Source organism: Schistocerca piceifrons, chromosome 2 (genome assembly GCF_021461385.2).
Source record: "Schistocerca piceifrons isolate TAMUIC-IGC-003096 chromosome 2, iqSchPice1.1, whole genome shotgun sequence".
NCBI lineage: Eukaryota > Metazoa > Arthropoda > Insecta > Orthoptera > Acrididae > Schistocerca > Schistocerca piceifrons.
The window spans coordinates 22039226-23192658 of NC_060139.1; the positions used below are offsets into that span (position 1 = coordinate 22039226).

The window sequence follows — 1153433 nt, forward strand, 5'->3', positions numbered from 1 at the left end:
GAAACAGTTATGTCAACTGACTCTATACGCGGAAGCCTACGCAATTATAGCCTGTACTGGCAGGAATCATTACAACAGAGTTGACCCTCAAGAATGCCACTGAAACTGTGGCTAAAACGTTGGTTTCACCGTTATAGATTTTTACATATACATCTACGCGATTACTCTGCTGTTCAGAATAAAGTGCCTGGCAGAGGGTTCAATGAATCGCCTTCAAGCTGTCTCTCTACAGTTCCACTCTCTAAGGGCGCGAGGGAAAGTCGAGCACTTAAATTTTTCTGTGCGATTCCTGATTTCTCTTATTTTATCGTGATGACCAATTCCCCCTACGTAGGTGGGTGCCAACAGAATGTTTTCGAAATCGGGGAAGAAAAGTGGTGATTGTAATTTCATGAGAACATCCCGCAGGAACGAAAAACGCCTTTGTTTTAATTATTGCCACTCCAATTTACGTATCATAACTGTGGCACTATCTCCCCTAATTCTCGATAATACAAAACGAGCCCCCCTTCTTTGTACTTTTTCGATGTCATCCGTCAGTGCCATCTGATGCAGATCCCACACCGCACAGCAATACTCCAGAATAGGGCGGACAAGCGTGGTGTAACCAGTCTCTTTAGTAAACCTGTTGCACCTTCTAAGTGTTCCGCCAATGACTCGCACTCTTTGGTTTGCTCTACCCACAACATTATCTATGTGATCATTCCAGTTTACGTTATTTGTCATTATAATCCCTAAGTATTTATTTGAATTTACAGCCTTCAGATTTGTGTGACTTACAGCGTAATCGAAATTTAGCTGATTTCTTTTAGTACTCATGTGAATCACTTCACACTTTCTTTTATTCACGTTCAAAAATGGTTCAAATGGCTCTGAGCACTATGGGAATTAACATCTCAGGTCATCAGTTTCCTAGAACTTAGAACTACTTAAACCTAACTAACCTAAGGACATCACACATATCCATGCTCGAGGCAGGATTCGAACCTGCGACCGTAGCGGTCGCGCGGTTCCAGACTGAAGCGCCTAGAACCGCTCGGCCATCAACGGCCGGCTATTCAGGTTCAGGTTCAATTGCCACTTTTCACACCATACAGATATCTTATCTAAATCATTTTGTATTTTCTTTTGGTCATCAGATGACTTTACAAGGCGGTAAACAGCATCATCTGCAAACAATTTAAGACAACTACTCAGATTGTCTCCTATGTCGTTAATATACACTCCTGGAAATGGAAAAAAGAACACATTGACACCGGTGTGTCAGACGCACCATACATGCTCCGGACACTGCGAGAGGGCTGTACAAGCAATGATCACACGCACGGCACAGCGGACACACCAGGAACCGCGGTGTTGGCCGTCGAATGGCGCTAGCTGCGCAGCATTTGTGCACCGCCGCCGTCAGTGTCAGCCAGTTTGCCGTGGCATACGGAGCTCCATCGCAGTCTTTAACACTGGTAGCATGCCGCGACAGCGTGGACGTGAACCGTATGTGCAGTTGACGGACTTTGAGCGAGGGCGTATAGTGGGCATGCGGGAGGCCGGGTGGACGTACCGCCGAATTGCTCAACACGTGGGGCGTGAGGTCTCCACAGTACATCGATGTTGTCGCCAGTGGTCGGCGGAAGGTGCACGTGCCCGTCGACCTGGGACCGGACCGCAGCGACGCACGGATGCACGCCAAGACCGTAGGATCCTACGCAGTGCCGTAGGGGACCGCACCGCCACTTCCCAGCAAATTAGGGACACTGTTGCTCCTGGGGTATCGGCGAGGACCATTCGCAACCGTCTCCATGAAGCTGGGCTACGGTCCCGCACACCGTTAGGCCGTCTTCCGCTCACGCCCCAACATCGTGCAGCCCGCCTCCAGTGGTGTCGCGACAGGCGTGAATGGAGGGACGAATGGAGACGTGTCGTCTTCATCGATGAGAGTCGCTTCTGCCTTGGTGCCAATGATGGTCGTATGCGTGTTTGGCGCCGTGCAGGTGAGCGCCACAATCAGGACTGCATACGACCAAGGCACACAGGGCCAACACCCGGCATCATGGTGTGGGGAGCGATCTCCTACACTGGCCGTACACCACTGGTGATCGTAGAGGGGACACTGAATAGTGCACGGTACATCCAAACCGTCATCGAACCCATCGTTCTACCATTCCTAGACCGGCAAGGGAACTTGCTGTTCCAACAGGACAATGCACGTCCGCATGTATCCCGTGCCACCCAACGTGCTCTAGAAGGTGTAAGTCAACTACCCTGGCCAGCAAGATCTCCGGATCTGTCCCCCATTGAGCATGTTTGGGACGGGATGAAGCGTCGTCTCACGCGGTCTGCACGTCCAGCACGAACGCTGGTCCAACTGAGGCGCCAGGTGGAAATGGCATGGCAAGCCGTTCCACAGGACTACATCCAGCATCTCTACGATCGTCTCCATGGGAGAATAGCAGCCTGCATTGCTGCGAAAGGTGGATATACACTGTACTAGTGCCGACATTGTGCATGCTCTGTTGCCTGTGTCTATGTGCCTGTGGGTCTGTCAGTATGATCATGTGATGTATCTGACCCCAGGAATGTGTCAATAAAGTTTCCCCTTCCTGGGACAATGAATTCACGGTGTTCTTATTTCAATTTCCAGGAGTGTATCTGTTGACTCTTCTAGGATGGTGCGCCCTGGAAACTTGAACAGCAAATAAGGCTGAGATGCAGAACGCATCTCGTGCAGCAACTGCCACTGGAGTTCGTTGGGCATCTCCGTGACGCCTTCACGTTTACTAGAGGAATCTGTACCGAAAAGCGCTTTCCTTCTTTTGATCTTGTGTAATTCTTCTATCTGTATCATTTCGTGAGGATCGCAGACTGATAGAGCAATATTCAATAACTGGTGAACCGTAAATTTACTTTCAAAATCTTTTCTTAAACAATTTACTTCATGTACTAGCGATTCATCAAGAACATTAACACATTTAATCACACTAGGTGAGCGTGGAAGTAGTTGCCAGGAAGTAGCTGATGGAGAATGAAATTACTTTTAACAAATGCGACTGTTATTCCTAAAAGGTTTTTGAAAAAAAAAAAAAGATTTAAAATTATAAGCAGGAAAGCAGCCTCGAAATATCATGTTACAATTTTATTTAGAGGCAAAAAGAACAATATTAACAGTAGGAGCCTTCGGGCTGAGAAGCTTGCCTGCTCCCTTTCAACACGGCCGTAGTCATGAACGCTCACAACAACCTCCGAAACAGTAAGCTGGCGGAAATCTGCAACACACCAGATTACTTTAAACTAAAAAATTTTTAACAACTCACACAAACACGTAAACTATGCACCCCGTAAAAGGGATGGTAATGGTACAACACACAAATTATTTGCCACGGAAAGTGCAATTTTTTTTAAAGGACTTTTACGGTGGAAGGATGGCAACCTTATAGCCTAAAATGACTATTTAAATCAAACCCATAAATGCAGACTTACATAAAATGTACAACATGCTCTACATTACACATGTACCACCTCGCAAGATGATAGGCAAGATAAAAACATATTTCAAGAATTCGACCTTCAACAAGGCTCTCATTTTCTGGCTTAAAGTTTGATCCAAACGACAGACATACTCGCACTCCGATGACAGACAGACACTAACAGCCGCACAAATGCGAACGAGAGACAGACCAGCAACTGTTGACGCGAGACTGAGCTAGCCTCACTCCAACTGACCAACTGCCGCTGGCGAGCTTATAGCGCCCCTTAAAAGCACGTGAACAGGCAACCTTTCCCCTTTCCCACCAGAGGGAGACACCAAAGCTACGATTGCCACAGCGGCGCCACCGCCAGAAACGGAAGGCGACTTCCTTACATGACGCGCTGCGGCGCGCTCTTCAAAACAGCAAATTTTACCACGGCTCAACTGGTCTAACGAGGGCTTTTGTAAGATACCTCATTTGTGGGTGGAGTGCACTTCCAGAGGATTCTTGCACTGAATCTCAGTCTGCATCTGCCTTACCAGTTCTTGTCTTATACAGCGCCGTACTCTGCCTGTTTACATATCTCTGTATTCCGGTATGCATGCCTGAACTAGTTTCTTTGGGGATTCAGTGAATATGTCGTGGGAGATCGTCACCTTTCTCTTCTTCACCATCAGTCTTTCAATTGAAACTTCCTGGCAGATTAAAACTGTGTGCCCGACCGGGACACGAACTCAGGACCTTTGCCTTTCGCGGGCAAGTGCTGTACCATCTGAGCTACCTAAGCACGACTCACGCCCGGTACTCACAGCTTTACTTCTGCCAGTATCTCGTCTCCTACCTTCCAAACTTTACAGAAGCTCTCCTGCGAACCTTGCAGAACTAGCACTCCTGAAAGATAGGATACAGCGGAGACATGGCTTAGCCACAGCCTGGGGGATGTTTCCAGAATGAGATTTTCACCCTGCAGCGAAGTGTGCGCTACACCTGGATCTGTTAGAAGCGGAGAGCGGCTGCGCGGCGTCTCACCTGCAGCTGCGCCGACCTGCCTGCGACACTGTAGGCTAGGCGGCGCGGCGCGGCCTGCGGCGGGCAGACAGAGAGGGCCGGCGCTCGCTAGCCGCAGCTGCCTGCCTCATTACGGCGAGTTATCGGCCCATCACGGAGGCCGCGACCCGCCAGCCCTGGGCTACGGCCGACCCTAGCATGGCACGGCACAGAACAGCACAGCCCAGCTCCGGCACTGTGCTCGGCGACGAAGCTGCCAGGCAGCCGGGCAGCAGGCGTGGGGGGCTCGTCTGTTTATAAGTGTGTCGAGTATGATGCACTGATGTGAAACACTTCAGGACGAGTCTAAAGTACGCAACGTGTCTCACACCCAATTAACATGAACTACTGGTCATTAAAGATTCTACACCAGGAAGATGACGTGCTACAGATGAGAAATTTAACCGACAGGAAGAAGACGCTGTGATATGCAAATGATTAGCTTTTCAGAGCATTCGCACAAGGTTGGCGCCGGTGGCGACACCTACAACGTGCTGACATGAGGAAAGTTTCCAACCGATTTCTCGTACTCAAACAGCAGTTGAGCGGCGTTGCCTTGTGAAACGTTGTTGTGATACCTCGTGTAAGGGGGAGAAATGCTACCATCACGTTTCTGACTTTGATAAAGGTCGGATTGTAGCCTATCGTGATTGCAGTTTATCGTATCGCGACATTGCTGCTCACGTTGGTCGAGATCCAATGAGTGCTAGCAGAATATGGAATCGGCGGGTTCTGGAGGGTAATAAGGAACGCCGTGCTGGATCCCAACGGCCTCGTATCCCTAGCAGTCGGTATGACAGGCATCTTATCCGCATGGCTGTAACCGATCGTGCAGCCCCGTCTCGATCTCTGAGTCAACAGATGGGGACGTATGCAAGACAACAACCATCTGCACGAACAGTTCGACGACGTTTGCAGCAGCATGGACCATCAGCTCGGAGACCATGGCTGCGGTTATCCTAGACGCTGCATCACAGACAGGAGCGCCTGCGATGTTGTTCTCAACGACGAACCCGGGTGCACGAATGCCAAACGTCATTTTTTCGGATGAATCCAGGTTCTGTTTACAGCATGATGATGGTCGCATCGGTGTTTGGCGACATCGCGGTGAACGCACATTGGAAGCGTGTATTCGTCATCGTCATACTGGCGTATCACCTGGCGTGATGGTATGGGATGCTATTACTTACACGTCTCGGTCACTTCTTGTTCGCATTGACGGCACTTTGAACAGTGGCCGTTACATTTCAGCTGGGTTACGACCCGTGGCTCTACTCTTCATTCGATCCCTGTGAAACCCTACATTTCAGCAGGATAATGCACGACCGCATGTTGCAGGTCCTGGATGCAGAAAATGTTCCACTGCTGCCCTGGCCAGCACGTTCTCCAAATCTCTCACCAACTGAAAACGTATGGTCAATGGTGGGCGAGCAACTGGCTCGTCACAATACGCCAGTCACTACTCTTGATGAACTGTGGTATCGTGTTGAAGCTGCATGGGCAGCTGTACCTGTACGCGCCATCTAAGCTCTGTTTGATTCAATGCCCAGGCGTATCTAGGCCGTTATTACGGTCAGAGGTGGTTGTTCTGGGTACTGATTTCTCAGGATCTATGCATACAAATTACGTGAAAATGTAATCACATGTCAGTTCTAGTATATTATATTTGTCCAATCTGCATTTCTTCTTGGTGTAGCAATTTTAATGGCCAGTAGTGTAAATGAAACTTGCGTCGTACATAGAATGAACTGCTACAGAAGAGTGCGAAAGATAACCGAAAGAAATACGCAGCGAAGATAGACAGATATTCAGCCATCACAGGCTCTGCAGACCACTGTTTCCACAAACTGCCTCCATTCCTTCCTCTTTTGTGCCCGGTTCCTCCAGGTGTCTTCAATTCCCAGGGCTGCTAGGTCCTTGGCCAGGTCGTCCATCCAGCGCTGCCTTGGTCGTCCAGTTTGGTGTTTGGTTTCTCCGCTAGTGCCATCTTCGCCTGTCTTCCATCTGGTTCAAATTGTTCAAATGGCTCTGAGCGCTATGAAACTTAACTTCTAAGGTCATCAGTCCCCTAACTAACCTAAGGACATCACGCAATTCCATGCCCGAAGTAGGATTCGAACCTGCGGTCGTAGCGGTCGTGCGGTTTCAGAATGAAGCGCCTAGAATCGCTCGGCCACACTGGCCGGCCTTCCATCTGGAATACGGGCTACATGACCCACCCATTGTATTCTTTTGCTCTTTATCTTCTGTACGATAGTTGGTTGTCACATCAGAAGGTAGATTTCTTCGTTTTTCCTCCACCTCCATTCTCAATTATCTAATACTGGTCCCCACATCTTCCTCACTACTCTTCTTTCAAATATTAATAGTTTTTCCTTTTCAAGCTTAGTGGTGCTCCATGTTTCTGAACCGTACATTACTGCTGGGCATTTTCATCTTAGTGTTCACTGAGATAGATTTAGAACCAAGCGTCTCTCTGAGGGAATGCATGCATTTGGTTCCCACTGCTATTCTTTCCTTGATGTCCATTTTTATTCTGTGTTCCGTGGTAAACCGAGATCCCAAGTATTTGAACTGGTCTACTCTCTTGAACCTCTTGCCATCTATGTCGCGAAATTCTGCCTACTCTTGTCTTCTTCCTAGTTGCATGAACTCTGTTTTGTCTCGATTCACTTTGAGCCCTACCTTCGGTGCATTATTGTCCATTTTCTGGCACATTTCTTTCAACTCGTGCTTTGATTCACTTAACGCAACGAAACTAACAGAAATTACTCTTTTATTCAAAGACAACAGTTACACTGAAGTGACTGCGATTTATGTTGGTCCCAAAGACATTGAAAAAGACACGACACGGTTCGCAGTAGGTTGCCTGATCACCAAGGCTGACAACGCATGCTCTGCAAAGTGCTCCCATGCAGGCCACAAGCTTCTTGAGGAACGGCGCTCCATTCCTCCACGAAAGTGGTTGACAACTGCCGGATCATCGTGGTACACGGGGACGCGCTGCATTAGGTCTCCCCAACGCATGGGGCTTAAGTCGGGGAACGAACAGGCCAGTCTGTTCGCCATACGTTTTCTCGATCCAATACCTCCTCCATCTGCGCAGTTCGATTGGCCGCGCACTGCCGTCCACCAAAATCACGTCAAGACTTAATCCATTCGTGAAAATGCGCACGTGGGGACGGATTGCAGTGTTACGATAAAGTTGACTTTTGAGTGTACTGTATTCAAAGATTCGGCGTTCAGTACGCCCAGGTAATATTATACCTCCCCATACCATCACTTCACCCCCGTGAACCTTGGACCTTGCCGTTGGTGGGGAGGCTTGCGTGCCTCAGTGATACAGATAGCCGTACCATAGGTGCAACCACAACGGAGGGGTGTCTGTTGAGAGGCCAGACAAACGCGTGGTTCCTGAAGAGGGGCAGCAGCCTTTTCAGTAGTTGTAGGGGTAACAGTCTGGATGATTGACTGATCTGGCCGTGTAACATTAACCAAAACGGCCTTGCTGTGCTGGTACTGCGAACGGCTGAAAGCAAGGGGAAACTACAGCCGTAATTTTTCCCGAGGTCATGCAGCTTTACTGTATCGTTAAATGATGATGGCATCCTCTTGGGTAAAATATTCCGGAGGTAAAATAGTCCCCCATTCGGATCTCTGGGCGTGGACTACCCAAGAGGACGTCGTTATCAGGAGAAAGAAAACCGCCGTTCTACGGATCGGAGCGTGGAATGTCAGATCCCTTAACCGGGCAGGTAGGTTAGAAAGTTTAAAAAGGGAAATGGATAAGTTAAAGTTAGATATAGTGGGAATTAGTGAAGTTCGGTGGCAGGAGGAACAAGACTTCTGGTCAGGTGAATACATCTACATCTACATCTACATTTATACTCCGCAAGCCACCCAACGGTGTGTGGCAGAGGGCACTTTACGTGCCACGGTCATTACCTCCCTTTTCTGTTCCAGTCGCGTATGGTTCGCGGGAAGAACGACTGTCTGAAAGCTTCCGTAGCGCTCGAATCTCTCTAATTTTACATTCGTGATCTCCTCGGGAGGTATAAGTAGGGGGAAGCAATACATTCGATACCTCATCCAGAAACGCACCCTCTCGAAATCTGGCGAGCAAGTTACACCGCGATGCAGAGCGCCTCTCTTGCAGAGTCTGCCACTTGAGTTTGCTAAACATCTCCGTAACGCTATCACGGTTACCAAATAACCCTGTGACGAAACGCGCCGCTCTTCTTTGGATCTTCTCTATCTCCTCCGTCAACCCAATCTGGTTATAAATACAAAATCAAATAGGGGTAATGCAGGAGTAGGATTAATAATGAATAAAAAAAATAGGACTGCGGGTAAGCTACTACAAACAGCATAGTGAACGCATTATTGTGGCCAAGATAGACACGATGCCCACGTACTACAGTAGTACAAGTTTATATGCCAACTAGCTCTGCAGATGAGGAAGAAATTGAAGAAATGTATGATGAGATTAAAGAAATTATTCAGGTAGTGAAGGGAGATGAAAATGTAATAATCATGGGTGAGTGGAATTCAGTAGTAGGAAAGTGGAGAGAAGAAAACGTAGTAGGTGAATATGGATTGGGGCTAAGAAATAAAAGAGGAAGCCGCCTGGTAGAATTTTGCACAGAGCACAACTTAATCATAGCTAACACTTGGTTCAAGAAACATGCAAGAAGGCTGTATACATGGAAGAAGCATGGAGATACTGGGAGGTGTCAGATAGATTATATAATGGTAAGACAGAGATTTAGGAACCAGGTTTTAAATTGTAAGCCATTTCCAGGGGCAGATGTGGACTCTGACCACAATCTATTGGTTATGAACTGTAGATTAATACTGAAGAAACTGCAAAAAGGTGGGTATTTAAGGGGATGGTACCTGGATAAACTTACTAAACCAGAGGTTGTACAGAGTTTCAGGGAGAGCATAAGGGAACTATTGACACGAATGGGGGAAAGAACTACAGTAGAAGAAGAATGGGTAGCTTTGAGGGATCAAGAAGTGAAGGCAGCAGAGGATCAAGTAGGTAAAAGGACGAGGGCTAGTAGAACTCCTTGGGTAACAGAAGAAATATGGAATTTAATTGATGAAAGGAAAAAATATGAAAATGCAGTAAATGAAGCAGGCGAAAACGAGATCGACAGGAAGTGAAAAATGGCTAAGCAGGGATGGCTAGAGGACAAATGTAAGGACGTAGAGGCTTATCTCACTAGGGGTAAGATGGATGCAGCCTACATGAAAATTAAAGAGACCTTCGGAGAAAAGAGAACGACTTGTATGAATATCAAGAGCTCAGATGGAAACCCAGTTCTAAGCAAAGAAGGGAAAGCATAAAGGTGGAAGGAGTATATAGAGGGTCTATACAAGGGCGATGTACTTGAGGACAATATTATGGAAATGGAAGAGGATGTAGATGGAAATGAATTGGGAGATATGATACTGCGTGAAGAGTTTGACAAAGCACTGAAAGACCTAAGTCGAAACAAGGCCCCGGGAGTAGACAACATTCCATTAGAACTACTGACAGCCTTAGGAGGGACTGGCCTGACGAAACTCTACCATCTGGTGAGCAAGATGCATGAGACAGGCGAAATACCCTCAGACTTTGTAAGTAGGCTGTTTATGTTTTCTTATTGGCAACGTTACGTAGCGCTCTGTATGAAAATCACTGGCTGTGCTGTGTGCAGTCTGTAGCTAGTTTGCATTGTTGTCTGCCATTGTAGTGTTGGGCAGCTGGATGTGAACAGCGCGTAGCGTTGCGCAGTTGGAGGTGAGCCGCCAGCAGTGGTGGATGTGGGGAGAGAAATGGCGGAGTTTTGATATTTGTAAGAATGGGTGTTATGAAGTCCTATATGTATTATGACTTTTGATGACTATTAAGGCAAATACATTGTTTGTTCTCTATCAAAATCGTTCAAATGGCTCTGAGCAATATGGGACTCAACTGCGGAGGTCATTAGTCCCCTAGAACTTAGAACTAGTTAAACCTAACTAACCTAAGGACATCACACACATCCATGCCCGAGGCAGGATTCGAACCTGCGACCGTAGCGGTCTCGTGGTTCCAGACTGCAGCGCCAGAACCGCGCGGCCACTTTGGCCGGCTGTTCTCTATCAAAATCTTTCATTTGCTAACTATGCCTATCAGTAGTTAGTGCCTTCCGTAGTTTGAATCTTTTATTTAGCTGGCAGTAGTGGCGCTCGCTGTATTGCAGTAGTTCGAGTAACGAAGATTTTTGTGAGGTAAGGGATTTTTGAAAGTCAGATTGCGTTGCGCTAAAAATATTGTGTGTCAGTTTATGCACAGTCATGTATAATTGTTCAAAGGGGACGTTTCATATTTCGACCCTTAGCCGAGAATACCTCACTGGAATCTTCTGATTTTTTCTTGTAGTTTGTGTAATTAGTGTAGCCTATGTTTATTGCTAGCGCGTAATTATAGAGAGAATTTCCTTTGTAGTTGTAGTTTTTCATTGTTGTACAGTAAAACAGTTGTGGCATGCGTGTATATTTGCAGCAAGTATTTCGCAGTTGCGCTTGCAGTTAATTAGATATTATTTACAGTGCTATGTTAATGTGTTCTCTTATTTTTGCTCTTCAAATTGTGTTTTTCTGTGTTGTCGTGTGAAATATTGTGACAATAATGGCGTGTGAAAAACGTAATACTAGGCTCCAAAGTGAACTGAGAAATGACAGTGAAGACGAAAACAGTGTGTTAGCGCCACCGTGTAATGAATTAACTAATGTTCAACATAGTAATTTGGTAATTGTGCATAGGGAAATGGAGCGGGCGGCAAACAGTGGCGTAGGCAGTGAAACAATTAGTGAACAGGGAAGCATTATCGATCGATCGGTCGGCAATAGCTCGCCTCAGGAATCCGAAATGACAGGACACAATTTTGCAAATACTGTAGATTCAGGTTTTGCGTCCTCACCGTTTTCTCAAATAAGTCAAGACACATTTTCTGCTTGTCAAAATGTGAATGTTGCCAGTGCAAATGCACTGCCGAAAAGCGTAGAGGAACAGATTCCAGACACTAATGCATTGTTATTACAGCTAATGCAACAAATGGAACAAAATCAGAGACAAACACAGCAAAAGCTTCAGAAGTTAGACACAATGGAACAACACCAGAGACAAACACAGCAAAAGCTTCAAAAGTTAGACACAATGGAACAACACCAGAGACAAACACAGCAACAGTTAGACGCAATGGAACAAAATCATCACACCACGCTTGAACAAACACGTGAAGATTTAACTACTGAGTTACATAAAATCGAATGGAAATGTCAAAAAGGCTGTAACGACGTAAAAACACAAATTTGTGAGCAATTTCAACCTATTTTTTCGCGGCATGAAAATGCATTACAGAATCACGAAGCAGCCATAAAAGAACTGCAAACCATTGTTCATGAAAATCATGAGACCTTGTGGGCTAAAATTGACTCAGTTGCATCTACCGATTCGGTTACGCAACTTGCAAAAACTCAAGAAAACTTAAAGGACACAGTAGATTCGATTTCAACACAAATGGACACTCTGAAACTTGGTTCAGAAAAACACACTGATGAAATGTGTTCACTATCGGAGAAAGTAGCCGAACTTTCGGATCAGTTCACTAACTTATCTACGAAGGTAGATGATAATCTGAATGACACAAAACCAGTAGTCTTTAATGACACAGAAGAGTGCGAACAAAGTAGGAAATTCAAACAAAATCAGAATCAAATTAATACGCAACACCAAAGAGAAATCCGGGAAGTACAAGATCAGCTGACTCAGGTAATACAAGAATTACGTATTTCAGAGGCCACTCGCGCTCCAATACGGGAAGAGGGACACAGAAATACGGAACAACCACAAAATAATAACACAGGACACTTCGGAAATTATGAAAGAAATTGGCAAGGCACAACGAATTTTGAGATGGAACCGCCGAAACGACGTAACAATGACCGATATGCTACTCGTCGACACGATGATTTTGACTATAAGCTGATCATTACTACACGTAAATTCAAAACATTTAAGAATTCTGACAACGACATTCATCCACAAGCATGGCTCCATCAATTCTCTCATTGTTTTCCTCCCAACTGGTCATTAGAGCACAGATTAGAATTTATGTGTGGCTATTTAGAGAATGAACCAGCTATAAGAATGCGATCGGTCATTCAAGATTGCCACAGTGAAGGAGAATTTTATCATGCCTTCCTCTCAGCATACTGGTCTCAAGCTACACAAGACCGAGTAAAACATAGCATCATGATGATGAAACACTTTGAACAATCTGAATTTTCCAGTCTTGTCAAATATTTTGAAGACATGTTGCATAAGAATCAATATCTATCAAACCCATACAGCCCTTCAGAACTCATCCGCATTTGCTTAATGAAATTGCCTGAACATTTAAGAAATATTATTTTGGCAGGACGTTGCAAAGACGACATTGAAGCTTTTCAGGGACTCTTACAAGAATTAGAAATTGACACAGACAGTCGCGGGTTGCGAAAACAGGAAAACAATCACTACAGGTCACATCCGTCACAATTCCGTGACGACAGAAACAATAAATGGACGCGACAAGTCTATTCTTACAAAGCAAATCGTGACCAAAACAGACACCACCCATATGACAACCACTGGCAGAGTAATAATAGTTACAGAGAAAGATCGCATTTCTGTAGTAATGAATATGACAGAGATTACCATAGAAACAGACAATATGGGAACAAAAACAATTATTATCAAGGGAGACAGAATAACTTCAGACGCAACAGTTCAGCGCGCAGTTACGATTTAGCGAGAAATTCTCCACCACATGACCGACAAACAAGAAACTATGTAAACTACCGACAAAACGACAGACCTGAATTCCATCAGAACTGGCAGGATTCAAACAGAGCAGGGCACTTTCGACAAGGTGAATTTGAAAATACATTCTGGATTTAAAGTACTTTCTGTGAGATACCAGATGACGCAGTGGTTAGTTTATGTGACAGCTACACGATTTTATCATGACACTACTAATGAGTGACAATTTACAATGTTGCTTTTGCGGTGTTTCTGTTTTATGTCTGCACAGTTTTATGTATTATTCTGGAAAGTAAAACATGTTTTAGTAGTAACTTTTGTGGTATAGCTACAATGAGACAGCCTTTTCTGTAGCACAACAATACGTTCCAGCACAGTACTTTCTTCATCACAGCAATAAGAGTAATAACTAAGATATTTATATGCAAAGCATTTCACTTTCGTTTATGATGAGGTAACTACATTGACTTCAGCATAACTTTGCTTACAGAGGACGATAACTACGACAGTTACACAGAATTATCTTACAGAAAGACGCACAATTAGCGCTAAAGGACGCATTTGAGTGATTAATTTTATACTTATAACATTTATTTTTAAAGATTTTTGAATTACAAAGAAAGTTTTCCGTGATACATTTCATTCCATTGCTGTAATCTGTAACACCTGAGGGTATAATTACATTAATCCTCACGGGGGTACACGCTTACTTTGTGTACTATGTGTCTGGCAAGCACAAGGAGCCCTAGCTAATATGGTATTTGCTTTACAACTTTACACATCGGTACCATATATCTCTAACACATAATTACACAGCTATCTGATCATTTAACTGAGAGAGACAAACATTTTTTTTACTACATCAGTGACAGATGTTTATGCAATTACACAGCTGGATAACTTCACACTTATGAAATTGTATTTTGTCTGTACTTTGTGAACTGTTCATATTTTTTTCGGAAGCATTGTGATACTATGAGAGCTTTGAATGATGTATTTGGTAAGGGAGCATGATTTTAAAGTACGTTTGAGGTAGATGACACTATTGAAATGAGCAGAGAATTTTGTTTTAGGTTTTGACATTATTGCAGAAAGCTACGACGTTTTTGAGATTTGACTGAGGTGTTATGATTTTATTTTTATGACGACGATGTGTATTATGCTGTTGCGGTATGTTTATGATCAATAAGCTGATGCTGTATGAGTTATTTGATTATGCCACATATCTGTTATGATGAAATGTTGAAGAAGTGTCGACGAATAAGGTAAGGAATAATGAGCAGTGGTTAGGGACTCTGGTTTGTGAAAAAGGTTGTTGGAAACCAAGAATCGTACTTTAAGAGTTATGAAATGTATGTAAATGCGTGAATGTATTACAATGCCGACGAAATTTTTTTGGACACTGTTATATTAATACGATTTTGTTTCTACAGATTTGAAACGCAAATTCTCGACATGTGAAATTTTTATATGAGACTGTCACTGTAGCGGAAACTGCTGTCGTAAATATTTCCATAAGAAAGTTAAGTGACCACCTGCACGTAATGCTTCATGGGCAGCTGCGCGTCAGACGCCTGGAGAAAAAGCCATTAGTGTGTGCCTTTTCAGAGGCACAGGTAGAAAAAAAAAGGGAGGCCATTATCCTCACTATTGACATTCCTTTGTAGAAAGCATCGCAAATACGACACGCTCAAACTTGAAAACATTTGATTATACTGTGGAGCTCTTAATTTATGATATTTACTAAAATGCCTAATGAAATGATGAGAAACATTTTACAACTATTGTCTTTCTATTTGAGAGTTTGCTCATTTTGTTTAATATCAACTTTCTAGTTGCAGCAGCATTGGTTAAAATAAAATTTAATAGATGTACTAATATAAATATTTTATGCCTACAGATCCAGAAAGTAATTTTACGATTTATTGAAAAAAAAAACGAAGGAGCATAAAAAGACATTTCCCTTCACAGGAATTGCATATGGAATTTTCTTTTCAACTACTTGGTAATTTTTTTGGTACAATAACTTCTTGTGGTGCACCACTTTAATTACATAGACATTAAGATGTGAATATACATTTCCCTGGTCTGCATTGTTGTCTTTAATGTAATATTTTTTTTGCTTGAGCTATGTCATGTTTAGATTTAAGTTATTTCATTTGCTTCTGCTGTTTGCCAGGCATAGTGCTACTAAATTTCACTTTGTATTACTCAGTTAAGCTAGTTTTACTACTGATGTATTTTTCTTGTTTGCTGCCCAGTGCCTTATATTAGTCGTAATAGTGCAATTGATTTGCCAATGTCCATTTTTTTGTCATTGCTGTTTGTGTTAATTGTTTTGTGTTGCTGCATTGCCTTGTCCCTTAGTTTAGCATATGAGCTCAGTAGATTTAAGTTAGCTTAAGAGGGGGTAGCCTATAAGAGAATGAGTTGGGATGAATTTGAAGGAATGCACTGAGAGGCTATACAAGAAAAGTACAGAAAGCAGGTATAGATACGACTTTTTGGAAATAATGAAGAGCGATGGGAGATCTCCAAGAAGTAAAGAAAGTTTTGTTTGCAAGATACTGCAGTAATACAAACCCTGTCCTTTCCCTTTCTGTTATTCCGCTATGTGTTTGTGTACTCTTGTATATTTGTGTTCTTCCTGTCTTTATGTGTTTATCTGATGAGAGTTACATTGTAGAATTTTCTGATAATATGTTATTTACTTTGTAAATATGTTTAGACATTATTTATTCTGTTCTGTTTTAATGCTCATGTGTGAAGTTGATGCTTCAATAATTATTCTGAACTTTTATGTATTTACTTATGTCATAATTCCTGTAACACTGATGTATATGTTTATTTCTATTCTTTTGTAAAGCCCCTATTACTACAAATGTTACCTGTATTATTATGTTTTTAATGATGTATTTTGTACCTTTGTAATTGTATTCGTATGTTATAAAATTGTAATTGACACCAGTTCATCATATTATTAACTTGTAACTGCATCCATTTCTGTTGGTCATAGTATATGGACAATATGTGAGAAGTAGGGACTGTTAGTGTTTGCACGTGTGTTAATAATTCAGCAAGGGACTGGATAACAGCATTGCTGGTTCTAAGGACAATTCCAAAAACTTTGTGAGTGCACAAGTGGTAGTTATGGACTTGCTATATTATCCGCAAGACTCTTCAATGGTGATTGTGCACCTGCACAGTCACAACAGATGGCTGCTGGCCATTTCTACAAGGACTACAGTGGGTCTACACCTTTGCTGACTCACCAGTACCATTATTTGTACAAGGACTGCAGTGGGTCTGCACCTGTGGTGGCCCACCAATACCATAATCTCTACCAGGACCACAGTGGGTCTGCTCTGTGATGACCTACCTACCAATACTCTTCAAAATTTCGACTGACTCTGCTGTGGGTTTGCTGTGTTGTGGACCAATACCTGTCTACATGTCAAGAGTCAGCACTGTCTTTCCGTTGGAAGGACAACACTACTTCTTCAAGATTGCATGGAAATCCACTACTTCCGTGTGCATTTTCTTTTACTGCTCAGACTTTGAGAAAAACACTGCAATGTTACTGTGATGAATGATCAGGACTGTCTTTATGGACTGTGAGAAAATTTTAGATTTTGACCAACATTGTATCAATAAGTGGGTGCATTTGATATCTTTGTTATTGTAATTATGAAAAATTTTATCAAATCATTATTGGCCACTGCCCAAAACAATTTGTAAAGTTTTTTTGTGGGGAGCATGGGGGCTATGTAAGTAGGCTGTTTATGTTTTCTTATTGGCAACGTTACGTAGCGTTCTGTATGAAAATCACTGGCTGTGCTGTGTGCAGTCTGTGGCTAGTTTGCATTGTTGTCTGCCATTGTAGTGTTGGGTAGCTGGATGTGAACAGCGCGTAGCGTTGCGCAGTTGGAGGTGAACCGCCAGCAGTGGTGGATGTGGGGAGAGAAATGGCGGAGTTTTGATATTTGTAAGAATGGATGTTATGAACTCCTATATATATTAAGACTTTTGATGACTATTAAGGTAAATACATTGTTTGTTCTCTATCAAAATCTTTCATTTGCTAACTATGCCTATCAGTAGTTAGTGCCTTCCGTAGTTTGAATCTTTTATTTAGCTGGCAGTAGTGGCGCTCGCTGTATTGCAGTAGTTCGAGTAACGAAGATTTTTGTGAGGTAAATGATTTGTGAAAGGTATAGGTTAATGTTAGTCAGGGCCATTCTTTTGTAGGGATTTTTGAAAGTCAGATTGCGATGCGCTAAAAATATTGTGTGTCAGTTTAAGCCCAGTCACGTGTATAATTTTTCAAAAGGGACGTTTCATAACTTCAAGAAGAATGTAATAATTCCAATCCCAAAGAAAGCAGGTGTTGACAGATGTGAAAATTACCGAACAATCATTCTAATAAGCCACAGCTGCAAAATACTAACGCTAATTCTTTACAGACGATAGGAAAAACTAGTAGAAGCCGACCTCGGGGAAGATCAGTTTGGATTCCGTAGAAATATTGGAACACATGTGACAATACTGACCCTACGACTTATCTTAGAAGCTAGATTAGGGAAAGGCAAACCTACGTTTCTAGCATTTGTAGACTTAGAGAAAGCTTTTGACAATGTTGACTGGAATACTCTCTTTCAAATTCTGAAGGTGGTAGGGGTAAAATACAGGGAGCGAAAGGCTATTTACAATTTGTACAGGAACCAGATGGTAGTTATAAGAGTCGAGGGGTATGAAAGGGAAGCAGTGGTTGGGAAGGGAGTGAGACAGGGTTGTAGCCTCTCCCTGATGTTATTCAATCTGTATATTGAGCAAGCAGTGAAGGAAACAAAAGAAAAATTCGGAGTAGGTATTAAAATCCATGGGGAATAAATAAAAAATTTGAGGTTCGCCGATGACATTGTAATTATGTCAGAGACAGCAAAGGACTTGGAAGAGGAGCTGAACTGAATGGACAGTGACTTGAAAGGAGGATATAAGATGAACATCAACAACACCAAAACGAGGATAATGGAACGTAGTCGAATTAAGTTGGGTGATGCTGAGGGAATTAGATTAGGAAATGAGGCACTTAAAGTAGTAAAGGAGTTTTGCTATTTGGGGAGTAAAATAACTGATGATAGTCGAAGTAGAGAGGATATAAAATGGCAAGGAAAGCGTTTCTGAAGAAGAGAAATTCGTTAACATCGAGTATAGATTTAAGTGTCAGGAAGTCATTTCTGAAAGTATTTGTATGGAGTGTAGCCATGTATGGAAGTGAAACATGGACGATAAATAGTTTGGACAAGAAGAGAATAGAAGCTTTCGAAATGTGGTGCTACAGAAGAATGCTGAAGATTAGATGGGTAGATCACATAACTAATGAGGAGGTATTGAATAGGATTGGTGAGAAGAGAAGTTTGTGGCACAACTTGACTAGAAGAAGGGATTGGTTGGTAGGACATGTTCTAAGGCATCAAGGTATCACCAATTTAGTATTGGAGGGCAGCGTGGAGGGTAAAAATCGTAGGGGGAGAAGAAGAGATGAATACACTAAGCAGATTCAAAAGGATGTAGGTTGCAGTAGGTACTGGGAGATGAAGAAGCTTTCACAGGATAGAGTAGCATGGAGTGCTGCATCAAACCAGTCTCGGGACTGAAGACCACAGCAACAACCATCACTTGGACCATCAGAACGTCCGACAATGTTCTTGCGTGTTTTACGTGTTCCCACCTCCCGTCACATGAGGCTACATCCAGAATCGTTACGCAGACTGAATGTGCTCTCATTCGAGTAGACCACGTGACACCATTTCTCGTTGCTGGAGTCACTATGTTCTTTGAACCATCGCGAATTTCTGAAAACGTTGCATTTACCGATCAACGCTACTGTGGCACTGTACCCCTTCGGCATGTGCGGCTTTTCGGGGGTGCATTCAGCGCTGACTTCATTTTTATGGATGACAATGCACGACCGAAACAAACAGCACTCGTGGAGGAGGCCTTGGAAAGAGACATTATTCGGCGAAAGGACTGGCCTCCCTGTTCCCAGACTTAAATCCGATTGAGCATATGTGGGATGCGATGGGTCAGAGGTACTGCAGCAGGCGCTGATGGAGGTATGGAAGCATCTACCAAAAGAACTGCATAACATCCCTGTGGCCAAAATGGCGCTGCAGTCATGGACTGTGCGGCTGGTCCCGGCGGAGGTTCGAGTCCTCCCTCGGGCATGGATGTGTGTGTTGGTCCATAGGATAATTGAGGTTAAGTAGTGTGTAAGCTTAGGGACTGATGACCTTAGCAGCTAAGTCCCATACGATTTCACACACATTGTTGGCTAAAATGGGAGCGCGTTGCAGGACATACGTTTCCGTCGGTAGTAATCACACACACCATTAAAAACAATGTCCCGCCCTTTGTAACGCCCAGACGAACACCATAATTTGTGGTGACTTCACTGCAATTAAAAGTGTCATTTCAGTTCATCTCATTGCGTATTTCTTTCAGTTGACTTTTGTATTGTACTTTGGTACTCGTAGTTCCGCGTTTGGTTCATGTAACATCGGCTTATGTTACTTGGCAGCAACACATAATGCGAAAGTTATTTCCGTGCTGAAGTTTTGGACACCAATGTGCTTTATTTTACTTCCTTACTAATGCTAGCTGCAGATAAAATAATTTATTATGTTCAGGCTACAGATTTGAGCGACGAGTACAAAATGGGAACAAACACAAAAATACAGACGTACTAGTTTTTTATAGTGGTCAGCATAAATAAACATAAAAATTGGGGAAACAAAATGGAACAAAATAATACAGATAGAGCCGGTCGTTGTGGCCGAGCGGTTCTAGGCGCTACAGTCTGGAACCGCGCGACCGCTACGGTCGCAGGTTAAAATTCCGCCTCGGGCATGGGTGTGTGTGATGTTCCTAGGTTAGTTAGGTTTAAGTAGTTCTAAGTTCTAGGCGACTGATGACCTCAGAAGTTAAGTCCCTTAGTGCTCAGAGCCATACTGATACACAGGCAGTACGACAACTGTAGGCGGAAGAAGAAAAGAGGACGTACAATAAAAAATTAGAGAAGGAAAGCAAAGTTTATGAATAATAGAAAAATGTGTTGTTCAAAAGAATACGGGAGTGAGGAAAGTGCTGGGTAACGGATGGATTTGGTGCGTACACCGCGTAGCTTTCAAACATAAACAAACAGCAAAAATGAAGTTAAATCACTTAAATATTAGAGGTGTGGTGCAGCAAACGACTGATAAAGATAAAGAGGAGATAAAAAACTACCAACCAGGAAATCCTACAAAGAATGGCAAAGGAAGTCTTTTAGGAGGACAACAGATCCAAGAAGATTGGTCACGTAATACGACACAACCTGTTCATTATAAATGTCCTAGAAGAAACATTACAAGGGAAGAGAGACCTAGGAAGACCACGACCAGCTTCAAACGAGCTGCACGCAATGCGTGACCGTGGTGGTCTAGCGCCAGAGCAGCAGCTTCTAGTCGTGGAAGTTCCGAATTAAATCCTGGAGATGGATCTTGATTTTTCCCGGTTAGAGTCCGTCCAGGGCGGGTCCAGGTCCACTCCTTCTGCTATGATACAAGTGTTGGTTTCCTTCTCGGTTCGGAAAGTCGGCCCACCGCCAGGTGGAACAACCATTTGAAAGGTTGATGATGCAGAGGAAAACAAAGCTTATGTTCCCCAACGGCATATATTTATTTCGTCGCTACAAACCTATATATGTAACCTTACTTCAGGAGGAACATCTCTTCAGAAGATAAACGGAATTTGTTTTTGTATAACTAGACAAAAGTTGTAGTAGTAGTAATAGTAATACACTGTAGCGCCAAAGAAACTGTATAGGCATGCGTATTCAAATACAGAGACATGTACCAGGTAGAATACGGTGCTGCGGTTGGCAAAGCCCGTATAAGACAAGTGTCTGGTGTAGTGTTAGATCGGTTACTGGTGCTGCAATGGCAGGTTATCGAGATTTAAGTGAGTTTGAACATGGTGTTATAGTCGGCGATCGAGCAATGGGGCACAGCATCTCTGAGGTAGCGATGAAGTGGGGATTTTCCCCTAGACCATTTCACGAATGTACCGTGAATATCAGGAATCCGGAAAAACATCAAATTTCCGACATCGCGGCGGCCGGAAAAAGAAAGGAACCAACGACTACTGAAGAGAATCGTTCAACGTGACAGAAGTGAAACCCCCCTGCAAATTGCTACAGATTTCAGTGCTGGGGCATCAACAAGTGTCAGTGGGCGAACCATTCAACGAAACATTGATATTGACTTTCGGAGCTGAAGGCCCACTCGTGTACCCTTGATGACTGCACGACACAAAGCTTTACGCCTCGCCTGGGCCTGCCAACACCGACATTGGACTGTTAATCACTGGAAACATGTTGCCCAGTCGGACGAGTCTCGTTTCAAATTCTGTCGAGCTGTTGGACGTGTGGGGATACGGAGGCAGCCTCATGTATCCTTGGACCGTGGGTGTCAGCAGGGGACTGTTCAAGTTGGTGGAGGCTCTGTAATGGTGTGGGGCGTTTGCAGTTGCAGTGATATGGGACCCCTGACATGACAAGATACGACTCTGACAGGTGATGTAAGCATCCTGTCTGATCACCTGGATCCATTGATGTCCACTGCGCATTCCGACGAACTTGGGAAATTCCAGGAGGCGTCCAGAATTGCTACAGAGTGGCTCCATAAACACACTTCTGAGTTTAAACACTTTCGCTGGCCACTAAATTCTCCAGATATCAACACTGTTAGGACTGTGGGATGCCTTGAAACGTGCTGTTCAGAAGAAATATCCACCGCCTCTTACTCTTACGGATTTATGGGCAGCCCTGCAGGGTTCATGGTCTGAATTCCCTCCAGTACTACTTCAGACATTAGTCGAGTTCATGCCACGTTGTGTGGCGGCAGTTCTGCGTGCTCGCGTGGGCCCTACACTATATTAGGCAGGTGTACCAGTTTACATTGCTCTTCAGTGTTGTAGCAATAGTAGTACACTGCACAGCGGATTTAAAGCATCACTTTCTTGAAACCCGGCAATGGCCTACCATTGCGACGCATAAGTTCGACATTTAGTTCAAAAGTGTTTATAACCTCCATCTGTAATGGTGGAATAGCGTAGCATGGCTGAGGTTTCACACACCAAGCTAAAGATCTTAGATGAGAAGTTCATGTGATGTTTAAAGGGGCTTAATGATCTCCTAAGGCATCAAATTTCACCACAATCCGGCCCAACGCCACTATGGACATATCGCACCCTATCTTATCCGCATTTCATTCCTTCTTTTGACGCCTCTGCGCTGAAGATTAGAACCGAGATGCCTAGAGTCGGAATTACGTGGTTTTCGTATGTGGGTGAGTGGCCGAGGAATCATTTCAGACATTCCGCCACTCAGAATCAACACGAAAAGCCCCCAGGAGTCAGCAGAAAGAACGTTGATTCCTAAAAATTTCGCGGTCGAAAACGTCAGTTTGCGGTGCGATCAGCAACAGCAAAGCGTTCTTGACAATCATGGATACTGCTGGCATCTTCGTGACGCTTCGCCCTTTCCCTAAGAACATGGTGGACGAGGATCTCCACTGAATGTGACCTCATTCTTTTGGAGCGCAGTGTGTGCTTTGGTGTACAGCCCTTGTGAAGCCAACTGAGGAGCTACTTGAGTGACTGCATCCGGTGACGCCTAAGTCTGAGGTGACCCATTGGTACCGTTGGGCCTTCAAGGCCTGTTAGGAATTTTTTTGTACAGGGTGTAATCACTAGGGTCTGTCCAAAACAATTCGACTAAATTTGAATGCTAACTGAAACAGTAAATGGTCCTTATATTTTTTCAATTCTCCTGTTTCAGGTCCTTTTGTGGTATGATATAGGATGGATGTAACATTGACACATGCATGAATCAAACCGCAGAGGGTTCTTCTAAGGCCCCGCAGTTCGGCAGTAACCTCGGTGACATCCCCGACATTTATTGAGAGTTTTAAAAATGTACTTGCACAGGTATGGATTAGGTTGTTGTGTAGGTTGTTCGATGGGCGGTGGAGTACGAGTGAGAGAGGGAGGGGGGGGGGGGGGAACAGAATAGTTGGTAGCAAATTCCTCATTTAAGGACACAATAAGAGGTGGTCAACACTCAGGAGGAGAAAATGGCCGAGTAGGTTCAAACAACATGTAAGTGTTATGAAGATTCTTCAGAAACTCAAATGGGAATCCCTGGAGGGAAGGCGAGGTCCTTTTCGATGAACACTATTGAAAAAATTTAGGAAACCGGAACCGAATGCGGAACAATTCTGTTGCCTCCAACATTGCATGTAAGGACAACAAAAACGAGATACGAGAAATTAGAGCTCACATAGAGGCAAATAGACAGCCGTTTTTCCCTCGTTCTATTTGCAAATGGAACAGGAAAGGAGGTGACTAGTAATGGTAGGGGGGGTACCCTCCGCTATGCACCGTAAGATGGACTGTGGAATACAGACGAAGATTCTGGATTCCTGTAGATAGTCCATGAACAGGGTGGCGTAGGATGGTGCCATGAGAGTGCCCATTGCTGTACCACAGATTTGTTTGTACCTGATGCTTTTAAAGGAGAAGTAATTGTGGTTCAAATGGTTCAAATGGCTCTGAGCACTATGGGACTCAACATCTTAGCTCATAAGTCCCCTATAACTTAGAACTACTTAAACCTAACTAACCTAAGGACGTCACACACACCCATGCCCGAAGCAGGATTCGAACCTGCGACCGTAGCAGTCCCGCGGTTCCGGACTGCAGCGCCAGAACCGCACGGCCACTGCGGCAAGTAATTGTGGATGAGGACATACTTAGTCATGGTCAGGAAGGAGGCTGTATGTTTCTGCTACCCACCAAACCTACACAGTTTCCTTGCCCATCCCTACACAATCCCATCTCCCAACCCATTGCCGCATGGCTGTAATAGATCTAGATGCAAGACTTGGCCCAAAACTCTCCCACGACGACCACCTACTCCAGTACAGTCACTAGCACCACTTATCCCGTCAAAGGCAGATCTATGTGTAAAACCAGTCAGGTGATCTACAAGCGAAGCTGCACCACTTTGCTGTATGGACACAACAACTGACAAGATGCCTGTCTACATGAATGGCCACCAACAAAATGTGGCCAAAAAACAGCTGCCAAGCATGATACCTAACATGACGTTTTTCGTTTCAATGGCTGCTTCACAGCATGTGCCATCTGGATTCTTCCTAGCAACACCAGCTTTTTTGAATCACACTGGTGGGAAAACTCCCTGCAAAATATCGTATGTTCCCATAACCCTCTGGCATCAATCTTCATCAATCATTGTCCTTTACCCTCCAATTACCTTCTCTGTTCCTACTCCAGCGGTACAAAGCTCTCTATTCGACCAACGCACCCAGTCGTTTTACTTCTCTCCTTTTCTGCCCACCGCCCCACCCCTCCATTAAACCTCCTGACTGTACCTAACTGTCCTATCCTCTCTCCGTCTTGTCTCTGTATACTCGCACAAGCAGCACTTTAACATTCCCCACCCCTACCGTGCGATCCCTCCCCCTCCCAACACCAGCCTCCTCCTTACCCCCGCCATCCAGATTGCTTCTACCATCATGTGCAGGTGCTCGCATTGTGACCATGGCAGCCACAGGCAGTGTAAGTTATGTTTGCGTGAATGTGTGTGTATATGTTGTCTAACTCGGAAGAAGGTCTTTTGGCCGAAAGCTTACTTCGGTAACAATGTTTTTGTCATGCCTGTCCGCAGCTCAACGCCTCTGCTATATGGCGAGTAGCAATCAATCCTTTTCTCGGGCAGTAACTTGTGTGAAGTTTAAACCAGTGGGTCAAAGATGGTAAACAGATCCATCTTTGACCCACTGGTTTAAACTTCACACTAGTTACTGCCCGCCATCCATGTGGAATACGTATTGGTCTCACCGCGAACTTCTAGTACTCAGCCACACACAATTGATATCATCAAAGTGTACAGGCTTCAAGATGACGTTGACGCAGCGTCGAAACTAGTAGCCAATAAATATGAAATCTTGCGTAGAGCTGGAGGAGTTTCATTTTTAATAAAAAATACATGTTATGTAGACCATTTTATTCAAATAATTTAAAAAAAATTATTCAGATCATGCAGATCTTACACTTGCATATGAAACAACTAATGGTTGCAGACATTATAATTTCAAAGACATCTCATTCCCCAAACATCTCAATCCACAAATTACAAAAATTCGAGAGGCGGTAATCCTGATTATGCAGTTGATGTTTACAGTCTGTGTGTAGATGGAGATTATTCTGATCATGCACATCTTACAGATACATAGGAAACTACTGTTAACATTAACTACAAAAATTCGAGAGGCGGTAATCCTGATTATGCAGTTGATGTTTACAGTCTGTGTGTAGATGGAGATTATTCTATTCATCCACATCTTACACATACATAGGAAACTACTATTAACATTAACATTTTTTAAATTATTTTTATTTATGAATTTGGACAACTATGGACCACATACAACTTAAGACTTATGGTGTTTCTTTTTCTTCCGTTCTTCCCAGTACTTCATTTTCTCGCCAACTGCTCGTCTCTGCTCCTCTGCCCACACTCTCTTGGGTCGAGGTTTTGGCTCATGTTCTTCATAGTTTGCGTTTCCTATAAGTAGCCTAAAGTTATTCCTGTCACGTATTATTTCTTCTGTAACACCTATTTTGTCGGCATCTTTCTTTACTGCTTCTATCCATCCTACAGTTTTTTTTCAGCTTACTAACGTAACTAAAAATTTTATTTGTAATGCGTGTTTCTTCCATTCTTTTTAAATGTCCATAAAATTTTAGCCGTCTTGTAGGGAAGCAGCCTACTCACGCCATAGTAAATTCATATCAGTCTTTCCATTGTGTGCCAGCCAGTCCGCTGTAACTAGCTCTGACGTCATAAATGTTGCACAATACTTTTAGAATCAAATAAATAACCTAAAATGTTTCTAGCATGTCAGGAATAATACTAAATTAATGTGTGTTAAATATCAGTTCGATAACTTTAGCCATTTTCGAAATTTGGACATTTTTCTGTAAAAATCATTGGCGCAACAGAAAAGAGCTAGAGACTTCAAAATTTATAATTAGATTCCTTTTTCATAAATACTTAATAGAAACAGTCTTCTGGATCTCACAAATTAAGATTTTAATTGAAATTCATGATTTTCTTGCTTTTGTCTTAAAAATTAAGGAAGCAAGGTAGATTAAGTAGGCTAATAAATAAGGCTAGGATGTTTATATTTAAGTAGAATGGAGATCCGCTATAATCATAAGGATGTGAGAAGTTTCATTTGAGTACCTATAAAACTATAGCGATAGCGTATCTCCAAATGGCCAGTTCAGAGCTCGTCTACTGCGTGCATTGTAATTGAATTAATTCTCTCGCCCAAAATATTTAACTTAGCCACGTCAAACTTTTATTATGATTACTTACCTGTGTGCTGAAGGCACATTTAAATTGAGAGCTTCATCGGGCATCAGCAAAAGAAGCTATGATTTATTCAATAACTTAAAGTGGTGCTTTACTAGCCCAGAGGCTAGTCGGGAGAGGCGATTTGATCAGGCGTTCCCTTAGCCGTCCGCACCGCGGCTTTATATATAAGAACGCTGCGCGAGGAAGGAAGGCCCCAGTTCTCTCCAGACGCTGAATAGCACGCCATCTGTGTCGGGAGTCGCGTCGTGTCGGTATCATTGCTACAAACAGCCTCGGATGCCATATTAAGTTACTCGGGATACGCGTAACCATGAAATCATTTTCGAGAGAAGTGTTAATTCTGGGATGACTTTAATGATATATCTTCAGTTTGCGTGTGTCATATTTTCACGTGCCGCCGCGGGACAGATATTCTACCATTATTTAGCGTGGCGTTTGATGAACATTATCATCAAATTATGACGAGCATTCATTTAAATATTTAATTTGGACAGTTATAGTGGTATCAGCGCATTAGACTCTGAACTGCTCTGTTAGCTAGATTGTGTGGATTCGTTTGTTTTCATCTGTGACTTTCAGAATACAGAACGTTTCTTTCACGACCGTTTTTGATTATAAATCCCAGACAATCTCCTAATTCCTCAGAACTATAAGCTGTAACTATAAGTGCATTCTCAGATGAAGTGGGCACTAGGAATTCTAATTACAGGCTTCACGTTTTGCTAATCACTTTCTGGTTGCCAATATTGTAGTTAGAGAGCCAGTGTTGAGAATGGCAAACAACAGCATAAATAATAGGAACATTTAACAACAATAATTCCACCTGCCGCCGCACATATGATTAATCGGCCGGGAAATGAAGTGTTTCTACATTCAAATATATATACTACAGTAAATTTTCTAACCGCCGCCCCACAAATGGTGCATCGGACGGGAAATGTTTCAACATTCAAACATATATTTATACAACAGTAATTTTCTAACCGCCGCCCCACAAATGGTGCATCGGCCGGGAAATACGACTGAGTTAAAGTGAAAGTGATTTTTAAATATTTGGATTCGTGAGCGAAATGCGACACGCAGCTGAGTAATAGAACAGTGAAAGTGTTATGTGTGCATGTGGACGACGCAATTGGATTAACGACGCATCTGGATTGACGGAGCTGGCACTGAGTCAAGCGGCGCTGCCGGCATCGCGAGAAGCCAGTTTCGCCGCACCACAGTCATCCGCCGGAGCAGCCGGAGCCGCGCCTGCAGTTGCGGGCCACGCAAACACACAACAGCCGTCAGAGTGCCGTCTGCATTTCAGCGAGCTGCATCGCATCAGTAATCCTGGTATACCACACTGGCAACGCCATACGTCGTGCAGAAGGAGCTAAGTTAAGTGAAAAGCTGTTAAAAATTTTACTAACCTGCACTAAAAGACCGTCGGCGATGGAACCGCCAAAAGACACTGAGGTTAAACTTAAATCAGAACCTATGTCTGTTGAGGGGACTGTAAGTCCAGACAACGGTTCAAGTGTAAATATGCATGAAAGTAGTAATGTTAAAGTAAAATATGAAGTATTGTCACCTGATAGTAGTGTGGGAAAGGGCAATGATTCAATAATAGAGACCCCTGTAGTAAAGCAGAAATTAGAAATTGTTAATTTATTGGATGATAGTTTATCTGATGAGTTAAAAACGAAACAGTCATCAGAGGTGGTAGAGTTTAAACAGGAGAAGTTAGATATGACTAATCAATCAGAAGTTTCGTTTAGTTTTGATGATTCTGGTGTTGGAGCTAGTTTTTCGTCACCTGAGTGTGATAAAAAGCCAGCTAGTGAGCAACCCAAAGATGCTGGGGCTATTGATTTGAATGTTATATTACAAGCAATAGCTGCCAGTAATGCAAAAATGTCAGCCAGTAATGCTAAAATGACAGCTGAATTAAAATCGGATATAATTGAGGTAAATAACAGGATTGTGGCCAGCCAGACTAATTTTAATAAACGGTTTGAGGTAATGGACAATAAATTAGAATCCAATAAAGCTGAATTAGAAACTTTCTTCAAGGCTAGTTGCAATAAGTTGAAAGAGGATCTGGATAGTTTGAATTATAAAATTGATTACAATCATGAGGATATTAAGAAAAAGGTTGCTCAACAGTTTTCCGAGATGTATAAAACAGTAAAATCCGAAGTTTCTGAGGTTCGCAAAGACTTCCAAATGGAAGATGCGAAGCTGGAGCACAAGTTAACAGAAAAGATCGAGGCGGAGTCTGAACTGTGCTCAGATAGGTTTAAAGATGTTAATATAAAAGTAAACATATGTTGAAACGTCCCCTTTGAACAATTTATATATGAGACTGTGCTTATACTGACACACAATATTTTGTTAGCGCAACGCAATCTGACTTTCAAAATTCCCTACAAAAGAATGGCCCTGACTAACATTAAACTATACCTTTCACAAATCACTTACCTCACAAAAATCTTCGCTGCTCAAGCTACTGCAATACAGCGAGCGCCACTACTGCCAGCTAAATAAAAGATTCAAACTACTGAAGGCACTAACTACTGATAGGGATAGTTAGCAAATGAAAGATATTAATAGAGAACGAACAATGTATTTACCTTGATATCATCATATATAAATATAGCAGTTCATGACAAATTACAAATCTCCGCCATCTCTCTCCCCACATCCACCACTGCTGGCGGCTCACCTCCAACTGCTCAACGCTACGCGCTGTTCACAGCCAGCTGCCTAACACTACAATGGCGAGTATTACAACAATGCAAAGCAGCCACAGACTGCACACAGCACAGCCAGTGATTTTCATATTGAGCGCTACGTAACGTTGCCAATAAGAAAACATAAACAGCCTACTTACATAGAGAAAACATAAACAGCTTACTTACATAGCCCCCATGCTCCCCACAAAAAATTTTACAAATTTTTTTTTGGGCAGTGGCCAATAATGATTTGATAAAATTTTTCATAATTAAAATAACAAAGAAATCAAATGCACACACTTATTGATACAATGTTGGTCAAAAGCTAAAATTGTCTCACAGTCCATAAAGACAGTCCTAATCGTACATAACAGGAGAATAGCAGTGTTTTTCTCAAAGTCTGAGCAGTAAAAGAAAATGCACACGGAAGTAGTGGATTTCCATGGAGTCTTGAAGAAGCAGTGTTGTCCTCCCAACGGAAAGACAGTGCTGACTCTCGACGTGCATACAGGTAATGGGCCACAACAGAGCAAACCCACAGCAGAGTCAGTCATAGTTTGGAAGAATATTGGTAGGTAGGTCATCACAGAACAGACCCAATGTAGTCCTGGTAGAGATTACGGTATTGGTGGGCCACCAGAGGTGCAGACCCACTGCAGTCCTTGTAGAAATAATGGTATTGGTAGGTCATCATAGATGCAGACCCACTGTAGTCCTTGTAGAGATAATGGTATTGGTGGGCCACCAGAGGTGCAGACCCACTGTAGTCCTGGTATAGACGGCCAGCAGCCATCCGTTGCGACTGTGCAGGTGCACAATCACCATCGAAGATTCTTGCAGAGAATATAGCAAGTCCATAAACCACCACTTGTGCACTCAGAAAGTTTTTCTTTTAATTGTCCTTAGAACCAGCAATGCTGTTATCCAGTCCCTTGCTGAATTACCAACACACGTGCAAACACTATCAGTCCCTACTTCTCACATATTGTCCATATACTATGACCAACAGAAACGTGTGCAGTGAAATGTAACTAACAAGTTAATAATATCATGAACTGGTGACAATTACAATTTTATAACATAAGAATACAATAACAAAGGTACAAAATACATCATTAAAAACATAACAATATAGATAACATTTGTAGTACAGGCTTTACAAAAGAATAGAAATAGACATATACATCAGTGTTACAGGAATTATGACATGAGTACATACATAGAAGATCAGAATAACTTGCGAAACATCAACTTCACACATGAGCATTTAAACAGAATGAATAATGTCTAATATCTTTACAAAGTAAATAACATATTATTAATGCCAATTATATTTGAGGATACCAGTATTCCTCATCATAGTGAATGTAGCTTAATATTAAAAGAAGAAAAAATTCTATGAAACTACACAGAGACAGGAAGAAAACAAATACACAAGGGTACACAAACACGTACTGGGATAACACAAAAGGAAAGGACAGGGTTCGTTTTCAGTGTAACATTTGGTACTGCAGTCCAACCTAAAACTTCATATATCTTTCCTTTTATTTCATCTGTTGTTTCCACCAAAAAAATTCTATCTAAGCATGCTTTCTGTATTTAAATGTTCACACATGTCGTACCTCAACATTTATTTCCAAGAAAATCCTACCTAAACCTGTTTTCTCAATGCATTTCTTCCAATTCATCGCAACTCATTCTCTTAGAGGCTACCCCCTCTTAAGCTAACTTAAATCTACTGAGCTCAGATGCTAAACTAAGGGACGAGGCAATGCAGCATCACATAACAAATCAACACAAACAGCAATGCAAAAAAATGCAAATTGGCAAAGCTAGCAGCATAAATGAGCAAAAGTCAAATTCAATAACACTATGCCTGGCAAACAGCAGCAACTTATACCTAAACATGACATAGCGCAAGCAGAAAAAATATTACACTAAAATGGCCATGTCTAATACCTATGTCACATCTTAACATTAGAGTGATGCATCACAAAAACTTACGCTAGTAGATAAGTTACCAAATCGTAAAAAAATTATTTATGCAATTCCTGTGAAGGGAAATTTCTTTTTGTGCTCCCTCATTTGTTTTGGATGGATCATAAAATTATTTACTGGATCTGTAGGCATAAAATATTTATATTAGTACATATATTAAATTTTATTTTAACCATTGCTGCAGTGCAGCTAGAAACTTGATATTAAACAAAATGTGTAAATAAATACATAAAGCAAGCCATATGGCATTTTTCTTAACTAGCAAGACAATAGCTGTGAAATGTTTCTCATCGTTTCATTAGGCATTTCAGTAAATATCATAAATTACGAGCTCCACAGTATGCTTTCAACAAGGAGATGTCAGTAGCGCGTACAATGGCCTTCCCTTTCCTTTTTTTTTCTACCTGTGCCGCTGAAAAGGGCTCGCAATAATGGCTTTTTCTCCAGGCGTCTGACACAGCTGGGTGCCCGCGACGCATTACGTGCAGGTGGTCACTTAACTTTCTTACGGAAATATTTACCGCTAAAGTGACAGTCTGATATAAAAATATTTCACAGGTCAAGAATTTGCGTTACAAATCTGTAGAAACAAAATGCTATTGATATAACAGTGTCCAAAAAAATTTTTCGTCTGCATTGTAATACATTCACGCATATACACACACATTTCATAACTCTTAAAGTACGTTTCTTGGTTTCCAACATCCTTTTCATAAATCAGAGTCCCAAACCACTATTCATTATTCCTTACCTTATTATACATATACATATCCGTCGACACTTCTTCAATATTTCATCCTGAGAAACATGTAGCATAATCAAATTCCTCATATACGGTATCATCATCTTATTGATCATAAACATACCTCAACAGCATAATACACATCGTCGTCGTAATAATAACATCATAACACCTCAGTCAAATCTCAAAAACGTCGTAACTTCCTCCAATAATTTCTAAGCCTAAAAAAATTCTCTGCTCATGTCAAAAGTGTCAGCTGCCTCAAACGTACTTTAAAAATCATGATCTCATACCAAATACATCATTCAAAGCTCTCATAGTATCACAATGATTCCGAAAAAATATGAAGAGTTCACACAGTACAGACAAAATACAATTTCGTAAGTGTGAAGTTATCCAACGGTGTAATTACGTAAACATCTGTCACTGATATAGTAAAATAAACGTTTGTCTCTCTCAGTTACATGACCAGATAGCTGTGTAATTTGTGTGTTAGAGAAATATGGTACCGATGTGTAAAGTTGTATAAGCAAATACCATATTAGCTAGGGTTCCTTGTGGTTGCCACACACGTGGTACACAAAGTAAGCATGTACCCCCCTGAGGATTAATGTAATTATACCCTCAGGTGTTACAGATTACAGGAATAGAATGAAATATATCACGGAAAACTTTCTTTGTAATTCAAAAATCTTGAAAAATAAATGGCTTAAGTACAAAATCTCTCAAATGCGTGTCCTGTAGCGCTAAATGTGCGTCTTGCTGTAAGATAATTCTGTGGAAGTGTCGTACTTATCGTCCTCCGAAAGCCAAGTTCTGCAGAAGTCAATGTACTTACCTCATGATAAACAAAAGTGAAATGCTTTATGTATAGATATCTTAGTTATTACGCTTATTGCCGTGATGAAGAAAGCACTGTGCTGTAACGTATTGTTGTGCTACGGAAAAGGCAGTCTCATTGTAGCTATACCACAAAGGTTACTACTAAAACCTGTTTTACTTTCCAGAAGAATTCAGAAAAACTGTGCAGATATAAAACAGATACACCGCAAAAGCAACATTGTAAATTGTTACTCATTAGTAGCGTCGTGATAAAACCGTGTAGTTGTCACATAAACTAACCACTGTGTCGTCTGGTATCTCACAGAAAGTACTTTAAATCCAGAATATATTTTCAAGTAAACCAAAATGTTGCATTAAAATCTCATTAGCAGTACTGGTAAATGTTCTAAGTATGTAAGCCTTATAGTCGTTCCATAATCGTGCAACTAACAAGCAAGAATGTACAAATACAACACTGTGTCGTCTGTTCACTATAACAATCCATTCGTAATTTCTGTTTAAAAATGTTCCCTAGGTTCTAGACTGGATATTTAACTTCAAACGTTGTTGTATGTTAACAGTTTCTTAAGTCTGACACAGCATCCTAGTAATGTAAAGTGAAAAGTTATATGGCAAAGACAAAGTTAAAAAGCAGATTATCTTTCAATAACCGGTTTTGCATGTGAAATGTGGTGTAAACCTTTACTCTTCCTAGTGCACAGAGTTTCAACTTCAACGCAATTATCATGTTGTATACATCGGTAAAGAATGCTAAAATTTTTTCAAGGCTAGCGTCATATGTTATTTTTCTCTGAGCCAGCGGGCGCACGCGGCTGCCTGCTGTGCGAGTCATTGTCTGTCTCTTTGTTGGCGCGCGCCGTTATTGGGATTTGGAGACCTAACTTCTACAAATTCACCGTGACGAGAGGGCCCTGCCCTGTTTAAATCCCGCCAGTTCTGATGCAATTCAGGTCTGTCGTTACGATCATATCGTCTGTCGTCATGTCGGTAGATGCCATAGTTTCTTTCTTGTCGGTCACGTGGTGGAGAATTTCTCCCTGAATCGTAACTCCGCGCTGAAGTGTTGCGTCTGAAGTTATTCTGTCTCCCCTGGTAATAATTGTTTTGGTTTCCATATTGTCTGTTTCTATGGTTATCTCTGTCATATTCATTACCACGGAGAGGTGATCTTTCCCTGTAGTTATTACTACTCTGCCAACGGTTGTCATACGGGTGGTGTCTATTTTGGTCACGATTTGTGTTGTGAGAATAGCCTTGTCGTGTCCAGTTATTACTTCTTTCATCGCGGATTTGCGACGGATGTGACCTGTAATTGTTGTGTTCCTGGTTTCGCGTTCCGCGATTGTCAGTGTCAATTTCTAATTCTTGTAACAGTCCCTGAAAAGCTTCAAAGTCGTCTTTGCAACGTCCTGCTAAAATAATATGTCGTAAATGTTCAGGCAGTTTGATTAAGCAAATGCGGATGAGTTCTGAGGGGCTGTATGGGTTTGACAGGTATTGATTCTTGTGCAACATGTCTTCAAAATATTTCACAAGACTGGAAAATTCAGATTGTTCGAAGTGTTTCATCATTATGATGTTATGTTTTACACGGTCTTGTGCAGCTTGAGACCAATATGCTGAGAGGAAGGCATGGTAAAATTCTCCTTCACTGTGGCAATCGTGAATGACCGATCGCATTCTTACAGCTGGTTCATTCTCTAAGTAGCCACACATAAATTCTAATCTGTGTTCTAACGACCAGTTGGGAGGAAAACAATGAGAGAATTGATGGAGCCATGCTTGTGGATGAATGTCGTTGCCAGAATTCTTAAATGTTTTGAATTTATGTGTAGTAATGAACAGCTTATAGTCAAAATCATCATGTCGGCAAGTCGCATGTCGGTCATTGTTACGTCGTTTCGGCGGTTCCATCTCAAAATTCGGCGTACCTTGCCAACTTATTTCACAATTTCCGAAGTGCCCTGTGTTGTTATTTTGTGTCTGTTCCGTATTTCTATGTCCCTCTTCCCGTATTGGGGCGCGAGTGTCCTCTGAAACACGTAATTCTTGTACTACTTGTGCCAACTGATCTTGCACTTCCCGGATTTCTCTTTTGTACTGTGTATTGATTTGATTTTGATTTTGTTTGAATTTTCTAATTTGTTCATACTCTTCAGTGTCCATGAAGGCTACAGGTGTTGTGTCATTCAGATCATCATCTACCTTTGTAGATAAGTTAGTGAATTGATCCGAAAGTTCGGCTACTTTATCCGATAGTGAAATCATTTCCTCTCTATGTTTTTCTGAACCAAGTTTCAGAGTGTCCATTTGTGTTGCAATCGTGTCTACTGTGACCTTTAAGTTTTCCTGAGTTTTTGCAAGTTGCATAACCGTATCGGTAGATGCAACTGAGTCAAATTTTGCTTGCAAGGTCTCATGATTTTCATGAACAATAGTTTGCAGTTCTTTTATGGCTGCTTCGTGATTCTGTAGTGCATTTTCATGACGCGAAAAAATAGGTTGGAAATGCTCACAAATTTGTGTTTTTACGTCATTACAGACTTTTTGACATTTCGATTCAATGTGATGTAACTCAGCAGTTAAATCCTCACGTGTTCGTTCAAGAGTTTGCTCCAATGAGTCTAACTTTTTAAGATTTTGTTCCATTGTGTCTAACTTTTCAAGCTTTTGTCCCATTTGTTGCATTAATTGTAATAACAATGCACTGGTGTCTGAAACATGTTCCTCAGTGCTTTTCGGCAGTGAATTTACACCGGAAACATTCACATTTTGACAAGCAGAAAATGTGTCTTGACTTATTTGAGAAAACGGTGAGGATCCAAAACCTGAATCTACAGTATTTGCGAGATCGTGTCGTGTCATTTCGGCTTCCTGAGGCGAGCTATTGCCGACCGATCGATCGATAATGCTTCCCTCTTCACTAATTGTTTCACTGTCCACGCCATTGTTTGACGCCCGCTCCATTTCCCTGTGCACAGTTACCAAATTACTACTTTGAACATTACTAAATTCATTACTCGGTGGCGCTAACACACTACTTTCATTTTCACTGTCATTTCTCAGTTTACTTTGGAGCCTAGTATTACGTTTTTCACACGCCATTATTGTCACAGTATTTCACACGACAACACAGAAAAACACAATTTGAAGAGCAAAAATAAGAGAACACATTAACATAACACTGAAAATAATATCTAGTTAATTACAGCTGCGAAATACTTGGTGCAAATCTATATGCATGCCACAACTGTTTTACTGTACAACAATGAAACGCTACAACTACAAAGGAGATTCTCTCTACAATTACGCGCTAGCAATAAACAAAAGCTACACTAACTACACAAACTACAAGAAAAAATCAGAAGATTCCAGTGAGGTATCCTGGTAGGGTCGCCATATGAAACGTCCCCTTTGAACAATTTATATATGAGACTGTGCTTATACTGACACACAATATTTTGTTAGCGCAACGCAATCTGACTTTCAAAATTCCCTACAAAAGAATGGCCCTGACTAACATTAAACTATACCTTTCACAAATCACTTACCTCACAAAAATCTTCGCTGCTCAAGCTACTGCAATACAGCGAGCGCCACTACTGCCAGCTAAATAAAAGATTCAAACTACTGAAGGCACTAACTACTGATAGGGATAGTTAGCAAATGAAAGATATTAATAGAGAACGAACAATGTATTTACCTTGATATCATCATATATAAATATAGCAGTTCATGACAAATTACAAATCTCCGCCATCTCTCTCCCCACATCCACCACTGCTGGCGGCTCACCTCCAACTGCTCAACGCTACGCGCTGTTCACAGCCAGCTGCCTAACACTACAATGGCGAGTATTACAACAATGCAAAGCAGCCACAGACTGCACACAGCACAGCCAGTGATTTTCATATTGAGCGCTACGTAACGTTGCCAATAAGAAAACATAAACAGCCTACTTACATAGAGAAAACATAAACAGCTTACTTACAATGTCAAGCAGAAGTAGATGCAATCAAAACTGATACTACTCATATTGTGCAAAGAGTACATAATGTTGAAATGAGAGTAGAAAATATCAGTACTAACATTGCTAACATTGAGAGTAAAGTAGCTTCAGTAACTTCTGGTAATGGTAGTATACAACAAGTTGTAGCTGCAAACGCCGCTTTTATCGGGTGTCGGCAGTTCCTGCGGTTCGATCCAGATAGAAATATCCACCCACTAGATTTCTGGAACGATTTTGAAGATGTGATTCCACCAACTTGGTCTGAACGAGAGAAAATCTCATTTATTAGAAGCCATTTAGCAGGTGATGCCATGCGTTGGTCAGCTGATGTTATGTTGAAGTGTAAAACATTAGCGGAGTTTAAAACAGCTTTCATTAATGAGCATTGGTCTAGCAATAAGCAAAATGAAGTGTTGAGAGAATTTTGGAGTGGAAAACGCTTCAATGCAGGCAAGGAATCTATTAAAGAGTTTGCTAGGTCATGGATCTCACGTTTGTCACATTTGGGCGAAAAGCTAAAACCTGAAATGATAATACTAGGTCTTGCAGCCAAACTGCCATGGTATTGGCGAACTAGAATTATATCTGCCCCTAGAGACAATCTGGATCATTTCATTGAGTATCTGGAACGTGTAGAACGTGTTGCTGCCAATGAGGAGCAAGCACGTAATAACAGAAATGCTAATAACAATAGTAGTAATTTTAGGAACGAGCAAAATGGCAATGTAAACATCGGAACAGTAGGTGTTCGCCATCCTAAGAGAGGTAGAAATTGGAGAAATATTTATCAGAACCAACAATGGCATCCAAATGATAATAAATTTGTTCCAAACAAAATTATGCAGGTAAACAACAGTACGGAAAACAATGCTGTGCCAGTTAACCATAATAAAAATAAAGGAAACAGTAGTAAGCCGAGGCAGGAAAACTAGTTCCCGTCTATGAGGACACTGGCGCTCACCAGGCGGTTACTTTTCCTAAGCCAGTAGTTATGGGAATTGGTAAGACAGATCAGAATACTCAGACTGAACATGTGGATGAAGAGTCAGTAGCACCTAAGAATACAGCAGAAATATTAGATCACTCACAGTATTTGACAGATACCGTGTTAGAGACGCTTTCTAAGTGGGAAGAGAAAGAGAAGGCGCAGCAGTGTAATGGTAGGGAAGAGCTACAAAATACTGAATTGTCAGGTGAAGAAGCAGAAGAAATTCATGCTTATATTTACGATGAGGATGATGTGCTCTTATCTAAAGTGCCTGTGCAAGATGTTGATAATGTACTAATAGATTTAGGACAGGAGATAAGTGAGAATGTAGAGAGTAGCCTGTTGGGGGTCGATGAACCCAGTAGCTGTGACCAGTTGTCACTTGAGAAGGAACCCGACGATAATGGTGAAAGTGGTTTAGCTGTAACTAGTGTTATGCCCGGTCTGGAGGCGCAGAATCGCTCAGACTACAGTAATTTGGGTCATGTTCAGCAAACTAAATGTAATGAAATCGTGCAGTGTTTCGATTTAAAATTAATAGACCGACTGAGAAAGGCAGCTGAAAATGTAATTCAGGAAACCCCTATACACTTGGACCTAAATGTAATGAAGACAGATGTCGGTCACTTTAGTTGGAGACAAATCCAAAAGGAACTATTGGATGAGTTTGAGGAACCACGTGTACAACCTAGAATAAGCCACCCTATAATAATAGTGAATATGTTGGGTGTAAATGTACGTTGTCTCTTAGACAGTGGGAGTGAAGTGAGTGCAATATCTCAGTCCTTCTTTGATGCATTACCTGGTAAAGACAAGCTTACAGTAATGAGGGTATCAGGACTAAGAATAATTGGTGTTACTGGCAAGGTGTCAAAAACGGTAAAGCAAGAAGCTGTGCTGCCCGTTAACATTAATGGTAATTTAATTGATCATCCATTTTTAATTGTAAACAATACCAGTATTGAGGTTTTAATTGGCATAGATTTCTTGTCAAAATATCAGAGTGTTGTTGACTTTGAAAGAAGCCAGTTAAAGATGGTCTTGCCAATAACCAGAGTAATTACAGTACCTTTTAGTGATAAACATGTAGTAACTAATGATGAAACTTGGGAGCTGCCTATACGAGTTCTGAAAAATAGGAGGTATTGGGACGAAGGTGTTAATCTTAGTAAAAATAAGCTGAACACAGAAGAAGAAGAAGCAATTATTTTAGACAAAATAGAAGCTAAATTACAGGAAATCTACAAAATTTCAGCTAATCAGAAGGAAGAACTGAGACAGGTTTTAAAAAGGCATCATAAGGTATTTTCAGATCGACCTGGCGTGGTCAAAGGTTATGAATGTCAATTAAAGGTGAAACCTGGCCAAGTGTTTTTCAGGAAGCCATACCAAATACATGTAGCTAGGAAGGAGGCGGTTCGAAAGGAGATACAGAGAATGCTAGAGCGGAGTGTGATTGAAAAAGCGATCAGTGAGTACAATAATCCTCTTGTTGTTGTACCAAAAAGAGACGGGAGTGTCAGATTCGTCTTGGACGCTCGTTGGTTGAGTGAAATAGTGGTTAGGGAAAGTGGTAGACCGCAGAACATGGACGAGTTATTGCAAAAGTTCCGGGGAGTAAAATTCTTAACTTCTATGGACATCACGTGTGGATATTGGAATTTGCCACTGGCGGAAAGTTCAAGGAAGTACACAGCTTTCTTGTACGAAGGAGTTTGTTACCAATACCGTGTGGTACCTTTCGGACTTAATATCTCCGTTTGTGCCTTTGTACGTGTGATGTGCCATGTTTTAGGACCAGCCTTAAGTAATAAAATAGCAGTCTATGTAGATGATCTGTTAATAGCAACTCCTACCTGGGAAGAACACATAGCTTTATTAGAGGAAGTGTTAGAGGCTATTGAGAGAGGTGGCATGAAACTAAAGATTGAAAAGACAGAGTGCGTTAAGGAGGAAATAGGTTTCTTGGGATATATGATAAGTGGAAAAGGTATTCTGTCTGACCCAGGCAAGCTAGCAGTCATTGAAAAATTTGAGGCTCCCAGGAACAAGAAGCAGTTGAGATCGATGTTCGGTCTTTTCGGCTTCTATAGGCGTTTTGTTAGTGATCAGGCTTTTAATGCGCCCTGTCTTCACCTCCTGCTGAAAAAGAATACCCCTTGGGTTTGGACAGCAGAATGTCAACAGGCGTTTGAGGTGCTTAAAAAATCTTTAATTAATAGTCCTATTGTACATCATCCTGATTTTGAAAAACCATTCTGTATGTCTGTTGATGCTAGTGGCTATGGTATAGCCGTGGAGATATTCCAAATAGAAATAGAGAACGAACAAAAAGTGCACAAGACTATAGCTTTCGCAAGTCGATCCTTACAGGCAGCAGAGAGAAATTATGGCATCTCAGAACTGGAAGCATTGGCAATTGTATTTGGGGTACAAAAGTTTGAGCAGTATCTATTACGTCGCAAGATAATTGTTTACAGTGACCATAAGGCGTTGACCTTTTTAAAGACCTGTAAGTTGAGGAATGCTCGTTTGGTAAGATGGTCTTCGTATCTCCAGCAGTTTGACCTTGAGGTTAGATATATTCAAGGGAAAGACAATCTGGTAGCTGATTGGTTATCTAGAAGTGCGGAGCTCTGTGATGACGCGGGAATGACAGCAACAGACCTAAATGAAGTTCGAATGTTTGCATTGCACGAAGTAAAGGAAGAAGGTGCATTAAAGAGAGTGATTAAGAACTTGAGACGTGAGCAGAATGCAGATGACCAACTGAAATTAGTGAAGAGCTATTTAGGAAATGCGAACTATCCTAAGGTTTCGCAATACTATTGTCTGCATAAAGGTACTCTGTTTAGGAGGAACAAGGTAGGTGTTTCTGCGTGGAAGCTGTGCTTTCCCTCACAACATGTAGACTTACTAATCGACTATGCACACCTGAGGTATGGGCACTACGGTGCAAAGAAGTGCATTGCAAAATTAAAAGAGAAGGTTGTATTTGACAACATGTACCGCCGTGTGGCCAAGCGTCTAGCATCTTGTGTAGTGTGCCAGAAAGTCCGTGCTGCTAACACCAGAATACAAGGGGATATGCATTCAGTAGAGCCAACTGAAACCCTAGAATTACTGGCTTGTGATTTGTTTGGCCCTCTTCCTGTTTCGAGAGGTGGTTGCACCCATGTTTTTGTTGTTGTGGATGGATTCAGTAAATATGTTAAGCTATACCCAACTAAAAGAGAAAATGCAAAAACATTGGTTGAAAAGTTAGAAAAAGATTTCTTCGTGAACGTTGGCGTTCCGAAAAATTTGCTGTCAGACAATAAGCATCAATTTACTTCTCATAGATTTAAGGAATGTCTAGATAAGGCCGGCGTGAAACATCTGAAAATATCTGCGTATTTCCCCCAAGGAAATATGAGTGAACGTATTATGAGAGAATTGAATAGGCTTTGCAGAACTTATTGTGCTCGGAAACACTCAAGTTGGGCAGAGCACATTAAGTATTTTGAGAATGTAATTAACAACTTAAGGCATGATGCAACTGGTTTTGCGCCTTGCGAATTAATGTTTGGCCAAGAACGGCACAATGTGATTGCAGATATGTTAGAATTCCCTATTGTAACGCAAATATCCACAGACGAGAAGAAGTTAAAGGCTAGGGCAAATATAAGAAAAAGAGCATTGGAAAGGAAGAAGCATCATGACGCAAAAGCTGTACCCACCAGTTTCGAAATAGGTCCGTTAGTCCTTGTCAAAACCAAGGAAAAATCAAAGAAAATAAATGCAGAAACAAAGAAATTCGTGTTCGTATGCCAAGGACCTTTCAGGATCATAGGAAAACCACATGCCAATGCATATAGGCTAGAGTACCCTAAGAGTAAAAAGCTATTAGGTCTCAGGAACGTGATCGACCTAAAGAAGTTCATAGCTAGTGAATGAATGCTGTAGGGAGGAGGTTGTTCTGTAACCTCTACACAGTGTGGCAGCTGTGCAGTCCCAGCTGTGTGAGATCTTCTTTCAGATTTCAGATCTCACTCATTCTTCATATTTCCTGTCCACAAATATTTCGACCCTTTCTTTCCAATGTGAAAATTTCTGAAACCAATGAATGCTGTAGGGAGGAGGTTGTTCTGTAACCTCTACACAGGGTGGCAGCTGTGCAGTCCCAGCTGTGTGAGATCTTCTTTCCCGTTTCAGGTCTCACGCAATCTTCATCTTTCCTGTCCCCAAAAATTTCGACCTCTTATTTCCAACACAAAATTTTCCGGTATGATTATCAAGTCAATAATAAACTAATGAATGCTGTAGGGAGGAGGTTGTTCTGTAACCTCTACACAGTGTGGCAGCTGTGCAGTCCCAGCTGTGGGAGATCTTCTTTCCATTTCAGGTCTCACTCATTCGTCATCTTTCCTATCTACAAAAATTTCGACCCCTTCTTTCCATTTCAGGTCTCACTCATTCTTCATCTTTTCTCTCCACCTAAAATTTCGACCTCTTCTTTCCAATACTAAAATTTTCCGTCATGACTATCAAGCCATGAGTTCTGGAACCATTCTATCCACCGATTAGTGAAGAAGAATACCTAATGTGACAAACCTAACAGTGACGTAAACAATAGAGAAGTATGATGTAATTAAGATATAAATGTATTTGAGTAACAATTATGTATAGAACCCTGGTAATATAGTAAGTACAAAGTGTTGTTTTACTGGAAATGGTCCCACAATAATATTTTAAAAAGATATACAAATTCGTGTACAAGCAGGATCTGAAGTGGTAGTGAAACCTAGTGTATGCATTAGAGCTAACTAATAAATAGTAAAAGAGGTTCCTTTATGAAAAATATGCAGGTAAGTTGTAAGAATAAACTCACCTCGTGTAGCAAGGAATGGCAGTGTAATGGAATTGAGCAGTGTTTGTGGTTGAGACGTGAAGGACACGTCCCTGAAGTATTTATAAGGTTGGAGCTGGCCGTTATTTGGTGTAGTGTGTGACAGGACACACCTACACGTATTGAGGTTATGAGTTGGAGGCGTGAATGCGACCATAGGTACCCTTATGTTAGATGAGACAGAGCAGCTCATGGTGTCCTATAGGTTTAAGGAAGCATTACGCTCGTCCATAATTACTTAATGCATTGTAGTGGTAGGTCGAGAGAGACTACCTGTGGTTTCAGCGTCCAATCGCGTGGAAATGGATTGCCACGTGAGCAAACTGATCAGCTGCAATACACTATAGGTATACTATAAATGTGCTATCCTATGCTTTAAATGTTAATAGAGTGAGTATTACTTAAGTTCATACCCTAGGAAAGTAGATAAGTAACATAATGACGGACGTGAAACATTATTGATAGCTCAGCATAAATACACTTCAAAGTAAGTAAGTACATAATTGCAGATGTGGAACTGACACAGCAGCAGAGGACCAATAAGTGGATTTTGTACTCAACTAAACGTAGTGTGTTTCGAACACTCAGAACTGTACTATTACCAAAAGTTACTCACATGTACAAAGAAGCTGAGAAAACTACTAATCAAATATACTCATACTATCTCCAAGAATAAGGTAATCAAATATGAGTCAGCTAAGTAAAATGAAATACGAATGTATCAAGAATGTACCGAGCATTGGTTCAGTGTTCCGGCCCAGAAATAATATATTGAAATTAAATAGGATTCATGATTGTATGCCTTGAGCATAAATTTTCTCTAGTACGTGACTAACGGCGTTTTGAGCCATTTGTTTACCGATTTTATGACAGTTAAGTAACCGTGAGAGTAAAATTGAAAAAGTTCTGTTAACCTTGTTCCAGCAACATATTAAAGGATAAAATGTATATATCCCCATTTCATTGTGACCCACCCATAGATATTAAGTGAACAGAGCCTGAGGCACTCTTTTTGTTTGTTCTGCAGGACAAACCAGATAATGGCAGCCTGGTAGCTGCGTGAAAGCGTGGAGTGACTTGGACACAACTCGCAGTGACCCCTCCCCTTTCCCCATGTAATTTAGAGTGAACGTGAAGGACGCACACCATAGCAACTTCCCCTCCTCTACCCTTATGAATGGAAGTGTAGGACGCCAGCCAAAGCGGCTACAACCACGTGTGTAAAAATTATTTGTGAAATTCTCTTTCAGGTTTAGAAAAGACTGCTAAGATATAATCATCTGTTTATGTATCATGAATAACTTATTTTCTTGAATTTGTGTATGTAAAAATGTATTTAATGGATTTAAGATTTTCATAATTTTACATATTTTTATGTGTTTGTTTGTCTAAGGCAATATGTATGCCAAAGTGTTTCACTGATGTTGCTTAAATTTTGAGTAATAATGTTGCTTAAGAGGCAGTGAACATGCCTGCAATTTAAATAATTAATGTAGATAATCAGTTTTCTTTTAATGTTTCTACATGTTTACATTTCAATTTTAATTTTTCATAGGAAGTTAAGCTGTACTCTTGCTTCCCTTTTTGTAATTACATTTTTTTTCATTCATTAACATTCAAAAACAAAAAATTTAAGTAGAGGGTGATGTAGGGAAGCAGCCTACTCACGCCATAGTAAATTCACATCAGTCTTTCCATTGTGTGCCAGCCAGTCCGCTGTAACTAGCTCTGACATCATAAATGTTGCGCAATACTTTTAAAATCAAATAAATAACCTAAAATGTTCCTAGCACGTCAGGAATAATACTAAATTAATGTGTGTTAAATATCAGTTCGATAACTTTAGCCATTTTCGAAATTTGGACGTTTTTCTGTAAAAATCATTGGCGCAACAGAAAAGAGCTAGAGACTTCAAAATTTATAATTAGATTCTTTTTTCATAAATATTTAATAGAAACAATCTTCTGGATCTCACAAATTAAGATTTTAATTGAAATTCATGATTTTCTGGCTTTTGTCTTAAAAATTAAGGAAGCAAGGTAGATTAAGTAGGCTAATAAATAAGGCTAGGATGTTTATATTTAAGTAGAATGGAGATCCGCTATAATCATAAGGATGTGAGAAGTTTCATTTGAGTACCTATAAAACTATAGCGATAGCGTATCTCCAAAGGGCCAGTTCAGAGCTCGTCTACTGCGTGCATTGTAATTAAATTAATTCTCTCGCCCAAAATATTTAACTTAGCCACGTCAAACTTTTATTATGATTACTTACCTGTGTGCTGAAGGCACATTTAAATTGAGAGCTTCATCGGCCATCATCAAAAGAAGCTATGATTTATTCAACAACTTAAAGTGGTGCTTTACTAGCCCAGCGGCTAGTCGGGAGAGGCGATTTGATCAGGCGTTCCCTTAGCCGTCCGCACCGCGGCTTTATATATAAGAATGCTGCGCGAGGAAGGAAGGCCCCAGTTCTCTCCAGACGCTGAATAGCACGCCATCTGTGTCGGGAGTCGCGTCGTGTCGGTATCATTGCTACAAACAGCCTCGGATGCCATATTAAGTTACTCGGGATACGCGTAACCATGAAATCATTTTCGAGAGAAGTGTTAATTCTGGGATGACTTTAATGATATATCTTCAGTTTTCGTATGTCATATTTTCACGTGCCGCCGCGGGACAGACATTCTACCATTATTTAGCGTGGCGTTTGATGAACATTATCATCAAATTATGGCGAGCATTCATTTAAATATTTAATTTGGACAGTTATAGTGGTATCAGCGCATTAGACTCTGAACTGCTTTGTTAGTTAGATTGTGTGGATTCGTTTGTTTTCATCTGTGACTTTCAGAATACAGAACGTTTTTTTTCACGACCATTTCTGATTATAAATCCCAGACAATCTCCTAATTCCTCAGAGCTATAAGCTCTAACTATAAGTGTATTCTCAGATGAAGTGGGCACTAGGAATTCTAATTACAGGCTTCACGTTTTGCTAATCACTTGCCAATATTGTAGTTAGAGAGCCAGTGTTGAGAACGGCAAACAACAGCATAAATAATAGGAACATTTAACAACAATAATTCCACCCGCCGCCGCACATATGGTTAATCGGCCGGGAAATGAAGTGTTTCTACATTCAAATATATATACTACAGTAAATTTTCTAACAGCCGCCCCACAGTCTCTTCCTCATTGTATCTCTGATCTTTTCTTTATTTTTGTATAGGTCTTCATTTCCCCTTTTAATCCACCTATTTTCTTTGTTTTTCTCAGGACCTAGAATTTTTCTTAATATTTTTCTCTCTCTTTTTTCTAGTTCTGTTAATTCGCCTTTCTTATTCAGTGTTAGGCACTCTGGTCCATACGTTGCTTGTATCCTAATAACTGAATTATAATGTTTAATCTTTGCTTGTATGGATATTGATTTCTTATTGTAGTAGTTTTGTGTTACATCTACACCTACATCTACATCTACATCTACATCTACATCTACATGACTACTCTGCATTTCACATTTAAGTGCTTGGCAGAGGGTTCGTCGAACCACAATCATACTATCTCTCTACCATTCCACTCCCGAACAGCGCGCGGGAAAATCGAAGACCTAAACCTTTCTGTTCGAGCTCTGATTTCTCTTATTTTATTTATATGATCATTCCTACCTATGTAGGTTGGGCTCAACAAAATATTTTCGCATTCGGAAGAGAAAGTTGGTGACTGAAATTTCGTAAATAGATCTCGCCGCGACGAAAAACGTCTTTGCTGTAATGACTTCCATCCCAATTCGCGTATCATATCTGCCACACTCTCTCCCCTACTACGTGATAATACAAAACGAGCTGCCCTTTTTTGCACCCTTTCGATGTCCTCCGTCAGTCCCACCTGGTAAGGATCCCACACTGCGCAGCAATATTCTAACAGAGGACGAACGAGTGTAGTGTAAGCTGTCTCTTTAGTGGACTTGTTGCATCTTCTAAGTGTCCTGCCAATGAAACGCAACCTTTTGCTCCCCTTCCGCAAAATAATATCTATGTGATCTTTCCAACTGAAGTTGTTCGTAATTTTAACAAATGGTTCGAATGGCTCTGAGCACTATGGAACTTAACTTCAGAGGTCATCAGTCCCCTAGAACTTAGAACTACTTAAACCTAACTAACCTAAGGACATCACACACATCCATGCCCGAGGCAGGATTCGAACCTGCGACCGTAGCGGTCGCGTGGATCCAGACTGTAGCGCCTAGAACCGATCGGCCACTCTGGCCGGCGTAATTGTAACACCCAGGTACTTAGTTGACTTGACAGCCTTGAGAATTGTACTATTTATCGAGTAATCGAATTCCAACGGATTTCTTTTGGAACTCATGTGGATCACCTCAGACTTTTCGTTATTTAGCGTCAACTGCCACCTGCCACACCATACAGAAATCTTTTCTAAATCGCTGTGCAACTGATACTGGTCTTCTTGTGACCTTACTAGACGGTAAATTACAGCATATCTGCGAACAACCTAAGAGAACTGCTCAGATTGTCACCCAGGTCATTTATATAGATCAGGAACAGCAGAGGTCCCATGACGCTCCATGGGGAACACTTGATATCAGTTCAGTTTTACTCGATGATTTGCCGACTTTTACTACGAACTGCGACCTTCCTGACAGGAAATCACAAATCCAGTCGCACAACTGAGACGATACCCCATAGGCCCGCAGCTTGATTAGAAGTCGCTTGTGAGGAACGGTGTCAAAAGCTTTCCGGAAATCTAGAAATACGGAATCAACTTGAGATCCCCTGTCGATAGCGGCCATTACTTCGTGCACAAGAACGATGTTTTCGGAAACCATGCTGATTACGTATCAATAGATCGTTCCCTTCGAGGTGATTCATAATGTTTGATTACAGTATATGCTCCAATATCCGACTGCAAACCGACGTCAATGATATAGGTCTGTAGTTAGATGGATTACTCCTACTACCCTTCTTAAACACTGGTGCGACCTGTGCAATTTTCCAGTCTGTAGGTACAGATCTATCGGTGAGCGAGCGGTTGTACGCTCCTGGAAATTGAAATAAGAACACCGTGAATTCATTGTCCCAGGAAGGGGAAACTTTATTGACACATTCCTGGGTCAGATACATCACATGATCACACTGACAGAACCACAGGCACATAGACACAGGCAACAGAGCATGCACAATGTCGGCACTAGTACAGTGTATACCCACCTTTCGCAGCAATGCAGGCTGCTATTCTCCCATGGAGACGATCGTAGAGATGCTGGATGTAGTCCTGTGGAACGTCTTGCCATGCCATTTCCACCTGGCGCCTCAGTTGGACCAGCGTTCGTGCTGGACATGCAGACAGCGTGAGACGACGCTTCATCCAGTCCCAAACATGCTCAATGGGGGACAGATCCGGAGATCTTGCTGGCCAGGGTAGTTGACTTACACCTTCTAGAGCACGTTGGGTGACACGGGATACATGTGGACGTGCATTGTCCTGTTGGAACAGTAAGTTCCCTTGCCGGTCTAGGAATGGTAGAACGATGGGTTAGATGATGGTTTGGATGTACCGTGCACTATTCAGTGTCCCCTCGACGATCACCAGTGGTGTACGGCCAGTGTAGGAGATCGCTCCCCACACCATGATGCCGGGTGTTGGCCCTGTGTGTCTCGGTCGTATGCAGTCCTGATTGTGGCGCTCACCTGCACGGCGCCAAACACGCATACGACCATCATTGGCACCAAGGCAGAAGCGACTCTCATCGCTGAAGACGACACGTCTCCATTCGTCCCTCCATTCACGCCTGTCGCGACACCACTGGAGGCGGGCTGCACGATGTTGGGGCGTGAGCGGAAGACGGCCTAACGGTGTGCGGGACCGTAGCGCAGCTTCATGGAGACGGTTGCGAATGGTCCTCGCCGATACCCCAGGAGCAACAGTGTCCCTGATTTGCTGGGAAGTGGCGGTGCGGTCCCCTACGGCACTGCGTAGGATCCTACGGTCTTGGCGTGCATCCGTGCGTCGCTGCGGTCCGGTCCCAGGTCGACGGGCACGTGCACCTTCCGCCGACCACTGGCGACAACATCGATGTACTGTGGAGACCTCACGCCCCACGTGTTGAGCAATTCGGCGGTACGTCCACCCGGCCTCCCGCATGCCCACTATACGCCCTCGCTCAAAGTCCGTCAACTGCACATACGGTTCACGTCCACGCTGTCGCGGCATGCTACCAGTGTTAAAGACTGCGATGGAGCTCCGTATGCCGCGGCAAACTGGCTGACACTGACGGCGGCGGTGCACAAATGCTGCGCAGCTAGCGCCATTCGACGGCCAACACCGCGGTTCCTGGTGTGTCCGCTGTGCCGTGCGTGTGATCATTGCTTGTACAGCCCTCTCGCAGTGTCCGGAGCAAGTATGGTGGGTCTGACACACCGGTGTCAATGTGTTCTTTTTTCCATTTCCAGGAGTGTATATGAGTGCTACGTAGGGAGCTATTGTATCAGCATAATCTGAAAGGAACCTAATCGGTATACAATCTGGACCTGAAGACTTGCCCGTATCAAGCGATTTGAGTTGCTTCGCAACCCCTAAGGTATCTACTTCTAAGAGGCTCATGCTAGCAGCTGTTCGTGTTTCAAATTCTGGAATATTCCATTCATCTTCCATGGTGAAGGAATTTCGGAAAACTGCGTTCAATAACTCCGCTTTAGCAGCACAGTCGTCGATAACAGTACCATCGGCACTGTGCAGCAAAGGTATTGAGCGCATCTTGCCTCTTATGTACTTTACATACGACCAGAATTTCTTTGGATTTTCCACCAAATTTCGAGACAATGTTTCGTTGTGGAACCTATTAAAGGCATCTCGCATTGAAGTCCGTGCCAAATTTCGCGCGTCTGTAAATTTTAGCCAATCTTCGGGATTTCGCGTTCTTCTGAACTTCGCGTGCTTTTTCCGTTGCCTCTGCAACAGAGTTCGAACCTGTTTTGTGTACCACGGGGGATCAGTTCCATCTCTTACCAGTTTATGAGGTATGAATCTCTCAATTGCTGTTGCTACTATATCTTTGAATTTGAGCCACATCTCGTCTACATTTGCATAGTCAGTTCGGAAGGAATGGAGATTGTCTCTTAGGGAGGCTTCTAGTGACACTTTATCCGCTTTTTTAAATAAAATTATTTTGCGTTTGTTTCTGGTGGATTTGGAAGAAACGATATTGAGCCTAGCTACAACGACCTTGTGATCACTAATCCCTGTATCACTCATGATGCTCTGTATCAGCTCTGGATTGTTTGTGGCTAAGAGGTCAAGTGTGTTTTCGCAACCATTTACAATTCGCTTGGGTTCGTGGACTAACTGCTCGAAATAATTTTCGGAGAAAGCATTTAGGACAATCTCGGAAGATGTTTTCTGCCTACCACCGGTTTTGAACAAGTATTTTTGCCAACATATCGAGGGAAGGTTGAAGTCCCCACCAACTATAACCGTATGAGTGGGGTATTTATTTGTTACGAGACTCAAATTTTCTCTGAACTGTTCAACAACTATATCCTAGGAGTCTGGGGGTCGGTAGAAGGAGCCAATTATTAACTTAGTTCGGCTGTTAAGTATAACCTCCACCCATACCAATTCGCACGGAGTATCTACTTCGACTTCACTACAAGATAAGCCACTACTGACAGACACAAACACTCCACCACCAATTTTGCCTAATCTATCTTTCCTGAACACTGTCTGAGACTTCGTAAAAATTTCTGCAGAACTTATTTCAGGCTTTAGCCAGCTTTCTGTACCTATAACGATTTCAGCTTCTGTGCTTTCTATTAGCGCTTGAAGCTCAGGGACTCTCCCAGCACAACTACAACAATTTACAACTACAATTCCGACTGTTCCTTGATCCAAGCACGTCCTGTATTTGCCATGCACCCTTTGAGATTGCAGCCCACACCGTACTTTCCCGAGGCCTTCTAACCTAAAAAACCGCCCAGTCCACGCCACACAGCCTCCGCTACCCGTGTAGCCGCCAGCTGAGTGTAGTGAACTCCTGACCTATTCAGCGGAACCCGAAACCCCACCACCCTATGGCGCAAGTCAAGGAATCTGCAGCCAACACGGTCGCAAAACTGTCTGAGCGTCTGATTCAGACCCTCCACCCGGCTCTGCACCAAAGGTCCGCAGTCGGTTCTGTCACCGATGCTGCAGATGGTGTTAATTTATATGCAAATTCTAACTTTTTTATTCTTTCTTTATTTGTTGTGTTATCCAGTCCATTGGCTTGGATCCACTCCCCCAGGTATTTGACTCTATCAACTCTTTTAATTTTTCCGTACTTTGTTTTCCTAAACTTTTCTGTATTATGTTTGTGTTCTATGTACTCGGTTTTTTCATAGGATATTTTTAGCCCAGTCTTTTCAGCAATCTCGTGTAACAGATCAAGCATAACTGTTGCGTCTGTTCGGTTTTCAGTTATCAGTGCCATATCATCCGCAAAGGCTAAACATTTCACGTAAAATTTGTTCTTTCCTTGGCCCATGCTTATACCCTTTGTGCCTCTGTTTTTTAATGTGTTTTCCCATGTTTTTACTATTTTATCTAAAACCAAGTTAAAGAGAATTGGGGACAGTCCGTCTCCTTGTCGAACTCCTGTTTTGATTTTGAATGGTTCAGAAATTTCGCCTTGAAACTTAATTCTTGATGTTGTATCTGTGAGCGTTTGTTCAACAAGTCTTCTGGTGTTTCCATCTATCCCTGACACATAAAGTATCTGGAACAGTGTTTTTCTGTCAACTGAGTCGTAGGCCTTCTTGAAGTCTACGAAAGTAGCTAGTGTATTTTTATTTTGTATAGCTCTCATTCTCAAAATTGTTTTAAATTAAGAATCTGTTCTGCACATGATCTACCTTTTCTAAGTCCTGCTTGATAATCTCCTATATTAGGTCCTGCTTGTTCCTCTATTCTATTTAAAAGTGCTTCAGAAAGTATTTTGTATGTCACTGGTAACGAGGATATGCCCTTGTAATTGTTGGTGTCTGTTTTATCTCCTTTTCTAACATTAACATTATAACTTCGAAGGCATCTCATTACGTATCACAAACCCATTAGTACCAAATTCGAGAGACAGAACCCTAATCATTATCTTCATATTTAAGGTCTATGTATGGATAAGAAAAAAAGCATGTCAGGAAATGTGAAGTATACAGTAGTTGGGCGCCTCCACCTTTTCAAAGTAGCTAGTTAGCATTTGGAGCATCTAGATTTGCTGCTATTTTTTCAAGGTGGGAAGCATCACTGTGACTGGATCAATAGCATATTCCGCCTACTTTAAGCCCAATTGTCATCACAGATACCACAACTGTTTCGCTAGGGTGTGAGTATTTAGAAAGCCATCTAATGGATTGCTAGATCCAGGAACTGGTACGTGTGGAAATGTCCACTGAGGATAGAAATTTCTTGAAGTTTAAAAATGCCCCTGACTGCACAATCCCTTAGTTGCAAATGCTGACATTGAGTGCTTATTACTTCCTCTGATGCACTGTGAAGCTGGTCTCACAGCCTCTCACTCCGCTTTCACAGAATGGCATGTACTGTATGTGGCAAAACATGGAGTGTTTCCCTCATTTGATTCCCATCTCAACTAACTCATTTAAAATTATTTCAGTAAAACGGACTTGATTGCATTTTTGGATCATACCACAGAGACAATGCTGCAAGACGGTTCCTCTCTGCACTTGAAACAACTTGTGTTGGTTGTTAATTGTCATTATAGTAAAAACATTCATATGGCCAAATCGTGGGATGCCTTATATATATATACAAGCACTTGAATATCATATTTGTGAGCTGGCATGGGGTAGGAAAGCGGAAATTCCACGTAGAAATCATTGTCATATAACGGAGAAGGTTCACAGTGCAGATTACTATGCACGCAACTTGAAGTACCAACTGCCAAGACACATTCCCATTCTCTCCCATAATTTGAATGCGTACGAAGCTAACTTTCTGGTGGACGACTTCGCTGATTTCACGTTGAAGAATGATAAGGTCGGTGTCATACATGACAATTTAGAAAAATAAATTCGATTCTCCATGCGAATCACGTCTAGAATATCGCTCTGCTTCTTGAATTAATTATGATTCAGGCACTCATATCTTCAGCAACTTGCTGAAGCAGTGCATCAGGAACATAAGCATATAGCCAGAGTTACATATTCTGACAACGCAAAATTTCAGCTTATGATGAAGAAAAGGGTCTTCCTATACAGATACCTGGATTCGACGAAGTGACTCCTTGAAACCACTCTGCCCAGTACAACTGCATTCACCAGCAGACAACAGGCCCAACCATAATGGATGCAGAATGCAGACATGCGGTGAATGTTTGGCAGTAGCTCAACATGTCTTATCTGGAGGGATAGGCAAAACTGTACATGGACACAAATGTGCACTTGCTCACAGACGTTTCTGAGAAATTCTAAAGTGCATGCTTTGGCACATACCCTCTGGATACTGTCTTCTATTTCACCGCACCATGTCTTGTGTGGAATGCAGTATTAAAACAGACAGTTTTGAGCATGAAACTGTCGATTGATGTTGATATGTTGCTTTCTTTAATGCTGAATTCGCAGGGGAATTTGCCAACTTGTCCATAGGTATACCAAGGCAAATAACACACGAATAAGTTAGGAGTAGTGCAGGCTATCTGACAATATGAGTTACACCCTTTACTTGGATGAGGACAACCTCTAAGGGCATGCCATGCATCAAACTCTACCGTTTGGAAGGTTCTGATGGCTATCCAAAGACTGACAGATGAGATCCAAGATGAGGCTGCTAATGCTGGTAAGCTGGAAGTAAACCTGGAATAGACAACTAAATTTGCATCAAGTGCACAGTGATTTGCCATTGTGTCTAGAGGACCTTATCTCGCTATATTGTTCCACACCCAATCTGATAATAAAGCTGAGGAACAAGCAAAGATATATTCTACACTATAGGAAGCTCATCAGTTTCTCAAATTAGGAACGCGACTTCTCAGTATCATCTGCAGCATCTCCCTCAAACAGCGTCCTTGGTTGAACGAATATGTCGATGTTCATGTCGGAACAGGGCTCTTGCAACATGTTGTAGGCTGGTGGCTAAAAGTTCTTGGTTGGTTTGTTCTTTTAGTTTTATAAAGTTTTTGTGTTCGTTAGTCTTGTGCGATTTTTGGATGCCACAGCCTTTTACAAGGGCCTGAAAACTATTTGTCTGAACAGTTGGAGAGCGGTAGAGAACATACCATTCAGTAGTCATCAGTCCACGAGTCCATTATTCAGCTCGTCTAAAATGAAATAAAAGGTTCTAACTCTAAGAATAATGCAGAAAATGTAAATTGAAGGTGAAGGGGAAGAAAGGAATGAAGGGAAGGAACTAGTGGGACTTTATGCGCAATCAGTGGCGGCAAGTGAGAATGTGTGCCAGACTGAGACTCGAACCTGGAATGACCTGGTTACTAAGTGGTTGACTTAACCACTGCCCCACTCGCACACAGAGGTCATTGTAAATGCATAGACTGCCTCGGCGCACTCCACAGCCAACCCATATTCTGGCCACCTATATGCAGTTCCCACCCATATCCTCTATGCTCGCTAATTGCAAATTCCCACTGGAAGTCAAACATAAATGTGCATCTCCACTGAAGGCGGTGTCTGTTCTTTTGGACACATCTGAAAGAACAGATACCACGCGAAATCTGCAGCTGTGATACATATTATGTAAATTGAAGGTGGAGGGAGGAGAAAAGAACGAAAGGGAACGGATTACTGATATCAGCGGGATCGGAACTATATGCAGAATCAGTGGCGACGAGCAAGATCTCTTTGTTTATTCTGTTCACAGCATGCGTTAGGTGCTGCAATCTTAACTTTGGCCGACAGAGAAAAATCAGTAGCTTGATCCTCACGCTAGACATACCGATAAGTGCTTGCTTTCCAAGAGTTTGATTTTGAAAAAGTTGCTCATAAATAAATGAATAATTCAGTTTTTGGCAAACCCTGGTGAATGTTAGAAACCATCAGAAAATGGAGGTGTCCTTCGCAGATCAGTGACGTGATGATGTCTGAATTCAGAAAATGCTGATGTCATGTCCTTGATGCCACGTGACCAGATGCAATGAAGTCAGAATTCCAGGAAGGCTGGTGCCAAAGATTTGCTGTGGCGTTTTGCCCAGAATGCCGATTGATACTCTAATCTATACGACTCTATCAACTGCTTATTTCCCAAACCAAAGCGATGATATTACGTTCACATTTATTGTTACAATATCACTAGCGAACCCGACAATGATTCACAATACATATGTATGGGAATTGGATGTAGCTCTTAAACTCCGCCGCCACCCAATATCTGCCCAATTCCTTATCGCCCCTCTCTTTGTCCATTTGATCCTCCCCCTCCCCACCTCTCTCTCTCAGTCCATTTCCTCCTTCCCCCTTTCTAGGTCCATTTACTCCCCTCTCTTTATGACTTTGAGCCTTGTTTATTGCCATTGGAAACGAAAATTTGATTGGGAACTGAAGCTGCTAAAATGGATAAATTTGTTGGAATCATTGACATACAGGGTATGAGTGAGAACCATGCGGCTGCTGGGTCTGTGGGGGTAGCTGCTTTGATGACAGTATTTCGCGTAGTTCTGATTTTTAAGAGGACATATAGGTTTACAAAATTTCGAACGATTCAGACGCCATAGTTAAATAATCATAAGGCAATAAGCCACAAATATTATTACTTGGCCGTTTCCTGTTAAAAACGACTGTGACGAAGAAAACAAAACAGCACAGTGTTTTGCATACTGTTTTGGTTTAAAGTTACATGTAAAGACAAGAAATTTATATGGGAGAAATAATTTATCTAATGCCTTAAACGCCCTAATTCCCTTGTGAAATCTGACTGCGAGAGAGAAAAAAAAGACCTGCACAATTTCACAGAACAGCATATTTTTTTATTGTAGTTGGTTTTAACAGAAAACCTGTACATTGTTGGTCCGCCTGAATGTCTATTAGAGTACTGCATAAAAATTCGAAGTAATCGATCAAGAACTTTGGAGAGTTTTGCTAAAAAGTAGGAGGAGATTAGTATTTGACGTCCTGTCGACAACGAGGTGATTAGAGACCGAGCAGAAGTTAGGATTACGGAAGGATGAAGAAGGAAAGCGGCCGTGTCCTCTCGAAGGAATCATCCTGGCATTTGCCTTAAGCGATTTAGGGAAATCACGGAAAACCTAAATCAGGATGCCGGGATGCGGTTTTGAGCCCTCGTCCTTCCGAATGCAAATCCATTGCACTATATATATATATATATATATATATATATATCGGTCGCGAAATGGAAATCACAGTGAAAATCAAAATTGTTTTCTTTGCACATTTAGCCACACCTTCCAGGTACTTCTCTACATAGTCGCTGCTCCGACGTAGACATCTGTCGGAGCGTTATACCGAATTTCCAACACCATTGTCATAGAAGGCAGCAGCCAGCGCTTTCCGATAATTCTCTACGCTGGTCTATAGCATGTACCCTGCGCCCAAGTGTTGTCTTCGTATACAGCGTTTCGTGTGAACAGAGATGATACTCAGGACGAGCCAATTAGGGCCCTGTTGTGGGTTATCGAACACTTCCCACAGAAAAGGCTGCTGGAGCGTCTTCACTGCCCCTGTAGGTTGCAGGTAAGAATTTCCATGAAGAAGGAAGTGCGTGTCAGTTGTGTCAGGTGGGCTGCATCCACTAAGGGGAAGCCTCTTAGCGGGCCCGCCTACTTGGCGGGAGACGTCGTTGTTCTGGGCACCTTTACTCGCTCACGGTGCTCTCACAACTGAAAAGAGCGCCTTGATGCGATCGACGGGCATATATATATATATATATATATATATATATATATATATATATATATATATATAGTCAAGAATTTATCGAAATTTTTGGAAACAACGTTACAGAAAGTTCCGTCTTCATAAAATAGATTTTATAGACAGAAAGTCTGTCCTATGTGTAGTGAGGCGCATCTTCTCTGGTGTTTCGGCAGACATCTGCAATTTCTTCTTTGCACTGTGTAGATGGAGGCAGCTGAAACAAGTACTGCTCATAAAGTCTTTAATACGACTCTCATTGTCGACAGAAAGTTTCCTGTTAAAACTTGTGGGACTTACACTAAAGCTTGTAGGCCTGTTTCTCATCATCATCATCATCATCATTTAAGACTGATTATGCCTTTCAGCGTTCAGTCTGGAGCATAGTCCCCCTTATAAAATTCCTCCATGATCCCATATTCAGTGCTGACATTGGTGCCTCTTCTGATGTTAAGCCTATTACTTCAAAATCATTCTTAACCGAATCCAGGTACCTTCTCCTTGGTCTACCACGACTCCTCCTACCCTCTACTGCTGTACCCATGAGTCTCTTGGGTAACCTTGCTTCTCCCATGCATGTAACATGACCCCACCATCTAAGCCTGTTTGCCCTGACTGCTACATCTATAGAGTTCATTCCCAGTTTCTCTTTGATTTCCTCATTGTGTACACCCTCCTGCCATTGCTCCCGTCTACTAGTACCTGCAATCATCCTAGCTACTTTCATATCCGTAACCTCAACCTTATTGATAAGGTAGCCTGAATCCACCCAGCTTTCGCTCCCATACAACAAAGTTGGTCGAAAGAGTGAATGGTGCACAGATAACTTAGTCTTGGTACTGACTTCCTTCTTGCAGAAGTGGGTAGATCGTAGCTGAGCGCTCACTGCATTAGCTTTGCTACACCTCGCTTCCAGTTCTTTCACTATGTTGCCATCCTGTGAGAATATGCATCCTAAGTACCTGAAACTGTCCACCTGTTCTACCATTGTTCCTCCTATTTGGCACTCAATCCGTTTATATCTCTTTCCAACTGACATTACTTTTGTTTTGGAGATGCTAACCTTCATACCATAGTCCTTACATTTCTGATCTAGCTCTGAAATATTACTTTGCAAACTTTCAATCGAATCTGCCATCACAACTAAGTCATCCGCATATGCGAGACTGCTTATTTTGTGTTCACCTATCTTAATCTCACCCAGCCAGTCTATTGTTTTCAACATATGATCCATAAATAATATGAACAGCAGTGGAGACAGGTTGCACCCTTGTCTTACCCCTGGAACTACTCTGAACCATGGACTCAATTTACCGTCAACTCTAACTGCTGCCTGACTATCTATGTAAAGACCTTTAATTGCTTGCAAAAGTTTGCCTCCTATTCCATAATCACATAGAACAGATAATAACTTCCTCCTAGGAAGCCGGTCATATGCCTTTTCTAGATCTGTAAAACATAGATACAGTTCCCTATTCCACTTGTAACACTTCTCCATTATTTGCCGTAAGCTAAAGATCTGGTCCTGACAACCTCTAAGAGGCCTAAACCCACACTGATTTTCATCCAATTGGTCCTCAACTAACTCGCACTTTCCTTTCAACAATACCTGAGAAGATTTTACCCACAACGCTGATCAAAGAGATACCTCTGTAGTTGTTGCAATCTTTTCTGTTTCCATGTTTAAAGATTGGTGTGATTACTGCTTTCGTCCAGTCTGATGGAACCTGTCCCGACTCCCACGCCATTTTAATTATCCTGTGTAGCCATTTAAGACCTGACATTCCACTGTATTTGATGAGTTCCGACTTAATTTCATCCACCCCAGCCGCTTTATTGCACTGCAATCTATTGACCATTTTCTCCACTTCCTCAAATGTGATCCTATCATCATTCCTGTCCCATTGTACATCGAAATCTGAAACATTACTGATCGTATTTTCACCTACATTGAACAACTCTTCAAAATATTCCCTCCATCTGCCCAAGGCATCAACAGGATTCACCAGCAGTTTTCCTGAGCTGTCCAAAATACTTGTCATTTCCTTCTTACCTCCCTTTCGAAGACAGCTAATTACACTCCAGAATGGTTTTCCAGCAGCTTGACCCAAGGTCTCCAACTTGTTTCCAAAGTCTTCCCAAGATTTCTTCTTGGATGCTGTAATTATCTGTTTGGCTTTGTTTCTTTCTTCAACATAACTTTCTCTCTGTACCTGAGTTTTAGTATGTAGCCATTTTTGATATGCCTTCTTTTTCCTTTTACAGGCTGCCTTGACTGTGTCATTCCACCAAGCTGTTTGCTTCATCCTACCTTTACACACTACTGTTCCAAGACATTCTTTGGGCACTTCTAGTACTGTGTCCCTGTACCTTGTCCATTCCTTTTCCAGTGACTGCAATTGACTACATTCAACTAACTGGTACCTTTCTGAGATCACTGTTATGTACTTGTTTCTGATTTCCTTATCCTGAAGTTTCTCCACTCTTATCCTCATTCACATGGACCTGACCTCCTGCACTTTCGGCCTCACAATACCAATTTCACTGCAGATTAAATAGTGATCAATGTCGCCAAAGAATCCTCTGAATACTCGTGTGTCCCTCACAGCGTTCCTGGATTCCTGATCTGTTATTATATAGTCAATGACAGATCTGGTTCCCCTGCCTTCCCAAGTACACCGGTGAATGTTCTTATGTCTAAAAAAGGAGTTTGTGATTACTAAGCCCATACTGGCACAGAAATCCAAGAGTTGTTTCCCGTTCCTGTTGGCCTCCATATCTTCTCCAAATTTACCCATAACCTTTTCATACCCTTCTGTTCGATTTCCAATCCTGGCATTAAAATCACTCATCAGCAGAACACTGTCCTTGTCCTTTACTCTAACAACTACATCACTGAGTGCGTCATAAAAACTGTCCATCTTATCTTGATCTGTCCCTTCACAATGCGAATATACTGACACGATCCTAATTTTCGTGCTAGACACTGTCAAATCTATCCACATCAGTCGTTCGTTTACGCTGGGTTCCATTTCTTTCCTGATGAAAAGCCCTACACCCCATTATGGTATTCCTGCTTTGACTCCTGACAGGTAGACCTTGTATTATCCCACTTCCTCTTCTTTCTCACCCCTTACCCGAATGTCACTAACAGCTAAAACGTCCAACCCCATCTTACTTGCAGCCTCTGCCAGCTCTACCTTCTTCCCAGAGTAGCCCCCATTGATATTAATAGCTTCGCATCTCGTTACCATTCATTTGCCGAGTCGTATCTTAGGAGTCCCTGGTTTGTCAATTAGAGGTGGGACTCCGTCACCTCCAAAGGTCCGAGGCATTTTGCTCTGATTGTTGCCAGCATCATATTTATAGTACCAGGGAAGCAGGTTGCTAGCCTTACTTGCCCCGGATCCCATTGAGTTTTACCCCTAACGGTTGAGGGACTAACCGATGGATTTGGTAGTCTTTGCCGTCTGAGCACAAAGGTGGCCACGACTCGGAATATGTCCGAGATGCCCAGCCTTATTCCAAAGTAACTGGTATCCCGACTGTCAGGACCACTTACTTGGCCACTCATACGTTGCCCGTGGTTCATGAACTAGGATATGATACCAGGAACCCACACCAGGCCTGTTTCTGCGTCTGAAATATGATGTCTATTCAAATTTCGCACCTGTCGCCAGGAATGGCGCTAGTAACGCCACTATGAACATGAAAATCAGGTTTTCTTTAAATAGACACTGCTCCCTTCGTGAGCGTTGGTTACACTATGTGATCAAAAGTATCCGGATACCTGGCTGAAAATGACTTACAAGTTCGTGGCGCCCTCCATCGGTAATGCTGGAATTCAGTATGGTGTTGGTCCACCGTTAGCCTTGATGACAGCTTTCACTCTCGCAGGCATACGTTCAGTCAGGTGCTAGAAGGTTTCTTGGGGAATGGTAGCCCATTCTTCACGGAGTGGTGTACTAAGGAGAGGTATCGATGTTCCTCGGTGAGGCCTGGCACGAAGTCGGCGTTCCAAAACATCCCAAAGGTATTCTATAGGATTGAGGTCAGGACTCTGTGCAGGCCAGTCCATTACAGGGATTTTAGGGATTTTATTGTCGCGTAACCACTCCTCCACAGGCCGTGCATTATGAACAGGTGCTCGATCATGTTGAAAGATTCAATCTCCATCCCCGAATTCCTCTTCAACAGTGGGAAACAAGAAGGTGCTTAAAACATCAATGTAGGCCTGTGCTGTGATAGTGCCACGCAAAACAACTAGGTGTGCAAGCCCCCTCCATGAAAAACACGACCACACTATAGCACCAGCGCCTCCGATTTTACTGTTGGCACTACACACACGCTGGCAGATGACGTTCATCGGGTATTTCGCTGTACCCACACCCTGCCATTGGATGGCCACATTGTGTACCGTGATTCTGCACTCCACACAACTTTTGGCATTGACCAATCCTCCTATGTCTAATCTCCTTACGTCAAGCGAAGCGTCGTTTCTCATTTACCAGCGTGGTGTGTAGCTTATGAGCAGCCCTTCGACTATGAAATCCAAGTTTCCTCACCTTCCGGCTAACTGTCATAGTACTTGCAGTGGATCCTGATGCAGTTTGGAATTCCTGTGTGATGATCTGGATAGAAATCTGTCTATTACACGTTACGACCGTCTTCAGCTGTCGGCGGTCCCTCTCAGTCAACAGACGAGGTCGGCCTGTAAGCTTTTGCGCTGGACGTGTCTCTTCACGTTTCCACTTTGCTTTCATATCGGAAACAGCAGACCTACGGACGTTTAGGAGTGTATAAATCTCGCTTACAGACCTGTGGCACAAGTGACACACAAACACCTGACCACGTTCGAAGTCCGTGTGTTCCGCGAAGCGCCCCAGTCTGCTCTCCCACCATGTCTCATGACTACTCAGTTCGGTGTTATGGAGTACCTTGCAGTAGGTGGCAGCACAACGCACCTAATATCAAAAACATATGTTTTTGTGGGTGTCCGGATGCTTTTTATCACACACTGTATCATCGAGATTTGACGTGGTGAGTAGATCTTAGCCCAGAATGCCTTTAAAGCGACAGAGGGGCCGTTACCGCAGCTTCGCTGAGTTTGAAGGAGGTCGTGTAATAGACCAACGAGAAACTAGATGTTCCTTCTGCTATACTGCAGAAAGACTTTGCAGGAATGTAGACGCTATACATGACTGCTGACAGCTTTGGTCACGAGACTATACGCTCGCAAGAAGATGGGTCGCTGGACGACCATGTCGCACTACCGAAAGGGAAGACCATCGTGTTTGGTTTATGTCTCTGGCGTATTGTACTGATCTGCAGCAACAATCTGAAGAACAATTCTCACCTTAGTGTCATAACGATCTGTTGCAAATTGGTTACTTCACGAACAGGTCGGAGCCAGACCACTATACTGTGCGTTCCACTGACCACAAACAATCGCCATTTGTGACTTCAGTGGTGTCAAACGAGAGGTCACTGAAGGGCTGGCTGGACATGTTATCTTTTTTTATGAAAGCTAGTCCTGCCTCGCTGCCAGTGACGTCCGTGTTTTGGTTGGAAGGAGACCTGTTGAAAGCCTGTAACCAACCTGTCTGCGTGCTCTACACACTGGACCTAAACCTGGAGTTATTGGCTGGGGTGCGATTTCGTATGACAGCTGGAGCACTCTCGTTGTTATCGCTCGCACCCTGATTGCGAATCTGTACGTCAAACTACTGATTCGACCTGGGCTGCCACTCACGAACAGCATCCCAGCAAGTGTTTCCCAACAATTTAACTCTCGCCCAGATGCCGTTGTTGTAATCCCACATTCACTACGGCGTGTCGACATGTTGGCTTGGCCTGGCCGATCACCAGATACGTCAGCAATCGAGCAAATATGGGTATCATGGAACGAAAACTCCAGCGTTCGTTAGCAACATTAGCCACCCCTGTACTGACAGGTGAAGTGCAGTAGGCAGGGAACTCCATTCCACAAATTGACGTACAGCACCTGTACGACGTATGGACGTTTGCATGCTTGCATTCAACATTCCGGCTATTACACCGGTTTTTAATGTACCAGCATTTAACATTTGCAGTGACTTATCTCGCGCTTACTTTAACCGATTATCTTCAACGTTAATCACTTAAACGTGTTACCTAGACAAATGTATTCCCGAAATTTCGTTACTCTGCATTTATTATTTTTTTGGTTTTGCGATCTTTTTCTCTCAGAGTATATAGTCTATGTCCGTCCCAGTGTTTACTAGAGCATTGTGTAAAAATCTGAAGTAAAGTGGTCAACTTTCTGAGATTTTTGACAGCAGCCTTTCAAAATACTTAGCCTATGTGCACAGAAATGTTTTTTAGATAAGGTCTAAAAATTTGAAATAAATCAGTCGATAACTATCTGAGATCTTTGATAACAGCATTTCCCCATTATACATGAGCAATCCCAGAATCCTCGCAAGTAGAACTGTCAGTTCCATAGGGGAAGAAGCGAGTCTCACACACCGAGAAATAAACCATGTACAGCCTTTTACAAAATTTTATATTATCAGATAACTGTAATTAACATGGCGAACTTAAAAAATTAACAACTATAAAAGCCACCAGGGAAACAGTTAAAATGTAAACATGAAATTAGATACAATTCCTTTGTGGAATACAACTGCTGATAACAGCTTCGAAATAACAGCCGGATCTAGCCACCCATAATGCAGTAGGTTGTCTCAAAGACGTTAATTACGATACAAAGGGACTCACACAGTTCAGTAATATGAAACGCACGTAAGAAACGCTTACGCAACACGTCGTAAAATGAAACAATCCACTAGGTGCTTTACAACCTAATGAAGGAGAACACTTTCATGGTAAAACCAAGTAACGGAACTAAAAAAAGTCTTAAGTCAGGGGCCCCAATGAATAAACTGCTACACTTAACTATTATTTAAATAACAAGATTTTACCGATGCTTGGACAACTATCAGGCATCGAAAGATTAAAACAACTTTACCACAAAATGATTCCAAAAGTATCTTTCTTGACACGAATCGCAGTTTACCAGAATCTCCCCCCCTCTCCCCCCCCCCCCTCCATCTCTCTCTCTCTCTCTCTCTCTCTGTCTCTCTCTCTGTCTGTCTCTCTCTCTCTCTCTCTCTCTCTCTCTCTCTCTCTCTCTCTAAGGACAACAGATCACTATTATTAACACAGAACAGAGCTAGAAAATATATTTACTTTTTAAACAATTTAAAGAAGAAATATTTAGTAAAGTTAGGGGCCTCCTCATTTATATATATATTACAAAGACTAGTCCAAGAAGCACAAACATTTCTACGCAAAACTTAACAGCACTTGTCCGAAACCATAATGCCAAAAATCGGCGAACCATCTGGGTGTAGTGTGTACCACTTACCATAGAGAGTTGAATGTTGTCAACACCGTGAGACTCTTCTACAAGATTGATCGGTGGTGTATCAAACTATAACACTCGCCGTTTATGCGTTTGCGTTATCCTTCCCTTGACACGATGAAAATATGCAGGTAGTACGGTGACATTCGGCCAAATGACCAGAGTGCTCGAGCCGTACTCGCTGCGCCTGTTATGCTTTAACTAAAACAGGCAGCCTATTCAACCGCACAGACGCTCGTAAAATCGACGGTGAATTAGCCTGGCCGGGAAGTGTATCGCCTTACTATCAAACCTCAGTTTAAGCTTCATTTATCACTTTAACTGCACATGCAAATGACGCTGCTATAAATTCCGAAATTCCGTTCAAGGTATCACTGTGGTGACAACTCTACTGTAGGAACTATACATGCGAAGAGCTCCCACAGTCCCACAAGACTCACTCGCTCTTGCATTCGCTGGAGGTGACATGACCGTTCGACGATGTGCGTACAGATCTTTAATACCTCATCTTACTACCCCGCCGCCGCCTATCAATATATATACAGGGTGGTCCATTGATACTGACCGGGCCAAATATCTCACGAAATAAGCATCAAACGAGAAAACTACAAAGAACGAAACTCGTCTAGCTTGAAGGGGGAAACCAGATGGCGCTATGGTTGGCCCGCTAGAGGGCGCTGCCATTGGCCAAACGGTATCAACTGCTTTTTTTAAAAAAATAGGAACCCCCATTTTTTATTACATATTCGTGCCGTACATAAAGAAATGTGAATGTTTTAGGTGGACCACTTTTATCGCTTTGTGATAGATGGCGCTGTAATAGTCACAAATGTATAAGTACGTGGTATCACGTAACATTCCCCCAGTGCGGACGATATTTGCTTCGTGATACATTACCCGTGTTAAAATGGACCGTTTACCAATTACGGAAACGGTCTATATCGTGTTGATGTATGGCTATTGTGATCAAAATGCCCAACGGGCGTGTGCTATGTATGCTCCTCGCTATTCTGGACGACGTCTTCCAAGTGTCCGGACCGTTCGCCGGATAATTACGTTATTTAAGGAAACAGGAAGTGTTCAGCCACATGTGAAACGTCAACCACGACCTGCAACAAATTATGATGCCCAAGTAGGTGTTTTAGCTTCTGTCGCGGCTAATCCGCACATCAGTAGCAGACAAATCGGGCGAGAATCGGGAATCTCAAAAACGTCGGTGTTGAGAATGCTACATCAACATCGACTGCACCCGTACCATATTGCTATGCACCAGGAATTGCATGGTGACGACTTTGAACGTCGTGTACAGTTCTGCCACTATGCACAGGAGAACCTACGGGACGATAACAGATTTTTTTGCACGCGTTCTATTAAGCGACGGAGCGTGATTCACCAACAGCGGTAACGTAAACCGGCATAATATGCACTATTGGGCAACGGAAAATCCACGATGGCTGCGACAAGTGGAACATCAGCGACCTTGGTGGGTTAATGTATGGTGCGGCATTGTGGGAGGAAGGATAATTGGCCCCCATTTTATCGATGGCAATCTATATGGTGCAATGTATGTTGATTTCCTACGTAATGTTCTACCGATGTTACTACAAGATATTTCACTGCATGGGCAGAATGGTGATGTACTTCCAACATGATGGATGTCCGGCACATAGCTCACGTGCCGTTGAAGTGGTATTGAATAGCATATTTCATGACAGGTGGATTGGTCGTCGAAGCACAATACCATGGCCCGCACGTTCAGCGGATCTGAGGTCTCCGGATTTCGTTCTGTGGGGAAAGTTGAAGGATATTTGCTATTGTGATCCATCGACAATGCCTGACAACATGCGACAGCGCATTATCAATGCATGTGCGAACATTACGGAAGGCGAACTACTCGCCGTTGAGAGGAATGTCGTTACACGTATTGTCAAAGGCATTGAGGTTCACAGACATCATTTTGAGCATGTATTGCATTAATGTGGTATTTACAGGCAATCACGCTGTAACAGCATGCGTTCTCAGAAATGATAAGTTCACAAAGGTACATGTATGACAATGGTACAACCGAAATAAAACCTTCAAACGTACATAAGTTCTGTATTTTAATTTATAAGACCTACCTGTTACCAACTGTCTAAAAATTGTGGGCCATATGTATGTGACTATTACAGGGCCATCTATCACAAAGCGAAAAAAGTAGCCCAAATAAAACATTCCTATTTCTTTAGGTACGACACGAATATGTAATAAAATGGGGATTCCTATTTTAAAAAACGCAGCTGATATCTGTTTGAGCTATGGCAGCGCCATCTAGCGGGCCAACCATAGTGCCATCTGGTTTCCCCCTTCAAGCTAGGCAAGTTTCGTTCTTTGAAGTTTTTTCGTTTGACGCGTATTTCATGGGATATTTGACCCGGTCACCATCAGTGGACTACCCTGTATAGAGCCGATTGAAACGATATGTAGTGCATGTTCGTCCATATTTTTATTAGAGTATTGTGAAAACATTTGAAGTAAATCGTTGAAGAACTATTCGAGACTTTTGCTAAACGTTTCCCCTTGAAGTAAATTGGTCTAGAACTTTTCGGTATTTCTGGCAACAACGTTAAACAGCGACTTTCGTTTATGTAGTACACCGAACAACCAAATTATAGGAGCACTTTTTCCAAACCCCATAACTGTCTCGCATTCTGACGCATAAATTTGAAATTTGGTGCCTGCAACCTGCGTCGGTGCAAAAGCGTAGAAGCCTGCGACTTCACACTCCGGCTTGGCGACGATCCAAACAGCAAGGTGTTGACACACGAGAAAAGAAAACGACAGCTCAGAAGTTCAAGCGAGCTGTAAGGTAGGTTAATGATGCCATACTGGCACGCGAACTGATCACACTTCTCCTCAACACTACTGCGGATGTGTCACGTGACGGTGAGGTCGGCACACCACTTCTTATACACATTTTACCCCTTCTTTTGACGCCTCTGCGGTTGAGGCCAGAACCGAAACACCCAGCATCACTCGGTTTTCGTATGAGCGGTGGGGGAAAACTTTTCTGACACATCGTCTCTCAGAATCGACACTAAAATGTCTCAGGGGGTGGAATAAAGGGCGTAAATTAAACCACCCCTTCACTTGGCACTTTGATTGCCACATATTTTTCTGTCGAAAACGACAGTTCGCAGTTCGATGAGCAAGAGGGCGTTGTTATTGTCAAATCTGGCCACTGCTGCCAGCCCGTGGTCGTTTCAACCCTGCTCTATAGACATTACGGTGCTGTAACCCCATTGAACGTGATCTCACCCCCTTGTGGTGTATCGTGACAGTATATTCTTACTGTGGGAGACAAGATAGAATTACTAGGGACCGTTAAAAACCATTTGACGAAAACTGAATGTGATCCAAAACAGAAAACTGATTTTACGAGCCGGCCGCGGTGGCCGTGCGGTTCTAGGCGCTTCAGTCCGGAACCGCGAGACTGCTACGGTCGCAGGTTCGAATCCTGCCTCGGGCATGGATGTGTGCGATGTCCTTAGGTTAGTTAGGTTTAACTAGTTCTGAGTTCTAGGGGACTGATGACCCCCCATAGTGCTCAGAACCATTTGAACCATTTGATTTTACGATTTCTCATTCCCTCTTTTTCGCGTTCCCTTGCGAGATTATCACGGGAGTGCTCCATATTGACACGTGACACACTGTTCCTTTAAGACCACCCAGTTCGGTAAAGCACTCGATGCCACCCCTGCACATATATTGAGCCAGTTGCAAATGTACCTTCAGAAAGTACAAGTTCAGTCTCGCGCTGCTCTAGCGCCTGAAGGTAGGCAAAGGCAAAATTCACAAAAGGGTGTCGAAGGGGTTGCCTAGTTCTCAGGTGCCACGGCAGCCGCTAAGCTCAATTGGTGTCGAAGTTTCTGACATATACATTTTTAGCTTGCTCAGGAAAGGTGTGTGGGCGGCACCGAGGATGTTGCCGAAATGGTTGATCATAGAGGGACATTTTGCCATTTTATGAACGCAAGTGCCAATGTCGAAGCCTTTGTCGTCACGCTACATGAGGGCTCCAAGAAGGAGGGATGAAAAAGCATAAAAACACTTTACTGCGTCGGATCATGTCCAAATTACGCGGAATGAATTTGAACTTTCCCTAGTGGTTGCACCCTGTATAGTGCATCAAAACTGTTGCCACACTACACTCCAAAGGGATGAGATCATATTCACATGGGCTGCAGCAGCGCGATGTCCTTGGAGTAGGGCTGAAACGCCCAGAGTGCGTTGCTCATCGCTTTGCGAACAGACGTTTTCTAACGCGAAATATATGGGCGTCAACGCACTGAGGGAAGAGGTGGTTTCATTGACGCCCTTTGCCCTGCCCCCCGAGATCGTTTTGTGGTGTCACCGCCAGGCACCACACTTGCTAGGTGGTAGCCTTTAAGTCGCCCGCGGTCCGTTAGTATACGTCGGACCCGCGTGTCGCCACTGTCAGTGATTGCAGACCGAGCGTCGCCACACGGCAGGTCTAGACAGACTTCCTAGCACTCGCCCAGTTGTACAGCCGACTTTACTAGCGATGGTTCACTGACAAATTACGCTCTCATTTGCCGAGACCTACCTTGCTACGACCTAGCAAGGCGCCATTATCATTTGCTATTTATCTTGTGATGCATGTACCGTCAGACAGATGTTCACCAATTATGGATTAAAGTTAAGTATTCCAGCAGCTACGTACTGTATTTGCTAGACTCAAATCCTTTAACTGTTCCAGACCTCACGCCAGCCTGCGTGAGCTTAAACGCGTGCCTTTCAGCTTCCTCTCATAGTGACTTGGCTGTCTTGCCAAGTCACAACACTTTTCATTTCGCTTCCGAGAGGTGATGTATATGGAATGTTTTATTCGGGCACCCATACGAAAACTGCGTGATTTCTACGCTGGATGTCACGGTTCTGACCATTGTAGAGGCGTCAAAAGAAGGGGTTAAATAACAATAGGAGAAGGTGTGACGCCCTTCCCATCGGGTGACACGTCACGGTGGCGTTTGGAAAAATTGTGGTGAAATTTGGCGCCAGTGTGATATCATTAACTCACCTTAGAGCTGATACGATCTTTTAAGTTGTGACGTCTCGCATGTGTCGACACCTTGCGGTTTAAACCGTCGTCGAGCCCGATGGTGACATCGGTGGGGGCGGTCTTTTGCACCAGTACAGAGGTAGTTTGTAGGTATCTTTGTACCAAATTTCAAACTCATGTGCCGCAATGGGAGACAATTGTGGGGTTTGAAATAAATGATACTTTAATTTTGTTGTGCAGTATAGTGTAGTTTGTCGGTTCTACCTATGAATACTGTAGCTTTTGGTTTCTCCAAACATATCTATGCGTTCTTAGGATAATAAACATACACAGGGTGTGAGAAAACTACTTATATAAATCTTTAGAATTATTACAGAAAGTAAGAAGAAACACTTTTATTATGTGGTACAAATGTCACAGGTGCACTCTTTCTCCGTTGCGGATACTTGAGGGATTTGACTGCGGACTTCTCTTTGACCAACGTTCACAGTTGTTTTAATTGCCTCGCACGGAACACGTTGACGCTGGAATTAGATTTGTAACACAACTACACCTTACTGCCAGGAAGGCTAAGTTTTCTTTACTGCATGCAGTGTCCATGTGTCTAGATAGTCAATTACATTATTAATATTTATGTTCCAGTGTGGTTACACGAAATTTTCTTTTTATGTTTAAAGGTTATTTATGGCTGATCACAATTTTACCGAGTTAGCTGACATGCCTCACCTATGGGGAGGCACGGTGGAAGACGCCTGTATGTAGAGTGATTTCCAAGGAGGCTAACAAATCAGGTCACATTTCAAAGTCTTCGCGGGCATCTTCGTAAGTCAGAATCGTTTAGACCAGTGCTACGGGAGACTAGTAGACCACGCAGTGTGTAAACTGTTCACTCAGACAGTCATCTCCGAATATCGCCAGCGGCAAAAATTTTATGGAACCCTAGCGGGAAAAAGTGTATCTGCGTAGTGATTGTCGCATAAAAAGCATTTCTTTTTATCTTTCCTATACATTAAAATTGTGTACAAGTAATTTATTTGCATCCTGTATATTCGTGATTAGGTAACATCTGAATCACTCTCATATTTATGTACTTACAGCGAGGTTCCCCCACAACCGACCGATTTTATAATTTTAATGTGTGCCCTAAAACCAATGATTGCTGAAACAGTGTTTGGTCCTCTAGATATGATCTATTCAGCTGATGTGATGGAAAGTATTTTCCTTTTTCTAGCGTGTCTCCCTGATATAGGCAATCTGTTTGTCCATTTCTTCTGCGATTTTTCAAATTTACTACGTGACGGTCGCGCATTAGGATCTTAATTATATCTTCCTTTGGATTTACTAATTTTATGAATCTTTGCTTCTTCACTTTGACGTCTTTATTGTCTGATGAATGAAGTTATAATTAATAAATCTGTTTTTTCACTGCTGTTGAATAAGTTATGGGCTGTAGTGCTTCATCAATAAAACGAAGTTTTGTAATTTCAGCATTTGATGCAAAAGGCACTACAGCTCATATCTTATTGAACAACAAGGACAAAATCGATTCATTAAGTGACATCGGTGTTTATAAAATCATTTGCAATGACTGCAATTTAATGTATATTGCTCAAACAGGCAGAGTTAGAGCAACTAGGCAGATTTAACACGAACACAGCTGGAGATTACATTTGCCAGACTCCACCTTCGCCGAACATGTGCTGAAGAAAGGATACAGATACCAAGTCTGCACAAAAGTACTCCATATAGCCAAAAAAGGAAGAAAACTAATCATGTTAGAAGCATCTGAGGTTTACATACATTTAGCTCAAAATCCCCAGCTTGTTCTACATGATCCATTACAGCCGAGCACATCCCCAATTTAAGCTTCACGTGATAAAATGAACCTGCCACAGACCCACAGACCTTCTCAATGACACATACTGCTACACAAAATTAAAACACGATAGAATTTCATGTTCCTTACCTCCCTTACCTCAAAAACGTGGACGTTACAACAACATAACTAGTAATACCGTAACAGTGTGAATTTTAATCAAGTACTGTGTTTAACCTTTTCCATTACGTAAACTGTAATTTAGAATTTGTAAAACTTGTTTGCTGCACAACGTAAGTGACTAGGGCGCAGTTAGACAGTTCTTTACCCATGTCACGACCTCACAAACCGGGGCACCATAACCATACAAACTGTAATAGTGTAATATTACACACTACTGGCCATTAAAATTGCTGCACCAAGAAGAAATGCAGATGATAAACGGGTTTTCATTGGACAAATATATTATGCTAGAACTGACATGTGATTACATTTTCACGCAATTTGGGTGCATAGATCCTGAGAAATCAGTACCCAGAACAACCACCTCTGGCCGTAATAACGGCCTTGATACGCCTGGGCATTGACTCAAACAGAGCTTGGATGGCGTGTACAGGTACAGCTGCCCATGCAGTTTCAACACGATACCACAGTTCATCATGACTAGTGACTGACGTATTGTGACGAGCCAGTTGCTCGGCCACCATTGACCAGACGTTTTCAATTGGTGAGAGATCTGGAGAATGTGCTGGCCAGGGCAGCAGTCGAACATTTTCTGTATCCACAAAGCCCCGTACAGGACCTGCAACATGCGGTCGTGCAGTATCCTGTTGAAATGTAGGGTTTCGCAGGGATCGAATGAAGAGTAGAGCCACGGGTCGTAACACATCTGAAATGTAAAGTCCACTGTTCAAAGTGCCGTCAATGCGAACAAGAGGTGTCCGAGACGTGTAATCAGTGGCACCCCAATCCATCACGCCGGGTGATAAGCCCGTGGGGCGATGACGAATACACGCTTGCAATATGCGTTCATCGCGATGTCGCCAAACACGGATGCGACCATCATGATGCTGTAAACAGAACCTGGTTTCATCTGAAAAAATGATGTTTTGCCATTCTTGCTCCCAGCTTCGTCGTTGAGTACACCATCGCAGGTGCTCCTGTCTGTGACGCTGCGTCAAGGGTAACCGCAGCCATGGTCTCCGAGCTGATGGTTCATGCTGCTGCAAACGGTCGAAATGTTCGTGCAGATGGTTGTTGTCTTGCATACGTCCCCATCTGTTGACTCAGAGATCGAGACGTGGCTGTACGATCCGTTACAACCTTGCGGTCGGCCGGTGTGGCCGTGCGGTTCTAGGCGCTTCAGTCTGGAACCGCGTGACCGCTACGGTCGCAGGTTCGAATCCTGCCTCGGGCATGGATGTGTGTGATGTCCTTAGGTTAGTTAGGTTTAAGTAGTTCTAAGTTCTAGGGGACTGATGACCACAGATGTTAAGTCCCATGGTGCTCAGAGCCATTTGAACAACCTTGCGGATAAGATACCTTTTATCTCGTCTGCTAGTGATACGAGGCCGTTGGGATCCAGCACGGCGTTCCGTATTACTATCCTGAACCCACCGATTCCATATTTTGGTAACAGTCATTGGATATCGACCAGCAATGTCTCGATACGATAAACTGCAATCGCGATGGGCTACAATCCGACCTTTATCAAAGTCGGAAACACGATAGTTCGCATTTCTCCTCCTTACACGAGGCATCAGAACAACGTTTCACCAGGCAACGCCGGTCAACTGGTGTTCGTGCACGAGAAATCGTTTGGAATCGTTCCTCATGTCAGCACGTTTTAGGTGTCACCACCGGCGCCAACGTTGTGTTAATGCTCTGAAAAGCTAATCATTTGCATATCACCGCATCTTCTTTCTGTCGGTTAAATTTCGCGTCTGTAGCACGTCATCTTCGTGGTGTTGCAATTTTAATGGACAGTAGTCTATATTTTAATTGTTTATTGCCCTTAATACTGTCCATTGCATCCTGTGCAAATGGATTGTATCTTTCCTTATAATGTTTGGTTACCCGAGACTCCAGTCAGTTGTTGCGTGAAGATGGCCAATAAGACGAGAATTAGTGAGGGTAAAAAAGGTTTATAGTTCTTCTAGCTAGTGAATTTTCTATTTTTCCGGCTATTGGTTCTCCTACATCTCAGGGAGAGAGACTGGTATAGGATTCATGTCCGGACGTCAATTTTCTGTTCACTTCACAAGTTCCGTTATCCACCACTGAAGCGTGCTCTACGACCTACTGTGACTCCTTTTTCTGCAACTCGTTTGTCTAAACAAGTAATTTTCTAGCATTCACTAATTCGTCACCCAATCATCTCCTCATAAAGTGCGCACTGTGAAGCAGGTCTGACGGCTGCTTTATCCATTTCCGCTTCCGGCTGTTCTGAATAGTGTGGCACGTTTGTTTACGTGTTCGGCATACTGCCGCTGCACCCGGATGCGTTGTCAGCGCCGTGCTCACCTTGAGCCTGCTGCGTCATCGTCGGCAGTTGGTGCGACGTCTGTGCTTGCGTAGCCCTGAGGAAGGCCGCTGATGCGACGCGCTGTCCAGCACGTACTGACGCGCGGTTCGCGGAGACGGCGCAGATGATACTGTCCCATTAGTTGTTAGTCACATTATTCGTACGACAATTCCTAAGAGTTTCTAGCAAGTGCCGTATACACTGTTTTCTACCGAATTGGTATAAACAGTGTGGTTATCAAACGAAACTTCTTGGCAGATTAAAACTGTGTGCCGGACCGAGACTCGAACTCGGGACCTTTGCCTTTCGCGGGCAAGTGCTCTACCATCCGAGCCACCCAAGCACGACTCATGCCCCGTCCTCACAGCTTCACTTCTGCCAGTGCCTCGTCTCCTACCTTCCAAACTTTACAGAAGCTCTCCTGCGAACCTTGCAGAACTAGCACTCCTGAAAGAAAGGATATTGCGGAGTGTGTGGTTATCACTTTCGTTCAGATTTACAGACACAACGACCTGGGAGCCGTAGGCTCTTCAAAACTTCACACACATCGCAAAATTCTTTTCGTGAGAAACCAGTTCCAATTTCACTCTTCGCAGACACTAGAGTACTGAGTCACTGTCGCTGTTCCGCCTCACTTCATACAAATTCAGTTTTGTGGAGGAGACACGAAGGGGTTTAGCGGCGCGGTGCGGCTGCACAGTATCTGACCAAAAGTGTCTGGACACGACTATGGCCGGCCGAAGTGGCCGTGCGGTTAAAGGCGCTGCAGTCTGGAACCGCAAGACCGCTACGGTCGCAGGTTCGAATCCTGCCTCGGGCATGGATGTTTGTGATGTCCTTAGGTTAGTTAGGTTTAACTAGTTCTAAGTTCTAGGGGACTAATGACCTCAGCAGTTGAGTCTCATAGTGCTCAGAGCCATTTGAACCATTTTTTTTTGACACGACTATGTAATGTGGAATGGACGCGGTGGGTATTATGCTTTTGCTAGAGATGTGGTAACATCGTAACTGGTCGGCTTGGAGAGCTCAGTCACTTCGAACGTGTACTAGTCATTGGATGTCACCCGTGGCACAAAATCCATCAGGGGTACTTCAACGATTCTAAAGCTGCACAAGTTGACTATTGTTCATGTGATAGTGAAGCATAAAACGAAGGAACAAATACAGTGAATTACTGAAAAGCCGCTCAATTTGCATTTTTAGAACTTCATTAAGTTCACACGAACGGTTTCGGGCTTTGTATTAGACCACAATCAAGTGCATCAGAAACTGACACATGTTTATACATCTACTTGATTTTGTTTTATGTTGTTTACTTTCGGCGTTTTATCCGAAAGACATTGTAATTTTGAAAAACATCAGATAACTCTTTTAAGGCTAAACCACGTTAACAGCTTTTATGTATCGGATTGTACAGCTTTTATGATGACCACTTGCCCATTTTTCCTATTAAGTCACTGGCCGCGAAATTTTTTTGAATTAACTAGGTTTCTACTGTTTGCTTCTCTACAACCTATCGACACTTGTACATTATTCCTGCACTTGTCCTGTACATATATAAGTGTTGTCCCTCATTTCCCACTGTACAGAAACAAAAATATCTGTATGCCCATCATATTACGTATTAACATGTGGCACTTTCAGATGCACTTGACAACGGCCTGGTATAAAGGCTGACACAGGTCCTGTGAACTTAATAAACCTCTAAAAAAAAGACTGAAATACCTTTTCATTAACTAAACATCAGTTGTGGAAAGTACCATCCAGACACAGAGAAACTAAAAACAAAAGCTAAAACAAGACCATGTAAGGTGGCAGATTAAATGAAGGTCGATTTCGCACCTTACATGAGAGTCTTTATACATCGTACCGGGAAGGTGAATATGTCACCTGATGTACTTCGGCGAAAATGAGCAGATTTGCCTATTAAAATGTACAGTATGCAGTGCAAAGGAATGACACTCAATAGATGGTATCAACACACCCGACCTACACTACTGGGCGTTAAAATTGCTACACCAAGAAGAAATGCAGATGATAAACGGGTATTCATTGGACAAATATATTATACCAGAACTGACATGTGATTACATTTTCACGCAGTTTGGGTGCATAGATCCAGACAAATCAGTACCCATAACAACCACTTCTGGCCGTAATAACGGCCTTCATACGCCTGGGCATTGAGTCAAACAGAGCCTGGATGGCGTGTACAGCTACAGCTGCCCATGCAGCTTCAACACGATACCACAGTTCATCAAGAGTAGTGACCGGCGTATTGTGAGAGCCAGTTGCTCGGCCGCCATTGACCAGACGTTTTCAGTTGGTGAGAGATCTGGAGAATGTGCTGGCCAGGGCAGCAGTCGAACATTTTCTGTATCCAGAAAGGTCAGTACAGAACCTGCAACATGCGGTTGTGCATTATCCTGCTCAAATGTACGGTTTCGCGGGGATCGAATGAAGGGTAGAGCCGCAGGTCGTAACACATCTGAAATGTAACGTCCACTGTTCAAAGTGCCCTCAATGCGAAGAAGAGGTGACCGAGACGTGTGACCAATGGCACCCCGTACCATCAAGCTGGGTGATACGCCAGGAAGGCGATGACGAATACACACTTCCAAGGTGCATTCACTGTGATGTCGCCAAAGACGGAGGCGACCATCATGATGCTGTAAACAGAACCTGGATTCATTAAAAAAAAAAAAAAATTACATTTTGCGATTCGTGCACCCAGGTTCGTTGTTGTGTACACTATGGCAGGCACTCCTGTCTGTGATGCAGCATCAAGGGTAATCGCAGCCATGGTCTCCGAGCTGATAGTCCATGCTACTGCAAAACGTCGTCGAACTGTACGCGCAGATGTGTAACCTCCCCCCTCACTTATCGACCTTAATGACAGTGAAAAATTAAACCGCGTGTACCTAATGGAAATTTGGGAAAAGCAATCGTCACCGAAGTTAATCTATCGGTAAAGAGGGAGGAAAGGGTTACATCTAAATGAAAGGAAAAATGCAAATGAAACTGGTGGAAATTAATTTTGAAAAGGGGTAAAGTTAATAAAGAAAGTAAATGTGCGGCCGTTACGTTAACAATTAACTAGCGGTAATTAGATATTTGAGATTTGGGGGAAATCACGGTCGCCAGTCCTAAGGACAATTACTATAGTAACTGAAAAAGAAAGGTTATTACACATATAATTAACACTAGAAGCGTGGCAACTGAAGGTTGACACGTGTAGTGTGAAAACTGAAAGTTTGTCAGAAGTAATAAATTTCGCTACACTCTGACTTAATTTAGCAAAAGAATTAATAAAACCGGAAAATCGAAAGTTAATTTAGTGACTGAAGTTAATAGTGAGCTTTCTTTCTGAAGCACATCGAAATCCAGTAAAATACGGTTAGTCTTGGACTACCTCAACAATCATTTCAAAAGCAACTTGACTCTACGCAATTTAGAAACAAGAGATTTTACTTTGAACTTGAATTAAATGATTCTGAACTATTAACAATAGAAAAATTTAGTACGTACCAAGCTGAGCTGCAGTCACAGGTAAGCTAAAATATGCTAACAAAACTCGCACTCTAAATTTGTGCTCGTGTAACCTAAATATTGTAGCCAGCTACTGAACTTTGAAATTAAAGCAGTGAAATCTAATTATATTATTTTAATGCTGGCGTTTGAATTTCAACGACACTCGGGTTCATTTCGGAAAAGGAAGGGACCCTGCTTGGCAATGCAATTGGGACAATGAGCAACAAAGGTTCATGCTAAGTTGCTGTAATTTTGCGAGGCAAATGGAACAATTTGAAAAGCTGAGGTCTGCCATACAGTTCTGAAACTTTACGTGCTTTTAGTCTTCCTTGTTGGTTGATTGAAGGTTTGAAGCCGTCGATCGAGGAGGTGGCGACAGTCACTCAATGTCGGCCGTCGCTGTTGCAGAAGCTGGACGTTGGCACGCCTTCTTCTCGACACGGTCACCAGGCGAAACGGGCTCTTGAGGTGCGCCAGCTAATGCTTCCCGTCCGCGACACCATGTCAGAAACTATCATCGCGAGTCGAGCGCAATTACATGCTGCCAAACCCCGAAAGCGCGGCAACTCGCGGGAGCGTCACACGACACCTGCTCCACTCGCTACTCCCGCCAGACTCTCCCTGCTCTGCCCGCGCTCCACGCGGCAGAGTTAACACTACCAAAGATCCTACACACTTTGATTCTTCACACGACCTATCGATGTAATCGTTCGATAGCAGTTTTCCCTAGGCAAGACCCAGCGTAAAAATACAAATAATATTTACGAAACAAACCAATTATACATCGACATAAGTGCATAAATATAAATATATCCAAACAGTAAAGCAATTACAATATATAAAGAGACAGAAATGTCCTATCTTGAGGTAACAAAACAAGGAAAAAAATAATAGTACAATAGATGGAAATAGGAGGATATGCATTTCCGGCGTTACACGTGCCCCACATTGTCTGAGGATGTTCGTGTAACGTAAACAGACTCAGAAAATGTCCCAAAAAAAAAGAAACAGCGGAAATGCATATGCTCAAAACATCAACAAAATTTAGCATTCGTCTAATTAACCATAAACCAATTTGTAGACAATAATAATTGAGTGGAGACACTCCTAATCTTATTCCACTCTGTCATCTTGCACAAAATAAAACAGGTTGACAACATATCAAAATTCATAGAAAACATAGAAAATGGTTTAGCTATTCCAAAATCATTAAAATTCGTAACACTATAAGAAATGGAATACTATTTGCAAAATTAATCAGAGTACATGGTCATAAAAACAGGTAGATCAAAATACGCAAATTAATAATTAATTACATAGAATACACATTTTTACATAACCCTTTCATAATTAATATTCTCGTCATGGGAGTCCATTAAACGCTAAACAAGAAAATAACACACATCAGATCGAAAAAACCATAAATATTGACAGTAGAATTCTTTCAGCTGTCCAGGAAGAAAAACAATTCCGCCTTCCGTACTCGCAAGTACAAAGAATGCCGACAGCGGCACAAGAGCCAACAGCGGCACAAGAGCCGACAGCGGCTCGCCTCGCCAGTATTGTTGCGCCCGCGTGTGCGGCACGCTTGATCTCACTCGCCCTTGTGACGGCGTTTCCAGAACGTCTGTTTCACTGAATTCTTTAGGAAAAACTCACTCCCGAGTAATCTCAAGGAGTCCCTTAATACTATCACAGTGGATAACTCAACACTGTCCATCATCACAGGCATGTACTAGCCTGAAACTTAAAACAGCGTCTAAGTACATCGGCAATGACTAGTAAAACACATATTCATGAAATCTTACAGCTAGTTACAAAATCATATTTACGTTGCTTAATGTACTGTGACTCAGCTGAAAACTTAAATTAGCAGCTTGGATTTTTCAATTGATAAATAATCACTCTCTCTTAAATCATTTAGTCAAAATTAATTACTTGTTAATTACAAGTTCTTTAATGATCTCTAGGTCAGGCAAAAGCATCGCAACATGGCACATCCTTAAATCTTCTAACTCGCTCGATTTCTCATGAGCTTTTACAAGTACTAAGTCTCCGATTGCAAACTTAGCAAAACGCGCTTTAGCGTCATGACGACGTATGCGAGCATCAGCTTTTAGCTTCATTACTTCTCGCAAACGATCTTTTTTCACACCAATACTAATGTCAATCCGTGGAGGGAATTTGATTATTTCTTCCACTAAACTTTTACTTCTGTCATCCAACAGGATTTCCTCTGGAGAAAATCCCGTCGATTCATGTCTCAAGGTGTTCATAATTCTCTCAAATACTGCTACATATTTGCCCCATGCCCTATGGTTGTGATGGCAGTAGGTACGGGAAAGTCGGCCTCGTCTTTGTTCGTGTGTTACGTTTGACACACCTTCTACAATACTTTCCAATTCACTTTCTACATTATTGTCAATGCCGAGATTCCTCACATTACAGTAGTTCAAACTCATTCCTACGTCAATGTCATCCGGCCAGTTAACAATGTGTATAGGCTGGTATTGCCTATGCACACCGTCTCCTGCCTCGTCAAAACTAACTACTATTGTTTTATCTTGTGACGTACATGTCAAAGTTTTGCTTTCGCAATTAATCACTGCACGGTACTTTAACAGCCAATCTAACCCGACAATTACTTCCGTAGTTAAGTCTGGCACGACGACAAACTCTTGTTCAAATCGTGCCCCACATATCTCGAAGTTGACAAAAATCTGTTTTGTGACCGGTTTACTGGCCTTCCCAGTAGCACCGATAATTTTCACTCCTGTTACTGGCATAACTACGATGCCAGGTCTGTCTTTCAGTAACTCAAATATTTTCCCAGATACAGCACTCAATTCTGCACCGGTGTCAATCAACACGTTTAGTTGTAGGTCGTGCATATTAACAGACACTACTATCTGTCTACACTTGTCCTCGACTGTTTCTTTATTTTCCCACAGTAAATCCTCGTCTATATCCAAGTCATTCCAGAAAAAACCATCCGGCTTTGATCCCAAATCCGGTTTATCTGGCGGCTTTTTCAGCCTCTGTTCACATACAGTTTTAATTTCAACACGTCTGTCCTGAGGCTTAGTCTGTAGCTTCGCCTCCAATACCGAAACCTTTTCCTGTAACTCGTCAACTAGTGAGTGCTGCTTTGCTATCACTTCACTAATTGTCACCTTCGTTGATTCCACTTTGGTCAGATTGATCTCATCTGCCAATCTACCTGGAGGAATGTGCCCAGTCGCATCTGAAATTACTTCCTCTGGATCTGCGCAACCCACACTGCTACCGTCTGACCGCATAACGTCAGCTCTAACCTCATACACGCTGAAATCTATGTGCTTTTCTACCAATTGTGTCCGGCTATCACTAAAATTTTCGTAATCTTTCCCCTTAATACTCTCGCAATGTTTAAACTGGAGGTTTGCGTCGGATGGGTCGGCTACTTCTACCACTATAACTTTCGGTAAAGTCTGCCGGTTAGGGCCAGAACTTTCCGTTACTCCTTCAACATCTAACTGCTGCGGGACGAAACACGACGAATCTTGCTCGTGCTGCCCATTAACATCAACTATTTCTGGTAAAGTCTGCCGGTTAGGGCCAGAACTTTCAATCACTTCACAAATACTATCTTCCTGTGGGACGAGACGCGGCAAATACTGCACGCGCTCCCCATAAACACTTCTCCCATTCAGACCCCTATAATCTCTTAGTTCGTCGTATAAGCGACCGAACTGCCTTAACCAGACCTCATCCCTCTCTGCATCCCCTCGCTCAATGACGGACGTTTTATCCGACATCTGATCTTCTCTCAACAAATGCGAATCATTCTTAAACTCAATCTCCAGTTCCGCTGTGGGTATTACAGCTGCCACTTTATAATCGATTTCCGGAACACTACTTAATTTGTTCTCACTGACAGTGAATGTATTTTCTGCTGCCATGTATACAGCTGATTTACTACTTGTGGGCGCACTCCTTTCTCCTAACACTGGCACACTCTCCCGCCGTTGATTATTCCACACGGAATTTTCATAATGACGATACCTGGGTTTTCTCCTGTTATTGGGCCGCCAAAATTTCTCCACGCCCGGTCGGCCCCTCACCGGCGCGGCTAATGGTTTCCCTGTCTCGTCCCAGCAGATACGCTCCTCGGATACTGCTGAGGCGGCTGGTCACACCCTCTGGCGTTATTACTATTCTGCGCAGCCCGTATCATGCTAGTATGATACTGGTTTCCGTCATTCCGGTTATTATTTGCATTGTACCGATTGTCATTACGGCCCGAACCATTATTGTTATTGCTGCCAAGATTGCGGTATGCGTTATTCCCATAGTTATCGTTGTTGTGGTTCCTGTTGTTGTTACCACGGCCTCCACCACTGTCGCGATTATTGCGCCAATTGTCCTCATCCTCCACTCTTTCCAGGAAATCATTTATTGTTCTGTAATTGCTTCCTACGTAGCGTTTTGTATCATCTGGAAGCTTTTTGTAGAGTTCCCAGACTATTTCGGATTCCGTGCGGCGATCACGCAAATATTCCAACTTGCGGATCCAGCCCTCACAAAACTCCTTCATCGAGCCGCGCGAATTCGCATCGAAAGGCCTCGATACGACAAATTCGCGCCAGACACTTTGCTGTTTTTGCTCTGACCAGTATTCAGCCAGAAACAAATTTTTAAATTCGTCAAAAGTCAGGTCCGTAATGTTGAGGTTTAAGCCCCAACGCTTGGCATCACCAGCCAACACATCAATAATCGCATTAATTTTTCTCTCATCAGTCCATGATCTGGGTAAAACTCTTTCACAATTTTTAATGAAATCCGTCGGGTGTATACCGCCTTTTTTCAAGGGGTCGAACCGCTCCTCTTTCGTCAACAACTCCGAACTATGTGCACAGATTGGCACATAGCTCTGTTTTTCGTCAAGTTTCTTTTCTAATTCCGACACCCTCGTAATCACTTGGCAAGTGGTTGTCGCAAGCGTTTCCACTTCCCTCTTTTTCTCTTCGCAGGTGTTAGCCTGCTTCGTCACTTTGGTATCTACTTCGGATACTAAAGCCTTTAAAGTTTCCACCTTCTGTTGATCCTCTTTTCTCACTAATTGAATTTGTTCCGTCACCTTATTCTCGATGATCGGAGCAACTGTGTCTCCTACACTTTTCTCGATTCTGCTAATTTCGGAATCAAAACGAGTATTTATGCTCGCAATTTCCGCCTGAACGCCTATCATTTCCTGTTTAAGGTTACCGATTTCGGTATTAATCACGACAATATCGTCTTTGATTTTATCAACTTTTGTGTTAACAACTTCAACATTGTTGTTAACAACATTAATAGCTTTGTTCTGATTGTCTAGCATTCGTTCAATTTTTTCAGACTGAGCTACTTGCTTGGCAGCCTGAGCTGCTTGCTCGGCAGCCTGAGCTTCTTGCTTGGCAGCCTGATCTTTAATTTCTGCCGATTGACTCTTGATTTCGTTAATCAAAACATTCAATAAATCAGTTAAATTCCCGGAAACCACCGGTTTTACTTCCGTAGCGGCTTCCTCTTTCATTGTCCCCCCGTATTCGTCATCAAGGGATTCAGATTTGATTTTCACTTCCGATTCCGAAACATTTTCTAAAGTCTGGAATTCCATTTCTGCTCTTTGTTGCGTTTCGGCGGTCGCACTTTCATGCTAGCCGCCTGCCCCGGAACAATGGGTACCGCTGTGCGCGTTTCCCACTGTTCGACCGATTGTTCCGTATCTAAGTCTACCAAATTTTGGTAATTGTTGCCTTCACTCATTTTAATAATTTTCAATATAAATGCAAAATCTCAACTCTAATTAGGATTCCTCACACGAATATTCTCGCTGACGTATCGACCATTTCGTAACCAGTACTTTGTTACGAGATTTGCACAATGCAAAATTCGTGTCCAGAACAACCTCAAATTTGAAGATTGTCCTGTCACCAGGTCGCCACGTGTAACCTCCCCCCTCACTTATCGACCTTAATGACAGTGAAAAATTAAACCGCGTGTACCTAATGGAAATTTGGGAAAAGCAATCGTCACCGAAGTTAATCTATCGGTAAAGAGGGAGGAAAGGGTTACATCTAAATGAAAGGAAAAATGCAAATGAAACTGGTGGAAATTAATTTTGAAAAGGGGTAAAGTTAATAAAGAAAGTAAATGTGCGGCCGTTACGTTAACAATTAACTAGCGGTAATTAGATATTTGAGATTTGGGGGAAATCACGGTCGCCAGTCCTAAGGACAATTACTATAGTAACTGAAAAAGAAAGGTTATTACACATATAATTAACACTAGAAGCGTGGCAACTGAAGGTTGACACGTGTAGTGTGAAAACTGAAAGTTTGTCAGAAGTAATAAATTTCGCTACACTCTGACTTAATTTAGCAAAAGAATTAATAAAACCGGAAAATCGAAAGTTAATTTAGTGACTGAAGTTAATAGTGAGCTTTCTTTCTGAAGCACATCGAAATCCAGTAAAATACGGTTAGTCTTGGACTACCTCAACAATCATTTCAAAAGCAACTTGACTCTACGCAATTTAGAAACAAGAGATTTTACTTTGAACTTGAATTAAATGATTCTGAACTATTAACAATAGAAAAATTTAGTACGTACCAAGCTGAGCTGCAGTCACAGGTAAGCTAAAATATGCTAACAAAACTCGCACTCTAAATTTGTGCTCGTGTAACCTAAATATTGTAGCCAGCTACTGAACTTTGAAATTAAAGCAGTGAAATCTAATTATATTATTTTAATGCTGGCGTTTGAATTTCAACGACACTCGGGTTCATTTCGGAAAAGGAAGGGACCCTGCTTGGCAATGCAATTGGGACAATGAGCAACAAAGGTTCATGCTAAGTTGCTGTAATTTTGCGAGGCAAATGGAACAATTTGAAAAGCTGAGGTCTGCCATACAGTTCTGAAACTTTACGTGCTTTTAGTCTTCCTTGTTGGTTGATTGAAGGTTTGAAGCCGTCGATCGAGGAGGTGGCGACAGTCACTCAATGTCGGCCGTCGCTGTTGCAGAAGCTGGACGTTGGCACGCCTTCTTCTCGACACGGTCACCAGGCGAAACGGGCTCTTGAGGTGCGCCAGCTAATGCTTCCCGTCCGCGACACCATGTCAGAAACTATCATCGCGAGTCGAGCGCAATTACATGCTGCCAAACCCCGAAAGCGCGGCAACTCGCGGGAGCGTCACACGACACCTGCTCCACTCGCTACTCCCGCCAGACTCTCCCTGCTCTGCCCGCGCTCCACGCGGCAGAGTTAACACTACCAAAGATCCTACACACTTTGATTCTTCACACGACCTATCGATGTAATCGTTCGATAGCAGTTTTCCCTAGGCAAGACCCAGCGTAAAAATACAAATAATATTTACGAAACAAACCAATTATACATCGACATAAGTGCATAAATATAAATATATCCAAACAGTAAAGCAATTACAATATATAAAGAGACAGAAATGTCCTATCTTGAGGTAACAAAACAAGGAAAAAAATAATAGTACAATAGATGGAAATAGGAGGATATGCATTTCCGGCGTTACAGATGGTTGTTGTCTCAGGGATTGAGACGGTTGCACGATCCATTACAGCCATGCGGATAAGATGCCTGCTAGTGATACGAGGCCGTTGGGATCCAGCACGGCGTTCCGTATTACCTTCCTGAACCCACCGATGCCATATTCTGCTAACAGATTAGATTAGATTAATACTAGTTCCATGGATCATGAATACGATATTTCGTAATGATGTGGAACGAGTCAAATTTTCCAATACATGACATAATTAGGTTAATTTAACAACATACTTAAGTTAATATAACAACTTTATTTTTTTTAATTTTTTATTTTTTTAAATATTTTTTTCTTTCTTTTTCCTTAATTTATATCTAAAAATTCCTCTATGGAGTAGAAGGAGTTGTCATTCAGAAATTCTTTTAATTTCTTCTTAAATACTTGTTGGTTATCTGTCAGACTTTTGATACTATTTGGTAAGTGACCAAAGACTTTAGTGCCAGTATAATTCACCCCTTTCTGTGCCAAAGTTAGATTTAATCTTGAATAGTGAAGATCATCCTTTCTCCTAGTATTGTAGTTATGCACACTGCTATTACTTTTGAATTGGGTTTGGTTGTTAATAACAAATTTCATAAGAGAATATATATACTGAGAAGCTACTGTGAATATCCCTAGATCCTTAAATAAATGTCTGCAGGATGATCTTGGGTGGACTCCAGCTATTATTCTGATTACACGCTTTTGTGCAATAAATACTTTATTCCTCAGTGATGAATTACCCCAAAATATGATGCCATATGAAAGCAATGAGTGAAAATAGGCGTAGTAAGCTAATTTACTAAGATGTTTATCACCAAAATTTGCAATGACCCTTATTGCATAAGTAGCTGAACTCAAACGTTTCAGCAGATCATCAATGTGTTTCTTCCAATTTAATCTCTCATCAATGGAAACACCTAAAAATTTGGAATATTCTACCTTAGCTATATGCTTCTGATTAAGGTCTATATTTATTAAGGGCGTCATACCATTCACTGTACGGAACTGTATGTACTGTGTCTTATCAAAATTCAGTGAGAGTCCGTTTACAAGGAACCACTTAGTAATTTTCTGAAAGACAGTATTGACAATTTTATCAGTTAATTCTTGTTTGTCAGGCGTGATTACTATACTTGTATCATCAGCAAAGAGAACTAACTTTGCCTCTTCATGAATATAGAATGGCATGTCATTAATATATAATAAGAACAACAAAGGACCCAAGACTGACCCTTGTGGAACCCCATTCTTGATAGTTCCTCAGTTTGAGGAATGTGCTGATCTTTGCATGTTACGAGAACTACTTATTTCAACTTTCTGAACTCTTCCAGTTAGGTACGAATTAAACCATTTGTGCACTGTCCCACTCATGCCACAATACTTGAGCTTGTCTAGCAGAATTTCATGATTTACACAATCAAAAGCCTTTGAGAGATCACAAAAAATCCCAATGGGTGGTGTTCGGTTATTCAGATCATTCAAAATTTGACTGGTGAAAGCATATATGGCATTTTCTGTTGAAAAACCTTTCTGGAAACCAAACTGACTTTTTGTTAGTACTTCATTTTTACAGATATGTGAAGCTATTCTTGAATACATTACTTTCTCAAAAATTTTGGATAAAGCTGTTAGAAGTGAGATTGGACGGTAATTGTTGACATCAGATCTATCCCCCTTTTTTATGCAAAGGTATAACAATAGCATATTTCAGTCTATCACGGAAAATGCCCTGTTCCAGAGAGCTATTACACAGGTGGCTGAGAATCTTACTTATCTGTTGAGAACAAGCTTTTAGTATTTTGCTGGAAATGCCATCAATTCCATGTGAGTTTTTGCTTTTAAGCAAGTTTATTATTTTCCTAATTTCAGAGGGAGAAGTGGGTGAGATTTCAATTGTATCAAATTGCATAGGTATGGCCTCTTCCATTAACAGCCTAGCATCTTCTAATGAACACCTGGATCCTACTATATCCACAACATTTAGAAAATGATTATTAAAAATATTTTCAACTTCTGACTTTTTGTTCGTAAAGTTTTCATTCAATTTGATGGTAATACTGTCTTCCTCTGCTCTTGGTTGACCAGTTTCTCTTTTAATAATATTCCAAATTGTTTTAATTTTATTATCAGAGTTGCTGATTTCAGACATGATACACATACTCCTGGATTTTTTAATAACTTTTCTTAATATAACACAGTAGTTTTTATAATTTTTGATAGTTTCCGGGTCACTACTCTTTCTTGCTGTCAGATACATTTCCCTTTTCCGGTTACAAGATATTTTTATACCCTTAGTAAGCCATGGTTTGTTACAAGGTTTCTTACGAGTATATTTAACTATTTTCTTGGGGAAGCAGTTTTCAAATGCATTTACAAAAATGTCATGAAATAAATTATATTTTAAATTGGCATCAGGTTCACAGGTTCACAGTCATTGGATATCGACCAACGCGAGCAGCATTGTCGCGATACGATAAACCGCAATCGCGATAGGCTACAATCCGACCTTTATCAATGTCAGAAACATGATTTCTCCTCCTTACACAAGGCATCACAACAACGTTTCACTAGGCAACGCCGGTCAACTGCTGTTTGTGTATGAGAAATCGGTTGGAAACGTTCCTCATGTCAGCACGTTGTAGGTGTCGCCACTGGCGCCAACCTTGTGTGAATGCTCTGAAAAGTTAATCATTTGCATATCACAGCATCCTGTACCTGTCGGTTAAATTCTGCGTCTGTTGCACATCATCTTCGTGGTGTAGCAATTTTAATGGCCAGTAGTGTACATCCTGCATGTCAATGAGCAAGAGGTGAAACAAGCTGCTGGAGGAAATGTTTCATTTGGAAACAGATGCGATTTGCGGTGTCCCAGGCGGAGTACACTCCACTCCTTATCCCAGTCATTTATTCTATATACGCTTATGCTCTCACAGGCGTTTCTGCAGATGTCTGACGAAAGAGAAAAGGAGTGGAGCGTCAGATAATGGCGACCTTGCCAGGATGGCAATTGGTCTGCCAGCATGGAAATTAGTCAAATTAGAAAGAGAAATTAAAGTTTAGTATTGAAAAGAAGGAGAAACAAAATTTTTGTTTTTGTGACAAGGTTACTCAAAGTATGTGTCGACATAGTGGTCAGAATACTGTAAACGTCTGACCCACAGGTGACAGGTGACGATGGCGATGAATCTGATAGTGTGTTCGCAATATTGAAACAACTCACTATAGTCGTAACGCAATCAAATGCAGGGTTAGCAGACTTCAAAACTGAAACGACGAATTTAAAAACTGAAACGGTGAATAATTTAAAAACCGAAATGGCGAATTTAAAAACAGCAACAAATGCAGGATTAGGAGACTTAAAAATCGAAACAAATGCAGGGTTAGCGGACTTAAAAACGGAAACAAATGCAGAGTTATCGGCCACAAATGCTGCCTTAAATGTTCTCAACTTTGAATCAGATGCTGGCTTCGAAACAGTCCGCAAAGATCAGTAAAAGTTGCGAACGGAAGTGTATGAACAGTATACTGAAATCCGGAAAGAGGCGAGAGAGTCGCGCGAAATAATTCAATCGGTTATGGCTGACCATAAATAGATGCGTTCTGACATTGACCAGGTGCAGGATGCAGTGTCTAATGTTAACCAAAGAGTCGATAAGTTAGCACGTAAGATGTCTGGTAAGGCGCAACAGATCGTGGAAGAACTCAATGTCAGAAAACTATTCGCGCGACGCATTAAAAGACTCGATACACGCATTGAAAACATCGTTTCGAAAAACCAGCAACAGTATGAACAGATTCGTACAGAGCTGAAGCAGTGTATCGTGAACCGTACAGAAATCAGTAGCGGAGCAACGGAATCGGTAGTATCATCCAACATAATGGTCGAGAAAAATCCAGAGGTAACCAAGTCAGTTATGCGATCATCCGTGGAAGTGGCGGAAGCACAAAAAAGTAATGAGATTCTACTTGTATGTCCACGAGAGGTTGCTTCGGTATTTTCCGAACCGAAACAGAAGCAGGTGGGAGGAGAACAGTTGAGACAGGTGACCGAAGCAGGTAATGTGCGTTCACAGCAGACAATGCTGCGAGAAGCGGTAACTGCGCGCATTCCAACAGAGCGGCAGCCGACCCTCCGAACGTAAGCGAATGATGCGATAACAGAGCAATTTATGGCGGTTTACCAAATTCTCAGTTTCCGAGTTATAGTACAACAGGTTATATACCGCAGGTCAATATGAACCAAATACAAAGACAAAACACTGGTCCAGTAACGGGAAATGTAAACCTATGTTTCAGTCCGATACGCGAGGAACGGTACGGCTTAGAAAATTGCACACCACTGCGTACATGCGATGATAGATCGGACTCAAATATGTCATCTCAGGATCCAAGTGTGGTAGGACGAACAAAAGAAAACATGACGCAGTTGAATGGAACTGAAAAAGTTGCGAAAACACAAACGCCGTACGGTGCAATAGAAACATTTGACAATGATCACTTTTTGACAGTCAGAAAATTCCAGCATTACAAAGAAAGCGGGAATGGCTTACACCCCGCACGTTTATTCATCAATACCAGATCGGTTTACCAGAGCATTGGCCACTTAGACATAAACCTGACTTCATTTGTGGTCACATGGAAGGCGCAATAGCGGAAACCACACAAAGAGTCGATGCAAACTGTCAGTCGTATGAACAATTTAAATCTGCATTCTTGGAGCGATACTGGTCCACGGAAACCCAAAATAGGATAAAATATGAATTGTTACAAAAAGAGTCATTCGAAAATTCGGGAGAAAAGAAGCCAGTTAGATTTTTTAAAGACATGAAAAAAAAAAAGAATAAGTGTCTAGGTAATCCATACAGTGACGGGGAACTGATACGTATGTGCACAATAAAGTTACCGTTGCGTTATCAGCTGTCGTTGGTTTGCAGAGCAGGAGATAATATACAGGCATTTAAAGGGACGTTAAGGGAACTTGAATTCATCCTCGGTGAAGATGACGCGAAGAAACAACGTACATTGCGAGAAAACAATGGCAGAGGGGACAATAGCAACTGATAAGGCTTTAATAATGCTTACAATGGAAATAATAACGTAAAATATCTATGGTTTTGGTCACTCACAGAGGTCAAATAATAACTACGGTTTTGGTGATCCGCGGAGTTACAATAATGGCTTTGGTCCCACAAACTGTGGTAGTAATTATAATCCACGATACGATCACCACGCAAACGAAGCAGGAAGGTTTAGGAGTTTTCCACCACAAAACCCAAGTTATTCAGGTGGAACTGGGATGCCTAGAAAGCAGAAATGTTGGGAAAATCAGACTTAAGCAGGACAAAACACGCGAAATGAACCGGTACAGGAAGTCGAGTTGAGGCCACCAAACCCTGGTAAGAAACAGAATTGACGAGATGAACGGTACGAAGACCAGTCATAAGTTATTCAATCGCCTAATGAAATTGATTTTATAATTAAACATGTAAGTAGACTTAGCTTTGATCAGCAATATTCGGAGGTAGGTTTAGGGGGTGATCAATTACAAACACCAGCATGCTGGAAAACAATTGACTGGAAATCGACCGATGATGAGGAACAAGAGTTGTTAACAGTTAATATAAACAGCGATACAAAAACTGATGATGAACAAATTATGAAGGACATATTTCACTTATCCGAAACTGAGAGGCAAACGGTATGCCAAGAGGATAATGCACCTTCGACAACATCAGTATTGATACCCAAGTCAGAATTAAATTCACACTAATAAACAGCGTACAACATCAACATCTAGTAAAATATTCACTGAGCAATCTGAAGACTGCGGCGTTAAATAGAAAGAGTCGAGAAGACAAAACGGAAAACTCACGAGTATTTTCACTAGGACAAAAGGGACTTGTAAAAACCCACTATCTCTCTAGCAGGCAAAAACATCAAAGCCACAAGTTCTTTTTAATATAAAAAGGCCCTATGGAAATAAGTGTATTAGTCCATGATAATGCAGTCGAATTTATTAATCCAAAACAGGAAAATCATTGGGTTTGCACCAAGTGAGCAGTTTGAAATTGTATAAAGGCTAATAAAAGATATTAACTCCACAAAAAAGTTTAGTTGTTTTAAATATCCAAAAGTCAAAGAGTAGGAATGTATTCTGGGGAAAGAGCAGAAAGCAAGGAGGAAGATAGAGATCAGCATGTGGATAGTTTGACGAAATAGTAGTAGATTCTGTCTTAAAAAGATAGTGTAAGGTGAAACTAGAAATTGATTTTTTGTGGACGAAAGGGAGGCAAGAAGTAGGAAGGCAGTAAAGAATTAGGTAAGAAGGAGATAGTCATTTCTAATTTGTTCCATCAAGGAGAGTGAACATATAGTTGAGGAGATATTTTGGAGGGAAATGAGAAGCATATATGAATTGTGGAAGGTACCACAAGTTGATATTAAAATAGAGATATGAGGGAAATAAATATGAAAGGTCATTAGGCGGTAGTAATTTAGAGAGAGAATTGAATTATTAAGCTAAGCGAGAAACATGTTATTCCATGGAAGGAGGTAGACAGAGGGATGTAAGATTAACCCAGAGACGATTTCAATAAGAAAGAGTATGTTGGGGGAAGAATGGAATACAAAAGTTAACTGTTTAGGAAAAATGGAAAGGGATAAGTACACCTAAGAAAAATAATAAGTACAGCTTAGAAAAATAAGCTCTAGAGCAAGGCAGTAGAATGATAGAAAAAGTTTTTGAAAAAAAAAGAGGGAGAGATTAATTGTATTTTGAAGTTCTGTTACATCTAATGCTGAAAAGAAGACATGGCAGAGAAAGAAAAGCTGGAGGCAGAGTCAAGGTGCGAAGTTTTCATGATGATATGCTGTACCTGCAGTCAGAAAGAAGGGGGAAGGAACTTACTAACACACTAACCTTCGTCACTTTCAATTTTACTCTTACTATCCATCGTGATGAAGATGAGGAAACCATGTTAATGCCATGTAGAATGAAGATAAGAGATGTAAACTAATAAAAACAGTAATAAGAAAAAATGTAAAGTTTAAATAAAGGCTTTTGTAAAGTTTATTGAGAATTTAATGTATTTTAACGTATTTCAAGGGAGTGAAATATTATGGTACGATAGGTAATAATATGTAAATTAGAGAATGTGTGATGATATAAGAAAAGTAAGACAGACAGAAGTTGGACGATATTGTATGATACACAATGTCGCCAAGCATGACGCAGCTTTATTGTGGCCAGATCGACAACAGAACTGAGGAGAGCGGTCTGGCATGAGAAGAAAGGACACTGAGTGTGAGTGCCTCATACATCAGCCTACTAGATGACAAAAGAAGAGGCCTTGTTGAAAGCAACAGTCCAAGAGGATAACACCTCTGTGGAAAAGTTTGGAGATCTAGAACACATCCTGGATACGATCAACATGTACCATAACTCATGCTATATTCATGTCAAAACCACATGCAATCGTTATAACAATGGTTTAGGGAAAGTGTTAGGTACTTATCACTTTTATTTCAAACTGTTTAGAGCAGCAGGATTATGCTCGTAAAGTTATGAGACTAATACAGTTAAGTTTAACATAAATCAAGAAATTACTGAAAGAAATGAAACTTTCTTAAATTATAATTAACATGAAGGGTTGAGAATAGACAATACGTATTGAAAAAGGGGAGGATAATGTTAAATGAAGGTTTCCTCAACTTCAATACATCTCCACCATCATATAACATAAGTCTTAAAGTCAAAATTAAATCACTCTCAAATTTAAAAATTTAGGAATGGAACAAATTTATAGAGAAGCTCAGGTTTGTTTGAATTTAAATTAAAATTAAAATGCAGACAACCCTGTAGAAAGAAAAGACTTTAGATTAGTTAAATAATTGTATTAAATCAGAAAATTAGAAATCGGGCAGGTAGGTTAGAAAATTTAAAAAGGGAAATGGATAGGATAAAGTTAGATATAGTGGGAATTAGTGAAGTTCAGTGGCAGTAGGAACAAGACTTCTGGTCAGGTGACTACAGGATTATAAACACAAAGTCAAATAGGGGTAATGCAGGAGTAGGTTTAATAATGAATAGGAAAATAGGAATGCGGGTAAGCTACTACAAACAGCATACTGAACGCATTATTGTGGCCAAGATAGATACGAAGCCCACACCTACAACAGTAGTACAAGTTAATATGCCAACTAGCTCTGCAGATGACATAGAAATTGAAGAAATGTATGATGAAATAAAAGAAATTATTCTGATAGTGAAGGGAGACGAAAATTTAATAGTCATGGGTGACTGGAATTCGAGTGTAGGAAAAGGGAGAGAAGGAAACGTAGTAGGTGAATATGGATCGGGGCTAAGAAATGTAAAAGGAAGCCGCCTGGTAGAATTTTGCACAGGACACAACTTAATCATAGCTAACACTTGGTTTAAGAACCATGAAAGAAGGTTGTATACATGGAAGAATCCTGGAGATACTAAAAGGTATCAGATAGATTATATAATGGTAAGACAGAGATTTAGGAACCAGGTTTTAAATTGTAAGACATTTCCAGGGGCAGATGTGGACTCTGACCACAATCTATTGGTTATGAACTGTAGATTAAAACTGAAGAAAGTACAAAAAGGTGGGAATTTAAGGAGATGGGACCTGGATAAACTGAAAGAACCAGAGGTTGTCCAGAGTTTCAGGGAGAGCATAAGGGAACAATTGACAGGAATGGGGGAAAGAAATACAGTAGAAGAAGAATGGGTAGCTTTGAGGGATGAAGTAGTGAAGGCAGCAAAGGATCAAGTAGGGAAAAAGACGAGGGCTAGTAGAAATCCTTGGGTAACAGAAGAAATATTGAATTTAATTGATGAAAGGAGAAAATATAAAAATGCAGTAAATGAAGCAGGCAAAAAGGAATACAAACGTCTCAAAAATGAGATCGACAGGAAGTGAAAAATGGCTAAGCAGGGATCGCTAGAGGACAAATGTAAGGATGTAGAGGCTTATCTTAAGAGGGGTAAGATAGATACTGCCTACAGGAAAATAAAAGAGACCTTTGGAGATAAGAGAACCACTTGTATGAACATCAAGAGCTCAGATGGAAACACAGTTCTAAGCGAAGAAAGGAAAGCAGAAAGGTGGAAGGAGTATATAGAGGGTCTATACAAGGGCGATGTACTTGAGGACAATATTATGGAAATGGAAGAGGATGTAGATGAAGATGAAATGGGAGATACGATACCGCGTGAAGAGTGTGACAGAGCACTGAAAGACCTAAGTCGAAAAAAGGCGCCGAGAGTAGACAACATTCCATTAGAACTACTGACGGCCTTGGGACAGCCAGTCCTGATAAAACTCTACCATCTGGTGAGCAAGACTTCAAGAAGAATATAATAATTTCAATCCCAAAGAAAGCAGGTGTTGACAGATGTGAAAATTACCGAACAATCAGTTTAATAAGCCACAGCTGCAAAATACTAACACGAATTCTTTACAGACGAATGGAAAAACTGGTAGAAGCCGACCTCGGGGAAGATCAGTTTGGATTCCGTAGAAATATGGAACAGGTGAGGCAATACTGAACTTACGACTTATATTAGAAGAAAAATTAAGGAAAGGCAAACCTACATTTCTAGCATTTGTAGACTTAGAGAAAACTTTTGACAATGTTGACTGGAATACTCTCTTTCAAATTCTAAAGGTGGCAGGGGTAAAATACAGGGAGCGAAAGGCTATTTACAATTTGTACAGAAACCAGATGGCAGTTATAAGAGTCGATGGACATGAAAGGGAAGCACTGGTTGGGAAGGGAGTAAGACAGGGTTGTAGCCTCTCCCCGATGTTGTTCAATCTGTATATTGAGCAAGCAGTAAAGGAAACAAAAGAAAAATTCGGAGTAGGTATTAAAATCCATGGAGAAGAAATAAAAACTTTGAGGTTCGCCGATGACATTGTAATTCTGTCAGATACAGCAAAGGACCTGGAAGAGCAGTTGAATGGAATGGACAGTGTCTTGAAAGGAGGATATAAGATGAACATCAACAAAAGCAAAATGTAGTAGAATTAAGTCGGGTGATGCTGAGTGGATTAGATAAGGAAATGAGACACTTAAAGTAGTAAAGGAGTTTTGCTATTTGGGGAGCAAAATAACTGATGATGGTCGAAGTAGAGAGGATATAAAATGTAGACTGGCAACGGCAAGGAAAGCGTTTCTGAAGAAGAGAAATTTGTTAACATCGAGTATAGATTTAAGTATCAGGAAGTCATTTCTGAAAGTATTTGTATGGAGTGTAGCCATGTATGGAAGTGAAACATGGACGATAAATAGTTTGGACAAAAAGAGAATAGAAGCTTTCGAAATGTGGTGCCACAGAAGAATGCTGAAGATTAGATGGGTAGATCACATAACTAATGAGGAAGTATTGAATAGGATTGGGGAGAAGAGAAGTTTGTGGCACAACTCGACCAGAAGAAGGGATCGGTTGGTAGGACATGTTCTGAGGCACCAAGGGATCACCAATTTAGTATTGGAGGGCAGCGTGGAGGGTAAAAATCGCAGAGGGAGACCAAGAGCTGAATACACTAAGCAAATTCAGAAGGATGTAGGTTGCAGTAGGTACTGGGAGATGAAGAAGCTTGCACAGTATAGAGTAGCATGGAGAGCTGCATCAAACCAGTCTCAGGACTGAAGACCACAACAACAACAACATCAAATCAAATGCACTCTAAAATAATGATAAGGAGGCTAGTAGGAACCACTGTTTAATTATGCCATATATTAAAATTGGAAGTTGGTCAATAAATATGTTAATTGCTACAGTTGGAAACAATTTTGCACTGACTTCAATCAATTTCTCGAGCACTCATTGACCCAGCACAAAATTGAACATGGAAGGGGGAGGATATGTAAGGTGTCAGATTAGATGAAGCTCAATTTCACACTTTACATAAGAGTTTTCATACATTATAATGGGAAGGTGAATACGTCACCTGATTTACTTCAGCGAAAACAAGCAGATTAGCATACTAAAGTGTACAGTATGCAATGCAAAGGGGAGGCACTCAATCGATGGTATTAACACACAGAACCTATATCCTGCATGTCAATGAGCAAGAGGCGAAACAAGCTGCTGGAGGAAACGTTTCGTTTGGAAGCAGACGAGAGTGGTGGCGTACAATGGAAAGCTTTTAAAAGCGACCCACGGCGAGAGACAACGAAATGGCCAGGTGACTCATCTATGAGGGCAAGTAGCAGGCCACTGGACTTGTATGGAAAGAATCTTTAGGAAACTACATAGGGGAATTTCCAGATGGATACTAGCAAGCCAATGATGCAGTCGATCACGTGAACTGCGCATGGTATGCTCGTGATGTACGCATGTAACTTTTTGCATCTGGAGCGGGTTCAAAATGTCTGATTGGCTGACACGAACTAGGAAGGAGTTAAGTGCCAAAATTTCATTGCAGTTTAATGGTAGGACCTTTGCATTGGCAGAGAGAGTTTCCACAAAATAAGAGGAATGCTCCTATTGGTCAGAAAAAGCCATGAAATGGAGCAAGAAAGGACCCAGGTGGGGGACAGTTTTGCTACGAGAGAGACAAGACCGAAAATTTCGACAACTCTCCTCTGTACGAACCAGCTACATAGTTAATTGGTCTTGTGAGAACTGAGAGGGCGTTTTAATATGCACGTTGCTCTACCCATGTGCGTGCATATTGCCATATTTTTAGACTAGGGATGAGTGCATGTTTTCTCGCCTAATGAGAAACACAGGAAAGTTTCTGCCAATAAAATCAGCAAAGGTTTTGATTAGCTTTTACAGGAATTTCAGAGGACGAGTGCAGACGTCCAGATGACAGGTCATTGCAGCTAAAGTAAATACCGCGAGCAGAGGCGTAAACTTGTTGGATCACCAGCTTGCGTCCACTGTGAGCTCGAGCAACCTTGAGTAATCTTTTCCTCAGCTTGTGACAAAAAACTAACCATCCTCTATAGACTTGATTGCCATCCTAAATAGTACCGAACTTAGAACAGTAATTGGATGATTTGTCGTAATATTGGCCAACTTCAAGATGTTGGTAAGAATAATTTTGTAAAGAAACTTGTAGTAAGAAATTTGATATTGTTGTGTTTAGAGCTATTTCGATTACCGAGGACTAAATACGTTATCTTAACAACTGTACTAACATTGTCACATTACAACGTATGTAAATTCATGTATATCCTTGACAATAATTTGTGTACAGCTTAAACACCATTGTGCTCTGTCATAGAGTAAGGGTCCTCTCCTTACTCCAGTCAGTTATTCCATTGACGTTTACGCATTCATAGGCGTTTCTGCTGATGCTTGATGAAAGACAAAAGGAGTGGAGTGTCAGAACCATGCAGACCTCATGTACAATGATTGTCGAGCATTGCCGAGGAAGGCTCTCAAAATTCACGCATCAGCGTCAGAAATCACTCATGAGGTTCAAAATATTTCCAGCAGTCCAACTGGCACAAAGACTATGCGTTGGGACTTAAAAAGATGGGTTACTACAGTCGAGCAGCTTTTCGAAGTCCCTCATTTCTGCAGTCAATGCTAAACAACGCTTGAGGCGGTATAAAGAGAGGCGCACTGGACACTGGATGACTGGAAACGAGTGACTGGAGTGATGAATCACGCTGTAACCTGTGGAAATCCGATGGAAATGTTTGGATTTGGCGAATGTCCGGGTAACGTTACCTGCCACCATGTGCATTGCCAAGTGTGAAGTACGGAGGAGGTGGAGTTACGGTATGGTAGACCTTTTCGTGGCGAGTAGTTGGTCCCAATATAATACTCGTATATTTAGGATCAGTTGGAAGGTCGACTTCGCTCCAGACCCAGATTCCAACATCGCTGTTCAAATGGTCCAAATGGCTCTGAGCACTGTGGGACTTAACTGCTGAGGTCATCAGTCCCTTAGAACTTAGAACTACTTAAAACTAACTAACGTAAGGACATCACACACATCCATGCCCGAGGCAAGATTCGAACCTGTGACCGTATAGGTCGAGCGGTTCCAGACTGAAGCGCCGAGAACCGCTCGGCCACCCCGGCCGGCCAACATCGCTGTCTCCTGTAGTTTCAGCTCTTTTGGAAGAATTGGCTGACATTGTTCCAGAGACATTCAGTATCCGTATGTGCGGAAATTACTAGCTTCTGTTCTATTTCCAGTTCATATATCATATTGTCATGTAAATTTCGTTAAAACAGTGTTGATACTCATACACTGGAGAACTAAGCTATCTTGGTGGTGGCTTAACGAGAGAGAGTTGGGGGGGGGGGGGGGAGGGATGGTAGTGGTACATTATATGTTTATATGTTTGGAGCTCTTCATATTAGAGTACAACTTGCAAGCTACGTCCTCTGTTAGTTGTTGGATGTATTCCCATCTCTGTCGTCCTCTACAATTTTTATCCTCTACAGCTACCTCTAGTACCATGGAACTTATTCTTTAATGTCTTAACAGGTGTCCTACCATCCTGTCCCTCCTCTTTTTCATTCTTTTCCACGTATTCCTTTCCTCTGCGATTCTGCGCAACACCTCCTCATTCCTTACCTTATCAGTCTACCTAATTTTCAACATTCTTCTTTAGCACCTCATATCAAATGCTTCGATTCTCTTTTGTTCCGGTTTTCCCATTGCCATTGATTCACTACCATGCAATGCTGTCCTCCAAACGTACATTCTCAGAAATTCTTTCCTCAAATTAGGACCTGTGTTTGACACTAGTAGACTTCCCTTCCATTCAGCAGATCCTGTATTTCTTCTTCACTTTCACTGAGGACAGCAGTGTCATCAGCTAACCTTACCATTGATACCCTTTCACCTTGAGTTTTAATTCCACTTTTGAAACTTTCTTTTATTTTCGTCATTGGTCCTTAGATGTACAGGCTGAACAGTAGGGGCGAAAGATTACATCCCTGTCTTACGACCTTTTTAATCCGTGCACTTCGGTGAGTCATCCATTCTTATTGTCCCCTGTTGATTTTTATACATTGTACATTACGCGTCTTTCCCTATGCCTTCCCCTATTTTCCTCAGAGTTTCGAACATCTTGCACCATTGAACTGTGTCCAACACCTTTTCTAGGTCGACAAATCCTATAAACTTGTCTTCATTTTTCTCTTGGCTTGCTTCGATTAGAAATGCTTCTTTAGTGCTTTTATGCTTCCTACAGCCAAACTGATCTTCATTTAACACACCCTAAATTTTGTTTTACATTCTTCTTTTTACTATTCTTGTCAGCAACTTTGATAGATGAGCTGTTAAGCAGATTGCGCGATAATTTTTGCACATGTTGGCTCTTGCAATCTGCGGAATTGTGTTGATGATGTTTTCCGAAAGTCGGATATTATGTCGCCAGACTCATACGCTCTACACACCAACATGAATAAACGTTTTTTTTTTCCCTCCCGATGATTTTAGAGATTCCGATGGAATATTATCTATACGTTCTGTCTTACTTAGTCTTACCCCCTCAAATGCGCTTTTATATTCTGATTCTAGTACTGAATCCCCTATCTCTTCTATATCAACTCCTGTTTCTTCTTCTACCACGTTGTCAGATAAGTCTTCCTCCTCACAGAGGCCTAAATGTAATCTTTCCACTTACCTGCTCTCTCTACTGCCGTTACCACTGAATTCCCTCTGCACTCTTAATATTACCAACCATGCTTTTAATTTAATTCTGTATTTGTCTGATAATTAGGCTAGCATTTTTATGTCTTTTGGTGCGACTTGGTTGAAATCTGTCTGGTTGATAGAGCAGGCGCAGCGTCCGAAAGCGAAGCTAAGCCCGCGCTCGACTGAACGGTTAGGCGTTTGCAGCTGGTCCTGCATTACTTAATCTTTCCGAGGCCGCTATGTCTTTCCAAAACAGGGTTGCATAGCACGTGGATTTATTTATTTGTGTTTCAATCATTGCGCGCCTACTGCAGCTCTCCTTTTAAAACTTTTTATTTTTAACTCATGTGAATTATTGACGTGTTAACCGTCTGATTGGCCAGTTTAGTGGGTACAAGAATTGTTTAGTTACATATGTTTATGTAAGTGTGGCTCGACCAACTGAATGGTTATCAATCTTACTCCTTCTACGCATTATAGACCGAATACCGCCGCACAACAGTTAAAATTACAGCAACAATTTACGTGAGCAAATAATTTAAAAAAATGAGAGGCGCAGTAGGTGCGCAATGACTAAGAGACAAATAAGTACATTGATGTGCTATACAACCGTGTCTTGGCAAGTAAATAATCTTTCAGAATCAAATCGATGAGACTCGTAAGGCGGCCAAAATCTAAACACAGTTCCTAATACAGTGACCGAGCAGCAAGTTAGACTGCGAACCACAAATTGTAGCAAACTCCCGCAACATGGGCGAGCGGTTGTAAGTAGGCTGTTTAGGTTTCTGTGTTGGTAACGCCACGTAGCGCTCTGTATGAAAATCACTGGCTGTGCTGTGTGCAGTCTGTGGCTGGTTTGCATTGTTGGAATACTTGCTATTGTAGTGTTGGGCAGCTGGATGTGAACAGCGCGTAGCGTTGAGCAGCTGGTGGTGAGCCGCCAGCAGTGGTGGATGTGGGGAGAGAGATGGCGGAGTTTTGAGAGCGGACGATCTGGACTTGTGCCCGTCAGAAAAAGGAAATTTGTAAGACTGGCTGTCATGAACTGGTATATATATATATATATATATTTATCGCGAATGGACCCAGAAGGATCACGCAAAGCTTTCTGACGTCGTTTCTTCCATACTTCTTTCATTCGTTCTCCATGTTTTCTTTTTCTTTCTTCTGTCCATTTTGTTCCTGGTCTCTTTAGTGCTTCCTTCTCCGACAATACAATCCACTTTTCCACCTTATTTCTAAAAGTTTTTCTATCTCTGACATCTTTAAGTTCAATATTTGCTTTTTGTAAATCTAATTTTACTTGGCTAATCCATGGTGTTGTTGATTTGACTTTTTCTATGTAAGTGAGAATTCTGTTGGTGAGTCGTGTGGGGGGAAGTCTAGTGACATGTCCATAAAATTTTAATCTTCGCCTTCTTATGTCTGCTGCCAGGTTTGATATAGTTTCTGTGGGTCTTCTTGATTGTATCCGGTATCCTTCTTCTGTTAATTTTGGACCTAAAATCTTTCTCATAATTTTGCGTTCTTCTTTTAGTATTTTTTCTAAATCACATTTTGTGTGGAGTGTGAGCGTTTCACTAGCATATAGTGCTGCTGGCTTAATTACTGCGCAGTAGGTCTGATTTTTGTGTTCGAGGAGATGCATTTTTTATTGTATATTTCATGTGTCATACCATATGCTCTCTTCATTTTCTGTTGTCTGATCTTCTGTGCAACTTTCTCTCCTCCGGTTGGCTCCAAAATTTCACCTAGGTATTTAAAATGTTTTACTCTATTTATTTTTCCATATTTTGTGTTCAAACTGTGTATATGGAATTTCGTACAGAAAAATTCCGTCTTTTGAAACGAAATTTGTAAACCTACTTTATCCGCGCATTCCTTAAGGATCTCTATTTGTTTGGTGGCGATTTCTTCATCATCTGCAAGTATGGCCAAGTCGTCCGCGAATGCTAAACAAGATATCTCCACGTTGTCTTTGGTTCTACCAAGATGGATTGGTTTCCAGTAGGATTGATTTTTTAATTCTTTTTCCCATTCCTTAATGGCTTTATCCAGGACTATATTAAACAGAAGTGGAGATAGCCCGTCACCTTGACGTACTCCAGTTTTTATGAGAAAAGGTTCAGAGATTTCTCCCCTGAATTTAACTTTAGATACAGTGTCTGTCAGTGATTGTTTGATAAGCCTTAGTGTTTTGGAGTCAAGTCCAAGTTCCTCTAAAATGTTAAACAAAGATTGCCGGTCAATTGAGTCATAGGCTTTCTTAAAATCTACAAATGTACAAATTATGGGGGCATTTCTAATTGCTTTGTGTTTTAATATTGTCTTTAAATTAAATATTTGTTCTATGCATGAGCGACCGGGGCGGAAGCCTGCTTGATAATCACCAATTTGGCGTTCCAGCTGTTCTTGTGTTCTTTTCAGCAGGCATGTTGAGAGAATTTTTTAGGTGACTTGTAAAAGTGAGATTCCCCTGTAGTTATTGACATTTGTTCTGTCTCCTTTTTTATGTAACGGGTGAATAGGGGCACATTTCCAATCCTCTGGTAATTTTTCTGTTTCCCATATTTTTGTTATTATTTTTGTGAGCTCTTGCAACGTCTTTGGTCCTAGGTTTTTTAATAGCTCTGCAACAATGCCATCTTCGCCAGATGTTCTATTATTTTTTAAGTTTTTAATGTGACATTTGATTTCTTCCTGTGTTGGTGGTAATGAATCCGGTTGAGCTTTGGCACTGATTTCTTTGGGAAACCTTAAACTAGGTTCTGGGCAATTTAGTAGGTTAGAAAAATATTGAGCCAATACTAGACAGTTTTCCTGGTTTGTTAGGGCTAATTTACCATATGGTTTTCTGAAACATAAATTTTGAGGGATATATCCTCGTATTTTATCTGCGAAAGTTCTGTAGAAGTCTCTTGTATTATAGTTTTGGAAATTTTCTTCTATGGCATCCAGTTGTGCCTTTGTGTACTCCCATTTTGCTTGCCTAATAGATTTTGAAACCTGTTTTCTAACCTCGTTAAATAAATGTAGACTTTCTTGTGATTTTTTACTGTTATATTCTTGAAATGCCTTTTTTCTCCTTTCCAATGCATTTTCACAGTCTGAATCCCACCAAGGGTGTTTGAATATCTTTTTCAAGGGAATAGTTTCCTTAGCTATTCGCGTGATTTTAGAATGAAATTCTTCCCATGTGTTTGCCTTTTCCTTCTCCCATTCTTCTTTTACTTTAGATTCTTTAATCTTCTTGGTGTCATATTTCTGTATTTCTGTTTTCTTCTGATGACTTCTTCGTGCTGTAAACTTGATTTTAATTCTAGTTAGGTAATGGTCTGAATCAATGTTTGCTCCTCTGCGTACTTGGACGTCGTAAATTTCTTTTTGTACTGGGTATGAAATCGCCACATGATCTATTTGAAACTCGCCAATTTGTTGTATAGGAGATATATATATATATATATATATATATATATATATATATATATATATATATATATATCTTACGACTTTTGAACACTATTAAGGTAAATAAATTGTTTGTTCTCCATCAAAATCTTTCATTTGCTAACTGTGCCTATCAGTAGGTAGTGCCTTCAGTAGTTAGAATCTTTTATTTAGGTGGCAGTATTGGTGCTCGCTGTATTGCAGTAGTTCGAGTAACGAAGATTTTTGTGAGGTAAGTGATTCATGAAAGGTATAGGTTATTGTGATTCTTGTGAAGATGGCTGAGAGGTTTCTAGCCGAAATATCGCAAGAAGAATTGTCACTGTCCCGAGTGCACGCCCGAAAGATGATGGAACGTATAGGTTAATGATAGTCAGAGCCATTGTTTTGTAGGTATTATTGAAAGTCAGATTGCGTTGCGTTAAAAATATTGTGTGTCAGTTTAGTGTTGATCAAAATAAGTCAAGAGAAAAATGTCTGAGTACGTTCAGTATTGCTCAGCTGTTTGAAAATCAAATAATGTAAGAGGTTTACTAGCACAGTCATTCTTAATTTTTCGGAGGGGACGTTACAGGGTAAAAAAACCAACCGGCTCGCGGAGCGGAGCGCTAAACCCCGAGCTAATGGATTCGGTTCGCTAACGATCCCCTGACTAACAGGAGACAGAATGTAACCAGAATATAACCTTGACTTAATAATCAAGATTAAGATACCCTGCACTTACAAAAAAATAAGAAAAAAAAACCACAGGCGAACATGATAGTATAAACACCCAATAAGACAATAGATTTAATTGGACGCTCCAGTAATAGTACATGCAGGACGTAGCACGTGAAATTATTCCACTTAATTTAATATATATATATATATATATATATATATATATATATACTTAATATATATATATAAATATATATTATAAATACAGAATACGTAATATATAAATCCGCAGCCTTACAGAAGCCAACTAGGAAGTTGAGACCGAACTTGGCAAGTAACATTAAACAGAGAAATCAAATTCAGCAGTTTTATAGAAATATACGCACAACTTTCGTGCCTAGCGACTGAAGCGGGATCAATAAGCAGAAGTCTGAGAGGGAACGAACGTGTACCTCGAACAAACAACCAGGAAACTGCCGAACTAAACAGTCACAGTGCTGGTACAGGAAATGGTGACTATAGCTATGGTTACTGCCGATGCTGGACTCACTCGTATCGGATAAACCGAGTCGGAAGCTCACCAGACACATCCATACAACGATCCAGAGAGGACAGCGTGGAGCCTAGACACAACTTCCACACAGTGGCGGTCGGCCGACCGCTTCCAGCTTCGGTCGGTCGCTGAAGCACACAACACGCTCCTCACCTCGGTACGTGCCCCCCCACGTCCAAAAGTTTGCAGCCTGCCTCAACCGAGGTAATAATGGTCTGCAATCCAGGAATCCGCCTGAGTGTCTCTTCCTGGTATCACCGCTACGCTCAGAGCTGGTGACTGTTAATTGCCGAACTTGTACTAGCCATCGACCGCCGGCACACTATTTGCCTCGTCGCCAGGTTCCAACTCGGGAGATTCAGCAGACGGAACGCTTTTACCTTCCTTGTCTCACTGTCAACCCTCTCGCCAACGATCTCCGCGTGAATTACGCCATCCTAATGCAAATAAGTTCTACTAGGGACCTTGGCGTTATCTACCGATCGCGCAGCAATTCAGTTCAGAGATCTACAGTGTCGAGAGTGTGGTGAGAATACCAAATTTCAGGCGTTACCTTTCACCATGGACAACGCAGTGGCCCGCGGCCTATTTTTAACGACCGAGGACGGCGACGTTCGGGTAGAGTTGTCAGTGCTAACAGACAAGCAGCACTGCATGAAGTATCCCCAGAAATTAATGTGGGACATACATCGAATGTATCCGTTAGGACAGTGCGGCGAAATGTTGCGTTAATGGGCTGTGTCAGCAGACGACCGACGCGAGTGCCTTTGCTAAGAGCACAGAATCGCCTGCAGCGCCTCTCTTGGGCTCGTGACCACATCGATTGGATCCTAGACCACTGGAAAACAGTGGCTTGGTCAGATGAGTCCCTATTTCAGTTGGTAAGAGCTGATGGTAGGGTTCGAGTGTGGCGCAGACGCTACGAACCTATGGACCTAAGTTGTCAACAAGGCACTGTGCCAATTGGTGGTGGCTCCATAATAACGTGAGATGTGTTTACATGGAATGGACAGCGTCCCCCGGTCCAACTGAACCTATCATTGACTGGCAATGGTAATGTTCGGTTGCTTTCAGACCATTTGCAGTCATTCATGGGCATCATGTTCTCAAACAGTGCACCATGTCACCTCACCGCAATTGTTCGCGACTGACTTGAAGAACCTTCTGAATACGTTGAGAGAATGATTTGGCCACCCAGATCGCCCGACATGAACCCAATCGAACAATTATGGAACGTGAGAGTCAGTTCATGCGCAAATCCTGTACCGGCTTCAATTTCGCAATTGTGGACGGCTGTAGAGGCAGTATCGCTCAGTATCTCTGCAGGGGACTTCCAACAGCTTGCTGAGTCCATGCCACATTGAGCTGGTGTACTCCGATGGGCAAAAGGAGGTTCGACACGAAGTTAGGAGGTATCCCGTGACTTTTGTCACCGCAGTGTATTGAGTCCTTTGGACATCATGGACCGGTAGTTCATCCGTGGAGCCAGCGGCCTTGCCGCAGTGGTAACACCATTTCCCGTCACATCACCGAAGTTACGCGCTGTCGGACTGGGCTAGCACTTGGATGGGGGAACATCCGGTCTGTCGAGCGCTGTTGGCAAGCGGGGTGCACTCAGCCCTTGTGAGGCAAACTGAGGAGCTACTTGATTGAGAAGTAGCGGCTCCGGTCTCGTAAACTGACATGCGGCCGGGAGAGCGGTGTGCTGACCACATGCATCCGCATCCAATAACGCCTATGGTCTGAGGATTACACGGCGGCCGGTCGGTACCGTTGGGCCCTCCAGAGCCTGTTCGGAGTTTGGCTTAGTTTTTAGTACATCCGTGGACTGTTGGAACTCACAAAATAGTCTGTAAGAGAGACTTCGTCTCTGAGAAAGAGGAGATTAACGGATATAATAGAAGCGGCTCTCGGGAGTGAATACATTGCTATAGCGAATGAGTTGGCCAACGTCTTGTTAGATATCAATACCTAATCGACTTCCACTCACGGTATCTGAAAGGGGCAAATGGTTCAAATGGCTCTAAGCACCATGGGGCTTAACATCTGAGGTCATCAGTCCCCTAGAACTTAGAACTACTTAAACCTAACTAACCTAAGGACATCAAACACATCCATGCCCGAGGCAGGATTCGAACCTGCGACCGTAGTAGCATCGCGGTTCTGGACTGAAGCGTCTAGAACTTCTCGGCCACAGTGGCCGGCTGAAAGGGACACTTGAGTACGATGGTCACGTAACATATGATTCATTGTGTTTCGATAACGTTGCAAGCGTTTCTAAAATAGACAAAATGCGAACTGCACAATAACAATACAAGTTCCCAGAGTGAAATTTTCACTGTGCAGCGGGGTGTTCGCTAATATGAGACTTACTGCCAGAGTTTGAGTCTCGAGCCGGCACACAGTTCTAATCTGCTAGGAAGCTTAACAATCATGTTACTACTGTAAAATTAGCCGTTCAACTAATGATGATTACTTTAACCACTTACACGAAGTTATTGTGTTCTGCAGTTGCATTATAAACAAATTTGGGGCCAGTACAATATAAGATGGGTAGATATTCAACCTTACAGAATGAGAGGCGATTAGCAAACGCTACATTTCCTTTGTAAGAGGGCGGCAGGCGCTCATGCATTCCAGCGGGTTTCCAGTTTGTCCGATATATATTCATCGGTGTGACGGTCATGTCCGCAGCTGCTGTATAAATTATTCTTGCTTGTGGCTTCGTTATACAAATGCTAATTATGCAGCTTTTTGTCCCCACATGTTTCTCTTTATTCGACACGGCATCGCCAGCGGTTTGCATACACGTTCTTTAATTTGAAATCGGCATAACACTATTATACATTACATAGCTTTATTTACTGTGCGTTGTTGTTACATTTTACGGTGGAGCTCTTTTAGTCATAAATCCTGTGGCAGAATCCCACTTCTTTTAACGAAACCATCAGTCATTTCATGCTGTAATTTTTCATTTCTGTTGTACAGAAATTCAGTGCGAGATCCATATTCATCCAGCAGTAGTGATGAGTGCAAGATGCTGAAGGTTTCTACAAGGCGATCTGAAATTCTAGTGACAAAATTTCTGCTGTTGCTCACGGATCATTAATGAGCATTTGTTATGAAAGACCCATGCTACCTTGTGGCGCGTTACAGAGTAACTACATTTTATTTAATTAGCTGCATTTATCCTTGTATTTGTGCTGCACTGCACATATGTACGCAACAGTCCATATGTCGACGGTATGTTCTGCGTGTCTTATTTGGAAACAAACTTGTTCCATGCAGTCCCGACGGTAATTGCTGTTGACAACCCCCCCCCCCCCCCTTTCCTCACCACCAAACTTGCTCGGGTCGACTTCGGATTCGGATTTATTTTTTCAGGCAGTACTAGGTGTGCGTTACACAGCAGTATTGATATGTTTTCCAATTCCGAGTTTTCCAATACGCAGTTTGGGTTCACCGAATGCAGTGGAAGACCGGCACAACGACAGTTGCTTGAGCTGTTCCCGCAATTCTATTACACTGCCTTTCCTTGCTATACCAGGTGAGTTTAATCTCACAACTTATCTGCATATTTTTCATAACACTAAGCAATCTCTTTCTTACTATTTATTAGTTAGCTCTAATGCATACACTAGGTTTCACTACCACTTCAGATCTTGCTTGTACATGAATTCATATATCGTTTTAAATTACTGTTGGTGGACCATTTCCAATAACACAACACTTTGTACTTACTATATTACCAGGGTACTATACATAATTGTTACTCAATTACATTTTATATCTTAATTACGTCAACTTCTCTATTGTTTGTCACTATTAGGTTTGTCACATTACGTATTTTGTTTCACTAATCGGTGGATAGAATGGTTACATAACTCATGGCTTGTTAGCCATGACGGAAAATTTAGTGTGTTGGGAAGAAGAGGTCGAAATTCTTGAGGACAGGAAAGATGAAGAATGAGTGAGACCTGAAATGGAAAGAAGATCTCACACAGCTGGGACTGCACAGCTGCCACACTGTGTAGAGGTTACAGAACAACCTCCTCCCTACAGCATTCATTGGTTTAATGCTGGCTTGATAGTCATAACGGAAAATTTTAGTATTTGGAAAGAAAAAGTCGAAATTTTTGAGGACAGGAAAGAGGAAGAATGAGTGAGATCTGAAAGGGAAAGAAGATCTCACACAGCTGGGACTGCACAGCTGCCACACTGTGTAGAGGTTACAGAACAACCTCCTCCCTACACCATTCATTGGCTACCTATGAATCTGCCAGGTCGATCTGAAAATACCTTATGATGCCTTTTTAGAACCTTTCTCAGTTCTTCCTTCTGATTGGCTGAAATCTTATCGATTTCCTGCAATTTAGCTTCTATTTTGTCTAAAATAATTGCTTCTCCTTCTTCTGCTGTGTTCAGCTTACTGTTACTAAGATTAACACCTTCGTCCCAATACCTCCTATTTTTCAGAACTCGTATAGGCAGCTCCCAAGTTTCCTGATCAGTTACTACATGTTTATCACTAAAAGGTACTATAATTACTCCGGTTATTGGCAAGACCATTTTTAACTGGCTTCTTTCAAAGTCAACAACACTCTGATATTTTGACAAGAAATCTATGCCAATTAAAACCTCAATACTGAGATTGTTTACAATTAAACATGGATGATCAATTAAATTACCATTAATGTTAAAGGGCAGTAAAGCTTCTTGCTTTACCGTTTTTGACACCTTGCCAGTAGCACCAATTATTCTTAGTCCTGATACCCTCATTACTGTAAGCTTGTCTTTACCAGGTAATGCATCAAAGAAGGACTGAGATATTGCACTCACCTCACTTCCACTGTCTAAGAGACAACGTACATTGATACCCAACATATTCACTATTATTATAGGGTGGCTTATTCTAGGTTGTACAGGTGGTTCCTCACATTCATCTAGTAGTTCCTTTTGGATTTGTCTCCAACTAAAGTGATCGACATCTGTCTTCATTACATTTAGGTCACAGTGTGTAGGGGTTTCCTGAATTACATTTTCAGCTGCCTTTTCCAGTCGGTCTATTAATTTTAAATCGAAACACCGCACGACTTCATTACATTTAGTTTGCTGAACATGACCCAAATTACTGTAGTCTGAGCGATTCTGCGCCTCCAGACCGGGCATAACACTAGTTACAGCTAAACCACTTTTACTATTTTCGTCGGGTTCCTTCTCCAGTCACAACTGGTCACAGCTACTGGGTTCATCGACCCTCAACAGCCTACCCTCTACATTCTCACTTACCTCCTGTCCTAAATCTATTAGTACATTATCAATATCCTGCACAGGCACTTTAGATAAGAGCACATCATCCTCATCGTAAATATAAGCATGAATTTCTTCTGCTTCTTCACCTGACAATTCAGTATTTTGTAGCTCGTCCCTATCGTTACACTGCTGCGCCTTCTCTTTCTCTTCCCACTTAGAAAGCGTCTCTAATACGGTATCTATCAAATACTGTGAGTGATCTAATATTTCTGTTGTATCCTTAGGTGCTACTGACTCTTCCTCCACATGTTCAGTCTGAGTATTCTGATCTGTCTTACCAATTCCCTTATCTACTGGCTTAGGAAAAGTAACCGCCTGGTGAGCGCCAGTGTCCTCATAGACGGGAACTAGTTTTCCTGCCTCGGCCTACTACTGTTTCCTTTAGTTTCATTATAGTTAGCTGGCATAGCATTACTTTCCGTACTGTTGTTTACATGCATATTTCTGTTTGGAACAAAATTATTATCTCTTGGACGCCATTGTTGGTTCTGATAATTATTTCCCAATTCCTACCTCTCTTAGGATGGTGAACACCTACTGTTCTGATGTTTACATTGCCACTTTGCTCGTTCCTAAAATTACTATTATTGTCATTGGCATTTCGATTATTACGTGCTTGCTCCTCATTGGCAGCAACACGTTCTACACGTTCCAAATACTCAATGAAACGATCCAGATTGTCTCTAGGGGCAGATATAATTCTAGTTTGCCAATACCATGGCAGTTTGGCTTCAAGACCTAGTATAATCATTTCAGGTTTCAGCTTTTCCGCCAAATGTGACAAACGTGAAATCCATGACCTAGCAAACTCTTTAATTGATTCCTTGCCTGCATTGAAGCGTTTCCCACTCCAAAATTCTCTCAACACTTCATTTTGATTATTGCTAGACCAATACTCATTAATAAAAGCTGTTTTAAATTCCGCTAATGTTTTACACTTTAACATAACATCAGCTGACCAACGCATAGCGTCACCTGCTAAATGGCTTCTAATAAACGAGATTTTCTCTCGTTCAGACCAATTTGGTGGAATCACATCTTCAAAATCGTTCCAGAAATCTAGCGGGTGGATATTTTTATCTGGATCAAACCGCAAGAACTGCCGACACCCGATAAAAGCGGCATTTGCAGCAGCTACAACTTGTTGTATACTACCATTACCAGAAGTTACTGAAGCTACTTTACTCTCAATGTTAGCAATGTTAGTACTGATATTTTCTACTTTCATTTCAACATTATCTACTCTTTGTACAATATGAGTAGTGCCAGTTTTGATGGCTTCTACTTCTGCTTGACATATGTTGACTTTAATATTAACATCTTTAAATCTATCTGAGCACAATTCAGATTCCGCCTCGATCTTTTCTGTTAACTTGTGCTCCAGCTTCGCATCTTCCATTTGGAAGTCTTTGCGAACCTCAGCAACTTCGGATTTAACTGTTTTATACATTTCAGAAAACTGTTGAGCAACCTTTTTCTTAATATCTTCATGATTGTAATCAATTTTATAATTCAAACTGTCTAGATCCTCTTTCAACTTATTGCAACCAGCCTTGAAGGTATCGTCCATTACCTCCAATCGTTTATTAAAATTAGTTTGACTGGCCACAATCCTGTTATTTACCTCATTTATATTAGATTTTAATTCAGCATTATTGGATTCTAATTTATTGTCCATTGCCTCAAACCGTTTATTAAAATTTGATTGACTGGCCACCATTTCAGACTTTAATTCAGCTGTCATTTGTGCATTACTGGCAACTGTTGCTTGTAATATAACATTTAGATCAACAGCCCCAGCATCTTTGGGTTGCTCACTGGCTGGCTTTTTATCACACTCAGGTGACAAAAAACTAGCTCCAATACCCGAATCATCAAAATTAAATGAAACTTCTGATTGATTAGTCATCTCTAACTTCTCCTTCTTAAACTCTACCATCTCTGATGACTGTTTCATTTTTAATTTATCAGAGAAACTATCATCCAATAAATTTACCATTTCTACTTTCCGCTTTACTACAGGGGTCTCTATTATTGAATCATTGCCCCTTCGCACGCTACTGTCAGGTGACAATACTTCATATTTCACTTTAACCTTACTACTTTCATGCATATTTACACTTGAACCGTTGTCTGGATTTACAGTTCCCTCAATAGACATAGGTTCTGATATAAGTTTAACTTCAGTTTCTTTTGGCGGTTCCATCGCCGACAGTCTTTTAGTGCAGGGTAGTAAAAATTTTAACAGCTTTTCACTTAACTTAGTTCCTTCTGCACGACGTATGGCGTTGCCGGCGCGGCGTACCAGGATTCCTGATGCGACGTGGCACGTTGAACTGCAGACGGCTCTCCGACGGCTGCTGTGTGTTTGCGTGGCCCGCAATTGCAGGCTCTGCGCCGACTGCTCCAGCGGACGATTGCGGTGAGGCGAAACTGGCTTCTCGCGATGCCGGCAGCACCGCTAGACTCAGTGCCAGCTCCGTCAATCCAGATGCGTTGTTAATCCAATTGCGTCGTCCACATACACACGTAACACTTTCACTGTTTAATACTCAGTTGCGTGTCGCATTTCCTCGCGAATCCGAATAGTTAAAAATCACTTTCACTTAGTTGATGTTTCGCGGCCGATGCACCATATGTGGGGCGGCGGATAAGTTTGTAGAAAATATAAAGTAAATCTGATTGCTGGATAAACACTTGCAAGTTGAATCAGTTTCTGCCTTTTAGAATGTTGTTAATGCTGTCTTTCGCCGTTCTCAACACTGGCTCTCTATTTACTTCTTGGCACCCAGAAAGTGATTTAATAAAACATGGAGCCAGTATTTAGAGATCCTAGTGCCCACTTCAATTGAGATACCATTATAGCTGCAGCTTATAGCTCTGAGGAATTAGGAGATTGTCCGGGATTTCTAATCAAAAACGGTTTTCCAAAATAGTTGAGTATATTCTGAAATTCACTGATAAAAAACACAAGTATCCCTACAACCTAACTAACAGAGCAGTTCAGAGTCTAATGCGCTGATGCAACTATAAATGTTCGAATTAAATATTAAAAAGAATGCTCGCCATAATTTGATGAAAATATTTCATCAAACGCCACGCTAAATATTTGGTAGAATGTCTGTCCCGCGACGGCACGTGAAAATACTACAATACGCAAACTGAAGCTAGTTAATGAAAATCATTCCAGAATTAACACTTCACATAAAATGTCTTCATGGTTCCGCGTATCTCTAGTAACTTAATACGGCACCCGAGGCTGTCTGTAGCAGATACACTGATGCGACGCGACTCCCGACACAGATGGCGTGTCATTCAGCGTCTGGAGAGAACTGGGGCCTTGCTTCCTCGCGCAGTGTTCTTATATATAAAGCCGCGGTGCGGACGGCGAAGGGAACGCCTGATCTTTCCGGCTCTCTCGACTAGCCGCTGGGCTAGTAACGCACCACTTCAAGTTACATAATAATTTATAGCTTCTTTGGCTGATGGCCGAAGAAGCTCTTAATTTAAACGTGCATTCAGCACGCAGGTAAGTATTGATAATAAAATTTTGACGTGGCTAAGCTAAATACTTTAGGCGAGAGAATTAATTTAATTGCCCTGCACGCACTAGATGAGCTCTGAACTGGCCCTGTTGAGATCCGCTATCGCTATAATTTTATAGGTATTAAAAAGAAACTTTACACATCTTCATAATCATAGTGGACCTCCAACCTATTTAAATCTAAACATCCTAGCCTTATTTACTAGCCTACTTAATCTATCTTGCTTCCTTCAGTTTTGAGACGAAAACCAGAAAATCATGAATTTCCACTAAAGTCTCAATTTGTGAAATCCAAAGTACTGTTTTTATTAAATCATTATGAAAGATGAATCTAAATATAAATTTTGAAGTCTCTAGCTCTTTTCTGTTGCGCCAATGATTTTTCCAGAAAAACGTCCAAATCTCGGAAATGGCTGAAGTTATCGAACTGATATTTAACACACATTAATTTAGTATTATTTCTGACATGCTAGAAAAGTTTTAGTTCATTTGCTTGATTTTTAAGGTATTGCGCAACATTTATGACGTCAGAGCTAGTTACAGCAGACTGGCTGACACACAATGGAAACTGATGTGAATTTACTACAGCGTGAGTAGGCTGCTTCCCTACATCACCCTCTACTTAAATTTTTTGTTTATGAATGTTAATGAATGAAAAAAAATATTTAATTACAAAAGGGAAGCAAGAGTACAGTTTAACTCCCTATGAAAAATCAAAATTGAAATATAAACCGTAGAAACATTAAAGAAAACTGATTACCTACATTAATTATTTAAATTGTAGGCATGTTCACTGCCTTTTAAACAATGTCATTACTCAGAATTTTAAGCAAAGTCAATGAAATATTTGGCACACATATTGCCTTAGACAAACAAAAACATAGAAATTGAAAAATTATAAAAATCTTAGATCCATTAAATACATTTTTACATACACAAATTCAAAGAAAATAACATGATACATAAACAGATGAATATCTCTTAGCAGTCTTTTCTAAACCTGAAAGAAAAGTTCACAAATAATTTTTACACACGTGGTTGTAGCCGCTTTGGCTGGCGTCCTACACTTCCATTCACAAGGGTAGAGGAGGGGAAGTTGCTATGGTGTGCGTCCTTCACGTTCTCTCTAAATTACATGGGGGAAAGGGGAGGGGTCACTGTGAGTTGTGTCCAAGTCACTCCACGCTTTCACGCAGCTACCAGGCTGCCATTATCTGGTTTGTCCTGTAGAACAAACAAAAAGAGTGCCTCAGACTCTGTTCACTTAATATCTATGGGTGGGTCACAATGAAATGGGGATATATACATTTTATCCTTTGTTATTTTGCAGGAACAAAGTTAACAGAACTTTTTCAATTTTACTCTCGTGGTTACTTAATTGTCATAAAATCGGTAAACAAATGGCTCGAAACGCCGTTAGTCACGTAGAGAAAATCTATGCTCAAGGCATACAATCATGAATCATATTTAATCTGAATTTATTATTTCTAGGCCGGAACACTGAACCAATGCTCGGTACATTCCTGACAAATCTGTATTTTACTCACTTAGCTGACTCATCTTCGATTACCTTATTCTTAGAGATAGTATGAGTATGTTTGATTAGTGGTTGTTTTCTCAGCTTCTTTGTACATGCGAGTAACTTTTGGTAATAGTACAGTTCTGAGTGTTCAAAACACACTACGTTTAGTTGACTACAAAATCCACTTATTGGTCCTCTGCTGTTGCCAGTTCCACATCTGCAATTAGGTACTTACTTACTTTGAAGTGTATTTATGCTGAGCTAAAATAATGTTTCACGTCTGTCAGTATGTTATTTATTTATTTTGCTAGTGTATGTACTTATTTAACACTCACTCTATTATAATTTATAGCATAGGATAGCACATTTATTTCATATTCATAGTGTATTGCAGCTGATTAGTTTGCTCACGTGGCAATCCATTTCCACTCGATCGGACGCTGAAACCTCAGGTAGTCTCTCTCAGACCTACCACTCAAATGCATCAAGTAAATATGGACGAGCGTAATGCTAAATTCCTTAAACCTATAGGACACCATGAGCTGCTCTGTCTCATCTAACATAAGGGTACCTATGGTCGCATTCACGCCTCCAACTCATAACCTCAATACGTGTAGGTGTATTCTGTCACACACTACACTAAAATAATGGCCAGCTCCAACCTTATAAATACTTCAGGGACGTGTCCTTCACGTCTCAACCACAAACACTGCTCAATTCTATTACACTGCCTTTCCTTGCTATACCAGGTGAGTTTAATCTCACAACTTATCTGCATATTTTTCATAACACTAAGCAATCTCTTTCTTACTATTTATTAGTTAGCTCTAATGCATACACTAGGTTTCACTACCACTTCAGATCTTGCTTGTACATGAATTCATATATCGTTTTAAATTACTGTTGGTGGACCATTTCCAATAACACAACACTTTGTACTTACTATATTACCAGGGTACTATACATAATTGTTACTCAATTACATTTTATATCTTAATTACGTCAACTTCTCTATTGTTTATCACTATTAGGTTTGTCACATTACGTATTTTGTTTCACTAATCGGTGGATAGAATGGTTACATAACTCATGGCTTGTTAGCCATGACGGAAAATTTAGTGTGTTGGGAAGAAGAGGTCGAAATTCTTGAGGACAGGAAAGATGAAGAATGAGTGAGACCTGAAATGGAAAGAAGATCTCACACAGCTGGGACTGCACAGCTGCCACACTGTGTAGAGGTTACAGAACAACCTCCTCCCTACAGCATTCATTGGTTTAATGCTGGCTTGATAGTCATAACGGAAAATTTTAGTATTTGGAAAGAAAAAGTCGAAATTTTTGAGGACAGGAAAGAGGAAGAATGAGTGAGATCTGAAAGGGAAAGAAGATCTCACACAGCTGGGACTGCACAGCTGCCACACTGTGTAGAGGTTACAGAACAACCTCCTCCCTACAGCATTCATTGGCTACCTATGAATCTGCCAGGTCGATCTGAAAATACCTTATGATGCCTTTTTAGAACCTTTCTCAGTTCTTCCTTCTGATTGGCTGAAATCTTATCGATTTCCTGCAATTTAGCTTCTATTTTGTCTAAAATAATTGCTTCTCCTTCTTCTGCTGTGTTCAGCTTACTGTTACTAAGATTAACACCTTCGTCCCAATACCTCCTATTTTTCAGAACTCGTATAGGCAGCTCCCAAGTTTCCTGATCAGTTACTACATGTTTATCACTAAAAGGTACTATAATTACTCCGGTTATTGGCAAGACCATTTTTAACTGGCTTCTTTCAAAGTCAACAACACTCTGATATTTTGACAAGAAATCTATGCCAATTAAAACCTCAATACTGAGATTGTTTACAATTAAACATGGATGATCAATTAAATTACCATTAATGTTAAAGGGCAGTAAAGCTTCTTGCTTTACCGTTTTTGACACCTTGCCAGTAGCACCAATTATTCTTAGTCCTGATACCCTCATTACTGTAAGCTTGTCTTTACCAGGTAATGCATCAAAGAAGGACTGAGATATTGCACTCACCTCACTTCCACTGTCTAAGAGACAACGTACATTGATACCCAACATATTCACTATTATTATAGGGTGGCTTATTCTAGGTTGTACAGGTGGTTCCTCACATTCATCTAGTAGTTCCTTTTGGATTTGTCTCCAACTAAAGTGATCGACATCTGTCTTCATTACATTTAGGTCACAGTGTGTAGGGGTTTCCTGAATTACATTTTCAGCTGCCTTTTCCAGTCGGTCTATTAATTTTAAATCGAAACACCGCACGACTTCATTACATTTAGTTTGCTGAACATGACCCAAATTACTGTAGTCTGAGCGATTCTGCGCCTCCAGACCGGGCATAACACTAGTTACAGCTAAACCACTTTTACTATTTTCGTCGGGTTCCTTCTCCAGTCACAACTGGTCACAGCTACTGGGTTCATCGACCCTCAACAGCCTACCCTCTACATTCTCACTTACCTCCTGTCCTAAATCTATTAGTACATTATCAATATCCTGCACAGGCACTTTAGATAAGAGCACATCATCCTCATCGTAAATATAAGCATGAATTTCTTCTGCTTCTTCACCTGACAATTCAGTATTTTGTAGCTCGTCCCTATCGTTACACTGCTGCGCCTTCTCTTTCTCTTCCCACTTAGAAAGCGTCTCTAATACGGTATCTATCAAATACTGTGAGTGATCTAATATTTCTGTTGTATCCTTAGGTGCTACTGACTCTTCCTCCACATGTTCAGTCTGAGTATTCTGATCTGTCTTACCAATTCCCTTATCTACTGGCTTAGGAAAAGTAACCGCCTGGTGAGCGCCAGTGTCCTCATAGACGGGAACTAGTTTTCCTGCCTCGGCCTACTACTGTTTCCTTTAGTTTCATTATAGTTAGCTGGCATAGCATTACTTTCCGTACTGTTGTTTACATGCATATTTCTGTTTGGAACAAAATTATTATCTCTTGGACGCCATTGTTGGTTCTGATAATTATTTCCCAATTCCTACCTCTCTTAGGATGGTGAACACCTACTGTTCTGATGTTTACATTGCCACTTTGCTCGTTCCTAAAATTACTATTATTGTCATTGGCATTTCGATTATTACGTGCTTGCTCCTCATTGGCAGCAACACGTTCTACACGTTCCAAATACTCAATGAAACGATCCAGATTGTCTCTAGGGGCAGATATAATTCTAGTTTGCCAATACCATGGCAGTTTGGCTTCAAGACCTAGTATAATCATTTCAGGTTTCAGCTTTTCCGCCAAATGTGACAAACGTGAAATCCATGACCTAGCAAACTCTTTAATTGATTCCTTGCCTGCATTGAAGCGTTTCCCACTCCAAAATTCTCTCAACACTTCATTTTGATTATTGCTAGACCAATACTCATTAATAAAAGCTGTTTTAAATTCCGCTAATGTTTTACACTTTAACATAACATCAGCTGACCAACGCATAGCGTCACCTGCTAAATGGCTTCTAATAAACGAGATTTTCTCTCGTTCAGACCAATTTGGTGGAATCACATCTTCAAAATCGTTCCAGAAATCTAGCGGGTGGATATTTTTATCTGGATCAAACCGCAAGAACTGCCGACACCCGATAAAAGCGGCATTTGCAGCAGCTACAACTTGTTGTATACTACCATTACCAGAAGTTACTGAAGCTACTTTACTCTCAATGTTAGCAATGTTAGTACTGATATTTTCTACTTTCATTTCAACATTATCTACTCTTTGTACAATATGAGTAGTGCCAGTTTTGATGGCTTCTACTTCTGCTTGACATATGTTGACTTTAATATTAACATCTTTAAATCTATCTGAGCACAATTCAGATTCCGCCTCGATCTTTTCTGTTAACTTGTGCTCCAGCTTCGCATCTTCCATTTGGAAGTCTTTGCGAACCTCAGCAACTTCGGATTTAACTGTTTTATACATTTCAGAAAACTGTTGAGCAACCTTTTTCTTAATATCTTCATGATTGTAATCAATTTTATAATTCAAACTGTCTAGATCCTCTTTCAACTTATTGCAACCAGCCTTGAAGGTATCGTCCATTACCTCCAATCGTTTATTAAAATTAGTTTGACTGGCCACAATCCTGTTATTTACCTCATTTATATTAGATTTTAATTCAGCATTATTGGATTCTAATTTATTGTCCATTGCCTCAAACCGTTTATTAAAATTTGATTGACTGGCCACCATTTCAGACTTTAATTCAGCTGTCATTTGTGCATTACTGGCAACTGTTGCTTGTAATATAACATTTAGATCAACAGCCCCAGCATCTTTGGGTTGCTCACTGGCTGGCTTTTTATCACACCCAGGTGACAAAAAACTAGCTCCAATACCCGAATCATCAAAATTAAATGAAACTTCTGATTGATTAGTCATCTCTAACTTCTCCTTCTTAAACTCTACCATCTCTGATGACTGTTTCATTTTTAATTTATCAGAGAAACTATCATCCAATAAATTTACCATTTCTACTTTCCGCTTTACTACAGGGGTCTCTATTATTGAATCATTGCCCCTTCGCACGCTACTGTCAGGTGACAATACTTCATATTTCACTTTAACCTTACTACTTTCATGCATATTTACACTTGAACCGTTGTCTGGATTTACAGTTCCCTCAATAGACATAGGTTCTGATATAAGTTTAACTTCAGTTTCTTTTGGCGGTTCCATCGCCGACAGTCTTTTAGTGCAGGGTAGTAAAAATTTTAACAGCTTTTCACTTAACTTAGTTCCTTCTGCACGACGTATGGCGTTGCCGGCGCGGCGTACCAGGATTCCTGATGCGACGTGGCACGTTGAACTGCAGACGGCTCTCCGACGGCTGCTGTGTGTTTGCGTGGCCCGCAATTGCAGGCTCTGCGCCGACTGCTCCAGCGGACGATTGCGGTGAGGCGAAACTGGCTTCTCGCGATGCCGGCAGCACCGCTAGACTCAGTGCCAGCTCCGTCAATCCAGATGCGTTGTTAATCCAATTGCGTCGTCCACATACACACGTAACACTTTCACTGTTTAATACTCAGTTGCGTGTCGCATTTCCTCGCGAATCCGAATAGTTAAAAATCACTTTCACTTAGTTGATGTTTCGCGGCCGATGCACCATATGTGGGGCGGCGGATAAGTTTGTAGAAAATATAAAGTAAATCTGATTGCTGGATAAACACTTGCAAGTTGAATCAGTTTCTGCCTTTTAGAATGTTGTTAATGCTGTCTTTCGCCGTTCTCAACACTGGCTCTCTATTTACTTCTTGGCACCCAGAAAGTGATTTAATAAAACATGGAGCCAGTATTTAGAGATCCTAGTGCCCACTTCAATTGAGATACCATTATAGCTGCAGCTTATAGCTCTGAGGAATTAGGAGATTGTCCGGGATTTCTAATCAAAAACGGTTTTCCAAAATAGTTGAGTATATTCTGAAATTCACTGATAAAAAACACAAGTATCCCTACAACCTAACTAACAGAGCAGTTCAGAGTCTAATGCGCTGATGCAACTATAAATGTTCGAATTAAATATTAAAAAGAATGCTCGCCATAATTTGATGAAAATATTTCATCAAACGCCACGCTAAATATTTGGTAGAATGTCTGTCCCGCGACGGCACGTGAAAATACTACAATACGCAAACTGAAGCTAGTTAATGAAAATCATTCCAGAATTAACACTTCACATAAAATGTCTTCATGGTTCCGCGTATCTCTAGTAACTTAATACGGCACCCGAGGCTGTCTGTAGCAGATACACTGATGCGACGCGACTCCCGACACAGATGGCGTGTCATTCAGCGTCTGGAGAGAACTGGGGCCTTGCTTCCTCGCGCAGTGTTCTTATATATAAAGCCGCGGTGCGGACGGCGAAGGGAACGCCTGATCTTTCCGGCTCTCTCGACTAGCCGCTGGGCTAGTAACGCACCACTTCAAGTTACATAATAATTTATAGCTTCTTTGGCTGATGGCCGAAGAAGCTCTTAATTTAAACGTGCATTCAGCACGCAGGTAAGTATTGATAATAAAATTTTGACGTGGCTAAGCTAAATACTTTAGGCGAGAGAATTAATTTAATTGCCCTGCACGCACTAGATGAGCTCTGAACTGGCCCTGTTGAGATCCGCTATCGCTATAATTTTATAGGTATTAAAAAGAAACTTTACACATCTTCATAATCATAGTGGACCTCCAACCTATTTAAATCTAAACATCCTAGCCTTATTTACTAGCCTACTTAATCTATCTTGCTTCCTTCAGTTTTGAGACGAAAACCAGAAAATCATGAATTTCCACTAAAGTCTCAATTTGTGAAATCCAAAGTACTGTTTTTATTAAATCATTATGAAAGATGAATCTAAATATAAATTTTGAAGTCTCTAGCTCTTTTCTGTTGCGCCAATGATTTTTCCAGAAAAACGTCCAAATCTCGGAAATGGCTGAAGTTATCGAACTGATATTTAACACACATTAATTTAGTATTATTTCTGACATGCTAGAAAAGTTTTAGTTCATTTGCTTGATTTTTAAGGTATTGCGCAACATTTATGACGTCAGAGCTAGTTACAGCAGACTGGCTGACACACAATGGAAACTGATGTGAATTTACTACAGCGTGAGTAGGCTGCTTCCCTACAGTCTCTATTATTTTCCTGTAGGCAGTATCTATGTTACCCCTAGCGAGATAAGCCTTTACATCCTTACATTTGTCCTCTAGCCATCCCTGCTTAGCCATTTTGCACTTCCTGTCGATCTCATTTTTGAGACGTTTGTATTCCTTTTTGCCTGCTTCAATTACTGCATTTTTGTATTTACTCCTTTCATCTATTAAATTCAGTATCTCTTCTGTTCCCATGGATTTCTACTAGCCCTCGTCTTTTTACCTACTTGATCCTCTGCTGTCTTCACTATTTCATTCCTCAAAGCTACCCATTCTTCTTCTACTGTATTTCTTTCCCCCATTCCTGTCAGTTGTTCCCTTATGCTCTCCCCGAAACTCTGTACAACCTCTGGTTCTTTCAGTTTATCCAGGTCCCATCTCCTTAAATTCCCACCTTTTTGCAGTTTCTTCAGTTTTAATATACGTTTCATAAGCAATAGATTGTGGTCGGAGTCCACATCTGCCCCTGGAAATGTCTTACAGTTTAAAATCTGGTTAGTAAATCCCTGACCTACCATTATACAGGGTGATTCAAAAAGAATACCACAACTTTAAGAAATTAAAACCCTGCAACGATAAAAGGCAGAGCTAAGCACTATCTGTCGGCGAATTAAGGGAGCTATAAAGTTTCATTTAGTTGTACATTTGTTCGCTTGAGGCGCTGTTGACTAGGCGTCAGCGTCAGTTGATGTTAAGATGGCGACCGCTCAACAGAAAGCTTTTTGTGTTATTGAGTACGGCAGAAGTGAATCGACGACAGTTGTTCAGCGTGCATTTCGAACGAAGTATGGTGTTAAACCTCCTGATAGATGGTGTATTAAACGTTGGTATAAACAGTTTACAGAGAATGGGTGTTTGTGCAAAGGGAAAAGTTCTGGACGGCCGAGAACGAGTGATGAAAATGTAGCACGCATCCAGCAAGCATTTGTTCGCAGCCGAGGAAAATCGACTCGCAGAGCTAGCAGAGAGCTGCAAATTCCACAATCAACTGTATGGAGAGTCCTACGAAAAAGGTTAGTTATGAAACCTTATCCCGAGGCGATGGATCGGCCGCCAGGCAGCCCATGACAGAGCACTTCATCACTGGCCTCCAAGAAGCCCCGATCTTACCCCTTGCGATTTTTTCTTATTGGGGTATGTTAAGGATATGGTGTTTCGGCCACCTCTCCCAGCCAGCATTGATGATTTGAAACGAAAAATAACAGCTGATATGCTACAGAGAGTGTGGAACGAGTTCGAGTATCGGGTTGATATTGCTCGAGTGTCTGGAGGGGGCCATATTGAACATCTCTGAACTTGTTTTTGAGTGAAAAAAAAAACCTTTTTAAATACTCTTTGTAACGATGTATAACAGAAGGTTATATAATGTTTCTTTCATTAAATACACATTTTTAAAGTTGTGGTATTCTTTTTGAATCACCCTGTATAATCTATCTGAAACCTTCTAGTATCTCCAGGGTTCTTCCATGTATACAACCTTCTTTCATGATTCTTGAACAAGTGTTAGCTATGATTAAGTTATGCTCCGTGCAAAATTCTACCAGGTGGCTTCCTCTCGCATTTCTTAGCCCCAATCCATATTCACCTACTGCGTTTCCTTCTCTTCCTTTTCCTACTGTCGAATTCCAGTCACCCATGACTATTAAATTTTCGTCTCCTTTCACTACCTGAATAATTTCTTTTATCTCATCATATATTTCATCAATTTCTTCATCATCTGCAGGGCTAGTTGGCATATAAACTTGTACTACTGTAGCAAGCGTGGGCTTCGTATCTATCTTGGCCACAATAATGCGTTCACTATGCTGTTTGTAGTAGCTTACCCGCACTCCTATTTTTTTATTCATTATTAAACCTACTCCTGCATTACCCCTATTTGATTATGTATTTATAACCCTGTATTCACTTGACCGAAAGTCTTGTTCCTCCTGCCACCGAACTTCACTAATTCCAACTATATCTAACTTTAACCTATCAATTTCCCTTTTTAAATTTTCTAACCTACCTGCCCGATTAAGGGATCTGAAATTCCACGCTCCGAACTTCACTAATTCCAACTATATCTAACTTTAACCTATCAATTTCCCTTTTTAAGTTTTCTAACCTACCTGCCCGATTAAGGGATCTGACATTCCACGCTCCGATCCGTAGAACGCCAGTATTCTTTCTCCTGATAACGACGTCCTCTTGAGTAGTCCCCACCCGGAGATCCGAATGGGGGACAATTTTACCTCCGGAATATTTTACCCAAAAGGACGCCATCATCATTTCATCATACAGTAAAGCTGCATGCCCTCGGGAAAAATTACGGCTGTAGTTTCCCCTTGCTTTCAGCCGTTCCCAGTACCAGCACAGCAAGGCCGTTTTGGTAATTGTTACAAGGCCAGATCAGTCAATCATCCAGACTGTTGCCCTTGCAACTACTGAAAAGGCTGCTGCCCCTCTTCAGGAACCACACGTTTGTCTGGCCTCTCAACAGATACCCCTCCGTTGTGGTTGCACCTACGGTACGGCTATCTATCGCTGAGGCATGCAAGCCTCCCCACCAAAGGCAAGGTCCACGGTTCATGGTTGGGGGGAGAGCGGGGGTAACTGGGGCAACAAACTGAATAAATCAGAATTACATTGTTTGTGACGAGCCACCGAACTCCACATATTGAAATATTTAGAAAATGTACCTGAAAACATTAGGAAATTTTGTCGTTAGAGTTCAGGTTCGCATGAGATACAGCTGAAAATAGATAATCACAAGATCTAGTAATCCACAATATTCTGAACGGCGCAATCGATCAGTAGGAGTACGGAAAGAGGGAACGTGCATTCCGCATATCCACGTACATCAACTGGACACGACTCACAGCTGGGCTTTACGTAACTAACGGAGTTCCGAAAGTTCCCGCAGATTGATGATAAGCGTTACTTTGAATCGAGTTAAGGTGTTACAATTTGCTATGGGAGTCAGTGTCATATCTACAAATTTTTGAAATAGAAGCCTGTCAGATCAGTGAACGGAAGCAACCATCGCAATAAAGCGTATGTCCAAGCGGCAACCTGTCCGGCATTACTTTACTTGCAGTCATTTATTTGATGAATAAAATCATTTAGATCGATAATTAGTTCTCTTCATTTTTTACGCCTTTTCTGCTACTGCCGTTGTCAGACTTCCGCAGTTAAGATTAAAGGAACATAAAGAGTGATAAAATTTTTTTATAAGCGTCAAGCTGGAAAAAACTGAAAAATTAGCGAAATATTTTGGAAGGATCACTCACCAAAAAATTTTTTAACTTGCGAAACAAGATTCAGTGTGAATATCAAAACCTACGCCTGATCAAGGAGTCAGCCAACGACTTGTTCAAAATGATACAAAGATATAAGTTCTACTTATAGTTGGCAGGTGGCGACAATGTGGGGGACCCCGTTGCCTTCAAAGTTTACTCTTATTTTATTGTTATTCTGTTTTTCGTTCACACTTCATGCTTATAATATCACAGACTTTCTTTAAAGGAGTGGAGAACGTACATAGCAAAATTACAAAACATGACTTGAATGAATATAATTTCGTACTGACGACATAAATCATGCAGATGATGAAATGATGACAATTAGCCTACGAGGAAATCACCTAAACGTAATAAGAACTATTCATTGAACCTTTTAATAATGTCTATACAACAGCCGCTTTAATTCCAGTATAAAATAAAGCTTGTGTAATCGCATCTCTTTGTTAACTCAGAAACGGCTTAATAAATAGAAAAATGTCATTTAGCGATCTAGACAGTTTCGGTCACAACATGGTATAATATCGGACTCATACAGGAAATGTATTTCCATTGTTAACATGAATCAGGTGGAAAGGCAACACCTATTCTCTTGGTGTGATCAGATATAGGAGGCCCTTAATGAAAACAAAACGTCACTAACAGCTGTAAAGTGAAGTTAATTAAATTTGGGAGCTTTGTGACTCGTGACTTCAAATAACGTTCGAAGCAGTCTGATCGAATCACTACATTCTGTTTATTAAAATAGTGTTCATGTTTTCCAAAATCAGTGAAACCAGAATAACTCGAGCAGTTAACCTTTTAGGCTATACACTTGACAGGTCAGTTACAAACTTCACAACTGTACCTAGTTCAATATTTTAGGTCTCAAAAGCGAGCGGACAAACCCAAGTTCTGCGGCAAGATACCATCAAGTATTAATTGACTCTCTCACCAGCTAAACGTCGAGAAGACTGTACGGTACCTGTGCGGTCCAGAATTCACCAACGTTCCGCATCCGGCCACTGACCGCTGCAAGATCACAGAAATTCCTTTAAACCTCTTCCTGGTCGCAAACAATCCCCTCCAATTGTCAGCTCGTAACCGTCTTCTCACCATAACCTAGACTATCATTAAAATACAAAATGTGCGACCATCTTTAGTTGCTCATTTGATTGAAGATACAAATAGTATTAACAATTAGTAGTTCATCAATATTTTAATTAAAATGATTAACTGCAGATGTGCCACAGTTTTCAGTTTTAACTATGTAAAAGAAAACATAACTGTAGTATGAATGGCACATCATACTCAATGATCTTTGCTTCTTCTTTCAAGTTGTGATTGTGAAATTTGTGGAACTCGCGGTGCATCTGAGTGATTAGCAGAATTAACTTCATTAATACTTAAACTCCATACTACCAGTCAATACATGAAAATGTTTGCAAATTATTGTTTCTTAATCTACTACAATATTTATTTCATCACATGCTGTTGTCTGTTTCAATAAGCTCAATATAACTGAAATTTTCGGGGATTAATTAAGTAATTAATTTTTCTTTCGGTTCTACCCTCGACATAATTGTTCAGTTGTGCCAGTAATGAGGTAATATATTAGAATTTCTCAGGACTTATCACATGACATCTCATTTTTAATTTTGGTATTTTGTGTGTCAGGTTAATGAATTTACAGAGAATTACGCTAATCTACTATAAGCCTGTAGCTCCTGAAAGAAAAGTTATACAGTACTGGTGGCTTCGCCAATGAATCTGTCATGGCGTAAATGAAGACGTTCCGTCCAACAGGCAGCATGGTCACTTCAAATGAGAAGAAATATCGTCCAGGACACTTTATTATTTTATTGGATAATCAATTTCGAAACTGATAAGCAGATCGAAGAGAAAGTTCATACATTTAAATATTTTGGATGCAGTATTACTAGTGTGGCTAATAATTAAATATAAAATACACTCCTGGAAATGGAAAAAAGAACACATTGACACCGGTGTGTCAGACCCACCATACTTGCTCCGGACACTGCGAGAGGGCTGTACAAGCAATGATCACACGCACGGCACAGCGGACACGCCAGGAACCGCGGTGTTGGCCGTCGAATGGCGCTAGCTGCGCAGCATTTGTGCACCGCCGCCGTCAGTGTCAGCCAGTTTGCCGTGGCATACGGAGCTCCATCGCAGTCTTTAACACTGGTAGCATGCCGCGACAGCGTGGACGTGAACCGTATGTGCAGTTGACGGACTTTGAGCGAGGGCGTATAGTGGGCATGCGGGAGGCCGGGTGGACGTACCGCCGAATTGCTCAACACGTGGGGCGTGAGGTCTCCACAGTACATCGATGTTGTCGCCAGTGGTCGGCGGAAGGTGCACGTGCCCGTCGACCTGGGACCGGACCGCAGCGACGCACGGATGCACGCCAAGACCGTAGGATCCTACGCAGTGCCGTAGGGGACCGCACCGCCACTTCCCAGCAAATTAGGGACACTGTTGCTCCTGGGGTATCGGCGAGGACCATTCGCAACCGTCTCCATGAAGCTGCGCTACGGTCCCGCACACCGTTAGGCCGTCTTCCGCTCACGCCCCAACATCGTGCAGCCCGCCTCCAGTGGTGTCGCGACAGGCGTGAATGGAGGGACGAATGGAGACGTTTCGTCTTCAGCGATGAGAGTCGCTTCTGCCTTGGTGCCAATGATGGTCGTATGCGTGTTTGGCGCCGTGCAGGTGAGCGCCACAATCAGGACTGCATACGACCAAGGCACACAGGGCCAACACCCGGCATCATGGTGTGGGGAGCGATCTCCTACACTGGCCGTACACCACTGGTGATCGTCGAGGGGACACTGAATAGTGCACGGTACATCCAAACCGTCATCGAACCCATCGTTCTACCATTCCTAGACCGGCAAGGGAACTTGCTGTTCCAACAGGACAATGCACGTCCGCATGTATCCCGTGCCACCCAACGTGCTCTAGAAGGTGTACGTCAACTACCCTGGCCAGCAAGATCTCCGGATCTGTCCCCCATTGAGCATGTTTGGGACTGGATGAAGCGTCGTCTCACGCGGTCTGCACGTCCAGCACGAACGCTGGTCCAACTGAGGCGCCAGGTGGAAATGGCATGGCAAGCCGTTCCACAGGACTACATCCAGCATCTCTACGATCGTCTCCATGGGAGAATAGCAGCCTGCATTGCTGCGAAAGGTGGATATACACTGTACTAGTGCCGACATTGTGCATGCTCTGTTGCCTGTGTCTATGTGCCTGTGGTTGTGTCAGTGTGATCATGTGATGTATCTGACCCCAGGAATGTGTCAATAAAGTTTCCCCTTCCTGGGACAATGAATTCACGGTGTTCTTATTTCAATTTCCAGGAGTGTAGGTTACACATTCAACTATTTCTCTGGATCTGCAAGCAGGAGATCAGGAAAAGAAGTCAACAGAGGTATTTTGCTGAAGTTCTATAAGGTTAAGGCTATACCTGCACTATTGATCTTTAAAAAGAGAGACGAAATGAGAGTAGAAGAACATGAAACGAAAGAAAAATGACGACGTTCGAGCTGAACTGAATATGTAAAACATAATTGAAACAATGAAACAATATCAGCTAACATGGAAAGAACACATACTCACACACCGTATGTCAGTTGCAGGAATCACTAAAGCCATAAAACAATACGAACCATGCGGGCTTTTAAATAGAAAATGTGATGAGTGGCTCTAAACTACGTACCCTCTGACTCAGAGTTGAAATATTAAAAGCATTGGCTGGTTTGGTTGTCTAGGTGCTGGGATACGTAGTTGCCGCATTTCAAGCCAAATACTGCTGAGTCTACAGTATATAATATGAATAGACACACGAATCTAATGGTCAAAGGTTCCTATCACTCGGCAATTGCGAATTTTGAACGTAACATAGGCACTTATAAATAAAAGATTGCAATTAAAGAATTTCTGCGGGTACAATTTTTAACGACTTCAGATGATGAGTACGATAGCAGAAGTACCTTTAAGAATGCCCTTTATTACTCTATAACACTTATTGGTGTCGATGGTCGAGCAATTAAATAAAATATAATAACATAATTAGTTATGAACAACATCACAGCTCGCGACATATTCACTTCTAAGCGCACACTACGTCTTCAATGCAGAAGCCACTGAAATCTCATAAGTCAGCACTACGAAATATTTCTATCTGCTGCGACCACTCGCAAACTGCTCCACTCTACAAGTCTTTGCCGCGGCTGTCCGTCGCTGCTTCCCATCCGGCACTCCCCTGCGTCATGTCCAGCACTCCCCCACTTTTCGCCTCAACTCGCCCGTTACATCACAACCAAGAGACAAAAGGCCACTAAAGCGATCAATGAAGAGATGGCTTAACCAGTTTTGAAGTAGACGGAGCAGACCGAAACGGCAACCCCTAATGTAGATGACGAGGAAGACCAATTTCTGTCTTATTGAGGTAATTCTCAGAGTCATCAGCTCATGCAAATCGTAATTAATTGGTCTCAGGATGACCTAAATACGGTCGAAATTTCTTATCCAATAAAATAATTATCTACACGATGTTTGTCTCTATATCCACTACTGGCCATTAAAATTGCTGCAACACGAAGATGACGTCCTACAGACGCGAAGTTTAACCGACAGGAAGAAGACGCTGTGATATGCAAATGATTAGCTTTTGAGAGTATTCACACATGGTTGGCGCCGGTGGCGACACCTACAACGTGCTGACATGAGGAATGTTTCCAACCGATTTCTCATACACAAACAGTAGTTGACCGGCGTTGCCTGGTGAAACGTTGTTGTGATGCCTCGTGTAAGGAGGAGAAATGCGTACCATCACGTTTCAGACTTTGATAAAGGTTGGACAGTAGCCTATAGCGATTGCGGTTTATCGTATCGCGGCATTGCTGCTCACGTTGGCCGAGATCCAATGACTGTTAGCAGAATATGGAATCGATGGTTTCAGGAGGGTAATACGGAGCGCCGTGCTGGATCCCAACGGCCTCGTATCACTAGCAGTCGAGATGACAGGCATCTTATCCGCATGGCTGTAACGGATCATGCAGCCACGTCTCGATCCATGAGTCAACAGATGGGCACGGCTGCAAGGCAACAACCATCTGCACGAACAGTTCGACGACGTTTGCAGCACCATGGACTATCAGCTCGGACACCATGGCTGCGGTTACCCTTGACGCTGCATCACAGACAGGAGCGCCTGCGTTGGTGTAATCAACGACGAACCTTGGTGCACGAATGGCAAAACGTCATTTTTTCGGATGAACCCAGGTTCTGTTTTGCAGCATCATGATGGTCGCATCCGTGTTTGGCGACACGGCGGTGAACGCACACTGGGAGCGTGTATTCGTCATCGCCATACTGGCGTGTCACTCGGCGTGATGGTATGGGGTGCCATTGGGCACACGTCTCGGTCACCTCTTGTTCGCATTTACGGCACTTTGAACTGTGAACGTTACATTTCAGATGTGTTACGACCCGTGGCTCTACCCTTCATTCGATCCCTGCGAAACCCTACATTCCAGCGAGATAATGCACGACGGCATGTTGCAGGTCCTGTAGAGGCCTTTCTGGATACAGAAAATGTTCGACTGCTGCCATGGCCAGTCACTACTCTTAATGAACTGTGGAATCGTGTTGAAGCTGCATGGGCAGCTATACCTGTAGACGCCATCCAAGCTCTGTTTGACTCAATGCCGAGGCGTATCAAGGCCGTTATTACGGCCAGAGGTGATTGTTCTGGGTACTGATTTCTCAGGATCTATGACCCATATTGCGTGAAAATGTAATCACATGTCAGTTCTAATATAATATATTTGTCCAATGAATACCCGTTTACCATCTGTACTTCTACTTGGTGTAGGAATTTTAATGGCCGGTAGTGTAATTTGTCTCGAAATTTTCATCTAAATACTTAATATTTTCGTAGTATTTGTAGTTGTACAATTAGTATCAGGTATAACGGAAGTATAAGGGACATTCAAATGAAAACGAGACGGATGGAAAAAAGTAGGTAAACAGTTCAATACTTCAAAAATAATCGCCATTACAGTTGATGCGTTTATCCTTCTGTGAGACAAGACGGCCAATCCCTTAATGGAAACATTTTTGCGGTGGCCTCCGGAACCATGACTGTGCCCAGGCGTGCAGGTCTTCGCCCGAGCCGGCCGCTGTGGCCGAGCGGTTCTAGGCGCTTCAGTCTGGAACCGCGCGACTGCTACGGTAGCAGGTTCGAATCCTGCCTCGGGTATGTTTGTGTGTGGTGTCCTTAGGTTAGTTTAGGTTTAAGTAGTTCTACGTTCTAGGGGACTGATGACCTCAGATGTTAAGTCCCATAGTGCTCAGAGCCATCTTCGCCCGAACCAATCCGACGCCCCAAACGTCTTTCTTGTGGGCTCCAGAAATATTAAATCGCGCGGGGACAGATAGGGACTATATCTGGGAAGTGTAACGGCTTCATAGCGAAACGTCTACAGCGTAGTTGAAACAGCCTTGTTAAGATGCGGGCCCGTGCCTTGCTGCATCTCGTCTTCAAAATCTGCTAGTCCCTCGGCGATGTAGGCTTGCAGTTTGTAAATTGATAGTTTGCCTATCAGCGACTAAAGCTTGTGCCACTAATTTCTTATTATATTGCTGTCCAAGGAATTCATGTCTTGATGTGTAACATCCCTAGAATCCATATTCACAGATTTCCGTGGTCCGTTGCCGTATTTTTAATATATGCGCGAGATAGGGAACAGAACATGTTTGCTTTGATTCTTATTGTAGTATTCTGTGTAATACCTTTCTTTCCAATGACGATATAACGTATCAGATTTTGCCATTTTCTGTTCCAGCATTTCTGCCCGGCCATCTAGATTTTTTCGTGCCTTGGCTAACAGCCCAACACCGCCTGCAGCGGCTCTCCTGAGCTCGTGATTATATCGGTTGAACCATAGACGACTGGAAAATAGTGACCCGGTCGGGTCTGTCTCGATATCAGTTGGTACGAGCTGGTAGTAGGGTTCGACTGTGGCGCCGGCCCCACGGAGCCATCAACCAGGTTGTCAATAAGGCACTGTGCAAGCTGGTCGTGGTTCATTAATGGCGTGGGCTGTGTTTATACAGAATGCACTGGGTCGTCCGCTAGAACTGAATCGATAATTAACAGCAAATGGTTATGTTCGGTTACCTGTAGACCATTTGAAGCCATTAATGGACTTCATGTTCCCATGTAACTATGGAATTTATGGATGACAATGCGCCATGTCAAAATTGTTCGAAATTGGTTTGAAAAACATTCTGGACTGTTCGAGCGAATGATTTGGCACCCAGATTGCCCAACATGAATCCCATCGAACATTTGTGGGACCTAATCGAGAGGTTGTAACCTTCCCCTCACTTATCGACCTTGATGACAGTAAAAATTAAACCACGTATACCTAATGGAAATTTGGGAAAAGCAATCGTCACCGAAGTTAATCTGTCGGTAAAGAGGGAGGAAACGGTTACATCTAAATGAAAGGAAAAATACAAATGAAACTGGTGGAAATTAATTTTGAAAAAGGGTAAAGTTAATAAAGAAAGTAAATGTGCGGTCGTTACGTTAACAATTAACTGGCGTTAATTAGATATTTGAGATTTGGGGAAAATTACGGTCGCCAGTCCTATGGACAACTACTATAATAACTGAAAATGAAAGATTAATGCACATATAATTAGCACTAAAAGCGTGGCAACTGAAGGTTGACATGTGTTGTGTGAAAACTGAATGTTTGTCAGAAGTAATAAATATCTCTACACTCTCACTTAATTTAGCGAAAGAATTAATGAAACCGGAAAATTGAAAGTTAATTTAGTGACTGAAATTAATAGTGAACTTTGTTTCTGAAGCACTACGAAATTCAATAAAATAAGGTTAGTCTTGGGCTACCTCAACAATAATTTCAAAAGGTACTTGAATTTACGCAATTAAGAATTAAGAGATTTAACTTTGTACTTGAATTAAGTGATTCTGAACAATTAGCAATAGTAAAATTTAGTATGTACCAAGCTGAGCTGCAGTCACAGGTAAGTGGTAACATAACTCGCACTCTTAATTCCTGCTTGTGTAATCTAAATATTGTAGCCAGCTATGAATACCTTAACTGAACTTTGAAATTAAAGCAGTGAAATCGAATGATATTACTTTAATGCTGGCGTTTGAATTTCAACGAGACTCGAGTTCATTTCGGAAAAGGAAGGGACCCTACTTGCTAATGCAATTGGGACAATGAGCAACGAAGGTTCATGCTAAGTTGCTGTATTTTAGTGATGCTAATGGAATAGTCTGAAAAGCTGAGGTCTGCCATACAGTTCTAAACCTTACGTGCTTCAGTCTTCCTTGTTGGTTGATTGAAGGTTTGTCTGCCGTAGCTGTTGCAGAAGCTGGATGTTGGCGCGCCTTCTTCTCGACATGGTCACCAGGCGAAACGGGCTCTTGATGTGTGCCTGATAATGTTTCCCGTCCGCGACTCCGTGTCAGAAACTATCATAGCAAGTCGAGCGCAATTACATGCTGCCAAACCCCGAAAGCGCGGCAACTCGCGGTAGCGTCACCAACACACCTGCTCCACCGCCCTACTCCAGCCAGACGCCGCTCTGCCCGCGTTCCACGCGGCAGAGTTAACACTACAAAAGATCCTAAACACTTTGGTTCTCCACACGACCTATCGATGTAATCGTTCGATAGCATAGTTTTCCCTAGGCAAGGCCCAGCGTAAAAATATAAACAGTATTTACAAAACAAACCAATTATACAACGACATAAATGCATAAATATATGTATATATACAAATAGTGAAACAGAAATGTCATGTCTTCAGGTATCAAAAAAAGGAAAAAAAATTATAGTACAATAGATGGAAATAGGAGGATATGCATTTCCGGCGCTACAAGGTCTGTTTGTGTACAAAAATTCTATAGCAGAAGCACTTTCGCAATTATGGACGGCTATAGAGGCAGCATTGGCGGCCGAAGACTTCCGGCATAGGAAGTCAGCCTCATTCTGCCAACGGCCTTGTCAGAGAGGGCGGAGGAGCGGATAGAGGTTCAGGGCACCCTCTTGTCCTAGGGGTGGGAAACTGCCCCGTAAGTAGGAAGAATCAGCAAGAGGAGTCAAATGGCAATGGAAACCACTGCATTAAAGACACGTAAAGTGTATCCACAGGACATGTGGCCTGTAATTTAAGAAGCGTCATGATGATCTCTCCATTGGCAAAAGATTCCAGAATAGTCCCACATTCGGATCTCCGGGAGGGGACTGCCAAGGTGGAGGTTATCGTGAGAAAAAGACTGAATAATCAACGAAAGGATAATGTTTTACGAATCGGGGCGTGGAACGTCAGAAGCTTGAACCTGGTAGGGAAAAATGAAAATCTGAAAAGGGAAATGCAAAGGCTCACTCTAGATACAGTAGGCGTCAGTGAAGTGACGTGGAAAGAAGAGAAGGATTTCTGGTCAGATGAGTATCGGGTAATATCAACAGCAGCGGGAAATGGTATAACAGGTGTAGGATTCGTTATGAACAGGAAGGTAGGGCAGAGGGTTTGTTACTGTGAACAGTTCAGTGACCGGGTTGTTCTAATCAGAATCGACAGCAAACCAACACTGACAACGATAGTTCAGATATCATGCCGACGTCACTAGCTGAGGATGAACAGATAGAAAAAATGTATGATAACATTGAAAGAGTAATACAGTATGTAAAGGGAGAGGAAAATCTGATAGTCATGGGAATGCAGTTGTAGGGGAAGGAGTAGAAGAAAAGGTTATAGGAGAATATGGGCTTGGGACAAGGAATGAGAGAGGATAAAGACTATTTGAGTTCTGTAACAAGTTTCAGCTAGTAATATCGAATACTCTGTTCAAGAATCACAAGATCAGGAGAAATACTTGGAAAAGGTCGGATGATACGGCAAGATTTCAGTTAGATTACATCATGATCAGACAGAGATTCCAAAATCAGGTACTGTATTGTAAGGCGTACCCAGGAGCAGATATAAACTCAGATCACAACATTGTAGTGATAAAGAATAAGCTGAAGTTTAAGATATTAGTCAGGAAGAATCAATAAGCAAATAAGTGGGATACGGAAGTACTAAGCAGTGACGAAATACGGTTGAAGTTCTCTATGGCTATAGATACAGTAGTAAGGAATAGCTCAGTAGGCAGTACAGTTGAAGTGGAATGCACATCTCTAAAAACGGCCACCGCAGAAATTGGGACAAAGAAGGTGACCGCGAAGAAACCATAGGTAACAGAAGAAATAAAATTGATTGATGAAAAGAGGAAGTAAAAAGAGTGTTCTGGGAAACTCAGGAATACAGAAATACAAGTCGCTGAGGAATGAAATAAATAGGAAGAGCAGGGAAGATAAGAAGAAATGGCTACAGGAGAAATGCGAAGACATCGAAACAGAAATGATTGTCGAAAGCACAGACTCAGCTTACAGGGAAGTCAAGACAACCTTCGGTGACATTAAAAGCAAGGGTGATAACATTAAGCGTGCAACGGGAATTCCACTGTTAAATGCAGAGGAGAGAGCGGATAGGTGGAGAGAGAACATTGAAGGTCTCAGTGAGGGGGAAGACTTGTCTGATGTGATAGAAGAAGAAACAGGAGTCGATTTTCGAGAGAAAGGGGACCCAGTATTAGAATCAGAACTTAAATGAGCTTTGGAGAACTTAAGATTAAATAAGGCAGAAGGGATAGATAACATTCCACAAGAATTTGTAAAATCATTGGGGGAAGTGGCAACAAAACGATTATTCATGTTGGTGTGTAGAATGTTTGAGTCTGACGATATACCATCTGACTTTCGGAAAAGCATCACCCACACAATTCCGAAGACGGCAAGGGCTGATAAGTGCAAGAATTATCGCACAATCAGATTACAGCTCACGCATCCAAGTTGCTTCCAAGAATAATACACAGAAGAATGCAAAAGAAAATTGAGGATGCGCTAGATGACCATCACTTTGGCTTCAGGAAAGGTGAAGGCACGAGAGAGGCAATTCTGACATTGCTGTTAATAACAGAAGCGAGAATAAAGGAAAATCAAGACACGTTCATAAGATTTGTCGACTTGGAAAAAGCGTTCGACAATGTAAAATGGTGCAAGATGTTCGAAATTCTGAAAAAGGTAGGGGTAAGCTATAGGGAGAGACGGGTCATATAATTAAGAAGGATGTAAGACAATGATGTAAGCAATGATGAAAATAAAAGTAAGATATAGGAGTGGAATTAAAATTCAAGGTGAAAGAATATCAAAGATACGATACGCTGGTGACATTGCTGTCCTGAGTGAAAGCGAAAAAGAATTACATGATCTGCTGAGCGGAATGAATAGTCTAGTGGGTACAGAGTATCGACTGAGAGTAAATCGAAGGAAGACGAAGATAATGAGGAAACGAGAATAGTGAGAAACTTAAAATCACATTCGATGGCCACGAAGTAGATGGAGTTAAGGAATTCTGCTACCTAGGCAGTAAAATAACGAATGACGGACGGAGAAAGGACATCAAAAGCAGACTAGCATTGGCAAAAAGAGCGGTCCTGGCCAAGAGAAGTCTACTAATATCAAACATCGGCCTTAATTTGAAGAAGAAATTTATGAGAGTCTGGAGTACAGCATTGCATGGTAGTGAAACATTGACTGTGGGAAAAACGGAACAGGAGAGAATCGTAGCATTTGAGATATGGTGCCACAGACGAATGTCGAAAATTAGGTGGACTGATGAGGTAAGTAATGAGGAGGTTCTGTGCAGAATAGGACAGGAAAGGAACATGTGGAAACCATTGATAAGGAGAAGGGACAGGATGGTTCAAATGGTTCAAATGGCTCTGAGCACTATGGGACTCAACTTCTGAGGTCATCAGTCCCCTAGAACTTAGAACTACTTAAACCTAACTAACCTAAGGACATCACACATATCCATGCCCGAGGCAAGATTCGAACCTGCGACCGTAGCGGTCGCACAGTTCCAGACTGTAGCGCCTAGAACCGCTCGGCCACTCCGGCCGGCAGGGACAGGATGATAGGACATCTGTTAAGGCATGAGAGGATGACTTCCATGGAATTAGAGGGAGCTGTAGATGGCAAAAACTGTAGAGGCTGACACAGATTGGAATACATCCAGCAAATAATTGAGGACGTAGGTTGGAAGTTCTACTCTAAGATGAAAAGCACAGGAGAGGAATTCGTGGCGGGCCACATAAAACCAGTCAGAAGACGGGGGAAAAAAAACGGCATTGCTCCGATCCGACACGAAGTTAGGAGGTATGCCATGACTTATGTCATCTGATTGCAGAACGTTGAAAGAGCGTGTGGGTTCAATGGCATAATGTAATACAGCAAAGTGAGTGCTTTTTTATCTCCTTCATAGTAAGCACTACTAGTTCTTTTTTCACTTAGCGGCCTCTAATTCGTATGTACGTTTTCGCGAAAACGGCTGCACCTTGGGGTTGGGTTGGGTTGTTTGGGGAAGGAGACCAGACAGCGAATTCATCGGACTCATCGGATTAGGGAAGGATGGGGAAGGAAGTCGGCCGTGCCCTTTCAAAGGACCCATCCCGGCATTTGCCTGGAGCGATTTAGGGAAATCACGGAAAACCTAAATCAGGATGGCCGGACGCGGGATTGAACCGTCGTCCTCCCGAATGCGAGTCCAGTGTCTAACCACTGCGCCACCCCGCTCGTTGGCTGCACCTTGATTCCACAATAAGCGAGGGTTACCAGCTGAAAGCGGTCTCTGCAGTATTTTCGAAGATTTTACCACGAAAATTAGAAACAAGTAACAATGTATAAGCTAAGCGCTGTTGCTCACATAGAAAAATTATACGTGCTTTGAAATAAATACTTTCCACAGGAACGAAGCACGCTGCTGGAGATGCCGAAAAAAAAAATCGCCTGACCCATCTCCACTTTATCAGTGGGCGGCGCCATTGTGTCTTGGCATCACTAGTGGTGTGCAGCGGTGCCGTGGTAGGCGGCGGGGATTCTTCAATATGTATCTCGAATGCAGACGTGGAACTGCAAACAAACAAAAAATTGTCAACAAAATTCTTCTGGGCTGTTGACAGCATTTTCAATATATAGAACTGTTCGACGTTTCAGCATTAGAGATACATCCGTCTGGGACAAACACTGCGACAGTGGTGGCGGATAAGAAATAACATTCTGTGCTCCCGCATACTAGCGAAACAGCCATTTACATTAAATACATTAAGGATGAAGTTCAGAGAGGCCAAGAGGATCCGCCGACGTGGATAGAGAGGACGGCAACAGGCTTCTGGCGTCCTGCTTGCCAGCAGTATTAGGGCTACGGGACGACAGCGAGCGCAAAGCAAGTCACAGAGGCGCGAGGGAGACCCCGATGGTCGTATGTCCACGGAGCGAGCGCAACTATGTCACCGCACGCACCTAGCAACGAGTAAACAGAGCTGCATCGCAGCTAGCGCTCGTTTCTGGTTCGCCCGTTTCCACCAAAGGCAAAAAATTGTGTAAACACTAATCAAGCACGTCTTTATCTACCAGTGACAAAGAAGGATATAAACACCAATAAAGATCACCTAACACCCCTGCTCCTATCCACAAGGACCCTATAAAATTGCGTAAACAGCCCCCCCTGCTACTATATAGAATCGAAAGTCTCTCTCTTTCACATTCAGCTCAGCACAGCCCCCGAAGTTCACATGCAATAGCGGCCGAAACGTCGGTCAATTTTATACAGGATGAAAAGTATTTAAACCGATAAACTCTGGGAGGTTGTAGGGGACATCAAAACAAATATTTTTTCCCTAATGTCATTTTTTCCTATGAGGTGTATGTAGACCGGTAGAGGGAGATTTCTCTGGCGGCAAATTAATTAAACCAACAAATACTTTTCCATTTTTTTATGACCAAGAGACAACAACTAGGTAGCAGATACGGCCCAAGTAAACTGTCTCCAACAACACCGACCCACACATTAACGATGAACCGCACTTGATGAGCGCTAGTAACTGTGGCATGTGGGTTATCCTCACTCCAAACATGCGAATTGTGCATGTTGAAGACTCCATCACGCCCGAACGTTGCTTCATCGGTAAACAACACAGTGGATGGAAATCTAGGATGTATTTCACACTGTTCCAGGTACCACTGCTAAAACTGTGGTTGAAATGGCTCTGAGCACTATGGGACTTAACATCTATGGTCATCAGTCCCCTAGAACTTAGAAGTACTCAAACCTAACTAACCTAAGGACAGCACACAACACCCAGTCATCACGAGGCAGAGAAAATCCCTGACCCCGCCGGGAATCGAGCCCGGGAACCCGGGCGTGGGAAGCGAGAACGCTACCGCACGACCACGACCTGCGGAAAAGCGAAAACTGTGCTCTGGATGGATAATCAACTGGTTCCAGGTTGTGGACACGCTGTAAGTGAAATGGAGGTAACAATTGCTCTCGAAGGACTGTTCTAACAGTCGTCTGATTCGTCCCATGTGACGTGCAATTGGACGAGTGCTGATTGAAGGATATCGCTCCACATGCTGCAAGACAGCTTCCTCAGATTTCAGCGTTCTTACCGTGCGACGGCATCCCTGTCCAGGTAATCTGCTAAACGACCCGGTCACACGCAGACGTTGGTACACGGCAGCAAATGTCGTATGATGCGGGATACGGCGATTAGAATATCGTTGTTGATAAACCCGCTGTGCAGCTCGTCCGTTGTGGTGCGCTATAAAGTACGCACCAACCATATCAGTGTACTCACTCAAAGTGTATCGCTCCATTAGTAAACAGAGACAATGCACTACTACACTGGTGGACAGCAGTTGCCTACAACTGAAGAGCGTAATACGCCCTCTAACTACTGAAGATCATAATACGACCTCTATCAACGGAAGAGCGTGATACGGCCTCCAGCGGTTTAAATAATCCTCATAGGAAAAAATGAGCCGGCCTTAGGTTAGTTAGGTTTAAGTAGTTCTAAGTTCTAGGGGACTGATGACCTCAGAAGTTAAGTCCCATAGTGCTCAGAGCCATTTTTTTGAAAAATGACATTAGGGAAAAATATTTGTTTTGATGTCCCCTACAACCTCGCAGAGTTTGTCGGTTTAAATACTTTTCACCCTGTATATTGACAATGTGGTACACAGACGAAAGGACCTTTATTGACAGTGACAACGGCCACCGATGCCTACGCTTACTTTAAACATAAACATTGATTATCTAAATTCATTTTTCCAATTTTTCTACACAGATCATCACACTCGTCCAGCACAGACTTCAGTAGGTAGCTGCGCCAAATGAGAATGGAGACCATAGAAAGATTTTTTTCGTTGTGATAACTTTAAATTTTTACTCGCGTATTATTTCAGTTGTTGTTGTTGTCGTGGTCTTCAGTCCTGATACTGGTTTGATGCAGCTCTCCATGCTACTCTATCCTGTGCAAGCTTCTTCATCTCCCAGTACCTACTGCAGCCTACATCCTTCTGAATCTGCTTAGTGTATTCATCTCTTGGTCTCCCTCTACGATTTTTACCCTCCACGCTGCCCTCCAATACTAAATTGGTAATACCTCGATGTCTCAGAACATGTCCTACCAACCGATCCCATTCTTCTAGTCAAGTTGTGCCACATGCTCCTCTTCTCCCCAGTTCTATTCAATACCTCCTCATTAGTTATGTGATGTACCCATCTAATCTTCAGCATTCTTCTGTAGCACCACATTTCGAAAGCTTCTATTCTCTTCTTGTCTAAACTATTTATCGTCCACGTTTCACTTACGTACGTGGCTACACTCCATACCAATACTTTCAGAAACGACCTCCTGACACTTAAATCTGTACTCGATGCTAACAAATTTCTCTCCTTCAGATACGCTTTCTTTACCATTGCCAGTCTACATTTTATATCCTCTCTACTTCTACCATCATCAGTTATTTTGCTCCCCAAATAGCAAAACTCCTTTACTACTTTAAGTGTCTCATTTCGTAATCTAATTCCCTCAGCATCACCCGACTTAATTCGACTACATTCCATTATCCTCGTTTTGCTTTTGTTGATGTTCATCCTTTCAAGACACTGTCCATTCCGTTCAACTGCTCTTCCAAGTCCCTTGCTGTCTCTGAGAGAATTACAATGTCATCGGCGAACCTCAAAGTTTTTATTTCTTCTCCGTGGATTTTAATACCTACTCCGAACTTTTCTTTTGTTTCCTTTATTGCTTGCTCAATATACAGATTGAATAGCATCGGGGATAGGCTACAACCCTGTCTCACGCCTTTCCCAACCACTGCTTCTCTTTCATACCCCTCGACTCTTATAACTGCCATCTGCTTTCTGTACAAATTATAAATAGCCTTCCGTTCCCTTTCAGTTATACAACAAAAATTTGGAACAGCATTTGAAGTGTTGCTTTTTGAAAATGTTCTGATGTGGCTGAAGTTCTACTTTGCCGCATGTTTCCTGTCTTGGAATGGGTTTTACCTGTAATATGTGATGATTGACCAGCACGGACGCAGTCTCCAGTGAAACGGCTCACCGGTAACAAGTTCAGGGACGCCGGTGCTGGGTCTATATCCGCGAGCTAGCCCGTCGGAGGTGAGATAACGCAATCTCAAAGTTCGCGGTACCTGCCCCTGCGGCGAACGCAATACCGAGCTGCAGTGACAGGCGCAGCAGCTCCACGTTATGTCCGTACAGCCCAGCAGGCGTAGCGTGTAGTCAGCTGCGGCCAACAGGTCCCCTATTAGTAACGACAAACTACGGAAAATATCTGCTGTAAGGGCTATTTCTGATGCTTCTAAAGCATGGCGTTATCACAAATAGGACACACTCACACGTTCAAAAGAACCACATGAACCTATACAAGTATAGGCTCTAAGACAAAATTTGATGCACAGCAAAGGAGTTATGGTCACAAACTGATGTTCATATATTTATTAACGGAAAATGAAAAACTGTGAACTTCGGCGCCTGGCGGATGAATGTGTGATGCTGCAGCGCAATTTCACCACACATCTGGCAAGGATATTCAACAGGCAACATGTCGATACCAGAGCATAAACCCTTACCGAATTTCATTCCGTGTACTCTGTTGAACAGTAACTATGTGTTGCAAACAGGCTTGTGAACAATACACGCAGATGTCAGTATTCCGCAGAGGGTGCATTTAGTAATAGCGAAAGCGTTACGGAGATAATAGATAAACTCCAGTGGAAGATTCTGTTAGAGACACGCTCAGCAGCTCGGTACGGGATTTTGTTGCAGTTTCGAGAACATACCTTAACCGAGCAGTCAAGCAGTATATTGATCCCTCCTACGTATATCTCGCGAAGAGACCATGAGGATAAAATCAGAGATATTAGAGCCCACACAGAGGCATACCGACAATCTTTCTTCCCACGAACAATACAAGACTGGAAGAGAAGGGAGGAACGATAGAGGTACTTTACAATACGAGACTGGAATAGAAGGGAGGACCGATAGAGGCACTGAAAGTACCCTCCGCCACACACCGTCAGGTGGCTTGCGGAGTATGGATGTAGATGTAGATTCAAAGAAACTGCTTGGAATAATTGGTGAATCGCTCGACCTTTGTACTGGAGTGAAGTCGCTCTTCGACGATGTTGGCAGGTATGGGTGAACCGTGGCCGAACACGGTGCCAAAAAGGGAGTGGTAGACCCAGAGAGACGACAGAGACCGAGAAACTAGTAACCGTCAGAAAGGCACTCAAAGCCCCGGATTCATCACTATCATCGATCCGGCGTGCAACTGGTGCTGCAGCGACCACAACCAACAGTGGTACCGGGCTCACAGAAAGGGGGCTGAGCTCACGGGTCAATGGTGTTGGGAACATGCGGCCTGCAGTATCGTTGACTGGAATAGAACTGTCTTCGAACTGAGTCCTGATGACCAGCGAAAACGTGGGGGCAGATGCCCCAGACTACGGTTTGATATCAACCTGATGTCGCCCGCCATACGGCTCGACAGTCAACAATGATGGAATGGGGTGCCGTTTCATTTCCTAACACGACCGCTTTGGTTGTCATCAGCGGCACCTTACAGCACAGCGGTAGGTCGACGAAATTCTGTGCCACGGTCCGTTGTCTTCCACGACAAGCCTTCCTAGGCTTAGATTTCAGAACGGTAATGACGACCCGCATGCGGCGAGAGCTTCTGTTCCTCGCGTTCGTGCTTACAAAATCTACCTTGGCCATCAAGGTCGCTGAATCTCGCCCCAATTGAGAACGTTTGGAGCATTATCTGGACGGCCCTCTACACAGCTCGGGATTTAGACAATCTAACGAGCCAACTCGACAGAATTTGGCACGATATCCCTCAGGAGAACAACCACCAACTCAATCAGTCAATGAGAAGTCAAGCAATAACTGCTTGCATAAGGTCCAGATGTGGACCAGCGGGTTATTGCCTTGCTCAATATCTGAAGCTCTTTCTCTTGAGTGAATCATCCAGTTTGTTTTACTGAAATTGGAATATTTTGTTCGTCTACACATGTCTTAGAGTATATAAACCTGATTTTCTTACAATTACTTGACCGGGAACCCCTTTTCGACTAGTTAAGCCACCAGGTTTGAGTGAACATCGCAACCACTGATAAAATCACGTGCGACTAACACAGAGAACGAATATCTACAGACGAGCATTCAGATGCGCATAATCGAATCTTATTTGCCCACATATTTTAATTTCGAAATTCAGTTGTCTGTGGTACAGCATGTAGTCTGTTCGTAACCACTTCGTAGAATTTTAATGTCATGACATTCGTAGCATACGCTAAACCCGCTGAAAAGTATCGAGGAATTCGTACAAGCGTTTCATGTTAATCTTTGTAATTTGACATATGGAATGAACTCAGCTTAAATCTTTGAGCAGATAAACGATATTTCACCAGTTTGAAACTAGTACCACAGCTGAAATGTGGCTTTTTACATTTGTTATAAGAAACGAGAGGAATACTCACTGGTATTTTTAGCTTTTGAACTGAATTTGAATGTATTACAGAGTCTTTTTCACAAAATATGCTGTGGTGACATTCCAAAGTCGCTTCCTTGTACGCCACATGAAAGTGTCCGGAAAAATATCGAATTTAAGACGTTGAGAAAATTGGTTATTCATCTGCAGTTTCATGTATTTTCAGGAATGAAATTCTTCTGTTTTTTTTAATTTCTGATACTTTTCGCTTTCGTTGACTTCACGTATTTTAAGGAATGAAATTTTTCCGTTTTTTAATTTCTGACACTTTTCGCTTTCATTGATACATACGCAAAATAAAATATTAATCACACATACTCATTCTTCACGTTACAGATACTGGTACTGCAATTGCCTTTTGTGAACATAAAGGTTTGGCGATCTATGTAATCCTAAAATAATGTCTCAGACTTTCATACACCCTTTCAGAGTGTTGACTAGAAGCATACTCCGACACTGCACAGTTTATATAGTGTTTATCTCGTAGTTATATGGTCATACAGCCACGTAGATGAACCCTACAACTTTATGCCTTCATTATGCTGTGTAGTGATGAGTCAACACATACTAGTACAAAAACTATAATTACATTTTATTTAGTTTGTTTTTATTTTACACGTCTAGTTCCGTACGACCAAATTGAAGAGCAAATCTCCAACGAGATGGAACGTGTCAGAACCTGAAATTACAACATAAAAGTGTTAACAGATAAAATAAAATAATTATGAACCCGAAAAAGACGTGCCATAAGTTTATGTAAACTCAATCAACAATATGACACAGGAATCAGCTTAATTTTTCAAGGAATAGAAACAATGACCACTGAGGAAACTCTTCAGTTTCGATTTGAAAGCTGGTGGATTACTGCTAAGGCCTTTGAATTTTTGTGGTAGCTTGTTGAAAATGGACGCAGCAATATACGCACCTTTATGCACAAGGGTGAAGGAAGCGCGATCAAAATGCAGACTGGACTTCTACCTAGTATTAAGTGAGTGAAAGTTACTAATTCTTGGGGATAAGCTGACATTGTTAACAAGAAGCGATAGTAAAGACTATATATATATGAGAAGACAATGTCAGAATACCCAGACTAATGAACAGGGGTGGACAAGAGGATCGCGAACTTACATCACTTATTGCTCGAACCGCCCGTTTCTGAGCCAAAAATAGCCAAAAATATACTTTTATAATGGGAACAGTTACCCCAAAAAAAAAAAAAACCATCTGTCATAAGCGAATGAAAATAAGCAAAGTAGACTACTATTTGTGCCGAGCTATACTTACTTCAGACACCGTTCGAATAGTAAAAATGCCAGCATTAAGCTTCTGAACAAGATCCTGAACGTGGGCATTCCACGACAGTTTACTACCTATCTGAACACCTAGGAATTTGAACTGTCCAGTTTCACTAATCATATGCCCATTCTGTGAAATTAAAACGTCGGAATTTGTTGAATTGTGTGTTAGAAACTGTAAAAACTGAGTCTTACTATGATTCAGAGTTAGTTTATTTTCTCAAAGCCATCAACTTATGTCATGAACTGCACTATTTGAAACAGTGCCAGCATTGCACACAACATCCTTTACTACCAAGCCAGTGTCATAAGCAAACAGAAATATTTTAGAGTAACCTGTAATACTAGAGGGCATATCATTTATATAAATAAGGAACCAGAGTGGCCCCAGCATTGATCCCTAGGTCACAACGCATTTGACCATGCCCCACCCAGACCTCACGTCGTAACCGTTCTCAAGACTGTGGAAAAATACCTTCTGCTGTCTGTTGAAGCAAGAGGTGAACTAGCTGTGAGCTACACCCCGTATTCCATAATGGTCCAACTTCTGGAGCAATATTTTGTAATCAACACGATCACACGCCTTAGTTAAATAAATAGGAGGTGCCTAGGGTTGGAAACCTTTTGTTTAATCCATACAGTACCTCAATAGGAAAGGAGAATATTGCATTTTCAGTTGTTAAACTACTTCTAAAACCGAACTCTACATCTGGCAGCAAATCATGGTAAATATAATCATCAATTACCCTTACATACACAGCCTTCTCAATATCTTTAGCAAACCTTATGGTGTGGAAATAGGTCTAAAATTGTCTACATTATCTCTTTCTCCCTTTTTGTAGAGCGGCTTTACTGCTGCGTATCGTTCAGGAAACTGACTATTCTTAAAGGAAAAATTACAAATGTGGCCAAGTGCAGGGGTATCAAGTGCAGCACAATTTAATCGTGGGAATTAGCTTCTCTATTTTCGTACCACATACTCTTTACCTTCGTGATAACACTTTTAAGCGTCATAAAATGCTGTTTGTAATGGGCTACTGTAACTTGATTGTGACTACTTCTAACATTTTGATACAATTCCCACTTTGTTCTTCATGATATCCTTGTCCCAGTAGTCAGACACGCAGGATACCTTTAACTGCTAGTACAATGTTTAGAACGTTCTAATGGAAAGCAACTTTCAAAGAGCATGACAAATGTGTTAAGCAAAGCATTATATTTGTCATCCATGTTATTGGCACTATAAACATCCTGCCACTCCTGTTCCTTAACGAGGTTTAAAAAACTCTCTATTCTCACCGGATTAGCTTTTCTACATAGTCTGTAATTACACTACTGGCCATTAAAACTGCTACACCACGAAGATGGCATGCTACAGACGCGAAATTTAACCGACAGGAAGAAAAAATGGTTCAAATGGCTCTGAGCACTATGGAATTCAACTGCTGAGGTCATTATTCCCCTAGAACTTAGAACTAGTTAAACCTAACTAACCTAAGAACATCACACACATCCATGCCCGAGGCAGGATTCGAACCTGCGACCGTAACGGTCTCGCGGTTTCAGACTGCAGCGCCAGAACCGCGCGGCCACTTCGGCCGGCCGACAGGAAGAAGATACTGTGATATACAAATGATTAGCTTTTCAGAGCATTCACACAAGGTTGGCGCCGGTGGCGACACATACAACTTGCTGACATGAGGGAAGTTTCCAACCGATTTCTCATACACAAACAGCAGTTGACCCGCGTTGCCGGGTGAAACGTTGTTGTGATGCCTCGTGTAAGGAGGAGAAATGCGTACCATCTCGTTTCCGACTTTGATAAAGGTCGGATTGTAGCCTATCGCGATTGTGGTTTATCGTATCGCGACGTTGCTGCTCGCGTTGGTCGAGATCCAATGACTGTTAACAGAATATGGAATCGGTGGGTTCAGAAGGATAATACGGAATGCCGTGCTGGATCCCAACGAAGTCGTATCACTAGCAGTCGAGATGACAGGCATCTTACCCGCATGGCTGTAACGGATCGTGCAGCCACGTCTCTATCCCTGAGTCAACAGATGGGGACGTTTGCAAGACAATAACCATCGGCACGAACAGTTCGATGACGTTTGCAGCAGCATGGACTATCAGCTCGGAGACCATGGCTGCGGTTACCCTTGACACTTCATCACAGACAGGAGCGCCTGTGATGGTGTACTCAACGATGAAGCTGGGAGCAAGAATGGCAAAACATCATTTTTTCAGATGAATCCAGGTTCTGTTTACAACATCATGATGGTCGCATCCGTGTTTGGCGACATCGCGATGAACGCACATTTCAAGCGTCTATTCGTCATCGCCGCACTGGCGTATCACCCGGCGTGATGGTATGGGGTGCCACTGGTTACACGCCTCGGACACCTCTTGTTCGGATTGACGGCACTTTGAACAGTGGACGTTACATTTAAGATGTGTTACCACCCGTGACTCTTCTCTTCATTCGATCCCTGCGAAACCCTACATTTCAGCAGGATAATTCACGACCGCATGTTGCAGAACCTGTTCGGGCCTTTCTGGATACAGAAAATGTTCAACTGTTGCTCTGGCCAGCTCATTCTCCAGATCTCTCACCAACTGAAAGCGTCTGGTCAATGGTGGCCCAGCAACTGGCTCGTCACAATTCGTCAGTCACTACTCTTGATGAACTGTGGTATCGTATTGAAGATACATGGGCAGCTGTACCTATACACGCCATCCAAGCCCTGTTTGACTCAATGCCCAGGCGTATCAACGCCGTTGTTACGGCCAGAGTTGGTTGTTCTGGGTACTGATTTCTCAGTATCTATGCACCCAAATTGCGTGAAAATGTAATCACATGTCAGTTCTAGTATAATATATCTGTCCAATGAATACCCGTTTATCATCTGCATTTCTTCTTGGTGTGGCAATTTTAATGGCCAGTAGTGAAGGAGCACTGACACCTATGTGATGCTGTTTAGAAATGTAAACACAGAAAGTCAATGAAGCGACTTAAACAGTGACGCTTCAAATTCAGAAGTGTGCTGTTACAGTTGTTACCGGAAGGTAAGAAGTGCTTTTCACGAAATGTTTAGAAGGCTTAGAGAACTGCATCTGCGACAAGCTGCAGAAAGACTGTACTGTGTCCAACATACGTATCATGCAAGGGTCGTGAAAACAAGATGAGAGACATTAGAGCTCATTTGGAAGCACATTTTTAGTCGTGTTTCCCTCGCTCTATTTGCAAGTGGGACAGGAAAGGGGCTATGACAAGCAGTGTTACAAGGTACCCTCTGTCAAGCAACATAATGTGGTTTGCGAAGTATGTAAAGGAGTTGCACAAAATATGGAAACATCGCGAGATATGCAAGCTTGAACATAAATACAGATGCTAGCCGAGCCTGTATACTGCGCTCTTGTATCTGTCCTCAATACGTTATAAGTGACAGTCATGTCCAGAACAGCGATCTGTATGGTTGTGTGTGCATTTGTCGGAGCTTAGTCAATTAGAACATGAGCAAATTTCTGGTGCTCGGATGGTGGGTGCTTCCATAACCAAGGGACCCGAAGCGTTTGGTGTTTCAAGCGGCATCATATCTAATATTTACACCGCGTTATTGATTAAAGGAGAAAATATAAAAATGCAGTAAATGAAGCAGGCAAAAAGGAATACAAACGTCTTAAAAAGTGCAAAATGGCTAAGCAGGGATGGCTAGAGGACAAATGTAAGGATGTAGAGGCTTATATCACGAGGGTTAAGATAGATACTGCTTACAGAAAAATTAAAGAGACCTTTGGAGAAAAGAGAACCACTTGTATGAATATCAAGAGCTCAGATGGAAACCCAGTTCTAAGCAAAGAGGGGAAAGCAGAATGGTGGAAGGAGTATATAGAGGGTCTACACAAGAGCGATGTTCTTGAGGACAATATTATGGAAATGGAAGAGGATGTAGATGAAGACGAAATGGGAGATACGATACTGCGTGAAGAGTTTGACAGAGCACTGAAAGACCTGAGTCGAAACAAGGCCCGGGAGTAGACAACATTCCATTAGAACTACTGACGGCCTTGGGAGAGCCAGTCCTGACAAAACTCTAAGATTTGCTGGGCAATATGTACGAGACAGGCGAAATACCCTGAGACTTCAAGAAGAATATAATAATTCCAATCCCAAAGAAAGCAGGTGTTGACAGATGTGAAAATTACGGAACTAGTTTAATAAGTCACAGCTGCAAATTAATAAAGCGAATTCTTTACAGACGAATGGCAGAAACCGACCTCGGGAAAGATCAGTTTGGATTCTGTAGAAATATTGGAACACGTGAGGCAATGCTGACTCTACGACTTACCTTAGAAGAAAGATTAAGGAAAGGCAAACCTACGTTTCTAGTATTTGTAGACTTAGTGAAAGCTTTTGACGATGTTGACTGGAATACTCTCTTTCAAATTCTAAAGGTGGCAGGGGTAAAATACAGGGAGCGAAAGGCTATTTACAATTTGTACAGAAACCAGATGGCAGTTATAAGAGTCGAGGGGCATGGTTGGGAAGCAATGGTTGGGAAGGGAGTGAGACAGGGCTGTAGCCTCTCCCTGATATTACTCAATCTATATATTGATCAAGCAGTAAAGGAATCAAAAGAAAAATTCGGAGTAGGTATTAAAATCCATGGAGAAGAAATAAAAACTTTGAGGCTCGCCGACGGCATTTTAATTCTGTCAGAGACAGCAATGGACTTCGAAGAGCAGTTGAACGGAATGGACAGTGTCTTGAAAGGAGGTTATAAGATGAACATCAACAAAAGCAAAACGAGGATAATGGAATGTAGTCGAATTGAGTCGGGTGATGCTGAGTGAATTAGATAAGGAAATGAGACGCTTAAAGTATTAAAGGAGTTTTTCTATTTGGGGAGCAAAATAACTGATGATGGTCGAAGTAGAGAGGATATGAAATGTAGACTGGCAATGGCAAGGAAAGCGTTTCTGAAGAAGAGAAATTTGTTAACATCGAGTATTGATTTAAGTGTCAGGAAATCGTTTCTGAAAGTATTTGTATGGAGTGTAGCCATGTATGGAAGTGAAGCATGGATGATAAACAGTTTGGACAAGAAGAGAATAGAAGCTTTTGAAATGTGGTGCTACAGAAGAATGCTGAAGATTAGATGGGTAGATCACATAACTAATGAGGAGGTAATGAATAGAATTGGGAAGAAGAGGAGTTTGTGGCACAACTTGACAAGAAGAAGGGATCACAAATTTAGCATTGGAGGGCAGTGTGGAGGGTAAAAATCGTAGAGGGAGACCAAGAGGTGAGTAAGCAGATTCAAAAGGATGTAGGTTGCAGTAAGTACTGGGAGATGAAGAAGCTTGCACAGGATAGAGTAGCTTGGAGAGCTGCATCAAACCAGTCTCAGTGTAACATGCGCTAATGCACACGATACTCTTTAAAGCCTGTACTATGGTACTATGGTAAGTTGACGGGCTTCACCTTACGAGAAAGGATTTTTGTATAGATATTGACCGCGTGTACCTGAATGGAGGCAAAATCAGACTTACACCCACTCAGTAATAACAATGATACGTCAAGCAAGTCTGAAGTGCAACTACACGTTAGGATGGACAAGAAACAACACAGCAGATGCTACCAAATTGTTAATAATACGGTCGCCAGCCTAATTAGACATTAACTGAGTTTCTTCCCTGTACAAGTTGATGTACGTTCATACAAAACAACACGTAATAACACTGCATAATATGGTAAATTTTAGAACCAGAAAATCTACTGAACTAATAATTTCACTTTCTGCACTAATATGGACAAGCCATAAATACACAACAATACACTATAATGTTTACTACAAACTCCATACTGTCTATTGATCTGATTAAAATCGGGCATAGGTTACCCTAGAAATAGCACATTCGAAATACACATACAATGTCAATTTTGAAAAAAGTAAAACACTTAGAAATTTTTTGTTTTATATTAACTTTTACTTTGGTGGTCAAATCAGTTCAGTACACTTCAGGATTCAAATGTATAGAAAAGAAAAAGGGGGGGGGGGGGGGACCCTGAAACTGTTATGATCACTGTATTGAAACAACTAACTATTGAAAGCATTAAGCACTCAAGATTTTCAATATATGAGTTACTACTCTTTTTGTCTTATTTCCTGCTCATTTAACTACCATTATTTTTGTCTCAAATTAATTAAACTTCATTACTAAACCAATTTCAACATTATCTTCCAACTTTGTCAGACCTTTGTTATTTACCCATATATTCATTAACAACAATGTTTTTTAAACATCATTCTAACTTAGATAGGTCTGCAGGTAATTATTATTAACATAAACTTTAAATCTTCATTTCGGGACACTTTATTGCACAACATGTGGAACGGACCCTGTCTAGGTTAGTTGTGAGGATAATTAAATGATAGGACAGTTCTGGTAAAATTTAAGTTGTTATTGAACAGTATGGAACAAAAGTAACACTGGTCCACACGAATTCAGTACTAATAGTTTCAACCTGTTCGTGTCGATGCGGCGGTCGGCGGGCGGCAAGATGGCGAGGCACAGAGCACACTTACAATCACAGCTATGGCTCTTGATGTATCGGCATTTTGCTTCTTCTTAGCGTCGCAATACTTTTCCGTTTAGTGCCTATGGAATATTGCCATGCTGTATAGGCGTCGGAAACGGCACATCCGAGGCTCAACGAAATCACGTTTTCCAGGAGAGCCTCCTCGATCCAGAACGTGTTTCTCAGACCGATGCCGAACTCCGACTACTACTGCTGAGCCCGTTATGCCGTACAGCCCCCGTGTGCATTTTCCCGCGCTCGCCTACCATCCACCTTTTACCGCTCCCCTACAGACAGGGTATTCACCAAAGGTTTTGCATTCTACATATCCTAATACATTGCCTACATATGGACCAGATGCACAATTACAACTTTGAAATCTTACAATAGTTTCAACGTTTCTTACATTTCAATTCTATTATAACATTGCTTAAAGTTTAACATAAACATTAATATTCACATCGAAAGTTGTATATAGTTTCCTTAACATAATGGCATGAAACAAAAAAGAAATGAAATCAGAACACCGATTACACTAATTCATCGAAAATCAGAAGAAAGAATTATTATATGTACAATAGTATAGCGTTGGTGTTGTTATATCAGGACTGAAAACCACAACAACAATAACACAGGGAAAATGGAAAAATATATTGGGCTAAGTCACAACGTGGAGGACGGTGTGTGTTGAGTGATCGCCACAGATGGTCTTGGAAAATAAGAGAACGATGGCTGCAAAAACTGCTGCAGAAGTGATTGTTGCAACCACGAAGCATGTGAGTATCAAAACAACAATAAGGAGGCTCCATTAGCCCGGAATTCCAGGACGGGCAGGAAGTCCACAATCACTCATCAGTGATGCTAATGTCACCAGCAGAAAACTCTGAAGCCATAAAACCTGGTCCACGTAACAATGAAAGAAAGTCATTTGTTTCACACTGTTTTCAAGTTCTGGCCGATTTTACGTCCAAAGAGTAAAACATTCCAGAGGGCTTGGTAATGATTTGGACAGCCGTGTTGTGGTTTTCCATGGGCCCCATGGTTACTCTGCTAGATCGGATTACTGCCAATGGATTGTGTGACCATGTTGGCTGATCAAGTCCATCCCATGGAACAATGTTTGTCCCACAGTGGTGATAATGTTTTTCAAGATGACATGGTCCGTGTTCACACAGCTTTCATGCTCCAGGACTGGTTTTGTGAGCATGAGGATGAACTGCCCAATCTCTTCTGGCTCAATTTTATTGAGCTTTTGTGATCCACTTCGGAGAGAAGGTTGGGTGACAGTTATTCATCTCCATCGTCGTAACCTAGTCTTGCCACTATTTAGCTCGAAGAATAGCATGAGGGTCCCTTGTAAACCATATTTATCCATTCCGAAACGCGTGGAAACTGTTTAGAACGCCAAACAGTTTCCTACATCGTATTAGCTATGGTATAGTGTTGCATTTTTCCTTTTTCAATTTTTTTTATCTAGCCCCTGTATGCAGGTGTGGATTTAGATGTAGATGTAGCTGTAGCGACTAGATCATCAAAACACGAGAGAAGGATGATTCAACTTTTGTGGAACATCCTTAAATGATATAGCACTCATATGATGTGTCTGCCTCCATAGTCTTGGTAGCTGATCTTGTAGACGTTGGATTGTTGTTGTTGTTGCCAACTTCGTGACGTAGCCTAGAACCAACTGTACTTTTCGTTTGAAATCCAATTTTTACTTTCGTTTTCTGAGAAGTTTGCAGTCTTGTCGGAAAACGCGCAATCAAACCTCTTACTCTTTGGGCGTATTTTCCACTTCTTGCCACATATTTTGGACTTCAGCCTGCTATAAAGATTCGTTACATCACCATCCTTATACCCATTTTTGTGGCTACTTAATTAATAACAACAATTAATTATTTCCTTGTTGCTATGGTGAGAAGTGACCAGAAGCTGTTACGTTCATTATTCTAATTTTGTGTTTTCCATCTTTTTTAGTTAACATAAGACCTAAAAAACTTCTACTTTCTTCTGGTTCCAGTTCCACTGTGAACTTAATTCTTTCACATATCTCACTCATTCCTTGTGTAACCTTGCGTATTTCATTTTCGTCGCCTATGCACAGTACTATGACCTCTTCCACATAACGTCTGTAATAAATATTTTTCGCATAAGACAGGATTTTGTTCACAAAACTTACTTTCTAGCTCATGTATGAAGATCTCAGCTAATCTACCTATCAAAGTGCTGCTCATTGTGAGTCCATCCTTTTGATAAAAAAATCTTATCATTAAGTTTAACATAATTAAGTCTTGATGCAAATTCGAAAATTTCCATGAGGTCTATTATTCCTCCTTGACTAATCTTCTCATATGTTAACAAGTTCTTTGTTATAATCTCCAACGATGGTCTTACTGAGATGTGAATACAGAGCTTAACAATATCAAAGGAAGCCAATGTAGCTCAAGCTGGGATTGGTAGATCTTTAATATCCCTCTCAAATTTATTACTAATTTGGCCATTGCATGCCTTTTTATGAGTATACGCTGCTGTCAGTCTTTGTTCACATTCTTGGTTATCTGTATAATTGGGAAATGACCTGTTGTTTATAACTGACCTAACTCGTTTCCCTATGTTGTGTAATTTTATATTGGCCAAAGCAGAAGAAATTTCAAGACTCGTTTTAAAGATCATTCATATAGTCAAAATAAGGAGTTATTAGGTACACATTTAGACAAAGAAAAACATGTAAAGACGCTGCGGATGACAACAAAAGAGGTCCTGCTATGAAATGAGATAGCTGCTCAGACCATCACTTACGGCTGTCGGGCCATATGGCGGCGACAGTCGGTTTGCAAACCCTCCGCTTGTAACGTCAGCCTTCCCTTCTATCGACAATGTTAGAAACATATGACCGTGTAAGCACGTGCCTAAACAATTGGAATAAAAATTTTGAAAAGGCTATCGTTCCGAAGATTCAATATAAAGTCGAAAAATGAGGGGGAGGTTAACAACAAGATGTCTTCTAGAACAACTTATTCCGCCTACCTAATTACTGTAAAATTTGGTATGGTTGTTCCAAAGGTTTGTGCTATCATTCACGCACTGTGCCAACGAGAAGGGGTACCACGTGGATCGGAACAGAATAATAAGGGTTACTGAAATAATTATAGCTAAAAGAAATACGGTCGCCAGCCCAATTGGGTAAAATTTCTGTTCGGTAGGTGAATTAATGAGCCGAACAGTGCGTGTCAAGAATTACTCGAACACTCGCGGCAACAGAGGGCTGCACGCACGTTAGCAAAAACAATTGAAACATTTACGTAATAAGGCGAGAAAGAAAATAGTTTGCACTCGAAATATCATTAACTAATGGAGCTGAAATTTTGAAAACATGCAAGATAACACTTAGATTAATTGTTACTTACTGTTGTAAGTGACAATGGCGCTACCTCACAATAATGTCTACTATTTTCATATGAATATTGGAAAATGGCAAAAAATAATTAAAAGAAACTCTATTGACTTCTGAACAGGGAAGCAGAAATTGATAATTTCTGTATCAAAAGGTAATTATTATACTTCAGCACGACTGCAAGTCAAAATGTGAACCAGAACTTTACTAACAACAAATTACAATAATCACAGATTTTTGCACTCATTCATTAATTCTAGTTAGTGCTTTTGTTCATAGTGCCAGGAATCATTTTAATTTGATTAGTTGATGTACTATTTTGCTACAATTAGATCGTCTCAGATTAAAGTTCAAATTTAAAGTTAGTGAGACTGAAATTACTAAATGGTTTAAGTTCAAATCTTCACAAGCAAAATTAACTGGCACTGCAATTTTCATTTTTTATGAACGGTACTCGCATTATTGTAACATTAAGACAGGACATGAACCTACTTGGTGAACGATTTTAGGAGAATCACGGGTAAACAGTTTTGATTAAACTATGGTAATTATTCACTCGCAAAACACCACAAAGCTGAGTAACGTCGTTACAAAACTAGTTAACAAGCTGTGATGCAGCAGTCTTACTTCAGTCCATTCTCGCCGTGACGAAGTTGCTGGCGACGATACTGCTGCTGGCTCCTTTCCATGATAATTAGCGAGCACGGGAGTTATTGGCAATGATGTTGGCGTGGCGGGTTCTTGATGTTGCTGCAGCCAATATTTCCACCGCCCACGCTCATCACTTGCCACGTGCCGCCAAACAATCATTCCTCCGGCACAGTGCACGCCATCCATGCGTCCGCACTTCACCAAGTCTCACACCAGAGTCCTCTCTCTGTGTAGCGCGCGCTCTGACGCAACATCCTCCCGCGTCCAGAGATGCCGCTACTCCAACGATACTTATTCGTTGGCACAAACCTAACGTTCCCCTAACATTCCCTCAGCGATTACTCAGCGATATTTACATAATATACAAAATTGATTATACAGCAAAATAAACAAATTAATTTATACATCGAGTACATATAAATTTACATAAAGATAAAAGCAAGTATATATACAATAATAAACGGTCAAAGAGCACATCGGCACGAAAGTGTTACACGCTGTCCGAGGCGTATCTAGACTGATCATCTCGGCTCTTTTCCAAGCGAGACTCATCGCTGAAGACAGATTTACTCCAGTCAATGACATTGGGTGCCCACTGTGCCCGACACCACTGTAAATGGTGTTCTTGGTGTACAGAGGACAACGATAGCGCAAGGAGCTCCGAAAGCTCAACCCACCTTTCTGTGAGCCGCCTATAAAATTTGTCCTTGTGCTCTCTGAAACACCAGTTGCATGTTGGATCGATGATAATGAAGAATCCACAGCTCAGACGATTGCTAGGTCCTCAATTTCTGTCGTCTCTCTAGGTCGACCACATCCTTCTTGACACTGTGTTCGGCCATGGTTCACTCATTCCTGCCGCCGTTAGCGAACAGTGGCATCGATCCTATTCAAGGGACGAGCGATTGGCCGAATATTCCAACCTCCCTCACTGAGCACAGCTACACATCCTCTCTCAAATGCTGACACCTATTTACAGGGTGGTCCATTGATCGTGACCGGGCCAAATATCTAACGAAATAAGCGTCAAACGAAAAAACTACAAAGAACGAAGCTTGTCAAGCTTGAAGGGGGAAACCAGATGGCTCTATGGTTGGCCCGCTAGATGGCGCTGCCATAGGTCAAACGGACACGAACTGCGTTTTTTAAAATAGGAACCCTCACTTTTATTACATATTCGTGTAGTACGTAAAGAAATAGGAATGTTTTTGTTAGACCACTGTTTTCGCTTTTTGATAGATGGCGCTGTAATAGTCACAAACATATGGCTCACAACTTTAGACGAACAGTTGGTAACAGGTAAGTCTTTTAAATTAAAATACAGAACGTAGGTACGTTTGAACATTTTATTTCGGTTGTTCCAATGTGATACATGTACCTTTGTGAACTTATCATTTCTGAGAACGCATGCTGTTACAGCGTGATTACCTGTAAATACCACATTAATGCAATAAATGCACAGCCGGTCGGAGTGGCCGTGCGGTTCTAGGCGCTGCAGTCTGGAGCCGAGTGACCGCTACGGTCGCAGGTTCGAATCCTGCCTCGGGCATGGATGTGTGTGATGTCCTTAGGATAGTTAGGTTTAATTAGTTCTAAGTGTTAGGCGACTGATGACCTCAGAAGTTAGGTCGCATAGCGCTCAGAGCCATTTTTGAATAAATGCACAAAAAGATGTCCGTCAACCTCAATGCATTTAGCAATACGTGTAACGACATTCCTCTCAACAGCGAGTAGTTCGCCTTTCGTAATGTTCGCACATGCATTGACAATGTGCTGACGCATGTTGTCAGGCGTTGTCGGTGGATCACGGTAGCAAATATACTTCAACTTTCCCCACAGAAAGAAATCCGGGGACGTCAGATCCGGTGAACGTGTGGGTCATGGTATGGTGCTTCGACGACCAATCCACCTGTCATGAAATATGGTATTCAATACCGCTTCAACCGCACGCGATATATGTGCCGGACATCCATCATGTTGGAAGTACATCGCCATTCTGTCATGCAGTGAAACATCTTGTAGGAACATCGATAGAACATTACGTAGGAAATCAGCGTACATTGCACCATTTAGATTGCCATCGATAAAAATGGGGGCCAATTATCCTTCCTCCCATAATGCTGCACCATGCATTAACCCGCCGAAGTCGCTGATGTTCCACTTGTCGCAGCCATCGTGGATTTTCCGTTTCCCAATAGTGCATATTATGCCGGTTTACGTTACCGCTGTCGGTGAATGACGCTTCGTCGCTAAATGGAACGCGTACAAAAAAATCTGTCATTGTCCTGTAATTTTTCTTGTGCCCAGTGGCAGAACTGTACACGACGTTCAACGTCGTCGCCATGCAATTCTAGAGATATGGTACGGGTGCAATCGATGTTGATGTAGCACTCTCAACACCGACGTTTTTGAGATTCCCGATTCTCGCGTAATTTGTCTGCTACTGATGTACGGATTAGCCGCGGCAAAAGCTAAAACACCTACTTGGACATCATCGTTTGTTGCAGGTCGTGGTTGACGTTTCACACGTGGTTGAACACTTCCTATTTCCTTAAATAACGTAACTATCTGTCGAACGGTCCGGACACTTGGATGATGTCATCCAGGATACCGAGCAGCAAACACAGCACACGCCCATTGGGCATTTTGATCACAATAGCCATACATCAACACGATATCGACCTTTTGCGCAGTTGGTAAACGGTCCATTTTAACACGGGTAATGTATCACGAAGCAAATACCGTCCGCACTGGCGGAGTGTTGCGTGATACCACGTACTTATACGTTTGTGACTATTGCAGCGCCATCTATCACAACGCGAAAAAAGTGGTCCAACTAAAACATTCATATTTCTTTACGTACTACACGAATTTATAATACAAAATGGGCGTTCCTACTTTAAAAAAAAAAAAAAAAAAAAACGCACTTGACATCCGTTTGACGTATGGCAGCGACATCTAGCGGGCCAACCATAGCGCCATCTGATTTCCCCCATCAGGCTACACAAGTTTCGTTCTTTGTAGATTTTTCGTTTGATGCTTATTTCGTTAGATATTTGGCCCGGTCACTGTCAATGGGCCACCCTGTATATTGTTCGCAGACCTGTACACATGCCTTCAGAGAGGCGCAGTTACAGTCCACCTAAGCACATGGAATGAAATGCGCAATGTCATGATGTCGATAAGAAGTCTGTTTAATCTCCTCGCCAGCTGCACTAAGAAACTGTGCTACAGCGTCACTTACTCATTCATCGGCCGCCAAATTGTGCACATTTGAATTTTTCATCAATGTCTGCATGAACATAAATTTGTGACCAGTTTGCGTAACTCCTTCGCAGTTCGTATTTTTTGTGCTTTGGAGTGTATTTTTGTATGTGATACATTAATACGTACGCACATCAGTGTGCTTGTTGTCTTTTACTTTGTTTCAAACAGTCTCACCACAAACACCTCACAAACTATATTACCTGATGTTTTCTGCATGGCCTTACCTGGACCACAGAGTGAACGATGCCTGCCAGTATAGATAATTCACATTCGTTATCGAGAGGCATGCCGCACTGCTTCATCCCTCTCAATAGCCCCTCCCCTCCTCTCGAGGAAAGTAGACATTGATGGTATAATTGTGCCACGTATATAAAGTGATACTACCAACCTAAAAGCATACGACTAGCAATAGTAATACTTACTTGTCTGCAAATGATGTAAATAGTGATGTAATGTTGTCCAGTACACAGTCCCCAGCCAACAACAATATCTGCATTTATACCAGTAACAACCATATGCTAAGAGTTGTCACATGTACTGGCCAAATATGAAATTACGGTTCTTCTGGTTAAGTAAAATCATATGTGAAGTTACAGTGACTCATAGCTAAGACGTACTATGAAGAAGATAACATTTTTATCTCTGGATTATTAATGGCACTGAATATTACTGGCAACCAGTTTCCATTTGAATTAGGACCATTTATATGATGGCAGTGTGTACACTACTTTCTATAAGCAACCAACATCTATGACATTAAGAAAGACCCTCAATGAGACAAATGTTTGAATATTACACATCTGGCCATTAAAATTGCTACACCAAGAAGAAATGCAGATGATAAACGGGTATTCATTTGACAAATATATTATACTAGACCTGAGATGTGATTGCATTTTCACGCAATTTGGGTGCATAGATCCTGATAAATCAGTACCCAGAACAACCACCTCTGGCCGTAATAACGGCCTTGATACGCCTGGGCATTGGGTCAAGCAGAGCTTGAATGGCGTGTACAGGTACAGCTGCCCATGGAGTTTCAACACGATACCATGATTCATCATGAGTAGTGACTGGCAAATTGTGGCGAGCTAGCTGCTCTGCCACCATTGGCCAGACGGTTTCAATTGGTGAAAGATCTGGAGAATGTGGTGGCCAGGGCAGCAGTCGAACATTTTCTGTATCCAGATAGGCCCGTACAGGACCTGCAACATGCGGTCGTGCAATATCCTGCTGAATTGTATGGTTTCGCAGGGATCGAATGAGGGTAGAGCCACGGGTGATAACACATCTGCAATGTAATGTCCACTGTTCAGAGCGCCGTCAATGCGAACAAGAGGTGACCGAGACGTGTAACCAATGGCACCCCATACTATCACACCGGGTGACACGCCGGTATGGCGATGACGAATACACGCGTCCAATGTGAGTTCACCGCGATGTCACCAAACACGGATGCGACCATCATGATGCTGTAAACAGAATCTGTATTCATCCGAGAAAATGACGTTTTGTCATTCACCCAGGTTCGTCGTTGAGTACACCATCGCAGGCGCTCCTGTCTGTGATGCAGCGTCAAGGGTAACCGCAGCCATGGTCTCCGAGCTGATAGTCCATGCTGCTGCAAACGTCGTCGAACTGTTCGTGCAGATGGTTGTTGTCTTGCAAATTCTCCATATGTTGACTCAGGGATAGAGACGTGGCTGCACGATCCGTTACAAATAAATGGTTCAAATGTCTCTGTGTACTATGGGACTTAACTTCTGAGGTCATCAGTCCCCTAGAAAATATTCAATTGTGTGTGAAATCTTATGGGACATAACTGCTAAGGTTATCAGTCCCTAAGCTTATACACTACTTAACATTAATTATCCTAAGGACAAACACACTCACCCATGCCCGAGGGAGGACTCGAACCTCCGCCGGGACCAGCCGCACAGTCCATGACTGCAGTGCCCAAGACAGCTCGGCTAACCCCGCGCGTCAGTCCCCTAGAACATAGAACCACTTAAACGTAAGTAACTTAAGGACATCACACACATCCATGCCCGAGGCAGGATTCAAATCTGCGTTCGTAGCGGTCGTGCTGTTCCAGACTGTAGCGCCCAGAACCGCTCTGCCACACCGGCCTGCGATTCGTTACAGCCATGCGGATAAGATGCCTGTCATCTCGACTGCTAGTGGTACGAGGCCGTTGGGATCCAGCACGGCGTTCCGTATTACCCTCTTGAACCCACGGATTCCATATTTTGCTAACAGTCATTGGTTCTCGACCAACGCGAGCAGCAATGTCGCGATACGATAAACCGCAATCGCTATAGGCTACAATCCGACCTTTATCAATGTCGGAAACGTGATGGTACGCATTTCTCATCCTTACACGATGCATCACAACAACGTTTCACCAGGCAACGCCGGTCAACTGCTGTTTGTGTATGAGAAATCGGTTCGAAACTTTCCTGATGTCAGGACGTTGTAGGTGTCGCCACCGGCGCCAACCTTGTGTGAATGCTCTGAAAAGCTAATTTTTCGTATCACAGCATCTTCTTCCTGTCGGTTAAATTTCGCGTCTGTAGCACGTCATCTTCGTGGTGTAGCAATTTTAATGGCCAGTAGTGTACATGTTCTCAAATTATGACGGTTCACCTTTCCATTTAAATGGAATGTTGCCTCGTCACTAAACACTGTAAGAAAACTGTAAATCCCCATCCTGCTAAGAACGAAATTACAGAACTCCATGCCCGCATCTCGTGGTCGTGCGGTAGCGTTCTCGCTTCCCACGCCCGGGTTCCTGGGTTCGATTCCCGGCGGGGTCAGGGATTTTCTCTGCCTCGTGATGGCTGGGTGTTGTGTGCTGTCCTTAGGTTAGTTAGGTTTAAGTAGTTCTCAGTTCTAGGGGACTGATGACCATAGCTGTTAAGTCCCATAGTGCTCAGAGCGATTTGAACCGTTTGAACAGAACTCCACACGTTGTTGTTTGTCACCTTCGTGAAGAGCTTGCAGTAGCTCAGTTTTGTATGGCTTCATGTGTAAACATCGACCCCAGACGCACACCGGCAGCATGTTGGGCTGTCGAGCTGCATGGCGAACGGATTTCTAAGAACTCCTTATGAAACTATTTCGGATGCGTTCGATGTATGTGTCAGACACTTGGGGACGGCCCGACGGCTTGCCTTTACACAAACAACCTGTTTCTCGGAATTGTTAATGCCATCGTCTAATGCTCTGTGCTGTCGGAGGAAGTGACGCTGAACAGTTATTATTCACCCGCACTGCGCAAAACGTAGAGCACAAAATGTTTTCTGTTGTCCCGACACCATTTTTACAAGAACTGAAGTTGGCCCACGCTGCTGCTACCTAGCGGGAACCATGTAAAACTCAAGAGACTTCTCTTTCCAATAGTACAATGTGCACACACATACCTCAAATAATATAATAGTTATGATATTTTCAAATCAGATGATTCTTTTTGTGTTTCTAAACCTGAATACTCCATTTCTTCCCATAGTTCGGTGATGGGTAAAGAATCATACGAATTTTCTAAATGCACAAATTTTAGGTGTGCTTTCTGACTCTTAGAATACACCTGTTTACTCATTTGTCTAAGGCTAAAAATCCTTACAAGATCCTCCAACTGAGAAAACTGAATATTCCCCTCACATCTTTCCTTCAGTCTCACTCTCCAGCCTGTTTTTCAGCACAACGCTAAAAAGTCTGCTGGTACAAGTCATCCCCTATAATAATTTGTGAGCTTCTTATTTCCTTTTTGTAGATAGTAGATATGTATGATACACACCAGAATATAGGCTGTATTGTAGGTGCAGGGTCGCTAGCTATTTTCATATTCCTTATAATCCTCCATGCCTCTACCGATCAGTTGCCAAACGAATGCTCTATTTTCCCACATACGCTTTCCTTTCCTATTCCACAATCTGACTGAACAAGTTACAAAGAATTCTCACCACTTGAGGGGGCCTATATTTCAACAATTCCATTAAAACTCCTCCAGGTCCACTTGCTTTTCCATTTCATGCCTTTTCCAGCATCTCTTTTATTTCCTCCTCTAGTATAGGTTCTACGTTACTTAACTTACTGTTAGACTTCTGTCACGTGGTCTTTTGTTTTTTCTACCACAATTTCTTCAAAGTGCTTTTTGCTCTGCCTAATGCATATAGGCTGTATTGTAGGTGCAGGGTCGCTAGCTATTTTCATCTTCCACATCATCCTCCATGCCTCTGCTGACCTATTGCCAAACGAATGCTCTATTTCCTCACATACTATTTCCTTTCCTATTCCTCTTCATATATATACCTTGTTCCTATTACAGTTCTCTCCATTCCCAGAGCTAAACCATATGTGATATAGTATCTTCTTTTCCTCAACCACTTCCGACAATTCCGTGGTCATCCATTCAGTTCTTGTTCTTCCCTCTCTTTTCCTTCCTAAAGCCTCTTCCACTGCATCCTTAAACGACTGCTTCAGCAAATTGTACAGGTCATTAACACTCCAGTCCTCCCCCATTGCATCCAGTCTTAGCTTATACAAATTTTCACTCTTTCTTCTTGTAACAAATGTATCCTATATTTCCAGCATCCTCCTCTTTTTCCTCCTGTTTTAATTTGGTCTTAATCGGAAAAGCAACATTTGAAGTAATTATAAAATGATTGGAGCTACAATCTATTCCTCTTTTTACATGTACATCTTGCACCTTAATTACCCGATGTCTCTGTAGTGTTAGATAATCTGTAATTGATTTTAGGTTCCGTGTGGATTGGGCCAGGAGAACTCCGTATTTCTTTTTGCTGGAATTGGTCATTCATAACATTATACTTCTGAACCTTACAGAAGTTAATCAACTTCCTTTCGTTGTTGTTTTCTACATACTCTCCCTATGGTTCTACAACGCTATCATTTCATCTTTGTCCAGTTCGTCGATGGACGATGTTAAGTCGGAAAAATTTGAAAAGTGAAGGAAATACAAATCAAACCATTAGCAGCACGATGTACTGCAAAACGCAAGGGAGAGTGCACCACCAGCGGCAACAGCTTCTGTCGCCAAAGTTACTTTAAAAGACTGTTATCCACGAACACTAGAGAGAGAGGCGCTTCTGAGAATTGGAAAAGCTAGCAAGAATACACTGTTTCATGAAATATAAGAAATGAGTAGAATATATTCTTTAATTTTAAGAAATAATTATCAAACTGATACATGACGTAAGTGGTTATTTCCCATCCTAACTGATATCATGTAGCCCCGTAATCATGCCAGTAAGAGAAGCAATGAGGTTATCCACCTTTCCTGTGTTGATTTAGAAACAAAATTAACAGTTGCCTAGGGAGAATTTTTGAGGAGAAAAGAAGCATGGAGAAGGGAACGGCACGACCTTAAAGAAGCCAACAATCAAAATAGGACACTTGGTGCTGGCCTGAAACCGTCTTTGGTTTCACCTTGTCAAAAAGAAGATATCCAAATTTTTTCTTTGTACGACGGCCTCTACAGGGTGAGAAAGTTCCTGGTCCATCATTCTTGGATACAGTAGTTGATCCTGACAGTAGAATCGAGAAGTGAATTTGGAACATTGGAAACATAAAACTGTCCTTCCCTTTTGGATTTATACCTTTACTGTTAGAATCTGTTATTACTAAGTGTAGGGCCAGCTGACTTTTCGTAGTGGTATAGTTCCAAGAGTGAGTCAATGGTCTTTTTTCTGTGTGGTTTGTGAATGGTCTGGGTACCTTTTTTTATAGTTTGGATTGTATCGAACTGTCACAGTACTGATACTTCCACTGTGTGAGCTGAGACGGAAGAGAGGAGAGAAGTACAGTTGCTTATGAGCTATAAAAATAGCTAGGAGTGGCTTGATTGAGTAGAGAGAGAAATAGGCGCGATTACCTACTTGTGGGCTGGGTAACTGGCAAGAGTGGAAACAGAATGAGTTATATTACTCTTGAGAGAGCAGGCACTTAACAGGTGACTGTAATACGTGACTGGGCTTAGCTGACCAACTAAAACCGCCCAACTGCCCCCTTAAATAAACCAAGGGGATTTATCTGTGACACTGAACTGAAGGGAAAAAAGTTGAACAGCCACAATAAGACAGAATATAAGTTAAGGAATAGAACTGGCAAGTATTATAAGTACTTAAGAATTCACCAGAGGCCAGCATATTAAACGTCTGACAAGACCTTGGAGGAAGGTATGATATGAACAATAGTACAGCCTGTGACGTAATTATGCAATGAAGGACGCACGACGACTTGACAGCTAGTTGAACTATGGCTGTGTTTCACTTCCATTTCAGTCAGCGACTCTCGAAAATTCAGAAACGGATAACTTGTGAAGAAAAGAAAGGTAGTACTTAAAACTGAAAGGCATCTTTCTAACAGATTTCGCTTAAGTACAGAAGGCGAGGTGGTGATACTCCCCTATTACTGCACAGAAAAATCAAAGAAAGTTAAGAGGAAATAGAGCGGCATCCGTTGATTAAAACTGAACAATGTAAAGTACCTTATTTGGGTGTTTGATACTGATTTATGATCGAAGGGAACTTTGACACATCGTATTAAGTATTATTGTCATGAAACTTTATTAGTGAAAGACGTTCCCTAATTTAAGCTGTACCCCATGGAAACAAAGGCAGCCGGGAGAAATATAGTTCTAAGGAGACCATTTTTTTATGTTTAAAGTAATATATGGGTTATAAAATGAATGTAACTAAAAACCTGGGGCCTGAGTGACGTCACCTTAGAACTGAGCCATCATAGACTGTTTGTTGCCTGCAATTCAGGACGAGAATGCTTTAAAGATAGTCAAACTACAGCGACTAAATAGGTTGACCACTACAAAATAGTTCAAGTGACAACAGCCGGGTGTTAAACGGGTTGCTCTCAGATACCAGGAAATGTGAACTGAGAGAAAACGGCTGTGTTGCAGTCGAACAGGACGACGTATGCGGCTCCTGAGAGGACAGTTGTGGTCAGCTGGCTGCCTGAACCTGTCGCTGCCACGCCCAAAGCACGTGGACCAGCCTACTGAAGCAAGCCGTCAGTAGTGGCCCACTCCATTCACAAGCTGGTCCCCCATACTGACTACACAACCCCTCCCCCTCCCTCCCTTCTGCTGAGACAACGCTTCTGGCTTTCTAGTACAGCCTAGTCTTTCAACCACTTGTGAGTGAACTAAAAGAGAAAGTAGCTAAGCGGAAAACGGGAAATGGTTTATAAGTCCTTACCAGTTTACCCGAGTGACTACATATACGAAGGCCGTTCTACATCTACATCTACATCTATACTCCGCGAGCCACCTTACGGTGTGTGGCGGAGGGTACTTATTGTACCACTATCTGATCCCCCCTTCCCTGTTCCATTCACGAATTGTGCGTGGGAAGAACGACTGCTTGTAAGTCTCCGTATTTGCTCTAATTTCTCGGATCTTTTCGTTGTGATCATTACGCGAGATATATGTGGGCGGTAGTAATATGTTGCCCATCTCTTCCCGGAATGTGCTCTCTCGTAAATTCGATAATAAACCTCTCCGTATTGCGTAACGCCTTTCTTGAAGTGTCCGCCACTGGAGCTTGTTCAGCATCTCCGTAACGCTCTCGCGCTGACTAAATGTCCCCATGACGAATCGCGCTGCTTTTCGCTGGATCATGTCTATCTCTTCTATTAATCCAACCTGGTAAGGGTCCCACACTGATGAGCAATACTCAAGAATCGGACGAACAAGCGTTTTGTAAGCTACTTCTTTCGTCGATGAGTCACATTTTCTTAGAATTCTTCCTATGAACCTCAACCCTGGCGCCTGCTTTTCCCACTATTTGTTTTATGTGATCATTCCACTTCAGATCGCTCCGGATAGTAACTCCTAAGTATTTTACGGTCGTCACCGCTTCCAATGATTTACACCCTATGGCATAATCGTACTGGAATGGATTTCTGCCCCTATGTATGCGCATTATATTACATTTATCTACGTTTAGGGAAAGCTGCCAGCTGTCGCACCATGCATTAATCCTCTGCAGGTCCTCATGGAGTACGTACGAGTCTTCTGATGTTGCTACTTTCTTGTAGACAACCGTGTCATCTGCAAATAGCCTCACGGAGCTACCGATGTTGTCAACTAAGTCATTTATGTATATTGTAAACAATAAAGGTCCTATCACGCTTCCCTGCGGTACTCCCGAAATTACCTCTACATCTGCAGATTTTGAACCGTTAAGAATGACATGTTGTGTTCTTTCTTCTAGGAAATCCTGAATCCAATCACAAACCTGGTCCGATATTCCGTAAGCTCGTATTTTTTTCACTAAACGTAAGTGCGGAACCGTATCAAATGCCTTCCTGATGTTCAGGAATACGGCATCAATCTGCTCGCCAGTGTCTACGGCACTGTGAATTTCTTGGGCAAATAGGGCGAGCTGAGTTTCACATGATCTCTGTTTGCGGAATCCATGTTGGTTATGATGAAGGAGATTTGTATTATCTAAGAACGTCATAATACGAGAACACAAAACATGTTCCATTATTCTACAACAGATTGACGTAAGCGAAATAGGTCTATAATTATTCGCATCTGATTTATGACCCTTCTTGAAAATGGGAACGACCTGCGCTTTCTTCCAGTCGCTAGGTACTTTACGTTCTTCCAGCGATCTACGATAAATTGCTGATAGAAAGGGGGCAAGTTCTTTAGCATAATCACTGTAGAATCTTAAGGGTATCTCGTCTGGTCCGGATGCTTTTCCGCTACTAAGTGATAGCAGTTGTTTTTCAATTCCGATATCGTTTATTTCAATATTTTCCATTTTGGCGTCCGTGCGACGGCTGAAGTCAGGGACCGTGTTACGATTTTCCGCAGTGAAACAGTTTCGGAACACTGAATTCAGTATTTCTGCCTTTCTTCGGTCGTCCTCTGTTTCGGTGCCATCGTGGTCAACGAGTGACTGAATAGGGGATTTAGATCCGCTTACCGATTTTACATATGACCAAAACTTTTTAGGGTTCTTGTTTAGATTGTTTGCCAATGTTTTATGTTCGAATTCGTTGAATGCTTCTCTCATTGCTCTCTTTACGCTCTTTTTCGCTTCGTTCAGCTTTTCCTTATCAGCTATGATTCGACTACTCTTAAACCTATGATGAAGCTTTCTTTGTTTCCGTAGTACCTTTCGTACATGATTGTTATACCACGGTGGATCTTTCCCCTCGCTTTGGACCTTAGTCGGTACGAACTTATCTAAGGCGTACTGGACGATGTTTCTGAATTTTTTCCATTTTTGTTCCACATCCTCTTCCTCAGAAATGAACGTTTGATGGTGGTCACTCAGATATTCTGCGATTTGTGCCCTATCACTCTTGTTAAGCAAATATATTTTCCTTCCTTTCTTGGCATTTCTTATTACACTTGTAGTCATTGATGCAACCACTGACTTATGATCACTGATACCCTCTTCTACATTCACGGAGTCGAAAAGTTCCGGTCTATTTGTTGCTATGAGGTCTAAAACGTTAGCTTCACGAGTTGGTTCTCTAACTATCTGCTCGAAGTAATTCTCGGACAAGGCAGTCAGGATAATGTCACAAGAGTCTCTGTCCCTGGCTCCAGTTCTGATTGTGTGACTATCCCATTCTATACCTGGTAGATTGAAGTCTCCCCCTATTACAATAGTATGATCACGAAACTTCTTCACGACGTTCTGCAGGTTCTCTCTGAGGCGCTCAACTACTACGGTTGCTGATGCAGGTGGTCTATAGAAGCATCCGACTATCATATCTGACCCACCTTTGATACTTAACTTAACCCAGATTATTTCACATTCGCATTCGCTAATAACTTCACTGGATATAATTGAATTCTTTACTGCTATAAATACTCCTCCACCATTGGCGTTTATCCTATCCTTGCGGTATATATTCCATTCTGTGTCTAGGATTTCGTTACTGTTCACTTCCGGTTTTAACCAACTTTCCGTTCCTAATACTATATGCGCACTATTTCCTTCAATAAGAGATACTAATTCAGGAACCTTGCCCTGGATACTCCTGCAGTTTACCAATATTACGTTAACTTTTCCTGTTTTTGGTCTCTGAGGACGGACGTTCTTTATCAACGATGATAATGTCCTCTCTGGTAAGCCGTCAGGTATTTTATCGTTTCGCCCAAGGGGGGGTCCCTCTAACCTAAAAAACCCCCGTGTGCACGCCACACGTACTCTGCTACCCTAGTAGCTGCTTCCGGTGTGTAGTGCACGCCTGACCTGTCTAGGGGGGCCCTACAGTTCTCCACCCAATAACGGAGGTCGATGAATTTGCAACCATTATAGTCGCAGAGTCGTCTGAGCCTCTGGTTTAGACCCTCCACACGGCTCCAAACCAGAGGACCGCGATCGACTCTGGGCACTATGCTGCAGATATTAAGCTCAGCTTGCACTCCGCGTGCGATGCTGGTTGTCTTCACCAAATCAGCCAGCCGCCGGAAGGAACCAAGGATGGCCTCAGAACCCAAGCGGCAGGCGTCATTCGTTCCGACATGTGCTACTATCTGCAGCCGGTCACACCCAGTGCGTTCAATAGCTGCCGGAAGGGCCTCCTCCACATTACGGACGAGACCCCCCGGCAAGCACACCGAGTGCACACTGGCATTCTTCCCCGACCTACCCGCTATTTTCTTGAGGGGCTCCATAACCCGCCTAACGTTGGAGCTCCCTATAACTAATAGGCCCGCCCTCTGTGACTGTCGGGACCTTGCCGGAGAATCGGCCACTGGCCCAACAGGCGAGGCATCCTGTGGTGGCTCGGAAACGATGTCATCACCACTAGGAAGCACCCCGTACCTGTTGGAAAGGGGTAAGGCAGCTGCCACGCGGCCAGATCCCACCTTCGCCTTTCGGCCAGGCACGCGCGAGCCCACCACTGTCCGCCATTCACCCTGGAGTGATGGCTGACCGGTAAGATGCTCACTGCCGGAAGACGCAGTGACATCAGGGGTTCCATGTGATTCCAAGGCCACCGAAGTAGGCATAGGTCTCACCACAGTTGCCCCAACGCCACTACGAGCCGACGCCTGCGCCTCGAGCTCGATGAGCCTAACAGACAAAGCCTCCACCTGCCCCCGAAGAGTGGCCAATTCTCCTTGCGTCCGCTCACAACAACCACAGTCCTTACACATGACTATGTTTACCCTACTCTATACGGTGACAAATTCCCAAGATAATCTTCTGATGAGCTACTCTGATAATCAAGAAACACTCACTGAAATACGAGACGCGAAAACTACGCTAGGTTTTCCCAGAAAAACTATTTAAAAGCTAAGCGCAGCAAATAAGTACAAAAACGCTTTATACAAACAGTACTCGCTGCTGCTGGTGCTCTCGCTCTGGCTGTCAGAAGACAACTGCTGATTCAAGTGACTAGTGGCTAACGGCCGCGAAACAAACAAAAGACGGTTTTAGGGCGCTTTCTGTTCTAAACGATCAAGAAAACACTAAGAAATCTAACACGAAAACTACGTAAAGTTTTATCAAGAACTGTTAGTTACTATGCAGACCAGATAAACACAAATAGAATCCCTTCCTTAGTGGAAGGTCGTAAACAAAATGCAAAATAAACGCTTTATACAAACAGTACTCGCTGCTGCTGGAGCTCTCGCTCTGGCTGTCACAAGACAACTGATGATTCAAGTGACTAGTGGCTAACGTAATGCAACACGCTTTTTCTCTAAAAGCCGGCTGGTCTTATTCTTGATCTGCGAGGCGCCGGGATGGAGAAGAGTTTGCACCTCTTTAATTCTGACGAATTTTGCATGAGAACGAGACTTGCACTCGACCTTATCTACCACCTAATTAATTATGCACACAACGCTAACGAAAGGAAATGATGGTGGACCCTGCTACTTGGTAAAATAAGGAGTGCACGCTCACAATATGTTAATAAAAATCGTAATCTACTGAGAGAGAGAAAAAAAAACGGAACTTTATTATAATAAGCCGGCTGCGGTGGCCGTGAGGTTCTAGGCTCTGCAGTCCGGAACCGCGGGACTGCTCCGGTCGCAGGTTCGAATCCTGCCTCGGGCATGGCTGTGTGTGATGTCATTAGGTTAGTTAGGTTTAAGTAGTTCTAACTTCTAGGAGACTGATGACCTAAGGTGTTAAGTCCCATAGTGCTCAGAGCCATTTTTTTATCATAATAAACAAGAGGAAATGGGATTCTGCATATATCTACGAAATGATATGCAGATTAAATATTACAATGAGATTTCTTATACATCAGAACATACAGGCACATGATCATCAACACACGACGGCCGTTGTGGCCGAACGGCTCTAGACGCTTCAGTCCGGAACGGCGCTGCTGCTACGGTCCAGGTTCAAATCCTGCCTTGGACATGGATGTGTGTGATGTCCTTAGGTTAGTTAGGTTTAAGTAGTTCTAAGTCTAGGGGACTGATGACCTCAGCAGTTAAGTTCCATAGTGCTCAGAGCTATTCGAACTATTATTATCAACACAAACGGTAGGTTAAAGGATAGGGTGTACTGAACTATTATGAGAATAAGAGTTGGCTCGCAAACAAGGGGCCCCTACTCTCTGTGATAAAATAGATTGACGATAATGACTGGAGCTCCTAATGAATCAAATACTACTCTCGCAACTATATAGCAGTATCGCGATTAGTAGTGAGAGCTCAAATGGGATCACATGGAGGAACAAGCCAGGTGGACTTGTAGCAAAGCGAGCACGCTTGCTGCTGAGGGATTCAGTATAAAAATGATAGGTCCTACAATGCCGAAGCCGCAAAATACTGTACCAAACCTGAAATCTGATGCACGTCATTGGTAGGCAGCGTTCTAATGATTTAGGCGCCGACTTCTGCTGAGTAGCAACTTTGTTTCAACGCCTGGCCTCGAAAGCTGCCCGAGAATTCTAAGTTGTGCCGAAAAAGTGCGACTAAGTCGCAAGACCGTTCGACTCCAACGAAGATCAGATCCCGAATCCCTGCACCTGTGCAATGCAAGAGCGAAGCCATCATTGCTCAACTCCCTACTACTCTCGAAAAAACCACGAATCAGCATTCCCCAGAATTCCGCAGAACATCATTCGCTCCAATAGTGACCGTTCCCTCCAATTTCGAGCAGGGCTTTATGACGTCAACTACTCTCAGTTTAAATTAACCAATCATGCCTCCGCTATTCAGCTGAGGTCACTGAACTTGCCGTTTGACCGGCTACGAAAACAACATGCCTAGACCACCGGCCATCGGGCGCCAGACACTCGCACCAGAAGGACATGGTCCACAAGCGTTCTTAGAATCATGAGGACAGTGCAGTCAGTCGGTGTCAGCAGTCTTCATTCCGGACGCGATGGAACGTGTGAACAAATAAACTGCTGCAACACTCAGACATCTCACAGGTCGTTTCGCCTGCATACAATAGGCGAAACGTGACCAACGTCAGTCTATCCGCCAGGCGCTTAAGCCTATTGTACCGTACGACCCTCTCAGTATTCAGAGAAGTGGAGCCCCCAACCAGAAGCACAGTGTGCTGCGTCCTCCGATGCACGCCTCGCACAGGCCACCCCGGGAACTAACCCAACATGCATAGGAATCAAATGAAAAGTATTTTGAACTCTCAGTACAAATACTCTCATTACAATAACCTTATTCGGCCTGTTACCACCGTGCAATGACGTAAAACAGTAATAAAACTGATGAAAATGAGATCTACATCTACATCTACATTGATACTCCGCAAGCCACCCAACGGTGTGTGGCGGAGGGCACTTTACGTGCCACTGTCATTACCTCCCTTTCCTGTTCCAGTCGCGTGTGGTTCGCTGGAAGAACGACTGTCTGAAAGCCTCCGTGCGCGCTCTAATCTCTCTAATTTTACATTCGTGATCTCCTCGGGAGGTATAAGTAGGGGGAAGCAATATATTCGATACCTCATCCAGAAACGCACCCTCTCGAAACCTGGCGAGCAAGCTACACCGCGATGCAGAGCGCCTCTCTTGCAGAGTCTGCCACTTGAGTTTATTAAACATCTCCGTAACGCTATCACGGTTACCAAATAACCCGGTGACGAAACGCGCCGCTCTTCTTTGGATCTTCTCTATCTCCTCCGTCAACCCGACCTGGTACGGATCCCACACTGATGAGCAATACTCAAGTATAGAGTGTTTTGTAAGCCACCTCCTTTGTTGATGGACTACATTTTCTAAGCACTCGCCCAATAAATCTCAACCTGGTACCCGCCTTACCAACAATTAATTTTATATGATCATTCCACTTCAAATCGTTCCGCACGCATACTCCCAGATATTTTACAGACGTAACTGCTACCAGTGTTTGTTCCGCTATCATATAATCATACAATAAACGATCCTTCTTTCTTTGTATTCGCAATACATTACATTTGTCTATGTTAAGGGTCAGTTGCCACTCACTGCACCAAGTGCCTATCCGCTGCAGATCTTCCTGCATTTCGCTACAATTTTCTAATGCTGCAACTTCTCTGTATACTACAGCATCATCCGCGAAAAGCCGCATGGAACTTCCGACACTATCTACTAAGTCATTTATATATATTGTGAAAAGCAATGGTCCCATAACACTCCCCTGTGGCACGCCAGAGGTTACTTTAACGTCTGTAGACGTCTCTCCATTGATAACAACATGCTGTGTTCTGTTTGCTAAAAACTCTTCAATCCAGCCACACAGCTGGTCTGATATTCCGTAGGCTCTTACTTTGTTTATCAGGCGACAGTGCGGAACTGTATCGAACGCCTTCCGGAAGTAAAGAAAAATAGCATCTACCTGGGAGCCTGTATCTAATATTTTCTGGGTCTCATGAACAAATAAGGCGAGTTGGGTCTCACACGATCGCTGTTTCCGGAATCCATGTTGATTCCTACATAGTAGATTCTGGGTTTCCAGAAATGACATGATACGCGAGCAAAAAACATGTTCTAAAATTCTACAAGAGATCGACGTAAGAGATATAGGTCTATAGTTTTGCGCATCTGCTCGACGACCCTTCTTGAAGACTGGGACTACCTGTGCTCTTTTCCAATCATTTGGAACCCTCCGTTCCTCTAGAGACTTGCGGTACACGGCTGTTAGAATGGGGGCAAGTTCTTTCGCGTACTCTGTGTAGAATCGAATTGGTATCCCGTCAGGTCCAGAGGACTTCCTCTATTGAGTGATTCCAGTTGCTTTTCTATTCCATGGACACTTATTTCGATGTCAGCCATTTTTTCGTTTGTGCGAGGATTTAGAGAAGGAACTGCAGTGCGGTCTTCCTCTGTGAAACAGCTTTGGAAAAAGGTGTTTAGCATTTCAGCTTTACGCGTGTCATCCTCTATTTCAATGCCATCATCATCCCGTAGTGACTGGATATGCTGTTTCGAGCCACTTACTGATTTAACGTAAGACCAGAACTTCCTAGGATTTTCTGTCAAGTCGGTACATAGAATTTTACTTTCGAATTCAATGAACGCTTCACGCATAGCCCTCCTTACGCTAACTTTGACATCGTTTAGCTTCTGTTTGTCTGAGAGGTTTTGGCTGCGTTTAAACTTGGAGTGGAGCTCTCTTTGCTTTCGCAGTAGTTTCCTAACTTTGTTGTTGTACCACGGTGGGTTTTTCCCGTCCCTCACAGTTTTACTCGGCACGTACGTGTCTAAAACGCATTTTACGATTGCCTTGAACTTTTTCCATAAACACTCAACATTGTCAGTGTCGGAACAGAAATTTTCGTTTTGATCTGTTAGGTAGTCTGAAATCTGCCTTGACATGAAAAAGAGGGCATGGAACCTCTCAGATTTAAATGCACATATTTCCCAAATTCTTTGTCTGTTAACCGTACTGTCAACGCTATTTCCGTTCATTTCTGTGGGCTTATACCACCATAAGATGAGAACCTGAATACCGTCATGGTATCGCTCTACAGGTCTACATGCCAGCCAAGTTCTAACTGCGTCAATAACTTTCCCATCATTGCCGTTGTGATGCCTACACAGTCCAGCCTTCAATGTGTCAAAGACATGGAACTCAGGTTTGAGATCCAGGTTGTATGACGGAGGCGTAAGAACGACTTGTGTATGGCTTTAAATTATCATGGAGTAGAAGTTGTAACTAACCTGTTTCTACGGGTTATTACGTTATTATTGGGAATGTAAATACTTATTGCTTGGGAAGTTAACGTGAGAAGATTAGGGTCGCCACCGACTCTAACCATACAACTAATCGAAGGTTTCGTCGAGTCGGAAAATAAATTAATTTGATCACAGACCAAAAACTCACAAAAATGCATACGTTGTGATGTCGCTCATAGCGGATACAATGTAATTAATAGTATTGCCCGCGCACTGTTCACGACAATCAAACATTTAAAATAAAATAGAAAATGCATGAACACTGCATAAGATCAGCTCCCAGAACACACCTGAAAATAAGACTTAATCTAAAGCACTTGTTTTAAAATAAAAAAGGAAGCTAATCACTGGACCTGTGCGTAAGGAAACGAGTTGGATGTGCTAACGGGAAAGCTATGAGGTGAGTGGCTTAGGTGCAAAAACGTAACCTCGGAACACAAGAGAAAATTGTGGATAAAATCATTTATTCCTAAGACATTAAAGAAAAGCATCGATACACTCACCGTTATAATCTACTCCTAAAATCATTGATGTGAATCATTCATACCACTGCTGTTGCCTGATCGCAATAACTCGTAAAGCGGTACACGTTTCGCAGTCCACCCGCGTGCCCACGTGGTTTGTGGAGACGCACTTCGTAGGTATCGTGTCCAAGTTGCAACAATATCACATCACACAATCATGAGCGGTTAAAGTTCTTTAAAACAAGCATGAGACCGGACAGTTAGTGATGACGGTAGCCCAACAAAACTTTAATGTTCAACCACGTGGTCGGCTCCCCACGGACGAAAGATACATTATACGAGAAGGCAAAGCTATTAATATTTAGAAAAATGAAAGCTTATACAGTCACAGCTGAAGGCAAACAGACATTCATACAGAAGCGAGTCCTCACTTCTTATCGTCACCTTTGTGTGGCGCTCTTCCGGTGGATCCAAGTCTGCTGTAGAAATTTACTAAGTGAAACATCTGCCAAAGTTTTGCATTCCTTGCTGCGACAAGGAAAAGCAATGTTTCAGAGTTGAAAAGCGAGACCAAAAGCTAACAGCTCTCCCCTCGCCAAGTAACAACGCGCCACGCGGTCAGTCTAACACACCCTTCTTCGACTGGAGCACAGCTGTGGACGCTTCCCGTACCGGCGGCAGACTGCCCTCCCGCTTCTTCTCCAGCCTCTTCCACGCTCCGCGTGGCCCGGAAAACACAAAGATGCCATTTCCGCCACCAACCTAACGCAGGTGGATTTCTCACAAGTAGCGAAAACCTCTTTGCCTACTTGACCACTACGCGAGTTGGCTATTCTGTACCAGTGCTGCTTAATCTGTACGACTATCGCAGACTTTCTGTAGCAGACTACGCCACCGTCTAGCAACGTGACACACAACCACATTCATTCAATCACGCCACTATGAGAGTAAAGAGAAAACAGAAACAAGGAAAAGAAAGAGAAATGGTAATGAAAACTACCGGACTAATGAAAGGTGGCTACAGGACCCTTTCAACGTGCATTTTTGTGGTCAAAACACTCAGTAATCGATTCTTCAATTTCCTGAGAATCTCTCAATAAACTTCAGAGTTGATCGTTTGAGCATGACAGAGGACCCCCTTTAGAATCTCAGAGGACTAACTATGACTTTACCAATAGAAGGTAATGTTTTAAGCCTCGACTTCGAATGAGGCGTTACGTGGTACCACTTCATGCAGTGCCATATTTCATCGAATGTGAATACGTTTGACAAGAAGTCACCTCCATCAGCCTTGTAACAAGCAGGCAGCTCGGCGCTGATGTTTCTTCTTTCCTCTTCATGATCTGTCAGGCTTTGAGGACGTTGGTGCCTCCATGTATGTGTTGCAAGAGCAAGCCATTACTGCTTACTTTCCCCTGGGCAGCAGGTCAGGTGTTGACGTGTGAAAGCAAAACGTTTAGTCTGTACAGACAGGCCTTTTCCACTTAGTGGTGCAGTTACAACTATGCAGAAAACATCAGGCCACTTCTCTGTGGATGAAGAGCCACGACATACCGCTACCACGGCAACAGACGCCGTGGCCAGGGGAACACCATGTGAACACACCAGCTGCTACCATGACGACGGCGTCCTCGCTACACAGACTAGAGGGCGCCTGATATACGCTGTGTAATCCATGGCAACGACGTCCTCAGCACAAGGAGTAGAGGGCGTTGTAGTCCTTCCACATTACCCGTTTTAGTAAATTGACTCAAATGTTTCCTATGTATATGAGCGACTAGATATATTATAATACAAGACGACACCAGTTTTTGTATGCCACAAATTGTTTTACTTTATACTATGGCACATAATTTAATACACTTTTACGAATTTTACGAGTTGACTACTTAACATTTGTTATTATTTTAAGAATTAACACTATAATTGTAACTCTTTTTAAATGGAATGGCTCCGTTTTGTATTATTTACTGTCACTTAAATTTATGTTAAATCATGGTGACTAGTAATTACATACAATACACTGTATTAAATGCCGCTGATCGCCGCTGGGGGCGTTGCCGTCTATTCACGTGACCTCAGCACGCTGTTTAAGGCCATACGAAGGGTTAGTCTCGCATAGTTTCCTGCCGTTATGTAGTCAGGAGTGACACCACCAGCAGTCGACCAATAGGTAACATATTTCAGATTTACGTAATTTTAGCTGTTGTACAGGGTGTTTCAAAAAGGTACGGCCAAACTTTCAGGAAACATTCCTCACACACAAAGAAAGAAAATATGTTATGTGGACGTGTGTCCGGAAACGCTTGCTTTCCACTTCTCTTCAAGTCACATTAATCATGGAATGTAAACACACAGCAACAGAACGTACCAGCGTGACTTCAAACACTTTGTTACAGGAAATGTTCAAAATGTCCTCCGTTAGCGAGGGTACATGCATCCACCCTCCGTCGCATGGAATCCCTGATGCGCTGATGCAGCCCTGGAGAATGGCGTATTGTATCACAGCCGTCCACAATACGAGCACGAAGAGTCTCTACATTTGGTACCGGGGTTGCGTAGACAAGAGCTTTCAAATGCCCCCATAAATGAAAGTCAAGAGGGTTGAGGTCAGGAGAGCGTGGAGGCCATGGAATTGGTCCGCCTCTACCAATCCATCGGTCGCCGAATCTGTTGTTGAGAGGCTTACGAACGCTTCGACTGAAATGTGCAGGAGCTCCATCGTGCATGAACCACATGTTGTGTCGTACTTATAAAGGCACATGTTCTAGCAGCACAGGTAAAGTATCCCGTATGAAATCATGATAACGTGCTCCATTGAGCGTGGGTGGAAGAACATGGGGCCCAATCAAGACATCACCAACAATGCCTGCCCAAACGTTCACAGAAAATCTGTGTCGATGACGTGATTGCACAATTGCGTGCAGATTCTCGTCAGCCCACACATGTTGATTGTGAAAATTTACAATTTGATCACGTTGGAATGATCCCTCATCCGTAAAGAGAACATTTGCACTGAAATGAGGATTGACACATTGTTGGATGAACCATTCGCAGAAGTGTACCCGTGGAGGCCAATCAGCTGCTGATAGTGCCTGCACACGCTGTACATGGTACGGAAACAACTGGTTCTCCCGTAGCACTCTCCATACAGTGACGTGGTCAACGTTACCTGGTACAGCAGCAACTTCTCTGACGCTGACATTAGGGTTATCGTCAACTGCACGAAGAATTGCCTCGTCCATTGCAGGTGTCATCGTCGTTCTAGGTCTTCCCCAGTCGCGAGTCATAGGCTGGAATGTTCCGTGCTCCCTAAGACGCCGATCAATTGCTTCGATCGTCTTCCTATCGGGACACCTTCGTTCTGGAAATCTGTCTCGATACAAACGTACCGCGCCACGGCTATTGCCTCGTGCTAATCCATACATCAAATGGGCATCTGCCAACTCCGCATTTGTAAACATTGCACTGACTGCAAAACCACGCTCGTGATAAACACTAAGCTGTTGATGCTAAGTACTGATGTGCTTGATGCTAGTACTGTAGAGCAATGAGTCGCATGTCAACACAAGCACCGAAGTCAACATTACCTTGCTTCAATTGGGCCAACTGGCGGTCAATCGAGGAAGTACAGTACATACTGACGAAACTAAAATGAGGTGTAACATGGAAATTGAGTGTTTCCGGACACATGTCCACATAACATCTTTTCTTTATTTGTGTGTGAGGAATCTTTCCTGAAAGTTTGGCCGTACCTTTTTGTAACACCCTGTATAATAGAGTCTTTCTGACGGATATCTATAATTTCACAGTGTAAACGCCCAGAAGATGACACCTACTTTGGGTTGAAACCGGTTGCCGGTATAATAATAATATGAATAATAAATGCGATTAAGACTGTTTTTGAATAATTGATTAATCATACTAATCGCTGCTTCTTCTCCACAACCATGTTGTCCAAAAAGTAAAATTTGTGGCGTGTTCGATGCAGAGAAAAAAAAAACCAAGACACTGATTGTGTACGTACTAGGGAACCACATTTAAAAATATCTGCACTTTTACCCCTTACATCCTGTACATATAGTTACTACAATGTCAGGGTAGCGGGCATACAGTGAGGGTACTCGCACTGATAGGGGCGATTGGGAAAGGAGGCGGTTAAGGTTGGGGTGTAGAATCTTCGTCGACTTAGACGCAGGTGGACGAACAGTATTATTATACAGTATACTAACCAAAAAATAATTAAAAAATGTATACAAATAACGAAACTGTAACGAAAAATGTGTCAGGCCTAAAATACAGGGAGCGAAGGGCTATTTACAATCTGTACAGAAACAAGATGGCAGTTATGAGTCGAGGGGCATGAAAGGGGAGCAGTGGTTGGGGAGGGAGTGAGACAGGGTTGTAGCCTATCCCCGATGTTATTCAATCTGTATATTGAGCAAGCAGTGAAGGAAACAAAAGAAAAATTCGGAGTAGGAATTAAAATCCATGAAGAAGAAATAAAAACTTTGAGGTTCGCCGATGATATTGTGATTCTATCAGAGACCGAAAAGGACCTGGAAGAGCAACTGAAAGGAATGGACAGTGTCTTGAAAGGAGGGTATAAGACGAACATCAACAAAAGCAAAACGAGGATAATGGAATGCAGTGGAATTAAATCAGGTGATGCTGCGGGAATTAGATTAGGAAATGAGACACTTAAAGCAGTAATGGAGTTTTGATATTTGGGGAGCAAAATAACTAATGATGGTCGAAGTAGAGAGGATATAAAATGTAGACTGCCAATGGCATGGAAAGCGTTTCTGAAGAAGAGAAATTTGTTAACATCGTGAAAAGATTTTAGTGTCAGGAAGTCGTTTCTGAAAGTATTTGTATGGAGTGTAGCCATGTATGGGAGTGAAATGTGGACGATAAACAGTTTAGACAAGAAGGGATTAGAAGCTTTCGAAATATGGTGCTACAGAAGAATGCTGAAGATTAGATGGGTAGATCACATAACTAATGAGGAGGTATTCAATAGAATTGGAGAGAAGAGAAATTTCTGGCGCATCTCGACTAGAAGAAGGGATCGGTTGGTAGGGTATATTCTAAGGCATCAAGAGACCACCAATTTAGCATTGGAGGGCAGCGTGGAGGGTAAAAATCGTAGAGGGAGACCAAGAGATGAATACACCAAGCAGATTCAGAAGGATGTAGGTTGCATTAAGTACTGGGAGATGAAGAAGCTTGCACAGGATAGAGTAGCATGGAGAGCTGCATCAAACCAGTCTCAGGACTGAAGACCACAACAACAACGAAAAAGACGATGTTTAACAAACATTATGTTTAAGAGCAGAGAAGTAGAAGGGTATTCATGGAAAACATTCTTAACTCGGATATTCTAAGATATTTTGGGCTAATTCTGAGACAATTCTTTGAAGACTGTGGACAATACTCTCTCGTTTCTTTCCTCGATTTAGAGCTACCATCGCGAGGTAACTTGACACAGCTCTCACCATGCACTGATTAACTGTTTTGCGGAAACATCTGAGATACTCGCGTTCTAGTAGAGGAGTGAGCTCGGCGGAAAGCGACTCTGCGCTATCGGCAGAAAGGCATCGGCTCCCCTGGAATTCCTCGCCGGCCGCGCCGTTTCCGTAAGAATTATGCCGGCTGGGAGCGCGGCGACCTCGCCCGGACAATGGCAGACGGGCAGGCGGTGCGCGGCTGTTTTATTGCGGCGGGTTCCGTGGCGCGTGGGAAGCCTGGCCGAGCCACTGCCGGCCGTCTATCGCCGACTGCCGCCCACCGCCGCCGCGGTAACTCAGGGCCGCACCTGCCACCAGACACCTACTGTGTCGGCTGCTGCGCTCTGCGCTGCCGGCCGGTGAAAGTCGCTGCTACGTCAGACACGAAAACTGTACGAATACGCTGATCAGTCGTAACTTTATGACCACTGAGCTAGCGTTGATATACACTACTGGCCATTAAAATTGGTACACCAAGAAGAAATGCAGACGATAAACGGGTATTCATTTGATAAATATATAATACTAGAACTGACATGTCATTACATTTTCACGCAATTTGGGTGCATAGATCCTGAAAAATCAGTACCCAGAACAACCACCTCTGGCCGTAATAACGGCCTTGATACGCCTGAGCATTGAGTCAAACAGAGCTTGGTTGGCGTGTACAGGTAGAGCTGGACGTGCAGCTTCATCACGATACCACAGTTCATCAAGATTAGTGACTCGCGTATTGTGACGAGCCAGTTGCTCGGCCACCATTGACCAGACGTTTTCAATTGGTGAGAGATCTGGAGAATGTGCTGGCCTGGGCAGCAGTCGAACATTTTTTGTATCCAGAAAGGCCCGTACAGGACCTGCAACACGCGGTCGTGCATTATCCTGCTGAAATGTAGGGTTTAGTAGGGATCGAATGACACACTACACTATTCAAAGTGCCGTCAATGCGAGCAAGAGGCGACCGAGACGTGTAACCAATGACACCCCATACCATCACGCCGGGTGATACGCCAGTATGGTGATGACGAATACACGATTGCAGTGTGCGTTCACCGCGATGTCGGCAAACACGGATGCGACCATCATGATGCTGTAAACAGAACCTGGATTCATCCGAAAAAAGGACGTTTTGCCATTCGTGCACCCAGGTTCGTCGTTGAGTACACCATCGCAGGCGGTCCTGTCTGTGATGCAGCGTCAAGGGTAACCGCAGCCACGGTCTCCGAGCTGATAGTCCATGCTGCTGCAAACGTCGTCGAGCTGTTCGTGCAGATAGTTGTTGTCTTGCAGACGTCCCCATGTGTTGACTCAGGGATCGAGGCGTGGCTGATCGATCCGTTACAGCCATGCGGATAAAATGCCTCTCATCTCGACTGCTAGTGATACGAGGCCGTTGGGATCCAGCACGGCGTTCCGTATTACCCTCCTGAACCCATCGATTCCATATTCTGCATACAGTCATTAGATCTCGACCAACGTGAGCAGCAGTGTCGCGATACCATAAGCCGCAATCACGATGGGCTACAATCCGACTTTTATCAAAGTCGGAAACGTGATGGTACGCATTTCTGCTCCTTAGACGAGGCATCACAACAACGTTTCACCAGGCAACGTCGGTCAACTGCTGTTTGTACATGAGAAATCGGTTGGAAACTTTCCTCATGTCAGCACGTTGTAGGTGTCGCCACCGGTGCCAACCTTGTGTGAATTTTCTGAAAAGCTAATCATTTACATTTCACAGCATCTTCTTCCTGTCGGTTAAATTTCGCATCTGTAGCACGTCATCTTTGTGGTGTAGCAATTTTTATGGCCAGTGGTGTAAATTTTTCCAGGCGATAGCAGCGTCTGCTGGCAGGGAATGACTGCTAGTCAGACACAGGCACGGCCCGTGTAGTATCAGTGACTGTGCTATCCGTGTGTAGAATGGGGAAGGTGTGCGTGCTATCTGCACACAGCATTTAGGAAACTGCACGACTTTTCAGGTGTTCGAGGCGTGCTCTAGTGAGTCTCTTGAACACGTGGCAAAATGAAGGTGAAACTACGTCCAGACGTCTTGGAGGGGTGGGTGGCCACCCCTCGTTAAAAAGGACTCACGTCGTAGGCTTGGCAGACAGGTAAAGCAGGAGAGGCGGCTAACTGTGGCGGAACTAACATGAGACATTAATGGTGGGCAGAGTACGAGCATGTCTGAACACAAAGCGCACTGAACACTCCTAACGAAGGGCTTCCGTAGGTGCCGACCCATACACGTGCCAATGTTAACACAACAACATCGTCAACCACGACTGAAGTGGGCCCGTGAACATCGGCAACGGACGTTGGGAGCAGGCAGCGTGAAGCGGCCACGCGGTTTGAGGCGCCTTGTCACGGATTGAGCGGCTCCTCCCGCAGGAGTTTCGAGTCCTCCCTCGGGCAAGGGCGTGTGTGTTGTTCTTAACATAAGTTAGTTTAAGTTAGTATCAATAGTGTGTAAGTCTAGGGACCAACGACCTCAGCAGTTTGGTCCCTTAGGAATTCACAAACACGCGTTGGCGCAGTTGCTGTTCGTTACATGGTCTGAATGAATCCAGGTACCACCTTCATCACGCAGACAGGAGGGCGCGAATCCCTCGTCTTGTAGGAGAACAGCTCCTTGACACCTATACTCGTGCAAGGCACTATGTCGGACAAGGACCACGCACACCGCTTCATGACGACCATGTTTCACGACGGCAGTGGCATTTTTCAACTAGATAATGCGCCATGTCACAAGGCCAGGAGTGTGATGGAGGGGTTCGAGGAACACAGTGGCGAGTTCCAAATCATGTACTGGCCCCACGACTCAGCAGATCTGAACCCGATCGAACACATCTGGGATCTGATTGAACGCGTCGTCAGAGCTCATTGCCCCCCTCCCCGGAATTTACGGGAATTACGTGACTTGTGTGTGCAGACATGGCACCAACTCCAGTGACCTTCCAATGCCCCCTTGGTCCCATGAAACGACTCACCGCCGCTGTTAACAGTGTCAAAGTTAGACATACCGGCTATTACATAGGTGATCATAATATTCTGGCAGGTCAGTGTACAGTTGTAAGTGAAACATGTTTACTGTGTGGGATCCGCCTATTATATGAACAGTTGTCCTTCTTAATTCCCAAACATGTTTCAGTATGTACGGTCTGTGATGTAAGAGCATGGTCAGTTTTACTTAGTTGTTTCACAGTCCAGTAGAGGGAACCTTTGTCTTTCATGTAATGTCCATAAAGCGTTAGTTTATTTTGAATTCTTGACTAAGGTACGCAAGAAGAGACATGAGTACAGCTTACACTTCGCGTATTGAGGCTGAGTTACTATGTAGCCACCCCAAAGGTACGAAAATCAGCCGTGCGATGGCGTCCAAACATTTGTACAACGGCGGTTAACACTCTATGAATTAATTAAAAAAGTGGATGACTTTGAAAAACGTAGCTCAGTCATCAAGGCGACTCCAAAAGTGGAAAATCATCATTCTTAATGTTTTCTCCGGAAACCCATTCTTAAAAATGCGACAATTGGAAGTAAAATTCACTTTGAAACAGCTGTTAACGCAGTTTCAACGAATTTGGAGGTCTCTTCCAAATGAATTCACGGAAAACTTGATTTCAAGCATGCCCCGGAGATGCTAAGCAATTATCGATGCTGAAAGTGAGTGGACATGTTATTAATTGTAATTGCAGTTTTCTTTTGTTCATATTGATGTACCGGGTGACCAAAAAGTCAGTATAAATTTGAAAACTTAATAAACCACGGAATAATATAGATAGAGAGGTAAATATTTACACACATGCTTAGAATGACCTAGGGGTTTATTAGAAAAAAAAAACAAGTATTGCTAGACGCGTGAAAGATCTCTTGCGCGCGTCGTTTGGTGATGATCGTGTGCTCAGCCGCCACTTTCGTCGTGCTTGGCCTCCCAGGTCCCCAGACCTCAGTCCGTGCGATTATTGGCTTTGGGGTTACCTGAAGTCGCAAGTGTATCGTGGTCGACCGACATCTCTAGGGATGCCGAAAGACAACATCCGACGCCAGTGCCTCACCATAACTCCGGACATGCTTTACAGTGCTGTTCACAACATTATTCCTCGACTACAGCTATTGTTGAGGAATGATGGTGGACATATTGAGCATTTCCTGTAAAGAACATCATCTTTGCTTTGTCTTACTTTGTTATGCTAATTATTGCTATTCTGATCAGATGAAGCGCCAACTGTCGGACATTTTTTGAACGTTTGTATTTTTTGGGTGTAATAAAACCCCATGTCATTCCAAGCAGGTGTGTCAATTTGTACCTCTCTATCTACATTATTCCTTGATTTATTCAGTTTTCAAATTTATACTGACTTTTTGATTATCCAGTATATACACGTTTTAGTTTGTTGCCAAATACGTTTTTGTACTGCGTAACCGGATCACGATTTTACGGACTGTACAAACAACTTACGTGAAAGGAGACAACCACTGATATTTCGACAAGTCAGCACGCTGTCATTTTCAAGCCACAAACACGGGATGAGTCCTTGATGATGTTAAAAAATTTCAGGGATGATGTCTCAGTCTGAGGCAGTCGAACCTAATCCACAAACGATTGAGTCGAAAATTATAAATGAAAACCGTTCTGATACCTCTGACAGTAGAATACATGTAGCGGTACGGTTGTTGCTAAGATTCCAGGCTAGGCAAGTTTCAGAGGTGTTAGTCAGGACCAAAACAAGAGAAAACTTTCTAGTAAACACTGACTCTAATTCATACCTCAACAGCTATGAACAATTGTTTATCTTCGATATTGTGGAACAAATATCTTCTACTGCAAGCTCTTTGGTTTCCAAATTTTTAGAGGAGGTAGCAAGGACCAAACAGGAAAAAAGTGTCAAATATGGGATCTAAAATGCATACCTTAAGAGTTAGAGGCACTTGTTCGGTAGAAGAGATGTGTTTCACAAAAGCGAAGCTGAACAAGGATGTATTTCAGAGACCACGTCTACTGTTTCTTCCTTGTTACGGTCCATGCCAGCACCTATCATGCTAGCAACCCAACTGAAGTGACTGTTGGTGACATTATTGTGAAGTGGCAACCACAACTATGTACAAGGTATACAGCACAGGGATCTTCAACCCCTGACGAGAGTGGTTGTAAAAAATCGCATATAATTAGCGTATAGAATCACTAGTGAGTTAAAATAGTGCTAGTAGCAGTCGAGCTGCGTTTAGGGACTTAAATAGAATGGGTAGCATGGTCGAGCAACTCCTCATAAGACATACATTTCTGTAATGCTAAGTGACTGGTGTAAAGAGCGACGGTGGACGAGTGGAAACAAGTAATTTGGAGTGAGAATCACACTATACCCTGTGGCAATCCAATGGAAGAGTTTTGGTTTGGTGAATTCATGGAGAACATTACCTGTCATGTTGTGTAGTGCCAACACTGCCCTACGCAGCAGGTGGTGTCACGGTATGGAATAGTTTTCCGAGCTTACTGCACGTAGAAAACGCTGAATACGAAAGGATATGATCAAATTTTAAAACATTGTGTACTGAGAGCTGTAAAGGAATAGTTCGGAGACAATGACTGTATTAGCATAACAGTGTACCATGTCATAAACAGTGTCAATGAGGCAATGCGTTACGGAGAATAACTTTGCAGAAAAGGACTGTCCTGCCCAGAGTGCCGACGTGAACCCAATGGAACACCTTTAGGACGAGGATGAATGTCGACTTCGGTCCAGATCCCGGCGTTCGACATCCATTTCTCTTTATGAAGTAGCAATAAACGAATTTACAACCATTCGTCAAGTAATGCTAAAATTCATGCATTCCATGCATCAAACGCCAGCAGCTTTCCCGCAGTGGTGACACCGGTTCCCGTCAGATCACTGGAGTTAAGCGCTGTCGGGCTGGGCTAGCACTTGGATGGGTGACCTTCCAGTCTGCTGAGCGCTGTTGGCAAGCTGGGTGCACCTAGCCCTTGTGAGGCAATCTGAGGAGCTACTTGATTCAGATTAACCGGCTCCGGTTTTGTAAACTGACACGCGGCCGGGAGAGCGGTGGGCTGACCGCATGCCCCTCCATATCCGCATCCAGTGACGCCTGTGGGCTGCGGATGGCACGGTGGTCGGTCGGTACCGTTGGCCCTTCCAAGGCCTTTTCGGACGGAGTTAAGTTATCGCTTAAAGAGAACAGATGTCCATTTCGGTAGATGGAATAATGGTGACGACCGTGGCGTCAAAGGATACTGCCTGAAACGCACACCAGACTTGAATCCTGACCCTGGTACAAATTTTCATTCGTCCTTTCAGTCAGCATATATGTATTACAGATGTTAGAGACTTGAAAAGCTCTCTTCAAACAAACAGTTCAACTTGAAATAAATATTTTAACTTATTTGTATGAATTATTGCCGAAATGTCATAATAATTTTTGGTTCCAAAATATTGTCCATAGTGCGTTTTTTGCATCAAATGCTCAGTCAGTATTTAATCTATATAATATCAGGTGTACATATCTATGGTATTACATAGAATATACAACTTCCAACAATAAGACAAACAAACAAATATTGAATTTCATGTAATGTTCAGACATGTGACACTCCAAGTAATATATCAATACACATAAACATAACAAACATACATAAATACAAACGATTTCAGATGAGAATAGTTCGAGGTTCTGCCGAGGCCTTCTCACTTGGAATAGGTTGAAATAGGCTATCATCAACCAAGAAGCTGCTTAGACTATGTTACACATCCAAATATAGTATATTACTTCGCTCTACATATTATAACTTATTTTCACCACACTTATTACATTAATTTTTTTATTTGACATATGTATTACATACATTATATACTCATCAACTAGGCAGAAACAAATCATGTACAACGACTTTAACAACTGTTAAACATTCAATTCTCCGTAACCTTAGAGAAATTCTTATATATTTTGTTCTCTATATTGTTTTAAAAATAAAACTGTGTACCAATAAGATTTTAATAATAAGAAGTGTTTGCTGTTAGATTTAGAAGCATCCGACCTACTTTGCATTTCAAGGCGGTGGGTTACTCTGCATAACTTTGCCTGGTTTCGATTCTTGAGGAAGAATGGGGAGTCATTGTCCCACAGGTATTCAGACACACCACTGAAAGTCTACCCTGCACAGGCTAGACCGTAACAGAGATGACAGGTAGAAACTTCCCATATTAATGCCCACTAACAGGTTTCCAGATACTTTTGATAGGGTAGTGTATGAAGTCGACACTGTTGTTTTGCCTCGTGACAGGGAAAATTAGCATGGACATTTACAACATCTAAGTTGAAAAAAATTGTTCAAATGGCTCTGAGCACTATGCGACTCAACTGCTGAGGTCATAAGTCCCCTAGAACTTAGAACTACTTAAACCTAACCAACCTAAGGACATCACTCACATCCAAGCCCGAGGCAGGATTCGAACCTGCGACCGCAGCGGTCGCGCGTCTAAGTTGAATCCAATCGAATATTCGCTTCATTGTAGAGATAGAAAAAGGATGGCTTCCTTCCGTTTCTTGTTGTGCAGGTCAGAAGGAAGGAAAACCTTTCTTTGTTGTTTGTGGGCATCTAATTTCTCGGATTTGTATTTTTAGGCTGATAGTTGTCACTATCTGGTTTAATCTCGAGGGGTACATCGTACCACCATTCAATAGGAACTACATCATCTAACACTTTGAAAGCTTGTCAGCTTAGATAGCCCACCCCGACGTCACGCTTCGTCAAAACGGTTCTAGTGAAAGCCAGATCAGTCACATGGTGCGATATCAGCCAACAATGAATCGGGTGAGTGATAAAACTAACAAGACTCTCTTAAGACTACGGCATACTGTGCTTTGAGCGTGTAGAATTTCCAAAGGGAGTAGCAGCGTATTGCGGAAACTCGCTGTGAAGTGTGTTTTTCGACCACTAGCGAAGATTAGGGTTCATTTAGGAAAGGATGACCTTGGTTTGTGTAAAGCGTGTGTCTACCATAGCCCTTACAGTTGTGGCGTGTCTTACATAGGTCACATCATCCGTGGAGGACCCGCTATAGAGCACAAGCTCACACACGATTACAACTGAGTTAATCTGCTATTGCAGAACATTGTCTTGGTTCTCTTGGTTGTCTTGGTTCAGGTCGTCGTATGGAATATAATAGAAAAGTGCACTTAGACTAGTGTTAATAAGGACGTAGCTGAGATTAAATTAGCAAATCGCCTTATAAATGAAGACGGAGGTTTTAGCTTAGTTTCTGCTTGATAACCTGCTCTCTCCTTTGCCAAACAGCAGAGGGACAAAGTTAGCTCTGCTCCTTCAGCCGTTGCTGAGTAATATTCATTATCGATAACTTATAACGTTTGGTTATTTTTGGTTGTCTGTTGGCGCTAGTTGTTTATGTTGTGCGTGTTGTCTTTCTGCGCATGCTGCATTATGGTTCGGCGTAGCCCCGCCTATCGAGGGTTTAAATTTCCTTGCACAGTTTAAATTTCCTTGCACAGCGCACTCCGGTTGTATTTATGATTTAAAAGCGACGGGATGTACACCTGTTAAAATATAACCGCTCGTGAAAGATGTCACCTGTCGGCGTTTCCGTATTTGGTCTGAATATTTTACACGCTGGAAGAAACTGAAGTTTCATATGTTTCAACTTCGTGTTCATTATCCGTTGAACAGAATACTTTCTTCCTGATATCCAGCCTCGACATCGCAAATGTCTGTCAGCTGAACCCCATCTGCGATATGTGCAGATGTCATCTTAAAAAAATTAAAGCAGAATAATTATTCCCACCGTAATTTCTTATTTTCATTCTTGAGAAATGCTTCATCATGTGGAACAGAAATTTCAATTTGAAATATCCATTCGCAGCTGTGTCCGAAACGAGGAACATTTTACCAAATGGATTTTCAAGGACGGAATCTGTCTACCAACAGACGACACTGTAGTGCTTGTGTAGTTCAAAGTACGATAGAATGTTGCTTCGGACATGTACGTTGAATCGTATTTCTGAACACAGGCACTCAAATACCATACTTATCCGCGAACACCCGACAAGCGACTTTCCATTAAAATGTCCCTGTACGGGAATATATAAAATATAAAAATGCAGTAAATGAAGCAGGCAAAAGGGAATACAAAATCTCAAAAATGAGATCGACAGCAAGTGCAAAATGGCTAAGCAGGGATGGCTAGAGGACAAATGTAAGGATGTAGAGGCTAATCTCACTAAGGGTAAGATAGATACTGCCTACAGGAAAATTAAAGAGACCTTTGGAGAAAAGAGAGCCACTTGTACGAACATCAAGAGCTCAGATGGAAACGCAGTTCTAAGCAAAGAAGAGAAAGCAGAAAGGTGGAAGGAGTATAAAGAGGGTCTATACAAGGGCGATGTACTTTGTAATGCCGGAAATGCATATCCTCCTATTTCCATCTATTGTACTATTATTTTTTTTTCCTTGTTTTGTTACCTCAAGGTATGACATTTCTGTCTCTTTATATATTGTAATTGCTTTACTGTTTGGATATATATATATATATTTATGCACTTATGTCGATGTTTAATTGGTTTGTTTCGTAAATATTATTTGTATTTTTACGCTGGGTCTTGCCTAGGGAAAACTGCTATCGAACGATTACATCGATGGGTCGTGTGAAGAATCAAAGTGTGTAGGATCTTTGGTAGTGTTAACTCTGCCGCGTGGAGCGCGGGCAGAGCAGTGAGAGTCTGGCGGGAGTAGCGAGTGGAGCAGGTGTTGTGTGACGCTCCCGCGAGTTGCCGCGCTTTCGGGGTTTGGCAGCATGTAATTGCGCTCGACTCGCGATGATAGTTTCTGACATGGTGTCGCGGACGGGAAGCATTAGCTGGCGCACATCAAGAGCCCGTTTCGCCTGGTGACCGTGTCGAGAAGAAGGCGCGCCAACATCCAGCTTCTGCAACAGCGACGGCCGACAATGAGTGACTGTCGCCACCTCCTCGACCGACGGCTTCAAACCTTCAATCAACCAACAAGGAAGACTAAAAGCACGTAAAGTTTCAGAACTGTATGGCAGACCTCAGCTTCTCAAATTATTCCATTTGCCTCGCAAAATTACAGCAACTTAGCATGAACCTTTGTTGCTCATTGTCCCAATTTCATTGCCAAGCAGGGTCCCTTCCTTTTCCGAAATGAACCCGAGTGTCGTTGAAATTCAAACGCCAGCATTAAAATAATATAATTAGATTTCACTGCTTTAATTTCAAAGTTCAGCTGGCTACAATATTTAGATTGCACAAGCACAAATTAAGAGTGCGAGTTTTGTTACCGTATTTTAGTTACCTGTGACTGCAACTCAGCTTGGTACGTACTAAATTTTACTATTGTTAATTGTTCAGAATCATTTAATTCAAGTTCAAAGTTAAATCTCTTATTTCTAAATTGCGTAGATTCAAGTAGCTTTAGAAATGATTGTTGAGGTAGTCCAAGACTAACTGTATTTCGACGTGCTTCAGAAAGAAAGCTCACTATTAACTTCAGTCACTAAATTAACTTTCGATTTTCCGGTTTCATTAATTCTTTTACTAAATTAAGTGTAGCGAAATTTATTACTTCTGACAAACTTTCAGTTTTCACACTACACGTGTCAACCTTCAGTTGCCACGCTTCTAGTGCTAATTATATGTGTAATAACCTTTCTTTTTCAGTTATTATAGTAATTGTCCATAGGACTGGCGACCGTAATTTCCCCCAAATCTCAAATATCTAATTACCGCTAGTTGATTGTTAACGTAACGGCCGCACATTTACTTTCTTCATTAACTTTACCCCTTTTCAAAATTAATTTCCACCAGTTTCATTTGCATTTTTCCTTTCATTTAGATGTAACCCTTTCCTCCCTCTTTACCGATAGATTAACTTCGGTGACGATTGCTTTTCCCAAATTTCCATTAGGTACACGCGGTTTAATTTTTCACTGTCATTAAGGTCGATAAGTGAGGGGGAGGTTACACGTGGCGACCTGGTGACAGGACAATCTTCAGATTTGAGGTTGTTCTGGACACGAATTTTGCATTGTGCAAATCTCGTAACAAAGTACTGGTTACGAAATGGTCGATACGTCGGCGAGAATATTAGTGTGAGGAATCCTAATTAGATTTGAGATTTGGCATTTATATTGAAAAATATTAAAATGAGTGAAGGCAACAATTGCCAAAATTTGGTAGACTTGGATACGGAACAATCGGTCGAACAGTGGGAAATGCGCACCACGGTACCCATTGTTCAGGGGCAGGCGGCTAGCATGAAAGACGCGACCGCCGAAACGAAACAAAGAGCAGAAATGGAATTCCAAACTTTAGAAATTGTTTCGGAATCGGAAGTGAAAATCGAATCTGAATCCCTTGATGAAGAATACGGGGGGACAATTAAAGAGGAAGCCGCTGCGGAAGTAAAACCGGTAGTTTCCGGGAATTTAACTGATTTATTGAATGTTTTGATTAACGAAATCAAGAGTCAATCGGCCAAGCAAGAAGATCAGGCTGCCAAACAAGAAGCTCAGGCTGCCAAGCAAGAAGCTCAGTCTGAAAAATTTGAACGGATGCTAGACAATCAGAACAAAGCTATTAACGTTGTTATCAACAATGTTGGAGTTGTTAACACAAAAGTTGATAAAATCAAAGAAGATATTGTTGTAATTAATACCGAAATCGGTAATCTTAAACAGGAAATGATAGGCGTTCAGGCGGAAATTGCGAGCATAAATACTCGTTTTTATTCCGAAATTAGCAGAATCGAGAAAAGTGTAGGAGAATCATTTGCTCCGATCATCGAGAAAAAGGTGACGGAACAAATTCAATTAGTGAAAAAAGAGGATCAAAAGAAGGTGGAAACTTTAAAGGCTTTAGTATCCGAAGTAGATACCAAAGTGACGAAGCAGGCTAATACCTGCGAAGAAAAAAAAAGGGAAGTAGAAACGCTTGCGACAACCACTTGCCAAGTAATTACGAGAGTGTCGGAATTAGAAAAGAAACTTGACGAAAAACAGAGCTATGTGCCAATCTATGCACATAGTTCGGAATTGTTGACGAAAGAGGAGCGGTTCAACCCCTTGAAAAAAGGCGGTATACACGCGACGGATTTCATTAAGAATTGTGAAAGAGTTTTACCCAGATCATGGACTAATGAGAGAAAAATTAATGCGGTTATTGATGTGTTGGCTGGTGATGCCAAGCGTTGGGGCCTAAACCTCAACATTACGAACCTGACTTTTGACGAGTTTAAAAATTTGTTTCTGGCTGAATACTGGTCAGAGCAAAAACAGCAAAGTGTCTGGCGCGAATTTGTCGTATCGAGGCCTTTCGATGCGAATTCGCGTGGCTCGATGAAGGAGTTTTGTGAGGGCTGGATCCGCAAGTTGGAATATTTGCGTGATCGCCGCACGGAATCCGAAATAGTCTGGGAACTCTACAAAAAGCTTCCAGATGATACAAAACGCTACGTAGGAAGCAATTACAGGACAATAAATGATTTCCTGGAAAGAGTGGAGGACGAGGACAATTGGCGCAATAATCGCGACAGTGGTAGAGGCCGTGGTAACAACAATGGGTATCACAACTACGATAACCATGGGAATAATGCATACCGCAACCATGGCAGCAATAACAATAATGGTTCGGACCGTAATAACAATCGGTACAATGCAAATAATAACAGGAATAACGGAAACCAGTATCATACTAGCGTGATACGGGCTTCACAGAATAGTAATAACGCCAGAGGGTGTGATCAGCCGCCTCAGCAGCATCCGGGGAGCGTATCTGCTGGGACGAGACAGGGAAACCATTAGCCGCGCCGGTGAGGGGCCGACCGGGCGTGGAGAAATTTTGGCGGCCCAATAACAGAAGAAAACCGAGGTGTCGTCGTTATGGAAATTCCGTATGGAATAATCAACGGCGGGAGAGTGTGCCAGTATTAGGAGAAAGGAGTGCGCCCACAAGTAGTAGATCAGCTGTAGACACGGCAGTAGAAAATACATTCACTGTCAGTGAGAACAATTTAAGTAGTGTTCCGGAAATCGACTACAAAGTGGCAGCTGTAATACCCACAGCGGAACCGGAGATTGAGTTTAAGAATGATTCGCAAGTGTTGAAAGAAGATCAGATGTCGGATAAAACGTCCGTCATCGAGCGAGGGGATGCAGAGAGGGATGAGGTCTGGTTAAGGCAGTTCGGTCGCTTATACGACGAACTAAGAGATTATAGGGGCCTGTACGGGAGAAGCATTTATGGAGAGCGCGGGCAGGATTTGCCGCGTCTCGTCCCGCAGGAAGATAGTGATTGTGAAGTGATGGAAAGTTCTGGCCCTAACCGGCAGACTTTACTAGAAATAGTTGATGTTAATGGGGAGCACGAGCAAGATGCGTCGTGTTTCGTCCCGCAGGAGTTGAATGTTGAAGTAGTAACGGAAAGTTCTGGCCCTAACCGGCAGACTTTACCGAAAGTTGTAGTGGTAGAAGTAGCCGACCCATCCGACGCGAACATCCAGTTTAAACATTGCGAGAGTATTAAGGAGAAAGATTACGAAAATTTTAGTGATAGCCGGACACGATTGGTAGAAAAGCACGTAGATTACAGCGTGTATGAGGTTAGAGCTGACATTATACGGTCAGAAGATAACAGTGTGGGTTGCGCAGATCTAGAGGAAGTAATTGCAGATACTACTGGGCACATGTCTCCAGGTAAATTGGCAGATGAGATCAATCTGATTAAAGAGGAATCAACGAAGGTGACAATTAGTGAATTGATAGCAAAGCAACACTCACTAGTTGACGAGTTACAGGAAAAGGTTTCGGTATTGGAGGCGAAGCTAGAGACTAAGCCTCAGGACAAACGTGTTGAAATTAAAACTGTAAGTGAACAGAGGCTGAAAAAGCCGCCAGATAAACCGGATTTAGGATCTAAGCCGGATGGTTTTTTCTGGAATGACCTGGATATAGACGAGGATTTACTGTGGGAAAATAAAGAAACAATCGAGGACAAGTGTAGACAGATAGTAGTGTCTGTTAATATGCACGATCTACAACTAAACGTGTTGATTGACACCGGTGCAGAATTGAGTGCTGTGTCTGGCAAAATATTTGAGTTACTGAAAGACAGACCTGGCATCGTAGTTATGCCAGTAACAGGAGTGAAAATTATCGGCGCTACTGGGAAGGCCAGTAAACCGGTCACAAAACAGATTTTTGTCAACTTCGAGATATGTGGGGCACGATTTGAACAAGAGTTTGTCGTCGTGCCAGACTTAACTACGAAAGTAATTATCGGGTTAGATTGGCTATTAAAGTACCGTGCAGTGATTAACTGCGAAAGCAAAACTTTGACATGTACGTCACAAGATAAAACAATAGTAGTTAGTTTTGACGAGGCAGGAGACGGTGTGCATAGGCAATACCAGCCTATACACATTGTTAACTGGCCGGATGACATTGACGTAGGAATGAGTTTGAACTGCCGTAACATGAGGAATTTCGGCATTGACAAAAGTGTAGAAAGTGAATTGGAAGAGATAATCAAATTCCCTCCACGGATTGACATTAGTATTGGTGTGAAAAAAGATCGTTTGCGAGAAGTAATGAAGCTTAAAGCCGATGCTCGCATACGTCGTCATGACGCTAAAGCGCGTTTTGCTAAGTTTGAGATCGGAGACTTAGTACTTGTAAAAGCTCATGAGAAATCGAGCGAGATAGACAATGAAATCTCTAAATTTAAGTTTGTTTATAATGGACCATATAAAGTCATTGGTATACCTCACACAAATGCTTATTGCTTAGAGTATCCAAGCTCTGGAAAGCTATTAGGTATACGAAACATAGTAGACCTGAAATTGTACCAACCAAGGATTGATTAGTACCACAGATAGGGTAATTTGTACAGTATGTAGGTATAGAGTGTAAGATTTAAGGATGTGCCATGTGGCGATACTTTTGCCTGACCTAGAGGTCATTAAAGAAGTTGTAATTAATAAGTAATTAATTTTGATTAATCAATTTAATTTTAATCAATTTAATCATGATCTAATCAACTGAAAAATCCAAGCTGCTAGTTTAAGTTTTCAGCTGAGTCACAGTAGATTAAGCAATGTAAATATGATTTTGTAACTAGCTGTGAGATCCCATGAATATGTGTTTTACTAGTCATTGCCGATGTACTTAGACGCTGTTTTAAGTTTCAGGCTTGTACATGTGTGATGATGGACAGTGTTGAGTTATCCACTGTGATAGTGTTTATGGACTCCTTGAGATTACTCGGGAGTGAGTTTTTCCGAAAGAATTCAGTGAAACGGACGTTCTGGAAATGCCGTTACACAGGCGAGTGAGATCAAGCGTGCCGCACAGGCGGGCGCAACAATACTGGCGAGGCGGTGCCGCTGTCGGCTCGTGTGCCGCTGTCGGCATTCTTTGTACTTGCGAGTACGGAAGGCGGAATTGTTTTTCTTCCTGGACAGCTGAAAGAATTCTACTGTCAATATTTATGTTTTTTTCGATCTGATGTGTGTTATTTTCTTGTTTAGCGTTTAATGGACTCCCATGACGAGAATATTAATTATGAAAGGGTTATGTAAAAATGTGTATTCTATGTAATTAATTATTAATTTGCGTATTTTGATCTACCTGTTTTTATGACCATGTACTCTGATTAATTTTGTAAATAGTATTCCATTTCTTGATACTGTTAGGAATTTTGACGATTTTGGAATAGCTAAACCATTTTCTATATCTTCTATGAATTTTAATATGTTGTCAACCTGTTTTATTTTGTGCAAGATGACAGAGTGGAATAAGATTAGGAGTGTCTCCACTCAATTATTATGGTCTAAAAATTGATTTATGGTTAATTAGACGAATGCTAAATTTTGTTGATGTTTGAGCATATGCATTTCCGCTGTTTCTTTTTTGGGACATTTTCTGACTCTGTTTACGTTACACGAACATCCTCAGACAATGTGGGGCACGTGTAATGCCGGAAATGCATATCCTCCTATTTCCATCTATTGTACTATTATTTTTTTTCCTTGTTTTGTTACCTCAAGGTATGACATTTCTGTCTCTTTAAATATTGTAATTGCTTTACTGTTTGGATATATATATATATTTATGCACTTATGTCGATGTTTAATTGGTTTGTTTCGTAAATATTATTTGTATTTTTACGCTGGGTCTTGCCTAGGGAAAACTGCTATCGAACGATTACATCGATGGGTCGTGTGAAGAATCAACGTGTGTAGGATCTCTGGTAGTGTTAACTCTGCCGCGTGGAGCGCGGGCAGAGCAGTGAGAGTCTGGCGGGAGTAGCGAGTGGAGCAGGTGTGTTGTGTGACGCTCCCGCGAGTTGCCGCGCTTTCGGGGTTTGGCAGCATGTAATTGCGCTCGACTCGCGATGATAGTTTCTGACATGGTGTCGCGGACGGGAAGCATTAGCTGGCGCACATCAAGAGCCCGTTTCGCCTGGTGACCGTGTCGAGAAGAAGGCGCGCCAACATCCAGCTTCTGCAACAGCGACGGCCGACAATGAGTGACTGTCGCCACCTCCTCGACCGACGGCTTCAAACCTTCAATCAACCAACAAGGAAGACTAAAAGCACGTAAAGTTTCAGAACTGTATGGCAGACCTCAGCTTCTCAAATTATTCCATTTGCCTCGCAAAATTACAGCAACTTAGCATGAACCTTTGTTGCTCATTGTCCCAATTTCATTGCCAAGCAGGGTCCCTTCCTTTTCCGAAATGAACCCGAGTGTCGTTGAAATTCAAACGCCAGCATTAAAATAATATAATTAGATTTCACTGCTTTAATTTCAAAGTTCAGCTGGCTACAATATTTAGATTGCACAAGCACAAATTAAGAGTGCGAGTTTTGTTACCGTATTTTAGTTACCTGTGACTGCAACTCAGCTTGGTACGTACTAAATTTTACTATTGTTAATTGTTCAGAATCATTTAATTCAAGTTCAAAGTTAAATCTCTTATTTCTAAATTGCGTAGATTCAAGTAGCTTTAGAAATGATTGTTGAGGTAGTCCAAGACTAACTGTATTTCGACGTGCTTCAGAAAGAAAGCTCACTATTAACTTCAGTCACTAAATTAACTTTCGATTTTCCGGTTTCATTAATTCTTTTACTAAATTAAGTGTAGCGAAATTTATTACTTCTGACAAACTTTCAGTTTTCACACTACACGTGTCAACCTTCAGTTGCCACGCTTCTAGTGCTAATTATATGTGTAATAACCTTTCTTTTTCAGTTATTATAGTAATTGTCCATAGGACTGGCGACCGTAATTTCCCCCAAATCTCAAATATCTAATTACCGCTAGTTGATTGTTAACGTAACGGCCGCACATTTACTTTCTTCATTAACTTTACCCCTTTTCAAAATTAATTTCCACCAGTTTCATTTGCATTTTTCCTTTCATTTAGATGTAACCCTTTCCTCCCTCTTTACCGATAGATTAACTTCGGTGACGATTGCTTTTCCCAAATTTCCATTAGGTACACGCGGTTTAATTTTTCACTGTAATTAAGGTCGATAAGTGAGGGGGAGGTTACAACTTGACGACAATATTATGGAATCGGAAGAGGGGAAGAGGATGTAGATGAAGATGAAATGGGAGAAACGATACCGCGTGAAGAGTTTGACAGAGCACTGAAAGACCTGAGTCGAAAGAAGGCGCCGGGAGTAGACAACATTCCATTAGAACTATTGACGGCCTTGGGACAGCCAGTCCTGATAAAACTCTACCATCTGGTGAGCAAGATGTATGAGACAGGCGAAATACCCTCAGACTTCAAGAAGAATATAATAATTCCAATCCCAGAGAAAGCAGGTGTTGACAGATGTGAAAATTTCCGAACTATCAGTTTAATAAGTCACAGCTGCAAAATACTAACGCGAATTCCTTACAGACGAATGGAAAAACTAGTAGAAGCCGACCTCGGGGAAGATCAGTTTGGATTCCGTAGAAATGTTGGAACTCGTGAGGCAATACTGACCTTGCGACTTATCTTAGAAGAAAGATTAAGGAAAGGCAAACCTACGTTCCTAGTATTTGTAGACTTGGAGAAAGCTTTTCACAATGTTGACTGGAATACTCTTTTTCAAATTCTAAAGGCGGCAGGGGTAAAATACTGGGAGCGAAAGGCTATTTACAATTTTTACAGAAACCAGATGGCAGTTGTAAGAATCGAGGGGCATGAAAGGGAAGCAGTGGTTGGGAAGGGAGTGAGACAGGGTTGTAGCCTCTCCCCGATGTTATTCAATCTCTATATTGAGCAAGTAGTAAAGGAAACAAAAGAAACGAAAGAAAATTTCGGATAGGTATTAAAATCCATGGAGAAGAAATAAAAACATTGAGGTTCGCCGATGACGTTGTAATTCTGTCAGAGACAGCAAAGGACTTGGTAGAGCAGTTGAACGGAATGCATAGTGTCTTGAAAGGAGGGCATAAGATGAACATCAACAAAAGCAAAACGAGGATAATGGAATGCAGTGGAATTAAATCAGGTGATGCTGAGGGAATTAGATTAGGAAATAAGACACTTAAAGTAGTAAAGGAGGTTTGCTATTTGGGGAGCAAAATAACTGATGATGGTCGAAGTAGAGAGGATATAAAATGGCAAGGAAAGCGTTTCTGAAGAAGAGAAATTTGTTAACATCGAGTATAGATTTAAGTGTCAGGAAGTCGTTTCTGAAAGTATTTGTATGGAGTGTAGCCATGTATGGAAGTGAAACATGGACGATAAATAGTTTGGACAAGAAGAGAATAGAAGCTTTCGGAATGTGGTACTACAGAGGAATGCTGAAGATTAGATGGGTAGATCACACAAATAATGAGGAGGTATTGAATAGAATTGGGGAGAAGAGGAGTTTGTGGCACAACTTGACTAGAAGAAGGGATCGGTTGGTAGGACATGTCCTGAGGCATCAACGGATCACAAATTTAGCATTGGAGGGCAGTGTGGAGGGTAAAAATCGTAGAGGGAGACCAAGAGATCAATACACTAAGCAGATTTAGAAGGATGTAGGTTGCAGTAGGTACTGGGAGATAAAGCAGCTTGTACAGGATAGAGTAGCATGGAGAGCTGTATCAAACCAGTCTCAGGACTGAAGACCACAACAGCATCGGGAATATACATAATGTATGTATGAGAGCAGTTTGTTGACATGTGGTTGACGCCATATGGAAGGTTTGGTATGGCCGTAGTCGTGCTCAGATAGCCCAATTGTAAGGTAACCGATTGGCGATAAGAAGGAAACCCAGGCTCGGGTCCGGGTCGAAAACAGTTTTTCGTTGTCGTCATTCCGTTATACAACTGGTGGTTGATCATATTCGCAACTGCGGACACATTCCATATAACAGAAAATAACCTCGGATTTGCGATAAAAAAGCGTGTGGTATATAATTATCACAAGTTTACACGATATATGGACAGCATTTCAAACTATGCTAGGCTTCTTTTAGATCAGGGGACTATCCATTCCTATGTTTCTAATGTGAAGATATGTGTACCATATCCAGTCTGATAGACGAAGTTGTGCTGTTGTAGAACGAAAAAACTAAGAGATGCAAACTGGAATCAGTACAACTACAGAAATAACTGAAATTGTGTAGGGAAATACGAAGTAGATCGTTTCCTTATTTGCACTTGTAAAGGAAGCGTAAGGATTTTTTTTTGATAGGATACCTGAATTCTGAAATTAGCGATGTAGGAGCAGGGTTTATATTTTTCCATTATGTGAAATCTAAATGTAACTAAAGCAACAAGGAAATTCGAGCACTGCCACTTGGTTCATCGATTTTTTATGAAACTTGTCACAGCGTGCACTACTGCACCACAACAAATGATTGTCTAAAAACGCAAGCAGTCAGCCATGTATCGAAAGCAAAGGATTATAACGACCGACATATCTTATTGACTCATGTTAAGCTTTACAAAGTATCGTTTAATTTGATCTGGCCTCTAAGAACAATGCTGGATACACGGTAATGCCAAAACCTTCCTGCAAGATTCCGTTAAGTAGTTTCCAATAAGGGATATCGTACATGGCGATTCAGCAGGAATCACGAAGTAAAATTACTCACAGCCTACCCGGAGGTATATAAACGCACATTCCTATAGCAGCGCAGCCAAAAGGAATTTATTAAAGAGAACTTGTGTTTGTTAACAACGAGTAGCTTGCCAACAATGCAGACAAAACTTACAAGAAAAAAATTAAGAGCACAATTACAGATGCTTTTTCCTTGAGCCCCATTTGACACTATATATTTCTTGAAACTTTCCTGGCAGATTAAAACTGTGTGCTGGATCGAGACTCGAAGTCGGTAGAGCACTTGCCCACGAAAGACATAGGTCCCGAGTTCAAGTCTCGGTCCAGCACACAGATTTAATCTGCCAGGAAAGTTTCATATCAGCTCACACTCCGCTGCAGAGTGAAAATCTCATTCTGGAAACATCCCCAAGGCTGTGGCTAAGCCATGTCTCCGCAATATCCTTTCTTTCAGGAGTGCTAGTTCTGCAAGGTTCGCAGGAGAGCTTCTGTAAAGTTTGGAAGGTAGGAGACGAGGTCTGGCAGAAGTAAAGCTGTGAGGACGGGGCGTGAGTCGTGCTTGGGTAGCTCAGCTGGTAAAGCACTTTCCCGCAAAAGGCAAAGGTCCCGAGTTCGAGTCTCGGTCCAGCACACAGTTTTAATCTGTCAGGAAAGTTTTATATCAGCTCAAACTCCGCTGCAGAGTGAAAATCTCATTCTATATATATCTTGTTACATCACTCGCCTGCTGGTACATCGTCCGTCTTTACACTGTCAATAAATTTCGAGCTATAATCAGAAAAAAATGGCATGACAAGCCTCAGGAACACCTTAAACAGTGCCGGTATTCGACGTTGAGCATTATTCCACCGTATCCTCTCTGTAAATAACGCAGTGCAATTCTCCCGCTTCCAGTTCTGTAGGTTTTTGCTTGGATATACCAGACCACTGCTTCTCCTTATAAAATAATGAGGTCGATCGGTCTTTAAATTTTAATGAGAGTCGGAAACAGGGAAGATTTGTCACTTACGGTCTGGAATATTTACTCGTATTAGGTGTTCTACATAATTCATGTCTTGAGACAAGCCAGCGGTAACGCTGGTGGTAATCTTGATAACAGACCGTCTAGCCGTTGTTCGTCAGTCACAGAGAATACTCAAGAGCTTCATGGAGCATGGGGTAAGTACGACAGCTTTCCCACTGCACTTAGAACGGTGCCGTCACCCGTTTTTATGTGAATCTCCGATAATGATCGTAGGAAAACGCGACTTTCATATCTTACTCCCAGGAAGTTTACTGCAGAGAACAACGAGGAAGTAATCATCCTTAGCTCTCAGCACATTTTAAAGCCCATTACAGAGTCTTCGTGAAATTGTGTTTTTAATGGAACATTAAAACGGAAGGAATGTTAGCGTGTAAAGTACTGTCGCCTGTCGATGGCGTACTTATTAGCCATGGATGACTTGTTTAAACTGACAAGTATGAAAAGGGCAACAGGTCGTTGCATACTCGAATGAACCATTTAACAGATTTAGGTTAGTCAAGAAAAACCTAACATGAACGGTCGGATGCTTTCACCAAAGCAACTAAGCAACTGTACCACTCCATTCGACAGAAAATAAATGTAGACTATGAACAGAAGTCTGTTGCTAAGGCAGGATATTCAGAATTTCTGGGCGTGTGAATTGAAGAGAAATTGTATTGGAAGGAACACATCGATGATCCGCTGAAACGGCTAGGTTCTGCGACTTATGCTATCAGGGTTATTGCAAATTTTGGTGATAAACATATCAGTGAATTAGACTACGATGCCTTAATTCGTAAATAAGTGAGAAAGTATTCATTGCACAAAAGCGTGTAATCAGAATAATAGCTGGGGCCATCCAAGATCACCTTGCAGACATCTTGGGATATTCACTTATGAAATTTGTCATTAATAACCCATCCCAATTCAAAAATAACAGCGAAGTGCATAGCTACAACACTAGAAGAAAGGATGATATTCACTATTCTGGATTAAATCTCACTTTAGCACAGAAAGGGGTGAATTATGCTGCCACAAAAATCTTTGGTCATTTGCCAAATAGTGTTAAGAGTCTGACAGATAGCCAACCAACATTTAAAAGCAAATTAAAAGAATTTCTGAATGACAACTCCTTCTAATCAATAGATGAATTTTTAGATATAAAGTAGTAAAAAAATTAATTAATTAATTAATTAATTATTTTGTGTAAAGAAAACTTATGTTATAGTGACACGTTCCACATCATTACGAAATGTCGTATGCATGATCTATGGAACAAGGATTAATGTACGTATGTATGCAGGTATGGCGTTACGTAACGCATATAAGTGCATATATCAGCTCGTACGAAACGTCTTTAGTTTCCTAAAATAACATGGCTGAATTTTGCGTCTGGAACGATTACAGTGTGGCAGAGAAATAATTCGTACTTTCAAAGCTCTTTTTGCACATTTCTTTGAAACTGAGTTATAAGAAGAAAATATTCGAAGCTTTTTTTTTTCTTTTAGACAGTCAATCCAGATTACACCTGACGTAATTCATGATCTCTATAGCTTCCTGGAGATACCAGTTTCCTCCTTCTTAGGTTTGTTAGACATCTGAGTTTTATCATCATTATTCAGCCCCTACAAAAATTCACTAATGCACAAACATTACGACGAAAATAATGAGAATAAGCACGTCGAAATATATTTCTATTACCTGTTAACAATTCATATTGCGTTTCTAAATTCTGACATATCACCAAAGTCTGTGCGTCGCAAGTACACAAGATATGTGCAGTCAACCTCTCGAACTGTGGACGTCCCGAGACAGACAACAGTGTAGCTAGAGTAGAAAATGTGGGCTGCTCATCTGCACAATAATGCTATTTTAATTAATGAAAAGCACTGGTGTGATTTTGTTGTACAGTATTACTTTTATTGTGTTAACCGGTTTTCGGCTTACAAAGCATCATCAGACATTCACTGAGTACTGTCACCAAAGAAGTTACAAAGTTTGTAAGCAACATTGGAAGAGAAGTTATATGCCTACATTGAAGCAGAAACATACAGTGAGTGACATCTTTGACAGTGTGGTGGTAATGTAATGTAAAAAGTAAATTTTTTGAACAGTAGATAAATAAAAATAAAAACGCAGAAGACACGAAAAAACTTTAAAGAAACAGCATGCCTACATAACAGTTTTTATTAATAAACAAAACTAATAAAATAAAATAAAATTAGTACTTGACAAGTCTACTTCAGGAGGTATAAAACATGGAAAGGGATACACAAATCAATTAAAAGCAGAAAGAATTATAAATGTAACTACAGAGTATATGAGGAATGTAAGCAATAACAATAAGATAAAGAGAAATGCATAAATGCAGGAAATGGAGGAATATGAGGGAACATACTGTAAGTGCAATCTTGGAGAGTGTGGTAGTACTGCATTTTAAAAGGTACAAAAGGCTGACCAATACACAAATACAAAAGAAGCAGGAAAACATTAACATTATACTCGAAACTGTGACTATGTAACAGTTTTTATTAACTAAATGAACCAAGCAAAATAAAAAAAAATATTTGATGAGACAACTACATGAGGTATTAAACATGGAAGGTAATACAAGTACCAGTTAGAAGAAAGCCTTAACAATTGAAACTACAGTTTATATGGACGACATACACAATTTCAAGAAAATAAAAGAACTTGATGAATACAGGGAACAGACAGTATGGGAAGTTATGAAAAACAGAGATGGTTATGTGAAGTTTAGGAGAGGGAAGTGTTGAGCTGTGTCTGGTCATTTGGGATTGGATCAGGACTGTGAGCTAAATATTTGTTAATCTCCAGGGTTTCCAGCAGATTGAGTTTATGGCCTTTGTTTTCTAAGTGAAGGACATGGGACTCTGTCTAGTAGTTGTGACCCTCACTCAGTACACGCTCAGCGAATGCAGAGTCAAAATTCTGCAACCTCCAGCTGCGTTCGTGTTCAGCCAGTCTAGTTAGTATGTCTCTGCCTGACTGACCAATGTAAAACTTGTCGCAATCAGAACAGGTAATTCTGCATACCCCGCAGTTGGCTAATAACTGGATCTTATCTCTGCTATTGAAAATACACTGGGCTGTCGTGTTCTTAACATAGTAGGAAAGCCTATACCTGCAGGCTTTCAATGCTTTGGCTGTAATCTATGATTTCTCTCCTAGATATGGGAATGTGCACCATTTGTTGCAGACAGTAAATGGAGAAGCAGATGGGGCTTAGAGGAGGGGTATAATTTTCTGTTTTTGTCTCCTATGAAAGATATGGTCAATAAAGTCTGGACTGTAGCCACTGTGGACATGGGGACAGATATGAGACGGTGTACTATTAAGTGAAGAGCTGCATGTTTCTGAGCTGTGGGGTGTTGTGAGCAAGAAGCTATTACTGTGTCTGTACTTGTGGTTTTCAGATGGTTCAAATGGTCTAAGCACTATCGGACTTAACATGTGAGGTCATCAGTCAACTAGACTTAGAACTACTTAAACCTGACTAACCTAAGGATATCACACACATTCATGCCCAAGGCAGGATTCGAACTGGCGACCATAGCTACCGCGTGGTTGTGGACTGAAGCGCCTAGAACCGCTCGAACTTGTGGATTTATTACAAATTTTGAAATAATGTATCTGTGTGATGATGACAATGGTGAGATCTAAGAAGTCTATGGATTGTTGCCAATGTCCATTGTGAACTGAATATTTTTATGTTGACTGTTAGGTTTTTCAAAAATGTGTTCAGTTGTCTTGTAGTAGCCTACCAGCCCACATACACAGGACATCATCCACATATCTAAACCAGTATTTGATATTTGCATTTAAAGGTTCTTTTTCCAGAAAATATTGTTCAAAATGGTCCATACATATTTCAGCCAATAGTGGACTAAGAGGGGAACCTATAGCTAAGTCGTCTAATTGTTTCTAAAGAGTCCCTTGGCTGTGGAATTAGTTCTGGGTCAAGCATGTCTCAGTGGACAGTTTCAAATCATTCAATTCCACAAGATTGACATTACACTCGTACATCAGCTCTGTCAGGATATGAATGCATCCCACTACTGGCATGTTGGAAAACAAACTGCAGACAGCAAAGGATACTAATTTGTCACTGCATGAGACAGATATACCTTTTATTCTATTTGCAAGGTCCACAGTGTTTGAAATACCATGCTGTGATTTGAATTTAGCCTTGCTCTTCATTATGGCATCCGGTTTACTAGCTAGTTTGTAATATGGATCAGTAAATGATGATACAACTGCACGGATAGCAACATCTTGTTTATGTAGTTTAGGATGCCCACACATTGTAGGAGGCACTGGGTTCATATTAATTAACACCTTTGCTTCAAAATCAGAGAGTATGTTTTTGCATGAATTGAGTGCATATTTAACATCCTGTGTGAATAATGTAGTAGGGCCTTTACGAAGGACTTGTAAGCATGTGGTACTGAGGAAATCATGAACTTTATCCACATATCACGTATTTTCAAACGTACAGTACTGCTGCCTTTATTAGATTTTATGGCAACGATATCTTGTTGTTGTAATTTCTGTTTTAAGGACTTGAGGGTATGAAAGTCAATAGCTCGTGGGATGTTACACTCGAATTGGTTTCTTTCTTTGGTGTAGTGGCAACAGTTTTTTTTTTTTTTTTGCAGTGGTATCTTGCTAATGCCAATGCACTTTTTTGTGTGTTTGTGTACGTGTGTGTGTGTGTGTATCCGTTGGTGAATCAATGTTTATTTAATTATTGCTTTAATTTAATTTTATTTATTTATATTTTTTATTTGGTTTTTGTATATTTAGAAAAGAAAATGAGAAAATGTTAAATTCTCCATATTCACTAAATTCACCACTTCCAGCACAGCCATAAACTAAACTCTAATCATTCAATTGTGCAAAAACTAGCTGGTTTCCAGTATATGCTGCACATACAGAAAAAAACACTGATGACAACTTAGAAAATGATTTACAGACGACTAATATGATACAAACATTGTAGAGAAACTGAATCACAAAACTAAAACAAAAACAAAGAGGACACTCAGCACACAAAAACAACCTGTCACCAGCTTACAAACCCTGACACACAGAATATAAACACACTTAACACTATGATACAGAACACACTCACAAGCACACATGAACAAGGAACACCCATAATAAGAATCAGACGGCACACTCTCGTTTACAGCAAGAAAGCAGTCCATAGAATAGGCAACATATTCAAAGAACAAAGACTAAAAATAGCCTGCAGGACAGACAACTAAATACAGAGAAAACTAAGGGCAACCAACACCAGCACAGACAAACAAAAATTTGGCATTTACCAGCTGATATGCCAAGACTGAAAATCGCTCTATATAGGGTAGACAAGTAGAAACTTTAATACCAGATACCCAAAGCGCAGAAGAGCATTAAAAAGTAACAGCTGTCATTTTACATTTGCTTAAAACCTTATGGACATAAAAAACAGCCCAACAAACATTAACACTGACCAGAAAATTCTCAAAAGAAGCAGCACCTACGCGCAAAAACTGATAACTGAAGAAAACTATCAAATACAAAAATCCACAGTTGAAGGAAAATAAGTAATAAATGAATATAGACTTCCCTCAATGGAACACATACACACACAATTTAAATAAAATAAAAAGTAAAGTAAATACATAAATGAATAAAGTTAAATTAAAAAGCAATAACTAAATAAATAAAACTCACACCCTTCCACTATCGCTCGCACGCACGCACGCAAACACACTCACGCACACACATACAAAATGACAGACACACTCCGCCAAGACTCACTCCGCCAAGATTCACTGCACCAAGATTCAAAACTCCCATCCACAAAGCATTCAATGTTCAGATGCCTGCCTTCTTGTTTCTATTGTTTGTAACCAGTGACAAGAAAAGTTCCTTAATGCAGGCCTTCACAGTGAAGAAAATGGGGAATCCGGCGAAAGTAAGTGAAACATATTGCAAACGCACACACACACACACACACACACACACACACACACGCACACGCACACGCACACACACACGCACAAACAAACACAGACACAGTACTCCACGTAGTATTAGTTAATGGTAGGCATAACCATAACGAGCTGAGTCGTAAATTTTCGAATTTAATAACTGTTCTAGCTTAAATTCTATATGGTAGCCACAAACAAATCAAAATCAATTTGCTTAAAAAAATAAAAGATATTGTACATTACTTTATGAACGCCCGTCTTTGATGTAGTAAATCACCCAGCAAAATATCTGCGACAATATTTAGGCATCGTCACTTTTGAGCGATGCACTGTACTGTACTATAGTATACACTATGTACTATAAATTTTTTTCTCTTTCTGTGCAGGGAGGTACACAGTCTCAAACTAACGAAGATCCTCACAAGAAACTAGAGATAATTCATTCACAATTTTAGTGACACAGGTAATATTAAGGCATATTTTAATCCTCGATGCCTGAAGTTGAGCACCAATGGCTTACAATGCTTCACAAATACGGTAACGTTATAGGCCTATAATTAGTTATCCATAAACATTGTGACTGAATAATCCACCGGAAAAAAACATATACAGCCTTTTAGGGGTATCCATTTCACTCTGTATTTATTACTGCACAGTGTATATGGAGTACACAAAATGATAACATTTACAGGTCAATAGCAGAAATTGCTCTGAAGTACACCCATATTAATGCGTCATGTAGCCTCTACGGGCAGCAATGCAGGCGTTGACTCTGGTATCAAGTCTATCGTACAGATGTCGAATACTGTCCTGAGATACGTAATGCCTCGCCTGCTCCACCTGTTCATGTAATTGCGAAAGAGTAGTTGGCTGACGAGTCGCACGACTTGTTTTCGTCCCATCGTATCTCACACTTGATAGATTGGAGACAAGTCAGGAGATAGTGCTACCCAGGGAAGTTGCTGCATGTCTTACAGAGCACGTCCAGTTACACAGAGAGTGTGAGGGCGAGTCTTATCCTGTTAGAAGAAAACATTCCTGTTGCAAGAACGGCAAAAGATGATCTAACAACGTCTTGTACGAGGCCTGTCCAGAAAGTAAGTTCCGATTGATCGCGAAATGGAAACCACAGTGAATATCAGAAATGTTTTATTTGTAACAGCTAGCTATACCTTCGAGCTACTTCTCTAGGTAGGCGCCGTTCTGACTTAGACATTTGTCGTAGCGTTGAACCAACTTTCCAATACCCTCATCATAGAAAGCAGCCGCCAGTGCTTTCCGCCGATTCTCCACGCTGGCCTACAGCTCGTTGTCTGTGCCAAAATATTGTCTTCACAGACAGTGGTTCATGTGACCAGAGATCAAACTCAGAGGAAACAATTACGGACTGTATTGTGGGTAATCAAACATTTCCGATTGAAAACGATGGTGGAGCCTCTTCATTGCCCCTGCAGAATGCGGGTGAGAATTATCTTGAAGAAGAAACAGTACGACAGTTATGTAATGTTGGCTGCATAGCTTCAGGCGAAATTTCTCACCAGGCCCTCGTACTTAGCGGGAGATACTATTTTCTAGACATATTTACGCGCTCACTGTGAGCTCAGAAACGAGAAGAGCAACGTGATGCCATCTGAGGTCATACTAGAGACACTGCCCAACACATCTGTGCAAAGCTTTATGGGATTTTCATAGTCGTTTCCATTTCGCGACCGATCGGAACTTACTTTCTGGACGCCCCTCGTACATACCGAGCGCTCGTTGGCGCCCCTTCAGAAAGACCAACGAGAGTAGTAGCTCAACGCACCTCGGACAATAAGGCCTGGGGTATGGCCGGTGTGTCTCGAACGAATAAACTCTACGAGAAGCACTCACCAGGCATACGTCGTATGTGGAAACAACCATCACTTGCGTGCAGGCAGAATCGAATTTTTTTTTCGCTGAAGACCACAGCGCGCCATTGCATCTTGCAATTGATCCACTGACGCCATCAGTCGAGCCGTGTACCACAGTGCTGTGGAGTTAGTATAAGACAGGCCAGAGGTGTACGTGCCGGTATACGCCGTTCGCGACAATTCGTGTTGACACGTCTGGGATCACAAGTCCTCTTACCTGTGCTGTGGTAGCTGTACGATCTGTCACTGCTGCCCATACAGTACTATGACCTTGGCGGGTGTCTGTGCTGGGTGGACGTCTAGTACCTCGTCTAAGGGTGTGAGAATGTTCACGTGACCACTGATACCAGCATCGTTACACAACTGACGCAGCACGTCCAAATTGTGTGACGGTTCTCTGCAAGGACCATCCCACAACTTGAAAAGCCACAATCTGACCACTTTCAAACTGGCTCAGGCGGCTGTAGGAAGCACGAGTGTGTCACGGTGGTAGGGTTGCCTGCTTGCTTCACACGTTTGTACCACTCTGAACCTTCTGGCTGTGAGCATTCCCCATTAAAGACTAGACACAGATGACGCTCTGGTAGCTATGACACTGTGCTAACTGTTCGCACACGACGTTGAAACTATTATCAGTACATCTACTATCCCCCAGGTGGCATAATGGCGTCATAGGATCAGAATCAACATCATCTTTTGCCAGGTGTAGTAATTTTTTTCTGGCAGTGTGTAACTTTCAATGCAGGTGTTGTTTTGTTGGGAAAGGACATTGCTGATATCGATACCCTATGCGAGGTTGCACCCCGTATCTATTGATTCATTTCCGTGTCCGATCAGCATTTCCAGAAGGTAGCAACTCCGATGGCCTTGTTGCTTCCCTCGATCAGGTCCTGTGTTGTGCAGGGTTGTTCAGGTTGAGGACAAATTAGCAGGCCGGTCGGGTCTTGTGTTGTTCTGCACTCACAGGATGTACCTCCATCAGCTGTAAGAATGCCCCGTTTTCGCCACCCGAAGAGGATTGAGCGACCTCTAAATAGGGTAGGGCAAGTCATTTTCTGGAGCTAGCTCTTCCTTTACAGGGATATCAGGTTGTAGCTTGCTCTTCCACCTGGTGATGCCGTTAGACTCTGGTGTTCCCTCTAGTGGTTGAGACCTGGCGATGAAGCTCTTTCTCGACTTCAGTCGCCGGACTACAGCCGGATGATCATGCAGTGGATGTAGGTGATCATAAGTTTGCTTAGCCCTCTATACATCAGCAGTAACAGCCCTTCTAATAGTGTGTGGGGGGGGGGGCTATTCCAACAATTGGGTGGATTTTACCAACTGGAGTTGGCTTCATACATCCTGAAAAGATTCGGATGGTCTATATTAGATTAGATTAGATTAGTATTTGTTCCATAGATCATGAATACGACACTTCGGAATGATGTGGAACGTGTCAGGTTAATAAAAGGTGTCTATACAAGATGTTACATTACACAAAATATTACGTCACTTGATATTTTCAATTTTTTTTTTTTTGGTGGGGGTTTGGGGAAATTACCCACTTACTATATCCAAAAATTCATCTAATGAGTAGAAGGAGTTGCCATTAAGAAATTCTTTAAATTTACTTTTAAATGCTGTATGGCTATCTGTCAGACTTTTGATGCTATTAGGTAAGTGACCAAAGACTTTTGTGGCAGCATAATTTACCCCCTTCTGAACCAAAGTTATATTTAATTTTGAGTAGTGAAGATCATCCTTTCTCCTAGTGTTGTAGCCATGTACACTGCTATTACTTTTTAATTCGTTCAGATTGTTAATAACAAATTTCATAAGTGAATACATATATTGTGAGGCTACAGTGAAAATCTCTAGCTCTTTAAATAAGTGTCTGCAGGATGATCTTGGATGAGCTCCAGCAATTATTCTCATTGCACGCTTTTGTACATGGACTGTGCTTAAACTGACACACAATATTCTTTTAGCGCAACGCAATCTGACTTTCAGTAAACATATACATCAGTGTTACAGGAATTATGACATAAGTACATACATAAAAGATCAGAATAACTTTTGAAACATCAACTTCACACATGAGCAACAAAACAGAACAGATAAATATTGTCTAAACATCTTTACAAAATAAATAACATATTATCAGAAAAATTCTACAACGTAAATCTGATTAGCTAAACACATAAAGACAGGAAAAACACAAATTCACATAGCGTAATAACACAAAAGTATAGGACAGGGTTTGTTTTCAGTGTGACATTTGGTACTGCAGTCCAACCCAAAACTTCATTCCATAGATCTTTCGTCTTATTTCAACACTTGTTTCCACCAAAAAATTCCTATCCAAGCATGCTTTCTCTATTCTGTTCACATCCTCTTTCAAAAATAGTTTTTCTCCACTGTGCACTACTTTTTTGGCCAAACCATTTTCTTATAGCTTCTCAATGCATTTCTTCCATTTCATCATAGTTAGTTGCTTATATAGTCTACCCCCTCTTAAGCTAAATTAAATCTACTGAGCTCAGATATATATACCAAGGGACGAGGCAATGCAGCAGCACATAACAATTAACACAAACAGCAATGACAAAAACATGCAAATTGGCAAAGCAAGCAGCAGGAAATCTAAATTAGCAAAGCAATTACAATATTACAACTAATATAAGGCACTGTGCAGCAAACAAGAAAAATAAATCAGTAGTAAAACTAGCTTAATACAATGTAAAATTCAGTAGAAGTATGCCTGGCAAACAGCAGCAGAAAATGCAATAACTTATACCTAAACATGACAAACCCACAAGCAGAAAAAATATTACACTAAAGATTCCCATGTCTAATACCTATGTCATATCTTAACAGTAGAGTGATGCATCACCTTGACTTACTCTAGCAGACAAGTTACCAAATCGCAAAAAAATTATTTTTGCAATTCCTGTGAAGGGAAATGTCTATTTGTGCTCTGTTTTCTACGAACGTACATCATAAAATTATTCTTTACTGGGTCTGTAGACAGAAAATAGTGATATTAGTACATCTATTAAATTTTATTTTAACTAATGCTGCAGTGCAGCTAGAACCTAGATATGAAACAAAATGAGCAATCTCTCAACTAGAAAGACAATAGATACAAAAATGTTTCTCATCATTTCATAAGGCATTTTAGTAAATATCATAAATACCATATTAGCTAAGGCTCCTTTTGCTTGCCAAACACATGGTACACAAAGTAAGCGTGTACCCCCCTGATGATTAATGTAATTATACCCTCAGGTGTTACAGATTACAGCAATCGAATGAAATGTATCACCGAAAACTTTCTTTGTATCTTTGTGATTCAAAAATCTTTAAAAATAAATGTTTTAAGTACAAAATTAATCACTCAAATGCGTGTCCTGTAGCGCTAAATGTGCTTCTTGCTGTAAGATAATTCTGTGGAAGTGTCGTAGTTATCGTCGACTGTAAGCAAAGTTCTGCTTAAGTCACTGTACTTACCTCAGCATAAACACAAGTGAAATGCTTTGCGTATAGATATCTTAGTAATTACGCTTATTGCCGTGATGAAGATAGTACTGTGCTATAAGGTATTGTTGTGCTACGGAAAAGGGTGTCTCATTGTAGCTATACCACAAAAGTTACTACTAAAACATATTTTACTTTCCAGAATAATACAGAAAAACTGTGCAGATATAAAACAGATACAGTGCAAAAGCAACAATGTAAATTGTGTCACATATTAGTAGCGTCGTGATATAATCGTGTAGCTATCAAAGAAACCAAACGCTAAGTCATCTTTAATCTCACCGAATGTACTTCAAATAATGAGTATCTTTTCAAGTAAACCAAAATGTTGCATTAACATCTCATTAGCAGTACCAGTGTATGTTCTAAGTATGTGAGCCTTATAGTCGTTACGTAATCGTGCAATTAACAAGCAAGAATGTACACACACAATACCGCCCTGTCCTCTGTTCACGATAACAATGCATTCGTAATTTCTCTTGGTTCTTGACTGGATATTTAACTTCAAACATTGTTGCATGTTAACAGATTCTAAGTCTGACAAAGCATACTAGTAATGTAAAGTGAAAAATGTTATAGCAAAGACTAAGTTAAAAAAGCAGATTAACTCTCAATAAACGGTTTTACATGTGATATGTGGTGCAGTCCTTTACTCTTCCTAGTACGCAGAGTTTCAACTTCAACGGAATTATCATGTGGTATATGGTACATCGGTAAAGAATATTCAAATTTTTCTCAAGGTTAGCGTCTATGTTATTTTTCTCTGAGCCAGCCGGCACACGTGGCTGCCTGCGGTGCAAGTCATTGTCTGCCATCTTTTTGGTGGCGTGTGTCGTTATTGGGATTAGGAGACCTAACTTCTAGAAATTTACCTTGTCGAGAGGGCCCTGTCCTGTTTGAATCCCGCCAGTTCTGATGCAATTCAGGTCTGTCGTTACGATCATATCGTCTGTCGTCATGTCGGTAGATTCCATAGTTTCTTTCTTGTCGGTCACTTGGTGGAGAATTTCTCCCCGAATTGTAACTGCGCGCTGGACTGTTGCCTCTGAAGTTATTGTCTCCCTTGATAATAATTATTTTGGTTCCTATATTGGACTGTAAGGCGTACCCAGGAGCAGAAATAGACTCAGATCACAATATAGTAGTGAAGAGTAGGCTGAAGTTCAAGACATTAGTCAGGAAGAATCAACGCGCAACGAAGTGGGATACGGAAGTACTAAGGAATGACGAGATACGTTTGAAGTTCTCTAACGCTATAGATACAGCAATAAGGAATAGCGCAGTAGGTAGTACAGTTGAAGAGGAATGGACATCTCTAAAAAGGGCCATCACAGAAGTTGGGAAGTAAAACATAGGTACAAAGAAGGTAGCTGCGAAGAAACCATGGGTAACAGAAGAAATACTTCAGTTGATTGATGAAAGGAGGAAGTACAAACATGTTCCGGGAAAATCAGGAATACAGAAATACAAGTCGCTGAGGAATGAAATAAATAGGAAGTGCAGCGAAGCTAAGACGAAATGGCTGCAGCAAAAATGTGAAGACATCGAAAAAGATATGATTGTCGGAAGGACAGACTCAGCAGACAGGAAAGTCAAAACTACCGTTGGTGACATTAAAAGCAACGGTGGTAACATTAAGAGTGCAACGGGGATTCCACTGCTAAATGCAAGGGAGAGAGCAGACAGGTGGAAAGAATACATTGAAAGCCTCTATGAGGGTGAAGATTTGTCTGATGTGATAGAAGAAGACACAGGAGTCGATTTAGAAGAGATAGGAGATCCCGTATTAGAATCGGAATTTAAAAGCGCTTTGGAGGACTTACGGTCAAATAAGGCAGAAGGGATAGATAACATTCCATCAGAATTTCTAAAATCATTGGGGGAAGTGGCAACAAAACGACTATACACGTTGGTGTGTAGAATATATGAGTCTGGCGACATACCATCTGACTTTCGGAAAAGCATCATCCACACAATTCCGAAGACGGCAAGAGCTGACAAGTGCGAGAATTATCGCACAATCAGCTTAACAGCTCATGCATCGAAGCTGCTTACAAGAATAATATACAGAAGAATGGAAAAGAAAATTGAGAATGCGCTAGGTGACGATCAGTTTGGCTTTAGGAAAAGTAAAGGGACGAGAGAGGCAATTGTGACGTTACGGCTAATAATGGAAGCAAGGCTAAAGAAAAATCAAGACACTTTCACAGGATTTGTCGACCTGGAAAAAGCGTTCGACAATATAAAATGGTGCAAGCTGGTCGAGATTCTGAAAAAAGTAGGGGTAAGCTATAGGGAGAGACGGGTCATATACAATATGTACAACAACCAAGAGGGAATAATAAGAGTGGACGATCAAGAACGAAGTGCTCGTATTAAGAAGGGTGTAAGACAAGGCTGTAGCCTTTCGCCCCTACTCTTCAATCTGTACATCGAGGAAGCAATGATGGAAATAAAAGAAAGGTTCAGGAGCAGAATTAAAATACAAGGTGAAAGGATATCAATGATACGATTCGCTGATGACATTGCTATCCTGAGTGAAAGTGAGGAAGAATTAAATGATCTACTGAACGGAATGAACAGTCTAATGAGTACACAGTATGGTTTGAGAGTAAATCGGAGAAAGACGAAGGTAATGAGAAGTAGTAGAAATGAGAACAGCGAGAAACTTAACATCAGGATTGATGGTCACGAAGTCAATGAAGTTAAGGAATTCTGCTACCTAGGCAGTAAAATAACCAATGACGGACGGATCAAGGAGGACATCAAAAGCAGACTCGCTACGACAAAAAAGGCATTTCTGGCCAAGAGAAGTCTACTAATATCAAATACCGGCCTTAATTTGAGGAAGAAATTTCTGAGGATGTACGTCTGGAGTACAGCATTGTATGGTAGTGAAACATGGACTGTGGGAAAACCGGAACAGAAGAGAATCGAAGCATTTGAGATGTGGTGCTATAGACGAATGATGAAAATTAGGTGGACTGATAAGGTAAGGAATGAGGAGGTTCTACGCAGAATCGGAGAGGAAAGGAATATGTGGAAAACACTGATAAGGAGAAGGGACAGGATGATAGGAGATCTGTTAAGACATGAGGGAATGACTTCCATGGTACTAGAGGGAGCTGTAGAGGGCAAAAACTGTAGAAGAAGACAGAGATTGGAATATGTCAAGCAAATAATTGAGGACGTAGGTTGCAAGTGGTACTCTGAGATGAACAGGTTAGCAAAGGAAAGGAATTCGTGGCGGGCCGCATCAAACCAGTAAGTAGACTGATGACCAAAAAAAAAAAAAAAAAATAAATAAATAAAATTGTCTGTTTCTCTGATTGTTTCTGTGATAGTCATTACTGCGGAGAGGTGATCTTTCCCTGTAATTATTACTACTCTGCCAACGGCTGCCATATGAGTGGTGTCTGTTTTGGTCACGATTTACGTTGTAAGAATAGCCTTGTCGTGGCCATTTATTATTTCTGTCGTCGTGGAGTTGTGACGGATGTGACCTGTAATTGTTTTGTTCCTGTTTTAGCATCCCGCGATTGTCAGTGTCAATTTACAATTCTTGTAACAGTCCCTAAAAAGCTTAAATGTCGTCTTTGCAACGTCCTGCCAAAATAATGCCTTAAATGTTCAGGCAATTTGATTAAGCAAATGCGGATGAGTTCTGAGGGGCTGTAAGGGATTTACAGGTACTGATTCTTGTGCAACATGTCTTCAAAATATTTCACAAGACTGGAAAATTCAGATTGTTCGAAATGTTTCATCATTATGATGCTATGTTTTACTCGGTCTTGTGTGGCTTGAGACCAATATGTTGAGAGGGAGGTATGATAAATTTCTCCTTGACTGTGGCAATCGTGAATGACCGATCACATTCCCACAGTTGGTTCATTTTCTAAGTAGCCACACATAAATTCTAATCTATGCTCTAATGACCAGTTGGGAGGAAAGCAATGAGAGGATTGATGAAGCCACGCTTGTGGATGGATGTCGTTGCCAGAATTGTTAAATGTTTTGAATTTACGCGTAGTAATGAACAGCTTGTAGTCAAAATCATCGTGTCGGCGAGTCGCATATCGGTCATTGTTACGTCGTGTCCACGGTTCCATCTCGAAATTCGGTGCACCTTGCCAATTTCTTTCATAATTTCCGAAATTCCCTGTGTTATTATTTTGTGGCTTTTCAGTATTTCTAAGTCCCTCTTCACGTGTTGGAGCGCGAGTGTCCTCTGAAATATGTAATTCTTGTATTGCTTGGGCCAACCGATCTTGTACTTCCTGGATTTCTCTTTGGTGTTGCGTATTAATTTGATTCTGATTTTGTTTGAATTTCCTAATTTGTTCGTACTCTTCTGTGTCATTAAAGAGTACCGGTCTTGCGTCATTCAGATTATCATCTACCTTCGTAGATAAATTATTTAGCTGATCCGAAAGTTCGACTACTTTCTCTGATAATGAACTAATTTCCTCCGTGTGTCTTTCTGAACCAATTTTCAGAGTATCTACTGTGTCCTTTAAGTTTTCGTGAGTTTTTGTAAGTAGCGTAACCGAATCGGTAGATGCAACTGAGTCAATTTTAGCCCACAAGGTCTCATGATTTTCATGAGCAATGGTTTGCAGTTCTTTTATGGCTGCTTCGTGATTCTGTAATGCATTTTCATGCCGCGAAAAAATAGGTTGAAAATGCTCAAAAATGTGTGTTTTTACGTCATTACAGACTTTTTGACATTTCGATTCAATGTTATGTAACTCAGTTGTTAAATCTTCACGTGTTTGTTCAAGCGTAGTGTCTAACTTCCGAAGATTTTGTTCCATAGTGTCTAACTTTTGAAGCTCTTGCTGTGTTTGTCTCTGATTTTGTTCCATTGTGTCTAACTGTCGCTGTGTTTGTCACTGATTTTGTTTCATTTGTTGCATTAATTGCAATAATAATGTATTAGTGTCTGGAAACTGTTCCTCTATGCTTTTCGGCAGTGCATTTGCACCGGCAACATTCACATTTTGACAAGCAGAAAAATTGTCTTGACTTATTTGAGAAAACGGTGAGGACAGAAAACCTGAATCTACAGTATTTGCAAGATTGTGTCCTGTCATTTCGGATTCCTGAGGCGAGGTGTTGCCGACCGATCGATCGATAATGCTTCCCTGTTCACTAATTGTTTCACTGTCTACACCATTATTTGCAGCCCTTTCCATTTCCCTATGCACAATTACCAAATTACTACTTTGAACATTAGTTAATTCATTACTCGGCGGCGCTAACACACTGCTTTCGTCTTCACTGTCATTTCTCAGTTTACTTTGGAGCCTAGTATTACGTTTTTCACACGCCATTATTGTCACAATATTTCACACGACAACACAGAAAAGCACAATTTGAAGAGCAAAATAAGAAAACACATTAACATAGCATTGAAAATAATATCTACTTAATTGCAAGCGCAGCTGCGAAATACTTGGTGCAAATCTACATGCATACCACAACTGCTTTACTGTACAAGAATGAAAAACTACAACTACAAAGGAAATTCTCTCTACAATTACGCGCTAGCAATAAACAAAGGCTGCACTAATTACACAAACTACAAGAAAAAATCAGAAGATTCCAGTGAGGTATCCTCGGCTAAGGGTCGACATATGAAACGTCCCCTTAGAAAAATTATACATGGACTGTACTTAAACTGACACACAATATTTTTTTAGCGCAACGCAATCTGACTTTCAGTAATCCCTACAAAAGAATGGCCCTGACTAACATTAACCTATACCTTTCACAAATCACTTACCTCACAAAAATCTTCGTTACTCGAACTACTGCAATACAGCGAGCGCCACTACTGCCAGCTAAATAAAAGATTCAAACTACTGAAGGCACTAACTACTGATAGGCATAGTTAGCAAATGAAAGATTTTGATAGAGAACAAACAATGTATTTACCTTAAATGGTTCAAATGGCTCTGAGCACTATGGGACGCAACATCGGAGGTCATCAGTCCCCTAGAACTTAGAACTACTTAAACCTAACTAACCCAAGGACATCACACACATCCATGCCCGAGGCAGGATTCGAACCTGCGACCGTAGCAGTCGCGCGGTTCCGGACTGAAGCGCCTATGTGATCGCTGTAAGCTTGTTGACACCAGTGCCTACCAATTTAAATTACATATTACAGCACTGAAGATGGTCACTAAGTGACCGATAATCGATTTTGCGTTTAATAAAACAAAAAAATACGACCAATGCTGTCTCTCCTTCCAAGTATACCCATTATATGGTCGTGGTGCACAGGACACTCCATGGAGTCGCCAATCATTAATATGTATTAAGAACAGCAGAGGACCCAAGACCGAACCTTGCGGCACCCAATTCTTGATTGTTCCCCAGTTTGAGAAATCACCAGTTTTTAGCATATTATGTGAACTGCTTATTTCAACTTTCTGCAGTCTTCCAGTTAGATACGACTTAAACCATTTGAGCAGATCCCATTCATACCACAGTACTTGAGCTTGTCTAGAAGTATTCCAATTGATTTGCAATATCAACCGGTTTGGTGTGAGTGGATGCACTGCACACAGGTGAAGCATACTCTGCAGCGGCCACACACAGAGCAAGAGCCGAAATTCTCAGGACGGGAGGACTTGCTCCCCAGGCGGTGGATGTGAGCTTCCTCAAGATGTTATTCTGTGGACTAGCTTTCAGCCCGGTGTTATGGCAATGTCTCCAATGAGAGTTGGTCTTTTGTCAAAAGCACAGCCTCACGTTACATACGACACATCAAGTGGAATCTCCGGAGTCTAGTGTAGGGACTGAATGTTACTGCTGTATTCGGAAGGAACAGAAGAGTTACGATGTCTCATACTGCAATGAAAGCAATAAAAATTAGGTATGTGAGGGCAAAATAAGTATGTGAGGACTATATGCGAGTTGTAAACAATGATTCAGAGGGTAGAGTCGATTAAAACGGAGAGCCTTCCAGGAAAGGGACGGGGAGCAAAGAGTGCCCACACTATGCTCGCTTAGGAGAAATCGAAGAAGTGCGTGAGCGCGTCGGGGCCCTGCCTCGCGCCTGCGCACTGCGGCGCCTGTGGACGCGGCGCGCCACGGACGGGCGCTCAGTCGCGCGCGGACCGCCAAACCGCGCACATCGGCAGAGCCACGTCTCGGCTCCCCCTCCCTCTGCGCGGACGCCCGACACTCTGCCGTCGGCAGCCGATAGCTGGGCGGGGTCTGGGAGCGCGCGAACCGCCGCCGTGTTGAGTCAGGTCGAGTGCGCTTCGCCGTAGTCGCCACCTTATCCGCACGATGACTTACTCTGGATTCTGAAGTGACGGACAACAGCCATGGAGACGGAAGAGATAACGAAGCTGGTCGACGGCATCTACAAGGTAAGTGACCACTGTGCGCGGATAAACTTGTACCACTCTCACAGGACTCCGGCGATAGGTTCCATTGTTGCTGTCGACATTTCAGTATGAAATAACAGAAAAAAATGTAGTCTATGATCAATCTGGCAAGCAGCTCCACTGGTACAATGCGCGATGAGCAGATCATTGGACACACCGGTACCGGGTTCGACCCAATACAGGACCACGAGTTGCCTAGCATCTTAATATAACTCTCATCATTGTCATATACTGTTCTCTTAATGCCCTGCTGAAGGAAAAAAAAAATAAAGCAGACGTTCTTGTCGTATTACGCAAGTTCTTCTCACTTTGCAGAAGCCACTGATTACTTAATCTATGAAACACCGGGCTAAATAACAGTGCAATCTGTCTTGAAAGCGGCTTCTGGTGTGTATCTCATGAGCTGTTCATTTCATTCAGTGGCGCTGCGATTCTGTATTGGGGGACCAGTTTAATTACCTGCTTTGCCGTAAATATCACCGTAATGGCTGCCTATTATCTTTAGTTCTCTCAATTCATGATTTAAAATACCACTGTTTTGCACAAAACTTCTCTTTATGTGTACGATTTTAATATTCTTCTCGTTCGTTCCAACTTCTCGGGAACGATAAGGTAATGGGTGCTTAAGGCCTCAGAATAACTAAGATCTGATTCTCATTGGCATTTGATGCACATACCATCCAGCCAACACTACATTATATAATACAGTTTTGCACGAAATGTTAGCCTATCAGCTTCTGTTATTCTGTGTTACCTGTTCTTCTGGATGCGAAACATCATAGGTGCATCAAGGTAAATGACTGACAGAAAAGCGATTAAAGAGCAGCATTGTTAAAAATGTCGCAGAGAGGGCGGTTTACTGTTTTGAGCCGCTCTAATAAAGATCGAAAACGCAATAAAGTTCCCAGATTTTTCAAATTTCTCGCGTTAAAGCGGACGTAGTCACACGTTCTTTTATTATCCTGATCACTGGATAAAATGAAATGCTGTCTTCTAAGCTACGTCTTCAGTTTTAGTACACTTACTTCTATTCTGAATTTTACATTTAGAAACTATCACAAGCAACGGGAATGGACTATTTAAATGCAACAATCTAACGACTGGATATACATCTTCTTCAATTTTAATTTAGGAAAAACGGAAATAGTTCAGTTAGTTAAATGGGAACCGAACTAAATCATGAGAAGAAGAAAAAGGAGTAGCTTATGTGTGTGAAGATGATAATTGCTGTGTGTACTCAACGGCCCTTACACTCTCGAAGGTATGTCACGTCGTATACCTACTGTGGAAAAAAAATAGCCACACAGTTTTCGTCGACATGCTTGTCTAGCTCTTTTCATCGTTTCTGACTTATCATGAATGACGAAATGGAGCAACGCTGCAAACCTGTGGCTGTGACTGAAAGTACTTTTTAAGATATAGGAGTGCCTTCGGGTGTGTGTTTAATACTAGTTTTTAAAATATCAAGTGACGCAAAGCGTGATTTTTGTAGCTGATTTATAACAACGCCCTTCTAGTAGTTCTCATATTGAAACGAAATACGAAGTAGCCAATTCTTAATAAATTTGTGTAATATAGTATGTGGGATTCAGAATACGTTACAGCTCGCTGATGAACTATATTTCTCGCCTATATCTGGTTAATACCACAGAAGACAATGGCAACTGCTATTTTTTCCAAATTATTTTGTGATCACAACTTTTCAAACGTGTTTCTTTTATCTCGTCATAGAGAAAACGAAAGAACTGAGGGAAGTTATCCTCGAATCCTCGGCTGTTACCTAAAATTTCCTATCTGAATGCTTGTAGACCACTGTTAAACGTAGTTTGACGTCAACACCTTGAGCTATCATCACACAGCCAAACAAGAGAATCGAATTTCTATAATATGTACAAGGCCATAAGATTCGATGACCACGTAATGGAAGAGTAAGATATAAAGGTAAGCTTATTATTTTGAGTAAATGCCTTCAGCAATTCAAGGTAGGATTAAAATAAAAGGTCTGATTACTGATTTTTATTGCTTTTTAAATAAATGAAAATTATCAGTCGACAGGAAGTTTTCTTAAGGGGTACTGGAAGATCTTTACACATAATTTAATGCACAGTTTCCGCTCATTATCGACAACGCAAATTCCTGAGAAGGTTTCTCGAGAAGGAATAAAACGATAGACACAAAACCATTTAGGATATGTAAATAAATCAGAGATTTCTTCGCTGTCTCCTCTCAGTCTTTTGCAATGAAGTAGGCCCCTTCCCCCCCCCCCCCCCCCCCCCCCCCCTGCCTTTCGAAAGAGCAGCCCGAAGAATTAGTCTGGCACAATTGAGTCTCATCTTCATTGAAAGTCAGAAGTTCATTCTACATTATTCACGCTTTTCTCGGAGCTAATTTAATACCGCGAAATGTATAACACGTGCGAGGAATTCTTTATGCGACTCTTGGGAAATTTGTGGATAATAATCAGAGGCGAAACTCTGAAGAATGCATGAAGCTGCAAATGGTGCCAACCTACTATTGCAAATATACTGCGCGAAGTTCGCTGCAAGAGCCGTTAAGAAGATGTAGTTGTAACAAGAAATGAGTCCCTTAGGATCCTCGTCCAAGTTCCACGAACGACTGTGTGTCTCATAGCCGGATGTTCCCGCTGCCGCCAGAACGTGGAAGCTAATACTGCGGCGTGCTGAAAAGTAATGTCTCCGAACTTTTTATGTGAATACCCTTAAAGCATCTTAAATAAAACAAAACGCTACTAACATTTTACATCTTTATCTTCGTGTCTACATATTTAGGTTATTTGTCAACATAGTACCTCTGGCGACGAACACTTTGCCCCCAACGAGACAGTTTGTTGACACCGTCACTGTAAAATGTTTGACTCTGTCGACAGAGCCACAACCTCACGTCTCTTGCACCGCTTCATTACTATCAAAGTAAAATTATCGAAGGCGTTCTTTAACTTTTGGAAGAAAATGAAAATCGGATGGGGCCAAGTCGAGGATGATCGATGACGGTGAACCAAGGCATCGGATTGTTGCAGATGTCTCAGGCTCGTGTGTCGTTTGGGACCGCCATGGTGAAAGAGAGGGCGCTCTACGTGTGGACGATCTCTTAGAATTCGATACTCGAATAAAGGATGCTATTTTTTACGCACCGACGTAGTTACGTTAAACAGCGTCATGTCACACGCTACAATTTAGAGTCCCCTAACGGCAGAGGGTTGCGAATATGTCGACATGAAGAATAGAGGTGTACAATACTGATAAAGTTTGTTTTACTTGAAAAGCTTTAAGAGTTTTCACATAAAAAGTTCGAAGGCATTACTCCTCATCACGCATTCGTACTGTTGTTACAGCAGGGATCGTCGTTGTTCTCGTCCGAAGAGGCTCAAAGTGACCTCAGTGCATTGTCAGTCTGAATAATTCCAACATATACAAACTCAACACGAAAATGATGATAAACCCACTTGGGATGGTTGGCATCGATTAGGTTTATTTCTCATAGTGCACGTTTCAGAAAGTAACTCTCATCTTCAGGTGTGTTCAGGTGAAAAGTTTACGTTACTTTCAAGAAAAAATTGCCGAGATAATCACTATTGACAATATTTTGGAACCACAATTTATTATGACATGTTGTCGATAAGCTAAAATATTTATTTCAAGTGAAACTGTGTGGTTCCAGAGACCTTTTCAAGTCTCAGACATCTATGATGGATATATGCTGACCGAAGGGACGAATGAAAATTTGTACCAAGGCCAGAATTCGAACCTGGTCTGCGTTTCAGGCAGTGGTCCTTCCTTGCCACAGTCGTCACCATTACTCCATCTGCGGAGACAGACAAGAACACATCTGCTCTCGTTAAGAGATAACTTAACTCCGCCCGAAGAGGCCATGAAGGCCCAACCGTACCGACCGACCGCCGTGTCATCCTCAACCCACAGGCGTCATTGGATGCGGATATGGAGGGGCATGTGGTCAGAACAGCACTCTCCCGACCGTATTTCAGTTTTCGAGACCGGAGCCGCTACTTCTCAATCAAGTAGCTCCACAGTTTGCCTCATAAGGGTTGAGTGCACCCCGCTTGCCAACAGCGCTCGGCTGAGTGGATGGTCACCCATCCAAGTGCTAGCCCAGCCCGAAAGCGCTTAACTTCAGTGATCTGACGGGAAGCGGTGTTACCACTGCGGCAAGGCCGTTGGCTCTTTAAGAGATACTTTCTGCATACTGACACGAAATACTGTAAAACATCGCGCATATTGTTTACGAGTGTATAGCCATCTTACATAGGCATGATATTTTGTCTGTTAATATAAGTTCAGCCACCATATTACCATAGATGGCCTGATGATGGCGTAATGGAATGCCGAAACCGGTTGCGTCTGGCATAAACCAGAGATGAAAATAAAGCTGTTGAGTTATTTGCTGTTGAGTTATTTACTGGTGATATATATACCGGCCGCCGATATATATATATATATATATATATATATATATATATATATCGGCTGTCGTCCTAGGGTTCCTCCTAGCAAGGATTTATGAACTGAAATTAATTCGAGTATTCCCTGACAAATTGTGTCTCAGCGATTTTACAAGTTGAAACCAACTTTTTTCACATTTGCAGAAGATACAGGCGATCATGACGCGTATCGAGCATAACAGGCCATCTTCAGGTCTGTACGCCATGACTGCCGTAAGATGAATCACTTTAATCGTTGTAAATGGCCAGCTCAACACTGAACACAATATTTTAATGAGGAGCCAGTCATCAGGATTGGGGTTCGGTACATTCTAACACAAGTGGTGACTAGAACTTTAATTTTAGCGGCCGAAACTGGTCAGGCCAACAGTATTATTTCGCAAATATTATTGTAAGAAATAAGAGCAAAAGAATTCTCCAAGACACTCTACCAGGAAATATAGACGTACTTTGGCTATATAGACAGTTCAGTATTTTTAGCATCAGGAGGTTCCCCATCTATATTATGAGGGATGTTCAAAAGTAAAGGCACGGAACGACACCTTAGGTATAACCGAAGTATTTATTCAGAATGTAATTCCAGAGGTCTGATCACAACCACCCCACTATTTCACGAGCCGAAGAATTCCCAGTTTCCAGAATTTCTGTGGCTGTGACAGGAGCCATTCCTCAACTGTGTCCTGCAGTTCGAGGTCCGAGTTGAAGCGCTTACCTTTGAGATGTTGCTTTAGCGGACCAAACACTTGGGAGTCGCAGGGCGACATGTCCGGTCTGTAGGGCGAGTGCTGAAGCTGCTGCCACTTGTGCCTGGCCATTACACAGCGTGTGACCTTGGGAACACGCGGTCGCACTTTATCGTGTAGCGGGAGCGCTCCCTCCATGAACAGCGCTGGCCGTTTGCTCTCGATGGACTCGCATAGGTTACGCAGTGTTTCACAGTACACGTCACCACTAATGAATTTCCCGTGCTCGGGGAATTCAATGAGTATCGGACCTGCGACGTCGAAAGAAACAGTGAGCGTCACCTTGCCTGCTGAGGGCACAGTTCCGAATTTTTTTAGAGGGACGTGACATGCACTAGATTCGCGTCCCTAGATATCTCGCTGCGTTACCCCAGAGTGGTATATGCAAATATCAACCGGTTTGGTTGTTATGACGTTTCGTAACTTTTCATTTGAACACTCCCTTATACAGGACGAGTAACCGGGAACACCGTCTCCGTTGCATGTTGCCTATCTGACGGCTTCCAAGGGTAACAAACATGTGATTTTCAACATTTCAAATAATTATTGGCCGAATTTAAAAATTTACAATAACGTCGTAGTATCAGCATTCAGCGGTATAACCTTATTTTAAAAATTTAACACAATAAGCCAACTATTACAATTAAGCCTGTGTTGATGCTGTGAGGCAGCGTAAAGCATGGCGCACAAATTACCCGGAATATATTCGTCCATTATATGAGAACGAGAGCATATAGCTCTCGTTGACGCCCTCCAAAAAATGATGAACGGTAAAAAGTTTATCGCTTACTACATTTTCGCTGTCCTTGCACACTTCAGCATCAGACATGACGTTTTAATTTATTACTTTTTTACTGACTCTGTTCGCAACTCACGTAGCACTAAATGTACCTGCAGAATTATACAACTGAACAACACACAGGTCAGGAGATATGACGTCATAAACTTTGCTATGTGTGAAGATCTATATTTTGCTTGAAACGGAGAGAAAATTAGCCAGACTGTATCATCTAGTGGCTAATAATGCAACCACTTAGCGATTTGCAACAACCTTAAAGATAATTTCAAAATTTTCGAAATTTATGTGCTTAACACCAAACATTTAACACATTAACTCTTTTCCAGAGCAATCAGACGTTTGTAGCTGTTTTATACATGGAGGGTCGTTTATGTGATGAGCAGCTTATTGTTATGGGTTTGATGGTTCAAATGGCTACGGGACTTAACATCTGAGGTCATAAGTTCCCTAGACTTAGAACTACTTAAACCTAACTAACCTAAGGATATCACAGACATCCATGCCCGAGGCAGGATTCATACCTGCAACCGTAGCAGCAGTGCCTAGAACCGCTCGGCCACAGCGGGCGGCAATCGGTTTGAGTAAAAGTCGTTTACAGAGGGAAGCTCTTATACGAGACGTATTATTAATTCGATGGACGCTGCTGCTACATAGGCGTCTAAAAAGACTTTAAATTCAGCATCTTGAACAAAAAAAAAAAAAAAAAAGGAAACGATGTAACATACTAGAGTATTCTGAAAATTAACTGATATTACTAACAAAAATGCGCCTATGGTAAACACACATTATGTGGAACAACTGAGAATAGAAAAGAGATTGCTGCTAATGTTTACATTCAACCAAATAAACAACAAAGCTGTACAGAATAGACGAGTGAGAAAAGAATTTATACTGAATTCACATAATATTTATTTCTCCTTGGACATAATTTATATTTAGAATCAATATCAGTTACAGCTATGTAAGAGGTGGAAACACGAGTCCCAACACCTACTTGTCCGGGCCAATAATCTTGAAATTGAGTCATCCGAGCACTCGTCATGAATGCGTTCAAAGCTTCGGATTGTTGTTTGTCTGTTCCGTCCAAGGACAAACCAGGACATTCCCGTATATTGACTTTCCACTCTTGAAATTTAAGTTCGCATCTAAAATGAGATCATCTGGGATGAAGTTATAGGGTCGCGTTCGAAGGAGAAAACAACAGGGGGCTTAACATGCCCCCAACGATAAAGTCAGAAGAGACAGAATAGACACGTACGAGGGTAATCCCAAAAGTAAGATATTCTATTTTTTATAAGTTCATAAACTTGTTTATTTCTACAATGATTTGCATCAGTTTACAGCTTGAACATTTAGCTATTTTTCGACATAATCACCATTTCCGTCGATGCATTTTTGTAGACACTGTGGCAGTTTTTGTAAGCGCATGTCATACCAGCTCGCCGCCATGCTGTTCAGAAAGTTATGAACCTCTTCTTTCACCTTGTCGTCGGAGCTGAATCGCTGGGACCACAATTAACGCTGACAGGTACTGCGAGACTCTGAAAAAACTCAAACGGGCAATTCAGAACCGGAGAAGAGGAATGTTGAGCAAGGGCGTACACATTCTCCATGACAACGCTCGCCCACACGTCGCTCTTGATAAACCGTTGCTCTCCTGCGACAGTTTCAGTGGAACATAATCACCCACCCACCCTACAGTCCTGACTTGGCGCCCAGTGACAGTCACCCGTTCCCTAGGTTAAAAGAATATTTGGCCGGAAAGCGATTCAGCTCCGACGATGAGGTGAATGAAGAGGTTCATAACTTTCTGAACAGCATGGAGGCGGTATGACATGGGCATACAAAAACTGCCACAGCGTCTATAAAAACGCATCTACAGAAATTGCGATTGTGTCGAAAAATAGCTAAATGTTCAAGCTGTAAACTGATGTGAACCATTGTAGAAATAAACAGGTCTTTGTACTCATAAAAAAATAGGAGACCTTACTTTTGGGATTACCATCGTAGAAGAATGTTTCTAGAGTTAGCCGCTGGATGCTTTTCAACGCAAACATCACAGAATGACCCTCAATGGGCATACAAAATCGTGGAAATTATAAATCTGACAGTAGAGACTGCTTTTTAACCCCTGATCATCCACAAAAAAAAATTTTGTGCCTTGATTAATCCATCACCTCATTCGGTGTTTGGAAGTAATACTCACTTTAACAGGTGCAACAGCAAGTACATAATCTTAGTGAGATTTGGTCAGTATTTCGTAGACGATGCATCACAAATGGCTGAAATAGCTCTGAGCACTATGGGACTTAAGTTCTGAGGTCATCAGTACCCTAGAATTTAGAACTACTTAAACCTAACTAACCTACGTACATCACACACATCCATGCCCGAGGCAGGATTCGAACCTGCGAGCGTAGCGGTCGCGAGGTTCCAGACTGTAGCGCCCAGAACCACTCGGCCACTCTGGCCGGCAATACATCACATTTCTACTGCATAATGTCGATTTGTAGTATACAATCGTCACTGCTCTCTTTGAGACCGTTAACTCCTTTGGCATACTAACTGTTCTTTGTGCTTTATTAAACAATTAACTACAGAAACGACTTTACATTTGTCCATCTACGAAAAAAACACCTTCTTGTGTACTGACGCTTATCATCGTCTGCAGTTGGTGAATTGGTGCCATGGAAACCACAGTGAAAATCAGATGAAACCTTGCATAGAACCGGAGCAAGGTGGCGCAGTGGTTAGCACACTGGACACGCATTCGGGAGGACGACGGTTCAATCCCGCGTCCGGCCATCCTGATTTAGGTTTTCCGTCATTTCCCTAAATCGCTACAGGCAAATGCCGGGATGGTTCCTCTGAAAGGGCACGGCCGAATTCCTTCCCCATCCTTCCCTAATCCGATGAGACCGATGACCTCGCTGTTTGGTCTCCTCCCCCACAAACACCACCTTGCATAGATGTGTTGGACAGTATCTCTAGTATGTCTGTCGATCGCGTCATGTCGCTCATGAGTGGGCACCTAAAGATGCCTAGAAAATAGTGTTTCCCACCAAGTATGAGTGCCTGTGAGAGATTTCGCCTGATTTAATGCAGCCCACACAACGTAGCTGACATGTATTCGCTTCTTAGTGACAATTCACGGCCGCACACTGTAGAGCTTGAGAGATTTCGCCTGATTTAATGCAGCCCACACAACGTAGCTGACATGCATTCGCTTCTTCGTGACAGTTCTCGGCCGCACACTGTAGAACCAATAAGGACACCCCTGCAGTGTTTTCAATGGGAAGTGTTTGGTCCCCGAACGTACAGCCCGACCTTGGCTCCCTCCGATTTTTATCTATGCTCAGATGAACCGTTGGCACAGACAACAAACCGCAGATCAGCCTAGAGAATTGGCAGAAAGCACAGGCTACTGCCGTGACTAGGATATCGCAAACATGGTACAATACTACTAGAAATGTGTAATCGAGAGTGGCGATTATGTAGAGAAGTAGCTGGAAGGTGTTGCAAATAAAACATTTTTGATTTTCGCTGTGGTTTCCACTTCGCGACCATGCGGACCTTACTTTTCGAATAGCGCTCGTAGGTGGTGCCAAAACGACTGCTCCAACATTCTTGTTCTTTATGTTATGTACTCCAGTGATGTAACACTGCAGAAAGGCGTCCGCCTCTTTAGCGGAATATACAGGGTGTTACAAAAAGGTACGTCCAAACTTTCAGGAAACATTCCTCACACACAAAGAAAGAAAATATGTTATGTGCACATGTGCCCGGAAACGCTTACTTTCCATGTTAGAGCTCATTTTATTACTTCTCTTCAGATCACATTGATCATGGAATTGAAACACACGGCAACAGAACGTACCAGCGTGACTTCACTTTGTTACAGAAAATGTTCAAAATGTCCTCCGTTAGCGAGGATACATGCATCCACCCTCCGTCGCATTGAATCCATGATGCGCTGATGCAGCCCTGGAGAATGGCGTATTGTATCACAGCCGTCCACAATACGAGCACGAAGAGTCTCTACATTTGGTACCGGGGTTGCGTAGACAAGAGCTTTCAAATGCCCCCATAAATGAAATTCAAGAGGGTTGAAGTCGGGAGAGCGTGGAGGCCATGGAATTGGTCCGCCTCTACCAATCCATCGGTCACCGAATCTGTTGTTGAGAAGCGTACGAGCACTTCGACTGAAATGTGTAGGAGCTCCATCGTGCATGATCCACATGTTGTGTCGTACTTGTAAAGGCACATGTTCTAGCAGCACAGGTAAAGTATCTCGTACGAAATCATGATAACGTGCTCCATTGAGCGTGGGTGGAAGAACATGGGGCCCAATCAAGACATCACCAACAATGCCTGCCAAAACGTTCACAGAAAATCTGTGTTGATGACGTGATTGCACAATTGTGTGTGAATTCTCGTCAGCCCACACATGTCGATTGTGAAAATTTACAATTTGATCACGTTGGAATGAAGCCTCTTCCGTAAAGAGAACATTTGCGCTGAAATGAGGATTGACACATTGTTGGATGAACCATTCGCAAAAGTGTACCCGTGGAGGCCAATCAGCTGCTGATAATGCCTGCACACGCTGTACATGGTACGGAAACAACTGGTTCTCCCGTAGCACTCTCCATACAGTGACGTGGTCAACGTTACCTTGTACAGCAGCAACTTCTCTGACGCTGACATTAGGGTTATCGTCAACTGCACGAAGAATTGCCTCGTCCATTGCAGGTGTCCTCGTCGTTCTAGGTCTTCCCCAGTCGCGAGTCATAGGCTGGAATGTTCCGTGCTCCCTAAGGCGCCGATCAATTGCTTCGAACGTCTTCCTGTCGGGACACCTTCGTTCTGGAAATCTGTCTCGATACAAACCGCGCCACGGCTATTGCCCCGTGCTAATGCATACATCAAATGGGGATCTGCCGATTCCGCATTTGTAAACCTTGCACTGACTGCAAAACCACGTTCGTGATGAACACTAACCTGTTGCTGCTACGTACTGATGTGCTTGATGCTAGTACTGTAGAGCAATGAGTCGCATGCCAACACAAGCACCGAGGTCAGCATTACCTTCCTTCAATTGTGCCAACTGGCGGTGAATCGAGGAAGTACAGTACATACTGACGAAACTAAAATGAGCTCTAACATGGAAATTAAGCGTTTCCGGACACATGTCCACATAACATCTTTTCTTTATTTGTGTGTGAGGAATGTTTCCTGAAAGTTCGGCCGCACCTTTTTGTAACACGCTGTATGAGTGTATTAAATGGTACGGCAAGCACATACGAACATGCTCCTCAGAAGTACGTCAGCGCATGTTGGAGTGGTCCATTGTGGGGTACGTGGTGTTTGTAATGCAGCCGCCGCAGCAGGTGGGGCGCCAGAATGTGCTCAAGTGGAAGCCCGAGGGGGTCAGGGCGCAGGGGGGTGGCGTTAGCAGGTTTCCTCCGTCACCCTTGCTCGGGCGCCGAAACTCAATTCTGCTGAACCGCGCGACTGCGAGTGTGCAAGGAGCAACTGACATCACCGTCCCCTCGCCTCCCCCCTTTCACCACCCACATCTCATTGGTGTCAAAAGCACATGATATGCTTTGTGTTCCTGCCCGCTACGAACACCCACACCCACCTACGAAAGCACACACACACACACACACACACACACTTACATAAATTCAACTTTGTACCTTCTCTGCCTCCTCGTGCTCCTACTTCCGCGACCACCTCTCCCCGCCCCCTCAACCCCTTTACCACCATCCTCCCCTCTCATTTCCTCCCTTCCTCACCACCATACACACAAAAAATGCGAGTTCTACTCTCGGTACACCTAGTGTAGTGTCCGAACTATCCTTGACAGTTACGAAAATTTTCCACATTGTTGGTGTGACGTTTGATACCCACTACGAAATTAAAAAAAAAAAATGGCGCTGAGCACTATGGGACTTAACTGCTGAGGTTTTCAGTCCCCTAGAACTTGGAACTACTTAAAGTTAATTAACCTAAGGACATCACACACATCCATGCCCGAGGCAGGATTCGAACCGGCGACCGTAGCGGTGGCGCGGCTCCAGACTGTAGCGCCTAAAACCGCTCGGCCACACCGGTCGGCCACAACGAAATGTCTGGCGAGAAAAATATAGAACCAGAAAGCACCTCTTTGTTGTTTTGCTGTAGCATTCCGTCAATGAGAAATACTATGTCCTGCAAGCACATCAATTTTTGGCCGTAGAACCCTTACATATGTCTAAATAACTCACTTCATGGTGCACAAATACCTGCGGGTATGAGGGCAAGACGAAATTTTACAGTAGCAGAGTGTATTTACTACTATGCTGATGTTCAGCTACGTATCTGTTTCACAAACAGAAATGAAAAAAAAAAAGGAGAAAAGGGATTAGGCTGAATGAACAAATGTTAAACGTAGTTTTTTCACAGGAAAGGAAACATATTCGGGAGAACGGCGACTGAGATCCACATCCGGCATCCAGATAAAAGTCTTGCGTGATTTTTCGAATCCGTTTTAGGCAAATGATAGGATAGTTCGTTTCAAGCTAACGGTCGACTCCCTTTCCCTGTCCGCGCTCGTTTTCAGTCACTAATGACAGCATCGTCGACCGGCCGTTGCACCCCAGCCTTTCTTTCTTCTTTCCTTTTCACTGGACCAATTTCAGTATTGCCTTTATGTGGTTCTGGGAAGCTGTGGAGCCTTAAATTTCACTGGTCGAAAGTAGATCTGAAGCCTACTCCGAGCGATTGAAAAATTTACTGCCATAACCGGTATGCTATCCCTTTCAATTATTTAATTTATGTTTGCTATCTGAAATACGAACAGCTTCGAGAGTTGTTTCTCGTCGAGAAGTCACTACATCTTGGCCTTCTTTCAGCAACACGACGATGTTTTGTAATTTTCCAGTCTGTCACTTTGTAATGAGTAACTTACATAACAACAACGCTGAAATTTTGCTGCAGTTGTTGAGGAACAGACATCGATCCAAAGACTGGCTTGGACACAGCACAGTTTCATTAGCCTTTAACCGTATACATGCCGTCCATCGACCCGTGAACCGGCCTGGTTTCCTCGCTGGAACGTTGTTGATGCCCTTTGCTGGCCTGGCCTCTTGAGTTCCGGAGTTGTGTGAACTTCCGCGTCATCCGAAGTTTAGGGGCTGAGTTTGCTATAAACCCACACGATGCGTAACTGTGCAGCGCGTGTTGTCGTCGGCGCCTGCTGTCTCGGGCACTACGGCTGAGATGATGCAAGGAAGAGCGACGAATTTAATCATGGCATCGTTAAGTAATTGGTAAAGCTTCAGGGTGATGTTCAACTTATAACACTGCAAAAGCATTTACGTAGCTTGTACTATGAAATACCAAATTTGGTTTATTACGTAGTATGCCCCAACAGAACAATTAGTCCTGTCACGGAATAGCCACGTATAACACTACCGTCTGCTACTGTTATACCATAACCTTAAAGTTGGAAGCAGGTCGTGAAATAACACTATCTTGTTAAGGCAACTATGGTATAAAGCGACAGAGCAGTGTTACCCTCTGAGAGGAATTTTGTTATGTTGACCGTGTTGTACCTAACAGAGGTGGCCTACCGGAAATGAAAGTCAGAATTACGTAAATGTTTGAACAGTAACAAACAAAATTTTGCCTATCTACACTGTTTAACTGATAATGGAAAACGGTCGCCAGCCTAACTAGGCAAGAGAATGATTAACATTCTCGTTCAAGGAAATAGTTATTAGTAATTTTTAACGGATAAACACAACCTATACTTGGCCATACGCGAGTGCAATTAACTCTGACACACTCATATGTTTACGGTAAGATTGAAACTAACAGTTGGAGCAGCACAAACTATTTGCAAAATTATAACAGGTACAGAAAAACACTATCACTTTCAGGGCTTACACAAATTGAGTGGTCTTTATAACACTACCATTAACATTCCCTCTAGGATCATAAATTGGACATAGGTTTAGGTTAAGTCTCTCTCAGTTAAATACTTTACTATTTAAAATGAAAGTTAGTTGAAATTCACTGACAGGTTACTTATCACTGTCTTTCTAATAAATATATTATGGTTTTCATAAATAGAGATCTTTCCGTTATTTATTACCTAGCATTAGCACACTAGACAAACTGTGGATCCTGTTATACTGTTAATATGCACTTATAATACACAAGAGAGACAATCATGGACATATAATTTCCTACTACGCAGTTTTCCACTTTTACTACCATGAGACATAAAATTAACATTTATGTAAGATACTGACTCACTTTCTGCGATTAACAACAGGTAGTAATGTGATCATTTACTAAGCAAAACTTTATAAGCCTCAGTCTTGAGAAATTTTAATTTGAAGTTGGCAACAACACATTAATAATCAGTTTTACTAGGAAAATTATTTCAGCAAGCATCATTAACTTTAACTCACTCTCTTGCCACATTAACTTTAACTTTCTCTTTACTATGTTCAGGAGGCATTAATTAGAAAACTGGGTTTTAATGTACTTTCAGTAAGGACACTCGGTAATCACTTTAGTTCAAACGGAGAGGACCCTGAGAGGTGTTATGATGAGGAGAAAAATCAAGGTAGGTACATAAATTCAGATATAAATTACCTTTTATTTGAGCACAATAACACATCCATTAAGCTGATCCTTCACTGTACATCATTATAGCATTCCGATGCAATGATTGCGCAATGTGGTGGCAACTGCAAGTTGGTAGGTGGAATTGCAGGTAGAATTGCTGGACTCAGTCATTTCTTGGTGGCGATGATAGATACAAATTCCAGAATAGTTCCAGCTACTTATCCATCCATCCGAGGCATTGGAAAGCAGCAGAAAAAGCCTCTCTCGAAACCAGCACTATGCAACTTTTACATGGCAGTGCCCCGACTCGTAGCTCGTCTCCGACTGATTATTATCTGTTCCACCTTTTCCACCTAGGCCAACCACAATTTGCGCGCGCTAAACAGTTCCGTTCCCGAGGGGAACCACTACACCTTTTACTTACAAACTAACTGAGAACCCTAAGTGGGGATCAGCAGTTTATATAACAGTAAACAATCATTTTAAATAAAACAGAACATTTGTATATATAGACATTTCTACCAAAAATTATTCACACAAAATTACAATCATATATAGTAAGTTTTGTTCCCTCCAAATGGGACAAAGAGTTTAAATGAAAGATATGCTACACAGTATAGAAACAAAACATGACATCAAAGTTTGTATAAAGAAAGCAGTACACAATTTTATGTTATCGATTCAATCACAGAAGCACAGCAATGTAACATTAAATGAAACAAAAGCAAAATAAATCAGTACAGCATTAGAGCTATGGTGTTACAAACTCAGTGGGAGATGCCTAGAGGGAGGCGTTGTGGTTCATGGAGAGGTTTACTTGCGAAATTCCTAGAACATACGTTGCAAGAAGCGTGAAACAAAATATTCCTTCCTCCCAGATATGCCTCGCGAAATGATCACAATGAGCAGATCAGAGAAATTAGAGCTGATACGGAGCTTTATCGGTAGTCGTTCTTCTCATGTACCATTCGGGAATGGAAGAAGAAAACGTGATTTCAGATGAAAGAGAAGGAAATTTTAAGCAAAATGTCAAAGCCGTAGAAAAACATAAACATAAATAGGAATAGGAAAGGCTTGACATGACTTGAAAACAATGTCCAAAAGATAGTAAGAAAACAATATTAAGAAAACAAGTAGATATTATCGCACATTGTTCGCCCATGTGGAGATGTTACAAAATCTTAATAATGTGTGAAAACTGATTTTTCTCTTAGAAGGAGAAGGTGTTTTAGACGTAGAACTAATTAGTCTGGGCAAGGAACAAGCCGGAAAAAGCCTTTGCCGATTTCAAGCTTTGGGATTCGCCTTAAAATAATCTACGGAAACCGCCAGACATAGGAGACTAGGTAGCAGCCTCGGGATTCAAAAGACGCTCCTACAGTTTGCGAGTCGTTTAGCTTGACCATTGCGCCATCTCTCTGTTACTGCCTCGTATGGGGAGCAACATAATCTCTATTGGAGTCGTATATCGTCATATGACTCACAAGAGATGCGTTACGCATGACGTTTACACAACTCTGTGGGTTGGATGCGAAAGTGTACCTCATTTTATCGTTCACAAGCTATTTCCGTAAGCGCGCCACGTGAAGCGAAAAGGATATAAAACTTTTCCGAGAACTTCGAGAGGCTAACGCCATTTCATCGAACTCTGGTAGGCGGGATATTCCTTTCACCGAACGAGGATCCATTGCAGATCACACCACTAGCGCTGGGAACTGTTGGGGAGTAATGAAAGAGAGTCTAGAAGGCTCTTGCAAGTTGCGACAGCCATCCTCGAACCATTTACCGATCCTAAGGCATTTCTGTCCAAGGTCTAGAAGTACAGGACAACATCAATAAACAATACTATTTTGGGGAACACTGTGTAACTTTTATTCGTAACGGCATCCATTCTTCTAGAGATGAAAATGTCTAAAATTTGACTTACGTTTACGATTTTCATTCTCTGAGCCCTATGCCATGAAACTTATGGTATCTTGCATTTTGGGATAACTCATCACTGAGGAAAAAGTGTTTGTCTCACAGAAACTTGTATTAAAGACAACACTTGTAAGTGGTGCCCACTCTAAAATCTCTTGCAAACTGTTCTTTAAACAGTATTACTACAAGAAACTTCTATTAGGAGTCTTGAAGAGCTACTCCCTCCCAATACGTTCTGACACTGCCATCGGCCAAGAAGCATTTTGGGCTATTGAAAATGACGAAACAGTCGAAATAGATATAGCTACGGTAGTAAACAAAATATACGTCAGCATTGATTGCTAATCTCTATAGTCAAATTAAGTGATCTCATTCACGCTCTCCGCCAACAACATCGCAAATGCGAACTTACTTCGCAGCACTTTCTACATGACCAGGATATAATTGTAGTTTTGTATAGTGGCTCATCTCCACGATCAACATGCTAAAGGGCTTGGTCACAATGTGACCGGTTTGTCGGCCTATTTTACCGATCGACTTTTGGTGATAAAGTGTGGTAAAAAATGTCCTCCATCTTTGCCACATCTTCTGATATTCCAACCCAGATGGAACCGAAAACAAAGACCATATCACCGTATGTTCTTTTCAGGAGTGCTTTATGTATCTGAATTATTCTGTGATCACTTTTGTTATCCCATAGAGTTCTGCAAAAGTCGATGCGTTTGCATCTTAATGGCTTCAGAATATACTTGTGTGTGGTAGGAGCTGCAGCTTGGCACTGGACCTTGCCTGTTAGCACACTCTCAGTGGTTGGTTGTGGTTGGCCGCTTGTCAACCGTACTCATCAAAGTCATTAGACAGAGGGTCCTAACTCATTTGGACAAATATGTTGAGGGAGGGAGGAAGGAGGGAGTGGGCAAATATGCTGAGATATTCATGAAGGAACCCCTTTGGCATTAACCTGCAATTATTAATGACGGCACTGAAAAAAACTAAACGTAGGTAGCCAGATAAGAGTACTAAGGTCACGGCTGCTGAATAAGAGGTCAGATTCTCATTCACTGTGCCACCTAGCACGATGTGAATATTTGGAGCTCGTACAAACGGCTGTTGCAAGTTTCTGTGCCAAGTGAAAGTGTAGACTTCAGTGTAACACGCAGTTAGGCACCTGAAGACACAAAAAGACTAGAATGTCTGTTTCAATGCATAAGGATCATACAAATGAAAAATGAGCCAGGTGACTCAGTGGTTAATTCAGTGGACTACTACTTAAAGAGGACGGCAGCATTAATCTCCGTCCAGTCATGCAAATTTAGTTTTCCTGCGTTTTACTGCACGCAGATGTTGAGATGATTCCTTTGAAAAGAACACGGTTTATTTCCTTCACTATCATTCTCCAATTCAAAGATGAGCTCCATCTCTAATGACCTCGACGTCGAAGGGACGATAAACCCTAACGTTTCTTCCATCAGCCATCTAAAGTAGAATCTCCTCTAGGGAATGGGATGTTGTATTGTTTTTACGTTCGCGTCGTCATAACTGACATGAAAATCGTCTCAAATACACTGTCGTGTTATCTTTCCGTTATTGAGGCGGGTGAATGGACCAATAAATTGAAAAACAAGAGTACAACTGCCATTATAATTCATCGCGCCCTTGAGAAGATAGCGCTCCCACAAGACTGAAAAATTTCCGTACGAGAGCGGCAACAGGCCAGATCCGTCAGCAAACTCAATCTGTTTTAGAATACGCTAATCCAGATGCTGCTCTGCTCTTCAAAGTTCCCAGTCATATGACGTGGAACGGAATTCACCGTCGCGGTCAGTTTATGTAAAGCGTCTGCCTCAGTACTTCACACACATCCACTGAAGGAAGGTTAGGTGAATGTAATGTGACTGAAACTTTATGTAACGGGACTGAAAGTTCCGTGGCAGGCAGAATACAGCGCCGTCGTGTGGAGTGAGAGAGAGTTCCCAACGGCCTCTGAGATAACAGCAAGTGTGCCTCTGGGTTCTGTGAGAGGGCCACTTGTTTGTAATGTGTGTTAATGGCTCAACGCTAAACTTTAGGATGTTTGCAGATGACGCTGCTGCCTCTGATAAGGTAGAACCGAATAAGGCCCCCCGAATTTCCTGTCTGGTCTGTGGCCTTCAAGCTTAATGCAGCTGGTCTGAAGTGTGTGAGTAATTATGAGCGTACTTAAAGCGGATTTTGTCAAAGCCTGAACGTATCAATAGATATGCGAGGGAGAGTGAATTGAATTCGTGTATAGGCTTCTGTGATACTGAAATTCTAGTCGAGGCTTAGTGCTGGCAATACGTTATATATGCTGGATACCAACAAATTTAGTAGGGACCTGACAGTTCTCAGTGGAAAGCATCGATTAAAGTATAGCACTTAGCTTCATCTGGCGGTTTTAAGGTGTTCATAATTAGAAGAGAAGCTTTTAACTTTGTTCGGAGTGTTTCCTTCGCATGTCTTGAACATGAATCCAGCCGAAGTTCTGTTTTCGACAAAAATTACGCCTTAATTTTGATGAATTGTGTGATCAATATTTACACCCTCTCCGCAACAAACTCCTGAAACTGTGCAATGTCATCTAAGATATTCCACGTTGGTAGCCACCAGATAACTGAAATGCTAGTACATAAGGGAAGATATTCACCAGTATACAGCAGTGAACGGTCTGATGTGGGCCGCAGCAAGTCGGTCGAAACGTCGGCATTTTGTTGTTTTAGTAATTTACATTGACACACCCCAATACCCAAAATTATTTCATCCAAAGTATTTACCGCGTTTATTTATACATAGAAAAGTCATGTGGTTCAAGCACATGACGGTTTTAGAAGGAGCGAAGATCATATCCCCTTTCGATTTTCGTGCTTTAAAATTTCCCTGAATTCTTCAACTGAGACGAATTATGTTTTTTTTTTTTTTTTTTTTTCATTTGTCTTGGATCACCAAGATGACCAGGAGACGTTAAATTCGAAGCTAATTCGGATTTAATTTGTGGAGCGATTCCATTGGTGTTTCAAGAATCACGAGATGGTTCCCCATTTCTGCGTCATAAAGAGAATTAATACGTGCTGCAAATTTGACAGTATGAATTTCGTAGAAAAATTAACCGCTTTCAGTTACATGTAATGTTAAGATAAAACGTTGTGGTAGCAGACAGAAGAGAAGTCATAGAAATAAATACCTCTTCCAGGACGAGCTAATACTGACCACAGATACATTCAGAGAAATATTGATTGGACTATAATAGTGTTGGAGGAGATCTCTAATGAACTTCGCATAATATTCTAGATAAGACATCAGTTAACTTTCTTACGATTTTCTTGAACGTGTTTTCCTTGGAACGCTTTCACATTAGAATAATCGTTTACATATCTCCTTCAACTATTCCTGAAGCCCATATTAAATGATACGATAAAGAATTACGATGTCCTTGATTCAGCTCTTGCTCTGCTGAAAGAACTTTTATCTGCAAGAGCATTGTTACGCACACGCCGCTTTTAATCTTCTGGATGAGAATGTGGTACTCTGGGAAGAGACGTATCTCAGACTCTTTAGACTACCAGGAATGTAGCAGAGAACGGTGATGCAGATTTCATGTTTGAATCTTGATGGAGGGTCAAGTTTTCATCTGGTGTATATGGTCACAAACTAGCATGTTACCACCACGTTTCTCTTACGTCCTTGTTTAAAAACCAAACGTCCCCCGTCGTCAACAATGAGTGCGTATGACGCTGTTAATGGTACACAGACCGTTTAAAGGTGAAGTTAACGGCGACTGACATCTTTGTTCCGCTTAGGAATATTATCACGTTTGCCGGCAGCGTGTTTACGCTCTCCATTGCATAATATCATCGATAACTCGACGATTTACTATTTACACCCTCTTTACAGTCACCAGCACAAAGAAACACTTACGCTTCAGACATCTGGAACACATATCGCCAAAATGGTGCCAAACAGAAAAAAGTTTACGTAAGTTACCAACTGCTCTTTATACTGAGGAGATTTGTGTTCAGTCCTCGAGCTGGCACAATGTATTTGTTACAATGCAAAGTATTTTTGAGCGGTTGAGTGATTATCTATTATTTATTTAACCTGATCAGATTAGGGCCATCAGGCCCTCTCTTACATCGGGCCAGTGTTCCACACATGCAGTATTGCACACATCAGAGTTACATCATGACCATAGTTTAAATAAAAAATTTAGGTTACTCTAGTGAGAATATGAATAAAGAGTAATGACTAAGACCTAATAAAGTAAATTCTGGCAGTATTTTTACAACAGGTGCTATCCATACATATTATAATAAAAACAATAATAATGACAGTAAAAAAAACCAAATAATAATGATAAACATGAGAAAAATTGGCAATAGTAATAAAGATTTATGCAGATGTACATTAATATCTTGGTGTGTAAAGTAGATGTTTACTAGCATAGCGAGTTTTGGGGAAGGGAGATTTAAGGAGGGGGAAAGAGGGAAGTAATGAGGTGAAGTGCATTCATGTACAGAGGAAGGCATTACTGTTACTTAAGTAGATACGTCATTGTTTTTTGAAGCCGGACATGTTTTTAATTTCTCTAACATAATGAGGGAGGTTATTTCGGAGTCGGGTTCCCGCTACTGTAAAGGACTTGGAGAAGGTGACTGAGCGATGCAGTGGAACAGAGAGGATTTTATTATGATGGGAACGTGTGTTTCTGTCATGTTGTTCCGACATAAGCGTTAAGTACGAGGAGAGATATGAGGGACAGTGTACATTTATAAGGCAGTAGATGAGACAGAGCCGGCCGATGTGGCCGAGCGGTTCTACGCGCTGCAGTCTGGAACCGCGTGACCGCTACGGTCGCAGGTTCGAATCCTGCCTCGGGCGTGAATGCGTGTGATGTCCTTAGTTAGGTTTAAGTAGTTCTAAGTCTAGGGGACTGATGACGTCAGATGTTAAGTCCCATAGTGCTCAGAGCCATTTGAACCATTTAGATGAGACAGAGTATGTGGAAATCTCTGCATTTGTCTGCGCACAACGAGGACAAATTTGCATATGCTGGTGAAATGTGATCAAAAAGTCGAACGTCACAGATATATCGGACGCAGGCATTCATGACCAATTCCAGACGTCGCGAATTTTCCTGAAAGAGGCCTTGTAGGATAATACCGCTGTAGTGAATGATTGGGAGTATAGGCGTTTGTACTAATTTCTTTTTCAGATCGAAAGGGAAGAGTTTTTTATATTTTTGTAGGACATGAAGGGATGCTGATGCTTTTTTGCACACTACAATTACGTGCTCTGTCCAATTTAGATTTTCATCTATTATTACTCCCAAACTCTTTGCTGAGGGAGAGAAGTTAATATTTGTTCCATTTATGATAAGAGATGGTACGGATTCCCGATGTTATTGGCTAATGAGCTTAGAGTGACCAACAAGTACCGCTTGGGTTTTAGATGGGTTTAGTGTTAGTCCTATGTCCTGTGCCCATTTTGATAGTGCATCGAGGTCAATATTGAAATTTTCAATAGCTTTCTTAAGATTGCTTGGTTTCGCACTTAGACACAACTGAAGGTCATCAGCATACATATGATTTTTGCAATAGGTTAGAACCGATGACACATCATTGACATTCAGAGAGAAGAGTATAGGACCTAATACTGAGCCTTGGGGAACACCTGACACTACCTGCCGCCATTGTGATTTTATATTCTCGGACAGGACGCGTTGCTGACGAGACGTCATGTATGAGCGAAGCCATTGCACTGTACTTGGTGAGAAGTTTAGACCGTTAAGTTTGGCTAGTAAGATGTCGAAGTCGACAGTATCAAATGCTTTGCTGAAATCTAGGAAGCAAATGACAGTCGCTTCTTTTCTGTCCATGGCAAATGTCAGGTCATCTGTCACCTTCATCAGTGTGGATGTTGTGCTTCGATGTTTACGAATACCTGATTGGTATTCGTCTAGTAGGTTGTTAGTTGTTAGGTATTTGGTGAGCTGGACATGGACTATATATTCGAAGGCCTTTGATAGTGCAGGAAAAAGGCAGATGGGGCGGTAGCCAGAGGGTGCTGTGGCGATGTCCCTTTTAGGCAGTGGCTTAATTTGTTCCAGTTTCCAGACCTCAGGGAAAATACGTGTGGTTAATAAATCGTTGAAAATGTCTGTTAGAGAGGGCATTAGTTGATCAATAATAAGTTTTACCATCTGGATAGTGATCTACTGTATTAGTAGTTTTCATTACCACTAATGACTTTCATTCTATTTCACTGAATTTCACATAATGCGAATTCCATATTTACGTTAAGGTAAGGGCATAACATCTGCCTGGTCGCAGCTGCTTCACATACAGTGACCGAAAAATGGCGCAACACCAAAAAGAAGCAGTGGGACATCAACGAATGTTGATGATTCCTATACAATTTTCTCACCAGTGGCATAAGAGTGGCACTATTAGCACCACTGCGAGGATGTAAATCAGATTTGCTTTAGATGCTCGTTGTAAGGGTCGTGAGCGTTGGTTACCTTTGAGATTGGACGGGCTGAGTTGATGTTAGTCAAGAATACCTTTAAGGCCACAAAGACACCATTATGAGACCTCACTGAGTTTGAACGATGTCATGTAATAGGTCTATGAGAAGCTGCAGGTCCCTTCTGCGATACTTAGGTAGGATTGTAAGGAATGTAGCCACTGTACATGATAGCTGGGGTGGTGGTCACGAGAATGTACAGTCGGAAGAAGACCGGGCTTCAGACGGCCACGTGGCACTACCGACAGCGAAGACCATCAATTTCGGCGTATGGCTCTGGCGTATCGTACTGCATCTGCAGCAGCAGTCTGAGCAGCAGTTGGCACCACAGTCACAAGACGAACTGTTACAAATCGGTTACGTCAAAGACAGCTCTGAGCCAGACGCCCTGTAGCACGCATTCCACTGACCCCAGACCACTGCCATTTGCGGCTTCAGTGGTGTCAAGCTCATTGGAGAGCATGGTGGAGATATTTTGTGTTTACAGACGAAAGCTGGTTTTTCCCACGGGGCGATTGATGATCATGTGTCGGTTAGAAGGAGGGCAGTTGTGGGCTTGCAACCATCGTGTCCGCCTGGTGGACATACTGGGCCTCCACCTGGAGTTATGGTCTAGGGTGCGATTTCGTATGACTCACCCTGACTGCAAATTTGTACGTCAATCTGGTGATTCGACCTGAGGAGCTGCTGTTCGTCAACAGCATCCAAGGGAATTTTCTAACAGGATAATACTGCCGCAGATACCGCTTTCGTAACCCAAAATGCTGTACAGAATGTCGAAAAGTTGCCTTGGTCTCCTCGGCCCATCAGATCTATCTCCATTTGAGGACATATGGACATCATCGGAAGACGACTCCAGGGCCATCCACACACAGCAAATGGTTCAAATGGCTCTGAGCACTATGGGACTTAACATCTGAGGTCATCAGTCCCCTAGAACTTAGAACTACTTAAACCTAACCAACCTAAGGACACCACACACATCCATGCCCGAGGCAGGATTCGAAGCTGGGACCGTAGCGGTCGTCCGGTCCCAGACTGAAGCGCCTAGAACCGCTCGGCCACACCGGCCGGCGCTCACAGCATTAACCATCCCTCTATTCACCGACCACGTGCAACAGGCATGGAAATCCATCCCAGAAACTGACAGCCGGAACCTGTACAACACAGTGCATGCAAGTTTGCATGCTTGCCTTCAACGTTCTGGCGGTTACACCGGTTATTACTGTACCAGTATTTCCCATTCTCAGTGGCTTTTCTCGAAATTGCATTAACTTGTGATCTTACAATGTAAATCATTTAAATATGTTATCAAGACAACTGTACTCCTGAAATTTGGAACAGGAAAAATTAACCAAGACAAAAAGCTACCACCAAAAACAGCAACAAACAATAAACCAATTATACCAAAAGAAATATAATAACCCTTATCATCAAAAGAAAATCTAGAATAAAAATTATTGTCACCAGATATTGAATAATAAAAAAGACGAAAAGAATAAGAAGCAGTTAAACCGCTCTACCTTAATTATTGTTTGGTATTGCGATTTTTACCCTCTACATCTGGATATAATGTAACTTCTCTTGTTTGCTATACAGTATCATGCTGGATAAGGCTGATAATATACAGTATTTTAAAGACATCATCAGTCAGTTTTTCGTTGATATCCGCTTCTCGTACATTATACGCTGCTCTGAACTGATATCAGCTGCATGGATATCAGACGTGACGACGTCCTTAGGCAAGATCTTCAGGAGATTCCCTTTCAAACGGCTGGAATACGAACCTTCGAGATGAAATATATTGTGCCATTGTGCACCGCAACATTTACATTAGCGTCCAAAACTCAGCACGTTGCCGGTACGGTATGCCGGAAGTGTTTGACACAAAGGTAACAACAAATTCTTATCTCATGTGTGTAATTAGGAAGTTCCTCGAAACGTCTGTGTACACAGGAAGAACAAAACTGTAATATTTCTTCCGCATCAGTCAGTAGAGGTTACCCTTTACTGCCACACATACCTGGTAGCGATATTTGTTGAGTCTGTTTTAGATGTGCCATTTCATACAGGCCTCCCTATAGGACATTTTTCTAGAGTCGCAAATACTCGGGTCCTCGAGTGGTGATGGGAGGGGGGGGGGGGGGCGCCTCTGGTACTAGGAGGTTACTGCTGAATATGTATCAATAGTCGGCTGCTGACTTAGGCACTGTGACTCCGACTCTGAGGGCCTCTTGAAATGAAGGGCTGCTGCTGATTATCCTGAACGGCAGTGCTATGCCAGAGCCTATGGGCTGGCTGTGAGATCCATTTCAGCTAAGGGATAGCCCATGCATAGGTACCAGGCCTGGCCTGCTGTAGTGGGAGGTTGATGCGAATAAACTGAAGAAGCGACTTGCGTGGGTCCGTCCCAGTGGACGGTCGCTACTGGATATAAGGAACAGGTAGTCGCAGATAGGTCCACAGAACCGGGTAATTGGCCGGGGCCATCGTTGGAGAAGTCGGGTTACGCTTCTTAACTTGGGAATAACTAGCAACCGAGTTCCATCACCAACGAGCATGGCCACTATACAACCATGACAACTGTCCAGCGATTACCCGTGGAAGATGTCCTGATGCTACCAAATCCCTGTTCGCGCCTTCGAGGAAGGGTACAGGACAATCTCAGCTGACCCAACAGTGTAGTAGAAGCTCGCATTGCCGACCTCGGCGGTTACGCTGCGAGAAGAGTCTCGCAAATACAAGCAGTATGGTGGGTAAACACCATACGAACAATCGGTAAACGTTGGGAAAGCTGTTAGAGATGCCGGTTCACGTGATGGCGTGAACTAGAATCCGAAACCTAAGTGATACAAGCGATGTCCGTTTACTTACAAAACTACCAGATTTTACTCACTCCTAGTGCGAAGGATTGATACTCTAGCGAAAGGCCATTTCCGGTAAAAGAGAGATGTGTGATAAGCGCTCGCTATGTAGCCTCGACATTGACTCGTCTGACTCTTGAGATAAAGCTTGTATATCAAATAGGTAGCGGTTCTTTCGTACTGTGATTATCAGAAAGTAGAACGCGTGTTATAGAGAGAGGAATTGTGGCTGGTGTTCCGGAACACCTTCTATGATGACCATGTCATCGACTCGCTATTTGCCAGCAACGTCTCTGGTGTTCCGGAACACCTTCTATGATGACCATGTCATCGACTCGCTATTTGCCAGCAACGTCTCTGGTGTAACCGTTCCATCCTGGGGATTCATGGTCTGATCATTCAGATGTCAGCGTGTTGTGCGACATAGAGAACAGCAGTTGAGAATACGAAGGGGGGAGGACTTCTAGTTCCAGCATTTGCCTCATGACCATGAGAAACCTCCAGAATACGTTAAGGAGGAACAAGGGATGGGAACTACTAAGGGTGTTCAATAAGTAACGCACCACATGTTTTTTTCAGCCAATTTCTGTTGAAAGAATGTAGAATTTCTTGTGGCACATCGTGGAATATACCCACTTCAGCCCCTTTAGTTTCCTGAAGTTCCGATAGAGGCGGGACTATACGTAGCTTTCCAGATGGTGTCGGTAACGGAAGTGAGTTCCAATCAGAGCTGTCGGCGGAAAAGCAGAGCATCGCAGATATTCACAGGCGCTTGCACAGTGTCTGGGGAGACCTCGCAGTGAATAAAAGCACGATGAGTCGTTGGGCGAGGTGTCAGTCGCCTTCAAAACAAGGTCGCGCAAAGCTATCCGCACACGGCTGACTCCTGCAATGATGGAACGTGTGGACACTCTCATTCAAAGTGATCGACAAATGACAGTCAACACCTCCCTGCACAACTGGACGTTTCTGCTGCTAGTGCAGGCATACTCATCCACCAATTTGGATACGCAAAGGTGTGTAAAACTGAAGAAACCACTTCAGCGCGTACGTCTCCACAAAAATGCAAACGAACTTCTCCTTCTCAGTGACAGCGCGAGGCCTCACCCAAGTCTGCGCACCCGAGAGGAGCTCACAAAACCTCATGGGACAGTTCTTCCTCATACAGCCAACAGGACGCATCTCGCACCATCCGACTTCCATCTGTTTGGCCCAATGAAGGAAGCACTCCACGGGAAGCAGTACGTGGATGACAGGCAGGTTACTGATGAAGAAAGACGTTGGCTCAGACGTCGACCGGTAGAGTGGTACCATGCGGGCATGCAGAGCCTGCCAGTAAGGTGGCATAAGGCCGTTGCATTGAACGTAAATTATGTTGAAAAAATAGGTTTTGTAGGAAAAATAGTTTGGATTAAAATGGTGTACTGGAATCCTGAATAAAACCACCTGTTTTCGGAAAAATACTGTGTTGCATTACTTATTGAGCGCCCCTCGTATTAGTTCTGGGCAAATATGTCACAGACAAAAACTTCAAAACTTCGCGTATTTGTATGCAAAGTAAAATCGGTGACACACTCGAAATTTGCAGCTTACTCATACTGCTCTCGGCACACTGCATGCCCGTCGGCGCCACAGAGGCTGGACAGAGGTATACCTTATAGTTGTGCACCCTCAGTGGCAGAAGGACAAAGCGCTCAAATGGCTGAGTTATTGCCCGATACACGGAATTCCCTATGGGGCAACACAGTTTTGAGTTCTCTGCGATTTAATTATAGTGGGGGCCCGATTACAATCTCGTCCAAATCAAGAATACTAATGTGATTTACTGAATGTGTTACCAATCGAATCTCCACGGCCTCCTCAAACACAGAGACCCAAGACGGTGAAGTGGATGCTAGACTCTTCACTCTGTACTCCATAGAATGGCTCATACCTATCCAATGTTCCACCACTTCTGACTTGTTTCGCTATAGCTAGTGAGTGTACGGTTGGTGCCCATCGCGCCTCTCCCGAGTGGTTTGTGTTGTTTTGCTAATATCTGAACTACCACAACTTTCACAAGGAGTCTTTCGAAGCAACAAGTCATCCTTCGCAGTGACGAGTAGGCCTGCAGTCTTCACAGGAGGGCAGATGATCTCTTGGTGTTTTCCGAGGATACTATCTATCTTCAAGCAAAGAGAAGTCACGTAAAGAAGAAAAACAATATCAGTAAGATACTGATACGAATTTGGGTATTTTGTCCAGCACCAAACGCCTTGTGAGTCTGTTGTTGGAAATATAACAAACGAATAAACATAAACTCTATGATGAGTGTATTCTATCTATAATGGATGCAGTTGAACTCCGTGACTGTTACTTTATAGGGTGTAGAATACAGACTGCTGCTAGTCACAACTGAAGGTGGTTTTATTTAACACTTAACCGGTTTAGGACGTGTGCCCATCTTCAGCTGGTTTGCGTTCATGTAGCTTTTCCCATACTACCGTTGGGATCAGTGTGTAACTCAAAAACAAATAATATGATGATGAGTAAATAGAAACAAATGAAACATTTGGAAGTGGATAAGCGAAATGTGTTGTTAAATATTATAGTACTTACCTCTAGCTGGTGTACACATATCGTTTTCACATTACATTCATCACATTTTTCAAAAGTATTCCGTTTTTTACACACTAATGCTTCCACATTGTTGTTGTGGTCTTCATTCCAGAGACCGGTTTGATACAGCTCTCCATGCTAGTCTACCCTGTGCAAGCTTCTTCATCTCCCAGTATGTACTGCAACCTACATCCTTCTGAATCTACTTAGCGTATTCGTCTCTTGGTCTCCCTCTACGATTTTTACCTTGCACGCTGCCCTCCAATACTAAATTGCTGATCCCTTGATGCCTCAGAACATATCCTACCAACCGATCCCTTCTTCTAGTCAAGTTGTGCCACAAATTTCTCTTCTCCCCAATTCTATTCTGTACCTCTTCATTAGTTATGTGATCTACTCATCTAATCTTCAGCATTCTTCTGTAGCCCCACATTTCGAAAGCTTCTATTCTCTTCCTATCCAAACTATTTAGCGTCCATGTTTCACTTCCATACATGGTTACACTCCTTACAAATACTTTCAGAAACGACTTCCTCACACTTATATCCATACTCGATGTTAACAAATTTCTCTTCTTCAGAAACGTTCTCCTTGCCATTGCCAGTCTACATTTTATATCGTCTCTACTTCGACCATCATCAGTTATTGTGGTCACCAAACAGAAAAATACATCTACTACTTGAAGTGTCTCATTTCCTAATCTAATTCCCTCAGCATCACCCGATTTAATTCTACAACATTCGGTTATCCTCGTTTTGCTTTTGTTGATGTTCATCTTATATCTTTCTTTCAAGACACTGTCCGTTCCGTTCAACTGCTCTTCCAAGTCCTTTGCTGTCTCTGACAGAATTACAATGTCATCGGCGAACCTCAAAGTTTTTATTCCTTCTCCATGGATTTTAATTCCTACTCCGGTTTTGTCTTTTGTTTCCTTTACTGCTTGCTCAGTATACAGATTGAATAACATCGGGGATAGGCTACAACCCTGTCTCACTCCCTTCCCAACCACTGCTTCCCTTTCATGTCCCTCGACTCTTATAACAGCCATATGGTTTCTGTCTAAATTGTAAATAGCCTTTCGCTTCCTGTATTTTCCCCTCTACCTTCAGAATATGAAAGAGAGTATTCCAGTCAACAATCATAATGTAAGGTAATTTTATTTAACACATGACCGGTTTCGGACCTGTGCCCATCTTCAGGAGTTTATGTTGTGTACGATTTCAAACACAACGGTAAGGAGAGGTGGACTACAGAGTGGTGTGACAACTGTTGTCGTAAGAAAGCTGAACACCAGGAGAAACGAACGAGTCATCACAGTAAACAGAAGATTTACTTGATTTGTATTTCTGCAACTGTGCGAGTACTCATTACAAATAATGCAGCAAGAGGTAGGGTCCAACTAATACAATGACAACAAGGATGAGACACTAAAGCACGAACGATGGTGTCTCTGCCGCGACTGGGCGGCGTCTGTGTAGGGTCACGTAGCGAAGTGGCTCCGAGTGCGAGTGTGCTCTGTGGCAGCCGCCGGCCATCGTACAGTATATTGCGGCGGCAGAGGCCGCCCACAGTCCTGAGCTGCTGGACGGGTGGCGCAGCAGGCGGGCGCCATTGGGTCTGCCAGATCCCACACGACTGCAGTCGACCCTATCGAAGTCTGACGGAAACTTGCACTTCTGTTGCCCACTATAAGACGCCAGTAGGGTGGTATCACTATGTGATACTACAGTTAGCATTCATGTACATGTTTCCGTACTCAGTGTTGGAGAACGCAGTTAAAATTAAAAACAAACAATGTGATAATGACGCAATAGACACAAATCAAACTTCTGGAAGTGGCTACGTGACATGTAAAATATTATAGCACTTACATGTTGCTTCCGTGTCCATATCGTTTTAACATTACACTTATTACATTTTTTTTACAAAAATAATACGTTTCTTACATGTTAATTGTATATTAGTCACCATGCTAATTGTTGGTGCTTATTTCTACGAGCTCGCGCTCTTCTGCCTTAGATGGGGCCATCAGTCGTGGTCAAAGATCACCTCTGCGTCCTTTCTCATTACACAATACTTCAAAACAACTGAGACGACGGCTGTGGTCCAGTGTTTCGCACTAGCCTTGCTCTCTTTCTCTTTCTATCTCTCTATCTCCCTCTCTCTCTCTCGCGTCGACCATGGCGTCATGGAAAAGAAACTCTTATATAGTTGTGTTAAATTTCATTTTCATAATTTGTAATATCTGTTGTGTATCTGTATGGGAAATATCTCTGTACTCCTCTGACCGAAGCTCTTTGACCATAACTTCTTTTTTCCAATGTAAAAGCGTTTGGATCTCGCGAATGGATGTGCTTCTGCAGTTACTAAAACCTTTATCGCAGACATAATATGGAAGCGACTTCAAGAAGAATATAATAATTCCAATCCACAAACAAAACAGGGGTTGACAGATGTAAAAATTACCGAACTATCAGTTTAATAAGTCACGGCTTCAAAATACGAACACGAGTATTTACAGACGAATAGAAATGCTGGTAGAAGCCGACCTCGGGGAAGATCAGTTTGGATTCCGTAGAAATGTTGGAACACGTCAGGCAATACTGACCCTACGACTTATCTTAGAAGATACATTAAGGAAAGGCAAACCTATGTTTCTAGCATTTATAGACTTAGAGAAAGCTTTTGACAATGTTGACTGGAATACTCTCTTTCAAATTCTGAAGGTGGCAGGGATAAAATACAGTGAGCGAAAGGCTTTTTACAATTTGTACAGAAAGCAGATGGCAGTTATAGGAGTGGAGGGGAATGAAAAGGAAGCAGTAGTTGGGAAGGGAGTGAGACAGAGTTGTAGCCTATCCCCGATGTTATTCAGTCTGTATATTGAGCAAGCAGTAAAGTAAACGAAAGAAAATATCGGAGTAGGAATTAAAATCCATGGAGAAGAAATTAAAACTTTGAGGTTCGCCGATGACATTGTAATTCTGTCAGAGACAGCAAAGGACCTGGAAGAGCAACTGAACGGAATGGACAGTGTCCTGAAAGGAGGATATAAGATGAACATCAAAAGCGAAACGAGGATAATGGAATGTAGTCGAATTAAATCGGGTGATGCTGCGGGAATTAGATTAGGAAATGAGACGCTTAAAGGAGTTTTGCTATTTGGGGAGCAAAATAACTGATGATGGTCGAAGTAGAGAGGATATAGAATGTAGACTGCCAATGGCAAGGAAAGCGTTTCTGAAGAAGAGATATTTGTTAACATCGAGTATAGATTTAAATGTCAGGAAGTCGTTTGTGTGGAGTGTAGCCATGTATGGAAGTGAAACGTGATGATGAATAGTTTGGACAAGAAGAGAATAGAAGCTTTCGAGATGTGGTGCTACAGAAGAATGCTGAAGATTAGGTGGGTAGATCACATAACTAATGAGGAGGTATTGAATAGAATTGGGGAGAAGAGGAGGTTGTGGCACAACTTGACTAGAAGAAGGTACCGGTTGGTAGGACATGTTCTGAAGTACCAAGGGATCACCAATTTAGTACTGGAGGGCAGCGTGGAGAGTAAAAATCGTAGAGGAAGACCAAGTGATAATGACTCCAAGCAGATTCAGAAGGATGTAGATTGCAGTAGGTACTGGGAGATGAAGAAACTTGCACAGGATAGAGTAACACAGCCGGCCGCGGTTATCTAGCGGTTCTAGGCGCTCAGTCCGGAACCGCGCGACTGCTACGGTCACAGGTTCGAATCCTGGCTCGGGCATGGATGTGTGTGATGTCCTTAGGTTAGTTAGGTTTAAGTAATTCTAAGTTCTAGGGGACTTATGACCACAGATGTTGAATCCCATAGTGCTCAGAGCCGTTTTTGATAGAGTAACATGGAGAGCTGCATCAAACCAGTCTCTGGACTGACGACCACAGCAGCAACAACATTATGACTGTTAGCGGTTATTATTCTACACCATGTGAGTGTGGAACTCGCGGAACAACAGTATACAAAATTGAAGTGAAACTGAAGAAACACAAAATGCATAGTGAGGAAACGCGGGTTCAAAAAAGACGAAAAACTGCGATAAGTGTTCTTCAGCAGGGTGGATGCACGCAGTTTACAGAAGGGTCTTTCTTTGCTGACACCTGTTTCCGAAACGACTTTTCCCCTCAACACGTCGACGGAAAATAAACATTCGTACTATTCCTCGGTATAGCACGAGGGGGGCCGAGTAAATTTAAATAGGCGCCGCATCTCAATTTAAGTAGGAGCGACACCCGACGACTCGGACTGATGGACGGCCGCTCGGAAATCGCTTTCGAGGCGGCGCGGCGGCGAGAAATAAATATTTCCAGTCGCGTAGCCGGCGCGCTCCTTGGTGCCGCCCCTGAGGGCCGCGGGACAATTATAAGAGCGGACTAAGTTGGATTGGTGGCGGCCGCCCCTCGCCACAACTCACGGCCGTGACAGCCGCCGCCTGGGGGTTGGGCGGCCCGGAGGAGGCGGGGGCGGCAAGGACAGGCGGGGGCGGACCTGCCGACGGCTGTCGGCCATGGCGCCTGCCTCTCCACGCTGAGCCTCGACAATTAACCGTGCGGCATCTGCCCATGACAACAGGGGCAGGACCGCTTCAGATTAATTATCCCGTGTGATAACACCATCACATATATCGCTTTACGATTTTAAGTAAAATTAGTAACCTAATCTTCTTAACTGTTCTCGATGGAAATACATCGTTAGTTACCTGCTCCCTTGAAAACCGTTACCACTGCTAAAGGACAACGGTTGTGGCTTTTGGGTGATGGGGCAATACTCCAGTTTCTTCAATGATACAGCATCAACGCAAACATTTAATGGCCGAAAATATCCAGTATAGTTGTCTCCCATACGCATCACCTTAAACCCTTAGATTTCTGGTTACGTGTCAGTTTAAAAGCTTTGCTACATTCCACACCTATCGATAATATGCTCACATTACAAAGCGTGTGCCACATGCATGGGGACATAGCCAAGTGTCACAAGAAATGTTGGCGAAAATTCTTGATTCATTGAGGAAAGTTGGTTAGTGTATAAGAATCAGCGAAAAGCAAATTGATCACCTCCTGTAGAATCAAAAGAGTGATTGTTGTCGTAGGTCTGGATGACACGTATCTCAACCAACATTTCTTTCTGGACATATATCTATAGGACGATCAGTTAGTTAATTAGTTACATGTTTCATACAGCATTTGGCCGATTCTTTGATCGAAATGTTGTCGAACAGGTTTGTGTACTTGATTGGTCTTAAAGAACGCATTCTTCTCTTTTAGAGCTATTCATGCAGCTACAGTTTTTGCTGTACTACCTGTCACACATTTTATGTTATCGGATAAATGACCAAATATTCCTGTTGCTGCATATGTAACTCCTTTCTGAGGCACTGATACCTGTAATAATTGGTAATAAAGGTTATTTTCCCTTTAGTGTTTTAGGTATGGGCCTCACTGTTCTTCCCAAAATGTATTGTGGCCGTGCAGTTAAAATGCCTAGTTGCTTGAAGACACACCTAGACAACATCGGCAACTGGCTGCCTCATGAGACCGGCCATCCTCCTACAACGCCTAACAAAGGCAGCGTATCTGTACTTCGTGTAAGTAACGCTGCATTCCCTGCTGGAATACGAGTGTTCGGTGGTGCAAAGGATATTGTGACTAGTACACCATGGAGCTCCAGCTCACTGCTCTTGAGTGTGGAGCTAGCTCCTTCAGGCAAAATATTCGAACTTTTCTGACGTGTTCTCACGCGTGTTCTCAATCACTGAAACCTACAGTATCAAAGGTTCTCTACGTCCACCTTCGAATGGTGTCCATCTCCCGGAACGCATTTCCGTCCACATGTCCATTTCATCATTCTTTCTCTTTATCCTATCCTGCAATTTACCCGCCATTTAGCAAAATCACCCTGCGTAAAGAATGCAGACGATGTTAATCTCAGTCTTTTTTCAGCTGTTGCTATTACACTTCATGCCAATTTGACATTCGTTGTATGCTCTCTCGATGGATTTACAGTATTAATAACAATTAATAGCGCCTTGCCGCAAATATTCATCATTTTGTTTTGCAGCTCCTTGTATTGTTTGAAATAAAGATGGGCATAATTTTATAAGTATTTAACAAAAATGTCAACATTGCAGAATAAATAAAAAGGGAAACCCACTGATGATGGTACAGTGGTGCTGAAAAATGTTTGGGTACTGAGAAACAACGGCGTTTTGCATAACTGGCGGACCTCACATCCAACAATTTTTGCTGCAAATGTTTAAATTTCTCGGACCGAAGCCAAAGGTTCGTTCAAAAGTAATCCCGACGGCACATAATTTCCTTATTATTCGTTGCATCAAGCCACGACTGCAAAATACTAACACGAATTCTTTACAGACGAATGGAAATACTGGTAGAAGCCGACCTCGGGGAAGATCAGTTTGGATTCCGTTGAAATATTGGAACACGTGAGGCAATACTGACCCTACGACTTATCTTAGAAGATAGATTAAGGAAAGGCAAATCCACATTTCTAGCATTTGTAGGCTTAGAGAAAGCTTTTGACAATGTTGACTGGAATACTCTCTTTCAAATTCTGAAGGTGGCAGGGGTAAAATACAGTGAGCGAAAGGCTATTTACAATTTGTACAGAAAGCAGATGGCAGTTATAGGAGTGGAGGGGCATGAAAGGGAAGCAGTGGATGGGGAGGGAGTGAGACAGGGTTGTTGGCTATCCCCGATGTTATTCAAACTGTATATTGAACGAGCAGTAAACAAAAAAAAAAGAAAAATTCGGGGTAGGTATTGAAATCCATGAAGAAGAAATAAAAAGTTTTGGTTCGCCGATGACATTGTAATTCTGTCAGAGACAGGAAAGGACTTAGAAGAGCAGTTGAACGGAATGGACAGTGTCTCGGCAGGAGGATATAAGATGAACATCAACAAAAGGAAAACGAGGATAATGGAATGTAGTCGAATTAAATCCGGTGATGCTGAGGGCATTAGATTAGAAAATGAGACACTGAAAGTAGTAAAGGAGTTTTGCTATTTAGGGAGCAAAATAACTGATGATGGTCGAAGTAGAGAGGATACAAAATGTAGACTGGCAATGGCAAGGAAAACGTTTCTGAAGAAGAGAAATTTGTTAACATCGAGTATAGATGTAAGTGTCAGGAAGTCGTTTCTGAAAGTATTTGTATGGAGTGTAGTCATGTACGGAAGTGAAACGTGGACGATAAATAGTTTAGACAAGAAGAGAATAGAAGCTTTCGAAATGTGGTGCAACAGAAGAATGCTGAAGATTAGATGGGTAGATCACATAACTAATGAGGAGGTATTGGATAGAAGTGGGGAGGAGTTTGTGGCACAACTAGTAGAAGGCATCGGTTGGTAGGACATGTTCTGCGGCATCAAGGCATCACCAATTTAGTATTGGAGGGCAGCGAGGAGGGTAAAAATCGTAGAGGGAGACCAAGAGATGAATACACTAAGCAGGTTCAGAAGGATGTGGGTTGCAGTAGGTACTGGAAGATGAAGACGGTTGCACAGGATAGAGTAGCATGGAGAGCTGCATCAGACCAGTCTCAGGGCTGAAGACCACAACAACTATACATACAGAATAAATGAGCGTTCCCACCAGCTGGCTGCCCGCTACGGTCCGACCTCTACTTACGGCGCAGACACTCAGGGCGTTGACCCACTGTGCAGACCGTCATTTGCAGTTCGCTGCACTGCCTTACGCCGCACAATCGTATTCTTCTCGTTCTGGAACAACGTGCTGCGGGGTACTCGTTACAGCCTGCCGTAGCTGCACCTGCAGAACAGACAGTGGCCTAGCTTGCCACAGGCGGCTGCAACGGACATGCCGCCCGCGGCTCTCCTTCTCCGCTGCTGGTGCGAGACGCCGTCCAAGGTCAGGGCCATGGGCGTGGCCGCACTAATTAACCAGGGGGTGGTGGCGGCTGTTTACGCAGCCCGCCACTGCTACACGACGCTGTTAATTAGAACAAGTTCCCCGAGAACGGGCCGCCTGCTCGGGCGCCGACTGCGCGAGACGGCGCCGCCGCCTCCGCCGCCTCCGCCGCCTCCGCCGCCTCCCGCGCTGGCGACGGCGGGTGGTGGGAGGACGCCGGGCATCAAGATTCTATTACTGCAGTAACGACGTGGCGCCAGCCGGCGACGTCGGAGGGTGGTCGCCCCTTCTCAAAACGACAAGCGCTTCTCCCCTGGACGTAGCTTCCCCTGTCCCGCGCCTTGCTTGCATTGTCGTTACCGAGAATTATTTCATCGCGAAAGGGGGGTGGCCAGCTAATAATGCCTGACGCTTTCTCCTTCCGCGTATTATGATCTCGCATTCCGAAAGCCCTCGCTCGATGACTGTAGTGAATGTTTGAGAGCTGCAAGTGTTGTGTCCCAACAGAAACTGAACGACGCCGTTGTCAGAATGGCCAATAATTCCTTTCAGTTCCTAGAAAACGCGTAAGGCGACCTAAGCACTTCCCAGCGTCATGCACTGAATTAAGAAAATAATTCATTGTCGGAAGAAAGTGTTATATAATAATGTCGTGTGACTACGGCCTGAAATTGGATTGGGCATATATTAAAAAAGAATGATGGACTGATAAAAGCAGTTTTAGAAGGTTATGTAGAAGGAAACGGAAGCGAGGAAAGAAGAGATTCCAGATACTGGATGACATGATGGACGGTACAACATACAGCAGCCTTAAGAAGGAAGCAATGGATCACAGAAAATGGAGAGACAAAGGACCAGCTAATATAGCAGATAACATGATGATGATGATGACTAGGGCCTCCCGTCGGGTAGACCGTTCGCCTGGTGCAGGTCTTTCGATTTGATGCCACTTCGACGACTTACACGTCGATGGGGATGAAATGATGATGATTAGGACAACACAACACCCAGTCCATGGGCGGATAAAATCTCCGACCCAGCCGGGAATCGAACCCGGGCCCTTAGGATTGACATTCTGTCACGCTGACCACCTTTTTTCCACTTTTCGTTCTTTTTTTCTTTTTAAGGGCCTCCCATCTCCCCTTCTAGCCCTTCCATTCGCTCTCCTTCATGCGCCTTCTTCGGCGAGCTTCAATGCCCCATTTTTTTTTTATAGGTTATGAAACTGAATTGCATCTTGAAGACAATGTTAGAAAATTGTAATCCGAATAGATTACCGTGAAAATAACTCTCTCTATAATACTGTTCACTGCATTAACGGAACGCAAAATATTCTTCCACTAGAATTTAAACAAAAAGGAGAGAGAAGCAAAAGTAAAAATTAAGAGAGGAAATTAAACTTCTTCAGTGATGCATGTCTTACGCATTAGAATAGTTTGTCCCTACTATTCTTGTGCTGTGGCATGACTCCTGTTACTTTTTGACCGCGCGACTGCTACGAACGCAGGTTCGAATCCTGCCTCGGGCATGGATGTGTGTGATGTCCTTAGGTTAGTTAGGTTTAAGTAGTTCTACGTTCTAGGGGACTGATGACCACAGATGTTAAGTCCCGTAGTGCTCAGAGCCATTTGAACCATTTGTTACTTTTTGGGAAAACATGCTTTCTCGGGGTTCTGTTGACGCCTTCACGGCTACCGTATCGGCCCCGGGGCACACGGAGTCCCCACTGTACTTCACCCTCAACAGCAACCCCCTACTTTGGCAGTCTATCTTGTTCCGTCGGTTTCATATTATTCGGGTATTAACCGATGCCTCGTTTCTGAAACAAAATTTGCATCATATTCCCGAACTTCTTTTTATGGTCTTTGTTCCGGTATATTTTGAAGTATTCGTCTTTCATATATTCTCGATATTCTTGTAGATTGTCATTTCCTTTGTTGTTGACAACATAATTGACAAAATTTCCGAATAGCCACAAGATGACATTGTTTTTTGTGGTGGCCACTCAGCTACCGGGGGCGCACGGAAGAAAGTGTTGGAACGCCTGGATAAATCCGCAGGACAGGACAGGTAGTTGTAATTGTGGAAAGGGGCCAAAAATGAGCGGCTGTCGGTTACACTCAAACACATATACCTTTATTTAGTAGCCCAAACATTACAGCGCAAATTTCCGAGCTTAACTATCGACCGAATATGTCACACAGTCGTGTGGCTTAAGGGCACAATCTCTTTAATTTTTAAATCAGCTGAAGGCCCATTATTTAAAACACAACTAAAAGCATACAAATTCAAACCATCGGCTATGAGCCATTAAAATACACAATCAAACACCAATGAGAAAAGGCAGTAAAGCCAGTGGAGCTCAGAAGTTTCCAGGGGTCGGTCTGCACTTGAAATATTAACGTTCGCTTAGGGGACACAGGTAGTCGGCCCAACTATATCTTCCCACCTGCAATCCAACAAAGAGACAGTCAACGGACCCACCGTCAAGATGATTTGCTTCCTACCCAACCAGTACACAAGGAACTCCAAAGCCAAAATGTAAAAGGCGTAGCCGCTCACAGGCATGTATACATAAGCTGTCAAAACTACACACACGTGTTGGTCAGCGACAACGCGGTGAGGAAAGGACACTGCCTGAATTTTATGTCAGAGTGCAAGGCAGGTAACCGGAACGGTAACGGCCAGAAGGCAGAAAATTCCGCTGGTGCACTTGGACTTCAAGTAACCAAAATGCAGTTAAACTCCACCGGATGGTGGCCAAACTTTCGCCAACTCGAACACTCGCTGTTGCTCACGGGAATACCCCCAACAGCGAACCACGAAAACCAACGGGGCAATCTGAACAGTCTGACTTCGGTAATTAAATCAACACTCAACCTTGACGTCCTGGGTCGGTGAGCCACGAACCTCGTATCAATCGGAGCAGCTCCGACACACTCCGACACTGCGTAGAGACCGCCAGCGGGCCCGGCCGACTGCGCCGCGCGGAGATTTCCTGGCTGATCCACACCAACCGACCGACTGCCGCACAACGGGTAGCTGGAAACTATAAGCACCAGACCAAAGATAGTACAAGGTGCGAATATCGATACACACCGCTGCTGCCACACGTAGAAAGACGAAGAACCACGGGTAACCGCAATAACCGCGGAAAACCAAATGCAGAATAACAGTCAAGGTTTAAACCAATACATCAGCCGGGGTCAGCACGGCTCAAGTGTGTTATCGTATTTTCTTATGCCGATTTTGATCCGATGACGGCATATGTCACCTGGGGGGCAGTAGATGTACTGATATTGATTTCAGCGTCGTCCGTCCACACATAGCGTGGTGGCGAAGCTACTACAGCGCCATCTGTGTCTAACCTTTGATCGGGAATGCTTACTGCCAGACGGTTCAGTGTGGAACAGATATGTGAAGCACGGAAGCAATAATGCCACGGTGGGGCACCTGTGCTTCCTACAGCCAACGGAACGAGTTTGAAAGGAGTCAAACTGTGGCCTTCCGGTTGGCGGGATGGTGCTTTCGGAGACGTGTTGCGTCAGTTGTGCAACGATGCTGGTATCAGTGGTCACATGAACATTCTCACACCCATAGACGAGCTTATGAACGTCAACGCAGCATAGACGGCCGCCAGGATCGTCATATTGTAGGGGCAGCAATGGCAGATCGTACAGCTGCCACAGCACAGATAATAGGGCTTGTGAGCTCTGACGTGTCAGTACGAAGTGTTGAGAACCGGTTACTAGCACTGGGATTATGGATACGGAGAACTTTGGTCTGTCTTCTATTCAGACCACAGCATCGATGTGCACGATTCGACTGGTTCCGTCAGAGGATCATTTGGAAGATGGAATGGCGCTCCATGGCCTTCAGTGATGAAAGGAGATTCTGCTGCACGCAGTTGGTGGTCGTTTGCGCGTACGAAGTAGGCCTCATGAACGCTGTCTCGTAGAGTGCATTCATCCAAGGCACAATGGTCCCAGTCCAGGCCTTATAGTCTGGGATGTGAGATGCTTCAGCTCTCGTTCACCTTTGATCTTTCTGGAGGCGCTTACCAGCTCTCGGCACGTGGAGAATGTTGTTAGACCCTCTCTTTCCCCATTTTTGCAACAGGAAGGTTATGTATTGTTCCAACAGGATAATGCTCGCCCACACACTGCCTGTGAAGCTCAACGTGCTCTTCAAGACGTGCAGAAACTTCTCTGTACAGCACAATCACCGGACTTGTTCCAATCGAACATGATGGAACGAGAAGTGACTAGTGTGACTCGTCAACCAACAACTCTAACAGAAATACAGGGTGTTTATAAATGAATATCGGGTTTTTAACGATTTATAATATTTATTATATTAAACGTACAGTTATAAATGATATGCCAAATGAAAGAGCAACTCAAACAGTTTTACCAAGAACCTTATAAATGTCCAATATGAGTACCTTTTGTCACGCGGCACACACCAAGTATATAGCCGAGTTCTTCCCAAACGTTGATAAGTGTGTCTTCAGTGATTGTAGCAACAGCTGCTTCAATCCGGTTTCTTAATTCAGGGAGGTCTGCTGGTAGCGGAGGCACGTACACACGATCCTTGATGAAGCCCCAAAGGAAAAAATCGCATGGCGTTACGTCGGGTGAACGTGGAGGCCTTGCAAAGCAAGCCCTGTCATTGGGCCCCTTGCGGCCTATCCAGCACTTGGGTACAGTGAAGTTCAACGAATCGCGTACTTCGATATGCTAGTGAGGTGGCGCACCATCTTGCTGGAAAATGAAGTTCTCCGGCTCACCTTCTTCCAACTGAGGGAAGAGCCATTGCTCTAGTGTGTCAAGGTGAGAAGTGCCAGTTACAGTAGTTTGACCAAAAAGATAGACCCATAAACTTTCTGCCGGGATACGGCACAAAAAACAGTCACTGTAGGGGAATCTCGTTGCGTTTGTACCACCTCGTGAGGATTTTCTGAGCCCCAGATGCGCACATTGTGAGTGTTAACATGTCCACTAAGGTGAAAGGTCGATTCATCACTGAAGACATGATCCAGAAAATCTTCATCGCCATGAAACAACGTTTCGTTTGCGAAGTTGGCACATAATCCATGGTCTGCCGGCTTTAGAGCCTGTAATAACTGTAAACGGTAAGGACGCAGTTGTACGCGTTTTCTTAAAACTTTCCAAACAGTCGACACGAGAACTTGTAATTCGCGACTAGCCTCTCTCACTCACACAACAGTCTCTTCACTAACTCTTGGTCGTCCTGTGCTCTTCCCTTTACAAAGGCAGCCGGTATCTTCAAATTGATGATACCATCTACGAATGTTATTATCACTTGGAGGATCACAACCGAACTTCAGCTGGAACGCACGTTGCACAGTAACTACAGATTCGGTCTTTGCAAATTTGCAAAACACAAAACGCTTTCTGTTCACTAGTCGCCATCTTCGCTAATACCGCTGTGTAGCGGATTGCAGCGGAAACATTGCGCGCTGCGCAGTGGTGCCAAACACAATTGTTAAGAGTTGCTCTTTCATTTGACGTATCATTTATAACTGTAAGTTTAATGTAACAAATGTTGTAAAGCGTTAAAACCCCGATATCCATTTATAAACACGCTGTACATTAATAGGTAGTGCAAGAGCATTCGCCATCTGTGTTACCGGTTCGATACCAGAGTCAGCACCTTCATAGCCGCCTCTGAAGGCTACACCACATAGTAATATGGGTGTTTCAGTGCGGGACGATACCTGGTAGCTCGGAAGTGATCGTGCTATTGAAGTGTAAATGTAATCATTTCATGTACTCGATGTGCACTGTTGCAACAATAAATCTCGAGTGAATTTTAAATCTCTGAAAGGGTGCACTATTTTTTTCTGTAGTGTGTATACCGGGGGGCCAAAACAAGGGAATGTTGTCCAATTTAATGATGTACCGCGTATGAAAGATGAATACGTAGGCCTGATACTGGGCATGGCCTAAATATGGAGCCATTATCTGACCAGTCTGTTACAGACTCATGTGTGATGAATATGGAAGTACATCGTGAGTTTGCGTGGGATGATAATCGCTGCAAGACGCATGGTTCACAGTATATCTGAGGTTATACAAGAATTCGGCATTCCCAGCGAACAGTATCCCTAGTGGATCTTGAATGCACAGAGACAGTGAGTGTTTTCACACGCGTTCACAGGAGGGTCAGAAATGAATTAGGAACGGACGTCACATGACCCCTTAATGGATGATCGACGGTCCCATACGAGTCAAACCGCCTCTGATTTTGTGTGTGTATGTATGTATGTGTGTATATGTGTGTGTGTGTGTGTGAGAGAGAGAGAGAGAGAGAAAGAGAGAGAGAGAAAGAGAGAGAGAGAGAGAGAGAGCGCCCGCTCGTGAGTGAGAAATGGTGGTGGAAGTGGCGTCAGGTTGTCAGGAATTCGTTTCTACAAGGACTGTTCGAAAATCAGTCACAACCTGTTTCTTCCCAGTACTTTTGGCCTCTCGGTATATTTACACCACACATACGTACAAACACACACACACACACACACATAAAATGTTTACGCAATACAGGGCCTACGTCTGCGTGAAAGTGACGAAACTGGAAATGGAAGCTCCGGATGGCTAAGGGTTTAGAAAGAATCTCATCTTTGGCGCGGGTACGGCGCTGCATGATCCTTTAGTGTTATTGCAGAGTAGGGAACCCTAATCCAAGGGTCGTTGGGTAGAGTCCCTGTGCAGCAACTTATTGGTTTTACTTTCCATTTTTACGTTACTTACACTGCAAATAAATCGAAGAAATGCTCAGTATTTTGTATTTATTAACACTTCATAAAAGTTTGAAAAGAAAATGAGAAGGAAAATTTGGGGGAAGAGTACATGGAAAAATAAAGGAATGTCGTCACTGCTTCATCAAACCCTAGGGCTCTTGCAGCAACCCTAAAGAAAAATTTTCTGACTCGTGTGATGAAGCCTTACGTGGAAGAGAATAAATTCCTTCTCTTGAGAGACTCGTGGGGAGAAAAGAGAAAAAAGAAATCTGTAACTATACGAAGAGATTTTTCAATTCAGTATTAAAGCGATTTCACCCCTTCGCCTCCACCACCATACGCAGTCGCTAGCGCAGCCCTTAGATATCTATTTTTATCGTCAGCTAAAGAGTTTGATCCAAAAGCTTCCAAGCTGCTCTTATCTCATCGAGAGAGAAGGAGAAATCACATACCGTGAAGACTGCTTCAGATTATATTCCACTTCCAATACTTGCAGAAATGATGCGTTACGCATTTTTTGCTGCCACACTGTGCGATGGGAGGGAACCTTTTATTAATAAACCGAATCTGTTTTTCTGTAGATACTTTAAAACCACCACGTAGTTCTTAAAACGCGGCGTGTATAACGGGTGCAAGATGGCAAAACAGTTACTTCTTTTCCTGTTTTTAAGATCAATACATACTAGCACCTCTCACCATCCGCTGTATCTAATATTTTACCCAAAGTTCTCAAGCACGCCTTACGATGCCTTTCTGAAAATTTATTTGCAATCCTATATTTCCATTGGCGTTTCCTTCACGCCTTTTATGAAAATATTAATAAATACTATATACTGAGCATTATTTTGGTGTATTAGCAGTGTAGGTGACGTAAAATGTAAAAATATGAGAAGGAAAATGATCTTTCCGCATTACTATTCTCTACTCTTTCTGCTGTGCCAACTGGTCCCTGGAAACTACACTAACGGAAACGGCTTATGATTCCCCCCGATAGCTGCCGAAACGCTATTTTTTCCAAACGCTTGGCCACTTCTGTCGCTTTTATTTAATATACCATAAATTTGGACGAAATCGGTGATGACGTGAAGGCCAGTCTCCATGTTAGTACCAGAAGACAAATACCGTGGGGTGTAAGACGTATGTAGTATCCATATTTGTGGGTGTGCCTATACAAATCTAGGGCACCTGGTATAATTTCTGTCAAATTTGGTGGCTCTAACACACTACTTTGAAGGAATATACTGTTGGTGTCAGCATGCTTTATAATTTGTAGTTGTATTTACGCTCCCAATAGAAGCATGGAAAAATCTGGTAGAAAAGGAACTGATAGTCTCTGGGATCTAATGCAGAAGATCTGGAAAGGAGAAAGAATGCCGCAAGCGTGAAGAAGCAATATACTGGTTCCAATATATAAGGGGAAAAGTGGATATCCAAAGCTGTGGCAACTATAGAGGGATAAAACTTATGTCCCACACAATGAAAATTTGGGAAAGAATAATTGAGAAGAGGTTGCGTCTAGAAACAGAAGTATGTGAAGAACAGTTTGGATTTATGCCGGGAGACGAACAACCGACGCAATATTTGCAATAAGGCGTAGAGAAGTACAAGCCAAACTGCAAATGCCCTTTACCGATCTTGAGAAGGTATATGACAGAGTACCGAGGCAAGAGATCTGGAAGTGTCTGAGAAGTAAATGCCTGCCAGAAAAATATATCAGGGTGGTAGAAGACATGTATGAAGGTGCAATGACACAAGTCAGGAGCTGTGCAGGTGTACATCAGAATCTGCTCTCAGCCCATATATCTTTGACCTTGTCATGGATGTACTAGTCAAAGGTGTGAAAAAAGGGCACCTTGGAGCATGATGCTTGTCGATGATGTGATCTGTGAACCCCCCAGGAGGCACTTCAAGACAAGCTTGAACAATGAAGAAAAGTTCTAGAGGAAAGGGGAATGAGAATTAGCAGAGTGAAAACAATGTGTACAAAGGATGCCAAAGACCTATATATTAACCTGCAAGGAGAACAACTGACGCTGGTCAAGATATTTAAATACCTAGGCTCTTATATGCAAAGCGATGGAGGACTGGAGGGCAAAATACATTACAGGATAAATAGTGGATGGATGAACTGGAGGAAACTGAGCGAAATAATGAGTGATAAGAAGTTTAGCGGCAGAGTGAAAGGAAAGCTTTACAAGTCTGTGGTGAGGCCTGCGATGCTGTATAGTGCAGAAACTTGGCCAATTAGCAAAGCCCAAGAGAAAAAGATGGAAGTGGCAGAAATGAGAATGTTAAGGTGAATGAGTGGGGTGACACGAAAGGATAGACTAAGGAAAGAGTACATCAGGGGAACTGTGAAGGTGGGGCCCATAGGGAAGACGATCCAAGAAAGTAGGCTAATATGGTATGGACAAGTGTAGAGAAGAGGGGAGTACTACGTGGGGAGAAGAATTGAAGACCTAGAAGCAGAAGGATTAAGGAGAAGAGGAAGACCGAAACTGAGGTGGAAAGACAAGGTAGCAGCGGACCTACAGGAGAAAGGATGACTTAAAGAAGAACCACTGGAGAGGCATCTATGGAAGAGAAGGATCCAGCGAAGCAACACCGACCACGCATGACGTGGTAAAAGGCTGAGATGATGATGATTTACACTTTTAAAAACATATAAACTAATTTTACACTCCTAACAGATATCCTATCTAATTTAAGATTTGAATAGGTGAGTAATTTCTAACAACATTTAAGTGCAACTTATTTCAGGTTAGACATACTTTAAACAATATTAAGTCTGCTTCCAAATTAAATCTTCAAGTGTAAAACATTTAATTGTGAATGAATTCAATATTAGAGTAGATCTTTTGTACCTGGTGGCCAGATTAGAATCGCGCACGGTTCCATACGCGACACTTCTGCACAGCTAATGGGCAGTGATAAGTACACGTATTTCTTTTTATTTTAAATTTTAAGTTAGTCGAAACAAGGCCGCAGACTGCAGGTTCTCACTCGCCTGACCTAGAGCAAGCAAAAAGAAAACAGAACCACACAAGTTATATAAAATGTCATAAAAGCATTAGTTTCGCAATTAAGTATTGAGAAGAGCTCAATGATCGTATGAAATCACCAGTTTTTTGTAGCAGTTTCTTGACGATGAGCAGTGGAAAGCACGACACATTCAGGGTGTAAATTACAATCGAATAGCATGGAATCACCATTATCTCTTTTCTTTTTGTTCAGACCATGTGCAATGGAGAAGTGACTGCAGGATCACAGACAACAATACTCGCTGTGCGTTCTTACGATACTCGCTAACGCAGTACACTCTGAGCCATAAAACGTGACAGTATATAACGAGACGTTGTACCAGGTAACCAGTTAACTGAAAATAAGACAGGCAACAATAATCGCTGGAGCCTGATGCCAGATTTAAGGGCCAGAGCTGTAAAATGACCGGCTTTATACTGAGTTGTCTTTGGATGTCTTCTAATATCGTGTCGGAGCTCTTTTTGACCAACGTAGTTCAAACGTCAACGTGTTATGGACTCAACAAGTCGTTGGAATTCCCCTTCAAAATACTGAGCAATGTATTGTGCGGCCGCTGTGACCGAGCAATTCTACGCACTTCAGTCCAGAACTTTGTTGCTGCTACGGTCGCAGGTTCGAATCCTGCCTCGGGCATAGATGAGTGTGATGTCCTAGGATTAGTTAGGTTTAAGCAGTTCTATGTCTAGGGGACTGATGACCTCAGATGTTAAGTCCCATAGTGTTTAGAGCCAGTTGAACCATTTTCGCCTCTGTAGCCGTCCATAGGTGCGGAAGTGTTGCCGATGCAGGATTGTATACGAACTGACCTCTCGATTATATCCCGTAAATGTTCGAAGGGATCAAATTCGGGCGATATGGGTCGCTAAATCATTCGCTCGAATTGCTCAGAAAATTTTTTCAAACCAGTCGCGAACTGTTGTGGTTCGGTCACGTGGTGTATTGTCGTGCGTAAAAGTTCCATTGTTGTTTGGGAACATGAACGCATATATTGCTGAATGGTCTCCATGTAGCAGGTGTGCCAGAGGACCCAATCTGTTCAATGTAAACACAGCGGACACGTTTACAATGCCATCACTAGCTTGCACTGTGCACTGATGACAACTTGTGTCCACGGCTTCGTGGAGTCTGCGTAAAACTCGAACCCTGTCATCAGCTCCTACTAGTCGGAGTCGAACCTCATCTGACCAGGCCACGGTTTTCCAGTCGTCTAGAGTCCAACTGATGGAGTGACGAGTCCCGAAGAGGCGTTGCAGGATGTAAGCAAAGGCACTCGCGCCGGTTGTCTGCTGCCGCAGTCCATGAACACCATATTTTGCTGCACTATACCAACAGATACTTTGGTCGTACGTCCCATATTGATTTCAGCGGCTATTTCAGACAATGTTGCTTGTCTATTAGCACTGACAACTGTGCGCATACGGTGCTGTTCTCGGTCGTTAAGCGAAGGCCGTCGGCAATGCGTTGCCCGTGGACAGAGGTAATGCCTGAAACTTGGTATTCTCGGCACACACTTGACATTGTGGATCTCGGAATATTGAATTTACTAACGATTTCCGAAATGAAATATCACATGTGTCTACGCTCATGCTCATAAATTGAGGATAATTGCAGAATGTGGTGCCAGACAACGCGGGACTACACAAAACTGGCGCTAATAGCATAGGCACATAGGGAACACACACGGCACAGATCTGTAAGTCCACGGTATTGGTGATAAGTTGAGGAAACCGTCCTGAAACACATACGCTACAAAACGCCACTGTTTCCTGCGCGTGTAACCCGACATCAATATTGGATATGATCACCATGCACACGTACACAGGCCGCACAACGGGTTGGCATACTCTGGATCAGGTGGTCGAGCAGCTGCTGGAGTATAGCGTCCCATTCTTGTATCAGTGCCTGTCGGAGCTCCTGAAGTTTCCTAGGGAAGACGTGCAGCGATACGTCGACCGAGAGCATCCCAGACGTGCTCGATGGGGTTTAGTCTGGAGAACAGGCAGGCCACTCCATTCGCCTGATATCTTCTGTTTCAAGGTACTCCTCCACGATGGCAGCTCTGTGGGGCCGAGGAGGACGGTCGGACCCACTGCAGCCCTGAAAAGGCGGACATACTGGTGCAAAATGACGTCCCGATACACCTGACCTATTACAGTTCCTCTGTTAAAGACATGCAGGGGTGTATGTACACCAATCATAATCCTACCCCACACAATCAAACCACGACCTCCATACAGGTCCCTTCAAGGACATTAAAGGGTTGGTATGTGGTTCCTGGTACACGCCAGATGAAAACCCGGCGAGAATCACTGTTCAGACTATACCTGGACTCGTCCGTGAACATAACCTGGGACCACTGTTCCAATACCATGTACTGTGTTCTTGACACCAGGCTTTACGGGCTCTCCTCTGACCAGGGGTCAGTGGAATGCACCTTGCAGGTCTCCGGGCTAATAAACCGTGTCTGTTCAGTCATCTGTAGACTGTGTGTCTGGAGACAACTGTTCCAGTGGCTGCGGTAAGGTCCTGAGCATGGGTACCTGCAGTACTTCGTGGCCGTCTGCGGGCACTGATGGTGAGATATGAGTCTTCTTGTGGTGTTGTACACTGTGGATGTCCCGTACTGTAGCGCCTGGACACGTTTCCTGTCTGCTGGAATCGTTGCCATAATCTTGAGATCACACTTTGTGGCACACGGAGGGCCAGTGCTACAACCTGCTGTGTTTGCCCAGCCTCCACTCGCCCTAATATTCTACCCCTCATAACGTCATCAATATGTGTTCTTTGAGCCATTTTGAACACACACATCTGAAAACGTCTGCACACTTACTCGCTGCGTCGCACTCTCACATGCACCAACATACCCCTCCGTATGTGGAGTGCTGCCAGCGCAACCGTGCGACAACCGCAGGTCAAATGCACCGCACGGTCATACCCCGAGGTGATTTAAACCCGCAAACCGCCCACCAGAGCGTTGTTTCACCATGTATCAGCATTATCCTTAATTTACGAGCATGAGTGTAGCTCTAGGTCCCATTCCGGATTCAACATCTGTTAATTCCCTGTAGCACGGCCATTATCACGATGGAAACAGTTTCACGTGGATCACCTGAATACACATGACAACTCCTCCAATGCATTGCCCTTTTATACCTTGTGTATCGCTCTATTACCGGAATCCGTATATAAGCATATCGCTATCCCATGACTTATGGTTCAAATGGCTCTGAGCACTATGCGACTCAATTTCTGAGGTCATCAGTCGCCTAGAACGTAGAACTAATTAAATCTAACTAACCTAAGGACATCACACACATCCATGCCCGAGGCAGGGATCGAACCTGCGACCGTAACGGTCCCGCGGTTCTAGACTGCAGCGCCTAGAACCGCTCGGCCACCCCGGCCTGCTGACTTTTGGTACCTCAGTGTACAAAATTGAAGTTGGACCGGCAACGAGCTGTTACTGCAAAGTGTTCGTAGCTTCTTCAGACAAATTCCGTGACAGTCTGTTGGTAAAGTGTAGGGCTTGATCAGCTCCATAAGCAAATTTCTATAGACGATGCAGTTTCAGTGGTTGGTTTGTGTGAGCTCGCTATGTGCCGTTTTATTACAGTGCTATCTTCATCGACTGATTCTTTGGTCGAGGCGCTGTATCAGTATATCTTCAGGTGTTCCATATTTTTCTCGGATATACTTGTGGACGCTCCTTGTAATGAACTGTCAAAGGTAATCAGTATACCGTTCGTTGCATTTCAGAGTGTGGATCATATCCTTCGACATAATTAGATGATTTAGTTTCGGTCGTTCGCTAATGTCTGGTAGAATACTATACGTACGTTGTACCAGTAAAATGCATTTAAAAAGTCATAGTTTGTGAGGTATAACAGGGACGAAGTCGAACGTGTTGTAGTGCACAGAATATGAAATGCTAGTAGATTTGCCGGCCGGAGTGGCCGAGTGGTTCTAGGCGCTACAGTCTGGAACCACGTGACCGCTACGGTCGCAGGTTCGAATCCTGCCTCGAGTATGGATGTGTGTGATGTCCTTAGGTTAGTTAGGTTTAAGTAGTTCTATGTTCTAGGGGACTGATGACCGCAGCAGTTAAGCCCCACATTGCTCAGAGCCATTTGAACCATTTGATAGTAGATTTGGTTGAGACTCTGTGGGAATCTCAAAATCTATGGATCCTAGACGAAATGGTAATTCATAATTCTCTAATTTAGTTCATGACATACACAACGTTCATAGAGCGATACCCACGTTTAAATCCTGCTTGTTTCTTTCGTGTTGTTAGGTCAATTTTTTTGTTTGTCGTATCACATCCAAAGGTTTACTTTTGAGAACCGTGTCGTTTAGTGCAAACAATAAACTCATCGATGATAGATTCAGTGCTCATCTCAGCATCATAGAACTTGTGTCGGGTTCTGAATCTATCGCTTAAAGCTGCTTATATAGGTCAAACAACTGATTTTCGGAAGGCAGATCAGAGTTTGCTTACATAAAGCGTTGACAAAGTTTAGCGTTTGTTACCAAACGTTTTGGTGTTCTGAAAGGGCAGTTAGCTTTGTGTTTTAACACTGTGCAAGACTTGCGTTCCAGCTGTGACAGGCGCTCTGTTTTCCAGGAAACTGGCGCAATGAGAGCGTGATTTCGCTTTAATGTAACGTCGTGTGCAGCGGCACCCGCATCACTCATTTCGCCGGCGGGGCCGTTTCATTTCACTTTGGACCGCCAGAAGCTATCAATTCGGGCTGACAGTTACTGCTCAGTGATTGACAGTTGTGCCACGCAATTTACTTCCTGCTGGTTGGACGCAAATTTGTACGCCGCTGTCTGTTTTAGGAGACAGGCCCGGACGCGACGTCACGTGCAGCCTTTGAAATTTGATTTTTTTTTTCATTTCGTTTTTTTTCCGTTGGTTAAGAGGGACATTTCATATTTGGTGCCCAGCACGCGTGCACATTTTTTTTTATTTCCAAAAGCGCAGCAGTACTGTATGTAAAATTGAGTTACTGGATGCGCGTGATGCAGAGCTATTACGAAGAAGCGGATTTTGCCTGTCTGGTATTATTATGCCGGGGGCCGTGAGATGGTGTTCTAACTCCAAAACAGTTCCAGAGCCACAACTGTGTGTTTAGTTGCGAGAAATGCGGGACAGTGTCTGTGCATCAACATCACTTCCATCTCAGCTGCGAAAACATTCTGTTGGCACGATAAAATAAGAGAAACCAGGGTTCGCACAGAAAAATTTAAGTGCTCGTTTTTCCCACGTGCCGTTCGAGAGTGGAACGCTAGAGAGACAGCATGAAGGTGGTTCACTGAACCCTCTGCCAGGCACTTTATTGTGAATAGCGGAGTAATCACGTGATGTAGAGCTCATGATCGACAGCTTGCAAGGTCTCGTTCTTGATCAAGTTATTCTTCTCTGCACAATAGTTCATGAACAGGTGATGAATGTCACCTATCGTACAAAGCAGAGGAATTCTATAGTTCTACTATTCATTGAAAAGTTAACGTTTATGCCGAAACATTGGTCGTGGTGCCATAAACAAGGGAAGTATTGCCATACAGATACAAGTTCGCAGTTATTGTTGAAAATGAGACGATTATAATTTAGCACGACCACCAGAGTGCGATATATAAACTATTTCATGCAACATGAAATTGGGAAAGTAAGATTTACCTCTTCCAGTTGTTAAACCTGCTATGCTTCCTTTCTCAGGAATAAAATAAGTATGATAGCCTCCTGCACTGTGCCAAGTAACGGAAATAACCAAATTTCTCCAGCCATTCAAAAAAAATCATTAGTAAAACTGATGCGTTTATCATTTTCGAAAGTCTGTCTTATGACTCAATTGAACAGAAATTGAAACAAGAAATTTATCGAGTTGTGGAAAACTTATAAGCGGGAGGTCCGAACATGGGAAAATAAAATTTTGTGACATACAGAACTAGAATAGGACGGAACAACTAGCACACGTTTCCCTGAAAATCGCAGACAACAATGTATCGCTCACTAAGCTGTATGGATCCCTAGACGAAGCACAGCTTTTTGTTGAAAGGCCCTGCATTTCTGAAAGCCAGAAAAAATTGTGTAGGTGTTATGGGGTCAAAAATAACAACGATTTGTCTTATCGTCTTCAGTCCAAAGACTGGTTTGATCCAACTCTCTATATTACTGTATCCTGTGCAAGCCTCTTCCTTTCTAAATAACTATTACAACCCACATCATCCTGAATACGCTAACTGTGTCATCTCTTGGTCTCCGTCCAAGATTTTTACCCCAGAACCTTCCCTCCAGCACTAAATTAGTGATCCCGTGATCTCTCACAATGTGTCCTACAAACCGATTCCTTGTTCTAATCAGGTTGCGCCACAAGTATTTTTCTGCCTCTTCATTAGTTACGTGATGTTATGAATCTACCCATTAAATCTTCAGCATTCTTCTGGAGCACCACATTTCGAAAGCTTCTATTCACTTCTGATTTAAACTGTTTATCGTCCATGTTTCACTTCCTTACATTGCTGAGCACCATACAAAAACTTTCAGAAAATAAGAATTTTAAACATTGCAGAGCGTCAGAAGTCGTGAATAATTTAATGATTATAAAGAATCCGCCTCGATTGCAAATTGAAACCGGTTGTCGACCTAGGTTTCGGTGCGGATAACCACGCCTTCTTCGGAACACACTTAAACTACAAACTGCCTAAAGAGGCATGGTCCAACATTAACGTTCTGTATTAATGTTGGACCATGCCTCTTTAGGCAGTTTGTAGTTTTAGTGTGTTCCGTAGAAGGAGTGGTTATCCGCGCCGAAACCTAGTCAACATCCGGTTTCAATTTGCAGTCGAGGCGGATTCTTTATAATCATTTCAGAAAACACTTCCTGACACTTAAATCTATATTCAGTGGTAACAAATTTCTCTTGCACAGAAATTCTTTTCTTGCCATTGACATTTATATCCTCTCTACTTCAAACTTCATCAGTTATTTTTCTGCTTAAATGTCAAAACACGTCTACTACTTTAGATGTCTCGTTTCCTAATCCAATTCATTCACAATCACTTGGTTCAGTTCAATACATTCTATTTTCCTCGTTTTGCTTTTATTGTCTTTTCAAGACACTTTCTATTCTGGTGAACTGCTCTTGCAAGGCCTTAGCTGCCTCTGACAGATAACGTATTATAAAATATGTTGTGCAGTTTTATAGTAATCAGGTTTGTAGAAAATGCTGGTAGGAGATACTGGTTTTAAGAATGTCAGTTGCAAGTATACACGCTGTAGGTGTGGCAATACTAACGCCACTGGCTCTCCTATAGAGAACATCGACTTTTGTTAGTGTAGTTAGATTCGTCACACAAAGCAGTAGAGGGGGACTGGGTTGTCGCAGCATGACAGGAAGGGGGGTGGGGGTGAGGGGAGCACATTGGGATGTGGGACCGCAGCCACCGGCGGGCCGCGGTGGGGGGGCGTGGAGTAGAGTCGTGTAGGGCCACGCGCAGCAGAAATAGATTAGCATACGAAATTGAATTTCAGATTGATCGCCAACCTGACTTGCGCAGATTTATGCGGCAAAACTTCAAACAATCGTTTTCATCACATGTAAATTTTGCTAGTGCCGCTGCAGCGCTGGCACCCACAATTTGTTTTTCTGCGCAACAAACATTACATAGAGATGTTCCTCCGTGGAACCCTTTCGCTCTGAAATGCATTGATTACCACGACACAGGATAGCGGAAAAAAACTGAATTACCTCCACTGATAGAGGTTCGGAATATATACATATACTAAATTAAGCAAGCTTTGCGTACTGGCCGAGCTAAGCGGACATCGATTGAAATATCCAGACTCAAACTACCTACAAAATATATATTTTAGTTTCTTTCCTACTTTTCCTCTTCTCTATTTTGCCATTAAGTGTGTGTAGAAACATGCAACCTCAGTCAAGAACTAACCTCTTAAACTTAAGCCCCATCAATAAATGAGCAACCATACTTGTGCATCGTTATTGGCATTACTGGAAAAAGAAATTGCAACACCCACAAGGACAAGACCATTTTAATTACAAGTGATGTAACTGGCAGTTCTTCAGTGTAGGAGTAGGTGATAAATGTAGACCAAATGAAACAGACAGTAAAGGGTACCCAAACAATGGCATCAGTACACAAGGTACACAGGGAACCCCCCTCTGGCGGCATCACTGGAGTGTATTCTCGCATGCAAACAATCGTAAAGGTGTCGAATGGCTCCAAGAGATAGATTGTCCCGAGCGCCTTACACCTTTTGTTGCAATTCGGCAGTGGTTCTTGCAAGCTCTGGATAGCTAGTAGTCCCCGCTTCACCATGTAGAGTACCTGTTCAGCTGGCGAGAGATCTGATAATTTTACTGGCGGTTGTTCTGCACCACGAACAGCACATCGCATTGCACCAGCCGTACGTGGACGTACAGTGTCCTGCTAAAACACACATCACCTTCCTTTCGAAGAAATGGAAGAAGCATGGGGATAACAACCTGTGCAATGTAGCTGTCACTTGTTACTGTACCCTTCATAAACAGGAAATGTGACCGCGAATTGTAAATGATGCCCCCCCGCCCCAACACCATGAAGCCTGGGATGGTGTAATCCCTGACACAGTACTCGTTAAAGCCTGTGCTATGGTAAGTGAGCGGGATTCACCTTATGAGAAAGGATTTTCGTACAGTTATCGACCGCGTATGCCTGAATGGTGGCAAATCAGACTTACATCCATTCTTTAATAACAATTATCCGTCAAGTAAGTTCGAAATGCAATGACACGTCAGGATGGACCAAAAGCAACCCAGAAGATGCTACCAATTAGATAATAATATGGTCGCCAGCCTAATTAGGCATTAACTGAATTTCTTCCCTATACAAGTTGGTATATACTCATGCAAAACAACAAGTTGTAACACTGCATAATATAGTAGAATTTTAGAACCAGAAAATCTATTGAACTGATAGTTTCACGTTCTGTACTGATGTGGATGAATACATAACACTACACTATAATGTATACTACAAAACTTTATACTGTCTATTAACCTGATTAAAATCGGGCATAGGTTACCCTAGAAAATGCACTTTCGTGCCACACACAAAATGTCAGTTTTGATAAAGATAAAACACTGATAAATTTTGACTTTTGTATTGACTTTAACTTTTGCTGGTCAAACCAATTTAGAACACTTCAGAATTCAAATGTATGAGGGGGGACCCTGAAACTATTATGATTGCTGTGTTTAAAAAATTGCTAACTGAGTTTATTATGCGTTCAAGATTTCCAGAGTATAAGTTACTACTCTTTTCATCTTATTTACTGCTCATTTAAATGCCTTTAAATCTGTCTCGAAATAATAAACTTCATTACTATATCAATACACAAAGTTATCTTTCAACTTCGTTAGACCTTCGTTATTCATTTACTGGTTCATTAACAAAACATTTCTTTAAACACCATTCTAACATAGCTAGTTCTGAAAATAATTAATATTATCACAAATTTTAATTTTCATTTCGGGACACTCGGATTGCGCAACATTTGGAAAAGACCCTGTATAGGTTAGTTGTGAGGATAATTAAATGATGGGAAAGTTCTGGTAAAATTTGAGTTATTATTGCACCAAACAAACACAGTGCACTCTGTGATCCACACGAATACAGTACTAAAAGTTTTAACCTGCTAGTATCGATGCGGCGGTTGGCGGGCGGCAAGATGGCGAGGCACAGAGCGCACATACAACCACAGCTATGGCTCTTGATGAATCGGCACTTTAATTCTTCTTAGCGTCGCAATACTATTCCATTTAGTGCCTATGAAATTTTGCCATGCTGTGTGGGCGTTGGAACAGCATACTCGAGGCTCAGTGAAGCTATGTCTTCCAGGAAAGCCTCTTCGCTTCAGAAGGTGTTGCTCAAAGCAGTGCCAAACTCCAAAAACTACTGTGCCCGTTGTGCCGTGCAGTGCCCGTGCGCATTTTCCCGCGCTCGCCTGCCATCCACCTTTTACCGCTCCCTGACTGACCGGGTATTTACCCGATGTTTTGCATTCTACATATCCTAACACATTGCCTACGTATGGACCAGACGCACAGTTACAAATTTAAACATCTTTCAACAGTTTCAACATTTGTTACATTTCAATTGTATTACAATATTACTTGACATTTAACATAAACATTAATATTCACATTGAAACTTGTTTTCAGTTTTCTAAACACAATGGCATGAAAAAAAATTGAAATCAGAACATCAATTACACAAGCTTATCGAAAAATCAGATGGAAAAAATTACTTATATGTACAATAGTACAGCGTCGTTGTTGTTACCTTGGGACTTGTGTGCCGCTGGCGAATGCACTCCGGAATACGCCACTCAGCAGGTGAACGACCATCGCCCGCATGTATACAGAAACCTACTCCCATCACTGAAGATAACACAGTGCCATTTCATTCCCTAGTCGGCTCTCTCTCGACACCAAGGTAGCCGTACCTGTCACGGTGCCAGTAGTAGCCTGGCTAGATCTTAGTAATGCTGAACCAGACTTTCAAAAAATGGTTCAAATGGCTCTGAGCACAATGGGACTTAACATCTGAGGTCATGAGTCCCCTAGAGTTAGAACCACTTAAACCTAACTAACCTAAGGACATCTCACACAGCCATGCCCGAGACAGGATTCGAACCTGCGACCGTAGTAGCAGCGCGGTTCCGGACTCTAGCGCCTAGAACCGCTCGGCCACAGACGCCGGCGCAACCAGACTTTGCCCAGTGGTCCTCGGTGACACATGAGAAGCAACATGTGCCCACATTTGTTTCCCTGGTCACTGCTGCTCTCGTAACGCTTCGATATTGATATGCATCTGTTCTATTCGGACGCCCAGAATCTGTCTGTATGTGCTGAAAGCGGCGGCACACCAACGATAGAATGTGCTCAATATGTGCCGCAACCCCTTGATACGCCCATCCAGATGTGGCAAATACGTAATTTCTAACAAGTTTGTTTGTATGGCCATCCTCCGCAGCAAGCATATAAATACTTGTTTTGCAAATCAAACTGCCTTTTCCTGCTGCTAGTTATTTTATTTATTCCATACGCGTTTCGCCTTCTCCTGTTCTAAGGCATCATTAGTGGGATGATTTGCTGATCTGCGTTTCCTCACATCTGATCTGGAGGTCGCACTACCACTTTTATCACTGTCCTACATTCATATCTTTGCGTTTTCGCCATCCACACACTGTTCACCATGTTTCACACTCTTTTTTGAGGTGGACTTTTGTTCTTCTTTCACTCGATACAACTGTTTCCGAAATAGTTGTATCGAGTGACAGAAGTGTATGGTGAACAGTGTGCGGATGCCGAAAACACAAAGATACGAATATAGAACAGTGATAAAAGTGGTAGTGCGACCTCCAGACCAGATGTGAGGAAACGCAGATCAGCAAATCATCCAACTGATGATGCCTTAGAACAGGAGAAGGCGAAACGCGTATGGGATAAATAAAATAACTAGCAGCAGGAAAAGGCAGTTTGATTTGCAAAACAAGTAGGTAATTTCTATTTTTATATACGTACCGAGGTGATAAAAGTCGTCAGATAGCGACTCACACACACACGGACGGCGGTAGTGTTGCGTACACAAAGTGTAGAAGGGCAGTGCATTGGCGTAGCTGTCATTTGCACTCAGGGGATTCACGTGATAAGGTTTCTGACGTGATTATGGCCGCACAATGGGAAATAACAGTCTTTGGATGCAGAGTGGTAGTTGTAGCAAGAAGTATGAGACATTCCACTTCGGAAATCGTTAGAGAACTGAGTGTTCCGAGATCCACAGTATCAAGAGTGTGACGGGAATACTCCATTTCAGCCATTACCTTTCACCACGGGCAACTCAGAGGCCGACGGCCTTCTCAAAACAACCGAGAACCGCGGCGTTTGCATAAATTTATTAGTGGTGGTGGTGGTGATTAGTGTTTAACGTCCCGTCGACAACGAGGTCATTAGAGACGGAGCGCAAGCTCGGGTTACGGAAGGATGTGGAAGGAAATCGGTCGTGCCCTTTCAAAGGAACCATCCCGGCATTTGCCTGAAACGATTTAGGGAAATCACGGAAAACCTAAATCAGGATGGCCGGAGACGGGATTGAACCGTCGTCCTCCCGAATGCGAGTCCAGTGTGCTAACCACTGCGCCACCTCGCTCGGTATTTATTAGTGGCAAGCAACTGTACAGTAGGGGGGCAGTTACTGAATGGGTTTATTAATATAAAAATTTGATTTTCATTTTTTCACCTTATGTTCGTCAGAGCCTTCTGCCTGGCGGTAAGCTGCAGCGTCTCAGTCACGTTGCCCGGAACCGGATAGAACCATCCTGAAACTCACGTGCTGAGCCATCAGCAGCTAAACTCACGTGTTGCTGACGAGGTAACGCTACCGAACTGCGCGTCTTACGATCTGACCGACCAATAGGGAACCTTGGAGGTGGTCAAGTGGGGGTGGAACCGCGACCAGATGCCGGGAGAGGGCACGGAGTTCGGTCTCTTCTGCTGGCAGCTTCCAAACCGACCAGACGTCCTCTTCTCCTGCTCTCTTGGACGGCTGCCCATTCAGTCTCGGCGGCTTCTCCAGGCCTGCCTTCCTTTACGGCATCAAAACTTCATACACTTTAAACTATGTTTTATTCTTCACCTCAACAGGTGTCTACTGCTTTCCCCTCCTGGCCATTCCTGACGCATTAACACAACACTGCGTCAAATCAACATGGCACGTACGACGAACGTATCGGTTACGATAATGCTGCGAAATCTAGCGTTAATGGGCAGCAGACGACCGATGCGAGTGCCTTTGCTAGGAGCACGACATCCCCTGCTGCACCTCTCCTAGGCTCTTGACCATACCTGTTGGATCCTAGACGACTGGAACCCCGTGGCCTGGTAAGATGAGTTCCGATTTCAGTTGGTAAGAGCTGATGGTAGGGTTCGAGTGTGGCGCAGACCCCACGAAACCATGGACTCAGGACGTCAACAAGGCACTGTGCAAGCTGGTGGAGACTGTGTTTACGTGGAATGGACTGGGTCCTGATTATGTTGGCTGCTTGGAGAACGTTTGCAGCCATTCATGGACTTAACCTCGCCTAACAATGATGGACTTTTTATAGATGACACCAAGCCACAGTTATTCGCGATTGGTTTGAGGAACACTCTGGGCAATTCGAGAGAATCATTTGACTACCCATATCGCTCGACATGAATCCCATCGAACGTTCAGTCAGTTTCCAAAATGCTGCAGCGAAAACGCTTTCGTAATTATTGACGGCAATATAGGTAGCACGGCTCAATATGTTTGCAGGGGACTTTCTATGATTAGTTGAGTTCATTGTACTTCGAGTCGCTGCACTATGCCGGGCAAAACGAAGTTCTTCGCGATGTTAGGAGGTATCTTACTACTTTTGTCGCGTCACTGTAAACCGATCTAGGTCAAACAGGAGTACGTGCTCATCGGCTGGTCATGGTTGTACCCTAGGATGAATGGTGCGAACACTGTTCACCTCGAAATCCAGCGCTGTTACCGCCTGCAAGGTTAAAACAGAGGGAGCACAGACATGCCTCCAGAGCGCCATGTGATCATCGATGACTCTCAAAATGAATCATTAACACTATAGTCCATCAGAATGCCACTGAACACAGTTATTGAGACTGTTGCAGTTTCTTCCGGTGGTGTAGAAGGAAATGCAGTCACAGTAACGAAATTATAATCCAAAGGAATAGCCATTAAAGTACACGTACCTCGCCATCAAAGTTAGGACGACTAGAATATGAAAAATAGATTACTGAAAATGTTGTATGCAATAATTTGTTTGACATGAAAATTTTGTAAGGTAGTAAACTATAGGCAGCATCAAATCACATGGAAAATAGCCTTCGTTTTCTATCGACCGTCTGGTTCTTATCGGAGTCTCTGCAAGGAACATGCTGGCTGGTACCGGGCGAGATCTCGTAGCGTTAAGACGCCGAACTCACATTTCGGAGGACAGTGGTTCAGATCCCACTCCGGTCATCTAGGCGTGGTTTTTCCGCGATTTCCCAAGTTCATCTAGTCATATACTGGTGTAGGTTACACTTCATCCAACTTTGCATCAATATATTTTGTTCACCTTCACTTATACCAATCAATATTGAAAGGTAGAAAGCATGAAAGTGATGTAATAAATGCAGTGAAAGGGTCAAATATGAATTTTGGTACACAAACAAAGCGTTACAGATGTCACGAAGCAGTGTAAGTGTTTTTAAAGTTTATGTGGTGTTTCCCCACTTCGAGGAACAACAATATGGCATTTTCAGTGTATCATTTCTCTTAATATCGAACAGAACGTTGTCAATAGTTTTGCCTTTTTTTATATTTTCACTTTTAGTATTCCGTGTACAACCAATATTTATTTCGAATAAGAATAAATGTTTTTAAGATATTTTCCAACTATAATTCATAACTTGTTCGATTGGTAGATTTAATCGTGAGGATACAATTTCGGATAGTTGAACAAAGAAAGGTTGTATCCGTACTCATTTTAATAATATAAAGAGCTGTACTTTATGCAATGTGTCCCGAAAAACACCAATGTTCAGCGCTTAGTTGAAAGTTTACCGTCTAACCTCCTTGCCTAGGGACGCCAGATGAAAGTTGATGTCGTCAAGCCCTGAGTGAAAATTGCGCAACGGATAACTGGGGAGGGGAGCTTGAGAGCGCTACCTAGAGAGCGTGCCCTTTCTATACGATACTAGGCAAGGGGCTGGAGGGCTCACGCGCTGATGTGTGGGTCCCTGCATTCTATAGCTTTTATTTTAAATAAATTCCTTTGACTTGACTTCTTTGTGATTTTTTAAGGTATGTTAAAGATTGATGACAGTTGGTTTCCTATTTATTTTAAACATTATCACTCGACTTTACAGCGATTCCAGCAATTGTTTCAGTTTACAGATATTACAATTTTACAACTTATATCTCGGGTCTATTATATACTAATCTGCACGCACATTTCTACGGGTAAGACGGAATTGCGTTGGCCAAATGTATACCACCAAAGCCTCCCAATATTTTACATAGGACATCCACTACGTGAGGAAGATAACAGGCAAACTGGGGACCAGATACATTAACACAGGGGGTCAAATTTCCGAAATTAAACGAGAACATTCATTTCCTTACACAATCCGAAGCTGGAAATAAAAGAATTAGTACAAATATTCAAATACCTCTCTTCCATGCTTGAACATTGAGACAGACGCACTGAGGGCACGTCTGCTCACTTACCCGTCTTCTGTAACACTCCTTGAATATGGCGGGCACCCAGAGGTCTTCCTGGGCCCCGGTGGACGGCGTGGTCGAACCACTTGGCCGTGACCAACCTCTGCACCCCAAATCTTGTGACACAGGAAAGTCTTTGACTTTTACCTGCCTGTGCTGTCTCTCTGATCCACTACCCAGGAGTAAGGTTGGCACTACTATACTACAGAACTACTTCCCAACAAAGGTTTGGCCACGCTTTACGGAAAGGTGTGAGGAGGATTAGGAAAGTTTATGTGCAGATTCACATTCACGTACAAGAAATGCATAATACACGACACATATAAATACGAATTATGAAGCCTGACACATTTCTTTCCACCCGTCCACATGGGTTCTGTTGCACCCGCGGCCGGCCGCGTCGTGTAATAAAATTGGCTGCGGAGCCGCCTCTGTTTCTATTTCCCGGTGCGAGCGAGCAACGAAACCTGCTGCTTATAGACGTGGAAACTACTGTACCGTTTCATAGTACGTCGTGCAGGAAGGCACATTGAATGGTTTTCGAGAAGGAATCCGTATCCCGTAAACGCACTCCTTGGGAGCTGGATAACGTCGAAGTCTGAGAGCTGTGACGTTGTGACGATTTGTCCAATTCGTTTTGGTATCTGTATACGGAAGGTATGCAACCCTTTAGGCAACTGTGTATTGGGAATGGTCTACCTGAGCATAATAACAGTCCTGCGGCGCATGCGCTACATTCCTCCTTACAGCCCTTGTGCACATCCTAAGGCGGATCTTCTGTGGTGTGCCAGTGCACTAACGTTGCTGTAAATGTAAATGAGCGTACGGCTTTGTGGGCCGGGAGTCCCCACTCGGGGAAGTTCGTCCGCCGAGGGCCAGTACTTATTGCATTCGACGCCATACTGGGCGACTTGAGCGTCGGAGATGGGGATGAAATGATGATGACGACAGCACAATACCCAGTCACTTAGCGGAGAAAACCTCCTGCCCCAGCCGGGAATCGAACCCGGGCCCCTTGGCGTGGCATTCCGCCGCGCTGAACACTCAGCTAACGGGGGAAGACTGTGACGTTGCTGACAGAAGTATATAGCTGCGAAAATGACCAACATAGTGCTTGCATACGGCGAAGTGGATTGCAGTGGGAGATTGGCTGCAAGATTTATGCGGAAAGTTTTCCAAACAGACGTAGCAAACATTATAGCACGTGCGCGGCCATCGAGATACGTCTCAGAGAGACCAGAATGTTGCACGTAGATATTTTCTGCCTGGGGTGTGTCTGTTGTACATTAAAGTAGTAGCAATTTGTGTTCATACTTCCGAATACTACCCACAGTCTACTGTTTGTTGTCCGGTAGCTGCTGATACGAGATGCGAGTCGCCCACGTTAGGCTCGAACACTAAAGGAGGAATCGCTGAGGACTCAGCCACCAGTACCCGACGGGTGCCACAGGGGCTGCAGACGAGTAAAAGTGTCGTGTGCCGTATTGTCCATGAACATCGGCTTCACCCATACCAGAAAGCAGAAAGTCCTCGAAGGATACAGTTCGCGCAATGGTATTTACAAAAACGCATACTCCAGCCACAATTCCCGAACTCGGTGCTATTCACGGACCATCACAGGGCCGGTGCTAAAAAGCGAGGTGCAGTGTCAGTACTAAAAGCGTATACCTACAAGGTGCATAAACTAACGTCTTAGCTAACAAATTTTACAAGCAGAAAGTTTTAGCCGCCACGCTGATTTATTGTGGCGAGCGTAACCTTCTAATTCTTTCATTCTTTCTTCTTCGCGGATGGATCACTTAGGACCACGCGTAATCAACATTTGTTGGCCTTCCTTTTCGCCCAGTATTCCTTCATAAACAACGAATGGGCTAGCTTTCGTTGCGTAGACCATATATGTCGGTTAGTTTTTCTCTCTCCTTCCTCAAAACCCCGTGTGTTCGTGATTTTTCTGATTTAATTTCTATCATGTAGATTTGGAGACCCTAATTCTCTCAGGTCTTTTTCCGTCTGTTTGTACCAGTTCGGTCTTGTAATTTTGTTCTTTAAAAATGTATGGATTTTGTGCGTTAACCTGTTTGAGTCCATTCTTTCTAAGTGCCCCATGAATTGAATTCTTCTCATGCGCATTGTGTCTGTTATTTTGGAGATATTTTTATATATTTCTGCATTGGGTTTTGGATAATGTACCCCATCTTTAGTTCTTGGTCCTAGGATTTTCCTCATTATCTTACGTTCTTTCACTTCTAATTCCTCTTTTAGTGTTCTGTGCTGAAGGTTTAGTGTCTCAGATGCTTAGAAAGCTTCGGGTCTAATTACTGTTGTGCAGTGTCGTATTTTGCAGTTCCACGAGAGACTCTTTTTGTTGTAAATGTTTTTTGTTAACTGAAACGCCGTCTCCAATTCTATTTATTTTTTATCTTCTTTTTTCCCCCTCGTACGCGTACTTACAGAACGACAGATCGTTAAGTCTTCCCACACTCACAGGGAATATGGTATATGCCGGCCTTCCGCAAACCGAGATGGTCTTTGACACTTCCCAATAATGTTCGTGTTTTATTGGGCGGGCAAAAGACAGTTCCTACTCGGTGTTTCCTCAATATTCGTCCTATTTTCCCCGATAGTGTGCCAGTATACGGTATATAGGCGGTGGCTATCTCTTCCTCCGTGACTTCGTCCATCTCCACACGCTGTACTGTAGAGGTGGGGCGCAGAGCGCGTCTGATCTGCCATTCCGAGTACCCGTTTTTCCGGAATACAGTTTTGAGGTGTTCCAACTCATGGGGAGACTCTCTGCGTCCGAGATAGTGCGCGTCCTGTGCACCAGTGTTTTTAGTACCCCATTCCTCAGCGAAGGGTGGTGGCAGCTGTTTGCATGCAAATACAGGTCGGTGTGCGTTTTCGTCCTGTATACCCCATGGCCCAAGGTGACATCCGCTCTTCTTTTGACATGACGTCCAGGAATGGTAAACTTCCTTCTGCTTCGGTCTCCATAAGTTGGGTTGGGTTGTTTGGGAAGGAGACCAGACAGCGAGGTCATCGGTCTGATCGGATTAGGGAAGGACTGGGAAGGAAGTCGGCCGTGCCCTTTCAAAGGAACCATCTCGGCATTTGCCTGGAGCGATTTAGGGAAATCACGGAAAACCGAAATCAGGATGGCCGGACGCGGGATTGAACCGTCGTCCTCCCGAATGCGGGTCGAGTGTTTAACAGTCTCCATAAATTCTCCATTAAACAGAAAATACGTGGAGGTCAGGATGTGCCTGCAAAAAAGGTCGGTCGTCTTCTCGTCAAATTTCTGTGCAACGGGCTCAACTGACTCTCGAAGAGGCACCCTGGTGAATAACGAGACGTCAAAAATCACCAGGATATCTTCTTCTTTAACTGACAAGCTAAAAATGGGATTATTGTCGGACTAACAATCACGAGCCTAGCCCTGCAGTTGCTTTTGCGCTATGCTAGCGAATTTTACCTTTAATTCCAGTTTCAAGCATAGTTAAGCCATCTAAATCTCTCCTGGCTATGTAAATGAAATCAGGCACTGAGTGTGGTAAGATCTCCCATCACCGAGGTGAGGGCAGCGTAACACGTCTTCTGTCTCAGAGCTCTCGACCGAGACTGCAACTTCCACTCTCGCGAACAGACCCCGTCTCACAACAAAGCTTAGAATCACACTCCCATGTTTCGCCCTCAGATTGTTACTATCGATATCTGAGTGCTTACACCATCCAAAGAATAACGTTAAGTTGGGTATATTGTTTTCAATGTAATGGAGAGTTCTGACACACTCCTTACATTCGCCATATATAACATATATGCAATATTTACAGCCAATGTTGTCTATGTTCGTCTGTGAAAATAGATTCGATAAGCAACCTGAGCTGTCAGCAAACGGAAACTAACTTGCCCAACACTGTGTGCGTGTTGTTTGAGCGTCAGTTTTGTTTACGACTTGTAGAATCACTATGGGACGGGGGCGCGAGGAGGAAGTGACACACACACACACACACACACACATATATATATATATACAGGGTGAGTCACCTAACATTACCGCTGGATATATTTCGTAAACCACATCAAATACTGACGAACCGATTCCACAGACCAAATGTGAGGAGAGGGGCTAGTGTAATTGGTTAATACAAACCATAAAAATGCACGGAAGTATGTTTTTTAACACAAACCTACGCTTTTTTAAAATGGAACCCCGTTAGTTTTGTTAACATATCTGAACATATAAACAAATACGTAATCAGTGCCGTTTGTTGCATTGTAAAATGTTAAAATGTTAATTACATCCGGAGATATTGTAACCTAAAGTTGATGTTTGAGTACCACTCCTCCGCTGTTCGATCGTGTGTATCGGAGAGCACCGAATTACGTAGGGATCCAAAGGGAACGGTGGTGGACCTTAGGTACAGAAGAGACTGGAACAGCACATTACGTCCACATGCTAACACCTTTTTATTGGCCTTTTTCACTGACGCACATGTACATTACCATGAGGGGTGAGGTACACGTACACACGTGGTTTCCGTTACCACTCATGGTAATGTAATTGTGCGTAAGTGAAAAAGGCCAATAAAAAGGTGTTAGCATGTGGACGTAATGTGCTGTTGCAGTCTCTTCTGTACCTAAGGTCCATCACCGTTCCCTTTGGATTCCTACGTAATTCGGTGCTCTCCGATACACACGATCGAACAGCGGAGGAGTGGTACTCAAACATCAACTTTAGGTTACAATATCTCCAGATGTAATTAACATTTTACAATGCAACAAACGGCACTGATTACGTATTTGTTTATATGTTCAGATGTGTTAACAAAACTAACGGGGTTCCATTTTAAAAAAGCGTAGGTTTGTGTTAAAAAACATACTTCCGTGCATTTTTTATGGTTTGTATTAACCAATTATATATATATATATACTACTGGCCATTAAAATTGCTACACCAAGAAGAAATGTAGATGACAATGACAAACGGGTATTCATTGGACAAATATATTATAATAGAACTGACATGTGATTACATATTCACGCAATTTGGATGCATAGATCCTGAGAAATCAGTACCCAGAACAACCACCTCTGGCCGTAATAACGGCCTTGATACGCCTGAGCATTGAGTCAAACAGAGCTTGGATGGCGTGTACAGGTACAGCTGCCCATACAGCTTCAACACGATACCAGAGTTCATCAAGAGTAGTGACTGGCGTATTGTGACGAGCCAGTTGCTCGGCCACCATTGACCAGACGTTTCCAACTGGTGAGGGATCTGGAGAATATGCTGGCCAGGGCAGCAGTCAAACATTTTCTGTATCCAGAAAGGCCCGTACAGGACCTGCAACATACGGTCGTGCATTATGTAACACGCCCGGAAGTACAAATGGGTGGGGTACTTTATACTGACTTCTCGTTTCGTGACCATTGCTTTTCTTGACCGTGCGCCCTGTCCACACCACGTACCTGATAATCCCGCGGCGGTCGTACTGTTCTGCTCCACACTGCTACTGGCTTGCCTGGAATTATCTATCGAAATATGCAAGCGGGTTTAGGGGAGCCACTCAACCTGAAAACTCAACACTGTCCTATGTCTGGTATGAACATCTATATTCTGAGACGATATGGAAATCACAGGTTGCACTGTTTACACTGAAAATCGTAAATGTTTATACCAATTAACAATCTTGATGATTAACAGTCCAAAAAGATCATTCGGACGAGCGTAAGCGTAACCGACACGACGCGGGTGATTGTTGATGATGTGGAAGCCGAATGATCGAACGAAAGTTCTTACGCTCGTCACACATACACAGATATCTGGTAATAGTCTTCCTTGTGACTAGTAATGATATAACATTGTTCGTAAAGCTAATTTTTCAGTTCTCAGTTCTCACTTGTACGAGCGTGTGCGTAACCGTCGCGGCGCGGATGATTGTTGATAATGCGGAGACGCGATGAACGAACGCACGTCCTCACGCTCGCTACAAGACGCTGGCACTTGACTGTACTCTTTTATGGTAACTAATTTCTACTGATTCACATCAGTTCATTCTGAGAGGCCGAACACGGCGCGGATGATTGATACTGCACGGCACGACACGCAACGAGAGGATACACAAGTACGTTATCGGTGGCACTGCTCATTTTTAATTACATCTTGACGCACTTTCCTCTGAATCACTTCCATATTTCATCACTTTACTGTAGTAGCACTTGTTGCAACACTTCATCCTGAATACTAACAATGCTTCTTGCATGCAGAGCTACACGCTACACAACATAACAGTTTCGTGTCCCGTCCTAGACTCTCTACAGACGCGGCTTACCGCAAAGATACTCCACAACTAAGCCAGCGATATGACAATACGCTTACAATTGTTGTTTTTGTTGTGGTCTTCAGTCCTGAGACTGGTTTGATGCAGCTCTCCATGCTACTCTATCCTGTGCAAGCTTCTTCATCTCCCAGTACCTACTGCAACCTACATCCTTCTGAATCTGCTTAGTGTATTCATCTCTTGGTCTCCCTCTACTATTTTTACCCCCCACGCTGCCCTCCAATGCTAAATTTGTGGTCCCTTGATGCCTCAAAACATGTCCTACCAACCGATCCCTTCTTCCCTTCTTCTAGTCAAGTTGTGCCACAAACTTCTCTTCTCCCCAATCCTATTCAATACCTCCTCACTAGTTACGTGATCTACCCACCTTACCTTCAGCATTCTTCTGTAGCACCACATTTCGAAAGCTTCTATTCTCTTCTTGTCCATACTAGTTATCGTCCATGTTTCACTTCCATTCATGGCTACACTCCATACAAATACTTTCAGAAACGACTTCCCGGCACTTAAATCTATACTCGATGTTAACAAATTTCTCTTCTTCAGAAACGATTTCCTTGCCATTGCCAGTCTACATTTTATATCCTCTCTACTTCGACCATCATCAGTTATTTTACTCCCTAAATAGCAAAACTCCTTTACTACTTTAAGTGTCTCATTTCCTAATCTAATTCCCTCAGCATCACCCGATTTAATTTGACTACATTCCATTATCCTCGTTTTGCTTTTGTTGATGTTCATCTTATATCCTCCTTTCAAGACACTGTCCATTCCGTTCAACAGCTCTCCCAAGTCCTTTGCTGTCTCTGACAGAATTACAATGTCCACGCTTACAATTATCCTGCTGAAAAGTACGTTTCGCAGGGATCAAATGAAGGATAGAGCCACGGGTCGTAACACATCTGAAATGTAACGCCCACTGTTCAGAGTGCCGTCAAGGCGAACAAGAGGTAACCAATGGCACCCCATACCATCACGCCAGGTGATACGCCAGTATGGCGATGACGAATACACGCTTCCAATGTGCGTTCACCGCGATGTCGCCAAACACGGATGCGACCATCATGATGCTGTAAACAGAACCTGGTTTCATCCGAAAAAATGACGTTTTGCCATTCGTGCACCCAGCTTCGTCGTTGAGTACACCATCGCAGGCGCTCCTGTCTGTGATGCAGCGTCAAGGGTAACCGCAGCCATGGTCTCCGAGCTGACAGTCCGTGATCCTGCAAACGTCATCGAACTGTTCGTGCAGATGGTTGTTGTCTTGCAAACGTCCCCATCTGTTGACTCAAGGATCGAGACGTGGCTGCACGATCCGTTACAGCCATGCGGATAAGATGCCTCTCATCTCGACTGCTAGTGATACGAGGCCGTTGGGATCGAGAACGGCGTTCCGTATTACCCTCCTGAACCCACCGATTCCATATTCTGCTAACAGTCATTGGATGTCGACCGACGCGAGCAGCAATGTCGCGATACAATAAACCGCAATCGGTATATGCTACAATCTGACCTTTATCAAAGTGGGAAACGTGATGGTACGCATTTCTCTTCCTTTACGAGGCATCGCAATAACGTTTCACCAGGCAACGCCGGTCAACTGCTGTTTGTGTATGAGAAATCGGTTGTAAACTTTCCTCATGTCAGCACGTTGTAGGTGTCGCTACCGGCGCCAACCTTGTGTGAATGCTCTGAAAAGCTGTTCTTTTGCATATCACGGCATGTTCTTCTTGTGGGTTAAATTTCGCGTCTGTAGCACGTCATCTTCGTGGTGTAGCAATTTTAATGGGCAGTAGTGTGTATACCCTTTCTTGTTTTCTGTGTCTGTGCAAAGCCCTGTGAGAATACAGCAAAACTGTAAAAACGCTTCAGCCATTTAAAATAACCTTGAACTTTGAGGAAAGTATGGGGAGTGGGATCAGAATTTGGTTGGGGTTGATCCGGCAGAGAGTTGTGTGCAGAACGATAGAGACAGGATGGAGTGGGAAACAGAGACGAGAATACTGCAGTGGGCGTGGCGCGCTCAGGTAAACGGATCGGCCGGTGGGGAGCGCGGAGACTGCGGCCTGCGGCGGCCGCTCCGTGTGGTGTGTGTACTGCACGGCGCTGGACGGGACGGGGCATATTGATGGCGAGGCGGCCAGCCCCTTTCTTAGCAGAGGACAGCGGCCGGCCGGCGGCCATTGTTCCTGCGGGCATTATGCCGTGTCTGCCCACAGCCCGTCCCGCAGGCAATATCTGGCGTCACGGTTGTTTGCCTTTCGCATTACTGGCACGGTCCCGCCACGCATGCGTGCGCCAGGGCCCACACTGTGCAAGTACAGAAGGGGGCGCGGGTGGGATTGGAGGTTACTGCCTCTGTCTCAAGGGGGAGCGCGCGCTACGGCCGTGTCGCTGAACGCTGAAGGATCTGTGGTTCCAAACGAGGCAGTACAGAAGAAGCCAGTAGCCTCCTCCGTGGAAAACAGTGTAGGCTCCTGGATCATTTTTATCACGCAAAACTTGGCGTCCGATTTTCTAACTTGCTTGGTTTTTTTGAGTCTTTCAAGAGTTTCGAAAAGCTTTCGATGCAGTACCTAAAACAATAAATCCCTATGGAATATCTAATTACGTTTGTGACTTGATCGAAAACTTTGGTTTTCGACGTAGATAGTACAGAGAAAGCTAATAACCCTCTCCAACGGAATCATCCCGAAAACACCAATCATGCGACACTCATCAAACGGTATCCAGAGTCCCATAGTTAGAGAAAACCCGATTTCTTCGGTCGCAATGGGACCATTCGAACTGCCCGTCACCGACTGAATTCACATTGACATGATATGTAGGGCACGGCTAGGACTTCAACATATGTATGCAAATTTCACCCCTTTTCGAGGGGAGGAAGTTCAAAAATTTTAGAGGTGCTTATATACTTTGTGTGGCCTCTAGCATTCCATAAGTCAAAAACAGCGCGAGTAAGCTCTTGGATTCATAAGTGGGAGTTTGTGGTTCAAATCTCACTGCCGGTACATTTTCCTTTTCATTCCTACAAGTGATATGTTTACTTGCGTTTAAGTCCTAATCGTGCCCCAGTCATCTTGTCAACGTGAATCAAATTTCTGAGTGGAAGTTCGTACGGCCTCCTTTCAGTTATCACGGCAGTAGCATCTAAATAAAATACGTTCCTTCGGGATAGCTAAACGGATTTGCTACTGAATCGAACGTTTCCTGGTACGCTGGGCGCAGCACCTCATTTTGGATGGATGGTCGTCTACGGTCAGTGAATTGTTGTGTCCTCAATGGGACTGTAATAGAACCATTGTTGTTCATGAATACGCTATTAGTGGAGAGATCTTTTCGTCATCAGGCTTCTGACTGATTCCGTCCGATCTGCCACGAATTCCTCTGCTTTGCCAACCTCTTCACCAGAGTGTAGTTCTTACACTACACCCAATGTCCTCGATTATTTGTTGATTACTTTCCGATCTACGTCTTCCCCACAGATTTTTGCTTTTATGGCCGCCTCTAGTACTGTGGAAATTACCCCCAATATCTTATCACATGTCCTATCATCATATCCCCTGCATTTATTTCCTCCCTCGATGACACTGTGGAAGATATCCTCATTACTTAACTAATTTTCGGCATCATTCTGTAACACCGTAACTCTTTTTTCCACAGTCGTTAGTACACATATGCTGTGCTACAGACTTATTTTCCGAGGAATTTCGTCAAAATTAAGCACAATGATAACTAGTGGATTTCTCTCTTTGAGGAGCGCCCTCTTTGTTTTTGCTAGTTTGTTTCTTACATCTTCTTTCCTTCGTGCTTCATGCACGTGTTTGCTTCCAAGGTAGCAGGATTTCTTCGTCTGTTTCGAGGTCCCCAATTCTGATTTGAAGTTTATCACTAATCTATTACTTTTATCTTTCTTTGGTTTACTCTCAGTCCATATTCTTTGCCAATTAGATTATTCAATCCAATCATCAGATTGCTTCTTCGACGTGTAAGGTGAGCAGTAGAGGAGAATGATTGCATGCCATCCTTAATACCTCTTTAATCCGAGTACTTCGCCTTTTGTATTCCAGTCTTATTGTTTCGTCTGTTTGTCACACGTTGTATGTGCTAACCGCATTTGCTCATAGTTTGCCCTTGTGTTATTGCACGCTGACCGACCCTTTTTCAGGACGACAACGCGACAGCAGAAGCCTCTATGTGAAGACGACACAAGCGCCGCGACCTACTGGTCGCGGCTCAGTCGATGAGTAGCTTCAAGGCTAGCGATCTGAACAGAAGAGTGAAAGCTCATTACTTCACCTGTATTAGAATTGTTATAGTGAAGAAGCTTGTTTATTTCGGATGTCGCCCTTTGCTTGCGACACATCTATGTAATTCTCAAAGTTAAGTAATATCTTTTACTTTTCGTAATGAAACTCATTAATTCGATTTGCTTGAAATGTTGTCTAGCGATCTGAGAAAGCAGGTTTCCTAGACACCCCATATTCGACTACTAGGCAGGATTTAACTGTTCCTACTTTTATGAGAATTTAAAACATATTGTACCATTCGAGTCGCGGAAACCTGTTGTCTGAAAGCTTCGACAAGTTTCATACTCGTCACCTTCGTCTCAAGAGCAGGAAATCCGTCTAAACGTTGTGACAACACGACGCTACGATTCGGCTGATAGACAGAGGAAATAGATGAAATGTTACCACTGATCGACGAAAGAAGGTAGCACACAGAAGTTGAGGGAAAGGTAAGCAATATAAGTCACTTAAGGATGAAATAAAGTCAAGGCAATATGGCTGAGAGGAAAAAGAAATCCAAAATAAAAATGGTTATCACAAGAACTGATTCAGCATGCGGGAAAGTTATAGCACCCTACTGCGAAATTAAAAACTAGGGCATCAACATTGAGAATACAATGTGCACTCCGCAGTTAGGTGCAGAGGAGAGAGCCGGTTGTTGGAAAGAGTATACTGAAGGCCTCTTCGAGGGGGAGGACTTGTCTTACGACGCAACTGAGGAAGAAATTGGAGTAGATGAGGGAGACATAGCGGATCCAGTATTAAAGTTTAATACGGAAGGAATGGAAGATTATCGACCAAACAAGACGGAAAGGAAAGACAAAATTCCTCCGAAATTTCTAAAATCATTGGAGGAAGTGGGAACCAAGCTACTATTGAAAGTGGGTTTGAGGAACCTATGGGGCTAGAGACACCAGATGCTCGGAAAATACCGGTATCTTCCACAGAATCGCAAAAAGTAACAAGAGAAGATAAGAGCGAGAACTAACGCACAAGCAGATTAACAGCTCATGAATCCAAGTTGCTGACAACAATAATACACAGGAGAGTGCAAAAGAAAATTTAGGATATGATGAATGACGACTAGTTTGGCTTTCGGGGAGGTAGCGGCACTAGAGAGGCAGTTCTGACTTTGCTATTGTTAATGGAAGAGAGACTTCAGAAACATCAAGATACGTCGATCTGTGAAAAGCACACGACAGTTTGAAATGGTGCAAGATGTTCGAAATTCTGAGAGAAATAATAGTAAGCTGTACGGAAAGACGGATAAGATAGAATCTTAACATCTAAACCTGAGACCACGAAGCTGACGAAGATCAGAAATTCTGCTACCTTAGAAGCAAAATGACACACGACGGACGAAGCAAGGAGAACCTAAAAAGTAGACTAGCAAAGGGAAGGAGCGAATTCCTGACCAAGAAAAAACTGCTAGCATCAAAAATATTCTTTAATATGAGGAAGAATTTCTTAGAGTGTACCTATGGGACACAGCATTTTTAGATAGTATATCATGGATTGTGAAAAAAAAAAAAAAAAAAAACAGGAAAGTAAGAGAATAGAGTTTGAGATGTGGTGCTACAGACGAACGTTGAAAATTAGGTGAATAGATAACGTAAGGCGTGAAGGAGTTCTTCGCAGAATCGGCGAGGAAAGGAGTATATGCATAACACTGACAAGAAGAAGGAACAGGACGATAGGTCACATATTAAGATACCAGGAAATAACTTTCACTACAGCTGTAGAGGGTAATACAGGACGCTAATACGAGATTGGAATATATTCAACAAATAATTGAGGACTTGGATTGCTAGTAATAGTGAAGTGTAAAAATTTTTGTGATCAAGACGGACCTGTAAAATAAAGTGACAGTCTCCTGGCGTCGCTACCTTCTTACTGACACGTACATCATCTTTGAACAGCCTCACGGAACTTCCGACGTTATCGACGACATCTTTTACATACATTGTAAATAGTAGATGTCCTATGGCACATCCCTGTACTCCTAAAAATACCTTTAGATCTGTCGATTTTGTTCCGTTAAGATCGACTTGTTGAGTTCTATTTGCAAGGAAGTTTTGCACTGAGTTCACAAATTCGCTCTGATACTCAGTGATCTCGCATTTGTTTTACTAAGTGACGTCAGGAAACACGGCATCAACTTGCGATGTGTACTGCCCTCAGTCTTCATTGGCGAACAGAGAGAACAGAGTATTGCAGGATCTCTGTTTGTAGAACCCGTGTTACCTTTAGTTGAACATATTTTCGTTCTTCAAAATCTTCACACAATACGTGAGTGTAGAACGTGTTACCTAAAATGTGTCGGATGGCTGTGAAGGAAGGTTGTGGGTTGTACCTGCGTAGCACCGTCGATAGACCTATGTCCATGAAAGTTTTAAGCTTCTACGAAATTTCAACAAAAGTCTCTTCAGACAGCAACTGGCATTATAACACCAGTATTGGCGAACTTCTAGTAGCAGTACGCATTGCTTTCGGAAGAGATTCACTTCAAAGAACTTTAAAATGATAGCATTAGCTGCCCCAGTTTTTTTGAGTCATCAGTCTTGTGACTGGTTTGATACAGCCCGCCAACCTCTCCATTTGATCTGTCAGGCTGTAAGATTTTATTTTATAGATGTTTTTAATCTTATACTTTTTTATACTAGCATTTATACAATTGTATGTTTTACCTTGCCAGCTAGGAGTTTCACATTACTAGTATTTGCACTTTTTACGTGAATTTTAAGTACGGATCCAATTCCACGTGTAGTATGTCAGTACATGTTTTATTGTCAGATGCTCGTTTTGCTTTGAGAAGTAATTTTAATTAATGAGTACGCATACCGCTGTTTAACCATTACATTTGCGACACTGCCCTCTGCTGGCCTCGGTTTCCTTGTATAAATACCGGAAATACCAGACGCATTCTGATCATCACCAGCACTTACTGTATACGTACATGCTTAGTTTGACGTTGATACTACAGCAGAATATTTTATGAGATGTATGGCTGGTACACATGGCTGTTAATCATGTAAATACTTTTTATCTTTATTATGTAGCACCGGGACTTTTATAGATTTAGCGTCAGCAAACTGAACTTCGTTGGTTACACACTGTTTTCGTTTGTAACAAATCTGAAGATGGCAGTAGCCGAAACCGGCAATAGTGAAGTGTAAAAATTTGTGTGATCAAGACGGACCTGTAAAATAAAGCGCCAAAAATACGATCACAGACTCATTTTCAGAATTTATGTCTTCAATTGACAAAGGGACTGTAGCGAGTTGCTGGCCGAAGTGGCCGAGCGGTTCTAGGCGCTACAGTCTGGAACAGCGCGACCGCTATGGTCTCAGGTTCGAATCTTGCCTCGGGCATGGGTGTGTGTGATGCCCTTAGGTTTGTTAGATTCAAGTTGTTTTACGTTCTAGGGGACTGATGTCCTCAGAAGTTAAGTCCCATAGTGCTCAGAGCCATTTGAACCATTTTTGAACCATTCGTAGCGAATTGCAGAAATATCTCCAGAGGAGCGACGACTTGTGCAGGGTCTGGCAGTTGACCCTGAACATATGTAAAGGTAAACGTACTGCGCGTTAATAGCCGAATAAATCCACTGCTTTGCGATTGCACAATTGGCGACGAATCACTGGAAAGAGCAACCACCGTAAAATATCTAGGAGTAACCATCAGGTGGGAATTAAAATAGAATGACCATATATTACGCCGGCCGTAGTGGCCGAGAGGTTCTAGGCGCTTCAGTCTTGAACCGCGCAACCACTACGGTCGCAGGTTCGAATCCTGTCTCGGCCATGAATGTGTGTGATGTCCTTAGGTTAGTTAGCTTTAACTAGTTTTACGTTCTAGGGGAGTGATGACCTCAGCTGTTAAGTCCCATAGTGCTCAGAGCCATTTGAACCATATATTACGTTGCTGCGTAAGTTCGTAGCGTTATTTTTGCTTGTTGGTGTTCGGGTCGCTAGAGGTTTGCTTATAGATTGTCAATTTGTATTTGTAGTTCACAGTTGCTATTTGTGTTTACATATTGTCGGTTTGTGATCAGGAGTTAGTGAGCAGAGCTGTCTACACTAGAAAATTGAGTGCCAAGTGGAGAAATCGGCACATTTCCTTCCGTGTACTTCTATTTGAGTTTAGTATAGGGGTGACAGCAGCGGATGCGAACACAAAAGTTTGCACCGTGTGGGGTAATACGGCAAGAAAATGATTTTACCGTTTTAAGGAGGATCTTTTTGACATTAGTAAGTCTCAAAGTTCAGGAAGTGTTTCGGGGTTTGATGAAGGATATTTAAATGCATTAATCCTCAATTATCCACGTCAATATGATGGATTGTGATCATTCGACCATCATGCGACGTTAGCACGCAATGGGGAATGTTCAAAAATCGGGTGTATGGGTAACGCATGTTCTAAGCCAAAGTCACAAAAATCAACAGATGACCATATGTGCATCTCTACTAGCTCGTCATCAATTGGCTCGTGAACAGTACCGACCGTTCTTACACTGCTCCGTTACAGATGGCGAGAAATTTTGACTTTATGCTAACTTAAGGAAAAGAAAGGAATGGCTGACCCAAAACGAAGCAGCAACTCCCTTTACAAAGATCTGCGCGCATCCAGAAAAAATAATTCAAAAATGGTTCAAATGGCTCTGAGCACTATGGGACTTAACTTCTGAGGTCATCAGTCCTCTAGAATTAGAACTACTTAAACCTAACTAACCTAAGGACAGCACACACATCCATGCCCGAGACAGGATTGGAACCTGCGACCGTAGCGGTCACGCGGTTCCAGACTGTAGCGCCTAGAACCGCTCGGCCACTCCGGCCGGCAGAAAACGTAATATTATGCATCTGGTGGGACAGCGACAGTGTGGAGTAGTATGAAATGCTTCCAAGAGGTTTAACCATCACGGCTGACATTTACTGTCGACAACTGAAAATTCTTGGAGACGCAGTTCAAGAAATGTTCAAATGTGTATGAAATCTCATGGGACTTAACTGCTGAGGTCATCAGTCCCTAAGCTTACACACTCCTTAAACTAAATTATCCTAACGACAAACACACACACCCATGCCCGAGGGAGGAATCGAACCTCCGCCGGGACCAGCCGCACAGTCCATGACTGCAGCACCTCAGACCGGGAGACGCAGTTCAAGGACAACGACGAGGAAGACTGCGTGAGGTGATACTAGTCCACGATAGCGCCAGCCAGTATTCTGCTACCCTTACTAAGAACATTATACAGGAGTTGTGTTGGGAAGTCATTCCTTATCCACCTTATTCACCTGATCTTGCGCCTTCAGATTTTCAACTATTGCGCTCTCTATCTAACAACTTTGAGGGAACTTCCTGTACGAATGAAAATGCGCGCCGAGCATGACTCGACGAGTTCTTCGCCTCAGAACCAAGTGATTTCTACGGTCGAGAAATCGAAAAACTACCCCAGAGTTGGCAGACTATTGTAAATACTGAAGCAGAATACGTTATTGATGACTGAAGTCTCTGTTATGAGAATCTGTTGTGTTTACTGAACTTACGGAAAACGCTCAGAACTTGCGCACCAACCCCATTAAACAAATTGTTGGAAAAGTATATGTCGGGCTAAGATACATTGGAAGACTCTTAAGGGAATGTAATTCACCCAAGAAAAAAGTGTCATACGAGGTGCTTTTTCGACCGATTCTTGAGTTTTGATCATAAATCTGGAACCCTTTCAGGTAGGAGTGATAGAAGAGATAGATATCCAACGAAGAGCGGTGCGTTTCGTCACGGGTCGTTTTGTCGGTGCTAGAGCGTTATAGAAATTCTTAACAAACTCAGATTCTACAAAAGAGGCGCTGTGCGTCACGCTGTGGTTTACTATAAATTCCGGGAAGAGTCGGGCAACATGTCACTTCTCTCCACACACGTCTCGCGAAAAGATCGCAAAGAGAAAATGCAAGATATTAGAACTAATATGGATGTTTACCAACCAGTACTCTTCCCACGCGGCAGAAATCTACCAAAGGGAAAACGAAAGTGGTACTTTCCCTCCGGCACCCACAGTAAGGTGATTTCTGAAGTATTGATGGAGCTGAAGGTGTCGACTGAGTAGATCTAGTCACCCGCAACACCTGTAAATCCGTATGTGCCACAGACTGTTCGTACTCTTGATACGACGAGTTTGCCACGATAGCATTCCACTGTACGTAATCGATACAGAACATACTTCACCAAGAACAATTTTTTCGAAACTTTTTCCTCTGTGTAAATTTTGTTTTTGTTTCTCAAATTTCGGAAGTTTCAAATCTTAAAGAGGGGCTTCTACAGTGGATATGGAAATGAGCGTTTGGCGTCATTGGCCGGGAGGCCCCTTGCGGGGCAGGTCCGGCCGCCTTGGTGCAGGTCTTGTTACATTCGACGCCACATTGGGCGACCTGTGCGCCGGATGGGGATGAAATGATGTTGAAGACAACCCAACACCCAGTCCCTGAACGGAGAAAATTTCCGACCCAGCCGGCAATCGAACCTGGGCTCGTAGGACGGCAATCCGTCACGATGACCACTCAGCTATCGGGGCGGACTACAATGGATATGATTAATTCCCACCTCTGTAAAGGATAATAGACTTTTTGTGCGCTGAAAACGGTGTGATGTATACAAGCGCAAAACAGGACCGGGCAGAGCAAGCTGTCGTATTAAACAGCTGCCTGAGAGAGGTTTATCGACCACAGCAAACTGATTCTCGCCATATTTTAATTTAAAAACACAGTGTCTCTGTGCGTAAATATTTAATGTCAAAAGCCATTACTGTACGCGAACATAACAAGTTCTGTGTTTTAACGCGTGAAATGTCACGCTGGTCGCACTAGCATCACATGAAGTGGATACAACGCATTTCTCCGCAGAGAGTTTTTAAAATGTATGGAGAACTGTACTGCGTCCACAAAATAATTAACTTTTTTAAACTTTTTAGCGGAAAATTCTGTCTGGGCTCCGCATTATATCAAAGCAAAGAATTTATTTGTTCAGTGACGGTAAAAAGTGATTGAAGTACTAAAATAACGCCCAGTGTGAAAGGCATCAGGTTTAAAACGCAGTTATTCTAGATGCGTGACGGCATAGTTTAAACGAAGAAGACATTTCTAACGAAAGTGCTTAACTGATTCACACTCGATTGATATAGCTTATATACATGGAGATGGTATCTATTCTAATGGAAAACTGACATGTCTGAAAGAACATGTACCATCTTTATATATATCGTTAAGGCTCACCGGCCTTTTGACCATCTTCTTCTGTGCGGATGCATAAACAGTGCCTGAGCTCTTACGGGAATCGGCAGTAAAGCCGCGAGTAATGAGTATAGTGGGCAGCGGCACTATGAATACAGTGCGGGACAATAAGTTGCGAATGTGGGTCTCACGGTAGGTGTGCCAGAGATAAATCCTATGTGTCCTCGGTGGCTCAGATGGACATTTGATCAAGAGCAGACGGCCGGGACACTTCGCTTGCTATTGACACTATGTACTACTTACGACGGGTCTAAGACGTCGCACCTCATTGCAAAGTTATGTATGCCCTGTATTTATTCATTCACCAGTACAGCCGGCACGGTAGCTCAGCGTGTTCGGTCCGAGGGCTGCGTGCTCTCTGTAATAAAAAAACGGAGTCAAGGATACAACGATCAACTTGAACGGATGTCTTGTGACGTCCGCCCAGACCAAACACAACGAACTATGTCGAAAAGAAAATAAAAAGATGGATAGAGCGCCTGCCCTGTAAGCAGTAGATCCCGTGTTCGAGTCCCGGTCGGGGCACACATTTTCAACTGTCGATGTCAAGATCAGGAGATAACAAAGACGAAGGAGGGAAAGGAAAGTGATTGTAATGAGGGAACCATCGCGGCACTCTCCTGAAGTATTTCAAAGACTCAAATGTAATTCTGCTGCAATAAATAGTAACTCATTTGTGGAAAGAGACGACCTCGTGAATAACTAGTAACTCACTTGTGGAAAAGGGCGATCTGGTGATGTGGCATGAGCGTCTAATGCACAGAGAATGGATGGAAAGACAAAGGTCTGAAAGAAAAGAATTAGACAGCATTTCGTACTCTGTTAAAGAAAGGATTGGTAGATTTCTGGCCGCATCTCATTGTCAGGAAGGAGTAGGTGGTTCAACTTTCGTTGGAGCAGTATGTGCAATCCGTAAGAGTGTGAGGTTGGAGAGATGTGTTGGTTAGCCGTAGCACAGTACAAGTCTTAATAAATTAGGATTAAAAGATAGGGTGGTTGAAGTCTGTCGTAAGTGTAGGAAATCCTAAGGTGTTCATTGTAGGAGAGGCAAGAGGAGGACGTTTATACAAGAGCCTTGTGAGAGAAGGGAGAGTGTGGCCGTGCGGTTCTAGGCGCTTCAGTCTGGAGCCGCGCGACTGCTACGGTCGCAGGTTCGAATCCCGCCTCGGGCATGGATGTGTGTGATCTCCTTAGGTTAGTTAGGTTTAATTAGTTCTAAGTTCTAGGGGACTGATGACCACAGCTGTTAAGTCCCATAGTGCTCAGAGCCATTTGAGCCATTAGAAGGGAGAGTTGTACGGAAGGCGAAATGGAGTGCGCGTTCGAAGGATTGGAGGCAAAGGTAACTTTACGGGGGAGTGGAAACACTGGAGACGTGGATAGAGAGGGAACTGATCGGATTAAGGTCTAGGGGTCGCCGGCACGGTAGCTCAGCGTGTTCGGTCAGAGGGTTAGCTGCCCTCTGTAATAAACAAAAGCTGAGTAAATGGATCAACAACGAACTTCAACGGGCGTCAGGTGACGTCCGTCACGAACAATTGAAACGAACAATAATGAACAAAATGAGATTATAAAAAAAGGGGGGTATCGTCTTTGATTCATAATCAGCATTGGCTGCCGAAGACTTCCGGCATAAGAAGTCAGCCTCATTCTGCCAACGGCCTTGTCAAAGAGGGTGGAGGAGCGGATAGAGGTTCAGGGCACTCTCTTGTCCTAGGGGTGGGAAATTGCCCCTAAAGGCGGAAGAATCAGCAATGATCAACGACATGAGGATGCAGAAGGCAATGGGAACCACTGCATTAAAGACACCTAACGTGTATCTACAGGACATGTGGCCAGTAATTGAAGAAGTGTCATGATGATCTCTCCATTGGCAAAAGATTCCGGAATAGTCCCCCATTCGGATCTCCGTGAGGGGACCGTGAAGGGGGAGGTGACCATCAGAAAAAGATTCAACAATCAACGAAAGTATCACGTCCTACGAGCCGGGGCGTGGAATTTCAGAAGCTTGAACGTGGTAGGGAAACAAGAAAATCTGAAAAGGGAAATGCAAATGCTCAATCTAGATATAGTAGGGGTCAGTGAAGTGAAGTTGAAGGAAGACAGGGATTTCTGGTCAGATGAGTATCTGGTAATATCAATAGCAGCAGAAAATGGTATAACAGGTGTAGGATTCGTTATGAATAGGAAGGTAGGGCAGAGGGTGTGTTACTGTGAATAGTTCAGTGACCGGGTTGTTCTAATCAGAATCGACAGCAGACCAACACCGACAACGATAGTTCAGGTATACATGCCGACGTCGCAAGCTGAAGATGAACAGACGGAGAAAGTGTATGAGGATATTGAAAGGGTAATGCAGTATGTAAAGGGGTACGAAAACCTAATAGTCATGGGCGACTGGAATGCAGTTGTAGGGGAAGGAGTAGAAGAAAAGGTTACAGGAGAATATGGGCTTGGGACAAGGAATGAAAGAGGAGAAAGACTAATTGAGTTCTGTAACAAGTTTCAGCTAGTAATAGCGAATACCCTGTTCAAGAATCACAAGAGCAGGAAGTATACTTGGAAAAGGCTGGGAGATACGGGAAAATTTCAATTAGATTACATCATGGTCAGACAGAGATTCCGAAATCAGATACTGGATTGTAAGGCGTACCCAGGAGCAGATATAGACTCAGATCACAATAAAGTAGTGATGAAGAGTAGGCTGAACTTCAAGACATTAGTCAGGAAGAATCAATACGCAAAGAAGTGGGATACGGAAGTACTAAGGAATGACGAGATACGTTTGAAGTTCTCTAACGCTATAGATACAGCAATAAGGAATAGCGCAATAGGCAGTACAGCTGAAGAGGAATGGACATCTCTAAAAAGGGCCATCACAGAAGTTGGGAAGGAAAACATAGGTACAAAGAAGGTAGCTGCGAAGAAGCCATGGGTAACAAAAGAAATACTTCAGTTGATTGATGAAAGAAGGAAGTACAAACATGTTCCGGGAAAACCAGGAATACAGAAATACAAGTCGTTGAGGAATGAAATAAATAGGAAGTGCAGGGAAGCTAAGACGAAGTGGCTGCAGGAAAAATGTGAAGACATCGAAAAAGATATGATTGTCGGAAGGACAGTCTCAGCATTCAGGAAAGTCAAAACAACCTTTGGTGACATTAAAAGCAACGGCGGTAACATTGAGAGTGCAACGGGAATTCCACTGTTAAATGCAGAGGAGAGGGCAGATAGGTGGAAAGAATACATTGAAAGCCTCTATGAGGGTGAAGATTTGTCTGTTGTGATAGAAGAAGAAACAGGAGTCGATTTAGAAGAGATAGGGGATCCAGCATTAGAATCGGAATTTAAAAGAGCTTTGGAGGACTTACGGTCAAATAAGGCAGAAAGGATAGATAACATTCCATCAGAATTTCTAAAATCATTGGGGGAAGTGGCAACAAAACGACTATTCGCGTTGGTGTGTAGAATATATGAGTCTGGCGACATACCATCTGACTTTCGGAAAAGCATCATCCACACAATTCCGAAGACGGCAAGAGCTGACAAGTGCGAGAATTATCGCACAATCAGCTTAACAGCTCATGCATCGAAGCTGCTTACAAGAATAATATACAGAAGAATGGAAAAGAAAATTGAGAGTGAGCTAGGTGACGATCAGTTTGGCTTTAGGAAAAGTAAAGGGACGAGAGAGGCAATTCTGACGTTACGGCTAGTTATGGAAGCAAGGCTAAAGAAAAATCAAGACACTTTCGTAAGATTTGTCGACCTGGAAAAAGCGTTCGACAATATAAAATGGTGCAAGCTGTTCGAGATTCTGAAAAAAGTAGGGGTAAGCTGTAGGGAGAGACGGGTCATATACAATAAGTACAACTACCAAGAGGGAATAACAAGAGTGGACGATCAAGAACGAAGTGCACGTATTAAGAAGGGTGTAAGACAAGGCTGTAGCCTTTCGCCCCTACTCTTCAATCTGTACATCGAGGAAGCAATGATGGAAATAAAAGAAAGGTTCAGGAGTGGAATTAAAATACAAGGTGAAAGGATATCAATGATACGATTCGCTGATGACATTGCTATCCTGAGTGAAAGTGAAGAAGAATTAAATCATCTGCTGAACGGAATGAACAGTCTAATGAGTACACAGTATGGTTTGAGAGTAAATCGGAGAAAGACGAAGGTAATGAGAAGTAGTAGAAATGAGAACAGCGAGAAACTTAACATCAGGATTGATGGTAACGAAGTCAATGTAGTTAAGGAATTCTGCTACCTAGGCAGTAAAATAACCAATGACGGACGGAGCAAGCAGGACATCAAAAGCAGACTCGCTATGGCAAAAAAGGCATTTCTGGCCAAGAGAAATCTACTAATATCAAATACCGGCCTTAATTTGAGGAAGAAATTTATGAGGATGTACGTCTGGAGTACAGCATTGTATGGTAGTGAAACATGGACTGTGGGAAAACCGGAACAGAAGAGAATCGAAGCATCTGAGATGTGGTGCTATAGACGAATGTTGAAAATTAGGTGGACTGATAAAGTAAGAAATGAGGAGGTTCTACGCAGAATCGGAGAGGAAAGGAATATGTGGAAAACACTGATAAGGAGAAGGGACAGGATGATACGACATCTGCTAAGACATGAGGGAATGACTTCCATGGTACTAGAGGGAGCTGTAGAGGGCAAAAACTGTAGAGGAAGACAGAGATTGGAATACTTCAAGCAAATAATTGAGGACGTAGGTTACAAGTGCTACTCTGAGATGAAGAGGTTACCACAGGAAAGGAATTCGTGGCGGGCCGCATCAAACCAGTCAGTAGACTGATGACAAAAAAAAAAAAAAAAAAAAAGGTATGGAGTTTGGTAGTGTGGTAGATGGATAGTCAGCAGTTTAATTTTTGTGAGATTATTTTGTTGGAGTAAGTGCGGTTGGTTGACTCTCAAGTGTTAGTGCGAGCCACTGTAGAGCGTTATTTACTTGGATAGGTCTTCTGTAAATAGCTAAGTGTGGTCATGGGGAGGGGGACCGAAGCTGCTGGTAATTCGAGGTATACACTGCTGAAAAAAAATATTAATACACCCGGAAAGAAGACTTCGATTTTAATATGATGACGTCATATGCTGTGTGGGAGATAGTAGATGTAATGATAATAATTTCAACATCTGCCAGCAGGTAGTGTAGTGGCATAGCTAGCAGAGCGCCATTTGCATCTACCCTGTAATAGTTAATCAAATGGCTCTAAGCAGTATCGAACTTAACATCTGAGGTCATCACTCAACTAGACTTAGGACTGCTTAAACCTAATTAACTTAAGGACATCATATACATCCATGCCCGACGCAGGATTCGAACCTGCAACCGTAGCAGCAGCACGGTTCCGGACTGAAGCTCCTAGAACCGCTCGGCCACAGCTGCTGGCAATAGTTAATCCTCACAGCCAGAAGCCCCAGTGTGGTGCGAAAGTGTGAAGCGAGCAGACACTCGTGCTTCCTACAGCCAACCGAACGAGTTTGAAAGGCGTTAAATTGTGGCTTTCCGAGTGGTGGGATGGTCCTCTCGGATTACTGGCAGACAAGATGGACGCGCTGCGTCAGTTGTGCAACGATGCTGGTATCTGTGTCACGTGAACGTTCTCACACCTTTAGACGAGGTTCTGGACGTCCACCCAGCACAGACAACCCCCAAGACCGTCGCACTGTAAGAGCAGCAGTGGCAGATCGTACAGCTACCTACATCTACATCTACATCCATACTCCGCAAGCCACCAGACGGTGTGTGGCGGAGGGTACCCTGAGTACCTCTATCGGTTCTCCCTTCTATTCCAGTCTCGTATTGTTCGTGGAAAGAAGGATTGTCGGTATGCTTCTGTGTGGGCTCTAATCTCTCTCACTTTATCCTCATGGTCTCTTCGCGAGATATACGTAGGAGGGAGCAATATACAGCTTGACTCTTCGGTGAAGGTATGTTCTCGAAACTTTAACAAAAGCCCGTACCGAGCTACTGAGCGTCTCTCCTGCAGACTCTTCCACTGGAGTGTATCTATCATCTCCGTAATGCTTTCGCGATTACTAAATGATCCTGTAACGAAGCGCGCTGCTCTTCGTTGGATCTTCTCTATCTCTTCTATCAACCCTATCTGGTACGGATCCCACACTGTTGAGCAGTATTCAAGCAGTGGGCGAACAAGCGTACTGTAACCTACTTGCTTTGTTTTCGGATTGCATTTCCTTAGGATTTTTCCAATGAATCTCAGTCTGGCATCCGCTTTACCGACGATCAACTTTATATGATCATTCCATTTTAAATCACTCCTAATGCCTACTCCCACATAATTTAAGGAATTAACTGCTTCCAGTTGCTGACCTGCTATTTTGTAGTTAAATGATAAGGAATCTATCTTTCTATGTATTCGCAGCACATTACACTTGTCTACATTGAGACTCAATTGCCACTCCCTGCACCATGCGTCTATTCGTTGCAGATCCTCCTGCATTTCAGTACAATTTTCCATCGTTACAACCTCTCGATACACCACAGCATCATCTGCAAAAAGCCTCAGTGAACTTCCGATGTCATCCACAAGGTCATTTACGTATATTGTGAATAGCAACGGTCCTATGACACTCCCCTGCGGCACACCTGAAATCACTCTTACTTCGGAAGACTTCTCTCCATTGAGAATGACATGCTGCTTTCTGTTATCTAGGAACTCTTCAATCAAATCACACAATTGGTCTGATAGTCCATATGCTCTTACTTTGTTCATTAAACGACTTTGGGGAACTGTATCGAACGCCTTCCGGAAGTCAAGAAACACGGCATCTACCGGTGAACCCGTGTCTATGTCTCTCTGAGTCTCGTGGACGAATAGCGCAAGCTTGGTTTCACACGACCGTCTTTTTCGAAACCCGTGCTGATTCCTACAGAGTAGATTTCTAGTCTCCAGAAAATTCATTATACTCGAACATAATACGTGTTCCGAAATTCTACAACTGATCGACGTTAGAGATATAGGTCTATAGTTCTGCACATCTGTTCGACGTCCCTTCTTGAAAACGGGGATGACCTGTGCCCTTTTCCAATCCTTTGGAACGCTACGCTCTTCTAGAGACCTACGGTACACCGCTGCAAGAAGAGGGGCAAGTTCCTTCGCGTACTCTGTGTAAAATCGAACTGGTATCCCATCAGGTCCAGCGGCCTTTCCTCTTTTGAGTGATTTTAATTGTTTCTCTATCCCTCTGTCGTCTATTTCGATATCCACCATTTTGTCATCTGTGCGAGAATATAGAGAAGGAACTACAGTGCAGTCTTCCTCTGTGAAACCGCTTTGGAAAAAGACATTTAGTATTTCGGCCTTTAGTCTGTTATACTTTGCTTCAGTACCATTTTGGTCACAGAGTGTCTGGACATTTTGTTTTGATCCATAATTTCTTAGGATTTTCTGCCAAGTCAGTAGATAGAACTTTACTTTCGAATTCATTGAACGCCTGTCACATAGCCCTCCTGACACTACATTTCGCTTCGCGTAATTTTTGTTTGTCTGTAAGGCCTTGGCTATGTTTATGTTTGCTGTGAAGTTCCCTTTGCTTCCGCAGCAGTTTCCTAACTCGGTTGTTGTACCACGGTGGCTCTTTTCCATCTCTTACGATCTTGCTTGGCACATACTCATCTAACGCATAATGCACGATGGTTTTGAACTTTGTGCACTGATCCTCGACACTATCTGTACTTGAGACAAAACTTTTGTGTTGAGCCGTCAGGTACTCTGTAATCTGCCTTTTGTCACTTTTGCTAAACAGAAAAATCTTCCTACCTTTTTTAATATTTATATTTACGGCTGAAATCATCGATGCAGTAACCGCTTTATGATCGCTGATTCCCTGTTCTGCGTTAACTGTTTCAAATAGTTCGGGTCTGTTTGTCACCAGAAGGTCTAATATGTTATCGCCACGAGTCGGTTCTCTGTTTAACTACTCAAGGTAGTTTTCAGATAAAGCACTTAAAAAAATTTCCCTGGATTCTTTGTCCCTGCCACCCGTTATGAACGTTTGAGTCTCCCAGTCTATATCTGGCAAATTAAAATCTCCACGCAGAACTATAACATGATGGGGAAATCTACTCGAAATATTATCCAAATTACCCTTCAGGTGCTCAGCCACAACAGCTGCTGAGCCAGGTGGCTTATAGAGACCTCCAATTACCATGTCTGGGCCTGCTTTAACCGTTACCTTCACCCAAATTATTTCACATTTCGGATCTCCGTCAATTAGCACAGATAGGAAGGCCTGTGAGACCAGGTGTGTCAACATGAACTGTTGCGAAGCGGCTATTAGCAGTAGGACTACGGGAACGCACACCTGTAGCCCGTCTTCCACTCGTACCACAGCATCTACGTGCACGGCTCGACTAGTGCCATTAGAGGATCACTTGGAAGCTGTAATGACGCGCCGTCATCTTCATCGATGAGACTAGATTCTGCGTATACGCAAGCGATGGTCATTTGCGAGTAGATTTAGACCTGGTGAGCGCCAACTCGTTGAGTGCTTTCGTCTATGACACACTGTTCCCTCCCAGGACTTATGGTGTGGGGTGCGACAAGCTACAACTCTCGTTCACCCGTGGTGTTTCTGGAGGGGACGCTATCCAGCGCTCGGAAAACGCAGAATGTTGTTCGACCTGTTCTTTTGCCATTCTAGCAACAGTAAGGTGATGTGTTGTTCCAACAAGGTAATACTGGCCCACATACTACACTCCTGGAAATGGAAAAAAGAACACATTGACACCGGTGTGTCAGACCCACCATACTTGCTCCGGACACTGCGAGAGGGCTGTACAAGCAATGATCACACGCACGGCACAGCGGACACACCAGGAACCGCGGTGTTGGCCGTCGAATGGCGCTAGCTGCGCAGCATTTGTGCACCGCCGCCGTCAGTGTCAGCCAGTTTGGCGTGGCATACGGAGCTCCATCGCAGTCTTTAACACTGGTAGCATGCCGCGACAGCGTGGACGTGAACCGTATGTGCAGTTGACGGACTTTGAGCGAGGGCGTATAGTGGGCATGCGGGAGGCCGGGTGGACGTACCGCCGAATTGCTCAACACGTGGGGCGTGAGGTCTCCACAGTACATCGATGTTGTCGCCAGTGGTCGGCGGAAGGTGCACGTGCCCGTCGACCTGGGACCGGACCGCAGCGACGCACGGATGCACGCCAAGACCGTAGGATCCTACGCAGTGCCGTAGGGGACCGCACCGCCACTTCCCAGCAAATTAGGGACACTGTTGCTCCTGGGGTATCGGCGAGGACCATTCGCAACCGTCTCCATGAAGCTGGGCTACGGTCCCGCACACCGTTAGGCCGTCTTCCACTCACGCCCCAACATCGTGCAGCCCGCCTCCAGTGGTGTCGCGACAGGCGTGAATGGAGGGACGAATGGAGACGTGTCGTCTTCAGCGATGAGAGTCGCTTCTGCCTTGGTGCCAATGATGGTCGTATGCGTGTTTGGTGCCGTGCAGGTGAGCGCCACAATCAGGACTGCATACGACCGAGGCACACAGGGCCAACACCCGGCATCATGGTGTGGGAAGCGATCTCCTACACTGGCTGTACACCACTGGTGATCGTCGAGGGGACACTGAATAGTGCTCGGTACATCCAAACCGTCATCGAACCCATCGTTCTACCATTCCTAGACCGGCAAGGGAACAGGACAATGCACGTCCGCATGTATCCCGTGCCACCCAACGTGCTCTAGAAGGTGTAAGTCAACTACCCTGGCCAGCAAGATCTCCGGATCTGTCCCCCATTGAGCATGTTTGGGACTGGATGAAGCGTCGTCTCACGCGGTCTGCACGTCCAGCACGAACGCTGGTCCAACTGAGGCGCCAGGTGGAAATGGCATGGCAAGCCGTTCCACAGGACTACATCCAGCATCTCTACGATCGTCTCCATGGGAGAATAGCAGCCTGCATTGCTGCGAAAGGTGGATATACACTGTACTAGTGCCGACATTGAGCATGCTCTGTTGCCTGTGTCTATGTGCCTGTGGTTCTGTCAGTGTGATCATGTGATGGATGTGACCCCAGGAATGTGTCAATAAAGTTTCCCCTTCCTGGGACAATGAATTCACGGTGTTCTTATTTCAATTTCCAGGAGTGTATAAGTGAAACTCAAAGTGTTCTGCAAGACGGGCAGCAACTTCTTCGGCCAGTACCATCTCTGTTGTTACTGTATCTCCAATCGAGCACTTGCGGGATATGGTGCGACTCATGTCACGGACTGCGCGGCTACTCCCGCCGGAGGTTCGAGTCCTCCCTCGGGCATGGGTGTGTGTGTGTGTTGTTCTTAGCATAAGTTAGTTAAAGTCAGTTTAAGTACTGTGTAAGTCTACGGACCGACGACCTCAGCAGTTTGGTCCCTTAGAAAGTCACACACATTTGAACATATGATGCGACGAGAAGTGACCCGTGCAACTCGTCTGCAGACACCTTTTACAGAACCACATGAACAGGTTGAGCAAGAGTGGACTATCGTACCCCAAGACATTATTTACCATTTGTACGAACGACTGCATGCGAGAGTCGGCGCATGCGTTGCAGTCCCATGGACAGTGCACTACTTAATAATACGGGTGCTTCAGCATGGGCTGATACCCGGTGCCTCAGAACCTCTTTTGCTAGTGATATGTAAAATTAATAATTTCATGAACTCCATATGGACTGTTACATCAATAAATTTTGAATGAACTGGAAACCCTTAAGTGGTATGTACTAATTATTTACAGGACTGTAGATATTGCCTGGGTCTTGATAGCATCGACCTTGAAGAGCCGTTGGTTGCACCAGAGAGTAAACTGGTTGATATCGAGTTGAAAGGGTCATTGGGATTTCAGGGGGGTTGGTATAGTAGTGTCGTCGAGGTAGTGGATGAGGCACATAGGGGGACGGGATTATATCGGCAGTGTAGAGGGTGGTTGTAAAAATACTGGAGTGTACCCCTCCCAGTTTATCGGGCGTAAAAACGAAAGTGCTGCCACAGTGAGCAGGCCCTAGTCTAGTTTGCCTCGTAATATGCTTCTGTAAGCAGTACACGCCATGCAACTCCCAAACATGAGTCGATGTCTCCTTTATTAGCGCTAACAACAAAATGAGTTACAGCCAGCACCACGTAAACAAGGTTGGGGCGAAATGTATCACGCAGATCCTCAAATTCTCTCCTTGAAACATAAACGCTGTCTATATCTACATCTACATGGATACTCCGCGAATTACATTTAAGTGCCTGGCAGAGGGCGGTTCATCGAACCACCTTCACAATTCTCTATTATTCCAATCTCGTATAGCGGGCGGAAGGAATGATCACCTATATTTTTCCTTACGAGCTCTGATTTCCCTTATTTTATCGTGGTGATCGTTCCTTCCTATGTAGGTGTGGTGTGCGTACTGTAAGACCTACCGTACACACACCATCAGATTATTTGACTTGTCGCTCTAACGAAGTAGGCGAGTGTCGGCAATATGTCTCGTGGTCTTATCGTGGCGTGTTTATCTTCTGCCGTTAGGTCAGACGATAGAAATGCCACTTGCACGCTTAGAGTAGCAGATTGACGGTGACCAACTTTAAACAGAACTTGATTAATTTTCACACACATTTATTAAAATAATAACAAGCATAGAAATTACTTAACTTGGTTCTGGATGCTATTTACAATTGACAATCTGAAGTTCCTTTGGTATTGGTACGTTAATCTTTATTTTCACACATATCTCTGATACTTGAGAAAAGTGTCTATACATTTAATTTCATGGCTATGTACAGGAATAGGGTGATCTTATTAGGTGCAGACTGAAACTTGACTATAGACTGGTATAGAATAATGCAGACTGGTACAGACTGATGCAGACCGATTAATCGGAGGTCTGTACACTCGTTATAATACCTCACGCATTCATGAATCACATCGTGAGTGTGATCCGTGAGGAGAAAAGGTTCTACGTTAGCAGCAATCTCATTGGCTGCGTTACATATTAATACGCGGATCGGCGGAAGCAGAATTTGGTCCGTCTTTATGGCAGTGCCATCTCGTAGTGCGGAGACGGACGAGCGATGCGCCTGCGCTGTTGTGCTAGCGGGGCGTGCTCTAGTGGGAAAGTTGTGTACGCGCTGACTACGCGGAATTATGTACACAACAGTTGGTCGGTGTCATAAAAATATTTTCGCATTCGGAGGAGAAAGTTGGTGATTGGAATTTCGTGAGAAGGTTTCGTCGCAACGAAAAACGCCTTTCTTTTAATGATGTCCATCCCAAATCCTGTATCATTTCTGTGACACTCTTTCCCATATTTCGGGTTAATACAAAACATGCTGCCTTTCTTTGAACTTTTTCAATGCACTCCTCAGTCCTATCTCTTAAGGATCACACACGGCGCAGCAGTATTCTAAAAGACAAGCGTAGTGTAGGCAGTCTCCTTAGTAGGTATATTCTAAGGAAACGCGTATCTGATTGCAGACCACTTATTTTATTACGTGCCAAAACAGTAAATGTTAGGACTAACCCGGCATGGAATGCCGAACCTTTTGTTTTGCAACTGACGCGTACGTATACCACCACATCGCCGAAATGCGAGACGGTTACCTGGAAATTATTCCACGCAGCGGCGCTCTGGGGAATCTCGAATGAGAATCTTCATCCAAGGTAGGAAGTAGCACACCAGAGATCGGGAGCAGCCCCGCCGTCATATCTGGGCGAGGATCATCATAGGCCGTCATTATCTGGCGTGGGCACGCATTCTGATGCACGGTGCATCACAAGGAGTGCAGTAATTAGCGGGTGTGCGGGAACGCTGGCTGGGAACGCCGCGGCATTGTCTCACACACAATGCGCGGCGGCGCGCTGGGAAAGGAAGTGTGTTTTACTCCAAACGTGCAGCAGTCTAACCTCAGTAGCGTCCTTAAAGTCACCCAGATTTACGGTCAGCGCTACCGGTTCCCACGCACGCTGAACTTTAAGTTATCATTATATACATAACACTTCACACCCTGCGACCAACATGTTTTCAACAGTTGCTTTAGTAATAAACGACAAACGTATCTGTAAATTAATACTATTCTCTACATGAATGGAGGGCTTATAACGTCATTAGTACGGGAAACGTTGTTAACAAACAGTTCGACTTGAGCTGTCCGTGACTAGCTTCTATACGAGTATTACATGTATTTTCTACTGATATTATGCTGTCTTTAGCCACAAAAGTTTATATTTCTATTGAAGTCCGCCGCATATCGGAGTTGTAGCTCCGTTCTCCAGGGCTTTATTGACCTTTCGTGATTTTAAATGTCCTTCAGTTTATCGTCCGCACCAAAACATTCGACTTCGGCATTGGCGCAAAACGAACACAGTTGTGTTGTCGACTACAATCATAAACATATTCAATCAAGAGAATACGTGCGGATTTTTCTCCAGTACAAAACACATGCCATTTACGACCAGGGTAACAAACTGAAGGAAATATAACGCCCCAAATCGTCAATGTACTTCTCGGAGTGCCGGCCGTGGTGGCCTTCAGTTCGGAACCGCGCCACTGCTACGGTCGCAGGTTCGAATCCTGCCTCGGGCATGGATGTGTGTGATGTCCTTACGTTAGTTACGTTTAAGTGGTTCCGAGTTCTAGGGGACTGATGACCTCCGGTGTTAAGTCCCATAGTGCTCAGAGCCATTTGAACCATTTTACTTCTTGGAAATGTAGTTGAACATCTGAAACGTGTTGAACACCAACAAGAACAATATACTGTGGCTGGGGACGTATTATGAGTAAAAAACAAAATCTGAACCTGGTATTAGTAAAAAATCAACAATAACGCATTAAAATTCATTCACATGCATGCAGAGTGGACGAATTTTGTATATTTTCGACTAACGTTGGTGAGCATCAATTTCCGATCGAAACAGTTGAATAAAAGGAGTTTCAGATTGTGGTGTGCGTACTGTAAGACCTTCGGTACACACACCATCAGATTATTTGACTTGTCGCTCTAACGAAGTAGGCGAGTGTCAGCAATATGTCTCGTGGTCTTATCGTGGCGTGTTTATCTTGTGACGTTAGGTCAGACGATAGAAATGCCACTTGTACGCTTAGAGTAGCAGATTGACGGTGACCAACTTTAAACAGAACTTGATCAATTTTCACGCACATTTATTAAAATAATAACAACCATAAAAATTACTTAACTTGATTATGGATGCTATTTACAATTGACAATCTAAAGTTCCTTTGGTCTTGGTACGTACAGGAGTGCTGCTACGACAAAGTACTGCAGGATACCTTGTATGAAGTTTGGAAGCAGTAAGTGCGGTTCTCGTGGAAGTAAAGCAGTGAGGATGGAGGGTGAACCATGCTTGGATAGTTCAGTCAACAAAGTGCTTCTTGCAAAAGAGTAAGGATCTAGGATTGAGTCCCATGTCCGGCACACAGTGAATTTTAGTAAAATGACAAATGTGAACGACCGCGGGAAAAGAAGTCGACTAAACTGGTTCATAAGAGGAAAGGCCCCTGAACTTGATGACATACCAGTACGACTCGAAATAGTGTATACGATTCATATTTCTCCCTTTCCAACAGAGTATACTGTAGGTATCTGGAGAAAAAAGCGTAACAATGGATTGGAAACATGCGCAGCTCATTCCTGACATCAGGGAAGGTGATCAAACAGACGCACACATCTATATCTCCGCCGTCAATCTATTGTGTAATTTTGTGCGCACTTAATACGCCCTCTTTGGAGGCAGAGAATCTCCGTCTTAGGAAACAACATTGATTCCGCAAACAATGGTCGCTCTTTTCGCCAACGATACACGAAAGCTACAGGCGCGTAGGTTGATGGCTTGATCATTGACTTTCAGAAGGCATACAATGCGGCTCCATACATTCGAATAATGAACAATATATGAGCATACTGAAAATAAGACCATCTTTGTGGTTGAAGTGAGGAATTGCCAACAAATAGAATACAGCATTTCGCTCTGCTAGAAATCATCAGACAAAAAGGAACATTACCCAGACGATAACATCAGAAGCTCCATAGGTTTTTCAAACATCAGAAGCTCTATGAAGTTTTTCAAATGTTCAAAATGTTCAGATGTTTTGGAATTTCTGCGATGATATAACCAAATACTTAATGATTTCAGCGTCAGCTCCACTGCACTCCCTGTAAAAGAATCTTAATACTAACTAAATTTAGTGGAAGGGGTTCAAGACTTTCCTATTTTTAGTTAGCTGGTAAAATAGCGTCGATAAAGCAGTTAAGTTTACCATTGGAAATTTTATTCTACTCACAAAACATTGTTTATAAATTGCACTATTGATAAAAGGAAATGTTTTAATACAGGATGGTAAAAACCAACTGTGTTCAACAAAAAATGTGAACGAATATTCCCTGAATGGGTTTCCAAGTTCTACAATGGATCGAAGGATGACCTATGCGATATCACATCTATAATCTAGGTTTAAATTAAGTTTCACAAAAGAGAAAACAAAGTAAGAGCCTACGGAATATCAGACCAGCTGTGTGGTTGGATTGAAGAGTTTTTAGCAAACAGAACACAGCATGTTGTTATCAATGGAGAGACGTCTACAGACGTTAAAGTAACCTCTGGCGTGCCACAGGGGAGTGTTATGGGACCATTGCTTTTCACAATATATATAAATTACTTAGTAGATAGTGTCGGAAGTTCCATGCGGCTTTTCGCGGATGATGCTGTAGTATACAGAGAAGTTGCAGCATTAGAAAATTGTAGCGAAATGTAGGAAGATCTGCAGCGGATAGGCACTTGGTGCAGGGAGTGGCAACTGGCCCTTAACATAGACAAATGTAATGTGTTGCGAATACATAGAAAGAAGGATCCTTTATTGTATGATTATATGATTGCGGAACAAACACTGGTAGCAGTTACATCTGTAAAATATCTGGGAGTATGCGTGCGGAACGATTTGAGGTGGAATGATCATATAAAATTAATTGTTGGTAAGGCGGGTACCAGGTTGAGATTCATTGGGAGAGTGCTTAGAAAATGTAGTCCATCAACAAAGGAGGTGGCTTACAAAACACTCGTTCGACCTATACTTGAGTATTGCTCATCAGTGTGGGATCCGTACCAGGTCGAGTTGACGGAGGAGATAGAGAAGATCCAAAGAAGAGCGGCGCGTTTCGTCACCGGGTTATTTGGTAACCGTGATAGCGTTACGGAGATGTTTAATAAACTCAAGTGGCAGACTCTGCAAGAGAGGCGCTCTGCATCACGGTGTAGCTTGCTCGCCAGGTTTCGAGAGGGTGCGTTTCTGGATGAGGTATCGAATATATTGCTTCCCCCTACTTATACCTCCCGAGGAGACCACGAATGTAAAATTAGAGAGATTAGAGCGCGCACGGAGGCTTTCAGACAGTCGTTCTTCCCGCGAACCATACGTGACTGGAAAAGGAAAGGGAGGTAATGACAGTGGCACGTAAAGTGCCCTCCGCCACACACCGTTGGGTGGCTTGCGGAGTATCAATGTAGATGTAGATGTAGAAAATGGTCTACAGTGACCCTCAGTTATCTTTAATTACTTATCTAACTGCCGGCCGCGGTGGTCTCGCGGTTAAGGCACTCAGTCCGGAACCGCGCGACTGCTACGGTTGCAGGTTCGAATCCTGCCTCGGGCATGGATGTGTGTGATGTCCTTAGGTTAGTTAGGTTTAAGTAGGTCTAAGTTCTAGGGTACTGATGACCACAGAAGTTAAGTCCCATAGTGCTCAGAGCCATTTGAACCATTTGAACTTATCTAACTTGTAGTAAATTACAGTGGCTGATGTGGCTTCTCAATTACTATATAACAGAAAAATCATCGCGTTTCAGATTTTTACTTCAAGTGGCAAATGTGAACACCATGAGCTTTAATTGACGATCGACACTAGTATTACGCAAAAAGGGGGTGTAACAGAAGAGACTTCTGCAGTTCTGAGTGAAGCTTTATGCGCTGTTATGTGGCATCGCGTGCGCTCATTACCTTGTCGGTGTTCGTCAGGGGGAGGCGGGCAGCACAGCTCCGCTCACCTCGCCGTCTCTGAAGCAACTCTCTCCTAACTTCTCCTTACTACAATTTACCGAAGTTGGTTTAGAAAAAAACTATCTGGCTGTGTTTTCATCTGACCAATCAGGGTCTCAATGTTAACCTTAAGCTCCGCCTACAAAAATTCCGTCCATCCAATGAGAAACGTTATACTTTTCGTGGTGGGGCAATGTTTATTTAAAGTTTGCAACGCAAAAGAGAGGCGAAAAAGTCTCACGCTAAAACTTGCAGCTGGTGTGGTCCTTTCAGCGTTATCGTAAGATCTATACTGTTCTTCTGGAGGGCTCTATCTTTTAACATGGGCTGGGGGGTAGTCTGATGTAACAGAGACGCGAAAAAGTCTCACGCTAAAACTTGCGGCTGGGGTGTGGTCCTAGCGGTTAGCTGGCGACGTGGGTGTCCGTCCCTTATCGTAGGGCCTTCCAACTTAACAGTGCTCAGAGCCATTTGAACCATTTGAACCATGGAAGGTGTTGGATTTGCCTGACACCTTACACGGTCGCTAGACTTACACACTACTTAATTTAACGCCAAAGACAACACACACACACACACACACACACACCCATGCCCGAGGGAGGACTCGAACCTCCGGCGTGAGGGGCCGCACACTCCGTGACATGACGCCTCGAACCGCGCGGCCACTACGCACGGCTGAGGTTTTTCGTGGACGATGAGAAGTTACGTTGCTAGACGACTTTAGCGAAATCCAGGAAGACCTGAAGGGGATCGATGATTGGCACAGGAATATACAGTTGATCCTCAACGTAAACAAATGTAAAATTTTACCTGTTACTGTATGCCAAGATATAAGGAACGCTGAAAACGTTTCCTTTCGAAGGCCGTCCAATCCAAAATCGGTATGCAAATCAGAAAAAAATCATAATGAGCAATCATGTCACCGACACACCAGGTTGAAAATACCTTTCTGGTAAATCACCGTATCCTGCTGCGTGATGAAGTCCGTAACTCCCTGTTGCACATATTCGTCCGATACAAATCGTTGACCATCAATGCCTTTTCTTTAAGAGAGCAATGGCGTAATGATCGCATGGGGAGAGATCAGGACTCTGGTGTTTCCCACCTGAGTTGGCGTAACTTCTGCGTTACGACATTTGATATATGGGAACTTGCGTTATCATGAAGTGCCCCTTGTCGCAGTTTCCCCGGATGTTTCGCCTTAATTTCGCGCCGCAAATTTCTCCAGCGTAGAACATTCCTGTTCCCTAGTAACGGAGACACCAGGTCCCTTGAAATAAACTAGCACTGGGCCCCGGCAGTCAAGGAACAGGGTGCCATCACCTTTCCAGCAGATGGTTGGCTCTTGAGCTTCTTGGGACGAGGGGACGATGGTTGACATCACTGCACTGCCGACTATCATTTGTACTCAGGCGATTTATGTGAAAAGGGGTCCGAAGTGGTTATGGCCGGACGAAAGCAGAATGGTGCAATAGTTGGAGCTAGACGCATGGGACATCCCATTCTGGGAATATTCGGAGATCCAAAGTGTCAAGAGTGTGCCGAGAATACCAAATTTCGGGCATTACCTCCTACCAAGGATACCGCAGTGACCGACCGAGAGCAGCGGTGTTTGCGTAGAGTTGTCAGTACTAACAGACAAACAACGCTGCGTGAAATAACCGCAGAAATCAATGTGGGACGTACGACGAACCTATCCGTTAAGATAGCGTGCCGAATTTTGACGTTAATGGACTCTGGCAGCAGACGATCGACGCGAGCGATTTGCTAAATGCAGGAAATCGGGTATAGTGCGGTTCCTGGGCGAACTATAGACGACTGTAATATCGTGGTCTGCTCAGATGAGTTGCGATTTCAGTTGGTATGGGCTTTTTAATTTAATCGTATGGCTAAGGCCCCCCGTTGGGAAGACCGTTCGCTGGGTGCCGGTCCTTCAATTTGACGCCACTTGGGCGACCTACAGTCGATGAGGATGATAGGATGATGATGAGGACAGCACAACACCCAGTCCCTGGGTGGAGAAAATTCCCCGACCCAGCCGGGAGTCGAACCCGGGCCCAGACAGTCCGTCACGCTGACCACTCAGCTACCGGAGGCGGACTTGGTATGAGCTAATGGTAAGAGTCAGGCTGTGGCGCAGACCGTAGGAATACATGGACTCAAGTTGTCAACAATGCACTGCAAGCTGGTAATGGCTCTGTAGTGGTGTGGACTGTATTTACATATAACGGACTGAGTCCTCGGTTGCGTTCGGCTACTTGGAGACCATTTCCAGCCATTCATGGATGTCGTGTACCCAAGCAATGATGGAAATTCTATGGACGACAATATGCTCTGTCACCAGGCCATAACTGTTCGCGATTGGTTTGAGGAACATCTGAACAATTGGAACGAATGGTTTGGCCCGACATGAATTGGACTCAATCGAGAGATCAGTTCGTGCACAAACCCCGCACCAGCAACACTTCCGCAATACTGGACGGCTGTAGAGGCAACGTGGTTCAGTATTACCTCCATGGGATTCCACCGGCTTGTTGAGCCCATGCCACACCATGTTGGTGCACTATGCATGGCAAAGGGCGCTCCGACACGATATTAGGAGGTATCTCATAACTTTTGCAATCTCGGTGTGTAACATCTGGAATAGGTTAGAACCCTGTCTCACACGCTTCTTAACAACTACTTATCTAACGACTACAGTCTGGTTTCTGTACAAATTGTAGATAGCTGTCAGCTCATTGTATTTCATCCCCATTACTTTCTAATCTCCGAACATTGTATTCCGGCCAACACTATCAAAAACTTACTCTAAATCTACAAACGCTACAAAAGTACCTCTACCCTTCCTTAACCTACCTTCCAAGAAGAGTCGGAGGATCTGTCTTACCTCGTGTGTTCTTACATTTCCCCGTAATCCAGATTGATTTTCGCCGTAATTTGTTTCTACCACTTTTTCCATTATTCTATACATAAAATGATTTTTCGGTATTCGTGGGAAAGACTATTGGTTACTCGCTTGCAGCTATTCTTCGATGTTTCAGATTTTAATCGCCCCTGAACGATATGAACATTGGTAGGGGTAATGTGTTACTAGACCCATACATCCAAATAAGTTTCCCGTTTGTTGCGATTAGAGTATTGCAGAAAGTACCACGTTTCTCGTAGAATTCTCTTATGGTTTCTTTACTTTAGTTATACACGACTTGCGTTCCATCAGTAATGCGATCAAATTCATAAAAAACCATTTATTGAATATATTCGTACAAACAATCAAAAATTTTCAAAATAGCACCCTCTTCCGTCGATACACTTCTGGAGGCGGTGTTTCCATGCCTGGAAGGCATCCCGGAATGCCTTTTCCGGAATGTCCTTTAGAGCTGATGTAACATGCGCCTGGATGCTTTCAGTCGTGTCCCAATGTTTCTCTTTCATGACTCGGTTTAAGGGGGGCTAGGACGTCAAACGGGCCGACTTGGATCAGGAGAGGCATCACAGGACATTTTAATTTCCACTCTCTATACTTTTACAAATAAACTCATAAAACTTTTTCAGCATCACCAGGAAGGATTCAGGATTCACTCTCATTGAAGTTCGAGAACATAACAAAATAATTTTTTTATGTGTGAAATTTTATAATTTTTTTCACTTAATAATGGCTGCATTTGTTGCTAAAGGTACACTTTTCTTCATAAGTTACAGAGATTCTTCGATGAATTTTGCACAGCATATATACCATACTTACAGGTGAATGGAACTCTAGAATTTATTTAATTTATGAAAAAACGAATTATTTGTTGTATTTTAAATTTCATATTTAGAAAAAACACAAATTTTGTAGTTAATTTCCTAAATTTTTACCACAGTTTTTAATAGATTTGGAAAATTCTAGAGTTTCATACACCTTTAAGTATGGTTTGTGTGCTGTGCAAAATTCATCGAACCATCTCTCTTACTTATGAAGAAAAGTGTACCTATAGCAACAAAAGCTGCCATCAGTAAGTGAAAAAAATTATGAAATTTTACATGAAAAAAAATTACTTCGTTATGTTTTCGAACTTCCACTGCTATGAGTGTGAATTATTACTTCTTCCTGGTCATGCTGACAAACTTTTATGAATTTATTTGTAAAAGTATAGACACTGGAAATTAAAATGTCCTTTGATGCCTCTCCTGATCCAAGTCGGCCCGCTTGACGTCCCACCCCCCCCTTAACCGAGGAAACAAAAAAAAGTCAGTGGGAGCCAGGTCAGGGCTGTAGGCAGGCTGGGTAACCAATGGGGTCTTGGTCCTGGCCGAGAAGTCGTTGACAATGAAGGCGCTGTGACTCGGCGCGTTGTCGTGGTGAACTTTCTACGTGTCCTTGATGTCCATTCGACAGAGCGAGACCCTCCTTTTCAGTCTTTTGAGCACTTCCAAATAGAACGCTGAGTTCACTGTAGTCCCGGTAGGTACGAATTCGTGGTGGACAATGTCTCTGACGTCAAAGAAGACAATGAGCGTGGTTTTGATCCTGGACTTGCTCATGCGTCCCTTCTTGGGACGGGGCGGCGATGAGGTGTGCCACTCTGAACTCTGCCTTTTTGTCTCAGGGTCGTACTCTAATATCCACCTCTCATCACCAGTGATAACTGAGTTTTAAAAAATGAGGATCATTTTCACACATTTCCAACATTTCTCGGTACCGTAGCACTCGCATGTGCTTTGTTCGCCGGTCAACACTTTTGGGACGAGTTTGGCACACACTTTTCTCATGTTCAAATCTTGGGTCACAATGCGAAAAACGGTTGTTTTTGACATGTTTAGAGTTTGTGCTATCAATTGAAGGCTCAGCCGTCTGTCAGAGTTCAAACAATCGCGCACACGCGTCACATTTTCGTCGACTCGTGCGGTTGATGGCCGTCCACTGCGAGGTTCGTCGGTGCTCTCCTCTCGGCCCCCCATGAACGACTTTTGCCATCGGATAACTTGTGATTTGGACAAGCAATCAGTCCCAAAGGCATGCTGAAGTTATGGAAACGTTTCGGTGGCGGACTTCCCAAGTTTAATGCAAAATTTGGTAGCGTACCGTTGCTCTACAGAATGATCCATTGTGCCGTGTTACATAAACTCAAAACGAGGTTGACGGAAACGCAGCAGGCGAAGTGGCCGAGCGGTTCTAGGCGCTACATTCTCGAACCGCGAGACCGCTACGGTCCCAGGTTCGAATACTGCCTCGGGCATGGATGTGTGTGATGTCCTTAGGTTAGTTAGGTTTAAATAGTTCTAAGTTCTAGGGGACTGATGACCTCAGCAGTTAAGTCCCATAGTGCTCAGAGCCATTTGAACCATTTGAACGGAAACGCACGCCCTGACTCTCCTGCAGCTCGTAGCCGAATGAGACAAAGAACGTTTAGAAGATAACATGCCCGTCCACTTAGCCCAGCCGGTTACAACACGCTGCGGTGTACCGTTGCGTCAGAAAACAAAAAATGGTCGCATTACTTAAGGAACGCACTCTGTATGTACTATTCTGAAGCTTCGAATGAAGTTTTAAATTTATCATTATGCTAAGTTAAAGCTTCCCTCTTTCATTGGATTCAGTAGACGGCAGGCAGTGCTACGGTAAAGACTGCAGCGCCTTTTTCGCGGACTGTTCCACCGAATGATAAAGCTTTGCAACTGCACGCACCTTCGAGCATTGGGAACTGTCCGTTTCCGTTTAAATGGAGCTCAGTGTAAGCCCCCTCTCTCGCTGAACGGCTTCGGAGATCCAATTAAAGCGTCTCGATAAGTATCCGCACGAGAAAGAACTTTCCAAGTTCCCAATCCTATCGAGGAGTAAATTTAAAGTTGCTGCCCCGCTGAGGGTTTGGTGCTGGCTCGTTCTACTCAGCGCTTTAGAGACAGTAAAAAAAAAGTGGAGTAGACATTGACGTGCAGATTCAGATTTCTCAGGTTTCCACCTTCGGGTGACGAAAATCTGAAAAACGGAATTCAGGTGAAGAGAGAATTTCTCGCAGTTGTAAATACCTAATAAAAATTACTGTTAATTATGTTTCTGCACCGCATGGTACAATGTGTATGGGACTGAACTCATATTCGGGAAGAGTGGAGTTCAAATTGCGTATTTGATTTTCCATAGCTTCCCTTAATCGCTTCTGCTGAGTGAATGACACAGGCAAGTATAAATCCTTTCTTATTCGATAGTTGTGCTTCTTTCTGTCTCAAATACATTACATTCTAAGCTTCCTTCCTCTGAAATTCCAGTTTCTTTTTTATGAGCAAAATACAGTCAAGATCACGTGATGAAAAAAAATTTAATCGTTTGTTTCAGCCGAATTTGGCCATCTTCAGATCTAAAATACAGGAGGATTGTAGGTACCATCGGCGCCATCAGTACCATTGAATTTTATTTGTAGTAGAATTTTTAACATACAATGAAGAGCCAAAGTAACTGGTACACCTGCCTAATATCGTGTGGGGCCCCCGCGAGCACGCAGAAGTGCCGCAACACGAAGTGGCGTGAACTCGTCTAATGTCTGAAGTAGTGCTGGAGGGAACTGATACCATGAATCCTGCAGGGCTGTCCATAAATCCGTAAGACTACGAGGGGCTGGAGATCTCTTCGGCACAGCACGTTGCAAGGCATCCCACATATACTCAATAATGTTCGAGTCTAGGGGTTTGGTGACCAGCGTAAGTGTCTATACTCGGAAAAGTGTCCCTAGAGTCACTCTGTAGCAATTCTGAACGTGTGTTGTGTCGCATTGTCCTGCTGGAATTGCCCAAGTCCATCGGAATGCACAATGGACATGAATGGATGCTGGTGATCACACAGGATTCTTACGTGCGTATCACCTGTCGGAGTCGTATCTAGACGTATCAGGGGTCCCATATCACTCCAGTTGCAAACGCCCCACGCCATTACAGAGGCGCCACCAGCTTGAACAGTCCCCTGCTAACATGCAGGGTCCATGGATTCAGGAAGTTGTCAAATGTTTTTTAAATTCCAGTCTTTGATCACAATATAAAGTCTTTCGATGATGACCGGTTTCAGTCAGTAACGACCATCTTCAGATCTACAACATAAAAAATATACACCTACTGGGCAGTCTATCTTTCAAAACAATACAGCATTTCATGTCACGATATACTCTCATACACACTGGGAAATGTACAGGTAAAAAAAGGTAAAGCGTACTTATTCTAGACCATGTCCTAACGTGATAAAACCGTAATGGCATCGTCAAAACATATAATACACATAGCAAAGCATCGTCACGTAGAGCTAAAATATGGTGTAAAATAGGCCACACCGTCCGCACAGTCCTTTTGCAAACTGCCGTTACTGTACAAAACATACTGAAGTGCAATAGCTACCAGAAATATGTTTGCCTACATGCTTCACAGATGTTGGTACTGTGGGCTTAGATGTATTCTTCATTAACGTAAAAACCATAATATGATGTAGTTAAAATACATGTAGCAGATTTTTAAATTTTGATACCTATTATAGAAATCAATTGTAATAAAATGAAAGAATAATACAGTTACCGAGCGAGGTGGCGCAGTGGTTAGCACACTGGACTCGCATTCGGGAGGACGACGGTACAATCCCGCGTCCGGCCATCCTAATTTAAGTTTTCTGTGATTTCCCTAAATCGCTCCAGGCAAATGCCGGGATGGTTCCTTTGAAAGGGCACGGCCGACTTCATTCCCCATCCTTCTCTAATCCGATGAGACCGATGACCTCGCTGTTTGGTCTCTTCCCCCAAAAACAACAACAACTAATACAGTTAACATTTTAAAATTATTTAAAGGATATATACACTCCTGGAAATTGAAATAAGAACACCGTGAATTCATAGTCCCAGGAAGGGGAAACTTTATTGACACATTCCTGGGGTCGGATACATCACATGATCACACTGACAGAACCACAGGCACATAGACACAGGCAACAGAGCATGCACAATGTCGGCACTAGTACAGTGTATATGCACCTTTCGCAGCAATGCAGGCTGCTATTCTCCCATGGAGACGATCGTAGAGATGCTGGATGTAGTCCTGTGGAACGGCTTGCCATGCCATTTCCACCTGGCGCCTCAGTTGGACCAGCGTTCGTGCTGGACGTGCAGACCGCGTGAGACGACGCTTCATCCAGTCCCAAACATGCTCAATGGGGGACAGATCCGGAGATCTTGTTGGCCAGGGTAGTTGACTTACACCTTCTAGAGCACGTTGGGTGGCACGGGATACATGCGGACGTGCATTGTCCTGTTGGAACAGCAAGTTCCCTTGCCGGTCTAGGAATGGTAGAACGTTGGGTTCGATGACGGTTTGGATGTACCGTGCACTATTCAGTGTCCCCTCAACGATCACCAGTGGTGTACGGCCAGTGTAGGAGATCGCTCCCCACACCATGATGCCGGGTGTTGGCCCTGTGTGCCACGGTCGTATGCAGTCCTGATTGTGGCGCTCACCTGCACGGCGCCACACACGCATACGACCATCATTGGCACCAAGGCAGAAGCGACTCTCATCGCTGAAGACGACACGTCTCCATTCGTCCCTCCATTCACGCCTGTCACGACACCACTGGAGGCGGGCTGCACGATGTTGGGGCGTGAGCGGAAGACGGCCTAATGGTGTGCGGGACCGTAGCCCAGCTTCATTGAGACGGTTGCGAATGGTCCTCGCCGATACCCCAGGAGCAACAGTGTCCCTAATTTGCTGGGAAGTGGCGGTGCGGTCCCTACGGCACTGCGTAGGATCCTACGGTCTTGGCGTGCATCCGTGCGTCGCTGCGGTCCGGTCCCAGGTCGACGGGCACGTGCACCTTCCGCCGACCACTGGCGACAACATCGATGTACTGTGGAGACCTCACGCCCCACGTGTTGAGCAATTCGGCGGTACGTCCACCCGGCCTCCCGCATGCCCACTATACGCCCTCGCTCAAAGTCCGTCAACTGCACATACGGTTCACGTCCACGCTGTCGCGGCATGCTACCAGTGTTAAAGACTGCGATGGAGCTCCGTATGCCACGGCAAACTGGCTGACACTGACGGCGGCGGTGCACAAATGCTGCGCAGCTAGCGCCATTCGACGGCCAACACCGCGGTTCCTGGTGTGTCCGTTGTGCCGTGCGTGTGATCATTGCTTGTACAACCCTCTCGCAGTGTCCGGAGCAAGTATGGTGGGTCTGACACACCGGTGTCAATGTGTTCTTTTTTCCATTTCCAGGAGTGTATATAAGGCTATTAGGTCTGTCACTTTTATGTCATGAGGTCGTCTCCATATACGTGCACGTGCATCCGCTCGACACAGTCTGAAACGGGACATGTCCGACCAAGCAACGTGTCTCCAGTCTTCAACAGTTCATTGTCAGTGTTGGCGGGCCCAGGCGAGGCATAAACCTTTGTCTCGTGCAGTCATCAAGGATACACGAGTGGACCTTCGCCTTCGAAAGCGCATATCGATGATGTTTCGTTGAATGGTTCGCACGCTGACACTTGTTGATGGCCCAACACTGAAATCTGCAGCAACGTGCGGAAGGGTTGCATTTCTGTAACGTTGAACGATTCTCGAAGTGGTCATTGATCCCCTTCTTGCAGGATCTAGATCCGGGCACAGTGATGTCGGAGATTTGATGTTTTACCGGATTCCTGATATTCAGGGTACATTCGTGAAATGTTCATACTGGAAAATCCCCACTTCATCGCTAAATCGGAGACGCTGTGTCCCATCACTCGTACTCCGACTATAACACCACGTTCAAACTCACGGAAATCTTGGTAACCTGTCATATTAGCAGCAGTAACCGATGTAACAACTGCACCAGGTACTTGTTTTCTTATACAGGCGTTGCCGACCGCAACCCCGTATCCTGCCTGTTTACATATCTCTGTACTTGAATGCGCATGCATAGTCCAGTTTTTTTGGCACTTCAGTGTATAATGGTACAAAAGACTGTCAGATGGAAGCGAAAGACGGAAAAGAAGTAAATAAACTGCCTATAATTTCAAAAGTAGTCGCCGCGATTGTTAACACATTTGTCTCACTGAGAGGCAAGACGGTCAATGCCTTCATGAAAAATGTTTGCGGCTCCTATGGGAATATGTTTATATCTAGGCCTGCAGCTTTTCATCCGGAGCAAGCTGACGGCCACGAATGCAGTTCTCCTGGGCTCCACATAAATGGAAATCGCGTGGGGACCGATCGAGACTGTGTAAAGGATGTGTAAGCGTCACCCAGAGAAACTCCTGCAGCCTACTCGAAACAGCCCTGTCAACATTTAGGCTGCAGCAAGGCAATAGCAGCCACTGCGGACCATGGTCGTGCTGTCACCGCTGGAATACTGAATATTATTCGTGGTGTACTGTCCCTATTAATGCATATCTGTAAACGGGATATTGCATTAGAGTAATTTGGGATTGGTGGTTAGCATTACGTACTCGCATTCGGGAAAACAATTTAGGTTTCCTGTGATTTCCTTAAATCGCTCCCACAGAATGCCGGTATGGTTTCTATGAAAAGGACGCGGCTGATTCCCTTCCACATTCTTTGGTAATCTGAGCCTCTGCTGCGTCTCTAATGACCATGTTGCCAATCAGATGTTAAACTCCAATTATCCTTCCCATTGCATCGGATTGTGATAAAGAGACGACGTACTGCCCCAACTTTTTCCCTTTCTTCCTCCGTCCCATTTGCACTTACAATAGAACCCAACTAGCTCCCCGCCAAATATGATGTTTCACACCTTTGTTGTGTTTTGTATCATGAGAGAAATCTGTCACATCCCACTCACATCTTTTTCTTTTCCACACTGGTCTTTGACTTTTTCCACTTTCTGAATGTTTGTGAATACAATCAACCTCTCGGAGAGAAGTGTGCCATTGTTTTCTTTGGGTTCGCGTGCTTGATAAATGACTGTCTGGGTCAGCAATCCTGACTCCATTCCAAATCGAACTACTGCCAAAATAAATCTGACAACAGGCGACAAAGAGGTAGATTAATAAAAGGAATATGCGAATATGCTGGCGCGTGTGTCACCACTTGCGTTATGATAGAGACATCCGACTGCTGTGATTAAAAGTCGGTTAATACTGGTTTCACCATTAATTTCACTGTGTGCCTAAGCAGAGCAGAAACGATTGCTGCCACCTTCGTAATTAGCTCCTTTTAATATAATCCAGATAGACAGTTTGATACTCCTTGTAAAAGGACAAGCAACAAAAACTCTCATTCGTACAAGGAGGCCCACACAAATGTTTAAGATATTCCTCTACTGTATTCCACTGTACCTTTTCTTTCCTCTTCTTATCGGAATAATTTAATGTGTGAATAAGAGAGTGTAAGTAACATTTCAATGTGTATATTCGCAGGAGTGAGGTAGTCTGCTACTGTGACAGTATAGACAACTTCAGGAAACACGTAATGGGTAGCTAAGAGCGTTCTGTTTGCCTTGGTCAGACTTTTCGTGTAGGCTGACACCCTACAAAGGGCTGGTTCTCTGGTCACTTCCTTTGGAGGACAAACACTGTTTGTCGGAGAACGATATCGCCGCTCTTCCGAGGGATACGAGATGGGTCCGGTCGGCTGCGCAGAGCAGTCCCTCTTCAATACTAAGTTAATGTTGTTTCATCTAAGTTTTCGAGTCTAGTCAAAGTTAGCGATTCCTTTCATCGTTCATACGTTATTGCCGCTGTGTAAGAAAATTTACTTTCCACACTGAAGCGCCAAAGAAACTCGTATAGGCATGCATATTCAAATACAGGCAGAATACGGAGCTGCGGTCGGTAACGCCTGTATAAGACTACAAGTGTCTGGCGCAATTGTTCATCGGTTACTGCTATTAAAATGGTAGGTTGTCAAGATTTGAGTTTGAGCGTGGTGTTACAGTCGGCGCACGAGCAATCGGACACAGCATGTTCGAGGTAGCGATGAACTGGGTATTTTCCCCTACGACCAATTTACTAGTGTACCGTCAATATCAGGTATCCGGTAAAACATCAAATCTCCGATATCGCTGCTAGAGCGCTACCAACAACGACTGAAGAGAATCGTCCAACGTGACAGAAGCGCAACCCTTCCGCAAATTACTGCAGATTTCAGTGCTGGGCCATGAACAAGTGTCAGCGTGTGAACCATTCAACGCAACATCATCGATATGGGCGTTCGGAGCCGAAGGCCCCTTCTTGTACCCTTGATGACTGCACGACACAAATCTTCACGCCGCACCTGTGCCCGTCACCACCGACATTGGACTGTTGATGATTTGTTAACATGTTGCCTGGTCGGACGAGTCTCGTTTCAAATTGTATCGAGCGGATAGACGTGTACGGGTATGGAGACAACCTCAAGAATCCTTGGACCCTGCATATCAGCAGGATACTTGTCAAACTGGTAAAGGCTGTGTAACGGTGTTGGTCGTGTGCAGTTGGAATGATATGAGACCGCCCATACGTCTAGATACGACTCTAACAGCTGACACCTACGTAAACATCCTGTCTGATCACCTGCATCCATTCACGTCCATTGTCCATTCAGACGGACTTGGGCAATTTCAGCGGGACAATGCGATACCCCAAACGTAGAGAATTGCTACAGAGTGGCTCCAGGAACACTCTTCTGAGTTTAAAAATTTCCGATGGCCATCAAACTCCCCAGACATGAACATTATTCAGCATATCTGGGATGTCTTGCATCGCGCTGTTCAGAAGAGAACTCCAACCCCTTGTACTGCTACGGATTTATGGACAGCCCTGAAGGATTCATGGTGTCAGTTCCCTCCAGCACTACTTAAGGCAGTCGAGTCCATGCCACGTCATGTTGCGGCACTTCTGCGTGCTCGAGGGGGCCCTACACATTATTAGGCAGGTGTACCAGTTTCGTTGGTTCTTCATTGTAGTTCGCGAGTGTTAAATGCATTAGAATCCACTGTGTGTGTAGGCTGTTGTTCAGTTCAGCCGTTTGCTCTAACACGTGGAGCCGTGTTAAGTGAATTTGTGAAAAAGTTCATTTAGTTTATTGTTACTTTTACGAGCGTATCTATATTGCGGATGATTTCAGTGGTCTTATGACTGAATTTTCTGCATTTCGTCCCACATGTTAATTTTCAAATGGTTCAAATGGCTCTCAGCACTATGGGACTTAACATCTGAGGTCATCAGTCCCCTAGAACTTACAAGGGAACCTCCCCATCGCACCCGCCTCAGATTTAGTTATAAGTTGGCACAGTGGATAGGCCTTGAAAGACTGAACACAGATCAATCGAGAAAACAGGAAGAAGTTGTGTGGAACTATGAAAAAATAAGTAAAATATACAATTTGAGTAGTCCATACGCAAGATAGGCAACATCAAGGACAGTGTGAGCTCAGGAGCGCAGTGGTCCCGTGGTTAGCGTGAGCAGTTGCGGAACGAGAGGTCCTTGGTTCAAGTCCTGCCTCTAGTGAAAAGTTTAATATTTTATTTTCAGTTTATGTGACAAACTCTTATGTTTTCATCACTTTTTTGAGAGTGATTATCACATCCACAAGAAAACCTAAATCGGGCAAGGTAGAAGAATCTTTTTACCCATTTGCCAAGTGTACAAGTTAGGTGGGTCGACAACATATTCCTGTCATGTGACGCACATGCCTTCACCAGTGTCGTATAGCATATATCAGACGTTTTTTCCTGTGGAGGAATCGGTTGACCTATGACCTTGCGATCAAATGTTTTCGGTTCCCATTGGAGACGCACGTCCTTTCGTCTACTAATCGCATGGTTTTGCGGTGCGGTCGCAAAACACAGACACTAAACTTATTAAAGTGAACAGAGATTTCAATGAACGAACGGACAGATCATAACTTTGCGAAAAGAAGAAATTAAAATTTTAACTCCAAGGCGGACTTCACCGTTGACCTTTCGTTCCACGGCTGCTCACGCTAACCACGGGACCACTGCGCTCTAGAAGTCACACTATCCTAGATGTTGCCTATCTTGCGCATAGACAACTCAGTTTGTATATTTTGCTTATTTTTTCATAGTTCCATACAACTTCTTCCTGTTTTCTCGATTGATTTGTGTTCAGTTTTTCAAGGCCTATCCACTGTGCCAACTTATAACTAAATCTGAGGGGAGTGCGATGGGGAGGTTCCCTTGTTAGAACTTCTTAAACCTTAGTAACCTAAGGACATCACAGACATCCATGCCCGAGGCAGGATTCGAACCTGCGACCGTAGCGGTCGCGTGGTTCCAGACTGAAGCGCCTAGAACTGCTCGGTCACACTGGCCGGCCATGTTAATTTTCACATTCAAGATTAAGTATAAGCCAAGATTCACACGCAAGTCGCATGCGTCTTCCGGCAAGGTGACCCCTTGTGCCTTGCGGACAATAGAGAGCTCAAGTAATGTATATATAACAGAGTCGCTGCCCAGGGCGGTCACTTCATTAGCCCGGCAGGGGTTCGTCATGATCTGTTCTCTGCGGTATGCGCCGTGGAGGAGACATCACTGATTAGCGGTGAAGACACGCCTCCTGCAGTACCAAAGAGATAGCTCAGTAACTGACGACTGCTTACGCCTCCCAACAACAATATGGCGCCCTTCGAAAGTTGATAGTCTGCTGATTAAGTGGGAAGTTACGCTCCCGGCAGACGTACCGATGCCAAAGGTGTTTACCAAAACCGTGGGAAGAGTTAAGACGGTTTTTAAAACTATTCAGATTGGCAGGAGGAGAACGAGCATTTACTCGGGCTTGATAGGCGACTGATATATGATGTTCACCTTTCTGACCATCATAAGAAGAGAGGACGGGACTCATTTCGAAAAATTTCTCCCTTCTTATTGTTGAAACAAATAAGCACGACCTCTGGTTGACTGTGTTTTTGGCAGAATTGTTTTTTGGTGAGACGCCAGAGTTTGAGAAACGAGAAAGTGGAGAGAACACTCAGTTTCGGAGAGCACTATAGAGAAGATTCGGTTTTGGAGAGCGGCGGAGAGATTTGGTGAACAGAACTTTTGGTTTGGGAGATTGACAGAGAACATAAACTTTCTGGTTCTGAGGTCAATGGAGAACTGATGGCGTTCATTATAGATACGTTGCAGCAGCCAGAATGGTGAGTATTCGAGCTGCAGTACTATGATTAATTGAAGTCGGCACCTTGTGAAGTTTAGGAACTTATCTGCCAATTTAGAGTCGTTTCAAAGCCATAGCCATGTTTCTTCACTATTCATTTCAATTTTTTTTCGATGTGGGACTTGACAATTGTTACGGTGAGGTTGAGTTGCCAAGACTTGCTCCTTAAATCACCCTGTCCACATATTAACTATGGTGTATGTCTAAACTCTCCTTTATAACATTGTTGTTGTTGTTGTGGTCTTCAGTCCTGAGACTGGTTTGATGCAGCTCTCCATGCTACTCTATCCTGTGCAAGCTTTTTCATCTCCCAGTACCTACTGCAACCTACATCCTTCTGAATCTGCTTAGTGTATTCTTCTCTTGGTCTCCCTCTACGATTTTTACCCTCCACGCTGCCCTCCAATACTAAATTGGTGATCCCTTGATGCCTCAGAACATGTCCTACCAACCGATCCCTTCTTCTGGTCAAGTTGTGCCACAAACTTCTCTTCTCCCCAATCCTATTCAATACTTCCTCATTAGTTATGTGATCTACCCATCTAATCTTCAGCATTCTTCTGTAGCACCACATTTCAAAAGCTTCTATTCTCTTCTTGTCCAAACTATTTATCGTCCATGTTTCACTTCCATACATGGCTACACTCCATACGAATACTTTCAGAAATGACTTCCTGACACTTAAATCAATACTGGATGTTAACAAATTTCTCTTCTTCATAAACACTTTCCTTGCCATTGCCAGCCTACATTTTATATCCTCTCTACTTCGACCGTCATCAGTTATTTTGCTCCCCAAATAGCAAAACTCCTTTACTACTTTAAGTGCCTCATTTCCTAATCTAATTCCCTCAGCATCAGCCGACTTAATTAGACTACATTCCATTATCCTTGTTTTGCTTTTGTTGATGTTCATCTTATATCCTCCTTTCAAGACACTGTCCATTCCATTCAACTGCTCTTCCAAGTCCTTTGCTGTTAGCCAATGCAATTACGAGTATTTCTGGCGCCTCATTTAAAGATGATTCAGTCGCGATCTCTGGAAGAAACGCCTCTTGCACAATGTGTTTTCCAGGTCGTTGCAGACCGACTGAGACAGTTTAATACTTGATTTACATCTTGTTATTCTTGAACGAAGACGTTCACCGTGTTTAGTTTGTACCATGTGTTAAGATCTTTGTAAAATAAATGTGATATAAAACACGTAAGGCCATCATCCATACATGTATGTGAGGGGCTTTGTTTCTTATGACAGTTCCGTGGTGCAAATCTTCTTTTAAATAACAGTTTACGATTAGCCTACAGGCCATGGGATATAGTCCTTTATTTTGTATTGCCCGTTGATGCTCAAGCATCTGGCGACGCTTATAATTGGTTCCTGAATAGAAACAAACACCAGCAGCTTACTTAGTTCCTCCTCTCACAGTAACAGGGAGGTTTCGATATAATTGCGATTTTTGTGTTTCGGATATTTGTCCTCATTCCTTTCTTCCTCCGTTGCCAAGACTCAACGGAGGAGCACCTCTGAGGATGTCTGGCGCACTCCTGGACGAAACGTCAGGAACAGAAGAGCTTGTTGGACCACGACCTGACATCCCGACGGTTTACCAGCAGCTGTGTCATCCGGTCGTGAAAGCCTTCATTCTTTATTGTCTCAAAAGCCAAGTCGGTGAAACGAACGGGTTTCTTCTAGTAAGTTCTGTTTTTTCAAGTTGTCTTTTATATGACTTCGTCATCCAGAAAAAGGAACGGGGATTGAGACTACTGCTTGCTTGATTCTACAGAGGGCCAAACGGAGGCACCTCTGCATGAAGTCAGGCTAGCTGTTTTGAACCTATGAAGCGTCAGCGATGCTAGCAAAACATTGTTGTAGTGCAGATATTTACTCACAACGTCTACAAGTCGTCCTTATTCCGCACCAGCCTCGGCTGTTGCTCAGTCAGCCGTGTGTTGGATTCCAGCTGACGTCCATCGAGTCAGATCAGCATTTGCACCACTAGCAGAAGACGTCAGCTACCCTGGCGCAACGGCGTAATGCCGGCGAGCTGCCGCTACCATCTCGGGCTGGCTACTGGAATGTCCTCGGTCCCACGCCAAAAATCTACGATGACCCCTGATGACCCACCTGCGATGTACGTGGAGCCAGCAGTCGTGTGGTCGGTTGATCTCATCCTTACCCTTAGTAGGTGTCAGCACCGGAAGGCGCCTCAGTGTTGAACAAGAATGTGAACCCCATGTGGCCCTGTTGCTGGCTTCCGAGTTGAAGTAAGGTATTGGCAGCTCTGTGCGGTTCCATGTTATCGAAAGGTAATCAGTTTGTCAGTATGGTAGGCAGCGAGCAGCATGAACTTCTTCAGGTGGAGGCCATCGTCTTGAGTATATCTTCGGCTCGTTCATAGATTGTTCTGGAGCATCTGGCACATAGATTCACTGCAGTATCGCAATCATGGAATCAAATGCTATTAATGTGAATGCCATCGATCTCAGTGATCAACACATCGTTAGAGCTGTAGAGCTGGAGTATTTAAAGTAAGCTGGAATGAGAGAAAGTAAAATTTCTCGCTCCGTTATGACGGAACGTGTCCTACTCATTGTCTAGTCATTTAACAGGCTGTTAGCTGCTGTGTCGGTTTCTCTTACGAAAGAGACAGAGTCTCTTGAAACATGTCTCAGGAGCTAACGAGTATGCTTGTCTCGCTTCTTTTGCATTTCTGTCGCAGTCTACTTCTGCTGGATGCGTATCCTTATTCGGCAGACGGCATCGCCGATCTGACCCACTTGCAACATACTGGCTCCCTGCCTTCTTCCGCCTGTGTCTCTGGCAGGACTTGAATTTTCCTGAGCCAATGCGAGCTTTAATGCACTACTGGCCATTAAAATCGCTGCACCAAGAAAAAAATGCAGATGATAAACGGGTATTCATTGGACAAATATATTATACTAGAACTGACATGTGATTACATTTTCGCGCAATTTGGGTGCATGGATCCTGAGAAATCAGTACCCAGAACAACCACCTCTGTCCGTAATAACGGCCTTGATACGCCTGGGCATTGAGTCAAACAGAGCTTGGATGCAGCTTCAACGCGATACCACAGTTCATCACGAGTAGTGACTGGAGTATTGTGACGAGCCAGTTGCTCGGCCACCATTGACCAGACGTTTTCAATTGGTGAAAGATCTGGAGAATTTGCTGGCCAGGGCAGCAGTCGAACATTTTCTGTATCCAGAAAGACCCGTACCGGACCTCCAACATGCGGTCGTGCATTATCCTGCTGAAATGTAGGGTTTCGCAGGGATAGAATGAAGGGTAGATGGTTCAAATGGCTCTGAGCACTGTGCGACTTAACTTCTGAGGTCATCAGTCGCTTAGAACTTAGAACTAATTAAATCTAACGAACGTAAGGACAGCACAAACATACATGCCCGAGACAGGATTCGAACCTGCGACTGTAGCGGTCTCCCGGTTCCAGATTGTAGCGCCTAGAACCTAACGGCCACTCCGGCCGGCTATGAAGGGTAGAGCCACTGGTCGTAACACATCTGAAATGTAACGTCCACTGTTCCAAGTGCCTCAATGTGAACAAGAGGAGACCGAGACGTGTAAACAATGGGACCCCATAGCGTCACGACGGGTGATACGCCAGTGTGGCGATGACGAATACACGCTTCCAATGTGCGTTCACCGCGGTATCGCTAAACACTGATGCGACCATCATGATGCTGTGAACAGAACTTGTATTCATCCGAAAAAATGACGTTTTGCCATTCGTGCACCCAGGTTCGTCGTTGAGTACACCATCGCATGCGCTCCTGTCTTTGATGCAGCGTCAAGGGTAACCGCAGCCATGGTCTCCGAACTGATAGTCCATGCTGTTCCAAACGTCGTCGATCTGTTCGTGCAGATGGTTGTTGTCTTGAAAACGTCCCCATCTGTTGACTGAGGCATCGAGACGTGGCTGCACGATCCGTTGCAGCCATGCGGATAAGATGCCTGTCATCTCGACTGCTAGTCATACGAGGCCGTTGGGATCGAGAACGGCGTTCCGTATTACCCTCCTGAACCCACCGATTCCATATTCTGCTAACAGTCATTGGATCTCGACCAACGCGAGCAGCAATGTCGTGATACGATAAACCGCAATCGCGATAGGCTACAATCCGACCTTTATCAAAGTCGGAAACGTGATGGTACGCATTGCTCCTCCTTACATGACGCATCACAACAACGTTTCACTAGGCTCAACTGCTGTTTGTGTATGAGAAATCGGTTGGAGACTTTCCTCATGTCAGCACGTTGTAGGTGTCGCCACCGGCGCCAGCCTTGTGTCAATGCTCTGAAAAGCTAATCATTTGCATATGACAACATCTTCTTCCTGTCGGTTAAATTTCGCGTCTGTAGCACGTGATCTTCGTGGTGTAGCAATTTTAATGGCCAGTAGTGTATATGTTGTACAGAACTGAATGTATGTGTTATTTCAAAGTTTAGGAAGAGTTCATTTCGAGAGAACGACTTAATAATTCTCTCTAATGGGAGTTATTATAACACTAGTATCGTTTGAAGAAGGCACCAGTTTTGCTTATTGAAGTTTATGTGGAAGCTCCTTCACGCATATAAAGATTAGGAGTGGACCTTAAATTGTGGGATACTCTTTGTCATTTTTTTTCCCCCAGTCACTAAAGTTTCTACCTTTCCGATACTGTCTGAATTCTTTATAATTGTCTATAACGGATAAGAGGTCGTGGTTGTTACAGTAGTGTGTAAAATTTTTCTAATATCTCTCCCTTAGTATTCTGTCCCGTAACAATTCAGCAAATCTCTGATTTCTTGCTGTAACTGAGTTCCTGTAGTCTACTTACACATTAGTGACGGATGTACACGAAGGTTGATGGTAGCTTTAAGTTGCACCGTTCGGTCTGTCGAATCCACAGTGGCTGTGTCACTATGTTTGGTGCGGGTGGGTGGGAGACGGGCCAAAATGCCACCTCGCCGCCAGCTGCCTCCTCCCGGCGCAGATACCGTTTGAAGCGCCACAGCAGCTGGCGGGGGGCCGTCCCTTTGCGACGGACAATACGGCCGGTGCTTATTGTTGCCGCGCGCGCTAACGCGCCCTTTTAGCGGCGTGTGGACGCGGGCGCACGCACGCACGTCGATGAACCCCAGAGGCGAAGGCACGTGGCGAGGGCCGTCCCTCGGCAGCTGCTGCGCGGGGCTGCGCTGCACCCTGGAAAGAGAGGAGACGGGGCGTCCGGACGGGGCACAAAGTGTAGGCGCCCTTGGGGACGCGGCGCGGTGCAGCTGTGGGGATGGCTGCGCCCACAAAGGTAGCCCAGCCAGCCAGCCCGCTGCCTGGCCGTCGGCAAGCGTTTCTTGCTGAAAGGCAATCTGTCCGACATCTGTACCGCGCTCGATTAGCTCCCTACGAGGTGTGGCTAGAAAAAAACCGGACTAGTACTGGTGAAACAATAAAACGAATGCAATAAGGCTGAAAGTCGCGTGGCCTGTCACGTGACTCTCGCTCCGCCTACTGCTCGAGTTTCACTGCCTCCTGCACTCAGTCTGCCCGTGGCGTCTGTTTTAAGTAGTTGACGTTTTGTCTGTGCGTCGGAAAATGTTGAGTGTACAGAAAGAAAAGCGTGTTAACATCAAATTTTGTTTCAAACTAGGAAAATTTGCAAGTGAAACGTTTGTAATGTTACAACAAGTGTACGGCGATGATTGTTTATCGCGAACACAAGTGTTTGAGTGGTTTAAACGATTTAAAGATGGCCGCGAAGACACCAGTGATGGCACTCGCACTGGCAGACCATTGTCAGCAAAAACTGATGCAAACATTGAAAAAATCGGTAAACTTGTTCGACAAGATCGCCGTTTAACAATCAGAGCAGTGTCTGAGTTAACAGGAGTTGACAAGGAAAGTGTTAGGCAGAGTCTTCATGACTGTTTCAACATGAACAAAGTGTGTTCAAAAATGGTTCCAAAGTGTCTCACAATTGAACAGAAGGAACGCCGAAGAATGATTTGTTCTGACATCCCGAAAAACACTGAAAGTGATCCCACCTTCTTACAAAATCGATGCATTGGAAAACTCCTGGTTCTCCACAACAACAAAAAGCACGAATGTCAAAATCGAAATTCAAGGCAATGATGATTGTTTTTTTTTTGACATCAAAGGGATTCTGCACATTGATTGGGTACCAGAGGGACAAACAGTGAATCAGCATTACTACATTAGCGTCCTGGCTACCCTACGTGAGCGAGTACGGAGAAAATGGAACGATTTGTGGAGAAAAAAGTCATGGATTCTTCACCAAGACAATGCCCCAGCTCACAGTGCGTTGTCAGTGAAGACGTTTTTGGCAAAACACAACATTCCCATCTTAGATCATCCACCCTACTCACCTGATTTAGCCCCCTGTGACTTTTTTCTTTTCCCTAAAGTCAAGTCAGCTTTGAAAGGAACTAGATTTGATACTGTTGAAGCAGTAAAAGAAAAAGCGACGGAAGTAATGTATGGACTTACCGAAAATGATCTGCAGCATTGCTATGAACAGTGGAAAATTTGTATGGAGCGGTGTAGAGACCGAGGAGGAGAGTACATTGAAGGAGATAACATGAAATTGTAAATAATTGTAAATAAATGTTTTTCCAGCATCACTCCGGTTTTTTTCTAGCCGCACCTCGTATACTGCAGCTAATGCTGTCACCGTTATTACGTCGCATCTCTACTGCAGTGATTTATACAGGGTGTTACAAAAAGGTACGGCCAAACTTTCAGGAAACAATCCTCACACACAAAGAAAGAAAATATGTTATGTGGACATGTGTCCGGAAACGCTTACTTTCCATGTTAGAGCTCATTTTATTACTTCTCTTCAAATCACATTAATCATGGAATGGAAACACCCAGCAACAGAACGTATCAGCGTGACTTCAAACACTTTGTTACAGGAAATGTTCAAAATGTCCTCCGTTAGCGAGGATACATGCATCCACCCTCCGTCGCATGGAATCCCCGATGCGCTGATGCAGCCCTGGAGAATGGCGTATTGTATCACAGCCGTCCACAATACGAGCACGAAGAGTCTCTACATTTGGTACCGGGGTTGCGTAGACAAGAGCTTTCAAATGCCCCCATAAATGAAAGTCAAGAGGGTTGAGGTCAGGAGAACGTGGAGGCCATGGAGAATTGGCCCGCCTCTACCAATCCATCAGTCACCGAACCTGTTGGTGAGAAGCGTACGAACACTTCGACTGAAATGTGCAGGAGTTCCATCGTGCATGAACCACATGTTGTGTTGTACTTGTAAGGGCACATGTTCTAGCAGCACAGGTAGAGTATCTCGTATGAAATCACGATAACGTGCTCCATTGAGCGTAGGTGGAAGAACATGGGGCCCAATCAAGACATCACCAACAATGCCTGCCCAAACGTTCAAAGAAAATCTGTGTTGTGACGTGATTGCGCAATTGCGTGCGGATTCACGTCAGCCCACACATGTTGATCGTGAAAATTTACAATTTGATCACGTTAGAATGAAGCCTCATCCGTAAAGAGAACATTTGCACTGAAATGAGGATTGACACATTGTCGGATGAACCATTCGCAGAAGTGTAACCGTGGAGGCCAATCAGCTGCTGATAGTGCCTGCACACGGTGTACATGGTACGGAAACAACTGGTTTTCCCGTAGCACTCTCCATACAGTGACGTGGTCAACGTTACCTTGTACAGCAGCAACTTCTCCGACGCTGACATTAGGGTTATCGTCAACTGCACGAAGAATTGCCTCGTCCATTGCAGGTGTCCTCGTCGTTCTAGGTCTTCCCCAGTCGCGAGTCGTAGGCTGGAACGTTTCGTGCTCCCTAAGACGCCGATCAATTGCTTCGAACGTCTTCCTGTCGGGACACCTTCGTTCTCGAAATCTGTCTCGATACAAACGTGCCGCGCCACGGCTATTGCCCCGTGCTAATCCATACATCAAATGGACATCTGCCATCTCCGCATTTGCAAACATTGCACTGACTGCAAAACTACGTTCGTGATGAACACTAACCTGTTGATGCTACGTACTGATGTGCTTGATGCTAGTACTGTAGAGCAATGAGTCGCATGTCAACACAAGCACCGAAGCCAACATTACCTTCCTTCAATTGCGCCAACTGGCGGTGAATCGAGGAAGTACAGTACATACTGACGAAACTAAAATGAGCTCTAACATGGAAATTAGCCGTTTCCGGACACATGTCCACATAACATCTTTTCTTTATTTGTGTGTGAGGAATGTTTCCTGAAAGTTTGGCCGTACCTTTTTGTAACACCATGTATAGGGTGACCATTAATAAAACCGACAAACTGCAGGGACGGATTCCCGGCTGGAAATAGAGGAAAATAGGTCTTAAGAACATACCGGGTGATCAGAAAGTCAGTATAGATTTGAAAACTTAATAAACCACGGAATAATGTAGATAGAGAGGTAAAAATTGACACACATGCTTGGAATGGCATGGGGTTTTATTAGAACAAAAAAAAAAAGGAACACTCCATATTGCTAGACGCGTGAAAGATCTCTTGCACGCGTCGTTTGGTGATGATCGTGTGCTCAGCAGCCACTTTCGTCATGCTTGGGCACCCAGGTCCCCAGACCTCAGTCCGTGCGATTATTGGCTTTGGGGTTACCTGAAGTCACAAGTGTATCGTGATCGACCGACATCTCTAGGGATGCTGAAAGACAACATCCGACGGCAGTGCCTCACCATAACTCCGGACATGCTTTACGGTGCTGTTCACAACATTATTCCTCGACTACAGCTATTGTTGAGAAATGGTGGTGGACATATTGAGCATTTCCTGTAAAGAACATCATCTTTGCTTTGCCTTACTTTGTTATGCTAATTATTGCTATTCTGATCAGTTGAAGCGCCATCTGTCGGACATGTTTTGAACTTCTGTACTTTTTCGAAGTGTCTAAGACAAGTAGATGGCCAAGGAAGAAGGTTTATATAAAGGCATAGTTGCAGGTCATCGCCGCTGTTATTCAACTTCTACAGCGAAGAAGCAGAATAGAATGTGAAGGAAAATTGTGGAAGTGCGGTAAACACCCTAAGCTTCACAGACAACATAACCCTCTTCGCTGAATGTGAGGAAGACTTAGGAAACAATGACGTACGTAGTACACAATATAGCTCAAGAATAAACAGAGCAAAGATGAAAATGATGAAGAGTAGAAAAATGGAGAATTACGAGATGCTTAACATCAAAACTGGGAACGACGCACTTGTGTAAGAGATGAATGAATTGTATCCAGGAAGTAATACTACACAGGACGGTCGAAGTCACGAAATTATCGGAAATGGACTGGCATAAACGACGAAAGTATGCTTCAATAAAAGAGATCTCCCTCAGTTTCGTATGAGTAACTGACATCGGAAGAAGTTCCTGACTGTGGTCGTCAGGAGTGCAGAATTTTACGAGTATGAAAAGTGGTCCTTTGAAATGCTGGAAACGAAATTGGAATCATTTGATATGCAGTTCTTTCCAGGAATGTTGAATATTAAATGGATAGATAAAGTACAAAATGCAGACGTACTAAGAAGACTTGTTGAGAATAGAAGCCTATGGGAGACAGTTACCACAAATGGGACAATGCTACGGAATGGTTAAAGTGGTGATAAAAGGTGTATTAGAAAAGAAAATTCGAGAGGACTTGAAAAAGTATGTACTATATTATTATCGTGGGCCAAGTAATTTACGTTCAATGCTACGCTATACGACAAAGTGACATAGACATGCGATGCTATTTTTTACCACAGTCTTCAAGCCTTTGTAAACAACAGATGCTGTACATAATGAATGACATCGATTATAAGGACGAGGTAGTTTAATAAATAAGTTATCTTTTTCTATCACAACTGATTGCACATAAAGGAAAATATGTATGTGCTGCAACTTTTAAAGTTATTTTGCACGAGTGCGAAGTTTCAAAAAAGGGCCGTAGTAAACAATCAAACTGGTGCCTACGTAAAACATTCTTTACAGCAAAGTGCTGTAACCAAATTCTAGATTGTGGGAAAAGAAACAGTGGTGAACATCCATACACGTTTGCGTACTGAAATGACGCAGATGATAGGAGTGCTGTGGACGATGAATAAAGAGAGCTAAAATGTCAGGAAGAGCGGAAACTGAGGACTATGATCGCCCACGTCCTTTGACAGACGCTGTTGCCGACATGGTGATTCGTGAGGATTCCATTATTCGTACAGATTGTTTCATCAAAACTCGATAGTTGGCCTACAACTATCGGTGAGCATTGAAAGTGAGTGTGCAATGACCAAGCAGTGTTCAAATGGGTTCCACAAATGCACACATCAGATCACAAGATCCAAAGAAACGCCATTTAATTTGAACTGTTGAAGGAGTTTGAGGCCAATCGAAAGTCCTTTCTCTCATGAAGCACAAACAGAACGGTAGTCAATGTGGTGACACCGCCAAAGATCACCAAATAAGAAGAAAATCGAGGCAGCTCCCTTTGTTGTCGCGGTCATGATGACAGTCTTATGCGATAGTGATTCTCGTGCGTATGTCACCAAAAGGGTTAATTAACCATTAATTCAGAGGCATATGGGATGACTCTGAATCAACTCGAGAACCATTTCCGATGTGTTCCTTCTGGCAAGAATCAAAAAGAAATTTTGCTTCGCTAAGACAATGCATACCAACGGCCTTGCCACAGTGGTAACACCGGTTCCCGTCGGATTACCGAAGCTGTCGGGCTGAGCTAGCACTTGGTTGGGTGACCATCCAATCTGCCAAGCGCTGTTGGCAAGAGTCCTTGTGAGGCAAACTGAGGAGCTACTTGATTGAGAAGCAGCGGCTCCGGGCTCTAAAACTGACATATGGCCGGTAGAATTGTTTGCTGACCACGTGCCCCTTCATATTCACATCAAGTGACACCTATAGGCTGAGGATGACACGACGGCAGGTCGGTACCGTTGTGCCTTCACGGCCTGTTCGGGAGGAAGACAATGCATATTCCCACGCTCACCTGGGAATGCACCACCGAGTTGTATTGGACATCACTGCCTCGTCAACCCTACAGCCTTGACCTTGCACCCTTGGATTTCCTTCTGTTTGGACCCATTGAGAGTTTGCTACATGGGTCACACTTTGAGATCACAAGAGCGTAATTCATGGAATGAAAAAATGGCTACGGAGCATAGGGCAAGATCTGGTATTAACAGGGAATACATGCTCTTGCTCAACGCTGGCGCAAGGGCAGCAGACGTGACATCTACATCTACATTTATACTCCGCAAGCCACCCAACGGTGTGTGGTGGAGGGCACTTTGCGTGCCACTGTCATTACCTCCCTTTCCTGTTCCAGTTGCGTATGGTTCGCGGGAAGTACGATTGTCCGAAAGCCTCCGTGCGCGCTCTAATCTCTCTAATTTTACATTCGTGATCTCCTCGGGGGGTATAAGAAGGGGGAAGCAATATATTCGATACCTCATCCAGAAACGCACCCTCTCGAAACCTGGTGAGCAAGCTACACCGCGATGCAGAGCGCCTCTCTTGCAGAGTCTGCCACTTGAGTTTGTTAAACATCTCCGTAAAGCTATCACGGTTACCAAATAACCCTGTGACGAAACGCGCCGCTCTTCTTTGGATCTTCTCTATCTCCTCCATCAACCCGATCTGGTACTGATCCCACACTGATGAGCAATACTCAAGTATAAGGCGAACGAGTGTTTTGTCAGCCACCTCCTTTGTTGATGGACTACATTTTCTAAGGACTCTCCCAATGAATCTCAACCTGGTACCCGCCTTACCAACAATTAATTTTATATGATCATTCCACTTCAAATCGTTCCGCACGCATACTCCCAGATATTTTACAGAAGTAACTGCTACCAGTGTTTGTTCTGCTATCATATAATCATACAATAAAGGATCCTTCTTTCTATATATTAGCAATACATTACATTTGTCTATGTTAAGGGTCAGTTGCCACTCCCTGCACCAAGTGCCTATCCGCTGCAGATCTTCCTGCATTTCACTACAATTTTCTAATGCTGCAACGGAGATTATGTAAGGAAAAAATATAAAAATAAAAAATAAAAAGAAGATAGTACATTGTTATGTGACCGCCGGGAACTGCCACATCATAACGCACGAAAATTCGTAATGAAAGACTCACTTGCTCGGAATATTTAACTGACGCTGAGGAATATGATAAAAGACAGTACTAGTGATTGCCAGTTACTGACTAATGTAACGTCACTCTTCTTTTACTCTTGATATGTGTTTGCATGCCTCGTAGAAATGAAATAACAGTGCAAAAAGTCAGGGGCAGTAAGAGTCGGCCGCCACCCTTAGAATCATTTCGCAGAAGTCCCTCTGAGAAAGAGGCGAAGACCAGTTGTGCATGTCCAGGCAATTCTTTTTGGTGCTGCCCTGGAGCACGCAAGGCTTCGTGGACCCACAGGTAGGACCTGCTGCAGCGCGAGCTCCCGCCGCCAGCATTTTACAACCCGGAAAGAGAGAAACGTTTTAACAGAAAGCACTATTGTGGACTAAAGCAGAAATCAGAGTTGGATCGTGGTCCCACAGTTTTGGGCCTTTGTATATGTGAGACACCGCTGGACGTATTGACTCCACAAAAAAATCAAATTTTCATGTCACAAAAGTCTCGCAGGGACTGACTCGAAAAAATTACAGGTTCAATTTAGGGGTGTCCGTCAGATTACATGGACGAGGGACTTCAGCTGTTAATATGTAAGAAAAATTACCAGCACAGCTGTATCTTTATTGTGGAAATGCGCCAGAGAAATCTAATACTCTCTTGGCAGTGGTGGGGCCTGAAGATGGCGGTAATGTGCCACCGAAACTAATCGTTTGAGACAATGATGACATTCTCAGGATACAGCTGTGGTGATACTTTTTCTCGTACAAACTACAGGTTATACAGAGAAGTTCGGCTGTGCCTACGAAGACCGCTTCATTGGTCACAGAGAGAGAGTGAAGTGCCATTTTTCTACAAAACATGATAGGAAGAACGTTACTGGTTAACGAAAGGGAGGAGAGGAGAGAGGAGTGACTAGCACATTCTAAGGGTTGGGTTTGGTTGTTTGGGGAAGGAGACCAGATAGCGAGGTCATCGGTCTCATCGGATTGTGGAAGGATGGGGAAGGAAGTCGGCCGTGCCCTTTTAGAGGAACCATCCCGGCATTTGCCTGGAGTGATTTAGGGAAATCACGGAAAACCTAAATCAGGATGGCCAGACGCGGGATTGAACCGTCGTCCTCCCGAATGCGAGTCCCGTGTCACATTCTAAGGAGCATTCATCTATTGGATCTTTAGGAAGTACCAATGGTCTTTCGCCCACAGAGCTGGTGTATTGAGTGCAGATTTGCACTTTGCTGTTGGAAAGAGTTGTTGGTTCTGCCAATGACTGATTTAGGAGTCACTTTAGCTTGCACCTAGAACACTCGGGTGAGATTGAGCTGTAACTGTGATCCGAGGTGTAGGAAAACTGAAGTCACTTAATGAAATTTGGATCGTTTGAAGCTTCACGTTGAAGATTTGTCTTTCGTATCAAAGAACAGTCTGATTTCAATTCCAACCACAGGTGTGACGTACTCCCTTCTGCAGTACTAAGTGTTTTCAGTTAACGCCGCGACAATCACTTGGCACTTCGCGACTGTAATTAATTCACTTTGACGGTTATTAGCACGTTTCCCCCTGACGTTTATGTAAGTTATGCCACGGTCTCATTATATTAATGCTGCCACTGTTTTTCATTAGTTTTGTGAATAATTTTATTGGCATAAATCAAAGGAATTTTGATTAGTGTCTCGTTTAGTGGTCGTAAGTTTCCTCATTCTTTAGTTTGGAGGGCATGCTAATATTTTGAGACGCTTACCAGGATTATAGTTCATTTAAAACCTAATCACCTTGCGAAACGTAAAAGAAATTGTGGTTGATATTGTCCACAAATTCTCTTACGAATGAATGTCATGGAAAGAAATAAGGAAAAAAATGTGAGGGCATTCTTTATTGAACGAGTCTCGTATGTATTTACTTTTCTCGTACTTTCCTCTTAGCCAGCTCCTGTAACAAGTGATTTTGTTCATTGAAAAAGTCAGAGAAAATGTCTTTCATGTGCCTGAAATTGGTAAAGTTCGCGTAAAAGGTTGCTATTTGTATCGGATTTTACTAAAATACTTTGTGATGTTGCCCCATCACTGAAACTGCTTGATTCAAGTTCAAAACGCAACAGCCCGCCTGCTCCGGGACTATTGATTACATAGGCGAAGCGAGTGTCCGTACTAGAAAAGTGTGCCACGCTGGTCGGAAGTAGGTCACTCTCGGGTGGGGCACTTATCCGCCGCGGCACGGCACGTATTGGCCGCTACGCCCGCTTCAGCGAGTAAGACGAAGCCCCTGGGTCGGCGAGGAAACCCCTGAAAAACCGCGGCTCGCAGTGACGTCATCCGAAGCCGCGCGATGCGACTTACGGGCGCCGCTAAGAGGCTAAAGAGCGGCGGCAGCAGTAGCGCCGCCACGCGCTCGAAAAAGAAAACGCTCACGCGGCACCCGCGGCCCGAGAGCCAACTCAGCACGCTGCACGGCCAGCCTCAGGGGGCGGCCGTGCTCGAGCGGCGACTTCACTGAGCTGGCCGTGCGCGAGAGCGACGGCCGCGCGGCGAGGACAGCCTCAATTAAAAGGGCCTCTCAGCACGCCGGCAGCAGCAGCGGCCCATTTGCTTCCGCAGCTAGTGTTTTAGTTTCGCAAAAGTGTCGTATACAGCAGTGCTCGTCAAACTGCAAGCGGCTTGAGGCTCAAATCAAGTATTCATGATTTTAGAAAGCTTTTGACAATGTTGACTGGAAACTCTCTTTCAAATTCTGAAGGTGACAGGGGTAAAATAGAGGGAACGAAAGGCTATTTACAATTTGTACAGAAAGCAGATGGCAGTTATAAGAGTCGAGGGACATGAAAGTGAAGCAGTGGCTGGGAAGGGAGTGAGACAGGGTTGTAGCCTCTCCCCGATGCTATTCAATCTGTATATCGAGCAAGCAGTAAAGGAAACAAAAGATAAGTTCAGAGTAGGTATTAAAATCCATGGAGAAGAAATAAAAACTTTGAGGTAGTTCTGTCAGAGGCAGCAAAGGACTTGCGAGAGCAGTTGAACGGAATGGACACTGTCTTGAAAGGAGGATATAAGGTGAAGACCATCAAAAGCAAAACAAGGATAATGGAATGTAGTCAAATTAAGTCGGCTGATGCTGAGCGAATTAGATTAGGAAATGAGACATTTAAAGTAGTAAAAGAGTGTTGCTATTTGGGGAGCAAAATAACTGATGATGGTCGAAGTAGAGAGGATGTAAAATGTAGACTGGCAATGGCAAGGAAAGCGTTTCTGAAGAAGAGAAATTTGTTAACATCGAGTATTGATTTAAGTGTCAGGAAGTTGTTTCTGAAAGTATTTGTATGGAGTGTAGCCACGTATGGAACTGAAATATGGACGATAGATAGTTTAGACAAGAAGAGAATAGAAGCTTTCGAAATGTGGTGCTACAGAAGAATGCTGAATATTAGATGGGTAGATCACGTAACTAATGAGGAGGTACTGAATAGAATTGGGGAGAAGAGGAGTTCGTGGCACAACTTGACTAGAAGAAGGGATCGGTTGGTAGGACATGTGCTGAGGCATCAAGGGATCACCAATTTAGTACTGGAGGGCAGCGTGGAGGGTAAAAATCGCAGAGGGAGACCAAGAGAGGAATACACTAAGCAGATTCAGAAGGATGTAGGCTGCATTAGGTACTGGGAGATGTAGAAGGTTGCACACGATAGAGTAGCATGGACAGCTGCATCAAACCAGTCTCAGGACTGAAGACCACAACAACAACAAAATGGTTCAAATCGCTCTGAGCACTATGGGACTTAACATCTATGGTCATCAGTCCCCTGGAACTTAGAACTACTTAAACCTAACTAACCTAAGGACATCACACAACACCCAGTCATAACGAGGCAGAGAAAATCCCTGACCCCGCCGGGAATCGAACCCGGGAACCCGGGCGCGGGAAGCGATAACGCTACCGCACGACCACGAGCTGCGGACAACAACAACAATGATAGTATGCTTCTAGTAACTAACAGCGGACTCCAGAATAGTCGACCAACCTTAGACATTCTTAAGAGTGCAGTTCTCTTACTCACTAATAAACAAAAATTTTTACTATTAAAAACAGTCTTGACCACGATTTATTGATCAAGGTGACCGGTTTCGACCACTACTGTGGTCATCTTCAGAACATTGAGTAGGAACCTCTTTCTGCTGGAGAATCACTACTGATTAGTGATTCTCTCAATGTTCTGAATATGACCACAGTACTGGTCGAAACCGATCACGTTAATAAATAAATCGTGATCAAGACTGTTTTTAACAGTAAATACTTGTAACACATTGATCACTGTCATTCCCATAATGTATTCAAAAGTAATTAATAAACAAAAACACTTAAGACAGAGAGTATTATTTTAAGCGGTGCTCAATTTTAACTGACGCTGGTGAGCTCGGCCATGAGCTAATAAAAGTTGGTCGGTTGCCTCAGGGCGAGGCTCATGAGAAGGGCAGGCTGTGGCGCGTACGTCAGAGCACGTGACACTGCAGGTCTTACGAGTACCAGCAGCCGTCTCCAACTGAGAGCGAGTAACTATTTCAAGCCAGTTTAACAATTATTAAATGCGCGTTTAAATGTAGTTGAGTTCTCGATAGCACACGACAGAATTAAGGTCTACAGTGGATACCTTTTCGATCAAATATTGATTTCACGTTTACCCTGCATGGAGCTGATCATTCGTAAAGTGTGGTGGACAAGGCGACTGGAGGCCTAAGAGAAAGACAGGCCATGGCACTTACGTCACGAAGGTAGGCCTGAACCTGCTTGCTCAGTCAGCTCAGCAGACAAAATGCGTTTCTAAACCTGTTAACTCACAGCTGTGCGTGTAAGTACTGACGGGAATTGCATCTTCTAATGGAATCTGCTACTATAAAGTCTCGATGATTAACAGTACAACAAAAAAATTTAATGTAAGACCAACACTCGATCAAAATGAATGTCGGCTTGTTTATAGCATTTAGTCTCTTCTGTTTAACAGTCCTTCTTTTAGACATGAAGTGGTGCCTTATACAACTGGTAGTCATTTTGGCATGATTTTAACTATATTGTACCCCAGTACAGCCATAACAAGTTATCAGTACGCGTATGGATTGTCGATCCTTGTAGGACTAATAACAGTAAATCTCCACAGTAACGGATTCCAGTAGGTGATGCAATTGTCGTTTGTACGTACCCACCTAGTTACGCATTAAGATGCGTAGAAACGCAGTTTTTCTGCTGAGCTGAGTGAGTTAGCGAGCGCGGGCCTACCTTCGTGACGTACGCGCCGCGGCCTGTGTCTTTCTCGTGGGCCTCGTAGACGACTAGTGTGACGTCACAAGTTCGTTGCGGGGCCCGTAAATCTCGTTGGTCCCGCTTCAGGGCCAGAGGGGTAAGTAGCACAGCCACTGCAGAGTTAAAGGATGTGACAGCAGGAATGTTTTACTATTTGTCAACTCAAGGGCGGACGCGACTCGCACAGATCAGCACCTAAGGTATAAATTTTGACACGTAAGTGACATAGATTTGTGAATGTGCGTTACAGAGACAGTCATCTTCAAGTGCGGTACTAATTTTTAGCAAGTAATATCATATTATGTTAAGGATGTTGAAATAAGACACAATGAATAGAAGAAAAATGACAATCAAAAAATTTAATAAATTGTTTGAATCGAGTTTCCGATTGCATAACGCATTTAGACATAAGTACAATTACTGTTCTTAACCAGTTAACAATTACCTCATACAGACAACACAGAACCACTTCGTTAGGCAGGTACAGCGTCACAACTGTTAGATTCCTGAAGGTGGCGCGATATGAAACAGAACAGTAGGCATAAAGAGTTCAGAATGGAGCCGTCTTTTAACGATGTGTACCTGAGGGCCGTGGTCTACTTACCAAGCCCTTACTATCGCTAGACTATTCGGAGCTCCTAACATATTGTTTAACGTATAAGACCAATTAATAATAAGATCAGTGCATATGGGGCCGGAGGTGCCGCTCCACAATATCAGTATTGGCTCTTGAGCAAAAAAAGTATTGATGAACACTGGTGTAGAGCGCGTTTTCTTACGTTTCCCATACTGGTCCGTCATTGTCGTCCTCTGCCATGGCATCATTCGGATAGGGCAGAGAGAGTGCACCACTCTACGGGCTGCCGCCAGTTTCTGAGACCCTCGAGGCGCTGTTTTCCGCACCACAGGGACAAAATATTTCACTAGTACTGGGAACTGAACCCTGGTCCTAAGCATAGGAACACGCGCGCTGATCACTTAGCTCCGGAGCAGAAAATCGATTTTTACGACCTGATGTGAATTAGTTGGCGGCTGATGTTTAAGGTTCAAAGTTTCGACGTTGTTGCCAGAAGTATTGTCTGCAGGTAGCTCCCACAATAGTCTGCATTCGGCGGCGCTTTGAAGACTATCAGGGTTGGTTTAACATGCCGCGCAGCCCATATCATTGAGGAACTGTGAGACCCCTGCGCAGCATTATGTGCTTGCATTTTTCTTTCATATATATTGTTCTGCTTCCTCGTAAAATATGGAGAAAACATCTGACATAATTTTATTTCATAATTTGAACGACATCTTGTCTAATAGATATAACAAAAATGTTGGTTTGAACACAGCATTGCTTTATTAGGCATTGTCTTATTAGAGATGATATGCCATTGCATTCCTCTGACTTTCGAGATTGAGGGATGGGTAGACTGGGGGTGGGGGAGGGGGGGGGGAGGGGAGGAGGAGGGAGACCTTCATTTTAAGGTCGATACGTCGATTGTAACAATGTAAATATTCGGAATTTATCACATTATTGAACACTGACGTTAGTGTGACAAATGATATGTGGCAGAAAAAAATCCCAGGAGTGACTGATTAGGATGATGAAATAAAGAACCCTAAATTTCTGGATCCACTTTATCACAAAGCTACTAATCCACGGAGACTATCATAACACTGAATGCAATTTTAGAACCACTACCTACTTAGATCGTGTATACAATGATATTATCCGAGCGATTTCAGTGTTCTAGCTCTCGTTTTCACTGGATGGGACGAGTAAGATAACCGCTCTTCCAGGTTGTTATTGTTCGAACTACCCGTAAATGGAAATCACAATCACCCACCGTTGCAGGTGTTGACTTGTACAGCCAGTCTCTGAACTATAAATTATTGCAGCTCATGCTGAAATTAAAGTATGTTGTACTACAAACTTGGAGTCAATGGTCTTGCCACGGTGGTAGTACCATTCCTGTCGGATCACGTAAGTTGAGAGATTGGATGGGTAACTGTCAGGATCTACCGAGCGCTGTTGGCAAATGGGGTGCACTCAGCCCTTGTGAGCCCAAATGAGGAGCTACTTGACGGAGAAGTAGCGGCTCTAATCACGAAAACTATCAACTGCCGAGAGAGCGGTGTGCTGACCAAAGGCCACTCCCTATCACCCAGTGATGCCTATCGGCTGAGAACGACACGACTGTCGGTCGGTACCGTTGGGCCTCCCGACAACTGTTCGGATGGAGTTTAATTTTATTATAAACTTACAAAGCTTGCACCTCTGTACATCACAAAATTTTGTGACTGATTCAATGGGAGTATACCATTCAGTAAAACAATGCGATGCATCCTTTGGGAAAGCGTGATGTACACACCTGGAAATTGAAATAAGAACACCGTGAATTCATTGTCCCAGGAAGGGGAAACTTTATTGACACATTCCTGGGGTCAGATACATCACATGATCACACTGACAGAACCACAGGCACATAGACACAGGCAACAGAGCATGCACAATGTCGGCACTAGTACAGTGTATATCCACTTTTCGCAGCAATGCAGGCTGCTATTCTCCCATGGAGACGATCGTAGAGATGCTGGATGTAGTCCTGTGGAACGGCTTGCCATGCCATTTCCACCTGGCGCCTCAGTTGGACCAGCGTTCGTGCTGGACGTGCAGACCGCGTGAGACGACGCTTCATCCAGTCCCAAACATGCTCAATGGGGGACAGATCCGGAGATATTGCTGGCCAGGGTAGTTGACTTACACCTTCTAGAGCACGTTGGGTGGCACGGGATACATGCGGACGTGCATTGTCCTGTTGGAACAGCAAGTTCCCTTGCCGGTCTAGGAATGGTAGAACGATGGGTTCGATGACGGTTTGGATGTACCGTGCACTATTCAGTGTCCCCTCGACGATCACCAGTGGTGTACGGCCAGTGTAGGAGATTGCTCCCCACACCATGATGCCGGGTGTTGGCCCTGTGTGCCTCGGTCGTATGCAGTCCTGATTGTGGCGCTCACCTGCACGGCGCCAAGCACGCATACGACCATCATTGGCACCAAGGCAGAAGCGACTCTCATCGCTGAAGACGACACGTCTCCATTCGTCCCTCCATTCACGCCTGTCGCGACACCACTGGAGGCGGGCTGCACGATGTTGGGGCGTGAGCGGAAGACGGCCTAACGGTGTACGGGACCGTAGCCCAGCTTCATGGAGACGGTTGCGAATGGTCCTCGCCGATACCCCAGGAGCAACAGTGTCCCTAATTTGCTGGGAAGTGGCGGTGCGGTCCCCTACGGCACTGCGTAGGATCCTACGGTCTTGGCGTGCATCCGTGCGTCGCTGCGGTCCGGTCCCAGGTCGACGGGCAAGTGCACCTTCCGCCGACCACTGGCGACAACATCGATGTACTGTGGAGACCTCACGCCCCACGTGTTGAGCAATTCGGCGCTACGTCCACCCGGCCTCCCGCATGCCCACTGTACGCCCTCGCTCAAAGTCCGTCAACTGCACATACGGTTCACGTCCACACTGTCGCGGCATGTTACCAGTGTTAAAGACTGCGATGGAGCTCCGTATGCCACGGCAAACTGGCTGACACTGACGGCGGCGGTGCACAAATGCTGCGCAGCTAGCGCCATTCGACGGCCAACACCGCGGTTCCTGGTGTGTCCGCTGTGCCGTGCGTGTGATCATTGCTTGTACAGCCCTCTCGCAGTGTCCGGAGCAAGTATGGTGGGTCTGACACACCGGTGTCAATGTGTTCTTTTTTCCATTTCCAGGAGTGTATATATTACAGAGCTTAGCGCTGGAAACTTGACACTGTAGCAGTCAAAGGGAGAAAATCAGCACAATGGCGGATCATATGAAAACAATGGTTAAATGCCTTGGAACGTAGGAGACGAACCTACAGTGAAAGTACACTCACTGGATTTAAAACTAATGAAAAATTCCGAACTAATTTAGCTAAATGAACACTAACCTTAATTCAGATGGTTATGGGACGGTCAAAAAAAGAGATCTTTGATGCTGTAGTATTACGCTGACCATCTCGTCACTGCAAAAAATAATGATGCAAATTAGAAAATACCGAATTTATTAAGAACGTCATTGGGAAACTGACTTGTTGTGCCAGTACGAAAGTTTTTGTTCCAAGTGTCATTAACACAGAGGCAGTACGTTTTGTTTCTGATAATAAAAGTACGGAAATACAATAATAATATTTTAACTGGAAGTATTGCAATTAACAAGAACCATTTCAGATTTATTTTAAATTTTTGTAGGAGTATAACAGAAATTAAAAAAAAAACTCTCGGTACTGACGTCTGTTCCTTACACAACTCCATTCTTGCTATTGTTTGTTGCAAAATTGACAGTCTACAGAATGTCTACAGGTCTTTCTGTTTTGTAGCTGACAAACATGGCTGGTCTTTCAGTTGGAGTAGTGCATGGCATACATTAACCGAGGTCTTCCCTCTTTTGAATACGTTGACGTATTTCATTCTTCTGCTTCAGAGTAAGTATTTTATGTAGCTGTTTGAGATGGAGGAGCATGAGACACTTTGATCACACTGGTTTAGGAGACCTTACAAGCCTGCATTGGCAACAGTGTTTCAGCAGCATCTTTAAGTCAAAGAAGTCAGTTGTATACACTGGAATTATACGGAATGAGTTCATAGCTTTAGCAAACTGAACAATCTTGTGTAAATCCATCGACACAAAGACTTTACTTACCTTTCTCCGTTTGTTTATAATTGTGAAATCTCTCTCGCAGCTCAAAAAGATGTGCCCACTCACCAAAAACTTCTGTGTTCTGTTTTCACACCAACCCCATGAGACCTTAACTTATGGAAATTGGAACTCTACTGGGACCACTATTTGGCAAAAAGACCATGCGCCTTCTAGTAGTGAATGTGTGAAACATTTTATCAACGACTGTCTCTTGGAACAAGTCTAGCGATATGTAGCAGAATACAGAGGACATAGTAGCACTGTAAACATGTTTTGTGACCAAATAGCACGTAAAATGGTTTCCATTTCCACTAACCATATGATTTTAGGCTACAAAGTAAACCGAACAACATCTGATGACAATATTGTGACACAAGTTCGTATCAATACACAACAGACGACAAAGGAACCTGTAACTAAACCACTCGTGAAATTTTGTAGTACGTAAAATGTGGGTCAATAAAGTAAAATTACAGTCACTGTATTCTTCAGACGTTTAGAAATACACAAAAATTTTTGTCGATGGTCCATTATTTCTAGTGTTGCACAACCCTACGCACATAATTATTATTTTCAGTTCTGAGCTTCTAACTTTAATTTACCCCCAATCAACGGGCAGTTCGGTTGCGGAGTCTCTGGCAACGTGGTGCCTGTACTACAAGTACCGTGTGGATAAAGCGCATATAGACTATACTCTTGCAAAAAGCACGAAAAGATCTGAAAGTACGTCAAAAATGTGTTCCTAATCTTAATTTGTACCAGAATTATGGTATTGTTTTTGAAGTGCGTGAAATTTTCAATCCTGTTAAACAGATTCAGACTAATCACCTCGTATCTGGACAGCTATTAAACTCATTGCAACAAAGCCTTCAAAAGTTTTTTTTATCGCAGTGCGTTTGATTTGTATAAATTTCGGAAAGTGGCGGCTTTAGCAATTTTATCAATATTTAAATCGTAAGAAATACGAAATTTTCTTTTCGTGTATCCCACAAAAATTGTGTAAAAACTTGAAATTCTCATTTACTCTCATCTCTGTCTCAACACCTCTAAAACCTGTTCTCATTTTTAATCAGGATCGGAGTTGCGTTTCGTTCTTGAAATATCGACATTTCACGTCCGGAAAAGTGTCCTCCTTTACAAATGGCAGACAGTGCCTTTCGCAGCGGGAACGCCACCGCAGTGGGAGATAATAACACCAGGTGCCATTGTTGGACTGGAGGTTGAGAGCAGTTCAGCCCCCTAGCCGCCAGATACCTACTAATTTAAACTGGCTACACATTAGGCGCACTCTCATAGACTGCAAGTAATGACCAACACTCGTGGTCACTCTGCAGGATGTCTCACAAGATTTGTTCGAGAAGTTCGCTAGGGATGTGGTACCATATCTATGAAGAGTGGCTGTTCACTAGCCCCTTCTTAAATGCTTTGCCATTCTAGCACTCATTATCTATAATGAATATAGACTGTAGAGGCCTGTAGAATTCGATGAACGTCTGACACTTACCAGTAGAGAGAAAGCGGAGCCTACTGTTCTCTTCATCATTATCAATGATAGCTTGTAAGCCTGTATTCCTCAAAGAACTTAAAATACTAATCAGACAGATGTCATGAAATAGCAGCGTAACTTCCTGTGCGAGGCTTTTGTTCCGTTTCGTCAATTTTTAGATCTTATATCCCTTATTGTGCACTTTAATTTTATCGCTTACAGTTCTTCGTAATGTGGAATGAGTCGATAAAAATTGAAAGGCTGTTTTCTTTAAACCCAGTTTTCTTTAAACAACTCTGTTCATTGTTTCATTTGCTGTTTGATTCGAAGCAACATTAACACTTTGGTCGATGTGATATACCACCGAAATTATAACCTGTTAATGTTGACCTTGCATTATTTAGAGTGGTAACTACTGCATTAGGCCTTTACAGCTGCCACAACTAGAGGGGTTTAGAAGATACTAACAGGATACTCTTTCTGCGGTATATCAGTTCGATCAGAGTGCTAAAGAGCTTCAAGGTGAAGGCGTAGTTGCTTCAAGATCAACTGCAAATAAATTAAAACTATTCAGCGAGCGAAAGAAATAATGATAAAAGCCTTTATTCTCAGTAACGAAATATTACGCAGCTGACATCGCCAGTTGCGATATGGTAGCAACAAGATTGAAATACTGATCGCGGTTACCATGTAGTGGTAATTTTTATTCTTCTGGAGAATTCAGGAAAAATTGTGACAATAAATAAAAGGTGTACATTCAGAATGGTGAATGATTTCTGTAGCAATACCACAGGGATCAATATTGGGTCCGTTTTTGTTCTTGTTACACGGCAGTAATTGTACGCTGGTCCGTTCCCATCCATGTCTCGCAAGCAGTTTCACACAGAGTTAACGCACTGCAATGGAATTGCTGACCATCAGATCAGAGATTCGTGAGTAGTCTGCAAACGCAGCTCAGATTAACATTTCGCATAACCAGTGTTTCGATCTCCTGCACTCACATTGGAGCACAAACAGGTACTTTGAGCAAATTTCAGTCACATGGTTGTAAATGCGTATCGAGTTTCTCTCATGTTGATTACTGGTACTCGAATGTTTAGCACAGCGAATGAAGCTGGTTCATTGAGGGCGCATTTAAATCATGTAAATGTTCTTACACTCGCGCTGCCAGTTTGCTGAGTGATACATTTCGATAGTGTATTTGCATGTCATACATCCATTAACTCATTTCTGTAAGTAATTGTGTTTCTTCCACACGCTACTTTCAATGCCCCCCCCCCCCCATTTGTCAGTAAGATACGGTAAATGTTTTTAAAGGGTTGACTTTGTTGTGCTACTTGTGATTAAATTGCCTTTTCGTTTTGATGTCATAACGAATACGTTTTGTTAATGAAGGAACGTCCCAGCATATTTGAGTTTACTCTGATCAGTCAAAACGTGACGACCGCCTATGTGTAACCGAGCTGATCCAATGTTGACTTGCAACAATCGTATGTGTGCTCGTGAAATGGATTCTACTACTCTTTGGTGTTCCCCTAGTATAGTTAATTTTAAACGTTCAGCCAAAGTAGAGCTCTATCTGCAAACTATAACAAGAATCGGTCGCTATGATAGCATTCTATAGGATTCCAAAAGCGTCCAATAGTTTTCGAAGTAAGCAAGGTTTGAGCAAGGAGCACAACTTAAATTAATTAGCGTACTCCTCATATCACTGTTATACAACTTTGCCATTGTAACGCGGACTTTTGTCCCGCTGTTGCTGTTGCAAATTCGCGAAACTGCAACAAGCACAGTTACATAACGTACTAACAGCCAAAGACTTTGACCCCGTTTTTTTTTCTTCTCAACGCCCGCCACGATTTCCTTTCCCATGCCAACCTCTTCGTATGAGTGTAGCCCTCACAGACAACGTCCTTATTTATTTGTTGAACGCATTCAAATCTCTGTCTTTCCCTACGGTCCGCAGCTCGTGGTCGTGCGGTAGCGTTCTCGCTTCCCACGCCCGGGTTCCCGGGTTCGATTCCCGGCGGGGTCAGGGATTTTCTCTGCCTCGTGATGACTGGGTGTTGTGTGATGTCCTTAGGTTAGTTAGGTTTAAGTAGTTCTAACAAGGGAATCTCCCCATCGCACCCCCCTCAGATTTAGTTATAAGTTGACACAGTGGATAGGCCTTGAAAAACTGAACATAGATCAATCGATCAATCGAGAAAACAGGAAGAAGTTGTGTGGAACTATGAAAAAAATAGTAAAATATACAAACTGAGTAGTCCATGCGCAAGATAGGCGACATCAAGGAAAATGTAAGATTAGGAGCGCCGTGGTCCCGTGGTTAGCGTGAGTAGCTGCAGAATGAGAGGTCCTTGGTTCAAGTCTTCCCTCGAGTGAAAAGTTTAATTTTTCAGTTTATGTGAAAAACTCTTATGTTTTCATCACTTTTTTTGGAGTGATTATCACATCCACAAGAAAACCTGAATCGGGCAACGTAGAAGAATCTTTTTACCCATCCGCTAAGTGTACAAATTAGGTGGGTCGACAACATATTCCTGTCATGTGACGCACATGCCGTCACCAGTGTCGTATAGAATATATCAGATGTGTTTTCCTGTGGAGGAATCGGTTGACCTATGACCTTGCGATCAAATGTTTTCGGTTCCCATTGGAGAGGCAAGTCCTTTCGTCTACTAATCGCACGGTTTTGCGGTGCGGTCGCAAAACACAGACACTAAACTTATTACAGTGAACAGAGACGTAAATGAACGAACGGACAGATCATAACTTTGCGATAGTAAAGAAAGTAAAATTTTCAGTCGAGTGAAGACTTGAACCAAAGTCCTCTCGTTCCGCAGCTACTCACGCTAACCACGGGACCACGGCGATCCTAACCTCATATTCTCCTTGATGTAGCTTATCTTGCGCATGGACTACTACGTTTGTATATTTTACTAATTTTTTTTCATAGTTCCACACAACTTCTTCCTGTTTTCTCGATTGATCTGTGTTCCGTTCTTCAAGGCCTATCCACTGTGCTAACTTATAACTAAATCTGAGGGGGGTGCGATGGGGAGGTTCCCTTGTAAGTTCTAGGGGACTGATGACCGTAGATGTTAAGTCCCATAGTGCTCAGAGCCATTTTTTTCTTTCCCTACAGTTTAGGATAGTTGTGAACTGACGCTGGCAAGAGTACGAGGTGACGGCTTGTGAATTCACAACCAGGGCTGAAATGGAGTGATACACTGCATGGGAAGTCAAAATTCTTTATTTGAACCTATTTTGTAGTATTACAATCGTTGTAACTGAATACACGGAAGTAGGGGCAACAAACTTGCAACTTGTTCTTACTGTCAAATTATACACTCCTGGAAATTGAAATAAGAACACCGTGAATTCATTGTCCCAGGAAGGGGAAACTTTATTGACACATTCCTGGGGTCAGATACATCACATGATCACACTGACAGAACCACAGGCACATAGACACAGGCAACAGAGCATGCACAATGTCGGCACTAGTACAGTGTATATCCACTTTTCGCAGCAATGCAGGCTGCTATTCTCCCATGGAGACGATCGTAGAGATGCTGGATGTAGTCCTGTGGAACGGCTTGCCATGCCATTTCCACCTGGCGCCTCAGTTGGACCAGCGTTCGTGCTGGACGTGCAGACCGCGTGAGACGACGCTTCATCCAGTCCCAAACATGCTCAATGGGGGACAGATCCGGAGATATTGCTGGCCAGGGTAGTTGACTTACACCTTCTAGAGCACGTTGGGTGGCACGGGATACATGCGGACGTGCATTGTCCTGTTGGAACAGCAAGTTCCCTTGCCGGTCTAGGAATGGTAGAACGATGGGTTCGATGACGGTTTGGATGTACCGTGCACTATTCAGTGTCCCCTCGACGATCACCAGTGGTGTACGGCCAGTGTAGGAGATTGCTCCCCACACCATGATGCCGGGTGTTGGCCCTGTGTGCCTCGGTCGTATGCAGTCCTGATTGTGGCGCTCACCTGCACGGCGCCAAGCACGCATACGACCATCATTGGCACCAAGGCAGAAGCGACTCTCATCGCTGAAGACGACACGTCTCCATTCGTCCCCTCCATTCACGCCTGTCGCGACACCACTGGAGGCGGGCTGCACGATGTTGGGGCGTGAGCGGAAGACGGCCTAACGGTGTGCGGGACCGTAGCCCAGCTTCATGGAGACGGTTGCGAATGGTCCTCGCCGATACCCCAGGAGCAACAGTGTCCCTAATTTGCTGGGAAGTGGCGGTGCGGTCCCCTACGGCACTGCGTAGGATCCTACGGTCTTGGCGTGCATCCGTGCGTCGCTGCGGTCCGGTCCCAGGTCGACGGGCAAGTGCACCTTCCGCCGACCACTGGCGACAACATCGATGTACTGTGGAGACCTCACGCCCCACGTGTTGAGCAATTCGGCGCTACGTCCACCCGGCCTCCCGCATGCCCACTGTACGCCCTCGCTCAAAGTCCGTCAACTGCACATACGGTTCACGTCCACACTGTCGCGGCATGTTACCAGTGTTAAAGACTGCGATGGAGCTCCGTATGCCACGGCAAACTGGCTGACACTGACGGCGGCGGTGCACAAATGCTGCGCAGCTAGCGCCATTCGACGGCCAACACCGCGGTTCCTGGTGTGTCCGCTGTGCCGTGCGTGTGATCATTGCTTGTACAGCCCTCTCGCAGTGTCCGGAGCAAGTATGGTGGGTCTGACACACCGGTGTCAATGTGTTCTTTTTTCCATTTCCAGGAGTGTATATATTACAGAGCTTAGCGCTGGAAACTTGACACTGTAGCAGTCAAAGGGAGAAAATCAGCACAATGGCGGATCATATGAAAACAATGGTTAAATGCCTTGGAACGTAGGAGACGAACCTACAGTGAAAGTACACTCACTGGATTTAAAACTAATGAAAAATTCCGAACTAATTTAGCTAAATGAACACTAACCTTAATTCAGATGGTTATGGGACGGTCAAAAAAAGAGATCTTTGATGCTGTAGTATTACGCTGACCATCTCGTCACTGCAAAAAATAATGATGCAAATTAGAAAATACCGAATTTATTAAGAACGTCATTGGGAAACTGACTTGTTGTGCCAGTACGAAAGTTTTTGTTCCAAGTGTCATTAACACAGAGGCAGTACGTTTTGTTTCTGATAATAAAAGTACGGAAATACAATAATAATATTTTAACTGGAAGTATTGCAATTAACAAGAACCATTTCAGATTTATTTTAAATTTTTGTAGGAGTATAACAGAAATTAAAAAAAAAACTCTCGGTACTGACGTCTGTTCCTTACACAACTCCATTCTTGCTATTGTTTGTTGCAAAATTGACAGTCTACAGAATGTCTACAGGTCTTTCTGTTTTGTAGCTGACAAACATGGCTGGTCTTTCAGTTGGAGTAGTGCATGGCATACATTAACCGAGGTCTTCCCTCTTTTGAATACGTTGACGTATTTCATTCTTCTGCTTCAGAGTAAGTATTTTATGTAGCTGTTTGAGATGGAGGAGCATGAGACACTTTGATCACACTGGTTTAGGAGACCTTACAAGCCTGCATTGGCAACAGTGTTTCAGCAGCATCTTTAAGTCAAAGAAGTCAGTTGTATACACTGGAATTATACGGAATGAGTTCATAGCTTTAGCAAACTGAACAATCTTGTGTAAATCCATCGACACAAAGACTTTACTTACCTTTCTCCGTTTCTTTATAATTGTGAAATCTCTCTCGCAGCTCAAAAAGATGTGCCCACTCACCAAAAACTTCTGTGTTCTGTTTTCACACCAACCCCATGAGACCTTAACTTATGGAAATTGGAACTCTACTGGGACCACTATTTGGCAAAAAGACCATGCGCCTTCTAGTAGTGAATGTGTGAAACATTTTATCAACGACTGTCTCTTGGAACAAGTCTAGCGATATGTAGCAGAATACAGAGAACATAGTAGCACTGTAAACATGTTTTGTGACCAAATAGCACGTAAAATGGTTTCCATTTCCACTAACCATATGATTTTAGGCTACAAAGTAAACCGAACAACATCTGATGACAATATTGTGACACAAGTTCGTATCAATACACAACAGACGACAAAGGAACCTGTAACTAAACCACTCGTGAAATTTTGTAGTACGTAAAATGTGGGTCAATAAAGTAAAATTACAGTCACTGTATTCTTCAGACGTTTAGAAATACACAAAAATTTTTGTCGATGGTCCATTATTTCTAGTGTTGCACAACCCTACGCACATAATTATTATTTTCAGTTCTGAGCTTCTAACTTTAATTTACCCCCAATCAACGGGCAGTTCGGTTGCGGAGTCTCTGGCAACGTGGTGCCTGTACTACAAGTACCGTGTGGATAAAGCGCATATAGACTATACTCTTGCAAAAAGCACGAAAAGATCTGAAAGTACGTCAAAAATGTGTTCCTAATCTTAATTTGTACCAGAATTATGGTATTGTTTTTGAAGTGCGTGAAATTTTCAATCCTGTTAAACAGATTCAGACTAATCACCTCGTATCTGGACAGCTATTAAACTCATTGCAACAAAGCCTTCAAAAGTTTTTTTTATCGCAGTGCGTTTGATTTGTATAAATTTCGGAAAGTGGCGGCTTTAGCAATTTTATCAATATTTAAATCGTAAGAAATACGAAATTTTCTTTTCGTGTATCCCACAAAAATTGTGTAAAAACTTGAAATTCTCATTTACTCTCATCTCTGTCTCAACACCTCTAAAACCTGTTCTCATTTTTAATCAGGATCGGAGTTGCGTTTCGTTCTTGAAATATCGACATTTCACGTCCGGAAAAGTGTCCTCCTTTACAAATGGCAGACAGTGCCTTTCGCAGCGGGAACGCCACCGCAGTGGGAGATAATAACACCAGGTGCCATTGTTGGACTGGAGGTTGAGAGCAGTTCAGCCCCCTAGCCGCCAGATACCTACTAATTTAAACTGGCTACACATTAGGCGCACTCTCATAGACTGCAAGTAATGACCAACACTCGTGGTCACTCTGCAGGATGTCTCACAAGATTTGTTCGAGAAGTTCGCTAGGGATGTGGTACCATATCTATGAAGAGTGGCTGTTCACTAGCCCCTTCTTAAATGCTTTGCCATTCTAGCACTCATTATCTATAATGAATATAGACTGTAGAGGCCTGTAGAATTCGATGAACGTCTGACACTTACCAGTAGAGAGAAAGCGGAGCCTACTGTTCTCTTCATCATTATCAATGATAGCTTGTAAGCCTGTATTCCTCAAAGAACTTAAAATACTAATCAGACAGATGTCATGAAATAGCAGCGTAACTTCCTGTGCGAGGCTTTTGTTCCGTTTCGTCAATTTTTAGATCTTATATCCCTTATTGTGCACTTTAATTTTATCGCTTACAGTTCTTCGTAATGTGGAATGAGTCGATAAAAATTGAAAGGCTGTTTTCTTTAAACCCAGTTTTCTTTAAACAACTCTGTTCATTGTTTCATTTGCTGTTTGATTCGAAGCAACATTAACACTTTGGTCGATGTGATATACCACCGAAATTATAACCTGTTAATGTTGACCTTGCATTATTTAGAGTGGTAACTACTGCATTAGGCCTTTACAGCTGCCACAACTAGAGGGGTTTAGAAGATACTAACAGGATACTCTTTCTGCGGTATATCAGTTCGATCAGAGTGCTAAAGAGCTTCAAGGTGAAGGCGTAGTTGCTTCAAGATCAACTGCAAATAAATTAAAACTATTCAGCGAGCGAAAGAAATAATGATAAAAGCCTTTATTCTCAGTAACGAAATATTACGCAGCTGACATCGCCAGTTGCGATATGGTAGCAACAAGATTGAAATACTGATCGCGGTTACCATGTAGTGGTAATTTTTATTCTTCTGGAGAATTCAGGAAAAATTGTGACAATAAATAAAAGGTGTACATTCAGAATGGTGAATGATTTCTGTAGCAATACCACAGGGATCAATATTGGGTCCGTTTTTGTTCTTGTTACACGGCAGTAATTGTACGCTGGTCCGTTCCCATCCATGTCTCGCAAGCAGTTTCACACAGAGTTAACGCACTGCAATGGAATTGCTGACCATCAGATCAGAGATTCGTGAGTAGTCTGCAAACGCAGCTCAGATTAACATTTCGCATAACCAGTGTTTCGATCTCCTGCACTCACATTGGAGCACAAACAGGTACTTTGAGCAAATTTCAGTCACATGGTTGTAAATGCGTATCGAGTTTCTCTCATGTTGATTACTGGTACTCGAATGTTTAGCACAGCGAATGAAGCTGGTTCATTGAGGGCGCATTTAAATCATGTAAATGTTCTTACACTCGCGCTGCCAGTTTGCTGAGTGATACATTTCGATAGTGTATTTGCATGTCATACATCCATTAACTCATTTCTGTAAGTAATTGTGTTTCTTCCACACGCTACTTTCAATGCCCCCCCCCCCCCATTTGTCAGTAAGATACGGTAAATGTTTTTAAAGGGTTGACTTTGTTGTGCTACTTGTGATTAAATTGCCTTTTCGTTTTGATGTCATAACGAATACGTTTTGTTAATGAAGGAACGTCCCAGCATATTTGAGTTTACTCTGATCAGTCAAAACGTGACGACCGCCTATGTGTAACCGAGCTGATCCAATGTTGACTTGCAACAATCGTATGTGTGCTCGTGAAATGGATTCTACTACTCTTTGGTGTTCCCCTAGTATAGTTAATTTTAAACGTTCAGCCAAAGTAGAGCTCTATCTGCAAACTATAACAAGAATCGGTCGCTATGATAGCATTCTATAGGATTCCAAAAGCGTCCAATAGTTTTCGAAGTAAGCAAGGTTTGAGCAAGGAGCACAACTTAAATTAATTAGCGTACTCCTCATATCACTGTTATACAACTTTGCCATTGTAACGCGGACTTTTGTCCCGCTGTTGCTGTTGCAAATTCGCGAAACTGCAACAAGCACAGTTACATAACGTACTAACAGCCAAAGACTTTGACCCCGTTTTTTTTTCTTCTCAACGCCCGCCACGATTTCCTTTCCCATGCCAACCTCTTCGTATGAGTGTAGCCCTCACAGACAACGTCCTTATTTATTTGTTGAACGCATTCAAATCTCTGTCTTTCCCTACGGTCCGCAGCTCGTGGTCGTGCGGTAGCGTTCTCGCTTCCCACGCCCGGGTTCCCGGGTTCGATTCCCGGCGGGGTCAGGGATTTTCTCTGCCTCTTGATGACTGGGTGTTGTGTGATGTCCTTAGGTTAGTTAGGTTTAAGTAGTTCTAACAAGGGAATCTCCCCATCGCACCCCCCTCAGATTTAGTTATAAGTTGACACAGTGGATAGGCCTTGAAAAACTGAACATAGATCAATCGATCAATCGAGAAAACAGGAAGAAGTTGTGTGGAACTATGAAAAAAATAGTAAAATATACAAACTGAGTAGTCCATGCGCAAGATAGGCGACATCAAGGAAAATGTAAGATTAGGAGCGCCGTGGTCCCGTGGTTAGCGTGAGTAGCTGCAGAATGAGAGGTCCTTGGTTCAAGTCTTCCCTCGAGTGAAAAGTTTAATTTTTCAGTTTATGTGAAAAACTCTTATGTTTTCATCACTTTTTTTGGAGTGATTATCACATCCACAAGAAAACCTGAATCGGGCAACGTAGAAGAATCTTTTTACCCATCCGCTAAGTGTACAAATTAGGTGGGTCGACAACATATTCCTGTCATGTGACGCACATGCCGTCACCAGTGTCGTATAGAATATATCAGATGTGTTTTCCTGTGGAGGAATCGGTTGACCTATGACCTTGCGATCAAATGTTTTCGGTTCCCATTGGAGAGGCAAGTCCTTTCGTCTACTAATCGCACGGTTTTGCGGTGCGGTCGCAAAACACAGACACTAAACTTATTACAGTGAACAGAGACGTAAATGAACGAACGGACAGATCATAACTTTGCGATAGTAAAGAAAGTAAAATTTTCAGTCGAGTGAAGACTTGAACCAAAGTCCTCTCGTTCCGCAGCTACTCACGCTAACCACGGGACCACGGCGATCCTAACCTCATATTCTCCTTGATGTAGCTTATCTTGCGCATGGACTACTACGTTTGTATATTTTACTAATTTTTTTTCATAGTTCCACACAACTTCTTCCTGTTTTCTCGATTGATCTGTGTTCCGTTCTTCAAGGCCTATCCACTGTGCTAACTTATAACTAAATCTGAGGGGGGTGCGATGGGGAGGTTCCCTTGTAAGTTCTAGGGGACTGATGACCGTAGATGTTAAGTCCCATAGTGCTCAGAGCCATTTTTTTCTTTCCCTACAGTTTAGGATAGTTGTGAACTGACGCTGGCAAGAGTACGAGGTGACGGCTTGTGAATTCACAACCAGGGCTGAAATGGAGTGATACACTGCATGGGAAGTCAAAATTCTTTATTTGAACCTATTTTGTAGTATTACAATCGTTGTAACTGAATACACGGAAGTAGGGGCAACAAACTTGCAACTTGTTCTTACTGTCAAATTATACACTCCTGGAAATTGAAATAAGAACACCGTGAATTCATTGTCCCAGGAAGGGGAAACTTTATTGACATATTCCTGGGGTCAGATACATCACATGATCACACTGACAGAACCACAGGCACATAGACACAGGCAACAGAGCATGCACAATGTCGGCACTAGTACAGTGTATATCCACCTTTCGCAGCAATGCAGGCTGCTATTCTCCCATGGAGACGATCGTAGAGATGCTGGATGTAGTCCTGTGGAACGGCTTGGCATGCCATTTCCACCTGGCGCCTCAGTTGGACCAGCGTTCGTGCTGGACGTGCAGACCGCGTGAGACGACGCTTCATCCAGTCCCAAGCATGCTCAATGGGGGACAGATCCGGAGATATTGCTGGCCAGGGTAGTTGACTTACACCTTCTAGAGCACGTTGGGTGGCACGGGATACATGCGGACGTGCATTGTCCTGTTGGAACAGCAAGTTCCCTTGCCGGTCTAGGATGGTAGAACGATGGGTTCGATGACGGTTTGGATGTACCGTGCACTATTCAGTGTCCCCTCGACGATCACCAGTGGTGTACGGCCAGTGTAGGAGGTCGCTCCCCACACCATGATGCCGGGTGTTGGCCCTGTGTGCCTCGGTCGTATGCAGTCCTGATTGTGGCGCTCACCTGCGCGGCGCCAAACACGCATACGACCATCATTGGCACCAAGGCAGAAGCGACTCTCATCGCTGAAGACGACACGTCTCCATTCGTCCCTCCATTCACGCCTGTCGCGACACCACTGGAGGCGGGCTGCACGATGTTGGGGCGTGAGCGGAAGACGGCCTAACGGTGTGCGGGACCGTAGCCCAGCTTCATGGAGACGGTTGCGAATGGTCCTCGCCGATACCCCAGGAGCAACAGTGTCCCTAATTTGCTGGGAAGTGGCGGTGCGGTCCCCTACGGCACTGCGTAGTATCCTATGGTCTTGGCGTGCATCCGTGCGTCGCTGCGGTCCGGTCCCAGGTCGACGGGCACGTGCACCTTCCGCCGACCACTGGCGACAACATCGATGTACTGTGGAGACCTCACGCCCCACGTGTTGAGCAATTCGGCGGTACGTCCACCCGGCCTCCCGCATGCCCACTATACGCCCTCGCTCAAAGTCCGTCAACTGCACATACGGTTCACGTCCACGCTGTCGCGGCATGCTACCAGTGTTAAAGACTGCGATGGAGCTCCTTATGCCACGGCAAACTGGCTGACACTGACGGCGGCGGTGCACAAATGCTGCGCAGCTAGCGCCATTCGACGGCCAACACCGCGGTTCCTGGTGTGTCCGCTGTGCCGTGCGTGTGATCATTGCTTGTACAGCCCTCTCGCAGTGTCCGGAGCAAGTATGGTGGGTCTGACACACCGGTGTCAATGTGTTCTTTTTTCCATTTCCAGGAGTGTACATGCCGAAGATAATCTTTACCGACCGGATGCATTTCGCCGATAACGTGCAACATTGCCTCTAGCCTTACTAGTAGCCTCAGTTTGGCGAGGACGCTTGTTGTACCAGGGACAGATGGACAGAGAAAGAACAAGCTCCCTACTAGACAAGTAACGGTATATATTTAATTAGGAACAGCATAAATAACGACCCCGTCGTAGTCACGTAGGCTACCATTGAATTATTCATTGAAGAACACAAGAAGGAACTTCTGAATGTAGTGTGCACTGTTACAGTCTCATAGTTTTGTTAATCGATGACACTTCTTAATTAGGTGTGCGTGATGAAGCACAAACTCTGTGAGTCGTAGTCCAGCGTCTGTGTGCCGACAGGAAACAAACTGGACTGCAGCCTGGTGTTCACAAGAATAAAGTCTATGATAGTACTATACAAATTCCGATGACCTGAGTCCCCAGGCGCCATGCTCGGAGATGACAGGCTGCTCAAGAGGGTGAAGCTGGTGAAGACAAAGTTAGAGTCCCCAAAGATCACAGTCAGTGGGACTAAGACTTTGGACTGACGAACTTGCAACGCAGGAGTACAGTGCTTGTTAAGACGGAGAACAAATCTGTGGCCAGAGTCTCGCAGTAAACCGTCTGGCTGCTCTGTGTCAGTGGCCGGACTGTGTCCTGCTTTGGCTGCTGAGTCTGACAGGTTCCGTGGGAAACAGACTGACAAGGGGGCGTTACAGCCTCGGAAATTCAGTTCGGGAGACACTCCACAGGATAGTAGCGGTCTCGCACTGCCTCGTGGGCGATCCAGGTTCCATTCTACCTTCTTATAACCTTTTATTTTGTGTTTTAAATTGTTTCAAAAATTATAACAACTTTTAAATAAAGTTAATGACCTAAAATATTAGCCTTTAAATCATAAAGAATTTTATCTTTAGTGATATGATTATTACAGAAAATTAACATAAAATATCCATTACAATTAATACTTCTTTTTAAAAAGTTTTATAATTTCAAATGCATTTTAGTGGAGATAAATTAAAGCTGTGATTACAACTGTAACAAAATTTCGGATATGGTTTTATTTATGTAGAACGGTTCACAATATCATCTTTATGTGCTAATTTTGTATTTTACACAGAAGCGCTACAATAATAACTATGAAAACAATGAGAACAAAAAAAATATTTTGACATTTTGTAGAGTTTATGAAGGACGATTGCTTACACGAACAATAATCTTTTTTTAAATATCTGTTGGAAAACATATTCTATTAACAATCATAAAACATCTCTTTCAACATAACACCTGATTGCATGTCAATAAATTAAAAATTGGAAATCATAGTCGATGATCCGTTACTGATTTTGTTTTTGTACAGTCTTCACAGAAATTTATTTCTCTATTATTTTTAGTCAGATAAGCGCTATTTTGTATATGTCGTTAGATTTTTTGCGTACCTATGAAAACAGACGTCATGAGGTTGAACAGAAGTAGTACATTTTGGAGGGATCAGTTTAATTGTACATGTCGGTGATTTCTCGTCTTGTCCACCCCAAGAGTCAGCAATTAATAAAAACTGACCTTTTCCCACATAAGTTTGTAAACAACGGTTGAGATAGTCAATATATGGTCCTGTCGTTAGCTTCCCGGCTTAGGTGTAACATTTATTTCACAAATAATTTTTTTATGATTTAATTCATAATACCTTAGGTCACGAACTGTATTTAAAATTTGTTACAATTTTTAAACCAATTAACAACACTAAATAAAAAATGAACAGAAGGAAGATTCGAACATTAATCGCTCGCGTGGCAAGGCGGGTCCGTTACAGGCGCAGCCAATTCGCTTTGCTGCCGTTATGGCCGTGCGGTTCTAGGCGCTTCAGTCTGGAACTGCGGGACCGCTACGGTCGCAGGTTCGAATCCTGCCTCGGTCATGGATGTGTGTGATGTCTTTAGGTTAGTTAGGTTTAAGTAGTTCTACGTTCTAGGGGACTGATGACCACAGATGTTAAGTCCCATAGTGCACAGAGCCATTTGCCGTTATGTGTAAACAGACTGATGTATGAGCTGCTCGTAAACATTTAGACCCTTTTTCTCGGATTTTTTGGTTAGCGCGATTTACAATTTTTATGTGTGGACCCTTGAGGTATACTGCGAAGTCTCAATGAAGCGGGGTCAGTAGGCCCGCGTTGTTACTATTGTCATTCAGGACTGTTGTGTTCGTTGGTCGATGACGTGCCGCCAGCTGGCCCGTTATCCGGTAATCCGCCTAAACAATCTGTATTTGCTGGTGGACTACTTGTCCCGATTCAGCTATCCTTCCAAAAAAGATGGGAGACCATCTCGCCTCCTTGGAATCTGGCTGTGTCGGCGTTGCACCACTGAAGCCACCCACTGATTATTAGATAGAGTACAGCTACCAACTTGCTGGGAAGTTGATTACTAAGTTTCACCCGCTGTTCCAAATTCTTGCAGACATTTTCTATGTGATTAGGATCAGCTACTTTAGCGGGCCAGGCCAGACGCAGTAGAGAGTCTGAGTGTTCGTAAGACTTAATTTTGCAGCCCCGTGAACACGTTTGTTGTCGTCTTGGGAGTGTCCACAGTATGCTCATCGTGAAGGAAAGGGACCCACGTGGTCATTCTTCAAGTTGATATGTATGAGTCAGTCTGTGTCACGGTATGAAAAATACCCCATAAACGCCACAGAACCATATCTGTCCGCAATTAACCCTACAGACATTGCTGGTTAAACGCCGCATTGGGTCGCTGGTGCTCTCAACAATTTATGTGTTGTTTGACCTACTGAAAACGTGCACCTTTACAGTATGTGCCACTGTGAGTTGTGCTGTTATGACAAATTGTATGTCTATTGAGCATCGTCTCACTTGTGCATCAAGATTCTTGCTTTGGTGTCAGCCGCGCGGGGTAGTCGTGCGGTCTGAGGCGTCTTGTCACGGTTCGCGCAGCTTCCCCTTCGGAGGTTCGAGTCCTCCCCAGGCCATGAGAGTGTGTTGTTCTTAGCGTAAGTTAGCTTAAGTTAGATTAAGTAGTGCGTAAGCCTAGGGACCGATGAACTCAGCAGTTTGGTCCCATAGTACTTAACACAAATTTCCAATTTCCTTTGCTGTCATGAATGACGGGAATTCGTCAAGTGAAGCAGAACTGATATAGGCACTTTTCTGCTCCTGATCTGTAAAAATGATTTAGGCGACAATCTGAGCAGTTCTCTGAGATAGTTTGCAGGTGCTGTTGTCGTTTAATGTCTAGTAACGTTCCTCAAAAGATCAAAAGAAACTGAAAAATGATTCGGACATGATCCCTGCTTGGTGCAAAAAGTGGCAGTTGACTACGACCAATAAAAAGTGCGAGGTCATCCACATGAATGCAAAAAAAAGTGCGTCAAATTTAGGTTTCACGATAAATAACGGAAATTTCATAGTGTAGACTCTACTAAGTATCTATGGATTGCAGTAATATAGAACTTATATTGGAACCAACCCAGCAGAATTTCTGCATGGAAGGCGAATCAAAGACTGCGTTTTGTCAGAACACTTGGGAGATGCAACAAATCTACTACAGAGACTGCCTACGCCACGCTGCTCAGTCCTCTAATGAAGTGTTACTAAGCGGTATGCGATTCTTACCATATAAGACTGTCGGAGGACACCGAAAAACTTAAAGGAAGGACGCCTCATTTTAGGTTATCGCGAAGTTGGTGGGAGAGCTTTACGTATGAGCTTAAACAGCAGTTATTAAAACAAAGACTTGTTCATTGCGGCGTGAGATTTCCACGAAATTTCAACCGCCAACTTTTTCTCTCTAATCTCAAAATATTTTATTAATTCCCATCTACAAGGGGGGGGGGGGGGGGATAAATATCCATTAGGAGAAAGTCAGAGAAATCAGAGCTCACACGGAAAGATCTGAGTTTCCATTTATTGCAAGTGCTCTTAGAGAGGGGAACGGTCAAAAGATAGTCTAAAAGTGGTCCTATGAATCGTTTGACAAGCTCTTAAGTGTGAATTGCGGAGTAACCATGTAATACACTAACCAGCGGGCCGTATCGTGACTCAAACTTATAACACAAGGATTTAGTTCATGCGGATAACAAGTTCGAGGAATCTGGTGTTCGTGGAGTTATTTCCTTCGGATGGGTTGGAGAGAGAGTCGGAATAGCGATAGTAATGCGTATAGCCAATACTGGAAATCCATGCAGTATTTACCGCAGCGCGGCTCGAACACAATGATGTTGGAGTCAGTGATAAGTTGCTGTTAACTGCATCGCATGTGATACCTGTATGACAGACGCTAATCTGCGAAGCCCTCAGTAATTACCTCGTCACAGAGTCAAGTCGCTACTCTTCCCAAATAAAATGAAAACATGTGATCCTCTTCCGGGTAATTACTGAACATTAAAATTATCTCTCAGTCGTTCGTTGACAATATGCGCTTTGAAACCGACAACGTTAAAGTTACGGTTAAAAATGCAAATTAAAACCGAAACATTACTCCCTCAACTTTTTATGGTCAGAGTTTAACGCTCAATCGCCATAGAAGTAATTACTGGTGGGTATTTTAATTGGTGTATCACACCGCAGAATAGCCAACAATCAGAAGCTACCCACGAATGATAAATATTCTGGAGTGGTGTGTTTAAACACGTTGCCTCGGTGACGCAAGCCACTGAAATTTCGACGTATCAAATACTTATTGTCTTGTACAGCTTCTATCTTTATACATTTTCAAGGCGGATTCCTCACACCAAAGCAAGAACAGAAGTCCATACAACAGTAAGTCCGAAAACCGTTACTAGTGAAAGATCATTTTACGGAGTCATCAAGTTATAAATTCGTAACAAATGTCAAAAACTCCTCCATTTGCTTCTACATATAAGTGGGCTCTCACTTAAAATCATAGTTGGATGATAATCTTAATGTTACAGTTCAGACTACACGACAGCAGTAGGTTAAAGTATGGGCATGAATTGTAGTTGTGTGTGTGACGTTGCAGCATGTTCAGCCCGACAACTGGATTATTTCAGACGGCTTGTTACTCGAAAATATGGTTTTCCGATACAGTAGTACATTTCGTGGTACGGTATTTAAAAACTTAACTAAGTAATTATGTGATTACACTTTTATTTTAGTCTGTGAACTTGAGAATTGTTTCGCATTTGAGAGAGCAATTTCTGTCGAAAATTCTTTGCAACGGGCAGGGACAGATCGTCATACTAAACAGTCATAGACTTAGAAATGAAAATGGTGCCATCTGTTTAGCTAAAGAATAGCCAACACTCAAGGGTCACTTTGTAACTGTCTGGTAAGTCCTTATGTTTTATCTACACGACTTGTAGGCACTGTCGACAACTGCTTTATTTAGAATAGTCTTCCAGATTTATCAAAGGATGAGGATCAGAGGATACGAGTGGAATAAGTGTAGCTGTTGTGCTACTTGGCTTCAGCACATTTCACACATTTTGTTCAAGATGCTCTGGATGCAATATACTGTGGCACATGGGTATGTAGGGGAGGCCCTTGTGACAAGGCCTGCTGATCCTCCAAACATTAGTTCTCTGCATATTATATTTGCGGACATCTGAAACAATTCATTTATTCAGCAGACAATCCTACAGCATATACACTCTGTGATCAAAAGTATCCGGACAACTGACTGAAAATGACTTGCAGGTTCATGGCACCCTCCGTCGGTAATGCTGGAATTCATTATTGTGTTGGCCACCCTTGGCCTTGATGACAGCAGACATACGCTAAATCAGGTGCTGGGAGGTTTCTTTGGGAATGGCAGCCCATTCTTCACGGAGTGCTGTCTTAAGTAGAGGTAGAGGAGTCGGTCGGTGAGCTCCTGCACGAAGTCGGCGTTCCAAAACATCCCAAAGTTGTTCTATAGGATTCAGGTCAGGACTCCGTGCAGGCCAGTTCATTACAGGGATGTTACTGTCGTGTAACCACTCCACCACAGGCCGTGCATTATGAACAGGGGCTCGATTGTGTTGAAAGATGCAAGTGCCATCCCTGAATCGCTCTTCAACAGTGGGAAGCAAGAAGGCGCTTAAAACATCAATGTAGGCCTGTGCTGTGGTAGTGCCACTCAAAACAACAAGGAGTGCAAGCACCCTCCATGAAAAACGCGACCACACCATAACGCTACCGCCTCCGAATTTTACTGTTCATCACTCCACAAAACGTTTATCCATTGTTCGATCGTGCAATGTTTACGCTCCTTACACCAAGCGAGGCGTCGTTTGGCATTTACCGGCGTGATGTGTGGCTTATGAGCAGCCGCTCGACCATGAAATCCAAGTTTTCTCACATCCTGCCTGACTGTCATGGTGCACGCAGTAGATCCTGACGCAGTTTGGAATTCCTGTGTGATGGTCTGGATAGATGTCTGCTTATTACATATTACGAATCTCTTCACCTGTCGGCAGTCGATCTGTACGCTTTTATGCTGTACGTGTCCCTTCACGTTTCCACATCACTATTACATCGGAAACAGTGGACCCAGTGTGTGAAAATCTCGCGTACAGCCGTATGACACAAGTGACACCCAATCACCTGAGCACGTTCAAAGTCCGTGAGTTCGGCGGGGCGCCCCTTTCTGCTCTCTCACGATGTCTAATCACTACTGAGGTCGCTCATATGGAGTACCTGGCAGTAGGTGGTAGCACAATGCACCTCATATGAAAACGTATGTTTTTGGGGGTGTCCGGATACTTTTGATCACATAGTGTTCTATAGAAGCTCATCAAGGAGCCTGTGAGACTATTTGACACTACCCGGCTGTGTCTGAAATGGAGTATACATAGGTAGAAGCAAGCGAAGAACATATCGACTTCTCACATTTTAATGATGACGTTAATAATCAACAAGGTACGTGGTTTACGTTACTGTTAAACAATCTTTGGTCTTGTTCGGGGCACAGTCTTTGGCTCTCCGCAATCTGATACATTCTTAGAAGAAGTGTGGTAGGGGGCATGTGTTTATATAGGATTTTGTTCTTGTTTTGTGTGAGAAATCTTCCCCTCCCCCCTTTCCCCACCCCCATAGGTTGTAATCTATATTTGATACTCTTTGTATTTTAATTGAACAAAATAATGTAAATACACTCATAAAATGGTTTCTGTTTACGTATGGCTTTCGAATCAATCTATTCCTCCTTAGGTACCTGAATGTGGTCAATAAGGCTTAGTAGGAACGAAGCATCAAAAGAAACGTGCTCGGATTAAAACTCGTGTAAGGCAAAGATGGCGTCTGCCTCTCACGTTGGTGAACCAGTGTATGGAAGAAATAATGACGAAGTGAAGTGTAGGTTTAGCATTCGGATTAAAAGTCGCTACGGTCGCAGGTTCGAATCCTGCCTCTGGCAAGGACGTGTGTGATGTTCTCAGGTTAGTTAGGTTTAAGTAGTTCTAAGTTCTAGGGGACTGATGACCTCAGATGTTAAGTCCCATAGTGCTCAGAGCCATTTGAAATGATATCAGTGATTAGATTAGCCAATGATAATGTTATCCTCAATGAAATGTGAGAAAGTATCACACGGCCTGTTGACTGGGATAAACAATCTAATGAGCACAGAATTTGGATTGCGATTAAATCCAAAAAACTGCAATTAAGACATAATAAGCAGACTAGCATACCCAAAGAGGGTATCCCACGGCTAAAAGAAGTTTAATGGTATTAAACAGACCTGAATTGGAAGATAAAATTTCTGATGACGGACGTCTTGAGCACGACATTTATTGTATGATCACACGATTGCAGAAAAATCACTGGAAGCAGTTACGTCCATGAAATATCTAGGCGTATGCGCACGGAGCGATTTGAAGTGAACAACATAAAGTTAATCGCGCGTACGGCAGATATCAGATAAGATTCATTGGAAGAATTCTCAGGAAACATAGTGAATCAGGAAAGGAAATAGCCTACAAAACACTCATTCTACCAGTACTTGAAAATTGCCCGTCAGTGTGGGATCCGTAACACATTAGACTGATAGAGGAAATAGAGAAGATCCAAAGAAGAGCAGCAGGTTGCGTTACAGGGGAAAGCGTCACGAAGATGCTCGGTTAACTACAGTGGCAGACGCTGAAAAACAGGCGTTCTGCATCACTTTTTTTTTTAATTCCGATATATCGTACGTTCCTTGCAGCCACAAACAATATTCTCTTCCTCCAACGTATATCTAGCGGAAAGACCATCGAGATAAAGTTAGAAAGACTCGAGGCCACACGGAGGTTTACCATCAGTTGTTCTTCCTGCTCTGGCGTTAGGATTTGCATATTCTGTATAAGAAACAGTAGTAAATAATAATAGTGAGGCTGTCACTGTTGGTTGGTAATATTTACTGGCAAAATGCAAAATGGTTCAAATGGCTCTGAGCACTATGGGACTTAACATCTCAGGTCATCAGTCCCCTAGAACTTAAAACTACTTGAGCCCAACCAACCTAAGAACATCACACACATCCATGCCCAAGGCAGGATTCGAATCTGCGACCGTAGCGGTCGCGCGGTTCCAGACTGAAGCGCCTAGAACCGCTCGGCTACCGAGGCTGGCGGCAAAATGCAACCTAACACTAGATTGCGTACTTACGGATATCCTGTGTGGCCGTTTTTCATTACGACTTGAGAGGAGGGAGAGATTATTAATTGATCACCGATGCGTCGGTTCTCTGTTGTGTTCAGGAGACGTACGGACTGATTACGCGAAGGTGTTTCCTTAATCGACCTTTTGACCCCGATTGCCTTCATACAATCAGAATCTTCGATGAAAATACCTAAGGGACCTGTTTGAATATGAAAATGGAAATGAAAGCAAATTAGTGGAATTTTGCAAGAAAAAGATTAACGGATCGGGAGCTGAACACATTAGTGGCCTGCTAAATACAATCGAGACACCGCGATAAAGAGCGAACCTGTAACAAAGCTCACATACACTTTGAACATAATTTTTGGTTAGTGAAAGAAAAGAATAAGAAGAAAATTACTGCCTCGTGAAATATTAATATATTTTGAACAAATTGGCTTTAAACTTCTAGACATTGACAAACATACAATGAATACATGACTTATATCTGATATTTCTTTTGTACATGACGCAGTCCAATAATCGCTGTTTTGTCAGTCTGTTCCTTCCTAAAATTAAATGTCCTTGCATGTGCGTAAGTACATTATATCTTCACCCAAGGTACCGAAACGTTTGTTCGTCGTTTCACGTAGTTTTTACACAAAATAAAAGAACAACTTGTAGCTATGCTGTGTAGTACGTCTTAACATGTCGGCGACCAAAAGTACAAAGGGTAATTAAGTCTCTAGAATATTTCTTAACAAATGATAGATTGTTATTTATTCTGTTGCGCAACTTTCTTGCTATCAAGCTCTGCGGCAATGATTTTAAATATCTGCGCTCAGCGGGGCATAATGTTTGTTTAAAGTATTTAAACGCTGGACGCACGTCTTGGTATAAGCGCACATTAAAAAAATATTTCGTCTCTTTATTCTCGCGCTGTAATGCTTAGAATCTTGACGAACCACAGCTCATTGGCTGTCCTTTTCTTTTATGACAAATATCTCATATGCAAAGAATCTGAAATCGAATAATATTACACTGGGAACCACGCCCGACTTGAACAGGAAAATGGGGAAGTCTCAGTCGTACACAAAGTACACGCCGCCAAGCACAGTAAGGTTTCTTCTGGTGTATAAATGTAGATGAAGATGTAGAGATTATGTGGAAGTGAAAATTAGACTGTGGGAAAACCCAGAAACGATGGGAATCGAAGCGTCTGAGTCTGAGATGTGGTGTTACATGAGGAAGCTGAAAATGCAGCTATAGTAAAAGAGAAGACAAGGTTCTCTGTAGAATTTTTGACGAAAGAAATATGTAGTAAACGACGACTAGAAATGAGGCCAGGATGAGAAGTGTAGTGAACTCAGAGAATAACTTCCATATTTCTGTAGAGATCGTAAAAGGGAAAAAACTGTAGTGGAAGAGAAAGATTGGAATGTGCCAAACAAATAACCGATGTCGATGGTAAAACCTTCTTAATCGCTTTGCCGCATCGTCATACTCCTGTTCAAAGGTCTTCAGTGCTCGATGTTTCGATTCTTCTGCTGGGAGGATGCTTTCCAGGAGTCCACTGGTGTCCCTCGACAGCATCCACTCTTTTACATGAGGAAGCTTTCTTCACCTGTGCCAGTCTATTCCTCCTGCCTGATTTGATTTAGCATTATTGTATAATCTTGCTCAAAATGGTTCAAATGACTCTGAGCACTATGGGACTTAACATCTATGGTCATCGGTCCCCTAGAACGTAGAACTACTTAAACCTAACTAACCTAAGGACATCACAAAACACCCAGTCATCACGAGGCAGAGAAAATCCCTGCCCCCGCCGGGAATCTAACCCGGGAACCCGGGCACGGGAAGCGAGAACGCTATCGCACGACCACGAGCTGCGGACTATAATCTTGCTGTCCAAGAAGGAAGACCCAAGTAACGCATTTTAATTTTGAACCAAGTGGTGTGGATACCTTTGTCTGATTCAATCGAAGAGATGTACCAAGAAAAAAAAAAAAAAACTGACGGCTTCACCCTAATCTTCAGCCAAACAGCTTCTGATACTTCAGTCACTTCACATCACAGCACCCCCCCCCCCCCCCATTTCCTTGCCACCCATACCTCGATAAAAGCTGCAGAATTTTTTATTCCGACAATATGTGATCGAGATATACTCTGCATAGGAAGTTATTCCATACAGCTAAACAGCAAAGAGAAAAATAAAAGAAACAACTCTCTTTAAGTGATCTACATCTCGTATAGACATACGAAAGAGGCACATTCCGAGTTCTACAAGCAGGTATTCCCTGATTACACCCATCACTGAGTGATCAACTCTTCAAAATTATCATCAAAGTACATAACTCTGAGAGTGAAACTGACCTCATTAAAAAATAAACAAGGGGTAGATAGTGTTAATTAGGGACGTGGGATGAGCGGACGCCGTGCGTTGGTGCCGCAACACACCAGCCGCAGTGAAATATGGTTTCCTGTGTAATTATGCAAACATGCCCCAAGGCAACGCGCACGTGTACACTGGTTTCAAATGAGGGCGTGCTTCCCAATACTATCGCCCGCAAAGGCGATAATTTAGCGTCACTGATGATGTCAGCCACTCCGCTGATCCCAGCTAGCGGTGGCACTAATAAACATTTAACATTTAGCTTTTTCACTTCTGGTAAACTAACACAAATACATTGTTTTTTTGCAGAAACTGAAATATCTGTACAGAACGGGATTTGTATGCACAATGTTCTTAGGACTGCTACGAATCGATGAATTTCTACATGTTATGTCGTCAGTCATACGACCACACTGCCGCCACAGAGATCGATCCGCCGGATGCGATTCTCTCGATAAACGGAACAGGTGAGCGGCTGTGCTAGCCAAAGAGTACACAGCCAGTCGCAGTACTTATGCTCGCCGTGACGCCACTTCATGTGTAGCAAACGTGTAGTGCAGTAGTGCCAGTCTACAGTTCGTAGCCGCGCTCAGTGGTCAGCCAGTGCCATGTTAGTCATCGTCTGCAGCTCAGTCATTGCTGCCATCAACCAAATACTAAATTGGTGATCCCTTGATGCCTCAGAACATGTCCTACCAACCGATCCCTTCTTCTAGTCAAGTTGTGCCACAAACTCCTCTTCTCCCCAATTCTATTCAATATATGCTCATTCGTTATGTGATCTATCCATCTAATCTTCAGCATTCTTCTGTAGCAGCACATTTCGAAAGCTTCTATTCTCTTCTTGTCTAAACTATTTATCGTCCATGTTTCACTTCCATACATGGCTACACCCCATACAAATACTTTCAGAAACGACTTCCTGACACTTAACTCTATACTCGATGTTTCCTCGTTTTGCTTTTTGTTGATGTTCATCTTATATCGTCCTTTACGTCCATTTCGTTCAGTTGCTCTTCCAGGTCCTTTGCTGACTCTGACAGAATTACAATGTCATCGGCGAACCTCAAAGTTTTTATTTCTTCTCCATGGATTTTAATACCTATTCCGAATTTTTCTTTTGTTTCCTGTACTGCTTGCTTAATATACAGATTGAATAGCATCGGGGAGAGACTACAACCGTGTCACACTCCCTCGCAACCACTGCTCCCCTTTCATGTCCCTCGACTCTTATAATTGCCATCTGGTTTCTGTACAAATTGTAAATAGCCTTTCTCTCCCTGTATTTTACCCCTGCCAACTTCAGAATTTGAAAGAGAGTGTTCCAGTCAACATTGTCAAAAGCGTTCTCTAAGTCTACAAATGCTAGAAACGTAGGTTGGCCTTTCCTTAATCTATTTTCTAAGGTATGTCTTAGGGTCAGTATTGCCTCACGTGTTCCAACATTTCTACGGAATCCAAACTGATCTTCACCGAGGTCGGCTTCTACCAGTTTTTCCATTCGTCTGTAAAGAATTGGTGTTGGTATTTTGCAGCCAGACTTCAAATTCACCAGATTCGACATTCAAGATTACGAGACATTAATTCGTCACTGCAAAATTTGTGACTTGTAAATTATGTCATTCTACAGACGCTTTGTCTGCTCACGTAATTTTCAACCAACAGATCATGGGCTACAACCAAGTTCAGTGCTAAATACTTTCTTATTTTGTACTCCAGCTAATTACTTGTTTTTTCCTGTTGTAGCTACCAAGCAGTCTCGGCGTAGTAGAACCCACGTTTCCACCTCATTGGCTACCTCATATTTGCTACCTCATGTTGATGGACTCGGTTATGGTGGAAGATCGAGAGCCATCACTACAGAAGTCTTATTGATAACAGTGTTTATTTACATCGCACTACTGGCTAATTTCGTGTGTAAGTTACTATCTTTTGCATCTCGTACCCCTGAAAATGAGTCTAAAATTGCAATTTTGTAAATAAACGTACATTGAGGTGAGAAAGTCACGGGATAGCGATATGCACAAATACGGATGGCGGTAGCATCGCGTAGACAATGTATGAAAGGGCAGTGCATGGGCAGATTTTTTCCGAGGTGATTCATGTGAAAAGGTTTCCGACGTGATTGTGCAAGCACGACGGGAATTAACAGGGTTCGTAAGGGGAATGGTAGTGGGAGTCAGACGCATGAGACATTCCATTTCGGAGAACGTTAGGGAGTTCGGTTTTCTGAGATCCACTGTGTCAAGAGTGTGCTGAGAATATCAAATTTCAGGCATTATCTCTCAACGCGGACAGTGCAGTGACCGATGGCCTTCACTTAACGATCGAGACCAGCGGCGTTAAGTAGAGATCTCAGTGCTAACAAACAAGGAACACTGCGCGATATAATGGCAGAGATCAAATTGGTTCAAATTGGTTCAAATGGCTTTAAGCACTATGGGACTTAACATCTGAGGTCATCAGTCCCCTAGACTTAGAACTACTTAAACCTAACTAACCTAAGGACATCACATACGTCCATGCCCGAGGCAGGATTCGAACCTGCGACCGTAGCAGCAGTGCGGTTGAAGATTCAAGCGCCTAGAACCGCACGGCCACCGCGGCCGGCGTAGGAAGAACGTATCGGCTTGAAATTGCAGAGAAATTGAAGGTTCATGGGCTATGGCAGCGGACGACCGACGCGACTGCCTTTGCTAAGATCTACATCTACATCTACATGTATACTCCGCAAGCCACCCAACGTTGTGTGGAGGAGGGCACTTTACATGCCACTGTCATTACCTCGCTTTCCTGTTCCAGTCGCGTATGGTTCGCGGGAAGAACGACTGTGTGAAAGCCTCCGTGCACGATCTAATCTCTCTAAATTTACATTTGTGATCTCCTTGGGAGGTATAAGTAGGGGGAAGCAATATATTCGATACCTCATCCAGAAACGCACCCTCTCGAAGCCTGGCGAGCAAGCTACACTGCGATGCAGAGCGCCTCTCTTGCACAGTCTGCCACTTGAGTTTGTTAAACATCTCCGTAACCCTATCACGGTTACCAAATAACCCTGTGACGAAACGCGCCGCTCTTCTTTGGATCTTCTCTATCTCCTCCGTCAACCCGACCTGGTACGCATCCCACACTGATGAGCAATACTCAAGTATAGGTCGAACGAGTGTTTTGTAAGCCACCTCCTTTGTTGATGGACTACATTTTCTAAGCACTCTCCCAAGGAATCTCAACCTGGTACCCGCCTTACCAACAATTAATTTTATATGATCATTCCACTTCAAATCCTTCCGCACTCATACTCCCAGATATTTTACAGAAGTAACTGCTACCAGTGTTTGTTCCGCTATCATATAATCATACAATACAGGATCCTACTTTCTATGTATTCGCAATACATTACATTTGTCTATGTTGAGGGTCAGTTGCCACTCCCTGCACCAAGTGCCTATCCGCTGCAGATCTTCCTGCATTTCGCTACAATTTTCTAATGCTGCAACTTCTCTGTATACTACAGCATCATCCACGAAGAGCCGCATGGAACTTCCGACACTATCTACTAGGTAATTTATATATATTGTGAAAAGCAACGGTCCCATACCACTCCCCTGTGGCGCGCCAGAGGTTACTTTAACGTCTGTAGACGTCTCTCCATTGAGAACAACATGCTGTGTTCTGTTTGCTAAAAACTCTTCAATCCAGCCACACAGCTGGTCTGATATTCCGTAGGCTCTTACTTTGTTTATCAGGCGACAGTGCGGAACTGTATCGAACACCTTCCTGAAGTCAAGAAAAATAGCATCTACCTGGGAGCCAGTATCTAATATTTTCTGGGTCTCATGAACAAATAAAGCGAGTTGGGTCTCACACGATCGTTGTTTCCGGAATCCATGTTGGTTCCTACATAGTAGATTCTGTGTTTCCAAAAACGTCATGATACGCGAGCAAAAAACATGTTCTAAAATTCTACAACATATCGACGTCAGAGATATAGGTCTATAGTTTTGCGCATCTGCTCGACGACCCTTCTTGAAGACTGGGACTACCTGTCCTCTTTTCTAATCATTTGGAACCTTCCGTTCCTCTAGAGACTTGCGGTACACGGCTGTTAGAAGGGGGGCAAGTTCTTTCGCGTACTCTGTGTAGAATCGAATTGGTATCCCGTCAGGTCCAGGATGACTTTGCCTGCAGCGCCTCTCCTGGGCTCTTGACCATTTCGGTTGGACCCTAGACGGCTGGAAAGTTGTGACCTGATGAGATGAGTCCCGACTTATGTTGGTAAGAGCTGATGGTAGGGTTCGAGTGCGGTACAGAACCCACGAAACCATGGACCCAAGCTATCAACAAGGCACTGTGCAAGCTGGTGGTGCCTCCATAATGGTGAAGGCTGTGTTTGCGTGGAATGGATTGCGTTCTCTGGTTATGTTCAGCTACTTCGAGACTAATTGTAGCCAAGGACTTCAAGCTCCCAAACAACACCGGGAATTTTAAGGATGAGTGTGCCCCCTGTCAACGGACCACAGTTGTTCGCGATTGGTTTGAAGAACAAATGAACAACTGGAGAGAATTATTTTGCCTCTGAGATGGCCCTACTTGAATCCTATTGAAGACAATCGAGAGGTCAGATCGTGCAAAACTGGTGCACCGGCAACACTTTCGGAACTATGGACGGCTATATAGACTGCATGATTCAGTATTTCTGCAGAGGACTTTCAGTAACTTGTAGAGTCCATGCCATCTCCGGGCATAAGGAGATCCGACATGATATTAGAAAGTATCCCATGACTTTTGTCACCTCAGTGTTGTGAGAAAACGCGTTTTCTATTGGTCCAAACGCGATAATGCTCATCAGAATTACGACATCCTTACGTCCATCTTGAGACTTCAGCTACCTTTGAGCCACTTGTTAGCTTTTTGTGTCACATACTAAATGTAGGGCCGGCCGCTGTGGCCGAGCGGTTCTAGGCGCTTCAGTCCGGAACCGCGCAGTTCCTACGGTCGCAGCTTCGAATCCTAAGGCATGCATGTGTATGATGTCGTTAGGTTAGTTGCGTTTAAGTAGTTCTTAGTCTAGGGGACTGTTGACGTCAGATGTTAAGTTCCATAGTGCTTAGAGCCATTTGAACCATTTTTTTTTTAAATTAATGTAGGAACCATTTGGCGCAGTGACTTCCTCATACTCTTCACTTACCTTCTTAGGTAATTTATTCCTTGTTTCGGACCCTGTCTTTTCTTCTTTGTCTGCCAACATTTCTCTTCAGGCTTAAATTCTTTTTGTTATCTATTGGCAGCCTTTCAGGAAGCAAGAAATTTAAGGATTTGTGTTGTTAAACTGAATTTCGCAGCAGGGTTGCCTTCCTTCCCGCCCAGTCGGCAGCGGCAGTGATGCTGTATCGTTCTCAAAGTTTGACCAGAGGGTGTGGTTGACGCCGCAGCAGTGGGAGCCACGCCAAGCTTGCGGGTGGTTGTGAGGGGGGGGGGGGGATTGGCGCGACTTTGTTTACACCGATTCTTTTCGTCTCCATTTTAACCTGACTGCGAATGTCGCTCACAATAACCGGTTTCTGAAATAATCGATTTTCGCTTTTTTTATTGCTGTTACTTCCAGTAATAAACGTAGATTTCAAACAAAGACTGAAAAATTCTAATGGAGGTGAAGGAGCAGATCACAATTGACATGTGGCTGAGGCTGCGGCTGGAGTCAGTGTCATTGTGTCCATCAAAGATTGTGAAGATGAAGGAGACGGACACAGCGATAAAGAGAGCGAAAAGTCACAAGTTGTTAACTTCTCTGCATCGTCACTTTTGGATGGTATCAGCTTTTCATCTTGCATCAACCAGAAAATTAAAGGTTTAATTATTATCGAAATTTTATAGCAAGCCATAAAATTACAGAAATATAAATCAATTACCGTGTGTTACTATGATCTTCGTGGATGATTTTCTCCTTATGAGACGTCCAAAGTTTGTTGTTCCTCGTCCCGTTTTTAATCTCTTACAGCAAATGGAACATTGTACTTCATTGCTACCTCACGGCCGGCCGGTGTGGCCGAGCGGTTCTAGGTGCTTCAGTCTGGAACCGCGCGACCGCTACGATCGCAGGTTCGAATCCTGCCTTGGGCATGGATATGTGTGGTGTCCTTAGGTTGGTTAGGTTTAAGTAGTTCTAAGTTCTAGGGGACTAATGACCTCAGGTGTTAAGTCCCTTAGTGCTCAGAGCCATTTGAATCATTTTTTGCTACCGCACCCCGTAAAATACTTCCTAACTAGTGTGATCCTATTCTGCAATACAACTAGTGTCCGAGGACGACAGCGAAAAGCACCCAAGAGACCTCATACTGGCAAGCCTTAGAGACTGCACGTACATGCTTAGTATCTAATAGGGCATGCCACGCGGAAACAAGTACTTTACTATCTCTGCAGAGGTGCTTGTTACCTGTTTCTAAGTGTAGCAAGCCGTTGCTATTAATATAGTGGCGAATGCTTTCTCCTATGTCCGTAATTATTCAATACTACGGAGCAACGAAAATTTTACGAATGAAAATTACTCGTTTCTTTTAAAAAGTACTGTTATATTTAAAAACAAAGAAATTAACACCACTGTTATGACAAATTGGTAGGATGTCTTTTTTTCTTTTTACTCAGTCGTTAATGAAAAGTTAAAAAATCCTGTTATCACCCAGACCAAACACGTACCGAAAAATACCGATTATTCAGAACTGAGATACTGGTATCGGTCTTAAACAGTAGGTTTCTCCCATCCCTATGTACAACACACGAGAGATTAGTCAGCTGCACCGAGTGGTGACGACAACCTCATCTGGAAGCCAGCACCACCGCTGTGGTGAAAGCCTCGGGAGACAAGCATCTCGTCGGGGCGAACGATCTCCACTGTGGTTGAGGTTCTCTGTATTGGCGGTCTGAGCCTGGACTTTTTGGGCAGTGGGAGGTGCAGATACAGCCACTACTTCAGGCACTGCTGGAAATCGCAGAGGCTGGCAGCGGATGAGTCACGCAGCGGCGCCGGTCACGCTATGGGGTGCTATCAAGACTTGCGTTGGGTGTAGCGTGGCGGCCCACGTTGATGTTTGGCCAAATCTGCTTGGTGACAAGCAACTGGGACGGAAGTTCCCGTCCGTGACGTAGTGTGCTGCGGAGCGGAGCAGCCTGTCATGATGATCAACGAGGGGCGTGGCCGAGCTGTCGTGGACATGGACTATCTGGACGACAGACTGTGCCTTCTCCCGGATGCCAGAGAACAGGGCCAGCAGCCAGAGACGGGGGCCAGTGGAGCTTTGATATTGCTGTAGTGTACCGAACCCTAGGAGTGTGCTTTGGATGTCAACAGTGGTTGGTTGGCAGCTGGTAAGTGTTAGGCTGATGTTATTGTACTGAGCACACTGATGATGATGTTTGGCTTGTAGGGCGCTCAACTGCGCGGTCATCAGTGTCCAAAATTTTTTGACAGTCCAATTTTTTTTCACAGTCCAATCTAGCCACTGTCATGAACGATGAGAATGGAGATGAAATGAAGAGAACAACACAAACACCCAGTGTCTGGACAGAGAAAATCCCCAATCCGGCCGGGACTCGACACCGAGACCCCCTGATCCAGAGTTAGCAACGCTGGCCACTAGACCACGGGCTGCTGACACTAAGCACACTGATACAGGCATTGAATGGTGTGTGTTTGAATATGGCGTGTTCGTTATAAAGCTATACTGTACGTCGTTGCCATGTTGGCGTAAGAATGTATGTTCTGTAGTGTATTTTCGTGCTGGAGGATTGTTCAACTGTTGTACATAAGTTTTCTGAATTTTATATTGATGTTTGGCTTTATACAGGTTGGTCCATTGATCTTGTCGGGGCGAAATATCTCACGAAATAAGCCTCAAACGAAAAAACTACCAAGAACGAAACTTGTCTAGCTTGAAGGGGGAAACCACATGGTGCTACGGTTGGCCCGCTAGATGGCGTTGTTATTACACGTATTGCCAAATGCATTGAGGTTGACGGACAAGTTTTTGAGCATTTATTGCATTAACGTGGCATTTACAGCTAATCACGCTGTAACAGTATGCGTTCTCAGAAATGATAAGTTCACAAAGGCACATGTATCACATTGCAACAACCGAAATAAAATGTTCAAACCTACCTACGTTCTGTATTTTAATTTAAAAAACCTACCGGTTACCAATTGTTCGTCTAAAATTGTGAGCCATATGTTTGTGACTATTTCAGAGCCACCTATCACAAAGCGAAAAAAGTGGTCCAATTAAAACATTCATATTTCTTTACGTACTACACGAATATGTAATACAAATGGGCCAACCATAGCGCCATCTGGTTTCCCCCTTCAAGTTAGACGAGTTTTGTTCTTTGTAGTTGCCGGCCGCGGTGGTCTAGCAGTTCTAGGCGCTCAGTCCGGAGCCGCGCGACTGCTACGGTCGCAGGTTCGAATCCTGCCTCGGGCATGGATGTGTGTGATGTCCTTAGGTTAGTTAGGTTTAACTAGTTCTAAGTTCTAGGGGACTGATGACCATAGATGTTAAGTCCCATAGTGCTCAGAGCCATTTGAACCATTTTTTTCTTTGTAGTTTTTTCGTTTGATGCTTATTTCGTGAGATATTTGGCCCGGTCACGATCAATGGACCACCCTGTAGATTAGGTGGTCTGAGTAGCCTGGTGCGGTCCTGTTGTCTGGAGCAGCAGCTGTGTTATTACGATTTTCCTACCATAACGTACTGCAGGCTGAAATTGTGAAGACGGTGACTGCTATTCTGCTGTTCTCGATTGGTACCCGCTTGTGTGTCTCAAGGTTTGAATCAGATTACAGTTATACGTCTTGCACTGGTGTGCAGCACTTAAAAATGAGAGCAACTTTCACATGATGTGGCACCGCCAAGTACCATAGCTCGATTATACTTTAACCACACGTAGAAAGAACTGCTACAGCAGACCACAGATGAAAACAGAAACAATTACTCAATGAGGCGAACAGCTATGGTTCCTCCGTTCTAACACAATATTTACGATGAGGAAACTGTATAATTTTCTATTTCGCCCCTCTCAGTAACACTGACACAAATGTCTGTAGCAGTGGTTACCGGTTTTGGGCTGACAAGTCCATTCTCAGACTATGCATCTTCACATTAACAATAGTTATTTGTACAATACGGCTACAATTACCCTCACTGATATTAACCTATGCGTCTGTTGCAACTAACTGACACAACCAACTGGTGGCCTCTTTTTGCACAAGAACTATTTCTGGACAAAATACTGTTGATGTTTGGCTAACTGACAGTCATTTATGGTGATGTCATTCTACTTGCATAAACCCTAGCCCAAACCACATTCTAAACACATCCCGTGCCACGGATATGACGTCCTATCAAAGACGAGGTCATCAGAGACGGAGCACAAGGACGAATTGGGGAAGGATGTGGATGGAATCGGATTTCTTCCTTTATAAAGAGCCCACATCGACATTTGCCTTACGGGTCCACGGAAAAAGTGAATGTCGATTATCGGAGAGGAGTCTGAAAGGACGTTCTTGTGAATGCCAATGCAGTGTCTTATCTGTCATCTCGTTAGCCTTTCTAAACCCACAGTCCACAGAGCTTCACTCCACCTTCCATTTGTTTCTCGTAACCTTCCTAACACTTACAGTGATTTACGAATATCCGTTTTTACATACTGGTTTTCCACTTTACAGTCTGTTACAGAACTGTATGAAATTTGTATTTCCGCGAATGATGGACGATTTACAGAAAACTAATAATCTTTCGTTCTGCAGTGGAGAGTACGCTGTTTTGAAACTTGATGGTAGATTTAAAATGTGTGTAGGGCCAGGACTCGAACCCGGAGCCTCACATTCGAGGTATGCGTTAAATGTGAAGAAGAGCTAATGCCTAGTATGGAAATTAGTAGGGAGGTACTAGCAGAAGTGAAGCTGTGAGGGTGGGTCGTGTTATCTCAGTCAGTAGTATCATTGACCACCAAAGGCAAGATATTAAGTTCGAATCCAAAACCGGGACGCAGTTTTTGTCTGAAAGGAAGCTGCAATCGATAATTTTTCTGAAATTCATGAAATATCGTTCGTGTGAAACACAAGTGGCTCTTTATTCAAATGAAGTAATGAATTCTATCTACAGGACATGCTAAATCCGTATTTATTGCTTTCCAGAAGGCTCTTGACACGATTCCTGATCAGAGGCTTCTAATCAAATTGTGTGTTATTTCCTGTCACAAGGGGCACAGGCCGTACAAGCTGACGGGAAGTCATCCACTGAAACCGAAGTGATATGTGGGGCTGCCAAACGAACTAGGGAGCCAATCTGAAAGAACCCTCTTACACTGTTTGCACATGTTGCTATCGTTTATCGTCTCGTAAAGCCGTTAGAAGATCAGAATGAATTACAAATGATTTATACAAGATATCTGCACGGTGCGAAAAGTACAGTTGACCATAGTCAATACAAAGTGTGAGGTACCCATCTTGAATACGCAAAAAATTCCATTATAATTCAATTACACAATGAATCACGTGAAATTTGAGCTAAATACAATTAGTAAGAACTTAACTTGGGACAATCATATACAAAATGTTGTGGGGAAGGGGAACAAACAACTGTGTTTTATATGCATATAAGTTAAAAGGTGCAGCCCGAACGAGACTGTCTACAGTACGCTTGTCCGTCACCTTTTGGAGTATAGCTGCGCGGTATGATATTCTTACCAGATAAGACCGACGGAGGACATCGAGAAAGTTCAAAGGAAGCGAAACTCGTTTTATGTTATTGCGAAACAGGGGCGAGAGTTTCACGGACATGATAAGCGTGTTGGTGTGGCAATCCTTAAAACGAAGGCATTTCTCATTACTGTGAGACATTTTCACTAAATTTCAGTCAGACACTTTCCCTTTCAAATCCCAAAATATTTTATTACCTTCCCCCCCCCCCCCCCCCCCCCCCCCACACACACACAAAGAAAGAAACTACCGTCATTTAAAAGTGAGGTACATCATTGCTCACTTGGGAAGCTTTAGATCTTCATATCGGCCACGTGCTGGTCAAGAGGAACGGACGAGAAATAGTCTGAACGTGATTCTGTGAGCCTTCTACCAAGCAAAATGGTTCAAATGGCTCTGAGCACTGTGAGACTTAACTTCTGAGGTCATCAGTCCCCTAGAACTTAGAACTACTTAAACCTAACTACCCTAAGGACATCACACACATCCATGCCCGAGGCAGAATTCGAACCTGCGCCCGTAGCGATCGCGCGGTCCCAGACTGTAGCGCCCGGAACCTCTCGGACGCTCCAGCCGGCTCTACCAAACACTTAGGTGTGAATTGCAGAGTAACCTTGTAGATGTACAGGGTGATCAGCAATAGTCTGACATATTCGTAAGGATGTTGGAGTATAGGTTGTGCTCAGAAATAACTGTTAAGAAAAAAATTCGATATGTTGCACCGTTTCCAAGTTAATTACCATTGAAGTTAACCAGTTAGGCCGTTGCGCGCGCAAATTCAAGCGTTCCGCCAGAGAAGGTTTTGCCAAACTTGTGCTTATTTGGTTTCCTGAAACGGAGCAAGAGAGCCATACAATAATCTAACATGCGACGGTGAGGATCGAACCCGAGAAAAAGGCTGTGTGGCTGGATTGAAGAGTTTTTAGCAAACAGAACACAGCATGTTGTTATCAATGGAGAGACGTCTACAGACGTTAAAGTAACCTCTTGCGTGCCACAGGGGAGTGTTATGGGACCATTGATTTTCACAATATATATAAATGACCTAGTAGATAGTGTCGGAAGTTCCATGCGGCTTTTCGCGGATGATGCTGTAGTATACAGAGAAGTTGCAGCATTAGAAAATTGTAGCGAAATGCAGGAAGATCTGCAGCGGATAGGCACTTGGTGCAGGGAGTGGCAACTGACCCTTAAAATAGACAAATGTAATGTATTGCGAATACAGAGAAAGAAGGATCCTTTATTGTATGATTATATGATAGCGGAACAAACACTGGTAGCAGTTACTTCTGTAAAATATCTGGGAGTATGCGTGCGGAACGCTTTGAAGTGGAATGATCATATAAAATTAATTGTTGGTAAGGCGGATACCAGGTTGAGATTCATTGGGAGAGTGCTTAGAAAATGTAGTCCATCAACAAAGGAGGTGGCTTACAAAACACTCATTCGACCTATACTTGAGTATTGCTCATAAGTGTGGGATCCGTTCCAGATCGGTTTGACGGAGGAGATAGAGAAGTTCCAAAGAAGAGCGGCGCGTTTCGTCACAGGGTTATTTGGTAACCGTGATAGCGTTCCAGAGATGTTTAATAAACTCAAGTGGCAGACTCTGCAAGAGAGGCGCTCTGCATCGCGGTGTAGCTTGCTGTCCAGGTTTCGAGAGGGTGCGTTTCTGGATGAGATATCGAATATATTGCTTCCCCCTACTTATACCTCCCAAGGAGATCACGAATGTAAAATTAGAGAGATTAGAGCGCGCACGGAGGCTTTCAGACAGTCGTTCTTCCCGCGAACCATACGCGACTGGAACAGGAAAGGGAAGTAATGACAGTGGCACGTAAAGTGCCCTCCGCCACACACCGTTGGGTGGCTTGCGGAGTATAAATGTAGATGTAGATGTAGATTTAGTCTCGTGCGCTATGAAAACAACTGACAACAATAGTATCTGACGTGCCGCTTGAATTTGCATGCGGAGAGGCGTGACTGGCTATCTTCAATGGCAATTAAGTAGGGAAAGATGAAACGTATCGAATATTTTATCAACAGTTACTTCTCATCACAGCCTACCCTGCAATGACTTTACAAGCTTTATAGACTGTTCGTGACCACTCTGCAGATTTGGAAATGAATAAAGTTCTTTTGGAGATGTCGTGAGATGTGTGCAAATTGTTCATTTGAACCTACCTAGTATGTAAAAGGTGGTTCAGTCCTTGTGGGAAAGTTTCGTCGCCCCTTATAGTTATAGGTTGGAACGTATTACGAAGAAAATAAGCGTTGTAACAGGTGTCGTCGTCAGTGGGACAGCTGCGAAACTTCATCACCTACACTTTGCCGCGTGAGAGACGTTTGTCTCGCAGCCACGACAGAAGCCTACGATTACTGGAAATGGCCTTCCGGAGAGGCGCTTTACGTGAAAGCCGGCGTGGCGCGGACAGGTCCACTTTGCGAGAGACTTTCCGCCGGAAATCGAATGAGGCGGCGCCCCCCTTGTTTGCTCTCCTGCGGACACTCGCGACCCTCGACCACTTGTTCGACCCTGCCGAGTCCCACCCGCCGGACACCGCGCCATCTGCGGTGCTACCAGTTTCTACAGCTGCGCGCTCCCTGTACTAGGTGATGGTGTCTTGCGACACTAACAGGCGAAGTTATCGGTTCGACAACATGATTTGGTGCAGGTGATACAGCACAGCTGCTAAAAATCACAAGAAAGACATATTTAACATGCGACAAGAGCTGCTCATGAAAACCTTAATTCACTACTGGTAGTCGGAGACCGACGCTACAAAAGAGTTCATAATTTTAAATGGTTCAAATGGCTCTGAGCACTATGGGACTTATCATCTATAGTCATCAGTCCCCTAGAACTTGGAACTACTTAAACCTAGCTAACCTAAGGACATCACACAACACCCAGTCATCACGAGGCAGAGAAACATAATTTTAAATGTCTGCGGGTAATCTTCACAAAGAACGCATCTTATGCGCCAGAAATGAAAGTGAGGATACAAGCAGCAAATCGATCGTACTTTAGTCTGAGCTATTTTTTTTTTTTAAATAACGCAGTCTCTCAAGGAATTTCAAACTCCAGCTGTACAAAACAGTGATCCAATCCGTGAAGGTATGTGGCTGCAAAACTTGGAAAAAAAGACTGAACTAAGCTCCTCGTTTTCGAGGGTAAAGTGTTGAGGAAGATCTGTGGCCTGGTACAAGATGTGCTGGATGATATACACAAAATATTAAACATTGCAGCTCTGATGAGAACCAAACGGCAGGTATGGGCAGGGAATTGTTGCTCTGAGGCGTAAAGCCTTCGCATCGCGCCTGTCACTTGTTAGGACGATATCGTTATAGGCATGAGTCATCGACAGATGTCACCAGCTCACATGGACCTGAGTCACAGAGCTGCACGTAGTTGTACTAGTAGGCGGCAGAGGTCAGCAGTTGACGGACAGTGCTAGCAGTCATAGTCAAAATAATGTTGTAAAGTTATGTTTGACTAATATTTAATGTTTTTGCATAATTATAATTATTTTATATGTGTAGTAATTAGCAGTGTGAGTGTTGAATGAGTGAAGAAGAACAGAAGTAAATGAAAATTGTTTTGTTTATTCACGAAGTACCAGTTAAACTATACAGGGGATTTACAATAATTAAATGTGCAGTCAGTTTATGGTACTAATAAATCGTGAGTAGAACGCAAATTAATAGGTAATTTCGGAAGGAGTAGTTTTAAATTTGATACTTTTCTAAATTTATTTATTTAGCAACTGCCATAGAAAGAAATGTTTTACTATGATTGGTCACTGAAGTAAAGCGCGGGTTAGCGCGGGCTAATACTGCAACCTGATTTGCTGTTTGTGATATCAGCCAATCAGAAAAATGCAGGCTCGCGCCAATCTATGCTGGGAACAAAGCGTTTGGTGTGATCTAGTCAAGTCGGGGCTGAGGGTTCGAACTAGTAACATGTCATTGAAAGCAGTTCCGACGAAAGTACTGTAAAATTGCGGAAAATTGCTAATTACGAGTTCACGAAGTAGTACAAAGCGTATTTAAGTGAACGGTATAGTGGAAGTCGTGTGGAATTTCGGACGGAATATCAAAGTTATTGTTAGTTTAAACCGCGTGGCGTGTTGTGCGATCTGAGACTGGAACAGGTATTACGTGTAGAGCAGAGTGCACAACATTTGAGCGAGCATTTTCATAACTAAACGATCCCGTGAACTCTGTTAACTTCGGTAACGGTTGTAAATACCATAAACTGGCTACGTGTGTGATTGTGGTGTGCGAGGGAACTTTACATTGTGTAACCACTTAGCACGGACTTGGCAGTATTAAATGTGATCTTTATCGTAAAAATACACCGGAAAATTTACATTGCCAAGTTAAAACTTTTATTTCAGTAGCTGGCCACATCCCGTTTACCGGACAATTCTATATATGTTGCGACCTGCAGTAGACAGTAGTGGTCTAGTATTTTCTACTACAGCTTTTAGGTAGACAAATGAACATTGCTGGACACTGGCCGGGCGGTAAAAAGTAACGTTCCGCGCCGCAGCTCGGATGAAGAAACACCGATAAATTTTGAATTTCATGGATTTTAGTACCTCGGAAGAAGGCCTCTACACAGACACAAGAAAAGTGGAGAGACATAATGCATGAGGACTTGCTGCAGGTCGCCGTAAAGGGTGATGGGAGGTAAACACCAGGAAACAGAACTTAATGGAAGTGGAGCCTTGTTGCTGTATCTTTTCCTTTCTGCTTCATCGTTTAAAGTAAAGTACTTCCCATCATCCTCTTCATCATGAGGTAAAAAATTATTTACATCAGCCTGTATGATGCTGCGGTCTTCAGTCCAAAGACTGGTTTGACGCTCCTCTCCATACTAATCTATCCTGTATGGGCCTCTTCATCTCCGAATAACTACTGCAACCCATATCCTTCTAAATCTGCTTCCTGTATTCTTCTCTTGGTCTCCTTCTGCGACTTTTACTACCAACAGCTCCCTCCAGTGCTAAATTGGTGATCTCTTGATGTCTCAGAATTGTCATATCAACCGATCCCTTCTTTTAATCAAGTTGTGCAACAAATTTCTTGTCTCGTCAGTTACGTTCAGTACCTCCTCATTAATTCCCTGATATACCCATCTAATCTTCAGCATTCTTCTATAGCACCACATCCTCTTCTTGTGTAAACGGTTTGTCGTCCATGTTTCACTTCAGTCCATGGCTACACTCCAGACAACTACCTTAGGAAAAGAATTTCTAAAACTGACGTCTATATTCGACGTTAACAAATATCTCTTCTTCAGAAACGATTTTACTGCCATAACTAGTTTACATTTTATATCATCTCTAGTTAAGCCATCATTAGTTATTTTGATGCCCAAATAACATAAGTTATCTACTGCTTTAAATGTCTCGTTTCCTAATCTAATTCCCTCACCATCATCTGATTTAATTCCACCACATTTTATTATCATTGTCCTGCATGTGTTGATGTTCATCTTGTATCCAGACACTGTATCAAGACACTGTCCATTACATTCAGCTGCTCTTCCAATTCTTTTGTTGTCTCTGACAGATTTACACTATCATTAACAAACCTCAAGACTTTATTTTTATTTCTTCTTCCTGAACTTTAGTTCCCGCTCATTATTTTCCTTTGGTTTCCTTTAATGCTTGCTCAGTGTACAGATTAAATAACATCGGTGATAGGTTCAATCACTGCTTCCCTATCATGTCGCTGTACTCTTTATAACTACCACCTGGTTTCTACAAAAGTTGTAAACAGTCTTTTTCTCCCTGTATTTTACCCGTGCCACGCCGAGTACTTCAAAAACGGTATTCGAGTCAGCACTGTCAGAAGCTTTCTCTAAGACTACAAATGCTCTAAACGTAGGTTTGCCTTTCCCTAACCTAACTTCTAAGGTATATCGTAAGGTTAGTATCACCGTGCGTGTTTCTAGATTTCTTCGGAATCCAAATTGATCATCCCTGAGGTCGGCTTCTACGAGTTTTTCCATTCTTCCGTTAATAATTCGTGATAGTATTTTGCAACCATGACTTATAACTGCTAGTTCGTCAATTTTCACACCTGTGAGCAACTGCTTTCTTTCGAATGGGAATTATTATATTCTTCTTGAAGTCTGAAGGTATTTCGCCCGTCTCGTACATCTTGCCCAGCAGATGGATGCGTTTCGTCATGGCTGGCTCTCGCAAGGCATCAGTAGTTCTGACGGAAAACTGTGAACTCCAAGGGCCTTGTTTCGACTTAGGGCTTTCAATGCTGAATCAAATTCTTCTCGCAGTATCATATCCTCTAAGTCATTTTCATCTACTCCCTCTTTCTGTAATATTACCATCAAGTTCATCTTCCTTTTATAGGCCTTGTATATACTCCATACAACTTTCAGCTTTCCCCTCTTTGCTTAGCACTGGTTTCCCATCTGAGCTGCTGATATTCATGCAAGTCGTTCTCTTTTCTCAAAAAGTCTCTGTAATTTTCCTGTAGGCGATTTATATTTTTCTCCAAGTGAAACATGCTTCTAAGTCCTTACATTTATTCTCCAGCCATCCATGTTTAACTATCTAGCACTTCCTATCAGTCTCATTTTTTAGACGTTTGAATTTCCTTTCAGGTGCTTCATGTGCTGCATTTTTATATATTCTCATTTCATCAGTTAAATCCAGTATCTCCTGTGTTATTCATGGATTTTTACCACGTCTTGCCTTCTTACCTATTTGAGCCTCTGCTGCCTTCACAATTTCACCTCTTAAATCTACCTATTCGTCTTCCATCGTATTCCTTTTCCCTCTTGTAGTCAACCATTTCTAAGGCACCCTCTGAAACTCTCCACAACCTCTAGTTCTTTCAACTTATCCAGGTCCCATCTCCTTAATTTCCTACCTTGTTGCAATTTCTCCAGTTTTAATCTACAGTTCACAACCAATAAATTGTGATCAGAGTCCACATCTGTCTATGGAAAATCTTACAGTTTAAAATCTGCTTCCAAAATCTCTGTCTTACCGTTATACAATCAGTCTGAAAACTTCCGATGTCTCCAGGTCTTTTCCACGTATATAAACCTCTCTCACTATTCTTAAACCAGGTCTTAGGGATATTTAAGTTATGCTCTGTGCACAGTTCTATCAGTCAGCTTCCTCTTTTATTCCTTTCCCGCAGTCCATATTCACCTACTACTTTTCGTTCTTTTCCTTTTCCTATTACGAAATTCCTTTGTCAAAATCACTGAGCTCAATGTATTTCCCCTTATCTTCGCTAGGGTGATTACCCTCGGTGACTGCTCCGGTTATATTGTTACCGCGTCACGCGCCAGCAACGCAGTCAGGGCGTATCCATCGTCGCTGTGGACCGTGGTCGTAATGTTTTGGCTGTTCACTGTGTTATCTCGTAGGTGATGATACACGGTCCAGTCACATTAATGTGACCACCGGCTATGTTCGACGTCAACGTGCAATAACCACTCAAGAACGGCAGGTGGTCACTGACAGTGGAGGGTATACAAAGCGTGTCGGGAGAAACGCGAAAACAGTGTAATCGTCGTCGTTATGCGGTAACGGTGCGATTTATCTGACATCCACAATGGCATAATGATTAGTTTTCGAGCCAAGGATGAAAGCATTTCCGAAAAGGCAAAGTCTGTAAACTGTTTACGTGCCGCCGTGATTGAAGTATCACGTGCGTAGGAAAATGGCGTGATGCAAAACCAGCGCCGAGCCAACTATGGTGAACTAGGGGCCTTAGATGACACATGTGAACGACACCTGCCCAGATACGTAGGGGCGAATAGACACGCAGCAGCTGAGCAGCTGGCCACCCGGATGAAGCATTGTGCTACTGACAGTGTCTCTGCAACGGTCGGTCAGCGAACAATGCTACAGACGGGTCTCCTTAGCAGGTACCTGGTTCATGCATCCCTGCTGACTGCTACTCATTTGCGACGAAGACTGGAATTTGAGCACCAGTACGGCAGCTCGACGTCTTCTGAGTGGCAACAGGTGACCTTTTCAAATGAACCACGGTTTATGTCCCATCGGAGAGATAGCCGTTTGCGTGTGTGAATATCTGACAGCGAAGGGTCCAGACCAATAGAGGGAGCGTTATGGTTTGGGGAATGTTTTCGTGGCATTCCCTGTGTGATATCGTCGTTCTGGAAGGCACACTGGATCAAGAGACAGGTATGTTTCTAGTTGCGGGGTTGCTGAGAACAAAAGCGCGGCGGGACCAAACGGGAGCGGCCTGCGAACAAACAAAACGAACGGGGAAGGACGGACACGAACAACGACGGCCGAATGAGCAAGACGTTATGAACAACAAGAAGCAAGAAGCAACGGGGTCACAAGCGAAAACCTCACGAATCAAGAACGTCCACGGAAACAAAGTGAAGTAAAAACGCTGTCTGTAGGCGAGATGCTGATAGGACTCCAGCGGATATCAGACTGCCTCCCTGATGGAGAGGCATGCGCTTAAATACACTAGTGGCCTTTAAAATTGCTACACCAAGAAGTAATGCAGATGATAAACGGGTATTCACTGGGCAAATATATTATACTAGAACTGACATGTGATTACATTTTCACGCAATTTGGGTACATAGATCCTGAGAAATCAGTACCCAGAACAACCACCTCTGGCTGTAATATCGGCCTTGATACTCCTGGGCATTGAGTCAAACAGAGCTTGGATGGCATGTACAGGTACAGCTGCCCATGCAGCTCCAACATGATACTACAGTTCATCAAGAGTAGTGACTGGCGTATTGTGACGAGCCAGTTGCTCGGCCACCATTGACCAGACGTTTTCAGTTGGTGAGAGATCTGGAGAATGTGTTGGCCAGGGCAGCAGCCGAACATTTTCTGTATCCATAAAGACCCGTACAGGACCTGCAACTTGTGATCGTGCATTATCCTGCTGAAATGTAGGGTCTCGCAGGGATCGAATGAAGGGTCGACCGACAGGTCGCAACACATCTGAAATGTAACGTCCACTGTTCAAAGTGCCGTCAATGCGAACAAGAGGTGACCGATACGTGTAACCAATGGCAACTCTTACCATCACGCCGGGTGATACGCCAGTATGGCGATGACGAATACAGGCTTCCAACGTGCGTTCACCGCCATGTCGCCAAACACGGATGCAACCATCATGATGCTGTAAACAGAACTTGGATTCATCCGAAAAAATGACGTTTTGCCATTTATGCACCCAGGTTCGCTGTTGAGCACTCCATCGCAGGCGCTCCTGTCTGTGATGCAGCGTCAAGGGTAACCGCAGCCATGGTCTCCGAGCTGATAGTCCATGCTGCTACAAACGTCGTCGAACTGTTCGTTTAGACGGTTCTTGTCTTGCAAACGTCCCCATCTGTTGACTCAGGGATCGAGACGTGGCAGCACGATCCGTTACAGCCATGCGGATAAGATGTCTGTCATCTGGACTGCTAGTGATACGAGGCCGTTGGGATCCAGCACGGCGTTCCATATTACCCTCCTGAACCCACCGATTCCATATTCTGCTAACAGTGCTTGGATTTCGACCAACGCGAGCAGCAATGTCGCGATACGATAAACCGCAATCGCGATTGGCTACAACCCGACCTTTATCAAAGTCGGAAACGTGATGGTACGCATTTCTCCTCCTTACACGAGGCACCACAACAATGTTGCACCAGGCAACGCCGGTCAACCGCTGTTTGTGTATGAGAAATCGGTTGGAAATTTTCCTCATGTCAGGATGTTGTAGGTGTCGCCACCGGCGCCAACCTTGTGTGAATGCTCTGAAAAGCTACTCATTTGCATATCACAGCATCTTCTTCCTGTCGGTTAAATTTCGCGTCTGGAGCACTTTATCTTCGTGGTATAGCAATTTTAATGGCCAGTAGTGTACATGATAGAGTACGTCGCTATTGGCCGCTGGGACCACATGCTCCACTGTGCCGCCCTCACATTATACACTGCCAGGAGCACGCGCAGCCACTGCTTATGGCGCGATGGCTGCAGAGACCTCTAGTGGTAATCGGGGTCATGCCGTCTGGCGTGGATTCGAAACCCGTGGTGCTCGGTACCAGACTATGCTTCTATCTTTCGGGACAGTGTCCACGCCTACATGCATTTTGTTTTCTTTAGTACGAAGGTATCTACCAGCAGAACAATGCAACATGCCACACAGCTTGCAGCGAACGTGTGTGGTTAGAAGAGCAGCGGGATGAGTTTACCGTACTCACCTGGTAACCGAACTTCCCTGATTTAAACTGATTTGAGAATCTGTGAAACCACCCCGATCGGGCTGTTTGCACCATGGATCCTCGACTGAGAAACCTAACACAGGTGGTCAGGGCACTTGAGTCGCCATGGCTTCGCATCCCTGTCGGTACCTTCCACAACCTCATCGACTCTCTTGCTGCACGTCTCTCGGTACAAAAGGTGGCTATTCAGGCTTTTGACAGGTCATCAAGTTAATATGATTGGACAGTGTAGTAATCAGTTATGAGAACGTATAATTTTCTTTGGTTGCGCTTCGTAAAGCTTCTGCACGGCAAAGTTACCATTTTCTTATTTCTTTATTTTTCTTTTAAAAATGTACGTATCTTCACTATGCTCCTATTCTGATACATTTCGCTTCAGATTTTACAAATATTGTACGTGTACTGTATTTGACAATAGAATTCCTTTATTTTTATCTTGAAGCAACAGGCTGAAGGGAAAAAAAATGTGTTAAGTATTGGATTATGCTATGAAGTGTTTTGTTAAAGAAGTGAGCCTTCAATGACAAATTTAACAAATATCTTTCTGTGAAAGTGCTTTATTACAGTAAAGAGCGCTTGAATTCAGAATAGCATTTGCAATTTATACGATTAAATTAAAAAAACAACTACGAAAATACATTCTTCGTCATAATATACGAATCGACTAACACTCATGACCCGATTTTTTCGCTATGTTTCTTATAATTTCGTGGACTACAGTACGCAGATTTATCTCTATTTTCTCGAATGAAAAACAGCCCACAGTTGCACTAAATTCTGTTTATTTTAAACCTTGACCATAGTTTCTGCTATAATAAAATAGTCTTCTTCAGAAGTCATACACTCTAATAAATGAAAAATGTCTTAGCCGAGCAGCTGCGTCAAGACCAATGAAATAACTTCAACAGACTTAAGCCTGTTTCGAACATAAGTAAAATAACACATGGCAACGTAGGTCCTCCGCCACTATAACAGAGGTAGTGGCGGAAGATATACGTTGCCATAAGTAATTTTATTTATGTTCGAAACAGGTTCTGTTACACTGGCGGAGGACATAGGTTGCCATATGTAATTTTATTTATGTTATAAACAGGCTTATGTCTGTTGAAGTTATTTTATTGGGCTTGACGCAGCCACTGGGCTAAGACGTTTTTCGTTTGCTAGTGTGTATGACTTCTGAAGAAGGCAATATTATTATAGCAGAAACTAAGGTCAAGGTTTAAAAGAAGCAGAATTTAGTGCAACTGTGGGCTGTTTTTCATTCGAGACAATTTCGTAACGGTTGCTGTTGTCGCTGCCATGATGAAAATAATATTTCTATTTTATTATAATCTCACCCGGATGTAACGTAGTAGTGATGCTAAACCATAGTCAGTATATTTTCTATTGCATGCTATAACAATTTGGGACTCACGATCAGTTGAGAGTATCGTGTGAAATTCAGTATCAGCAGACAGAGAAATAAGCAAAGGCAATGAAAGCAGCTGATAAAAATCTGTTTCTTCAGAATATGTTTCGGCAGTAAAAATACGTACCTGCTCGTCGGTACCTTATTTCACATATGGCAGCGAAATGAAAAAAAAAACCTTCCCGGCACGACTCGGTATTTATTGAAACAGCCAGAGGATCCTGAAAATGATGATCCGTTTGATGGACGGTACGCGCCACAGGTTCCCGCGTGTGTACACAACGCGAATATCTGTACGCGATATTGGAGTAGCGAGCAAATGTTTACTCGTTACCTGTTTTTATTTCGGCGCCAGCACCGGCGCCGGTGTGATTAAAGGCGTGTTTGCTCAGGGCCTCCGACCCCAGTCGATCAGAGGCGGTGGGCTGAGTTGCGTGTTCCTCCCATACATCTTCCAGGAACTGTAAGCTGCAACCCTGCTGCGGCAACAAGTCTTCATCCTCCGGTAGTAGGAGACTTATCACCTATGCCATGACCTATTTCCGTAGGTGACGTCCTTCTTAAATTGCAAACGTATGCCGCAATATAATATGGTGCTGGTCCGTAGGAAATTAATCTAATATTGGTGTAGGACGTAATCTACTGACTAAAATACTTCTTTCAATCCATCTGTGGCATGAATCAGCAAACCAATGTTTAGTAATATTAGTTGAAAACAGTCTTGGTTGCAATTTTAGTTTTTTATTTATCAACTACGCGTTTCACCTTATTTAGGCATCTTCAGGCTGATCTTGACGCTGCTGTGAACGTGATCGCGTTATGCAGGTCTTGGAGACACTCGTGTCCATGTAGAAGGTATTTACTGAGGTTAACGAAGGCGATGTTGGCCTGATGTACTCGACGATGCCCTTTAGCTACATTGTGTACAGGACCGTACTAACAAATACCAAATTAAGATCAGCCTGAAGATTCCTAAATAAGGTGAAAGGCGTAGTTGATAAATAAAAAACTAAAATTGCAACCAAGACTGTTTTCAACTAATACTAAAATACTTCTCTTCGATTGTAACAAATGAGTCTTCTTCTGATAATGCTGAAACTATTTAGCATTTATTAGCTACACAGTTGTAAACAGTCGATCTGGTTGTCGTTGTTATCCCTATTGATTCGGTGGAAATAAGACGCGCTGCCTATCACAGTTTCCCTATTAGCAGATAAATGTACCCCCACCCGCCAATCTTCTGTCCCCTGACCGTGGAGACATCAGACGTCTTCTCCTACAGTAGTTGTTTCTATCACATCGGTTAGTAACATAATTAATGAAGGGGACGGGGATACAAATAAGACCAGTAACAGGGAGTCAAATGAGAATGAATAAAATAAATAGACGGAAAAATTTCCAACACCAAGAAATAATTAATGTAGAGTAGTGAAATTTCGACAGTAAATTTCTGTAGTTAACATAGCACAAGTAACACAGCAGCAGTTGACATAGCAAGTAATAGAACCCAGTACGTTATCTTCCATGGTGAGTGTTCATCGGAGGTGAGGGTATCATCTGGAGTGCCCCAGGGAAGTGTGGCAGGTCCGCTGTAGTTTTATATCTACATAAATGATCTTTTGGATAGGGTGGATAGCAATTTGCGGCTGTTTGCTGATGATGCTGTGGTGTACGGGAAGGTGTCGTCGTTGAGTGAATGTAGGAGGATACAAGATGACTTCGACAGGATTTGTGATAGCTGTAAAGAATGGCAGCTAACTCTAAATATAGATAAATGTAAATTGATGCAGATGAGTAAGAAAAAGAATCCCGTAATGTTTGAATACTCCATTAGTAGTGTAGCGCTTGACACAGTCACGTCGATTAAATATTTGGGCATAACACTGCAGTGGGAGAAGCACGTAATGGCAGTTGTGGGGAAGGCGGATAGTCATCTTCGGTTCATTGGTAGAATTTTGGGAAGATGTGGTTCATCTGTAAAGGAGACCGCTTATAAAACACTAATACGACCTATTCGTGAGTACTGCTCGAGCGTTTGGGATCCCTATCAGGTCGGATTGAGGGAAAACATAGAAGCAATTCAGAGGCGGGCTGCTAGATTTGTTACTTGTAGGTTTTATCATCACTCGGGTGTTACGGAAATGCTTCAGGAACTCGGGTGGGAGTCTGGAGGAAAGGAGGCGTTCTTTTCGTGAATCGACACTGAGGAAATTTAGAGAACCAGCATTTGAGGCTGACTGCAGTACAATTTTACTGCTCCAACTTATATTTCGCGGACAGTCCACAAAGATAAGATAAGAGAGATTAGGGCTCGTACAGAGGCATATAGGCAGTCATTTTTCCCTCGTTCTGTTTGGGAGTGGAACAGGAAGAGAAGATGCTAGTTGTGGTACGAGGTACCCTCCGCCACGCACCGTATGGTAGATTGCGGAGTATGTATGTAGATGTAGGATCACAAGTTAGCATTAGCGCGAGAAAAGCCATTGCCAATGTGAAATGCAGGTACGTTAATAATCGGTTGCGAGCTAACATCCCCAAGACGTTCGGGCTGACATGCGGTTCCTCTTCGTCGAAATGTCTTGGCTCAAACTCGTCTAGGGGTTGAACCGCACGTGTCACATCACACGCCCTAAATTACACACTTGTGACCCTTTGGTTAAATCGTCTGGCTGATGGCAAGTTTGCGAAATACAAAGTTAACATAACATATAATAACAGTAATAATAATAATATCGGCAACTAAATTAACGACCCGTAAAAGATGTAGGCCTCACGGTTGCGATTTGGTTAGAATAATGTTTATTCAGAAAGCAAACGAATAGCGAAAGTGGTCGTATTTAGAGTTACTGTTACACTCGAGCGCATATCCATTTGACAGAGTTCGATCATTCACAATCTCCGTGAGAAATGCAAGTTATCTACGCGAAAAGATAAGAGACTAAGTCCCACGATACCACACAACGCGAAATTTTCTAAGTCGTTTCACTTCCTAGCTCCATAAAGAGCGACTGTCCGCTTTCGCGTCTCAATCCGAACTGTACCCTTTGGTGTCTCCAGCCGAACTGTCCGCTTTCGCGTCTGCACCAGCACTCCCTCTGACCGTCCCCGGCCGCGTTTCCCGCGCGCCAAATATCCTCGCTCAACTGACTATGGCAGTTCCCACTCCTGAAGTCGTCCATCTGATTGGCAACAGCTTATTCTGTATTACTTCCCATTTTAACATACTTAAATAATCAAAACCTGAGCACTTTCACGTTCTAAATGGAGTAACAATAGCCGGCGAAGTGGCCTAGCGGTTCTAGGCGCTTCAGTCTGGAACCGCGCGACCGCTACGGTCGCAGGTTCGAATCCTGCCTCGGGCATTGATGTGTGTGATGTCCTTAGGTTAGTTAGGTTTAAGTAGTTCTAAGTTCTAGGGGACTGATGACCTCAGAAGTTAAGTCCCGTAGTGCTTAGAGACATTTGAACCATTTGAAGTAACAATAATATCCATTACATAATTAACGTTAAATTCTTTTACATAAAACCGATACAATTTCCTTCTCAACTTTGAATGTCACGGCCAGTAGCCTTGCACCAATGTGCTTTCTGATAAATAAATGAAGAACAAAACTAACTATTATGCACTAAACTTAACAACAAATATTCTATTATCTAATGGTTCAGTAAGGTGTGCTGCTGTCATCGTTCAATGGGTTTGTGTGGAGGAAATGACGATCTGATGCTTAAGCGTAAATACTGATAATTTAACTTTAGTGTATCTTTTAACCAAATAAAGTTGCAGAGTTGATATTTACAACGTATGTCGTTTTAATGATGCGCTTCTATATGAAATGTCATTCGTTAAGATCGACCAAAGCGTTCAGATTTTAGCGTTCAGGTCTTTGTTACAAAACTTCTTAATTTCACTTAAACAGTAAATCATAAGCTATTATAGATTTGATCAATATTCAAGTTTTATTGGGACCACCATGAAAATTTATGGAGAATGGCAGATTAAAATTGCTGTGGCTTGATTCCCTGAAGTAGTACAGAATTAAATAGTTTGCATAATGTTTCCCTTTGTGGACGATCTTAGATCCGCCATATTTACTAGTGCTACGTCTCATTGGCCACAAGAAGCTTCTACTGGGTTTCCCTATGATGACGTAGATTCTCGTATGTCTCACTCGTACGCTTAGACCTCAATAGACAGTGGACGCCTGTGAGTTTCCCTAATCTCGTGGTGAATCTGCGCCCTTTGCGGCACTCGATCCTGGACGACAGGGTTCGTTTCACAATTCCTGTAGGCCGACTATTTCGGCCATATATTTAAATGAGAGCTCAATGCTCGTTTGCTCATCTTCATATACATCTACATCCATACGCCGCAAGCCACCTGACGGTGTGTGGCGGAGGGTACCTTGAGTACCTCTATCGGTTCTCCCTTCTATTCCAGTCTCGTATTGTTCGTGGAAAGAAGGATTGTCGGTATGCCTCTGTGTGGGCTCCAATCTCTCTGATTTTATCCTTATGGTCTCTTCGCGAGATATACGTAGGAGGGAGCAATATACTGCTTGACTCCTCGGCGAAGGTATGTTCTCGAAACTTCAACAAAAGCCCGTACCGAGCTACTGAGCGTCTCTCCTGCAGAGTCTTCCACTGGAGTTTATCTATCATCTCCGTAACGCTTTCGCGATTACTAAATGATCCTGTAACGAAGCGCGCTGCTCTCTGTTGGATCTTCTCTATCTCTTCTATCAACCCTATCTGGTACGGATCCCACACTGCTGAGCAGTATTCACGCAGTGGGCGAACAAGCGTACTGTAACCTACTTCCTTTGTTTTCGGGCTGCATTTCCTTAGCAGTCTTCCAATGAATTTCAGTCTGGCATCTGCTTTACCGACAATCAACTTTATATGATCATTCCATTTTAAATCACTCCTAATGCGTACTCCCAGATAATTTATGGAATTAACTGCTTCCAGTTGCTGACCTGCTATATTGTAGCTAAATGATAAGGGAACTATCTTTCTATGTATTCGCAGCACATTACACTTGTCTACATTGAGATTCAGTTGCCGTTCCCTGCACTATGCGTCAATTCGCTGCAGATCCTCCTGCATTTCAATACAATTTTCCATTGTTACAACCTCTCGATATACCACAGCATCATCCGCAAAAAGCCTCAGTGAACTTCCGATGTCATCCACAAGGTCTTTTATGTATATTGTGAACAGCAACGGTCCTACGACACTCCCCTGCGGCACACCTGAAAGCACTCTTACTTCGGAAGACTTCTCTCCATTGAGAATGACATGCTGCGTTCTGTTATCTAGGAACTCTTCAATACAATCACACAATTGGTCTCATAGTCCATATGCTCTTACTTTGCTGATTAAACGACTGTGGGGAACTGTATCGAACGCCTTGCGGAAGTGAAGAAACACAGCATCTACCTGGGAACCCGTGCCAATGGCCCTCTGAGTCTCGTGGACGAATAACGCGAACTGTATCGAACGCCTTGCGGAAGTGAAGAAACACAGCATCTACCTGGGAACCCGTGCCAATGGCCCTCTGAGTCTCGTGGACGAATAACGCGAGCTGGGCTTCACGACTTCCTACAGAGTAGATTTCTAGTCTCCAGAAAAGTCATTATACGCGAACATAATACGTGTTCCAAAATTCTACAACTGATCGACTTTAGAGATATAGGTCTATAGCTGTGCACATCTGTTCGATGTCCCTTCTTGAAAACGGGGATGACCTGTGCCCTTTTCCAATCCTTTGGAACGCTACGCTCTTCTAGAGACCTACGGTACACCGCTGCAAGAAGGGCGGTGTAACAGCCAGAATGTTGAATGTAGGCTTACAAATTGCATGAACTGTGTCATACAGGCGCCGGTTATCAGTTTGTGGGATGGAGTTCCATGGCTGTCGCACTTGGTCGCTCAATACAGGATGGTTACTGCTGTGGACGACGCCGGGATTGTCATCCGATGATGCCCAATACGCGCTCGATTGAAAGCAGATGTGGCAGTAGAGCAGGTCAAGGCAACAAGCCAACACTCTCCAGAGAAATTTGGGTTACAACAGCGTTGTGTGCGCGAGCGTTATCTTGTAAGAAAACATCCCCTGGAATGCTGTTCGTGGATGGCAGCACAACAGGTCGAATCACCAGACTGATGTACAGATTTGCAGTCAGGGTGCTTGAGATAACCACTAGAGTGCCCCTGCTATCACACGAAATGTCACTCCAGACTATAGCTCCAGGTATAGATCCAGTGCGTCTAGGCCGCAGAGAGGTTGGTTGCAGGCGATCGCCTGGCCTCCTTCTAACAAACACACGGCCATCACTGCCACAGAGGCAGAACTACTCTCATCAGGAAACACGACAAACCTCCACTCCACCCTCACATCAGCTCTCGCTTGACACAACTTGTAACACCAAGATTGATTATAAATAGTTTATACTGTGTAATTTTATTTATTGTATGTAACTATGAAATGTTTGGTCTTTAGTGATTAATGTCTTTCAATTGCCAGAGGGAAGTGGAAGTTTGTGATAGATATTTGAAAAAACTTAACAGTGTATTTAAGTAATGAAACTTTATAAAATATGCCTGTTTATAAAAGAGAAATTGTACGTATAAAACTGGTTCATACTTAGGGAAGTTGTATTGTAAGGAAGGAAAAGGTGTAGGGAACCCCCTCCTCTACGGAAAGGGCTTGGCGCGTGAGAAAAGGTGGATCTGGCGGTCAATCTTGGTGGCAAGAGAGAGAACACATTACGCAGAGGGAAGCGGAAGTTTTTGATAGATATTTGAAAAAACTTAAAAGTGTATTTAAGTAATGAAACTTTATAAAATATGCCTGTTTATAAAAGAGAAATTGTACGTATAAAACTGGTTCATACTTAGGGAAGTTGTATTGTAGGGAAGGAAAAGGTGTAGGGAACCCCCTCCTCTACGGAAAGGGCTTGGCACGTGGGAAAAGGTGGATCTGGCGGTCAATCTTGGCGGCAAGAGACAGAACACATTACGCAGTCGGTGACCAGCAGTTGTACAGTCAGCACTGCGGGTGTCAAGTGAGGCATTCAGGAATTGCTCTAAAATGCTTAATACGTCGCCAAGAAGAATTGAATAGAGCATTAAACCGCTAGAGGCGAGACCAGATAGCCGCCACGTGCTTGCCACCTCTATTGCGCCACTGCTTCACTTTGAAAATCAGATATGTATTCCAGTATGAACCAGTACGCTTGTGTGTGAGTGTTTCTCAATACTAATTTCAATGATAAAAATTCGTGTTTGAACTTTGAAACTGTTCTGTTCATGAAACCAAGCAGGGTTATATCCAAAGCGTGCTAAAGACCGAGTATCCTGTTTATGAAGAACCACTAACTTGTTTCTACTCGAATGTGTATAGCATATAGATGTTGTTAGTTAAAATCACTTGCATCACAAGTAATGAAAGAGGCACACGATATCGAACCTACTTGAAACTTAACTGTACCTTGAACTTAGTTTTGAAGTTAATTAAGAATATTGTCAGTGTAAATTTGTCGACCTGGAAAAAACGATCGACAATATAAAATGGTGCAAGCTGTTCGAGATTCTGAGAAAAGTACGGGTAAGCTATAGGGAGAGACGGGTCATATACAATATGTACAACAACCAAGAGGGAATAATAAGAGTGGGCGATCAAGAACGAAGTGCTCGTATTAAGAAGGGTGTAAGACAAGGCTGTGGCCTTTCGCCCCTACTCTTCAGTCTGTACATCGAGGAAGCAATGATGGAAATAAGACAAAGGTTCAGGAGTGGAATTAAAATACAAGGTGAAAGGATATCAATGATACGATTCGCTGATGACATTGCCATCCTGAGTGAAAGTGAAGAAGAATTAAATGATCTGCTGAACGGAATGGACAGTCTAATGAGTACACAGTATGGCTTGAGAGTAAATCGGAGAAAGACGAAGGTAATGAGAAGTAGTAGAAATGAGAACAGCGAGAAACTTAACATCAGGATTGATGGTCACGAAGTCAATGAAGTTGAGGAATTCTGCTACCTAGGCAGTAAAATAACCAATGACGGTCGGAGCAAGGAGGACATCAAAAGCAAACTCGCTATGGCAAAAAAGGCATTTCTGGCCAAGAGAAGTCTACTAATATCAAATACCGGTCTTAATTTGAGGAAGAAATTTCTTAGGATGTACGTCTGGAGTACAGCATTGTATGGTAGTGAAACATGGACTGTGGGAAAACCGGAACAGAAGAGAATCGAAGCATTTGAGATGTGGTGCTATAGACGAATGTTGAAAATTAGGTGGACTGATAAGGTAAGGAATGAGGAGGTTCTACGCAGAATCAGAGAGGAAAGGAATATGTGGAAAACACTGATAAGGAGAAGGGACAGGATGATAGGACATCTGCTAAGACATGAGGGAATGACTTCCATGGTACTAGAGGGAGCTGTAGAGGGGAAAAACTGTAGAGGAAGACAGAGATTGGAATACGTCAAGCAAATAATTGTGGACGTAGGTTGCAAGTGCTACTCTGAGATGAAGAGGTTAGCACAGGAAAGGAATTCGTGGCGGGCCGCATCAAACCAGTCAGCAGACTGATGACACAAAAAAAAAAAAAAAATGTATAAAGCATTCAGAGATAAATAATAACAAGTGGGGTTGGAAATCGGTATTAGTGTGATGCAAATTGTTTATGGAATGGGTGCATAGTTTGCTTATAAAGGAAGTGAATGTTTAGAGTCCCCACTTTAATCTTTAATATGAGAAATTTATTCTAGTTATACTAATAAAATATGAAACATTTTCACAGCAGAGTAAATATAAAATGGGTATATAAAGTGCCATGATTTGCATTTGTCATGTTTGGGTTTTAGTTAAATCAGGACTCTGTTCATGCTCAAATTTGGTCTTGTGATGCCTTTGATAACATTTCGAACTGAATCGGCAAATTGTTGAAATGATAATTATTATTAATAGATGTATAGGGCCAACTGTCTTTCTGTGACTGCCAATCAGGCGAATCATAACTACTGTTCAGTTCGTCTGGTAGTTGCGTGTGTTCATTGCAGTTTACAACGCAACGAAAGTTTCCTTTCGTAAAATTATAGTTAAATTCATTGAATTTAATATTCTAAATTATTATGCCTAATTAGGCTGGCGACCGTATGTTCATTCTTTTACGTGAATTCAGTTATTTTCTTAACTTCCAAAAATAAAGTCTTTCAGTTTTTCTGCTAATTGCAATTTGTACGAAATCACAGTTTGTTACCCTCTGTCCACTAGGTCAACACGGTTAAACTACGCAAAATTCCTCCCAGGTGTTGACGCTAGTTACAATGAAGTGTTATACTTAAGATTATACACGACATGCATTTGCGTTACAAACTGAAGTCGCAAACGGCGGTGGTTTGGGGTCAGTGGAATGCACGTTACATGGCTGTCCTTGTAGTAACCGATTTGTAACACTTCTTTGTGTCACTGTAGTGCCAATCGCTTCTGCAGCCGCAGTACGATACGCTTAAGCCATACATCGGAAACTACGGTCTTCCGTCTCTGTAGTGCCACGAGGCCGTCTTGCGCCCCGTCCCTTTCCGCGACCACGGTTGTCACCAATCGTGTGCAGCAGCCACATTCCTGCCAAGTCTTTTTGCAATAACTGGGAAAGAACATCTAGGTTCTCGTAACTCTTTTACTCTGCCCCTTTCAAACTCAGTGAGTTGTTTTTAATGGCGACTTCGTCGTCTTAAAGGCATTCTTGACTAACATCAACTCACTACGTCCAGTCTCAGAGGTAACAAACGCTGACGACCGTTACAGCGTGTTGTGAAGCAAACATGATTTGCGTCCTCATAGCAACGCTACTAGCGCATCTCTTATGTGACTGGCGCAACGTGAACAGACATCATTTCTCAGATGTAGGGACACACCTACCAACTTTGTTTTGCACAAGTCTTTGGTGTTGAGATTCTTTCTATTAGTGTATCTTATCTTAGAAGAAAGATTAAGGAAAGGCAAACCTACGTTTCTATCATTTGTAGACTTAGAGAAAGTTTTTGACAATGTTGACTGGAATACTCTCTTTCAAATTCTGAAGGTGTCAGGGGTAAAATACAGGGAGCGAAAGGCTATTTACAATTTGTACAGAAACCAGATGGCAGTTATAAGAGTCGAGGGACATGAAAGGGAAGCAGTGGTTGGGAAGGGAGTAAGACAGGGTTGTAGCCTCGACCCGATGTTATTCAATCTGTATATTGAGCAAGCAGTAAAGGAAACAAAAGAAAAATTCGGAGTAGGTATTAAAATCCATGGAGAAGAAATAAAAACATTGAGGTTCGCCGATGACACTGTAATTCTGTCAGAGACAGCAAAGGACTTGGAAAAGCAGTTGAATGGAATGGACAGTGTCTTGAAAAGAGGATATAAGATCAACATCAACAAAAGCAAAACGAGGATAATGGAATGTAGTCGAATTAAGTCGGGTGATGCTGAGGGAATTCGATTAGGAAATAAGACACTTAAAGTAGTAAAGGAGTTTTGCTATTTGGGGAGCAAAATAACTGATGATGGTCGAAGTAGAGAGGATATAAAATGTAGACTGGCAATGGCAAGGAAAGCGTTTCTGAAGAAGAGAAATTTGTTAACATCGAGTATAGATTTAAGTGTCAGGAAGTCATTTCTGAAAGTATTTGTATGGAGTGTAGCCATGTATGGAAGTGAAACATGGACGATAAATAGTTTGGACAAGAAGAGAATAGAAGCTTTTGAAATGTGGTGCTACAGAAGAATGCTGAAGGTTAGATGGGTAGATCACATAAGTAATGAGGAAGTATTGAATAGGATTGGGGAGAAGGGAAGTTTGTGGCACAACTTGACCAGAAGAAGGGATCGGTTGGTAGGACATGTTCTGAGGCATCAAGGGATCACAAATTTAGTATTGGAGGGCAGCGTAGAGGGTAAAAATCGTAGAGGGAGACCGAGAGATGAATACACTAAGCAGATTCAGAAGGATGTAGGCTGCAGTAGGTACTGAGAGATGAAGAAGCTTGCACAGGATAGAGTAGCATGGAGAGCTGCATCAAACCAGTCTCAGGACTGAAGAGCACAACAACAACAACAGTGTATATTGACGATAACAACACGTTACATCAGAGATAGTCTTGTCACATAAATTGGAACTTAATCAACTCAAAGGCCGCCGTCTTTCTGTAGGAGACAACCAGAAACAAAATATAACGCGTCCCGTACCGAGAGAGGAGAGAGAGGGACAGAGAGATAGAGAGAGAGAGAGAGAGAGAGAGAGAGAGGCACAGAGAGAGAGAGTGAGAGGGAACGAGAAAACTGATATGACTTCTGGGAAGTGAAAATCACGAAAGGCAGTTGTTAGCGATAAGAAGTTTCGTAATACGAACGCCTGGACGGGAGCAACAGGACAAGACTTACCGTGTAAACAGTTAAACAGTTACGAAAGCGCAACTCCGGGTGCTCGTGGCGCAGTCGACGTAACCGCATAAAAACCAAGACTGAAGTTCTACCACAAAACATCTTAACTATAACTGAGCCTGCCGGCCGGAGTGGCCGAGCGGTTCTAGGCGATACAGTCTGGAGCCGCGCGACCGCTACGGTCGCAGGTTCTAATCCTGCCTCGGGCATCGATGTGTGTGATGTCCTTAGGTTAGTTAGGTTTAAGTAGTTCTAAGTTCTAGGGGACTGATGACCTCAGAAGTCAAGTCCCATAGTGCTCAGAGTTATTTGAACCATTTTTTTTTAACTGAGTCTGCACATGGGTCCGTCCAAGGCTATGAGAGCCAGCCCATGTACAATAAACTCCCGCACTACTACTAATAACGCCTTGAAGCCCACCAAGAACTGCAGTGGAATGGATTCCGGAGAGCATTTCTGTGCTTTTGTAAACTAGGATGCAATACAGCACTGTGCGTTCTCCGATAGACAAGACTGCCGTAGCCAACTTGTATGTGGGTAGCAGCGAATACTGTTGCTGCTGCTTTCAGCAGGTCGGCAGCTCGGCCTCCTGGCTCTCAAGTTGGGAACCTGTCCTGGCCCCAGTTCGCAGTAACGTGGGCGGAACATGTGACGCTACACGCCAGTTTTGCTGCAGCTAGAATCTGAAGGCCCTGACTTTCTACATACTGTATATTCGCTTTCTTATGAATTTTCTGAATTATATACCACGCTGTAATTTGCACTTCAGCACTTTGCAGATGATTCATTGAACCACTTCCATGCTGTTTCCCTACCGTTTCAATTCTTTAATAACACCTGGGAAAAACGAGCACGAAAATCTTCCCGACTGAGTAGCAATTTCTCTTATTAGTATTAGGGTGGGAGTCGGCAATATACGATTTCTTTTTTTCTAATTCTGTGGAGAAATTAGGTGACTGAAATTTTGTGAAACAATCTCGTCGCAACGAAAAACTTCTTTGTTTGTTGACTGTCACCCGACCTCGAGTATCATGTCTGTATCATATCACCTTTTTCGCATTCTTGCAAAATGAGCTGCCCTTCCCAATTTTTCCAATTTGGACTTCACTAAGGTCCGAATAATACACTTCTAACTACACAAAACTCTGTTCTGACCACGGTTGACACTCGAGATGTATTGAGGACTTTGTTTGGATAACGTTCGTGGTGCAACTTGGAGACTAGGCTAGCATGTGTATTTATTTTGTTGATGCATAAGTTCGTAGCGTTTTTGATTTGCTATGGGTTAGCAAAGAGAAAGCTTTTGACAACGTTAACTGGAATACTCTCTTTCAAATTCTGAAGGTGGCAGGGGTAAAATACAGGGAGCGAAAGGCTATTTATAATTTGTACAGAAACCAGATGGCAGTTATAAGAGTCGAGGGGCATGAAAGGGAAGCAGTGGTTGGGAAGGGAGTAAGACAGGGTTGTAGCCTCTCCCCGATGTTATTCAATCTGTATATTGAGCAAGCAGTAAAGGAAACAAAAGAAAAATTCGGAGTAGGTATTAAAATTCATGGAGAAGAAGTAAAAACTTTGAGGTTCGCCGATGACATTGTAATTCTGTCAGAGACAGCAAAGGACTTGGAAGAGCAGTTGAACGGAATGGACAGTGTCTTGAAAGGAGGATATAAGATGAACATCAACAAAAGCGAAACGAGGATAATGGAATGTAGTCAAATTAAATCGGGTGATGCTGAGGGGATTAGATTAGGAAATGAGACACTTAAAGTCGTAAAGGAGTTTTGCTATTTAGGGAGTAAAATAACTGATGATGGTCGAAGTAGAGAGGATATAAAATGTAGACTGGTAATGGCAAGGAAATCGTTTCTGAAGAAGAGAAATTTGTTAACATCGAGTATAGATTTAAGTGTCAGGAAGTCATTTCTGAAAGTATTTGTGTGGAGTGTAGCCATGTATGGAAGTGAAACATGGACGATAACCAGTTTGGACAAGAAGAGAATAGAAGCTCTCGAAATGTGGTGCTACAGAAGAATGCTGAAGATAAGGTGGGTAGATCACGTAACTAATGAGGAGGTATTGAATAGGACTGGGGAGAAGAGGAGTTTGTGGCACAACTCGACTAGAAGAAGGGACCGGTTGGTAGGACATGTTCTGAGGCATCAAGGGATCACAAATTTAGCATTGGAGGGCAGCGTGGAGGGTAAAAATCGTAGAGGGAGACCAAGAGATGAATACACTAGGCAGATTCAGAAGGATGTAGGTTGCAGTAGGTACTGGGAGATGAAGAAGCTTGCACAGGATAGAGTAGCATGGAGAGCTGCATCAAACCAGTCTCAGGACTGAAGATCACAACAACAACAATGGGATTATTTGTCGCTTGTTATGTTTTTATTTGTAGTTCACTGTTGCAGTTTGAGTTTACATATTGTCATTTTCATATTTGGAGGTGCTGAGTGGAGGCATGGACGCTAGAAAATAGAGTTCCAACTGGAGTAATCGGAATGTTTCCGATATATTGTTGTGTTTGAGATCAATGGATAAGTGACAGCAATGGAGGCAGACACATTTGAGCTGTGTGTGTGGATGATGTCATTAAATAGAGCACGGCAAGGTAATGGCTTTTTTTTCTTTTAAGGAGGCTCGTTTCGACATTAGCGACTCTCCGCGTTTAGGAAGACGTTCGGGGTTTGAAGAAGATCGTTTAAACCCATTAATCCTCAATGATCCACCTTAGTGTACTCGAGAACTGGCAACTGTGTGATGAAGTGTATCATTTCACTATCGGGCGACATGGGAGGGTTCAAAAATCAGATGTATTAATACCGCATCCTCTAAGCCAGCGCGTTCCAACATGTACATTTATGATTGCTCGTCATAGATTGGTTATTGAGCAACACCGATAATTCCTATGCTGTATCATTACGGGTCACGAGGCACGGTGTCTTTATGCTAACATAATGAAAAGTAAGGAATGACTGAGCCCGAACAAAGCAGCAACTGCCCGTACAAAGACGTGCGTGCACCCACAAGAGAATACGTTATGCTTCTGACGGAACAGTGACGGTGAGGTGTACCACAAATGGCTTCCCCGAGATGTAGCCATCACTGGTGACATTCACTGTCAACAACTGAGACGTCTTGCAAGTGCAGTCGAAGAACAACGACCGGGTAGACAGCGTGAAGTGCCGGCCGGTGTGGCCGAGCGGTTCTAGGCACTTCAGTCTGGAACCGCGCGACCGCTACGGTCGCAGGTTCAAATCCTGCCTCGGGCATGGATGTATGTGTTGTCCTTAGGTTAGTTAGGTCTAAGTAGTTCTAAGTTCTAGGGGACTGATGACCTCAGATGTTAAGTCCCATAGTGCTCAGAGCCATTTGAACCATTTGAACAGCGTGAAGTGTTGCTGCCCACGTGCATTCTGCTAGACTGACAAAAAAAAATACACTGTGTAGGTGTTGGGCTGAGAAGTCATTCGGCAGCGCCCTCGTTCACTTGATCTTGCGGCCTAAGAGGGTTGGGGTTGGATTGTCTGGGGAAGGAGTCCAGACAGCGAGGTCATCGGCCTCATCGGATTAGGGAAGGAAGTCGGCCGTGCCCTTTCAAAGGAACCATCCCGGCATTTGCCTGGAGCGATTTAGGGAAATCACGGAAAACCTAAATGAGGATGGCCGGACGCGGGATTGAACCGTCTTCCTCCCGAATGCGAGTCCAGTGTCTAACTACTGCCCCACCTCGCTCGGTATTGCGGCCTAAGATCTTCACCTTTTCCCCTCTCTATCAAACAGCCTTCAAGGAACTTCCTTTCCAGATGGAAATGCACTGCGAACGTAGCTCGAAGACTTATTCGCCTCAAAACCAAATGATTTCTATAGTCGCAGAATCAAAAAGCTACCCCAGCGTTGGCAGACTGTTGAAAATATCGAAGGAGAACATGATACTGAGGACTGAAATGTCTGTTATATGAATCTGTTGTGTTTATTAAACTTATAGGAAAGAGGTACGAACTTATTCATCAACTAAAATAACATATTCTAGCGTGCTATTCTCACGATATTTCCATATTTTTGTGCACCTTCCTCCAGATCACAAGTATCACACACCGTAAAGCAGCATGTGGAGCATATACAGGGTGTTTCAAAAATGACCGGTATATTTGAAACGGCAATAAAAACTAAACGAGCAGCGATAGAAATACACCGTTTGTTGCAATATGCTTGGGACAACAGTACATTTTCAGGCGGACAAACTTTCGAAATTACAGTAGTTACAATTTTCAACAACAGATGCCGCTGCAAGTGATGTGAAAGATATAGAAGACAACGCAGTCTGTGGGTGCGCCATTCTGTACGTCGTCTTTCTGCTGTAAGCGTGTGCTGTTCACAACGTGCAAGTGTGCTGTAGACAACATGGTTTATTCCTTAGAACAGAGGATTTTTCTGGTGTTGGAATTCCACCGCCTAGAACACAGTGTTGTTGCAACGAGACGAAGTTTTCAACGGAGGTTTAATGTAACCAAAGGACCGAAAAGCGATACAATAAAGGATCTGTTTGAAAAATTTCAACGGACTGGGAACGTGACGGATGAAGGTGCTGGAAAGGTAGGGCGACAGCGTATGGCAACCACAGAGGGCAACGCGCAGCTAGTGCAGCAGGTGATCCAACAGCGGCCTCGGGTTTCCGTTCGCCGTGTTGCAGCTGCGGTCCTAATGACGCCAACGTCCACGTATCGTCTCATGCGCCAGAGTTTACACCTCTATCCATTCAAAATTCAAACGCGGCAACCCCTCAGCGCCACTACCATTGCTGCACGAGAGACATTCGCTAACGATATAGTGCACAGGATTGATGACGGCGATATGCATGTGGGCAGCACTTGGTTTACTGACGAAGCTTATTTTTACCTGGACGGCTTCGTCAATAAACAGAACTGGCGCATATGGGGAACCGAAAAGCCCCATGTTGCAGTCCCATCGTCCCTGCATCCTCAAAAAGTACTGGTCTGGGCCGCCATTTCTTCCAAAGGAATCATTGGCCCATTTTTCAGATCCTAAACGATTACTGCATCACGGTATCTGGACATTCTTCGTGAATTCGTGGCGGTACAAACTGCCTTAGACGACACTGCGAACACCTCGTGGTTTATGAAAGATGGTGCCCGGCCACATCGTACGGCCGACGTCTTTAATTTCCTGAATGAATATTTCGATGATCGTGTGATTGCTTTGGGCTATCCGAAACATACAGGAGGCGGCGTGGATTGGCCTCGCTATTCGCCAGACGTGAACCCCTGTGACTTCTTTCTGTGGGGACACTTGACAGACCAGGTGTACTGCCAGAATCCAGAAACAATTGAACAGCTGAAGCAGTACATCTCATCTGCATGTGAAGCCATTCCGCCAGACACGTTGTCAAAGGTTTCGGGTAATTTCATTCAGAGACTACGCCATATTATTGCTACGCGTGGTGGATATGTGGAAAATATCGTACTATAGAGCTTCCCAGACCGCAGCGCCATCTGTTGTTGAAAATTGTAACTTCTGTCATTTCGAAAGTTTGTCTGCCTGAAAATGTACTGTTATCCCAAGCATATTGCAACAAACGGTGTATTTCTATCACTGCTCGTTTAGTTTTTATTGCCGTTTCAAATATACCGGTCATTTTTGAAACACCGTGTATGTAGATATAGTAGTGTACTTTTATTTAGAGCGGTGCTATACATTTTAAAGACGGTCAACATGCTGTGAAACGTAGCAAGGTAGCGCGTAATCTAGGCCTGGCTGCTCGCCGATTCGTCTTCCTGACACCCGCCTTCCCTCCAAGCCGCTTCCTGCGGTGTGGCGTCGCCGGTGTCAGCGTCTTGCTGACTCGTGTTTATGATGCGCCAGCAGCCTCGAGCGTACCACGCCGCCGTCTCGACGTGCGCCGTGCGTAAGCCAAGTCACATTAATTATACCACAGCTTGACAGCTCTCTCGCACGGCTCTGTGGCCTCATGAGCACGCAAACACGCACGCACGCACGCACACACACACATACACACACACACACACACACACACACATTATCCGCAGTCAAGCTCCTTACATCTAACTCCTCTAATTATTATATGACCTTTGTCCGCGCGACTGCTACGGTCGCAGGTTCGAATCCTGCCTCGGGCATGGATGTGTGTGATGTCCTTAGGTTAGTTAGGTTTAAGTAGTTCTAAGTTCTAGGGGACTGATGACCACAGATGTTAAGTCCCATAGTGCTCAGAGCCATTTGAACCATATTATATGACCTTTGTATACGGTCCTGATAACAACACCGAATTTTTATTTGTCAGAAATTAATGATGTTCTCTTAATGCGATTTTGGTGCGGTGCAGCAGAAATGGTTCCCGCATGTGAATAGCACTCTGCCACATCTACGGGGAAAAATCAAAATAATTCTTTTTTCATAAAAGAAGCAACGCGACTTTTTCTGTGATTTATAAAAATGGCTCTGAGCACTATGGGACTTAACTTCTGAGGTCTTCAGTCCCCTAGAACTTAGAACTACTTAAACCTAACTAACCTAAGGACATCACACACATCCATGCCCGAGGCAGGATTCGAACCTGCGACCGTAGCGGTCGCGCGGTTCCAGACTGTAGCGCCTAGAACCGCTCGGCCACCCTGGCCGGCTATGATTTATAGTGATTATATGATTCAAGAGACAGTTGTTGAGGGTAACACATTGTTTTAGCAGTTCATCATTCAGCCACTTGTCTGTGTAAAAATGTAAAGTAATAAAAATTATATACGGCAGTATATTCATGAACGTCTGTCGTGTAGCCCCGATGAAAACTCTATGGTGCGCTATAAAGGAATTTGTCGTATGATATCAATGCGTTCACAATGAAGAAAATCGTATGACACTTCCATTACGGAAGTGTGTGGCCCGATCTTGATGAACTTGTAGCCTATAAATCAAACAGTTCACACCCTTTTGCGAGAGGAAAATCACCCAGACCGTAGATATTTTTGGGACTCTCGATCTAGAATAATGTTTTTCACCGAAGGGACATAAAAGCTAAAATCTTTGCATGTAGTTTTCACTATTATTCAACAGTTAAAGAAAGTAATACGATTAGGAGGCAATGCTATTTCACCAGAGACACAATTAACATCTCTTAACATATCATGAATAATGGATGAAAAAATCCATCTTTATAGATTATTTTAAAAATACATCGTGCATTTTTTATGTAACAGAGCTCCTCAAGAATACATTTACTTTGCAATTCTTTGTTTAAACGTCTTGACTTTTTTTAATACACTTTAGTGATACGACAATCTTATCCGTACGGCAGATAAATGTAACGACCACGCATATGAAAGGACCAACTCATTCGGTATCAGCTTTGGGGCTATTCAGTAAAACTTTATTATGTTATTTTCCATTAATCTATCATTTATAACATCTAAGATATTTAAAAATTTTCCCTGTACGCCAACGATGACCTGTTCTGCTACTTAAGGGGCTCCGGAACGCCCTATACTTGCAATGTTAAAATAACGCTTATAAATTACATCTTTCCTCACAAAGTATTTGAGGTAGGGAGTTGAACTTTTTACAGATTATTTATTGGAATATGGGCTACAACTTAATACAGGGATTTTACAAAATTTTAGTTCAGTTATTAAAGATGATTTTTTTTCAATTGTAATGAAAATCCACAAAATTTTTTTGCAATTTTTTATTTATATATTCAAAAATATACAGTTTTTTGGAAAAAGGCTGTGTTAAATTATGCAGAAGGTACTGTGTAACATTTACTGAAAGTTTGAAACAAATATGTTTCGAAGACCCTTAGAAAACATGTAATTAGTATGAGAAAATAAAAGTTTTGGGAATCGAGCGACAAAAGATTGGATTAACTTTTTAGTGCATTCCAGGTCCATAGGATGGATTATCTTCATCCTCTGCAAACTCCTCCTCCAGCTTCCTCTTGTTCCTCCTCCTGTTTACTCTTGCTTGTATTTCTAGACTCTTTACTGCCCTGTCTGCAGCCCGAAGGCGTTCCTTGTCTAAAGCAAGCATCGCTCGTTGTTGTGTTCGTAGATTTTGCTACCATTTTCTTCAGTTGCAGTTACTGCAACACTGTTCCAAAAGGTGGTCATGTATGAACACTTATCACATTTCAGTTGTATTTCACTAGCAAGTCCTACGTGCTTTATTATGGAGAGTTCCAGACCAACTTCACTACAATGAATACATCTTACACAGTTTGAAAAAATTCCTTTGAGAACCGACATATCAAATATTTCATTCACATCCGATTCGCCCATAAAACATTCATAGTTTTCACTCATTGAACCAAGCTTCTTCTGTGAAGTATTTTCTTTCCCACTTTGACTGCTATGGGCAGGTGTATTTGAGAGGTTAGGTTCACTCACTTGGTTATCGTCTTTATTGTTTACAGTAATAACACATACCTTTGGCTTTCCAACATTTCTCATTTTCTTAAAAGCCTTCAGAGGATTTCTAATAACTTTACTTTTACTCATTATTATACTTCAACAAAACAGAGACTCAAGAAACAGAATTAATTACGAATATTTTCGAGATAATCACACCAGCGATATATATTGAACCATCACAGGTTAGCAACAACACATACTTTATCTCACATCACTAAAATGTACCTGATGAACACGGACGTCAATAATAACACCATTTGACAGCAGTTTAACAGCGCCACAGTGGGTCACGCCCATGTAGAACACATTTCAAAAAAAATTTAAAAATAGTTGTAGTCTTCGGAATTGAATAAATTATATATCTATTAAAAGGATTCAGAAAACGCAAAAAAGTAAAAATTGAATTTTTCATAATTTTGAGCCTTTCCGGAGCCCCTTAAAGCAATTGTGTTCAACTTGCATTCAGTACTAAAGGACCACTATCAGTTGCCTGTGGATGTCTTCTGCCGGCAATTATGTGCATCAAGATGGAGATTACCGTAAATTTTACGAGGGTGCTGCGTACACACAGTGTAATATCGACAAAGCCTATGCTTCCAGTAAAATAAGAAGAGCAGTCTCAAACTGGAAGTATTTTTACATACACTTTTCCTTGTCCTTACGCCTGTGCATTCTTAGATGTGTTTGAGTAGATCGGAATGTTGTCAGGCATAGAATCAGTAAGGTTTAACTGCGCCATTTGGAATGCTTACTGACATTTTTAGGAGCTTTGAGCGAAATTTTTATCTTGAATATGCTCCAACATTGTTATAAAAAGAAATAAAAGTGGTGTTTCCACAGTTTCATTACTGTGGGTCTACGATGAGATATTTCTAAAATACTGTTACTGGGGCTAAGCGTCCCATAAATCCGTCTATGATCCTGACGTCTCAGTGATACTGGCAGACGGATTTGGAATGGTGTGAAAACTATTTCTGTTTATGAACTGTGAAAAGTTGACCGAAGTGCAATAGCCCTCACAATCGATTCACGCTGAAACGAGTACTGAATTTGATTTTCTACAAATGTGTCACTGTAGCACTACAGTGAACTCTAATGCTGGACGCCCTACTTCTATATACGATCTTTTGAATTGCGATTTTTGTATGTCGTGCTTCTTGGAACCGTCTTAGGTGAGTGCCAGTATGTTTCTTTAAAGGGCTCCGGAAAGGCTCAAAATCATGAAATGTTCAATTTTTACTTTTTTGCGTTTTCTGAATCTGCAGACTGTTACCTTTTAATAGATATATAATTTATTCAATTCCGAAGATTACAATTATTTTTAATTTTTTTTTTGAAATGTGTTCTACATGGGCGTGACCCACTGTGGCGCTGTTAAACTGCTGTCAAATGGTGTTGTTATTAACGTCCGTGTTCATCAGGTACATTTTAGTGATGTGAGATAAAGTATGTGTTGTGGCTAACCTGTGATGGTTCAATACATATCGCTGGTGTGATTGTCGATTGTTTCATGTTTATTTACTCTGTCGTTATCTCGAAAATATTCGTAATTAATTCTGTTTCTTGAGTCTCTGTTTTGTTGAAGTATAATAATGAGTAAAAGTAAAGTTATTAGAAATCCTCTGAAGGCTTTTAAGAAAAGGAGAAATGTTGGAAAGCCAAAGGTATGTGTTATTACTGTAAACAATAAAGACGATAACCAAGTGAGTGAACCTAACCTCTCAAATACACCTGCCCATAGCAGTCAAAGTGGGAAAGAAAATACTTCACAGAAGAAGCTTGGTTCAATGAGTGAAAACTATGAATGTTTTATGGGCGAATCGGATGTGAATGAGATATTTGATATGTCGGTTCTCAAAGGAATTTTTTCAAACTGTGTAAGATGTATTCATTGTAGTGAAGTTGGTCTGGAACTCTCCATAATAAAGCACGTAGGACTTGCTAGTGAAATACAACTGAAATGTGATAAGTGTTCATACATGACCACCTTTTGGAACAGTGTTGCAGTAACTGCAACTGAAGAAAATGGTAGCAAAATCTACGAACACAACAACGAGCGATGCTTGCTTTAGACAAGGAACGCCTTCGGGCTGCAGACAGGGCTGTAAAGAGTCTAGAAATACAAGCAAGAGTAAACAGGAGGAGGAACAAGAGGAAGCTGGAGAAGGAGTTTGCAGAGGATGAAGATAATCCATCCTATGGACCTGGAATGCACTAAAAAGTTAATCCAATCTTTGTCGCTCGATTCCCAAAACTTTTATTTTCTCATACTAATTACATGTTTTCTAAGGATCTTCCAAACATATTTGTTTCAAACTTTCAGTAAATGTTACACAGTACCTTCTGCATAATTTAACACAGCCTTTTTCCAAAAAAACTGTATATTTTTGAATATATAAATAAAAAATTGCAAAAAAATGTTGTGAATTTTCATTACAATTGAAAAAAAATCATCTTTAATAACTGAACTAAAATTTTGTAAAATCCCTGTGTTAAGTTGTAGCCCATATTCCAATAAATAATCTGTAAAAAGTTCAACTTCCTACCTCAAATACTTTGTGAGGAAAGATGTAATTTATAAGCGTTATTTTAACATTGCAAGTATAGGGCGTTCCGGAGCCCCTTAACGATGCCAAAGAAGATATACACTCGGGTGACGACAGTCATGGGATAACGATCCGCACACTTACGTAAGGCGGTAGTATCGTGCACACGAGGTATAAAAGGGCAATATACTAGCGGAGCTGCCGTTTGTGCTCAGGTGATTCATATGAAAATGTTTCCGACGTGATTATGGCCGCAAGACGGGAACTAACAGACTCTGAACACGGAGCAGTAGTTGGGCGCATGGTATAGCTCATTTCTGGAATCGTTAGGGCATTTAGCACTCCGCTATCCACAGTGTCAAGAGTGTGTTGAGAATACCAAATTTCAGACCTTACCTCTCACCACGGACAAAGCAGTGGCCGACAGCCTTCACTTAACGACCAAGAGCAGCGACATTCGCGTAGAGTTCAGTGCTGACAGACAAGCAACACTACGTGAAATAAAGTGGGATGTACGGCGAACGTATGCATTAGGGACAGTGAGGCGAAATACGGCGATAAAGATATATGGCAGCAGACGACCGACGCGAGCAGTTTTGTCAACATCACGACATCGACTACAGCTCCTCTCCCGGGTTCATTGCCATTTCGACTGGACCGTAGACAACTGTAAAACCGAGGCCTCATCAGATGAGTCCCGATTTCAGTTGGTAAGAGCTAGTGGTAGGTTTCGAGAGTGGTGCAGACCCCTTGTCAACAAGACATTGTGGAAGCTGGTAGTGGCTCCATAATAGTGTGGGCTGTGTTTACGTGGAATGGACTGGGTCCCCTGATCCAACTGAAACGATCATTGACAGGAAATGATTATGTTCGGCTGCTTGGAGACCATTTGCAGCCATTCATTGCCTTCATGTTTCTAAGCAACGGTTATGGATGACAATCCGCCATTTCATCGGGCCACAACTGTTCGGGATTGGTATGAAGAACATTCAGGACTATTCGAGCGAATAATTTGGCCAGCCAGATCCATCGATTAATCCCATCCAAAATTTATGGGACACAGTTCGTAAACATGAAACATGAAGGGAATCGAAACTTTTGATGCTTGTGGGATATGGGCAATGATTAATTTTCCGAATGTCTGATGCAGCACAACTACAGATATTCACTGCCAGATCTGTGGCATTCACGTGGATAAGACAGAGAGTTAATCGGAGGTGGAAATGTTCAGTTCAGCTCGGGAAATGCTATTGATACAGAAGAAATCGAGCGAACATCAAAAGAGAGTGATACACTGGAAGAATTCTCTAAGAGATATCATTTCAGATTCCTGCAACGAAGATGTATAAAACTGATCACAAGCTAGCACGTTTCAGCAATGGAGGAAGTTACGTAGAAGTTTTGGACGTTGTCAAAAATGGTTCAAATGGCTCTGAGCACTATGGGACTTAACTTCTGAGGTCATCAGTCCCCTAGAACTTAGAACTACTTAAACCTAACTAACCTAAGGACATCACACACATCCATGCCCGAGGCAGGATTCGAACCTGCGACCGTAGCGGTCGGCGGCTCCAGACTGTAGCGCCTAGAACCGCTCGGCCACTTCGGCCGGCTTGGACGTTGTCTCCATACGTGAGGAATAAACAGCATCATTGTTATTATTTGCAACTTTTCAGTTTCGCCTGTATTAATATTCACACAAATAATTTATTTACCTTTTAGTACATTGGCACTCACTAAGCAATATGTCAATGGATGAACCGAATCTCCTGCCAACACGATCCTTTTTTCATTCCTACATAACGTTGCATTATATGGTAGTATTCTTTGGGCCACATATATATGTTCTCTTGATGCTCGAAGATGTGCCTTTTGCGTTCAATATAGCAAATGTCTCAGAGATATAAATTATTATATTAGGATCCTTTTCTCACTCCCACATCAAGTTGCATTATATGGTAGTATACTTTGGGTCCCATAGATATGTTCCCTTGATGTTCGAAGATGTGCCTTTTGGGTTCAATATAGCAAATGTATCAAAGACATAAATTATTATATTAGATTGTTAGTACGAAATCTACACGGCATTACCTTCATTAAATAATGACTGAAGTATATTACATTTCAATACAATTGTCTTACGTATCTCGACGATTATACTTTTCAGCAGAGAAGAAGGACTTTATTTAAAGCAGGTTCCTCAGCTTTAAACTTCACTACATTGTCCTTAAGACACATATGATTTATTTATTAGATAACTATATCTATGTAAATCGTTTCTCTTCGACTCTTGAACTCTTTGTCGGATTTGTTTTTAAACGTAGCATTGCACTCGAGCTTTAAGCTGTTCTTCTAAATCTAAAACAGTAAAGAATTTCTCAACGTACTCGGTCTCAGGCCCCTTACGTGGATAAAAGACGTAATTAAAACTTTTAAGCAACGAAGTTTCGCAAGATGATTGCTTATTTTACTGTTCTTTTATCATTGATATCTGTAGCAAGCGGTATTATTGCTTTGAAGGTGCTTTCAGCTCCATTCCCTCCTTTTTGCTGAGACTGATGTTTGTATCAGAGCTAAGGAATGAACAAAAGTGAAGTTAGCAGAAGGAGTCTTCTTCAGATGAATTACGCTTTCCCAGCAGCCATTCAAACCTATACAGTATACTAAGTCGTTCTGACGTTAGCAACAGTGCGCATCCATTACGTAATTGCATCTACAGAATTTTTTCCCCCATTAAGTTTGATTACTTGGAAGCAGGAGACTTCGTGGGTTGGAGAAGGAGAGTAACGTAACGATTTGGTAAGAGTACAGCGAGTCTCTAAACTTCATAGGTTTCATGTGTAATACAAAGCAGAAAGAGTGAATAAGTACGCGTTAGAATATGACGGGAGAGCTGCGTTTAAAAACGCCATTGGTCACAAAAGTAATAAAACAATTTAATATATGGGGCGAATAAGCATTTAACACAATAGCTTCGTCTTGAATAAATTTCTTTCCGGACAGAATGCTGACTTATGCTATGAAATGAGGTGAAGTTTCGATAAATTTTGAAAGGTCCTTGTCGGGACGTCCAAATGTGGTATCAAATAAGCTCCATTGACTGATAGTGAAGCAAAATAGTATAGACAGTACATCAGTTCTCATCATTAGCAACTTTATATACTAGTGAACAGAAGAATAAATCTGTAGAAGAATCTATGGAATACCATATGAAACTAACGAAAGATGTAAATAGGAAATCTAGGTGAAGCTAAAGGGACTAATGTGGGTTCCACCAACACAAAAGGAATTTAGGGTTATAATGACAGGCGAACAAGCCATTTAACTAAAACGAAACGAAACTTTCAGAATCAGTCTTTTTTCTCAGCTGTCTTGAATTCCATTCACGATTCTCTCACGTATTATTTTCTTTAATGAATGATCAGCAGAGGAGAGTAAAGTAGAAGAACGAGGAGCACGGAAAATGATGTAGGGGAGGTTAGTGCTTAACATTCCATCTGCGACGTGAGCTTCAGAAACTGAACACGAACGTGGCGATAGTGTGGAAGTAAGCCAGCGAGTGTCTGTCTTCTTTAAAAGAGCCATGCGGCTTTCGACGTCACTGAAACCCCTCAAAATCTAAATCCCGAGGGTCGGACCGGTGCTTGAACTCCGGAACCCCACTCCTCCCGGATGCGGGCTAATTGGCCTAACCAGTAAGCAGCCACGTAGGAGAACAAGAGGGATTAGTGAAAGGAGGAGGAGGCTGACGTCACGTGCCCTGTGGAAGTGATACGGTTGTAACATTTTACAAAGACCTTCGTACACAGGACAGAGGCAGGTATCCGTGATACATTTTGATAGTTAAATTTGACCGTTTACCAGTTAATTAGGGTCTGAATTCGTTTAGCCTGTGCTGATGCTGCTATTAAGCTGACTGGGACTGTAGGTACGAATGCGTTAAATTTACAGTCATATTAATGAAAAGTAGACGCGGTTTCAACCGTTAATCACAGTTTGTGATGTGTCCGTAGCCGCGAGGCTTTCCATCTTCACTATATCAGCAAAAACTTTCGTTTCGGTATTGCATTTTTTTATGTCTAGGCTATGGTTTTCGTAAGCAATTCTCACTGTTACGGCTTCTTAAACAGCCATTCCCCATCGCAGTGCAGCAGTTTTAGTGAAGTACGGTAATTACCTCCATATCAGCAATATATTAAGCTACTTTTATGTTACTGCTATGTACATCGATGACTTTATTTTGCAAACGTAGGACAAGTAGAAGATATTTACTTTACGATGTCATGGGTAACAACCCAAACTCTTTGCAGAGTCTAGTGGGACGAGCAAACTCGGCCGAGGTGATAGTGGTTAGTAGGACGCATGGCCAGTAAAAAAGTGACAGTCATCGTAATTCTGTATGTGAGGAATATGCTCTGTGTGTCGATTTTCCTCTTTCGTGATAGATGACTCGTCAATAATTTACAAGTTACAACAAAAAGGTATGTAGAAACTTTCGGGACATCTACTCACACAGAGAAAATACAGGACTTTCGTGAAGTCTCTTTTCATATTCAAAAACGTATTACACAGGAAAATGAAAATAAATTTATATGTGTTAAGGTTTTTGGGCACAACTGTTACACCTCAATATAGGCACGGTTAGATGGACGAAGTTCATGAATACGATATTCGTTTTCCTGCCATGTTCGCTGTAGCAGATGCTCAACAATTTTGGCAACGGCGTCGGTAATCTTGTGCTTAAGTTCAGTGATGTACGGTACTTCTTTAATGCAGTCCCACAGAAAGGAGTGATGTAAGGTGAACGAGGTAACTAGGGCATTGGGCTACACTTCCAGTTCACTGATATGGAAATGTTTCATTTATGAACTCACTAACATGCATTCTGTAATGCAATGATGCCTTATCAAACTGGAAAATGATGGTCTGTTGAAAGTCATGTAGTTCTGGAGTCTCGTAATGTGTTAAAAAAGTTCCCGATGAATATTTGCAGACATCTCACCGCACAAAAGGGCCAATGGTGCGATTACACGCATGTTTATTACATCGCTGAAGTTCCCTAGTTACATTGTTTTCTGATTCCCGGGTTCTTACATTGCGAAAGATAAAATGTTGCCTCATCAGTGAAAACAACTTGGTTGATAAATATTTCATGCGTGGACATTCTTTCCAGCACGTTTACTGCAAACTCTTTTCGTCTTAGTTTATCAGTAGGCACAAATTCCTCTAACAGTGACGCATTAAAAATGCAGAATCGCAAATTTTGGTGTAGGACTTTGTGGACTGTTTAAAGCTGTAGCTGTAACTGCCTGACAACAATACGGAGTGACTATCTCGGAGAATGATCGTCTTGTCTTACACGAGGTTTTCCTCAGACTTCTCCCATTCTCTCCGTCTCCATAAATTTCCTGTGCCATGTTATAATTGATGAGCGCGAGTGTGGAGCTCTTTCATACTGCGTTCTGAAGTTTCGCTGAGTCTACATGTCCGATTTTGTTTCAGTAAAAATTAAAACACACACATAGAGCTTCCTCTTCAGGAGGAACCATCTATGGAGTTCGTTTTATCGTATCTCATCGATCAACAGGATACGTGAACTTTACAAATGCAATCTGAACAATTGCTTTTGTTGTAAATTTTTGAAACTGTAAAGAGGCTTTCTGGACAACTTTTATGTCAGACTGAGGACGCACCAGGCTGCAACATGAAAGTCTTTCATATGGAAACTGCCCACCTGTTTGCTACCGTAGGACCCACAACTGACAAGCAAGTAAAGGGGCTGAATCACGATGTTACACAAATCACATCCAAGTTGGTTTATTTTGAACCTGCACAAAGTGTATGACGCAATCTTTTAATGGCCCTGATATGTCCTATGCGGGAGGCAAGCCTTTCATATAATTTATTCATTAAATTAACTCAAGGACTTTCTCTCCAAAAATGACGATGGGAAAGGATTATGGTGAGTGTAAATGTCGTCCCAAAATATTACAATTACGTTTACTTTCTTTAAATGGAACACACAAAAAAAATGGTTCAAATGGATCTGAGCACTATGGGACTTAACATCTGAGGTCATCAGTCCCCTAGAACTTAAAACTAATTAAACCTAACTAACCTAAGGACAGCACACACATCCATGTCCGAGGCAGGATTCGAACCTGCGACCTTCCAGACTGAAGCGCCTTGAACCGCTCGGCGACAACGGCCGGCGAACACAAAATTGACATGAATCTGCACAAGGAACAATCACATATATTAATATGAATGAAATGTGTGAATACCCTCACCTGGTAGAGATGTTGGAAAGAACCTAGTATAAACGACACTGCTTAGAATGTGCTTTTCTGCTACGAGAAGGGGGAGCTAAGAGACCAGTTAAAACATATAGTATCGAAAAACAAGTGGGTAATCGGGTGCAGTACCGTGATATCACCTAAGGAGGCAAAGTGGTACTATGGATGTCACCGCAGAGCAACCTCAATTCGAATTTTGCCTGGCTGAAAAATCGGCTGAAACCCTACAGACGGGAGCTGATTATTTTACCGTCAGTATGGCGCAAGGCGGTATGCTGATGACAGTTTCTACTCGTGGTCGCCTCACGTACGTGGAAGTGGGCTCCCACTCGGACAGCAATCGAAGCGCAAGCACGGAAAAACTCTAAGAATTTGTCCGGGTGGCCAGACAAGTGAAACTGCGAATGAATCTACTGTGCAGAAAGGGCGGCAAAGTACGCGACCGACTCCTGCGGCAGGCAGGAACCAACTTCCCTCAAACTCTCTGCCGCCTGCGCCTAGAGAGCGACTGCTCTGCTTGTGCGCATAAGTCGGCCAGTCACCGCGATAAACAAAGTTTTCGCCAATTACGGCCTTACAGCCGATCACAGCCACTGCGGGGACGTTGTGCGAGAAACTTTCTGCCAATGGGCGCCAAAGGAATATGATAGTTGGTGCGACACGTGTGGCGACTTTCTGTCGGCTATCCCGTGGAGCGGGCGACCGTTTACCGGAAACGTCCAAAACAGGAGCGCAAATGTGCCATAGAGCTGACGCGTTCCTCTCAAAAACATGAAGCTTTCGTGAGAAAATTGCCCTAGCCACTGTAAAAACAGCGAGCGTCCTTCGCTCTGGTTCCTGAGACCTGACATCAAAAGGAGAAAGATGCCACTGCGACGGATTAGTCGAGCGGTCTCAAGCGCTGCAGCCATGTACTGTGCGGCTCATCCCGGCGGAGGTTGGATTCCTCCCTCGGGTATGGGTGTGTGTGTTTGCCCTTAGGATAATTTAGGTTAAGTAGTGTGTAAGCTTAGGGACTGATGACCTTAGCAGTTAAGTCCATAAGATTTCACACACATTTGAACATTCAAAAGATGCCAGCCTCGGCTCGGGTTAAAAAATGGCCCAAAAGTTCCCACTCGTATCCAGCATGAAATGAATAGAATTATGATACGCATGCATCATACGCCCAATATTGTAATGCTGGTACATAGCATCCGGTTATCTACTACGCATGACAGTGTAATACACTCCTGGAAATGGAAAAAAGAACACATTGACACCGGTGTGTCAGACCCACCATACTTGCTTCAGACACTGCGAGAGGGCTGTACAAGCAATGATCACACGCACGGCACAGCGGACACACCAGGAACCGCGGTGTTGGCCGTCGAATGGCGCTAGCTGCGCAGCATTTGTGCACCGCCGCCGTCAGTGTCAGCCAGTTTGCCGTGGCATACGGAGCTCCATTGCAGTCTTTAACACTGGTAGCATGCCGCGACAGCGTGGACGTGAACCGTATATGCAGTTGACGGACTTTGAGCGAGGGCGTATAGTGGGCATGCGGGAGGCCGGGTGGACGTACCGCCGAATTGCTCAACACGTGGGGCATGAGGTCTCCACAGTACATCGATGTTGTCGCCAGTGGTCGGCGGAAGGTGCACGTGCCCGTCGACCTGGGACCGGACCGCAGCGACGCACGGATGCACGCCAAGACCGTAGGATCCTACGCAGTGCCGTAGGGGACCGCACCGCCACTTCCCAGCAAATTAGGGACACTGTTGCTCCTGGGGTATCGGCGAGGACCATTCGCAACCGTCTCCATGAAGCTGGGCTACGGTCCCGCACACCGTTAGGCCGTCTTCCGCTCACGCCCCAACATCGTGCAGCCCGCCTCCAGTGGTGTCGCGACAGGCGTGAATGGAGGGACGAATGGAGACGTGTCGTCTTCAGCGATGAGAGTCGCTTCTGCCTTGGTGCCAATGATGGTCGTATGCGTGTTTGGCGCCGTGCAGGTGAGCGCCACAATCAGGACTGCATACGACCGAGGCACACAGGGCCAACACCCGGCATCATGGTGTGGGGAGCGATCTCCTACACTGGCCGTACACCACTGGTGATCGTCGAGGGGACACTGAATAGTGCACGGTACATCCAAACCGTCATCGAACCCATCGTTCTACCATTCCTAGACCGGCAAGGGAACTTGCTGTTCCAACAGGACAATGCACGTCCGCATGTATCCCGTGCCACCCAACGTGCTCTAGAAGGTGTAAGTCAACTACCCTGGCCAGCAAGATCTCCTGATCTGTCCCCCATTGAGCATGTTTGGGACTGGATGAAGCGTCGTCTCACGCGGTCTGCACGTCCAGCACGAACGCTGGTCCAACTGAGGCGCCAGGTGGAAATGGCATGGCAAGCCGTTCCACAGGACTACATCCAGCATCTCTACGATCGTCTCCATGGGAGAATAGCAGCCTGCATTGCTGCGAAAGGTGGATATGCACTGTGCTAGTGCCGACATTGTGCATGCTCTGTTGCCTGTGTCTATGTGCCTGTGGTTCTGTCAGTGTGATCATGTGATGTATCTGACCCCAGGAATGTGTCAATAAAGTTTCCCCTTCCTGGGACAATGAATTCACGGTGTTCTTATTTCGATTTCAAGGAGTGTACGTTAACATAATGACGTAAATTTGCATTTGTGCAAATTCAGGTTTTAGAAATGCAAAATAGAGTAGTTTGATGGCCCTTTATAAGTGTATAAAGAGGCTAAAGGGTCGCCTTCCACGTACATGAGAAAATATCTATCTCTCTCTCTTTACGGAGAGTCAGGAGTGCCTCAGGGAAAATTGGTAGAACCACTGTTGTCTTCTGTTTTCACTGATAAGCCAAAAATTATGACCACTGCCCACCACGACGTTGGATGCCAGGTGGTGGTGCAGCGGGCGCGTGACGCAGTAACAAAAATATGGAAGCGGAGCAGACATCACCCTACCGATGATACGGGCTGCAAATGGCGAAATCCATTGAGACAAGCGGCTTTGGCAAAGGACAAATTATTGTTACACAGAGCCTGTAAATGGAAATGAGCGTTGTCGTCATTGGCCGGGAGGCCCCTTGCGGGGCAGGTCCGGCCGCCTTGGTGCAGCTCTTATTACATTCGACGCCACAGTGGGCGACCTGCGCGCCGGATGGGGATGAATCATGATGAAAACAGCACAACACCCAGTCCCTGAGCGGAAAAAATCGCCGACCCAGGCAGGAATCGAACCTTTTTTTGTAACCATATATATTTATTTAAATATATTAACAACGATACATTTAAAATAAAAAAATTCATTCTATTAACCTATTTCTAGAGTTGGTTAACATTACTGTCATTTTATGGGTTTTCGTTTGTATATTCTTTTCGTTTTTCGCTTTTCTCTTATTGTTGTTCCTTGAATCCTTTTACATGATCATTTGTCGTTTTTTTTTTTTTTTTTTTTTTTTTTTTTTTTAAAAGCATTGCAGGACAGGCATAATAATTTATACGTAGCATCGACAGGTTGATTTTGAGTTCAAATTTCTGTATGTCATGCACTTGTGATGCCACATTCACATTGTGTATTCTTGTTTGATGTCTTCCTCTAGTTTGCACTGTTAGGTGGGACAATAAGAGGGAAAACATCAGCATGATAGATGGAGCAGGAGTGCAAGAAATTTTTTTACATGTGCTAGATATTATACATAAATTGAATACGAAAGAAAAACTTATGCCTTATTATATATGAGAAGCAGAGTGGAAAGTGTGAGTAAACAATATAAATATTATTGGGCACATAGTATACGAAATCATTCAAAAAAAAATTATGAGTGGTTGGCACTTTCCACTAAGTACCCTGGACCCGTAGGACGGCAATCCGTCACGTTGACAACTCAGCTGTCGGGGCGGACCACAGAACCTGTGAACGAGTGTGTCTCAAATAGCGAAGCTGGTCGACTGTTCACGTGCTGCTGTCGTGGGCATCTACGGAAAGATGTAGAAGGATAATAAAACTATCACTAGACGCTAAATGGTTGGACGTGCACTACTCTTCACAGAACGTGCGGTTCGGAGGCTTACTTGCTCTGTGAAGTAGGACTGATGGTGATCTGTGGCATCTCTGGCGAAACAGCACAATGCTGGTGGACGCACGAGTGCTTCGGAGCACACCGTTCACTGTAGATCGTTGAACATGGAGCTCCGCAGCATGCCACCCTTACATGTTCATGTGTTGACCTAACGGCATCGTCAGTTATGGTTATGGGTGGAACGGGACCATCGGCATTCGACCGTCGATCAATGGAAACGTGTCAGCTCTTCCGGTGAAACACATTTTTGCTACACTAGGTAATGGCCGCTATCGACAGGGGATCTCAAGTTGATTCCGTATTTCTAGATTTCCGGAAAGCTTTTGACACCGCTCCTCACACGCGGCTTCTAATCAAGCTGCGGGCCTATGGCGTATCGTCTCAGTTGTGCGACTGGATTCGTGATTTCCTGTCAGGAAAGTCGCAGTTCGTAGTAATAGACGGCAAATCATCGAGTAAAACTGAAGTGATATCAGGTGTTCCCCAGGGAAGCGTCCTGGGACCTCTGCTGTTCCTGATCTATATAAATGACCTGGGTGACAATCTGAGCAGTCCTCTTAGGTTTTTCGCAGATGATGCTGTAATTTACCGTCTAGTAAGGTCATCCGAAGACCAGTATCAGTTGCAAAGCGATTTAGAAAAGATTGCTGTATGGTGTGGCAGGTGGCAGTTGACGATAAATAACGAAAAGTGTGAGGTGATCCACATGAGTTCCAAAAGAAATCCGCTGGAATTCGATTACTCGATAAATAGTACAAATCTCAAGGCTGTAAATTCAACTAAGTACCTGGGTGTTAAAATTACGAACAACTTCAGTTGGAAAGACCACATAGATAATATTGCGGGGAAGGCGAGCCAAAGGTTGCGTTTCATTGGCAGGGCACTTAGATGATGCAACAAGTCTACTAAAGAGACAGCTTACACTACACTCGTTCGTCCTCTGTTAGAATATTGCTGCGCAATGTGAAATCCTTACCAGGTGGGATTGACGGAGGACATCGAAAGGGTGCAAAAGAAGGGCAGCTCGTTTTGTATTATCACGTAGTAGGGGAGAGAATGTGGCAGATATGATACGCGAACTGGGATGGAAGTCATTACAGCAAAGACGTTTCACGTCGCGGCGAGATCTATTTACGAAATTTCAGTCACCAACTTTCTCTTCCGAATGCGAAAATATTTTGTTGAGCCCAACCTACATAGGTAGGAATGATCATCAAAATAAAATAAGAGAAATCACAGCTCGAACAGAAAGGTTTAGGTGTTCGTTTTTCCCGCGCGCTGTTCGGGAGTGGAATGGTAGAGAGATAGTATGATTGTGGTTCGACCAACCCTCTGCCAAGCACTTAAATGTGAAATGCAGAGTAGTCATGCAGATGTAGATGTAGATGCTCGTCTCCAGAAACGCCGTCGTAGAGGTGAATGCGACGCGAAACGGGTAGTTCGCCATGGACGCAGGCTCGTGGGAGCAGTATTATGCTGTGGGGAGACATTGTCCTGTGCTTGCATAGGACCTGTGCTAGTAACCGAAGATACGCTGACCGCTGCGAACCACCTGCATGGTTACGCGCTCGATGTCTTCCCAGATGGCGATGACATCTTTCAGCAGTTTAATTGTCCGTGTCTCGGAGCCCGAACCGTGCTACAGTAGCCTGAGGAGCATTATAGTGAACTTACGTGGATATCTCGGCGACCGAATACACGTGATGTAAATCCTATGGAACCCATCTGGGTCGCTATCAGGCCCCATCACTGCGGCCCCATTATTTACGTGGATTACACGACCTGTGGGTAGACATCTAATGCTACATACCTCTACAAACCTAGCAACAAACTGTCTGATCCCTGACACGCAGTATCAGTGATGTATTTCGTTCCAAAGATGGACAGACGAGCTATTAAGCAGATGGTCAAAATGTTTTCGCTCATCTGGGTACATAAATGATTTGACGGACAGGTTAAGCACCAGAATGAGATTTTCACTCTGTAGCAGAGTGTGCTCTGATATGAAAGTTCGTGGTAGATTAAAACTGTGTGCCGGACCGAGACTCGAACTCGGGACCTTTGCCTTTCGTCGGCAAGTGCTCTACGATCTGAGACACCCAAGCATGACTCACGCCCCGTCCTCACAGCTTTGCTTCCGCCAGTACCTCGTCTCCTGCTTTCCAAACTTCGCAGAAGCTCTCCTGCGAATCTTGCAGAACTAGCACTCCTGGAAGAAAGGATATTACGGAGACATGGCTTAGCCACAGCCTGGGGGGTTGTTTCCAGAATGGGATTTTCACTCTGCAACTGAGTGTGCGCTGATATGAAATTTCCTGGTATATTAAAACTGGTAGAGCAGTTGCCCACCAAAGGCAAAGGTCCCGAGTTCGAGTCTTCGTCCGGCAGACAGTTTTAAAATGCCAGGAAGTTTCAGGTTAAGCACCAGTCGGCGGCTGTTTACTGATGATGCTGTGGTGTTCGGGAAGTTGTCATTGTTGAATGACTGTAGAAGAATACAAGATGGTATACATAAAATTTATAGTTCGTGTGATGAATGGCAGCTACCTCTAAATGTAGAAAAATATAAATTAATGCAGATGAGCAGGAAAAATCAAATCCTTGAAGTTGGGATAAAGCGTTGGTGGCATCCCGCCTGACACAGTCATGCCAATGAAATATCTAGCTATAACGTTGCTAAGGAATGTAAAATTGATTGATCGTGTAAGGTTTGTAATGGGTTGTCGGATTATTCGGAGAATTTTAGGAAAGTGTGGTTCATCTGTAAAGGAGTATGCGTGTAGGACACTAGTGCTACCGACTGTTGAGTACTGTTGAAGTGTTTGGGATTCGCACCAGGTCCAATTAGAGGAAGAAATCGAAGCAGGTGATAACCGACTGTTACATTTGTTACCAATAGGCTCTAGCAGCATGCAAAAATTACTGTGATGCTTCAGGTACTCAAATGGGAACCACTGTATGGAAGGCGTCATTCTACTCGAGGAGCACTGTTGAGAAACTTTAGAAAACTGTCATTTGAGATAGACTGCAGAACGATTCTACTGCCGCCAACTTACATTTCGTGGAAGGGGCCACGAAGGTAATTTTAGAAAGATTATGGTTCGCACGGTGGCATACGATGATGTTGAGTTCCCATACTCCGAGGAGCATAGGGAACTATGCGGGAGACCCGCACCGCCATCTAGGCAAGGTCCTTGCGGAGGTGGTTTTCCATTGCCTTCCTCCGACCGCAGTGGGGATGAATGATGATGATGATGATGAAGGCAACATAACAACACCCAGTCATCTCGAGGCAAGGAAAATCCCTGACCCCGCCGGGAATCGAACGAGGGACCCTGTGCGCGGGAAGCGAGAACGCTATAGCAAGACTACGAGCTGCAGACCGGTGGCATACAGAAAGTCGTTTTTCGCTAACTCTTTTTGCGAGTGGAACAGGAAAGGAAATGACTAATACTGGTACAGGGTACCCTCCACCACGCACCACACGGTGGCTTGCACAATTTGTATGTTGGTGTAGATAGACAGGGTGGTCGATTGATAGTGACCGGGCCAAATATCTCAAGAAATAAGCGTCTAACGAAAAAACTACAAAGAACGAAACTCGTCTAGCTTGAAGGGGGAAACCAGATGGAGCTATGGTTGGCCCGCTAGATGGTGCTGTCATAGGTCAAACAAATATCAACTGCGGTTTTTTATTACATATTCGTGTAGTACAAAAAAATACGAATGTTTTAGTTGGACCACTTTTTTCGCTTTGTGATAGATGGCGCTGTAATAGTCACAAACGTATAATTACGTGGGATCACGTAACATTGCACCAGTGCGGCCGGTATTTGTTTCGTGATACATTAACCGTGTTAAAATGAACCGTTTATCAATTGCGGAAGAGGTCGATATCGTGTTGATGTATGGTTATTGTGATCAAAATGCGCAACGGGCGTGTGCTATGTGTAATGTTCGGTGTCCTGGACGACATCTTCCAAGTGTCCGGGCCGTTCGCCGGGTAGTTACGTTATTTAAGGAAACAGGAAGTGTTCAGCCACATGTGAAACGTCAACCATGACCTGCAACAAATGATGATGCCAAAGTAGGTGTTTTAGCTGCTGTCGCGGTTAATCCGCACATAAGTATCAGACAAATTGCGCGAGAATCGGTAATCTCAAAAACGTCGGTGTTGAGAATGCTACATCAACATCTATTGCACCCGTATCATGTTTCTATGCACCAGGAATTGCATGGCGACCACTTTGAACGTCGTGTACAGTTCTGACACTGGACACGACAGAAATTACGGGACGATGACAGATTTTTTGCACTCGTTCTATTTAGCGACGAAGCGTCATTCACCAACAGCGGTAATGTCAACCGGCATAATATGCACTATTAGCCAACGGAAAATCCACGATGGCTGTGACAAGTGGAACATCAGCGACCTTGGTGGGTTAATGTATGGTGCGACGTTATGGGAGGAAGGATAATTTGCCCCCATTTTATCGATGGCAATCTAAATGGTGCAATATATGCTGATTTCCAACGTAATGTTCTACCGATGTTAGTACAAGACGTTTCACTTCATGGTAGAATGGCGAAGTACTTCCAACATGATGGATGTCCAGCACATAGCTCACGTGCGGTTGAAGCGGTATTGAATAGCATATTTCATGACAGGTGGATTGGTCGTCATGGCCCGCACGTTCACCGGATCTGACGTCCCTGGATTTCTTTCTCTGGGGAACGTTGAAGGATATTTGCTATCGCGATCCACCGACAACGCCTGACAACATGCATCAGCGCACTGTGAATGCATGTGCGAACATTACGGAGGGCCAACTGCTCGCTGTTGAGAGGAATGTCGTTACACGTATTGCCACATGGATTGAGGTTGACGGATACCCTTTTGAGGATTTATTGCATTAATGTGGTATTTACAGGTAATCAGGCTGTAACAGCATGCGTTCTCAGAAATGATAAGTTCACAAAGGTACGTGTATCACATTGGAACAACCTACGTAAAATGTTCGAACGGACCTACGTTCTGTATTTTAATTTGAAAAACCTACCTGTTAACAACTGTTCGTCTAAAATTGTGAGCCATATGGTTGTGACTATTACAGCGCCATGTATCACAAAGCGAAAATTGTGGTCCAACTCAAACATTCATATTTCCTTACGTACTACAGGAATATGTAATAAAAAATGGGGGTTCCTATTTTAAAAAAACGCAGTTGATATCCGTTTGACCTTTGGCAGCGCCATCTAGCGGGCCAACCATAGCCCCATCTGGTTTCCCCCTTGTAGTTTTTTCGTTTGACGCTTATTTCGTGAGATATTTGGCCCGGTCACGATCAATGGACCACCCTGTATATACGGTTGTTGTTCGTCTAGAACAACAATAAATGTGACCGGTAACTGAATGACTACACTTGAACTTTTCGCGAAGAGAGCCCACGCTGCGGGTATGCTGTATTTCGCGCTCAGTGTTCCTGGGGCCGGCAGGAAGACCTGTGCCAGCCCCCGACCCCTGCAGCCGCGGACACACTCAGGTTCCCGGCAGGCGGCCTGCCACGTGGCCAGCCGGGCGGCAGACCAGAGGAACAGGTTGCCGCCCACCGGCTGGGCTGCGCTGATTGATTGCAGCCGCGGACACCGGGAGCCGTTCCCACGACCCCGAGAATCCATCATCCGCCGCGAGATACACGGCTCCGCGCATCCCAATAACTCCGCTCCTCACTTTTCATCCGCCGTAAACTTACTCTTCCAACTCCGTGGCGGAAGAGTGGCCACCTGGGATTCACCGAGTCTCAGCTGTTTGTGGCTACCAGTGCTAAGACGTAAGCAATGGAACACACTAATCACTACGGCAGCAACTGATAGAGAAGGATTAATTTATAGCTGCTATAAATAAATATGCGATACATTGTTGTTGTTGTGGTCTTCAGTCCGGAGTCCGGTTTGATGCAGCTCTCCATACTACTCTATTCTCTGCAAGCTTCTTCATCTCGCACTACCTACTGCAACCTACATCCTTCTGAATCTGTTTAGTGTATTCATCTCTTGGTTTCCCTCTATGATTTTTACCCTCCACGTTGCCGTCCAGTACTGAATTGGTGATCCCTTGATGCCTCAGAATATGCCCTACCAACCGATCCCTTCTTCTAATCAAGTTGTGCCACAAATTTCTCTTCTCTCCAATTCTATTCAATACCTTCTCATTAATTATGTGATCTACCCATCTAATCTTCAGCATTCTTTTGTAGCACCACATTTCGAAAGCTTCTATTCTCTTCTTGTCTAAACTATTTATCGTCGACGTTTCACTTGCATACATGGCTACACTCCACAGAAATACTTTCAGAAACGACTTCCTGACACTTAAATCTGTACTCGATGTTAACAAATTTCTCTTCTTCAGAAACGCTTCCTTTGCCATTGCCAGTCTACATTTTATATCCTCCCTACTTCCACCATCATCAGTTATTTTTCGCCCTATATAGCAAAACTCAGTTACTACTTTAGTCGTCTCAAAAATGGTTCAAATGGGTCTGAGCAATATGAGACTTAACAGCTGAGGTCATCAGTCCCCTAGAACTTAGAACTACTTAAACCTAACTAACCTAAGGACATCACACACATCCATGCCCGAGGCAGGATTCGAACCTGTGACCGTAGCGGTCGCGCGGTGCCAGACTGTAGCGCCTAGAACCGCTCGGCCACACCGATCGGCTGAAGCGTCTCATTTCCTAATCTAATTCCCGCAGCATCGCCCTATTTAATTCGACTACATCCCATTATCCTCGTTTTGCTTTTGTTGATATTCATCTTAAATCCTCTTTCAGGATACTGTCCATTCCGTTCAGCTGCTCTTCCAGGTCCTTTGCTGTCTCTGACAGAATTAAAAAATCATCGGCGAACCTCAAATGTTCTCGCTTCCCGCGCCCGGGTTCCCGGGTTCGATTCCCGGCGGGATCAGTGATTTTCTGTGCCTCGTGATGACTGGGTGTTGTGTGCTGTCCTTAGGTTAGTTAGGTTTAAGTAGTTCTAAGTTCTAGGGGACTGATTACCATAGATGTTAGGTCCCATAGTGCTCAGAGGCATTTGAACATCTTTTGAACCTCAATGTTTTTATTTCTTCTCCATGGATTTTAATTCCTACTCCGAATCTTTCTTTTGATTCCTTTACTGCTTGCTTAATATACAGATTGAATAACATTGGGGATAGACTACAACCCTGTCTCACTCCCTTCCCAACCACTGCTTCCCTTTCATGCCCCTCGACTCTTATAACTGACATCTGGTTTATGCGATACATATAATGAGAGGAAGAAAATCGCAATACCAAAATATAATTAATGTAGAGTAATGAAATTTCGGGAATACATCTACCTCGGTAACATGAGAAACATTGCAAGATCACAAGTTAATGTAAGTGCGAGATAAGCCATTGCAAATGTGAAATGCTGGTAGATTAATAACCGGTGTAACCACCAGAATGTTGAAAGCCAGCGTGCAAACGTGCATGAATTATGTTGTAAAGCTGACGGATGTCGATTTGTGGGGCGGAGTTCCGAGCCTGTTGCAGTTGGTCGGTCAATACAGGACGGTTGATACTGGTTGTAGATGACGCTGGGGTTGTTGTCCGATCAGTCCTTTACTGGAGACAGATCAGGCGATCGAGCATGTCAAAACAACATGTCGTCACTCTTTAGTGCATATTGGGCTACAATAGCGGTATGTGCGCGAGCGTTATCTTGCAGGAAAACACCCCATGGAATGCTGTTCATGAATGGCAGCACAACAGATCGAATCAAGAGAACGACGTATAATTTTGCAGGCAGGATGCATGGTATAACTATGAGAGTGGTCCTGCTATCATACGAAACCTCACCGCGGACCGTAACTCCAGGTGTTGGTCGAGTGTGTGTTGAACGCAAGTAGCTTGGCCCTTAACTGACATCCTTCTAACCGAGACACGGCCATCACTGGCACCGAGACAGGACCAGCTATCATCAGAAAACACAACAGACCTCCATCTTGCCCGCCAATGAGCTCTCGCTTGACGCCACCAAAGTCGTAAGTGCCGATGGTTTTGGGTCAGTGGAACGCACGAAGCTGTCCTTCAAGTAACTGATGTTACTGTGGAGCCAACTACTACTGAGATTGCTGCAACAGATGCAGTACTATGCACCATAGCCATACGCTAAACACAGTGGTCTTTCCTGTCGGTAGTGCCACGTGGCAATCCGGTCTTCTTGCGACAGTACAGTCCCGTGACCACTGCTACCAGCAGTCATGTACAGTGGCTTCATTCCTGCTACGACTTCCTGCAATATTTGCGGAAGTAATATCCACCTTGTCGTATCCCCATTACACTTCGTTCTTCGAACTCGGCGAGGTGTCGATAATGGCTTCTTTGTCACCTTAAATGCATTATTGACTGACATAAACTCACCACGTCCAATCTGAAAGGTAACTAACGCTGACGACAGTTAAAGCGTACCTGATTTACGTCCTGATAGAGGCGCTACTAGTGACATTATTATGCTACTTGCGCGAAACTTGAATAGACGTCATGTTTCACAGGCAGAAACACTCTTACCAATCTTCGTCATGTCGCACAACTAGTTCTTGGTGTAGCGGTTTTTCTCCGTCAGTGTAGTAATGAAAAACAAATCATCTTATTCTGCCAGTCCAAGATTAGGCCTTGTGGCCTGTTCTGGACACAGCATCTCCTCCTCGGCCCCCTTATACGCCTTCTTCCAATAGGATTGTATACCACTGCATGTCGAGAGATTCCAATCCTGCGTTTTTGGATTACTTTTTCAGTTAATGGCTGTAATCCCCCGTCCCCCGTTCTTTCCTTGTTTCTTCGTTTCTTGTTATGTCTTCACCGATCTAATGAACTTCACTTCTGACGTTTCAAGGTGTCTTAGGTCTTTTGACCTTGATATCCAACTTTTAGGTCCATATAGTACTGTGGATAGTGCAACGATTTTATAAAATTTCATTTGAGTTTCTCTTCTAGTTTTAGTCTTTATTGTTCTTCTTATCGAGCCACCTGTTAGTTGAAAGATGTTAATTTCTTTATGTTTTCCTCTTCTTCAAAAGTTATCTCATATCATAACTACTGGAAATGGGAGACTTGTTCTATTATTGTGTTATTTATGACTATCTTATTCCTTGCAAGGTACTTTCCTAAAAACGCCATTACTTTTAATTTTCCTGTTCATATCTTTAGATTGTAATTTATGCTTGTATTGTTTAAGCTACGTGCCACTGTTTCTAATTTTTCTTCATTGTCCTATCTGATTAAATGGTTCAGCAAAATGAATTGTACTTAGAAATTTGCCTGGCCCAATTCTTATGCCTTGAGGTATTCTGTCCATCATCCAGTACCTGACCAGGTCGTCGATGTAGACGTTGAACAGTGTTGGTGACATACTACAGCACTGCCTTACTCCCTGCTTTATCTCAATTTCCTCGTGTCAGCTATTTGCCTGTCTCTATCCTTATTTTGGTGTTTTTGTATAAACTGTAAGTAGGCTGTTTAGGTTTTCTTATTGGTAACGCCACGTAGCGCTCTGTATGAAAAATCACTGGCTGTGCTGTGTGCAGTCTGTGGCTAGTTTGCATTGTTGTCTGCCACTGGTGAAATCTCTTTGCTCCATTACTGACCAGAGTTTTTGCTGTTGATGCCGTCAGATGCCTTCTCGAAGTCGGTAAGTGCTGTGTTTGTTTCCAAATTAAAATGTCATCTTTTTTGTATAACTTGTTCAGCAGCTATGCTTCCTTTTCGGAAGCGTGCCTGTTGTTCTAATAAAACAGAATCACAGATGTTTGAAATCCTGACGTTAATTATTTTGCTGCAGAGTTAATAAGAAGCATCCAGAAGACTGGTTGCCCTACAACTAGTTCTGCATCTTCTTTCTCGTTTCTTAACAATGAAATGACTTTAGCGCGCCTCCATTATTTCGGTGTTTCACCTGTAAACCAACACGTGTTGTATAGGTGGAGCACTCAGAATTCTAGAAATGTTTCGCCGTAAATTATCAGCCCTCAGTTAACTTCATCTAATGTAGGTGTTTTTCTATTTTTTGTTTGACTTGAATGACTGTTCTAATTTTGTTGAATCTGTTAGATCTATCCCTTCCTCCGCATTCTTTGCGTTGTCTTTTCTGCATCCAGATTACACAAGAATTTCATGTAGTGACTTATTCAGTCTTCTGAAGGAATGATATTTATATTTGCAGTATATATGTACGTTTTAAAACCACCATGAGCTCATGGTTCAAATGGCTCTGAGCACTATGGGACTCAACTGCTGAGGTCATTAGTCCCCTAGAACTTAGAACTAGTTAAACCTAACTAACCTAAGGACATCACAAACATCCATGCCCGAGGCAGGATTCGAACCTGCGACCGTAGCGGTCTTGCGGTTCCAGACTGCAGCGCCTTTAACCGCACGGCCACTTCGGCCGGCCCATGAGCTCATGATAATTTTCTTTTTAGCTCACTACCGTTTTCGATCAACAGTTCATCTTTAGACGAGTTACAGTTATTTGCGAATGCCAGGAAGACAGCATTATTAATCTACAAGCCATCCTACATCATTTTACAATGACTGTTCAAATTCTTGTTGTACTGTCCACATTTACCTTTCCAGTAGTTTTCTGTATTCACACAAGGTGAATGCTACCAAAACTGTGCCGATCGGGCTTCTGATCTCTTTCTTATTTGTTCGCTGTCAACAGGACGTTAAACATTACTTCATTAGAAATTCACCGGAGTCGCCTATTATGATGAACCTGATGTTAACGCTGTTCGCTGAAAATTCTAAGTCTCAGTTTATGCTGATATTGACTAATTCCGACGTCAAGCAACTTCAGCTATTCATAATTTCACTTGTAAACTATTCACTTTTCTGAAACGTATTGAAAGTGAAAACAATTGCATCACCTCATTTTCTCATGCCAAATTATCATATCGTGTCATGGAACTTTCGTTCTCTGGTTCCCTGCGTTCGTCCTGTTATACGTATTCTACTGTTATTTGCGATTTGGCAAATGTAATTTATTTAATTTTGTTGACCTAACGACAGGGAGTAATGTGCGTCACATGTCTGTACGTAATCGTTTTAACTGTTTGTACAGGATTATTCATAAGCACCTCTAGTGTTTCAGAACACGACTGCACCAAAACTACAACACATGCGGAAAAGAGACATACAACATGTCCAGCGAAGGAGCCCCTGGCTTTAAAATTAAATACCTCGAAAACTGAGATCGATAGACGAGTGCAACAAAAGGTGTGTTTATTCTGAAAGCTGTAACAATTTTACACAGATTTTAAACAGAAGTTTCGAAATAATTCGAAAAGTTGATAAAAGATGGCGCTGTAAACGCAATATGTAGAGTCTGTGAGACAAGAACGATCATTTCCACTGTTGAAACGCGAATGAGGTTAGTGTAACGAAGGGAGAGGTTTGAATAATGTATTCCCCACTACAATGTGTTTTCCTGGTACTGAAATATTTAATGAATCTTGCCTCGTTGGAACTTGCGTACATCAATTGAAATGAAACTTCCTGGCAGATTAAAACTGTGTGCCCGACCGAGACTGGAACTCGGGACCTTTGCCTTTCGCGGGCAAGTGCTCTACCAACAGAGCTACCGAAGAACGACTCACGCCCGGTACCACAGCTTTACTTCTGCCAGTACCTCGTCTCCTACCTTCCAAACTTTACAGAAGCTCTCCTGCGAACCTTGAAGAACTAGCACTCCTGAAAGAAAGGATATTGCGGAGACATGGCTTAGCCACAGCCTGGGGGATGTTTCCAGAATGAGATTTTCACTCTGCAGCGGAGTGTGCGCTGATATGAAACTTCCTGGCAGATTAAAACTGTGTGCCCGACCGAGACTCGAACTCGGGACCTTTGCCTTTCGCGGGCAAGTGCTCTACCAAACGCGAAAGGCAAAGGTCCCGAGTTCGAGTCTCGGTCGGGCACACAGTTTTAATCTGCCAGGAAGTCTCATATTAGCGCACACTCCGCTGCAGAGTGAAAATCTCATTCTGGATCAATTGAAATGTCCATTTCGTACAGATTCTGGCCAGATTTGGGCGAATTTCCACACTTAAATTGTATGTCTCACATCTGAAGATGTATTTGAAGTCATTTGATTGCCATAAGTCTATTATTCTGATAATATATTTTTTATTATTCATAACGATCCATTTCGTTGTGTCGATCTTGAACCACGATAATTAGTAATCATAGTTGTCCACACAATTGATCTAAAAACCACTCTACAGTAAAGACAATATTGATATGCTTCATTTTTCATTCTAACGAAGTTTTTGTCTTTTTCTAATTTTCTGATTAATATTATTAATATATAAAAATATATAATATGTGATAATATATATAATTTAAATATAATTAATACATAATAATGTTTATCATTTTTCTAATTTCACTATCGATAATTAAATCGATCTGATAAGATTGCAGGAAACTGCTATTCTCTATATTGTCAAAATTTTCAACCTTTGTTATAAATCTTCATGTATGTAATTATTTTCAGAAAACACTATACAAATTAAATATGAAAAAATTATTTCAGTTAAGACGGTCATGTTAATATTAATTTTTATTACATCGTATTCTAGAAGGTGATGAAAGCTAGGTTCATAATACTTATATAGATTTTGGCACCAAGTGCATCACAGTTCTTTTAGACATCTTAAGATGGAGAGAATGGGTTTAACTGACATAAATTTTGTTACATGTTACTCTCTGATCGACCATGTTCTCCTTCTAGTTTAAGAATGTTGCACAATGTATTTTTGAGAAGTTATGTTGTAAAAACTGTGTCAATAACATAGAAATAAATAAAGACTGCCTTTAAAAGCAACACAATATTCCAGTGATCTGTTATCTTAAAAGACCTGGTCGGAATATTCTAACGGTTTATATAGGAACAATGACGCCAACCCAGGCACTGAGGCAGACTTTGCAAGATAAGTAACATTTATCTGGTACTGTAATGTAGTTTCCCTTACGTAATAATTTAAACATTGTCCTAACACTATATAGTTAGGACAATTATTGCACACATATTTCAGTTCTTCGGTATAGCTGAACATTAAGAGAATTAAATAATAAATACAAAAGATCAAAACACAGTCCTGCGCCAACAAGGCGCAGTTTCCAAGCACTATTTGATGTTCCAAAAGGATCCGATGCGAAAACCATTCACAAGCTCTTCGCCAGGTTCCGATACACAGGGAGGTTGGCCGATTATCTAGCGGGGAATGTAGGCCGACTGTAGTACTGCTAACAACGTCGCCATGGTTTGCAGAGTTATTCAGCAAAATCATAGGAAATCCGTCCGCAGAATTGCAACAGAGACTGGTTTGGAACGTTCCAGCATGCAAAAGTATTGAGACATAGCCTGCACACGTTTCCAGTTCAAAATCTAAAGCCACTATTGTTCCACCGGCATGAGTTGTGCGAAAGCGGGCTCAACATGCGAACCACATTATTGATTGATAATGAAGGATTCGATGTTGATGCATGTGGATCACAGGTGAAGCACACTTCCACGAGAATGGAGTAGTGAATAACCAAAAAGGGCGACTTTGGGGTTCCGAAAATTCTATTTTTAGCGACGCGAAACCACTGTATTCCCACAAATTTATTGTTTGGGCTCTAGTATGGAGCAGACGCATTATTTGAATGTTTTTCATGCAAAAACTGTCACTAGTGAACGTTACATTGAAATTTTGAAAAAAAAGTGTCACACAGCTAGCGCTGCGGGATCGACCAAGCACCGAGTGGTTCATGCAAGAATGGGCCAGGTAACATCACAACTAACAAGTGCAACACTTTTTTGATGTTTGCCAGATCTGAAAATGTAATAAACGAAAACACAACACTTTGCAACAACACACTCTTTACCGCTCTGTGAGAACTGACCTAGGACACAGAACAGAAAGCACACACACGCAAAAGAACCACTTCCGCATCACACACAGACATAAATAAGGGACAGAAGTCGCCTAATTCCCGCTACAGTTTTCATAGTCTTTCTCGCCTCATGGAATACACCTCTCACGAAACACGCGAACAGCAAGATGGCGTAATATTCTTGATCATAAACAAAGTGCGAAAGTTTTGTTTTTATGTGTATAGAATCAGCCACATACCATCCAACGAACGTGAGTACACGAATAGGTAAGTAACAGCTCAGTACACACCAATTACCTGGATTCCACTGCGCTATCACAACCCCAAGTGTATATTGCTAACATACGAAGTTCACCTTTTAGTGTTTTGTCTAGTAACAGCCGCTCACACAGTTGCAGATGATATCATGTCCTCTGAGTAAAAACGGCAACAACAAAAAAAAGCGCACAGAAAATATGTCGCAAGCAGCGACAATAATTCTCAGAAACATGCTGTAACATACAATAAATAAGGTAGTATGAAAGTATCCATAGAAAACTATATTTCAAACACGTGTAGTGAAAATTTAATAATGTGTCACTGTGTTTTAGAACCATGCTATTTTCTGCATGTTTTAAAAAAATCCACTGATGATGGTGATATTTGTCGCCGAAACTAGGTTGGGAAAATAAAGAAATAAACAAATAACAAAGTGTTTTGCATCAAGGTGGAGTCAGTTTCTGATATTGTTGTTGATCTGACTCCTTGTGACCTCTTTTTGTGGAGCGCATTAAAAGACACTGCCTACCGAAACCATCCCATCATCCTCGGCTAGCTTGAATCGGCGGTCTGTATGGTATCTAAATACGTTAAGTCACTACAGCACATGATGGCGAATTTGTCTGTTTTCGCCACATCCATACTGAGAGTGGTGGACATTTCTAAAAGATTGTGATGTGACTGTGAAGACTGCTTGCAAAGGATAAGTTTATTTTTGCACTCTGATACTGTACGAGCTGCACAGCGTACAGCTCCATGTGTTACCAGCTTTTCAAACTATTCCGAAACTTCTGTATAAAATTCTTACACCTTTCACAATAAACGTACCGTTTGATTCACTCGGCTGTCGATCTTAGTTTTCGAGATATTTAATTTCAAAATAAGGGACTCCTTCGCTGGACACTCCGTGTCGATGGAGAGAGCGTGTTTTGAATGTTTTTGACTCCCATTAGAGGTGCCCAACATGGGCAGTGTTTGCTACGCAGCAGACCTCGATGCTGCTGCTGGCCGGAAAGCAGTGACAGCTGATTGCTTTGGAAATATTTTCATTGGGTCGCCCATCCGCAGGCGGAAATTAATTCGATGTGACAATACGGAGAGGTGATTTGTCTTAATGTTCTGACACGCCGGCCTCTACTGGTGCCCTCGGCAGCTACGGCGTGGCCACGCATATGACGAATTACAACGACTGTGGCCCCTAAGCAAGGAAAAAGCGTAGCAGAAGATCCTTTATTCATCTGTATGTTGAGATAAGCTTCATTATAAAAATTTGACTATACTTACAAGAAGTTTCCGCAGTTCGTTTCTGAATGATGTAGTGAAGTTTTGTTTTTAGGGTCCCATATGAGAATGGATCCGGAATGAAACCCCATTTCTGTGCACCAAAAGCAGTGAAGCTCTTTCAATGTTGGTTTTTTCTTCAGTGGTTCATAATACCGAAGAAATTGCTGGGTAATAACACATCCATCCATACTGCTAAGCAAAAACTGTGTGCACTTTGCTTCTTCTTTTCAGCAGATACTTGAATACCTTGATCCTTGGCAATAAGCCACTCCTTCCCCAATTTTCAAACATTTTTACACGTTCGTCTTGCAGTGCCATTAATTTCCTCTTCTCATCATCAACATATTTAATGAGTTCAAAAGTTGGTCATTGCACCTGCCTGTGAAAATATTTTTCGCGATCACTACAACATACCAACGTACACTACTTTGAACTTCAACGAGGCTGTACTTGACCAGATGATCGAGTTAGCTATCGATACGGGTTGAAATGATGAATCGAAAAGTATGGAGATGCTCTAACCACTGATGAATGTCATTCTTCGGTATGGTTTGTAGTTTTCGCGTATTCGTCTTTTGTAACCCCAGAGGTGCTTACGGATAATCCTGCACATCATATTATCTGAAGCTGAGATTGGCGACCATCCCACCATTTGCTTAAATGATCTATCCAAACCTTATGTTCTGGGTGGATGTTGTACCAGATCAATGGTCGTTAAACTACCACTTCTGATCTCACAATCTTGAGCGTCCTGCTTCAACATATCCTAGTAGGTGCGTATCTTATCACTAATAATACCCCACTGTGATAAAATGGTAAGACTGAAGATTGCTCTGAGGACTGTCTTCTCTAAGTCATTTAGAAAGCCAGACATTTGCAGCCTCAAGCACACCTTTCTCTGATAAACCTTGCTGACGAAAGTAAGATAAATTCATAGGGAGACGCTCGTAGAGCAAGATGGTTAACGAGTTGTTGCAAGCCCTCAAACATCATTCCCACAATAAAGACAATTTTATTTAAGTTTCTCAGCACTGCGCACAACAATAAATAACAATACTATTCAGTTCCAGCAGATGCTCATTAAATCAGATATTACAATAATACAAATGCGGGCAGGACTCAAAGCTGGCACCAGTTCGCAATATTAAATTCGCTATACTGAGTAGCGCAGTTAATGATACTTCTGAAACATAAAATAGAAATACACTTAACGTACACACAAAATCAGTTTACAAAGCGAACACTTCTTCTAAGTTCGCCAAAATTACAGACTGCATTGCATGTATTCAGAAGAAGTTTAGAATAATCACTCAGCACACAAATAAATAATGTAAACCGCATGGATAAAATAAACAAGTTAAACCAACACTGCTTGTACGTTACGACAGCAACAGCTAACTCTGGAATAGCCAACCATCAGCCAGCAGCAGCTAACTCTGGAATAGCCAAGCATCAGCAACAAGTACTTGAATATATTAAATGGCACAAATAAAAACCAGAATGAATTCAAGCAGAGCTTGTGTCTGACGGCATTTTTTTTAAAATAATACTTAAAAAAGCAGGGAGTAGTTAAAACGCTAACAGCCATAATTTATGGCGATGGCTGTAAACTCTTGAACAGTCAAACGGGGAGTCCTGGCGAACTTGGTACAACAGTAATACAGCTAGCTTGAAACTTGTAAAGACAGTGTAAATGATTGGAGACTAATCAAATAACATTATGCAAAGCAGAGCTCCAAATAAAACAAGTTACCAAAACCACGTCACAAAAATTTAGAGCCAAACACGCTGACTAAGAAAGGTGAGACCAGTTGTATCGAACTTTTTTTTTAACAATTTACCCTGGGACACAAACTGATAAATGGTCAATTTAAACCATAAGCAAAAAAATCTAATTCTAACTGGCAATTTAAAAAATCTTACTGTGGGTGGAAACCATTTAACATGAAAAATAGTCCACTATCTTCTTAGGCTGTCGACAAGTATTAACCACCAAATAAAAGGTGACGGCGCTTAATAGAAAATAGCGCTAAACAGATTGTACTATATTTGAAAGTCAGCTTCGCGACACAAGCTCACTATGACAGGCAGAGTTCTGAAACGTGGTCACCGGGTATAGATCTTTTAGTTGAACATCGGGTGCCCCAAATGGCCATTGATACACCAGTCTTTCTGTGGCCACTTCCCGCGAGCCGGCAGTTTCTTGCTTAGTATACACTGAGGTGTAAAAAATCAAGGGGTACCTCCTAATATCACGTCGGAAGCCTCCGGCGTAGTGCAGCAACTGGGCGTGGCATGGACTCAACAAGTTCGTTGGATGTCCTCTGCAGAAGTACTCGTATTGAGCCACGCTACCGCTATAGATGTCCATAATTGCGAAAAGGCCCTTGCTGCATTTTGGGCAGGAACTGAACTCTCGATTACGTCCCATAAATGTTCGATAGCATTCATGTCAGGCGATTAGGGTGGCCAAATATTTCGCCTGAACTGTCCACAACGTTCTTCAAATGAATCGCGAACAATTGTGGCCCGGCGTAATGACACAGTGGTTTGCGAACATAAAGTTAATGAATGTCTCCAAATGGCCCCAAAGTAGCCGAATATAACCATTTCCGGTAAATTCCAAGAATGATTGCCTATTGAATCGCGGGGTCCAAACGACACATATCGAACGTGCGATTGTAACTCGATCATGCGAGTCTCGCGGCGCGTTTTGATCAATTATTTGTGATCATCATTTTTATCTGTTTTATGTTGTTCATTTACTTGCTCTGTTCTCCGTGAAATAGTTGTGACTTGCTTGGGAAACGCAGACGATTTCTGTGGATAGTGAGTGTGGTGTCCGGTGTTCCTGACGTTTCTTCGGTGGATTCTCTCACATGGAAAAATCTCATTCCATGCGTATCCACCTGAGAGAATTGACTTGCAAGCAACAGCATCAGAAAGTGAGTTATTCGCAAATAACGTGAGTGACTATTTCGGGTTTTACCGAGAAGTCTATTGTGTGGTAGTGACAAACAACAGTGTACCAATTGGTGGAGAAAATAAAGTTGTGGAAGTTGACGAATCTCATATAGCTAGACGGAAGAACCATAGAGGATGACCTTCAAAAAGTGAAATCGATCTCATTTGGGTATTCGGTTAAAAGAGACTCGCGGAAGTATTTCGATGTCAGAGTATTGTCCAGAGGGAAGGTCACTTTAGTGGGCCTGATAAAGCACCTCATACTCCCTGGTACTAAAAGACGGGTTTCAGTCATATAAGACTCTGAAAGCTGAAAAATTCGATCACGAATTCGTGAACCACTATGTGGAGTTTGTATCTTCGGATGACCCCAGCGTCCACACACAGAATATTGAGCGGTTATGGAAATCTGTAAAGTCTTCCATTAAAAGAGAAGGGCGTCCAGAACATCTTGCGTTTGCAGGGAAAAGTTAACGCATGTGACACTCTGCCGATATTCTTGCGTGATATTGGCAGCGTTTAACCAGGCTATGGGAAAAAGGGAATTGTCCCTGTATCGTACACATCACATGGACTTTCCCATGACGATAACAATGGCGACGATTAAGGTAAGACGTGTACTTTGTAATTACAAGTATTTTTTAACGCTCTTCTTTTGCCGTAGCCAGGATGGCCGAGCGGTTCTAGGCGCTGCAGTCTGGAACCGCGCGACCGCTACGGTCGCAGGTTCGAATCCTGCCTCGGGCATGGATGTGTGTGATGTCCTTAGGTTAGTTAGGTTTAAGTAGTTCTAAGTTCTAGGGGACTGATGACCTCAGAAGTTAAGTCCCATAGTGCTCAGAGCCATTTGAACCATTTTTTTTTTCCGTTGCTTTAGTGACCACCGTAAACATACTCGTAACACCCACCACGAAACTCAAATGATCGAGTAACAATCGCACTTTCGATATGTGTCGTTTGGACTCCACAAGTTCGATAGGCAATCATTCTTGGAAAGTACCCCATTTCCAGTGAATGATCGGTTCAAATGGAGCCCCCACCAGCTTTGTCCACAACTAAGGTCAATGGCTTCGTGGAGTCTGCGCCACACTCGAACCCTACCATCAGCTCTTACCAACTAAAATCGGGACACATTTGATCAAGCCACGCTTTTCCAGTCGTCTAGGGTCCAACCGAAATGGTAGCGAGCCCAGCAGAGGCGCTGCAGGCGATGATGTCACGCTGTTAGCAAAGACACTAGAGTCGGTCGTCTGCTGCCATAGCCCATTAACGCCAAATTTTTCCGCATTATCCCAAAGAAACCATTCACGTTGATTTCTGCGGTGCTTTCATGCAGTGTTGCTTGTCTGTTACCAGTGACAACCCTACGAAAACGCCGCTGCTCTCAGTCGTTCAATGACAGCTGTGGGCCACTGTGTTGTCCATGGTGAGAGGGAACGCCTGGTATTTGGTATTCTCGGGGCACTCTTGACACTATGGATCTCGGAATATAGCATTTCCTAAGGATTTCCGAAATAGAATGATTCAAATGGCTCTGAGCACTATGGGACTTAACATCTGAGGTCATCAGTACCCTAGACTTAGAACTACTTAAACCTAACTAACCTAAGGACATCACACACATCCACGCCCGAGGCAGGATTCAAACCTGCGACAGTAGCAGTCGCGTGGTGCCGGCCTGGAGGGCCTAGAACCCCTCGACCACAGCGGCCGGCCGGAATGGAATGTCCCAGGCGTCCAGCTCCAACTAGCATTACGTATTCAGAGTCTGTTAATTCCTGCCGTGCGAGCATAATGACGTCGCAAACTTTTTCACACGAATCACCAAAGCGCTGGCCTTTTTTTACTTTGTGTGCGCAATACTCCCGCCAACTTTATCTGTGCATATCGGTAGCCCATGACTTTTGTCACGTCAGTGTAACAGCTGCCGCCTACGCCTGCTGCGCGCACGCTCACGCAGCTGCCGGGGCAGAGTTCATGGACTCAGTCACGCCCTCCTCACCTTATCCGTCTGTAGGTGAAAGTCACTAGTTTGCTTCTTGGCCACCAGACCAACACACCAGTTTGCGAGTCCGGTGCGTCTGCAAAAGGCTGGGAACTCAACGCGCACCTCATTTGTTGCGACACGCGCGAAGCTGAGATTAGATTAGATTAATTATTCATTCCATAGACCCACAAAAGAGAGGATCCTCCTGGGTGTGGAACATGTCGGATAAACGCATTACAAAAATGTAATTATAAAAACTTGAGATTCATTAATTTTAATGATCCTCAGTCAATAAACGCTAAAATTATGTACATGAATTAAAATTAAACTTCTAATATTTACAGGTTTAATACTTACATTTGCTTTCATTAAATCCATCATTCACACAGTAGCTAGTTACTTGGCTATTACAACCAAGTATTGTCAAAAATTAAAGTAAATTATTCATTTCATTGATCCTCAGCTAAGAACAGTCAAATTATGTACAAGATTTAAAATTAAACTTCCACTATTCACAGACTTGAGACTTACATCTGCTTTCCATACGTCCATCATTCACACAGTAGGTAGTTACTTCGCTGTTACAACCAAGAATTGTCAAAAATTAAAGTATAATAAATTTTCATTAAAATGATCTACTGCATTTGTTGAGAATTTCATGGATGGAGCAGAGGGAGTTGGGCACCAAAAATTCTTTTAAATTATCTTTAAACTTTGCCTTGTCTGAAACTAAACTCTTAATGATTGCTGGTAACTTATTGAAAATATGCGTTGCTGAATACTGGACTCCTTTCTGGGCAAGAGTAAGTGATTTTAAATCTGTATGTATATTTTTCTTATTCCTAGTACTGATACTGTGTACTAAGCAGTTAGTTGGAAAAAGAGATATATTATTTACAACAAACTTAATTAAGGAATAAATATACTGAGAACCTGTGGTTAGTATGCCCAATTCTTTGAATAGGTTTAGACATGATGTTCTTGGATTTACACTACATATTACTCTTATTATACGCTTCTGTATTCCCAACATCTTTTCTTGGTTTGTGGAGTTACCCCAAAATACGATACTATATGATATAATGGAGTGAAAATAAGCAAAATATGCCAGCTTTTTTATATTTATATCTCCTATGTCTGACTTCATTTGCATTGCAAACACAGACTTGTTTAGGAGCTCTAGAAGTTCGTTAGTATGTTGCTCCCAACTGAATTTATTATCAAGTTGTAATCCCAAGAATTTTACACTCTCACGTCTCCTATTTCCACACTGGAAGGAAATCTCTTGGAAATTCTGAACTGCATATAGTGGGTCTTTTCAAAGTTTAATGACAGTGAATTGGCTATGAACCACTTATTAATGTCAGTAAAAATATCATTAGCTGCCATTTCTAAATTTATATTTGATTTACTATTTATTGCTTAGTTTTTGTTGCTTAGTAACAGTGAAAGAGTCTAACCACCCGCAGTACGGACAGGAGCCGACACGCTTCACGCAGCAGTACGAAAGAGTCTTTTGTATCCCATTTGTCAAGTTGTGTGCTGTCTTTGGAAAGTGGTTAGAGGTTTAAAAGGAAACTTGCCCCAGCAAGAGCTGAACGAAAATATAAACCTACTTGTCTACGAGTTGTACATGTATATAATAAGCTGCGATTTTTTGTGAGTAGTACATTTACTAATTATAATCTTTAATAGGACGGAAATAAAAGGAAGATATTGTTTGTTCCAGAATATCCTAGACAAGTTCAACCCAGGAGCGAGACAGCTGATTCAGGCTGGAAAGGCGTACCTCAAAGCCCTGCATGGTGAGTAACAGAGGTCTCTCCTTGTTTAAGTACTTAGATAAAATCTTTAGTAAGATACTGTACATGTTATAAAACTCCCTCGCTTCGAATCTCACAATTTTTAACTCGACATACCGCAATTTAGTGTTGCATAAATTTAAAATGCAGATAAATACAGAAAATGAAATTTGTGTCCAACATTCACAAGAAAGCGATTAACACGAAATTAAATGAAAAAAAATCTGGTTTCTCATTGACGCTCTAGGTATTCCGCAAAAAATAATAAAGCGGCTACCTGAAATCTTGTTTTCAAGCAATATCCTCAGGTACGCTTCTGCGAAGATCCTAGAGGTAAGAAAATGATACCGGCAGAATGAACGTAGGATGCTGGAATGAGATATGGCTTGTAAGAGCAATGCCAGCGACATACTCTCTGTACTACAGATATTTTTTAAAATTAAAGACGTTTCATGGCAGCTTACTCTCTATACAGAAAGACTGAGTCATGGCAAAACGTCTTCTCCACGAAACATGTGGGTAGTGTTTAGAAAAGTGATCAACAATGCACGCAGACAGTTTCTCTTTGGGAACGCTTGTGACGACTCATTTCATTAACTCAGGCCGAAGAGACTGATATTTCAGACAGGTTATGAGACAAATAGTTGTTTTCCGATTACGATGTTGCTAGTGTGCCATCACCTGACACGTGTTCCTGTCATCAAGCGAGACGCTCAGCTAAATTGTAAAGTTTTCATCGATTGACGAAACCTGTTCAGATTCAGAAAAGAAAAGTTTTCAGCGACGATCATAAGGATTTGTAGTTGGTCAATGACAACTTTGAACCACAACTCATTCCTGAAGGTACATGCGTCGGGACCGCTGAACCAGACAGCTTAGCATCATCGAGGAAGATACGTTTTACGCAACCACTACAGAAAACGCAGGGGAAGAAGCTAGTATCAAAGTGCCAGTAGGATCTGGCTTCACTGGGGAACAACGTTGGTGGGTGATACAAGTTCCGAATGCCTTAAGATCTTGTAGGAAACACAAGCGGCCCATGCTGAAGCACGATATCTACGACTGGGGATCACCCATCAATTAGCCAGCGCTCATACAGATTGTCGCCCGCTGAACTACAAATAATCCTCGAGGCAGTGGAGAAGATGCGGCAAGATTACACCAGTGAACCTTCAGAGAGTCCTTGGTCCTCTTCGGTGATCCTTGAGAAGGAAAAGACGGCACATAGCGTTTCTGCGTCGTGTACCGACAATTGGACAAACTCGAAAAGAAGATGTTTGTCCATTGCTGCTTGAAAGGAGCAAAGTGCAAGGTGCATCTGAAAAATTCCACGAATGGTCTCAGAAAATAAAGGAAAGAAGAGTTAGAAACAAATTACCTTTACTGTCCTTTCAAGTAATCGCCATTAACTGTAATACGCTTCTGACATTGGTTGTAAGGTTGTTGGAAACTGTGTGGAAACGCTTCTTGTCCAATCACTCGAAGCACAGTGGCCGCGCTTTGTTTGATAGCTGCGTCATTACAGGAGATTGGCGCTACCAGTACGATCTGGAGATCAAGCAACGATCATCATCTTCCCCACCTCCCTCAGCGAGAAATTCTTGGTGGATCAAGGCCTTGCTGTCAAGGAAGACGATCAACATCGTCTTAATATTGGATTTTGTAAGCTGATCTTTTTGTTTCGTTTTAGGTCGTTGAAGAACATCTAAGTCCATTGACAACTGTGTTGAAGTGTGGTCAGCTAACAGACCTCTACCTGAGTCTGAGGAAGTACTGTTTGCTACCACATAAATAAAAATCTTGCGGCACCTAATGAATGGTGATAGGGTCCATCCCGATACAAAGAAAATAAGATCAGTCACAAATTTTCCAATTCCTCGGAACATTCGTGACGTTAGAAGTTTTCTCGGAATGTGCTCTTACCACCTGTTACCAAATCACGCACCTTGCGAGAACTACCGCACGGAGATGCCAAATTCTCCTGAATCGACGTGTGAGAAAGATCTTTTCTTGTTCTTAAAAAGGCACTAAAACCTTCTCCAGTCCTAGTATTTGTGGTGTCACCGCCAGACACCACAGTTGCTAGGTGGTAGCCTTTAAATCGGCCGCGGTCCGCTAGTATACGTCGGACCCGCGTGTCGCCACTATCAGTGATTGCAGACCGAGCGCCGCCACACGGCAGGTCTAGAGAGACGTCCTAGCACTCGCGCCAGTTGTACAGCCGACTTTGCTAGCGATGGTTCACTGACAAATTACGCTCTCATTTGCCGAGACGATAGTTAGCATAGCCTTCAGCTACGTCATTTGCTACCACCTAGCAAGGCGCCATTATCATTTGCTATTTATCTTGTGATGCATGTACCGTCAGACCGATGTTCACCAATTATGGATTAAAGTTAAGTATTCCAACAGCTACGACCTTTTTTGCTAGAGTCTAACTTCCTTAAATGTTCCAGACCTCACGCCAGCCTGCGTGAGCTTAACGCGTGCCTTTCGGCTACCAATCATAGTGGCTTGGCTGTCTTGCCAAGTCACAACAGTATTATATAAGGAGAATACCGTGACAGAGCTTTACACGCTTGCGATAATGGTACAGGTGCAGTTATAGTACAAATTCAGCAAGGTGCTGAAAAGGTGTGAACTTAAGCTTCCAGAGTATTGTCCAAGACGGAGGTGAACTACCCTCTGACCGAAAAGGAGTGCCTTGTAGTTGTTTGGGCGACAACAAGTTCCACGCCTATTTATTTGGCAAACTGTCCATCGATGAGGTAGAATACCATTATCTTTGCTGGCTGACTAGCCTGCAACAACCGTTGGGTTGACTGTTGACGTCGGCGCTGTAGCTGCAGGAATACTTCATCACGGTGGTGTACAAAAGCAGACGCAAACACAAGGACGCCGACTGCCTTTCTAGGAATCCTTTGGCGGAACACAAGAGCGTGGATGAGATCTCAGTCATCGCTGCAGTAAGTGCCATTGTTGCTGAACGGAGCTAAAATCCATCACCGTTGGAAACAGAGAAACTCTGAAGAAATTTCAACTTATGAGGGTCTATTATCCAATTGGCGGATACTGTGTCTCGGCTTCTGAACATATGCATCACACACGCTTACAGCAACCGTGCAAATTTGCTATTGGCGAACATTGTCTTCGCACCGGTCATCCTATGGGTTATGACAACACTGAGATTCTAGGCCTGGAGAAATTAAAATTTCGTATAGAAGACCTAAAGCATGAGGGTGACGCTATAAACTAAAGAGTGATTTGGACTTTGAAATGAGATACAGGGAATAGGTGCAGTTCAACGGAACAGGAGGTCCGCAGCTCGTGGTCTAGTGGCTAGAGTTGCTGCCTCTGGCTCATGGGGTCCCGGATTCGATTCCCGGCCTGGTTGGAGACTTTTTCTGGCCAGGGACTGGGTGTTTGTGTTTTCCTCATCATTTCATAACCATTATCATCACTCGTGACAGTAGCTCTACTGGACTGTGAAAAAAATTGGGACTTCGAAGGTCGCTGATGAGCGCGCAGTTGAGCGCCCCACAAACCATGATCATCAACGGAACAGGAAGAGTGTAGCGAGTACACGGTAGGATGCTACCAGCTATACCTTTGCTACGTTATACGCTCGTGTACCACTGAGAACAGCGTGAACATGATTCCGACTTCAGTTATGGCTCGTTAGTACGATGAATCCCACGCATGAGAGGAACAAATGAGGCAGATAACTGCAGTATTCTCCAGTGCGACACGATTATCTGGGATGAAGCTGGGTCTGTCATATGTGTACCATCGATTCTCGTGGACGAGCAAGACGGGAAACTGTTCAGGTGAATCCGTTTGTCTGAGTACAACACCACTATGACAACCTGTATCTCCAAAAAAGAATTGCACAACCTCTTCGCTCCTTCTTTGTGTGCGAATAGTTTGAGGGGGGCACAGCGAATACTCATATCACCTGTCCTCAGTGGTTAGAAGGACATTTGGGACACAATGGCGCTAAATTCAAGCGTCTTGGACCCAGCTCTGAGTTGTTGGTGGAAGTTAAGTAGTCGCAGAACAAGGCAGCTCCACAATGCTAACTATGTTTCGTAGAGTCTATGGCAGGAAGTGTCGTCAAAGCGTCAGAGCAGAAGGAATTTTTACGCGCTGCTAATCAAGTTGTTCATAAGTATGTTAGTCAGACATTTTGATCCTTTAATATCTGCTTATTTAGTTTTATTTCACTATCTGCGTGTTTAATCCAGTTTGTATTTTATATATCTGCCTGTTCACTTCGGAGGAATAATAATTACATTTCTTTTTCGAGCCTTCAGTCTTCTGACTGAAATGAATTAAGTGGGAAGAACCTCGCTGATTAGCAGCCGGTAGTAATCTATGGAAATCACGGGAGGAAAAATCGGTGACATTAGATGTTTGAGTAAAGCCTGATGGTTAAGGCGAATGCCCACGATAAACAGAAAATCTGGGTTCAAGTTTCCGTCTGCCAGAAATCAACAGTTGCCATTAAATACACTGCTTGACAAAAAAAGTAAAGCACACACAATGATAGTAGGAAACGAAATGGAATTTCACTGGTCGAGAGGTTGTGTGATATTACCGCAGTGATTACAAAATCGAGTCAATTCTACAAAGAACTTGTCAGTGTGAACCCACTTATCAGTATCACGCTACCCCGTCTCTGGCCTGGATGCTGGACTGACTCGGTCGGGAAGTGTGTCATTAATCCCTTGCATCCCCTCATGAGGCGAGCCGTCACTTGTAGCCAGCCGTTAATGTCCTCGATACAGCTACTGGGACAGAGTTGATATCGGAGCTGGTCCACACATGTTCTGACGAGGACTGATCTGGAGATGTTGCTGGCCACTGGAGTACCTCAGAATCACACGCTGTTTGAAAAGGCCGCCGCGATATTTTCAAGTAAAAGGAAATATAGGAAGACGCAAGGTGTCTGTGACGTACCGATGTGCCGACAGATGTCTCTGAATCACTACCAGGTATGATCTGAGATCATACCCTATCGCCTATCGTTCCCCGCATCATAGCGCCGGGAGTAAGACTACCTTGCCGTAAGGGGTTCAGAAGGAGACCCACGATGAGGCCACTTTCAAACTATCTCATGTACTGGAAACGCCATCTCACTGGAATAACTCCGTTTCCTCGAATCCCCTATCGCCTATCGTTCCCCGCATCATAGCGCCGGGAGTAAGACTACCTTGCCGTAAGGGGTTCAGAAGGAGACCCACGATGAGGCCACTTTCAAACTATCTCATGTACTGGAAACGCCATCTCACTGGAATAACTCCGTTTCCTCGAATCCCCGTTGCTCAATAATTTGTGATCACTCAATATCTGTCCACCCCCGGTAGCTGAGTGGTTCGTGGACATTCGCCTTAACCATTAGGCTTGACTCAAACATTCAGTGTCACCGGTTTTATTCAATGGATCCACTAGTATGGGCGTCTTTCGGGTAGCGTTCTCAATGTCCGCAAATCGACTATGATGCACATTGGGCGCGGCCTCCCGGTTATGGTGCCGACCCCACTCCCAGTCAGTACTATCCTTCGTTACTTGTGTATAGAATTTACGAGCTCTCCACACCGCGCAGTGAACCTCGCTTACTGGCGGCTTTTGCAGTCGATTCGGCACCATGTCCGCGGTCGAGTGGACCGTATCTTAAACAAACTTCAACGTGTTTCCTATGTCAACATGTATGTCGCCCCAAAACTTGTACACGTCACCCAGATTCTCGCAATGCCGTTACTCCTTGGCAGCCGCATCCAATCAGCCTTTCGATATTTCGTGTCAGCAGGGATACTTTTCAAAGTCCGCTACAACACTCTAACACCGCCTCCTGCAAAAGGTGGCCTCGGTCTCGACAACATGCGGGCACGAGCTTCTGCACTCTTTGTCCACACTATGTTGCGGCACTGGCGGGGGCCGGTCCCGTCCTTAACACGCAGTCTCTTAGATATCCTCCGACCAGCTTCTCTCGATCCACCGATCAATGTGGCACCTATTTCTCCATTATTGTACCACGTCGCCAATTGTTTCATAGAATTCAGCTACGTTCTGGCCGATCTTCCAGTCACCCGTCTTCCCTGTACAAAAGACTGTTATCGTTTGTTTATGCTGTCCAACCCTTGCGACCCCATGGTGCTACAGCGCCCTGACATTAACTGGCGAACGGTTTGGTGGTGTGTGCATGCACCCTTTTTACTGTCTGCACTCTGGTATGTTTTAGTCTATGGCAAATTCCCGAGTAATAGTCGACTTCATCGCATAGAACTGACCACCTCCCCACTCTGCCCTGACTGTCAGCTCGAAGACACCGACGAGCACCATCTTACGTGCCCCTGAAACGAAACGTATGGCTCCTCATCCAACGAATCGTGGGCTTTTGGGCTTTTACCTCCGTGCCCCGCCAACGTCGGTAACCCCAGATTTCTTTTGTTGCCTCAGACAGTTCAGTACCCTCTTACTAAGCACCAAACACTCATCTGGTTTTGAGGACAGGCTTTAGAATACCTCTTTCAGAGTGGTCCGCTTACAGTCCTCGACTTCTGGTACAAAGTTGTGACCGCGCATAGCACCCTAAACCGAAAACTATCTTACCGACAAATTTTTGCTGGTTATCTCCGCAGCGTCTTCCCTGACCCCCTCAAAGTTGGGGTGTGCCATGCCTACCCGTCACATGATGCAACACCATTATCCACGCTCACATGCATCGACAAATAAAGAAAAATAAATAAATAAATAAAATAAACACAGAATATCTTATATTTTGTTGTATTTAATGTTTTTCTAATATTTCTGTAAAATCAAAAAGAAAGAAAAAAAATGGTCAGCACGATAGACTGTCAACCATAAGGGCACGGGTTCATTCCCGGCGGGGTCGGAGATTTTCTCCGCTCAGGGACTGAATGTTGTGTTGTCCTAATTATCATCATTTCATCCCCATCGACGCGCAGGTCGCCGAAGTGGCGTCAAAGCGAAAGACTTGCACGTGGTGAACGGTCTACTCGACGGGAGGCCCCAGTCAGACGACAGTTCTTTTTACTCAATATCTGACGCTGTTCACCCTCCTTAACACCTTTCTAGGCCTTGTAGCAACACTAAACACGAAAAACATTAAAGTACTCTGCTGTTCGTTTTGCCTATCAAAAATGGTTGCAAATATAATCATTTACAATCCCGTCTAAGGTTTGCTTTGACATCCGACTATGTTCCATGTTTTCTGGGTCCTTTCCCCCTTTTTTCAGGCCGTGTACTTCAAAATGGTTGCAAATATAATCATTTACAATCCCGCCTAAGGTTTGCTTTGACATCCGACTATGTTCCATGTTTTCTGGGTGCTTCCCCCCTTTTTTCAGGCCGTGTACTTAAGCATTATACTTCTTTTAGCAATTCCTGATTTGATGCTCAATACTGCCATAGATGGACTCTTCTCAGAAGATACGAAGAGCGCGCTACAGTCCTCGTACATATTCTACAAACCATTTGTGCGTCCTCTTGTGATCAACACTGTCAATGCTTAGTTGCACTGCAGCAGCCAACAGCATAGGGCGAATCTATTCTACATCTACATCTACATTTATACTCCGCAAGCCACCCAACGGTGTGTGGCGAAGGGCACTTTGCACGGCACTGTCATTACCTCCCTTTCCTGTTCCAGTCGCTTATGGTTCGCGGGAAGATCGACTGTCTCAAAGCCTCCGTGTGCCCTCGAATCTCTCTAATTTTACATTCGTGATCTCCTCGGGAGGTATAAGTAGGGGGAAGCAATATAATCGATACCTCATCCAGAAACGCATCCTCTCGAAACCTGGCGAGCAAGCTACACCGCGATGCAGAGCGCCTCTCTTGCAGAGTCTGCCACTTGAGTTTGTTAAACATCTCCGTAACGCTATCACGGTTACCAAATAACCCTGTGACGAAACGCGCGGCTCTTCTTTGGATCTTCTCTATCTCCTCTGTCAAACCGACCTGGTACAGATCCCACACTGATGAGCAATACTCAAGTATAGGTCGAACGAGTGTTTTGTAAGCCACCTCCTTTGTTGATGGACTACATTTTCTAAGGACTCTCCCAATGAATCTCAACCTGGCACCCGCCTTACCAAAAATTAATTTTATATGATCATTCCACTTCAAATCTTTCCGTACGCATACTCCCAGATATTTTACATAAGTAACTGCTACCAGTGTTTGTTCCGCTATCATATAATCATACAGGATCCTTCTTTCTATGTATTCGCAACACATTACATTTGTCTATGTTTGGGGTCAGCCGGCCGCGGTGGCCGAACGGTTCTAGGCATTTCAGTCCGGAGCCGCGCGACTGCTACGGTCGCAGGTTCGAATCCTGCCTCGGGCATGGATGTGTGTGATGTCCTTAGGTTAGTTAGGTTTAAGTAGTTCTAAGTTCTAGGGGACTGATGACCTCAGATGTTACGTCCATCAGTGCTCAGAGGCATTTGAACCATTTATGTTAAGGGTCAGTTGCCACTCCCTGCATCAAGTGCCTATCCGCTGCAGATCTTCCTGCATTTCGCTGCAATTTTCTAATGCTGCAACTTATCAGTATACCACAGCATCATCCGCGAAACATCTGTATCAAACGATCGAGACCCTTCGTGAAACTACTGCGTCAGGAGTATCAAACTTTTTGGGACACAGATGATCTTATTCTTGCCTCAGAAAAAATATGATAATCGCAGAAAAAGTGACACTACATAGACCTCTTGCACCCTCATTTAATTAAATAGGCGGGAAGGAAACTACTGCTGCGTAAATTACTCTGTAATTTGGCCCGGACTGTCTCATTCATCTACCTTCGCGAGGCGCTATTTCTCCCGAGAAGGTTTACTACATTCCGCGAGGTAGAGGTTTTCTTTTTGTGCAGAATTAAGTTTCGATAGAGCGCTTCTCCAGGAGCGCACCAGAGGCCGGCCCGGCAGTTAATAGCACCTCTCAGCGGCGCCCCGCCGTCGCTCCAGGGAGTGTGCTCTCCGTCCCTCCGGCTGGAGCATAACTCCAGGGCTGGAGAGTTACGACGCTCCCCGTGGCTTCGCAGGATTAATTGCCTTAATCGCGCTGGCGCCCCCTCGAATACATCTTTCTGGGCGGGAGCCACCTCCACTTTTATGAGCTGTGCCACGAGCCGACGCCACACCCCTACCGCGACCGAATTATCTTCCCATATTTTCTGTGCGCCACCTGTAAGAGGTACTCGGACTGCGTTTTTGTCCTGCTTTCATTAGCGCGTCCTGGCTCTAACGTGCAGGGTGGTCAGAAACAGTTTGAAAAGCTTGTAAGGGTGTTTCAAGCGAGGCTGTCCTGAGAAATAACTGGGATTAGCCGAGCGCTTGCCGGCACGGTAGCTCAGCGTGTTCGGTCAGAGGGTTAGCTCCCTCCGTAATAAAAAAAAAACTGAGTTAATCGATCAACAACGAACTTAAACGGATGTCTTACGACCTCCGCCCCGAGTAGATGCAACGAACAAAATCGAACAAAATGAGATTAAAAAAAAAAAAAAAAGCGGTCTAAGGCGCTGCAGTCATTGACTGTGCGGCTGATCCCGGCGGAGGTTCGCGTCCTCCCTCGGGCACGGGTGTGTCCGTGTTTGTCCTTAGAATAATTTAGCTTAAGTCGTGTGTAAGCTTAGGGACTGATGACCTTAGCAGTTAAGTCCCATAAGACTTCACACACATTTGAACTTTTTTTTTGTGGGGGGGGGGGGGGGGGAATAACTGTTAAGAAAAAGATTTGACACGTTGCCACGTCCCCTTGTTATTTGTCACTGAAGTTAGCCAATGGGGTCGTTTGGCGCTCGTATTCAAGCAACTTGCTGGAGACTGTGCCGCCAAACGCGTTTTTCGTTTGGTTTCCTCAAACCGAACCAACGTATCTGTTGCTCACCTAGCTTATATTTATCACTTGCGAAAAATGCTCATTTTAAGTGATAATGGGCGTTTCAAAGAGTCGCAGCAAATGGACCAACATACACTCCTGGAAATTGAAATAAGAACACCGTGAATTCATTGTCCCAGGAAGGGGGAACTTTATTGACACATTCCTGGGGTCAGATACATCACATGATCACACTGACAGAACCACAGGCACATAGACACAGGCAACAGAGCATGCACAATGTCGGCACTAGTACAGTGTATATCCACCTTTCGCAGCAATGCAGCCTGCTATTCTCCCATGGAGACGACCGTAGAGATGCTGGATGTAGTCCTGTGGAACGGCTTGCCATGCCATTTCCACCTGGCGCCTCAGTTGGACCAGCGTTCGTGCTGGACGTGCAGACCGCGTGAGACGACGCTTCATCCAGTCCCAAACATGCTCAATGGGGGACAGATCCGTAGATCTTGCTGGCCAGGGTAGTTGACTTACACCTTCTAGAGCACGTTGGGTGGCACGGAATACATGCGGACGTGCATTGTCCTGTTGGACCAGCAAGTTCCCTTGCCGGTCTAGGAATGGTAGAACGATGGGTTCGATGACGGTTTGGATGTACCGAGCACTATTCAGTGTCCCCTCGACGATCACCAGTGGTGTACGGCCAGTGTAGGAGATCGCTCCCCACACCATGATGCCGGGTGTTGGCCCTGTGTGCCTCGGTCGTATGGAGTCCTGATTGTGGCGCTCACCTGCACGGCGCCAAACACGCATACGACCATCATTGGCACCAAGGCAGAAGCGACTCTCATCGCTGAAGACGACACGTCTCCATTCGTCCCTCCATTCACGCCTGTCGCGACACCACTGGAGGCGGGCTGCACGATGTTGGGGCGTGAGCGGAAGACGGCCTAACGGTGTGCGGGACCGTAGCCCAGCTTCATGGAGACGGTTGCGAATGGTCCTCGCCGATACCCCAGGAGCAACAGTGTCCCTAATTTGCTGGGAAGTGGCGGTGCGGTCCCCTACGGCACTGCGTAGGATCCTACGGTCTTGGCGTGCATCCGTGCGTCGCTGCGGTCCGGTCCCAGGTCGACGGGCACGTGCACCTTCCGCCGACCACTGGCGACAACATCGATGTACTGTGGAGACCTCACGCCCCACGTGTTGAGCAATTCGGCGGTACGTCCACCCGGCCTCCCGCATGCCCACTATACGCCCTCGCTCAAAGTCCGTCAACTGCACATACGGTTCACGTCCACGCTGTCGCGGCATGCTACCAGTGTTAAAGACTGCGATGGAGCTCCGTATGCCACGGCAAACTGGCTGACACTGACGGCGGCGGTGCACAAATGCTGCGCAGCTAGCGCCATTCGACGGCCAACACCGCGGTTCCTGGTGTGTCCGCTGTGCCGTGCGTGTGATCATTGCTTGTACAGCCCTCTCGCAGTGTCCGGAGCAAGTATGGTGGGTCTGTCACGCCGGTGTCAATGTGTTCTTTTTTCCATTTCCAGGAGTGTATGTCTGCCACTATCCCATTTTAGCGCGTACATATGATTGAGTTAGCGCGCGAGGTCCTGACTGGATAACTTCAATGCCAAATCAGACTGATCTTTCATCGTGAGAGGATTAACAACCAAGAGTATATCAGATTTCACCATAGCATGGGTGTACACAGTATTCTTACATATTTACGTGCCTGTCTGCATGAACAGACATTAATGACAATTGACAGCAGTCCGAAATTAAGATGAACGCTTGCGATAAGCGAGAAATCCGGGTTCGAGTCCCAAGCCAATACAAATTTTCATATGACCAATAGGTAGTAATATCATATATACTTAACGGAACTGATGCCAAGATATTCGCAGTCACTGAATTTATTCTGAATTAAGTTCTTATACGGGGTGAATCAGGAGGAAAGGTACATACTTTGAGGAGTAATAGTCTTTGTAATTCTGAACAAATAACTTCATATAAATATCTGTTCCTAACGGTTTCCGAGCAAACTGATGAAAACTGTGGGGAACAGGGTAAATGCTGGTGATAGCAAATGAAACAATGTGATGTAATGTTCCGTTTGATTGTGCACATTTCCTCACAAAAGGAGTTCAAAAAGTCCACCGTCAACTGCAGTGCATTTTGCCGCTCTTGTAGACAGCTGCTGTGTTACTGATCTGAGCTCACTCGTATGCTCCAGTGGTTCTGGAAGTTGGTACGGGACATCCTCCTCTAGCATAATTTTTCCTCAACAGTAGTTATCGATACCAGAATTGTTTTTCCAATTTTGAACAGGTAAATATTATTTCAGCTGCTATTCTGAAAAATTTCATAAAATTTTATATATACATTATGTTATATTTCAAGCTAAAAATTATGAAAAGGAATTACTTTATTTTAGACGTTACAATCGATAAGTACTATCTCTGATGTACAGTTAAAATTACTAGCTGTTTTTTGTCATTTTCTTTAATTTATTTCCTTTTTCAATTTAGTTTTTTTATGTTTCTTAGGCTACTGAGAGATGAAATAATGAAGACAGCAGAGTATCACATGGGTAAAAAGACAAGGCCTAGTAGAAATCCTTGGGTATCAAGCGACATATTGAATTTAATTGTTGAAAGGAGAAAATATAAAAAATACTGCCATTGAAGCAGATGAAAGCGAAGATAGGCATCTAAAAATGGCATTGACAGAAAATAACAAGTAGCTAACTGCCTATAAGAAAATTAAACTTAATGAATAACAAGAACTCAGATGAGAAACAGGTTCTAATAAAACAAATAAGGGAAAGCTGGAAGGTGAAACGTGTATACAGACGGTCTTTATAAGGTAAATGAAGGCAATTTCATAGACAGGGAAGAGGACTTAGATGAGATAGGAGATACGATACTGCGAGAAGAATTTGACAGAGCACTGAAAGAGCTAAGCTGGAACAAGGACCTAGGAGTAGACAACATTCCTTTAGATCTACTGACACCCTTGAGAGAGTACTCTGTGATAAAATTACTCCATCCGATACAGAGAGAAGGGAAATACCCTGAGACATAAAAAACGACGTAATAATTCCAGTTCCAAAGAAAGCAGTTGTGGACAGATGTGAATATTACCGAACTGTCAGTTTAATAAGTCATGGTTGCAAAACACTGACACGATTTATCTACAGAAAAGTGGAGAAACTGGTAGAATCCGACCTCGGGGAAGACCAGTTCCGGAAAATTTAAGAACATGTGAGGTAATGCTGTTCCTACGACTTACATTAAAGTAGTGGTTCCCACCCTTCCTTAGATCATTACCCCTGAGTCCAATTAGACGTTAGTCAGTGTGCCTGCCCTCCCTCCCCCACTCCCATCCATCCCACCGACTGTGGCCCCTCCCCGGCCCAATATTATCACCAACTTTAGCACGTAACTGTAGAATGAAAGACTTTTCCTGGAATACTTTTATTTTTAAAATGATGAAAGATGAATGATATGTAGTTTGTGTGTGTGTTTGCTAGAATGAGTGACGAAGGAATTAGTGGTGCATTGCAAGTGCTAGGCAAAACTGCTTCTCAGATGAGAAAGCTATAACAGTGAGAGTAGACACTTGCTACATAACATACTACTTCTGCATTACTCCTCTGCATTGGGGCACATTCTTGACCTGCACACTGCAAACCCAAGCTGAAATGTGTGCACCGTACTTAACGTTCGTGAATCACTTGACTGCTGCACTCCTTACGTCTGAACTGGCAGAAATTAAAAGACTTCAGGCTGTTGATGCCTACTAATAGTAATAATAATAACGATAATAATAATATTGCGTACAGCACCATGTAGGCCTTAAGTAATTACAGCTGTGCCGTGCTGTCAATTAATTCATTTAGCTCGCTCGAAGCGAGTACTGAAGTAATTTCTGGACCTCTGCAGGTACTATCTACAGCTTGGAAACGTCATTTTCTTGAGGTATTTAGCATTTTTTGCGTATTTGTCTCACTTTTCTGTACAGGATGTACAGGACAAACCACAACTTACGAGTGTAGTTCGTGGACTTGGTGAGAAACTTCCAACGCGTTAACGTTACTAATTGACAAAACGTGTCGGCCGCTGTGGCCGAGCACTTCTAGGCGCTTCAGTCTGGAACCGCGCTGCTGCTACAGTCGCAGGTTCGAATCCTGCCTTGGGCATGGATGTGTGTGATGTCCTTAGGTTAGTTAGGTTTAAGTAGTTCTAAGTCTAGGGGACTGATGACCTCAGATGTTATGTCCCATAGTGCTTAGAGCCATTTTTTGAGAAAATGTAATTATTGATAACTTATGTAACTGTATTAGAGTCTTATAAAATCGTGATAGTAGTAATAATATTTTGAAAATAATTTAGTTTCATGACTGAAACAGAATCGAATCTTTAGTTTTTACCCTTCAGAAAATTTCATTTCACTCCTCAGGGGTTAATTACCCCCAGGGTTGGGAACCACTGTTTTAGAGGATAGGTTAGCGAGAGGCAAACGCACACTTATAGCATTTATAGACTTGGAAAAAACCGTAATACATTCTTCGAAATTCTGAAGATAGCAGGGGCAAATAAAGAGGCGAAAGGTAATTTACTACTTGTGCGGAAACCAGGAGGCAGTTACAATAGTCGAAGGATGTGGAAGGGAAGTATTGGTTTATAAGGAAGTGAGACAGGATTGTAGCCTATCCCAAATGTTATTCAGTCTCTACAATGAGCAAGCAGTAGATGAAATCAAAGGGAAATTGGGAGAAGTTCAGGGAGAAAAAAGAAAAGCTTTGACGTACGTCGATGGCATTGTTATTCTGTCAGAGGCAGCAAAGGACTTGGAAGAGCAGTTGGACGGAAGTGACAGTGTCTTGAACAACAGCAAAACAAAGGAAACAAAATGTAGTCGAATTAAATTAGATAACAGTGAGAGAATCAGATTAGGAAATGAGGCAGTAAAAGTAGCGGATCAGTTTCGCTATTTTAGGAGCGAAACAACTTATGCTGGATTAAGTAGAAAAGAGATAAGGTTTACACTGGCAATGGCAAGAAAAGCCTTTTTGAAGAAGAGAAATTTGTCAACACTGAATAAAAATTTAAATGTTAGAAAGTGTTTGTTGAAGGATTTTGTATGGAGTATAGATTTATACGGAAGTGAAACAAGGACGATAAGCAATTCGGACAAGCTTTTGGAATGTGGTGCTTCAGAAGAATACTACAGATTAGATAAGTAGATCACGTAACTGATGAGGAAGTATTCAGTAGAAATGGGGAGAAAATAAATCTGGGGTATAACTTGATTCGAAGAAGGAATTGGTTGACAAGATACATTCTGAGACATCAAGGAATTATCACTTTTAATACTGAAAGAAAGTGTAGAAGATAAAAACTGTAAATGGAGACTAAGAATAGGTTCAGATGGATGTGGGTTAAAGAAGTTATTCGGATACGAAGAGGCTTTCATGGGATTGAGAAGCGTGGAGAGCTGCATCAAACCATTCATCTGAATTGGGACCTCTACAATAAAAACCGACTTACAAGACTATATTGTGTATTAGGTGACATAAATATGCGACATGTTGATGCTAGTAGACTCAGGAGGATTGTTTCCAGAGTACAGAAGTCTGGGTAGTCACAGTCAGCATTCAACAAACAGAAAGACGTGTTTTATAGATAATTTAATCATTGACTTAGAAAAATATGGTCTCCAACAAAATCTAGACTGTAGAGTATTATAAGGCATGCGCTATCGCAATTTGTTTTGAAAATATGTTAGTATAATAATAATAATAATAATAATAGGGAAAGTGGTAAAGAAATAATCCCTTGAAGCTGTTTGGTGGGACATCGCAAACAATGCCTAGTCACAGAGTACAATAGAAGTGCAAGTATCCTCTGTGAAGCCAGTTTCCAGTACATGCTACGCATAATGAATAAAGCTTCACTCAATGAGAAGAACTATAAAAACGGGCTGCATACAAACAAATAGCTGTTGATAATGTATATGAAACTAACATGATGGGAAAACCGAACAATAAAATTAAAACAAAGACGAAATGGACACCTGAAGAACAAAAATAAATAGAACGTTGCCAATAAGCGGATATGGAAACTATAACATAAATACACAGAACACAAACACAGAGTTGGTAACATGCTCACAAAACAAGGACGGGAAATAGCCTACTGGATAGATAAGTAAACACAAAAGGAACTGAGGACATTTTTAATCAAAAATGGTTGAAATGGCTCTGAGCACTACGGGACTTAACATGTGAGGTCATCAGTCCCCTAGAACGTAGAACTATTTAAATCTAACTAACCTAAGGACATCACACACATCCATGCCCGAGACAGGATTCGAACCTGCGACCGTAGCGGTCGCGCGGTTCCAGACTGAAGCGCCTAGAACCGCTCGGCCACACCGGTCGGCCATTTTTAATCAATACAGACAAAGACAATATATCCGGCAGTTACCAGGCGCAAGTTAAAACTGTAAGGCGGTTTATATCAAACAGCCTGTTAGAAACTTTAATATTAGATACTCAGAACACAGAAGGGCACTAAATAGCAACAGCTGCCATTCAGCATTTGCATAGCAGCTTATGGACATGAACGCCAAGTCCACAGACATTAACACTGACTTACAAATTCTTAAATTCAGCAACAGCCCTCCATAGAATTTAATAACCGACGAAAATTGCCACATACAGAAAGTCATAACAGCAGAGAATCAAATAAATGAATACACGACTCTCTGTAATGGAACTCTGTTGTCTGCTCTCAAAGAACTGTCAGAAGATCCAAACTCATATAATACAAAACAAAACTGAAGTTCTGTCTCTCTCTCTCTCTCTCTCTCTCTCTCTCTCTCTCTCTCTCTCTCTCTCCCTCCCCCTCTATCTCTCTCCCTCTATCACGCACGCGTACACGCACACACACACACACACACACACACACACACACACAAACTTCAAAGCATGAAGCTGTCAAAACAGAGTACGAAATTTCCTCCCGGAAAACGTAAAATGAGATGACCGAACATTTCGTAAACAGTGAGACAGTGTGTGTTTGTGAGTACAGTTTCACAGTTAACGTTAAAACCACGAAAAGTAAGTAAAAACAGGTACACCACCTGCCCCTATACACGAATTTACAAAGCCTTCACAACGACCAACTACAGTAACCTAATAAAAGTTGAAGGATAATTAACATAGCACTGTTTACACAGAAAATAACAACGCATTAATAGTAGTAAGATAATAATAACATTAATAAACGGCAAAAAAGCCAAACACAACATCTTTATTTTAGGCTCAACTTTTTCACTCCATATAAGCAGTGTGGTCTAGAGAAATTACTGTTATCTGTAATAAATGTACTGCAGACGGTAGACAACTACACTGTCTGAATAAAAGTATGTGGACACCTATTAGTAGACATTAATACGGGGAATGTCCACCCTTCGCCTTTATGACGACAGGCCATGTCTGGAGACGAAGTTATTTATTTTTGGCAGTACACAGTAGCAGTACATAAAACTTGAAATATATAAATATAAAATCTTAAAAATACAACATACAATATATTACTGGAAGCTTTGCAATTTTGTATCAGATTTGTAAGTCCACTGCCATCAACCAGGCTATGCATCGATTCGATTAGAACTCCGATAGGTCCTCGATACACTCTTTCTGGGCACTTTCACATTATGCGGTCTACAGTTTGCTCAGGTTACCCAAAATCACACGCCGGAGAAGTTGATAAACCCCACTCACCTGTCATGGAGCTGCATCGCGCTTGGCCTGTTTAGCTTTTCCACGCGTTTGTAGGGAAATTCGTACCTGGAAGTTCTTGCAATTGGGTCTGCGATATCTAACATATCATCCTCCACATTTTACTAATACCGAAGTTTGGTTTTCTGATAACTTCCCAAATTGTTTTTCGGAACTTCAGCAGACGTTGTCGCAGAGGTTTCTGCTCATACGGGAAGGCTAGTTTTTCGGTGGGTTATGGTCATGAAATTCCTTGCACACTCGCAAAGCTGCCTGTTCGTCGTGTCTGAGGTGGCATAACCAGATAAACTGTGGTGGCAGCGTAGTTTTGAAGTTACCTGCTTATTATATACGAAATTTCGTTGAGATATATATCCATTTTCTCACTGAACCTGCATCACTAGTATTTAATATTTGTGTCAGTGACATGTCAGCCATTTTTTTTGGCTTGATCAGTCTTCTGACTAGTTTGAGGTGGCCCACCAAGAATCTAGGCGCTTCAGTCTCGAACCGCGTGACCGCTACGGCCGCAGGTTCGAATCCTGCCTCGGGTATGGATGTGTGTGATGTCCTTAGGCTAGTTAGATTTGCGTAGTTCTAAGTTCTAGGGGACTGATGACCTCAGATGTTAAGTCCCATAGTGCTCAGAGCCAATTATTATCTGTGTGTATTCCAGTCTCCTTTTTTCCCTACAGTAACTTTTTCCCTACGTAACTTTTAGAGTGACCTCTAGTACCATGGAAGTTTTTCCCTAACCTGTCCTTTCTTCTTGTCAGTGTTTTCCATATGTTCTGCGGAGAACCTCCTCATTTCTTATTTTATCAGTCGATCTAATTTTAAATATTCTTCTGTAGCACCACATCTCAAATCCTTCGATTCTGCTCTGTCTGGTTTTCCCGCTGTTCATGATTCAGTACCATACAATGCAGTGCTCCAAACATAAATTCCTGTAAGTTTCTTCTTCACATTAACGCTTATCTTCGATGCCAGTAAACTTCTCTTGCAGGAATTCCCTCTTTGCATGTGTTAGTCTGCTTTTTGTGTCCTCTTTGCTCCGTCCGTCATGACTTATTTTGCTTGTCAGGTGGCAGAATTCCTTGACATCTACATCATGACCACCAATTTTAATGTTAAGCTTCTCGCTGTTGTCATTTCTGCGATATCTTACTCAAGGTTACTTTTGTTTTCCTCCGGTTTACATTCAGATCATATACCGTACTCATTAGATTGTACTTTTTCATCCAACAGATCCTATAATTCTTATTAACTTGTATTGACAGCAGCAATGTCGTCGGCGAAGATTATCATTGAAATACGCTCACCTTGAAGTTTGACTTGACGCTTGGAACTTTATTTCATTTCCGTCATTGCTTCTTCATTGCATAGACTGAACAATAAGAGTGAAAGACTGCATCCCTTGTTACACCCTTTTGATCCAGGACTCTTCGTTCTATGTCTTCCAGTCTTATTGTTTCCTCTTAGTTCTTGTACATACTGTGTTCAGCTGAAAAATGCTCCTGTCGCTGTACGTAAACGGTGAATACGCTGCTCTGTAAAAAAACCGTGTCAGGATAAAAGGTAATCAGCTGCTTCCATCCTCATTCCACCTCCCTCACTAAAAATTTTGGTGTGCGAACGTATTCGCAGTCTTTCAACGCAGCACATTCTACAACTTCTTCCCATTCTCTCTTTGTAGTGAAGCCTTCATACGCAGCATCACCCTCTCACTGCCGCTATTCAGAGTAAAGAAACATTCGCGTACTCGGACTTATCAGCGCGATTCCTCACATAGCAGCAATAGAAAAAAGTCTCTCAGAAAATTTCGCCCTGCGTATATTTACGTCAGTAAATGGACATTAAACTTTGGCAATACGGCAACACTGTAATTACATTTACGGTGACTATCTGCGTCAGCATACAGGATTAATGCTGTGCGGCTGGTGCAATGGCTAGCATTTTGGCTTAGCATCTAGGAGACCGACGGTTAGATCCAGGGTCTAGGCGTATTTGTTTTTGTTTGTTAATGTTGTCTGCATGGTACGGTCTCTGTCGTCTTAATCGTCATACAGCGATTAGAATGGATCTTCTACAAAATATTTGCACTTACGCACTACAAACGTAGAAATGGAAGTAGAATCTTTCCAGTGGTCAGCTTTTAAAGAAGCCGTTTGCAAGTCGTGGACGCGAATTGTTTCGCAGCAGTGTATCAACTGCATTCCAAACCTTTTTTCTTTGCATCCTTCTTCTATGATCCCATCGATTAGTAATGACTATTATTTTTGCTAAGTTCAGGTGTCTTCCAAGTTCAGGTCCATTACATTTCGTTAGGACCTTACGTCACCATTAGAGCTAGCAACTTTCTTGGCAAATAATTACCAAACTCGGTTGCTATTTGCATGTATTATGATCATGGAACCACTAATTGTACCTTCCAGCACTGAGTCTGATAAGCGCATTTTTTTATTATCTCTATGCATTACTGTTATTATTTATTATTATTATTATTATTATCGATGAAAATGTGGAAACATCGCGTCCCTACCGCTAGGGAAACAGTGTAAATCGAAACCGAACATTTCGAAATTAGCAGAAACTGGATGGATCATGCAGAACATAAGCTTTAAGACAGGTGATGCGGGTTAGGTGGAGCAGCCCGCTGCCACTAATTAGGTGTTTATACTGTATGTGCTAGTCACCAGACAGGGACTAGTTTCTAGCGCACTAACGCACGTGACAGCCCCTATGTACATCCCTACACATATCGTATTTTCTTCTTGTGTTATTCTAAAACAATGTGGCCGATGTATGGCATACACAAACGATGAATACGTGAATATAATTCTGGTCTCGGAGCGCCTGATAACTGGGCTGGTGTTGCCAGTCGCGGGTACGCTGCTAGATGTACTGGTCGACGTCCTCCAGATAAGATGTGTTCCCTCGTCTGGAGCTTCGCCTTCGGGAGACAGGTTCTCTCTTTCCACTGTACGTGTGATTACAGTGTTGCCAGATTGCCAGTCTTTAACGTCCATTTACTGCCTGAAATATGCGGAAGACGAATTTTTTTGACAGACATTTTTTGCACTGCTAATAAGTGAGGAATTGCACAGCGAAATCCGAGTGCGCGAATTTTTCTTCACACTGTCTCCTTTTCCTCCCGCGTTGTCCGCCTCTCACAGTGTCACTGTCTTCATCCTTTTCTTTCGCTCTTCTTTACCAACGTCTTCTTCTCTCCCACTTTCATTATCTCTCTGTCCCACTGACATTGTCTTTACCCATTCTTTCTCTTCGCCACTGTTTCTTTCTTCCATTCTCGCATATAGACTTGTGTTTTCCTCAAAGTTCGCCGGTCTGGAGCGGGGAAGGACGGGCCGGGGGGAGGGGGGGAGGGGGGGGGGGAGGGGGGAGGGCGGGGGAGAGGTGTGTGGGAGAGGGTATGGGGTCGGGGGTCCAAGCACGTCAAATCTATACAGGGTGATTTACGAAGATATGCAAATATTTAAATATGTTATTCTAGAAGTAAAACTAAAGAAAAAGTTCGTATAAACAGAGGTCCGCAAATTTTTAATTACAGAGTAACCGCTAATAAAAGATTTTGTCTGAAATTTAGCAGCTTGGCTAATATGAAGCCATCGAAAAACTGTACGAGGTTAAAGTAAAGCACGATTTCCATTTATTTTGTTGTTATTGGTCTGGTGAATCTAATAAAACAAGTTCCAGACGTGTATCTGCAGTAGTTTTCCAGAACAACCAGAGAAGCAAAGACGAAATTTTGTAAAATTTTTAATTTATTAATTACTTGGACCAATTTGTTTTTTAAATTCCAGACAAATGCATAAAGTTTTCAACAGAAGCTGCAGAGAATTTAATTTTGGAAAAATGATGACAATAACATTAACTGAAACTGTATGAATCTGCATTTATTAATACCATAGCACACTTGAATTCATGTTAAATCGGAAAAAAACAATGCTTATTGGGTAAGGAACTTGTACAGTGTACATACAATTTCACAATATGTTCACAATAAATGTTCCAAAACGTCTCCATCGATTTCAATACATTTAGCTGCTCGTGTATGAACAGATTTTGTTGCTCGTTTCGGTTTCACAGGGTTATTCTTATTTTCTTCAAATAAACGTCTGAGACATGTTTTATTAGATTCACCACACCAGTAACAACAAAATATATGGAAATCGTGCTTTACTTTATCCTCGTACAGTTTAGCGATGGCATCATATTAGCAGTTGCTAAATTTCAGGATAAATCTTTTATTAGCGGTTACTCCGTAAGTAAAAATTTGCGGATCTAGGTTTATATGAACTTTTTCTTTAGTTTTACTTGTAGAATAACGTATTAAAATATTTGCATATCTTCGTGAATCACCCTGTATATGGTCTCCACTCATGTCTATGTCTTTTTTAAAATCTTTTCTTCGCTCTTTTGCTCGCACTACTACTATCTCCACATCTCTCTCTTTCTCTTTTAGTCCGTCTCTCATTGACTATCACTATTTCCTCTCTCTTTGGCTCCCACTGCTATTGCTTTCATCCATTTCTTTTCCTCTTCCACTGTCACTTTCTCTCTCCATCACTTATCTCATCCCTCTTTCTCTCCTACTGGCACTGTCTACTCGCACTTCCACTTTCACTGTCTGTATGCTACTGTGTGCTACTCTCTTTCAGCACAAAAATGAGCGAATATGTCCGCTTGCCAAATTTTTTGCGGAGGAAGGTGATATGACTATCGAAGCATCTGGTTTCCCTCTCTTCTATCAGAGTCTTTTAAAGAGGACCATAGCTGGTTTCCTTCATCTCCTTGTTACAGCAGGGTGTGCTGCTCATATCAAACGAATTTAGTAGATCAATAACGTTCTGACTGTTTATTTATATACTACAATACAATTACATAGTTTGACGCAATAAACAACAAGTAGGAACGCATAATAAAGTGTTAAAGAAAATCGTCCCCCATCCAATATAAGTCCCCTTCACATTAATTTACTTTGAAATGAACAATATATTTAGGATACACCTACAGTATACAAAAATGCGGTGTTTGAGTTCAAATACAAAGGATTTCGTGTGACAAAACAGTTTTTGTAAGGTCTTTACGCCACCAGGTGAAATCAGAGAATAATTTCCAGGTCAAGACAGCCTATATAAGTGCGAGGTGCCTATTATATAGACACAACGCGTCATAATGTTTTACTGATGAAAGAATGTTGACTAAAAGTATAGTTTGGAGACTTCAGTACCCCCAGAACGCTTCTCACGTCTTCACCACGTCAGGCATAACTGCATTTACGCCCCAGACAGGAGAGTACCTGAATAAGTACGGTAAATTCGAAACTGTGGACCTCGGTAACGAATAATGATATCGAAAAAAGTTTCAAGATTTCTCGAGAACATCTTTTTAAGAATACAAGATGAAAAATTTTAACGATTTGCCATAAATAGAAATTAGAGAAGTGTCTGTCCACACAATTGCTACTTTTGGCGCCCAAAAGTCACATTTAATGCAAAAGGACCAAGAAATTTGCTCAATTTACTTGGGCTGAAGGAAGTGGGATAGCTACACTATGCATAAATCGTCACTTGGCCAACAGCCATCCAAAGAACTCCGACCTCTTTCTCTGTGATCAGTGGAACCTGATGTATGAATGCCTAAAGGGCTGCATTTTCGTGCTCAACATTTTAGAACATACTGTGACCATGCACTATCGTGACGGACCAATTACGTGCCTTCCCCTATAGCTTACTCCCATTTTTTCTCAGAATTTCGAACATCTTGACCTCTTTACAGTGTCGAACGTTTTCTCTGCGTTGACATATCAAATAAACTTAATTTTTTCTGTCTTTCTTTCATTATTAAGCGCAATGTCACACTGCTTATCTAGTGTATTTACCTTCCCTGAAGTCAAGCTGATAGTCATGTAACAGATCGTCAGTTTTCTTTTGCCTTCCCCTGTATATTATCTTTGTCAGCAGCTCAGATGCATGAGATGCTAAGCTAATTCTGCGTTAGTTTTCGCACTTACCTGCCCTTGCTAACTTCAGAACTGCATGGATGATATTTATTTTAATTGCCACTTTCACCAATGATTCTACAAATTCCGATGAAATGTTGTCTATTCCTTCTACCTTATTTGACCTAAGGTCTTACAGAGCAAAATACCTTCGCTCAGCAGCAGTTGCTATCGTCTATCCCTGTGTGATTCAAAAGTTCACAAGTTAAAAAAATTGATTGGAAGTGGTACGTACTGAACATGGAGAAAGATGAGTTCACATGAGTCTAATAACCACATAAAAAATAATAGTGGACGATATTCAATCACAAGAGATACTGAAACTATTTGTTTTCAGTCTGGGTACATATACACGCTAACAGTAATAATAAATAAACCTAATGGAGCAGAAATCGGTAGATATAATATACATGTATGGACAAACAATACAATTTCAGAGAAACTGGATAGTTTATTCAAGAGAAAGAGCTTCACAAATTGAGCAAGCCAGTAAAGCGTTTGTTCACAACAGGTTATTATGCAAGCAGTTATTTGGTTTTGCGAGGTGGTGGTTGTCCTCTTGAGGGACATGGTGCCAAGTTTTCTCCAATTGGGGCGTTATATCGAAATTCACACCGTGTGTGGGCGGGCTTTATCTTGCTGAAATTTAAGCCCAGGATGACTCGAAGGGCAACAAAATGGGGCATAGAATATCGTCGACGTACTGCTGTGCTTTAACGGAGCCACTAATGACAACGAAAGGGAAAAATCTGTGAAAAGAAATGTCTCTGCAGGGCTGTATGGTAGGGGGGGAAATCAAGATGATATATCTCCCTTGTCCGGAGCGTCTCCAGAGACGTTTTCGCTGGGCATCAGGGTTCAGCTCTCGCAGCGTAGACGATAGCGCACGAGACTGCTCAGACACTGGCTTAGTTTCGATCCTCACTACCGTCCCAAGTCCAGTTTTTGTGCTGCTCTTTTGTCCAGTTCTAAAAAACCAAACGAAGAACAAGTTCGGCATCGCCGTCTGTGGCGGGCCACTTGGATCTGTACGTGCAACGTCCTGATTCTCTAACTTCAAAGCTAATTAACTCGGAAACGACACAATACATCGAATTTTTACTTAACAATTTTGTCTCAGCGCAGCGTACACTCCAGCACCCTTCCTTACAAAGGTCTTGAGACTGTTTCCGACCACTCTGCATTTCCGCTTCACAGTCACGCCACGTTGTGCGTAACTGCACATGGTGGCACGAAGTCAAGGAATATTTTAGGGGATTGGTTTAAAAATTTATTTCAGAGGGCCAGTCAAATCTTTACAGGTTTTCTCCCAGAGCAACTTCGGCTGTGCTCACGTGACACACATTTCCTGCCTTTCAGAACCGAGGCAGTTTTGTCCAGTTACAGCTTCTGACAAGGCATACCTTGAACCCTCTGCTGAAATTGGTAGTGAATTTACACCACCGGTTTTAGCCAACAGCGTGCGTGGGATTCAGGTCACGTGTGTGGACTCTGGACGGTTCTGCAATGCAGTACATACTCGGTTCGCTCTCTTGTGACCCAGAGCTTCGCTAGCACAGACATCTGATGTGGGAGACACAACCTCTCGTTCTGTGTCCCGTGATTGGCCGCCAACATAACTTAATCCATTCCGTTGGCCGTTTATTTAGTTGTTCGTCCTCCTAGGCTTGCCTACACATGTTAACTTCCTCCCCAGGCGCGCCCCTTTTATAGGGTACATTGAAATATATTCTTTTTATTTTACCTAATTTTCTGTTCTGTCATTCAACGGCAGCCCTGAATGCCCACTTACATGTCCTGACCGCTCGACCTCCTGTACATTGTCGTCATGGACGCAACTATTTTCTTCCCTCTTCCTGCCCATACACACACTCTGCAGAAACGCCTTCAGATGCAGACTTTTTGATCACCCCTTATACATTACAGTCGGACATCGTCGATGTCTTTCCACGATATTTCGGCTGACAACTTTTCAGTCTTCTTCAATTCAGTCTTTTAGGCTGAAGGCTGCTGTTGTCTGTCTCGAAGTTTATAACAAAAATTTGCAGGGAGGCACATGTGCATAGGCTAGCACTGCATCAGCGCCCTATGCCGAGTCACCACCCTCTATCGAAGCTACAAATTCGCATACCAAAACAAAACTTTATCATTCCAGATTCCACTAAAGACGTCTTAAAGTAAAAGCCAAAGAATGTCTGGAAGAAGTAAAATACATTGCAGCAAGAAAAGGCGGGTTTTATTTACAAAACGAATATTCTTCCATCTGAGGCATGTAGGCCTCCATAGTTGTGATACTGCTTTGCTCGCCCACTGTCAAATTGCGGGCCCGCAGAGTTAAGATTCAGGTCTCACAATAGAAAAATTACCGTCGCTAATAGTTCCCCCCCCCCCCCCCAAATTCTATAAGTCCCTCCAGATCCTCGAGCGCCAAGCAGTCCGCCTCGCCTTCCATATACACCTTCCGTCCCCCACGCGGATCCTCTATGACCTGATTCCTTTCCCCCATTTGCTCCTTTTCCTCAAACATATTCACTTCCTCTACACCTCCTGCCGCCTTTATCCACTCATCTTCTGGTTGCTCCTCTCCTCTACAACTCCTGCCCTATGAAACCCCTACACTGTAGTGTCCCCCCTACCCTTCAGCTCTACATCTTCCATCTCCTTTCCCATGGTGGCTTCCATCAACTCCCCCTCCTGGATGATGGCCTCTCTCCCTCCATGTTTACCTCCTATCAACTCTGATCCTCACCTCCCCCTCCCTTCCTCTGTCCTTTTCCCAAGCTCCCTCTTCCCCCTCTTCCATCCTGTTTTTTTTTCCCCACCTACCATCCCTCTGCCTCCCTTCTTTCTCCCGAGTCCTTCTTGCACTCCCATCCATTGCCTTTCCCACTCTTTCTCACGTCCACCCAGCCCCTCACCCTTTTCTATATCCCCTCCCTCCATCGGCTCCTCCTTTTTTCATTTCCTCTCCTTTCCCCATTTCCCCCTCCAGTCTGGGTCCTCCCTCCCCCTGCTCCCCATATGCCGCCGTGTCACCTGTATAGTGCTGTTTTAAGTGAGTGTTCAGCATTGTGCGTCCCCTGTCAGTGTTGTGAACAGCCACCATACTGTTACTAGTTGTGTTTTATATCTCGTGCGAACAGAAACCAGACTGTCGCCTTGTTTTTTAATTATGCCTGTCTACTTATTGTGTGTCTGCATCTGCATCGTCACTGCAGTGCTTTTATATTTTAAATTCCACAACTTTCAGCCATTTTACAGTTTTTTTTATATTGTCACAGTTGATCGTCTTTTTTCTTTTTTCTTTATATTCTCATTAGCTTTTTTAACTTTTCTGTAGGCTGTAGAGCAGCATATTACGCTGCCGCCATGCCAGCCTGCCGCCCCCGCCCCCCCCCCTCCCCCCCGCACTCAGGAGTCGGGGGTGCCGGAAATCGAAATACAATAAAGGAAAAAAAAGACGCTAAACGTGTCTTTAGCCGAATTTTCTTCTTTGTCTATATATTAAGTAAACCTCATCAAGATGTAAGCCGTTATCAAGACACGACAGCGGACGCTAAGCATGACAGAGGGCGCTCAAGCAGCAGTAACATGTGCATTTGACTTAGCACCAATTTCCGGTACGAATTAATCGACGTGTACAAGCGATCTCCTGTATAAAACTCTCACTTGACGACGAGTTAATCGTCATCAGCTGAAACATCAAGACAAGATGACGACGTCATCCGGTTACAATCCCTAAACCTCATTACGCCAGAAAAAGTTCCAGAGTCACATTAGTTTTAACTATTGAGAAACAGCACTGTCACTGTGCACTGTAAAAGTGGTAGACATGGGGTGTGTCTGTCACATCCCACAGTTATTTGAGCAGCATTTTTCCTGAAGCGAGGCCGCCCCTCGAACTCTCAAGGACAACAAATTGAAAAATGTTACTCTGCGCCACAGGAACGGGAGACGCGAACCGCGGATGAATGCATCTCTGCGGGGTGGGGTGGCTGGAAATGTTAATGACACGCCACCCCCGTCTCCGCAGTGGCGGAGTAGGGGGGAGGGAGCAGCGGGAGGGCTCTTAACACATTTCGGCGCTATACATCACGGCGCCCCTCCTATTGTCTGGCTTATCCCGCCGCCGGCTCCGGGCGACACCCCCTCCCCGCCGCCAATACTCGCCGCGCGGCCTCAATACAAGATTTACACGGGTCGGCCGCACCCCTGCCACCTGCAGACTCCCCCGATAGCGCCGTCCTAATCCTCTGCGAGACGAAATCTTTCTGCAAAGTGCCACGTCTGCCCGACCGCGACCCGGAGCTAGCGGCTGCAGAGCAACAGCAGCCATTGCGACAGCACGTTGAGTAGCACGCGGGGGGGCTTGCCTTTTCGGACTGACTTCAAAACCCCTGAACCTTAGGTGTTGCGAAACAACTCAAATCTGGTCCAGATGCTATACCAATCAGGTTCCTTTCAGAGTATGCAGACACAATAGCACCTTTGTTAGGGAACCATATACAACGGCTCACTTTTGACGAAAAGTCCGTTCCTAAAGACTGCAAAGTAGCACAGGTCACACGAATATTCAGGAAAGGAAATAGGAGTAACCCATTGAATTACAGACTCATACCACTGACCTCAATTTGCTGTAGGATTTTGGAGCATGTACTGTACTCGAACATTATGAATCACCTTGAAGAAAATGGCTTATTGATACATAACCAACACAGCTAGCTCTTTATCCCCATGAAGTAATGAGTGCTGTCGACAAGAGATCTCAGATCGACTCCATATTCCTAGATTTCCAGAAGGCTTTTGATACCGTTCCTCACAAGCGACTATTAATCAAATTGCGTGCATATGGAGTTTCGTCTCAGTTGTGTGACTGTATTCGTGATTTCCACTTAGAGAGGTCACCGTTCGTAGTGATGGACGGTAAATCATCGCGTACAACAGAAGTGATATCTGGCGTTCCGTTAGGTAGTGTCATAGGCCCTCTGCTGTTCCTGATTTACATAAATGATCTAGGTGATAATCTGAGCAGCCCCCTTAGATTGTTTGCAGATGACGCTGTAATTTACCGTCAATTCCAATTACAAAATGATCTAGAGAGATTTTCTGTATGGTGCGAAAAGTGGCAATTGGCACGAAACAAACAAAAGTGCGAGGTCATCCACATGGGTACTAAAAGAAATCCGATAAATTTAGGGTATCTCGTGGTCGTGCGGTAGCGTTCTCGCTTCCCACGCCCGGGTTCCCGGGTTCGATTCCCAGCGGGGTCAGGGATTTTCTCTGCCTCGTGATGGCTGGGTGTTGTGTGCTGTCCTTAGGTTAGTTAGGTTTAAGTAGTTCTAAGTTCTAGGGGACTTATGACCACAGCAGTTGAGTCCGATAGTGCTCAGAGCCATTTGAACCATTTAGGGTATACGATAAATAGCACAAATCTAAGGGCTGTCAATACGACTAAATACCTAGGAATTACGATTACGAGCAACTTAAGTTGGAAAGACCACATAGATAATATTGTGGGGAAGGCGAAACGGAGACTGCGCTCTGCTGGCAGAACACTTGGTAGTGCTCAGAGCCATTTGAACCATTTGAAGGCACTTGGGTTTGAGCTCCGAAGTTGGCGGACTGGTCTAGTGTGTCTTTCCAGGTATCGTGGTATCGTCCGGCTATCACCTCTGATACTACCACCCTTCAGACAGATGTGTCGCAGAAATGGACTGCATTCCTCGACCACTCGCTACACGGACTGAGGCGATCATATGGAAACAAGTTCCCTGGGCGTGGAACCACAATCAGACGAAGGCTACGCTTGAGCGATTTGGTTGGGAGACACTGCAGCGTCCTCTGTACTGCCTGTATCTTTCGCCTGTCGATTTTGACACCTCTGGCGACCTGAAGAAAGACATGCAAGGACGTCGGTTTCAGTCGGACGAGGGAGTGCAAGAGTGGGTGCGGTTGTTGATCCAACAGCGACCGACGGTGTTCTACGAAACAGGAATTGATCGTCTCGTCTCCCAGCGGGATAAATGTCTTAAAGCGTATGGTGACAAGTTTTGAATGGAACCATTCCATGGTCCATGGTCCCATTGTGACGGGTGTTCGGTTTTCGTTTGTCTGCCCTCCATATTTCCATTTTAATCTAGATGGCCTCCAAAGTGGAATAACGTCGAGCATATACGAAATATATGCGTCTATAGTCTAGTGATATGTTTGTGTTGATAATGATGATGAACGTCCGAGGGTGAAAAGCACTGCCGGTACATATCCGACTCACCAACGGCCGTCAAGTCTCAGGGTCACCGTCGACAGTGTCATGTGTCCTCACTTCAGAAATGACAGCGTGTGAAGGCATTGCTAATTACGCATATAAAATTTTTTTTCGTGATTTTCTTTAGATTTCTATTCTTTTTCTTTTGTTCATATGGGCGTTTCTAATTGTGATTATGTAACATTCTACTGTGGTTTTTAAATGTAAAGATGTAATTGTGATTATTTCGTTTGCCAATGGATAAATACACTCCTGGAAATGGAAAAAGGAACACATTGACACCGGTGTGTCAGACCCACCATACTTGCTCCGGACACTGCGAGAGGGCTGTACAAGCAATGATCACACGCACGGCACAGCGGACACACCAGGAACCGCGGTGTTGGCCGTCGAATGGCGCTAGCTGCGCAGCATTTGTGCACCGCCGCCGTCAGTGTCAGCCAGTTTGCCGTGGCATACGGAGCTCCATCGCAGTCTTTAACACTGGTAGCATGCCGCGACAGCGTGGACGTGAACCGTATGTGCAGTTGACGGACTTTGAGCTAGGGCGTATAGTGGGCATGCGGGAGGCCGGGTGGACGTACCGCCGAATTGCTCAACACGTGGGGCGTGAGGTGTCCACAGTACATCGATGTTGTCGCCAGTGGTCGGCGGAAGGTGCACGTGCCCGTCGACCTGGGACCGGACCGCAGCGACGCACGGATGCACGCCAAGACCGTAGGATCCTACGCAGTGCCGTAGTGGACCGCACCGCCACTTCCCAGCAAATTAGGGACACTGTTGCTCCTGGGGTATCGGCGAGGACCATTCGCAACCGTCTCCATGAAGCTGGGCTACGGTCCCGCACACCGTTAGGCCGTCTTCCGCTCACGCCCCAACATCGTGCAGCCTGCCTCCAGTGGTGTCGCGACAGGCGTGAATGGATGGACGAATGGAGACGTGTCGTCTTCAGCGATGAGAGTCGCTTCTGCCTTGGTGCCAATGATGGTCGTATGCGTGTTTGGCGCCGTGCAGGTGAGCGCCACAATCAGGACTGCATACGACCGAGGCACACAAGGCCAACACCCGGCATCATGGTGTGGGGAGCGATCTCCTACACTGGCCGTACACCACTGGTGATCGTCGAGGGGACACTGAATAGTGCACGGTACATCCAAACCGTCATCGAACCCATCGTTCTACCATTCCTAGACCGGCAAGGGAACTTGCTGTTCCAACAGGACAATGCACGTCCGCATGTATCCCGTGCCACCCAACGTGCTCTAGAAGGTGTAAGTCAACTACCCTGGCCAGCAAGATCTCCGGATCTGTCCCCCATTGAGCATGTTTGGGACTGGATGAAGCGTCGTCTCACGCGGTCTGCACGTCCAGCACGAACGCTGGTCCAACTGAGGCGCCAGGTGGAAATGGCATGGCAAGCCGTTCCACAGGACTACATCCAGCATCTCTACGATCGTCTCCATGGGAGAATAGCAGCCTGCATTGCTGCGAAAGGTGGATATACACTGTACTAGTGCCGACATTGTGCATGCTCTGTTGCCTGTGTCTATGTGCCTATGGTTCTGTCAGTGTGATCATGTGATGTATCTGACCCCAGGAATGTGTCAATAAAGTTTCCCCTTCCTGGGACAATGAATCACGGTGTTCTTATTTCAATTTCCAGGAGTGTATGTTTCTTGCTTTGTACCTGTGGTAAAGTTTCTAAAGTTCTCTTTTGGAATATTGTTAATTGTGAAAAGTGCAGTCAATTACATTTATAAATGTTTATGTAATTTACGATAACGATATAACATCTATAGACAGGGGACAACGATAGTGATATCGAGAGTTGAAAGGTTGTTGCGTAGGAGAGGGGATGGTGGATGGCGTGTCTGTGAAGCGTGCGCGGGAAAAATAGTACTGTGTTCCATGAAAAGCATACGTAATTGTATGGACAGTGATACGGAACTATCAGATTGTTAATTCTCTTTACCACTGCAGTGTGTAATGCCGTCGCCAGCGAACTTTAAGAGCAAATAAACCGGACTGTGAAAGTGCCGCTAACATTACTTTGTTGTGGCCGACACGAACTGTGCTTTTACGCGAATGAACTTTGCTGTTATTGGTTTTGGGTGGTGGAACTGTTGTATACCACATTCTATCAAGCCATGAAAGTGAAGACTAATTAACTGTGCAATATAAATGACTTTCAGTGACGTTGTCGAAGTTTGAAATCCGAGAACAGAGTGGACATTGTTTACGGTGAGCTTCACACACAAGAACAATTCTATGAACTGTGTATTTGTGGCTAAGACTATATGAATGTGACGAACCGTGTAATTATGGACTATAGCGTGACGGACAGTGCATAAAGTGTAAAAACGAGCGATGTCTACGTAATGTACTTTGAAAGAGAGGACATGTCAACAACGGTCGTACACTGGCGTCTTGTGGCTTGTTAATCACCACGGGGTTAATGATACAGCTGTGCCGGAACTTTATTTGCGTTTCGCCGGAGAAGATTAACCAGCGGAACTGCCTGTATCCTGCTCTCATCATCGTAACCCGCCGACATCGTGCTGCCTAACGCAACGCTTCGTATGCAACAAAAAGTTAAGGGATTTCGCTGAACGCTATCCCCTGACCTAGAAACTTTCTTTCTCTATTAAAAGTATAAGATGGTGGTGGTGGTGGTTAGTGTTTAACGTCCCGTCGACAACGAGGTCATTAGAGACAGAGCGCAAGCTCGGGTTAGGGAAGGATGGGGAAGGAAATCGGCCGTGCCCTTTCAAAGGAACCATCCCGGCATTTGCCTGAAACGATTTAGGGAAATCACGGAAAACCTAAATCAGGATGGCTGGAGACGGGATTGAACCGTCGTCCTCCCGAATGCGAGTCCAGTGTGCTAACCACTGCGCCACCTCGCTCGGTAAAAGTATAAGAATTACAGACTCTGTTTGATTAAATTCTTTGTTTAGTTTGTTGGCTTTCTGCTAACGAAAATAAAATTACAATCAGTGAATTAAAAGTTGCCTGGTAGTCATTGTTGAAACACCAGTAAATATAAACTTCTTCCTCTCATTAGGACTAATTCTCCTTGCATGTCAAAATTATTGTAGTTATTTTATGTAGTTTTATGTATTGTTATGAGACTAGATATATGACAGTAACTAATAAGAGTATTTTGTCGCTAAAGATGGCTTCGCGCGAAAATTACGGCGACTGCCATAATTGCTTGCGTTCTGACCAATAATGTAAAAGCTGCTATTCACGTATTGGTGCTTTTCCTGACGTGAGCGTGAATTATAAATGTCAGCTGTCAAATCACGTAGTGACTCTTTACCCAGTAATAAACGTTTTTAGTATTGTATTGCTACGAGTCGTAGTATTAAGAGACACTGGTTATACTCACAAGTGGGTAGATGTATGGTGAACCCCCCAGTGTTCATGCGATTATTAACAATATTGTGTGTGATTCACGAAATTTTATCACTTTTTCTAATTCCTTTGAAGTTTCAGAGAATATATACACAATTTTGTCGGTTCAGGTTAATTTCAGAGCAGTTTCTCGTGAATATTAGAGTTTTCAGTTCATAAACAAAGTGGGATCGTGACCAATTTAGAAGTATAACAAAGAGTGTGGTTTTCCAACTAGAATTTTGGATGACTTCACAGTTCAGATTTTGATAATTATTTTTCCTGTGGGTTGAGGTCATCACAAGCGGAGAGGTTTGGAATTTCATCCACGACATTGGTGCATAGACCGATGATTGAAAACCTATCGCCACCAACACCCCTCCCCTGACCGGTCAAATACTACCAGTGAAAATGTCATCCCTCACGAGAAGTCGAACTGACGTCTTTCCAAATGGTTCAAATGGCTCGGAGCACTATGGGACTTAACATCTGAGGTCATCAGTCCCCTAGAACTTAGAACTACTTAAACGTAAGTAACCTAAGGACATCACACACATCCATGCACGAGGCAGGATTAGAACCTGCGACCGTAGCGGTCACGCGGTTCCAGACTGGAGCGCCTAGAACCGCTCGGCCACACGGGCCGGCATGTATTTCCAACTCGACGCCACCGGACACGCTTGAGTTAGTGACCTCGGCTACGGTGGCGGGTGTTAAACCGGGACTCCAAACCGTACCGATTAACGCATGCAGACACAACTGTCGCCACTCGCCTTGACCACATTATGTGGCGACGTTAACGAAAAACACACACTCTTTAAAAGATGCACCAAATCCACAATTTTGAAAATACGGTAATAAATTGTTGTAGCACGCTTTATAAGAAATTAACACGTTTACTGTTAACTTCCTTGTATTATAGACATTTTACTTTTTCATTCAATTTTATTTTCAAAAAATAATAAATTTATCTTTTTCTCAGAAAATGTTCATGAGCTTTCTTCAAAATTTCCAGTGCTCACTTTGCATGTAGCAAGCTTCTCTCATCAGGCTTTCTTTTAAATACATATCGAATAGGGCAATTTCAATAATTTTTAATTAAATTTCTGTAAGTATAACATAAAATTCATGCAAAGCTCCAAGTATTTCGCTCCATATCTCAGCTTACACTCAGAATTTCAAAATTTGCTGTTGGGATGACATTTATTGGGTTTATAGAAATAGGTGTACGAAATTTCATAATTCTGGCCTTCATAGATCCTGATAAAGAAACTACATAAACCTTAAAAACATGATTATCCTGAAATGCAATTTAAAATTCAAACTAATGTTTCCCCTTATTTCACATTCTCGCCGGCCGGGGTGGCCGAGCGGTTCTAGGCGCTACAGTCTGGAACCGCGCGACCGCTACGGTCGTAGGTTCGAATCCTGCCTCGGGCGTGGATGTGTGTCATGTCCTTAGGTTAGTTAGGTTTAAGTAGTTCTAAGTTCTAGGGGACTGATGACCTCAGCTGTTAAGTCCCATAGTGCTCAGAGAGCCACATCTTCATAAGGCCCCAGATTTGTGCAGAGGACGCTCTGTCCTTTGTTTTCCGCCTTCTTTCCGTTACCAGGTCCTCAGCTGACTTTCCAGGTGCATAGAGGCACTGTAAATCCATTTTTCTCAAGATATCTCTCTAATACTATCCTCTCTAAATTCCCGTCATTAAATACAAGGACTTCATCATAAGTTGAAATTCTGACAACTGTAACAGATGAAAATGTGGTATTAGGGCATCGTCTTCATGTGAATGAATTTAGAGACTCGGTTGGATGCTGGATTTTGCCATAAATACGCTCTTTTGGAAGTTCGGGATAGCTCGGGGGCCTATAAGTGGGCTTGACAACACGCAGTATACAATTTGGAAGCCTCTCCTTGTGAATGTAGCGGTTATTATCCATTTGAGCGTGTAGACATTTACACCAGATTATGTGGCACAGTTGATGAATGGGAAGTTCATCTGTATTTTTCATACACTTCTGACGTGAATTTCGTCATGGTAACTTTGGAACTTATTCTCCATGAGTTCTACTAATTAATAAAGAATATATTGAAAATTGCCATTTTCTATCAGTTTCATGAACGTTCCCCATCTGCGGGTCGTGTTGCCTGGTGGAAAGTGCACTTTTGTAACTAGGTTGTCTGACTACGTAGAGAAAGCAAGACGGATAAAGAAAAGCAAACAACAAGGTCGTATACTTACACAGTTTAAAGGATTTGTGAGTGTGGAAGCAAAAGAAAATCAACGAAACATTAGAAATCACGCAGTTGATACAGCGCGACTATATGCACGAAACTGGGAGGGGAAGGGGGTAAGGGCAATGTTTGCCGGAATTAAAATTCAGAAATTATTTGGAAGTGCGTGACGTAGTGAGCGAGTGCAGATATGTGCCGATGCGGCGTGCCAGTGTGGGCTATAACACGTACTCGCGATGCACGGCCCGAGCGCGCTTGCCGAATTCAAAATATACGCGGCATATTGGTTAGAAGCTGTGTTCCGGACGAATTACTGCCAGTCTGAATTACGGTCTGCGCCGTCGAGTCGCGTCGTAACACGGACCTCAATTTATCCCGGCCGAGCCTGCAAATCAGCCCCCGCGCGCAGTGTTTATGGGGTCGTACAAACGCACGCGCGCACTCCTCCCCTTGGCGGCTTGCGGTCGCCCTGTTTCGTCCCCGGGGCGAGTGTTTGTTGTTAATTATAGACGCGCGCCAAGCGCCGAGCTCGGTGTCGCCCGGCCGGCCTTCGCTGTGAGCCCCCCGCGTGTCGCTTTGTTACGTCGCTACTGCGCGACCACTGTGCGACGAACGCGGGAACAAGTAGGCAACACGCGGCCGGCGAGGTTCGCTGCTTTGTCGTGTTTGTCCCTAAGAGACACGGATGAGCACCAGCAATTGTTTACAAGGAAACGAAGTACCACAAATAGTACTCAGAATCTTCCTTCTTTCGTCAAGGGAAATTTCAAATGTTCCTTCCACAGATGACAGAAATGAATAGCGAATCTTTTCATCTTCTTCTTCGTGACTATACAAGCAGAATTTTCTTTCTCGGTCAGTAGCTGATAAAGTATTTTTCTGAGACAACCAGCTCTACACACATACTCCACTGTTTACATTTTCTTTATTTTGCTTCCTTTGCGACCAGTTTCGGGATCGTAGCCCCATCTGCATCTGTTGATTCTTATTCAAATGATACAAAACAACCAAGCTGTCAACATGGATCCTGGCATCATCAATGGTCACAGTAGGTCCCAGGAGTCGGGTGTTCCTGTTTGACAGGTTGGGTGATTCCAAGAATGAGAGCTTGAGAGTGGTGCAGCGAACCCTGAACTAGCTGGAAATAAATGTTGTTGTTGTGGTCTTCACTCCTGAGACTGGTTTGGTGCAGCTCTCCATGCTGCTCTATCCTGTGCAAGCTTCTTCATCTCCCAGTACCTACTACAGCCAACATCCTTCTGAGTCTGCTTAGTGTATTCATCTCTTGGTCTCCCTCTACGATTTTTACCCTCCACGCTGCCCTCCACTACTAAATTGGTAATCCCTTGATGCCGCAGGACATGTCCTACCAACCGATCCTTTCTTCTAGTCAAGTTGTGCCACAAACTCTTCTTCTCCCCAGTTCTATTCAATACCTCATCATTAGTTATGTGATCTACCCATCTAATCTTTAGCATTCTTCTGTAGCACCACATTTCGAAAGCTTCTATTCTTTTCTTGTGTAAACTATTTATCGTCCATGTTTCACTTCCATACATGGCTACACTCCGCACAAATACTTTCAGAAACGACTTCCTGACACTTAAATCTATACTCGATGTTAACAAATATTTCTTCTTCAGAAACGCTTTCCTTGACATTGCCAGTCTACATTTTATATCCTCTCTACCTCGACCATCATCAGTTATTTTGCTCCCCAAATAGCGAAACTCCTTTACTACGTTAAGTGTCTCATCCCTCAGCATCACCCTACTTAATTCGACTACATTCCATTATCCTCGTTTTGCTTTTGTTGATGTTCATCTTATATCCTCCTTTCAAGACACTGTCCAGTCCGTTCAACTGCTCTTCCAAGTCCTTTGCTGTCTCTGACAGAATTACAATGTCATCGGCGAACCTCTAAGCTTTTATTTCTTCTCCATGGGTTTTAATACCTACTCCGAATTTTTCTTTTGTTTCCTTTACTGCTTGCTCAATATACAGATTGAATAGCAACGGGGAGAGGCTACAACCCTGTCTCACTCCCTTCGCAACCACTGCTTCCCTTTCATGCCCCTCGACTCTTACAACTGCCATCTGATTTCTGTACAAATCGTAAATAGCCTTTCGCTCCCTGTGTTTTACCCCTGCCACCTTCAGAATTTGAAAGAGAGTATTCCAGTCAACATTGTCAAAAGCTTTCTCTATGTCTACAAATGCTAGAAACGTGGGTAAAGATAAATAAATAAATGAAATAAACTAAAATCAGTTCCAAAATGGTTCTAATTGCTCTACGCACTATTGGACTTAACATCTGAGGTCAAAAATGTTCAAATGTGTGTGAAATCTTATGGGACTTAACTGCTAAGGTCAACTGTCCCTAATCTTACACGCTACTTAACTTAAATTATCCTAAGGACAAACACACACACCCATGCCCGAGGGAGGACTCGAACCTCCGCCGGGACCAGCCGCACAGTCCATGACTGTAGCGCCTCAGACCGCTCGGCTAATCACGCGCGGCATCTGAGGTCATCAGTCCCCTAGACTTAGAACTACTTAAACCTAACTTAAGGACATCATACACATCCATGCCCGAGGCAGGATTCGAACCTGCGACCGCAGCAGCGGCGTGGTTCCGGACTGAAGCGCTTAGAACCGCTCGGCCACCGCGGCCGGCTCCAAAATCAGTAAAATATAAAACGTATCTGTAGAACTGTACACAGTGATGGAGGTTTGTTGTCCGTGAAACTCCAACAGTTGTTGTCACTTTTTTGTTCTTTTCTGTTTTTAAAGAGTGCGACAAGCCTCCATATGTTACAGCTCTCTTTGTACGTCAGTTACAGCTCCATCTGCTTATGAGTACAAAATATGGAAAATATTTTTAAAATTGTGTATCCAGTCAAAAAAGCCGGAAAAATTTTGAAAATTGAATATGAGGCAAAACATCATAACCACCTGCTTAACAGCTTGTTTTTCCAATTTTGGAACGAAACACATCGCTGATTGTGCATATCAGGGATCCGGCAGTTTGTTGGTAGGTTTCTGGAGGTATACGACATTAGATGTCTACGCACAGGTCATGTAATTCGCTTATATAACGGGCTCCTAAGCAGCGTACGCGCTAACGCGGCCGGATAGTGACCAAGATTAGTTTCATAGGATTTACATCAGGAGTATGTGGTCGCCGAGACATCAACATGAGTTCAGTATAATGCCCTTCAAACCACTGTAGCAGAGTTCTGTCTTCGAGACACTGACAGTTATACTGCTGGAAGGCGACATCGCCGTCAGGGAAGATATCAAGCGTGAAGGGATGCAGTTGGATCGCAGCTGTCAGCGCGTCTTTAATTACTACCAAAGGTCCGATGCAAGCGCAGGAGAATGTCTCCCATAGCATAATACTGCTCCTGTCAGCCTGCGTCAGTGGCGCGCTCAATGTTTCGAGTCGCCGTTCATCTCGATGACAGCGTTTGTGGAAAAGAGCATCGATCTTGTGTAGCAAGAGCCGACACGTTTCCATCGATCGACAGTTGAACCCCCGATGCTCCCGAGCCCACTGCAATCGTATCTGACGATATTGTTGGGTCAACATGTGGATACCTAGGCGTGGTCTGCTGCACAGCTGTTCAACAGTGTTCTACGAACTGGGTGTTCCGACATTTGAGAGCGCACCAGCATTGTGCTCTTTCGGTAGAGATGACACAGGTCACCACCTGTCCTATTTTACAAAACGGACAAGCCTCCGAACTCTACTTTCTGTAAAGAATCATGGACGTGCAAATATTTGACGCCTAGTGGTAGCTTTACTGTGCTTCCCCTTCCCGTAGATGCTCACGACAGAAGCACGAGAACATTCAACCAGCTATGCCGTTTTCGAGATACTCGTTCAGAGGCCCCGCATGATAATAATAATCTACCCTTTGTCATAGTCGTTGATCTCAATGTATTTCCCCGTATCTTCGTTAGGGTGATTGAACCGTGAATTTACTTTCAAAACTTTTTCTTAAGAATTTACTTTATTTACCAGCGATTCATCAAGAACATTAACACATTTAATCACACTATGTGAGCGTGGAAGTAGTTGCCAGTGGGTGACTGATGAAAACAAATTAAATTTCTTTCAACAAATGGAAATTTTATTCCTAAAAGCATTTTTTTTAAATAGATTTAAAATTATAATCAGAAAGCACCCTCAAAATATCAAGTCACAATTTTATTCAGAGGCAGAAAGAACAAATATTGACAGCATGAGCTTTCGGGCTGAGAACCTTGCCGCTGCCTTTTGACGCGGCCGTAGTCACGACCGCTCACAGCAACCTCTGAAACACTACACTGGTGCAAATTCTGCAGCACACCAGATTACTTTAAACTAAAAATTTTAACAATTCACACAAGAACATAAACTATGCACCCTGTAGGAGGGATGGAAATGGTACAAAACACTAACATTAAAAAAATTAACTTGCCACCGAAGGTGCAACTTCATTTAAAAACACGGTGGAAGGGAGGAAACTTTATATACTAAAATGACCATTTAAATAAAACCCATGAAATTCAGTCTTACATAAAATATACAAACATGCTATACATTACACATATACCGTCTCTGAAGATGATAGGCAAACAAAAACATATTTCACGAATTCGGCCGTTACAATTCAAGTAATAAATTCGTTAACACCGAATCCGACAAGCATGACAGAGACAGCTATTAACGTACGGCAGAGCGACAGACAGACAGACAGACACTAACTGCCTAACAAATGCGGACGAGAGAAAGACGAGCAAGCTGTGGACGAGAGACTGACCAAGAAAAGAAGTAGAATTTAACAAGTAAATGGAACAACATATCACGAATCACTTATCTTCTAATACACTGCGATTTATGGCCAAGACCTGGCGCAGCAGCCCCAAAACGCTCTCCCGAACCGTCCGCTGCCAGCCGCTTCAACGGACGCATGAAGGCGCGCCGATCTCCCGTCTCACGGCGTCGCAGCTCGCACCATGTCGTGGGTTCACTCCTGTTGCTCTCGTGTCGGCCGCGAAGCCACTACCCCTCGCTATACGGCGCGGCCCACTGGACTGACGTGGCGACATCACATGCGCCGACGCTCAAGACGGACAAGTCATCTTGTGTCTCAGTGCGCGACCGACCAACCGATCGATACAACCGCCAATGACCGTTGCCTGAGCAACTCGAGCAGACTGGCGGCCTAACACATACTAACACTCCGGACGACAGACAGACACTGACTGCTCCACACTGTCCCGGCTGACCAACTGACCAGACTCGCCGCTAGCGAGTTTTTGTTTTTTCTTTATTGTTATTGTCAAACCTGTTAACAGGCAGGCCAGCAGCAGCATGCTACGCCGCTCTTTGGCCTCAGAAAAACACACAAGATACAAATGAAGACATCGAGAGAAAAAACATGGTGGACATAGAAACGGAGACAAACACTTTTTAAAATACATGGAGCCGTTCACGGGCCTAGAGTCCAAGATAAAATTTGTTCAGACACTTGGACAGAGACGAATATTGTCACACGTGAACGTAGGTGCACAAAAACGAATAACACTGAACCACTTAAGCACAAAACGACGACACACACAGAACACGAGGCGTTGATCTCCGGCGCGGGAATGTTCACTAACCGTGTACGAGTCCCGGGACCTGCCAAGAGAGGAGGAGTGGGGGTGGGAGAGGGAGAGAGGAGAGCAGATGCCAAGGGCAGGGGAAATAGGGGGAAGGGAGGAAGGGGGAGGGGAAGCCCGGGGGAAGAGGGGAGGAGGGAGGGGACAGGGGAAAAGGAAAGAGAAGGGAAGGGAAGAGAAGGGAAGGAGGGTGCCGAAAGGAAAGGACAAAGGAAGTGGGGCGGGGAGGATCAAAGTTGATAGGAGGGGTAGATGGAGGGGAGGACATCATCAGGAAGAGGGTAAGGAGGGTGGAGAGATGGAGACTGCGTGGGACGTGGGAATACAGGCGCGGCAGGGGGCGGGAGGGGGGGAGGATGGGTGAGACAAGCGGATGAGGAGGATCGAGTTTGCGGGAGGTGTACAGGATCCGTATCCTTTTAAGGAAGAGGAGGAGGTGGGGGACCGCTAGCGAGCTCATAGCCCCCTTAAATGCATGTGAGCAGGCTACCTTTCCCCTTTCCCACCAGAGGGAGACACCAAAGTTGCGATTGCCACAGCGGCGCCACCGCCAGAAACGGATGGCGGCTGCATCACACTACGCGCTGCGGCGCGCTCTTCAAAATACGCAAATTTACCACGGCTCAGTGAACCCACATCGGTGTCTCCGCTTATATACTTTTTTTTTTTTGTTTTTTCCGCGTCACGTGCCTGCAAAGCCACTAGCTGGCATCTAACGTCCCGTTGGGCAGTAGTCACACTGTTTTGGCTGTACAGTTCGTAATTGATAACACACAGTTGAGGGACGTTAATGTGACCACCGCTTATGCTCGACGTCAGCGTACAGTAACCACTCACAGACTGCAGGTTGTAGCACTAGCAATGGAGGCAAGCAATACTGTCGTTGTCGTAATGCAGAAACGGAGAAATTTGTCTGCAGCCCAATACAGTATGATCATCAGCTTTTAGGCCAAAGGTGGAAGCATTCTCTAAAAGGACAAGTTTGTAAACTGTTCACCTGCCGCTGCGTTTAAAGTATACCATGCTTGGCAAACTGGCGCCATCCAGAACCGGCGCTGAGGCAACAGTGGTACTCTGTGGGCCATAGACAACAGGGATGAACGACGGCTGTCGAAATGTGTGCGGCGAATATACGTGTAGCTACTGATCAGCTGATCGCTCAGATGAACCAAAGTGCTACCAATAGTGTCTTCTCAACGTTGTAGCGTATAGACCGCCGCAACAGGCGACTGGTTCACGCACCGATGCACACTGCTGTTCATAGGCGACGAAGGATGGCATTTGCACTTCAGTAGAAGAAGAATGGGTAGCTCTGAGGGATGAAGTAGTGAAGGCAGCAGACGATCAAGTAGGTAAAAAGACGAGAGCTGGTAGAAATCCTTGGGTAACATAAGAAATATTGAATTTAATTGATGAAAGGAGAAAATATAAAAATGCAGTAAATGAAACAGGCAAAAGGGAATACAAACGTCTCAAAAATCAGATCGACAGGAAGTGCAAAACGGCTAAGCAGGCATGGCTAGAGGACAAATGTAAGGATGTGGAGGCTTATCTCACTAGATGCAAGATAGATACTGCCTACAGGAAAATTAAAGAGACCTTTGAAGAAAGGAGAACCACTTGTATGAATATCAAGAGCTCAGATGGAAACCCAGTTCTAAGCAAAGAAGGGAAAGCAGAAAGGTGGAAGGAGTATATAGAGGGTCTATACAAGGGCGATGTACTTGAGGACAATATTATGGAAATGGAAAAGGATGTAGATGAAGATGCAATGGGAGATACGATATTGCGTGAAGAGTTTGACAGAGCACTGAAAGACCTGAGTCGAAACAAGGCCCCAGGAGTAGACAACATTCCATTGTAACTACTGACGGCCTTGGGAGAGCCAGTCCTGACAAAACTCTACCATCTGGTGAGCAAAATGTATGAGACAGTTGAAATACCCTCAGACTTCAAGAAGAATATAATAATTCCAATCCTAAAGAAAGCAGGTGTTGACAGATGCGAAAATTACTGAACTATCAGTTTAATAAGTCACAGCTGCAAAATACTAACACGAATTCTTTACAGACGAATGGAAAAACTGGTAGAAGCCGACCTCGGGGAAGATCAGTTTGGATTCCGTAGAAATGTTGGAACACGTGAGGCAATACTGACCCTACGACTTATCTTAGAAGAAAGATTAAGGAAAGGCAAACCTACGTTTCTAGCATTTGTAGACTTAGAGAAAGCGTTGACAATGTTGACTGGAAAACTCTCTTTCAAATTCTGAAGGTGACAGGGGTAAAATACAGGGAGCGAAAGGCTATTTACAATTTGTACAGAAACCAGATGGCAGTTATAAGAGTCGAGGGGTATGAAAGGGAAGCAGTGGTTGGGAAGGGAGTGAGACAGGGTTGTAGCCTGTCCCCGGTGTTATTCAATCTGTATATTGAGCAAGCAGTAAAGGAAAGAAAAGAAAAAATCGGAGTAGGTATTACAACCCATGGAGAAGAAATGAAAACTTTGAGGTTCGCCGATGACATTGTAATTCTGCCAGAGACAGCAAAGGGCGTGGAAGAGCAGTTGAACGGAATGGACAGTGTCTTGAAAGGAGGGTATAAGATGAACATCAACAAAAGCAAAACGAGGATAATGGAATGTGGTCAAATTAGGTCGGGTGATGTTGAGGGAATTAGATTAGGTAATGAGACACTTAAATTAGTGAATGAGTTTTGCTATTTGGGGAGCAAAATAACTGATGATGGTCGAAATAGAGAGGATATAAAATGTAGACCGGCAATGGCAAGGAAAGCGTTTCTAAAGAAGAGAAATTTGTTAACATCGAGTATAGATTTAAGTGTCAGGAAGTCGTTTCTGAAAGTATTTGTATGGAGTGTAGCCATTTATGGAAGTGAAACATGGACGATAAATAGTTTGGATAAGAAGAGAATAGAAGCTTTCGAAATGTGGTGCTACAGAAGAATGCTGAAGATTAGATGGGTAGATCACATAAGTAATGAGGAGGTAATGAATAGGACTGGGGAGAAGAGGAGTTTGTGGCACAACTTGACCAGAAGAAGGGATCGGTTGGTAGGACATGTTCTGAGGCATCAAGGGATCACAAATTTAGCATTGGAGGGCAGCGCGGAGGGTAAAAATCGTAGAGGTCGACCAAGAGATGAATACACTAAGCATATTCAGAAGGATGTAGGCTGCAGTAGGTACTGGGAGATGAAGAAGCTTGCACAGGATAGAGCAGCATGGAGAGCTGCATCAAACCAGTCTCAGGACTGAAGACCACAACAACAACAACATCGCAGCTGGACGTCCGGTGAGTGGCGGCAGGTCCCTTTTTCAGATGAACCACTTATTATGCTCCACAGAAAGACAGCCGCTGGGCGTGTACGACTCGGCAACAATCGTCGGAAGAGGGAGCGTTGCGGTCTATGAAACGTCTTCATGGGCCTCACAGGATAGTGTCGTTATTCTGGAAGGCACAGTGGAGCAAGAGAAGAATTAATCTATCGATAGGCATCATATCCAACCCAAAAATGCAGTTTGCTTTTCCTCGGCACGATGGCATATACCAGCAGGACGATGCAACGTTTTACACAGCTCGCAGTGCACGTGCGTATTTCGAAGAGCGCCAGCATGAGATACCGTACTCTCATTGCCACCAGACTTAAAACCTAGTCGAGAATCCGTGGGACCATCTAGACTGGGCTGTTCGCGCCATGGATCCTGAGCGGCACTGGAATCGGCATGGTCCCACATCTCTGTCCGTACCTTCCAGAACCTCACTAATTCCCTTCCTGCCTGTCCACGCTGCAAAAGGTGGCTATTCAGGCTTTTGACAGTTGGTCGCGTTAATGTGCCTGGATCGTGTATAACCTCATGAAAAATGATAAAGACAAACACAGCATTGTGTGTGGTAAGCTGTTTCGTCTTACAGATGGTAGCGACGCATCATGTCGTGGACTCTACGAGACATTAAGAGATTCGTGAGAGATCTTCTTCAGTGTTCTGACTGGTCTCATGCGGGCCACAACGATTTCCTCTTCTGCGACAGACTCTTCATTTCGGAGTAGAAAACTCAACGAATTCTAATATTTGTTGGATACATTTCAGTCTCTGTTATCGCCTACAGTGTTTGCCACATGCGGTTCTCCCTACCACCATTGAAGTTACTGCGTGATGTAACACATATCCTATTATTCTGTTCTTTCTTTTTGTCAAAACTTAACATAGGTTTGTGTTATGTATGAGGCCGACTATGGGCCTCATGAAAAAAAGGGTGACCCGCTGTGTCACGCAATTTGACTCTTAGTCTCATCACCAGGTGTGGCCATTAATTGCACGCGTTCATCACGTAGGCTATCGTGAGGATCAATGAAATATACTTGACGGGATGTACCTGGAACATCTTAGGTGATTAGAAACTTAGTAGACAGGAATACAATTAAATACTTAGCTTTAATTCAGCATAAGCGGTGAATGTCGATCTTGACTTCGTGCAATAATGTTTACAAGTGCAGTTATAGACTGAACTGCGAATACTTCTTTACAATTCAGATTGCTTCACACATATAGACCAATTATCATTGCATAAACTGTGTGTGGCGCCTGGCTGAAGGCTATACTAACTAACGTCTCTGCAAATGAGATCTCTGAAGCTATCACAAGTGAACCATTCCTGTTAGAGTCGGCTGTAGAACTGGCCAGTGCGCTAGTTCGTCTCGTTAAGACCAGCTTAGTGGCGGCGCTCGGTCTGCTAGCGTCGACAGTGGCGACTCGCGGGTCCGATGTGTGCTGACGGACCGCGGCCGAATTGAAGCCTACAACCGAACAAGTGTGGTGCCTTGCGGTGACACCACAGTTTCTCTACTCCCCGTTTTTGTGGAGAACCTTCTCATCCATACATTTTAAAAATGTATGTATCTATGTGAATATCACATCTGTTCCTAAACGACCGGTCCACATTCAACCAATCTTGGTACAAATATCACTTACTGTCTGGAAAGAGTCACTGTGGGTTTACGAATCACCTACGTATCACAGGGATGTGGATGAGAGCGAAAAAACGGCATAGTCCATGACGTGCGAATATCCATATTTGATTCATGCAGTATTTGAGAAGGAGAGGAATTAGTGACTTGCAACAAATTTTACACATAATTTCAAACATTTACAAGACGTTGTCTCGATAAACCACACAAAATGATGAAAGAAAAAATGTTCATCGCTTACTGCATTTTCGCTGTTCAGGCTGCAAAACTGTCCCATTAAGTATGACGTTTTAATCTATCACTTCTTTACTACTAACTGCAGTCGGGAAAATTTTTGCAGGCAGTATTTACATACACCATGGTATGTACCAGAAAAACCCTTGTACGAGTCATAGTTCAGGCGATATGACTTCATAAACTGTGAGATTCGTGAGAAACTGTCGCAGCATGCATGACGTTAAAATTTATTGCTTATTTGCTTCTAACTGTATTCGCCTGTGCATTCCGATAATTCTCTACGCTGGTCTATAGCGCGTAGCCTGCGTCCAAGTGTTGTCGTGGTATCCAGCGTTTCATGTGAACAGAGATGATACTCAGGACGAGCCAATTAGGGCTGTGTTATGGGTGATGGAACACTTCCCATCCAAAAAGGCTGCAGGCGCGTCTTCACTGCCCCTGCAGAGTGCGGCTGAGAATTGCCACGAAGAAGGAAGTGCGTGGCAGTTGTGTTAAGTGGGCTGCATTAATTAAGGCGAAGCCTCTCAGCTGGCCCTCCTACTTGGCCGGAGACATCGTTGTTCGAGGCACCTTTACTCGCTCACAGTGCACTCACAACTGAAAAGAGCGTCTTGATGCGATCGACGGGCATACTAGAGACACTGCCCAAAACATCTGTGCAAAGCTTCATCGGGTTTTCACTGTGGTGTCCGTTTCGCGACCGATCGGCACTTACTTTCTGGACAACCCTCGTATTATTTACGGTCTGGAAAGAAGTACTGTAGCAGTAAGAACCACCAGCTCCCTAGTGGAGTGGTGGTGATAACGTGAAGAGAGAAGGGGGATGAGGAGATGGGCAGACAAAGGGGGACGGAAGGAGGTGAACACTGATAAGAGGGACGAGGGCACGGGTAGTGAGAAGGTGTGAAAAGGGGGAGGGGTGGAGAGGAAGGTAAGAGGAGGAGATGTACAGAAAAACGAAAGAGGAGATGGTGGACACAGACAGGGTGAGGAAGAGGTGGGCAAAGAGAGGGGGAGGAGGAAACAGGCAGGGAGGGAGGGAGGAGGAAATAGTTGGAAAAATGGAAGAGAAAGAGATGGACAAAGAGAGGGGTGAGAAGGTGATACACAGAGAAAGAAAAGAGGAGGAGATAGACAGCGACAGGATGGAGGAAGATAAGAAGAGCGAAAGGGGGGGAGGAATAGATGGACAGAGACAGGGGGAAGTGGAGAAGAACAGAGAGAGAAGGCGGAGGGGAAGGAGAGAGAGGAAGGGGAGGAAGAGATGGACTAATAGAAGATCTGAATAAATACATATACAGAGTGGTCCATTGATAGTGACTGGGCCAAATATCTCACGAAATAAGCATCAAACGAAAAAACTACAAAGAACGAAACTCGTCTAGCTTGAAGGGGGAAACCAGATGGCGCTATGGTTGGCCCGCTAGATGGCGCTGCCACAGGTCAAATGGATATCAACTGCGTTTTTTTTTTTAAATAGGAACCCCCATTTTATATCACATATTCGTGTAGTACGTAAAGAAATATGAATGTTTTAGTTGGACCACATTTTTCGCTTTGGGATAGATGGCGCTGAAGTAGTCACAAACGTATAAGTACGTGGTATCACGTAAAATTCCGCTAGTTCGAACGGTATTTGCTTCGTGATACAGTACCCGTGTTAAAATGGACCGTTTACTAATTGCCGAAAAGGTCGATATCGTGTTGATGTATGGCTACATTGATCAAAATTCCCAACGGGCGTGTGCTATGTATGCTGTTCGGTATCCGGGACGACATCATCCATGTGTCCGGACCGTTATTTAAGGAAACAGGAAGTGTTCAGTCACATGTGAAACGCCCACCACGACCTGCAACAAATGATGATGCCCAAGCAGGTGTTTTAGCTGCTGTCGCGGCTAATCCGCACATCAGCAGCAGACAAATTGCGCGAGAGTCGGGAATCTCAAAAACGTCGCTGTTGAGAATGCTACATCAACATCGATTGCACCCGTACCATACTTCTATGCACCAGGAATTGCATGGCGACGACTTTGAACGTCGTGTACAGTTCTGCCACTGGGCACAAGAGAAATTACGGGACGATGACAGATTTTTTGCACGCTTTCTATTTAGCGACGAAGCGTCATTCACCAACAGCGGTAACGTAAACCGGCATAATATACAGTATTGGGCAACGGAAAATCCACGATGGCTGCGACAAGTGGAACGTCAGCGACCTTAGTGGGTTAATGTATAGTGCGGCATTATGGGAGGGAGGATAATTGGCCCCCATTTTACCGATGGAAATCTAAATGGCGCAATGTATGCTGATTTCCTACGCAATGTTCTACCGATGTTACTACAAGATGTTTCACTGCATGACAGAATGGCGATGTACTTCCAACATGATGGACGTCCGGCACATAGCTCGCGTGCGGTTGAAGCATCTGACGTTCCCGGATTTCTTTCTGTGGGGAAAGTTGAAGGTTATTTGCCATCGTGATCCACCGACAACGCCTGACAACATGCGTCAGCGCATTGTCAATGCATGTGCGAGCATTACGGAAGGCGAACTACTCGCTGTTGAGAGGAATATCGTTACACGTATTGCCAAATGCATTGAGGTTGACGGACATCATTTTGAGCATTTATTGCATTAATGTGGTATTTACAGGTAATCACGCTGTAACGGCATGCGTTCTCAGAAATGATAGTTCACAAAGGTACATGTATCACATTGGAAAAACCGAAATAAAATGTTCAAACGTACCTGCGTTCTGTATTTTAATTAAAAAAATGTACCTGTTGCCAACTGTTCGTCTAAAATTGTCAGCCATATGTTTGTGACTATTACAGCGCCATCTATCACAAAGCGAAAAAAGTGGTCCAACTGAAACATTCATATTTCTTTACGTGCTACAGGAATATGTAATAAAAAATGGGGGTTCCTATTTAAAAAAACGAAGTTGACATCCGTTTGACCTGTGGCAGCGCCATCCAACGCGCCAACCATAGCGCCATCTGGTTTCCCCCTTCAAGCTAGACGAGTTTCGTTCTTTGTAGTTTCTTTGTTTGACGCTTCTTTCGTGAGATATTTGGCCCGGTCACGATCAATGGACCACCCTGTATGGTCATCGCAGAATACTTAGCTAGTTACATATAAGTGCACCTAATTTTTAACATTCTTAGGAAGCGCGTACCTCAAACCCTGTTTCCGTTTTTTTCCGTTTCTTCCTAAGTCCGTGATTGCGATTCATAAATGATTTGTTACAGATGTATCATGTGAAAAATTTCAGAGGCGCACAAATCTCTCTCAATGGCGTCCCAGAAGTCCTCCTTCGGACTGAGGTCTTCTGACAGCTTTTACGACCATTACATTAGTCTCATGTTCATTCCGATAAAATTTGCGAAAGGTGCATTACACCATATGGCCAGGTAGACGAGAAATCGATGCACATCATCTGAGAGTAAGTTGCTATATCATGCTGATTGTGTACCTTCGTCACTTTACGATACAGTCGACTGCAAATGTGGTCATCAACACTTTTCCTACGTCAGTTGGCACTCTGATTTTCTTTGACACAGTGATTTTTTAAAACTCCTTTCTTTGCGTGTCACGTAAGTGGTTCAAATGGCTCTGAGCACTATCGGACTTAACGTCTATGGTCATCAGTCCCCTAGAACTTAGAACTACTTAAAGCTATCTAACCTAAGGACATCACACAACACCCAGTCATCACGAGGCAGCACGTAAGTGGTGTGACATATGAATCTGATGCCCTAATTATGCCCACAGTCAACAACTCTGATATCGCCTCTTTCTCCCTTCTGCACTTGACTCTCACGCTGTTGACTAATGCTAAATCTGGCGTCGAGTCAGTCACGTGACACGCCGATGTATCCCATTACCTGAGATAACAGCTATTTATAATTCGATTGCTTGCAAGTGTAAGGTTATAAACGCCTCACTTATGCAGCACCGCGTTCTCGGATACACATTTTCTACATCTACATACACACTCCGCAATCCACCGTACGGTGCGTGGCGGAGGGTACCTCGTACCACAACTAGCATCTTCTCTCCCTGTTCCACTCCCAAACAGAACGAGGGAAAAATGACTGCCTATATGCCTCTGTACGAGCCCTAATCTCTCTTATCTTTGTGGTCTTTCCGCGAAATGTAAGTTGGCGGCAGTAAAATTGTACTGCAATCAGCCTCAAATGCTGGTTCTCTAAATTTCCTCAGTAGCCTCCTTTCCTCTAGAGACTTCGACCCGAGTTCCTGAAGCATTTCCATAACACTCGCGTGATGATCAAACCTACAAGTAACAAATATAGCAGCCCGCCTCTGAATTGCTTCTGTGTCCTCCCTCAATCCGACCTGATAGGGATCCCAAACGCTCGAGCAGTACTCAAGAATAGGTCGTATTAGTGTTTTATAAGCGGTCTCCTTTACAGATGAACCACATATTCCCAGAATTCTACCAATGAACCGAAGACGACTATCCGCCTTCCCCACAGCTGCCATTACTTGCTCGTCCCACTTCGTATCGCTCTGCAATGTTAGGCCCAAATATTTAATCGACGTGACTGTGTCAAGCGCTACACTACTAATGGAGTATTCAAATATTACAGGATTCTTTTTCCTATTCATCTGCATTAATTTACGTTTATCTATATTTAGAGTTAGCTGCCATTCTTTACACCAATGACAAATCCTGTCTTGTATCCTCCTACAGTCACTCAACGACGACACCTTCCCCTACACCACAGCATCATCAGCAAACAGCCGCACATTGCTATTCACTCTATCCAAAAGATCATTTTGATTGACGTTATTGAAGGAAGATACGACCGACAGCACAGGGGCTAAAATATTTTGCAATGGAGATAGCGTTAAAGGTTATATAAATTTAAGGGATGACGCAGGTTCTAATTCATACTTCGTATTAAGGGGAGAACGGTTTAAAATAAAGTACATGAATTTGCAGGGAGTGGAACTGTGTAGAAAGGCACCTCAGACCACGTTCGTCTGAAAGAAAATTGCCCATAACGAGGTGCTTTTCCTCGACGAGTTCTTATTAGAGCGAGGAGCTCTCATTAATTCGCGCCGCCACACCCCGGGCTGTCTGTTCGCGTCGCGTCGCGGGCTCCGCCTCGGCAGCGGGCAGTTTAGCGGCGCGCGGCCGCCGTAATTAAAGAGCCTCACGTGTGACTCTAAATGAAATTAATGAGGCTTTAAACGCTAAGCCGGAGCGCGCCACAAAGGAATTCCGACTTTAATCCGCTCAGCGCCGCCGGCGCAGCCAGCGCAGCCCACCGCACCTCACCGCACTCCACCCTGCCGCGGCTCCGGAAGACGATCCCTCACGGAGCTGACACCACTCGCTGTCCGTCTACCTGCCGCTCGCTGCGACTCCGGTGTCTCTCGAGGGAAAGCCACCCTGGTACAACGATAGCAACACTCTCCTACTCAACCCTCCAGGCGTGACATAAAGTTCTGTCACCTCGAAAAAAATAGAGATTTGACCATGAAACTTGGCCGTGGCGTTCGTTCATTTCTACTTATTCACTCGTAAATGCGCAGCACCTCTGCAAGCAGTCGATAACTTCGCATGAGACCTAAACTGCACAAAAGAATTAAAGGGCCACTTCTTCGAACCCCCCCCCCCGACCTCCACCTCCATGTTTCCCATAGCGACGCCTAAGTTTGAAATTTGGCTCACACGTGCCCACAACCTTCAGCAGTAATGGTGTAAGTTCGTGGAGTCCTACATTTCAACGCCGGTCTTTCCAACTCTTTATCCGCAAGGTGCCTACACATGGTGAAAAAAAGGAGAGAGAGAGACAGAGAGAGAGAGAGAGAGAGAGAGAGAGAGAGAAAGAAAGAGAGAGAGAGAAAAGGAAAAGGGGGAGGGGCGAGTTGTTCATGTGAGCTGTATGGTGGGTTAATGATGTCACATTGGCATCACAATTCCGCCCAGCTTGAGGCGTAGCGCCGTATAACGATCCTGCCTTGGAGGCGGTTAAGTGGGAGATGGGTTTCAGAGCTGGATAGTGACAAATGGTGACGCGAGACTGGATGCGCACATAGTTTATGTATCAGCCGATAGAGGACAGTAGTGGATAGGGGACTGATTTAGTTTCGATTGTGCCCAGTAGAGTGCACTAAAATAATAGACTGCTTTTCATAAACTGTTCTGGTATATTCATAAAGTGTTATTATGTCTTTTTCTGTATGTAAAATGTTATAAATGTGTTTTTAGCAGTATGAATGATGCGTGAGTGTGGATGAATGTTAATATGAAGATAATTGTTTAACGAGTTATGTAGTAGGATTTAGTGTGGGAACATTTCGAAGAGGTATGGATATGAACAAAGGGGATTTTTGTAGAATAGATTTGTAAAGTAAGTTTACGGTAAAGGGAAAGTTAATGCAGGTATAAATAACATTAGTAAATAACTTTATGCATAAACAAAACTTCAGCATATTACATAATTACGTCGGTAAAAAGTGCAGTCATTAGGTTTACTATTCTGTGATTGGTTATGGACGAAAAGCGCGGACTCACGCGGGAGAATGTTGTTTTGCTATTGGCTGTTGAGTAAACTGACCAATGGTAAAGCAATATTCTTCGCGCGCCTTTCTCTGCAGGTGGAGAAGACTGAGAGTATTCTAGAGACGAGTCGAAGCCTACCCATGAAAGAGTAGTAGTAAGTTGCCGGATCTAGCAGTGTTTCATACATCAAAAGTGTGGTAAAGTGACGGCATAATTATTCCGATGGGTGTGTAGAAATTTCAGAATTTTTAAGTGAATTTTGTGACGACAAGAGACATATATTCCGTGTGGCGTATTGAGCAGGTCGGTGGCTAAAAACTGTGACTGCATTTGGTACCGACAGACTTAATATTTGGCGAGCGTTCTCAATCAAAAACAATCAGTATTTTTGTGGCTATTACGTTTTCGGGAAATGCAACACCATAAACTTGCTAGCGTGAGTGAAAGGGACTGTGAGTGACTGTGTTAAGAGTAGCACGGGCTTGGCAGTGATACTTGTTCACCTAAGTTTCAGAATGTATTAATTGAGGACAAAATTTCCAACCTTTCATTTCGTGTTTCTCCCGAAACGTAGATTAGTGATTATAATTGCAGCCTGGTTCACGTCGAAGTACAGTAGGTTTCACTCAGCTTTCCTACTGATGATCTGCTGAGACAATGTTCACAGGTAGGTGCAGGTTCGTCGTAAAGGGACGGAAAGAACCGCGCCGCCGCAAGCTCTCTGTTGACGAGTCACACGATGGGAAGTTCGTCACAGCCCCGCTTACCCTTCTCTCACTCCTTCTCTTGACGCCTCTGCCATGGAGGTCAGAACGGCGAAGGCAAGCGTCGAAATTACGCGGTTGTCTTAGAAGTGGCCGGGCAAAACGTTTCAGACACAGCGCTGTTCAAAATCGACAAGAAAAGGCCGAAGGAGGTGACAGGAAAGCCGTAAACGAAACCACTCCTGCTCTTGGGGCATTCACCGAACACTTTTTCCTGTCGAAAACGATATTTTACACTGCGGTTAGCAACAGAACGACAATCTCTACAACTTTTGACACTGCTGACACCTCCAGGCTATTCAGTCTTTCTCCAAGGACATCATTTCTCTGCGACCCAAATGAACGTGATCTGACCACTTTGGAGTGTAGCCAGACTGCAATTTTTCCTCTTCTATGAATGATGGAACCAATAGCGACTGATCAAACCATTCGACGGAATATCAAAGTGATTTGAGGCAACAAAAAGTGTTTATGCTTTTACAGCCCCCATATTTTGGAAACTTATGTGGCGTGATCAAGGGGAGGTGTCATGGCGAGTGAGACTAGCACGTGTATGAATAACAGTGCTAAGGGTTCATCTATGACCCCCTAGTTCAGAAACACTGAAGGTCATATGACTGCAATTCTTGCTCTGCTGTAGAGTGCATAGTTAAAAATCACGAAATGTGAACGTAGCTGCAAAGCCTGTTTATAATTTTTCAGCACTCATATTTTGCAGTTTTATTTAGTGTGATCAACTGGGGGGGGGGGGGGGGGGGGAGGGCGACGAGTGACATTGACACATGGAAGAATAAAACGCGGCTAAGGGTCTATTTGAAACCCCCAGGTCAGCAACGCCGTCGGTGGCACCCTCACACGTTTGTTGAGCACCTGTGCGGAGGAAACCTTTGACCGACTCCTGGCTGTCTGTGAGCAGGCAACCCCTTTGACTCCACTCAGATTCTGCATAAATACAGGGCGAGTCAAATGTCCTTGGACACCTTCATAAGTTGGAAGATTAAAGTGAAAACTGAAATGTGATGATGTGTACACTAGTTTGATGTGGGGCCGCAACTTTTGGAGTGAATGTCATTCATGGCCGCCATCTTGAAATCCGCCATTTTGGATTCAAGTAATTTTTTTTTAGGTGGGAAGGGGGGTGTATGACACATCAGATAACACTCGCTTGAGCTCTGTTATTTAGTGGTGTATTTTGTTTTTGTCTATCTTGTACAGTTTAGAGGTTGGTTATTAATGTTCAAAGTTGGAAATTACCTTCATACCGACTGCTACAACACATGTTCTACGTGTAGTCCATCCCGTGCAATCCACATCTCTAGTCACCGCAACCACTCTGTACAAGATAGACAAAAACAAATTACACCACTAAATTCCAGAGCTCAAGTGAGTGTTATTTGATGTGTCATACACCTCACCTTCCTACTTAAAAAAAAAAAGACTTAAATCCAAAATGGTGGGTTTCAAGATGGCGGCCATGAATGACATTCACTCTAAAAGTTGCGGCCTCACGTCAAACCTATGTTCCCATAACCACATTTCAATTTTCCCTTTAATTTTCCAACTTATGAAGGTGTCTAAGGACTTTTCACTCGCCCTGTACTTTTATTACAAAGCCACGATCGATTTCGCATCAATGAATGTGAGGAAATGCATGTTCGCGTAATCTGTGCAAGAAATTGTAATATTAAAGAATTACAATGTGTCCTGTCATAAAGCGCCATATATCAATGACAGCCAAGAACCCATAGGTTATTTTTTAAATAGTCATGGTACGTCAAAGTGAATGCTTAGAGCAAAGTACCATCGTTGAACCAATATCACGCTACAAGCGGTGATTTATCATTAGACTGACTGGGTTCAAATGGTTCTGAGTACTACGGGACTTAACTCCTGAGGTCATCAGTCCCCTAGAACTTAGCAGTACTTAAACCTAACTAACCTAAGGAAATCACACACATCCATGCCCGAGGCAGGATTCGAACCTGCGACCGTAGCGGTCGCGCGGTTCCAGACGTAGCGCCTAGAACCGCTCGGTCACTCAGGCCGGCGACTGACTGGGATGGTGCTGCGCCAGTAAGTGACACGAAGCCGCTTAGAACTATTGAAATTTCTGAGTCCTGCCTATTTTAAAACCGTTGTAATTCTTCAGTGTTTCAGTTTCTTATACAGATCACCTGAAAACACATCTTCATTGACGCGAAACCGGTCGTGACTTTTCAATTAAAGTATTTTAACAGCCAGTGCGGAACATTTTATTCACCATGTGGAACTTTGGCTGGGGCTGGCCGACCTCTAAAACAGTATGGTGTAAATGTGCTTTAGATTCAAAGGAACAATGTCGAGAGCTACTGAGAGACACATAGCAAATGAATTAATAAAAGGTGGTACAGATGCTACATAGTACACTAAACAGGACAGAATACTGTTACGGAAGCAATGAGAAAAGCATGTCTAATTTTAAAGGATGCAGAACCCTCAACACTGGTGATGTTTTACAGAAGCTCGAAGTTTAGCACGAACTTCAAACCGAGATTCTCTTCATAGTTTCTATAATGAAACTCTGTCTCGAAATCTGGCAGAAAATTCAAAGAGATTCTGGTCGTACGTGAAGTACACCAGTAGCAAGACACAATAAATATCGTATTTATCCATCAACAGCGGGTAAGCGACTTTCACGTAAAATGTCTCACCTGTACGGGAATATACATAACGGATGTACAAGTTGTAGACGCATGGTTGACGTAATCTGGAGCTTTGGGTCTGGGATAACCAAATCGCAAGGTGACAGCTGGCGATAAGCGGGAAATCCGGGTTCGAGTCCCACTGTGGCATAAATTTTGATTATCGTCATTCCATTCGAAAGCTGATGGTTGTCCATATTCGCAATTGCGAATACGTTTAACGTATTTCATAACAGCTGTAGTCGACGCCGTGTCTGTTGCTCTGAACATGCATGCGTGTCCAAAGGAACTTTGCATCGTAAATCAGAATAACAGAGGCACTGCAGTACCATATAATACCGATTTTCAGCAGGATTTTGGAACATACACCATGTTCGAACATTATGAAATACCTCGAAGAAAACGATATCCTAACAAACAGCCAAGATGGATTTAGAAAATATCATTCTTCTGAAACACAGCTAGTTCTTCATTCATACTAAGTAATAAGTGCTCTCGAAAGGGAATGTCAAATTGATTCCATATTTTTAGATTTCCAGAAAGTTTTTAACACGAATCTTCACAAGCGAATTCTAATAAAATTGCGTGCCTGTGGTGTATTGTCTCATTTGTGCGACTGATTCAAATGGCTCTGAGCACTATGGGACTCAACTGCTGTGGTCATCAGTCCCCTAGAACTTAGAACTACTTAAACGTAACTAACCTAAGGACATCACACACATCCGTGCCCGAGGCAGGATTCGAACCTGCGACCGTAGCAGTCGCACGATTTGGGCGACTGGATTCGTGTTGTTCTTTCAAAAAGGTCACAGTGATCGAGTACAACGAGTAATATCTGATGTTCCCTAACGAAGTTTTATATGCTGTCTGCTATTCCTGATCTACATAAATGATTTAGGAGACAATCTGGGCAGCCCTCTTAGATTGTTTGCAGAGAATGCTATCATTTACCGTCTTATAAAATCATCAGACAATCAAGAAATTGGAGAATGGTTTAGACAAGATATCTGTAAGGTGCAAAATTTGGCAGTTGGCTCTACAAAAAATAATTAAAAGTATGTAGTCATCTACAGGAGTGCCATACTAAAGGGACTCCACCAAATTTCAGTTACTGGATAAATCACACGTATGTAAAGGTTGTTAATTTAACTAAATACTTAATGATTGCAATTATGAATAACTTAAACTAGAACGATCGCATAGACAGCAATGTGAGGAAAGTGAACCAAAGACTCCGCTATACTGGCAGAACACCTAGAATACGCGACAGGTGTACGAAAGAGCCTGCCTACGCTACACTTGTCCGTTCTATTCAGGAGATGTCTCACTCTTAGGACGTTACCTCAGCTACTCATTCGACCAAATGACATCTTTCCATTGTTCCATAGTCCAAGTTTTATGTCTTCGGCAGCACGTTTTCCTTTTATGTGCATCTGCATGATTGATGAGTGGTGCTGGAAATCCAGCTCGCGCTGGTTGAGATCCCTTCGTGTTGCTTTGGTGTTGACAGAGTTCCCAAGTGTGACAATCAGTTCAACAGCGATTTTTCAAGCTATCAGCCTCTTATTTTTCGGCACAATACTCTTCAATTAACGTCCGTCATTATCAACAGAAACGTTCTTCCGGGTTGTGACTGTTCGAATCATGTATTTCCGATTTCCATGTAAAACATTCCATACGGTGCCTCTTGAGACACCAAACACTTGGGCTATCTTCGTTACGGAAGCTCCCACCGTACGAAGACCAACAATTTTCCCACGTTCGAATCCACTTAGCTCTTACATACTGCACTCATAACTACACAGAACGCTGTTATGACCGTAACTGACACTTGTTACGTTTTGAGGTCATACCACAGGTGCAGTTTGTGGTCAAATACTACAGTGAAGCCTGTAGGATTGGCTTAAATCTGCTTTTATATTCAGGCCTGTATTTTTCACAATGTTTTCATATTTTTGTCCAACCCCGTGTACATTGGGCTTAGAGTAAAGCAAAGAAGAACGCGATGAAGAGCAATAGCAGACTTTGGCGTGGTAAACTTGAAAACTATGGAAGACAGTAGAAAAAGTGAAAGAAATCTCCTATCGAGGCAGCAAGATTACGAAATTAACAGGAAGAGAGAAACAGAGGGAAATAACAGAAAAAAATTAACGTAAAGTATTGTACTTGTTGATTAAACTCACTTTCCGGTAAATTAAATCTGTATGTTATTAACTTACGGGGTAATACCCTATTAAGTCCAGAAAAAAGTTGTGAGTCTGCTGGACGTTCAAAAGTACTTACAATGGAAACGTTATTCCAAATTGCGATAGAGAGGAAGGCGTTAATGTGGAAGAAATAAGTAATTGGTATTGCTAAAAAAATCTGATGAATACTTGCATGTTTCAGCTCAAATAAGTACAAGGAAATACGTACGCTAACGCATGAAGTTCTAAAAGCACCAGAAAGTAGAAACGTAAATCTGTAAAATTAAAAAAAGGAAACGAGAATTGGAGGGTAACAAGTGCCAGTGCAGCTAAGTGCAAGTGCATCGAATACAAGCACCATTGATTAGCGGGGTGAAAGATAAATTACTAATTAAAGACAAACAAACAGTAGCAGCAGAAGTAGTGAAATCTTTGCTACATAAGATGCAGGGCTGTAGACGACAGACAGAAGGAGATCGACATGGGCGAACAAATATTTCTTCAACAGTATGGCCGTACTCTTGACAGTTACTGATAAGGGGTTGAGGGAAAATTTTTAGAAATAGTATGTCTGTAATTAAGTATTGTGAGGAAGCGAATCATGGACAATGGCAAAAACGGAATAGGAGAACTGTCAAAGGGGAGCTTATACGCGTTCGAGAAGAATTACTTGCACAATGGACGGAGCAGTGAGGAAGAAGAATTGTACCAACGATTGAAAATAAGTGTGAAAATATTAGCACTAGATGGAAAGAGATGACGGACTAAACCGAAATAGATTTGTGGAAAAAAGAAAGAAAAAAGTTTAGAGATACAAATATGATGCCAACGGCCTTGCCGCAGTGTTAACACCGGTTCCCGTCAGATCACCGAAGTTAAGCGCTGTCGGGCTGGCCTAGGACTTGCATGGGTGAACATCCGGTCTGCCGAACGCTGTTGGCACGCGGGGTGCACTCAGCCCTTGTGAGGCAAACTGAGGAGCTACTTGACAGAGAAGTAGCGGCTCCGGTCTCCGAAACTGACATACGGCCGGGAGTGCGGTGTGCTGACCACCTGCCCCTCCATATCAGCATCCAGTGACGCCTGTGGGATGAGGATGACACGGCGGCCAGTCGGTACCTTTGGGCCTTCATGCACTGTGCGAGAGGAGAGAGAGAGAGAGAGATAAAAATAGAATCAAAGGGGTCCAAATTACTGTAGATTATATAAGATCAGACATTTCGATCAGACATTTCTCGTGATGTTATTACGTTATTTCACAACCTCTTCGTTCGTATGGTCAGGCCAAAATAAAAATAAGGTGTTGCTTGCGATGCGCACCCAATAGCACGACGGCACGTGAACTTCGTCTGTAAGAAAAAAATGGCTCTGAGCACTATGGGAATTAACTTCTGAGGTCATCAGTCCCCTAGACTTAGAACTACTTAAACCTAACTAACCTAAGGACACCACACACATCCATGCCCGAGGCAGGATTCGAACCTGCGACCGTAGCGGTCTCGCGGTTCCAGACTGTAGTGCCTAGAACCGCTCGACCACCCCGGCCGTCCGTCTGTAAGAAGTATTTGATACGAAAATATGATTCACTTCAGAGAATACGATTTCTTTAGTTACCTGCGTCCTTATTTCGTGTTAGGGTAACACGGTGACAGGCTGTTTATGCAGCTGTTGTAGAATCTCTTCTGGAACAGGCGGCGAGCTCTGCACTTCGACCATTGACAGTAATTTTTGTCCCTCATGATGACGTACCCGACAGTTCGCGGTTTGTTGATGGGCCCTGTGGACACGAGAGAAATTGCTCTGCTATGAAGTTGAGAGGATCGTTAGGGTTTAAAGAGCCGCATTATTCATGTCAAGCGATAAGCTCGACGACCCCGAGCCGTAATTTGAGAGGCGTACGCTGCGCGGCGCCACTGCGCTCCAAGCCCACCCCCACTGTGCCTCTCGTCAACAACATAAACACAGCACTCTGTACGCCCTTATCGTAGCATCTATAACTGGGCTAATGGTTTCCAACGGGGGTGGCATCGTCCACTTGGATGATCCAAGGGAGCTTCTTTGACGACAGAATTTTGAGCACTTCTCCCCCGTTTCCTCTTCCTCTCCCAGTCTCACCACTAACAGTTTAAAAAAAATTGCACTGAAATATTTCACCTACATCTGTCTATACCCATACATGAAAGCGGATGAGCGTTCCACATCTGCTCCTAATCCACGGGATCGATTTCAATCAGACTTGACCTTGAAGCTAATGCATCAGGAAGCTTGCAAGTCGACGCGCTACGAGCTTGTTTCTCAAAGTAAGCACCTCTGCAACGTTCGAGGCGGTCAGATGCAAGGACGTTGCCATAGAGCCACAGAAATTAACAGCAGAATAATGATAACATGAAATATCTCTTGCTACAAGTCGATTGTGGTCCCACTAATGGTAATCATCTTTCTAGATAGTAAATAACATTATAAAAACAGTTCTATAGATTCTTGTGTCAAAATGCTCGACGTCGAATTATTCTAATGGTAAAGGATCTGAATCAAATATTCTGAGATATGGAATTAATGATCAACTACCCCCCCCCCCCCGCCCCCCACCATTTTTTACGCAAATCTGTATCTATACTACTATATAGAGACCAGACGGTGTTTAACGTTTTAACCAAAAATCCGAAACTTTCTTAACAGATTTACTTCATATTCTTACACGATACGCTAGTAAAAGTTCCGACGGAAATAGACTACATAATTTTGAATGTATGCGGTGTATAAAGGGGAAACTTTGTTAGCAAAAATTTCGAGAAGTCCCTGACGATTTACTACCAGTTTTTACGCAGTGCTCTAATAAACTTTCAGATGGACATGGCCTACAATACATTATATGAAAATTTTTTAGCAGAAATCTCGAAATGTTCTTCACTGACTTCTTTCAAATTATTACATGATTCTCTAACAAACATTCGGATGCGGATAGGCTCTATATATATTTCAAACAACAATGTACAGGTTTTCTATTACAAATAACTGTAAGAAAGAAAATACAATGATATGAAAATGCTTGATTTCGTTTTCTTCCCCGCACCCAGTTTTAACTACAGTGCCAGGGCATGTAAAACGTTAGACCAATGGTTTCTCCCATATATGTTCTTACTCCTTATATACAGTTTTAAACGAAAATTGTATACACAACTATGTGCTGTTTTTCTTCTTCCCCGCAGTCGTTTTTAGCAGGAAGCAGGGTAGATATACTTAAGACTTATCGGCCTGTGATCAGAATACTACTACGGAATCTGAATGGTCCGAAACATTGTAATTCAACAGTTTGCAAAGTAAAACTGTGCAGAATACTGTCATCGAAGGTACTATCGTCACAGATCATCAGCAGCAGGAGTGGTCTCTTACGTCTCTTGTATCAAATAATCCCAAGCGATTTACCCATTCACTTGAAGCGACTTAAATTCCCATCAAAGTTTCATTGACAACAACAAAAAATAAGGCTCAAGGTCAGAGAGAGAGAAGAGGGGAAATTCATGAAGAGAGAGGAGGGAAGGTAATGCACATAGAGGGGAGGGGGGAGGAGCAGTTAGAGAGAGGGTGTAGGAGAAGGTAGAGAGACATAGGGAGTAGGAGGAGGCAAGGAGAGGGGGCAGCTACTGATAGACGAAGAGAGAGGACAAGGAGAAGATGGAAAAATAGAGAGGAGGAAGAGATGGGCAGAGAGAAGCGGCAAAGGCGTTTAAGACATAATCCAGATCCCATACATATTTAGCATTTGTAATGCATTGCTGGGTTCGGTATTAACGTTATATGCACAAATTATCAGAAGTGTTATGGGGGCTGTTTATTGTGGCCGAGCGATTCTAAGCGCTTCAGTCCGGAACCGCGCGCCTGCTACGGTCGCAGGTTCGAATCCTGCCTCGGACATGGATGTATGTGATGTCCTTAGGTTAGTTAGGTTTAAATAGTTTCTAAGTCTAGGGGACTGATGACCTCAGATGTTAAGTCCCACAGTGCTTAGAGCCATTTTGTTAAGGTGGTTACTGCAAATCTCTGCTTAAGCATTGTATCGTCATTTCTTCTTCAGGCATCATTCTTCTGACTGATCTTATGTGGCCTCATACGAATATCCCTCTTGTGCCAACCCCTTCCCCTCAAAGTAGTACTAGCACCCCATGCCCTCAATTTTTTGTGGGATGTATTGCAGTCTCTGTCTTCCCCTAGAGTTTTCACCTTTACAACTATGTCGATTGCCAGAAAAGCCACTCCCTGACATTTTAACTTATGTCTTATCATCTTGCCCCTTCTTCTTCTCAGTGTTTTCTGTATGTTCCTTTCTTCGTCGAGAATACGTCTACCCAATTTTCAGTGTCATTGCATAGCACCACATGTCACCTGCTAAGGTAGCCGAGGGTGCTAAGGCCTTGCTTCCTGGACTTGGGTAGGCCCACTGGCCCCGGATCGAATCCGTCCAGTGGATTAACGACGAGGGTCGATGTGTGCTGGCCAACCTGGATGTGGTTTTTAGGCGGTTTTCCTCATCCCGCTAGGTGAATACCGGGCTGGTCCCCATGTTCAGCCTCAGTTACACGGCTCGCCGACATCTGAATACATTCCACATTCGGACTCTTCCATAGATTACACTAGACGCAGGCAGTTGGGATCCACTAATTCCTTCCCAGGCTGGCGACAGCAAGGGCATCCCGCCACCCCTTAAAAGAAAAAAAAAACTTTCGTCTGCCTGCGGTTTAATCTCAGTCCACTGTATGTGTTCACTAGACTGTTCATTCCATTCGACTGAATCAGTTACTATTCACTTTCGCTATGTATAAATGTGTCATCAGTGAATCTTAATATTGCTGTCCTGTCCTCTGAATAACAATAGGGGTGAAAGGTTAGATCCTTGTCTTACACCCTTTTTAATACGAGCTCTTCGTTCTTGGTCTTCCACTCTTATTACTCCCTCTTGGCTGTTGTACAAATTGCACATGACCCGTCTCTCCCTATAACTTACCCTACTTTTCTCACAATTTCAAACGTCTTGCAGCATTTTACATTGTCGAACGCTTTTTCCAGGTCGACAAATCCTATGAACATGTCTTGTTTTTTCTGTAGTCTTGCTTCTATTATTAACCGCAACGTCAGAATTGCCTCTCTCGTGCCTTTACCTGCCTTTACCTTTCATAAAGCCAAACTAATTGTCATATAGCGCATCCTCAATTTTCTTTTCCAGCCGGCCGCGGTGGCCGTGCGGTTCTGGCGCTGCAGTCCGGAACCGCGGGACTGCTACGGTCGCAGGTTCGAATCCTGCCTCGGGCATGGGTGTGTGTGATGTCCTTAGGTTAGTTAGGTTTAAGTAGTTCTAAGTTCTAGGGGACTTATGACCTAAGATGTTGAGTCCCATAGTGCTCAGAGCCATTTTTTTTTTTTCTATTCCATTCTTCTGTATATTAGTCTTGTCAGTGGTAATTCTCGCACTTGTCACCTCTTGCAGTCTTCGGAATTATGTGGATGATGCTTTTCCGAAAGTCAGATAGTATGTCGCCAGAGTCATACATTCTACACAAGGACGTGAATAGTCGTTTTGTTGCCACCTCCCACAATGATTTTACAAATTCTGATGGAATGTTCTCTATCTCTAGTGCTTTATTTGATCATAAGTCCTCCAGAGCTTTCTTAAATTCTGGTTCTGGTACTGAATCCCCTATCTCTTCTAAATCTAATTCTGTTTCTTCTTCTATCACATCAGACAAATCTTCCCCCTCACAGGTGCTTTCAATGTATTCTTCCTACCTATCCGCTCTCTCCTCTGCATTTAACAGTGGAATTCCCACTGTACCACACAATAAATGTCTGCCTCTGTGTGACACTCCACGACTGCCAACGAAAAATGAATAACGAAGACATCAGTGCGGACGCGTCGCAGACGATTGTCACCTAAATTTCGTTGTAACTCTACCACCGTCTTCATGATAACCACTTTTTTGTTCGAAAACGTTATTAGTTTACAAACGTGTGTCTCACAACCGATTCCCATTCAATACCGCATACATCCGGAAATTTGACCTGAAAATACTCTTCATATTAACAGAATCTTCCGTCGGATCTTGGTAGAACAACCTTATAATTAATGAAAAGCACCAGTTTGCTTTTGTTCTACAATATTTTCGAACAAAAGCAAACTGGTGCTTTTCATTTATTATTGAAAATACTCTGTTGGTGTGTGGTGCTAAAAGTGGCAAATTACGCCAAACAATAAAGAGGGTACTAATTCAGTTAAATACCAATACGAACAACTTAAATTTGAACCACGCACCGAAAATGTTGTGGGGAAAGCGAAGTGAAGACTGTTTTTTATTGGCAGAACACCTAGAAGATGCAACGGGTCTTCTTAAGTAACTGTCTGCACAAATCGCGTCCATCCTCTTCTGACGTATTGCTGCGTGAAATGGGATTCATGCTAGATAGGGTAGACAGAGGACATCGGAAAACTTCAAAGAACGGCAGCTCGTCTTGTATTATTGCGAAATAGGGGAGAGTATGCGATGGATATGATACGAGAGTTGTGGTGGCAATAATTTAAACAAAGGTGTTTGTTTAGTTAATTTACAATGTTTCACCAAGAACCCACAGTTGATTCAATTAAAAGTTTTTATTTAGTTATTTTTAATTTTTTTTTGTTTACGAAATTTCAATCGTTAACTGTCTTCTTTGAATTTTAAAATATTTCGTTGACTACCACCTACACAGGGAGAAATGACTATTGTAATTAAACAAGTGAGCGCCGAGCTCGTATGAAAAGATGTGGGTACTCATTTTCGCCATGTGGTGATCGATAGTGGAACGAATGAAAAATAAAGTGCTTCTGTGAATCTTACACCACAAGTCTGAATTGCAGAGTAGTGATGTAGATATAGATGTTTAGTGATCTGGAAGGTCTGTGTTATGATAACATTTAGGGTTTTGGATACCTTGTAGAGTTTGATGACCCACGCACTGAGACAGGCATTTCTCCTGTGTGGAGAGAACCCTTTGATCTGACTCCTAGTTTGCAACTCCTGTATTAATGTAGCAGTTTCCTAACGAAAACAACCATTTTATTGGTCACATGTACCATACGGATAGGAAAATAAGCGAGTCAACTCACAAACCTAGTGTAATTGTGCTTAGAGTATTTGTTTCCACCAGTACTTTGTTGTTCTAACCAGTGTGATGGAAATGTAATTGTGAATGTTGTCTCTTCTACTGAATGATATGGCAAGAACGTCACGTGAAGATGGTTTGCCTTACATTTCATGCTATGATAATGGTATCTCCATCGGATGGTATCATAAGTTTTCTAAACACACTTTACGAATTACGAAACATCTAACAAGAACTAATCCATTCGGCTGTCAGAGATTCCTCCCTCTTAGTGGTGCGATGTGTTTGGAAACGATGTACCCTGTGTTACTGTGGCGAACGACAAGCCATACTAGCTCCGTGTAGAATGTAAAGCCATAAAGTTCCCCCTACTTCCTGAGAAACCCACTTAATAGGCTGGAAAACGCAGTGACAGATGACTGCGAACGCTGCACGCGACGGCTGCGCGAGGGTCACATAGTCCCCTCTCTGAAGGACAAAAAAAAAAAAAAAAAAAAAAAAAAAAGTTGGACTCGTGTGATTACATACTTTAAATGAGGAGGAATAGATTAGGGGCGCAGGCTGGTGCGTATGGTGATGTTCTTTAAACGTAAGATGTACGTATACTTGAAAGAGAAATATAAGAAAGCAAATATAATTACGTCGTGTAAGTATACATGAAAGACTAAAACATGGATTCCCGCCGGCCGGAGTGGCCGTGCGGTTCTGGGAGCTACAGTCTGGAACCGAGCAACCGCTACGGTCGCAGGTTCGAATCCTGCCTCGGGCGTGTATGTGTGTGATGTCCTTAGGTTAGTTAGGTTTAATTAGTTCTAAGTTCTAGGCGACTAATGACCTCAGAAGTTGAGTCGCATAGTGCTCAGAGCCATTTGAACCATTTGAACCACGGATGTCGGTTATCTCTGGTTTTTTTATGCAGGAGATACATTTGACGACGACTTCGAATATTTTAAAAGGAGCTCAAATTATTAATATGAAGCCTTCAGCAAATTAAATTTAGCAAATCAGTTTTTTTTAACTCATTGTACTCACTGCAGATTTTTTAACTATAGCGAAACAGTAGCAATAAGGTATTGTTAGTTTTTATTTTAATGGGATAAAGTATTTGTTTTCGAGCCGGCCGTGGTGGTCTAGCGGTTCTAGGCGCGCAGTCCGGAACCGCGCGACTGCTACGGTTGCAGGTTCGAATCCTGCCTCGGGCATGGATGTGTGTGATGTCCTTAGGTTAGTTAGGTTTAAGTAGTTCTAAGTTCTAGGGGACTGATGACGACAGTAGTTAAGTACCATAGTGCTCAGAGCCATTTGAACCATTTGTTTTCGAGGCATTTGACATATCTTGAAAAGATACTTCTTGTTGCTTTCAGTCAAACGTTTCGCGAAACAGTAATGCAAATGAGGTAAAGACATGGTAGATGTTTACCGACACGGGTTAGTTTTAATTTCATGACATTAGATTCCTCTTGCTAGAAGGAAGGAGAATTGGAATTCAAGGTCCCGTTGAAACTGGTGTTTCGAGTTAATGGACCATAACATGATGACTCTTTTGGGATGGTGTACGAGGAAGTATATAGAACTTCAGGATTTATCTGTCAATATACTGATTCGTTACATACTGGTCCCGATCACTTTAGTTTGTAGGTTGTTTCCAGAATATGCCAGGGTCCTCTGAAAATGAAATAAATAAATTCAACAGGTAACAAAAAGTTTCGAAAGGTGTATGGTGTTCATTACTTACACTGCGCACAGCACCCGCACTCCAGAAGCGTAAGGAGAGTCGTTGTTTAATTAAAGTTGTAAGATGGTCGGCAAAAATAATTCTGGGGGCAGGTCATTTTTATTGCGACTCCGTAATTTATGTATGGCACATGAGTACAAAATTTCTCGATGGTCACACCACGCAGAATTTGTGTTAAGCTATCGAAGATAATCACCAACTTTCGTCATCTCCTAAATAAGAAAATGATCACCTTCGATAATTTGAGCTATAACCCAGACTTGACGCGGTCTGAACACAGAGAAAATTTTACTCAAGAATTTCGTCGCAAAAAACTGTCGATATCGTGTCATATAATGTCTGTTCTTTATATAAGTTACTTCAATAAAAGTTGAAGATTGACTAACACGATGTGTGATAGACATGGCACGAGGAACGTCTTTTTCAGCTGAGAACCTTCAATAATGATCGCCACCACAAAGGGAGGTAAGACCACCTTAAAATCAATGACTTCCTGGCAACGTATGTCCGTGATTTCCCTAAATCGTACTCTTCAAACTTATCGTTGCTCTTCGTTCCTATAACGATTTCAGGACTTTTTCTTAGTTCCTGACCGACCGCTGTGGCCGAGAGGTTGTAGGCACTTCAGTCCGGAACCGCGCTGCTGCTACGGTCGCAGATTCGAATCCTGCCTGGAGCGTGGATGTGTGTGATGTCCTTAGGTTAAGTTAGGTTTAAGTTGTTCTCAGTCTAGGGGACTGATGATATCAGATGTTAAGTCCCATAGTGCTTAGAGCCATTTGAACCATCTAAATTCCTTAAATGTGTCATCGAGGTTTAAATTAAATGCTGTAGAATTTCTGCAGTCAAAATAGTACTGTACTACTTAGCGAACGCAAGGGAAGACTGGTTAAAGCACTGGACTCGCATTAGGGAAAAGCAGGGTTGAAATTCACCTTTGGCAATCTAGATAAAGTTTTCTGTCGTTTTCTTACCATAGCCTAAGATCAATGCCGGGTTGGTTTCTTGCATCTTTCCCATTTTTTGTCCTATTCGAGACCGGTCATCATCTCTGGCGGGACGTTTAACCTTAATCTATCTAGTTTTTTGTCCCTCCCTCTCTTTGTTACGGAGATAATAACTTTTTGGAACTGTTGACCATAGGAATGGTGGACATGTAGCTCAATTTCTGCATCAGGATTGTCTTTGGAACTGTGGGCATCACCTATAAAGGTGCCGGCCGTTGTGGCCGAGCGGTTCTAGGCGCTTCAGTCTGGAACCCCGCGACTGCTACGGTCGCAAGTTCGAATCCTGCCTGGGGCATGGATGTGTGTGATGTCCTTAGGTTAGTTAGGTTTAAGTAGTTCTAAGTTCTATGGGACTGATGGCGTTGGATGTTAAGTCCCATAGTGCTCAGAGCCATTTGAACCATTTGAACCTATAAAGGTATACCCTCTGGGTAGAACATCCGAACATAAAACCGTTCGCTTATTTCTCATTTAGAAGTTTAAAATACTGACACAGAGGAGGAGCAGTTATAAGAATTATATATCTATCCTTGTAGTCTTCCCAGCCTCCCGCGGGAATGCAGTACATCAGTTTTTAAAATTCCTACTGTGTACGAGGCAATGGCTTGGTACTTTCCAGTTGACGTCTTAAAGCAGCATGGCAGAATTGTGTATATTTCAGTTTAGTTTGTGGCTTCGTGCACCGCCAGCGCCAGCAACTCTGGTTGTTCGGAAGCGGCATTGCTGCACACGTGTAGATGATTGGGAACATTGTCGGATGAAATTCAACCTGCAGTATTCTTATCGAGGTATTGGATACGTAAATATTTTGGTCCCGGCCAGTTTTTAAATCTACAAATCATTTGAAGTGAACGTTTACGTCAATACAAATCCAAAGAACCGAAATAGATTACGGTTCGTAAAGACAAGCGGGACAGCTCTACTTTTCGGTAGTAGTACACTTGGTATTTAGTGTTAGGATTTAGCAGGTCTGTAGTCCTAGAGCACCGCAATTAGGACTGTGTCACCCCGTTTAAACACAGGTAATAAATTAAAGTGACCCGAGCCTCCCCTCCCTGCTTAGACCAGACTTCCTGTGGCGCTCTGATGGATTCTGTCGGATTACGGATTGTTTACGCAGCAGCCATTCACTGTTTTAATCTGGAGTCTAGTCCTGGATTTCCGCTACAAATTGCTCAACTAATTCCCGCTGCAACTCACGGAACTGGGGCGAAGCTGGAAATAGCCCAACTGGTTTGCAGAACTGCCGTTCGGAAACCGCGGATGTTTCCAGAACGTTGTTGGATGCAAAAGATCAGCACATTTCGTATCTATGGGATTTTCAACAACCATTACAATTTTTCGTGAGAGACCAGGTGGATTTCATCATTTCTCACACTTGGTGTGACTACATAATCCATACATTCGTACGTATCACAAAAATGTATGTATGTATGTGTGTATGTTCCACATCTCCTCCTGAACCAATGGGCCGATTTCAACCAAACTTAATACACACATGCCTTAGCGTCAGGTAGCAATCGAGGCGAAGTTAACACCACATACCTATGATAATTCAGGAGAGAGGACGGCATAAACAAGATCCGTGAAACACTGCCTCATGATGAATGGCGTTTAAATTTATTAACTCTGTGGTACTATATTCACAATGAATTTCTCAGACAGTATCCAAATATGCCGTTAAATGTAGCAAATTTTTTTATCACGGTACCATACATAATTGAGGAGATATGACGTCATAAACATTGAGATGGGTGAAGAATTGCCTCATCGTGCATGACGTAGATTTATTACTTCTTTGCTTCTGTATTCGCAGAGTATTTCACAGACAGTATCCACATATACCTCTGGATTTACCTATCATTGTACGACATGTAGTTAAAATGTATGACTTGCTAATCCCTAGGATGCGTGAAAAAATGCCGCACCACATATGTTTTAATACATTTGTTCTTCACTACTAAGACACTCCAACTTTCTTTCCAGAGTGGGAAAATATTTTGCTGGTGCCCACCTACACAGCAAGAAGTGACCATCATAATAAAATAAGAGACATCAGAGCTTGCACCGGAAGATTTAAGTGTTCGTTTTTCCGGGGCGCTGTTAGAGAACGGAACGGTAGAGAAATACTTTCAATGTGGTTCGATGAACCCTCTGCCAGGCACCTAATTGTGAATTACAGAGTAATCACTTAGATGTAGTTGTAGATACATTCGTGAGAATGACATAGGATACATCTACGCCTCATCAAAGAATTCAAAGGGTGCAGGTCGAACACAGAAAGAACGTAGATCTAGAAACCATCGATATAACAGTTGTAAATTGTCGTAGCTGTCTTGCAAAAGTACTAGAGCTCCAAGCGCTAAAAGAAAGCACTGATGATCAAATCGTTATAGGTACTGGAAGCTGGCTTGAGAAGATCCTGCCGCAATGCAAAACGCTTTCATTTTTTAATGGCTGCTACCCCAATTCGGGTATCATATTCGTGGTACTCTCTCCCCTATTTCGCGATCATCAGTCAACAATAATAGATTTTTCATCCGACTGATATTCATTCAAGTTAACCTGTCATGTGTACCATATCTCTACATGCAAACACATATAGTTGAGCAGCTGCATGAGATCTGTTGCAAGCGTTTTGGTTTTGGTTTAAATCCTGAAAACTCTCTCCCGCCTTTAATTAATCCGTTGCGCAATGAGAAACATTTTTACACTAAAAATTTTAAAAGCAAACTCACACTGCGTTTATTCGCACGTGGGTCGACTCTATGCAACGGGGTAATCTTTCAGGCCATTAAAAATCAGGAGCGTAGTCTATTATACGAAATTCAGTGTTGAAGTATAAAGCAGTTCAAGGTTTTTAAACGGACACCTTCGCAACACTCCGTACGGTGTCTTGTGCAATATAGATGTAGCTGCAGCCGTATATTGATTAAATATAGCGTTTAACAAATATAGTACATTAATTAAAAAACTGACATTTGCACCAAATGAAAGATTAATGAGTTAATAAGCAGTGTCTAACGTTCCGTCGACGAAGAGATCGAATTGGAAAACCTTGCAGGAAATCGGCCTTATAATTCTTTTCAAAGGACCTCCAGCACATCTGTATTCGTGACTCACAGAAACCATGGAAAACCTTAATTTTGGTGGCAGAACGCAATTCAATAGAAATGAGGAGTCGAAGAAGTAAGTACTCGATCCTGAGTGATTTTAAGAGCAATAAGAAGAGATGCGGGAGTTTTTTTCAAAGACACTGTAAATTCACAGAACTTGAACTGATAGCGGATTTTCCCTAAACGGGCGTGGGTAGTGTATTTCGAAACACAGTGAATACATTCTTCGACTTCTAGGACGATCTCTCGATCTCACTAATAATCAGAGGATATAAGAAGACATTTACGGATAATGATTAGCTCTAAAAATTAAGCTATAAATGATTCTGTCACACAACAGTGTTGGATATTAAAAATCAATTACAGGGAGGGTGGAAAATAATGAAAATTTACTTATTGTGGGTATACAGTTCTCAAGGAAGAATTAACGAATTCGTCGTTGATTTTGAGCGCAATGATTACGAAATTTATTACAGAGAGTTGCCACCTCTGGCAGCAACAACTGTTGTAACTCAAAGTGGAAATCGGTTCGACCTGAACCTGAATGATGATACGGGCACGTCGCTTCATGCTGCCAACTTTATCAGTCGTGGTGCCCGGCAAATAATTTGGTGCCAGTCTCTCGAAAACCCATGACCAGACATATTCAACGGGAGAGGGATCTGTAGAATGTATGGCCAAAGCAGACTGGTTGGGACAGCATTGATACCATGCGATCATGAGTTATCGTGTTGAAAGGTAACGTCGCGGAAACCTCGAAGGTACGGCAGAGCTCTCGATCTTAACACGACCTAAACCTAGCTCCTGCTGTCTAAATTGCCAGCTATGCAACTCAAAGGTGATCGTGTCGTGTACCCAAAGGTACCACAAGTCCAGGCGACGGACCCGTATTACGATGAAAGCAAGGTGGCAACGTTTTCCTTCTCCTCAAAGGTTTGTCGCGCGGTAATGTCCGTCTTGTAGGTGTACGAAGAATCGGTATTCGTCTGAAAAGATCACGCGTTGCACCTCAATGCTTTGTCCAGTGTTGTCTTTGGGAGACCACATTCAGCAAGCAGGTGTCTGATGTCGCGTTAAGGAAAGCCACAGGAATGGTCACTATAGTGATAGCGCGGTGCTCGAGATGTCGTCACACTGTGCGAAGTAATCATGTAGATGTAGAAGTAGGTATATCGATACTTGTCTTGCTCCAAACAAGTTCGTTCCCTAACTGAAGGTACGTGACGTGGCTAAACGATCCTGTACAACGAAGCGGACGATATGTGTTCTCTGGCGCTAGTTGCGTGGGGCTGTTGAGATCCTGCGTGGTGATGAGTACGGTTCTCTCGAACGTATCGATTCCATATTATCGCGCTAGTACTGGGATCCCGTCCAACGCGAACAGAAATATCGCCCAACGGTGAACCAGTGTCTCGACAGACTACGATCCTGCCTCTGTGCAGTACCGACATGTGCTGCTAGACGTTTCTTCTTAGTACGGTATTGTTACAAACAAAGTTCTAATACAATTTCTTAATGAGAAACCCAGTAGTGTAACGATACATCTGCTTAATGTAGACGGTATTGCTTCTGGTTACCGCTGAAATACTAATCGTTTCCACATCCAGTCATTTAGTGCACTTCATGCTATCTGACAATCCGCAGCCTATGGTCTTAAATGGCCTAAAAGATTGAGGCCTGCTTTGTACTAGAAAAATAGGGGAGTCTGTCGTGGGCTGTCATGGAGGGTTGGTGGTACAAGAATGCGGACCGTTGTCGTCAGTTCTGTGTTACGTAGACGAACGTCATTAAAGTGCAGGCACCCATGACTAAGACGTCAACGTTTTTCTGTTGATAGCTCGTGGGCAGTTGCGAATGGTTAGTCCAGTGTCCAGTGGTTCAATGTGATTGGGTGCTGTTATACGACGACCGCCATATTTTAGATCAACGGGCGAAGGATTAGCTATAGGAGATACTAGTGAAGGGAACAGACATTTCTACATTTATTAAAATATGGCTAAACTATACTGACGGAAAAAAAAACCGCAACACCGACAAGGAGCTGTGCAAAATAAACGAACGTTGGTAGACCTGTTTCTGCATTTGGAAGACGCCTATTCAATTTTCGCAGCAGTCCCATAATAGTAGCTCTAATTGTGCTACTGTAAGGATGCAAATTAGGTTCGCTTTAAATTCACGCAGTAACTATCATGAACGTTAGTTACCTTTGAGACTGGGAGTGGTAATGATAATGAGCGTGTGGCATTGGTAGCCGGGAGACCCCTCGCGGGGCGGTTCGACCGCCGCTCCACAATTTCTTTAACGCCACTACGGCGACTTGCGAGTGAATGAGGATGAGATGATGATGAAAGACACACAACACCCAGTCATCTCGAGGCAGAGAAAATCCCTGACCCCGCCGGGAATCGAACTCGGGACCCCGCAAGACCACGAGCCGCAGACACTGGGAGTCGTGAATTGATGTTAGTCAAGAATGCGTTTAAGGCGACAAAACCACCTTTTACAACCACTCACTGAGTTTGTACGAGGTCGTGTAACAGGTCTACAAGAAGCTGGATGCTCCTTAATCGATAGTTCACCAAGACTTGGCAGGAGCCGCGCGGAGTGGCCGTGCGGTTTGAGGCGCCATGTCACGGACTGCGCGGCCCCTCCCACCGGTGGTTCGAGTCCTCCCTCGGGCATAGGTGTGTGTGTGTGTTGTTCTTAGCGTAAGTTAGTTTAAGTAGTGTGTAAGTCTAGCGACCGATGACCTTAGCAGTTTGGTCCCTTAGGGATTCACACACACACTTGACAGGAGTGTAGCCACTGTACATCGTTGTTGGCAGCGGTGGTCACGAAAATGTACGGCCACAAGAAGACCGGTCTCCGGTCGGTCACGTTGCGCTACCGACAGGGAAGACTCTCGTGTTCAGCGTATGGCTCCGACGCATCGTACTGCATATGCAGCAGCAATCTGAGCAGCATTTGACACCAAAGAGACACAAAGAACTTGCAAGTCAGCTCTTACAAAAACAGCTCCAGGGCAAACGCCCTGTAGCGTGCATACCACTGACCCCAAATCACCGCCATTTGGACTTTAGTGAAGTCAATGGAGAATTCATTGGAGGGGAGGGTCGAGGTATGTTGTGTTTTGATGAAAGCTGGTTCTGCCTAGGTGTTAGTGAAGCATGTGTGTTGGTTAGATGGTGGCTAGTTGATGAGTTGCAACCAATGTGTCTGCGTGTTGACACACTGGGCCTACACTTGGGGTTATGGTCTGGGGAGCGATTTCGTATGACCGCAGGAGCACTCACGTAGCCCTCCCAAGCACCCAGACTGCAAATTTCTACGTCAGCCTGGTGATTCGATCTGTTATGCTGCCAATCATAAACAGCCATGGGGTATTTTATAACTATATACCGCTTCCACAAATACCGATGTTGTAACCTAGCATGCTTGCCTGCTCGATCACCAGTTCTGTCCCTAGTCGAGCATATATGGCACATCATTGGGTGACAAATACAACGTCATCCACAAATCGCAATACCGCAATAACCGTCCAAGAATTCATCGGCCAAGTGCAACTGGTGTGGAACTCCATTGCACAAAATGACATCCGACATCTGTACAACACACTGCATGCACGTTTGTTTGCTTAGATTCAACTCTCTGACAGCTACGTCGGTTATTAATGTACCAGCTTTTCACTTCTGCAATGTCTTAACTCGGCCTTGTATTAATCTGTGACATTGCAATGTTAATCAGTAAAATATGTTACTTAGACCAATGTATTCCAGAGGTTTCGTTACTCTACATTAATTATTATTTGGTGTTGCGATTTTTTTCCGCAGTGTATTTACCCCATTGAAACAATGAGAGATTAACTGGGAAGCTAGTACCCGAACTTGATAAAGCTGAAGAAATAAATATGTCACTGAGACGACGACCACTGTCGAACCTGAAAACATTCGTAGCATAAAGAAATATAAGTTCTAATCTGTCGATGATAATGTTTTAGTTCTGGTACCAGAGTGCCGACTTTCGAGTTACATTCATTCGTGGCCTATACACGGACAGGGCAAATAACCAGAGAGACGAGTGTAAGCCATTTCTCTTCACGTTAACTGCTCCACACATCACAGATTGCGGTTATCGGGTGCCCTGATCTACGGTCTCCAACGTTGTGGTTACTGCGCTTGTGGGAACGAGAACCACAAGTACTTTCAGCAGAACTTCACCAGTCACAGCCAAATGTTATACGACAACCTTGGTGGGATGAAAGAGCAGTAATCGTTTGTTTTTTAATATTGTGTGAATGTCAGTATGTTTGAAATGGTTCTGTGCACTGAGGTTCCGATAAAATTTGGTTCCGATAAATTCTACTGGGTTGTTAATAGTGTGACGACCAGACCTTTCGATCGCGAGAGGTGTCATTACTTCGGTATCAGCCAGTCAGTTTTAGAGGAGATATAGTGTTGAATATGGAATCAGAACCGTGGTTGACTCCGTCATTTCTCACACATACAAAAAGGCGCTGACGGTCCGGTTATAAGGTGTTCCTCCCTCTTTGTATAAATCTACATTTGTAAGTATGTGTAAACGAAATCTGATTACGGCGCTGACATATCGGAATCACGGTGTCAGCACTACAAGTAGCGGCAAAGTCACCGCAAAAAGTATTCAAGTATTGTTCCTTGAGTGTTATATGTTGATCATAACATGTTAACCAGAAACACAAATAAAATCCTTTCACAGCCTGCAGGATGTCTTTACGCAAAAACAGCAACACAACGCTGCCACGAATCTTTTGTCCATAGACCGCTACTGACACAAAACTTGTTCTTTTGGATCGGAGGAGACATTTAAAAAAAGTCATCACCCCTAGGAAACGTAAGTGCACCCCTTTCACGATAAAAATGGGGAAATCCTTCGAATTTGAATAAGCGTTAAGTACGAAAATTGTTAGGTTGGTATGAGAGCTACAAATACTTTAAAAATTATGTCGTCTACAAAACATGATTTCAGTTGTTGCTACTTGCTTCTAGAATACGAAGAAGAGATTTAAGGAGAGGTATCATGCTAGAAATTTTCATATTGTAAAAACTTCTGTCATTCTGCCGTATAGTTCTTTCCGAACAATACTCCTACGTCCTCTATCTTTTTCGAAAGAAATACGTTAGTATTAAACTGATAATAAGTATATAAAAATTATATCTTTTATGAACATTCTACGCTTCGTAAATATATGACGAATACAATTGCTTTTCCTACATTCAGTTCCAGTAGTTTACTTCACACTTTCTGAGCACCTCTTTGCCTGTCACTCTGAAGTTTTTTGTACTCAACTACCCTCTTTAGGTGTATCGTTTATTTTTCATATTCTTTACTTGTACTTCAGCCATTAATACACTACGATCGTCATCTGTTTTTCTCAATCCCATTAATACACCTACCTTTCAGCTCAAATATGCTCGCCGACAGCAGCTTCACCAAATTTATCATCAAACTATAAAGCGAGAGCACATGCATGCACACACACACACATAATATATCGACCAGTACATTAAGCAGACAGCTTAGTGTCTGATACTTTAACGCAGTAACAAATAGTAATGTTAAAGTGTTTTGTAATCTCGCAGTTACCTATATATCAACCTCAAAGCGTCTATTTAAATAGGTAACAAATGTCTTTTATCGGTAATAATGTTCACTAAACTGAATCCCCGAATACATCCACAAGTTTCTCGCGTGAACATTGGTATCAAACAGGCTGCATTCCATTTTTTCCGCCAGTGTAACCAGACACAGTAACTGTTCCATGCAAATCTCGCGGTGCGCGACCGCAACATGACGCGGAGCGTGTTCCTCACCCATCATTTGAATATAGGCTTACGCCGTCACCGACGCAGCTGTCTCCACTGAGTTGCGGAATGCATGCATCAGCTTTGGCTTTCTGACAGAACAGCCTGCCTGCTGGAACGAGGTTCACCGTTGTGTTCGCCTCCGCACTCAGTACAAGCCAATCGCCAACGACACGCAGCCGTTCTGTATTTAAAAACTCGCAGCACGTGTAGTGAGGCACATAAATACCGGCGCAGCTTTCACAGCAGCTCCGTGAATTCGCGCGGCCTGGCACGTGCCCAGTTCCGGTTCGCCGCGGACCAACAAGCTGCCTCACCGCGCCTGAAAGCCGGCAACCCACATTACGGAGCTGCATCGCAGGTAGAGCGGAGGCCAGTGGTCACGGTCGCTGCACGTTGAAGAGGCGACGTTATTCACACCTCGAGAGGAGGAAAGACATAGGTTGCACACCGAACAGATTTTATAAATTGGTACAGTTTCCGACAGTAGGCGAGATACTTACTGCTTCTACTACATCTATATCTATATTCCGAAAAGAAACTTCTATCACTCTCTTTTTTCCCTGTTCCATTCACGAATGGTATCTTGGAGGAATGGGTGTCGCTAAACCACCGTACTAGCAAATAATTTCTCTGATTTTCATTTCCATATCGCGGTCATTTCGCAGGACTCTTCTTCGAATGTACGATCTCGGAATTTGAACAATAAACATTTCCATAATCCACAATCACTTTCTTGTAACATCTGCCTTTCTAAGTTTCTGGTCATCTTTACGCTCTCGTGTCGATTGAACGCTCCCGTCACAAAACCCTGTGATCTCATCGATCTCCTCTATTGCTTCTAGTAATCCTGTTTAATAAGAGATCTTGGACATGACAAATGCTCAAGTTCAGTCGAACAAGTGATTATTATGAAACCTCTTTAGTGTATACAGTCCTCTTAAGGAATCTCATCCGGGCATCAACTTTCACTATATTTTGTTTTACGTGTTAATCCTAGTTTACGTCTCTCTGGATAGTTTCACGATCCGTTACTAGTCGGGCCACTCGGGACTGACCGACCGCCATGTCATCCTCTGCCAATGGCGTCATCGGAAGCGGTATGGAGGGGCATGAGGTCAGCTCTCCTTTCTCCAGCTAGTGTCGGGTTTCTTGACCTTGGAGCAGCTACTATTCGGTCGACCAGCTCCTTAGTTGGCCTTATGACGGTTAGTGAAGCCCATACTAGTCATCTAGCCAAGGAAAATTCCCGGGTGGTACCGAAAATCGAAGTCGGGTTCTCCGCTTGGTATTCAGCTGCCCTGATCACTCAGTTACGAAGACAGATTCTCTGAATAGCTACTGCTACTTGTTTTGTGGTAGTCATTTTCGTATAGCCATTTGTCGACTAGGTGTAATCGAACTGTAGTAGTTCTTTTTGCGTTTTTACACGAAACACGTTTACTTATTTACTTAAGAGTTAACTGTCAGTCCTGCTCTAATTGTCAGTCCTTAGTAAGTCTTAATGCGTTTCGCTTCAGTTTGCTGTCTTTGTAGCTTTCCCATAGATAAGAGCATTTTCCGTGAATAGTTTCACGGAGCCTCCAACTTTATCCCTCAAGATCATTAATATAAATTCTAAAATATAGTGGACCCATAACATTCTCTTGTGGTGTTCAAGAAACTGCCTTTACGTCTAGTGGTACTGCTCAGCTAAGAACAACACGTTGAATTCCTTATGTAAGGCAATGCTGAATCAAAATATGATCCAATAGTCGGTAAGCTGGTATACTTTCCACTAAGCAACAGGTCGGAAATGTATCGAAAGCATTCAAGAAGTTAAGGATTAAGGCATGAACCTCGGAGTCGTTTTTCTTCAGCACTTCTGTTCTCGTGCTCGAACTGAGCGAGCAAATTTCCTGAGTTCTGCGTCTGCGGAATACGGGAGAGTTCCGTCCTTCAAAAAGTCATAATACGCGAGCGTAAAATATGTCCCATAGCTCTACAACAGATTGTCGTCAGCGACGTGTTCCTATAATTATGTGCTCCTGTCGGATGCCACTTCATGAAAGCAGCGATATTTTAAACTTTTTTATCGATCGCTAGGTAGAGGTATTTGTGGTGGACTGAATCAGTTCAGTCAGAAGACGAGAAAAATGTCCCTCCGTACTTTCGTTTCTACCATATACCACTGCAAGAAGGGGAGCGAATTGGGATATTCTCAGTAGAGCCTCATATGGATCTCACCCGATCCAACTGCTATTTCACTGAAGAGCAGTTCCATTTGAGTTTCCATTCCGCGATTACTGATCTCAGTTTACGCAGTTGTAACATCTTAGAACAGTTCTAGTGGTGGCTTCAGCGGCCCTTCTTTCCAGATTATGTGACCGCATCTTCATGTTCCCTAAGTAAACGTCTCGGCGACTGTTGCAAGTGGTCTTCATCAGGATGATGTGTTTACTATTGAGCAGCATAGAAATCCTATACAGGGTGAAAAGTATTTAAACCGACAAACTCTGGGAGGTTTTAGGGGACATCAAAACAAATATTTTTCCCTAATGTCATTTTTTTAGGATTATTTAAACCGGTGGAGGCCCTATTACGCTCTTCAGTTGTTAGAGGCCGTATTACGATCTTCAGTTGTTAGAGGGCGTATTACGCTCTTCAGTTGTAGGCAACTACTGTCCACCAGTGTAGTAGTGCATTGTCTCAGTTTACTAACATGAGCGATACACCTGGAGTGAGTACACTGATATGGTTGGTGCGTACTACGTAGCGCACCACAACGGACGAGCTACACAGCGGGTTTATCAACAACAATATCCTAATCGCCGAATCCCGCATCATACGACCTTTGCCACACACCGTCAGTATTGATGTAGATGTAGATGTGTACCAACGTCTGCGTGAGACCGGATTTCCATCCTCTGTGTTGTTTACCGATGAAGTAACGTTCGGGGGTGATGGAATCTTCAACATGCACAATTCGCATGTTTGGAGTGAGGGTAACCCACATGTCACAGTTACTAGCGCTCATCAAGTGCGGTTCTTCGTTAATGTGTGGGTCGGTGTTGTTGGGGACTGTTTAATTGGGCAGTATCTTCCACCTAGGATATTAAATGGTAGGCACTATTACAATTTTCTCGCAAGAGCGTCGCCAGAATAGCTGGAATACGTCCCGCTCCCTACAAGACAACGCGTGTGGTTCCAACATGACGGGGCGACGGCACATTTCAGTCGTCGTGTGCGTCGATTCCTCGACCGACGGTTCCCAGGAACGTGGATTGGCAGAGGTGGTCCTGTACCATGGCCTGCTCTATCCGCAGATATGTCCCCTCTGGACTTTTTGTGTGTGTGTGTGGGAGGGGGGAATGCGCAACCTTGTTTACGCAACCCCTGTTGCATCAGAAGAGGATCTGGTTGCCCGGATAGTAGCAGCAGCAGGAACAATTCGGGATAATCTTAGGGTTTTTGCCCGTGTCAGACAGAACATGATCCGGCGGTGTGTTTACGTGTCAATGGAGGCATTTTTGATAATCTACTGTAATTGGAATTGGGTTATGTTAATGTGTTGTCTCTTGGTCATAAAAAAAAATGGATAAATGTTTGCAGGTTTTATTAATTTGCCGCCAGAGAAATCTTCCTCTACTGGTTTAAATACTCCTCACAGGAGAAAATGACACTAGGGAAAAATATTTGTTTTGATGTCCCCTACAACCTCCCACAGCTTGTCGGTTTAAATATTTTTCACCCTGTATAGTGTAAGTTCATCCAGCTCGCAGAGTAAGTTTGTCAGGAGCTTAACTGAGTTTAATTGTGATTGGATGACACGAGAAGTTTTTGTTATAGTTCATATTGGCTAATATCGGTGAAAACATTTATATCTACATGCCTAGTCTGCAGTTTGCACGAAAGTGCCTGGCAGAGGGTTAATCGAACCACCTTCAAGTTTTATCCCACCATTCCATTCTCCAACAGCTCGCGGGGGAAACAAACACTTCAGTCTTTCCGTGGGAGCTCAGATTTATCTTGTTTTTTTTCTTTTTACTTTTTTTTTTTGGTGGTGATCATCTCTGCCTACGTAAGTGGGAGAGAACCAAATATTTTCACATTCGGAGGAGAAAGTTGCCGACTGAAATTTCGTGAAGAGACCACGCCACAACGAAAAATGCTATGTTTATATTCTCTTGCGCATCATATTAGCGACCTTCTGAAACCTATTTTGCGATAATACAAAACGAACTGACCTTGTTCGAACTTTCTCAGTTTCCTCCGTCAATCCTGTCTGTTGTGGATTACACATCGCGCAGCAGTATTCCAGAAGAGGGTGGACAAGCGTAGTATGGGCAGTCCCTTTAGTAGAAGTGTTACATCTTCTAACGAGGGAAACTCCCCATCACACCCCGTTCAGATTATGTCGTAAGAAGGCTCAGTGGACAGCCCATCAAAAACTGAACACAGTTTAAGTGTGGAAACAGGAAGAAGGTATACTGAACGATGAAAATTAAGAAAAATAGAAACAGTGAACGGTCGAAGTATAAGAAGTCCAATAGAGACCAGCCAGGAACAGCAACGGCGCCATGTGTAGTTGCTACGATGTTGGACTACTGAGCGGGTGACCCATGTTCTGACCTCTCTCGTGCTTTTTTTATTTATTTTTTCACAACCTTACGAACTGTTCGTTCGGACAGTGTAATGTTTGTTCGCTTTCTGTAGTCTTGGTAGTTGTCGCAATATACACTAATTATAGAATATAAGTCATGTGATAAGTATACGTTAACGTCGCAAGTAAACGTGATTAATAGTGAGAACAGGCGAGATACCACATAGGCGTTACGCAGAAATAAAAACAACGAATAGACGGGTATGAACTATGTTAAAACAAAGAAATTCAGGAGTCGAAACTTCCAAAACGGGACACATCTTCAAGAACACTAGAAACATATGTTTTGGCAGAGCACAGAGAAACTGTGTGATTGTGAAAGTGTTACGTTAACTTGTTGCAGCTTGTATGACAAACTATTTCCTTGAGAGTGAACAAATTCATACGAACACCTGAATTGGACAAGGTGGCATATCTCAGTCACTCAGAAGACGTACAAATTAGATGCGCCGGTAAGAGACTGCTGCCATATGACTCACGTACTATCACTAGTGGCGTGTTTTTCGGTGGAGGATTCGGTTGACTTGTTGCCTTGTCATTAGACTTATGCGGTTTCCATTCTCAAGCCACAACTTTCGGCGGTTATGGGAGTAGTTTTGGAGAATCACTATCATTATAGGTCCCTTCCTTACACCTCGCTGTTGCAAACGGACGTTACACCACTACACAGATACAAGTCTGAATACGGCGAACAGCGACAAAAAGGAAACAGCACTAGCGAGTCTTGAAACCGGATCGCTCCCATGGCACTTCAACACCGTGAACACTTAGCCACAACGACATTGCTGTCGCTGGCTACTCCACATTTTACTTCTTGTTATTCGATGTTCACGGTTTCTAATGTGCTTTTTTTTTTTTTTTTTGCGCAGTTCAGTACACCTTCTTCCAGTTTTCATGCTTGATCTGTGTTCAGTTTTTGACGTGCTTTCGACTGAGCCATCTAACCACTAAATCTGACGGGGTACAATAGGAAGTTCCCTTGTAAGTGTTCTGCCAGTAAGTCGCAATCTTTTGGGAATACACTCCGCGCGGGATTAGCCGAGCGGTCTCAGGCGCTGCAGTCATGGGCTGTGCGGCTGGTCCCGGCGGAGGTTCGAGTCCTCCCGCGGGCATGGGTGTGTGTGTTTGTCCTTAGGATAATTCAGGCTAAGTAGTGTGTTAGGGACTGATGACCTTAGCAGTTAAGTTCCATAAGATTTCACACACATTTGAACATTTTTTTGGGAATACATCAAAGATGCAGCTATTTTTTGCACTTATACATGAAAACGAAACTTCACAACTGGACCCTGCACGTATTACTGATTCATCTATGTAGAAGTTCAACAACTGTGATCCTATCTTTATTTCCTGTCTTTATCTGAGAGTGTCCTCGTTGGCAACCCAGTTATAATATCATGTTATCTTGCACGTGAAAACCTCACTCCAGTAACGATTCACATGTCCCGTGGAACCATTTATTCGTAAAAAGTATATGATTTCGTACAATGTTATTCACGTTGTGCATCCAGAATCGTAGACTGTATCTGTTATTATTGCGGCCGGCCACTTGTAGCGAATCATGTGGAGCGCGTGATATGGGTTTCTCACTGGTGGCGCCGAGTGGTCCGCTTCCCGCGGCGGTAATCCCACGTTAATCGGTCATAGATGTCTGTATTGGTTCCGCTAGCAGCGCCCTTCCTATTAGCCAGTCGCGCCTGCTCGCTAGAGACCTCTCAGGCTATGAGCCGTCGGTCGTCCCGGAGCAAACAGCTAAATGCGCGCGAGCTGGTGCTCCACCGGAGCGATGTTTGTGGGACTCCGATACTTAACAAGGCGATAATTGCTGACAGCCTGCTGTTTCAGCTCGTGAATTATCTGGCAGACTTCAGGTCTAGAGAAACAACTGACAAGGTACACCTTTGAAATCGAACGCTCTGAACCGCACGAAACCATGCTTAGAATAACAGTCGATCATAAAAAACAGCGGTCTGTGGCATTTCTATGCAAAACTTTGTATTCCACTACAACTGTGATTTTAATAGGAGAAACAAATTAACAAGACATCAGTACCACAGGAGATAAAATTCACGTAATTCAGTGACGGCAGCGTAACGTTACATTTTCAACGAACAGTGCCAAAAACCCTCTGCTAAAAGTAATTATAATAGCGCTAAACACAAATATCCTACACAGCTGATAGTGCTTGAATTAATCCTCATAATGCATAAGTGGGATTTCGGTGAAGTGGCTAGAACAATGTGGGAAGAACAATTGCACGTCTCACTAAAGCCACGTTTTTACATTAAGACTCACTTTCGCATTCAAACAGCTCTGTATCAAAACCCACACTAATTACACTATTCAAATGATGATACGGGTATGTTTGTGTCATATCCTGCCTATCGCCAACCATATCGTGACAGACGTGTACTTTGGTGCAGAAAATGGATTGTACACTGCTGGCCACCCTAAATACAACACCAAGAAAGACAAGAGGTAGCACAACAAAATTTATTTTGTAGATAACATGTTGACCAAGTATCAAATGATTACGTTTACAGACGTCTGTGACATGTGGTTCCTGCCAGAATCAGTAGCCAGAGTAGCCGCCATTGTTGGAGATCACCGCTGCCACACGTCTCGGCATTGAGTCAAAGAGATGTTGGATGTGTTCCTGGGGTACAGCAGCCCAAGCAGCTTCCACACGTTGCCAAAGATCATCTGGTGTGGCAGCTGGGGATGTAATCTGGGTCACTCGTTGAGCAACCATGGACCACATGTTTTCTATCGGCGAAAGGTCCGGAGAGCGACCCGGCCAGGGAAGCAATTCAATCTGGTTATTGACGAAGAACCTTTGGACAATGCGTGCCACGTTTGGTCGCGCATTATCCTGTTGAAATATGGCAGTGGCCGAGCCCTGAAGGTAAGGAAGGACAACTGGCTCCAGCACCTCGGATATGTAGCGCCGGCTATTTAAAGTACCGGCAATGCGTACTAGAGGCGTGCGAGAGTAATATCCAATACCGCCCCATACCATAATACCCGGTGGAAGACCAGTGTGGCGGTGCATAATGCAGCTGTCCAGCATCCTCTCTCCACGGTGTCTCCACACTCGAATCCGACCATCGTGGTGCTGCAGACAGAAGCATGCCTCGTCAGTAAAGACAACGTCATTCCATTCTGCCGTCCACGTCCGTCTGTCATCACACCATTGGCGACGAAGACGTCTGTGGTTCTGCGTCAGTGGTAGACGAAGCAATGGACGTCTTGCGGACAGACCACTCTGCTGTAAACGGCGTCGAATGGTACGTGCAGACACTGGATGATGCGTTACAGACGCAATGTGCTGTGGTATGGTTCGGGATGTCACTGCCATGCGCACAATTTGCCTATCAGCACGTGCAGTGGTGCACCGAGGTGAATGCGATCGACCACGTCGGTCCGTCGTACCCTCCTGCATCCAACGGTCACATATCCGCATTACAGTTGTTTGGTTTCGTCCAACACGACTAGCAATTTCTCTGTATGATAATCCACAATCTCGGTAAGCCACTATCCTTCCTCTGTCGAACTCGGATACTTGATCAAAAGATGTTCGCTGTTGTCCACGAGGCATAACTGATCGTCTTGTGAAACAGCCACAAGGTAAACACACTTGCCGAACGTACACTCGTCGAAATCGCCAAGCCTTAAATGGCGCTATGAGGTGGCGCCACAGGCGCGCGTGATGTGCATCTGCGCTGAAATTCTAATCAGTTGCATATCTCATCGCTGCAAACTCATGGTGTAAATTTCACTTGATTCGGATGCTTCCTTCAGGGTGTTGCATTTACGGTGGCCAGCAGTGTACATCACATAGAGGGGTTCATGATAAAATAGCGATAATGTATCTTCTCTTGTGGTTTGGTACACTTCAGTCTCACAAAATCAGCAATCCTTCTGATATAGAGCTTATATTGCCAAAAGAAGTAAACGTCAAAGGGTTGGTAATACTTTTTTTTGTTTTCGATGGAAATATCTACAGCATAACACCTTTGTGAGGAAAATTTGCATCTATAAGGGTACGATCAGTATAGCCTGACCAGGAATAGGCTTTTTTCACTTTTTATAGGCTTTTGTTTCTTTCGGTTAGGCTAGCTCAGTATCGGTTAGCTCGTCAGTGACAGAGGAACTCGAGTTCCTGCTGCTAATACGGCGAGTACACGCTCGTTTGTTACATATTTTTACGAGCTTCAAACAGGAGCGACTTCAGTAACGGATAGGAACCGTGATTGCTGTGTACAGATGCAAGCTGAGTTGGAGACCCTTCGCTCACAGCTTCAGGCGGTGTCGGCTTCCTCACACAGCTAGAGGCTGCTGCCGAGGGGAGTCACTGTAGGGGGGTCGGTTGCGGGGATGCGAGGGACGTCGAGCACATCCCACGTGTTCCCCTATCGACCCACTGGTGTGGCCGCCCCTGGTACTGCCTGCACTGAGGTTGACCGGTCTCCGGTGGTCGATTGGGAGATCATTCCAAAGTCTGGCAGGCAGCAAAAGACTTTTCGAGGGCCCGATCGTAGGGCCTCCCCGGTTCGTTTGACGAACAGGTTTCAGGCGTTATCTGTGGCTGACGAAGTCTCTGAGCCAGATGCAGTCTTCCACCCTGTTCCAGATGAAGATTCTCGGACCACAAGGTCTGGGCATTCACAGAGGGTGGGTTTCCTGGTAGTTGGGATCTCCAACGTTAGGCGCGTAATGAGGCACCTTAGGGACATGGCGGCCAAGGAGGGGAAGGAAGCCAGTGTGCACTCCGTGTGCATGCCGGGGGCAGCCAGGGTGCAGCCAACTGTAGGTGGTAGTTTATGTCGGTACCAATGACGTGTGTCGCTTTGGATCGGAGGAGATTCTCTCTGGTTTCGGACAGCTTGCGGAAATGGTAAAGACTTCCAGTCTTGCTTCCGAGATTACGGTGAAGCTCACCATGTGAAGCATCGTCGATAGAACCGACTGTGGTCCTTTGGTACAGAGACGAGTCCATCGGGTGGTGGGTCTCCGGGTTCCACTTAATAGGTCAGGAGTCCACTGCACACAGGAGGCAGCTACAAGGGTAGCGGGGGCTGTGCGGAAGGGACTGGGTGGTTTTTTAGGTTAGAGGGTATCGGGGAACCACAGAAAAGGCGTCCGTCTAAAGGGGAACAGGTAAAACACAGTAAGGTAATTGTAGAAGCGATCGGTATTGTAGTTGTAAATTGTCGTAGCTGTGTTGGGAAAGAACCAGAGCTCCAAGCCCTAATACAAAGCACTGAAGCTCAATTAGTTATAGGTACGGAATGCTGACTAAAACCGGAAATAAGTTCAGCAAAATTCTTGTCAAACGGCCTAACAGTGTTCAGAAAGGACAGATTAAATACGGCAGGTGGGGCCGGCCGCGGTGGACTAGCGGTTCTAGGCGCTCAGTCCGGAACCGCGCGACTGCTACGGTCGCAAGTTCGAATCCTGCCTCGGGCATGGATGTGTGTGATGTCCTTAGGTTAGTCAGGTTTAAATAGTTCTAAGTTCTAGGGGACTGATGACCACAGATGTTAAGTCCCATAGTGCTCAGAGCCATTTGAACCATTTGAACAGCAGGTGGTGGAGTATTTATTGCTGTCAGAAGTAGTTTGCCTTGTTGTGAAATTGAAGTAGATAATTCCTGCGCCTGCGTAATAATATGGGTAGAGGTTATACTTGACAATCGGAATAAACTATTAGCTCTATTAGCTGGATCATTTTACCGACCCCCCCCCCCCCCCCCCCCTCCACCGACTCGGAAGATATAGTTGCTGAACAGTTCAAAGAAATCTTGAGTCTCATTTCAAATAGACACCTCAATCACACAATTATAGTCGGTGGTGACTTCAATCTATCCTCGATATGCTAGAAAAATTATACGTTTAAAGCCGGCGGCAGGCATAAAACATAATCCGAAATTATACTGAATGTATTCTCAGAAAATTATTTTGAACAAGTAGTTCAAGAGCCCACTCGAAGAGTAAATGGTTGCGAAAGTACACTTGACCTCTTAGTAACAAATAATCCTGGACAGACAGGGAGTGTCTTGACGAACACAGGGATTAGCGACCAGAAGGCAGTTCTGCTAGGCTGAATACCGTGACACCCACAACCACCAAAAAGAAACGCAAAGTACATCTATTTAAAAAAAAAAGGTGATAAAAATACTCTTAACGCCTTTTTAACAGACAGTCTCCACTCCTTCCGATCTGATCTTGGAAGCGCAGAAAAGATGTGCAATGATTTCAAAGAGATATTATCGACGGCAATTGAGAGATATATACCACGCAAATTAATAAGTGATGGTACTGATCCCCCGTGGTAAACATTACGGGCCAGATCGCTGTTGCATACGCAACGAAAAAAGCATACCAAATTTAAAAGAACGCAAAATTCCCAAGATTGGCAAAGTTTTCCAGAAGTTCGAAATATAAGGCGTACTTCAATGCGAGTTGCTTTCAATAATTTCCACAACGAAACTCTGTCTCGGAATCTGGCAGTAAACCAAAAGAGATTCTGGTCATACATAAAACACACCAATGCCAAGACGCAATCAATACCTTCACTGCGCCATGACAACGGTGAAGTCACTGATGACAGTGCCACTAAAACAGAGATATTAAACATGGTTTTCCGAAACTCCTTCCCCAAAGAAGACGAAGTAAATATTCCTGAATTCCAACCAAGAACAACTGCCAAGGTGAGAAACATAGAAGTAGATACCCTCAGTGTAGTAAAGCAGCTTAAATCACTTAATAAAGGAAAGGCCTCCGGTCCAGATTGAAACCAGTCAGGTTCCTTTCAGAGTATGCTAATTCAATAGCTCCATATTTAGCAATCATATAGAACCGCTCGATCACAGAAAGATCCGTACGTAAAGAATGGAAAATTGCTCAAGTCATACCGATACCCAAAAAGGGAAATAGGAGTAATCCCCTGAATTACAAGCCCATATCACTAACGTCCATTTGCAGCAGATTTTTGGAACATATACTATGTTCGAACATTACGAGTTACCTCGAAGAAAACGATTTATTGACACATAGTCAGCACGGATTCAAAAAATATCGTTCTTGTGAAACTAGCTCTTTATACTCATGACGTAATAGGAGTATCGACAGGTGATGTCAAAGTGATTCCATATTTTTAGATTTACAGAAAACTTTCGACACCGTTCCTCGCAAGCGTCTTCGAATCAAACCGCGTGCCTGTGGAATGTCACCTCAGTTGTGCAACTGGATTCATGATTTCCTGCCAGAAAGGTCACAGTTCGTAGTAATACACGGAAAGTCATCGAGCAAAACAGAAGTAATATCCGGCGTTCTCCAACGAAGTTTTATAGGCCGTCTATTGTTCCTGATCTATATTAACGACATAGTACACAATCTGAGAAGCCCTCTTTCATTGTCTGCAGATGATGCTGCCATTTACCTTCTTGTAAAGTCATCAGAAGTCCAAAATGAATTGTAAAGGTAAGTAATCTGTATGGTACAAAAGGGGCAATTGACCCTGAATAAAGAAATGTGTGAAGTTATTGACATGAGTACTTAAAGGAAACCGCTAAATTTCGATTACGTGATAAATCACACAAATCTGAAGGCTGTAAATTCAACTAAGTACTTAGGGATCACAATTACAAATAACTTGAATCATCACGATAAAATAAGAAAAATCAGGGCTCACACAGAAAAATTTAAGTGCTCGTTTTTCAAGCGCCCCGTTCTAGAGTGGAACGGTAGAGAGACAGACTGAAGGTGATTCACTGAACCCTCTGCCAGGCTGCTTATTGGGAATAGCAGAGTAGTCACGTAGAAGTAAATGTTACATTATCGCCAAGGACTGAAGGTAGAAAACGTTTCACGTGTTCTTTAGTCTTTTGTCCACTTCTGCTTACCTCCACGTGAACGTTACGTTGGCAGGTTGTTTCAAGATTCTTTCAAATGTGTGGTCCGAAAGTGAATTGTGTCTCTTGAAAACAAATGTTCAACTTGTTTGCTAGTCTGCCCGTTATTGGCAAAACCACATAAATTGTTTAGCTGCGGCTAGAGCTACTTTATGTACGAACTACAGCACACTAGTTGGTTGGTGGTTAGTGTTTAACGTCCCGTCGACAACGAGGTCATTAGAGACGGAGCGCAAGCTCGGGTTAGGGAAGGATTGGGGAGGAAATCGGCCGTGCCCTTTCAAAGGAACCATCCCGGCATTTGCCTGAAGCGATTTAGTGAAATCACGGAAAACCTAAATCAGAATGGCTGGAGACGGGATTGAACCGTCTACAGCACACTATCTGCAGTTTTCTCTGCTCTATGAGACAGTATTGATGATGAAGACATTCCATGCTGGAAATGACTCTGGTCACTGTCCCAAACAGTTCCTTATCCTGCACCCTGCACTTTTATCAGCCTGTTCACTTCCTCCACAAACTGTCGTATATTATTATCGTCTTTTACGTACTTACGTGCAACAAATGTAGTAATATACCTGAATGAAATAGAATACTCAGTTGTAAGATTGTAGATAAAAGAAATCGAAGCTTTGAAATTTTCCAAGAAAACCATTTTACACGATTCTAGTGCCCACATTTACAGATGGCTATAGTGAATTTTAGATCCTTACAACCTTGCTCTAACAATTAACGATATTACTTGATCTTTTATAATTTATAATTGCGACAGCCTGTTTCTTCTGAAACAAGCTTCTGCTCGCCTCTTGCTAGACATAATTTAGAATTAAGATGCAATTTGATTAAGTTTTAATGCACTTATAGCGCCTCATTGGTTCGCTATGGGAATTGAAGTCACGATTATAATAGTCACCATATATATTCTTTAGTACGCTGTCACCAATAATTTCTAATACACTGGGCCTCGACTATCTGATTGGAGATAGTGCATGTTGCTCTGGCGATGAACGTCGTGTACTACTGGAATAGTAAACTTCAGATTCAAGTCCTTCCTGTCCTTCAAAATCAGTATATCTATTCAACGTAAAGTCATGTATTTCTGTGTCATCCTCGCTATATTTCTGAATTATCCGCTAACTCTCTGTCCTCGACCCCGATTTCATTTCCGTATTCAGCACTTCGCAATTTTGTCCCTAACATTTGGTCCACTTTCGTAGGACTAATTCTGTTCATGAAGTAACTGTGTACAGTTTACACAGTAACCCGCACGTGAACACTCGAAGAGACACATTCGTACTGCTGCTGTACCATTAACATAAGTCGAGCACTTGTTAGTGCAGCTACAACATACCACCATCGGGTGACGCTACCAGACAAGTGAAGAGTTTTTCTTGGAAATGACACAGACCTCTGTTGTGCTTGTGATTGAATGTTAGTCTAAGAACGATTTCGTGTGATTCCGAACGTTCGAGGTCAAAGTTGCCCTTGTGAATAGCATATACTGTATAAATAACCAGTTGATCTGGTTAAGCCGGAGACATAAATCTTTTCACTCGATTTATCACTGGATGAAAACTTCACAAGAGAGCGACGATTGGCGCCAATTTTGTTTAAGATATAATGAAGTATCTCTGATCAAAGAAATGTAGACGATTATGTTTTAAGAGTCGGGGAATTGGTATGTACAATTAGTTGATGATAATGCTATTAGTCATGAGAGAAATAGATTGAAGGAACTAGCCATGATTACACTATTCCAGACGATATGTTGGGTCTTTGAGAAGAATGTAGTAATCCCAATTCAAAAGATCGAAGGTGCTGGCAAGTGTATATTGAACCATTAGTTTAAGGTCATGACGGAAACATACTAACAGCAATATCTACAGAAGAACAGCCGAGCCGGCTGGGGTGGCCGAGCGGTTCTAGGCGCTACAGCCTGGAACCGCGCGAGCGCTACGGTCGCAGGTTCGAATCCTGCCTCGGGCAGGGATGTGTGTGATGTCCTTAGGCTAGTTAGGTTTAAGTAGTTCTAAGTTCTAGGGCACTGATGACCTCAGGAGTTAAGTCCCATAGTGCTCAGATCCATTTGAACCATTTTGAACAGCCGATCTAGCGGAAGATCAGTTTGGGTTCCAGAGATAAATAGGAACACGCGAGTCAGTACTGATCCTATACACATCTGAGAAGGTAAATCGAAGCGGAGTCACATTCAAAACATTCGCAGATTTAGAAAACGCTTTTGACAGTGTTGACTGGAATACACAGATTGAAATTATTAAGGCAGCACGGACAATGTACAGGGAGAGAAAGGTAATCTACAAGTTGTACAGAAACTAGCGTGCAAATGTTAAGAGCTATAATTATAACAATTTCGTGCGATTCACTGCGCTGGTGAAAGTCTTTCAATTGTATACCACATCGGCGACTTGTAATCTTCAGTTATTCGACTGGGGGAAGGGCACCTACAGTGTAACATGATCCGGTTCATGTGACTCTTCTGTCGAGTTCTCACATCCTTGAGAGACGAAGACTTGGTTCAAAAGTAGACTGAAAAATCTGTCGTCCCACCAGGACTCGATCCCGCGATCTCTCGGTGTCCAGACACGCGCTTTATCGATCTCTTTTTTTCGTTTTTCGATTCTATCTTTCTGTTGCTTCGTCACTTGTCGTTAGCAGTTATAAGTGAATGTCGCATGACATCTCTCAGATTTCGTCGATGAAAACTTCACTCGATTTTTTACTGTAGAGGATGGACAGTCCTCTGACGGAACCACAATGACTACCTTTCCGATTTCTGTTGGACCACCAGACCCGAGAGTAAGAGTGAAGGACATGAAAAGGAGATAGCAATGCAAAAAATAACGAATGGCATAGATTGTTAGTGTATCTGCATATTGAGTGAGAAGTCTAAAAGCTAGGAAGAAATCTGGGAAACAATTATGGTTCAGAGACAAGAAATAAATCTTCAGTTTTTGCTGACGACACTAATAGTGAAAACTGACAAGGGGGAAAGTGCACGGTAATACAAGCAAAATCGTCCCAGTATACGTGGATCCGCAAACGAGCTACTTGCTACAGAATTGCAAATGTTTCCTTGTGTGTCACAACTGACTTCAGTATGAAATCTGGCACTCCTAAGTAGAATTGTATTTGAAACGGAACTTTTAGGTTAAGTCCCCATTTAACTCGATTTAAATGTCATGTCTGACCCGTGGTTGAAGAATGCGGTACATGCCTATTCGGACACTAACGTATTTTGCTGCCTATGTAAGGCATTCGATGCAGCAGTATGACCCATGTTTACTGGAACGGCTATCGATTCTGGAAACATGTACTTCGACATATGTTGATTTATGCTATTAATGATACAGCCTGTATATTACGTGCCAGTTAAAGTCCAAGTTGTGTTCACTGAAGACCATGCAATGGGTAAGTGGGTACAGCATGTGACTTTTGATACGCAGTGATAAGGAGGATGTATCTCGATCCGTTTGTAAATAATTTCACTATGTGTGTGAAATCTTATGGGACTTAACTGCTAAGGTCATCAGTCCCTAAGCTTGCACAATACTTAACCTAAATTATCCTAAGGACAAACACACACACCCATGCCCGAGGGAGGAATCGAACCTCCGCCGGGACCAGCCACACAGTCCATGACTGCAGCGCCTTAGACCACTCGAATTTCACTATATCTTGTGAAACATTCCATCGATCTTTCATTACTTTTACCACTTATATTAAAACACTGTATCCAGTCCAGTTCTACAGAATTTTGTATTTTTGATTTGTATTCTACTTTGGTATGCTTTTATTTTGCAACTGTACTTGAAATCACGAGCTCCGCAAAATCAAAGGATACCGCATCAACCGGGGTGCCTCATTCTTTAAGGGACGGACACTTTCTTGTGGCAATGTCCTGTTAACATTGTGTTTTCGATCCGAAAGCGCTGACATTCTCTGTAGTCATTTGGTAGGAGCCCAATGTGGAAGGGCGTCGCGAGCGGAGGTAGAGAGAATCTATAGTGTATCAAAGTTATATTGATTATTATTGAAGTATCGTCGTCCTAAGGAGTGATCTAAGACACTTTGAAAGAATTACTGTTTATTAACAAAACTGAACTCAAATATGATGCGCCTGGATGAATATCCGGTCTATGGCGCTGCAGTCGTGGACTGTGCGGCTGGTCCCGGCGTAGGTTTGAGTCCTCCCTCGGGCATGGGTGTGTGTGTGTTTGTCCTTAGGATAATTTAGGTTAAGTAGTGTGTAAGCTTAGAGACTGATGACCTTAGCAGCTAAATCTTATAAGATTTCACACACCTTTGAACATTTGGATGAATATCCACACAACTACATACAGCAGAATTGATTTTTCTGTGACGTTGTCTGTGATGTGCCCACAGAACGAACCCCAGAGCCGTGGTACGTGGTAGTCTGATGTAACTGTCAGAAATTTCACGGGGGATATTACAGGGCGACAGTAACCAGAGTAAAAATAGTTTTGTGAAGGCAATTGCGAGTCTGACTGCAGATTAAAGTGTTGTTATGATGTTACTGTGATTTTAATTGTAAGTGCCTTTACTTAATTATTTAATGCCAACAAAGACACTATGCAGGATGAATCCGTGATGATGGATAAGGGTATATGTATTAATCTGAGGTAACAGAGCCTCGTGTGGAAACAACCGAGTCGAAAGTTACAATCGAAAGTCATTCTGATACCTCTGACAGTGGAACATACGTACCAGTACTGGTGTTGCAAGGATTTTGGGTAGGCAACTTTGTTAGGTGATTTTATGGGCCAAAATAAGGAAAAAAAGTACAATAAACATGGTCTCTGAAATGCATACCTTAAGAACTGTCAGCACATGTTCATCTTCGATACTGTGAAACACATGTCTTCTACTCCAGATTTTTGGTTTCCTTACTATTGGAGGAGGTAGTACGGACCAAAAGAAAAGAAAAGGCCAGTAAATATGGGTCTTCTACTCCATGTTTTTTGTTTCTGTACTACTGGAGGAGGTAGTAAGAATCAAAACAAAAAAAGTCCAGTAAATATGGGCTCTAAAGTGCACATCATAAGAGGTATGAGCACCTGTTCATCTTCGATAACGTAAAGGACGTCTCATCTACCCGACAAGTACTTTTAATGTTTGCATTTTCGAGCCCATGTTTACTAGACTTCTTTCTTTTTTTGGTTTATACTACGAGGACCATTCGGAAAGCAAAGCCCAGTCGGTCGCGAAATGAAAACCACAGTGAAAATCAAAAATATTTTGTTTGCAATCGTTAGTTACACCTTGCAGCTACTATCTAAATAGTCGCCGCTCCGACTGAGACACTTGTCGTAGCATTGTACGAACTTTCCAGCATCCTCATCATGGAAGGCAACCGCCTGTTTTTTCTGCTAATTCTCTACGCTGATATGCAAATTCTTGACTCTGTCAAATAGTTGTCTTCCCAGCTAGTGGTCCATGTGAGCGGTTTGTATGGTGGGTGATCAAACAGTTCCCATCGAAAACGCTACAGGAACGTCCTTATTGCCCATTCAGTTTGCGGCCGAGAACTGTCATGGAGAAGGACATGTCTGACGGCTAAGTTGTGTGGGCTGCACGAAATCAGTCGAAAACTCTCACAGGCACTCATATGTGGCGGGAGACACTATTTTATAGGTGTCTTTACGTACTCACTGTGCGCTCAGAGCTGCAAACAGTGACGTGACGCGATCGACAGGCGTAATAGCTAAACTGTCCATAACATCTACGCAAAGCTTCATCGGATTTTTACTGTAGTTTACTTGCTGCTGGCGATCGAATATACACTATTCGCCATTAAAATTGCTACACCACGAAGATGACGTGCTACAGACGCGAAATTTAACCGACAGGAAGAAGATGCTGCGATATGCAAATGATTAGCTTTTCAGAGCATTCACCCAAGATTGGCACCGGTGGCGACACCTACAACGTGCTGACATGAGGAAAGATTCCAACCGGTTGTCACCGGTAGCGACACCTACAAGGTGCTGACATCAGGAAAGTTTCCAACCGATCTCTCATACGCAAACAGCAGTTGACCGGCATTGCCTGGTGAAAAGTTGTTGTGATGCCTCGTGTAAGGAAGAGAAATGCGTACCATCACGTTTCCGAATTTGATAAAGGTTGGATTGTAGCATATCGCGATTGCGGCTTATCGTATCGTGACATTGCAGCTCGCGTTGGTCTAGATCCAATGACTGTTAGCAGAATATGGAATCGGTGGGTTCAGGAGGGTAATACGGAACGCCGTTCTGGATCCCAACGGCCACGTATCACAAGTAGTCGAGATGACAGGCGCCTTTTCCGCATGGCTGTAACGGATCGTGCAGCCACGTCTCGATCCCTGAGTCAACAGATGGGGACGTTTGCAAGGCAACAAACATCTGCACGAACAGTTCGACGACCTTTGCAGCATCATGGACTATGAGATCGCAGACCATGGCTGCGGTTACCCTTGACGCTGCTTCACAGACAGGAGCGCTTGCGATGGTGTACTCATCGACGAACCTGGATGAACGAATGGCAAAACGTCATTTTTTAGGGTTAATCCAGGTTCTGTTTACAGCATCACTGTGGTCGCATCCGTGTTTGGCGACATCGCGGTTAACGCACATTCGAAGCGTTTATTCGTCATCCCCATACTGGCGTATCACCAGGCGTGATGGTATGGGGTGCCATTGGTTACACGTGTCTGTCACCTGTTGTTCGCATTGACGGCACATCGAACAGTGGACGTTACATTTCAGATGTGTTACGACCCGTGGCTCTACCCTTGATTTGATCCCTGCGAAACGCTACATTTCAGCAGGAAAATGCACGACCGCATTTTGCAGATCCCGTACGGGCCTTTCTGGATACTGCTGCCCTGGCCAGCACATTCTCTATATCTCTCATGAATTGAAAACGTCTGGTAACTGGTGGCCGAGGAACAGGCTCGTCACAATACGCCAGTCACTACTCTTGATGAAATGTGGTATCGTGTTGAAGCTGCATGGGCAGCTGTACCTGTACACGCCATTCAAGCTCTGTTTGACTCAATGCCCAGCCGTATCAAGGCCGTTATTACGGCCAGAGGTGGTTGTTCTGGGTAGTGACTTCTTAGGATCTATGCACCCAAACTGCGTGAAAATGTGATCACAAGTCAGTTCTAGTATAATATATTTGTCCAATGAATACCAGTTTACCATCTGCATTTCTTCTTGGTGTAGCAATTTGAATAGCCAGTAGTGTACTTTCCGAGTAGCTGTCCATCACCTCTGAAAGTTGCTTATCCTACAATCTGGCAACAGCAGTACCGTTAGATGCATTCTACTGTCAGAGTTAGATGGACGATTTTCGCCTATAATTGTTCATTCGCTAATTTTCGGATCATGGACCAGTACCTCAGATCGATACCTTTACCATTCTCAAATATTCCTGAAAGTTTGTAATATCGACGCGGAATCATCTTGTATAACCTATTAATTTACATTGAACATTGCATTAAGTAGTAGTAAAAAATGGAAAGAACGACATGGGATTGGTAGCAGATACACGGTCACATCTTTTAACCTTCCCTCGTTCTCCTGTCTGTAACTTCCTCTACCCCAGTTAAATATTTTCCAATCATCTTTTATTCAAATTCGCGAATGATAAATGAAAATTATTAGTGGTGTGAGAGGGAGGGGAGCGTTACATACAGAAATTACTTCCTCGAAGCAAACAGCTGGATGGTAATGATGCTGTTCTTCGTACTACGACAGTAGTCTGAAATGCGCTCCCTGAAGTGTAGCACGTTCCTTTTTGAGAAAGTGTGGCCCGTGGGAAAGAGAGCACCACCAGATGTTGTACAGACCCTAATGAAGAGAGACGCCAGCCGATGCTGCTGCCTCGGTCGTGAAGCAGCTATTTACAGTTAGTCCGGACATCGTGGTACACCACTGGCCGCGCAGAGGCGCTGCATCCAGGGCCGCGGCTGGCTTTACGAGCGCCCCCGGCCGGTCCTAATGGTAACCAGGTGTGGCGGCCCAAATTGGACTTTACTCCGCAATCAGCGGCCGCTGCTTAAGTCGCCGGCCAGCGGCACAAGTTTTAATGAAGCTGTCAGTGGGTCGCGGGGTGCCGCCGCCGCCGCCGCCGCCGCCACAGCCACAGCCCGCTCCGGACGCGCCAATCATTGACACGCCTGCCATCTCTTCGCGGATTCTGCCGCTCCGGGCTAACAACCATTTTCCGGAGTTCCGGCGCTACCAATCCGATAAATTATGTACGCGTAGGAGTTTCTGTTGTGAAGATTATGCCAGTTCCAGATTCTCACAATGGAACCTCCCTATCGCACCCCCCTCAGATTTAGTTATAAATTGTCACAGTGGATAGGCCTTGAAAAACTGAACACAGATTAATCTAGAAAACAGGAAGAAGTTGTGTGGAACTATGAAAAAATAAGCAAAATATACAAACTGAGTAGTCCATGTGTAAGATATGCAACATGTAGGACTCTTTAAGCTGAGGAGCGCCGTGGTCCCGTGGTTAGAGTGAGCAACTGCGGAACGAGAGGACCTTGGTTCGAGTCCTCCCTCGAGTAAAAATTTTACTTGCTTTATTTTCGCAAAGTTACAATCTGACCGTTCATTCATTGACGTCTCTGTTCACTGTAATAAGTTTGGTGTCTGTGTTTTGCGACCGCACCGCAAAACCGTGCTATTAGTAGACGAAAGGACGTGCCTCTCCAATAGGAACCGAAAACATTTGATCGCAAATTCATAGGTCAACCGATTCCTCCACAGGAAAACACGTCTGAAATATTCTATACGACACTGGTGACGCCATGTGCGTCACATTACAGGAATATGTTGTCGACCCACCTAACTTGCACACTTGGCGAATGGGTGAAGAGATTCTTCTACCTTCCCCGATTTAGGTTTTCTTGTGGATGTGATAATCACTCCCAAAAAAGTCATGAAAACATAAGAGTTTGTCACATGAACCGCAACAAATGAATGCAACAGTTTCACAGTCACACCGTTTTCCCTATGCTCTGTCAAAACATATGTTTTTTACGTTTTAAAATGTTTCCGTGTGTAGACCGTCAAATCCTGCATATGTCCAAGCAAATCTGAACATGTTCTGGAATTTTGGAGAGCGAAGTTGATTATTTGTGAGTGCCTGAGCTTTGATAATTGTCTGAAAACAAAAAATTAAACTTTTCACTCGAGAGAAGATTTGAACCAAGGACTTCTCGATCCGCAGCTGCTCACGCTAACCACGGGACCACGGCGCTCGTAAGCCGACACCCTCCTTGATGTTGCTTACCTTGCGCATGGACTACTCAGTTTGTATATTTTGCTTATTTTTTTCATAGTTCCATACAACTTCTTCCTGTTTTCTCGATTGATCTGTGTTCAGTTTTTCATGGCCTATCCCTGTGCCAACTTATAAATAAATCTGAGGGGGATGCGATGGGGAGGTTCCCTTGTCAGTACTGATCCCAACAAATGTAGACTTCCCTGCGAAACACAGGTTCATTACCTGTTAAAACGTCAGCTGAACCACTTACTTACAGTGTAAAACACACTAAAATTCACACGTTTCTAAGGTCAAGACTTCATCATCAGCATTGAACAGAAGAATTTCATGACCTCGAAGTGTATAAATTTAAGTTTTTTACATTGTAAACAAGTGGCTGAGCCGACGTTTTAACACTACTGTAACAATCACGACCTCTTCTCGTTATAGATAATAAAAAATATCTCAGACAGTATCGGAAAGGTAGAAACCCTTAGTGACTGGGGAAAAAATCACAAAATGAGTCCCACAAAGTTCAATTTTGGGTCCACTCCTATTCTTTATATGAGTGTATGAGCTTCCACATAAAATTCAACAATCAAAATTGGTGCTTTCTGCAAACGATACTAGTGTTATAATAACTCCCATTAGAGAGAATTATTAAGTCGTTCTCTCGAAATGAACTCTCGCTAAACTTTGAAGTAACACACTACATTCAGTTCTGTACAACAAATAGATTCATACCAACAATTAATATAGGACATTGGCAGTAATCCGTAAATAGGATAGAATATTCCAAATTTTTGGGTGCAGATACTGATGAAAACGTGAACTGGAAGAAGCAGATTACTGAGCTTCTCAAACGGCTAAGTTCATGTACTTTTTCTCACGTATAATTCTTTCAAAAATGGTTCAAATGGCCCTGGGCGCTATGGTACGTAAATTTGAGGTCATCAGTCCCCTAGAACTTAGAACTACTTAAATGTAACTAACTAGGGCCATCACACACATCCATGCCTGAGGCAGGATTAGAAGCTGCGACGGTAGCGGTCTCGCGGTTCCAGACTGTAGTGCCTAGAACCGCTCGGCCACCCCGCCGGCGTATTATTCTTTATTCTGAAATCAAACGTATCAGCCTCGTGATATAGTTTACACATTTCCACTCAATAATGTCTTGAGAAATAACTTTCTGGGGTAACTCATCATTTAAAAAGAACGTATTGATAGTACAAAAGCAAGGAGTAAGAATAATATGTAGTGTTCACCGACAGATGTTATTGATGCACAACTTCAAGGTGCTAGGCGTTTTAATGTGCCGTCACACTACATATATTCGCTAATCAACTCCGTCATAAATAACCCATTGCACTTTGAGAATGACAGTGATGTTGATATCTGCAACACTAGAGACAAAAATGATCTTTATTACCCATTGTTAAAACTGTCAGTGGCGCATAAAGGGGTTCAGTGTGCTGCAACAAAAATTTTTGATCGTTTGCCCAGCAACACAAAATTTCTGGGCAACACATGCTATTCCACTGGCGAATTTAAGTGTATCAGGACTAAAAATAACAATGTGTTCCTTAATGCACAAGTTTTTGAACGTAGGACATCCGCAGTTGAGAGGCACGATAATTAACTTAGAGAGAATCCGTTACAGTTGTACTAATATTTATTTAAACCACGACCAATTTCGGGACTTAAAATTTCATCTTCAGGTGTATGAAATTATTGTGTCGGTAATACACAACGTGCAGTCGGGCCAGTCGGTGCAACAGTTCGAATCACTGCAAGTTGGTGGAAACTGTCCGCCACTGGGCAGCCACACGTTACGAGTGCCAACCACTACCTTCCACTTCTGCTATTGCCTGCCTGTCGTGTGTGAGTGTTTATTGCACGTTGACGTCGAACACAGGTGATAACCACATTACTGTGATTCAGCCGTGTACGTCCATGCTGTGCGGACTACCATAAAGTGTAGTGTAAAAAGTATGCCACGTTGTACCCATTATTAGTTCTTTTCCCATTTCAGTTAACGTATTGGGCGCGGAAGGAATGGCTGTTCGAATGCATTTGTGCTCTCTGAAAAATAACCAAATTTTGTCCTCACCACCCCAATGGAAGCGATACGTAGGGGGTGTAGTACATTCCTAATGTCATCATTTAAACCTGCTTCTTAAAACTACGTAAGTAGGCTTGATCTGGATAGTTCGCATCGATACTCAAGTGTCTGCCAGTTCATTTTGTTTAACGTCTGTGTGACACCCACGAGTCAAAAGAAACCTCTGAACAGTGGTGCTGCCCTTCTCTATATGCCTCTGTATCCCCTGATAGCTCTATGTAGTAGAGGTCCAACGAACTTGAACAATATTCTGCGATAAGTAGCACAAGTGGTTTGTAATGATCTCTTTCGTAGACTTACTGAATTGCGTAACACTGCTTAGTAAAAAAATATGGCTTTCATAGAAAGGAGAATATTTCAACAAAACTTTTAAGAAACCCAAATACAATAACATAGATGGCCATCAAGATAGTATCTTGATATCCATTAATGACATCCCAGGAAAGTGTTAGGCAGCGAACCATCCTGTTGGTGGATCATATCAACAAGTTACCTACAGGTAAAATGCCTCCTGTTAGTGGAAGAAATTTTGAACCTTGAGAGACGTTTACAGTTGGTCAATAGCAGTAGGCTGAGGCTAAATGTAAAGAAAAAAATCACATGGATTTCAGTTTCAAGAATGTTAGTATTACTGTCAAACTTAAGACGGACGACATTTCCGCTGACTAACAATCTCACAAGCTCTAGCGATGGATACTGTTTGAATACATGTAGGAAAACTTCCCTCAAGGACAGAGGAATCAACAATGATCAACAGCCCGAGAGTAAGGAATGCAGTGAAAAGTGGTGCATAAATACACATACTGTGAAGCCGAAGCAAATCTGCTCTAGTACTGAAAAAGTGTGATAATAATGTTTCCAGATTAGTTCTTGTTCCCATGTTCGTATCTTCGGGAGGGGACCGCAGAGAGGAAGGTGAACATGAGAAATAGACCGGAAAACTAACGAAAGGGTAACGTGCTACGCATTGCAGCGCGGAATATCAAAACGTCTGTATTATGTAGGGAAGTTAGAAAATATGATGAGGGAAATATACAGTCTATATAATGATGCATTAGATGACAGTGAAGTGGAATGGAAAGAAAATAAGTACTTCTGGTCTGGCGAATTCTGAGTAATGTCAGTACCATAACAAAATGATGTTACTGGATTAGGATTCGCTATGAATACGAAGAAAAGGCAAATAGTAAGTCACTGAAAACAGCTCAGTGACAGAATAAATGTAATCATGATCGAATCCACAGCAACGCCTATAACTGTGGTTCAGGTATAAATGCTACGCCGCAGACAGAAGATGGCAGAGTGTGTGAGAGAAATGAAGGGATCTTTCAGTATTTGAAGGGGGATAGAGTCTAGTAAGGGACTCGAAAGCTGTAGCAAAATAGGAACAGGCAATGAAACCGAAAAATATGGAATAGACAGTATGAACGAAGTAGGAGAGTGAGACTTTAAGTTTTCCAAATACTTACAGACAGTAACAGCAAGTACTCTGCTCAAGAACCACAAGAGGAAGTGGTACACATGAAGAGGCCTCAAAACATTGAAAGATACCAGCTTGATTACATCGTGATGAGACAGGTATTTCGAAATCAATTATCGGATGTAAGCTGTATGCAGGAGCACGTTTACATTTACCCAACATTTAGTAATGTTGAAGCGCTGGCTGAAGCCCACTAGAATCATGAGAAAGAGTCAACGTACTTTGAAGGGGATATTGAGGTACTGATGATAAGATGCGTTCGAAGGCTGTAGATCCTATGACAATGAATACCACAGATTGCAGTGCAATTGAGGAGAAATAGCCCCTAAAAACTGTGGAATCAATAACCACAAAGAAGTCTTGGATAACGAAAGAAATATCACGATTAAGAGTAAAAAAAGATATACAAAATGTTCAGAAACCGCAAAAGCTCTCACGAGTACCCCGTGATTAGGATTTCTCGCACTGATTTGGTGCTGGAATTTGGACGCTGGTCATGAATTCGAAATAACCAAATGCACAGCTGCACATTTTTGTTTATTTACAAAATTCTACATTCCCGACAAGAAACTGCTCCTGAAACGGACTGATACATTCGGAAAGCTCCACTCTGCCATTTGTTCCAGGTTATATAGGTTTCTTGAGTGCGAATATAAAACGTTTTTTGCTATAAATCGGTTGTCCAGTGGACTATTATTACTTTGATATCACGCGGCAGCCTGTCTCCGCTACCATCTCCAGGGTTCTATCCTGGCAGCTAGATTTCTATGTGTACCAGACGTTACGTGATATAGTCGCGTCGTAGCCCTGAAATATGTGAAGGCCGCGTAATGCAAATCGGACCTTGAGGCAACATAGTGCAGATCCAGTAAATTTCTAAGTTACTCACACTTTAGTAAGCCAACCCACAGTTCGACAGGAGACTGCACTAGTTCTATTAAATTGTGCAATTGATCTCTAAGTCAAGTGGTCAAAACAATTTTGAGAATGTTTTGAAGAAGATAAAAGTGTCTGGAAGTTTGTCCCGTGAACTTTGGCTCCCGTACAAAAACAACAACGCGTAGACGCCTGCCGCGACTTGATTCAAATACGAAAAGAGAACAATTATTTTCTGTAAAAACCGTATCTAGTGAGTCCATTTGGTATTATCAATAAGAACCTACCAGCGAACGACAAAGTGCAGAAATTCATACGAAAGATCTACACTATGATGTAACCGACATTCAAATTAGTCGGACGTGTGAATTGCACAATATCCAAATAATAAATTTTTGACAGTATCACATCTTTATGTGGACGTTCTGTGAGTCACAACAAAGAGGGTGAAAAGAACACCTGAAGCATTAGAGCCACCATCTTAAGTTTTCTCGATTTCGTTATCAATCCTATCTCGAAGCTTTTTGGACGGAATTTACAAAGAAAGACGCATGCCGATAGATATTAAAACACTTTGGAACTGCATATAGTGGTTGTTAACTTTGTGACGTACCTGGAATTATAAATTTTATTACGAACTTCCAGCAGGCTGGAGTAACTGCAGGGCAGCAACTTGTGTTAATCAGTATAAGTGAAAGCACCCTAAGATGGAAATTTCACTCTTACTTATTTGACGATTAGTTTCGTGTCGGAAACATTTTCGAATCATCCACATAGTCAAAACGGTTTTTCCCAAAATACAGGCACCATGCGAAGACAGTGAACATATACATACATCAAAGTGCACTTTTTATAGGTATATGTTTATTGTCTTGGCATGCTTCTTACAGAATACCATTATGACTATCTGGATGATGTGAAAATGGGTCTCGGCCCGAAACTAGTCATGATGTAATTAAAATTAAGTTTGCTACTTTGGCTGTTTCTCCGTTGTACAAATTTTATTATCTCGATACCTTCCTTCCGCATCATGTAATGATTCTATGGATAACTATTCGACCCAGGAAGACGAATTATTTGATGCGCTGCAAATCAAGTTCCGGAATCAGTTTAATTTCGCAACGTTAGAGTGCCACTAAACGACACGCTAAAAATGAAAAATTTCTGAGGAAAATTTAAAACGTTAGGATATTTTACGCTTTTCCTTCTGATTGTCTTCCAAATTTAACTCTCACCAATTAACTTGCTTTACCCTCTTGTTCTTCTCGTCCGTATTCATTCTTTAAGTTTTTCTGTTATGCATACTGAAATACATTTGAACAATGAATAAGACAAAGTTAGAGGTAAATTCTAAGATCAGGTTTACTTGATGTTTGTTGGTTACGTTGAATAGGATAATCTTAACGTGATAAAAGAAGAAGAAATGCAATCGCATATATATGAAATATCTCAATCGATATCTCTGAAACTACTCTTCCTCACGGGAAGACCTATTTCACTTCTTAGGAGATAGTTGGTGGTTGCGGTGCTATTTTTAATTAGTGTTATGAATACTCGGTGTTCTTCCTCAGTTCTTTTCACTTCAGTACACCACTGCAGTTAGCTTTCGGCTTTTACACTGCCAATTTAATAAGCCATTCAAGGATATTTAATCTTAATCCTAGACCACAGTTCAATACTTCCAGCTGTTCTCATCAAAATAATGATGCTTTCCCTGTGCTAGTTCCTTTTATGACTTTCTTCCTTTGTTTGTATCGTTTCCTGAGAAGAAAAATACCGTCATATTTTTATCTACTGAATCATTCTTAGCCTTCACCTTCATTATCCCTCTCTCGTTTCTTACTTTTACTTTTTCTTCATATTTACTCTAAATTCGTCCCTGCAGAGGTTCTTACTTCTTTGTAGTAGCTCGTAAGGTCTTATTTACCTTTAAAGACCAGGAAATGAGGAAATATTTTTAGCGAAAATTGACGCACTTCATTTCCACACTGTCACTTTTTCTTCTCGTACTGCTACTGGTACTACAACTACTATTACTTCGTGTTTTCCTTTCGTGTACTTCAGTATATAAATTAGCCAGTTGACACAACTGGACTGATTCCTACACTGTGGATGACAATGTGTGTCATTTCCTTAATAATAAAAAACAGGAATATTTTCAGTCAACGTCGACTTTCTCGCCTTTGCTTCACAGTCTAAACACGAGTATCAGTAAGTACTTTTGATATCTTCTTCTCTTCTTCTAATGGTTTCAGAATGTGTGTTATGGCTGTAAGACTGGTGCATGTTATTGCGCGAGAGCTCATTTCACCGCATTGTATGTCACCGTCCCTGTGCATTCACTTCGGTAACTTCTCAGCTGGCCTCATAGAGGTGAGTGCATCCCATCCCAGACGTTTCCATGGAAAAAAACCGTCTGAAGCCATGACAAAGTATCGAATCTGAGACATACGTGTCAACAGCCAATTACGTTAACCATCACATTCATGGCGAGTCGTTAAAATGATACCGCGTCTCGAAACGGCGTCAGTGTGAGGCATGCCAGCGAATCAGTCTCGTTTAATGGAAGTGAATATGTTTAGTTGCAGAGCATAATAAATATTAACACGAAATAAAATTAATGAAATACGCGAATGCAGTGGAGCGGCACACTGAGATTACACCGTTTGTTTGAGTTGCGATGCAGAGTCACAAAACTGGATAAATGTGTCAGTGTAGCGCCATACGTCACGCCGGCAGAAAATACGGCAGAGCAAATAGCAGCAGGGTTGTGGAATGGGGTAGTGGTGCGAGTGGGCGGGGCCACGGGGGGTGGGTGGTTGGGGTGGCGGAAGGGGTGGCAGAGGGTAAATAAGCCGGAAGAGCGCGCTCCGGCCTTGCGCCGCCAAACACCGCTCATCGATGTGTCATTCTCTGGCGGCGAACCTTGTTTGGCGAAATGATTTACAGGGGCTATGCAACGCGCTGTTCCTCGCAGCTTTTTGGGGAAACTCTTCATGCGGCTCCGCTTCCTCTCCTTTGCTCCACAGTCTAAACACGAGTACCAGATTCATTGACAATTTCATCTACACATGGGTATGAATTGCAGGTAGAGCTTTAACTACTGGGTTATAAAAAAGTCAGTATAAATTTGAAAACTGAATAAATCCCGGAATAATGTAGATAGAGAGGTACAAATTGACACACATGCTTGGAATGACACGGGGTTTTATTAGAACCAAAAAAAAACAAAAGTTGAAAAAATGCCCGACAGATGGCGCTTCATCTGATCAGAATAGCAATAATTAGCATAACAAAGTAAGGCAAAGCAAAGATGATATTCTTTACAGGAAATGCTCAATATGTCCACCAACATTCCTCAACAATAGCTGTAGTGGAGGAATAATGTTATGAACAGCACTGTAAAGCATGTCCAGAGTTATGGTGAGGCATTGGCGTCCGATGTTGTCTTTCAGCATCCCTAGAGATGTCGGTCGATCACGATACACTTACGACTTCAGGTAACCCCAAAGCCAATAATCGCATGGACTGAGGTCTGGGGACCTGGGAGGTCAAGCATGACGAAAGTGGCGGCTGAGCACACGATCATCACCAACGAAGCGCGCAAGAGATAATTTAACGCCTCTAGCAATATAAGGTGGAGCGCCATGCTGCATAAACATCGTACGTTCCAGCAGGTGTTTATCAGCCAGGCTGGTGATGATGCGATTCTGTAACATATCGGCGTACCTCTCACCCGTCACGGTTGCAGTTACAAAACCAGAATCACACATTTCCTCGAAGAAAAAAGGCCCGATAACGGTAGATGTGGTCAATCCAACCCATACCGTGAGTTTCTCGTCGTGAAGTGGAGTTTCCACGACAGTTCTAGGATTTTCGGTAACCCAAATTCTGCGGTTGTGGGCGTTGACAGACCCTCAGAGCGTGAAATGAGCTTGGTCGGTCCACAACACGTTACTCAACCAATCGCCATCTTCCGCCATCTTTTGAAACGCCCACACCGCAGATTCCCTCCGCTTCACTAAATCGCCAGGTAACAGTTCATGATGCCAATGGATTTTGAACGGCTAGCATCGGAGGGTACGCCTAAGTGCGAACCAAACAGTACTGTATGGAATGCCGGTGCGACGTGCGACTGCACGAGCGCTGACTTCCCCGTGCATAGACGAATCCGCTACAGTCTCCATTTCTTCCTGAACTGTCGCAGCAGCATTACGCCTTGTGCTCGGTCGGCCACTACGGGGTCTATCGTCTAAACAACCCGCGGCTTCTCGCCACAGCTGATTTGTCTACGGACCTGTACCCGTTCGAATCCCCTTCCTATGACGATAGGATCGAAACGCTGAACTAGCACATTCCCCATTCTGATAATACATCTTCAGTAAAAGCGCCTTTTCAGTGAACATCAACATACTGCGACTGCTGGCGCATCTGATTCTCTCTCTCATTACAGCTCCTTTTGACACGATTGTCATGCACAGTCACTGACGTTTTGCTGTCCAGCGCCATCTGTCGGACATTTTGTGAACTTTATTTTTGGTTCTAATAAAACCCCGTGTCATTCCAAGCACGTGTGTCAATTTTTACCTCTCTATCTTCATTATTCCTTGGTTTATTAAGTTTTCAAATTTATTCGGACTTTTTTATCACCCGGTATATAGTATAAAAACCTAACATCGTTCCTGTCAGCTGAGGAGAAGACCACCGTGGCTGTTCAAATGGTTCAAATGGCTCTGAGCACTATGGGACTTAACAGCTGTGGTCATCAGTCCCCTAGAACTTAGAACTAATTAAACCTAACTAACCTAAGGACATCACACACATCCATGCCTGAGGCAGGATTCGAACCTGCGACCGCAGCAGTCGCGCGGTTCCGGACTGCCCACCGTGGCTGTATCGGCTGGTTCTCCAACTTCAGCAAAACGTAATACAGGGAAAAATTTTCGAAAAATGGTCATAAAGTTCTGTTCAAATACCGTCACTTAATTAACAGTGAAGAAATTGGGTGACAATCAACTTGGCAATAGGGAAGGTCGAGGCATCAATGCTTCTTACACTCTCCTTACTTCTTCACGCACTATTCCCTGAAGAATTAGCACATATCATTTCATCGTGTCAGCTCTTCAAGTCAGAGTTTTTTACGTATCATTACTCCGTCGATTACTCGGAGAAACTCCGGCTTTTATCGTATAAGCCCACTACATTTTCAGCATCCTTGTGCAATATTACTTCTGAAACAGTCCCATTCTTTTCTTTTCCTGTTTTCACACTATCCAAGATTTATTTCCATGCAATGATGTGCTCCAGATGAGTATTCCTAAAAATTTCTTCCTCAAATTATGTCCTTTTTTGGTATTTGTAGGTATCTTTTAGTGTAGAATGCTTTCTTTGCCTGTTCTGTTCTACGTTGAATCGTCCATCACGTGTCCTTATGCTTCCAGGCTAGCAGAATCACTTCAGTTCATCTACAACATGGTTTTGTCACTTTTATCAAGCGCAACAACAGTTGAGGGCCTGGGAACAACCTGTCTGCGTGTTAGAAACCTATACCTACACCTGGTGTTATGGACTGGGATGTGTTTTCATATGATAGCAGGAACACTGTCATGGTAACCCCACGCACCTGATTGCGAAACTGTACGTCAATCTGGTGATTAGACCGGTCATGCTGCCGTTCTTTGACAGCTCTGTTTTCCAATAGTTTAACTTTCGCCCACATACCACAGTTGTTAGCCAGCATACTCTATAGAGTGTCGACATGTTTCCTTGAGCTTCACGATCACCAGATTTGTCTCCAATCGTGTGTAACTGGGACATAAAGGGACGGCAACTCCAGCGTCATCCACAAACGGAATTAACTGTCCCTGTAGTGACCGACCAAGTGTAACAGCCATGGAACTGCATCCCACGAACTGACACCAGGCACCTGTACAACACAATGCATGCATGTTAGCATTGTTACGTTCAGCATTCTAGCGGTTACGCCGGCTATTAATGTAGGAAAGTTGCCGGCACCCTGCCGGCCGCGGTGGTCTCGCGGTTCTAGGCGCGCAGTCCGGAACCGTGCGACTGCTGTGGTCGCAGGTTCGAATCCTGCCTCGGGCATGGATGTATTTGATGTCCTTAGGTTAGTTAGGTTTAAGTAGTTCTAAGTTCTAGGGGACTGATGACCACAGCTGTTAAGTCCCATAGTGCTCAGAGCCATTTGAACCATTTTGCAGGCACCTTTCCTAAAGCTCTACTGATAATCTAGCGACTACCTCCTTATAATGTGCTTACGATATTGTGATAAAGTTTCATTTCTGCAATGTGAAATGGGAAGAAAGAAAGAAAAGTATAAATGACAAGAACGCAGTAGCTTATAGTACGTATATTTGTCATTACATATATTATGACAGCCTATATGGGACTAAAAACTTGCTTTGCTACTAGGAGCTTCACTTTAGCTTGTAAATTTTATTTAATTTAATGTCTGTGGAGCTATTTCCCATTAGCATGCTGTTAATATGCTCAGATAATGTCACAGACTGGGTGCGTCCGTGCTGTGCAGACTTGCTGGCGTGCCCTTATTATATGGCATTGGATGTTTTCCACCGCCAAACATTGTCTTACGCGTTGGCTACTTGTCCCACTAACATAATCGTTTTAACTAAGAAGGCTGCGCCATCTACATTCTTTGCAATGTTGTGTACCGTATATTAATCTTTATATGCACCTGATGATTGGGATACAAGCCACCAAACCTATTGTGTCTTAATAAAATTGGTTTAAATACAGCTGTTTGTGCATTTCTTGCTAGAAAATGCACCACAGCTGTATTAAAGTACATTTACTATGCCACAACGGGTTTCGTTCATTTAACATCAGGTACCACTGCCTAAGTGAAGACAATGAGTAATTACTATAAGAATGTGTGTGTATGTGAATGCCTATAGACGACGTCTGTGAGCATGTTTAAGTATCTCATGTCATAATATTTGTGCAAACATGTAGTATTTTAATATTTTCTGTATTCATATGGCTTATTTCCATACCTTAGTCGGAATGACGGACATATTACACAATAGATAAATCTAATTTTGTGGGGTACCTTAAGCAATAAAATTTCTTTAACTTTCTGTTAGCATTTATGGTGACTAGCGTAACAAACGTTTAATTCTAAATTTTCTTTATTTTATGTATCAATTGGCTACTTTTCAATATTTCCTTAAATATCACGTTTGTACACTCACTGATTCAATTATATTGCCAAATTACGAAGCTATCGTAACGTTACGTATGTCTGGTGTTGCACGAGATCCCGATGACAAGTAGTTTCAACTATTTTTTGCGAACGCTTACGACACCTGTAAAGTAGTTCTTCGAAGAAAGAAAACTAAAATCTCTTCGGAAGTCTTATAAAGCGTCATATCACGAATCTAGGGGATATGAAAAGCAACAACTTTGCGAATTTCTGTCAATTTGTGGAAATCAGTAAATTCTGTTTTGTTTTGATCTTAACAGAGTCATTCACTACCTACACTAACAGTGTAACTGTTGAGAAATGTAGCACTCATATCCCTCTTGGCACAGCAGAATTCTGTGATTGTTCTCTGTTTAAAGCGTGGTTAGACCAATAAAGTAACTAAAAGGGCTTTTGTCGACTTTGACAATGGTATTAAACTTCCTCCTTTAGCGGTATCGTGCAGGAATGGTTATCTCCAGTGAATTCTGCCTGCAGCAACATTTATTGTGCTGGAATGTGCAGGAGGCCTTTCTCACCCAAAAAATGACCGTAAGGTTGCTGATATATCTGAAATTTTATGACTAACGTGAATAAATGTGAGTGTTACCATTGGGAGCCACAGTTCGTTTCAGTAGATGTCTTTTGTGGTTGTGAAGACGCCATTGTAAAAATACTGATCCCAAAATTTGGAATAATATTACAGGCGACTATCAGCTGACTATGGTAGGATAAAATACAAAAAAATCCTCAAAAACGTTGGTAACAGTACTGTGCTGTCATATAAAAGTGCTCGCCAGTATTTTTTCACAGTTGCAAACACCTCTAAGCAGTAACGTCTGCAAACTTGATGAATGATAATACTTACTTGAGATGTAACACTCTAAACGACTTGGCCATTTTATTGGCAATTGTTGACTTGTAGTTCATCACTGCACGAGTATATGATAATAAATTCAGACCATATGAAACGCACATGTCACAGCAAAGCATGCCCAAATAGTCGTATCAATACACATTGTACCCCCCTCTGGCAGCAACGCAAGTGTGCATTCCTGCATGCAAACAATCGTAAACATGTCGAATGGCAGCCTTTGATAGATTGTTCCAAGCACCATTCACCTTCGGTTCCAATTCGGCAATGGTTCTTGCAGGTTCTGGAGAACGAATGGGTTCCCACTTCACCATGTCCCATACGTCTTCAGTTGGCGAGAATCAGAATGATCCTCCTGGCCAGGGCATTACTGTACACAGTTGCACAATGGTGGTGGGGGAACAATGCATCGCAGCAGTCGTATGCGAACGTGCTTTGTCCAGCTGAAAAATCATATAACATTCCTTTAGAAGTATTGGCACTAAACCTGGAATAACAACCTGTGCACTTTGGCGGATACTGGTTACCTCAGCTTACAGAAACACCAAATGTGACCTCACACCATGAGGCCTGGGGTGGGACTCGTGTGTGGTGGGTGAATATACCCCTGAATAGGCCGCTCATCAGGTCTATGCTGCACATATGTACGTCCACCACTCACATGAAGACAGAACCTGGTCTCTTCACTGAAGACCACAGAGCACCATTCCACCCTCAAATCGACTCTTTCAGGACACCAGAGAAGCAGTGCTTTAACGTTATTGTGGTGTCATTCGTAGTCTGGTCACAGGCACATGTGATCTTAGTCCTGCAAGCGCACGGTTCCCAGTGGTCTTCAGTGTCACTTCAGGGGCAACATGTGCCCACACTTCTTCTCTGCATGATGTTAGACTGGTCACTGCTTCTCGCACAGTGCGTCGATAGTCAGGTGAGCCTGCCCTGCCCGAGCGATCACAACCTGTTCTACGGCTGTGGCAATGTTGTAAGACGTCGTGGTCTCCTGACCTTCATTCCTTACATATTCCGCCCTCACAGTCATATTCCGTACGCCAAGACGCTTCATTCGAACCCAAACTCGATAAGATAAAGTCAATGTTGTATGAATTCATGTAAACGATATGCGAATAACAAGTAAATCGCAACTGCGCACCGAGGTTGAAATACTCGAGGCTGGCATACACACTCACATTCAAGACACGATGGTCACAAAAGCTTTTAGTTTGGGAGAGGCAAACCACACGCCAGGAGGCCGGTCCCTTTAGAGGATGAGTCAACCTATCTATGTCGGCTGGCGACTGCACATAGAGTAGACAGTGTTTGCCTGAGTGAAAGTGAGAATGACCCCGTGTTCAGCTTAAAAGCAAATTCCGCTACATTGTGTGGGAGCGCCCAGCCTACGCATTCTTTTCAAACATAGCACGCAGTTTAAGAGGTTTTCACAGGGAGACAGCAAACGCCAAACGCCGATGCTACAGATTTCCGGATTGGTCGCCTTAAATGAAATGTCATTCTCCCGTTTTAGAAGAGCAATGCTGATTGGCAGACAATATTCCTGACGCCTTGAGCTGAAGGAGTAATGGAAGAGACCGAAAGATATACCCCTTCACATCTGGCGTGGAGAGGGGCCGTCCCGTTTTCGCTCTTGGAACGAGAACACGTAACGAGAGCGTGCGTGCTGGTACGTGTACTCAAAGAGCGAGGAACAAGTCTCTTCTCAGTACTTCACTGGGAGAGCACCTCTGTCGAGAGCGAATCAGAGTGTGAATCTATATTGAGTCCTTGCGATTAAGCGTTGTTCACTGTGTTGGCTGCCACACTTATTGTGTGGTGTGAACAGACAGAGTTATAGTTAAACGCCTGCTAGCGAATTTTTGAGTGGCACCGTGGTGTACTGGTCATCTGACCAGTGTACTACGCGAATAGTTAGACTAGGGACGAATAGAAGTTCTTGACTTCATCAAGGCATAGGGAGAGTTTGATTGGCGAAGGTCAATCCAGACAGAACAAGAGTTATCTTACTTGTCAGCAGCGAGCGGCGCACACAGCAGTCATCGCAGCTTACGGTATTGTGCGCTACAGCTCTTGCGAGCCCCGTGTTTCCTCCACAACAGTACACACCACTGCATTTCACACGCGACAGCCTCGACTGTACCTAGCAAGATTCTAACGGATAATTATTCAAGTTGAGTAGGTGCGGCTCTCAGCCATTCTGCCAAGTCAGTAACAATCTTAAACTTTGTATAGAAATTTCATCAGCGAATCCTATCCTTAAGCGGTAACTTCACATTCTGAAAAGAACCCAGAAATAACTTGTTCAATTCATAACTAAAAGTGCCATTGTGATTTCTCAGAATTTTTGCAAAATAAATAATAATTTTCGTTGGTTTCATGTTTTTCTTACACTAACTAGCACTACTCCAGTACTCAAGTATCCCACTAGTTAGGTAAGGAATTTTATGCATTTTTGTGTCATTTCCTTACAGCGGACGACTCCAGAAGATATTTATGGCTGAAAGTTTTTCAGGCATTTCTCTTTAGAACGTTGGGAGCGTCTCTCTGACTTCTGTAGTAGTGTGGGGGTGGAAATTACGTCTTGCAGGAGCCACAGGGTAAAGGGTTCATCTCAGATTAATCCGTTGCGCAGAATGACAGAATAGCACCCACACGTTCACCACAGAATGTTCCACAGACTACTGTGGCAACACTCCACCGATATATCGTGCCCTTGTGCCCAACATGTCTGGCAACCCGTCAGTACTTCCATCCAGCCTACTGCAGGCCTATAATGCAACTCTAATCAAATGGCCGACGCTGTCCAACAGAAGTATGTACCCATCGGTAGGGCGCGGTTGTATCCACTGTTCCCCACTAAACTCAGCAGAGTTACTGCCTGCGACGCCAAAACAGTGGGCTCACAGACGGGCCTCCAGAGTGCCATCTGATTGCCGATGACCGCGACAAATGAATCACTAACACCAAAACCCCTTAGTATGCACACTACCGCCACTGAACGCAGTCCATGAGGGCGATGGAATTTTTGCCGATAGTGTATGTGTAACAGTATTTCACTTGCTGGAGTAAATAAAAAACATAGCCAACGACATGTAGAGAGGGTTAGTTTCCTTCTGAATGCAAGTATTTAATTTAAAACGCCACGTGTTCTTTCTTGGTTAAGTTATTCACATGTTTGCAGGAAGATGATGTTGACGATTGTGTACATTATTTCGTCAGATGTTCTTTCCAGATACACGAGGTGTTGCAACGTGGGAGTCAAACATGATATTAGATGTGATGGAAGTTGGGCAGGGCAGGAAATTCTTACTGCGGTATAATACCATACCGCACCGACGATGTGTTGCGGTATTTAAAACACTGGAGTCCCTTTTGGCAGACTCTACCTTCCAATTTCCGATCACAGTCCAAATTCTGTGTGGATTCCTTAGGGTGAACTATTGGATGGTTCATTTGAAACCGAAAAGGTCGATTTCCTACCCCAAACCTTGTCCTGCACTAGACTGATGTTAGACTCAAATGATTGTTGCTTGTTTTATGACTAGACGCCTTGACTATCCTGCTTATTTAGGCGAATACGCAACTTCCATACTAGTCGCTGAATCACGACGCTGAAATTAGTGGAAAATATGTGTCAACGTGACCCTTCTTCATGGTTTTTTGTTCCTAGTCCAGAAAACTAATTGTGGGGACGCCACTTCTTTAAAATCTACGCTAGTGATTTACATGTAGGTTGCTACCACGAGATATAAGGCTCTGAGGCATAGATACTGAAGTGGGGAACCTGAATAATAAATAATGAGGTAGAAAAATTTCTACCAAAAACCACCTTTAGTTTAAACTTCGCTTATTATCACAAAACAGAGAAACAGCGACGAGCGCCGTCTGCGTGAAACTAATGAGTACTGGTTATTTTGGATTACAGAGTTGCTCTCCTGTCTCCCACATAGACACGGTGAGCTGAGACGCAATTTGAAGCTCACGTTTATCCTAAGAATTCCTGACAGAACCAGCGACTGGAAGCTTGCAGACTGCTAACGAAAATCATGCACTCGACACATATAGCTGATCGTGAGACTGGCAATCGAATCGAGTCCCCTCAGGCGAAGGACAAACTGACTTATTTCGCCGGTGCTGCCTGCAGTGCTCACCTTGAATTGTACGCTGTGATGAATGGTGCTGATATGGATGTGTCTCTGCAGAGAAGACGAGGGAGAGTTGCGATAGTTGTAACTGCGTCCCTTGCTGGTCTGTTTAGCTGCTCTGCTATCCACCTCACCTGAAATCCGCAATCGAATATTCGTCTCCTCTCCACCCGCTCGAGGCCCGGACGCCTGATTCCTAGCGCCCACGGTGGGTGACCGAATCTCCTCAAAATGTCTTTGGTCTGCGCTCATTCCCCACCAAGCAGTGCCTGGCGTGTTTTTTGGGGGGACTCCTGCAAGCTGGCAACCCGCGACGTAGCATCGCTATGCGGGTCATCGCTCCAGTTCCGTAGGCGCAACGACCGAAGTCGCCCGAGCTTCGCTTGACCTACAGGAAGCTTGCTAGTTCAGAAGGCGCGCGCAAAAGCAATAGAGGCAGCCACCTGAATGGACCTTTTGCCGCATCCGCCCCACCATTTACCTTACCCAAAATGAGATTACAACGCTAGACCAGTAGTTGTCTGGTAGTCATTCGCCACGTGGGCATTACTGCCCTCGCCCCCCGAGCAGCAGGCAGTTCCGTCTCCGCCTGCTGAATTAGATCACCAGCAACACACGGCCGCTCGGACTCGACTTCGCACTTGCCACGCGGGACCACCGGACATTGCGATCTGCTGCTCCGTCCGTGGACTCTGTTGCTGGAACTCCGTGGCCTGGTCGTGGGGGGCGTCTAAGAAGTTAGTCTGTTTCGTTTGCAAGAGAACTTTTCAGTAGATCGTTTCACGCAGAGACTTACTTGTGTTGTTTTCCCAGAACTTTAAGTTCTCAAAGAGGTCATTCTTTTAGTTTCAAGAAGAACTTTCCTTATTTCTTTTGAACTGCTAACGGATCGCGAATAAAAACTGATTGTGTCAATAAATTGGTTTTTGAGGGTAATCAACAAACTTACTGTGAAAGTGCCGTAAGCCAGGACGCTTCAGTATCCGTTGCAAGTAGAAAACCTGCAAAAGCACTGCGGCCTAATAGCAAGGTCTCCCTCCAGAACAGACTTCCGCCAAAACAATGCATCATCTTGAGACACCAATCACGTCATACAGTGCCCCCACTACAACCAGAAAACATGCGCCCTCGCTGTGTTACCGTGACATCACATTCGAACACTCCAATCCCGTGCCTTCACGCCCACGGCAATAGTCTTGCATCTGAGGGCTCCCTAAATGAGGAAAATGCTGCTAGCAAGACGAGCACGCTATTTTGTGAGCCTTCCATCTTCCGAAGTGACCGATGGCGATTTCCAAAGCCACACTGCAAAAGCACGCAGAAACAGCCCTGGCCTCCCTCCCGTGATTCCTCCACCCCTGACGCCTCGGCGTCCCACACGCAGCTAGAGGCTGGAAACGCAGACAATGCCTAGCCGACGCTGGGGCACCTCGGTTGGCTCGGTTCCACGAATTCGCCACATGATCCTCCGGTCTTCCCGCACGGGGGCGCTGCCTGAAGCATTTCCTGTCTCCCCAGTCTTAGTTCCATTACACTGTGACTTCTCACAATGCTAAAAACATTCAGAACGGTTGAGTACTTCACCATGTTAGAGGAAAGAACAGATACTTAGGGAAACGTACTATCAGGCATAGTGGTACTAGCTCATTAATAAAGTACTCAGTAACCCCATTAGTTCTCCTTATCTAAATTATGGAATCAACGGCCGAAGAAAAATGAAACAGCCATTCAAATTTCCCTGTCGTGTTTCAATATTTTCGAAATCAAATTTAAATTGCTCCACAAAAAATCGCATTCCCGAAGTGTTAGCTGTCGAATTTTGTGCTAATATTCCTAAAAACCATTTCTTTGCCTCAGAACTGCCAATATAAGGTTTCAATGCTCAAAAGCAGAGATATCGTGATTCCAGCCACAGGTTATCTGTAATCGTTGTGCAGCACCTTACGAAGCAAAAGTCAGTGTAAGATGAAACGTTATTCACTTTTAGGAATAATGTGTACCTCCAAACATGGGAGTAGCTACATTATGATACTACTGTGTTAGTATTTCGTAATAATGTTAGAGTTGGAAAATGAAGTCGAGAATGTAAATGGGCGGAAAAGTTATAAAGAATAGAAACGTTGAAATAAGGAAGAGGAAAAAGTGGCTCAGATTGGAGTAAGGTACACAAAACGGTCTTTGCCTTCAATTACCATCCCGAAAGTAATTTAGGGAACGTACGAAAAGCTTAAATCTGCATAGTCGGTCTTGTAGCTGAATCCTTATTTATATTTAGACATAATTTTTCCCCGTAAAACAACCTACGGTATATGGCGTAGGCCAAAACGTAACATAATCCCATACCCTATGTTTGATACTAAAAATGTACTTAGAGGCCTGTGCATATTTCGCGATATTAACTCAAAGTAATTTTGGTACTTTTAACTACCTTTTGGAGAAGATAAGTTAACTTAGTCATTACGTCACCTCAACTCCAACACAGCATCCAAATCACTGCGGAAATAATGAAACAATGTGTTCCGCCTTCCTTAGACAGTTTGGTTAGACGAAAGAATGATGATACTGTAGTGCATTCAATTTCTTCATCTACACGGATATTCTGAAAATCACACTTGACTGCGTGGCAGAGGATTCATCGAACCACCTTCACAGTAATTCTCTATTATTCCAATCTCGAACAGTGATCGGGAAAAACGCACACCTATATCTTTCCGTACGAGCTCTGACTTCCCTTATGTTATCGTGGTGATCGTTCCTCCCTAGGTAGGTCGGTGTCCCCAAAATATTTTCCCATTCGGAGGAGAAAGTTGGTGATCGGAATTTCGTGAGCAGATTCCGTCGCAACGAAAAACCCCTTTCTTTTAATGATTTCCAGCCCAAATCCTGTATCATTTCTGTGACACTCTCTCCCATATTTCGCGATAATGCAAAAAGTGTTGCCTTTCTTTGAACTTTTTCGATGTATTCTGTCAGTCCAATCTGGTAAGGATCCCACACCGCGCAACAGTATCCTAAAAGAGGACGAACAAGTATAGTGTAGGCAGTCTCCTTAGTAGATCTGTTGCGTTTTCCAAGTTTCCTGCCAACAAAACGCAGTCTTTGGTTAGCATTCCCCACAACATTTGCCGGCCGCTGTGGCCGAGTGGTTCTAGGCGCTACAGTCTGGAACCGCGCGACCGCTACGGTCGCAGGTTCGAATCCTGCCTCGGGCATGGATGTCTGTGAGGTCCTTAGGTTAGTTAGGTTTAGGTAGTTCTAAGTTCTAGGGGACTGATGACCTTAGACGTTAAGTCCCATAGAGCTCATAGCCATTTGAACCATTTGAACTACAACATTTTTCTATGTGTTCCTTCTAATTTGAGTTACTCGTAATTGTAATGTCAAGTTATTTAGTTGAATTTACGGCTTTTAGATTAGACTGATTTAACGTGCAACCGAAGTTTAACGAATTCCTTTTAGCACTCATGTGAATGACCTCACGCCCATCGTTAATTAGGATCAACTGCCACTTTTCGCATCATTCAGATATCTTTTCTAAATCGTTTTGCTATTTGTTTTGATCTTCTGATGAATTTATTAGTAGATAAACGACGCCGTCATCTCCAAATAACCGAAGATGGCTGCTCAGATTGTCTCCCAAATCGTTTATAAAGATAAGGAACAGCAAAGGGCCTATAAAACTACCTTGGGGAACGCCAGAAATCACTTCTGTATTACTCGATGACTTTCCGCCAGTTTCTACGAGCCGGCCGGAGTGGCCGTGCGTTTCTAGGTGCTACAGTCTGGAACCGAGCGACTGCTACGGTAGCAGGTTCGAATCCTGCCTAGGGCATGGATGTGTGTGATGTCCTTAGGTTAGTTAGGTTTAATTAGTTCTAAGTTCTAAGCGACTGATGACCTGAGAAGTTAAGTCGCATAGTGCTCAGAGCCATTTTTTTTAGTTTCTACGAACTGTGACCTCTCTGACAGGAAATCACAAACCCAGTCACACGACTGAGACGATATTCCATAAGCACACAATTTGGCTACAAGCCGCTTGTGGTTGTGAAGGCAATTCGGAAGGCTGTGTTTAGTAACTCTGCTTTGGCAGCACTGTCTATCGCGCAGAGAAGGCATTGATTGTTTCTTGCCGCTAACATACTTCACATACGACCAGAATCTCTTTGGATTTTCTGCCATGTTTCGAGACAAAGTTTCATTGTGTAACTGGTATAAGCATCTCGCATTGAAGTCCGCGCTAAATTTCGAGGTTCTGTAAAAGATCGATAATCTTGGGAATTTAGCGTCTGTTTAAATTTGGCATGTTTGTTTCTGCAGCAGTGTTCTAACCAGTTTTGTGTACCAATGAGGATCATCTCCGTCGTTTGTTAATTATTTTTGTTATAAATCTCAATTGCTGCCGATAGTATTTCTCTGAATTGGTTCAAATGGCTCTGAGCACTATGGGACTTAACTTCTGAGGTCATCAGTCCCCTAGAACTTAGAACTACTTAAACCTAATTAACCTAAGGAAATCACACACATCCATGCCCGAAGCAGGATTCGAACCTACGCCCGTAGCGGTCGCGCGGTTCCAGACTGTAGCGCCTAGAACCGCTCGGCCACTCCAGCCGGCTCCTCTGAATTCAAGCCACATCTGGTCTGCACTTATATTATTAATGTGGAATGAGTGGATATTGTCTCTCAGAAAGGCGTCAAGTGAATTTTTATCTGCTTTTTTGAATAGGTATATTTTTCGATTATTTTTGGAGGATTTGGGGATTACAATATTCAATTTCGTTATAGCAACTCTGTGTTCACTAATCCCTGTATCGGTTTCGATGCTCGTTAATAACTCAGGATTATTTGTTGCTGGGAGGTCAAGATTGTCTTGTAAATCGTTTATATAGATAGATAAGGGGGAGAAAAGGGCTGTAAACTACATTGGGGAACGCCAGAAATAACTTCTGCTTTATTCGATGATTTTCTGTCAACTACTACGAGCTGTGACCTCTCTGACAAGAAATCACTAATCCTGTCACATACTTGAGATGATACTCCATAAGCATGCAGTTTGACTACAAACCACTTCATCATAGGCCAACTCATACCTATTGGCATTTACGGAAGTCGAGTTGTCATCACCCGTCGAAACTATGAGCGTGCCTAAATGATTTGCTCACAGAGCTCACACAGTTTGGGGTGCGGACGGTTTGCCTTAAGAACTAAAGACACAATTCAGAGTAGATTAACAGGTTTGTACTAGTTAAAGCAAACCGTGGATAACTAGGAGAACATTTCGACAAAATCTTCAGCATTTCTTATTTTTGCTGTAAATTTTTCGTTCAAGATTGAATTCGCCGTACATTTCAGATCAAGATAGTTTTACACCCACCGCCTAAGACTGCAGACCTTTTACGATCAGTGAAGGACGCTTTCTCATTGCCATGTCCGGAATTTACAAAATACCTCACCAGTGTAGTACGGCTTCCATAGGACAGACTACGTACACCATTGTAGAACGCTGCTGCGAAAATCAATGCTGCAGTCGCCTTTTGCGAAACACTCCTAGTTTGTTATTGCTGAAAATTTTATTTCCACAACAATTCTAGTCACAGTAACAGCTTTTAGGGACTCCATTATTACAGAATCCGTGAAAATACGCACTGTGGAAAACCTGGTGAACCATGATAGCAGATACAAGTTGGATTATTCGTGGAACCTCATCATTTTCAACGTTTGCGCAAAACTAAGACGACAGAGTATTCCGATGGTCACGGCTTGTGACTAACCTGACAGCAGTTGATTGTGAGTTCTCCAGTTTCACCAGGAACGTCACTGGTCGCCTCGTTGTGTGCTCAGTCTGTCGTCACGATTGTAAAGCACGCGCAGAGATATTTGTAGAACAACACTGTTACACAAAGGCAACTGAAACAAGAATGGAGTTTCATTAGGCACTACAGCTGTGCAGAGCGTAACTGAATACCTTTCCTGGAGCTGAGGATGGTCAGATTCACGATTGAAATCAATCATTAAAAGAAAAAAAAATAGTAAAGTTGTGCATTACACAACCTATGCGTAAACTCCATCATACCTGTGCAGCAACGCCTATGCATAATAATTCAGATTATTGGTTTTATTCTTATGAATCCACTTCATACAGCTGTATTTGACCTTCTTTTCTAAACGCTGTCGATTATTTCGAAGCCCTCGAGGTAGCCGAGGTGACCATCCCGATACTGTGCGACCGCATTTTTCTCGTGTCTGGGACATCTAATTGGTATTTTTCTTTCTGAAAATATGGCTTCTGTCTTGCACAGGATTCACAGGACGGAATATTCGAGAGGCGTTTATGATTAGAGACTCGCTTGATAAACTCTGTCCGCGGATTGGAACATTTTGTAATGCATTTGTAATGTAATAAAATAAAAATAGTTTTGACTCTTTTTCTTTACTATCGGTGTAATGTAATAGAATGAATATGAATCGTGACTTATATAAAAAAACACACATCAATGCAATGGCTCAGCATAAAAGAGAAATAACTAATGTTGGAATATTATTAACAGAGTAATATGCTGTTTAATTTAGTCTGACGCGTATAAGCACTCAATAACCCAGCTCAGTGCTCAGGGGGTAAGGAATTGTAAATACTCATTGGCTTAGCTATTAAAACACTAAATATATTCGTCAATATATGCCTAGTCGACGTCAAGTTAAAAGTCGTGCTTGTAGCACCAGAGAATACTTCACCAGTCCGTTCACTGTACAACAAGAAATTCCGTAACTCTAAATCGTGGTTTCGTCTTGATTCCCAATATAATATAACAAGCGTAGCTTTTGCAAATAAAATCTTATACCCGAACTAGAATCCTGTGACCATGCCTTCCTGCCTGGGATGTTATCTCGCAACTTTGAGAAGATCTGAAAGTGAATGTTATTAAATTATTTGCAGCGACCGCCAGGCTCGTAGAATCTGAAAGAAAGGTTTAGTTCTCTAATCGGCAGCACCTTTCGACGATGAGCTAAAAGGAAGTTCTTAATTATTTTTTAAGATTGCGCCTAACAATGAAGAATTTCTGTTAAGGCCCATCTCTACTCTAGACAAGGAAGGTTTAAGATTACAAATGAATTCAATACGGACACAATTTTTAGGTCACAAACAACTTTATTTTCAGTTTTGTCAATAACTAACACTGGCAGATACAACAAGATGAACCTTCATTAAACGCTCCTTACGGTTGGCGACCATATCATAAGCCAAGAAGAAGAATAGTAATGACAAAAAAGGTCAGAGTTTAAACACAGAATCTCAATTCCATGGAAGAGGCATACATTGTAGCATAATATATTGTACCTTGGTAAAACTCGCAAGTTACTCATTCAATACTTATCGTAAAAACATGTGATCTCTACATTTCACATTCATGTCCACCAGGAGAAACAGTACACGCTAAGAAGGTCTTATTCTGTTTAGGGTTGCGGAAGCTATTTTGCTACTGCTAACGTTATCATTGCTTGTGACTTATACTGTCCGGTCATGTTAAAGCGACCACCTTTCAAAAGCCTGAATAATCAACTTTTGTAGGGAGGGTATCGATGAGGTTGTGGGTGATACCGACAGGAATGTGGGGCCATGCTAATTCCAGTGCCGGGCCAACTACGCTATGTTTCGCGGTTGAACAGCCCGATGGAGGTGGTCCCACAGATTCTCGGCTAGGTTTAAGTCTGAGAAGTTTGATGGCCAGAGGAGTACGCTAAACTCATCTTGGTGCTCTTCGAAACACGCAAGGACACTGCGAGCTGTGTGACACGTCGCATTGTCGTGGTGGTGGATGCCATCGTGCCGATAAAAAACAGACAGCATGTAGGGGTGGACATGGTCGCCAAGGATAGATGCATAGTTGTGTTGATCCATTGTGGCTTCTAGAACGGGGAGATCAAATGGTTCAAATGGCTCTGAGCACTATGGGACTTAACATCTATGGTCATCAGTCCCCTAGAACTTAGAACTACTTAAACCTAACTAACCTAAGGACAGCACACAACACCCAGTCATCACGAGGCAGAGAAAATCCCTGACCCCGCCGGGAATCGAACCCGGGAACCCGGGCGCGGGAAGCGAGAACGCTACTGCGCGACACGAGCTGTGGACCGAGGAGATCAATTAGACAATGCCACGAAAATAATCCCCAGATCGTCATGTTCCCTGCCAGTTGCAAAGTGTTTGCTTTCAGACGCTCCCACGTCCAGCTGTCCGATGGAGTATAAAAGGTGGTTCATCTGAGAAAGTCACCTGTTGCCACTGCGGCACTGACGTGCGAATAACAGTCTTCGTAGCCGACGAAAGGCAGTGAACATGAGTGTACGAAGCAGGCGTTCGCTAAACGGTCGTTGAGGAGACACTGTCGGTAGGACCTTGGCCGATCTAAGCAGTCGGTTGCTCAACCTTCACTCGTGTACTCTTTACACTTCTCAGCAGGCGTCGTTCACCCCTGTCATTTATGGCCTGTGGTGCACCACATTTGACTTAGCGCCTGTTTTGGATAGCGATGCCAAATGGTTTCACCCTTGGCCCGAAAGCAAACTATCATGGCCTCGTGGATGTCAGATGACTCGCTCTGTTTCCGCATTACGACAACGACTCCACTGTTCCCACGTCTCAACCACACGCTTGATATACCCTCCACTACCAGTGTTGCCACCTGCCGTCTGCGGGTTAAAATAGAGATGGGGCCCCTCCACGCCCGCACCAACGTGGTGACCAGACCAAAAGTTCTACTGACATCTCCGTCAACATGTTAGTTATCTAATAGGTGGATCACAGGATGATGGGCTGTGATGTTATCCGTGCGTCTGGGTAAGACTACGCATTAACACGATCCATCAGGTGTTAGATAGTGGACGAAACGCGAATGAGGGTAACAATTTGAAGAGCAGAGGGGGAAAAAGTGCCATGGCTCGTGCTGAGGGGAAAAAAAACCTCTGCGACAGTGGGATGGGTAGTAAGAGCAGTACTAGCTGCTATAGTTCATGCAAGGTTGTGTTTGTTAGTGTGGGTATCATGCATCAATACCGTGGCAGGCGATGGCGATGTATCCCTGTTTGCTGCAGCCGCTGCATTCCTGGAACAAACAGGATCGTTATATATTGGTGGAAGATCGGCCATAGATCATCTCACTGTGTGGGGTGAGTGTGGAGCTCGTCTGCATGTAGTGTTCACTACGGCTTCCCTGCGTGGTGCCAGTTATTCGGCAAGTGTGTCCCAACTGGATATTCCGTAATGGTGGCTGATTAACAGGGGCTCACCTGTACCGTTGTGTTTGCGTGTGCTTGGCCATAGATGTTAGGTCCTTGCAAGTATGTCTTTTGGTCTGCTATGTTTCCATCTATGGTTGTGGTGGTAGTTCCCCAGATTCAAAATAAACGGGTTCTGTTAATATCTGGAGTTTCTGTATAGTCTTGTGGTGAGTTTGTGGATTACCTCCGTGAGAGTCTCAAGTCGGTATTCCCGTTGAAGATCTGCGATGCGCGTGTATCGTGTAGCGTTGCTTATGAACTCGAGTACTTTGTTTTGCATGATCTGCAGACGGCGCAGGCGTGTGGGCGCAGCGTATCCCCAGACGGGGGCTGCGTACGTCATCAGGGGTCGAGTAAATGTCATGTACATGGACCTCGACGCCCGTCTGTTCAGTGTGCTACGCCTGTTGAGCATGGGGTAGAGCTGTTTGAGCCTCGCGCTTGCTCTGTTGGTCATGTGTTGTATGTGGTCCCCCCAGAGTAATTTCCGGTCCAGCCAGACACCAGGGTATATGACTTTCTTGCGGAAACGTATTGGGCGTGCATGTAGAGTTATTGGTCTGCAGTAGCGGTGTTTGCGCAGTTGTTTCGGTCTTCTAGTCAACAGAACGGCTTCGCACTTGTCGACGTTTACTCTAACACGCCATTTCTCTAACCAAGGCTCAGCCAATCTGAGTGCAGTCTGCAGTCGTGACGTAATGTTTCGGGTGGTTACTGCACGTTAACGTCGAACACAGCCGGTGGTCAAATTATTGAGAAAAATTTGGAAATTTGTGGTAAGTTCCTATGGGACCAAACTGCTGAGGTCATCGGTCTCACACACTACTTAATCTAACTGAAACTAACTTACGCCAAGGGCAACACACACACCCATGCCCGAGGAAGGACTCGAACCTCCGACTGGGGGAGCCGCGAGAAACGTGGCAAGACGCTTTAGACCACGCAAAACCCCACGCGGCAAATTAATGAGACTAGCACTTATTTATCTGTGCTGTCACATGGCACCAGTCTTTTGATTAACAATGGCATAATGTTAAAATTACAATAGCAAAATTAAACTTCTACACCCGTAAGCGGGTGTGAAGTCCTTCCATCACTACTGCCCATTAAAAATGCTACACCAATAAGAAATGCAGATGATAAACGGGTATTCGTTGGACAAATATATTACACTAGAACTGACATGTGACTGGATTTTCACGCAATTTGGGTGCATAGATCCTGAGAAATCAGTACCCAGAACAACCAACTCTGCCCGTAATAACGGCCTTCATACGCCTGGACATTGAGTCAAACAGAACCTGCATGGCGTGTACAGGTACAGCTGCCCATGCAGCTTCATCACGATACCACAGTTCATCAAGAGTAGTGACTGCCGTATTGTGACGAGCCAGTTGCTCGGCCACCATTCACCAGACGATTTCAGTTGGTGAGAGATCTGGATAATGTGCTGGCCAGGGCAGCAGTCGAGAAAAGCCCGTACAGGACCTTCAACATGCGGTCGTGCATTATCCTGCTGAAATGTAGGGTTTCGCAGAGATCGAATGTAGGGTAGAGCCACGGGTCGTAACACATCTGAAATGTAAAGTCCACTGTTCGAAGTGCCGTCAATGCGAACAAGAGGTGACCGAGACGTGTAACCAATGGCACCCCATCCCATCACGCCGGGTGATACGCCAGTATGGCGGTGACGAATACACGCTTCCAATGTGCGTTCACCGCGATGTCGCCATACACGGATGCGACCATCAGGATGCTGTGAACAGATCCTGGATTCATCCGAAAAAGTGACGTTTTGCCATTCGTACACCCAGGTTCGTCGTTAAGTACACCATCGGAGGCGCTCCTGCCTTTGATGCAGCGTCAAGGGTAACCGCAGCCATGGTCTCCGAACTGATAGTCCATGCTGCTGCAAACGTCGTCAAACTGTTCGTGCAGATGGTTGTTGTCTTGCAAACGTCCCCATCTGTTGATTCAGGGATCGAGACGTGACTGCACGATCCGTTACAGCCATGCGGATAAGATGCCTGTCATCTGGACTGCTAGTGATACGAAACCGTTGCGATCCAGCACGGCGTTCCGTATTACCCTTCTGAACCCACCGATTCCATATTCTGCTAATAGTCATTGGATCTCGACCAACACGAACAGCAATATCGTGATACGATAAACCGCAATCGCGATAGGCTACAATGTGACCTTATCAAAGTCGGAAACGTGATGGTACGCATTTCTCCTCCTTACACGAGGCATCACAACAACGTTTCACCGGGCAACGCCGGGCAACTGCTGTTTGTGTATGAGAAATGGGTTGGAAACTTTCGTCGTGTCAGCACGTTGTAGGTGTCTCCACCGGCGCCAACCTAGTGTGAATGCTCTAAAAGGCTAATCATTTGCATATCACAGCATCTTCTTCCTGTCGATTAAATTTCGCGTCTGTAGCACGTCATCTTCGTGGTGTAGCAATTTTAATGGCCAGTAGTGTAATTAATACAAGCTTTGCACATTTATTACAAGAAGTTGTTTTTAAATAAATTCTGAGACGACTCACTAAAAATGGAAATCTCAATCATGTGTGTTCTGAAACTGTGAAAACGAGAAAAAAAAAAGAAAATACCGGATGCTAGGTAGCAAACGTGAGATTATATAGAATGGAACCGAAAACCTAAACCGGCTGTGCAGCCAAGTTTCGATAGTCGAAAACTCTCTTAGGATGCGCTGGTTATCTGACAGAGATGGACAGAAAAAGTGTTGAAACCGGTGACGCAAATAATTAATAAAGTAATACTCGAAAGAAGCGTTTTCCTCGAGAGGCAATTTACCAGGGATCTGGCCGTAAATCTCTCGCTGAACGGTCGCAGCTAAATTTACTCCTTTCCGCAATAAGAAATTTTGCCAAAGAAGAGCAACAGACTTGGGTCTTAATGAAACGGGCGAGGCGCACAGCGACCCTCGCCTTGCCACCTACTAGGTGGCATTATTTAATGGTCTGATTCGCCCCGACCTTAGAAAGATAATTAAGGCACACGAGGCAAATAACTTACACGGATGATAAACATCTTTCGCATTAATTTCGTTCCAGCGCCTAATTGAGCAGAAGGCGCGACGGAGGAGCTCCGTAATTGAAACCGTGCCGTGTGAAGGACAGGCGAGGTCGCCCCGTGGTGTGCGGACATTCGCCACGCCAGACATTTGCCACGATTTTACCTGCTCCGAAGGGTTGGGTCCCTTGTCTCCCCCTCCTCCTCCTCCTCAACGTTTACTGAGCATTTCCGCTGCTTTTCTTAACATAGGACCAGAATCTCTACGGATTTTTCGCCACATTTCTAGAGACAGTTTCGTTGTGGAAACTATTACATGCATCTCGCATTCAAATCCGCACCAAATTTCGAGCCACAGTAAAACTTCGCCAATCATGGAGATTTCGCGCTCGTCTAAATTATACGTGCCTTTTTCGGTGCTTCTGCAGCAGTTTTCTGTCGTGTTTTGTGTACCATGGGGGATCAGTTCCGTCTAATATTAATTTATTTGGTATGAATCTCTCGAATCTTGTTGATACTATTTCTTTGAACCACATATGGTCTTCACTTACATAGTTTGGAAGGATTGGAGACTGTCTCTTAGAAAGACGTCAACCGAAGTTTTAGTTGCTTTTATAAATATATATATTTCGCGTTTAGTTTTGGTGAATTTCTTTGTTACGGAATTGAGTCTCGCTACGACTGTGTATTCACTAATTCCTGTACCCGTCATGATGCTCAGGATTATTTGTGGCTAAGAGGTCAAGTGTGTTTTCGCAAGCGTTTACAATTTGAATGGCCTCGTTAACTAATTGTTCAAAATAATTTTATAAAAAGCATTTAGAACAATTATGGAAGTTGTTTTCTATCTACGGTAGGGTCTGAAAATATATTTTTTTCGACCTACGGAAGGTAGAGTGAAGTCACTGCCAACTATAATTGTAAGAGTAGGGTACCTATTTTCGATTAGACTCGAGTTTTCTTTGAAATGTTCAGCAACTGTTTCATCTGAGACCAGGGGTTGGTAAAAGGAGCCAGTTATTAATTTATTCCAGTTGTCGAATATAACCTCTGTCCATATTAAGTCACAGTAACTAACTGCTTCAATGTCGCTTGTGAGCTGGAATACACATTACATTACTTTTCCTTAAGTTGTGCTTCTTGTTTCTGTTGTAGTGGAGATCATTACAATTACGGCTTTTTGCTCCAAAACCTAGGATGCATCCTCTGTGACCCTGTAAATGCCAGAGCTAAACAATGCAGAACAACAACGTACGGTACAAGCGTAATATTCTGTATTACTTCATTTCCTTACTTCTAACGTTTTAAAATTGTACGTCGACTTTAGATGACATGTCAATCATAGACGTTCTTATCTCTGTTTATGAACGTACTTTCAGTCATGTTTTGAACATTGTCCCGCTACACTTTATTAACTAATGTTTCGCCGCAAGGGATATCGGATTTTAGAGTAAATTAATATGAAGTATGTCGTCCTTCTTTTCAAACATTCACATACCCATTTATTCTTTCCTTATTGTCTTTTGGGCATGCAGTTGTAGCAATTGAAGTAGGCACAAATGCAGTGATCAAAAAGAAATGGTTAGCGCACATTCGCGTTCTGTTTACAACGTTCCTTTCTTGTTGCTACCATGGCGATGGACTTTTGTATCGCAATCAGTAAGCGTGAAAGGAAGTTACCGTACAGACAGAGGGATCTATATATATACTTGGCAGAACTAATTACATACTGACATAATCGTCGGCATTGCTTTCGTTTGCCAAAAGATACAAATATTTCGATTTCGGAAAGGAAGCTCTGTATTTGGCCAAGATGTCGAAGAAGAAGGTCCCTTACGTACTGGTTGTATCGAGTAAGATGTGGAGACGGCGTTTTGAAAGCGGACAGAAGAAGTACGAGAAAGGGCGTCCCTTACGTGAGGGATCGCTACCTGGCGAAGGGGCAAGTGTGGCAAATGTCCGGCGTGGCAAATGTCCGGCATTCCGCCCCGTCGAGACCGGCAACACCTCTCCGGCGACCGGAGGCGACTTGAAGGACTTCGGGACGGAACAGAGCAGCGCCGTGTAGCGCACGCCGAAGCGCCTTAGCGGCAGCTTTCCGCTGCGGCCGGAAGGGCTAATTGTAAAATTGCTCGCGGTTTTAATTAAAGCCAGGAGATGTAATCTCAGGATGGATGTCCTGTGTTGTTGTTGTTGCCGTTAGTGGGGGAGGCGCCCGCGCCCTTGTAATTTACAGCTGTTTGCGCGACCCCGCGCCGCTTGTAGCGCTGTAAGCCGGCCCTGTAAATCTCTTCCGGGGCATCGCCGGTCGGAGCGCCGCTGTCGGCGTTTATCCCACCGGACGTGATTGGTGGCCGTCAAGGGGCGCCTTGCCCGCTCGCCGACGTCACGGGCGGGTGCTGGCTGTCGCCACACGCCTCACTTCGAGGTCGCGGTGCTCGTCCGAGCTGTTGATTCCATTTTCCGCACCATACTTCCTTCTCTTCAGGTACTACTATAGTTCAATTCTTTTATCTCGGCGGTTCGCTCATGCCCGCCCAGACGCGGGAGATAGCTGCGTTGCCAGTTCTACGCACCAAGAGAAGCAGCGCCATAGTATAGTTCGCAAACTTACGTTTAGGGGGGAGCGCGCAGTTCATGAAGTAAAGCCACCACGGCCGCATTAACCCTCTCGCTGCTACAGATACGTGCTCCCCGCATTCCGCGCTGTGCGCGATTTTGTCATCATTGCACTGCTCGCCTGTGCAGACACATGGTGTTTCGACTGCTTTGACACACTTCATCATTCGATTTCACAAAAACTATTTGGCCCAAAACTTTGATTTTTACACATTTTCTTGACTGATACCTTTCCCCCTCCCCCCCCCCCCATAAATGACTTAATTTTGTTTCGATGTTCAACGCAGTTATTGTGCAGCATTAGATGTAGTAAACCATTGCACGAAATTTTTGCAGAGGTAAAAATCCACAGCGTATACTTTCCGTATGGTCGATTTTAGTTGCCACTAGAAATTTCAAAAAATTACATACAAATGAATAAAATTCATGAAGTAAAACGCTTCAATATTGTTTTAGAATAATGAAAACATTAATCATCGATCAAGGTTTGAACATATTTTTTTTTTTTTGTAACCCAGCTTGGCATTCAATATGTCTCCCGGAGAACTTAAACATATCACGCAAAATACCGACAAACACTGTTGGTATGATTATGAATTACTCACGTTTCCTCGAAGTACAATAGGAAATAAACAATTACCGCTGTTCTTCATTGCGAAAAAGCGGTTAGTGAGAATGATTGAAACACCTTTCCTTGCAATCGCCTGAATTAGGAACTTTATTGCTTGTTTGTTTTAATTAATTAATAGAGTATGAAGCAATTGGTATAAAGAATGCTTTTTCCAAACTTTGAATAAAAGAAAGTCTGCTATCAAGACATTGCTTTTGTTCAATTACTTTATTTATGACTGAACGTTTCTTAAACTGAACACACTCGTCCGTGCTCAGCACTGCAGTCGAGCTCTGGCAACGTCGTTCTCTGTTCATTGGCTGACTGTGTTTTGTGACGTCAGATGCGCAAAACGAATCTAAACTCGGCCGCCGTCATAAATGACGCGCACTTTAGCTGTGTTGTTACCTGTATTGGCTGTCCGCACGAGACTGTCAAGTAAATGTAACTGTATTTTGGATTGAGGACAGTGACAGAGCGACTGATCGACGAGATGCAATAATACTGTACCAACAGCATTTATGTTGTTGTTGATCTATTAGGCAACCAGTTTCGACGTTCCGATGATATTATCTTCAGGCTGGTTGCATGAATTACACCGAGTGCCCCTCGTGCATGTATAAGACAAGGCAGTTGTTGTTGTTGTTGTTGTTGTGGTCTTCAGTCCTGAGACTGGTTTGATGCAGCTCTCCATGCTACTCTATCCTGTGCAAGCTTCTTCATCTCCCAGTACCTACTGCAACCTACATCCTTCTGAATCTCCTTAGTGTATTCATCTCTTGGTCTCCCTCTACGATTTTTACCCTCCACGCTGCCCTCCAATGCTAAATTTGTGATCCCTTGATGCCTCATAACGTGTCCTACCAACCGATCCCTTCTTCTTGTCAAGTTGTGCTACAAACTCCTCCCTAATTCTATTCAATACCTTATCATTAGTTATGTGATCTACCCATCTAATCTTCAGCATTCTTCTGTAGCACCATATTTCGAAAGCTTCTATTCTCTTCTTGTCTAAACTATTTTTCGTCCATGTTTCACTTCCATACATGGCTACACTCCATACAAGTACTTTCAGATACGACTTCCTGGCACTTAAATCTATACTCGACGTTAACAAATTTCTCTTCTTCAGAAGCGCTTTCCTTGCCATTGCCAGTCTACATTTTATATCCTCTCTACTTCGACCATCATCAGTTTTTTGCTCCCCAAACAGCAAAACTCCTTTACTCCTTTAAGTGTCTCATTTCCTAATCTAATTCCCTCAGCATCACCCGACTTAATTCGACTACATTCCATTATACTCGTTTTGCTTTTGCTGATGTTCATCTTATACACTCCTTTCAAGACACTCTTCAACTGCTCTTCCAAGTCCTTTGCTGTCTCTGACAGAATTACAATGTCATCGGCGAAACTCAAAGTTATTATTTCTTCTCCATGGACTTTAATACCTACTCCGAACTTTTCTTTTGTTTCCTTTCCTGCCTGCTCAGTATACAGATTGAATAACGTCGGGGAGAGGCTACGACCCTGTCTCACTCCCTTCCCAACCACTGCTTCCCTTTCATGTCCCTCGACTCTTATAACTGCCATCTTCTCTGGTTTCCGTGCAAATTGTAAATACCCTTTCGCTCCCTGTATTTTACCCCTGCCACCTTCAGAATATGAAAGAGAGTATTCCGGTCAATATTGTCAAAAGCTTTCTCTAAGTCTACAAATGCTAGAAACGTAGGTTTGCCTTTCATTAATCTTTGTTCTAAGGTAAGTCGTAGGGTCAGTGTTGCCTCACGTGTTCCAATATTTCTACGGAATCCAAACTGATCTTCCCCGAGGTCGGCTTGTATCAGTTTTTCCGTTCGTCTGTAAAGAATTCGCGTTAGTATTTTGCAGATGTGACTTATTAAACTGATAGTTCGGTAATTTTCACATCTGTCAACACCTGCTTTCTTTGAGATTGAAATTACTATATTCTTCCTCTTTTTCAGGTACCACTAGCTGTGTTGTTACCTGTACTGGCTGTCTGGACGAGACTGTGAAGTAAATGTAAATGTATTTTGGATTGAGGACAGTGACAGAGCGACTGGTCGACGAAATGCAATAATACTGTACCAACAGCATTTATTTTGATGTTGTTCTATTAGGCAACCAGTTTAGACGTTCCGGTGATGTCATCTTCAGGCCTGTCGCATAAATTACACCGAGTGCCTCTCGTGCATGTATAAGACAAGGCAGCTATATTCGTATATCGTACCGTAGATATCCAAACCTCATGAGCGTGTGTGCTCTTCACACATGTGACTGCAGACTGTGAAGTGGTGTTTTTCTTTTCCTTTTTTTTTTTTTTTTTTTTTTTTTTTTTTTTTTTTTTTTTTTTTTTTTTTTTTTGGATGTGTAGTGTAAGTCCCATTGGCTTTGGGCGATTTTACTTCTTGTTTGCGAGTAAAGCAAAGTTTGATAGCATTTTATTTACACTCACGCTCATAAATTAAGAATAATGCTGATACATGGTGAAATAACGCTCTGGTGGGCGGCTTGAGGGTTTACATCACCTCGGGGTATGACCATGATGTGCATTTGACCTGCGGTCGTCGCACGGTGGCGCTGGCAGCAGTCCACATACGCAGAGATGTGTTGGTACATGTCAGAGTACGGTGCAGCGAATAAGTGTGCAGACGTTTTCAGACGTGCTAATGGTGACTGTGTGTTGAAAACGGCTCAAAGAACACATATTGATGACGTTATGAGGGGTAGAGTACTAGAGCGACTGGAGGCTGGTCAAACACAGCGCCGGCCGCGGTAGCCGAGCGGTTCAAGGCTCTTCAGTCAGGAACCGCGCTGCTGCTACGGTCGGAGGTTAGAATCCTGCCTCGGGCATGGATGTGTGTGATGTCGTTAGGTTAGTTAGGTTTAAGTGTGCCACAAAGTGTGATCTCAGGATTATGGCAACGATTCCAACAGACAGGAAACGTCTCCATGCGCTGCACTACGACAGGTCCATTGTGTACAACACCACAAGAAGACCGATATCTCACTATCAGTGCCCGCAGACGACCACAGAGTACTGCAGGTATCCTTGCTCGGGACCTTACCGCAGCCACTGGAACAATTTTCTCCAGACAATAGTCTACAGACGACTGAACAGACATGGTTTATTCGTCCAGAGACCTGCAAGGTGCATTCCACTGACCCCTGGTCACAAGAGACCCATAAAGCCTGATGTGAAGAATACAGTACATGGTCATTGGAACAGTGGTCCCAGGCTATGTTTACGGACGAGTCCATGTATAGTCTGAACAGTGATTCTCGCCGGATTTTCATCTGGCCTGAACCAGGAACCAGATACCAACCCCTTAATGTCCTTGAAATGGGCCTGCATGGAGGTCGTGGTTTGATGGTGTGGGGTGGGATTATGATTGGTGCACGTAAACGCCAGCATGTCTTTGACAGAGGAACCGTAACAGATCAGGTATATCGGGACATCATTTTGCACCAGTATGTCCGCCTTTTCAGGGGTGCAGCGGGTGCCACCTCCCTCCGGATGTATGATAACGCACGGCACCACCGAGCTGCCGTCGTGGAGGAGTAACTTGAAACACAAGATATCAAGCGAATGGAGTGGCTTGCCTGCTCTCCAGACCTAAACCCCATCGAGCACGTCTGGAATGCTCTCGGACGATGTATCTGCACCTCTTCAAACCACTAGGACACTTCAGGAGCTCCGACAGGCACTGGTGCACGAATGGGAGGCTCTACCCCAGCAACTGCTCGATCACCTGATCCAGAGTATGGCAACCCATTGTGCGGCGTGTGTACGTGTGCATGGTGATCATATCCCATATTGATGTCGGGGTACACGCGCAGGAAACAGTGGCGTTTTGTAGCACATGTGTTTCGGCGTAGTTTTCTCGACTTATCACTAATACCGTAGGCTTACAGATTCGTGTCATGTGCGTTCCCTATGTGCCTATGCTATTAGCGCCAGTTTTGTGTAGTGCCGCGTTGTATGGCACCACATTCTGCAATTATCCTCAATTTATGAGCATGAGTGAATTACACTTTGCAGGTTTAATAAATGGGACTGGTAAGGTAACATTCGGCCCATTTCTTCTATAAGATTCGGTTTTACAGGAACTGAGGTAAAATACTTGGAATTTTATACACCTTCCAGTGACGTTATATGAACACCGCCTATGTTCGGCGTCAGCGTGCAATGACCGCTCACACATGGCAGGTGGCAGCACCAGCAGCTGAGGTATATAAATGGCGTCAGGGTGTAACACGTCCAGGGGTACAAATGGGTGGCGTCCCTTAAACTGTTTTCTCGCTTTTTGCCGTGCGCCCTGTCCACACCACGTACCTGATACTATCGCGGCGGTCGTATTGTTCCGCTCCACACTGCTGCTAGCTTGCCTGAATTTATGTTTCTAAATATGCAAGCGGGTTTAGGGGAGCCACTCAACGTTTAACACGAGACTATCCTACGTCTGGTATGAACTACTATATTCTGACACGATAAGTAAATCGCAGGTTGCACTGTTTACATTGTAAGTCATAAGTGTTTATCCCAATTAACTTTCTTGATGATTATCTGGCCACAATATCACTTGGACGAGCGTACGCATAACCGACGGGACGCGGGTGATTGTTCATGATGCGGAAGCCGAATACTCGAACGAGAATTCTTACGGTCGTCACGCATACACAGATATCTGGTACCAGTCCTCCTAGACACTTGTAATAATATAGCACTCCTCATACAGTTAAATTTTCAGTTCTCAGTCCTCACTTGTACGAGCGTGCGGCTGATTGTTGTTGACGATGAAACGCGATGACTGAACGCACGTTCTCACGCTCGCTACAAGACACTGGCACTTGATTGCACTTCTTTGTGGTAACTGTTTTTACTGATTCACATTAGTTCATTCCGGGAGACCGAACACGGCACGGATGACACGCAAACGGGCGGATACTCAAAACGTTGTCGGCGGCACTGCTCATATTTAATTACTTCTTTGCACCCATTTTCACTGAATTCGCTTCCATATCTCATCACTTCACTGTAATAGCACTTGTAGCAATACTTGAACGTCCATAATAATACCTTGCACATGTAGAGCTACCCACAGCACAGCCGGCCGGAGTGGCTGAGCGGTTCTAGGCGCTTCAGTCTGGAACCGCGCGACCGCTACGGTCGCAGCTTCGAATCCTGCCTCGGGCATGGATGTGTGTGATGTCCTTAGGTTAGTTAGGTTTAAGTAGTTCTAAGTTCTAGGGGACTGATGACCTCAGATGTTAAGTCCCGTAGTGCTCAATGCCATCTGAACCATTTTTGTAGTTAACCTCACGTAGTAGCCCGTGTGCTTGCAACGGTCGTATTGATCACTGGAACGGTTGAAGTTACCTGTAAACAAGAAATGACATACGTCGCATGGCAACAAGGACAAGTAAGCCAAAACAGTTGCGGTACCGAATGTAACTAGACGTGACCAAGAATGCATGTTCCCCGTGATTCTTACGTTCTGTTCTTTCAACATGGAAACAAAGTATTTAAGACACGTGTTCATTTCTTCGTCTACGTGTGAGGAATTTGTCCTGCAATTTGTCACTCACATTTTTGTTACACCCTGTATGTGCTCGCTTTCGTTGTCGGGCATTCTTCTGTCAAACACTGAGGAGCTGAGATTAGATCTTTAAAAACTTACTGGTTTTCCCTGATAAAGTAACAGAAGCAGAACTCCTCGTTTTTATTCCAAGGCTCAGAACACATTTAAAAGGGGAAAATGTTCTAGTTTCTAATTTGGTATATCTAGACTTCTTTAAATTCATCGTGGAATGATCCTTTACAGACTCTCATTAATCCTCATACTCGCTCTAAATTTATTCCTGGCGATTTGCGTGTCAGTTGCTTCGTGTGAGAGGAGTTTTAGTAAATCAAAATTAATTCAAAAAATACTTACGATCAACAATAAGCAACACGAGGCTAAACAGGCTTACCATGTTAGCTATCGAACATGGAACAACATAAAATATTAATTTTGCAACTGTGATTTCAGAGTTCGCAGCTTTTGAAGCTAAAAGATATTTTAAGTGTCTGTATCTGGCTTCAGCAGTTAGTCGTCTGAAGAACGTATAGTAATACACAGGGTGACTCAGCTGCCCCTACTTATGGGTTTTATGCAAAAGAATCACAAGCAAGATTTTAATATTCCTTCGATCGCTACGCGCAAACTACTAGACCTACAGAAATAATAACAGTACCTTTTTGCAGGATATTTAATGTTGTTAAATTTTGTCCTGGTCTACGTTTTCGCTGGATGCCTCGATTTTCGAGTTATTCAATAAGGACGCATTTTAAGGTCACTTTTGTATACAACAAACTGAGACACCTACAGCTATCGTTAAGATGTTATCTAATGCATGGCTACCAGTTCGGTGCTTCATTGCACCATTTTCAGGCCAAAACTTATGCTGAGGGGATTAACTCTAATCGTATGCACGATTCATCGGTGGCGAATATCTATGAATTGATTTTGGCAGACTACCTGTAACAACGATGTATGTTTTTAATACTTCGAAAATACGGCCTCTGGCGGAAACGTATCCCAGTACAAAATTTAACTACATTCAATTTCTTACAAAAATATCGTCTTTTTCTGTAGGGACGGCCGGCTCTAAGCGCTTAAGTCCGGAACCGCGCTGCTGCTACGGTCGCAGGTTAGAATCCTGCCTCCTGCATGGACGTTTATGTTGTCCTTAGGTTAGTTAGGTTTAAGTAGTTCCAAGTCTAGGGGGCTGATGACCTCAGATGTTAAGTTCCAAAGTGCTTAGAGCCATTTGAACCATTTTTCTGTAGGACTAATAGTTTGCGTGTAGCGAGCGACAGAATATGAAAATCATGTGAGTGGTATTTGAAAGTGTTGCAAATTGTATAAAACCCATGGGATGAAGCACGCTGTATAGTGGGTAATACTTTATAATAACGTAAAATTCGTAATAAAGGATACTATTATAATATATATTCCAATTTGATTATTAATGACTCTAATGACTTTCGTTTGATTACTTAAGATCATAATTGGACTCGTACTTTTTTTGTTTTAAAAGCTTTTATTCGTAGAGTGACACGGTTTTTACGCGAGCCGGATGCCACTGCTGATAGCTATACGGGTATGAACACATACTAACCTTGGTTCAAACCATTTCTACTTACATCAGACAGGTATCAAGGAATCAAGACGATCAGAAGAAGGAAGATGATGTAAATCACTTGCTGCTTTACTGCAGTTTCTTAAAAACACAGCCGGCCGAAGTGGCCGTGCGGTTAAAGGCACTGCAGTCTGGAACCGCAAGGCCGCTACGGTCGCAGGTTCGAATCCTGCCTCGGGCATGGATGTTTGTGATGTCCTTAGGTTAGTTAGGTTTAACTAGTTCTAAGTTCTAGGGGACTAATGACCTCAGCAGTTGAGTCCCATAGTGCTCAGAGCCATTTGAACCATTTTTTTAAAAACACAGAAAACTTCTTACTACAGATCCTTTTGAAAATGAAATTACACCTACGAACAAGAGCTTCTGTCTTGCCGTGAATGTACTAAAAATATACAAAGCCCTCTTCGAATTTATATGACAGTAGCTTGTGCTTATGAAATTTGTTGTAACATCAGCGGTTACATACACATTTCTATCTCCTAGTATATGCTTCCCAATTTTCTTTTTCAGTTTTGTAATCTGTTTTGCATACAGTTGATAACACGTTAAGATTCTTTAGCGATAAGTGCGTGGATCCTGTAAAATAATATTAAATCATTGCTACAACTGCGTACTTTGTCGGTTCCTACAGTGTTTTTACATTTGTCGGTGATGTCCACATCCAGCTGAGATGTTACTGGTGTCGGGCTGGCAGCAGACGGCGGCCTGGGAGAACACTGCAAGCCTTCCATCTCACAAGCGGGTCTTCAATGTTTCAGGAGCTGCGGCGGCGTCCCGGCTGTACGTGGACGCCATCAGTAAGCTGGCCAAGCAGGCACAGCAGGGCACCTGGGGAGCCTCCGCCGATGTCGGTGAGTGCGCGCGTTGTGTCATAAAAGTTTCATGTTTAGAGACCAATACGATAATAAGGCTAAGGGGCTACGCATCCACTACACAGACTGTTGAGCAAAAGTTAAAGACGACAGGTACTCTCACACCGTGTGTCACTCTACCATTCAACGTACATCGACTAAACTTGGGCCTTACATAGAATGGACTGCTACAGTACATTACAGAAGGTAAATGAAGGAAATACACAGTAGGACAACATGAAATTATGCTATTACTCAAAATCATTAATTATATTGAAGTCACCGCAATTCATGATGCCCCATGAACATTATAAAAGGCGAGACATGGTACTTAATAGTGTGTGCGATCACCACTGACTTCATTTCTTGCTCTGCATCGTGCTCCCATGGTGGCCGCAAGGTTGGAAAGAACTTCTTGTGTTAGCTCCTCCCATTCCTCCACCAGCGCTGCTGACAACCACTGGCTGGTCGCTCCTACATGCGGATGTGGTGCAATGTGTCTCTCCAACGCATCCCACACGTTCTAGATAGTGCTGAAGTCGGGGGAACGGGCAGGACAGCCCGTTTTCCGAAAATCATATCGTTCAAAAAGCTCATCCAACTGAACTGTTCGATTCGGTCGCACATTATTATCCATAAGCATGAAGTCAGGGGCCAAAGAAGCCCTGAAAAGCCGCACATGCGGAAGGAGTATAGTGTCACAAGATCATCGGCAGGTGAGCTGTGGTGAAAGATTTGGAGACCAGCACAACTAAGCAAGATTATGCCTTCTGATATCATAGCACCTGGTCCACCAGAACGCACACATTCTACAGTAGTGGACGTACATTCATACACTATGTGATCAAAAGTATCCGGACACCTGGCTGAAAATGACATAAAAGTTCGTGGCGCCCCCTATCGGTAATGCCGGAATTCAGTATGGTGTTGTCCCAACCTTAGTCTTGATGACAGATTCCACTCTCGCAAGCATACGTTCAGACAGGTGCTGGAAGGTTTCTTGGGGAATGGCAGCCCATTATACACTAAGGAGAGGTATCAATGTCGGTCGGTGAGGTCGGTAACGAAGTCGGCGCTCCAAAACATCCCAAAGTTGTTCTGTAGCATTCAGGTCAGGACTCTGTGCAGACCAGTCCATTTCAGGGATGTTAATATCGTGTAACCACTCCGCCACAGGCCGTGCATTATGAACAGGTGCTCGATCTTCTTGAAAGATGCAATCACCATCCTCGAATTGCTGATCAACAGTGGGAAGCAATAAGGTGCTTAAAACCTCGATGTAGGTCTGTGCTGTGATAGTGCCACGCAAAACAAAGAGTGCAAGCCCCCTCCTTGAAAGACACGATAGCACCATAACACCAATCTCTCCGAATTTTACTGTTATACACTATACACGCTGGAAGATGTTGACCGGGCATTCGCCATACCCAGACCTTGCCATCGGATCGCCACATTATGTACCGTGATTCGTCGCTCCACACAACGCTTTTCCACTGTTCAATCGTCCAATTTTTACGCTCCTTACAGCAAGCGAGGCGTCGTTAGGCATTTACCGGTGTGATGTGTGGCTTATCAGCAGCCGATCGACCATGAAATCCAAGTTTTCTCACTTCCCGCCTAACTTTCATAGTACTTGCAGTGGATCCTGATGCAGTTTGGAATTCGTGTGTGATGGTCTTGATAGATGTCTGCCTATTACTCTCGACGGTATCTGTCAGTCAACAGTAGAGGTCGGCCTGTACGCTTTCGTGCTGTTCGTGTCCCTTCACGTTTCCACTTCACTATCACGTCGGAAACAGTGGACCTAGGGATGTGTAGGAGTGTGGAAAAATATGACTCTAAGCACTGAAGCGCCTAGAACCGCTCGGCCACAGCGGCTGGCGACAACGAGGTCATTAGACACGGAGCACAAGCCCGGATGAGGAAAGGATGAAGGAGGAAATCGGCCGTACCGTTTCGAAGGAACCAGCACAGCACTTTCCCTGAGCGACTTAGCAAAATCACATAAAACCGAAATCAGGATCGCCAGATGCGGGTCTGAATCGTCGTCCTTCCGAAAGCGAGTTCAGTGCGCTAACCACCGCTCCATCCGACGTTGCAGTGTTAACAATGGCACATGCGTGGTTCGTCGGCTGCGGAGGCCTATCCTTAGGACTGCCCTGCACTGCGTCTATGTTTGGGATCTCCTGCAAAATCCCTGAATGGATTGCAACCAAGTCTCACACAGAAACAGCTGACATCACAAGTATTAGCACTGTAGCACTTATAGCCTCCTACCTCCTATAGGAGTGGAGACGCAGACAAAGACATGTTTTATCCTCACTCTGGCATACATTGTGCCCTGCATGACAGGCTTGTTGTGTGGGACTGTATCGGTGTGCAAAATCAACTTGCTTTGTATGGCAGCCTACTTGTAAGGGGTAATGAACTGTTTTTGTGACCTCAACATGTAGCCTGCTCAGCATTAAAGTCTGATATTAGTTGTGCCACAGTTCGCCACCTGTCCTCTTTTACCAGTCTTCCCAGCATTCGACGTCCGATATCCGTAATGATGTGTTGCCGCCCAGCCCACCGACGTCTAGATGTGGCTCCGCACGTTGACGTCACTCACCAAAGCACTCCTCGAACATCCGACAAGTCGTACAGTTTCTGAAATTCTAGCGCCGAGCCTCCGTGCCGTCACAATCTGCCCTTGCTAAAACTCAGATAGATCGCGCGCCGTCCCTCTTCCACACACGAGCAGCACGCTCACTGACCAGCAATCATTCCTCGCCAGGTGACGCTGCTATCGCCTGATCGGGATTATAACAATAGTACGTCGGTGGTGATAATGTTCTGGGAGATCAGTATATGTTGGGACAGTTGCGCGAGAATGCTACTCATTTGCATTTCTGTCCGGCCCGATAGCTGAGTGGTCAGCGCGACGGAATGGCATGAAAAGGGGCCCGGGTTCAATTCCTGGCTGGGTCGGAGATTTTCTCCGCTCAGAGACTGGGTCTTGTGTTGTCTTGATCATCACCTCATCATCCCCATCAACGCACAAGTCGCTGAAGTGGCGTCAACTAAAACAAGTCTTGCACCAGGCGATTTGTCTACCCGACGGGAGGCCCTAGCCACACGACATTTCATTTCATTTGCATTTCTAAGCTCGCATTAAACGCGATGCAGTTTGTCATTTGTCGCCTTTCGCCTGCATGGTGCTGCAGTTTTAATGGGCAGCAGTATATGCGAAATTTGGTGCATCTCTGACATAAGAAATAACTCTATCAGTTACAAAAATCAAGCCGTTTCTGGACGTTTTGGTCAGATGGAAAGTGGATGGATCGTTGGTGCATTCCATTTACAGTAACTCTTCATATACAGATCTGTATTTGCAGGAGTCTGTTTGCCACCATCCATCAGAAACTATGGGCGTCCTTCAAACAGTAGTACACTGGGCACGTGTTGTTTCTGACGGAGATAGTCTTGCAGAGGAGGTGGAACACTTAGTCATTGTTCAAAGATAGCAAATATTCTTCACATGAGATCACCACAGCTTTAAAGGAGAAGGAACATGACCACCCACAAGATCAAAGAGGAGAAGGAACGGTGCAGTCCCAGGCGTTCTTCCCACGCATCGGCAGTATTTCATTGAAATTAGGCGGAATCTTAAGGAAACTGTGGGGCGGCTGGTTGAATTAATGGTGTGTTATAAAATTTTGTAGAAACCAGTCCTATTATTTATGCTGTCTTTTGCCGTTCTCAACACTGGCTCTCTAACTACAATATTGGCAACCAGAAAGTGATTAGCAAAACGTGAAGTCTGTAATTAGAATTTCTAGTGCCCACTGTAACCTCCCCACAAAAATTTTAAAAGAAAGAAAAGACATTACTCAATAGAAATGGGAGCCGAGTGTAACCTCCCCACAAAATTTTTAAAGAAAGAAAAATGACGATACTAATTAGAGATGCTGATGGACACTGCTCTAAGCGTAACCTGCCCACAATCAAATGTACTGACAATGGCAACAAAAATGTGAAATTCGCAATCTGACTCAAATATAAATCCTTCAAAAAATTAAAGTCCATTCAGTGACAAGAAAATTCAATCAAACCGAAATATCGGTCTTTGGCCCTGTGTAAAACAATCAGAATTAAAGTCTTACCTCAGAATAAATGGATGTCACATATCTGCTCTTGTTGTTGCGCACCGCTTGGAGGAACTGCATTGCAAATAATAATATTCTCTTTTTTTGTGATTTTAGTGGAATTTTTCTTCAAAAGAAGTGGAATGAAATGGGAAGTGCAACGAAATCTTGAGTTCAATAAAAAATTAAATTTTTGAGAAAATGCTTTTGAAATAAAAAAATTATTATTGGGAGACTTGTTGGAGAATAATCACAATAAATAAAATTTTTCATTATCTAATGATTATATTAATTAACAGTATACCTTATTCCTCATCTTGACCAGTGTTGCCGACCGCCTACATCACACAACCGCACTGGGCTGCTACTACTGACCGACCGCTCTGCATGACGACTACAGACTGAGTACTGCTCTCCACTAGACAGAGCTACAGACTCGCAACGACTGAACTGACAGACTCGCAACGACTACTATACTGCTACTAACTGAGAACCGCTCGCAACACTCGCGCGGTCAAGCGCATACTCTCTGGTCACAGATGCTACAATGCCTCGCCATCGCTGCTATGTTACATACGTGTTTCATAACCCTCCACTGGGGGGGCAAAAATTTGGCAGCGATGGTGAGTCATTTGGACTTGCCAAGCGCGGCAAAATTTTTCTTTAATTAACAAAATTCTACAACTTACAGAATATTTAAATGTTGTGCACACGCACTAAGTACAAAATATATCAGACAAAGACAAAATGTGAGTACAAAACATAGTAGCAAATCAGAAAAGTATATACAAATTATTTGACAGATAAAGTGCACAGGCACTGAAAAAATTCTTTAGCATATTCAGAACAAATAAACAGACTGGCAAAAAATATTATGTTGACAAGTGACATAAGTGTACTCGCATTTGAGTTCAGCGAATCGAAAAATGTATAACCTATGAACATAAATGATGTTACCAAAAAAAATTTTTTCTTTATGTGACAAGAATCAGGATAGGAAAGGGAAGGATTACATCATGGTTGTAGCACTTTAGATTGCACACAGCTGCTCTGAAAGTCCATATCTTTCCACAGAAGTACAACACCAAGTGACACAACTTGAAGATCTTTTCCCATCAGAATTTATCAGTGTAGCAAAGACACTGAACTGTCGTAGTAATGTTCCATGTTTTCATTTTGGCAGTACATTAGGTACACCAAACAGTGGGACCATAATAACGTCTTCATTGCTCACGGTAGTGGACAGCATGTCGTGTCAACACCACACTCTTACAAGGCACACCAACGTAGAATTAGTGCAAAAACCAAATATAGTGCTCCATGATCACTAGGATAAACAGGACAAATGGACATTGCAGTAATTCAGGGTAGTCAGCTTATGAGGTGAAGGACATCAAGTCACATAATATTGACAATTACAGTCTTCATTGATAGTTTGTGGCATTCATAGCCCAGTTATTGAACATTTCTGTACCAAGTATGTAGTATTACAGAAAAATGTTCATTAATTGTTTTACATAGAATCAGTAGCCTTCTTTTCCTGGTTACAAAGCATTATGAAATAATCGCATTCTCTTCAGTTACAGAGTATAACTAAGAATCATTAACCTTCTCCTAATTACAGTTAATTAATCATTCGTCATTCCAATAATAATTAGCCTTTTCCTAATTACAGTTAATTAATCATTTGTCGTTAATTAATCATTTGTCTAATTACAGTTAATTAATTGATCATTTGTCATTTCAATATAGTAAGAATTATTAGCCTTAATTAATTACAAAGCATTATTAAACAGTCACATTCTTTTCTGGTTACAAAGTATCAACATTGGAAACAAGAGCTAATCAATGGCATAATTAATCACAATTCGTGGAGTGACATTAATTATTGGCACTCAGTGGCCAGCAAGTATTGAATAGAATCATCATTCAGTATTATTCAGGTTATTACGAAGTCATTATTAAAAATCAGTTAATTACAGTCAAATCATTAATAATCACAGGCATTATAAGTGGTAACATTACAATAAACAGTGTTCCTCCTTCAGTAGTATTCAGACCATTACAAAGTCATTATTAAAATCAGTTAATTACAGTCAAATCATTAATAATCACAGGCATTATAAGTCGTAACATTACAATAGACAGTGGCAGTTATTAGCTAGTGACAAAGCATTATTTTGAATATAGTCTCATTAAGAGGTCATTACTCAAGTGACATGCTATTCAGAGTTGATCAGTATTATTCAGAATTATCATAAACTAGTGACATTATGTGGGACTGGTAATACATTTTTTTGGTAGCAATGCATTGCGTTGGGATCGATAATTAATTGCTGAGGCATAATACTTTTTGCTTTTGACCTATTGCTGCAAATGAGGATAGGTAACGTCATTCGTCATGAGTCAGCTGTAGCAAGATTATGTAACAAGGCAGTACATGTGATCACATTTATAAATGATAAACACAAATGGGTAAAGTACAAAAAAAAAAAATGCAAGTTCTAGAGCAGGTATAATAAGTAACAGGTTTAGCAAGTATCATGAAAAACTTCTCCTGGAAAAAAATACAAAAACGGATTATTGACCTGAAAGAAGAAACGCACACTATGCTGAAAAGTAGTGAACTTCGAATTAACAGGTAGTGAAATGTGTATAAAAATGTGTTCCATAGCTGTCCTTTCCAAAACTTTCAGTCATCCTACTATGCAATGTAACACCTGCTGTCAAAGCAAACTGCAACAAATACTTAATTACTACATAACATAAATACATAACTTCAACATTATCCTCATCTGTAAAGAAAAACTTCATTATTCATAACTTCATATCCTTCATCATTATTCATCAGTATTCATTATCATCTGCAAAAAATCACTTCATTACTCATTACATAACTATTCCTTATCTCTAGCATATTTCATCACTAAAACTAAGATGTGTAGTTCAGTCTGACAGCCTGCATCAATCACCTTGTATTCTGAAAGAAAAAATTAGTTAAGACTGCTATTCTGTGATGAGTATAGTATATTCTTGTTAATGTTTGTTAATCCTGATCCATTTACTCTTCCCCATAAAGTTATTGCATCTTCTTTCGTTTATTCCGTAGGTGAAATTCCCATTTATATTAAATTTATTTCTTACACACATCATTTCTTTCTGAAATTCATGAACAAAGATTAATGTCTTGCATTTAAATCATATACCCACTAAATAATAACTGGTTTATGGTGACACAATTAAGCATACAGCATAACATGACAGAAAACGTAATATGTCAAAGACATTGACAGTGTTCAGATGCAAAAATGTACACAGAATAATACAATGCAGCAGCAAAAAAAAAAATGTGAAACAGTCACGATGTTGAGATGTCATAAGGCAAAAAAATGTCAAAGTCGACTGGTGTGTGTTATATCTTAACTATTTCATAGTGCATACAAACAAAACTGGAGTACAATCATATACACCAAAAAAAATGGAAAATGTGCACGGTCTGATGTGTAACGACAAGAAAAGCGACCTGCTAACCTTACCTTGCCGGGCACTTGCCAAGAAAAAATACGATAATCATCAATAAGTAGTCACATAAATATAATTGCAGAAATAGTCGTAAATGTGTAAATTCATCTGGAAAAATATGCACGGTCTGATGTGTAACGACAAGAAGAGCGACCTGCTAACCTTACCTTGCCGGGCACTTGCCAAGAAAAAATACGATAATCATCAGTAATTAGTCACGTGAAATAATTGCCTTAGTAAATGGCATCATAGTGTGTTGAATCATACAGTGGTTTCACTCAATAAACGGTTTAATGTTTGATATATGGTGATTGCCTTTCGATTTTCTAGTTCTCAAAGTTTCGACGTGTACAACATTGGGGTGAGGGATGCTGCGAATCCGATATGGACCTGCGTATAGAAGTTCAAATTTACTGCACTTACCTTTTAATTTGCTGGATAAATAGTGTGTACGCACTAATATTTTCTGTCCAACGTGAAAGTCTCGGCGTTTACAAACCTGTTCTTGCTGTCTTCTCCGGCGCTCTGCGGCACGTTTGATGTTCTTCAGCGCAATGTCAATTATTTCGTGGTGTCGTAGGCGACGACTTTTGGGAAATTCTATTAATTCTTTAATTTTGTTCGGTGGTTCAACGTTTTTCAGTATAACAGTCGGAGATAGCATAGTGGATTCATTTGGAATGGAATTAATTACATCTTGGAATGAGAGTATGTGTGTATCCCAATCAATATGTCTTTTGTGGCAGTATATTCTACACAGTTTACCAATTTCCTTCATTAATCTTTCACAGGGGTTCGAAGAAGCATGGTACTTGGATATATAAATCGGAGAAATGTTTCTGGCTCGTAACATGCGTGTCCATACGCTACTACGAAATTGTGATCCATTATCAGAAATTACTTTCATTACATGCCCTACATGAGATAGAAAATGTTTTACAAATGCTTTCGAAACAGTTTTAGCAGTAGCTTTGCGTAATGGAGTGAAAGTAACAAATTTTGAAGTGAGCTCAACAGCGACAAAGATGTAGCAAAAACCTCTGTTAGTTCTCGGAATCGGACCAAAAATATCTACTGCGGCCATGTGTCTTAATTTAACAGGTATAATGGGATATAACGGAGGAATATGTGAAGTGGTGTCTGATTTAGCTTTCTGGCAAATTTTACAAGACGCTAAAACTCGTCGTATACGTTTTTCCATGTTAGTAAAATAACAGTTCTGTCTCAGTATAAGAAAACATTTTCTTGCTCCGTAATGTGCGTAGCTTAAATGAGTGTACCAAATTAATTTGTTGACCAGTTCGTCAGGAATGCATAATAACCAATTGTTGCTGTCAGGATGAGAGCGGCGAAACAAAATGTCATTGCGTACAGTGTAGTGGTTCCTAATCGTAACATTATTCTTATCTAGCCAAAGGTGTTTAATTTCTTTCCAGACATTGTCTTTATTTTGTTCTCGTGCTATGTCCTGTAATGACGATGAAATAAAATTTTCAAATGCAACTTGCTGAATGTACATGACATTGAAATTTGTTTTACAGAAGTTGGTTGCTACGTCTTGCTGATTGTTGCTCAGAGAACGCGATAGTGCGTCTGCTATAACATTTTGCGTGCCGGGAATGTGAACTATTGTAAAATTAAATTCCTGTAAATACAGTTTCCATCTGCTTAATCTGTCGTGAGTAAATTTAGCTGAAAGTAAAAATTGTATCGCTCTGTGATCTGTGTAAACAGTGGTATGTCTGCCATAAAGAAAGTGCCTAAATCTCGTAAAAGCCCATACAACACATAATGTTTCCAGTTCTGTAACGGAATAATTTCGTTCAGCAGGTGACAGAATGCGGCTTGCAAATGCGATGTTTTTGATTACTATTGAACCATCTTCTTCAATTTCCTGGAAAATATGTACGCCTAAGGCGGTGTTGGAACTGTCAGTGGCAATGGAAAAATTTCTAGTAAGATCTGGGTGCGATAAAAGTGGAGCATTCAACAAAGCATGTTTCAAATAACATTCTCGTGAACAAAATTCTGCGTGTCAAAAGTAATGTTTGCGTTACTGCAATATGCAATCTGTGCTGTGTCTTGTCAAATTCAGTCGTACGTGCTATTATTTACGGGAGGATGCTGTGACATATCCACTATTTGAACTGCTTTGTTATTTCTTACTGACGTGTTACGCTATGGATGACACCTATTGTCTGTTTCATTCATCATAATATGTTCTTGTTGATGTTGTTGCTGCTCATAAGATCGACTGTTATTAAATGTACGCTGAAAATTGTGCTCATCATTCTTGTTATGTCTGTCCTGATAGTAATTTCTATACGACGCATTGCGATACGAGTTGAAATAGTGTGTTGTCTGTACGTAGTTATTTCTTTGCTGCCATGCGTTACTATTTGTTATACCAGGGACTATACGTGCACGCGGCGAAACATTAAAGTTTGGTTGACCTTGTAGACTACATTGTTGGTTAGGTATGCTAAGCGGCTGACTTTCATGCTATTGTGGTGAAAAACATCTATTGTTACAAAAATGTGGTTGCGACTGCCGAAAATTTTGTACATACTGATGATTACGATTTTATCTGTAATTAAAATTACGGCGGTAGTTGTCATTACGGGAGTGCCTACTGAAAATTGTCACATTCGGTAAAAGATTTGTCATATCCGGTTTTCATTACTTATTCTTAATACTAGGTAGAGCAATAGTTAAAGAGCAGTTTTGATAGATATAAAGGATAGTAGAAGAGAAGGCAGCAGTGCAGAAAACTAAAGATGAAATAGCACTACTACAGCTCGGGGCCCTATGCTCGCTACGGCACATATTCATTAAAGCGTAATGAATCCCCTGAGGTCAATTACGCACTGCAAATATATTTTAGCTTTTGCGTTGCAAGCATTAGCGGTAAAATTCCAAAAGTAAATTGTTGTAAGCACGTTAATTCAAGTTTCCTCATTACACGCAATGCTGATGAAAATGCAATAGCAAATTGTCGCATCAGGTTCAAAGCTAGCTTCTGCATTACAGGCAATATTGGTGAAAGTACAAAAACAAATTGACGTATACAGTTCAAAGCGTGTACCTGTGTTCTGTCATTATTAAATTCTTTACACTTTCCGGCGGATAAAAATTGCTCGTAATCTACGTTCTCGTCATTGAATTTGAAAACACGTTCAGGTTTGTGTGTGAATCTGTTCGTCTGTCTCATTTCGGATTTCAAGTTGCATAGCTTTTCAGATTTTAAGTCGCGTGGCTTTTCGGATTTTAAGTCCCGTAGTTGCTGTAAATTGCTCACATTATACACGCTGCGTGAGTCAGACACATGTTCATAAAGTGGCGTCTGTTGTGTATTATTAACAGAAGTGTTTTTCATTTCTGTTACTTCTTGTTGTAAATTTGACAACTTCCTACGTAACGTATTGTGAGATGAATCGATCTCATTAATTGTCTGCTGTAAATTTTGAAATTCAGGTGTTTGGATAAATGAAACAGGTGCAGTATCGTCTGATTTATTGTCATTAGTATTTTCGATAACATCAATACGACTGGCCAATTCATCATATTTTTCAGTCAGTATTTTAACCTGATCATCGGTTTTAGAATCAGACGCATTAATCTGTTTTTGCAACTTGCGCGTAGTTTCGCTCAGTTTTTTAACATCAGCTTTGATGACATCGCAATCCTGTGTTAGATCTAGTTGTTCGAATCTATCTGTCACTGTTTGAATATTTACTGTGTGTGTATCTGTTTTTGCTTTAAGATCAGAAATTTCATCCCGTAATTCCGCGTTCAATTGTTCTATGGTATTAATTTTGTCGGACACTGTAGTAATATTATTGTCTACATACGTCTTCGCTTTCGCGAATATTTTACGTTTGTCCTCTTGTCTCTGTGCAGTAATTGTTTCCATGACTTGTCGTTTTACTTTGTTTTGATCTTGAATAAATCTGCGGAAACGCGTATTACTGTTCTGTATGTGCTGACTAAAGCGCTCGTTAATCTGAGTGTTCTGCTGTTCGAATTTCGCGTCTATCTTTGCGTCCATAGTGCGCGAAAGTTCTACCGTCATTGCTTTAAACTCGTCCCGTAATTGTGCAGCTTTTTCAGAGCATTGTTTAGCGACTCCGCTAATTTCGTCTCTGAGTGTATCTGTCGCGGCTGTTTGCATTTCCCTTAATTCTTGCGCAACAGACTTTATTTCTTCGCTATTTTTTTGTGAACAAGCCTCAATTTCCACGCGCAACTGTTCCTTAGTGTCATGGCACTGCGCGGCAACGGCTGTAATTTGTTCACTAAGTTGTTTGAAATTTTCGTCATTATTGTCAAGTTTTTCATTAATTTTATTAAATTTTTTATCCTGTTCACTAAATTGTTGATTGGAATGTGCAGTAAGGTCGTTCTTAAACTGTAGCATTATTGCCATAAATTGATTCACATCACAAGTAGCAGTTGCATTCTCAGTGCTCTGTGATGGAGTACATGCAATTGTCACGTTCTGTGTGACCATTTGGTCATTCCGTAACTTACAAAAAGGATTATCAGTCGGACCTACACTGTCACTCACTATTTCGGAATTAAATAAATCCGTCGTACTTTGTGTATCCTGTTCATTTTCATTAGACAAATTTGTCTGTACATTACTTGGATTTTCTGAATCGGGTGTGTTAAGCTCGGCAGCGCTCATTGCAATAGAGCGTCCCGCGTCATCAATTGTCGTCAAATTAACAGACGAGGCAATTGGGTTCGTTTGTTCATCATTAAGGTAAAAGTCATCATTAATGGTTGGAATGCATTGATTGTTAGTGAACGCAGGATTGTCATCATCACACTGCGAGTCATAATTACTATCGGTCACGCTGTTTGAGTCGGTAATTTCATTCAAAATACCTCGCGATACACTATTCACAGTCTTTCGCGGCATTTTTACAATAGTCACAATTTTTCAGAAAAATAAATAAGCACAATGCAAAAGCAACACACAAATACAACAAAGCAACAAATTGCCGTTGACCTGTAGAGAGAAAGTCACAATATTATTAAAAGCGTTGCGCTAAATCCTAATTATATCTAAGCAAACAAGAGCAGATATCTGACTGTTGTTCAAAAGACTCTCAACGAAATACGATCCTGGACTGGGTGTCGCCAAGTGTAACCTCCCCACAAAAATTTTAAAAGAAAGAAAAGACATTACTCAATAGAAATGGGAGCCGAGTGTAACCTCCCCACAAAATTTTTAAAGAAAGAAAAATGACGATACTAATTAGAGATGCTGATGGACACTGCTCTAAGCGTAACCTGCCCACAATCAAATGTACTGACAATGGCAACAAAAATGTGAAATTCGCAATCTGACTCAAATATAAATCCTTCAAAAAATTAAAGTCCATTCAGTGACAAGAAAATTCAATCAAACCGAAATATCGGTCTTTGGCCCTGTGTAAAACAATCAGAATTAAAGTCTTACCTCAGAATAAATGGATGTCACATATCTGCTCTTGTTGTTGCGCACCGCTTGGAGGAACTGCATTGCAAATAATAATATTCTCTTTTTTTGTGATTTTAGTGGAATTTTTCTTCAAAAGAAGTGGAATGAAATGGGAAGTGCAACGAAATCTTGAGTTCAATAAAAAATTAAATTTTTGAGAAAATGCTTTTGAAATAAAAAAATTATTATTGGGAGACTTGTTGGAGAATAATCACAATAAATAAAATTTTTCATTATCTAATGATTATATTAATTAACAGTATACCTTATTCCTCATCTTGACCAGTGTTGCCGACCGCCTACATCACACAACCGCACTGGGCTGCTACTACTGACCGACCGCTCTGCATGACGACTACAGACTGAGTACTGCTCTCCACTAGACAGAGCTACAGACTCGCAACGACTGAACTGACAGACTCGCAACGACTACTATACTGCTACTAACTGAGAACCGCTCGCAACACTCGCGCGGTCAAGCGCATACTCTCTGGTCACAGATGCTACAATGCCTCGCCATCGCTGCTATGTTACATACGTGTTTCACCACTTCATCTGAGAAATACACTTATAGCTACAGCTTATAGCTCTGAGAAATTAGGAGATTGTCTGGGATTCATAATCAAAAACGATTTTGATTAAAAGCAGTTCAGTATATTTTGAAAGTCACAGATGAAAAAAAAAGAAGAATCCACACAATCTGACTAACAGAGCAGTTCAGCTGATGCAACTATAACTGTCCAAATTAAATGTCTAAGTGAATGCTCGCCATAATTTGATGATAATGCTCATCAAACGCCACGCTACATAATGGTAGAATGTCTGTCCCGCGGCGGCACGTGAAAATACGACATACACAAACTGAAGATAGATTATTAAAGTCATCCCAGAATTAACACTTCACTCGAAAATGATTTCATGGTTACGCGTATCCCGAGTGACTTAATACGGCATCCGAGGCTGTTTATAGCAATGATACCGACGCGACGCGACTCCCGACACAGATGGCGTGCTATTAAGCGTCTGGAGAGAACTGGGGCCTTTCTTCCTCTCGCAGCGTTCTTATATATAAAGCCGCGGTGCGGACGGCTAAGGGAACGCCTGATCAAATCGGCTCTACCGACTAGCTGCTGGGCTAGTATTGCACCACCTTTAGTTACCGAATAAATCATCGCTTCCTTTGCTGATGGCTGATGAAGCTCTCATTTTAAATGCGCAATCAGCACACACGTAAGTAATCATAACAAAAGTTTGACGTGGCTAAGTTAAATATTTTGGGCGAGAGAATTAATTTAATTACACCGCACGCAGTAGACGAGCTCTGAACTTGCCCTTTGGAGATACGCTATCGCTATAGTTTTATAGTTATTCAAATGAAACTTCTCACACCTTTATAGTTATAGCGGATCTCCATTCTACTTAAATATAAACATCCTAGCCTTATTTATTAGCCTACTTAATCTATCTTGCTTCCTTAATTTTTAAGACAAAAACCAGAAAATTATGAATTTCAACTAAAATCTTAATTTGTGAGATCCAAAGTACTGTTTCTATTAAATAATTATGAAAAAGGAATCTTTTTAAGTTTCTAGCTCTTTTCTGTTGCGCCAATGATTTGTACAGAAAAACGTCCAAATTTCGAAAATGGTTAAAGTTATCGAACTGATATTCAACACATATTAATTTAGTATTACTCCTGACATGCTAGAACAGTTTCAGGTTATTCACTTGGTTTTTAAAGTATTGCGCAACATTTATGACGTCAGAGCTAGTTACAGCGGACTGGCTGGCACACAATGGAAAGACTGATGTGAATTTACTACGGCGTGAGTAGGCTGCTTCCCTACAAAACATCATGCTAGAGTAATTTTCCGCCAGTCTACAAGGTCTTGTGATTTTCTCGGTTGGGAAAAGTACGATCTGAGTTTGCGGAAGGCTGGAATCTACAGAAAACCTTGCCAGTGTGGCAAAGCGTACGTTGGTGGGACGATGCGCACAGTGCATGATAGATGCGTCGAACTTGACCGCCACACTCACCTTTCGCCGCCCAGCAAGTCAGCCATAGCCAAGCATTGTATCTCCACAGGAAATGCTATGGATTATTCTACCACGGAAATCTTGGCCTCGATGAGATCCTTATGGGATTCAGTTATTAAGGAATCGGTAGAAATACGTTGAGCGCAGATCTTATTAATCGTGCTGGCGGCTTCCAATTCGATTAGGCATGGGACCCGGTGACTTATTTAATTTCTTCAGAAGGAAAACATTTCATGACGAATGACACGTTTAACGACATTTAATTTTATTAATTCTGACAGCTGAATTTTAACTTTGCAACCAGCAGAGATGGCCGAGTGGTTCTAGGCGCTTCATTCCCGAACCGCGCGACTGCTACGGTCGCAGGTTCGAATCCTGCCTCGGGCACAGATGTGTGTGATGTCCTTAGGTTAGTTAGGTTTAAGTAGTTCTAAGTTCTAGGGGACTGATGACCACAGATGTTAAGTCCCATATTGCTCAGAGCCATTTGTGCCCCCCCCCCTTTTTTTTAACTTCGCGAGTGTGCATTTCGACAGAGAGACCGCTTATTGTATCAAATTACGCATGCGCCTCCGATTATATAAACTCCCTACCTCATCCTTCAAAACAACCTGCCCTTTCTTCACGACCTGAGCAAAGCCAGTCACTTTGCCTCCTATCTCTCTGACCTCTTCTCCATACCTGACGACCCTCGCGTTGACTACTCCCACTTCCCTACTGACCATGGACGCACCGATTCCACAGTCCCACCCCTGGCTCCTAACTTACGGTACTTGAACAACATACCAGAAACAGAATCACAGCACGGGACGTAAAGCAGGTTATTAACAAAAAACGCAACACATTTCATGGTCGCGTCCGTATTAGCTGTCGCCACCTCAGAGAATGGCCTATCTTCTTTCTCATCGCTCTTGCAGCCCTTTGTACCCTTATTCTCTCCACAGACTACAATCCAGACGTGTGGAATACAGCCAAACCAAACAAACCCACCACTGCAACGTCCTCCTACAGCCCTGGTACGTCCTCCTACCGCCCCATCCGCCTCACCTCAGCGTTTAGCCTTTGAATCCATCCCCTCTCGACGTATCCACCGTCATCTGCACCAACATCATCTGCTTTCTATTACCCAGTGTGGCTCCTGTCCCTTCTTCTATGCTGATAATCAACTCCTGAACCTCACCCATCTCATATTCCAACAACTCAGAACAGTAAACCCGCCATCTTTGTCGCCCTTGACCTAGGAAAAGAATACGACCGTGTATGGAATTTCGGTCTCCTTTTTAAACTCCAGATTACGCACTTCCAATCAACTATATCCGCCTTATCTCATTCTTCGCCTCCAGTCACCCATCCCATGACCTTGTTAACAAGATCAATTCCCACACCTTGTAACCCACTGCAGGAGCGGCCCAAGATTCCGTTCTCTCCCTTCTTCTTTACCTCTTATACACTGCCGGTATCCCCAAACCACCTCCTCCCATCCACGTCCTTTAGTATGCTGATGAAACCGCTTCCATCGCTCTCTGTCCAGAAATCCCAACGATCCATCCGAATCCGTCAGTTTACCTCCTGGTGTAATCGCTGGCTCCTTAAGATTAACCCCCCAGACCCAAGGCGATACTTATTGGACGCACCAGCCATAGACATCTACATATACGTAATTCTACTTAAACTAGATGCGGGTTATGGACGGATCGGTTGAAGTGTAGTTTAGAAAAGGATTCCTTCACAGGTCTTAATCATTCAGGAGGAATTGGGGATAGTTAGAACCACGACACATGCTCAGGTAGTTACAAGACCTGCACTATCTAAATACGTGTCCACTGTCTTAACTGCGGCCTACCTGGGCCAATATAATCAACATGGTTTGATGAACTGGCGATAGTGGACGTAGGTTTCATTATTTTTGTATCTGTCGAAAGTTTGTGTAAAATTTTTTGCAGCGATGTGATGTTCTTCTTTAACTGTGTTACAATAAATGCATGAGGATTAAAACGAATGTAGTATACTGGAAAACATTAATTTATTGCTGTGGTTGTTCGAATAAAACAACGAAGCTATTTTACAGTTAATTACTTTTCACCGCTGACAAAGATTATTTTTGTCAGCGTAATACCTTTAATTTCATTTTTAACTGAGTGTGTTTAGCAAATATGTGGAGCTATGGCGTAAATAATCGAAACCGCTCGCATGTAAATATGGAATGTAACACAGATGCTACACAGAAACTCGCCAAAGTCCCACCGTTTCGATAACTAACAAACTGCAGTTTTGTTAGTGTATACAACTGTTCGTAGAAATTAGGACGTCACAAAGGGCCTGAATTTAAAATTTGGGCAGTATAGAATGTTGTAGTGGTGTCGAATTATTAGTCTTGGATTGCACTGAGTACAGCATCGAATGAAATTTGTTCCAATGTCTGGTATCCCCCTCTCCCTTCTCTCATCATCTTCATAGACAAACACGAAGCTACGCTTAACATGCTCTGATTATAGTCATCTACAGCAGAGATACGCAAAGACATCTTACACGCAAGCCGCCCATTGAGTAAACTCGTATCGGGCAATAAGGCACAAGATTAAATATAACAAAATAAAATAATAATTTTCGGGATAACTATTCATCCTCTGAATTGCATAAATAGGCACATAGAATATTTCTAACGATTATTTATATTGAAAAAGTAAATCGTGTAGCCACACTTATCACACGTTTCATTACACTATCTGCACTTGATCGTACAGAGGATCACGTTTTTTGGACTGCCGGGTACCGACGAAGCGATCCTCCGTCAGTAATTTGATCACGTGACGCTAAAATGAGATCGAGATAACTTCGTTCGCCTCTGATATTACCCAGTTAACCTAGTTACTGTTAAATGAAGAATTACATGCCTAAAATCTACGCTCTCAAAGACCGATAATTTCATTCGGTTTGTATATAAATGCCCATCTTTTAGTCGCAAACGGAAAAGCAATCTGACGCTCTTCACGTCCGTGCTGTTGACGAAGCGCTAAACCGAACCAATAAAATAACGTGATTCAGCGGTGACATAAAAAAATGCGACCGTGGGGGTGGAGAGAAACGCTGCATGTCGTATCACTCGACTTAATATACTGCCCACTGGCAGTGCGTTACCAATAAATAACGTCTGAACCGTGTCCCAATTACTACACGACAGAAGAGAAGGAGAAACAGGAGGCAACATAATTTACAGTACCACACTCTGATGTTTGATCTTCTCTTCAGATCAACTTAGTTACTCTCCTTCTCATATTACATTTATATCTATAACGCAAAAAAACAAACATGTTGCTCATGCAGAGCAGTATATAACAGGATTTGAGGGAGATAAAGTTAAACATGTAATTCAATTACCCTTCAATTTTTTCTCATGAGTCCATCATAATTAATGGGGATTACAGAAATTATCCAAAATACAGGATTTATAATGCAGCTCTTCTGCTGTCAAAACCGTCCTCGCCTGGAATGTCTCAAGCAATATGACCGCAAGGTCTATGATGGGTGGCCGGCCGGAGTGGCCGAGCGGTTCTAGGCGCTACAGTCTGGAACCGCGCGACCGCTACGGTCGCAGGTTCGAATCCTGCCTCGGGCATGGGTGTGTGTGATGTCCTTAGTTTTGAGTAGTTCTAAGTTCTAGGGGACTGGTGACCACAGCAGTTAAGTCCCATAGTGCTCAGAGCCATTTGAACCATCTATGATGGGTGATCTGACATCTGTTGTCAACAAATCTTAAATCCACAGCGGAGCATGTCTAGGCGACTCTGATTCCACGTGTATTGGGGCGTACGGTGCCCTCACACTGTTATTATTTACGAAACTTACTTTTTCCTGCGATACTTTCACATGTGATTTTGTGAGGGCTTTAATGTTTTCAGTGGTCAGCCTACAGAGTAAACATCGGTTACAAGGGCTTGACATAAGATTTTAATTACCAGTTCGAAAAAATAAATTTACTGGCGAGATTGTGTTAGATGGCTCACAGATATCTTTGAAGTAGCTGCCACCCTGCATATGGCACCACAATGTAGGTACTCCTTACTTGATGCTGCAGGCACAGTGCTTTGTCTACAAAGAGTTTCGTGATTTCATGAAGGTCCTGCTGAAGTTGAGGCTGTGCTTCGAAACGTTAATTGGGTAAGAGCACAAATAAGAGATTTCTAGCATTAATCTTCCATTCACTTCAACGCCTCTACTTGGCAAGAAAAATCACTGTCGCTAGCAAGCCTAGCACAAGAAATAAAAACCTCTCCAAACAGCTAATTGTATCAAAAGCGTAGGCGGGTTACTATCGGATAAATGTGTCAATCCTATATAAATATATGAGTAAAACACGACGCGTTCCATTTGAATAAATAATTCCTATAAACTCACAGCCTAACCTCCTCCCGCCATCCTCGCCACTTATGCGTTTGGAATTAACTTATATTTGGTCTTCTGTGTTGTTGCGCTGTACAGCATTCGTAAAGATTGTCTCTGACAGTACTGAGAGGTTAGTCATGTGTTTGGAAGAGAAAGAAACGTATAAAATGATTACATGTGAGGAATTTAAATTTATGACAAACACGACAGCGCACTTCTTGGCACTCTGCAATAATGGAACCATCCGACAGATTTATTTGTACATCACACGCGTGACAGTCGAATATTTGCGATATTTTCCGCAAAATGCATTGTTTATCAGGTGCAAATATGGAGAAAGCCGCTTTAGTGTATAACACCACGGTTACGGAATGACCACGGAAAGCAGTGGAACGATCACATGTAAATAATCGCTGGAAAGACACATGCCAGATTGTCATTGATTGGAAGCATCCTCAGGAAGTGTAGTGCATACACGAAGGCGGCAGCTTACGAAACCGTCCTTCGACCGATGGTTCAGTGGTACTCGACAGCCTGGAAGTTACTCGTCAGCCACTGTCCACTGTCAGGACTGGTAGGTTATGTAGAGAAATTCCAAAGAAGTACTGTGCATTTTTTTTCAGAGGGCCTTACTTTTTCTTGAGCCACCAGTCTTCTGAATGGTTTGACGAAAAGAATTCCTATCCTGCGATAGGAAGGCCCTCTTCATCTCAGAGTAGAACTTGCACACTACGTCATCAATTATTTGTAGGACGTGATCAAAGGCCTGTCTTCTCCTACAGGTTTTAACCACTACAGTTCGCTCTCGTACCACGGAGATTGTTTCCTGATACTTTAACACGTGTCCTGTCATCCTGTCCCCTTCCTCTAGTCAGCGCCATACGTATGTTGCTTCCTCCGTCAATTCTGCGGGAAACCTCCTCACTCCTTATCAGTCCACCTGATGTTTTACACTCCTTTTTAACACCACATTTTAAACGCTTCGAATCCCTTCTGTTTCGGTTTCTCAAAGTCCATCATTCATTGCGAAACAGTCCGTTCCTTAGCTGAATGGTCAGTGCGGTTGGTGGCCATGAAGCGGACCTGGGTTTGACTCCCGGCCGGGTAGGAGATTTTCTCCGCCCTGGCCTGGGTGATGTGCTACCCGCATCGTCATTTTATCATCATCAACACACAAGTCTAAGAGTGTGGCGTCAACTGAGAAGACTTGCAACTCGGCGGCCTAATTTCGCGCGTGGAGAGTCCCGGCCGTCAATGTCATTCGATCTCTTAATTTTCATTTCACGGCCATACAGTACTGTGCTCCAAAGATACATTCTCAGAAATTTATTCCTCAAATTAGGGCCAATGTTGATAACAGTAGATTTCTCTCGCCCAGGAATGTCTTCTTTGTCCGTACTAGTCTACTTTTTATCTCCTGCTTGCATCGTACGTTGTGGGTAATTTTGTTTCCAAGGTAAAAGAATTTCCTTTCGTTCGTGATCACAAATTCTGATGTTAAGATCTCGCTGATCTCATCTCTGCTGCTTCTCATTGCTTTCGTCTTTCTTCCATTTACTCTCAGTCCATATTATGTACTCATTAGGCTCTTCAATCCATTCAGCAGATCCTGTTATTCTTCTCCACCTTCACTGAGCATAACAATGTCATCAGAGAATCTTATCATTGAAATAATTTTACCTTCAGTTTAACCCCACTCTTTAAACTTTCTTTTATTTCCGTCATTGCTCCTTTGATGTACAGGTTGAACTTTAGAGGCGAAAGACTACATCCCTGCCTTACGATCTTTTTAGTTCGAACACTTCGTTATTGGTCTTTCAGTCTTAGTTTTTCTTCTTGATTCTTGTACGTACTGTATGTCCCGTATTTTTCTCTGAATTTCGAACGTTTTGCACCATTTTACATTGTCGAACGCTTTATTCAGTCGACAGATCCTATGAATGTGTCTTGATTTTCCCGAATTCAGTCTTGCTTCCATTATCAACCGCAACTTCAAAATTGCTTCTGTGCTGTCTTTATCTTCCCTAAAGCCAAAATAACTATCATCTAACACACCCCCAACTTTCTTTTCCATTGTTCTGTATATTACTCTTGTCAGCAACTTGGATGCATGGGCTGTTAAGCTGACTTTTAAGCCTTACAAAGCTGTTTTAAATTATAATGCTGGATCCCTTATCTCATCTAAATCGACTTCTGCTTCTTCTTCTATCGCATGGGACAAATCTTCTGCCTCACAGACGCCTTCAGTGTACCCTTTCCACTCATCCGCTCTCTCTTCTGCATATAACAGTGGAATTATCGTTGCACTCTTCATGTTACCGCCCTTACTTTTAATTTCACCTAAGGTTGTTCCGACTTTTTATATGCTGAATGGTTCAAATGGCTCTGAGCACTATGGGACTCAAATGCTGAGGTCATTAGTCCCCTAGAACTTAGAACTAGTTAAACCTAACTAACCTAAGGACATCACAAACATCCATGCCCGAGGCAAGATTCGAACCTGCGACCGTAGCGGTCTTGCGGTTCCAGACTGCAGCGCCTTTAACCGCACGGCCACTTCGGCCGGCTTTATATGCTGAGTCAGTCCTTCCGACGATCACTATTTCTTCGATTTCTTCACATTTCTGATGCAGCCATTTCTCCTTAGCTTCCTTGCACTTCCTCTTTACTTCATTTCTTAGTGACCTGTGTTGATGACTTCCTGAATTTCGCTGAAACTTTTTGCGCGCTTACTTCTTTCGTCAATCAACTGAAGTATTTCTTCTATTACCCATAGTTCCTTCTCAGTAACCTTCCCTGTATCCATGTTCTTTCTTCAACTTCTGTGACTGCCTCTTTTAAAGATGTCCAGCGTCCTGAGCTATTCATTATCACAGTATCTATAGCCTCAGAGAACTTCGAGCTCATTTTTTTATTCCTTAGTTATGTTATCTTATGTTAACCGGTGACCTAGAAACGACGGAGAGGCTCCGTCCCCGCCGCAGCCGCAGTGGTCCACAACCCCACGACGACTACCGCAGTCCACTTCACCCCTCCGCCGCCCCACACCGAACCCAGAGTTACTGTGCGGTTCGGCCCCAGGTGGACGCCCCAGGGAACGTCTCACACCAGACGAATGCAATGGTGGTGTACGCGTACGTGGAGAACTTTGCGCAGCAATCGCCGACATAGTGTAGCTGAGGCGGAATAAGGGGAACCAGCCCGCAACTGCCGAGGCAGATGAAAAACCGCCTAAAAACCTTCCACAGACTGGCCGGCTCACCGGACCTCGACACAAATTCGCCGGGCGGATTCGTGCCGGAGACCAGGCGCTCTTTCCCGCTCGGAAAGCCGTGCGTTAGACCGCACGGCCAACCGGGAGGGCTTCATTCCTTAGTACTTCTGTACGTCAGTTCTTTATACACTGATCATTCGTTACTGGTCTCTTAAACTTCAGCCCACCCTTCATAAACTTCAGCCTACCCTTCATCGTTAAAAAACTGTGATTTGGGTCCACATCTGCTCCTGAGTACGTTTTACAACCTAGTATCCGATTTTTGAATCTCTGCCTGACGATGATGTAATCTAATTGAAATCTTCCCTTATCTCTCGCCCGTCTCCAAGTATATCTCCCCATCTTGTGATTCTAGAACAGAGTATTGGTTATGAAATTTATTGCAGAACTCAATTAGCCTTTATCCGCTCTCATTCGTATTACCAAGCCCTTAATCTCCCCTAACTCCTTCTTTCAGTTCTTCCCATACAAGTGGATTCCAAACCCCCATGGCTATTAGATTTTCATCTGTCCTTACGTACTAAATCAACCATTCAGTTCCCTCATACACTTTCTCCAGCTCATGATCATCTACTTGTGACACCGGCATGTATACCTGAACCATTGTTGTCGGTATTGGTTTGCTGACGATTCTGTTGAGAATAACTCTATCACTAAACTGTCCACAGCAAGCAACCCATTCTCTGCCCTGCATTCCTATTCATAACGAATCCTACTACCGTTATATTATTTTCTGCTGCTGTTTGTATTACCCAATACTCACCTGACCAGAAAACCTTTCCTCTTTACCATTTCACTTCACTGACGCCCACTATATCTAAATTGAGCCTTAGCATTTTCCGTTTCAGACTTCCTAGCTTCTCCATAAAGCCCAACGTTCTCCCCGTCGGCTACGAAGTTACTCTTTCGTTCGTTATTCAGTCTTCTTCTCATGGTCACCTCTCCCTTGGCAGTATCCTCTGTGATATCCGGCTGGACGGCTACTCTGGAATATTTTGCCAATGGACAGATGATGACGATACTTTTTCAACTGTAAGTCACTTGTCCTGTGGATACATATGAAGTGTCTTTAATGCATCCTCTTGGCGTTAATCATTGCTGATTCTTCCGCCTTTTACGGGCAGTTTCCTACCCCTAGGTGAGTGGAGTGCTCTAAACCTCTCTCTGCTCCTCCGCCCTCTTTAGCAGACCAGGTGTGACTTCTTATGTTGGAAGTCTTCGGCCACTTTTACTGATGATTTTTATTCAGAATTAAAGGAGCGTCTAGGTTGTAACCCGAGACATTTCAGTTAATAGTCAGAGACGCTATCACTAGAGCCCGGGCGTATCGTTTGATCGTTTGTTTAGCAGGCGAAAAAACGTCACAAAGGTCTGCACCAAGCTCTAGTGGCAAACGGTACAAGAGAGGCGTTGTGGATCAAAGTGCGATTCACTGATAAAATTCAGAGAGCATACCTTCCTAGAACATGCAACCATCAAATTGTTTTCTCTTACATTTACGTCGCGAAAACATCATGAAAAAAAAATAGCCAAATTCAAGCGTTCGGGCGAACTTAAAAGCAGTTTCTTTTCCTTCGATCCACGCGCGACTGGAAGAGGAAAGTGGGGAAATGACAGTGGTAGCAGATTACCCTCCGACGAGCACCAGAAGGTGTCGTTCAGAGTATGGATGTAGTAATACATGTAGATGCTTTCTGAAGCGTTTAAAATTTTTTACACTATCAATTTCTTTAAAATGACGAAAGCAATCATTTATCGCCTTGTATGCCGGCCCTTCTGTGCTGTTTGTCTTTGAAACGTACGCAGAAATGCCGCAAATCTTAGGACATATTTTTCTTGCGTACACGTAATTTCGTGGATAGCCAGTACTAGTTGTAGTACAGTACTAGTGACAAGAAATTATTATTGACCAACGATGATGTGGAGATAGAAAACTTGCCTCAAACAGTGCGAAGTGAGGTGGGCGTGCCCTGTTGCTCTTCTGCTTCGGAAAGCGTGCAGAAACAGACGAGAATTCCGCTCGTGTGTACGACCAAGCCCTCCCTCGCGGGAGTTCGCCACGGGGCGGCCCGCACGTTTCCGTGGCGCTGCGGCAGAGAGACAGCTGTCTGCTCCGGCTGTCCACTCGTGTTCCCTTCCATTCACCTTATCAGCAAAAAAGTTCCCCTTTGTTCGCCGTACTCAATTTTTTTTCACTTGGTTTAACGTCGGGAAACGTAAAAAAAAAAAAAAATCCTGTGTGGAGCGCATAAAATGAATTACCGTAGTGCAACGATGAGCAGTTGCAGGATAGCTGGCTTTACTCTCGACGAACGTGGTAGTTCTACCTGTCACCTGACCATGGTCAAACGTGCACCGTCGAGCGTTTTGTGTACAAATGTTTCACTAACTTAACAACAACTTTCAGTTCATATGCCATAGGAGAAGGTAGCTCTTACTTTTCGGATTTGAGTTCTGTCTTTGTGTTACATACCAGTTAGTTATATCGTAAATAAAAATAAGTTCTGTATAGTTCGAGGTCAACAGGGAAAGAGGAAGGCGTGCATCCTCAGGCACTACAGGCGAAAACTACTTAAAATTCAAGTAAATAATAATCAATAACATTACTATTTTCAGCCTGATGTTGCTTATTAACTTTATCATTATAATCTAGAAAGCTATTATGCAAAATGACTGTGAGTCAAAAAATGAGGAAATCCAATTTTCTTTGAGTCATCTCTCTCCCGACTGGTCTGATGCGACCCGCCACGAATTCATCTCGTGTGCCAGCCTCTTCATCTCAGAGTGGCGCAACCGTCCTCAGTTATTTGCTGGATATATTCCGATCTCTGTCTTCCTCTACAGCTTTTACCCTGCACAGCTCCCTCTGGTACACTGGAAATTATTCCCTGATGTCTTAGCAATTATCCTATCATACTGTCCCTTCGCACTGTCAGTGTTTTCCGTATATTCCATCCCTCGTCGATTCAGCGAAGAATCTCCTAATACCTTACCTTACCAGACCACCTAAGTTTTAAACATTCCTCTGTAGTACCACATCTGAAATGCTTCGAGTTCCTTGTCCATATTTCACTAACATACGACGCTGTTCTCCAGACGTATATTTTCAGAAGTTTCTTCCTGAAATTAAGGCCTATGTTTGATACTAAGTAGCCTTCTCTTAGCCTGGAATGACCTTGTATAATGTTCATATCGTCCTGCTCCGTCCATCACGGGTTATTTTGCTGCCTAGGTAGCAGGATTCCTTAACTTCCTCTACTTCGTGTATCCCCAATTCTGATGTCAGGTTGCTTGTTGTTCTCATTTCTGCTACTTCTAATTACTTTCGTCTTTCTTCACTTTACGCTCAGTTCATATCCTGTACTCATTAGGCCCTTCATTCATTCGACACCTTCTGTAATTCTTCTGCAGTTTCACTTAGGAGAGCAGTGTCATCGGTGAATCTTATCAATGATATCTTTTCACCCTGGGTTTTAATCCTATTCTTGAACCTCTCTTTTGCTTCTTTCATTGCTTCTTCAATGTATAGAATGAACAGTAGCTGCGAAATACTGCATTCCTGTCTTACATCCTTTCAAATCCTAGAAACTGCGGTCTTTGTCTTTCCGTCTCACTGATCCCTCTTGGTTTTTATACATATTGTACCTAACCTGTCTTTCCCTACAGCTCAATCAAATTTTCTGAGAACTACGAACATCTTGCACCATTCTACGGCTTTGAACGCTTTTTATAGGTCGACAAATCATATGAACGTGGCTTGGCTTTAGTCTTGGTTCCAATAAGAAACGCAGTGTCTGAAATGCCTCACTGGAGCCTGTTGTGAATTATTGTAGGGCCAATTTTGTGTTGTTTGGAGTCACAACATAATACGTTCTGTGTTGAAGACATTTTGTAGCTTTGAAGACTTTCAGTTCATCTAAAGAAAGAATGAATTATATGAATGTGTGGTGTCTGTTCTTTCGGACATGTCCAAAAGAACAGGCAACTTGCATGTATATAACTGATTCGCCTAGATGAACAATGGATCCACTTTCTTCACTGTGGATGAACAACTACGTCCGATCTCCTGCGGGAATCTCACAGTAGCGAGCATGGAGTAAACAGAGAGGAACTGCTGCGAATGGTTTGCACCCGGTGTGACTGTGAGTCGGCCATGGGGCAAGCCGATAAAGTCTGCGCATTTGCCATGAACACTGTGACACGGATGGCCCAGTAGTTGACGCACCTAGTAAGCACGAAACGATCGGTTCGAATCCCGGTCCGGTACACAGTTTCGTTCGTCGCCGCTGATTCCGTGTAATGTCCCAGTGTAGCTGGCATCAGTGCACTCGTCCATTTCCTTTCTCCCTTCCTCCACCTTCAATTTTCATAGAAATATGATTTTTTTTTTTCGATCTCAGGCAGCCTCCTCCCATGAACCATGGACCTTGGCGTTGGTGGGGAGGCTTGCGTGCCTCAGCGATACAGATAGCCGTACCGTAGGTGCAACCACAATGGAGGGGTATCTGTTGAGAGGCCAGACAAACGTGTGGTTCCTGAAGAGGGGCAGCAGCCTTTTCAGTAGTTTCAGGGGCAACAGTCTTGGTGACTGACTGATCTGGCCTTGTAACACTAACCAAAATAGCCTTGCTGTTCTGGTACTGCGAACGGCTGAAAGCAAGGGGAAACTAAAGCCGTAATTTTTCCCGAGGGCATGCAGCTTTACTGTATGATTAAATGATGATGGTGTCCTCTTGGATAAAATATTCCGGAGGTAAAATAGTCCCCCATTCGGATCTCCGGGCGGGGACTACTCAGGAGGACGTTGTTATCAGGAGAAAGAAAACTGGTGTTCTACGGATCGGAGTGTGGAATGTCAGTTCCCTTAATCGGGCAGGTAGGTTAGAAAATTTAAAAAGGGAAATGGATAGGTGAAAGTTAGATATAGTGGAAATTAGTGAAGTTCGGTGCCAGGAGGAACAAGAATTTTGGTCAGGTGAATACAGGGTTATAAATACAAAATCAAATAGGGGTAATGCAGGAGTAGGTTTAATAATGAATAAAAAAAAATAGGAGTAAGGGTATGCTACTACAAACTGCATAGTGAACGCATTATTGTGGCCAAGATAGGCAGGAATCCCACGCCTACTACAGTAGTACAAGTTTGTATGCCAACTAGCTCTGCAGATGACGAAGAAATTGATGAAATGTATTAGGAGATAAAAGAAATTATTCAAATAGTGAAGGGAGACGAAAATTTAATAGTCATGGGTGACTGGAATTCAAGCGTAGGAAACGGGAGAGAAGGAAACATAGTAGGTGAATGTGGATTGGGGTTAAGAAATGAAAGAAGAAGCCATCTGACAGAATTTTGCGCAGAGCATAACTTAATCATAGCTAACACTTGATTTAAGAATCATGAAAGAAGGTTGTATACATGGATGAACCCTGGAGATACTAAAATGTATCCGATAGATTATATAATGGTAAGACAGAGATTTAGGAACCAGGTTTTAAATTGTAAGACATTTCCAGGGGCAGATGTGGACTGTGACCAAAATCTATTGGTTATGAACTGTAGTTTAAAACTGAAGAAACTGCAAAAAGATGGGAATTTAAGGAGACGGGACCTGGATAAACTGAAAGAACCAGAGGTTGTACAGAGTTCCAGGGAGGGCATAAGGGAACAACTGACAGGAATGGGGGAAAGAAATACAGTAGAAGATGAATGAGTAACTTTGAGGGATGAAATAGTGAAGGCAGCAGAGGATCAAATAGGTAAAAAGACGAGGGCTAGTAGAAACCCTTGGGTAACAGAAGAAGTATTGAATTTAATTGATGAAAGGAGAAAATATAAAAATGCAGTAAATGAAGCAGGCAAAAAGGAATACAAACGTCTCAAAAATGAGATTGACAGGAAGTGCAAAACGGCTAAGCAGGGATGGCTAGAGGACAAATGTAAGAATGTGGAGGCTTATCTCACTAGGGGTAAGATAGATACTGCGTATAGGAAAATTAAAGAGACCTTTGGAGAAAGGAGAACCGCTTGCATGAATATCAAGAGCTTTGATGGAAACCCAGTTCTAAGCAAAGAAGGGAAAGCAGAAAGGTGGAAGGAGTATATAGAGGGACTATACAAGGTCGATGTACTTGACGACAATATTATGGAAATGGAAGAGGATGTAGATGAAGATGAAATAGGAGATATGATACTGCGTGAAGAGTTTGACAGAGCACTGAAAGACCTGAGTCGAAACAAGGCCCCCGGAGTAGACAACATTCCATTAGAACTACTGACAACCTTGGGAGAGACAGTCCTGACGAAACTCTACCATCTGGTGATCAAGATGTATGAGACAGGCGAAATCCCCTCAGACTTCAAGAAGAATATAATTATTCCAATCCCAAAGAAAGCAGGTGTGGCCAGATGTGAAAATTACCGAACTATCAGTTTAATGTCACAGCTGCAAAATACTAACGTGAATTCTTTACAGAGGAATGGAAAAACTGATACAAGCCGACCTCGCGGAAGATCAGTTTGGATTCAGTGGAAATGTTGGAACACGTGAGGCAATACTGACCCTACGACTTATCTTAGAAAAAAGATTATGGAAAGGCAAACCTACGTTTCTAGCATTTGTAGACTTAGAGAAAGCTTTTGACAATGTTGATTGGAATACTCTCTTTCAAATTCTGAAGGTGGCAGGGATAAAATACAGGGAGCGAAAGGCTATTTACAATTTGTACAGAAAGCAGATGGCAGTTATAAGAGTCGAGGGGTATGAAAGGGAAGCAGTGGTTGGGAAGGGAGTGAGACGGGGTTGTAGCCTATCCCCGATGTTATTCAATCTGTAGTAGGTATTAAAATCCATGGAGAAGAAATAAAAACTTTGAGGTTCGCCGAGGACATTGTAATTCTGTCAGAGACAGCAAAGGACTTGGAAGAGCAGTTGACGGGATGGACAGTGTCTTGAAAGGAGGATATAAGATGATCATCAACAAAAGCAAAACGAGGATAATGGATAGTCGAATTAAGTCGGGTGATGCTGAGGGAATTAGATTAGGAAATGAGACACTTAACGTAGTAAAGGAGTTTTGCTATTTGGGGAGCAAAATAACTGATGATGGTCGAAATAGAGAGGATATAAAATGTAGACTGGCAATGGCAAGGAAAGCGTTTCTGAAGAAGAAACCTTTGTTAACATCGAGTATAGATTTAAGTGTCAGGAAGTCGTTTCTGGAAGTATTTGTGTGGAGTGTAGCCATGTATGGAAGTGAAACATGGACGATAAATAGTTTAGACAAGAAGAGAATAGAAGCTTTCGAAATGTGGTGCTACAGAAGAATGCTGAAGATTAGATGGGTAGACGACATAACTAATGAGGAGGTATTGAATAGAATTGGGGAGAAGAGGAGCTTGTGGTACAACTTGACTAGAAGAAGGGATCGGTTGGTAGGACATGTTCTGAGACAGCGAGGGGTCACCAATTTAATATTGGAGAGCAGCGTGGAGGGAAAAAATCGTAGAGGGAGACCGAGAGATGAATACACTAAACAGATTCAGAAGGATGTAGGCTGCAGTAGGTACTGCGAGATGAAGAAGCTTGCACAAGATAGAGTAGCATGGAGAGCTGCATCAAACCAGTCTCAGGACTGAAGACCACAACAACAACATCTCAGGTAGTGCTTTTCCTTCCTGTGATGATGGTCAAGTACCGAAACCGATGAAGGATGAAGAGTAATTCGAGAATATGGAGGGTAAAATTCAGTTCTTCAGGTTACTGACAGCTGTAGGAAGTCACCTCATTAAAATATTAGCTACAATGCAATATATTATAGATATTTTGGCTTACGTGACTTATTCTCATGTGTGCTATTTTGCCTGTTTGTCCTGCTGTAGTGCATTTCTAGAAACTTAGTGTGCAAGATAGTATTGTGAGTATGTTTTTGATATGTAACTCTCTATTTCTTAAGGACTGCAAGAATTGTAAGTAGATTCAGGACTTTTATTGTATGCACAAGAGATGAACTGGTTCTTTATTTAATCGTCACCAATCGATTTCTGTCTACACTGGGCGATATTCATGTTATATAAATATGAAGAGCTGAAAACCACATAAAACTATACTTAAAATTACTGTACAGGGCATTGACGAAGTTGTCTGAACGCCGTGCCACTGAAACTGATGAAATCCCCTGGTAGTCTTTCCTGTTCTGCTCGCAGCCAAGGAACATTTTATACATGACTTCTGCAAAATTTTTGTATGCCGTGAAATGGTCATATTGTAAATATAGTTTCGCGCGATGCTCCACTGATCGTGTTTTATATACCTTAAAGATGTTAGGGTGCAGACCTAAATCGGTTATTGACTTGTAAATTAAAAAAGAAAGAACACAACGTGTGGTACATACACTGTTGATGTTCCATAGATACAGAGCGTAACGGGCATAAGTGTAGACATTTCTGTATGTGGTAACTTAATATGTCCACACATCAGTCTGTTAGTTATTTTTCTCTGCTTTGAACTGCCTCCACACAAAAATTTCACAATCTTTAAGACCTGATGTTTTCTGCATGGTTGTCCTCTAAGTGGACAAAGCCTGTCAGAATAGATTAACCTTCTACGTCCATACATCCACACTTTAACAGCTTACCTGCTGTGCAGGCGAAAATACACTAACAGCTTGCTATCGCTCCACGTACTTAGAAATACTAACCTATCTAAAAACATACGAGTTGTAATTAGTAAACATGCTTATCAATATGTTCCAAAACGCCACTAATAAAAAAGGGATCTTATGGTCTCATACCTCAGATTCTATTGGCCATAAAAAGCTGGAGTCAAATGTTTTGGATAGCCTTTAAGCGAGGGACCATTTGTTCAACACGCAGAAGAATCATTTTAGCGAGACTGTCCTACAGTATAGAGTCAAGGTAAGAATATTATACACTTCCTCCAACTTGAGGAAAGAGAGCAAATCGGGTGGTTCTTTTTTCATTTAATGTGGTCTAGATGGGCATCATGGGGCTTATGGAGGCACCACTGGTTCATCGGCGCCTCCTCGGAAATTTTTAGAAGTGCTGAGGAAGGTAGAATGAGGCAGCTGGTACGCTACCTTTCCGTCGCAGTCTTTTAATACAGAAGAACATGTTCATTTTTTATGCTCTAGTAGGAGCGTTTTTCTGCTAGTGGCTATAATTATTATTCTACAAATGATGTAAATACTGATGTATATTGTTACCCAGTCACCAATAGAAGTGTTTTTACTTATACTCGTGGGACGCTGTACCTTTCAGCTGTCAGTGACTGGATACTCAAAATAAAGTTGTACTGTTGTGCCGACCTGCAGAGTAGTCACTCTGCGTACTGCTATATAGGCGGATCGGAAGACCGTTTAAACGCAATGCAGGCGGCGGGAGAGGCAATTTTTGGAAGGGCAGTGGCGGCGCTGGGTTTGGCGACCGTGCCAGGACGCGCGCAGCCGTCGGCGAGGAGGGTGGGCGGCGCCGGCGCCGGACAAAGGGTTGTCGCCCCGTGCCCTGCCCGCCGTAGATCACGCGCCATAATTATGTATTGGCAAATGGTGGACGCCTAGCTGGGGAGGCACCGCGGCGCGAATTTTCCGGCCCGAGGCGCGCGACGCTGCCCGCGCTGCGAGCGCGTGCTAATGAACGTCCGGGGCTGCGCGCGGCCGCTTCTCGTCGTCTCGTGTCACGTACATTGCGAGCTGAAAAAAAGGGGGGTGCTGTTAAAAAAGGAAGAGCCGTAAAATGGAGAGAGGAATGTGGAATGTGCGCGAGAGCGGCGGTCACCACAGCGTTTCAGAACTCGGTGGCCTACTGGAAGCAACAAAATGAAGTGCGACGCTACAGGGACGACGACGAATTCATAAATCTCATTCCAAAGGTAGTTCCTCTCCAGCGCAAAGGTAAAAAAAAAATAAATAAAAAAGACACGCAGAACAACAGTGTTCATTCATATCGGGTGTCCTCAAGATTCGCCAGGTGCATTTTCTCTGCTGTTTCGGCAGGTATTTTCAATTTAGCTTGTGCTATGAGTAGCTGGCATTAGCCCAAACAATTGCTGCTCATCATGTCTTTCATGTGAAGCCCAGTGTCGACGAAAAACGTCGGTTGTTTCCAGTTACAAACGAAACAAGTCCACTAAAACACAAAGTATAATCATTATAATCATTAATCCAAACTGACTGAGCAGCGCTGCCGCGTGGCGGTAGCTGAAAGTGCTGGCCAGAAATGGCTCTGAGCATTATGGGACTTAACATCTGAGGTCATCAGTCCCCTAGACTTAGAACTACTTAAACCTAAGTAACCAAAGGACATCACACACATCCGTACCCGGGGCAGGATTCAAACCTGCGACCGTTGCACCAGGGCGGTTCGGGACATCAGACACATCCATGCCCGAGGCAGGATTCGAACCTGCGACCATAGCAGCAGCGAGGTTCCGAACAGAAGCACCTAGAAGCGCTCGGTCACAGCGGCCGGCGAAGTGCTGGGCAGTGTCGCGCTGTTGCTGATGGAGTACTAGCTATTCTTCGTTTTCAATGTCTCAGTTAACGCACGTGGATGCAGCGAATGTCGCACAAAACTAATTTGAGACCGCTTTATCGAATGGACACGTAAAAAATTCCTCTTCAAAAATCATCTTGTTTGTAACTGGAAACAAACTTCGGTAATGGGCTTCACATGAAACACGAGATCAGGAGTATTTACTTGGGTGGACTACAGATACTCTTGGCAAAGACAAAATTCCAAATATCTACCGGGACACCATAGAAAATTCGCCTGACATCTCTTCGGAGGGACACCCAGTATATCCAAATATGCAGCGACCACTACTTTTCTACAGAGTAGCCGTTTATCAAAAGTATCTTACGGCATTACTAAAAGGGTGGGAGAGAAGGTACAATCAGTAAAAGTGTATGAAGGGCAACATTTACGTAGAGGTACTTCGCTTCAATAAAAAAAAAAATAGAAATTGTGTGATGATGGTGAGATTAACAGTTTGTTTCTCAGGCTTCATCAATGAGTCAGAGCTGTTCAGTTATATTGGTGTGACTGTAACGAAACATTTGTGGATATAGGGTGTTTCACTATTCCTGTTAAAGGCTTCTAGGGATTGTGGGTGTGAATTGATAGATACAGTTGTGATATCGAACCCATGTCAGGAAATAAGTCTGATAATAGGATCACTTTCATAATTCTCGCTCACGGTACAGTATTTAGTCGTAGAGTAGCACAATGCATGTACCGAGTACTTCTCCCAGTCGCCACAGTCCATTACGTACAACGGCGACTGCGAGGAACTGACTGTGAGCAGTAACATTTAAGTTAACAAACTAAAAGTTCAGAAAATAGGTGCAATCGCTATACAAGCACAGGAAAGTATCAATTTAATATTAATGAACAAACAAGAATGCATGAATAAAACATATGAACTATTGCAGAAAAGTAATATTGAAAAACTGAAGTCTGATTCAACTAATACATTTGAAATAAAATTGAAAACGTATTAAATGATATAAAAACCATTCTCTAAAAATACAGAAACAAAATGTAATACAGAAACATCCAATGAGTCAGAGCTGTTCAGTTATATTGGTGTGACTGTAACGAAACATTTGTGGATATAGGGTGTTTCACTATTCCCGTTACAGGCTTCTAGGGATTGTGGATGTGAATTGATAGATACAGTTGTGATATCGAACCCATGTCAGGAAATAAGTCTGATAATAGGATCACTTTCATAATTTTCGCTCACGGTACAGTACTTAGTCGTAGAGTAACATAATGCATGTACCGATTACTTCTCCCAGTCGCCACAGTCCATTACGTACAACAGCGACTGCGAGGAACTGACTGTGAGCCGTAACATTTAAGTTAACAAACTAAAAGTTCAGAAAACAGGTGCAATAGCTATAAAAGCACAGGAAAGTATAAATTTAATATTAATGAACAAACAGGAATGCATGAATAAAACATATGAACTATTGCAGAAAACTAATATTGAAAAACTGAAGTCTGATTCAACTAATACATTTGAAATAAAATTGAAAAACGTATTAAATGATATAAAAACCATTCTCTAAAAATACAGAAACAAAACGTAATACAGAAACGTCCAGCAGCACCAGCGCTCTGAAGACAGCCAAAAATAATTAAAGACTATATTCCTATGGGACCAATCATTTTTTTCTGGAGGCATTCGCATATCACATCGTAAAGTTTGTACACAAATACTTCACTGAACATTTAAGACTAGAGAATAACAGAAGTATAGCAATCTCCTGAGAGTAATTCCAAAAAATAAAAGATACACATACCTCATAACTTTAAAAATGATCTCCTTTGATGTGAAAGACTGCACTCTTCTATTCCACTTGATGACACCCTTAACACAGTAAGCGAGCATCTGACAGGAAGCCAAAAATCTCCAAACAAGCCCTATGGAAGAACATATACAACCCATAAACCCATAAAAGTGGTCACTTAGCAAAACTACTTTTCATACATTTAGACAATATGATACAAATGAGGAACAGCGATCTGGTAATACAACTGGGTTAAAACAATATTCTAGATCCATCTAATATTTTAATAATGACTGGTTTCAACTTCATGTAGAAGTCATCTTTAGAAAACGAGCACAATCTGGCAGTTTGCGATTGTGTTTCCACGTGAGCATCCGAGGAGGTGCCAGCAGCAAACAGGCGATCCTCACGTTTTTAAGATGACTTCTACATGAAGTCAAAGTCGTTCATTAATGAAATATTATTCCGATCCAGGCCGTTGTTTTAGCCCAAAACTACTTTCAGTTTAACAGTTAATTCCATTTACAATATGGAGACCTGCCAACGGAAAAATCAGTCTCATAAATCCACATGAATCACACTGAAAATAAAATTTTTGTAGAAATGTATTTTCATGTTCTGAATTTATGTATTTTCATGTTCTGTTATGTATTTTCGTGTTCTGTTATCGATATATGGACGATATATGCCTCGTAGATGAATCACAAGAACATACAAATAGTTTGCACAGATAAATAACATAGACCACAACGTTAAGTTCACGAAGGTAACAGAAACAGAAGAGACACTACACTACCTTGACCTCAAAATCATTAAATATGAACATCAGACAAAATTTAGATATCTTCAGAAAAGAAACAAGTCGTATGCAGACTGTGTAAAATCCTATGACCAAAGAGAACTATGAAGAAGAAATAAATGTGACCATTAACATGGCACAAGGTAATGAAAACAGCAACAGCACGGTACACAAATCACATGACACCATTAAAAAGAAAATGCAGATAGAAGACCGCAAAATTAAGAGCAATCCAGCTATATCATCAAATAACAATAACAGACAATGCATCCTCGCACCAGGAAACACACCCCAGAACTATACAAAATGACACACCGTGACATGTCACAGCCAACTCACACACAAGATTAGTAACATCATCAATAGACATAAAAGTATTATATACTTCAAGACAACTACCACAATACAAAAGAAACAAAAAAATGTGACAGAAGAGTGAGATAAATACAGTTGAATAATACATGAATTACCTTGTTATACCTGCAACCTTAAATGTATTGGAATCACTATAAGAAATTTTATCATCAGGTACAAAGAACATACACTATGGAATCGAAAGTACCATGACACCTGGCTAAAATGTCTTACAAGTTTGTGGCGCCCTCCATCGGTAATGCTGGAATTCAGCATGGTGTTCAAAAATGGCTCTGAGCACTATGGGACTTAACATCTAAGGTCATCAGTCCCCTAGAACTTAGAACTACTTAAACCTAACTAACCTAAGGTCATCACACAACACCCAGTCATCACGAGGCAGAGAAAATCCCTGACCCCGCCGGGAATCGAACCCGGGAACCCGGGCGTGGGAAGCGAGAACGCTACCGCACGACCACGAGCTGCGGACTCAGCATGGTGTTGGCCCACCCTTACCCTTGATGACAGCTTCCACTCACGCAGGCATACGTTGAATCAGGTGCTGGAAGGTTTCTTGGGGAATGTCAGTCCATTCTTCACGGAGCGCTGCACTGAGGAAAGGTATCAATTTCGGTCGGTGAGGCCTGGCACGAAGTCGGCGTTCCAAAACATCCCAAAGGTGTTCAGTAGGATTCAGGTCAGGACTCTGTGCAGGCCAATCCATTACAGGGATGTTATTGTCGTGTAACCAATCCGCCACAGGCCGTGCATTATGAACAGACGCTCGATGGTGTTACAAAATGCAATCGACATCCCCGAATTGCTCTTCAACAGTGGGAAGCAGGAAGGTGCTTAAACATCAATGTAGGCCTGTGCTGTGATAGTGCCACGCGAAACAAACAGGGGTGCAAGGCCTCTCCATGAAAAACACGACCACACCATAACCCCACCGCCTACGAATTTTACTGTTAAGCACTACAGACGCTGGCAGATGACGTTCACCTGGTATTCGCATTTCCACACTCCGCCATCGGGAAGACACATTGTGTACCGTGATTCGTCATTCCAAACAACGTTTTCGCACTGTTCAATCGCTCTTTGTTTACGCTCCTTACAGCAAGCGAGGCCTCGTTTGGCACTTACCAGAGTGATGTGTGGCTAATGAGCAGCCGCTCGACAATGAAATCCAAGTTTTCTCACCTCCCGCCTAACTGTGATAGTACTTGCAATGGATCCTGATGCAGTTTGAAACTCCTGTGTGACGGTCTGGATAGATGTCTGCCTATTACAAATTACGACCCTTTTCAACTGTCGACGGTCTCTGTCAGTCAACAGACGAAGTCGGCGTGTACGCTTTTGTGCCGTACGTGCCCCTTCACATTTCCACTTCACTATCACATCGGAAACAGTGGACCCAGGGATATTTAGGAGTGAGGAAATCTCGCTTACAAACGTATGACACAAGTGACATCCAACCCACGTTCGAAGTCTGTGAGTTCCGCGGAGCGCCCCATCTGCTCTCTCACTATGGCTAATGACAACTGAGGTCACTGATATGGAGTACCTGGCAGTAGGTGGCAGCACAATGCACGTAATATGAAAAACGTATATAATTAGAGGCGTCCGGATACTTTTGGTCACACAGTGTATAAGGCCACTGAAGAGTGAATATACCCCCGCCACAATTGCTGAACACCTGATAAAAGAGAATTACATCACAGTGGGATGCAAACAGGCATATCAGTCTTGTGCCATAACAATAAGAGAAAGGGAACGATCATTCTACAGGAAGAATAGTTCAAACAGAAGGCCGTAAATAAAAATGATCATATTTGCGAAAAGAGCAACAACAGAAGAATATTACTCATTCTAATTCATAATGTACCATAAAAAAGATAAAAATACAAAGCACACAGACACAAACACACACACAACACACACACACTCACCCCGCTCCACTGTCCTCTTGTACAGGTCCTATGATTCATCAGTCAGCTTTAAGCATATGACCAAGCAGTGCAGACATGTGAAGTACATTATAGCACAGGTTACGTGCAAAAAAAGTTTACTGGAAGAAACATCTACTATGTGCATCTAGCGAATATCGTTGCATGAAGCGGACACAAAATGAATGAATATAATTAAAAAAAAGCAACCGTTTGACTATAGATAGAAATAGCTACATTTAAACAATACTGCCAAAGAATCACTAAAAGTCTCATAAGAAAAAATGTAAAATTAAATAATTTTTAAATATTATAGACCACTGAAGATGCCTAACATGAATACTAGAAACATGTGTGGTACATAGAAATAAATCCAGCTGTAAAGACGGATGAAATTTTTATTATTTTTATTAAAAATGTGACCTATCCACATTATTTTAGTTTTGATACACAACTGACATCGGCGGAAACAAAATCTGAGAATTAAAGTTTGAAATCGTGTAACTAACTGAGTAAACTAACCTTTTTGTGAACATCAAGTACCGGAAGTAACTGAAAACATTTTACAGTACAAACACAGAGCACACACGTTTTTACGCGAATGTACTCTTCTTTGCTTTCTGTATTCGAAAACGTCGCAAGCTGGACTGTTTACTCTATAAGACAGCAGAAAAATAAAGACTCGTTTCACAAGTTCGCTCAACATAAAACTCAGATAGACCTTGGAAAGATTAACTGTAGTATTTGGATTTAGCCCTTGGGGTTAAGCGTGATGAACCCTCTCGCGCAGCAGCATATCATGAACTATGTTCCCCAGTGACGTACTTTGGTGCACAAGAATTGGAATTGTGTAAAAGATTTCTTCTTTCTCAACATGTATTCAGTAACAACCTATTTTCTTTTTACTTCCCCATCTTGTCAATAAACGGTAATGAACATAGTAATTCTAGTTCAGTGTATTTTATAATAGGAATTTAGTAATAGCGTGAAATGAGGTTAAAAGAGTAATCCCATATAATGAATGCACTAACTCGAGAAAATTGCGACGAGGAACTTGGAAATAAACTCCGACATTTAAGCGCCTTGTAATCCCTAATGTTATCGCACTTGTAAGGGGATTATTACCCCGAACAGCACTCTCAAGAGTGCCCTAGCCGACAGGACGCGGTAAACTCGTCGAGCGATTATACGTAAGGGCTATAATTAATCCTCTAAAGGCGCTTAAGTGCATCGCATCGTGGAAGAGTATTTTGTAGCCGCATTTCGTGTCCTAGTACCCCTTTCAGGTCTGATAATTTTAATTAACGAGCTGCGTATAGCAAGTGATGAAGACTGTTTTGGGCTTTTCCTCAACAAATCGATAAATTGTTAAAGCATATGATACTCTGCTTGAACATAATCTTCTCCATTAGAGCTCCGATTATAGAAAAGAACGTTCAAATTTTTATTTAAATATACAAATGAAATCCTCAAAATTAAAATAAAAGTCCAGAAAGCTGTACTACTGATTTGGCACTAGCCAGTAGTAATTGCTATGTCGCGCTAAAAGACCAACAGTTGGCAATATTCTGCTGCATTACCGAAAAGGAAACTGCGTCAGTGCAAAGTTGACTGCTCCATTGTCGACTTGTGCCGCGATGGTGCAGCGATTTGTGATACGAGAAACTGTTGAACTTATGGTAATTCATCACAGGATTAAAGCACAGTATGTTGACTCGTGCGTGTGCGTGCGTGCGTTCATGTGTGTGTGTGTGTGTGTGTGTGTGTGTGTGTCTCCTGCAGCAGTTGTAGGAATGGTACAAAAAGCGCGCGGCCCAGGCACACCGAGCTGTCATGAACGAGAAGAGCTTGTGAAGGAAAGTAAGTATGTTACAGTAAACGAAATAGCGGAGAGAGAGAGAGAGAGAGAGAGAGAGAGAGAGAGAGAGAGAGAGAGAAAGAAAGCGAAAGCGGGGAGGGGGAGGGGGACGGAAGGGCAGATATCTAAACACGATCGAAGAAATAAACATCACTACTCTCATGGAAAAAGATCCGAGCATTATTCTAAGTGAGCCAACCGACCTAAGAAACAAAAAATATGTTCGAAATTTTACAAATACCCACTGTAACACGCCCGGGAGTACGAATGGGTGGGGGGGGGGGTACCATATACTGACTTCTCGTTTCGTGACCGTGCGCCCTGTCCACACCACGTACCTGGTAATCCCGCGGCAGTCGTATTGTTCTGCTCCACAGCTGGCTGTTGGCTTGCCTGAAATCATCTATCGAAAAAATGCAAGAGGGTTTAGGGGAGCCACTCAACGTTTAAACACAACACTGTCCTATGTCTGGTATGGACATCTACACTCCTGGAAATGGAAAAAAGAACACATTGACACCGGTGTGTCAGACCCACCATACTTGCTCCGGACACTGCGAGAGGGCTGTACAAGCAAGCAATGATCACACGCACGGCACAGCGGACACACCAGGAACCGCGGTGTTGGCAGTCGAATGGCGCTAGCTGCGCAGCATTTGTGCACCGCCGCCGTCAGTGTCAGCCAGTTTGCCGTGGCATACGGAGCTCCACCGCAGTCTTTAACACTGGTAGCATGCCGTGAAAGCGTGGACGTGAACCGTATGTGCAGTTGACGGTCTTTGAGCGAGGGCGTATAGTGGGCATGCGGGAGGCCGAGTGGACGTACCGCCGAATTCCTCAACACGTGGGGCGTGAGGTCTCCACAGTACATCGATGTTGTCGCCAGTGGTCGGCGGAAGGTGCACGTGCCCGTCGACCTGGGACCGGACCGCAGCGACGCACGGATGCACGCCAAGACCGTAGGATCCTACGCAGTGCCGTAGGGGACCGCACCGCCACTTCCCAGCAAATTAGGGACACTGTTGCTCCTGGGGTATCGGCGAGGACCATTCGCAACCGTCTCCATGAAGCTGGGCTACGGTCTCGCACACCGTTAGGCCGTCTTCCGCTCACGCCCCAACATCGTGCAGCCCGCCTCCAGTGGTGTCGCGACAGGCGTGAATGGAGGGACGAATGGAGACGTGTCGTCTTCAGCGATGAGAGTCGCTTCTGCCTTGGTGCCAATGATGGTCGTATGCGTGTTTGGCGCCGTGCAGGTGAGCGCCACAATCAGGACTGCATACGACCGAGGCACACAGGGCCAACACCCGGCATCATGGTGTGGGGAGCGATCTCCTACACTGGCCGTACACCACTGGTGATCGTCGAGGGGACACTGAATAGTGCACAGTACATCCAAACCGTCATCGAACCCATCGTTCTACCATTCCTAGACCGGCAAGGGAACTTGCTGTTCCAACAGGATAATGCACGTCCGCATGTATCCCGTGCCACCCAACGTGCTCTAGAAGGTGTAAGTCAACTACCCTGGCCAGCAAGATCTCCGGATCTGTCCCCCATTGAGCATGTTTTGGACTGGATGAAGCGTCGTCTCACGCGGTCTACACGTCCAGCACGAACGTTGGTCCAACTGAGGCGCCAGGTGGAAATGGCATGGCAAGCCGTTCCACAGGACTACATCCAGCATCTCTACGATCGTCTCCATGGGAGAATAGCAGCCTGCATTGCTGCGAAAGGTGGATATACACTGTACTAGTGCCGACATTGTGCATGCTCTGTTGCCTGTGTCTATGTGCTTGTGGTTCTGTCAGTGTGATCATGTGATGTATCTGACCCCAGGAATGTGTCAATAAAGTTTCCCCTTCCTGGGACAATGAATTCACGGTGTTCTTATTTCAATTTCCAGGAGTGTATATTCTGAGACGATATGAAAACCACAGGTTGCACTGTTTACACTCTAAATCGTAAATGTTATCCCAATTAACAATCTTGATGATTAACGGTCCAAAATACAATTCAGACGAGCGTACGCGTAACCGAAACGACGCGAGTGATTGCTGATGATGCGGAAGCCGAATGATCGAACGAAAGTTCTTACGCTCGTCACACATACAGACACCTGGTAATAGTCCTCCTTGTCACTACTAATGATATTTTAACACTGTTCGTAAAGTTACTTTTTCATTTCTCAGTTTTCACTTGTACGAGCGTGCGCGTTAGTCGCGGCGCGGATGATTGTTGATAATGCGGAAACGCGATGACCGAACGCATGTCTTCACGCTCGTTACGAGACACTGGCACTTGACTGCGCTCTTTTAAGGTAACTAATTTTTATTGATTCACATCGGTTCATTCTGGAAGACCGAACACGGATCGGATGATCGATGCTGTGCGACACGCAACGAGAGGAAACAAACACGTTATCGACGGCACTGCTCATTTCATCATTACTTCTTGACGCACTTTCCTCTGAATCACTTCCATATTTCATCACTTTACTATAACAGCACTTGTAGCAACACTTCAACCTGAATACTAAAAAAAAAAGCCTCTCACACGCAGAGCTACACACTACACTACACAACATAACAGTTCCCTGTCCCGCGCTCGACTCTACAGTCGCGGCTGCCCGCAAAGATACTCCACAACTAAGCCAGCGATATGACAGTACGCTTACACCACGTCTTGAGATGAAAACCCTTCCAAAGTTTATACTAATTGTATTTTATACAGGGTAATTTCCAGATCGTGTTACAAAGTTTCGAGGATTTTGGCGAAGGGCAAATGCTTCAATTTGAAGTACGGTACCCTCGAGGGGAAACGTTATAAGAGGAAATCGGACTGATACGACATTGGAATACATGTTCCGGTACCGGTACCTGAAACATATTCCACTTGTTTAAAACATAATGGAGCCCCGCCTCGCTGTGGACTGAGGTTTCGTGAACACCTGGATCTGACATTCCCTGAAAAGTGGATAGGCAGAGGGGGTCTTGTTTCGTGGTTAGCTTGCTCACCTGACCTTCCCTAACTTGATTTCTTCTTGCATGGCCTTGTGAAAAGTTTTGTGTGCGAAATGCCTGTCGAGACTGAAGAGGATCTCCTGTCAAGAATTAGAACTTTGTGCGACGATGCCACGCCAGAATTGGAGGAGGCCATTTTGAACAACTGTTGTAAATATAATAGCGTGTGGAACTTGTGCTGGTAAGTCGAATCCATTATTACTGTACTGTAGGATTTTAGGTCTTTCTGACATCAAGGTATATGCACCATTACTAGCCCATCAACAGGGGAAATTATTTAATGGTATAGGGGAGTATTTAGCGGGAAGTCTGCAAGTCATGATCGGGGTTCGGTTGTTGGGGCCATTACTTCGAGCGTCGAGCAAGGGTAACACGGAACGTGCATTGATTTTCGCTTATAGCTTTCGATCGCTCTTTTGCGGACTAGGGTCGCTCTCCTCAAATTGATACGTCTGCCCTTCTTATTCATCCCAGAAATTTCTGTCTTTGCACCATCAGGAAACCACCCTGTATACTCATTATCAACAAAGGAAACAAAGTTACTAAATAAAACTTTTACACACATCAAATAATGCACAAAGAAGCACTATGCATGAATTGATATTTTTGACGACATCGGTAGTGTTGTTTAGCACTCTGCCTCACCCTTAAAACTATGAGGACGTACTGAAAACCACCTAAAATTAAAGAATAATCTCTAAAAGTTAATCAAACGTTAACTACTGTGCATTCTAGCATAAAATTGTGTAGACGTCACAAATCCCGTACCATAGGTTATGTACTCTATTATTGTGTGTCTTCTGTAGGCTCCTGATGATGGAAATGTAGACCGATACAGGTCCGTCAAAATAAAAAGTAAACAATCAGCCTTTAGTTGGCTGCCAGTCAGTTGACTGCTGAATTGGGAGATCGTCACCTATGGCTATGAGCTGCTCTATTACTCGCACCAACCTGAAACTAAAGTCTTTTGTCATGTGACAATGTATCAGTTCACTGAAATTTTAAATGACTTGATGATGTTCAGAGTGCTTAACTATTTGTCTGTAACGAAGCTATCTGTGGATTAAGCACATCTGAAGATAGTTCCTATTTGCCTATAGAGGTAAAATGCTATTCTTTTACACCTAAGCTATCGTTGGCATAGTAAATTATTATACAAACACTACAGAGGTCGCATACTTCCAGTCGTCAGTATGTCTATTTTTTTTAAAAAATCTTACAGGATCACCTATCAAGGCCTGTGGTGGTCAAGACAGTAGACTTGTATTTTAGAGAGGTGGAGCTCAATCCACTGTCTTGTCGTTTGAGTTGTAGCGTCCCCGGGAGTTGATAGGTGGTTATGTGACGTGGTTGCGGATATATAGTGTCAATCACCGAAAACATCAGTGTTGACGTTGAAACTTTTCGAAAAATCATTCTCGAAATAAATGAAAATTTAAAGACCATACGGCCAAAATTGGCTACCACGGTGTAAACTCCGCAAGTTGAGTCCTTCATTCCAGTCTCCGTCGTTATATACAAGAAGAACATAGGCGTAGCTACTGAGACAATACTTATATACTCTTGATGAAACTTTTGTACTACACTGTCACAAGACCAACTAGGCCAGTCGTGAATGGAAATGTACGAATATGCTAACTTCTGGTGTACCATGAAGGGTTGACGAAAACCATTTCAACTTTTTGTACATATACTTGTTTACGTGAACAGCTTAAATACTTGATACGGCGAAGCCTGGCAAGAGAGCCACATTTGTTCCTCCGAGACTACAAAGTAGCCGAATAGACACAACCAGCTGACTTTGGAAGGACTACATATTGTCTGAACTTCGTGTGTCTTAGGCCTCAGATAACTTTCTAAGGACTAACATTCAGGCGGTGAATTAAACAGGGTGTTTCAATAAGGACTTTCCAACTTTGAAAATTCATATAAATTAGTTCATAGTACCTAAACAGGTAACTGTAGTGTCAATTTGTAGGGAAATACATCAAGTTTTGTCTCGCGTAGTTCGCTAGTGCCAAATCGCAACGTAAGGAGCGCTAGCGGCAGTTGCGTTGAACATGGCTGCCTTCACTGGATCCGAGCGTACAAGCTGTGTGTTTTGGTTTGAAGAATCGAAGTCAGCGACAACAGTTCAGCGTAATTTCCATACCAATTACGCTAAAGATCCTCCTAGTAGACCTATAGTTTATGAGTGGCATAAAAATTTTGTAGAAACAGTGTGCTCGGTAAGACATGGGAAATTATCAGATCATACAAGCACATCTGACAACGTCGTTGAGCGAGTGTGACAACGTTGTGTCAACAGCCCTACGAAATCGACCCGGGGTTCATCTCGCGAACTGCAAATCTCACATATGACTGTTTGGCATGTGTTGAGAAACAGTTTGCATTTGCAACCGTACAAACTGACGATCGTACAAGCAATAAAAGACATTGATAAAATTGCTCGCAAGAACTCCTGTGCGGATATATCAAATCGATTACATGAGGATGAACATTTCTTGGACAAGACCATCTTTTCTGACATGTCGACTTTTCATTTAAGTGGAAAGGTTAGAAACGTAATAGTGGCATTTGGGGCAGTGAAAATCCACATAAAACATTGCAACATGTTCATGATAGCTCTAAACTGAAGGTTTCTTGTGCGTTGAGCAATAACAAAGTGTACGGCTCCTTTTTTCCGTGAGAGAACCATCAACGGGATAGTGTACCTGCATATGTTACAACAATTTTTGATACCACAGATCGACGAGAATGACCAAGAAGGAAAACTTTACTTCATGCAAGTTGGTGCACCACACCACTACCTGGCTGACGTCCGGGATTTTCTCAGTGACCACTTTCCAGGTTAATGGTTTGGCTGTGATGTGCCAATTGCATGGTCCCCACATTTCCCATATCTGACACCACTCGATTTTTTTATGGTGATTCATCAAAGATATCGTGTTTGTACCTCTAGTGCCGGCTTCTCTACCTGAACTTAGAGTAAGAATTTACGCCACCACTGAGAAAGTTACACCTGCAATAGTACAGCGAGTTTGAGAAGAAACTGAATTCGGTTGGGATGCGTGCAGGATAACCAACGGAAGCCACAGACAACATCTTTAGTTCAAGGTAAAAAAAGACTTGATATGTTTCCCCACAAAATAACCCTAAACCCAGCTCTGTATCTTCTTTCAATAAATTTATAAGAATTTTTAAAGTTGTAAAGTCCTTTTTGAAACACCCTGTAAGATAGTGTGTTACTTGGTTCAAGTGACAGGTAGCTCGTATCAGGACGGCTAGGTGAGCTTGTACAAACTGATTTTGCTGACTTGGACTCAGTAAGAACCTTCTCGAGTCATGTCTTAAACGATGACAATTGTCTGTTAAGTAGTCAAAATTACACTTCTTTGGTCTAAGGAATATGAAGAAACCATCACATATCAGAGTGGCGCAGAAGTTCCATAATTTCTACCACATCTGTTAGGGGGATTGTAAGAACACTGCTCAAAAATTAGCTATCCCCATGTGTCATCATAATAACAGTGTGTAAAACAGACTCTAGCCTTGATTGGGGCCTCAGTTTGGAGGCGATGAGAGTCATCAAACTTTTTCAGCTATTACATTTCCAGCTTTGGCCTCACATTCATGATTACATCCAGCAAAGCAACTTAATTGCGGTGGTGTTGGTTGCTATTTTTCACCCGCTGTTCCAAATAGTCCCACAATCGTCAATTGGGCTGAAATCGTGTAATTTAGTGAACCAGTCAATCTGCAATAGGGTATAGAGTGATAAGTATTCGTCGAACAAAGAACGTGTGAATGTTTGCAGTAATCTGAACTAGTCGGCTCAAGTCATGGTACAAATAAATACCACAGAACCACCTTTATCTTGCACTACATACTCGTAATATCAAAGGTTACATAGCTCATTGTACTGTAGGTGCACTCGATGTCTTTGCATCAATCACCAAGAGGCAAATTGCCGACTCTTAACACCACACTACACGCCCCCAGTCATCTATTCTCCAGTTTCTGTCTTGTATGGACAATTGAAGAAGTGCTGCTTAATGTGCCCTTGTAAGCAATGGTCTTTTGTGAGGTATCTGACTCCAAACGTTCATTCCAAGCACTTCCCATTGCAATGTTCATTTGGAAAGTGGTTAAAATGGACTTGTATTCAATGACAGCAGAAATTCCTCTCGGCTTTGCAACTGTCACTGACAAGGCGTGATATTCGTAACTGTGACATGTCAGTTAAGATGTTTTTATTATCACTGTTCTTATGCCGTATTAACATTTTCCAGCTAGATATGACTAACCTCGTATGTTTTGGATCTACTTCACTGATAGCCAATCCTTTCTAGAACCTGTTCAGTTTGACTTATTCACAGTTCTGTTTTTACGAGAATATCCAAGACATGAGTTCGGGAAGCGAGTGGAGGTCGAGGGTGGGTGGTGGTTAGGCAGTGGGGAGTTCATATTGGTTTTGTGCTGAACAGCGATATAGCTTTGAGATTTCATGATAGATGGTTCTACGTGCAGTTGGTACTGAACTGATACATACAGCAGCTGGACAAAATATGGAAATATCACATTGCCATGCTTACAGCGGTGTAGGAAACCAATTGACATTGTTATACCATAGACAATAAGAGAGGTAGACATTAAAATTTTTCTTAAGTACACACTACTACAACCACAGGCAACACGAGGCTTAGGTGGTGACATAGCTCTGCAGCAGAAAGAAACAACCAACACAGTAAGTTGGTCCCATACATGAGCACTAATTCAGATGTGATAACACATGTCAGAGACTTCACAGCGCAGTTAAGATCTCGTAACAAATTATTAAGCAAACACAGCAGAACTAGGACTGCTACCACCAGTACAGAAGCTGCCCACATTCGGTCGTAACGAACAGATCCTCGCATAATTACCTCCCGGCCGTCTCCATAAATAACGCAGTTCTCCAGCTCTGAATTAATTTGGTCATTAGGACTGATGGCATTCATACTGAAGCACCCGATTCAGGGATTATTAAGGTGCTGTTACATCTGTGTGTAAGTTTTCCAGGACTTTGTAATGAACACACTGCTTCCCATTCCCGGGATGATAACATCCAAGTAACGATGACCTCCCGCTCGTGTGACTTTGCATTGGCTAGCACCTACCACATTGTTCACGGGGAGACCGAGTGTCTACCAACCCTGTACATCTCACGGTGTTTATTGCTCTGACATCATCTTCACTGTTGGGTGAGAGGGCCATCTGGTGTCTTTGTTCCTGATTGTCGCTAAAAGCACGTCAGTGACCCAGACCTACCTGTATGGTGGGGACAGCATCAGCCGACTACGCGACTTCCTGCAGTATGTGACATCATGATGGGACATCAGGGGTCAGTTTTATCTTCCGGAGTGGGGTCGAGGATGCTCCAACAGTGTGGGAGCGTATTCTCACGCTATGGCTTCGCCTGCAGACTGCTAGGCTGCAGCCCGCAAGACTTCAGCCGAATAGCTGATGTAGTGGCCTTGGCGAACAGCCAGCCGTGTCGGAAACCGGAATCAGTGGAATTCTGCCGTGTCACTAGCAGGGCGCATCAGCTGAGCCTGACCGAACGACACAGAACTGTAAATATGAACGAATAAATGTCAATTTTTTAATCACGTTTTATTAGTGCCGAAAGATGCTCTATAGGTCCACAACTCCATGTCCGCCCCCGGTAGCTGAGTGGTCGTAGTCTGCGTTCGGCAGGGCAGCAGTGAGCACCACGCTCGGCCGTCCACGCCGCTGCGCGCGCGGAGTGTTTTGTTTACTTCCTCGTCACAGCGCTTTTCAGTCGAACAAGCTCTAATGGCCAACTCTTACAGGAAGAACACTCTTAAGTTCACCTTCTCAAATGAATACGCACGACCCAAAGCACTGGCCGTCGAACGCTTCCTACGCGAAGACGTGAAGATCCCGCGTGACGCACTCATCGGCATACACCTATCGATCATTAGCAGCGTCGTTTATGTTAAGATGACTTCCGACGCTGCCTGCAACGAGATTATTCAAAGGACGCGACATGGACTAAAATTTCGGCGCTCCGACGGAAACGTCGGGCCTGTGGATGTCGACCATGCAGGACTTGGCCTTCGGACGATCCGTGTATTCGAACTGCCTTTCGAGGTGAATGAAGATGAAGTCATCGCGGCGCTAAGCCCGTTCGGCAAAGTCCAGAGCCACGTAGCCGAGACATGGGCACAGTTTACGACGTATCCGGTGCTTAATGGTGTGAGACAAGTCCGAGTCGATCTCAAACGGCACGTTCCATCGTACATTTCTATCGGCGGCTGCCGTGCAGTGGTCATTTACGACGGACAACCTCGAACATGTTCCGGTTGTGGCAAAGAAGGCCATGTCCGTAATGAATGCCTGCAACGCCGCATCACACAACTAAGGCCCGACGATACGAACACCGACAGAACCACGACCACCCTTCCAGTCACCTATGCGGCGACACTGCACGCCCAGCCCACACAAGACGCCGTTCATGAGCGTCTCTCTGGTCCGATACACCCGGAAGCGTCCCAGCACATTGACACCGGCGATGCCGCCCGTGAACATGTCCAACAGCCGGACACACCCATGCTAGAAGATCACAAGGATACCAATGAGAGTGTTCTGGAGAATGACGACCGCATCATAGCACCCGCGGCTTTTGTACCGGAACGACGTGAATCTCTTCCTTCCTCAGACACCGAAACTCATTGCCGAAAGCAGAAGTCGCCCAAACGACAAAAAAAACGCCGCAAGACATCAGAATCGACCATTGAGCCTCCTCCGCAGGACGAAGAGATGGCACATCACTCTGACGGAGAACACGATAACACTTTCTCCTCTGCCACGGAGACGCGTCATCCACAAGACGGTGAACCTTCCAACAGAGATCGTGCGCAAGCACCGCGCCCAGAAGCCATGGAACACAGCACTCCTGTTGTCACCGACGCAATTGAGCCGACTCGGCCAGCGCTGCCGCCTCTCGCCGATGTCAAACCTGTCGGACATTTTTCGTGGGTGGATGACACGGATTTTCCACCTCCATCTGATGCGGAAATGACATCTGTTCCTCCGTTAGACCGACACTAAAATGGGGGAAGTTTCAACGGCGACTCCTGCGACTTCTATGGACTTCCAGCATCCACCACAACAATCTTCACCAGCTACGAACCTATCGGCAGCACGGATCTCCCATCAGGCGTACCGAATAGCTACTATCAATACTAATAATATCGGCTCCCACGCTAAACTTCAACTGCTCCGTGACACACTAAGAGCAGCGGACATCGACATCGCCCTGGTACAAGAACTGAGGACAGCAACTTGGAGTGGGTGTTATGGATATGAGACGTACGCCGCCCCTGCAGCTATGGAACACACAGGCGCAGCTATCCTCCTCCGCGAAGGGATTGCAGTTTCCGATGTCGCATACCTCCCAACAGCGCGAGGGGTGGCCATAACAGTTGAAGGACTCAAAATCATAAATCTCTACGCCCCATCGGGCACTGATAAACGGAGAGATCGCTCCCAGTTCTACGCAGAAGATATCACGCCTTTATTCCTCGGCCGATACGATCATCTCATCGTAGGTGGAGATTTCAACTGTGTTCTCGAGCCCACAGACCAATACCCCCATTTCACTACATGTCCGGAACTTCGCTTCCTCGTCCGCCGCCTTCGTCTCCTCGACACTTGGCGATTGGTACACGGCGACCGCCCGGGGTATACACACATCACGAGCCACTCCGCCCGCCGGTTTGATAGAATATACATCTCTAACGCTCTAAAATCGGTTCTCCTCGACGCGGAACGTTGGCCGTCTGCCTTTTCGGATCATGACATCTACATCTGTACCATGAACCTACGTCGACAATCTATATGGCGCAGTGCAGGACCTTGGAAACTCAATGTCGCGCTACTGCGGGACCCTGAATGTCGACAACAGGTCACCGACACGTGGCACACCTGTGTTCAGCGCATTATGCGTTACGAGACCACACTGCAGTGGTGGTTGCTGTGCGCCAAACCGGCCATCCGACGCACATTGACACACTATGGCAGAGCCAAAGCCAGGTGGAATCACAATACAACTGATTTCTACTATAGCGCTCTACGTGAACTCATGGATCAACCTCCATCCCCGGAACGTCTAAAAGAAACTAAACGCATCAAGGCAAAGATTTTAACCTTGACCATATGCCGTCTAGAGGGAGCTATTGTACGCGCACGCAGCCAAGATAGGATTAACGGTGAAGAACCTTCTATGCATCATATTATTCAAAATGTTCGTCGACGCCGACAGGCTTTAATGACAACTTTAGTCTTACCTGATGGACGACGGCTGACTTCGCAAGCTACCATTGCGGATGCATTCTCAACGCACTATAGACTTTTCTATCAGGAAGTACCTGCCGGTGCAGAGGCCATTGCTGAGGTTGCCCAGGAGACACTTGGTACTCTAAACGCAGCAGCTGCAACCCTCCTGACTTCTGAAGTGACCACCGACGACGTCCAAGGCGCTGTGGCCAAAGGGTCTCTGAATCGATCTCCCGGCCCGGATGGTTTACCTCTCGAATTTTACAGAACCTTCCAAGATTTCATGATGCCACGATGGAGGGACATGTACTGGGAACTTTTGTCCGGCGCGGCGAACCCGCCATCAATGTTCATGGAAGGCTTACTTGTACCAGTCCCGAAACCCGCTGGAGGAACACGACTCGACAGTTATCGGCCGATCACGTTACTCAATTCCGACTTCAAGATTTTCACACGCCTTCTAGCAGTGCGACTCAAACATGTCTTACGAGACATTGTTTCCCACGAACAAACATCTTTAGGTGGCGATCGTAATATACAGACAGCCCTCAGTGAATATCGAGATGTGATCGCTGTGGCAACACACTCGCGACTGCCAGGCGCTTTAATCTCCATCGACTTCAAACAAGCGTTTGACCGCGTCAATCATGCATTCCTCAAAGCAGTGATGGACCGAATGGCAATTCCCCCGACGTTCACGGAAGTGATTATGCGGCTCCTTCGTGGAGCAACGTCCAGACTTCTCGTCAACGGCAGACTTACAGAACCTATACGGATTGAACGCTCAGTACGGCAGGGTTGCCCTTTGTCGACTGTGCTTTATGCCATTGCGATGGAACCACTCATTTGCGGATTACGGCGACGTTTGATAGGTATTCCACTCCGGGATCATATGATCCGCTGCCGAGCTTACGCGGACGACTTGGCCCTCGTCGTAAGTTCAGCGGCCGACGTACAAGCTGTCATGCAGTGGATTACCCGTTACAGTGCAGGGGCAGGAGCGCTATGAACGTGGCAAAATCATGCGCCATGAAGATCGGCCGCGGCCTTCCCGCAGACAGCGTAGTCCCATTTCAACTGGTGGACACCCTTCGTTGTCTCGGGTTGGTGTACACGCGAGACATTCGCCGCACCTCGGCGATCAATTTTCGGGCGCTGCTGCAACGCATCCGGGGCAACATACAAAATCACATACTACGCCCGCTGAATATGTGCCAGAGAGTCACCTTCGTCAATACCCATCTGGCAGCCCGGATACCCCACATAGCGCAGATTCTGCCCATCACTGCGACAATGGCGGCCAGATTACAGGCGGCTTTCGGCTATTTCATTTGTTCTGGACACATATTCAAAGTCCAGTATGAAGCTCTTACCTTACCGAAGCGGGATGGTGGCCTCGATCTGGTTAATGTGAGAGCCAGGTTTACGGCACTTTACACCAATACTATGCTCCGGTAATGGAAAAGCCAAAATGCTAGTTTTACTGGAATGTTGACCGCCGAGCTCGCACCTGTTTCGAGACGCCCACCGACGTCTTTGGCATACATCCCACCTCCGATGTCACATGTCGGCCGTTTCTTTTTGGAGTACAGCTACATATGCACCGAGCTCCCCACGACCAGGAAGACGACCACCCGCGACATCTACCGCCTTCTCCGAAAGTCCCCACCCCGCAACCCCGTCGAAACACGTATCACACCACTGACACCACCTCTATGTGGCACCTTCTCGTCAACGGCAAGTATACTACAAGACAGAAACTGCATCGCATCGCACTGGTGGACTCACCCCTGTGCCTCAAGTGCAATGTCGAAGATACAGATTTACATCGTTTTGAGTGTGGGCCAGCAGCAGCTGTCTGGACCCTCGTACAGAAGATTGTGGCTTTCTACCTCAGAGTACCACCACATCACGTTTCTCCTACCATGATGATATATCCCGACACGACCTACTTTCCATCGGCTAAGTGGCACGCCATCACATGGATCAGTGGCATGGCTGTCAACTACCTCTTCCGGGACGACATCGTCGATCCGGTGGACTTTTGGACACGCCTCCAAGTACATCACCACACCCTTCGCCGACATCGACACTATCGGGCCACTTTCGCGAACTATTTACACAGTATTTTCACCAACCCGCCTCAAAGCTGGAATCTCAACGAACCGTGCCAGCCAAGACTGGACGATCCTACGTTCCCCTTCAATGGTCAATGATAGAATGCATTTTGTTCTGATGGTGCGCCAAAGTGGAGCATGGCGCGGAAAGTATTCCTATTTTATTTCACTTCTCTTTTCTCCTCCTCTTCTAAGTTTTTTTTCTCCTTACACATGTTTATTCCTTTCACACATAGCTCTCTATCTGCAGCCTCTTTGTTTTTCTTTCTCCTGTGCTCCCAAAAAAAAAAAAAAAGAAAAGATTGCTGCTGACGCTGTATACTCATTTATGTCAACAAAAAATAAAACTAATAAAAATAAAAAAGAATAAAACAAGAAGGCCGTTGCGGAAATATAGCTACCTTTTATGTTTTCCGTTTTCAAAGGATATTGTGTTATTTTATGAAGAACGTCGTCTTTTATTTTCATACACAAGAGGTTTTTATTTGTTTTCCTATAAACTGCAAAAAAAATCTAACAAAAAATAAAATAAAATAAAAAATACAAAAAATAAAATAAAAAAGGTAAAAAAAGATGGTAGAGCACTTGCCGACGAAAGGCAAAGGTCCCGAGTTCGAATCTCGGTCGGCCACACAGTAAAAAAAAAAAAAAAAAAACAAGTGGTCAGCGCGACAGATTGTCAATCCAAAGGGCCCGGGTTCGATTCCTGGTTGGGTCGGAAATTTTCTCCGCTCAGGGACTGGGTGTTGTGTTGTTCTAATCCATTTCGTCACCATCGACGCGCAAGTCGCCGAAGTGGCGTCAAATCGAAAGACTTGCACCAGGCGAACGGTCTACCCGACGGGAGGCCCTCGTCACACGTCATTTCCATTTCCACAACACCATCCTGACAACATACGGGTGCCTCCATGCAGCCCCCCTATAGCGTTCAAAACAACTACCAATCGTCTCGAAATGGTTTTCAATTGAATTTTGTACCATTCACCCCGAAAATTATCGGAAAGTCCCGCTAAAGATTCTGGTGATAGGCAGTGGTGACACACTCTTCTCTGCCGCCTAGGGTGGCCGAGCGGTTCTAGGTGCTACAGTCTGGAACCGCGCGACCGCTTCGGTCGCAGGTTCGAATCCTGCTTGGGCATGGGTGTGTATGATGTCCTTAGGTTTAAGTAGTTCTATGTTCTATGGGACTGATGACCTCAGAAGTTAAGTCCCATAGTGCTCAGAACCATTTGAACCATTTTAACACTCTTCTCTCCAAAGTAGACCACCCCAATTGTTTTGGGATCTGGTGATTGTGGGGGTCAGAGGACATATGACAATTCATCCTCGTGTACACAATGAGAGTTTTGGGCCACGCGAGCTGTGTGAACAGGGGCGCTGCCATGGTGGAACACAGCGTCACCATTGAAGAACAAACATTTGTGTCAATGGGATGGACCTGATCTGCCAAAATGATCACATAGTCTTTGACAGTAATGCGACCTTGCAGGGTAATCATGGGGCCTATGGAATACTTCGATATAGCTGCTCATATCGCCAATGAATTCCCGCCGTGTCTCACTCTTGGGAAGTAAACTAGTTCAGAAGATGGAAACAGTGTGGAACAAGACTCGACCAAAAGACGTCCTTCCACTGCTCCACAGTCCAGCATTTATGACTTCTGCACCATGTTTTAATGTAATGGACATTTGCATCATTGTCGAGTGATTTTGTAATTCTAGCTCGCCTTGCAATTCCCTACTTTTGGAACTCCCGTCTTGTTATTTTGGTACTGACAGGGTTCACGAGGGCTTCGTCCAGTTCCGCAGTGATTTTTCAGCTGTAGTCTTAGTTTTTGTCGCAGTCCTCTTCAACGACCATTTGTTACAATCACTAATTTGCTATGCAGTCCTCTTCAGCGACCATGTGTCACAATCACTCAGCACACTTTCTTTGCGTTATGACTTAGCGGATGATGTTTTCCACTTTCCGACGCCGAGCGGCGTGGCGCAGTGGTTAGACACTGGACTCGCATTCGGGAGGACGACGGTTCAATCCCGCGTCCGGCCATTCTGATTTAAGTTTTCCGTGATTTCCCTAAATCGCTCCAGGCAAATGTCGGGATGGTTCCTTTGTAAGGGCACGGCCGACTTCCTTACCCATCCTTCCCTAATCCGACGAGACCGATGACCTCGCTGTCTGGTCTCCTTCCCAAAACAACCCAACCCCACTTTCCGTGTATGCGGTGCCTCTACAACAGCAAATAATTTAGCTACCTTTGTTATGGAATCACCTACGGCCACCAGCAAGTTGCCACTTTCGAATTCGCTTAGCTCCGACATAATGCATTCACAGATACACACAAGACTGTTCTGTGGAGGACTGACACTTCCACACATCGATTTGGACATGGCACAGGTGACAGTCTGGTTCAAATACAACAGCGCAACCTGCAGAGCTTGGGGAGAATCTATATTTATGTTCAAGCATGCACTTATTAATGTGTTACAATATTTTTGTGCAAACCATGTACACTTCTGGACATTAAAATTGCTACACCACGAAGATGACGTGCTACAGACGCGAAATTTAACCGACAGGAAGAAGTGGCTGTGATATGCAAATGATTAGCTTTCCAGAGCATTCACACAAGGTTGACATCGGTGGTGACACCTACAACGTGCTGACATGAGGAAAGTTTCCAACCGATTTCTTATACACAAAGAGCAGTTGACCGGCTGTGCCTGGTGAAACGTTGTGATGCCTTGTGTAAGGAGAAGAAATGCGTACCATCACGTTTCCGACTTTGATAAAGGTCGGATTGTAGCCTATCGCGATTGCGGTTTATCGTATCGCAACATTGCTGCGCGTGTTGGACGAGATACAATGATTGTTAGCAGAATATGGAATCGGTAGGTTCAGGACGGTAATACGGAACGCCGTGCTGGATCCCAACGGCCTCGCATCACTAACAGTCGAGATGACAGGCATCTTATCCGCATGGCTGTAACGGATCGTGCAGCAACGTCTCGATCCCTGAGTCAACAGATGGGGACGTTTGCAAGACAACAACCGTCTGCACGAACGGTTCGACGACGTTTGCAGCAGCATGGACTATCAGCTCGGAGACCATGGCTGCGGTTATCCTTAACGCTCTATCACAGACAGGAGCGGTTGCGATGGTGTACTCAACGACGAACCTGGGTGCACGAATGGCAAAACTTCATTTTTTAGAATGAATCCAGGTTCTGTTTGCAGAATCATGATAGTCGCAGTCGTGTTTGTCGACACTGCAGTGAACACACGATGGAAGAGTGTATTCGTCATCGCCATACTGGAGTATCACCCGGCGTGATGGTATGGGGTGCCATTGTTTACACGTCTCGGTCACCTTTTGTTCGCATTGACGTCACTTTGAACAGTGGTCGTTACATTTCAGATGTGTTACGACCCGTGGCTCTACCATTCATTCGATCCCTGCGAAACTCTACATTTCAGCAAGATAATGCACGACCGCATGTTTCAGGTCCTGTACGGGCCTTTCTGGATACAGAAAATGTTCGACTACTGCCCCGGCCAGCACATTCTCCAGATCTCTCACCGAATGAAAACGTCTGGTCAATGGTGGCCGAGCAACTGGCTCGTCACAATACGCCAGTCTCTACCCTTGATGAACTGTGGTATCGTGTTGAAGCTGCATGGGCAGCTGTACCTGTACACGCCATCCAAGCTCTGTTTGACTCAGTGCCCAGGTGTATCAAGGCCGTAATTACGGCCAGAGGTGGTTGTTCTGGGTACTGATTTCTCAGGAGCTATGCACCCAAATTGCATGAAAATGTAATCACATGTCAGTTCTAGTATAATATATTTGTCCAATGAATACCCGTTTATCATCTGCATTTCCTCTTGGTGTAGCAATTTTAGTGGCCAGTAGTGTATGCATGTATGGCCAGTCTTGCTATGAGTTCTGTGGCGACCAGCTTCACCTTTGCACACAACAGAGTGTGGTTCGCCCTGCGTGGCAACAAACTCCACTCTCTTGTGTCTGGTACTGTGCGGATCAGGCGGGATAGAAAGGGCAGACGTGCGCTGCGCTTAAGAGGCGGCGGGTGCAAATGCTCTCGCTGCTCTGTGATTGTACATTCAGTGGTTTCCAAATCGTCGGGTGCCAGATCCACGCACATTCATCGCCCATAAGAGATACAGGTGCTCTAGGGTTTAGTTGTCCAGTCACAAGGTTTCGTAATGTGCACATGCGCTCTGAAGACCTGCATCAAAACCCAGTGCATTCATTTTGTGATACAGCTGCGCGGGGTGGACGGACATGGTCGTCAATGCACACAGCGTTCAACACAGTTTGAAGAGAAGACGCAAGCACTGCTGCGAAACATACCCTCAGCTCGCGCAGTGTTGCTCGAGAAATTGGTGTGGTTGTCCCAAGGTCTGACTTGTGTGAAATGAAGATAATTTATACATTTGCCGCTTTAGTAAAGGTTGTATACCGATCTTCCCGGCGGCAAGCGACTCTTTTAGATGATGCCTAGTGAAGAACGCAAAGGGATGCAAACATCGCTTCATCCATGAAAGATACTTGTTTTGACCCATTCTATCAGCCTTTTCATTTCTTATATTTATTTTAGAAACACACTGTATATACAAACTCAAACGATGCCTGTGATGAATATCAGCTGTGAAAGGTAAAGTATAATCACGGGCACCTCATTGCCAAGAACACAGTCTATCATGTCAAAAAAACAGTTGCAGCGCACCAAGATTTTTTGTCTTAATTTCTATGTATAATTAAAAGAAGCTGATAAATACTGGCCGTGGATTCTAAACGACATACGAAAATAACTAAGATTTGAGATACCGAGAACGGTTCAAAATTGAATAAAAACGAGAGATCTCAATGAATGAAAGGATCTAGATACTGAATGAAGAACGGTGGGGCTGGAGAGAGGAATGAGTGATAGTCCCAAAAGGAATGAAACCGAATCGGGAGCACCGAAAGGCGGAACGGGCACAAGCAATAACTGACCTCTCGAAACGGAACGGGATCGACCGAACGATACTGGGACAGAAAAGGGACGTAACTGAAGGGAACGGTGAACGACCGTACTTGGAAGTCGTCAATCCGTCCTTGGGTTGAGTTTAGTGAAGCATTCCTTTAAACACGCCGAGCAAGGTGGTGCAGTGGTTAGCACACTGGACTCGCATTTGGGAAGATGACAGTACAGATTCGTGCTCGGTCATCCAAATCTAGGTTTTCCATGATTTCCCTAAATCGCTCCAGGGAAATTCCAGAATGGTTCCTTTGAAGGGGCATGGCAAATACCCTCCCTCCTCCTCGAAACAGTCCGAGCTTGCGCTCCATCTCCAATGACGTCGATTATGACGGGAAATTAAGCTATAATCGGCCTTCCTCCCTTCGAAAAAAATGGTTCAAATGGCTCTGAGCACTATGGGACTTAACTTCTGAGGTCACCAGTCCCCTAGACTTAGAACTACTTAAACCTAACTAATCTAAGGACATCACACGCATCCATGCCCGAGGCAGGATTCGAACCTGCGACCGTATCGGTCGCGCGGTTCCAGACTGTAGGGCGTTGAACCGCTCGTCCAATCTGGACGGCTTCCTTCCTTCCTTCCTTCCTACCTTTAGACCCGTTATTTCCCGTTTGCTTTCGCGTTTTGTACCGGTTCGTAGTTTTAAAGTAGAACATCACTGAAATTTATGCCGAGCGAATGTGCGTTGTGTCAGAGGAAGTCTCCACTGTTCCATAGGGGAGACTCGTGGACGTTCAGCTTTTGTTTACTTCAATAAGTATCAGTAATACAGGCCATTTCATTCTATAGAGGAGACGGGTAGAGAGAGCGGACCGGAAGATGGCGCCTAGGCTTGTCTTCGTGCCGGAACGGGCCGCTATTGTTATTGCCTGGTGGGGAAACGGAGGGACCGACCCCCATCTTATTTAGTCGGGGCCGGCGCGCTCCCCGGATTGGGAGAGAACTTTATTGGCAGCCTGTGCTCGCAATGTCCCGTCCCGTCTCAGCTCCCATCGTAAACTTAATGGACTGGTCGCTCGCTGCCGCACAGACGGCGAACTTGGGAGCCTCCGCAAGCCCGCTGCGGACATCTTCTCTGTGTCTGGCGGCCCTGCCTGCTGCTGCCTGCGGGCGGCAGGCTCCAACGCGGCCTGCGGAGGAGAAGCAAGCAGTATCGCAGCACACACACACACACCCACCCACCCACCCACCCACACACACACACACACACACACACACGGACGCACGCACACTTATCCCCTCGTACCTTCCATGTAAAAACTTCCGCGGGGGGCAGCAAAATGGGCAGTCAACACTGTCTTTATAGAAAGTCATGATGTCGTCATATACTGTGCAACGCAAGTGCAAACAGAAAATGTTTATATGCTATACTACTGGTCATTAAAATTGCTACACCAAGAAGAAATGCAGATAATAAACGGGTATTCATTGGACAAATATATTATACTCGAACTGACATGTGATTACATTTTCACGCAATTTGGGCGCATAGATCCTGAGAAATCAGTACCGACAACAACAACCTCTGGCCGTCATAACGCCCTTCAGTCGCCTGAGCATTGACTCAGACAGAGCCTGGATGGCATGTGCAGGTACAGCTGCCCATGCAGCTTCAACACGATACCACAGTTCATCAAGAGTAGTGACTGGCGTATTATGACGAGCCAGTTGCTCCGCCACCATTGACCAGACGTTTTCAATTGGTGAGAGATCTGGAGAATGTGCTGGCCAGGGCAGCAGTAGAACATTTTCTGTATCCAGAAAGGCCGTACAGGACCTGCAACATGCGGTCGTGCGTCATCCTGCTGAAATGTAGGGTTTCGCAGGGATCGAATGAAGGGTAGTGCCACGGGTCGTGCCACGGGTCGTAACACATCTGAAATGTAACGTCCACTGTTCAAAGTGCCGTCAATGCGAACAAGAGATGACCGAATTTGTAACCAATGGCACCCAATACCATCACGCCGGTGATACTCCAGTATGGCGATGACGAATACACGCTTCCAATGTGCTTTCACCGCGATGTCGCCAAACAGGGATGCGGCCATCATGATGCTGTAAACAGAACCTGGATTCATCCGAAAAAGTGACTTTTTGCCATTCGTGCACTCAGGTTCGTCGTTGAGTACACCATCGCAAGCGCTCCTGTCTGTAAAGCAGCGTCAAGGGTAACCGCAGCCATGGTCTCCGAGCTGATAGTCCTTTCAGCTGCAAACGTCGTCGAACTGCTCGTGCAGATGGTTGCTGACTTGCAAACGTCCCCATCTGTTGACTCAGGAATCGAGACGTGGCTGCACGATCCGTTACAGACTTGCGGATAAGATGCCTGTCAACTCGACTGCTAGTGATACGAGGCCGTTGGGATCCAGCACGGCGTTCCGTATTACCCTCCTGATCCCACCGATTCCATATTCTGCTAACAGTCATTGGATCTCGACTAACGCGAGCAGCAATGTTGCGATACGATAAATCGCAATCGCGATAGGCTACAATGCGACCTTTGTCAAAGTCGGAAACGTGATGGTACGCATTTCTCCTCCTTACACGAGGCATCACAACAACTGCTCACCAGGCAACGCCTTTTAACTGCTGTTCGTGTATGAGATATCGGTTGGAAACTTTCCTCATGTCAGCACGTTGTAGGTGTCGCCACCGACGCCAACCTCTTGTGAATGCTGTGAAAAGCTAATCATATGCATATCACAGCAGCCTCTTCCTGTCGGTTAAATTTCGCGTCTGTAGGACGTCATCTTCGTGGTGTAGCAGTTTTTATGGCCAGCAGTGTACTTGTCCTACCTGCTAGTAAAATTCGTAAATAAATCTTACTTTACGTAAACTAAGATGAAGTTAATCTTCGGAAAAAAAAATTGCGCTTTCAGTGTCACGAAAGAAAGTAGATGGTTTACTGGAAATCATCAATTGACTATTTACCGTTAATATAAACAATTCGGTTATTTTCAATCAGGGACGCAGTCACTTTTAAGTACACCTGAACATTCCCTGTTAATATGTAAATGATACAATTACAGTATCTTTTGACGTCTAGTCGCTGGTTTTACAGAGAGAGACAGAATGGCGTATTTTGATATGCGAATACCGTATTTTATTCATTGATTGTTCTAGCGAGCTGAAAAGAATAACGGCAAGAAACCATAAATTCCCGCCCATATACCGCCATCAGATCTCTGCTCGAACACAAGCAGAGATAAAACATTGCACTAATTACACGTAACGTGATCAGTTACAGTGTAGTGACAGAAGTCATGGGATAGCGATATGTACGCATTCAGATGGCGGTAGTGTCGCGTACACAAGGTAAAAAAAGGGCAGTGCATTGGCGGAGCGGTTTTTTGTACTCAGGTGATTCATGTGAAAAGGTTTCCTACGTAATTATGGCCGCATGACGGAAATTAATAGTCTTTGAATGTTGAGTGGTAGTTGGAGTTAGAGGCGTGGGACATTGCATTTCGTAAATCGTCAAGGAATCCAATACTCCGAGATCCACACTGCCAAGATTGTGGCGAGAATACCAGATTTGAGGCATTGCCTCTCACCATGGGCAACGCAGTGACCAGCTGCCTTCACTTAAGGGGCTCCGGAAAGGCTCAAAATCATGAAAAGTTCAATTTTTACTTTTTTGCGTTTTCTGAATCTGCAGACTATTACCTTTTAATAGATATATAATTTATTCAATTCCGAAGACTACAACTATTTTTAAATTTTTTTTGAAATGTGTTCTACATGGGCGTGACCCACTGTGGCGCTGTTAAACTGCTGCCAAATGGTGTTATTATTAACGTCCGTGTTCATCAGGTACATTCTAGTGATGTGAGATAAAGTATGTGTTGTGGCTAACCTGTGATGATTCAATATATATCGCTGGTGTGATTGTCGATTGTTTCTTGTTTATTTACTCTGTCGTTATCTCGAAAATATTCGTAATTAAATCTGTTTCTTGAGTCTCTGTTTTGTTGAAGTATAATAATGAGTAAAAGTAAAGTTATTAGAAATCCTCTGAAGGCTTTTAAGAAAAGGAGAAATGTTGGAATGCCAAAGGTATGTGTTATTACTGTAAACAATAAAGACGATAACCAAGTGAGTGAACCTAACCTCTCAAGTACACCTGCCCATAGCAGTCAAAGAGGGAAAGAAAATACTTCACAGAAGAAGCTTGGTTCAATGAGTGAAAACTATGAATGTTTTATGGGCGAATCGGATGTGAATGAAATATTTGATATGTCGGTTCTCAAAGGAATTTTTTCAAACTGTGTAAGACGTATTCATTGTAGTGAAGTTGGTCTGGAACTCTCCATAATAAAGCACGTAGGACTTGCTAGTGAAATACAACTGAAATGTGATAAGTGTTCATACATGACCACCTTTTGGAACAGTGTTGCAGTAACTGCAACTGAAGAAAATGGTAGCAAAATCTACGAACACAACAACGAGCGATGCTTGCTTTAGACAAGGAACGCCTTCGGGCTGCAGACAGGGCTGTAAAGAGTCTAGAAATACAAGCAAGAGTAAACAAGAGGAGGAACAAGAGGAAGCTGGAGGAGGAGTTTGCAGAGGATGAAGATAATCCATCCTATGTACCTGGAATGCACTAAAAAGTTAATCCAATCTTTGTCGCTCGATTCCCAAAACTTTTATTTTCTCATACTAATTACATGTTTTCTAAGGATCTTCCAAACATATTTGTTTCAAACTTTCAGTAAATGTTACACAGTACCTTGTGCATAATTTAACACAGCCTTTTTCCAAAAAACTGTATATTTTATAATATATAAATAAAAAATTGCAAAAAAATGTTGTGAATTTTCATTACAATTGAAAAAAAAAATCATCTTTAATAACTGAACTAAAATTTTGTAAAATCCCTGTGTTAAGTTGTAGCCCATATTCCAATAAACAATCTGTAAAAAGTTCAACTTCCTACCTCAAATACTTTGTGAGGAAAGATGTAATTTATGAGCGTTATTTTAACATTGCAAGTATAGGGCGTTCCGGAGCCCCTTAAAGACCGAGAGCAGCGGTGTTTGCGTAGAACTGTGCCAGTCCTAACAGACAAGAAACACGGCGTGAAAGAACCACAGAGATCAACGTGGGACGCACGACAAACGTGTCCGATAGGACTGTGCGGCGAAATCTGGCGTTAATGGACTACGGCAGCAGACGACCGACGATATCCCCGTTGCTAACACCACAACATCTCCTGCAGCGCCTCTCGTTGACTCGTGACCATATCGGTTGGACCATACACGATGGAGATGGGTCGCTCGCGAACTGACGGGTCCAAAGGAATGGTTCACCAAGATGAACAGAAAGAACGAGGAACGAATTCTAAGGAACGGTTTCTCATAGTTCACTTCGGTCGCAGCTTTCTACTTATGGTTCCCGGAAACGCAAAACGGTCGGTCTCGCTCCCGCAACGGCACGTCGGCCGATCTCGTTCCAGCCTCGGTCCCGTTCGTTTCTGTCTCGGTCTCGGGCTCTCTCGGCCTGACTCGTCCTTCTCGTCGACGTTCCACTGCCTACTGCTCATAGTTAGTTTAGTGTCGAGTGGCTGTGCGTTTCGTTCGTTGCGCACGCCCATTTTAGATCTGTTTCAAACATTTTTTTGAACTCTGGACTTTTGGTTCTTCTCATATGCTATTCAACGTCCAAGACCAGTAATTAAAATATATTTTATAATTACGCAAATTCCACGAGAATTATGTAGTATGCAATACATGCATCTTTTCAGGCAACAAAAGGGCATATCAGCTTACTTCACTATTACGATAAACAGCAGAAGACATGTTTATAAAAACGCAAGTTTTTTGTTGTTACACATGCAAAAGAAGTCGGCATTGCACAGACGAGTGGCCATTTTCCGTCCTTCTTGATCCATTGTAAAACAGCATGTTCATTGTTATGGAAGGCAGACCGACTTACAACCCAATAACGCCCACACTCCATAATAGAGTGTCTGGTGTCACATTTTATAAAGAGAATGTGATAACTTCTGCAATATTATTTCAGTGGTACAGGGCGGCGCACGAAGAATCGACCCCGAGCACTAGACTGCTCATTGTCACCCACCAATCGTCATCTATTGTTTCGAAGTTGTTGTTTGCATTACCTTACTTGTTATTTCTTCAGTACCTAATCATGACATGTTTATCTACTCTGCTCGTAGCGGTCACAAATCGTGCGTATTAGGCGAGCAGTCTGTACTCGTGGCCGGATTTTCGTGTTCCACCTTATATTATTTCACTGCGATGAGCCACATAACGCTACAGTTGGCTAAACGAGAGTTTTTCGCGGAATCACGAAAATTATTTCTACAAGTGTGTGAGAATACTGTAATGAATAAAAACTCTGTACTCCAGGGGGAGGCAAGTGCCCGCTTTTGGCGCATTCAATCTTCAGTCACCCATGCTACTAATTTTCAGTTTTTCATAAGAACCATATTCCATGCTCAAATGAACAGTAAACGAGTAAAAATGAACGGTTCCCAAAAAAGAGCGATCACCAGTGGACTAGCTCCCAAGGATGAATGAGTTTTCCCATCTGTACCACACGACCAGAAAACCGTGGCCTCGTCAGATGAGTCCCGATTTCAGTTGGTAAGAGCTGATGGTAGGTCTCAAATGTAGCGTAGATACCACGACGCCATGGACCTAAGTCGTCAACGAAGCACCGCGGAAGCTGATGGTGGCTCCATCACGGTGTGCCCAGTGTTTACATTGAAGGGACTGGGTCCTCTGGTCCACCTGAACCGATCATTGCCTGAAAATGATTATATTCGGCTACTTGGAGACTATTTGCAGCCATTCATGGATTTCATGTCCCAAACAACGATAGATTCTTTTGATTACAGTGCGTCGTGTTGTGGGGCGGCGGTTAATTTGTAAAAAAAAAAAAAAAATCTAATTGCTGTATAAATGCTTGCATGTTGAATCCGTTTCAGGCTTTTAGAATGTTGATAATGCTGTCTTTCGCCGTTCTCAACACTGGCTCTCTATTTACTTTTTTAGCACCCAGAAAGTGATTTAACAAACGTGAAGCCTGTAAATAGAGTTCCTAGTGCCCACTTCATCTGAGAATACCATTATAGCTGCAGCTTATAGCTCTGAGGAATTAGGAGATTGTCCGGGATTTCTAATCAAAAACGATTTTCCAAAATAGTTGAGTATATTCTGAAATTCACTGATAAAAAAACACAAGTATCCCTACAACCTAACTAACAGAGCAGTTCAGAGTCTAATGCGCTGATGCAACTATAAATGTCCGAATTAAATGTTACAAGGAATGCTCGCCATAATTTGATGAAAATATTTCATCAAACACCATGCTAAATATTTGGTAGAATGTCTGTCCCGCGACGGCACGTGAAAATACGACAATACGCAAACTGAAGCTAGACAATGAAAATCATCCCAGAATTAACACTTCACTTGAAATGTTTTCATGGTTCCGCGTATCTCTAGTAACTTAATACGGCACCCGAGGCTGTTTGTAGCAGTGATACCGATGCGACGCGACTCCCGACACAGATGGCGTGTCATTCAGCGTCTGGAGAGAACTGGGCCCTTTCTTCCTCGCGCAGCGTTCTTATATATAAAGCCGTGGTGCGGACGGCTAAGGGAACGCCAGATCAAATCGGCTCTCCCGACTAGCCGCTGGGCTAGTAACGCACCACTTCAAGTTACATAATAATTTATAGCTTCATTTGCTGATGGCCGATGAAGCTCTTAATTTAAACGTGCATTCAGCACACAGGTAAGTATTGATAATAAAATTTTGGCGTGGCTAAGTTAAATATTTTAGGCGAGAGAATTAATTAAATTACACTGCACGCAGTAGATGAGCTCTGAACTGGCCCTTTTGAGATCCGCTATCGCTATAATTTTATAGGTATTCAAAAGATACTTTTCACATCTTCATAGTCATAGCGGACCTCCAACCTATTTAAATCTAAACATCCTAGCCTTATTTATTAGCCTACTTAATCTATCTTGCTTCCTTCAGTTCTGAGATGAAAACCAGAAAATCATGAATTTCCACTAAAATCTTAATTTGTGAAATCCAAAGTACTGTTTTTATTAAATCATTATGAAAGATGAATCTAAATATAAATTTTGAAGTCTCTAGCTCTTTTCTGTTGTGCCAATGATTTTTTCAGAAAAACGTACAAATTTCGAAAATGGCTGAAGTTATCGAACTGATATATAACACACATTAATTTAGTATTATTCCTGACATGCTAGAAAAGTTTTAGGTCATTTGCTTGATTTTTAAGGTATTGCGCAACATTTATGACGTCAGAGCTAGTTACATCAGACTGGCTGGCACACAATGGAAACTGATGTGAATTTACTACAGCGTGAGTAGGCTGCTTCCCTACAGTGTCCCCAGGCCACAGTTATTGGCAATTGGTCTGAAGAACACTCTGCACAATTCGAGCAAAGATTTTGCCACACGTCGAACGTTTATGGGACAAAATCGAGAGGTCAGTTCGTACACAAAATCCTCCACCGGCAGCACTCTCGCAATTATGGACGGCTACAGAGGCAGCATGGCCTAATATTTCTGGAGAGGATTTCCAACGATTTCTTGGGTCGCTGCTACGTTGTGTTGCTGCACTACTCCTGGCAGACGTGTGTCCGGCATGGTATTAGAAGCTGGACCGTCACATTTGCCGCCTCACTGTACATCACCCTCAATGGCGACTGCATAAGTATGGCGCCATTCTATTCCAGTTGCTTTTACAAGTCAAAATATATTTCGAGTCTGAATAGGGTTTTACCTTGGCTGAGTATACATGTTTCAGGAAAAGATTTTCGTACGATACAGAATTTTTTTCCGTTCGTTATTTGGCTTTAGTGTGAAACACATATTTCTCTTCCACCGCAAGTTTTTATCATTTTGTGAATGAGTTTTATAGTCTTGAGTTTTCAAAATTAGGTTCAAGAAATTTCCAATAGTGGAACAAAGCACAGAAAAGTTTTGTTAGTTATTTCGTTACATTTGAAAAGTTTGGCGTTATCGTTGCTCGTGCTACTAATGAGGTTGGACAGCTTTTTCTGTCTGGGGTATATTTATTACTTATGCTTTCCCATTATGGCTTGTTCCGCGGAAAACTCAGCAAAACTGAAAATCGCCTGCAACCTCATGAGACATTTATTGTACAATGAACTATTTCACTTTCCAAGATATGCTTCAAATTATTTCAGATTTTTACATATGAGGTTTCTTTTTATAAGCGATTAGTTTCTTCTGGAAAAATTCCTTTGATATTGTAGTTTGCGATCCACAAAATATTTACATACTCCTTACTACAATACCTTTATACTCATGTGTGACACGTTTTAATAGCTAAGCGAAGATGTGACACTTTGGTTCATCAGGAATTTTACCGAATTTATTTGTTTTATCAGTCGATTCGTTGTTGCATTAGTCTTTAACAGGCTTTAACAGGTAAGTTACTCTTTGTTTTGTTGCTTGGTAAATATGCTGTCTTGAAGTAATCTTGATCGGCAGTCAGTTGAGTTTGTAGGATTGAGCAAGCTGTTGTGAGGATATGACTGGTTAAAACATCTTATGGGTTTTCAGCAAAGACGAAGTTACTGCTTGGCCCTCCATCCCAGATGGCCGTGAACTAAGGGTATGAAAAATAACTACACAGGCATAAAATTATGGGCTTCCTGAGGAAGAAATAATGGAAACGATTACACAAACAGGAGGTAGAGGTACGATCTCTTGCCACATCTCATCTCAAAATGACACTACCATAGAGCCCGAAATCATGAATGTTAGAGGTCAGCGGTCCGTAAGGAATCATTTCTAATGACTTTACACGAAGTTCTCCTTCTTTCCAGACCAGTTTCCTCATTTGGCTTGGGTCCCCACTCAATTGTCTGGTTTTGTAAATATTCGCCACTTACACACAGCAATAATTAAGCGTCTCTGTAGTCTTGCCTTTCGTTAGAATTAGTGGATAGTAAAGCATTACATTCGCTGCTGTAATGTGACAAAACTCATGGCATACCACCTAATATCGTCTCGGACCTCCATTTTCCTGACGTAAAGCAGCAAAAGGATGCTGCAAGGACTCAAAAAGTTGTTGGAAGAACCCTACAGCAATACTGAGCCACACCGCCTGGATACCAACACATATTTGCGTAAATGTTGATGGCGCGGGATTTTGTGCACAAACTAACCTCTCGATTGTGTCCCATAAGTGTCGATGGGATTCTTGACGGGTGATCTGGTTGGCCTAATCATTCACTTGAATTTTCCAATCGCGAACAATTGTCCCGTGACATGGGGCATAGTAATCCACAAAAATAAAGTCCATGAAAGACTGCAAATGGCCTACAAGTAGCCGAACATAACCATTTCCAATCAATGATGGGTTCAGTTGGACCAGAGGACGCAGCCCCTTTCATGCAAACACAGCTTACACCATTATGGAGCCGCCACCAGCTTGTACAGTGCCTTGTCGACAACTTGGCTCGGATCAGCACCACACTCGAACCCCACCAGTAGCTCTTACCAACTGAAATCGGGACTCATCTGACGAGGTGGTAACGCCACAGTGACGTATTCTCGGCACGGCATTATTGACACTGTGGATCTCGGAATACTGAATTCCGAAATGGAATATCCCACGCATATAGCTCCAACAACTATTCCGCGTTCAGCTTCTGTTAACTCCAAAGGTACAGTCGTAATCATGTCGGAAACCATCAAGTGAATTACCTACGTACAAGGGGAGTTTGAAAAGTCCGTGCAAAGTCCTAGAGATGGCACCACCGGCACGTATCAACCTCATATTTAGTTAGTAGCATCTTTGGGAAGAACGCACACCAAGTTTCGGCCATATTGGGCTATTTCTTTGAGTTTGGCATTCATGTGAATCAAGGAAGTCGAGTGATTGTCAAAACATGGACGAAAAATAATTTCGTGTGGTGATTAAACATTACTTTATGAAAGGCAAAACGCCTCAGGAGACTAAAGAGATGCTTGGTAAACATTACGGTGACTCTGCACCTTCGATTAGAACAGTTTATAGGTGGTTTCAAAATTTTCGAAGTGGCCATATGGGCACAAGTGATGCTGAACGTTCTGGTCGCCCCATGGAGGTTACGACTCCAGAAATCATTGATAAAATCCATGATATGGTGGTTGATGACAGAAGAGTTAAGGTGCGTGAGATTGCTAGTGCTGTGGGCATCTGGAATGAACAGGTACATAATATTTTGCATAAACATTTGGACATGAGAGGGCTATCTTTAAGATGGGCTCCGCGATTGCTCACGCATGACCAAAAACGGAATCATGTAAAGTGTTACAAGGATGGTTTGCAGCTGTTCAGGAAGAATCTGCAGGACTTTAAGCGTCGTTTGCGCCGTTTCGTCACTGTGGATCAAACATAGATACATTACTATACTCCTGAGACCAAACAAAAATCTAAACAATTGGTTACCAAGGGAGAATCTGCACAAAAAAAGGAGAAGACCATTCCTTCGGCAGGAAAGGTTATGGCGACTGTCTTTTGGGATTGGCAAGGGATAATCTTCATCGACTATCTGGAAAAGGGTAAAACTATTACAGGTACATATTTTCCAGCGCTATTGGACCGTTTGAAAACCGAGCTGCAAGAAAAACGCCGTCGATTGGACCACAAAAATGTCTCTTTCCATCACGACAATGCACCAACAAACACCTCAGCAGTTGTGGTCACAAAATTATTGGAAATAGGATTCCAACTCGTCCACATCCCCCTATTCTCCAGACTTGGCTCCCTCGGACTACTATTTGCTCACGAATTTGAAGAAATGGTTGGCGGGACAAAGATTTTATTCAAACGAGGAGGTGATTGCAGCAACTAATAGCTGTTTTGCAGACTTGGACAATTCCTATTATTCGGAAGGGATCAACATATTAGAACAGCGTTGGACGAAGTGTATAGGTCTAAAAGGAGACTATGTCTAAAAGTAAAAAAAGGTTTACCCCAAACATCTAAGTAGTTTTTATTTTTTTCACGGACTTTTCAAATGCCCCTCGTACGTATCACAGCTCCGTCATTGTACTGCCCTTTTATATCTCGCGTAGGTGATGCTACCGCCATTTGTGTATGTGCATATCGCTATGCCATTACTCTGTCACCTCAGTTTATAACGCCACATCAATAATGTTGGCAGCTGGCAACCTGGATTGCCGCTCCGCGCACGCTGCTCAGCCTCAGTTCGTTTACGATTGTGTTTGTGTGAGTTATGCACAGTGTTTTTCTCTAACACACGTATGGGTTCGCGTTCACTTCTGGGACTGCTTCCACACACAGGCACACATTCTTGAGTTTCACATGCTTCCAGGTGAAATTTATATTTTTAAGGTATATGTCACTTATTGTTTGCGTCAAATGTACACATCTTTTGTTGCTTAGTACCTTACTTTCACTTAAATGTCAGTTCAGTTACTAGTTACTCCACAGCTTAGCAACTACCTTTTCACACAGACGCTCTGCGTATATCAACCCGTGCGATTCATATCGGATGGCTACAATATTATTTTCCTAGACCACCATTCCAACTCTCTAGCCATCGCAGATCATCCTTCACTGAATTGAAATTAATTATTTATCATTACTGAATCATGTAATTACGAGGGGCGTTCAGAAAGTAAGCTCCGATCGGTCGCGAAATGGAAACGACTATGAAAATCCGATAAAGCTTTGCACAGATGTGTTGGGTAGTGTCTCTAGTATAACCCCAGTTAGCGTCACGTCGCTCTTCTCATTTCTGAGCTCGCAGTGAGTGCGTAAAGATGTCTAGAAAATAGTGTCTGCCGCCAAGTACGAGGGCCTGCTGAGAAATTTCGCCTGAAGCTATGCAGCTAACATTACATAACTGTCGTGCTGTTTCGTCTTCACGACAATTCTCAGCCGCATTCTGCAGGGGCAATGAAGATGCTCCTGCATCGTTTTCAAATGGAAATGTTAGATTACCCACAATACAGTCCGCAATTGTCTCCCCCTGAGTTTCATCTCTGGTCACATGAACCGCTGTCTTTGAAGACAACATTTTGACACAGACAACGAGGTGTAGAACAGCGTGGAGAATTGGCGGAAAGCACTGGCGGCTGCCTTCTATGATGAGGCTATTGAAAAGTTGGTACAACGCTATGACAAAAGTCTAAGTCAGAACGGCGACTACGTAGAGAAGTAGCTGAAAGGTGTAGCTAATTGTTACAAGTAAAACATTTCTGATGTTCACTGTGGTTTCAATTTGGCAATCAATCGGAGCTTACTTTCTGAACAGGCCTCGTATAATCTCTCCAATTCCACTCGCACCTGTGCTTCGCATTATCCTGGGTGGCTCTCTTGTCTACTGGTTCAGCACGTTCACACAAAGATGAACAATTCAGAGTGCGTCTTTTCACATTTTTACTCTTTCATACTGATTCTACTTGTATCAAGCTCGTCGAAACAAACATGTGACCTGAAGATAAAGTAAAGGAATCGAATCAGCTAAGCAAGTCGAATTGGAAAACATCAGTTCAACTCTGGATTTAAACTTGAAATCTAGCCTGTACTACATCGCTCAACTTAGAATTTTTCTCAGTTCACTATTTAATTCAACACTTATGGGTTTAATAGCGATTTACTTTGCTCAGCTTTCACTTAAGTCTCCTGCTTTCCACGTACAAATGAACTTCAGTTTCCATCGCCCTTAAGAAAGTTAGGTATCTACACGAACAGTTTGTCCATTCATCATAGAAGGTTAACTTTATCATTCTTCGTTTACGCCACTACGTTCTATTTCTGATAACGCAACAAGATTTAAACACTAAAGATTAATCTCTAACTATATTACCTCTAATCAGCAGATTTAACTGTCCGCCTTTCATGCCCTTGTACCATGTCCTTGTAAATATTTTGTTTTGTGTAACATTACCTTCACATTTCTTTTTCATCGCCTTCCTCTTTTGTTGTGTCCCGGCATAGATGAACTTAGGTTACTCTTTTTCTAGATCACTCTTCACATTCATCCTTGGATTCAAAACCTGAGCTAATTTCATTGAAGTCAAATATCTAGTATACACATATACAAATATTGGGTTGGTGCATAAATTTCGTAGCGCTTTTCCATAAGTTTAATAAACAGAAGATATACAAATAATAGAGACTTTAGTCATCAGTAGTATATTCTCCTTCACTATTTACATCAGTCTGTCAACGCTGGGTTTACTGTTCGACACCGCGACTGTAGAAATGACGTCACTTTGAGGCGAAGAACTCGTCGAAGCGTGTTCGGAGTCTTCCGAAAAGGTAGTTCCTTGAGGTTGTGTAATAGAGGGCGGAAAAGATGAAAATCTGAGGATAGATGAATAAGGTGGTTGCAGGGTGACTTCCCACATCGATTCCTGTATGGTGTTTTCTGTCAGTGTAGCAGAATGCAGGCACACATTATCATGGCATAGCATCACTTCACGGCCGTTGTTCTTGGACTGCGTCTGCTAGATATCTCAGTTGTTGACAGTAAAAGTTAGCAGTGATGGTTACACTTCAGGGAAGCAATTCTTAACACACCACACCGTCGCTGGTCCACCAGACGCATAGTATGATCTTTTGTGGATGCAAGCAGGTCTCAGTACGGAAAGTTACTGCTTTGTTTGGGCTCAACGAGTGCTTTCTTTCCTTTATGTTAGCATAAAGACGCCATTTCTCGTCACCAGCGTCATACAGGATAGGAATAGTCGGTGTTGTTCGCATCCAAGAGACGACCAGCAAGCAGAGATGTTCATATGGTCACACCAGCAGATTTTTTTGTGATTTTTGCTTGGAACCTACGGTACTCACACACTCGGTTTTTGGATCTTCTCCATTGCACTCAAAAGCCGCACGATAGGGGAATGTTCACAGTGAACCACATGTGCCAATTCTCGAGAACGCTCACGTGGATCATTGTCGATTAATGCGTTTAAGCGATCTTCATCAGACTCTGGAGGTCTTTCTGAACGTGGAGAGTCCCTCACGTCAAAACAATCCTCCTTAAAACGAGAAAACCATTTTCTTGCCGTGCTCTGTGCAGTGGCATTATCCTTATAAATGGCGCACAAATGTTTTTGGCGGCCTTTGCTGCTGCCACCATTCTATTGAACTCAGAGACATACGTCGAAAAATGTTCCGATTTCTCCACTTGTCACTCCATTTTCTAGCGTCTACAGCTCCACTCACTATCTCGAAATGACAATATGTAAACTCAGACAGAACAGTGATCTGCAGATAAAAAAATCACCATCGATAAATAAAACCATAGCAACCCGAAAACCAACATGAAGACAAAAACGCTATGAACTTATACACCAACCTAATATCTGTGTAGCGCACTCATCTACAAATATAGGTATATAGTTCATTTTCACTTACAGATTATTAACGAGATGCTAATCAATCATTAACTAATGTGTGTGTGTGTGGGGGGGGGGGGGGTGTTTGATGAGGAAAGGTCAATATTTTACACAGTGATAGTATAAGTAATTCTGAACAAAAAATTTTAAATGAACATAGGTCCGCACATGCTTCGTTAGGGAGGTATAGGTATTGAAAGGAACTTTAATTTCGCAAAATTTATGTGCACAACGTGAACGTATATGCAATACAACTGGACCGTAACGAGCTTTTCCTGAAAACAATGTACGAGTACATTTCATGTTTACGCTATGCAACCTACGGCGTATTATGACCATGTCACGTACGTAGTACAATCACCACCCGTTGTTTGCGCAGTTGTGCCCTGTAAGCGGCATTGAGTAATTACCGGCGACGGATCGGTTACCTGTGTAGTGTATGGTGTTAACAGTGTTCGTAAAAGCGCTGTTAACAATGCCACACGTCTACATTATTGAGGAATACGCAGATACGGTGTACGTTTATGGCTTCTGCGGCGGTAGTGCTACCGCTGCAAGAGAATTATACCACAGGTGCTTTCCGACTCGCAGGGTGTTTACCAATGTGTTTGCCGGCCGATGTGGCCGATCGGTTCCAGACGCTTCAGTACGGAACCGCGCACCTGCTAAGGTCGCAGGTTCGAATCCTGCCTCGGGCATGGATGTGTGTGATGTCCTTAGGTTTTTTAGGTTCAAGTAGTTTCTAAGTCTAAGGGACTTACGACCTCAGATGTTAAGTCCCATAGTGCGTAGAGCCATTTGAACCATCTTAACCAAAGTGTTTATCACTTTGGGTGCAATACGTTCTCTTCCAAGTAGACATTTTTCGTCCGAGCATGCACGTCAACAAACATTGCAAGAAGAGGAAGATATTATCTCAAGTGTTGAGTGAAGTCCCGGTACGAGCATACAAAGAATGTCCCTGCGTATGAATGTCCCACATACAGGTGTATGGGAAACATTACATGCGGAAAACCTGTAACAGCGTGTTCAAAATCTCCACGTTGGTGACAATGCCCAATGACTTCAATTCTGTCACTGGGTAATTGACTATAGTCATTTGCTTTCGTACATACTATTGACTGACGAAGCCCAGTTTTCACGACGTGGAATAAACAACAAACGCAATAATCATCGATGGTCACGGGAAAATACACACGCTTCAGTGGATACCAGTTTCCAAGTTCGTTCTGCCATAAATGTTTGGTGTGGCATGATCGGTAACCTTTTGATACATCCAGTTTTTATCAGTCAGCGATTGACGGGAGGGAGGTACCTGCATTCTTTTGGAAAATTCATTTGTGGAACTACTGAAAGACGTTTCTTTAGCCAAGCGAACTGGAATGTACTTTGAACATGACGATGACCCTCCACATGTTATCTTACGTGTGAGGGAGCATCTCAACCGCACCTACCCTAATCGCTGGATTGGCAGTGGCGGTGCTATTACCTGGCCTACAAGATCACCTGAACTCACACATTTAGATTTCTGTTAATGGGGTTGGATGAAATCGGAAGTGCACAAAGTGAACGTAAATACACGAGATGGACTGCTTCGTCGCACCATGGACGCGGCTGAATTGATTAGCAACCAAGCACAGGCAACTGAACATGCAACACAACATGTTATCGCTAGAGCTCAAAAGTGCATTGACGTTCTTGGTGGGATATTCGAACCTGTTCTGTGAACTGTACAACATCTGTACGATAAGTATTGAAGCCGTTTGGAAAAGACGTGGTACGTTAAACTTTGGTATGTTAAACTTTAATCTTACTTCTCCATGCAAGATAACATGCAGCGTCCACCGAATACATATTCAGTCCAATCACAAATTTCGTTTGATAGCCCATATGATCGTTCTTCCATTAATACGTGTTGATACGGTACTGAATCAAAAGGTTTGTGGAAGTCAAAGACACAACATGCGCTTTATCCATGTGACGGAAGTGTGGCGTTTGGGATTTAACCAACAGTGGCGCATCATACGGTTATGGAAGAAAACACGTAATCACCTCCCCTTTGTATTTCAAATAATGGAGACGAAAATTTCTTTCCCCTGTAAGATTCGTACCTTAATTACATGTAATTAACGTATGCAGAGGAGAGATCAGTATCTCTTAGGGCTCAATTTAATTTACTGTAACAGTCTAATCATTTCTAATGTGCTAGATCTGGTTCGCCTAATAAAATGGCACAATTTTTTCCTTATTAATCAGTACTGTTTATTTTACTTTGCAGGTTCGGCGTTGATGCAGATTGTGGACGTCTACAAGGAGACTCACGCGCAACAGATGAATATTGTAAGTAACAAAAATACGTTACTGGCTAACTTAGCGGATTTGAATAACAGGGTACTTTAGATGCCTTAATTTCTGTGTTATGATAACGAGCATTAACCAGCTTTCTATTTCTTTTTCTGTTGAAAAATCGATGAGTATCCCAAAAATAAAAATATAGGTCGGGATCAGGCAAGTTTATCAGTTTCACGATTAAATACGAGATGTAACCAATAGCTACGGCCAAACGTTAGGGGCGTACTGCTCACAAACAGATATGAAAGTATTTTATTTGAAATGAGTCGAGAAAGACTTTATTTACAGTCACTACTTATGTTACCAAATTTATTTTGTTTTTCTTAACTGACGTCGGTTGTTTTACCCTCATCTACATAAGGTTCACACTTAGGCCATTACGTAAAGCAGATAATTGGTCTAATATCTGCTCTTAAAACTCAAATTTATTTGCTTTCGTTAGTGAGAATACTGAAATAGAGTATACTACAGCGGAATCGCATAAACCATCGAAAAAATTATGTCTTTTTTCCTAGATGAAGCTCAATTTTCTGCAAGTTTTCATACTACGTTAATCATAAGAACCACAAAGAATTGAACGTATCAGTGTACAAATGCCTCATTCGAACACATGTTCAAAATACCCTCAGTTAGCTTTCGACCCTGTCATCAATACATTGTTGCATTGAATCCTGGATACTCTGATGTATCCATGGAGTATTGCGCATGATTTCAAAGTCTTCACATTACGGTCTCGACGATAAATTCCAGACATAAACCCACTATTCAGAACTGCAGTGGCTGTGTTGTTAAGAGGAACGATGCAGTGCTCCTTCGGATTTGCATGTATATCCGAAGGAAAATTTCGTCGTTCTCGTTAACAACACATACACTGCAGTATCGTATTTATCCGCAGATACCAAGCGGCGACTTGCAATTAAAATGTTCTCCCTTGTAAGAGAATTACACAATGTGTGTGCGAGTACAGTTGTGACGAAGCAAAGACGTCTTATTGAAGTATAGGTCCGGCCATGAGTCGTACACGGATAGCCGAAGCGATTAAGGCGGCCGCTGCCATAAAATCGAGAAATTTGGATTTGAATCCCGGTTCGGAACAAATTTTCATTGTCGTCATTCTCTTATAGTCCGCTCCTGGTAGCTGAGTGGTCAGCGAGACGGAATGTCATATCTAACGGCCGGGTTCGATTCTCTGCTGGGTCGGAGATTTTCTCCGCTCAGAGACTGGGTGTTGTGTTGTCCTTATCATCGTCATTTCATCCCCATCGACACGGAAGTCACCGAAGTGGCCTCAACTCAAAAGACTTGCACCAGGCGAACGGTCTACCCGGCGGAATGCCCTAGCCACACGGCATTTCCATTCTCTTATACAGCTGATAGTTGTTCCCATTTACAACAGCGAACGAGGAGCGACTGTTGTTATGGATTCACATAGAAGCTTTCACACCCGTGGAGAGGGGTAGTATCTCTAAGTATTAATCAAAACGTCCTGGATCCCGCGTTGCATCGCAGCCACTGCTTAAGTTTTGAATAAAAACTAGCAACAATTTTAATAAGAAATAACATACAGGAGGTGTTGCGGTCATTTCAAAAGCTGTGGCTGCCCCACAGCAATGGCGACCGAGGACTTCCCATATAACTTGCCACTCCCGTTGAGCCAATGGACTTGTCAAGAACAGTGGAGCAGCAGACCGAGTTGGGTGTATGGAATCTCTCGTACAAAGCGGAAGCATCAGCAGTGATTAACTGCATGAGAAAGTAACGCAAACTGCTGCATTAAACATCCATAATGCTTGTCACTGAAAATGAGTCATGATGCACTCTTCATTGGCTAAAGGTTTAGGATCACGCCCCATTTCGGATCTTCGTGCAGGGGAGATGTCAGAAGTTTGAATGCGGTAGGGAACCTTGGAAATCTGAAACGGGGATTTCAGAGACTCAATGTAGGTAAAGTGGGGCTAAGTGAAGTGAAATGGATAGAAGATTAGGTGATGCTGATACTAGCAGAAGAAACTGGTATAACGGGAGCGGTTTGGTGAGAGGGTCGTGCTCATCCTAATCGATAACAAACGAACGCCAACAAAAATAGATCAGGCATACAGGCTTACGTCACAAGCATAAGAGTAAAAGATACAGAAATGTAGAAAGGTACTGAACGGATTATTCATAACATAAAGGGAGGTGTTAATATAATACTCTTGCAGAATTGGAAAGCTTTAGTAGGAGAAGAAATAGACGAAAGAGTTAAGGATAAAGGCAAATTAAGTCCCGTAAAAAATTTCAGCTAGTAGTAGATAACAAATAAACACAAGAAGGAGAAGTATATCTCGTAGAATCGGGTGTACTGCTGGTGGTCTGCGTTTTTCTAACACAATATTTCGACGTAGTACCTCGGCGCCTTCATCAGGTGCGTCCAGTCACAGGAAGCACCTGATGAAGGCGCCGAGGTATGACGTCGAAATATTGTGTTAGAAAAACGCAGACCACCGGCAGTACACACGATTCAACGAGATGTCACAAAACCGCCGGGAAAGTGTAAGAAATTACAGGGGAGGTATACTTGGAAATGGCCTAAACACACGCGAAGATTATAGCTGGATTACATCACGCCCAGAGATTCCGAAGCAGATTAAATCTGTCTGTCAGACCGAGACTCGAATTCGCAACCTTTGCCTTCTGTGGGCAAGAGATTTGCTGACTGATCTACCCAAGCATGACTCACGACACGTCCTCACAGCTTTCCTTCCGCCAGTGCCTCATCTCTTATTTTCCAAACTTCACAGAAGCTCCCCTGCGAAACTTGCAGGACTAGCACTCCCGGAAGAAATAATATCGCGGAGACGGGGCTTGGCCACAGCCTGGAGGACGTTTCCAGAATGAAATGATCACCCTGCAGCGGAGTGTGCGCCTATATGAAACTACCTGGCTGATTAATACTGTGTGCCGGACTGAGACTCGAACTCGGGACCTTCGCTTTTCGCAGACAAGTACTGGCAGCAATAAGGCTGTGAGGATGGACAGGGAGTCGTTCTTGGTTGTTCAGCCTGTGGCAGTCTGCCTTAGGTAGCGGTGAGGCGAGGGCGTCTTATTTACGTCCAGCCTGACGTGCAGCACGGCCACGAATGTTTCCTGTTTACCCTCTCGCAGAAGTAAGTGTATCGTGTCCGTCTTTCGAGAGGGCCACGGCACCCTCGTACTGCCAGGCAACGATTGATATCGCTTTTCAAGCAGAACACACAAGATATCCGGCACACAAAACTGAACGTTTTATCTGGGACGATCTGCATATTGCACCTCAAGACATCACTGGGTTCCACTTATCCATTACTGGCAGCGGTATCTGTATTATACTGATGAATGGGGAAATGTGTAAAGGCGTCGTGTGCAGACACATTCGTAATCTCAAATTTAGGCACTCTGACGGCCATAAATGGGTGTGAAAACTTATGGGACTTAACTGCTAAGGTCATCAGTCCCTAAGCTTACACGCTACTCAACCTAAATTATGCTAAGGACAAACACACTCACCCATGCCCGAGGGAGGACTCGAACCTCCGCCAGGACCAGCCGCACAGTCCATGACTGCAGCGCCTCTGACCGCTCGGCTAATCGCGCGCGGCTGACGGCCATAAAGGCGCTTTCACGACAGAACACGTTGGATATGGCTTCCGCACACTGTCTTCGGCATCCCTTTCGAAGTCCCATCAGATGTTGTGATGAGAGCATTCAGAACGTATGGTACCTTGGTAAGCCACCTCGCCGAAAAGTAGCAAACGTTTGTGACATTTCGTGTCATGTGTGCGGCAAATGAAGATTGAATTCAGAAATCATGCACCGTCCTGTTTAGTTAGTGGAGGCTGCATGATGGACAGTCGCGTATTAGCGCCGGTTGCGGCCAAGAAGGCCGTGTCCTACCGGCATGTATCCAACGCAGAGTGCTTCAGGCACTGGTCGGCGGCGTTGCAGCCCCTGCGACGCAAACTGCACTCCCCCCTATCTTCCCGGTGGTTAAGAAAGGAACAATGTTCTTGCCCTGGATAGATACACCATGCCGCCGTCGATGGTCGGCGACAGTGCTTCGGACCACGTACCTCCTTCCATATTGTCTCTGGCCTGATTGCCTAAGGAAAGCGAGCGCTCGCACCCAAAGGCTGAATCTCATCGGAACATTGGTGCTGAATGAGGAGTTGCACCAACTTCTACCTCTCTCCTGACGGGGGCAGCGACGGATGATTTCCACTCTCACTCCGACACGAAGTAATATCTTCGTACATCAATATTTAAACTGGATTAAGGTGGGACAGAGCTGGTATAATTTTTATTAAAAATGAAACTCCTCCAGCTGTACTAAGATTTTATATTTACACTCCTGGAAATGGAAAAAAGAACACATTGACACCGGTGTGTCAGACCCACCATACTTGCTCCGGACACTGCGAGAGGGCTGTACAAGCAATGATCACACGCACGGCACAGCGGACACACCAGGAACCGCGGTGTTGGCCGTCGAATGGCGCCAGCTGCGCAGCATTTCTGCACCGCCGCCGTCAGTGTCAGCCAGTTGGCCATGGCATACGGAGCTCCATCGCAGTCTTTAACACTGGTAGCATGCCACGACAGCGTGGACGTGAACCGTATGTGCAGTTGACGGACTTTGAGCGAGGGCGTATAGTGGGCATGCGGGAGGCCGGGTGGACGTACCGCCGAATTGCTCAACACGTGGGGCGTGAGGTCTCCACAGTACATCGATGTTGTCGCCAGTGGTCGGCGGAAGGTGCACGTGCCCGTCGACCTGGGACCGGACCGCAGCGACGCACGGATGCACGCCAAGACCGTAGGATCCTACACAGTGCCGTAGGGGACCGCACCGCCACTTCCCAGCAAATTAGGGACACTGTTGCTCCTGGGGTATCGGCGAGGACCATTCGCAACCGTCTCCATGAAGCTGGGCTACGGTCCCGCACACCGTTAGGCCGTCTTCCGCTCACGCCCCAACATCGTGCAGCCCGCCTCCAGTGGTGTCGCGACAGGCGTGAATGGAGGGACGAATGGAGACGTGTCGTCTTCAGCGATGAGAGTCGCTTCTGCCTTGGTGTCAATGATGGTCGTATGCGTGTTTGGCGCCGTGCAGGTGAGCGCCACAATCAGGACTGCATACGACCGAGGCACACAGGGCCAACACCCGGCATCATGGTGTGGGGAGCGATCTCCTACACTGGCCGTACACCACTGGTGATCGTCGAGGGGACACTGAATAGTGCACGGTACATCCAAACCGTCATCGAACCCATCATTCTACCATTCCTAGACCGGCAAGGGAACTTGCTGTTCCAACAGGACAATGCACGTCCGCATGTATCCCGTGCCACCCAACGTGCTCTAGAAGGTGTAAGTCAACTACCCTGGCCAGCAAGATCTCCGAATCTGTCCCCCATTGAGCATGTTTGGGACTGGATGAAGCGTCGTCTCACGCGGTCTGCACGTCCAGCACGAACGCTGGTCCAACTGAGGCGCCAGGTGGAAATGGCATGGCAAGCCGTTCCACAGGACTACATCCAGCATCTCTACGATCGTCTCCATGGGAGAATAGCAGCCTGCATTGCTGCGAAAGGTGGATATACACTGTACTAGTGCCGACATTGTGCATGCTCTGTTGCCTGTGTCTATGTGCCTGTGGTTCTGTCAGTGTGGTCATGTGATGTATCTGACCCCAGGAATGTGTCAATAAAGTTTCCCCTTCCTGGGACAATGAATTCACGGTGTTCTTATTTCAATTTCCAGGAGTGTACTTGGCTACTAGTTTCGGCGTTGCATCAACGCCATCTTCAGACACATACACTTTGATGAAATCAATTGTGTGTGGCTCAGTACCGGAAGTCCGCGGTGAGACCAACACTTGCTCCACATGGATGGCGGGCAGTAACTGGTACTGAGCCACACACAATTGATTTCATCAAAGTGTACGGTCCTGATGATGGCGTTGATGCAACGTCGAAACTAGTAGCCAAGCAAATATAAAATCTTAAGTACAGCTGGAGAAGTTTCATTTTTAATAGAAATACGAAGTAGTGTGTCCGCAGACAATGGTTCTCATGAAGACACAAGAAGCGGCGCCGTAACTCAACTCACGACTGTCTTCTTGGAAGGCATGCTCGAGAACTTGACATCAGATGACGCAAAGGACCCTACCACCCAGTCGTCGGGTGGAATTACCCCCCTCCATAGTGCCGTAGCCCGTCTTTCCCTTCACGATGTCGCAGCGACTGCAGCACATGCGCCTGCCGCCGACGGTACACCTTCTGCTGCTGAGCATGCTCGCGAGGGCTCTGCTGACAGTACTCTGCTGCGGCTACGGGGTTTTACACTTGACTCTTGGACGGACGACGTCGAAGATGGACCAGAGCACTCCATGGGCGCCGAGGATGGAGTGCCCCACGGCCGTGTCGAGCACTATCGCTTCACAGCTACCGCCGCTGCACCGGGAGCTTTGATGACACCGACTCTGGCGGCTGCAAACACTGTACTAAACAACTTATTGAAAGGGGCGACTGATCAGACTTACCGCCTAGAAACAATTAATATCAACAACACACGTGCTCGCCATAAACTGGCCACGCTTCAAGACACGCTCAATGTAGCGGACACTGACATTGCCCTCCTTCAGGTGGTGCAAGTGGAAGATTTCACAGGACCATTCGGATACACGACTTGGGTCTCACGTGTGTCTGGTAGTGGAGTGGCGGTCTTCTGCGCGAAGGTATACTTGCCGAAGACGACGTGTATCTCCCTGACGCCAGAAATATGGCTCTTACTATACAAGGAGTCAGACTCAACATCTGTGCGCCGTCCGGATTCGGTCGGAGTCGTGAACCACATACCTTCTTTGTGGATGTGATCAAGCCTCTCTTTACGGGAAGCAGAACACATTGTTACTGGGAAGGGATTCCCACTGTACTCAAGCTCCAAGGTTCAGTTATCACGTCACTCTCCATGTGCAGAACTTGTCACAAATGTGAATAACCTCCAGCTCGTTTATTCATGGGAACAGGTTCAGGGGGACGGTCTGGCTTTACACGTTACAATAGCCATTCACCTAGCCACATCGGATTTACATCTCGTGCTCTATTGTAAGTGGGACGAGAGCTGCCGAAGTGTGGTTTGTAGCGTTTCCGATAACGCGGAATGACCTGCACTCGCCGGCTCTTACCAGTCTGCCCTTTCGTGGTGATTACTCTGCCACACAAGTGCACACCAGAAGACCTTGATTGCCTAGAGACATGGCGGCAAGGAGGTGACACTCCACGGACTTCCGTTACAGCACTATGCGGCAATGTGCCACATTGCAGCACTTTCCCGCACGGCAGAGGATGGCGAATTGTGCGAAGGCCCAAAATGCCACCCTCACACGCCGTCATCTTGATGGGGAGACCATGAAGGCGCACACTCAAGTCAGAGTGGTACAGGAGGAACCGTCCGTGTATCATATCACTATTGAAACAACACGCTGGCTACAGGCTTTGATTGCTGGATTGTCACAACGAACGATGGACGACGCCTAGCTAGCGCTATAAAGGGAACACCTTCCACGCCCTCTACACTAGGTTAAACTCGAAGCATCGCCATCTACAAGAGATGATCACAGAGGTCTCTCAGCTCACTTTTAGCACAATTCCCCTCCCTGAAGTAACGGATTTGATTGAAGGTGTAGCTGAGATGGAGGTCCTTGAAGCAATACAGACGGGAGCTGCTCATAAGTTAAGTCGCCGGGGTCAGACGTTCTACTGAGCTTTCCAGCAATTACTGGCGCCGTCCTGAACAGACATTTGCCGCGATCTACTGTTCACCATTGCGCAGCTCCCTGGAGCCTTCGGTAAACGACTGATCCTAGCCACACATATACCACGAGGAGGGTTCAAGATCCGTGATTATCAGCCGTTGATCTTTTTCAGCAGTGATATTAAGACTTTCACTCGACTACGAGCGACGTGTCCCAACACCCACACTACAATCTGTCGGTATCGCGACATGATTTCACATGCCAGACCTCGCCAAATGGCTGAGGTCTTGGCCTCCCTCGACTTCAGCCAGGCCTTTAGTAGAGCTATCCACGCGATTTCGACAGTGGTGCTGCGGCAAGTGGGGTATCCGGACACCATCGTTGAGGTACTGATACGTCTTCTTCATGACGCGATGTCCAGGGCGCTGTACAACGGCCGCATCACGCCGCCGATCCTGATCCAGCGCTCGATGAGACAGGACCGTCCCTTTTCAGCGACATTATACGCCTTCGCTTTGGAAACGCTGCTTTGTGGCTACTGACGACGCCTGATTTGGAGTGGGTGGTGACGTTTTCGCGCAATCGGACAGTAGTGTTAACGTCTAAAAATCACATGCTCTCTCTATAGATAAGGGGCAGTCCGATGTGCGACTCGCCCCATATGAGTAACTGACATGATGCTTCGCCTGGGCGCATGATAGCCATCAGCTACAGGCATCTGTTAAACCAGATCAGAGCAGGCCTAACTAATGACCGCCTTAGGACCCTAGCGTCTGCAACGGACGCGATATGCCAACCTTTATTTGGCAGCGCTCATTCCCTAGGTTGCGCAGAGACTTCAGGTCCTACCATCTCTGCTTCGCCTTATGCTGGTGGCTTTGGGATCCTTTGTTAGTATGGGCATGCTTTTTAAGATCCAGGACGAGTAGCTCACCCTCCAGAGGGGCAGAGGGAGTTGATGTCTTTGTCATGTTCAGGACAAAGTGAAGGCCTTACTTATAAGCTCTGACATGAAGATGTGGTAACGTTGTTCGACATGTCTTACAAACCTGCTGCAGGAGGCCTTAGTGCCGATTTCTCTCTCTCTCTCTCTCTCTCTCTCTCTCTCTCTCTCTCTCTCTCTCTCTCTCTCCCTCCATCTCTCTGTATGACTTTCCACACTGCACTATTACCCACACGGCTTGCACCTGAGAGAGCGATACACGGCAACAAGAACCAGGTAGGGCAGCGAATATGATTGAAAGGAAACGCCCCCACATAGTATGGCGTGTTGTGTGGCAGGTGGTGAGTGCTGCCTCTCTTGATACGGACGTTCAGTCCGCTTGGTACATAACACTTAACGGGAAGCGGATGTGCCAATCTCGCCTACATCAAATTCACATCCCGGACTCTCCATTGTGTACCACCTGCCGAGTTATTGATATGGATGACCTTCTCCCTGTCTGCGGATCGGGGAAGGATGTTTGGCATTTGGTGCGTCAGATGTTGGCTTTCCTCAAACGCTTGACTTCCGCCGGGATAACTGCACAATCTTTACTCTTCCCGGATGGGGTGTATTTTTCGAAAGCAAAATCGAATTCTGTGACGTACATATACGGCCACACCGTCCATTACTTGTCTCATATTTTGGCACTACTTAAAGGAACTGCTCTGTGCCACCATACACAACTCCTGTTGTCAGCAATACTTCTCAAATTTTCTCTGTAACACGTTCCATAACCCAGGCCACAGCAGGACTATCCATGACAGAAGAAGTTCGAACATGAACTTTTTTTATTTTGTTAGAATTGAACTACCAAAGGCAACGACATAGATACCAGAAGACATGCATTGATGATTCCGCAGTGAGTAGCACCATAGAGCGCTGGCACCTACAGTGCGGAGCTCTTGTTTTTCATCCTGTTTCGCAGCAGACGAGGACCGGCTTTCATTTACCTACCTGTTGGTATTGTGAGGCATGCTACAGAGCGAGCCTTTGCAACACATTGGTGATGCTGATATATATTTTAGTGTGCCAGAAAGTTTCTTATCACTGCACATTCGCCCCAGAGTGAAAATTTGATTCCAGATACTGGACTCTATGACTTACTCTGGAGGAGATACATACTAAGATCACAGTTTAGTAATGATGTTGAAGAGACTCGTCGAGAAGAATCAGCATGCAAGCGAGTGGGATATTGAAGTAGTGGGGAATGATGAGATCCAATTGAGGTTCTCGGAGGCTATAGAGAGTGCGGTAATGAATATCATAGTAGACAATTCAGCTGAAGACGAATGGGCGTCTTTAAGAAGGACAATCACGGTAGTTGCAAAGGCGAATATACGGAGAAGGAAGGTAAATGCAAAGAAACCTTTGGTAACACAACAAATACTTCAACAAATATGTAAAAGAAGGAAGTACAAAAAATTAGAGGGAAAGATGTGAATAAAGCGACATGAGTCACTTAGGAATGAAATAAATAGGTTGTGCAGAAAAACCAAGGAGAAATAGCAGCAGGAAATGTGCTGAAAACAAAAAAGTAGTATTCTTTGGAAAGAATTATTCAGCATATTGCAACGTCACAATAAACATCGGTGAAATTAAAAGCAAGTGGTTTAACATTCAAAGGGTGGGATAGAAATTAGATCCTTAAACACAGGGGAGACAGCTGACAGGTGTAAAGTGTACACTGGAGACCTCTACGAGGACGACGAAATGATAGAAAAATAAACGAATGTCGATGTGTAAGACTGAGCTTTTGAAGACTTGCAGTGAAATAATTCGGGAGGTAAACAAAACATTGCTTCGGAATTTCTGAAATCGTTGAGGGAAGTGGTTAATAAACGACTATTCAATCTCATCTGTAGAGTCTGAGGATCTGGAGACATGCCATCAGACTTTTGAAAGAGGACAAGGGCAGAAAAGTGCGAAGACACAGTGAGCATACATTCCATGCTTCGAAACTGTGAACAAGAATAATATACAGAAGAATGGAGAGTCTTTTAGATGACTATCGGTTTTTTCGGAAAGACAGAGGCACCAGAGAAGTAGTTCTGACGAAGCAGTTCATAATGGAACCAAAACTTAAAAAAATATATCTTCGTGGCATTTGTTGATGTAAAAACAGCGTACAACGATGTAAAATTGTGCAAGACTTTTTAAATTCTGATAATAATAGAAGTATAGGGAAAGACAGGTAATGTACAACACGTACAAAATCAAGGGGGAGCAATAAGAATGGAAGACCAAGAACGATGTGCTCGGATTAAAATTAATGACGAATGGACATTAATGAGAAGATAAGCTTATGAAATTACTATCCTTAACATAAGTGTAGCAGAATTACAGGACCAAATGAGTGGAAAGAACAGTCTGATCAGTACGGAATATGAATTGATGGTGACCAGTAGCAAGATGAAAGTAACGCGGAATAGTAGAAATGAGTATCAGTAAACGTAACATCAAACTTTTTGACTAAGAAGACGAAATCAATAAATTTTGCTACATTGGAAGTTAAACGACACATAACGGAATAAGCAAGCAGGACATAAAAGACAGATTAGCGTAAAAAAGATGGCATTACTGGCAAAGAGAAGTCTACCAGTATTAAACATTGGCCTACATTTCAGGAGGAAATTTCTGAGAACGTACGTTTGAAGCACAGCACTGCTTGAAACTGAATCATGGACTGTGGAAAAACCGGACAAAATGAGAATCGAAGCAGTTGAGATGTGTGAATATATGAGGAGGTTCTCCGCACAGTCGGCGAAGAAGGGAAAATACGGAAAACACTGATAAGAAGTAGGAACAGCAGGATAGGAAATTAGGAAATAACTTCAATGGTATCAAAGGGAGATGTAGAGGATAAAACCCGTAGGAAAAAGAGAGAGATTGAGATAACACAACAAACTGTTGAGAACGTAGGTTGTAAGCGGCACGTTGAGATCAAGAAGGAGGTACGAGAGAGGAATACGCCGCGGGCTGCTTAGACCAGTGAGAAGATTGATGATACAGAATCGCATCAGGATCGGACAATGGTACAAGATGCTATGGCTGTCAATATTTTGTAACAGTAAGAATAAAGACTCTGCTGTAGCCTGAAGTGCTGGTAGTGGATACGTACCGAGCGAAAACCTAGTGAATACTTACCAGAGAAAACATCTGCAAAAAGTCTCATGTGTTTCGTTACATTCCCCATGAAATGAAGTCAGCATTTTTGGGAGCGGAGTACTACGGTAAACTGTCACAAAATGCATCTGCGCAAATGCTAGGTCATCGAAATGATAACCGATAGCGTGTTACCATTCTAGAAACCAGACACCAAAACATTTCAGTTTGTCTGGAAGGCATTCGTTATGACCTAGTGGCCTTCTAGAATCCCAAGAAATGTAATAATACGGGAAGAAAAAAAAGGCAACTTCCGTATGCACTAACCTATTGTTCCCCGATGTAAACTACCATTCTGACCTGGCGATGGCAGAATACGATTCACTCCTGGCAGCGAGTGGAGTCGCGTGACGCCGTGCGCTGCAACCCTGCCCATTCCAGAACTCCCGCCCCCACATCTACCCCCTCCCCACCCCTTCACCCCCTGGCGATACCCTTCCCCGCGGCTTCGGTCCCGCGATTGGCGCCAGCCGCACTAAATCTCAGCCGACTGCCGCCAGGGGACCAGCTTCTGCGCTCAAGGGGTATTACGTGTCACTGTGCGATAATTTACGACTGTGCTCCAATTTTATTCTGTTAATCTCTATAGAGCGGCGATAATTTAAGAGATTGGCGATATTTTATCCTCGTCTGACGCACTTTCGGCTGTTATTACCACAAAGCTCCGACACAAGGAAATATGTCTGTCGGACTGTTCGTCATGCTCGAACCTCATTTTTACGTGAACTGCAGACAGATTTACCGGCACGTGTCAAATCAGACAGGCAGAACGATTTGCAGTTACCTAATGTGTGGCAGGATAGCTGTTGCTGTTGGCAGAATATGCGAGTTATACACACTTCGTTCACGTAAGATAGCTGGCTTTCAAGCCTGTGAGGTATGGAAATGAGCCAGGTCTTCATATAATCTGTTGGCTGTTTGCTAAAACGGCTCGTGTGGATGTCGCTTGTATATGTTATGTATGATCTTAAGCTTTCCTGTAGGATCTACTGTTTGTACTGTTCGCAGGTGCCCAGCCAGTGATACCTGCAGAGTGAGTGTCTTAACTACATCCCGCCTCCTTTGTACTGCAATCGACCCCACTCATCCCGCTACATGGTCACATGACCTGTTGGGTGAAGAGATGGGTGAATGGCGTCGTCGAAGGCTGGGTACGAATCCCAGTCCTTCAGTGCTTCTGCAGTAGCCCTCGGTCGATGCTGAGGCTTTAGTTGGCAGAGCGCTGGGTGTCAGGCTTTTCTTAGGGTCTAGCCGCTGTCTCTGTTGATCAGCCCATCGACCATTCGAAATTCAGTAGCCTCCTTCAGAACACACTCTGAAAACGACGAGCTATGTCTTAACACTTTCGTTTCTTCATGCATCATTTCGTGTCTATGGCCATGAAATTTTCAGCAATCACAGATTTTGTTGGTTGTTTAAGTTCAGTGTGTCTTCTGTTTTCTTGGAATTTTTCTTTCTTCGATTGTCTGTTCAGTCTGCCCAATGTATCCTTTTCAGAAGGAATATGGAAATCTGTAGAACCCTGGCTCGAGGTAACATTAAATACGTTTTCCACCCATGTTCGAAACTGCAAGCACTATTACGCATGGTGAGAGAAGTGGGGTTCTATAAGCCGAGTCCCTTCCATATTCCGTGTACATGCGGTAAGGTATACATCAGACAGATTGTGCAGACAATCGAAGAAAGGTGCAAGGAACACCGGAATCACACTGAACTTAAACAGCCAACAAAATACGTGGTATTAGAGCATCGCATAGCCGTAGCGCTCTCATTAAAGAACTGCATGAAGGAGGATATAATCTGAACATCAACAAAAGCAAAACGAGGATAGTCGAATGTAGTCGAATTAAGTCGGATGATGCTGAGAGAATTAGATTAGATTTAGATTAGATAAGGAGACACTTAGAGTGGTAGATGAGAGTTCCTATTTGGGGAGTAAAGAACTGATGACGGTCGAAATAGAGAGGATATAAAATGCAGACTGGCTATGGCAAGGAAAGCGTTTCTGACGAAGAGAAATTTGTTAACATCGAGTATAGATTTAAGTGTCAGGAAGTCGTTTCTGAAAGTATTTGTCTGGAGTGTTTGGAAGTGAAACTTGGGGGATAAATAGTTTGGACAAGAACAGAATAGAAGCTTTCGAAATGTGGCGCTACAGAAGAATGCTGAAGATTAGATGGGTAGATCACACAACTAATGAGGAGGTATTGAATAGAATTGGGGAGAAGAGATATTTGTGGCACAATTTGACTAGAAGAAGGGATCCTTTGGTAGGACATGTTCTGAGCCATCAAGGGATCACCAATTTGGTATTGGAGGGCAGAGTGGAGGGTAAAAATCGTAGAGGGAGACCATGAGATTAATACACTAAGTATATTCAGAAGGTTGTAGGTTGCAGTAGGTACTGGGAGATGAAGAAGCTTGCACAGGATATAGTAGCATGGAGAGCTGCATCAAACCATTCTCTGGTCTGAAGACCACAACAACAACAAAAACAACAACATGAAGAAATGCAAGTGTTAAGACAGGCCTGGTTGTTTTGGGACTGTTTTTGAAAAATGCTGTTGAAATTTGAGTAACCTTTCGGCTGTTCAGCAGAAACAGTAGCTACAACCTAAGTAAAGCTTGGAACCCAGCACCCACCGAACTAAAAGCACAGTGTCGGCTGAGAGCCACTCTCACGCCTGATGGGGGCTGAAGGACCACTGAGGGATCAGGGTTCCTGCCCAGCCTTCGGTGATGCCATCCCCACATCGAACCGTCTGGCATGTCGTGTGACCAGGTAGTGGGGAAACGGTTGGGGAGCGATTGCGCTATAAAGGATACGGCCTGCAGCGAAGACACTCCTAAGGCAGGGGCGGTTCATGAGCCATGTCTCTGCACAAGTGCCAAGGCGCTCAGCCTCGCAGTACGTTTCCCTGACCACCACAGAATGCTGTCTGAGCGCGTAGTGGTGGAAGAGGGGAAAACTGCGAGCGCACCGCCTCGTAAATGGTAGTGCAGTCACACTGCATACGACTTGGTTTTATGTTTCACATTTTTCAACTACACAGACCACAAACAAAACAAATTTTCAGTATTATTTAATTATTTTTGGTGTGCTAAAGGCGTAATACAGTTTTTATCTGGTTCCAATTGTCAGCATATGGACTGACACAGACAATTTCACAAAGTTTCGCACTCAAGTTGCCACATAATCGTGACTTATTTAATGTCATAATCGATGAAGGTCTTTTACGCAAATATGTCGATCGAAATATTGTAGCACTTTTGCAGCCTCATTGTGGAGACTTGGAAACTCAACATGAGGAAAACAATGTTAACTCCCTCGACTGTTTTAATGTAAAAATATTTGTCATTAAAAGTGCAATGACCTCGTAATTCAATCAGTTACAACTGCCCACGGACAAGGGCGCTTTCAACTGACTTGGCAAATGGTCTCGAAAACAGATGCAAGATTGACTGTGTCCCCAAACCTTTATAAAACTATCCTTGTAATTCCTTCAAGGACACAATGTATTCCTCAAACCTCAAGTTTTCTTTAACGCCAGTGAGCTACAGGAACTGGACAGTCCTTATCAGAATGTGTCCCTTGTACAACGTGATTTCCTTTTTAAATGCGTCTCCATCAAATCAGAAAGAAGTTAACTTATAATGTCTTACTGCGGACAGTGTGTAGTCCAGTCCACTTAAGATATGAAATCTCCTTTATATTCCAGATATTCCAATTTTCGTTCCTGCACTCCTTTTTCGTCGATAAATTCAACAATAGCGAGTTTGAAATAGAAAAATCGTTCCGGGCGTGCCCGTTGACTTAACCAAACTAGTTTGCAGTAATATACGGAGTCTCTATACTCTTGATTCAGTCCATTGAACACTGTTGCAAATAACAAAGGTATTATGTGCACGACTTCAGAAATATTGCTATTCGTACCAACAATTTGTTCACGCGCTCAATGCCTCCAAATTTAGGACGAAGTGCTTATTGATGTACAGAACAATGAATCTCATCCGCTGTACCTCAGGGGTAGCCAATAACGGGCTGTATTGTGGGTTATGAAACACTTCCCATCTAAAACGCTGCAGGAGCATCTTCATTGCGCCTACAGATTGCGGCCGAGAATTGTAGGCTAGGGCGAACCGCATGACAGTTATGTTATGTGGATTGCATAGCTTCAGGCGAACTCTTTCGCCAGGCCTTCCTATTTGGCGGGAGATACTACTCTCTAGCCATCTTTACGTCCTCACTGTGAGCGCAGAACTGAAAAGAGCGACATGATGAGATCGATGGGCATATTAGACAAAGTGCCCAATGTGTCTGGGCAAAGCTTCATCATATTGTCACTGTATTTTTCATTTCGCGACCGATCGTTCCTTACTTTGCGAATAACCCTCGTAAAATATAATTATAGCGACATAAAGCACACTTAATGAAAGGTGCGTTTTGCATGGGAATGGTCTTTTCGTATGTCTATTGCAAAACAAACTTGGTTTACATCCGTAAGTAGTTCCCTGTCATCCCACAATTTCGTCGCATAACTCGCATATCCATTGTAAGAATTGCGCGGAATGAAACAGGAAAGGACCGTAAGAGAGATTCGATTCGGAGACCTTGCGGTTATGAAACTGCCCGCTTAGTCGATCAGCCGCGGATTCCTTGAATGATAACGACCATATGAGGTCTACACTGAGATGACAAAAGTCATGGGACACCTCCTAATATCGTGGCGGACCTCCTCTTGCTCGGCGTCGAGCAGCAACTCGCCGTAGCATGGACTCAACAAGTCGTTGCAAGTTCCTTGGATGAATACTGAGGCGTGCTGCCTCTATAAACACCCGAAATTGTGGAACCGTTGCCGCTGCAGGATTTTATCCACGAACTGACCAGTCGACTGTGTCCCATAACTGTTCGATGGGATACATATCGGGAGATCTGGATGCACAAATCTTCGCTCGAACTGTCCAGAATGTTCTTCAAATCAATTTTGAACAATTGTGGCCCGGTGACATGGTGCGTTGCCACTCATAAAAATTCCATAGTTTTCTGGGAACATGAAGTCCATGAATGGCTGCTGTCGGTCTCCAAATAGCCGAATACATCCATTTCCTCTGTAAGTTCATTTCTGTACAGATGGTTGCAGGACCTCCGCTGTTCAGTACAAAATGTCGTATCAGAAAATCTTCTCCCTCTATATTTCCAGTTGTTATTTAATTTGAGCAACCAGTTTCAGCACCACATTACGCAAGTGCTGATGAAAGAGATCGCTATGTTAAAAATAAATCTACGGATACCAGTCACTGAATTCTGGCCTCTTTTTTCACTGGATCAGAGGTGGGATTCGTCATACATGTCGGTCACGTGGCCTGAAGATGGCGTAGTGTAGCGCTGAAGCTGGTTCCTCAAATAAAATATCAAGTGGAAATTTAAGTGGATGAAGGTGTTTTGATTTAACTTTTTGTAGCCATTCCTGATCACTTGTCGATTCAGTTGGAACAGAGGTCCAAGTCCGAGTGGGGCTACTAGCAGCTTGCACAGTACCGAGTTTACAACTTGAGTCTATCGCTTCCTGCGGTTTGCACCATCCTCGAAACCTACCGTCAGCTCTTATCAATTGAAATCGGGATTCGCCTGACCAGGCCACGGTTTTCCAGTCGTCCAGGGTCCAACCAAAACGCTCAAGAGCCCGTGAGAGGCGCTGGAGGCGATGTCGTGCTGTTAGCAGAGGCACTTGGGTCGGTCGTCTGCTGTCGTAGCCTACTCGCAAAATTTCGCAGCAATATTCTAACGGATACGTTCGCCGTAAGTCCACATTGATTTCTGCGGCTGTTTCGCGCAGTGTTGCTTGTCTGTTAGCACTGATAAACCTACGCAAAAGCCGCTGCTCTCGGTCGTTAGGTGGAAACCGTCGGCCACAGTGCCAACCGTGGTGGGACGTAATGCCTAAAATTTGCTATTATCGGCGCACTCTTGACACCTTAGCTCGCGGATTATTGAATTCCCTAACGATTTCCGAAACGTAATATCCAGTACGTTGTGTGGCGGCGGATAACTTGTAAAAAAAAAATCTAATTGCTGTATAAATGCTTGCATGTTGAATCAGTTTCTGGCTTTTAGAATGTTGTTAATGCTGTCTTTCGCCGTTCTCAACACTGGCTCTCTATTTACTTTTTAGCACCCAGAAAGTGATTTAACAAAACGTGAAGCCAGTACTTAGAGATCCTAGTGCTCACTTCATCTGATAATACCATTATAGCTGCAGCTTATAGCTCTGAGGAATTAGGAGATTGTCCGGGATTTCTAATCAAAAACGGTTTTCCAAAATAGTTGAGTATATTCTGAAATTCACTGATAAAAAACACAAGTATTCCTACAACCTAACTAACAGAGCAGTTCAGAGTCTAATGCGCTGATGCAACTATAAATGTCCGAATTAAATGTTAATAAGAATGCTCGCCATAATTTGATGAAAATATTTCATCAAACGCCACGCTAAATATTTGGTAGAATGTCTGTCCCGCGACGGCACGTGAAAATACGACAATACGCAAACTGAAGCTAGATAATGAAAATCATCCCAGAATTAACCCTTCACTTGAAATGATTTCATGGTTCCGCGTATCTCTAGTAACTTAATACGGCACCCGAGGCTGTTTGTAGCAGTGATACCGATGCGACGCGACTCCCGACACAGATGGCGTGCTATTCAGCGTCTGGAGAGAACTGGGGCCTTGCTTCCTCGCGCAGCGTTCTTATATATATAGCCGCGGTGCGGACGGCTAAGGGAACGCCTGATCAAATCGGATCTCCCGACTAGCCGCTGGGCTAGTAACGCACCACTTCAAGATACATAATAATTTATAGCTTCTTTTGCTGATGGCCGATGAAGCTCTTAATTTAAACGTGCATTCAGCACGCAGGTAAGTATTGATAATAAAATTTTGACGTGGCTAAGTTAAATATTTTGGGCGAGAGAATTAATTAAATTACACTGCACGCAGTAGATGAGCTCTGAACTGTCCCTTTTGAGATCTTCTATCGCTATAATTTTATAGGTATTCAAAAGAAACTTTTCACATCTTCATAGTCATAGCGGACCTCCAACCTATTTAAATCTAAACATCCTAGCCTTATTTATTAGCCTACTTAATCTATCTTGCTTCCTTCAGTTTTGAGATGAAAACCCGAAAATCATGAATTTCCACTAAAATCTTAATTTGTGAAATCCAAAGTACTGTTTTTATTAAATCATTATGAAAGATGAATCTAAATATAAATTTTGAAGTCTCTAGCTCTTTTCTGTTGCGCCAATGATTTTCTCAGAAAAACATCCAAATTTCGAAAATGGCTGAAGTTATCGAACTGATATTTAACACACATTAATTTAGTATTATTCCTGGCATGCTAGAACAGTTTTAGGTCATTTGCTTGATTTTTAAGGTATTGCGCAACATTTATGACGTCAGAGCTAGTTACAGCAGAACTGGCTGGCACACAATGGAAACTGATGTGGATTTACTACAGCGTGAGTAGGCTGCTTCCCTACAACGTCTAGCTCCAAATACCATTCCGCGTTCAAAGCCTGTCAATTCCCATCATACGACTGTAATCACTTTGGAACCTTTGGCACATGAATAACCTGGGTACAAATGAGATCACCGCCTAAGAATTACCATTTTATACAGTGTGTACTCAATACTACCGCCATCCCTATATGTGCATATCGCTTTCCCTCAGTGTACAAGAACGCCTAAAACTTTCAAACTCGTTTTCCCCAGAACAGTTGAGCGTTGTGTCACCGTGTTTATGTATGTTGAAGTCCCAGTTGTTCCTTACACACAGCTATTGATCTGAATGAAAACGGTGAAGTGAATTTCATACGGACACCTTGTAAGGGAGCTTACTGCAAACCCGGCTACGATCCGTCTGAGTGGCACCCAAGGCCAGCTTTCAAAGTTGAAAGCTTCCAGGCCTCTGCCGCAGGGGTAAACCAGGTACATATTGTCGTTAACATCAAACGCAATAAAAAGGAGAGTAAGACACAATTTCGCTTCCCGTCGTGGTCTTCCTCCTCGGCTTGAGAAAATCTTGAGACAATAGTGGCACAGAAAAGACACTGTGCTGAACGTGTTGGAGCCTCTTAATTATAAAAGCAACTAGCGTGTGTGGAAGACGGATTGACTGCCATCTATCGGTGGTGTGTAGAACAGTCTTAGTTATCGTGAGGACAGAGCAGGGTTGGGGCGCGGCAGCGTGTGTTCACGATACAGAGCTGCACGTCGGATGGTGAATCCCGGCGAGAGCTCTCGGAGAGGGACAAACGAGCCCTCCGCCCTCGACCGCGGGCCGCCCTTTGTGCGTGCACGCACGCGCGTGTGCGGCCGTGTCACGCTGGCCGCTTTGTGCCGCGCATAACAAACTGCTCGGAATTACCCGCGGCTCGGCGAGTAAATGATCCGGTCCGGCGATTGTCATCAGACGGGTCCATTGGCCGCTCTAACAGGCTGAACACTGATTACGTGCGCATACACTTCTAGATTCCATCCTGCTGCCTGATGTCAGCTGAGGAAAGCTAAACCTTTGCGGCAGCAACGCGCTAGTGTTCAGTCCGGCTTCATACAACCAGGCCTCTTTGCCAGGTGTAGAGACCTTGGATCAGTGACCCAATAATATCACGCAATACATCGCTATTGTTCTATGTAGCCTTATGAAAGCAACGTTTCTGAGTTCCTTGCTAATTATCTGATAGCGATGAGATAAATAACACTCCTACAGAATTTCTGAAGCCTTTGGTTGAACTGGCAACAAAACTACTACTCAGCTTAGTTTGTAGAATCTGTGACTCTGGACACTGGCCATTTGACTTTCGGAGGGATTGACATCCACACAATTCAAAAGATAGCAAGGGCAGATAAGTCCGAGAACTAACGTACAAACAGCGTTAATAGCTCATTCACCCAAGTTGATGATTAGAGTGACATATCGAAGAATAGCAAAGAAAACTGAGGATCTATTAGACGATCACTTATGCATCAGGAAAGTTAAAGGCAACCGAGAGGCAGTTCTGATATCGTGCAAGACTTAAGGAAAAATCGAGACACGTTCGTGCGATTGGTCGACCGGGAAAAAGCGTTGTCCAACATAAAATAATGCTATACCGATATTCTCAAGAATGTATGTGTAGGTCGTAGGAAAACATGGGAGCAGTATTTAATATGTACAACAACCAAGAGGGAACAATAAGAGTGGAAGACGAAGAACACAGTACTCGTATTGGAAAAACTATCAAACAAGTATGTTCTCTTTCTTTCCTGAAATTCAATCTATACATCGAAGGAGTAATGAAGTAATAAAAGAAAGGTTCAAATGGCTCTAAGCACTATGGGAGTTAACTTCTGAGGTTATCAGTCCCCTAGAACTTAGAACTACTTAAACCTGACTAACCTAAGGACATCACATACATCCATGCCCGAGGCAGGATTCGAACCTGCGACCGTAGCGGTCGCGCGGTTCCAGACTGTAGCGCCTAGAACCGCTCTGCCACAATAAAAGAAAGGATCCATAGTGAAATTAAGATTCAGGGTGAAAGGATGTCAATGATAAGATTCCCTAATGTCATTTTCGATCTCAATGAACGTGCAGAAGAATTACAGGAGCTGCTGAACGGAACAGAGTAATGAACATATCTTATCGATTGAGAGGACTCCAAAAATGACGGAAGTGATGACAAGTAGCAGCAATGAGAACAGCGATAAGTTTAATATCAAAATTGGTGACCACGAAATAGACTATTTTAAGAGACTGTGCTACCTTGGAAGAAAAAGAACGTATAACGGACGAAACAAGGAGTACACAAAACGCAGAGTACCACATGCATTGACAGATTTTTCTAGCCGAAATAAATCCTTTAGAATGTAACACCGACTTTAATTTGAGGAACAAATTCCTGAGAATGTACGTTTGGAGAACAGCATTTTATTGAGGTGAATCACTGACTATGCAAAAACTGGAAAAGACGAGAATCGAAGCGTCTAAGATGTGATGCTACAGAAGAATTTTGAAATTTAGGTGGACTGATACGAATTGACGATGTTGTCCGCAGAATCGTAGATGAAAGGAACTTAAGGAAAACAAGACAAGAAGAAGGGATAGGTTGAAAGTTCATGTTTTTCGACTTCAGCGAACAACTTACATAGAGCTACAGGCAGCTGCAGAGAATATAAACCGTAAGTGAAGACCATGTCAGGAACGTATCAAACAAGTATGAGGGCGTGCTGGAAAGTAAAACCTCCGACTTTTTACGTGAAAACTCTTAATATATTTTAAGTAAAACAAACGTTATTAATATTCTGCAATTTTATTCTTCCTGTCTACATATTTATTTGTCAGCATAGTCACCCTGGCGACGAGCACATTTCTCCCAACGAGAGACCAGTCTGTCGACACCGTCACTGTAGAATATTTAACTTTGTTGAGTGATCCACAACGTCACCTCTGCTTTTGCTGCTTCGTCACCACCAAAGTGAAGTCCTCGAAGGTGTTCTTTAAGTTCTGGGAATAGACGTAAATCTGATGGGGCCAAGTGGGTACTGTACAGAGGGTGACCGTTGAGAGCGAATTGTTGCAGATATCGCAGCGCTCGTGTGTGATATGGCATTGACATGTTGCAGGAGAGAGTGATCCATGTGTTGATGAACTCTTTGAATTTGAAACTGGATTGCAGCACGCAGTTTCTCACGCGCAGATACTTTGTTACACACCGTCATGTTTGATGCTACAAGTCACAGCTCTCTAGTGGCACAGGACTTCAGATATGTAGACACGAAAAATGAATATGGAGAATGTTAATAGCCTTAGTTTTATTTTAAAGTATTTGAGAGTTTTGACATGAAAAATTCGGAGACATAATTTCAGCACGCGCGCGTAATTGAGTACGTATTGTAATAGTGTTATTCCGACATGAATCAGGATAGCACCGAAGAGGAATTCATGGAGGGAAAATCAAAGTAGTCAGGAGTCTGACGACCAACTCCCTTCCCCCTCTCCTTAAAAAAAGGATAGAAGGAGGAAGGTGGAAAGAAACCACTTTGCGCAAAAATAGAAATTAACATATACAAAAGTCGTGGCCTTCATGAAACAAATTTTCAGATATGATGGAGAACGTGAACTGTCTCAATTTCAGATACCGAATTGCTGATCTGGAAACGTCTGGACCGAAAATTATGGAGCTAGACTTATTGTGGGATAATACTCTCAGTGGAATAGTATCACCTGCGAAGCAAACTGTGTACTTTGTAATAAATTTTCATATTACTTAATTGTTTCCTAATGTTGTAGCGTAGTCAAAATGCGATGTACTTCCAATAATTCTGTGAAGTTAGCGTGATGTGTACAACGATGATGTGAGTGCTGATGTGAGGGTCTGTGTCAGAGCTCACTTTGCGCATCTTGTTCATAAACAGCGACTTCAGACAACTAGGCGTTTTGAGGAAGATGGATAGGAAGTGCAGATCCTGTCTCGTTACCAGTTTGTTTGCCTTAGATAACTCCCTTTGATTTCCTCTTGTAGGGTGATATTTAATATTTTATGTAGGAGGCAGCTGTAGAAACTTAAGGCAGTATGCTGTCAACAACTCTTCATTCCTGGGCCATTGTTGTCCAGCATAGTGGAGAGATCCGCGACAACAGTAGTACAGTACTTTACTAAAGAATGTTGGAGCCCTTAGCTAAGTGTTACAATAGACCGCAGTAAGAGACATTACTAACAGTGAGGTGCTCGAACAGGTGTGGCACTGTATAATTATGAAGGTAGTACCTTGTACCAGTTGTGGTGAGAAATAAAGTTACTGCAAAAAATTAATCTAGCTGAGTTTTTGTCATCGTCCGCAAATCAATAGCAAATTTTACATATTCTCGTTTGCACTTATAAATGTCGACTATGTGATTCGAGACGAAGGTACCTTATCTCAAAACCATACATTTCTTTTGTCCATAAAAAATGCCTCATCACATAGACACTCATTACACATGTAGATATGTGAATTTTTTTCACCTTGAACAATATTGTACTGGCGTACAAGAGCACATCATCCAAGAGATTGTTTGCTACACTGAGGCTGGACGCTGATAGGACAATATCAGGAGTGCAAGTACAACAAGCTATGCACGAGGAATACTGTGGATTTTGGAAGAACAGACTTACTGAAGTTTTGAGTCACGACAAGTGGTCGTCACAGATAGCTCAGTTGGTTAAAACATTGCTCACGAAATGAGCAAAATGGTCGAGTTTTGATTCTTATGTGGAACACTAAGCCATCAATTAATGTGATGCCGTAGCAGATGCTAATAATAACTCTGCTAAGTCCATGGCGGTTTTGGCCTTTACATTAGACCATTTTGAAGTCCGTTTGAAGGTCGCAAAATGATTGTGGACTTAGTAAAGTTCTTATTAGCAACTGCAGCGGCATTTCAGTAACTGAACAAGCAGGATCTGCACATGGAAAAACTAATACCTAATCCTTCAGCTACTTTCGTTAACAATGTCTACATGTAGTACAATGATAGCTCAATGTCTTCTGTTAGTCTGATAAATCTGAAGTCGTGGTTCGTTCTATTTTGACTTGAGAAATAAACAGGTTTTGGCTGGCGGTTATTAGTATTCCACCAGTAAATCTCCGGTTCTTTAAAGAATCGCACTACCAAATAGGAGTACGAGGGTTGTTTGGAACGCAAGGTCCGATTGGGCCTGAAATGGAAACCGCAGTGAAAATCCGATGAAGCTTTGCACAGCTGTGTTGGCCAACTCTCTAGTATGCCCGCCGGTCGCATCACGTCGCTCTTATCAGTTCTGACTCAGAACTAGGCACACAGTGAGCACATTAGGGTGCCTAAAAAAATTAGTGTCACCCGCCAATTATGTGCACCTGCCATGAGATATCGGCTGATTTCATACAGCCCACATAATGTAACCCTTATGCAGATCCTTCTTCATGAAGATTCTCGACAACACGCTGCAGGTGCAACGAAGACGCTCCTGCAGCGTTTTCGATGAGAAGTCTTTTGATCGCCCACCGTACAGCCCCGACGTGGTTCCCTCTGATTTTCATTTCTGCCCACATGAGCCGCTGGCTGTGAGGACAACATTTTGGCACAGGCAACGATCTGCAGACCAGCGTAGAGAATTGTCGGAAAGGACAGCCACCTATCTTCTGCGACGATCGTGTCGGAAAATTGACGCAATTCTATGTCAAATGTTAAATTCGGAGCGGCGACAACGTAGAGAAGTTGCTGGAAGGTGTAGCTAACTGTTGCAAACAACACATTTTTGATGTTTACGCTGGTTTCCATTTCGCAGCCGATCGGACTTTACCTTCGGAATAGCCCCGTATAAAACTTCAGATTACTTTACAAATGAATTAACATGTTCAGTAGTTGGTGTCAGGAAAATAAGAGAGAAAAAATTTAGGTAAGGTTTGATATTATGTGTGATCTCATTCTCAGACACTTCATGAATATAGTCTGGGTATTTAGGCGCTGTGAGTTACGCTGCCCCAGACATACACAGTTTCTAGCTGTAACACTTGTCGCACTGTGTTGATAATGTCGAATGTGAGCTTTCACAGTTACTGCTCACGATACTTTGCCCCACTGAAGCGAGAGCACCGAAAGCGGCTACTTATATTGCTCCTGCAGTTTAAGGAAAGAGCGAAGACTAGGGTTAAGCGTCTCGTTGACGACGAGGTGATTAGAGACGGAGCACAAACTCGGATTAGAGCAGGATGGCGATAGAAATCGGCTGTACCCTTTCAAAGGGATCATTCCGGAATTTGCCTTAAGCATTTCATGAAAAGTATGGGGAACCTAGATGTGGATGGTCGGACGGGGATTTGAACCGTTGTCCTTCCGAAAGTAAGTCCAGGGTGCTTACCACTGCACCACCTCACTCCGTTTCTGCAGTTCACTATCACAACACATACAGCACGTTTAGAATATCGAGTCATATGTTTATTACCGACGTTTATAGTAAACTGCAAGTTGTAAAGTACGGTACAAGGATGTCCGAAGTAGTACAGATCCATAAAATTTCATTCGAAGACAGCACGCAGTTGGGTGAGGATATGTGGTTCTCAAAATGCAGTAGGGTTGTGCTGGTGCCTAGTAGATGCAAAAGTGGTAATAAGTGTCATAATAGGAGAAAAGATGATGGAAAAGAAAGAAATATACTTTAAAATGTAGTGTGACTTCCTCCGGCAGCCCGATCATCCAAACGAAGAAAACTGTGAAATAAATTAAGAAAGAAAAGTTGTTGTATGGTGTGAATCCTGACATATTAGGCAAACATGGATTAGGGACAAAGAGAGTCGAAACATTGTTTACTAGGTGTAAAGTAAATACACATATTTAAAACTGATTGTGGCTGATTTTTTCATGTCACCCGGACCTTAACGGATTCTATTTTCCTCCCTACGCAATCGTATTGTTTACATGCACCCTAAAGATGAATACATGAGAAACCATTATAAAAACGAGCATTCAGTTCGATTAGGCAAGGAATTATCGCACCGTTTACCGAGAGAAACAAAATAAGTGTCTTTATTTTATTGCCTCACGTGGAGTAAGAGCCACAAAAAAGTGTGCAGAAGCCTTCAGCTGAAGTAGTCATTTCTTCTAACCATAATTGTTACCAGTTTTTTAATCTTTAAGTGAAGTCAGCTATCAAAGACTCGCTCCGTATACCTTTCAAACGCTTGCAATGAAGAAAAGCATTGTGCTGCCATATTATGATGGGAATCTCGTTCACGGACTATTCTAATCCCCTTATGTCGAATACCACTATTCAGTGAATATCACTATTCAATGTAAATTTGAAAAAAACATGCTTAGAGAGGAGAGAGAATACTTCTTCTGTATGCAGCAGAAAACTACGATCAGCTGTTCACTGTCTATGAACAAGCAAAATATTTTTGAGATTGTGTTGCCAAGTCTTATGTAAGTGTAACATTCTCTCCTATCGGTATTTTGTCCTCCTTTTGTAGCATGACATTTAGATATAGCTGTTTCCATAAGACCTTCATTATATATGATATTTGAAAGAAAAACGAGAAACGGGAAAGAGAGGAAATTTTTCTGAACGCAAAAAATTCGAAACAACAACTGTTCAGGAACATGTTTATACGGTACTAGTGAAACGGTTTGGGTTAGGAGCGTTTTATCGTTGAGAGAGTGGCGAAACATTTGTAAAGCAGAATTTGTAGCTGCTCTAAACTTAGGGAACGGAAGGATACGCATTCAAAAAACTCTTTAAAGACCCACAAAGAACCAAAAGTCCACAGCGTGACACCAGAAAAGATCAAAGAAGCAAAGAAGGAGGACAAAGGCAGCGTGAGAGGGCTACTCAGCTTAATTAGAAACGTGAAGAGAAACAAGGACAAGTTATGAGACTGGAAAGAATGACGAAATGAGTTGCGGCAACAGCAACTACCGTATTTTCTTCTAAACCACCCCCCCCCCCCCTCCCACCCAATGCTCAAAGAATCGAACTCACATGTATAAAACAGATTCAAACGTCTGATTGTAGATAAGTTAATATGATAAATATTTGACATTAAACATTTCGAAACCTTCATGCTTGAACACACAAAGCCCTTATTATACTGGTTTTATTAATTTTGAATTATTCTCCCACAGAAAACTGAAAGAGTCTAACTCGAAACTGGTAAAACAAAAAAGTGATAAACCGTTTACATGTTCGTGTAACACCTTTTTGGCAAGTAGTGCATAGTGACAAACCGTTAGAGAAAAAAGATGTCAAATACTGCATGGAAATAGTTCGTGTAATTTGCGCGCAGTAAGTTTTATTGCAGAAGACATGTTGGTAGTTTCTGATTTCAATATTTGACATATCGCGTTAAAGCTTTAACGTAAGAGTCAACCTCTCAATGAGTAGCGTATGATAACATTGTAAATTTGTAAACTTACTCAGTGATGTTATATGACTTACTGGATATCAATTTTTGCTGCCTCTGGAAGGCATTATACAGGCAGCCTGCAGCTGTGATCTAGCACCGTTTCAAATGTTTAGTAATACAGGTAATGCACTATGAATGACAGTAATTCACAGTGTTTTGACGTGGCTATCTGTCTGGTAGCACGTCGCCTCGATACGACTGCCCGGGTGTAGTATCAGGAACAACTGTGCAGGAACTACTCCCCGTTTAAGAACTATTTATTCACTCAGTCTCGTAAGAATTGAATAAAATGAACGTTCCTGGAACAAGTCCCTCCTAGCACGTAAGTTCAACACTGACGAGTGCAAATAGTCCGACATATCCCCATGTTAAGTGCACAGCCGCCAAATACACTTCCGAGCAGGCGTCCCGGAAATCCTCGGCGGTGAAGTCGGCTGTAACTGCCGTTGCAGGCTCGCTAAGGGCTGCCGCATAGGCTCTGCGGGTCAGATTACAATATCACAGGGAGGGATATGCTCCCTCCCCGTGATTGGCTGCCACCGGTCGCGATGACGATTTGCTCGCTAATTGGCTCGTCGGACGAGATAATGTCATCCGACGTTTGATTGGCGTCTGAGTAGGGCATGTAAAAGTAGTTTCCCTCGTTTGGAGTGCTCTCTGGAAGAGCCGTCGATGTTTGCGTTGCTGAATGTCCGCGTCTGCTGCGAGGCAGGCTGCTGGTAGCATCGACACGTGTGGAGGGCTGTCGCCCTACAGGCGCTGAGGCCTGTAAAACGGCGTCAAAGACCGCATGACTCGCTGCTACAAAATCACACGAAAAGCGCTAGTTTCCTAGGAGGCGGGATAAGGTAGACAGACAACGATCGTACCCCCCCCCCCCCACCCATATAATATATACATATCCTGCAGGACTGTCCATAAATCCGTAAGAGTACGCGGAGGTGGAGATCTCTTCATCGACATCTTCATCGTAATCCACAACCACCTAATGTTGTGTGGCGGAGGGTACTTTCGGGACTACTATCTGATCCCTGAAACCCAGTTCCACTCGCAAATAGTGTATGGGAAGAATGATTGCCGGTAAGCCTCTGTATTGGTTCTAATTCCTTGAATTTTCTCCTTCTGGTCAATAGGCCAGATGTATGTGGGGGTAAGTAATATGTTGTCCGACTCCTCCTGGGAAGTGCTGTCCCGACATTTCAATAGTGAATCTCTCCGTGATGCGCAACGCCTCTCTTGTAACGTCCGCCTGTGGAGTTTGTTTGGCATTTCCGTAACGCACTCTCGCCAGCTAAACGATCCCGTGACGAAACGCACTGCTCTTCGTTGGATCTCCTCTATCAGTCCTACCTGACAGGAATCCCAAATAGATGTACAATACTCAAGAATCGGGTGAACAACTGCCTTGTAAGCCACTTCTTTCGTGGACGTGTTACATTACCTTAAGATTCTTCTGATGAATCTGAGTGTAATATCTGTTTTTCCCAGTATTTGCTTTACGTGGTCACTCCACTTAAGGTCATTCTGGATAGTTTCGCCTAGATATTTTATGGCAGGTGCTTTCTCCAGCTGTTTGTCATCAACGGTGTAGCTGTACAGTATTAGATTTCTTTTCCTATGTATGCGCAGTATGTTACATTTATTTACGTTTAGGGTCAACTTGTAACCTCCCCCTCACTTACCGACCTTAATGACAGTGAAAAATGAAACCGCGTGTACCTAATGGGAGTTTTGGAAAAGCAATCGTCACCGAAGTTAACCTGTCGGTAAAGAGGGAGGAAAGGGTTACATCTAAATGAAAGGAAATGTGCTAATGAAACTGGTGGAAATTAATTTTGAAAATGGGTAAAGTTAATAAAGAAGGTAAATGTGCAGCCGTTACGTTAACAATTAAGTAGCGGCAATTAGGTATTTGAGGTTTGGGGGAAATCACGGTCGCCAGTCCTAAGGACATTTACTATAGTAACTGAAAAAGAAAGGTTATTACACATATAATTAGCACTAGAAGCGTGGCAACTGAAGGTTGACACGAGTAGTGTGAAAACTGAAAGTTTGTCAGAAGTAATAAATTTCGCTACACCCTGACTTAACTTAGCAAAAGAATTAATAAAACTGGAAAATCGAAAGTTAATTTAGTGACTGAAGTTAATAGTGAGCTTTCTTTCTGAAGCACACCGACATTCAGTAAAATAAGGTTAGTCTTGGACTACCTCAACAATCATTTCAAAAGCTACTTGAATCTACGCAATTTAGAAATAAGAGAATTAACTTTGAACTTGAATTAAATGATTCTGAACAATTAACAATAGTAAAATTTAGTACGTACCAAGCTGAGATGCAGTCACAGGTGAGCTAAAATACGGTAACAAAACTCGCACTCTTAATTTGTGCTTGTGTAATCTAACTATTGTAGCCAGCTAATGCTTGAATTGAACTTTGAAATTAAAGCAGTGAAATCTAATCATATTATTTTAATGCTGGCGTTTGAATTTCAACGACACTCGGGTTCATTTCGGAAAAGGAAGGGACCCTGCTTGGCAATGCAATTGGGACAATGAGCAACAAAGGTTCATGCTAAGTTGCTGTAATTTTGCGAGGCAAATGGAACAATTTGAAAAGCTGAGGTCTGCCATACAGTTCTGAAACTTTACGTGCTTTTAGTCTTCCTTGTTGGTTGATTGAAGGTTTGAAGCCGTCGATCGAGGAGGTGGCGACAGTCACTCATTGTCGGCCGTCGCTGTTGCAGAAGCTGGATGTTGGCGCGCCTTCTTCTCGACACGGTCACCAGGCGAAACGGGCTCTTGATGTGCGCTAGCTAATGCTTCCCGTCCGCGACACCATGTCAGAAACTATCATCGCGAGTCGAGCGCAATTACATGCTGCCAAACCCCGAAAGCGCGGCAACTCGCGGGAGCGTCACACAACACACCTGCTCCACTCGCTACTCCAGCCAGACTCTCACTGTTCTGCCCGCGCTCCACGCGGCAGAGTTAACACTACCAAAGATCCTACACACTTTGATTCGTCACACGACCTATCGACGTAATCGTTCGATAGCAGTTTTCCCTAGGCAAGACCCAGCGTAAAAATACAAATAATATTTACGAAACAAACCAATTATACATCGACATGAGTGCATAAATATATATATACAAACAGTAAAACAATTACAATATATAAAGAGACAGAAATGTCATATCTTGAGGTAACAAAACAAGGAAAAAAATAATAGTACAATAGATGGAAATAGGAGGATATGCATTTCCGGCGTTACACGTGCCCCACATTGTCTGAGGATGTTCGTGTAACGTAAACAGACTCAGAAAATGTCCCAAAAAAAAAAAAAAAACAGCGGAAATGCATATGCTCAAAACATCAACAAAATTTAGCATTCGTCTAATTAATCATAAATCAATTTTTAGACCATAATAATTGAGTGGAGACACTCCTAATCTTATTCCACTCTGTCATCTTGCACAAAATAAAACAGGTTGACAACATATTAAAATTCATAGAAAACATAGAAAATGGTTTAGCTATTCTAAAATTGTCAAAATTCCCAACAGTATCAAGAAATGGAATAGTATTTACAAAATTAATCAGAGTACATGGTCATAGAAACAGGTAGATCAAAATACGCAAATTAATAATTAATTACATAGAATACACATTTTTACATAACCCTTTCATAATTAATATTCTCGTCATGGGAGTCCATTAAACGCTAAACAATAAAATAACACACATCAGATCGAAAAAAACATAAATATTGACAGTAGAATTCTTTCAGCTGTCCAGGAAGAAAAACAATTCCGCCTTCCGTACTCGCAAGTACAAAGAATGCCGACAGCGGCACAAGAGCCAACAGCGGCACAAGAGCCGACAGCGGCTCGCCTCGCCAGTATTGTTGCGCCCGCGTGTGCGGCACGCTTGATCTCACTCGCCCTTGTGACGGCGTTTCCAGAACGTCCGTTTCACTGAATTCTTTCGGAAAAACTCACTCCCGAGTAATCTCAAGGAGTCCATAAACACTATCACAGTGGATAACTCAACACTGTCCATCATCACACGCATGTACTAGCCTGAAACTTAAAACAGCGTCTAAGTACATCGGCAATGACTAGTAAAACACATATTCATGAAATCTTACAGCTAGTTACAAAATCATATTTACATTGCTTAATCTACTGTGACTCAGCTGAAAACTTAAACTAGCAGCTTGGATTTTTCAGTTGATTAGATCATGATTAAATTGATTAAAATTAAATTGATTAATCAAAATTAATTACTTATTAATTACAACTTCTTTAATGACCTTGGTCAGTCAAAAGCATGGCAATCTAGCAAACCTTAAATCTTACACTCTATATTTACATATTGTACAAATTACCCATTGTGTGGTATTAATCGATCCTAGGTTGGTACAATTTCAAATCTACTATATTTCGAATACCTAATAGCTTTCCAGAGCTTGGATACTCTAAGCAATAAGCATTTGTGTGAGGTATACCAATGACTTTATATGGTCCATTATAAACAAACTTAAATTTAGAGATTTCATTGTCTATCTCGCTCGATTTCTCATGAGCTTTTACAAGTACTAAGTCTCCGATCGCAAACTTAGCAAAACGCGCTTTAGCGTCATGACGACTTATGCGAGCATCGGCTTTTAGCTTCATTACTTCTCGCAAACGATCTTTTTTCACACCAATACTAATGTTAATCCGTGGAGGGAATTTGATTATCTCTTCCAATTCACTTTCTACACTTTTGTCAATGCCGAAATTCCTCATGTTATGGCAGTTCAAACTCATTCCTATGTCAATGTCATCCGGCCAGTTAACAATGTGTATAGGCTGGTATTGCCTATGCACACCGTCTCCTGCCTCGTCAAAACCAACTACCATTGTTTTATCTAGTGACATACATGTCAAAGTTTTGCTTTCGCAGTTAATCACTGCACGGTACTTTAATAGCCAATCTAACCCGATAATTACTTCCGTAGTTAAGTCTGGCACGACGACAAACTCTTGTTCAAATCGTGCCCCACATATCTCGAAGTTGACAAAAATCTGTTTTGTGACCGGTTTACTGGCCTTCCCAGTAGCACCGATAATTTTCACTCCTGTTACTGGCATAACTACGATGCCAGGTCTGTCTTTCAGTAACTCAAATATTTTCCCAGATACAGCACTCAATTCTGCACCGGTGTCAATCAACACGTTTAGTTGTAGGTCGTGCATATTAACAGACACTACTATCTGTCTACACTTGTCCTCGACTGTTTCTTTATTTTCCCACAGTAAATCCTCGTCTATATCCAGGTCATTCCAGAAAAAACCATCCGGCTTTGATCCTAAATCCGATTTATCTGGCGGCTTTTTCAGCCTCTGTTTACATACAGTTTTAATTTTAACACGTTTGTCCTGAGGCTTAGTCTGTAGCTTCGCCTCCAATACCGAAACCTTTTCCTGTAACTCGTCAACTAGTGAGTGTTGCTTTGCTATCAATTCACTAATCGTCACCTTCGTTGATTCCACTTTGGTCAGATTAATCTCATCCGCCAATCTACCTGGAGAAATGTGCCCAGTAGTATCTGCAATTACTTCCTCTGGATCTGCGCAACCCACACTGCTACCGTCTGACCGTATAACGTCAGCTCTAACCTCGTACACGCTGTAATCTACGTGCTTTTCTACCAATCGTGTCCGGCTATCACTAAAATTTTCGTAATCTTTCTCCTTAATACTCTCGCAATATTTAAACTGGAGGTTTGCGTCGGATGGGTCGGCTACTTCTACCACTACAACTTTCGGTAAAGTCTGCCGGTTAGGGCCAGAACTTTCCGTTACTAATTCAACATTCAATTCCTGCGGGACGAAACACGACGCATCTTGCTCGTGCTCCCCATTAACATCAACTATTTCTAGTAAAGTCTGCCGGTTAGGGCCAGAACTTTCTATCACTTCACAACTACTATCCTCCTGTGGGACGAGACGCGGCAAATCCTGCCCGCGCTCCCTATAAACACTTCTCCCGTACAGGCCCCTATAATCTCTTAGTTCGTCGTATAAGCGACCGAACTGCCGTAACCAGACCTCATCCCTCTCTGCATCCCCTCGCTCAATGACGGACGTGTTATCCGACATCTGATCTTCTCTCAACAATTGCGAATCATTCTTAAACTCAATCTCCAGTTCCGCTGTGGGTATTACAGCTGCCACTTTATAATCGATTTCCGGAACACTACTTAAATTGTTCTCACTGACAGTGAATGTATTTTCTGCTGCCATGTATACAGCTGATTTACTACTTGTGGGCGCACTCCTTTCTCCTAACACTGGCACACTCTCCCGCCGTTGATTATTCCATACGGAATTTTCATAACGACGACACCTGGGTTTTCTCCTGTTATTGGGCCGCCAAAATTTCTCCACGCCCGGTCGGCCCCTCACCGGCGCGGCTAATGGTTTCCCTGTCTCGTCCCAGCAGATACGCTCCCCGGATACTGCTGAGGCGGCTGGTCACACCCTCTGGCGTTATTACTATTCTGCGCAGCCCGTATCACGCTAGTATGATACTGGTTTCCGTCATTCCGGTTATTATTTGCATTGTACCGATTGTTATTACGGTCCGAACCATTTTTGTTATTGCTGCCAAGATTGCGGTATGCATTATTCCCATAGTTATCGTTGTTGTGGTTCCTGTTGTTGTTACCACGGCCTCCACCACTGTCGCGATTATTGCGCCAATTGTCCTCGTCCTCAACTCTTTCCAGGAAATCATTGATTGTCCTGTAATTGCTTCCTACGTATCGTTTTGTATCATCTGGAAGCTTTTTGTAGAGTTCCCAGACTATTTCGGATTCCGTGCGGCGATCACGCAAATATTCCAACTTGCGGATCCAGCCCTCACAAAACTCCTTCATCGAGCAGCGCGAATTCGCATCGAAAGGCCTCGATACGACAAATTCGCGCCAGACACTTTGCTGTTTTTGCTCTGACCAGTATTCAGCCGGAAACAAATTTTTAAACTCGTCAAAAGTCAGGTTCGTAATGTCGAGGTTTAAGCCCCAACGCTTGGCATCACCAGCCAGCACATCAATAACCGCATTAATTTTTCTCTCATTAGTCCATGATCTGGGTAAAACTCTTTCACAATTTTTAATGAAATCCGTCGCGTGTATACCGCCTTTTTTCAAGGGGTCGAACCGCTCCTCTTTCGTCAACAATTCCGAACTATGTGCACAGATTGGCACATAGCTCTGTTTTTCGTCAAGTTTCTTTTCTAATTCCGACACTCTCGTAATTACTTGGCAAGTGGTTGTCGCAAGCGTTTCCACTTCCCTCTTTTTCTCTTCGCAGGTATTAGCCTGCTCCCTCACTTTAGTGTCTACTTCGGACACTAAAGCCTTTAAAGTTTCCACCTTCTGTTGATCCTCTTTTTTCACTAATTGAATTTGTTCCGTCACCTTATTCTCGATGATCGGAGCAATTGCTTCTCCTACACTTTTCTCGATTCTGCTAATTTCGGAATCAAAACGAGTATTTATGCTCGCAATTTCCGCCTGAACGCCTATCATTTCCTGTTTAAGATTACCGATTTCGGTATTAATTACAACAATATCTTCTTTGATTTTATCAACTTTTGTATTAACAACTCCAACATTGTTGTTAACAACATTAATAGCTTTGTTCTGATTGTCTAGCTTTCGTTCAATCTTTTCAGACTGAGCTTCTTGCTTGGCAGACAGAGCTATAATTTCTGCCGATTGACTCTTGATTTCATTAATCAAAACATTCAATAAATCAGTTAAATTCCCGGAGACTACCGGTTTTACTTCCGTAGCTGGTTCCTCAATACATGTTCCCCCGTATTCATCATCAAGGGGTACAGATTTGATTTTCGCTTCCGATTCCGAAACATTTTCTAAAGTTTGGAATTCCATTTCTGCTCTTTGTTGCGTTTCGGCGGTCGCGTCTTTCATGCTAGCCGCCTGCCCCTGAACAATGGGAACCGCCGTGCGCGTTTCCCACTGTTCGACCGATTGTTCCGTATCCAAGTCTACCAAATTTTGGTAATTGTTGCCTTCACTCATTTTAATAATTTTATATATAAATGCTAAATCTCAAATCTAATTAGGATTCCTCACACTATTTATTCTCGCTGACGTAACGGCCTGTACGTAACCAGTACTTTGTTACGAGATTTGCACAATGCCAAATTCGTGTCCAGAACAACCTCAAAACCGAAGATTGTCCTGTCACCAGGTCGCCACGTGTAACCTCCCCCTCACTTACCGACCTTAATGACAGTGAAAAATGAAACCGCGTGTACCTAATGGGAGTTTTGGAAAAGCAATCGTCACCGAAGTTAACCTGTCGGTAAAGAGGGAGGAAAGGGTTACATCTAAATGAAAGGAAATGTGCTAATGAAACTGGTGGAAATTAATTTTGAAAATGGGTAAAGTTAATAAAGAAGGTAAATGTGCAGCCGTTACGTTAACAATTAAGTAGCGGTAATTAGGTATTTGAGGTTTGGGGGAAATCACGGTCGCCAGTCCTAAGGACATTTACTATAGTAACTGAAAAAGAAAGGTTATTACACATATAATTAGCACTAGAAGCGTGGCAACTGAAGGTTGACACGAGTAGTGTGAAAACTGAAAGTTTGTCAGAAGTAATAAATTTCGCTACACCCTGACTTAACTTAGCAAAAGAATTAATAAAACTGGAAAATCGAAAGTTAATTTAGTGACTGAAGTTAATAGTGAGCTTTCTTTCTGAAGCACACCGACATTCAGTAAAATAAGGTTAGTCTTGGACTACCTCAACAATCATTTCAAAAGCTACTTGAATCTACGCAATTTAGAAATAAGAGAATTAACTTTGAACTTGAATTAAATGATTCTGAACAATTAACAATAGTAAAATTTAGTACGTACCAAGCTGAGATGCAGTCACAGGTAAGCTAAAATACGGTAACAAAACTCGCACTCTTAATTTGTGCTTGTGTAATCTAACTATTGTAGCCAGCTAATGCTTGAATTGAACTTTGAAATTAAAGCAGTGAAATCTAATCATATTATTTTAATGCTGGCGTTTGAATTTCAACGACACTCGGGTTCATTTCGGAAAAGGAAGGGACCCTGCTTGGCAATGCAATTGGGACAATGAGCAACAAAGGTTCATGCTAAGTTGCTGTAATTTTGCGAGGCAAATGGAACAATTTGAAAAGCTGAGGTCTGCCATACAGTTCTGAAACTTTACGTGCTTTTAGTCTTCCTTGTTGGTTGATTGAAGGTTTGAAGCCGTCGATCGAGGAGGTGGCGACAGTCACTCATTGTCGGCCGTCGCTGTTGCAGAAGCTGGATGTTGGCGCGCCTTCTTCTCGACACGGTCACCAGGCGAAACGGGCTCTTGATGTGCGCTAGCTAATGCTTCCCGTCCGCGACACCATGTCAGAAACTATCATCGCGAGTCGAGCGCAATTACATGCTGCCAAACCCCGAAAGCGCGGCAACTCGCGGGAGCGTCACACAACACACCTGCTCCACTCGCTACTCCAGCCAGACTCTCACTGTTCTGCCCGCGCTCCACGCGGCAGAGTTAACACTACCAAAGATCCTACACACTTTGATTCGTCACACGACCTATCGACGTAATCGTTCGATAGCAGTTTTCCCTAGGCAAGACCCAGCGTAAAAATACAAATAATATTTACGAAACAAACCAATTATACATCGACATGAGTGCATAAATATATATATATACAAACAGTAAAACAATTACAATATATAAAGAGACAGAAATGTCATATCTTGAGGTAACAAAACAAGGAAAAAAATAATAGTACAATAGATGGAAATAGGAGGATATGCATTTCCGGCGTTACAAACTCTGCAGGTCGTTCTGCAAATTCTTACCATCTTCTGGCGTCACTACTTCGGTATAGACAACTGCATCATCTGTGAATAGCCTTAAAGAGCATCCGACACTTTCTACTAGATCATTTATTTTACTGTATATATTGTAAACGGCAACGGTCCTATCACAATTCCCTGTGATACTCTGAATATTATCTTTACATCCGCCGATTTTGTTCCGTTAGGAGCGATGTGTTGAGTCCTATCTACAAGAAAGTCTTCACTCTAATCGCAAGGCTGCTCCAATAGTCTGTTAGCTCGCTTTTTTTTTTTTTTCATTAAACGACAATGCAGGACGAGCTTTTGAACAGCACGTTCCAAGGCACCGCAGATATGATCAATAATGTTCATGTCTGGGAAATTTGGTGGCCAGTGGAAGGGTTAAAACTGGGAAGAGTGTTCCTGGAGCCACTATGCAGCAATTCTGGACGTTTAGGGTGTCGCACTGTCCTGCTGGATTTGCCCAAGTCCGTCGGAATGCACAATGGACATTAATGGATGCAGGTGATCAGACAGCATACTTACGTACGTGTCACTTGTCAGAGTCGTATCTAGACGTATCAGGAGTCGCATATCACTCCAATTGCACATGCTCCACACCATTACATGGCCTTCACCAGCAGGAACAGTCCCCTGCTTACATGCAGGGTCCATGGATTTATGAGGTTGTCTCCATACGCGTACACGTCCATGCTCTCAATACAATTTTAAACGGGACTCGCGCGACCAGGCAACATGTTTCCAGTCATCAACAGTCCAATGTCAGTGCTGACGGGTCCAGGCGAGGCGTAAAGGTTTGTGTCGTGCAGTCATCAAAGGACACACCAGTGGTCCTTAGTCTCCAAAAGCCTATTTCGATTATGTTTCGTTGAACCGTTCTTACGCTGAAACTTGTTGATGGCCGAGCATTGAAACCGGCAACAATTTGTGGAAGGGTTGCACTTCTGTCACATTGAACGATTCTCTTCAGTCTTCATAGTCCTCTTGCAGGATCTTTTTCCGGCCACAGCGACATCGGAAACTTGAAGATTTACCGTATTCCTGATATTCACGACACACTTCTGAAATGGTCGTGCGGGAAAATCCCCACGTCATTGCTACCTCGAAGATGCTGTATCCCATCCCTCGTGCCGGCCGAAGTGGCCGTGCGGTTAAAGGCGCTGCAGTCTGGAACCGCAAAACCGCTACGGTCGCAGGTTTGAATCCTGCCTCGGGCATGGATGTTTGTGATGTCCTTAGGTTAGTTAGGTTTAACTAGTTCTAAGTTCTAGGGGACTAATGACCTCAGCAGTTGAGTCCCATAGTGCTCAGAGCCATTTGAACCATTTGAACCATCCCTCGTGCGCCGACTATAACACCACGTTCCAACTCACTTAAATTTTGATAGCCTGCCATTGTAGCAGCAGTAACCGATTGGCGGTGGCCGTTGCACCTGTCAAACGGCATGTACCCCCTTTCCCTCCCACCAGCCCCGTTCTCCAGTTCCATTCACAAATGGTACATGGGATGAAAAACTCTCGGAATTTTATGGGCAAGTCTCTGTGTGATGCAACCCTTTTCTGGGACGTCTCTCACAGAAGTTGTTTGAGCATCTCTGCGACAGTCTCTTAGAGCTAAAAAAAACTTGTGACGAGTCGTTCAGTTCTTGTTTGAATAGCCTTTATACATTCAAACATTCCTATTTAGAAAGGATGCCAGGTAGCCAAACAATACGCAAGAATTAGTCGAACGGAGGTTATTTTAAGCGTTTCTCGCACGTAAGTCACACTCACTTATGGTTCTTGCAATGCATCCGAATGTCAGATCTTATACAGGAAGTAAACGATATCTGTATACAGTGTAGGAAAGTGGTGAAAGTGACGTCGAGACGAAAAAATTGATTTAGAACACTTGTGGTGTACCAATTTGGGAAACAAACTCTAATTGACCTACAAAAGTGCAATTTGCATGAAAATACTTTGTGACTGGACGTACTTTAAAAACGTTTTTTATGTCTTGACCACACTTCTATTATTTCCAAACGCACCTCACGCCTTTCGACATTCCGTCATTTCTGAAGACAATATTATGTCAATTATTTAAAATTCTTCATTAGATGGTTTGTATCACGTCAATATCCCCAATATCGGGACAAGTTCATATAGCTGACATAACACACTGCCTTTGAAAATGGCAGAATGTCGAAACATGTAAGGTATTTTCAGAAATAATAAAAGAGTGGTCAAGAGATATGAGAAGTTATTCTTCCGCATATAAAATTTAAAACTTAAGTCTGAGTCACTTTTGTCTCAAGATATTGTGAATTTTAATAGCATTAAATTAACAATTAAGTAGTTTTATTTGTCTTGATTTCTTGATACAAAACTACTTTGCTTGTAAGGGTTAGAGTTAGACCGAATCGTAAACTTAATTAGTTTTTACCTAACGTTTAAAAATGTCTGTTTTCATTACCTTCACGAGAAGTTTATATATAATGTGAACAAACTGGCCGACAAGCCGCAGGCAGAGGACAACGATACGATATTGAAAACCTCCCGCGGCGCGCTTGCGCGGTTACTTAGACGGCTTTTGTAGGCTAATATGAGGTTGTTTACCAGCTTATAGCCGAAAATAATAGATCTGGCGGACAGTGTGCGCAGCAATCTACACTTATTTGCTGGTGATTATGAAGTTTACGGGAAGATGTAATCGTTAAGTGACTGTACGAGTACAAAAGCGGACTTCGACAAAATTGCTAGTTGATGTGATTGAGGCGTACCGCCGTAGAACGATCCTGCCTTGGAGGCGGTTAAGTGGGAGATGTGTCTCAGAGCTGGGTAGTGACAGATGGTGACGCGAAACTGGTCGTGCACGTAGTTTTTGTATCAACCGATGGAGGACAATATTGGATAGGGGGACTGTGATTTTAGTTTCGATTGTGCCCACTAGAGTGCACTAAAGTAACAGAATGGTTTTCATAAACTGTTCTAGTATTTTCATGAAGTGTTATTATTTCTTTTTGTCTATGTAAAATGTTATAAATGTGTTTTAGCAGTATGACTGATGCGTGAGTGTGGATTAAGGTTAATATGAAGATATTGTTTAACGAGTTATGTAGTAAGATTTAGTGTGGGAACATTTGGAAGAAGTATGGATATGGACAAAGGGGATTTTTGTAGAATAGATTTGTAAAGTAAGTTTATGGTAAAGGGAAAGTTATTTCTGGTATAAATAACAATAGTAAATAACTTTATGCATAAACAAAACTTCAACATATTAGATAATTACGTTGGTAAAAAGTGCAGTCATTAGGTTTACTATTTTGCGATTGGTTATGGATGAAAAGCGCGGACTGACGCGGGAGAATGTTGTTTTGCTATTGGCTGTTAAGTAAACTGACCAATGGTAAAGCAATATTTTTCGCGCGCCTTTCTCTGTTGCTAGAGAAGACTTAGAGCATCCTAGAGAAGGAGTCGAAGGCTAGCCATGAAAGAGATCGGTCGTGTGCAGTAGTAGTTCCGATGGAAATGATAAGTTGTAGGATCTAGCAGTGTTTCATACATCAAAAGTGTTGGAAATTGACGGCATAATTATTCCGATGGGCGTGTAGAAATTTCGGAATTTTTAAGTGAATTTTGTGACGAGAAAAGACATATATTCCGCGTGGCGTATTGAGCAGGTCGGTGGCTAAAAACTGTGTTTGCATTTGGTACCGACAGACTTAGTATTTGGCGAGCATTCTCAGTCAAAAACAATCAGTATTTTTGTCGCTATTACGTTTTCGGGAAATGCAACACCATAAACTTGCTAACGTGAGTGAAAGGGATTATAAGTGACTGTGTTAAGACTAGCACGGGCTTGGCAGTGATACTTGTTCACCTAAGTTTCAGAATATATTAATTGAGGACAAAATTTCCAACCTTTTTAAGTGTTTCTCCCGAAACGTAGATTAGTGACTTAAATTGCAGCCTGGTTCACGTCGAAGTACATTACGTTTCACTCGGCTTTCCTATTGATGATCTCCTGAGACAATGTTCACAGGTAGGTGTAGGTCCGTCGTAAAGGGACGGAAAGAACTGCGCCGCCGCATGATGAATGGCAGCTATCCCTAAATTTAGAATAATGTAAGTTAACGTAGATGAGTCGGAAAAATGATGGGATAATGTTCGAGTATGGCATTAGTAGTGGTTGCTTGACTCTGTTACGTCGTTTAGAGATGTGGGCGCAACGTTGCAAAGCGGTATGTAATGGACCGAACATGTGAAGTTTGTGGTAGGGATGGTCAATGGTCGGCTTCGGTTTTATTGGGAGAATTTTGAGAGAGTGTGTTTCATCTGTAAAGGAGACGGCATATAGGACTCTAGTGCGACCTGTTCCTCAGTACTGAAAGAGTGTTTGGTATCGGCACCAAGTCGGATTACAGGAAGACATCGAGACAAGTCGGAGGCGGGCTCAAATCGGAATCTCTGCATAAAAGGCGAAGTTCTTTTCGAGAAAGACTACTGACAAACTTTAGAGTACCGGCATTTGAAGTTGACGCAGAACGATTCTACTTCCACCAACGTACATTTAGCGTAAGGACCACGAATATAAGATAAAAGATATTACGGCTGATACGAAGGCATATAGACATTCGTGTTTCCCTCACTGTATTTTCGAGTGGAACACGAAGGTAAATGACTAGTTGTGTTACAGGGTACCCTCTGCCACGCCCCGTAAGGTAACTTCCGGAGCATGTATGTAGATGCAGAAGTGTACAAATCAAATTCCTCAACTTCCCTTACATCAATGTGGTACGTTGCAACTAGCTTTCTTTTACAGCCCGTACCATTTCATTCTCTGGGTAGAGCAAACTGTTCAAGTAATGTTACATGTAGGGTCAGGGACGTTTCAGCCAAATACTACAGGAGATGGTAGTGGGTATCTCAGTTTGGAATATCATCCAATACTGTTTCTCGGCGAGTTAAAGTCCTTCGCCAGAAGGTAATGGAAGTGACACACATAGAAACATCGCGCCATTTCGTCAAACTCACTACGCGGGAAAATCAGGAGCGCCGTAAGCCTATTAGCCCAATTGGGAACATATTAGAGGCGATTTGCAGTTCAGGTATTGGCCTTACAACCAAGGGAAACCTCTTGAAAAGGTTCCTCGGAACTGAGGATGGGAGCTACCGGGTGGTTATAATTAATGTGAAGCGATCGCAGAGGTCCAGTGTGTGATGTAATTAACGCATTAGGATGTCTACCAAATTTTGCTGCCTTACGATAATTACAGCCTACACTGGAGCTCTGCAAGCAACTGCACTTTCATTATAACCACCCGCTATTTTTAATTTGATTCTGCGACACTATGTACCACACGAAAAAAGGAAAGAACATAGTGCATTTGTTTAATAGAATTCTTGTTCGAAATGTGCAGTGCACCCATGTCATTACCTATCACAAGCAAAGCATCTGACTACACCACGTCTAAATTTAAGTGGTAATCCCGTCTTAAACCATTGTAGGCATTTCTGCACACATTATTAATATCCCCTGCCGTCAGAATGAAATTTTCACTCTGTAGCGGAGTGTGCGCTGGTATGAAAATTCCTGACAGATTAAAACTGTGTGCCGGCCCGAGTCACGAACTCCACATTTTTGCCTCTCAAGGGCAAGTGCTTTACAGACTGACCGAGAAAGCACTTGACCACAACAGGCTAAGATCCGATGTTCGGGTCTCTGTCCGCCACATACTTTTAATCAGCTGGGAAGTTCCATCCCCTGCAGTATTTTTTATTGTGTTTGTATGCGAATGTCAGTCCCAGAAGCTACTGTAGGGCTTTTGATAAAGTTTTCAGTAATATACAAACCTATCCACGACGCAGGTTTGTGTCTATAATTTATAAAATATTCGTCCAGGTTGGCTGAACTACGATGAATTAAACGTTCTCCGGCGCGTTTTACACTTCGTATGTGGAAGCTAATCTCAGCAACTACTTCAAGGATTTTGACACGATTTTCACTAATGAATAGGTTGACTGACATGGAAGGTTTGTGTGTACAAGTTCTTACCGGTACGCGAGTGATACACATCAAAAAAATTTTTGCATCACCCCGGTTCCCTGAACTACTGAATATACACGTGAAGTGTGGATATTGTATCACAGACATAGTCCCTTTGACTGTTCAGAGATGTCACTAAACCCGCCCAAATATGTAAACACCCATGCATGAGCAGCGTCTATTAGACGGAGTAGGTCCGACAGCCGATCGGTTCCCGTCATTCCACCAGGAAGGAGGTACACTACTCGTGTTGTCTGTAGCTCAACCATGCATAGACGGTCAATACTGCGGTTCGATCGCGTCCACATTATTACGTTCTGCCAGGAAGGGCTCTCAAAAAGGGAAGTGTCCAGGAGTCCCGGAGTGAACCAAAGCGATGTTGTTCGGACATGGAGGAGACAGAGAGACAGGTTTCAGACAGATTACATAACGGTAAGACATAGATTTAGGAACCATGTTTTAAATTGTAGGACATTCTCAGGGGCAGATGTGGACTCTGACCACAATTTATTGGTTATGAACTGTAGATTAAAACTGAAGAAACTGCAGAAAGGTGGGCATTTAAGGAAATGGGAACTGGATAAACTGACAGAACTATGGGTTGTAGACAATTTCATTGAGAGCATAAGGGAACGATTGAAAGGAATGAGGGAAAGAAATAAAGAAGACTAGGAATTGGTAGCTTCGAGGGATGAAATAGTGAAGGCAGCAGAGGATCAAGTAGGTAAAAAGACGAGGACTAGTAGAAATCCTTGGGTAACACAAGAAACATTGAATTTAATCGATGAAAGGAGAAAATAAAAAAATGCAGTAAATGAAGCAGGCGAAAAGGAATACAAACGTCTCAAAAATGAGATCCACAGGAAGTGCAAAATGGTTAAGCAGGGATTACTAGAAGACAAATGTAAGGATGTAGAGGCATATCTCACTAGGGGTATGATAGGTACTGCCTACAGGAAAATTAAAGAGACCTTTGGAGAAAAGAGAGCCACTTGTATGAATATCAAGAGCTCAGATGGAAACCCAGTTCTAAGCAAAGAAGGGAAAGCAGAAAGGTGGAGGGAGTATATAGAGGGTCTATACAAGGGCGATGTACTTGAGGACAATATTATGGAAATGGAAGAGGATGTAGATGAAGATGAAATGGATGATATGATACTGCGTGAAGAGTTTGACAGAGTACTGAAAGACCTAAGCCAAAACAAGGCCCCGGGAGTAGACAACATTCTATTAGAACTACTGACAGCCTTGGGAGAGCCAGTCCTGACAAAACTCTACCATCTGGTGAGCAAGATGTATGAGACAGGCGAAATACTCTCAGACTTCAAGAAGAATATAATAATTCCAATCCCAAAGAAAGCAGGTGTTGACAGATGTGAAAATTACCAAACTATCAGTTTAATAAGTCACAGCTGCAAAATACTAAAACGAATTCCTTACAGACGAGTGGAAAAACTGGTAGAAGCCGACCTCGGGGAAGATCAGTTTGGATTCTGTAGAAATATTGGAACACGTGAGGCAATACTGACCCTACGACTTATCTTAGAAGATAGATTAAGGAAAGGCAAACCTACGTTTCTAGCACTTGTAGACTTAGAGAAAGCTTTTGAAAATGTGGACTGAAATACTCTCTTTCAAATTCTAAAGGTGGCAGAGGTAAAACACAGGGAGCGAAGGCTATTTGCAATTTGTACAGAAACCAGATGGCAGTTATAAGAGTCGAGGGGCATGAAAGGGAAGCGTTGGTTGGGAAGGGAGTGAGACAGGGTTGTAGCCTATATCCGATGTTATTCAATCTGCTTATTGAGCAAGCAGTAAAGGAAACAAAAGAAAAATTCGGAGTAGGTATTAAAATCCATGGAGAAGAAATCAAAACTTTGAGGTTCACCGATGACATTGTAATTCTGTCAGAGACAGCAAAAGACGTGGAAGAGCAGTTGAACGGAATGGACAGTGTCTTGAAAGGAGGATATAAGATGAACATCAACAAGAGTAAAACGAGGGTAATGGAATGTAGTCGGATTAAATCGGGTGATGCTGAGGGAATTAGATTAGGAAATGAGATGCTTAAAGTAGCAAATGAGTTTTGCCATTTGGGAAGCAAAATAGTGATGACGCTCGAAGTAGAGTGGATGTAAAATGTAGACTGGCAATGGCAAGGAAAGCGTTTCTGAAGAAGAGAAATTTGTTAACATTGATTATAGATTTAAGTGTCAGGAAGTCTTTTGTGAAAGTATTTGTATGGAGTGCACCCTGTATGGAAGTGGAACATGAACGATAAATAGTTTGGACAAGAAGAGAATAGAAGCTTTCGAAATGTGGTGCTACGAAAGAATGCTGAAGATTAGATGGGTAGATCACATAACTAAAGAGGAGGCATTGAATAGAATTGGGGAGAAGAGGAGTTTGTGGCACAACTTGACTAGAAGAAGGGATCGGTTGGTAGGACATGTTCTGAGGCATCAAGGGATCAGCAATTTAGTACTGGAGGGCAGCGTGGATGGTAAAAGCCGTAAAGGGAGACCAAGAGATGAATACACTAAGCAGATTCAGAAGGATGTAGGCTGCAGTAGGTACTGGGAGATGAAGAAGCTTGCACAGGATAGAGTAGCATGGAGAGCTGCATCAAGCCAGTCTCAGGACTGATGACCACAACAACAACAATAACAACATTACGATAGTCATTGTATCAGACAAATTAAAATATTATTCACCAGTTAATCAAACATATGTGTATTCCTATTAGGTAACGTCATGCTACTGTACTACATTCACAGTAATTAGACCGTGAAAACCTCCCTCCAACTGAATTAAATCCTAACGAATGAACATAAAGACATCTAGGCGTATTTACGTATCCAGGGGTCCATCCACACTTCCATGGAGCATAAAACCTGGTACGAGACGTGCCTCTCCTGTTGCACGTCCCAAGTCTCTCGAGACTCCTCTCACAATGAGCTCTTGGCTTTTAGTTTCTAGCAGGCTGACGTTCCTTTGCCTCCAACTGCTCAATTCCGAAATAAATCAATGGGCGGCTGCCAAATCCCCCACCACAACCAGGCCTCATTTCCTTGGATTAAAACTATATTATATATATTAATTTTTCACGAGAGGTACGTCTCCCTACATTAAACATGTGTGTTTTTCCTTTTTACTCGTAATTATTAAATTAGAACCCTCTCTGTGCTTATAACTCTTATATAACTGTCGATTTCGCGCTAGGGACTGTTCCCACAGCTCCTTCAGTTGTGATTCAGTTCTACTTGCTTAACGCTCTTCTGATATCTTGAACAGAGTCTTTATTTCATGTCTGGAAATATAAAATAAATTACCTCCTCGTTCGATACGAGAAATAAACTTACCAAATCACGATGACAATTGGACTAAGGTAGATTCCATTATTGACTACAATATACAATGGCTTAAAAAATATTTCTAGAATGAGAAAATGTTAAAAAAATTATAGCTGGAAGTTAGTTTGATGTACAAGAATGTCGGAAGATTATTCGATTGTGTGTGAATTCATAAGGGACCAAACTGCTGTGGTCATCGGTCCCTAGACTTGCACACTACTTAAACTAACTTATGCTAAGATCAACACACACACACACACGCTCGAGAGAGGACTCGAACCTCCTGCGGGCGGGACCGCGAGATCCGTGACATGGTGCCTCAAACCACGCGGCCTGACCGCGCGTCAATGTCGGAAGAAGAAAAACCATACAATAAAAGTGGAACTTCAATGGACGATGCTAAAAAATGTGCTTTGTAATTGTGATTCCTTACAACGTGGAGCAACTGAATAACAAGCTGCCTCAGTCGAAATTTAAGCGCCTATATAAACAAATTTCTGAGATAATCTTATGAATGTAAGTTCTGATGGCCTTAATGTAATCAATTGTTGCAAATTAATCTGGAGGATTTAAGCGTGAAATTTAAAATCACACTACTGAGTTGAAAGGACGTTATATTAACCAAGCAAACAGTACGTTATCCTCGATGAAATACCTGTAAGAAGACTGTTCCTTTGCTAAAATTCGAAACGACAAGTGAGTAGGTTTTTCACAGCGTTTTCACTAAAGAACCCTTATAGATCAGAACATTCTGATACGCTTTGAAGACATCTAATGCAAGTGATAGGTGCAGAAAATCGGTGTAGCTTTTACAGAGTTATTTTTGCCACAGAAAGATCTATTTTATTGTCATCTATTACAGACTGGTTTTCCGTATCCGCTTAAATGGTGATTTTTGATGATACCGATATCAAGCGGTGTAGAACTTTTAGCGTTTTCTAGTTCTGCTTGTTCACGGTAATATATATTTTTATCTCAATGCTGTCTTCACATGTCACTCAAGATCATTTTTTTGCTTATATATGTTATATAGCTTTTAATCACATACGGCTCAATGGTACCCAACGTGATCATATAAGGTAGAGATCCGTTCCATTCCCTTTAACGGTGCTGTTTTTCTGTGATTTTCCTACACCACAACATGCAAATACCAAATGGTTCTTTCAACGTGGTTTGAGGGAAAGACAATATCGAAAGGTTTATAACTTGAAGTGTGGTGTGGCACATATTTATTAAAAAGTAAGAGAGCAATTTATCACGAAATCAATTTTTTTTGGAATTGATATATTATCAAATCAAAGTCTGTGAACTTATTAATCTTTACAGATCACGTTATTACTTCCGTATTGCCTTATAACAATAATTTCACAATAGCGGTTTCGGTATTTTATTGCGACCTTCAGATGTGATTAACCCACTAACAGTTTCGTCATTATATATTGTAATTTAAGTTATGGACTTTGAACATAATAAAATAATATAAAATACGTCAATCAATAATGGATCATGTCGACACATAGTAGAAGTGAATTCGCCCCTTGATGTTCAAAGCATATGACTTGAATTTCTACTGTATATATCGCGACGAAGCTGTTAGTGGATTAATTGCCACATCTGAAGATGGAAACAAATTGAAAAAACTGGTAATGTGAAATAATGGTTGAGGGGCGATCTTGACTAATAAATAAACGAAATCAAGAAGTAAAGAAATTAATGTGTGTGGGAAGAAATCTCTAAGAACAAGAGACACGGCTAAGGCATCTAGGAATAGGCAACTAGGTAAAGGAAGGTGTTGTAGGAAAGTCAGGATCTACTGGTTATATGATAAAAAAAGTCCGTTTGTGAGCCTGTTTTATTGTGTCTACGAGTGTACTTCTTCCGGTTGAGTGCCAGCTTCGAGAGATGACAAAACCGTTAACGTTGATGCTAAAAGCAAGACAGAACTTGTGTTTGCATTGCATACGTTTTATGAATCGTATGCGAGCGGATAAAAACTGAAGACGCAGAATGAATGGAACGCACAGTTTAGTAAGAGCAGCTTAAGTCGATTACCCATATAGTTTTAGCAGTTACGTTGATAATTTTTGTTCTCTGAATGTCGTTCGGCGTCAGTCTGAACTCAATTTTAATATATATTACATTATTCGTCAGTTAATAAAAGGTACTACAATGCGACTGTGGATAGTTAATAACCTAGGAAATACAATCGTTATTCTTACATGTTACTTTTTTATTATCCAATACACTAATAAAATGAATACATACAAATAATTAGCTAATGTTTCCTACTCCTGTTACAGTTGAAAGCCTTCTACGTTGACCTCCTCGTCCCACTGGAAACTAACCTCGAAAAGGACACCAAAGTCGTACAGGTGAGTGAAATGAACACTTTATTCATATTTATGGTCTAGTTCTAATCAGGACCAGAAAATTAAACATTTCAAAAGTATGAGTGTACATTACTTAATGGAACTATATTGGTGACGGTTGGGACTAGTATAAGGAACAGAGCTTCCGGTTTCTCTCTCTGACGGACTGTTTTCTCCGCATTTTCTGTGAGTATGGATCATGAAAAGTGAGTCACAAGTCTGGGGAAACTTTTCTGGGAGAAAGCCAATTATAAAACGATTTTTTGTGTCTCATGCACAATTTTTTTCTTAAAGCAGAAAATAACTTCCAGCAAACTTTTGACAAGAGCAGATGTTTTCCAGTATTACAGACTATCTCAGAGTATGAATTGTTTCGATTTGTATAGACTAGTGTGTGAGTGACACCTGAGGGATGGGAATCGATTTTGGCCTTCGTTAACGAACTATTTCAGCACTCGCCTGCGGATTATTACGCAAATAAATTTGGAAGAAATGAAAAAAAAAACTACAGTGTGCATTTAAATTTCCCACCACATACACTAATAGTGGAAAAAGCCTTTCTTTTAGGAATAATCTGTAGTATACTTTCTGTCTGTTGAAACAGTATGATCACACAGTCGCGAGATATTTAGTCAGTTGTTTGTGGGGTTTTAATGACGATTCAGTTTTCTTATTATTTAAGACTCTTTCTTTCCACTTCTGCTTTCATTATGTCCGCCCATGGTAGTTGAGTGGTCAGCGCGAATGAGTGTCATACCTAACGGCCCGAGTTCGATTCCCAGCTGGGTCGGAGATTTTCTCCACTCAGGGATTGAGTGTTGTGTTATCCTTATCATCACCATTTCATCCCCAACGACACGCAAGTCGCCGAAGTGGCGTCAACTCGAAACACTTGCACCAGGAGAGCGTTCTACCCGACAGGGGGCCCTAGCCACAAGGCATTTCCATTTACTTTCATTATTAGCTTAGCTGCGTTCGTCAGAAATGTAACTGACCTATCTTGAAGTATGAAGTAGTAGCCTTCCAGGACTTTATTCAATAAATTCAGTTTCTTGATAGAGTATGTTTCTGATTTCCTACCTATACATGTTCCACCCGAATCTTTCCCCCATTTCTAATTTTAGCCTATAGTAGTAAATGAGTTTTTATAGGTTCGGTACCTTGAATCTGAGTGAAAACGCAGAAGATAGTCGTTGTATTTTGAAATTTGTTCACAAAAAGGGATATATGCATATAAAGTTGTCAAACAGGATTTGTAATGTTAGTCTTTCGGCTAAGTAGACCACGACAAAACTGATGTTCCCACGCTGCCCGGTGAATGAGGATGCAAACGCAGCTTAATTTTTAACAATTAAACACGCTGACCACACTGGAAACATCTGATCCTGTTTCTATTTGTTGGTTTCGAAATGTATTTCCTTTTACGAAAAAAGGTATAAATCTGTGGAAGTTCTACATCTACATATTTACTTCGAAATAATTCGTAAGCACTGTTCAGTACACGACGAGGGGTATGTATGACCAGTATTATCAAGTTTCTTTCTTATCCCAACACGTGTTAAACTACATTAAATTACTGGTTGTATAGTTCTGTATGTGGCCTAATCTGTCTTCATTCTCATCATCTCTAAGCGAGAGATCCGATGGAACCAGCATATTTGTCGAACAGTCTTTCTCGGAAACAGGCTCTCTAAATTTGCCAAATATTCTTTCATGTCAACTTCGCTGTCTCTCTTCCAAAGGTTCTTATTGTTATCCCCCGAGCACTCCTGTTATACTATCGTACGAGCTACTGCACAGTTACTCGATACGCTGAACTATATTCCAGAATCGATTTTCTCACGGTCGGGGTAAAAAAAATGCACAAAGATTCTCCGTATTATCCTATCTTTCGGAAATTTAGGTGCTGTTTTGGAACAACTCAGTCATTGGACGTCTTCAGCTCCAGTGAAATGTCGTCCTTCGCAAAACACTTTTGGTGCTCAGGGCCACGTGAAATGCTTTCCTGGTCTGTGGGTTGCTGACCAGTGTTCTGTAGCAACTCATCTTAGCTTTCCTTTAGCTCCTTGCTGAATTACCTTCCTTATACACATCCGTACAGTGGGACGCGACTCGGAGTTTAGCTGGTTCGAATCCTGGTGGTGGATGAAATGTTCACTGTCGGTATTTGGAAAGCAAGCAGAGAAGAGGTGGTGGCGTAAAGTTTCTGATCACCAGTCTTTGCGCCAATGTCCTGGATTAAATACAAAACCCATCCGCAACGTCTCACGAAATGAAGGCATCTGACACTTTTGTGGGACGTTAAGCTCGACGGTTGCTAATCGAGACGAATGGGTTATGAGGCGTTACTGTGTTTCATCCTCTACTTCTCATCGTCATAAAACACAAACATAACATGACACGCATCCATTACGCTTACCAAGTTTCTAGAAGCACGCATAAGACACAGCTCTCATACATCCACAAGGAAAGGGGCCAAAGTGCGCGGAGAAAGAACACCCCTTCCGACAGGCTGCTTAACGCTCCCCGTGGTTCATGCCAGCCAACGACGTCGTAAAACATTTACAGTCAACACAAATGAGTTTTCCGTCGGTGCTTCCCTGAATATTATAGTACTGTTAAATAGAGAACACTTCCTAATGCTCTGCAAAGTTATGTTTATTTGGTCACTCTCGGCTTTCGGCTTATTAGGCCATCTTCAGGTGACAACTGAATATCGCAAACACAGATAAAGTTACGTGCGACATATACAGTTATTGTTTATACAGAACATACAAATATGAATGTAAAGCGTTTACATAAGAAATATTTACATATTCTGACACATAGAAGTAGTTACATTAACGAAAAAAGGGAATCAAAGTTTTTTAATGTGGAAATACACTTAACAACAGATGAAAAATAGCGTTGAAATTAGAATTTTAACAAAAGCTTAATTTAACACAGCGGAGAAAGGAAACTGACTATTGCCATTTGATATGAAGCTGGCATTCAGTGACATAAGTTTGTTGATTTCCAATAGTATAATCTATTTGCTTTTCTTAACAACTTAAAACTTTATAAGCTACGTCATATGAGTGATTTGTTAAAAGATGATCAGCAATCCTTCTTTCATAATCTCCAGCTTGTCTCATGTTCATCCAACTTATCTACCACAACTCTGCCTGACTAGCCAATATAGACTTTTCCAGTGTTTGCACTTGATTTGTTACGCACTACATCGGGCCAAGGGAGCCAGTTCGTCTTTATTATTGAATAAAAATTTAGATTCGCTGTTGGTATTACAAATTCAGGTTTTTAGTTACGAGACTTTAATTTTTTTACGAAAATAAATAACATTTTGACAATATATGTTTATAGTCCGGAACCACGACTACAACATTTAAACTCCCAACAAAAGAAAATTCTGTTTACTATGGAGTTGGGAGATTCTTTTATAAGTTTATTGAACCTTAAAATAGATATTAGCACTTGTTTAGCATTTACAGAAAAACAATAGCTAAAGATACGCTAATCCCTGCAAGTTCCCAGCAGTCACACAGCCACAAACATGCAGCTTTCCATTCGATGATGCATCGCCTCGCATCTGTTCCATTGTCTAAATCTGGCTTTCGTATAGAACTACACACCGTCAAACATATAGTTTCCAGTAACGACTATACCTCTGCCCAGTACCAAAGTGTGTAGTGAAGAAAGGTCTGTATTATTAAAGCGCAAAATGACAGCTCCAACATTTATTAACTGAACACGTAGAGCTTTTTAATATATTATTTAAAAGAAACAAAGCGTATATGCCAAGGAAGAGAGTAAAACAACTTACATAAGCACAGTAATACAAAAAGTAGCTCTGGTAACTACTTAGGCAAGGGCACATCTACAAGGTACAAGTCGTCAGTACTTAAGTTCCATGTTGGCTACTCTGTTACGAGCTAGAGGCCTATATGAAAGTGACTCATGTCATCTGAAAAATAAAATGTATTGCCACTGGCCAATTGTTGTCCACCTAACTCGCGCCTGTGGCTGTCAGACTCCTTCCAGCCCGCCGTACATAAGAAGGTTACAAAACGGCCCCAATTGGAAGTTAAACTCTTCAAAATGCATTAACAATCCACCAACCATACCCCGTTAAATAATTAATATTTACTCGAGAAGATATCTTAAAACAAAACCCACTCAGACCATGGTACAAAATTTTACAAACATGTCAGTAACATACGTTAAAGTAACACCACATTAGATTACTATTGCACGATACTTGCTTTCCGCAAAGCCTTGGAGGCATCCTAAACTTGAAAAATGGCACCTCTGTCGTTTATGAAAGACGCCTTCGACCGTTTTTACGAGCAAACATCACTACACAAAACTTCTGCTCAGTGGTTCGCTTGAAGTTGAAGTTTTGAATAACTTGATTGAAATGCTGACGGAAATATGGCGTTTCTGTGTGAAACCTTGTTAAGAATTCTACATAACAACAACAATTACATCCTAAAAACATGAAAATATTACTCACTTTACTTAATAATTCGATTCTATGGAATGCTGGCCCATCATAAGTAATACGAAATTAAAATAGCAATTTTATCCAACCTATCTCTCCTAAGTAAGATTATAGGAGCGATACGCAGAGCGTCTATACTCACCAGAGTCTCAGAAGGGAATGCGTAACCGTCTCCCCTCGTCCGGCGTCCACACACGGTGACCAGAAGGGCTCAGAGAGTCAGCACAGGTGCTATTTGCCAACCTAACGGCGCCTGATAACGCGCGAGGAACTTACGTCTCTGTGGTCAAGTGCAGCCGCACCCTGCTTAATACCACGGTTGGCTAAACTGCATCAACACATTCATAGACCCACAGCAGGCAGCCCACGCATACATCAGCAGACGACCGCATTCACACTTGCAGACAATACTAAGAATGATAATTTTAGTAATTAGCTATATTAAACACAATTTCGAATAATGAATTTAAATTGATCTTCCCTGAGTGTCGGAGGGACACTCAGGTGTGTTGTGTCAAGCCGTGTACCGGCTCACATGGAGCCATTACACCATCATGGGGAGGCCCAGTTATATTCTAAGGCCCTAAGATAAAATAACTTACAAGACCGAGTTGCTAACCATTACAAGATACTTCTTAAAATAAAATCCATAAAAATTTACATCACACCCTCAGGCCTTCACTGTGGCCCAGAACATTAAATCAGCTTAAGACGTAAAGGACCAGTGTAAAATTTGTGTCAAGTTACCACTCGTTAGAGCTGGCTCGTAGAACATTAACGCCCAACACCCAAAGAGGTAACAACTTCACAAACACAAGCCACTGTGCCTAGTTAGCTGTGTCAGAAACAGCCACAACCAAATCAGAGGGCCGCGCGGAATGGCCGCACGATCAGAGGCGCCATATCACGGATTTTGCGACCCCTCCCGCTGGATGTTCGAGTCCTCCATCGGGTAGGAGTGTGTGTTGTTCTTAACATAAGTTAGTTTAAGTTATTTTATATAGTGTGTACGTCTAGGGACCGATGACCTCAGCAGTTTGGTCCCTTAGGAATTAACACACACACACACACACACACACACACACACACACACACACACACACACACACACACCATAGGCGCCGCCTGAGAGCTCTGGACCAGATTACATGCTTAAATCCAACCACACGAGTTAGCAAACGAAACCTCAGACAGCCAGTATGAAATACACAATCTAGTAACGGGAATACTCTCGTAGATAGTCTAGATTAAAGAAACTTCCTGGCAGATTAAAACTGTGTGCCAGACCGAGACTCGAACTCGGGATTCGCAGGAGAGCTTCTGTAAAGTTTGGAAGGTAGGAGACGAGATACTGGCAGAAGTGAAGCTGTGAGACCGGGCGTGAGTCGTACTTCGGTAGCTCAGTTGGTAGAGCACTTGCCCGTGAAAGGCAAAGGTCCCGAGTTCGAGTCTCGGTCGGGCACACAGTTTTAATCTGCCAGGAAGTTTCATATCAGCGCACACTCCGCTGCAGAGTGAAAATCTCATTCTAGATTAAAGAAGCCTCTTTAGGCAACAGAAGAAATGTACCTTCTTGTATGTCATATTCCTTAGAATGCCTAACCATATCCATTCAAGTAACATTTTTCCCTCCTGTATGTTCAGTTGTACTTTTATAATACTCCGAAGTATCGTAGATAATTGCCATTCATGTAGTGCTGGGCGGTAATGCGGATTCCGGTACAATTACACGCCTAACGACGTGCTGCAGTAAAACTGGCCAACATTCCTACAACTACCACGGCACACTTCCCGCAGCTCCACCCTGTAACGGCAACCGGCATGTTACAAGTACTGCAGGTACCTTCTAGGTCGCAGGCCCACAACAAACTGCCCACCTTGGCCATTTCCGGCACTCTTCACGGCAACCGCTTACAGGTTTCGCCACCGCACGGAGCGGAACATCCCCATGACAACTAACAAGTGTCGCCAAGTAATGCAACCCTGATTAACACATTACAAAGAAGAAAATACGTACATTTGCACTGCTTCTGTACGCTGGGCAAAAAAAACCAGCCGTTAGGTGCAAAAACTGTTGCATCATTCTCTGTGGCCAAGAGCCTAACTTCTTTTGAGGAGTTTATGGTACAAATCTCTCTAAGCACTATGGGACTTAACATCTGAGGTCATCAGTCCCCTAGACTTAGAACTACTTAAACGTAAGTAACCTAAGGACATCACGCACATCCATGGCCGAGTCAGGATTCTAAGCTGCGACCGTAGCAGGCACGCGGTTCCGGACTGAAGCGCCTAGGACCGCTCGGCCACAACGGCCAGCCTGAGAGCTCGGAACCAGTTTACATACTTAAATGCAACTATAAAAGTTAGGAAACGAACCCTCAGACAGCCAGTATGAAATACACAATTTATTAACGGGAATACTCTCGTAGACAGTCTAGATTAAACAAACCTCTTTAGGTAACAGAAGGACTGTACCGTTTGTATATCATATTCCTTGGAATGCCTAACAATATCCATTCACGTAATTTTTTCCCTTCCTGAATGTTCAGTTGTACTTGTATGATACTCCTAGGTATCGTCGATAATTACAAGTCATGCAGTGCTGGGTGATAATCCGGATTTCGCTACAATTACACACCATACAGCATGCTGCAGAAAAAGTGGCCAACATTCCTACCGCTACCACAAGACACTTCTCGTAGCTCTACCAGCAAACGGCAGCCGGCAGGTTACAAGTACTGCTGGTACCTTCTAGGTCGTAGGCTCATAACAAACTGTCCACCAGGCCACTTCCGGTACTCTTCATGGCAACCGCTTACAGGTTTCACTACCGCACGAAGCGGAAGATCCTCATGACAACTAACATGTGTCGTCAAGTGATGCAGCCCTGATTAACATACTACAAAAAAGAAAATGCGTACATTTACACTGTTTCTGTGCGCTTTGCAACAGAAACCAGTCGTCAGCTACAAAAACTATTGCATCATCCTCTGTGGCCAAGAGCCTAACTTCTCTTGAGGAGTTTATGGTTCAAATAGCTCTAAGCACTTTGACTTAACATCTGAGGTCATCAGTCGCCTAGACTTAGAACTACTTAAACCTAACTAACCTAAGGACATCATGCACATCCGTGGCCGAGGCAGGATTCGAAGCTGCGACCGCAGCAAGAGCGCGGTTCCGGACTGAAGCGGCCTAGAACCGCTCGGCCACAGCGGCCGGCCTTGAGGAGTTTACAACAGACCCTTGCACAGTTACTTCTTGCGAAGCTCGGACGTATTTCAAAGACGGAATCGATAAGGTCGGTGTAGGTGGCGCTCGCTCCCGGGAGGGAGCGTCCACTCTGGCGGACTGTCGCCCCCTGCTGAGACAGGTAATGGACGCTGAGCGCCGCGCTTAAGAGGCCGTTGTTTGCGCCGCCCCTGCTGGCTGCAGCGTGGCTGATCCTCTGGCCAGCTGCGCCTCCCACGGCGCTTACCGGCGGCCCGCCAGCTGCTTGGCCCGCCTCAGAGCCCCACGCAGGTTGTGACACCTGCTGTCGCCGGGAGGGGCGCCGTCCTCCGTCCACTTCTTTGTGTGCGTATCCTGCTGCCTGCGGGGCGAGACAAAGCCGAAAATCGCATTTTCGAAATGGTGCGCGCCCACCGGGAGATATCCATTTTGTTCTCCACTGGCTGCTTTCATCTCCATTCCTCACAGGCACCGCCGTTCTCTAGCCCTTCTGTAGTTTTCCCCGCTTCTCCAGACAAGAGAGCAGGAATGTCTTCTGAGAGAGGATAGCGAACCGCGCAATTCGCCAACGTCAGGCCGGAATTGAAGATATCGACTATAAAGGATGGTTAAGGGGCAGGGCGACGAGAAACAGTTACTATATGTAGAGCATAGTGCGTTGACAGTTCCGCTACAACTGAGAATTGGCAGCTCCATTTCTAACTGTGACCCAGCGCTTCTAGGCGCTTCAGTCCGGAACCGCGCTGCTGCTACGGTCGCAGGTACGAATCCTGCGTCGGGCATGGATGGGTGTGATGTCAGGTTAGTTAGTTTTAAGTAGTTCTAAGTCTAGTGGACTGATGACCTCAGATGTTAAGTCCCACAGTGCTTGGAGACATTTGAAACATTTCATGGATGATTTGGCAGAGGGGAACAAACAGCTTGGTCATCAGCCCCATCAGATTGGGGTAGGATTGGGAAGGAAGTCGGCGGTACTCTTTCAAAGAAACCATCCAGGCAATAGCTGAAGCAATTTCGGGAAAAAAAACGGAAAACCTAAATCACGGTGACCCGACGCGGGTTTGAACCGTCGTCCTCACAAATGATAACATTCTCAGGATGTGTACCAGAAACACTACTACCAGTAACAGTAACGTGTGCTGTGTTCTTGCCAGGAAAATGCTTCCAAGGGGCCATTTGTACACATCCGAGAGTGAAAGAGATGACTACGACTCAGACAAAACTGCTGAATATTTTCCTGAACACAAATGCGCTTCGCCGCACGGTCTACGGCGCCTTGTCACGGTCCGCGCGGCTACCTCCGTCGGGACTTAGAGCCCTCCATCGGGCATGGGAGTGTGTGTTGTCGTTAGCGAAAGTTAGTTTAAGTTGGATTAAGTAGTGTGTAAGCTCAGGGACCGATGACCTCAGCAGTTTGTTCCCATAAGATCTTACCACAAATTTCCAAAAAAAATTTACAAATGCTCTTCAAAAGTTCTTGCTAATAATGTAAAAGTGAAACATTATTTAAGCTAATAAAGAATGTTCAGTTGTGTCCCTTACCATAGTTTACATGAACTCACATGACAGAGTGGTGGAAGAAATGTATAGGATATTCCTTAACACTGTTTATATTCTGTAGTAAGGCAATAATAAAATTGATTATATACTGAGCTGAATTTTAATTTCTAAGGTTGTTATACCATATTGGTACAAAAATAGGTAATGCAAATCTTGGTATCATAAGCTAAAACACCTTGGGCCTCATAAAAGTTTTTGAACGGTATCGAAGTAATGTTTCATTGACTCGACCAGCAAGTAAACAGTGGTAACTTAATGCTAACCCATGTTGAGTGTACTCAGTTTGTGTGTAAACAATGTTAAGTGCACACTGACGTATTTCAAATGGTTCAAATGGCTCTGAGCACTATGGGACTCAACTGCTGAGGTCATTAGTCCCCTAGAACTTAGAACTAGTTAAACCTAACTAACCTAAGGACATCACAAACATCCATGCCCGAGGCAGGATTCGAACCTGCGACCGTAGCGGTCTTGAGGTTCCAGACTGCAGCGCCTTTAACCGCACGGCCACTTCGGCCGGCTGACGTATTTTAAGAACAACACTGTTCACAGAATTTACGATTTAAAAAAATGAATATTTGAAAACAGTGACTTATCCCAATAAACAAATCACATTGGATATGTTTTAAATATGTGATTTATGGAATTTTATTGAACTTTTACTGCTCAGTTTCTGAAAAGAAGCAATTGATCCCTTAGCATTGTTTACATTCGGGATTCTCGATTATCACGTGACTTTAGTATAACACTCCAACTTACACCGAAATTTTAATAGAATTATTTCACCTGATCTTACACATTTGTTTATTATTAGCAGATGAATAATTTACGATGGTATGTGCTCAAATCGATTTTATGACAGGAAGAAAAATTACGTAGCATAGGTAATTTGCTAAATGCCTAATTATGACTATTGTGCCAGAAAGAGGCGCATTATGTGTTGAAAAGTCTCGAAGATACTACTCTGTCAGTTATTTCTCAATCTACGACATGTACTGTCACTAGAATGATACCCCATTATTCTCTTTTCTGCTGCTTATATAAAGGATGTCCATAATTAAAGTTCTGGTTTCAAGACACAGTAGGGAGAGGACCTCAGAATGACATCAAATTTGAATGGCACATTTGTTGTGTACGACTTCATACACAACGGTGAGCGGAGGTTGGCTACGGAGCGGTGCAGCAACTGTCTTCATACAGGGTGTTTCAAAAATGACCGGTATATTTGAAACGGCAATAAAAACTAAACGAGCAGCGATAGAAATACACCGTTTGTTGCAATATGCTTGGGACAACAGTACATTTTCAGGCGGACAAACTTTCGAAATTACAGTAGTTACAATTTTCAACAATAGATGGCGCTGCAAGTGATGTGAAAGATATAGAAGACAACGCAGTCTGTGGGTGCGCCATTCTGTACGTCGTCTTTCTGCTGTAAGCGTGTGCTGTTCACAACGTGCAAGTGTGCTGTAGACAACATGGTTTATTCCTTAGAACAGAGGATTTTTCTGGTGTTGGAATTCCACCGCCTAGAACACAGTGTTGTTGCAACACGACGAAGTTTTCAACGGAGGTTTAATGTAACCAAAGCACCGAAAAGCGATAAAATAAAGGATCTGTTTGAAAAATTTCAACGGACTGGGAACGTGACGGATGAACGTGCTGGAAAGGTAGGGCGACCGCGTATGGCAACCACAGAGGGCAACGTGCAGCTAGTGCAGCAGGTGATCCGACAGCGGTCTCGGGTTTCCGTTGGCCGTGTTGCAGCTGCGGTCCAAATGACGCCAACGTCCACGTATCGTCTCATGCGCCAGAGTTTACACCTCTATCCATACAAAATTCAAACGCGGCAACCCCTCAGCGCTGCTACCATTGCTGCACGAGAGACATTCGCTAACGATATAGTGCACAGGATTGATGACGGCGATATGCATGTGGGCAGCATTTGGTTTACTGACGAAGCTTATTTTTACCTGGACGGCTTCGTCAATAAACAGAACTGGCGCATATGGGGAACCGAAAAGCCCCATGTTGCAGTCCCATCGTCCCTGCATCCTCAAAAAGTACTGGTCTGGGCCGCCATTTCTTCCAAAGGAATCATTGGCCCATTTTTCAGATCCGAAACGATTACTGCATCACGCTATCTGGACATTCTTCGTGAATTTGTGGCGGTACAAACTGCCTTAGACGACACTGCGAACATCTCGTGGTTTATGCAAGATGGTGCCCGGCCACATCGCACGGCCGACGTCTTTAATTTCCTGAATGAATATTTCGATGATCGTGTGATTGCTTTGGGCTATCCGAAACATACAGGGGGCGGCGTGGATTGGCCTCCCTATTCGCCAGACATGAACCCCTGTGACTTCTTTCTGTGGGGACACTTGAAAGACCTGGTTTACCGCCAGAATCCAGAAACAATTGAACAGCTGAAGCAGTACATCTCATCTGCATGTGAAGCCATTCAGCCAGACGCGTTGTCAAAGGTTTTGGGTAATTTCATTCAGAGACTACGCCATATTATTGCTACGCATGGTGGATATGTGGAAAATATCGTACTATAGAGTTTCCCAGACCGCAGCGCCATCTGTTGTTGAAAATTGTAACTACTGTAATTTCGAAAGTTTGTCTGCCTGAAAATGTACTGTTGTCCCAAGCATATTGCAACAAACGGTGTATTTCTATCGCTGCTCGTTTAGTTTTTATTGCCGTTTCAAATATACCGGTCATTTTTGAAACACCCTGTAGGAAAGCTGTACAGGAGCAGAAATGATTAGTGAACAAGTAACACTAAAAACAGAATATTTAATTGACTTGTATTTCTCCAAACATATGAAGACTCATTACAAATGATACAGCAAGAAATAGAGTCCGTGTATCGGAGTGTTACAAGCAAGAGGCTCCAAGCGCGAGACGGCTGGGTCACTGCTGGCTGCCATCCTATATCGTGGCTGCAGAGGGCGCTCGTAGTCCAGAGCTGCTGGAAGCGTGGCTGAGCTGGCGTGCTCCAGTGGGTCTTCCGAATCCTGCCTGACAGCTACCAGCGTTGGACGGAAATTTGCTACTCATTTATTAACTGTGACACGCCTGTGGGGGAGGTGTGGACACGTGATACCTCAATACAGTGTATAGCAAAAAGAATCATCCGATTAGGCATGTCTACATTTCTGAAACTAATGAACATTTATAATGAATTTTGTTTTTTGATGAACGGGAAAGTCAAAAAGCTTTTTTTTTTTCGTACCTTTTCATAGGCGTTCAACATGCCCCCCTTGAGGTGCATGGCTTATGTGAATGCGGTATTCATATTGTTCCCACATCGCAGCGAGCGTGTCTTGAGTTACAGCTTCCACAGCTCCTATTGTGCGATGTCTCAGTTCATTCATTGTTGCTGGTAACGGAGGCATAGAAGCAGAGTCTTTTATAAGCCCCCACAAGAAGTAATCACATACAGAAAGGTCCGGTGACCTTGTAGGCCAGTAACATAAGGCTGAATCATTTGGTCCAGTGCGACCGGTCTATCGTTCAGTAATCCTCTGATTTAAAAATCCCCACACTTCTAAATGCCGGTGAAGCGGTGCCCCCCAAACTGTTGGTAAATGAAGCCTTTCAAATTAGTTTTTCAGTTGTGGGAAAAGAAAGTTCTCCAGCATGTCGAGATATGTGCTTCCTGCTCTCGGCAAAGAAAAATGGACCATACACCTGTTATCACGAAACAGCGCAAAACATATTAAATTTTGGAGAGTCCCCCTCATGTTGTACAACTTCAGGTGGTTGTTCCGAAACAAATATTCTCACATTATGACAATTCACCTTTCCATTTTATTGGAATGTTGCCTCGTCACGGAACACTAAGCGTGGAAAAAAACTGTCATCCTCCATCTTTCCAACAACGAAATTACATAACTCCGCCGGCTGCTGTGGCCCAGCGGTTCTAGGCGCTTCAGTCTGGAACGGCGCGACCGCTATGGTCGCAGGTTCGAATCCTGCCTCGGGCATGGATGTGTGTGATGCCCTTAGGTTAGTTAGGTTCAAGTAGTTCTAAGTTCTAGCGGACGGATGACCTCAGATGTCCCACAGTGCTCAGAGCCATTTGAACCATTTAAACAGAACACACGTTGTTGTTTGTCACCTTCACGAAAAGCTTGCAGTAGCTGAAGTTTGTATGATTTCATGTGCAAGCATCGACACAACACACGCCAGACGGACATCGGGTCCATGTTGTGCTGTTGAACTGCACGGCGAAAGGATTTCTGCATACTCCTTATGAAACTATGGGGGATGCTTTCGACATCTGTGTCAGACAATCGAGGACGGCCCGACGATTTGCGTTTACACAAACAACCTGTTTCTCGGAATTGTTCATGACATCGTTTAATGCGCTGTGCTGTAGGAGGATCCACACCACACCTAGTACGAAAGTCACGCTGAACAGTTAATACTGAGCGACGCTGCGCAAAACGTAGAACACAAAATGCTTTCTGTTGTCCCGACACAATTTTTACTAGAACTGAAGTGGGCGCGCCTCTGCTACTAGCGGGAACCATGTAAAATTTGAGTGTTTGCTCTTTCCAATAGTACGTTGTTCACGCACATGTCTCAAACAACACAATAGTTATAATTCTTTTAAAAATCGGATCATTCTTTTTGATACACCCTGTATTATTGATTTTTTGACACAGGTGGAAACGTCGAGCAACAAAAAAGTTTAACAATAATGTTACCAATAAATGGCACTGTAAGCGTCTTAACGTCATTGGGGTCAGCTACAAATGACAGATGAATCGCAATACGACGGCTATGGTTTTAGTTGCACACTACTGTATCTGTACTGCTCAGTCTACATGCCTGTACTAAAACTCTGCTGCAGAGTGAAAATTTCATTCTGATGCCTGTACTAGTTCGACAATCAGAAGTTGTGGCACTGTTTACTTGGGTAAGCCTGTCCACTACGGAAAGCGTACCACATCGCACAGGAAAAATCAGTTTTTTAATGTCCTGAGGCCAAAAAACATATAAAAATCAAAATTACAACGGGTTTTGATTGTCCTGGGATCAAATAGCACATAAAATGCGAAATAGCATCGGTTTCTAACTATCGTGAGACTGATGCAAAACCAGTTCAATATGCTGTCCACCGTTTCCTGTCGAAACCTGAAATCGAGAAACACCATCTTACACAACTGATAGGATTGTCTCAGGGTTCACGTTCAGCATGTTTTGCGCAATACGTGCCTTCAATTCATCTACGTTCATAATTGGAGCACTCAGCACAACATCTTTCAGAAACCCACAGCCAGAAGTCACACGGATTAAGAACGGACGATCTAGATGGCCAGACTGAAGGGAAATAGCGGCTGATAATTCTATCATTTCCGAAATACCTCTGCAGCAGCAGCTTCATTCGCTATCCAATGTGTGGAGGAACGCCGTCTTGCACAAAAATGATCCTGCACTCGCGCATCTACACTGTTGAAGGGTTGGAATGACGTTGGTGCGCAAAAGAATCTCATAGCGTTTACCAATGACGCTGCACGAAACAGAATATGCAGGATTCCTCTTCTCGAAGATTACGGGCCTACGATAAACGAAGCCGTCAACCCACACCACACCACACCACACAGTCACCTTTACAGAATGAAGTGGTACTGACTGATGTGCATGCGGATTTTCAGTTGCACAACATATGCTGCAGTTCGCCGAATTGGCATATCCTTGGAGATGGAAATGGTCTCGTCTGTCCAGAAAATGTTCCATGGCCAGTCATTGTCCACTTCCTTGGGTGGTTCAGATGGTTCAAATGGTTCTGAGCTCTATGGGACTTAACATCTGAGGTCAGTAGTCCCCTAGAACTTAGAACTACATAAACCTAACTAACCTAAGGACAGCACACAGGATCATGCCCGAAGCAGGATTCGAACCTGCGACCATAGCAGCAGCGCAGGTCCGGACTGAAGCGCCTAGAGCCGCTCGGCCACACCAGCCGGCTTCCTTGGGTGGAAGAAATTCCAGATCGAACATTTGTCTTGCCGGTAGATCAGCAGGAAGGAATTCCTCAACATGGGTGACTGTGTATGGATAGCAATGCAGGACGTTTCGTAGGATTCTATGCATCGTGTACGCAGGCAAATCAAAAGTTTGTTCATTTCCCCGTGCACTGCACCGCTCGATCCCTCACGAAACTGTTGTGGCCACGTCTCCTAGCCGGCCGGAGTGGCCGAGCGGTTCTAGGTGCTACAGTCTGGAACCGCGAGACCGCTCCGGTTGCAGGTTCGAATCCTGCCTCGGTCATGGATGTGTGTAATGTCCTTAGGTTAGTCAGCTTTAAGTAGTTCTAAGTTCTAGGGGACTGATGACCTCAGGAGTTAAGTCCCATAGTGCTCAGAGCCATTTGAACCACGTCTTCGACAATCGTCGGATTAGCTACTTTGTCGGATCAGCTGCTTTCCTCTCTCCACCACACTGCACTTCAAAAGGACCTGTCATTTCGAATTTTGTAATTACTTTCTCCTTACCCTTAGCATACTTCGGAGGAACTCCTTTGTTCATACCCTTGAGTGTCAGGAACTTCTGGAGTGCTACTGGCGCACAGTAATCGAACTGTAAAAGAGGTTTACCAGTAGCGCGCGCTCCGTGGAGACAGTTATGCGAGGCGTCTCTGATGCAAACCGAGGAACAGCCGTGTGCAGCACGTTTGTTGGTGCACGTATTCTGACCTTTGTTTTTAGCTCCCGGGTCAGCACGTCTGACCCGGGTTTGATTCCAAGGAGTATCAGAGTTCTTTTTGAAACTTCCTGGCAGAGTAAAACTGTGTACCGGACCGAGACTCGATCTCAGGACCTTTGCTTTTCGCGGGCTAGTGCTCCACCATCTGAGCTACCCAAGTATGACTCACGACCCGTCCTCACAACTTCTGTTCTGCCAGTACCTCGTCTCCTACCTTCCAAACTTCGCATAAGCTCTTCTGTCAACCTAGCAGAGATTTTTTATCGCTCGGGGACTTCTCATCATCATCGAAACCCAAGTAGTCCACTGAAAAGACATGAAACTCGACGGCCGAACATCTCCGGATGGGGACTCCCGTCATCAGTGCCATGCGATCTTTCCATTTCAGCTCATTAGCGGCATTTATTTCATATACATCTACATCTACATGATTACTCTGCAATTTACATTTAAGTGCTTGGCAGAGGGTTCATCGAACCACAATCATACTATCTCTCTACTATTCCACTCCCGAACAGCACGCGGGAAAAGCGAACACCTAAACCTTTCTGTTCGAGCTCTGATTTCTCTAATTTTATTTTGATGATCATTCCTACCTATGTAGGCTGGGCTCAACAAAATATTTTCGCATTCGGAAGAGAAAGTTGGTGACTGAAATTTCGTAAATAGATTTCGCCGCGACGAAAAACGTCTTTGCTGTAATGACTTCCATCCCAATTCGCGTATCATGTCTGCCACACTCTCTCCCCTATTACGTGATAATACAAAACGAGCTGCCCTTTTTTGCACCCTTTCGATGTCCTCTGTCAATCCCAGCTGGTAAGGATCCCACACCGCACAGAGGACGAACGAGTGTACTGTAAGCTGTGTCTTTAGTGGACTTGTTGCATCTTCTAAGTGTCCTGCCAATGAAACGCAGCCTTTGGCTCGCCTTCCCCACAATATTATCTATGTGGTCTTTCCAACTGAAGTTGTTCGTAATTTTAACACCCAGGTACTTAGTTGAATTGACAGCCTTGAGAATTGTACTATTTATCGAGTAATCGAATTCCAACGGATTTCTTTTCGAACTCATGTGGATCACCTCACACTTTTCATTATTTAGCGTCAACTGCCATCTGCCACACATATAGCAATCTTTTATAAATCGCCTTGGAACTGATACTGGTCTTCGGATGACCTTACTAGACGGTAAATTACAGCATCATCTGCGAACGACCTAAGAGAACTGCTCAGATTGTCACCCAGGTCATTTATATAGATCAGGAACGGCAGAGGTCCTACGACGCTTCCCTTGGGAACACCTGATATCACTTCAGTTTTACTCGATGATTTGCCGTCTATTACTACGAACTGCGACCTTCCTGACAGGAAATCACGAATCTAGTCACACAACTGAGACAATACCCCGTAGACCCGCAGCTTGATTAGAAGTCGCTTGCGAGAAACGGTGTCAAAAGCTTTCCGGAAATCTAGAAATACGGAATCAACTTGAGATCCCCTGTCGATAGCGGCCATTACTTCGTGCGAATAAAGAGCTAGCTGCGTTGCACAAGAACGATGTTTTCTGAAACCATGCTGATTACGTATCAATAGATCGTTCCCTTCGAGGTGATTCATAATGTTTGAATACGGTATATGCTCCGAAACCCTACTGCAAACCGACGTCAATGATGTAGGTCTGTAGTTCGATGGATATGCCTCGGAATGTTTGCTTCGTAAGTTGAGGAGACTATGAGTTTGTGCCCGCTGTGTTTCAGAGCGAGCAGAAGCGCTTTCTCCAGCAGCACAAGCAGCGGTCGGAGACGTACAGCAAGGCGGCGGCGGCGGTGAAGAAGCAGCGCAAGAAGACGCGCACGAAGCCGCCGTCGGTGGCGCTGGACCGCGAGGTGAAGAGCCTCCAGGCGCTGGAGGAAGAACGCGCCAAGCTGGACGCCTTCTGCGAGGCCAGCCTCAAGACGGTGAGTCGCTGGCGACGGTATGCTCTCCTGGTCGATCAGTGTCTACGGGAAAACAGTAATGGCGTCTTGAGTCTGCCACGAACAAGCCACTTTGTCTGTAGTCGTCGGACTAATTGCAGCAACAGCCCAAGACCATCACCCACATCAAATACATCTGAAGTGGCATTTTTCAACCGCCAAGCACTTCTGTATTTACCGCTTGTTTCTATCACATTTCTTCATCATTCTCGCTAACTACAGTCCAACTATGCCAGCTGTTCCCATTCTTCAAACGAAATTCCTCTTACAGGACCCTCCCCATTTAGTAAACTATAGATATAACATCGCAGGGCAGTCCGTTCACTTGAGGCATACGGCACAGCTGTGCTGAAGTTGGCTCTACACTTACTTCAGTTTGTCAACACCAAATGAACGAATTGGAATACTGTCATCCAGTTGCACCGTATACTTTGGCCAAGATGGAGTCACGATTTGTGTAACATCTCACACAAACTTAAATACATGTACAAATTTACATAGTGCGTTTAGAGAATTAACAAGCTTCTACAAGTACTACACTTGGTGATCAGAAGTATCCGGACACCTGGCTGAAAATGACTTAAAATTTCGTGGCGCCCTCCATCGGTAATGGTGGAACTCAGTATGGTGTTGACCCACCCTTACCCTTGATGACAGCTTCCACTCTCGCAGGTATACGTTCAATCAGGTGCTGGAAGGTTTCTTGGGGAATGGCAGTCCATTCTTCACGGAGAGCTGCACCGAGCAGAGGTATCGATGTTGGTCGGTGAGGCCTGGCACGAAGTCGGCGTTTCAAAGCATCCCAAAGGTGTTCTATAGGATTCAGGTCAGAATTCCCTGCAGGCCATTCCATTGCAGGGATGTTATTGTCGCGTAATCACTCCGCCACCAGTCGTGCAATATGAACAGGTCCTCGATCGTGTTGAAAGATGCAATCGTCATCCCCAAATTGCTCTTCAACAGTGAGAAGCAAGAAGTTGCTTAAAACATCAATGTAGGCCTGTGTTGCGATAGTGCCACGCAAAACAACAAGGGGTGCAAGCCTCCTTCGTGAAAAGCACGACCACATCATAACACCACCGCCTCCGAATTTTACTGTTGGCACTAGACACGACGGCAGATGACGTTCACCGGGCGTTCGCCATACCCGCACCCTGCCATCGGATCGCCACATTGTGTACCGTGATTCGTCACTCCACACAACGTTTTTCCACTGTTCAGTCGTCCAATGTTTACGCTCCTTACACCAAGCGATGAGTCGTTTGGCATTTACCGTGATGTGTGGCTTATGAGCAGCCGCTCGACCATGGAATCCAAGTTTTCTCACTTCCCGCCTAACTGCTATGGTACTTGCAGTCGATTCTGATGGAGTCTGGAATTCCTGTGTGATGATCTGGATAGGTGTCTGCCTATTACACTTTACTATCCTCTTCAACCGTCTGCGGTCTCTGTCAGTCAATCGGCGAGGTCGGCCTGTACGCTTTTGTGCTGTACGTGTCCTTTAACGCAGGTGACACCCAATCACCTGACCACATTCGAAGTCCTTGAGTTCCGCGGAGCGCCCCATTCTGCTTTCTCACGATGTCTGACTACTGAGGTCGCTAATATCGAGTACCTGGCAGTAGGTGGCAGCACAATGGACCTAATATGAAAAACATATGCTTTTGGAGGTGTCCGGATATTGTTGATCACATAGTGTATGTATGCCAAAGCACGCACGTGCACAACATGCTTCTTAACTGTAAATGGTTTTATTTTTGACAGACCTGTGTATAATTTGCTGCACTTTATCCTCCATAATGACAACATGGCATGAGATACTAATTCACAGTGAAACATGTTTTATAACAAAATTTTTTGACGATATGTAAATGTACAGCTTCCATTTCTGTATTTGTAACGTGAAATAAAATTTCCTTTCTCAAATATTTTTTCATGAATTATGATGGAAGATACATTATGCATTATCTTAGAGACCAGAAGATGACAGTTACAAGTGTCGAAACCGATTGTGAACAATGAAGACTATTTTATGCGATGTTGACTATTGAAAGATTTTTCCTAAGTAAAACATAGATTGCTCCCTCTACGTTCTCAGCATGACAATATTCAGCCTTCGTATAGCTTTCCTTTGGACTCCTCTGATGGAATCATCGCTTGGCGGCCCCAGTCAGATGATGGCTGTAGACTTCCAGCTCTGTGTTTTAGGAAACTGAGTTGATTACCGGCGGTAATGTTTCTGTCGACAACGGATGACATTGTGAGAGACGCACAGCAAATGATATGCAAACACTTGCCCACTGTTTTGATTCAGTGTAGAATTAGTTGTGTTTTTCTCAGTCTGAACATGTATTCAACCTTGAAAGTTACCTCAGACTGCAAAAATGTCAAGAAGACTCCGGGGTAACTTTTCCTGGAACAAGGTTGCCTATCAAATCGATGATAGTCGCTTGTCTCAGAAAAGCTAGTAGGGCGAATGTATGTGGACGTTCCGGCTGACTTTCGGCGTTAAGTGATGCCCTACCGGAAAATATCCACGCATCTTTGCTACCTTAACCAAGAAAGTAGCCACGAAAACGGTGTCAGCAAACTGGAATGTCTTATGGGAGTCTTTGTACAACCACAAAGGAGCAAATTCTGTCCGTAATGCATTCACGTTGTGCATGAACTTCGAAAACAGTGGAAAACGACTACTTTACTATCAATTTTATTTGCGTTTTATTCGAAGCAGTGTTTCGGTGTAGGACTATGTTTTCTACTCTGATGAAGCAAGGTTTCACCTGTGGCAGGACGACTGAGTTTGGAGTTCAGAAAACTCTTTCACTTTCTGTGAGACCCCAGTGCACTCACAGAGGGTTGGGGTTGGTGTGCAGTTTCGAGCAAATGAATAGTAGGCCCTATTTTTTTCGGAATTGGGAAGAGCTGAACGTTACCAAAACATTATCAGGCAATACTTAGAGTTGCTAGAGCCTGGCGAACTACACTGTTGGATGCAGTAGTTTGGTGCAACAGTGGTGAGGGCGAATAGCAGAATCATAATGTTGCTTGAGTTCGATAGGGGACACATCATTTCAGTGACCTATGCCGCCAACAACCCTGGATTTATCTTCCCACGCACTTTTCTGTTTGGAGACATCTGAAGAACGATGTCTATGAGAACAACCGTCACACAATCGACCAACTGAAGCACAACATCGATCACGAAACAACCTGGATAAGTATAGCGACCATCCAAAAAGTAGCAGCTAACATCAACAAACGTGTTGAGGTATGTGTAGCAGCATATGAAGGACATTTCCAGCATGTATAGTGAGAAAATACCTATTGCAAGTGACAAAAGTTTGAATATATTAATAAAGATTTGAATTTTTTAAATTTCGGGTTGCGTAACTTCGGGCTCACTCTGTATAAGTAACGTTGTAATAATGTCAACAACATATGTAAAAATGCGAAATCAATATAAATGAGTTAATAAACTGACAAACTGAAGAAAGAAATAGTCACAGGAAAAATTTAAACTGCCTATAGGAAGAGTAAAGTAACTAAGCAAACATAGCGAGTAAAGATGTTTATGTTCATGGCTAGCTTATGTATAACGCGTAGCTGAGCAGCAGCGGAGAAGATCGATGCGCAAGAATTTTTTAATTATGTTTTAGAACCGTTCGTCGCCTTCTGATGTCAATGTAATTGAGACATGCGAGTAATTATAGCCAGTCACTCAATATTCCCTGTAAGCGTTTCGGAGGATTACATTTGAATCATCACATAGTTTCATTTAAAATCGGCGTTACATAGACGGTTGTACGCGTAATTCTCTGGGCATCCCGTGACCGCTGGATTAACATCATATTGGGTACCAGAAAATCTTTGTTACTTTAAATTTCAATAAAATCACCCGATGAAGTAGTAATATACACTCCTGGAAATTGAAATAAGAACACCGTGAATTCATTGTCCCAGGAAGGGGAAACTTTATTGACACATTCCTGGGGTCAGATACATCACATGATCACACTGACAGAACCACAGGCACATAGACACAGACAACAGAGCATGCACAATGTCGGCACTAGTACAGTGTATATCCACCTTTCGCAGCAATGCAGGCTGCTATTCTCCCATGGAGACGATCGTAGAGATGCTGGATGTAGTCCTGTGGAACGGCTTGCCATGCCATTTCCACCTGGCGCCTCAGTTGGACCAGCGTTCGTGCTGGACGTGCAGACCGCGTGAGACGACGCTTCATCCAGTCCCAAACATGCTCAATGGGGGACAGATCCGGAGATCTTGCTGGCCAGGGTAGTTGACTTACACCTTCTAGAGCACGTTGGGTGGCACGGGATACATGCGGACGTGCATTGTCCTGTTGGAACAGCAAGTTCCCTTGCCGGTCTAGGAATGGTAGAACGATGGGTTCGATGACGGTTTGGATGTACCGTGCACTATTCAGTGTCCCCTCGACGATCACCAGTGGTGTACGGCCAGTGTAGGAGATCGCTCCCCACACCATGATGCCGGGTGTTGGCCCTGTGTGCCTCGGTCGTATGCAGTCCTGATTGTGGCGCTCACCTGCACGGCGCCAAACACGCATACGACCATCATTGGCACCAAGGCAGAAGCGACTCTCATCGCTGAAGACGACACATCTCCATTCGTCCCTCCATTCACGCCTGTCGCGACACCACTGGAGGCGGGCTGCACGATGTTGGGGCGTGAGCGGAAGACGGCCTAACGGTGTGCGGGACCGTAGCCCAGCTTCATGGAGACGGTTGCGAATGGTCCTCGCCGATACCCCAGGAGCAACACTGTCCCTAATTTGCTGGGAAGTGGCGGTGCGGTCCCCTACGGCACTGCGTAGGATCCTGCGGTCTTGGCGTGCATCCGTGCGTCGCTGCGGTCCGGTCCCAGGTCGACGGGCACGTGCACCTTCCGCCGACCACTGGCGACAACATCGATGTACTGTGGAGACCTCACGCCCCACGTGTTGAGCAATTCGGCGGTACGTCCACCCGGCCTCCCGCATGCCCACTATACGCCCTCGCTCAAAGTCCGTCAACTGCACATACGGTTCACGTCCACGCTGTCGCGGCATGCTACCAGTGTCAAAGACTGCGATGGAGCTCCGTATGCCACGGCAAACTGGCTGACACTGACGGCGGCGGTGCACAAATGCTGCGCAGCTAGCGCCATTCGACGGCCAACACCGCGGTCCCTGGTGTGTCCGCTGTGCCGTGCGTGTGATCATTGCTTGTACAGCCCTCTCGCAGTGTCCGGAGCAAGTATGGTGGGTCTGACACACCGGTGTCAATGTGTTCTTTTTTCCATTTCCAGGAGTGTACTTCGAAAAGCGTAGTGCCATTATAAATAAAGTGACTAAATACAGTTATTTATATCTGTAAACTGATATCAACAGAAGTAACTGTTATGCTTAATATAAAACATTTTCAATCAGAGCTCAAGTTAACTGTAATAATGAACAATCAATTAATTTCAGTTTGTCATTCATTTCTTTAACTGTGGAAATTATTATACCTCTCATAGAGCACTTAATTACATTAAAGATAAATGTTATCAAATGATATGAATCATTATCGCAACAGCCACACGAATCTTCATAACCAGACGGCGTTTCATTAAAGTAATAAAATTCCTATTGTTTCCTTTTCTATGTACTTTAAAGGTACTGTGAATACTCACCTGCAGAAAAAATTATGTTGAGACCTGGAAACGATCACGTTCTTCGTCTTTGTGACATTTTCTACAAATTATTTATGCAATCGTAAATCAAAATTTCATTTTCATATATATTTGCACTGGATACTTGGTTTATGTTTTAAAGGTATAAGTATCATTATTAAAACATAAACTCCTAAAACTGGCATAAACAATAAATGAAAAGTGGTAAAGCAGGAATGGCTAGAGCAGTAAAATGCTTTACAATAACAAAGAAGAGTTATTTGAAGAAAATACACTGAGGTGTATACACATCAGTAGCTTAGATGGTAAGCTAGTATTAGACTAGGAAGAGAAGGCTGAAAGGTAGAAGAGAGCAGAGAGGGACTATAGAAAAGAAGTACAATTAATTACAGTATTACTGAAAGGGAAGAGGAAGTTGATGAAGATGGGATGGGGAATGCTATACTACGACACGAGTTTGACACAACTCTAGAAGACCTCAGGCTTAACAAAAGATTTTAAATGGACGACTTCTCCAAGTAATCACTAAGATATGTGGTTAATCAATTATGACAAAACTGATTGAACCGACATCTAGTCTTTATGAGACAGGTGAAATATCCTCGGGCTTCAAGGGGAGTGTAATAATCTCAATTCAAAAGAAGGCAGGTTCTGACAGATACTTCCGACTTAATAAAAAATGCAAACCAATAACACAAATTACATATACCATAGTAGGACATGCAGAAGCTAATCCTGAGGAGAATCAGTTGGATTCCGGAGAAATGTATGAATTCGTGAGGTAATACTGACTCTACGATTTGTCTTAGAGGACAGGTTGAAGGATCGCGATCCACATTTATAGCATTTGAAGATATATAAGAAGATTTCGTAATGATATCTGCATTGCCTATTTGAAGTTACTAATTATCAGGAAAAAATACAAGGAGTGAAGGATTGTGTACAACCTTCGGAGAAATGAGACTGTAGGGATGATTCGAAAGGCACGAAACAGAGAGACTGGTTGAGAAGTGAATGAAATAAGTCGTAACTTATCCTCCATGATATCCAGTCTGTAAGTAGAACAAGTGGTAAGGGAAGCCAAGAAGACTCATTGAAAAGGAATTGATGTTCAGAGAGAAGAAAGTAATACGATGAGATCTGCCGATGACGTGATTCTGTGAGAGACAGCAAAGGAATTGAAAGATTGGATTACAAATATGGGTAATGTCTTGGAAATGTACTATAAAATGTATATAAATAAAAGTAAAATATGGACAATGGAAAGTAGCTGAAATTTACTAACCAATATTGGAGGAATTAATTAGGATATCAGGAGGCGAAATCTGGTACAGTAAACTGTGCGTAGAATTTCTTGTCTGCCCGCCACACTCCCTCCAGGCGGTCAGAAGAATGTTTCTGATCAGTGTTTTTGGATTTGGTCTTCAACGTTACCTACTACAGCCATCCCTCCAGGCGGTCAGAAGAATGTTTCTGATCAGTGTTTTTGGATTTGGTCTTCAACGTTACCTACTACAGCCATCCCTCCAGGCGGTCAGAAGAATGTTTCTGATCAGTGTTTTTGGATTTGGTCTTCAACGTTACCTACTACAGCCATCTAGACTATTTATATCAAGAGGCCGGCCGCTATGGCCGAGCGGTTCTAGGCCTTTCAGTCCGGAACCACGCGGCTGCTATGGTCACAGATCCGAATCCTGCCTCGGGCATGGATGTGTGTGCTGCCCTTGGGTTAGTTAGGTTTACGTAGTTCTAAGGGACTGATGGTCTCAAATGTTAAGTCCCGTAGTGCTTAGAGCCATTTGAGCGATTTATATCAAGAACTCGAAATTTATGGGAAAATTTTATTAGAAGAAGAGATCAGTTAATGGCACATATTCTGAGACATCAAAGAATCGTCAGTTTCAAAAAAGAGGTGGAAGAACGGGCGAGAGGGTGGGGCATAAAATTGCGAAACGAGACAGAGACTTAGCTGCATTAAGTAAAGTCGGTTGGCTGTAAGTTGTGAAGAGATGAAGAGGCTTGCAGAGGATAGACTAGTGTGAACAGCTACAGCAAAATTCGCCTTCCGACTGAAGATCATAGCAACAAGTAAGGTAACGGCAAATTGTGGCACGCAGACATCTTTAGCTCAGTAACGTTATGTGACCGCAATGCCTTTGTGTTCCGTGCTGCGTGATTTAACCTCACTGAAAACAAGGTCCACGTGTTGCAGGCGATGACGCAGGAGCGGAGGCGGTACGGGTTCGTACTGGAGCGCCAGTGCTCGCTGGCGAAGCACTACCTGCTGCACCACACGCAGGGCAAGCAGGCGCTGGAGGAGCGCCTGGACTCGTGGCAGGACGTGGCGCACTCCAGGGAGGCGCTCCCGGAGGGCGTCGAGGCCGTCCTCACCGCCAGGCTTCGCCAGGTGAGTGCCATGTACGCAGGGGTAGATGGTTCAGGTGAGGACCACTCGACGTCGGAGGCATCGAAGCCGGAGCACTGCTACATGTTGGAGAAATGTTTTCACAACCTTTTTTTTTTAACACGGTAAGGGTGTCACTCGCACATGCTGTCTCATAAGGTCCATCTATTTCTTTCTTTATAAGGCGTTCGTTGTCTTTTGTATTCAAATGCAACCTTGTGACGACATCGTCGGAATTTTTTCGGCCATCTTCTTCCGAGTTTTTCTGTTTCTCGCCTTCCATTTTGTGTTTGGTAGCTCATCTTCGGGCGTCTTACTGTATTAGCAGCCTACATAAACCAACACTTTTTAGCAGTCTCACACGCTTTTCATACCACTCCAGTACTTCATGTTTCTTCTAATCCAATACCTGTTATCTGCATCAAATACGGAGGTAAACAAAAAAAGAATACTTTTGTTCTTCATATGGGGTAACCTCAGCTATTAATTAGTAAATGCTAGGGACTTGGTCGGTTTCGGCTGTTATTGCCTGAGTTTCAATCATTTTTATTTATTCACCTCGTAAGTAGCGTGAATAAAAGGTCGCTATATGTAAGAATGGTGAAGCGCACTTTGAGTGTATCCTGATGGCTAAAAGAGCCAAGCGCACTGTGAATAAGAAAATGCTATCCGACATTTAAATCAACGTAAAAGATTGGGTCGCCACGAACTCTAGCCACACAACAAATAGGTTGCGCTGAGTCGGAAAATTATTTAATGTATTCATAATAAAAACTCACAAAAGAACATTCATGCTAAAGTCACTGATAAAGACTGGGATGTAATTATTAATATGATCCAGGCATTGTTCCCGTGAATCAAATATCGAATAAAGTGAAGAGTGCGCGAACACAGTGCATAAGTGCAGTTTGCAACAACATTTCTGAAAACAAGATCTATTCTAGAGCATTTGTTTTAAATAAAAAAAAGGACCCTATTTATTGGACCTGTGCACATGAAAACGCTATGGATGGGCTAACAAGAAAAACTACAAGCTAAATAGCGTATTTAACGGAGACGTAACATCGATACACTGGATAAGATTGGAGGCAAAATTATTTATTCCTTAAATCATTGAAGTAATGCATCTATAGAACTGCTGTTGCCTGGTAACTAAGTACAATCGCTTGTAAAACCCTACACGTTTCACAGCAGACTCGTGTGCCCACGTGGTTCGCGGAGACACACTTTCTACCTGCCGTGGCGAAATTTCAGTAACATAAAACCACGCAGTCGAAATCAGTTAACATTTTACAGAGGACACATTTGAATAGACAACGGATAATGCCAGAGGGCCAACAAACTCTAATATTAATCCATGTGGATGGCTTTCACCGGACATAAAGTAATGAGACAAAGAAAATTCACAAAGAAGCAAAAATTACCAAGAGTCTGAAAAGACTAGAATGCACACATGCGCAGTTGCAGGCACGCAAACATTCACACTGAACCGATGACGCTTCAACATATACAACACTTTTGTGCTACGTTCTTCTTACGGATCAAAATCAAGTCTGCATTAGGAATCAAACTAAAAGTCAGCAAAAGCCGCGCATTCCCTGCTGCGACCCAGCAAATTAATCTTTATAAGATGAAACGCGATACCAAAAAGCTAAAAGCTCCCCTCTTGCTGTGAGACAAAGCGCCACACAGTTAAGTCAACTCACCCTTCTTCGAAGAGACTTCGGCTGCAGACCCTAGCCTAGCTGGAAGCATACTGACACACACTCCAGGGAAAACCAGAGATGAGGTTTCCGCCACCTACCTAACACCGGTAACTTTCACACAAGGGGAACAAGCGTCTTTGCCTATCTGAAAAGTGCAACGCTTGGCCATTCTGTACGACTACCGCTGTCTCGGTAGCAGACTAAACCATTGTATAGCAAAATGAAAGACACCCACATTCATCCACTCACGCATGCCAGAGAGTTCTGTATCACTGGAAAGCAAATAAAATGATAATGAAAGGGGACTACAGGACCCTTTCAATCTTTACACGAATTGCCGTATACCCAATAACATGTAGGCATACTCTCATTATAGCTCCCAATATCCTCCATGGCAGGTGGCATAGATACAGCATGCTCGCCCAAACGCGAATTTTAAAAATAATAGTTACTGAAATAAAGAAACGGTCGTCGTTAACGCTGTTAAGACGTCACAAAACACTCGTCCTCACTTTAGTGCTGCCTGACAAATTTATCAAAAGTAACGCGACACGAAAAGGTACATGACATGTAGCATGTAGCATGTCGGTGTTTCAAAATGACACCTTCTCCACGTATCAAAGTCAAGGGGCTAGTGGTCCCTATCCGTTCTGCACGGGAATAGGGACCGCTGCATCTGTACGAGAATATCCTGAAATCTACTACTTGGTAAGAGTAACGTCGATTTACAGCTGACCTTTTCTTGTGTTATGAAGCTATTGGCAGTAGCTGAATGTGGCAGAGAAACCTGTGCCGACACTATGAGCGCTGGTCAGAAGCACATTCCGACACTGCTGGCTGGTGAAACCTGTCCTTATCACTGTACTCCAGGACTACAAGAGAACAACCAATATTTTCAGTTGTATTTTGTCGTTTTTTCATCATCTTTAACTACAGAATGGTGAGGACAACTTTGCTAGCCTTTTGTCCACCTATTTCATAGCTGAAACAAAACGACTTTTTAATTTTTTATTCTATTTATTATATTTTTATTTATTTCTTATTATTTCATTTTTTGTAACTAATGTCTTTCCCCTTTAATATTTCTATTATTTCATCTTCAAAATCTTATTCGATGATTTTCAGCGCTGATCATGACATGAAAATGTCATTCGTACGTTTCAATCTACGATCGAAAAATATGCTACTAATCTTTAGTACCCTTCTTTAGCACTGGATCTCAGCTTCTTTTATTCTCATCCTTTTCGGTCTTCCTACACTCCATGATTCACTGCCATTCAGTGCTGTTACCGCAACGTAAAATCTCTGAAATTTCTTTCTTAATGGCTACATTTGATAGTCGTATAGATGTTTCATCGAGTAATGCTCTCATAGAAGGAGCTAGGCTCCTTCTTACATCTTCTGAACGTCTTCGTGCTGTGCATTTTCTTCCAAGGTAGCAGAACTCCCTCACTTTATCTACTGCATACTCCCCAGTTTTGATGTTAAATTTGCCACAAATCTCATTTACGCTACTCTGCAACTCATTTGTGTCACCGTGATTAATTTTTAATCGGTACTCCGTGGTTCAGAAGGCTGTTCATGGCATTCAGCAAGTCCTGTCATACTTCGGGACTTTCACAGACGATGGCAATGATAACAGCGACATCTACTGCTGTGAATCAGTATCAGGCCTCTGCGACATCTTGAAGAAGGGCAGCTTTTTGTAATTACAGTAGACAGATCATGATTTCGAGGATGTACATATTGATTCCGTCACAGCTTGCTGCACATATAAGAAAGGTCCACAAAGGTACATTATTCACATTGCTGTGAGAATTTTCAGCAGGCAGTACAGGAATGCCCGCATCTCGTGGTCGTGCGGTAGCGTTCTCGCTTTCCACGCCCGGGTTCCCGGGTTCGATTCCCGGCGGGGTCAGGGATTTTCTCTGCCTCGTGATGGCTGGGTGTTGTGTGATGTCCTTAGGTTAGTTAGGTTTAAGTAGTTCTAAGTTCTATGGGACTGATGACCATAGATGTTAAGTCCCATAGTGCTCAGAGCCATTTGAACCATTTTTTTTTTTTTTTTGAGTACAGGAATATTTTTCTTTTGGAGTTTCAGTCGAATGAATTCACATAAATCACTTAAGTGTAGTAGCTGTATCGCATACTTGATGGAATAGTTTGTGTTGGGTAGTAACAGCAATATGAATCTGATGGTGAACACTAACCCATACTAGTTATTCGGGAAACCAGATATTCGGGAAGCTTATGCAGAAAAATTGCGATTTGGACAATACATTGCAATGAAGTGTTAACAAATTGTAAGCAAATATTTACTACTAAAAGCAGTCTTGATAACGATTTATTTATTAAGATGACCGGTTTCGATCACTACTGTGGTCATCTTCAGACCATTTAATAGGAACCTCTTTCTGCTGGAGAATCACTAGTGTAGTGATCCTCCAGCAGAAAGAGGTTTCTACTCAATGGCCTGAAGATGACCACAGTAGTGGTTGAAACCGGTCACCTTAATAAATAAATTGTGATCAAGACTGCTTTTAATAGTAAATATTTCTAACACATTGATCTTGATCACTGTCACTCCCATAATGTATTCAAAAGTAAATTGTAAGCAGTTGTGGACGCAATGACTTGATCGCTTTCCTTGTTGACAGAAGCTAAAAAAACGATGTGCAAAAAACGTGATACACTTGAGTATTTTCTTAGGAAAACTTACTTAACATAATAAACTATTTCAGGGTTCTATCACAATATGAAATATTGTTCGAATGTGTCTGAAAAGTTGTTACATCCACTTATGTAATAGTAACTAACCAATCATTTAGTCATATATTTCAGTGCAGTGGCGACCCAAAATTAGGGCTTTCGAGGAGTAATGGTATTTATCCTTAGGATTCCTTCTTGAATTAAACTTACAAGTTTTGCTCAGATAATCACAGGAGCCATTTTTAGTGATTTCTTGTCGGGATAGTCGAAACCTGTGTTGTGATTCTTCAATTTCACCAGGCGTATTTTATGACGAAATAAATCTCGGGTGAACAGCCTGGTATGAGTGTGCATAGGACACAATATTTCGGCAATCGACCACTTTGCCATCATCAGCTGCGGTCATGTACTGTGCATCAGCGCACCTGATGATGGCAACGTGGTCGATTACCGAAATATTGTGTCCTATGCACACTCATACCAGGCTGTTCACCCGAGATTTACTTCTTTGAAACCTGTGTTGTTTAATCAGTTTCAAAACTAAAACCGTTTTAGTGGAATTATCTCATTCGCATCTGTTCTGGAACGTCCGAAACTAGGGATTAATCACCAGATGTATTCAGACGCAGTGTTCCGAACTGATCGCAGGTGAGCTTCTGGCCAGAGGACAGTCCAGGAGGCACGGAGGACGACCGGCTGTCGCTGACGTCACAGCTGCGGAAGACCAAGTCGATGGACGCATCGTGCCTCGACATGCGGTCCATCGGCGAGGCGGTCAACCACAGCCCCATGAAGCCGCTCTCAAGGGCCAAGTCCGACTTCAACCTGGCCGCCTCCACGCACTCGCTCGAGCAAGGTAGGGCCGTGGACTCCGTCCCAAAGTGTAAATATCGTCTGTAAACAGACAGTTAAGCTTTCCAGAAAGATGTGGTTAAAAAATGAGAAAAAAACTCTGTAGCTGATATCTCTACTGATAATGTTGTTGTTGTTGTTGTGGTCTTCAGTCCTGAGACTGGTTTGATGCAGCTCTCCATGCTACTCTATCCTGTGCAAGCTCCTTCATCTCCCAGTACCTACTGCATCTTACATCCTCCTGAATCTGCTTAGTGTATTCATCTCTTGGTCTCCCTCTACGATTTTTACCCTCCACGCTGCCCTCCAATGCTAAATTTGTGATCCCTTGATGTTATAATAAGTCTGATGTTACAATATACATATTCACAGAGTTATCATAACATATATATATATAAATATATAAGTCTGATGTCATATATATATATAATAACATCAGACTTATATTATATATATATATTATATATATATATATATATATATATATATATATATATGTTATGATAACTCTGTGAAACTGCCTTGTCTATTTGTCTTTGAACACGCTAATCTCTAAAACCAGTAGACAGATTTTTATGGGGTTTTAACTGATTAACTTCAGCGTAGTTAAGGGGACCGCATACGCCATATTTCATCAAAATCGGATGACGAAAAAAATATACACTACTGGCCATTAAAATCGCTACACCAAGAAGAACGCAGATGATAAACGCGTATTCGTGGGACAAATTTATTATACTAGAACTGACGTGTGATTACATTTTCACGCAATTTGAGTGCATAGATACTGAGAAATCAGTACCCAGAACAACCACCTCTGGCCGTAATAATGGCCTTGATACGCCAGGGCATTAAGTCAAACAGAGCTTGGGTGGCGTGTACAGGTACAGCTGCCCATGCAGCTTCAGCACGATACCACAGTTCATAAAGAGTAGTGACTGGCGTATTGTGACGAGCCAGTTGCTCGGCCACCATTGACCAGACGTTTTCAGTTGGTGAGAGATCTGGAGAATGTGCTGGCCAGGGAAGCAGTCGAACATTATCTGTATCCACAAAGGCCCGTACAGGACCTGCAACATGCGGTCGTGCATTATCCTGCTGAAATGTAGGTTTTCGCAGGGATCGAATGAAGGATAGAGCCAGGGGTCGTAACACATCTGAAATGTAACGTCCACTGTTCAAAGTGCCATCAATGCGAACAAGAGGGGACCAAGACGTGTAAGCAATGGCACCCCGTACCATCAGGCCGGGTGACGAATACACGCTTTCAATGTGCGTTTACCGCGATTTCGCCAAACACGTATGCGACCATCATGAAACTGAACCTGGATTCATCCGAAAAAATGACGTTTTGCCATTCGTGCAGCCAGGCTCGTTATTGAGTACACCACCGCAGGCGCTCCCGTCTGTGATGCAGCGTCAAGGGTAACCACAGCCATAGTCTCCGAGCTGATAGCCCATGCTGCTGCAAACGTCGTCGAACTCTTCGTGCAGATGGTTGTTGTCTTGCAAATGTCCCCATCTGTTGACTCAGGGATCGAGACGTGGCTGCACGATCCGTTGCAGCCATGTGGTTAAGATGCCTGCCATCTCTACTGCTAGTGATACGAGGCCGTTGGGATCCAGCACGGCGTTCCGTATTACCCTCCTGAACCCACCGATTCCATATTCTGCTAACAGTCATTGGCTCTCGACCAACGCGAGCAGCAATGTCGCGATACGATAAACCGCAATCGCGATAGGCTACAATCCGACCTTTATCAAAGTCGTAAACGTTATGGTACGCATTTCTCCTCGTTACACGAGGTATCACAACAACGTTTCACCAGGCAACGTCGGTCATCTGCTGTTTGTGTATGAGAAATCGGTTGGAAACTTTACTCATGTCAGCCCGTTGTAGGTGTCGCCACCGGCGTCAAATTTTTGTGAATGCTCTGAAAAGCTAATAATTTGCATATCACAGCATCTTCTTCCTGTCGGTTAAATTTCGCGTCTGTAACACGTCATCTTCGTGGGTTAGCAATTTTAATGGCTAGTAGCGTATATTCATAGGTATTACAAAAGTATGTGTGTGTATGTATGTCCCACATCTACACCGAAACAGCTGGACCTATTTCAACCAAACTTACTGTCTGGAATGAATCACTGTGAGAGTAAGAATCACCTAACAGTCAAGGGACGGCGGTGAAAAAGAAATAAAGGCCACGATGTGCGAATACTCAGATTTTATTCAATCCAATATTTTAGAACGAGAGCACTTTTTGATTTACAACAAACTTTACACGTGATTTCAATTTTTTAAGAAACTTGTTCTCGCTCACATGCACAAAATGATGAAAGAAAAAATTTATCGCTAATTTTCGTTTTCCATGCAGTAAAACTGTCCCATCAGGCATACTGTCATGGTATTTGCATTTATTGCTTCGTTTGTAGTAACTGTAATCGCAACACATTTGGCACACAGTATCCACGTATGCTGTTGAATGTGACTACAAAATTATCATACAGTATCCACGTATGCTGTTGAATGTGACTACAAAATTATATCATTTTACTACACAGATTTCAGGAGGTATGAGGGAAGGAGAAATTGGACAGAGAAAAGGTGAGGAGGAAATGGACAGTGAAAAGGAAGAGGAGGAGAGGACAGAGATAGGGGGAGGAGCAGATGGAGAGAGTGAAGGAGGGAATGGAGATGGACAAAGAGGAGGCAGAGGAGATGCACAGAGAGATGCACCAATAAAACTGCAAGAAATAAATACCAAGGCAACACGGGGTACTCAGCCACAAACATGTAGCAGTGTCATAATTGATTGTTATGCTTCATGCACGTAATGTAAGAGTGGATGGAAGTGTGCTTTTCAATCTCAGAAACCCCTTAGGCGCGATATTAAAATGTAACCGTCTCAGTTATTGAAATTAACGTTGGTTTTTGGATTCATCATCATGTATAGTAGAACTGGTTAGAAGAGGGTGAATGTTTGATTTTAGTTCAATTTTCTTACATAATCTGATCGAAAGAGGGTCTTCCGTCTATGTATTAATTATGTCAGCGTTTCATAGGCAGACAACTTCTGTATCACGGTTAAATAAATATATTTTAAACAGAAATAATGATACTGAAGAACGGTTTTGAAGAATCTGTAGAATTCAGATGTTAAGAGACAGCGGTGAAGAGGACGTGTGATCGTAGATATTGCGTATCCTTTCCGTCTTTATCTGATCAAAGCTGTAAATCTAAATCGTTGCTCCCGTCAGATAAATTACAGTGTGTCTACGACTACCATTCTGCTTTTTAATTAGATATCAGCCGGATGGGGGCAGGGGGGGGTGGGGGTGTATCCTCCAAGGTACTTAAGTTCAAGATGGTTTGAACTAGTTTAAGTTACTTAAGCTAAAAGCAATTCAATTAATTTCACTTGTAGGGCAATAATTAGCGATGTAGTAGTTAAAAGTTAACAATAATAGTGATGATAATCGGCATGATAATGGACAAACCAATCCTTTGTAATGGGCATGATGTAACACAATCGATGGAACTGAGAAAGCTTGCTTCCTCTCACAGACATAGCTTTAACCAACACTCATAATTTACAAAAGAAACAGCATTAAAAAGAAGGTAATATTCAGAACCCAGGCGGGTGATATAAATGCCATGCGCAAACACAAATCGGTACACATCGTCCGTTTGGTAATATCGGACACCGGCGTTGTCCCAAAACTGACTGAAGAGCCCACAGAACCTAAAATGGCATCCTTCGCTCAGTTGAAAACCGCCAAACAGATTTTCGGTTTCTTGCACAATATAATTAACCTAATGATATCTTGTTATTTAAATCGTCACCATTATATCAATACCATGAAAAATTAGTGAACAAATAATAATAATAATAAGGAAAATTTAGGTTCAAATGGTTCAAATGGCTCTGAGCACTATGGGACTCAACTGCTGAGGTCATTAGTCCCCTAGAACTTAGAACTAGTTAAACCTAACTAACCTAAGGACATCACAAACATCCATGCCCGAGGCAGGATTCGAACCTGCGACCGTAGCGGTCTTGCGGTTCCAGACTGCAGCGCCTTTAACCGCACGGCCACTTCGGCCGGCCGAAAATTTAGGAAGAGTGTTTCAGATAGAGGCTATGGCATATCGCAAATGAGAATTAAAGCTAAATGGTCAAAATTATAATTTCAAAATATCTGTAGAAAACTACAATGCGTTCATAAATAGCGACAGTAAAGAAAAGAATCAAGTAAGTAAGTCATTTTAACTACCTGGGCTGAAAACCTATGGTTATGATAAAGATACAAACAATAAGACAGCAAAATTTCAGGATTTTTGTGGAACAATAAAAAACATTAAACAAAAACACAAGCAAAGAAACACAAGTGGAATTCTATGCCGTAAGTCGGATAGTTACGTCGAAATGAAATCCAAAAGATCAGTTAAAGAATGTAAAGCAGAAGATAGTTTAAGAGGCGAAGCTGTTAGAAATGAGTTTAAAATATTTCCAACAACTGAAAGAAAAAGAACTCGCCACATTTATCTAGAAATGGCAAGAACATTTAAACGGAATGGAATAAGACAGATCCATATCAGTATTATACCAGTGAATGCGAAAGTAGCTCTGCCTGTTAGGTTTTCACCACTAAACCGCTGAATCGATTTTGATGGAATTTGGCTTGGAGGTAGCTTGAACGTCGAAGAAGAACACAGGCTACTTTAGAAATTGTGCAGTACGAGATATTTATTGATTTGAAGAATATGACGTAAAGTATTGAACAATAATCACTTGCTGAAGAAGCTATTTACTCTTTGTCTTTTGAAATTTATCATATTTGCGAAAACGCCTAACTGCTTGATTTTCCTACATAAATATGATTCACCGTAATGAACACAGTCGTTGTACAATCAACAACGCCTTTGATTCAAAGATGCTCCTAGCATTTCAGCCACTGAGTGTCACGCAGTCCTTACAGCTTCTGAGACCCTTGAAGACACACAACGCCGTCTTCATTCAAATGCTGTTAGACAAGCAGAGAAACCTTGTGTTTTACACGTACAATGTGGCAGCCTTTCAATGAGGTTGAGATGCGAGCACAGTCACGGGCAACAAACAGCTGACGTTGTTGCACGTACAAATATTGTAAAATATGTGCTGCACCGAACTACACTTTCTTTCTTCGTCTGTTTAACATTATTTAATAATTTTAGAAGGTCGACGCTTTATTTTAGTACTTTTGTGATCACTCATAGCAAGAAAACTTCTGACAGCTCGTGATGTGGTTAGCATTTTCCATCCTCGCTCACAGAGTCCAGGGTTCCATTCCCGCCCAGGTCGGATTTTCACCATTCAGGACTGTGTGTGTGTGTGTGTGTGTCTGTGTGTCTGTGTGTGTGTGTGTGTGTGTGTGTGTGTGTGTGTGTGTGTGTGTTTTCATCACGGTATCATCACCGGCACGCAAGTCTCCGTGGTGCCGTCAAATAAAGAGATTTGCACTTGCTCGGCGAACATGCTGAACGGCGTCTCCTGGCTAACATGGCCAAAGGCATATTTCATTTCATTTTACTGATACGCAAGCTCAACTGCGTGTATCAGCTAGTATTTCATAAAGCTTTACAATATATACACAGAGCCGTTAGGTACATGGGTTGGCCCATGAAACAGTGGAGCTGAGAAGCTGAAGACGGAACAAGTTCCTTTAACCTAATCCGTAAATGTAGAGAATGATGATTATGATGACGATGATGATGAAATATGCGGTAAGTGACAGGAAACATTAACATGGCCCGCAAGTCGCCAAAGTGTCGTCAAATAAAGAGACTTGCACTTGCACGCCGAACATCCCGAACGGCGTGTCCTGGCCAATATCTAGCCGTGGACATGTGGATTTCTAGACAGACAGTTACACACGAAGCTAGAGGGACACACACCAATCGCGAATGGAAAAGGAAAGAACAGTACTGGTGGTGGTGCACGAAGCACCCTCCACCAGACACCGAAACGAGTAGATGTAGATGTAGAGACATGACGTGGTGGTACAGTGCCTACCTTTTTGTGCACAGAGCCGGAGCCGCGACCCAAGTCCATGGCAGTGGCGTCTGGCTGGGACAACCAGCTGGCGCGGGCGCTGTACGCCTACCTCTCCAGCGGCGACAACCAGCTCAGCTTCCTGGAGGGCGACCTCATCGCCCTCATAGGTGAGTGTGCCTCAGCTCCAGCAGCACAGTCCCGCCAATAGACGATAAATAAATATACTTAATCTTCTTCTTAGGTATTATCTGCCTTACAAAATGTTCTCCACTTTGCTCTGTCCTGTACTTCTTCTTTAGTCTGCTGCTAACTTATGTAAAGGTTTTTTAAATTACCGCTACGTCACAAACTTTGCTAACTAATGTATGACTTATTTATTTAGCGATATGTTTCGAAGGAATACCTCATCTTCAGGCTAAATGGCATTACAAAAACGATTTTACAATGGGGTGATACTGATGTTACATAGTCTTTACATAAACGCTGTGGTTATCCTGTACATGAAGAGAAACCATAGTAAGAAGCGATGCCACTTTGGAAGCTGGACTGATGTTTCCATTCGAATGTTTTCTAACGGTCACTCACTTTGTTCTTCTGGCGTGGCAGTCTCTTTGTGATGCGTTGAGGTGTTTACATTTCCGTGGCTCTCTTGGCTTTCTTGGTCACTGTTTACAAATTTTCACTGACGTAACAGTAACTTGGAAACACCGAAACAAATCTGTAGTGCGGTAGACATGATGGCGGTCGAAATACAGCTGGTTTCGATTAGACTATCGATTGTCGATCTATGTGGAGCCAGATGTTTACATGTCTTCTGCATGATAACAAGACGTGCCATTTAGCCTGCAGATGAGGTATTCCTTCGAAACATGTCGCTAAATAAATAAGTCATACAATAAGTCATACAATAAGTCATACAATACTTAACAGAGTTTGTGACTGGTAGCGGTAATTTAAAACACCTTTACACATTTCTTGAGACAGTCGGGGTCGAAAAATAGTCAAAATGGCTTCAAATGCTGCCAACTTGATAGTCCTTTTTTGTCATTCGGCAACCTTCTTCCTGTCCATCTCATTCTGCATCGTCACTGATTCTTCGTCACGAGGAATTTCTTTGTAGTACATGTTCCATCCGTTTCTCTAACTAATTTCCTTCACTTTTATCTCCTCTCCACTTCTTTGGAGTACTCCTTCATTCGTCATTTTGCCAGTCTATTTGACTTTTTAACATTTTTCTCCACAACTGCATTTCAGAACTGTCCAAATACACAGTCCAGTCTTATTAATGTCACCACCACCTACGTTCGACTTCAATGTGAAGTAACCATTCAAAGACGGCAAGTGAAACACTAGCAGGGGAGAGTACGTAAAGCATGTCTGCGGGGTGTGGAAAACAGTGCAGTCGTTGCCGTGACGCAGAAACCGAGCGATTTATCTGGCTTTCGATCCAAGGGTGGAAGCATTTCCGGAACGGCAAAGCTTGTAAGCTGTTCGCGTGCCGCCGTGGTTAAGGGGCTCCGGAACGCCCTATACTTGCAATGTTAAAATAACGCTTATAAATTACATCTTTCCTCACAAAGTATTTGAGGTAGGAAGTTGAACTTTTTACAGATTATTTATTGGAATATGGGCTACAACTTAACACAGGGATTTTACAAAATTTTTGTTCAGTTATTAAAGATGATTTTTTTTCAATTGTAATGAAAATCCACAACTTTTTTGCAATTTTTTATTTATATATTCAAAAATATACAGCTTTTTGGAAAAAGGCTGTGTTAAATTATGCAGAAGGTACTGTGTAACATTTACTGAAAGTTTGAAACAAATATGTTTGGAAGATCCTTAGAAAACATGTAATTAGTATGAGAAAATAAAAGTTTTGGGAATCGAGCGACAAAGATTGGATTAACTTTTTAGTGCATTCCAGGTCCATAGGATGGATTATCTTCATCCTCTGCAAACTCCTCCTCCAGCTTCCTCTTGTTCCTCCTCCTGTTTACTCTTGCTTGTAGTTCTAGACTCTTTACAGCCCTGTCTGCAGCCCGAAGGCGTTCCTTGTCTAAAGCAAGCATCGCTCGTTGTTGTGTTTGTGTGCTACCATTTTCTTCAGTTGCAGTTACTGCAACACTGTTCCAAAAGGTGGTCATGTATGAACACTTATCACAATTCAGTTGTATTTCACTAGCAAGTCCTACGTGCTTTATTATGGAGAATTCCAGACCAACTGCACTACAATGAATACATCTTACACGGTTTGAAAAAATTCCTTTCAGAACCGACATATCAAATATTTCATTCACATCCGATTCGCCCATAAAACATTCATAGTTTTCACTCATTGAACCAAGCTTCTTCTGTGAAGTATTTTCTTTCCCACTTTGGCTGCTATGGGCAGGTGTACGTGAGAGGTTAGGTTCACTCACTTGGTTATCGTCTTTATTGTTTACAGTAATAACACATACCTTTGGCTTCCCAACATTTCTCCTTTTCTTAAAAGCCTTCAGAGGATTTCTAATAACTTTACTTTTACTCATTATTATACTTCAACAAAACAGAGACTCAAGAAACAGAATTAATTACGAATATTTTCGAGATAACGATAGAGTAAATAAACATGAGACAATCGACAATCACACCAGCGATATATATTGAACCATCACAGGTTAGCCACAACACATACTTTATCTCACATCACTAAAATGTACCTGATGAACACGGACGTTAATAATAACACCATTTGACAGCAGTAACAGCGCCACAGTGGGTCACGCCCATGTAGAACACATTTCAAAAAAAATTTAAAAATAGTTGTAGTCTTCGGAATTGAATAAATTATATATCTATTAAAAGGTAATAGTCTGCAGATTCAGAAAACGCAAAAAAGTAAAAATTGGAGTTTTCGTGATTTTGAGCCTTTCCAGAGCCCCTTAAAGTAAACCACGCACGGCAAAATGGCGCTGTCCAAACCCAGTGCCGAGGCACCTCTGGTTCACCGCAGGCCATAGATGACGGGGCTGAACGACGGCTGCGGAAATGTGTACAGACGGACAGCAACTGACCGCTCTGATGAACCACGAGGCTACCAACAGGGTCTCCTCAACGACCATTTGTCAACGTTGCAGTGTACGGACCTCCGCAGCAGGCACCTGGTTCGTGCATCCATTCTGACCGCTATTCATCGGCGACGAAGGCTGTAATGTACAAGCCCGTACTGGAACTGGACGTCCACTGAGCGGTGACAGGTGTCTTTTTCACATGAATCACGCGTGAAACGTTTGAAAGCAAACACTCTGCAACTATCGTCGGAAGCGTCCAGGCCGGAGAAGGAAGCGTTATGTTCTGGGGAATGTTTGCATTCTGGAAGACACAGCGGATTAACGAGTATGCATCTGTCCTACACCACCCCTACATGTAGTTTGTTTTTCCTAGGCACGAGAGCATCTGTCAACAGAACACTGCAACGTGCCACACAGCTCGCAGTCTAAGCACGCGGTTCAAGGAGCACCTAGGATGAGTTTACCGTTCTCCCCTGGCCACCAAACTCCCCGGATTTAAACCATATGGTTGAAATATTTTTTATTGTATTGATTAATATTAATTAGATTACTATTTTGACAGATTAATGTGTTGAATTTAGAATTCATTTATGTAGATTTTTTCTACAAATAGTCGAGAATCTGTGGAACTGCCTCGATCAAGTTGTTCGCGCCATGGATACTCTGCTGAGAAAATCTACCGCACCTGGCCACGACACTGAAGTCGATATGGCTGCACATTTCTGTCGAGTCCTTCCAGAACCTCACTCTCTCTCTCTTCCTGCAAGTCTCGCAGCGGTCCTCCCTGCAAAAGATGGTTATTCAAGCTTTTGATTGGTGGTCACATTAATATGTCTGCACAGTGTATTTTCCTCATTGTTTTTTACTGTCCAATACTCGAAGCTACATTTTATAAAAAGCTATTACCTATCGACAGTCTATCTCCTTATATCCTCCACATAGCTTCCATTATCTGTCACCTAACTTCCTGTGAAGCGCTTCAAAGATTTCACTCATTCCAAAGTCTATCCTTTCAATGATATTCTAACGGAACCTTCAAGTTTGCTAATTTTCACCACTTTGGTCTTTCCTCTGCTATTCCCTGCAGGTGAACGGAACAAGGGGTGGCAGTTCGGCGAGAACCTGCGCACGCAGTGCACCGGCTGGTTCCCGCTGGCCTACACAGAACTGCTGCTGGACGGCGTCGACAGGTAGGCAGCGCGTCTCCAGCACTCTCCCACACAACGCTATACTTTGAGTGACATTTGAAACTATTCTGAGGTCAGTGCGAAACTGTTAAACTTGCAGAGACCTTTCTGTAAACCAGATAAAGTAGAACAGATCCACTCAGTTCCAGTGACTGCTGACATGTAGTAGTTTTTCAAGAGGTAATTACTTTACAAATGAAGATGGGAAGAGTGTGTGTCTCTAGATACAACTAGTACCTGCAACTATTTAAAAATGCATACTTTTAATCTAAGCACCAATAAGAAAAACTACAAAAATCCACGAGAGTCTTTATCAGATTCCAGTTACCCATATCTACGTCGTATCGAAATCATTTTGTTACATCTTAAATATTTGTAATATTTAACCTAGAAAAAATACCTGAGAAATTACAAAAAACATCAGTCGTTTCTTAATTTTTTTGAGAGAATTTTCTATTTAATGACCAGCAAATTTCCAAATTTTACTTATGTAAATATTAAAGTGAATGTCTCTTAAGACAGCAAGGTAGACTAGATTAGATTAGATTTACTTTCATTCCAATTGATCCGTAGTGAGGAGGTCCTCCAGGATGTAGAACATGTGAGAAAAACAATAATAAATGACAAATATTTACAACTGAATCAAATAAGCTAATGTACCTTCCACAGGTTCCAAGTCGAATGATCATAATTTTTTAATGGACACTATATGAGAGAATCATTTTACAAAGACTAATGCACTGAATTTAGAAAAAAAAAAGTTTTTTTTATTTATAAGGTAATAAATATGTAACAGAACTACTATAATACATATTTACAATGAACACATTACTGCACTGAAATGGTGCAGAACTTAGATTGTACTTACTAACACACACACACACACACACGCACATTATATATATATATATATATATATATATATATATATATATATATATATATATATATAATGGCCACTCGATGTCATTTTTCAGCAGGGGTGCTTCCCCCCTCCCCTCATCCCCCTCACCACTCATCACTCCCCACTGCTATCATGGTGATGTTACTACATTTCTCCATGGTTTCCTGAGCATTGGTTCCGAAAGTGTGTCCCAATGTCTGGCTCCATCGATCTCCCAATCCGACTCCACTGTAGCTCATTGTACTGGGGTTCATAAAGGACATTTTTTCAGAGAACAAGCCACTTGACAAAATATCTTAAATTTCGTATTCACAAATGTTACAAAATACTGCACGAAATGGTGTAAACAAAGACTAATGTTCCGTCGATTAGGCGGTCACACTCGTTTCGAACGAACTGCACTGTGCATGTGTAAAATACGGCGGAACTACGCTGGCGCCGCCTCTAGCTGTAGCATAAATGGATAACATTGTCTTGTGATTCTTCGAAGTATTCCCATTGACTTGGTCCTATATTGTTTTTGTGGTACCTTATCATTATTTCTTGGATTGCGGTTAAAGACTTCTGGTCTTCGATGCACTGAGCAGTCATTTATCGTGTAAAATGATTCTCGGAAACGCCGAACACTATGCTTGCTAGTGTTTCTGCAGTAGTACCTCTGTGTCCCATTGCGTGGACCGAGCGAGGTGGTGCAGTTGTTAGCACACTGGACGACTGTTCAATCCCGCGTCCGGCCATCCCGATTTAGGTTTTCCGTGATTTCCCTAAATAGCTCCAGGCAAATGCCTGGATGGTTCCTTTGAAAGGTCACGGCCGACTTCCTTCCCCGTCCTTCCCTAATCCGATGAAACCGATGACCTCGCAGTTTGGTCTCTTCCCCCCAAACAACCCAACCCTATTGCGGCCGGCCGGTGTGGTCGAGAGGTTCTAGGCGCTCCGGAACCACGCGGCTGTTACGCCCGCAGGGGACTGATGACCTCAGATGTTAAGTCCCCAAGACTTAGAGCCATTTGAACCATTTTTGAAGTCCCATTGCTTGTTTTGTGTCCAGAATATTGAACATTATGGTTTGGTATATATATATGTGGTAATTAACTAGAAACAAATTACAACGTTAGTTGCAATTTTATTTTCAAGTTGTTTGTTGCTACTTTCTCTTTTTATGTAACTTGTAGTGCAACTGCTGTAACGTTACAGTCCATTTTTATTCAGTTTATTCTAGCTTCCATTCGGTTCTTCATTACCACTACGTTGTACCGCTGGCTGTTTGCATATGTTATGTGGACCTCGGTCTACCTCCGTTACGTTATCCCCATCAGCAGCAGCAGAAGCAGCAGCGAAGTCAACACCCACACTCAGGCTCTTCATATAGTGAAGCAGGCGTCCGAGGTCAATTATATTGCTCGTATTTGCCGACTTACTGCTCATTTTTGGGTCCATTAGGGCAATACCGCTATAATTATTAACTGTATTTTGCGCTCTATACATTAGCACCCGATATTCTAGTAATATTTAGGACACATATAGCCGCGTTTTAGTAAATCTACGAATTTTTCAATTTTTAAAATTAAGAGACACCTACGCTTCTGAGCCTTTGAGCTACATGCTTGAAGCTCGGCGTGTGTTGCAACATACACACTCAAGAATGAACTTTCACTGTGCACTAGAGTGTGCACTAATTTGAAACTTTGTGGCACATTAAAACTGTGCACCGGACGGAGACTCGAAGCTGGGACCACTGTCATTCACGGGCAGTTGCCGAACCGACTGTGATTTCCAAACAAGACACACGACCCATCCTCACTGCTTTACTAAACCGCGTTCCTCACCTCCCACCTTCCAGGTATTAGAGAAATTCTTCTGTAATACTGGAGTACTAACACTCCTGGAAGTAGCACTGTCATAAAATTCAGTCTCTCCTCTCTTTCTCTCTCCGTTTTTTCTTCTTTTTACGACGCCTGTTGGTCTAATTGCAGCCGAGTTATTGAAGTGAGATTGAAATGAGTACATCGTCAAAAACTATCACTCACTTCCGTGCGCTGCCGTTCCAGGTCCAGCATCGAGTCCCACGTCGAAAAATACTGCCTGGTTAATACAACTGAAGAAAAAAAACTGTAGCTATACACATTTTTTTAATGATTTATCTTGCTGTAATTAGTTTCTGGTCTAGGCCTTCCATCAGAAGGCAGTGAGGATTTTCGTACAATCTTTTTCTTGAAGTTTTACTTTATACAGACTCTTCGTAGATTCTCGTTTCAAACTTCTAGGACTTGCAGAGGGGTGTGGGTAGATAACACTCCGAACTGGAACTCATGTGCGGAAACGGACCGTTTCCGTGATACGACCATTTTGTTGACAATGCGACCGTATATTTATGTAACTGATTCGGTAACAGTCGAGAAAGGGAAAGAAGCCAGGATGCTGTGACTGCATTATAAGGAGAGTGAGGACAGGAGAGAGAAACAACAAGAGTTCTACCAACAGAGAAAAGCAAGTGCCTATCTGGAGTCCTAGGAACTATAGAAGTGGAAAGTAAGAATAGAAACTCAAAGAAGTTGTTTCAGTAAACAAAGAAAAGTAAGACAGGTTATCAAAGTGAAAACCTATTCATAAAAGATAAAAATCAAAATATGCCAACACAGCTGGAAGATATCCTCGAAAGATGGACAGAGTATTTCTCAGAAATGTTAAATTCCACTGATCCGCACATAAACTTCAATTACGCAATGTCTGCGAGTAACAGCATTAATAATGACGAATGTAGAATCACAGAACAGGAAGCGATCCACACCACTCAAAAGTTGAAAAACAACAAGGCAGCAGGCGATGACCACATATCAGCAGAGACTTAAAAGAGAACGGAAGCAAGCTACACAAAGAAATTATGACCTTATCACAATGGTATGGAAAACTGAAACACTGCCTGAATATTGGAAAACTGCAATAATTTGTCCCACACACAAGAAAGGAAAGAGAATGGAATGTGGAAATTATAGAGGTATCAGTTTGCTGAACATAACATACAAAATCCTGTCAATGATCATTCTGGAAAACCTTAAACCTTGCGCAGAAAATATTATTCAACATTACCAGGCTGGATTTCGAACAAACCGTTCCACAACTGATAATTTGTTTACTATACGACAGATCTTTGAGAAATACTGGGAATTCAACAAAAACATCCACTGTCTCTTCATTGACTTCCAGCGTGCCTATGACAGCATCCGCAGAAGTAGCCTGTACAACGCATTACGACAATTTAGTACACCAAGTAAAATCATTAGGATGATACAACTGTGCGTGGGTGGCTCCCAGGCAGCAGTGAACCTCAGAGGATCCACATCCCCGCCTTTCCAATTACTGTAGGCTTACGACAAGGAGACGCTCTTTCGTGTGTCCTCTTCAACCTTGCATTAGAGAAAGTGTTTCGGGAGAGCAATCTACATCTATACAATGGTCTCCGATTCGAACACAGTGAAGTAAAATTCCTGGCTTATGCAGATGATAGAGTGTTGCTGAGTGAAACTGAAGAAGAACTGAAAGACAAGTACAGATCTCTCCGGCGCAATGCCAGCAAAATGGGACTTTTGATTAACCAAGAGAAAACAGAATATATGGAAATAGATCTAGTCATAAACCCAAATCTTTACTTTTAAATTGACCAACATTCTACACTCCTGGAAATGGAAACAAGAACACATTGACACCGGTGTGTCAGACCCACCATACTTGCTCCGGACACTGCGAGAGGGCTGTACAAGCAATGATCACACGCACGGCACAGCGGACACACCAGGAACCGCGGTGTTGGCTGTCGAATGGCGCTAGCTGCGCAGCATTTGTGCACCGCCGCCGTCAGTGTCAGCCAGTTTGCCGTGGCATACGGAGCTCCATCGCAGTCTTTAACACTGGTAGCATGCCGCGACAGCGTGGACGTGAACCGTATGTGCAGTTGATGGACTTTGAGCGAGGGCGTATAGTGGGCATGCGGGAGGCCGGGTGGACGTACCGCCGAATTACTCAACACGTGGGGCGTGAGGTCTCCACAGTACATCGATGTTGTCGCCAGTGGTCGGCGGAAGGTGCACGTGCCCGTCGACCTGGGACCGGACCGCAGCGACGCACGGATGCACGTCAAGACCGTAGGATCCTACGCAGTGCCGTAGGGGACCGCACCGCCACTTCCCAGCAAATTAGTGACACTGTTGCTCCTGGGGTATCGGCGAGGACCATTCGCAACCGTCTCCATGAAGCTGGGCTACGGTCCCGCACACCGTTAGGCCGTCTTCCGCTCACGCCCCAACATCGTACAGCCCGCCTCCAGTGGTGTCGCGACAGGCGTGAATGGAGGGACGAATGGAGACGTGTCGTCTTCAGCGATGAGAGTCGCTTCTGCCTTGGTGCCAATGATGGTCGTATGCGTGTTTGGCGCCGTGCAGGTGAGCGCCACAATCAGGACTGCATACGACCGAGGCACACAGGGCCAACACCCGGCATCATGGTGTGGGGAGCGATCTCCTACACTGGCCGTACACCACTGGTGATCGTCGAGGGGACACTGAATAGTGCACGGTACATCCAAAACGTCATCGAACCCATCGTTCTACCATTCCTAGACCGGCAAGGGAACTTGCTGTTCCAACAGGACAATGCACGTCCGCATGTATCCCGTGCCACCCAACGTGCTCTAGAAGGTGTAAGTCAACTACCCTGGCCAGCAAGATCTCCGGATCTGTCCCCCATTGAGCATGTTTGGGACTGGATGAAGCGTCGTCTCACGCGGTCTGCACGTCCAGCACGAACGCTGGTCCAACTGAGGCGCCAGGTGGAAATGGCATGGCAAGCCGTTCCACAGGACTACATCCAGCATCTCTACGATCGTCTCCATGGGAGAATAGCAGCCTGCATTGCTGCGAAAGGTTGATATACACTGTACTAGTGCCGACATTGTGCATGCTCTGTTGCCTGTGTCTATGTGCCTGTGGTTCTGTCAGTGTGATCATGTGATGTATCTGACCCCAGGAATGTGTCAATAAAGTTTCCCCTTCCTGGGACAATGAATTCACGGTGTTCTTATTTCAATTTCCAGGAGTGTAAATTCAGAAAAGTTCTTCAGTTTAAAAACCTTGGATCACGTTTGAACAGCAAAAATATCATAACAATGGATATAAACGAAAGAATAGCCTCAGGGTCAAGATATCTCTACTCACTAAGGAAGCCGGCCGGTGTGGCCGTGCGGTTCTAGGCGCTTCAGTCTGGAACCGCTTGACCACTACGGTCGCAGGTTCGAATCCTGCCTCGGGCATGGATGTGTGTGATGTTCTTAGGTTAGTTAGGTTTGAGTATTTCTAAGTCGTAGGCGACTGATGACCACAGATGATAAGTCCCATGGTGCTCAGAGCCATTTGAACCATTTCACTAAGCAATACACTCAAAAGTAAAGCTTTGTCAATCACCATAAAGATGAATATACGCAACACTATTATCTGCCCCATAGTACTGTACGGTTCAGAAAGCTGGACGCTTACAAAGAATGAAATAGAAAAACTGAATGTTTTCGAAAGAAAAGTAATGACAAAAATCTAGGGACATGTTTTGGAGAATGTCGTGTGGAGAATTCGAAAGAACAATGAAATTTATCAGCTAATGAAGTAACGCATAATCATGCAGAAATTAAAAAGTGGGAGACTTCAGTGGGCTGGACCTTTGACTAGAATGGAAAACAACAGAATCACCAAGAAAGCGTTTGAAGGAACTCTCCATACAACAACACCATTGGGCCGACTTCGTACAAGGTGGAAAGATGACGTAGAGAAGGACATGGCAGCATTGGGAATTTCCATAGGGTGGAGAGAGGCTGCGAGAGATAGACGGCTGTGGAAGCAGATAGTTGATGCACCGCGTGGTCTACAGGGCCTGTGACCGCTGAGGAGAAGGAGAAGAAGAAGATTAGTTATGACCCACTGCGTCATTTGTTTTACAGTTCCACTCATTAATAGCCAAAGAAATAGTTCGTGTTCTCATTGACGGATTCTCTTCATCGTGATGTCGTACGGTCTCTTCCATTTCGGGTGTGCGGGGTCTCCTTGGTGCACCACAGTCAAGCCTGCTGAAGTTGAAGGTACCCTTTCTCGAAGAAGCTGCGTGGCGGAGAGGGTATGCCGTGGAGTCGGATCTTGTGGAGGACGAAGAGCAGCTTTTCCATTAACATGAGCTTCGCTGTTCAGATGGGTGGTGTCGGTGTATTCTGGAAACGTGTACTCAACCGTGTTTCTCTAACACTCACAGACACGTGAACGAAGCCCGAACCAAGTCAGAGAGGTAGGACAAAAGTAAAATTGCTTCAGCCAGTCCGACGGAACAACTCCTCATCATGACTACCCTGTTTCCGGACAGGGGTTCCTATTCAAAATATTATATACCCACTCCTCTCTAAAAGTCCTTGAAGAATTTCCGAACACCCTGCATACAATGTGTTGTGTCTAGACAAGACAGCCTAGACACAATGAGAGGAAGCCGAAAGGCACACGCTAAGCTAAAGCAGGATGGCGTGGTGGTCTGAAACAGGATACGTAATGAATGCTATAAAGAAAACTACGTAGCTTCTGGAATACTTAACTTTAATCCATCCTTTTGGTACATCTGGAGATTGTGGCGATACAAGTGAGACTCTTTAGATACATGCAATGTTACTACTGGCGCCTTGCTAGGTCGTAGCCATTGACTTAGCTGAAGGCTATTCTAACTATCTGCTCTGCAAATGAGCGAGGCTTCGTCAGTGTGCATCGCTAGCTACGTCGTCCGTACAACTGGGGCGAGTGCTAGTCCGTATCTCGAGACCTGCCTTGTGGTGGCGCTCGGTCTGCGATCACACAGTGGCGACACGCGGGTCCGACATGTACTAATGGACCGCGGCCGATTTAAAGCTACCACCTAGCAAGTGTGGTGTCTGGCGGTGACACCACACAATGTGATTCAGCTGCCCGAACCTATCGGTTTCATGCAACCTGCAATGGCTTCAAATACCAAGGGCAAATTTCCATATTCTCTAGCTCGCTCCGCGAATGCTGTTGGTCCTACAGAGAAAATGAACAGGACTTTTCTGTACAAAATTTAATGCAGTTAAATTTTGTCTCAGATACTTTTACGCTAGAGGCCATAGTTTCGAATTATTCAAGAAGACCCTACGGGTAGTCCTTGAATAACTCGAAAACCGTGGTCTCCAGCAAAACATATCCCAGTACAAAATTTAACCACATTAAATTTGCTCCAAAAGTTCCTGTTCATTTTTTCTGTACGACTAATAATTTGCGCCTAGCGAGCGGGAGAACACGAAAATTTGCATGTGATGTTTGTAGGTATTGGGTGTTGCATAAAACCTACATCTACATCTACATCCATACTCCGCAAGCTACCTTACGGTGTGTGGCGGAGGTTACTTTGAGTACCTCTATCGGTTCTCCCTTCTATTCCAGTCTCGTATTGTTCGTGGAAAGAAAGATTGTCGGTATGCCTCTGAGTGGGCTCTAATCTCTCTGATTTTATCCTCATGGTCTCTTCGCGAGATATACGTAGGAGGGAGCAATATACTGCTTGACTCCTCGGTGAAGGTATGATCTCGAAACTTCAACAAAAGCCCGTAGTGAGCTACTGAGCGTCTCTCCTGCAGTCTTCCACTGGAGTTTATCTATCATCTCCATAACGCTTTCGCGTTTACTAAATGATTCTTTAAAGAAGCGGGCTGCTCTCCGTTGGATCTTCTCTATCTCTTCTATCAATCCTATCTCGTAAGGATCCCACACTGGCGAGCAATATTCAAGCAGTGGGCGAACAAGTGTACTGTAACCTACTTCCTTTGTTTTCGGATTGCATTTCCTTAGGATTCTCCCAATGAATCTCAGTATGGCATCTGCTTTACCAACGATCAACTTTATATCATTCCGTTTTAAATCACTCCTAATGCCTAGTCCCAGATAATTTATCGAATTAACTGCTTCCAGTTTCTGACCTGCTATATTGTAGCTAAATGATAAAGGATCTTTCTTTCTATGTATTCGCAGCAACCTGTAGGCAGGCACAGCTGTATACCCCTGTATAACAGCATTGAGATCAGCTTCATGAATATATAACACGCTGATATATAAGCAATGAGCTAGAGTTCCATCCGACATCGAGACACGGAAAGGCAATCATGATTGCCATGTGACAAATCTTGAAACAAGTAATGCAACTACGCAAATTCGTATGCTGTAGATTGAGCATAGCCCTTGCAGCATAGTACAATTAATTAAATCTATTGTTTTGATGACCATAAACATTATTAACGTTTATCATATACGAGCTGTTACCCAAGGCTGCCCTAAGTACTTCTGTTATGACGAGTGATGGGGAGTTACACGTGCATACGAGCGGTACAGTCAGGCATTCCCCTCATGTCTGTTCCTGCTAGCACAGCTCGTGGTGGGTGACCCCTTCCCCCTCCTCATCCTCCTCGCCCCCCTCACCAACCCCTCCCCCTCTCTCCCCCGGCCGCACTGCCCCAAAGCATGACGCCGCAGCACACGCAGTGTCGCTGCTCACAAGGGGAGGCCGCCAATTGTGAGATTCAGATTCGATTCATACTGCGCATAATAAAAGCTCATGGCCAGAGGTGTAATGTGGCAAAGCACCAAGATGCACTTCTCAGCCGTTGTCGAGAAAATCGACAGTTAAAAGAAACCGCTGCGGTGAAATAGTCTCTACGATTAATAGTTTTCTACAGCGTCGTGGCGCAGCGGTAAGCGCTCGGGTTCGTAATCCGAAGGTCGCCGGATTGAATCTCGCGCCATGCAATTTCTTTTATTATTATTTTTTTGTAATTCAAATATATATATATATAAACTAGTAATGAATTGCTTATGCATGTTGGTGAAGGCGGATCGCTCTCCAATTGCACCGCCTCCATTTTTCCGTTTTTTTAACAGGGTGTACCAAAGCTCTCCCGTCCGCACTGATTTCCGACGATGTTATAAGTTGCGCTAGGGACCGCATCTACCTTCTTTCGAAGTTAGCAGCCAACTACGCTGTTATGCGGCGGCTCGTTTCGGCCCATTCAACATCTGTCCTTCAAGTGTAACGAGCGAGTAACGGAGTTTATATTTCATACCTGCCACAGTAAATTTGTGCTCGTGGGGTCTCTATTCTAATTCGAAAGTTTGACTTTCGCTATACGTATTCGTTTCGGAATATCGTTTCTACGTCTTCCGTTAACTATACGTGGTTAACATTATGAAGACAATTAATAACATTTGTCAAATACAACTTTGTTTGCGGAAAACATAATGATGTTCGAAGTCGCCAGTTTTCCCACGAGAAACGACTTTCAACAACTTATTATATGCGTAATTGTTGCAACTGATTGCCGGGAAATATATATATATTGAATTACAAGAAACAAATACTAAAAAAGAAAGTTGCATGGTGCGAGATTCGATCCGGCGACCTTCGGATTACAAACCCGAGCGCTTACCGCTGCGCCACGACGGTGTGGAAAATTACTAATCGTAGAGAGTATTTCACCGCAACGGTTTCTTTTAACTGTCGATTTTCTCGACAACGGCTGAGAAGTGCATCTTGGTGCTTTGCCACATTACACCTCTGGCCATGAGCTTTTATTATGCGCAATATGAATCGAATCTGAATTTCACAATTGGCGGCCTCCCCTTGTCAGTGGTGGTGCTTGCGGAGGGGCATGGGGAGAAACGTATATCTCACCATCGTGCTATTCGAGTAGCTGTTGTTATATAACGTGTACGTTATTCAACAAATTTAGAATTTTTTGGACATGGTTTACGTCCACTGTGTAATAGGAGACGCTCCAATCCTTGCTTCACTCTCTCAATGGCCCTTTTTCCCTACTTTCTAAGGTAGCCTATTTTCTCCCTTAGGGTCTAGCTATCTCCATTCTAAATTTCACTGAAATTGGTTCAGCGGTTTAGTCGTGAAAACGCAATAGAAATACTATCCCATTCAACAATATTACTATTGATTAAATGCTTCGAGGGCTGTATACGCATCGTATTGATTATTTTAAATCGTATTATGTAAATCATGTTATCAACCAGCAAAAGCATTTCTAGAAATATGATACAGTTCAAAGATAAAAGAGTAAATAGCTGTTTCAAAAAGTAAATATTTCTTCTGATTCGCGTTACATTCTTGAAATCGATAAATACCTTGTACTGCACACTTTATAAACTAGCCTACGTTTTTACTATGCATAAAGCTATTTCCTTACCAGATTTCCTCGAAGTAAGCTCAGCTATTTAGTCGTCATAGGCAAGAGACAGAGTTACTTTCATCTTTATGTATGCTGGGGCACATAGACTTAAAAGTGGCAAAAATTGGGTCTCATTCGGATTTCCAGAATCACTCACTACATAATGAGTGAGGTAAATACAGGAATGGCTGGGGCAATGCCTGCCGACTATATAATAACTCCCAACTGCTTCGACAAGCCTTACAACATAATAATTGCAAGCAGGGAGCAGTGGGAGAAAACAGTTCGACACCGTACGGGGGACATCGTTCGGTTCACTGATGGGTCGAAAATAGACCAAGCCGTTGAGGCAGGGGTGTACGGGGTTCAGCCAAGACTGGAGGGCAGCATCTCTCTAGGGAAAATGGCCTCTGTATTCCAAACTGCAGTTACTGCAATCAGGGCATGTGTGGAGGAGAATACACGTAGGTGCTACAAGGACTGTAGCATCTACATCTATTCAGACAGCCAGGTAGCCCTGAAATCATTGGCAGCTCGTGCAACAAGATCTAAGATTGTTGCAGAATGCCACAGGGCTCTGGTGGAACTAGGGGGAAGCAATAGGTAAAACCAAGTGTGGGTCCCTGGCCACTCAGGGATCTGTGGCAATGAACAAGCCGACAGATTGGCTAGGATGGGGGTAACAACTTCATTTTTTGGACATGAACCTGTCCTGTCAATCTCCAAGGCTATGATCAAATTAGAATTACGGTACTGGCTTAGGAAACAGCACGTAGGATATTGGACCAATGTCCATAAACAAAAACATGATAAGGTAATGATACCTAAGCCATGTTTTAAAAGAAGCTCTGTAATCCTGGGATTGAACAGGAAAGAGATCAAACACATGACTGGACTGATGACCGGCCATGGGAATTTCAAAAAACACCTACACACAATGGGTACAACGGAAGAGGACCCTAAATGTAGGATCTGTGATGAGGGTGAAGATACTGCATCACACCTAATCTTCGAATGCATGCAATTGGAGAGTAAAAGATATAGAATCTTCGGGACAACTAGACCTGAATAAATTGTGTCTGATACAAAAAACTGGTAGAGGGGCTCCTTGCACTATTTAAGGGCATTGGTTGGCTTTACTAGATAGGCAGGGAGCGATACCGCACAATAAACTTAGTTTCGGTGCGAGCAGTGGCGTGTTGGACCTAAGCTGTTTTAGCTTCCCTGTTAAAATCAAGTCAAGGGACGATCGAAAGGCTTCCGTTCGCAAGAGAAATGGTCCGGCATCGCTATGCCAGTTAGGTAAAAGCGCCGTGTCCGTTGAAGCTATCATCCCATCGACGCAGTAGGTTGAAGATATCGTTTGGAAAAGCACAGTGTCGTGCTACATGAAGGAATCTGTAACTTCCTGCTGCACATCCTCGTCTGACAGTAATCATCGACACTTCAAGGCCTTAAGAGACTGTCTGCTTGATAATCGTGTGAGGAGAAATCATGACTATAGCTCGGGCGCTCGAGGGTCTCGCACTTAAGTTGGCGTAACATCTGCGTTACGACATTGGTCATGTAGGGACGTCCTTTAATACGAGGCAGCAACACGCCTTGATGCACCATTCGAGAATGGCGGTTTTGGACACATTCTTCATTCTCCAATGGATTTCTACCGGCGTATGTCTTTCGGCAGGTATGGAAAATTAACGGCGTGTTGGTCCCGTTTGGACGCATATGGTAATAACTCCGCTACGGTTCACGTTTTCGCGTTTACCTCACACACACCGGAAAGACGTGAATGCCACACTAATCCCTTGCTACATGTCGGTGTTTATTTACCTGCATCATACTCGCGTTATGTTGCATATAACGCTGCTGCAACGCCCTCAAATGGAAACGTTTTGATCGCTCGTTATAGTATAGTAGTATGGTTGGGTAAACAAAATAATCAGCCCATGATAATTGTGGATATTTAGTGTGCAAAGCCTTTTGGTCACTTAACATTTGTCTTTATTTATAACGTCTTTCCGGCTGCCGCCACCATCACATCAAATCTTAGAACGCTTGAAACGACGTTTCGTGTCAGTAACTGCGGCGGCGCGGTTCTTTCCGTCCCTTTACGACGGACCTGCACCTAGCTGTGAACATTGTCCCAGCAGATCATCAGTATGAAAGCCGAGCGAAACCTACTGTACTTCGACGTGAACCAGGCTGCAATTTAAGTCACTAATTTACGTTTCGGGAGAAAGTTTTCATACAAATGAAAGGTTGGAAATTTTGTCCTCAATTAATACATTCTGAAACTTAGGTGAACAAGTATCACTGCCAAGCCCGTGCTAGTCTTAACACAGTCACTCATAATCCCTTTCACTCACGTTAGGAAGTTTATGGTGTTGCATTTCCCGAAAACGTAATAGCTACAAAAATACTGATTGTTTTTGATTGATAATACTCGCCAGATATTAAGTCTGTCGGTACCAAATGCAGTCACAGTTTTTAGCCACAGACCTGCTCAATACGCCACGCGGAATATATATCTTTTCTCGTCACAAAATTCACTTAAAAATTCCGAAATTTCTATACGCCCATCGGAATAATTATGCCGTCACTTTCCAACACTTTGATGATTCAAACAGTGCTAGATCCGGCAACTTATCGTTTCCATCGGAACTACTACTACACACGTCCGAACTGTTTCCTGGCTGGGCTTCCACTCTTCTCTAGAATACTCTAAGTCTTCTCTCCCAGCAGAGAGAGGCGTGTGAAGAATATTGCTTTACCATTGGTCAGTTTACTCAACCAGCAATAGAAAAACAACATTTTCCCGTGTCAGTCCGCGCTTTTCATTGATAACTAATCACAAAATAGGAAACCTAACGACTGCACTTTTTACCGAAGTAATTATCTAATATGTTGAAGTTTTGCTTATGCATAAAGTTATTTACTATTGTTATTTATACCTAAATTAACTTTCCCTTTACCACAAACTTACTTTACAAATCTATTCTACAAAAATCCCCTTTGTCCATATCCATACTTCTTCGAAATGTTCCCACACTAAATTCCACTACTTGGAAGAGCAGTTGAACGGAATGGACAGTGTCTTGAAAGGAGGATATAAGATGAACATCAACAAAAGCAAAACGAGGATAATGTAATGTAGTCGAATTAAGTCGGGTGATGCTGAGAGAATTCGATTAGGAAATGAGACACTTAAAGTAGTAAAGGAGTTTTGCTATTTGGGGAGCAAAATAACTGATGATGGTCGAATTAGAGAGGATATAAGATGTAGACTGGCAATGGCAAGGAAAGCGTTTCTGAAGAAGAGAAATTTGTTAACATCGAGTATAGACGTGTCAGGAAGTCGTTTCTGAAAGTATTTGTATGGAGTGTAGCCATGTATGGAAGTGAAACATGGACGATAAATAGTGTGGACAAGAAGAGAATAGAAGCTTTTGAAAGATGGTGCTACAGAAGAATGCTGAAGATTAGATGGGTAGATCACATAACTAATGAAGAGGTTTTGAATAGAATTGGGGAGAAGAGGAATTTGTGGCACAATTTGACAAGAAGAAGGGACTGGTTGGTAGGACATGTTCTGAGGCATGAAGGGATCACAAATTTAGCATTGGAGGGCAGCGCGGAGGGTAAAAATCGTAGAGGGAGACCAAGAGATGAATACACTAAGCACATTGAGAAGGATGTAGGTTCAAATGGCTCTGAGCACTATGGGACTCAACTGCTGTGGACATCAGTCCCCTAGAGCTTAGAACTACTTAAACCTAACTAACCTAAGGACATCACACACATCCATGCCCGAGGCAGGATTCGAACCTGCGACCGTAGCAGCACCGCGGTTCCAAACTGTAGCGCCTAGAACCGCTCGGCCACCCCGACAACAATAACAACCTTAAAACACACTCACGCATCATTCATACTGCTAAAACACATTTATAACATTTTACATACACAAAAAGACATAAATACTAGAATAGTTTATGAAAAATATTGTATTACTTTAGTTCACTCTAGTGGCCACAATCGAACCAAAAATCACAGTCTTGCTATCCAATATTGTCCTCTATCGGCTGATACATAAACTACGTCCGCGTCCAGTCTCGTATCACCGTCTGTCACTCTCCAGCTCTGAGACACATCTCCCACTTAACCGCCTCCAAGGCAGGATCGTTATACGGCGCTACGCCTCCGTAACAAAAGACGAATGCTAACCACGTATACGACCTGGATTAGTGGGGCGTCACTCAGCCTTGCTAAGGCATATGTTTTATAGTTACTGTCAGTAAACGTTCTTTTACAAGCGCTACGTATTGATCTGATGATGGCGGTGGCCGAAACAGAGTCATAAAGAAAGACATATATTAAGTGATCTAGACGGTTGCTTTCGCTAAACAGCCTATCGTGTAACTTTACCGCATTGCATCACTCAATGCGTAGAGACGACTTGGCTCGCGAGGGTGGCTTCGGTACGCTAACAACGACGTGCCATTGTCTCCTGGACAGCCAGTCGGCGACGGGTCATTGGAAGGGCTGTCAGGCCCTCCATTCGGGCTAGAGCAACCAGCGTCGCACCGCTGGGCCTAATGGCAGCGGGCCCTTCACGGACAGCCGCCCTTCATGGCTCGTTACGGGAGGGTAGGGTCCGCTTTAGGGCAGGCCGCGTATGAGCGGCGCCGTCGCCGCCGAATTAATGCGGCTGTGTACGACCTCGCGGCCGGCACTCCGGAGCGACCATTAGCCAGAGGCGAGGACAGGGCGCGCGCCGTTGTCCCACCTAATGGCCGGTGGCCGGCCCTGGGCCCGCAGGACACCCGCCGCTGCAGATAAGGGCGGCGGCTGCCGGCGCTGTGTTTATGGAGGCGCCAGGTATTATGCTAAAGCGGTTAGCACGTCTGTGGCGAAGGCGCAGTCAGATTCCTCTGGCTGGCGGCTCTGGGTCGTTTCGCGACGTCGCCGAGCATACCGCACAGGTCAGTGGGCTGCAGCAGGAGAGCACTGGTAACGTGGCCGTAGACTGCTCGGCTTTGTTTTCATATCGTGTAGCCACTCACGTTTCAGTATCATTCTTAGGCGGCGAGCACCTGCGTGGAACGATTCAGGCAAACGGGTGGCAGTGAAAACTGTAGCTGTGAAAAGATCTCGGAACGTGGTCAGTGAACCATATGAGTGTAATCAACAAACCAGCAGTGACCTATTAACCCAAAATTTGCAACAAGAGATGAAGGTGCCAGAGGACGAGATCTTCAGTGTCATTGCTGGTCTGAGGCAGAGCTCCACGCTAGCCTATTCTGTGGAAGCCTCTTATTCTCTGCATATCTACATACACATTAGACTATTTTCGGGTTTTAAAATTTCCTTCTCAACGAGTAATAGTTTAAAGCGAAATTTGGTTCATACCCTTGAGAAAGACTGTGATAAGTAAGCGAAATCAGGTGTATATAAGATTATGTGTGATGATTGTCCATGTTATTACATAGGTCAAACAGGCAGAGCTATAGCAGTAAGGTTTAAAGAACATTTTCCAATAAAGGGCGTAGGAACACGGGGGTCAGCCTTTGCGGAACATCTGGTGCAAATGGCTCATACACCTAAATCTTTACATGACATAGAGCCACTACATCATGAAGTTAAGGGTTATAGACTCGACAAGCTTGAGGAACTACAAATTTATGCACACCTAAGTACAGATAGAGGCAATTTACTGAACGATCAGCTGTATCTAAAAAATAGGGCATATTTCGAAGGCTTCCAGCCCATATTAGGATTACAATAATTCATAATGCCTGTGACCATTACAGTTTCTGTAATAATAGAACCTTCCCTACAGATATTCATACGAGATTTGTTGGTCAGTTCATAAGACTCTGTAGTAGAATGTAAAAGGTAGTCATGCTGGATACTGTAATAAACTTACAATGGTAAAGTATAAAATTAATTCATAGCAAAAAGGTTATCTGACCCGTGCGTAATAAGAGTTTGATTCTATACGTCTCGCGAATGCGCGCTGCCCTCTGTGAGGCAGACCGAGAAGACCTCGCGATCCGCAGTCGCTAGTCACACGACGAGGGCCATACAACGGGCTTAAAGTGAATTTCTACAGTTGGTGTAATAGAAGTGACAAAGCCTTATGGTTATGCATCAAGTTTTATAAAGTTGACTTAGGACATGGCTTATTTTAGGCAAACATTTAAATAATATTTTATGTAAGTACTACACGTTGCATCCTGTAGGATGTCTATATCTAAAATAATTTACTAGCACATTATAATATTAACATTTGCAGGTTCTTAAGATGTTATTACTAACGTTGAAACCTAGGTAACCGATAAAGTTAACCCGCAACTGTAGGCTGTATATTCTTATATAAACAATATCAGTTGCTGTTGCTGCATAAAAATGTTAAAAATTAACACATTAGACTGCTTTCTGAACCCAAGTTTTAATACTATAGTGGTCGAAGTTTTTAAAATATATGTTATTAAACTGCATTTCAATGCAACATTATCATCCATCCACATTACTAAAACGGTAGGACAGGTGTACATATATATCTACTTATGTTCCACATCTCGTAAACCAATGGACTGTTTTAAACCAAACTTGCTAAACGCATCAGTTAATGTCTGGAGAGGATCACAATGGCGGTAAGGACCACCTATACAGACTCATCCAGTATTTGAGAATAAGAGAAATTAGTGACGTGCCACAAACTTTTCAAATAATTTCTAACCTTTGTCAAACTTTTTTAACTGACAACTCCCACAAAACGACGGATGGATAAATGTTTATCGCTTACTACATTTTCGGTTTTCATGCACTAAAATTGCCTCATCAGGCATGGAGTTTAAATTTATTCCTTTTTTGCTACTGATTCCATTGATAAGAAAATTCAGATGCTGCTGAATGTTCCTACTACATTGTATCATTGTACGACACATATTTCAGTAGGTATGACTTCATACGCACTGAGGCCCGTCAAAAACTGTCGCATCGTACATGAAGTGTAAATGCATTACCTCTCCGCTACTTACACTTTTCACACCGCGTTTTTAACATAGTATCCACATATACCACTGAATGTATTGCAAAATTACATCGTTTCATGATGCACAGATTAGGAGATATGATTCCATAAACATTCTGATGCGTGAAAAACTACCGCACAATGTATAACGTTTTAATTTATTACGTTTTTACTACTATCTCGATTAGGAACACATTTCACGGACAGGATAATAATATTACACTGAGCGTACCTGTAAGATTGTACCATAGTACGACACAGTGCTCAGGAGATATGACGTCATAGAGATTGAGTTGGGTGAAATCGAAACTGCAGGATGAAATTCGCTACAGACGCAGATGATCTATGTGTACAAATTTTTATGAAATATGTAAAACATATGTGAAATGTGACACTTACATAATGCGGTAAGGCTGTGGCTAAAAGTCTCCTTCAGAAACCATGACTCGATTTCTACCCAACGTGGTACACATCTGGAAAGCAATACAATTCAGGTAAGGAGTGAGTGAGGGTGATAATGTGGAAAGAGAAGGGGCAGGGAAGAGATGGACTGACAATGGGAGAAGGAGGGTACGGACACAGATATGAAGGTGGAGAAAGTGGACAAGGTGAGGGGGAGTGGGAAACTGACAGAGAAATGGAAGAGTAGGAGATGGCAGTGAGAGGGTGAGGAGCAGATGGCCAGAGGATAGAAAGAGGAGGGAAGGACAGAGAGGGGGGCGGGGGAGAAGGAAATCGACTGAGGGTGTAAAAGGAGTTGAGCAGAGAGATGGGGAGGAGGGAGTAAATAGGAGGGGAAGAGGAGATGGACAGAGAGAAAGGGGAGGAAGAGATAGAAAGAGGGGGGAAGGAGAAAATGGACAGAGGGAGAGGGGGAGGTAAAGGGAGTGAGTAGGAGATACATGGACATGAGAAGATGGGCTCAGAGGAGGATGGATGGAGAAGATGGAGTGAAGAGAAGGGAGGAGATAGAGATGCAGAAGCCGATGGACAGAAAGAGGAACAGGAGGAGACAGACAGTGGGGGGTGTGGAGTGTGTGGAAGAGGTGAACAGAGAGATGGGGGAGGAGCAGACTGACAAAGACAGGCGAAGGAGGAAACGGCTACTCAGCCAGTATTAAATAAAAAATGAATCAATCAAAATGTGTGGCATTTGCATGGGCAATAAAAATTACTAGAGATGCCAGCAGAAAGAATTTAAGGAGATTAGTCATACGCATTTATTTGTAGAAGCAAAATGCTTTTGGAGCACGGTTACTCAAATAAAATAACAAATTAAATTTACTCGCTAGAAAAGAAAATAATAATTTTCCCGTTAACAAATACAAGTTCTCAGTATCATTACCAGGATGTTTAAATTGTGCTTGCTATGAGACAAACGGAACTGGCAGGCGGACATACAAGGAGATGAGAGGGCTAGCTGCAGCGCATTTTACTGGGCAGTGACCGTTCTGTTGACGGCGGAGCTAACGGCGCACTGTGGCCGGTGAACGACCTCTTGTGGCAGCGTGAAGTCTGCAGTAGGCGTCCTGGAGCCTGCTGTCCTCATCTCTCATGGACTGGTGGCTCTTATGTGGCGGGCAGTGCGTGTGTTTGGCTGCTACCGGGGCTGGGTTTCCGGCTCAGACACCAGTCGAGAAGTGTCGCTGCTTCCGTGTCGATCACAAGTCTCCCCTTTAATCGACTCTATCGCCAGTGTTCTTCAAAATATTTTCACGTTCTATAGAGTCCTTTGGCTTGGCGTGGACACTCACCCGATTGGCTATTTAATGTTATTTTCTTCTTCCAGTCAGTAAAATTATTAAAGTTTTAGACAACATAGTTGTATGGAGATAAACAGCGATTAATTTACTTATAATCAATTATTCAAAATGACAGTCACAATCGCGTTATTTATTTTGCCGCCAACCGGCTTCAACACGCGATGGGGTCGTCTTCAGGGTAATTTACACCATTTGGTCGCTCGCTGGACTCGTCACCCTGCCTGTGCAGGGTTGGTAACTATTAATTATTCCTATGTTGTTAACAGTTGGTCGTATAGGCCAGCCTTGTTTGTGCGGTTTTATTTGGACTCTAAGACTTGGTATTTGCGTGTTGATTATTATGAGAAGGAATTTTTCTTTGGGAAGAAATAGATTTTCACTCTCGTCTATCATTTACCCATTTTTTGCTTGAAAATTGGGTAGTGGGTCCTTTCCAATTACGTTAATGTCATTCTCTTGACAAAATACTTTAATTTCGGAAATATAGTCACTTTCGGTTATGACTACAAGGGTGTTGCCCTTATCTGCTTTCATAATGATTGATCAACGATAATTCGTTTCTTCTTCTTATTATTATTATTATTTGTGGGGGGGTGTTGTATTTTAATCCTTTATTAAGTAATTTTAATGCAGCTGATGAAAAATCGATTCTGGTTAGATTTGCAAATCTTGGGTAAACATTTATGGTGGCATTCAGAAAATTGTAATTTAGGAGCGATTTCTTCGCTTATTAGTTTCTGTATTTTCTTCTCTTGTAATCGTATAATAGTTTTGATACACTGATCTATCTTTTGATCAAATGCATTGAGAATAAGTGAAAATATTAATGGTGATAAAAGATTACTTATCTTAAGGTGCATTTCATACATTCTAATGTTCAAACAATCTTTCTGTTTGTACGCCATCCTAACGTCATTTTTCATGAAAAATATACTACTTCCCCTTTGTACATCATATGTTACATGATATTTTTTATTAATAATTTTCTTAGCATAATTCGGAATAATCTTCTGTTGCAAACATTTTCTATTAAAAGATATTTTAGTATTTAATTTCATAATATTAGTTCTAATTTTCCTAAATGTCTTAAGTTCTCAAACAAACTGACTTGGTAACTGTCACCAACCGTGCACAGGCAGCGTGACGAATCCAGCGGGCGACGGAATTGTGTAAATTACCCTGAAGATGACCCCATCGCGGGTTGAAACCGGTTGGCGGCAAAATAAATAATGCCATTGTGACTGTCATTTTGAATAATTGATTCTAAGTAAAATTATTGTTCATCATCTTTGTTAGTTTTTCAATGCTGCTTACAATTACCACTGCTGGACGACCACACGCAGACCTTCTTGTAAGTGCAATTTCTTCAACGTGCGATCTCCAAATCGTAAGTTAAGAATAGATACCCTGTATTCTGTCCATTTGTCACCTCGTCCTCCTCTGCTAAAATCTCCTTCCACTTCAGTGCTATCTTTCCCATATTTCCTCTCCGCAGAAGAACCCGTGCAAATGCTAAAAGGCCCACGCAGCAAGCGTTCTTTCCCCTAGCAAACTTCAAACCGCCCATTTCACATCCGTAACTTACGCCCGTAGAGGCTTTCACCAGTGTCCTGTGGACTTTCATCTGATCATGGGTCTCTTCTACTCTTCTCAGCAGCATTCTGAAGCACGATCGCGGCTTTCGAAGGAGACGGGCAGTGTGTCTCGCTTCGGTTGGTCTACCTGCCTCCCACAGAGTAGGCCAGTGACTGCAGGCGGAGTGATCACGACTTTGTCAGGTTCATTACAATGTCCTTCTACAGTTTCCTTCAATCTCCGCCCACAAGCAATGTATGTTGGCAGCAGTAGAATCATTCGCTAGTCAGCTTCAAATGCTCTAAATTTTCTCAACAGTGTCTCTCGAGAAGAACGTCACCTTTCCTCCAGGAATTCCCATTTGAGTTCCCGAAGCATCTCCGTAGACACTTATGTTTTGTTCGAACCAACCGGTAACATACCTAATACTCCACCCCGTAATTGCTTCGATGTGTTCCTTCAGTCCGACCTGGTAAGGATAACAAACACTCGAGCGGTACTCAAGAATAGGTTGCACCTCCGTCCTATAGTGGGTCTCCATTACAGGTGAACCACTCTACCCTAAAATTCTCCCAGTAAACCCAAGTCTACCATTCGCCTTCTCTACCGTAGTTCTTACATGATGGTTCCACCTCATATCGCTTTGGAACGTTATGCCCGGACATTAAAACGACATGACTGTGTCAAGCAGGACACCGGTAGTACTATATCCGAATATCACACGTTTGATCTTACTACTCATCCGCGTTAGCTTACATTTTTTCACATTTAGGGCTATCTACCACTCATCACACTAACTGGAAATTTTGTCTAAGTCGTCTTGTATCTTCCTACAATCACTCAACTTCAGCATCTTGCCGTACACCACGGTATCGTCAGAAAACAACCGCACATTGTTGTCCACCCTGTCAGCCTATTCATTTATGTATATAGCGAATAACAACCCCCTATCAAACTTCCCCGTAACGCTCCTGACGATACCCTTGTCTCTGATGAACACCCGTCGTCGAGGACAACATACTGAGTCCTGTTATTTATGAAGTCTTCGAGCCACTCTCATATCTGTGGACTTATTCTATACGCTCGTAGTCGGCCGTAGTGGCCGAGCGGTTCTAGGCGCTACAGTCTGGAACCGCGCGACCGCTACGGTCGCAGGTTCGAATCCTGCCTCGGGCAGGGATGTGTGTGTTGTCCTTAGGTTAGTTATTTTTAAGTAGTTCTAAGTTCTAGGGGACTGATGACCTCAGAAATTAAGTCCCATAGTGCTCAGAGCCATTTGAACCATTTTATATGCTCGTACCTTCGTTAAAGGCTTGCTATGGGGCACCGTGCCAAATGATTTCCGGAAATCTAGAAATGTAAACTCTGCCTGTTGCCCTTCATCCATAGCTCTCAGCATATCATTTGACAAAAGGGCAAGCTGAATTTCGCATCAGCGATGCTTCTCAAAACTATGCTGATTCGTGCACATAAACTTCTTAGTCTCAAGGAAGTTTATTATATTAGAACTGAGAGTATGTTCAAGGATTCTGCAGCAAACATAAGTTAGGGATATTGGTCTGTAATTTTTCGGGTCCGTTCTTTTACCTTTCTTATATACTGGAGTCACCTGCTCTTTTTTTCCAGTCGCTTGTGACTTTGTGATGGGCGAGAGATTCACGATAAATGCAAGCTAGGTAAGGGACCAATGCCTTAGAGAGCTCTCTGTAAACTCGAACTGGAATTCCATCTGGACTTGGTGATTTATTTGCTTTCAATTCTTTCAGTTGTTTCTCCACGCCAGGGATGCTTAACAACATGTCGTCCAAATGGGAGTCTGTGCGATGGTCAAACGACGGTATGTTTGTACGCTTCTCGTGCGTAAACAATATCTTGAACGTGAAATTTAAAACTTCAGCTTTCGTTTTGATATCTCCAACTACCACACCAGACTGGTCAACAAGGGAGTAAATGGAAGCCTTAGACCCCCTTAGCGATTTTCCATACGACCAGAATGTTCTCGGATTCTCTGACAGGTCTTTTCCTAAGGTGTGAGGGTGGTAGTTGTTGTATGCTTCGGGCATAGATCTTTTCACAGACGCACGAATCTGTACTAACCTTCGCTTGTCGTCATTTATGCGTTGCCTATTTTGAACCGAGAGTGTAATACTCACAGTCCGCCGAATTTCGTTATTAAACCATGATGGGTCTTTACCATGCTTTATTCACGTATAGGCACATAACTCTCCAGACCACGATTTACAGTCTCCTTAAACTTTGCCCGTAATTCCACTACATCAGATATTAATAATAGCTTACCTGCTCTATCTAGAAGAAACGCTCTCCTAGTGACATGATGATGGCTAATCCCCGTTTCTATACTGAATTGTCCATGACGTTCGGCCTATTTGTAGCTACAAGGTCTGAGATATTTCCATTGTTTGTGGCCTACCGAGCTAGCTGCTCACGAGAATTTTCAGAAAACGGGTTTAAAAGTGTTTCGCTTGACTGTCTGCCAGTACCCCCGCGATGAATCTATAGACATCCCAGTCTATACTCGGCGGGTTAAAATCGCCTCCAACGAGTATTGCATGATCTGGGTATTTACGCGTTATTGGCCGCAGAGTTACTTTGAATGACTCTAGAATTGTCACAGGAGAATCTGGTGGTAAAAACATTCAACAATTAACTTGGTTTCACCTATACCTACTATACGCGACCGGGTCACACTCAACTTCGACCTCAGTAGAGACAATATTTTTATCTACTGCAGTGAACACTCCTTCTTCTATGGCCTCTAATCTGTCTTTCCGATGTACATTCTACGACTCGCTAAATATCTCTGAACTTCGCACTTTGGGTTTCAGACATCTCTCGGTACCAAGAATAATTTGAGGGCGAGAACTTCCCTGGATGGCAGTATATTATGGAACTTTACAACGAATACTTGGACAGTTTACTTATAAAATTGTGACAGTCGAAGTGTCTTTATTGTGAACGCCGTTTGACTTCACTTGCTGCATATCGACTGGTAAGTGTTCATCAGAGCACATCGAACTGCTGTCTAGCTTAAAAAACTCTCATGTGCAATCCACAAGTACTCTGTTACCCGAGTAGCTGCTTCCTTTGTGTAGTTCACCCCTGATCTATCAAAGGGAGATCTAAAAAATCCCAACACGACAACGCAGGTCTAGAAATCTGCAGCCAAGACAGTCACAGAGATGACGATGCCGTTGTTGTGACCTTCCACTCGGCTCCAAACCAAGGGACCCCGATTAACTATGTGAGAACATTTGGAGCATTATAGTCATGGCTCTCCATTCAGCTTGAGATTTTGACGATCTAACGCACCACTTGGACAGAATTTGGCACGATATCCCTTAGGAACACATCAAAAACGCTGTCAATTAATGCTGAGCTGAATAACTGGTTGCATAACAGCCACAGGTGAATCAAGGCGTTACTGACTTGCTCAATTTGTTAAGCTCTGTCTTTTGAATAAATCGTCCAGCATTTCTGAAACTGTAATTATTTGTTTTTCTGTACAGGTACGTCACATCTACCAGTTCGAGTCCCTTTCGGGTAATTCCTTCGTGGTGCGTTTTTCTTTGTCTTAGAGTGAATTACTACTCTGTCACAAACATTATTCCTAGATGCCTCAGGAAACGTCTTATTAACGTATTCATTCTCCTAGCCAAGTCGCGCTATTAAATTACTTTTCCTTGCTCTATTTAGCACCTCATCATTCACCAATCTACCCATGTAATATTGAAGATTCTTCTGTAACAACTGATTACGAAAGCTATTATTCTCTACTTGAATATATTACTTATGGCCCACGTTTCACTTCCAAGATCACACTCCAGGCAAACAGTTTCAGAAAAGACTCTTTAGGACTGAAATTTATCTTCGATGTTAACATATTTCTCCTTTCCAGGAAAACTTTCCTTAGCCTACCATTGCAAGTCTGTTTTGATATCCTCTTTGATTCAGACGTCGTCGCTTACTTCCGTATCCAAATAGCAAAAAACCTTTACAAATTTTATTGGCTCAATTACTAATTGAAAATCTACAACATCAACAGATTTACATTACCCCCCGTAACGGAATGGACAGTGTCTTGAAAGGAAGGTATAAGACGAACATCAACAAACGCAAAACAAGGATAATGGAATGTAGTCCAATTAAGTCGGGTGATGCTGAAGGAGTTAGATTAGGAAATGAGACACTTAACGTAGTAAAGGACTTTTGCTCTTTGGGGAGCAAAATAACTGATGATGGTCGAAGTAGAGAGGATATAAAATGTAGACTGGCAATGGGAAGGAAAGCGTTTCTTAAGAAAAGAAATTTGTTAACATGTAGTATTGATTTAAGTGTTAGGAAGTCGTTTCTGAAAGTATTTGTATGGAGTGTAGCCATGTATGGAAGTGAAACGTGGACGATAAATAGTTTAGACAAGAAGAGAATAGAAGCTTTCGAAATGTGGTGCTACAGAAGAATGCTGAAGATTAGGTGGGTAGATCACATAACTAATGAGGAGGTATTGAATAGAATTGAGGAGAAAAGGAGTTTGTGGCATAACTTGACTAGAAGAAGGGATCGGTTGGTAGGACATGTTCTGAGGCATCAAGGGATGACGAGTTTAGTATTAGGGGTCAGCGTGGAGGGTAAAAATCGTAGAGGGAGACCAAGAGATGAATACACTAAGCAGATTCAGAAGGATGTAGGTTGCAGTAGGTACTGGGAGATGAAGAAGCTTGCAGAGGGTAGAGTAGCATGGAGAGCTGCATCAAACCAGTCTCAGGACTGAAGACCATAACAACAACAACCCTTGTCTTCACTTTTTATTTGACATTCGTCTTGTAACCTCTTCTCCGCGGCTGCCAAAAATGTATTATAACACGATACTCAACTTCATGAGAGCTCAGTGTCATTTTGTTTTGGCCACTCTAGCGTCGTTCAACGGTAAGCTGGCATTCCACTGTTCACCAGCATTGCAGACATGTACCTGCAGGCAAACAAAATAATTAATTATGTACCTACTTCTCGAGGTGGTAATTAAAATTTGTTACTACTCCTCGTTTTATTTTGTGCCAAAGCATAGTAGACAAGAGCATTACGCGCGGGAAGCATTGAACACAGTGGTACAAAAGGAAGATGAAAATACGCATTAGTTGTTTGTTGTATATGAGGAGAATTTGGGACAGTTGCATCTGCGTGGAAAAAGAGGGTATCGAAAAGTATAGTTCTGCAGCGACATGCGACAATAGCGATGTTTTTTTTTTTTTTTTTTTTACCACACCATTTCTGCAGGAACATTTCAGCGGAGCGCGCGACCTTCAGCTCGTGTCAGCCAAATACAACGAAAGGGTAAAAAAAAAAAAATTGCGCTATAAAATTTAACAAACATGCGAAAAATGCGGATGCGTGGCTGCTGTCTCCACATGTCCCGCGAGGCGTGTTGCGCCGTGCCGTTAGTTTGTTCAGTGTCTGGTCTGCTCTGTGGCGCGCGAAAAAAAGGGAGGGGGGGAGGCGGTTGGATGGCGGACGGGGTGACGGGCGCCGTGTTGTTCTAGCGTCGACTCTACGGCTACCGAGTGCTATTTTACGCTTGAATATTCACGGTTTTTCCGAAACGAGTGGTGAAAAGCAACTTTTTATTTGTCAGACATTGCGTCACCGAGTGCGGCTCTTGGACGGCATACCAGTTTCATCACCACTTTTGCGCTACCGTTCAAAAGTCATGTGCTAATATGGGCAGGTCGATAATCGACGCCGTAGCCCGAAAGCTATGGAACGTCTCACAGCTGTACAATTTGTCACTCAGAGCTCTGTAAATTAACACAACTCTGCTTCTAAAAATTGTAATACTTTAAAAAATAATCATGTAGGAGCTATAAAACTCCCATATATATATATATATATATATATATATATATATATATACTTCAGAATTTTTTAAATTGCGCTATCCGAGCGCTAACACACAGAAAAAATTATCACTATTTATAAAAATGACACGGGTGTGCAAGAGCAGGGAAATCAAAGGATATGAGGGATAGGAGATGCTTAGGAAAACAGCTTAAGGGAACGTCGTATTTCGTTACTTTTGCTGGTAATCTTTTATGTTGTCACTCACACAAATGGATTAAAATTTACGACTCAAATGTGCAAGAGGAACACGTTGCTTTCTTGAGTTCCGCAAACTGAACATTATTAGGGGAAACGGAAGAAGAGAAAAAGATAAGGAGATATTCTTTGTAGCACTTTTTAAAACGACAGAAAGATCGCTTTATCGTGTCACAAGAAAGGATAATAACGACCTGATGAGCGACAAAGAATTTTCATGCGTTGTCAAACATGTTAATGAATACAGCAGTCAAGGAGAAAGATAGCACAAGAATATAGAAACAATGGAAACAGTGAAGCATATTGGCGCAGATTCCTTTAATAAATAATGAAAGCCATGAGGATGATAAAAAGCAAAGATTAGTCCCGTAAGTACTGATTATCAATTCCTGAAACCTTTATGCTACGCGAAATTTGTAATTCCCATCTCCCAGAAATACAATCTGAAATGCTATCTGATTCGCGAAGTTAAATGGAAGTAGTCATGCACACATATGTAGTTTCATAAATTCAGTGCAACGGAAACTAAATGCGGCTTGTGTGGCTTATTCTTGAATATCTCACACAGAGGATTGATTCGTGAAGGACAGTGAATTAAATTGAACATGTGTTAGCTTTTTCCTTTCAGAGTCCACTGACTTTTCCTCAGTTCTATAATTTTTGCCTGAGAATATAAGGACTATGTAAACCGTAAAGTTAATTTATGAATGTCACTTTCACGTACCGAAATCTATCCGCACGATGTATAATCAACAGTAGTCGTTGAAACGGCTCTTTAACCTACCATGACTGTACCTGAAGCCTAACAGCTTGCAAAGGAAAGACACTTTTATTAATGTCTTTTGAGTTTAGGAATTTAGTAACTGGTTGCCCGGACACCCTGGATGGTTGTGGATTCTAAAGCTATGCCGCAAAGTTGAACAGGGTGGTACCTATCCCATGTGGCACATTGAAGTGGCATAATACAAACAATGATAAGGTATACTATGAAATAATTCGGCAAGAACGGGGTTGATAAGCAATTTACATTGTAACTGAACCAAGGGAAATGATTTCACATCCTAGCAGGAGTACTCGAACCTACCAGTACAAGATTCGGATGTACGACAAGCAGTAGGAGCATGATATTCTCATCCGGCAATTCTTAAATAAGTACTTCAGGAGGGGCAGTATCTCTGAATTTACCACACGACGAAGTGAAAAATAATGTACGATGCTATAAGCATCTCCCATTCAGCAAAGTACGAGCAGACAATGAGCATCCGTTTTATTATGTGAGCACATGCCCGCTTCCCACTCATAAAGTCATCGCAAACATACTGAGCCAGTCTAACCTCTCCACAATAACTAAGCTTCACCACGGAAAGTAAACTGACATGAACCTCCGCAACATAAATCAAGTCTTCTCTCGAAATTCAGCTCCACCGACTAGTATCCAACCATCCCGGAACAACACAGAGACTCGAAAATAAAGTAATGACGAATTATATTTCATACAAGCAGGACCACACGAACCGAAACCTGCGAACAATTCCTACTGGCCGCAAACAAACTGGTTCCACAATCATGTAAAAGTGCTTCACTGACCAAACAAAGAGTACAGTGCTTACATCAGTTAATCGAAACTGATTATAGCAGACTCGAGGTATTGAAAAGATAAATACCATGTTCTGCTAAAAATGAAAAACAATGGAAGAAATGGAAGTGTTCAATGAACAGGCAATTTTAAATATAGCAAAATAGTCAATAGTTGAGAAATGAGTGTATGAAACTTCTGTTCTGAAAGGAAGTGTAGTATGGAAATTAAGCCGGACAAAGGGTGACTGGTGAAGAAAAAAGTGGGAACTTGGGAATACAGTGCTGTTGAAAGGTATTAAAATTTAAACGGATACATATAATTGCCAGGTGGTGGAGTTACTACAAAAAATAACGAAGGTACGGAAAAACGTTACGAAAAGTAGCAAGCTTATGTTACACATTCTAAGCCATTTATGAAGAACTAGCTGTGGTATCCGGCTTCGCTCAGGGAGTTGAAATGTGATCGTGTGGTAGTTGAAATGAAAGGATAAAAAAGTATAAGAGATAAAAAATATTATTAAAAACTTATTCTATTTTCAATACCTGTTAAAGTGTAAGAGGTGAAAAAAAATTATTAAAAACATATTCTAACTGTTTTCCATATTTGTTAAGCTATAAGAGGTATAAAACTTTATTGAAAACGTATTCTAACTATTTACAATACTTATTCACAAACAAAATTTTTCATTTCGATATCTATTTTTTTTTTCTAAATTTCTACTCGATAGCAAGCTACGTATAGCTGACCATGAGAAAAGCCGGAGTCTTTGAGGTTGATGCGGAAACATTTTAAACTTTGTCCTTGCGTTTTGTTAATTGTAGAACTGTAACCTAATTTTATTGGAAATAGCAGTCTCTTAAATGGTGATGGCAGTTGAGGAGAGATCAGTGATACATTGGGGCTCTGGGATAAATGGATTGTTTCTTTTGCAATTTCCAGTCGTAAGTTCGATTTCGATGATGTTATTCGATAGCTGTTTGACGATCATCCTTGTTCCAGTACATAGGTTTGGTGAGTTGAGGTTTCTGAGATCCAATTTTAGGTGGAAGGCAGTGTAATGGCATCCCTGGTACTCGCAAAAAGTTTAGAAATTCTGTATGGAAGCTCATAACTTTTTCAATAACCACCAACTTGTCGATAGATTTGTGTACTCTCTCTTCACCAGGAATTTTGTTTTGAATATTAAAGTTGATATCATGGGAAATATTATTTTTAGTTGCCAAAATTGCCCTTTCAGATAGCCAGTCCGGATTGCTATAGTTTTCAAGAATTTTTCGATAAATTTGGGCGATGAGTTCGTTGTCAGCAGTGGCTAGGCTGTAGAAATTACTGTTGATTTTAATGACGCCAGCCGTCTGGCCGGTAGGATATGTGCCTTCACATGTTTCGTGAAAGTTCCTGAGCAAAATGTGCTGCTGTTCCGTCTTTCGAAACCTCAACTCTCATATTTATTTTTAGTCGCAGTATTTTTAGGTGTGACCAGAGATGTGATTTTTTTAAGCATCCACTGATCCCGTCTGCTGGTGTTGACTTGAGGATAATTGGAGGTGTTTCTTAAAAAGTATGAATAGAGCTCCTCCCATCACTTCAGAGTTTCCTCGAAAGTCTTGTAATGTCCTGTCCATGGCTCCGAGTGATTGTTTTACGTGCCATTGTGCATTCGTCCCAGTAGATAATTTTAGGTTGCCTTAGAAGTTCACCTCGTCCAGATGCTCTCGAGACTTTACATTCCGGGAATTGTTCTTCGGCCATATTCAGCGGTAGTTGTAGGGCGAAATGGGCAGTTCGTCCTCCTTCCGTAAGTGTGGCTGCAATGCCGGATGATGCCGGTGCAAGTGCGATATGTTGTTCAGCACGTATTTCCGCCAGCATTAGATTTGTTAGAACCGTTTTACCGGTGCCTCTTGGAGCGTCGAAGTAAATATCTTCGCTTTATATTCATTCACTGTACCACTTTTAATACTCGCACTTCACTGCTGGTTTTTATCCACTTACTGCACTACTTTTTCCGTTCCTCCCTTCGTCACTGATAAGAAACTGACATCAGAACCCACGACGGGTACCTCTACCAATGGATAGCCGCACTAGTGGCGAAGTCCGGAACATACCAAACAGGCTTTGAATGGTCCATATGTTCCAGGTCATTCCACAACATTCAGGCGTGTTCTGAAATGTTCCACAATGATCTGGGATGTTCTGGGATGATCCCGAAAATTATGGAACCTTCCAGAATATTCCAAACTGTTCGCGAGCTTTCCAGAACTTCGTGGATCATTGTGGAACATTCCGGAACTTCGTGGCTCATTGCGGAACATTCCGGAACATTCTGGAATTTTGTGCAATGCTCTCGAATACTGAAAAATGTTCTGAAATGTTCTAGAAATTCCTGAAGGGTGAAACTGCCCAGGTCTTATACCTTCTAAAGCACGCCCTTCTGGTAAAAACGGGAACCTTCTTCACGGATGGGAGATAGAGGGCTACCTCACCGTGTAACTTCCTCGATCGTACCGGGACTGCTTTCTGAGTTTTATCGGCATGCACGTTGTACACTAGCTTTTACAATAGATGTTCTTCGAATAGCTTGGAATGAGAAGAACACCGATGAGGCAACATTTTAGGGATGGAAATGGAATATCTGTCGTAAGCTAGTGCATCCTAGAAGGTGGTAAATCGTCAAAGATAAGGAAATCTATTTTTTCCTTTACTGAATTTCGATTCCCTCCAGAGGGAGGGAGTGGGAGAGGGATGGGCTGGCAGCAGCTTAATATGCCGGTTCTTCAGCCTACAGAAGAGTTAAAAACATAATGAGAAGATAAGAAACAATAAAAAGAGGCGATAAAACGGCGAATTTTTAAAACTGTAAGATGGAGGGAGGTAGTGGAAGTTATAATAAAACCAAAAGGCTTAGTGATGCTAATTAAGACACACAGTAAGTAGACAGGCACAATTAAAAAACACGGCGACAGTCTGGTTTCTGTTCGCAACGCCCATAAAAGGGCACGCACAAAACTGAACACTCACTTCAACACTGCACTATAGAGTAGATACGAAGATGACACACCACAGCCTAAGGCAGATGGGGGGGGGGAAGGAAATTTATAAACATTTATCTTACATTAAACATATATACAACATATAAAATGAGATCCAAATTTTCTCAGCTTTCCGATAATGACTTTGGTTTTTTTGGCTGAGCCTTTCAATTTTCTCATAAATTACAGTTTTTTTAGTGTAATCGTCACATTATGACGTTTTGCTGTTTAAGAATTGCACAGTCCGACCATAAGTTCGGCGTCAAGTGCAGCAACCACTCACACACGGCAGTTGGCAGCACTAGGAGTGAAGAGGGTCACAAAACCTGTCCGGAGACGCAGAAAACAGTGTAGTGGTTCTCGGTATGCGTGAACCGAGCGACTTATTGTGGCGCGTGCCCCCGGACTCAAACCGCGTGCTGATGTAGTCGACGCCGTAGAGCTGCTACTGAGTAGACACACGATGCGATATAACGTCAGTCCCCGTAGATTAACGGGAGAAAAAAACTGCAAAACTTCCGAACAGGCGTTCCTCGCGTAGTCGTTGTATCCCAATTACAATTCCGCAGCGTTTCCACTTATGCGAATTCGTGTAACTGATGCTTTTTATTATTAATATTGTATTGTTAATTGCCCGGATTTGCAGTAGTTATTAATTCTTCTCTCGTTGGCATAGCACACACCACTGATTGCGAGGAAATATTTTAGTTAACAGTTTCTTTATGCTGTTGTCCCGTTGCTATGGAATTGTTGTGCTGGTATGCAGCGAGATCCAGAGATACCTTTTGATTCAGTCTTTGTAAGATTGCGTCGTAATATTAAAATATTTTAAAGTACAATTGCCAACTAATGACGTGAATATTTGCACTTCAATGAAATAGTCTTTGATGAGTAGTCGTTAATTTAGTCATTTATCAAACTATTTAATGATGTAGTCCACACCGGGTATTTAACTGGTAACGAACACTTTATTGTTATTTGGTCACTAAATACTTATAACTCCCGCACCACACGCACACAGAATGGTTTAGTTAAGTCAGTCCGATTGAGTTACAGTTTCTTGGCAATTACCACAACTCAACACTTTAGCGTAATTGCTTTATCTTCATGATGTCGTGTACTTGGGTCCTACTCAAGACTAATTGCGTGTATTCTTTCATAGAATGTTCACTTCACCTTAAGGTCCAACTAATTTAAAGTCAAGTCCAATGTTCACTAATTCCGTTATTAAATTTCAATTAACCCGTAGTGCTCGGTTAAATGAGTCTATCTGTTCCTGTCTCAGTTCATAAAATCAGTTTCTTAAGCCGTGAATCCAGTCACGCAACAAACACTTCTAGACTCGAAAACAATCTCGTCACGATTCGCAATCTCAATAATTCAGATCAGAACTGCTCTCGTACGTCTGCACTGGATGAGTTCTAGCAAGCGACTTCTTCTGTGGAAGAGCATTGTAGGCGGATTGAATTTCTTCGTTGCGCTTACAACTCTCTTCCACATAAAAGTTATCTCTGATGATATTAGTTTGGACTTAACTTTTGAGATATTAATTTCACATTTGTGACATGTATATTTGTCCATTGCTGAAATATGATGTTTCTTCTTTCTCTTTCGCTAGCAAATATGCTCAGTGGTGTACAATGTAGTTGTTGACAAAGCCCTTTCGTGTTAGCTCATCGGCAAAGATGTCGTAACTGCCAGGATAACTTTCCCTACTTCATGTTCTTTGACTTTAAGGTGGTCGTTGTGGCGTCTGACTCCAAAAGGGCATGATTATTGGCTTTCGACCTAAGGGTGGAAGCATTTCCGCAACGGCTAACTACTGGTCTGACTGAGGGATCGTCACACATACTCGTCTGATTTTCCCTTTTGTGTAGAAGTGCCCGTCTTGGTTCGTGTTTTGCAAGTTATTGACGTATTTAGTCAAATACACTCCTGGAAATGGAAAAAAGAACACATTGACACCGGTGTGTCAGACCCACCATACTTGCTCCGGACACTGCGAGAGGGCTGTACAAGCAATGATCACACGCACGGCACAGCGGACACACCAAGAACCGCGGTGTTGGCCGTCGAATGGCGCTAGCTGCGCAGCATTTGTGCACCGCCGCCGTCAGTGTCAGCCAGTTTGCCGTGGCATACGGAGCTCCATCGCAGTCTTTAACACTGGTAGCATGCCGCGACAGCGTGGATGTGAACCGTATGTGCAGTTGACGGACTTTGAGCGAGGGCGTATAGTGGGCATGCGGGAGGCCGGGTGGACGTACCGCCGAATTGCTCAACACGTGGGGCATGAGGTCTCCACAGTACATCGATGTTGTCGCCAGTGGTCGGCGGAAGGTGCACGTGTCCGTCGACCTGGGACCGGACCGCAGCGACGCACGGATGCACGCCAAGACCGTAGGATCCTACGCACTGCCGTAGGGGACCGCACCGCCACTTCCCAGCAAATTAGGGACACTGTTGCTCCTGGGGTATCGGCGAGGACCATTCGCAACCGTCTCCATGAAGCTGGGCTACGGTCCCGCACACCGTTACGCCGTCTTCCGCTCACGCCCCAACATCGTGCAGCCCGCCTCCAGTGGTGTCGCGACAGGCGTGAATGGAGGGACGAATGGAGACGTGTCGTCTTCAGCGATGAGAGTCGCTTCTGCCTTGGTGCCAATGATGGTCGTATGCGTGTTTGGCGCCGTGCAGGTGAGCGCCACAATAAGGACTGCATACGACCGAGGCACACAGGGCTAACACCCGGCATCATGGTGTGGGGAGCGATCTCCTACACTGGCCGTACACCACTGGTGATCGTCGAGGGGACACTGAATAGTGCACGGTACATCCAAACCGTCATCGAACCCATCGTTCTACCATTCCTAGACCGGCAAGGGAACTTGCTGTTCCAACAGGACAATGCACGTCCGCATGTATCCCGTGCCACCCAACGTGCTCTAGAAGGTGTAAGTCAACTACCCTGGCCAGCAAGATCTCCGGATCTGTCCCCCATTGAGCATGTTTGGGACTGGATGAAGCGTCGTCTCACGCGGTCTGCACGTCCAGCACGAACGCTGGTCCAACTGAGGCGCCAGGTGGAAATGGCATGGCAAGCCGTTCCACAGGACTACATCCAGCATCTCTACGATCGTCTCCATGGGAGAATAGCAGCCTGCATTGCTGGAAAGGTGGATATACACTGTACTAGTGCCGACATTGTGCATGCTCTGTTGCCTGTGTCTATGTGCCTGTGGTTCTGTCAGTGTGATCATGTGATGTATCTGACCCCAGGAATGTGTCAATAAAGTTTCCCCTTCCTGGGACAATGAATTCACGGTGTTCTTATTTCAATTTCCAGGAGTGTATTAGTATTTTATTTCCGCCAAGTAAATGACCCCAATGGCAGAACGCCGCGGGGTTTTTTCCAGATCACGTGCTACACCAACAGTTAAACTCGCATTCCTGCGGCCGTGATATTCTCGTGCTATAGTTTCCGCCAGTCAACAGTCTGAAATCTGTCGCCTGCTTAGCTAGGTGACTCAAACCTCCCGCCATGTACTAGCGAACACTACGACTCTCTGGCTGCCGCCTCGTGAATCTAGACTAGCACGAGCAGCACGCCCCCTTGGCTGTCGCGCCTCCTTTAACCGCCGTAATAAGTCGCACGCGCACGGCTGCGTCCCTTTTTTAAAGTTCTGGGGTCGGGCCGTATCTGTCTATAACTCATACGGCTACGGCCGATTTCTCTTTCCAATCTTTGGCAAACGGGGGAACTTCTTCAGTGCCACTAACCATGACAAAAAAAAATAAAAATCGTTTCTTTCTTATTGTTACTGATTCCTCCATTTTGCCCGTGTATAGCGTATTCCAAACAAAAGAAATAAATAATTCTCCCCAAGATACGACAGACAATAAATAATAAAGGGAAATAAGTAGAGGAACGCTGTTCGTAAATTTCGCTCTCTCATTTCAGCAAACAGCCATTTCGTCGTACACATTACACCCAGAATCATTATACGAGCGATGCAGTGTATTCCGTGTTGCGCGTACCACCTCTTTCACAGAAGCAGATACAATACCGGGAGAAATACTAAAATGCTTGAACCACAATGGAATAAGAGAAATATTGAGGTTATGTAATAAAATATATGACAGTGGTGAATGGCCTGAGGACTTTTTGACAACAGTAATGATTCCATTACCGAAAAAACAAGGAACCAAGAAATGCAGCGAGCACAGGACAATCAGCCTCATTTCACATGCAGCCAAAGTGATGTTAACAATAATTAATAAAAGACTTGAAAAAATAATAGAGGAGAATCTCGGCGAGGAGCAGTGCTTTAGACGGAATACGGGCACCAGAGATGCAATAGGGCTCCTACGAATATTGGGAGAAAGGTTTACTGAAAAATGTGGAGGTGGTGGTTAGTGTTTAACGTCCCGTCGACAACGAGGTCATTAGAGACGGAGCGCAAGCTCGGGTTAGGGAAGGATTGGGAAGGAAATCGGCCGTGCCCTTTCGAAGGAACCATCCCGGCATTTGCCTGAAACGATTTAGGGAAATCACGGAAAACCTAAATCAGGATGGCCGGAGACGGGATTGAACCGTCGTCCTCCCGAATGCGAGTCCAGTGTGCTAACCACTGCGCCACCTCGCTCGGTGTTTATTGAAAAAGGAAGAGACCTATATATGTGCTTCATCGATTTAGAAAAGGCATTTGACAATGTGGTTTGGGACAAACTGGCGACTATTATGGGGGAAAAGAGAGTGGACTGGAAAGCCAGAAGACTTATAAACTCATTGTACCTTAATCAAAAAGTTTCAGTTAAAGTGAGAGGAGAAAGTACAAACTGGATCAGACTAGGGAAAGGAGTAAGACAAGGATGCTGTTTATCACCTACTCTTTTCAACCCGTACTTTTAGAAAACAGTTGAAGTTCGTCAACGGCCTCTGGGAGAGCAACCACTCAGCTTTATTATATTTTATTCTCAACGCCTGAGGCAGAAAATAGTTTCATTGAATCAATAAGTGGAGGGTTCTGTATGATGGCCTCCTACGAAGGAAACAGTAGATACTGATACTAGTGAATCAATGATGATTAGTAATAGCCTTGACTTAAATAATGAGTTCCAGAGACAGTTATAGAAATAAAGGGTTCAACGTGAGATTGGTGGGCACCATTTAGCGATATTTATCAACCTTAAAGCATCCACATTCCACTCGATCACATGAACTTAGCAGTAACCTCGAAGCTGTAGCGAAGTGCAAGGGGTAACCTGAGGTCTCTCGTATGTGTGAACATAGCAGGACAATACACATTGATTGGTAGTATGATGGGCTGTACCATAGGTTAATTTCTTTTAAATAAACTTTACATGATTTTAAGTCGTCAACCATATCTTTTGTGATTATTGAATTCAAGTAGGGGAAATTCTTCTCTGTCTTATTCTTTGGAAGCAGCCTCAGACTTGGGCTCCCTGAGTTGTTTTGTATTACACAGAATTGTAAGCTACTCTCAGGACATGGGAAGAAATGAGGAGATATCGTGTCAAGAAATTTATCTGCACCAATCCGCAAAGTACGCTTCTTGGTGTTGGGCAGATACACCCAGCTGAGGGCCCGTCTGTATCGTCCACTCGACATACTCATTTTTGTGAATTACAATTAGACGGGTGTGATACGGGATTTAAGATTTTGCGTTTTGTCTAGCCTCCTTCCAAAATATTGAGTGTGACATTTTTGCATGTTTCAAAAAAGTTGGAATTCTAATTATTAATAAGGCGTCAGGTAGTCGTAGTAATCAGACCCCTGTATTTATCCTGCAATTTTATAACGGATTTGATCAACAGATACTCATCGATATTCTTATCCGTTCTTCGGATTATTTTTTTATCTTTTTCTCGGTTTAGTATTGTACACTCCTGGAAATGGAAAAAAGAACACATTGACACCGGTGTGTCAGACCCACCATACTTGCTCCGGACACTGCGAGAGGGCTGTACAAGCAATGATGACACGCACGGCACAGCGGACACACCAGGAACCGCGGTGTTGGCCGTCGAATGGCGCTAGCTGCGCAGCATTTGTGCACCGCCGCCGTCAGTGTCAGCCAGTTTGCCGTGGCATACGGAGCTCCATCGCAGTCTTTAACACTGGTAGCATGCCGCGACAGCGTGGACGTGAACCGTATGTGCAGTTGACGGACTTTGAGCGAGGGCGTATAGTGGGCATGCGGGAGGCCGGGTGGACGTACCGCCGAATTGCTCAACACGTGGGGCGTGAGGTCTCCACAGTACATCGATGTTGTCGCCAGTGGTCGGCGGAAGGTGCACGTGCCCGTCGACCTGGGACCGGACCGCAGCGACGCACGGATGCACGCCAAGACCGTAGGATCCTACGCAGTGCCGTAGGGGACCGCACCGCCACTTCCCAGCAAATTAGGGACACTGTTGCTCCTGGGGTATCGGCGAGGACCATTCGCAACCGTCTCCATGAAGCTGGGCTACGGTCCCGCACACCGTTAGGCCGTCTTCCGCTCACGCCCCAACATCGTGCAGCCCACCTCCACTGGTGTCGCGACAGGCGTGAATGGAGGGACGAATGGAGACGTGTCGTCTTCAGCGATGAGAGTCGCTTCTGCCTTGGTGCCAATGAAGGTCGTATGCGTGTTTGGCGCCGTGCAGGTGAGCGCCACAATCAGGACTGCATACGACCGAGGCACACAGGGCCAACACCCGGCATCATGGTGTGGGGAGCGATCTCCTACACTGGCCGTACACCACTGGTGATCGTCGAGGGGACACTGAATAGTGCACGGTACATCCAAACCGTCATCGAACCCATCGTTCTACCATTCCTAGACCGGCAAGGGAACTTGCTGTTCCAACAGGACAACGCACGTCCGCATGTATCCCGTGCCACCCAACGTGCTCTAGAAGGTGTAAGTCAACTACCCTGGCCAGCAAGATCTCCGGATCTGTCCCCCATTGAGCATGTTTGGGACTGGATGAAGCGTCGTCTCACGCGGTCTGCACGTCCAGCACGAACGCTGGTCCAACTGAGGCGCCAGGTGGAAATGGCATGGCAAGCCGTTCCACAGGACTACATCCAGCATCTCTACGATCGTCTCCATGGGAGAATAGCAGCCTGCATTGCTGCGAAAGGTGGATATACACTGTACTAGTGCCGACATTGTGCATGCTCTGTTGCCTGTGTCTATGTGCCTGTGGTTCTGTCAGTGTGATCATGTGATGTATCTGACCCCAGGAATGTGTCAATAAAGTTTCCCCTTCCTGGGACAATGAATTCACGGTGTTCTTATTTCAATTTCCAGGAGTGTATTTTGCATCCAGTTCATTGAGTCTACGTTGCTGCCGTATGCTTCTGGATCTCATAGTTTTTTCAACCGAACTACACTCGTTTCCATTCACCTTATATAAGGACGTTGATGTTGCCGTTCAGCATCGTAATCATCATCATCATCAAAATCATGTTCATCATCAACAACAACATCATAAGCTTCATTAACTGTCAAAAACTGTTGGAATTTTGTGCAGGTGGACCCCCACAAGTCGCAAGTATTTGGGTGCAGATGTTTCTCTACAGCTCGCAAGTATTTGAAAAAGTTCATACGAGGGCTGTTCGGGAAGTAGTGTTCGATCGGGCCCAAAGCTTTGCACAAATGTGTTGGGCAGTGTTCGTAGAATGCCCGCCAATCGGGTCACGTCGCTCTCTCTACTTCTGACTCAGAAATTCTGAGCGCACAGTGGGCGCGTAAAGATACCTAGAAAATAGTGTCTCCCACAAAGTGTGTGCGCCTGCTGTGATATACCGCTTGATTGCATGCAGTCCACATCATATAACTGTCATACAGTTCCTTCGTCATGAAAATTCTCGGCATCACACTGCAGGGGCAAGAAAGATGCTCCTGCAGAGTTTGCGATGGAGAGTCTTTTTGATCGCCCACCATAAAGCGCGGACGTGGCTCCCTCTGATTTTCATCTCGGCTCACGTGAACGGCTCGTTGTGAGGACAACATTTTGGCACACACGAAGAGGTGCAGACCAGCGTAGAGGATTGGCGGAAAGCACATTTGGGCATCTTTTATGACGAGGGTTTTAAATTGTAAGACATTTCCAGGGGCAGATGTGGACTCTGACCACAATCTATTGGTTATGACCTGTGCATCAAAACTGAAGAAACTGCAAAAAGGTGGGTATATAAGGAGATGGGACCTGCATAAACTGACTAAACCACAGGTTGTACAGAGTTTCAGGGAGAGCATAAGGGAACAATTGACAGGAATGGGGGAAAGAAATACAGTAGAAGAAGAATGGGTAGCTCTGAGGGATGAAGTAGCGAAGGCAGCAGAGGATCAAGTAGGTTAAAAGAGGAGGGCTAGTAGAAATCCTTGGGTGACAGAAGAAATACTGAATTTAATTGATGAAAGGAGAAAATATAAAAATGCAGTAAATGAAGCAGGCAAAAAGGAATACAAACGTCTCAAAAATTAGATCGACAGGAAGTGCAAAATGGCTAAGCAGGCATGGCTAGAGGGCAAATGTAAGGATGTAGAGGCTTATCTCACTAAGGGTAAGATAGATACTGCCTACAGGAAGATTAAAGAGACCTTCAGAGAAAAGAGAACCACTTGTATGAATATCAAAAGCTCAGATGGAAACACAGTTCTAAGCAAAGAAGGGAAAGCAGAAAGGTGGAAGGAGTATATATAGGTTCTATATAAGGGCGATGTACATGAGGACAATATTATGGAAATGGAAGAGGATGTAGATAAAAATGAAATGGGAGATATAATACTGCGTGAAGAGTTTGAGAGAGCACTGAAAGACCTGAGTCGAATCAAGGCCCCGGGAGTAGACAACATTCCATTAGAACTACTGACAGCCTTGGGAGAGCCAGTCCTGACGAAACTCTACCATCTAGTGAGCAAGATGTATGAAACAGGCGAAATACCCTCAGACGAAGAAGAATATAATAATTCCAATCCCAAAGAAAGCAGGTGTTGACAAATGTGAAAATTACCTAACTATCAGTTTCATAAGTCACGGCTGCAAAATACTAACGCGGATTCTTTACAGACGAATGGAAAAACTAGTAGAAGCCGACGTCGGGGAAGATCAGTTTGGATACCGTAGAAATGTTGGAACAGGTGAGGCAATACTGACCCTACGACATATCTTAGAAGCTAGATTAATGAAAGGCAAACCTACGTTTCTGGCATTTGTAGACTTAGAGAAAGCTTTTGACAATGTTGACTGGAATACGCTCTTTCAAATTCTGAAGGTGGCAGGGGTAAAATACAGGGAGCGAAAGGCTATTTACAATTTGAACAGAAACCAGATCAGATGGCAGTTATAAGAGTCGAGGGGCATGAAAGGTAAGCAATGGTTGGGAAGGGAGTGAGACAGGGTTGTAGTCTCTCCCCGATGTTATTCAATCTGCATATTGAGCAAGCAGTGAAGGAAACAAAAGAAAAATTCGGAGTAGGTATTAAAATCCACGGAGAAGAAATAAAAACTTTGAGGTTCGCCGATGACATTACAATTCTGTCAGAGACAGCAAAGGACTTGGAAGAGCAGTTGAATGGAATGGATAGTGTCTTGAAAGGAGGGTATAAGATAAACATCAACAAAAGGAAAACGAGGATAATGGAATGTGCTCGAATTAAGTCAGGAGATGCTGAGGGAATTAGATTAGGAAATGAGACTCTTAAAGTAGTGAAGGAATTTTGCTATTTGAGGAGCAAAATAACTGATGATGGTCGAAGTAGAGAGGATATAAAATGTAGGGCGGCAATGGCAAGGAAAGCGTTTCTGAAGAAGAGAAATTTGTTAACATCGAGTATAGATTTAAGTGTCAGGAAGTCATTTCTGAAAGTATTTGTGTGGAGTGTAGCCATGTATGGAAGTGAAACATGGACGATAAATAGTTTGGACAAGTAGAGAATAGAAGCTTTTGAAATGTAGGGCTACAGAAGAATGCTGAAGATTAGGTGGGTAGATCACATAACTAATAAGGAAGTATTGAACAGGATTGGGGAGAAGAGACGTTTGTGGCACAATTTGACTTGAAGAAGGGGTCGGTTGGTCGGACATGTTCCGAGGCATCAAGGGATCACCAATTTAGTATTGGAGGGCAGCGTGGAGGGTAAAAATCGTAGAGGGAGACAAAGAGATGAATACGCTAAGCAGATTCAGAAGGATGTAGGTTGCAGTAGGTACTGGGAGATGAAGAAGCTTGCACAGGATAGAGTAGCATGGAGAGCTGCATCAAACCAGACTCAGGACTGAAGACCACAACAACAACAACATATGACGAGGGTATTGAAAAATTGGTACAATACTGTGACAGATTTCTAACTTGGAGCGGTGACTACGTAGAGAAGTAACAGGAAAGTATAGCTAACTGTTGCAAATAAAATACTTTTGGTTTTGACTGTGGTTTCTGTTTCGCGACCAGGATCTCACTTTCCGAACAGCCCTCGTACAATAAGTTCTCGATTTTCTAGGCTCAGATAATCCAGCTTGCGGACTGTATGTGTGTATTTCAGCGATTTTAGAGAAAATTAAAAAGCACAGTATTATGTTATAAAATTAGAACGAATATTTTCATTTAGAGTTACGTTTCACCTTAGGATGGTGATGTGGACACATATCCGTATGTCGATAATAGTAAGTTTGCTGTCTATCTCTCTCTCTCTCTCTTTCTATAGTGAGAGGGGAGAGAGAGAGGGAGAGAGAGAGAGAGAGAGAGTGAGGGGGGGGGGGGGGGAAATCACCTCGGTACTGGAAGAGAGTGAAGTCAAGGTGATCGACGAACCCATTTCCATTGATCCATTAAAAGACGTTGATCTGTTGTTATACTATGCAAGCCTATACCTACATTCTGAGTCTCCAAACAATCAGAAACGTCGAGTGTCATCAGGAAAAAAAGTAAGTGAAAAACAGAAACAGGAAAAACTTAACGATCGGATTCGGAATATTAACTAAAAGCAAAACACATGAAATTCAGTGTGGTTTTGAAACGTAATTTTGTACGAAAGATGTCAGCTTGCGACAAGTAATGCGTGTAAAGGTCATTCAGAGATGGCATGTAGCATGCTTTGGAAATATAGTGAATAGAGGAAAGGCAAAGATCTCGGGTTATAGTCCGGGTCCGGCATACAGTTTTAACCCACCAGAAAGTTTCATATCAGCACACACTCCATTGGAGGGTGAAATAAACGTTCTGGACAGTTAACATTAGTTTACTTTAAAAGCATGAATATTTTCAATGCTACACTTTTCTTGGTTATCCATTCCATCTCGGTTTTGTATTAACCCGAATAATCGGGGGCTGTACTTCCAAACCACGAAGATAAGCAGATAATTTTTTTTAAATTTACTGCTGATTTCCGTGTTCTTGAGATAGCCTTCCATAAAGTTATTTACAACAACCTGAATGGCAATATTCTTACGGTAGAATCAAAATAAAATCCGTCTTGCGTCTTTTTATGAAAGTAGGTAACATTGCACAAAGTTTAATGCTGTGTGAACGTTATTGCGATGTGGTGTTTTTCCGGTCTGTATGGATCATCTTCTGGCACTGGACATACTGTCGCTTCATCATTTTGCTTACTGATTGGTTATTCGCACCACATGCCACTACAGCCAATCCTGATGTTTGTGTGTGGAATTCAGCATTAAGGGAACTATGTTGAATACATTATAGACTAGCAGCACATCTCAGTACAATTTATCCAGCAGCTGATTGTCTACAGAGTGATTCCATGGTGATGTTACAAACTTTCAGGGATGATGCAGAAGAATGAATTTATCAGTTTGAGGTGTAGTACCCTGGTCCGCAATCGAGCAAGTCGAAAGTTTAAAGCGAAACTCATTCTCATATCTCTGACAGTTAAATTCATATACTGATACCGTTGTGGCTATGATTGTAGGGTGCACAATTTTCAGTAGTAGTAATATGGACCACAATCAGAAGAACTGTTATTAAACGTCGGCTCTGAAACGCATATTTTAGGAGCTATGGACACTTGTTTGCCGTCGATACTGTGGAAAAATTTCCTCTACTACAAGCTCTTTGGTGTCCATATTTTTCTAGGAGGTACTATAGAGCAAAACTAGATGAAATTCTCTATTACACTGGGCTATAAAATGCAGGCCTTACAAACTATGAGCACTTTTATCACTACAAGAGGTGTGTATCGAAGAAGAGCAAGTGCTCATAGCTCATAATGAGTGCATTTTAGAGCCTATGTATATCAGACATACTACCTCCTTTGATAGTCACCTATCCTACAATCACAGCGAAGACAGCACCTGTACATGTACTCCACCGTCAGAGGTACCAGAACGATTCCCGCTTTTAATTTTCAACTTGGTCATTTCCGGAGCAGGGTCCTGTAGCTCAGTTTGACACATTTCCTCTTCAGTGTCCCCCTGAAAGTTTGTAGCATCATGAAGGAATCACTCTGTATATCTTCCAGTAAATACACACATCAAAAAAAGTTTTGCAAGAGTTCCGGGACATGTACAGAAAATTGGAATAGAGAAAAACATAAACATCATTTCCACCATTTTTATTGCTCATGAAAACCATACATTGCATGTTCTAACACCATATAGCGAGATCTTCAGGGATGGTGGTCCAGATTGCTGTCCACACCGGTACTTCTAATACCCAGTAGCACGTACTCTTGTATTGATGCATGCCTGTATTCGTCGGGGCATACTATCCACAAGTTCATCAAGGCCCTGTTGGGCCAGATTGTCCCACTCGTCAGCAGCGATTCGGCGTAGATTCCTCAGAGTGGTTGGTGGGTCACGTCGCCCAAAAACAGCCCTTTTCAATCCATCTCAGGCATGATTGATAGAGCTCATGTCTGGAGAACAAGCTGGACACTCCAGTCGAGCGATGTCGTTATTCTGAAGGAAGTCATTCACAAGATGAGCACGATGGGGGCGCGAATTGCCGTTCATGAAGACGAATGCCTCGCCAATATTCTGCCGATATGGTTGCACTATCTGTCGGAGGATGGCATTCAAATGTCGTACAGCAGTTACGGCATCTTCCATGACCACCAGCGGCGTACGTCGGCCCCACATAATGCCTCCCGAAAACAGCAGGGAACCTCCACCTTTCTGCACTCGCTGGAAAGTGTGTCTAAGGAGTTCTGCGTGAACGGGTTGCCTCGAAACACGTCTCCGACGATTGTCTGGCTGTAGGCATATGCGACACTCATCGGTGAAGAGAATGTGATGCCATTACTGAGCTGTCCATTCGGCATGTTGTTGGGACCATCTGTACCGAACTGCATGGTGTCGTGGTTGCAAAGATGGACCTCGCCATGGACGTCAGGAGTGAAGTTGCGCGTCATGCAGCATATTGCGCACAGTTTGAGTCGTAACACGACGTCCTGCGTCTACACGAAAAGCATTATTCAACATGGTGACGTTGCTGCCAGTATCCTTCCGATCCATAACCCGTAGGTAGCGGTCACCCACTGCAGTAGTAGCCCTTGTGCGGCCTGAGAAAGGCATGTCATAGACCGTTCCTGTCTCTCTGTATCTCCTCCATGTCCGAACAACATCGCTTTGGTTCTCTCCGAGCCCCCAGGACACTTCCCTTGTTGAGAGACCTTCCTGGCCCAAAGTAACAATGCGGACGCGACCGAACCGCGGTATTGAACCGTTTAGGCATGGTTGAGCTACAGGCAACACGAGCCGTGTACCTCCTTCCTGATGGAATGACTGGAACTGATGGCCTGTCGGACCCTTCCGTCTGATAGGCGGTGCTCATGCATGGTTGTTTACATCTTAGGACGGGTTTAGTGACATCTGCAGAACTATAGACCTGTATCTCTATAACTCGATCAGTTGTAGAATTTTGGAACAGGTATTATGTTGGAGTATAATGACTCTTCTGGAGACTAGAAATCTACTCTGTAGGAATCATCAGGGTTTTCGGTAAAGACGATCATGTTAAACCCAGCTCGCGCTGTTCGTCCACGAGACTCAGAGGGCCATAGGCTCGGGTTCCCAGGTAGATGCCGTGTTTCTTGACTTCCGCAAGGCATTTGATACAGTTCCCCACAGTCGTTTAATGAACAAAGTAAGATCATATGGACTACCAGATCATTGGTTTGATTGGATTGAAGAGTTCGTAGGTAACAGAAGGCACCATGTCATTCTCAATGAAGAGAAGTCTTCCGAAGTAAGAGTGATTTCAGGTGTGCCGCAGGGGAGTGTCGTAGGACCGCTGGTATTCACAATATATATAAATGACCCTTTGGATAACATCGGAAGTTCTCTGAGGCTTTTTGCGGATGATGCTGTAATATATCGAGAGGTTGTAACAATGGAAAATTGTACTGAAATGCAGGACGATCTGCAACGAATTCATGCATGGTGCAGGGAATGGCAATTGAATCTCAATGAGGCCACGTGTAATGTGCTGTGAACACACAGAAAGAAAGATCCTTTATCACTTAGTTACAATATAGCAGGTCAGCAACTGGAAGCAATTAATTCCATAAATTATCTGGGACTGATTTAAAATGGAATGATCATGTAAAATGAATCGACGGTAAAGCAGATGCCAGACTCATATTCATTGGAAGAATCCTAAGGAAATGCAGTCCGAAAACAAAGAAGTAGGTTACAGTACACTTGTTCGCCCATTGCTTCAATACTGCTCACCGGTGTGGCAACTGTACCAGACAGGGTTGATAGAAGAGATAGAGAAGATCCAACGGAGAGCAGCGCGCTTCGCTACAGGTTCATTTAGTAATCGCGAAAGCGTTACGGAGATGATAAACTCCAGTGGAAGACTCAGCAAGAGAGACGCTCAGTAGCTCGGTACGGGCTTTTGTTGAAGTTTCGAGAACATACTTTCACCGAGGAGCCAAGCAGTATATTGCTCCCTCCCACGTATATATCACGAAGAGAACATGAGGATAAAATCAGAGAGTTTGAGGCCACGCAGGGGCATACCGACAATCTTTCCACGAACAATACGAGACTGGAATAGAACTGATAGAGGTACACACCGTGAGGTGGCTTGCGGAGTGTGGATGTAGATGTAGATGTAGATCTCTGAACAGTCGAAGGGACTGTGTCTGCGATAGTGTCCAGAGTCAATGTCTATCTTCAGGAGTTCTGGGAACCGGGTTGATGGAAAACTTTTTTTGATATGTGTATATTGCAATTGCTCAAAGTGATTGGAAGGTTGCAACGAGTGGTAATGAATGAGAAATTATTTGAGCTTTTACGCTCGGCGCTTTTGACTTGGGAGTTTTTCTTGTAGATGGCAGCTAACATGTCTGTAACTATTGTAATCAGGTGTTTATGCAGTTAGCTATTCACTGTTTGAAGATTATGGTCGACGTCGAGCTACATGCTTTTCATTTAATGTGTGCCGAATGTACGAGGTTTGTGTCGGTGGTGTGCTGACTTCGGCTCCTGCGTGTGGCAGGTCGCCGACGCACGGGCGTCCTCCGGACGGCCAGAGCGTGAGCAGCGGCGGCAGCGGCAGCAGCGGCGCCGGATCCTCGTCCGCCAGTGCCACGACGCCCGGCTCGCCCACCGGCAGCTCCGTCAGCGGCGGTGGGGGCGGCGGGGGCGGAAGCGGAGGCGTGGGGGGCGGGCCGCGCAGCCTGCCCCTGCTCACGGGACGCTGCGCGCCGCCCGCACACGCGTCGCTGCCGCCTGCCAGGAGTCGGCCCCCACTGCAGGTCAGCGCCGCCGCTTCCTGGGGCACCCACCTAACACCTGCTACCTGCCACCTGCTCCCTACACATCCCTGTTCTGGGGATGTCGCTTACATCCTGTACGGTCACGTGACCATCGTGCGGGCTAGGATAAGATCGGCCAAGATGTACTGTCTTGCAGGATCTTCTTTTCTTCTCCTCCTCCTTCCTCTAACATTAGATCAGGTCTTACAGTGCGATTCCTTGATCCACCCAACTTCTCTTGGGTCCAACAACGCTCGTTCTTCCTGTAGAGATGTTCTGTTGTTTCGGAATACGTTCACCGACCATTGCTTCTATATATTCTTTACATTCTTTTCTGTATTCCTTCTCATCATCATCTTCTTCTTCTTAGGGTTTACCCCCCTAGCCTTAGAATTCTTTCATTGCTTCCTGTATGTACTTCCCCAATCTTAGCCCTTGCGGGCGGCTCCCAGTTTAATATCTTCCTACGGTTGGGACGTCCTCCGTACGTCCTGTGTCACTGAAGCGCTCTATTCTCCCAGGCTTTTGTTATGGAGCACGTTATTTCCATTCACCTCCACACTTCCTCGTTTCTTGTCCTATCTTACGTCATTAAATGTAGACATATTCTCATATACTCCATCATTTTTCGGGAGCTCAATCGGGATCTCATTAACTCTTATCCCGGATATTTCGGCTGGCAACTTTTCAGCCATTCTCAAGGTGAGTGGCTTGTAAGAATTTTGAAGTACTTTACACTGTTGAGTAAACGCCCATGAGTCAATGATTACACTGTCGGTAACAAGAGCTTCAGATATAGATAAAACTTTACACGTCTAAGAATAAAACAAAGCAAGTGCAGACTCAGCAAATCCACAGTGCTTACGAAGTATTTGGCTCATTATTATGGATGGCATTTGTTGGGATACCAGGCAGTGTATACAAATAACAGTATTTCCTTTGAGATAGCAGACGTGAAATGAGGGCTGTCTATGATTTTTGGAGGTGGAAACCCTCGTCTCGGATGAGCAGGTTTCCTACTGATTGTATTTCCAGAGCTTCCTTGACCACTTCTATCCTAGTAGAATGAAGCTGCAGCCAGTACCTATGCTTTCCCGTAACCCATGGAATGGCCAGTGGTAAACGGTGCATTGGACAAACAATAAACACTGTAGAAGGATATTGCATTGAACACCAGCGATTCATTCGCCTACTACAGCCCACCAATGGTTGAAAATTGTATTTCCACTGGCCATTCCATGGATTTCGGGAGAGTTAAGATGCTGAACATAGCCTCATCCCACTGGTATTCAGCGGTTAAGGAATCTATGAAGATGCATTTGGCAGACAACCTATTCAACCGAGACGAGGGTTTTCAGCTCGACAAGTCATGGAAATACCTAATTTCACCTTTGAGCTCTCAAAGGAAGTACTGTTAAAGGTCTCCACCGACTGAAATATCAACTTATGCCATCCATATAATCAGCTAAATACTTCGCAAGCGATGTAGATTCGCAGACTTCAAGCTTGTTTTGTTTTACTCTTAGAACCGCAAAATTTTATCTGTGACGACGCTGTTGTCATCTTTGACGCATGGGCATTTATTCCACTGAGCAAAGTGCTTTACATATCTTGCAAGACTCTCACCTTAAGAATGGCTGATAAATTGTCAGCCACAATATCGGTACAAGAGTTAATAATAACTGGGATGCACTCCAAGAAATGACGGAATATTCGATCCACCGGGAAAAATTCAAAAAACAACCTTCTCATATAGTCCATTTCCATTGTTCTAATTTTTCCATTAACTTCCTTGTTTGAGGCCACATCTCAGCTCCAGACAGATGTTCTCCGCCACACTGTGAAATATTATTTTCCTGTTGTCCTGCCGATTATGACTATTACCCTATATTATTGCGTGCAAAGCTGTAGTGGCTCTACATGAAATGTATTTACAGCTGCGAATACGAATAAGCATCGGCTGCAAAAGGGAATGACGAGAATGGAAATTTGTGGCGGACTGGCACTCAAACCCGAGCTTCCCACTTCGCGCGAGCGGTCGCCTTCACCGCTTTGTTCTCCCCGTGCACGATTCACAGCGAGACCCAAACTTCTATATGTCGCCGTTCCTGTGTCACAAGCAGTACTCGTACACGCATTGTGTGATTTCCGTGCGGGGAGGACATTTTGATTGAAAATTCGCTGCTCAGTACCGGCGGATAAGTACGATAGTCAACCAGTTCTGGGCTGCACTGTTCACAACTAACACATCAAATAATCGACGTAACCATTCACTGCCAATGCAGCCACCTAATACTTTACATTGTAGTTGCGAAACGTTAATCACTCAGTTGAAATGTTTGGAGCACAAACACATAAAACCAACAGTTCAAGTACGTTGCTATCAATTTAGACGATCGCCAAAGTTCTTGCAGTTCGCATTAAGCCTTTCTCGTGGCGTTAATAGTTGTTTTCATGAGAGTACCCGAGTCCGATTGCGACGCATCTGTTTGGTGTTTCAGCGATACAATATCCGAATGAAAAATGTCAACGCTAGTGATTTTGGTCAAACTGAATATGCAGTGTGTTCGGAAATTCCCGTTACAGTCTTCTAGGATACGTAGAGGGGAGTGATTGCATAATATTTTGAACAGTAATTCATGTCCGGAAACGTACAGTTTCCTTTGCACGACTGTTTCAGTTCAGATATTTTGTGGCGGCATTCGTAGCGACAAATAATTCGCTGTAGAAACGGCTTACGAAGTCACCGCCACACTTTTAATAGCGGGCCGACCGGTCCGCTGGAACAGTGAACAGAAAGATGAAAACCCAAACACTCTGATTAAATAAAAGTCGGTACTTATCTTTATTGACGAAGATACAGAAACACAATAGTGAACTCCGTGTCTACAGAGATCTGTCTAGTTCGAGTCGGAGCGGCTAGGTCAGCGTCGGCTGACGACAAACAACAACTCTGCTGCGATGAACACACAACTGACTAGCAAGTACACAATTCGGTGGCGAGTATACAACTGAGCGGCGAATACAGAACTGTCCTAGCGCTCGCGACTCCAGCGCTTAAGAAGCCAGAAGCCAGCGGTGGCGCGCGCAGACTTGCGGCGATTTGCTGTCTCGCTGGCGCTGCTTATGCGGACGGCGTCCGGACTTTGATGCTGCCAACCTTTTGGCAGCGGGCTCGGGTGGCATTACTGGCTAGGATATAACAAGATATGTAACCCATCCACGTTTGCTGAGGGAAAGAGAATATTCTCAGAGTTGCTGGTTCTTGTATGGAGTACGGTAGACGGGATGACGTTTAGTACGTCAGACGATCATGTAATGTCACTTAACGTCTGCAAAGTTTAATTTACGAGACTCCTGTTGAAACACAGGAAGATCTGCTGGCACGGATTCTGGCTGCTGTACTAAAAATTGAAGAGACACCAGGTGGAATGAAGATTGTACACCAGAACACGTCTCGTAGGAATAGTTTTTTTAACGAAATTGGTGGTCGTCACATTCAGCTGCTGCTGTAAGGCGTCAGTACTGTTCTGTACGTACGTTCTCTGTTTCTTTCTTTTATTTATTTTTTATTTGTTATTTATTTATTTATTTATTTTAGTACCGTGAACACGCAATGTTTAAGTGTTAATACAAAGCACTTAAGTGATAAATAGATGCTTCTTTACCTTTTCTTTCGAATTATGATTACTATACTGCGTTACGTTTAATTAAATTCCTCAAGCAGATGCGGATGAGTAAAACATTTGAGTTGAAACAGTCGTAGAACGGAAGCGTTACGTGTGCGGACCTTAGTTCCTATTTAAATATTATGCACTCAACCTCCTCTACAAGTACGGGAAGTTTGTAATGAGAATTTCCGAAGTGCCTATATGACTCTCTCTCTCTCTCTCTCTCTCTCTGTCACCTTTCAGTTCAGTACACAATATTGGTTCCGTAATCGTTCCAATGGCTCATTGTTGTTCTCGCGACATGATACACGATCTTGGAGTCATCAATATTATATGTGTGTATGTGTGTTTTAAGTTCCTATGGCATCAAACTGCTGAGACGATCGGTCCCTAGGATTACACACAACTTAATCTAACTTAACCTAACTTACGCTAAGAACAACACACACACACACACACACACACACACACACCCATTCCCAAGTGTGGACTCGAACCTCCGGCGGGGGGACGGGGGCAGCCGCGCGAACCGTGGTAAGGCACCATAGACCACGCGACTACCCACCGCGGCTCAATCTCGCATAGATCAGCAACACTGAACCGTCGAACACAAACTGCCGTGGCAAGACTTCTAATTACTTCGACATACGAGGGGGGACCCAAAAGAAACCGGACTCCGAGGGCGCTGCTACTCGTAGACGTAGTGCAGCGTTCTCACGCTAGATGGTGTTAGTAGAGACCATGAAACAGCTGTGCAGACGGTGTCAGTGTAGAGCTGAACGTGCAATTGTGGTATTGTGTTTCTCTGACTGTTGGCGTGTTACCTCTGCGAAGTCGTTATGGAAACTTTAAAAGAACAAAGAGTGTGTGTGAAATTTTGTTTCGTGCTTAAAGAAACTGCAACGAAGACACACCAAATGCTTCAGGAAGCTTTCCAGGAGGACGCTATGAGCCGCACACAGGTTTTCCAGTGGTTTGGGCGTTTTAAACGTGGTGAGATGTGTGTTGAAGACCAAGCTCGTTCTGGACGCCCTTCAACATCGCGAAATGAGGAGAACATTGAAAAGGTCCGCCAAAAGATCAACGAGGATCGTCGCCAAACGACCGACCAAATTTCAGCAGAGACAGGAGTCAGTTGGAGCTCGTGCCAGCGGATTTTGAGTGGAGTGAGGATTTGCACATGAGACGTGTTGTTGCTAAATTTGTTCCGCGCCTCCTCACACAAGAGCAAAAAACCATCCGCATGAATGTGTTTCAGGACTTGAAAACAGAGATTGCAGGTGATCCAAACTTCTTGAACAAAGTCATTACAGGGGATGAGAGTTGGTGTTACGGGTTTGACCCAGAAACCAAGCAAGCGTCAAGCCAGTGGAGGACTCCCAACTCTCCCAGACGAAAACAAGCAAGGCAAGTGAGGTCAGATGTGAAGACGATGATCATTGTCTTTTATGATGTTCGTGGAATTGTGCATCGGGAATTCGTACCCCATGGCCAGACTGTTAACCAGCACTTTTACTTGGATGTTTTAAGGCGTGTGCGAGACGATGTGAGGAGGAAACGCCCGGAACTTTGGCGATCAAGTGACTGGTTTCTGCATCACGGCAACGCTCCGGCACACACGGCCTTACGAGTGACCCGCTATTTGGCATCTCAGAGGTGGTCTGTCGTTCACCACGCTCAGTATTCGCCGGACCTAACCCCGTGCGACTTTTTCCACGAATGAAAAAAACGCTAAAAGGGGAGCGTTATGACGATGTGGAGGCGGTAAAAACAGCTTTGCAAAGGGCATTGGACAATATCAAACTTGAAGAGTTCCAAACATGCTTCCAACAGTGGGAAAAGAGACTTGACAAGTCCATCGCACGTAATGGAGAGTATTTTGAAGGTGGCTGGAGTAATTTAGTAAAAAGGTTCATCAATAAATTTCTTATGACAACAATCCGGTTTCTTTTGGGTCCCCCTTCGTATTTAATGTAAATAGCGTTCAGCAGTGACTGCACCAAAACTCCATGATGACACAGCGCTAAAGAAAAGCCACCGCTCCCCTTCAGTCGCACGCTGTGCTCACCAGAGTGGCGAGTATCGATATCCGCATGCGGTACAGACAGCTGTAGTATAACAAGCTTACAAACTATTTACTTACATTTCTTCTGTCTGTCTCGTTTTCGTTTGATTGTCCTTAAGCTTGCCGTTCACAAGACCTTCCGTTCTTCGAGTGAACAAAGCTGCAGGCTGCATCGGCGCGTAGCTGAAACAGAGCATGTTTGTGCTGCAGACGCCGACGGGCGGGGGCGGGATGCTGACGGGGGGCAGAGCGGGCCCGCCGCCCCCGCTGCCGCCGGCGCCCGTCCCGCGGCGCGTGCCGCCGCCCCCGCTGCCGCCCACCTTCCGCATGGGCGCCACCAACACCAGCAGCCTGCACAGTAGCAACGACAGCGGCTTCAGCAACCCCACCCCGGAGGCCGACTTCTCAGACGACGACAGCGTCAGGTGAGCACGAGCCGTCCCTCCACAACCCTCATGTGTTTACTGTGAGGTGACCAAAGTCATGGGATAGCGATATGCAGACACACAGAAGACGGTAGCATCGCGTACACAAGGTATAAAAGGGCAGTCCATTGGTGCAGCTCTCATTTGTACTCCCTTGACTCTTGTGAAAAGGTGTTTGACTTGATTATGGCAAAATGACAGGAATTAACACACATAGAACGCGGAATGATAGTAGCAGCCAGACGCATGGGGCATTTAATTCCGGAAATCGTTAGGGAATTTAGTATTCCGAGATCTATAGCATCAAGAGTGTGCCGAGAATACCAAATCTATAGCTTGCCTCTGCCCACGGACAACGCATGGCCGACATCCTACAATTGACAACCGAAAGGTTATAGTGCTAACAGACAAGCAACACTGCGTGAAGTAGCCACAGAAATGAATGTGGAACGTACGATGGAAGTATCTGTTAGCACAATGCGTCCAAATGCGCCGTTAATGAGCTATGGCAGCAGACAACCGCCGCGAGTGCCTTTGCTAACAACACGACAATTACAGCGACTCTCTGGGGCTCTTGACCATATCCGTTGGGCCCTAGACTACTGGAGAACCCCGGCCTGATCAGATTAGTCCCAGTTTTAATTGGTGAGAGATGATGGTAGAATTCGAGTGCGACACAGACCTCACGTAGCCCTGGAGCCAAGTTGTCAACAAGGCACTGTGCATGATGGTGGTTCCGTGAGGTGTGAACTGTGTTTGCATGGAACAGACTCGGTCTTCTGCTCTAACTGAAGCGATAGTTGACTGGAAACAGCTGTGTTCTGCTACTTGGAGACCACCTACAGCCATTCAACAGTGGAATTTTTGTGGATGAGAATACACTATGTCACCGGACCACAGTTGTTCACGATTGGTTTGAAGAATATTCTGGACAATATGAGCGAATGATTTGCCACTCACATCTGTCGACATGAATCCCATCCAACATTCATCACACATGATCGAGATGTCAGTTCGTGCACAAAATCTTTCACTGTCATACTTGAGTCCATACCACGTAGATCTGCTGCACTATTCCGGGAAAAAGAAGGTCCGGAAAGATATTAGGGGGTGCCCCATCACTTTTGTCACCTCAGTGAATATGTCGCCACCTTCAACTGTGCGCATAAAATTCATGGAGTGATTCTAGATATAAAATGGAGCTAAAATCTATATGTTCGCCCCACGAACACAGGCATAGGGAGGGGGAGGGACGGGGAGGGAGGGGGGAGGCAGTATTATGCTCCTGGGGAGACTCATCTTAACTCCTATGAGACCAGCGGTAGTAATCGAAGGCACTACTAAAGCTCTGGACTACGTGGTCATTATTGCTGACCACCTCCATCTCTTCATGCTTGGTCTCTTACCCAACGCTGATGCTATCTTTCTGTCCACGTTACAAGCAGAGAATTGTGATACGTTGATTTGAGGAGCATGATAGCCAACTTACCTTCATGTCTTGGCCACCATATTCTTCTGATGTGAACCCGATGGAACACATCTGGGGCCATACAGTGCGCCATTTCCGAGCCCAGAAACCACTGGCCCCTAATTTATCGGATTGCATGTCCTGCATCTGGTCCCACATACCTTCTGAAACCTACCAACGTCTTGTCGAAGCCATGCCACGCAGAATCGCTCCTGCATTTCGTTCCAAGCAGTTAATCATGATGTTGTGACTCATCAGTGTATTTTAACATATATCGTTTCAAACGCTTTTATAATTTTTTGCACAGTGGCACCGAGCCAGGCGGCGCAGTGGTTAACAGGGCAGGACGACGGTTAACCCGCTTCCGGACATCAAGATTTAGGTCTTCCGTGATTTCCCGAAATAGCTGGAGACAAATGTCGGGACGGTTCCCTTGAAAGGGCACGGGCAATTTCCCTCCCCATCCTTGACATAATCCGAGCTTATGCTCCGTCTCTACTGACCTCGATGTCGACGGGACATTATGGCCAATCTTCCTTCCTTTGTAGAGCAACGCGTAACTCTACAGTCTCAAGAAACTTTTACCTTCGAAATCGGTGCTACAAAAATGTATGGGCTTCAGTGTGTGGTGCAACAATATGTCTCTGTATGTTCATTCAGTTTATTTGCTTGCAGTCGTTTCGGATGGTGAACTTCACTTGTTGAAGCAAGTGGGAGCACTGTTATTGTAGATTGTTATTTCATCAGTCTTTCTGAGTTTTCTTCCAGTCAGAAATGATATCTTGTCAACCTTTTCTGTTTCCTCGTTGCACCTTCGATACACTAATTAATCAACAGTGCTGATAAGCCGCAGATCTATTTGAATTCTGTTTTGTTTTTAGTTATTTTAAGGTTTAACTATTTCTAGTTGGTTTCCGATAATAAACAGGTTAGATGTAGGAAGCCATCCATTCTATATTGTATCACTGCGATTGACCAAGTCAATGGCAGCCCCCTGCCCTCGTCATCCTCTCTCATCAATCATCAGCGTCTCAGTCGGCTCTGTGACCATTCCCTCCGCTTCTCTTCGGGGGGAAAGTCAAATATTCTGGAAGTCTTACTTCATATTATACCAATTTTTCCTTTCTCGTCTGTTTTGGCAGTTCCTCGCCTATGGTTTGGCCATAACTTTTCTTCCGCTACTTTCTCTAACTTTTCTGTCTAGACAGAATTCTTCCACGCCTTCTAATACTGAGACGCTGAGTAAATCACGCGAAAATGCAGAGGGAAATGTAGCAACGCACTTGATATGAATGTGGCCATCACTGGTATCCGAGACAAATGGGAATTCCGATAATGCCTTTTGTAACGGATGCATATGCCTTTGTCTCTATTCATGGAGCCATTGTAGCGTGCTCCATCGTCGGTCACGGACGACGTAGAGTTATGCATTATGGATTGTTATACAAGGTGTTCAACGGGTATGTAGCGCTGGGACATTGAACAACAGTTTGAAAGGGTGGGCTAGGCAACAGAGACAGGTCACGCATAGATACTGAAATAATTTAGGAAGTGTCGCAGGGAAATTGAAATCTGTCGGAAAACTTCACACCAGTTACACAACAGTTTCATTCCTAATGGAACTGTAATAATCTGCTATGCTCCCAACCTCACACATACACACCCTCTGATTCTATTCCAACGAAACTGTAACTATCTCCCTCTGCCCCCTACACGACTACGAAATACACTTAGGGAACTACTAATCATTCAAACTTCAACAAAATTCCTATTTTCCTCTCTGCATCAGGGACACTCTTCTACCTACTCTTCTTCCTTTCCAACAGCTTCGTTATGTGTCAATATCCACAACGCTTCAGTTTCTCATTAGTTCCAAATCACTCGCCTGCAAGAATACTCATTATGTACTTCTCACTTTCTTCAGAAAAATAACAAATCCTATTTCTCATCAATTCCTTCTTCAAGACTTTCGCAAAATCCTGCAACATTAGGGAAATATATCGTTAGAAAACAGGGTTTTACATTCACAGAACATTTCATGATAGTAATCGGTTGTTGAGCTCATAACTCTTATGTAATTCAACACCTTCGTCTTTAAGTCACTTTTATAGTTTTTTCAAATCTTTCTAACTGAAGATCCAATGTATTTCTGCTGGCGGCCTACATTCTGCTGTCAGGGACAAGAGAATAAAAATAACAATAAAGGGAAAAAGATCACAGGGAAATGCGATGAAGCTTGTCGTTAGTGTTCTTAGACTTGTTGCATATGCCGAAGATATCTGTAAGAAAGTATGGCAGTAATGACTAATCAGGTGTTTGGAAAACGAAAGCGTAATACAAAGTCAGGCAGCTAATTCTCAAAGTAAAGAAACGAACAGTCCTGCACTACCGTTAATTTAAATATTAAGGAACTTTTGACTGTTCGATTAATAAGGCCAAAATGGAGTCCGTGACAGCACACAAATAGTTGAAAATAACTATGAACGGTGCTGCATATTTCGTTAATCACATAGTCTCTGATGTAAACTTTGGCTTCCATTCTTCGTGTCCGGAAAATTTCTTTGCAGTTTTTCAGCCCAATATTGGGCTACATCCAACGCTTCTTCCTTGTCAAGTCATAGGTCGTCAAGAGTACATCTCTTGGGGTAGTTGGGACATTGATGAAGATGTTCGATGTTCTGTATTTCACAACAGCTCAGTACTAAGGGATCGCTTATGGTCTGCATGAAGCACCGTGTTGAGAGTGGCACTCATCCGAAGTCTAAGCAAATTTATCTGTATACTCATGCTCAGTTCATCGGATCTGGCTCCCCGTTCACTATCCACTAGTTTCCTCAAGATGTTGTTCCTGGTGGCCACCTAACGGCGGATCTTCTAGCAATTATATTTGTAAGTCAGCTGTCTGTTCAACACGGCACACAGGTATGTGGGTTTGTCTACGTGCGTTCCAGGTTGCTGACATTCCAGTACAACTTCCTGAAACAGCCTGTAGATGCGTTTTGTGACGTAGTAGGGTAAAGAGAGTGGGGACTCGTCTGCTCGTTCTTCAGTTCGCGGACCTGCAAACGAGATAAGTGCAGGACCACAATGTGGCGGCCTGCCTTCCGTGACTCGTCTATCCTCGACCCTCCTCCGGACCGCTACACCCCCAGAACACAATCCTTCAATACATTTATACTCCACTTAGATGTGGTTCATCCATTTAATGAGTGTTATTAACCCAATTCGTTTATCTATAAAACCTAATTTTATGTGATTTAAATAATATTTTTAATAACTTCCGATTCTTCATCCAATGGGACGAGGGAACTATTTGTCGTAAGCAAAAATTAACAGTGCATTTTTTCAAGAAATTTAATGTAGTTTAATTTTGTTCCTGAAAACATTTTCGCTAGAGACCGCAGTTTTCGAGTTGTTAAAGGAAAACGTAAAATGATGCGAAAGGACAGCCAGAGTCGCGAATAAAGCAGGTATTTCTTTAGTAGGTTATCGGTTTCAGGGTAATACCCATTTCGAGCCATTATATGTATAAAAAGTCAAAATTACAAAACATAAAAACACATGTTTACCCTAACTGCGAGTGCAAAGCATAAATGGGCTGTATATCGTCAACGCTACACACCAAGAGTTGCCTAGTTAAATGTACGTCCAAAATAACATTAAATATTCCCGATATTTACATGTCCAGATCCAAGTGGACGTCACTGAAGTTCGTTAGCGAATGAAACTGATCAACTTAAAAGCTACTAGGAGAACTAGGGGAGTTGGGCCCTCACGGGGCCTAGATTCTTCTACTTTGGGAAATGTTATTTCCGCAGTAATCCACAATCTTAAAACCAGAGATATATATAATAATGATTACACATCATTCGACACAGATGCACAGGTTTTGTAAGTATGCTAATCTACATAAATATAATACTCTGCAATAATGAGTGCTAAGATATATAACCAGAAATGGTAGGACGCAAGTGCCGTAAGGCGTTAAACATATCAATACATCGTCGTCAGAAGTACGAAATACAACATTGCCATTTCGTATCAAATACATCGTTGTTACTGGGTAGCATAATTGCGCGAAAAACACAACAAACACAAAAGAATGTTTAAAAAACAGTATGAAAAGATGTCCACAAACATACACGTTCCGGTAATTAAACTGAACTAAAAATAGACCAATTCGGGTTGCGCATAAAATCATACTGTATGTGACAATAAGATCACATTCAGTAACATATAAATCAGAAAAAGATACCATAATTATATTGACAGTAGCATTTGGGCAATCAGTATAATTACAAGGAAAGGGTAGGGGAAGGGAGGAGGATGAGGGGTAAGGGGAAGAACAGAGTGAAAGGAAAGGGGGGGGGGTGATGGGAAACGGGGAGAGGAAAAAGAAAAGTGCTAAGGGAAGGAATGTGGATAAGGTAGATAGGATGAAAAGAATCAAAAGGAAACATGTGTATGTGCCGCTTATGTTGTGTAATCATATTTTGTTCATTGCTTCGTTGAGCCGGCTGCGGTGGTTCAAAATGGTTCAAATGGCTCTGAGCACTATGGTACTTAACATCTGTGGTCCTCAGTCCCCTAGAACTTAGAACTACTTAAACCTAACTAACCTAAGGGCATCACACTCATCCATGCCCGAGGCAGGATTAGAACCTGCGACCGTAGCTGTCGCGCGGTTCCAGACTGAAGCGCCTAGAACCGCTCGGCTACAACGGTCGGTGGCTGCGGTGGCCGAGCGGTTCTAGGTGCTTCAGTCCGGAACCGCGCGACTGCTACGGTCGCAGGTTCGAATCCTGCCTCGCGCATGGATGTGTGTGATGTCTTTAGGTTAGTTAGGTTTAAGTTGTTCGAAGTTCTAGGGGACTGATGACCTCAGATGTTAAGTCCCATAGTGCTCAGAGCCATTTGAACCATTGCTTCTTTTTAAGATTGTGGATTACTAAGGAAACAACATTTCCGGAAATAAAAGAACCAGGGCGCCACGAGAGCGCCACCTCCCCTAGGTTTCCAATTAGCTTCTAACTTTACCTGCATCGTTCATTAACGAACTTCAGTGATGTTCACTTGGATCTGGACATATATGTTCGGAATTGTTTAATGTAGTCTTGATCGTACCCTCAACTTTGCAAACTTTGGCGATATGCAATCTGTTTATACCTTGCACTTGTACTTAACGTAAACAGGTGTGTTGATACTTTGTAATTTTGATTTCTTCTACAGTCTCCACCTACGTGATTGCCGCTGACCTCAATATCCACAGCCGTACTCCTGCCGAACTCCAGCGGTGGCATCGGTTCAAAACCACCCTCCAGACCTGGTTCCCCTCCCCCAGCAGATCCGACCCGAATCCAACACCACTCCCGACGTGATACTAGCCTCTCCCAATCTCCTTGGGCGCATCACCGCCGATGTCCCTGACCTCATTGGCATTGACCATGCTCCCGTCTTCCTCACTATCTCTGATGTTCGCCATCCCCTCCCCCCCACTCTTCGCCCTGACATCCCTCCTAAACTTGTCCACGATTACTCTTGCGCCAACTGGGATACCCAACGGGACTCCATACACACTCAAATCGAACACCACGACCTTACCCTCCAATCTCCTGATGACATCTCCTGCACCGCTGCCTTCCTCCACCAGATCTTGTCCGACGCCGTCACCACCCATATCCCTACTAAAGCCATCCACCCTCACCGCCCAGCCTTGCCCCCATAGGCCGTCCTCCTCCTTCGTGAATCCCGCCGCCTCTACGGCTTTGTTCTCCGCACTCGTGACCATGACACACTCACACGCCACCTGCAATTACGACGACACATCCGCAACGTGCTTACTGCGAAGAAACGCCGTGCTTGGCGACAGATATGTAGACAACTCAACACCACGCTCCCAATAAACGCTTCCAAGTATTGGTCTGCTTTCCACCGCCTTACTGGGACCCGCCCTGCCTCACAGTACCCTCTTCTCCCTGATGACCGTCCCTTTCCTGACAACCTCAGTAAGGACAACCACTTTGCCTCCCACCTATCTGATGTCTTTTCCATTCCAGGTGATCTACAATTTGATTATTCCCTCTTCCCTGACATCATCGAATGTACGGATACCTCTTTTCCTCACCTTGCTCCTAGCTTACAGTACTTGAAACACACACCAAAATCTAAACTTAACACTCCCATCACTTCACAGGACATCAGCTTCACACACTGCATTAAATGCAGCACTGCTCCCAGCCACGATCACGTTACCTACCGCCATCTCAAACACTGCCCTCCCTCCTTCCTTGCAGTCCTTGCCACCCTCTACAACGTAATCCTTGCCACTGGCTTCTACGCCGACCTGTGGAAAACCTCCTGTATCTTGATGTTCTCCAAACCCAACAAGCCTCTATCTGATGCCTCTTTCTATCGCCCTATATGTCTCAGCTCAGAATTCAGCAAGGTCTTGGAATCTATCCTTACCTGGTGTATCCATCACCACCTCCACCGACACCACTTTCTCCTCAACACCCAATGTGACTTTCGACCTCCCTTCTCTGCCAACGACCAACTCACTCATCTCCTCTCCCTCCAGGATAACTCCCGTCACTCTGCCAATTTTGTCTCTCTCGACCTCGAAAAGGCCTACGACCATGTCTGGCATCCCGGTCTCCTGTTTACCCCATACCTATGCCCTTCCTATCAACTATGTCCGTGTGATTGCCTCCTTCCTCTCCCACGGCCCCTCCTACGTTACCATCCATAACGCCCATTCCTACACCTTCTACCCCTCTGTGGGTGCCCCAGGGCTCTGTCTTCTCCCCTCTTCTCCACCTCCTGTAAACGGCAAATATGCCCCAACACCCCCCCCCCCCTCCAGTACACCTGCAGTATGTCGATGACACCGCCTTCCTTGCCCTCGCTCCTACCCTTCAACAGTACCAGTGCCTTCTCCAGAATCACCTTGACCTTTTTGCTCCATAGTGTAACCAATGGCTCCTGAAAATCAATCCTTCCGAGACCAGACAATCATCGTTGGTCATTCCACTCGCTCTTTCCTGCTCCTTGATTTTCCCCTTACAATCTGTGCCCGTCCTATCTGTCTATCCCCCACCCTCACCTACATTGGCCCTGCCATTGACTGTCACCTCACCTGGATCCCTCATCACCACTCTGTCCAATGCAAAGCCCACAACTACCTCTACCTCCTTAAACTCCTCTCTGGTCAAACATGGGGGTTGAACCCCTCTACCATCCTCCACACCTACAAATCCTTAATCTGTCCCATCCTCTGTTATGACAGTCCCACCTGGATATCTGTTCTCACAAATTCTGTAAGTCCCTCCAGATCCTTGAGTGCCATGTTCTCTGCCTCACCTTCTATATAGGCCTCCCATTCCCCATGCAGATCTGCTACAACCTGATTCCTGTCCCCCATCTGGTCCTTTTCCTTGAACATATCCACACCTCCCACCAACTTGATCCCCCTCATCCCCTGGTTGATCCTCTCCTCTCCAACCTTCTCCCTGTGCTGCGCCTTCACTGTTGTGTCCCCCCTACCCTCTCCCCCATACCATCCACCTCTACACCCTTCATATCCTTTCCCAAGGTAGCTTCCATCGACTCCTCCATTTATCCCTCCTATCAACCCTGATCCTCACCTCCCCCTTTTCCTGGGCTCCCTCTCCCTTCCGTCCTTTTTTTTCCCCACCTACCCCCTCTCTGGCTCACTTCTCTCCCCTGAATCCTTTTGCTCTCCCCTCCACTGCCTTTCCCATTTCTTCTCACATCCGCCCTGCACCCAATTTTTCTGTATTATCTCCCTCCATGGCCCCCCTTTTTTCTTTTCCTGTCCTGCCCCCTTTTTCCCCCTCATTGGTCTGGTTCATCCCCACCCCCACCATCTGCCGCTGTTTCGCCTCTATGGTGCTGTTTTAAGTGAGTATTGAGTGTTGTGTGTCCCCTGTCAGTGCTGCACTAGTTGAAACCAGACAGTCCCGTGTGTTTTTTTTTTTAATTGTGCCTGTCTGTTTACTATGTGTTTTACTCAGCATCACCGACCGTTTGTTTTGTATTTATTCGCATCTTTTTCGCCAGGTTTCAGTTTTTACCAGTCACCATTTTATCATCTGCTTTTATTGTTCTGCTATCTCATAATTCTGTTTTTTCAAGTTTTCTTTTTTCTCGGGGGGGGGGGGGGGGGGGGGGGAATCGAAATCCAATAATCAACACTAAAATGGTCACTTACGGATTAAACATCTGTTTTACTTTCTACTGTGGCTGTTCCTTTGGATCGTAAGCGAATAAGAGTTGCTGTTCAGCAACATCCTGCACTCTGTAAATATGCAGAAAGGTAAAAAATCTGACCTTTAAATGCTCACCCCCTTCCTGTACCCCAACGATCACACCTCACCGGTCAGAAATTTTAGTATGTTGTTCATGACGCAACCTCCTATCACTACACAACAATTTGCGAAAACAAGAATTTTTTCCTACAATTTTCCTTTGTTGAGCTGCCTACTATGGGAAAGCGTTGGAACAGCTTCACCAGCAGATTTCAAAATGCCACTATTCGTGAAAGAAAATAACACTAATAATGATTCAGAGAGAAATATATAAGATAGCAATCCTCTCACGCTACATCCATAATAGAGGAAGAGATGATTCTTCTTCCATTATTTTCTTTTTCAGGGGTTTCCAAGTAGTGTGTACAAGCTTGCATCATATGTTTTCTCGTTTGCTACAATTTCTGCTAGAGATGAAAGGTAGCCTTGCAGAGTATGTATTTTCCCGCAGTGCAATTTAAATAAAATAAATGTCTCTCGCTTATGCAGCGCGTGTTAGTGACGCAGCATGCAAATGTGTAAAAAATGGAGTGGCCTCACACAGTTCGCCCGTCTTTCTGTCTGTCGGCAGGAGCAACGTGTTCGCCACGGTGAAGCTGCGGAAAACCAAGACGAACGACCGGTCGGCTCCGCTCATCCTGTAGGCGGCGCACACATCCACACACACACACCTGCCCTGTTTCTCTTCCTGCCAGCCGCAGAACCGCGGGGCTCCCCCGCGCTGCATAGCTTCGCTGTTTTCTCCGAGTCCGACCAGCTATTACGTAGTATGCGCTAGAACGAGTCCCTCTGTTCCCGTCTGACTGTACGTGACACCGACGGGCTGACGTGGAGGGGTTCAGAGGGAAATATTTTTAAATTAGATTCCTACAAGACACAGGCGACGAAGAACCGTGACGCAAAAGGGTGCAGAGGGAATAGAAACCATTTAGGGTTAAATACATTGTAAGTGGCTGGAAGTGTTCCAGTTTACAGCTAAGGAAAACTGTTGAATTGTAAATTAGCTGTAAATAAATATCCTAATAAAAGTTTATCTCATATATAAACACCTCCTGTACCACCACCACCTACCAACCAATTTAGATAAAGAACTCGGCCAGTTCTCTTAGTCGCCTCCTCCTCACCTATCGACCTTAATGACAGTAAAAATTAAACCGTGTGTACCTAATGGAAATTTGGGAAAAGCAATTGCCACCGAAGCTAATCTGTCGGTTAAGAGGGACGAAAGGGTTACATCTAGATAAAAGGAAAAATGCAAATGAAACTGGTGGATACCAATTTTGAGAAAGGGTAAAGCTAATAAAGAAAGTAAATGTGCGGTCGTTACGTAAACAGTTAACTGGCGTTAATTAGATATTTCAGATTTGGGGAAAATTACGGTCGCCAGTTCTATGGACAACTACTATAATAACTGAAAAAGAAAGTTTATTGCACATATAATTAGCACTAAAAGCGTGGCAACTGAAGGTTGACACGTGTTGTGTGAAAACTGAATGTTTGTCAGAAGTAATAAATTTCGCTACACTCTAACTTAATTTAACAAAAGAATTAATAAAACAGGAAAATTGAAAGTTAATTTACTGACTGAAATTAATAGTGGACTTTGTTTCTGAAGCACTACGAAATTCAATAAAATAAGGTTGGTCTTGGGCTACCTCAGCAATCATTTCAAAAGCTACTTCAATCTACGCAATTTAGAAATAAGAGATTTAACTTTGAACTTGAATTAAATTATTCTGAACAATTAACAATAGTAAAATTTAGTATGTACCAAGCTGAGCTGCAGTCACAGGTAAGCTAAAATATGGTAACAAAACTCGCACTCTTAATTTGTGCTTGTGTAATCTAAATATTGTAGCCAGCTAAGAATACCTTAACTGAACTTTGAAATTAAAGCAGTGTAATCGAATTACACTCCTGGAAATGGAAAACAGAACACATTGACACCGGTGTGTCAGACCCACCATACTTGCTCCGGACACTGCGAGAGGGCTGTATAAGCAATGATCACACGCACGGCACAGCGGACACATCAGCAACCGCGGTGTTGGCCGTCGAATGGCGCTAGCTGCGCAGCATTTGTGCACCGCCGCCGTCAGTGTCAGCCAGTTTGCCGTGGCATACGGAGCTCCATCGCAGTCTTTAACACTGGTAGCATGCCGCGACAGCGTGGACGTGAACCGTATGTGCAGTTGACTGACTTTGTGTGAAGGGCGTACAGTGGACATGCGGGAGGCCGGGTGGACGTACCGCCGAATTGCTCAACACGAGGGGCGTGAGGTCTCCACAGTACATCGATGTTGTCGCCAGTGGTCGGCGGAAGGTGCACGTGCCCGTCGACCTGGGACCGGACCGCAGCGACGCACGGATGCACGCCAAAACCGTAGGATCCTACGCAGTGCCGTAGGGGACCGCACCGCCACTTCCCAGCAAATTAGGGACACTGTTGCTCCTGGGGTATCGGCGAGGACCATTCGCAACCGTCTCCATGAAGCTGGGCTACGGTCCCGCACACCGTTAGGCCGTCTTCCGCTCACGCCCCAACATCGTGAGGCCCGCCTCCAGTGGTGTCGCGACAGGCGTGAATGGAGGGACGAATGGAGACGTGTCGTCTTCAGCGATGAGAGTCGCTTCTGCTTTGGTGCCAATGATGGTCGTATGCGTGTTTGGCGCCGTGCAGGTGAGCGCCACAATCAGGACTGCATACGACCGAGGCACACAGGGCCAACACCCGGCATCATGGTGTGGGGAGCGATCTCCTACACTGGCCGTACACCACTGGTGATCGTCGAGGGGACACTGAATAGTGCACGGTACATCCAAACCGTCATCGAACCCATCGTTCTACCATTCCTAGACCGGCAAGGGAACTTGCTGTTCCAACAGGACAATGCACGTCCGCATGTATCCCGTGCCACCCAACGTGCTCTAGAAGGTGTAAGTCAACTACCCTGGCCAGCAAGATCTCCGGATCTGTCCCCCATTGAGCATGTTTGGGACTGGATGAAGCGTCGTCTCACGCGGTCTGCACGTCCAGCACGAACGCTGGTCCAACTGAGGCGCCAGGTGGAAATGGCATGGCAAGCCGTTCCACAGGACTACATCCAGCATCTCTACGATCGTCTCCATGGGAGAATAGCAGCCTGCATTGCTGCGAAAGGTGGATATACACTGTACTAGTGCCGACATTGTGCATTCTCTGTTGCCTGTGTCTATGTGCCTGTGGGTCTGTCAGTGTGATCATGTGATATATCTGACCCCAGGAATGTGTCAATTAAGTTTCCCCTTCCTGGGACAATGAATTCACGGTGTTCTTATTTCAATTTCCAGGAGTGTATATTACTTTAATGCTGGCGTTTGAATTTCAACGACACTCGAGTTGATTTCGGAAAAAGTAAGGGACCCTGCTTGATAATGCAATTGGGTGAATGAGCAACAAATGTTCGTGCTAAGTTGCTGTATTTTAGTGATGCTAATGGAATACTTTGAAAAGCTGAAGTCTAACATACAGTTCTAAAACTTAACGTGCTTTCAGTCTTCCTTGTTGGTCGATTGAAGGTTTGAAGTCGTCGATCGAGGAGGTGGCGACAGTCACTCATTGTCGGCCGTAGCTGTTGCAGAAGCTGGATTTTGGCACACCTTCTTCTCGAAACGGTCACCAGGCGAAACGGGCTCTTGATTTGTGCCTACTAGTGTTTCCCGTCCGCGACACCATATCAGAAACTATCATAGCAAGTCGAGCGCAATTACATGCTGGCAAACCCCGAAAGCGCGGCAACTCGCGGGAGCGTCACTCAACACACCTGCTCCACTGCCCTACTCCAGCCAGACTCTGCTCTGCCCGCGCTCCACGCGGCAGAGTTAACACTACCCAAGATCCTAAAAACTTTGGTTCTCCACACGACCTATCGATGTAATAGTTCAATAGCACAGTTTTCCCTAGGCAAGACCCAGCGTAAAAATACAAATAGTATTTACAAAACAAACCAATTATACATCGACATAAATGCATATATATATATATATATATATATATATATATATATATATATATACAAATAGTAAAGCAATTACAACATATAAGGACACAGAAATGTTATATCTTGAGGTAACAAAATAGGGAAAAGATTTATAGTACAATAGATGGAAATAGGAGGATATGCATTTGCGGCATTAGACTCTGCGCAAAGCATTGTTCTGAATGCGAAAATTACGCCCCTTTGAAGAAAAATCCAACTTAGGCACTAATTTAAGAACATATCGTCCACGTAATTTGAGACGGTATAAACGTCTAGGCTACACGTGAATTTCAGAATTGTTACGTGTTTCTTGTGGATCAAAGAAACTTCGGAAACATCAATTGCTGAGGGAGGTATTTTTGTATCCAATGGAAAAAAGTGCATCATTGAGTTCAATGGTTTAAAACATATGAGCTTGAAGTTCTGGAAGAGTAAAAAGTTCACCCGATTTTTAACAATTTTCACATGATACAGAAAGGACGTCTATACAACTAATGAGTTTTTAAAAATTATGTGGTTAATAATTGTCGCCATGTCCTAGGACGCATAATTTCCATTGCTATAATAAATACACTAATACTGCATGCATCATAACTTTTTATTTCCAACTGCCGGTTACGATCTCCACTGCAAATTATCTTCAGGTGGAGGAGGGAACAGGAGAAAAGCAAGAAAACGCCATTGCATCAGGTCTTGAAGGCCCAACGGCACCGACCGGCTGCCGTGTCATCCTCAGCCCTTAGCCAACACCGAAACCAGACACGGGGTACCGCTACTTCTCAATCAACCAGCTCCGCACTTGGCCTCACATGGAGAGACCCATCGAAGTGCTAGTCAAGTTCGAATGCGCTTAACTTTGGTGATCTGACGGGAACCGGTGTTTCTACTCCAGCAATGCCGTTGGCTAAGAAATACGTAACAACAATAAAAAGTTATATAAGAGTGATATTACATACAATACTCTCAAAGATTGTACAAGTAACAGAAAGTACTATGACTCACACATACCTGGCAGTGCCAAGTGCAGTTGTCAATACCTGCGCAAAACTAACGTACAAAGCATGGATGTAGTGGTGAGAAAGCTTTTTCGTACTGTCACTTGTGTAATCCATAGAAGAGTGCACTGAAACAGCGTAAAAGAGATTCCTCGATCGTAAAAGAAAATAACTGATAAAAATTAAGGATTGAAAGGCACTTTAATGTAATACATTTCGGGGTGTATTATTTGTTACACACACACACACACACACACACACACACACACACACGCACGAATATAATAAACAACCTCAAAGTGCATTGCACACCGTATATTTTTCGTTCTTATTTATATATTGTAAAATACAGTGCGAATTTAACGAACACATGTCATTTGCATAGCTTGAATAATCTATCTGTTAAAATAAAGCTTTAAGAATTTGCTTTTATTTTAATGAGTAGACAGTAAAATACACTTAGGATCCTTATTGTAAGTTGAAAACTCGGAGTAAAGACTTACAGTAAGAGTACGATAGAAACATAGTGAACCAGTGAACCCTATGCGCTCCACCCATGCGACTTGTTTCTGCATCATACCGTGAGTGGCATTGCGTATCATATCTTATCGCCTCAGGGAGAACCGGGCCTTAGGTACCGTCTGTAGTTCAGGGGCCGTACATAGTCCAATTTCATCACAAATTTCGGACTCAGAAGAATTGTGGGGCTTCGTCAGAATAGGTGTTTGCTGAAAAATAGAGTGAAAACGATCTAGAAGTTGAGGAAAGAATTAGTTAATATCTTAGATTGTCTGTAGATGAGATTCGCTATTGTCTTTGACGCTGTGGGCTCCGACGTCAGAACTTTCCAATTGGGTACTGATATTGTGAAGTAAAAAAAGATGACATAGACAAGGTTGTTATAATTTAAAATTCGTAGAATGGTTAGGAATATACCACACACTTTCAGTAAAAAGTAAATTATGGCTTAAGTCAACCATTCCCGTGGGAGTTTGCTTGAATCCGTAAGTCTGTCAACAATTTCATAAGTAAATAATGGAAGACAAAAAATAATAACCAGGTTTGCACTTCTTTACTGTTAAATCTCTTGTGTGGCGTAGAATATACCTGACAGTAAACAGTACGTCTGTGGCAGCAGAATAGGCAGAATACACAGAATGGCAGACATTACATTTCACTAGCGTTCAGCAATGTTGCGTCATGTGCTATAGAATGCAGAGAACACCAGATGGCCTAAATGTTGTATCTGAGTCTAGCGACAGCAAGTCTGATGAAGAATTATGCAGACAGCTCTGTGGAGCACGATCGAGATCAACGCCATCACGGAGCTGAGCGTTCTAGAAGGATACGCCAGCCGTACCAGGCGGATAAATAACGCCGCATAACCACAGCCAGCACAGTCCATCAGGTGTACCCACTGCAATGTGATGGCTACGCCGTCTTCCATGCTGCAGCCAGTCAGCCATCCATTAATGTCGACAATACCTCCAGCATCATCTCAACAATCCGCTTCTGGGGTATCTGGTGCAACCATCAACCCTGCAAAATACAGGCAATTACCAACGTACACCCTACGCTCCTATCGGAGCACAAAAAAAAGCTAAAATGTTCCTGTTTACTTAGAAGGCTCTGACTGCAAAGTGAGTACCAGTTGCCTCATTCTACCTTCCTCAGCACCTGTAAAAATTTTCCCAAAGCTTTTGGCATGCGTGCATTGTTGCTGTCGTGGTTATCAGTCCGAAGACTGGTTTGAGGTAGCTCTCCATGATGGTCTATCCTATGCGACCCTCTTCATCTCCGAATAATTACTGCAATCTACATCCTTCTGACCCTGCTTACTGTAATCATTTCTCGGTCTCTGTTACGACTTTTACCCCCCGCCTCCCCGACACACACTTCCCCCCAATACTGAATTATGGTCACTTAATGTCTCAGAATGTGTCCTGTCAACCAATCCCTTCTTTTTGTCAAGTTGCGTCATAAACTTCTTGTCTCCCTAGATGTTTTCATTACTTACTCGATAGGGACGTGGTGGACCCATCTATTCTTCAACATTCTTCTGTAGCACTACATGTCGAAAGCTTCCATTCTCTTTTTATCCAAACTGTATATCGTTCATGTTTCACTTCTATACATGGCTACACTCCAAAAAAACCACAGAAAAGATTCCCTAACACTTAAATCTATATTTGGTGATAGCAAATTTCTCTTGCTCAGAAATGCTATTGCCAATCTACGTTTTATATCATCTCTATTACGGCCATCATCAGTTATTTTGCTGCCAAGTAGCAAAAGTAATCTACTACCTTAAACTTTTATTATTTGGGGCCTGCGGTGCAAAATATGTCTTTTAATGACATGATTATTTATGAATAATATCCAGCTACACTGCTATGTAATTTGTTTATATTTTATGTAGTTCAAAATGAGCCAATTATGGCAAATTTCCATCGTCAGGTGGTCTGTAAATACATAGATAAGCGATGGTCTTAATATAATGGTTTTGTAATAATATTCTGAAAATTTATAATATATCATTAGGTGTTTTACCTCACACGTAACATAATTGCTGTCATGATTTGCAATGATTACTTTCTCCCAGGTGTAGAGTGGAGATGTATATTAGATATCAGTTGCTTGTTTCCCAAATATGCTACTTTTCTGACAGTTGGATGACAGTGCGTCAGCGATGTTACAAGTTTATATAGTAACCATTAACAATACATGATGTGTGTAATTCAGTTATTTATTATTATTTTTTCATATAGGTTTGTTTCTAATTATATTTTTGCCTGCAGTTAGTTTCAGTTTTATTTTACGTTTTTAATTTTTCGTAATAATTGTTGTCTATGATTTATGTTGGTGTTCTGCCGTTGGTGTTCTGTCTCTGTTTTACACTACTCATGTTTTCACTGGTACTATGGATATGTGTTTTTTAGAGTTACTGGTATTATTATTTACCCGTTTTCCCTATTTATAATGTGATAAAGTTTTCTATATACTTTTTGTAGTTTAGGTCGGTATGTTCGTTCAGTAAATTTGTTGGGTGTTGTATGCGCGTGAATAATCTCTATTTTCTCAAGGATGTTCAACAATGTTCCCTTTTGCGTAATATGGAAGATTTCTAGTGCTTCGTTTATGGATTTTACACAGTGTTTCTCTGCTTGTAAATGTTGAAAAAAAAATGTAGATGCGTTATTTTCACTTTCTCTCGTGTACTCATTATATCTAATTTTGAAGTTTCTACCATTTTGTCCTATGCAGAATTTTTGACATATGTTACACGAAATTTTGTAAACGCCAGGATTGTTGTGTATGGGAATTTTCGAGATGCCTCTGTGAATTTTGTGTTTGAGGCTGTTTGTGTTTTGAAATGCAAATGCGATGTCGGTTTTGTTGAATGATTTGTTAATTTTATTCGAGATGTTTTCTAGATAGGCCGTGGTTAAGTATTTTGTTTCCTTCTTTTTCGTTGCATGTATGGTTACTGTTATTTCTTTATGTATATTGTGCCTTTCAGGTTGTGTTTTACTGTGGTATAATTGTGTTACCATTTTGGGGTCATAATCGTTTTGCTGGGGTATGCATTCTAAGATTTTTATTTCCCTATGATTTGCTTCGTCATCCAGTTGTAAGTTTATTAATCTGTTCAGCATTGTGTGAACGAATGCGAGTTTGTGGGCTTTTGGATGACGTGAGTGTGCATTGATAATACAGTCTGTTGTAGTAGGCTTTCTATAAATTTGGACGCAATGTTTGTTGTTAGTGTTCTTAATAGTTAGGTCGAGGAAGTTAATTATTTTGTTAGTTTCGTATTCTATGGCGAATTCACATTATAAATCGGGAAAACGGGTAAATAATAATATCAGTGACTCTAAACAACACATATCCATAGTAACAACGATAACATGAGTGGTGTAAAGCAGAGACAGAAGACCAACATAAATCATAGACAACAACGATTATTACGAAAACTTAAACACATAAATAAATTTGGAGCTAACTTTAGGCAAAAAGATAATTAGAAACAAACCTATATGAAAAAAATAATAATAAACAACTGAATTTCACACATCACTTATTTATAACTACGTAAACATGTAACATCGCTGACCCACTGTCATCCAACTAATATCTGATATACATCTCCACTCTAGACCTGGGAAAAAGTAATAATTGCAAAACAGACAGGACATGACAAGCAACGATGTTACGTGTAAGGCAAAACACCTAATGATATATTATAAATTTTCAGATCATAGTTACTCGTATTAAGACCATCGCTTATATGAAGAACTTACATAGCAGTATAGCTGGATATTATTCATAAATAATAATACCTTAAAGTGTCTCGATTCCTAAATTAATTCCCTTAGCATCACCTGATTTAATTCGACTACATTATATTATCCTTGTTTTGGTTTTGTTCTTACATACCCTTTTCAAGAAAATGTTTATTCCACTCAGTTGCTCTTCCAAGTTCTTTCTCATCTCTGACAGATTTAAAATGTCATCGGCAAACCGCAATTTTTTTACTTCTTTTCCCTGAACTTTCATTCCTGCTCCTAATTTTTCTTTAGTTCCAGTTACTGCTTGTTCAATGTACAGATGAATAACATCAGAGACAGGATACAATCCTGTCTCATTCTCTTCTCAAATACTGCTTTCCTTTCATGCGCCTCGACTCTTACTCCGGCCGTCTCGTTTCTGTACAAATTGTAAATATCCTTTCGCTCCCTGTATTTTACCTCCGCTATCTGTATAATTTCAAAGAGAGTATTCCACTGAACGGCAAAAACTTTCTCCAAGTATACAAATGCTGCAAATGTCGGTTTGCACTTACCTTCTAAGATAAGTCTTAGAGTCACTATTATCTCGCGTGTTCCTACGTTTCTTCGGAATCTGATCTACCTCGAGGTCTGCTTCTACCAGTTTTTCCATTCGTCTGCAGAGAATTCGTGTTAGTATTTTGCAATCATGGCTTATTAAACTTACTTTGGAAATTTTCCCACCCGTCAGCAAATACTTACTTTGGAAATGGAAGTATTATATTCTTGAAGTCTGAGTGTTGTTCGCGTGTCTCATACATATTCCACACCAGATGGAAGAGTTTTTTCTTGGCTGGCTCTCCCAAGGGCGTCAGTACTTCTGACGGAAAGTCGACTACTCTCAGGGCCTGTTTTCGACTTATGACTTTCAGAGATCTGTCAAATTCTTCTCGTACTATCGTATTCCCCATCTCATCTTCATCTAGTGCAATTCCGTTTCGATCATACTTCCTTCACAAATAGACACTGTATGTACTCCTTCCATCTTTCAGCTTTGCCTTCTTTGCCTAAGACTGGTTTTTCATCTGTGTTCTTCATAGCCGTATAGCTGCTTTTCTTTTCCCCACAGGTCTCTTTTAATTTTTCTTTAAGCGATATCTATCTTTCCCTAATGAAATATGCTTTTAAACCCTTACATTTGGCCTCTAGCCATCACTGATTAGCCATTTCGCACTTCTTGTCAATCAGATTTTCTAAACTTTCTACTCCCTTTCGCTCACTTCATTTGCTACATTTTTATATTTTCTCCTTTCATAAATTAAACTCAATATCTCAGTATTTGTTATCCAAGAATTTCTACTACGCCTTGTCTTTTTACCTGTTTGATTCTCTGTTGCCCTCACATCTTCATCTCTTAAAGCTACCCATTGTCTTCTAGTGTATTCTTCTCCCCTTTTCTAGTCAATCGTTTCCTAATGGTACCACCGAAACTCTGAGGAGCCTTTGGTCCTTTCAACTTATCCAGCTCCTACCTCCTTAATCCAATGTCTCCGGTTTTACTCTACAGCTCATAACCAATAAATTGTGGTCAGAGTCCGCATATGCGCCTGAAAATGTTTTACAACTTAGCACCTGGCTCCTAAATCTCTTTCTTACCATTATATAATCAATCCGAAACATTCCGGTGCCTCCAGGTCTCTTCTACGTATACAACCTTCTTTCACGATTCTTAAACCAACTGTTAGCGATGATTAAATTATGCTCTATATTTCCTTCCCTTCCTTTTCGTACTGTCGAGTCCCGGTCCCCCATTACTATTAAATTCTCGTCTCCCTTAACTATCTGAGTAATTACTTTTATCTCGTCAACCATTTATTCAATTTCTTCATCATCTGCGAAACTAGTTGACTTATAAACAAGCACTGTTGTGGTGCTTGTGAATTTCGTGTCTACCTTGGCTATAATAATGCGTTCACTACTCTGTTCGAAGTAGCTTACCCGTATTCCTATTTTCTTATTCATTATTAATCCTACTCCTGCATTACCCTTATTTGATTTCGTATTGATAACCATGTGTTCTCTAACCAGAAGTCCTGTTCTTCAAGCTCCCGTATTTCACTGATTACCTCTATGTGTAACTTCAACCGATCCATTTCCCTTATTAAATTTCCTAATCCACCTGCCCAACTAAGGGATCCAACATTCCATGATCCTATGCGTAGAACGCCAGTTTTGTTTCTCCTGATGACGACGTCCTGAGTAGTGCCCGCCAGGAGATCTGAATGGAGGACCATTTTACCTCCGGAATATTTTACCCAAGCGGATGCCATCGTCATTTGACCACACAGTAGTATGGCCCCGGGAAAAATTACGGCTGTAGTTTCCCCTTACTTTCAGCCTTTCGCAGTTCCAACACAGCAAGGCGCTTTTGGCTGCTGTTACACAATCATGCAGACAGTTACCGCTGCAATTATTGAGAAGGAACCACACGTTTGCCCGGCTTCTCAACAGATACCTCTCCGTTGTGGCAAGATTATCTGTATCGCTGAGACACGTAAGAAGACCTTCGATTTGAAGGTGTATGGTTCATGGGGGAGGAGGGGAAAATCATGCGAACATATTCGCGCTTTTTTTCTAACATGCAACTCACCTCTAACTCCCACAATCTCCTCTAAAAGTAACTCATTGACACCCTAGTCTATCGTTGTAGGTCGCACATACCCATTTATTCCCAGTTTGCCCCTTCTCACACACTCAGTCAGCCCAATTCATTGCCATTCAATCTTAGTGTGTCTCTAGCACTGTTTCCAGTCCCAGTCGTCTTGTCCTACTCTACGATCTTCTTTCACTGTCACTGCCACTGTCTTCCTCTTGCTCTCTCTTACTGCTAACACTTCATTCCTTCCTTCCTAGCCCGCATCTCGTGGTCGTGCGGTAGCGTTCTCGCTTCCCACGCCCGGGTTCCCGGGTTCGATTCCCGGCGGGGTCAGGGATTTTCTCTGCCTCGTGATGGCTGGGTGTTGTGTGCTGTCCTTAGGTTAGTTAGGTTTAAGTAGTTCTAAGTTCTAGGGGACTGATGACCATAGATGTTAAGTCCCATAGTGCTCAGAGCCATTTTGAACCTTCCTTCCTACACACGCTGCCCCTTCTCACTGTCACTATCTCTCTCTTGCTGGTTGTCATTATCATACACTCTGTCTCTCATTATCACTGTCGAACCGCACAACGGATTCGGTGTGAGTGGCTGTGGAGGGCTGAGTGGACTGCTGTAGCCTGTAGTGGGGTTGTGTATCACTGAGGACTACGGCGGGAACGAAGCCTCTCAGTCGTTTCTAGGTCTCCAGTTCAATACAATACAATACAATATATAAAGCCTTCTTACTCTTCAATCAATTCCATCGAAAATTGTTGCAACTGACAGTGGAATACTGTGTACGACTTGTGACATTATACTGTCGTGTCACCATTTTATTCACGTGCTCCATTTAGCAAAAACTGCTTCTCGATGAACAGCTGACGATAGTTGTAATTTTTTGCTCTTTCACTGTCACCTAAATGCAAAAATTATTTCTGCATAGTGCTGTAATGTCGTTCCATAGCAAATTTGCGGTATCCGTCGATTATATTGCTGTATATCGCTTGATAAATATTGAAAATTCTTATACTACTCCTCTGCCAGACACATTCACTTTTAGAGGCTTGTGACGATAGGTCGCTAGACTGTTTCCTATTGTGCAAATAGCCCCTGGACGCTTCCTGTCTGTAATGATACCCACCTACCAACATCTGCACCCAATCCATTACCACTCTATTATATACAAACCAAAATCTTTCCATGACCTGCGTAACACTTCTCTCTCTTGCGCTCATATTGCTTTTATTGCCGTCTGAAGCATATTACGTATTGCAGCAGGTAGCTGCCGTCACAAAAAAATACTGAAAGGTGTTTGGCACAAAGAAAAGCCGCCATATCTCGGTTTGGTCACAGTACTACAGTTCGGTAAACTCCTGTTTTTATCTGAGGTGTAACCAGAGGAGCGTGCCACACTCTGATTTCCTATTGGTGTCGAATTGCACATAATATTTATTAATTAAAGAAGACTAAAATAAGAATTGTCTAAAGAGCAAAAATGTCTATCTTCGGTGAACTGATTAGGACGTATTAATTAAAATAATCTAACTGCAACATTTGTAAAACAAGAAAAGATATTAAAAGAAACAACGAGTTTACTGTTACCAGTCACCGTTTTATTTTTTCCACGACGCGTTTCGAAGGTTTAAACCTCCATCATCGGGTGGATATACATTAGTTAGTATTACATTTGTGTGTGTGTTGTGTTACGGCTTTGGAGGAACTTGCGGCACTGCCTCCAGCGCTCACAGGTTCCTTTTTCTGTCGTAACACTTCACATGTATACTGCCACATTTGTAAACAAATATGGCGTCTGCAACTTGCAACCAGCTGATTCCAGACGCCATATTTGTTTAAAAATGTGGCAGTATACATGTAGATTAGATTAGATTAATACTGGTTCCATGGATCATGAATACGATATTTCGTAATGATGTGGAACGATTCGAATTTTCCAATACATGACATAATTAGGTTAATTTAACAACATACTTAAGTTAATATAACAACTTTATTTTTTTTGTGTTTTTTTTGTTTTTCTTTATTTTTTTTATATTTTTGGTTTTTTTTTCTTAATTTATATCTAAAAACTTCTCTATGGAGTAGAAAGAGTTGTCATTCAGAAATTCTTTTAATTTCTTCTTAAATACTTGTTGGTTATCTGTCAGACTTTTGATTCTATTTGGTAAGTGACGAAAGACTTTAGTGCCAGTATAATTCACCCCTTTCTGTGCCAAAGTCAGATTTAATCTTGAATAGTGAAGATCGTCCTTTCTCCTAGTATTGTAATTATGCACACTGCTATTACTTTTGAATTGGGTTTGGTTGTTAATAACAAATTTCATAAGAGAGTATATATACTGAGAAGCTACTGTGAATATCCCTGGATCCTTAAATAAATGTCTGCAGGATGATCTTGGGTGGACTCCAGCTATTATTCTGATTACACGCTTTTGTGCAATAAATACTTTATTCCTCAGTGATGAATTACCCCAAAATACGATGCCATATGAAAGCAATGAGTGAAAATAGGCGTAGTAAGCTAATTTACTAAGATGTGAAGTGTTACGACAGAAAAAGGAACCTGTGACCACTGGAGGCAGTGCCACCAGTTCCTCCAAAGCCGTAACACAACACACACACAAATGTAATACTAACTAATGTATATCCACCCGATGATGGAGATTTAAACCTTCGAAACGCGTCGTGGAAAAAATAAAACGGTGACTGGTAACAGTAAACTCGTTGTTTCTTTTAATATCTTTTCTTGTTTTACAAATGTTGCAGTTAGATTATTTTAATTAATACGTCCTAATCAGTTCACCGAAGATAGACATTTTTGCTCTTTAGACAATTCTTATTTTAGTCTTCTTTAATTAATAAATATTATGTGCAATTCGACACCGTGCTGGATCCCAACGGCATCGTATCACTAGCAGTCGAGATGACAGGCATCTTATCCGCATGGCTGTAACGGATCCTGCAGCCACGTCTCGATTCCTGAGTCAACAGATGGGGACATTTGCAAGGCAACAACCATCTACACAAACAGTTCGACGACGTTTCCAGCAGCATGGACTATCTGCTCGGAGACCATGGCTGCGGTTACCCTTGACGCTGCATCACAGACAGGAGCGCCTGCGATGGTGTACTCAACGACGAACCTGGGTGTACGAATGGCAAAACGTCATTTTTAGGATGAATCCAGGTTCCGTTTACAGCATCATGATGATCGCATCCGTGTTTGGCGACATCGCAGAGAAACGCCATCGCGGAGAAACGCATACTGGAAGAGTGTATTCGTCATCACCACACTGGCGTATCACCCGGCGTGGTGGTATGGGGTGCCATTGGTTACACGTCTCGGCCACCTCTTGTTCGCCCTGACGGCACTTTGAACAGTGGACGTTACATTTCAGATTTGTTACGACCCGTGGCTCTACCCTTCATTCAATCCCTGCGAAACCCTACATTTCAGCAGGATAATGCACGACCACATGTTTCAGGTACTGTACGGGCCATACTGGATACTGAAAACGTTCGACTGCTGCCCGAGCCAGCACATTCTCCAGATCTCTCACCCACTGAAAACGTCTGGTCAATGGTGGCCGGGCAACTGGCTCGTCACAATACGCCATTCCCTACTCTTGATGAACTGTGGTATCGTGTTGAAGCTGCATGGGCAGCTGTACCTGTACACGCCATCCAAGCTCTGTTTGACTCAATGCCCAGGCGTATAAAGGCCGTTATTGCGGCCAGAGGTGGTTCTTCTGGGTACTGATTTCTCAGGATCTATGCACCCAAATTGCGTTAAAATGTAATCACATGTCAGTTCTAGTATAATATATTTGTCCAATGAATACCCGTTTATCATCTGCATTTCTTCTTGGTGTAGCAGTTTTAATGGCTAGTAGTGTACATTATAAAAGGTCCACTACACGGGAGCCAAGCCATCAAAGGATATCTTTTTAACGTATGTAACACTACCACGTGCAATTCTTCGCTTTCCAGATTTGTCAGTACTCGACGATTGGGTCCGCGAAAGTGGCGCAGCCGGCCAGAGTGGTCGAGCGGTTCTAGGCGCTACAGTCTGGAACCGAGCGACCGCTACGGTCGCAGGTTCGAATCCTGCCTCGGGCATGGATGTGTGTGATGTCTTTAGGTTAGTTAGGTTTAAGTAGTTCTAAGTTCTAGGGGACTTATGACCTCAGCAGTTGAGTCCCATAGTGCTCAGAGCCATTTTAGCCAAAGTGGCGCAAACACAACAGCACACAACACCTCCGCAGCCCGCTTGTAAGTTGCCACAAGGGTGCCCTGGGAGTTTCGGGGCAGGGAGTGCCGGTCATTGCCCTTCACTCTCTGTTAGCACTGTCTGCTCACGGCTTCCGTTTGCAAGCGAATATTGAACATAGATGCACCAAGTCCCAGTTACCAGGTTGCAAGGTGATTAATAAACATGACTTGATCTACACAGTGACTGCCATAATCCTCTTTATTTGAATAAACAAGAATGATTTGATTGACTTACACATTACTTCGATCGGTGTCTGATGTGATTTGCTTATAAAAATTAAAGGTGTCAGGCCTGGAAAAGCTCAATTCTTTTCAATTGTCGGCAGGAGTCCCTAGTAGTGAATTGGAGGTATTGTATTGATCTGTTAACAGTGAATATTCCAGTCCATTGGTCGAATCACAGAATCTTTCCTGAGAGTAGTTACATAACTACAGGACTCTTAATTACTGACACTGAAGTTGTGCTAAATTTAACCCTACCTGTCATTATGAGGCTGGCGACCCTTATTTAAATTCATTTTACTTGCGTAGAAATGCCAAGAACTAATCTGCGCCCGCTAATAAACGCTTCCAATTAGTCTGTGGAGCAGTATGTTAAATAGGTCATCTCAAACTCCGGACTTCACCCTCAGTATGTGGATTCTGGCAACGGCCACGAGTGTGATTTTGTAGTAGGCCATGGAAGCTACAGTGAACTAACGAAAGAAACGTTCCAAGGTAAGTAACTTGAAGGAAAAGCATTTAAGGTCTTCCTAGAGGACGTGTGTGAAAATGTGGTTACTTTAAACGGCGTAAGATTTTTTTAAAAAGATGTTGGAGATGTTGGCAGATTTCTGGTAAGATTTTGTGGGTAAGTAATTCAGTTTTGTGAAGGACTTCATTTTTAATAAGTTTTTTATTACCTTGCTAATTATCAAGATTATGTAGTCGATAAAGCAATGCTGCGCTGATCATTGATCTTTCTTTCTTTCAGTTATTTTGTCATATAGACATTTTATCTTTCATAATTTATAGGATGCTACAGGCAATGTATTACGTATATTTTATTTTTGCTCGTAAATTCACCATTAAAGTTTCAGACCTACTATCTTTATATGTTTTCTTTCAACAATTGTATATGGATAACTGTATTCGTCTTTTACTTTATCACAATTGGTTTCTATAATAGTTATCAGTATTTAAAAGTCTGCTACATGTATTTTAGCTAATGTGTTTTTATCACATTACGTTTGTTATGTAAATGATGACTACATCTAAGGCCACAGTAGCGACATCTATGAAAAATGTAGGCAAACAGATTTCTGGTAGCTACAGCACTTCAGTAGGTTTTGTACGATAACGCCAGTTGCAAAACGACTGTGTGGACGATGTGGTCTATTTTACACCATATTTTAGATCTATATGATGATGCTGTGCTGAGTATATTTATATGTGTTGACGATGCCAGTACGGCCTTATCGCATCAGGACATGGTGTAGAACAGGTACCTTTTACCATATTTTATCTGTACATTTCTATGGTTGTATCCCGCCCCGTGCCACATCTTCACTGTTGTGTCCCCCCTGACCTCCATCTCTACACCCTTCATCTCCTTTCCCAAGGTGGCTTCCACCAACTCCCCCTTCCAGATGATCCCCTCTCTCCCTCCATTTATCTCTCCTATCAACTCTGATCCTCACCTCCCTCCTTTCCTCTGTCCTTTTCCTGGGCACCCTGCCCCCCCTTTCATCCTCTTTTTTCCCCCACCTACCCTCTATCTGCCCCCCTTCTCTCCCCCGAGTCCTTTTCGCACTTCCCTCCTCTGCCTTTTCCCATTCCCTCTCGCATCTGCCCTACCCCTCCTACCCTTTATGAGTCCTCTCCCTCCTTTGGTTCTCCCCTTTCGTTTTTCCTCTCCTCCCTCCTTGTTCCCACCCCCCCATCTGTACAGTCCTCCCCCCTATCTGCCCTTGACTATGGTGTGTCATCTTTGTGCCGACATTTTAGTGCAGTGTTTAGAGTGAGTGTGCAGTGTTGTGTATCTTTTCCCAAGTGTTGCGAACGGACATTATACTGTCACTGAGTGTGATTTTTATATCTCTTGCGAACAGAAACCAGACTGTCGCCATGTTTTTTAATTGTCTGTCTACTATGTTACCTGTCTACTTCCCGTGTATTTTATTAGCTTTGCCAACCCTTTGCTTTATGTTTTAGCTTTCCACAATTTTCCGCCATTTTACAATTTAAGTCACCGTTTTATCGCCTGCTTTTATTGTTTCTCCGCCAAGAGCTATAGCAACACCACCAACCCTCAGAATAGGCAGAGCACTGAAGAGAGGAAGAAGAGACCCGACTCCAGCGCACATGGGTACACAAGATTACTTCGGCTTACCTCTGGGCCGTAGTTTATGTTTTAAAGTGGTTGTTAATTCGGAATTCTGGGTTCTTGATGATCAACGAGGTTACTTTTCTGGCACGCAAAAGCAAGTATTTGGAATTGAGTTTCCCTGTGCGGGCGTTCGAACTCTATTTGGCGCACTTTCCTCTTGTCCTCGGCCAGTGTTGTAGATTAGTGAGAAGACGCTACAGAGCTGAGGGTCGAGCTATTAGTCAGCTGGAGATAGAGATGGATAAAGTAACGCACCTGTCTAAGGTTACATGGTACCTATAATTTTCATTTGTATACGTATAAATTAGAGTGTCGTGTATTTGTGGGACATTTTCGTTATTAACTTTGAACTGTATACTGTATTCCTGTTTTACTGTTGTGGTGATAATGCGAAATACCAGCATGAGTCCTCAGCTGATCTGCGTCAGTCTCGGCCTCCTGTGTGGCAAATCGCTTCCCCAGACTCAATGCTTAATAAAATTCAGGCAACGGATCTGACGAACACAATTAGTGCAAAAGGGTGGCCTCAATTTTGAATTCGCATAGTTTACTGTTAACTAAATTTATGAAAGAGATTTACTGTCTACAAATGAAAAGTTTGGCCCCGGTACGTCTTAGTACTAATTATAAATCTCTTTGTGTACAAATTTATGAAGAACATTACAAGATTTCTGACGCGGCACACAGAAAAATATCGAATATGACGCTTAAAACTAAGTTACAATAAGGAAAGGTACAGTGTGCAAAAATAATTTGACAGGGAAATACTTTACAAAAAAACAGTGAAGTGAAACCAGTGACTGCAAGGTCGTGTCGAAAGAGAACGTGAGATTACTTGCAACTTTTACGTCTGCCTAGTCATGAAAAGCTAGTGTGAATTTACTGGAACGTTAGCTAATATTTAACATTTAACCAGCCTACCATCTGATATCCTCACCATTATATGCGTTTGTACGTGCAGATTGCTTGTTGCAGATGGATGTCTTGGCCCAGCCTGCTCTACGACTAAACTCTGTCTCTTTGTTTGTAAGTCATCCATCCAAAAGCCGTCTGCTGCAAGGGGTGAAGTCTGCCACCTGAGAGAAAAACTGCTACTCGAACTAAATCTGCCACAATCCGCTCCGAGAGTGAACTTTGTGAGAATGAATGCGAGAATGCTACAAGAGTGAATCACAGCACAACTCCCCTGTGTTTTATTGCTCATATTTTCCTTCGAAAGAACATCACACATCAATAAGCATAAAGTTGTCTTGGCGCTAGCCAGACTTGTAATTTTTAAGTTCCTAAATACTTCCACCATGTACTGCCTAAAAATCATCCTCTAATCGTTCATTCTCCCATGCGCATCATTCTGAAAATCACAGGGAAGAGGGCCCACGTCAGAGACTATGTTTTTAAAGACCAGTCAGTAGCCTCCTATAGAAAATTTTGGCAAATGGTCTGTGACCACCGTTTCTTAACTATCATTCTCAAAACACTCAAGTCATAGTTTCCATGACTGTGGGATGCAAAAGTTTTCGATCTTTACACTTCCCTTCTACGAACTCGCCAGCCAATGCACAATTCCCTCAGCGGTAACATGTTGCGGGAAAGATATACACTACTGGCCATTAAAATTGCTACACCACGAAGATGACGTGTTACAGACGCGAAATTTAACCGAAAGGAAGAAGACGCTGTGATATGCAAATGATTAGCTTTCCAGAGCATTCAGACAATGTTGGCGCCGGTGGCGACACCTACAACGTGCTGACATGAGGAAAATTTCCATCCGATTTCTCATACAGAAACAGCAGTTGACCTGGTTGCCTGGTGAAACGTTGTTGTGATGCCTCGTGTAAGCAGGAGACTTGCGTACCATCACGTTTCCGACTTTGATAAAGGTGCGATTGTAGCCTAACGCGATTGCGGTTTATCGTATCGCGACATTGCTGCTGGCGTTGGTCGAGATCCAATGACTGTTAGCAGAATATGGAATCGGTGGGTTCAGGAGGGTAATACGGAACGCCGTGCTGGATCCCAACGGCATCGTATCACTAGCAGTCGAGATGACAGGCATCTTATCCGCATGGCTGTAACGGATCCTGCAGCCACGTCTCGATTCCTGAGTCAACAGATGGGGACATTTGCAAGGCAACAACCATCTACACAAACAGTTCGACGACGTTTCCAGCAGCATGGACTATCTGCTCGGAGACCATGGCTGCGGTTACCCTTGACGCTGCATCACAGACAGGAGCGCCTGCGATGGTGTACTCAACGACGAACCTGGGTGTACGTATGGCAAAACGTCATTTTTAGGATGAATCCAGGTTCCGTTTACAGCATCATGATGATCGCATCCGTGTTTGGCGACATCGCAGAGAAACGCCATCGCGGAGAAACGCATACTGGAAGAGTGTATTCGTCATCACCACACTGGCGTATCACCCGGCGTGGTGGTATGGGGTGCCATTGGTTACACGTCTCGGCCACCTCTTGTTCGCCCTGACGGCACTTTGAACAGTGGACGTTACATTTCAGATTTGTTACGACCCGTGGCTCTACCCTTCATTCAATCCCTGCGAAACCCTACATTTCAGCAGGATAATGCACGACCACATGTTTCAGGTACTGTACGGGCCATACTGGATACTGAAAACGTTCGACTGCTGCCCGAGCCAGCACATTCTCCAGATCTCTCACCCACTGAAAACGTCTGGTCAATGGTGGCCGGGCAACTGGCTCGTCACAATACGCCATTCCCTACTCTTGATGAACTGTGGTATCGTGTTGAAGCTGCATGGGCAGCTGTACCTGTACACGCCATCCAAGCTCTGTTTGACTCAATGCCCAGGCGTATAAAGGCCGTTATTGCGGCCAGAGGTGGTTCTTCTGGGTACTGATTTCTCAGGATCTATGCACCCAAATTGCGTTAAAATGTAATCACATGTCAGTTCTAGTATAATATATTTGTCCAATGAATACCCGTTTATCATCTGCATTTCTTCTTGGTGTAGCAGTTTTAATGGCTAGTAGTGTACATTATAAAAGGTCCACTACACGGGAGCCAAGCCATCAAAGGATATCTTTTTAACGTATGTAACACTACCACGTGCAATTCTTCGCTTTCCAGATTTGTCAGTACTCGACGATTGGGTCCGCGAAAGTGGCGCAAACACAACAGCACACAACACCTCCGCAGCCCGCTTGTAAGTTGCCACAAGGGTGCCCTGGGAGTTTCGGGGCAGGGAGTGCCGGTCATTGCCCTTCACTCTCTGTTGGCACTGTCTGCTCACGGCTTCCGTTTGCAAGCGAATATTGAACATAGATGCACCAAGTCCCAGTTACCAGGTTGCAAGGTGATTAATAAACATGACTTGATCTACACAGTGACTGCCATAATCCTCTTTATTTGAATAAACAAGAATGATTTGATTGACTTACACATTACTTCGATCGGTGTCTGATGTGATTTGCTTATAAAAATTAAAGGTGTCAGGCCTGGAAAAGCTCAATTCTTTTCAATTGTCGGCAGGAGTCCCTAGTAGTGAATTGGAGGTATTGTATTGATCTGTTAACAGTGAATATTCCAGTCCATTGGTCGAATCACAGAATCTTTCCTGAGAGTAGTTACATAACTACAGGACTCTTAATTACTGACACTGAAGTTGTGCTAAATTTAACCCTACCTGTCATTATGAGGCTGGCGACCCTTATTTAAATTCATTTTACTTGCGTAGAAATGCCAAGAACTAATCTGCGCCCGCTAATAAACGCTTCCAATTAGTCTGTGGAGCAGTATGTTAAATAGGTCATCTCAAACTCCGGACTTCACCCTCAGTATGTGGATTCTGGCAACGGCCACGAGTGTGATTTTGTAGTAGGCCATGGAAGCTACAGTGAACTAACGAAAGAAACGTTCCAAGGTAAGTAACTTGAAGGAAAAGCATTTAAGGTCTTCCTAGAGGACGTGTGTGAAAATGTGGTTACTTTAAACGGCGTAAGATTTTTTTAAAAAGATGTTGGAGATGTTGGCAGATTTCTGGTAAGATTTTGTGGGTAAGTAATTCAGTTTTGTGAAGGACTTCATTTTTAATAAGTTTTTTATTACCTTGCTAATTATCAAGATTATGTAGTCGATAAAGCAATGCTGCGCTGATCATTGATCTTTCTTTCTTTCAGTTATTTTGTCATATAGACATTTTATCTTTCATAATTTATAGGATGCTACAGGCAATGTATTACGTATATTTTATTTTTGCTCGTAAATTCACCATTAAAGTTTCAGACCTACTATCTTTATATGTTTTCTTTCAACAATTGTATATGGATAACTGTATTCGTCTTTTACTTTATCACAATTGGTTTCTATAATAGTTATCAGTATTTAAAAGTCTGCTACATGTATTTTAGCTAATGTGTTTTTATCACATTACGTTTGTTATGTAAATGATGACTACATCTAAGGCCACAGTAGCGACATCTATGAAAAATGTAGGCAAACAGATTTCTGGTAGCTACAGCACTTCAGTAGGTTTTGTACGATAACGCCAGTTGCAAAACGACTGTGTGGACGATGTGGTCTATTTTACACCATATTTTAGATCTATATGATGATGCTGTGCTGAGTATATTTATATGTGTTGACGATGCCAGTACGGCCTTATCGCATCAGGACATGGTGTAGAACAGGTACCTTTTACCGTATTTTATCTGTACATTTCTATGGTTGTATCCCGCCCCGTGCCACATCTTCACTGTTGTGTCCCCCCTGACCTCCATCTCTACACCCTTCATCTCCTTTCCCAAGGTGGCTTCCACCAACTCCCCCTTCCAGATGATCCCCTCTCTCCCTCCATTTATCTCTCCTATCAACTCTGATCCTCACCTCCCTCCTTTCCTCTGTCCTTTTCCTGGGCACCCTGCCCCCCCTTTCATCCTCTTTTTTCCCCCACCTACCCTCTATCTGCCCCCCTTCTCTCCCCCGAGTCCTTTTCGCACTTCCCTCCTCTGCCTTTTCCCATTCCCTCTCGCATCTGCCCTACCCCTCCTACCCTTTATGAGTCCTCTCCCTCCTTTGGTTCTCCCCTTTCGTTTTTCCTCTCCTCCCTCCTTGTTCCCACCCCCCCATCTGTACAGTCATCTTTGTGCCGACATTTTAGTGCAGTGTTTAGAGTGAGTGTGCAGTGTTGTGTATCTTTTCCCAAGTGTTGCGAACGGACATTATACTGTCACTGAGTGTGATTTTTATATCTCTTGCGAACAGAAACCAGACTGTCGCCATGTTTTTTAATTGTCTGTCTACTATGTTACCTGTCTACTTCCTGTGTATTTTATTAGCTTTGCCAACCCTTTGCTTTATGTTTTAGCTTTCCACAATTTTCCGCCATTTTACAATTTAAGTCACCGTTTTATCGCCTGCTTTTATTGTTTCTTATCTTCTATCTTCTTCTTACGTTTTAAGAAGTCTGCAGGCTGCAGAGCAGAGTAATACACTACTGCCAGCTCGCCCCCCTTCGGGGGAGGGGGGGGGGGGATCGAAATTCAATAAAGGAAAAAAAAAGTGGTTGCATGATAGTATATGGTGATACGTAATGGTGTACTGTGTTGGAAGGCACACTGCCCACTATGTGTACATATCTTTTATATTGTAGATCTGATTGAAACCGGTTATCGTCAAAGGAATTGATATTGTGATCAAAAACTGGAATAAAAAACGTTTGAGAGAAGAATACTTGTTGACGACATTACTGGACAGTGATACATGTGACGGAGATGATTTCGGATCAGCTATGAGCTCACACTGAAGTTTCTGTATGGCCATCTAAATTATGTAGTGCAGTGTCATTGCGAAAAACATTTCTCCACGCTTGCCCAAACCGAGTTCCTGCTCATACCTAATGATTTTTCCGACACCACATTAAATGTAACCGTCAGTACCAGTTCACAGATAAAACTTAGCTCTTGTTGGGATAGCAATTAATACCGCATCTAACAATTATGTGGCCAATTTTGTTTAACTAAACTGATGAAAAGAAGTTTTTCATTGCCGAAATGCTTGTAAAAGTGTTGTGATAAAGCAATATATATTTATGTATCTCCAGGAATTTCTAAAGCTTTGGACCGATCTTAGCCAAGTTTGGCACACAGCGAACTTTACAAGTGTCAGCACCGTCAAGTTCATATCCTCCTAATACCGACAGGCACATAGACAAATTAAAAAGGTGTTTCTTAGTCGATGCTGAAAACGCTACCAGCGCGAGAAGCATTCATTGTGGAAATAGTATTGGTCTACCTTACCGACGTGCTTTGCGGAGGCAGCCCCTGACATGTAAGCCTCCCTGTGCAACAGGCATGTTGCATTGCAAAAGTATCAGCCTGTATTGCAACGATTTCATGTGCAGTTGGGCATGGATGGGGAAGCTTGAAATGGACAGAGCAGGGGATGACAACAAACAGAGTCGCGGAAATGTACAGTGGAGTTCTCAGTTGTGTGAAAGTGGGAAATGAAAGGATTTATTGGTTATAGTAAACAAGTGGTATGAAACAGGGCTGTGTATTGTCACCTTTCCTCTTCATTGTGGCTTTGATTGAGATAATGATGAAGAAGGCAGACAAAACTGGAGAAGAAAATATAAAAGCGACGATATTTGTGGATGAATTGATGATCTGGGTAAACAGGAAGGAGGAGATTCAAGAACAGCTAGGTGCTTGGAAAGAAACGGCGAGACAGTATGAAATGAAATTTAATGTAAACAAATTTGAGATCCTGGTTACAAATAGCGGAGTAAAGATTGGAGGTGAACAACTGAAGGAAGTGGACAGTGTTAAGTAGTTGGGAAGTGTGACAGAGGAAAATATAAGAAATGAGAAAGAGATGAGTGAAAATGGCAGACAGGCAGAAGCGTTCCTGCGATGTGTTAGGAACCTCATTTGGAATAAAGACGCCCCACAAGGAAGCAAAGAAGTGATATATAGAAGCTACAACAACCTGATAGTGACCTATGCATCTGAAAAATGGGTAATGGAGAAACGAGATGTAAGCAGATTACAGGCACGTGAAGTTCCTCATTAGTAGGATAGGAGTAACAAGGAGAGACAGGATGAGGAATGAAAGGGTAAGGGAAACCTTGCAGAGGAACATAGAGACATCGAGGCTAACATGGTATGGGAACTTAAAGTGAATGGGAAACGAGAGGATTCCCAAGGAGGTACATGAAATGGAGATGCAAAGGAAACGACCAAGAGAAATACCAAAGGAAGCAGGCGTCTGTTGAAAAAAAAGAGGCGAGGTCTGGACCAGAGACAACACAGAAATATGTTGGGAAAACAGTACTGTATGAAGAGGCTTATGTTCCAAACAGACCCATCCTGGGTCTGGAAACTGTTCAAGATATTGATGATGATGATGATGATGATAAATTGGGATGGACAGAGAGAGGAACCAGGAGAGGGTAGGTAGGATGAGAGGGGAACAGAATTGGATGGAAGTGTGAAGGGGCAGGAGGGGATGGACTGAAAGGGGGGATGGAGAGGAGGGACAGAGTGTAAGGAGGAGGAAATGGCTGGGGAGAGGGGTGGGAGGAAATTGATGGAGTAAAGGGGACAGGAGGAGATGAATAAGGGGAGGGTGGGTGGGCCGTAGATACGGAGACGGGAGGGGGCAAGACATGAATATAGAGATGGTGGAGGAGGAAATGTGCTTAATGTATGTGTCGACCGTGTATGTAGTAGAAGCTGCGGGGAGGAGGCTAGCACTAAATAAAAACGTGAAGGAAGTAGCCTCATTACATCTATAGCTGTATCTATTTAAAAACAACTTACGGGAATTCAGCCAGGTAATATTAACAGCGACTGCCGATATTTCAGCGGGAGCACTTCCCGTCATTTTCAAGGCAAACTGCCACTTTGCCTGGAAACTGGCGGGGTGTGCTCCCGCCGAAATATCGGCAGTCGCTGTTAATATTACCTGGCTGAATTCCCGTAAGTTGTTTGAAAATTGTATACGCCAGGAGAAACTCAGGTCTCACAGGTGTATCTAAGTTCCAAAGCCAACTGGGGGTAGAGTACATCTAGTATCACTATCATTTCCCCCTTCCCTGTTTCATTCGCCAATGACTTCGGCCACTTGCTAGCTGTTTGAGCGTGTTATCGACCTCTCCGAAAGAAGTATGTCATTATACACTTCAAGTTTTCATCGTTTGTAAACAACGATATGAGCCGGGACGTATTACTGCTTTCCCAAGCCAGCTTCTATGGAAATTCAGACCGACAACGGATAACACAGAGCAAAGAGAAGTTATTTTGGGGGGCGGGGGAAATAATAAATAAGAGAACTATCCTTGCCACAGAAGTTAACTTCTTGTCGAAGAAACGTATCCATTATATGTAAGTTGGTTGATGGCACTACTTTATCGATGATCAAAGGATAACAGAGGTAATTAACGAAATGATAAAAGAATTTCAATTGCTGCACTTTTTTTCACAAGAATTTATATACATGGGGAGAAACTAAACATATCGAACGTGTTCGTTCACCATTAATACAATGACATGAGGCATTAAACTGCCTCAGTTATGCATAATATACAATGATTTGCCCCTCAAGGAACTGGGAAACAGAGCAGATGTTACTGCCACAGATCGCAACTGAATCGATTTCATACGATGTGACAGAAATAATTCCTTAAGCCATGCTACAAGGAGAGATGGTATCCAGACTTGCACTTCGCGAGATAACGAGCATGTCGTGGTAACACAAGATTCCTTGTCACAAGATCCACTCCCAAGTGGCGAAAGATTGAAATAACTAAACTAAGAGTCATGCTTTAGCAACACTTAACGTTACTGTGATATTACTAAAATTCACACGGAACCAGTCTCGGTAAAATTCATACACCGAAGCGACAACAGTCACCAGTCTTCATCGTACCAGACTCACAACCACATTTCTGTACTGATGCACCCTTGGACCTCCCGTGCTCTTCACACCAATATCAAAACCCGAATATCCACTCGACGTTCTCTAATTCTGGCGTACCATCAAGAAAAGCTACCGTCAAAACCCGCGTCAGCCAACCATGGCTGTATTATTTGTTGATCTATCAGAGAGAGAAAATTTGTGATGAGCACCAGAGAAATCAATACTAGGCGCCAATCAGAGGTCTAGTCTTGCCGTTAGCCTGTGTGACAAGCACCATTGATAAACATAGCAAGTGGATATATTTTTCATTAAAAGAAAAATCCAAAACCAGAAGTTCGTTACGGAGTTAATTACGATGAAGCGCCAAAGAAACTGGTATAGGCTTGCGTATTCAAATACAGAGATATGTAAAACGGCAGAATACGTCACTGCGATCGGCAACGCCTATGTGCGACAAAACATATGTCTGACGCAGTTGTTAGATTGGTTGCTGCTGCTACAATGACAGGTTATCAAGATTTAAGTGAGTTTCAACGTTGTGTTGCAGTCGGCGCACGAGCGATGGAACACAGCATCTCCGAGGTAGGAATGAAGTGGGGCTTTTTCCTTACAACCGTTTCACGAGTTACCGTGAATATCAGGAATCTGGCAAAACATCAAATCTCCGATATCGCTGCGGCCGGAAAAGGATCTCGCAAGAATGGGACCAACGACGACTAATGAGAATCTTTCAACGTGACTGAAGTGCAACCCTTCCGTAAATTTTTGCAGATTTCAATGCTGAGACATCAAAAAGTGTCAACGTGTGAACCATTCAACGAAACGTCATCGGTATGGGCTTTCTGATCCGAACACCGCTCGTGTACCCTTGGTGAGTGCAAGACACAAAGCTTTACGCCTCGCCTCGGCCCGTCAGCACCGACATTGGACTGTTGATGACTGGAAACATGTTGCCTGGTCGGACGAGTCTCGTTTCAAATTGTATCGAACGGATGGACGTGCACGGGTATGGAGATAACCTCGTGAATCCATGGCTCTGTAATGGTGTTGGAGTGATATCGGACCCCTGGTACGTCTAGATACGACTCTGACAGGTGACACGTACGTAAGCAATCTGTCTGATTACCTGCATCCATTCATGTCCATTGTGCATTCAGACGGATTTGGGCAATTCCAACAGGAGAAAGCGACACCCCACAAGTCCAGAATTTCTACAGAGCTGCTCCAGCGTAACTCTTCTGAGTTTAGACGCTTCCGCTGGCCACCAAACCTCCCAGACATGAACATTATTGAGCATATTTGGGATGCCTTGCAACGTGCTGTTGAGAAGAGGTCTCCACCCGTCGTATTCTTACGGATATATGGGCAGCCCTGCAAGATTCATTTTGTCAGTTCCCTCCAGCACTACTTCAGACATTAGTCGAGTCCATGCCACGTCGTGTTTTGGCACTTTTTCGTGCTCGCGGGGGCCCTTCGCGATATTAGGCAGTTGAACCAGTTACTTTGGCTCTTCATTGTATAAATGTCAGTAAAAGGGGGCTAGCTACCAGGCTGATTGCAGTTCCTTTTGCTGTGCTTGTGCTTACATTGAAGCAATTGGAGAAAATTAATTTTAAACGACTGTTCATCACAGCAGGAGAATGTATCACTCAAAGTTCAAGTAGTGAGACGTACACCAGCATCTTCATATGTTCCTTTATTAATTTACCGTTTTGTTATCCGTTGTTGCAATGGATTTCCTGATTAGTTGGCTTCGGAATGGAGTTAGGAGTGCGAGCCCACATCATTATTTGTGAATCACGAAAACATAAAGAATACAATGACACTTTTCTTTCGGAGAGGTTGGCAACATCACAGACTGATATCATATGGTAAAAACAAATGTACAGCTAAGAAAGGCAGAAAGATATGAGAGGGGTCTGACAGGTTTCTCTCAACATGGGAATTTCCTGTGGTCGAAGGAGCGTCTACAAAACTTCCCGATGAAATAAAATATACACGTTGCTTCATAGTCGTACTTATTGAGGTGGGGATATTACCCACACTAGTCGGAGGCTACTTAGTGAGCCTGCAACAGGTTTCTGCGTACAATGTGTTCAATAGTATGTTCTGTGTGTGTCGCATGTTTGTGTGGAACACGGTACTCCTGTTGTAGGGAAGCAGAATACCCCTGCGCACACAATGAGATGACGCTGTGCAGGCCAGTTTACTTGCAGATTAGTGGCCGCCACAGTCAGCGAGGGGTGGGCGTGAGAGCTCATTGTCGACATTACCGTCATTTCACGCCTGTGAAGAATAAAGTAGCAGGGAAGAACTAGTCGGTGGCGTAAACGTTGGATTTCGTTCTCAAATTTATCCTTAACTTCCCTCCCAACTTGCGCTAGTTACAGATTAAATAACGAGGCTGTAGGTTACAACTGTATTTCATACACTTCTCTGTTACTGCTTCCAATGTTCTTAAGTGTAACTGCAGTAAGGCTTTTTTATTTATTTTTTTATTGTAGTCATCACTCTCCTGACTGGTTTGACGCGGCCTCGCACTACTTCCTCTCCCGTGCCAACACTTTTTCCTCTTCTTCACCACTGAGTAGGACTTGCAACCCACATCCTTAGTTCTAGGGGACTTATGACCACAGCAGTTGAGTCCCATAGTGCTCAGAGCCATCGGAACCACATCCTTAGTTATTTCCTGGGTGTGTTCCAATCTCTGTCTTTCTCTATAGTTTTACCCTCTACAGCTCTCACTAGTACCACGGAAGCTACTCCCAGATGTCTAAACAGATGTCCAATCGTCCCTTCCTCGCCGATTCTGCGGGAAAACCTCCTCATTCCTTATCTTATCAGTCCATCCAATTTTCGACAGTGTTCTGTAGCACCAAGTCTCAAATACTTCGATTCTCTTCCGTTCTAGTTTTCTCAAAGTACATGTTTCATTTCCATGTGATGCTGTGTTCCAAACGTACGTATTCAGAAATTTCTTCCCAAAATTAAGACCAATGTTGATACTACCAGACTTCTCTTCGCCAGAAACACTATTTCTATGTCCTCTTTGCTCCGTCCACCATGGGTTATTCTGCTGCCTAGGTTCTGACGTCAAGTTTCTCGTTGTTCTAGTTTCTCCTACTTCTCATTACTTTTGTCTTTCTGCGATATATTCCCAATTTATTGCATTCAACAGATTCTGTAATTCTTCTTGATTTCGACTGAATATAGCAATGTCATTGGCCAATCTTATCACTGATATCATTTCACCTTTTAATTTTAATCCCACACTTCAAGCTTTCTTTCATTTCTGTCAACGTTTCTTCGATGTACAGATTGAACAGTAGGAGTGAAAGACTACATTCCTGTCTCACACCCTTTTTAGCCCGAGCCCTGCGACCTTGGTTTTTCATAGTTACTGTTTCCTCTCTCATAACGTGAATAATTCTTGCGTCAGTCAGCGCTTACACGTTTCATTTATATATCTTGCCACAGATACACGACTCCCACTCTGCTGCAGACAATCAATAAATACGTGCCATCTGATGATGAACCGCTAGGCGGTTCGAAACGGGTAATGGGACAATAAAAATTGAAGAACAAAACAAAGCGCACAAGTTGCAGTAATTTCAAGAAACCTTTCAATATATAATAGTCTCACGAAATGAAAAAAAATAGTGCCTGGTAGACGCGTGGCTCGAACTCTGACCGCCGGCCGCTGTGGTCGAGCGGTTCTAGGCGCTTCAGTCCGGAACCACGCAGCTGCTACGGTAGTAGGTTCGAATCCTGTCTCGGGCATGGATGTGTGTAATGTCCTTAGGTTAGTTAGATTTACGTAGTTCTAAGTCTAGGGGACTGATTACTTCAGATGTTAAGTGCCATAGTACTTAGAGCCATTTGAACCATTTTCGAACCCTGACTCCCATGCACATTGGAGGGGAGCCACACCTATGTGAATACTTTCTTCGGTTGGGATGGTCTAGTGCGACAGACAGGTAGACTTAACCACTGCACGTGCGGCAAAGGTACATCATCTGCTTCTTAAATGTTAGTAATAATCACCCAGTAGAATGAAAAATGTTTACGATCAGGATCAACCAACCCAAAACTCCTACAGCCCAGTCAGCTGGCCAGAGTGGATTGCAGCACACCGAAGGGCGGAAAATAAAGCCGACAACTTCCACTACATTACAATGAACGTTCCTGTGACAAGATTGTGGTGTCAACAAACAGAGGTAAGGCGACATGTGAGCTGTGTGACTTGCACTGATAATTCGACACAGGAGAATATTTTGGGGCGCCGGAAACTAAGGACACTCTTTACAGTATGCTGTCTGTTTCTACAACTTGGTTTATAGTTTCAGTGACGTACCACAAGCATTCTGGTCACAAGCAGGTGGGTCGTGGGTCGGTTCGGCGATTGTAACACCTTGTCCACTGTTTGTATAAAAGAAACATTTGCGAGTACATACTGTCATATTCATGAGCGTGTGGCGTTTTAATCTTGAAAAGAGGAAGGAACCAAGATAAAGTTTTATACACGGCTCGGCAGATGGACAATTACCTGCAGCAAGAAAAAATCATTGTCTATGAAACGTTCTTGCCCTTACATGTCAACAACAGAGGAGAGGTGTCATTGCCAACCGTGTTGGATAACATGGCACACCGTATACGGAAACGTCCATCCCGTATTGCCAAGCGAGGGAACCACATCCCGTACTGACTTTCGGTATGCCACTGGCGGAGGAACGGTAACTCAAAGGACCGCCTCCTGCTCATGGATGGTTATCTGGATTACCTTATTTCCGTATCAATCTGTCCATTGTTGCCGGAGTGCCTTTAGCTGCGTATATTACCGTTATGTTTAATTTTGTGAATCACGTCTATCCCACAACCTTTGGACATATGTGTTTAAGTAAAGACTGTGCGAGGAAATTCAGTTGAACTATGAACTGTCACGCATAAGATTCTATAATAATCTGCTAGAAGTCCAATATGTAATTGTTTACCAGGTTCGTTGAGGTCCCCTCCAACCAAATATGTGAGAACGGTACTGACAATTTATTAGTGATCAGGAATCTGTGTTTAGGGTGAAGGAGAGCAATCCTAGAAGGCGAGAACGTGGTAGGGGGCGTGGAATTGAACAAAATGTTGTAAATAGCCGATGGTCGGAAATGCAACGCTATGGAGTTACGGCGACAGCGAAGAATTTTTCCTGTAAGTAACCTTGGTTTGGTGCGTCTAGATGCTGCTGTGTAATGCTTTTTAACTTAACAAATTAACGGCATTACGTCACTTTTAGCGTAGTTGATTAAACTGCCAAAGTTTACGTAGTAAACGTCCCAAAAATATAGTGTCTAACATAACCAGCCATGGGTAAGAATTTAATGTTTGCTTAGCTTTAGCTGTTCAGCTGTAATTACACAACCGGACAAAATGCAGCATTTCATGAACAAGGTCATTTTATTGACAAATGAGTTGGCAGGTAACTCATCATTATAAGATTGTATGACAACAAATTCAGACGAAATGATACACGTGTCACTGTAGAGGGTGCACAAGCAGTCACATCAACATACAGTGTGCCCCCCCCCCCCCCCCACCCCCCTCACTCTCTGGCGAAAAGTAGGCGTGTATTATGTAAGTCTGCAGGCTTTTGTCGCCATTGTCACAGCAGTTAAAATGTTCTGGACAGATAGGGGCTGCTTCATATTTCTTCGAACAATCGACGTTTCGACCCCTCTTCTGGCATCTTCTTCAGGATCTTTCGGCGTCCACCGTAGACAGCACTGTCAAGAGACCAGTGCCGCCTTCTCTTATAAAGGGACTTTTCCCTCGCTTCTGTTGGAAAAGTAAGATTATTGGGTGAAAATCTTGGGCTACCGTCGGTGGCCATGGTGTCTGGACAGTAAGAGAAGTTGTTTGAAGAAAAATGGCGAGGCCTAACAACCAAGGAGATTTCACCTTTAGGCGTGTATTCTTGAATGTAAACGATACACTTCTGGCCAGTAAAATTGCTACACCACGAAGATGACGTGCTACATACGTGAAATTTAAAGGCAGGAACAAGACGCTGTGATATGCAAATGATTAGCATTCACACAAGGTTGGCGCCGGTGGCGACACTTACAAGGTGCTGACATGAGGAAAAAAAATGATTCAAATGGCTCTGAGAACTATGGGACTAAACATCTGTGGTCATCAGTACCCTAGAACTTAGAACTACTTAAACCTAACTAACCCAAGGACATCACACACATCCATGCCCGAGGCAGGATTCGAACCTGCGACCGTAGCAGTCGCGCGGTTCCGGACTGAGCGCCTAGAACCGCGAGACCACCGCGGCCGGCTGACATGAGGAAAGTTTCCAACCGATTTCTCATACACAAACAGCAGTTGACCGGCGTTGCCTGGTGAAACGTTGTTGTGATGTCTCGTGTAAGGAGGAGAAACGCGTACCATCACGTTTCCGACTTTGATAAAGGTCGGATTGTAGCCTATCGCGATTGCGATTTATCGTATCGCGACATTGTTGCTCGCGTTGGTGGATACCCAATGACTGTTAGCAGAATATGGAATCAGTGGGTTCAGGAGGGTAATATGGAACGCCATGCTGGATCCAAACGGCCTCGTATCACTAGCAGTCGAGATGACACGCATCTTATCTGCATGGCTGTAACGGATCGTGCAGCCACGTCTCGATCCCTGAGTCAACACATGGGGACATTTGCAAGACAACAACTATCTGCACGAACAGTTCGACGACCTTTGCAGCAGCGTGGTCTATCAGCTCGGAGACCATGGCTGCGGTTACCCTTGACGCTACATCACAGACAGGAGCGCCGCCGATCGTGTGCTCAACGACGAACCTGGGTGCACGAATGGCAAAACGTCATTTTTTCGGATGAATCCAGGTTCTATTTACAGCGTCATGATGGCCGCATCCGTGTTTGGCGACATCGCGGTGAACGCACATTGGAAGCGTGTATTCGTCATCGCCATACTGACGTATCACCTAGCGTGATGGTATGGGGTTCTATTGGTTACACGTCTCGGCCACCTCTTGTTCACACTGACGGCACTTCGAACAGTGGACGTTACATTTCAGATGTGTTACTACCCGTGGCACTAACCCATCATTCGATCCCTGCGAAACCCTACATTTCAGCAGGATAATGCACGACCGCATGTTACAGGTCCTGTACGAACCTTCTGGATACAGAAAATGTTCGACTGCTCCCCTGGCCAGCACATTCTCCAGATCTCTCAGCAGTGGAAAACGTCTGGTCAATTGTGGCCGGGCAACTGGCTCGTCACAATACGCCAGTCACTACTCTTGATTAACTGTGGTATCGTGTTGAAGCTGCAAGGGCAGCTGTACCTGTACACGCCATCCAAGCTCTGTTTGACTCAATGCCCAGGCGTATCACCGCCGTTATTATGGCCAAAGGTGGTTGTTCTGGGTACTAATTTCTCAGGATCTATGCACCCAAATTGCGTTAAAATGTAATCACATGTCAGTTCTATGATAATATATTTATCCAATGAATACCCGTTTATCATCTGCATTTCTTCTTGGTGTAGCATTTTTAATGGCCAGTAGTGTAACAATGGTGTCGAATGGCATCCTGCAATATATTGTCCCAGGTATCTTCCACCTTTTGTCGTAGACCAGTGATGGCTATCGTATACCCTGGAGAACGCCGAATCTTCGGAGGAGAGTTACACCACACGGAAGCTGGACTGATTCGTCCCTGTACGGCCTGTACGCCGGACGTCTGCAGCCACTATGGTCGCTGCGCGCAAATCCGTGCTTCACACGTAACGAGTGAGGCGGGTCTTTCGAAACAGGTGTACACGCACTAGCACACGCGCAAGCACGCCCTCACGGGGCGGGCAGGGCGTCGGGCTGCTGCCGGCCTTTGTGCGACAGTAATGAAGTGTTAATGAAGCGACCGTGCGCGGCGAGGCGTGCGCGCGCCGCGTCACAAAGGGGCTCCCCCGGGCTCGAACCTGGACTCCCGCCAGGATTACACGGCTTTGCTCTTGTTCAATAATTTGTACTAAGTCGATTTGCCGCGGTGCGAGGAAATGGAAGCCGTCCGCGCTAAACGCTTACGGCTCGGCATCGCTGGGAGCGTTGATTGCGATCGGCCCGATACTGGAGGCCGGGATTTGTGGCTGCGGTTGCGCAGTCTCTCGATTGCTTTGTTTATCACTACCAGAGTGCTCTTTGACTTTCGCCTGCATTGATGCTAGCAGTACTCCGTTCGGCTGTGACCTGGTTTCGCTGTAGGTGGTCAGCCCGTACAGCGTAGCCGTTCCATCTGTGGCCCTTCATTGCAAAGGCCTGAACTGAATTTACACATAACGGTGAAAAATTGTTCGTCCACATGAACAACAGGCCAAACACATTCGGAGTACTCAGCCAAACTGCAAACCTTTCACACAGTGCAAAGGTACGTGTTCCACGAACTCAGTTCCATAAAATTAATAACGCCTCAAAATACTGACCTGCATTGCAACCGACTGAAATAATATAGAAAGTTGTCTTGAGTAATTCAGAGTGTGTTTGTAGGAAAGAAAGTTTTAGGAATTAGAAATAAATCTCGACTGGTATCCAAAAGGGTCCCATTTTTTTCCCCAGTCCAATACCCGATACATCAACACGGCTACTTCGCAAATCAAACTGAAGTGTCAGGCACATGATTCACCAAAATAACCCTCCATTGAACACACATAAAGCAAAGTTAGTCTTTTTCCTAATTACGAAGGTAATCCCAAAAGTAAGGTCTCCTATATTTTTATAAGTACATAGACCTTTCTATTTCTATAATGGTTTGCATCAGTTTACAGCTTGAACATTTAGCAAGTTTTCGACATAGTCACCATTTCTGTCGATGCATTTTTGTAGACGCTGTGGCAGTTTTTGTATGCCCATGTCATACCAGCTCGCCGCCATTCTGTTGAGAAATTTATGAATCTCTTCTTTCACCTCGTCGTCGGAGCTGATTCGCTGGGACCACAATTAACGCTGACAGGTACTGTGAGACTCTGAAAAAACTCAAACGGGCAATTCGGAACCGAAGAAGAGGAATGTTGAGCAAGGGCGTACACATTCTCCATGACAACGATCGCCCACACATCGCTCGGCAAACCGTTTCTCTCCTGCAACAGTTTCAGTGGAACATAATCACCCACCCACCCTATAGTCCTGACTTGGCGCCCATTTCCCTACGTTAAAAGAACATTTGGCCGGACAGCGTTTCAGCTTCGACCACTAGGTGGAAGAAGAGGTTCATAACCTTCTGAATAGCGTGGCGGAGAGCTGGTATTACATGTGCATACAAAAACTGCCACAGCGTCTACAAAAATGCATCGACAGAAATGGTGATTATATCGAAAAATAGCTAAATGTTCAAGCTGTAAAGTGACGTAAACATTTGTAGAAATAAACAGCTCTATGTACTTATAAAAAAATAGGAGACCTTACTTTCGGGATTACCCTCGTATATAAAGGTTTTTTAATCCTATTAAAGAGACAGGAACAGAAGACCTTGGTAATAATGAATTTGTTAGGTGGACCACTACAAATAGATTGCATTCAAATATGCACAACGATAAGAATAACGCTAACAAATAATGTTGCACATGAACAGTACTACGTAAATATCATTTTTTAAGAGTGCGTACGGAAGAAAATCTGATATGAAAGAAACATGTTACTGAACACCTCTACAACTACATGGGTACTCTGCATATCACACCTAATGCCGGGCAGAGGGTTCATCGAACCACCTTCAGACTAACTCTCTATTACGATAATGATGGACGCTGAAGAAATTATTTCAACAGCCCGCGGAAAAAAAGAACACCTATATCTTTCTGTGCTACGTCTGATTTCCCTTATTTTATTTTGATGATAGTTTCTGTGTATTTGGGTCGGGGTCAACAAAATATTTTCTCAGTCGGAGGACAAAGTTAGTGATTGAAATTTCGTGACAAAATCCCGCTGCAACAAAGAAAATCTTCGTTTTAATGATTTTCACACCACACCTTGCATCAAGTCCGTGACGCTCTCACCACTATTCATCGATGATACAAAACGCGCTGCCCTTCTTTGAACATTCTCGATGTACTCCGTTTATCCTAACTGGTAAGGATCCCACACTGCCCAACAGTACTCCAAAAGATGAGGGACAAAGCTAGCGGAGGCAGTATCTTTAGTAGAACTGTTTCATCTTGTAAGTGTTCTACCAGTAAAAAGTAGTCTTTTGTACGCCTTCCCCACAACATTTTCTATGTTCGTAAATGCAATTCCTAGCTATTTAGTCGAATTTCTGTCCTTTAGATTTGATTGAGTCATCGTGAAACCGAACTTTAACGGACTTCTCTTAGTGTGAATAACCTCACACGTTTCATTATTTAGGGTCAATTGCCAATTTTCGCACCATACCGATATCTATTCTAAATAGTTTTTCAATTGGTTTTGATCTTCTGATGAGTTTACTAGACGATAAACGACAGAACCATCTGGAAACAACGTAAGACGGCTGCTAGGATTGTCTCGCAAATAGTTTATAAAGATAAGGAACAGCAGAAGACCTGTAACACTACTTTGAGGAACGCCATGAATCACTTCTGTTTTACTCGTTGACTTTCCGTCAATTACCAAAAACTGTGACATCTGTGACAGGAAGTCACGAACCCAGTCTCAGCTAATCTCTGCTTTACTTATAATTGCTAGATTCGAAAACAAACAAATAAACATCCCAACACATTTTGCGTAATTCCACTCAACCCTGTCTTATATTATTTTTCCCTGGTGTAACTCGTCACGTAGGAAAGAAGTAAGGAACGCACAAAAGGGAGCAGCGGAAGTAATATGTGGTCCTTACTCACAATAATTTTCACGCATAGTGGTTAATGAAATCCGTTACAAATAATTCATCGCAATTTGAGACGAAGGGTAATTTCCATAGCAGTAACGCTGGAATAACGTAGCTGTAACACTAGAAGAACGTTGTTTAAATTGCCTTATTACTAATGCCTTCTGCGACTCATAAAACTGTTCAACATGCTATCACAACATTGCTCTGCCAAATCGAAAACAAAGTGTGACAGCAAAGCTAATTTCAAATGCAATCTCATCTACTTTCTTCTGGACGACGGCAGTAGTTGTATAAACGAATTTTTAATTAAAGTTTGGTGAAGATAAATATTACCCTTCCTCCTTATTCAGTGTTTCATTAGTATCATATACTGTGTACCTGACTGAAACCGATTTTGAATATGAAAATTGCTCGACAGCTTGTGTAAGATTTCTTTTCGACAGTATTTTGCTACTGGGCACGAGACAGTGAAGGTATTATGTAGGAAGGTAGTGTTGGAGTGTAAATTGTGAAATTTACCGTCGCCATTCCTAAAGTAATGAATAAATGGTAGAGAATGGTTCGTAGTGTGAACGACTAAAACAGCAATCGAGATTACAGCTCTGGAAGTCTTTTACTCATGCTCTTTAGCCGACACCACCCGGTATTCACACTTATTGTATAGCTTTAAAATCTTTTCTTCCTGTTTTTTCTAACTTGCTATGAACCTTTATAACGCCTTCTTAAACATGGAGAACTGCAACGCATAGACTAATACACGACATTAGCAGATACTAACTGGTCAAAGGTGCTTATCATGGATGACAATAAGTCTAACAGATTCTCATACGAGGCGAGTTGGTGTATTGGGTAATGTAGTGGACTCGCACACGGGAACAGGGAAAAGATGTTTCCACTGAACCGTCTCCGTTCCGCTTTCTTGTGGTTTCCCTAAGCATTTCAGGGAATGCTGCGTTGGTTCCTGGAAAAGACCCTACTTGATTCCTTCTCTGATCAAATCAGTAGATATCCCTGCCAAAGAGATACTATAAGAGGCGTTCAAAAATATCGTTTGAAAGCCACCCAAGATGCTACTCCGGGCGGGAGTAAAATGAATGTGCGCATCGGAAAATAATAAACCCTAAAATGAAGATTTGGCCCTGTCTGACTATCCTCTGAAGCAGATCTTAGGATCTCTTAATTCTATAAATTGCAATCTAAACATAAGTGAATGATAAAGGCAAATAATCCTAGTAAACGATAAACGTTGTTCCTGCTTGTATATGTATTGTAGATTAAAAAAAGCCTTTATATTACAAAGTTTACATTTCCTAAGTAAAATTACTAATCAATTGCCCGACTCTACCCCTTATTATGACTGCGCGATCTAATCAATAACGCGAAATGACTGACATCTTCTACGTAACAAGCACTAGAAGACACTACTTTCAAAGATGATCTACGGTGGTGTGGAACCTCAGTGGAAATAAGCTAACGTGATCACAGCTGCTTGGCTTTATAGCACAAGTAGACAGATGCAATTTGCGATATCACCGTCTGGTGCGTCGGCGTGCTGATTCTCTCACGCGTCTACGTCGATGGAAGAACTCCAGCCGCAAAATAAAACTCTTTCAAAGACTAGGACAGCAAAAGGCGGTCCTCTGACTACTATTCTCTAATACTGTCTTCTCCTCTCTGCGTTCTACACACGAGAAACGCGAACTTCCAGGCGCAAGGACGGAGTTCAGATAACGTCTGAACGCAAGCGTAGGCAGAAGGAGTGCCCTCAATTACTGAATACTGCGCACTCAAAGACGACATACAACCCGGAGGTGAAGTCGAGAATCGTATAGGTTCGCAACAGTACAGTGCCTAACTGTTCTAACGATAAGCTCTCCTGAGAGCAGAGACTGCAAGTCCGTCTGTAGCAACAAAGCTGATATCGAGCGACCGTCACACACGGGCGCCCACAACGGAAGACCTCGTCTCTCCACCACTGGCTCCACAGCGAGGCTCGGCTCCCCACCCTCGTAATTCCGAAACGAATCATATTCCCGAAACCACGGAATATTCTCCCTCTCTACAGATTCTTCCGAACGCCGACCAACCATATTTCAGTCTTTTGTCGTCCAGCGCGGAAAGTTTGCGAGGAAAAACCTATATTCGTACAATGGTACGCTTCTGACTAAAAATCCTTGGAAATAACCCAGCCTGTGTGGTTTCCAAGGTGACGCTTCCTCGTTCCTCTCAGCTGCGTCCAAGATTTTCGTAGTTTCCGAAGTATAATCCCTCTGGTTCGGCTACAAACCGGCCGGTCGCGACTCTATTGTACCCCAGCGCTCAGATGTCCCAACTTGCTGCCGGCCGCGGTGGTCTCGCGGTTCTAGGCGCTCAGTCAGGAACCGCGTGACTGCTACGGTCGCAGGTTCGGATCCTGCCTCGGGCATGGATGTGTGTGATGTCCTTAGGTTAGTTAGGTTTAAGTAGTTCTAAGTTCTAGGGGACTGATGACCACAGATGTTAAGTCCCATAGTGCTCAGAGCCATTTGAACCATCAACCATTTCCGCCTTGCTACTTCCTGTGTTTAAGCAGGGCCAACACACCTGTGCGGGCCTTCCACCCACGGTCTGAGTTCCACCTGCCGTTTCATTTCCACTGTCGTTCCAACCTCTACTAGTATGATACTAAAGACACTCCGTCACCTTTCATGCAATAAGCGTTAACAATTATTTACAAGGCGTACGTGACAATGTCAGTCTCCTTTATACACTCCTGGAAATTGAAATAAGAACACCGTGAATTCATTGTCCCAGGAAGGGGAAACTTTATTGACACATTCCTGGGGTCAGATACATCACATGATCACACTGACAGAACCACAGGCACATAGACACAGGCAACAGAGCATGCACAATGTCGGCACTAGTACAGTGTATATCCACCTTTCGCAGCAATGCAGGCTGCTATTCTCCCATGGAGACGATCGTAGAGATGCTGGATGTAGTCCTGTGGAACGGCTTGCCATGCCATTTCCACCTGGCGCCTCAGTTGGACCAGTGTTCGTGCTGGACGTGCAGACCGCGTGAGACGACGCTTCATCCAGTCCCAAACATGCTCAATGGGGGACAGATCCGGAGATCTTGCTGGCCAGGGTAGTTGACTTACACCTTCTAGAGCACGTTGGGTGGCACGGGATACATGTGGACGTGCATTGTCCTGTTGGAACAGCAAGTTCCCTTGCCGGTCTAGGAATGGTAGAACGATGGGTTCGATGACGGTTTGGATGTACCGTGCACTATTCAGTGTCCCCTCGACGATCACCAGTGGTGTACGGCCAGTGTAGGAGATCGCTCCCCACACCATGGTGCCGGGTGTTGGCCCTGTGTGCCTCGGTCGTATGCAGTCCTGATTGTGGCGCTCACCTGCACGGCGCCAAACACGCATACGACCATCATTGGCACCAAGGCAGAAGCGACTCTCATCGCTGAAGACGACACGTCTCCATTCGTCCCTCCATTCACGCCTGTCGCGACACCACTGGAGACGGGCTGCACGATGTTGGGGCGCGAGCGGAAGACGGCCTAACGGTGTCCGGGACCGTAGCCCAGCTTCATGGAGACGGTTGCGAATGGTCCTCGCCGATACCCCAGGAGCAACAGTGTCCCTAATTTGCTGGGAAGTGGCGGTGCGGTCCCCTACGGCACTGCGTAGGATCCTACGGTCTTGGCGTGCATCCGTGCGTCGCTGCGGTCCGGTCCCACGTCGACGGGCACGTGCACCTTCCGCCGACCACTGGCGACAACATCTATGTACTGTGGAGACCTCACGCCCCACGTGTTGAGCAATTCGGCGGTACGTCCACCCGGCCTCCCGCATGCCCACTATACGCCCTCGCTCAAAGTCCGTCAACTGCACATACGGTTCACGTCCACGCTGTCGCGGGATGCTACCAGTGTTAAAGACTGCGATGGAGCTCCGTATGCCACGGCAAACTGGCTGACACTGACGGCGGCGGTGCACAAATGCTGCGCAGCTAGCGCCATTCGACGGCCAACACCGCGGTTCCTGGTGTGTCCGCTGTGCCGTGCGTGTGATCATTGCTTGTACAGCCCTCTCGCAGTGTCCGGAGCAAGTATGGTGGGTCTGACACACCGGTGTCAATGTGTTCTTTTTTCCATTTCCAGGAGTGTATATCCATATATACGATGTACAACCTGTCACGTGATACCTAATTGTGTTTGTAGGTCATGGCAAAGTATGAGAATGGGTGCTTGTAAGGTGCGAAATGACAGCGACCTTAGAGCAGTACCGTCCAGGACTGGTATGTCAGTCAGACAAAATCGCCGTAAGCAATGAGACAATCGTACCATCGGCAAACTAGGTTGAAGATATCCGTTTGATAAAAGAAAGTATACTTTTGCGTGAAGAAATCCGTAACTGTCTGCTGCACATACACGTGCGACAGGAATCGTCGTTCTTTCAAGACCTTTTTTTTTTCCTAACAGGCAGAATGTGTAATAATCGTGTGGGGAGAGATCAGGACTATAGGGCGGGTGCTCGAATGTCTCCCACTTCGGTTGGCGTAACTGCTGTATTAAGTTATTTGTGATATGGGGACGTCCGATAGCAAGAGGCGGCAGCTCCCCATGCTGCAGTTTTTCCACCACGTTGGTTTTCGACTGACGTGCTGCCCCACACACTTTCTTCATTTTCCTGAAGGATGTCGACTGGTATTTGTTCTTTGGCAGTCGAGAAAAGAATGACAGCGCGTTGTTCCTGTTTGGAAGCATTTGGCAATAACGTCGCCACAGTACAGATTTCCGCATACACCGGGAAGACGCGTGTGCCACACTAATCCCTTGCCTACACGTCGTGCTTATGCAGGGTGAGTCACTAACTTCTGCCACGTGGAATAAGTCCGAAAGTATGACAGTAGCTGAAAAGTTTGTCGGACAAAACTTGCATGGGACAAAGCGGGCCATAATATGACGATGGTTTTTTATTGCTAACTGGAGTCGCTTCAGAGATATGAAGGTCAACATAGTTTTTGTATTTTAAATGGGTTGCTATAGTTTAGTACTTATTTTGTGATAGCGGCTATCGTAACGAATCCAATGATGTGTAACAGCAAGATCATTGAAGGTCAACGAAGGTCACGAAGGTGGCATAATTGTTCAAATGGGTGTGAATTCCTAAGGGACCAGATTGCTGAGGTCATCGGTCCCTAGACTTACACACTACTTAAACTAGCTTAAACTAACTTATGCTAATGACAACACACACACCAATGGCCGAGAGAGGACTCGAACCTCCGGCGGCAGGGGCCGCATGAAAGTTCATTTACAGAAGGTGTTAGAAGTGATGACCACTGCTATCAATGCAGTACTGCAATCTTCTCATCATGGACTCAATGGTATTCCTTATTACATCATGCTCTGACAGTTCTCTCTCGCATGTCTTCAACTGTAGCTGGAACGTCTTTATAAACATTGTCTTTTACGAATCCCCAAGAGAAAAATTCAGAGGCGTCAAGTCTGGCGAAGGAGCCGGCCACGACACATCTCCTCCGCGTCCAATCCAACGATTTGGGAATTGTCTGTGCAAATCATTCCTATCCATCATCGAAAAATTTGGCGGACACTCATCATGTTGACACCACAGCCTGTTCCTTGTTCCTAAAGGTATTTCTTCCAATAACAGACCTAATGTTTCTTGCACGAATGTTGTGTACTTCCTACGACTAAGATTTCCTTCAATGAAATACGGACCTATAATTCTGTCCTCCAGAATCCCACACCATACCTACACCGACACGGTTTTTGGTATGCAACTTGTCGCAGCCAACATGGTTTTTCAGTTGTCTAATAATACCTGTTATGCAAATTAACAATTCCGTGGTTCGTGAATGTAGCCTCGTCAGTAAATAAAATCAGATCAATAACTGTGTCATCCCTCTGAATCTGAAACTGAGCCCATCGGCAGAATTCAATGCGACGCACACAATCCGTACCAGTAAATTCTTGGTGGAGATCGATATGGTAAGGATGATATTTATGTCGATGCAGAACACGAACAACACTACTCTGGCTCATGCCAGATTCCCTTGCGATTTGACGCGAAACTAACACAAGGGTCTCGAGCCACAGCGGCATGAGGACCAATTTTCGTTTCCTCGCTAGTAACTTTCCTTTGCCGCATATGTTTCCGATGTGTTAAAGATCCAGTTGTTCTCAAGTTATCATACATGTAATTAAATGTACGACGTGTAGGGTGAGTACGTTGAGGATATCTTTCAGTATGTAAGTGTCTAGTTCTCACTGAATTTCGTTGGCATTCTATGTAAATGAGAAGCATATCGACTTTGTCTTCGAGGGAAAACATCATTCACACTCGCTTGATTTGAATATACTAGTCTTACCGTTCCTATTAGTGTTGTATTGCGAAAGCGTCGACTCGTGTTTACATGTCAATGGCACGTTAGATGGATACGCCGTTTTCGGCGAATGTTTACTATTTGCCGGATATACGAGAGAGAAATGTCAGAGCACGTGCTTCGATAAGAGCCGATGTGATAAGGAATACCACTCAATCCATGATTAGAAGATTGCAGCTCTACATTGGTAGGCCTGCCAATTGCCATCACTTCGAACATTTTCTGTAAATGGACGTTCATGCCACCTTAGTGACCTTCGTTGACCTTCAAAGACCTTACTGTTACACATCATTGGATTCGTCTCGATAGCTGCTATCAGAAAATAAGTACTAAAATAATTTTTAAAAAATTAGAAAAAATTAAAAACAGAACTAAGTTGACCTTCATATCTCCGACGCGACCCCACCTAGCAACAAAAACCAACGTCATATTATGGCCCCGTTGTCCTATGCAACATCTGTCCCACAAACTTCCCAGCTACTATCATACTTTGGGAGTTATTCCAGGTAGCAACAGTTAGTGACCCACCCTGTATATCAACATCAGAGTCGCGATACGTTGCATAAACGCTGCAACAACGCCGTCAAACAGAAACGTTTTGATCGGCCCCATAAGTGATACAATATTCTAATTTTTAAGTATATACTTAAGAAAGTCTGATATGAAACGAACATATTACTGGACGTCTCAATCAGATAAGTTCAGAAGCTTCTGCTTTTCTCATGCTTGCTGTATTCGGAAAAAAACTTCCAATCAAATTTCGCATAATTCCAATCATTTATGTCTTACCGCATAACCTCATGGCGTAACTCTTCACGCAATAACAAAGTATTGATTGCACAAATCGAACATTGCTTGCCATCCACAGTCATTTTCTATACATTCTTGGTACTGAAACACGTCACAAATAATTCATCACAACTTGAGACGAATGGCAATGTCCATAGCCGCAACACTGGAAAAACATTAATGTAATTCCTTCATTCTTTCAGCGACTCATAAAGGTCTTCAGTACGCAATCACAAAATTCCTCTGTCAAATAACGTAAAAAATTCCTGACAGCAAAGCACGTTTCAAATGTAATCTCGTATGTTTTCTGTCGTCGGAAATAGTTGTACAGACAAATTATTGATTAAAATTTGGTAGAAGATAAATACACTAACGGAAAAAAGGTAACATAAAAAAATAATTAATGTAAAGTAATGACATTTCGGGAAATACATTTGTCTAGGTAAGATAGTGAAGTGAATAACATTGTACGATCACAGGTCAATGTAAGCGTGAGATGAGGCACTGCATGTATGAAATGCTGCTACATAAATAACCGGTGCAGCCGCCAGAATGTTGAATGCAAGCATGTAAACGTACATTCAATGTGTAGCACAGGCAACGGATGTCAGTTTGTTGGCTGGAATTCTATGCATGTTGCCTTTTCGCTCAGTACAGGGACGGATAATGCTGTTCGTTGATGACGCATGAGTTGTCATCCGATGATGTACCATATGTGCTCGATAGAAGTCAGATCTGGTGATCGAACAGGCGAAGGCAATATGTGGGCGAGCGTTACCATGTTGGAAAACACCCCCTTGAAATTCTGTTCATGAATGGCAGCAGTACTGAAGGCCGTTAAAACGGCAATACTAGGAAGTACAGAAAACGAAAATTTTCAAACTGGGCGTAAATAGTATCAAAAATACATGACTGGATTACAGGTTTCAGAGAATGAATGCGATGTTTGCTACTCAGTGTTATCATGTCTGACAGTAAAAATGGTTTTAACCCAATTGTATAACGAATCGAACATACTTTGAGCGGCAGAGAAGTGTATACCATTGCATATAGCTTCAACTGGAAAGGTTTATATGTCATGAGTGACGGAAGTTTTGTTCGGAATCTTTGCCATTTTTAATGTCTTTGGTTACCCGAACACGTGAATAATATGTTACTCTTTGGCTACCATAGGTTGTAATAATAATAGTAGCGGAAACACAGCTTAAATCTCCTGCGAGAAAGCGAGAGTCGTCAGTGAGTGAAGAGCTTTGAAGAGGGATGTGCAGAACAGAGGATGATTTTTATTTGTGATGTTGCCTGGTGTGAATGAGGATAGAGAATAATTTTTAGATGATCTCAAAGAGTGGCAGCACATTTGGAAAAAAAGTAACATGAAGAGAGTTTATTTGCTGCAAGGGCTAGCCGAGTAATTATTGAAGTGTAAGGATTCCATTTTATTCAACAGTATACACGTTTTTGGTATCTAGGGTGAATCATCGGTCATGTGTTCAGAATATTAATTATTATTCGTCACCGTTTATTTCTACTGAAAAGTGTTTTGCAGGAAAAGCAAAGAGTAAATTTGTAACTCATGTACTGTTTGTCTGATCGCCCGGTTAGCCGTGCGGTTTAACGCACTTTGTAATGGTTCTTTATTTACGTGACCATTACGGCACTCCAACCCCAGTTCTCGATACCAGTAATATCGTACTACTTTTCTGCGAAGTAACAGACATATTTTTCTGACAATATTCACATTTGGTTTTATTAATGTATAGATACTCCGATGTATCGATATAATTACAGTGATATGGTTCTTGTGTGTATTCATTTCTGTGAGCCTGTCATAATCTTTGACTTACTTGTAACGGTTTTGGTGCGAATGCGCACAGAGCAGTCTTTGTTTTACTTTGCAGAAGTGAAGTTGTTATTTCACTTTCTAAAAGAACAGTCAAGTCTTGTGTTTGGTTAAAGTGGAAATTAAATATATGAAGATTGATACAAAACTGTTCTCTTGATGATGTGTCAATTAACAAGAAGTATATGTGAATTTAGAGGAAGTTTAATAAACATGTGGATCGTGAACACCAAGTCAAAATTATTTCTACTATACTATTGTTCTGATCTGGGATTGTTCATTAAGAATTTCCTGAAAAACGCATTTGTTAGGTCTTCAAATATTGCTAAAATACAGATCTGGACCTTCTAGCGGTCAAAGTTGAATCACCCTAGACTCAACAAGATGAGCCATAACAACTTCGACGAAATCTACGTGGGAATCCATTCAAGATAAGTGCCAAAATTAACGTCTTTTTTACAGTGACTTCATTATTTCCATTCTGATGATACCATCCGCAGTCAATAACTTTGCTGTTGCCCGATAAAGAGAACATAGGCTGCTTGAGCAACATTATTAATCTGATTTCTAGCCTACTTTGCAAGTGGTGGTATTGTTAGAACTTCTTTCGGACGCGAAGGCATGCTGGTCCCCGGCACGACTCCGCCCGGCGGATTAGTGTGGAGGTCCGGTGTGTCAGCCAGCCTGTGGATGGTTTTTAAGGCGGTTTTCCATCTGCCTCGGCGAATGCGGGCTGGTTCCCCTTATTCCGCCTCAGTTACAATATGTCTACATCTACATCTACATTTATACTCCGCAAGCCACCCAACGGTGTGTGGCGGAGGGCACTTTACGTGCCACTGTCATTACCTCACTTTCCTGTTCCAGTCGCGTATGGTTCGCGGGAAGAACGACTGCCGGAAAGCCTCCGTGAGCGCTCGAATCTCTCTAATTTTACATTCGTGATCTCCTCGGGAGGTATAAGTAGGGGGAAGCAATATATTCGATACCTCATCCAGAAACGCACCTTCTCGAAACCTAGACAGCAAGCTACACCGCGTTGCACCACTTGAGTTTGCTAAACATCTCCGTAACGCTATCACGCTTACCAAATAACCCTGTGACGAAACACGCCGCTTTTCTATGGATCTTCTCTATCTCCTCCGTCAACCCCACCTGGTACGGGTCGCACACTGATGAGCAATACTCAAGTATAGGTCGAACGAGTGTTTTGTAAGCCACCTCCTTTGTTGATGGACTACATTTTCTAAGCACTCTCCCAATGAATCTCAACTTGGTACCCGCCTTACCAACAATTAATTTTATATGATCATTCCACTTCAAATCGTTCCGCACGCATACTCCCACATATTTTACAGAAGTAACTGCTACCAGTGTTTGTTCCGCTATCATATAATCATACAATACAGGATCCTTCTTTCTATGTATTCGCAATACATTACATTTGTCTATGCTAAGGGACAGTTGCCACTCCCTGCACCAAGTGCCTATCTGCTGCAGATCTTCCTGCATTTCGCTACAATTTTCTAATGCTGCAATTTCTCTGTATACTACAGCATCATCCGCGAAAAGCCGCATGGAATTTCCGACACTATCTACTAGGACATTTATATATTTTGTGAAAAGCAATGGTCCCATAACACTCCCCTGTGGCACGCCAGAAGTTACTTTAACGTCTGTAGACGCCTCTCCATTGATAACAACATGCTGTGTTCTGTTTGCTAAAAACTCTTCGATCCAGCCACACAGCTGGTCTGATATTCAGTAGGCTCTTATTTTGTTTATCAGGCGACAGTGCGGAACTGTATGGAACGCCTTCCGGAAGTCAAGGAAAATAGCATCTACCTGGGAGCGTGTATCTAAAATTTTCTGGATCTCATGAACAAATAAAGCGAGTTGGGTCTCACACGATCGCTGTTTCCGGAATCCATGTCGATTCCTATATAGTAGATTCTGGGTTTCCAAAAACGACATGATAGTCGAGCAAAAAACATGTTCTAAAATTCTACAACAGATCGACGTCAGAGATATAGGTCTATAGTTTTGCGCATCTGCTCGACGACCCTTCTTGAAGACTGGGACTGCCTGTGCTCTTTTCCAATCATTTGGAACCCTCCGTTCCTCTAGAGACTTGCGGTACACGGCTGTTAGAAGGGGGGTAAGTTCTTTCGCGTACTCTGTGTAGAATCGAATTGGTATCCCGTCAGGTCCAGTGGACTTTCCTCTGTTGAGTGATTCCAGTTGCTTTTCTATTCCTTGGACACTTATTTCGATGTCAGCCATTTTTTCGTTTGTGCGAGGATTTAGAGAAGGAACTGCAGTGCGGTCTTCCTCTGTGAAACAGCTTTCGAAAAAGGTGTTTAGTATTTCACCTTTACGCGTGTCATCCTCTGTTTCAATGCCATCATCATCCCGGAGTGTCTGGATATGCTGTTTCGAGCCACTTACTGATTTAACGTAAGACCAGAACTTCCTAGGATTTTCTGTCAAGTCGGTACATATAATTTTACTTTCGTATTCACTGAACGCTTCACGCATAGCCCTCCTTACGCTAACTTTGACATCGTTTAGCTTCTGTTTGTCTGAGAGGTTTTGGCGATTGCTGCGCAAAAACTTTCTCCACGTACGCGTACACCATAATTACTCTACCACGCAAACCGTAACATTAATGCACTGTCACACCTTATAGTTTGCAATGATTCCTTGGACAGCTGGCTACGTTTTTGTAAAGATAGTAAAATTCTTATTTGCCAAAGCAGACTAAAGTAAATGATATGGTAACCAGCATCGCAGTCATTTGTATCACGATCAGGGAGTGCAGCACTTGGTATCCTTGTGATCGAACAGATAGAGAAGAGCTAAGTTATTCGTTGGAAGTAAGAAACAACTTCAGGACCTAAACAGATCTTGTGAGATGGGAGTAGGAAAGTGTATTCATTTGAAAAAATTTTTATATAATTCAGTACATGTGTCTTCTAGCAGGGTACAGTTTCAACAGGCCACAGGAACCCTGTGTTTTGAACTTTATTGATGGGGAAGCTATTCTATATACTGTTGGTGCTATTCCTTGTATTCAGTTGCATTTACAAACAGTTGGATTCATGTTGGACTAATTGGCATCACACATCTCGAAATTACGAGGGTTATTCGGAAACTAAGGAACGATCGGTCGCGAAATGGAAAATACAGTGAAAGCCTGATGAAGCTTTGCACAGACGTATTGGGCAGCGTGTCTAGTATGCCCGTCGATCGCTTCATGTCGCTCTTTTCAGTTCTGATCTCACAGTGAGAACGTAAAGATGGCTGAAAATTAGCGTCCCCCGCCAAGTATGAGGGCCTGGCGAAAGATTTCGCCTGAAGCTATGCAATCCACATAACATAACTGTCATGCGGTTCGTTCAACACGACAATTCTCGGCCGCACTCTGCAGGTAAAATGAAGACGCTCCTGCAGCGTTTTCGATCGGAAGTGTTTGATCACCCACAATACAGCCCATAAGTGGCTGCCCCTGAGGTTCATCTCTGCTCAAATGAACCGCAGTGTATGAAGACAATATTTTGACACAGCCAGCGAGCAGCAGTCCAGAGTAGAGAATTATGAAAAGCACTGGTGACTGTCTTCTATAACGAGGGAATTGAAAAGCTGGTACAACGCTACGGCAAATGTTTAAGGCTGAGCGGCGACAGTGTAGAGAAGTAGCTGGAAGGTGTAGCTAACCGCTGTAAATAAAACAGTTTTGACTGTCGATGTGGTTTCCATTTCGCGACCTAGTGTTCCTGACTTTCCGATTATCCCTCGTAATTTAAATAGTTAATATTCGTATTTAAAAGCAGGGAAGCAAAAGCTATTGTTGATAAGCGTACATGGGCGACTCGGTAATCGCCATTTAGTTCGCTAGGTTTCATATTGCTGGCAATACACTGAGGCACTGTATTATTGTATAAACAAAAAAATAAAAGAGTTCATGCTACTGCTAAAAGTGTACAAAATATACAGTAAAGTTAGTGGGAAAGATTCTTAAACAAGATGTCTTGTCGCACACAGTTTCCAAGTACAAGCACATAACTTTCAAATTCTATGCCACTTCTCAGTCATGGCGGATGGCGGGTGGCGGAGTGCCAGTATCTCGGTAGTCCTCGACCAGAGGTTCCCAGTGGGTCAGATATCCGGAGAACGTACTAGACGGAGCAACTTTCGAACAAGGAGGTAGATCAGGATAATGCTGGGTAGCACACAGTCTTCCGTTGTCTTACTGGAATATACCGTCAGGCATATCACGAAGATAGCACACAGCCACCAAACTTCAGACATACAAAGCTTACTATCGAAATTATCGGCTATGCGAATGAGAGGCGGTCGTGTTACGTACCCACTGGAACCCCTTACCATCGTGACAGGTTCTGAGCCAGTATGACAATGATTAATGCAGTATAACAAAGTTCACTCTCCTCGGAGCCTACACATCCTGATACATCAATCGTGTTGCTGTACGCAGATCTGCGATTAGTCTGAAAACACGCTGTCGTTCCACTGCTCAGAGTGCTTGTTGGACTCTCAGTGCTGTAGAGCAAAGGGAAGCTGCCACAATGATCTCCTTACCGACATTCTTCGCTCCTCTAGACGTCGTTATACTGTCCTGGAGTCAAGGTACGTTACACGACTCTACGATGCCGCACGGTTCAGTGGACAACATATACGCACGTGTGTTAGTTGTGTGATGCTGTTGAGAAGGCACTGAGTGTCCCCATCCTCAGCACAGCGGCTCTGTCTTCGAATGGCAATTGTAGGATACCCACCAACGCGAGCAGTAATATCGTGGAATGGGAAACTGCCATCTCGATAGGCCGCGATCCTGACTCTGTCTTGTAGACGTTTCTTCTTCTTACACAAGGCATAACACAGTCTTCCCACAAGCATCAAACGCTGTTTCTGAAATAGGAAGCGTCTGCGTAGTTTTTACTTGTATACAGAATGTGGATGGCGTCCATCATACTTTGAGAGGTGACAAAAGTCATGGGATTGCGATACCAACATATACATCTACATCTACGTTGATGCTCTACAAATCACACACAAGTGCCTGGCAGAGGGTTCATCACATCAGTTTAACAATAATTCTCTATTATTCTACTCTCAAACAGCGGGCGTAAAAAACGAACACCTAGATCTTCCCGCGCAAGTTCAAATTTCCCTTATTTTATGCTGATCGTTTCTGCCTATGTAGGTCATCGTCAACAAAATATTTTAGTATTTGGAGTAGAAAGTAGGTGTCTGAAATTTCGTGAGAAGATTCTGCTGTAATGAAACTTGTCTTTGTTTTAATGGTGTCATCCCAAATCCTGTATCATGTCCGTGACACTCTCCCCCCTATTTTGCGATAGCAGAAAACATGCTGCTTTTCTTTGAACTTACTCCATGTACTCCATTAATCCGACCTGGTAAGGATCCCACAATTCGGAGCAGAACTCCAAAAGGATGACAGAAAGCATAGTGTATGCACTCTCTTTAGTAAATCTGTTACATTTTCTAACCAATAAAACACAGTATTTGGTTTGCCTTCCCCACAACATTTGCTATGTTTTCTTTCCAATTTAAATTGTTCGTAATTGTAATTCCTAGGTATTTAGTTGAATTTATGGCTTTTAGGTTTGAATGCTTTACGATGTAACCGAAATTTAACAGATTCCTCTTAGCACTCATGTGGATGAACTCAACTTCTCATTATTTAGGGTCGACTGCCAATTTTCACACCATTCAGATAGCTTTTCTAAATCGTTTTGAAATTTGTTTTGATATTCTGATGACTTAGTAGATCATAAACGACAGGATCATCTGCAAGCAACCTAAGATGGCTGCTCAGATTGTCTCCTACATGCTTCATATAGGTAAGGAACAGCAGAGTCCCTATAACACTACTGCAGAACGCCAAAAATCACTTCTTATTTACTCAATGACTTTCCATCAATTACTATGAACTGTGACCTCTCTGACACGAAATCACAAATTGAGGCACATAACTGAGATGATATTCCATAAACACGCATTTTCACTACAAGCCGCTTGTGTGGTACAGTGTTAATGGCCTTTTGGGACTCTATAAATACAGAATAAATTTGAAATCTCTCGTCAGTAGCACTCAACACTTCGTGTGCGTAAAGAGTTTGTTGTGTTTCACAAGAATGACGTTTTCTAAATCCATCTTGACTGTGTGTAATAGACCATTCTCTTTGAGGTGATTCATAATGTTCGAACACAATATGTGTTTCAAAATCCTGCTGCATATCGACATTAATGATATGAGCCCGTAATTTAATGGATTACTCCCAATATCTTTCTTTAATGTTGGTGGAACCTGTGCAGCTTCCCAGTCTTTGGCTACGGATGTTTTGTCGAGCGAGCGATTGTACATGATTGTTAAGTGTGGAGCTATTGCATCAGCATACTCTGAAAGGAAGCTAATTGGTATAGAGTCTGGACCAGAAGACTTGCTTTTATTAAGTGATTTAAGTTGCTTCTCTACTCCAAGGACGTCTACTTCTAAGTTACTTATGTTGGCAGCTGTTCTTGATTCAAATTCTGGAATATTTACTTCATCTCCTTTGCTGAAGGAATTTAGAAAGGCTGTTTTTAGTAACAGATGGCGGTAGTATCTCTTTCATAAGTTATGAAAGGGCAGCACATTGTCGGAGCTGTCATTTGTCCACATTATGGGCGCGTGACTGGAAATAACAGTTGGAGCTAGGCGAATGGGACATTCCATTTCGTAAATCGTTTGAGAATTCAATATACTGAGACCCACGGCGCCAGGAACGTGCCTAGAATATCAAATTTCAGGTATCATCTCTCTCCATGGACAACGCAGTACCGATAGCCTTCACTTAACGACCGACAGCTGGGGAGTTTCCTTAGAGCTATCAGTGCTACCAGACAAGCAGCACTGCGTGATACAGAACAGCGAAATCGAAGTGAGACGCACGACATGGCCACATCGGTTGGACCTTAGACAAGTGGATTCCCGATTTCAGTTGGGTTGGTAAGAGTTGTTGGTAGAGTTCGCCTGTGGCGCATGCTCCACGAAGCCATGGACCCAAGTTGTCAACAAGGCATGTGCAAGCTGGTGGTGGATCCATAATGCGGTGTGGGCTGTGTTTACACGGAATTCACTGGGCCTCCTGGTCCACTGAACCAATCATCATCATCATCATCTTGGACAGTTTCCAGCCACTGGCTGGGTCTGTCGGGAACACAAGCCTCTCCATCGTGTTCTGTCTTTCCACCATTCCCCCTCTTCCACCTTCGCCCACTTCTCTCCTCTTCTCGTCACACATTCCTTCACTCCCTTCACCCATCTATCTCTTGGTCTTCCCCTGGGCCTCTTCCCCTCCAGTTGCAGATCAAACATCCTCTTTGGAATTCTTCCCTCATCCATTCTCTTCATGTGTCCATACCACTGCAGTCTTGATTTTTCTATCCTGTCCTGTACTGGTTCCTCCTTTAGTCTTTCCCTCACATACACATTTCGCAATCTGTCTCGTCTTCTTACACTCAACCTGCTCCTCTGGAACTTCATTTCACTAGCCTGTATTCTACTTTTGTCGCTTTTGTGCATTACCCATGTCTCACTTCCGTATGCCAATATGGGGACAAAGTAGGTTCGGTATATAATTCCCTTGGATTTCTGTGGCACCTCCTTGCTCCAAATAAGCCCCCTAATGCATTTGTAGAACTGCCCTGCTTTTCTGCACCTTTCATTTATTTCCATTGCGTTTCCCCCCTTACTTTCAATCATGCTTCCCAGGTACTTGAAGATCTCTACCACTTGTAGTTTTTCCCCTCCACAAGTTATATCCACATTTGGCCTATTCTTCTTCCTTGTTGTGACAATTATTTCACTTTTCTTTGCAGAAAAATGCATTCCATATTGTGCTGCCGTTGCCTCCCATACATCTAACTGCTCTTGCGCCTCCTTCTCGCAATTTCCCCATAACATCAGGTCATCGGCAAAAAGCACTGCTTTCATTTTATGATCTCCAATTGCATCTGATACTTGCTGTAGGATTTCATCCATAACAATAATAAACAATAAAGGCGAAAGTGCACTTCCCTGTCGCAGCCCATTTTCCAGCATGAACCATGCAGTACGTTCCCTCCCCACTTTCACACAACTCTCACTTCCCTCATACATTTTTCTGACTTTTCGTGTTATCTCTTCATCTATCCCTTTTGCGTTCAGCACATCCCAGAGCTTGTCCCTATAGATACTGTCATACGCCTTCTCAATATCTAAAAAGGCCATGATTAAGTCCTTCCCGTACTCATAGTGCCTTTCCTGCAGTTGCCTTACCGCAAATATGAGGTCCGTTGTTGATCTTCCCGTTTTGAAACCATACTGCTCCTCTTGTAGTCTTCTTTCAATACTGCTTCTTATTCTCTTCTCCAGGATCTTTTCATAGATTTTTCCACAGTGGCATAGCAGGGTGATTCGTCTGTAGTTCTCACATCTCCTTCTATCCCCTTTCTTGAAGATCGGGACTATAATTCCTTTCTTCCAATCCTCAGGAATTCTGTTCTCCTTCCACACCACCCTCAGCACTCTGTATAGCCACTGGGTTCCTACTTCTCCTGGTGCTCGTATCATATCGACTGTTACTTCGTCCCAACCTGGTGCCTTGCCCCCTTTCATCCTCTTTATGGCTTCTTCCACTTCATTCCAAGTTAGATCATCAATTTCCCCACTATTATAATCGTCTGCTGCCTTAGGCTCTCCATCGCTGTTAGTTACCCGCTTGACGGCATTCAACAGATCTTCAAAGTACTCCTTCCAAATCTTTTTGAGCTCATGCATTTCCTCCACAACTCTTCCATTATTATCCATGATCCTCAGGCACTCGCTTCTGTCGTTCCTCTTATTTCTTACCATGGTGTAAAGTACTTTTTTGTTCCCTTCACTGTCCTCTTCTAACATTCTTGTCCATTTTTCCATCCACTTCTTCTTCTCCGCCCTTACTATGGTCTGTGCCGCTTTCTTGCTTTCCTTATATTTTACCCTAGCTTCCTCTGTTCGGGTCTGGAACCATTCTCTGAAGGCTTTGTTCTTTCGAAGTACTGCCTCTTTACATATGTTGTTCCACCATGGGGTTTCCTTACTTCTCCTCTTTGTGCTAGTTCTTCCGCACACAGTCTCAGCTGCCTCAACTAGAGCCCTCTTAAAATCTCCCCATTCCTCTTCCACTGTTCTCTGATCTTCCTTTGGCAGCTTCTTCCTGATCAGTGTCTGGTACTAGGTCCTCCGTTCATCCTCTTTCAGCATCCATGTCTTCAACCTTTTCTCCTGTATGTCTGTTGCCCTCCTATCTTTTTTCTCTCTCAGGGTGGCTACCAACAGCCGATGGTCACTGTCTAAGGCCTCAGATGGAATGACCTTAACATCTGTGAGGCTGCTCATCATCTGCCTATCCACTAGCACATAGTCTACTACTGAAGTTTGGGACCAGTCTCCACTGTACCAAGTTATTTTGTGGCTGCTTCTCTTCTTGTACCACGAATTTGCGATCGCCAGCCCATTCCTCTTGCAGAATTCCAGCAACAATTTTCCTTCTGTATTTCGGTTCCCCCAGGCCTCTGGTCCTGTCTGCCTATAGGGGCGATGTACAGCGGGGACTTCGTATGCCCCAGGACCGCTACGGTAGCTGGGAAGGCCCTATGGGAACCCTGAAACGTGACGGCTAACGGGGCTCTGGTGAAGCTGCGATAGGCCTAGCAAGCCAGTAGTGGATAAATCAACTGCTTTCAAAAAGGGAAAAAAAAGGGAACTGAACCAATCATTAACTTGAAATAGTTATGTTTGGCTACTTGCAGGTCATTTGCAGCTATTCATGGGCTTCATGTTCCCAAACAAGGATGTCATATCACTGCGCCACAACCGTTCGTGATTGGTTTGAAGAACATTCTGAACAACTCGAGTGAATGATTTGGGCATCCAGATTGCCGACATGAATCCCGTCGAACCTTTATGAGTCGTAAACGAGAGGTCACTTTGTGCTCAGCATCCTGCACCGGCAACAGTTTCGCAATTATGGACGATTATAGAGGCAGCATGACTTCTAACTACTTGTTGAGTCCATGCCACGTCGAGATGCTGCACCAAGCCGTGCTAAAGGCGGTCCGACACGATATTGGGAGGTGTCCCACGAATTCGGCAGCGAGGCATGTCATTTCTTGTTGATCGAGTCAAAGCCCTATCCCCCATATTCACTTTTGCGTTAGCGGAAGAGCCAACACCGTGTTACGAGTGGAGGCCGAAATGCACGCGTTTCAGCTCACGCAGGCTGGCGTGAAGAGGGAAGAACTATACTGACGTGAGGTCTGGAACATGACAAGGAATGAGAATTCAGAATGCGGACGTAATTAGTTTGATACTCAACTTTAATCCATTAATGATGAACGGTACATGAGTCACAACATTATCTGTTCAGAAGACAAAGTAACTGAATGTGGCACCTTGCTAGGGCGTAGCAAATGACGTAGCTGAAGGCTATGCTAAACTGTCGTCTCTGCAAATGAGAGCGTATGTAGACAGTGAACCATCGCTAGCAAAGCCGGCTGTACAACTGGGGCGAGTGCTAGGGAGTCTCTCTCTAGACTAGACCTGCCGTGTGGCGGCGCTCGGTCTGCAATCACTGATAGTGGCGACACGCGGGTGCAACGCATACTAAAGGACCGCGCCCGATTTAAAGGCAACCACCTAGCAAGTGTGGTGTCTGGTGGTGACACCACATTCACTTTCCTTGAAACTACCCTAAGAAGCATAATGAAATACATGAAATTGATCACATGTAAGTAGGACTCGTGCACTGAAAACTCCGTACAAATTTAATTATATATATGAGAAGTTCATTCATCCCGGTTATCGAAAGTTTCCTCGATTTTTGCCTGTCGATATAAATAAACAGTTCATTTATACCGTGAATCGAAAATTTACTCGATTTTTGCCAGTTACCGACACTGATACTGGCAAGATATCGGTCCTGGAAAATACTAGACTTTCGACAATCTTTCATTTTCGTTTGATGTGGAATAAAAATGACGAAAGGAATATTTTTTTCGTGTGACTTCATTAAAAATTTTAATTTTTCCGTTTTTTTTTTTTTTCCTTTACTTGTTCTGTGAAACCTGGCTTCCTGTGAAATTTCATGATGGTACGGCAACTGAAGGAAACCAACAAGTTTTGGTGAATGAGTTTGCGAGTATCGAAGTATGTGACGTAAATGACGGTACCATTTGATTACATTGACTTAGAAGTTTAGCTGTTTTACGCCAGCAAGGGGAAATAGACCTTAGTATGTGACATACATTTCAGCTTCATTCTTTCCTGAAAAAACACCAGCGTTTTAAAGGACGGACTGACAGACAGTCGGCTCACAAATGAGAAAAACATTTTTATCGTATGTTATAATCTCAAATTAACAATTTCGGATTTTTATCTTTACTTGCATAGTGACGCCTTTCTTCTTGCCAGATGTCAAGATTAGAGACCAACGTGAAGTACGCTATAGGCAAGTGAGTTTGCGAATGACATTAATGTCTGCATCTTTCCATTGTATTCACTTGGAAGCTTACGTTCATTTAACCGCCAACAACCAAGTTTCAAATTTATACGTCGACCTCTTCCTGTACAAATGGATTCTTAACAGATGGACGGTCAGAGAGCAGAGTCGGATGAAAAACTTTTTTTCCTGTCATATGATGACAAATTAACAGTCTGCGAATTTATTTGTTATCTGTACTGTGAAACCTTGCTTCATGGCAAATTTCAAGGTTCTAGGTCAACGTCAAGTACACTACAGAGCTATTACAAATGATTGAAGCGATTTCATAAATTCACTGTAGCTCCATTCATTGACATATGGTCACGACACACTACAGATACGTAGAAAAACTCATAAAGTTTTGTTCGGCTGAAGCCGCACTTCAGGTTTCTGCCGCCAGAGCGCTCGAGAGCGCAGTGAGACAAAATGGCGACAGGAGCCGAGAAAGCGTATGTCGTGCTTGAAATGCACTCACATCAGTCAGTCATAACAGTGCAACGACACTTCAGGACGAAGTTCAACAAAGATCCACCAACTGCTAACTCCATTCGGCGATGGGACGCGCAGTTTACAGCTTCTGGATGCCTCTGTAAGGGGAAATGAACGGGTCGACCTGCAGTGAGCGAAGAAACGGTTGAACGCGTGCGGGCAAGTTTCACGCGTAGCCCGCGGAAGTCGACGAATAAAGCAAGCAGGGAGCTAAACGTACCACAGCCGACGGTTTGGAAAATCTTACGGAAAAGGCTAAAGCAGAAGCCTTACCGTTTACAATTGCTACAAGCCCTGACACCCGATGACAAAGTCAAACGCTTTGAATTTTCGGCGCGGTTGCAACAGCTCATGGAAGAGGATGCGTTCAGTGCGAAACTTGTTTTCAGTGAAGAAGCAACATTTTTTCTTAATGGTGAAGTGAACAGACACAATGTGCGAATCTGGGCGGTAGAGAATCCTCACGCATTCGTGCAGCAAATTCGCAATTCACCACAAGTTAACGTGTTTGTGCAATTTCATGGCTTAAAGTTTACAGCCCCTTTTTCTTCTGCGAAAAAAACGTTACAGGACACGTGTATCTGGACATGCTGGAAAATTGGCTCATGCCACAACTGGAGACCGACAGCGCCGACTTCATCTTTCAACAGGATGGTGCTCCACCGCACTTCCATCATGATGTTCGGCATTTCTTAAACAGGAGATTGGAAAACCGATGGATCGGTCGTGGTGGAGATCATGATCAGCAATTCATGTCATGGCCTCCACGCTCTCCCGACTTAACCCCATGCGATTTCTTTCTGTGGGGTTATGTGAAAGATTCAGTGTTTAAACCTCCTCTACCAAGAAACGTGCCAGAACTGCTAGCTCGCATCAACGATGCTTTCGAACTCATTGATGGGAACATGCTGCGCCGAGTGTGGGAGGAACTTGATTATCGGCTTGATGTCTGCTGAATCACTAAAGGGGCACATATCGAACATTTGTGAATGCCTAAAAAAACTTTTTGAGTTTTTGTATGTGTGTGCAAAGCATTCTGAGAATATCTCAAATAATAAAGTTATTGTAGAGCTGTGAAATCGCTTCAATCATTTGTAATAACCCTGTATATGTTTGGATGACTGAGATTGCGAGTATCGAAATGCGTATCGTTTGATTGCACTGATGTAGAAGTTTACATTTACCTCACCGCCAAGCGACTATAGACCTCGGTATGTTGTAGAAGTTTCATCCTGATTCGTCTACCTGTTCCCCAGAAAAAGGGTTTGTAACAGTCGGACAAATAGACAGACAGGCAGACAGATGGACAACAAAGTGATCGTATTGGGGTTCAGTTTCTATAACAGTATCAATAAATTATGGCAAATATCCTCTGCTTTTTCTGGCGTTCTCAGACCCAAGTCTAAAATTCACAACTGATTATTAAAATAATTTTGAAAATACTTAGTAAATTTACAAACTGAAATCATAGCTGCTGCTTTTACAGGTTAATGATGTCATTAAGATTAATCTGTATTAATGTAGACTGAACGTACCAGTGATGTATGTTAACATGATTCCTCTTACGTCTACGGTTTATTAAAGTGCAGCATATGGAGGCGGAGGTACTTACAACATACATATTTATTTAAAACGTACATCTTTGATACATATACTTATTTGCGTATACTCAAGAACGTAATAACTTTCAAACAGCATGGAACTTTCACATTTAAACAAGACGCCAATTAGGAAGATCATTCATGTAGGCACTGCTGATATCATAAATGTGGTGCAGATTGGCAGGTTTTGAGGGCATGGACACCCATATCTTTGATTCACATCTAGTTATAAGACTGTAACTGAAAAGGTGCTGTACATACACTATGGCGGAACATCAGGAATCGGAATAAAAGCTGTTTTCATTTTCGGTTATACATTACCACCAAGTACTTAACATTTGCACGCATTCTTTCGCATTTTATTTGCTACTTCAATTACGTTTATAACCAGAACGAAAAATGCTCGTAATGTAGCGCAAAAAAGGCGAATATATTCTGGGCATAGTTGGGGACGTAAAAGAAAGGTACTAGCCGTTAGCATTATCTGGCAGTTCCAAAACATTTAAGCCAAAACATCTTGTCATATTAGCGCTTTTTTACTTGTATCAGTATCAATGATCGTCGCAAGTAAAGTAACATGACACATGATGTCATGTCGTATAACGTGACACGTGCCATCACGTCACATGGCATTTGTCATGTCGTGCACTATGACACAATGTGACATTAAAGCTTAGGATGCACGCATCCCCACTCTCGGATACTTCCTATTGTAGATAAACTTGTGAACATTTGTTCTTACATACCATACCATGCATGTAAGAGGGTCTGGGTCTAAGAGAGCTCACTGCGCTGGGCAATTAAGATTAACTCGTGAAAAAAGGCGAATATTTCAAGATCTTTTGATTGAACTGTCTTTGAGTTGGGTTATTTGGGGGAGGAGACCAGACAGCGATGTCATCGGTATCATCGGATTAGGGAAGGACGGGGAAGGAAGTCGACCGTGCTCTTTCAAAGGAACCATCCAGGCATTTGCATGGAGCGATTTACGGAAATCACGGAAAACCTAAATCAGGATGACAGGACCGGGATTGAACCGGCGTCTTCATGAATGCGAGTCCAGTGTGCAACCTCTGCGCTACCTCGCTCGGTCAACTGTCTTTGAAGCTGCCAATAAGTCGAAAAGCTAGTTCCCTTCTTTTACATCACTAACACTGCCCAGGATATATTCGCTTCTTTGGACTACGATAGCAGCATTTTTCATTCCAGTTCCCACCTTTTAATCTACCATAATTTTGACACAGGTTGGCGACCGATGTAGGTTTATGTTGACTCGGGCGACTACCAATCCGATATAGGTTTTTATATTGTCTTTCGAACCATGTTGCTTACATCGTGGCTTCGGATAAAGCTTTCACAAAAAACAAGATGCCTATTAATTACGTGTATTTGTCTACAAAATTTGAACCGATTTGCACAAGTTTGAGGCATACAAGTGGTTTGCGTGAGAAAACTTACAAAAAAGTCGTTTTTGTTCGTAAAATGCGAATGAGGCGAGATTCGGGAGAGCTACTTTCCAGTTTTATTGTAAGAATGCATTTTTTGTTTATCTGATTCACTTTAAACCGTTTCCGCGCACTCAGTTCACGTAAGAATGAATTTTATGTGCCATATTTAGAACGATTAAAAACTAGCGTATGCTAAAAATTATCTGATGTAAAAAACGGGATTTTTTATTTCATTCGTTTAATTAAGTGTGAAGCGATTCGTAGAACTTTTATATATAGGCGTGTCGCTCTTCAAAAACCTCACAGAAAAACGCGTTTTTTAGACGTAAAATCCAAAGGAAGTGTGATTTCTTCAAACTGTTAAGTCTTAGTCCAAGTTTCCATACTGCGGTGCACCAAATGTGGAACACCATACTCGCTGCAGACCGCTGTTATTTAAGGTTGACTGCTTTTCTACGTGAATCCCAAACGAGAGTTATTGTTTTCGCACGTAAAATCCGAACGGTGCACTTACAAGTGGGACCATTAGCTGAGCATTAATTTGAAACCAGTTAAAATCCTTAGAAGAAGAAATGATCGATTCGTACATTTTGCCTTGATCGTAGCTCCGGTTCGTCTTTCAAGCCTTGCGTAATTTACTGTAACGGAGCTGCAGTAAGAGGGATGTTTGAACGGTTATAAAAATGGCCACAGGTCCAGGCTAAGTCAAAAACGTTTCACCCCACGTTCCTAGCTCAAATAGGAACCGAGCATTAAGAACTCCAAACAGCGTCTGTGCACATGACGTTTTCCGCGCTGTAACGATAAAGATGAAAATAGTATTCGTATTACGAGTAATCAGTGGCTGTGATGTCTCGTAGTCTTTCTTGTGCTAATTGATTCTTGTGTATGCCCTCCAGTTAAATAAAAAATTTCAACGATACAGACATATCGTTGTTTATGAATAAAGAGCGATTTAGACGCACCTCAAGATGGTAAGGAAAGAAACTGTGTAAAGTATGTATGTAGAACTGTAAATTGATCCTAGCCAAGGCATACATACGTTACGTACCAAGAATAATGGAGCTGTAACCCTTGTGCGCAATTTTGGTTAACCCACCTCACAAGGACAATTATAAATTTAAAAATTACAGGGTCGTCACCAGCCCAAGCCCTTCTCAACAATTAAAAAAAGACCGGATTGGAAATTATCACTTCAATTAAATTAAGAATTTAATTATAAGAATGCAATTTTTTTAAAGACACTACCAAGCCAAACAGCATTGCATGTCGTATATCAATGTGCTTGTTTAATTAAATTGATTTTCTACCCATTTTTGTTCATCACAAGCGAGCAGATTAGCTTAAAAGAATCAGGGAATAGAAAATTAATTTGAAAACTGGCAACAATGAGAAAGATAAGGACGCAGAGTTTATCTTTTACGTAGAACATTTATTTCATTACTGAATCTGATACACATCCTATGAATACACGTGACTAGTGCATGAATGAAAAATTTAACTAAATAATTCGCCTAAAATGGTAGAATAGCGCAATTAAAAAAGGAAAAACACACAAAAGGGAAGTGGAACACAATAATTCAATCTTTCAATCTACATACCCACGACAGAAATAGTTCAGAGAGATACCTATCACCATAAGCTCATGTACTAGCTTGGAAAGAGGTTTATCCTATTCGCAAGGTTTGTATAGTAGATATACGACATGGAATCCGCACCTGCCGCTTAGGAACGCCCGAACTTCAGCACGTGGTAAACTTGATTACGAGTTAACTGTTCAGAAATTAGACATTAAACCAGGCACAAACGAAGAAATTTTAATGGTGCAATAGCACAATGATTTTGCCGTCACGAAATAAAATTAACTCGGCACGGCAGAAACCCTGCCTAGGAGCTACGAACTGTACTCACCAACCGCTAGCTGCAGAGTGTCCTTTCTCCACCGAGCTTTGCCTAACTACCGGGCAATGGAAGCTACCAGAGGGGTAGGCTTCCGCCACCAACGTGACAGACAAACCAACCTCAGACCAAAAGGGGTAAACTTTTCTGTCCAGGTACTGGGATCCTAAGTTGGTCGTCCTGTGCTACCCTCCAAACGAGAAACAAACATCCCTGCTCCTAACAGACGACAACCAACTCAGCGTCCCCCACAAAAGAAACACGAAACGATTCGTAAATAACTCATTCAGTCAGATTGACGCACACATAGGGTAGGGTGAAGGGAAAAACGTAATAAATACAGGACATGATTTCCTATGGAACACAAAAAAGTCAAACATGATATCATTTAATAAGCCTTAGTTTGACTGCTCAGTCTTTCTGGGAGAGTTAATAAATTAAACCGCAATCAGCTGGTGGACAGAATAGGACGCACAGAATCCAGTGAGACAAGCGTCTATGAAACGACTTCACAGAGACGTTTCAACTGGTTACATTTTCTAATGCATGTCCTTATTCGCGTCTTGTACTGAATAATTAGAGTACTCGGCGTAAATATTCGAGTTCGCTGCGGCTCCATACTTCGTGTTTTATGTGCAACTACCGCCCTCCAAAAGCCCTGGCAGTTCTCGTGTCTCCTTTACGACCACCGCGAGACATCCTGCTCCCATAAGGGAAACTGCGCCTCTGCAGACACGACTGGCAAACAGCGAGATGCCTGTCACGTTACCGAAATTTATGCCTTGGACTCCCCCTTGCCCAGATGTCGTTTGTTATGCTTCGTTGTTGCTAACTTTTAAGCCCTTTGTTGAGCTCCTCGTCCCATGCATAAATTTTACTCCTCGTAATCGATTTCCAGGCCCCCCACTTCTTCCCCGCCCTCTGTATTCTTAACCCAGAATTGATGCCTCCCGCGGTAACTTGATTGCGTCGCTTGTCTCGGAGCCTGCAACGTGCTGAATCGCATTAAATTTCGCTAAATATTTTCAGCTCAGATGACAACCAAGTAATTTGAAAATAACATCGTGTGATGTCTTACCTAAAGTAACTTGTAAACTAGGTGAGACTGTGCTAAAAAGCTGTAACGTCACAGAGACTACATTATGTACATAATGGATGTAAGTGTGAATTTTTGGACGTAATTCGGGATGTCCTCAGCAAAATTTGGTACACAATCACAGGAATAAGATACAGTGACCTTAAGACATTCCTAGCGCTGTTAGTGGTTTTTGTAGGGTGGGAATGGTGTAGCACGCAAAAATACAGGGTTATTACAAATGATTGAAGCGATTTCACAGCTCTACAGTAACTTTATTATTTGAGATATTTTCACAATGCTTTGCACACACATACAAAAACTCAAAAAGTTTTTTAGGCATTCACAAATGTTCGATATGTGCCCCTTTAGTGATTCGGCAGACATCAAGCCGATAATCAAGTTCCTCCCACACTCGGCGCAGCATGTCCCCATCAATGAGTTCGAAACCATCATTGATGCGAGCTCGCAGTTCTGGCACGTTTCTTGGTAGAGGAGGTTTAAACACTGAATCTTTCACATAACCCCACAGAAAGAAATCGCATGGGGTGAAGTCGGGAGAGCGTGGAGGCCATGACATGAATTGCTGATCATGATCTCCACCACGACCGATCCATCGGTTTTCCAATCTCCTGTTTAAGAAGTGCCGAACATCATGATGGAAGTGCGGTGGAGCACCATCCTGTTGAAAGATGAAGTCGGCGCTGTCGGTCTCCAGTTGTGGCATGAGCCAGTTTTCCAGCATGTCCAGATACACGTGTACTGTAACGTTTTTTTCGCAGAAGAAAAAGGGGCCGTAAACTTTAAACTGTGAGATTGCACAAAGCACGTTAACTTTTGGTGAATTGCGAATTTGCTGCACGAATGCTTGAGGATTCTCTACCGCCCAGATTCGCACATTGTGTCTGTTCACTTCACCATTAAGAAAAAATGTTGTTTCATCACTGAAAACAAGTTTCGCACTGAACGCATCCCCTTCCATGAGCTGTTGCAACCGCGCCGAAAATTCAAAGCGTTTGACTTTGTCTCACTGCGCTCTCGAACGCTCTGGCGGCAGAAACCTGAAGTGCGGCTTCAGCCGAACAAAACTTTATGAGTTTTTCTACGTATCTGTAGTGTGTCGTGACCATATGTCAATGAATGGAGCTACAGTGAATTTATGAAATCGCTTCAATCATTTGTAATAGCCCTGTATATATAACTCTAGGTAGTCTCGAGCGCTTTTAACGACACTTGGTTACAATAAGAAAAACTTTGTCTATGACACCCGTAGCATCCTACCAGAACAACACACACTAACGCCAAAACCTCTGGTACAGGTCCTTCAGTTGAGTCACAATCAGAGTTCCATGATCAGTTGAGGGAATAATATCATGAACTACGAGCTCTCAACACGGCGGACAGACCGTTTCATTGTTCTCTGCCAGTCGTCAGAAAGGACCATTTAAGAACTCAGAATAGTTGTAGACGTTTTTTCCTACGACGTCAGCCTTAATCTGCATATGGTTGTCATCTTTGCCTTGAAGTACTGCTAGGAGGGTCTTTTCAGACATTCCCCAGCGAGTCGCACTTAGCTGATCTAATTCTCCTTCATTCACCTGGTCTGATGAATGTAGGGTATATTAACAATAGCAGAAAATAGTGTAACGGGAGTGTGATTTGTTATGAATAGGAGACTGGGGCTGCTTTCAACAGTTCAGCGATAGGGTTGTTCTCTTCAGATTCGACAGCGAACCACGCCGAAAACGATGGTTCAGTTATATATACCGACGCCGCAAGCAGAAGATGAAGAGATAGAGCAAGTATATGAGGATATCAAACATGTAATTCAGTGTGTATATGGAGATGAATACTAATAATCATGGGGAATTGGTATGCGCTTGCATGGCAAGGAATAGAAGAAGGGTTTACTGGGAAATGTGGGCTCGGCACTAGGAATGAGAAAGGAGAAAGACTAATTGAGTTCCGCAGAAAATTTCAGGTGGTGATAGAGAATACGCTGTTTAAGAGTCACAAGAGCAGGAGGTACACACGGCAAACGCCGGTAGACATGGGAACATTCGAACTGGATCACATGGTAAGATGGAGGTTTCGAAATCGAGTGTTGGACAGCAAGGCTTACCCAGTGTACGTCAAAATTTAGCGATAATGAAGGGTAGACAGAAGTTCAAGAAAATTACCTGAAAGGATCAGTGTGAAAGGAAGTGAGATACTGAAGTATTAAGGAATGACAATACGCGTATGTACTTCGGGAACCACAAATGGTGAACAGACAAACACAGATGCAAAGAAGGAAGCTATGATGAAACCTTGAGTTACTGAAGAAATGCTTCGGTGGCGTGAAGGAGGAAGTAAGTACAAAAATGCTCAGCACTGTATATCAAATGTTTCTGACATAAACAGTCAGAAAAGTGGAAACAAGAAACTGCCTCATCGAGAAGCTATGAGGTTCAACCTGGGAAGCATCGGCACCCCTCCGGTGTTCCTATGTTGTGTTTGACCATACACCCACAGCCGGCCGGTGTGGCCGAGCAGTTGTAGGCGCTTCAGTCTGGAACCGCGTGACCGCTAAGGTCGCAGGTTCGAATCCTGCCTCGGGCATGGATGTGTGTGATGTCCCTAGGTTAGTTAGGTGTAAGTAGTTCTAAGTTCTAGGGGATTGATGACCTCAGATGTTAAGTCTCATAGTGCTCAGAGCCATTTTTGAACACCGACATGCAGAAAAAATAGACTTCGACTTAAATAACACCATGAGAATGATTTCTGGTGGTGCCAAACATACCCCTAAGCAATAGCTGCTGGTACTAACCCACACTTCACTTTCTCAACTACGACACTTAAATGCTCTCACGAATTTGTACGGAAGGATCGTGGATGGTAAAAATCAAGGTACTGAGCATGTAAATCATTCAAGAATGGACTGGAGAGTAAATAACAAGTGAGGTTTGACCTACCAAGCTAAACGTGGTCGATGCTTAACATAATTAGAATCATCATGACTTATGTGCATAGTTCAGACACAAAAAGGGTAAGCAGCTATCTCTACATTGTGATTGCACAAAATCACGAATCCTCTATCACATCACACAAAAATATGCGTCACAAGAGTGTATTATGCTATGTCAGTAGACTCCCTGTTGGCGGCTCAAAAGTCGACAAATTACGTAACTGCCATGCATGTTTCTTTGTGAGTTTTAATATTGCATATAAGTGTATTATCCTCTAGATTGTACGTGATTTTAAATCTATATACATAAAAGAAAGTCGTGTTAGTTACACTGTTTATAACTCAAGAACGGCTGGACCGCTTTTGGCTGAAAATTGGTGGAGAGGTAGATTAGAACCAGGAGACGGACATAAGATACTTTTTATCCCGTTCGACCGCTATGAAACGTGGTATAACAAAAACGCATCTGGCATGGAATCACAAAACGCAAATGTCAGCTAAAAGTCTATCGATAAGTATCAGTATATATCATTAATTAAAAATTTAAAGAAGTAATTTGTATTTTCTTTGAATCATCATTAACAATGCCGCGACCAAGACGATCGAATATTTCCCGACAAAGCCGTAATGCAAGAAGGATACAAAACATTGCGAATGAAAGGACTGAAGAAGAACAACAAATTGCCCGTGAAGAGAGCCGCGTTAGTATGGCTCGACTTCGTGCTTCTCAATCACAAGAGCGAAGTGAGGCAGGCCGTGAAACGGCTCAGTTGACAATGCGAAATCGTCGGGCGAACAACAGAGATCAACATGTAGGTACTTTTCGACGCACAAGAAGAGATTTATCACCTGATGATTTGAATCGAGCAGCGTTTAGACACGATTGCAGCAATGATTACTGCTTGCATCCTTGCATTTGTGTTGGGCCGATGGACGTTGTTTGCTAGTATTGTGGCGCATTGAAGTTTTCCGAAGAAACGCACGAATTGTGTTGCCTTACTGGGAAAGTGAAATTGCCGTTAATGACTCTGCCACCTGAGCCATTGCGTTTATTGCTTTGTGGCGACACACCCGAATCACGTCATTTTCTTGCAAACACCAAAAAATACAATAGTTGTTTCCAAATGAGCTCATTTGGGGCAGACAGTATCGAACAACGAGGACTTAATCCCACATTTATTTATTTATTTTTCTACTTACAATATAGTAGAAGAATAACTCACTATACTTATTCGTACAAATTATGTTTGCTAAATACTCTCTTTCAAATTCTAAAGGTGGCAGGGGTAAAACACAGGGAGCGAAAGGCTATTTACAATTTGTACAGAAACCAGATGGCAGTTATAAGAGTCGAGGGACATGAAAGGGAAGCAGTGGTTGGGAAGGGAGTAAGACAGGGTTGTAGCCTCTCCCCCATGTTGTTCAATCTGTATATTGAGCAAGCAGTAAAGGAAACAAAATAAAAATTCGGAGTAGGTATTAAAATCCATGGAGAACAAATAAAAACTTTGAGGTTCGCCGATGACATTGTAATTCTGTCAGAGACAGCAAAGGACTTGGAAGAGCAGTTGAATGGAATGGACAGTGTCTTGAAAGGAGGATATAAGATGAACATCAACAAAAGCAAAACGAGGATAATGGAATGTAGTCGAATTAAGTCGGGTGATGCTGAGGGAATTAGATTAGGAAATGAGACACTTAAAGTAGTAAAGGAGTTTTGCTATTTGGGGAGCAAAATAACCGATGATGGTCGAAGTAGAGAGGATATAAAATGTAGACTGGCAATGGCAAGGAAAGCGTTTCTGAAGAAGAGAAATTTGTTAACATCGAGTATAGATTTAAGTGTCAGAAACTTGTTTCTGAAAGTATTTGTATGGAGTGTAGCCATGTATGGAAGTGAAACATCGACGATAAATAGTTTGGACAAGAAGAGAATAGAAGCTTTCGAAATGTGGTGCTACAGAAGAATGCTGAAGATTAGATGGGTAGATCACATAACTAATGAGGAAGTATTGAATAGGATTGGGGAGATGAGAAGTTTGTGGCAGAACTTGACCAGAAGAAGGGATCGGTTGGTAGGACATGTTCTGAGGCATCAAGGGATCACTAATTTAGTATTGGAGGGCAGCGTGGAGGGTAAAAATCGTAGAGGGAGACCAAGAGATGAATACACTAAGCAGATTCAGAAGGATGTAGGTTGCAGTAGGTACTGGGAGATGAAGAAGCTTGCACAGGATAGAGTAGCATGGAGAGCTGCATCAAACCAGTCTCAGGGCTGAAGACCACAACAACAACAACAACAATTCTAAAAAAATAGTGTATATAAATCAGTAATATTTTATTTTGTAGATACAAGGACAGATTCACCATCGAATTGGATCATTGCTACCTCTCGAAGATGCACAGCATAATTTTTTTACAATTACACTTCATGGGAAGCATAGAAGAACAATACAGTGATGAAAAGAGCAACTGTTCAAGAACTCTTCAACTACTTCATGAACATCATGCGTTGGTCAGGCTGTTCAAGAGTGCTTTAGAGCGCATACCAAATGATGACTACAAAGTCGTGATCAGAGCAGATAAACGACCATCTGGAACACACGAACGCACATTTAACGCCACAACAATAGATGAAGTTGCCATCCTGATTGTTAGTGAACACTTGGAAACACGGGATATTGTGCTTACACGTCGCGATACTGGGCAACTGCAACGAATATCTGAAACACATCGTTCATACGAACGTTGCAATACCTGCAGATATTTTGACAAGGAGAAGATGGATATTATATCAGTATCAAAATGACAAATCCACTGAATGGTGAGTATTAATATCATAGTTCAACATGACGTACATTTTACATTGTATGGTATTGTTTTACAATAAAAGACCAATTTCACTGCTTGTTACCAGGAAACGATTAGGAGTTGTTTGTGTAGATAAAATTGGACCAATGACTGGCAACCGATTTTAAATAATTTAGCTTCACCTCTTTATAATTATCAGTGATCGGATTAGGTAGTGCAGTTTGGAGTGAATGACCTCAAACATTATGCTTAATATGGATGAGACGCGGGACTACGGGACTCTTATTTTTCAACAGGATATTTTTTTGATGTGACAATATTTACACTTACTCTTACCTATGGGATAATGCTTTTTTAAAATACATCAAGTTGTCATTTTCAACCAACTTAAAAAAAGAGGTTACTCAATTAAAAAGTTTATATTTTTTTTAAATATTTTTTCATGGTTTACTCAGAATTTACTGGGCCAATTGAAATGCTTTTTGTTTGTTGCATCAAATGTTCCTTAAGGATAGTTTCATAAAAAAATCATGAATATCAAGCCTAGTAAAAAATTGAACTTAACATCCAAAATCTGATTATTTGTTGGCTTTAAAGCGGAACAGAGTTCGCCAGGTCAGCTAGTGTGTTATAAAGCCATACTATATTAGTAAACAAGTGTATTTTTTCCGGTTTTCTCAAAGTCCATGATTCATTTCCCTACAACGCTGTGCTCTGAACGTACATCCTAAGGAATTTCATCCTCCAATTAAGGCAGACATTTAATACCAGTAGACTTCTTTTGGTCGAGAATGCTTTCTTCTCCTGTCCTCCATACTTTGTATGTAATTTGTTAATGTGCTTCCAAGGCACCAGAATTCCTTCAGTTCGCCTAAGCAGTGTTCTAGTCTAGAGTTAAGTTTGTCGCTAATCTCGTTTCTGGTACTCCTCATTACTTTCGGCTTTTTTCGGTTAACCCATATTCTGTGCACAGTACACTGTTCATTTCACTCGACATGTCCTGTAATGCTTTTTTGCTTTCACTGGAAAGAGAAAGGTCACCAGTGAATCCTACCGTTAATATCCTTTCACCTTGGAATTTAATCCCAGTCCTGAACGTAGGTTTTGTTTCCAGCATTGCTTCATCGATGTAGAGACTGATAAATAAAGGTGAAGCTTGCATTCCTGTCTTAGAACATTTTTAATGCGAGCAGTTTGTTCTTGGACTTTCATTCTTGTAGTGTACGTCATTTGCAAATGAATTCTGTTTGAAATATCTGAATTTACTGTGCGTTTATTTATGGAGTAGATACAGCATCTGCTGAATCGAAGCACTTAACATCAACGGAGCCAGAAATGTTTTCCCGTATTCGACTTATACTTCGGAACGTGATACATGAAACGAAACATTACAGTCGTAATGATGATTGATGCCTTATATTAATATTTCTTTGTGAATTTTTGATTTCTCTGCCAGTCAGGATTCCACAACATAGATTTGTTCTTATCTTCATACCCGTAATTACGGAGCTTTCTTTTGTAATGTTACCTAGCCAGTTTTCCTAGTTTAGATGAGGGAATTACGGATTAAGTGGTACAAACGGCCATCTCCATAAATTAAACGTTCATGCTTGGCTCTCAATACTTATAAATGCTGTGTACTGTGTCTAAGTCAAAGAGCTGGAGAAATGAATTTTTGCTGTCACATTACTTATTTCTATGTCGGCTAATAGCTGTGTGTCTCAGTTGCCAGCAAATTAATCTCCTCTGCCTGCTACGGGCGATAGGAATCATTTCCGCCGGCCGCTCAGTGCGCTAATGTATTTCCGTAGTGCCATCCGGTCCCTTACTCCCCCTTACTTCGACGACGAGGAATAATTAATACATCTGAAAGTTGCTTTATCAATCAATTTATCATGCAGTCCATTAATCACGCTGGAGTGTGCCGGATGTCCTCCCCCCCACCGCAACTTTTGTGTGCTTCTTTGGGCCATCTCCTGGTGCGTCTGTAGGCGCCATTTACTTCTTCTAACCTACTACTTGTCCTTTGCACAGTCACAATTTTTGAACTGTTTTCAAAAACGTAGTGTCACGTGGCGATGTTTTGCTAGTACATAAACTTGCAAGTGCCGTGGTTAACGAGTACATGTAAGAATGCCTGCAGATTGTTTTCCTGATTAAAACTCCCACTTATAAACTATGAACACCGACGAAACTTTTATTTTCTCGCTATCTGACTTTAAGAATAAGCACACACAGGGATCACATGGATAATCAATAGATTTACATGAATATTTAAATGCATCTCTAGTTGCCCACAAAGGGTCAATCAGTTGACTTACGAAATGTCTAAATGCTCCGTCTCGTAGGCGAAACATGTAATATGACCATGCCTGGCTCACGATTGTGTCTTAAATGCCATTCCAAACAATGACAGAAAATACTGCATGACACAAGAGTAGTGATTAGTTCCTGGCACATCATTAACTGCTCCAATGATCTCCACGTAAACCCTCCTTCTGCAACCTGAACTAATTATATGGAAAGGCTACTAGCGATATTGTCCTCAATAAATGCGTAAATGCGTGAAAGTCACTTACGTTCGCTGAAGTCAAGCGATCATAGCAGATTCCCAACTACCGTATCTTTTGTACAGCCCATGAGCAAATGGCTTTCTAGATAGGATCGTTAAACGTGTGCTATCAATTTAACAATGGCAAAGAGTTTGAGTAAATTCAGATAGATAGTATTAGAGAAAGCGACGAACGGATTGATATAATTTGTCTATGATTCACATGTGTAATACAAAGAAAACGAGTTACAGTCAACTTGAATTGGGGCTGGCTGCTTCGTAGTAGAAGACAAGTTGAATAATATAACTGCTCAGCACTGACGTGAATTCTTTGTGCTAATGTAACACGCCTAGCAGTTCTATGCAGTTAGTTACCTCGCTACTTGTAGCCCGTAACCGCAGAATGCAGGAAACAAATCTCATAGCAGCTTTCCAGACACAAGTTCAAACAGCAACCATCACCCAACCTCTCCGTCTACATACATCAAAACAACCTCAGACTAAGAAAAAGACAAGATTCATTTGCGTCCCATTTGAATAACGAATACGTTCATACCCTACTGGTCGAGATATTCAGCATCGTTTATAGCGTCATTTAGACTTCCCATTTCGACTAAGCAAAGACTCTCTTCGCCTCAGACATCGATTAGTGGGCACGGATTACCTTATTAAATGTGTCTGCTTGTTAAGAGGTGCGGAAAATATGAGAATCAGACAGTAGACATATGCCACAGGCAATTTTAACGAATAATGCGTCCGAATTATGGACTAAGGGGACTGTAGATTTATATTATAATTACAGCTTCTAGGAGACCGTACAACTTCTGTCTGTAACAGTATCAACAGCACAAAACGCAGTCGCCACAAAACCTTGCACCATTCCTGAACTGTTATGATACGCTTCGAAAAATGAATGGGCAATTTTTTTCAGGCTGTTAATCATAAGAGGAAGTCTGAAATGGGAAAACAGAATAGGAGCACGAGACATATCTCACTAACCATTACTTCTTAATTTTCACCAATATTGTAATTGTTTTGTTTGTTTTGTTTTGTATGTTGTTGTTGTGGTCTTCAGTCCAGCAGCTCTCCATGCAAATCTATCCTGTACAAGCTTCTTCACCTCCGAGTAACCACTGCAACCTACATCCTTCTGAATCTGCTTAGTGTATTCATCTCTTGGTCTCCATCTACGATTTTTACCCTCCACGCTTCCCTCCATCACTAAATTGGTGATCCATTGATGCCGCAGAACATGTCCTGCTAACCGATCCCTTCTTCTAGTCAAGTTGTGCCACAAACTTCTCTTCTCCCCAGTCCTATTCAATACCTTCTCATTAGTTACGTGATCTACCCATCTACTCTTCAGCATTCTTCTGTAGCACCGCATTTCGAAAGCTTCTACTCTCTTCTCGTCTAAACTATTTGCCGTCGATGTTTCACATCCATACATGGCTACACTCCTTACTAATACTTTTAAAGAAGACTTCCTGACACTTAAATCTATACTCCACATTAATAAATTTCTGTTCTTCAGAAACTCTTTCCTTGCCATTGCCAGTCTACATTTTGTATCTTCTCTATCTCGACAATCATCAGTTACTTTGCTCCCCAAACAGCAGAACTCATCTACTACTTTAAGTGTCTCTTTTCCTAATCTAATTCCCTTAGCGTCACCTGATTTAATAAGACTACATTCCATTAACCTCGTTTTGTTTTTGTTGCTGTTCATCTTATATCCGCCTTTCAAGACACTGTCCATTCCGTTCAACTGCTCTTCCAGGTCCTTTGCTGTCTCTGACAGAATTAAAATGTCATCGGCAAAACTTAAATTTTTTATTTCTTCTCCATGGATTTTAATTCCTACACCAAATTTTCCTTTTGTTTCCTTTACTGCTTGCTCAATGTACATATTGAATAACATCGGGGTAGGCTACAACCTTGTCTCACTCCCTTCCCAACCGCTGTTTCCCTTTCATGGCCCTCGATTCTTATAACTGCCATCTGGTTCTTGTACAAACTGTAAATAGCCTTTCGCTACCTGTATTTGACCCCGCCACCTTCAGAATTTGAAAGAGAGTATTCCACTCAACCTTGTCAAAAGCTTTCTCTAAGTCTACAAATGCTAGAAACGTACGCTTGCCTTTCTTTAACCCATCTTCTAAGATAAGTCGTAGGGTCAGTATTGCCTCACGTGTTCTAACATTTGTTTTATATACAGGTCTTTTATTCTTCAGTCCCTTGTGCGTATATATTTTAATGTGAATGTTCTGTCAACCTTCGCTCACGTAAAGGCTATCTGATGGAGAGAGTCACAAAAAAAAAAAAAGGTTCAAATGGCTCTGAGCACTATGGAACTTAACATCTTAGGTCATCAGTCCCCTAGAACTTAGAACTACTTAAACCTAACTAACCTAAGGACATCACACACATCCATGCCCGAGGCAGGATTCGAACCTGCGACCGTAGCAGTCCCGCGGTTCCGAAGTGAAGCGCCTAGAACCGCACGGCCACCGCGGCCGGCTAGGTTGAGTTCCAAAAATGAACAGCATAGAGACAGAAGTGGTAACACTTTCTGCAGGACCTTGCCAATATTTTGCAGGACAACGCTGAAGCACGTACAGTCCAAGCTGTTACTGATTTGTTTTACTGACGGGGCTGCTAAGTGCCATACCACCTACTGCACTCCCCTGACTTAAGCCCTCGTAAGTTCAACTCGATTTCTGAACTGATGGGAACACTTCACGGCATTCGCTTCAGAACTGCTACAAATTCGTCTGGCAATAGATCGCGCCGCTCGAACTGTCAACATAACTGGCTCTGCTAAGAATATCTTACGACTTCCACATCGCTGGCAACGGATTATACACAATGCTGGTGACTACTTTGAAGGTCACAAAGACTTTGAAACACGTATCTATTTTGTACGAGCTGTAAATAAGTAGTCCAATGAATTCGAAAGTAAAGTTCTATTTACTGACTTGGCAGAAAATCCTAAGAAATTTTGGTCTTATGTCAAAGCGGTAGGTGGATCAAAACAAAATGTCCAGACACTCTGTGACCAAAATGGTACTGAAACAGAGGATGACAGACTAAAGGCCGAAATACTAAATGTCTTTTTCCAAAGTTGTTTCACAGAGGAAGACTGCACTGTAGTTCCTTCTCTAGATTGTCGCACAGATGACAAAATGGTAGATATCGAAATAGACGACAGAGGGATAGAGAAACAATTAAAATCGCTCAAAAGAGGAAAGGTCGCTGGACCTGATGGGATACCATCACAGAGAGTACGCGAAGGAACTTGCCCCCCTTCTTGCAGCGTTGTACCGTAGGTCTCTAGAAGAGCGTAGCGTTCCAAAGGATTGGGAAAGGGCACAAGTCATCCCCGTTTTCAAGAAGGGACGTCCAACAGACGTGCAGAACTATAGACCTATATCTCTAACGTCGATCAGATGTAGAATTTTGGTACACGTATTGTGTTCGAGTATAATGACTTTTCTGGAGACTCAGAGGGCCATAGACACGAGTTCACAGGTAGATGCCGTGTTTCTTGACTTCCGCAAGGCGTTCGATACAGTTCCCCACAGTCGTTTAATGAACAAAGGAAGAGCATATGGACTATCAGACCAATTGTGTGATTGGATTGAGGAGTTCCTAGATAACAGGACGCAGGATGTCATTCTCAATGGAGAGAAGTCTTCCGAAGTAAGAGTGATTTCAGGTGTGCCGCAGAGGAGTGTCATAGGACCGTTGCTATTCACAATATACATAAATGACCTGGTGGATGACATCGGAAGTTCACTGAGGCTTTTTGCAGATGATGCTGTGGTGTATCGAGAGGTTGTAACAATGGAAAATTGTACTGAAATGCAGGAGGATCTGCAGCGAATTGACGCATGGTGCAGGAAATGGCAATTGAATCTCAATGTAGACAAGTGTAATGTGCTGCGAATACACAGAAAGATAGATCCCTTATCATTTAGCTACAAAATAGCAGGTCAGCAACTGGATGCAGTTAATACCATAAATTATCTGGGAGTACGCATTATGAGTGATTTAAAATGGAATGATCATATAATGTTGATCGTCGGTAAAGCAGATGCCAGACTGAGATTCATTGGAAGAATCCTAAGGAAATACAATCCGAAAACAAAGGAAGTAGGTTACAGTACGCTTGTTCGCCCACTGCTTGAATACTGCTCAGCAGTGTGGGATCCGTACCAGATAGGGTTGATAGAAGATATAGAGAAGATCCAACGGAGAGCAGCGCGCTTCGTTACAGGATTATTTAGTAATCGCGAAAGCGTTACGGAGATGATAGATAAACTCCAGTGGAAGACTTTGCAGGGGAGACGCTCAGTAGCTCGGTACGGGCTTTTGTCAAAGTTTCGAGAACATACCTTCACCGAAGAGTCAAGCAGTATATTGCTCCCTCCTACGTATATCTCGCGAAGAGACCATGAGGATAAAATCAGAGAGATTAGAGCCCACACAGAGGCGTACCGACAATCCTTCTTTCCACGAACAATACGAGACTGGAATAGAAGGGAGAGCTCATAGAGGTACTCAAGGTACCCTCCGCCACACACCGTCAGGTGGCTTGCGGAGTATGGATGTAGATAGATGTAGATTAAATTCACAACCCTCGTATATATATTTCTTTGAATTTCAGTCTGTAGTCGCATTTGTTTTTCCTACTGGTTTCGCTCCATTGCATAGCAACCTGTGAGTTACATGTGCTGTACTCATGTTCTATAAGCCACTGTCGCACATATAACTGTAGGTTAGCTCTGCAGGTGAAATAGATCTGAAATGGAACGAATCTAGGAATGATTGCAAACACAAATGGGGATATAGACTGAAATTAAAAATATTAAGATAGTATTATCTCTAACCAACCAAAAATGGCCTTCTAAAACGTTCGTATAGATTGAGAACAATACAGGGCCTACAGCTCTTACTTGGGGGATGGCATACGTAACTTCGTCCGCTACATTTCTAGGTGTCAGTTACTACCAACTGCGACCTTTCTGACAGGAGATGACAGGTCCAATTGCACAGCTGAGATGATATACCATAAGCATGCACTTTGAATGGAGGCCGCTTGTCAAGAACTCTGTCAAAGGTGTTCGGAAAATACAGTAATGTGAATCAACTTGTGATCCTCTATCTTTATAACTCTTTACCTCGTGTAAATAAAGAGCCTATTGTGCGTTTTCTGAATGTGTGCTGCTTGTGTTTAGATACATCGCTTCCTTTATAGGTATTTTATAACGTAAGAACACAGTATAATTTTCAAATGCTATGACAAACCGATGTCAGCGATATGGGTCTATAATTCAGCAGCTAGCTTATATTTCCTTTTTTGTGATCAGTGCAACTTTGAGTCTTTCTGTACGAATTTTTCGTCAAGCCAATGGTTTTATATGACTGTTAAAGGCGAAGGTATTTGATCAATATAGTCGACATTAATTCAGAAATGCTGATAATGTTGAGAGAGCCTGCTAAGATAAAACTATTCCACCCCCAGTGCAAGAGCCGGTGCTGACAGGTGTAAACATTCCAAAACTATTTAATAAGTTCTAGTTGCAAAATAGCGAAATGCTGACACGAATAATTTACAGAAGAATTAAAAAACTCGTTGATGCCAACCTCGGGGAAGTTCAGTTTGGGTGTCAGAGAAATGATGGAAAATGCGAACCAATACTAACTGGTGTGTGGTGCCTAAGGACACACCGAAATCACAATCGAAATCAGTTGTAGTTGCCACACACTTCTTTATTACAAACACGTAGCTCATAATACATTCACAGGAACCATAATTACAACAAAGCTTCTCTTATAGAACACCAAAATCTTTTAAGATATCTTCCACATATCGTTTTCTTTCAACCACTTTCATTAATTTAAACCATGTCCATGGACTCATAATTAATACAATATGACTGACGAATAAATCACACCTACATCATCACTTGCATGGTAACTCTTTTATCTATCTTTTCATCACATCCAAGTTCGGAGTTCAACAGACAGTAACGTTTCAAGACTTCTTTGGTCAACTTTTCATAATTTACAGACAACATTCATAAAAATCATCCTTCGTCAAATATAACTGACTTAACTAGCTCAGATGAAGGTTCTGAGTTCAACAAGTACCAATACTTTTAAGGTTTACTCGGAAAACTTTTCATTAAATGAAACATTATTCAAGAAACCGATATTGAGATAAATTCGGCTGACATAACTAACCCAGTGTTCAACAGACAATAATGTTTTAAGGCTTCCTCGGCCAACGTTTCATAATTCAAACACAATATTCATAAAAGCATGCTTGTAAAATATGACTAACGTAACTATCTCAGATAAAAGTTCTGAGTTCAACAAACATCAAAATTTTAAGGTTTACTCGGCCAACTTTTCATTAAGTAATACAATATTCACAAAATCCTGATTCATAAGATAGGACTAACATGACTAATTCACATCAAAGCTCTGAGTTCAACATTCCAAAAAATTTTTAAAGTTTACTCGGCCAACTTCTGATTAATTGGAACAATACTACTTGCATATACCAAATTCGTATAATTTCCTTACCTGGCTGTAACGAGAAGATATTCCCAAGAAAAACTTAACACAGGCCGCTTCCACTCTACAGGAGAGTTAGTGATGGACGCGAGCTCACCACAAAATTTTAACCAATACAAGTAATCCACGGGACAGGAAATTAAATAAAAAGCTACTCAACTTTGCACTGCGATTGAGCTTCAGAAACAATCTCTCTCCACCGAAAGGATGGAATTACATGACAGTAACAACATCACCCGAAACGCAGGGCCTTAAATACCATTCTGCGATACCAATTATCTGCAACATAAAACATATCAGCGGCAGACAATATTCTGAGGCATGAAATACACAATCGTAGCTGCACAACTAATTATCAATATTTTTCTACTCCACAAATGAAACCAACAGAATTAACCACCGTGACTCAATTGGGCAGTCACGGTTCTTAAATTTTGATTAGTCAGCCCCTTAAAACCATCACTAAAATAATGGCATAAAATTTAGAATAGCAAGAATAATATCGGCGCACATTTAAAGGCCAGACTAAAATAAGGCGTAACAGGTAGAACGGCATAAATACTTCAGCGTAGCTTGGAACGCCAAACACAGACTTGCGCACTACTTAGTTACACTTCAAGCTACGTGTTTAGCCATGCTTCGTGTCTGTTTGGTGGGCATCGTTACACTTCCGTAACTGCCGTCAAGGCGTCAAGTGACGACACCAAATTCAGTGATAAGCATCCGGAACAATTCCAAATGGTTTTTGGTACACTGGAATATTTAGTTAACATGAACACCATCCACCGAAGCAGCTCGACGACTCCAATTCATTCGGCCTGCGTAACTTGTAACCAACTGGACGGAACTTGTCCTTCCAACCTCGAGGAAATCCCAATCACAATGGACCGAAGATCTGCACTGTAACGGTTAAATTCGCAATAGCGGCTGGTCACGCTCCTTCGTCGTGGCGACTCGGCCTCTCGCCGTGCTACGAACAAACCCAGTCCCACGTCACTTCATCTCACACTGCCGATACCCACACACCAGCCCCCCAGCAGAGCGCGCGGACTGCAGTTAAAATCCCTTGCCGCGAAAGATGTGAAGAAGACAAATAAGCATCAAAGTCGACTCAACGATCAAAAAATAATCGATAGAAACTGGCGCCAGCAACGCACCAGCTCACTGACCTTACGATTTATCTTAAAAGATTAGTGAATGAAAGGCAAATCTGCGATTCTAGCTTTTGTACGCTTAGAGAGTTCTGAAGGTGGCAGGGGTGAAGTACAGGGAACGAATGGTTATATACAACTTCAGAAATCAGGTGGCAGTTATAGGAGTCGAAGAACATGAAAAGAAAGTAGTGCTTGGAAAGGGAGTGAAAGAGGATTGTAGCGTACCCCTTATGTTATTCAGTCTGTACATCGACCAAGCAGTAAACGAAGCTAAAGAAAAATTTGGGGAAGGAATTAAAGTTCAGGGATAAGAAATAAAAAGATCGAGGTATGCGGGTGGCAGTGTAATCCTGTGAGAAACAGCAGAGGACTTGCAAGTGTGTTGAATGGAATCAACAGTGTCTTGAATGAAGCGTATAAGATGAACATTAAAAAAAAAGCAAAATCGTTCAAATGACTCTGAGCACTATGGGACTCAACTTCTGAGGTCATCAGTCCCCTAGAACTTAGAACTACTCAAACCTAACTAACCTAGGGACATCACATACATCCATGCCCGAGGCAGGATTCGAACCTGCTACCGCAGCGGTCTCGTGGTTCCAGACTGTAGCGCCTAGAACCGCTCGGTCACTTCGGCAGGCTAAAAAAAGCAAAATAAGGTTAATGGAAGGCATTCGAATTAAATCGCGCTCTTCAGGGTGAATCAGATCAGAAAATGAGACGCTGAAAAGTAGTAGATGAGTTTTGGTAATAGGGCAGTAAAATAACTGATGATGGAGGGAGTAGAGAGAAAAAAGCGTTTGTAAAGAAGAGAAATTTGTCAACATCGAACGCAAATTCTAGTGTTGGAATGTTTCTTCTGAAGGTATTTGTCTGGAGTGTAACCTAGTGTGGAAGTGAAACGATGACGGTAAACAGTTCAGACAAGAAGAAAAGAGAAGCTTTTTAAATGTGGTGCTGTAGCAGAATGTTGAGGAGTTAATGGGTCGATCGTGTAACTAATGAGGAATTAAGGGACAGACTGTAAATTGGAGGGAAGTGTGGGAATGCAGCCTGGGGACGGGTGCAACAGGCGGGTTCAGCTTGTAACGCCGCTGCGCAATGTGAACTGTCGGTTCTATTGTGCATAGCGATGTATATATATTATTACCGTCACATCTGTCACACATATTGAAGTGCAACAGTCATCTCATACATTGGTTTGCCAATGTCCCATCTGTCATATACATTAAAAAGCAACAGTGGTGTCATACATTTGCTTGTTAATGGAATGTACACCTAATTACCCTAAGGCAGCGGAGCGTTTAACTAGTATTATTGTAATATTCCGACTGCGAGTGCAAGCAATGATGCGCTACCGTAATTGAGACGACAACGCTTTTTGCTATGAAAAAGAGCATCTATGCCTTTTGGAATTTTGTAGAGAAGGAATGGCTATTGGACATTGTTTATTTTTTTGGGGGAGGGGGGGGGGGGGTAGGGTCAGATATGTCGTTTGCGTATAGATGTAATTTAAAGTGCAGAGAAGATACAACATGTAATCGCAATTGTCAAGAAGAAAAAATCTGTTTTATGAAAAATATCGTCTACGAACTTTTATTCGATCTTGGATCCTCGGACCTTCATAAAACGATTAGCGTGTTTTTTTGCAATCTAGTGCATAATGATTTCTTCGCAAATTAACAATACTGGGCAAATCTGCTACTATCACGGTCCGAATGACGCGAAATATTTCGCGGCCAGCTTGTGTGTTAAAGACGTTCCCTAAGCGAGCAGTTTGTTAGTAAGAACAATCATCCTGCCACTGTTCTTCAACCTTCTCACTCTAAAAGTGTTTCCAGAAAATCTTACGGCGACCGTGAGTACTTTAGCTGTCACGAGAGACGGAGCTTTCATCGCGATTTGTAGCAGTTTTCTCCGACTTTGCCTCGCGCTCTCTGAGAACCGGAGAAACGTAAAACTCCGACCGCCATCCTGTACCGAACCCCTTTCTCTCGTTACAGCAGCCACGAAGACATATTCATCTATAGGTAACTTTTTTACAGAGTTTTATATTAGACAGGCCTAAATTTTAAAATCTATACATCTAGGCAGAAAAACGAAAGTGAGTTTAAACGCAGTGCCTGTCGTATCTGTGTAGAAGTCAAAGTCCGCAGCTCGTGGTCGTGCGGTAGCGTTCTCGCTTCCCACGCCCGGGTTCCCGGGTTCGATTCCCGGCGGGGTCAGGGATTTTCTCTGCCTCGTGATGACTGGGTGTTGTGTGGTGTCCTTAGATTAGTTAGGTTTAAGTAGTTCTAGGGGACTGATGACCATAGATGTTAAGACCCATAGTGCTCAGAGCCATTAGAAGTCAAACTTCATTAATTTTTCTTTACGACGTAGCAGTGCATTATAAGCTTGATTTAGGAGGCACTAGTTATTCGGAGACGAAGAGGCTAGCACAGGATAGAGCAGCACGAAGAGCTGCATGAAAGTAGTCTTCGGACGGAAGATCACAACAACACTCGGAAACAAACCTAGTTAGTGTACAATTTGGACCGAAAAGCTTCACTTTATTAAATGACTTAAGCTGCTTCACTGCACCAAGAGTATCTTTTCTGACGTTGGCAACTGTTCTTTATCCGAATTCAAAAATCGCTCTGAGCACTATGGGACTTAACTTCTGAGGTCATCAGTCCCCTAGAACTTAGAACTACTTAAACCTAACCTAACCTAAGGACATCAAACACGTCCACGCGCGAGGCAGGATTCGAACCTGCGACCGTAGCGGTCGCGTGGTTCCAGACCGTAGCGCCTAGAACCGCTTGGCCATTCCTATCCGAATTCAGGAATATTTCTTCATCTTTAGTGTTGAGCCGTCCGGCTTGCTTTCAGAAGATTCTTTTACGGTGGCTCTGCTGGACCGTCTCACTTCTTGGATAATTCGACTGTTGCCTAAAAATTTTTCCGTGACATAGTGCAGGGATCGAGAGGCTATTTGGGCTCATGCGCTTTGCTGTGAGGTTGTCTTGGAGGGTGGGGCCGTTGGTTGTTCGGTGACCCTCCGCTAGGTGTCGCGAGTGACGCGGACTGCGACGACAGGTGCAGGGACAATCCACTGTAGCGTGTCTGAGGTGCCTGTTACTTGTGTGACAGCGGTGGTCCAGCTTGCCATTGCTAGAGGCGTGTGTCACCGAAGGTTCCATTAGCATCCTGAAGAGCAGATCAAGATAGTGTGTGCTCTTTTGGAATTCTGTGGAGGGAACTTTTGTGGAGTCTGCAATGAACTGGTGACATTGTGGCAGACTCTGGAATTCTGACGCCACGGTATTAATTCTGGCTGGTCTAGAGAGCTAACCTATGAGCTGGTACTTTCCTTCTACCTCGTCCTCCAGCAGGTGCTGAAAATTTTTTTACTACTTGTATTGTTCCCGCTCCCTGGTTACATGTGAAAGCAGAGTTACGTTTATTCTCCTCTTAAAGTTCGAACAGTACTGGGCCCTCAAGTTACTTGTGTTTTATTAAATTCTAATAAATAGCTTTTGCTCGTAACAAGTGTATAAGTGGCATACCATATGAAGGGCTTATTTCAATAGTGGTACAAGCCCATTTTTGTTCATTCTGAGAAATAGAGTCCTAAAGTTAAATGAGCGCTGAAAAATCTGCAGTTGAGATACCAGAAATATTCAAGCAACAATACTGTTTGAAAACCTGTGTGCCTGAGATTTACGTTACTTTGTATTTTTGCATTCAATCTTTCCATTTTAAAGTGTTCACTACCTGAAGTCATGTAATTATTGTTACTACGCTACTGGCCATTAAAATTGCTACACCAAGAAGAAATGCAGATGATAAACGGGTATTCATTGGACAAATATATTATACTAGAACTGACATGTGGTTACATTTTCATGCAATTTGGGTGCATAGATCCTGAGAAATCAGTACCCAGAACAACCACCTCAGGCCGTAATAACGGCCTCGATACGCCTGGGCATTGAGTCAAACAGAGCTTGGATGGCGTTGTAACGCCGGAAATGCATATCCTCCTATTTCCATCTATTGTACTATTATTTTTTTCCTTGTTTTGTTACCTCAAGATATGACATTTCTGTCTCTTTATATATTGTAATTGCTTTACTGTTTGTATATATATATTTATGCATTTATGTCGATGTATAATTGGTTTGTTTCGTAAATATCATTTGTAATTTTACGCTGGGTCTTGCCTAGGGAAAACTGCTATCGAACGATTACGTCGATAGGTCGTGTGACGAATCAAAGTGTGTAGGATCTTTGGTAGTGTTAGCTCTGCCGCGTGGAGCGCGGGCAGTCGGGGTCTGGCTGGAGTAGCGAGTGGAGCAGGTGTGTTGAGTGACGCTCCCGCGAGTTGCCGGCTTTCGGAGTTTGGCAGCATGTAATTGCGCTCGACTCGCGATGATAGTTTCTGACATGGTGTCGCGGACGGGAAGCATTAGCTGGCGCACATCAAGAGCCCGTTTCGCCTGGTGACCGTGTCGAGAAGAAGGCGCGCCAACATCCAGCTTCTGCAACAGCGACGGCCGACAATGAGTGACTGTCGCCACCTCCTCGATCGACGGCTTCAAACCTTCAATCAACCAACAAGGAAGACTAAAAGCACGTAAAGTTTCAGAACTGTATGGCAGACCTCAGCTTTTCAAATTGTTCCATTTGCCTCGCAAAATTACAGTAACTTAGCATGAACCTTTGTTGCTCATTGTCCCAATTGCATTGCCAAGCAGGGTCCCTTCCTATTCCGAAATGAACCCGAGTGTCGTTGAAATTCAAACGCCAGCATTAAAATAATATAATTAGATTTCACTGCTTTAACTTCAAAGTTCAGTAGCTGGCTACAATATTTAGGTTACACGAGCACAAATTTAGAGTGCGAGTTTTGTTAGCATATTTTAGCTTACCTGTGACTGCAGCTCAGCTTGGTACGTACTAAATTTTACTATTGTTAATAGTTCAGAATCATTTAATTCAAGTTCAAAGTAAAATCTCTTGTTTCTAAATTGTGTAGAGTCAAGTTGCTTTTGAAATGATTATTGAGGTAGTCCAAGACTAACCGTATTTTACTGGATTTCGATGTGCTTCTGAAAGAAAGCTCACTATTAACTTCAGTCACTAAATTAACTTTCGATTTTCCGGTTTTATTAATTCTTTTGCTAAATTAAGTCAGAGTGTAGCGAAATTTATTACTTCTGACAAACTTTCAGTTTTCACACTACACGTGTCAACCTTCAGTTGCCACGCTTCTAGTGTTAATTATATGTGTAATAACCTTTCTTTTTCAGTTACTATAGTAATTGTCCTTAGGACTGGCGACCGTGATTTCCCCCAAATCTCAAATATTTAATTACCGCTAGTTAATTGTTAACGTAACGGCCGCACATTTACTTTCTTTATTAACTTTACCCCTTTTCAAAATTAATTTCCACCAGTTTCATTTGCATTTTTCCTTTCATTTAGATGTAACCCTTTCCTCCCTCTTTACCGATAGATTAACTTCGGTGACGATTGCTTTTCCCAAATTTCCATTAGGTACACGCGGTTTAATTTTTCACTGTCATTAAGGTCGATAAGTGAGGGGGGAGGTTACACGTGGCGACCTGGTGACAGGACAATCTTCAAATTTGAGGTTGTTCTGGACACGAATTTTGCATTGTGTAAATCTCGTAACAAAGTACTGGTTACGAAATGGTCGATACGTTAGCGAGAATATTCGTGTGCGGAATCCTAATTAGAGTTGAGATTTTGCATTTAAATTGAAAATTATTAAAATGAGTGAAGGCAACAATTACCAAAATTTGGTAGACTTAGATACGGAACAATCGGTCGAACAGTGGGAAACGCGCACAGCGGTACCCATTGTTCCGGGGCAGGCGGCTAGCATGAAAGATGCGACCGCCGAAACGCAACAAAGAGCAGAAATGGAATTCCAGACTTTAGAAAATGTTTCGGAATCGGAAGTGAAAATCAAATCTGAATCCCTTGATGACGAATACGGGGGGACAGTTAAAGAGGAAGCCGCTGCGGAAGTAAAACCGGTAGTTTCCGGGAATTTGACTGATTTATTGAATGTTTTGATTAACGAAATCAAGAGTCAATCGGCAGAAATTAAAGATCAGGCTGCCAAGCTAGAAGCTCAGGCTGCCGAGCAAGCAGCTCAGGCTGCCAAGCAAGTAGCTCAGTCTAAAAAAATTGAACGAATGCTAGACAATCAGAACAAAGCTATCAATGTTGTTAACAACAATGTTGAAGTTGTTAACACAAAAGTTGATAAAATCAAAGACGATATTGTCGTGATTAACACCGAAATCGGTAACCTTAAACAGGAAATGATAGGCGTTCAGGCGGAAATTGCGAGCATAAATACTCGTTTTGATTCCGAAATTAGCAGAATCGAGAAAAGTGTAGGAGACGCAGTTGCTCCGATCATCGAGAATAAGGTGACGGAACAAATTCAATTAGTGAGAAAAGAGGATCAACAGAAGGTGGAAACTTTAAAGGCTTTAGTATCCGAAGTAGCTACCAAAGTGACGAAGCAGGCTAACACCTGCGAAGAGAAAAAGAGGGAAGTGGAAACGCTTGCGACAACCACTTGCCAAGTGATTACGAGGGTGTCGGAATTAGAAAGGAAACTTGACGAAAAACAGAGCTATGTGCCAATCTGTGCACATAGTTCGGAGTTGTTGACGAAAGAGGAGCGGTTCGACCCCTTGAAAAAAGGCGGTATACACCCGACGGATTTCATTAAAAATTGTGAAAGAGTTTTACCCAGATCATGGACTAATGAGAGAAAAATTAATGCGGTTATTGATGTGTTGGCTGGTGATGCCAAGCGTTGGGGCCTAAATCTCAACATTACGAACCTGACTTTTGACGAGTTTAAAAATTTGTTTCTGGCTGAATACTGGTCAGAGCAAAAACAGCAAAGTGTCTGGCGCGAATTTGTCGTATCGAGGCCTTTCGATGCGAATTCGCGCGGCTCGATGAAGGAGTTTTGTGAGGGCTGGATCCGCAAGTTGGAATATTTGCGTGACCGCCGCTCGGAATCCGAAATAGTCTGGGAACTCTACAAGAAGCTTCCAGATGATACAAAACGATACGTAGGAAGCAATTACAGGACAATCAATGATTTCCTGGAAAGAGTGGAGGACGAGGACAATTGGCGCAATAATCGTGACAGTGGCAGAGGCCGTGGTAACAACAACGGGTACCACAGCAACCACAACAACGATAACCACGGGAATAATGCATACCGCAACCATGGCAGCAATAACAATAATGGTTCGGACCGTAATAACAATCGGTACAATGCAAATAATAGCAGGAATGACGGAAACCAGTATCATACTAACGTGATACGGGCTTCACAGAATAGTAATAACGCCAGAGGGTGTGATCAGCCGCCTCAGCAGCATCCGGGGAGCGTATCTGCTGGGACGAGACAGGGAAACCATTAGCCGCGCCGGTGAGGGGCCGACCGGGCGTGGAGAAATTTTGGCGGCCCAATAGCAGGAGAAAACCCAGGTGTCGTCGGTATGAAAATTCCGTGTGGAATAATCAACGGCGGGAGAGTGTGCCAGTGTTAAGAGAAAGGAGTGCGCCCACAAGTAGTAGATCAGCTGTATACACGGCAGTAGAAGGTACATTCACTGTCAGTGAGAACAATTTAAGTAGTGTTCCGGAAATCGATTATAAGGTGCCGGCTGTAATACCCACAGCGGAACTGGAGATTGAGTTTAAGAATGATTCGCAATTGTTGAGAGAAGATCAGATGTCGGATAAAACGTCCGTCATCGAGCGAGGGGATGCAGAGAGGGATGAGGTCTGGTTAAGGCAGTTCGGTCGCTTATACGACGAACTAAGAGATTATAGGGGTCTGTATGGGAGAAGTGTTTATGGGGAGCGCGTGCAGTATTTGCCGCGTCTCGTCCCACAGGAAGATAGTATTTGTGAAGTGATTGAAAGTTCTGGCCCTAACCGGCAGACTTTACCAGAAATAGTTGATGTTAATGGGGAGCACGAGCAAGATTCGTCGTGTTTCGTCCCGCAGGAGTTAGATGTTGAAGGAGTAACGGAAAGTTCTGGCCCTAACCGGCAGACTTTACCGAAAGTTATAGTGGTAGAAGTAGCCGACCCATCCGACGCAAACCTCCAGTTTAAACATTGCGAGAGTATTAAGGGGAAAGATTACGAAAATTTTAGTGATAGCCGGACACAACTGGTAGAAAAGCACATAGATTTCAGCGTGTATGAGGTTAGAGCTGACGTTATGCGGTCAGACGGTAGCAGTGGGTTGCGCAGATCCAGAGGAAGTAATTTCAGATGCGACTGGGCACATTCCTCCAGGTAGCTTGGCAGATGAGATCAATCTGATTAAAGAGGAATCAACGAAGGTGACAATTAGTGAATTGATAGCAAAGCAACACTCACTAGTTGACGAGTTACAGGAAAAGGTTTCGGTATTGGAGGCGAAGCTAGAGACTAAGCCTCAGGACAAACGTGTTGAAATTAAAACTGTATGTGAACAGAGGCTGAAAAAGCCGCCAGATAAGCCGGGTTTGGGATCAAAGCCGGATGGTTTTTTCTGGAATGACCTGGATATAGACGAGGATTTACTGTGGGAAAATAAAGAAACAGTCGAGGACAAGTGTAGACAGATAGTAGTGTCTGTTAATATGCACGACCTACAACTAAACGTGTTGATTGACACCGGTGCAGAATTGAGTGCTGTATCTGGGAAAATATTTGAGTTACTGAAAGACAGACCTGGCATCGTAGTTATGCCAGTAACAGGAGTGAAAATTATCGGTGCTACTGGGAAGGCCAGTAAACCGGTCACAAAACAGATTTTTGTCAACTTCGAGATATGTGGGGCACGATTTGAACAAGAGTTTGTCGTCGTGCCAGACTTAACTACGGAAGTAATTATCGGGTTAGATTGGCTGTTAAAGTACCGTGCAGTGATTAACTGCGAAAGCAAAACGTTGACATGTACGTCCCAAGATAAAACAATAGTAGTTAGTTTTGACGAGGCAGGAGACGGTGTGCATAGGCAATACCAGCCTATACACATTGTTAATTGGCCGAATGGTATTGACGTAGGTATGAATTTGAACTACTGTAATGTGAGGAATCTCGGCATTGACAATAGTGTAGAAAGTGAATTGGAAAGTATTGTAGACGGTGTGTCAAACGTAACACACGAACAAAGACGAGGCCTGTATGAAGTAATAATGAGGAATAAGAGTGTGTTTTCAGACAAACCGGGTCTTGTGGAAGGATATAAATGCAAGTTGCATGTAATTCCGCACGAACCATTCTTCGTGAGACCGTATGCTATACCGCTGTCCAAAAAGGAAGCAGTGCAACGGGAGATAGATAAGATGATCGAATGGGGAGTGATTGAAAGAAGTACAAGTCCATACAATAACGGTTTGGTCATTGTAGCAAAACGGGATGGTAGTGTGCGTATTGTGATTGACGCACGCACGTTGAATAGGGTCGTTCAACGTGAAACAGACAGACCAGAGAGTATGGAGGAGATTTTGCAACGTTTTCATGACGTTAAGTTCATGACTAGCCTCGATCTGACAGCTAGTTACTGGCAAATAGAACTCGAAGAAGAATCTAGGCCATACACCGCCTTTTTGTTTGCGGGCAGGTGTTATCAGTATAGAGTACTGCCGTTTGGACTTAATATATCTGTGTCCGTGTTCATCAGGGCCCTAGATAAAGTGCTAGGACCGGCTTTGAGTTCAAGATTAACTGTATATGTTGACGACCTATTGTTGGCCAATGCCACTTGGCATGACCATTGTGACCTGTTAGATGAAGTTTTTAGAGCATTGCGCCGTGGCGGAATGACTCTAAAGCTAAAGAAATGCGAATTTGTGAAGCAGGAACTGAAATTTTTAGGGCATGTAATTACCACTGCTGGTATTACGAAAGACCCAGAGAAACTAGAGGCAATAAAGAATTGTCCTCCACCCAAGTCTAGGAAACAGTTAAAAAGTTTTCTAGGGCTCACAGGATTTTACCGTAAATTTGTAAAAGGACAAGTGTTTAATGATGAAAATTTGAATAACCTCTTGCGCAAAAATGTTCCGTTTGTGTGGACTGACGGGTGTCAGACCGCTTTCGAGAGATTAAAAGACGAGTTGTTAAGATCTAACATACTATTTCATCCTGATTTATCGCTACCCTTCCATCTGGGAACGGATTCGTCGAATTACGGGGTGGGGGTAGAAGTGTTCCAAGAAGTTGGTAAAGGAGAGGATAAGGAACACCGGACGATAGCGTTCGCGAGTCGAACTTTATCAAAAAGTGAGCGAAACTACACGATTTCTGAGAAAGAGTGTCTCGCTATCGTGTGGGGATTCAAGAAGATCAAGGGTTACCTATGGGACCGTAAGGTGATTATTCATACGGACCATAAGGCGCTCACTTATCTGAAGGATTGTAAACTACTTCATGAAAGACTGACTAGGTGGTCGCTGTATTTACAGCAATTTAACTATGACATCTGTTACGTAAAAGGGACCGACAATTGCGTAGCGGATGCGCTGTCGCGGTTGCCCGAGTCTAATCAAGGTCTATTGAAAGATGAGGCAGATGGAGTGGTCAAATTGTACTATTTTAAAGAAGTTGAGGGACGTAAATTAATAATGAACATTTGTAAGAATCTACGTCGTCATCAGAACGAGGATGGTTGTTTAAATATGGTGAAAACCCGATATGATGAAAAGAGTCCAGAAGGAGAGAAATTAAGGAAGTATTACAAGATATACGATCATATCTTGTACATACGTAAGGGTGAAGATAGTAATATTTGGCGGGTATGCTGGCCCAGCAAATACGTCACGGAAATAATAGACTACTACCATTTGGCGTATGGTCACTGTGGACCAAAGAAATGTACGGAAAAGCTGAGTGAAGTAGTGCATTTCAACAACATGTTAAAACGAGTTACTGACAGAGTGAAAACTTGCGATTTATGTCAGAAGGTGAAGGTTACCAACTGTACGAGTCGTGGTCCTATGCAAAGTATAAGGCCTAACGACACCTTTGAGTTACTGTGCGTGGACTTGTACGGACCTTTGCCCAAGTCATCAGGAAACTTTGCTTACATTTTAGTAGTGCTAGAAGCTTTTTCCAAGTTCATCAAACTATACCCGATTAGGAAAGCTACAGCCAAAGCAGTCTATAGCAAGCTTGTGAACGATTATTTTGTTCATATTGGTAAGCCCAAGGCGATTCTATCAGACAATGGGGCACAATTTACTTCTAAGTTGTGGAATGAAGGCTTGGAAAGTAATGGGGTCGAGGTGATCCATATTTCAGCTTATTGTCCGGCTGGGAATCCCGCTGAGAGGTATATGCGCGAGCTAGGCCGACTGTGCCGTACCTATTGCCATCACAACCATAGGGCATGGGGCAAATATGTAGCAGTATTTGAGAGAATTATGAACACCTTGAGACATGAATCGATGGGATTTTCTCCAGAGGAAATCCTGTTGGATGACAGAAGTAAAAGTTTAGTGGAAGAGAAAATCAAATTCCCTCCACGGATTGACATTAGTATTGGTGTGAAAAAAGATCGTTTGCGAGAAGTAATGAAGCTTAAAGCCGATGCTCGCATACGTCGTCATGACGCTAAAGCGCGTTTTGCTAAGTTTGCGATCGGAGACTTAGTACTTGTAAAAGCTCATGAGAAATCGAGCGAGATAGACAATGAAATCTCTAAATTTAAGTTTGTTTATAATGGACCATATAAAGTCATTGGTATACCTCACACAAATGCTTATTGCTTAGAGTATCCAAGCTCTGGAAAGCTGTTAGGTATACGAAATATAATAGATTTGAAATTGTACCAACCTAGGATCGATTAATACCACACAATGGGTAATTTGTACAATATGTAAATATAGAGTGTAAGATTTAAGGTTTGCTAGATTGCCATGATTTTGACTGACCAAGAGGACATTAAAGAAGTTGTAATTAATAAGTAATTAATTTTGACTAAATGATTTAAGAGAGAGTGATTATTTATCAATTGAAAAATCCAAGCTGCTAATTTAAGTTTTCAGCTGAGTCACAGTAGATTAAGCAACGTAAATATGATTTTGTAACTAGCTGTAAGATTTCATGAATATGTGTTTTACTAGTCATTGCCGATGTACTTAGACGCTGTTTTAAGTTTCAGGCTAGTACATGCGTGTGATGATGGACAGTGCTGAGTTATCCACTGTGATAGTATTAAGGGACTCCTTGAGATTACTCGGGAGTGAGTTTTTCCTAAAGAATTCAGTGAAACGGACGTTCTGGAAACGCCGTCACAAGGGCGAGTGAGATCAAGCGTGCCGCACACGCGGGCGCAACAATACTGGCGAGGCGAGCCGCTGTCGGCTCTTGTGCCGCTGTTGGCTCTTGTGCCGCTGTCGGCATTCTTTGTACTTGCGAGTACGAAAGGCGGAATAGTTTTTCTTCCCGGACAGCTGATGTGAAAGAATTCTGCTGTCAATATTTATGTTTTTTTCGATCTACTGAATATTATTTTCTTGTTTAGCGTTAAGTGGAATCTCATGACGAGATATTAATTATGAAAAGGTTATGTAAAAATGTGTATTCTATGTAATTAATTATTAACTTGCGTATTTTGATCTACCTGTTTTTATGACCATGTACTCTGATTAATTTTGCAAATAGTATTCCATTTCTCATAGTGTTACGAATTTTAATGATTTTGGAATAGCTAAACCATTTTCTATATCTTCTATGAATTTTAATATGTTGTCAACCTGTTTTATTTTGTGCAAGATGACAGAGTGGAATAAGATTAGGAGTGTCCCCACTCAATTATTATGGTCTAAAAATTGATTTATGATTAATTAGACGAATGCTAAATTTTGTTGATGTTTTGAGCATATGCATTTCCGCTGTTTCTTTTTTGGGACATTTTCTGAGTCTGTTTACGTTACACGAACATCCTCAGACAATGTGGGGCACGTGTAACGCCGGAAATGCATATCCTCCTATTTCCATCTATTGTACTATTATTTTTTTCCTTGTTTTGTTACCTCAAGATATGACATTTCTGTCTCTTTATATATTGTAATTGCTTTACTGTTTGTATATATATATTTATGCATTTATGTCGATGTATAATTGGTTTGTTTCGTAAATATCATTTGTAATTTTACGCTGGGTCTTGCCTAGGGAAAACTGCTATCGAACGATTACGTCGATAGGTCGTGTGACGAATCAAAGTGTGTAGGATCTTTGGTAGTGTTAGCTCTGCCGCGTGGAGCGCGGGCAGTCGGGGTCTGGCTGGAGTAGCGAGTGGAGCAGGTGTGTTGTGTGACGCTCCCGCGAGTTGCCGGCTTTCGGAGTTTGGCAGCATGTAATTGCGCTCGACTCGCGATGATAGTTTCTGACATGGTGTCGCGGACGGGAAGCATTAGCTGGCGCACATCAAGAGCCCGTTTCGCCTGGTGACCGTGTCGAGAAGAAGGCGCGCCAACATCCAGCTTCTGCAACAGCGACGGCCGACAATGAGTGACTGTCGCCACCTCCTCGATCGACGGCTTCAAACCTTCAATCAACCAACAAGGAAGACTAAAAGCACGTAAAGTTTCAGAACTGTATGGCAGACCTCAGCTTTTCAAATTGTTCCATTTGCCTCGCAAAATTACAGTAACTTAGCATGAACCTTTGTTGCTCATTGTCCCAATTGCATTGCCAAGCAGGGTCCCTTCCTATTCCGAAATGAACCCGAGTGTCGTTGAAATTCAAACGCCAGCATTAAAATAATATAATTAGATTTCACTGCTTTAACTTCAAAGTTCAGTAGCTGGCTACAATATTTAGGTTACACGAGCACAAATTTAGAGTGCGAGTTTTGTTAGCATATTTTAGCTTACCTGTGACTGCAGCTCAGCTTGGTACGTACTAAATTTTACTATTGTTAATAGTTCAGAATCATTTAATTCAAGTTCAAAGTAAAATCTCTTGTTTCTAAATTGTGTAGAGTCAAGTTGCTTTTGAAATGATTATTGAGGTAGTCCAAGACTAACCGTATTTTACTGGATTTCGATGTGCTTCTGAAAGAAAGCTCACTATTAACTTCAGTCACTAAATTAACTTTCGATTTTCCGGTTTTATTAATTCTTTTGCTAAATTAAGTCAGAGTGTAGCGAAATTTATTACTTCTGACAAACTTTCAGTTTTCACACTACACGTGTCAACCTTCAGTTGCCACGCTTCTAGTGTTAATTATATGTGTAATAACCTTTCTTTTTCAGTTACTATAGTAATTGTCCTTAGGACTGGCGACCGTGATTTCCCCCAAATCTCAAATATTTAATTACCGCTAGTTAATTGTTAACGTAACGGCCGCACATTTACTTTCTTTATTAACTTTACCCCTTTTCAAAATTAATTTCCACCAGTTTCATTTGCATTTTTCCTTTCATTTAGATGTAACCCTTTCCTCCCTCTTTACCGATAGATTAACTTCGGTGACGATTGCTTTTCCCAAATTTCCATTAGGTACACGCGGTTTAATTTTTCACTGTCATTAAGGTCGATAAGAGAGGGGGGAGGTTACAGCGTGTACAGGTACAGCTGCCTATGCAGCTTCGATACCACAGTTCATCAAGAGTAGTCACTGGCGTATTGTGACGAGCCAGTTGCTCGGCCACCATTGACCAGACGTTTCCAGTTGTTGAGAGACCTGGAGAATGTGCTGGCCAGACCTGCAGTCGAACAATTTCTGTATCCAGAAAGGCCCGTACAGGACCTGCCACATGCGGTCGTGCGTTATCATACTGAAATGTAGGGTTTCGCAGGGATCGAATGAAGGGTAGAGCCACGGGTCGTAGCACATCTAAAATCTAACGTCCACTGTTCAAAGTGCCGTCCATGTGAACAAGAGGTGACCGAGACGTGTAACCAATGGCACCCCATACCATAACGCGGGTGATACGCTAGTATGGCGACGACGAATACACGCTTCCAATGTGCGTTCACCGCGATGTCGCCAAACACGGATGCGACCATCATGATGCTGTAAACACAACCTGGATTCATCCGAAAAAATGACGCTTTGCCATTCGTGCACCCAGGTTCGACGTTCAGTACACCATCGGTGGCGCTCCTGTGTGTGATGCAGCGTCAAGGGTAACCGCAGCCATGGTCTCCGAGCCGACAGTCCATGCTGCTGCAAACGTCGTCGAACTGTTCGTGCAGATGGTTGTTGTCTTGCAAACGTCCCCATCTGTTGAATCAGGGATCGAGACGTGGCTGCACGATCCGTTACAGCCATGCGGATAAGATGCCTGTCATCTCGACTGCTAGTGATACGAGGCCGTTGTGATCCAGCACTGCGTTCCATATTACCCTCCTGAACCCACCGATTCCAGATTCTGCTAACAGTCATTGGATATCCACCAACGCGAGCAGCAATGTCGCGATACGATAAACCGCAATCGCGTTAGGCTACAATCCGACCTTTATCAAAGTCGGAAACGTGATGGTACGCATTTCTCCTCCTTACACGAGGCATCACAACAACGTTTCACCAGGCAACGCCGGTCAACTGCTGTTTGTGTATGAGAAATCGGTTGGAAACTGTCCTCATGTCATCACGTTGTATGTGTCGCCACCGGTGCCAACTATGTGTGAATGCTCTGAAAAGCTAATAATTTGTATATCACAACATCTTCATCATGTCGGTTAAATTTGGCGTCTGTAGCACGTCATCTTCATGGTGTAGCATTTTTAATTGCCAGTAGTGTACTTTTAAAATATGTTCACTGTAGTGAACTTGCCGTAACACCTTTCAAAAGTTCTACTTATTTATATGGTAACTGCAGGTTCTTTCTTCTGGAATTAAATTAAGTGAAAATTCGCGTTAAAAGAGCTAAGTTTTCTAACTCATGCTTAAACTAAAATAGTTATCACCTAATCTCTATGAAATTTGTCGGTTTTGAAACCTTCTTTTCCTGAGTTATAATCGGTATGTACAACTTGTGGTTTCAGCGCTATTTCATATGGATCATCATCACATTCTTAAAATGCTGTTTCTTGTAGCACTATGTCATCATAAATTGTAATATGAAGTACTTATCCCGTATTATTCATCCTATGAAAGATAAAAAAAGGGTTTTGAGTTTTAATATAAAAGTTCGATTTCCTGTGTGGTAAATTATTTTAAGGAAAATGTGAAATGTAACCTCCGCCCAGCATCTTAGTACTTCGCTCGCGCTCCTACCACTCCAAGGGTGATTCTCGTTTAATGACACTGTCGTGGTTAAGATTACCACTGCTGTTGTGTGGTGTTTTACAGGTGACGAGGTAAGTGCAGCAGTTTTGTGGCATCAGTAGGTTTACGCGTGGGTCCCACGAGCAGGCACGTGGTTCGACGCCAGGACGCTGGGGTCCGCAGCTCGGCAGCTGCGGGGGGCGCGTCAGTCCGCAGGCGGGGGCGTGGCCGGGACAGAGGCGGGCAGTCAATGCGGCGGTCGATAGCGACCAGCGGCTCCGCGTGGCCTGGCGGCTATCTCGGGCGTGAAAGCGACCAGACTTGCTGAACTCCGTGCAGCCGGGATGAGCGCCGCCGCAGCGGCGACCGCCGACAGCCCCTAATCGCCGCTAACTGCTGCCGCTGCGGCTGCGGCGGCTGCCGCGCCACCCCCGCGGGGGTGGATCACTGTGCGCCAGCCGCTCTCCGATGCTCTGTCGGCGGAAACACTTTGACCGTCTCGATGTACTGACGCTGTCCAGTCCGCCAGCTTCACAAGCTGTATATCACTTGCCGTACCTTACTGTAAGAGGTATCTCATACCCTTCAGTAGCGTTCGAAGAATCCCTCGTATGCACTTTTTATTTGTATCTTTAAAGAACGAAAATGGGGAACTTTCCAAGTGTCATATCTCACATCTGTCAGGAGGATGAAAAGAACAACGTAGATCTACCGTACGTAATGGATTTGTATCCAAAAATCGGATAAGATATTCTGATACAAAAGAACTATTCTGTTCACTGCACCATCGCAAAAAACAAAGTAATTAAAACATAAATAGTTTATCACGAGTATCTTAAGCGTCATAACAAGAGACTGACTGGTTCAGGGTGCCAATAACAAAACTTTTTACAAGCTGAAATTTCCTGGTAGGTTAAATGGCTCTGAGCACTATGGGACTCAACTGCTGTGGTTATCAGTCCCCTAGAACTTAGAACTACTTAAACCTAACTAACCTAAGGACATCACACACATCCATGCCCGAGGCAGGATTCGAACCTGTGACCGTAGCAGTCGCACGGTTCCGGACTGCGCGCCTAGAACCGCGAGACCACCGCGGCCGGCCTGGTAGGTTAAAACTGTGTGCCACACCGAGACTCGAACTCGAGACCTTTTCCTTTCGCGGGAAATTGCTCTACCAGCTGAGCTACCCAAGCGCGACTCAGGACCCGTTCTCACAGCTTTAATTCCTCCAGTACCTCGTCTCCTACCTTCCAAAGCTCACAGAAACTCCTCTGTGAACCATGCAGAACTAGCACTCCTGCCAGGAAGCTTCATCATATCAGCGCTCACCCCGCTGCAGAGTGAAAATCTCACTGTGGAAACATCCCCCAGGCTGTGGCTAAGCCATGTCTCCGCAACATCCTTTCTTCCAGGAGTGTTAGTTCTGCAAGTTTAGCAGGAGAGCTTCTGTGAGGTTTGGAAGGTAGGAGAAGAGGTACTGGCGGAATTAAGGCTGTGAGGAGGCATCGTGAGTCGTGCTCTGGAGTAGCTCAGCTGGTAGAGCACCTGTCCGCGAAAGGCAAAGTTCCCGAGTTCGAGTTCCGTCCGGCACACAGTTTAAATCTGCCAGGAAGTTTCATATCAGCACTCATCCTGCTGCAGAGTGAAAATCTCATTCGTTTTACAAGCTGATTCTTCCAAATTAATGTAACCAGCAACGAATGTAATTTACGCGTGAACACCCGTCTGAAGACAGATCTCCCGGTTCGCAACAGTAACACGGCGCTATTTCTGTAAGTAAATAGCATTATTAACAGCGGCAGGGTGCTGATACCTTCTCTGCAACAATCGGCTGTGATGCTCAGACCAGTTGACATCACAGCAGCTGAGAAGATTGCTCCACCTACCATCTTCGAAGAATGCCATGGGTCTGATGATGGTCGTGTGATATGAACGAAACCGGTCATTTATGTCCTTGCAGCATACGTGGTGCGATCAAGACTGAATTTTAAACAGAAACATTTTTGCCTAGAGACTTATTGAGAGGCTGAAGTTGGAATATTGCACGATGTTCCATATCATATTCCGTATCTTTTCGACCGAAATTGTCCGAGAAAAAAACGTCTTGCGTTACTTATTGAACGCCCATTGTAATATCACAGATAAACCGTAATGCCTCAGTATTAATGGCACACGGAACAGAAACGTTCGCTCTGCTATTTTGTCGACAGCTGATTTTTGACACTGTGGCTGTGTACAAAGTACAAGCTGATTGTTGCAGAGAAGGTAACAGCACCCGGCCGCTGTTAATAACGCTACAGTCTGGAATCGCGCGACCGCTACGGCCGCAGGTTCGAATCCTGCCTCGGGCATGGATGTGTGTGAAGTCCTTAGTTTAGTTAGGTTTAAGTAGTTCTAAGTTCTAGGGGACTGATGACCTCAGAAGTTAAGTCCCATAGTGCTCAGAGCCACTTGAACCATTTTTTTACGTGATATGAATTCTTATCTGTTGGTGTATCAAGCCTGGTAATTACCTAGCAACTTTTATGAAATACTTTGACAGGAAAATACTTTATTGTTGTGTGTGTTGCCACCTCGAGATAACAGTAGCGTTAATTTGATAAACGATCTCCAACAAGCAAAGTCTTTAGAATAACAGCTCGGAAATTAATAAAAATCATTAATCTTGTATAGTTCAGATTACTTATCATACATTTATCTTGTTTGTTGGTTATAAATGATTATTTTCGTGAATGAACTTTGTGACAACATGAGACCACATTGAGAAACAACACTGCTACACGTTCCCAGGTGGAGAGTTCTTTAATAAAATGACGGTCATTTGCCGGGAAAAGTAGTGATAAACTAAAGCCTCATGTCACATTAACAGTAAGTAAGTAATTCTATTATAATCTTGCTGAACTTGTAAAACACAACACACCCACAATTACACCACACGTTACAACAGAGGGAAGTACAGCTTGACAGCTTGGTACAAATCGACTAACATGTTTGACAAACTTTCTCCATGTTTTGGCACCTCAACAAGTCTAGGAACATCTACATCTACATTTATACTCCGCAAGCCACCCAACGGTATGTGGCGGAGGGCACTTTAAGTGCCACAGTCATTACCTCCCTTTTCTGTTCCAGTCGCGTACGGTTCGCGGGAAGAACGACTGTCTGAAAGCCTCCGTGCACGCTCTAATCTCTCTAATTGTACATTCGTGATCTCCTCGGGAGGTATAAGTAGGGGGAAGCAATATATTCGATACCTCGTCCAGAAGGCACCCTCTCGAAACCTGGACAGCAAGCTATACCGCGATGCAGAGCGCCTCTCTTGCAGAGTCTGCCACTTGAGTTTGCTAAACATCTCCGTAACGCTATCACGCTTACCAAATAACCCTGTGACGAAGCGTGCCGCTCTTCTTTGGATCTTCTCTATCTCCTCCGTCAACCCGATCTGGTACGGATCCCACACTGATGAGCAATACTCAAGTATAGGTCGAACGAGTGTTTTGTAAGCCACCTCCTTTGTTGATGGACTACATTTTCTGAGGACTCTCCCAATGAATCTCATCCTGGTACCCGCCTTACCAACAATTAATTTTATATGATCATTCCACTTCAAATCGTTCCGCACGCATACTCCCAGATATTTTACAGAAGTAACTGCTACCAGTGTTTGTTCCGCTATCATACAATCATACAATAAAGGATCCTTCCTTCTATGCATTCGCAATACATTACATTTGTCTACGTTAAGGGTCAGTTGCCACTCCCTGCACCAATTGCCTATCCGCTGCAGATCTTCCTGCATTTCGCTACAATTATCTAATGCTGCAACTTCTCTGTATACTACAGCATCATCCGCGAAAAGCCGCATGGAACTTCCGACACTATCTACTAGGTAATTTATATATATTGTGAAAAGCAATGGTCCCATAACACTCCCCTGTGGCACGCCAGACGTTACTTTAACGTCTGTAGACGTCTCTCCATTGATAACAACATGCTGTGTTCTGTTTGCTAAAAACTCTTCAATCCAGCCACACAGCTGGTCTGATATTCCGTAGGCTCTTACTTTGTTTATCAGGCGACAGTGCGGAACTGTATCGAACGCCTTCCGGAAGTCAAGAAAAATAGCATCTACCTGGGAGCCTGTATCTAATATTTTCTGGGTCTCATGAACAAATAAAGCGAGTTGGGTCTCACACGATCGCTGTTTCCGGAATCCGTGTTGATTTCTACAGAGTAGATTCTGGGTTTCCAAAAACGACATGATACGCGAGCAAAAAACATGTTCTAAAATTCTACAACAGATCGACGTCAGAGATACAGGTCTATAGTTTTGCGCATCTGCTCGACGACCCTTCTTGAAGACTGGGACTACCTGTGCTCTTTTCCAATCATTTGGAACCTTCCGTTCCTCTAGAGACTTGCGGTACACGGCTGTTAGAAGGGGGGCAAGTTCTTTCGCGTACTCTGTGGAGAATCGAATTGGTATCCCGTCAGGTCCAGTGAACTTTCCTCTGTTGAGTGATTCCAGTTGCTTTTCTATTCCTTGGACACTTATTTCGATGTCAGCCATTTTTTCCGTTTGTGCGAGGATTTAGAGAAGGAACTGCAGTGCGGTCTTCCTGTGTGAAACAGCTTTGGAAAAAGGTGTTTAGTATTTCAGCTTTACGCGTGTCATCCTCTGTTTCAATGCCATCATCATCCCGGAGTGTCTGGATATGCTGTTTCGAGCCACTTACTGATTTAACGTAAGACCAGAACTCCCTAGGATTTTCTGTCAAGTCGGTACATAGAATTTTACTTTCGAATTCACTGAACGCTTCACGCATAACCCTCCTTACGCTGACTTTGACATCGTTTAGCTTCTGTTTGTCTGAGTGGTTTTGGCTGCGTTTAAACTTGGAGTGAAGCTCTCTTTGCTTTCACAGTAGTTTCCTAACTTTGTTGTTGAACCACGGTGGGTTTTTCCCGTACCTCACAGTTTTACTCGGCACGTACATGTCAAAATCGCATTTTACGATGGCGTTAAACTTTTTCCATAAACACTCAACATTGTCAGTGTCGGAACAGAAATTTTCGTTTTGATCTGTAAGGTAGTCTGAAATCTGCCTTCTATTACTCTTGCTAAACAGATAAACCTTCCTCCCTTTTTTTATATTCCCATTAACTTCCATATTCAGTGATGCTGCAACGGCCTTATGATCACTGATTCCCTGTTCTGCACTTACAGAGTCGAAAAGTTCGGGTCTGTTTGTTATCAGTAGGTCCAAGATGTTATCTCCACGAGTCGGTTCTCTGTTTAATTGCTCGAGGTAATTTTCGGATAGTGCACTCAGTATAATGTCACTCGTTGCTCTGTCCCTACCACCCGTCCTAAACATCTGCGTGTCCCAGGATATATCTGGTATATTGAAATCTCCACCTAAGACTATAACATGCTGAGAAAATTTATGTGAAATGTATTCGAAATTTTCTCTCAGTTGTTCTGCCACTAATGCTGCTGGGTCGGGAGGCGGGTAAAAGGACTCAATTATTAACCTAGATCGGTTGTTGAGTGTAACCTCCACCCCTAATAATTCACAGGAACTATCCACTTCTACTTCACTACAGGATAAACTACATCTAACAGCGACAAACACGCCACCACCGGTTGCATGCAATCTATCCTTTCTAAACACCGTTTGTGCCTTTCTAAAAATTTTGGCAAAATTTATCTCTGGCTTCAGCCAGCTTTCCGTACCTATAACGATTTCTTCTTCGGTGCTTTCTATCAGCGCTTGAAGTTCCGGTACTTTACCAATGCAGCTTCGACTGTTTACAATTACAATACCGATTGCTGCTTGGCCCCCGCATGTCCTGACTTTGCCCCGCACCCTTTGAGGCTGTTGCCTTTTCTGTACTTGTTCGAGGCCATCTAACCTAAAAAACCGCCCAGTCCACACCACACAACCCCTGCTACCCGTGTAGCCGCTTGCTGCGTGTAGTGGACTCCTGACCTATCCAGCGGAACCCGAAGACCCACCACCCTATGGCGCAAGTCGAGGAATTTGCAGCCCACACGGTCGCAGAACCGTCTCCGCCTCTGATTCAGACCCTCCACTCGGCTCTGTACCAAAGGTCCGCAGTCAGTCCTGTCGACGATGCTGCAGATGGTGAGCTCTGCTTTCATCCCGCTAGCGAGACTGGCAGTCTTCACCAAATCAGATAGACGCCGGAAGCCATAGAGGATTTACCCCGATCCATAGCGGCGCACATCATTGGTGCCGACATGAGCGACCACCTACAGATGGGTGCACCCTGTACCCTTCATGGCATCCGGAAGGACCCTTTCCACATCTGGAATGACTCCCCTCGTTATGCACACGGAGTGCACGTTGGTTTTCTTCCCCTCTCTTGCTGCCATATCCCTAAGGGGCCCCATTAGGCGCCTGACGTTTTAACTCCCAACTACCAGTAAGCCCACCCTCTGCGACCGCCCAGATCTTGCAGACTGAGGGGCAACCTCTGGAACAGGACAAACAGCCATGTCCGGCCGAAGATCAGTATGAGCCTGAGACAGAGCCTGAAACCGGTTCGTCAGAAAAACTGGAGAGGCCTTCCGTTCAGCCCTCCGGAATGTCTTTCGCCCCCTGCCACACCTCGAGACGATCTCCCACTCTACCACAGATGAGGGATCAGCCTCAATGTGGGCAGTATCCCGGGCAGCCACAGACGTAGTCCGATCGGGGGATGCGTGGGACGAGCTGGCCGTCCCCGACAAACCCCCATCCGGACCCTCACAGTGATGCCCATTGGCAACAGCCTCAAGCTGTGTGACCGAAGCCAACACTGCCTGAGCGAAGGGATGCCAACTCAGCCTGCATCCGAACACAGCAGTTGCAGTCCCTATCCATGCTAAAAACTGTTAGCAAAGAACGTGTGTGTGTGGAATATTATGGGACTTAACTGCTAAGGTCATCAGTCCCTAAGCTTACACACTACTTAACCTAAATTATCCTAAGAACAAACACACACACCCATGCCCGAGGGAGGATTCGAACCTCCGCCGGGACGAGCCGCACTGTCTACAACTGCAGCGCCTTAGACCGCTCGGCTAATCCCATGCGGCAGCAAAGAACGTCTGAACTAATCTACAGAGGGCACAAACAAGTCGACACAAAATTTAAACGGTTATTAAAATACAAGATTGCCCAGTAAATGCAGTAATGCTGCTACTTGCGCACTGCTGGCAGCTGCTTATCCAACGGCGGCAGGGAGCACACTGGCTGTGACCAACCGACACTGGCCGTTCAAAACAAAAACAGAAGACAGACGACCATGTGAATTTACACTATTCAGGTACTAAAACGCGATGCTACAACTCTGAAATACTATAATACGCCAGAAATTTATGAATTAAACAATGCAAGTACCAAAAACAGACAAAGAAATTAAGAATTAAACTATGTAACAAATAAGTGAGCTAGGAATATACGTCTTTCTGCTGGCAGCTGTTTATCCAACGGCGGCAGGGAGCACACTGTGTACAAGAGAGCACCGAGTACAAAATAACATTGCAATCGTGTTTGATCAAAAAATGGAACTTAGAACCATTTCCACTCCTCATTTCGTTTTGCTGACGTCCGATTTCACCACATAAATATTGTCAAAAAATATTGACGTGATCCATATAAACCGACTATGAAATATCTCTTCATTTCCGGGAACTACTTTTAGAGCATTTAAAACAAAATGTCGTGTGACTGGGGCCTCCCGTCGGGTAGGCCGTTCGCCTCGTGCAAGGCTTTCCATTTGACGCCACTTCGGTGACTTGCGCGTGAAGAGCCTTTTAAGACATGCAAGATAATGCATGAAGAAGTTTACATATTCATGTTTTAGCATGACGCCGGGTACGGGAGATTGCTTTACTGTGACAAGAAAATAGGAAACACTTTGCATCGTAGCGAGTTTCTTTACTTATTGTCGTAGTACAGGAGGCGCCGGCATTGACATCCAGTTTCATTGCCTATATGCCACAGAACTAAGTTCTGTTCAATATAAATTCTGTCACTAAAAGACGGCAAGCATTCTGTATTTGCAGCTGATTCTCGCCAAAATATTTTTGTTTGAAAACAATACTACGACTTTTTGGGTATGTAATAGTTATGTTTGTTTGGGCAAATACATTGAAATAGACTGTTGTTAATAAGAATATAGAAGAACATCCTTGCATTAAATACAGAGCCAGAAAATGACAGTTGATATTATAGTGTTGTATTTGCATGACCTTGTGCTGTTGCCTGGTGATAAACACGGTTCGTTTACTGCAGATAAATGGCTCTGAGCACTATAGGACTTAACGTCTGAGGTCATCAGTCCCCTAGAACTTAAAACTACTTAAACCTAACTAACCTAAGGACATCACACACATCCACTCCCGAAGCAGGATTCGAACCTGCGACCGTAGTGGTCGCGCGGCTCCAGACTGTAGCGCCTAGAACCGCTCGGCCAGTCCGGCCGGCTACTGCAGAGACACATAAACAAAATACATGGTACAGAAAACGAAAATGGCTCTGAGGCAACCGTGTATGTTCATCTTCAACGTGTCCAGATCACCAAATAGAGAGCACAAACATTTGTGGAAAGACAAAATCGTTTGCTTCCTATGGAGTGTTCTTCACAACATTTCTAATGAACATCAATACTTGATGGAATGTCCCCCTGCTGGCTAATTTCATGATATTGATTTTGAGATATTTACTTATTGCTTCCACTGCAGAAAATTCCCAATAAATGGTTGTAAAGAAAGATCTATTGCCCATCTAGAGAGGATTGTTTCTAATGTTATGACCGTTTTCCGTTTCATCTTCAGAATCTTCATATTCTGTAGAAATAAGAAAAATTAATTAAGTTAGCGGAATTACATTAATTACATGAGTTGAAAATGGAGGGAAGGGAGCCGGCAAAATTTCAAGAAATCTCATTGAATCGGAGGGGCGGGGAGCAATGCAAATCACATGTCATCTTTTTCAATCTGAGAATTGTATCACTATCGTAATATATAAGAGTTTGTTTTATAAAATTAATGCTAAGCATACACAGTATTAAAATGCACACCAATTTTCATGGCCTCTCTCTGAAGTGAACTGAATGCCTGCATGCCAGGGATTCCCCGATATGAAACAAGTGCCACACAAGTGTCAGATTTCATCCGTGGAGTTCCGTACCGCACTGGTGGAATTCACTGTCAGAGAGCCACTCGAGATATCCTGCAACGTGTATAAAACTGGTGTTATTGTGCTCACCATCAAGTTGTACCAGGACTTAGTACGAGGGCTGTTCGGAAAGTAACATCCAATCGGTAGCGAAATGGAAACCACAGTGAAAATTATAAATTTTTTATTCGCAGCAGTTAGTCACACATTTCAACTGCCTCTCTAAATAGTCGCTAACCCGATTGACACATTTGTCGTGGCGTTGTACAAACTCTCCAGTACCTTCGTCACAGAAGACAGCCACCTCTGCCCTCCGCCAGTTCTCTACGCTGGCCTGCCTATCGTTGTCTGTTCCAAAATGTTATCTTCGTAGCCAGCGGTTCATGTGAGCAGAGGTGAACATCGCAGGGAGCCAAGTAAGGGCTGTATTTTGGCTGATCAAACACTTCCCGTCGAAAACACTGCAGGGGTGTCTTCATTGCTCCTGAAGAATGTGGCTGAGAATTGTCTTGAAGAAAGAAACGCATGACATTTATGTTAAGTGGACTGCATAGCTTAAGGCGATGTCTCTCACCAGATCTACACACTTGGCAGAAGACACTGTTGTCTTAGGCATTTCTACGTGATCACTTTACGCTCTGAAGTGAAAAGAGCGACGTGAAACGATCGACAGGCACACTAAAAACACTGTCCATCACATCTGTGTAAAGTTCCATAGAATTAAAACAGTGGTTTCCATTTCGCGCCAAATCGGACCTTACTTTTCGATTCCACCTCGTATAACGAGCAAGTTAAGTGGCAAGCTGACAAGTAGAAATAAACTTACCAATGGCTAATCGTTCATGGAAGGAATGTAAGATGAAATTCACTGACAAGAACGCTCCTTGTGATCGTATAAATCAAGAAATTGAAAAGCTGTGAAATCATACCGTTCGAAGGAAGGTACAAAATATGTCTTTCATCTCCAAAGTAAGTAATGATCAGTGCCGTTCTGTCAATCTGTCTCTGTTTGCCTGCCAGTCCATCGGAATACTATTCAGGGTGTAATTGCGTGCTTATGGAATATCGTCTCAGTTATGTGACTGGATGTGTGATTTCCTGTAGGAGAGGTCACAGTTCGTAGTAATTGACGGAAAGTCATTGAATAAAACAGAAGTGTTGTTTGGTGTCCCCCAAGGTAGTGTTATAGGCCCTTTGCTGTTCCTTATCTATATAAACGATTTGGGAGACAATCTGAGCAGCTGTCTTCGGTTGTTTGCAGATGACGCTGTCGTTTATCGACTAATAAAGTCATCAGAAGATCAAAACAAATTGCAAAACGATTTATAAAAGATATATGAATGATGCGAAAAGTGGCAGTTGACCCTACATAACCGAAAAGTGTGAGGTCATCCACATGATTGCTAAAAGGAACTCGTTAAACATCGGTTACACAATAAATCAGTCTAATCCAATAGCCGTAAATTCAACCAAATACCTAGGTATTACAATTACGAACAACTTAAATTGGAAGGAACACATAGAAAATGTTATGGGGAAGGCTAACCAAAGACTGCGTTTTATTAGCAGGACACTTAGAAAATGTAACAGATCTACTAAGGAGACTGCCTACACTACGCTTGTCCGTCCTCTTTCAGAATACTGCTGCGCAGTGTGGGATCCTTACTAGATAGGACTGACGGAATACATCGAAAAAGTTCAAAGAAGGGCAGCACGTTTTGTATTATCGCAAAATATGGGTGAGGGTGTCACAAAAATGATACAAGATTTGGGCTAGACATCATTAAAAGAAGGGCGTTTTTCGTTGCGACTGTATCTTCTCACAAAATTTCAATCGCCAACTTTCTCCTCCGAATGCGAAAAGATTTTGTTGACACCGACCTACAGAGGGAGAAACGATCACCACGATAAAATAAGGTAAACCGGAGCTCGTACGGAAAGATATAGGTGTTTGTTCTTTCCGCACGCTATATGAGATTGGAATAATAGAGAATTGTGAAGGTGGTTCGATGAACCCTCTGCCAGGCACTTAAATGTGATTTCCAGAGTATCCATGTAGATGTAGATGTAGAATTATTCAGCACATCCATTTGTATTCTGTTTGGTAAGTATGATTCAAGCCAGCTCTGCATAAAGTAGTCAGTTCCTTGAAACATGAGTTTTTCAACGAGAGTAACATGATTTACACAGTCAAAAGCTTCGGAAATTTCCCAAAAATTTCATCTGGCAATATTTTATAATTTAAGGGTCCTGCTATCTGTTTAGTGAATGTACAAACACCTTTTTCAGTCAAGAAACCCGTCTGGAATCCTAACTGATTAAATTATTTCTACTTAAGTGTGCGACTGCTCTTGAGTACATCATATTATCGAATATTTTGGAAAATGTTATCAGCATGAAAATTTTTCGATAGTTGTTTAAGTCTGTCTTCTCACCCTCTAATCAAGACGTTTAACAATCGTATATTTTAAACTGCCTGGAAAAATTTCCTTTGCCATTGATGCATTATGTCTATAAATATGGACATTACTTATTATGATTGAACAACTTTTCAGAATTCCGTTTAGAATTACATTAACATCACATGCACTTTTTATATTGTTTTATAATACTATTACTACCAGTGTAGAATGATGGTGCTATTTCTAGTTGCTTAAAGCTTTGTAAAATGGTAGTTTTATATATATATATATATATATATATATATATATATATATATATATTCTCTTGCTTCTTCAAATGTACCATTTACTCCTATTTTTTGCTGCAATATTTACAAAATTATTGTTAAAAGTATTTGCAACTTGTGAATTATCAGGCACAACGCTGTCATTTAGTTTACCTGTAATGGTATCTTGTGTACTGACTGGCTGCCCTGACTCCTATTTGACAATAAACCATATTGTTTTCATTTTATTGTCTGTGTTACTTATATCTTTCTCGACGTGCATACTTCTGGACATTTTCATTCGACTTTCCTTCAAATGTTACCATTCGTTTTCCTTTGTCGTATGAAAGTAATGTCCGATCTTGACTTACTCTGGAGTTTATATCAATTTCCGCGGCTTGCTTGTTTTTTTAATGTCTCACCTTGTACGTTTTTTAGGACTTTCTGTCCAAGAAATGAAAGAGCAAGTAGGTCAGGAGGAGTTGTGAAAATATGGGCCCCTTCAAATTATGAGACTTATATGCAAATTATTCAATCAGATTGTAGAGGGGGAGTAAATTTCAAGGAGAGTGGTGTGTATCATAAATATCTGCTATCTATGAACAGGGAAACAAGAAGCATCCAAGTAATTATAGGGGAATTAGTGTTACGGCATCTATCAGCAGACGTTTTGGCGCTATACTGAAAAACAAGTTTATTTATACATTTACTTACTCGTTAAGTTCCGTAGGACCAAATCTCCAAGGTCATGGAACGTGTAATGTTATGAAATTACAACATAAACGTTAAACAGATAAAAATAAATGTTCATGAACCTTAAAAAACTCAATCCATAAGTTTAAGTAAACGCTATCAGCAATACTATAAAAATCAGCTTAAATTTTCAAGGACCTCCTCGGCAGAATAGAAGGAGTGACCCATGAGGAAACTCTTCAGTTTCGATTTGAAAGCGCGTGGATTACTGCTAAAATTTTTGAATTCGAGTCGCAGTTAATTGAAAATGGATGCAGCAGTATACTGCACACCTTTTTGCACAAGAGTTAAGGAAGTCCGATCCAAATGCAGGTTTGATTTCTGCCGAGTATTAACCGAGTGAAAGCTGTTTATTCTTGGGAATAAACTATTATTGGTAATAAGAAACGACAATAAGGAATATACGTATTGAGAAGCCAATGTCAAAACAACCAGACTCGTGAACAGAGGTCGACAAGAGATTCATGAACTAACACGATTTATTGCCCGAACCACCCCATTTTGAGCCAAAAATATCCTTTTAGAATGAGAAGAGTTACCCCAAAATATAATACCACACGAGAATAGCGAATGAAAATAAGCAAAGTAGACTAATTTTCGTGTCGAACGATCACTCACTTTTGATACCGTTCGAATAGTGAAAATGGCAGTATTAAGACTTTGAACAAGATCCTGAACGTGGGCTTTCCACAACAGCTTACTATTTATCTGAACACCTAGAAATTTGAACTGTTCAGTTTTACTAATCATATGTCCATTCTGTGAAATTAAAGCGTCAGATTTTGTTGAATTGTGTATTAGAAACTGTAAAAACTAAGTCTTACTGTGATTTAGCGTTAGTTTATTTTCTACAAGCCATGAACTGAGGTCATGTGCTGCACTATTTGAAACTGAGCCAATGTTGCACACAACATCCTTTACTACCAAGCTAGTGGCATCAGCAAACAGAAATATCAGAAATATTTTAGAGTTACCCGTAATACTAGAGGGCATATCATTTATATAAATAAGGAACAGGAGTGGCCCCAAAACTGGTCCCTGGTGAACCCCCACTTGACAGTAGCCCACTCAGACCCCACATCACAGCCGTTATCAACATTGTGAATAATGACCTTTTGTTGCCTGTTTCTAAAGTAAGAAGTGAACCAATGGTGAGCTATTCCCCGTATTACGTAATGGTCCAACTTCTGGAGCAATATTTTGTGATCAACACAATCAAATGCCTTAGTTAAATAAAATAAATATGCCAAGCTTTCGAAACCTTTTGTTTAACCCATCCAGTGCCTCACAGAGAAAAGAGAATATAGCATTTTCAGCTGTTAAACGACTTCTAAAGCCGAAGTGTACATTTAATAGCAAATCGTGTGATATAAAATGATCAATTATCCTTACATACATAGGCCTTTCAATAACCTTTGGAAACACTGATGGCATTGAAATAGGTCTAAAATTATCTACATTATCCCTTTCTCCCTTTTTATAAAGTGGCTTCACTACTGAGTACTGTTGAGTGGTACTTAAGATAGGTAAATAAATTAGTGAAATCAATGTCAAGCGAAGTAGAAATTAGAAAATAAATGAAAAACTGAGTTTAGTTTAGAGGAATTACACACTGGCAAACAACAGGCAGAGCAGAAGAGGCAATGACCGTGAAGACAGCACGTGCAGGAGAAGCCATCGCCCTCCCCACATAAGCGGAAGCTGTCGATTCAGCCGACAGGGCATCGCCCGACCAGCTCACGTGTTTCTCAATTGTCACATGTGATCAAAGGCCGTCGTCTACAATCCAAGAGCCATCGACCGACGTTAGGAAGATTCTTCAAGAAGCTTTTCAACGTGACAGAAGAGGCAATGACCAGCCCACGTGTTTCTCAATTGTCACATGTTATCAAAGGTCCTCGCCTACATTCCAAGAGGCAATGGCCGACGTTAAGAAGATTTTCCGAGAAGCTTTTCAACGTGACAAAAGAGGCAATGACCGCGAAGTCGTTCACCTCCAGTGAACTGAAGTAAATAAATGCGCGAGATGCAGTGGGCCCAACAGTAGTAGAGTAGTGTTCAGTTCCAGTACAGTTCACTCGGTGCTGAAGACCGTCATGCAGGAAGAGACTACATCATACACAGAAGCACCCAAGTCCGCCGCAGTAATGGAATAGCAAGCAGCAGCCTCGCCGCCAGAAGAAAGAAGTCAGAAGGTATTTGAAGACTGATTTTTACGTACCCGGGTGACTCGTGAGGACGGGAAGGAGACGGCCTCACACCAGCAGTCACCTGTGAGCTGGTGATGAAGATCTGACAGCCGAAGACTGGCAAGCTGGAGTCCGTTGTTCGAGTCCGAGACACTGGCCTTTCCCGCCGCCCCGCTAAGCTGGCCGACGCACACCACTGACACACGCGGCCGCATAGAGAAGAGAAACACTGGGCCGCCACATCCAAGGTATCACCATCCGATTCACGACTTCGCTCTCAATAATTAAACGGGCCATCTCGCGATGCGCGTCTCCAGTCAACTGGGCGACACACCGACACGAGATACACACCGCCAGGCTTAATCAGACGCCACAGCAGATGGCTTCGCAAACGACACAGCTGCCGCTCTCCCAGCCAGAACAACCCAGTAAGGAAACCGTTGTACAAATCTTTCAATAAAAGTTATCTTATGTAAAAATGCTGTTTCATTCTACCTCATACCAGACACAAGGAAGAACCCATCCTGCCCACATGTTGTTAAGAGAGAAAAAGTAATTTATTTAGTATTTTTCACCCTGACGTAATGCTTTAGAATCAAATTCCCTTTGCAGTAATGCTCATCCTGACAACTGACTAGCATCAAAAGAGGTTACCCATTTACAATACTGACAATTTGCGTGCATGTGTTGGACATCTCATATGGACCTGGAAATTGCTTTCCACACTACAAGCAAGCCAGATTGCGTTGCGCTAAAATATTGTGGGTCAGTATAGAAATGATCAGAATAAGTAAAGAGGAAACTGTCTGAGTACGTTCAGTTTTACTCAGCTGTTTCTGTATCAAATAACGTATAAGTTTACCCGCACAGTCTTTCTTTACATTCAAAGGGGAAGTTTCAAACTTAATTAAAAATGGTTCGAATGGCTCTGAGCACTATGCGACTTAACTTCTGAGGTCATCAGTCGCCTAGAACTTAGAACTAATTAAACCTAACTAACCTAAGGACACCACACACATCCATTCCCGAGGCAGGATTCGAACCTGCGACCGTAGCGGTCGCTCGGTTCCAGACTGAAGCGCCTAGAACCGCTCGGCTACTCCGGCCGGCAAACTTCATTAGAAATAAACAGTTTTGATCATTTTAACTTTATACTGTGCGTGCATAGTATATTTGAGAGAAATCTGAAATAAAAGTAAATCCGTTGTGCGAGTGCTTTGTCAACATATACACTCCGTGTTTTACCCACAGCTCACATCTAAATCCCACCGCGCCGTTTTACGGTGAAAAGACGACAACGTTTCACGTCAGACAATCGATTTTTGGATTTGTGAATTGCAGAAAAATACCTTTTACGTAATTTAGAACGTGTGAATCGGGAGCCAGTGCCAGGTACCAGCATTCAGGCCTAGCTCATCTTGAAAGTCAGACATCGCAGCAGTTCTCTTTCACTTCCTGCAACTATGACTAGTTTAAGCACGAAGCAAGAAATTAATATCTTTGGGATTGTTCCATCCAAACAATAACACAGAAAACTTAGTATGTCACCACACTATAATGCATAATCCGAAATGTCAGTGAAGTCTGAGACTTAATAAAGTACAAGAAACTCTTATTTAAGACCGGAAATAACAAAAGCGAAATTGTTGTTGCCGTTGTGGTCTTCAGTCCTGAGACTGGTTTGATGCAGCTCTCCATGCTACTCTATCCTGTGCAAGGTTCTTCATCTCCCAGTACCTACTGCAGCCTACATCCTTCTGAATCTGCTTAGTGTATTCATCTCTTGGACTCCCTCTACGATTTTTACCCTCCACGCTGCCCTCCAATGCTAAATTTGTGATCCCCTGATGTCTCACAACATGTCCTACCAACCGGTCCCTTCTTCTTGTCAAGTTGTGCTGCAAACTCCTCCCCAATTCGATTCAATACCTCCTCATTAGATATGTGATCTACCCATCTAATCTTCAGCATTCTTCTGTAGCACCACATTTCGAGACCTTCTATTCTCTTCCTGTCCAAACTACTTATCGTCCATGTTTCACTTCCATACATGGCTACACTCCACACAAATAGTTTCAGAAACGACTTCCTGTCACTTTAATCTATACTCGATGTTAACAAATTTCTCTTCTTCAGAAACACTTTCCTTGCCATTGCCAGTCTACATTTTATATCCTCTCTACTTCGACCATCATCAGTTATTTTGCTCCCCAAGTAGAAAAACTCCCTTACTACTTTAAGTGTCTCATTTCCTAATCTAATTCCCTCAGCATCGCCGGCCGGAGTGGCCGAGCGGTTCTACGCGCTACAATCTGGAACCGCGCGACCGCTACAGTCGCAGGTTCGAATCCTGCCTCGGGCATGGATGTGTGTGATATCCTTAGGTTAGTTAGGTTTAAGTAGTTCTGAGTTCTGGGGGACTGATGACCTCAGATGTTAAGTCCCATAGTGCTCAGAGCCATTCTGAACCCTCAGCATCACCCGACTTAATTCAACTACATTCCATTATCCTCGTTTTACTTTTGTTGATGTTCATCTTATATCCTCCTTTCAAGACACTGTCTATTCCGTTCAACTGCTCTTCCAAGTCCTTTGCTGTCTCTGACAGAATTACAGTGTCATCGGCGAACCTCAAAGTTTTTATTTCTTCTCCATGGATTTTAATACCTACTCCGAATTTTTCTTTTGTTTCCTTTACTGCTTGCTCAATACACAGATTGAATAACATCGGGGATAGGCTAGAACTCTGTCTCACTCCCTTCCCAACCACTGCTTCCCTTTCGTGCCCTCGACTCTAATAACTGCCATCTGGTTTCTGTACATATTGTAAATAGCCTTTCGCTCCCTCTATTTTATCCCTGCCACCTTTAGAATTTGAAAGCGAGTATTCCAGCCAATATTGTCAAAAGCTTTCTCTAAGTCTACAAATGCTAGGAACGTAGGTTTGCCTTTCCTTAATCTTTCTTCTAAGATAAGTCGTCAGGTCAGTATTGCCTCACGTGTTCCAACATTTCTACGGAATCCAAACTGATTATAAGGTCAGTATTGCCTCACGTGTTCCAACATTTCTACGGAATCCAAACTGATTAAACCAACAATTTAAAAATTGTTGGAATCCCACATTCGCCAAACTTGTAATAATGTACACGGTGCTAATGTCCTTTCTCGCAGTTATTTGCCACACACCTCGTATACAAATACAATTAATTATGCTCGAGTTGTACTGTATACCTGTAGTAAATCCACAAGAGATGATATATATGGTCCTGTCGAAGTATGCTCGAGTTGTATTATATACCTCTAGTACAGACACAAGAGATGAAATATATGGTTTCGTTGAAGTTTTAACAAGCTGATCGGTACACGGATCAGACTACGTCATTTAGTCAAGTGAATATTGTGTTGTAGGATGTTTTTGAGACAGAATAACAGCAAACTCATTAATTCAACAGTTCGGTGACTCACGGACGGTACCGCGCCCTGGGTGGCGCTATGCTTGTGAGTCGGTCAAATATCAAAATGGTTCAAATGGCTCTGAGCACTATGGGACTTGACATCCAAGGTCATCAGTCCCCCAGAACGTAGAACTACTTAAACCTAACTAACCTAAGGACATCATACATCCATGCACGAGGCAGGATTCGAACCTGCTACCGTAGCGATCGCGCGATTCCAGACTGAAGCGCCTAGAAACGCTCGGTCACATCGGCCGGCAGGCCAGGACCCACAGGGGCGGCAAGCATAACGTCCCCGCAGGATTGCTTGCGGGCAAGTTCCGGCGAAGTGCAGTAAGGCGCAATGTACTGGAGTAGGGTACACCCTTCTTGTTCTGATTTCTTTTGAAGATAAGCATCCGCCGCTTGTAGAAATCACAGTTCACACGAAACAAAACTGTAGCCTCGTAATGGTCCTCTGTGAGTTTCTCGAACCCAGTTGCGAGGCTATGGACATTGGCAGGAGAACGTGCGGTTGGCGTAAGGATGGTTTATTTTTCCGAGGGAATCCTCGTGACTGGACCGCAGTTGTTAGTACGTTTTTGCGGCAAGGCATATGCGTGGCGTAAGTGAGCGCCAGAAGTGAAGCTCTTGGCGGTAGGACGCTGGCACTGTGAAAATACAGGGTGTTTCAAAAATGACCGGTATATTTGAAACGGCAATAAAAACTAAACGAGCAGCGATAGAAATACACCGTTTGTTGCAATATGCTTGGGACAACAGTACATTTTCAGGCAGACAAACTTTCGAAATTACAGTAGTTACAATTTTCAACAACAGATGGCGCTGCAGTCTGGGAAACTCTATAGTACGATATTTTCCACATATCCACCATGCGTAGCAATAATATGGCGTAGTCTCTGAATGAAATTACCCGAAACCTTTGACAACGTGTCTGGCGGAATGGCTTCACATGCAGATGAGATGTACTGCTTCAGCTGTTCAATTGTTTCTCGATTCTGGCGGTACACCTGGTCTTTCAAGTGTCCCCACAGAAAGAAGTCACAGGGGTTCATGTCTGGCGAATAGGGAGGCCAATCCACGCCGCCTCCTGTATGTTTCTGATAGCCGAAAGCAATCACACGATCATCGAAATATTCATTCAGGAAATTAAAGACGTCGGCCGTGCGATGTGGCCGGGCACCATCTTGCATAAACCACGAGGTGTTCGCAGTGTCGTCTAAGGCAGTTTGTAACGCCACAAATTCACGAAGAATGTCCAGATAGCGTGATGCAGCAATCATTTCGGATCTGAAAAATGGGCCAATGATTCCTTTGGAAGAAATGGCGGCCCAGACCAGTACTTTTTGAGGATGCAGGGACGATGGGACTGCAACATGGGGCTTTTCGGTTCCCCATATGCGCCAGTTCTGTTTATTGACGAAGCCGTCCAGGTAAAAATAAGCTTCGTCAGTAAACCAAATGCTGCCCACATGCATATCGCCGTCATCAATCCTGTGCACTATATCGTTAGCGAATGTCTCTCGTGCAGCAATGGTAGCGGCGCTGAGGGGTTGCCGCGTTTCAATTTTGTATGGATAGAGGTGTAAACTCTGGCGCATGAGACGATACGTGGACGTTGGCGTCATTTGGACCGCAGCTGCAACACGGCGAACGGAAACCCGAGGCCGCTGTTGGATCACCTGCTGCACTAGCTGCGCGTTGCCCTCTGTGGTTGCCGTACGCGGTCGCCCTACCTTTCCAGCATCCGTCACGTTCCCAGTCCGTTGAAATTTTTCAAACAGATCCTTTATTGTATCGCTTTTCGGTCCTTTGGTTACATTAAACCTCCGTTGAAAACTTCGTCTTGTTGCAACAACACTGTGTTCTAGGCGGTGGAATTCCAACACCAGAAAAATCCTCTGTTCTAAGGAATAAACCATGTTGTCTACAGCACACTTGCACATTGTGAACAGCACACGCTTACAGCAGAAAGACGACGTACAGAATGGCGCACCCACAGACTGCGTTTTCTTCTATATCTTTCACATCACTTGCAGCGCCATCTGTTGTTGAAAATTGTAACTACTGTAATTTCGAAAGTTTGTCTGCCTGAAAATGTACTGTTGTCCCAAGCATATTGCAACAAACGGTGTATTTCTATCGCTGCTCGTTTAGTTTTTATTGCCGTTTCAAATATACCGGTCATTTTTGAAACACCCTGTATTCTAAGTCCAAGCTACTGCATATACTATATAAGCGAGCGAGAGCCGCGCAGAGGCTCATTCGCGCTGCTGCTGCTGCACATGCAACTGCATTGAACGCCGCCACGGTGCCTTACAGGAGAATTCGTCGCCGTTCTAAACAGACAGTGTATAAAACCATCGAGAACATCGAGTTCGCCACTACAGCTGGAGACAAGAAGAACCGCATACCAGTTAAGAGTGTGGCTGCTACCGCACTTGTCGACGGACCTTGCGTTTTCTGTGGTTGTAGACTTAATTTTAGTATTGACATTAAGGATACTTTTGGGCATGGTAATGGTTGGCTCACTGTAGCCATTGTACGTGGAGGTACGGGAGTTCCTAACGTACCTGGACTTGAAAGTTTTGTTGATAGAGACATTATTGCCTATCGTTTTAGGAGGCGAGGGTGTCCTGATCGACTTTTCGTAGCAGCGCTGTAGAGGCCGCCACGTCACAGAGTCCCGCATAGGTACGGAGGACTTCATCTTCGTGAAGGGACCAGCACAGAGCCATATTTACAGTGAGCATAAATCGCAGCACCGGCAGAGTAGTTCAATTTGATTTCACACCTGTGGAGCCCAGAATGATCGCCTGTCTCATCTCCTTTTTCACTAGCAATGGATGTGTCAACTTCCGTATTTTAGTCGTCAACTTCCAGTCATTGTTCCGATCGAGATTTACAGAATTAAACAGTTGTGAATTACCGTGAACATAGAGAGACAGTGGATTTTTAAGAGGGCAATGAGTAATTTAACTGATTGTAAGATAACACTGCTCACCACGTAACCTTCAATAAGTCTGCGTAGAAATAAGTGTCACTGTCTTTTTATTACTCACTTTGTATGTCGATACCATAATTGTGTTTGTGAATAAATGGGCATCAAAAGTCTGACAGATAGCCATATAGCATTTAAAAGGAAATTAAAAGAATTCCTGAATGGCAACTCCTTCTACTCGTTACATGAATTTTTGGATGTAGTAAGTGGGTAATTTCCCCACCCCTCACAAAAAATTAAAAATATTAAGGGTCATGTAATATTTCGTGTAATGTAATTACTTGTATGGACACCTTTTATTAACCTGACTCGTTCCACATCATTACGAAGTGTCGTATTCATGATCTATGGAACATGATCTAATCTAATCTAATCTAATCGCTCTCTTAACACACCTTAAGTTGCAGGCTTGTAATTTATATTCTGGAAGATATGAGTAATCAGATCGAAATCGTAGCCAACATATCATTCCAGTCAGATAGCGATAGATTTTCTTTTCACTTTAAGAGCTAGACTTTCGTTATTGTGTGGGGATATGTAGGACTCCCCTTCATAGGCGAGGGTGCACTACACAAAGGAAGCAGCTACTTGGGTATCAGAGTACTTGTGGAGTGCACGTGAGAGCTTTTTAGGCTAGATAACAGTTTGAGGTGCTCTGATGAACACTCGCCAGTCGATATGCACCAAGGGGAGTCAAACAGCGTTAAGAAAAAAGAGACTTCCACTGTCACAATTTTATCAGTAGACTGTCGACGTATTCGTAATAAAGCTCACGAATTTACTGCCCTCCAGGAAAGTTCTCGCGCTGAAATTATTCCTGGTGCCGGTACCGACAGATGGCTGAATCCCAAAGTGGAAAGCCCTGAGATATTTAGCGAGTCGTGGAATGTATATCGGAAAGATAGATTAGAGACCATAGTAGGGGGAGTGTTCATTACAGATGACAAAAATATTTATATGCGAAAATCGAGATTATGGGTCGAGGCTGTGTCACGTGGACTATGGTAAACAGAATTATATGCCTGGCTAACTGGCAATAAATTACAGTTTTCCCTCAATTCCTTTCCAAAACATTTCATATCCACATTTCTCGTAACAACTTACATATGAGTCACAAAGGAACGTGTTTTAATTACATCAACATGGTTTTGTGCAATTGTGTATTCGACCTGTAAGCCGCGCACTTTAAACCATGTAAGGCGGTTTCTGGTAAGAATGATTTTCAAAAGGTAATTTCTAGATATTTAATAGGAGATACGTAATTTTATGTGCACATGTCTGTAAACATGGTAATGGGAATTTGTGAGCGTGTACTGCAAATGTGACGTAACTGTGTTATGGGAATGGCTATGGTGAGTGGATGTTAAGTGCAGTGTTATTTTTGCTGTATGAAGTTGAAAATGAAAATAATGGATACGATAAAATATGGTCGGGCCATCAATCGAGGAATATACAGTGTGATTAGAGTTCGCACATGCGAGCAGCGGCGTAATGAGATTAGTGGAGGGCTGTAATTGCGTAATGGACTGCCATTACTGTTAGAGTGTGCTCATCGCTCGAAACTCTTCTAAAATGCTTCACACGTGATATCTCATCATTTCCGTAGCTTTTAAATTCTGGAGACCGAGCGTTAATAATCGCTGAGTGAAGGTAAGCTAAGTGATTTACTTACCCCACTTGGGAAAATAGTATTTCAGTTTTTTCATGCAGCAAAACCCATTCGGCAGCTGCCGTACTGATGAACATTTACGCCGTCCTAGCTCTTTCACCGACTCGTCAGTTACATAAAATGTTATTTAGTGACATCGTAAGGAAGACTACCTATCAGCATCTTTACCGCCCCAGTCAGGAGGAAAGCGAGGGCCGAAGTACTGCCTAAATGGCTCGTGGTTCCTTGAATTCACAGACTTTTTAATACTGTCAAAATTATGTGTGGTGTGCGTACTGTAAGACCTTCGGTACACACACCATCAGATTATTTGACTTGTCGCTCTAACGAAGTAGGCGAGTGTCAGCAATATGTCTCGTGGTCTTATCGTGGCGTGTTTATCTTCTGCCGTTAGGTCAGACGATAGAAATGCCACTTGCACGCTTAGAGTAGCAGATTGACGGTGACCAACTTTAAACAGAACTTGATTAATTTTCACACACATTTATTGAAATAATAACAGCCATAGAAATTACTTAACTTGGTTCTGGATGCTATTTACAGTTGACAATCTGAAGTTCCTTTGGTATTGGTACGTTAATCTTATTCTCTCATATATCTCTGATACTTGACAAAAGTGTCTATACATTTATCTTCATGGCTATGTACAGCCATATGGTAATCTTATTAGGTGCAGACTGAAACTTGACTATAGACTGGTACAGACAAATGTAGAACTCGTACAGACTGGTACAGACTAATGCAGACTGGTACAGACTGATGCAAACTGACTAATCGGAGGTCTGTACACTCGTTATAATACCTCGCGCGTTCATGTATCACTGCGCGAGTGTGATCCGCGAGGATAAAAGGTTCTACGTTAGCAGCAATCTCATTGGCTGCGTTACATATTAATACGCGGATCGCCGGAAGCATAATTTGGTCCGTTTCTATGGCAGCTGCGGAGACGGACGAGCGCTGCGCCTGCGCTGTTGTGCTTAGCGGGGCGCGCTCTAGTGGGAAAGTTGTGTACGCGCTGACTACGCGGAACTATGTACACAGTAGATGACAACGAGCTATTCTTCTCAGGGGTGCTATATAGGCCTACACTCAGGTGACGACAGTCATGGAAAAATTTTATGTTAAGTTCCTACGGGAGCAAACTGCTGAGGTCATCGGTCCCTAGGCTTACACACTACTTAACCTAGCTTAAACGAACTTACGCTAAGCACAAACACACACACCCCGGCCCCAGGGAGGACTCGAGCCTCTGCTGGGACCAGCCGCACAGTCCATGACTGCAGCGCCTGAGACCGCTCGGCTAATCCCGCGCCGGTGGAAGTCATGGGATAGCGATATGCACATATACAGATGACGGCTGTATCACGTACACAACGTGTAAAGGGTCAGTGCATTGGCGGAACGGTCGTTTGTACTCCGGTGATCCTCGAGGATAGGTTTCCGACGTGATCATGGCCGAACAATGCAAATTAACAGACTTTGAACTCGAAGTAGTGGTTCGAACTAGACGCAAAGGACATCCCATTTCGTCAATCGTTAGAAAATTCAGTATTCCGAGATTCACAGTATCAAAAGTGTGCAGAAAATACTGTATCATATTCCAAGCACTACCTCCGACCATGAACATCGTAGTGCCTCACGGCCTCCACACATCGAAATTCAAATTTTGATTTTGTGTTGCAAAGAATCGCTCATTTCACGTTTTATGTACCTGAAACTTCAATTGAAAGATTTTGTGTGTAGGTGGCACAAGATGTTTGTAATGATCTTAATGAAGAACTGCAGGTGGTAACTTAGTTTTACTGAAACCGATTATCTACAATAATGGTTTCTTCTCCTACGTAATCACTGCAGGTTGCCCCTACGAACTCAGTATGAGAGTAAACTAGCTGTACCTTTTCTTTCCTTGAACCGCCAGCTTTCTCCTGGTTCGGATCCACTGGATGGACCCGATCCGTCTTCTCATCTTCTATCCTTAATGTAACAGGAGTTGGCACCTCAGTTGCCCGACACGATCCGACAAAACTAGGGTATAGCTTTCCCAAGGTCTTCTCTGCTTGATCACGCCGATAGGTAAGCTTAACATTAACCATCTCCCCCATCTTAACGCTGACTGGCCGGCGACCACTGGCCGGCTTCTCTCTGACGAACTCCTTACTCCTCTTTGTCCTGTTCTCAATAATCTTAGGACTAACCTCAGCGGGAAACAATTTGTAAGAAACCAAATAGTGGAAAGAAGAGAGTTCAAAGAATAGCAGATATTAAGGAGGCCAGATTAGCGTTGTGTACTTCATGAGTAGCTGTATTAAAAGACAAACTTACCCATGATCTCTCAGATCCGGCAAGGTAAATAATTAACGCTGTTTTTTTTTTAATTTCTGGTAAATCTCTCAGTGTAAGATGGCTGAAGATACAAGCGCGTCGGGGTCACCTGAGTTATACCATGCCGAAAACAAAATTTCTTAAACTCTTCTGGTGGACAAAAGGGCGAGAAAAATGCCAGTTAAAAGCCTAATACTCAGACTGGCAGGCACCAGCCAAACAAAAGGAGGAAACGCATCAGCCGCTACAAAGATGAACGAACTCCCCTTTGGGTGCAGAGTAAAGGATGCACGTAATCAATATATAGGCGCTCCATAGAACGTTGAGAAGGGACTGATGAAACTACCCTCTACAACCATCAGAATTACGCTTCGCAACCTTGCTCGCTTGACGCTATCTCACCATTCTTCTTACATCCAAACAGAGCGAGGGTCAAGATGGGACTTGCTTTACTTTGTGAATGGTCTTATAAGCCCCCAGATGTCCGCAAATTATGGGATCATGTCCATACTGAAACACTGCAGGGACCAAGACTTCCGGAGACAAATTTTCAGTTGGCCATTCTGTCCCCTACAGTAACACACTATCCCTTTCTGAAGCTCATAGTCCTACTCCTGTTCGCCCTCGCCCAAGCGACGCCTGATAGATTCTATGTGGGTCACCCTCTTGCTGTTTCTTGATGTCATCAGATAACGCCAAAGCATTGCTTAGGATGGCATACGCCGAGTCTTCGAGCTCGTCAGGAAGACGAATTTTCGATTCATCATCATAGCGCATAATGTAACAGACTCTCCTCTTCTGGAGCTCATAGCACATCACCTGCTTGCCCTTGGCCAGGGGAGTTCTCATAGTTCCTAAGTGGACGCCGAGCTCCTGCTGTTCCTCTATGTCATCACATTACGTTGAACCCCATGCTCTTCTACCTCAAACATCCTGCTCAGTGTGTCCACAACATTTTTAGTGCCCCTTATTGGTTTCAAAGTGCATATAAAGGCTGAAATTCGTACTGCCCAGCGCGCTATTCTACAAGTCTCCCTAGGAGGTGCGAAGACCCGACTGAGAGCCTGAGTGTTGGTCTCAAGACAGAATTCCTTGTTTTCCAGGTAAAATATAAACCTTTCAACTGCAAAGAAGACCGCAACTCATTGGTGCAATAGCGGCTTTCAGCTTGAGTAAAGCCCCTGCATGCGTCTGCTACTACTCTACGAGATCGTTCTGTTACTGTAACAAGACGGCAGCCACCCCTGAGTTAGAAGCTTCGGTCTGCATGATAAAACCCTGTTCAGAACCATGGACCACTGACATGGGAGCGTTGTTCAAGGCGACCTCCAGAGCAATAAAAACGGCCTGGTGGCTTTCGGTCCATTTGAAAGCTTCCCCATTCTTACGCAATTGATTTAAAGGGGCGGCAAGTTCTGCGAATCTGGGCACAAACTTACGAAAAAGTCACTTTTCCTGTGAACTCAGCTATTCCGTTTTTGGCCCCGCGGTTGAAAGTTTTGGGTAGCGCGAGACCGCATATGACTTCCTCAGTGGAGACAAGATGCCTCAAAAAGGAAATCTCCTTTCGCACTAGCTTGAATGCTTTGTGGACAGCCGCATTACCCTCAAGACCTGCTTAATATGCTCCAAGGGTTCTGAAAAGCTTCTACTGTAAACCACCACACCAGCAATACAATTGTAAACCAATTTATATCCAAGCAGAATCACACAGTCTGTACAGCGCCGCCGCAGCGGTGGGTAAACCAAAGAGTAACTGGTTGAATTCGCACAGACTCCAGTTGGTGGAAAAGGCAGTCAGCGGCTTGGATTCCTCTGCTAAAGGAATCTGGTAGTAGGCCTGATGAAGATTGAACACACCGGGAGATTCCGTAACATAGACAAGCTCTAAAGGTATTGATATCAAGGTATACAATGTGACATTCGCCCGTTTGTCATCATACCTGGCAGTGAGTATGTTGTTGGCAACGTCATGCTCTTAAAGAACGATGGACAATACTATCTCTAATGCATCTTTCAACAAACAGATTACAAGCGGCAATTCTGCTTTTTCATTTTCAGCAAAGCAACACACACACACATACACGCATACACACACACCATGTCAGGTGAGGTACCGTGCAGGGTCCATGACATATGTTTGAAGGTAAAGACCTCGAAAGTTTCCAAATATATCTACAAGGAGCATCACGTCACCTTCCTGGGAGACAATACTCACTGCTCCCTCCAGTTGCTTGCAGAAACTGCAACACTGAATGGGGAGAATAGCATGCACAAGCAATCAATGGAGAAAGATTTAAGTTCGTTAAGAGTAATATGTATTCGTTAGGCTTACAATTTGTGGTTGCACACGTCTTATTGGAAGAAAAACTGTTGAACGATGTTGATGGTTAACATTAGACGACACCAATGCCTTGCCTTGAATTGAAGCTCAGCTTTTATAACTCCTGATGACTAAACAAGTGGTGGGGAGGGAATTCCCTGGAATTTCTTATCTCATGTGAAATACTGTTGAATGAGAAAGTGGTACACTATCGAATTACTCTCAGTTTCTTATTTCATGTTAAATGCCTACTCATAGGTTTCCAGGCGTTTTTCCGACGGCCGAAAAGTGATAAGTCCTCTCTTGTCAAATTATGCTTTTTCTTCTAGATTTGAAATAGGAAACAGATACGCAGATTCAAGGTACACAAATTTAGGTGTCGCTTCCTCACCTGCCTGAAAATGTACTGTTGTCCCAAGCATATTGCAACAAACGGCGTATTTCTATCGCTGCTCGTTTAGTTTTTATTGCCGTTTCAAATATACCGGTCATTTTTGAAACACCCTGTACATGCTAGCTGTAATTATAATTTCACAGTTAAATTAACTTGATTGTCTAATTCTAACCATTGCATGAGGATAGAAAAATCTTATCACTCTCAGCTGCAGGCATCGCCAGCTACGCCCTCAATTATTTGTTTGACGTATTCCAAAGTGTCTTCCTCTACAGCTTTAACCCTACACAGCTCCCTATCGTACCATGGAAGTTGTTCTGTGATGTGTTAAGAGATGTCTTACTATCCTATCGTTTCTTCTTGTTTGTGTTTTCCACGTATTCCATTCCTCGCCGATTCTGCAGAGAACCTGCTCATTCATTACCTTATCAGTGCACATGATTTTCAACATTCTTCTATAGCACCACATCTGAAATGTTTCGATTCTCTTTGTCTGTCTTTCCCACAATCCATGTTTCACTGCCATACAGTACTGTGTTCCAAACGTACGTTCTCAGAAATTTCTTCCTAAAATTAATGCCTATGTTTGATACTAGTAAACCTCTCTTGGCCAAGAATGCCCTTTTCGCCTGTGCTAGCCTGCCTTTATGCTCTGTCCACCCTGTGTTATTTTGCTGCCTAAAGAGCAGTATTCTTTACCTTCATCTACTTCGTGATCACTGGATAAAACCAGTTAGAAGACAAGGTCGAACTCGAGCCCTTGTGAGCTATTTTTCGATCTAGCTTGTGGCGAGTATATTTTGCACTTGATCGGTAGGTGGATCTCTGGTGGTTGTTGTGGTGTCACCGCCAGACACCACACTTGCTAGGTGGTAGCCTTTAAATCGGCCGCGGTCCGTTAGACCCGCGTGTCACCACTGTCAGTGATTGCAGACCGAGCAACGCCACACGGCAGGTCTAGAGAGACTTCCTAGCACTCGCCCCAGTTGTACAACCGACTTTGCTAGCGATGGTTCACTGACAAAATACGCTCTCCTTTTGCCGAGACGATAGTTAGCATAGCCTTCAGCTACGTCATTTTCTAAGACATAGCAAGGCGCCATTATCATTTGCTATTTATCTTGTGATGCATGTACCGTCAGACCGATGTTCACCAATTATGGATTAAAGTTAAGTATTCCAACAGATACGTACTTTATTTGCTAGACTCAACCTTTAACTGTTCCAGACCTCACGCCAGCCTGCGTGAGCTTAAACGCGTGCCTTTCGGCTTCACCTCGTAGTGGCTTGGCTGTCTTGCCAAGTCACAACAGTTGTCATCAGGGAGCGGCCGGAAGATGGGGGATAGAGAGGCGGTCATGCGCGGGTAGTGGTCTGGCGACAGTGTTCTTTGAGCGGGAACAAGAAAAGTGCTTTCGTCCGCAAGCAGTGTGAGCGCGATGTTCTCTGCAAAAACGTTCAGTTGCGTTTCCGGGTTGGAGTGCAGTTTGGTAACCGGCAGTAAGGTTAAACGGTTCAAATGGCTCTCAGCACTATGGGACTTAACTGCTGAGGTCATCAGTCCCCTTAGAACTACTTAAACCTAACTAACCTAAGTACATCACACACATCCATGCCCGAGGCAGGAGTTTCGAACTTGCGACCGTAACGGTCGCGCAGTTCCGGACTGTAGCGCCTAGAAACGCTCGGCCACTTCGGCCGGCAACCGGCAGTAAGAAACAGAGTTCTGTCTCCTGTACAGAGAGTTCGCTAGGCATAGCCGACGAATTTACCTCTCCAGTGGTGGGCCTTGGGAGACGCCTTTCCGAAGACAGTACTGCAATTTGCAGTATATTCAAAGCTGCGCTCGATCTCGCTGTGGTTGCTATTATGGTGTTTGACCAGTTTGCTTCGAGTAGATTTCATGTTAATCCACATTTCAGGTATGTGGTTCTGTAATAATTGTAATGTATATAGTTAACTCATGTAAGCCCTCCCTCAAACCTGTTATGTTATACCTTCACATATCCGATGATGCCGGCCGCGGTGGTCTCGCGGTTCTAGGCGCTGCAGTCCGGAACGGCGGGACTGCTACGGTCGCAGGTTCGAATCCTGCCTCGGGCGTGGATGTGTTTGATGTCTTTAGGTTAGTTAGGTTTAAGTAGTTCTAAGTTCTAGGGGACTGATGACCTAAGATGTTAAGTCCCATAGTGCTCAGAGCCATTTCATATCCGATGATGGCACCTTCAGAGTGCTGAAACCGGTCATCTAGAAAACGGTATTGAAGCGATCGTGGCTTTTCAATTATTTTAAAAACGCAGTGATCGCCCCACGACACACCACGTGCTCACTACAAAATACTGTTATGTGTAGTTGTGGGTGCATTACGACGTAACTAAGTGAATTAGAATGTGAACAAATGTTGCTGCTCTTATGGTGGTTGCTCCTGTAACCGAGGTAGCCTAGGTGTTTGGTATTTCAATAGCCGACGTACCGAATACTCATATCGCATACAGTGAAAGCAGAAAAACATCATCCAATAATTCACAACGAGGACGAAAGTGTGTGTGGAGTGGTCGCGACGGACGGTCATTCAAGAGGATTGTGACGGAAAACAAGTGAACGACAGTTGCAAAACTGCAGAACTGAATATCTCACTCGCAAACCCTGTCAATAGAAAAAGAAGGGAGCTCAATAAGCAGGGAATTGCAAATAAAAAAAAAAAAAAAAAAAAAAAAAAAGAAGGTTCAAATGGCTCTGAGCACTATGGGACTTAACTGCCGAGGTCATCAGTCCCCTACAACTTAGAACTACTTAAACCTAACTAACCTAAGGACATCACACACATCCATGCCCCAGGCAGGATTCGAACCTGCGACCGTAACGGTCGCGCGGTTCCAGACTGTAGCGCCTAGAACCGCTCGGCCACTCTGGCAGGCAGGGAATTGCAGTGCACGCTGGAATTCAAAGATCATTCATCAGTGAAGCAAGTGCTCATAACAGGAAAATGTAATGCCGAAACCATAAAACTTGGGCTTTGGAGTCACGGAAGAATCATTCAGTCGTGCGGACCTTATTGCGCACTGTTTCCAACACCTGTCCGAGATACCATCCCAAATGAAACATGATTGTGGTTTAATGTTCATTTAGGCATTCACATCGTGATATTCCATAGGCCCTTTGGTTACTCTGTAAGGTAACTGCCAACGATTATGCTACCAGTTTTCCTGATCAGGTCCATCCCATGGCACAATGTTCCTCAATGTTGACGCAGTTTTCCATGACGAAAGGACCGCCGTTCACATGAGTAGCATCACCCAGGACTGGTTTTGTGAGCATGAGGATGACCTGTCACATCTCTGCTGAGTCACCAGACCTCAATATTACTGAGGCTTTGTGGTCTACTTTGGACGGAAGAGTGACTGGTCGCTATCCACCTACGTCATCGTTACCTAACTTGCCACTATTTAAAAGGAATAATGTTATATGATTCCCTTGGAAACCGTACAGGACCTCTATTTATGCGATCAGAGACGACCGGAAATAGTTTTGAATTCCGGTACTTTTCCTACACCGTATTGGTGTGGTAAAGTGTTCCCACACGTTTGTCTATCGCCTGCCATCAAGATTCCCAACTATCAGTGTGGTGAACTTTACTTTCTGAACTGATATATCACAGAAGAGTAAAGAATATGGACCCAGCTGATTTCGAAATTATTCACACATGTTGTTGTTGTTGTGGTCTTCAGTCCAGAGACTGGTTTGAGGCACCTCTCCATGCTACTCTATCCTGTGCAAGCTTCTTCATCTCCCAGTACCTACTGCAACTTACATCCTTCTGAATCTGCTTAGTGTATTCATCTCTTGGTCCCCCTCTATGATTTTTACCCTCCACGCTGCCCTCCAATGCTAACTTTGTGATCCCTTGATGCCTCAGAATATGTCCGACTAGCCGATCCCTTCTTTTTGTCAAGTTGTACCACAAACTCCTCTTCTCCCCAATTCTATTCAATACTTCATCATCAGTTATGTGATATACCCATCTAATCTTCAGCATTCTTCTGTAGCACCACATTTCGAAAGCTTCTATTCTGTTCTCGTCCAAACTATTTATCGTCCACGTTTCACTTCCATACATGGCTACACTCGATACAAATACTTTCAGAAACGACTTCCTGACACTTAAATCTACACTCGATGTTAACAAAATTCTCTTCTTCAGAAAAGCTTTCCTTGCCATTGCCAGTCTACATTTCATATCCTCTCTACTTCGAGCATCATCAGTTATTTTGCTCCAAAAATAGCGAGACTCCTTTACTACTTTAAGTATCGCATTTCGTAATGTAATTCCCTCAGCATCACCCTACTTAATTCGACTACATTCCATTATCCTCGTTTTGCTTTTGTTGATGTTCATCTTATATCCTCCCTTCAAGACACTGTCCATTCCGTTCAACTGCTCTTCCAAGTCCTTTGCTGTCTCTGACAGAATTACAATGTCATCGGCGAACCACAAAGTTTTTATTTCTTCTCCATGGATTTTAATAACTACTCCGAACTTTTCTTTTGTTTCCTTTACTGCTTGCTCAATATACAGATTGAATAGCATCGGGGATAGGCTACAACCCTGTCTCATTCCCTTCCCAACCACTGCTTCCCGTTCATGTCCCTCGACTCTTATAACTGCCATCTGGTTTCTGTACAAATTGTAAATAGCCTGTCGCTCCCTGTATTTTACCCCAGCCACCTTCAGAATTTGAAAGAGAGTATTCCAGTCAACATTGTCAAAAGCTTTCCCTGAGTCTACAAATGCTTGAAACGTATGTTTGCCTTTCCTTAATCTAGCCTCTAAGATACGTCGTAAGATTAGTATTGCGTCACGTGTTCCAATATTTCCACGGAATCCAAACTGATCTTCCCCTAGGTCGGCTTCTACCAGTTTTTCCATTCGTCTCTAAAGAATTCGCGTTATTATTTTGCAGCTGTGACTTATTAAACTGATAGTCCGGTAATTTTCACATCTGTCGACACCTGCCTTCTTTGGTATTGGAATTATTATATTCTTCTTGACGTCTGAGAGTATTTCGCCTGTCTCATACATCTTGCTCACCAGATGCTAGAGTTTTGTCAGGACTGGCTCTCCCAAGGCCGTCAGTAGTTCTAATGGAATGTTGTCTACTGCCGGGGCCTTGTTTCGACTCAGGTCTTTCAGTGCTCTGTCAAACTGTTCACGCAGTATCGTATCTCCCATTTCATCTTCATCTACATCCTCTTCCATTCCCATAATATTGTCCTCAGGTACATCGCCCTTGTATAGACCCTCTTTCTGCTTTCCCTTCTTTGCTTCTAACTGGGTTTTCATCTGAGCTCTTGATATTCATACAAGTGGTTCTCTTTTCTCCAAAGGTCTCTTTAATTTTCCTGTAGGCAGTATCTATCTTACCCCGGGTGAGATAAGCCTCTACATCCTTACATTCACACATACTTTTCTTTATACATATGTGCCCTGTACAAAAACTGTGTATAAGACGTCAGTTTTTACTCATACAGTATCACTCACTCCATCTTCAGGCCACGAGTGGCCTACCGGGACCATCCGACCGCGGTGTCATCGTCATAGAGTATCACGCAGTGATGTAAATGTTAGGTATCAGAAAAGAGGGTACAGTGGCTCGATGATTAACTCATAAAGGTTCTTCATTCTTACGTATAAAGTCATTGGTTTTGGTTACGATTTAAATGCTTTTCCAGAGCTGAATGTGAAAATAATGAAGCACTCTACTGATTCTGAACACTTCATAATCTATGCCATAGCGCGGGAAAACGTGATCCGTTTTTTATAATATCCAAACAAAATAAATAAACAAATACTGTCTGGGTCACTTCTTTTATTACCGGCTATCGGTTTCAATCTGTGCTACAAATCCTCATGATATATATATATATATATATATATATATATATATATATATATATATATATATATATATATATACGTGTTTACTCTGCTATTCACAATTAAGTGGTGTCTGGTAGAAGGTTCAATGAACCACCCTCAAGCTGTCTCTACCGTTCCACTCTCGAACGGCGTGCCTGCCGGTGTGGCCGTGCGGTTCTAGGCACTTCAGTCTGGAACCACGCGACCGATGCGGTCGCAGGTTCGAATCCTGCCTCGGGAATGGATATGTGTGATGTCTTAAGGTTAGTTAGGTATAAGTAGTTCTATGTTCTAGGGGACTGATGACCACAGATGTTACGTCTCATAGTGCTCGGAGCCATTTGAACCATTTTTTTTTTCAAACGGCGTGCGGGAAAAACAAGCACTTAAACTTTTCTGTGCGAGCCCTGATCTCCCTTATTTTATCGTGATGATGTAGGTGGGTGCCCACAGAATCGGAGGAGAAAACTGGTGATTGAAATTTCATAAGAAGACCCCGTCGCAACTAAAAACGCTGAAATTTTAGCAGAAGATCACGTCGCAACTAATAACGCCTTTGTTTTAATGACTGACACTCCAATTGACGTATCATGTCTGTGGTACCATCTCCCCTCTTTCACGATAATACAAAATGAGCCACCCTTCTTTGAACTTTTTCGATGTTATCCGTCAGTCCCACCTGATGCGTATTCCACATCGCACAGCAATACTCCAAAATAGGGCTTACAAGCGTGGTGTAAGCAGTCTCTTTAGTAGATCTGTTGCACCTTCTAAGTGTTCTACCAATAAATCACAGTCTTTGATTTTCTCTACCCACAACATTATCTATGTGATCGTTCCAATTTAGGGTATTTGTAATCGTAATCCATAAGTATTCAGCTGAATTAAAAGCCTTCAGATTTGTGTGACTTATCGCGTAATAGAAATTTAGCTGATTTCTTTTAGTACTCATGTGAATAATTTCAAACTTTTCTTTATTCAGGGTCAACTGCGACTTTTCGCACCACACAGATATCTGAATCATTTTGCAATTCGTTTTGCTCATCTGATGACTTTGCAAGACGCTAAATGACAGCATCATCTGCAAATAATCTAAGAGGGCTACTCAGATTGTCTCCTATGTTGTTTATATAGGTCAGGAACAATAGACGGTCTATAACATAACTTTCCGTCTATTAGTATGAATTGTGACTTTTCTGATAGGAAATCACGAATCCGGGCGTACCACTGAGGCGATATTCCATAGGCACGCAGTTTGGTTAGAAGACGCTTGTGAGGAACTGTGTCGAAAGCCTTATGGAAATCTAAAATTATGGAATCAATTTGACATCTCCTGTCGATAGCACTCATTACATCATGAGAGCTAGTTGTGTGTCACAAGAACGATGTTTCCTGAATCCGTGCTATGTGTCAATAAATCGTTTTATTCGAGATAATTCATAATGTTCGAATACAGTTTATGTTCCAAAACCCTACTGCAAATCTACGTTAGTGATATGGCCCTGTAATTCAGAGGATTACTCTTATTTCCCTTTTTGGGTATTACTGTGACTTGAGCAATTTTCCGGTCTTTAGGTACGGAACTTTCTGTGAGCGAGCGGTTGTATATAATTACTAAACATGGCGCTATCGCATCAGCATACTCTGAAAGGAACCTGGCTGGTATACAATTTGGATCGGAGGCCTTGCCTTTACTGATTTAAGCTGCTTTGCTACACCGAGGATATCTACTTCTATGTTTCTCATCTTCGCAGTTGTTCTTGATTGGAGTTCAGGAATATTTACTTAGTCTTCTTTGGCGAAGGAGTTTCGAAAAACCGTGTTTAATAACTCTGCTTTAGTGGCACTGACATCAGTGACTTCACCGTTGTTATTGCGCAGTGAAGGTTTTGATTGCGTCTTGCCACTGGTGCGCTTTATGTACGACCAGAATCTCTGGTTTTTCTGCCAGATTCTGTGAAAATTATTAAAAGCATCTCACATTGAAGTACGCGCTATATTTTGAACTTCTGCAAAAATTTGCCAATCTTGGCCATTTTGAGTTGTTTTAAATATGGCATGCTTTTTTCGTTGATTCTGCAGCAGCGATTTGACCAGTTTTGTGTACCATATGGGATCAGTACCATCGCTTATTAATTTATGTGGTATATATCTCTCAATTGCCGCCGATACTAACTCTAAAATCATTCCACATCTTTTCCAGGCTTATGTGATCAGATCGGAAGGAGCGGAGACAAGCTCTTAAAAAGGAGTTAAGAGCATTTTTGTCAGCTTTTTTAAATAGATGTACTTTGCGTTTATTTTTGATGGGTGTAGGTGTTACGGTATTCAGACTAGCAGCAAGTGCCTTGTGGTAGCTAATCCCTGTATTCGTCATGATACTCCCTATTTGTGCAGAATTATATGTTGTTAATAGGTGAAGAATACTTTCGCAACCATTTACGCTTTGCGTGGGCTCATGAACTAATTGTTCAAAATAACTTTCTGAGAAATCATGGAGCACAATTTCGGATGAGGTTTTATGCCTGCTGCCGGCTTTAAACGTGTAATTTTTCCAGCATATTGATGGTATATTGAAGTCGCCACCAACTATAATTGTATGAATGGGGTACCTATTTGAAATGAGACTCAAATTTTCTTTGAACTGTTCAGCAACAGTGTCTTCTGAGTCGGGAGGTCGGTAAATCGATCCAGTTAACAGACGCCACAAAATTAGATCACAAACTGCACTATGTGGCGCAGACCTGAAGCGCAAATTGAAACCTGTCGTCGGCAAGAAAAGAAGTGATTCAGACGGCGTATGTTTATTTATCTGAACATGCAACTGCTTTTAAAGTGCATGATACGTATGAATGTATTTATTACACGAAACTGTTCCTGTTTCAATACAATAAACTGGTTGACTGTTAGAGTAAGGATATATCATTATTTTATACTATTAGTTTGCCAAAAAATATAATTCAGTAACATTTACATTTTATTAAGGCAACTGTCAAAACTTTGTTGTCTAATAGAGTTGTCTGAAATATTTACTCAAATTGTAGCACCCTTCCGTTTGCAGTGGATGATATTCTAAAAATGGACGAAAATGGTGATTAAATTCGTATTTTTCCACTGTGTGTGGCAGTAAGTCAAAGTTCACTGTAATTAACAATATGAAAATGCAAACAAATTATGAAAATCTGGTAATATTTTGGTGTTGTATGGCCACACATTTGAGATCAAATTTAATGATGAGGCACAGAGCGAAAGAGGCAATTTACTGCGGTGTATAAATCACAGAGATGATCAGACAGATGCGTAAATATTGTTTATAATTTATAACATTGTGTGCACACACATTTATGAGATGAAATTTAATGACAAGGCGGAGGTGGAAAGAGAGAGAGAGGAAATTTACAGAGATCTCTAATTCAGGGAGATGATGAAATATCGCCCATGTTCATTCACCAATGTTAATGACCCATTATCTCAGAGACTGTTGTAGATACGGATTTGAAATATCTGCATTATATTAACTACTGTCTCTTTATTCTACTGATCTATGATGGAAAGTTCTCCATCAAAAAAAAGGTTTTACAAATTTTTTACTCAATGCCTGTATTTCTGCAAAAATTCTGTTAACATAAGTATACTTAGAAATAGCTGAGCTGAACGCATATTCTTGGTTGTAGATCATGGCTTACTGGATAGTTGCGCAGGAGCCTGTAAAAGTTTCATTGCAATAGGATGAATGGTTTCTGAGAAACCGGGGCATTTGTAGTGAAAAATGTATAAACTGAGAAAAGGACGTTTAAAGTTTTCATACGAAATTCTTTACCCTTATTGTTACATAATGTTATTAAAAACACCCTGATCCATATTCTAGGTCATCTTCACCACCAGTTCTATCAAGTAACAGCTGCCTTCTCCTTTTCCTTGCCTCTTTGGTCACATGTTTTGCTGAAACCTCAGCTTTTTTCACTCTACTGATGTCCACTTTGTGAAGACCTTCCACTGTATGCTTCCCCAAAATCACTCTGCCACTAGATACATTATGAAATGTGATTAGAGTGTCATACGTTCCTAACTATAGGGTCTTCATCCCAACAAATACACATTTGGTGTGCGAGTCCAGAGAAGATTATTGAAAGATTCGTTGACGTTTTGTGTTTTCCCAAGCAAACACCTTTTCAACAGATGTGGATGGGCCAGATCTCTAAATATAGGCTTCAGAGCCTCCATTACTGCTTGAGGCACACTGTTTTTATGCTTAAAATCTGCCACAGATCCTTCAGCTTCAGATTTTCTATATTTGCACCTTGTCTCAGTAGGAGGAGGACACAAACAATGTTCGGAGTTGTTATCAGTTGAAATTTTATGATAGTAGATAGCCCACACCGCTATCACCATCTTGTGCAAATAATTGGTGTTGTTCCTGATAGCTTTTCCATAATAATCTTGAAACTGATCTATCACCTTGTCAGTCGGTCTACCAGGACCTTTTCTTGTTTTACAATCTGACGGCTTTTCGTTGCCAAGTTTTGTTTTCAGCTGTCTGAGACGTGCACCCATACTCTTTTTTCACATGGCCTGCACACTCTAGTTTAGTTATGGGTACACTGTAACGTTTGCTGTCCACTACTGCTTTGAAAGACTTGCTGTCTCCATCTCCCAAGAACTGAACGAACCTCACTCCCCTTAGTTCCTCAGATTGCTGAAAAATATTTACTGCAGCAGCCATTTCCATCCCTCCACTTGTTCCCTCATAATTTTTTTCCACAGCTTGGCTTATGGGATTCTACTCTCTCTCTACCCACGCCAGCACATGTGCATCCTTGACAATATTTCGTCAAAAATCTCAAGATCCAGGACTTTTCCTGTGTCAACACTTGTTGCCGTTGCAACTCCATTCTTATATTTGTGTCCTCGTCTCTGCCAGGAACCATCAAAGACGACACTGATATCAGTGCAACCATCATTTGCTTCCACTGCTTCTTTTGTTGCAGATATCATGGAATCTGTAGCCACTTCCTTTACACAATCATCAATAACATTTGTGTAGTGTTCATTCTCTGTAGGAGGACCTGGCAAATTCATGATGCTGCACAACGTTTTCCCAGCTGCCTGACCCTTTCCAATGCACCTTAGTTCATATACTAATCTTACATCATTAGTATACAAGTTATTTTTGCACTTGCTTGATGTGCAAAACGATTTAGAGAATTCGCAGTTCTGACAGGAAATACGTAAATGACAAACAATTCCTTTCTTATCTGATTCATCTTCAGACCGTGTTACTGCACCACTACAAAGAGAACAACTCACTGCTTCACTTAGAACATGAACTAAATTACCGAACTCCACAATTACATTCGTATCCATGACTTTTTCTACACTGAGCTCTTCATAAACTGTAAAATCAACTTTCCTTTTTGAAGCACTGTGGGGGGGGGGGGGGGAGGGGGGGGCAGAGAGGGTGTAGGCACTGTACTTCCCTTGTCACTGCTGTCTCTTGTAGTTCCTTGTGATATACTCAAACAAGCTTCATCAGCTACACATTTTTGGTAAAATCTGTTACCCTTGTTGCTTCGCTTCTTGAATATTCCACGTGGTTTTGTGATTTTTCTTCTGCAAAATGCTGTCAATGTCTGCTTGCTGAGCGACCTAAAACCAACTAAACAGAAAGTAATTCACGAAACACTTCGCTCCATTCAAACGAGGAGCTGCGGAAACAATACACTGTGTAGAGCAGACTGTCAACTACAAAACAGCCTTCTATAGTGAATAGTTTCGGAAACATGACCATTCAAATGAGTGAATGTAAGTCAGAGGAGGAAAACTGACAATTCAGATATACAGTAAAGGACGATAATACCAACAAGATAATATTTCCACCAAATAAATATCAGAATGTTCAGGAGATTCCGTAGATTTTAATGGAACAAAAAAATAATAATCAATTTTTTTCCATTTTTTGCCCCGGGTCTCCCCTTGAATATCACGCCAGTTCAACGGAGTCCTTTTTTTTTTTTTTTTTTTTTTTTTTTTTTTTTTTTTTTTTTTTTTTTTTGTAAGTACTGCACATCTTCAAACACAGCTCCATTTTTACACAATTCAAGTGAATGACAGCCTCATTTTAATACTGTGCTGAGATTGATATTTGGTGGAAGGGACAGAGGACGAGCGTAACGGAAGTGGGGGGGGGGGGGGCGGAGGGGAGGAATATGAGTCGTGTGGCTCGATCAGCGATATTCCCGCCGCCGGTGTGGGTCATCTTTCCGGTGGTGTGCGCAGAACGCGCTGTGGCGCCACCTACCAGGCCGATCGGGGAGCGAGGAGTAAGCTGTAGCAGGTAGCGAGGGTTTTTCCTTTGGGACGCCTAGCAGTAACGTCGTTTGGGAAGTCTGGCGGACAGTACATGCGCTTTGCGAGGCAGCAGGAAGAGCGCAACTAAAAGGAACTGTTTACCCGGGTGACGGCGCCGTAGCAAATATCGCCGGCGTGGAAGCATTCGCGTTACTGGGAAGCCGTAGGTGTATTTCGCTTCTTGCATTTCTCCTGAAACCGTGATCTGCGGCTGCTGGCTTCGTCGAACAAGCAAGAGGGTGGGGGCCTTGCTTGTGCTGTAAATTGTGGCCGGAATCGACTACTGGTTCAGTGCTGTTGACTTCATTTTCGTCGCTGGCCATTGCTACTCCTACTGTCTGTCCTCGAATGTGTTGATTTTAACTTGCTTAGTACCCAAGGTTCTAGTGAAAGCTGTATGTGATGTGATGATTAACATTTACTAGGGCCTGGAGTGCTGATACATTCTGTTTACAGATTGCTACTGTCAGTGTTAACCGCCATTGAAAGCAGCTTGGCTGCTCCTTGTCTAAGTGCCGCCTGGTTGTTGTATTTATTATCACACGAAAGAGTTAAGCTGGCCAGTTGCTATAGATATACACGGATAAAATTTTCCCTCGATATGTTTTGCTGCGAATTGAAATTACATTACTGTTACGTTTCTATCGGAAGTCATAGTGTGTCTGAGAGACACGCGTTTAACTCTAAATGAGTAGTTTCATAAATTCCTATAACTTACTGAGAGGCCAGTTGTTATTGTGTGTTTAAATAGTTTGAAACTGATTCTATTAATGAAAGTACAATAATTCCTTCAATGACAGTATGTGAATATGGCAATTAATTCTGATTTAATCAGAAATTTAAGTGTGGCTACTTGCTGTAAGTCGCCTTGTATGTGGTCTCGATATTTCGATATACCCTTAGACTGCACGCTAGTTACTTGCATTTGATTTCGTTTTATCGGGACTTCTGCTGTTTGTCTTGGTAGCGGGTGCGGGGTTCTGGGTCCTGCTTGTGCTGTTGTGTATTTTCCGCCCCCTTTACCGGCGCGTGCCGGCTGACCGTGTATCTAGTTCGCTCGCGACTTAATGTATCATTGGCCTTACACACATAAGATAATAGATTTGTACTGCTTAGCTGATGTTCATTAATAGGTTGATTAATTCTATAGATGATGTGCTGTAACCAATTATTGTGTTTCTAGTTTCTTAAGGGAGATGTCAGTTTGTTGTAGATCCACCGGTTCTGGGATTTTTCATGTCTATTTGGACCCCCAAATATGCCGAGCCTGTGTTGGAAACAACTGAGGGGGCAGGCGTCATCTTCTGGGCATAGTTTGTGGAAATTTTTAGACAACATAGTTGTATGGAGGTAACAGCGATTAATTTACTTATAATCAATTATTCAAAATGACAGTGACAATCGTATTATTTATTTTGCCGCCAACTGGTTTCGACCCGCGACGGGGTCATCTTCAGGGCAATTTACACCATTTGGTTGCTCGCTGGAGTCGTCACCCTACCCGTGCACGGTTGGTAACTATGTATGGTGTAAATTGCCCTGAAGATGAACCCATCGCGGGTTGAAACCGGTTGGCTGCAAAATAAATAATGCGATTGTGACTGTCATTTTGAGTAATTGATTATAGTTTGTGAAATCCCACGATGTTGCTTGGTCAGAAGAAATTTTATATTTTTTATCCTACGTTGTAGGGTGCCTGCCATTAACAAACGGGGATGTGTGCCATGGCATCTGATTTGTTGTTGCCTGTACTCTGAATTACTTTGGTAATACCAATCACTACAGTAAGGAAATACTACATTTCCTCGTTAAATTTTACTAAATTGTTTATCAGGTTGATCATAGTTTTTGAGTAAATAATTTTTAACTCATTTCACTAAATGTGTAACAGGCCATAAGTGCCATGGTTTATGAATGTTTGAATTTTGAAGTAACTTGCTCTCACCTAAATGTGTTGATGGTTTTATTTGTTATTTGTCTTGTTTAAATGTGCCAAATAAATGTTCAGGGCAACTGTCGATGGTGATTGCATGATGTGTCACTTCGTCCAGTCCTATCCAGTCCTGCCACTCCACAGCCTATTGTGCTGAGCTTGTGTCGTTGTGTAAAAGTTGAATTCCATGCTGTGCTGACACATCATAATGTAACTTATTGTTAGGAAGAACTCCAATTACACCTGGCATGATTGCTGTTTATTAAAATACGGCCGCTTTCGCGGCTTCGAGTGGCGTCATCAGGTGAAACTACACGCTAAAATCCAGAGTACAGTGTTACCTGATTTTGTGGGTATTAAAATTAACAAAGGAATGTCTAAAATATTCTCACAACACTAAAAGATCTTAGGCACACCCATCGCTGCTTGTCAAAATGTACTATTCAAAGAATGTCGACAATACTATGGAGAGCGGAAGGTAAAGTCAATGTGCTCCATTGCCTAAAATTTACCTGCATCTAAAATGAAAATGAAAATATTTTACAGTGAACGAACACAAAATTTTTAAGAGAAGCTCGACTGTCAATAAAGAATTATTACTGCTAACATGATGCAAATTACTATGTGGAAAGTACCCACTGGCAGTGTCTTACCAGTGTGACAGCAGAACAGCTCAGTGCAGGTCAGGGCAAAAGCGGCCTGCACGAACGACAGAGAGAGACTAGGTGGCTGACGGATGATATCCATGTGGTCAATGTGACGTCATACTCATGACTGGGAGCACTGGGTCGCTACCTTTCAAAGCGAGAATAATACAGAATTTTTTTTTCCTACTAACACCTAATCATACAAACAACAAAAATTAGCCAGAATGTGTTTTTAATACTAAAATTAGCAGGATGTCGGAAATGTTTATTCAGATACTCAACAAGTAGCCTTTTCTACTTCATAACCTGCGCTCTCCTCTCCCCCCCCCCCCCCCCCCCCTCCAGACATTCACAATCGGGTGAAGCTTTACAGTACATCGTAATTTTGGTGCAGTTGGTTGCATAACATTAAGAGCGCACTTTCTCGATGAGGGCCACAGCATCAGAAGCCCTTCAGAAAAGTTAAAAGTACTTCCCAAAAAAGAAAAAAAGCAATATTTTTATATATCAGCGGAAGTGGAAATCTTTAGATATAAGAAAACAACACGCACATTTCACTTTGAATAACCAATTGAAACGCCTTAGTGAACTAGTAATTTCAGTATTAAAACTAGGAAACAGCGTATAAAGAGCTAAGACGATCTAATCACACCACAAACCACACGTATGATACCATGTTACGTCAATAACATATATGCTAATACACCTATTGCACAGGTACAAAATATTGTCGTGAAGAATCTGAGTACCTCCTCGGAGAGCCCACCCAAAGAGGTGGAAGAAATGCTGGCTTCATTGAAAACCGTTTCATCTTTCAATTATTTTAAATTCGGGAATGATTTTTATTCACAAAAATAAGGCTTAGCCATGGGCTCTCCACTTGACTACTGCATAGCAAATATTTTTATGACCAAATTTGAGCAACGATTTATGTCTAAATTTCCTATACATGTTAGAACATTAATTTATGGAATAGATGTGTTGACGATGTTATCATGTTATAAGTTGCTAATAATGTTGAAAGTGGCCAGCTTCTTCGAGATCTAAATAGTTTGAACCAAAAGATACAGTTTACTGGGCTATGCGCGAAGGATGACACTTCGCCGTTTTTGGACCTCCAAGAGACCATTAAACATGGAAATATAGGCTTCGATGTTTACCGAAAGCCAACCACAACAGATCTTGATATTCACAGGCAGTCATGTCACCCAGTGAAATATATATCTGCAGCATTCTGAGCCATGTTAAACCGTATGTATGAAGGGCCCCTTACCAAAAAAGCTCAAGTAGCTGAATATGACATATGTTGCTTATCGTTTTAGTCAAGTTTAGTTTGTCTCCTTTAAAGTAGTTACCTCCTGATTGCATACATTTTTTCCAGCTCCTCTGCCATTGATGGTAACATTTCTGGAACTCATCTTCTGTAATATCCTCCAAGACCCTCGTCACAGTTTTTGGACAGCTTGTGTTGTTTGAAAATGGTGTCCCTCGACCGCCGTTTCGACTCTTGTAAGTAGAAAAAAGTCCCACGGAGCGATATCTGGTGAATAAGCTGGCTGTGGTAGTACAGAAATTTGTTTTGAGGTTAAAAATTGCTGTATTGACAAATGACGCATTATCGTGGTGCAGAATCCAATTATCAGCAATGTTGGCACGGACACGTAGAACTCTTTACCAAGTCTTTCTAAAATTTCTTTGTAGTAATATTGGTTAACTGTTCGTGCAGGAGGCACACACCCTTTATGAACAATTCTCTTGTAATCAAAGAAGCACATAAACATGCATTTCAGTTTTGACTTTGACATGCGAGCTTTTTTTGGTATGAGTGATCCCATTGAGCACCATTGCGGACTACGACGTTTTGTCTCTGGATCGTACTGAAAAAACCAACTTTCATCACCAGTGATAACACCGCTCAACAATTCTGGATAGATTTCCGTTTGCTCTAACAGATCCGCGGCCACGTTTTTCCGTCTTTCTCGCTGTTGTGGTGTAAGATTTTTGGGGGTCATTTTTTCACAAATCTTTCTCATACCAAGATCTTCAGTTATTATTAGACGAACCTTTTCTCGATTGATGTTCAGTTCTTCTGCAATCATTTTCACAGATGATCTTCGATCAGATCGTACGAGTTCACGCACCCTGGCCAAGTTGACATCCATCCGTGAGGTTGATGGTCGTCCACTGCGGTCTTCATCTTCAACATTCGTTCTGCCTTCACTAAACATTTTATGCCAGAAAAAAACTTGAGCTCTTGACATAACATCCTCTGCAAAAGCCTTCTGAAGATTACCGTAAGTTATCGTCGCGTTTTCACCCAATTTAAAGCAAAAACAAATGGCATACCTTTGCGCAATATTATGCGGTTCCATTTCCGTGACGAGAGACACAAACACGTGTTAACTTTTCGCAGCACAACTCACGCCTGAGCAGTTGCATCGATGTGCTGCTTGGACTAGAAGCAGCTTATACACCAAGGTCAAAGATACTGTGCCTATGAAAGCCTGCAGGGTTGCCACATCTTGTAAAGAAAATCAGTCTCATTACTTTATTGTCGCACCTCGTATATCTTATCAAAACTATTACAATCCAGAATTTGTTAATGCAGTTAATATAATAGCGGATTGGAGGCAAATTTTATAACGCTTAGACCAGCCGAGCAAACAAAGGAAGGCCCTATTTTTTGTAGAAAACAGTAACTGGGTGCAATATACGAAAAAATGGACAGACGTATGAGATCCAAAAACATTATTCCTGCGTATTTTACATTTTCAGATCCAGGCATAAAACTGAGGCACAAAGAAAAAGCTATGATATGTAAATACAGGGAATATAGGGAAGATTTCATTACATGCAGTGAATGCTCTAAGAAATATATAGGACGAACCGGTAGGTTATTTCTAATAAGATTTTATGAACACCTCAACTTAAATAACTCCTGCGATCTGCATTAACAGCGCGTTTGCCCGATGAGGACCACAGCATCACAAGTCCTTCAGAAAATTTTAAAATACTTCACAATAAAGAAAAAGGCCATGTTTTGAATATATTACAGGAATTGGAAATTTGTAGACATAAAAAAAGAAAATGTACATTTCACGTTGAATAACCCATTGGAATTAAAGCAACATATCATTCTCTCTAATTTTGTTTCTTTGTGTGATTATGTGTGAGTATGTAATAAAATTGTGTATTATTCTTGGATGTAAAGGTAGCGACCCAGCGCTTCTAGTCATGATTATATGATGTCACACTGTCCACATGGATCTCTTCCGTTCCGTCAGCCAGCTAGTCTGTCTGCCTCTGATCGTCGTTCGTGCGGGCCGCTTCTACCCTCCCTGCACTGAGCTGTCCTGATGCCACGCTGGTAAGACATTGCCACGTGATACTTTTCACACAGTAATTTTGATTGCCGGGGACTAATCATGTTAGCAGTGACAATTCTTTATGGACAATCCGGCCTCTTTTTTCAAAAATTTTGCGTCCGCTCACTGTGGAGACGCACAGGACAGAATTTTGCACCGATTAAGTCGCAGCACTACGGTTCAACAACCCCTTCCGTAAAACAGTAAATGGATTCTTTAATATCAGCCAGTGATTACTTAGCCTTCAAATTCGACGAAAGTAGCGTTGCTAACCAAACGATACAGCTGAGGATCTGGGGGCCATTGTGCTTTGTTTCATTCGATTCGATCACCCTGACCACGCAACACCTTCGATATGTCCAGTCGCTGCAGAGTAGCTGGCCACAGACACACCAGCGGTCGCGACAGCCTGACTAATTTACTAATCGAGCAGACTGCTTCATATTGCGCTCTCACCCTGAGGCGTCTTGAAACGTCGATCTGCGAAAGGCAGTTTTCTAGTAATGAGCAAGCATGTTGTCTTCATTGGCCAACGACCACTTCATGTACTCTCGAACACATTCGTGCGCATTTATATGCAGCCACGACCTGTTCACACAAAGTATCTGCTCCATTGTAGAATTGTTAACAGTCTCACATGTGCGTCTGCCGAACTCGTATGTGCAATCCTATGCGTATCAGTTTCTCGAGAACTAGCTAGCATGCGCTCTAAGTTGGCTCAGCGTTATGTTCACTCAGAAGTTCCAAGTTTTGTGTCTATATTACGATGTACCAAGGGTGGTTTGCGTTTTACGTCACCGAAAAAGTCCTACGAAAGGAAGACTGCTCCTTCAGGAAGAGAGAGATTTCGGAGAGGCGCATATCTTGTGCTGAGTGAAAGCTTTCGCTTCCGCAGCAGGTAACAGAGCAGCCGATCGAATTTACTTCCGCCACTCACGCAGCTTTTATAGAGTAGCAGAACGCATTTGGTGGGATCAATAGAGACGTAATGCAGAGACAAGAGGGAGGGCTGGAGAACACGCTACGGGAAGCAGCACACTATCAGCGTCTACATCTGTTCCGGAGATCTCCCAAAAGGTCATTAACGGAAAAGAGTGTAAAATTTTGTGCTGCAGCCGTTGTCAAGAGGAGTATTTGTGAACGGATAACTTTAATCAAACCGTAGATATTCATTACATGAACCATCAGCTTTGTCCCAGTTATTTTTGTGGTGTCACCGCCAGACACCACACTTTCTAGGTGGTAGCCTTTAAATCGGCCGCGGTCCACTAGTATAGGTCGGACCCGCGTGTCGCCACTGTCAGTGATAGCAGACCGAGCGCCGCCACACGGCAGGTCTAGAGAGACTTACTAGCACTCGCCCCAGTTGTACAGCCGACTTTGCTAGGAAAGGTTCACTGAGAATTACGCTCTCATTTGCCGAGACGATAGTTAGCATAGCCTTCAGCTAAGTCAATTGCTACGACCTAGCAAGGCGCCAATTATCCTTTGCTATGTATCTAATGAATCATGTACAGTAGCAAGACCAATGTTCACCAATTGTGGATTAAAGGTAAGTATTCCAGCAGCTACGTACTTTTCTTTATAGCATTCATTACGTATCCTGTATCAGACCTCACGCCAGCCTGCGTGAGTTTAAGCGCGTGCCTTTCGGTTACCCGTCACTGTGGACTGGCTGTCTTGTCAGTCCACAACAATTTTTTTATTGAACGTCATCATCACAGACGTCTCCCCGCATTACGATTTACAGCGATACACATCCGCGTTGATTCTGACATTAACTGCAAACTTCGCTTTTCAGGGCATCGGGAATAGTCTGGCACCCTTTCTTTAACTTATTATAAGCACTCTTTTTGGTTATCTCGGGTGTCTTTTAAAGTAGAATAATTAAACCGCCGTCCCTATCTACATCTACATCTACCTCCATACTCCGCAAGCCACCTGACGGTGTGTGGCGGAGGGTACCTTGAATACCTCTACCGGTTCTCCCTTCTATTCCAGTCTCGTATTGTTCGTGGAAAGAAGGATTGTCGGTATGCTTCTGTGTGGGCTCTAATCCCTCTGATTTTATCATCATGGTCTCTTCGCGAGATATACGTTGGAGGGAGCAATATACTGCTTGACTCTTCGGTGAAGGTATGTTCTCGAAACTTTAACAAAAGCTCGTACCGAGCTACTGAGCGTCTCTCCTGCAGACTCTTCCACAGGAGTTTATCTATCATCTCCGTAACGCTTTCGCGATTACTAAATGATCCTGTAACGAAGCGCGCTGCTCTCCGTTGGATCTTCTCTATCTCTTCTATCAACCCTATCTGGCATGGATCCCACACTGCTGAGCAGTATTCAAGCAGTGGGCGAACAAGAGTAATGTAACCTACTTCCTTTGTTTTCGGATTGAATTTTCTTAGGATTCGTCCAATGAATCTCAGTCTGGCATCTGCTTTACCAACGATCAACTGTATGATCATTCCATTTTAAATACTCCTAATGCATACTCCCAGATAATTTATGGAATTAAATGCTTCCAGTTGGTAACCTGCTATATTGTAGCTAAATGATAAGGGATCTATCTTTCTGTGTATTCGCAGCACATTACACTTGTCTACATTGAGATTCAATTGCCATTCCCTGCACCATGCGTCAATTCGCTGCAGATCCTCCTGCATTTCAGTACAATTTTCCAATGTTACAACCTCTCGATATACCACAGCATCATCCGCAAAAAGCCTCAGTGAACTTCCGATGTCATCCACAAGGTCAATTATGTATATTGTGAATATCAACGGTCCTACGACACTCCCCTGCGGCACACCTGAAATCACTCTTATTTCGGAAGACTTTCTCTCCAGTGAGAATGACACGCTGCGTTCTATTTTGAGGAGTTGTCTTCATTCGTGGGCATTCTGTAAAAGTTTAGCAAATTCTTTTTGCATTACTTTGCCTATATTACTAGTAAGGCAGCATCACCTTCTCGCCCCTTTTTCCTGCATACCTCGAATGACTTTGTAGACCGTATCTGCCACTACGTCCAGAGTGTTATTATTACATGTAATGCCTCACACAAACTGTGAAACACCCAGAAGGTGAAAAGGAAACGAAATAAATCCACGTCTTGGGAGAACATATCATGCTATTTCAGTGGTTATAGAACTGATTTAAAATTTTTCTAAGAACTTGTTAGTGTCAGCTCACGTATCAGTGTACGTTGCACCATCTCGGGCATGGACTGATGCAACGATTCGGTTGAAAAGGATGTCACAAAACCGCTGAATCATCTCTTGAGGTAAACTGGCCGACTACTCCAGTAACAGGTCCTTGATATCATGGATGCTGGCACTAGGACGGAGGTGACATCCGAGCTATTCCCAAGCATGTTACACTCCCGACAGATCTGGGCATCTTGATGGACACGGAGGTAGCTCAGCATCGCGTAGTTCATAGACGCATGTGCAGCATGGTCGAGCATTGTCCTACTGAAAAATTTCAGCACGATACTGTCACATGAGAGGTAACACATGAGGATGCAGGATCTGTGTGACCGTCAGAGTTCCCTCAGTCACTGCCATCGCTGAACGAAGGCTCCCCACCGGGAGTAACACTTCTGTGCCTCTCCAAAACAAAGGAAGAATAGGACCTTTCCCCATGTCGTCGGCATATTCACCGACCATGGTCATCCAGGGTAGTGCAGAACCGCGATTCATCACTGAATACAATCTGACGCCGCTGGTCATTGGCAGTTCATGCTCCCCAATCACAACATACCCCAAACGGCGGCATTTGTATTCCGATGCTGACCGCAGCCAACTTTTTTTTTGGTCATCAGTCTACTGACTCGTTTGATGCGGCCCGCCACGAATTCCTTTCCTGTGCTAACCTCTTCATCTCAGAGTAGCACTTGCAACCTACGTCCTCAATTATTTGCTTGACATATTCCAATCTCTGTCTTCCTCTACAGTTTTTGCCCTCTACAGCTCCCTCTAGTACCATGGAAGTCATTCCCTCATGCCTTAGCAGATGCCCTATCATCCTGTCCCTTCTCCTTATCAGTGTTTTCCACATATTCCTTTCCTCTCCGATTCTGCGTAGAACCTCCTCATTCCTTACCTTAACAGTCCACCTAATTTTCAACATTCGTCTGTAGCACCACATCTCAAATGCTTCGATTCTCTTCTGTTCCGGTTTTCCCACAGAGCATGTTTCACTACCATACAATGGTGTACTCCAGACGCACATCCTCAGAAATTTCTTCCTCAAATTAAGGCCGGTATTTGATATTAGTAGACTTCTCTTGGCCAGAAACGACTTTTTTGCCATAGGAGTCTTCTTTTGATGTCCTCCTTGCTCCGTCCGTCATTGGTTATTTTACTGCCTAGGTAGCAGAATTCCTTAACTTCGTTGACTTCGTGACCATCAATCCCGATGTTAAGTTTCTCGCTGTTCTCATTTCTACTACTTCTCATTACCTTCGTCTTTCTCCGATTTACTCTCAAACCATACTGTGTACTCATTATACTGTTCATTCCGTTCAGCAGATCATTTAATTCTTCTTCACTTTCACTCAGGATAGCAATGTCATCAGCGAATAGTATCATTGATATCCTTTCACCTTGTATTTTTATTCCACTCCTGAACCTTTCTTTTATTTCCATCATTGCTTCCTCGATGTACAGATTGAAGAGTAGGGGCGAAAGGCTACAGCCTTGTCTTACACCCTTCGTAATACGACCACTTCGTTCTTGATCGTCCACTCTTATTATTCCCTCTTGGTTGTTGTAAATATTGTATATGACCTGTCTCTCCCTATAGCTTACCCCTACTTTTTTCAGAATTTCGAACAGCTTGCACCATTTTATATAGTCGAACGCTTTTTCCAGGTCGACAAATCCTACGAAAGTGTCTTGATTTTTCTTTAGCCTTGCTTCCATTATTAGCCGTAACGTCAGAATTGCCTGTCTCGTCCCTTTACTCCAAGTTACGGTACGGCAATTCGCTACTCTGGCTGTTGCTACTCTTAAACCAATTGTGACACATAATGTTTTAGTGAGACCATAGTTAGTCCTCTGGTGGCAGGGGCAGACGCTAAGGGGCTACAATGTGCTTGGTGCACAACATAGTGATCCTCCATTGAGGTGGTCAGACGCTATCGACAGTAACTTTGATGGGAAGTGTGAGCCTGTTCTCATGTAAGCCTGTGCTCCTGCTCCCATACAGTCCAAAATAGGGCTACTATCACATGCGAAAGCCTTAGAAATCAGGACATTTCACGATTCGACCAGGTGACGAAATGAAGATGTACAATGAAGACCCTTTACAACTCTGTTAGGTGCTGATAACGCTGCCTCACCTTGACAGACCTTGACAGTACTCACTCAACATCTGACGCTGTCCAAGCCCCTTATATATCCTATCAGGTCTGATGACAACACTACACACGAACAACCCTAACGCGCCCTGGTGGCAACGTACGTATCTTTACGAAATTATGTTAACATCCGACCATGTATTCTAAGTGCTTCCATTTTTGTGTCTACATCTACATCAGCTTGTCAAGCTCTGTATTTGTGTTTCAGATATATCTGATCAACTGAACAGATGTTTAATAAAACAAACTATACAGATATTTAATAAAACGTTCTAATGCTTGTACTATTTCTCTCTGTAATTATCTACTGTGTGATACTGCATACAACTCATGACATTGTGAGGCATTTCTGTGAGAAAATTTTCCTGGTGGCATTATTTACATTTATTTTCTTTTCTCTTAGTTAAAATTATTTATGTTACCTAAAATATGTCAATTCATATACACTGACGCGCCAAAGAAACTGGTACAGGCATGCGTATTAAAATACAGAGATATGTAAAAAGGCGACTGCAAAAGGCGCTGCGGCCTATATAAGACAAAAATCAAAAAGTTCAAAAAATGGTTCAAATGGCTCTGAGCACTATGGGACTTAACATCTGTGGTCATCAGTCCCCTAGAACTTAGAACTACTTAAACCTAACTTACGTAAAGACATCACACACATCCATGCGCGAGTCAGGATTCGAACCACTTCGAAACTTCCAAAAAACTTATTCACGGTGTAGTAAAATTATTCAGGAAAGGAATGTTACGGTTTTAGAAAGTGTTTTCCATAAATAGTTGTCTGTAAGGAGGAAAATACAAATAATGGCAGCGAGTGGGGACCGTTAGAATCGTTGAGGTTAATAATCAGTAAACAATCAACCATTCGCCTGCTGGTCTACAGTTGAGGCCCATGACTGGAGGCCGAAAGGTTACGAGGTCGAATCTCCGATAGACTACGAAATTTTTCTCTTTGTCTTTAAGCTAAGCTTCACCTCCCAATGGTATGAACATACCACAGGAGCGAAACGCGTCTCGGACTTCATGTAAAACTGGAGGTGCCCCTTCCCCGGTAGGGTAACTACGGCAGGTTAACGCTGCTCGAGTCTACAAAGCGGCGTCCAACTGACAGGACTTGCGAACAGGCGCCTGAACAAACAGCCAGCCAATCATACGACGCGAATATGCTTTATTCTTGAACACAAAAACCATAAACAGTAGAACCGAGCCAACATGAATTGACCCGCATGTTCATTCAGAGTGTAACAATAATTTATACTTTAAACCAATATGCAAATTAACTGCTTCCCTTTCGTCATTAAAGGAACAAATCATTTTAGAGGCATTCTCATAGGCTACATTAACTGAACAGTTGTTGCATTTACTTCGTTATTACCAGTTGGGATTCCCTCTGCTCCAGTCCCAGCCTACTGGGATGCCTGAGTGAAGAGGAAAAGTCTGCCCTGCTCTCACGAAATGGAAAGAAAGACGCAAACTAAAGACGTTGTGCTCTAGATCATGTATTTAAAAATTGACAGGCCATAGTTTACAAAGGCTGCTAAAATCCTTCCCCTTGGTTTCTGCCTCAAACTACGGTTTTATGGATATTGTTTTGAAATATCAATGCCTTTTACCGTTCTATGAATGTTCAAAGGAACGGGGGGAGGGGGGGGTTGCTACATCTTTGTAGAACAGTGTGACGTGTTTTATACACTATGTGATCAAAAGTATCCGAACACCCCCAACAACATACGTTTTCCATATTATGTGCATTGCACTGCCTTCTACTGCCAGGTACTCCATATCAGCGACCTCAGTAGTCATTAGACATCGTGTGAGAGCAGACTGGGGAGCTTCGCGGAACTCACGGACTTCGAACGTGATCAGGTGATCGGGTGTCACTTGCGTCATAGATGTGTACCCGAGATTTCCACACTCCTAAACATCCCTAGGTCCACTGTTTGCGAAGTGATAGTGAAGTGGAAACGTGAAGAGACACGTACAGCACAAAAGCCTACAGACCGACCTCGTCTGTTGACTGACAGAGACCGCCGACAGTTGAAGAGCGTCGTAATGTGTAATAGGCAGACCATCACACAGGAACTCCAAACTGCGTCAGGATCTACTGAAAGTTCTATGACAGTTAAGCGGGAGGTGAGAAAACTGGGATTTCATGGTCGAGTGACTACTCATAAACCACACATCACGCCGGTAAATGCCAATCAACGCCTCGTTTGGTGTAAGGAGAGTAAACATTTGACGACTCAACAGTGGAAAACGTTGTGTGGAGTGACGAATCACGGTACACAATGTGGCGATCCGAAGAGGGGTTGTGGCTATGGCGAATGCCCGGTGAACGTCATCTGCCAGCGTGTGTAGTGCCAACAATAAAATTCGGAGGCGGTGGTGTTATGGTGTCGTCGTGTTTTTCGTGGACGGGGCTTGCACCCTTTGTTGTTTTGCGTGACACTATCACAGCACAGGCCTACACTGATGGTTTAAGCACCTTATTGCTTCCCGCTCTTGAAGAGCAATTCAGGGATGGCGTTTGCATCTTTCAAGACTATCGGGCACCTGTTCATAATGCACGGCCTGTGGCGGAGTGGTTACACGACAATAACATCCCTGTAATGGACTGGCCTGCACAGAGTCCTGTCCTGAATCCTACAGAACACGTTTGGGATGTTTTGGAACACCGACTTCGTGCCCGGCCTCACCGACTGACTTCGATACCTCTCCTCAGTGCAGCACTCCCCGAAGACTGAGCTGCCATTCCCCAAGAAACCTCCGAGCAAGGACTGAACGTATGCCTGCGAGAGTGGAAGCTGTCATAACAGCTAAGGGTGCGCCAACACCATACTGAATTCCAGCATTACCGATAGAGGGCGCCACGAACTTGTAAGTCATTTTCAGCCAAGTGTCCGGATACTTTTGATCACATATGTAGTTATCGTATTGAGATTAGTGGTGGTGGTAAGTTCCTATGTCACCACACTGCTGAGGTCATCGGTCCCTAGTCACTACTTAATCTAACTTAAACTAACTTACGCTAAGGACCGCGCAGCTGAGATCGGTGGCAGTAAAAGGAAGTACACGTAAAAATGCTGGAACGTAAATTTCAGTTTTTATTGCTACCTTTACGAATGGTTTTGGCAATCAATCAGTCGAGTAATATGAACAGTTATACATCTCGGAATTATGTGAAAATTAATTAAATTGAAGCCCATTTACTGCTTCTTATTTAACACCGTAATTATTTAGGCGTTATGAGTTTACCGAAGTTTCGAGATGTGGGATTATGTGTAGGAAAAGTGGGAAACTCCTTTCAAACGTATTGCATGAAGTGGTGGGTGATTGAAAACTGTTTGTCTAAGTGGTTTCAAAGTGAAACCACCTCCTGAAAACAACTGATTGGTTACTATTCGTGAATTTTTTCTTATATCCGTTGCTTACTGCGACAAAGGTTAATTATGTGAAAAATTTTAAAATTATATATTTTTTCGTATTGTTGGGACTCTGAGTATTAATAACTGACGTGTTACAGCCAGTAACAAACTCACTTACTGCAAGTAGCATAACAGTTCTACTTACAACAACTGTTCACAAATGATGATTTTTTTTTAATGGGGTGCAGAATAATAAGCGTTAGACTCACAATCGTTGCTGTTGTGACTGGTAGCGGTTATTATTCTGCACGCTATAACTGAACAGTCACAGACTTCGGCTGCGCGTATTAGAGTAGAATTAACATTTTCCAATGTTGAGCATATGCATGGAATTTTATTTGTAAGTTGTTAATACACTGTGATGCCGAAGTAAAGATACATAGTGAGAGAACATTAGTAAGAAATAAAATATAATAAAGGACACTGATACAGTTATATCCGCATCATCAGTTGTTGTTGTTACGTTTTTTCCCGTTCTTACATCACTTTCAGTTGTTTCTTTTCAATATTTTCATTTTATTCTTTCGCGTTCTCCCGAAGATACTTCCGTATAGTACTAGAAGATACCAGAAGATGCAATAAACATTAGATAAGAAGAACAATTGCACACAATAAGTTGAAAGAATCACTGTTACCAACTTGTAGTAGATACCACAACTATTACAACATGATTCGGGCAGAAATATTAACTAGTCACGATTTATTGGCTTGAAATATTAATTCCCCAATGACTTGACATTGAAACCAATGCAGGCTCAGTGTCGGATGAGAGATTAACTGTAAGACTGTCATGAAGTTGTGGCAACAGGAGCCAGGAGGTTGTCCGTAATTACACGCCCAAACAAAAGGGCACTACGACTAATATATTATTATGAACCAGCATGGTTGAAATCTTTTGAAATGGGTGATGTTTGTTTGTAGTTGTAACCTACTCTCTTCCAAAGGCATACAAATTTTGTTCAAAATACCAGGCTAACCTAAGCTACACTCCTGGAAATGGAAAAAAGAACACATTGACACCGTTGTGTCAGACCCACCATACTTGTTCCGGACACTGCGAGAGGGCTGTACAAGCAATGACCACACGCACGACACAGCGGACACACCAGGAACCGCGGTGTTGGCCGTCGAATGGCGCTAGCTGCGCAGCATTTGTGCACCGCCGCCGTCAGTGTCAGCCAGTTTGCCGTGGCATACGGAGCTCCATCGCAGTCTTTAACACTGGTAGCATGCCGCGACAGCGTGGACGTGAACCGTATGTGCAGTTGACGGACTTTGAGCGAGGGCGTATAGTGGGCATGCGGGAGGCCGGGTGGACGCACCGCCGAATTCCTCAACACGTGGGGTGTGAGGTCTCCACAGTACATCGACGTTGTCGCCAGTGGTCGGCGGAAGGTGCACGTGCCCGTCGACCTGGGACCGGACCGCAGCGACGCACGGATGCACGCCAAGACCGTAGGATCCTACGCAGTGCCGTAGGGGACCGCACCGCCACTTCCCAGCAAATTAGGGACACTGTTGCTCCTGGGGTATCGGCGAGGACCATTCGCAACCGTCTCCATGAAGCTGGGCTACGGTCCCGCACACCGTTAGGCCGTCTTCCGCTCACGCCCCAACATCGTGCAGCCCGCCTCCAGTGGTGTCGCGACAGGCGTGAATGGAGGGACGAATGGAGACGTGTCGTCTTCAGCGATGAGAGTCGCTTCTGCCTTGGTGCCAATGATGGTCGTATGCGTGTTTGGCGCCGTGCAGGTGAGCGCCACAATCAGGACTGCATACGACCGAGGCACACAGGGCCAACACCCGGCATCATGGTGTGGGGAGCGATCTCCTACACTGGCCGTACACCACTGGTGATCGTCGAGGGGACACTGAATAGTGCACGGTACATCCAAACCGTCATCGAACCCATCGTTCTACCATTCCTAGACCGGAAAGGGAACTTGCTGGTCCAACAGGACAATGCACGTCCGCATGTATCCCGTGCCACCCAACGTGCTCTAGAAGGTGTAAGTCAACTACCCTGGCCAGCAAGATCTCCGGATCTGTCCCCCATTGAGCATGTTTGGGACTGGATGAAGCGTCGTCTCACGCGGTCTGCACGTCCAGCACGAACGCTGGTCCAACTGAGTCGCCAGGTGGAAATGGCATGGCAAGCCGTTCCACAGGACTACATCCAGCATCTCTACGATCGTCTCCATGGGAGAATAGCAGCCTGCATTGCTGCGAAAGGTGGATATACACTGTACTAGTGCCGACATTGTGCATGCTCTGTTGCCTGTGTCTATGTGCCTGTGGTTCTGTCAGTGTGATCATGTGATGTATCTGACCCCAGGAATGTGTCAATAAAGTTTCCCCTTCCTGGGACAATGAATTCACGGTGTTCTTATTTCAATTTCCAGGAGTGTAGTTTGGTGTGCGTTAATAACCCCTAAAGATCAGTAAATAACCGTTGTGTGGCATAACAATTCATAGATGTTGTAAAATTGTTCAATAGGTATCTTGGCCTCTTCTTTTTAGTTTTCTCGATGTGTCTGATTTGCAAATTATGTCTAGAAGTAAGTTTGCTGTTTAAAGACGGGAAATCTAGGATCGTAATTGTGGTTATGCTCTGACTTTGTAGATGACTGGTTGCCAATCTCTTTCTCGTAATTGTCTCTCTTTTTAATATTGTTAACTACAGACGTTGCCGTACGTCGGGTGGCTTGCGTGATTCTGTGATTCAGAAGTCCGTACCGTAGGTGCAATCACAACGAGTGGGGGGGGTTATTGAATGGCCAGAGAAACTTTTGGTTCCTGAACAGGAGCAGCAGTTCAGTAGTCACAGAAGTGGTCGTCTGGATGACTGACTGATTTGGTCTTGTAACATAACTAAAATGGCATTACTGTGCAGGTACTGCGAACAGCTGAAAGCAAAGGGAAACCTCAGCCGCAATGTTTCCTGGAGCATGCAGCTCTACTGTGTGGTTGAATGATGAATGCGTACTCTTCGGTAACGTATCCCGGAGGCAGAATATTTCGCCATTCAGATCTCCGGGTAGGTACTACTCAGGAGGATGTCATCATCAGGAGAATCAAAACTGGCGCTCTACAAATCGGAGCGTAGAATGCTTAATCGAGCAGATGGGTTGGAAAATTTAAAAAGGGACATGGATAAATTAATGTTGGTTATAGTGGGAACTAGCAAAGTTCGGTGGCAAGAGAAACAGGAATATAGGGTTATAAATACAGAATCAAATAGGGGTAACGCAGGAATGGGTTTATTAACAAATAAGAAAATAGGAATGCGGGTAAGTTACTACGAACAGAATAGCGAATGCATTACAGTGGTCACGATAGACACGAAGCCCACACCTGCGACTTTGGTACAAGTTTATACGCGAGCTAGCTCCGCATAAGGCGGAGAGATTGACGAGATGTATGACTAAGTAAATGGAATTATTTAGATAGTTAAAAGGAGACGAAAATTTGTGATCTGGGACTGGAATTCGATACTAGGAAACTGAAGAGAAGGAAAGATAGTGGATGAATGTGGGCTGGGGGAAAAGAATGAAAGAACCAGCCGCCTGGAAGAATTTTGCACAGAGCATAATTTAATCTTAGCGAACATTGGTTTGAGAATAATGAAAGAAGGTTTTATAGATGGAAAAGACCAGGAGACACTGGAAGATACCAGTTTGAAGACAGAAAGTTCGGAACCAGATTTTAATTTGCAAGACATTTCCAGGGGCAGATGTGGACACCACAATTTATTGTTGGTTAGCTGTAGATTGAAACTGAGCAAACTGCATAAAGGTAGGAAATTAGAGAGATGGAATTTGGATAAGTTGAAAGAACCAGAGGTTATTCAGATTTTCAGATGGAACATGAGTAAATGGTTGACTAGAGGAGGGGAAAGGAATACAGTAGAATTAGAATAGGTAGCTTTAACAGATGCAATAGTGAAGCTAGTAGAGATTCCAGTAGGTAAAAAGGTCATAGAAATTCTAGGATAGCGCAATAGATATTGAATTTAATTGCTAAAAGGAGGAAGGAGGAAAGCAATACAAACATCTAAAACTGATTTTGACAGGGAGCGCACAATCGATAAGCAGGAATCGTGAGAAGACGAATGTAAGGATTTAGAAGCATATTTCTCTAGGAGAAAGGTCGAGAGGTCTTTAGAGAGAAGGGAAGCAGTAGCGTGAATATCAAGAGCTCGGATGAAAAACCAGTCCTAAGAAAAGAAGGGACAGCTGAAAGATAGAAGAAATACATAGAGGACATGAAGGCCATTTGATAGAAACGGAAGAGAACGTACATGAAGTGGGACATAGGATAATGCAACAAGAATTTGACACAGCACTGAAACACTTAAGTCTACACAAGGCCCTGGAAGCAGACGACATCCCGTCAGAGCCACTCATAGCCTACGGAGAGCCAGTCACGCCAGTACTTTTCCATCTGGTACGGAAGATGTATGAGACTGGATAAATACGCTCAGACTTCACGAAGAATCTAATAATTCCAAATTCCAAGAAAGCAGGTACTCAAAGGTGTGAAAATTACTGAACTATAAGTTTAATAAGTCATGTTTGCTAAATACTAACAGAAATTCTTTATCGAATAATGGAAAAAAGATGGAAAAGCCGATCTCGTGGGAGATCAGTTTGAATTCTGGAGAAATGTAGAAATACGCAAGGCAATACTGATCCTACGACTTAGTGGATAGGTTAAGGAAAAGCAAACCTATGTTTATAGCATTTGTAGACTTGGAAAAAGAGTTTGAAAATAGCGACTGGATCTTTCTTTTGGAAATGCTGAAGGTAGTAGGGTTAAAATACAGGGATCGAATGGCTGTTTATAACTTTTATAGAAACCAGACGGCAGTTATAAGAAGGGTATCATAGGGGAGCAGTAGTTGAGAAGTAATACATGGTTGTAGCCTATCCCCGCTGATATTCAATTTTTACACTGAGCAAGCTGTAAAGGAAACCAAAGAAAAGTTTGGAAAAAGAATTAAATCCAGGGATACGAAACGAAAACTTTGATGTTTGCCGTTGACACTAATTCTGTCAGAGACAGCAAAGGCCTTGGAAGAGTAGTTGAGCGGAATGGACAGTGTCATGAAAGGAGGATATAACAACAACAACAAAAGCAAAACAAAAGTAATGGAATGTAGTAGAATTACATAAAGTGATGCTAAGGGGATTAGATTAGGAAACCAGACACTTATAGTAGTAGGTGAGTTTTGCTATTTGGGCAGCAAAATAACTGATGACGACCGAAGTAGAGGGGATATAAAATGTAGAGTGGCAATGGCAAGAAAAGCATTTCTGAAGGAGAGAAATTTGTTAACATCGAATATAGACATCAGTATTCGGAAGTATTTTCTGAAGGCATTTTTCTGGAGTGTAACCGTGTGTAGAAGTGAAACATGGACGATAAACAGTTTAGATAAAAAGAGAATAGAAGCTTTCCAAATGTGGTGTTAGAGAACAATGCTGAAGATTAGATGGGTCGATCATGTAACTAATGAATAAGTACTGAAAAAATTGGGGAGACAAGAAATTCGTGGCACAACTTGACCAAAAGAAGGGGTCAGTTGACAGAACACAGGGGATCACCAGCTAATTACTGGAGGGAAGTGTGGGGGATAAAAATCGCAGAGGGAGACCAAGAGATGAATACAGTAAGCAGATACTGAAGGGTGAAGGTTGCACTAGTTATTCAGAGATGAAGAGCCTTGTACAGGATAGAGTAGCTCGGAGAGCTGCATCAAACCATTCTTTGGGCTAAGGACAGCAGCAACAACAGCAATACTTCGTTTTAAGAACACATTATAACACACAAAACAACGAATAAGAAATAAATTTTTATAAACATTTCTCCATCTGCACACAACACACCTTTCTCAATAATGTGCTATAAAGCTCGTCTCACGACTACTGAAGATGCCCCAAAAAGGTGAAGAAATCAGCGATGTATTTAGCTTTACAAAGAAGTTGTTAGAAAACGATCCACACAAGAGGACAATTTAATGAACAATTTATAATTTTTAATTACTGACATAAATATTATAAGCGATCATAAAATGTGTAGAGATAATAATAATAATACTAATAATAACAATCATTACTGATGTTTTTCAAAATTGTAAAATAGCGTCGTTTTATATGTTTACACTGTAAGAGCTTAAAAATCATGGAGACATATTCCGTCTTTGCGACTAAATGGAAGGCGATTCTTTTATCGAATTAATGTGGCACGAATCAGTTTACAGGATATGTATACATTACTAGTGTTAACATTAATTAACGGATTATCATTCTATTCCTGAACCTGTAACTACAGTTTCAAAATTTTTACTTTTCTTTTTCTTCTTACTGGATACCAATTTTTAAGTAGAATTTCGTCGGTTGAATAGAAGGACCGGTCCAGAAGAAACGATGTTAAACTAGATTTATAATTGGCTTCGCTACTCGTCGGACGTTTTATGTCATTGGACAAACGAACAATATTGGATACTGATCTGCTCTCTGAGCCTCTGAGGGCTTTAGCATTCTGTAAGAAACGACCTTTTCCCCTCCAGTGTTATAGGTATCAACATCACTGTTCTCAAATTCTGATGGATTATTTATGACGAATTTCACTGGGGAAAGTATGTATTGTGCCTCTTTGAAGAGGTGCATACATGACATCTGTGTATGCACACTATATATAGTTTTGACTGCTTTTGTGCAATCAATGCTTTCTTTCGAAGTGATGAGTTACTCCAGAAAATCATCCTTCATGAGATTACTAAGCGGAAAAATGGAAACTAAGAGATTGAATCTTTGTTCCCAAGGTTATCAATTATACGGCTGGTCCCGGCGGAGGTTCGAGTCCTCCCTCGGGCATGGGTGTGTGTGTGTTTGTCCTTGAGATAATTTAGGTTAAGTAGTGTGTAAGCTCAGGGACTGATGACCTTAGCAGTTAAGTCACATAAGATTTCACACACATTTGAACATTTTTGTTATTTTGAATCTCTGTAGCTGTAATAATTTCAGTGAAGGATGTTAGTGCTACTTCTAGATGCTTTAAATTTTTTGGTATGACGTTCTTAATATGATCTCTTTCTTCTGCAACTGAATCATTTAACATATTTGCTACTACGTTTAGAAAGTGATAATCAAAAATATTGGAAGTTGTGAATTATCTGTCAAATCATTGTTATTTAGTTTAATTGTAATGGAATCTTGTACACCGACTGGATGTCTCCCGTTTTGCAATATCCTATTTAGTTTGAACCTAAGTATCTGCATTATTTATTTCTGTCAGGACTTGCATACTTCTGGAGATTTTAATGACTTTCCTTAAAAACTAAAACCTTTTTGTTGTATGCTAATAATGTCAGATCTTGAGTTTCTCTGGCCTTTACATTAATTTCTCCCTTCCTGTTACATGAGACTTTAATTCCCTACTTATTTTTTACTGGCCATTTTGGATAATTTTTTTAGAAAATCAACTTTCAAATATTGACACAGATTTATTATGGAATAAATTGAATTGGACATTTGTTCTCACTACTATGACTCACTTATATGTAGGGACCTGCCCCTGGGTTGTAAAGTGCTGTGTTCATTATTACTATTCATTGTGCATCATGATCACATAGTTCATTACAGTGAGTACACATTAATTGTTTCAGCCTGAACACTGTCTATGAAATGCTATGAATCAGTGTCTTACTATATTGCTGCACACGAGCTAGAAAATTAAGTAGTGAAATTAGTTCGAAACACCCAAATAAGAATTGTAGTTCATTTTTCCTGTCCATATGTTTTAAGAAATCTACATTGAAGTCTCCACAAACTACTAACTGTTTCTTTTTGTCTGACAGGTTGCTCAATAATGCATCCAGATTTTTCATAAGGATCTGAAAGTTTCCTAGAGGGGAGCTGTAGACTGTTACAATTATCAGAGACGTATTCTGTAGTAATAACTCACAAGCTTATGCTTCCAGGTTCTGATCATCACAGAACCTATTTGTTTCAATACTTTTGTTTTCTTGAATTTTACGCAACAACTTTTGCAGAGCATATTTCGTGAAGTTAAATTACTATTTGATGTTACGACTTCTGATGATATTACTCTACGTGTGTCGTCCTAGAAATGCATTTAATTGGTCTGAAGAGTCAGGTGAAAAACCAGGTAAGACAGTTTTTATGTAACCTGAGAAAAAAACTATTTTATTGTTTTAAATATGATTACATCAATACAGAACTGCCGTACATAAAATAATTTCATAAACTCAACTTCTTGGGTGCATCGAACGTCGAAATAGCGTTATTGGCATCCAGTGTTTTCCTAGACTGAAGTAGAATGAAGTTATTTCGCAAAATACAGTCAAACGTCAGTGTGTAAAGGGAAAGAACCACAGTATATTGATAATTTTTACTTATGGACCGTCTGACAGCAACTGAATACAACACAATTTTAGTGCCATACGCGTTTACCGTCAACCGAAAGTACATAAAGACGGACTGCCAATGAGAGCTGTTATCAACTTCAAGAAAGCCCCAACGTATCGCATAGCCAAACACATCCAAAAGTTAGTTACAAAACACTATAAAGTAGAAAGCAACAGAACAGTGATAAACACAGTCACCTATCACAGAAACAATAGAAATCATAGAACAAAATCTCTCATCCCACAGCAACCTCACCACAGACACAATAAAAGAAATAACAGATATGCTCAGACTGACAACTGAACAAAACTACTTTCAGTTTGAGAAAGAATATTATCTACAAACTGATGGACTGCCCATGGGATCCCCAATATCAGGAACACTAGCAAACATTTTCATCAGTCACCTAGAAAATCAAATATTTGATAAGATAACCAAAAATGAAAGTTTCAAAATCATATGTTGGTACAGATACGTGGATGACATTATTTGTCTGGTAGATGAGCCAAGTGAAAAAATAGATTAACTCCATTCAGAAATAAACAAAGCTCATCAGAACATAAAATTCACACTTGAAAAAGAAAAAGAAAATCAAATAAATTTTCTTGACATTACAATTAAAAAAGAAAATGGTAAATATACATTTAAGATCTTTATAAAACCAACATCCACAGATACAATAATACATTCCACATCCAACCACCTCCACAGCCAGAAACGTGCAGCACTAAGACACAAGTTACATAGATTAAACAGAATCCCAATCAGCAAGAGAAACTATGAACAAGAAATGAGTACAATCATACAAATAGCTAGGAACAACAGGTACGACACACATGTGGTACACAAGCTCAATCAAAAAATAAAAACACAAATAAAAAACAAACACAACAGTTCCACAATACAAAAGAACTCACAAGCTGAAAACTTACAAACACACTCAACAAGCACACACAATGACAACATCACACAGAAAAGAACCAGATGGTACACCATGACCTACACACATAAACTAACACACAGAGTTGCAAACATCCTAAAGAGACGGCTTCAAAATAGCATATAAGCCTGGACAAACCCTTCAATCACACCTGAGCCAGCCAGCTACCAAGAGGGACAAATTCCAACAATCAGGAAAATATAAATTTGAATGTCAAAGTTGTGATGCAGTATACATAGGCATGACGTGCAGGAATTTTGAAACAAGATACAAAAAACATATCAGATGTTGGAAGTATGAAACAAACCATTCCACATTTGCACAGCATTTAAAACACTACAACCATCATCCTACAAACATGGAACAAGAAATGAAAATAATGAGAATAAGCAACCATGACAAACATCTTATACAAATGCAAGAAAACTTCCACATCCAGAAAGCCATAGCAGAAAACAAACATGTGATAAATGAACAAACACACATCACTACAGGCTCCCTACTACAATTAATAAAGGAAATGATAACATAAAACAAAAAACTCTTCCCCACACCATCTGAAGACACACACACACACACACACACACACACACATACATAGCAATATATATATATATAAACACCAAAATACACACACACAGTTGTTGTTGTTGTTGTTGTTGTGGTCTTCAGTCCTGAGACTGGTTTGATGCAGCTCTCCATGCTACTCTATCCTGTGCAAGCTTCTTCATCTCCCAGTACCTACTGCAACCTACATCCTTCTGAATCTGCTTAGTGTATTGATCTCTTGGTCTCCCTCTACGATTTTTACCCTCCACGCTGCCCTCCAATGCTAAATTTGTGATCCCTTGATGCCTCAAATCATGTCCTACCAACCGATCCCTTCTTCTAGTCAAGTTGTGCCACAAACTCCTCTTCTCCCCAATTCTATTCAATACCTCCTCATTAGTTACGTGATCTACTCTACAGTACAAAAAATATCTATCACACCAAAAAACACTCACTCACACACACACACACACACACACACACACACACACATACACATACACATACACAAACGCACACACAAATGCATACACGAACAGACCACAGATACTCCAATAGTTACACTCATACGTTTGGCAATAACATTCGATCTTTGGCAGAAACGTTTGACAGTCGGCAACAGAAACCAAAACATTGCATTAAAACAAGCGTTCAGTGCATAGTGCTGTGGAATGTGGAAAAAACCGCAAATTGGCGTTCATAAGAAGAACAACACCAAAAATGCAACAGGAGCGTAATATGTAAGAAATTGTCCACGCAACCTGTAAGTACGGTTCAAAACATTACTACTTAATAGGAAATACCAACCACCAGAACTGTTTATAACCTATAGTTCCAATGACAAAAATGTAAATAAAATAGCTAACATATGTACATATTCCAGGCCACTGATGATGCCTATCAGAAAATAAAGGCGAAACGCGTATGGTACTAAAATTGTGTTTTATTCAGTTGCTGTCAGACGGTCCACAATTAAAAATTATCAATATACCGTAATATTTCACGCAACTGAGGAAGACAGGACTATAAAAGGGAAAGAACCACGTAAATCAAGCAAAAAAAGATGCAGTAATTCCATAATAATCATGACTAATCTAATTTCTGGTTGTGGTAATACAACGACAGTACCCGCATTATGTATATTTAGCTTTGGGGCAGCAGACTGAAGAACTTCACAGTAGCAAGACGACGAAACTTCATCAGGCTTTGCAAATCTTATTTTAGCCTGGAAACTGGAAGGAGATCTAGAATAAAGAACAGAATTTATTGAGCTATACTGCAACGAACAGAAGGTAACTGCAAAGATATTGTGCACTAAACAGGTAAGGAGCTCTGAAATTAAACATGCACTTAAAAGCAGGAACGGTGATTGAAACAGCCCATACATTTAGTAGATATTGTTGTGGTGTCATTAATCAGTCTGCATTCCTCCATAGTAAATAGCGTGAAATCTGAGCTTACGTGGTGGCTGGATACAGATGATATCTTAATAGGCTTCGTTTTGAAAGGGAATCTGGCAGAGTACTTTGAGTCTAACAGTATTATCCAGTCTAAGACCTTTCCCTGTTTAAAACTGACCGCAGTGAAAGGGAATGGCTAACATCTGGATGCTTCGCTTAGTCCCTTGAAATCTACAGGTGTTTCCACCAGTGCCTTACCGTTTCGTGACCCAACACTTTTATTGCATTCCTAATACGAGTGGCCACATACAGGGAATGTAATTTTGATCTTCTTCAGGCCACTAATTTGACTGAGAGTTACATAACCAATGAATTGGAAGAGCTCTTCAACATCCTTCTCAAAACCATGAGTGGTAAAGCGAGAAAGGAATGACGCCGCTTCATTTTCTCCCGTTTTCTCAATGCATTCGGGACATACATAAAAATACGTCGGATTCGCCTGATGCAAGAACGTGGATATTGAACGAGTATGTCAAAAGATTTTAAACAGGACAAATCAAACAAGGGTACATGATCTTTCACCAGGGTAGTCAGACATAGACTGTCCACGTATATTTGAAAAAACATGTTGACAAAACGCTTAGTAGAGCCAGTCCACACCCTTGGCTGAGTGGTCAGCACGTCTGACTGCCGAGCAGCGGGCCGGGGTTCGGTTCCCGATGTGATCGGAGATGTACTACCATTGGGGACTGCGTGTTGCATTGTCCTCATGACCATTTCATCTTTACTGACACGTAAGTTGCCAAATGTGGCGTGAACAGAAAAGCACTGCAAATCGGCAGCTGATCTTTCGGGGAATCTTTGCCATCAATGCCATACGATCACCTTTTTTTGTTTAATAGATCCGATCATGAAATGAATACAGCCCATAAACAATTTGATGTGCCCCACTTGAGCATAATCGTGAGCACAGTCTGCTATGCATACAATATCGGTGCCTAGGGAATCTCGCCATCCACTATAGTTCGGCTTACATTCAGTTGGTTGATTCAAAATAGTTTCATGAAAAGAGCTCTAACTTTCATATTTCATTTGAAAAATACACATACATTACCACTTTTATAATCAGCTATCCTTCTTTCTTCTGATCAGCATACTTAAATGCAGTCATTTTTATTAGAACATCATAACAAACGGTCAGCAAAACACACTTTTTCTCTAGCATAGCCTTGAACCAGACCGGACGAACAAGTTTGTCCGTGATGAAAACTTGCACAGTATACGTGGCGTCCTTGCGCCGTGGCTTCTCAGCGGCTGAGGCCACAGTCGCTTCGTGAATCATCAGCAGGACGCACCGTAGCAGATATACGGAGGTCGACCAGTAGGTTCAGAGATAAAGCAAAAGTCGCTAGAGAGCAATAATAAACCTAATATCTCGAAGTTGACAAACATAACAGATAACTTTCAGAAGGTGTGGGCCGCATCGAAGTAGTCTTAACAACGATTAAAAGAAAAAAAAAAATCCGCAGCCCTTAGCATTTCTTCGCTTAGGTTATAATTACCAGAAAGAGGCTGAGAGGATAGGAAGATTCCAACTAAACTTTTTCAAGGACAGGTATTGAATCTGACTCACTTACGTTGCAATCAAATGGTCTGATAGCTGAGTTGCTGACGCAGACACGATTTAAAACTTCCTGGCACTCTGAAATTTAGTCTGACCGAGACTCGATCCTAGGAAATTTTCACAAAGTGTTCTACCTACTGATCTGTCCACGAATCACTCCATGATTCGCCATCACAGCTTCAATCCGTCGTCCAAAGTTCGGAAAAGAGGTACTGGCGAAATTAACTTATGAGGACTGGTTATGAGTTGTGTTTAGATAGCTCAGAGGAAGGCAAAGGTGTCAGGCTCCAGTCCCGGTTCAGCACGCATTTCTATCCTGCTGAGAAACTTCAAATCAGCACACACTACGCTGCGGAGCGAAAATTCGTTCTGGAAGAGTAAATTCGTCTGAAAGACGTATACTCAAAAGAAATCACTGTCGAATTCATAGCTTTACAATGAGAAGACAAACGTCATAGGATACCTCATAATACCGTGTCGGACCGTCTTTTACCCAGCCTAGTACAGTAGCTCAGCGTGGGATGGACTCCACAAGTCGTTGAAAATCACCTGCAGAAATACTGAGCTATGTTCCCTCCATAGAAGTCCCTAATTGCGAAACAGTTGCCGGTGTAGGTTCTGTGCAGTAAGTGATCTCTCGATTATATCCGATAAATGTTCGATGGGATCTATGTCGGGGGACTTGGGTGGCCCGATCTTCTGCTCGAATTGTCCAGAATGATCTTCAAGTGAGTCGTGAACAGTTGTGGGCCAGTGACACTGCTCATTGTTATACATGACAATTCCATCCTGGTTTGGGAACATTAAGTCCATGAACATAACCATTTCCAGTAAAGTATCGGTTCAGTGTGGCCAGAGGGCCAAGCCCACTATTTAAACACCGTCCACACCATGATGGAACCACCACCAGCTTTTACAGTCCGTTGCTGACAACTTGGGTTTATGACTTCGCGGGGTCTGTGCCACGCTCGAAGTCTACTATCAGCTCTTACAAACTGAATTGGGGCTCATATAACCAGGCGACGGTTTTCCATTCGTCTAGTGTCCAATCGACATGCTCACGAGCCCAGGAGAAACACGGCAGACGATGTCGCGCTCTTAGCAACTGCACTCGCATCGCTCGTCTGCTACCATAGCCCAGTCACAGCAAATTTTGTCCCACTGTCGTAACGAATACGTTCGTCGTATGTCTCACATTGATTTCTGTGATTATTCCACAAGTGTTGCTTGTCTGCTGCGCTGATAACTCTAAGCAAACGCAGTTAAGTGAACGCCGCCGGTGACTACGTTGCCCGTGGTGTGAGCTCATGCCATCAATTTGGTAATCTAGGTACACTCTTGACAATGTGGTTCTCGTAATACTGAATTGCCTAACGGTTTCCCAAATCAAATAACTCATCCATCCAGCTGCAACTGACATTCCGTGTTCTAAACCCGTTACATCCCGCCGTGCGGCCATAATCTGTCGGAAACCTTATCACACGAATCACCTGAGAACAAACAACAGCTCCGACAGTTCACCGCCCTTTTATACCTTTCCTACGCGGTACTTTCGCCATATATATACAGTGTGTATCATAATTAATAGCGTAAACGCATACAGATGAAAGTACACGACACTAGAAGCAAAAAAGTCGGAGTCAACGTAGGATCGAAAATGCATATCGTAAGGGCTACGGGCAATTTTTCATCTTCGATACTGTGAAACTAGTCTCTTCTACTGCAAGCTCTTTGATTTCCATATTTTGGGAAGTGGCAGTATGGACCAAAACAAGAAAAAAAAGTCCAGTAAACACGTACTCAAATGCATACTTTAAAAGCTACGAGCAACTTTTCATCTTCGCTACTTCAAAACATAACTCTTCTAATGAACAAATGCTCGTAACTTTTAAGGTAAGCATTTTAGAATACACGTTTACTGGACATTTTTTTCATGTTTTGGTCCATACTGCCACTTTCCAAGATATGGAAAGCAAAGAGTTTGCACTAGAAGAGACTTGTTTCGCAGTATCGAAAATGAAAAATTTCTCGTAGCTCTTAAGGTGTGCATTTTCGACCCTATGTTTACTGAGACTTTTTTTGCTTCTAGTGTCGTGTACTTTCAATTGTATGCGTTTACTCCATTATTTATGACACACGCTGTATGTGCACACCGCTATCCCAAGTCTTTTCGTTACTTCAGTATCATTTGTTTCTATGCAAGCGTGATCACAACCCAGCTGTGGAAGTAATATAAAATGTATTCGTCATTATAATGGTGCTAATATCTTAAACAGAGTGGAACTTGCGTCAAAGCCAGGCATTCAGGCAAACACTTTGCCGGCGGCTGCAAGGAGAGGGGGCTTGGCGGCAGCACTTCATTTACCACCGCCACCTTTCCTCCCCCTCCCTCACACTCCCCCGCCGAGCGACGATGGCTCACCCCTTAGACAATCGCCGCGGGCTGCGTGGGGTCGCCCGATCTACAGGGACGACGGCAGCGGCGGCGGCGGCGGCCTGCCTTTGTGCTCCTGGAATGTGTCTATTACATTCCGCGCACTAGCCGTGGGAGGGGAGAGGAGAGGAGAGGAGAGGGGAGGAGGATAGAAGCGCCTCTCGTTCAGTTCGCCTCGGGGCGCGCGGGGTCGCGCCCCTCCCCAGGCGGCAGAGTGGGGCAGCCGCCTCCCCTCCCACCTCCCGCTGGCTGGCTCCGGGCTTTTCCCGCCCTGACGCGGCAGCACGCGCCGTGCATCAATCAGGATTCGCGGGTCCAACTTTGGCTGCGGCGCCGCGGCTGGCCTGCAGTAGAGGGATGGCGGCGCGCATCCGGATCGTGTTTCACGGGACGCCGGTCACAACGCGCCACAGGAAATGGCTGCCGAGGCCCGTGATCCTCCGCGGCGGCAGCGCCAGCACGCTGCGTACAAGTGACACGTAACCTATCCGTGTAAATAAACCCCCGTACATTGTGCATACCAAAAACTGGAAAGATAGTTAGGTCCTAAGAATGGTTTGTTCTAGCTCTCTACGTCAGTCTACCTTGAGGCAACTTCTTCATCTCTCCGCAACAACTGCTACTTGAACCCATATCGAAATGAACGTCTTATACAATATATTTGACGGTAGTATCTGTTGCCGAAAGAACAGTTACCGTAGATGACTATGCAGCTTTTGCTGGAATGAAATGATAATTAAATAGACGCCCTAGCTGCAACCAGGCGTTGATATACTTCATTGCGGACACGCTGAAACTGTGGGCCCCGATCGGGACTCGAACCCGGTATCTCCTGCTTACATGGCAGACGCTCTATCCATCTGAGCCCCCGAGGGCACAGAGGCAAGTGCGCCTGCAGCGACTTATCCCTTGCACACTCCTCGTGATGGATAGAGCGTCTGCCATGGAAGCAGGAGATCCCGGTCGGGGCACACATTTTCAGCATGTCCTCAATGAAGTATAGCAACGCCTGGCTGCAGCTAGGGTGTCCATTTAATTATCATTTCAATCTTATACAATGGTGAACAAAACTTAAGAGCGAAAGTCACTTCCGCATTACATGCTACTGCCGAGTCAATGTGGGGTAGATTTTCACCTGAATTCAAATTGAACTCATAGATTGGGTTGTCGCCTATAACTCGTCCAAATTCCGCTTTGTCTGATTATTCACTACGTAGAAATTTACAATTTAGCAAAGAAAAAACTCTTGAGTTTTACCCCACATAATAGGGTAATGCCTGTCAGCGCAGGCATGGACCCAGTCTGAGATAAATATGTATAAAATAAGATGACTGCATAATAAAAACACTTTGATGAACCTTACATAACACTGTTGTATTGTAGCCTAGTTAACCAACATAATACTGACCTTAAAATTTCAACATAACACTTGTACAAAATCAACATTTCCTTCTCCACGAAAGAATGAGTATTTGCAGCTCCTTGTATTAGTCATGTTTGCAATTAAAATTTTTGGATGTGAGGTCCGCCAGTTATGCAAAACACTGTTTTTTCTTAGTACCCAAACAAGTTTCGGCACCACTATTTCACCATCAGTGGGTTTTCGTTTTTATTTCTTCCTTATATTTGGTGAGCATGAATTTCCGGGTCACTTCTGTGCTAATTACTACAGATTGCTTGTCATGTTTTCATGTGGCAAGCAGTTTCATTTTCCGCATCATGGTGAGGTGTTGTAATGCGCACGTAACTATAACAAGTATTTTGCGCAAATGACGTAGTAAAACACTTTTCACTTCACCAAAACACAGTGTGAATCTCATGACAAGCTACCTGCAGTAATTAACACACAAGTGATCCGTAACATTCATGCACACCAAATATAAAGAAGAAATAAAGCGAAAACCCACTGATGACGGCACAGTGGTGCCGAAACATGTTTGGGTACTGGGAAAAAACGGTGCTTTGCATAGCTGGGAGACCTCACATCCAACAAAGAATAATTGGTAGGATACCCTGAAAGAGTTCAGTGAGGCTAAGCTATATAGGTAAATAGTGTATTTTATTAGGTCCTCTGAAAAAGTTATTGCGTTATGAAATTGTGCTGTGTTCATATCTGTGGGTGTCACATCGTCAGTGCTACTGAATGACTCTTCCTGTGCCTCGAGAAATTTGGAGGCTCCTGCGGTGTCGTAACATTGTTGTAGCTGTGGGCATTTAGCCCAAAACACTTGCAGTGATTTTCCCCATTTTGCCATTGTCTCACATATGTGCCAAGGTGAACTGGGGGACCAGCTGGAAAAATTATTACCACCAGAAAGTGGAGCTGAAATGCAGTAGCGTCAATGAATAATTCGTTGAATCTTCTTCTCAAGCTCTAGATTATACAGTGTTAAAGTGAAACACGGGAAAGTTACAAATAAGTAGTAAAACACCGACTTACCTCACTTTCTCACCTCTAGAGTGAGCTACCCGGACGAACTATAAACGTGCCATAAGGTGGTCATCTCCTGAATCCATGGAGGCCAGTTCAAAAACTCAGGGCGGGCTTTTATCCCACACAGGGATTTACCCTCACCTACCCTTCATAGAAATAAACTGCTACAGTATAGAAGGTAACTGAAAGAGACGAACAGAAATGACACTTATATTCGAGGAAAAATTATTACCACCAGACAGTGGAGCTGAAATGCAGTAGCGTCAATGAATAATTCGTTGAATCTTCTTCTCAAGCTCTAGATTATACAGTGTTAAAGTGAAACACGGGAAAGTTACAAATAAGTAGTAAAACACCGACTTACCTCACTTTCTCACCTCTAGAGTGAGCTACCCGGACGAACTATAAACGTGCCATAAGGTGGTCATCTCCTGAATCCATGGAGGCCAGTTCAAAAACTCAGGGCGGGCTTTTATCCCACACAGGGATTTACCCTCACCTACCCTTCATAGAAATAAACTGCTACAGTATAGAAGGTAACTGAAAGAGACGAACAGAAATGACACTTATATTCGAGGAAAAATTATTACCACCAGACAGTGGAGCTGAAATGCAGTAGCGTCAATGAATAATTCGTTGAATCTTCTTCTCAAGCTCTAGATTATACAGTGTTAAAGTGAAACACGGGAAAGTTACAAATAAGTAGTAAAACACCGACTTACCTCACTTTCTCACCTCTAGAGTGAGCTACCCGGACGAACTATAAACGTGCCATAAGGTGGTCATCTCCTGAATCCATGGAGGCCAGTTCAAAAACTCAGGGCGGGCTTTTATCCCACACAGGGATTTATCCTCACCTACCCTTCATAGAAATAAACTGCTACAGTATAGAAGGTAACTGAAAGAGACGAACAGAAATGACACTTATATTCGAGGAAAAATTATTACCACCAGACAGTGGAGCTGAAATGCAGTAGCGTCAATGAATAATTCGTTGAATCTTCTTCTCAAGCTCTAGATTATACAGTGTTAAAGTGAAACACGGGAAAGTTACAAATAAGTAGTAAAACACCGACTTACCTCACTTTCTCACCTCTAGAGTGAGCTACCCGGACGAACTATAAACGTGCCATAAGGTGGTCATCTCCTGAATCCATGGAGGCCAGTTCAAAAACTCAGGGCGGGCTTTTATCCCACACAGGGATTTACCCTCACCTACCCTTCATAGAAATAAACTGCTACAGTATAGAAGGTAACTGAAAGAGACGAACAGAAATGACACTTATATTCGAGGAAAAATTATTACCACCAGACAGTGGAGCTGAAATGCAGTAGCGTCAATGAATAATTCGTTGAATCTTCTTCTCAAGCTCTAGATTATACAGTGTTAAAGTGAAACACGGGAAAGTTACAAATAAGTAGTAAAACACCGACTTACCTCACTTTCTCACCTCTAGAGTGAGCTACCCGGACGAACTATAAACGTACCATAAGGTGGTCATCTCCTGAATCCATGGAGGCCAGTTCAAAAACTCAGGGCGGGCTTTTATCCCACACAGGGATTTACCCTCACCTACCCTTCATAGAAATAAACTGCTACAGTATAGAAGGTAACTGAAAGAGACGAACAGAAATGACACTTATATTCGAGGAAAAATTATTACCACCAGACAGTGGAGCTGAAATGCAGTAGCGTCAATGAATAATTCGTTGAATCTTCTTCTCAAGCTCTAGATTATACAGTGTTAAAGTGAAACACGGGAAAGTTACAAATAAGTAGTAAAACACCGACTTACCTCACTTTCTCACCTCTAGAGTGAGCTACCCGGACGAACTATAAACGTGCCATAAGGTGGTCATCTCCTGAATCCATGGAGGCCAGTTCAAAAACTCAGGGCGGGCTTTTATCCCACACAGGGATTTACCCTCACCTACCCTTCATAGAAATAAACTGCTACAGTATAGAAGGTAACTGAAAGAGACGAACAGAAATGACACTTATATTCGAGGAAAAATTATTACCACCAGACAGTGGAGCTGAAATGCAGTAGCGTCAATGAATAATTCGTTGAATCTTCTTCTCAAGCTCTAGATTATACAGTGTTAAAGTGAAACACGGGAAAGTTACAAATAAGTAGTAAAACACCGACTTACCTCACTTTCTCACCTCTAGAGTGAGCTACCCGGACGAACTATAAACGTGCCATAAGGTGGTCATCTCCTGAATCCATGGAGGCCAGTTCAAAAACTCAGGGCGGGCTTTTATCCCACACACGGATTTACCCTCACCTACCCTTCATAGAAATAAACTGCTACAGTATAGAAGGTAACTGAAAGAGACGAACAGAAATGACACTTATATTCGAGGAAAAATTATTACCACCAGACAGTGGAGCTGAAATGCAGTAGCGTCAATGAATAATTCGTTGAATCTTCTTCTCAAGCTCTAGATTATACAGTGTTAAAGTGAAACACGGGAAAGTTACAAATAAGTAGTAAAACACCGACTTACCTCACTTTCTCACCTCTAGAGTGAGCTACCCGGACGAACTATAAACGTGCCATAAGGTGGTCATCTCCTGAATCCATGGAGGCCAGTTCAAAAACTCAGGGCGGGCTTTTATCCCACACACGGATTTACCCTCACCTACCCTTCATAGAAATAAACTGCTACAGTATAGAAGGTAACTGAAAGAGACGAACAGAAATGACACTTATATTCGAGGAAAAATTATTACCACCAGACAGTGGAGCTGAAATGCAGTAGCGTCAATGAATAATTCGTTGAATCTTCTTCTCAAGCTCTAGATTATACAGTGTTAAAGTGAAACACGGGAAAGTTACAAATAAGTAGTAAAACACCGACTTACCTCACTTTCTCACCTCTAGAGTGAGCTACCCGGACGAACTATAAACGTGCCATAAGGTGGTCATCTCCTGAATCCATGGAGGCCAGTTCAAAAACTCAGGGCGGGCTTTTATCCCACACACGGATTTACCCTCACCTACCCTTCATAGAAATAAACTGCTACAGTATAGAAGGTAACTGAAAGAGACGAACAGAAATGACACTTATATTCGAGGAAAAATTATTACCACCAGACAGTGGAGCTGAAATGCAGTAGCGTCAATGAATAATTCGTTGAATCTTCTTCTCAAGCTCTAGATTATACAGTGTTAAAGTGAAACACGGGAAAGTTACAAATAAGTAGTAAAACACCGACTTACCTCACTTTCTCACCTCTAGAGTGAGCTACCCGGACGAACTATAAACGTGCCATAAGGTGGTCATCTCCTGAATCCATGGAGGCCAGTTCAAAAACTCAGGGCGGGCTTTTATCCCACACAGGGATTTACCCTCACCTACCCTTCATAGAAATAAACTGCTACAGTATAGAAGGTAACTGAAAGAGACGAACAGAAATGACACTTATATTCGAGGAAAAATTATTACCACCAGACAGTGGAGCTGAAATGCAGTAGCGTCAATGAATAATTCGTTGAATCTTCTTCTCAAGCTCTAGATTATACAGTGTTAAAGTGAAACACGGGAAAGTTACAAATAAGTAGTAAAACACCGACTTACCTCACTTTCTCACCTCTAGAGTGAGCTACCCGGACGAACTATAAACGTGCCATAAGGTGGTCATCCCCTGAATCCATGGAGGCCAGTTCAAAAACTCAGGGCGGGCTTTTATCCCACACAGGGATTTACCCTCACCTACCCTTCATAGAAATAAACTGCTACAGTATAGAAGGTAACTGAAAGAGACGAACAGAAATGACACTTATATTCGAGGAAAAATTATTACCACCAGACAGTGGAGCTGAAATGCAGTAGCGTCAATGAATAATTCGTTGAATCTTCTTCTCAAGCTCTAGATTATACAGTGTTAAAGTGAAACACGGGAAAGTTACAAATAAGTAGTAAAACACCGACTTACCTCACTTTCTCACCTCTAGAGTGAGCTACCCGGACGAACTATAAACGTGCCATAAGGTGGTCATCTCCTGAATCCATGGAGGCCAGTTCAAAAACTCAGGGCGGGCTTTTATCCCACACAGGGATTTACCCTCACCTACCCTTCATAGAAATAAACTGCTACAGTATAGAAGGTAACTGAAAGAGACGAACAGAAATGACACTTATATTCGAGGAAAAATTATTACCACCAGACAGTGGAGCTGAAATGCAGTAGCGTCAATGAATAATTCGTTGAATCTTCTTCTCAAGCTCTAGATTATACAGTGTTAAAGTGAAACACGGGAAAGTTACAAATAAGTAGTAAAACACCGACTTACCTCACTTTCTCACCTCTAGAGTGAGCTACCCGGACGAACTATAAACGTGCCATAAGGTGGTCATCTCCTGAATCCATGGAGGCCAGTTCAAAAACTCAGGGCGGGCTTTTATCCCACACAGGGATTTACCCTCACCTACCCTTCATAGAAATAAACTGCTACAGTATAGAAGGTAACTGAAAGAGACGAACAGAAATGACACTTATATTCGAGGAAAAATTATTACCACCAGACAGTGGAGCTGAAATGCAGTAGCGTCAATGAATAATTCGTTGAATCTTCTTCTCAAGCTCTAGATTATACAGTGTTAAAGTGAAACACGGGAAAGTTACAAATAAGTAGTAAAACACCGACTTACCTCACTTTCTCACCTCTAGAGTGAGCTACCCGGACGAACTATAAACGTGCCATAAGGTGGTCATCTCCTGAATCCATGGAGGCCAGTTCAAAAACTCAGGGCGGGCTTTTATCCCACACAGGGATTTACCCTCACCTACCCTTCATAGAAATAAACTGCTACAGTATAGAAGGTAACTGAAAGAGACGAACAGAAATGACACTTATATTCGAGGAAAAATTATTACCACCAGACAGTGGAGCTGAAATGCAGTAGCGTCAATGAATAATTCGTTGAATCTTCTTCTCAAGCTCTAGATTATACAGTGTTAAAGTGAAACACGGGAAAGTTACAAATAAGTAGTAAAACACCGACTTACCTCACTTTCTCACCTCTAGAGTGAGCTACCCGGACGAACTATAAACGTACCATAAGGTGGTCATCTCCTGAATCCATGGAGGCCAGTTCAAAAACTCAGGGCGGGCTTTTATCCCACACAGGGATTTACCCTCACCTACCCTTCATAGAAATAAACTGCTACAGTATAGAAGGTAACTGAAAGAGACGAACAGAAATGACACTTATATTCGAGGAAAAATTATTACCACCAGACAGTGGAGCTGAAATGCAGTAGCGTCAATGAATAATTCGTTGAATCTTCTTCTCAAGCTCTAGATTATACAGTGTTAAAGTGAAACACGGGAAAGTTACAAATAAGTAGTAAAACACCGACTTACCTCACTTTCTCACCTCTAGAGTGAGCTACCCGGACGAACTATAAACGTGCCATAAGGTGGTCATCTCCTGAATCCATGGAGGCCAGTTCAAAAACTCAGGGCGGGCTTTTATCCCACACAGGGATTTACCCTCACCTACCCTTCATAGAAATAAACTGCTACAGTATAGAAGGTAACTGAAAGAGACGAACAGATATGACACTTATATTCGAGGAAAAATTATTACCACCAGACAGTGGAGCTGAAATGCAGTAGCGTCATTGAATAATTCGTTGAATCTTCTTCTCAAGCTCTAGATTATACAGTGTTAAAGTGAAACACGGGAAAGTTACAAATAAGTAGTAAAACACCGACTTACCTCACTTTCTCACCTCTAGAGTGAGCTACCCGGACGAACTATAAACGTGCCATAAGGTGGTCATCTCCTGAATCCATGGAGGCCAGTTCAAAAACTCAGGGCGGGCTTTTATCCCACACAGGGATTTACCCTCACCTACCCTTCATAGAAATAAACTGCTACAGTATAGAAGGTAACTGAAAGAGACGAACAGAAATGACACTTATATTCGAGGAAAAATTATTACCACCAGACAGTGGAGCTGAAATGCAGTAGCGTCAATGAATAATTCGTTGAATCTTCTTCTCAAGCTCTAGATTATACAGTGTTAAAGTGAAACACGGGAAAGTTACAAATAAGTAGTAAAACACCGACTTACCTCACTTTCTCACCTCTAGAGTGAGCTACCCGGACGAACTATAAACGTACCATAAGGTGGACATCTCCTGAATCCATGGAGGCCAGTTCAAAAACTCAGGGCGGGCTTTTATCCCACACAGGGATTTACCCTCACCTACCCTTCATAGAAATAAACTGCTACAGTATAGAAGGTAACTGAAAGAGACGAACAGAAATGACACTTATATTCGAGGAAAAATTATTACCACCAGACAGTGGAGCTGAAATGCAGTAGCGTCAATGAATAATTCGTTGAATCTTCTTCTCAAGCTCTAGATTATACAGTGTTAAAGTGAAACACGGGAAAGTTACAAATAAGTAGTAAAACACCGACTTACTTCACTTTCTCACCTCTAGAGTGAGCTACCCGGACGAACTATAAACGTGCCATAAGGTGGTCATCTCCTGAATCCATGGAGGCCAGTTCAAAAACTCAGGGCGGGCTTTTATCCCACACAGGGATTCACCCTCACCTACCCTTCATAGAAATAAACTGCTACAGTATAGAAGGTAACTGAAAGAGACGAACAGAAATGACACTTATATTCGAGGAAAAATTATTACCACCAGAAAGTGGAGCTGAAATGCAGTAGCGTCAATGAATAATTCGTTGAATCTTCTTCTCAAGCTCTAGATTATACAGTGTTAAAGTGAAACACGGGAAAGTTACAAATAAGTAGTAAAACACCGACTTACCTCACTTTCTCACCTCTAGAGTGAGCTACCCGGACGAACTATAAACGTACCATAAGGTGGTCATCTCCTGAATCCATGGAGGCCAGTTCAAAAACTCAGGGCGGGCTTTTATCCCACACAGGGATTTACCCTCACCTACCCTTCATAGAAATAAACTGCTACAGTATAGAAGGTAACTGAAAGAGACGAACAGAAATGACACTTATATTCGAGGAAAAATTATTACCACCAGACAGTGGAGCTGAAATGCAGTAGCGTCAATGAATAATTCGTTGAATCTTCTTCTCAAGCTCTAGATTATACAGTGTTAAAGTGAAACACGAGAAAGTTACAAATAAGTAGTAAAACACCGACTTACCTCACTTTCTCACCTCTAGAGTGAGCTACCCGGACGAACTATAAACGTGCCATAAGGTGGTCATCTCCTGAATCCATGGAGGCCAGTTCAAAAACTCAGGGCGGGCTTTTATCCCACACAGGGATTTACCCTCACCTACCCTTCATAGAAATAAACTGCTACAGTATAGAAGGTAACTGAAAGAGACGAACAGAAATGACACTTATATTCGAGGAAAAATTATTACCACCAGAAAGTGGAGCTGAAATGCAGTAGCGTCAATGAATAATTCGTTGAATCTTCTTCTCAAGCTCTAGATTATACAGTGTTAAAGTGAAACACGGGAAAGTTACAAATAAGTAGTAAAACACCGACTTACCTCACTTTCTCACCTCTAGAGTGAGCTACCCGGACGAACTATAAACGTACCATAAGGTGGTCATCTCCTGAATCCATGGAGGCCAGTTCAAAAACTCAGGGCGGGCTTTTATCCCACACAGGGATTTACCCTCACCTACCCTTCATAGAAATAAACTGCTACAGTATAGAAGGTAACTGAAAGAGACGAACAGAAATGACACTTATATTCGAGGAAAAATTATTACCACCAGACAGCGGAGCTGAAATGCAGTAGCGTCAATGAATAATTCGTTGAATCTTCTTCTCAAGCTCTAGATTATACAGTGTTAAAGTGAAACACGGGAAAGTTACAAATAAGTAGTAAAACACCGACTTACCTCACTTTCTCACCTCTAGAGTGAGCTACCCGGACGAACTATAAACGTGCCATAAGGTGGTCATCTCCTGAATCCATGGAGGCCAGTTCAAAAACTCAGGGCGGGCTTTTATCCCACACAGGGATTTACCCTCACCTACCCTTCATAGAAATAAACTGCTACAGTATAGAAGGTAACTGAAAGAGACGAACAGAAATGACACTTATATTCGAGGAAAAATTATTACTACCAGACAGTGGAGCTGAAATGCAGTAGTGTCAATGAATAATTCGTTGAATCTTCTTCTCAAGCTCTAGATTATACAGTGTTAAAGTGAAACACGGGAAAGTTACAAATAAGTAGTAAAACACCGACTTACCTCACTTTCTCACCTCTAGAGTGAGCTACCCGGACGAACTATAAACGTACCATAAGGTGGTCATCTCCTGAATCCATGGAGGCCAGTTCAAAAACTCAGGGCGGGCTTTTATCCCACACAGGGATTTACCCTCACCTACCCTTCATAGAAATAAACTGCTACAGTATAGAAGGTAACTGAAAGAGACGAACAGAAATGACACTTATATTCGAGGAAAAATTATTACCACCAGACAGTGGAGCTGAAATGCAGTAGCGTCAATGAATAATTCGTTGAATCTTCTTCTCAAGCTCTAGATTATACAGTGTTAAAGTGAAACACGGGAAAGTTACAAATAAGTAGTAAAACACCGACTTACCTCACTTTCTCACCTCTAGAGTGAGCTACCCGGACGAACTATAAACGTGCCATAAGGTGGTCATCTCCTGAATCCATGGAGGCCAGTTCAAAAACTCAGGGCGGGCTTTTATCCCACACAGGGATTTACCCTCACCTACCCTTCATAGAAATAAACTGCTACAGTATAGAAGGTAACTGAAAGAGACGAACAGAAATGACACTTATATTCGAGGAAAAATTATTACCACCAGACAGTGGAGCTGAAATGCAGTAGCGTCAATGAATAATTCGTTGAATCTTCTTCTCAAGCTCTAGATTATACAGTGTTAAAGTGAAACACGGGAAAGTTACAAATAAGTAGTAAAACACCGACTTACCTCACTTTCTCACCTCTAGAGTGAGCTACCCGGACGAACTATAAACGTGCCATAAGGTGGTCATCTCCTGAATCCATGGAGGCCAGTTCAAAAACTCAGGGCGGGCTTTTATCCCACACAGGGATTTACCCTCACCTACCCTTCATAGAAATAAACTGCTACAGTATAGAAGGTAACTGAAAGAGACGAACAGAAATGACACTTATATTCGAGGAAAAATTATTACCACCAGACAGTGGAGCTGAAATGCAGTAGCGTCAATGAATAATTCGTTGAATCTTCTTCTCAAGCTCTAGATCATACAGTGTTAAAGTGAAACACGGGAAAGTTACAAATAAGTAGTAAAACACCGACTTACCTCACTTTCTCACCTCTAGAGTGAGCTACCCGGACGAACTATAAACGTGCCATAAGGTGGTCATCTCCTGAATCCATGGAGGCCAGTTCAAAAACTCAGGGCGGGCTTTTATCCCACACAGGGATTTACACTCACCTACCCTTCATAGAAATAAACTGCTACAGTATAGAAGGTAACTGAAAGAGACGAACAGAAATGACACTTATATTCGAGGAAAAATTATTACCACCAGACAGTGGAGCTGAAATGCAGTAGCGTCAATGAATAATTCGTTGAATCTTCTTCTCAAGCTCTAGATTATACAGTGTTAAAGTGAAACACGGGAAAGTTACAAATAAGTAGTAAAACACCGACTTACCTCACTTTCTCACCTCTAGAGTGAGCTACCCGGACGAACTATAAACGTGCCATAAGGTGGTCATCTCCTGAATCCATGGAGGCCAGTTCAAAAACTCAGGGCGGGCTTTTATCCCACACGGGGATTTACCCTCACCTACCCTTCATAGAAATAAACTGCTACAGTATAGAAGGTAACTGAAAGAGACGAACAGAAATGACACTTATATTCGAGGAAAAATTATTACCACCAGACAGTGGAGCTGAAATGCAGTAGCGTCAATGAATAATTCGTTGAATCTTCTTCTCAAGCTCTAGATTATACAGTGTTAAAGTGAAACACGGGAAAGTTACAAATAAGTAGTAAAACACCGACTTACCTCACTTTCTCACCTCTAGAGTGAGCTACCCGGACGAACTATAAACGTGCCATAAGGTGGTCATCTCCTGAATCCATGGAGGCCAGTTCAAAAACTCAGGGCGGGCTTTTATCCCACACAGGGATTTACCCTCACCTACCCTTCATAGAAATAAACTGCTACAGTATAGAAGGTAACTGAAAGAGACGAACAGAAATGACACTTATATTCGAGGAAAAATTATTACTACCAGACAGTGGAGCTGAAATGCAGTAGCGTCAATGAATAATTCGTTGAATCTTCTTCTCAAGCTCTAGATTATACAGTGTTAAAGTGAAACACGGGAAAGTTACAAATAAGTAGTAAAACACCGACTTACCTCACTTTCTCACCTCTAGAGTGAGCTACCCGGACGAACTATAAACGTACCATAAGGTGGTCATCTCCTGAATCCATGGAGGCCAGTTCAAAAACTCAGGGCGGGCTTTTATCCCACACAGGGATTTACCCTCACCTACCCTTCATAGAAATAAACTGCTACAGTATAGAAGGTAACTGAAAGAGACGAACAGAAATGACACTTATATTCGAGGAAAAATTATTACCACCAGACAGTGGAGCTGAAATGCAGTAGCGTCAATGAATAATTCGTTGAATCTTCTTCTCAAGCTCTAGATTATACAGTGTTAAAGTGAAACACGAGAAAGTTACAAATAAGTAGTAAAACACCGACTTACCTCACTTTCTCACCTCTAGAGTGAGCTACCCGGACGAACTATAAACGTGCCATAAGGTGGTCATCTCCTGAATCCATGGAGGCCAGTTCAAAAACTCAGGGCGGGCTTTTATCCCACACAGGGATTTACCCTCACCTACCCTTCATAGAAATAAACTGCTACAGTATAGAAGGTAACTGAAAGAGACGAACAGAAATGACACTTATATTCGAGGAAAAATTATTACCACCAGAAAGTGGAGCTGAAATGCAGTAGCGTCAATGAATAATTCGTTGAATCTTCTTCTCAAGCTCTAGATTATACAGTGTTAAAGTGAAACACGGGAAAGTTACAAATAAGTAGTAAAACACCGACTTACCTCACTTTCTCACCTCTAGAGTGAGCTACCCGGACGAACTATAAACGTACCATAAGGTGGTCATCTCCTGAATCCATGGAGGCCAGTTCAAAAACTCAGGGCGGGCTTTTATCCCACACAGGGATTTACCCTCACCTACCCTTCATAGAAATAAACTGCTACAGTATAGAAGGTAACTGAAAGAGACGAACAGAAATGACACTTATATTCGAGGAAAAATTATTACCACCAGACAGCGGAGCTGAAATGCAGTAGCGTCAATGAATAATTCGTTGAATCTTCTTCTCAAGCTCTAGATTATACAGTGTTAAAGTGAAACACGGGAAAGTTACAAATAAGTAGTAAAACACCGACTTACCTCACTTTCTCACCTCTAGAGTGAGCTACCCGGACGAACTATAAACGTGCCATAAGGTGGTCATCTCCTGAATCCATGGAGGCCAGTTCAAAAACTCAGGGCGGGCTTTTATCCCACACAGGGATTTACCCTCACCTACCCTTCATAGAAATAAACTGCTACAGTATAGAAGGTAACTGAAAGAGACGAACAGAAATGACACTTATATTCGAGGAAAAATTATTACTACCAGACAGTGGAGCTGAAATGCAGTAGTGTCAATGAATAATTCGTTGAATCTTCTTCTCAAGCTCTAGATTATACAGTGTTAAAGTGAAACACGGGAAAGTTACAAATAAGTAGTAAAACACCGACTTACCTCACTTTCTCACCTCTAGAGTGAGCTACCCGGACGAACTATAAACGTACCATAAGGTGGTCATCTCCTGAATCCATGGAGGCCAGTTCAAAAACTCAGGGCGGGCTTTTATCCCACACAGGGATTTACCCTCACCTACCCTTCATAGAAATAAACTGCTACAGTATAGAAGGTAACTGAAAGAGACGAACAGAAATGACACTTATATTCGAGGAAAAATTATTACCACCAGACAGTGGAGCTGAAATGCAGTAGCGTCAATGAATAATTCGTTGAATCTTCTTCTCAAGCTCTAGATTATACAGTGTTAAAGTGAAACACGGGAAAGTTACAAATAAGTAGTAAAACACCGACTTACCTCACTTTCTCACCTCTAGAGTGAGCTACCCGGACGAACTATAAACGTGCCATAAGGTGGTCATCTCCTGAATCCATGGAGGCCAGTTCAAAAACTCAGGGCGGGCTTTTATCCCACACAGGGATTTACCCTCACCTACCCTTCATAGAAATAAACTGCTACAGTATAGAAGGTAACTGAAAGAGACGAACAGAAATGACACTTATATTCGAGGAAAAATTATTACCACCAGACAGTGGAGCTGAAATGCAGTAGCGTCAATGAATAATTCGTTGAATCTTCTTCTCAAGCTCTAGATTATACAGTGTTAAAGTGAAACACGGGAAAGTTACAAATAAGTAGTAAAACACCGACTTACCTCACTTTCTCACCTCTAGAGTGAGCTACCCGGACGAACTATAAACGTGCCATAAGGTGGTCATCTCCTGAATCCATGGAGGCCAGTTCAAAAACTCAGGGCGGGCTTTTATCCCACACACGGATTTACCCTCACCTACCCTTCATAGAAATAAACTGCTACAGTATAGAAGGTAACTGAAAGAGACGAACAGAAATGACACTTATATTCGAGGAAAAATTATTACTACCAGACAGTGGAGCTGAAATGCAGTAGCGTCAATGAATAATTCGTTGAATCTTCTTCTCAAGCTCTAGATTATACAGTGTTAAAGTGAAACACGGGAAAGTTACAAATAAGTAGTAAAACACCGACTTACCTCACTTTCTCACCTCTAGAGTGAGCTACCCGGACGAACTATAAACGTACCATAAGGTGGTCATCTCCTGAATCCATGGAGGCCAGTTCAAAAACTCAGGGCGGGCTTTTATCCCACACAGGGATTTACCCTCACCTACCCTTCATAGAAATAAACTGCTACAGTATAGAAGGTAACTGAAAGAGACGAACAGAAATGACACTTATATTCGAGGAAAAATTATTACCACCAGACAGTGGAGCTGAAATGCAGTAGCGTCAATGAATAATTCGTTGAATCTTCTTCTCAAGCTCTAGATTATACAGTGTTAAAGTGAAACACGAGAAAGTTACAAATAAGTAGTAAAACACCGACTTACCTCACTTTCTCACCTCTAGAGTGAGCTACCCGGACGAACTATAAACGTGCCATAAGGTGGTCATCTCCTGAATCCATGGAGGCCAGTTCAAAAACTCAGGGCGGGCTTTTATCCCACACAGGGATTTACCCTCACCTACCCTTCATAGAAATAAACTGCTACAGTATAGAAGGTAACTGAAAGAGACGAACAGAAATGACACTTATATTCGAGGAAAAATTATTACCACCAGAAAGTGGAGCTGAAATGCAGTAGCGTCAATGAATAATTCGTTGAATCTTCTTCTCAAGCTCTAGATTATACAGTGTTAAAGTGAAACACGGGAAAGTTACAAATAAGTAGTAAAACACCGACTTACCTCACTTTCTCACCTCTAGAGTGAGCTACCCGGACGAACTATAAACGTACCATAAGGTGGTCATCTCCTGAATCCATGGAGGCCAGTTCAAAAACTCAGGGCGGGCTTTTATCCCACACAGGGATTTACCCTCACCTACCCTTCATAGAAATAAACTGCTACAGTATAGAAGGTAACTGAAAGAGACGAACAGAAATGACACTTATATTCGAGGAAAAATTATTACCACCAGACAGCGGAGCTGAAATGCAGTAGCGTCAATGAATAATTCGTTGAATCTTCTTCTCAAGCTCTAGATTATACAGTGTTAAAGTGAAACACGGGAAAGTTACAAATAAGTAGTAAAACACCGACTTACCTCACTTTCTCACCTCTAGAGTGAGCTACCCGGACGAACTATAAACGTGCCATAAGGTGGTCATCTCCTGAATCCATGGAGGCCAGTTCAAAAACTCAGGGCGGGCTTTTATCCCACACAGGGATTTACCCTCACCTACCCTTCATAGAAATAAACTGCTACAGTATAGAAGGTAACTGAAAGAGACGAACAGAAATGACACTTATATTCGAGGAAAAATTATTACTACCAGACAGTGGAGCTGAAATGCAGTAGTGTCAATGAATAATTCGTTGAATCTTCTTCTCAAGCTCTAGATTATACAGTGTTAAAGTGAAACACGGGAAAGTTACAAATAAGTAGTAAAACACCGACTTACCTCACTTTCTCACCTCTAGAGTGAGCTACCCGGACGAACTATAAACGTACCATAAGGTGGTCATCTCCTGAATCCATGGAGGCCAGTTCAAAAACTCAGGGCGGGCTTTTATCCCACACAGGGATTTACCCTCACCTACCCTTCATAGAAATAAACTGCTACAGTATAGAAGGTAACTGAAAGAGACGAACAGAAATGACACTTATATTCGAGGAAAAATTATTACCACCAGACAGTGGAGCTGAAATGCAGTAGCGTCAATGAATAATTCGTTGAATCTTCTTCTCAAGCTCTAGATTATACAGTGTTAAAGTGAAACACGGGAAAGTTACAAATAAGTAGTAAAACACCGACTTACCTCACTTTCTCACCTCTAGAGTGAGCTACCCGGACGAACTATAAACGTGCCATAAGGTGGTCATCTCCTGAATCCATGGAGGCCAGTTCAAAAACTCAGGGCGGGCTTTTATCCCACACAGGGATTTACCCTCACCTACCCTTCATAGAAATAAACTGCTACAGTATAGAAGGTAACTGAAAGAGACGAACAGAAATGACACTTATATTCGAGGAAAAATTATTACCACCAGACAGTGGAGCTGAAATGCAGTAGCATCAATGAATAATTCGTTGCATCTTCTTCTCAAGCTCTAGATTATACAGTGTTAAAGTGAAACACGGGAAAGTTACAAATAAGTAGTAAAACACCGACTTACCTCACTTTCTCACCTCTAGAGTGAGCTACCCGGACGAACTATAAACGTGCCATAAGGTGGTCATCTCCTGAATCCATGGAGGCCAGTTCAAAAACTCAGGGCGGGCTTTTATCCCACACAGGGATTTACCCTCACCTACCCTTCATAGAAATAAACTGCTACAGTATAGAAGGTAACTGAAAGAGACGAACAGAAATGACACTTATATTCGAGGAAAAATTATTACCACCAGACAGTGGAGCTGAAATGCAGTAGCGTCAATGAATAATTCGTTGAATCTTCTTCTCAAGCTCTAGATCATACAGTGTTAAAGTGAAACACGGGAAAGTTACAAATAAGTAGTAAAACACCGACTTACCTCACTTTCTCACCTCTAGAGTGAGCTACCCGGACGAACTATAAACGTGCCATAAGGTGGTCATCTCCTGAATCCATGGAGGCCAGTTCAAAAACTCAGGGCGGGCTTTTATCCCACACAGGGATTTACCCTCACCTACCCTTCATAGAAATAAACTGCTACAGTATAGAAGGTAACTGAAAGAGACGAACAGAAATGACACTTATATTCGAGGAAAAATTATTACCACCAGACAGTGGAGCTGAAATGCAGTAGCATCAATGAATAATTCGTTGCATCTTCTTCTCAAGCTCTAGATTATACAGTGTTAAAGTGAAACACGGGAAAGTTACAAATAAGTAGTAAAACACCGACTTACCTCACTTTCTCACCTCTAGAGTGAGCTACCCGGACGAACTATAAACGTGCCATAAGGTGGTCATCTCCTGAATCCATGGAGGCCAGTTCAAAAACTCAGGGCGGGCTTTTATCCCACACAGGGATTTACCCTCACCTACCCTTCATAGAAATAAACTGCTACAGTATAGAAGGTAACTGAAAGAGACGAACAGAAATGACACTTATATTCGAGGAAAAATTATTACCACCAGACAGTGGAGCTGAAATGCAGTAGCGTCAATGAATAATTCGTTGAATCTTCTTCTCAAGCTCTAGATCATACAGTGTTAAAGTGAAACACGGGAAAGTTACAAATAAGTAGTAAAACACCGACTTACCTCACTTTCTCACCTCTAGAGTGAGCTACCCGGACGAACTATAAACGTGCCATAAGGTGGTCATCTCCTGAATCCATGGAGGCCAGTTCAAAAACTCAGGGCGGGCTTTTATCCCACACAGGGATTTACCCTCACCTACCCTTCATAGAAATAAACTGCTACAGTATAGAAGGTAACTGAAAGAGACGAACAGAAATGACACTTATATTCGAGGAAAAATTATTACCACCAGACAGTGGAGCTGAAATGCAGTAGCGTCAATGAATAATTCGTTGAATCTTCTTCTCAAGCTCTAGATTATACAGTGTTAAAGTGAAACACGGGAAAGTTACAAATAAGTAGTAAAACACCGACTTACCTCACTTTCTCACCTCTAGAGTGAGCTACCCGGACGAACTATAAACGTGCCATAAGGTGGTCATCTCCTGAATCCATGGAGGCCAGTTCAAAAACTCAGGGCGGGCTTTTATCCCACACGGGGATTTACCCTCACCTACCCTTCATAGAAATAAACTGCTACAGTATAGAAGGTAACTGAAAGAGACGAACAGAAATGACACTTATATTCGAGGAAAAATTATTACCACCAGACAGTGGAGCTGAAATGCAGTAGCGTCAATGAATAATTCGTTGAATCTTCTTCTCAAGCTCTAGATTATACAGTGTTAAAGTGAAACACGGGAAAGTTACAAATAAGTAGTAAAACACCGACTTACCTCACTTTCTCACCTCTAGAGTGAGCTACCCGGACGAACTATAAACGTGCCATAAGGTGGTCATCTCCTGAATCCATGGAGGCCAGTTCAAAAACTCAGGGCGGGCTTTTATCCCACACAGGGATTTACCCTCACCTACCCTTCATAGAAATAAACTGCTACAGTATAGAAGGTAACTGAAAGAGACGAACAGAAATGACACTTATATTCGAGGAAAAATTATTACTACCAGACAGTGGAGCTGAAATGCAGTAGCGTCAATGAATAATTCGTTGAATCTTCTTCTCAAGCTCTAGATTATACAGTGTTAAAGTGAAACACGGGAAAGTTACAAATAAGTAGTAAAACACCGACTTACCTCACTTTCTCACCTCTAGAGTGAGCTACCCAGACGAACTATAAACGTGCCATAAGGTGGTCATCTCCTGAATCCATGGAGGCCAGTTCAAAAACTCAGGGCGGGCTTTTATCCCACACAGGGATTTACCCTCACCTACCCTTCATAGAAATAAACTGCTACAGTATAGAAGGTAACTGAAAGAGACGAACAGAAATGACACTTATATTCGAGGAAAAATTATTACCACCAGACAGTGGAGCTGAAATGCAGTAGCGTCAATGAATAATTCGTTGAATCTTCTTCTCAAGCTCTAGATTATACAGTGTTAAAGTGAAACACGGGAAAGTTACAAATAAGTAGTAAAACACCGACTTACCTCACTTTCTCACCTCTAGAGTGAGCTACCCGGACGAACTATAAACGTGCCATAAGGTGGTCATCTCCTGAATCCATGGAGGCCAGTTCAAAAACTCAGGGCGGGCTTTTATCCCACACACGGATTTACCCTCACCTACCCTTCATAGAAATAAACTGCTACAGTATAGAAGGTAACTGAAAGAGACGAACAGAAATGACACTTATATTCGAGGAAAAATTATTACCACCAGACAGTGGAGCTGAAATGCAGTAGCGTCAATGAATAATTCGTTGAATCTTCTTCTCAAGCTCTAGATTATACAGTGTTAAAGTGAAACACGGGAAAGTTACAAATAAGTAGTAAAACACCGACTTACCTCACTTTCTCACCTCTTGAGTGAGCTACCCGGACGAACTATAAACGTGCCATAAGGTGGTCATCTCCTGAATCCATGGAGGCCAGTTCAAAAACTCAGGGCGGGCTTTTATCCCACACAGGGATTTACCCTCACCTACCCTTCATAGAAATAAACTGCTACAGTATAGAAGGTAACTGAAAGAGACGAACAGAAATGACACTTATATTCGAGGAAAAATTATTACCACCAGACAGTGGAGCTGAAATGCAGTAGCGTCAATGAATAATTCGTTGAATCTTCTTCTCAAGCTCTAGATTATACAGTGTTAAAGTGAAACACGGGAAAGTTACAAATAAGTAGTAAAACACCGACTTACCTCACTTTCTCACCTCTACAGTGAGCTACCCGGACGAACTATAAACGTGCCATAAGGTGGTCATCTCCTGAATCCATGGAGGCCAGTTCAAAAACTCAGGGCGGGCTTTTATCCCATACAGGGATTTACCCTCACCTACCCTTCATAGAAATAAACTGCTACAGTATAGAAGGTAACTGAAAGAGACGAACAGAAATGACACTTATATTCGAGGAAAAATTATTACCACCAGACGGTGGAGCTGAAATGCAGTAGCGTCAATGAATAATTCGTTGAATCTTCTTCTCAAGCTCTAGATTATACAGTGTTAAAGTGAAACACGGGAAAGTTACAAATAAGTAGTAAAACACCGACTTACCTCACTTTCTCACCTCTAGAGTGAGCTACCCGGACGAACTATAAACGTGCCATAAGGTGGTCATCTCCTGAATCCATGGAGGCCAGTTCAAAAACTCAGGGCGGTCTTTTATCCCACACAGGGATTTACCCTCACCTACCCTTCATAGAAATAAACTGCTACAGTATAGAAGGTAACTGAAAGAGACGAACAGAAATGACACTTATATTCGAGGAAAAATTATTACCACCAGACAGTGGAGCTGAAATGCAGTAGCGTCAATGAATAATTCGTTGAATCTTCTTCTCAAGCTCTAGATTATACAGTGTTAAAGTGAAACACGGGAAAGTTACAAATAAGTAGTAAAACACCGACTTACCTCACTTTCTCACCTCTAGAGTGAGCTACCCGGACGAACTATAAACGTGCCATAAGGTGGTCATCTCCTGAATCCATGGAGGCCAGTTCAAAAACTCAGGGCGGGCTTTTATCCCACACAGGGATTTACCCTCACCTACCCTTCATAGAAATAAACTGCTACAGTATAGAAGGTAACTGAAAGAGACGAACAGAAATGACACTTATATTCGAGGAAAAATTATTACCACCAGACAGTGGAGCTGAAATGCAGTAGCGTCAATGAATAATTCGTTGAATCTTCTTCTCAAGCTCTAGATTATACAGTGTTAAAGTGAAACACGGGAAAGTTACAAATAAGTAGTAAAACACCGACTTACCTCACTTTCTCACCTCTAGAGTGAGCTACCCGGACGAACTATAAACGTGCCATAAGGTGGTCATCTCCTGAATCCATGGAGGCCAGTTCAAAAACTCAGGGCGGGCTTTTATCCCACACAGGGATTTAACCTCACCTACCCTTCATAGAAATAAACTGCTACAGTATAGAAGGTAACTGAAAGAGACGAACAGAAATGACACTTATATTCGAGGAAAAATAATTACCACCAGACAGTGGAGCTGAAATGCAGTAGCGTCAATGAATAATTCGTTGAATCTTCTTCTCAAGCTCTAGATTATACAGTGTTAAAGTGAAACACGGGAAAGTTACAAATAAGTAGTAAAACACCGACTTACCTCACTTTCTCACCTCTAGAGTGAGCTACCCGGACGAACTATAAACGTGCCATAAGGTGGTCATCTCCTGAATCCATGGAGGCCAGTTCAAAAACTCAGGGCGGGCTTTTATCCCACACAGGGATTTACCCTCACCTACACTTCATAGAAATAAACTGCTACATTATAGAAGGTAACTGAAAGAGACGAACAGAAATGACACTTATATTCGAGGAAAAATTATTACCACCAGACAGTGGAGCTGAAATGCAGTAGCGTCAATGAATAATTCGTTGAATCTTCTTCTCAAGCTCTAGATTATACAGTGTTAAAGTGAAACACGGGAAAGTTACAAATAAGTAGTAAAACACCGACTTACCTCACTTTCTCACCTCTAGAGTGAGCTACCCGGACGAACTATAAACGTGCCATAAGGTGGTCATCTCCTGAATCCATGGAGGCCAGTTCAAAAACTCAGGGCGGGCTTTTATCCCACACACGGATTTACCCTCACCTACCCTTCATAGAAATAAACTGCTACAGTATAGAAGGTAACTGAAAGAGACGAACAGAAATGACACTTATATTCGAGGAAAAATTATTACCACCAGACAGTGGAGCTGAAATGCAGTAGCGTCAATGAATAATTCGTTGAATCTTCTTCTCAAGCTCTAGATTATACAGTGTTAAAGTGAAACACGGGAAAGTTACAAATAAGTAGTAAAACACCGACTTACCTCACTTTCTCACCTCTAGAGTGAGCTACCCGGACGAACTATAAACGTGCCATAAGGTGGTCATCTCCTGAATCCATGGAGGCCAGTTCAAAAACTCAGGGCGGGCTTTTATCCCACACAGGGATTTACCCTCACCTACCCTTCATAGAAATAAACTGCTACAGTATAGAAGGTAACTGAAAGAGACGAACAGAAATGACACTTATATTCGAGGAAAAATTATTACCACCAGACAGTGGAGCTGAAATGCAGTAGCGTCAATGAATAATTCGTTGAATCTTCTTCTCAAGCTCTAGATTATACAGTGTTAAAGTGAAACACGGGAAAGTTACAAATAAGTAGTAAAACACCGACTTACCTCACTTTCTCACCTCTAGAGTGAGCTACCCGGACGAACTATAAACGTGCCATAAGGTGGTCATCTCCTGAATCCATGGAGGCCAGTTCAAAAACTCAGGGCGGGCTTTTATCCCACACAGGGATTTACCCTCACCTACCCTTCATAGAAATAAACTGCTACAGTATAGAAGGTAACTGAAAGAGACGAACAGAAATGACACTTATATTCGAGGAAAAATTATTACCACCAGACGGTGGAGCTGAAATGCAGTAGCGTCAATGAATAATTCGTTGAATCTTCTTCTCAAGCTCTAGATTATACAGTGTTAAAGTGAAACACGGGAAAGTTACAAATAAGTAGTAAAACACCGACTTACCTCACTTTCTCACCTCTAGAGTGAGCTACCCGGACGAACTATAAACGTGCCATAAGGTGGTCATCTCCTGAATCCATGGAGGCCAGTTCAAAAACTCAGGGCGGGCTTTTATCCCACACAGGGATTTACCCTCACCTACCCTTCATAGAAATAAACTGCTACAGTATAGAAGGTAACTGAAGAGACGAACAGAAATGACACTTATATTCGAGGAAAAATTATTACCACCAGACAGTGGAGCTGAAATGCAGTAGCGTCAATGAATAATTCGTTGAATCTTCTTCTCAAGCTCTAGATTATACAGTGTTAAAGTGAAACACGGGAAAGTTACAAATAAGTAGTAAAACACCGACTTACCTCACTTTCTCACCTCTAGAGTGAGCTACCCGGACGAACTATAAACGTGCCATAAGGTGGTCATCTCCTGAATCCATGGAGGCCAGTTCAAAAACTCAGGGCGGGCTTTTATCCCACACAGGGATTTACCCTCACCTACCCTTCATAGAAATAAACTGCTACAGTATAGAAGGTAACTGAAAGAGACGAACAGAAATGACACTTATATTCGAGGAAAAATTATTACCACCAGACAGTGGAGCTGAAATGCAGTAGCGTCAATGAATAATTCGTTGAATCTTCTTCTCAAGCTCTAGATTATACAGTGTTAAAGTGAAACACGGGAAAGTTACAAATAAGTAGTAAAACACCGACTTACCTCACTTTCTCACCTCTAGAGTGAGCTACCCGGACGAACTATAAACGTGCCATAAGGTGGTCATCTCCTGAATCCATGGAGGCCAGTTCAAAAACTCAGGGCGGGCTTTTATCCCACACAGGGATTTACCCTCACCTACCCTTCATAGAAATAAACTGCTACAGTATAGAAGGTAACTGAAAGAGACGAACAGAAATGACACTTATATTCGAGGAAAAATTATTACCACCAGACAGTGGAGCTGAAATGCAGTAGCGTCAATGAATAATTCGTTGAATCTTCTTCTCAAGCTCTAGATTATACAGTGTTAAAGTGAAACACGGGAAAGTTACAAATAAGTAGTAAAACACCGACTTACCTCACTTTCTCACTTCTAGAGTGAGCTACCCGGACGAACTATAAACGTGCCATAAGGTGGTCATCTCCTGAATCCATGGAGGCCAGTTCAAAAACTCAGGGCGGGCTTTTATCCCACACAGGGATTTACCATCACCTACCCTTCATAGAAATAAACTGCTACAGTATAGAAGGTAACTGAAAGAGACGAACAGAAATGACACTTATATTCGAGGAAAAATTATTACCACCAGACAGTGGAGCTGAAATGCAGTAGCGTCAATGAATAATTCGTTGAATCTTCTTCTCAAGCTCTAGATTATACAGTGTTAAAGTGAAACACGGGAAAGTTACAAATAAGTAGTGAAACACCGACTTACCTCACTTTCTCACCTCTAGAGTGAGCTACCCGGACGAACTATAAACGTGCCATAAGGTGGTCATCTCCTGAATCCATGGAGGCCAGTTCAAAAACTCAGGGCGGGCTTTTATCCCACACGGGGATTTACCCTCACCTACCCTTCATAGAAATAAACTGCTACAGTATAGAAGGTAACTGAAAGAGACGAACAGAAATGACACTTATATTCGAGGAAAAATTATTACCACCAGACAGTGGAGCTGAAATGCAGTAGCGTCAATGAATAATTCGTTGAATCTTCTTCTCAAGCTCTAGATTATACAGTGTTAAAGTGAAACACGGGAAAGTTACAAATAAGTAGTAAAACACCGACTTACCTCACTTTCTCACCTCTAGAGTGAGCTACCCGGACGAACTATAAACGTGCCATAAGGTGGTCATCTCCTGAATCCATGGAGGCCAGTTCAAAAACTCAGGGCGGGCTTTTATCCCACACGGGGATTTACCCTCACCTACCCTTCATAGAAATAAACTGCTACAGTATAGAAGGTAACTGAAAGAGACGAACAGAAATGACACTTATATTCGAGGAAAAATTATTACCACCAGACAGTGGAGCTGAAATGCAGTAGCGTCAATGAATAATTCGTTGAATCTTCTTCTCAAGCTCTAGATTATACAGTGTTAAAGTGAAACACGGGAAAGTTACAAATAAGTAGTAAAACACCGACTTACCTCACTTTCTCACCTCTAGAGTGAGCTACCCGGACGAACTATAAACGTGCCATAAGGTGGTCATCTCCTGAATCCATGGAGGCCAGTTCAAAAACTCAGGGCGGGCTTTTATCCCACACGGGGATTTACCCTCACCTACCCTTCATAGAAATAAACTGCTACAGTATAGAAGGTAACTGAAAGAGACGAACAGAAATGACACTTATATTCGAGGAAAAATTATTACCACCAGACAGTGGAGCTGAAATGCAGTAGCGTCAATGAATAATTCGTTGAATCTTCTTCTCAAGCTCTAGATTATACAGTGTTAAAGTGAAACACGGGAAAGTTACAAATAAGTAGTAAAACACCGACTTACCTCACTTTCTCACCTCTAGAGTGAGCTACCCGGACGAACTATAAACGTGCCATAAGGTGGTCATCTTCTGAATCCATGGAGGCCAGTTCAAAAACTCAGGGCGGGCTTTTATCCCACACGGGGATTTACCCTCACCTACCCTTCATAGAAATAAACTGCTACAGTATAGAAGGTAACTGAAAGAGACGAACAGAAATGACACTTATATTCGAGGAAAAATTATTACCACCACACAGTGGAGCTGAAATGCAGTAGCGTCAATGAATAATTCGTTGAATCTTCTTCTCAAGCTCTAGATTATACAGTGTTAAAGTGAAACACGGGAAAGTTACAAATAAGTAGTAAAACACCGACTTACCTCACTTTCTCACCTCTAGAGTGAGCTACCCGGACGAACTATAAACGTGCCATAAGGTGGTCATCTCCTGAATCCATGGAGGCCAGTTCAAAAACTCAGGGCGGGCTTTTATCCCACACAGGGATTTACCCTCACCTACCCTTCATAGAAATAAACTGCTACAGTATAGAAGGTAACTGAAAGAGACGAACAGAAATGACACTTATATTCGAGGAAAAATTATTACCACCAGACAGTGGAGCTGAAATGCAGTAGCGTCAATGAATAATTCGTTGAATCTTCTTCTCAAGCTCTAGATTATACAGTGTTAAAGTGAAACACGGGAAAGTTACAAATAAGTAGTAAAACACCGACTTACCTCACTTTCTCACCTCTAGAGTGAGCTACCCGGACGAACTATAAACGTGCCATAAGGTGGTCATCTCCTGAATCCATGGAGGCCAGTTCAAAAACTCAGGGCGGGCTTTTATCCCACACAGGGATTTACCCTCACCTACCCTTCATAGAAATAAACTGCTACAGTATAGAAGGTAACTGAAAGAGACGAACAGAAATGACACTTATATTCGAGGAAAAATTATTACCACCAGACAGTGGAGCTGAAATGCAGTAGCGTCAATGAATAATTCGTTGAATCTTCTTATCAAGCTCTAGATTATACAGTGTTAAAGTGAAACACGGGAAAGTTACAAATAAGTAGTAAAACACCGACTTACCTCACTTTCTCACCTCTAGAGTGAGCTACCCGGACGAACTATAAACGTGCCATAAGGTGGTCATCTCCTGAATCCATGGAGGCCAGTTCAAAAACTCAGGGCGGGCTTTTATCCCACACGGGGATTTACCCTCACCTACCCTTCATAGAAATAAACTGCTACAGTATAGAAGGTAACTGAAAGAGACGAACAGAAATGACACTTATATTCGAGGAAAAATTATTACCACCAGACAGTGGAGCTGAAATGCAGTAGCGTCAATGAATAATTCGTTGAATCTTCTTCTCAAGCTCTAGATTATACAGTGTTAAAGTGAAACACGGGAAAGTTACAAATAAGTAGTGAAACACCGACTTACCTCACTTTCTCACCTCTAGAGTGAGCTACCCGGACGAACTATAAACGTGCCATAAGGTGGTCATCTCCTGAATCCATGGAGGCCAGTTCAAAAACTCAGGGCGGGCTTTTATCCCACACGGGGATTTACCCTCACCTACCCTTCATAGAAATAAACTGCTACAGTATAGAAGGTAACTGAAAGAGACGAACAGAAATGACACTTATATTCGAGGAAAAATTATTACCACCAGACAGTGGAGCTGAAATGCAGTAGCGTCAATGAATAATTCGTTGAATCTTCTTCTCAAGCTCTAGATTATACAGTGTTAAAGTGAAACACGGGAAAGTTAGAAATAAGTAGTAAAACACCGACTTACCTCACTTTCTCACCTCTAGAGTGAGCTACCCGGACGAACTATAAACGTGCCATAAGGTGGTCATCTCCTGAATCCATGGAGGCCAGTTCAAAAACTCAGGGCGGGCTTTTATCCCACACGGGGATTTACCCTCACCTACCCTTCATAGAAATAAACTGCTACAGTATAGAAGGTAACTGAAAGAGACGAACAGAAATGACACTTATATTCGAGGAAAAATTATTACCACCAGACAGTGGAGCTGAAATGCAGTAGCGTCAATGAATAATTCGTTGAATCTTCTTCTCAAGCTCTAGATTATACAGTGTTAAAGTGAAACACGGGAAAGTTACAAATAAGTAGTAAAACACCGACTTACCTCACTTTCTCACCTCTAGAGTGAGCTACCCGGACGAACTATAAACGTGCCATAAGGTGGTCATCTCCTGAATCCATGGAGGCCAGTTCAAAAACTCAGGGCGGGCTTTTATCCCACACGGGGATTTACCCTCACCTACCCTTCATAGAAATAAACTGCTACAGTATAGAAGGTAACTGAAAGAGACGAACAGAAATGACACTTATATTCGAGGAAAAATTATTACCACCAGACAGTGGAGCTGAAATGCAGTAGCGTCAATGAATAATTCGTTGAATCTTCTTCTCAAGCTCTAGATTATACAGTGTTAAAGTGAAACACGGGAAAGTTACAAATAAGTAGTAAAACACCGACTTACCTCACTTTCTCACCTCTAGAGTGAGCTACCCGGACGAACTATAAACGTGCCATAAGGTGGTCATCTCCTGAATCCATGGAGGCCAGTTCAAAAACTCAGGGCGGGCTTTTATCCCACACGGGGATTTACCCTCACCTACCCTTCATAGAAATAAACTGCTACAGTATAGAAGGTAACTGAAAGAGACGAACAGAAATGACACTTATATTCGAGGAAAAATTATTACCACCACACAGTGGAGCTGAAATGCAGTAGCGTCAATGAATAATTCGTTGAATCTTCTTCTCAAGCTCTAGATTATACAGTGTTAAAGTGAAACACGGGAAAGTTACAAATAAGTAGTAAAACACCGACTTACCTCACTTTCTCACCTCTAGAGTGAGCTACCCGGACGAACTATAAACGTGCCATAAGGTGGTCATCTCCTGAATCCATGGAGGCCAGTTCAAAAACTCAGGGCGGGCTTTTATCCCACACAGGGATTTACCCTCACCTACCCTTCATAGAAATAAACTGCTACAGTATAGAAGGTAACTGAAAGAGACGAACAGAAATGACACTTATATTCGAGGAAAAATTATTACCACCAGACAGTGGAGCTGAAATGCAGTAGCGTCAATGAATAATTCGTTGAATCTTCTTCTCAAGCTCTAGATTATACAGTGTTAAAGTGAAACACGGGAAAGTTACAAATAAGTAGTAAAACACCGACTTACCTCACTTTCTCACCTCTAGAGTGAGCTACCCGGACGAACTATAAACGTGCCATAAGGTGGTCATCTCCTGAATCCATGGAGGCCAGTTCAAAAACTCAGGGCGGGCTTTTATCCCACACAGGGATTTACCCTCACCTACCCTTCATAGAAATAAACTGCTACAGTATAGAAGGTAACTGAAAGAGACGAACAGAAATGACACTTATATTCGAGGAAAAATTATTACCACCAGACAGTGGAGCTGAAATGCAGTAGCGTCAATGAATAATTCGTTGAATCTTCTTATCAAGCTCTAGATTATACAGTGTTAAAGTGAAACACGGGAAAGTTACAAATAAGTAGTAAAACACCGACTTACCTCACTTTCTCACCTCTAGAGTGAGCTACCCGGACGAACTATAAACGTGCCATAAGGTGGTCATCTCCTGAATCCATGGAGGCCAGTTCAAAAACTCAGGGCGGGCTTTTATCCCACACGGGGATTTACCCTCACCTACCCTTCATAGAAATAAACTGCTACAGTATAGAAGGTAACTGAAAGAGACGAACAGAAATGACACTTATATTCGAGGAAAAATTATTACCACCAGACAGTGGAGCTGAAATGCAGTAGCGTCAATGAATAATTCGTTGAATCTTCTTCTCAAGCTCTAGATTATACAGTGTTAATGTGAAACACGGGAAAGTTACAAATAAGTAGTAAAACACCGACTTACCTCACTTTCTCACCTCTAGAGTGAGCTACCCGGACGAACTATAAACGTGCCATAAGGTGGTCATCTCCTGAATCCATGGAGGCCAGTTCAAAAACTCAGGGCGGGCTTTTATCCCACACGGGGATTTACCCTCACCTACCCTTCATAGAAATAAACTGCTACAGTATAGAAGGTAACTGAAAGAGACGAACAGAAATGACACTTATATTCGAGGAAAAATTATTACCACCAGACAGTGGAGCTGAAATGCAGTAGCGTCAATGAATAATTCGTTGAATCTTCTTCTCAAGCTCTAGATTATACAGTGTTAAAGTGAAACACGGCAAAGTTACAAATAAGTAGTAAAACACCGACTTACCTCACTTTCTCACCTCTTGAGTGAGCTACCCGGACGAACTATAAACGTGCCATAAGGTGGTCATCTCCTGAATCCATGGAGGCCAGTTCAAAAACTCAGGGCGGGCTTTTATCCCACACGGGGATTTACCCTCACCTACCCTTCATAGAAATAAACTGCTACAGTATAGAAGGTAACTGAAAGAGACGAACAGAAATGACACTTATATTCGAGGAAAAATTATTACCACCAGACAGTGGAGCTGAAATGCAGTAGCGTCAATGAATAATTCGTTGAATCTTCTTCTCAAGCTCTAGATTATACAGTGTTAAAGTGAAACACGGGAAAGTTACAAATAAGTAGTAAAACACCGACTTACCTCACTTTCTCACCTCTAGAGTGAGCTACCCGGACGAACTATAAACGTGCCATAAGGTGGTCATCTCCTGAATCCATGGAGGCCAGTTCAAAAACTCAGGGCGGGCTTTTATCCCACACACGGATTTACCCTCACCTACCCTTCATAGAAATAAACTGCTACAGTATAGAAGGTAACTGAAAGAGACGAACAGAAATGACACTTATATTCGAGGAAAAATTATTACCACCAGACAGTGGAGCTGAAATGCAGTAGCGTCAATGAATAATTCGTTGAATCTTCTTCTCAAGCTCTAGATTATACAGTGTTAAAGTGAAACACGGGAAAGTTACAAATAAGTAGTAAAACACCGACTTACCTCACTTTCTCACCTCTAGAGTGAGCTACCCGGACGAACTATAAATGTGCCATAAGGTGGTCATCTCCTGAATCCATGGAGGCCAGTTCAAAAACTCAGGGCGGGCTTTTATCCCACACACGGATTTACCCTCACCTACCCTTCATAGAAATAAACTGCTACAGTATAGAAGGTAACTGAAAGAGACGAACAGAAATGACACTTATATTCGAGGAAAAATTATTACCACCAGACAGTGGAGCTGAAATGCAGTAGCGTCAATGAATAATTCGTTGAATCTTCTTCTCAAGCTCTAGATCATACAGCGTTAAAGTGAAACACGGGAAAGTTACAAATAAGTAGTAAAACACCGACTTACCTCACTTTCTCACCTCTAGAGTGAGCTACCCAGACGAACTATAAACGTGCCATAAGGTGGTCATCTCCTGAATCCATGGAGGCCAGTTCAAAAACTCAGGGCGGGCTTTTATCCCACACGGGGATTTACCCTCACCTACCCTTCATAGAAATAAACTGCTACAGTATAGAAGGTAACTGAAAGAGACGAACAGAAATGACACTTATATTCGAGGAAAAATTATTACCACCAGACAGTGGAGCTGAAATGCAGTAGCGTCAATGAATAATTCGTTGAATCTTCTTCCCAAGCTCTAGATCATACAGTGTTAAAGTGAAACACGGGAAAGTTACAAATAAGTAGTAAAACACCGACTTACCTCACTTTCTCACCTCTAGAGTGAGCTACCCAGACGAACTATAAACGTGCCATAAGGTGGTCATCTCCTGAATCCATGGAGGCCAGTTCAAAAACTCAGGGCGGGCTTTTATCCCACACGGGGATTTACCCTCACCTACCCTTCATAGAAATAAACTGCTACAGTATAGAAGGTAACTGAAAGAGACGAACAGAAATGACACTTATATTCGAGGAAAAATTATTACCACCAGACAGTGGAGCTGAAATGCAGTAGCGTCAATGAATAATTCGTTGAATCTTCTTCTCAAGCTCTAGATTATACAGTGTTAAAGTGAAACACGGGAAAGTTACAAATAAGTAGTAAAACACCGACTTACCTCACTTTCTCACCTCTAGAGTGAGCTACCCAGACGAACTATAAACGTGCCATAAGGTGGTCATCTCCTGAATCCATGGAGGCCAGTTCAAAAACTCAGGGCGGGCTTTTATCCCACACAGGGATTTACCCTCACCTACCCTTCATAGAAATAAACTGCTACAGTATAGAAGGTAACTGAAAGAGACGAACAGAAATGACACTTATATTCGAGGAAAAATTATTACCACCAGACAGTGGAGCTGAAATGCAGTAGCGTCAATGAATAATTCGTTGAATCTTTTTCTCAAGCTCTAGATCATACAGTGTTAAAGTGAAACACGGGAAAGTTACAAATAAGTAGTAAAACACCGACTTACCTCACTTTCTCACCTCTAGAGTGAGCTACCCAGACGAACTATAAACGTGCCATAAGGTGGTCATCTCCTGAATCCATGGAGGCCAGTTCAAAAACTCAGGGCGGGCTTTTATCCCACACGGGGATTTACCCTCACCTACCCTTCATAGAAATAAACTGCTACAGTATAGAAGGTAACTGAAAGAGACGAACAGAAATGACACTTATATTCGAGGAAAAATTATTACCACCAGACAGTGGAGCTGAAATGCAGTAGCGTCAATGAATAATTCGTTGAATCTTCTTCTCAAGCTCTAGATTATACAGTGTTAAAGTGAAACACGGGAAAGTTACAAATAAGTAGTAAAACACCGACTTACCTCACTTTCTCACCTCTAGAGTGAGCTACCCGGACGAACTATAAACGTGCCATAAGGTGGTCATCTCCTGAATCCATGGAGGCCAGTTCAAAAACTCAGGGCGGGCTTTTATCCCACACAGGGATTTACCCTCACCTACCCTTCATAGAAATAAACTGCTACAGTATAGAAGGTAACTGAAAGAGACGAACAGAAATGACACTTATATTCGAGGAAAAATTATTACCACCAGACAGTGGAGCTGAAATGCAGTAGCGTCAATGAATAATTCGTTGAATCTTCTTCTCAAGCTCTAGATCATACAGTGTTAAAGTGAAACACGGGAAAGTTACAAATAAGTAGTAAAACACCGACTTACCTCACTTTCTCACCTCTAGAGTGAGCTACCCGGACGAACTATAAACGTGCCATAAGGTGGTCATCTCCTGAATCCATGGAGGCCAGTTCAAAAACTCAGGGCGGGCTTTTATCCCACACGGGGATTTACCCTCACCTACCCTTCATAGAAATAAACTGCTACAGTATAGAAGGTAACTGAAAGAGACGAACAGAAATGACACTTATATTCGAGGAAAAATTATTACCACCAGACAGTGGAGCTGAAATGCAGCAGCGTCAATGAATAATTCGTTGAATCTTCTTCTCAAGCTCTAGATTATACAGTGTTAAAGTGAAACACGGGAAAGTTACAAATAAGTAGTAAAACACCGACTTACCTCACTTTCTCACCTCTAGAGTGAGCTACCCGGACGAACTATAAACGTGCCATAAGGTGGTCATCTCCTGAATCCATGGAGGCCAGTTCAAAAACTCAGGGCGGGCTTCTATCCCACACAGGGATTTACCCTCACCTACCCTTCATAGAAATAAACTGCTACAGTATAGAAGGTAACTGAAAGAGACGAACAGAAATGACACTTATATTCGAGGAAAAATTATTACCACCAGACAGTGGAGCTGAAATGCAGTAGCGTCAATGAATAATTCGTTGAATCTTCTTCTCAAGCTCTAGATTATACAGTGTTAAAGTGAAACACGGGAAAGTTACAAATAAGTAGTAAAACACCGACTTACCTCACTTTCTCACCTCTAGAGTGAGCTACCCAGACGAACTATAAACGTGCCATAAGGTGGTCATCTCCTGAATCCATGGAGGCCAGTTCAAAAACTCAGGGCGGGCTTTTATCCCACACGGGGATTTACCCTCACCTACCCTTCATAGAAATAAACTGCTACAGTATAGAAGGTAACTGAAAGAGACGAACAGAAATGACACTTATATTCGAGGAAAAATTATTACCACCAGACAGTGGAGCTGAAATGCAGTAGCGTCAATGAATAATTCGTTGAATCTTCTTCTCAAGCTCTAGATTATACAGTGTTAAAGTGAAACACGGGAAAGTTACAAATAAGTAGTAAAACACCGACTTACCTCACTTTCTCACCTCTAGAGTGAGCTACCCGGACGAACTATAAACGTGCCATAAGGTGGTCATCTCCTGAATCCATGGAGGCCAGTTCAAAAACTCAGGGCGGGCTTTTATCCCACACAGGGATTTACCCTCACCTACCCTTCATAGAAATAAACTGCTACAGTATAGAAGGTAACTGAAAGAGACGAACAGAAATGACACTTATATTCGAGGAAAAATTATTACCACCAGACAGTGGAGCTGAAATGCAGTAGCGTCAATGAATAATTCGTTGAATCTTCTTCTCAAGCTCTAGATCATACAGTGTTAAAGTGAAACACGGGAAAGTTACAAATAAGTAGTAAAACACCGACTTACCTCACTTTCTCACCTCTAGAGTGAGCTACCCAGACGAACTATAAACGTGCCATAAGGTGGTCATCTCCTGAATCCATGGAGGCCAGTTCAAAAACTCAGGGCGGGCTTTTATCCCACACACGGATTTACCCTCACCTACCCTTCATAGAAATAAACTGCTACAGTATAGAAGGTAACTGAAAGAGACGAACAGAAATGACACTTATATTCGAGGAAAAATTATTTCCACCAGACAGTGGAGCTGAAATGCAGTAGCGTCAATGAATAATTCGTTGAATCTTCTTCTCAAGCTCTAGATCATACAGTGTTAAAGTGAAACACGGGAAAGTTACAAATAAGTAGTAAAACACCGACTTACCTCACTTTCTCACCTCTAGAGTGAGCTACCCAGACGAACTATAAACGTGCCATAAGGTGGTCATCTCCTGAATCCATGGAGGCCAGTTCAAAAACTCAGGGCGGGCTTTTATCCCACACAGGGATTTACCCTCACCTACCCTTCATAGAAATAAACTGCTACAGTATAGAAGGTAACTGAAAGAGACGAACAGAAATGACACTTATATTCGAGGAAAAATTATTACCACCAGACAGTGGAGCTGAAATGCAGTAGCGTCAATGAATAATTCGTTGAATCTTCTTCTCAAGCTCTAGATTATACAGTGTTAAAGTGAAACACGGGAAAGTTACAAATAAGTAGTAAAACACCGACTTACCTCACTTTCTCACCTCTAGAGTGAGCTACCCAGACGAACTATAAACGTGCCATAAGGTGGTCATCTCCTGAATCCATGGAGGCCAGTTCAAAAACTCAGGGCGGGCTTTTATCCCACACGGGGATTTACCCTCACCTACCCTTCATAGAAATAAACTGCTACAGTATAGAAGGTAACTGAAAGAGACGAACAGAAATGACACTTATATTCGAGGAAAAATTATTACCACCAGACAGTGGAGCTGAAATGCAGTAGCGTCAATGAATAATTCGTTGAATCTTCTTCTCAAGCTCTAGATTATACAGTGTTAAAGTGAAACACGGGAAAGTTACAAATAAGTAGTAAAACACCGACTTACCTCACTTTCTCACCTCTAGAGTGAGCTACCCGGACGAACTATAAACGTGCCATAAGGTGGTCATCTCCTGAATCCATGGAGGCCAGTTCAAAAACTCAGGGCGGGCTTTTATCCCACACAGGGATTTACCCTCACCTACCCTTCATAGAAATAAACTGCTACAGTATAGAAGGTAACTGAAAGAGACGAACAGAAATGACACTTATATTCGAGGAAAAATTATTACCACCAGACAGTGGAGCTGAAATGCAGTAGCGTCAATGAATAATTCGTTGAATCTTCTTCTCAAGCTCTAGATTATACAGTGTTAAAGTGAAACACGGGAAAGTTACAAATAAGTAGTAAAACACCGACTTACCTCACTTTCTCACCTCTAGAGTGAGCTACCCGGACGAACTATAAACGTGCCATAAGGTGGTCATCTCCTGAATCCATGGAGGCCAGTTCAAAAACTCAGGGCGGGCTTTTATCCCACACAGGGATTTACCCTCACCTACCCTTCATAGAAATAAACTGCTACAGTATAGAAGGTAACTGAAAGAGACGAACAGAAATGACACTTATATTCGAGGAAAAATTATTACCACCAGACAGTGGAGCTGAAATGCAGTAGCGTCAATGAATAATTCGTTGAATCTTCTTCTCAAGCTCTAGATTATACAGTGTTAAAGTGAAACACGGGAAAGTTACAAATAAGTAGTAAAACACCGACTTACCTCACTTTCTCACCTCTAGAGTGAGCTACCCGGACGAACTATAAACGTGCCATAAGGTGGTCATCTCCTGAATCCATGGAGGCCAGTTCAAAAACTCAGGGCGGGCTTTTATCCCACACAGGGATTTACCCTCACCTACCCTTCATAGAAATAAACTGCTACAGTATAGAAGGTAACTGAAAGAGACGAACAGAAATGACACTTATATTCGAGGAAAAATTATTACCACCAGACAGTGGAGCTGAAATGCAGTAGCGTCAATGAATAATTCGTTGAATCTTCTTCTCAAGCTCTAGATTATACAGTGTTAAAGTGAAACACGGGAAAGTTACAAATAAGTAGTAAAACACCGACTTACCTCACTTTCTCACCTCTAGAGTGAGCTACCCGGACGAACTATAAACGTGCCATAAGGTGGTCATCTCCTGAATCCATGGAGGCCAGTTCAAAAACTCAGGGCGGGCTTTTATCCCACACAGGGATTTACCCTCACCTACCCTTCATAGAAATAAACTGCTACAGTATAGAAGGTAACTGAAAGAGACGAACAGAAATGACACTTATATTCGAGGAAAAATTATTACCACCAGACAGTGGAGCTGAAATGCAGTAGCGTCAATGAATAATTCGTTGAATCTTCTTCTCAAGCTCTAGATTATACAGTGTTAAAGTGAAACACGGGAAAGTTACAAATAAGTAGTAAAACACCGACTTACCTCACTTTCTCACCTCTAGAGTGAGCTACCCGGACGAACTATAAACGTGCCATAAGGTGGTCATCTCCTGAATCCATGGAGGCCAGTTCAAAAACTCAGGGCGGGCTTTTATCCCACACAGGGATTTACCCTCACCTACCCTTCATAGAAATAAACTGCTACAGTATAGAAGGTAACTGAAAGAGACGAACAGAAATGACACTTATATTCGAGGACATTAATTTGCAATAAAGTCACTGTGATTTATGTTGGTCCTGTGGACATTAAAAAGGCGGGACATGGTACTTAATACGGTGTGTGATCACCATGGACGGCAATTCATGCTCTGCAACGTACGCACTTGCTGGCTGCAAGTTCGCTAAGGAGTTCGTGTAGAAGAGCGTTCCATTCCCCCACCATGGCGGTTTACAGTTGGTGGGTGGTCATTAGTGCATATGGACATGCAGCAATAAGTCTCCTCCACGCATTTCAATATGCTCGACGAGTTTCCTTTCGAGGGAATGGGGAGGCCAGTCCATTCATCAAGTATTCTCTGTTCCGAGACCAATTCTACCTCTGCCGTTCCATGTGTTTGGCCATTATTATCCATAAAAATGAACCCAAGGTCAAAAGCACACTCGCAAAGACGCACATGTGGAAGGAGTACAGTGAGCGTATCGCGTTAGAATTTGGTAACACTACGCCTTCCCGCGCCTCTGCTACCAGTACTATCATCTTCGACGATGTTTCTGTGTGTCCATTATGTGTTCCCAGCAGTCGTCGTATGAGAGTGCATCAAAATCACTGCTTAGTCTGAATTTGCTCTCATCCGAGAAGACCACGCAGCCCCACTCCGCATTGGTACAATTCCTATGCTCTTTATATGAACGCAAACGATGCCGCCGAAATTCGCTTGCCATCGGGACGCAACGTACAGGTCGACGGGCTAAGTAGGCACCCCGTGCAGCAGCCGCGCCACTATGGAGCTTCAGGTTGCCTACCCTGCACTCCTTGTAAATGTGTTTGCAATTTGACGCGGGTCCCTTCTTTCCTGGTGCACTGTATACTCGTGCTACGGGCATCATACACCGATGATGACTGAATAGAAGCTTCGGCTGATGACAGATGACTGAATAGAAGCTTTCGAAATATGGCGCTACAGAAGAATACTGAAGATAACTAATGAGGAGGTATTGAATAGAATTGGGAAGAAGAGGAGTTTGTGGCACAACTTGACAAGAAGAAGCGACCGGTTGGTAGGACATGTTCTGAGGCATCAAGGCATCACAAATTTAGCATTGGAGGGCAGCGTGGAGGGTAAAAATCGTAGAGGGAGACCAAGAGATGAATACACTGAGCAAATTCAGAAATATGTAGGTGGCAGTAAGTACTGGGAGATGAAGAAGCTTGCACAGGACAGAGTAGCATGGAGAGCTGCATCAAACCAGTCTCAGGACTGAAGACCACAACAACAACTACAACGAGCATCATCTGCTGCTGTAATTGAATGTGGTCGACCATCCCTCCTCCTCCGGGTAACAGTGCTTGTGGTTCGGATCGCTGCCCACGCACGTGAGAAAATACTGTGAGCAATACCGCACACGTGGGCTACATTCGTCACACCTTGTCCTTCTTCCAGTTTCCAGATGATTCTTCCCCGTGTGAAGTCATCCAGTTGTTTTCTCAGGAGAATGTTGTGATGAAGATCACCATCACAGTGCACCGCAACTGCTCGCAGATTCAAATACAATATTTTGCCAGTGCTTCAACTGCCTCGCGTTGTGTGGCCAGCCCCATTTAGCACTAAAGTCACGCTCTCACACCACTGACGTCCAACATTCCGTGCACGACTGGGAGACGTCTGGCAACATGCAATCGCAGTTTCATTCACTTCCACCTGGTAGTTAATATCTTACGATGCTTTATCTATATTGTCCTTAACTTTTGCAGAGCAATGTACATTACGCAAGTCACTGTGGAGAGCATGATGCAGGGCACATCCTACCAATATTATCAATTTTTTAATACATTCGTATAACGAGTAAGGAAAAAGTGTCACTGTAGGGGCCATATTCTCTATAGTGCTACTGTCACGGTCTCTACACGACATATGATGTGATGTGAAGAGATGTCCTCCTCGCCGTGTCCGATGCCAGCGACTCCGTCAGTCGTTTAGTCCGTATGGTGGCGGCTCGGATGTGGCTTGCAAAACCGAGCTTTGCTTTGAAGACCCGGTCGCACGAAGTGCAATACAGTTGGCGTATGTATGATGGCTAATTCTCCGGAATCTCTCCAAACATTGTAAGTAGGCTGTTTAGGTTTTTATATTGGTAACGCCACGTAGCACTCTGTATGAAAATCACTGGCTGTGATATGATCAGTTCGTGGCTGGTTGGCATTGTTGTAATATTCGCTATTCTAGTGTTGGGCAGTTGGACGTGAACAGCGCGTAGCGTTGCGCAGTTGGAGGTGAGCCGCCAGCAGTGGTGGATGTGGGGAGAGAAATGGCAGAATTTTGAGAGCGGACGATCTGGACGTTTGTCCATCAGAAAGAGTAAATTTGTAATATTGGGTATCATGAACTAATATATGATGACTTTGGAACATTATTAAGGTAAATATATTGTTTGTTCTCTATCAAAATCTTTCATTTGCTAACTATGCCTATCAGTAGTTAGAATCATTTATTTAGCTGGCAGTATTGGCGCTCGCTGTATTGCAGTAGTTCGAGTAACGAAGATTTTTGTGAGGTAAGTGATTCATGAAAGGTATAGGTTATTGTTAGTCAGGGCCATTCTTTTGTAGGGATTATTGAAAGTCAGATTGCGTTGCGCTGAAAATATTGTGTATCAGTTTACAGTTAATCAGAATAGGTAAAGAGCGAAATGTCTGAGTACGTTCAGTTCTGCTCAGCTGTTTGAAAATCAAATAATGTAAGAGGTTTATCAGCACAGTCATTCAGAAATTTTTCTAAGGGGATGTTTCAACATACATGAATCTGATAAATGACTCCTGCAGGAGATTTGGTTTAGTAGTAAGCATCACCAAGACGTAAGCCCACTTCGGGGTTCTAATACAGACGACTGCGGCATTAAGTTGGACAACAAACATTTGGAAAACGTGTCACACCTTGTATATCTAGGTAGCCAAATGAGAGGCGATAACAGCCTGACAACAGAAATAGCACCTCGTATAGCCAATGAAGCCTCAGTTTTCGGCAAACTGAATCACCGAGTATGGAAATCACATGATCGCAGACTACAAACTGAAATTGCGGTCTACAAAGCAATAATATTACCAACTTTACTCTACGCCACGGAAACCTGGTGCTGTTATAAAGCTGACATTGGGAGGCTAGACACCTTTCATCTTCGCTGTCTGAGATCAATTCTCCGCATGAAATGGGAAGACTGTGTTCCAAAAACGAAGATTTTGCGTCGTGTGAAACTACCTGGCATTGAAGCTCTCTTAATGAAACACCAACTGACATGGAGTGGCCATATCATACGCATGGACGACAGTAGACATCCCAAAGCGGTGTTCTACTCAGAGATCTCTTGTGGAAAGTGGTGGCAAGGTGGCCAACACCTGCGATATAAAGACACCATCAAACTTTGCAAAAACAGACATAATGTCTTATGGGATAACAGCAATCAGTGATTTTATAATGTTACTTAAAATCCGTCTTGATTGCAAATTTTTTTCTATTATTCATATGACCGGTTTCGGTTCTTTCAGAACCGTCTTCAGATCTGATATTTCAGTTACAGGAGTAACCCGTCCAGATCCAGCAACTTTCACATGCTACGTGACGTAGCATGTGAAAGTTGCTGGATTTGGACGGGTGACTCCTGTAACTGAAATATCAGATCTGAAGATGGTTCTGAATGAACCGAAACCGGTCATATGAATAACAAAAGAAATTTGCAATCAAGACGGATTTTAAGTAACATTACACCATCAAACGCTATCTCACAGCCTGTGGCATTCCGAGCAAACGTTGGGAGTAGCTTGCATTGCACCGATCAGAGTGGCGACAACTGTACACAAGAGTGTGTAACAATTCGAGCATATCCGCCTAAAGAACATGGGCGATAAACGAAAGCTCCGCAAATCTAAGCCCCGCCTAATTACATCAATACGTATAACTCCACACGATATATATAGCTGTATCAGCGTAATTGAAGCACTTTCTTCGATTACTGAGTCTCTAAATTCAATCAACATTTGGAAAAACTACGTCATCTTTCTTGTTAGGACTCTTTTAAGCTTTTAGAACATTTCTGCTACCCTTCTTTGTGGCGTATTACTCCTCTAAGGATCCTAGCAACGGCTCTCTGAATTCGTTAGTTGTCTGCTGTTTCGCCTATCTGATAAGGAATCCAAAAACTGTGACAGTAATCTAGATTGGTCGCACTAGCTGCTTACATACTATTTCTTAAGCGTACGCAGTAAATTTTCTCAGAACTCTCGCGACAAGTCTAAATCTTCCTTTCGCCTTTCCTAATACTGATTTCATGTTATCGTCTCGTTTCATATTGCTTCTCTGTAACAGGCCAAAGTATTTATGCAGTGTCGCATTTTGGAGATGTTCATTGTTAACTTTTTAATCATACCCTAAATGAAACTTCCTGGCAGATTAAAACTGTGTGCCCGACCGATACTCGACCTCGGGACCTTTGCCTTTCGCGGGCAAGTGCTCTACCATCTGAGCTACCGAAGCACGACTCACGGCCGGTCCTCACAGCTTTACTTCTGCCAGTAAAGTTTGGAAGGTAGGAGACGAGATACTGGCAGAAGTAAAGCAGTAAGGACCGGGCGTGTGTCGTGCTTCGGTAGCTCAGATGGTAGAGCACTTGCCCGCGAAAGTCAAAGGTCCCGAGTTCGAGTCTCGGTCGGGGACACAGTTTTAATCTGCCAGGAAGTTTCATATCAGCGCACACTCCGCTGCAGAGTGAAAATCTCATTCTGCATACCCTAAATGTTGGCCTCAGAGTCGTGTCACCGTTGATTGTTATGACCCGCATACTTGGGACGCGCCAGCTCGATGTTGCGTCTGACCCTTCTCCAATTATACTCGATACCCTGAGGAATTACCTGATCAACAAGCATCTCATTCATGGACAATAAATTCGACAACGAAGAATTCAGTGCAAACATTAAGGCGAAAGGTGTTGCCTCCATCGCTTCATGCTGAGCAGAATTAAAGGCGAAGTTGAGTCAAGGAATTGACACATCCCAATTCTTCTGCGACATTGTCACAGATATAAGATCCCCGTTCACCCTCTCCGCGAAGAATGGTTGCGGATAATAACGGATAGTGGTAATATGCCAAACAGCGTTCTCAAACACAAAACTTTTTAAATTCCTCAGAAATAAAGGCAGGAGCACTGTCGTTCATCAGGCTCTTGAGCAAACAAAATATGAAAAATGTCTAGCACTAATTATTAATGAACAAATCCAAAAACTCAATAAAATTAAACTAAAAGGAGTATAAGCAAAACAAAAAACATCTAATTACATTCAAATCAGCATATGAGTATACGAGTAGACAGGACGGCAGTTACCTCACAGCTCGGAATTAACGAAGTAAACCTAGACAACCCATCTACCACGACAAGGACATAACAATTTCCACATCAAGTACGTGAGAGGTATCCGACGTAATCAGTAAAGAGCATATTCATAAGACAGCTGTCCTGCACTGATTGCGAGGTGCCCCTTGGTGACTTGGGGCTCGATTTGGGAACTTGCCATAATTCACGCAATCCCACCAAGCGTCGAGTTGACAACTTTACACAAAGCGTCTAATATCCTTATGCTCTCGGGTCTCATTAAGAGTTATGTGAACATCCAAGTGCTAATCAGCAAGGAATTATGGAAATAATGGAATATCGGAGGTGCTAACTCATTATGTAAGCAGATCTTAAAATTTTTGTTGTTAGACTTAATCGACGGGTCCTCTTCCTGCTTGCTAGTGAGATAACTAATCAGTGATGGCACCTCTGGCAAGACGCCCGACACTTATGCAACCTGTTGTGCTTTACCCAGGTCGTCCTCATTGTTATCTTCTTCAAACATGTGGCCCAATGTATCTGATATTCTGTTCTCCACACCCCTAATATCTTTGACCGTAAACAGGAAATGCTGGTAGCCCACCGCGCTATCCTGTCGGATTTCCTGGGGCGGGTCACAAGACGCCTAAGTGCCTGATTGTCCGCTTGTAAGGTGAACTCCGTGTGTTCCATGTGAGACCCAAACTTCTCAAAGCCTAAAAGGACCACCAGAGCATCCCACTCATATACCGAACACTTAAGTTTGGCCGGCGCTTCTCACCAGACGTCATGCACACTAATATTTCTGCGTGAGAACAGCCTCAACGCTCGACTTCGAGGAATCCGTTTAACCACAAACAGACGTTCAAAGGAACTGCCAAAACCGAACGGTTGCTAAGGGCCGTCTTAGTGGCTTCAAAGGATGTTTGATGATCAAATGCTTGAACCTTCTTGCGTATGTTGTTAGGAGAGGCCGCTAATTGTACAAAATATGGCATGAATTTGTGAAGGCCATGCCTATGAATCTGTCCGTACCCTTCCTGTTCTTCGGAGAGGGAAATTTTGGCAAATTTCAAGTCCGATCTTGTTCAGTACTAACCCCATTAGCCGAAACTAGACTGCCCAAAAGGGAAATTTGTCGACGGGCCAAGGTAATTTTTGAGAGTGTAATAGAGAGTCCAACCTCTCTTCCACGGACCAGGACCTCCTGCAAATGTTGAAAATGCTCAGAAAATGAACATTATAGACAATGATGTCATCTAAGTAGTTTTAAACTAATTTGGATCTGAGCTCATCCAGCACATTGTGTAAGAGACGTAATAATACATCAACCCCTAACGAGAGTCTGAAGGCACCTCGCTTTACCTCGTATAGATTCCAGTTCGTACAGACGCCAGTCACATGCTTACAGCCCTCCATTAACGGGATCTGATAACAGGCTTGGTTAAGTTCGAGTACAGTAAAGAAATGTGCACCCGCAAAGCAGATAAATGAATTACGGAGATCGGCGAGTGGAAGCGATTGCAAAACAGCTTTCTGATTTAATGCTCTATAGGCCACGACTGGCCGATCCTCCCCAGCCTGCCACTTAGGGAAAAGATATGCGGGAACATCTGTTGAAGGCCGAATCACCCCATCACCGATCATACTATTCATTATCCCCTGAAAAATTTTCGTCTTGTGAGGAGAAAGCCTGTACAGTGTTTGTCGGGCCAGAACCTCGTCCGTTATGTGGATTTCTTGCTTAATTTTACTACCAGTCCACAGTTTGTTAGACAGGATGGCAGGGAAATGGCCAAGAACTTACAAAAGTTGGGTAGCCTCTGCTGGATGGCCAACCACAAAATCAGAGTGCATAGGCTGAACGCTATTCACGCCTTGGAAGACCTCACAAGAACATAAGGCTGTCCTTTCACAAAGGTGGAATAAGAAAAAAAAGAAACCTCCACCAGGGTAATCCAGAGCCACGACAATTTTCTAAATGAAATCACATCCCGAAATAAGGTTAGCAGAACAATTCTTAACCAAATTTAAATCTACAGACCATGGAAAACAGAGTACACTGAGCATGTCGCGCAACTCCACCAGAGGCAACACGTGTTCATTGACAACCTGGCATGTCTGAGACAAAGTGCTCAGGGAAGGCATCTTACAAACTGTTCTAAACTCAAGGCACCAATTACAGTCCAACACGGAAACAGTGCTACCAGAATCGACCCCGATTAAGCTGAGCACAAACATAGAGGAGCGCCTAGCTAGGAACTGCCCTAATATGAGGGCACCGTGACAGTGCGACATGAGCATGCCCCATTCCTCATTTTTGATGGCATCAGCTGTCCGAACGCGGGACACGCCTTACTGGACAGTCACGCACAAAATGACCCCCATCCCCCCATCGGAAACACACCTTCAGCTTGGATTTGCGCGGAGGGATACTTCTAGAATTCCCCTGCTGGACCTAGGGATGAGACGGTTATCCGCTACCCAACCTTCACAGCTCATCTGAGTCCTAAGGCATTTAGTGTCAGAGAACCAGGTATTAAGCTCCACGAATGTAGCGGATTTCCGTGAGTAGGTTATAAACAAACGATCTTCAGGTTTCACTTTCCAACGTGTTGGTAACAGTTTCCCCATCAGTGCCCTGTAATTCTAAAGCAGAGGTTGCCATGAGAATATTCTCAATATATTTTTCCAGTCTTTCTCTCAGGGATTGCACTCGCCAAAAATGTTTAACTTCAAGTTCACTTCTAATTCATGGAGATAATTTAACTGAATAAGGCCCTTTCTTAAATCGCACAACAACTCTTGATCCTGTTAAACCTCCGAAAATATCCTACGTAATAGACCACAGGTTAATGGATACAATAGCTGGAGAACGACAAGACGTGATACTTCCGAGGCATCGGAATGAAATCCAAAACGAACCGTCAGCCATAAAATAAACTCAATGTGTTCAACAGAAGGTTTACTAACTACCTGAAGTAAATGAACCGTCTGATTAGGCAGTCGAGTGAAAGATTCATTACTCAGTCTACTTCCTGCTATTTCCCCTTCATGATCACTAAGTTGGAATAACTGACCAATGGCCAAAGCACTTTCCTCGATAGTTCACAGCATATCATCTACATCAAGAACACTGATATGCCCCTGTAATTATCTAAACTGACCGAGCACGTGATCAATAGAATTAGCCTGTCTAACACTCTCAGTTATTTTAGATACACAAGGCGATTACTCCAGTGAGTGGCTTCAGCCTGAAATATACACACTTGCTTTCGGGCAAAGTGGATAACTTCCAGAAATCCGATATTAGCGTGTATCATTCCAAGAGCACCCACAAATGCTAAGTGAATCACACCACCTACCTCACTAACACTGTTAGGGGTGAGGGTCAGCGGTAAATCCAAGGCAGTTACAAACTTGTAGCTAACTCTGCCATGGTATCATCCGCCACCTGCTGACGAATTCAAAGTTCATACAGCAACTGCTTCTGCTTCAGAAAATCAAATACTGAAATGAGGAAATTTCACCCCGAGGAAGGTTTAGGAAAACACTCATATGGAAGGATTTGGTCCAGAAGGCATTCACCGTTTAACTTCGAACACAAGTATATGTTTATTATAACCATACAGAAAACAACAATTTAATTACATAATTAAAAGAAGATTATTTTAAACCATCAGTTAATCCAAAATTTGTTGTACCAGTCTCAAGAGTATGTCATGAAATCAAGAGTATGTCATGAATCTAATAACATCAAAATCAAGGTTCACAGGATGACTAATGCTTCGATTAAAAATGAACATTCAGTTTTTTTTTCTTTTTTAAAAAAATTAAATTCATTTACCACAAAGAACAATCCCCCTAAGGACAACTAGATGAATAAAGAAAATTGCACCCTTTAAGAAAATCAACTGAAAAAGTTACAAGGGTAATTAAAATTAGTCATGTTGCCATAGAGAAATAAGAGTAAAAACAATACATAATTAAGGGAATATTTGGCCTGTAGAACTATTAACCATCACAGTAACAGACCATATGCAACGACATGAATCAATACATTACGCAACTTCTTGGAAAATGAAAAACAAATGTTTCATGGGAGTGGTATTCCGCCTTATGGAAGACAGCTTTGTTGCTTCTTTTCAGCCAGACGTATTTAATCACTTTTTGTGTTATGTTCATTGGTTTATTTATTTTCTTATTTGCAAAATTGTTGTTACATATAAACCTTTAATGAAATCTTTGGTAAAACTATTTACATTTGTAAAATGAGCGATTCTATTCAAGTACTTTACATTTATTTGCATACAGTGGAGAGCTGAGACATATAGACTTTCTTGAACCATTCTATGTTGTTTATTTACGATGTGTGTAAGGGTTTAATTTTGTACTACATGTGGAAATAAAGTGGATGTGTGCATTTGTTTACTTATCTCACATGAAGCTATGGATGTTTACGCTGGTAACTCAACGTCTACTTTTTTTTGTATCCGGATTCCGCTCCAGCTACTACCGGGCCTGGGTGCTTGCGAGTCCTCTTCATTTGGCTTGGGTCCTCCCACCACTTTTCTTCCTCCACTTGCTGCCAGGTCACACCTCTCCTTTCCACAGATATTCTCACTCCCGTTTTCCACCGTGTTCTTGGGCGCCCTCTAGGTCTTTTTCCATCCATCTTTAGTTCTTTCATAATTTTAGGAAGTCTTTGCTCACGCATCCTCTTAACATGCTCATACCATCTTAATCTCTTTTTTTTCCATTTCTTCTCTCATACTTCCTTGTTTAAGGTCCTTTCTAATATCTGCATTCCTTACGATGTCCATTCTTGTTTTTCCCTTAACTGCTGCGAGAAATTTCATTTCCTCTGCTTGCAGTCTGGTCCGGTCCCTTTCTGTCATTCTCCATGTTTCTCCTGCATAGTTGACAATGGGGAAGTAATAACTCTTATAAACAAGGACACTTGCTTTTTGCAGAAAAACTTCCTTATTCCAAGTCAGGTGTTTTATTATTTGGTAGAAATTTCCTCCTTTCTGTAACCTCCTAATAATTTCGTTGGTCAACGTCTATTAAGCAGTCTATAATCAGTCGTCTGCAAACAGCAAAACATCATTTTCTTTTTCCGTTTCTTATGCATTTTTCACCGACGACCACTATGTATCGACATAATTAGCGTGTTACTTACAGTTCTGGAAGTTATGGTGTACTCATTTTGTGTCGAGGTAATACGCTTAGTTCTTGTGCTTCTGTTTATTATGCATTTCCAACAGAGAATCAATATGTACCGTGTTAATTAACATGTACTTACAGTTTTTGGTGTTACGGTGTTGTTACTTTATATCGAGGTAAGAGGCTTATTTCTTGCACTTTTGTCGAGGCACATGCGTTTCTTACGATTAGTTCGCCAAGCACAGGGTTTCCATCGTTTGGTATTTTCGTGTCTTGGGCTATTGATTTTTGAATGTGATAGTTTGCTTGTATCGTCAATTTTAGGTATAGGCTACTGCTACTTTTAAGGATTTTGAAGTCGGTTGCGAAGTTCATTGGGTGGTTATTCTTAGTTATTAGGTGGTCAAAAAATGTTGACTGAACTTTCGCTTAATGTGCTTTCAGGTGTGTTGTACACTTGGTTCTAAGATTTCTGCGTGTTTGACTCCCAATGCTGGTTGTATTTCTTCCAGGTCTCTTGTGTATTTTGTTTTTGGTTCTGTAAGGTATGTTGAGTTCACTGGTGAAGTTAATAAGGGGGTGTATAGGGGTACCTGGTTCGTGAATTTTGGGCAATGGTTTTTAGAGTGGAGGCATTGGGATTTTTCTGTATCACTTTTTTAATCTGTATGTCTGTCAAAATTCTTCCTATGTTTTTCTGAGAGTCTTTGGTATTGGTTTTTTGAATCACTTGTTAATTCTGAAATGTTCTTTTGGATGAATTCTAATATTTTGACAATGTATTCCTTTTCTTCTATAAGTGCAGTCGACCTGCCCTTGTCAGTTTTTGTGGTAATAGCATACGGAGTATCGGTGCTCTCAACGGAACTAAATCCACAGATGTAAAGGTAATATCTGGAGTACCACAGGGAATTGTGATAGGACCGTTTCTGTTATAGATTATATATATGTACGATATAATAGAAAGCGTGGGATGCTCTTTAAGTTTATTCGCAGATGATGTAGTTGTTTACACCAAAGTAGCAACGCCAGAAGATAGTAAGAATTTGCAGAACGACCCGCAGAGAATTGATGAATGATGCAGATTCTGGCATTTGACCCTGAACGTAAACAAATGTAACATATTGCGAATTCAGAGGAATAGAAATCCACTACTCTACAGCTACACTATTGATAACGAACAGCTGGAATCAGCGTCTGCCGTAAAATATCAAGGCGTAAATATCCAGAGCGACCTTAAGTGGAATGTGTTGAGACTGACAATTCGCGATTTTTCAAAAACATAAATTTTATTTATGTACGTTTACAAGGTTGGCGACTGAACAACAAAAGAAAGGTAACAATAACGATGCCAGTTAACGTCTCCTAATTGAGGCAAACAAAAGTCCACTTCTAAGTTTCCACAAAGGTTCGTGGTAACACACACACACACACGAACTAAACAGCTCAATCGTCAACAACACTTCAAATCCTGGTATGACATCCCAAACGAACACACCACGAAACAAATGAACACCACACAGCTGCAGCCAATGGTGGCGAAACGTCTGTGTTTGGCGAAGAAATCGTAAGAAATGCATGTGCCGCGACAAAATAGCAACAAATAAGCGTGTTACCTTGACACAAATTAAGAACACCGTAACACTGAAAACTGTAAGTACTCGTTAATTAACACGATACATATTGAATCTAAGTTGGAAGTGCAAAATAAACATAAAAATAAAATAAAGTATTGTTCGTTGCAGATGATAAGATACAGATTGCACAGCTGACCCAGAGATACTATCATTAACATCCATACCTTCGTGGGAGGTATGTAAACAAATGCATACGTACACATGTACTACAAAATTAACACCTTCATAAATAAACACAGTGATACACGTCTCAGTCCTTTACTGTATTCAAACCAATGTAAAATATTTGACAAGAGTCGCACATTTTAGAAATGTAAATAATTTTACTAAAAGTTTCTTTAAAAGTTGGCATGTAACAACAATATAGCAGAAGAAAGATAAATAAACCCACTGAAGATAGCAAAAAAAAGTGCTGAAACATGTCTGGGTGAAAACAAAACAAGAAAAATGTCTTGCATACGACGGAATTCCTCTCCAATTGTCTTTGCAAGCACGGGAATAAGAACTGTAGCACTCACAAGATGAAAATAAGTTTCAGTTATTAAATGAAGTACTAAGGGCCCAAATCAAGTTTTCCACCACAATGAACAACAAATTAACTTTGTCAATTAGTTGCGTTGATTCGTTGCAATGGGCACAATACACAGAAGGAGTCCCTCGGGAATAGATACACACAAGGCGTTTCGCCCGATGCCTACTTGCCCCTGATGTGCAGACTGGCCAGCGCTATCCTCTCATCGGCCCAAACATCAACGATTAACGCAGGCAAGAGAGTACCACGCAATTAAGATCATCAGCAACTAGGATGAGAGGCAGACATAGGATACAAAGACTTGCTAGTCGAGATACAAGAGGGACACCTCGCTTTAACTGCACAGAGGGGTACACCACATTTTAACTACAGTATGAGTATTAAATTTTCATTAGCAAAACCTTGCACCATGTCACACCGAATGGGACAAAACAAATTTAAGCAATCGCCCAAGATACCTGAGCCTTACTACTTCGAAACCTCAGTAACACGAACAAGCTTACAAACACGATGAAATGCGATTAATCTGGTGACTACTTAGCACAATAAATTTACTGAAATTTGCAGTAAAATATTAGCTAGTTTAAAGTTCTTATTTTTATTCTCTCTATTATTTAATGGGCGTTTTATTACTGTGATTGCTTATTATTATTATTTGATTTTTATTTGTGGTTTGGTTTAGCGATTCCTTTGCTGTTTGCTCCTTATATTTCAGTCCTTTTAATTATGTTTCTGGTGGTTATGAAGTCTATATTGCTTACTGTTCTCCGTAAGGTAAAGAATACGGTAATACCATATGCGTTTCGCAGCAGCAGATCTCGTTGAGTCTCCTTGCTGGAACTTCTCCACCTGAAATCGCTTAAGATAATTATTCGCTCTACGGAAATCGATCGGTGAAGCGAAGCGCTATGCTGTGTCTTGTGTACTGAATGTAGCTTCGAACTTTAGTTAGTAAAATTATTTAGGTCTTCCGAGAAATATTCTCGACGAATCCCAAAACCGTGTACAACTGCAGGTTCGCACCATCAAACCACACAACACTTCCGAACGACTTGCGTCTTTATAATCACTGAATATTTCTTTTTAAATGATTATGGGTTATAAACTCTATACACCTGATACTCCTTTGGTGCTTTTATACGTATATATTTTCTTCAATACCATAAAACATAGATTACTGCCTTAATGGCGGCTTCCAACAATCTTCTCTCAATCCGACATAGAACATCTCTCTTTCAATGTCCAACATAGAATAATTATCTCTTTGCCGTAGCTTAATACAGTCTGTATATCAGTGTTATCAAGTTCACATGAAGATGCTTAAATTCCACAGAGTATTTACCTCCCGCGCAGGTATTTTACATTTATCGTCGTTTATCTATGGGCTCGTACATTACTATATGCTGTACTAGGTCAAAGTCTTTAATAGCTGAGACGTATAATGCTACAAAAAGTTCTCCGTCTATTTCAATACAAATAATGCACAAATTTAAAACAGATCGCTCACGTGGAAACTTAAGCAATATCACATTACATATAGGCAAAGCAATGAAGGCAGTCATCTAAAATACAATGCAGAAGGAATCAATTACAATGCTTCGATCCAGAGTTCGGAACAGTAATACCTTCTCTTCGGGAAGATCGGTTTCCTCCTCACTAGAAAACACCATGCACTTTGAAAATCAATTAAGCGTCTAAAGTAACAAATCTCTAGTTCTGATATTCACTGGGCTCATGACTTCCAGTTCCACATGACCGAGAGACAGTACTGTCGTAAACATACCAAGTAAATTGCGTATCAGTTACGCTAGAGAAGGTTAGCTCTGGACTGGTGAACCGGTCGGAATGCCAACAAGGCATATCTCCAATATAACAGATGTCAGCGATTGTCACACAAACTCACAGCGAGGCAGGTAGAAACGCATAGACTGACGTGCTACATAAAAAGGCTATGTGAGGCGACACTACATACGTACAAAGCCAGAGCGCCACTGCGAAATCAAACGTAGGCAGAAAGAACAGGGCTCAGTGACGCAGAATAATTACTATAGCGGGGCAAGGAACGCAGCAGGTCAGATAAACGAGAGCAAGTGCGCTCATACCTGGAGAGCTTGTACTTTTAAATACCGAGGCTTCCGGTGTTCGGAGAAACACTGTCGTGCCGCCATTCTGTCAGTGTAGCTATAACCAGAGAGAATGACAATCTATAGAGTTCCAGTGGAACCACGACAAGATGATCGGTGGTTGACTGCCTGCTACGTGCTTGTTGACTTCAGTCCCGAGATGCAGATAACCTGATGCTTACCGCAGCCGTGGAGCGACGGTCTGTCATTGCTGCTTACTGGGATATCGCGGATGAGAAGATTGTGCTGCTGCCAGCCCTCCTACACTATGGGTCATCGTGGATGATCTGCAACTTGCCATCTGCACACCGACAAGGTGTGGTGCGTTCGGACAGCTTCCTCTCTTCCTCGCGAGCATCTGCAGTAGTCTTGGCCTATTCATGGTGGATCTAAGTCTCCCCCTGCATCTACATCTGCACCTACGTGTTTACTCTGCTATTCACAATAAAGTTCCTGGCAGAGGGTACAATGAACCACCTTCAAGCTGTCTCTCTACCGTTCCACTCTCGAACAGAGCACAGGGAAAACGAGCACTTAAATTTTTCTGTGCGAGCCCTGATTTCTCTTATTTTATCGTGATTATCATTTCTCCCTACGTAGGTGGCTGCCAACAGAATGTTTTCGCAATTGGAGGAGAAAACTCGTAATTGAAATTTCTTGAGAAGATCCCGTCGCAACGAAAAACGCCTTTGTTTTAATTATTGCCACTCCATTTCACGTGTCATCTCTGTGCCACTATCTCCCCTACTTCACGATAATACGAAACGAGCGCTTCTTTGTGCTTTTCTGTCATTCCCAGCCGCCCGGTGTGGCCGTGCGGTTCTAGGCGCTTCAGCCTGGAACCGCGTGACCGCTACAGTCGCAGGTTCGAATCCTGCCTCGGGCATGGATGTGTGTGATGGCCTTAGGTTATGTTTAAGTAGTTCTAGGGGACTGATGACCACAGGTGTTAAGTCCCATAGTGCTCAGAGCCATTTGAACCGTCATTCCCATCTGATGTGTATTCCACACCATACAGCAAAAATCCAGAATAGGGAGGACAAGCGTGGCGTAGGCAGTTTCTTTAGTTGACCTGTTGCATCTTCTAAGTGTTCTGTCAATGAATCGCAGTCTTTGGTTGGCTCTACCCGCAACATTATCTATGTGATCGTTCCAATTTAAGGTATTCGTAATTATAGTCCCTAAGTATTCAGTTGAATTTAGAGCCTTCAGATTTGTGTGACTTATCACGTAATCGAAACTCTGCGGATTTCTTTTAGTATTCAAGTGAATACCTTCACACTTTTCTTCATTCAAGGGCAATTACCACTTTTCGCACCATACAGATATCTTATCTGAACTATTTTCTAATTCGTTTTGGTCATTTGATGACTTTACAAAGCGGTAAGTGACAGCATCATCTGCAAAAAATCTAAGACGGCTTCTGGGATTGCCTCCTATGTCGTTAATAGTAAAGCGGCACCACCGTTTAGGATAGGGAAAATTAGTTTTGTGCAATATTCTGTGCACAAGGTACAGCCAGGTGAGGGCCGAATTCCATTGAGTTATGCATACCAACAGTTGCGAAGTAGAATAAAAGCCACAGGGCCATCAAATTGCTGAAAGAGTATACGTAGCAGTTTTGAATGTCGCAAATCACAGGCAGAAGGGGCCCACTGGCCAACCTAGCGTGTTATGAGTACCCGACGCGAAGCGGTGCATGTGGCGAAACAGAGGTGCACTGCCGTGTATAAATAGGTGCGGGCTTCTAGCGAGATTCATTTAAGTGTGGCAGCTCTCCTGGATGGCTGGGTGTGTCACACCACCAGCTAAACGCAGCAGCAGATGGGGCGCTAGCGTTCCAGTCCACGGCGGGTCACTGGTTCAAGCCTCTCAGGTCGAGCGGGGTCTGTAGCCAGCCAGCGGTGTGCCTCTCCATGGCTCGCTACTGCGGGCAGTCGTCCTGTCTTCCAACACACACTGGAGGCATCCTGAGGCGTTGGCTGCAGATTCGGACTCCGGATCGCAGGCGATTGTTGTCACCGCGATCTTAGCCACGCCAGAGAGAAGCACACAGCTGGCTGCCTGTGGCTCACACCAAGCAGACTGCGTTGGCAGGGTTGCAGACAGCTGAGTCACTACCGGAATCCTGATGACAGTGCAACTCCACTGCCATACAAGGCCGACACACAGCAGCGTGTGCATGGGGCGCTGAGGCAGCAATTCAGCGCCAAGCCGTTTCACAGACAGCGAAGTGGCGTCCTCAGTATTGCCGGACCCATTGACACAGATAGAGTGGAATGAGGGCACTGTAGTTGGAACCAATAAATCACTTGGAAAGCTCGGATGACTCTTAATATGGTTCTATCAACCTCTTCCTGCTACATTTGGGCCGGCCAGAGTGGTCGAGCGGTTCTAGGCACTTCAGTCTGGAACCGCGCGACCACTATGATCGCAGGTTCGAATCCTGCCTCGGGCATGGATGTGTGTGATCTCCTTAGGTTAGTTAGGTTTAAGTAGTTTTAAGTTCTAGGGGACTGATGACCTCAGATGTTAAGTCCCATAGTGCTCAGAGCCATTTGAACCATTTTTTGCTACATTTGGAGTTGCTATTACATTCGGTGGCAGAAGTTGCCTCTACATTTGGTGTCCGAATAGCAGATGTCATCTGTCCAGTACGACGTTCGAGCCCACCACCAGCATTACGTTCACGAGATGTGAGTTTTAACCTGTTTGCTTTTCAGTATTGGACGTTTACTTGCGTTTTTGAGTTTTTTAGTATGGCCCATGGCAGGCCTTTGTAGATGTTTTGCGTAGGCTTATTATTTTTTTTGTCTGAATAAGTGTTAGTGTAAGATTTTTTTTCGTGGCATTTAATTACTTTTGTACTGGTTTGAGTATGTTGTTACCGAGTATGATGATACTGAAGTCTAGGTAGCAAGGTTATTCTTGTACTTGAACGTTTTGTTTCTGGACTAACTGCGAACGAAAGCAACACAATGGCAGGGTCAGGGCCGTGAGGTGTGTCGAAACCAGAAGTGGTGCCAGCCAGTGTGGCCGTGCAGTTCCAGGCCCTTCAGCCTGGAACCGCGTGACCGCTACGGGCGCAGGTTCGAATCCTGTCTCGGGCATGGATGTGTGTGATGTCCTTAGGTTAGTTAGGTTTAAGACGTTCTAAGTTCTAGGGGACTGATGACCATAGATGTTAAGTCCCATAGTGCTCAGAGCCTTGAACCATTTTTTCGGCCAGAAGCGGTACGGATTTTGTTGGAAAAAGTAGCTCAATTGACAGCGGACAATACGCAGTTGAGAAATGAATTAACATGTAGAAGTGAGTAGTAAACCTCGTCTAATCAGTCGTTGTTGCCTAGGGTGCAGGAGATTGATCCAGCTGCCGCGAGTTTGATTATTCCTTTTTCTGGCAAGGCATCTGAGTGAGTCGACAGGATAAGGGAAATTAATGAATATACTTAAGAGTTGGGTCAGAGCAATGGAGCGAGTAGTATTCTGTTGCAGGAGGCCGAGCAAAGGGCACTTGATGTATTTTTGAGAGGGTTACCGGCGGCATAAGTCACGGAAAGTGTGTGAAGGGACTCCGAAAGATTTGTATTCAGTCATTCAACTGGCATTTCAATGTGAAGAAATAGATGTGCCAACAGGGGTATGCGAGAGGCAAACAGTGTTTAAAGCGGGTGTGAAATGTTTTATGTGTGGTCATACGGGATATGTGCAGAGGCAGTGTACATAGTCACTGAGGAATAAAGGAACGGCTGGAAGTTAGCAGTGGGGAGGCTGGAGAAGTGGAGATAGGAAAGGTGTACAAGCGTTAAACGGCAGAGGGAACCCAATATCTACCTAAGAGAGCTCCTGTTTAATTTCTATGCTACAAATACGTATGCAGAGATGGAATGTTCAGTGTAGGGATCCATAGGAACTAAGAAGTTTAAGATTTTGTTGGACTCAGGGGCACAGGTGTCAGTGGCTACTAAGACTATAATGTGATGACGGAAGTTAGACCCATGACGTTATAGGTTGCGTAGAGTGGGGGATAAGGAGGTCATGCCTTTGGGGTCGGTGACAGTTGACTTTCGAATAGAGAAAGTCCAATTTAATGTATGTATTGAGGTAGTAACATGGGTAAGCGAGGGCTACGACGTGATCCTAGGAGTAAAGTTCTTGCATCAAGCCAGCCGGTGTGGCCGTGCGGTTCTAGGCGCTTCAGTCTGGAACCGCTTGACCGCTACGGTCGCAGGTTCGAATCCTGCTTCGGGCATGGATGTGTGTGATGTCCTTAGGTTAGTTAGGTTTAAGTAGTTCTAAGTTCTAGGGGACTGATGACCACAGATGTTAAGTCCCATAGTGCTCAGAGCCATTTGAACCATTTGAACCATCTTGCATCAACATCATGCGAAAATTGACCTTGGATAACGAACTGTGGAACTTGGCGGAATATTATTTCCGCTAGGGGAAACTGTTGTCAATGCAGAGCTGTCGTGAGGGGCGTTCAACGTAATGACTGCACCAACTGAACTGTGTACATTAGCATTAAGGCTTAATTCGCGCGAGTGTGTGTCTAGTGGCACCAGGAAGTCACTTTGGGTAAGTGTGGAGTCAAATCTACCTGCGAGTACAGTGTGTGCTATTGAACTATTAGAGGATAATGAAGTTTTGGGTCCATTGGATTGTTTTGTAAAAAATAGTGTTGTACGCGTACAGGATCCTCGACGGTCGAGTAGTTCCCGTGAACGTGGATAATTTTAGTGCTGTAGACGCGAATTTGAGGAAAGGAGTATTAAGAGCAGATTTGGATGTGCCAGATGGGGAAGACTAGTGTTCGAGAGGTCGGCGAAGCGACCAACCACTAACTGCCGATAGAATTGCATTGCGTGACAAAATTAAGCATTTGAAAGGAGGGGAAAGAGAGCATATGGAACAATTATTGTGGGAATTTAAGAATTTGTTTTTTCCACAAGGACTATTACCAGCAATTCCATTAGTTCAACATAGGATACCAACAGGGAATAAAGCATCTATTTACCGTAAACCATACAGAATACTGAGGTATTTGCAGCCTATTGTGGAGGATTTCATTGATCAGCAGCTTGCGGTCGGTATTATAGAGCATAGTAATAGTTGCTGGGGAACGGGCATTGTCGTTATGCCTAAAAAATCTATGGATGGAACTAAGAAATACAGGTTCTGTTGTCACTACTGATACCTCAACAATAAGACAGTAAGGAACAAATACCCCATTCCAAACATATCGGAGACTTTGGATGACTTAGGACAATGCCAGTATTTTTCTACGATGGATGGGACGAGTGGTTATCATCAGTTGAAGGTGGCTCTAGAGGATCTCCACATACTGCATTCTCTACTCTTGGAGGCCATTACCAGTACATTAGAATGCCATTCGGTGATAAAAACTCTCTGGCAACGTTTCAGAGACTGCTAGACAGTGTCTTGAGGGGTTTGAAACCACGGCAGTGTCTGATCTATTTGGATGACATTATAGTGTTCTCAAGTAGTATGGAGCAACAAAGACTGGTTAAGGGTAGTCCAAGTCCGAGTGGATTGTATACTGAGGGCGTGAGACGAGTAGGTAAGGGGTCGATCGAGCAGTCATCGTCCAGTAAGGAATTTTTTCGTTTTGTTTCATGTCATGGTTTTAAGGGGCACTAGACCACATTTAAGTTGTAATTTCTTAGACTTTCCCGGCGATTTGATGACATTTCGTGGAAATCGGGTTTTCTGCCGGATATCAGCGTCATCCAAACACGATATTTTGACGTCATTACTTGACGTCTTCATCAGGTGTTCCCTGATGAAGACGTCAAGTAATGACGTCGAAATATCGTGTTTGGAAGACGCTGATATCCGGCAGAAAACCCAATTTCCACGAGATCACATTTAAGTTTTCTAATAGTAAGGAAATATGCCATAGGTGCCGATCCAAACAAGTTAGGAGCTAGTTAAGGTTCGACCCAGGGACCGAGTCTTTCCGAAGGGGGGAATAATGTAGTGGCACTACCGTTTAGGATAGGGAAAGATAGTTTTGTGCAATATTCTGAGCACAAGTTACAGCCAGGTGTGGGCTGGATTGGAGTGAGTTACGCATACCAACAGTTGTGAAGTAGGATAGAGGCCACAGGGCCGCCAAATTGCTGAAAGAGTATACGTAGCAGTTTTGCATGTCGCAAATCACAGGCAGAAGGGGCCCACTGGCCAACTTAGCATGTTATGTGTACGTGATGCGAAGCGGCGCATATGGCAAAACAGAGGTGCACAGACACATATAAATAGATGCAGGTTTCTAACGAGATTCATACAAGTGTGGCAGCTCTCTTGACAGCAGGGCATGTCACACCAACAGATAGATGCCGCAGCAGATGGGGCGCCAGCATTCCAGTCCATGGCAGGTCACTGGTTCGACCCTCTGACGCCGACGCAGGGTCCATAGCCAGCCAGTGGCGGGCACTGCATGGCTTGCTACTGTGGGCAGTCGTCCTGGCTTCCAACACACGCCGGAGGCATCCTGAGGCGAGGGACACAGATTCCCGCTCCAGATCGCATTCTCTTGTTGTCACTGCTGTCTTAGCCACGCTGGCGAGAAGTATGCAGCTGGGCACCTGCGGCTCACACCAGGCAGTGCTGAGACGACAGGGTCGCAGACCATTGAGTCAACTGCCAGCATCTTGAAAGCGCCGTAACTCCGCTGCCGTACAAGGCCGACACACAGCAGTGTGTGCATGGGTCGCTGAGGCAGCCATTCCGCGCCGAGCCATTTTGCAGACAGCAAAGAGGTGTTCTCAGCATTGCAGGACCCAGTGATGCAGATCAAAAGGAACAGGGTCACTGTAGTTGGAAAGAATAAATGACTTGGAAAGCTTGGACGAGTCTTAATATGGTGCCTTCTAACTCTTCCTACTACATTTCACGTTGCTGTTACATTCGGTGGCAGACGTTGCCACTACAATATAGATCAGGAACAATAGAGGGCCTATAACACTCTCTTGGGGAACATCGGATATTATTTCTGTTTTACTCCACGACTTTCTGTCTATTACTACGAACTGTGAACTTTCTGACAGGAAATCATGAATCCAGTCGCACAGCTGATGCGATACTCCGTAGGCACGCAGTTTGGTTAGAAGATGCTTGTGAGGAACGGTGTCGAACAGCTTCTGGAAATCTAAAAATATGGAATCAATCTGATATCTCCTATCGATGGCACTCATTACTTCATGAGTATAAAGAGCCAGTTGTGTTTCACAAGAACGATATTTCCTGAATCCATGCTGACTAAGGGTCAAATCGTTTTTTCGAGGTGCTTCATAATGTTCGAATACAGTATTTGTTCCAAACTCCTACTGCAAATCGACGTTAGTGATATGGGCCTGTATTTTAACGGATTACTCCTACTTCCCCTTTCGTGTACGGCTTGAGCAATTTTCCAATCTTCAGGTACTGATCTTTCTGTGAGTGTCTAACGAGCTGCCTTTGACATGATTGAGGAGTGCACCGCACTGTCGTGGGACATATGGCATATGACGCCATCTCACACCTACACTATTGCCATTACAACACACGGTCCTGGCTCTGACCCGCGGGGCGATGGTGCGACTTGCTTACAAGGCATCAACACTTCTCCATTGCACTTGCGTTTATGCGCCGCCACTGATTCCTCTTCTCTACAACTGTGTAATTCTGTGCACTTTGCACAATAAATCAATGTTATTGGAAATATCACTGTGCTACTAAAGCATCCGAGTGTGTGCTGGACCACTCCCTACACTCCGCACACGGCCTGCTATGCACAATGTGATCTCAGCTCTCCAGGTCAAAACGGCTGGTTGCCGAGATGAGCATGCCAACGACTACTCTGGAGGTGTTCAAAAATTCCTGCTCAGTACACAACATCAGCATATGAAAAGTTGTCTGTTTTGTTCTATTTTGCTTTAAGGCGCAAAAACAGCTGGGGTCATACGTGGAGTCAGAACTATAGAACACGATGACAGAAAGGTGTTAAAAAACAACTATACTTCAGTCACAAGTGACGTAAGAGAAGACAACTAAAAACAGGGACGTGGAGAATGGGCTAAAAAAGACACCATATAGAAACGGAGGTCCAAAACTAAAAATTAAATGGCCTTCGCCATATTGCTTTGGCGGATAAAAAGGAAAACGTGGTCGACAGCCCGCGCGTCATTTGCTAAAACGGCCGATAAATCGGCAAACACAAGCGGGAACGTAAACGGTTAAAAAATGGGCGTCCCGTCAGAAAGTGGCAGACAGTTAAAACTGGTTGCCGAGATAAGCATGCCAACGACTACTCTGAAGGTGTTCAAAAATTCCTGCTTAATACACAACATCAGCATATGAAAAGTTGTCTGTTTGTTTTGTTCTATTTTGCTTTAAGGCGCGAAAACAGCTGGGGTCATACGTGAAGTCAATACTATGTGTACAAAGTGGTGGGGTAGCGCCACTTATGAAATGACGATGGCTAAAAAGGAGTGCCCACTACGCAGCCTAGTTAAAATGACCTCCTCCGTGCGGGAGGGCAGAGGGAAGGTCGTCCAAGCCGCTGGGATCTTATTCCCATGAAGGGAGGACCTTTGGCGATGCCAAAGGGTCACCACCTCCTGACAGACGGCATCACAGACACCGTCAGAGGGAATATAGGAACTCGCGGACTGAGGTACGAGGACTGCACAGCATTGGCAGCAGCGTCAGCAGCCTCGTTTCCTGGCAGCCCGACTTGACCAGGGACCCACAGAAACATCACAGTGGCTCCACCAAGAGTGAGCAAGTGACAGTTTTCCTGGACCCGTTGCATTAAGGGATGAACAGCGGTGTACAGCGCACATAGACTTTGATGGGCGCTGAGTGAGTCTGAGCAGAGGACACAATTCAGAAGTCGGTGTCGCCGGATGTAGGATATCAAAGCGAAGGTCTTGTTAAAATGATTGCAGTTTACAAAAGATTGCCAGAATCTGGGTGTGCTGTGTACACGATCTCTTGCTCATCAGGTGCGCCATGCGCATAGATAGTAGACTGACACTGAATATATCACCGCAGATCCTATAAAATGATAGATTACCCCCCTGAAGCTAATAGGCTATTTAAAAAAATCAACGGTCACGCATATCGGACAACGTATTTTGATAAGTTCCTAAACGCGTAAGGGGCCACGTCTATTGTAGATGGTTTAAAGACTCGGACATATCATTTTTCTTAACTGAATTATTTACTTTAATGATTTCTGAATGATAGATTATGATCTGGCAAAGTAATATCTATTCAAACGGTATCTGAAAATTACTCATAACAGATAAACTTCGAGGTTATAAAACAATTCGACAACGAATTTATATCATTAAAATAGAGCAATGATAAGAAGATCAATCGTTATTAGGGTCGCCACAAGCATGATGCTGGACAATTACGGTTGCCCAGACACGTAAAGGAAACGAATTATGCTTTCAACCGTGATTGCTAACTTTAAAATTACACAACAAGGTATGAATTTGAATGGAGCATATAACATATCAATGAATAAAGGAAGAATGAGAAAGAAAATCGCTCGGTGGGCGAGCTCCAACTAGTTAACTAAACAGCGAAACAAACATGATTGGTTACGCAAAAGAATCTCCTATGCACCAAGAATCAGATAATAGAGAAACTTGCATACCAGTGCGTGAAGCTGGTAGATGAAGTTAGGAATGCTAAAAGTAAAAAACCAGGAATGAGCTCCTCTTCCGTCAATATACCGTGATTCCTGAAGTCGGGAGTGCACATTGCAAATGTGATACTGCCATGACTGTCATTGAGGTGGTTGCCGATAAGTCGGGGTGCTTTGAACTGCGGTCGCAGTCAACTGTTGTTGGGCTGAACTGATGTGATGAGATTTCAAAACGCCGATATCATTCTTCCCCTGATTTCTCGCCGCAGATGCGTGTAAGTTCAAAAGACTTAGCAGAGGGTCGACATCAAGAAAACCACGCACGAGCGCAAGTCAGGAGTAGCCTCACCAAGTTGAAGTTCGAATCAGAAAACCCCTACGAATCCGAATGCGACGACGTATGCCTCACTCAGTTTTTGTTGCCTTTCTTCGGACTTCGGAAAGGCCGGCCGCTGTGGAAAAGCGGTTCTAGGCGCTTTAGTCGGGAACCGCGCTGCTGCTACGGTCGCAGGTTCGAATGCTGCCTCGGGCATGGATGTGTGTGATGTCATTAGGTTCAAATGGCTCTGAGCACTATGGGACTTAACATCTGAGGTCATCAGTCCCCTAGAACATTGGAACTACTTAAACCTAACTAACCTAAGGACATGACACACATCCATGCCCAAGGCAGGATTCGAACCTGCGACCGTAGCGGTCGCAGGGTTCCGGACTGAAGCGACTAGAACCGCTCGGTTACCACAGCCGGCTTGATGTCCTTAGGTAAGTTAGGTTTAAGTAGCTGTAAGTCTAGGGGAATGATGACCTCAGATGTTAAATCCCTTAGTGCTTAGAGCCACTTGAACCATTTGAACTTCGGAAAGGCGCCCCACGCATCCTTCTCTAGCTGGTCCCAGAAGGAACCTTAGTGCCGTTCCAACCTGGGGTCTGCAATTTTCCACCCTCGCTTCCACCATAAAGTTAAAATGTATCCGCCAGTGAGATTATGTATGCGGAAAGAAGAGACGAGTGTCGACCCGTTTCCAAGTCAAGGCTTGTTTGGCACACCGTTCCCACCGGAGGGACATTCTTTGTAATTTTGCAGATACACGATTGGCTACATATTTTGCTTCAGGAAACGTAGCATAATGACAAGTGGGCAGCCGAGGATTCCATCAGAAGTTTACTAACAAATCAGAGTTCTCACTCCTTCCACCAAGGGTTGTCATTCTGCTGCTGAGGACACCAGTCTTCCTTTCCGCCACTCACTCTCCGCGGAAGCTCAAGCGGGAGGATAGTCCATGCACAGGCTCTTTCGACTGTCCATGCAGCCCAGTAGCCTGAGACCTTGAACTCTAAATGCTTTGTAAACCTTCCGGAACGTGCGAAAGTTCCTAATGTTTTCGCTCCAGTAAAAACAAGGTCCCTGGTAAAGACCAGATCCATTTAATGGAAAAAAACTACTACAAGAATGAAACGTTAGAGGGATGTGTTACTACATTGCTACATGCTAACCCCTGGTCACCCATATAAACAACACGCGATACAAGTGGAAAATCGACAAATAATACTGTATTTGAAAGTAAATGAAGCAAGAGAGTCTCGTATGCAAATTTAGTATGCAAATAGGATAAAATGTGAGAAGAAAAGCCTGAAACAGGCCGACACCTTACAAGATATGTTCTGAGTAAATCTATGTGTGTTTTAATATTAAATATCGACTAAACTTTGCCCCAGTCCCACCTATGATGAACTTTGTCACTACAAATCCTTGTATTACTATTGTCAGACCTACAAATTTGCGTAGATATTTTACTGCTGGCTACCACTGAAACATCTATACCTGCCTTTTGTAAGCTACCTACTCTTATTTTGTAACGATCTGAGTACATGAAAGTATATTTTCAGAAAAACGCCCTCTCACCATCACTTATAGAAATTTCATAATCTGACTCGGATGATGTATAAATAATGTTCCTCGCATGCAGATCACGTGGATTGAGCATGTGTGGCTCCGTCTGATATCCTAACACTCTTCCACAGAGAACTTGAAATGTAAATACGTACAAAAACCACTTCAAATGCAATCTAATAAGCAGCAAGCAGTCACTGTCGCTTACCTTCCAAGCCGTCAGGCAAGCAAAGAGCAAGAAAAGTTTTATGCTGATTGCATTTCTAAAAGAGCGTATGCTGATTCCGGTTTTGCTTCACACTGACAAATTTTCCTGTTTAAGCCAGAACTTTGACTAAAGTTCCTGCTTTAAATTAAGTGTGGATTGTAAGACGAGCACAAAGCCTCGTAGTTAGTTACAGTTTTGGATAAGTCATCATAAATGACCTGGGAATGCATATAACTCGTAGGAGCTTCGGCTGAATTGATGATAATGAACACAATCGATAACCATTGAAACACGAAAAATCACAACAGTCCATACGTGGACCACAAGCCATAAAGGCTTTCACATAAGAAAGAACTGAACAAAGAGAAATTCTAGATACATTAGAAACTCCTAAACAAATTAAAATAATTGAGGTTATGATGTTGTCAGTATGACTACCATACAGATGTACCAGGCTCATCGATAACTAACTGCCTCAGCTGGATGGTGGCGCGCCTTCTTCTCGACACGGTCACCAGGCGAAACGGGCTCTTGATGTGCGCCAGCTAATGCTTCCCGTCCGTGACACCGTGTCAAAAACTGTCATAGAAAGTCGAGCGCAATCACATGCTGCCAAACCCCGAAAGCGCGGCAACTCGCGGGAGCTTCACACAACACCTGCTCCACCGCACTACTACAGCCAGACTCCTCTCTGCTCTGCCCGCGCTCCACGCGGCCGAGCTAACACTACCAAAGATCCTAAACACTTTTGTTCTCCACACGACCTATCGATATAATCGTTCGATATCATAGTTTTCCCTAGGCAAGACCCAGCGTAAAAATACAAATAATATTTACAAAACAAATCAATTATACATCGACTTAAATGCATAAATATATACATACAAACAGTAAAACAACTACAATATATAAAAACACAGAAATGTCATATCTTCAGGTAACAAACAAAATAAGGAAAAAAAATTATAATACAATAGATGGAAATAGGTTGGTTGGTTGGTTTGTTGGGGGAAGGAGACCAGACAGCGAGGTCATCGGTCTCATTAGGGAAGGATGGGGAAGGAAGTCGGCCGTGCCCTTTGAAAGGAACCATCCCGGCATTTGCCTGGAGCGATTTAGGGAAATCACGGAAAACCTAAATCAGGATGGCCGGACGCGGGATTGAACCGTCGTCCTCCCGAATGTGGAAATAGGAGGATATGCATTTCCGGCGTTACAAAGTGCATAAAAACAATGTTTGGTGCGTGTTTCTCAGACAAGTGCCTAATCATTGGTCTCTGTTTAATTTATGGGAATTTATGGGAATCGCAAGTATCTCGAGTTCCTAAGATTTACTGCTGCCGCAGTTACTGGAAGACATCCCACTAGACATAAGGCTATCAGTGTGGTACCAACATGACAGATCCTCTTAAGAGAACATCTAGAGAGCACTGTAACGGTCGTTCAGGAAACATAAAATTGTCTTCACACTTAACAAATTTAATACTTCCATGTTTCGATCTGTGGCGAAAATTAAAACCAAAAGTCTATTGGGAATCACCTATTACTCCCGAGGACATGAAATGCCATACAAGGAGAGCCCGCGTTGCTCTTAACTCCAGATAAAAATCAATGTGCAAAATCACTTTACATCGTCTAGTGATGCTCATTATCGACATTTTGGGTACTTGATATGCCAGCCGTGATAATAAACACTCGAACCGCACTTGAGTTAGGTGTTGGCTTATTTACATTTGGTATAATGTGTGGAAACACTTCTCCTAACGGCGATCACTGTTCCGCGGCGCTATTACCTTGATACTATGTTATTAAGTCCCATTCATGTTATGTCGTTGAAGTTCTCTCAGAAGCTTCTCTCAAATGCCACTGAAAAAAGTATACAGTTCCATTATTAAAAACGGAATCGGTGTCGTAATTCGACGACTATAAACGATAAAAATTACTTGCGGACGTGAGGAAAATTCCCATATTATCTGCTATAACTTGGATAAAACCGCACTTCGATACATCCCTTCATTGTGGGCCTTTTTGGAGTACCCTGTCTTAAAAGCCTGACGTCTCACTGACTGGAGTAGAATTATCTTCAGTCACGAGTCTTCGAACTGAGCCCCTATGGCCAGTGAAGATGTGTCTGGAGAATCCCCGGACAGCGGTGGGATACGGATCTCACTGTCACCTGCCATGCGAACCGACAACCGGAAGTTCCATTTCTTTTCATAGCAGGACCTCTTTGATTGTCAAAAATGGTTCAAATAGCTCCAAGCACTACGGGACTCGACATCTGAGGCCATCAGTCCCCTAGAACTTAGAATTACGTAAACCTAACTAACTTAAGGACATCACACACATCCATGCCGGAGGCAGGATTCGAACCTGCGACCGCAGCAGCAGCACGGTTCCGGCCTGAACCGCCTAGAACCGCTCATCCACAGCGGCCGGCTCTTTGATTGTCATCTGTGGCACCCTTACAGCGCAGCGGTACCGTGCAACGACGATTCTACGCCCCAAACTGTTGCCCTTCATGGCTAGCTATCATCTATCATTTCAGTAAGATAATGCCCGTTTGCAAATTTCGAAAGGTTCTACTGCTTGTCTTCGTGCCTGCCAAACGTCTCCCCAAAACAGCACGTTTGGAGCGTTGTGGGCAGGGCTCTCCAACCGGCTATGGAGCCAACTGGACAGAACTGTGCACTACGTCACTCAGGAGGAATCCAACAATTCTGTCAGTAACAAGCCGAATAACGACCTGTAATATGGGCCAGAGGTGGACCAAAGCGTTATTGACTTGCTTAATTTGTGAAGCTTGTAACCTCCCCCTCACTTATCGACCTTAATGACAGTGAAAAATTAAACGGCGTGTACCTAATGGAAATTTGGGAAAAGCAATCGTCACCGAAGTTAATATGTCGGTAAAGAGGGAGGAAAGGGTTACATCTAAATGAAAAGGAAAAATGCAAATGAAATTGGTGGAAATTAATTTTGAAAAGGGGTAAAGTTAATAAAGAAAGTAAATGTGCGGCCGTTACGTTAACAATTAACTAGCGGTAATTAGATATTTGAGATTTGGGGGAAATTATGGTCGCCAGTCCTATGGGCAATTACTATAATAACTGAAAAAGAAAGGTTATTACACATATAACTAGCACTAGAAGCGTGGCAACTGAAGGTTGACGCGTGTAGTGTGAAAACTGAAAGTTTGTCAGAAGTAATAAATCTCGCGACACTCTGACTTAATTTAGCAAAACAACTAATAAAACCGGAAAATTGAAAGTTAATTTAGTGACTGAAATTAATAGTGAACTTTGTTTCTGAAGCATATCGAAATTCAGTAAAATACGGTTAGTCCTGGGCTACCTCAACAATCATTTCAAAAGCTACTAGAATCTACTCAATTTGGAACTAAGAGATTTAACTTTGAACTTGAATTAAATGATTTTGAACAATTAACAATAGTAAAATTTAGTACGAACCCAGCTGAGCTGCAGTCACAGGTAAGCTAAAATATGGTAACAAAACACGAACTCTTAATTTGTGCTCGTGTAATCTAAATATTGTAGCCAGCTACGAATACTTTAACTGAACTTTTGAAATTAAAGCACTGAAATCGAATTATATTATTTTAATGCTGGCGTTTGAATTTCAACGACACTGGGGTTCATTTCGGAAAAGGAAGGGACCCTGCTTGGCAATGCAATTGGGACAATGAGCAACAAAGGTTCATTCTAAGTTGCTGAAATTTTGTGATGCAACAATTTTAAAAGTTTGAAAAGCTGAGGTCTGCCATACAGTTCTAAAACTTTACGTGCTTCCAGTCTTCCTTGTTGGTTGATTGAAGGTTTGAAGCCGTCGATCGAGGAGGTGGCGACAGTCACTCATTGTCGGCCGTCGCTGTTGCAGAAGCTGGATGTTGGCGCGCCTTCTTCTCGACACGGTCACCAGGCGAAACGGGCTCTTAATGTGCGCCAGCTAATGCTTGCCGTCCGCGACACCATGTCAGAAACTATCATAGCAAGTCGAGCGCAATTACATGCTGCCAAACCCCGAAAGCGCGGAACTCGCGGGAGCTTCACACAACACACCTGCTCCACTGCACCACCCCAGCCAGACTCTCTCTGCCCGCGCTCCACGCGACAGAGTTAACACTCCCAAAGATCCTAAACACTTTGGTTCTCCACACGTCCTATCGATGTAATGGTTCGATAGCATAGTTTCCCTAGGCCAGACCCAGCATAAAAATACAAATAATCTTTACACAACAAACCAATTATACATCGACATAAATGCATATATATACAAATAGTAAAACAATTACAATATAGAAAGACACAGAAACGTCATATATTCAGGTAACAAAATAAGGAACAAAAATTATAGTACAATAGATGGAAATACGAGGACATGCATTTCCGGCGTTACAAGCTCTTTTTGTTGAATAAATCAACCAGTTAGACCCTATTTCTGATATTGTAGTCACTTTTTGTCTGTAAATGTGCGCCACATCTACCAATTTGCGTCCCATTCGAATAATTCCTTCGTGTTGCGCTTTTTTTTTTTGTGTCTCACAGTAGATTGGAGAATCAATCTCTCAGCAAGTCAGTTCTTTGAATCTAGTGAGATCACCAGGATCTTTTTCATTCTGAACGAAGTGGACGATCTTCGTTCAAAATACGCTTGATTCCACGGTCTTCAGAATGTTTCTCGCAACTGGATGTCTACAAAAAGGACCGTCCCATTCACAGCTTGTTCAAACCGAAATTTTCTGTCGTATTCCATTCTTGGTGACGCACGCCGTTGTAAATGGTGATTACTAGGTAGAAGTAAAGAATATTTTATCCATGACACAAGTTCACTAGCTAGTTTTATTAACAACTGTGTGATCGTTGGTGGTCACTTGAGATTAACGGAAACAAAAGGTGACTGGCATGGTACCAGATCCGATACGAACCTCATCCAGAGCGGTTTGTAGAACGGCCTTCTTATGGGCCACGTCGTGTCGAGTAATGTGAACCAGCGCGGTGTAGAACGCAGCGTCCAGGCTGGTCTCGGCGAATTCCGAGTTACGATTGATGAGGTACGAGGTGCAGCCGGCTCCTGGCCCGAAATTGAGGAAGCATTTGAATCGCATTGCTGAAGGTTGCGCTTCACCTGAAGTATCGCGCTGGCAGAAGGAAGTCCACGACCACGTGACATTGTTTTGTCCATAGCAGCGCCATCGGTTTCGTGATGTTCATGCTGCTCGGAAGCGTAGCTGGTGCCCCTGATGGAGCCTGCAACAAACGGTGTATCAACAAACCACTTGTACACAGTATTGTGTCCACAACACGCGCTGCCCATGCGGTTGCTGTAAATACACTCCGCAGTTTTGTAAATAGACTCCGGAGGTCCAACGCCTGCGGGCCAGTGGTAAGCAACCCGCAGGGTGGAGACGTTGTTCTGGAAGCCTAACGTAGTCGGCCAGCAGTCAATGTAAGAGTTACTGTTGCACAATGTAAGCTTCTTGAAAAGGATACACTTCAGTTCTATGTTTCTCTCCGATCGTTCAGCAATCTTCTGTAATTATTTGCGACACGGCTTGGCTCCGCATCTATCACATTTCGTTTCGTAATTTGATTATATCTGAATATAAGCCCACAACTTCGCGTCTACGGTGACTCACAATATTTAAACATTACACTCGCGTTGGTGTGTCGACCAGGCTGCCATAGTGACCGACAGCGCCTTACCCTAGCTATACACTGGAGCGTCTTTAGCCTCTCACTATCTTCATATCGACACCAACGGTTCTTCAGTCATGTTAGTATAATGTAAGGTATTTTACGTTTAACTATTATGGACCTAAATGGGTAGTCTGACGACGATATTTTGTGACTATCGACTGGAGCTGTAGAAACAAATTCTGAATGTTCAAGAGACTGACAACAGATGTTTTAAATTTACGTTTACATCTATTTCCCAGAGATTATTGTAACTGACCTTAGCTGTTTGAAAGGAAATAACTGACCAAGCTCCTAGAAGAGCCATGAAAGGAGAGATCCATTCAGTGTCAGCGAATAAATTTCTATACAATCTACATTAGAGGCCAAAACAAAGAACAGAGCTGTAGATAGAGAGACTGACTACCGTAGTAGAATCTTATCGAAAGATCTCCCATGAGACGCCCAAAAAGCTTAGTCACATGTAAAGGCAGTCAGTGGCCCAGTTGTTTGTATCTATATACTGATGTATGAGAGGCCAACCGACATTGGAGGTAACAGTGCAGAAACAGAAATATTTATTCCTGTGTTCATCGCCTGTAGAATCCTAGAACACATTATGAGCAGAATGACCCGTACGGAGTCCACCATAAGCCTTACTAGGAAAGAAAGACCGCAACCTGATATATCAATAGCAAAATATGTCGGTAGAAAACTGCACCAAACAGATTTACAGACCAAAACCTCACGAAGTTTATCATCTTTAGCAAATTATTTCAAATATAAAAGCAATAGCAACATCAGTTTTAGCAGGCAAATAAAAACCAAGTTCAGCTCAAGCTGCAACAATAGTAAGCGCAGAAAAAGTGTCATACGCAACTATTTTATAGAAATTTGCAGTTCGGAATTTACTTTCTAAACAAAAATTCAGACGTATCACTGACATACCTGAGTTGCAGATGACATGTGTATTAATTCAGACCTATGATGATTTCTGTTAGCAGTCACAGGGCATATATAATGTAAGAAAAACATGACGTACACACGCACACTAAAAAAATCCTTTTTGTAGTGCCCTTGTCCCGCATCGAATCATGATCAGTATGATTATGTACGGATTGGGCTTCCTGTCACCACTCCGTTAACCTCCAGGACGGAATATGTGACTCCCGAAAGTCTGTGTTTAGCGTTTTTCATATGAAAGTGAACAATTTTTTTATGTTTGCAATCTTTGTAACTGAGACCAGCCCATTATTCACCTGTAGGTATAGGTACCAGGTGTGACATAAAGTAACGGGAATTTTTCTTTTTCTTAAAAAAGCTTTATTTATTCATCTACATCAACTTTGTCCCCTTCAAAGTAATATCTCACATGTAGTACACTTGTGCGAGCGCTTTTTCCAATCTTAGAAGCACCTCTGGTACTTAGGTTTAGTTATAGTATCCAACTCCTTCTGAGACTCTGTTTTTATCTCACCACTGATGAAAACGATGTCCTTTCGTGGTTCTCTTCAGGCTCGGGAATAGTGGGGCCATGTCCGGTGAATATAGAGGCTGAGGCCATATACAGGTTTTGTTCCCTGCCAAAAAATAGTGAATAAGCATTGAGGTGGGAGCGGGAGCACTAACGTGATGCAATTTCCACGAGTTGTTTATCCAAAATTCTGGTCGTTTTCCTCGTACTGGCAAACGCAAACTGCGCGCCTAGGCAGGTAGTACTCCTTGTTGAGCGTACAACCGTCAGGCAGGAACTCATAACGCATTGCCCGCTTTTCTTCTCTCTCTCTCTCTCTCTCTCTCTCTCTCTTTTTGTGAGTTGTCAGTCTTCTGACTGGTTTGATACCGCTCACCATGAATTCCTTTCTTGTGCCAACCTCTTCATCTCGGAGTAGCACTTGCAACCTACAGCCTCAATTATTTGGTGGCTATATTTCAATCTCTGCCTTCCTCTACAGTTTTTGCCCCTATAGATCACTGTAGTACCGTGGAAGTCATTCCCTGATGTCTTAACAGATGTCCTATCATCCTGTCCCTTCTCCTTGTCAGTGTTTCCCACATATTCCTTTTCTCCCGATTCTGCACAGAACCTCCTCTTTCCTTACCTTATCAGTCCATCTAATTTTCAACATTTGTCTGTTTCACCACATTTCAAATGCTTCGATTCTCTTCTGTTCTAGTTTTCCCAAAGTCCATGTTTCACTACCATACAATGCTGGACTCCAGACAAGTGTTCACAGAAATTTCTTCCTCAAATTAAGGCCCATCTTTGATACTAGTAGACTTCCCTTGGCCAGGAGTGCCCTTTTTGCCATTGCTAGTCTGCTTTTGATGTCCTCCTTTCTCCGTCTGTCATTGGTTAATTTGCTGCCTAGGTAATAGAATTCCTTCATCTACTTCGTGACCTTCAATCCTGATGTTAAGTCTCTCGCTATTCTTATCTCTGCTACTTTTCATTACTTTCGTCTTTCTCCGATTTACTCTCAATCCATATTCTGTGCTCATTAAACTGTCCGTTCCATTCAGCCGATCACGTAATTCTTCTTCACTTTCACTCAGGATAGCAATGCCACCAGCGAATCGAATCATTGGTCTCGTTTCACCTTGTATTTTAATCCCACGCTTCAAGCTTTCTTTTATTCCTATCATTACTGCTTCGATATACAGACACAACAGTAGGAGCGAAAGACTGCATCCCTGTCCCACACCCTTTTTTCTCCGAGCACTTCGTTCTTGGTCGTCCAGTCATATTACTCCCTCTTGGCTCTTGTACATATTGCCCGTTTCTTCCTATAGCTTACCCCTATACCCCTATTTTTCTGATAATTTCGAACATCTTGCACCTTTTACATGGTCGAACGCTTTTTCCAGGTCGACAGCTGCTATGAACGAATCTTAATTTTTCTTTAGTCTTGTTTCCATTATCAACCACAACGTCAAAATTGCCTCTCTGGGGCCTTTACCTTTTCGAAAGCCAAAATGATAATCTTCTAATACATCCAAAATTTTATTTTCGATTCTTCTGTATATTATTTTTGTCAGCAGCTTCGATGCACGAGGTGTTAAGCTGATTGTACGATAATTCTCGCGCTTATCATCTCATTTAGTCTTCGGAATTGTGTGAATGATGTTTTCCCAAAAGTCAGACGGTATGTCGCCAGACTCATACATTCTATATGCCAATGTGAAAGTCGTTTTGTTGCCACTTCCCCCAACGATTTAGAATTTGTTCCACTGCAACCGAATAAAACAATGAGAAGAACCTTCACATGTGATCGAACTTCTCGAAGTTTTCTCGGTCTTGTCTCTTCAAGCCGTCTCCTTTGGGACGATTTGGCCTTTGTTTCAGCGTTATCCCCATATACCTATGTTTTATCGGCTGTTACAATCTTCTTTAGACGTTCAGTGTCGTTGTCGACTTTATTCAACAATTCCTGAGCGATATCCACGTGACGTTGTTTTTGCTCGAAATTCAATATGTAGCAACAGTATCGGAACGAATATCGCTCCTACACGTTTCATACCCAAAAAATTCGAAAAAATTGCTTGGCATTAGCCAAAGGATATGCCCATATCATTAGCGACCTCTCTGGTGGGAAATTCGGCGATTTTCCTGAAACAATTAATTTACGTCTTCAAAATTGTCGTCAGTAATTGACTAAACCAAGCAGAAAGATATATATCTTCTGTAATCTAGATAATAAAAATTAGTAATATCTTTGTGAGGAACTTGAAACTTTCAGCATAGGTCAGGAGCATGCTCAAGTTTCAAAGAATAGATGACCATGTGCTGGATAGATAAGGACGCAGAAGAGCAGTTCATAATGTGAGGAAACTTCCATGTTATACAGTCACTGTAAAGAAACTTCCAGAAAAACAAAGGTTGCTGCGTAATAGATTTAAAACAAAACGTAGGGCTAAGTTAGAGAGATGCTGAATGAAACGTGTTTTGCTGTCAAGAGGGCAATGCATGATTCCCTCAATGACTAGCCTAGCACAATATTTTCAAATGATCTTTCACAAAATCCAAAGAAATTTTGGTCCTATGTAAGGGATGTTAGTGGCACCAAACTTAGTGTCAAGTCCCCAGCGAATGAGACAGGAACTGAGATTTAGGGTAGCAAAGCAAAAGTTGAAATGCTTAACTATGCTTTCAAATGTTCCTTTACAAAGAAAATCTGGGAGACTTACCCCAATTTAATCCTCGTATCACTGAAAAGACGAATGAAATAACTATTAGCGTCAGTGGTGTTGAAAAAAGCTGAAATCATTAAAATTCAGCAAAGCTCCAAGGCCCGATGGAATCCCTATCAGATTCTACACTGAATTTGCGGCTGAGTTAGCCGCTCTTCTTACTACAATCTAGCGTAGATCCCTCGAACGAAAAATTATGCCCAGTTCTTAGAAAAAGGAACAGGTCAAACCTGTGTACAAGAAGGGTAGTAGAAGTGATCCACAAAACTACCGTCCAATATCTTTGCCATCAGTTTGTTGTAGAACCTTAGAATGAATTATGATCTCAAAAATAATGAGGTATCTTGAACAGTATGACCATCTCACTGTCAACTAGCATGGTTTTCAAAAACATCGATCATGTGAAACCAAACTCGCACTTTTCTCACGAGATCACGGCAACCAGGTAGATGCAGTGTTTCTTGATTCCTCAAAAGCATTTGACTCAGTACCGGTGCCGCACCTACGCTCATTGTCAAAAGTACTATCATATGGGGTGTCAAGTGAAATTCATGATTGGGCTGACGACATTTTGGTAGAGAGGATAGAACATGTTATATTCGATGGAGAATCATCGTAGAAGTAAGTTGGGTGTGCCCCAGGGATGTGTGTTGGGACCCTTGCTGTTCACGTTGTATATTAATGTCCTTGCAGACAATGTTAAAAGTTAGATCAGAGTTTTTTCAGATGATGGAGTTATCTATAAAATACTATCCGAGAGAAGCTGCATAAGTATTCAGCCAGATCTTGATAAAATTTCAACATGGTGTAAAGATTGGCTACTTGCTCTAAAGGTTCAGAAATGTAAAGTTGCGCACTTCACAAAACGAGAAAACGTAGTATCCTATAATAGCAATGAGTCACTGTTGGAATCGGCCAACTCATACAAATAGCTGGGCTTACGCTTTGAAGGGATATGAAATGGAATGATCACGTGGGTAAAGAAGTTGGTAGACTTTGTTTTATTGATAGAATACTGGGGAAGTGCAATCAGTCTACTAAAGAGATTCCTTACAAGTCACTCGTGCGATCCGTTCTAGAATATTGCTGCAGTGTGTGGGACCCATACCAGATAGGAATAACAGGGGATATTCAACGTATACAGAGAAGGGCAGCACGAATGGTCACAGATTTGTTTAATCCAGGGGAGAGTGTCATGGAGGTACTGAAGGAACTGAAATATCAGACATAAACCATCCCGAGAAAGTCTATTAATAAAGTTTCAATAACCCGCTTTAAATGATTACTCTAGGGATATGCTACAACCCTCTACGTTTCTCTCACACAGGGATCATGAAGATAAAATTAGAATAATTACTGGCATTCAGACAATCATTCTTCCCGCGCTCCATTCGTGAACTGAACAAGAAGAAATGCTGATAACAGGTACAATGTGACGTACCCTCTGTCATGCACCTGACGGTGGTTTGCAGAGTATAGATTTAGATGTAGGTAGAGCGTCGAGGGTGGTCGTAGCATTCGACTTCTCGACTCTCTTTCACACGTTTGTATCAATCGCAAACTTTTGTCTTACTCACAGTAGATTCGCCAAAAGCCCCAGTCGACATTTCGAATGCGATGCTGCACTTTATCCCATTATTAAAAAAAACTGATTCATTATTTAAAGCTTACATGTTATGAAAACTGATTCATATTTCAGCTGAGCAACCGGAAAACATATAACCTTTTTCAATGTTAACAATAAACTGAATATTCAAAACAGCTGAAAATGCAAACATGCATCAGAAACATGTGTATGAACAAGATAAAGAAAAACAGATATTTGTTGTGGCGACTTCTCCAACCTAATGTGTCAGGATGACCAAACCCAGTGGGAAGACACCAAATGCAGTGGGTGATGCCAGGAGGTGCCGCATTAAAACTTAGCGAGCACTTTCTGAATGATTTATTTGTTTCCACCACAGCGCCTCCTACACCTTGGTCCTCATCACAGGGTCCCGAAATGCTGAGGCCACCACCTCAGTGACCCAGTGCAATGCGCTGTGTGCCGCCATGTACGCCAGCGGAGTGCGTCATTGTCAGGATGCCAGGAGTTTGCTTTGTGGTCTGCGTCACTGCCAACTCAGCTCAGCTTGGTGATAGCCACGGGCAGCCAGCTGCTGCTTCTTCACACCAGCATGGCTGAGTCCGTGGCGACGAACAAGGGCGCATTATCCAGCGTCCGAATCTGCAGACCTCGCCTCGGGAAGTCTCCGGCGTGTGTCGGGAGCTGAGACGACTGCTCGCAGTAGCGAGCTGAAGAGTGACCCGCTACTGACTGGCTATGGACGCCGTGTCGGCCTCAGAGGGTCGAACCAACGACCCACCGTGGACTGGGACGCTGGCAACCCTTTTGCTGCGTGTAGCCAGTGGAGTGACATGCCTCGCCGTCCTGGAGAGCTGCCACACTTGAATGTCCCGCATTGGCCTCAGAGGTTCGAACCAGTGGCCTGCTGTGGACTGGAATGCTGGCGCCCCATCTGCTCTGCGTATACGACACGGCCCGCCGCCCAGGAGAGCTGAGCTGCCACACTTGAATGAATATTGTTAGAAAATGGCTCCTATTTATGCTCGGCTGTGCGCCTCTGTTTCGCTAACGCATTGCTTCGGGTCACGTACACACTGCACCCCGGTTACGCCAGTGGGCCCCTTCTGCCTGTAGCTTACGTCATGTGAACCGCTGCATTTAAGCTTTTCAGTGGTTCGACGGCCCTGTGGCCTCCATTCCACTTCTCAACCGCTCGTCAGTTTAACTTACTGCTATCTGGCCCGCACCTGGCTGTAACTTGTGCGTTCCGAAATATTGCACCAAATCTAATCCATTGTGGTGCCGTTACATATTTTAATCCTGTGAAATTAAAAAAAAAATTGCCATTACTTTTTGATGACATGTCGTATGTGGGAAACTGCCTAAAAACCACATCCAGGCTGGCCGCTACACGAACCCTTGTCTTCAATCCGCCATCCGGGAAGTGGCGCTTTAACAACACGTACGTGTGTTCAGGCGAGTAAAAGAAAACAGCAGAATCTGTTACCAACATATTCCTAGCCTACTAAAATTTGTGTGTATATAAATTTCTAAAACAGTAACACGAAAAACCCGCTGAAGAAGCCACAGTTGTAGTGAAACGTGTTGGAGATTGAACAAAATATATTCTTGTAGGAAAACAGATCCTGTTTAATTCATTATATTGAGAACCCTCTGCCATATTCCACACAGTGGTTTGAGGTGTATGTATGTATGTAGATCATATATGCAGATATGGATGTAGACAGTGGATTACCATACTATATGCAAGTTATTCGAAATAAAGGATCACGTTGTGCTGATGCGAGGTGCTCATAACGCGTTACGGGTGATGGCGTATGCGAAAGTATGTATGAATATTCGGTGGAAGGATTATTGTGTTGCAACACTGAAACAGAAGATGATGAGAGATTATCATCTAGTTCTCTGGCTCAGGCGCCCTGGCGCATTGTAACTGCCCTCTGAGAAATCGACGAAATCGGTGCGTCGAAGACAACTGCTGTTAAGTGGCACAATATTGCCATCGGCTTTTAGCGCTTATCAACGTGACATATACGGCCGTACTAACTACTGGCCAATTACTCCGTTATCGCTGGCGCGCTAATCTGGCGACAAACGGTGGAGTGGCGCTTCGCTTATGGCCCGCCCGCCTCTGCCTGCGTTTACGACTGAGCGGGGCGCGGTCGGAAGAAGCCGGCCGATTTGCCAGGGTACACAGTGTTATTACGGCCGTCCCCCGGCCGCGGGCCGCATTTAGTGCGCGAATTACCATTATTCATGAGCGGGCGGCGGGGGGCGGCGGCAGGGACACTCTTTGATGCGCCGCGGCCCGCGCGGGTCGACAATAAGGCGGCGCGGTCGTTTGCAAGCTGGCGGGCGGGCGTCAGCTGACGCAATCTCCGCCAGATGGCGACTCGGCGGCGGACGTCGAGTTACGTACACCACGGAGCGCCTTTCTCAGAGCTGAACATGCAGCGTTAAAATGTCACACACATACAACTTGCAGCATCCTATCGTTCAGGATACTTTCTGCATAACACTGAGCTGGGCCCAGAAAGACAAGGCGGATTACGAACACTGTTGTCAGGCAGTTAGATTGTACCACACCTACGAAATGATTACATTCTTAAATTTGAAGAAGCGAAATTTATCGCGCCATGCGGCCACAAAACGTTGCTAGCGTTCTCCATTACGAGAAGCGTCAGTTTTATACGTTATATTTGCCACAGAGAGCGTCTTTACAGACCTGCAAATGTGTGTGGTATGCAACTCTTTGGTTCTCCATCTACATTTATACTCCGCAAGCCACCCAACGCTGTGTGGCGGAGGGCACTTTCGTGCCACTGTCATTACCTCCCTTTCCTCTTCCAGTCGCGTATGGTTCGCGGGGAGAACGATTGCCGGAAAGCCTCTGTGCGCGCTCGAATCTTTCTTAATTTTACATTCACGATCTCCTCGGCGGGTGTAAGTAGGGGGAAGCAATATATTCCATACCTCATCCAAAAACGCACCCTCTCGAAACCTGGACAGCAAGCTACACCGCGATGCAGAGCACCTCTCTTGCAGAGTCTGCCACTTGAGTTTGCTAAACATCTACGTAACGCTATCACGCTTACCAAATAACCCTGTGACGAAACGCGCCGCCCTTCTTTGGATCTTCTATATTTCCTCTGTCAACCCGACCTGGTACGGATTCCACACTGATGAACAATACTCAAGTATAGGTCGAACGAGTGTGTTGTAAGCCACCTCCTTTGTTGAAGGACTACATTTTCTGAGGACTCTCCCAATGAATATCAACCTGGCACCCGCTTTACCAACAATTTATTTTACATGATCTACATCTACATCTACATGATTACTCTGCAATTCACATTTAAATTCTTGGCAGAGGGTTCATCGAACCACACTCTGCACCATTCCACTCCCGAACAGCGCGCGGGAAAAACGAACACCTAAACCTTTCTGTTCGAGCTCTGATTTCTCTAATTTTATTTTGATGATCATTCCTACCTATGTAGGTTGGGCTCAACAAAATATTTTCGCATTCGGAAGAGAAAGTTGGTGACTGAAATTTCGTAAATAGATCTCGCCGCGACGAAAAACGTCTTTGCTTTAATGACTTCCATCCCAAAAAAACTGTGCAAATGGCTCTGAGCACTATGCGACTTAACTTCTGAGGTCATCAGTCGCCTAGAACTTAGAACTAATTAAACCTAACTAACCTAAGGACATCACACACATCCATGCCCGAGGCAGGATTCGATCCTGCGACCGTAGCGGCCGCTCGGCTCACGACTGCAGCGCCTAGAACCGCACGGCCACTCCGGCCGGCCTTCCATCCCAACTCGCGTATCATATCTGCCAAACTCTCTCCCTTATTACGTGATAATACAAAACGAGCTGCCATGTTTGCACCCTCTCGATGTCCTCCGTCAATCCCACCTGGTAAGGATCCCACACTGCGCAGCAATATTCTAATAGAGGACGAACGAGTGTAGTATAAGCTGTCTCTTTAGTAGACTTGTTGCATCTTCTAAGTGTCCTGCCAATGAAACGCAACCTTTGGCTCGCCTTCCCCACAATATTATCTATGTGGTCTTTCCAGCTGAAGTTGTTCGTAATTTTAACACCCAAGTATTTAGTTGAATTGACAGCCTTGAGAATTGTACTATTTATCGAGTAATCGAATTCCAACGGATTTCTTTTGTGACTCATGTGGATCACCTCACACTTAGCGTTATTTAGCGTCAACTGCCACCTGCCACACCATACACCAATCTTTTCTAAACCGCTTTGCAACTGATACTGGCCTTCGGATGATCTGACTAGACAGTAAATTACAGCGTCATCTGCGAACAACCTAAGAGAACTGCTCGGATTGTCACCCAGGTCATTTATATAGATCAGGAACAGCAGAGGTCCCAGGATGCATCCCCGGGGAACACCTGATATCACTTCAGTTTGTAACCTCCCCACAATAATTTTAAAGAAATGACAATATTATTTAGAAATGCTAATGGACATTGCGCTAATTGTAACCTCGCCCACAATGAGAGGTACTGAAAATGGCAACAAAAATGTGAAATTCGCAATCTGACTCAAATGTAAATTCTTCACAAAAATTAAAGTCCATTCAGTGATAAGAAAATTCAATTAAACCGAAATATCGGTCTTTGGCCCTGTGTAAAACAATCAGAATTAAAGTCTTACCTCAGAATAACTGGATGTCAAATTTCTGCTCTTTTTCGTGCGCACGGCTTGGAGGAACTGCATTGCAAATAATAATATTCCTTTTTTTTGTGATTTTACTGAAATTTTTCTTTAAAAAAGTGGAGTGAAATGGGAAGTGCAACGAAATCTTTAGTTCAATAAAAAATAAAATTTTTGAAAAAATGCTCTTGAAATAAAAATTATTATTGGGGCATTTGTTGGAAATTAATTACAATAAATAAATCTCTACATTATCTAATGATTATATTAATTAACAGTATACCTCATTCAGCATCCCGACCAGTGTCGCCGACCGCCCACATCACACAACCGCACTGGGCTGCTACTACTGACCGACTGCTCTGCATGACGACTATTAGCGTACTGCACTACATGACGACTAGTAGCGAACTGCACTGCACGACTACTACTGACCGACTGCTCGTAACTAAATCGAGCTTCAGACTTCCACGACTACAGACAGAGTACTGCTCTGCATAGCGACAACTAGCGAACTGCTCGCAACACTCGCGCGGTCAAGCGCATACTCTCTGGTCAGAGACGCTGCAATGCCTCGCCATCGCTGCTGCGTTACATACGTGTTTCATAACCCTCCACTGGGGGGGCAAAAGTTTGGCAGCGATGGTGAGTCATTTGGACTTGCCAATCGCGGCAAAATTTTTTTCTAATTAATAAACTTCTACAATTTACAGAATATTTAGATGTAGTACATGAATTAGATGTTGTGCACACGCACTAAGTACAAAATATATAAGACAAAGACAAAATGTGAGTACAAAACATAGTAACAAATCAGAAAAAGTATATACAAATTATTTGACAGATAACAAAGTGCACAGGCACTGAAAAAATTCTTTAGCATATTCAGAACAAATAAACAGACTGGCAAAAAATATTATGTTGACAAGTGACATGTGTGCACATGCACTGCAGTTGAGAACATATCAGTAAATGATGAAATGTATATACAATTAGTAACAAATGACATAAGTGCATACGCATTGAAGTATTGAATATACAGAATAGTACAAATCATATTGAAAAATGAGAAAAGTGCACAGGCACTGAAGTTCAGTAGAAAACATATTAACACACAACATAAGTGCACATGCACTGTAATTCAGAACATATCATCAAAATAAAAAATGTATATACAATATAAAAGACAAGAGTGTACATATACCGTACTTCAGAACAAATCGAAAAAATAAATGTCTTTAGCATTTTCGCAATAAATAAACATAATGGCAAAAAATCATGTCCAAAGTGCACACGCACTGAAAAATGTCTTTAGCATTTTCACAACAAATAAACATAATGGCAAAAACATCATGTCGACCAGTGACATAAGTGTACTCGCACTGGAGTTCAGCGAATCGAAAAATGTATAACCCACGAACATAAATGATGTTATCAAAAAATGATTTTCACTATGTGACAAGAATTAGGATAGGAAAGGGAAGGATTGCATCATGGTTGTAGCACTTTAGATTGCACACAGCTGTTCTGAAAGTCCATATCTTTCCACAGAAGTACAACACCAAGTGACACAACTTGAAGTTCTTTTCCCATCAGAATTTATCAGTGTAACCAAGACACTGAACTGTCGTAATAATGTTTCATGTTCTCATTTTGGCAGTACATTAGGTACACCAAACAGTGGGACCATAATAACGTCTTCATCGCTCACGGTGGTGGACAGCATGTCGTGTCAACACCACGCTCTTACAAGGCACACCAACGTAGAATTAGTGCAAAACCAAAGATAGTGCTCCATGATCACTAGGATAAACAGGACAAATGGACATTGCAGTAATTCAGGGTAGTTAGCTCATGAGGTGAAGGACATCAAGTCGCATAATATTGACAATTACAGACTTAATTAGTAGTTTGTGGCATTCATAGCCCAGTTATTGAACATTTCTGTACCAAGTATGTAGTATTACAGAAAAATGTTCATTAATTGTTTTACATAGAATCAGTAGTCTTCTTTTCCTAGTTACAAAGTATAGCATGGTTAATTAATCATTTGTCATTCCAATAGTATTAATCATTAGCCTTTTCCTAATTACAAAGCATTATTAAACAGTCACATTCCTTTCCAGTTACAAAGTATGGCATCGTTAATTAATTATTTGTCATTCCAATATAGTAAGAATTATTACCCTTCTCCTAATTACAAAGCATTATTAAACAGTAATTAAGATTCATTAGCCTTCTAATTAATTATTTGTCATTCCAATATAGTAAGAATTATTACCCTTCTCCTAATTACAAAGCATTATTAAACAGTAATTAAGATTCATTAGCCTTCTAATTACAAAACATCCTAATTACAGTTAATTAATCATTTGTCATTCCAATCTATTAAGAATCATTAGCCTTCTTCTAATTACAAAGCATTATTAAACAGTCACATTCATTTCCAGTTACAAAGTATGAACATTGAAAACAAGAGTTAATTAATGGCATAATTAATAACAATTCATCGACTGACATTAATTATTGGCACTCAGTGGCCAGCAAGTATTGAATAGAATCATCATTCAGTATTATTCAGATCATTACGAAGTCATTATTAAAAATCAGTTAATTAGTCATAGCATTAATAATCATGGGCATTATAAGTAGTCTCATTACAATAAACAGTGTTCCTCATTCAGTAGTATTTAGATCATTACAAAGTCATTATTAAAATCAGTTAATTACAGTCACAGCATTAATAATCATGCGCATTATAAATAGTCTCATTACAATAAACAGTGGCAGTTATTAGCTAGTGACAAAGCATTATCTTAAATATATACTTTTTTTGTCTCATTAAGAAGTCATTACTCAAGTGACATACTATTCAGAGCTAATCAGTATTATTCAGAATTTTCTCAAACTGGTATCACTACTTGGGACTGGTAATACATTTTTTTGTTAGCAATGCATTGCGTTGGGATCGATAATTAATTGCTGAGGCATAACACTATTTGCTTTTGACCTATTGCTGCAAATGAGGATAGGTAACGTCATTCGTCATGAGTCAGCTGTAGCAAGATTATGTAACAAGGCAGTATATGTGATCACATTTATAAATGATAAACACAAATGGGTAAAAAATAAAAATGCAAGTACTAGAACAGGTATAATAAGTAACAGGTTTAGTATCATGAAAAGCTTCTCCTGGAAAAATATACAAAATGGATTATTGACCTGAAAGAAGAAACGCACACTATGCTGAAAAGTAGTGAACTTCGAATTAACACGTAGTGAAATGTGTATAAAAATGTGTTCCATAGCTGTCCTTTCCAAAACTTTCCGTCATCCTACTATGCAATATAACACCTGCTGTCAAAACAAACTGCAACAAATACTTAAATAACTACGTAGCATAAATACATAACTTCAACATTATCCTCATCTGTAAAGAAAACTTCATTATCCATATCATCATAACTTCACTATTATCATCACCTGTAAAGAAAAACTTCATTATTCATAACAGCATATCCTTCATCATTATTCATCAGTATTCATTATCATCTGCAAAAATATCACTTCATTACTCATTATACAACTATTCCTTAGCCGGCCGAAGTGGCCGTGCGGTTAAAGGCGCTGCAGTCTGGAACCGCAAGACCGCTACGGTCGCAGGTTCGAATCCTGCCTCGGGCATGGATGTTTGTGATGTCCTTAGGTTAGTTAGGTTTAACTAGTTCTAAGTTCTAGGGGACTAATGACCTCAGCAGTTGAGTCCCATAGTGCTCAGAGCCATTTGAACCATTTTGAACTATTCCTTATCTCTAGCATATTTCATCACTAAAACTAAGATGTGTAGTTCTGTCTGACAGCCTGCATCAATCACCTTGTATTCTGAAAGAAAAAATTAGTTAAGACTGCTATTCTACGATGAGTATAGTATATTCTTATTAATGCTTGTTAATCCTGATCCATTTACTCTTCCCCATAAAGTTATTGCATCTTCTTTCGTTTATTCCGTAGGTGAAATTCCCATTTCTGTTGAATTTATCTCTTACACGCATCATTTCTTTCTGAAATTGATGAACAAAGATTAATGTCTTGCATTTAAATCATATACCCACTAAATAAAGACTGGTTTATGGTGACATAATTAACCATACAGCATAACATGACAGAAAACGTAATATGTCAAAGACATTGACAGTGTTCAGATGCAAAAATGTACACAGAATATCACAATGCATCAGCAAAAAAATGTAAAACAGTCACGATGTTGAGATATCATAGGGCAAAAAAAATGTCAAAGTCGACTGGTGTGTGGTATATCTTAACCATTTCACAGTGCATACAAACAAAACTGGAATACAATCATATACACAAAAGAAATGGAAAATGTGCCTGGTCTGATGTGTAACGACAAGAAAAGCGACCTGCTAACCTTACCTTGCCGGGCACTTGCCAAGAAAAAAATACGATAATCATCAGTAATTAGTCAGGTGAAATAATTGCGTTAGTAAATGGCATTATAGTGTGTTGAATCATACAGTGGTTTCACTCAATAAACGGTTTAATGTTTGAGATATGGTGATTGCCTTTCGATTTTCTGGTTCTCAAAGTTTCGACGTGTACAACATTGGGGTGAGGGATGCTGCGAATCCGATATGGACCTGCGTATAGAAGTTCAAATTTACTGCACTTACCTTTTAATTTGCTGGATAAATAGTGTGTACGTACTAGTATCTTCTGTCCAACGTGAAAGTCGCGGCGTGTACAAACCTGTTTTTGCTGTCTTCTCCGGCGCTCTGCGGCACGTTTGATGTTGTTCAGAGCAATGTCAATTATTTCGTGGTGTCGTAGGCGACGACTTTTGGGAAATTTTACTAATTCTTTAATTTTGTTTGGTGGTTCAACGTTTTTCAGTATAACAGACGGAGATAGCATAGTGGATTCATTTGGAATGGAATTAATTACATCTTGGAATGAGAGTATGTGTGTATCCCAATCAATATGTCTTTTGTGGCAGTATATTCGGCACAGCTTACCAATTTCTTTCATTAATCTTTCACAGGGGTTCGAAGAAGCATGGTACTTGGATATATAAATCGGAGAAATGTTTCTGGCTCGTAACATGCGTGTCCATACGCTACTACGAAATTGAGATCCATTGTCAGAAATTACTTTCATCACATGCCCTACATGAAATAGAAAATGTTTTACAAATGCTTTCGAAAAACAGTTTTAGCAGTAGCTTTGCGTAATGGAGTGAAAGTAACAAATTTTGAAGTGAGCTCAACAGCGACAAATATGTAGCAAAAACCTCTGTTAGTTCTCGGAATCGGACCAAAAATATCTACAGCGGCCATATGTCTTAATTTAACAGGTATAATGGGATATAAAGGAGGAATATGTAAAGTGGTGTCAGATTTAGCTTTCTGGCAAATTTTACAAGACGCTAAAACTCGTCGAATACGTTTCTCCATGTTAGAAAAATAACAGTTCTGTCTCAGTATAAGAAAACATTTTCGTGCTCCGTAATGTGCGTAGCTTAAATGAGTATACCAGATTAGTTTGTTAACCAGTTCGTCAGGAATGCATAATAACCAATTGTTGCTGTCAGGATGAGAGCGGCGAAACAGAATGTCATTGCGTACAGTGTAGTGGTTCCTAATCGTAACATTATTCCTATCTTGCCAAAGGTGTTTAATTTCTTTCCACACGTTGTCTTTATTTTGTTCTTGTGCTATGTCCTGTAATAACGATGAAATAAAATTTTCAAATGCAACTTGCTGAATGTACATGACACTGAAATTTGTTTTGCAGAAGTTGGTTGCTACGTCTTGCTGATTGTTGCCGAGAGAACGCGATAGTGCATATGCTATAACATTTTGCGTGCCGGGAATGTGAACTATTGTAAAATTAAATTCCTGTAAATAAAGTTTCCATCTGCTTAATCTGTCGTGAGTGAATTTAGCCGAAAGTAAAAATTGTATAGCTCTATGGTCTGTGTAAACGGTGGTATCTCTGCCATAAAGAAAGTGCCGAAATCTCGTAAAAGCCCATACAACACATAATGTTTCAAGTTCTGTAACGGAGTAATTTCGCTCAGCAGGTGACAGAATGCGGCTTGCAAATGCGATGTTTTTAATTACTGTAGAACCATCTTCTTCAATTTCCTGGAAAATATGTACGCCTAAAGCGGTGTTGGAACTGTCAGTGGCAATGGAAAAATTTCTGGTAAGATCTGGGTGCGATAAAAGTGGAGCATTCAACAAAGTATGTTTCAAATAACATTCTCGTGAACAAAATTCTGCGTGTCAAAAGTAATGTTTGCGTTACTGTAATATGCAATCTGTGCAGTATCTGGTTAAAATTTATCGTACGTGTTATTATTTACGGGAGAATGTTGTGGCATATCCACTATATGAACTGTTCTTTTATTTCTTATTGACGTGTTACGCTATCGATGACACCTATTGTCTGTTTCATTCATCATTATTCGTTGTTGCTGATGTTGTTGCTGCTCATAAGATCGACTGTTATTAAATGTACGCTGAAAATTGTGCTCGTTATTTTTACGTCTGTCATAATAGTAATTTCTATACGGCGCATTGCGATGCGAGTTGAAATAGTGTGTTGTCTGTACGTAGTTATTTCTTTGCTGCCATGCGTTACTATTTGTTGGAGCTGGGACTATACGTGCACGCGGCGAAACATTAAAGTTTGGTTGACCTTGTAGACTGCATTGTTGGTTAGGTATGCTAAGCGGCTGACTTTCATGCTATTGTGGTGAAAAGATCTATTGTTACCAAAAAAATGCGTTTGCTGTTAATTTTACACATACTGATGATTACGATTTTATCTGTAATTAAAATTGCGGCGGTAGTTGTCATTACGGGAGTGCCTACTGAAAATTGCCACATTCGGTAAAATATTTGTCATATCCGGTTTTTATTACATATTCTTAATTCTAGATAGAGCAATAGTTAAAGAGCAGTTTGGATAGATATAAAGGATAGTAGAAGAAAAGGCAGCAGTGCAGAAAACTAAAGATGAAACAGCACTACTACAGCTCGGGGCCCTATGCTCGCTACGGCACATATTCATTAAAGCGTAATGAATCACCTGAGGTCTATTACGCACTGCAAATAAATTTTAGCTTTTGCGTTGCAAGCAATAGCGGTAAAATTCCAAAAGTAAATTGTTGTAAGCACGTTAATTCAAGTTTCCTCATTACACGCAATGCTGATGAAAATGTAATAGCAAATTGTCGCATCAGGTTCAAAGCTAGCTTCTGCATTACAGGCAATATCGGTGAAAGTACAAAAACAAATTGACGTATACAGTTCAAAGCGTGTACCTGTGTTCTGTCATTATTAAATTCTTTACATTTTCTTACAAATGCAAACTGCTTATTATCAACGCTCTCGTCACTGAATTTGAGAACACGTTCAGGTTTGTGTGAAAGTCTGTTTGTCTGTGTCATTTCGGATTTCCAGTTGCATAGCTTTTCAGATTTTAAGTCGCATGGCTTTTCGGATTTTACGTCTCGTAGTCTCTGTAAATTGCTCACATTATACGCGCTGCGTAAGTCTGACAAATGTTCGCAAAGTGGCGTCTGTTGTATATTATTAACTGAAGTGTTTTTCATTTCTGTTACTTCTTGTTGTAAACTTGACAACTTCCTACGTAACGTGTTGTTAGATGAATCGATCTCATTAATTGTCTGTTGTAAGTTTTGAAATTCAGGTGTTTGGTTAAATGAAATCGGTGCAGTATCGTCTGATTTATTATCATTAGCACTTTCGATAGCATCAGTACGACTGGCCAATTCATCATATTTTTCAGTCAGTATTTTTGTCTGATCGTCAGTTTTAGTGTCAGTAGCATTAATCTGTTTTGGCAATTTACGCGTAGTTTCATTCAGTTTTTTAACGTCAGATTTGACGACATCGCAATCCTGTGTTAGATCTAATTGTTCGAATCTGTCTGTCACTGTTTGAATATTTACTGTGTGTGTATCTGTTTTTGATTTAAGATCAGAAATTTCATCCCGTAATTCCGCGTTCAATTGTTCTATGGTATTAATTTTGTCGGACACTGTAGTAATATTATTGTCTACATACGTCTTCGCCTTCGCGAACATTTTACGTTTGTCCTCTTGTCTTTGTGCAGTGATTGTTTCCATGACTTGTCGTTTTACTTTGATTTGATCTTGAATAAATTTGCGGAAACGCGTATCACTGTTTTGTATGTGCTGATTAAAGCGCTCGTTCATCTGAGTGTTCTGCTGTTCGAATTTCGCGTCTATCTTTGCGTCCACTGTGCGCGAAAGTTCTACCGTCATTGCTTTAAACTCGTCCCGTAATTGTGTAGCTTTTTCAGAGCATTGTTTAGCGACGCCGCTAATTTCGTCTCTGAGTGTTTCTGTTGCGGCTGTTCGCATTTCCCTTAATTCTTGCGCAACAGACTTAATTTCTTCGCTATTTTTTTGTGAACAAGTCTCAATTTCCACGCGCAACTGTTCCTTAGTGTCATGGCACTGCGAGGCAACGGCTCTAATTTGTTCACTAAGCTGTTTGAGATTTTCGTCATTATTGTCAAGTTTCTCATTTAAGTGTTTGTTATCTTGTTTGTTATCTTCCCTAAGTTGTTTGACCTGTTCATTAAGTTTGTCTTGTTTTTCGTCATTATTGCCAAGTTTTTCATTAATTTGGTTAAGTCGTTGCAGCAATAGTACCATAATTTGATCTGAGCCAAAATTAGCATTTCTATTCTCTGTGCTAATTAATGGTGGAACTGGAATTGTTTCGCTTTGTGTGACCATTTGGTCATTCTGTAATTTACAAAAAGGTTTATCAGTCGAATGTACACTGTCAGACACTATTTCGGAATTAAATAAATCCGTCGTACTTTGTGTATCCTGTTCATTTTCATTAGACAAATTTGTCTGTACGTTACTTGAGTTTTCCAAATCGGGTGTGTTAAGCTGGGCAGCGCTCATTACAATAGAGCGTTCTGCGTCATCAATTGTCGTCAAATTAACAGACGAGACAATTGAGTTCGTTTGTTCATTATCAGGGTAAAAGTCATCACTAGTGGTTGGAATGCACTGATTGTTAGTGAACGCAGGATTGTCATCATTACACTGCGTGTCACAATTACTATCGGTCACGCTGTTTAAGTCGGTAATTTCATTCAAAATACTTCGCGATACACTATTCACAGTCTTTCGCGGCATTTTTACAATAGTCACAATTTTTCACAAAATAAATAAGCACAATGCAAAAGCAACACACAAATACTACAGAGCAACGAATTGCCGTTGACCTGTAGAAAGAAAGTCACAAGTTAATAAAAGCGTAGCGCCAAATCCTAATTATATCTAAGCAAATAAGAGCAGATATCTGACTGTTTTTCAAAAGATTCTCAACGAAATACGATCCTGGACTGGGTGTCGCCAAGTGTAACCTCCCCACAATAATTTTAAAGAAATGACAATATTATTTAGAAATGCTAATGGACATTGCGCTAATTGTAACCTCGCCCACAATGAGAGGTACTGACAATGGCAACAAAAATGTGAAATTCGCAATCTGACTCAAATGTAAATTCTTCACAAAAATTAAAGTCCATTCAGTGATAAGAAAATTCAATTAAACCGAAATATCGGTCTTTGGCCCTGTGTAAAACAATCAGAATTAAAGTCTTACCTCAGAATAACTGGATGTCAAATTTCTGCTCTTTTTCGTGCGCACGGCTTGGAGGAACTGCATTGCAAATAATAATATTCCTTTTTTTTGTGATTTTACTGAAATTTTTCTTTAAAAAAGTGGAGTGAAATGGGAAGTGCAACGAAATCTTTAGTTCAATAAAAAATAAAATTTTTGAAAAAATGCTCTTGAAATAAAAATTATTATTGGGGCATTTGTTGGAAATTAATTACAATAAATAAATCTCTGCATTATCTAATGATTATATTAATTAACAGTATACCTCATTCAGCATCCCGACCAGTGTCGCCGACCGCCCACATCACACAACCGCACTGGGCTGCTACTACTGACCGACTGCTCTGCATGACGACTATTAGCGTACTGCACTACATGACGACTAGTAGCGAACTGCACTGCACGACTACTACTGACCGACTGCTCGTAACTAAATCGAGCTTCAGACTTCCACGACTACAGACAGAGTACTGCTCTGCATAGCACAACTAGCGAACTGCTCGCAACACTCGCGCGGTCAAGCGCATACTCTCTGGTCAGAGACGCTGCAATGCCTCGCCATCGCTGCTGCGTTACATACGTGTTTCAAGTTTTACTCGATGATTTGCCGTCTATTACTACGAACTGCGACCTTCCTGACAGAAAATCACGAATCCAGTCGCACAACTGAGACGATACCCCATAGGCCCGCAGCTTGATTAGAAGTCGCTTATGAGGAACGGTCTCAAAAGCTTTCCGGAAATCTAGAAATATGGAATCCACTTGAGATCCCCTGTCGATAGCGGCCATTACTTCGTGCGAATAAAGAGATTGCTTTGCATCTGAAAGTAACCTAATCGGTATACAATATGGACCTGAAGACTTGCCCGTATCAAGCGATTTGAATTGCTTCGCAACCCCTAAGGTATCTACTTCTAAGAAACTCATGCTAGCAGTTGATCGTGTTTCAAATTCTGGAATATTCCATTCGTCTTCCCTGGTGAAGGAATTTCGGAAAACTGCGTTCAATAACTCCGCTTTAGCGGCACAGTCGTCTATAACAGTACCATCGGCACTGCGCAGCGTAGGTATTGACTGCGTCTTGCCGCTTGTGTACTTTACGTATGACCGGAATTTCTTCGGATTTTCTACCAAATTTGGAGACAATGTTTCGTTGTGGAACCTATTAAAGGCATCTCGTATTGAAGTCCGTGCCAAATTTCGTGTGTCTGTAAATTTTAGCCAATCTTCGGGATTTCGCGTTCTTCTGAACTTCGCATGCTTTTTCCGTTGCCTCTGCAACAGCGTTCGGACCTATTTTGTGTACCATGAGGAATCAGTTCCATCTCTTACCAATTTATGAGGTGTGAATCTCTCAATTGCTGTTGCTAGTATATCTTTGAATTTCAGCCACATCTCGTCTACATTTGCACAGTGAGTTCGGAAGGAATGGAGATTGTCTCTCAGGAAGGCTTCTAGTGACAATTTCTCCGACTTTTTAAATAAAATTATTTTGCGCTTGTTTCTGGTGGATTTGGAAGAAACGGTATTGAGCCTAGCTACAACGACCTTGCATCAGTCTTGATGCTCTCTATTAGCTCTGGATTGTTTGTGGCTAAGAGGTCAAGTGTGTTTTCGCAACCATTTACAATTCGCGTGGGTTAGTGGACTAACTTCAAATCGTTCCGTGCGCATACTCCCAGATATTTTACAGAAGTAACTGCTATCAGTGTTTGTTCCGCCATCATATAATCATACAATAAAGGATCCTTCTTTCTATGTATTCGCAATACATTACATTTGTGTATGTTAAGGATTAGTTGCCACTCCCTGCACCAAGTGCCTATCCGCTGCAGATCTTCATTGCAATTTTCTAATGCTGCAACTTCTCTGTATACTACAGCATCATCCACGAAAAGCCGCATGGAACTTCCGACACTATCCACTAGGTCATTTATATATATTGTGAAAAGCTAACACTCCCCTGTGGCACGCCAGTGGTTACTTTAACGTCTGTAGACGTCTCTCGATTTAGAACAACATACTGTGTTCTGTTTGCTAAAAACTCTTCAATCCAGCCACACAGCTGATCTGATATTCCGTAGGCTCTTACTTTGTTTATCAGGCGACAGTGCGGAACTTTATTGAACGCTTTCCGGAAGCCAAGGAAAATGGCATCTACCTGGGAGCCTGTATCTAATATTTTCTGGGTCTCATGAACAAATAAAGCGAGTTGGGTCTCACACGATCGCTGTTTCCGGAATCCATGTTGATTCCTACTGAGTAGATTCTGGGTTTCCAGAAATGACATGACACGCGAGAAAAAATCATGTTCTAAAATTCTACAACTGATCGACGTCAGAGATATAGGCCTATAGCTTTGCGCATCTGCTCGACGACCCTTCTTGAAAACTGGAACTACCTGTGCTCTTTTCCAATCATTTGTAACCTTCCGTTCCTCTAGAGACTTGCGGTACACGGCTGTTAGAAAGCGGGGGTGGGGGTGTGGGGGGGGGGGGGGGCAAGCTCTTTCGCGTGCTCTGGTTACCAGGGGTTGTGTTAGGAGCGAGACCCACGACAAGGACAAATGATTGTGCGTACGTTACAGCACGTGACACAGTAGGGCTTCGAATGCCAGCGCCCCCTCTTCACAGGGATGATGATGATGAGGTCCCATACTCCGAGGAGTGTAGGCACGATGCGGGAGACCCGCACCGCCGTGCTAGGCAAGGTCGTAACGGAGGTGGTTTGCCATTGCCTTCCTCCGACCGTAATGGGGATGAATGATGATGATGAAGACAACACAACACAACACCCAGCATCTCGACGCAGGGAAAATCGCTGTCCCCGTCGGGAATCGAGCCCGGCACCCCGTGTGCAGGAAGGGAGAACGCTATCGCAGGACCACGAGCTGCGGACTCTTCACAGGGAGGCGAGTAACTGTTTCAGACGATTTAACAGTTCTAGATTTCGCGGTTAAATGCCTGCACATTCTCGATAGTATACGAGAAAGTTAAGACCTGTAAGGGATACCTTTTCAGTGAGATATTGATTTCCCGCAGGCCCTGCACGGAGCCGCGTGTTCGCGAAGTGTGGCGGACAAGCCGACTAATGTGACGTCACAAGTTTGTTGCGGGGCCTGTCTTTCTCGTGAGCGTGGGTTAGGAGCAGACGCCATCACTGTTCTGCCGTATTAACCCATTAGTAAAGACGAAATAATTGAGCATCTCACTGCATTTTCAATTAGTGTATTCATTGCAATTTGTCAAGTTACTTGCGTCTTTTTTTTTTTTTTTGAAAATGCGAACCTGGAAGCTTTAGGAAATTGACCACACGATATCAACTGTAAATGGTAAATTAGCAGGTTTACATGATATGTCATAGTAGCTCACTCAAAAACAAAAAAAAAAACAAAAAAAAAAGGAATCTACCAAGCCGGCGGAGTGGCCGAGCGGTTATAGGCACTACAGTCTCGAACCGCGTGACCGCTACGGTCGCAGGTTCGAATCCTGCCTCGGGCATGGATCTGTGTGATGTCTTTAGGTTAGTTAGGTTTAAGTAGTTCTAAGTTCTAGGGGATTCATGACCTCAGATGTTAAGTCCCATAGTGCTCAGAGCCATTTTTGTTTTCTATCTAAGCGAAAAATGCCTCAAGTAAGCAAAGCAGAAAGGAATCCACATTAAACTCGACTAGCGTAAACTACCAATACCAGAATATGGTGTTATTACGTGCACTAGGAAATTCTCATACGTCCGACATCCGAAATGCAACAGTGTCGTCATACGTCTGTTTACGCCAAAACTAGAAATAAAATGAGCTGGAGCTCAATGCAGACATTACAGTGAATTTGTAAACACTACGAAATACACACTTCGTAAAAATGTCTAGTTAATTAGAAACAGGGTCTAATTACTGTAACGCCCAAGTTCTTCTAACTGAAAATGTGTTACTTTAAAATGGTTGTTAATATTTTCTATAACTACATTCAAAAGGAAGTCAATATTTCTGTCATTTTAAGCAGTAAAATGCGTTGAACACATTTCCCATGCTTTATCGTATATACTACTCATGTTTGCCCTATGAAGATAGTTTGGCTGGCCGGTGTGGCCGATCGGTTCTAGACGCTACAGACTGGAACCGCGTGACCGCTACGGTCGCAGGTTCGAATCCTGCCTCGGGCATGGGTATGTGTGATGTCCTTAGGTTAGTCAGGTTTAAGTAGTTCTAAGTTCTACGGGACTGATGACCTCAGCAGTAAAGTCCCATAGTGCTCAGAGCCAAGATAGTTTGGATATTCACCACAATACTATAAAAATTTTGGACATGGCCAATGGCAATGAACATAAGGAAAGTAGTCCGCCGTTGCACACGAAACTTAGTACATTGCGTTTAAATGTCGAATATCGTAGCAAGTAACAGAGATTATTTCTCCAAGTAGTTTAATATGTTTAGCCTACTTTACTTGATAGTCAACTTGTACAGAATTCTTCTATCTAGTATTTGTAAGTGCAGAAAGTAAAGGTCGGATGAGGAATGTTAACAAAGTTGTGCATTTTACTCATTTGAAGAACCTTTTGTATATATTGCCAGCACAATACGTTCACTTGAAACCTGTACTTGAGAAAATCTCTCTTTGATCATCTATGTACAGTAAAAGTGCCTTACTCATGAGGGGAGGGGGGGGGGGGAGATGTGCCAGAAAGTAAATGAGAAATTAATTTTGTAATATGGTGTTCGACTTGGAACCTCATTTATTGGATATATTAAGATGGTATCTGCTCTTTCGGACATGTCCGAAAGAACAGATACCATCTTCATACAGTTAAGGCGAACCGGCCATTGACCTTCTTCTTCTGTGCCGGATGCACACGCATCGCCCGAACTCTTACGGGACTCGGTAAGATTGTCTGCCGCGAGTAATGAGTGTAATGGGTAGGGGCACTACGAATCTAGTGCGTGGACATTAAGTTGGGAATGTGGGTCTCACGGGAAGCGTGCAAGCGATAAATCCATGCAGTCACACTATTCTCCGTGCCCTCGGTGGCTCAGATGGATAGAGTGTCTGCCATGTAAGCAGGAGATCCCGGTCAGGGCACACATTTTCAACTGTCCCCGTTGATGTATATCAACGGCTGTCGACAACGTAGGGTCTTCATTTAATTACCATTTAATTCATTTATTTGAGTCGAATTGTCTTCAGTGATGAATCTCGGTTTGAACTGATCCCCGATGGCCAGAGAAGACGTCTGATTACGCCCCGGTGAATGCTGGGATAACAAACTGTCGCCAGTCAATTGGCCCGACGACGTGCAGTAGCAGTGTGGGGTGCCACTTCTCTCCACAGCAGGATCCCTTTGATTGTCATCCGCGGCAGCCTTACATCACAGCGGTTCGCAGGCGACATTCGACGTCCTGTTTCGTTGCCCTCCATGGCAAGCCATCCTGGATCAGCAAGACAGTGCCTGCCCGTACACGGCGAGAGATTCCACTCCGTGCTCGCGAAACCCCACCTTGGCAACAAGGGAGCCAGATATGTCACAATTGAGACCAGTTGGAACATTGTGGGCAGGCCCCTTCAACCAGATCGGGATTTTGAGTATCTAACGGGACAATTGGACAAAATTTGGCACGGTATCCCTCAGGAGCACATCCAAAACTCTGTCAACGCCAAGCCGAATACCTGGTTGCATAAGGGCAACAGGTGGACCAACGCGTTATTGAGTTATTCGATTCGTCAGGCTCTTTTGAATAAATCATCCAGTTTTTCTGAAACTGTCATCATTTCTCTGTCTGTAAATGGTCGTCACATCTACCGATTACTGTCGCATTCTGCACTTTCTCCATGCCTTCATCTGTCTCTTGCGACTTTCCACGTATACCTGAATTATCGTTGTGGACGCTGGTTTGCTGACAATTCTGATGAGGACAGCCCTGTCCCTGTGCTATCCTCAGTAGCTCACTGTCTGCTCTACCCTCTCATTCATAACAAATCCGACCCCCTTTATAACTTTCTCTCCTCCTGCTACTACTGTTGATATTGCCCTATTTCCGTCTGACCAGGAATCCTTCTTCCCATCTGACTTCACTGCTGATTCAGCTGCTTCTACACTGGATTTTATACATCCCACATCTTCAAATGCCACGTGTAACATTCTCAATCTCTCTCGCTCGCTACGCACAAACTGTTAGTCTGACAGAAAAAATGAACAAGACCTTTTTGTTGTAAAATTAATGTAGTTAAGTCTTGCACTGGGATGCAGTTGCGCTAGAGGGCATAGTTTTCGAATTATTTATTCATTTATTTTAATAACTCGGAAACTGTGACCTCTAGCGATAACGTATCCCGCTACAAAATTTAACTTCATTATATTTCCTACAATAAGATCCTGTTCATATTCTCTGTAGGACAGTTTGCGCATAGAGGAAGAGAATGTGAAAATCTTGCACATTGTATTTGGAGGCTTTACAGGCTGCATAAAACACAGCGATAATGACAGTGAATACTCTGTTTCTAGACTGAGCCTTTGCATTTCCATTTTCAAAATTTCTAGCTTTCCTGCTTTGTTAAAACTTCTGACTGACTGCCCATGCTACGATTGGTAGAATGTTATGCCGTCGTTGGCTATTCCTTCTTTTTCTCGTGGTCACCTCCTCCTTGGCAGTCCCTCCTGAAGATCCGAATGGGGACTTCTGCGTCATCTTTTGCCAATGGGGACATAATACTTATTTCAGTTTCAGTCCACATGGAGTGTCGATACACATTACGTGTCTTCAGTGTAGTGCTTTCCATTCTCTTCTGCCAACTTTTAGGGGCAGTTACCAAAGGCAAGAGAGTGCTCTGAATTCCTCTGACCTCTTTGCCTAGGCCGTTGGCAGAATGCGGCTGACTAATTAGTGCTGCTGAGTGTCATCTAAAGTTTAACCAGTGTCTGGGTTCGAATCTGGGACCCTGGACGTTTTGGTCAGTAGTCAAAGACGCTACTCTTAGACCATGAGTGACCAGTTACTGGCTATCGCACTTGAAAATGAGCTGTTAGATCGAGATTGGCCAAACGTCTACGTATATTCCATAAAACATTGGCTTTTATACTTCTAGATTTCACGGCTGTGGTACCATCATTCACACACGTTAGAGGTAGCTTACAAAATCCTCGTTCGACCCATTCTTGTATGTTGTTCTTAAGTGTGTGCATTCCATCTTCACTATAAGTAGGGAAGAAGAAATCTGAACATCACTTGGAAATGGGCGCAGATTTAACTACTGTGTTCACCCTAAATTCTTGGGGTGAAAATTGGGTAGTGTATTAACATACAAACAGCAACGGATAGACACCAGACGGAAGGCGTATACCAGGACCAGTCTCGCCTGCAAATTGACGCCGGCCAGAGTGGCCGAGCGGTTCTAGGCGCTACAGTCTCGAACCGCGTGACTGCTACGGTCGCAGGTTCGAATCCTGCCTCGGGCATGGATGTGTGTGATATCCTTAGGTTAGTTAGGTTTAAGTAGTTCTAAGTTCTAGGGAACTGATGACCTCAGCTGTTAAGTCCCATAGTGCTCAGAGCCATTTGAACCATTTGCAAATTGACAGGTACCACAAGAGAAGCGCAACCCACCGTAATACGCACCTCCACTCTTTCTCTGTATTTCCCCGCTACATTGTAACCCACGCTAGTCTGGAGAAACTCTACACCTGCTAATGAACCTGATGTGCCTCTTCATGGGACAGGCCGCATAGTCACCAACGCTAAGACCACCTCCAGTCAATAAGGTCGTTCCACCAATGGGAGTAGCACATGCAGATGTAAAGAGGCAGGTGGCAGCAGAGACTGAAAAGAAGAATCGAGAAGCCAAATCAAACGCGTCCATTTTTTGGAATTCATGCCTATCCATCACGACTAAAATCCAGGAAAATTTTTTTCGCCATCGAGGGTTATGGACAGAGAGGTGCCGTCTGACTATTATCTCTTGAACTGAACTTGGAAGGCTGTCAACAGAGTGAGAACAGGAGTGACATGGTGCAAAATTAATTTTGAGAAGAAGGGCATCAGGAATGACAAATTTTGTGTGGGGTAAGGCAGGAAGCTGAACGTTGTAAGTCTGCAGTAATATGAACGAATTCTGTGACGTGCGAGTTCTACTTGTAGGCAGTGACAGTGCCGTTTTCAATGTGTAACATTGGGTTCACCAGGAATGAGATACTTTCCGTCATTAATATTACATTGTAGGCGTACGACTACAATGTGATTTAGTCTTTTTGACTCGGATAAATAAAATCTATTAGAGTTGATGGAGACTGTGTAATGAAGAGGAACTTATTCCATTATAGATTCATTAACCAGTTCCAAGAATGTAAGCGTAGGCTTCCGCGGCCGTTGTCTTCTTCAATAAAATAATAGGGAAGAGGAGAAGGAGGCACAGAGCATTGCTGTGTTACCATATGTACAAGGGGTCACCGAACGTATTGGCAAAATTCTACGAAAAGCCGACATCAAACCAATTTTCCGAAGCAGAAACAAAATATCAGACATGCTCGGTTCTACCAAGGATGCAGTTGACAAACTACACACAGCTGGCGTGTATGAAATTGGTTGTGCGTGTGGATTAGTCTACATAGGTGAGACGGGACGTCCGATTAGCACAAGGCTCTCGGAACATGAAAGATATATCCGCCTGAAACAGCACACTAAGTCAGCAGTGGCGGAACACCGAAACGAGTGCGGGAAACCAATATTTTTTCAAGAAGCCCGCGTCCTGGCGAAACAGCCTCTCACTTTCAAAAGAAAGATTAGAGAGGCGATAGAAATAGCCAAAAGACCCGCCAACATGAATAGAGAGGACGGGTACAAGCTTCCAAGGTCTTGGCTGCCTGCAATAGCAGGGCTACGGAGCGGCGGCAGAGCCGTGGCGGCCCATGCAGACACGCGGAGGGCCGCAGTAGTGGTCGCGAGCACACAAAGCAATGGCACGCCGCAGCCGGCTTCTGGACAGCATGGAAACAGTGTGACGTCACAGCCATCACCTGTTCGCTATTCGTCCGTCTCCTCCAATGGAGTGGATTAATATAAAGACCAATAGAAAACAGCTATTTCAGCCAATGACAGATAATAAAGGAAACATCAATAAAGCATACCTTTCACCCCTTCTCCTCCTCCTTTTACAGCCAATCAAGTAACGACACGGTTTTCTCGTGCAGCTATTTAAGGAATCTAGTGTGTTCATTTAGCAGTTAACGTAAGGCCCTGATGAAGGCTAGCTGCAACGCTGGCCGAAACGTTGGCGCATTTTAAATTGTGACTATGCAGTCTGATACCCTGAAGAATTTTATTGAAACAGTTCCAAGAACTTTACACTTCTACTAATACAACTTAGGTGGCAAATAGCAAAATACTGCTCCCCGAAGTCAATAAACACGTACATTGCGTAAAGACCAGTTATAGCTCCAAATTGATATACACTCTAATAAAAAAAAAACGCCCATGAAGGAATTATTCGAATGGGATTGAAATCGGTAGATGTGATGTATATGTACAGCCAAACATATGATCACAATTTATTCATGAGAAGGAACATTAAAAATTGTGCATGTCAGTAATACGTTGGTCCACGTCTAGCCGTGATTCGAGCAATTATTCGGCTTCACACGGCTAAAGTCATTGTGGACAGGACCCTCCAACCAGCCTGTGATTTTGACGGCCTCATGCGTCAGTGAGGCAGAATTTGGCACGATATCCCTCAGGAAGACATCCAATAACTATATTAATATATGCCAAGCCGAATAACTGCTTGCGTACGGGACAGAGTTGCACCAACGCGTTATTGATTTCTCTCCATATGTGCAGCTCTTTCTCTTGAATAAATCATGTAATTTTTCTGAAACTGTAATCATTGTTGTTGCCTGTACATAATGTCTCCGATTTCCGTCCCATTCCGATAATTCCTTCGTGGGGCATCGCTACTTTTTTATTTTAAGAGTGCATTTTACGGAGTTGAAGCCCCCCTGGTTGTATTTATTTGAACAAGAATCGTGTTTGAGGACCCCAGGAGCTGCCGACACATATCATTTGTTAATATACTTTTATTTATTGAATATTTCATTTTATCCCACGGTAAGAATGTAGTAAATAATTGTAAATAATTTTACGTCCCCTGAAGTAGATAAGATGGTCGAAACCAGTAGCTGATACAGATTTTCTTGTCAGGTATTCGGTTTCAAAATAAGACTCGTTCATTTCTTTCATGCAACACGTTAGTTATTCTTGCGTACATTTTGCATAACGATCGTAACGGAAAAATCGGAGAAGGTGGAGCTTACGGTTCTCGTTCAACCCGTGCATCATTTCAGAATGTAAATGGATAGAGGGGACAGTTATAGTGTGGTAACCAAAGTAGCCTCAGAATATTCCGTAAGGTGATTTCCATATCACGATGTAACACTGCCGAAAAAAAAAAAATAAAGAAACAGCACGCTCAAGGACTACGTTCAACGATACATGTGTGCCTCTAGCCAGTATGCCACTGACACCCCAGTACTCCCAAGCACAGCTACTCTGGTGCCGTGACAGAGTTGATTTGAGGATGGTGTGGACATATATTGCCTATTCCAGAATACATTTGTCCACATTACACGGCTTGAGGGATGGGGGTGGCATCAGTTACAAATAACGCTTAGATTTGACGTTTCTGCGGGATAAAGTAGCAAGCGCTGCTACTGAAGTGTCGAAACAACATATAATTCCACCTTTTACGCAACGACACAAAGTCAGCACAATAGGCTGTAGGGTAGTAGGACTGGACCGAAGTAACGCATCAGGCAATTGCCATTGACGGTTGCACTACACATTTTATTTGGTACCTTTAAACAAGAGAACTTGACAAATAAAACCATAACATGTTTAAAACTACCACACATCTTTAAAATTACCATTCAGGTGAAAATAAATTAGTTAAATTTTAAACATTCATAAAAACGCGGCACTTACGGCTTATTACACATTCACTGAAATGAGTTAAATTTTATGTGGTGTCACCGCCAGACACCACACTTGCTAGGTGGTAGCTTTTAAATCGGCCGCGGTCCGGTAGTATACGTCGGACCCGCGTGCCGCCACTGTCAGTGATCGCAGACCGAGCGCCACCACACGGCAGGTCTACAGAGACGTACTAGCACTCGCCCCAGTTGTACAGCCGACTTTGCTAGCGACGCCACACTGACAAATACGCTCTCATTTGCCGAGACGATAGTTAGCATAGCCTTCAGCTAAGTCAATTGCTACGACCTAGCAAGGCGCCGTATTCAATTGATAATTAATATTGAAGCATGTATCATCAAGAGCGATGTTCTACAAATGTGGATTAAAGTTAAGTATTCCAGAAGCTACGTACTTTTCTTTATAGCATTCATTACGTATCCTGTTTCAGACCTCACGCCAGCCTGCGTGAGTTTAAGCGCATGCCTTTCGGTTACCCGTCACTGTGGACTGGCTGTCTTGTCTAGACACAACATTTTATATACTCTAAACTGTAATCAATGTGAAGAACAATTTACTAAAATTTAACTAATGTATTCTTTCATTACGACAATGATTGTTATTACAGGTTGCTTGAATGGTAGGCACCACATAATTTAGCACATAAAACATAAAATTTCATGTGAGCAAACAAGCTCGTGAGATTCAACAACTACGCTCAGAAAACGAATGCCCGCCCGTTCAGCTGTTTCCAATACAGGCTCGACATGGACCCCCAGACAGGAGCAGCAACAGTCGCGAATAGGCACGAGAAAATCCAAGAACTAGTGGATATCTACAACAGACTGGCATCTGCATTAAATAACTAGAAACACAATAATTCATTACAACACATCATCAGTAAAATTAATACATGAAATTAATTACAATATCGATCTACTGTCATTGAAGGAATTCTGGTACCAGCATCGATAGAATCCGTTTCAATCCATTAAACACACAATACCAACTGGCCTTTCAATAACTGATAAGAATTTAGGAAAGTACTGATTCCAAAATTATACACGTGTCTCTAGGACACGTTATTAATTCAAACAGAAACGTAACAATAACGTTATTACAATTCAGAGATAAATATACCCAGGGGAATAATAGAGACTGACCATCTTAACTCCGTGGTGTGATATAAATGCAATAACCAGGCGGAACTTAAACAAGGACCAGCAAAGCTTTCAATGGCGGTCAAATGGCTCTGAGCACTATGGGACGTAACATCTATGGTCATCAGTCCCCTAGAACTTAGAACTACTTAAACCTAACTAACCTAAGGACATCACACAACACCCAGTCATCACGAGGCAGAGAAAATCCCTGACCCCGCCGGGACTCGAACCCGGGAACCCGGGCGTGGGAAGCGAGAACGCTACCGCACGACCACGAGGTGCGGAAAATGGCGGTTAAACCTAGACAGTAGGGATCTACAACGGAATGTCTCAGCACTCCAGACCCTCGTAAATGTTAATGATCACCCCACATACACCTTAAAACATTACGTATTAAACCAATTAAAATCAACACACTGAAGGCCAGTCTCAGTAGGAGTAGCAACGGCCGCCCAATAAAATACAGTCAACCGCACAGAACCCAGTAGTGGATTCCGACCACAATCTACAAGGCAAGCAAGGTCCTTAGCCTCTTGCTTGTTCGACGAAGGCAGCCACCGCAGATCCCGAAGGCAGGAGACATGAATCAAGCAGAAAAAACAACACCAACGGCTTCCCAGTAACGTCTCTTTCCACGCCGGCGATATTTGCCACGGCGCCGTCACCCGGGTAAACAGCCCCTTCTAGACGTGCCCTGCTTGCTGTCTGACACCGGACCTTAGCTGTCCGCCACAGTTCCCAAAACGCCGTTAGTGCTCCGCGTCCCTCACCGTCTTCCTCAGCTTTTTCTCTCGCTTTCGATCGGCCCGGTAGGTGGCGCCAGCGCACTCTGGCCACACCGCCGGAAAGATGACCCATAGCGGCGGCGGGAATATCGCTGTTCTAGCCACACGGCTCAGCTACGTTACACAGTCTGTGATCCTCATGCTGCTACCAGTTTTTCAACACAAAGGTGAGGTATTTTTTTTAGTAGGACAATGCACGTCCACATATGCCAGCTGCGACGCAAGGTGTTCTTCGTAGTGTACAACAACATTCCTGGTTAGCAAGATCACCACATCTCCCGCCAACTGAACGCGCATGAGACACTATGAAGTGGGAACTTACTCGTTCTCCAGAGCTTGCAAGAACAATTGCCTAATTGCAACAAAAAGCGAAAAGTTCTTGGCGCAACCCATCGCAGGATGCTATTCAGCACCTCTGTGAACATTAGAATCCGAAATACTCGTCTTAATTGCCGCCATACGGGGGTACACTGTGTTTTAATGAGACTATTTGGGTACTCTTCATTGTGTCGTACGTACTTCATTTGGTATTAATTTGTTATCATATACTTCTACAATGATGAACTGTGTAACCTCCCCACAAAAATATAAGAAATATATTCAAATGTAAATGGACATAGAGCTAAGTGTAACCTTCCCGCTAAAATGAAAGATAATTTTTAAATGTGAATATTCATTCTGTTAAGTGTAATCTCCCCGGAATTATTTTTAAATGATATGAATTGAATAAAAAAATGCAAATAGTGCCAAATGTTAGCTTCCCACAGTAATAAAACTCAATGATAATAACAATGTGCAAAAATGTTAAGTCCCCACAAAATTAACGTTAAGATCAACCTGATAAATTGATTCTGGGAGGAAAAGCAAAGGAAATATTGTTTCAATTGTAATGATTATTTTCTTAAAAGATTGCTTTCAGAACAAAATTATTATTGGGGCAATTCTTGAATAAATTAATTACAGTTAATATACATTACATTATCAGATGTGCGCAATGCTGCTTCATTACCTTATTTAAAAATATACCTTGTTCCGAATCTTGACCAGAGACCCATGTCGACGCCCGCCGACTCCTCACACACAGCTCCGACTGTCTCTCACGCGCTACTAGCACGAACGAACTACATGCTCTCGCGACTCGCTACGTACAACAACTTTCTCGCAACCCGCAACAGACTGAACTCTCGCGCGGTCAAGCGCAGACTAGCAACGATAAATAACTCTCTGGTCAGAGATTCTGTCATGCCTCGCCATCGCTGCAACTGAATACATACGTGTTTCAACTGTCACCGCACTTGTCAATAAATTTGCATTTATTAAGGCAACGTAAGATACCGTACGGTAGGTCTGTCCCACTGCTGGTGTTGATTCGCGCAGGGCAAGCCGGGGAGACGATCGGCCGATCCGGGCCTCTTGTTTTGGATCGTCTCAGCTCACCTCATCTCGCGAGGCGGTGCGGTGGTAGCGGCAGCCTGTTATCTGAAGCAGTGGCCGGCGCGCGTGTTCTTGAAACGCGACCTGCAGGCCGGCAACGCTGCCCCGGGGGCTCAGGGCGTGCAAGCCGAGACTGCCGCAGGGGGCGCAACGGCGCCAGCGGCGTCGATTTCTCTAAGGGTGTACGCCCAGGAAGTCCTACGTCTGCTAGAACTGTGGTGGATCTCGGGGCTCGGTCTTCACTCGTAAAAAGAATATCTGTACCGCCATGCACGCGAGGCCGAGCAATTGAAAGCAGGGGTTGTACCCTCACCTACTGATCCGGCGAGAAACCTTTACATACCCAATTATTTTAGTTTTACATATAGAGGGTGTTTCAAAATTACTCTGGCGACCTTTCAGGGGACGTGGAAGGCGTGTTGAAGCTCAAAATGAGGATAGGAGCCCGTGTCTGTAAACATCAACCAACGACGCTGCTGAGAGCCGAAGTTTCAAGCGCGGGAAACTGTTTAAGTATTTATACAGGGTGGTCCATTGATCGTGACCGGACCAAATATCTCACGAAATAAGCGTCAAACGAGAAAACTACAAAGAACGAAACTAGTCTGGCTTGAAGGGGGAAACCAGATGGCGCTATGGTTGGCCCGCTAGATGGCGCTGCCATAGGTCAAACGGATATCAACTGCTTTTTTTAAAAAAAAAAAAAAACCGAAACCCCCATTTTTATTACATATTCGTGTAGTACGTACAGAAATATGAATTTTATAGTTGGACCACTGTTTTCGCTTTGTGATAGATGGCGCTGTAATAGTCACAAACATATGGCTCACAATTTTACACGAACAGTTGGTGACAGGTAGGTTTTTTAAATTAAAATACAGAACGTAGGTACGTTTGAACATTTTATTTCGGTTGTTCCAGTGTGGTACATGCACCTTTGTGAACTTATCATTTCTGAGAACGCATGCTGCTACAGCGTGATTACCTCTAAATACCACATTAATGCAACAAATGCTCAGAATGATGTCCATCAACCTCAATGCATTTGGAAATTTGTGTAACGACATTCCTCTCAACAGCGAGTACTTAGCCTTCCGTAAAGTTCGTACATGCATTGACAATGCGCTGACGCATGTTGTCAGGCGTTGTCGGTGAATCACGATAGTAAATATCCTTCAACTTTCCCCACAGAAAGAAATCCGGGGACGTCAGATCCGGTGAACGTGTGGGCCATGGTATGGTGCTTCGACGACCAATCCACCAGTCATGAAATATGCTATTCAATACCGCTTCAACCGCACGGGAGCTATGTGCCGGACATCCATCATGTTGGAAGAACGTCGCCATTCTGTCATGCAGTGAAACATCTTGTAGTAACATCGGTAGAACATTACGTAGGAAATCAGCATACATTGCACCATTTAGATTGCCATCGATAAAATGGGGGCCAATTGTTCTTCTTCATAATGCCGCACCATACATTAACCCGCCAAGGTCGCTGATGTTCCACCTGTCGCAGCCATCGTGGATTTTCCGTTGTCCAATAGTGCATATTAAGCCGGTTTACGTTACTGCTATTGGTGAATGACGCTTCGTTGCTAAATAGAACGTGTGCAAAAAATCTGTCATCGTCCTTTAATTTCTCTTGTGCCCAGTGGCAGAACTGTACACGACGTTCAAAGTCCTCGCCATGCAATGCCTGGTCCATAGCAATATGGTACGGGTGCAATCGATGTTGATGTAGCATTCTCAGTATCGAATTTTTTGAGACTCCCGATTCTCGCGCAATTTCTCTGCTACTGATGTGCGGATTAGCCGCGACAGCAGCTAAAACACCTACTTGGGCATCATCACTTGTTGCAGGTCGTGGTTGACGTTTCCCATGTGGCTGAAAACTTCCTGTTGACTTAAATAAAGTAACTATCCGGCGAACGGTCCGGACACTTGGATGATGTCGCCCGGGATACCGAGCAGCATACATAGCATACGCCCGTTTGGCATTTTGATCACAATAGCCATACATCAAAACGATATCGACCTTTTCCGCAATTAGTAAACGTGTAACCTCCCCCCTCACTTATCGTCCTTAATGACAGTGAAAAATTAAACCGCGTGTACCTAATGGGAATTTTGGAAAAGCAATCGTCACCGAAGTTAACCTGTCGGTAAAGAGGGAGGAAAGGGTTACATCTAAATGAAAGGAAAAATGCAAGTGAAACTGGTGGAAATTAATTTTGAAATAGGGATAAAGTTAATAAAGAAAGTAAATGTGCGGCCGTTACGTTAACAATCAACTAGCGGTAATTAGATATTTGAGATTTGGGGGAAATTACGGTCGCCAGTCCTATGGACAATTACTATAATAACTGAAAAAGAAAGGTTATTACACATATAATTAGCACTAGAAGCGTGGCAACTGAAGATTGACACGTGTAGTGTGAAAACTGAAAGTTCGTCAGAAGTAATAAATTTCGCTACACTTAATTTAGCAAAAGAATTAATGAAACCGGAAAATCGAAAGTTAATTTAGTGACTGAAGTTAATAGTGAGCTTTCTTTCTGAAGCACATCGAAATACAGTTAGTCTTGGACTACCTCAACAATCATTTCTAAAGCTACTTGAATCTACGCAATTTAGAAAGAAGAGATTTAACTTTGAACTTGAATTGAATGATTTGAACAATTAACAATAGTAAAATTTAGTACGTACCAAGCTGAGCTGCAGTCACAGGTAACTAAAATACGGTAACAAAACTCGCACTCTTAATTTGTGCTTGTGCAATCTAAATATTGTAGCCAGCTGAACTTCGAAATTAAAGCAGTGAAATCGAATGATGCTGGCGTTTGAATTTCAAAGACCCTCGGGCTCATTTCGGAAAAGGAAGGGACCCTGCTTGGCAATGCAATTGGGACAATGAGCAACAAAGGTTCATGCTAAGTTGCTGTAATTTTGCGAGGCAAATGGAACAATTTGAAAAGCTGAGGTCTGCCATACAGTTCTGAAACTTTACGTGCTTTTAGTCTTCCTTGTTGGTTGATTGAAGGTTTGAAGCCGTCGATCGAGGAGGTGGCGACAGTCACTCATTGTCGGCCGTCGCTGTTGCAGAAGCTGGATGTTGGCGCGCCTTCTTCTTGACACGGTCACCAGGCGAAACGGGCTCTTGATGTGCGCCAGCTAATGCTTCCCGTCCGCGACACCATGTCAGAAACTATCATCGCAAGTCGAGCGCAATTACATGCTGCCAAACCCCGAAAGCGCGGCAACTCGCGGGAGCGTCACACAACACACCTGCTCCACTCGCTACTCCAGCCAGACTCCCTCTGCCCGCGCTCCACGCGGCAGAGTTAACACCACCAAAGATCCTACACACTTTGATTCTTCACACGACCCATCGATGTAATCGTTCGATAGCAGTTTTCCCTAGGCAAGACCCAGCGTAAAAATACAAATAATATTTACGAAACAAACCAATTATACATCGACATGAGTGCATAAATATATATATACAAACAGTAAAACAATTACAATATATAAAGAGACAGAAATGTCATATCTTGAGGTAACAAAACAAGGGAAAAAAATAATAGTATAATAGATGGAAATAGGAGGATATGCATTTCCGGCGTTACAAACGGTCCATTGTAACACGAGTAATGTATCACGAAGAAAATGCCGTCCACACTGGCGGTATGTTACGTTATACCACGTACTCATACGTTTGTGACTACTATAACGCCATCTATCTCAAAGCGAAAAAAGTGGTCTACTTAAAACAATCATATTTCTTTACGTACTACACGAATATGTAATAAAAAAATGGGGTTTCTATTTAGAGAAACGCAGTTAATATCCGTTTGACCTATGGCAGCGCCATCTAGCGGGCCAACCATAGCGCCATCTGGTTTCCCCCTTGAAGCTAGACGAGTTTCGTTCTTTGTAGTTTTTTCGTTTGGTGGTTATTTCGTGAGATATTTGGCCCGGTCATTATCAATGGACCACCCTGTATGCAGGGTGATTCCGTGATGATGCTGCAAAATTTTCAGCTGTGATGTAAAAGGATAAATGCACCAATGGCGTAATGGACCCTGCCCGGAAATGAACGGATCGAAACTTATGAGCGAAAATCGTTATCATATCTCGTTGATTTCTACATCGCCATCTATGGCCGTCCTATCGTCCTCACTCCCACCCTTAAGTACCTTGGCGTCACCCTCGACCGTCGCCTCTCCTGGACTCCCCACCTCCGGACAATCCAAGCCAAGGCACGCTCCCGACTCAGTCTCCTCCAGCTCCTCTCCGGCCGTACGTGGGGTCTGGACCCCTCCACCATCCTCCACACCTATAAATCCCTCATCCGCCCTATCCTTTGTTATGCCCATCCGGCTTGGATCTCCGCCCCCCCTCCCTTTCATAAATCCCTTCAAATCCTTGAACGCCATGCTCTCCGCCTCGCCTATCGCATCCGTCTCCCCTCCCCCACGCGGATCCTGTATGATCTCATCCCCTTCCCCCACCTCCTCCTTTTCCTTGAAAGAATACGGATCCTGTACACCTCCCGTAAACTCGACCCTCCTCACCCGCTCCTCTCCCCGACCCTCACCCACCCCCACCCGCTGCCGCGCCTGTATTCCCATGTCCCACCCGGTCTCCATCTCTCCACCCTCCTTACCCTCTCCCAAGGTGGCTTCCGCCAGCTTCCCCTCCCTGATGATGTCCTCCTCCCCTGCATCTACCCCTCCTATCAACTTTGATCCTCCCCCCCACCTCCTGTGTCCTTTCCTTTAGGCACCCTCCCTCCCCCCTTTCCCTTCCCTTCTCTTTCCTTTCCCCTCTCCCTCCTCCCCTCTACCCCGGGCTTCCCCTCCCCCTTCCTCCCTCCCCCTCCCTCCTTTGCCCATGGCATCTCTGCTCTCCCCTCTCCCATTTCCCCTTCCTCCTCCTCCACCTCCTCTCTTGGCAGGTCCCCGGACTCGTACACGCTCAGTGAACATTCGCGCGCCGGAGATCATCGCCATCAGTGTTTAGTGTGTGTGCATCGTTTTGTGTTTTGTGCAGTTACAACTCAACTGTTCACATGTGCCGTCGCCGTTCTCTGTGTTTTGTGCGCCGTGTCTCCAAGTGTTAGTGTTTTTTTCGTCCAACGTGAACGACTTCTTGTTTGTTTTTTTGTATCTCCATTTTTTGCCCGCCGTTTTTTGTATTGTCTATATCACCACACTGTCATGTTTATTGTTCCACTTAAGGCTGAAGAGCAGCGTACTATGCTGCTGACAGCCTGCCTGTATAGGTGTTTAAAATTACAATAAAGGAAAAAAAAAATCATATCTCTTTTTTGTGCCGCCTTTTTCGTGCAGTGTTTTACAGCGTGTTTTTCCAGTGCGTGCTCCGTGTTGTGTCTTTTGGGAAGTGTAGCGAACAGCCATCATACTGTCGTTGGGTGTGCTTTTTATTACTTGCGAACAGAAATCAGACTGTCGCCATGTTTTTTAATTGTGTGTCTACTGTGTTACTTGTCTGATTCCTGTCTCTTTTATCTACATTGCCAACCCCCTTTTGCTTTCTGTTTTAACTTTCCGCAATTTTACGCCATTTTTCACTTTAAATCGCCATTTTATCGCCTGTTTTTCCTTGTTTCTTTCTTCTTCCTTTATTTAAAAAAAGTCTGTAGGCTGTAGAGCAGCGTAGTAAGCTGCTGCCGGCCCGCCCCCTTCGGGGGGAATTGAAAATCAATAAAGAAAAAAAAGCATATCTCTGACGGTGGAATGCACGTACAGGTACTGTTGTTGCTACGATTGTTGGGTAGATAACTTTCAGAGGTCGTAATACCGATCACAACAGAACAAAATGTCTAGCAAACATGAATTCTAAAATGCATACCTTAAGAGCTCTGAACAGTTGTTCAGTAAAGGAGATGTGTTTGACAGTAACGAGGATGAACAAATGCTCTTAGAATTTTGTTTCTTGTTTTGGTCCATAATAGCACCTCTAAAAGCTACCTACCCTACAATCTTATCAGGAACAATAACGGTACATCTATTCCACTTTCCCTTATAACTTTCGATACCTTGGTTTCTTGAATATTTATACATTGGTCCCTCTATAGCATTACTGAAAGTTTGTAACATCATCATGGAATCACTCTTTATTTACATACTTATATAGGCCCCAGCACCTATAACTTCGGCACTCAACAGCGTGCTTGGTTTACGTCTCCAGACACTGGTTCCTCCCATCTTCATTTTGATCTTCAAGACACCTTCTAAACCCATCGAGGTCTTCGGTATAATTTTGACACAACCTGTATTTACTTGCTCTCATTATGATACTTCCATATCGATACGCAATAAGCTAGCGTCAGCCCGCCCTGTTGGCCGTGCGGTCTAACGCACCGCTTTCCGGGCGGGAAGGAGCGCCTGGTCCCCGGCACGAATCCGCCCGGCGGATTTGTGTCAAGGTTCACCGGTCCGGTGCACCGGCCAGCCTGTGAATGGTTTTTAGGCGGTTTTCCATCCGCCTCGGCGAATGCGGGCTGGTTCCCCATATTCCGCCTCAGTTACATCATGTCGGCGATTGCTGCGCAAACAAGTTCTGCTCGTACGCGTACACCACCATTACTCTGCCACGCAAACATAGGGCTTACACTGGTCTGGTGTGACGTTCCCTGGGGGTCCACCGGGGTCCGAACCACACAATAACCCTGGGTTCGGTGCGGGGCGGCGGAGGGGTGAAGTGGACTGCGGTAGTCGTCGTGGGGTTGTGGACCACTGCAGCTGCGGCGGGGACGGAGCCTCTCCGTCGTTTCTAGGTCCCCGGTTAACATACAATACAATACAATCTAGCGTCGCTGCCTTGACTTGTGATGTCTAGAGTGTCAATGACGCTTCGCAGGTCTACTTAGCCCACAAGCACAGTGACGATTGACAACTGGGAAAGGCGACTAGTTTTTCAGTTTGGAGCTGGTTGTGTGATTATTAGCCACATATAAATTCTTCGGTTCTTTCCTGGCGTTTCCTGTGCTGTTTTTGAACATTTGTATGCGGCGCATCCGGGTCTTGATGCCGCATCGAAAGTAGTTAACCGAGGAATATCTGCTATGAGCTCTTTGTGGCAGTCATCATCCTTATATGGTGAACTTCCGTCTGCTAAGTTACATCTTAGTGGTGCTTACCTGTACGAAATTCAACCTTACGTGGGTAAATCTCGACAGTGCTTGTCAAGATCGGCTGCCCCATCATTTAAGTGTCGACAAAAATTGGTTCCGTGTTTGATGTGTACAAGTCTGGTGCCACCTATTGTGATACAGTATTGAATTTTTGTGTTGTTATAAGATTCTTAATGGAGTGACAACTGTAACTTCGTGTGCTCCTGCGGTTTAATTTAATCTGTTAAGTATTGCGTCCCTGGGCGGGTTTTGTGTTTTGAACTGTGTGAGATGGTCTTTAACGGTATTAAAGTACCTGTCAATTAATATTGTGTAAAGGTGTCACCGTACTACCTTCGCTTGAATTATAGATAATAGTTTTTAATACGTTGTGTCATGTGTGGTAATTCCGGCGAATGTGAATAACGCTACCAGCTTTAGAACGAAGTTTTCCTGGATGTGTTTTTAACTCCCTTTGTTGGCTATTGGCCGATTGTTTTGGTATTGTAATTAAGTTGTGGATGGTAATTTAACTCTTATTATTGGAATTCTGTCAGTTACTAGTTTTGAATTAATTGAACTTTGATGCACAGAGATCCTTTAAAGGGAAAATATTCTGATGTTTGAAGTGTCTGATTTACTTGTTGGCGATTTTAAACAGTTCATCAATTACATTTCGAGTGTTAAATAATCAAGTTTTCACAGACTACTAGCGTGCTCCTTATATAAAACTATTAGTGTGAAAGAAATAGTGAAATTTTATTTTGCGAAGTGTGAGCTAGGCAGCTTACACTCCTGGATTCTCATATTCTTATCATTTCACTACCTGCCTTCCCCACAACGTTATCAGCTCGTAATTGTAGATCCTAGACATTTAGTTGTATTGACAGCCATTAAATTTGTGTGACTTATCGTGTAACCGAAATTTAACGTACTTCCTTTCGAATTTACCTGGATGACCTGAAACGTTTCCTTATTCAGAGACAATTGCCACATTTTTCACCATGCAGACATTTCATTTAAATCATTTTTCAGTTTGTTCTGTTATTCTAACGACTTTTGTATACGGTAAATGACAAAATCATCCGCAAAGAGTCTAAGACGACTGCACACATTGTCTCGTAAATCGTTTATATAGATTAAGAACAGCCGTGGACCTGTAACACATGCTCGGGAACGACAAATATTAGTTTTGTTCTACTCGATAATTTTTCATCGATTACTACATATTGATACCTTTCTGACAGGAAATCAAGAATCTCATCGCATAACTGAAGCGATACTCCACTGGAGCGCAATTTCACTAGCAATTTCTTGTGAAGAATGGTGTCGAAACCTTCTGGAAATCTAGAAATGTGGAATCAATTTGGATCCCCAGTCGACACCACTCATCACTTTGTGATAATATAGAGCTAGACGTGTTTCCGAAGAACGAGATTTTCTTAATCCATGCTTTGTTTCAACCGATAGTTTTCCTCGAGGTAATCCATAATCTTCGAAAACAGCATTGTTTTTAGAAATCTACTGCAAATCGACGTCAGTCATACGGGTCTGTAATTCATCGGATTAATCCTACTTTGGGGAACTGACCTTAGCTGTTTAGCCCCCCTTAAACATCCCAACAACCACCACCACTAATCCTACTTCCTTTCTCGAGTGTTGGTGTGACCCTGGAGATTTACAGTCCTTGTGAACGGATCTCTCATAGAGTGACCTGTTGCATATAGCTGCTAAGTATGTGGCTATTGTAACAACATACAAGTACTCTGAAAACAAGGTAATTGGTATACTGTCTGGACCGGAAGATTTGCCCTTATTAAATGAGTTAAGCTGCTTCGTTACACTGAGAATATCTCTTTTTAAGTTTCGCTTTGGACTTTCTGTTAGATATCGAGACAGAGTTTCTTTGTGGAAACTATCAAAAGCATTTCGCACTGAAGTTCGCTCTAAGTTTCGAGCTCCAGTGAAGCATAGGTTTGTATGCCTTTGTCTTCCTTCTGCAACAGTGATCTGAACTGTTTTGTGTACCATCCTCTATTAATTTATTCGGTAAAAGTCTCCCAATTGTCGCAGATTCTATTTCCTTGATTTCAAGTCGCATCTGTGCCCCACTTACGTAGTTTGAAAGGGGTCGAGACTGTCTTAGAAAAGCGTCAAGCGAATTTTTATCTGATTTTTTAAACTGATATACTTTGTGTTAACTTTTGGTGTGGTTGGAAGTTGCGGTGATCAGCCTCGCTACAACAACCGTGTAGTCACTAATCCCTGCATCCATCATGTTGCTACATATACGCTCAGGACTGCTGAGAGGTCAGGAATGTTTTCGGAACCATTTACGTTTCGAGTACCTTCTGATGTAACTGCTGAAAATTATTTTCGGAGGACGCATTTAGTACAATTTTTGACGATGTTTTAACTTACCACCGACTTTGAACATGTATTTTCGCCAACATGCGGAGGGCAGGTTTAAGCCACTATCAAGTGTACTTGAATGAGCAGAGTACCTGTTTCAGATGATACTCGAATTTCCTTTCAAATTTTCAGCAGCTGAATAATTTCAGTAGGGGTGAGGGGTCGGTAAAAGGAACCAATTATTAATTTATGTAGTAAAATGGAACACCTATAGCCATCCTTACCATGTTACTCGTATTTATTATATGGCTACCAGTTTCGCTGCTTCAGTAAACCACTCTCGGGCCTTAACTGACGCTAAGGAGGTTGACTCCAACCGTATACACGGTCCCACCGGTGGCCGACATCTGAATTGGTAAGCGCAGTCTACTTGTAACAACGATGTTGTGCCTCCAACCAACAGATACCAAATGACAACATCATTGCTACAAGTAATCTGCGAAAAACAATTCACAGATGTTGACCACTGATGGAGTCGTGTAGACGATTGGATTTAACCTCCTCAGCTTCAGTTAAGTCCTGAAACACTGAAACGTAGCCATACGATAAATAACATCGTAAGGACGGTTATAGGTGTTCCATTTTATTACGTAAGTGGAGGACCGACGTTCCTCAAACTTCCAATCATGGACATGCAAAAAATTATTAAGTTGTTCCGTTTGTCAAGATAGCCTCTATCCACACAAGCTCGCAGGAACTATCTACTTCAGTTTCGCTACAATATAAACTACTTCCAACAGCAACAAGTACACCGCCAAGTGTTATAATGTACCCTTTCTGAACACCGTTAGGTCCTTTGTCAACATTTCCGTTGAACTTCGGCTTTAGCCAGTTCTCGGTACTTATAACGATTTGAGTTTCAGGGATTCATATAAGTGCTTGGAGTTCTTGTTATTTTCCAACACAACTTCAACATTTGACAGTTACAATACTAATTGTTGCTTTGCCTACCCTCTCCCTGTGTTTATTCTCCACGCTTTGAGGCTTAAACACTTTCTGTACCGTCCCAAAACCCTCTAACCTGAAAAGCCACCCAGTACCCACTACCAGTGTAGAGGCCTCTTGTGTACAAATAAGGCAATAGCACCCCCTAACCAATCTGGAACCGACCGTAAAATTGCGTAGGCAAATAAGAAGCATCATTCTGGTTGCATGTGAAACGGCATTACAAGTGGATTTACTGGCACCAAATTGTCTGAATCTTCTAGAAGATTCGGATTGAGTAAGCGTAACATGTTGTTTTCAATATCTCCATTTAATCCTAAAGGTTTGTTGGATCCTGTTTGGTGAAGAAAGAAAAATTATATCGCAGCTATAGCTGTAATAGTAAATGGTAATACAAAAAGCAATGTGAAAAATCTATTTGAACCAGCACTATCTACAGCAAAACCTGACATGTCAAGAGGAACTCAAACCCCAACACCCTTTGGCATAAATTGAAAAATATGCTTCCTACATGGTCGCGTAACCATCTGAGCCTCTGATCCAGACTCACCACTCGATTCTTTACCAAAGGTCCGCAATCGGCCTGTGTTGATGCTACAGATGTTGAGCTGTGCCTTCATCTCGCAAGCGAGACTAGCAGTCTTTATCACTTCAGCTAGCTGCCCAATCCAAAGCGACACACATCGTTAGTACCGACAGGAGCAACGACCTGTAGTTGGCCGAATCTTGTGCTCTTCATGGCATTCTGAAGCACTCGCTCCGGGTGTGGAACGACTTCTCCCAGTATTCACACAGAATGTAGACAGGTTTTCTTACCATCCTTGGCCCCTGTATTCAAAAGTGGCACCAACTGTTGGTAATCCCACTCTCTGTAAACGCCCAGATCTTGCAGACCGCGATGCTTCCCCTAGAATAGGGCGAGCAACCACATTAGGCTCATGATCTTTGTCGCCACAAACAACGCCCAAAACCCGTTTAATCAGACGGACTGCGGAGGCTCTGTGATCAGCCACCCAGAGTCTTCCACTGCCTGAAACACCTTGAAACCCTCTCGCTCGGCCATGGGTGAGGGGTCACCCTCAATACAAGCTATAACCAGTGTGGTCACAGTAGTTGGCGAATAGGGGGACACGAGGAAGTGCAAGATATAACCTGCGTCCCCTTGTCAGTTCCTCACAGCGATGCCCATTGGCAACAACCCCAAGCTGCGTGACTGACCGCAACACTGCCTGCTGCTGTGAGCGAAAGTTCAACGACCCAGCTCGCATCTGGATGCAGCAATCAAAGTCGTTCTTATCTATTATTTATTATTATTTACATTTTATGGCCTTCATTGGACCACTCTAGCCAACTTTATACAAAGGATTTTTCAGTTTCCTGTCAGCACAGTACTTCTTCAGTCTCTCGGATCTCATCCTTCTTCCTTCATCGGAGTTCACCATTCCTATTGTCTGTTTATTGATTCTCGTTTGCAGTCTGATTTTACCAGTTTTGTTTCTTAGGTCTTCCATTGTAATCTGTAGCTCATCCATATCCTTCCTTGATTTCTGTAATCGAATTAATGTTGCACTTACCATTCCACAATTTTTCTATTATTCTCCTGATGATCGTGTTCTTTGGTATTCTGATTAGATGTCCGAAAAATGAAATGCGTTTCTTCCTGATTGTACTTATTACCTGTTCTACTTCCTTGTAGGCTGTTTCATTTGTAGCTACTCTCCAGTGTCCATCTTTCTGGTATGATTTGATTATGTATGCTCTGATGATTCTTCTCTCTATTTTGAGTATTTTGTCTATTTGTGCAGTGTTAGTTGTTTTGAAGATGGTTTTACTTGCGTATTTTATTCCTGGATGAGTGACTGTCTTGTAGTGCTTTAATTTTGGTGTTATTGACAGGCTGTTTGAATTGTAGGTGTTCTTGGTGGTGTATTATGCTCTAGTCAGTTTGTTTATTCTGTTATGCCAAGTTGGCTTTTCATTGAGGTTATATGTTATGATTTCTGCCAGACATTTAAATTTATCTACAATTTTCATTTCTTAGTTTCCTACGGCAATTTTGTTTACGAGTGGTGGGTCAGTTAACACGATATCTGTTTTTTCAAAGGATATTCCAAGACCAATTTTCTGTGCCATTTCCTGTAGCGAGATAACTTGTTGTTTGGTTTCCTGAATACTGTTGGACAAGAGAGTAAGGTCATCACCAAATCCTAGACAATTTAAACATATGTTGTCTTTGGGTCTTCCAATTTGGATGTTCTCTGGGTTAATCTTGTACCATTCCCTCATTATGTATTCTAAACCACAGTTGGACAGCAGGGGTGCCATGGAATCTCCTAGTCTTAGTCCTATTTTTATGATGAATGGCTCAGAGAGTTCCCCCCTGAACTTGACTTTTGATACAGTGTTGGTTAAAGTGCGTTCTATCAATTTGATTAATTTTGAATGGAGCCCGAAATTTCTCAAGATTTTTAACGTTGATGGTCTGTGGATACAGTCATATGCTTTTTTAAAGTCCACAAAGTTTATTACAAGAGGTTTATTTCGCTTCTTGCAATATGCCATGACTAATTTTAAATTGATGATCTGTTTTGCACAACTTATCCAAGGTCTGAAGCGTACTTGGTATTAACCTAATTCTTCCTCTAGTTGCTCTTTATCCTCTTGTATAGGATTCTGGAGAAAATCTTGTGTGTGCAGTCTAAGAGAGAGATATATATCTCTGTAATTATCAGGGTTGCTTTTATCTCTTTTTTTGTGGAGTGGGTTGATTATGGCTGTGGTCCTTATCTATATTATAGACAGCGGAAATATATACCTCACACTTAAAAAACGCAGAACTGTGGCTACTAAATGCACAAATACGTAAGAAATTTAAGAGTTCGGACTGAAATGCACACAGCAAATAAAAAACAATTCGCTTTTTGTTATTAGAACCACGTTATAACTCACAAACGAAACGCCGTGCTGACGTCACGGAGCTGTTGTCCAAATACAGAAAACACATTCGAGTGGAGTAGATTGCCTTTCAAAGACTTGCACAGGAGGGACTAGAGAACTACATCAAACTAGTGTTATGACTTTACGCCATAACAACAACAAACACATTATAGCAGCATAGAAATATTTCACAAATTTATTGTACTATTAAAGAAAGCAAAACTTGATTATATATACCATTTTTGATTTCTCCTCTGCGTACGACCGACTGTCCCTTTAATGTACAGATCTCGATCGAGAATGCAAGTCTCAGTGGAAATTGAAATCTCTTACCGTTAAAAGGGACATCCTCTGGAATGAATAATACCTGTGGGATAACCTCTGTTTTACCGGGTTCTTTGTCTGTCATGAATATCATTTCATTTAAAATGTCGAGCATGTTCTTTATAAACAGTCTTCTGCTAGTGAACGTTTTGGTGCGTTCCAGTTCCGTAGTTAAATGGGTGATGACTGTACCTTTTTTAGGACGATATAGTTGGAACTGTGCTAGGACAAGCGCGTTTAGGAGCTGTGATCGCCAGTTCATGACGTCACCATTCAGCCTGACTACATAAGATACTAACGATTAATTTATAATATTCACCAATTTCTAATATTTTTACACCACCTAATTCCCGACTCCAGTCTCCCCAAACAAAAATTGTTGACTCGAAACTGATATCGTTCGTTTTCAGTTATTTCGACGTATTCCCATTCTCATCTCGATTTTAGCCCCATTCCTATCAGTGCTAGTGTGGTCTTACCCCATAATATTTTTTCCTTGGAGGTAGACTGTATGTTAACTAAGTAACGTTGAAATATTTGTAGATGTTTCAGAGTTATGATTGCATGTTGTAACCTCCCCACCGTAATTTTAAATAAATGAAAGGACAATACTTAATACAAATGGGAACCGAGTGTAACCTCCCTACAAAAATTTAAATGAATGACAATATTATTTATGAATACTAATGGTCATTGCGCTAAGCGTAACCTGCCCACAATGAAATGTACTGACAATGGCAACAAAAAATGTGAAATTCGCAATCTGACTCAAATATAAATTCCTCATGAAAAATTAAAGTCCATTCAGTGATAAGAAAATTTAATTAAACCGAAATATCGGTCTTTGGCCCTGTGTAAAACAATCAGAATTAAAGTCTTACCTCAGAATAAATGGATGTCACATTTCTGCTCTTGTTGTTGCGCACCGCTTGGAGGAACTGCATTGCAAATAATAATATTCTCTTTTTTTGTGATTTTAGTGAAATTTTTCTTCAAAAGAAGTGGAATGAAATGGGAAGTGCAACGAAATCTTTACTTCAATAAAAAATTAAATTTTTGAAAAAATGCTTTTGAAATAAAAATTATTATTGGGGGACTTGTTGGAGAATAATTACAATAAATAAATTTTTACATTATCTAATGATTATATTAATTAATGCTATACCTTATTCACCATCTTGACCAGTGTTGCCGACCGCCTACATCACACAACCGCACTGGGCTGCTACTACTGACCGACCGCTCTGCATGACGACTATTAGCGTACAGCACGCGACGACTACTGACAGAGTACTGCTCTGCAACTAAACTGAGCTACAGACTCGCAACGACTGACCGACAGACTGAGAACCGCTCGCAACACTCGCGCGGTCAAGCGCAAACTCTCTGGTCACAGATGCTACAATGCCTCGCCATCGCTGCTGCGTTACATACGTGTTTCATAACCCTCCACTGGGGGGGCAAAAATTTGGCAGCGATGGTGAGTCATTTGGACTTGGCAATCGCGGCAAAATTTTTCTTTACTTAACAAAATTCTACAACTTACAGAATATTTAAATGTTGTGCACACGCACTAAGTACAAAATATATCAGACAAAGACAAAATGTGAGTACAAAACATAGTAGCAAATCAGAAAAATGTATATACAAATTATTTGACAGATAACAAAGTGCACAGGCACTGAAAAAATTCTTTAGCATATTCAGAACAAATAAACAGACTGGCAAAAAATATTATATTGACAAGTGACATGAGTGCACATGCACTGCAGTTGAGAACATATCAGTAAATGATGAAATGTATATACAATGAGTAACAAATGATATAAGTGCATACGCATTGAAGTATTGAATATACAGAATGAGTACAATCATATTGAAAAATGAGAAAAATGCACAGGCACTAAAGTTCAGTAGAAAACATATTAACACCTAACATAAGTGCACATGCACTGTAGTTCAGAACATATCATTAAAAATAAAAAATGTATACACAGTATAAAAGACAAGAGTGCACATACTGTACTTGAGAACAAATCGAAAAAATAAATGTCTTTAGCATTTTCGCAATAAATAAACATAATGGCAAAAAATCATGTCCAAAGTGCACACGCACTGAAAAAATGTCTTTAGCATTTTCACAACAAATAAACATAATGACAAAACATCATGTCGACCAGTGCCATAAGTGTACTCGCACTGGAGTTCAACAAATCGAAAAATGTATAACCTATGAACATAAATGATGTTACCAAAAAAAATTTTTCTTTATGTGACAAGAATCAGGATAGGAAAGGGAAGGATTGCATCATGGTTGTAGCACTTTAGATTGCACACAGCTGTTTTGAAAGTCCATATCTTTCCACAGAAGTACAACACCAAGTGACACAACTTGAAGTTCTTTTCCCATCAGAATTTATCAGTGTAGCCAAGACACTGAACTGTCGTAGTAATGTTCCATATTTTCATTTTGGCAGTACATTAGGTACACCAAACAGTGCGACCATAATAACGTCTTCATCGCTCACGGTGGTGGACAGCATGTCGTGTCAACACCACGCTCTTACAAGGTGCACCAACGTAGAATTAGTGCAAAACCAAATATAGTGCTCCATGATCACTAGGATAAACAGGACAAATGGACATTGCAGTAATTCAGGGTAGTCAGCTTATGAGGTGAAGGACATCAAGTCACATAATACTGACAATTACAGACTTAATTAGCAGTTTGTGGCATTCATAGCCCAGTTATTGAACATTTCTGTACCAAGTATGTAGTATTACAGAAAAATGTTCATTAATTGTTGTACATAGAATCAGTAGCCTTCTTTTCCTGGTTACAAAGCATTATGAAATAATCGCATTCTTTTCAGTTACAGAGTATAATTAAGAATCATTAACCTTCTCCTAATTACAGTTAATTAATCATTTGTCATTCCAATAATCATTAGCCTTTTCCTAATTACAGTTAATTAATCATTTGTCGTTAATTAATCATTTGTCTAATTACAGTTAATTAATCATTTGTCTAATTACAGATAATTAATCATTTGTCGTTAATTAATCATTTGTCTAATTACAGTTAATTAATCATTTGTCGTTAATTAATCATTTGTCTAATTACAGTTAATTAATTAATCATTTGTCATTTCAATATAGTAAGAATTATTAGCCTTAATTAATTACAAAGCATTATTAAACAGTACCATAGTTAATTAATTATGTGTCATTCCAATCTATTAAGAATCACTAGCGGGCATCATGGGTGATCGTATTACAATAAACAGTGGCGGTCCTTGGCCAGTTACAAAGTATATTTAGTACGACAGAATAATGTTCATCAGAAGTCTTAGTTGAACAGGAGACTCAATTATTGGCCTAGCATTAACATAATACATTGAGTGATACAAATTATTGGCACTCATTGGCCATTAACCAAAACATGAAAACTCAACATGGGAAAAAAAGGGCTAATTAATGGCATAATTAATAACAATTCTTCAAGTGACATTAATTATTGGCACTCGGTGGCCAGCAAGTATTGAATAGAATCATCATTCAGTATTATTCAGATTATTACGAAGTCATTATTAAAAATCAGTTAATTACAGTCAAATCATTAATAATCACAGGCATTATAAGTAGTATCATTACAATAAACAGTGTTCCTCCTTCAGTAGTATTCAGATCATTACAAAGTCATTATTAAAATCAGTTAATTACAGTCAAATCATTAATAATCACAGGCATTATAAGTAGTATCATTACAATAAACAGTGGCAGTTATTAGCTAGTGACAAAGCATTATTTTGAATATAGTCTCATTAAGAGGTCATTACTCAAGTGACATGCTATTCAGAGTTGATCAGTATTATTCAGAATTATCATAAACTAGTGACATTATGTGGGACTGGTAATACATTTTTTTTTTTTTTTTTTGGTAGCAATGCATTGCGTTGGGATCGATAATTAATTGCTGAAACATAACACTATTTGCTTTTGACCTATTGCAGCAAATGAGGATAGGTAACGTCATTCGTCATGAGTCAGCTGTAGCAAGATTATGTAACAAGGCAGTACATGTGATCACATTTATAAATGATAAACACAAATGGGTAAAAAATGAAAATGCAAGTACTAGAACAGGTATAATAACTAACAGGTTTAGTAAGTATCATGAAAAGCTTCTCCTGGAAAAAATACAAAATGGATTATTGACCTGAAAGAAGAAACGCACACTATGCTGAAAAGTAGTGAACTTCGAATTAACAGGTAGTGAAATGTGTATAAATTGTGTTCCATAGCTGTCCTTTCTAAAGCTTTCTGTCATCCTACTATGCAATGTAACACCTGCTGTCAAAGCAAACCGCAACAAAAACTTAAATAACTACATAGCATAAATACATAACTTCAACATTATCCTCATCTGTAAAGAAAAAAAAAACTTCATTATTCATGTCATCATAACTTCACTATTATCATCATCTGTAAAGAAAAACTTCATTATTCATAATACCATTTCCTTCATCATTATTCATCAGTATTCATTATCATCTGCAAAAAATCACTTCATTACTCATTATACAACTATTCCTTATCTCTAGCATATTTCATCACTAAAACTAAGATGTGTAGTTCAGTCTGACAGCCTGCATCAATCACCTTGTATTCTGAAAGAAAAAATTAGTTAAGACTGCTATTCTGTGATGAGTATAGTATAGTTTTGTTAATGCTTGTTAATCCTGATCCATTTACTCTTCCTCATAAAGCTATTGCATCTTCTTTCGTTTATTCCGCAGGTGAAATTCCCATTTATGTTAAATTTATTTCTTAGAATCATCATTCCTTTCTGAAATTGATGAACAAAGATTAATGTCCTGCATTTAAATCATATACCCACTAAATAATGACTGGTTTATGGTGACACAATTAACCATACAGCATAACATGACAGAAAACGTAATATGTTAAAGACGTTGACAGTGTTCAGATGCAAAAAATGTACACAGAATAATATAATGCAGCAGCAAAAAAAAAAATGCGAAACAGTCACGATGTTGAGATGTCATAAGGCAAAAAAAAATGTCAAAGTCGACTGGTGTGTGTTATATCTTAACTATTTCATAGTGCATACAAACAAAACTGGAGTACAATCATACACACAAAAAAAAGTGGAAAATGTGCACGGTCTGATGTGTAACGACAAGAAAAGCGACCTGCTAACCTTACCTTGCCGGGCACTTGCCAAGAAAAAATACGATAATCATCAGTAATTAGTCACGTGAAATAATTGCATTAGTAAATGGCATCATAGTGTGTTGAATCATACAGTGGTTTCACTCAATAAACGGTTTAATGTTTGAGACATGGTGATTGCCTTTCGATTTTCTAGTTCTCAAAGTTTCGACGTGTACAACATTGGGGTGAGGGATGCTGCGAATCCGATATGGACCTGCGTATAGAAGTTCAAATTTACTGCACTTACCTTTTAATTTACTGGATAAATAGTGTGTACGTACTAATATCTTCTGTCCAACGTGAAAGTCGCGGCGTGTACAAACCTGTTTTTGCTGTCTTCTCCGGCGCTCTGCGGCACGTTTGATGTTGTTCAGCGCAATGTCAATTATTTCGTGGTGTCGTAATCGACGAAATGTAGGAAATGTTATTAATTCTTTAATTTTGTTAGGTGGTTCAGCATTTTTCAGTATAACAGACGGAGATAGCATAGTGGATTCATTTGGAATGGAATTAATTACATCTTGGAATGAGAATATGTGTGTGTCCCAATCAATATGTCTTTTGTGGCAGTATATTCGGCACAGTTTACCAATTTCTTTCATTAATCTTTCACAAGGGTTCGAAGAAGCGTGGTACTTGGATATATAGATCGGAGAAATGTTTCTGGCTCGTAACATGCGTGTCCATACGCTACTACGAAATTGAGATCCATTGTCAGAAATTACTTTCATTACATGCCCTACATGAGATAGAAAATGTTTTACAAATGCTTTCGAAACAGTTTTAGCAGTAGCTTTGCGTAATGGAGTGAAAGTAACAAATTTTGAAGTAAGCTCAACAGCGACAAATATGTAGCAAAAACCTCTGTTAGTTCTGGGAATCGGACCAAAAATATCTACAGCGGCCATATGTCTTAATTTAACAGGTATAATGGGATATAAAGGAGGAATATGTGAAGTGGTGTCTGATTTAGCTTTCTGGCAAATTTTACAAGACGCTAAAACTCGTCGTATCCGTTTTTCCATGTTAGTAAAATAACAGTTCTGTCTCAGTATAAGAAAACATTTTCGTGCTCCGTAATGTGCGTAACTTAAATGTGTGTACCAAATTAATTTGTTAACCAGTTCGTCAGGTATGCATAATAACCAATTGTTGCTATCAGGATGAGAGCGGCGAAACAGAATGTCATTGCGTACAGTGTAGTGGTTCCTAATCGTAACATTTTTCCTATCTTGCCAAAGGTTTTTAATTTCTTTCCACACATTGTCTTTATTTTGCTCTTGTGCTATGTCCTGTAATGACGACGAAATAAAGTTTTCAAATGCAACTTGCTGAATGTACATGACACTGAAATTTGTTTTGCAGAAGTTGGTTGCTACGTCTTGCTGATTGTTGCCGAGAGAACGCGATAGTGCGTCTGCTATAACATTTTGTGTGCCGGGAATGTGAACAATTGTAAAATTAAATTCCTGTAAATATAGTTTCCATCTGCTTAATCTGTCGTGAGTAAATTTAGCTGAAAGCAAAAATTGTATAGCTCTATGGTCTGTGTAAACGGTGGTATGTCTGCCATAAAGAAAGTGCCGAAATCTCGTAAAAGCCCATACAACACATAATGTTTCCAGTTCTGTAACGGAATAATTTCGTTCAGCGGGAGACAAAATGCGACTTGCAAATGCGATGTTTTTAATTACTGTAGAACCGTCTTCTTCGATTTCCTGGAAAATGTGTACGCCTAAAGCGGTGTTGGAACTGTCAGTGGCAATGGAAAAATTTCTACTAAGATCCGGGTGCGATAAAAGTGGAGCATTCAACAAAGCATGTTTCAGGTTCATGAATTCAGAGTGTGCTTGCTTATCCCAAGACCAAATACTGTTTTTACCTGTTAATTGGCATAATCTGGGTGTGTCTAAAGCAGAGTGATGAATAAATTTACGAAAAAAGTTAATTAAGCCCAAAAAACTGCGTAATTGCTTCTTTGTCGTAGGAACAGTAATATCACGTAGAGCTTGAAGTTTTTCTGGATCAGGTGCAATGCCTTCTGCTGAAATTACGTGTCCAAGAAATTTTATGGAAGTTTTGCCAAAATGCGATTTACTGAGGTTAACTGTAAGTCCTTGTGCATGAAAAGTTTGTAACAGTTGTTCAAGAATCAGATTGTGTTCAGACCAGTTAGCTTCTGCGATAAGAATGTCGTCTACATACGTCGTGATTCTGTCTCTAAGTTCTGTCGGAAGTATTGTGTTCAAACCGCGAATAAAAGCTGCAGAAGAAATAGTTAAGCCGAACGGTAATTTGCAAAATTGATAACAGTCGCCGAAACAGAGATAAGCTGTATATTTTCTGCAATTTGGATGAAGTTGAATTTGCCAAAATCCCGATTTCAAATCTAGTGTAGAATAAATAGCTGAACCGTGAAATTTCTGTAAAAGTTCCTCTAATGTCTGTGGCCGATCTGTTTCATTAATAATAATGTCATTAATGTGACGTGAATCAAGTACAAGGCGAAGTGAGCCATCTTTTTTCTTAACAATATGCAGCGGGTTTATGTACGGACTAACTGCTGGTTCAATAATTCCTTGATCAAGCATATCCTGCAATTCTTTTTTAACTTGTTCTCTGTGAATATATGGAATGGGATAATGCTTTGCTTTAAATGTGTCGTGCGGTTTGACTTGAAATTCATACATAAAGCCGGACATAGTACCAGGAATGTTGTCAAAAACTGGAGCTTGCTGTAAAAGAATTTTATGCAATTGCGTTCGTTCGTCGTCTGTAGTTGCACTGCTCTCTTTAACCTTATCAGAAATCAATTGCATTACGTCGAAGTCAGCTTCGTCTGGAGTATTATAGTTGTGTACGTACGTATCCGTGAACAATGTGGGATTACAGTCTATGTCACGTGTTGCGGAAATGACCTCTGTGCGGTTAATTGTTTGCTCTTCCGCAGATAGTGAGTGCTGAAATTCTAAAGCAAGTTGTACGTTTTCATCCTTTAACATTAAATAAGAATTCTGAAAATCGATAACTGCGTCGTGTTGTACCAGAAAATTCGTGCCTAAAATAATGTCTGTTGTCAATAAAGGAACAATCCAAAAATTAGAGTGGAAAGTATGACCTCCAATACAAAATGATAAATGCGTCTGTAATTTAACGTCTACACCTTTACTCGATACTGCTCCTTTCACTTTTGTTTTGCCTAAAGGTAGTGTCGGATAGGTATTCTCTTTGTTGCACTCATTAAAAGTCTCCTCATTTATTACTGATATAGGTGAGCCGGAATCAATTACTGCTGAGAATTTCGATGAACCAATTTTAATTTCGATAACAGGATGTGAAATGGTTTTCTGAATAACTGGTCTTTCCTGTAAAAGAGTGTCTCTGATGTCGTCAAAAGTAATTACATTTTCGTGAACAACATTTTGCGTGTCTAAGGTAGTGCTTGTATTATTGAAAGATGCGTCCTGTGCAGTATTTAGTCAGATTCTATCTGACGTATTATTATTATTAGGAGGATTCTGTGGCATTTCGACTATTTGAACTGTTCTATTACTTCTTCCAGACGTGTTACGCTCTGGATGGTACCTACTGTCGGGTTCATTCATGACAATATGTTCTTGCGTATGATTTTGCTGTTGGTGAGACCGACTGTTATTATATGTACGCTGGTAATTGTGCTCATCGTTTTTACGTCTGTCGTAATAGTCATTCCTATACGGTGTATTGCGATGGGAATTGAAATACTGTCTTCTTTGTACATAGTTGTTTCTCTGCTCCCGTGCGTTACTATTTGTTGGACCAGGCGCTATACGTCCACGCGGCGAAACATTAAAGCCTGGTTGACCTTGTGTATTCCATTGTTGGTTAGGTATGTTAACCGGCTGGTGTTGATGTTGTTGTTGTGAAACACCTCTATTGTTACTAAAGTGTTGTTCCTGTTGCTGAAAATTTTGACGGTATTGATAATTAGAATTTTGCCTGTTATTAAAGTTTTGGTAGTTGTCGTTCCTAAAACGTCTGTTATCTTTCCGATTGGAATTACGTCCCTGATCATAATTGCAGTACTGTTGTTGACCTTGGTTGTTACTCAAAAAGTTTTTGTCTACAAAAGAATAATCAGATTGTTGTACTTCCAAGAGCTGTAAAAGATCTCTGAATGCTGAAATGTTTTCTTTTTGCTGACCCGTTAGAAGTGACACTCGTAATGACCGTGGTAATTTGGAAATGCATAATTGTATAAGTGCGGATTCACTGTACGGTTCACTCAGGTATTGGTTTTGTTGTACCATGTGCTCAAAAAATTGCGTCACACTGGGAAAATTTGAGTTCTCGTAATTCGGCAAACTAATTAGTTGGTCTTTAATTCCGCGCTGTGTCGTCTTCGACCAGTACGCTGACAGAAAAGCATTCTGAAATTCCTCTACTGAGTAGCATTGCCTCGCGATCGGTCTCATACGGGTTGCCGGTTCGCCTTCCAAAAAACTGCAAATAAATTCAAGTTTGTGTGTTACAGGCCAATTCGGTGGAAGAGCAAAGCTAAATTGTTGAATCCAATCCAGTGGGTGAATCTGTGTTCTATCGTTTTTAAAAACTTTAAACTTTCTCACTAACAGAAAATGTTTGTAGTCGAAATTATCATCTCTGTGTGATGGAACAGGTTCAGGATCGTAAGAGAATCTATTGAACTGTGGTTGATCGGAATCTAAGTCCCGTACTCTCTGTAGATTACCCAAATTATACGCGCTGCGCGAGTCTGACACATGTTCATAAAGTGGCGTCTGTTGTGGCATGTTATTAACTGAAATGTTTTTCATCTCTGTTACTTCTTGTTGTAAATTTGATAACTTCCTACGTAACGTGTTGTTAGATGAATCGATCTCATTAATTGTCTGCTGTAAATTTTGAAATTCAGGTGTTTGGATAAATGAAACCGGTGCAGTATCGTCTGATTTACTGTCATTAGTATTTTCGATAACATCAATACGACTGGCCAATTCATCATATTTTTCAGTCAGTATTTTAACCTGATCATCGGTTTTAGAATCAGACGCATTAATCTGTTTTTGCAACTTGCGCGTAGTTTCGCTCAGTTTTTTAACATCAGCTTTGATGACATCACAATCCTGTGTTAGATCTAATTGTTCGAATCTATCTGTCACAGTTTGAATATTTACTGTGTGTGTATCTGTTTTTAATTTAAGATCAGAAATTTCATCCCGTAATTCCGCGTTCAACTGTTCTATGGTGTTAATTTTGTCGGACACTGTAGTAATATTATTGTCTACATACGTCTTCGCTTTCGCGAATATTTTACGTTTGTCCTCTTGTCTTTGTGCAGTGATTGTTTCCATGACTTGTCGTTTTACTTTGTTTTGATCCTGAATAAATCTGCGGAAACGCGTATCACTGTTCTGTATGTGCTGATTAAAGCGCTCGTTAATCTGAGTGTTCTGCTGTTCGAATTTCGCGTCTATCTTTGCGTCCATAGTGCGCGAAAGTTCTACCGTCATTGCTCTAAACTCGTCCCGTAATTGTGCAGCTTTTTCAGAGCATTGTTTAGCGACTCCGCTAATTTCGTCTCTGAGTGTTTCTGTTGCGACTGTTTGCATTTCTCTTAATTCTTGCGCAACAGATTTAATTTCTACGCTATTTTTTTGTGAACAAGCTTCAATTTCCGAGCGCAACTGTTCCTTAGTGTCATGACACTGCGCGGCAACAGCTCTAATTTGTTCACTAAGCTGTCTCGAATTGTCGTCAAATTTTTCATTTTGTTGTCTGACCTGTTCACTAAGTTGCTTGAGGTTTTCATTCTGTTGTTTGTTATCTTCCCTAAGTTGTCTAAAATTTTCATCATTATTGTCAAGTTTTTCATTAATTTTATTAAATTTTTTATCCTGTTCACAAAATTGTTGTTTGAGCAATCTTGCCATAATTTGTTCAAAGCCAAAGTTAGCGTTTATACTCTCTGTGCTGTTTAGTGGTGGATCTGGAACTCTCTCGCTTACTGTAACCATTTGGTTATTCTGTATTTTAGAAAAAGGTTTGCCAGTTAGACATACACTGTCAGACATTATTTCGGAATTAAATAAATCCGTCGTACTTTCACTACACAGACCATTTTCATTGGAAAAATTTGTCTGTACATTACTTGGATTTTCTAAATCGGGTGTGTTAAGTTCGGCAGCGCTCATTACTATAGAGCGTTCTGCGTCACCAATTGTCGTCAAATTAACAGACGAGACAATTGAGTTCGTTTGTTCATTATCAAGGTAAAAGTCATCATTAGTGGTTGTAATGCACTGATTGTTAGTGAACGCAGGATTGTCATCATTACACTGCGTGTCACATGTCCTATCGGTAAAGATGTTTAAATCGGTAGTTTCGTTCGTAATACCTCGCGATACACTATTCACAGTCTTTCGCGGCATTTTTACAGTAGTCACAATTATTCAAAAACAAATAAGCACAAATGCAAAAACAACACACAAATACAACAAAGCAACAAATTGCCGTTGACCTGTAGAGAGAAAGTCACAATATTATTAAAAGCGTAGCGCCAAATCCTAATTATATCTAAGCAAATAAGAGCAGATATCTGACTGTTGCTCAAAAGACTCTCAACGAAATTCGATTCTGGACTGGGTGTCGCCAAGTGTAACCTTCCCACCGTAATTTTAAAAGAAAGAAAAGACAATACTTAATAGAAATGGGAGCCAAGTGTAACCTCCCCACAATAATTTTGAAAAAGTATGGACAATATTATTTAAGAATACTAATGGACATTGCGCTAAGCGTAACCTGCCCACAATGAAATGTACTGACAATGGCAACAAAAAATGTGAAATTCGCAATCTGACTCAAATATAAATTCCTCATGAAAAATTAAAGTCCATTCAGTGATAAGAAAATTTAATTAAACCGAAATATCGGTCTTTGGCCCTGTGTAAAACAATCAGAATTAAAGTCTTACCTCAGAATAAATGGATGTCACATTTCTGCTCTTGTTGTTGCGCACCGCTTGGAGGAACTGCATTGCAAATAATAATATTCTCTTTTTTTGTGATTTTAGTGAAATTTTTCTTCAAAAGAAGTGGAATGAAATGGGAAGTGCAACGAAATCTTTACTTCAATAAAAAATTAAATTTTTGAAAAAATGCTTTTGAAATAAAAATTATTATTGGGGGACTTGTTGGAGAATAATTACAATAAATAAATTTTTACATTATCTAATGATTATATTAATTAATGCTATACCTTATTCACCATCTTGACCAGTGTTGCCGACCGCCTACATCACACAACCGCACTGGGCTGCTACTACTGACCGACCGCTCTGCATGACGACTATTAGCGTACAGCACGCGACGACTACTGACAGAGTACTGCTCTGCAACTAAACTGAGCTACAGACTCGCAACGACTGACCGACAGACTGAGAACCGCTCGCAACACTCGCGCGGTCAAGCGCAAACTCTCTGGTCACAGATGCTACAATGCCTCGCCATCGCTGCTGCGTTACATACGTGTTTCAATGTCATACACCTTATCTCCCTCTGTGGAGATGTCGGGAGTGACCTCCCGGGATCACTTTTTTTCAGAAAGCAAGCTATATGAACACAAAGTCTTCTACAAATTTCCCCAGGGGTTTTCGTGAGATTCAGGAACACACATTCATCAAATACTTCTATGTACATATTTGGCCTGTACCTTAATTACCCAGTCAAACTGAAGCTTATTTGGTTTTCAAGAAACACGGTTTCAGAGGTCTGTTGATTTTGCTGTAAGCAGTATAGAATAAAGTAAGCCATTTCAATCTGCTGAAGATTTGTATATTTTCAGTTATAGATTGTCACTTAAACAGTTGTTCACATTAAAATGGCTTCTTTGAGCTGTATCCTGGATTTCAAAATGATGCTTTCCTGTTACATTTTTCTGTCTTCCTATGGTGTATTAGTGCAGTTATTAGCTGCTATTTGGGACCATTTTACAGCCTTACGACAAATTTCATTTGAAAAGTTACATCAAAATATGTTTCATTTATAAAGTATTTACTGATGAGTTTTGGTGGTATTCAACTCTGCTAATAAATTCCTGTTTTTACAGGTACAAAGTGTGTTGAAATAAATTACACAATACATAAATATTGATAAGTGAAAGTAATAAAAAGAAAACTGATACCGTTTGATTTTAATTCAGATAATGATAGCCTCGTATTTCATTGGTCACTTATTGTCATCAGTGTATTGAAAATTGTGTTATAAACTACAGTGCGGATTTTTGTGCCTATCTGAGCTACTGAAGCAAATGAAGTCGTATGTCAGTGTCAAAATTTGGCGATTCGACATGCATTATACAGTGGCTTGTTGAAGATACATGTGTACGCAGACCGAGTAGCCCTTTTCCACATGCCAGTACCAGTCACATAATAACTTGCTCCTCTCTGACGTCAACTACATGTAAACTGTGATGCCAGTTATGTATTTATAATATAAACTACCTAACAGAAAACATTACAGGACGAATCATTTCAAGAGCATTATTAATAATTCTTGTGTGTAAACATGTACACACTACGTTAGGTGAGCAACTTTGTGTTACAAACTGTTCCAATAAAGCTTTGCACCACTTCATTGTCTTTTTAGCCCACAGGAACCCGCTAGGTACGAGTAGTAGCATAATAGAGGTAAAAGCGTAGAAGTAATTTTCATTGCGGTTCGACAAAGTGCGCTGTGCCTGCAAGTCGCCTCACGTACACGTGTATGCCAAGCCCTAATGGGTCGTTTCAAGATCGGCGCCGATTGGGAAGAATGGTTGTTAGCAGGGGAAGCAGCGCTCCACCACTAGCTGACACCACATCGACGTCATTAGCAAATTTAGTCGCTTCGTGAGACACAAAACGCTGAAGATGTGTCTTCTACTGCTCACCCACAGTCACCAACACCAGCTAATGTCTCACACATTTTCTATTTTCACGAATTAACTGCACTTGTGTCACCATAGGAACTATCTGAAGTGTCATATTACTCCTTTCACACATTAATGGCACTGAAGGAGTTGATAACTGTATATAATACATTTGAACTCTCAACATCCAATTTCTTCACATTGGAATAAAGCGGTTATGGTGTAAGAACTCTAAGAAGTACAGAGATGTCAGACATAACGAATCATGGAAGATATTACAGATTACGAGAATGAAAATCGTTACATGTTTGTAGAACCACACTGTCATACAAAAAGCTTGTAAATAATGGCGGTGAGATTGGCTATTTGTCTTGCTGCAGTGAATGATGTGCAGTTGTAGCTGATTGTTTAGTGCTGAAGGGCATTTTAAAATTAATGTTGCGAAAAAGTTTAGTAACTTCACGTAAGGTTATTCCTATGAAGAGAAAGGGTGCAAATTTGTTTACTTGTTCTTGTGAATTTGGTTTAGGAGGAGTGCTTTGTTTCATTTAAATTTTGTTTGGAACTTTATCGGTCATGTGTGGGTTTTATAAATTTCTGTTTCCTATATTTCTTGATAATTTTAATTACTTTTTGTTGATCAAGAGGACTGAATGGGTTAAGCGTAGATCTGAACGATACCGTTCGGTGTTATATACGGTGGCAGGAGGACTTGTTTCTGTGGTGCTTTTTCGATAAATTTGGAAAACATATTTGTTATTTACATTAGAAATTGTAAGGTCAACAAAATTATTCGTTCATCTGGTTGATATTTCATAGTGATGCTATGTTGCTGTGAATGTTACTGAGGACATCTGAAAACTCTTCAGTCTGTTCAGTTGAGTCGTAAATATTACAGGTCCCCTAAAAGTTTAGAAATGAGTTCTGAGATGCCTAATCCTGAGAAGGATATAGATTACCATTTGTTCTGAACCAGGTAGAATGTAAACAAAGACACGATATTCTGTTCATAAAAGCTCACATAAACTAGAAAAATAAAAACTCAACAAAAGAGTGGGGCCGAAATCGGTAGATGTTATGTACAAGAACAGACAAACAAATAATTACAATTTCATAAAAATTGTCTTACTTATTCTAGAGAACGAGAATCACAAATTGAGAAAGTCAATAATACGTTGCTCCACTTCTGGGCCATGTGAAAGCTGTTATTCGGTTTGACATTGATTGATAGTATTGTTAGATGTCCTGCTGAAGAATGTTGTTGTTGTTGTGGTCTTCAGTCCTGAGACTGGTTTGATGCAGCTCTCCACGCTACTCTGTCCTGTGCCAGCTTAGTGTAATCATCTCTTGGTCTCCCTCTACGATTTTTACCCTCCACGCTGCCCTCCAATACTAAATTGGTGATCCCGTGATGCCTCAGAACATGTCCTACAAACCGATCCCTTCTTCTAGTCAAGTTGTGCCACAAACTCCTCTTCTCCGCAATCCTATTCAGTACCTCCTCATTAGTAATGTGATCTACCCATCTAATCTTCAGCATTCTTCTCTAGCACCACATTTCGAAAGCTTCTATCTTTTCTTGTCTAAGCTATTTATCGTCCACGTTTCACTTCCATACATGGCTACATGCCATACAAATACTTTCAGAAACGACTTCCTCACACTTCAATCTATTCTCGATGTTAACAAATTTCTCTTCTTCAGAAACGCTTTCCTTGCCATTGCCATCTTACATTTTATATCCTCTCTACTTCGACCATCATCAGTTGTTTTGTTCCCCAAATAGCAAAACTCCTTTACTACTTTAAGTGTCTCATTTCCTAATCTAATTCCCTCAGCATCACCCGAATTAATTCGACTACATTCCATTATCCTCGTTATGCTTTTGTTAATGTTCATCTTATATCCTCCTTTCAAGTCACTGTCCATTCCGTTCAAATGCTCTTCCAAGTCCTTTGCTGTCTCTGACAGAATTACAATGTCATCGGCGAACCTTAAAGTTTTTATTTCTTCTCCTTGGATTTTAATACCTACTCCAAATTTTCTTTTGTTTCCTTTACTGCTTGCTCAATATACAGATTGAACAACATCGGGGAGAGGCTACAAACCTGTCTCCCTCCCTTCCCAACCACTGCTTCTCTTTCATGTCCCTCGACTCTTATATCTGCCATGTGGTTTCTGTACAAAATGTAAATAGCCTTTCGCTCCCTGTATTTTACCCCTTGCCACTTCAGAAATTGAAAGAGAGTATTCCAGTCAACATTGTCAGAAGTTTTCTCTAAGTCTACAAATGCTAGAAACGTAGGTTTGCCTTTTCTTAATCTAGCTTCTAAAATAAGTCGTAGGGTCAGTATTGCCTCACGTGTTCCCATATTTCTACGGAATCCAAACTGATCTTCCCCGAGGCCATCTTCTACCAGTTTTTCCATTCGTCTGCAAAGAATTCGCGTTAGTATTTTGCAGCCGTGACTTATTAAACCGATAGTTCAGTAATTTTCACATCTGTCAACACCTGCTTTCTTTGGGATTGGAATTATTATATTCTTCTTGAAGTCTGAGGGTATTTCGCCTGTCTCATACATTTTGCTCACCCGATGGTAGAGTTTCGTCTGGACTGGCTCTCCCGAGGCTGTCAGTAGTTCTAATGGAATGGTGTCTACTCCTGAGGCCTTGCTTCGACTTAGATCTTTCAGTGCTCTGTCAAACTCTTCACGCAGTATCATATCTCCCATTTCATCTTCATCTACATCCTCTTCCACTTCTAAACATTGCCCTCAAGTACATCGCCCTTGCATAGACCCTCTATATACTCCTACCACCTTTCTGCTTTCCCTTCTTTGCTTACAACTGGGTTTCCATCTGAGCTCTTGATATTCATACAAGTGGTTCTCTTTTCTCCAAAGGTCTCTTTAATTTTCCTGTAGGCAGTATCTATCTTATCCCTAGTGAGATAAGCCTCTACATCCTTACATTTGTCCTCTAGCCATGCCTGCTTAGCCATTTTGCACTTCCTGTCGATCTCATTTTTGAGACGCGTGTGTTCCTTTTTGCCTGCTTCATTTACTGCATTTTTATATTTTCTCCTTTCGTCAATTAAATTCAATAATTCTTTTGTCACCCAAGGATTTCTACTAGCCCTCATCTTTTTACCTACTTGATCCTCTGTTGCCTTCACTACTTCATCCCTCAAAGCTACCCATTCTTCTTCTACTGTATTTCTTTCCCCCATTCCTGTCAATTGTTCCCTTATGCTCTCCCTGAAACTCTGTACAACCTCTGGTTTAGTCAGTTTATCCACGTCCCATCTCCTTAAATTCCCACCTTTCTGCAGTTTCTTCAGTTTTAATCTACAGTTCATAACCAATAGATTGTGATCAGAGTCCACATCTGCCCCTAGAAATGTCTTACAATTTAAAACCTGTTTCCTAAATCTCTGTGTTGCCATTATATAATCTATCTGAAACCTGTCAGTATCTCCAGGGTTCTTCCATGTATACAACCTTCTTTTATGATTCATGAACCAAGCTACGATTAAGGTGTGCTCGATGCAAAATTCCACCAGGCGGCTTCCTCTTTAATTTCTTACTCCCAATCCATATTCACCTACTACGTTTCCTTCTCTTCCTTTTCCTACTATTAAATTTTCCTCTCCCATGACTATCTGAATGCTGTTCGTAGTAGCTTACCAGCATTCCTATTGTTTTATTCATTATTAAACCTACTCCTGCATTACCCCTATTTCATTTTGTATTTATAACCCTGTATTCACCTGACCAAAAGTCTTGTTCCTCCTGCCACCGAACTTCACTAATTCGCACTATATCCAACTTTAAACTACCCATTTCCCTTTTTAAATTTTCTAACCTACCTGCCCGGTTTAGGGATCTGACATTCCACGCTCAGATCCGTAGAACGCGTTTTCTTTCTCCTGATAACGACTTCCTCCTGAGTAGTCCCCGCCCGGTGATCCGTATGGGGGACTATTTTACCTCCGGAATATTTTAACCAAGAGGACGCCATCATCATTTATCCATACAGTAAAGCTACATGCCCTCGGGAAAAATTACGGCCGTAGTTTTCCCTTGCTTTCAGCCGTTCGCAGTACCAGCACAGCAAGGCCGTTTTGGTTGGTGTTAACAAGGCCAGACCAGTCAATCATCCAGACTTGCCCCCTGCAACTACTGAAAAGGCTGCTGCCCCTCTTCAGGAACCATACGTTTGTCTGGCCTCTCAACAGATACCCCTCCGTTGTGGTTGCACGTACAGTACGGCTATCTCTATCGCTGAGGCACGCAAGCCTCCCCACCAACGGCAAGATGGAATATCGCGCTTAATTATGCCCAGCTGGCGCGTTAGATCCTGCCAGTCCCGAGCTGGTTGGAGAGTCCTACCCACAACATTCCAAACATTCTCATTTGGAGAGAGATCCGGTGACCTTACTGGCACGATGAGAAACAATAGAAAGTCTCATAATGAGTGGGCGGGCATTATCTTTCTGAAATGCATGTCCAGGATGACTCGCTATGGAGGGCAACAAAACGGGGCAGATTACACCGTCGACCTACGGCTATGCTGCAAGGATTCCGTGGATGACAACCAGAGGGGTCCTGCTATGAAGTGGAATGGTACCCCAAGAGCACGACTCCCGGTTTCCGGGCCGTATGAAGGGCTAAAGTCAGGTTGGTCTTCCACCGCTGTCTGGGGCGTCCGCAGACACGTCTTCGGCCTGGAACGTCATCGACTGAAGTAAAATTCAATTATGGTCCTGTTTCGAGCTCTGCCCCCATGATCAGCGAAGACGTGTCTGGAGGCGTCCCTGACAGCAGTGGGTTACCGATCTGACTGTCGCCTGCCATACAGTCAGACGAACAGGAGTGATGGGGTGTCGTTTTATTGAAGAGCAGGTTCCCTTTGGTTGTCATCTTCAGGACCCTTGCAGCACAGCGTACGTCGACGATACCCCTTTTCGCTGCCCTTCATGGCAAATGGCAAACCATCTTGGCCTTCCATCGCAGCATGATAATGCCTGCCCACACAGGACGAGTGTTCCTAATGTTTTGTATGTTTGACATTGCGTCAGTCGTTGAGAGCGATCTGAAAGTTATATAATCTTGAAGAATCATGTTTCCAAAATCGCTAGTAACATTTTTATTATTATTACTGGTTTCGAAAGATCTACGCTGTCATTGTTGGATGTTGCAATATTATTAGATGTGCATGCCTTTTACGAAATCACTATGTTACTTCCACCGTTGTAAAAAGCATGTACGTCTAATAATGTTACAAGATCCGATGATAACAGAGAAGATATTTCGAAACCGGTAATAGTAATAATAATAATAATAATAATAATAATAATAATAGGAAGAAGAAGAATTACTAGCGATCTTGGCAAACTTGCATCTGCAAGAATAATACTTCTACTGTTTGTCTTCGTGATTGCCAATGCTTATCTTCACCAACAAGGTCATCTAATCTCTACCCAATTCTAAACTTTTGGAGCATTATGGACAGAGCTCTCTACCAGCTTGGAATTATGACGTTCTGATATGGAAATTGGACATAATTTGGCACGGCATCCTTCAGGAGGACATCCCAAAATCTTTCAGTCAATGCTGAGCTGAATAAATGTTCTCTTCTACATCTACATCTACATCCATACTCCGCAAGCCACCTGACGGTGTGTGGCGGAGGGTACCCTGAGTACCTCTATCGGTTATCCCTTCTATTCCAGTCTCGTATTTTTCGTGGAAAGAAGAATTGTCGGTATGCTTCTGAGTGGGCTTCAATCTCTCTGATTTTATCCTCATGGTCTCTTCGCGAGATCTACGTAGGAGGGAGCAATATACTGCTTGACTCCTCGGTGAAGGATCTCGAAACTTCAACAAAAGCCCGTAGTGAGCTACTGAGCGTCTCTCCTGCAGAGTCTTCCACTGGAGTTTATCTATCATCTCCATAACGCTTTCGCGTTTACTAAATGATCCTGTAACGAAGCGCGCTGCTCTCCGTTGGATCTTCTCTATCTCTTCTATCAACCCTATCTGGTACGGATCCCACACTGCTGAGCAGTATTCAAGCAGTGGGCGAACAAGCGTACTGTAACCTACCTCCTTTGTTTTCGGATTGCATTTCCTTAGGATTCTTCCAATGAATCTCAGTGTGGCATCTGCTTTACCGACGATCAACTTTATACGATCATTCCATTTTAAATCACTCCTAATGCGTACTCCCAGATAATTTATGGAATTAACTGCTTCCAGTTGGTGACCTGCTATTTTGTAGCTAAATGATAAGGGATCTATCTTTCTATGTATTCGCAGCACATTACACTTGTCTACATTGAGCTTCAATTGCCATTCCCTGCACCATGCGTCAATTCGCTGCAGATCCTCCTGCATTTCAGTACAGTTTTCCATTGTTACAACCTCTCGATACACCACAGAGGTGGACCAACGCCTTACTGATTTGCTCAATTTTCACGAAATTGTAATCATATGTACACTTGCATCACATCTACCGATTTCCGTTCAATTTGGATAATTACTTTGTGTTAGAGTGTATTTCCCACCTACTGAAAGCAATTGCAATGCTGAGATATTATCCAAATAACGATGTTTGCTATTCAAATACCTCCATATTGACACAAGACTGAAAGACTACTTACTGTGGGATAGTACTCTGGACGACTATCGAAAACGAAGGAAACATTGTCACAAAGAGAACCCGACTCTGTCGCCTTTTGTGGTCATTGGTCGAAGACTCTCAAAGACCTCAGCTAGTCCTACGAGACTCTGCATGTGGTGTCACCGCCAGACACCACACTTGCTAGGTGGTAGCTTAAATCGGCCGCGGTCCATTTAGTACATGTCGGACCCGCGTGTCGCCACTGTGTGATCGCAGACCGAGCGCCACCACAAGGCAGGTCTCGAGATACGGAATAGCACTCGCCCCAGTTGGACGACGACTTTGCTAGCGACTACACTGACGAAGCATCGCTCATTAGCCGAGCAGATAGTTAGAATAGCCTTCAGCTAAGTCCATGGCTACGACCTAGCAAGGCGCCATTAGCCTTACATAGTTTGATAGTTATCGTATGAAATGTCTCATCAAGAACGATGTATACAACAATGAATTAAAAGTTAAGTATAATAGCAGCTACGTATTTTTCTTGTTACCATTTATTACGTATCCTGTTTCAGACCTCTATCTAGCCTAAGTGAGATTACGCGTGCCTTTCGGCTACTTCAGTGTGGCGTAGCTGTCTTGTTACGCCACAACACTGCACATCTTAGAACTGACAACGATACGTCGTCCCAGAAATAAGAGACGTCATGTGAATGACCGTCTTCTTTCAATAAAAGTGACTCACTTCGAGCGTAGAGCTGTCGCGCAATACATGGAAGGCATCGTCTTTCAAACGGAGCACCTGGAACAGAGACTGGATCACTGAGTCGAGTTCCTTCCCCGACTGCAGGATTTTTCTGACACCTAAAGACAATCGTAGAGAACTGTGAAGATAATCAGTACCAAAACACATCTCAGGGATGCAATGCCACGATTAGGAACAGGGAATGGGGTATAGTGTATGTATGACTAAGTGTAATGGGTGTAAATCCAGGAGTGTGCAGTATTGGGACATGAGTCTCAAGCCTCTTTTTCAGTCCTGCAGTCAGCATATCGACGGTGGGTTCACCTTCCACGGCGACGATGCACGGGCGCACCACATCCCGCTCGGGAACACCTCTCGCTACCAGGCAGAATTCAGTGGAACAGAACTGTCTGCGGTATATACTTCCGTAATGCAAATCTGGAGCGTTTAAGACAAGTCGAGACTTACAGGGCGTCTTCCCGGAAATCCTTTCGCATGCTAGGTGAAGTGAGCCGAGCTACTTGAGAGCAACGCCTCTCTTACGTTGTGAGCGTGTGTCAAGACGGAACATCTACGTCTACATCTACATGGGTACTCTGGAAATGACACTTAGTGTAAGCAGTCTCTTTAGTCGATCTGTTGCATCTTCTAAGTGTTCATCAATAAAACACAGTCTTTGGTTCGCCTTCCCCACAACATTTTCCATGTATTCTTTCCTACTTAATTTGTCCGTAATAGTAATTCCTTGTTACTCGACGACTTTCCGACAGTTGCTACGAACTGTGACTTCTCTGAGAGGAAATCACGAATGCAGTCACATAACTGGGACGATATTTCATAAGCACGCAATTTAATTACAAGATGCTTGTGGGGTATGGTGTCGAAAGCGTTCTGAAAATCTAGAAGTACGAAATCAATTTTAATGCCCTTGTCGAAAGCTCTAAGTACTTTGCGTGAGCAAAGAACTAATTGTGTTTCACAAGAACGATGTGTTTTAAATCAGTGTTGACTGGGTCCCAATAGACAACTCTCTTCGAGATAGTTCATAATGTTCGAACACAACTATATTACAATATACGAGGTGCAGAAATAGTGTTGAATGTTACCAGCAGAACATTACGACGCCACATATAATTCATAATGTTCGAACACAACTATATTACAATGTACGGGATGCAGAAATGCAGTACTGAATGTTACCCAGCAGAAAATTATGATGCTCCAGGTGTGCGCTTTCTAATTTCCTTTACTTTGGTAATTATTTTGTTTTCGTGCATAGTATAATTATTTTTTTAATTTCATTTCTTGCTCCCTTTAAATGAAAGCTGAAATACATCATGGATGTAAAGGTGGCGTAAATCTTTTCTTATGTGGATTTGTTCAAATGCCTCAGGTGACTGACCGTCTAGTGACCATTTTAGTGTACTTTCCCGACTGAACTTGGATATAAATAGAAAAAAAACATGCATTAATTTTGTATACAGCTGCGGCCAATTAAAATATCACATGCTGACGAGGAAACATATCGACTCGGCCCAACTGAATCGATACACAAATTGTTATGACCGAGTACAGCCGTAACATTTCTGATACCACAAATTACAGTACACCCTCGATGAAGTGTTTTAATTGAAACATGGAAGCAAGGCTACGTCATAGTGTACAACCATTGCATAATTTTGTAATGAAACAAAGTGTGGAGGGTCCAGTCATGAGGGTACATTTGCTACCTACAATCTCAAGTTACATTTCCTTCGTTTACGGTTTGATTCCCTCTCTGATTTTCGAGATACAACATTGATAGGACCTCAGGAGAATGAAGACAACAGCACTTGCCCTACTAAGGTCCCTGAGAAGGTAAACAGTGCGAATGATCTGTTTTTAATTGCAACACGGCGAGTCGGTGCCTTGTGAAATCCGTGCACAAAGCGAATAATCCGGCTGACTCTGAAAAGACATTACAAAGGGTAGCGGGCACAAAGAACGGAGAAGGCGGATCTCCCAAGGAGCTTAATTCCCCAGAAGGAACTGACGTGCCAGGGGAGCGCAAGGGATTAAATGATGAGAAACGCGTCTAGCGCTACTTTCACTTTTTGTGTGAGCAGCAAAGTATCACACTGTTGACTTTAAATTTTAATACTGTCGGAAAAGTAGTATTTATAGTCAAATATGTACAAATCCTCTGATTAGTTTTCTTGAGACGCCAGTGATATGTGCTGATAACTGCCTAGCTTGTAGAATATTGAGACGTTCAAAGGCAATATATCGACAAACACAGTTTTAATTTTTTCTCCAGAATTGCTGCCTGTGAAATCCTCTTGTAGGGAGCAGCAGCTAAGTTTTCTTTATAAATTATTCATATAACTGGTGAGTTATCTACGATGTTAAGATGAAACACTTCCTTAACCGTTTAAGAACTTTATTCAGTTTAGAGCCAGAAAAGTTGTTAAACACTCTTCACTCAATTAACGTGTAGTCTCTCTCTCTCTCAGCATTACTCATGACATGTATCAGTATCAACTGCTGCCAGTATCACAGATCTGAGGCATGGCTACATACTGCAAGTACGTTTTATGAGACGTGACGGCCTTGTTCTCCACTTATGACGAAACTCTCATCGTAACCACAAAATAATTGTTTTATTTCTTCCTCACACCTTACGGTATTTCTTAGTTGTCAAAGGAACGTGACTCCGGAGTTTGCAGTTATGATAAGCAAGAGAAAGTTGGAAGCGACACCTGTCAACAGCGAAATGCCACAACGTGTAAGGAAGAAAGAAGACAAATATACTGTGGTCAAGACGAGAGATTCATTACAAGGTCTGAAGCACCAAAATTCAACGGCGTTACACTCTCTAAAATCGTATAAGTTGTTTCAGAGATTTTACACCTATTTTAACCCTTCGAGCCTCAACAATATAAAAAAATTAAATTTTGCAAGAAATGGACCTTAATCATTACAGTAAGCAAGGAATGAAAGAAGAAACTGGGAAAATATATACAATTAATTATTTTAAGGAGGTGGTTCCACTTTGGAATGTAATTTTAAAATTTTTCACAAAATTGACCTTTATTACCATAACAAGCAATGAATACAAGGAAAACATTAACAAAAAGTAAACAATCAGTTGTTTTAAAGTCATTGTTTCAATCTGAAACCACTGAGACATACAGTTTTCAATGACTCATCTTTTCATTAGACATATTTGAAAACAATGCCACTCTTTTCCTAGACGCCATACCACATTCTAAACTTCCATCAACCCTAAATATCTAAAACAAATTATAGTCCTTAATAACCAACAAAAATGATACTGAAATTTAATAAATTTATATCAAAAGTATGCACTGCTCCAATGGTTGGATAACACTAGTACTGTCAACTCGAACTTACGTTACAATGACTTTAGGTATACGTACTTTCTCTATCAGTGATACCCTTAAAATAATCGCTATAAAAGAAGCACATGTGACAATCTCCCACAATCCCGTAGGGCTATCCCCGCGCCTGCCGTTGCTTTGAACGTTGTAAGTGACTGCTACCATGCGCTACATTCTTAGAAGTGCCACTAGATGTCTCTGCCTTGCAAAAGCTTCGGTTGTTTCACGAGAGAAACAGTAGTACACTAGAAACAACTATTCAGGACGGAACCACTGATACTGAATGGGTTAGCTTAGGATATTTCTTAGCCGGAAATTGGTGATATGGCATGAGACTGTCTTGCCCGGTAGATGGGTTGTTCCAGACTGACGCAGCTCACTAAGATTACCCTCAAATTCGAAACAGAGGACAGATTGAAATAGAGAACTGCTTACTTTTCTGTCCCTTTCATAACGGTATCGGGAAGGCAGTTTTGATTATTACGGCATAATATCACGATCCTCTCCAAAAGGCGTCCATCAGTTTGATTTTCAGAGAAGGGAAGTCGTAATTTCATTGTAACTGTTCTCGGATATGGGAGAGTGAAAGGTCACTCGATTTCTCTGTTTCAGCTTTATACTAACAGATGATACGCCTAAAGTTCGATTTGAAAAAGGAAAGTTGGCTGGAACTGTTTGAAGATATATGACCCCGAATAATACAGTGTCCGATACGTATCATGAACTATTTTAGGATTCTCCTCAGTAACACCTTTTCATTCACTTGTCCTGCTCTCATGTCCCAGTTATCTGCTTCTACTATATGTTGCTCACACCAATAATGTGTATTCGTTCGACAGTAAGCTGTAATAAATCTCCGCAGAAACACAGCATTCTATCATTTCATGAAAAATATGAATAAGAAACAAAGATGTTGCTGAAGATCAGATTTTGGAGAGAAAAAAAAGAAAAAAGAAACCGCTTGGTATAGCCGAGCGCGTTAACACACCGCTTCAGATATTCGGGGAGGAGTACGTGCCCAAGATCGAATTCAACTCGTGGATTAACGACGGGAACTGGTGGGGAACTCAGCCTCGATTTGATTTTTAGGCGGTTTTCCACATTCAGCTAGGTAGATCCACGTCCCCCGCCTGAGATGCACGCTACGCAAACACTTCGGAACGTACTCACTCTTGGACATAAGATTTACTCCAGACGCAGACGAAGTATGAAGCTACTATCCCAGCCAGTGGGAAGGCAGAAGTGGTGGCTGGTGAAGAGCAGAGGATCAAGTAGGTAAAAAGACGAGGACTAGCAGAAGTCCTCGGGTAACAGAAGAGATATTGAATTTAATTGATGAAAGGAAAAAAATATAAAAATGCAGTTAATGAAGCAGGCAAAAGGGAACACGAACGACTCAAAAATGAGATCGACAAGAAGTGCAAAATGGCTAAGCAGGGATGGCTACAGGACACATGTAAAGATATAGAGGCATATATCACTAGGGGTAAGATAGATACTGCATAAAGGAAAATTAACGAGACCTTTGGAGAAAAGAGAACCACTTGTATGAATTTAAAGGGCTCAAATGGAAAACCAGTTCTAAGCAAATAATGGAAAGCAGAAAGGTGGAAGGAATATGTAGAAGGTCTAAACAAGGCGTTGTACTTGAGGGCAATATACTGGAAATGGAAGAGCACGTAGATGAAGATGAAGTGGGAGATATGATAGTGCATAAAGAATTTGACAGAGCGGTGAAAGACGTAAGTCGAAACAAGGCCCTGGGAGTAGACAGCATTCCATTAGAGTTACTAATAGCCTTGGGAGACCCAGTCGTGACAAAACTCTTCCATCTGGTTAGCAAGATCCATGAGACGGGCTAAATATAAGTCACGGCTGCAAAATACTAACACGATTTGTTTACAGGCGAATGGATAAACTGGTGGAAGCCGACCTCGGGGAAGATCAGTTTGGATTCCGTAGAAATGTTGGAACACTTGAGGCAATACTGACGCTAAGATTTATCTTAAAGTATAGATTAAGGAAAGGCAAACCTACGTTTCTAGCATTTGTAGACTTACAGAAAGCTTTTGACAGTGTTGACTGGAATACTCTCTTTCATATTCTGAAGGTGGTGGGGGTCAAATACAGGGAGCGAAAGGCTATTTACGACAATTTGTACAGAAACCAGGTGGCAGTTATAAGAGTCGTGGGGCACGAAAGGGAAGCAGTGGTTAGGAAGGGAGTGAGACAGGGTTGTAGCCAATCATCGATGTAATACAATCTGTATATTGAGGAAGCAGTAAAGGAAACAAAAGAAAAATTTGGAGTCGGAATTAAAATACATGGAGAAGAAATAAAAACTTTGCGGTTGGCCGAGGATACTGTAATTCTGCCAGAGACAGGAAAGGACCTGGAAGACCAGCTGAACGGAATGTACAGTGCTGTGAAAAGAGGATATACAATAAATATCAACGAAAGCAGAAAGAGGATAATGGAACGTATTCGAATTAAATCAGGTCATGCTGAGGGAATTAGATTAGGAAATCAGACACTTAAAGTAGTAAAGTAGTTTTGCTATTCGTACAGCAAAATAACTGATGATGGTGAAAGTAGAGAGGACATAAAATTTTGACTGGCTTAGGAAAGGAAAGCGTTTCTGAAGAAGAGAAATTTGTTGACATCGAGTATAGACTCAAGTGTCAGGATGTCTTTTCTAAAAGTATTTGTGTGGAGTGTAGCCGTGTACATAAGTGAATTATGGACGATGAATAGTTTAGACAAGAAGATAATAGAAGCTCTAGAAATGTGATACTACAGAAGAATGCTGAAGATTAGATGGGTAGGTCATGTAATGAATGAGGAAGTACTGAATACGACTGGGGAGAAGAGAAATTGGTGGTACAACTTGACGAGAAGGAGGGATCGGTTGGTTGGACATGTTCTGAGGTATCAAGGGATAACCAATTTGGTATTTGATAGGAGAATGGAGGGTAAAAATCGTAGAAGGAGACCAAGAGATGAATGCACTAAGTAGATTCAGAGGGATGTAGGTAGCAGTAGTTACTTGGAGACGAAGAAGCTTGCACAGGATAGAGAAGCATGGAGAGCTGCATCAAACTAGTCTCTGGACTGAAGACCAAAACAACAACAACAGGGAACTATGTTACATTTAATGAACATGTAATGAAGATCATTTCCTCGAATTGTGCAGAATGCTCTACAATCCAACCGCGAGCAATTGTGACCCGGTGACATGGCGCAGTGTCATCCATAAAAATTACAACTGAAACGTCCATACTAGACTGGGCTTAACCTGACACACAATATTTTTTAGCGCAACGCAATCTGACTTTCTAAAATCCCTACAAAAGAATGGCCCTGACTAACATTAACCTATACGTTTCACAAATCACTTACCTCACAAAAATCTTCGCTACTCAAGCTACTGCAATACAGCGAGCGCCACTACTGCCAGCTAAATAAAAGATTCAAACTACTGAAGGCACTAACTACTAATAGGCATAGTTAGCAAATGAAAGATTTTAATAGAGAACAAACAATGTATTTACCTTAATAGTCATAATATATATAGCAGTTCATGACAAATTACAAAACTCCGTCATCTCTCTCCCCACATCCACCGCTGCTGGCGGCTCACCTCCAACTGCGCAACGCTACGCGGTGATCACATCCAGCTGCCGCTGCCCAACACTACAATGGCAGACAACAATGCAAACTAGACACAGACTGCACACAGCACAGCCAGTGATTTTTATACAGAGGTGGCGTTACCAATAAAAAAACCTAAACAGCCTACTTACACAACGCTTTTTGGGAACATGAAGCCCTTGAATGGTTGCAAATGGTCTCCGAATAACTAAACGAACCACTTCGAGTCCGGTCGGTTCAGTTGGAAGAGAGGGCCCCGTGTACTCGAAGGAAACACAGCTGACTCCATTATGGGGCCACCAACAGCCACAGTGACTTATTGACAACTTGGGTCCGTGGCTTTGTGCGTTCTTTGTCACACTCGAACTCTACCGTCAGCCATTGTCACCTGAAATCTGAATTCATCTGAACAGGCCACGGTTTTCCTATCATCTAGGGTCCATCCAATATGATCACTAGCCCAGAAGATGAGCTGCAGGCGATGTCACACTTTTAGCAAATGCACTCGCGTTGATTTTCTGCTGTTGTAACCATTTAACGCCAAATTTCCCAGACTGTCCCACATTTATTTCTGAGGTTATTTCAAGCAGTGTTGCTTGTCTGTCAGCACTAACAGCTATACGCCAACTCCGCTGCTCTCGGGCTTTGAGTGAAGGCCGTCGGCCACTGCGTTCTCCCTGATGAGAGGTAATGCCTGAAATTTGGTATTCTCGGCACACTTTTGACGCTATTGGTCTCGTAATACTGAATTCCCTAATGATTTTCGAAATGGAATGTTCCACGCGTCTAGCTCCAACTAATATTCGGCGTTCAAAGTCTGTCAGTTCCCGTCATTCGGGCATAGTCACGTCGGCAACCTTTCCACATGAATCACCTGATTACAAATGATAGCTCCACCAATACACTGCTCTTTCATACCTTGTGGGCGGAACACTACCGCCATCTACATACGTGCACATCACAATCCCATGTCTTTTTTTCACGTCACTGCAGTGAATCCTGGATTATGAGAGGGAAAGGTTGTAGTCATGTGAAGACAGTTGAACTGAAATACTTACGAGCAGTGGCCCTAAGCTCGTCATGTTTCCTAGTGAAAACTTTAGACAAGCACTGAATATTGATCTTAAGTAAATGGCATAAACAAAACAGGAAGGAACATGTGAACAAATGTAAGAAGCAATAACACAAAAGTTGTCCTTACGAAAGTAACACAACGGAAATAAGGGTATAGGGCCCTCAGTTTAACGACGAAACTAAGGCCAAAACAGATGGATGGGACTAATCTGTGAAAGGAACAATAAGAGGAGGAAGAGGAAGAATTCAAAATATTGCCAGTTCTCGAAGACAAGGTCTACTCGAAATCCTTAGATATCCGTGGACGTATTAAATGTAATTGGTAAACGAGGAAATATAAAAATACAGCAAATAAAGCGGTTGAAAGGGAATACAAACGTCTAAGAAATGAGAGCGACAAGAAGAGCAAAACAGCTAAGAAAAAATCTCTACATGACAAGTAAAAGGCCTTAGAAGCTTGTATCACCAGCGGTAAGATAGATACTGCCTACAGGAAAATTAAAGAGGCCTTTGCAGAAACGAGAAACAGTTGTATGAATATCCTCTTCCTGCTAGTTTTATATACCATGTGGCGTCCCTCTCATCCAGGTTTCCGTCTCGTTCTAACCTGCCAGTCCTCTTATATGACCCTGTGCTGGATAACACGACTGACTCCATGTTTCCAATGTAGCCTGGGTCTTCCTCTTTTTCGGTGTCATGGAAGTCTCTACTGGCATATTTCAGAGGGACGTCTTTCGTGCAGCTTTCTTCTAGGATGTCCTTTCCATGTTATCCGTTTATTTTCAACTCTGTCTACAATATCTTCTGCGATTTTAGGATAAGACCCTTTCCTGTTAAATCCTTAGCAACCATGCCACTATCCCTCCTTTTCCCCGACCGTCCCTTGCCTTCTTTGCCCACTCTCAATTCCCCTTGCTCCATTTCATTATTTTCCGCTGTTTACATTTTACATACACTATTAGTGTTTCAACGAGAACTTATACATAACTATACGTTCTATAATTGTTATATCACATCCCCACAACCCTCATCTTTCTTTCCCCTCCACCAGTCAGCTTACTCCATTTCCCCTTCCATCCTCCCCATCCGTTAGCCAACATATATCTATTCAATACAGTGACTGAAGATGGAAAACGCAGCACTTTGATATGTCGTTCTGAGTAGATGAGACAGATTGCTGACGCAAGCACTTAGATAAATTTTACGTTTATGTACAGTTCTTTTCTTTTCTACTTATTGTTAGACATGAGATGATATACGTTAATTTGTCCTTTCCTTTAGATCTGAAGATGTTCCAAAGAAACAGAAACATGTAATTAAAAATATGCAGCTGAGACCGGATCAATAAATGGGAATCATCTTAAATATCTAGACAGTTTGTGAATGTCTCAAGACGATTATGTCAACTATATTGCAAAACTTTGAGGTTTGCCGATGACACTGTAATTTTGGGAAGGGACCCTGCATGGTAATGCCATTGGGACAATGAGCAACAAACGTTCATGCGAAGTTGCTGTATTTTTGTGAGGCAAGTGGAACAGTTTGAAAAGCTGAGGTCTGCCATACAGTTCTAAAACTTTACGTGATTTCAGTCTTCCTTGTTGGTTGATTGAAGGTTTGAAGTCGTGGATCGAGGAGGTGGCGACAATCAGTTATTGCCGACCGTCGCTGTTGCAGAAGCTGGATGTTTGCACGCCTTCTTCTCAACATGGTCACCAGGTGAAACGAGCTCTTGACGTGTGCCAGATAATGTTTCCCGTCCGCGACACCGTGTCAGAAATTATCATAGCAAGTCGAGCGCAATTACATGCTGCCAAACCCCGAAAGCGCGGCAACTCGCGGGAGTGTCACTAACACACCTGCTCCACCGCCCTACTACAGACAGACTCAGCTCTGCCCGTGCTCCATGCGGCAGAGTTAACACTACCAAAGATCCTAAACACTTTGGTTCTACACATGACCTATCGATGTAATCGTTCGATAGCATAGTTTTCCGTAGGCAAGACCCAGCGTAAAAATACAATTATTATTTACAAAACAAACCAATTATACATCGACATAAATGCATACCTTGTAAAACAATTACAATATATAAAGACACCGAAATGTCATATTTTCAGGTAACAAAATAAGGACAAAATTTATAGTACAATAGATGGAAATAAGAGGATATGCATTTCCGGCGTGCTATCCTCCTGGCACGTTCCAACTGACTCCACGACAAACGCCAACCGGGAAGTAATAGCAGTGCAGCAAAGATAACACGTGAGAGCTAAATCGATTGGCGCTGCTGCTGCCACTGGCGGCCAGACAGAGCAGCAACTCAGTGACAACAGAAATTGAAACTAACATAACGAGGTGGCAACACGAAAAAAAAGGGGGGATGTAAATTAAGAGACGGCACGAGCGCGAGGCACGCATGGCTCACCCGTCTTCAGACTGAAGACCACAACAACAGCAGCCACCCAGTAAACATACGTGGAAAGTAAATGAAATCTGTTCATTCTGGTGATGAATGATTTCGACAGAGACAGGAAGAGGCTTTTTGAGCAAAATAGATCAAATAGGGACCGAATCGCTACACTTGTATCTTTTGCAATTTACAGAATTGCCAAGGAATTAGCGAAGCAAATAACAGCCACAGACAGAAGAAAATTCTTCGTTATTCTGGGAATAAATCTGGAAAACGTGTTACCCGGTTATCTGTGTCGAAGGAGGCTCGATCGCCATTTTTCCCGCGCCCCCACAGTCAGAACTAATGTGCGGTTCCGAGGCGCAGTAGGGTGCGGTTGTAGCGGCAGCCAACCCAGGGAATTCGTTATCGGCTTTCGAATTTTAATTCCTAATAGGCGTTTCTGCGTTAAGCCGAGAGCCCGGCTATTTTTCACAGCTGATGCCGGGGCTCTGGAGGGGAGGAAGGGTTGGCCGGCTCGCGGCCGCTAGGGGGGGGGGGGGGGGGGAGCGTGGCCGGCGCTGCAGGGATGCTAATTCCCGGCGTAAAATATTCCTTATCACGGGCAGCGGGGGAGGGGGGGGGGCGTCTTACCGTCGCCGACGCACCTAGCGAATGGCGAGGGGGTTGTTTAGGCGCTCAGACACACAGGCAACTGCTCCACACTCGCATACAGCACACGCCACTAAAACTGTTAACGTTACATTTTGTATCAGAACACTCTCAATAAACGTTAATCAACTAACCATGGTCGTCCAGAGTTACAGTCCCAAGCATAATTTTAAACATGGCTGCCAGCAGTGGCTGTACATAAACTTTCAATAAATTACGTATAAATCTGGTCAGCTGCATAAACTTTATAGTAATACGCCAGTGACCAGGTTTAATTACCACTAGGATTACCTTCTGCAGAACAAACAGTGAACTTAAGAATAATCAGTGTCTCTTCTTATAATGAGCTTTACCTGTGGAGTAATTCATGCTGTTTCTAATGGAAAACCTAATCTGCACTACTGGCTGTTGTGTCCCTTTTGCAATATTCACCATTATTGAGGTGAAACATAAATAAAAATGACTGTATTTGCCTCAAAATGAATTGCAAACATCGATTTATCCTCGAAAGGTAATAACACCAACTGTAAAAATATACAATATAGATCGATAAATGCAGAAAAGACATTATTTTTATTGTATGAGATTACAATGTGTAAGTAATTAAACGAAGTATTATCATCTTTGTAAGAGTATAAAACACAATGCAATGTTCATTCTTCTGTCTAGTCTGTTTTGATCTGTTCGATATGGTGTTAGCTGGAATAAGGTACGAAAGCTATTGTGCTGCGATAGCATTTGTTTCTGTCGTAAAGTAATTGCAAATATTTAATGGTGTAAACTGTGTCCTAGTAAGAATATATTAGTATAAAGTGATCTCCGTGTGTTCTTTCAAGAACCTACGGCACATTTATCTTATGAAAAGAATATTTAATGAAAATTATTTAGCATGTTTCCAGCTGCTGCGGAGCGAGTAACAGTGATCTCTGACTGTTAACAATTAGCCGCCATTACGCGGAACATTTAAAAATATTTTTCCACAGCACAATGTCTGATAGCCAGAGCGGAAGAAATTATGTAAAAATATTCAGTGAGGTTAATTGAAGGAATCCAGTGAAATAATTTTATTAAAACTTGTCTATTTTCTGTGATAGTAATAAGGAGCTGAGTAATACTACGCTATTGCATTTACAGTAATTTGTAGGGAGCTTGGCGCTCGATAAAACCAGATATAATACGTAATTGGCAACCTACGAAATTCATTATTTTGCTTATTATATCTCTTTTGTATTTTTTTGAAAGCTAAAAGTAAAAGCCAACTCCACTAAAAATCAGTAACAGATCACGATATATCAAAGGACAAAAGAATTTACTGGGAGAGTGTTTCCTCAAAATAAATAGTTACATTTTTTGAAGAGATATAATATGGCCATTAAAACTGCAACACAAAGAAGAAATGCAGATGATAAACGGGTATTCATTGGACGAATATATTATACTAGAACTGACATGTGATTACATTTTCACGCAATTTGGGTGCATAGATCGTGAGAAAACAGTACCCAGAACAACCACCTCTGGCCGTAATAACGGCCTTGATACGCCTGGGCATTGTCAAACAGAGTTTGGATGGGGTGTACAGGTACAGCTGCCCATGCAGCTTCAACACGATACCACAGTTCATCGACAGTAGTGACTGGCGTATTGTGACAAACCAGTTGCTCGGCCACCATTGACCAGACGTTTTCAATTGATTAGTGATCTGGACAATGTGCTGGCCAGGGCAGCAGCTGACCATTTTCTGTATCCAGAAAGGCCTGTACAGGACCTGCAACATGCGGTCGTGAATTATCCTGCTGAAATGTAGGGTTTCGCAGGGATCGAATGAAGGGTAGAGCCACGGGTCGTAACACATCTGAAGTGTAACGTCCACTGTTCAAAGTGCCGACAGTGCGAACAAGAGGTGACCGAGACGAGTAACCGATGGCACCCCATACCGTCACGCCCGGTGATGCGCCAGTATGGCAATGACGAATACACGCTTCCAATGTGCGTTCACCGCGATGTCGCCAAACACGGATGCGACCATCATGATGCTGTAAACAGAACCTGGATTCATCCGAAAAAATGACGTTTTGCCACTCGTGCACCCAGGTTCGTCGTTGAGTACACCATCGCAGCCGCTCGTCAAGGGTAACCGCAGCCATGGTCTCTGAGCTGATAGTCCGTGCCGCTGCAAATGTCGTCTAACTGTTCGTGCAGATGGTTGTCTTGCAAACGTCCCCATCTATTGACTCAGGGATCGAGAAGTGGTTGCACGATACGTTACAGCCATGCGAATAAGATGCCTATCATCTCGACTGCTAGTGATACGAGGCCGTTGGGATCCAGCACGGTGTTCCGTATTATCCTTCTGAACCCACCGATTCCATATTCTGCTACCAGTCATTGGATCTCGACCAACGCGAGCAGCAAGGTCGCGATACAATAAACCGCAATCGCGATAGGCTACAATCCGATCTTTATCGAAGTCGGAAACGTGATGGTACGCATTTATCCTCCTTACACGAGGCATCACAACAACGTTTCACCAGGCAACGCCGGTCAACTGCTGTTTGTGTATGAGAAATCGGTTGGAAACTTTCCTCATGTCAGCACGTTGTAGGTGTCCCCACCGGCGCTGTGTGAATGCTCTGAAAAGCTAATCATTTGCATATCACAGCATCTTCTTCCTGTCGGTTAAATTTCGCGTCTGTAGCACGTCATCTACGTGGTGTAGAAGTTTTAATGGCCAGTAGTGTATGATTTCTGCTATTTGACTTGAGCGTTTCAGCTTCTAATATAATCTTACAATTTTAATGTAATGTAGGTTATATGACTTTATATCTTCTGAACAATATACCCCTAGTGGTACAGAAACCTGATGAAGGCTTATTACAGTGAACATAATGCAACCGGTTGACTGATACGCCTCGAACTAAGATGAAATGTTCATAATAGTTGCGTAAATTCGAAGTAGCAAATTCAAAGCAGCAAATTGAAAACAGCAAATTGAAAGCAGCTATTCATAGCGGCAAATTCAAAGCATAACTATCGTTCACTAGAGAATTTTACCCTTCATCAGCAACTGTATTTCTGTTTATTGAAATAATCAGCAAACAGTTGCACAAAAGAAATTTTATTTCTTTACCTGTTTCAGGCACCTAGTGCCTTCTTTCAGAACATTGTAACCACCGCATTGTTTGCGAGCATTAAAGGTATGATGTGGGCAGCATCTTGCTGTGAGGATGTGTTCCATAGAGCCTTACAAAAATTGTATAAGGAAACCAAAAAAGTGCAGACATCAAACCAGAACTTAATCAGCCATTGGTATTTATTGTTTGGTTTCCTTATGCCATTTTTGTATGGGAACTATGAACCACATGGGCCGGCTTGGTGGCCGAGCGGTTCTAGGCGCTACAGTCTGGAACCACGCGACTGCTACGGTCGCAGGTTCGAATCCTGCCTCGGACATGGATGTGTGTGATGTCCTTAGGTTAGTTAGGTTTTAGTTGTTCTAAGTTCTAATAGACTGATGACCTCAGAAGTTAAGTCCCAAAGCGCTCAGACCCCACCTCCCCCCTTTTAACCACATGGTCACATATAATATATCTAAATTTTGACCCTTGCAAAGAATGTGATGGTTGTAACCTTCTGAAGAAGAGCACTAGGTGCGTGAAACTGCTAAGGCAATAAAATTTCTCTTGTGCAAGTGATCCCTGATTAGTTCAGAAAATTCACTTAATACTCTTCCTTTGGGTCAGTATCAGTGACGTGCACGATGCAATTCTACACAGATTTGCAAGATGTGTGACATTTTCCAGTTCTTTTTTAAAGGCGGTCACTAAACAAAATTTTAACCTGTGAGTTCATAATGTGCTATTACTCTAGTTTTAAAAATTTCAAAAATGCCCCTTTATATGCTTTAAATAGATCCAAACATTTAGTAAAACACTTATAAGAACCAAAATACATTAATATATGGGTTCCATAAGGTAGCATATTAGGACCAATACTATTCCTGATGTACATCAATGAGTTCTCCAGTAGTGTTACTCATGGTGAAAAAATTCTCTTCGCTGATGACATCAATATTATAGTCGCTGATAAAACCAGATAACTGCTTGCAAAGACAGAAAATGAAACTCTCAAGGAAGTTTACGATTGGTCAATAAACGATAAAGTGTCGTTGAACATAAAGAAAACTAATGCCATGAATTTCAGTTAGAAGAGGGAAAATGACAATGTTAAATTAAATGGAGATGGCACTTCTATAGACTGTGTAACAAATGCAGAATTTCTAGGAATGAATTTAATTCTCAGTTGAAGTGGTGTGAACACACAAGATACTTGCAAACACAATATCATCAGCATGTTATTTCCTTAGAGTCCTATCATCAGTGTGTAACATGCAGTGTCTTTTAGTTACAAGCTATTCATATCTGCACTCAGTCCTTAGCTACGGCGTTCTTTTTTGTGGAACAAATGCACAATATATGAACACAATTTTCAAACTCCGTAAAAGAGCCATAAGAATAATAACCAAAAATAGTATTCGAGCTCATTGTAAAGATCTGTTGAAAACACTGGGGATTTTAAATGCTCTGTGTGAATACATTTACCAGTCAGCTGCACACATCAAAAATAATATTAGAAATTACTAGACAAACAGCTCTGTCCATGACCATGGAACAAAAGCTAGACTCGACTTACATTACAAAGAAAATACAAACATAAAACTCAAAACAGCATTTTCTACTAAGGAATAAAACCGTATAACAAATTACCAATAGAAATTAAAGAAACTTCAAAAATACACTTATTTAAAAAGGCAGCTAAAGAGCACCTGTTATTCAATACATTTTATATGTTGATGCATTGCTTAGGTTGAAACACGTATGTTGTGTGGCGGCGATGGCGAGGCATTGCAGAGTCTCTGACCAGAGAGCCTTTTATCGTGGCTAGTCTGCGCATGACCGCGCGAGAGTTGCGAGCGGTACTCTGTCAGTAGTAGTCGTGCAGTACAGTTGCGAGCAGTAGTCAGTGGGCAGTCTGTCAGTAGCAGTAGGGCAGAGCAGTATGTCGGTGGTAGCAGCCCAGTGCAGTTGCGTGTGAGGAGTCGGCGGGCGTCGACATGGCACTCTGGTCAAGATTCAGGATGAGGTATATTATTTTTAAATGCGCTCAGCTAATAATGTAAATTAACTGTAACTAATTTGTGCAATAATCGCCCCAATAATAATTTTGATTTCAAAGCAATATTTTTAACAAACGAACTATTTAATTGAACGAACGATTCCCTTCCATTTCCTTTAAAGAAAAGTTTCAGTTAAATTTCAAATATATATATATATATATATATATATATATATATATATATATATATATATATTACTTGCGATGCAGTTCCTCCAAGCCGTGGCCAACAATAAGAGCAGAAATTTGACATGCAGTTTCAATGAGGTAAGAAATTAATTATGATTTTTTTGCACAGGGCCAAAGACCGATATTTTGGTTTAATTGCGTTTACATTGTCACTGAAGTCTCATTAGCATTGAATTGTTTTTCATTATTTTCGTGACAGCTTACACCTTGAGTCAGATTGCGATTCTCATTTTTATTGTCATTAAATTCATTTGCTGGGAGCTTACATTAGGTTGTATTCTAGTTAACATTCAATTATTGTGTTTCAAAAATTTCTCTCGGAGGTTACACTTAGCACAATGTTCATTAGCATTTAAAATAATATCTTTTAAATTTCGGTGGGGAGGTTACACTTGGCGACCAGGCTTTAATGTTCCGCCGCGTGCACGTATAGTCCCAGATCCAACAAATAGTAACGCACGGCAGCAAGGAAATAACTACGTACTAAGAAGACAGTATTTCAATTCCTATCGCAATGCACCGTATAGGAATGACTATTACGACAGACGTAAAAATAATGAAAACAATTTTCAGCGTACATCTAACAACAGTCGGACATACCAACAGCAAAATTATACACAAGAACCTATTCTCATGAATGAACCCGACAGTAGGTATCATCCAGAGCGGAATACGTCTGGAAGAAGTAATAGAACTGTTCAAATAGTAGAAATGCCACAGCATCCTCCTGATAACAATAACACGTCAGATAGAATCTGACTAGATACTGTACAGGTCGCATCTTCCAGTAACACGAGCACTAGTTTAGACACGCAGAATGTTGTTCACGAAAATGTAATTACTCTTGACGACATACGAGACAATTTTTTACAGGAAAGACTTGTTGTTCAGAAAACCATTTCACATCCTCTTATCGAAATTAAAATTGGATCATCGAAATTTTCAGCAGTAATTGATTCCGGATCACCTATATCAGTAATAAATGAGGAGACTTTCAACGAGTGCAACAAAGAGAATACGTATCCTACATTACCATTAGGCAAAATGAAAGTAAAAGGAGCAGTGTCGAGTAAAGGTGTAGACGTTAAATTACAGACGCATTTATCATTTTGTATTGGAGGTCATACTTTCCACTCAAATTTTTGGATTGTTCCTTTACTGACAACAGACGTTATTTTAGGTACGGATTTTCTGGTACAACACGACGCAGTGGTTGATTTTCAGAATTCTTATTTAATGTTGAAGGATGAAAATATACGATTTGCTATAGAATTTCAGCACTCTTTATCTGCGGAAGAGCAAACAATTAACCGCACAGAGGTCATTTCCGTATCTCGTAACATAGACTGTAATCCCACATTGTTCACGAATACGTACGTACACAACTATATCACTCCAGACGAAACTGACTACGACGTAATGCAGATGATTTCCGATAAGGTTAAACAAAGCAGTGCAAATACAGACGACGAACGCACGCAACTACGCAAAATTCTTTTACAGCAAGCTCTAGTTTTCGACAACATTCCTGGTACTATGTCCGGCTTTATGTAT

At 42.9% G+C, this 1153433-nt stretch overlaps 1 protein-coding gene and 1 long non-coding RNA gene across 2 annotated transcripts; both read left to right on the plus strand.

The window, feature by feature from the left end:
* Positions 1–220490: 220490 nt before the first annotated feature.
* LOC124772873 (brain-specific angiogenesis inhibitor 1-associated protein 2-like) lies at positions 220491–812208 on the plus strand. Its single transcript, XM_047249356.1, has 12 exons — positions 220491–220746; positions 456521–456596; positions 596161–596253; positions 672563–672624; positions 722126–722197; positions 739967–740167; positions 748095–748289; positions 753350–753557; positions 759621–759755; positions 763732–763834; positions 811565–811823; positions 812194–812208. Exons 1-12 carry the CDS (start codon positions 220702–220704, stop codon positions 812206–812208), a joined length of 1464 nt encoding a protein of 487 aa, XP_047105312.1. The 5' UTR covers positions 220491–220701.
* A 5639-nt stretch (positions 812209–817847) lies between these two features.
* Positions 817848–828825, plus strand: LOC124776930. The gene is made up of 2 exons (XR_007015667.1): positions 817848–817984; positions 828351–828825. It is a non-coding gene; the product is annotated as an uncharacterized LOC124776930 (long non-coding RNA).
* Positions 828826–1153433: the final 324608 nt, after the last annotated feature.

Bases quoted from the DNA above. Each gene is read 5' to 3' on its own strand.
- LOC124772873 (XM_047249356.1), top strand. From the start codon at position 220,702: ATGGAGACGGAAGAGATAACGAAGCTGGTCGACGGCATCTACAAG. The intron at 456,597-596,160 runs GTGAGTAACAGA...TCAATGTTTCAG, and splicing joins GTACCTCAAAGCCCTGCATG to GAGCTGCGGCGGCGTCCCGG. The intron at 740,168-748,094 runs GTGAGTCGCTGG...CACGTGTTGCAG, and splicing joins GCGAGGCCAGCCTCAAGACG to GCGATGACGCAGGAGCGGAG.